Source organism: Anabrus simplex, chromosome 1 (genome assembly GCF_040414725.1).
Source record: "Anabrus simplex isolate iqAnaSimp1 chromosome 1, ASM4041472v1, whole genome shotgun sequence".
Taxonomy (NCBI): Eukaryota; Metazoa; Arthropoda; class Insecta; order Orthoptera; family Tettigoniidae; genus Anabrus; species Anabrus simplex.
This window is the reverse complement of record NC_090265.1, coordinates 1046706879-1047860311: the sequence shown is the minus strand read 5'-3', so window position 1 is coordinate 1047860311 and position 1153433 is coordinate 1046706879. Positions and strand designations below refer to the sequence as shown.

Sequence of the window (1153433 nt, the reverse complement as noted above, 5' to 3'; positions counted from 1 at the left end):
GGAGGAAAAGTAACAATAGACGGAATCAGTGAAAGCTGATCACGATTTACGGTATACTCCACCGATTACGGGGTGTGTTGCAAGCTTGACTGCGCCTGCGTATTGCTTGCTTCCTTCAGGCTACAGGCCAGAGCTCATTTCATATGAGCACGAGCCAAGTTCTCCGGGAGAATGGAGCTAGGTAATCGACAGATCTCGTCCTGATTTTCAGAAAACACAAATTCATACCTTACTCAAAAAAAGAAAAGGCGCCAGAATAATTGTACTGAATATTGTTAATTCCTTACGGTTAGAAGCTACGTACTGGAGCCCGGTAGCACATATTGACCAGTCGCCATTGTACTATTATTCCTCACAGTTAAGGAACGTCAATTAGATTACTCTATCTCCCCGTAATTTCATTTCACGACGTTATTTTGGCAAACAACAAAAATAGCCTTTCAGATTAATCATTAATCTCTGTGGATCCATGGTAGAGTGTCGGCCTTCGGATCCCAAGATAGCGGGTTCAAATCCGGCAGAGGTAGTCGGATTTTTGAAGGGCGGAAAAAAGTCCATTCGATACTCCATGTCGTACGATGTCGGCATGTAAAAGATATCTGGTGACACATTTGGTGTTTACCCGACAAAATTCATTAAATCTCAGCCATAGACGCCCAAGAGAGACCCGGTTTACTCTGTCTGCCATCTACTGGGCCTAGAGTAAAACGGAACGTCGAAATTGACGAGCAGACAGCCAGATGGCGTCAAATCGAAATGTCTGCACACGGTAGCTGAGGCCATACGATTATTATTATTATTATTATTATTATTATTATTATTATTATTATTATTATTATTATTATTATTATTATTATTATTATTATTATTACAACAGTAACCTGTATTAGTCAATGTAACATATTCCTTCATTCCTCTAAATTAAGATAAATCGGCAATCAAAGTCAGTATCAGAACGTCTGCTGGACTTCTCTATCTGTCCACAGTTTCATTTCAGGACATTATTTTGAGAAGTATCAATGAAAGTAACCTTTAGGATTAATCATTTTAACAGTATTAGTCAATGTAACATACTCCTTCATACCTGTAAATTACGATAAATCGGCAGTCAAAGTCAATTTATCTTTTCCATAGAGAAATGTGCATTTCTACCGTTAAAACCTACGACCCCTCCCCCAGCGCCACGTGTCGATCTATGAAACTACTCTGATTATACAGTGCGTGGATCCGATTTTCAAAGCCGGTAAGGAGCTAGCTAGAGCGACGCATCAAGTCGGCCGTGGTATATGGAGCGTGCTATAACAGCATTACTGTGGGGAGAGTGCTTCTCGCTAAGGTGAGGAATTGCGAAAAAGTTGCGGCAAAAAATATCCTTGCATCGTGTCATCAAGATATGTACGGTACTAATGGTATGAACGTTGGAATAAAATATGGGTCCAAGTAGATGCACTACTAAAATAGTCGCAAGTCGACAGTGAATAAAGCGTAAATATTAGTTGATAGTGGGCCACGGATTACACGTTGAGGAGAAACGAACTGGTTCGAGTTGTATACTTACTGTCTCCGTTATAAGACAGACGAGTGTCAGTAAGAGCCCGTACGAGATTACTATTGAGGTAATTATGTTAACAAACTATTGTTAAAGGTATTATACTTCCCATTTTCATTTTATGTGAGTCAGGGATGTAATGAAATGCAGTCAAACGATGTCAGGTGATGCAGGAAATATTAGATTAGGAAATGAAGTCTTAAAGGACGTACCGTAAGTCAATATTATTAATTGGGTAGTAATTAATTAATGATGGTAGAAGTAAGGAGGACATAAAATGTATACTAGCACAAGCAAGGAAATATTAAGGAAAGAAATTTGTTCACTTCGAACAATGATGTACTAATTAAAAATATGTTTTTTAATCTTTCGTCTGAAGCGCGGCATTGTATGGAAGTGAAACATGGATAATAACTAGCTAAGATAGAAAGGGAATAGAAGCTCTTGAAATATGGCGGTATTGAAAAATGCTGAAGGTGAGATGAATAGATCGATTCACGAATGCAGAGATACTGAATCTAATTGATAAGAGGAGATCGATATGGATAAATTTGACGATAAAAATAGTTAGAACGTTAGAACACATTCCAAGACTTGTTCGATTGGTTTTTGAGGGAAGTGTGGATTGTAAGAACGGTAGGAGTAGATTAAGGTATGAATATGACAAGCAAAGTAGAACAGATATATGTTGAAGTAGTTACGTAGAAATGAAATGTTCAGCTAAGGTTAGAGTGGCATGGAGACCCCCCCCCCATTTGCTTGTCCCCATATCATCACTGGTCATGTCCAGGCCCTATCCTAACCTGCCCAGACTAATGGTCTTGTCCAGGTCCTACCCTAACCAGTCCAGACGGCAGATCAATGGTGTTTCCACAGGAAACTATTGGCCTAAGGCCGCTTCGCGGCTTTATCCTGCGGTCTTACGCCCCGAGACCCACTTGGCTTCTCCTCATATAATTGGTCTTGTCCAGGCCCTACCCTAACCTATCCAGACCAATGGTATTTTCCAGGCCTTACCCTAATCAGTCCAGACCAATGGTGTTGTCCAGGTCTAACATTAACCAGTCCAGACCAATGCTGTTTTGCAGGTTTTGCGGCTCTAACATGATACTTTGTTCCTAAGTGATCAAACTGGCAGCCTTGTACACCGTACGAATACGTACTCCGCGAGAAGGCACCGAGAAGTAAACAAAGGACAGTCGTTCCGCGTGGTAAAAGTTTAACTAAGGTTAAGTTATAAGTAGGTTCCTACCTTCCAATACTTATCAATTTCTATATAATAGTTTTATTAATTACATGATATAAACCAGCTTAATTATAACTATTATATAGAAATTGGTAAGTACTGGAAGGTGGGAACCTACTTATAACTTAACCTTAGTTGTGTTGAGCCAATACGGGATAAAATATGAGATTTATAAGCTGGTGAAAGTTTGGTAGTGAGGGAGCAACTATTGATAAAGACGGTCTAGAGGGTTATTTTTACTTCAAAGACTGAAAGAGTCAGTTAGTAGTAATCAGATGTTCTGTGCATGGCATGTTTCTTCCGTTCACATTTATCATTCGGTAACATATTATAGAGAAATTCGACAGGAGCACATGATGTGTTTAAGTGACAGAAGGCAATAAGATAATAAAGGCAAGGCCAATAGGGAGTCATGCAGGCCAATATTTCAAGAACTTGCTATGATGACTCTCCCATCACTATACGTATTTCGGAGCATCTTTATCCGGCTCCATGTCTAAATGGTTAGCGCACTGGCCTTTTGTCACAGGGGTTCCGGGTTTGATTCTCGGCAGAGTCTGAAATTTTAACCACCATTGGTTAATTTCTCCGGCACGGGACTGGCTGTATGTGTCTTCTTCAGCATTTCATTCCCGTCACGACGCGTAGGTCACCTACGGACGTATAATAAAATCAAAAGACCTGCGCCTGTCGAGCCGAACATATCATCAGACACTCACGGCACTAAAAGCCATTTCATCGAATCCTTAATATTAAATAAAATCTCGATGATCTGACATCTCGGAGAAGGAATAGTTCAGATTTACCACAGGTTATACTGAATGTTATAGATATAATGGGATTATATTATTCAATAAGCTACCGACCCAATAGAAAGATAAGTAACTTCAAAACATATCTAAAAATGGCTGATATTAAACCTTATTTATTCACTGTCTGAATTTGAAGAAAACTTGAATATGAAAGTCAGCACCTCCTTAATAAGTAGGTAACACCGTATAACTGGTAGTTATGATCAGCCCAATGTGTCATGATAAGCTTTCCTTTTACTTTTCATTGTATTAATATTAAATTAATTAGATTGAAAAAGACACAAGAAAATTGTAGATATAATGGGATTGTATTATTCAATAAGCTACCTACCCAATAGAAAGATAAGTAACTTTAAGTAACTTCAAAACATATCTCAAAAATGGCTGATATTAAACCTTATTGATTTACTATCTGAATTTGAAGACAACGTGAATATGAAAGTCAGCACCTTCGTAATAGGTAGGTAACACCGTATCACTCGTAATTATGATCAGCCCAATGTGTCATGATAATTCATTTTACTTTTCATTGTATTAATATTGAATTAATTAATATTAATGAATTAATTAATTAATATGCTTTGTATTTAGATGTTTTCATATTTTTAAACTGCAATTTATGTATTGTATTTGACGTTGTCTATTGCACCTATATGTTGTCTAATGGCAATAAACTATATTCTTCATTTACTTCTCCTTATTATTATTATTATTATTATTATTATTATTATTATTATTATTATTATTATTACGGGGATACCGTGGTGGACAGAGGTGAAAGAAGGTGCGGGCATCAATGGGCGGATAGGGAAAAGATCAAATTTTAATTAAAAACTTTAAAATTAGTAAGTTTATTTCTTTCGTCTCCTTGCTTTTCTTTTCTTTTCAAATTTTAAATTTGCTAAGCAATAACAAATATTCAGGTACAAAAGTCTCGCTCGTGAGCTCGAGAAACAATTTTAGAAACTCCTAGAACAACATTAAATAACAACACCAAAACAACCTATAAACAACTCAATTTCACCAACTAATGACTGCAAAATTTCTCTTGAAATTTAATTGTCCATCCTCTCAACAGAGGGAACACCTAGGATGACAGTAGAGGCCTCTGTCGAAAAATGTCCGAACTTCTTCTACCACATAGTTTGAAGTGCAAGTTACAGCTGGCCTTCTAAAAGGCGCTTGATTTAAGTGAACAGAGCAGGTGTGCCACCTGCACAATTATTATTTTGATTCGGCCTTCTAAGGACCATATCATTTCAACTGTTTCTTGCTGCATTGAGCTTTAACATTCTCCCAGTACTTTCGCATTAGTTCTCGTTGCTTCCTTTCTTCAGTCCACTTCTTGCCTGTTGGAAGCTTAGGTTTTTCTTGGAAACATCTGTGTCTTGTTAGTTCCTGTTTAAGGGGGCACGTTCCCAGATATTGTTGTCTGTAATTCTCACTTATTGTAAATCTTTGTCCACCTCAGTGAACCACGCTCCCTTGGTCTTCTTTTCGAGAAAGTAGGTGAAAATTTTATTTGTCGATCGCATTGGGTTCATTCTTGTTATATGACAGTATAAGGTAATTCTCCGTTTTCCTCATGGTATCAGTTATTTTTTTTCTACATGAGTATAGAGTTCGTGGTTGTGCCGTCTCCTACATTCCTCGTTTTCTTTAACTGGACCCTAGATTTTTCTTAGAATTTTCCTTTCCTTCACTTCCAGTTTCGCTATTAGTCCCTTCCGATGTACTGCAAGGCACTCTGCAGCGTACAAGGCCTCTGAGCGAATGACTGTGTGATAATGTCTTAACTTGGCATTTGTAGATATGGATTTCTTGTTGTAAATGGCCTTTGTTAGATTATATGCTATTTCCATTTTGCTGATTCGTGACTCGAAAGCTGTCTTCTCAGAGAGATTGAGGTCTATCCACTCTCCCAAACATTTGAACGCTTTTGTTTGGTTGATTTTCCGCTACATGTTATAATTCTCATGTTTTGGTCCGTATTGAAATGTACAATGAAGTCAAATAAATATTAAAATTTTATTTATTCCACCTATTCAATACATAAATAGAGATTTTAATTAAGAAATTAAATCTTGAATAAAATTATAGGAACATGTTTCGCCCTTTAATTAAGGGCATTTTCAGCCTTAATCTCAATCTGGGGCCGATGACCTCGATGTTAGGCTCCGTTAAACAACAAGCATCATCAATCTCAATCTGAAAGGTAATTAATCAGGTACCTGATTGTATTGAAATTACACATGAATGTTAGGATGATGTTGGAAATGTACTTCAAATGGTGAGCAAATGGTTAACAATAGTTATGATATTCTTAAAATGAAGCCTTAATAAAGTCTTAAAAACAAATAGTCCTAAATGTATACTATTTCTTGAATGTCCTTGTTTAAAAATTGGTAACAAATTGTATACTGGTAATTTTATAAGAACGTAAATTGTTACGTTAAACCTTGTAAAGTGGCGCCCTGTGGAGTACAGGGCGTTAGAATAACGATGAAATAAAAAAAGGCCGTTGATAATTCCAAATGGAGTATTAAAACATATTAAAGCTAGTAAAGAGACGTTACCGTTGCTCACTTCAAGTGAAGTTTATAATAAAAATGTTACGTAGGAACAAGTAAAGCGTGGCCTTGTGATGGTTGAGGGTGATAGATAAAATTATCGGGTTTTGAACAGTTCAAGCGTCAGGATAATGATGAAGAATGTAGTTAATAACTCCGAGTGGAGTTTAAACACAGTTTTTAAAATAGTAAAGAGACGTTTCTGTTGCTTAGAACAAGTGGGGTTTATAATAATATAAAAATGGTTAGACTGTTGTAACTCTCGTGCAAAGAGATAAAACTGTAAAAAGCACGAGTGAAGAAGAGTGCTTGATGGTAAGCAGCTGTGCAGTGGTGATGGGCTCTCAAGAGCACATGGGCATGTGAACACCCAGTTTTAATACAGCCCTACGCATCCATGGATAATTTAAAACTTTCCTTTCTTTCGACCTGATTTCGACAATCGGTCGAAAGCATTCGACTTATATCGAAGCTCCGTTACACCGACAGTTGTTCGTTTTGACTGACAGTGCAGCGAGCACACTTGATAATGCGCTATTGTGCTGAAGACTATACGCATGCGCAAAGCAGATGACGTCATGATTTATGCACTGATATTCCCATTAGCGAGGAGCACGGTAAGGTACGTGCCTTGCCGTCTAGAGCCACCCTCAAACCAGTGGCAGTATTACAGTTGACCACAAGAGTCCGCCACCTCCCCTATTACGGTTAGCCACAGCCTCCCAGGAGCTACTCACATTACCGGCAGATTTCGCTAGTAATTCTGAATAAGCATTTTCTAGCTCGTTGTGAACAGGTGTTCGTAATCGCGGGAAGAAGTTTGCTTTGCCTTGTGATGGGAAAAATATCGTTTGAAGTGAAATTTATTTGAGTGTTGTGTTTTGCTTCTCTGGTTGTATGGTTTGTAACCATGGTATTCTTTGTGCAAGAGGAAATGAATTCAGTTCAGGTAATTTTAAGCAGCCAAATATTAACCTCAGGATAATTTAGAAATTAAAAGGCTTGGACCGGACAGACCAGATTTGATTATCGAAAAATTTACAAAAACTAACAAACGCGAGTATAGGCGTAAGTTTAAGAGAGAAGTGTACGAAACACGCAAGTGGCTCTGTGGATGTAGATTTAGGAATGCTCTTTTTTGTTTGCCCTGTTTATTGTTTAACAAAGAAAGAATTGTATGGAATTAAGCTAGGTGCACAGACCTTGCTCATTTGAACGCAAAAATAAATAAACATGAAAATTCTCATGCACACAAAAACGCGAGTATTGAATTCCCTATGGTAGTGGTGTCTGTCTGTGCCGGCCCCGTGGTGAACCCGGAGGCCCCGGGTTCGATTCCCGGCCAGGTCAGGGATTGTTACCTGGACCTGAGGGCTGGTTCGAGGTCCACTCAGCCTACGTGATTGTAATCGAGGAGCTATCTGACGGTGAGATAGCGGCCCCGGTCTAGAAAGCCAAGATTAACGGCCGAGAGGATTCGTCGTGCTGACCACACGACACCTCGTAATCTGCAGGCCTTCGGGCTGAGCAGCGGTCGCTTGGTAGGCCAAGGCCCTTCACGGGCTGTAGTGCCATGGGGTTTGGTTTGGTTCTTAGTGGTGTCTGTAATTTTCAAGACGAGAATAATTAATATGTGATACAGTGGAACCCCGATTAGCCGAGATAATGTGTAGACTATTGGGGTCAATTCGGATTTTTTTTTTGCTAGTTGTTTTACGTCGCACCGACACAGATAGGTCTTACGGCGACGATGGGACAGGAAAGGGCTAGGAGTGGGAAGGAAGCGGCCGTGGCCTTAATTAAGGTACAGCCCCAGCATTTGCCTGGTGTGAAAATGGGAAACCACGGAAAACCATTTTCAGGGCTGCCGACAGTGGGGTTCGAACCTACTATCTCCCGAATACTGGATACTGCCCGCACTTAAGCGACTGCAGCTATCGAGCTCGGTACAATTATTTTTAAAAATTGACCGGTAAATGGGGCACACGTTATTTCTATTCCACTTGTCATACCCAGGTGAACTTCGTGCTATTTAAAACCAAGAATAGTGCTCGCATCCTTCAATGTTCGCAGTGCAGTAAAGTTATTATGAATTTCACTTTTGTTCTACACTAACACAGCCAGCCCCTTGGTGTAGGAGTAGCGCGCCTGCCTCCTACCCGGATGCCCTGGGTTCGATTCCCGGCCAGGTAAGGGATTTTACTTGGAGTTTAGGGCTGGTTCGAGGTTTTCTCAGCCTACGTGATTGCAATTGAGGAGCTATCTGACGGTGAGATGGTGGCCCCGGTCTAGAAAGCCAAGAATAACAGCTGAGAGTATTCGTGGTGCTGACCACACGACACCTCATAATCTGCAGGCCACCGGGCTGACCAGCGGTCGCTTGGTAGGCCATGGGGTTGGGTTTTGTTCTACACTAACACCCAGGTGAATTTCGTGCTATTTAAAACCAAGAATAGTACTCGCATCCTTCAATATTCGCAGTGTAGTAAAGTTATTATGAATTTTACTTTTGTTGTACACTAACAGATTAGTCTAGTACAAAATTTATCCTCGGTTACAGGGGTTCTACCATATTATTTGTGAAAAAGGAATCGTACAGGGTGGCGCACGAATAGATGACACATTTGAAAAGCAAATATAAAATGCATCCTATGTACTATGTTGTTAAAATTTCGCGCACACCTTACCTGTTTCATGGAAGTATCTGTACAGGTGACACGGCTGATTTGTCTCTAAATGCCTGCATTCCAGTGAGTTTTCTGCCATGGCCGACCATGGCCGACTCTCCGTTCAGCACCGCGCCAATACAGTTATCTTTTATTGCGAATCAAACAGTGTTACGGCGACACAAAGGAAATTTCGAGCTGTGTTTCAGACTAGGTGGGCACCAGCAAGGATCACCATCCTTCGCTTATACAGAAACTTTGAAGAGTAAGGCAGTGTGAAGGAAGAAAAGCGACCACGTTCACCAGCAGTTCAGTCTCCTGAAAACATCGCTGCGCTGAGGGTCGCCATGAAGCGTAGCCCTCACAAGTCAACATGGGGAGCTTCAAGATAAAGTGGAATATCGCGCCATTCAGTTCAAAGAATGGTACACGGTAACCTTTAATTGTACCCGTGCAAAATGACTGTTCTATAGAAGCTAACAGATCTTCACAGGCAGAAGAGTTTGCAGTACGTCTAATGGACTAAAAGATAAATTACTGTTTAACACTTGGTTATCTGATGAAGCCTATTTTCATCTCAACGGGGCAGTTAATAAACAAAATGTGCGGTTTTGGGCTACAGAAAAACCAGACATTATTCACGAAAATGACACGTAGGGAGAAAAAGTGAGTCTGTGGGTAGCTCTGTGAGTCATGGGTTAATTGGACCATTTTTCTTCAGTTAGACAGTTAATGCACAGCGATAGAAGGACATGCTGGGGAATGAATTCATGCCTCAAATTCTCGCTATCCCTATTCATACGCAGTGGTTTATGCAAGATGATGCAACACCTCACACAGCTAACGATGTTCTTGAGTTTTTAAGGGGAGTATTTGGTGATCGTGTAATGTCTCTTCGTTACCCACAGTACAACAGGAATGGCGGATTCCTCTGGCCTCGTTAAAGCCCAGATTTAAATCCTTGTGATTTCTTTTTATGAGGGCATTTGAAAGAAAAACTCTTCGCTTTAAGACCTCAAAGCCGCATGGAAATTCGTGCTCGGATTGTGCAGCTCTGCAGTGAAATTCATGAAGACCTGTACCGAAAAGTCGTCAGAAACATGCGTACTCGTCTCGAAGAGGTTATCCGCCGCAGTGGAGGCCACATTGAACATGTGATATAGTGAAATGTATTTCCAGGGTCCAAGCTGCCTGTGTCTAAAATTTCGTTAGTGTTCTGTGAAAAGTAAAGTTGTTATTCTAAAATTAAATGTGTCAACTATTCGTGCGCCACCCCGTACAATGAACGTTTAGTGAAGTGATTTATGAACCTAGTTTACTTTTTTGCTGATTTGAGACATGAACAAAAATGTTGTTGTGAACCCCCTAAAATTTTTGTCACGAGCCGCCACTGCAGCTGTGTTAAATATTAGCTGGATGGAGCGATTGTAGTCTCTTGTATATAGTCGAAAGGAAAATAAGGTTTTTAAGTCTGTAACAATAGGAGAAATACGTGTTAAAGAATGAATTTGAATGAAAGGAGAGTTCAAAGAGAAATCGAAGTGTGTAAAAACGCTTACCTCTTTATTAATTTTGAAACTGGTTAACGTAAAGATGAGTTGGAGAGAAAACGTTGTGTGTAATTTCATTAATTTTTAATTGTAATGGTGTTAAATAGTTGCTATGGTAGCGTTGAAATGACTTATATTTAAGTTACTGGTGTTACAGAAGATGCGAGATTAATGGAGGAGAGGGTTGAAGCGGTGTGTCAAGTTTATAAGTTATTGGTCGTGGGGGGTAGCGAGAAAAGAGTTCAATTCTTAGAACAATATAAAGAGAAACGATATCATTAGTATCAAGTGGATTTCAAATAATAGTTAGAGCCAGCCTATAGTTAATCCTTTGTGAGGAGATAAATTAGCCTTCTTCTCGAACTGCGGAGCGGGAGCGAGGGAAAGTGTGACAGTAAACATCTATAATTATAAAATTATGTAAGAACTCAGTTAATATCACTAAAAGGTGTTCTGTAAAGGGTTGAGGGTATAAGAAATCAAATTGTACTTACCATCAAACACACTTCCTCACTCTCACTTGCTTTGAAAGGATTAAACTTACCTTTTCACGAAAAAAACTTACCATCAAACACACTTCCTCACTCTTACATGCTTTGTAAAGACTAAACTTACCTTTTCACAAAAAAAATTTGCTTCGCCAAACTATTAATACTACAATTTGATTTCTTATACCCTCAACCCTGCACCTACTTCCGCCTACCACGCGCATTCTTCGAAACACAGTTTCCTGCGCACGTGTCGCGTAGTTAGTTGAGTAGTTGAGACATGGAGGAAAAAAATTGTCGAAGCCGTGCTGTCGTACCCTGTTTTATACGATGTGAATCATGTGGACTATGTGAATAATAAATTAAAACTAGATATTTGGAGCGAAATTGCCAAGGACGTGAATGTTAACGATGGTAAGTAGGCTACTATCAAAACAATTTATTCACAAATACTTTTTAGAAAATACTTTCGGAAAAGGACAAATATGTAGAAAACGAATAATCGTAATACAATAAGTCATCTACGTCAATACGAAAATTAAAAAGAAATTAAACAACCTGAAGAATATGCCAGCACACCAGGCAATAATTCGGCTTCCCCAGGTATATTTTTGAAGTTGCATAGAAAACTGAAAAAGAGACCAATGCCAGTTACCTGGAATTCCTTGTCATCGTAGTAAGTCAGTAGTTCTCTCTTGAAACTTTATCCGCTTGCCACGGCACACTTCCTACCTTGTTGAAATAATTGGTAAACTTCTGCCTCACTATAAAAGCACTTGATGCACTCCTTCTCTTGTGTACCAATGGAAGCAACTGGTTCTCAGGCATTTTGACAATGTCCTCATCTACATTATTTTCAGGCAAAGTGTTGTATCTCAGAAAATTATGCAACACACAAGCCGCCTTTATGACTTTATCAACACTGTCAACTTTGATCTCGAATGGTTTTCGGAAAACACGGAACCTGGACGCCAGTATGCCAGAAGAACATTCAACAGTTTGCCTTGCTCGTGACAGCCTGTAATTGAAAATCTTATTTTCATAGTTTCCGGTTACACTTTGTTTGGGATACGGCTTCATTAATTTTTAAGACAATGGAAAGGCCTCATTTACCAACAAAAACGTACGGCAACGGTTCTACAAAATTATTCACAAATGCTGGAAGCGGGATTTTCAATTTTTTTTCATTCGGATCTTAGATCGTTGTTGGTAGCCATTGCTCCTTCCTTCCTAGAACTGACGCGAGACTGCGTGGCAATGTGCGCTCACATACACTTCGCAGTTTCTTCAGAGCTACGCTGTCCTGACCTGAACTGCCCTGCTCTGCGGCCATCTGCTTCTCAATGTGCGCCCGGCCTAATTGTTCACATTCGTTCTGTCACCTCTTTTGTGAAGAGGGTGAAGCAGAGCTGATGTCCAATCATTAGGGAATTCCTCCTTTTCCCAAATCTCACTGATTATTTCTGTTAGCTTTTCGATAGCTACGTCGGCATCATGATTTCATAATTTGGCGATTATCGAATACCCGCCTGGTGCCTTGTAGTTTTTAAGCGACTGAATGATCTGCATTACTTCTTCTTTTGTCGGTGGTGTAGAGTCCGGGTTTATATTTGGATTGTCTTCAAATGTTAATGGGGATTCTTGGCTTGCACAGTTAAGGAGAGTCTCAAAATAATTTGCCAGGATATTCCAGTTGTCATTTTCACTATAGACAGTTTTTCCCTCGGGGTCTTTGAAATGTAAGCTAGGTGGAGTGTATTTGAGGATATTCTGCTTGAAGATTCTCCGGGAAGCTCGAGTGTTGTTCTTCTTGAACTCTTGTTGAATCTTTTCCAACCAATTTTTATCGTAGTTACGTTTAACCACGCGAATGGTTTTTACGGTGTGTTTCCTCACTAACAGGAAACTCTTCCAGTTATCTGAATTCTTCTGAGAGTTCCATCTCTGCCATTAGAGTTGTTTCTGCCTTATTGCCGCATCGCATTCACTGGTCCACCAGGGATGTTTCCTTCTTTTTTAGAGGGACCACTTCTTTAGCTATTCTTACCATGCCATCTCTTTGTTGTTTCCAGTTCTGTGGATCCAAGGATTCAAGCTTCTCAGTAAAATCGTGATTCGAGTGTAGCTTTTCTGTGTCAAACTTGTTCATCTCTGTTCGGCAGAACCTCCTGCTATTTCTTGGAATGGACTTAACTTTGATTTTGGAAAGGTAATTATCAGAATCAAGATTTGTGCTTCTAAGGACTCTTACGTTCGAGATCTCTCGGTTTGCCTTGCGTGAAATAGCGACATGATCGATTTGGAATTCGCCAAGGTTAGGATTTGGGGAAGTCCACGTTTTCTGCTTCCTTGGCTGGTATTTGAAAGCAATAGATTTCATAACAAGGTTGACCGCCTTACACAGCTCCGAAAGTCTCTCCCCGTTGTAGTTGGTTCTGTGATGATCTAGGTAATTTCTAACAATGTTTCGGAATTTTCTTTCCCCACCAAGTTGGGCATTGAAATTTCAGGAATTTTAGATAGTATAATCCTCCAGTTCTTCCCCAAATTCATCCATTCCTACTCAGTTGTTTTGTTTGCCAGTTTAACTGGCGCATGCACATTAACAATAGTATACATTTTGTTCACACATCGGAAAGTGAGGATTGATACTCGGTTTTTAGGAGAGCTGAAATCTATAACCGAGTCCAGAATCCGTCTACTGACAATGAACCCCTTGCCAAAGTGAGGGATGTTCCATGCAGCACATTTACAAACTTTTCTTTAAATATTCTGTATCCCTGAGACTCAAAAGAATGTCCATCAGTAAATCTTGCTTTTTGTACTGCCATGATACGAATTTGATATTGGGAGAGTGTGTCAGTGACATCCTCGAGTTTACCAGTCTTCAAAAGGGAGTTCACATTAACGGTAGCAAAGAAGATCCGATGTTTGTGCTTGATCTTTAGTGGAGTATTCGATAGCTCCAAGCATGTTGGTGTAGGCTACCCAGAATCCGAAGGCCTGCATGGATCGCTGAATTTTTCTCCATGCTTCCTTGAGACAATTGAAAAACTGCAGTTGGGGACGGTGATATTTCGCACCGGCCAAAGTACTACCACGGTTGTGCGCCTTGGAGTCCCCAGCACTGATCGGCTAGCCGACTCAGCTTCCCGCTGGAATTGGTTACCCAACCTTCCACTGGGTTGCTCGGCTTAACAGGGATCCCTCGTGTAGGTTATGTGCTGGATTGGGAGTGAAAGACGTTAAGTTGTATTCTCTTGCTGAATCCAATATGTTCAGGTTGCAGGTGACATGCAACGACGCATTTCACTCCCATTTGCTCGGAGCCATTATTATTATTATTATTATTATTATTATTATTATTATTATTATTATTATTATTATTATTAGCAAATGTACCCGTGCTTCGCTACGGTACTCTACATTGTATACGGATATCGAAGTGAATTAGTGCACATGAAGTGAATAAGATTTATAAATTGGGTTTGTCTTGGCTTTATCCGAGAATCAGTATTGTGAAATCCACAGACGTTGTTTCCAATGAAAGTGTGATTTGCGAAATTGCGATGATAACGGCAAGTCCACTTGTTTACTGCAATTCACAACGAAGAAGGTAATTTTCATTTAACGGCAGACCCCAGTGCCTAGTGCGCGGCCAAAATCGATTTAGGGAGGTTTCATTACAATGGCAGACCCCAATTCCTACTTTGAGATAGATTACGGTTGAGGAACTTTTATTATATTTGCAAGGACCTTCCTTACTGCCAGTCAAAAGTGAGTTGCGTTCTTATCTTTATAATGGCAGACGCATTTTCTAATGCCAGTCAGCTTCCTGCCAGTCACACCGAGTTGGTGAGATTCCATTATAATAGCAGGCCACTATGCCTATCGTCAGTCACATTTTAGATGGGTCAGTTTGCTTATAATGGAAGACACCCTTGCTTACTGACAAACAGGATCGGGTAAAATATTGAAAAAAAAATTGCACGCTCCCTAGAGTTCTGCTAGTCGAATCGAGAAGGGAATTATGCATTAAAATAGTGCACAAGAGATGGAGGACGACCCCATTCTTACTGCCTGTCAAAGTCGATGTGGGGAGGACTGAAAACAATAGCAGAAGCCCTCCTCCTGACAGTCACTATCGATTCGCAATGTATTTAATACCAATGGCAGACAAACCCTTTCTAGATTGCTACAAATCGACGTCGATGAAAGAATATAGTCGTCATACGGAAGTATAGGGATGTTAACCATCATTTACAGAATAACTGCTGTTAAACGGTACATCAAATCGAAAAACGGATTGTACGATAAGACGCACTTTCTGGCCACATCTTGGGGTCATCAGCTACTCCCGTACAAGTTTCAAATTTCTGAGATTTCTCGTAGTGCCTCATTAATTCACGTCCTTTTTCATTTTTAAATATTTATATATACATCGCACCAGCCGGACTTGCTTTTATATATATAGTTGACGGATAAGCATGAGCACGTTGAAAAGTGCAGACTTCCACTTCGAGATTCATATCTCCTAAACGGTGCATGATATTAAGAAACGGTTTGCACAGTCAGACGCCTCATTTATCGCTCTAAATGTTTGTTTCTGAACCAGTTCCTCTTATCTCCCATATTAAGGGGGTAAATTGAGTTCAAAATTTGAATAGGTTGAAATTTGGGTATATTTTTAATATTTTACATTACTTTTTGCCTACTTACATATAAGCTAGAATCATGAAATTTGGTCCACATATGACCCCTAATTGTGCCAATGTGCGCATTCAACATGATGATCCTATCATTCTTATAAGTGTGTCAAATAATGAAATATACTTGTAAAAATCACCAAATTTACGAACAATCCAGAAATGCGGCCAAAATTAAAGTATAAGGGAGAGAGATACGACAAAATGACACAGGACCAAAGTTGTAGATCACTCCGAATTGAAGCGACATTGTGCCATCCGTTTTGTGATACGACTTACCGTTTAGCCAAAAAAATAGCTCAAAAGGAATGTCTGCACAGTCTTAAAATTGCCTCCATATTTCGATATCTTTGGGGGTAAAAAGTGAAAAATTTGAACATCTTGGAATTTTCCCGTCGGTTAGGAACCAAAAGCTATAATTTCACCAAATTTCAATATTCTACCTCGTCTGGCAGGTTGTGCTGCCATCTTGATTTGGGGGGACGGGGGATAAAAATTAGGAAATTCCCGAACTTTTTTAAGCCCACGAATCCTATAGGTTGTCGTTTTGGATATATTATACGACTGCGTTCTTATGCTGAGCCCAAAATTTGAGCCCCCCAGCGTGCCCCCTTCAGGGAATTTTGAGTATTTCCAATTTTTCTAGGGATCCTGCGGTCATCAGGTTCTCCCGTGGCAAGTTTCAAATTTCTGAGATTTCTGGAAGTGCCTCATTAATTCACGTCTTTTTTCATTTTTAAATATTTATATATACATCGCTCCAGCCCGACTTGCTTTTATATATATATATAGATTATTATTATTATTATTATTATTATTATTATTATTATTATTATTATTATTATTATTATTATTTAATTCTCTGGGGCCATCAAGGACCACGTTAAGTCTTGTTGGATTTGACACTGAACTTGGCCTTCTTTAGAGCCCAAATTTCCCTCATTCTTTGTGAGTGGGTCTGCTTACGCTCCTCTGTCCAAGGGGCACCGTGTCTTCTCTTCGGTTGCTCGTCTCGGTTTTAGCCCGTTCGTCAATATTTTCTTGCGGAAGAGATCTCTGTTAAGGGTGTCTTCAGCTGAGATATGTAGCATTTGCAGGTCTTCTTTGGTATTTCTAAACCAGGGAATTGAGGTTTTGGGGTTTGAATCAAAAAAGTGAAATATTTCTTTAGTTAACTTTCTTCCGTCCATTCTTTTCAGATGACCGTAAAATCGTGCCCGTCTTTTTCCGATTGTGTCGGTAATTTTCTCTATTTTGCTGTAGACTTCCTTGTTGGATCTCTTTTGATGGATTCCATTTCTATACTTTGATCTCAAGATTCCTCTCACAATTTTGCGTTCTTTTTTCTCCAGTTCTTCAAGGAGTCCTTTGTTGGCATTTAGAGACAGGGTTTCGGCTGCATATAGAACTACTGGCTTCAGAACTGTTTCATAGTGACGTATCTTGGTGTTTTGGGAAAGGCATTTTTTGTTGTAGATTGTGCGGGATGTTTGGTAGGCTATTTCCAGTTTGCATACTCGCTCCTGAAGTGCTTCTTTGTCCAGTCCATTTTTCAAGATGATCTCACCCAGGTATTTGAATTTGTCTACTCGGGTGATGTCCCCGTATTTTGTATGGAGTTTTGGTGGAGCCTCTTTGATGTTAGTCATTCTCTTTTCTCAAACGATATCTGCAAACCAGTTTGTTCGGCAATTTCCTTTAGAATTTCAACTTGAGCTCTAGCGGTTTCTATGTCGTTTGAGAGAACAGCAATATCATCGGCAAATGCTAAGCAGTCTGTTGTGATCCCCTTGGATTTGGTTCCTATTCTCAATGGACTGTAGTTGGTTTCCTGTAATCTCACCCGCCAGGTTCTGATGATCTTTTCAAGAACACAGTTGAAGAGTATCGGGGATAACCCATCACCTTGTCGGACTCCTGTTTTGATGTCAAAGGAATGCGAGAGACATCCGTGGAACTTCACCTTGAATTTTGTATCGGTCAGGGTGGCTCTAATTAATGCCAGCAGTTTCAAATCAACTCCAAATTCATTTAAGATGTTTAGCAGGACTTCCCGGTCAATGGAGTCGTACGCTTTCTTAAAGTCCACAAAGACAGACACATACTGCTTGGACCTTAGTGTACAATATCTGATGATCGTTTTGAGATTTTCGATCTGTTCAGCTGTTGAGCGACCTTTTCTGAACCCTCCTTGGTATTCACCTATTTGATGTTCGACTTGTGCTTCCAAACGCTCCAGGATGGCAAGTGATAGGATTTTGTAAGTCACGGGTAGCAAAGATATTCCACTGTAGTTGTTGATGTTCTTCATACTGCCTTTTTTGTGTAATGGATTGATCAAAGCTATTTTCCAATCTTCGGGTATGGTCTCCTTGTTCCAAATTTCTTCTATTTGCTTTTGCAAGATATCAAGTGATTCCTCTGCGGCATATTTCCATAGTTCTGCTACTACTGAGTCTTTCCCCGGCGCTTTGTTATTTTTGAGACGGGCAATGTGGCGCTTGATTTCATCTCTGTCGGGTGGTCTGGAATCTGGGTACCTGAGTAAGGGTTCCTTGGTCTCAATGGGGCTTTGCGGTGTAGAGTAATTAAGTAAATTCTTGAAGTAGTCTGCCAGAATGCTGCAATTTTCTTCATTTGACGTCGCCAGTGAGCCGTTCTTTCGCTCAATGCATAGAGATGGTGGTTTATAGCCAGTGAGTTAGCGTTTGAAGGCTCTGTAGTACCGGTACTCTCTGCTTTCATTCTTCCTTTTCAATGAGAGATTTTTCGTATTTACGTTTCTCAGTTCTGAACACTCTAGCTGCTTGAGCACGTTGGGTTTTGTAGGTTTCCCAATCATTTTCTGATTTCGTAGTGTAGTACTGTTTCCACGCATTGAGTCTTTCTTGGAGGACTGATTCGCAGGTACCATTCCACCAGGCATGCTTTTTGCTTCTCTTGATTTCTGCAACGTCTTTGGCAGCCTCAACAAGGAGACTTTTGGCGTTGTTAAAGTCACAGTCATTTGGTCTAGCCTTCTCCTGGAACTCCTCGACCCTTTGCCGAAGTTTATCATTGTCGAAGCATGTGATCTGTTTGGTTGTCTTCCTTGTGTTTGCGGGAATTGGTTTGAATTTGATAAGAGAGATATAATGATCTGAGGCCACATTGATGCCTTTCTTTACCTTGACATTCATAATCTCAGGGCTGTTTCTCCTGGAGATTGCAACATGACCAATTTGGAACTCTCCGAGAGCTTGGACGGGAGAACGCCAAGTCATTTGCTTTCTGGGTAGATGGCGAAAGTGGGTCGACATGACCTGCAGGTTGTGATTTTCGCAAATGGACACCAGTCTTTTGCCGTTGGGATTGGTTCTTTTGTGAGCAGGGTAATTTCCTATAACTTTCTTGTACTTCTGTTCACGACCTAGTTGGGCATTGAAGTCACCCAAAAGAAGCTTGACATGGTGTTTGGGGATTTCGTTTAATTTTTCATCCAGTAGGTCCCAGAAATTATCAACTTCGTCTGGATCAGACTTGTTCTTATCGTTTGTAGGAGCATGTGCGTTAACTAGGGCGTAGGTTTTGTTCGCGCATTTAATTGTGAGTATAGACAATCTGTCATTCACAGGTTCGAAATTTGCAACCGGTTTAAGGATCTTGGTTCTAACAGCAAACGCGGTTCCAAGCATCACAGCTCCATTGAGGATTCTTCTTTGCGCTTTGCTCTTGAAAAATCGGTAGCCTTCGGATTCAAAAATCTCTTCATCTGGGTACCTTGTTACCTGTAGGGCCATTATGGATATTTGATTTTCGTGAAGAGCTTTGGTGAGGGTTTTCAGCTTGCCACTTTGTGTAAGTGAATTTATGTTGAAAGTTGCTAGAAAGGTTTTAGATTTTGGCCTGAGTTTTTGACTCTTCGGAGTACACCGAGACGCTTCGACTCGTCTCTTGCACGATGTCGAGTCTCCCCCAGAATCCGAACGAGACTCGTGCGCCGTTGCGTTTACGACGAGGGATTTATCCGAAGATTTACCCCCTGGGGTATGTTTCTTGAAATGTTGTGCCATCATGCTTTTTGACTTGACTTTGCTTTGGACGGGTACCCATCCTTTTACAACTAGGGTTGTTAGCCCTAGAGGTTGCCTCAAGATGTTTTCTGGCTTCTGGTCATTTACTAGTCTTCGCCGTAACCCTGGCAAGGGACCAGTTTTTTTTCACGGTGGTATTTTATTTCCCTACTACCCTCTGACTCTGCTGGCGGCAGAGACAGCGAGCTTCCCCAATTCCAATGGGACGCGCCCGATTGAGGTAACCGGTAAATCCCCACACAGGATTATTATTATTATTATTATTATTATTATTATTATTATTATTATTATTCTTAAAGTACTGTACATATACCTTGTAGGAATAAACATCGAATATCGGTAACAGCCGACGAAAGGAGAGTATAGTATTATTTATTTATTTATTTATTTTTAGGAAAGACATTTTTAATGAACCAGCAATGTTGAATTTAAGCGAGATCCAAGTTATAAATATGTTTATTCCTAGGAGTTTTAGCAGCGGTGTGTTCATATGGTTCGGTGTATTGCAAGTGCGTAATTTTTAAAATACAGGTTTGTTGTTGCATGTGAATCATCCGCTTTTTTAAACTGTAATATAGCCACATTTGTGTATTTTATTTTAGTTCGGGGTTGATTTGAGGGCGATTTCCCATATTGAATGATTGTGAGCGTAATTGTGTTATAGTTGGTAACAGTAATACGTCTTCTGGAGCAGAATAAGTTATTCGTCTTCGAACATTGACTTTTGTCAAATTTCCAAAAAGTTATATTAGGAATAAAAAAGCAAATCCATGTTGGTATGGTCTGCCAGTTTAACGCTGGGATATTATAATTTTTTTGTGAAATCGTGGAGTACAACAAGGAATATTGTTTGCTAAATCTCTTAAATAACGGTATAGTTTGTTATAAGGATAAGGACACTTCAGATTGTAATTTGCAGTTAAGTAATTATACTTTTTTCCTGTTTTACCTCAACGTAATTTTGGAGTGCGTGCTATTCCTGAATGCTAAATGCTTTTATTAATTTCTGCGAGAAGAAGACACCGTACTTTCTGTTGGCAAGTGCAGTATGATGTTGAAGACTACTAACGAAAATATTTAATTCTCGGGAAATCTTGAGTGGCTTGAAACACATCTGTTCACTGTGAAGATTCTTGATAGCTTCTTTTGCGACTCTCCAAGCCATTTATATTTTGCTAGTGGTATAGATAACAGTAGCCTACACAGGTTTTTGGTGACTTTGGGGATGGATGGGATTGAAGCAGCCGTGGTCTCAAGAAAGTTATAACATCGACGTTGGACTCTTCTAAAAATGGGAAACCACATGGAAAACCATCTTCAGAATTGCCAACAATGGGGTTTGAACCTTCCATCTCCCAAATTCAAGCTCAAAGCTTCACAACCTGTATCGTGTAGCCAACCCGCTCGGTTCCCTTGGCAGATCTTGAGTTTCACCCATTAAGATGGTTAAAAGTTATCACCAAACAGTTGTTAAGAGACACTGACCTAAGATCAATGCTAAAACTCATGCTAATGAGGAAACTATAAAAATATTAGGCATCTCATTTCAAGATATGTATTTTTTTTCATCTAAAAAAAATTGTTTTACGTTGCACTGACAGATTTTATGATGGCGATGGGATAGGGGAGGGCTGCTACTGGGAAGGTAAGAGACAGCCCGAGCATTTGCTTGGTGTAAAAATGGCTGTTATTGTCTTTACGTCCCACTAACTACATGTAAAAATGGGAAACTACAGAAAACCATCTTTAAGGCTGCCGTAGTGCTGTCCGAACCCACTATCTCCTGAGTACATGCTCATAGCTATTTGACTCAAACCGCATTGCCCCAGCAAACTTGCTCTCTGAAAAAGAAAGAAAGGAAGGCATTTCTTCTTTTATAAAAATCTGTCCAGAACGTGGTATAGGCTGCATGTCCAGGGAAAGAAAGTAGGTCTATATATTACAGACCTAGTTTTGGAGATTTTTAGGTAGGCTCATATGGTTTTTTTAGTTTTTTTTGCAAAATCTTATGTGAATGCTGCTTCAGTTTAGTTTTTAGAGTTCATTCATTTGTTGTTGCAGATACCTTTAAATTCTCTTCTTTGCTTTGACGTAGGGCAGTTGATTGAGTTAAATTGTACCAACCTTGTGGTCACTTTCCTTTGAAATAAGTCCTAAATATCCACTTTGGGAATGATTTTAGATTATGCTAAATTGCTAAACGCTGCAAGTCTTAATCTGATGGCAATTTTGTAAAAGAGTGTTTAGTGGCAGTTGCAGTTGTTTTATGTCCAGAAAAAAGCAGCTTATTTAAACAAATCAGTTTGTCCTGCTGCACAGTTGGTAGGCATATACTGTAAAGAGCGTGGCATACAATATTGTATCAAACATTAAGGACATTATAGATGTATTCAAACCATTCTCAATAGCTCTGGGTGAAAGCTGTGATGTCACAAGGGAAGATATCCTCCAGTAGGGGAAATAAAATGGGCATTTAATATATTCCAGATGAAATGGGAAAATGTTTGTCGAGACTGATGGAGCATCAATGGTTGGACCAAATTAGGGACTGTAAGATACAGAAAATAAAGGAAGAGAAATTAAAATCAATAATATGTGTTTTTTCACTGTATTTTACACCAGGAGAATTTTTGTGCCAAAACGTTGAAGTTTGCCCATGTCATGAATACAGTGGGGTCTTGTATCAACTACCTATCCAGTCAAAAGGTCTATCACCAACAATTTAAAGCATTTGTTAACAAACTAGAAAGTGAAGAAGAAGATCTTGTCTAATATTCAAAAGTATGTTAGTTGAGCAAGGGAAAGATACAGTGGATTAGGCAAGGGGGTCTGCCATTAAAACACCATAACTGGATTTTGACTGGCAGTAGGGAAGGTCCCTGCCATTATAATGAAAACTCCCCAAGAGGAATGCGACTGGAGGTAGATAAGGCACCTGCCATTGTAATTAAAACTCCCCAAATTGATTGCAGATGGCAGTAGGCAAGGGGGCTTGCCATTATAATCAAAACTTCCAATCTCAATTGTTTTTGATACTGTTTAAGATAACTTTATTCTCATCAGTCTTATTCTATTATAAATGCAGCTTTATAATCATGTTATCACAAAACCAACAAACATAACCACCATTGTACTATTTTACGATGCATTTTTTGTTAGCACTGAATTTTTACATATTAATGTTATATTTAACATACCTTAAAGTAAATGTTTATCAATGCAAAGTGTGTGGACATTATATAATCTAATTCTGTCAGTTCAATCCAACATGTCATCTTTACAGTCATTGCACAGAAATAGAATGTGTTCCAAACATATGTACTTTTTTCACTGGCAGCATGAGAAGCGAATCTTTCTGCCTTTACAGTATGCCACCGTCTTCCTTTATTCCCACTGTTTTCATGTTCATTCTAGATTCAATACAAAAACTAATATAAAATGCTATTTATGTACGTAGCTTGAAAATGGACAGAATGACATTTAAAAACTTCATGGTTTCATGGGTTGGGTCTGGCACATCCACAGAGCACTAAAATATTCCACAGATCACGAGCAAAGGCAAACACTTCGTCATATATCTGCCGTGTATCTAAACATGTTTAGATGGGAAGGTAGCAGAAACTGCAATGAACCAACTACTTCTGAAAAAATCTAGGAAACAGACGCACATGGGTCTAACAGGTCCAGCCCGTGTAACAGTGTTGCCAAGTCAAGAGAGGGGGAGTTTCCACATTGCACCATCGAAAATAAATAATTCCACTTCTTTTTAACAGATTATATAAATACATTTTCAATAACTGATCAGATGGGCCGGATGATAGAGTTCAGTGGGCTGGATTTGGGTCAAGGTGCTGGCTGTTGCATGCGGCTCTAATAAATGAAACTCATTGTGAAGAGATCTACTTGTAAAAGTTTAAAAATATAGTTGTGAATTAATGAGGTACTTCTGGGCATCCTACAAACATGAAACTTGGTACCAGACTAGTTGACACCCTCAGGATCCCTATTAAAGTCTAAAATTCCCAAAATTCCACAAGGGGACCAGGCTGCAGGGTTTCAAATTTGAGGCTCAGTGTGTAAGTGCGCAAGTGTAAGCATTTTTTCACCCAGTCAGATCTTTCCAAAGCAATGGCCTATAGTTTTCATGGGATTATAAGGTTTCTGAAAGCCTAAACTAATTTTTAACATCAAACCCTAAGAAGGTGTTGAGGGACATTTTCGAGATGTTAAGGAGGATAAATAGAAGTATGTGTTTATAAGGATGTGTATTTATCTTGTTTTTAGATGAACCATGTACATATAAATTTGAATAGCAACCCCTAAGGAGGGTGGAGTATTTTCTCAAGGTTGATGTTAAAATTTCATTTTGACTTTCAGGGAACTTTAAAAGCCCATGAAAACTACTGGTCATCACTTTGGAAAAATATATCCGACTGGGTGAAAAGAATGATTACACTTGCGTTCAGGTTGCCTGGAAGCAACCCTTACTGAGAAACTTTACTGCCTGGCTGGGATCACTCCCCCCACCGAAACTCGGAGGGAAGTGGCGGTAAGATATGAGAGGACAAAGGCAGAGAACAACAGGAGTCACCTGCTATTTGGACTTTGACTACCTCCTCAAAGATTAAAAATAAGAAAGAGCTTCCTCAACGTCTCTGCCACTTTAAACAAATAACAAGCAACAGTGCCCCAAGACCTGTGGTGAAGTAGAATACAACACCTTTTGGAGTGGATGGTACCTCATGAATCTCCAACTCCTTGACATCTGCTCAGCTGGGCTACTTGGAGGTCACTTAATCGTTTGAGGAGTGGTGCTGGAAGATCTAGGGACAATCTCAAGAAGTAGGGGTATTTAGGAAAGCAGACAGAACTTTATGATTGCAGGGAAAAACAAACTACCCCACACATGTATAACTGTCAACTATGCCCTGCCAATTGTACACTTCAAGACCTCGTTCAAGCGACCAAAGAGGAAATTGTGACTCCTGTTGTTCTCTATACATACTAAATATCCACCACGGACCCAAATGAAATTTGTAACTTGTTATACTGAACTACTTAACATTGACAACTAAACAGCGGTCACTTAACAGCAACGGCTCAACAGTGCTGACCAGCACTACACTACTACTTACAAAGATGACAGTTAACACTGCTTCATCTCTACTCACACCAGCTGTTCTACACACCAATGCCATTCTCAACAGTCCACCACAACATTCTCTCAGTGCTCTAATACTGACTCTGGTGGAACACCCACCACTGGACCAGCTGGGAGGTGTCCAGCCTGAATTACTCATACCTTCTAGGGGACCATAGGACTGGCAGTTGCCTGAGCGCATAACAGTATGTGAGCATGCATTCGGGAGATAGTGGGTTCGAACCCCGCTGCAGCAGCCCTGAAGATGGTTTTCCATGGTTTCCCAATTTCTTGTACTTTTCTGCAGAGATTTTTCTCTGTGTTGGATACAGGGCTCGTGGCACTCCTGTGGATCCTGAAGCAGATTGCCGTTTCCTTATTGGAAGAAGCTGGTACTCGGATGTTTGTCAAAGTTGGAAGTGAGTAGAGCCATTAGATAAATGTGTCGGAGCACATGTCTGTGACACATGGATCGCCAGCGACCTTTCCTGGATGAAGGGAAGAGTGTGTTGAAAAGGCTTCATAGTTCTTGAAAAAGTTGTGATCGAGATGGCTGTGTTCTTCTTGCCAGGCGAGCCCTTGCAATGAAATAACTTGGGACATAATAACAGGTGTGTGTTGTTACGGAATGTTAAAAATTATTTTACTTTCTTTCTTAAACCGTGTACCCTCCAAGGTTGGTTTTTCTCTTGGACTCAGCGAGGGATCCAACCTCTACCGCCTCAACGGTAATGTCCTGGAGCGTGAGGCTTTTGGCCGCAGGGATAAAACTGGGGAGAAGGACCAGTACTTCTTCCAGGCAGCCTCACCTGCTATGCTGAACAGGGGTCTTGTTGTAGAAGGGAAGATTGGAAGGGATAGACAAGGAATGGGGAAGGGAATGGCTGTGGCCTTAAGTTAGGTACCGTCCCGACATTTGCCTGGAGGAGAAGTGGGAAACCACGGAAAACCACTTCGAGGATGGCAGAGGAGGGAATCAACCCCCTCTACTCAGTTGACCTCTGGACCTCGGTGGGTGGCAGCTGATCACACTAACCACTGCAGCACAGAAGCGGACTAAAAATTATTATACTTTATAGAATTCTGTAAGTTATAATCACAGAATAAAATGTTTGTGATCAATAGAACTTTGAGTTGTAATCTTCTAAATCATAATATATCATACATGCCGATCTCTTTTATTGGGTTGGACGGCAAGAGTGCCTTGTCCATAAATTTGTCATACGACTCGGAAAGCAGGTCTAGCGTGTGACTCAGAAGCAAGGCAACGCAAACACAGGTAGAGAGACACATTGAGGGTTGAGGAGAAGCAGTAGGGGGTAAGGGAAAAGTTGTGCAAGTCACTAACACACATACAGCAGCTGGCGAGTGAAAACACTGCTGCCCTTGCGATTGACAGCGGAACTGATCGCTCAGCCTTAATGATTCATCCTTCATTTTCAAGTATGCAGTGTATTTATTAATGTCAAGGTTTCCTGATTTATATATATTTGACATGTATCACATTGATGTCATATCCACTTTCAACACATGTCTTTCTGGTGGATGGTCTGCAGTAGTGGCTGGGAGCTTTTGGAATTCATGCTAACCAAACCCCATAGCGCAGCAGCCCCGAAGGGCAATGGCCTGCCAAGCGACCGCTTCTCAGCCCGTAGGCCTGCAGATTATGAGGTGTAATGTGGTCAACACAACGTATCCTTTCAGCCGTTATTCTTGGCTTTCTATACCGGGGCCGCCATCTCACCGTCAGAGGGCTCCTCAGTTATAATCATAAAGGCTGAATGGACCTTGAACCAGCACTCAGATGCAGGTAAAAATCCCTGACCTGGCAGGGAATCAAACCCAGGGCCTCTAGGTAAGAGGCTGGTATGCTACCCTTACACTGCGGTGCTGGTGATTAGTGCCAACTATTCCAAGAGCAGAGATGTTAAGCTGTTTGTCTGGATCATCAAAATCTCATCAGTGCCATCGCTGTCATTGCTTTCTCCTTTGTCAGTGATCCATCGAAGGAAAGAAATTTAATGCCCGCTGTGTTAGGAACATTAGCCTACAGACCCTTACCTGCTGCCCATCTCCTGTTGACAAATGACAGTCTTGAAAATGCTTCTTCTTTTCTGAGATTACTAATTTTCTCAGTTTGATTACATCATGGCTGGTAATCATAGTAAATGCTCTTTGACAAAGGCTTTCTTAGCGTCCCATCATGGGAGATTCCAGAAATATTTATAAACTTCTTCATGATCTCTAGTTGTAATTTGTCCACATACAAAAGACCTCTTTGATTTAGTGTTAGCTGAAGTACGCATACATCTTTCAAGCATGCTCCCCCATCCCCATCAACATCATGACTAATTTGACCGCTCTTATCCACCTAGTGTAAGCTGCACCTTTAAGTCGATTCTTTTTAGTGGCTTTCCTCTTCAGTACTTGTATCCTCTGGTTTTCATTCACAGCTTCTTCCCTATAAGCGTGGGCTTCCTGAGAAATTGGTGAACACGTGCTGGTTGATGGCATTGATTCACCGTAGGTTTCATTATTGCATGGAAAGTAGTGCGTAACACCCTGGTCAGATTTGGTAGATATGTTTTCATTTTCTGCAATAAAATATAATAAGAGGTTTATTATAATATTTTAACTGGAAAATGATACTTACTGCTTAACGTTTTGTAGAAACCATAGACTATTATCATTGCAAGTTATCAAATAATAAGAAATTAAATAGGGGTCCAGTATATAAAACATGGCAACTAACATGAGGTACGTCTGTGGAAAATATGCGTTCAAGGCGAGGCTATGGCACATGGGTGACCAATTTGATCCACCTTTGGAACACGTGTAGGGCATGACCAGGAGTAGCCTATAACAGGTACAAGTAGTAAGGCGCAATTCTTAGCCGTTTCCGAGAAATTACTTAATGAAAAATTGCAGTGCACTTTGCAAGCTATGTTTACTATGAAGACGAGCTCATGGCGCAGCGGCAAATGCTCTGCTTCGTAAGTGCGGGATCACTGGATCAAATCCTGCTGATGGGTGATTTTTTAAAATATTTCACTTCTCTCACAAATTAAGATGTCTTCAATATGTTCATGATCAATATCATCCAATTTCTTTGAAATCATTTAAGAAAAGGCTAGGAAAACAACAGATAGGGAATCTGCCACCTGGACGACTGCCCTAAATGCAGATCAGTAGTGATTGATTGATCCTAGTTCGTGCAGTAATTCGTCGCGTGAACAGCATGACAGTGAATTAAAAGTAATAATAATAATAATAATAATGTTATTTGCTTTACGTCCCACTAACTACGCTTTTACGGTTTTCGGAGACGCCGAGGTTCCGAAATTTAGTCCCGCAGGAGTTCTTTTACGTGCCAGTAAATCTACCGACACGAGGCTGACGTATTTGAGCACCTTCAAATACCACCGGACTGAGCCAGGATCGAACCTGTCATGTTGGGATCAGAAGGCCAGCGCCTCAACTGTCTGAGCCACTTAGCCTGGCTGAATAAAAAGTAGGGTAGAATAAGTTCTATGAAATTAAAATCCACAGCCTGTTTCCAGTCATTCGACCGGCTCAGTGATGGAATGAATGAAGCCCCCATCTAGCGGCAAGGATAGGAAATGTGTTGGCTGCCGAAATCTGTCACACTCCTCTGGGGCAATGATAAATGACTGATAGATGAAATGTTAATGGAGAGTATTGCTGGAATGAAATATGACAGGGAAAACCGAAGTACTCGGAGAAAAACCTGTCCCACCTCCACTTTGTCTAGCACAAATCTCACATGGAGTGACTGGGATTTGAACCACGGTATCCAGCGGTGAGAGGCCGGTGTACTACCGCCTGATCTACAGAGGCTACAAAAAACTGGAAATAAAAGTATTAATTTTTCAAACAGCTCCTGTACGATTTTTTCGGAACCCTTTTCCCGCTAAAAAATAATTTATTGGAATTGATTTGAAAATTAAGATTATTGAAGACACCTTAATTTGTGAGAGAAGTGGAATATTTGAAAAAATCGTCCATCGGCAGGATTCAATCCACCAATCCCGTGCTTACGAAGCGGAACTCATACCCCTACGCCACGAGCTCGTTGTCTTCATAGCAAACATAGCTTGCACATGAGCGGACTGCAATTTTTCATTAATTAATTTCTCGGAAATGGCTGAGAATTGCACCTTAATACTTGCACATGTTGTACTCCTGATCCTGCCCTGCAAGTATACCACAGGTGGATCGAATCGGTCACCCATGTGCCATAGCCTCCCCTTGTTAATTTTGATAAATATATTATAGGTTGACTATCAAACCCATTTTCTTCAGATTGTTATTTGTCTTATATTTCAATGTATTAAGAATCAGGATTGCATAAACCTGTAGTCAAATATATTTTCTTTAAAACAGGAAGCCAGTATAACAAGTATATTTTGTTAGTTAACATGTTTTACAATCGAATATTTTAAATATTAGTTGACAGCTAATCTTCGTTGGAAAGGTCAGATTCTTCCTGAATGACAGACGTGGATAGACCCGACGAACTCTGATAATTTACAGATGCACCTTCTCCCACAGGACCTTCAATTACTGGTAGTAATAACTCGTAGCATACTAGGGGAGAATTATCACTTTGGCTGTCAGGATCAGTACCTTCAGTATTCAAAAATTTCTACAGAATTTGTGAGGGAGATAATATTCATTCCATTGACGCAGCAAGAGACTGCATTTACCTGTCATTACAGGCATGAAACATTGTATTTGTCAACACAACACTACCGATTTTATTAATCATCTTAATTACTGTAGAGAAAACTTACCTTTCTATTAACAGGGCTGTAATAACTTCCCGCACTCACATACACTTTGTCAAGTCTCTACAACGAACTACACAGCACGCCATGTGATATTGTTTACCATTTCTTTCTGATGTGTCCTTAGAATACCAGTCATGTGCAATTTCTTGCACATAGCAGGTGTTAACTTACAGCTTCCATGCATTGGCACATAGCAGGTATGGTTTCAATAGAAAATACACACACCTGGCGAGTTGGTCGTGCGGTTAGGAGCGCACGGCTGTGAGCTCACATCCGAGTGATAGTGGGTTCGAACCCCACTGTCGGCAGCCCTGAAAATGGTTTTCTGTGGTTTCCCATTTTCACGCCAGGCAAATGCTGGGGCTGTACCTTAAGGCCACGGCCGCTTCCTTCCCATTCCTAGGCCTTACCTATCCCCTCGTCGCCATACGACCTATCTGTGTCGGTGCAATGTAAAGCAACTAGCCAAAAAAAATACACAGAATTGAAAAATGATTGCATAAAACAGATATTACAAGTCGATCCACCATGGTGCCATCTAGAACACTGTGTATTTACTTGAAAACAGCTATTTTTGCACATAGGAGGTATTGCATTTATACCGATGTTATATACTTTCTGTTGATTGGGAATCGTGGCTCGATATTTTCATTGTTTGGTCCACTTTGTTCTGTTTCATATAGTTTCCTGTGTGGCCTATTTTTCTTCTTCCTGAGATTCTGGGTCTTTAAATGACCTATTTTCTTTTTCATCACAAGTAATGACAGAGGATATAATAACTTCTTGCTCAGCTGTGGCTGTTGATAATTCTGAGAAGAGCTTAACCCCCAGAGTTTTGATTTCTTTGTTACAAGAAACCTGAAGGTCATGCACCAAAGGCAGTTGCGAAGTCAAAGAAATGCAATGTTTGACTACTTTAATTTGTTTTAAATATCTCCATAGTTAGTTCATCAACATTGTTATTTATTATTGGTTAGTGTACTGAAATGAATGCTTAATTCTTACATAGCATTTACTTTTCTGGGATGTGCTATATGCTGATTCTATTCTCAGGAATACTTGTTTGAATTTCCTGCAGGTTAACACTAATCCACATTTGTCCTGATGAGCAAGCTTTGAGTGCTTTCTCCACTCATACACATCACACTTCTTATGTTAGGATGTGATAGCCGAGTGACATTGTACTTGCTTCTCACCAAGACAGCTGCTGAACTACGAGCTTACTTTTAACTTCAAAGAAATATCAAAAGATAATCATGAAGGTACCCACAAATATTACCTAGGTCTCCTGGACATCTGTATATAATGTTTAATGGAAAATCTAAAAAGGGTTGACAGTCCCATTACTGCAGTAGTTGATTAGCCTTGGGATGGTTACAGTATTACAGCTGTAAACTAGAGACAGGACAAACAGTTACGTTCCGGTATCATGTTTCAGTGTATCCGTTACTCTGTAGTATTAGGTTGGAATATTTGGGTACGTTTATGTTGCAGCTTTGCTGCTGGCACATCGCCAGGCCTTGCTGCTCGATGTTAGGCGATGGTGAAACAAGCCAATGGATCTCCATCAGTGCCTTTACCCTGGAGCCCAGTTTCTCGCTATACTGCTGGCTGCTGTCCTCGCCACGCTTTCAGAGCCTGGCACATTGCCAGCTATCCTGTAACTTGGACTGATTGGTTCTTTCAAGGTCAACCGTTCTCCCACACTTCCTCTCCCCTCAATCCACTCAGATGTTCTGTGATTACTTGCTATCTGAACCTGATCCAGTGTTGTGCTGTTTCATTTCTAGTATGGTTGACAATTTTAAACAAATGCTGATACCAGCTGTCTTAGAACAAAATGCGATTTGGAACTAACGGCATGCGGATCATAACAGGTTCAAACTGGATAAACTATGGAATGACAAGCTGATTAGCAGTCAGTAGACCTCGTCATCTGATTTATGAGGGGTAGTGGCCTGTTTTATCATGTTTTAATGTGAAGTTTCTATTTGTTTTTAATTCATATTTTATTGTTAACTATGCTTTCATTCTATTGACCGTGTTTTTATCTGTGAATTTTTAATATGTTTTAGCTTTTAATTTGAATAGCATATATGATTTTAAAGGGTTCATATTTCATTCTCTTACTTTTTTTCGCGTACCACAAATTTGCTGCTGATGAATAGGAACTATCACTCTCAGAAGATGAGAACCTTTTCATAAGATGAATTTTCCACTACAACTGAGAGCTGCCAGCAGCGTGAGTGCGGGAATGCTGCAGGGTAAACACTCCCTGGCAAACAGTCTGGCTATAGTCAGCAACAAGATGCAACGGTGAGCAACCATGTGCCAGCAGCGGAGCTGCAGTATAAACATACCCTTCGGATATAAAAGTAACACAATACAAGTGCAGGTCAGCTTTCGGGAGGAACAGCCGTTATACCTGCTGCCTTTTGAAGCCCTAGCCGCACCTTAGTAAGTGTGTAAATAGTAGTACTATATCTCCATCTCACTTTCTTCAATCTCAAACTGTTCCTTTCACCTTTTTGTCACTCAAATTCTTGAACTGTTCCAACAAATTTTTGCAGCGACGTATTTACGAGGGGGGATCAAATATAAATGGGATTTTATTTTTTATTTAAATTCATTTATTGAAAAATACAAGGTAATTACAATATATTTTTCCATATAGTTTCCTGCTTTTTGATGCCCTCATCGTAAAAAGAACAGGGTCGTCTCACCAACCAGTTGCGCTCATAGTCTTCCACACTCTCATTATCTTCAAATCGTTGCCCTCCTAGAGCTTCTGTAAGCGGGCCGAACAAATGGAAATCGCAGGGCGATAAGTCCAGGCTGTAAGGATGATGATCAAGTGTTGTCCAGTGCATTTCCTGTAGCTCGGAGACAGAGCTGCAGTATGGGGCTACGCATTGTCATGGAGGAGGATGACATGTGAATCGGTTGGTCTCGTCTTTTACGGAGATATGAAACCCTCACCTTGTTCGACACCTCGCAGTAGTATGCAGCATTAATTGTGTGTCGCTCATGCAAAAATTCAATCAACAAAATGCCTCGCCGATCGAAAAAACGGTTGCAAGAACCTTGTCAGCTGACGGTAGAGTCCTGGCTTTCACTGATGCTGCCTCCCTTTTTCTCTGCCACTCCTTACTGGCTTGTTTGGATTTGGGAATGTTGTGGTGGACCCATGTTTCGTCACAGGTGATGATACGACTCAAAAATGCATCATATTCTTCTGCAAACCTTGCTGTAAGACACTGACAGGCCTCCAAACTTCTCATCTTCAGATTTTCGGTCAAAAGGTGAGGGACCCATCTGGAACACACTTTACGGAGATGTAGGTCGTTTGTGATGATTGCTTGACAGCTCCCATAACTGATTTTGACTTGTTCTGCAATTTCTGATACTGTCGCCCATCAATCGTCTTCAGTGTTTTTAACCGCAGGAATGTTCTCATCTGTAATGCTGGTGCGAGGACGGCGATCGTGTTGCTGATTTTCCACACGTTCTCGTCCTTGAACTTTTTATGCCAGGAAAACACACACGTCCTTGACAAAGTTTGATCACTGAACTGTGCAGTGTATCTCTAGCAAATTTCCGTCACTGTAACTCCTTCACGAACAAGAAATTTTATAATTATGTGTTGCGCATTGGAGGGGTGCACCTGGTGCTCCGATATCGTGAGCGTTACTGACGAAACGGCGGAAAATATGTAACAGCACGCTCTCCCCACTCCTAACGGTCCCACCTAAGCCTAGCAGAAGCGCGGGGCCAGTCCTACCAACTGTTGATGTTCAGCAACAAAAATCCCGTTTTTTATTTGATCGACCTTCATACGTTCCCAGAACTAGTACTTCACCCAGAACTAGTACTTCAAAACCTTCATTTGCAGTGATAGCTGGACAGCTCTGTATTCCCAGATGTCCAAAGATCTGTAGTTAAATAGATACTGGAACCTGACATGCGAGATGAAATAATTCTCCTATCACGAAGACTGTATGTAGGGTTTAACCCAGTGTATTTTATTTATTTTTATTGCTTTTTATATCTTATGGTAGCGATGGGAGAGGACAGGATTAGGTAGGCAGCGATCATGGCCTTAATTACCACCATGGTGTGAAAATAGGAAACCATCTTCAGGGCTGCCGAACTAACAGCAATGAGACCCAAGTTGCATAGCCAACTCGCTCTGTAAATCCAGTACAAAAGGCTACGAAATCTTTGTCCTTCGCCATTGGAAAAGACTAGTAAAAATAAAATAAAAATATAGGCACGCTGAGTAGCTCAGGTGGTAGAGCACTGGCCTCCTGAACTCAAGCTGGCAGGTTCAATTCCGGCTCAATCCGATGGTATTTAAAAGTGCTCAAATATACCAGCCTCTCAGTAGATGAATACATCTCGGCATCATAAACTCGGCATCATAAAAGTAGTTAGCGGGGTGTAACAACCGTTATTTCAATTCCACACAGGTTGCAGTCTATGATGAAGTTTCAGCAGGTACAGGTATACAAGATGCCTCTTGCTGTGGCTTTTCAGGACATTATATTATTTGAAAAACAGGAACACCATCAGAACTACATGCACTGATAGAATTTGTAAGTTTTTAAAACTTATCTTGTGTAACTATAATATAGTGGTTCATGGTGTGGGTTACTGTAGTTACGTCCTAGTTCATGAACCATGGGCAACGGCTGAGTGGCCTAGTAAGTGATACTGAGAGTCGTGATACCAGTTACTATGGAATGGGAGTAGGCATCTCGGACATATTCTGAATCATGGCCCTCCTTGTGCTAGGCCATACAATTCACCGGTGGTCCATAGCCCGTTAGAGGAGAGGTACTCACTTGGACTATGTGTAAGTAGGGTAGCATCCTGTTTCATGAATTACCGAGCTCAGAACATTTTAAGCAAGCCTCAGACCTATGGGAGTAACGGAGTCCCACTCCCATTTGACAGGCGAGGGACTCTTTGGAAACAACTTGGCGAACGAAATGGGATTCGATGGGGAGCTATCAATATTAATGAAGCTTATGGAATCAAGAACATAGAATTGGCTGAGTCAGCAAAGAGGATGCATCTGTATGTGCTTAGGAGTAAGTGATATTTGGATAAGGGGAGATAACAAAGAAGAGATAGGAGATTATAAAGTGTACTTGACGGGTGTTAGAAAGGGAAGGGCAGAATATGGGGTAGGGCTTTTTATCAGGAATATCATAGCACGCAACATAGTTTCTTTTAGGCACGTAAATGATGTGGGTAGATTTGGCAGTTGGAGGAATTAGGACGAGAATTGTCTCAGTGTATTCACCATGTGAGGGTGCAGATGAGGATGAAATTGACAAGTTTTATAAAGTATTGAGTGACATCGTGGTCAGGGTCAACAGCAAGGATAGCATAGTGCTAATGGGTGATTTCAATGCGAGAGTTGGAATTAGAACTGAAGGATACGAAAGGGTGATTGGTAAATGTGGGGAAGATATGGAAGCTAATGGGAATGGGAAGCGTTTGTTGGACTTCTGTGCTAGTATGGGTTTAGCAGTTACGAATACATTCTTCAAGCATAAGGCTATTCGCGCTACACATGGGAGGCTAGGGGTACCAGATTCATAATAGACTATACCTTAACTGACTTCGAATTCAGGAAATCTGTTCAGGATGTACGAGTTTTCCGGGGATTTTTCGATGATACAGACCACTATCTGATCTGTGGTGAACTAAGTATCTCTAGGCCTAGGGTAGAGAAATTGCAATCTGTCTGCAAACAAATAAGGGTAGAAAATTTCCAGGGTGAGGAAATTAGACAAACGTACATGGATATGATGGATATGAATTACCGAGCTCAGAACATTTTAAGCAAGCCTCAGACCTATGGGAGTAACGGAGTCCCACTCCCATTTGACAGGCGAGGGACTCTTTGGAAACAACTTGGCGAACAAAATGGGATTCGATGGGGAGCTATCAATATTAATGAAGCTTATGGAATCAAGAACATAGAATTGGCTGAGTCAGCAAAGAGGATGCATCTGTATGTGCTTAGGAGTAAGTGATATTTGGATAAGGGGAGATAACAAAGAAGAGATAGGAGATTATAAAGTGTACTTGACGGGTGTTAGAAAGGGAAGGGCAGAATATGGGGTAGGGCTTTTTATCAGGAATATCATAGCACGCAACATAGTTTCTTTTAGGCACGTAAATGATGTGGGTAGATTTGGCAGTTGGAGGAATTAGGACGAGAATTGTCTCAGTGTATTCACCATGTGAGGGTGCAGATGAGGATGAAATTGACAAGTTTTATAAAGTATTGAGTGACATCGTGGTCAGGGTCAACAGCAAGGATAGCATAGTGCTAATGGGTGATTTCAATGCGAGAGTTGGAATTAGAACTGAAGGATACGAAAGGGTGATTGGTAAATGTGGGGAAGATATGGAAGCTAATGGGAATGGGAAGCGTTTGTTGGACTTCTGTGCTAGTATGGGTTTAGCAGTTACGAATACATTCTTCAAGCATAAGGCTATTCGCGCTACACATGGGAGGCTAGGGGTACCAGATTCATAATAGACTATACCTTAACTGACTTCAAATTCAGAAAATCTGTTCAGGATGTACGAGTTTTCCGGGGATTTTTCGATGATACAGACCACTATCTGATTTGTGGTGAACTAAGTATCTCTAGGCCTAGGGTAGAGAAATTGCAATCTGTCTGCAAACAAATAAGGGTAGAAAATTTCCAGGGTGAGGAAATTAGACAAACGTACATGGATATGATTAGTGAGAAGTTTCGAATAGTAGACAGTAAGCAGGTTCAGGATATAGAAAGAGAATAGGTGGCATACAGGGGTGCTGTAGTAGAAACAGCAAGGGAATGCCTAGGAAAAACTGTGTGTAAAGATGGAGAAAGGCAAACAAACATCTTGGTGGAATAATGAAGTGTGAGCAGCTTGTAAACGTAAAAAGAAGGCTTATCAGAAAAGGTTCCAAACAAGGGCCGAGGCAGACAGGGATTTGTACCTAGATGAATGAAACAGAGCGAAACAAATAGTTGTTGAATCCAAAAAGAAGTCGTGGGAAGATTTTGGTAATAACCTGGAAAGGCTAGGTCAAGCAACAGGGGAAACCTTTCTGGACAGTAATAAAGAATCTTAGGAAGGGAGGGGAAAATGAAATGAATAGTGTTTTGAGTAATTCAGGTGAACTCATAATATATCCCAGGGAATCACTGGAGAGGTGGAGGGAATATTTTGAACATCTTCTCAACGTAAAAGGAAATCTTCCTGGTGGTGTTGCAAACAGCCAACCTCATGGGGAGGAGGAAAATGATGTTGGTGAAATTATGCTTGAGGAAGTGGAAAGGAAGGTAAATAAACTCCACTGTCACAAAGCAGCAGGAATAGATAAAATTAGACCTGAAATTGTGAAGTATAATGGGAAGGCATGGATGAAATGGCTTCATCGAGTAGTAAGATTAGCATGGAGTGTTTGTAAGGTACCTTCAGATTGGACAAAAGCAGTAATTGCACCTATTTTTAAGCAAGGGAACAGGAAAGATTGCAACAGTTATTGAGGTATCTCATTGATCAGTATACCATGCAAGGTGTTCACTGGCATCTTGAAAAGGAGGGTGTGATCAGTGGTTGAGAGGAAGTTGGATGAAAACCAGCATGGTTTCAGACCGCAGAGGGCCTGTCAGGATCAGATTTTCGGTATGCTTCAGGTAATTGAAAGATGCTACAAGGGGTATAGACAGTTTATTTATGTTTCATAGATTTAGAGAACGCTTATGACAGAGTACCGAGGGAAAAGATGTTCACCATACTGAGGGACTATGTGATTAAGGGTAGATTATTAAAATCAGTCAAAGGCATTTATGTTGATAATTGGGTTGCAGTGAGAATTGATAGTAAAATGAGTTCTTAGTTCAAAGTACTTACAGGGGTTAGACAAGGCTGTAATATTTCACCTTTGTTGTTCATAGTTTATATGAATCATCTGCTGAAATATATTACTGGTAAGTGGCAGGGAGAGATTCAGTTAGGTGAAAATTTTGTAGGCAATTTGGCCTATGCTGATAACTTGGTCTTAACGGCAGATTGTGCCGAAAGCCCGCAGTCTAATCTCTTAGAACTTGAAAATAGGTGCAAGGAGTATGGTATGGAAATTAGCCTTTCTAAGACTAAGTGGTGTCAGTAGGTAGAAAATCCGAAAGAATTGAATTCCACATTAGGGATAGAAAGCTGTAACAGGTATAGAATTTCAAGTATTTAGTATGTGTGTTCTCCTTCTCCCGAATTGGTGGTATAGGCTCTGTGTATATAGCAATGTGCTGTTGCGGGTGAAAATTACGAGAACTACTCATTCTCTATCCCAAGTTTTGTTTTTGTCAAAGTATATTATACGTATGTTTTTTCAGCTAATTTCTTATATTCCCCATTTTACAATTAATACATCATTTTATAGTATTCCATTACAACCTAACAAAATGGGTTTGGAAAGGCAGTAGACAAACATAATTACACAAATAGGCCTCCATTACGCAATATCAATAGCTCACAGAAATACCGTATTTTAATGCCCTTGCTGGAGAGATGTAGTGTTTACAGTACACTATGTCTTCTGGTTTGGGCTAGAATAAATTTGTTACTTTTATTGACCAGTCTCAGTCTCGTCCTTGGCTTTGACAATATGAAAGTGACCGAGGTATGTGTGATGCTAGTAATTCCTTATGCAGCCAGTCCCTGTTATGAATGGTATGAAAATATCACTCATAGGGTCAGTTGATGCGTGCATTTCAGTAGGCTTGGCAGACTGATTTATGTGAGCAACTTCTGGCTCGGTGAGGAAAGCAATGGAAAACTACCTCACTCCTTATTTCCCTAGTTCGCCTCTTCTATGACAACTGTTGTCATAGCTGTGGAGGATCAAACCATCCTTCGGGCTAAATACCCATCATACATATGCATCCGTAAATTCATGTCCTCGTCCCGAGGTGGTGCATTTCTTTTCAAGCACACCCCTGATGGAAATGAGTTGCATGCACCGTTTTAACCACCTACCAACCCTCATGCCAATCTTAAGTTTCTGACAGTGTCAGGATTCAAGCCCGGGCCTCTGAGGAAGGCAATTAGTAGCACCAACCGTTATAATACAAAGGTGGACTTGATCATAATATCATACTTGCCAACTTTCCCGCTTTAGGCAGGAGACTCCCAATTTTCGACAGTTTTTCCCGCCTCCCGGTTATTCTATTATTTCTCCTGATTTTAGCTTACTTTTAGTGAACTTCAAACATTTGTTTTCAAATCCCACCATTTCATCATTGTACGCCAGTGGCTGGAAGTCCTTCGCTCATTGGCTGCTTTGAAATGAAATATCGAAGTTTATTAATACAAGAAATGCGCGCGAACATGCGATGTTTATTGAAACCTGTACTCTATATCGCGACGCGTATATCGATTGTAAATTTCTCGTTCTCTTGTGCTATCTTCGTGTTCGTTCACATCATTCTAGTCGATTCTAGAGACTGTAGTCGCTAGATTTGGAGTCTATTTTAGTAATTTAGTGACAGAATTTCAAAGGTAGTGACTAGAGACTTTTCTAGAGATTTTAGGGGCCATTTGGAGATTGTTCTGGAAAATTGTACTCCTGTATTGTGCAAGACATGAAGAATAAGCAGTTTTGACCAATTGTATCTCCTGATTTTTCCTGATTTTCATATAAAAATCTCCTGATATTTGGTTCTGTAAAGTTGGCAGGTATATAATACAAATACAGACACACAATATAAATAATCACTTATTGGCAACTTAGAGTGATTCTGAACTTTTCTTCTCATGCATAATTTTTGATAGCATACATGCGTTTTCAATATCAGGAATTGGAAGTCCAACATCAAGCCTGAGCCTTTTTATCAGAGAAAGTTACTCTACTCTCTTCCCCCTGTTGTAGTTCTGATTCCTTCCTTTTGAGATGTGAAGTCGAGACCATTACACTGTCGATCAGTACGCAAGGTGACATGTTCTGAGCAAAATGCATAAACAACTGCTGAAATGGGGACATAAGATGCAAAAGCCGCCAAGTCCACATTGACAAAATTTTCAGAAATTGAGAAAAACGTGCCTCTGCTTTACAATTTGTTCTTATTGTGTTTGGACAAGAGCTATGTAAGGGGTTTGGGAATAATATGAGCAAAGAAAAGTAAACATATACCTATTTTTATTATTTTTTTTTTTTTTGCTGTAAATTTTATTTTGTATTTGGAGGGTTTTGGTTGTAACATGTTAGAAATCATCAATTCAAAATTCTGTCATGTAGATGAATGAGACGCTAAGTCTCTGCAGTCAAATATTTTTCATTAACAATGAAATATTTCAATAAATAAAAGCTTTTTTACAAGTGTAAATTCAAGAATAATGTTTTAATTGAATTAGTTATGGTTCACCAAATAGAACTTGACAATCAAAAAACATTCACATTGTTTTAAACTCTCAGATCACGCACACATTCACTCCCGTTCCTTTCACAGGCAGGCTTATCTTCCACTAATTCAGGTAGATTTTCATTGGGAAGCATCGATGAGTTCCTTGTAGATTCGAGGCTCTCTATTTCTTGCTATTCCATTCTATTGCTTTTTCAGTAGATTGTCTATGTCTATGAACTTTTCTGTTTTCACTTGGACACCATTTGGAATAATATTGTTTCCTAATCTCTTTCCCTTCTTTAGAATACTTGTAGGGATATATAGATCAGTATGGTAATGTGCTTCACCCTGAGCTGTAACTCCACTGCTTTTTTTTTCTCATTCTCTTGATCTGACGTGGAATTATTTTAACAGAACAATCTTCCATGTTATTAATATATTTCTTTGTAATTTAAACAAATGTATGTGATCTTACGACCTGATAAACCTCTGTGGCAACCAATATCCAGTAATCAGATCAAAAATTAGATGTTGGCTTTTCAGGCGTTTGCTCTATTAACCAGCATTTCGTCTTAGGTCTGACACTAGACTCGTCAGAGTGGGATGTGTCAGACCCTACCCACTGATGCTGGGGTGTATGCAGGTGAACTTATCAGAAGCCTCTTATGTGGCACAGTCTGATAACTGCATCCCACTCTGACGAGTCTAGTGTCAGACCTAAGACAAAATGCTGGTTAATAGAGCAAACGCTTGAAAAGCTAACATCTAATTTTTGATCTGATTTTTGATATGCTCTATTGGTGGAAAAATATCTAATTCCCTCCATGGATTTTAGAATTACCATTACCAATATCCAGTAATCGGGAGATAGTGGGTTTGAACCCCACTGTCGGCAGCCCTGAAGATGGTTTTCCATGGTTTCCTATTTTCACACCAGGCGAATGCTGGGGCTGTACCTTAATTAAGGCCACGGTCGCTTCCTTCCCATTCCTAGGCCTTTCATATCCAATTGTCGCCATAAGACCTATCTGTGTCGGTGCGACATAAAGCAAATAGCAAAAAAAAAAAAAAAGAAGAAAAAAACCCTCTGTGAAATGAAACCTATAAACGATGTCACGTGAGATGGATAAGCAGTTTCATTGGCTCCTGTGGACTTAGCGGTTATTGCTTAAAACTGCGAATTTCTACATGCATTTATAACATAAAATGGCAGGTTTTGCTTATGAATAATAAAATATAAATAAAGAATTCTCCCTTGCCCGCATAATGATGTATGTAGCTTCAAAATGTCAGAAATTGGACTTGGCAGGTTTTGCATATTATGTCCTCAAATATACTTACATTTCATGGAAACAATTGTTCGCCTTCATGAAATTATAACGATTGTTACCAAGGCCTTTGTGGGTAGGGTTGAGGCTCTGGTCATGGGGGATTCCATCGTTAGACACGTGGGGAAAGTGTGTGGAGGAAAGGGAACCAGGGTAGAATGTTATCCAGGAATTAGGTTGAGGCACATGTTGAGGAAAGTAGAAGAGAGGGAGGAGGGGAAGGAGAAAGTGGTAGTGTTTCACGTTGGTACCAACAACGTAAGGCAAGCTGATATAAGTACCAACATAGTTGGAGATGTGTGGGATCTGGTAAATGCAGCACGGGTGAAGTTTAAGAAAGCGGAGATTGTTATTAGTGGAATACTGTGTAGGAGGGATACTGACTGGAGGGTGATTGGGGATTTAAATGAGACTATGGAGTGGGTATGTGGGAAACTGGGAGTGAAATTTCTAGATCCTAATGGGTGGGTAGGAGATAGGGATCTGCGCTCGGATGGCCTTCATTTAAACCGCAGTGGTACGTATAAGTTAGGAAATTTGTTTGGAAGGGTAATAGGGAGGTACATTCAGGGAAACGGGATGGCCTAGGGAGCGGTGATAAGGGAAAAGGGAACTGGAAATCAAGTAGGGATGACATAAAATTGTTAGTGTTGAACTGTAGAAGTATTGTAAAGAAAGGAATAGAATTAAGTAATTTAATAGATATATATTTACCAGATATTGTAATAGGAGTTGAATCATGGCTGAGAAATGATATAATGGATGCAGAAATTTTCTCACGGCACTGGAGTGTGTATCGTAGAGATAGGATAGGAAAGGTGGGAGGGAGAGTTTTCATTCTGGTGAAAGAAGAATTTGTAAGCTACGAAAAAGTTAAAGATGAGACACATGAAATTCTAGGTGTAAGGCTCATTTCTAAAGATAATAGGCAACTTGATATATTTGGAGTGTACAGATCGGGAAAGGGTAGCACTGATGCGGATTCGGAATTATTTGATAGGATAGTCAGCTATGTGGGAAACGACATGGAAAGAAATGTGATTGTAGCGGGAGATCTGAATTTGCCAGATGTGAATTGGGAAGGAAATGCGAACGACAGGAAGCATGACCAACAAATGGCAAATAAGTTAATATGGGAAGGACAGCTGATTCAGAAAGTGATGGAACCAACCAGAGGGAAAAATATCCTGGATGTGGTGCTGATAAAACCAGATGAGCTCTATAGGGAAACTGAAGTAATAGATGGTATTAGTGATCATGAAGCTGTTTTTGTGGTAGTTAAATATAAATGTGATAGAAAGGAAGGTCTTAAAAGTAGGACTGTTAGGCAGTACCATATGGCTGACAAAGCAGGTATGAGGCAGTTTCTAAAAAGTAACTATGATCGGTGGAAAACGGTAAATAAAAATGTAAACAGACTCTGGGATGGGTTTAAAGAAATTGTTGAGGAATGCGAAAACAGGTTTGTACCTTTAAGGGTGGTAAGGAATGGTAAAGACCCACCTTATTATAATAGAGAAATAAAGAGACTAAGAAGGAGGTGCAGACTGGAAAGAAATAGAGTTAGAAATGGCTGTGGAAGTAAGGAGAAATTGAAGGAACTTACTAGAAAATTGAATCTAGCAAAGAAGGCAGCTAAGGATAACATGATGGCAAGCATAATTGGCAGTCATACAAATTTTAGTGAAAAATGGAAGGGTATGTATAGGTATTTAAAGGCAGAAACAGGTTCCAAGAAGGACATTCCAGGAATAATTAATGAACAAGGGGAGAGTATGTGTGAGGATCTTCAAAAGGCAGAAGTATTCAGTCAGCAGTATGTAAAGGTTGTTGGTTACAAGGATAATGTCGAGATAGAGGAAGAGACTAAGGCCAAAGAAGTAATAAAATTTACATATGATAACAATGACATTTACAATAAGATACAAAAGTTGAAAACTAGAAAAGCGGCTGGAATTGATCAGATTTCTGGGGATATACTAAAGACAGTGGGTTGGGATATAGTACCATATCTGAAGTACTTATTTGATTATTGTTTGGTCGAAGGAGCTATACCAGATGAATGGAGAGTTGCTATAGTAGCCCCTGTGTATAAAGGAAAGGGTGATAGACATAAAGCTGAAAATTACAGGCCAGTAAGTTTGACATGCATTGTATGTAAGCTTTGGGAAGGCATTCTTTCCGATTATATTAGACATGTTTGTGAAATTAATAACTGGTTCGATAGAAGGCAATTCGGTTTTAGGAAAGGTTATTCCACTGAAGCTCAACTTGTAGGATTCCAGCAAGATATAGCAGATATCTTGGATTCTGGAGGTCAAATGGACTGTATCGCGATTGACATGTCTAAAGCATTTGATAGGGTGGATCATGGGAGACTACTGGCAAAAATGAGTGCAGTTGGACTAGACAAAAGAGTGACTGAATGGGTTGCTATATTTCTAGAAAATAGATCTCAGAGAGTTAGAGTAGGTGAAGCTTTGTCTGACCCTGTAACAGTTGAGAGGGGAGTTCCTCAGGGCAGTGTTATCGGACCTTTATGTTTTCTTATATATATAAACTAGCAAGATACCCGTGCTTCGCTACGGTATTATACTGAAATTAATAATTGAATGCTTATTGTTTTAGATATATAATCCGCCGAAATTCGCGATCTGACTCGTTTTCTGCAAGAATCAACCAAAATTCCCGATCTGACTTGTTTTCTATTAGATTACGGCATGTTTCCTCCCATTTTTCAATCTTCTTTTCCAGCAATCGATTTCGTACTTCCCGGGCTAGGCTCAGTATTCCTCCCGGTCAGTTGGGTCCGTAAATCTTTGCCATCTTTTCCTAAAATCATTTTTAATATGGATAAAATCCTTCAGGACATCCGGCGTGGTGTCATACTGGGTGCCTAGGCGGCACTGAACCCGCGGCCGGACTGCATTCTTAGTCATTACCCGTCCAGGAGCCGTTTCCAGCGCGGTCCGCACATTTGACGACGGTCCGGAACATCATTATTATTATTATTATTATTATTATTATTATTATTATTATTATTATTATTATGTGTTGCTGGAATGGATGATGACAGGGAAAACCGGAGTATCCTTAGAAAAACCTGTCCCGCCTCCGTTTTTGTCCAGCACGAATGTCACATGGAGTGACCAGGATTTGAACCACGGAATCCAGCTGAGAGAGGGCGGCGCGCTGCCGCCTAAGCAACGGAGGATCCTTATAAGTACATTAAGAACAGTAAAATCAATTGGTCTCACCTCCTTCTACACCCCACCGCCGTTAAGTTTATTTACAGCCACCCCCCTCTCCCCCCCAAAAAATTAAAAGAAGGCTTGTTTCTTTATGTTTAAAGGAGATTCCAAACACCAATGTTCACGTTTATTACCTTCAGTTTTGAGATATCCCCATAAAAATAATTTACTTTCTTCACTTCATTTCACACTACTCCCCCCCCCCCCAAGTGAATTTTCCCACAAAAAAATACTTGTTTCTTTAATAGTAAAGGATCTTCTAAATAAAAATTATCACGACTCTAACTTCTTCAGTTTTTGATTTATGTGTCCTCATGAAAGGAATTCGACTCCTTTACACTCCCGCCCTCCAAGATGGTTTCCCCCCAAAACGCGTTTTTCTTTGTTTTTAAAGGAGATCCAAATACGAATTTTCACGTCTGTAACAACTTTAGTTTTTATTAGATGTATGTATTCTCACACAATTAAGTCAATTAATTTTTCAATTCTTTCACACACACACACACACACACACACACACACACACACACACACACACACACACACACACACACACACACACACACACACACACACACACACACACACACACACACACACACACACACACACACACACACACACACACACACACCCCCCCCCCTTCATTGGATTTTCCGAGAATACGTGTTTCTTTATTTTTAAAGCAGATTGCAAATATCAAATTTCACGTCTGTAACATCTTCTTTTTTGAGTTATCAGTAGCCTAATTAATAGAATTCAACACCATTTTCAGTCACTTTTACCCCCCCTGCACCCAAGTGGTATTTCCGAAAACTAAAAATACACGTTTCTTTATGTTTAATAGAGATAAAAATACCATTTTTCACTTCTGTAACATGTTCATTTTTTGAGATAAACTGTAAAAATTCTCATTTTAAAATTTAACCCCTTTTGAGTTCCCCTTGAGTGGAGTTTCCAAAAACAAATCACCTATGTTTCTTTACATTTACAGGAGATTCCAAACACCCACTTTTTACGTCTGTAACATTTTACATTTCCAAGATATTCTGTAGATATAGTCTTTCAAAAATTCACCCCAATTTGTCACTCCTGTTTAACCGCCATTAATTGGATTCCAAAAACTAAAAAATACCTGTTTCTTTATTTTTAAAGGAGATCCCACATACAAATTTTCAGTTATGTAATATCTTTCGTTTCTGAGATATATGTATCTTCATTAAAGGTATTCAACCCATTTTTCACCCTTTGACACCCCTCCTATTGGGATTTACAGGAAACAAAAAATACGTGTTCCTTTATTTTTAGAGGAGATTCTAACTACCAATTTTTACATCTGTAAATTTCAAAGTTTTAAGATGTACACACACTCATTTTAAAAAATTTACCCTCCCCCCGTTTTACCCCACAATATTTGGATTTTCCATTAACGAAAAAATACGTGTGTTTATTTATTTTTAAAGGAGATTCTAAATACCAATTTTCACATCTATAACCTTAAAATTTTTTGAGATAGGCACACTCATTTTAAAGTATTACCCCCTTTTCACCCCCCTTAATTGGATTTTCCAGAAACAAAAAAATACATGTTTCTTTATTTTTAACGGAGATCCCAAACACCAATTTTCAGGTCTGTAATATCTTCAGTTTCTTATATATAAGTAGCCTCATTAAAGGCATTCAACCACTTTTTAGCCCCTTTTCACTCCTATTGCGATTTTCCGAATACAAAAAAAAATACGTGTTTCTTTATTTTTTAATGAAGATTCTAAATACCAATTTTTATATCTGCAAACTTTAAAACTTTTGAGATATAGATTCACTCATTTTAAAAATTCACCCCCTTTTCACCCTCCCATTAATTGGATTTTCCAAAAACAAAAAAATACGTATTTCTTTTTTAAAAGAGATCAAAATTACCAATTTTCAGGTCTGTAATATCTTCAGTTTCTGAGATATAAGTACCGGTATCCTGATTGAAGGCATTCAACCCATTTTTCCCTATTTTCACCCTTTTCACCCCTCCTATTAGGATTTTCTGAAAACAAAAAAAATACGTGTTTCCTTATTTTAAAAGAAGATTCTAAATACCAATTTTTACATCTATAAACTGTAACAGTTTTGAGATATAGATACACTCATTTTAAAAAATCACCCCCTTTTCACCCCCCCCCATTAATTGGATTTTCCAAAAACAAAAAAATACGTGTTTCTTTATCTTTAAAGGAGATCCCAAACACCAATTTTCAGGTCTGTAATATCTTCAGTTTCTGAAATATATGTAGCCTCATCAAAGGCATTCAACCCATTTTTCACCCCTTTTCACCCCTCCTATTGCGATTTTCCGAAAACAAAAAAATACGTGTTTCTTTATGTTTAATGAAGATTCTAAATACCAATTTTTACACCTGCAAACTTTAAAAGTTTGGAGATATAGATTCACTCATTTTAAAAATTCACCCCCTTTTCACCCTCCCAGTAATTGGATTTTCCAAATACAAAAAAATACGTGTTTCTTTATTTTTAAAAGAGATCAAAAGTACCAATTTTCAGGTCTGTAATATCTTCAGTTTCTGAGATATAAGTACTGGTATACTGATTAAGGGCATTCAACCCATTTTCCCCATTTTCACCCCTTTTCACCCCTCCTATTGGGATTTTCTGAAAACAAAAAAATACGTGTTTCCTTAATTTTAAAGAAGATTCTAAATACCAATTTTTACATCTGTAAACTTTTAAAGTTTTGAGATATAGATACAATAATTTTAAAATTTCACCCCCCTTTTCACCCCCTTAGCGACGGAATATCCAAAAATCCTCTCTTAGCGAGCACCTACATCTTAATATGAACATATCCCCAAAATTTCATTTCGTTACATCCAGTAGTTTTGGCTCTGCGATGATGAATCAGTCAGTCAGTCAGGACAAGCTATTTTATATATATATATATATAGATGATATGAGTAAAGGAGTGGAATCGGAGGTAAGGCTTTTTGCGGATGATGTTATTCTCTATAGAGTGATAAATAAGTTACAAGATTGTGAGCAACTGCAACGTGACCTCGAAAATGTTGTGAGATGGACAGCAGGCAATGGTATGTTGATAAACGGGGCTAAAAGTCAGGTTGTGAGTTTCACAAATAGGAAAAGTCCTCTCAGTTTTAATTACTGCGTTGATGGGGTGAAAGTTCCTTTTGGGGATCATTGTAAGTATCTAGGTGTTAATATAAGGAAAGATCTTCACTGGGGTAATCACATAAATGGGATTGTAAATAAAGGGTACAGATCTCTGCACATGGTTATGAGGGTGTTTAGGGGTTGTAGTAAGGATGTAAAGGAGAGTGCATATAAGTCTCTGGTAAGACCCCAACTAGAGTATGGTTCCAGTGTATGGGACCCTCATCAGGATTACCTGATTCAAGAACTGGAAAAAATCCAAAGAAAAGCAGCTCCATTTGTTCTGGGTGATTTCCGACAAAAGAGTAGCGTTACAAAAATGTTGCAATGCTTGGGTTGGGAAGAATTGAGAGAAAGAAGAAGAGCTGCTCGACTAAGTGGTATGTTCCGAGCTGTCAGCGGAGAGATGGCGTGGAATGACATTAGTAGACGAATAGGTTTGAATGGCGTCTATAAAAGTAGGAAAGATCACAATATGAAGATAAAGTTGGAATTCAAGAGGACAAACTGGGGCAAATATTCATTTATAGGAAGGGGAGTTAGGGATTGGAATAACTTACCAAGGGAGATGTTCAATAAATTTCTAATTTCTTTGAAATCATTTAGGAAAAGGCTAGGGTGCAACAGATAGGGAATCTGCCACCTGGGCGACTGCCCTAAATGCAGATCAGTATGATTGATGATTGATGATTGATAGAAAACATTGTTTTTTTTTTAAATTAATTTAAATTAAAAATTAATCGCCTCCCTAGCAGCATTAACCTACGCTAACAGGATTTCGTTTTAGAAATAGACCAAGGATATTTTTCTGAAGACAGCATTGTTGAATGTGTATATGAACACTAATCTCATTATCACCACGTTACTAATACATAAATTACTTTGTTGCCTGTATAGTGAAATGGTAGGATATCTAGTGAACCAATGTTTCTTTCTGGTCACATTTGCAGTTATTGCTCTGTTGCTATTTCCTGTGAACTGTTGTAAATTTATTACATGACTACTTTCTGCAAGTTTGGAACAATGTGGTCAGTGTTGTTGCATAAAACACTGAAATACCACTGTTATTATTTAGTTGACCATGGCAGCACGCAGTGAGACAGCAGCAGATATATGCATGGTGAAACGCATTAACTTACAATGTTTGCCACTCACAGTGGCTGCTGGTTTTCCTGGACAGTGTCATTCATTTGCGAGTAGTCGTCTGTTTCAAGAGTGGTAACTCGCTGTGCCAACGTGGTGTGGTTGAGTGCCAGGGCGTCTAGTTTTTGCTGGATGGACTGTAAATGCTGAAGAATAGATAGGTCTGGGTGGCCCTGCGCCTTATGAAGCGGATGCTGTTGAGAGGTGTCCGCCTGGCGGTCAGTCGGATTTTCACTTGATGAGGATTGCGAAGTGCTTTTCTCGCGTCTGGAAGAAGAGCGCGGTTTTGTATCGGGATGTGCCTCTGCTACTGACTTCTGGTGTTGCGGCATGCCCTCCGAAACAAGACAGTCCCCCCGGGAGACGTGGTCTGAGTAGGTGACGAGGATGTTGAGAGAGAGAGTTGTTCACTGATCCCCGTCCAGCACATGACTGCCTCATAATGCAGCGCATGGAGAGGAGCCTATAGTGAGAGAGATTGAATCAAGGTGCAGTAAAGCTAATGCAGTGAGTTCGCGGTTGCAATCGACAGTATTTTGTAAAAGGAAATTATCTTTACATCAGTCTGTTTTCAGACCAACTTTGCTTTACAGGAGTGAACTCTGGGTGGACTCAGGATAACTCATTCATGAACTAGAAGTAACAGACATGAAAGTAGCAAGAATGATTGCTGGTACAAACAGGTGAGAACAATGGCAAGATGTGCTCAGAATGTGGAAATACAGGCTAAGTTAGCAATGAACTTGATGGATGAAGCTGTATCCATAAACTGGCTTTAGTGGTGGGGTAATGTGAGGCTAATGAAGGAGGATAGGTTACCTAGGAGAATAATGGATTCTGTTATGGAGGGTCAGTGGAGTAGAGGGAAACAAAGACAACAATGGTTAGACTCAGTTTGTAATGATTTAAAGATAAGCGATATAGAACTAAACAAAACCACAGAATTAGTTACAAATAAAGGATTGTGGTGGTGATTAGTAAATTCACAGAGGCTTGCAGACTGAACAGTGAAAGGCATAACAGTCTATAATGAAGTTGTATGTATGTATGTATGTATGTATGTATGTATGTATACGTATGTATGATGGACATTAGATATTAAATACATTAAAATATATTCATCTGCATCTTCATTTGTCCTTAGTTCTGTCCTTTTCACCGGGCTGAGTGGCTCAGACGGTTGAGACACTGGCCTTCTGACCCCAACGTGGCAGGTTCGATCCTGGCTCAGTCCAGTGGTATTTGAAGGTGCTCAAATACGTCAGCCTCGTGTCGGTAGATTTACTGGCACTGCGGGACCAAATTCCGGCACCTCGGCGTCTCCGAAAACCGTAAAAGAGTAGTTAGTGGGGCGTAAAGCAAATAGCATTATTATTATTAGACTTCTTTTCATGCTCCCAAGATAACTTTTCTGTCTTAAATATATTTGTGAGATACTTCCCACAATACCGCTCGTTTAAAAACAGATGAAATTAATTCCTCTGTTCCAAAAGATATGGCAAACTGAGGACAACATGCTTCCAGCTGAGCAGCAAAAATCAAACTGATCTGACATGAAACTATCGGTTCTGCTCTTTGTCTAGTCATGCCCATGTTCAACCGTTAGTTTGATTATACTCGCTCAGTTGCTTAGGGCTGCTTCAAAATGCTTTCTATGTGGCCATTAATGGTAAGGTAATACCATTAATAGTATTGAATAGGTAGACCCTTCTTTACCCTTTGATAGTGATCAGTTGTCAATATGGATCATAATAAAATTCATAATCTATGATACTGTATAGTACCACATTTTTTTGCCATATACTAAATTATTATCTTATGTATCTTAATGTACTCTCATGTTTCATTTTGTTATAGAACACGGTAAAACTTTGATGCATCGTTTTTCAAGACGGAGGGGGAAAATGACGATGGATGTGGGAAAACTATAAATGCGGGTGACATATGAAATAGGGGAAAAGCAATAAAATATGGGTACTGTATTTGGGCATTTTTCATCATGTTAATAATAATATACCCAATACTATGGGGTAATACAGTCAACGGTCTCGAAGGCGGAATAGGAGTTCCATTTCCCAGTGGCAGAGAGAACAGAAGAACTGAATGAAGCAAATCTTTCTGCGCCTGTACTCGAAGCGAGCAGCAGGGAGTCAGCGTCTGTTCACCTAGTTGGTGCGGCTGCACACAAAGCTCTGGAACTAACCACTCCAGTTCTAACCACCCAGCAAGAGCTGGACCCAGAAGTGTCAACAAGCATAGACATGAATTGTGAGAGGAATAACTTCGATACCCCAGGTAGTAACCAATCCACCGGTGCTTAAGGTACCATCGTAGCCGGACTATTGGATTCTGGGGAGTCCGGCCAACCCCGAGAACAGAGGGAGTCTGAGACCTCTGGCAAACTTCCCACCAAGCCAGAAACGTACGTAGGGACATTGAATATCAACACACTAATCAGAGCAGGGAAATTACTAGAGTTGAAAAAGATGTTAGACGAACGGAAGATTAAGATGCTAGGAATCCAAGAGACGCGCATGACAGATCACAATACAATAGATTTTGGCAACTACAGGTTATTCAAGAGCAAAACAGAAAGGAAAGTAGGTAAAGGAACACTGCTCCTGGGAATGGCCTTCGCTGTCAACAAGAACATACTCGACTCAGAAACGGAAGTCAAACCAGTAAACAACAGACTGATGACGATGAGGCTCAAATGTGCTAACAAGTACTGTACAATAGTTAACATACATGCACCAGTAACGAAAATGACAAGAGAGACAAAGAAGGAGTCGAACGGTACTGGGACCAACTTGAGAAAACAATGAGAAAAATCCCTAAAGGAGATGTTAAAATTCTACTGGGCGACGTCAATGCGCAGTTAGGCAGAAAAAGAAGATTCAGAGGAACAATAGGACATTATTCCGGACATAAGTTCACTAACAAGAATGGTCAGAGACTGATGGAGTTGTGTTATAAGCATAATATGAAGATAATGTCGACGCACTTCAAGAAGGATATCAGGAAAACTAAGACCTGGCATTCACCAGTAACGTCCTTGGGAGAATACCAGATTGATCATATAGCATTAACACACACAAAAAATACGCAGAGAAATTATGAACGTTCAAGTGACAAAGTGGGCAAACATCGGCTCCGATCACTACCTCACGAGAATCAAAATCAAACTGACACCGAAGAGAATAAAGAAGAAGACTCCCCGGATACCAAAGTTCGATATGACAAAACTACAATCATCAGGAATGAAAGAGGAGTGGGAAGAGAAGACAGCAACAACCTGGGGAGAATTCAAAGAGAAGATAAATAAGAAAGCTAAAGAGAAAATTCCTCTAACCAAAACAAAGAGACACCCATGGTGGAATGACATATGTGAAGGAGCAGTTGAGAATAGAAAAGCAGCCACAAAACTTTTGCTTCAGAAAAGAGAATGGAGAACTGGCACTGAACAACAAAGAAAACTGCGGAACACTAGCAAAACACTTCGAAGAACTCCTGAATTGTCCCGAACAAACAAGAGAGATTCCAAAGGATACAACAGATCAACAGAAATGAGAAGGCAGAAGCACCAGATGAATTAGAGATCAAGGCACACATCATGAAAATAAAGAACGGTAGAGCTGCAGGAGAAGATGGAATCGTAGCCGAACTACTAAAGGAATTCGGACCAAAAACAATCAGTCAAATCACGAAGATAATACAAGATATTTGGGAAACTGAAACACTGCCTGAAGACTGGAAGAGTGCAGTCATACACCCTCTTCATAAGAAAGGAGATAGAACGAATGTAGATAACTACAGAGGAGTATCGCTATTGTCATCTGCTTACAAGATTCTATCACAGTGCCTGCTAGATAGAGTACAGTCGCAATTGGAACAAACAATAGTAAAATACCAAGCAGGCTTCAGACCTGGAAGATCTTGTGCTGAACAGAGTACTCAATCTGAAAACAGTTCTGAGATATCATGCAATGAGAAGCAAAGAGATTGTTTATACTTTCGCAGACTTCAAGAATGCTTACGATTCTGTGGACAGACAATCGCTGATACAAGAACTAGAGGGCAGAGGCCTTGACAAGAAGACAACAAATCTCATCTAACGGACACTAAATCCAAAAACAAAATCATGGGGGAACTATCACATTCATTTAGAATTAGAACGGGATTAAGACAAGGTGATGGTCTATCACCTATTCTTTTCAACATAATACTGGACAAAGTGATCAGAAAATGAGAAAAGGAACTGAAAGCACAAGGACTTCACAAACCTGTCAGGTTAGGAAGAAAGAACAAGGGAATAGATATCGGTTATCTAGCATATGCGGATGATTTAGCAGTACTTGCAGATACCATGGAAACAGCAACAGAACAAATTGAAATTCTGAAAGAGATGGCTGGGAAAGTGGGACTACAGATTTCCTTCGAGAAAACACAATATCCGTCAAACCTGAAAGACGCACCAGAGGAAATTACTACAAAATACGGAAATATCAAGAGGGTTCACACATTCAGGTACTTCGGAGAGATGATACAGGCCAGACAGAGAAGAAAAAGGATGACCAGAGCATTCTGGAAGACTGGGAACATCTACAATAAATCATGTCTATCACGTAACACCAAAGTGAGACATTTTAATAAGGTCATAAAACCTGAAACTCTGTACACATTTGAAATATTGGTCTTGAACTGAAAAGGTGAACTAGAAAACATCAATAAACTAGAGAGAAGAATTGTCAGAAAAATTCTAGGATCCAAAAAAGACACAAGAAGGATACCAGTTGCGAAGTAGACAGGAGACTGAGCAGATATCCAACATAGTACACGACATGATGAAACGTCAACTGAAATTCTATGGTCACATCAAGAGAATGACGGACAGCCGACTGACTAAACAGATCTTGGAATACACCGAAAGTATAAAGAACATGAAGTGGATCATATAATGATATAGATGTTGATTCCCAAAGGGAATCTGAAATATTTGTTCTGAATCAGTAAATTTATAATACCAATATAAATGGTCCATTATTGGACATTATAATTTTTCCAGCTAACTCATTCTTGGTTGCCAGCGTTTCACCCCCGTGTGCTAGGCTGGGCTCATCAGTTGGTACCTAGCACACCTACCAAGACGCTGGCTAGTGCATACCGTGGAGGCCACTGCGTAGGCTAATTGTAGCCACCGGCAGTGCCAATGCACTATGAGAGACTTCATCTCACTACCAACAATTGATGCCTGCTTGGCTATCAGATGATATAGATGTTGGTTCCCAAAGGAAATCTGAAATATTTGTTCCGAATGAGTTAATTTATAATATAAATGGTCCGTTATTGGACATTATAATTTTTCCAGCTAACTCATTCTTGGTTGCCAGCGGTTCACCTCCGTGTGCTAGGCTGGGCTCGTCAGTTGGTACCTAGCACACCTACCAAGACGCTGGCTAGTGCATACCGTGGAGGCCACTGCATAAGCTTAATTATAGCCACCGGCAGTGCCAATGCACTATGAGAGACTTTGTCTCATTATAGTCCTGACGTTCAAAGATACCCACGCGGTATCCTTTGATCTCAAAATTTGGCCCACCCTGGTAATAATGAGGGTTGTCATTCTGCCCGCCCTAGTGATAATGAGGGTTGTCAGTCGGTTTCTTTCCTCTGGACACAAGAGGCGCGTGTCGTTTAAAAGGCAAGTGAGCTCTGTCGAAAGCAAGGTTGTCATATTTTGCATTGATTATTTAAACATGTTAACATTTAATTTATTCTAAAGTCAAAATATAAATATAAAAATTTGATCATGAACCACAGCACACACCGATATCGCAGAATAATTTGTTTCGTGGTTAACACGTGCGGTGGTCGCAGATGTTGAAAGAAAGAAAGGAAGAAAGAAAGAAAGAAAGAAAAAACAGGAAGAAGGAATTGGCAAATAAACTCGACAAAGACTACACTTAAATTGATACCAAAGTAGGCCTATTAAAATATTATACGTAATTTCATGCTGCTAATATCAGTGTCTCGCTTTCAGTAAAGAAAGGAAAAGTACAACAATTATTTACAATTTGTTTTATGTCGCACCATCACAGATAGGTGTTATGGCGACGATGGGCTAGGAAAGGCCTAGGAGTGGGAAGGAAGTGCCCGTAGCCTTAATTAAGGTACTTCCCCAGCATTTTCCTGGTGTGAAAATGGGAAACCACGGAGAACCATCTTCAGAGCTGCTGACAGTGTGGCTTGAACCCATTATCTCCCCGATGCAAGCTCACAGCGGCGCGCCCCTAACCACACCAGCCAACTCGCCCAGCAAAGGAAAAGTAAAATCACGAACTAGGGACTGGGATGATGATGATAATAATTGTCCGCCTCTGTAGTGTAGTGGTTAGTGTGATTAGCTGCCACCCACGGAGGCCCGCATTCGATTCCCAGCTCTGCCACGAAATTTGAAAAGTGGAACGGGGTCCACTCAACCTCGGGAGGTCAACTGAGTAGAGGTGGGTTCGATTCCCACCTCAGCCATCCTGGAAGTGGTTTTCCGTGTTTTCCCCCTTCTCCTCCAGGCAAATGCCGGGATGGTACCTAACTTAGGGCCACGGCCGCTTCCTTCCCTCTTCCCTGCCTATCCCTTCCAATCTTCCAATCCCCCACCAAGGCCCCTGTTCAGCATAGCAGGTGAGGCCGCCTGGGCGAGGTACTGGTCATTCTCCCCGGTTGTATAATTTCCAGGTGTGATTTCCATGGTCTCCACATCACTGCATGAAGTGAAATGAAAAGCAACACCCTTCACAAATATTAACGAAGCAAAGAAATAATCCAAAACTTTCAAACAGCGAACAAAGCAAGTGTGAATTGTCTGAGCTGAAAAAAGAGACTGACGTCTGTTTAACAAGAGGTGCATTGGCAACAGAGTTGTGAGGATTTCTGAAGGGGAATGCGAACTTCTGTTTTAAAGCCCACTGCCATCATAAATCACCCCCTGCTAGGCAAGTGAGTGACCAAGGAGATCAAACGTTTGCCGAACTCTTTGAATGCCGCTGGGTACGCTTTGCCCGTCTCAGCTATACCAACAATTGATGCCTGCTTGGCCATCAGATGATATAGATGTTAATTCCCAAAGGGAATCTGAAATATTTGTTCCGAATGAGTAAATTTATAATACCAATATAAATGGTCCATTATTGGACATTATAAGTTTAGAGAAGACATGAAGGATGCTGGCATCACAGACTCGGACATTCACGATGGACGGATGTTCAGACAAAAAGTACATAAGTGGGAAGTGGGTTGGGAGATCAAGAAATTGAAGACTGGAACAACTTGTTCTGAAGAAAGGAAGGCGCTTTACGTGGTCCATTAGTGGCCTATACAAATAAATGAATGAATAATGGCGTGTGGCCTCCAAAGCCAGGTGCAGATCTTTCGAGTTGTCACATGATAGGCAATTTACGCGCTTATGAAAATGCGGCTCTACCTAAGATCAATCCTAATGCGTAAGTCGGCGCGCACACACACACAGTCGGAATTAACCAATGAAAGTTAAAATCCCCGACCCGATTGTGGCTCAATCATTCTCACATCAATCGTCATAGTATTGGCCTCAATTCTCTCCAAAAAAACTATTAATGACCGAGAAAAAGCTTCCCCCTTTGAGTGTGGATTTGACCCTAAAAGCTCAGCCCGGCTTCCCTTCTCCTTACGATTCTTCTTAATTGCTGTAATTTTCCTTATTTTTGACGTAGAAATTGAACTGAAGGCCAACACTTGCTAACCATTTAGCCATGGAGCCGGACATGCTCATACTATACATAACGCTATCAAAATATTGCAATCATGAAATACCGTTACGCAATGAAGATAATAACCGCTACTTTTACGCTGTTTTGTTTCACTTTTCCTTAGATCTCGTAGTAATTTGAATACCTTCAAGGTCAGTTCTCTTATTGCACATTAATGACATACATGGATATTATGGCAATAACCCGTATTTTGGTAAAGATTCCGTCGACCCTTCGCGAACTATAGGTTAGAGATCCCACATGGTGCGGCTCGGACAATGTTACAGAAGCTAGAAATTCTACATGGCGCCTCGGATGGTGTTACAGCGGGCTAAGGGATGCTGCCAACTTAGGATTATTGGTCTGGCTTGGTTAGGTCCGGCTTGTAACAAGACAACTGGGCATGGTAACAAAGTGGTCAACAGGACTTTAGCATCCCACACACATCACAAGATACGACACGGTTAATAACCCTGTGACTAATTAAAACTTATCCGGTGCACGCCATGACTATTTTAAACTGCACGGTTTTCTCGTTTTTAACGAAGCTGGCAACCCTAGCGAGCCAATAGCAACACAGAAAATGGTGGCAAATTTGAATTTTACAGTGCCTCCATTTTAATTCTTGTAAATATGAATACTTCTAGGGGCTGGTTAGTGGTTCAAGGAGAAGCGTTGGCGCCAGAAGGCTTGTAGTGAGGTTGCGCATGAATAAAACCTGTGCACAGCACTCCAGTCTACGAGATCCTTGCTCAAGACTAGTAACTCGTAATCGCTGGTACATTCTTGCGTAATAAGTTGCTGCTATTATATGCTAGAGTATTCAGCTATCTCTTTAAATTCAAAAAAACTTTTGCGTATAGTTTTTTTTACGTACGATCGATCCATGCAGGAGATTTGTAGCCGAGGACAAATATTTTTTTGACGATCGATGCGATAAAACGATATTTTGAGGAATGATAGATGCGAGGAAATTTAACATTAGTTTATATGGAACATTTTTGGGACCGAATGAATTGGAAGTTCTGGGAACGATGCATCGAGGTTCTACTGTATATGTTTCTTTCTCAGATGGTATTATTCTATTTTGAAGTAAAAATTAAACATTCTTGCAGCAATCATCAAATGTCATCATCAGATCTGCTGCTGTTTGGCTCCGCTCTTCAAAGAATGTAGCTGTTGCTCCGTCATATTTGGAATGCAGATTTATAGTTTCTAGGAGTAGCTTTCAACAAAGGTTTTCAGGTAATTGTAAGGTTTTATTTTTTGTTGCATTTTTTGTGTTTGTGTTTCATATTTATACAGTGAAACCCCTCTAAGTTGAACTCCTACAGTTCGTTAAAAATGTGTCCAATCTACGGGCTGGGTGTACAGAATTTCAAAAGTACATTAACACACAGGAAAGTTAAAATACTGAGCTAGTGTGTACTGTATACTGTACACAAACAAACAAACCCCATGGCGCAAGAGCCCCAAAGGCCCATGGCCTACCAGGCAACCGCTCCTCAGCCCGAAGGCCTGCAGATTATGAGGTGTCATGTGGTCAGCACGATGTTATTCTTGGCTTTCTAGACCAAGACTGTATCTTCTTTCATTTACAACCTGTGGGTGGGAGACGCAGATGAAGAATACACCCACGGTATCCCCTACCTGTCATAAGGGGTGACCAAGGGATGATCAAATTAGAACCAGGTTACTACTTGTAATTAGTACCACCACGCAGGGAACACCATGGGTCACTTTTACTTGGGTGTAGTACCACTATGTTTGGTACACAATAGGTTTGTGATTAGTAGTGACAGTGTGTGCTCAGGATGCATTTTACAGTACCTGTGATTTGTACCACTATATGAGCGACACCATGATTCTGCCTTGCCTATGATTAGTACCCACTACGTGAGGAACACCACGAGATAGTGCGAGTCCCTGTGGTTAGTCCACTTATGTGAAGAACACCATAGGTTTGCGTTGCCTGTAAATAGCGACACAATGTGTGAAACACCATAGATCTGTGTTACATGTGCGCATTACATTACCTGTGAGTAGTACCATAATGTGTGGAATACTGCAAGCCTACACTGCTTTTGATTAGTACTGCAACCTGACAAATACCATGGTTCTACTTTTCTAGCGATAAGTACCATTATGAGGGCCAATGACCTGGATTTTGGATTCGTTTAGACTACAAGCATCATCGATTCAGTATTATGCTTTAGAAGCAGTCCCTTGGTCAGTAATACTATTGTGTAATGCTAGTTTCTAGGAATGTGGGGCATTGCGGGTCGGATCCACTTATTGTTTTAACTACATATCCATTCATTCTTCGTCCTCATGTTTTGAATTCTGGTCAGTGGAGGATTATGGATTTTTAATTGTCCTTACATTTCGTCTCATTTCGTGCCATTAGGTGTCGATGACCTAGATGTTAGGCCCCTTTAAACAACAAGCATCATCATTATATTCTTTCATTTTGGCCGACTATGGACCACGTTAATTCGAATTCAGTTTCATCTGTTTCTGGGCTTTGATCCTCATCCAGTACTCCTTCATCCTTTCACTCTGCAATCTCCTCCTCTTTTCTGTCCATTGGTGCTTGGGTACAGGATCTAACGTTTTCCTGGAACCTTTTCCTGGCCTTGATCTTCGACTTTTAAACATCCCTGTTGCGGATTTCCGTTCCTTGTGTTCCCAAATCTTCCAGGTCCCTCTTAACCTCCTAGTACCAGTGCACTGTAGTATTCCTGATCTCAGAAAATCTTATTATCTGATTGGTCAGCTTCATTCTGTAGATATGTCTGAAGAACATGGCTCTCCTCTTCGGGATGGTATCTGAGAACTTTTCCGTATTGAGATATAATTCTTGGTTTCCTTTCTTTCTGTATGATCCATCCTCTGTTCTTTGGGGTCCCAGTATCTTCCTCAGAATCTTTCTCTTCACTAGTTCCAACTTCTTGACCAATCCTTTTTTCATCAGGTTCAAACTTTCAGCTGCATATAAGGCCTCCGGGCAGATCACTGTCTGGTAGTGTCTGCATTGATTGAAATATTCTTCTTGTTGTAAGTGTTCACAGTTAGTTTATATGCCAAGTTCATCTTGTTGATTCTCAAAAACAGTGCCTCTGTTTCTGACTCCCCCAGATATTTGAATCTCTCCACTTTCTGAATCTTTTCTTTCTCAGCTGTCATCCATCCAGGTGCTGTTTTGATGTTGGTCATGTATTGTGTCTTCTCAAAGGAGATCTGTAGGCCGGCCTTACTTGCTTCTTCCTGGAGTTGGGCAATTTGGTTCTGTACCTTCTCTGTTGACTCTGATAGAACCACCATGTCATCATTTAAGGCTAAACAGTCAACTCCAATTCCTTTGTTCTTGCATCCCATTCGTATACCACCTATTCCTTTCATTTCATGGCACCATTCTCCAATCACTTTGTCAGGAAGACAGCTGAATAGAAGAGGAGATAGTCCATCTCTCTGTCTGACCTCTGTTTGAATCCCAGGACTGTACTGTATATACATAATAAAAACAGTGATTCTTTGAATTTTTATACAGTGCAGTACACTGACTTTCATGCCTACTGAAACTGTAAAAAAAAATTTGCTTGCAGAATTGTCCTAAGTTTTATTTTGCATTTTGTTCTCTACAGTATTCACCCTTTACTGCAGTGTCTCTGTGGGAACAGCAACTGCTTCTGCTTCTTCTTCTTCTTCTTCTCCTTCCAAAGACATTTTTTCTTCTGAAGAAATCACTTTTTGTAATACTCCATCAGTTGTTCCAGGAACATCATCGTGGACTTAAACAACACATTATCAAAATCACCAAGAACACCAACATCTGACAATTCACTGCGAAGGACTTCAGGGAAAAATCTCAATTGCTCTTTTTGATGGTTCTTCCTCTTCACTTGATTGGGACTCAAATTCTGTATGATGGAATCATTTCACAATTATTTCTTTAGACACTCCCACCTAAGCAGCATGGATCCAGCGAATTGCGTTGAGGACCATCACACTCCGTGCAAATTCAATTGCAATCGTACACTTGCATGCTTTGTTTATGAGGGCCTGTATTAACTGTTTCCTGTCCAGTAATTTTAGAGCTTGAATTATCACTTTGTCTAGTGGTTGCACTTCACTAGTTAAGTTGGAAAGTATAAATTTTACTTGGACATTTGGATAGATTGAGGCTCACATGGCTTGTACTTGTAGCATTATTTTAAAAAATAAACAGTATTTTAGTCGTAGCCTTCTTCATCCTTAGACTGATTCCTCTTAACCATTCACTGAAAATATCACCTGTTATCCAGTCTTTTCTGTTGTGATGCCAAAATACAGAAAGACTGTATGTCTTAATGTTATTGTTTTTAAATGCTCTCGGACATGCAGCATTTCCAATTACAATGTTTAAAATTGCTTGCACTAAACCATTACAAAACAGCAAAACAAAAATAAAGTTAACCTGTGCAGACTGTCACTTAAGGGCTGTCCAGTGTCCAGAGTCGAGGGGTGTCCAATGTACAGAAGATTTTTAACTTGTTAAAGTATAAGGAATTAATTCAATATATGTCCAGTCAGAAGGGGTGTCTAAAGTCAGGGGTTTCACTGTATATGGATATTTCATATACTTGTAATAACTTGAGTTCTCTTAAAATAACCAACACTAAACCAAAACTAAACAATGAAATACTTGTAATGTGTTTTCTGTGTTTCTTGCTTGTTATGGCATGCAGAGCTGCTACTTTCTTTCTTGGGTGGACCAAATATCATTTCACAGAAGGACTAAAGTTGCTAAAGTTCCATTTAGCTTCAAAATAAATAAATTTATGAAAGTGAGTTATTCTTCACCTTGTCAAAACCATGGACGTTCAGTCCTTAAGATTCAACTTTGTTCTGTGATATTTGTAATATTTTATTACCATTATGTGCACTCAAGATCATTTGTATCTAGTGGCCATTTCTAGAACCCTCAGAACTGCCCAGTACCGGCTTGCACGGCTTGCACTCTCTCTCTCTCTCTCTCTCTCTCTCTCTCTCTCATTGGTCCAAGAGCAAAGCCATATAGAAGTCAACACATCCACACAGCTGAAGGGTGAAGATAAATATAACTCATTGAGGGTCAAATTCTTATTTCTTTGTAATACGTAACAGGAGGACATAATAGGCCATTTTAGAGGACAGTTTTATATCATCACCACCAATAAAAATTATGCTTACAAGAATTTTTTACATACAAAGTCATAATACCGCAAAGCACATTTCATTTTTCAAATTAAGTTTAATTTAAGGAAAAAAGTTCCTTACACAATGAAGATTTTTGAGAAAATCCTCCATCGAAGACTGCATGACATTGTCAATATTAGTACCAACCAGTGCGGCTTCGTCAAGGGTGTTGAAACAATCGATGTAATCTTCACTGTTAGATTTCTCATTGAAAAGCACCGAGAGAAACATCAGCCGCTGCATTTTGCCTTCCCTGATCTTGAAAAGGCATTCGACTGTGTTCCACATCGTGTGATGTGGTATGCACTTCATGACCATGGTTTACCAGAAATGCTTATCAATTGGATCAAGATGCTATACACGAACACCACAAGTCATGTACATTGCACTGTCGGCATCTTGGAGAGCTTCCCAGTGAAAGTTGGTGTACACCAAGTCTCCGCACTGTCCCCATTGCTTTTTGTCCTTGTCATGTACACAGTCGCATGGGACCTGCAGAGGAGTGTCCGTTGTACTCTCTTAAATGCAGATGATGTCGCACTTGCTGATATCACAAGAAGTGGATAGCAGCGTCAAGTTGAAGATTGGAACAGCAGTCTCTCACAATACGGTCTTAGACTGAACAAAAAGAAGACTGAATACCTGGAAACCATCCCAAGCAACAGCTTGATTCAAGATGGAGAGGCCTTAACGAAGACCTTAAGCTTCAGTTATCCAGGATCTCTCCTACAGACTGATAGTGGGATAGGTGATGAAGTGCGAAGTAGGATAAAGGCAGCATGGATGAGATGGAGGAAAGTCACAGCCATACTCTGTGACAGAAGGGTGCCACTACATCTGAAATCCAAAATATACCACTTGATAGTACGTCCTGTTGCTTTATACGGTGTTGAATGTCGACCAGCTGACAAAGCTACAGAGCGCCAATTACACACCATGGAAATGCATATGCTCCGTTGATCGATAGGCATCACACTCCTGCCATTATGTCAAAAACGACACTGTCCACCAGCAAATGAACATTGCACCCATCACTGCAAAGGCGCGGGGAAAAAAATGTCTTCAATGGTACGGTCACATCCTGCGTGCTGCACCTGGAACAGTTGCCAATTTCACCCACACCTTTGAAATTAATGGGCAACAACCAAATGAACATCCAAAGCAGCACTGGCATGACACAGTAAATACTGATATGAAAACTCTGAACTTTAGTACCCATGATGCCCAAGACCATCCAAAATGGCGAGCCAAGATTAGAACAGCAGACCCTGTACCAGCAGGAAAATGCTAGGAAAAAGAAGTTAAATTTGCTTTCTTCTTCCTGTAATATGTTGTGGAGAAGTCACTTTTTAGCCATCAACGTGACAAGACCTCTGCGTGTTTCCTTTTTCCTTGATGTAGAAGGCAGAGGGTACAGTCCATTGTCTACATAGCATAGTCTGTGGAATATCATAGGAATTTGATGCTTCTGAAGGATTCAGTCGACTGGATCTTACAGTATATACTGCATCCCACCTTCTTCCTATATCCTGCTGCGGTGCTGAGTTGTTCTGGCTCTCATTTTGGACATTTGTAATATCAAGCAGCAACTTAAATTACTTCTTTCAAAACATATTTGTAAAGTTTTAGAATTTTGCAGTGCATTTCAGTCTGGTCAGAAAATATGTTTGGAAGAGGAGCAAAAATATTAGAATTTTGCAGTGCATTTCAGTCTGCTCAGAAAATATGTGTGGAAGAGGAGCAAAAATAGAGGAATACTTAAAACATTTTATACTATTTTACAAAATAAATTTTAAACCATGTAAAATCTCTACATAGATTTCTTCAAGGCATACGATTCAATCCATAGAGAAGGGCTCTGGAACATCATGATGGAGTTTGGCTTTCCCATAAAATTAATTAACATGTGCAAACTGTGTTTGGATGGTAGCCTAATGTTAGCTGTGTTTTGCTCAAGGGCAGAAAATCAGGCTCCTTCCACAATAGAACTGTTCTGAGACAAGGGGATGCACTATCTCATCTTCTGTTCAACATTGCATTGGAGAAGATTATCAGGAAATTAGCTCTTGTACCTGCTGGCATCATATTGGGGAGACAACATAAAGTCCTTGCATATGCGGATGATATTGTTCTTATTGGCCACAATGAATTCGAAATTAGGCAGTTTTTTATGGAACTAGAGGAAATGGCAGCAAAAATTGGCTTACAGGTAAATGATAAAAGGACACATTATATGGTTGTACAGAGACCGAATCATGATGAGGTTGACAGATTGCCTTTGAAAATTGGGAAATATATATTTAAAAGAGTAGAGGAGTTTAAATTCCTTGGTGTATTAATCGATGAGCAAAACTGAAGGCAACAGGAACACCAAGCTAGAATTAAGAATGCAAATAAGACATTTTACTCTATGAGCCCTATCTTAGGCTCGAAGTTTTTAATAACAAGACATGCAAAAACAATTATCTACAACCCTCAACCATACTTCTGTATGGTTCTGAGACATGGAGTAATAACCAAGAAAGAGCAGCAGCAGTTGCAAGTCTTTGAGAATAAAATTTATAGAAAAATATTTGTCCCATGGTTTGATCCTATCTCTCATAGCTGGCAGAAAAGATATAATTATGAGTTTTACACCCTTTCTCAACAACACACTATAATGGGTGTGATAGAATCCAACAGACTGTGCTGGGCTGCACATGTACTGAGGATGCAGGAAGGATAACTGAGCACCAGTTGATCTATACAAGGGATCTCATGGGAAAAGACCTTCGGGAAAACCCCAAAGCACCTGGAAGAAGGGGATGAGCAAGGAATGCCGGACCCTCCAAATTGATAACTGGGAAGAGCAGGCTCAAGATCAAAAAGGATGGAAGAGGATTGTGAGATCGGCATGGGAACTTCACGTCCCTCAGAAGCCTACGGAGTGAGTGAGTGAGTGTAAAATAGAAGCATATTTATAGGTCAGTGTAAATTCAAATGAATCTTGTAAAACTGCCGTGCCACTGGCCATATTACAAGATGAGACACTTCTGAGTACTTCATAAGCTAGTTCATAGTTAACAGCCACGGATTATAGACTATGGAGGTAAGACCCTAAGACTACTGCAGGTGAATTCTCAAAGCAGGCAAAATAAAATGATTGAACTTTGGAACCTTACTGAATCATACCATGTGGATATTGTCTTTTCTGCAGAGTCATGGCTGAATGGGAATGGAAATAGTAGTGAAGTAAAATCAGGATGAGTTCATTATACACAAAAAGTACAGACAGTCTAGAAGTGGTTGAGTATTCATCTGTGTGTGAAAGAACATAGGTAGTTGTTTAAACTGGGTTGACCGGGCGAGTTGGCCGTGCGCGTAGAGGCGCGCGGCTGTGAGCTTGCATCCGGGAGATAGTAGGTTCGAATCCCACTATCGGCAGCCCTGAAAATGGTTTTCCGTGGTTTCCCCATTTTCACACCAGGCAAATGCTGGGGCTGTACCTTAATTAAGGCCACGGCCGCTTCCTTCCAACTCCTAAGCCTTTCCTATCCCATCGTCGCCATAAGACCTATCTGTGTCGGTGCGACGTAAAGCCCCTAGCAAAAAAAAAAAAAAAAAAAACTGGGTTGATGATCATGTAATGCTGTGTGTGCAAATCGTGGATCAAGGGAATGCAAACCCCATTCAGATAATAGGAATAGGAATAGTAACAACTTCTTTGTACTTGGTAGGCTGTACGATGTTACATGTACATGTAGAAAAACAGGCAACAATAAGCAGAAATGTTTTATAATTGCATGCGACTTAAATCTTAGCGTAAAAGTTTTAAAAATACTTAAGGTATGTGTGAATGTGTATAAGACGGAGCTGCAATGTTAAGTAGTTTTAAGTTTACTTCATCATCATACTAATTGCCACTGGGATATTTCCTAATATTGTGATGCTTGAGTTAATAATAATACCAACTAATTAGTGACATAATAAATTATGTTCCCCACGCTCTGAAGAGAAAATGGCCGTGTCAGACTTATCTTTCAACGTGGGCTGTGATATATTCCCTTATGAAAACACCCAAAACAGGCAGAGACTGCTAACTCACAACTCAACCCATGTAAAATAAATGCAGCCCTCAGCCATTTCAATCGTCAAGTCGTGAGGTCAGGTGATATGAAGCTTGACTGTTCAGTTGGTAGAGGAGAGAGTATTATTTCAACCTTCTATTTGTTGCAGAGTTACTCTGTGTTAATGCACTTTTCATACAGTCATTTGTGTCAATGTCTTCCCCCCACCGCTTTCCCCTCGCGCACAGACTATGAAGGATGGCATAAGACTGTAGAGTAAAAGGACCGAAAATTTACGACAGTCACCGGCTACTGAAGCATTTCAATGTCTGTATGCAACTCTGATGTTTTAGCAGTTTGGAAACAATTACTTGAGATATCTGTATCTAGAGACTGATCATGATTAGTTTTTAAATGGGTCAAAGGTTTGGTGCTGTGTGCTATTGCTATAGTGCCGCAAATACATTACAGGTCCTGAAGTTCTTCACAGGCAAAAACGTGCTAAGCAGAGCAGTCCTTTCTTTTCCTTCCTTTACACAAACTACCATGTGATATAAAAATGTTGCTTATTACAATTTTTTTTCCTCCGTTATAATGCCGTTGAATTTTAAATAACTGTTGAGGTTATTTCCGAAATGGGGTATTATCATTATTTATCTTTAACAGCCAGAGTGAAAATAATCTGGCATAAAATACATACGATCATTACAGATGCAAGGGTGTTTGAAAAACCGTTCCTATGGAATTATTATCAGTGCTGATAAAACATTTAAATGCCATATGTATTGGCTCGGGACTACATTGTGCATATTTCTTCACAGTGAAATGACAGTTAATTGTTTTCCTTGATTAGTAAAAACCAGTATAGCTAGAATATTTAATCACAGAAACATCGTGAACAGTTCTCGAGAAAATGTCAGTCGAATAGGATTAAATTAAATCGATGTGCTAATATTATTGTCTGCAGCGATATGCTCTTGGTTAACTATTTGGAAAATTTCAATATCTTATGCACTATAGTTTCTAGTTTTAAAAATATTGTATTTCACTATACAAATGTACACATTTCATGCTGGTCACTTTTAACACTTGTGATACCTTACGCAGATACCATGAAGACCCTTCATACACTCTGAACAGGTAGTTTGTGACCTTTTTACTTGCCCTCCATCTTTTTTGCTGCACACAGTGCATCTTTCCAGCAACCTGCCATTTATTTTCACCGAAAGTTCTCCTTCCCTTGGAAAATTTAGCTTGAGTAAGACATTATTTATGGGGGTTTTCTCCTGGATCCATTCCTTTCCTATAGATTCTGTTCTGGGGGAAGTGAACTTAAGCCATGTCATAACTTTACTCAAAGTATTTTCTGTATAAATCAAGTACGAATTCAGCACCATTTACGCAAAGATACAAAATACCACCTTCTCCAATATTTTAGAGTTCAGCGCTCATCAAAGTATGTGTACAGCATCATGTCAGATGCGTCCACTTCCCCCCCCATTGAATTGTTGTATTCAAGGACAATTGCTGGCTTTCATACTTCAACTTGCTGTCCTCGACCCCACTTGACTCTTTTAGTGTGTGCTGTGCAAAATGTAGACGAAAAAAGCACTGAATTTTTCTGTGAATTTTTCTCCTGGTACCCACCAACAAGAACCTCATTACTCCGAAAATACTTCTCTTCCCTTACACCAAATTTCCCTTTCAGTTCCTGTGGAATATATTTTCTGTTGCATCTGAGAGTACCTGTTAGGTAAGTACCATTTTCAAATAGGTACCGGGCCAAAGGAATGCTAGTAAAAAAATTGTCAGTGAAAACATGGTAGCCTTTCTTTAAATAGTTTCACATAGTAATGTATGAACTACTACATGTCCCAGGCCAAACTTTTAAATTTTTTCTTCGTCTACTTCACTCTTTGCCCCTCTGTAACAATAAAACCCCAGACAGTAATTGATAACAGTCACAAATCATCCAAAACTTAATGCCCCACCTATGATGCTTCTTATTAGAGATGTATTGCATCAGAAATGAATGGCATATTGTGCCCACTAACAATTCATTTACACTTACCTGCTGATGAGGTGTGTAGTGAAACCAGAACAGCCTATTGGCACGATCAACAATTGGCTGAAATCTTGCCCGCGGATCATATTTAGAGTACCTGTTCGTTTCCTTGACAATTAGATTCAAAATATGCACTGTAAGAAATAGGTTAAAATACTGCACAGGCTCTGCATCTGCCGGAGGGGCATGTTTTGGACCTGGTGTTTCGAGATACAGCGGGGAGGGCTCAGACCGGGTGTCTCTTCCAATTGAAACTTCACTGAACACTGCATTATGCATATATCCATCGTTGTCATTACCACCTACATCACAGCTTACACTGTCTTCATTTCCGTCACTTTCCGAATCGGTAAGACTGTCACTTTCACTAAAGATAATACCACGAGGTTTATGGTACTGTGGAATGTCATCGCTTCACTCATTTCGTGTCTCTGAATTGACATCGCCAACATCATTATTACATGACCCTGCTATAGCTACATCTTCATCAGACTCTATATAGTCATCATCAGCACAGACTGTGTTAGTATGTTCGGCTAAATCGTCATCGTTCTGGAACACATCATGCGTGGCTGAGGCCGTTTTCTTACTCACAAACTTGCACGATGTACAAAATATGGATCGCTTTGAAAGAATCACGTCTACATAAATAAAGCGATTAGCATGATAGTTGTGGTAGATTTAGAAACTACAGGCTTTACAGATTCTAGATCATCTGCTTTATGCTGCTATCTGTCAGAAAACTGAGAAATACAAGCAAACGCAAAGCAGCTTGTGTAAGTTCTCGGCAATTTTCGCTCGCTCACCGAGGATGCGCTCTCTGTTATTCTAAGAGTACATAGGTACCAATTAAACAATTCCTTGGTAGAGGAAGCACAGGAGGAGTAAATCATTAAGATAAGTTTTAACATTTCAACAGTTCTTAGGAAGGTGTATGCAGAATTTTAACGTAAATGTTTTTAAAATAAAAAATCACATTTTTAAAATTACAAGTGTGATTTGATAGAATCTGATGATGTTTCAAGAATGAAACAAGTTATTCTTTTTATAATTAAATGATCTCATTCAAGCTTAATCTGTCGTTCATTTTTTTTTCAGGTATTTTCTAATTTATTTAAGCTGCATTGGTTTGACAGACTGAAAAACCTCACAATTACAGATAATGGATGCATTTCATTTTCAACAAAAATTGACCTAGTAATATTTAAAATCTAAAAATCGGATGGATTGCAGTATACAATAAAACTAGTAAACAAAGATTAGCAGCAGTAGACAACTGTTGGGCTGACGACATAATACACTTCTGGTGAAGGATGGCAATTATTTCTGTAGCATACATGTAAAGGGGATGCCATTGCACAGGTATTTTGTGTGTGTGATTTTTTAATTTAGTGGCGATTATGAGAAATGAAGGATGGAGTCGTCATGTTCAAATTCAAGTTTTTAATCTGTGAAAAGTTTAATTGTGATAAGTCCTTTTTAATGCATACAAAATACACTAAATACTTAATAACCCAGTGTCATTAGAAAGTCTGCAGTAGCTGGTTCTGTTGATGATTAATGCTTTTGCAATGGGTAGAAATTGTAAAGTTATAAAGCATGTTTTATTGTACAAATTGTATGTATAGCCCTTAATCTCATTTCCTTATATGGGGATGAGGTTGGGGTGAGATGAATTTATACACGTTTTCATTGCCAGATGCACTTCTTGATGCTAATCTCAGATGAGGAGCAAATGAAAATGAAATGAATAATGGTGAATGAAATTAGGTAAGGTGGCCTATGAATAGGAACTGTCTCTGTATTTGCCTGGAAGAAAAAATTGGAAACCACAGTAAACCAGTTTCAGGACAGCTTGACAGTGGGGTTCAAATCCATGTGTCTCCTGAATACAGAGCTTGACTCCATAGCATTATCGCGATAACATACGTGGCCACTCGACTCGTTTACCAATAATATTACTGTTCTATTTTTCCAATTTTAAGTTTGCGGTACACTGGATACTATCTGTGTTTCGTTACATCCATAGGTTAAACAGCTGATGCTAGTTATTGATATTTCCACACACCTAGTAATATTTAAAATCTAAAAATTGCAGTATACAATAAAACTAGTAAACAAAGATTAGCAGCAGCAGACAACTGTTGGGCTGACCACATAATACACTTCTAGTGAAGGATGGCAATTATTTCTGTAGCATACATGTTCAGGAATGGTTCTCAAAGCAAGGTCAGATCAAACTTATTGACAGGCCTTCTAGTGTGGCAGACATGAATCCCACTAAGAATGTGTGGGCTGAAACAAAGAGAGTAATGGTGGAGACCTGGACTGATCCCAATATGAACAACGCTCTCTGGGATGCTGTCAGTGCATCCTGTGACAAGGTGGGAGGTGACAGACACTACGTATGCTTCTCCCCTAATCGATTCCATGGCCACTTTCTAATGTTTCGAACACAGCATTTTGGGGGGAAAAATATTTATCATTGGACTACAATATTATTTTCTGCTTCAGAACAAACACATCATGATCAGGGCCACAGAAAAGCCCACTCACTGTCAATAATAGCATGATAAAGCAAAGTTAGTTACATGACTCGCCACATAAGTCGGTGTAGGAATAAAAATTAACATATTTTACCCTACCGAGACTCTGAACACTTGATACCAGTGGCAAGTGGCAGAAATCATGGTTTAGCATGCACAGCTACCGCCTTGGCTGACAGAACCTGCACGTTTGGAGGCACCTGACAAAACTATAACACAACCACCAGGCAAAATATAGTGCATACATTACGACTAATGTGGCCGCTGGGTGGAATTCTTTGTTCCAGAGGGTGCACACTTTCTGCATCAGCTAGAGTATCATATACATGTATATGGGAATGTTTAAGGCATTAGGAAGTGCCAGAAAACATACCTCAAGTAAGACAACTATTATCAAGAAACCACGATCTGTGTGCAAATCCTAGATATGCAGTTAGGTTGGTTGGAAATAAAGAGTGGAATCCAACAAGGAAGTTGTCTGTCCACTTCACTGAATTCATCCAGTCCAGTGGATTTGTTTCTCTGTGTCTATACCCTTTGCAATGTCATTAGAATACCCTGTTATTGTGGTGGGAATTTGCATGGTGATAGCAGTTTCTGTTCGTAGGCATGGCAGTAGACAGTGAGTCCTTGGAAGACGTCTGGTCTGAAGAAAGAAGGTATCCATTGAAGTTAACCTCCATCATAAATTTAATTGAAAGATGTTGCTAATTTAGGTGGTCTTAGAAAGTAGGAAAGTTTCTCAAGACTGACGCACCAAGAATGCCACTAAAGGCAGAAGTGGATTTCCTATAGCTGTTTAATTGGTCTGTTATTGAATCACCCATCCCTCAAGAAATAACTAGGAAACGTGCAGCAATGTAATTGCTTGGTAGTGTTCTCAGAGAATAGCTGATCAGTGAGAGACATAACTGACACAGTGGGCAGCACCATCAATTACCTATCTACATTATTATTGCTTCATCTTTTCTTTAATAATGATAATGCAATGTAGCGGGGGTAGTAAATACATGGCACTGGTAGGATTAAATTTTATGATTAAGATTTTTTAATTACTACTCATTGCTTACACAGTACACAGGCACACAAGGACCTCAAGTTACACTATAGAGTACACACAATTACACCAGTTTGTAAGCTCTCTCTCTTTCTCTCTACTCAGTTTTACTGGTTCATTTTAATGCTTACAAACTGAAATAATCACGTTATGTACTCTTCCATTGCTGTGACTTATAGTCTAAGTCGGTTCCACAGTTATTCCCGCAATTCACTATTGCATCCACTTAGTTCACAGCTCACACAACACAGTCTCACTGTCCATGCACTCACAGCAGACTTGGTTCAGTCCCTTGTCGACTTCTGTTATGCTGTGTCAGAGACACACACATGTTCACTCACAGCTGCTGGACACGAGAGACTCAGTTTGGCTCAAACAGAACAGAACGAACACTCATGTCACAGACAGAGCTGTCGTCGTTGTATTGACTCCTCAACTCAGACTGAACCTCAACTTGAACTGAACTATCACTGTCCACTGACTGATCTAGTGCTCCACAGCAGCTCTCCTCAACAGCACTAACTCTCTGATTGAACTGAACTTCAGTCTCAACTGGCCCACCTTAAATAGGGAAGCCAGTGGTTCCAGAACATTCCAGAAGCTGGATACACCCAAAACACACTTTGCACCATCATTCATCTCGAGGTTTCCAGCAGTGGCTAGAGGTATCCAGGGAGATGTTGGATGATAATAATAATAATAATAATAATAATAATAATAATAATAATAATAATAATAACCTCTTTATCAGTCTCCATGTTACAACTTATTTCATTCTCTTTGTTATAAAATATTCTCTCTCCACAGAGGTAGCCATAAGAACTTAGTACATTCTCCTAAATATAGTTATGTATTTTCTTCTTTATAATAAGTGTACAGACACATTGACTTATAGAACATCAACCTGTGAGTGCTAACTTTTCCCAGTCCTCTACCGTAAAACTTTCTCCACTCTTGTTAAATCCATTACTCCTTATTACCAAGTGCTGTTTGAACAGTCCTGCTCTGTAACAAATTATGTTAATGGTAATAACAGGGTTTGTAGATTTTGGAACAATGAATGAGGACACAAGGATTTTCATGTTATTTTTTTCACAAACAGTACAGTGAATATTGATTAAAAAGAAATAGTTTGTAAAGAACTCAAAAAAATTTAAAATGGTTCTGAAGTTAGACCTACAAATTTAAACAATTCTGAAAACAGTTAGTGAAATTAAAAGCTGTAAAAATATTTAAAAAGTCATAACAACAACTTAAGAAATAATTCCTACCAAACTTAAAAAATATAAGTATGATTTAGACTTGAGGTCAGTGATCTTATTCCGACGAGATTAGATGATTTCTCAAAATGAGGATAGACCCTCTGAGAGCTTTTAACCCCCGGTCCACAAGGTCATCAGTGTTGATCCCGAAAGCTGTCATGATTTCAACCATTTTTGGGGGGATTGCCCCACTGGCACCAGTCATTTACATGTATCTCATTTCCATACTTAGTCTCATTTCTTTTATTTTGTTATTAAAATTATTTACTCATGTTTCTAGGTATGGCAGCTGGCAGCAGAACTAATTTTGAATCTGTAGAGAAATGGGATGAACACTTTTTGAAGCACAAGGAGGATCTTAAAAGGCAACGTAAGTAAATTTGAAGAAATCTGGAAACCATAGAGATGAAATGTAACATCTCGCACATACATTACCTACACAGGTGCAAACGCACTGAACCTCTAAATTCCATGTTAAAGAATCAAGTTTAAGTTAATGTAAATTAAGTAAACGTACTCCTGCCAGATGATATTGATTATTATTTAGTGTATGATACTACAGTTGACAATTGACTGTACAAGTTCTTAACACTCCAGTGGTCACACGGATCACAATAGTGATCCAGCTGTTCAGTTTTTTCGCTCCTGTTTTTGGTATGATTGTTGACCTTGAGCATCTGTATACCTTCCTCGTGCCACATCCCCTCTCTGAAAATGCAGTAATCTGCTAACCTTGACTGATGGTTATTGCATTATAGAACAATTTATTCTTGTGGATCACGACTGTGATCAGTGAGACCACTAGCGTGACTTATTTTGACTTTGTTTGTTTTCTTATTACGGTGTCTTATATCAGTTCATGTGCATATATCTACTCCGTTTTATGAGTTTATATTAATTATTGGTGTATAAGTACAAAATGGATGACTAAGGCTGGCGTGCACCAACCAAGAGTAAGTTCTACTTCCGTAGTAAAGTACTCTTGAAGTCAGCATTCGGCGACTTCCATACGAGAGTAAATTACTTCCGAGGTATTTTAGTCCTTTCAGATACTCCTGGACTAAATTACTACAAGAGTAAAATGTTGAAGAGCACCATCTTGTAGTATATTACTAAAGAAGTACGAATATAGGTTAGAATTTACTCTCACGTCGTGCATGGAGTAAGCTAAGTTTAGACTTGTTGACTAATGACAATACTTACTTACTTACTTGTTACTTACTTACTTACTTACTTACTTACTTACTTACTTACTCACTCACTCACTCACTCACTCACTCACTCACTCACTCACTCCCTCCCTCCTTGATGCTACGGTCTTTGCAGTACCTTGGTCTCCGCAACAATCTTCTTCCAAAGCTCTCTGTCGATTGCCTTGGTCCTCCATCTCCAGACTCCCATGGTATTTTTTTTTTTTGCTAGGGGCTTTACGTCGCACCGACACAGATAGGTCTTATGGCGACGATAACCCATGGTATTTAGATCAGCCTCCACCTCTTCTATCCATCGCTTTCTTGGTCTACCTCTACATCGTCTTCCACCTGGATACCCCTCCAGCACTTTCTTAGGTTCTCTTGTAGTCTCCATTCGATGGACATGTCCTAGCCAATGCACTCTAGCAGTCTTCATCAAAGATACTATATCCTGCTCTTGGTACACTTCTCTAAGCTCCTGATTAGATCTAATACACCATCCCAGTTCAGTTTTAACTGGCCCAAAAATCTTCCTCAATACCTTTCTTTCCCATGTCATTAATCTATATTCTTCTGTTTTATTTAATACCCAGGTCTCAGCTCCATATGTAACCACTGGTCTAATGACAGTCTTATAAATGGTCAACTTAGCTTTCCTGGATATTTGTTTATTTCTTAATGTTGGAATTAAGGCAGCATAGCATCGATTTCCTGCAGCCAGTCTAGAGTTTATTTCCTTTTTTGTTTCATTTTGTGAAGTAATCAGAGAGCTTAGATATCTAAATTCCTGTACCCCTTCAAAACACTTTTCTCCACACCTAAGTGCATCTGGAGGTTGACTAGATCTGGAACTCACTAGGAACTTGGTTTTGTTGTTATTCACTGCCAGTCCAATTTGCTGTGCTCCCCTCTCCAATTCTTCATAGGTTTCGAGAAGTGTATTCTTTGTAGGAGAAATTATGGCCACATCATCTGCATATGCCAATATTTGAATTAGTCTATGATATATGTTCCTTTCACGATTTGCAGTGATGGTGATATAGATGTTGATTCCCAAAGGGAATCTGAAACATTTTGTTCCGAATGAGTAAATTTATAATACCAATACACGGGGGCGAAACGCTGGCAGCCAGGAATGAGTTAGTTGGAAAATTTATAATGTCCAATAACGGACCATTTATATTGGTATTATAAATTTACTCATTCGGAACAAAATGTTTCAGATTCCCTTTGGGAATCAACATCTATATCATCTGATGGCCAAGCAGGTATCAATTTTTAATAAGGAGACAAAGTCTCTCATAGTGCATTGGCACTGCCGGTGGCTACAATTAGCCTACGCAGTGGCCTCCACGGTATGCACTAGCCAGCGTCTTGGTAGGTGTGCTAGGTACCAACTGATGAGCCCAGCCTAGCACACGGGGGTGAAACACTGGCAGCCAGGAATGAGTTAGTTGGAAAATTTATAATGTCCAATAACGGACCATTTATATTGGTATTGCAGTGATGGTACGCACAGCTGTTTCTAAAGCTATATTGAAGAGGACAGCAGACATTGGATCTTCCTGTCTCAAACCCACTTTTACATCGAAGGTTCGCGATACTTTCCCTTGTACGCATACCTTGGATTTACTTCCACTCAAAGCTGTACCAACCTAATCAGCTTCCCAGGATAACCAAGGGCTTTCATTTCGTTGAGTAGTTTTCCTCTTAGCACTGAATCGTACACTTGTTTAAAATCAACGTATAGTTGATACAGTGGTATGTTATATTCATAGCACCTCTCCAGGATGATCCTCATTGTAAAGATATGATCTATTGTTGAACGGTTTGCACAAAATCCACACTGATATTCTCCAAGATCCTGCTCTGCTTTGTGTGTTAGACGCTTAGCTATTATTATGGTAAAGATCTTGTAGCCTATGCAACGCAGAGATATCCCTCTGTAATTTTCACATTTCAATTTATTTCCCTTAAGAATTGGGTACACCAGAGCTGTTTCCCATTCTTCTGGTAATTTCTATGTTCGCCAGATTTCCAGTATCAACTTATACAATGATTGTATCAATACCGTTCCACCATATTTTAACAACTCGGCTGTTATTCCATCTTCTCCTGGTGACTTATTATTCTTCATCGATAAGAGGACACCTTTTACTTCTTCCAAAGTGGGTGGTTCACTATTGCATTCCTCAGAGTCATCTTCATTAGATTCACTATTTGGCAATTCTAATTCATATTCTTCATTTTGTATTTTAACTGGATTCAAAACCTCCTCAAAATATTCCGCCCATCTATCTAATATTTCCTGGGTATTTCCAAGTAGTTTCCCATCCTTATTTTGTATGCAGCTTACTCTTGGTTGAAATCCACTTTTTCTGTGCTTTATGTTTGTATAAACTTTCTACTTCTCTTATGCTCATAATCTTGTTGCATCTCTTTTATCAGATCTTTTTCTATTTCTCTTCTCTGTTTTCTACAAAGATTCTTGGCTTCCCTTCTGCATTCCACATATGTTTGGTGAGTAGCTCTTGTTGCCCGTTGCATATGTACCATCCTTGCTTTATTTCTTTTCTCCAAGGCTAGCTTTACTTCATCATACCAATCCTTCTTTGGCTGTTTCTTTCTTTCTCCTAGTACCTCCTGGGCTGCATTCGTGATGGCTTTTTTAATCACCCGCCATCCACTGTTACTGCATTTTTATGGTTTTTCAAACCTTCTTCAACCTGTCTTTCATACTCCTTCCTCCTTGCATCATCATTAAGTTGTTCTTGGTTAAATCCTTTCCTCCTTTCTGCTTTACCTCTGACTCTTACCGCAAGCTTTTGTTTCAATTTAGCTTTCACCAAATAGTGGTCTGAATCTATATCCGCACCTATATAAGTACGCACATCCTGTACATCTGTCGCATGTCTTTTATCAATTAGTATGTGGTCGATTTGATTCTTGGTGTTCCCATCTGGTGCCTCCCAAGTTGCTTTATAAATTCTCTTGTGCTTAAATGTAGTGCTACTGATTACCATATCCTTTGCTGTAGCGAAGTCAATAAGCCATAACCTATTGTTGTTACTTTCCAAATGTAAACTCTGTGCTCCTATTGTGGGTCTAAATTCTTCCTCTTGTCCCACTTTTGCATTGAAGTCCCCAATTACTATTTTAATGTCATGTCTAGGTGCCTCATCGTACTGTTTCTCTAGTTCTTCATAAAACTTATCCTTTAGTTCATCCTCCTTTTCTTCCGTAGGTGCATGTGCGCTTATAAGTGTATAGTATAATTGAAGAAGCGGCCCCTGATTCTCATGATACAGATTCTTTCATTTACTGCCTTGTAAGACATTAAGGTATGCTTCAGTTGTTTAGATATCATAAAGCCTGTTCCACAGATGTTATCGCTATTCCCACTGTTGATTAAAGTATAATCCTGTAAATCGAACATCTCAATTTCCCGCCATCTAATTTCTGTAGAGCAGCGATTTCAACATTATACTTTCTTAGTTCCTCTTCTAGTTTTCTGCTTTTCCCTGGCTGGAGTAGGCTTCTCACATTCCAAATCGCTAATACCAATCCATAACCATTACCTCGCCTAGGTCGTTTATCAATTTTATCCGTCTGGTTTGTTCTTACTCTTTGCGGCTTCTCAACAGTTTTTTTTTTTTAACGGGATAGAGTTGTCAACCCTATGCCCAACCCCCAACCTGGAGGACCAGGGTATCTCTTTTAGTCTGGATCATCACCTTCGACCTGTCCGGCAAGGGAGGCCCTACCAGTAGCTAAGCTACCGCCAGCATAGCTCTCAGGATCTTTTGACCACACAAGCCCCACCACCACGACAAGGTAAAGATACTATCGATGGGGGACTAATGACAATATCGTGCTATATATGAGAGGAAAGACGTTTCAAACGTGTTTATGGATTACTTAGATTATATTGACAATCTCGACGCAGTAAACAATGGGAAATGTAATAGTGCATAGGCCTACAGTGCGTGAAAGGCGAGAGCCGTGTAATGTGAACACGGCGAGTTTCAGGAACGTTTTTGGTCTTAGGAAGGAAACCTTTACTTTCCTTCTAAATCTACTTGGAGATCACTTACAGCTGAATTCATGTCTTAATTTTGTTGTATCTCTCAAGTTAAGTTGCTGTTTGCCCTACGAGTGTTTCGTACCGGAACATTTCAGTACAGTTGCCGGTGATCTAATTAACGTTTACCGCACAACTGCTAGCCGTATCTTTCATCACGTGGTTAAACATTGCGTACAAGATACACAAGGCCGGGAAATACAGCACACTAGACTTGTCCTCGAGATACTTCCGGCAAGTGCCTCTAGAGTTCTCTTTACTGTTCTGTCTCGCCCGCTCCTTACAACACATTTGAATATGAAAAACTATAAAAATTCATTAAAACTAGTAATTTCAGAAGGCAGCAAACAGATATGAGATCAAAGATAGACCAAGAGCAATTGAAAATGAAAATGAAAACCTACAACCTGTTTTCCAGTCATTGACCGGGTCATGGATGGAATGAATGAAGCAGATATAGGCTATTAGTACGATGGGATTGCCACTCCCAAAGTGATTTATTAATGACTGGTAGATGGTATGAAATGAGAATGGAGAGTGTTGCTGGAATGAAAGATGACAGGGAAAACTGGAGTACCCGGAGAAAAACCTGTCCAGCCTCTGCTTTGTCCAGCACAAATCTCACATGGAGTGACCGGGGTTTGAACCACGGTATCCAGCGGTGAGAGGCCGACGCGCTGCCGTCTGAGCCACGGAGGCATACCAAGAGCAATTATTTGACTTATTTTCTACAACGTATTTCTTACAATATGCTTAAACGAAATAAGCAATTCACGAAAGAAGCAGAGAAATTTGATAGCGAGTTTGTCACTTCTTACCGATTCCTTTAATTGTGCCTCAGAGCGGATCGATATTGCGGTCATAAATAACTTTGGGTTTAATCTCCCTTTATCCAATTATCAGCGTTCCAATCTTTTCCTCCGCACATCTGATATTTTGACATTCGTATTCAAGCCGTTGTTTGTTGAGCGATGTTATGCCCGTTACGCAAATATTTAGCGTCGTTTCACCGTATTTCTCTTTTTTCTTCCCGTAAAATTAAATTTGTGTTTGCCTCTTTGATGTAGTGGTTAGTGTGATTAGCTGTCACCCCCAGAGGTCCGGGTTCGATTCCCGGCCCTGCCACGAAATTTGAAAAGTGGTACGAGGGATGGAACGCGGTCCACTCAGCCTCGGGAGGTCAATTGAGTAGAGGTGGGTTCGATTTCCACCTCAGCCATCCTCGAAGTAGTTTCCCGTGGTTTTCCACTTATCCTCCAGGCAAATGCCAGGATAGTACCTAACTTAAGGCCACGGGCACTTCCTTCCCTCTTCCCTGCCTGTCCTTTCCAATCTTCCCATCCCTCCACAAGACTCCTGTTCAGCATAGCAGGTGAGGGTGCCTGGACGAGGTACTGGTCATCCTCCCCAGCTGTATCCCCCGACCCAAAATCTGGTGCTCCTGGACACTACCCTTGAGCGGTAGATGTGGGATCCGTCGTTGAGTCCGAGGGAAAAACCGACCCTGGAGGGTAAACGGATGAAGAAAGAAGAAGAAAATTAAATTTGTTCTAACAGGAATAAAGCTCCTAAAAGACCAATTTTAGCATGCTTTTCAATTTGGTTTGCTTTTTGGTCAAGTTCAGATACCATAAAACTTTTTTTCTGATTTCATTACCCGTATCCTACTTCTCAATATACAGATTATTTTCTGTAATCTGGTATTTAATTTTCTCATCTGTATATTTTTTAGATTTAACAGAGATACTCTTAGACTTTCCTTGATACTGTATATAAACGAGACTTGTACTCCTTTTTCGTTTGTGGCTGACGTATAAAGATATGGTATGTTCATCGTTATGTGAATCGGAACTTCTACTGAATTTTGATGGCAATACATCATTTTTGGGAGCTGGACGCTTCCTGCGTTTGACATTTTCCTGTTTGTGAACAGGATACACAATGAAAACAGAAGGAAGTTTGATTGATGTGCTTACACTGAAATCTGTTTTATGAGAAGAATTGCCAGGTACCAAAAGAGATCCTACTATATCACCTTGCCTAGAAATAGTTTGCTTCCATTTCTCCCTTAAACCGCACTCGGAAGGGAAACTATGGAACGTCAATTTTCATGCTTTTTTAGTGTCATCCGAAATACAGAGAGGTACACAACAGTGCACCTTCTCAACCTCACAGACACTCACCAAGAGAAACAATATTCACAAAAAATTGCACAATATAAACACAGCATCACAATTACTCCGCATATCACAATGTTAAAGTCCGCCAAGAACAGAACGGAAACCTGACATCTAGCGGCCAAACCGTGAACACGGTCGGGCTGCTTTTTCAGCGACAAATTAGTAGCTATGTCCCGGCCTTGTATATCTCATAGGCAACAGGTTAAAGCACTAGTTGAGGCTAAGACGGAGGTACGCCTGCAAATGATGATGATCGTTCGGAAAATAAAAGGATATTCTTCACGTTGGCAGGTTTCCACACATCGTGGGTTCAATTGACCGTGACTGCGCACATATTCCCATTTATTGCCCTCTCGGTGAACTTTTCAGAAATCGGAAGAGTTAAATTTTTTTTTTTTCCAATTTGCTTAACGTCGCACTGGCACAGATAGGTCTTATGGCAACGGTAGGGCAGGAAAGACCTAGGGATTGGGAAGCAGCCATGGCCTTAAGGTAGGGCCTACAGACCCAGCGTGTGCCTGGTGTGAAAATGGAAAAATTTCGCATGTAGACCAACTGTATGAAGAAACCGCCATCAGTTTTAATTTTTCCCGCGTGTCCATGACTTTCTGCTTTGCTTCCGTCTTTGCTTTTAAGGCCTTCTACAGAATCTGTTTTCCGTCACTCGAAACATTGAATTCTTTCGTCACGACTTTCCATGAATTTCTTTTCTTATCCAGCATCTTTATGTTGTGTTTCTTACACCTTATATCCTTTGCATAGATCGTCATTATCTCTATTAACAAGCATTTATCTTTTCGCTTACGTGTTTTTCCCCCCATTTCCTATCGCACATAACCTTATCTATTTAGATTTCTTTAAAGAAGATACACGAACACAGCACTACTCCGCGAGTAACGAACGCTACTTCTGTAGTAGTAACTAACAGAGTAAATTGTACTTCAACTCTCCGACGTTACTTCCGGAGTAAATAACTACCGTAGTAATTTACTTCTGTAGTATGGACTTCTTTAGTAAACGCTACTTCCGTAGTAATTTACTCCAAGATGGTGCACGCCACCCTATGAGTATATAAATCGATGGCTGAATGAACCAGACAATGAGGTACCTCAAAAACATTATGGAGGGAGTAAATGAGACAAATCAAAACATCTGGTAATTTTGCTGGTTTTTTTATAAATGCATGCATAATTATATTTTACAGAAAAAGTTCTTTTCACAATGCATAATCATATTCATTGAATAAATGGTACAGAATAGCCATATATCACAAGGAAAACTCGATCACATTTGTGATCCGCGCGACCACTGACGTGACTTTTCTTCGCGTGACCACTGGAGTGTTAACAAGCACCCAAAAAAAAGACTCTATATACAGTAGAAGTCCGTTATAGCGAGAATTTACAACGGCGAAAAATTTACTCGCTATAGCGGATTGTCGTTATATCAGATTTTTGTAAAAGTCGGGAGAACACCCATACACATTAAAATCAGTATGAAATGGCAGTCAGTTTGTCCAAAACTTGGCTTACTTATTTGTATTTTTCGAAATCTGATACTTCGTGAAAGTGTGTGTTTAATTTCATTCTGAAAAATATATATTACCACATTTCTCCGAATCCAAGACGGCCCCCATTTCTTTCTTCAAAAAATTTTAATCAGGCTTAAAAAGTGCTTTGTAAAATCATATGAATGATTTCTTATACAGTACACATTTTAGACTGTTTGTAGATGCCGTGCATTGGCTGTAATTATGCCGTATTTTTTTTGCAGCCGTACAATTATGCTTTATTTCAACGGGTTTAATAACCATTAACTTAAAATTGACATCATAATATCAAAGGGAACTCGTTGAAAGTTTGCCGGCAATACACATTCCACGCGCGTCTACAATATGACGATCCATCAGGAAAATATTCTTGCTTACTGTAAAACTGTTACTTTCACTCAGGCGCTACATGCACGTCTTGCTGGATTCGGTCAACTTCAGCGGCTAGCAATGTATGGGTCTTAATCGCGGACTTTGAAAGTCAACGAACGAGTTTATTGCGCCGCGGCATGGCAATTCTGCCCTTGCATTTTTATGCACATCCTTCACATCTTCATCTTCGACTTCTGTAAAGCGTCCTTGTTGCAGGCCACTGAATGCATTTTTTGTGCAGTATGCATTTTTAAACTCTCTTCACGGTAACGCCGAATAGTGAATTTAGTTAGGCTTATGCTGTATTTTCTTGTGGCTGCATAATTATTATACATTTCCGAGTGTTTTTAATAGCCATTAACTTAAAATTGGCATAATCACATCGACGAGAACCCGTTGAAATTTTGCCAGCAATACCTGTTCCACGTATCTTTACAATATGACGATTCATCACGAAAATATTCCTGCTGTCTATAAAACGTAATTTTACTAAGCGTCAGGTACAGTAGACGCGTTATAGCTCTGCTACTGAGTAGCTATGGCCTTTGTAAGAATTCGCAGTCTTGCATGTTTTGATGCCATTCTGCAGATTTGAGAAAAAATGTTTTTGTAGAGGATAACGGAATGTCATTCTCTTTTCACTATTTCGTTACACAAAGGCACTGTACAACTGGTCGCCGCGGCTAGCGATGCATGATAAAGAGGCGGTCGTTTATTGTCAACGAGTTTTGTGGGCGCGCATGGGGGGTGGGGTGTAGTTGCCAGTGGTGTTCATTACTATCAGGCCGCGAATGCAAAGCAACCCTTGCTTGATTTTTCACATGAGATTCTGAGAAAAAAAGTTGTCTTGGATTCGGAGGTATGCGGTATCACTCTCGAGGCTTCTTTGGCAAGCATTTCAGTTTACTTCTTCAAACGACGTCACCTAACCTAACCGTATATGTATCATAAAAATCTATTAGAAACGCATGTAGAGAAATTTGTAACCGTACGTATGTACGATCCCAGAGTTTTTAGGTTAGGAAATTTTCGTATATAGTTTGTAAGGTTAAAATCATGTAATTTTGTTTATTTATAATGTATAAACGTAATATTATAAGAAGAATGTATAGTTAGGTAATATTGCATATGTTCATCATTATATTTTGTATAAATTTCCGTTTGGGTAAGAGTCTGTAAATATGGCCTAGCCGTAAGGATTGTGCAACCGGGAAAACTGCGACTATATCGGGAAGGACGGTTGAAGTCAGTTGGAAGTGTTGCAACAAGTGGCTTGAAAACACGGGGTACGGCAGGTTGTATCGGTTGAAGAATTGGAGTGAATCAATGTGGACATACATGAGTGGACGGTCTATGTCACATCATATACTCGATAGCCAATGCTAGGGCTTTGTTTTGAGCGAGGTTTGTGTTGACAGAGTGACGCGGGAAGAAGTGCCGGTGTGAGCGTTGCTACCACTAAACTTTTCAGGACGCGATAACCACGTGTAGCAAGGATATATAAGTGGGTACGCGTGTGCGGCGAGGCATTCTGACTCTGATTCTGATTCTCATTGTGTTTCTGACTCTGATGCTGATACTGTGTGTTTCTCATTTGTACTGGTCTGCGGGAGCGACGTATTTGCGCAGTTTGCTATACGATCTGCTATTGTACGTGAGTATCTGTTACGGAGCGATCATGGTATAATCTCAACAACTTACCGGCTTTGCAGTGGACTTTCTGTAAAAGAAAGTGTTTGTTTGGAACTTGTCACCCGAGTATGCAGCTTCAGTTGGTGGAGAATTTTGCTATTTGCTTGCCTCCGGACATGTGACGCTTTCTGTCCAGCCAGCAATTATAAAGAATTCAAGACGACGAAGAAGTGTAAATAAGGTTAGGGATGCTCGTCTTGAGAAGGTTGCATCCATATGTAGAGAAATAGTCGTCGTACTTTTCTCTACCAGATTAGAATTCACTGTAACAGTGGAGTGTGAAGGGGCTCTTACCTGGAGGTATGTTAAAAGTATAATGATGTTCTATGTTTATTGAAGATTTTAATGATGTGTAATTTGCCTTTGTAAGGCGGCAAATGAGTAAATCTCGTGAAGAGATGATTTTGTTGGATGGTATTGTGTATATTAGCTCTATGTAAACAGCAAGCACTAAGTGGGTTGCATAAGTGTTTATTTTGTTGGTGTTTGTCACATATTAGTTCTTATTCGATGTTCTATGTTTATTGAAGATTTTAATGATGTGTAATTTGCCTTTGTAAGATGGCAAACGAGTAAATCTCGTGAAGAGATGATTTTGTTGGGTGGTATTGTGTATATTAGCTCTATGTAAACAGCAAGCACTAAGTGGGTTGCATAAGTGTTTATTTTTTGGTGTTTGTCACATATTAGTTCTTATTCTGGGAGTAAAGTCATAGAATCAAACTTTAAGTGAGTCTTTTGTCAGTGGAGTAAGGCTGAACCTGGCATGTTACCCAAATTTAATTTCAGGGGTTATATAGCAAACAGGTAAGGTTACAAAGCAAGTCTGGAGCCTCGTCAGCCTGATGACCGTCGCCTTGAGAGAGAGAGTGGCTCGTTGCTCTACACAATTAAATATTCCTGCAATTGTTTTGCAGGTGGCGCCCATTATCCTTGTTATTTTCACTTAGTTGAGTCAACGTTTATCTGTTCAGTATTTCAATAGCTTGCAGAAGTTACAAATTGTAACCTCCTGGCTAAAAATTGACATGGGAATAGCTTTCCCAAATTTAACTAGATGCGAAAAAATATAAACTATCCTCTGAAATCAGTGATGTACCCTGCCATATCTTGAGGTGTATCACATTCTTACTTAATTTTAGTATACGATATACCATTAAAATTAAGAGATCGTTTACTACAGCCTTTATTTTTAACGAGTTAACAACTGCTATCGACGTTATTACGAAAACTTGTTATCCTCTTTCATTTCGAATTTTCTTTAGAGAACAGCAGGCGACGGGTATTACTAATCGACTCCAATATCGCCTTCGAATGTTGACGAGAGAGCTCGCAAATGCACATAGAGCGAAAATTATACCGTACCGAAGATGATCGATCGCATTTTCTGGCAAACGTTTCAGTTTTATTCATATAGCATCACCTATCCTAACTTATCTGTACTGTATGTACGATGAAAACATACTTCAAGCGCCAGCGCTATAAATTGACGTGATAATAGCTTTTCCGTAATTTAATGGACGCGAGAAAATATTAACTAACCTCGTAATCAACGACGCACTCTGCATATCTTGAGGTGTAGGCCTATCTCATTCTTACGTAATTGCGGTATTTAGCATTAAAATTAAGTGATCGTTTAATTTTCGCTTATCTTTTACTAATACCAATATAAATGGTCCGTTATTGGACATTATAAATTTTCCTGCTAACTCACTCTTGGTTGCCAGCGTTTCGCCCTCGTGTGCTAGGGTGGGCTCATCAGTTGGTACCTAGCACACCTACTGCACCAACCCGCGTCCAGGTGGGATACACGAGTTTCCAGACTAGCTCTTAATAATAATTTCATCCGCCAAATATTCCTGGGTTGTGAGTTCCGCATGTGAAAGAACACCTATGGCTTACGGTAAATCCCAACCTACGTAGATGAACGTCTTCAACACGCTATTAGTCGGTTACCGTATATGTATGATACCGGAATTCATCGTAAAAATCAGATTATCATGGATTTCCAAGAATTCAGTACATGTCATCATCATCATAATTGCAGTCAAATTAGTCATCATAAGCTTATATCTAGTACTTATTCTAAGTAGACATTGAAAGAATTTAATGTTTTCACTACTCAGCTTTTATTATTGGTCTAAGTATGAGTTGAAATAAACGTAGATTATCTTGAAAAATCATTTATACATTATGGCTGGTTTCCTACGCAATCAGCATCGAAATAATGTAATGATGTTGCCTTGAAGAAAATAGGTTTAGGAAAACCTCGAATAAATAAATGAAATTAGGCCTCATTCATCTGTATCTTAGTCCTGGCCTGTCAAAGAATTGTATCATAACTAAGTAGTATCCAAGGGAATTAAATGAAAAGAAAAATAAATAAATTATATAATCAAGTAAAATTATTCAACATAATTGTAAAAGTTGGATAATTGTAATAATTGTAATAATTATAATGATTGTAATGATTGGATGCATCCAAAAGATTTAAGTAAAATAAGCTATATCCCTACTATATACAATGTTCAAATTGCAATTGAAAATGTGAAAAATGCAAAGAAAAATGGTCAATAATTAATCAATCAATTAATTAATTAATTAATTAAGATCTGGAATCTCTCAATATTAAGCTAAGTTGCTTCTCAAAATTATCAAAATTCAATTGTCTGAACCTAAATTCACATGCAATTACAGAAATGCATATCACTCGGTTGAAACACTTCACATCAATGTCCACGCACAGTAGAAAAATCGTGTGAGAAGATTAATGTCTGACCGTAAGGGATTTTCTCTGTTTGAGGTTCCAAATTATCTAACGTTTCATATTTCATGCTAGTTGGCCTCCATATAAGCAAATCTAAGTCCACTTTAAGTCGTAAGCAATCTCAAATCAATTCCATCGTAAGGCTTATATGGCTAAATCATTCAATTATTATTTTAATTCATGGTTAAAATTCAGTTAAAGTGCGTATATAACTTAACATAACATTACCAAGTGTATTTCACTTAATATTCCAACGAATAATACCATGGGTGGAAAAATTGACACATAGGAAGACTCTATCTTCATCTAAAATCCACATATGAAAGACTAAGTTACCAGTGATGTCTTATACTGCTCCCATAAAATCATAAGTTGAATTGCCGTAAGTGAGAATACATGAAAACAATCGTTGATATGTCAGTGAAGGCCTAAATATTGACGTAAGTGGCCTCTCGGCTTTTCTGATGATCCTACTTACTCAATTAATTCTATAGTGATGGCATTAAGATCGTTTCCTAATCTGTATTATAGATATATTAGGGAATAAAATAGCAATCGGAAACAGTACGTTTCAATACCTATACTTAGCATGTGCAACCTACACATACTACCATCTCTCGAAGAAATACTATGACCAACTTCCTAAATAACAGTAACTATCACCATCAAAATATACTATCAACTCATATGTTAATTACATTCACCATTTAACATTCCAATTATCGCGTAGCATTTATATTCAAAGCACTCGTTTCATCAAAAAGCGCAACATATGTGCCATAACCTACACACATATAAATCATTATCATTACTGTCATAGTATCAAAGAACAGCACATCGTAACCTTAAAATTGTGCCACTATATTTTATTGTAACACTCCCTAAATACGATCTTTACGCTTGTTATTTGTTAAAGCCATCATGCATATAAATATTAGCTTCCTCTTAATACTCTTAACACTTCACTGACAACGAATTAAGGAAAAATATCAATCACTTCTCCACTACCATATTGACAAACTTACGAACGGCATTCACTGGTATTTCACACCTAGATCTGGGATTGACGGTAACTTTGGATGAATACCTATTTCCTTGTAAGCACACTCGTATATTAACTACGCACACACAATGTCATAATGCACATTATATATTAACCAAAAGAATAAGGTTTTCTACTTACGACACGACTCAAATGGGGACTTATCTTTGCTTATTGGATTTTGACTTCCATCTCGCTGTTGATCGTCATGGGATGGTAGGCCTCGCTCCATGGTTCGGCTTAAGTAATAGGGTCCATCTCGTCATCACAGCTGACTACTGTCCTCCTGGATCATCCATCTCGTCAAGCGTCACCATAGCCAGAGTAGTCTTTGCCTCAGCTTCTTAGAACATCATGGTGGTCTTCATTGCGTCAAGGACAGAATAACACAAGGCATTAGTTGATTTATACATGCTGTAAACTGCTTAATAGTGCTAATGCGATCAATATTTGTTTTCTGGTCCGTCTAATTTGCCTATAAGACTCTAAATATCGTCTTGTTTCAAACTGCCTTGCTCGCCGAAACGGTGTGAATTTTACGTGCTTTTAGAATTGCACTCTGTTTTCCCTTTAATTCAACTCTCTTAACGTTGTGCAGTATCGGGCAAATACAATGTTCCGAGCCCAACCGTGACGTAGTACAGCTCCAACTTGACGTTTCTTATCAGCTGGTCTTTAATCTCACGTATATGTCAATCACAGCTGATGTTTTGCGGGTTATCGTAGATTTGATCTTATCTCCAACAGTTGATTAAAGACTCCGATTAGTAATGGGTTTCTTTACGCGATTCCGTCTTTCTTCGATGCAGTGCTCAATTGAGATTTGTTCTAATGGAAGACTTTTTTTTCAATAATCGATTTAAATAATCCGCTCTCGTCATTCTTTCGCACCGCCTTCTAAAAGTGGTTCTTTCTGCGATTGCCGGTTGAATTTATTGTCTCTTCAGTTCGTACCGCTGTTAATTGCTTTTATTCTGATCCGTTAATAGCCGGAGCGCCATTTTTGTTCCTAATGCAGCAACTATAGAACAGTGAAATGGCACATTTACTCCTCCCACGTTGATTTAAATATATGGCTTGCTATATATTTATCTTATATACTTCTAATATCATAATGGGACTTTTCACTGTTCTTAGTCAGAAATTTGAGTGCATTACTGTAAGTTTTTACAGATCAATTAGTTCATTCTTGTCATAGGCCATTCCAGTTCTCGTTCCTTGTTTAACTGCAATGTTTGATAGACTCTAATTCCTTTGTTCCTTGAAGTATAACTTAATATTTGCCGCATTGTGGATTCCTTTACTTCTACCATTCAGATCGTGAACTTCGTACGCGTTGTTCCCAAATGACCGATGTATAACAAATGGTCCATCGAATAAATGTACGAACTTTGCAAATACTTTAGTGGATACATTTGAGATTGCTGGCTTCTTTATCAATATAAGGTCTGATTTCCCACACGTCTACTCGTGTTTTAATAACTATGAATTTTGAAATTTTTCATTGCGTTTTCAACATTTTCCTAGTCTTTCTATAGATAAGTTAACATTCTTCTCCTTCCATCTGGTAATCTTGACGTCCATTTTCGTTCGTCTTCTTCCCTTCTGGCCTTTGTCTTCACCTTTGAATATGTTTCATTCTCTTCATACGTATTTGCTTGCCAATTCTCTGAAGTAACCTTTAGTTTTCTTACGGATCGTTTGGTAATTAAGGTGCTAGCCTCAAGTAAATGGATTTCTTCCTCTTCTTCATGCAAATCTGCCTTATGCATATTTATATGATTCTGCATCTGCAAAATTTCTGCTTGAACTATCTTGGTCTCCATTTTTCTTCTTTTTCTTTGTCTCTCCTCCACTCTTGTAATTTGCTTCAGCTGCTTTCGCTGCCAATCTTTTCGTATGTCTGGTTTTCCTGGTCTTTCTCTTCTTATTTCTTCTCTGAATAGCTCTCGTCGTTTCTCCTTTGGTTGTTCAATTATTTTCAGTAGCTTTTCTTCTCGGTTCTCAACATCATCTTCTTTCTTCTCCTCCAGTTTCTCAGCTTCTTCTTGTGATGATCGTCGTTGATTCTCATGTTCTTCTTTCTTCTCCATTCCTCCTTTAATTTCGGCTCTCCATTCATCTATAGTATTGATGATCTCGTTCGCAGTTGATCGTACTTTGAAGATCTCTTCCTTTATCTCCATTACCATTATTTTGTATCTTTCTTCTTGCTCTTGATGACTTTTCTTCATCTCCTCCTTCATTTCCTGCTTCATCTCCTCCATCATCTGCCTCTGCTTCTCTTCCTGTTTACTAATGATTTCTTCCATGAATCTTTGATATCTCTCTTCCTCTTCTTGTTCTTTCTTCTGTTTTCTCTCTTTCTCTTCCTGTTCTTTCTTCTGTTTCTTATTCATTCCTTCCATCATTTCCCTTAATCTTTCCTCTTGCTTTCTCATTTCTTCTTGCCTTTCTCTCTTAATTTCTTCCCGCTCTGCCTTCTGCTTTCTATTCATTTCTTCCATCATTCCCTGTTGCTTTTCCATCATTCCTCTTAAGATTTCGAACATTCCCTGTTGTTCTTCTTTCTGCTTTCTTTCCTTCTCTTCTTGCTTCTCCTCCTGTACCTTCTGGTACTCTTCAAATTGTGCTTTTAATTGGCTTAACGTCGACATCTTTACTTTACGTATTATTTCCGAGTTCTCTATTATTTCAGATAATACTCTAATTCTGCCCTGACTTCTCTATAGTTCAATATTCACAAATATTCTTATCCTTAACTCACTCAACTGTACTGATACAATGTTTAAATATAGGCTTAACTACTCTGACTAGGCTTTGCCTACGAGGATGACCCAATTACTCCATGAAATATGAAACATTTACCCTAATGACTAAGATTCCAAATCTTAATTCTGGCATAAATAATTAAAAAGGTTCAAATAACTCAATTTCTTACCATTTACTTCCTATATCTAAGTTATTTCATAATAAATTGTGACTAACATATTAGCAACATCCCTTAAATTCACTTACAATGTTTATATTTACAATTATAAAGTCTTCATATTCTACCTCAGCTTCCTCTAGACAGAAATTCGATTATTTCCAGCCGTCCTGAGATATCTTCTTCATCTCATCCATCCGTTTCTCTTCCCTCTTATCTCTGATTATTATTATTATTAGGTGTCCACTCGACTTCACAGTCCATTGTCCTCCTTTGCTTTCTTCGATCCCAATATAAAAATTTATCTGGTCAAACGACAACTTCTTTTACCAGATATAACTAAGTTTTGCACGATACCTCCATTTTCACTCCATCATCTGGTCCGTACATTCAAAATCCTCTGTGAATCAACTCCTAAAATATACCTTTCCTTCTTATCAAGGCTCTCTCAGTAAAATTTTTAAAACTGCCACATGTTTGCGTAATTCTACAAGACTCAACAACTCCATTTCTTGACCTTAATACCTTTCTCTTCATTATGAATATGACATAGCATCACATGTACACGGTCTGATGACCAACGTCTCTCTCCCACGGTGTTTTTCTCTTGAATTGCTCCACTGTTGCGGCATCAATTACTACATGTTTTTGGCAACTCTACTCCCACGGTATCTTTCTCTATTTGCCACACATTACTCCCACGGTGTCTTTCTCTTGAATTGCCCTACTGTTGTGGCGCCAATTTTCTACATGCACCAACCCGCGTCCAGGTGGGATACACGAGTTTCCAGACTAGCTCTTAATAATAATTTCATCCGCCAAATATTCCTGGGTTGTGAGTTCCGCATGTGAAAGAACACCTATGGCTTACGGTAAATCCCAACCTACGTAGATGAACGTCTTCAACACGCTATTAGTCGGTTACCGTATATGTATGATACCGGAATTCATCGTAAAAATCAGATTATCATGGATTTCCAAGAATTCAGTACATGTCATCATCATCATAATTGCAGTCAAATTAGTCATCATAAGCTTATATCTAGTACTTATTCTAAGTAGACATTGAAAGAATTTAATGTTTTCACTACTCAGCTTTTATTATTGGTCTAAGTATGAGTTGAAATAAACGTAGATTATCTTGAAAAATCATTTATACATTATGGCTGGTTTCCTACGCAATCAGCATCGAAATAATGTAATGATGTTGCCTTGAAGAAAATAGGTTTAGGAAAACCTCGAATAAATAAATGAAATTAGGCCTCATTCATCTGTATCTTAGTCCTGGCCTGTCAAAGAATTGTATCATAACTAAGTAGTATCCAAGGGAATTAAATGAAAAGAAAAATAAATAAATTATATAATCAAGTAAAATTATTCAACATAATTGTAAAAGTTGGATAATTGTAATAATTGTAATAATTATAATGATTGTAATGATTGGATGCATCCAAAAGATTTAAGTAAAATAAGCTATATCCCTACTATATACAATGTTCAAATTGCAATTGAAAATGTGAAAAATGCAAAGAAAAATGGTCAATAATTAATCAATCAATTAATTAATTAATTAATTAAGATCTGGAATCTCTCAATATTAAGCTAAGTTGCTTCTCAAAATTATCAAAATTCAATTGTCTGAACCTAAATTCACATGCAATTACAGAAATGCATATCACTCGGTTGAAACACTTCACATCAATGTCCACGCACAGTAGAAAAATCGTGTGAGAAGATTAATCTCTGACCGTAAGGGATTTTCTCTATTTGAGGTTCCAAATTATCTAACGTTTCATATTTCATGCTAGTTGGCCTCCATATAAGCAAATCTAAGTCCACTTTAAGTCGTAAGCAATCTCAAATCAATTCCATCGTAAGGCTTATATGGCTAAATCATTCAATTATTATTTTAATTCATGGTTAAAATTCAGTTAAAGTGCGTATATAACTTAACATAACATTACCAAGTGTATTTCACTTAATATTCCAACGAATAATACCATGGGTGGAAAAATTGACACATAGGAAGACTCTATCTTCATCTAAAATCCACATATGAAAGACTAAGTTACCAGTGATGTCTTATACTGCTCCCATAAAATCATAAGTTGAATTGCCGTAAGTGAGAATACATGAAAACAATCGTTGATATGTCAGTGAAGGCCTAAATATTGACGTAAGTGGCCTCTCGGCTTTTCTGATGATCCTACGTACTCAATTAATTCTATAGTGATGGCATTAAGATCGTTTCCTAATCTGTATTATAGATATATTAGGGAATAAAATAGCAATCGGAAACAGTACGTTTCAATACCTATACTTAGCATGTGCAACCTACACATACTACCATCTCTCGAAGAAATACTATGACCAACTTCCTAAATAACAGTAACTATCACCATCAAAATATACTATCAACTCATATGTTAATTACATTCACCATTTAACATTCCAATTATCGCGTAGCATTTATATTCAAAGCACTCGTTTCATCAAAAAGCGCAACATATGTGCCATAACCTACACACATATAAATCATTATCATTACTGTCATAGTATCAAAGAACAGCACATCGTAACCTTAAAATTGTGCCACTATATTTTATTGTAACACTCCCTAAATACGATCTTTACGCTTGTTATTTGTTAAAGCCATCATGCATATAAATATTAGCTTCCTCTTAATACTCTAACACTTCACTGACAACGAATTAAGGAAAAATATCAATCACTTCTCCACTACCATATTGACAAACTTACGAACGGCATTCACTGGTATTTCACACCTAGATCTGGGATTGACGGTAACTTTGGATGAATACCTATTTCCTTGTAAGCACACTCGTATATTAACTACGCACACACAATGTCATAATGCACATTATATATTAACCAAAAGAATAAGGTTTTCTACTTACGACACGACTCAAATGGGGACTTATCTTTGCTTATTGGATTTTGACTTCCATCTCGCTGTTGATCGTCATGGGATGGTAGGCCTCGCTCCATGGTTCGGCTTAAGTAATAGGGTCCATCTCGTCATCACAGCTGACTACTGTCCTCCTGGATCATCCATCTCGTCAAGCGTCACCATAGCCAGAGTAGTCTTTGCCTCAGCTTCTTAGAACATCATGGTGGTCTTCATTGCGTCAAGGACAGAATAACACAAGGCATTAGTTGATTTATACATGCTGTAAACTGCTTAATAGTGCTAATGCGATCAATATTTGTTTTCTGGTCCGTCTAATTTGCCTATAAGACTCTAAATATCGTCTTGTTTCAAACTGCCTTGCTCGCCGAAACGGTGTGAATTTTACGTGCTTTTAGAATTGCACTCTGTTTTCCCTTTAATTCAACTCTCTTAACGTTGTGCAGTATCGGGCAAATACAATGTTCCGAGCCCAACCGTGACGTAGTACAGCTCCAACTTGATGTTTCTTATCAGCTGGTCTTTAATCTCACGTATATGTCAATCACAGCTGATGTTTTGCGGGTTATCGTAGATTTGATCTTATCTCCAACAGTTGATTAAAGACTCCGATTAGTAATGGGTTTCTTTACGCGATTCCGTCTTTCTTCGATGCAGTGCTCAATTGAGATTTGTTCTAATGGAAGACTTTTTTTTCAATAATCGATTTAAATAATCCGCTCTCGTCATTCTTTCGCACCGCCTTCTAAAAGTGGTTCTTTCTGCGATTGCCGGTTGAATTTATTGTCTCTTCAGTTCGTACCGCTGTTAATTGCTTTTATTCTGATCCGTTAATAGCCGGAGCGCCATTTTTGTTCCTAATACAGCAATACTATGACACACTACCAAATGGCACACTACCAATACGCTGGCTAGTGCATACCGTGGAGGCCACTGCGTAGGCTAACTGGAGCCACCGGCAGTGCCAATGCACTAAGAGACTTTGTCTCATCAGCAAAAATTGATGCCTGCTTGGCCATCAGATGATATAGATGTTGATTCCCATAGGGAATCTGAAATATTTGTCCTGAATGAGTAAATTTATAATACCAATATAAATGGTCCGTTATTGGACATTATAAATTTTCCTGCTAACTCACTCTTGGTTGCCAGCGTTTCGCCCTCGTGTGCTAGGGTGGGCTCATCAGTTGGTACCTAGCACACCTACCAGTACGCTGGCTAGTGCATACCGTGGAGGCCACTGCGTAGGCTAACTGGAGCCACCGGCAGTGCCAATGCACTAAGAGACTTTGTCTCATCAGCAAAAATTGATGCCTGCTTGGCCATCAGATGATATAGATGTTGATTCCCATAGGGAATCTGAAATATTTGTCCTGAATGAGTAAATTTATAATACCAATATAAATGGTCCGTTATTGGACATTATAAATTTTCCTGCTAACTCACTCTTGGTTGCCAGCATTTCACCCTCGTGTGCTAGGGTGGGCTCATCAGTTGGTACCTAGCACACCTACCAATACGCTGGCTAGTGCATACCGTGGAGGCCACTGCGTAGGCTAACTGGAGCCACCGGCAGTGCCAATGCACTAAGAGACTTTGTCTCATCAGCAAAAATTGATGCCTGCTTGGCCATCAGATGATATAGATGTTGATTCCCATAGGGAATCTGAAATATTTGTCCTGAATGAGTAAATTTATAATACCAATATAAATGGTCCGTTATTGGACATTATAAATTTTCCTGCTAACTCACTCTTGGTTGCCAGCGTTTCGCCCTCGTGTGCTAGGGTGGGCTCATCAGTTGGTACCTAGCACACCTACCAATACGCTGGCTATTGCATACCGTGGAGGCCACTGCGTAGGCTAACTGGAGCCACCGGCAGTGCCAATGCACTAAGAGACTTTGTCTCATCAGCAAAAATTGATGCCTGCTTGGCCATCAGATGATATAGATGTTGATGCCCATAGCGAATCTAAAATATTTGTCCCGAATGAGTAAAATTATAATACCAATATAAATGGTCCGTTATTGGACATTATAAATTTTCCTGCTAACTCACTCTTGGTTGCCAGCGTTTCGCCCTCGTGTGCTAGGGTGGGCTCATCAGTTGGTACCTAGCACACCTACCAATACGCTGGCTAGTGCATACCGCGGAGGCCACTGCGTAGGCTAACTGGAGCCACCGGCAGTGCCAATGCACTAAGAGACTTTGTCTCATCAGCAAAAATTGATGCCTGCTTGGCCATCAGATGATATAGATGTTGATGCCCATAGGGAATCTGAAATATTTGTCCCGAATGAGTAAATTTATAATACCAATATAAATGGTCCGTTATTGGACATTATAAATTTTCCTGCTAACTCACTCTTGGTTGCCAGCGTTTCGCCCTCGTGTGCTAGGGTGGGCTCATCAGTTGGTACCTAGCACACCTACCAATACGCTGGCTAGTGCATACCGTGGAGGCCACTGCGTAGGCTAACTGGAGCCACCGGCAGTGCCAATGCACTAAGAGACTTTGTCTCATCAGCAAAAATTGATGCCTGCTTGGCCATCAGATGATATAGATGTTGATGCCCATAGGGAATCTGAAATATTTCTCCTGAATGAGTAAATTTATAATACCAATATAAATGGTCCGTTATTGGACATTATAAATTTTCCTGCTAACTCACTCTTGGTTGCCAGCGTTTCGCCCTCGTGTGCTAGGGTGGGCTCATCAGTTGGTACCTAGCACACCTACCAATACGCTGGCTAGTGCATACCGTGGAGGCCAATGCGTAGGCTAACTGGACCCACCGGCAGTGCCAATGCACTAAGAGACTTTGTCTCATCAGCAAAAATTGATGCCTGCTTGGCCATCAGATGATATAGATGTTGATTCCCATAGGGAATCTGAAATATTTTTCCTGAATGAGTAAATTTATAATACCAATATAAATGGTCCGTTATTGGACATTATAAATTTTCCTGCTAACTCACTCTTGGTTGCCAGCGTTTCGCCCTCGTGTGCTAGGGTGGGCTCATCAGTTGGTACCTAGCACACCTACCAATACGCTGGCTAGTGCATACCGTGGAGGCCACTGCGTAGGCTAACTGGAGCCACCGGCAGTGCCAATGCACTAAGAGACTTTGTCTCATCAGCAAAAATTGATGCCTGCTTGGCCATCAGATGATATAGATGTTGATGCCCATAGGGAATCTGAAATATTTCTCCTGAATGAGTAAATTTATAATACCAATATAAATGGTCCGTTATTGGACATTATAAATTTTCCTGCTAACTCACTCTTGGTTGCCAGCGTTTCGCCCTCGTTTGCTAGGGTGGGCTCATCAGTTGGTACCTAGCACACCTACCAATACGCTGGCTAGTGCATACCGTGGAGGCCAATGCGTAGGCTAACTGGACCCACCGGCAGTGCCAATGCACTAAGAGACTTTGTCTCATCAGCAAAAATTGATGCCTGCTTGGCCATCAGATGATATAGATGTTGATTCCCATAGGGAATCTGAAATATTTTTCCTGAATGAGTAAATTTATAATACCAATATAAATGGTCCGTTATTGGACATTATAAATTTTCCTGCTAACTCACTCTTGGTTGCCAGCGTTTTGCCCTCGTGTGCTAGGGTGGGCTCATCAGTTGGTACCTAGCACACCTACCAATACGCTGGCTAGTGCATACCGTGGAGGCCACTACGTAGGCTAACTGGAGCCACCGGCAGTGCCAATGCACTAAGAGACTTTGTCTCATCAGCAAAAATTGATGCCTGCTTGGCCATCAGATGATATAGATGTTGATTCCCATAGGGAATCTGAAATATTTGTCCTGAATGAGTAAATTTATAATACCAATATAAATGGTCCATTATTGGACATTATAAATTTTCCTGCTAACTCACTCTTGGTTGCCAGCGTTTCGCCCTCGTGTGCTAGGGTGGGCTCATCAGTTGGTACCTAGCACACCTACCAATACGCTGGCTAGTGCATACCATGGAGGCCAATGCGTAGGCTAACTGGACCCACCGGCAGTGCCAATGCACTAAGAGACTTTGTCTCATCAGCAAAAATTGATGCCTGCTTGGCCATCAGATGATATAGATGTTGATTCCCATAGGGAATCTGAAATATTTGTCCTGAATGAGTAAATTTATAATACCAATATAAATGGTCCGTTATTGGACATTATAAATTTTCCTGCTAACTCACTCTTGGTTGCCAGCGTTTCGCCCTCGTGTGCTAGGGTGGGCTCATCAGTTGGTACCTAGCACACCTACCAATACGCTGGCTAGTGCATACCGTGGAGGCCACTGCGTAGGCTAACTGGAGCCACCGGCAGTGCCAATGCACTAAGAGACTTTGTCTCATCAGCAAAAATTGATGCCTGCTTGGCCATCAGATGATATAGATGTTGATTCCCATAGGGAATCTGAAATATTTGTCCTGAATGAGTAAATTTATAATACCAATATAAATGGTCCGTTATTGGACATTATAAATTTTCCTGCTAACTCACTCTTGGTTGCCAGCGTTTCGCCCTCGTGTGCTAGGGTGGGCTCATCAGTTGGTACCTAGCACACCTACCAATACGCTGGCTAGTGCATACCGTGGAGGCCACTGCGTAGGCTAACTATCGGACACATTATTTACGCATTTATTATGAAAACAGTTCTCTTTCATTTTTTTGCGAAAGAGCAGTCGACGGGTATTACTAATCGACTCCGACATTGCCTTTGAATGTCGACGAGAGAGCTCGCTGGTGGGCATAGCGAGAAAACAATGCGGTACCGAAGATGATCGATTGCATGCAGTATAATGACTGGGTGCATAAATATTGGCAACGGAAGAAATCGAGTGCGCAAAATCACTCGTAATAACAGATGCGCCATTGATAGAGCTCTCACTGTAACCGAAGGATAATACACAGTTTAATATAGGAATTTTGAAGGGACGGACAAAAGTTAGCATTATAACGGGGTTCTCGTTATATGCCGTACTCGCTATAGCGGACTTCTACTGTACATAAAAAAAATATATATAATATACAAACTTCACATTAAATAGGTGTGATATTGATGCAAGTGTGTAATGGACTAGTATAACTTGGAAACAATTCTCTACACCCATGGGTAAATAGTGAAAACATCAAGCTCGATTAGTAAGTGTTGTTGTTATTGTTACTACTACTACTACTACTACTACTACTACTACTACTTGTGAGGTGTGGCCATAAAGTTGTTTACGTGTATTATTATTATTATTATTATTCCTACACTTCTCCACAGGAAATATGGGTAGTAATGGGGCACGGGATGCACCAAGTGCCTTACATAATTAAAGTATTTACACATTATAATACAAATGTTGATGTACAGGTATATACAAAACTGTAGATCATGGGATCTTCATTCTTGCGAGAGGAACGATCGCACAATGTTGCATGTTGACAGGAGAACAGAATGTTGCATAATTTTGTAGATGTTCGGTGGAAGACCCAGTTCTCGCAGACTCTTGTGAAGTGTATGTGGAATGAGGCTGTTGATTGACAGAATCACAGGAACTATTCGTACCAGTTTCATCTTCCAGATCCTCTTTATCTCTTCTGCAATTTCTTTGTACTTCCTGTCAATGTTGGTGTCATTGGGGATAGCGATGTCAATAATGAAAGTCGTCCCAGTTTTCTTGTTTACCAGTATGATGTCTGGCCTGTTATGGTTGACTATTTTGTCTGTCACTACAGCAGTGTCCCAATAAAGCTTAATCGACTTGTTCTCCAGGAATGGTGTTGGATGGTACTTGTAATAAGGGATACGCTCCTTAATTAATTGGTTTTCCTGAGCAAGTGCCTGGTGTATGATTCCCGAGACAAGATTGTGTCGTCTCGTGTATTCTACGGGGGCAAGTACTGGGCAGCCCGCAGTGATATGGTCGATGGTCTCGAGATGAACGGAGCATCGTCTGCAGTTGTCGGAGAGTACGCTGGTGTCTTTGATGATGTACTTTTTGTAATTGTTTGTAGCTATTACTTGGTCTTGTATAGCAACTGCGAATCCCTCTGTCTCCCCAAATAAGCGCCCACTTTGTAACCACATACACGACGCATTCTTGTCTATGCTCTGTTGGTTTAGATTGCTGTAGTATTTTCCGTGGAGGGTCTTCTCTCGCCATGTCCTTTATTTCTTCTTCTTCTTCTTCTTCTTCTTCTTCTTCTTATTATTATTATTATTATTATTATTATTATTATTATCTACGTAGTTATGTACGACAGGTTGTCATTACGGACTTTATTTGGTATAAATCATAGTCGTATCATTATTATTTGTGTGTTGCATGATCTGCCTTGTGTAACAAAACATGAGAGGTTATGTTATGATATGTCTGCTGTATGTATTTTAATATGACTTTATTTCATGTAAGAACATGTAATTAATAGGGCTTGGATTTTTAGGTTTTAAACTATTTTATTCCTTGCTAGTTAACTGCAGTATTTTAACTTACTTATCCATTTCATTACCATTGGAGTAAATTACTTGAATCTTATAAAACCTAAAAATAACTAAATAAGACGTTAAAAGTTATAAAAAAACTAAATGGGCTATTCAAAACATTATTACGTTATTTTGAAATAGAAGTACCAAATATTAATGAAATTGAATTATTTTTTAAAAATAAACATTATGCACGACTTTTTGAAATTACTTCATGGTTTGGAACTGGAAGTGGTTTGTAAGTATAACTAGTGCGAGCGAAACAATGTGATACGATACTATTCCACTAGGGTACAGCACAAATCAAGAGACAACCTCCTGGCGTTCACTGACCTGTATCTAGCAGGTACAAGCCTGCCTAACTTGGCAGCTTCAGTGCATCTCTCATTGTGTACGGTCGACTACCGCCAGCTACGGCACTGTTCACTGTTTAGCTCTATACACATTATTATGCGACAGACTAAAATTAATTTTCCCTATAAATCAATTTATTATTGAAGGCAGTTTAAGAAGCTTACGTATTTCAGAAATAGCGATGTCTAAAGGAAAGTCATCTCGAAGTTGGTTGATTCGCCAGTGGATTGGTAACGATCCGGACTTTACTACAGATGGCAAAATTATATTTTGTCAACTCTGCCAAAAGCTGGTAAGGAATTATTTAGCATACCTCCAATAAAAAAATTCCCCATTACTGTAATGAAAAGTAAGTTTTTTGCTTTACGTCGCACCGACACAGATATATCTTACGGCGACGATGGGATAGGAAAGGCCTAGGGATTGGAAGGAAGTGGCCGTGGCCTTAATTAAGGTACAGCCCCGGCATTTGCCTGGTGTGAAAATGGGAAACCACGAAAAACCATCTTCAGAGCTGCCGACGGGGTTCGATCCCACTATCCCATGGTTACTGGATACTGGCCGCACTTAAGTGACTGCAGCTATCGAGCTCGGTAATATCCGTTTATGTAAAGCGCTGGTTTCGGCAAACGTACCATGGAATACGCTGACCATAGCTTGCACCGTCCGAGATGCTCTTCGCATTCTTTGGCCAAGAGAAAAACAGGATGGCAAGTTTTTACTTCTTTTGAGTGATAGTGCGGCATAGATGATCAAAGCTGGTGAAGTATTGAAGAGTTTCTACCCTAACATTCTGCATGTAACTTGCATAGCCCATGGCTTACACATATTGGTCAAAGAGGTTAGAAATAATTTTCCATGAGTAAACAGTATTGTTTCTTCTGTGAGAAAGGTGTTTCTTAAAGCTCCTAGCTGCATTCTCACTTTCAGGGAAATGTTGCCTCAAACTCCTCTTCCTCCCAAACCCATCATCACTCGGGGTACAAGGCTCAATGCAGCCCTATACTATGCCAATCACTTTGAAGACATTAAAAATGTTATAAATTCTTTTGATGTCGATGATGCACTCTGCATAGTGAAGGCTAAAACAGCTCTCACGAACAAGAACGCTGTTTCACTTGCCTTCATTAGGGCACACTTTGCTGATCTTCCTGCAGCTATTGAGCGTGTTGAGTCAGCATCGTTGCCATTAAAAGATTCAATAGAAGTTGTGGACTCCATTTCGAAGAAGGAAATACCAGGACCAGTGGGTGAAGCCTATTCACTCAAGCTTACCAAAATTCTACAGTGGAACCCTGGATTTCCAACAATGAGCAGTGTGTCTGCAATACTTCAGGGAGAAGAAACTACTGATGAGGTACCATGGGGACCGAGAGCTATTGTTTCAATGAAGCTTGCTCCAATGACTTCTTGTTGTGTGGAGCGTACATTTTCGTGCTATAAGAATATTTTGAGAGATAACAGAAAAAGTTTTACTCTGCAAAATCTGGAAATTTATTTAGTTGTACAATGTAACAGCAAGTGAAAACTGTGTTCTGTGCTTCTGAAAATGTTTCTTGATGCTTTGGAAGTGACAAAAATTTAACCTACATGAACCATTTATTGTATTTGCGCATAAATATTCTTTGTTATTTTTAATTTCAGTTGGTATGATGTGTTTGAAATGCTTTCATTAAGCCATTCTGTCGCATATTTTGAAATGTGTGGTATAGTTTTGTACTAGAGAGGCGTGAAGGTTACAATAAAGTACAAAAAATTTGAATGAATAGTGTAACTTTAGTAATGATTGGAAAGATCATTAAAAACTATTTCAGGAGGACAAAAACTAAAAAAACTATTTTGAGCTATTAAAAAAAACATGGTTTTTAAGAACCTTAAAATCCGGGCCCTAGTAATTAATAGTGTATAATTTATTATTACGTGTAAATATGATGTATAAATCCAATGTAATGTGCAACACACGGTAATAGTCTAGAACAGGGGTTTCCAAAAGGAGGCGTGCGGGCCACATGTGGCCCGCAAAGCCATTTTTGCGGCCCGCGAGAGCACCCTAAGAAATAATGTGAAGAAAAGTCACAAAATAATTTAATAGCTCGTTCAAAAACGTTTTGATTTTTATACACCTTATACACCCAAGTCAAAATTAATGATTCTTTAATAAAGTGGAACCTTGGATTGCGAGTAACTTGCTCTACGAGTGTTTTGCAAGACGAGCAAATATCTTAAATAAATTGTGACTTGATAAGCGAGTGAGGTTTCGCAATACGAGCGTCACGTGTACGTACGTTTCCACCTCCCCTTTGCCTTTGTTTTCCCCTCCCCCTGCCATTCTCTTTCCTGGGAAAGTGTGTGTAATCATTTCCCGCACTGAACTTCAGTTGGCGTGCCTCGCTTGCATAGTCAACACCGTACGAGTGTACATGTTTTGTTCCTGTCGTCTGTGATATAAGTGTTCTGCAACGATGGGCCCTGTGAACGAAAAGAAAGCTAAAAAGGAATTCGGTCGGAAGAAGGAGATGATTACAGTGGATGAATCTGTTCAATGACAATGCAATGTCACATTTTCGTGAAATCCTCAAAAAGAGGCAAAAGCAACAGTCATTGGAGAGGTTCCTCGTTACAGTTGCACAAAAAGAAAACACTTCCAATGAGCCAACCGATAGCAGTGATTCCGTTAGTGAAATTCGTGCTACACAGTAACTCTTCTCATGTCGTCTCTCGTCTCCCTCACACCAACAATGATTCTATTGTAAGGTAAAGTGCAGTTTAATTGTTTTACTACGTTAAATTTTGTTTTAGAAATGTTATGCGAATAAATGTTTTTGTGTTGTGGACGAATCATCCGAGTTTCAATAGTTTCTTATGGGAAAATTTGCTTTGATATACGAGCGATTTGGATTACGAGCATGTTGCCGGAATGAATTATGCTCGCAATCCAAGGTTCCACTGTACTAGTTACTCTTGTCAAGTATTCACTTGTTCTCAATAGATTATTTTTGATTTTAAAACATTTAAAATCCAAATATCAAGTAATAATGTTATTATTTTTGTGTCCCACTGACTAATTTTGATGGTTTTTGAAGACGCCGATATGCCGGAATTCCCGGAGGAGTTCTATTACATGCCAGTAAATCTACCGACACGAGGCTGACGTATTTGAGCACCTTCAAATGTCACCAGACTGAGCCAGAATTGAACCTGCCAAGTTGGGTCAGAAGGCTAGCACCTCAACCATCCCAGTCACTGAGCCCGGCTCCAAATTTCACTCTTTTATGCAATTTTAAGATAATGTTTTAAACAATTAAAATTATCAAATCCTCCTTTCAATTGAACTATGTATATTATTTCATAATGGTGCTTATGTACTATTTGCAGAATTCTACAAAAATTGGCCTATTCAAGTGCAGCCCGCGAACATGACTAAGGTTTCCAAAATGGCCCTCGAGCCATTACAAATTGGAAACCCCTGGTCTAGAACAACGCACCTTTGTCACCCGAGTTTTATAGAATGTTCTATCGATTTGCAAATAGGTTATTGGAGACTTGAAGATACAAGAATGCATGTTGTGTCATACTTTTCTAGAAGCCTAGCCAGGCAACGTATATAAAGGGCCGTTTTGGAAGTTGAGTTGTTGCTAGTGAAAGTTACTAGGCAAGTGCGTGAACTCGTTGTGATTTTGTTGTGTTGATAGTTGGTTGACATGCGAATGTGGCAGTGTTATTGTTATCCTCCCTCTTCTTCTTCTTATCCTTCTTCTTTTCTTCTTCTTCTTTGATTCAGTCAAGTTCAGGATGGTGGTTTATTAATGTGTGTGTATAATGTGTATATAATTTGTAAATAAGACAGTGTACACAATTGACAGCATCTCGTGTGTGCGCCTTTGTGAATACAATAATATAATAGTCTGCTGAGCAAATGGACTGTGCAGTGTGACATCAGTAGCTGTTAGCTTGCATTTGAAAGATGGTGGATTCAAACCCCGCTGTCAACTGGCTGGAACGTAGTTTTTTCTCATTTTTTGTGCCTTATTTAAGGCTATAATCAGTTTCTTCCTATTACTAGCCCTTTTGTATTTCATCATCGCCAAAAACCTATGTATGTTAGTGCAATATTAAACCACTAGAAAGAGAAGACAACAGTGTGGAACAGTCTTATGTAACATTGCCCTATTCAACCCACTGTCATTATTTAAGAGAAAATTTTTAACCTGTTATTATAAATGCCAATTGAAGGAGTATTTATTTAGCTTATGGTGCATGTTATGCCATGCACATAGTATGGAGGAAAGAACATGAGGAGCACAATTAATAACTTACAAAACAGAATAAATAAAACATAACTGGAAAAACACAATGTAGAAATGGAGACAGAGATGAATAGTACAGAAAAGAAAAAACACACAAAAATAGAAATTAAAAAGAAAAAGAAGCCATAAAATTAAGTTACAATGTCCAGTTGCAGTAACTGAATAGCTGTCATTGATGCTGTCATAAGGTTGTCAATAGTTTCAGAGAAGGCTGTGTGTGAATACCTAAAAGTGATGTGTCCTATTGTTTGAAAATTTTTCCCTGCAATCACAGCTTAGAGTGTGCTGAATGCCCAAAAACAAGGTGCAGAGGCATTTCTACTGGGCCCAGCACACGCTGTTTAGTGGGACCCATGTACGCGGTAGAATATATCGGGTGGGGGTAAAAGATCGATCTTCATTCATTGGGGATAGTCATTCCTGGTTCGCAGTCCAGCCTGATTTTACATACATACATACATACATACATACATACATACATACATACATACATACATACATACATACATACATCTTCATTATAGGCAATATCCCTTCCAGCGTTCAGTCTGCCAGCCTCTGTGAATTTACTAACCACTCACATAATTCTCTTTGTATCTAGTTCTGTGGCCTCGTTTAGTTCTATGTTTTAAAGATAAGAGGTAATCATTAGAAACTGAGTTTAACCATCATCGTCTTGGTCTCCCTCTACTTCTCTTACCCTCCAGAACAGAGTCCATTCTTCTCATAGTTAACCTACCCTCCATTCGCTTCACTTGACCCCACTACTGAAGCCGGTTTACGCTTACAGCTTCATCCATAGAGTTCATTCCTTAGCCTTTATCTCCTCATTCCGAATACCCTCCTGCCATTGTCCCCGGCTGTTCGTACCAACACCCCCTGCGGGTGGGGAAGTCAGATGTACAATACACCCCCGGTATCCCCTGCCTGTCGTAAGAGGCGACTAAAAGGGGCAACCTTGGCGCGGACATGGATTGCGGCTTGGTGTCGTGTTGGACCCCATGTGGATGGGAAGGGCTGAATACATTCACAGGTAATCCCTACCTATCATAGAAGGTGACTAAAAGGGTCATGTGGCCATTGGTTCCCTCTTTATTTTTTTTATTTTTTTGAGGGTTAGTTGTAGACCAATTCGCAATTATTGAGGTGCACGCTACTCAGAGATGGGCCTTTTATGTGGTATTTCTAAAACTCACGTCGGGTGGAAGCGTCTTGTATCCGCGCAGTAGTATCCGCCTGACAACACAGGTCTCCGCAGAGCCGAACGCCAGAAGGACATTTTATTATTCATTGTTTTATATTTTTTCTCTATATTTATTACTCTGTACATGCTATTGCAGGTGATTGGAGGAAGGGAGTTCTAGTCCTCATTGCATCAGTCATCACGTATTGGCATCGTCCAACATCGGACCTCGGACAATACGTGCTACGACCAGGCGGGTATTGCCTTGGCTGCTTGGTTCGTCTACAGAGGCCCCTGATCAGAGTTGGTGGCAATTCGGGGAGGATGATTTCAGGCATGGCTTTGAAACGTCTTCAGCCTGCCAAGGTGGTCCCCCACCGAAGTCTTTAACTTTTGATTCCTTGAGGGGTTCAACCCCCTGGGAACAAGCGCAGCATGAAGGAATACGATCCAGCTTCCCTTGGTTTCTAGTTGCTATCAGAACTGATGGCAGTGACTTCAAGCTGGTAAAGTGTATTTTGTTTAGTAGGCACACAGAAGGTGTCTACGGAGAACTGGAGGATCTGAAAAAAATGCGCAATGGTAGTTTGTTGCTAAAGATACACACTGCCGTACAAGCTGATTGGTTGCTCAAGTGCGACCACTTTGGTGATATTCCCGTCGAAGTGGAGAAGCACAATACCTTGAATCTGGTTCGTAGAGTTATCTTCCACCGCGATCTCATCGTGAACACTGACGACGAGTTGATGGAAGACAGGAAGCAGCGTTGCATGACACGAACGGCGCATTGCGCGCAAAGTCAACGGCGAATACATTGCCACAGGTGCATTCATTGCCTCCTTCAAATTGTCATTGTTACCAGAAAAAGTCAAGGTAACACCTTATCACTGTGATGTGAGGCCATACATCCCGCCTTCCATGCACTGCTATCAATGCCAGAGGTTTCAGGCTTATGGTATCTCGTTGCTCTGTATGTGGTACATTTGGCAAAGGAGCTCACGACACGGAAGAGTATTCAACTCCTTACAGGTGCACTAACTGCCCTGGTCTTCATTCATCCCAAGATTGGAACTGTCCATTGTATCTCATTGAGAAGAAGATCCAGGAGATCAAGACCCTGGATGGTCCTTTCTACCAGGAAGCGCGCTGTAAGTTCATTTCTGTGAATACACCCGCCAAGACTCTAGACTACACGAAGATAGCACAATCTTCCAGGTTCGTCGTTTACATGTTCTAAACCTGTTATGATCGCTGCGCCCAAGGCAGCTGTTGCTCCTGCAAGCAAAGCCGCAAGGAGTAAAAGCTTGAAGGGGGGACAACCCTACCTTTGACCACCAACAAGTCTGTGCCAGCTGGGACTCCTAAGCCGGCGCAGCAGAGCGGAAGGCCAAGTCTCCCCACACAAGGGTCGGTGAAAGCCGTCCCCACACCAGCGGAGGCGGCATCGTTGACCAGGGCTAGGAAAATATCTCCCTGCCCGTCTAAACAAGAAAAGAAGGCAGAGAAGTCCGCACTTCTCCTGCGAAGGGGAAATCATGCCCTCAATCTGGAGAGTATGAATCAGCGCCAGCAGGTATGCCTGCTTCTAAACCTGTGCGCTCTCCTCATAGGACGAAACACCGCTTCCAAAATAGTCAAAGTTCTGGGCATCAGTCCCCTCGTCCCTTGATGATGGGAAGGACGTCGAGCTTTCCTCTACATCCTCGGATGTAGATGTTGATGTTAGTGCTTAGGTTTTAACTATAACATAACACTCTTCCCCTTTTAGTCCACACTATGGCACTGTTACAGTGGAATTGTAACGGTTATGATGGGCATCTTGCTGAGGTGCGCCAGCTAATTAGTGAGTATTTGGAAAGTATAGTCTGCATTCAGGAAACTAATCTCAGAACAGGTCATCGTACAGTCTTGAGAAATTTTCATCTATACTCAACGGAACAACATTATGCCAACCGGGCTTCCGGTGGCATTGGCATTTTTGTAAGTTGTGATACCTATAGCAAAGAGGTTCCACTAAGAACCCCGCCGGAGGCTGTAGCATTTTGTGTTCCGCTGCCTGTCATAGCAACAGTGTGTAATGTTTATTTTCACCTGGCCAGCCTCTTAATATAAATGATGTAACTCATCTTACAGATCAGCTTCCACCTCCATTTCTCCTATTGGGAGATTTCAATGCCCATCACCTTACATGGGGCCCTGAAACGCCTTGCCCCAGGGGGAAGGGAGTTGAAAACATTAATAAGAGAGCTGGATTTATGTATCTTGAATATAGGTCAGTCAACTCCTTTCACTGTACATTACGCACATAGTCTCGCATGGATGTTAGTCTGTGCAGCTGAACGCTGGTTCCCCAGTTTCGGTGGAATACACATGATGATCTCTGTGACAGTGACCATTTTCCCATTGTTCTTACTTTGTTGAAACAGAAATCCGTTGATGCTCCTCCTCCGATGGATTCTTATGTTACAGTATCGGTTTTGACTCTTTTTATAAAGTCATCTTCAGCTGTACACTACCTTTACATTAGTCAAAGTTGGTATTGTGCCTTGCTAAGTAAAAAAGAGGGATGTAACAAGGGTTAAAATTAGGCATATATCAAAGTAAAAGCCGGCTGTGTATACATCTAATATTAAGTGTGTCTGAGGGCCTAAAAATCGTGTTGATCAAGTTAATTTAAAAGATATAGATACATAAACACATTAAAATATTCACAGTACATATTAAAATGCACATTTCATGCTAAAGTCCAGTGTGATGAATAGGAACACATTCTTGAAATGAATTTGACATCTTGTGTTTGTTTGTTTGTTTGTTTGTTTGTTTGTTTGTTTGTTTGTTTGTTTGTTTACTTAATTATCCCACATAAGAGGAAATGTCCGTGCTTGAGTTCGTATGGGGCGCTTCCATAATATTCTGCTCTATATTAGGTTCATCCACTTGTATGATTACAATCTTCAGTTGTCAGTAATAAATGTGTGTATGTTCAAAAGTAGGTATGTTCAGCTGAGATTGAAAATCATCTTAAAAACGTTGAATGCAGTTTGCGTTAGTGTATAAATGTCAGTTGCTAGGTGGTGGCTCTTTCCTTGAATATAGGTCAGTCAACTCATTTCACTGTACATTACGGCACATAGTCTCGCATGTGCTGCCATGCAGCCAGGTCGGACGCAACTCATCCACTTCAGCAACAATATTTATTGGCAATTATAGACAAGAAAAGAGCCACCACCTAGCAACTGACATTTATACACTAACGCAAACTGCATTAAATGTTTTTAAGACTATTTTCAAACTCAGCTGCACATACCTACTTTTGAACATACACGCATTTATTATTGACAACTGAAGATTGTAATCATACAAGTGGATGAACCTAATATAGAGCAGAATATTATGGAAGCACCCCATACGAACTCAAGCACGGACATTTCCTCTTATGTTGGATAATTAAGTAAACAAACAAACGCAAGATGTCAAATTCATTTCAAGAATGTGTTCCTATTCATCACACTGAACTTTAGCATGAAATGTGCATTTTCATGTGTAATTTTAATATCTACTGTGAATATTTTAATGTGTTTATGTATCTATATCTTTTAAAATAAGTTGATCAACACGATTTTTAGGCCCTCAGACACACTTAATATTAGATGTAATACACAGCCGGCTTTTACTTTGAAATATGCCTAATTTTAACCCTTGTTACATCCCTCTTTTTACTTAGCAAGGCACAATACCAACTTTGACTAATGTAAAGGTAGTGTACAGCTGAAGATGACTATAAAAAGAGTTGAAACCGGTACTGTAATATAAGAACTTACAATAAACTTGTATTGATTAGATGGATCCTTTCTCTTCTATGATATATGATAACTATCAATACGGAAAAATGAAACTAATAAATCAAGACAGGCGGAGCGTAGACGGTGATATCAATTACATAACACAAGTTATTCTTGCTGCTGCTGAGGCGTCCATTCCATCGATTTCAGGGACCTCTCGCCGAAAACTCTTTCCTTGGTGGAAAGAAGAAATTTCAGCAGCTAGCAAAGAACACCGTCACGCTCATAAACGCTATCATAGGCAGCCTACTGTGGCCAATTTGGTAATATTTAAAAAAACTCCGTGCTAATGCTCGAGTTCTTATTTGACAGAGTAAGAAAGCTTTGTGGGAGAGATATGTGTCGTCTAGGACGACTCAAGTATGGACTAAACTTTGACGTATTTTGGGTATCCAAGGATCATCTTCAGTACCAGGAATTTCCATTGAAGGCAATATCGTCACTGAACCACTCTCGATTGCTAACCATCCAGCCAGTCATTTCGCGGATGTGTCTGTCTCCGGGAATTACCATCGTGATTTCCTCGTTATGAAGCTGGAGGCAGAACGTCATTGCCTCAGTTTTGCCACTCAAGCATCTGAGGACTATAACGTGCCCTTTATGAAGTGGGAATTCCGCAGCACCAAGGCGCTTTGCAAGGACACATCTCCTGGACCAGACAATGTCCATAACCAGATGTTGAAACACCTTAGTGAGGATAGTCTGTTATATCTCCTTGTGTGTTCAACCGAATCTAGATAGAGGGTGAGTTCCCATCTCAGTGGCGAGAGGGCATACTAATTCCTGTCCTCAAGCCTGACAAAAATCCTAAGTATGCAGGAAGTTACAGACCTGTTTGTCTTACTGTTTGTGTAAGCTGTTTGAGAGGATGGTAAATCGCCGACTTATGTGATGTTTGAAGAAACAAGGACTTTTGTCCGAGTACCAATGTGGTTTCAAAGCCGCTCGCTTGACCATTGACCACTTGGTACACCTGGAGAGTTCTATCCAGGATGCGTTTCTCTGCGAACAGCATTTGGTGGCTGTTTTCTTTGACTTAGAAAAGGCCTATGACACCACATGGCGATATGGTATCCTTTCAGTCCTGCATCAATGGAGATTCTGAGGTAACTTGCTGGTATTTATTGCAAATTTTCTGTCCCTCCATCTGTTCCGTGTCCAAGTATGGAGGGCATATTCACAATACTATGTTCAAGAAAATGGAGTCCCACAGGGATCAGTCCTTAGTGTCACTCTGTTCGCGATTGCCATAAATGGTATTGTCGCTGCTGCTGGTTCAGCAGTAATTCTGTCGCTATATGTGGACGATTTTGCTTTGCATTACAACTCGCACAATATGGCAATTGCAGGGTGACAATTACAGCAAGCTATTAGGAGAGTGGAACAGTAGACTTTAGAACACGGCTTTCAGTTTTCAACCGCAAAGACCTCTGTTGTACACTTTTATCGGAAGCACTCTCTTCACTTGAATTCTGAGTTTTAATTAGGGAATGTCGCTCTTCCCATAGTTGACACCAATTTCTTGGGCTCATTTTTAATAGCAAATTATCGTGAGAGCCACGTGTGGGAGTTAAAAGTGCAATGCACTAAGAAGTAGAATATTTTGAAGTTTCTTAGCAGCACTAACCTGGGGGGCTGACCGCTCGGTGCTCCTACGATTTTATAGGGCACGTATTTTATCCAGGTTAGACTACAGCAGTGCAGCTTATGGATCAGCAAGGCAAAGCGTCCTTACAAAACTGAATAGCATCCACCACAGCCGGGTTAGTTGGCAACAGGAGCTTTTCGTACAAGTCCCATTGCCAGCCTGCTCGCTGTATCTGGTGTGCCTCCTTTACACCTGAGGCGCCAGCAAATGTTTCTGTCCTATGCTGAAAATTTGCGACAGATGCCACTTCACCCAAGCTATCCTTGCGTATTCCACAATGGAAACCATCGGCTGTATGCTGCTTATCCTCGAGCAACACAGCTGGGTGGAATATGCTTGGATAGCAGTCACAGATTGTTTGATGTGCTTTCGGTTCCCTGTCTTACAGCTTATAAATCTCGTATTTTATCCCGTATTGGCTCAACACAACTAAGGTTTAAGTTATAAGTAGGTTCCCACCTTCCAGTACTTATCAATTTCTATATAATAGTTTTATTAATTACATGATATAAACCAGCTTAATCTCTAGGACGTGTTTCGTTCCGATTATGGAACATCTTCAGCTAAAACATTTGACAAAATGGCAAGACAATTAAAACACACGTGATGGTTATGATGATACAATAGCTAAAATATTTGACAAAATGGCACAAAAATTAAAACACATATGATAGTTATGATGATAAAATAAAATGTTCATTCATGTTGGTTAAAATTTCAACAAGTCAGTGTCCAAGTGACGAAGTAAAATCGGCAATAAGGTTCTTCTTTACGTTAGAGATGTGTATATTTGTTAATCTTCAAGATAAAATTAGAGATACCGTATACAAGATTTTCTTAACGTATAGTTATCGGGGGAAATCTTGATAAAACAACCATAGTTGAAGTTGAGTTGCAGTTGGACTATTAAAATGAGTCTGAAACGAGAAGAGAATGAGTAAAAAGGAGGATATTTTAAAAGAGAAAACCTTGTAAAAATGTATGTTCGTGAGAATAAAGGATAATGGAGTTGATTACCTTATAGTCGATCATGTCGTATTTGACGCCCTCCCTTACGCCGTGTCGTTAACTGACTGAGTTCTGTGTATGTATGTGAGGCACTTGCGGTGGGCGGGGAATGTCAGAAGGAGAGGTAGGTGAAGTGAGGAAACCGGGTGAAATGTTGTGTAGGGTGGAGCTAACTGAGGAGTGACGCTGTGATAGGCTAGGGGAAACGGAAGGAAAAGTAGGAGAAATATTGTGTAGGGTGGAGCTAATAGGAAGGAGGTGTGTTGGTTGTTTTTTGGGATCCTTTTTGATGGTTTTTCTAGAAGAGTCTAATTTGGTAGCCTCTTCTAATAATATATTGATATTCTTTCATGATTTCATTAATATTCTGGCTGGGATTTCGTTTCTGATCAATCTCAATATACTGTACAGTAGATATTTTCAAGAATATTCATTAATTCGCCTTTGTTTAACGTTTGTAGATTGGTCAAGTCCCTTTCTATTGATGTAAAACTGTGTTTATATTCGGTCATATGAAGACTCATGGCCGAGTACTTCCTATGTTTTTCAGCATTAATATGTTCTTGATATCTTACTAAGAAATTGCGGCTTGCTTGCCCGATATAAGAATTGGCACAATTTGAGCATTTAAGCCTATATATCCCTGAATTTAAATATTTGTTATTACTTGCAATGCTTTGGTGATTGAAAATTAAACGTTGATTGTTGTTATTGGTGCGAAAAGCAATTTTAAAATTGTGTTTCTTAAAAATATTAGTAATCTGGTAAATAGTCCCATTATTATAAGTAAAAGTGGTGAAGTTTTTCTTTTTATGTTCTTTTACCAGCTGCGTTTGAGGTTTATTCTTCATTGTATTCATTAGTCTATCTATGTAGTGTTTGTGTATCCATTGCTTATCGCTATTTTGTAAATGAGATTAATTTCTTTTTGGAGATCGTTTTTGTACAAGGGAATATTAAAGGCTCTATTTAACATGCTTAAAAAGGAACTCCTTTTATGTGCCTCAGGGTGGTACAAATCTTTTCGTATGGTATTCATAGTTTGAGTCAGTTTTCTAAAGATTGTAAAGCATAACTTTTCTTCTTTCCTTTCGACTGTTAAATCAAGGAAATTTAGTTTTTCATTGTTCTTGGTTTCTAACGTAAATTTTATAAAAGGCATTGATTTTTTTTTGCCTGGTTGGCTAAATTACAGCTTATAAATCTCATATTTTATCCCGTATTGGCTCAACACAACTAAGGTTTTTCCACCTTCCAATACTTATCAATTTCTATATAATAGTTTTATTAATTACATGATATAAACCAGCTTAATCTCTAGGACATGTTTCGTTCCGATTATGGAACATCTTCTTCATCACAATCAGTAATTCAATAGAATTTTGTAAAATTATTAAGAACACTAAATTAAAACAGTCTTTCACCTTGAACTCATTCAACGTTACTAATATGTATTCTATGATACCCGCGAAAGAAACTCTAAATATAATTAAGAACAACTTAAGGACACACAGGAAACTTAGTAACCATGAAATAGAAGAATTTATGTTACTCCTAGAATTTACACTTAATAATTACTTTTCCTTCAATAACACAGTATATCAACAGAGTGGTCTCCCTATGGGAACTCCAGCATCAGGTATCCTTGCTGAAATATACATGGATCACTTAGAAAAACATAAATTTTAAATGACGAAAAAGGTATCATTATCTGGCTAAGGTTTGTCGATGACATCTTTGCAATTGTAGATGAACAAATCAGTAGTAGCACTAATTTATTAGACCAAATCAACAGTTTAGACCCTTTCATAAAATTTACGTTAGAAACCGAGAACAATAAAAAACCAAATTTCCTTGATTTAACAGTCGAAAGGAAAGAAGAAAAGTTGTCCTTTACAATCTTTAGAAAACCGACTCAAACTATAAATACCATACGAAAAGATTCGTACCATCCTGAGGCACATAAAAGGAGTTCCTTTTTAAGCATGTTAAATAGAGCCTTTAACATTCCCTTGTCCAAAAACGATCTCCAAAAAGAAATTAATCTCATTTACAAAATAGCGATAAGCAATGGATACACAAAACACTACATAGATGGATTAATGAATAAAATGAAGAATAAACCTCAAACCCAGCTGGTAAAAGAACGTAAAAAGAAAAAAACTTTGCCAATTTTTACTTATAATAATGGGAATATTTACCAGATTACTAATATTTTTAAGAAACTCAATTTTAAAATTGCCTTTTGCACCAATACAACAATCAACATTTAATTTTCAATCACCAAAGCATTGCAAGTAATAACAAATATCTAAATTCGGGGATATATAGGCTTAAATGCTCAAATTGTGCCAATTCTTATATCGGGCAAACAGGCCGCAGTTTCTTAGTAAGATATCAAGAACATATTAATGCTGAAAAACATAGGAAGTACTCGGCCATGAGTCTTCATATGACCGAATATAAACACAGTTTTACATCAATAGAAAGGGACTTGACCATTCTATGAACGTTAAACAAAGGCAAATTACTGAATATTCTTGAAAATATCTATATTGAGATTGATCAGAAACGAAATCCCAGCCAGAATATTAACGAAATCATGGAAAATATCAATATATTATTAGAAGAGGCTACCAAATTAGACTCGTGTAGAAAAACCATCAAAAAGGATCCCAAAAAACAACCAACACACCTTCCGATTAGCTCCACCCTACACAATATTCCCCCTACTTTTCCTTCCTTTTCCCCTAGCAGTATCAGTAATTTTCATTTTTAAACTTTTTTAAACTTCCGCGGATTTCCTCGTTCTGTCGATATATGGCTGAGTATGTCTGGTCGATAGTAGGTCTAATAATGATACCATATGGCAGTATGGGGCATGGGGGCCAGTCATGTGCTCCTCTTTGGTATATAATACAGTCATTTTTTTTGCAAGCAAGTCAGACGAGTAACCTTACCTCAGAAGTAGCGCGTAGGACCTGCGGAAGTGCTCGTGTTGTATGTGTTAATTTTTTTTTGCCAAAATGTCAAAAGAAATGATGCATTGTTTAAAAGTGCTTATAGGGAAGAGTTTTCATGATTCAGTGAATCCAGGAAGGGACCGATGTTCACATTCTGTACTATATGTAGGTGTGATTTTTTCAGTTATGCATGGCGGGAAGTGCGATATACAAAAGCATATGCAAACGAGAAAACATAAGGAGAGTGTCAAGTGTGTAAAAAGAAACCAGAAACTGAACTTTTGATGTAAAAACCAAGATGTAAATCCTGTGATGAATGCCGAGACATCATATACGTCATTTATCGTAGAACATAACCTGCCTGTAAATTGTGGTGACCACGCAGGACCTTTGTTTCACAAAATGTTTCCTGATTTGGAAATCGCTAAACGATATGGGTGTGCTAGAACGAAAACAGCGGCTATCATAACGGAAATGTGCATGGAAGAAAGGGCGGAAATGGTATCACATTTGCAGGTGAATGCATTTTCTGTTGCTACTGATGGTAACAATAAAGGCGACTCAAAAATATATCCTATTAACATTTTTTAGGCCTGAACTCAATGAAATTCAGAGTTGTCTACTCTCTGTGCCTAAATTAGAAGGGGATGTTACTGAAGTAGACATTGCCAATCTTTTGCTCTCAACTTTTCTGGAATTCCGCATTCCATTAAAAAAACTGCCTAGCTCTTGGTGCTGATAATGCTCCAGTAATGGTAGGATTAAAGAATGGTGTGGCAGGATATTTGAAGCAGGAAAATAGTAACATAATCATCGTAGGCTGCTCTTGTCACCTAATTAATCTTGCTGCAGAGAAGGGTGCAGGGTGCTTGCCCGTAAATGTAGATGAAAGTATAATTGATATATTTTATTATCTGGAAAGGAGTTCAAAGAGGAAAGAAAAGTTCAGAGAATTTCAGACTTTACACAACACAGAGATCAGGAAAATTCTGAAGCATGTGCCTACTGGATGGTTATCACTAAGAAGGTGTTTAGATAGGATTTTGCTGCAGTGGGACCCTTTGGTTACTTTATTCAAGAGCAAAATTTGTGAGTAAGGATTCTCAGATGGGAACTTTGAAGACTTACAAAATTCCTAAGCACAGTCCAAGTGCAGATGTGTCTTGTTTCTCTGAAAAGGTGGAGCATTGTTATACCATTTCACCACACTCCTCAGTTAAAAGGAAAACCTAGTCATCAGTTTCACGAAAAAAATGAAACTACTGATGACGCTAAGAGCCATGCATCATCACGTGAAGAATGACTGTTCATTTTCCTTTCATCAAATTTACATAAATCTTTTTGCCTTTTTCTCTCAAGTTTTATCGATATCTTTGAGAATCCAAACGTAGCTCTTCAGTCAAGTATGCCGCACCTCCACTTACTGAGATCAGTTTTGGAGGAACTATTGAAGAATTTGATGGCAAGGTTTATGAAACCATACGTTATTAAAAGCTCCTCCTCTCTCCTTGATATAGATTGTCAACCTCCAGCAAATCAAAAGGATGATTGTGATCTGATGATAGGGAACTCTGCGTTTGTTTTAGTGAACACTTCAAAGTCTGAGGAAAAGTGCATATTCATTAAGTCTGTTAGAAAGTGTTTCTCTTCATCATGTGACTACATAGTACACAAATTTCTGTTCAAAGATGAAGTTTTAATTAATGCAGAAGTTGAAAATATTTCTGCTATAAGAAAGGCATCATTTTCTAGCCTTATATTTTTCATTAACAAGTTTCCAAACATTCTGACTAGTGAAATGGAACATTTAGATAAAGAAACTGATATTGTGCACTCCTAGTTCTGTAACTTTCAGCTCAAAGAAACAGACCTGGCAAAAGGAAGAATTGATGTTCGATGGGCATTGGTAGGTCAGATGAAATCATCTGATGGTGTACTTAAATATGACAGACTCTCTAAGGTGATGCTTGCTATTTTATCAATTCCACATAGCAATGCAGAATGTGAAAAGATTTATAGCATAGTCACCAACACAAAAACACAGTTCAGCAAGGCAAGTGCTTTGAGCAAAAATTTAGTTCCGTATTTCTGAACAGGGCTAAGTCATCTACGGGTGTGTTGAACGACAATCAGTCGTAATATGATCGGCATGTTGAAGGATGAGAAGTCACATGTTCCTACAGTTCAGGTATGTCCAGTATTTACTATTCACATACAGTATAATGAATAATATATATATATATATGTAGGCCAAATAGAATTGTTAATGAATTGAATTATAATGAATTAGTACATCTTCTGCCATCAGTGATGTATCGTAATTCGTCTTGATTCACTTCTAAATTTTTCCTGATTTTTTACTTTTGAAAGTTGGCATGTCTGCGATTCTCAATTACACAACCAATTTGGGTGACCCTACTTCGTAGTGTTCATACACAAGTTGCCGCCCCATGGTGGTCTTATCAGTTACGAAGTTTCACAACCAGGTTAAGTACTGTTCCCCAAGGGAACCTAAACATAGACACAGTTACGTGCAAAACCGTAAAAATATGCAGGGGTATATTTCCCATCCTTCTAGGAAAGGAACAGAAAAGGTTACAGCAAAAACAGCCCATTGACAAAAGGCAAGGTGGCGAAACACCAGCACTCCTTAGAAGAATATTCTGGAAAGAACAAGAACCTAAGTGGACTTAAGGCCCAATGACACAAGGGCTAATCACACGCTAAAAAGGGTAACTAAAGGGGATGTTTGAAGGCAGGAACAAATTTCCAAAAAGAAGGTTTTAGAAAGTCTTAAAAGTTCTCAATCTCTGTCCAAGATGGCCATAGTGGAGAAGGTGCACAGTTTAAATAGCCGGGGAAGATGTACCCGTGGTATGAACCCTTTGGCAGTTTTTAGCTTCTCTTCAAATCCAGCTTCACTAAATGTCGTCAGAGTGAGTACTTGGTCTCCGCAACTTCATCCTGGTATAAGCCTGCTTGTTCTCTGCAGGGAGGATCTTGAAACTGGCTGGACTAATTATGTTGTTGATCAGTCTCTCCAGTAGTTTGTAGTTTGAGCTTGATAGTGCTATGAGTCTGTAGTTTCCAGGAGCAGTGGGTGGTTTTCCAGGTTTCTTGAAAGCAGTTATTCTTTCTCTCTTTAACTGTGCTATCATTTGTGCATTGGATGAATGATAATAGTCAGTGATTTTACCAGGGTGAACGAGGAACTTGTGAATACTGTAGAAACATAAGGCTTTGCCCATTTTGCAGCTTTAGAAGGCTCTTGTAACTTTATCTGTAGTGAATCATTATGCTAGCTCTTGTATAGAGGAGCATGATTTTCTTAGGTTGCACAGGTTTCTCCTAATTACTTTGGAATGTGCTTTGTCTGATTTACCCGTGAACATCTATATGATTAGGTCTGTTGTTCTGTCTGATTTGACTTCTTGAGGTGCGTATGGTTTGTGTGAATTGCCTCCTAGCTTCTTTAGAAGATTCCAGGCTCTTTTAGTCAGAATTCTTAAAATCTATTTCCTTATCCATTTTTGTATATCTCTCCCTTCTGTCCTTACCCAGTCTGCTAATGATATCATCTACCGCTTCTGCCTGTGGAAAGTGTTGATATAGAAGCTCATTGGTATCGGTGCAACATAGTACATATTGTTTTTTAACACTTCTGAGTATGTGTTTTGTGGCAATTGAGATTACCATCTTGACTAACCTCTGGTAGTTATTAGGGGTGGCAGTAATTCATTGGGACAGGTAGATCATTCGAAGTTTTTAGGATGTGTATTCTCCCAGGATGCTGGTATATAGTGAGTGAGATTGAATCAAGGTGCAGCAAAGTTTATGCAGTGAGCTCGCAGTTGCGATCAACAGTATTCTGTAAGAAGGAAGTTGGCTCCCGGCCGAAACTATCTTTACATTGGTCTGTTTTCAGATCTTCGCTTTACAGGAATGAGTGGACTCAGGATATCTTATTCATAAGTTGGAAGTAACAGACATGAAAGTAGCAAGAATAGTTGTTGGTACAAATAGGTGGGAACAATGGCAGGAGGGTATTCAGAATGAGGCGACAAAGGCTAAGTTAGGAATGAACTCGATGGGTCAAGCTGTACACGTAAACTGGCTTCGGTTGTGGCGTCAAGTGAGGCGAATGGAGGATAGGTTAACTACAAGAATAATGGACTTTGTTATGGAGAGCAAGAGAAGTAGAGGGAGACCAAGACAATGATGGTTAACCTCAGTTTCTAATGATTTAAAGATAAGAGGTATAGAATTAAACAAGGCCACAGAATTAGTTACAAAGAGGATTTTTCATATTTTGATCTGCTGATGCCTTAACTGTTAAGGTGGCAGATACAGAGAGCTCCTCCAGAGAATCAAGCCTTTGAGCAAGCCTTTGTATGGCTCTCAGTTTTAATTATTGTGTTGATGGGGGGTGGGGTGATAATACCTCGTGGGAAACAATGTAAGTTCCTAGGTGTTTCTATGAGGAATGATCTTCATTGGGGGTAATCACATTAGCGAAGTAGTTAAGAAAGGTTACAGATCTCTTCACATGGTTATGAGAGTATTTAGGGGTTGTAGTAAGGATGTAAATGAGAGGGCGTATAAGTCTCTGGTAAGACAGCAGTTAGAGTATTGCTCCAGTGTATGAGACCATCACCAGGACTGCTTGATACGAGAACTGGAAAACGTTCAAAGGAAAGCAGCACGATTTATTCTGGGTGATTTCCGGCAAAGGAGTAGTGTTACTAAAATGTTGCAAACTTTGGGCTGGGAAGACTCTTTTTACAATTGGCTTTACATCGCACCGACACAGATGGGTCTTATGGCGATGGTGGGATAGGAAAGGCTAAGGAGTGGGAAGGAAACGACTGTGGCCTTAATTAAGGTACAGCCCCAGCATTTGCCTGGTGTGAAAATGGGGAAACCTCGGAAAACCATCTTCAGGGCTGCTGACAGTGGGGTTTGAACCCACTATCTCTTGGATGCAAGCTCACGTTGCGCGCCCCTAACCGCACAGCCAACTCGCCTGGTGGGAAGACTTGGGAGTAAGGAGATGAGATGCTCGACTATGTGGTATGTAATACTAATATCAATGGTCCGTTATTGGACATAAATTTTCCAGCTAACTCATTCCTGGTTGCCAGCGTTTCGCCCCAGTGTGCTAAGTTGGGCTCATCAGTTGGTAAATAGCACACCTACCAAGACGCATGGCTAGTGCATACCGTGGAGGCCACTGCGTAGGCTACTTGGAGCCACGGCAGTGCCAATGCACTATGAGATACTTTGCCTCATTACCAAAACTTGATGCCTGCCTGGCCATCAGATGATATGGATGTTGATTCCCATAGGGAACCTGAAATTTTTGTCTCGAATGAGTAAATTTATAATACCAATATAAATGGTCTGTTATTGGACATTATAAATTTTCTAGCTGGATTGATTGATTGATTGATTGATTGATTGATTGATTGATTGATTGATTGATTGATTGATTGATTGATTGATTGATTGATTGAGCCCTCAGCTCCAGGTAAAAATCCCTGACTTGGCCGGGAATCAAAACCGGGGTTTCTGGGTAAGTGGCAGGCACGCTACTTCTACACCGTGGGGCCAGCATAATGGAAAGGAACGATAGAGTGACATATCAAGACATATATATTAAGAAGAACATGAATACACAATGTGATAATCACAATTACAAATCAGCAGTAGAAGAGCGAATAGTAGAAAAGGAGACAAACATGAAACAACAAAAGTATATTGACACTCTCAGCATCTTTATACACTGCCATCTTCAGTTAGACAGGCTTTTCCTAATCAATCCCAGTTCTACATCCATTTCTTCTCACCCCCGACATATTCATTTCTACTTCTGACTTCATCAGGAGAGCAGACTTCGGCAAACTGAGAGGGCATCTAGACATGTTTTCAGTCTTTAATTTGGGAAGTGTGGGATAAGAAAAACCTAGGTAAACATGGGAAAAGGAAGAGAGAGAAAAAGATGAAAATGAATATATGTGATTAAAGACTAGGAACACAGGACAAGCACAAAAGTAGAAAATGGAAAAGAATAAACAATTGAGAAATCAAGTCATATGTATGGAAACACAAGAAGATAAACTCAATGGGCCAATTGCAGAAACGGCAGAAACGATGACTACTTTTAAGTCTTAGACATTGTCTTCCTAAATAACATGTAAGTTAAGCATGATGCTCCATTGCATAACCAATGTTTAGCCGGTGTTTAGTTAGATGTCGTTTAAGTTTCAATATTGGCTGGAAAATGCTAATCTTCGCTTGTCGTAACCAATAAAATTTGTCGGTGCATGCACCAAACATTAGTCAGCTGTCATCTGTCTGACACATTACACAATTATGATTACACGCCATCGTACGAAGAAGTGTAGCTTTGATTATAGTGTTGTGGTGAGTGTAATCTTAAGTAGCATCGGTGAAATGGATATGAAACTATAGTTTCTGTAACTGAATGAATTATACTGGCCAAATGGATGTAGGTTTGCATTCTGGAGCATAGGTTTGAAACCCACCTTCGTCAGCCCTGAAAGTTGTTTTCCAGAGTCCCCATTTTTACACCAGGCAAATACTGGGCCTGTTATTCAGGCCATGGTTCTTCCTTCCTGGTCGTTGCCTTTCTGTATCTCATCGTTGCCGGAAACTTACCTGAATTAGCGCAAGGAGAATCCGAGACACACACACAAAATGTATTTGTGACAGACTCAAGAAACAAGTTATTTATATTATCTCTTGAAAAGAAAAATCGTATTTTAAATTGTACCTTTATATACTTTCAAATTAAGCCTCTGTGGCTCAGGCGGTAGCGCGTCGTCCTCTCACCGCTGGGTTCCGTGGTTCAAATCCCGATCACTCCATGTGAGATTTGTGCTGGACAAAGCAGAGGCGGGACAGGTTTTTCTCCGGGTACTCTGGTTTTCCCTGCCATCTTTCATTTCAGCAACACTCTCCACTAACATTTCATCTGTCAGTCATTAATCATTGCCCCAGAGGAGTGTGACAGGCCTTGGCAGCCGGCACAGTTCCTATCCTCGCTTCATTCATTCCATCCCTGACCTGACTGGAAAACAGGTTGTAGGTTTTCATTCATTTTTCATTCATACATTTCAAATGAATTGCCGCGATTTTGCAGCAGACGACCTACAGGAGGCCGAATATAGCACTAGTGGATGTTCCTCCTAATCAATACAAGTCATGTTGGTACATAGTTATATTAAATATTCATGGTACGAGTTTTGTCCCTACAATCTTGGCCATCTTCAGCCATATAATCATAAAATATGTTAAAATCTGATTACCCTGTACATAAAATCTTTCAACATGTACACTTAAAATTATCCTGTCAATCTGTTCATTGATTGCATTCATACGTATTGAATATTGCTTAAGTTTGTTCTTATGTTATTTTTTGTAGGACAACTTGCACATGCTTATTGATAATATAAATATAATATAATATAAAACAATTGTGGTATTGTACGTCATATTACTGACACTGCCTTGATCGTTGTTGTTGTCCTTATGTGATAGTATTCAAGTTGGTCGAGCAACAGATTGACAGGATAATTTTAAGTGCATATATTGTAAGATTTTATGTATAGGCTAATTCATTTTTAACATATTTTATTGTTCTATGGCTGAAGATGACCCAAGATTGTAGAGCCGAAATTAGTACCATGTATATAATAACATTGTATATATAATAATATAACAGTGTACCAACTTTACTTGTATTGATTAGGAGGAACACCCAGTAGTGCTATATTTGTACATATCATCAATACGGAACATGAAGCTCATAAATTATGACTTTAGAAGGCCGTCGAACTTACCTTTCTTCCTCGTGTCTCAACATGATAATACAAATTTATATTTCATGGTACATTACCTCTGATTGTGATTCGCTCCTTGGTTAAACAGTGTCCTCATCAGTGTTTAAACATCGCCTGTTAAACATTGGGTTTAGACAGTCCCTAAATGATAAGTAATGTCTCTGCAATGTAGCAACCATACTTGGGCAATGTTAATAATAATGTTATTTGCTTTACGTCCCACTAACTACTTTTTTGGTCTTCAGAGACGCCGAGGTGCCGGAATTTAGTCCCGCGGGAGTTCTTTTACGTGCCAATAAATCTACCGACACAAGGCTGACGTATTTGAACACCTTCAAATACCACCGGACTGAGCCAGGATCGAACCTGCCACGTGGGGGTCAGAAGGCCAGCGCCTTAACCGTCTGAGCCACTCAGCCCGGCCTTGGGCAATGTTTGACTGTAAATATTGTCTAAGTATTGTTTCTGCAATCGACCCAAGGATAAGTCAGTATGGGGAAAAGGAACAATAGGAGACAGCATTTAACATTCATATAGAATAGGCTCAAGTTAACTCATTCACTCCCAGCTCTCTCAGTGGGCATTTTGTCATGCTGCTCAGCGATTTTTGGATGAAACTGTGACTCACTAGGTAACTTGTAATATGCCATTTCATTTCAACACAGGGACAAGGTCAGAAGTGTGGGTAGTAAAAGTAAAAGAAAACGTTGAACCCTGTAGATATCAGAAACAGCTGGTGACGGAGCTAAATCATGCAAAGCCTCTTCCTGACCTTGGAGATAAGTTTGACAGATGGCCTGCATGAATGTTAGATAAGTAATTTTCTTCTGTGGGTTTGGTTTCTGGTACAGTCAGAAGCAGTTGAATAAGCAGGGTATTTGTTTTCTGGAAAAACAGGGAAAATGTGGAAAACACAGGGAAATAAAAGTGCAGAAAATATACAGGGAAATGACTTGTCACATCAGAATTAATCTTTCAATCTAGACTGGACCCAAACAGCAGGATCAAACGAGATTGATTTAATTTCTCCCCATTAATTTTTAATTGTCCTCACAGGAGCCTGTCAACCCCTAGAGGGTGCATCTGCAAGTGGCAGATAGGGACCTACAGAAATGTGGTCTGGTGAAGATACCTCGGAAATGAACCCGCAGATCAACAGGCGGCCCCTACTCCTGGGGGCTTTACAATACTGGGACACCCTCTCATCAGGTGTCATAAATATGTAGGGCCCCAGCTCAGGTTACAAGTGAAGTCCACTACGGTAGCTACGGTGGAGAAGCTGGTATTTGGAAGAGTGCAGCTGGCATCCTAGTACTCGGGATTAGTAAAAGGTATTTGTCCATAACTATGGGCATATATCAGATTTAATGTATGTTCTCCATGTTAGGAGTGACTACAAAAGGCGTCTATTCTCCATGTTAAGAGTGCCCTAAATTCCTGCTGGCAATAACTCTAAAATGCGTGGCGACAGGCCAGTGGATCATGTCTACTTTAGTTTTGTAGAATAATGCTAGGGCATCCCTCAGAAGGATGCCACTACTTATGAAGTTCAAAGTAACGCACGGTAGTACATCCTGTTGCTTTATATGATGTGGAATGTCGACCAGCTGACAAAGCTATGGAGTGCCAATTACACAACATGGAAATGCTTATGCTCCATTGGTCGATGGGCATCACACTCCTGCATCATGTCAAAAACAACTTTGTTTGCCAGAAAATGGGCATTGCACCCATAACTGAGAAGGCACAGGAAAAGCGTCTCCAATGGTATGGTCATGTCCTGCGTGCCACACCTGGAACAGTTGCCAGTTTCATCCACTCCTTTGAATTTAATGGGCAAAACATCCACGTGGATGTCCAAAGCAGCGCACAGTAAACGCTGATATGAAGACTCTTAACTTAAGACTACACGTTGCCCAAGATTGTGCAAAATGGCGAGCCAAGATTAAAACAGCGAACCTTGCAGCAATTGGAAAACACTAGAAGGAAGAAATTTGTTATTGCCTTGTTCTCATTAAACCAAAACTTAAATTATAGTAATATTATAAATTAAAGACAGCAACTATTATCTTCTTAATGTTTTTTTAAAACCCCTAGTGCCGGGCTGAGTGGCTCAGACGGTTGAGGCACTGGCCTCTGACCCCAACTTGACAGTTTCGATCCTGGCTCAGTCCGGTGGTATTTGAAGGTGCTCAAATATATCAGCCTCGTGTCAGTAGATTTACTGGCACGTAAAAGAACTCTGCAGGACTAAATTCTGGCACCTCGGTGTCTCCAAAAACCATTAAAAGAAGTAGTTGGTGGAAGGTAAAGCCATTATTATTATTATTATTATTATTATTATTATTATTATTATTATTATTATTATTAAAATCCCCAGTGTTTTAAGAGCTACCCATGTAATTTACATAATGTAGATGTGCTGATTATTATGGATAGCCTGTAATTATTACAGATTTTGCCTCACTTTAAGGAGAAATTGTTATGGAAAAGCGAAGTTATCACAGAAAAGAATTCTAAAAAGAAAGGAATGTGTCAGTGGTGCTTGTTTCTTTGCATACTAGTTGACCAGCATACGCATTTGAATGACACTTCCATTTGCTACAACAATGTAGTTCATTTTTGTTGGTTGTAATGTTTCATGCAGTGGCTGTGTATGATGGGATTACTGATAACTAGGGATGAGAATTTGCCTATGTTATTCCTGTGTAGAGAAACGTACGCTTTTAAGACATAAATCCGTTTTAGCCTCTTTTTAGCTATAATCCATTTGTTTAAGTTTGCCTATAAATGCCTATGTAAGTGGTTCATGGCTATTTGGTGTACAATTACCTACATAATGCCTTTTGACAGTCTTTTAAAGAAGACATTTTTTCCAATGCATTATATTCTAGCTAGTGTGGTCGAAATAATTGGTGGATGGACAGGTAACTCCACATGTGGCTGAAATTGAGTTCTCAAGTATACCTTATGTGGGAATGCAAGTCTATACTAACTCCAGTCTCAAATATAATTAAAGATGTGACATGTTTTGTTTGTTGATTTGCAAAAATTATGGTTGTGGGTGTGTAAAGAATGTTATATCCAGCAGGTTGTGATTTAAACTATTTTCACCACTTTAAAGGGTATTTTATGCGTGCTTATAGAGCGTAATCTCCCTCTCCATAGGAGTTCCTGTCTGTGATTTCTTAATGATTCATGTCAAGGCAGAAGTCAAACATGTAACAATGTTTTTTGATACGTGTGGACAAAATTAAAACTCTCATACCAGGCAGGTTGGCCGTGTGGTTAGGGGCACGCGCCTGTGAGCTTGCATCCGGGAGATAGTGGGTTTGAATCCCACTGTCAGCAGCCCTGAAGATGGTTTTCCGTGGTTTCTCATTTTGACACCAGGCTGTACCTTAATGAAGGCCACGGCTGCTTCCTTCCAACTCCTAGGCCTTTCCTATCCCATTGTCGCCATAAGACCTATCTGTGTCAGTACGACGTAAAGCCAGGAGAAAAAAAATAACACTCGTGTCACAGCCATTTGTATGGCTGCCCTACAGGATTCAGCCTCCCTTGAGACTACCAACCACTAATTCCTGCTGTCTGGTTGTACACATATGGAAAGTAATATATATCATTAGTATAATAGGAAAAAACAATATAAAGTTTAAAGGTAATATTGAACATACGCATGACTGGGCACAGATGATGAGCCAGGATGCAGATAAGAATAAGGACTTGCTTTATTTACTGAAGTTTATGTTTAATGTTTTCCGTCTCTTCTCTCAGAGTACAAGTGCAACTGTCCAAGAAGTGTATACAGACACAGCTACATGTTTACCTCAAATAATCATACTGCTGTACAATAAGAAAGCGCTTTGAAAAATTAAAAAAAACGCCTTTATGGTATTGGCTTAAACTGAACTAAGTGTATACTATTATTAAAACACATTGTCTCCTAAGTTACAGATAATATTGATTCCATTCAATCTGTGTCCAGTTTCTTCTCAAGTAACTTGAGGTGTTTTATTTTTCTTCTGGAATTGAAAGAGTAAAGATGTGTAATGTTTTTAATAGAACCAAGATGTATCATATTACGCTGACTTAAGTGTATAGTACTTTGCCTCTTTTCCAAGTTACAGGTCTAATTTAAGTACATAGTTTGTTATTGTTTTATTTTTTGATCATCAACAAATTTAAAATGTTTATTTTTATAAATATAATCCTATTGCTATTGTATTTTCATTGTTTTGCAATGTGTTCTGGGAAGAAAACACATAAAAATAAATATTTGCAATAGTAATAAATAATACTAGCATTGATGCTTTCATGGCCCGTACTTATAGACATGATATAGGCATTTGGGCTTATAATAATACTACCATTGATACTTTCATGGCCCGTACTTATAGACATGATATAGGCATTTGGGCTTATGCCGTGTCAAGAAAATAAGGTGAAATTCTTTGTTTCGCAGAGAACTGTGCTCTGCATCATCAGAAGAAAATCTCGACTGTCCACGAGAATGGCTTCATAAACGATGAGTTTTAAATTTAGACATTATAATAGAAGTGGAAATGGTACGTTCATTCATCACCAGATGGCTCCCAGGATGTGGTACAGCGCTAGCGTTCAAAGCGGAAGCGGACAGAACCATCAGAATCAGTATAAGAGGGTCACATAACATATGGCATTGATACAATCCTGGAATGAAACCTCTGCCGATGAGGAACGTACGAATTTGTATGAAATAACAATAGTTCAGGGACAGGGAAGGGAACTACCTAGGTAAACCCTTAATGGCTAGCAACCAGGTATTACTTAATTGATAGCCAGTGTCCCTGTTGAAATTGTTAGGATTTCTGCATATTTCCTCAGCTTCCCGTATAATCCTGGGCCTGTAGTGTTTAGTGTGGGTAAGAGTTAGAGCATCTTGGATCATGACCCGACGATAGAGCGTGCTCAGCTATTGCTGATTTGTCTGGTTGGTTGAGATGAATATTACGTTCATGTTCCTTGATACAGGTACCAGTGGACCGGCATGTTTGGCCAATGTATACCTTCCCGCAAGTACAGGGGATTTCGTATACCCCAGGATGTAAAAGTGGGGATAATTTGTCTTTGGTTTTACCCAGACTGTGAGCAATTTTAGTGGCGGTGCCAAATATGGTTTTTATATTGTGTTTGCGGAGGACCTTGGCAATTCGATCTGTGGCGTTGTGAATGTAAGGCAAGTAGGCAGTTCCCTTCACTTCTTCCTTCTGGGAGCTTTGCTTGGTCATTTTTCTGGGATGCAGGGCTCTATGAATCTGCAAATCGCTGTAACCATTACCCTTAAAGGTGACTTTAAGCGTGTGCATCTCCACCTGGATATTTGATAGCTCACAAATTCGTCTCGCCCGCTTGGCGAGTGTCGTGAAAATGCCTTGTTTTGTGCTGGATGGTGGTGAGAATCTGCATGAAGATAGTGATTAGTGTGGTTAGGCTTACGATAGACTGTATGTCCTAAGGAGCCGTCCGGTTTCTTTCTTACTAAAACATCCAAGAAAGGAAGGCATCCGTCCGACTCCATCTCCATAGTGAATTTAATTGAAGGATGTTGCTGATTTAGCTGGTTTAGAAATAGATGAAGCTTCTCAGGACCTTCTGTCCAGACCACAAATGCATCATCAACATACCTCCACCATATTATAGGCTTGACGGGCGCCGAAGCAGTAGCCTCCTCCTTGAAATGCTCCATAAAGAAATTAGCCACTACGGGCGAAAGTGGACTTCCCATAGCCACTCTGTCCATCTGGTCGTAAAAATCCCCACCCCATAAGAAATAGCTGGAAGTCATGCAGTGGTAAAATAGCTTAGTAATGTCCTCAGGGAACAGCTATTCAATGAGAGACATGACGGAGTCTATCGGCACTTTAGTGAACAAGGACTCCACATCGAACTCGCAAAAAGTGCATTCGGTTGAAGGGTTTTGGTTGACAGCTTGTTGATGAAATACCGAGAGTCCCTGATGTATAATTCAGTACGTCCTATGTGAGGCTGAAGTAATTTGCTTAAGTATTTAGCTAGAGCATACGTAGGAGAACCTATCGCACTAACAATAGGTCTGAGGGGAACATCTTTTTTATGGATCTTAGGCAGTCCATATAATCTAGGTGGCACTGCATCCTCCGGGGAACAGATGTTTAGCCTCCTCTTTTGGAATTGAAGACTGCCTTAAGAGCTTCACGGTGGCGTTAGAGACACGAGTGGTGGGTCATGTGAGCTCAGTCTGTAAACAGGCTCTGACAATATAGCCGAGATCTTATTTTTATACTCGTCAGTGTCCATAAGCACTGTCGCATTACCCTTATCAGCTGAGAGAATGGTCAGTTCAGAATCATCTCTTAAATTCCTTCAGAGCTCTCCTCTCGCCTCTTGTGTTTTGTTTTGTTTTTTTGCTAGGGGCTTTACGTCGCACCGAACGCCTCTTGTTAAATTGGGCGCGCGTGCAACAACGGACCTTATGAGTCTCAAACATTTGTGTCTTAACCACTCAGCATCATCCGTAGGTAGTTTGTGGATGGCTGCCTCAACGGAAGTAATTAACTCCTCAGTGGGAATTTTAGAGGGAGTGACATCGAAATTAAGACCCTTAGCTAGAACTGCCGTTTGGTTCTCGTCCAAGGATTTCTTGGAAATATTGACGACAGTTTTACTAGCATCCGGGTTCGTGTGAGAGACTGCCTGTTTCTGAGCTAGTCGGAGCTCCTTCCAACTCTTAGGCCTTTCCTATCCCATCGTCGCCATAAGACCTATCTGTGTCGGTGCGACGTAAAGCCCCTAGCAAAAAAAAAAAAAGTATCCTCCCCATAGAGGTTTTTAATGTTGTCACTGATGATTTCACGGCCCGTACTTATACACATGATATAGGTTTTTGGGCTTATGCCGTGTCAAGAAAATAAGGTGAAATTCTGTACTTTTTGCAGAGAACTGTGCTCTGCGTCATCAGAAGTAAATCTGGACTGTCCACGAGAAAGGCTTCTTAGACAATGAGCTTTAAATTTAGACGTCATAATAGAAGTAGAGATGGTACGTTCATTCATCACCAGATGGCTCCCAGGGTGTGGTATAGCGCTAGCGTTCAAAGCGGAAGCTGACAGAACCATCAGAATCAGTCTAAGAGGGTCACATAACATGTGCACATAACATATGACATTGACACAAGCCTGGAATGAAACCTCTGGCGATGAGGAACGTACGAATTTGTAAAACACCGATATGAAATAACAATAGTGAAGGGACAGGGAAGGGAACTACCTACGTAAATCCTTAATGGCTGGCAACCAGGTATTACTTAATTGATAGCCAGTGTCCCTGTTGAAATTGTTAGGATTTCTACATATTTCCACAGCTTTCCGTATAATCCTGGGCCTGTAGTGTCTAATGTGGGCAAGAGGTCTAGCATCTTGGAACACGACATCATGACCCATCGATAGAGCGTACTCAGCTATTGCTGATTTGTCTGGCTGGTTGAGATGAATATTACGTTCATGTTTCTTGATACGGGTACCAGCGGACCGGCTTGTTTGGCTGATGTATACCTTACCGCAAGTACAAGGAATTTTGTGTATCCCAGGATGTAAAAGTGAGGACAAATTGTCCGTGGTTTTACCCAGACTGTGAGCAATTTTAGTGGCGGTGCCAAACACGGTTTTTATATTGTGTTTGTGGAGGATCTTGGCAATTCAACTTGTGATGTTGTGAATGTAAGGAAAGTAGGCAGTTCCCTTCACTTCTTCCTTCTGTGAGCTTTGCTTGGTCGTTTCTCTGGGATGCAGGGCTATGAATCTGCAAATCGCTGTAAACATTACCCTTAAAGGTGACTCTGAGCGTGTCCATCTCCACCTGGATATTTGATAGCTCACAAATTCGTCTCGCCCTCTTGGAGAGTGTTGTGAGAATGCCTTGTTTTTGTACTGGGTGGTGGTGAGAATCTGCATGAAAATAACGATTGTGTTGGTAGACTTACGATAGACGGTATGTCCTAATGAGCCGTCCGGTTTCTTTCTTACTAGAACATCCAAGAAAGGAAGGCATCCATCCTACTCCATCTCCATAGTGAATTTAATTGAAGTTGCTGATTTAGGTGATTTAGAAATAGATGTTCTCAAGACCTTCTGCCCAGACCACAAATGCATCATCAACATACCTCCACCATATCATAGGTTTGACAGGCGCCAAAGCAATCTTCAGTCATTTCATTCTATACATTCCTGAGTATTAATACTAGCTTACTTTTTCCAATTATCTAAAGAAATTTACTTGCTAACAGTCAGCGTAGCAAACTGGAAATTCATGACTTTATGACCATCTGAAGATTTTTAATTAATAATAATTACTTCACATTCGACAATGTTGTTTACAAACAAGATGGTTTGGCGATGGGGTCACCAGTGTTGGGAATTTTAGCTGAGGTTTACCTTGATTATCTAGAGCATTCCATAATTGATATAGATGTTAAATTCACTATTATTCAGTTCGGGGCCAGGTATGTTGATGACACGTTTGTAATCCTTGATGAACGTTCTATTGATGCACATTCTACCCTAGAAAACCTTAATAGCATAGATCAGCACATCAAATTCACCCTGGATTCGGAAACTAATAGATCAATCAACTTTCTGGATTTAACTATTAAAAGACATCCCTCCTCTTTTATAGTATTTACAGAAAACAAACTCAAATGGCTACTACCATTTGATATGACTTATGTCACCCTCTAACGCACAAGAGCGCCACATATTATAGTCTGGTAAATCACGCCTTCCAGATCCCCATGTCCAAAACTGATTTGAATAGAGAATTTAAAATGGCTTCAAAGAAGCCTTTATTGAAAGAATAATTAACAAATTTAGGTATCGTCCTAAAACCACCTTACCATGAACTCTTCATTATTAATACTCAGTTCCACCTGCCTAATCACTACAAGACAACTTGGATGCATCCTCGCTCAAAACACTGGCACATCCTTGATTATATCATCACCAGGCAATGTGATAAAAAAGATGTCCTTGTTACAAGGACCGCAAGAAACATAGATGACTGCTGGACAGATCATCAGCTCCTTTTTTGCTGGTTGAGAATCTCAATCTGTCACAAACCAATAAGACTCATCCACAACCTGCCCAGAAATAAATTTAATACTTCTAAACTTCTATTTGAATCCATTGCTACAGATTATAGAAATGCAATCTCAAGCAAACTGGCTTAGTCATCCAGTCAGCAGTGATAGTACAAATCAGGAATGGGCCACGTTTCAGAAGGTCATCACCAGGGAACGGATTTATATGTACTAATAATTATTGAAATATGTACATATATATTTAGTTATTTTTATTGAAATATGGAATTATATATTGACTTAATATTACACATATAACATTAATTTCCATTTAATATCAAAGTTCAAACAAGCTAAACGAAGTAGATCTACATGCAACATAATGTTGCATTTTTCATTTTAATATATTTGAAGAACACAATTTTTTATTCTCTGTTACCAAAACAATGGATTACAAAATGTTCTTTTAAGTGCTGGAAAGTGAATCTTCTCCTGTTATCTCTAAGGACAGATTTATATTGACTGAAACTGCGTTCAACATCAGAAGAGGTAATGGGTGCATAATTCAACTTCACAATATCTGCTGGGGTTAAATCCAGTGTTAATTTTACACTTAAATCTCCACACAGAATTGCAGCAACCTTTGTCATTTCTTCATATCCAGTGTTCTTTGAAAGTACAGTGGCCATCTTCATGTTTGCTACATCTGCAACTTTACCTGTACCACGATTTAGTTGTTCCACAGTTTTATTCACAATTTCACAACTTTCAGAAAGTGAGAGATCCGAGTTTTGGAGCCTTTTCAGTGTTTTGTGATGCATGAAAAATTATGCTGAATGTAACACAAGTCATTTCTCACACTTGTATCGCAGACAACTGTTTTCGCGGCTTCAATTGAGGCTGCATCTTCAGAGTCCATGGCATGCAGAACGTTCTCAATACAGTCTATATATTCAACATAATATTCAACCGCTTGCAGCCACGTACCCCACCTAGTTAGAATCGGCTTAGGCGGCAATGGAATCTCTGGGTACATTTCTTTCAAAAGATGAACTCTTCTGTGGGCTTTGAGAAAAACTTTTTTCACTGAGGAAATCAATAAATCTACTTTGGGGTAACTGCCTCTTACTACTTCTGCCACACGATGAAAGGCATGTGCTACACATGTTAAATGAGTCATCTTATGATATACTACACATAATGCTTCTCCGGCTTTTATCATATAAGGTGCGGCATCGCTAATAAAAAGTAACACTGTATTATACTTAACGCCCTGTGGCCAGAGGATACCCATAGCCTCATTGAACAGTTTGGCTATAGTTTTGTTATCGCACTTTTCTAGAACATCACAGTGTAAGAGAATCCGTTTACAATAATATTCGCATAACAAACCAATGATTACGTTGCCAATTAGCCTGCCTTCTTTGTCTGTTGTCTCGTCAATGGAAACCCAAATTGGACCGTCTTTAATCTCTTGCCTTATCTTCTGAACAGTTTCATCGTATATGGCTGAACAGTACGTTTTTCTGAACGTTGACTCATCCGGTTGGATCATTTAGTATATTTCTCGAGGAATTCCCTGAAGTACTGATTATTCAGTTTGAAGAGAGGTATGTCAGCAGAAATGAGAGCACGGCAGAGATCAGTGTTGAACTCGGACGTTACACTGGAAGTTGGTGGTTGTGTCAGAAACAACTGTCTCTGCTTGGAATCCCGTTGTTTGTTAGCCTGGTGTTTACTGGTTGAAACATGCTGTTGCACAAGAAATCTTTGCGTAGATGTCACTGTACAATGACACAAATTACAGAATAATATCTTACTGTCAGTTGACAAACCATCTTCTTTAAATTCTGATACATAACTTTTCAATTTTAAACTGGTTGACTGAGCTACTTTAGGCATATTGTAACAACGTTAATGTCTTCAATGAATATCAATATACACCTGCACACACTGAACGTACAAGAATACTATGATCCGTCTCACTGCTAATTCAAACTGTGAATGACTGGTAGTGAACTAGATGGAGTTATGAAGCAATCAAAGGGAATGCCCGAATTACAAGCTAATCCGGAAATCACTAGCACATTGTCGATGAATGAGATTCCCCTAGTTACGAAATTATGGCACAGACACAGTCGATGTTATGTAATGCAGCTTATCAGTGCTGTAAGTGTGATTCAGATAACACTGACCGGCTGATCTCCACCACTTCCGGGCTTAACCTCTCTCTTTCTTCGCAACGCTTATCAACTTATTTTATCAGCCCAGACGTGGACAGGCGTGATAATGACCTGCACACCAGTTAAAATATTAATTTTTCGAATGTAGATTTTTAATTTATTTCTCCATTATGGAGAGGACTGCTAATTTAATATAATTTAATACTTTTTAGCCGATATATGGACTATATTGATTTTAATGACGAAGAATATGGAACATGTGCTAAACTCCAAAATATGGAAAAATATGGAAAATGAATACTCCATTTTTCAACTCCACACGTCATGATTCATAAAGATAATGCAAAATATAATTAATTTTAGCTTTCTAAAGAGACATGTATTTACATATAAATCCGTTCCCTGGTCATCACTGAGTCAGCTGAGGAAACAATTGGTTTTGCGAGGGAAAAAAGACAGGACTGGTTTGATCAAAATAATGAAATTAAATGTCTGATAAATGTCAAACGGGAAGCCCACCTATCCTATCTTCAAGATCCGTCTTCCTATGTGAAGAAATCACATTTCTTGGAACTTAAAGGAAAATGTCAGGCAAAAATTAGGGAAATTAAAAATAACTGGTGGCAACAAAAAGCTGAAGATCTGCAAAGACTATCTGATGCCTGTGACCTGCAAAACTTGTATGCTGGCATAAAGGAGATATATGGTCCAATTCAATCATCGGGGTCATTGAAGAATGCTGACAACTCCGTCATTTTAACTGATAATGGAGAAATTATAGAGCGTTGGAAGGAACATTTCTCTTCACTTCTAAATCGTATCTCCAATGTTGCTGAGGACTTTCTTCGTAATGTCCCTCAGCAGCCCTAGCAACCATGGATGGCAGTTCCACCTACATACAGAGACTTCACCAAAGCACTTAATCAACTGAAACCAAGAAAGGCTCCTGGTCCTGATAACATTCCTCTGGAACTGATACAAAATGGAGGTATACCCTTGAAGACTGGACTTTTCACACTCATCCTCTTGATTTGGGAATCTCGAGAAGTACCTGACGACTTGAAGAATGCTACCATCATCACTATCTTCAAGAAAGGCGGTCGTAGTGTATGTGGGAACTACCGTGGTATATTGCTTTTGTCAATTGCAGGTAAAAATTCTCGCAATAATTCTATTAAACCAGCTCCGAGTTATCTCGGAGAGGATTTTGCCTGAGTCTCAATGTGGTTTCCGAACCTCCAGAGCCACAACAGATATGATCTTTTGTGCTAGACAAGTACAGGAAAAATGCAGAGAACAGCAGCAGCAGCAGCAGCCTCTGTATTTAGTTTTCTATGATCTGGAAAAAGCCTTTGATTCAGTACCAAGATCTGCTATGTGGATGTCCTGAACGTTATCTGGAATTGGTTCCAGCTCTTCATAGTGGCATGTCTGGACAGGATCTTCATGGTAACTCAGTATCAGATTCATTCCCAATCACTCATGGATTGAAACAAGGCTGTTGCACAACCTGCCCTAGGATTAACACTTCCTGAGTTCAGCATTTCCATCTTAGACACAGCACTGGAACAGGTTTATCACTTTTCATATCTTGGAATCATCTTGTCTAAACTGTGTACCTGTGAACAAGATGTTGATAAAAGAATTGGGGCTGCTCATGCAGCATTCAGACAGTTAATGCACAGAGTCTTATTGAATAACGACCTAAAACTGCATACCAAACTCATGGTGTGCAAAGCTATTGTCATTTCCACGCTGCTGTATGGCTGTGAAACTTGGACACTCTATCGCTGTGATATCAAAAAACTTGAGTTCTTCCACCAACAGAAAATGGGATTCATCTTGAATATTAAGTGGGAGGACTATGTGACCAACACGACAGTTCTCGACACAAAGTGCAGCTATATAGCATTGAGGCAACAATCATCACTCATCAGCTGAGATGGTTAGGCCATGTTCTCCACATGGGTGATACCAGGCTTCCCCGCCAAATTCTTTATAGTGAACTTCAGACTTCATGGAGCCCCTCTTAAGCGTTTTTAAGGATCAGCTGAAACACATCATGAAGAAAACTGGTATAGATATATAGACATGGGAAGAATGTGCTTAGGACCGCTCACTGTGGCAGAACACTACATCCACCGCTGTCAGCTTGCTTGAAAGAGAACGCCGCAGACTTCAAGAGGCCAAGCGACAAGCAAGAAAACTCTGTCAATTACAACCCCGGCCTCCTCCATCCATTCAGTGTGATTTGTGTGGACATATGTTTTATGCCAGGATTGGTCTGTTTAGTCATCATAAACACATCCATAAACTGAGTTGAACTGGTCAATGTATGCAGGAAGAAGTTATATATGCTCGGATCGAGTTACAGCCGACGATATAAAGTCACAAATATTTTCAAAAAACACAATGTTAAGATTTCGTTTCGTACTAACAATAGAAATTTGGATATTTTTCACAACCCCTTCTCTGTTAATAAGGGCAACTCTTTTTTCAAAATCAGGAGTCTATAGGTTGTGTGTAATGACTGTTCTTGCTCAAGTGTAGGTCAAACAGGTTGTTGCTTCAAAATCAGGTATGCAGAACATGTTAATGCAATAAAATATAACAGATTTTCTGCAGTAGGCCAACATATGAAGGATTCTAAACATACCTTCTGAATTTGATCAAGATATTGAGATATTGGAAGTATTAAACAGAGGTCCCTTGCTTGATACCACGGAAAATTGTTTGTTCTCATATTTGGCTGAAGATGACTCTCAACAGCGTTAAAACTAGTTTCAAGGAAATGTTATAACTTATTTAGTTTAATATTAGTATTGAAAAGGTGGGTTTTTAATTTTACTTATCTATTATTCTCGGTTCAATACAGACTTTAAAATTAAATTCTTAAATTTAAAAGTTCAACTGAAACAATAAAGACTGAGGCAGGGATAGAAATCGGAAAGTTGGTACACTGTGCTACTTTTTATATACAGTAAAAGTCCGCTATAGTGAGTACGGTATATAACGAGAACCAGTTATGACAATTTTTGTCTGTCCCTTCAAAATTCCTATATTAAACAGTGTATTATCCTTCAGTTACAGTGAGAGCCGTATCACTGATACATCTGTTATTACGACCGATTTTTCAGTTACCGATATGCGCCCCAGCGATTATATGCATGCGATCTATCACCTATATCGTTTCCTCACTATGTCCACTAGCGAGTTCTCTCGTTGACATTCAAAGGCAATGTCGGAAAAATGGTGGAAATTTATATTTCATTTTGTGATTTATGTGTGTGTTGTGAACATTTTCATTCTTTATGATATGACTAACCGACCAGCTCTCACAGCTCATGGAAACAGACAGTTGAACTTCCGCCACAACTTGGTGCAACAGCTGATCGGGAACTTCACGTATCGCAAACGTACTGGCAGGAAAGGAAGTTTACCTGTCGGCTGTCCGTCCCCTAAGTTATTTCATTCTCTTTTGAAGATACCTGGTCATGCCAAAGTGTGTGCTTTGTGTTTACAAATGTAAAATAGGGTAGGTTCTGGGAGAGGCAAACAAATGTAAGCAGTGCGATCTACCACTGTGCAGAACAGGGTGCTTTTTGGAATACCATCTGGAGCGAAATGTGGATATTCAATATTAGAGTAAAGACATTTATATGCACTGATCATTTAGGAACGAAATGCAAAAGATATTACATTTATATCTTTATTTGTTTGACTTCTAGTTATTTTCTTTCAAAGGGTGGTATTTATACTGCTGTACGTATTGGGATTTAAAGGACTCTGTCAGAAAACACGGTAATTATGACTGGGCATCCGCCTTTAAATGGGATATGGCAAAGGCTTAAACACAAATGTCAGAAAATATTAGTGGCAGTTGTGACAAAACTGTTGGATAAGAGTCCTTTAAAGTATAGATTAGCGAAAGGTCTTACGAGTTTGAACCCACATATAATAAATCAGCAACCAAGTCTTGGTCAGACCTGAATAGGATATGTCTTGGAAATGTCGCATGAAGCTAACAGAATAACTGAAAATATGGCCGATAGGGCTAAAACACAGTACATTTCTCTGTATTGTGAATTAAAGGAAGCTTTGGAAACTAAATTCAAAGAATATTTCTCAATATCTGATGGTAATATGGGTTTAGACCTTTTTCTTTGCTGACATTTTAACAGAAAACAAACAGTATAGTGAACTTTGGCAAGTAATAAAGCTTTGTCTTATACTGTCTCATGGAAATGCTGCAGTAGAGAGTGGCTTTTCTATAAATAAATCAGTGTTGGTAGAAAACATGCATGTGGAGTCAATTATTGCACAAAGTCAATTGTATGATTCCATTTTGTACTGGAGGTGTCAGGTGCATACCAATTAATCATAGAATGTTGTTATCAGTGAGATGTGCTCATAAGAAATACCACGATTACTTGGAGAAGACACGCCTGAAGGTCAAAGAAGAGGATGCCGGGTTGAGTGGCTCAGACGGTTGAGGCGCTGGCCTTCTGACCCCAACTTGGCAGGTTCGATCCTGGCTCAGTCCGGTGGTATTTGAAGGTGCGCAAATACGTCAGCCTCGTGTCGGTAGATTAAGTGACATGTAAAAGAACTCCTGCCGGACTAAATTCTGGCACCTCGGCGTCTCCGAAAACCGTAAAAGTAGTTAGTGGGACGTAAAGCAAATATCATTAATTAAAGAAGAGGACAGAAAAAGCTGAGAAACGAAAAATAAGTGAAATAAGAAAATTGGAAGGCCAAAAAAAAAAATTTAAAGAATGCAGTCACAAAAATGTGAAGCCAGAATTGGAGATTAAATATGCCTGTTTGAAACCAGAAAAAATTGTATGTATAATTTTGTGGTGTTGCATTTTTTTTTTTTCATTATTACCAACATTATGTGGTCATTTTATTAGTAGTACTTTTGTTATTCATGTATAAATAAAATGTATCAACATTTATTATGATCTGGCAGGTCATTATTAAATTGTATGTACTTAACTGTTCAAAATATTGTATTTCCTATTTGAGTAATAAGTATTGTGTACAGGTGTGTGTTGGACAGCTAATGGGATTGGAGGAGGCTGTGAAAAATTGTGCAAATGCCAAATTTTTGTCAGGGAAATTAGTTTGACTTTCTGGCTGGGAACCCTGGTCAGCGTTTGCAGCAACAAGTTTGCACTTCTATAAAATTATGTCCCACTTGGAATGTATGATTTTTAAATTTTAAAGCAGTCCCACATCTCTCTGGTCTGAAGAACGGAATTCCTATGTTTGATTTCAGAGAAAACGTTTACCCACACACAAGAAAATATGTTAACATATGTTTCAAAACCATTTATTTCTGTCAATGTCTCTGCAGTGATTTCAGATATTTTACTTTCAAAAGGGCTGTTCTCAATCCTGTAATGTGTGATGCAATTGGTTTTACACTGCCTATACTGGCTGACCATCATGTTTGAGATGTTGAATGCAGAGAACAACCAATGACATCTTGGAGTATCTCCCATCTTTTTTTCAGGACTGTACTTGAACATGATATAACACTTTGGACTACACCCAAAGAATATTAGTGTTTCACGACAGCTTTTGAGCTGCTTTGACTCCACAAAGATTCAAACTGTGACAGACACAAGGAGAAAACAGGGCCAAAGTATTTTCTCTTAGAATGCAACATTGTCACCTTTGTGTTAGCCTGACATACTTGATCTCTTGTCGTACCTTTTTCCCCTACAATCTTGCAGTGGAATATTTCTTTTCAAGAGTTGATGAAATCATATCAGCTATGGTCTCTCCCATTTTCCGATCGCAATCTGGAAACACAGCTGTGAGCTTGCATCCGGGAGACCGTGGGTTCGAGCCCCACTATCGGCAACCCTGAAGATGGTTTTCCGTGGTTTCCCATTTTCACACCAGGCAAATGCTGGGGCTGTACCTTAATTAAGGCCATGGCCGCTCCCTTCCCACTCCTAGCCCTTCCTTGTCCCATCGTCGCCATAAGCCCTATCTGTGTCGGTGTGACGTAAAGCAGCTAGCAAAAAAAAAAACAGATCTTGTAAGTCAGGTTCTTGTTCCCGTTCTCTTCATAAATGGTCAGGTATCTAAAGATAAATACAGTTTGCGCCACATATGAGGAGTTGGGTGTTGCTTCAAAGATTAATGAGTATTACCTCCCATCTTCCTCCACTTATCAACTTGTGTTCTGTCATTGGACGATGAAGAATCTGCAGCTGTTGCACAAGCAAACGCTTTACTGAGAAGTCTGGTTTTAGAGACCGAAGTGTATGCAGCATTTAAATTTTATCTGGAGGCCATCACAAGACTGGAGGAAGAGTTTATCGAAAGAGGCTCAGTGGAGTGTGATGGAAGAAATTCATAGTGAACTTGAGGGACTTACGAAAGATTAATTCAAAAGTTTAGCAAAATTTCTGGACATTGGATAACTGGAGACATGCGCTGATTTTGAATTCAGAATCAAAACCATGTTTTCACCATTGGTTTCTATTGATGTTAAGAGGAATTTAATTTTATTACCTTTTTTTGATTTAGTTAAACTTTCTCCTTGTGGCAATCCAGAATGTCTAGAAAGTAGTTGAGTTAATAAATATACAGTATATATATATCACTTAGAAGGTTGATGGCCTATAGACAACAGAGATAAACGTGGCAAGAGTTCCCATTTCTGTTAACTGAGTGCATTTGAATTGTGACACTGTTGCAAGAAAGATGGCAACAAGTGGATGTTGCCTGTCATGTCGGTGTGAGTCGGAGTAATGTCCCCGAGTTTGGAAAAAGTGCAGGAATACACAAATGGTTGCTGATCGACAACAGACGCAAAATAATTCACAGAGAGGATCGGTATTTGTTGCTTTCAATACGTCATAAGCCACACCAAGGGAGTTAGCCGCGCGGTTTGGGTCGCATAACCGTGAGTTTGCATTTGGGAGATGGTGGTTTTGAGCCCCACTGAAGATGGTTTTCCAAGATTCGCCATTTTCACACCAGGCAATGCTGGGCCTCTACCTTAATTGACGGCATGGTTGCTTCCTTCCCAATCCCAGCCTTCTCCTATCTCATTGTCACCCCCTATCTGTGCCAGTGTGATGTAAAACAGATTGCTAACTGCCACCTCATTCCGCCAGAATCTTCAGAGGGCCACTGGAATGAATGTGTCAGATCACATAGTGCAAAATCAGTTGCACAACGGAGGACTGATAGCGAGAAAGCCTATGTTAGAAGCTTCTGTTAAACCACACCATAGAGCAGCTCGTGTGAGGTGACAACAACTTACAGCCCATGGCATGAGGAATAGTAGAAACGTATGCTCCTTTCTGATAAGGTCATCATAAGCTTGCACCCATGCTGTAGGAAAATTAGAGTCTGAAGATGAACTGGTGATAGTTAAAGAAGTCCTTCATACTGGAGCACATTCAGCAGCAAGGGAGTTTCGTCATATTTGGTCGACGTATGCCTCTAATTCCTATCCGGGTAACATAACAGGTCTGGTATACAGAAATAACATCCTCTAAACTGTATATACAGGATTTGCTCCCACTGTGGGCGAGGGCTTTACATAATGCTTGTGCTTATCGAGCCAAAGTGGTTAATCGGTTCCTTGAGATGCATAGCATACAGCAAATGGTGTGGCTGGCATATTCTGCAGATATGAACTCTGTTGAATGTGCATGATGCGCACTGAAGAGAGTAATTGCCATTGTCCTAATTCTCCTGTTAACATTCGGCAACTGACTGAAGCTGCTATCCAAGAGTGGGATAATCTGCCCCAAAATAAGTTGGATTCTTCGGTACTGAGTGTGCCTCTACGTATTCAAGCATGCCTCAGAATTACACATGTTAATGATCTGCCACACAATGAATAATAATTTTGTGTTAAAAACTCCCACATTACAAACTTGATGCTTTTATTTGCATTTCTGCTGTTTTTGCGTAGCTGGTTGCATGTTGTTTTCCTTTGTACTATATATATTCTTCATAATGTATAATGTACATACATATGCATAGCAGAATAAAAAGTGCACTAAACTACAGGAGGGGGATCAAATATAAACAGGATTTTATTTGTTATTTAAATTCATTTATTGAAAAACACAAGCCAGTTACAATTTATTTTTCCACATAGTTTCCTACTTTAAAAATGCATTTGTCCCAGTGTATGGGCAGCTTTTTGATGCCCTCATTGTAAAAAGAACAGGGTTGTGTCACCAGCCAGTTGACATGAAGTCTTCCACACTCTTGTCATCTTCAAATTGTTGCCTTCCTAGAGCTTCTTTAAGCGGTCCGAACAAATGCAAATTGCAAGGCGATAAGTCCAGGCTGTAAGGAGGATGATCAAGTATAGTCCAGTGCATTTCCTGTAGCTTGGAGGCAGTTAGAGCTGCAGTATGGGGCTCGCATTTTCGAATCGGTTGGTCTCGTCTTTTGCAACGATATGCAACCCTCACCTTCTTCAACAGCTCACAGTAGTAAGCAGCGTTGATTGTGCATCGCACATGCAAAAATCAATCAGCAAAATGCCTCGCCAATCAAAAAAAACTGTTGCAAGAACCTTGCCAGCTGACAGTCGAGCCTTGGCTTTCATTGGTGCTGCTTCCCCTTTCCTCCGCTACTCCTTACACAGTAAAATGAAAATGTTAAAGGTCTACCTTTTCAATACCATGAATGTTTATTGATGTGAATATATATCACATAACGTTTAGAGAAGGTTGGTACTAGTTTCGACGCTCATTGCGCGTCATCATCAGCCAACAAATCAATTGAGCAAAATACAACTTATCGAATAGCAATATATAACACATGATAGCACCTACAAGACAAATGTTAAACTATGACTAGTAGCGGCCTCCATTATTCTCTCTTCATTAGCCCAGTTCCTCTCCTTTCAAAATCTATGCCATCACGCTACTCAAGGTGAGTTCGCCTTCTTTCCCTTATATTTCTTTTGGCTATGACCATTTATATCACGCCTAATTTGGCTTTCATTTTTTTCGTCAGGTCTCCATGTTTCCATACTGAATTGGGAATTGTGACGTTAATTCAAATTATGATCTTCACAAGACCACATTGTTGGCTTCGAAACCACCTGCATTAAACCTGTTAATTACCACAACTTAAGAGAACAAGATTATTCTTCCCACTGATAACATATGTTGCCTTATGATTTATGCACCTCAAGCTGGACTATTCTCTTGTTTATCAAGACTCAACAACTGGGATACCTTCTCAAAAATGTTATGTTTTACGGTCAGACACACCACATCATTTCAACTGGTTATAATCTAACAGTGACTTTATATGTGCTGTCATATGTTTTAGATGGTTATACGCACCATACCCTCATCATTTTAATGTTACATTTAAAATTTGCCTTAGTAGGTGCATTTAAATGTTGTATATAGATACACCTCATGTTCTACAAACCTCAAGCTGGACTACTTTCTCGTGTATCATACCCTAACTATTGTTACCTTCTCTGTTTTGCTTTCAGGCCCGGTTTCTTCAACGAATGTTAAGTGTTAACACTGCTGTTAAGGAGACTTAACACACAATTTAACAAAATGGTCGTCTCATCAAGAATTGTTAACTCTAACAATTGTTAAATCTTGTGTTAAATTAACCTAGCAGCACCCCTGTGTTAAACCTCTTAACAGTTGCTAAAATTTCAAAATGGAGACATGTAGAAGACGTAAGTTTGAAGCTTTACTGCTGTATGAGGACTATTTATAAACTGAAGAAGGCAAAGGACGACCCATACTAAGAAACAACGACCTTTTAGAGTTGTCAGAAGAAAGATTTCTAATTACCGAAGCCATAATGAACAAGGTACCTACTAGATGATATAGGTTAGAGTTTCCAGATTGCAACTTACCAATCTCTCCAGTGCAGCAGTTGCTTATAGATTTTACAAGGATGGGTCAGACCCTGCGTCCAATCGATTTCAACTAGCTTAATGTACCTGCTGGGGGATACTCAACAGTAACTCGTGTAGAAGGGTTTGGGTCAATACCGTACAGTTTTGTTTTCGAAATAAATGAGGATAAATGTCATGAGGCAGGATCCGCTTCGGACCACGTGGAGGGGATAGAACACTAAAATGCGAACACATTTAACTTGAACTTGTTAGGTCCGCAACCTAATAATTTCCGAAAAAATTACGAATTCCCGATTGTAAAGCGCCGCGTATATACTTGAAAAGTTGCACACTAGTCAAGTGTAACAGTGGCCGAATGGTCATCATACTTGTCTACGAACCACGACGATGAGAGTTCGAGTCCCGCGTTAGATTACTTTTTTTTTTAAAATACAAATATAATTAATAATTTCAGGGAATGTGAAGGTAAAAATGCGAATAAAAGTAATGATCAAATTGCAGTGGAACTTTATTTCCTACCTCAAATTAATATAGTCCGCCTCTGTGGTGTAGTGGGGTTAGCGTGATTAGCTGCCACCCCCCAGAGGTCCGGGTTCGATTCCTGGCTCTGCCACGAAATTTGAAAAGTGGTATGAGGGCTGGAACGGGGTCCACTCAGCCTCGGGAGGTCAACTGATTAGAGGAGGGTTCGATTCCCACCTCAGCCATCCTCAAAGTGGTTTTCCGTGGGTTCCCACTTCTCCTCCAGGAAAATGCCGGGATGGTACCTAACTTAAGGCCACGGCCGCTTCCTTCCCTGTCCCATCCAATCTTCTTTCCATCCCTCCACAAGGCCCCTGTTCAGCATAGCAGGTGAGGCCGCCTGGGGGGGGGGGGGGGGTGTACTGATCATTCTCCCCAATTTCATCCCCCGACCCAAAGTCTGAAGCTCCAGGACACTGCACTTGAGGCAGTAGAGGTGGGATCCCTCGCTGAGTCCGAGAGAAAAACCGACCCTGGAGGATAAACAGATAAAGAAGAGATCCAGCAGTAACTGTGAGAACGTTTAGACCTATATTAATTTCAGGTAGAAAACAAAGTGTACTGGTACTGCAATTTGCGTAATATTTTTGTTCCAATTTTTAAATAACGTTCCCTGAAATGAGACTCGAACTCACGTCTACGGCACTCGCAGACAAGTACGATGACCACTATGCCACAACTCCTAAATATATACGCCTTGCATTGGAATCGGGGTTTCATTAATTTTTCAGAAGTTATTAGGTTGCGGACCTGACATATATAGGCTAAGTAAAATTTGATGTAGATGTTGATTCCCATAGGGAATCAGAAATAATTGTTCCGAATGAGTAAATTTTTAATACCAATATAAATGGTCCGTTATTGGACATTTGTTCGCCTTTAGTGTTATATCACCTCCACTTCGTCCGAAGCGGAGGTTTGTAATGATATCTGACCTCGAGACACTTTCCATGTAGGCCTAATTGTAGGGGCAAAAGATCTTCATAGGTCGACGTCCCGAACAAATAGTATTTTTTTTCAAAAGAAAAAAGGCCTAATTGTAGGCGACTATGTTCACGAGGGCAAGAAAAGAGTGTGTAGAATTCTACAAAGAATTTTTGCTGCCATTGCAGCATTAACAAGGCACAACATTATTTTCCCCGCAATAAAAGAATGCCCGAAAATCATTCAAAACATATCAATTATCACATTTTCCCGGTGATGTAGGAACCTTAGATTGCACTCCTACAAGAATAGGCTATATAGAATGTTGTGATATAACAGTCCGTTATTTCATTTTTTAAGCACACTCGCATAATTTTAAATTAAAACTATAACAACATTTGTCTCGCATTCATCATAATAACGCTGTTGTTGCCTCTTACTTGACATGTTTACTTCTTAGCGGTCTCCGCTAAACATAACCTATAATAATGTCAACCATGTGTCTGTGTGACAAAATACTATTTCAACACGCCACTAGGAGCGCTATATGTAAAGAAACAAAAGATGCTCACTGCCAAATGCGTTCAGAAATCTTACCGAAGTGTGTTATTTTGTCTTTAACAATTGTTTCGTAACAAATGTTGGAAATATGTTCGTGAAACAGGGGACTTTTAAACGAAGTGTTAAATTAATAACAATTGTTAGTTAACATTTGTTAAGCAAAATTTAACATAGAGTTGAAGAAACCGGGCCTCATTGTTTTAACTTTTGACAATTTAGCTTTCAACATTAATCCTTGTATTTGCTGTCATGTGTTTTATATTTCAACTAGTCATGGTTTAACATTTGTCTTGTAGGTGCTATCATGTGTTGTATATTGCTCTTCAATAAGTTGCATTTTGCTCAATTGATTTGTTGGCTGATGATGACGCGCAGTGAGCGTCGAAACTAGTACCAACCTTCTCTAAACGTTATGTGATATATATTCACATCAATAAACATTCATGGTATTGAAAAGGTGGACCTTTAACATTTTCATTTTACTGTAATCCCAGTTCAATACGGAACAAAATGAAACACTCCTTACACACACGCGTCCTTGACAATGTTTGATTACGGAACTGTGCAGTCAATCTCTGGCAAATTTCCACCGCTGTAACTCTTTCACAAGCAAGAAATTTTATAATTATGCGTTTCGCAGTGAAGGCGTGCGCCTGTTGCTCTGACATCGTTAGCAGCGTTACTGACGAAGCGGCAGGAAATATCTAACAGCCTGCTCTACCCACTCCTAACGGTCCCGCTTAAGCAAAGCAGAAGCGCGGGGCGAGTCCTACCAACTGTTGATGTTCAGGAACAAAAATCCCGTTTATATTTGATTGCCCTTTCTAGAATATACAAAACTGTGTTTGGACACTGTACAATATTAGTTATGTATTACTATTTTTTATCTTTTTCCAGTGCCTGTTTGGAAAAGCTTGTGTTGCCTTTCCAAAGTTATTTTTATATGTTGCATAGTTATATTCTTTTTCAGTTCAACAAACATATAACAAGACTCGACAGCTAATACATCCTGAAGAAATTGCTGTAAGGCCTGATCTAAATGCCAAAGTTTCCTTGTGGAAGGGTGATATCACTAAGTTGCAGATTGATGCCATAGTCAATGCTGCAAACTCCTCACTTATGGGTGGAGGTGGAGGTAAAGAAATTTTAGTATACTGTTCCTTATTTGTTCTTATACTTTGCTTATTTGTCCCTATGTTATGTTATTTTTCTGTAACCTGTTCTTACAGATTCAAATAGCTCTTTCTGATCAACAACACAAGTATTCATATCCCAAAATGTTTATGATAGCCCTGTAGATTTTTCTGTGATCTCAAAAATGTGAACATTCCTTTCTTTAAGCTCTTGTTGTCCATATGATTGGGGAAGAAAATATTGTTTTTGTTTTCTTTCTTTTTAGCACAGTATATCTCTACAATATAGTTAATCATATTGATATAAACAATTTTAGTATCAACTATGACAGTTTCTTTCTTTTTAGCACAGTATATCTGTACAATATAGTTAATCATATTCATATAAACAATTTTAGTATCAACTATGACAGGAAAATTTAAAATATTACAATTTAACCAAAAATTATACTTTCCTTCCCATATTATGCTTCACACACACACCATGTGACAATAATCAAGAACACTCCAGCCAGCACATGCTCTTGTCAACCATTCTAGATGATTTAATTGATTAGAAATGAAAGAAACAATGAATAAATGTGACCATGTGGCACCTGATGCAGGTAATGCTCTCCACCAGCCTGTAGACCAACACTGTAGCGTGAAATGATATTCCATTATAACCTCTGCAATTTGACATGCAATAATTTCCAAAATTTCACTGCACGTGGTATTCTTTAATTTTTCTACTATTTAAGACTAACTCTACTTCTCAGTGGCATATCCTGGAATCTCCAGTGAGGCATGCAACTAGTAACCATGCAGTAGCACAATGTAATTAAGTAAATTTCAATTCTACTCACCCTAATTACATGTAGGTGAACTTGAAGCTGCGATTCTTCTTGCAGAATTCCTTGGTGACGTCACTGTAGAAGTCCTCACGTGTTTTCATCTCAACAAGAAGATCCTTTTCTATAGACATCATTCGTAATGGAGAGAGACGACTTTGACTTTGAAGATTGCGGATGAAAGATTTTATTTGCTTTAGGGCAGTAAAAGACCGTTCTACATATGATGATTAGGGAGCGGATTTTTATGTGCTAAAAATGTGAAAAATATTTATTTTTTATGTGCTGAAAAACTTTAAAATATGTGATAAAAAATTGAAATTATTTTCCTTTAAATATCACATAACTACTCGCTCTCAAGAAGTAAATAAGTATAATGTTTTGTATTAGAATATGGTGCTACCAAACGTGCTCCTTAAGGCAAAATGATGTCTGTGTATGGAAACGTGCTGTATGGTATATTAATTTTTGATATTCCAGAGTAGATATTATGAATGGTTATTTTTTAAAGGTAATGATTTGCTTAAATATGGCAAAAGCAACCTATCATCTTTGAAGAAATAGTACCAGTTCGTACTCACCCATCACACGCTGGAATACTATTGCTAGAAGTAGTCTCAGAATTGCAGTGAACAACAAAGGTCATCTCCAAATTGTCCATCACAAATGCATGCCGATTATCTCTAAAGAACGCCTTATACTGCGAAAACGATCGCTCCACATCACAGGAAGTCAGACGAGCATAGTTAAAGAGAGGAATGTCACCAACAATAACGCCATCAATTTCGCCAACATGAGCACCCTCTAATATATTAGAAATTTGGCACATTGTTTGAAATCCTCTGTTTTTCCTGAACAAATTTTGATATTTGACCTTTAACAGTCCCTGTACCTGCGAAGCTGGGAGTGAATCTAATTTATTTTCAACAGCGCGCACTTCCTTCACTGTTTCGGACAACAGGTTAGTGGATTTTTCAAGTATGTCTATAGTTTTACACAAGAAGCTTAGATTGGCAGATATAAACGCCAAATCATTTTTCAAAGAGCTGTCTTTTAGTATCTCTTGAAGAATCTCAATTGACGACGCATCGTTTTTATCTAGCACGTTCACAATGGATGCAAAACTTTCGAAATTGTCTGCGTAGTATACCACAGCGCTAAGCCAGGTACCCCACCGCGTAAAAATAGGCACAGGAGGAGGCGCAAGATCCGGATTTTTCTCTTTAAAGAGATCGATTCTTGAGGGTGCTTTTACGAAGACTTTTTTGCCATTAGACACTAATTTATCCACTTGAGGATACTGAGCCCGCACAGTTTCACATAACCTGTGTAGAGCATGAACAACGCAAGTTACGTGTATCATTTTCGGAAAGCTCACAGAAAGGCCTTCGGCTGCCTTTTTCATGTAAGCTGCACTGTCAGTAAGGAAAAGCAATACATGGTCGTATTTTATACCTTTTGGCCAAAGTAAGTGCATGGCTTCATTGAATAACCTAGCTACAGTGACGTGGTTTGCAGCAAGCATTTCTTTACACGCTAGCAAATAAGAATGTTCGCAAACAGTTTTGTCATTCTTCAACACACCAACTACAACATTTCCTACTTTTCTGCCACTTGAATCAGTGGTTTCGTCAATGCTCACCCACAGTTTTTCGCTATCACATACTGCCCGAATTCTCTGTAAAGTTTCTTCGTAACATTTTGGGAGATAGTTTTTCCTTAATGTGGATTCGTCTGGAGGCTCAAAATTAATGTACCGTACTTTGTTAGGAAATTTCTCAGTCCCGGATTATTTATTTTACCAAGAGGAATGTCGGCGCAAACAAATGCTCTGCACGCATCTAAATAATACTGGGACATATATAGATGGGCCTGCATTTGAAGTAGCTGGTTCAGCTATTAGTAATTGTCGCGAACGCACACGCGAAGCAGCCGCAGTATGCTTATTTCCAGACAAATGCTGGATTACTTGAGAACGTTGATCTGCACGTACTGTTTTACCACACGGTTGGCAAAATAATACTTTTCCATCGGTAGTGAAAATGCTTTTAAATTCCACTACATATTGTTGAAGACGCGACCTTGTACTCGACTTCTCTTTTGGCATTATTTTGCAGTTTACGACACACGCATTTACGGTGAATCACTGTTTCAATAAAAAGAATGGCAGCGGACACTGAAGGAAATATTTGCTATAAATCCATACAAAATCACACGACCACGGGAATGATATATGGACCCTAAGAGCTAACCTTACTCTTAGGAGTGATGAAATTCCAGTACCTAATGGTGGGGCAATATTCTTCCGAGTCTCCCATGTCGTAACGGAATTACGTCACCTTATCTCTCCGTGATTGCCTTTCGCTGATATTCTATAAACAAAACCCGAGAGGGCTGACTCATAAAGAGTTGGAATGACATTATGCAAGGAAACATCTTGTGCAGCAAATCAAATCGCTGTCTAAATGTAACGACGTAGCCAGTGACCAGCAAGTTTTAGAACTTATGGAGGGAAGTCCATAAATAGCCGAAACATTCAGATATATTATGTTAAATACACTGTTAAAAACAATAGCGTAATCGTAAAATGAAAATATGAGCATTGTTTTATAACACAGAAGCATTTTAAATTTTATTGATCAACAAATATTGGCTATTTATGTGCTTATTATAGATTTTCTTAAAATATGTATTTACATAAAAAAAATTGTGAAAATATGTGTTTTTATATGAAATAAGATTCAGTTTTTACACTTGGAGATGCACAATAAGAATAATGAACTTCGTAACTTGCGTTAAAACTTACGCAAAAAAATATGTAATTACATAAAAATCCGCTCCCTAATGATGATGTAGCGGGAATAGTTGTAATCAATGTGCACAACTTATAAAGCTCGGGAAGACCGCTGTGGAGACCACTGGTCAATAGCAATTTCTGGATTTGAGCCATAGTCATCTTTGAAGTGTTCAGAAGTGAACATTGCCCTCAATTCAGATTTAAGTCATACTATATCTAAATATTTTCCATAAACTTCAATCAATTTACTGAATTGCTCTTCAGGAAAATCACCAGGGGAAAAAAATGAAAATTTCTTACAATCAAGCTTTTCAATTAAAGACAGATCTAATGAACAGAAGCAATATTTTAACTGTGCTAGAATAATATCATGCATTTTCAGGTAAACCTTCCTATACTCATCTTTAACCAAAAATGGAGTTTCTTCCTTTCTTCACTTCCTTGGTGAATCAAATTTCTCTTCTATTCTGTCCCAGACATTAGCAAATCCATTGTTTCACATTTTAGATACTTTAGTTTCTAAAGAATTCACTTCTCTGGTACAGAATGCTATTTCTTTCTTAGATTGAAAGATGTTATATGTAACATCAATGAAAATATTTCATTAAAAACATTCAGAAGAAAATTGAACTGAAATTCCATTAACTTCACGAGAAACTTGCTTGCCTCATTAATTTTATTGTTATCTCAGTTCTCAGGTTCCTCCAGTATACTTTTGTAAAGCTCTTGGATAGGAGCACGATATTCCGCGATGGTCTGTACTAAACGGCTAGAATAGTTCTACCTTGTTGGAGATAGCTTAGGAAGCCTTTTCTTGAGGATACTATCCAGCAGGTTAGTTCTCTTAGAAGAACTGCTAAAAAATGTTGCAAAGCCACTCATTGTTGCAAAGAATATACAACATTTTTGTGCGTAGCACGGCTTGAGAGAGGACTAAATTAAGCTTGTGAGCGTAGCAGTGAGTGAATACAGCCTCAGGAACTACTTCTCTTAATTTAGCTTGCACACCATTCAGCTGACCTGCAAGCACCGCCGCTCCATCGGAAGTCTGCGCAACTATTTTTTTGCGGCAGCCAACGTTATCCAGACAGTCATTCGCAAGTTTCACCAATGCATTTGCTGTCCCATCAGAACTCACATTATAGAAACTAACAAATATTTCAAGATCACCATTATGAACGTATCTGAGGACAATAGATAACTGTGAAAAGTTCAAAACATCAGAAGTCTCATCAATCATAATTCCTATGAAATTTACCTTTCCCAACCTGAACCTTTATTTCAGCAGTCATTACAGTGCAGATACTTTGAATTAAATCGTTCTGAATGAGTGGAGAGAGTTCTGTAAATATACTCGCTGTTGTGAAGCGACTGTCTAATTTTTCATTAAACTCGGCTAACAATTTAATTAGTTCTATATAATTCCCTCTGTTGGATTCACTAGCCTCATTGTGCCCACAGAATGCTAACTATTGCTTTCCTAAAAAACATGTCGCCTAAGTCAACCGTTTGAGAATTTCCCTATTTTTCTTAACGGGTTTGTTGTGCCTTAGAACATTTTCATGCTTCTGCTTATCCAACTGCAAATCTATCCTAATTTTACCAAAAGTACCTAAGGATATCCATGCGTACATATGACAGTCTGTTTTCTTGTGCCTTGCAATAGCAGTGTGCAGATTTAGATTGCATATCCGTGTTTCTTGCCGTTCCAACAGGAATTTTCAGCGACAAACAATAAGCAAGGCCAACAGAATAATTTGTTTAGTGACTCAGTGCTGCAGAGCCAAACAGTTTTACTGTAAGTTTCTGGATTGAACGTGCAAACACAATTCTTGTTTCCTGTTTTCATGTTTGCGATGGAAGAAAGAGGTCTACCGGCTTCAACTATTTGAATCTTTTCTTCAAACAAACGGGCAGTAAATGGCTTTTCAAACAGATTCACAATTATATCCGTTTTAGACTCGTCCATCATTACTACCGCATTATGCACAAAATATAATAAAACCCCGTAAATGACAAAGAGCACAAGAACAGCACACAAAGAATGAACTCACTAATCAGCAAAACACACAATGAATGAACTCACTAGTCTGCCACAACTCAAGCACTGGAGGTAAATCACCCCATTGGTATTCGTTACTTTCGTCACATTGGGTTCTCGGTAGGGGATAATCCGTGGGTCCTGCTCGCTGTAAACTTGGACATGCTGACTTCCTCCAAGTTGCTAACAGATGGCAGAGGGTAGCACGTATATGGGGTGACAAAGTCCGACCAAGTTTCAATTGCAGTAACATTATTCAGAGGGTTTCAGAACTATGTCTGCCACCAAATGCAATTTTAAGATTGAATGCCTTACGTCGTTAACTTCTCCATTTGCGCTCTCTTTCTTTCTAGAGTGGAATAGATGGCGAGACTACACCAGCATCACACGTAGTCAAGCAATGGAACTAGTATAGTTACGTGGAACTTTTGAACTTCTGAGAGATGAAATTGTTAATACTTAACCTAAAATCGTACTTCAGACAGTTCTTTGCGTTATCATAATGCCTTGCATGCAAGGAAAATGCACCCATGCTACTTCTCCTTGTCTTTCAACCACCCCACAAATAAAAATTCTGAGCTCACTACAAACTTCCACTAGCTTTCCTGTCTCCAAAAACATCATACACACTGTATTCACTAATTTATGTGCTGTAGTGTTAAATTAATGATAAGTTAAAAAAGTAATCAATCCCGTAATTGTTGTGGTTGTAATAGAATGCCAAATGCTGGTACCATTTTTTGGGTCATGGGATGGAGATAATTGAATTAGGGCCGATTGTATAAACGTCATTGAATGAAGATCAGTTTTAATCTTAAGTTCAGAAAATGATCTGAGATCAGACCGGTGTCATATTGTATAACACTGATCTAAGATCAACTAATCAAAGTTCAATTTTGATCCCTGTTCATATGTGAGTGCTTGGCAACAGCGCAGAAACAGCTGACTATCGCAAGTCCGTGTTGAGAAGTGGGAATCTGTTTTCCTTCGTATTCTGTGTGCCAAACGAAAGAAAGAAAAATGACTGAAATGAAGCAGAAAAAGGACCATTCTCCTCATTTTTCCAAGGAGGACAAGGATACCGTAGTTGAAATCGTTTCGGGTGAGTTGGCCATGCGGTTATTGGCATGCAGCTGTGAGCTTTCATCCGGGAGATAGTGAGTTCGAGCCCCACTGTTGGCAGCCCAGAAGATGGTTTTCTGTAGTTTCGCATTTTCACACCAGGCAAATGCTGGTGCTGTACCTTAAGTAAGGCCACGGCTGCTTCCTTCCCACTCCTAGGCCTTTCCTATCCCATTGTCGGCATAAGACCTATCTGTGTCCGTGCGATGTAAAGCCAATTCTAAAACAAAACACGAGGTAACTTCATTCTTAGCCCCATACTGAGACAAGTTATTTCACAGCCCCAAATGTTCTTTCTGTTGCTGACCTGGTTGCTTTATGGGCTCGATAATAAGCTCGCTCTGCAGCTGTTTCGGCATGAAGTACTGGAGTCAGCAGGTACGACAATACTGACAGCCATTGTCTCCCAGGAGTATGCCTTCTGGAAAATCTCCTGTTTCGAACTGAGCATGCACTCTTAAATTAATGAAGATATTGCTATCGTGAGCAGATCCTGGCCATCTTGCTACGATATTTAGAGATCTGAGCCTAGCATCACAAATAACTTGAACATTTAACGAAAACCACCCATGATGATTCCTATAAACTTCTGTGTTATCACCCCCAGGAGATATTATACATATGTGGGTACTATCTATAGAATCAATCAATCAATCAATACTGATCTGCATTTAGGGCAGTCGCCCAGGTGGCAGATTCCCTATCTGTTGCTTTCCTAGCCTTTTCCGAAATGATTTCAAAGAAATTGGAAATTTATTGAACATCTCCCTTGGTAAGTTATTCCAATCCCCAACTCCCCTTCCTATAAATGAATATTTGCCCCAGTTTGTCCTCTTGAATTCCAACTTTATCTTCATATTGTGATCTTTCCTACTTTTATAGACGCCATTCAAACCTATTCGTCTACTAATGTCATTCCACGCCATCTCTCCGCTGACAGCTCGGAACATACCACTTAGTCGAGCAGCTCTTCTTCTTTCTCTCAATTCTTCCCAACCCAAACATTGCAACATTTTTGTAACGCTACTCTTTTGTCGGAAATCACCCAGAACAAATGGAGCTGCTTTTCTTTGGATTTTTTCCAGTTCTTGAATCAGGTAATCCTGGTGAGGGTCCCATACACTGGAACCATACTCTAGTTGGGGTCTTACCAGAGACTTATATGCACTCTCCTTTACATCCTTACTACAACCCCTAAACACCCTCATAACCATGTGCAGAGATCGGTACCCTTTATTTACAATCCCATTTATGTGATTACCCCAGTGAAGATCTTTCCTTATATTAACACCTAGATACTTACAATGATCCCCAAAAGGAACTTTCACCCCATCAACGCAGTAATTAAAACTGAGAGGACTTTTCCTATTTGTAAAACTCACAACCTGACTTTTAGCCCCGTTTATCACCAGGGACGTGTTGTACATCGAAAACATCACGCATGATTTTCCTCATTTCAACTTGTTCGGAAGGCATTTTGATAAACTCATGTTTCAGTGCAACAATAAGGTTACACAATTAAAATATCAAGCAAGGTTCAACCTTTTCAATACAAAACGTGTTGCATAAGATGTTCACAACATAATATTTATTAAATAGTTAGAACCAGTTTCGACGCTCATTGCGTCATCATCAGCTACAAAAATCACAAATGGGCAAAGTACATGTCATAAAAATTGCATTAATAACTCTTGCATGGCTGAATACAAATGGTAGACTGCTTTTTCTTGAAAGCTAGAAGAACTTGAGTAAAATATGATGATGGGATGTGACACATAAAAGCATAGTGGTTTGATGGGTAAGTATTGTGCATAAAATTGAACTGATGCTTTGAACATAAAAGTCTGAATATGATGATAAAACGATGTGGTAAAAACAAAGTAGTAAAATTGTCCACTCTTCTGATGTTCAATTCAGGCACATAAGTCCAGGTCCGATGTTATATAGCAATACCAACAAAAAGATTTTGTCGAGGCCGGGACATCTGATGTTGGGCGATTGAATAAGGTTGATCTTCGAATTAGTCTCAGCTCAACAGGGTGGGTCTTAAAGGAAAGTAAAGAAAAACTAAGTTAGTGAAATGGAAGTCTAAATGGAGTCGCGGCCAAGGATGATAGGGTATGAGACTCACCTTGTTTAGCGTGCTGAGTGTGTGGTATAAGAAGAGTTGTGGACAAGTGAGATGGGTGTGACTGAGTAGCGAAGTTTGAGTGAGGGGGGTGGAAAGGGGGAGGGGGGGAGGGGAAGTGGAGAGGAGAGGGGTAGGGAGGCGGAGTTTAAGGCGGGTCAGGAGGGCGGGGTGGCAGTGGTGTGGGATGTAAAAGAGTACTGTGGAGAGCGTGAAAGATCGATTTTCCTCCCGTGGTTTTTATACCTCTAAAGACTTCTGTTAGGAAGTCGAAAAGAATGTTGGATTTTTCAGAGATTTCGTTAAGATTTAAATTAGGGTTAAAAAATTGGTCTAGGTGAACAAAACAGTTCTCCGTAATGTCGAGTAAAGGGCCTTTATTTATGTTTTTGAGAATTTCTAGGTCTTGTTCTATGGTAGTAAAATTATGCTTTAAGTCATGTATATGTTGGCCTATTGCGGAAAATCTATTATATCTGATGGCATTAACGTGTTCTAAGTATCTAACATTGAAGCTGCGCCCGGTCTGTCCGATGTATGAGAAAAAACAGTTTTTGCATTGAAAACGGTAAACGCCTGACATTGCGTAAATGTCAGACCTGTTAACTGATTTGGAATTGTGAACTATATCTATGTTTCTATTGCTGGTTCTGTAAGAAATTTTAATATTATGTTTCTTGAAAATATTCGTTACACTGTGTATGTTTTCGTCAAAGGTGAAGGTGACGAATAGGGCAGGGTTATGTCTTTCTTTGGTTAATGTTGTCTTTAGTCTATGTTTACATTTGTTAATGATGCGTTCTATGAATGAGGTGTTATAACGGTTGAATTTAGCAATGGCACGAATGGTGTTCAATTCCATCTTTAGGTTTTCCTTGGATAATGGTATTTTTAGTGCACGGTCTACCATACTATAGTAAGTGGCGCATTTTTGTGCGTGTGGATGTGTAGAGTCATTTCTGATAGTAGTCGCTGTTTGGGTTGGTTTTCTGTAGATATTGTATTCTAAAGAAGAAGGATGTCGTTTAATTGTAAGGTCTAAAAAATTGATCGAGTTATTGGACTCTGATTCTAATGTGAATTTTATATTAGAATCAATCTTGTTTAAGTTATTTGGCTGAAATTTACATAGATTTCCTAGAAGACACTGCAGTTAATACCAATAACACTTTTTCAAATATACACTTCTGGTCTAGATATGTTGATGATACTCTGGTTATTCTAGATGACAGAACGGTTAATGCAGCTACCACTCTTAATAACTTAAACAAGATTGATTCTAATATAAAATTCACATTAGAATCAGAGTCCAATTACTCGATCAATTTTTTAGACCTTACAATTAAACGACATCCTTCTTCTTTAGAATACAATATCTACAGAAAACCAACCCAAACAGCGACTACTATCAGAAATGACTCTACACATCCACACGCACAAAAATGCGCCACTTACTATAGTATGGTAGACCGCGCACTAAAAATACCGTTATCCAAGGAAAACCTAAAGATGGAATTGAACACCATTCGTGCCATTGCTAAATTCAACCGTTATAACACCTCATTCATAGAACGCATCATTAACAAATGTAAACATAGACTAAAGACAACATTAACCAAAGAAAGACATAACCCTGCCCTATTCGCCACCTTCACCTTTAACGAAAACATACACAGTGTAACGGATATTTTCAAGAAACATAATATTAAAATTTCTTACAGAACCAGCAATAGAAACATAGATATAGTTCACAATTCCAAATCAGTTAACAGGTCTGACATTTACGCAATGTCAGGCGTTTACCGTTTTCAATGCAAAAACTGTTTTTCCTCATACATCGGACAGACCGGGCGCAGCTTCAATGTTAGATACTTAGAACACGTTAATGCCATCAGAAATAATAGATTTTCCACAATAGGCCAACATATACATGACTTAAAGCATAATTTTACTACCATAGAACAAGACCCAGAAATTCTCAAAAACATAAATAAAGGCCCTTTACTCGACGTTACAGAGAACTGTTTTATTTACCTAGACCAATTTTTTAACCCTAACTTAAATCTTAACGAAATCTCAGAAAAATCCAACATTCTTTTCGACTTCCTAATAGAAGTCTTTAGAGGTATAAAAACCACGGGAGGAAAATCGATCTTTCACGCTCTCCACAGTACTCTTTTACATCCCACACCACTGCCACCCCGCCCTCCTGACCCGCCTTAAACTCTGCCTCCCTACCCCTCTCCTCTCCACTTCCCCCCCCCCTTCCACCCCTCTCACTCAAACTTCGCTACTCAGTCACACCCATCTCACTTGTCCACAACTCTTCTTACACCACACACTCAGCACGCTAAACAAGGTGAGTCTCATACCCTATCATCCTTGGCCGCGACTCCATTTAGACTTCCATTTCACTAACTTAGTTTTTCTTTACTTTCTTTTAAGACCCACCCTGTTGAGCTGAGACTAATTCGAAGATCAACCTTATTCAATCGCCCAACATCAGATGTCCCGGCCTCGACAAAATCTTTTTGTTGGTATTGCTATATAACATCGGACCTGGACTTATGTGCCTGAATTGAACATCAGAAGAGTGGACAAATTTACTACTTTGTTTTTACCACATCGTTTTATCATCATATTCAGACTTTTATGTTCAAAGCATCAGTTCAATTTTATGCACAATACTTACCCATCAAACCGCTATGCTTTTATGTGTCACATCACATCATCATATTTTACTCAAGTTCTTCTAGCTTTTAAGAAAAAGCAGTCTACCATTTGTATTCAGCCATGCAAGAGTTATTAATGCAACTTTTATGACATATACTTTGCCCATTTGTGATTTTTTGTAGCTGATGATGACGCAATGAGCGTCGAAACCGGTTCTAACTATTTAATAAATATTATGTTGTGAACATCTTATGCAACACGTTTTGTATTGAAAAGGTTGAACCTTCCTTGATATTTTAATTGTGAATCTCACTTCAATACGGGAAAGTGAAGTTTTTAACTTATAATGACAAAGCTAACCAAGCAAAATTTAAAGCCCATCAATACATGGGCCTAAGAATAAAGATCGCAAAACTGGGCAAGGACATTCGTTTCTTAAAACAATGTCTATTATACAATTTAACTCCGAACTTTCTTAAAAATAACTCGAAAAAAATACAACGAAAATCTCCTCAACACTCGAAAACCCAAGCCAAGGTAAATAAAATCTGGCTTAAGAATGAAATAAGATTTTTATACAAGAAAAAATCTTTTTTAAATAACAAACTATATGAGACGCACCTTGAGACAGCACATTTACTTTCTAAAGCTCAATGGAATATATTCCAAAATAAAATTGCAGACAAACTGTTCTATATACTTGAACAAAAACAAGCAACACATGAGAAGAAACTTAACAACCTTAAAAATAACGCAAGGCTGAATAGTCCAACTACACCATTTCCTAACGAATCGAGTACCCGTAACCTAGAGTCTTTAATAGAACATTTCCATCCCCCAGTAGCTAACTTAACAGAAATAACGCTTTCAGACAAGGAAAACGAGATCCTCGAAAAAGGACCAAAACACAATTGGCCTAATCCAAATAAAGTCAACATCGCTACCACACTAGTCATAGAATCCAAAACAGCCATAAATAAAATACCTTTAGACGCACAAGATGAGGCTAGATTCGATGTCAAACGAACTTTAAACAAAATCAATAACCTAAAAAACAGAACAACTCCCACTAATATTAGTTCACTTAAAAAAACCTTCGCAGAACGAGAACACATTACAAAACTCGCGAAAAAAATTAAAGTTCATAACCTTATCATCACAAAAGCTGATAAGGGCAATACAACGGTCATCATGGATAAAAATGATTATATCAAAAAAACAAAAAGTTTTTTCAATACTGGTTCTTTCTCTTTAGTCAAAAAAGATCCGACACAGCAAATCCAACGTCTCCTAAAAAACTTTAAAAAATACATTATTCCTTTTTACAGAACAAGAAAAAACGAGTTAATTAATATGAATCCCGGCCTGCCTACCGCTAAAGCTCTCCCCAAAATCCATAAGACCGGCGTCCCCATACGCCCCATCATCAACTATAGACCTAGCCCATTATATAAATTGGCCCAATTCATACAAAAATTTCTTAGTAAAAACTATAAATTTCAGTCGAAAAAATCCGTAAAAAACACCATCGAACTAATCGAAAGAATGAATAAATTTGAAATACTACCATTTCACACCCTTCACTCATTCAATATTAATAATATGTATCCCAGTATCAACACCAAAAAACTCCCTCCCGTAATACAAAAAAACCTAAAAACATATAGTGGGCTAAGTAACTAGAGATACAAGACTTTATGCAGGTCCTAAAACTCGTAATACATAACAACTATTTCGCACTTGACAAATGCATTTACCAACAAGATGGACTGGCTATGGGGTCGCCGGCCTCAGGAATTTTGGCTGAAATTTACATAGATTTCCTAGTAGACACTGCAGTTAATACCAATAACACTTTTTCAAATATACACTTCTGGTCTAGATATGTTGATGATACTCTGGTTATTCTAGATGACAGAACGGTTAATGCAGCTACCACTCTTAATAACTTAAACAAGATTGATTCTAATATAAAATTCACATTAGAATCAGAGTCCAATCACTCGATCAATTTTTTAGACCTTACAATTAAACGATATCCTTCTTCTTTAGAACACAATATCTACAGAAAACCAACCCAAACAGCGACTACTATCAGAAATGACTACACATCCACACGCACAAAAATGCGCCACTTACTATAGTATGGTAGACCGTGCACTAAAAATACCGTTATGCAAGGAAAACCTAAAGATGGAATTGAACACCATTCGTGCCATTGCTAAATTCAACCGTTATAACACCTCATTCATAGAACGCATCATTAACAAATGTAAACATAGACTAAAGACAACATTAACCAAAGAAAGACATAACCCTGCCCTATTCGTCACCTTCACCTTTAACGAAAACATACACAGTGTAACGAATATTTTCAAGAAACATAATATTAAAATTTCTTACAGAACCAGCAATAGAAACATAGATATAGTTCACAATTCCAAATCAGTTAACAGGTCTGACATTTACGCAATGTCAGGCGTTTACCGTTTTCAATGCAAAAACTGTTTTTCCTCATACATCGGACAGACCGGGCGCAGCTTCAATGTTAGATACTTAGAACACGTTAATGCCATCAGATATAATAGATTTTCCGCAATAGGCCAACATATACATGACTTAAAGCATAATTTTACTACCATAGAACAAGACCTAGAAATTCTCAAAAACATAAATAAAGGCCCTTTACTCGACGTTACAGAGAACTGTTTTATTCACCTAGACCAATTTTTTAACCCTAACTTAAATCTTAACGAAATCTCAGAAAAATCCAACATTCTTTTCGACTTCCTAATAGAAGTCTTTAGAGGTATAAAAACCACGGGAGGAAAATCGATCTTTCACGCTCTCCACAGTACTCTTTTACATCCCACACCACTGCCACCCCGCCCTCCTGACCCGCCTTAAACTCCGCCTCCCTACCCCTCTCCTCTCCACTTCCCCTCCCCCCTCCCCCTTTCCACCCCTCTCACTCAAACTTCGCTACTCAGTCACACCCATCTCACTTGTCCACAACTCTTCTTACACCACACACTCAGCACGCTAAACAAGGTGAGTCTCATACCCTATCATCCTTGGCCGCGACTCCATTTAGACTTCCATTTCACTAACTTAGTTTTTTTTTACTTTCTTTTAAGACCCACCCTGTTGAGCTGACACTAATTCGAAGATCAACCTTATTCAATCGCCCAACATCAGGTGTCCCGGCCTCGACAAAATCTTTTTGTTGGTATTGCTATATAACATCGGACCTGGACTTATGTGCCTGAATTGAACATCAGAAGAGTGGACAATTTTACTACTTTGTTTTTACCACATCGTTTTATCATCATATTCAGACTTTTATGTTCAAAGCATCAGTTCAATTTTATGCACAATACTTACCCATCAAACCACTATGCTTTTATGTGTCACATCACATCATCATATTTTACTCAAGTTCTTCTAGCTTTTAAGAAAAAGCAGTCTACCATTTGTATTCAGCCATGCAAAAGTTATTAATGCAATTTTTATGACATGTACTTTGCCCATTTGTGATTTTTGTAGCTGATGATGACGCAATGAGCGTCGAAACCGGTTCTATTTAATAAATATTATGTTGTGAACATCTTATGCAACACATTTTGTATTGAAAAGGTTGAACCTTCCTTGATATTTTAATTGTGAATCTCAGTTCAATACGGGAAAATGAAGTTTTTAACTTATAACAATAAGGTTAGTTACACGATGAATGGCTCTGCAGACTGTCGCTGCATCTACACGCAGTAAATCACCAACAACGGACCATTTATATTGGTATTATAAATTTACTCATTCAGGACAAATATTTCAGAGTCCCTATGGGAACCTACATCTATATCATGTACTGTATTGGACCATACACTGATCAGATGAATCGACCCCACCCATTGAGTCATTGTAATCTATACACATGACAGGTTTTTCTACTCTGTCCCCTTTCCTGTTTTTCACAGCTCGCATTTCGGCATCATATATGCTACTTAGCATACACACATCCCTCTTGTCACTCCATTTGATAGCATTGAGTTTATGATAAGCAAACGCAATTTCCCTCTTTTTTAGTTTTTTCCCCATAACATCTTTTGGGAGATTTTTTCTATTCGGTCTTGCAGTGCCTACAGCATCTTCTGAAGGTCATTGAGCAGGTCAAATAACTCCAGACTACTGTAGTAATTATTCACAGCTATTAGATAACCCTTATTCAGGAGACCTTCGGCCAGTGTAAATACAACTTTGGAAGGCTTAGTGTTCTGCGAAATATCTATTCCACAAAGTTTGTTTACCAGATCAGTTTCCTTCCCCGTATACCGTATACCAGGTTCCAAACATACCCAGATTTAGCTTCACATAATTTATAAGATTCCATACCAGAGCGCTACCTTTTCTTCGGTATGTATACCTTCCATCCCAGTCTACCTTTCCAACAGTAACAGGCTCTCATCGATAGATGAGTATATGCTGGAGTATATGCTGTTCTGAATTTTGATAATAGGTCATCTAGAACTGGCTTCACTTGATACAATTTGGGGTAAACCTGTCTGTTATAAGCTTCATTGTCTGCAAAATGCAAAAATTTAAGTAAAAGGAAAAATCATTTCTGAGACATAATTTCATAAAATACAGGAGTAGCTAACAGTTTATTATGAGAAAAGTAATGGACTAATAGGCTTCTGAACAATACTGTGCAATAATAAGATTCCTAAAAAAAGTTCTATTTAATTTTTGTTAGTGGGTACCCAGTCCCTCTCACGACTTCTTCTTTTTACCTTTGCCATCAACAAATTCGAGGTAATTGTTTGCTGAGCATACAGATTTGTTTGCTGTGCAATAAGATCACAAAGTCCATCAACTATAAAAAAGTCATAAATTTCTTTGGGCTGTTTCTTATGTAAAAGTTCACCCTGGATTCCAGCACTGTAATTTGTCAGAAATCTTGGTCGCTTACAACCCTGCACATCCCATTCACCCTGTACAGCAGCAGGATTACCATCATTCGCAGTTTCAGTTTCACTGCTTTCACTGGAACTCGAACTCTGTACCGATTGAACGTGTCTTTGGACCCTACTAGAAAAGCTAGTTCCTGGAATACTTACTAATAATGGAGATTCACCATTACTTTCTGAATTGAAATCACTACAACTTTCATCTTCGCTATTTTCAACAAAATAAAACTCTGACGCATTTCAGAAACGCAAAAGGTACACATTGAAGCTTCTATTTATCGTGAACTTAGTACAGTGCAGGACAAGCCATGCGGGGTGCGACCTACTGATGAATGCACGGGCTGAATGTGATGCGGCGCTTAAGCGATTTTTGCATTGAACAAATACAAACAAAATAGAAAAGGGATTACGTGTCGCAATACCGTTCTTACTACGTAGTTCAAAAAAATCGTAGAGATGGCAGCACCTTCCAAAGCACGTGAGGAAAGTTTCAAGGCTCGCGCCTAATATTGAAGATAAGAAAAAAATCAAAACAGTCGCACGGCTGGAGTAGCAAGCCCTGCTCTATGGGTTAAATGTGGACATATATATAATTTACAATATTACAGACCAATACCAATATTTGAATGTGCCATGAAGGATCGGCTTATTCAAATATTTATCAAATATAACTTGCTAAATAGTGCACAGCACTTGTTCAGAGCTGGCAGAAGTACTATGTCTGCTTTATCACATTTTACGCAGTCAGTCGCAAATGCTCTGGATAGTGATGGAATTGTGATACGACTGTTCCTAAATTTTCAAAGGCATTTGATCCTGTTGATCAAGAAATATTGTTCCATAGATTTAATTAGGTGTTAGAGCAATAATTGTTAATGACTGATTTGGATCACCTGGATAAATTATCCCAGTTTGTTGAAATTTCTCATTAAACAGTAAAAGACATAATAAGATTTATCACTCTCAGGTGAAAAATTTAGACAATGTATTCTGTGGGGCAGTATTTTTGGGTCTGTTCTTTTCTTAATCTGTATGCTGATATAAATATAATTGTTAATAATCCTGACCCTACACCTTCAGACGTTTGTGTCTAGATTAGAATCATAGTTCAGAAAAAGAAACAAATGTTTCATTTTAAAAAGACTCCATTTATGGAATTCAAGGCTTCTAACTACCATAAATGGAACTGCAAAAAAATTACAACCCTGTATTAAATGCAATTGAAAACAAATTGACTACAAAATGTTTAGCTGTCCATGTAGATGAAAACTTAAGATAGGATTGTCACATTAAAAAAATATGTGAAAGTCTCCCCAGTTCCTTTTGGTTTGCTTTAAGGATTCTGTAATAGTTGTAGTGAACAATATGTTAGAAAAGCATGTTTTGGATATTTCCAGTCAGTCATGTCTTATGGTATGCTAGGACTGCTACAAATCAAATCATGACATAATTCTTCAAGTATAGAAATGAGCTATCAGAATTATGTTGGTGCATAATAGGTTAGACCATCATACACCAGTAGTTAAAAGACTGAGCATACTCCCAGTATCAAGCATGCAGTATCATGCAATGTATTCTAGATTTGTAATAAAATATTAATCACTTCAGAAAGATTTGTGACAATCACAGTTACAATACACAAATGAGACAATATATTCGCGTATGAATAACACCATTGCCTTGAGACATGTATACTCAATTGGTATCATCTGAGAGTGATACATCTTATATCTTTTACTGTTATAATGTGAAATTTCAACAGATTCCAACAAATAAGTTTAAAGATATTAGATCCATCAGTTTATTCACTACAGCATTAAAAATTCTCTAGCTGAGAAACTGCTTCTATAGTACTGAAGAATACATGAAGCGCTAGTAATGATGTTATTAACTTGTAAACATTCTTGATTTCTTGTAAATAGCTTCAAAATGTATGTCAATGTATCATGGGTTATATGCTTAATACCACCTTTGTAGATTTTTTATTTTGTCTCTTGTAAATATTGATTATTAATGAATATGGGCTGCTCTAATGTTTAGACATTTGTTAATTTACATAGTGTTCATCATTGTGCATAGACTATTGCTCATCTTAAGATATCACTTGACAATTCCTGTACTGTTATCTTATTTCATAATATGTAATTAGTTGCATGGTCTTTGGAAACTAAATAAATGAATAAATGACTTTTTCATTTAGTTGATGGAGCAATCCATAGGGCTGCAGGGCCCAAGTTGGTGGAAGAATGTGCAACACTGGGAGGTTGTCCTACTGGTATGGCCAAAATTACTGGTGGCTATTCACTTCCAGCAAAACGTAAGTGTGCTGTGGTGTTGATTTAATCTCTATTATTGCATTTATTGTACTCATGATGTTGGAAACGTTTAAATGTTGCTCCTGTCAGAGGGAATGTGAAAAGGTAAAGTCATTATCAGGCTCCTACTCCCCCACCTTGTTTTAAGTCTGATACAGTAAATATGCGCCTGCCTGGTGGCTATGACTGTTAAGGCATGAAGTCTGTATGATCTGACATCGTGGTTAGCTGGTTCGAGTCTCATTTGTCAAAAAAAATTCACCATAAGAATGTTGGCTGGCTGGGTAGGAGAGGTGGTGGATTAAATTCCAAACCTCACTGCAGTGCTTATACGGAGTGAGGGCATATGATGCTGTTGATGGTGATTCAATGTCGGATGGGGACTTAAAGCCTTGAACAGACCCCTTGGTGCTGTTCGACAGGAGTAGGCTATATGCCGGAACCATGTTTCACCCTCTTCCTTGCTAATATCATGTCACTCACTTCATCTCATTAACTCCTCTGATGAGGGTGATGTCAAGAAGGGCATCCAGTTGTAAAAACTGACTACAAGGTTTCATCTCGCTTCATACCCGACCCCAGAGGGAAACGGGACAAGGTTTAACTTACAGTAAAAAAATGCTCATTTTAAGGATAACTAAAATTTAAATGCATAAGTTATTAAACTGAAATTCAAATCTTCATTCATGATCACAGTCATTTGTTTTTACTCTTGGTTATGAGTAGAGCCCAGATTATATGTAATGACATATTCTGTTCTCGTATATGTAGCTATAAGAAAAGCTAAAATGTCGGCGAATCACACGAAAAGGACCATTATTCCAGGAGTTTAATGTTGCATATTTTTACATATTTTGATGCATAATAGCATAAATATTTTGATAAATATTACATATTTTAAATATTTTGAAGGATGTAGCGCATTTGAAAGAAAACAATTATGTTTTTCATTAATTCTACATTGACTTACGATTTTTAATTAAATAATTTAAAAAGCCTGTACATCTGTAACTTCTAAAAATAATTCAATAATTTAAAGTGAGGTATTCTGTCAAAGAATCGCATGCCTTAGCTACGTTGGCAGTGCAAGTCTTGGGTTTCTCCAGCTGTGTCTATCAATCTTCCCTTGCACACACTTTGTCACATTGTTCTCCTCTCAGATTTAGTGACTCTTCTTTTGTGATCTCTTCATCAGTCCTCGGTTTAATGTCACATGTTTAAAAAGCCTTTCCTCTTTCTTTCTTTCTTTCTTTCTTTCTTTCTTTCTTTCTTTCTTCCTTCCTTCCTTCCTTCCTTCCTTCCTTCCTTCCTTCCCTTCTTTCTTTCTTCTTTCTTCAGATATTGCCCATGATTCACTTCCATAAAGGGCTACACCCCATAAAAAAAGTCTTCAAAAACATGTTTCTAATAAGCATATCTGTTTTTCATGACATCAAAAGTCTTCTCTCTTAATAACGACCATTCTTCCTTGAGTAAGTTTACAATTAAATATTTCTTTGCCAGACAATTTGAAATCCGCACCGCTGACTTCATGTGAAGTTGAAAGGTCTTTTTCTATATACAAGAACATCCTAACAGATAGAAGGCAATTGATGACTGCAGAAAGTTTGGAAAAATATTTAGTTATTAATTGCACCTGCAACTGAAAATTATTGAATAACATCTGCACTTTTAACTTTTTTTTTGGGTTTCATTCCTTTTCTGTGTACAAGAATACATCAAATAAAGCTTAGATATTAAGTTACATATTTTTTATTTACTACCTATTTTGTCAATTTTAGCTACAAATTTTGTCAATTTTAACTACATATTTAGGTACATATTTCTCATTTTTATATTACATGTAATCCAGGCTCCAGTTATGAGAGACAGAAAATGCAGTTCAATTCAGTAGGTTTGTTTATTTATAGTGGTGCTACATTTGTCATGGGTGAATTGTATTTACCATTGTACAAAGCCATATACATATACATGATACTCAAAGGTAGCAGGAAAAAGAGGTAGGTACATTTCAAGCTCAGCAACCTAGTATAATGGAGGCTCGGACGTTGTGGATCATACTACTTTTCTCTTGCACATGACATAAGGGACAGTCGAATGAAAACCGAACACCCGCTACAGTGTGACCCTGGAATGGTTTTTATTCATAAGTAATTACCAAAAGCATTAATTCATTTTCCCACTGGGTGATGAGACAGTCAATTCCAGTTTTGTAGAAAGAATTAGGTCACTGATGGATCCAAAACCGTACCCACTCTTGTACTTCCTCATCCATATGAAACCAATGTCCACGAATGTCTTTCTTTCTCCATGGTTCGTCAGTTTTCCCAGATAAGGCCATCAGTCTGCCCTATCACATCTGGAGTAATGGCTCAATGGGCCTGTCCTCAGCACGTATATTCTTGCAGTGATGTGTGCCCTTCTCAGAATCTCCTATGCCACTCGTGCATACTCATGGACATGCAGTGTTCGCTATACACAGCAGACGTGCGACGTGAGTTTCGCATATTCCAGCACCCTTAACCACCAGAAAATGAACCACACTTCTTTGCTCTTCTTTGCTTGCCTCTACATTTCTACAGCTGGACGAACACACTAGACCACTCCGCGCATCAACAAAAACATAACCTAACAACTGCGTGCACCTGTGAGTTGTCATTATGCAGTTCTCCTACCATAGTGATGGCATTATCGATACGTAACAACAGTTTTGCCACCTTTCATGCAAAATATGTGTTATGGCAAGTATTCGGTTTTCATTTGACAGACCCTTTGTAACCGAGAGTTCCACATCTCAACAGAAGAAGAAATTTCATCGTCGTCAACCAGCAGAACCTGTACCAGCCTTGGATATTAAGAGAACTGTCATCAGTCCCTCCAAGTATGTTCTAACTGAGGACGAATGCTCAGTTCTTGCGATTGGAAATAACTTCATCCACACTTCCACTTATTCATGATCACAGTCATTTGTTTTTACTCTTGTTGTTTATGACAGAGAGAGAGAATGTACTTGAATTCACTAGGTTTGTTTGTTTATACTGGTGTAACAATTGTCTCAGATGAATCTTCGTAAACAGGGCCATAGGTGACTGGAATAAGTTACCTGCAGCAGTCTTTGATAGATTCCCTTCTGGTATCAAAAACTTTTTAGAAGATCGTTAGTGCTAGTGTAAAGTGAAAAGTAAAAGTTTAAAATGACAGACACTGAATTTGTAATTTTCTGCTGGATTTAGAATGTTCAACTAGTAGTATTTCTTGTAATAATTTCTTTCCGCGGACTTGCTTGTTGTACTTGTTGTTGTAAAGGTGGTGGTGTAACTTTGTTTTGGCTTTGCTTTATTATCACAGTACTGTAGGTGACCATTGCCACCGGGATATTTCCCAATTGTGATGTATTTATTAATAATAATTTTAAAAATATACATGGAACATGCTCACATCATGGCACACTCTCTTCCATCACTGATCACGTATATGTGCATAGAACATGCCAATAACATCCACTGTACAACATAGAACAATATTTAAGACATATACTCTTCTATCACTGTACAAAATTATCACTGATCACAAATGTACACATGGAACATGCTAACAGTATCCACCTTTCTAACCTAAGACATCATCTGAAACATTCTTCCCTCACTATACCACATAATCATTGAATTTAAACTAGCTGGTTCAATGACCTAGCTAGGGAAGTATCACATTCTGATTTCTCCATCCCTTAGCACACGCTGAATTAACTGTCCATATTTACAAAGTAATATCTTTGTCTTAGCTCAGATACATGCATAATCTGGCCAGTGAAAAATGCAGGATCATAAACCGCCGCTACATAACCTGCTACAACATACCGGAATGATACAATGCCATGGAAAAATGTGCAGGTCACTGATGGCTTTCTTCTCCCAATGTTTAATGAGCTCGTAGTAATGAGTGAGCTATTACATAGTCACTCTAATTTGAGGTTAGATACCCTCATGCCTTGCCACACTTGCCGATAACTTTGCAAACAAGTTCATGGTCTGATTTGACAGTAAATACATACTCACAGAACTAGCCAAGTTGCAGCTTAGCACTCACAGCAGACTCTCACAGACGTGCAGCAATGCCGAAGTCAGTCAGATGTCCCAGCCGAACGTCAAGATTTGAGCCACAATTCTCAAAGACACAGACACGACCAACATTCATTAAGACAAGACGATCACGCACTTCAAATAGGACAAACACTTCTGGTGAAACAGTCATTAAATAAACTTTTCAAATCTCATGGTTTTTCCACCAGTCATCACTCTTACCCTTGCACTATCCATCTGAGCTAATCACTACCTAGCATTCATGTCACATGTGGTACACCATTTTTAAAATTCTGACACTAAACATTGTCGTACTGATGCCCTGAAAACTGTTGGGTGATACATGTCATGTTGGACAAACCAACTTCTTATACAACTTTCTTTTTATTTCTTGCTTAACAAAGATTCCCAACTTTTGGTGCCACAGAATACCACCATTTTGACATAAGTGTTCTCACAGTGAAGTAAATAATGTTTATAATATATGGTGTTCTTATAATGAAATAAATAATGCTGATAGTATAACCTATAACTTGGCGTAAATTATGCCATAAATACAAAAATTTCCTTCATCGCATGGGGTTAGAATTCTGTACTGTTACAGACATTAAAACTGTGTAGCAGAAGCCACTCCTGAATAAAGCCGTGTTGTTGAAAGCATGTCAAACCACCAGCTGATAACTAGCGTATGTTACGAGTTGTATTTCCGAATGTAATACATAGTGGCTGGAAGCATTCTTTTGATAACTGCGGCTATTGAAAGCCAGACCCTTATTTTTAAGTGTATTTCATGCTTGTTCTCTATACATTTATCACATCAGGATTTACCTAAACAGCTGTAAATGAGATACGAGAGACCGCATTGTTTAGGTTAGGTATGCTATCGCCCAGATAGTGCCAAAAGTTCCACGACGGAAATAATAAACATAAATAACAGGAAAGTTTGCCGCATTTATGGATATCTACAGGTGTGGCGGTAATGCGTTTATTATTATAATGTTTAATTTTGTACGTTCGTTGTCTCCCATTTTTTATTAACGCATACCCTGGTATGTGTTGTTTGGCGTCTCCGAAAATCGTTGAAACTAAGTGGGACATAAAAAATCAGTATTATTATTATTTTTTAGGTACGTTGGAAAGTAAAACAATTGTGATTGAATTGTTTTATCACGTTTTAAACCTACTTCTCTAGACCTATATTGGCCCGAATTACGAGATATTAAACAATCACTTTGTTAATGATCTTGCCTGCCTAATTAATAGGCCTAGCAACAACCATGAATATTTCTTAATTAAAGTAAACTTGTTTCCTCATCCCAAGGTGGTGCAGCTCTTTTTTAGACAGGCCCCCAGTGGAAGGGAGTTGCCTGTACCATTTTTACTGCAAATCAACCTTCCTGTCATTCGTAAATCTCTGGCAGTACGGTACCAGGAATCGAACTCAGGCTCCCGAAAACGGCAGCTAATTGTGCTAACCATTACACTGGCGGACATTCTTAACTACAAGACACAGGCATATATACATGACAGATGCATGCTAGCAATGCGTGGGTCAGGTATGAAACTATTCACCTATTTGTGCGACATCATCAGAGCTGCATTAGGCCTATGCTATGGAGGCGAACATTTCTTAACCACGAAACACAGATGTACCAAATGTGACTTCGACACGTGTTTTCATGGTGTGGGTCTTACGAACGAACTATGCACAAATTTGTGTGTTGTCGTCAGAGCTGCATGAGGCTTGTACCCGTTTCAAAGCGGAATAATTGTTCTTCTCTGACGAATTACGTTGGAGGGTCTTGTATGCAAGATTTTTTTTTTTTTTTTTTTCATTTTCTTTGTCTCGAAAAGCCAAGGGGGTCTAATACACTAGTAAATACGGTAATATTTCATCAGTCTTGGTACTAGTTTCAGCCACTTAGTGGCCATCTTAAGCCACATAAAATTAAACAGATTATGTGATAACTAAAACATATGTATACCAGACAAAGACAATGTTGCAGGAATAATTATAACATTAAAATACATATAATAACAAAATGAAAATAGAGTTTTTATACATAATTTTTTTTTTGAACTATGGTGTGGGGTTAGATCCACCTAATGAATAAAAATGTATCTGCTAAATCACTGTATTATTTACACATACAGTAAAACCTCATTAAGCCGTTTCTGCAAGGGACAAGGAAAGAGAACGTGTTAAGCAAGAAAACATACTACTGAATACTCAAATAAAATCTAGGAATATGGGTGATAAGGGTACAGGGATTTGGAAGTCAAGTAGAGATGATATAAAAATGTTAATGTTGAACTGTAGACATATTGTAAAGAAAGGAATAGAATTAAGTAATTTAATATATATATGCTCACCAGATATTGTAATAGAAGTTGAATCATGGCTGAGAAATGATATAATGCATGCAGAAATTTTCTCACAGAACTGGAGTGTGTATCATAGAGACAGGATAAGAATGGTGGGAGGGGTGGGTATTCATTCTGGTGAAAGAAAAATTTGTAAGCTTTGAAAAAGTTAAAAATGACAAACATGAAATTCTAGGTGTAAGGCTCATTTCTAAAGATAATAGGCAACTTGTTATCTTTGGAGTGTACAGACCAGGAAAGGGTAACACTGACGCTGATTCAGAAATTATTTGATTAGATAATCAGCTATGTGGGGAAAAAATATGGAAAGGAATGTGATTGTAGCGGGAGATCTGAATTTACTAAATGTCAATTGGAAAGGTAATGTGAACGACAGGAAGCATGACCAACAAATGGCAAGTCAGTTCATATGGGAAGGATAGCTGATTGAGAAAGTGATGGAACCAACTAGAAGGAAGAATATCCTGGACTTGGTGCTGGTAAAATCTGATGAGCTCTATAGAGAAACCAAAGTATAATAGATGGTATTAGTGATCATGAAGATGTTTTTGTGGTAGTTAAAAATAAATGTGATAGAAAGTAAGGTCTTAAAAGTAGGACTATTAGGCAGTAGCATATGGTTGATAAAGCAGGCATGAGGGAGTTTTTAAACAGTATGATCGGTGGAAAACGGTAAATAAAAATGTAAATGGGATGCTTTTAAAGCAATCGCTGGGGAATGTGAAAACAGGTTTGTACCTTTAAGGGTGGTAAGGAATGGTAAAGACCCACCTTCTTATACAGTAGAACCTTGATAATTCGAAATCGGTTAATTCAAAATTCCACCTAATTCGAAGCAGCTCTCGTTTCCAGAGACATGAGATACCGTTTTGCATGTTATTTAAATTGTTTAGTTCGAAATACGAATAATTCATCATTCGAAGTACAATGTCGACCCCATTACCGAAATTCAGACTTTTAATTCGAAACTGCCTTTACATTTTAAAACAATAGTATGTTACAGAGTAATTTAAATTCAAAATTTATCCGTGTCATGATAGAACGCGTGTTTCGGAACGTGGAGGGGTAGCTTCCGCACTTTCACTCACTTTGGTGTGTCTACAGTGTGCTTCATATTTGCTAAGTTGAATGAAATTGGAATTCTTTTGTGTTCAGCCTTTTAAGGAACGCCGTAATATCACACAGCAGGCAGTGTGCAGAAAAACAGAATCCGCGAACACTGGCGATGCCGACAGTTGGCGAAAATGCATGGCTCATATAATCAATTCGTAGACACCAAACAATATTGTCATTGCCGATGAAACTGCATTGCTTTTTTTTAATGCCGAGCTCAAACGGTCTTATGGTTTTAAAGGAGAAAGTGCAAACTGGGGAATCATACAAGGGTGGGGCTCATTGTACTGTGTTGCAATGCACACGGAAGCGAGAAACTTTATCCCCTCGTCATAGGAAAGTTTGATAAGTCACAATGTTTTAAGGGCGTTGGGCACTTTCTGTAGTAGTACGAGGCATCTAAAAATGCAAACAGTACAGTAATCCAAAAAAAAATGCATTTGCAAGGGGAACCAGCATCATTTATCCTCGTCTTTGAATTGTGTGATTTTTTTTCTTTCATTGTGTGAGGTTATATTTGTCAGTGATTTATCCAAGTGCATTATTCGAACATTGTAAATGCACCTAGTTGGATACATTTTGGAAATAGTTTTTTCCATGGCATTTGAAAGGTTTAAACTGTGAATCGAGGTGATTGCATGCATTAATGGATCTTAGAATACTTAGTGACGCAGCAAGTGTTTACATTTCTGAAGTAGGTCTACGAGAGAAATGCCATGGCAGGAAATCGTACAAGGATAGAGTCATAGGAAAGTTCGATTAGCCACGATGTTTTAAGGGCATTGGGTACTTTTTTGTGTAAGTACAAGGCATCTAAGATGCATACAGTACAGTAATCCAATGAATAAAGCACTTGCACATGGGAGCCAGCATAGATTTCTCCTCGCCTTTGAATTGTGCTCTTTTTTTTTTTTCCTCGCTGCGTGAGGTTATGTTTGTCAGTGAGTTATCCTTCAAAATCACGTAATTCGAAGTCCGATTTTTTTAGTCCCAATGACTTCAAATTAACGAGGTTTTACTGTAATCGAGAAATAAAGAGACTAAGGAGATGCAGATTGGAAAGAAATAGAGTTAGAAATGGCTGTGGAAGTAAGGAGAAATTGAAGGAACTTACTAGGAAATTGAATCTAGCAAAGAAGTCGGCTAAGGATAACATGATAGCAAGCATAATTGACAGTCATACAAATTTTTGTGGGAAATGGATGGGTATGTATAGGTACTTTAACAGTGGCGGCCGGTGGACTGTTAGGTCGGAGGGACGGCCACAGTACTTTTTCACACACCTCTTTCTTGACAACTTTGACAGAAGAAGAGCAAATTGAAATCTTAAGGCTGCCCTTATCAGCTGCTTATGTGCCCCTTTAAAGTAGAGTCTAGCTCGACCATTACATTCAACAACCCACGAAAAATTCCAGGATTATCAGATGAATTGGTTTAATTGTGTCCTCGCAGTGCGAACTCAGATTTTCCGCAAAACTTAACGCAGTCAATCAGTTTACTGAGTATGCAACATTTTTTTATACGTTCTCATTGAACTGTTTAATTATCTCACATCCACACAACCAGCCTGCATGCTTGTACAATTTGGGACTTACTTTTGCAATTATTCTGAACCTGTGTAATATTTAAATCAGGTTTTGGAGGTCCTAGCCTTTTCAGTTCTAATCTACTATCAAAAGAAAGACATCCGCTCTTGAAAATAGCGTCCACAGAACTAATTTTCAGAAGCAGGATTCATTAATTACCCTACATGTAAACATTATTAGAATAAGTATGAAAATTTAAAAAGGGAAAGACATTTAAGATTTAAGTACTGTGAGCACAGCTCACCAGTTTCAACTCTACAGCACAGCAGAATAATAATAATAATAACAATAATAATAAAGAAATTGCGAGGATATCACTATCACCACAAGCGGTTCCAAATCACAATCGCACCGGTAAATTAACACACACTACTTTCACAGCTTAATAGCATACAGAATAAGCACCACGAAGCACGAACATAAAGGAAAATTACAAGCAAAGGGTACAACTATGGACCAGTGTCACCACACCCATTCAAGTCTTCCACGCGAAAACGAACTCTCACTCATGCCAACCCTCACAAAACGCGGGATGGAAGCCACAGGCCTGTGTTACTTCACCTTTGAATTTTTAATCGACATTCCTGGTCTCAAATGTTACATTTCATATCATTCATTTTAGTATTTTTCGTCTTCAAATATAATTAAAAATAGGGCAAACAAGGTCATGAATTATTATTTAATGTCATTATATGCAGTCATGGCTGGCGCATGCTCGTACAGGGGTTTGTGAAGATGCCTTTACTCCTACGGACTCCGCCGAGCTTAGAGCCTCTTCTCGCACCCGTCGTCCCTCCAAAACCGTCCACCGGCGTGCTCCCCCTTATGTCTCTCTCCCCTCACCGACACTATATCCCGCTATATCCTCAGACGGAAGCTCTAGACTCCGTGCCTTACCTTCAATCTGAAAACATTACCAGTAAACTGCGCGCTGAAAGTTACTCACATAATATTGATATTGCCTAACAATCTCAGAGATGCCAACTATTACGATACAATCGTAACAATTACGAATCACCCATCGTAGTTACGCCTTTACAAATCACACACCACAAATTACGATTTTTTGTTGATTTTTAAATCTAAGTGTATGAAGTGTTCAAAAGGATACACAAGGAATGCCATTACAGCTTGAATTTACAGAATATTATTTCCAGATTTCTCCGTAATCATTTATACCCTTTTCCTATCCCTCGATTAAGAATATTTCGAGTTTTCATGCGCCGATCGCAGTGTGTGCTTCCAGTACTGGAATATAGGCACCTGTGAACTGGTATATCTTCCGGAGTTGTTGTCTTTGTTCGTCCCGTCATCAGACTTCCATGAAAGTATGCGAGTTATTTTGTCTTTGTTTTGGCGGCAAAGTGGTGACAAACACCGTTTAATTGTGAATACTGTGTGGGTAATTGTTGAAGAAGTATTTATTGCGAATGTAATTGCCAAATTTACATATATTGCTCTTCTAGGATATGTGGTAATCGTGTCTTACAAAATGCGAAAGGTTTGAAATAATGAAGTGATTTCTTGTGCAGAAAAATACATGTGATTACATTACCGTGACTAGTGACGCTAGTAATAAACCAAAAATAGTTCAAAAATTTGGGGAGGAATACTCGAAAGAACGGCCCTGTTTACTGCGTTCCTCAAAATCTCATTCACACGTGTTTTGTAATATGTGTAGCAGCGATTTTTCAGATGCACATGATGAGGAAGAACAAGGCGGAATTCCGCGCTAATATGAAGTCCGAACTGTTAAGTGCTCTGTTAGTGCAGAGAATGCACATGATATAAAAAGAAAAAACATGTCACCAGTGTACGTTTACCAAACAGGAACTACAAGCTTTCAATGATATGTAAGTTGGTAATATCTCGAAAAAAAAAATCTACGACCGCCGCCGCAGCCCCCCCTCCCACGGTGCCTTAGCAGCTGCATTATGATTGCCTTTCTTGAAAGTTGTCATCTCTGCAATCTTCCTTATCAATGAAAATTTTCATTTTTACGATGAAATGTGATTTTCTTAGCGTTATTCAAGTCCAATTTTTGACTGCAAATACGGAGAGAAAATAAAAAACTATTTTCGTTCTCTAGGGAGGACACCATCCAGAAAACCTTACTCTGCCGGCTGCTACTGTACTTTAAGGCAGAAACAGGTTCAAAGGAGGACATTCCAGGAATCATCAATGAACAATGAATGCGAGATCTTCAAAAGGCAGAAGTATTCAGTCAGCAGTATGTGAAGATAGTTGGTTACAAGGATAATGTCCAGATAGAGGAGGTGACTAATGCAAAACAAGTATTAAAATTTACCTATAATAACAATAACATTTACAATAAGATACAAAAGTTGAAAACTAGAAAAGCGGCTGGAATTGAGGAGATTTTTCGAGATATACTAAAGACAATGGGTTGGGATATAGTACCATATCTGAAGTACTTACAGTAGAGTCTTGTTAATCCGAACTAATTGGGACTGGAGTCTGTTTGGATTACGACATATTTGGATTAACCGGAAAATATTTTCTAATAATAATGTTATTGTTTTTACATTCCGCTAACTACTTTTACGGTTTCCGGAGACACCTAGGTGCCGGGATTTTCTCCCGCAGGAGTTCTTTTACGTGCCAGTAAATCTACTTACATGAGGCTGACGTATTTGAGCACCTTCAAATACCACTGGACTGAACCAGGATCGAACCTGACAAGTTGGGGTTAGAAGGCTAGCGCCTCAACCGTCTAAGGAAAATAGTTTCTACAATACTGTACAGTTCATACTGTAATTTGAAATGTCCATTGTTTAGCAGTTATATTAATAAAATACTGTATAAAATTACAGTAGGGTAGTTAAGAACCCGTAGAGGAGAAAACGACAGTGAAAATGTCATTAGCGAGTGGGTGGAAGATGGCTGTCATCAATTACAAACAGACCAAGAAATTGTAGCTATGGTGGAGAAAGAATCTGGAGTTGATGAGGAACAGAGTGACGACGAAGAAGACCACAATGAACAACTAGTGTCACATTCAGATGCCGCGGCCGCCTTAGAATTCGCCGTATGTTACGTTGAACAACACTCCGCTGTTACGCACACTGATGTGATGTTTATGAGACACTGGTTTAACACTGCATCTTCGAATAGGTTCCAATCACTACGGCAAAAGAAACTAACAGACTTTGTAGAGATAAACGACCAGTGATTGGTGGTTTATGATGTGTAATTATGTTTACATTAAGTTATTCTAGTAAAATATTACTAGTAAAATGCAAGTAAATCTTCATTCTATAATATGTTCTTTCATTTCAGTAAGGAGACTTTTTTAAAATTGAATATTTCAGTTCGGATTAACCAGACTTTCAGATTAACAGGGTTCGGATTAACGGGACTCTAGTGTATTTTATTATTGTTTGCATGAAGGAGCTATACCAAATGAATGGAGAGTTGTTATAGTAGCCTCTGTGTATAGACATAAAGCTGAAAATTGCAAGCAAGTAAGTTTGACATACGTTGCATGTACTCTTTGGGAAGGCATTCTTTCTGATTATATTAGACATGTTTGCAAAATTAATAACTGGTTTGATAGAAGGCAGTTTGGGTTTAGGAAAGCTCAACTTGTAGGATTCCAGCAAGATATCTGCTATATCTTGGATTCAGGAGGTCTAATGGACTGTATAGCGATTGACCTGTCTAAAGCATTTGATAGGATGGATCATAGGAGACTACTGGCAAAAATGAGTGCAAATGGACTAGACAAAAGTGTGACTGAATCGGTTGCTATATTTCTAGAAAATAGATCTCAGAGAATTCGAGTAGGCGAAGCTTTGTCTGGCCCTGTAATAATTAAGAGAGGCATTCCTCAAGGCAGAATTTTTGGACCTTTATGTTTTCTTATATATAAATACATCAAGATGCAATAGTAAATGTCCTGACACTGACAGGAAAGACAGAAGAACTGGTTGACTTCATGAAAGGAAAAGATATAGCCATACTTGGACTGTATGAGACCAAGAAGAGGGGTACGGAAGAGATTCCTCTGAAAGAAATGCAGGCTGTATTACAGTGGAGGACCTGAAGCAAAAAATGGAGTAGCTATCATACTTAGAAATAAAATCCAATAATATGTAGAATATACAATATGCGTCAGCAATAGGATGATGGTGATGAGACTCCAGTTTGAAAATTGCACGAAAGATCTGTTCCAGTTGTATGCCCCACAAACTGGTTGCATAGATGAACATCTAGAGGGCTTTTTAGAGGAAGTGGAAAGACAGATGGAAGATATGAAAGTGCTGTTGATGGGAGATCTAAATGCACAAGTTGGAATGGAAAGACAAAGAAAGGAAGATGTTGTAGGGCCCTTTGGATATGGAAATGTAAATCCAGAAGGCGAGTTGTTGGTGGATTCTTGCATGAGGAACCAAATGATTGTTGGAAACACCTGGTTTAGGAAGAAGAACAGTCAGAAGATTACAAGCCAGGTTGTGTGACGCTGGCACCAGAATCACTTTTGCTTGGTCACAAGCCATGTTGGGATTGTAGGAAACGAACTTGCAGATGAAGCAGCAAAAGCAGCAGTACTTTTATCACCTAGTTCTGTAAAATGTAACAAAAACTTTTCAGTCTGTCAAACACACTGCAATTACAATATAAATTATAACACTATAAACATTCCTGTCCTCCTCTGGGAACCATGTGACCTTGCCGCGGTGGGGAGGCTTGCGTGTCCCAATGATGCAGATAGCCGAGCCGCAGGTGCAACCATATCGGATGGGTATCTGTTGAGAGACCAGACTAACGAATGGTTCATCGAAAGGGGGGTAGCAGCCTTTCGGTTGTTGCAAGGGCGGCAGTCTAGATGATTGACTGATACGGCCTTGTAATAATACTCAGCATGGCTTAGCTGTGTTGATACTGCTACACGGCTGAAAGCAACGGGAAACTACAGCCGTAACCACCTCCCGAGGACATGCAGCTCTCTCTGTATGAAAGATGTACTGATGATGGCTTCCTCCCGGGTAAAATATTCCGGAGGTAAACTAGTCCCCCATTCGGATCTCCGGGTGGGGACTACACGAGAGGGGGCGATCATCAGGAAGATGGATACTGACATTCTGCGAGTCGGAGCGTGGAATGTTAGGAGTTTGAATCGTTGTGGTAGGTTAGAGAATCTGAAAAGGGAGATGGATAGGCTAAAGTTAGATGTAGTTGGTATAAGTGAAGTACGTTGGCAGGAAGAACAGGATTTTTGGTCAGGCGACTGCCGAATTATCAACACGAAATCAAACAGGGGAAATGCAGGAGTTGGTTTAATAATGAATAAGAAAATAGGGCAGCGGATAAGCTACTACGACCAGCATAGTGAAAGAATTATTGTCGCCAAGATAGACACCAAACCAATGCCCACCACAATAGTGCAGGTCTATATGCCTACTAGTTCAGCGGATGATGAAGAAATTGAAAGAATATATGAGGAGATAGAAGATTTAATACAATATGTCAAAGGTGACGAGAATCTAATTGTGATGGGAGACTGGAACGCAGTGGTAGGCCAAGGAAGAGAAGGTAGCACAGTAGGAGAATTTGGATTGGGACAAAGGAACGAAAGAGGAAGTCGGCTGGTTGAATTCTGCACTGACCATAATTTAGTCCTCGCCAATACTTGGTTCAAACACCACAAACGACGGCTGTATACGTGGACGAGACCTGGAGACACTGGAAGGTATCAAATAGACTTCATTATGATTAGGCAGAGATTCAGAAACCAGGTGTTGGATTGCAAAACTTTCCCAGGAGCAGACGTGGACTCTGACCACAACTTGTTGGTCATGAAATGCCATCTGAAGTTGAAGAAATTGAAGAAAGGAAAGAATGCAAAAAGATGGGATCTAGACAAGTTGAAAGAAAAGAGTGTGATGGATCGTTTCAAGGAACATGTTGCACAAGGACTAAATGAAAAGGCTGAAAGAAACACAGTAGAGGAAGAGTGGAGAGTCATGAAAAATGAAGTCAGTAGGGCTGCTGAAGAAATGTTAGGAAGGAAGAAAAGATCAACTAAGAATCAGTGGATAACTCAGGAGATACTAGACCTGATTGATGAACGACGAAAATACAAAAATGCTAGAAATGAAGAGGGCAGAAAAGAATACAGGCGATTAAAGAATCAAGTGGATAGAAAGTGCAAGGTAGCTAAGGAAGAATGGCTGAAGGAGAAGTGCAAGGATGTCGAAGGCTGTATGGTCCTGGGAAAGGTAGATGCTGCATACAGGAAAATCAAGGAAACCTTTGGAGAAAGGAAATCTAGGTGCATGAATATTAAGAGCTCAGATGGAAAGCCACTTCTAGGGAAAGAAGACAAGGCAGAAAGATGGCAGGAGCATATCCAACAGTTGTATCAAGGTAACGATGTAGATAATTTCGTTCTGGAACATGAAGAGGCTGTTGATGCTGATGAAATGGGAGACCCAATTTTGAGGTCAGAGTTTGACAGAGCTGTGAGTGACCTAAATAGGAACAAGGCACCTGGAATTGATGATATTCCCTCTGAATTACTGACTGCCTTAGGAGAAACCAGCATGGTAAGGTTATTTCATTTAGTGTGCAAGATGTATGAGACAGGAGAAGTCCCATCCGATTTTCGGCAGAATGTTGTTATACCTATTCCCAAGAAAGCCGGTGCTGACAGCTGTGAAAACTACCGCACTATTAGTTTAGTATCTCATGCCTGCAAAATTTTAACACGTATTATTTACAGAAGAATGGAAAAACAAGTTGAAGCTGAGTTGGGGGAAGATCAATTTGGCTTCAGAAGAAATGTAGGAACACGTGAAGCAATCCTGACTTTACGTCTGATCTTAGAGGATCGAATCAAGAAGGACAAGCCCACGTACATGGCATTCGTAGATCTAGAAAAGGCATTCGATAATGTTGATTGGACCAGGCTATTTATGATTCTGAAGATGATAGGGATCAGATACCGAGAACGAAGAATTATCTACAACCTGTATAAAAATCAGTCTGCAGTGATAAGAATCGAGGGCTTTGAAAAAGAAGCAGCAATCCAGAAAGGAGTGAGGCAAGGCTGCAGTTTGTCCCCTCTCCTTTTCAATGTTTACATAGAACAGGCAGTAAAGGAAATCAAAGAGAAATTTGGAAAGGGAATCACAGTCCAAGGAGAGGAAATCAAAACCTTGAGATTTGCCGATGATATTGTTATTTTATCTGAGACTGCAGAAGATCTCGAGAAGTTGCTGAATGGTATGGATGAAGTCTTAGGTAAGGAGTACAAGATGAAAATAAATAAGTCCAAAACAAAAGTAATGGAGTGCAGTCGAACGAAGGTAGGTGATATAGGAAATATTAGATTAGGAAACGAAGTCTTAAAGGAAGTAGATGAATATTGTTACTTGGGTAGTAAAATAACCAACGATGGCAGAAGTAAGGAGGACATAAAATGCAGACTAGCACAAGCAAGGAAGAGCTTTCTTAAGAAAAGAAATTTGCTCACTTCAAACATTGATATCGGAATTAGAAAGATGTTTTTGAAGACTTTTGTGTGGAGCGTGGCATTGTATGGAAGTGAAACATGGACGATAACTAGCTCAGAAAGAAAGAGAATAGAAGCTTTTGAAATGTGGTGTTATAGAAGAATGCTGAAGGTGAGATGGATAGATCGAATCACGAATGAAGAGATACTGAATCGAATTGGTGAGAGGAGATCGATTTGGCTAAATTTGACGAGAAGAAGAGATAGAATGATAGGACACATCTTAAGACACCCAGGACTTGTTCAGTTGGTTTTTGAAGGAAGTGTAGGTGGCAAGAACGGTAGGGGTAGACCAAGGTATGAATATGACAAACAGATTAGAGCAGATGTAGGATGCAATAGTTACGTAGAAATGAAAAGGTTAGCACAGGATAGGGTGGCATGGAGAGCTGCATCAAACCAGTCTATGGACTGATGACTCAAACAACAACAACAACAACAAACATTCCTGTAAAAATATACACTATTATACAAAGAATGACATGTTTCATTCTACAAGAACATCCTCAGATTCTATCAAATCACTTAAAACATGCTTATATATGTACAGTTTTGTTTACGTTGCATAAACTTGTCATTGGTATGTTAAGAATGAAGCCATACTTTTCAGTTTTACCGGGTAGCTCAGTCATTGAGCGAGAGTCCCAAGGTGCGGAACGTTCGCTAAACGGCAACGCAAAAGTTTTGAGGACAGGGATAATCTAAGGACTAACGACAATGAAAAAACACTAAAAATGGGTTTTAACATTTATTAAAAAAATTAATAGCACTTTCCAAAAACCATCTATTATTTTAAAATCTTGGAATAAAATAATTAATTCTTCCCTGCTGGAATCCATCCGAAATTCTTCACCAAATTACAGTCTGCAAAGATATGAAACTGAATTTTACTAAATCGCATTAGAAAATTAATTATCTCCTTATTTGAGAAAATCCTATCTTAATATCTCAAAACCTGATTTTTTTAAAAATCATTAATTGAATTGACAATATTTTTGCTATTTACTCATAAATCGATGAAACTTTCACCTCACAGCAAAAATCAAATAATTATTTCTTTTAATTAAATATTCTGATAAGTTATTTATACTTTAAATTACTTAATTAAATTAGTTTGAAATCCTTCATCCAACATATTATATTTTTAACCTTGTATAAATCGACTCAATGTTGTGCACAACTCATAATAAAATGCTTAAATTTTACGATGTATTAGGTTACTCTTTTTACACTTTGTGAGCTTAGTTCATTGACATGATCCTTGCTTAAACATTTTCCTCGAAGCACAAGATCCTAATCTATCTTATTTCACCATAAAATCGCTTAAAGATTTATAACTGAACCAAATAGGCTCACTGCAAAACATTAAAACAAAATCGAAGAAATTTACGCGTATTGCGTACACATATCATGACAAAATATCACCATGAAAAATCATATTTACAAAATATCATCCATTCATCCATCTCACACTCAAGCTTAGGTCCACGGCAATATTATCAAATAAATTTAACGAAACCTAGCCCTTGATTTTTATTTTTTTAATTATTTGAAATTTGAGATAATTTCCCGATGACGGTGTCGTATAAGGACTACCATTACGATCATTTGACTTGTGATGGTATCAGGATTATCACTTTTCAATGAAATAGAATTCACAACAATGTTCCAGGGGAATTTTACAATAGAAATCATCACTAAGAATTCCTTAAATTTGCCTACAGTCTCAGATAAATAAGCATTCGCGTATGCGGTCTATGAGTCACGACTTCAATATTATTATTCTCCTATTCTCTCAAAACATCAACCAATATGTGCTTCCCAAGTAGAAGTTATGTTCAAAGACATACTCTCTTCCTTAATCGACTCATGTAACGGACACACAAATAAAATCCTATCATAAAATCCATTTACAAGTCTCAAAATCCAAAATATCAGCAAATGTAAAAGTGTGAACCTTCAAGTCACGACCATATTCCAGGCCTACATCTACTTCAATAGAGCACATATTAATCACTCGTAAGCACAGTAATATTTATACTCATGACCCTTGCATATTCTTTTAGACCGTAACAACGTCAATATTATTATTATTATTATTATTATTATTATTACTATTACGCGCGCGCAGTCGCATCATCGTAGGCTATAGCTTAATGAAATCATAGATGATTCTATCCTATCTGAATCTATGATAAACCACAAATATCATCAAGGGAAAATCCTAAGTTTACAGAATACGTCGATATTCTGTCCCAAATAATTCCAAAATTATTTGAAAATTATGTAATAAACTAGTAATTAGTAACGCGTGGGTCAAATAATTTTATCACTCTCCTATGTTAATTCTGGGACAGTGAGAACATGTCACAAAGCACGCACTCAAGTAAGACAAAATACAGGTCCCAAATACACTCTCTCACACATCAAATTCTACCAACACCAATGAAAGAAGAATGAAATTTCTAACTACAAAGACCAGTAGAAATTATCGCCAATATCTAAACAAGGACTACGTCTACAATATCATTACAACAGATGAACAGAAAAAAATAGTTTGAAATCTTATCTGTAGTGGACATGGCTTCTGGACTTGGCTGATGATCAGTTAAAATGGATCAGGTTTCATCTCAAGTGATACTCTCCCCTTGGCTGAATGATGCCTCACATTTTAGTTATTCATGGCTGCAGCAGATGAAGACTTGGAGCAGTTATAGATTTCTTCGTAACGTTGAGGTTCCATCCTTCGAAATAATTCAGGACTGCTTGCGATCTTCCGTCTTCAGGTAAAAAGCTGAAACTAATAAATTTGTTTTAGTAATAATTCCAAACACACACTCGATTCTTTATGATGGCACAGTTCTACGTACTTTAATGTTCCTCAGATTATTAATGAAATCTGAACTGCGACGTTTCAATCAAATATTACAATTTAAAATTTCCTCAGAAGCAGAAATATTGCCATCTTTCGTCAAATGGATGCCTATAATTTCCAACGTCGTATAGGTCGTCTCCCAGTAATACAGGCAATTTTATTTTATGAAGCAATTAGACAGGTAAAACAGCTGAAGTCAGCGAAGCGAAGAAAAGTAAGGAATAAAGAGAGCAAATTTCCCCAGATACACGGGTATTTATTTCTTCAAGACGTAGGTGTGTCTGTTAGTTGAATCCCATTGGTTGAAATTTTGCGATCGAGCTAACCTTCCAATCCAATTGATGAAATATCATGACGTATCAATTCTCAAAGTATTGATCGCTTTTGGCCTGGTAAACCTGTAGTCACGTGTCACACAACTGGGGTCTAGAACAAGACACAAAAAACCCAAGACTGCTGCCAGCTCGTCGGGAAAAACCGGTTCTGCCGCTGGCGAGCGGAGACAGTGCAGAGTTGAAATCTCCTTCCTGAATGATAAATTAATGCATTGTTCCACCCCGATAATAAAATATTCTTCCCATACAGCCTAATTACCAATTTTCAAGGGTACAGTGTCGACTTAGTTAAATGTAACAAAAGACTTTTCAGTCTGTCAAACATGCTGCAATTGCAATATAAATTATAACACTATAAACATTCTTGTAAAAATACACACTATTATACAAAGAATGACATGTTTCGTTCTAAATGTACCAGCTAGGAGTATTTGTTCTCAGCTGTGTCGAACCATCTTGGCATCCTGGAAATTTGAGTGGCTAGCTATCCGAACCCCCAGCAAGCTGAGAGCAAATAAGAAGACAACTACTGTATGGCGGTCCTCTTTCTGGCCTTCACAGAGAGGAGCCTTAGTTTTGTGTAGGCTGAGGATAGGTCATGCAAGATGTACACGCTCTTACCTCTTGAAGAGGGATGACACACACAAACCCCCTTCCCCACAGTGTGTTCTTGCAGAGCAGTCTTCACCGTGGCCCACATCCTCACAGTGTGTGTCAACCTCTCTGGCCTAAGATGGAACCTCGGCCTGCAGGAGATACTCAGACTTACACTAGCCAATGACTCGAATAGTTGCTGATCTCATCAATTGTTTTATGTGTGAGAGTGGCTTAATCAATGACATATAAGTTTCAAGTGTTCTTTTTATCTGGTTTTTTGGCTTAATGAAATAATGTTTGTTTTATTATTTAATTCACTTTCCAATTCTCCATAGAATATTTTTTTGACTTAATTTTTTTGTTTTCATTTCATACATTCAGAGAGAATGATTACCTAGTCATACTTCCTCTTAAAATAAAAATCACCACCGCCGCCAAAGGCATCACACTCAATGATCACATACGGTCTTTTACAGGATCAAGTAAACAAATCAGTCCTTGGAAGCTATCATGTATGCAACCTTACCACATCCTAGGCAACTGGCTGTTAATTTTGAATCCTTATGTGGGATTCGAACCTCCTACCTCGAGCACTGTCCACTATCACATATCTCCCTGCCCGCTTCCCATGTGAGCTGCTGCGACACTTGACGTACAACGTCCACTTCCCAGCCTATACAGTACTGAGTTCCCGGTCTCTGTGTCCACCTTATTTTTTTAAAGTATATGTTCTGCGTATCTGTACTCGTTTTACGGGTTCATTCGAGGTACCCGTAATTAATTGTGGCCCTCACAATTCCTGCTGTCTTCTAGCCCATAAACACACATCTCATTATATTACCCCGGTGTAGGGAGAGGGACCGATGTCTTTCAGAATTGTAGTAAATATGAAGGGATGCATAAAACTGGATCGCAAGGGGCTGGTGGACCACCCAGTGTATATATAAGGTCTCTCTTATAAACCCAGACCAAGCACACTGTGTTTGTACTCTGTGCTATAGCAGCTGCCTCAGCCCAACTTACATTGCGCACAGCCACCCTGCTTTAAGCTTGTATACAGTTTTATATGAAATCTTACCTTGTATAAGATGATGGAAGTGTCATCACCATTAGGATTTTCTGCACACCAATAGTGAGAGTTATGACTGTTTACGCGACTATTAAGATGAAACCAAGACTCATCCGAAAAGAACACAGGCTGTGGGTCGAATAAACGATCATTCCAATGATGCAAGATACCACTCACAATATCTCACTCTTGTGGCTGGATCAGCAGGTTTTAAACAATGGGCCCATGTAAACCTGTGCGGTTTGATGTGTAACAGCTTTCTAGCTCTGTTGTGGTGATTTTGTGAGTGATTTATTCTTGGACCATTCAAGATTCACACCAAGGTCATCTAGCTTTTGCTTTGTTAAAACTGTTCGTGTGCACGCGTGTGTTTTATTGAGCACTGAGCCAGTAGTTCCAAATTTATTTACAATTACGTGAATCTGTGCTCGTGAAGGTGACACTTCACCAGGAAATTGCTGAACAAATGCATCATGCACCCATCGAGCCGACTCATACTTAAAATAACTTTTACATACGAAAGAATGGTGTTGCAATGATAACTGTCTCGCCATGTTAACAGCTGGGATTCAGACTGGCTACTGATGCTAGGTCAAACATGTGCACACTTCTTACAATGTCAAGAAGTACGCGCGAGCCTCCCGTACACCTGCTTAGGTCTCCAAGAGTAAAAACGCTGCTGGACAGTCCAGAGACCCCTTCTGTATGTGTGTGTTTTTTTTTTTTTAAGATTTGAAGTATTACCTTTAACTACTACTCATACTCAATTGTGTTCAATACAAAACCAATATTTCAACACTTGCCGCATTTCTAATTGTAAATATAGTTTTTTTTACGTGAACATAATTATTTTATTCTAGTATGCAAACTGCCTTGTAGAATATTTTCTTGGACAGAAAAACAGTGTTCTGCAGAAGTGAAATTTATTACATGCATTTCACTATCTGTTGGTTACTTTAAGAGAAATGTAGATTATGATAGGCAACAAAATACAAACCTAATTCTAGTTTTGTAATATTCTCAGATGTGATTCATACTGTCGGACCTAGAGGACAGAAACCTGATCTGTTGGAATCTTGCTACAAGACCTGCTTACAGTTAATGTTGGAAAACAAATTGCGTTCTGTGGTAAGTACCTTGTGTTCTTGTAAACCGTGTTGAATCCTACGTCTTATTTTATGTTATTTCTCTGGAGTTGACATATATCCTATTAGTACATAAGAACTTCCAAATATATACTAACAGGGAATAATAATATGAGTGAAATAAAAAATTATCTTAAATTTAGGGGAAAACTCAAGATGATATTAGTTTTTAAATGTTGAACAACATACTAGATATTACCCTTCCTACCTTAACTCGCATAATAAATACAACCTGTGATAATAAAATTCTGTGAATAGTCCTGTACTATCAACATAGATGAACAATGCATGACAGTGACCTTACTGTCCTTCGAAATAGTCCCCTCCCATAACTATGCACCGCTGAGATCGGCGATACATGTCCTGGAAACTTTGCAAGAAGGCTTCCTTTGGGATGATGTTTAAAAGCCTCGTCACGTTTCATTGTATGTCAGGAATATCATCAAATATCTTTCCTTTCAAAGTGAGTTTAAGTCGTGGGAATAGGAAGAAGTCTGGAGGATTGAGATCTGACGAGTATAGCACATGTTCAAGTTGCACCACCCCCTTGTTTGCCATGAACTGTTTCACGATATTGGGTGTGTATGGGCGAGCGTTGTCATAGACAAAAAAAAAACCTGAACCTTGTGCGTACTGGGGTCGTACCCTGCGTGTAAGTTTCATGAAATGGGTCAACTTTTCAATGTACCATGCAGCATTCAACGCCGTCCCTCAGGTAGAAATTCCTTGTGGATAATGCCTTGACTATCGAAACAGGTGATGAGCATCGTTTTGATGCGTGACTTTTCGGCTCTGACCTTTTTCCGACGAGGGAATCCTGGAGAACCCCATTCCATGCTTTGCCGTTTCGTTTCAGGGTCGTACCTGAGACACCAGGTTTCATCCTCAGTGACAATACAATTCAAGAAATTTGGTGTCGCATCTGTCGTTTCGACAAAATCCTGTGAAGCCTCTAAACATGCCTGCTTCTGATCATCAGTCAAGGGCAGAAGACGAGAACACATTTTCCTCTTTCCTGACTTCTGGGTAACGATTTGTCTCACTGATTCACGGTTGATCTGCAGTTCATCCACTACCATGTGCACAATTAATCACTGATCGTTCATGATTAATGTCCTCACCTTCTCAACGTTTTCATCACTGACGGCGGTCGCCGGTGTTCCGCTACGGGGGTTGTCAGAAACACTTTCCTGGCCTCCTCAGAAACGGGCGAACCACTCATACACACACTTCAAGGACAGTGCTTGGTCTTTATAAACACATACCAGCATCGCATGCGTTCTTTTTGGTGTCTTGCCAAGCTTAAAACAAAACTGTACATAGATCTTTTGGTCATTCATGTTCCTGTTCGCAGTTCAGAACAAAAGCACTAAACACGCACTGTGTCAAACAGGTCTTACACGGCACACACACAATGCTCAACTGAGCGATGTTGGGAGCAGGTGATCAAAACCTACTGCTACGCAGGTGCAGCATTGTGTGTTGCCAGTGTTACCGGATCGACCGTTCTGACTTTGTTCACCGAACTTTATTGTCACAGGTTGTACATCCCTTATGACTGGCATTTTTCCTTCACAGTGGAAGTAAGCTATTATTCATCTAATATCACCCCCCACCCCCAAATTCTACTTTACCTGCAGATTTACATCCTGCAAGCATATTACCTTTTGTGTCACTAATTCTTGAAAAATTAGTTCACAAGTAGATTATGATGTACGTATATCAAAACAGTTTCATCTATAAATATCAGTCAGGATTTTGCCCTAACCACAGTACTACAACAGTTCAAGTGAAAGTAATTAATGATACTGAATGTGCTATGGATAATGGTCATCTAACACCTTCAATACTATTAGATCTGACTATAGCCTTCGACAGCAGGAATAAAGACGTACTTCTGGTGAAATTAGGATCCCTGCATAATAAAAAATATAATAATAATAATCATTACAACAGAAGATACCTCAAATAAGATCAAATTGAATACAAAAGTCAAGAATACAAACCTCTGCTTTACCCTTACACAAAACAAACCAACAACATGCACATTTTCAACCAAAGAAAGGGCACAAAAATCGGAGCATCTAAAGAAGTAGTACTGGGAGGACCACAAAGCCTGAACAATCCCTTCAGAGAGATCTGAATGGTGGACTGACTAAAGTGATCCTATGCGGTCATAAAACAAGAAGAAGAAGAAGAAGAAGAATCATAACAATAATAATAATAATAATAATAATAATAATAATAATAATAAAACCTAAAAGTACAATTTAGGGTGTCATTGACCTAATGAGAGCACGATGTAATGTGAAGTTAACTGACTAGCCAGCTGGACTCATGCCAAAGACATAGTATTACACCGTCTTGCATTTTATGTTAGACTGGAGAGAAGTGAGAACTTCATTAAGATAAGTGCTGTTCCTCCCTCCTTCCCCTCTTCTACTTAAATTTTTAACATCAGGATATCTCTCAGTGTAATATGGCAATATCATTTTTGAGAGGATTGAACCATTTTATTTTCTCATTAGTTGATTATAAAGTGAAACTTCATTTACTCAACATCAAGACTCTCTTCAATTTTAATGCAGCAGTATAGCTTTCAGAGGATTATATGTATAATATCCTCATTTTTAAAAAAATATGTATATATGCATATTTACATTATATTCTTACATGTATTCAATAGACAATAAAGTAGTGTCATTTTCACACAAACAATTGTTCATCAAGACCAAATACCTATATATGGACTACACTGAATGATCTTAATTGTGTATATATATGTTTCTTTTGACCAATTTATTATCATAGTTTTTAAGATTATGGCCTTAGTTGACTTTTAATGGACATTCAATTTTTAGACGCTATGTTCTATCTTAGATTATTTACGAAGAATAGCTGGAGATGACTGTTCTTATCAGTCAAAACCAGTCCTAATCTTAGTTACAAATATTGTATTGATTAGATGGTTAATAAAAAAAAAACCTTTATTAAATTGAGTTTAAAGTGTTAGATTTTTATTTAAACTGAGATATAATTCTTACATTTCACATTATAGGGGGTTTGTCTTGGCTTCTTTTGCATGAATGTCACATTCTCCCCATGTCCCTTCTGCGTGGAGTTTTAATGCAGGTATACCAAATGACCTTCCTTCAAAATTTAATTACCTCCCCTCCTTTCATAACCACAATACGCAGTATGGCTCATCTCTTAACTATTACTCAGTTGGTCGCTACTTACAGCTGCTCCTTCATAGTCACTGACGCTAGGCTGTTGAACATTCTCCCTGCTTAAATCATTTGCCAAGTGCTTCCAGCTGACTTGTATAATGAGTGAAATGCGAATGAATGAGGGTTTTAAAATATATATATATATATATATATATATATAGAGAGAGAGAGAGAGAGAGAGAGAGAGAGAGAGAGATGTATTTGCTAGTTACAGGTTTGTGCTACAATTTCTCATTTTAATTTTTATTATTGTTTTTTATAATTATTATTATTATTATTTTAATTTATATTTTCATGTTGTACATTCTATTGACGTCCGAAACGGGGGAGGAGCTTACGGTCAGCTGTTTCCAATATGGCGGCGAGATAGTGACGGGAAGTAAGCATCACAGTGATCGGGTGTGCGTCTGTAGGATTTATTAAGTATTCAAAATGTCTTTGGTGTCGTATACGCAACTGTTGAGAGTTGTCGGAGATTTCACGCGTCCATTGGTGGAAGGGGAAGAAATATTCTAATTACTTGATATGTGTAGGTAAAAAGTTTGAAACCGAAGATGAAACTGGTGTTGTAGCGTTGTGTTTACAATCATCCCACATGGATTCAAAACCGCACAAAGTTAATGTTGTCTTGAACAAGGGGGTGAAAATGTGAAGTGCAACTGTATATGTAAAGCGAGTTTGTCAGAGAAATGTTACCGTTGACACACTGATTCACCTTAACAGTTAAGCTACTGTAATTTTCCACTATTAGAGGTTATGGAGTAATTTCTTGTTGATTTGGTCCATGCCAAAGCCTTAGCCAGGTGACGGGGGAGTTACCTGTTTTGTAAACTGTAATCTTGGGGAAGAAAGAAAATAATAATTCTACTAAGTAAATGTTGTAAAGCAAATAAATCCTAGGCTTTATACAGGCTTGTGTTGGAACAGCCCACATAAACTTAATGTTCGTCCATTTTTACCATCAGCACAAAATTTAGAACTTAGAACCGACTATAATAAGTATAAAAATTGTAACTACCTACAGAATATGCAGACCAAAGTTGGAAAATTACAATTTAAGAATACTATAACCTCTACAGTCACAGCTGTTTGGGGTTGAAGAATACTTGGTTTGTCCAATTCTACCAAATAATTAGGTTATGGCTTCTAATTTAAGATGACCGGGCGAGTTGGCCGTGCGGTTAGGATCGTGAAGCTGTGAGCTCGCATCCGGGAGATAGTGGGTTCGAACCCCACTGTCGGCAGCCCTGAAGGTGGTTTTCCGTGGTTTCCCATTTTCACATCAGGCAAATGCTGGGGCTGTACCTTAATTAAGGCCACAGCCGCTTCCTTCCCATTCCTAGACCTTTCCTTTCCCATCGTCGCCATAAGACCTATCTGTGTCGGTGTGACGTAAAACAAATAGCAAGAAAAGTTAATGATGGAAAAATACTACATATTTTCTTTCATTGTTAGAAGTATTTTATAGGCATTTTTAATGCAGCGCTTAATTACTACCAGTTAAAGATATTACTCACATGTAGATAGTTAATTTACTGTCTGCTGTTACACATATGAAGAAGTTTACGAAGAGCGGATTACATTCTATGTGCGGCACAGGAGTATTAGGCTACAAGTTTATTAGTATTTTTGATGTAGCTAAATCTTCGTGAATACAAATTAGAGACAATAACTATCAATGAGTACAATGAACAGTACCGGTACCTACGCTGTGGAAAGAAGTCGTCTTCACGGGAATGCAGACTGCACACTATCATGTATCGCGTAACGCGTTTGCCAATTAACAGCGCGGAAGCCCATCTTTCTCTCTGAACTTTTTGTACAGGAAAGTAGTGAAGAGATTTCGCATCCGTTTTATACGATTTGCAACCGTATACAGAGCAGTACCTCCTCAAATTTGACAATTTTCTTTCTGTTTCCATCACGACGTCAATGCTTCGCCATGTAAATAAATCTCACCAGTCACTATGTTGCAGCTTCAACATTCTACCGCGTGGCTGCGCCATCCAACTTTTCTGACGTCAATAGGCAGTGGGTTAATTAATTTTATTATTACTATTTTTTTTAAATATATATTATTACAATTTCCTTTTTTGCTATATCGAAACAAAGCCTCTTTGGAAATAACCAGACGGAAAGTGATGATACTTCCTACAATTTCAATCAATTAATACTGATCTGCATTTAGAGCAGTCGCCCAAGTGGCAGATTCCCTATCTGTTGTTTTCCTAGCCTATTTTTAAATGATTTCAAAGAAATTGAAAATTTATTGAACATTTATTGAATATTGAATATTATTGAATATTTGCCCCAATTTGTCCTCTTGAATTCCGACTTTATCTTCATATTGTCATCTTTCCTACTTTTAAAGACGCCACTCAGACTTATTCATCTACTAATATCATTCCACGCCATCTATCTGCTGACAGCTCGGAACATACCACATATGATATAGATGTTGATTCGCATAGGGAATTGAAATATTTGTCCTGAATGAGTAAATTTATAATACCAATATAAATGGTCCGTTATTGGACATTATAAATATTCCAGCTAACTCATTCCTCATTCAACCAGGAATGAGTTAGCTGGGAAATTTATTATGTCCAATAATGGACCATTTATATTGGTATTACATACCACATAGTTGAGCAGCTCGTCTTCTTTCTCCCAATTCTTGCCAGCCCAAACTTTGCAACACTTTTGTAATGCTACTCTTTTGTCAGAAATCACCCAGAACAAATCGAGCTGCTTTTCTTTGGATTTTTCCCAGTTCTTGAATCAAGTAATCCTGGTGAGGGTCCAATACACTGGAACCATACTCTGGTTGGGATCTTACCAGAGACTTATATGCCCTCTCCTTTACATCATTACTACAGCCCCTAAACACCCTCATAACCATGTGCAGAGATCTGTACCCATTATTTACAATCCCATTTATGTGATTACCCCAATGAAGATCTTTCCTTATACTGTATTAACACCTAGATACTTACAATGATCCCCAAAAGGAACTTTCACTCCATCAGCGCAGTAATTAAAACTGAGAGGACTTTTGCTATTTGTGAAACTCACAACCTGACTTTAACCCCGTTTATCAACATACCATTGCCTGCTGTTCATCTCACAACATTATCGAGGTCACGTTGCAGTTGCTCACAATCTTGTAACTTATTTATTACTCTGTACAGAATAACATCATCCGCAAAAAGCCTTATCTCTGATTCCACTTCTTTACTCATATCATTTATATATATATATATATAATAATAATAATAATAATTATTATTATTATTATTATTATTATTATTATTATTATTATTATTATTATTAGTGTATGGACCCTGTTGGATCGCGCATTACATTTATGATTCGCCTTTTTAACGACCCTATTGCTTTCATTCTTTCATTGTGTGCCTGTTTCCTTTCTTCTGACCACTTAGTCCCCGATCTTTTAGGAACTTCATTTTCTGACTTTGCGTAGAGGCGCGCGGCTGTGAGCTTGCATCCGGGAGATAGTAGGTTCGAATCCCACTATCGGCAGCCCTGAAAATGGTTTTCCGTGGTTTCCCATTTTCACACCAGGCAAATGCTGGGGCTGTACCTTAATTAAGGCCACGGCCGCTTCCTTCCAACTCCTAGGCCTTTCCTATCCCATCGTCGCCATAAGACCTATCTGTGTCGGCGCGACGTAAAGCCCCTAGCAAAAAAAAAAAAATTTTCTGACTTTACTACCCAACTATTTATCTTGTAACAGTAAATGTTTCTGTACAGTATTTTTGATGGTTCTATCTTGGCCTTTTCCAGATCATTTTTAACATCTTGTATCCATGGTACGTTCTTCAGTTTTTCAGTACATGTTAAAACCTTGTGGGTTAGCCTTGAAGACGACAGTCTGTGAACGTGTCCATAGAATTTCAGTCTTCATTTCCTGACGTCTGCGGCAAGGTTGGACAGTCTTTCCGTAGCTTTGCATGATTTGAGCATATACCCTTCTTCTTTTTTCTCTGGGCCCAGAATTTTCCTCAAGATCTTCCTTTCCTCCTTCAGGATGTTTTCCAGATCACCTTTATTATTAAATACCAAGATTTCACTTGCATACAGCACTTCAGGTTTAATCACCGTATTATAATATTTGATTTTTGTGTGTATGGACATGCATTTCTTGTTGTAGATGTCACGGGTTCTCCAATATGCTCTTTTGAGTTTTTGTAATCAAACTTTCTGTGCTTCCTTTTCCAACCCTGTTGGTTCTAGGATGTCACCGAGATATTTAAAGTATGGAACTCCTTTGATCTGCCCATATTTTGTTTGTAATTCCTGAATGGCGAATTTAGTCCAAATAAACTTGGTCTTCTCGAATGAGATTTGTAGTCCAGTTTTCTCAGCGCATTCCTTGAGGACTTCAATCTGTTTGATCACTGAAATATCACTGTCTGTTAGTATCACTAGGTCGTCTGCGAAAGCTAAACAACTGATCTTTATGTCATCGTTCTTTTGGCCAAGTTGAATGGGCTTTCAGTGCTTCTGAACTTTTAGTTCCTTCTCCCATTCTCGAATGACTTTGTCTAGAACAAGGTTGAAAAGCAGTGGTGAGTTCCCGTATCAGTTCAGGCTTGCAAGGAGAGATGGCAGCACACGCCAGACTACTGTTTGATGAAATTTAGCTTCTCTGGAATACACAGCGAATTGTCAAAATGGCGTCTTCTAGCAGAGACACATTTTCAGGTGCAGCTCTAGGTAAGTTTATTTGTGAAATCATTCTATTTTAATGTAGAAATGCACAATTATCAGTTATTTATTAACAAGGCTTCTGCTAATGAATTACTTTCTTACATCTTCTGACAATGTTATACAAGTAAGGAAAGTATGGTGTCCCCTACCGGGGACGTTGGGTCTCAGTGTTATAAATTGCAGAAAATTTTTCATGTTAACCTCAAAAGCGAACTGGGCTTTGTTTGCAACTCAGAGTTGGTTTTTTTTTCACGTAATGAACTAAATGCAAGCATAATCATTAATACATGTCCCCTGCTTAAATAAATAGTAGAAGATTTTTCATGTTAACCTCAAAAGTGATTTGGGCTTCATTTGTAACTCAGTGTTTTTTTGTCACGTAATGAACTAAATGCAAGTATTATCATTTAACTGGAATTTATATTTATTTCATACATATATTTGTGATGATACATGGTAATTGTTGAATCATCACATGTAAAGTAGAAACTATGAGTGAGGTCATTTCACTTTTTGATAGTAGCAGTTACAGAAGTCCTTTTTTCGCTTTTTGAATCTGAGGTCTTCGCTAATTTTGTTAATTTGGAGATTGGTGGCAACATCTCAGAGTGTGATGGCCCGCTGGATGATGATGATTATAATGAACGGAATGGCCCATCCTTCGAATTAATTGGTGAGTCTGCTGAAGAAAATGTGGAAGAGGATGAGGAAGGAGATGAAGGTGTTGATGAGACAGCAAGACATGTACAGCCAAATTCAGTTCGTAGAACATATTGGAAGAGAACCGAAGAATTCAGCCCTTTACCTCCAGCTCCAGATCACATCGAGATACCTACCAATCCAGTAAATCTTCCTCCAATAGAATATTTTAATAAATATATTCCTCATCAAATTTTTGAAGCATTAGCCATGCACACAAATCAGCGCTACCTCAAGGATACTGGGATGATACTGAATTGTTCTGCCGAGGAGATGAAAAAATTTTTCAGTATCACAGTCATAATGTCATACTTGAAATTCCCTAGGATCAGGATGTACTGGGCAGGGAAAACAAGAATTCCTGCAATTTCAGACACAATGTCCAGAAACCGCTATTTTATTATCAGAAATAACCTTAAGTTGCGAGATGATTCAAGGGTCACAACGGAAGAGAAAGAGAGCAATCGGTTTTGGAAGGTTCAACCGCTTATCCAGTCAGTTCAGAACGGGTGTTTACGAAATCCTCGGCCCAGTCGTGTATGCATTGATGAACAAATGGTACCCTTCTGGGGCTATGTATCTGCTCGGCAGTTTGTGAAAGCGAAGCCTAACCCATGTGGGTTGAAAATCTTCGTTGCAGCTGCGCCAGATGGCCTTCCCCTTGATTTCTTCATTTATCAAGGTAAAGGAGATTCCATTACACATAATCTGGAGTACCAGCAGCTTGATTTAGGTGGTAAAGTGGTCATGCGTCTAACCGAAACCCTGCCCCGTAGAATCACCATCTATGTGGATTGGTACTTCACATCCATTCAGTTGCTTGACATGCTGCATGCTAGGGCAGAGTGTCAAGCGACAGGTACGATCCAGAAGTGTAGAATTCCAAAATCTTGCAATCTCAAGAGTGATGGAGACATGAAGAAAGAAGGTCGAGGATCAACAGATCAAACTGTACGAAATGATGGACAGATAACACTAGTAAAATGGAATGATAACAGACCAGTGACCATGATCTCGAGTAAAGAAGGCCAGATTCCCCTTGATGAATGTCGACATTGGTCGAAAAAGGATGCTATGTATATTCAAGTTAAACGTCCACAAATTGTCAAGGCATACAACATGTATATGGGTGGTGCTGATTTTCTAGATAGGATTATCAGCATTTATAGGATCTGCGCACGAACCAAAAAATGGACGGTAAGGCTCATCTTCCATCTCTTTGACTTCGCTATTGCAGCCTCCTGGATCAAATACAGAAGAGACCAGGCTGCCCTAGGAACATCGAAGAAGGATGTTCTGGATTACCTACAGTTTACGGAGAAAGTAGAAGAAAGTTTGATCAACGTGCCTGCAATTGATTCAGGGTCAGACTATGAACCAGAAGGGCCTCCGCCAAAACATCCCAAGACCAATGTATCCCATCCTTCAGATAGCCTCAGGACAAAAAATGTTTTGCACTTGCCTGAGTTTCCAACCCCCGTAACCAAGAATAGATGCCGATATCCTGGTTGCAATGCCAACAAGTCTTGCATTCGCTGCTCAACATGTAAAGTGTTTCTTTGTCTGCAGGATACAAGGAATTGTTTCAAACTGTACCATGAGTTGTGAATGTAAGTGACTACCCTGGACTGAAGATGGCTATCACGCGATGAAAATGACTAGAATGTGCTGTAAGTGACTTGTGAATTTTAAGTGGCTTTAATGAGTTGTACTTTACTGTTCCGGGCTATTTTGAATTTGTATTTTCTGAAATTTTTTATTACATAAATTTTCTAATTTAGTTTTATGTTTTTTATAATTGTTAATGTAATTATTGTGACAGTGATATTTCTATTATTTCTGAATATGTATATCATGGTTTGCCTACAGAAGTGGATTAAAATATGCTTTTACAAATCTGAAAATGTAACTAACTCATCCTTTGTTAAAACTGTATGTCCCCTGTAGGGCACGTGAAATTCCTCAGAAGTCAGCCATTTGAATTTATTTTATTGTAACCATGATATTTGTGTTTTTGTCTAAGTATATGTGTCATGGTTTGATAACAGAAATGCTTTAAAATGTGTTTTTCAAAATCTAAATATGAGGCTAGATATACAGTGGAACCTCGGATTGCGAGTAACTTGGTTTACGAATGTTTTGCAAGACAAGCAAATATTTTTAATAAATTGTGACTTGATAAGCGAGTGAGGTTTCGCAATACGAGCGTCACGTGTACGTACGTTTCCACCTCCCCTGTGCCTTTGTTTTCCCCCTCCCCCTGCCACTCTCTTTCCTGGGAAAGTGTGTGTAATCATTTCCCGCTCTGGACTTCAGTTGGCGTGCCTCACTCGCATAGTCAACACCGTACGATTGTACATGTTTTGTTTCTGTCATTTGTGATATAACTGTTCTGCAACGATGGGCCCTGTGAAAGAAAAGAAGGCTAAAAAGGAATTCGGTCGGAAGAAGGAGATGATTACAGTGGATGAATCTGTTCATTGACAAAGCAATGTCACATTTTCGTGAAATCCTCAAAAAGAGGCAAAAGCAACAGTCATTGGACAGGTTCCTCGTTAAAGTTGCACGAAAAGAAAACACTTCCAATGAGCCAACCGATAGCAGTGATTCCGTTAGTGAAATTCGTGCTACACAGTAACTCTTCTCATGTCATCTCTCGTCTTCCTCACACCAAAAATGATTCTATTGTAAGGTAAAGTGCAGGTTAATTGTTTTACGTTATATTTTGTTTTAGAAATGTTATGCGAATAAATGTTTTTGTATTGTGGACGAATCACCAGAGTTTCAATAGTTTCTTATGGGAAAGTTTGCTTTGATATACGAGCGATTTGGATTATGAGCCTGTTGCCGGAACGAATTATGCTCTCAATCCAAGGTTCCACTGTACTAGGTTAAGACCCAGTGTCCCCTACAGGGGACATGCGATTTTGCAAGCGTCAGCCATCCCATATTTTTTTAAAATTATTTTTCCTGGTCTCCAAGAAGCTTCTTCTATTGGGTATTACAAGAAAATATAAAAATTAGATTAAAATATTTCTCTGGGTCTGAGGAGGTTAATGGCAAAGGGCTCCGATACTTCACCCATGAATTTCACTTTTGACTTTGTGTCCGTGTTTCCTTGATGAGTCTTAATGTCTTTGGGTCAAGCCCTTGTTCTTCTAAGATGTTAAAAAGAGACTGTCTATGAACGGAATCATACGCTTTCTTGAAGTCGACGAAACTACAAATAATTCTAAGTTCCCATGGAGGGAATTAGATATTTTTCCACCAATAGAACATATCAGAAATCTGATCAAAAAATTAGATGTATGGCTTGACACATCCCACTCTGGCGAGTCTAGTGTCAGACCTAAGACGAAACGCTGGTTAATAGAGCAAACGCCTGAAATGCCATACATCTAATTTTTTAATCAGAAACTACAAATAATCGGAGAACTTTGGGTTGCTCTATATTTCAATATCGTCTTAAAGTGAAAAATTTGTTCAACACAGGACCGCCCTGGTCGAAAACTGGCGTGATATTCTCCGATTTTGTGTTCAAGCTGTTCTTGTACTCTTTGAAGAAGACACGCGGAGAGAATCTTGTAGGTGACTTGAACGAGAGAAATCCCTCTGTAGTTATTTATATCGGTTTTGTCACCTTTCTTGTGTACCGGATGGATAAGTGCACATTTCCATTCTGCAGGTAACTTTTCTGTTTTTCCAGATGACCATGATTATTAGTCTGAGCTCCTCAAGTGTATTTGGGCCTATATTCTTTAAGAGTTCTGCAACTATGCCCTCTTCTCCAGACGCCCTGTTATTTTTGAGTCTGAAGATGTGTCTCTGGATTTCTTCTTTGGTAGGTGGTGGAGATTCAGGGTTTACATGTACAAGAGTTTCTTTGGGCCATCGTAATGTTGGCTCCTGGTAATTGAGTAATTCAGAGAAATATCGAACCAACTCCTTACAATTATCCTGGTTAGACAGCGCGAGCTTTCAGTCTTGTTTTCGGAAGCATAAATTCTTCCTTCGAAAGTCCTGTAGAAGTCTCGCATATTGTGATCTCGGAAATCTTTTTCTATAGATTCCAATTGGTACTTCATGAATCTCCTCTTCGTTTGCCTGATTACTTTTGACACTTCCTTCTTTGTCCGAAGATAATGTTGTTGAGTCTCAAGTGACTTCTTACAGTTTTCTGAAAGGCTCTCTTCCGCTTTTCCAGTGCTTCTTCACATGCAGAGTCCCACCAAGGGTGTTTCGTATTCTTCTTTAATGGAATCGTCTCTTTAGCTCTTGTAATGAACTTGTCATGGAACTGTTGCCAGATGTCCGCTTTTTCCTTTGCCCATTTTTCTTTCATGTTAGTTTCCTTTATCTTTTTTGTGTCGAACTTCTGAAGATGAGATTTCTTGTAGTGGATTCTTTTCAGGGTAAATTTCACTTTGATACGCACTAAATAGTGGTCAGAATCAATATTGGCTCCTCTTCGAACTTGCACATCATGAATTTCTTTCTGTAAAAGATGTGTGATGGCTACATGGTCGGTCTGATATTCTCCAAGAGATTGTAAAGGTGATCTCCAGGTCTTCTGTTTTCGAGGGTGCTTCCTCAGAGAGGTGGACATTACCTTCAGGTTGTTCTGTTGACACAGCTCAATAAGTCTCATGCCATTCTTGTTGGTGAATTTATGAGCTGGGTATTTGCCTACGGTCTTTCGGTATTCCTTTTCTCTACAAATCTGTGCATTGAAATCACCTAGCTATATCTTTGTATCTTCTCTGGGGACTGCTGCCAAGATTTTTTCGAGAAAACATAAAGGTCCAATAATACTGCCTTGAGAAATTCCCTTCTTAATTATTACAGGGTCAGATAAAGCTTCGCCTACTCTAATTCTCTGAGATCTATTTTCTAGAAATATAGCAACCCATTCAGTCACTCTTTTGTCTAGTCCAGTTGCACTCATTTTTGCCAGTAGTCTCCCATGGTCCACCCTATCAAATGCTTTAGACAGGTCAATCGCGATACAGTCCATTTGACCTCCAGAATCCAAGATATCTGCTATATCTTGCTGGCATCCTACAAGTTGAGCTTCAGTGGAAAAACCTTTCCTAAACCCAAACTACCTTCTATCGAACCAGTTATTAATTTTGCAAACATGTCTAATATAATCAGAAAGAATACCTTCCCAAAGCTTACATGCAACACATATCAAACTTAATTTTCAGCTGTATGTCTATCACCTTTTCCTTTATACACAGGGGCTACTATAGCAACTCTTCTCCTCTATCTGGACATTATAGTTGTAACCAACAATCTTTACATACTGCTGACTAAATACTTCTGCCTTTTGAAGATCCTCACATACACACTCCCCTTGTTCATTAATTATTCCTGGAATGTCCTTCTTGAAACCTGTTTCTGTCTTAAAGTACCTATACATATCCTTCCATTTTTCACTAAAATTTGTATGACTGCCAATTAGTCTCTTTATTTCTCTATTATAATAAGGTGGGGTCTTTATTTTTCTTAATGTGAAACAGAAGTTTACATCATAATTTTATATTAAAGTTTTCTTGATTTGACAGTTTTTTGTTATCCTGTGTACATTTTGCATATTTCACTTTTTTTTGTTCAAGGAAACTATAGCGCTCGGCTAGGTATAGATCGATATAGAAGAATTAGCTGGCTCGGAAGTTATACATATATTGTATATTCCTTTTTCTTCAGTAGCAGCAAGAACAGAAGTAACAGTTAAGATCAGTACAGAAATTATATATACATTTTGTATTCTGTCATTTCCTATCAACTTCAATGAACTTAGCAATGAAAAATTTGATATACAGATGACAACTAACCATAAATCAACACATAACCTCCATTATTCATAAACTCTTGTTGACACATCATTAGTTCCAAGATCTTTAGTTTCATCCTAAGTTATCCTTTACATATGACAGCCAGTATGACTGATATTACTTGTGACAGTTGTAAAGACCAGAATATATTCACATTAACAAAACCCGTCCAGAAGATTATCGGCATCCCTTGCAAATTCGACCTCCTTGACTCCTACTCCTGTCCAAAATATAGGCTTGGAAGATGTTGTCTTATCTTTATCAGCGCCCCATTTACAAGAACCCAATGAACGTGGAGACATAAATAATTACATATCAGGGGGAAATGAGGAAATGGCGAAATATATTTCAGCAAGAGTTGACTGGGTTAATGAAAATGTTTCAAAATATAAGAGTTCTTAGCTACGGCTACAGATCTTTTACCTGGTCCAAAGAATCCATTAAGTAAATACTGTATATTGAAGCTCAAAAAGAAGGGGTTAAAAAAAAAGGCTAATATAAAACTAGCAGTAATCCGCAAGAAGCTTCCTAAAGTGACCATCAAAGACGGAGGGAAAAATTTGATTATGAACACGCACAGTTTCAGTGCTTTTATCAATGAAGGAAGGCCGTCAGAAAAATTTTACGCAGAACTAAAACATGCAATATTAAAATAAGGAAAGATCTTGTCAAATAATACTTTAGAAATAAATTTGGTACCTCTAATTCTCATTTGAGAGAAATGTATGACTTAACTAGCAACGGGGATGTCAATAATGTTATAGATATTTCTGCAGACCTATTCTCTTTGGTCATAAAAACGATATTGATAGACACTAGCCATGGGCCGGATAAAGCTGTACTTAACCTGCAAGGACTTGTAACGTGATGATGATGATGTTTTCTTTAAAGGGGCCTAACAGCTAGGTCATTGGCTCCTAATTATAATGTGAGGACACGCATGGTCTTCAAGACCTCAATTACGCTTAAGTGAAATATCACTTTAAAATGAACTGAATATTGGTTTGTTCCTTTTTAATAATGTTTTTGTTTAGTTTTAAGCTTCTTTTGATGCTTTTATCATATTTTACTGAATCATATTGTATTTATTTGCCATTACAACACACAACATGTAATAAAATAACATATTAAAACAACACAAATTTGATGAATCAATATACAAACTAAATTAACAGTTACATAAAGTAAACAATTTCTGCAATTAAAATGGACATAAGAAATGAAGTATATTGAAAAAAACTGCCACATAAAACTAAAATTTTCCAGACCAGATAAGGAAATATCTTTACATAATACAACTTAACAGGTCGTCATATTAATATTAACACAGGAATAACTGAAAACTCCTGGTCCTCTTCTTTGAGGTTTCCATGAGCACAGTCCAGACAAGAGAATACTGTGTGGCCCCTGTAAATGTAATGTGAACAGTCCACACACGTTTTGATCTTTCTGTTCCTTTTTCTTCCACAGTAAGCACACATTCCTTGATACTGCGATTCTCTTTCAGTCGGTCTCAGTTCATTGCTAATACCTAGAAATTCCTGGAGCCTCATTTTGATGCTGAAGGAAATGCATGCCAGTGATGCGCGATACTTCATGTAGTCTCTGCACAGTCCTGTAGAAAACCTCTTCAGAAACTGCCTTCGGTTCATCCTGTCGACTTTACTTTGGAGAATTACGTAACTCTTTATGCCACCATTATTTAGAAGGGAGTAGGAAAGAGTTAATGACCAACGGTTGCTGATTCTTGAAACGGAATAATTACCCTTTAACTCATCGATGACATCTACTCCACCTTTTGTAAGGTTATAAAATGTCAGCATGTCTGGTTTATTGGCATCACCTGATGAGGAGTCAATTGTGTCATCCTCATGCATGGACAAGTACAATAACACAACCTTGTTCTTTTTGGGGACGTATGATAATAAAACCCCTTCATGCTCAAAACCAAACAGACTGGTTTTTTCTGATCTGTTCTTTTTTTCGACATAGGTGGAATTTCCAGTTTACTTTTCCTGACTATACTGACAATGTAAGTCTGTGATTCGTCACCAGGCTCTGAGCAAGTGGAATGAATGTGTACCAGTTGTCTGTGGTAACATTTCTCCTGCTTTTGGTGAAATTGGTTCCACCAGCCTCTCAACAACAACTTGAGCACTGTTATTCACTGAAAACTGTCCATCAGGCTGCTTTCCTGCGTAGACCTTGATGCCATATTTTGCGGGCTTGTTAGCAATATACTGTCGAAACTGACACCATCCCGGAAACCCCTCAAGCATCTCATCTATGGTGACATGTTCTCCAAGTGAATAATTACTTTTGCAGCTGTCAACAAATATTTCTCGTATCAGAGCAAGTTTATCTTCTTTCCTCCTTTCATTCCTGGTATGGATGTCATCAAACCAAATAGCTTTCAGAGGAAATTGGAATCATTTCCGACTCATAGCAGTATGGAATTGTTCTACACCAGTTCCGTCCATTGCTCATAAATCTCTCAAATTAGTGTGGGAAGATTTTAGTACCCCAGCTAAGTACAACAGTCCGATGACCACTTTCATCTCGGCTCTATTAGTATCGACAGCATCTCTCTCCCCTTCATATTTTTCTCTTGACTGTGCAATCCAAATATTGGTATACGTAACAATCTGGTCCTATACACCATCCAGAAAAAAGAACATCCAGGATTCCAAAGGTGAGGTGACATTTCTAGCTCGGTTCATTGGTCCAGGCAGGTGGGTAACAATATTTTGTCATCTGGTGCACCCGCGGCCATTCTTTGCTCTGTAGTGCATGTCCCATACTGTAGTCGTATCTCTTCCGGTATACTGAGGATTCACATTCATTTCTTCATCTTCAGAGTCAGCAGATTCCTTGGTGTCAGTGTAGTGGTCACTATTCTCACCAACATCTGCATCATCTGCCTCTTCCTTCGAATAAAGGTCTTTGTCACTTTCATTTTTCTCATCACGAAACAGATTTCTTTTAACTACACCTAGCTCCCTCTCTAATTGTTCATTACGTAACTCCTCTTTTCAACACTTTCAAACAACCTGAGAATGTTTTCTTGTTGAGTTCATCTTGTTAACACAAATTATAACACACAAGCACTCGCATGTGGTCCAAAAGACTACAACATTCGTTACGCGAGAGTGCGCGCATGGTCTAAAGCTCCACAGTGTAACAGTCTTCACTCCAGACAAAACTCCCAGCGACTGCTGTAACAGCAGATTTGCTTGGTAATACCCCCACCATGGATATGGAGGAGGGAACTGGTATGCCAACCGCACAACCAATGGCAGAGTAAAAGAACCAGCATGTGGTCTTTTCCCCGTCGCATGAGTTACTGTGGGTTAAAACAATACAACATCCAATTGAGTGAGTGTGATAGCACTTATAGCTAGACTATTCAAGGGAGGGAACGAGATGGATATTTCATATTGGAGACCTAATCACCATCTGTTCTGTTGTCCAGAGGGTTATAGCGAAAACATTAGATTGCGTCATAAGGGAATAAGTTTTCTTAAACCATTTATTAACATAAATATCATTGATGGTATTCTCCATACAGCTGTAGCACGCAGGTCCTCCGCATGCATAGTGTTTTTATATGTTAGTAAAGACTGTGATCATTGAGCATTCTCAGTTGCCCGAGTCCCTCAAACTTCTACTAATAAAACTACTTACAGAAAATAAAACACATGAAGGCCTTACTGAGGAAATAAATATCAAATGTGGAGTGATGCTACGAGATGCAAGGAGTTTTATTTAACTGGGGTATTAACCACATACTTATTGACAGCACTGAAGAAAAAGTTGCTGAAGCTTATGGTTCCAAACTAACCCCTAATACAGATCCAATAACTGCATTATGTTTCGCTTATGATATAGCAATTGTTGGAAATGACAAAGAAGCAGCCTCGATCTTGTTCGCAAGCACCATCAATATGCTGCAGGATCAGTAGTGAGTGAGTGAGTGAGTGAGTGATTGATTGATTGATTGATTGATTGATTGATTGATTGATTGATTGATTGATTGAGACAGTTCTAGAAATCAGTACTAAGAAATCTAGATCTATTATCATCCAAAATGGAAAATTAATCTGTAATACAATTCCAACAATCTGTGGCAATATCCTTCAATAAGGCACTGATATTCAGTGAAAACCAAATTTTAGAACATCTAAGAAGTGATTTAGACATGTTTGTTGCCTCCCATTTGTTGCAACCACAACAAAAATTAACTGCTATAAATCAGTTCATAGGCCCCACTTTAATACAACTGTATATCCTTTTCCATGGGCACCCATAGAGAGAAAATTCCCAAGAAATTGTTAATAAAAGCAGAAAATTTAATCAAGAGTGTGGTGAACGAAATTCTTCATTTACCAAGTGACACACCTAACAGTATGTTGTATACAAGCAATAAAGACTTATCTATACTTCATGCAACGTGGGAAACATATCTCCAACAATTAAACATCAACTGCAAACTTGAAGTAGTGAATGATCCTTATGTTAGTGCTGTTAGATGGCGGTAACTGGGAACGGACGTGTTTTTGTACCTCCGACATATTACTTTCTTTTCTTAGTCTTTCTTGTGTATAGAAGTGTGTCATACTGTGCTTTCATATCTACAACCATCCCTGAAGCAAGTGAAGTGTCGTGTGATTCAATACTGCAGTGGTGCTTCGCTGAACGGCATTATATTTTCTCTGCTTTGTCCGTCTCTGATCTCCCTGTGCTTCGCCATGCCCCTGTCTCTTCCAGTGAAAGGATGAAAGGTTGCCATGCTTCCTCACGTGCTGTGTTCGTTATCTTACTACTTCTTTCCGGCGACATTCATTTAAATCCAGGACCACTTAATGTTTATTATCAGAATACCCAGAGCCTGAAAAACAAACTAACTGTGTATTCAGTGAACCTGAATTTAGCGAGTTTGATATCTTATGTTTCACGGAAACTTGGTTACCTGATTTTGTCTCGGACAGTGAACTTCCATTCTCGTCTAACTTTTCAGTGTTCCGTAAAAACAGAGGTGCCGGTAAATGTGGCGGTGGTGTAATGATTGCAGTAAGTAAAACTTAAAGCCCATCACAGGCCCGACCTAGAAACTGAATGTGAGATAACCTGGGTTGAAATTACGATTTCCAGAACTAAAAACTTGTTAGTTGGCCGCTTCCACCGCTCACCCTTCGGTGATATCACAGCGTTAGAAAATTGCTTTAATTCAACGGTTTTGGCTCTGAATAAATCCAACGATATTGTGCTAATCAGTGATTTCAATTCGCACATATCCTGGCAATCTACAACCACCGACCCTGTAGACTCATTTATTTTGTCTAATTTCATAAATGGTCTTCATCTACATCAGTTCTGCTTAAAACCCACCAGAAATCTGGCAACATTGGACCTCCTCTTCTCTACAGTAACTAGTGTTCGTGTATCTGTTGGCAGAAACATTCTTAGCGCTGACCATGACTCAATCGAAGCTACCCTCAGCCTACCTGCTTATGAACATAAAGACTTCCCACCCGCTGCGAGGTAAACATTTCCTCTGTGGAGTAAAGTGGACTGGCTAGTCGTCAACCAGGACTTGTCATCCCTCCCTTGGTGCTGGTTATCAGCTGAGCGTGACGTCAACAGTGCGGTTTCCCTGTTTGAGGATTTAATATTTACTACCATTAAAAAGCATGTACCTTTCTCCAAACCCAGAACACACAAATATCTCCCCTGGCTGAGTGCCGAAACTAAATTGCTACTAAAGAACAAAACCCATGCGTGGTCACTCTGGAAGTCCATCCCCAATTCACACACGTATAATACTTTTAAACACCTCAGGAAAATTTCAAAATCACATCTTAAAAATGACTAAAACCAGCACATCACTTCAATAACTGGAAACCTTAAAAACAACCCTAAAAAATTCTGGACCCTCATTTCATCACATAGAAAGTCACCCCGGATACCACTGAATCTTGAAATACATAGTGATGTCCCAACTGAATTAAGGTCTCAAAAATTCAATGAGTACTTTCACTCCACCTTTACCCCTCCTGCACCTCTCACAGAACTACCACAGATCAATAGTGTTTGCAGTTACTCTCTGTCGCAAATATCAACGACCCCTAACGAAGTTCAAAATATTCTCAGTAGTCTCCCAACAAACCGCTCCACCGGGCCCAATGACATTAGCCCTATAATCCTCAGAAATACACTGACTGACAGAGCAAATGCAACACCAAGAAGGAGTGGTTCGAAAGGGATGAAAGTTGGGGAAAAAACAGAGACGGCACGGACGAATAATTGATGTTTATTTCAAACCGATATGCAGGTTACACAATGCGCACGGCATCGACTCAGTAGGATGTAGGACCACCGCGAGCGGCGATGCACGCAGAAACACGTCGAGGTACAGAGTCAATAAGAGTGCGGATGATGTCCTGAGGGATGGTTCTCCATTCTGTCAACCATTTGCCACAGTTGGTCGTCCGTACGAGGCTGGGGCAGAGTTTGCAAACGGCGTCCAATGAGATCCCACATGTGTTCGATTGGTGAGAGATGCGGAGAGTACGCTGGCCACGGAAGCATCTGTACACCTCGTAGAGCCTGTTGGGAGATGCGAGCAGTGTGTGGGCGGGCATTATCCTGCTGAAACAGAGCATTGGGCAGCCCCTGAAGGCACGGGAGTGCCACCGGCCGCAGCACATGCTGCACGTAGCGGTGGGCATTTAACGTGCCTTGAATACGCACTAGAGGTGACGTGGAATCATACGCAATAGCGCCCCAAACCATGATGCCGCGTTGTCTAGCGGTAGGGCGCTCCACAGTTACTGCCGGATTTGACCTTTCTCCACGCCGACGCCACACTCGTCTGCGGTGACTATCACTAACAGAACAGAAGCGTGACTCATCGGAGAACACGACGTTCCGCCATTCCCTCATCCAAGTCGCTCTAGCCCGGCACCATGCCAGGCGTGCACGTCTATGCTGTGGAGTCAATGGTAGTCTTCTGAGCGGACGCCGGGAGTGCAGGCCTCCTTCAACCAATCGACGGGAAATTGTTCTGGTCGATATTGGAACAGCCAGGGTGTCTTGCACATGCTGAAGAATGGCGGTTGACGTGGCATGTGGGGCTGCCACTGCTTGGCGGCGGATGCGCCGATACTCGCGTGCTGACGTCACTCGGGCTGCGCCTGGACCCCTCGCACTTGCCACATGTCCCTGCGCCAACCATCTTCGCCACAGGCGCTGCACCGTGGACACATCCCTATGGGTATCGGCTGCGATTTGACGAAGCGACCAACCTGCCCTTCTCAGCCCGATCACCATACCCCTCGTAAAGTCGTCTGTCTGCTGGAAATGCCTCCGTTGATGGCAGCCTGGCATTCTTAGCTATACACGTGTCCTGTGGCACACGACAACACGTTCTACAATGACTGTCGGCTGAGAAATCACGGTACGAAGTGGGCCATACGCCAACGCCGTGTCTCATTTATCGTTCGCTACGTGCGCAGCACAGCGGCGCATTTCACATCATGAGCATACCTCAGTGACGTCAGTCTACCCTGCAATTGGCATAAAGTTCTGACCACTCCTTCTTGGTGTTGCATTTGCTCTGTCAGTCAGTGTACTTCTGCATCTCTCTGTGCACCGTTTTCTACAATCTTAAACCTGTATATGGCTACTGGTACATTCCCCGACAGCTGGAAACAAGCTGATATCACACCTATTTTCAAATCTGGCAACAAACATGATATCTCATCATACCGCCCAATATCTATCGTTCCAATACTATCCTCTGTCCTTGAAAGAATAATCCACTGCCGACTCCTCTTTTTCACACAGCCATACCTCTCTGAGAACAACACGGATTCACTCCCGGAAAATCATGCCTCACTGACCTCACTGTTCTCAATCACCACATCAATACAGCAATGGAAAATAAATCTCAGTTAGATGTAATCTATATAGATCTGGCCAAGGCATTCGACTCAGTGGATCATGCATTTCTTCTTCATAAGCTTGCCACCAGATTTAATATCCATGGTCCCGTCTTGTCATTGATAACAATTTTCCTCTCCGGCAGAAAACAAAGAGTGGTACTCCCTGAATCTGCCTCATCATGGTTACCTGTGTTGTCAGGTGTATCTCAGGGCAGTATTCTGGGACCCCTACTCTTTGTTCTCTATGTCGATGACGTAATTCTTTGCACCCAAAATAGTCATTCCCTCCTCTTGTACGCTGACGACCTGAAAATCCTAAGAGAAGTGTCTATGCCTGATGACTGTGATGAATTACAGACTGTTCTCAATTCATGTGGTGACTGGCTTAAGAAATGAAATCTTTCTCCCAATGTTAAGAAGTGCAATACAATCTCCTTTTCATTGCTAAAGCAAAGAATGAACACTGCATATACCATCCAGGAAAATATATTGCAATCGGCTTCTCAGGTAAGAGACCTAGGTGTTATAATAGACTGTAAACTAACTTTCTCTGCTCACATTTACTCTATAAAATCCCGTGCTATGCGTACTATAGGCATTCTTTACAGGTTTACTGAAATTAATTATATTAACGCCTTAAAATTATACTTTGTCTCGTATGTTCTCCCCATTATTGACTTTTGTTCCCCTATTTGGTCCTCATCTGCTATCACAAACATATCTCAACTAAATAGTATTTTTAACTTTTTCACTTTAATTGTTAAGACTCGCAATCCTGTTTTTAAGAACAAAACTAAATCTGACATTATGAACTATCTGGGTATACTTGACCTGAGAAGCCGTTTACAGTTCTCTGGTCTATGTTACCTTCACAAAATAATCAATGACTACACCAAATGTAATACTCTTCCGGCGTACTTCCCTATACACGTTCCTCCCCGCCCTACGCACAACCGGCGCACTCATCATGTGTCCCATCCGCGCCTAAATTTACAACAACGCTCTATCTTCCACCGTCTCCCTACTCTTGGTAACTCACTACCCGATATTGACATATTCACACCTTTCGCATCCTTCAAACAAAAAAAATAGAAGATTCCTCTAAGTCCTCCCCAGGTTTTCACTTTCTTCCGTCCCTCCAACCCTCGACCTTTCTTCTTCCTAATTTCAGTAACCGACACTTGCCAGTTACTGTTGTCATTGTTGTTACATTGTTACTGTTAAAATTGTTAATTTATTGTTGTTACTTAATATTGTTGTTTATACCTTTGTTATCTTTTATACGTATTTAAAATTATTATTATTATTATTATTATTATTATTATTATTATTATTATTATTATTATTATTATTAGTGTAAAATGGCCATCCATAGGCTGTATCTAATAATTAATTAAATAAATAAATAAATAAATAAATAATGCCATCAGTAATCATTGCTTCTCAGAAATGTAGAAATGTACTGACGATAGATGCAAGAGTTTTAAGAAGATCCAAAGAACTGTACAACTAAAAGAATTTCATGCTTTGAGTAACTACTTGCACAAAGGGAGAGGAGTTCCGTTATTCTCTGAAGTATCATCTGTCAACTCATGGGTGGTGAAATGCAATGGGCTGTCATCCTCGGAATGGAGAAACATGCTGAAAATGACGGCAATGGTCGAATTACTTCGCTTTAAGCCTCATAACACCGTGAGATCTTTATTAGTGAACAGTCTAAAAGAAAGAAACCTTCAGGTTCATGAAGAAGTCCACTGTGTAGCAGAAGGTGGAAGTAGCCGTTGTACTGAAATAATTGCCATCAATCGGAGACAATACGAAGCAGAAATCATTGACCGTACGGTAAGATTTGAAGACTCTCTTTCCCAACCAGATGACGTAGATAGAGAAAAACGGGATATATTTGTGGCAACAATACCCTACTTCCAGAGAGCCTACAGCATCAGGAACATAAGTGTAACAAGACTGCTTCTGGATGCTAGAGGAACCATTCCCAGAAATTTTGTTGAATGGTGGCAGTTCTACAGACTGACCGAAATATGCAAAACAAAATTGTTACCACAATTACAAAATTCTCAGTGGCAATAAAGTATGATATTCATATACTTAAGTTCATTGATATTTCCTTTATGAAACCAACGATTCGATTATTTTCAAAGAACTTACCAGCTATTTTGTGTCGTTTGGCAAACACATATTAGTGTCAGAATGAATAAATAAAATACTACTATAATTTTCTTCTAATTTGGTGTTATTTTTACTGTTTCTGTTATAGAACTGTGTAATTTTACTGTACACCCTCATTTAATTAATTAAGTGTAAGGGATGACTTTGAGCCCTAACTTTACCACAAATTAAGACATTGTCTATCTGTCAATCAGATCAAAGACTGCCTGTTGAATATGTACAGTGTTACTACAAACAGTCATCAAAATGTATGTTCGTATCAGGATGAAAGTAACGGCAGTGTTGGTGAAGATGCCACGTGTAGAACAGAAGCTGCAAAATGTGGATGTACTTGCGTATGGCAGTGAACGAATGTGACCAATGAGGTTTGAAACTATTTATTTATTGGCGAGAGTGGTGTAAGTAAAATAGTTTGAAATTCCAAATGTCAAACTGAATGAACTAAGTATGTTTAGTAAGATACTGAGTGACTTTTCCTCTGTAATTGCTGACTTTTAAGGTTATTGCAAAAAAAAATTGAAAAATATTAAGGATGTCACATTGTAAAATAAGTAGTAATTGTTCTTATCACACAGAAGAAAAAAATGAAATATTGGCACATATTTTCCCTGAAAAATTCAGTGAGCCAATGGATTAAAATTAAAATGTTAACTTATTTACAACTCTGTACACAAGCAGGGTGACCTTGAATGATCAAATTTCATGCCAGACACTTTAGTTTATAAAGGTTAGCATGAGTGTGTTGCTGAATGGAACGTGACAAAAATAGTACTCCCATCATTTTGTATTTTGCTATATGTTGTCAGTTGTCCCTTCATTTTAATTTTTACTGGGCGAGTTGGCTGTGCAGCTAGAGGCACACACCTGTGGGCTTGCATCCGGGAGACAGTGGGTTCAAATCCCACTGTCGGCAGCCCTGAAGATGGTTTTCCATGGTTTTCCCCTTTCATACTGGGCAAACGCTGGGGCTGTACCTTAATTAAGGCCATGGCCGCTTACTTCCCACTCCTAGCCCTTTCCTATCCCATCGCCGCCTTAAGACCTATCTGTTTCGGTGCAATGTAAAGCAAATTCCAAAAGATTGTTTTAATTTTTATTCTAAGCTTAATTTCATACATGGTATTTTATGCCTAGAGTGTAATTGTTACATATGAGGCTTTCTTCCTAATTAGCATTCTTTCTGATGGATTGTAAAATCAGTTGACTTTTGCTTGGGTATACTAACTTTGCCATCTTTTTCACTTTTAGTATGACTGTGTCAATACTTATTGTTAAATTTTTCAGGCATTCCCGTGTATCTCTACTGGTATTTATGGTAAGCATGCTTTTAGTCATAATTTTTTGCTACATTTTATGAAATGGGAATGTTGCAGAAGAACAGTAGTATTTTATTTATTATGTATCTTGTCTATGTAGGTTACCCTCAGGAACCAGCTGCTCATGTCGCTCTTAGTACTGTCCGAAAATTTTTAGAGAAAAATCCCAATATGGTAAGTTTATTTTTATTATTATTAGGCCCGGTTTCATCAACACATGTTAGTACTTAACTAGGTGTTGAATCATTTTAACACAAGATTCGCGTTTCATCAACAACTGTTAACATGAACAAATGTTAAACTGCGTATTAAAGTAAAAATCAGCCATTTCCAATGTTAAATGGCTAACATTAGCATTTAGCAACCTGTTCCAAAATGGCTGCTGCGAATCTCGCTTTCGATGCGGAATTGCTCTATTTAGATCTTTTACAAAACAATCCTGATCGAAGAAGAGTTCAGCGACGTAATGACTTTGAAAATTTGACGGATGCGGAATTTCTTCATAGATACAGGTTATCGAAAATAGTCGTTGCTAAGGTTGTTGACGAAATTCGAGTGAGGTTGGAATATCCTACGAAGAGAAACTTACAGTACCTCTTTCTCCAATATTGCAGGTACTGATAATATTACGATTTTTTACTACTGGTTCTTTTCACATAATGGTCGGAGACAATGCTGGAATTTCTAAAGCCACTGTTAATAGAGTTGTTTGTCGAGTATCTGCAGAAATAGCATCCATGAGGAGGAGGTATATAACATTCCCCTCAGTAGAAGAGCGTCAGCAAATTATCCGCAACTTCTATGAAATAAGCCGTTTTCCTGGTGTTTGTTGTAGGTGCAGCAGATTGCACACATATAAGAATCCAATCACCTGGAGGCAGTTGGGCCGAAATATATCGTAATCAGAAGGGATATTTCTCTGTTAATGTTAATGTTCAGGTGATTAGTGAGCCTAACCTCCAAATCAGGAATATACTTGCTAGGTGGTCTGGTTCTGCACACGACAATACAATATTTAATAACTCCCATATCGGAGCACAGTTTGAAGTGGGACAATTAACGAAGTGATTTTGTTAGGTGACAGTGGACACCCGCTTAAAAAGTATCTGTTAACCCCATTGAAACCCTCGCGGACTTTCTCCCACACCTCGTCCTTTTCTTTTATCGTCAAGCCATCTTTGCGCTTGCACTCAATAACTTATATATATTTATTAACTAATTAACAACTCTTTTTCGAAGGAGGGAAAATTAGAATACGATTCCGTTTCATTTTACGCGCCATATTTTACAGCTCAAACAAAAGCGCATCAGAGCACACTGTAAAACAGCATGTTCGTACCACTGCCTCCTTGATTCGTACCAGTTCACAATATTGGTAGAGTTAACAGTTGATTAGTTAATATTTCACAAGAAAAGTTTGATGAAACACAAGAAACCTAACAAGATGTTAAATTTTTAACTCCGTATTAACTAACTACTTGTTAGTATATATTTAACATGTGTTGATGAAGCCGGGCCTTATTTATTATTAAGTTTATTTATTATTATACCTGAATTATAACATTTTATATATTTTTCTTCCCTGCATCTAGCGCTGTCACAGAGGCGGCAGATTCCCTATAAAGTGCGGCCAGTATCCAGTAATCGGGAGATAGTGGGTTCGAACCCCACTGTCGGCAGCCCTGAAGATGGTTTTCCGTGGTTTACCATTTTCACACCATGCAAATGCTGTACCTTAATTAAGTCCACGGCCGCTTCCTTCCCATTCCTAGGCCTTTCCTATCCCATCGTTGCCATAAGACCTATCTGTGTCAGTACGACGTAAAACAAATAGCAAAAAAAAAATTAGTACATTCCTCAGTAACACGTTTTCTCATATATAACGTTGAATTATATAAGTCCCAATCTCAAATGCACTAAATATATATAAAATGTTGCTTTAGCAGGTGTATCCACTCCTGTTTACTATGTTCAAAATTTTTATGTCCCTCATTCATTAATTTGACCATTTTTTGCATATTTGTCAGTCCATTATTGGACCTACAGCCAATCACATGCACACATTTTAGTGACGCTATGTGTGGAGTTAGTGAAATAGAGAATGCTTAATTACCCTTATAGACAGCAGGCATCCTGTATTTTATTTTGTAAACATTAGAGCAATAATAGACTCTTGTTTCATGACGTTACACATTTGGTTTTCTCCACTAGCATTCTGAAACTTGAGTCCAGAAAATGGCTGCTGTCTATTTACCTTCACATTGCTTCTTATTGTTTGGTATTTGAATGATTGGCATTCATTTGCTGACAAATGCTGTTTAAAGCACCGTACCGTTAAATTATATTGTGATAGTGTTCACTACTAATGACATACAGAGTGCTAGACATTATTTTCTAAAATTAAGTTTTATGTAGATAAATTTCCTAGCATTCTAACCAACACACAAGACAATTTTTATGAGGAATTGGATGCTCTATATTCCCAATTTTTCAATTTCCAACTTGAGGATGTGACATGTCTTCAGATAGAAGAGAGGATTGATGTGCAGTGAGCACTGGTGGTGGGGTACTCTAATATGACAAATTGTGTGAAGTGATTCTTTCCATTTTGTCCGTTCAGCATAGTAATGCAGAGTGTAAGAGGATGTTCAGTTCGGTCAGAAAAACAAGAACACAGTTCAGGTCATCTCTCTTCGACAAGACCTTGGATAAACTTGTAACTCTGAAGTCAATTCAGAAAGGAAGTGTTTTGAGCAAGAAAATAAGACGACTTCTGTGAAGAGGGCAAAATCAGCCTTAGTCACCTGCAGTGACGACCAGTAATGTGATCAATCAGTTGCTACTGATTTGCATTTAGGGCAGTCGCCCAGGTGGCAGATTCCCTATCTGTTGTTTTCCTAGCCTTTTCTTAAATGATTGCAAAGAAATTGGAAATTTATTGAACATCTGCCTTGATATGTTTTTCCATTCCTTAACTCTCCTTCCTACACACGAATATTTGACCCAATTTGTACTCTTGAATTCCAACGTTATCTTCATATTGTTATCTTTCCTACTTTTAAAGACACCATTCAGACTTATTCGTCTACTATTGTCATTCCACGCCATCTCTCCACTGACAACTCGGAACATACAGTTAGTCTCTCAAAGTGCGTTGGCACTGCCGGTGGCTCCTAATCACTGGCCTCTACGATGTGCACTAGCCATGCGTCTTGGTGGGTGTGCTATTTACCAACTGAAGAGCCCAACTTAGCACACTGGGGTGAAACACTGGCAACCAGGAATGAGTTAGCTGGAAAATTTATAATGTCCAAAAACCGACCATTTATATTGGTACCTACCGATCAGTCGAGCAGCTCATCTCCTTTCTCCCAAGTCTTCCAAGTCCAAACTTTGCAACATTTTTGTAACGCTACTCTTTTGTCAGAAAATACCCACAACAAATTGAGCTGCTTCTCTTTGGATTTTTTCCAGTTCTTGAATCAAGTAATCCTGGTGAGGGTCCCATAGACTGAAACCATACTCTAGTTGGGGGTCTTACCAGAGATTTATATGCCCTCTCCTTTACATCCTTACTACAGCCCCTAAACACCCTCATAACGATGTGCAAAGATCTGTACCTTTTATTTACAATCCCATTTATGTGATTACCCCAGTGAAGATCTTTCCTTATATTAACACCTAGATACTTACAATGATTCCTATAAGGAACTTTGAGCCCATCAATGCAGTAATTAAAACTGAGAAGAGTTTTCCTATTTATGAAACTCACAACCTGACTTTTAATCCCGTTTATCATCATACCATTGTCCACTGTCCATCTCACAACATTATAGAGGTCATTTTGCAGATGCTCACAATCTTGTAAATTATTTATTACTCTATACAGAGTAACATCATCCGCAGAAAGCCTTATCTCTGATTCCACTTCTTAACTCATATCATTTATATATATATATATAAGAAAACATAAAGGTCCAATAATACTACCTTTAGGAATTCCCCTCTTAAGTATTATTACAGGGTCAGATAAAGCTTTGCCTACTCTAATTCTCAGATATCTATTTTCTAGAAATATAGCCACCTATTCAGTCACTCTTTTGTCTAGTCCATTTGCACTCATTTTTGCCAGTAGTCTCTCATGATCCACCCTGTCAAATGCCTTAAGACAGGTCAATTGCGATACAGTCCATTTGACCTGAATCCAAGATATTTGCTATATCTTGCTGGAATCCTACTAGTTGAGCTTCAGTTGAATAACTTTTTCCCGAACTGGCTTCTATCGAACCAGTTATTAATTTCTCAAATATGTCTTAATATAATCAGAAAGAATGCTTTCCCAAAGCTTACATGCAATGCATGTCAAATTGACTAGCCTGTAATTTTCAGCTTTATGTCTATCACCCTTTCCTTTATACACAGGGGCTACTATAGCAACTCTGCATTCATTTGGTATAGCTCCTTCATGCAAACAATAATCAGATAAGTACTTCAGATGTGGTACTATATCCCCAGAAATCTTATCAATTCCAGCCACTTTTCTAGTTTTCAACTTTTGTATCTTATTGTAAATGATGATGTTATCGTAGGTAAATTGTAATACTTCTTTAATATTAGCCACCTCCTGTACTTGGACATTATCCTTGTAACCAACAATCTTTACATACTGCTGACTGATCGCATACACACCCCTTTTTCATTAATTATTCCTGGATGTCCTTCTTGGAACCTGTTCCTGTCGTAAAGTACCTATACATACCATACATACCCGTCCATTTATCACTAAAATGTATACGACTGCCAATTATACTTGCCATGTTATCCTTAGCTGACTTCTTTGCTAGATTCAATTTCCTTGTAAGTTCCCTCAATTTCTCCGTACTTCCACAGCCTTTTCTAACTCTATTTCTTTCCAATCTGCACCTCCTTCTTAGTCTTTTTAGTTCTCTGTTATAATTAGAGATGAGGATTATATGCACTAAAAACAGTTAAAATAGGCAGGCATATAGGCTCTTAAATTAGCCAAAATAGGCACGTACATAGGCACTAACATGTAAAATAGGCATGAAAAAAATTTTAATAACACACTCAATTACTATAAAAGGAATTTACAACAAGCAGATTTTCAATGTTTTCTGGTAATAGTTGTGTTCTCCTCTCATGCAGAATGTTTTCGTACTGAGAGAAATATCTCTCAACATCACATGATGTGGTTGGGCAAAACTTCAATGAAGCCACTTCATCTGGTTTTAGTTCAATTATTTCATCAACCTCACGTCGTAGCACTCTGCCTAATTTTATCATCGCTTTCCATCCTAGATTCCGTTGCAGGACCCTATCGAATTTTTCGCTGACGCCGGCTACCTTCCCAGAGGTTTTATTAAAACTTTACCCCACCTTCTTCCACAATCCTAAATGACTCCACCAGGGGTATGTCACTCTTCTTCAACTCGTTCACTGCTCCCAGTAGCTTGTTGAAGTTTGAAGATGGTCCAGTTTATGCAGGGGGATATTAGTTCACACCATTGCAGTGCATAGGTCTGAAGAAAATTGTTGTTGGTCGCTGTTCACAGTGGACTGGTAGAAAGGCTGCATTTATACAGCTTTCTGTGCTCGTGTCAGATGCATTGCAGTATTTCCATGTTGATCTCTGTGGTATTTTATTTTCACATTTGATCTGAAAAATAATCAAATTGACTTAAATTACAATGTTCCTATATCTTAAATTTCTAGAATTGGGCTAATTGGCAGTATTGCTTAGTATATATCATGCATTTGTTTCTTAAAAAAAGAAAACGAAAGGACTATTAGAGTTGATGTTTCCAGAAATACAAAACTTTAAAGTAGGAACATGGGAATTTGAAATTTACATGGAAATATGTCCTCAAGGATTTTTCAGTTATACTATACAGTAATTTGACAGTATCTTGTCGTGTTTACTGGGAAAAAAGAAATGACTTTAAACAATATCTGAGTAGTGTAGAAGAGAGATTGTTCCTTTATGCTTGCCAAGGACCACCAAGTATTCTTTCTTATATAGAACAATTTAAATGGAGGCACTGTAAATCTCAGATTTGTGAACATTGTATTTGTTGCTATTCGCTGGATTTGGTCATCTGGGTCAGCTATCATGAAGGCTCTTTTCTGTTGACTGCAATAAATCCTGCATCCTGTGTGTCCACAAGGCTGCCACCCTCGTTGAAAATTAGAAAACCCGCATAATTTGAAATTGTCGTGGCGTGCGCCCATAACCTTACTTTTTGTCACAATTTAGCAAGACTCTAGCGGATACTAGAGACGCTAGAGTCTTGTTGGCCGCTTCACGGCCCTAACTTGGGAGCTTACACACCCCCAGGCTCTCTTTGCTTGCCTCCAGCAGAATGGTTACTAACCGGACCTCACCAATCCAGACCAACAGTCTGTTCACTGGCCTGGTCTTGTAAGTATTGTCTTACCAGCCTTGTAAAACACACTGTAACATCGTCCGAACCATGCCATGTTGCATGTCTAGCTGCGCCACATTAGATCTGCAACCTATGTTTCGCGAGGGCTTGACGAAAGCCTAATAGAGTTCACTAGAGCCCACACATAGCACTGGTGAGAGTTGCTCACGATTTTTAAAAAAATTATATTTCAGTTATAAATCTCCATTTTCACAGCAAATGAATCACAGTTCAAATTACCCCACCGGCGTTCTAACTCCTCATTTAGTAATTAAATTATTATTTACATTTAGTAATATAAATTATTTATGAAAGTTCACGACTAATACAGCATTGCAACAAAACAACTTGCCACAATACATAAAATAGACCTATAAATGCTACAATGAAATGCAGTGGTAGTTCTCAATCACAAAAAAGATAAAAGGAACAAACGAATTTACCTCCTTACAGCGAGCTTGGCAGAAGACTACTCTTCCATCCGTAGTGAAATTTGGATCCCCTGTGATGCACTGCTTCAGTCAGTAGGACTTTGGCGATTTTTCTTTGAGCATTTTCACATAAATCACAACAGGTTTTGTAGATAAAGCGTACACGTACAACAGTTTGCATCAAGAGGGAGGTATGGGGGATATGGGTTGAGCAACATAGTTCGATGTTGATTGGTACTTGCATATGTCTTAGGAGGTTGGAGGTGTTGAAAGCTTTGAGGTCAAAGTGTTCCTTGTTTCTCCTAAAGAAATTTCCCGAGAACTATTTCTGGTGACTTCCGAGAATTCTTATGTTTGTTCGTGGGGTAAACATATATTGAGAAATGAGGAGATAATTCTGTCGAGTACACCAGTTACAATATAATGCACTGGAAGAAAATCGGCTTGGTTAAAGTACTGTACAGTCAAAAAGCATCAAGTAGGCAATAATAATCCAAATAGGCACAAACCCCCAAAATAGGCATTTGGCACAATAAAACCAACAAAATCTAGCAAAAAAGACCCTAAAATGTTTTTATATCTCAAAAGCCTACGTTTTTGAACACAGGAATAAATAGGCAAATTCCTATCTCTACTTATAATATAGTGGGTCTTTACCATTCCTTACCACCTTTAAAGGTACAAACCTGTTTTCACATTCCTCAACAATTGCTTTAAACCCATCCTAGAGTCTGTTTACATTTTTATTTACCATTTTTCACCGATCATAGTTACTTTTTTTAAACTCCCTCATGCCTGTTTTGTCAGCCATATGGTACCGCCTAATAGTCCTACTTTTAAGACCTTCCTTTCTATCACATTTATTTTCAACTACGACAAAAACAGCTTCGTGATCGCTAATACCATCTTTTACTTCAGTTTCTCTATTAGAGCTCATCTGGTTTTACCAGCACCACGTCCAGAATATTCTTCCCTCTAGTTGGTTCCACCACTTTCTGAATCAGCTGTCGTTCCCATATGAACTTATTTGCCATTTGTTGGTCATGTTCCTGTCGTTCATATTACCTTCCCAATTGACAATTGGTAAATTGAGATCTCCCGCTACAATCACATTCCTGTCCATGTCGTTTCCCACATAGCTGATTATCTTATCAAATAATACTGAATCAGCGTCAGTGCTACCCTTTCCCGGTGTGTCCACTCCAAAGACATCAAGTTGCCTATTATCTTTAGAAATGAGCCTTACACCTAGAATTTCATGTTTCTCATCTTTAACTTTTTCGTAGCTTACTAAGTCTTCTTTCACCAGAATGAATACTCTCCCTCCTACCATTCCAATTCTATCTCTACAATACACACTCCAGTTCCATGAGAAAATTTCTGCATGCATTATATCATTTCTCAGCCATGATTCAACTCCTATTACAATATCTGGTAAGTACTGTATATATCTCTTAAATTACTTAATTCTGTTCCTTTCTTTACAATACTTCTACAGTTCAACACTAACATTTTTATGACACCTCTATTTGACTTCCAAATCCCTGTACCCTTATAACCACTCCCCAGACCACCCTGTTTCCTTGAATGTACCTCCCTTTAACCCTTCTGAACAAATTTCCTAACTTACACATACCACTGAAGTTGAAGTGAAGGCTATCTGAGCCCAGATCCCTATATCCTACCCACCCATTAGGATCTAGAAATCTAACTCCCATTTTCCCACATACCCACTTCATAGTCTCATTTAAATCCCCAATCACCTTCCAGTCAGTATCCCTCCTACAGAGTATTCCACTGATAACAATCTCTGCTTCCTTAAATCTCACCTGTGCTGCATTTACCAGATCCCACACATATCCCCAACTACGTTGGTACGTATACCTGCTTGCCTTACGTTATTGGTACTAATGTGAAACACTATCATCTTCTCCTTTCACTCCTCCTTCTCTTCTACTTTCCTCAACATCTGCCTCAACCTAATTCCTGAATAACACTCTACCCTGGTTCCCTTTCCTCCACACACTTTCTCCACTGTGGAATCCCCCATGACCTGAGCCTCAACCCTACCCACCTCGTTTCATCCCCTCCCCTCTTTCCTGTCAGCTGCAGAAGCTACTTCCTCCCACCTTTTCTCCCTTCATGACCCTGTTCCACCTGACTTTTCCTATCCTCTACTCTAAATTTCCCTTCCCTACCATTTCCCTTCCTCCTACATCCACACTTCTGAGCAACAGTTCCCTGTTCCTCATTTCCCCTATGTTGTTCTACCAGCAGTGACTCGTGTAACCGGCACTTCAGTGGCTACACCAAATACAGTTAAAGAGAGGAAAGTAAGTGCAATTACACGGTACCTAAAACACTACACACACACAATAAGACATCTGATGAACTACGCGAAACTCCGCCGATATCAACACTGGTAAATATCAGTAGGGGCAACTTGATGATAATAAACCAGGAAAGTGGAAAGGAAACTGGGAAACCTTACCAAGGGCCATGGAGGTGCAAAGGTTGCGGTTTTCCGAAAAGGCAACAGTGTTCTCTTGTTTTCAAAATATTATTTACAAAATCGGCAATACAGATTAACTTCCGAAACAAATTTGCCAGTACACCAAATCTAGACACACACTACGCACGACATACACATTCTTTGACAAATATAGTTTTAGGTGTTCCTAGACAAGAGCTTTGCTATAAGTTCAAAGAGTTAAGTAAATACATCTCAGTACAAAACAAATTCCACAAATACAATATTGAAGGTAAGAGGAAGCACAGAACACTATTACATTTTAGAGTGATATCAAAACTTGTTTTTCACATCTGATTAACAGAGTGCCAATTAGGGCAAAGTCTGGTGATACACCAACGAAAACTAAATGGAACTTAAAACCGGACAGAAAGCAACAGCGCTTACCCCAAGGCAGCCCATGCGGGTACCGAGGAGACGTTCACGACTTCAAAAACTTCGGCAGGCCAAGACCAAGGCGGCTCAGAGATTTAAGACCTCTTACAAAATGCTGCCTAGCCCCTTTTAAAGGGAACTCTGGCCTTGGAGTAGCCAATCAGAACAAAGGAGCTTGCCCGGATTGACCAATCACAACTCTTTCAGCGGTCGCAATCTTTGAACCATTTTCTCGAACACAAATGATCGCAATCCTTCCATTTCCAGAATAGTGAGAACATATTTCTCGAATGCGTAACTAACAAAAGCCAACACACCCTGTTCAAATTTTGTATCACAACTTTCTGGACTGTTCCAGTAAATATAGAAATGTAATCTACTAGTTACAAATATAATATGTTACAAAAATATTTTCACTGTACAGGTTAGGTAGTTACATGGAATACAAATAAAATATTCTATCACAACACATCAGATCATACAGTAAGTACTACTTAAAAAGGTTTATAAATAAAATCCACTTCCAATATATTCTACACCTGTGTCAACTCGTACTGATTTCTGTCCTGAATTCTGATCCTGAATAAAGCCCTTAGCCTGCAATCTCCTTCCCCTTAAAACATTATACCACCTGTCTTCTACAATTTCCCCCTTTTCTTCCCACCCCTCTTTTACTCTTACTGTATTATGTAAATTGTTTGAGGGAGGCCTACCTTTGTCTTGTCTTCTGAGAGAATACTAATTATTTCCCTCAAACTCTCCAACTCCTTCCTCGTACTCCTTAATTCCTGACCATACCTACAGTTCTTGCACTCCTTAGCCATTCTTTATGGAAAAATAAAAACAAAAGGAAAAATAAAACAACTTATTACATGCAAGAAAATGAAAGGAAAGTAATATTGTCTCGGATAGTACACAAGGATCGCCCAACAATAAGGAAATGAATATACTGCTACACGACAATACTACTAAACATAGTCATACTATATTTTTATCCTACAACACTCTGACAGGATAAAAACCGGCGTTAATTACTGAATACCAAAAGGAATACACAAGAATTACACATTTCTAAAATGCAGTTAATCCTATCCTAATTACAATAATAGAATAAGCACTCGAATTTCTAGTACTATACAACAGTACACTACAATAATTTTAAACTACGTTCAGATGTATCCTAATTACAATATGTTCTCACTAAGCACAAACAGAAATGAAAATAGCAAGTTTAAAATTTGTAAGAACTACTCAAAGATTATCAACAAAGCTAAATGCTTAGACAGATCATTATTAGTGCTACTTTATCTTACTATGCTCTAATAGATACACACAAAAGATACGCATGAATATAGCAGGCAAGATACTATATAATATACTGTATCTGCACTACAGTTCTCAACTGAACTGTGGTTATATGATTTTTACAGCTAGTTGATTGCCAATAATATTCCTACTACGTGGGACAGAGAATAAAAGTGCCCTTAAATGCTGAAAAATAAGTTATGTACAACAGTTTCTCAAAAAAATTCCTTCTGTCAAAATTATGTCAGGGACTTGAATTGCAATATTATTGGGATATGCGAATTTGGGACTAACTATTATAAATTTACTCATTCGGGACAAATATTTCAGGTTCCCTATGGAAATCAACATCTGTATCATCAATGTTGGATGGTTGAAATGATGTTTGCTGAATCAAATTTTATATACCTTATCCTGTGCTGTGGATTTTCATAATAAAATATTTCTTGCCTTATTCCTTAACATACATTATTTTGTCCAATACAATATGCTGAGTAGTATTAGTACCTGTTATGTTAGGAATGTGACAAGGAGTGTTTAGGTCAGTTTTTGGAGAATGTTATCATTTAAACTTATCCTAAAAGCATAGAAGTGCACCCTTTTATTGGCATAGTGTAAATAATTTTCAACCAGTCACTTTTGTTTGTCAAAAAGTAAAATGCTATATCAGTGTGAGGAATAAATTCCATATAAAATTGTGTCGGTACTCTTTAATCATTCATAACGGAATGTATTCTTCAGTTATGTAGTACTGTATGTGAACGAATTATTACCTATTTATTTTAACGTATTTAAAATAATTTTCTTTGCAAAACATTTTACTTGTTTTTGAGTGAGTGCCTGTATATATTATATGAATGATGTATTTCTTTCAGGTTGATCGTGTCATCTTTTGTCTGTTCCTGGCTGAAGATGTAAAAATTTATCAGAATCTGATGCAGGTGTACTTTCCTGTAGAATAAAATTAAAACTATAGTTGTTACATCCTATTTAATATAACACATTGTTTTCCTCTTCTTTCTTTCTTTCTTTCTTTCTTTCTTTCTTTCTTTCTTTCTTTCTTTCTTTCTTTCTTTCTTTCTTTGAGATTAATTAACATATAAATTGTATGGCTGTCACTGTCTTCTGAACATTTTGTGAGAATAATAAATGAGCTCATTATTTACCCTTCTCCCCTCACATGTATTTTTCTAAGTTGAAGGTTCAAGAATGTGTAAGATTAGTTGTTGTGTCTCATGAATTAATGTGTGGTATAATTTGGCATATCTTTGGTATATACTGCTACACGTATTATAAAGGTAAATAATGTGCCTGTCATAGACATTAGTTTACCCATGTGATGTGAAGTGACAAGTTACTTACTCTGATACTGAGTTTGCCTCTAAATGCTTGGTACAGAATTGAAAATATTCAGTTTTTCATTGAGATATTTTTGTGAAGAATGTTTCACAAATGTATGTAAAATGCTTAACGTCAGGAAAATAACATTTCAATATTACTACTAATACAGTACTATAAATCATGTTGTGAAAGGAAGCATTTTGTACAGGTCATCATTTATAACTTTGTAATTTTTGTAAAGAAAGAATAAGCAATTGATTATTTTCTTTCCAAGGTTTTAGTCATTTACTGTATTTGTCCATGTTTACATAGCAAAGTTTTAGTCAAAACATGAGTTGCTGAAATTGAGATATGTGTTGTACGTTGAATTCTTCCATAAAGCCAAAATTACCTGATCTAATACTACATAATCACTATATCCTATGTCCAGCTCCCTGGTTGATTGGTAGGGACTGGAAAAATTAGCATGTTTTTTCTGAAAATTAGAGTTTATTTTTAAAAAGTCAAAATAAGCTCTTGTGGCATTCTTTGCTTTCTTATTTCATACTAGAATTTAATGATTTAAGAACATGACACAATACTGCTCAAGTCTACAAGAAAACTGACTGTTCAAATGAAAGATGCCGATGCCCAAACACAACCCATTGTAGTCTTCCAGACTGTGGTGAGATCGAAACAATAGGACGTATTTGGATTTGGTTGCACGGAGAATTACAAAGGAACGCTCACCAAGAAAGCTGTGAGAACAGTTTTGGCCTCTGCAATGCAGGAATCAGATTGGCAAATTCTTGCCTGTCTTCTACTGAATCTGTAAGAAGAGCAGACGTTGTTGCAATCCATGGTCAATCACATTGAAACATCGTGGTAGATCCAACTGTGTGCTTTAATATAGACATTAAACAAGCTAGTGAGATCAATGCCGAAAAGAACATGCACGAACCATTCATCCCGTATGTATGTATGTTCAGTCCGTCAGCGATGCCGCTGGTGGGATCCTCAAGAGCTCTGCCATCTGCTGTCATAGATGGCCTAGGCATCACTGAAGAGGTGTACTAGGGAAATGAGGAGTGAGGTAGTTTCCCGTTGCTTTCCTCACCAAGCCAGAGTTGCTATTACATATCAGTCTGCCAAGCCCACTGAAATGCATACACCAACCGACCCTATGAGCAACATTTTCACACCATTCATAGCAGGGACTGGCTGCATAAGGATTGGCATTACTAGCATCGCTCATACCTCAGTCACTTTCATATTGTCAAAGCCAAGGATAAGACTGAGACAGATCTATGAAAGTAACAAAATTGCTCTAGCCTATACCAGAAGACATAGTGCACTGTAAACACTAGGTCCTGCCAGTAAAGGCATATTCATCCCGTACCTTAAACAATAACATAATAATAAACAAGATAAACAAATACACAAAACAAGCGTGACTAAAGGTAATACAGATAGAAGGATAACAGGATGTGGAAGATGCTGGACAACCGTACTGGGACCATAACTTGGTAGCGCATTTTTGAGCTAATCTATCAGGTTCCTTAAGATATCGTTTATTAAACATAAAATCCCTTAATAGCCTGTAAAACTTTGATGGTACAACTTACATAGCTTAACTATATTAACAATAAATCTGCTTTACGTGACATTGACACGGGTAGGTCTAAGGTTAAGTTATAAGTAGGTTCCCACCTTCCATTACTTATCAATTTCTATATAATAGTTTTATTAATTACATAACATAAACCAGCTTAATCTCTAGGACATGTTTCGTTCCGATTATGGAACATCTTCAGCTAAAACATTTGACAAAATGGCAAGACAATTAAAACACATTTGATAGTTATGATGATACAATAGCTAAAAGATTTGACAAAATGTCACAAAAATGAAAACCCATATGATAGTTATGATGATAAAATAAAATGTTCATTCATGTTGGTTAAAAATTTCAACAAGTCAGTGTCCAAGTGACGAAGTAAAATCAGCGATAAGGTTCTTCTTTATGTTGGAGACTTGTATATTTGTTAATCTTGAAGATAAAATTAGAGATACCGTATACAAGTCGATAGGTGTATGAACCAAACCGCACAGCCACTTGCTCGGTACTATATTAACAGACATGGACACAGCGCATGACGGCACTCGCACAATGATTTGAAGATATTATTTATGTTTTTAATCCGATATCGTCACCTGACTTATAAATAAGGTGATCATTGAGGTCTACAACTCTAAAACAATAAATATTACATTAAGATACTACCTTTGAAAAAATTGAAGGCAACCAGTCAACTTGGCAGCCGTGCTTGCAGGCAAATGGGGGATGGGAGTTGGTAGTTCTGCCCTCAGAACCCAAGTGATGTTCCATGCACCAAATAAACGTTGTCAGGTTTAAAGGTGACATCAAAGGAAATCAAAATTTTAGAAACAAAGGTTACACAGTAGCAAATTAGGAAACACAAGTAAGCTAACAGACATCAAGGGGATTCTAAAAACATGATCATGCAATTGCTTCCTTATAATGGATATGTACGGTGAAGCGGCAGCATATCCTATTACAAAGCACTAGAAGTATCTGTAGAAACTCTTGTACAAGAACTATGTTGTATTAATTATGGTAGGCTTAACTGCAGTTTAGAATTGTGTAATTCTTGTGTATTCCTTTCGGTATTCAGTAATTAATGGCAGTTTTTATCCTGTTAGTGTGTTGTAGGATAAAAATATAGTACAACTAAGTAGTACTGTAGTGGAGCAGTGTAGTAATTACCTTATTATAATATGATCCTTGCACTATCCTAGACAATGTCTCTTTCCTTTCATTTATTTTAGACAGAATAAGTTTTTATTTTTCCTTTTCTTTTCATTTTTCCATAAAGAATGACTAAGGAGTGCAAGTGTAGGAACTGTGGGTGTGGCCAGTCATTAAGGAGTTGGAGAGTTTGAGGGAGATAATTAGGATTCTCTCAGAAGACAGGAAGGAAGGTAACCCTCCCTCAAACAATGTGCAGAATACAGTAGGTGTAAAAGAGGGATGGGAAGGAAAGGGGAGAAATGTAGAAGACAGGTGATCTAATGTTTTAAGGGGAAGGAGATTGCAGGCGAAAGGCTCTATTCAGGACAGGTGTCTGTGAGAAATCAGTACGAGTCACTGCAGGTAGAACAACAAAGGGAAGGTATGGAACATGGAACTGTTGCTGAGAAGTGTGGAAGAAGGCAGATAGGAAAAGGTAGGAAAGGGAAATGTGGAGTAGAAGATAGAAAAGACAGGTGAAACAGGGTCATGGGAGGGAGAAAAGGGAGGAGGAAGTAGTTACTGCAGCTGTCAGGAAAGATAGGATCGGGCGAGTTGACTGTGCGGTTACGAGTGCGCAGCTGTGAGCTTGCGTCCGGGAGATAGAGGGTTCGAACCCCACTCTTGGCAGCCTTGAAGACTGTTTTCTGTGGTTTCCCATTTTCACACCAGGCAAATGCTGGGGCTGTACCTTAATTAAGGCCATGGCCGCTTCGTTCCCATTTCTAGGTCTTTGCTATCCCATCGTCGCCATAAGTCATATCTGTGTCGGTGCGTAAAACAAATAGCAAAAGAAAGGAAAGATAGGGCTGACCATGAGAGGAGAGGATCAAATGAGGCAGGTAGTGTCGAGGCTCTGGTCGTGGGGGATTCCATTGTTAGACATGTGGGGAAAGTGTGTCGGAGAAAAGAGAACCAGGGTAGAGTGTTATCCTGGAATTAGGTTGAGGCAGATGTTGAGGAATGTAGAAGAGGAGGAGGAGGGAAAGGAGAAGATGGTAGTGTTGCACGTTGGTACCAACAACATGAGGTAAGCAGGTATAAGTACCAACATAGTTAGGGATGTGTGGGATCTGGTAAATGCAGCACGGGTGAAGTTTAAGGAAGTGGAGATTGTTATCAGTGGAATACTCTGTAGGAGGAGTACTGACTGGAAGCTGATTGGGGATTTAAATGAGACTATGGAGTGGGTAGAAGATAGGGATCTGCGCCCAGATTGCCTTCAGTTAAATCACAGTTGTACGTATAAGTCAGGATATTTGTTTAGAAGGGTTATAGGGAGGTACATTCAGGGAAATGGGGTGGTCTGGAGAGCGGTAATAAGGGTACAGGGATCTAGAAGTCAAGTAGGGATGACATAAAAATGTTAGTGTTGAACTGTACAAGAATTGTAAAGAAAAAATAGAATTACTTTAATATATACAGTAGAAGTCTGCTATAGTGAATATGGCATATAACAAGAATGTTATAACATCAGTTTTTTATGTCCCTTCAAAATCCCCATATTAAACTGTGTATTATCCTTTGGTTACAGCGAGAGCCTTATCACTGATGCTTCTGTTATTACGATCGAATTTACCAATATGTATGCACCCAGCCATTATATTGCATGCGATCGATCATATTCGATATCTTTTCTTCGCTATGTCCACTAGCAAGCCAAGACCAACTCCAATACTCAGACCTCAAGGCAGGTTTCATTTAGTGGCAAGATGACAGCGAGTGCGGGCCATGCATGAATTCAGTGTGATCGTAAATGCCATTTTAAAGTAATCGTAACTGAAGTATTTCGTGGCTGCTTTTAATAGTGATAAGTAAGTATAGAAGTCGTCCAGTTTGTTGTTTTTTTTTTTTTTTTCTGGAAGTTTAATATATTAAGTAGAGGTTATCTCCTTTTTGCACATGTTCACGTATAGGTTATGTGTTTGTTTATCTTTGTGTTTGAGTGTTATTGTTTATATTATTAGTGTCGTTTTATAATGTAATGTATATATGTTATATTAACATGGGTTGATCGTGTTGTGTACCTCTCTATAAGTCTAATTATGGCAATTCTTCGAGAATTTCTGCCTTCACATTTCCGAAGAACAGAGTCTTACGAAAGAAATGGATTTGTTGCATTCATCGTGAAAATTTTGCTGTAAATAATAAAACTGTTGTCTGCATCAAGCATTTTCACCCTAAGTTTATTGTGCGTGAGGATGTTTTTCCCGTTGAGAATGGTGAACCGATTTGCATCCCTAGGAAGGATCCTATAAGTTTGCCTTGAGAAAGAAAGGGCCCTGAAGAGCATAAACGGCAATTGCTACCGAGAGATGAAGAAGCGTTTAAACGCCAGTGTAAAGAGGACAAGATAGGTTTTCATGACAGAAGTGAAGAAGAGAAATGTTAGCCCATTCAGTGTGATTGTAAAAGATGATAGTGTTCTATTGTTAAAATTCAAGACCAAGATATTCCATCAATAGTGGTGAGTTTTAAAATGATGAGTGACCTAGAAGTGCAAGTGCATTTTAAAAACATTCCTTTACCTGCAGAAAAAATAAGGTTTATATTAGAAAGTGAAGGACAGGATGGACTGAAGTGTGACAGATGGAGCAAATTTGAAACTCTAGTAAGTTATCTTGGTAATTATGTAATATTTTGGCAACATTGAAAATACTAAATGGATAAATTGTAACTAGTAGTGATGGGCTGTCTGAGACGAGGTCTCGAGATTTCTCGGGATTTCTCGAGACCAGCGCAAGCACTATTTCTCGCGAGAAATTTTGAGATACGGTATCTCGAGAGCGTTTTCGCGCATTGTGAGGCGAGCAGCGTGTCGTAGGCCTACAGGTAGTCGGAGCTGAATGTTGTTTGTGCCGAGTATGCGAATAGCCAACCACGGGCCTTCTCAATTTCGTAAATACGTGTCAACAAGCGACTAGGGCGTTCACTTCTACCGAGGTCTATTTTGACGCAGTATAACATAATTATAAAGGATACGCATTCTGGCATTGTATGCACTGGGAGGTACACGAATGAGTGGTTTAAGTACAGAACCTGACGGCTACTGTAGATGCGAGTACCTGGATACTAGAGGCGTGCGTTATTCGAACTCGAAACGAGGCAAGATGCGCGTTGTTGCATATGCAACCACCAGTACGCATGAGTGGAATGTGTAATCTAAAATGCTTCAGTTTGCTCCAGTTGTTTCGACAGGTAGGTGTACATAGTTATCAGACCCCGCATTCAATAACATATGACCGCTACTTGTGTTTACCAATATTTTTGTGACAAAGGAAATAATTCCTTATAATGTTATAGAGTATTCGCGTCGTAATTAGGTACTTCGATATATGACGGTGCCATGTGAAATTGTCTAGTTGTACGCGGCAACTTGAAGACGATGTCCGAAACGCAACGTAAGTCGTGGATGTCGGTTATTTTTAAGAGATGTCACATAGCACAGTCCACTGTGTTGCTTATTCAAAAGAAGTAAAATACATCGGCGGAAATACTTCTGGGATGATCCGTCACTCACAAACGCATAGGCCTATCAATGAACAGGAATCGTCAGAGAACACCTCCGGCCCGGTCTGAATCACAAGAAGCTACCCTGCCGACAACGATTGTAAGGCATCCAGGTAGGTTTACATCCTAATAACAATTAACAAATTATACAGGTTATTCAGCTAAGTCCACCTGACATGACTCGTGAACAGTTTAATAATAATGTTATTTGTTTTACGTCCCACTAACTACTTTTTAAGGTCTTCGGAGACGCATGTGAACAGTTTAAGATACTGGCATTCTGTATTCACTTTCGTTAATGGTATTAAGGAGCTCGTAGTTGAACATGCAGTGCTTTCCTAGGCTTTTGACAAAATTTATCGTCACACTCGTTTCCATATATGAACTGCTGATGATAAGTATCAAGCTTACACTCTTAGTTACTGTGACGTATAAGTATCAAGCTTACACTCTTAGTTACTGTGACGTCGCACAGCTGGCAGCACACGAGAATCGGTCTCGAGAGCGTTTCCCCATCACCCTTGCTGAAAGAATTGGAGCAAAGTCGGGCATTTTAGATTACACGTTCCACTCGTGTGTAATGGGGGTTGCGTATGTAGCAAAGCATATCTTCCCCGTCTCAGGTTCGAATAATGCACGCCTGTAGTATCCAAGTAGGTGTACATCATATCTACAGTTATTCACAAATTATGCATGGTTATTTAGCTAAAAGGTCCACTCCAAATAAGTCGTGGACAGTTTAAGATACTGACATTCTGTTTTCACCTCCGTATTAAAGGGGCTCATAGTTGAACATGCAGTGCTTTTCCTGGCTTTTGACAAAATGTATTGGCTCACACGTTTTCATATGAGAACGTTATTTCACGCAATAATTGCCAGTAATATACTATCAAGTTTACAGTCTTAGTTACTGGTACGTCGCACAGCTTGCACTACAGGACGATCGGTCTCGAGATCTGCGACGTCAGTTTTGAGCGAGAGAGTTGCCCATCACTAGTAACTAGAATAAAATATAAATAACGAGATTGAGCGTCATCTGCAAAAGATTTGCAGGAATAATTGGCTCTGTAGAACATGAAAGAACTCCCTCTCCCAAGGCAACGGTCATCAGGTTGACGAGGCTCCAAACTTGCTTTATAACCTTACCTGTTACTGTTTACCCTTAAAATTAAATTTGGGTAGCATGGCAGGTTTTTCCTTAATCCACTGATAAAGGTTTTACCACAAATTTCACTACATGAATTTACGCCCAAAACAAAATTAGAACACAACAAAAAACCAACAACTATCATCACGTGATGAGACCAATATAAACATAAATAACATCTACAAGCTATACATAGTTCTGAAGGCCATGCTTCAAATTAGTTATATCCTACGGATAAGAAGACTGTCCCTTCCTAACCATGTATACATTAGCACAATAGCATCATCACCGTGGAATATATTTATCCTGGGTTGTAACTATATGTGAAACAAACCCAATCACCGCGCAATACACTGTTAATAAGCCATACACATCCACAATGTAAAATGTCTACTGTGGGATTAATAAATAACGACTACCATGTCGTATTGTTCAAAGATCAAGCAAATAATAAACACTTGGCCTACGGTTTCATCAAGTCATAATCAGTTCTGTGCACAACAGCATATTACCTCCAGATTTCCTATAGAAAACTGCCCACAATGTGCATTTCCTCAGAGAGGAATAATCCAGAGTCTTACAACAGAACACTATGTAACATCTTCCACCAGCTGCTCACCAGGAATGTGAATTAGCGAATAATGCACTCGTCATGACTCCGTAATGGTACAGTAATGCAACCGTAAAGAACTCTTACAGTAAAACTTTGTAGTGGTTATCTTCATGAGCACAACCGCACTAGTCATGAACAGTAATAATAATAATAAAAACTCATAGCACTCACAATATGCTTCCTCCAGCACTCCATAAAATCAGTAGCGTGCATTGTGGGTATGCAGACTAAGCCGGGCTTACCCGTTGGACTTGAGAAGCAAAAGGTAAACACTAATGTAACTGTAAGTGCAATAATTCATTTTATCTTATCAGTTGGCAATATTATATTTTTTAAATAACTCATTTGCTGCAACGTGGTTTTCTGCGGTATGTACACAAATTCTGCAGTAGCGAAGGTACGCGACACACCTACCGCTTGGCTCACCCAGCGTAGAATTCAAGGTGACGCATGCGTAGTAACCGCGCCAGTAAGCGAACTTGGTAAGCCGAAAACTCAACGCTGCCCGGCTTGATCGCACGGTGTAGCTGTGTAAAGCAGCCAAGGTAGTTAGGGTAAGAGGTAGGGATCACGCGCAGGTCTCCCCACCACGCTTGGCCGCCGATGACGTCACATGAACCCTCAGCGCCTTGTCTTCTGTATGAGGTAGGCTAATACACAGCTGTAAAGTATTCTGTTTTAGCCACAAGTTAGAGATAAGAGAACTTCATTGATATTTTAACATCACCTCACAAAAGGCATTCCACTTCACTATTACAGTAGAGTAATTATAGGACATCAAATACAGTGTGAATCCAGCAGCGTTTCTGAAGTATTTCGATCTGTATAAAAGGTTGTAACAATGCTAAGACTGTGATAGCAGTGGAATGGCTATTCCATATGTTCATGTTCTCAACACCTATGATAACAATAACAAGAGGCTCTAATTGTTACAGACTCGAACATTAAAGCTTGATGCTTGATGACTGCAAGAAATATGTCCGTTGTTACAAGCAATATTGGGAAACTATATACACTGTCAACAACACAAACAGCAAATGTTAGGAAACTGTCCACAAAACAAACAATACAGTAAATGTTCTCTTCCAAGTACAAGGAATTGGCAAATTCCACGTTAACATTTGATAGGCCATATAAATTAATGAGCCTGTATATTAACATTCTTAGCACTGGTTTCATATACAACATAATAAATTGCCTTTCATAAAAAATAACAGGTATGTTATAAACAAATAATAATGCTGATATTAAAAAAAGAATATTAAACACTTATCCATAGCATCAGTGGAATTTCTTTGCTTTTTCTCTTTCTTTATTGGTATTGTATTAACTGAAATCCGGTCTCTTGAATGTCTTATTTTTGTTTAAAGCGTCCATTCGAATAAAAGAACGGCTTCTCACAAAGCAACTTGCAAGCTCATAAATTTGGGGGAATTTCTTCTTCAGGATATCCGTAAGGTTTGTGATGATGTTAGAACCCTCTTTCAGTTCTTTCCCGTGGTAAAATTGAAACTACCGAGCTCGATAGCTGCAGTCGCTTAAGTGCGGCCAATATCCAGTATTCGGGAGATAGTGGTTTCGAATCCCACTGTCGGCAGCCCTGAAGATGGTTTTCCGTGGTTTACCATTTTCACACCAAGCAAATGCTGGGGGCTGTACTTTAATTAAGGTCACGGACGCTTCCTTCCCACTCCTATCCCTTTCCTGTCCCATCGTCGCCATAAGACCTATCTGTGTCGGTGCGACGTAAAGTAACTTGGCAAAAAAAAAAAAAAAAAAAGGAACTCTTTTTGAAATCTAATTTCCACCCCTTGTAGTTTGACCTGTTTTCTCTCTGTAATTTTATTGCTTTCTATATCGAGGTTCTTCTTTATCCTAAGAGCTACAATATAGCCAGTGAAGTTTTCAAGCAGCTCATCACGATCCTTGGTTTAACGACTGTCCTCGAGTTGTTTTACGAGCTCTTCAAGGGCTTTAATGAACCCTAGCTCATCCTCCAGTAAAGAATAGGATGTTGTGGGCTAAACGCTGGCCTTGGCACACGATATCCGAGTTTTGATCGAGTTCATCAGTAGCATGTAACATATTTGGGCGTAATGTTTCATAATCTTCCGGAGAACAGATGGAATTTCTTATCGCCTCGGAAGCATTGAGGCTGAGAAGCAGTGATCTCACCTTTCGCGTCGCAGCTGTCGGAAGAAGATGGTCATAAAGCCTTCCGAACCCTCGAAGCTGAGAAAGATAGCTTTCGATAATGACTTGATTACTTCTGTCACCATTTATTTAGGCCAGTGGCTTTAGAGAATACGTGAAAGTGTATGTTTCGTTCCTTCGCATGCCTGCTATAATTTGTGCAGCCTGCAATGGCATAACAAAGCATACTGAAAAGTGTACACTATTACTGCTTTTTACGTTTTATCACATAAAATAACACACACGGTTTCTTATACACCACAGATATGTTACTATCGTCTAACACCTAGCTTCTGCGTGTACAGCGATTCTTATTCGAACTACCTCTACCTCATTCAGAGCAGATTCAACGCGAGGGTCCTGCGTGACGTCACAACTCTGCTTTGCTACTGCGCACCTCTCTCGTGATACGTACCTTGTGAAGCAGCTTTGTTTGAGTTTATGATACGTTTATTTACTGTGATTTGACTTATTGCTGAAACAGCTCTTGCGAATAACAACTGACATCAGTGAAAAACGTTTTAAAAGTACGACTTTAGAACTGAAAATTAGTTTTTTCTTAAATGTAACAGTGTGAGAAAAACTTGCCTACTAGTAGGTACCAGCGTTGTAGTGGACCATGTGACGTGCTTCTATAGGAGCGTACGTTTTAATGATTTCCATAATAATAACATGCAACGTGGGCAGTGCTTATAATTAGCCTGTGTCGTAAGTGCGTAATTGTGTATCTATGTAGAAGTACTTAGTGAAATGTAATTTCTTCTTAGTTTCATTTATCATAATATTTGCGATGGCTGACTCAATTTGTGTGATTGAAGAACTGTTGGACAAACCGTTTCGTTTTAGGAGCTTATATGAGAAACTAGGAATTTTCCAATCTGGAAAACCTTCAGATATGCCCAACCTTAAAGGGACGCATAAAAACAAAAATCAAGAGTACGCTCGTCATTTCAACCTTCACAGTACAGTAAAACAGAATGGATTTCTGGACGTTCCAAATTTAATAAACTATTTTGCTGGCCATGTTTACTCTTTGCAAAAGAACGAACTATTTGGTCCGACACTGGTTTTGATAATCTGAGTAACTTGCACAATGCCATTCAAAAGCATGAGAAATCGCAGTCACACATTTCTGCATTGAGAACGTTTCGAAAATCTAGAATTGATATTCAGCTTAATGCTCAATTGCGTGCAAGCACTGTACAATATAATGAGACAGTTCGGAAAAACAGAGAGGTGCTCAAGCGATTGACTGATGTTGTGTGTTTTTTAGCCTCACGAATTTACCATTCCGTAGACATTCTGAGGGTGAAGATTCTTTGACAGGGGTGCTTATTTGGGTGCATTGAACTTACTCGCCATTTACGATGCGTCGTTATGTACCCACCAAGAAACGTCCACCGTGTTTCGCGAAACTTCAAACAGGATACAAAATGAATTATTAAAGGCTGTCAGTGATGTAGTTTTGAAAAATGTGAAGTCAGAAATAAAACACGCTATCTTTGTTGCCTTTTTTCTTGACGAAACTTCAGACATGAATTCGTCTCAACTATCAACTAGTCTGAGATACGTTGAATCTGAAAGTGGCAAAGCTCACGAAAGGTTCATTTCTTTCACTGATGTCAGCGCAGATCGAACAGCCAGTGTTGTGCTTGAACATGTTAAAAACATTGTTACTGAGTTTGACTTAAACTACAGGTTAGCTGCTCAAACGTTTGACGGGGCAGCTGTGATGGCCGGCCACACAAATCGACTAAGAACCAAAGTGCAAGAACTCTTTCCGAAGGACATATTTATCCATTGCTTTAGTCGCAAGCTTAATCTGATTTTGTCACAGTCAGTTTCCTGTATCAAGGATTTTTTTTTTTTTTTTTTTTTTTTGCTATTGGCTTTACGTCGCACCGACACAGATAGATCTAATGGCGACGATGGGACAGAAAAGGGCTAGGACTGGGAAGGAAGCGGCCGTGGACTTTATTAAGGTACAGCCCCAGCATTTACCTGGTGTTTTCAGACCTTAACGTGATTAGGACAAGCCCTCTAAACGATCTCATGAACTGAAAGAATTTACAGGTAAGAGGATGCCTAGAAATGCTCCAGCACGGTAGAATTTTTCATCTCGTCTTGTTCACTCAGTGAAAGAACATCGCACTACATTCCTTGAATTTTTTCGGAGTGTTTTAGGTGAAAGCTCAAACTGGGACAGTGAACAGTAGTAGCGGCACAAGGTTTCATGAGATTTCCAACTAGTTTTAAAACTTCATTTTCGTTACTGATTTTTAGCAACATCTTTACCTCCACTGATATCCTTTTCAATGTTCTTCAATCCAAACATTCATACGTCCTATATTGCTCCGATAAATTTCACGAAATCAAAAGAGAATAAACCTCAGGAATAAGTGCGGCGTAACTTGGGCCGAGACTCTGGTCATTCATGGTGTCGAAGACTCTCCACCAACTAAACGATAATGTCGGGAAGAAGATCCAATAATTTCAAGGGAATGTCTTTACCGCTCTATTTTGACAACATTATTGCACAATTAGACGAACGTTTTGGATCATTAAACCAATTACAACTTACATCCTTGTTGGATCCTCTGAAGTATGAAGCGCACAGAGCTACTTTACCTCTTTCTGCTTGTGAAAATCTTGAACTGTCTTATAAATACTTGTTTGATTCTATCCGACTGAAGAATGAACTTACCGTGCTGTATTCGTTTGACGAATTTTATGGTCAATACCCTCATCAGTTAGTGTGTTCTCTGAAAAGCAAACAATTAGATGCAGCTCTGTCTGAAGTGTACAAGTTGGGTGTACTTATAGTAACTGTTCCAAGCACAACAGCGTCAGTTGAAAGATCATTTTAAGCTCTCAGGAGGATTACGAGGTCAACACAGAGTCAAGAGCGACTTTCAGGCTTGGCAGTTCTGTTCATAGAAAAGGAAGGTCTGCACGAACTGATAAGCATAGACACATTTTATGATGTCATCACAACATTCACATACAGAAGAGAGACGACTAGATTTCACCTTAAAGTAGACTCAAAGCAACAAAAAATGTTGTGGAGGGACTTACTGCATAGTTTTGTTAGTAGTAGAGCATACAGTGGACAATAGAAGAACGTCTGCAAAAACGTAGCAAATAAGTTACTAATAATTTTGAGATAAGCCTATGTGTACAATGTAATATGCACGATGGTGTTGCATCAGTGTCAGAGGTATTTCAAGTCGGCTTCGTGGCTGTAAGAGGACAGAAAGTATTCTGATACATAAATAAGAGATCAAGGAGTTTTTTAACAGAAGTGACAGGTAATTCATTAAATAAAAGTGATTTCTACTAATCTATGAATTTTGAAGTAGGGAACTTGAATAAAATAATTTTCAGACAAAAACGCAACAATGGCACGCTTGTCTTCCTTTTTCTTATGGATTATGCACTGTCATTGGGAATAAATAAACTATTTCTATACATCTTAATAAGTTAATTGCAGCTTTAAAAATTATATCGATTTTTTAAATCTACAAATGTGATGTCGCTAATTATTTTGTATTTCCTGAAACGCCAAGGATTTGACATGATACCGTACGTTCTGGTTAGAAGTCCTTCAATTTTCATGAGATTACACTTAACTTTATATGGTTAGAGCTTGGTTACATTCTTTATATAATGATGTACGTTAAATTGTACTTCCTACATCCGTTAATTAGTACGTCCTATTTTGGACAGCATGCCCACTTTTCGAAACCACCGCACGCCACTGCTCTCGCTGCACTTTTTTCTGGGGGGGGGGGAAGGAGCCGAAGCCCGCACCCACCCCCCCACCCCCCGCGTGGCAATCAGCTCAATCTACATTGCCTCTGACATGCTATAATTTTCTAAGAAGAAAGAGATAGGGAAGAGTCGAAAATGTACGGCAAGGTTTGTGTTGATAAAGTGGTATTAAGGGTCAGGGAAAGACAACATAGGCGGAAGTAGAAAGAGCTTACATGTAAAACCTGACATCTTTTGATAGAACATGCAAGGATATGGGCTGGAGAAGTCCAGAGGTTGTGATAGTTAGGAACATGTGTCATGCAATCATAACCAATTTCCTTGCGTTTCTCAGTTATTATGGGGATCAGTCCTTCTTGTCACTGCCGGGTGCGGCTCAGGTCCACTAGTGTCTGGGCTTTGGGCCACAAATTAGTCCCTTGGTCCAGCAGCCAGCGGTCCCTGGTGCCAAGACTCCTTTAAGGAGAAGGGAAATAGAGCCAAGCCTTATTTAAAGTAAGGGGCTGCTTCTTTTTCGCCCGATGACGTCTCGTTCTTGCGGTGTTGGTGGCACACACTTGTCATTGCAATCTGTAATTATATACATTTATACACATCTCAATATCAATAAAGTGTGGGTTGCACTTCCCCTCTCATGTCCTGTAAAACAATGTAACTGAGAACAATGAAATTAATGAAATAATTGCATATTAGAATTGTTAGTATCTTCTGGAGATGGGCCTTCTTTCCACTCCCTTGTCACTGGCGGGGGCGGAGGTTGATTGAGTCATCTCTTATTATATGGCTGCGTTGCCTTCATTATTTGAATTTCTTCTCTCAATCCTTCCTCGCTTGCTTCCCTGTGGTGGTTATAGCTGTAACATAGCAGCCAGAATCGATGTGTGCATATATACAAGTGTGGGGAAGAATTGTGTGGTGAGAAGTAGTGAGTGGGTGTCAGCCTAGGAGGGGGATATTTTTGGACCGCCGGCCTCTTAACCCTGTGGCTGAACAGAATGTGTTTCGGAGTGGGGTATTTTGTGTACAGATCGACGTTGTAGCGTCCTATTCCACTGACCAGCGGGTTGATCTTATTACTCCATGACTTCGTGTACATTTGGAGTGTTTGTTTTCGTATGTGATGTCTTATCGAGCTGACATTCGCAATTTTATGTAGGTGGCATATTGGTGTGTTAATTGGGAGTCTAGCCACTGATCGAATGCATTTATTTTGTATTAGTTTCAGTTTATCCAGGTTCGTCATAGCAGTGTGGCCCAATGCGAGCGCTGCGTACGTGATTATTGGCCTAATTAAGGCCTTGTACATGTTAGTTGCTACTTTCATGTTGATACTGGATTTCTTGTTACACCCATGGTATCCCCTGCCTGTCGTAAGAGGCGACTAAAAGGGGCGACCAAGGGATGATTGGACTAGAACCATGAAACTGCTTGTGATTAGTACCACCACGCGGGGAACACCATGGGTCGCTATTACTTGCGCGTATTACTACGTTAGGTACCAAACAGGTTTGTGATTAGTAGCAATTAGGAGCACCGTGCGGTCAGGCTTTTACGGTACCTGTGATTAGTAGCACTATATGAGCGACACCAGGGTTCTGGCTTGCCTATGATTAGTACCCACTGTATAAGAAACACCACGGGATAGTACGAGTCCCTGTGGTTAGTACACACGTGATGAAAACCATAGGTTTGGGTTGCCTGTAAATGGCGCCGCTATGTGTGAAACCACATAGGTCTGTATTACCTGTGCGAATTTCATTACACGTGAGTAGTACCATAATGTTTAGAATACCGCGAGTCTACGATACTTTTGATTAGTACCGCACTATGTCAAATACCATGGATCTATTTTCAAGGGATATGTACCATTATGAGAGGCCGATAACCTATATTTTTAACCCCTTTAGCTTGCAAGCATCATCGATTCAGTATTGAGCTATAGAAGCAGTCCCTTGGTCAGTATTAATATTGTTCTCCGTCAGTTTCTGAGACTGAGGCATTGCGGGTCGGCTCCACTGATTGTTTTAATTTCATATCCATCCGTTCATTTTTTGGTTCTCACGCTTTGTATTCTGGACAGTGGAGGATTTTGGATTTTTATTTTGTCATTGCATTTCGTCTCATTTCGTACCATCAGGGGCCGATGACCTCGATGTTAGGCCCCTCAAAACAACAAGCATCATCATCGAGCATCATCTTGTTCAGTATGGGATAGAGCTGTATTAGTTGTATGTGTGTTTTCCGCTGGATGGCTTTAATGTGATGTAGCATGGTTAGCTTCCTATCTAGGACTACTCCCAGGTATATGCCTTTGTCGTGCCATGCTATATCTTGTTTAAATAGCTTACGCTGTTTAATGTTGACAGACCTGTGCGTGCGTCTGTTCTTTCTAGTAAACAACACAGCTTGGCATTTGTCAACATTGATCTTAATATGGCATTTCGTTAGCCAGGGCTTGAGAGTTCGCAGTGCTATTTGTGTACGCTAGCAGAGGGTGTTGTACTGTGATGGCAGCGTCGTCAGCGTAGAGGTGCTTGGTAGTGAGTTCCGCTATTGGCATGTCGTTAGTAAATAGGACGAACAGGATTGGGCCTAATAGTGACCCTTGGGCTACGCCTGCCCTGATCGTTCGCGTGCTTGTCAGTGTGTTATGAACGTCTGCTTGGAACTCTTAGCCCTCCAAGTATGACTTAGTCTTATGTACCCTGCTTGGAATTCGCAGCCTATTAGTTTCGCTAATAGGCCTTCGTGCCACATTTTATCAAATGCCTTCTGGATATCAAGGAATACCGTGCCTGTATCCCTCCGCTTGCTTAGTCCGAGGGTCGCTTGTTCGATGAACCGGGTTAGCAGTTGCGGGGCGGAGTGGCCGTTTCTAAAACCAAATTGTTCATTTCGGATGATTCCTTTGTCCTTGATATGTGCATTTAGCCTTTTCAGCAGTATTTTCTCGAATATTTTGCTGAGGGCATCCAGGAGGCTGATGGGTCGGTAGTTATTTGGGTCAGATTTGTCCCTGTCTGCTTTCCCAAACACAAGGATCCTCGCCTTTTTTCATGGCTCTGGATAATATTGCAATTGTAGCATTGCATTATATGTCTTGGTGAGTACCGTAGAGTGAGAGGGCTCTGAGTTAATTTCTTGATTATTATGTTTTGGATCTCGTCGGGACCGGCTGCTTTCTTTGGGTTAAGATGATCTATTATCCACTTGATTTCATGTATGTTAGTCATCTTAACCTCGGGCTTGGGTGCGTTTGCGAGGAATTCCGCTACCTTAGCCTCTGTTCGTCTAGTGAAAGCGGGATTGGACGGTTCCTCGTTGGGTGTAAAAGCCGCTTCCAGTGAGTCTGCTATGACCTCAGCTTTACCTCGGTTCTCGTATACTGGTCCATTTGGTCCCTGTATTGTTGGGATCACGTGTGGTTCTCGCGTGAAATATCTCGCTAAGTTCCACACCGGTCTGGTGTTTGTGTCAAACGTACTCAGTTTGTTGTTCCAGACCCGCAACCTATGTTCCAGTAGTTGCGTTTCGATTTCGGCTTTAAGGTGGTTTTTGATTTCTCAGTCGTTGTCGCGGTGATTTTGGGCCCAGTTGCGCCTGTGGTGGTTGCGCTTACGGATTAGGTCTTTAATGTGGGCCGGTATCTCGATGTTGGTGTTATGTTTACGCTTGTATACCGGGATGCTAGCTGTTGTGGCTGCCTGTATCACTTCTACTAGGGTTTTGACTGCTTTGTCTATTTTGGGCTGTGGTGTTTAATAGCATGCCCTCGCATCCCTGTAGAAGTGTCTAGTTTGTGTTCGAATTTACCCCATTTGGCTGTTTTATAGTGAGCCGGGGCTTGGGGTTGTTCTCATATTCCTCTGCGTTCGCATTTAGTGTAAAAATAACTGGTTGGTGCCTCGACCCAAGGTTGTTCACTACTGTTATGCTATGCCCTTGAGGAATATGTCGCAGTAGGGCTATGTCCAGTATGTCGGAGGTCTGTCCGTTAGGTGCTAGGAACGTGGGCTCGCTGGGGGCTGTTACCACATAGTCCTGGGATAGCATGGGGTTATACAGCCTTGTGCCTGCTGAATTAGGACACAGGCATCCCCAGCTGGCGTGTTTTGAATTTAGGTCTTCTAGTATTGTGTTGCGGTTTAGCCTTAGTACTGATTCTATGTCTTGTGTGCTTAGGCTTCTCGACCTGATGTATGCCGATATGACATTAATGAGTGTTCTTCGCACTGGCATGGCAATTCCGCATGCCTCCAGTTCGACCAGCTCTGGTAAGTCTAGCTCCATATGTTTGATGTCTTTCCTCACCACAACTGCCACCCCGCCGACTCGATTGGCCTTGTCACGCCTGTGTACTTTGTAGCCTCTCATGGTGAATTTCGACCCCGGTGGTTTCTATTAGGAGTGCTACATGTATGGTGTTCGCTGCTAGGAAGGCTTCAAGTTCGTATTTACTGGATCTGGTGCCCTGGCAGTTCCATATTTATACTCGAAGCCCCTGGCTGTTGGTGCCGTTATTATTATTGTTATCGTCGCTGGGTTGTTCAGGCATATTGGGTCAGGAGGTAAGAGATAGCATTCGCCAGGCCGCTTAACCAGGGCAATGACAGGGCCGCAGCCAGCATGCTGACCATCATAACTCCAGAGGTTATGATTGTGGTGAGGTTCAAGTTCAGGAAAACGCTTTTCATTATTTCGTCTATCCTTGAACACCCCTCCTGCCATGTTCTCTGCGGGCTGCTGTACCTGGTTTGGTGTGTCAGGTGTAGGTGATATGATGGGTGAGGCTGGTATGGTGCGGCGGGGGGGGGGGAGTCCTGGGGCAGCTTGCGTGGACTTGTCATGCCTTTTGTTTGTTGGAGGGGGCTGTGCTTTCTTATTTCTATTATTTTTGGAGATCTTACTTTGGACGGTTGTGGGAGTGGCTGGGGTAGGTTCTCCGACCGTGGGGGTTGCAAATTGAGTTTGCCTCCGCCTGAAAGGCCTTTCTTTTGGCCCCTTTTGTCTGAAGGGCTTGCAGGACCTGAAGGGTCCTTTTAGCCTGAGGGGCCAGCTTGGGCTTTAGGGTCGCCATGCTCGTCACCTCTTGGCCCTTTGCCTTGAAATGTGGCTTCGAATTCCCTGCATCTGGGACATTCCTTATAGTTAGCCGCGTGCTTCTCCCCGCAGTTAGCGCACTTAGATTACGTGGGGGCAGTCGCGAGACAAGTGGGAGGCGGCGCATCTGGGATCCAGTCGGCAGGCCGCCCCTAGATGCTCGTGCCTCTGACACACTCCACATTGGGGGCCAGTGGCTGGAGGGGCGGTACGATCGACCGACACCAGCATATTCGAGAGCATCCGCATTCTCCTCAGGTTGTCCGCTCCTGGCGTGCCCGCCACGGCAACCAAGAAGAGGCAGCGCAAACCCGATATCCTCCGACTGGTATGTGTTGATGGGCGTTCTCACTACAAATCGCTTCACTCTGGCGTTGGGCAATATCCTTACAAATTTGATATTCAGCCCGTTCAGCACTCGGATAGCAATTTCGTAGCTCTCATAGCTGGACATGTGTAGCCGGACTGCTTCGTGCGCATTTAATCTCGGCCTGGAGAAATAATTATTTCTCTGTTCATGTGCCAGCTTTTTGAGACGCTCCATTTCGATTAGTTTTGTGTTGTTAGTGGGGGGGGGGCTGACCCCTTACGGGTGGTTGTTTTTGTTGGTTGAGGTAGTTTCTGCTGTGTCTTCCTCGTGTGTGTTGTGTTCTGTGGCTTGGTGGGTGATGGCTGAATGGAGCTGATAAATGTGTCGTTAGAGCTATCGGCTCGGGTACTCGGTTTTATGAGCCCCGTCTTTCTGGGCCTTGCGGCTCAGGGGCTTGGGGTCTTTCCTCGTCTTATTCCTCCCCTTGGCCTCCCTGTAACCGTCGCCCCGGTATCCCGGCTGGGTCCAAGGGTTTGGTCACCCTGGGTGCGCTTAGCTCCTCTCCCTCAAGACTTTGAGTCGGCCTCCCGGGATATACCTGACAGGTCCATCACCAGTTGCGCCTCGTCCGAGTTGCCCGCTCGCTGGGGGGGGGGGGACTTTAGGTGGCGCCATCCACCGAGTCTGTTCCTTTTTGCCCTCTTTCCTTCCTTTGTGTGCCGTCTCTTCGCTCGGGTTGGTGGAACTAGGTCCCGCTTTCCCGGCTTCCGGGAGGCTGACCACTATAGTCCCGGGCGTGTAAGGACGTACCCTAAGGGTGCAACCTTACCCTTTCTCCCCTGTAATATTAAGGTATTGATTTATAGGTACTTTTCTTGCTGTTGGGTCTTTTTCAGTGTCGGTAACCATACAGTTTAGGGACCCTACTTGCCGATACGACGTCTTACTGTTACCGTTAATCTGGCACGTTGGCAACGTTCAGTCACTGTTCTAGCGTGAATTGCGTGTTGTCACCGTATTGCCTTTAAAGTCACTAGCGATACATTTGCGAGAATATTTAAAGCATATTTTCTTTTTCTGTGGGATTGTAAATCTATTTGGCTAATACCAGGTAAGTAGAATTGTGGCATGTTCGGATAATGCATTTAATAACATAGTTTGTGTGAAATGATGAGCACATCATTTTATTAATTACGTTCCTATTTCGTCCCATACTTATACGAACAGAATTCGATTGGGATGTCTAAGAAGGAAGAAAAATCTGCAAAAACTCCTCCGAAAAGGAAACCAAGGTTACGTCCTTTACAAGCATCAGGTCAAGAAATGCTTGTACATTGCTACGAGCAATTGAAACAGGAAGACGACGGAGAAGGTATCAGTCGTAGTGATACGAAGCTAATGGCAAGAGTTGCATTATTAACTGGGGTAAGTGTTCGTTTTTATCTTGTTTCTATGATAAGTTTCTGGCATAATGACAATCAGTTGAAATGGAGCAGTATTTCATTCTGAACCTAACCTAACCTAACCTGATCATGTAGGCCTAGGCCTATACCATGTCTTGTGTCGACTTCGATACGGTTTGTAGACTTAACCTTTGTGTATTCATGTTGACTTACGGTATATGTGTATGTAATATATTTCTGTGTGTGTATTCTTACAGTGTAGTTTCGGTTTAGTCCGAAAGTAATAGGAAATTTCAAGAAGGGAGTTGAATTTTCTACACCAGGTAAACGCCGAAAGCGTGAACATCCAGTGACCGGCATAGACAGTTTTTCTAAGGAAGCGATAGCAAGGTTTATTTATGATAAATTACATAAAGGTAAGGTGACTTCATAAGGAATTTTTTGCAACATTATTTATAGAAATTGGCACGCAGGTGAGATAAGCTCCCAGAAATGTTTTGTGCATGTATTGTCATACAGCTCTTTTGAGTCCCTTGTAACTCTCTTTTTTCTTCCCACAGGAGAAGTCGTAACTGTAAGAAAGGTTTTCGACCACATGAAAGCAAATTATGACACTTATTTGTACAAGGGCTCCGATACATCATTAAGTAGAATTTTGAAGGCCATGGGGTTTGTGTGGAGTAAAGGTGATCCCTATGCGTATGTTAGAGAAAATGAAGACATTTGTTTTAAGAGATCCTGTTTTCTGAGGGAATACATGCGTAATAAGGACAGTGAGAAACCAAAACCTGTTGTTTTCTTGGATGAGACTTGAATTTTTATGAATGGTGAATATATATGTTCTATATTACATTTTATATAAAAAATCTTGGAATAATTTATCTTCATCAGGTGTCTTTGGTTTCAATTGTGCATTTCTCTTTCAGGGTCACCCACATACTCCTGGAATAAACCACACAAATCTGGACATGATGTTCAAGGAGTAATTCGTCGACCTGTGTCTGAGGGAGGAAGACTGGTTATTGTTCATGCTGGAATGAAAGATGGCTTTGTACCTGGTATGTTCTTACTTTATTTTACTTCATTTTATTGTAGTGAGGTTATCTCTCTTTACATAGTTATGAGGGTATTTAGGATTTGTAGTACGGATGTAGGGGGGGCACATAAGTCTCTGATAAGACCCCAACTTAAGTACAGTTCCTGTGTATGAGACCCTCACTGGGATTACTTGGTTTGAGAATTGGAAAAGTTCAGAAGACAGAAGCACGATTTGTTGTGGGTGATTTCTGACAAAAGAGTAGCGTTACAAAAATTTTGTCGGGTTTGGGCTGGGAAGACTTGGGTGAAAGGAGACAAGTTGCTGGACTAAGTGGTATATTCCGAGCTGTCGGTGGATAGGTGGTGTGGAATGACATTGGTAGACGAATACGTTTCAGTGGTATTTTAAAAGTAGGTAAGATCACAGTACAGTGATAAAGTTGATGAAAAGTGGGGCAAATATTTGGTTTTTTAAGAAGGGAGTTAGGGATTGGAGTAATTTACCAAGGGAGATGTTCAATAAATTTCCAAATTCTTTGCAATTATTGAAGAAAATACTAGGGCTATCCCTGAAACTACATCTTCCACCTGGGCGACTGTCCTAAGTGCAGATCAGTGGTGACTGATTGATTGAAATTGACTGGCACTAGATCGGAAGTGGCATTATAACTTACCGCTCATTGAGCTCTGTGCGTGGTTTTTGATTTTGACTTCTCCACTGTTAAGGGATCTCTTGGTTATTAAAAAGACTTGCAGGTATTCACTTTAGGCCAATGATTAACCTTAGAGAGGTACTACTTTTTTTAGAAGAAATAACTTCATACTAAAACTTAAAATTCTTACAGGTGCTGATTTGATATTTGCTACAAACTTGAAGAGAAATCAGGATTACCATGGTGCTATGAACAGCGAGAAATTTCAGATGTGGGTGAAGACGCAATTAATCGTAGGATTAAGAAATATAGGACCCTGTGTTATTGTAATGGATAATGCACCATATCACTGTAAGCTTGTTGAGCATCAACCAACAACGAAATGGAGGAAGGATCAATTAGTGGTAATTATACTTAATTGAATATTTCCTTCTACTGAATGATGTTTAATGATGTTACATAAATTAATTTTTATTTTTCCTTTAATTTACAGCCATGGTTAAGGCAGAATGGAGTTTCTCCACCAGAAAATGCTACAAAAGATGAGCTGCAAAGGTTGTGTAATATGAATCGAAGTCACTTAAAGAGGTACAGAAGCACGTAAACATAAGTTTAGATAATGTTGTTTACACTCGTGTATTTGACTTTCATGTATGCATAACAATATTTCTCTGTTTCTTTAAAACCAGGTACATTGTTGACGAGATGCTGCACAGTGAAGGCCATACTGTCTTACGACTTCCTCCATACCACTCATTTTTCAATGCCATCGAATTTGTATGGTCTGTGGCAAAACAGTATTATAACAAAACAGTGGCTTCAAGACCTGGTCACGGATTGGACAGAGCTACAGCTGTGTGGAAAGAATCTCTTGATCAGGTAGGCCAAGTGGAAATGTTATTTATTGGATATAGGCAAGTGGAGTTTATAATATACTTGTCAGGTTGTGATACTTCAATATATCTTATAGGTGACAGCAGAGATGTGGAGAAATGAAGTGAAACACACTGAGAAGAAGATTGTCGAGTTTTACAATAATGAGGTGAGAGATCTTCATGAAGTGGAGGAACTAGTCATTCATCATGGAAGCAGTGAATCAGAGGAGGAAGATGAAGAAGAAGAAGAAGAAGAAGAAAGAACAGAAGCCGAGGAGTTAGCTGTACCATTGTAAGAGCCATTCCATGAGATTAAGAATGTTATAACTTTGCTGGGAAATAATACATTTCTGATTGCCCCGTCCTTTCTGATATAACGAAGTTACATTTCAAAATTGTGGGAATTGTGTATCTACTAGTTACAGGGCGGTATAGATGTGCAGGTGGGGATCAGTGTCCAATCGGAGTGGAATTATCTAGAACTGCTGTGGCGCAATGTGAGGAGGAGCGGGCGAGGGGGGGAGAGAGAGAGGGAGACAGAACTCTGTCACCAATACACGATGTAAACATTGTACGCCTGTTAAAATACTGACATAACTCAAATTTTATACAATATCTAATGGTTTTCCACAGTTCTCTGAAAGTCACAACTCACATATACTGTATATATATAAAGATAATTACATATAAAAATACCTGTGTCCACAATAAGTAGCCCACATATTAAATATAAGTCAGTTTGCTTTACGTCGCACCAACACAGATAGGTCTTATGGCGACAAAGAGGATAGAAGAGAGAGGAAAGGGCTAGCAGTGGGAAGGAAGCGGCCGTGGTCTTAATTAAGGTACAGCACAAGCATGTGTCTGGTGTGAAAATGGGAAACCACCGAAAACCATTTTAACGGCTGCCGACGGTAGGATTTGAACCCACCATTCCCCGAATGCAAGCTCATAGCTACGCGACCCTAAACGCACGGCCAGCTAACTCGGTCACCTTTGAAAATGTCTTTTTCTATCAGCAGAGGCTTTTTTTAAATCGTCATATTTTGTATAGGCTGCAGGAGATGTACAGTAGCCCACTGGTTTTCTGATTAAACATCATTTATTTAAGCTATTGCATCAGTCTACTTACATACTCACTGTCCACGTACATCGGTAACCTCGTGATTCGATTATTGAAGTATTGTGCAATGATGCGACATAGAAACTAAGAGAATACTGAGTGGTTCTTCCAAATATAAAACAGACAATTTCGAGTGGTCATGAGCATGACTCATAGTCATAGGGTAGGCTAAATAATAATGTTATTGGCTTTATGTCCCACTATCAACTTTTAGGGTTTTTTTGAGACGTCGAGGTGCTGGAATTTAGTCCTGCAGGAGCTCTTTTATGTGTCAGTAAATCTACTGACACGAGGCTGAGCACCTTCAAATACCACCGCACTGAGCTCGGCCCTGCCAAGTTGGGTTCAGAAGGCCAGCGCCTCGACCGTCTGAGCCACTCAGCCAGGCGTGGAGGCTAGATAGCTGAGTTTAAGTAATTGTCGAACGTCAACTAGTTATAAAGATACTGATTGATTAAACTAATACAGTAATTAGAATAACCTAATTGACTACCTACTTACAACCTAGGTACTTTGGAATTGTGTTCTATCTTTTAAACACTGCAAATAAATCCATGTATTGTTTAAAACTCCCTGTAAGAAGAGGACAGTGAAAGCGAATAGGTATTATTTTCAAATGAGCTGAGCTCGAGAGTCCATTATAGCATACGATTTTTTCAGTGTAGCATGACTCTGTATGTATTGCTTCAGAGGAAGTTCGGCTCCTCGCCAATGTCCAGTGTACCGATAATGAACCGTGTGTGTGTTGTGTCTCACTGATCCGTGACTGCGTACGATTCTTTCAGTGTGCCATGATTCACTGTGGCTCGCTGCAGCGAAAGCTCGACTCCCTGCCAGTGTCCAGTGTGTCTATAAGGAGCCGTGTGTGTCGTGTGGCTCACTGAGCTGTGATTGTGCATGATTTGTGTGCCATGAGCTTGCCGTTCCTGTGAATCGATTCACTCGGACACTTGAATGAATCGATACACTGCTTCGAATCATGCACTCAGTAGCCTACACTAGTAGAGGTACATAGTACATTACCATTAAGATAGATAGCATTGCAAAGTAATTCGTCTTTACCATAATAATAATAATAATAATAATAATAATAATAATAATAATAATAATAATAATAATAATAATAATCGTATGGCCTCAGCTACCATGTGCAGACATTTCAAGTTGACGCCATCTGGCTGTCTGCTCGTCAATTTTGACGTTCCGTTATACTCTATGCCCACTAGATGGCAGACCGAGTAAACCGAAACTCTCTTGGGCGTCTGTGGCTGAGATTTAATTAATTTTGTCGGGTAAACACCAAATGTGTCACCAGAGATCTTTTACATGCCGACATCGTACGACATGAAGTGTCGAATGGACTTTTTTCTGCCCTTCAAAAATCCGACTACCTCTGCCGGGTTTGAACCCGCTATCTTGGGATTCGGAGGCCGTCACTCTACCACTGATCCACAGAGGCAGCTGTCTTTACCATGAAATACATCGTCGTCGTACATGACTGAATTACTATCAGTATATCTTAGAGAAACTGTAATGTACATGAAACCGAAATTGAGTTTAATTTCCACGATACATTCTTCCTATATAAAGGAGACCATGTAGCTTATCCACCTTCATTTCAGCCACATCAATATTCAGCAAAAATGGCAAAATCACATTAAAGGACAAATACAATTAAGTAGAAATAGTCTGGAACATAGATTAGTGAGGTTGGACATCCTGCCCGTCATCATTCAGGAGTCGCTGTTGAACATACTGTACTTGTCAAAACTAGTAACTTTCTATTTTACACAATAATAGTGAAATGTTGATGAAGACGACATACACCCAGCCCCCGTGTCAGAGAAATTAACCAACGGTGGTTCAAATTCCCCACCCTGTCGAGAATCAAACCCACACGCTGTGACCAAAGGCCAGCACGCTAACCATTTAGCCATGGGGCCAGACAATAATAGTGAAAAAGCATATTCACTGCAGCTATTGTTGACTGGATATTTCTTCTCTTTAAAGTACAGTGAGTACCACGAATTAATATCCTGTTTTGTTGATTCCTGTAAACTTTGTATGTACGGTTTTGGTTCGCCAGTTCCTAGCGTATCTACTGAATGAATGTAGACCAATGGATTCAGTTTTATGTTTATTGCCTTCAGTCGTCACGACAGTTTTTTCAATGACAACAGTCGCTCAATTACAAATCCTGTCGAACCTAACCTAACCCTGCGACAATCAGTGGTTTTCGATGGATCACTACCTAACTGGTCATTATAATTTGTTTTCGGTGGATCACAACCAAACCTGTCCCTATCAGTGGTTTTCGGAAGAATACAGTGGTTTTGTCACAAGTCAATACAGACTCTTGAATCAATGTGTGAAAATGGGAAAGTGTAGAAAACCCTCTTCAGGAATGCCAATCTCGAAGTCCATAGTCTTTTTAGCGTTGTCACACAGCTGAAATTCACTTTAGAAGTAATTGTAAAAAGTCGTATATAGGCTCTACAGATACATAGTACATTACCAATTCCATCTCGATTGCTATGATACGCACACTGCATAGCGGTTTCGCTCTATAGATAAATCATATTATAGTGAAAAAAATTTGTTAAAAAAAATATCTGTCTGGCATGAAGGTCCAGAAGGAAAATACTTTCATTGGAATTCTTATTTATGTGCTCACCACCTTAGTAGGTTTAAATAAACCTTATAAATACTTTGTAAGACCCATTCTCGAATATGGATCTGCATGTTGGTTTAATAAATTCCCTAGAGAAAGTTCAAAGAAGAGCGATGCGTTTCGTAACTGGGAATAGAAGGAATACCATTAATTGGGAAAGTCTTGAATCTAGAAGAACTAGAGCTCGCCTGTGTGGTCTTTATAAGAGCTACCGGTATACGGGAAGGGCTGCTTGGAGTTATATTAGGAATAGGTTAGAACCTCCCTCATACTTATCGAGAAATTATCATAAGCATAAAATTAGGGCCAGAAACCAGCATACGGATGTGGGCAAATTTTCCTTCGTCAACAGGACCGTAAGGGATTGGAATAAATTACCTGCGGCAGTCTTTGATAGATTCCCTTCTGGTATCAAGTCATTTAAGAAGACCATTTGTGTAAAATGAAAAGTAAAAGTTGTAAATTACGGGCACTGAATTTGTGATTTTCTGCTTGGTTTCGATTGTGAAACTGGGAGGCTTTTTCTTGTGGTATTCTCTTTCCAGGGAAGTGCTTGCTGTACTCATGTTTTTGTAATTGTTGTTGTTCTTGGTTAATTAACAATGTTTTTAACTTTATTTTATCATCACTTATAACGTTAAGCTAGTAGTAAGCTCAATCTGTAGTTTTGTAAGCCACAGTGGCAAGTATTTGAAATAATTAAATTGTGTATGAAACTGTACATGATGCTGGATTTAGAATGACTAGTAGTATTTCTTGTAATATTTTTTTCCATGGAATTCCTTTTTGTACTTGAGTTGTTGTAGTTGTTGGGTAGTATGATTTAACTTTATTATCACTTGTAGTGTTAAACTAGTAGTAAGTTCAATCTATAGTATTGTAATTTGTAGTGTTAAGTATTGGAAATACTTAAGTTGTGTGTGAATATGTATATAATGACACTGGATTTAGAAAGTTAAATTAGTAGTATTTCTTGCTTGTTGTAATGTTGTTGTTGTAGGGTAATTACGGTTTAACTTCACTTTATTATCACTTATAATGTTAAGCTAGTAGTAAGGTCAACCTATAATATTGTAAGCCAAATTGTTAAGCACTGTAAATACTTAAGTTATGTGTGAATTTGTATATGATGTTGCTCGATTTAGAATATTAAACTAGCAGTAATTCTTGTTATATTTTCCTTCCATATATCTGCTTCTTGTACTCTTGTTGTTTGTTTGTTTGTTGTAGTTGGGTAATAATGTTAACTTTATTATCACATTACTGTAAGTGACCGTTGCCACCGGGGTATTTCCCATTTGCAATTTAATAATAATAATAATAATAATAATAATAATAATAATAATAATAATAATAATAATAATAATGCGTGACAGGGGTTTAACGTAATTTGGAAGGAATGTTTTGCGTATGATAAATGAGTACCAGTTAACTATTGGGGGCAAAGGCCGTCATGCGTTGAGCTAACCACTCCACCCCACCCCACCAAGTGCCAACGTCATGGATAGTGGAAGCCTTCGCCTTCCCCCCTTCCAATGGCTTTCATGGTTTGTACGGAGATGACTTTGCTTTTTGCTTTTTAAATATTAGTATTCATGTTTATTATGTTTGTTTATTCATACCCCTGCTTTGTAATTCAGTGACCATGGAATGGCTCTAAATGTTGTAAATTATATTTATATTTACTTGTATTTATTTCCTTTTTCCTTATTGCACACGTTTGTTGTTGTTATTATTATTATTATTATTACTACTACATATCGCTTAACATGTAAATAAACTAATATTTAATGCAGTAAATAATGCTTATCTCTTCGGATTCATTTCTTCGTTGCATATTCGTTTTGCTATGACAACATGACTTCTTTATGATATAAATAAATATAAAATAAAAGTATTTCTTCCCAAACATATTTGTTATACGTGCACCAATCAGAGAACCAACTAGGGAAGTACCTCTTACTAAGGTGCATAATGTTTTTGCATACATGTATAATTGAAGAATTGAAGATCCATATACAGGTAAGTGGGTCGCCCATGTGGTAGGCCTATTACGCGTCATAGGAAACTGAGTGAACTGGCTGTGCAGTTTGATCACATTGCTGTGAGCTTGGTTTCAGGAGATGGTGATGTATTCGAACCCCACAGTTGGCAGGTCTGAAGTTTTTTTTTTTGCCCGTCATTTTCATTTCAGGCTAGTGCTGTGTCTGTACGCTTATTTACATTTTAGATCCTAGCCCTCTTTCCTATCCAATTCTTGCATCACAACCTGTTTTCATGTGATTTAAGCCAATATATATGTAAAAATCTGGTAATGTTGTTTGACTCATAGTGCTCTTGTACATTGGTTTCCGTAATGTTGAAAGCTTGAGATACACCAACTTGTAAGCTGAAAATATGTTTAAAATGCCAAATGCCGAAAACCGTAAAAGTTCTTAGTGGGATGTAAAGCTGTTAGCATTATTATTAAAAGGAAGGACATATGTCTTATGTGGTAAGTCCTTGAACTTGCAGAAATCGCAATGAATTATACAATCTATATTCCCTCCCCCCTTCCTTTAAGAATGCAGTTATAGTAATGCATACATCAGAATAAAGGCAGGAAATGTTTAACATTAATTTAAGCGAGTGAAGGAGAGAATGTATGACTAGCTCAGGTTGGCGGATTCGAGTTCGGCGGTATTTGAAAGTGCTCAAATACTCCAGCCTCTTGTCTAGATCTACTGGTACATAAAGAACTCTTGCGGGACGAAATACTGGCACCTCGGTGTATGTGAAAACGATAGAAGTAGATAGTAGAACTAATATTCAATTCTGCAGTGAGCTTGAAAGCTGACCTAATTTCCGTTCACGTAGCTTGGCACATTAGTATTCCTATATGTTTCCTGATAACCGTGAAGATATAACCAGCCTGCAGGCTGAAAATATGCCCAATCTCTCTCCTTAGGCTACTGGTTACCGGTATTGAAGAGAGAAGGAAATGTTCGCGCAAAAGAAAGGGAAGTCATTGGACTTTCGAAAATCACACTGCAAAGACTTATTAAACAAATTGCATCGTTTAACACGCCCCTCTTTTCAAGAATATGGTTATAGGACGCCTACTGCATATCAAAATAAAGACAGATATATGTAACATTAATTTGAGTGAGAAAGGGTGTTTATTTCCTTAATTTCTCATTGAGCGTGGAAACCGACTTAATTATGAATATCTTGATTTATTTCATCTTAACTTTTATCATTTACTAGGGTAGGGAAACATTTATTATCGGTGTTTACATTGAGGTTAGTTTGTTATGGTTATGTCTGGTGATTTTAATATGTAACCAGGCAGGTTGGCAGCAGTGATCAGCCATTACAAAAAAGAGAAAAGAAGAGTATCGGGCGGCGATATTTACTTTCTGGGGTATTTCGTTACGTGGCGATTACTTTTATACGTTGGGTATGAGGGGGTGGTTTGGATTCGGGGGAGATCTGGTCTCCTGTTTGTGTTTCTCCTTCTCAGTCAGTGGCTCAGGGAAGTCATGTGACTGCTCCTTCCCATGTGCGAGTTCCGGCGCTTCGGGGCTTAGCTCCGTTTCCCGTTCACTCGCACATAACGTCATGTCTTCTGGTTTTCGCTTTCCCAGCGTGGCCTGCTCCTGTTTCGGGGCTCAGCCCGAGAGCTGGCCGGCCTAATGGGCAGCGGCTGCACTAGTATGTGATTCCCAGTGGGCATTGACAGGGTTGTTGCAGGAGTGGTTCTTGTTGTTGTGGTGGGGGTTGTGTTGTTAGTGCTGGTGAGCGCAAAGTGCCGTATGGCGCACCCCGTTACGTAAACTTCCTGCGTCAGGTTTACTTGCAGTGAGTCAGGTGTTAAGTCTGTTCTCTACTCCTCTGACGCATTTCGTTCACTGCTCAGGGAGCACGAGCTACGGTGAGTCACCACCGGTCTCGGCTCGGCCGGGTCATTGATCGTAGCGAGGGCCGTTAGCGATAAGCTATGCGCTTGTGTGGGGTATTTTAAGGAAGTTATCCCTAAAGATGTCCCGGTATGATGGTATGGGGCTGATCAGCCCTACCATCTTGGGAGTGGTTGGTGGGGGGAGTGCAGTGAGAAGTGAGCTGTGCCCTCCGCTGATGGGTTGACGGGCGCTGACTGGTTAGAGTGCCGTAATAACGGCTCCTCATCACTCTCCGTCAGCTCTCGGTGTTCTTGGTGTTCGTCGAGTGTCTGTGAGGTAGGAGGCTCATTGACAAATTGCTCTTTGAAAGATTACTCTTTTGGAAAGAATGAGCCTGGCCCTGTGTGTGTGATTGTGGGGATGAGCTTGTTCGAACTAGTAAGCGCGGACTGGTCCAACACGAATGGGGCCCTGACTTACAGAATTCCCTATCTAAGCCTAGGTACCGAGAAGTGATAACCGGCTGAGACAAGTGTGTGTCCATCTTGAAGATCTCGTAGCAGGGCGAGTAGTGCATAGCACTAGCCGCAGTCGTTGAGAGGAGAGAGAGCGCGGAATGAGAGTGGGAATGGTCCTAGAGGAGTACCTGCCTGTTTGCACGTCAGACGCGTTACCAGGCAAGATAGACAGACAGACATCATGGATTGAAGGAAAATGACTTCCTATTCCACGGACTTACAATGGCATCCTGACTGATATATGTTTTATTCCTTGTTGATTATTATCGTCTATCTTGTGTCATATATGTTTCCTCTAAATGTATAAGTGTCCAATCCTTATCCCCTTTCTCTACGGGGTTTGGGTATGAAGTGAGATGAATCTTCGTAGCGAATTTTTATAACCGGATGACTTTCATGACGTCTACCAAATCAGAGGAGTTAATGAGATGAAATGAATGACATTATATGTGATAGTAAGAAGGAAGAGGATGAAACCCGGCGCCGGCACATAGCCCACTCCTCTCGAATAGCTCAAGAATGTACGTCCCGATCCGACGGAGGAACCACCATCAACAGCGTCATATGCCTTCACACCATATAAGACCAAAAACGGTTCATTATGCCCTGGACATAAAATGGCTCCTTGAATATGGGGAGTCTCTACGAACATCTTGAGACTCTGGCTAGAAACGGGGCTGTAATGCGAATATATGAACTCACCAAGAGAGTTCACTTTGCCTCTCACACCTCAATTCTCCAAATCCTACTTACGCGTGGTGCCCCTGTTAAGCTGAGCAACCCAGTGGAAGGTTGGGTTTACAACCCCAGCGGGAAACTGGGTCAGTGAGCCAACAGGAGTGGAGGACAGTGGAAGGCAACGGGAAACCACCACTGTAATTTCCCAAGAAAACCCCATAGCTTTGCTCAATTCAAAATATTCCGGAGTTTCAAGTTCCCCAGTCGGATCTCCGGGGGGAACTACGTTGAGGGAAGCTTCAAGAAATGTGCGATGCTGCAAGGAACAGTACTGTTTAGGAACTTGGAATGTAAGATCCATGCATCAAGGAAAGCTGGATATAGTAAAACGAGAAATGAAGAGACTGGGCATCGATATACTGGGAATAAGCGAAGTGAGATGGATTGGCATTGGTGAATTTGCTACAGATGAGTACATGGTCTACTATTCTAGACATGAAAACCAAAGGAAAAATGGAGTTGCCCTCATAGTTAGCAACAGGGTGCGTAACACTATAATGGGGTGCAATTTTAAAACTGATAGAATGATGTCTGTACGTTTTCAAGGCCAATCTTTTAACATCACAGTCATACAAATTTACGCACCAACCACAGAAGCTGAAGAGGAAGATATTGACCAGTTCTATGAAGACTTACGAGAATTGCTACAGTTAACACCAAAGAAGGATGTCGTCTTCATTATTGGCGACTGGAATGCCAAAGTAGGAAATCAAACTGTAGATGGAGTAACGGGAAAATTTGGCCTTGGCACAACAAATGAAGCTGGGCAGAGACTCCTAGAATTCTGTCAAGACAACTCACTGGTCATTACCAACACACTGTTTCAATTGCCCAAACGACGCCTATACACCTGGACCTCGCCAGATGGTAAATGTCGGAATCAGATCGACTACATACTCTGTAGTCAAAGGTGGAGGAATGCTGTACAGTCATCCAAAACATGGCCTGGGGCTGATTGTGGATCAGATCACGAGCTGTTAATTTCCAAATTCCGGCTCAAATTAAAAAGGATCGACAGAGCCAAACCATCAAGCAGATATGACCTAAATAGCATACCTCTTGAATATACAGTAGAGGTTAAAAACAGATTTCATGGATTAGATTTAAGAGATAGAGTTCCAGAAGAGCTATGCTCAGAAGTACGTTGTGTTGTTAAGGAGAGAGCGGAAAAGCATATTCCCAAGAAGAAGGCCAAATGGTTATCGGGTGAAGCACTACAAATAGCAGAAAAAGAAGGAATGCAAAAATCAAAGGGGAAAGATCGAAGATGTCTAAATTAAACGCAGAGTTTCATAAACTAGCTAGAAGAGATAAGAATGCCTTTTTGAATGAACAGTGCATGGAAGTTGAGGAAAATAACAGACTGGGTAAGACAAGAGATCTTTCGTAAGAATTGGAGACATCAGAGGGAAATTCCAGACGAAGATTGGAATGATAAAAGATAAAAATGGAAAAGATCTTACTGAAGCAGAGGAGATTAAAGAAATGTGGAGGGAATATGTAGGCGATTTGTATAGGAAAGATGGGAATACTCCTGATGATGAGGTTACTCTGTTGTCAGAGCCAGAATCAGATATCTTAGAAAGTGAGGTCAAGTGGACCCTAGAAAGTATTGCAAACAATAAGGCAAGTGGTTATGATGGAATCCCAGCAGAACTGTTCAAAATCCTAGGAGAGGATGCTGTGAAAATGCTACATTCGATATGTCAGCAAATATGGAAAACCCAGCAGTGGCCAAAAGATTGGATAAACTCAGTGTTCACCCCAATTCCAAAGAAGGGCAGCGCTAAAGAATGTTCAAACTACCGAACAATCGCACTTATATCGCATGCTAGTAAGGTTATGTTCAAAATCCTGCAAAATAGGCTTCGGGAGTATGTAGATCGAGAACTACCTGAAGAACAAGCCGGTTTCCGCAAAGGAAGAGGAACCAGTGATCAAATTGCTAATATTCGCTGGATTATGGAGAAAGCAAGAGAATTCCAGAAAGACCTATACTTATGCTTTATTGACTATGCTCAAGCCTTTGACTGTGTCGACCACAATAAATTGTGGCAAGTACTCAAGACTATGGGAGTACCAGATCATCTTATTTGCCTTATGAGAAGTCTCTACTCTGATCAGGAAGCTACGGTGAGAACCTTATATGGAACAACTGAATGGGTCAAGATTGAGAAAGGTGTACGTCAAGGCTGCATATTGTCACCTTACTTATTCAACTTATATGCAGAGTATGTGATGAGGAATGCCAAATTAGATGAAACAGAAACTGGAGCTAAAATTGGTGGGATACATATAAATAACCTTAGATATGCTGATGACACCACCCTGTTGGCAGAAAGTGAAGAACGACTTAAGTATCTACTAATGATGGTGAAAGAAGAAAGTGCAAAAGCTGGACTAAGGGTGAATGTCAAGAAAACAAAGATCATGGCAACTAAACCTATCACCTCCTGGCATATAAATGGTGAAACAATGGAGGTTGTTCCTAGTTTCATCTACTTGGACTCCAAAATAACTGCTGATGGCGATTGCAGCCATGAAATTAAGAGACGCTTGCTCCTTGGGAGGAAGGCAATGGCCAACCTTGATAATATTTTCAAGAGTAGAGACGTAACTTTAAGAACGAAGATTCGTATAGTGAAGGCCATGGTCTTCCCAGTAGCAATGTACGGAAGCGAAACCTGGCCAGTAAGAAAGGCTAACCGCCGAAGAATAGACGCATTTGAACTATGGTGTTGGAGAAAACTCCTTAGAGTTTCGTGGACTGCGAAGAGATCTAATAAGTCTATATTACAGGAAATCAACCCAGGCTGTTCACTGGAAGGTCAAATACTCAGGCAAAAACTAAAGTACTTCGGTCGTATTATGAGAAAACATGATTCACTGGAAAGGACCTTAATACTGGGGAAGACTGATGGTAACAGGAGAAGAGGGCGACAACGGATGAGGTGGATTGGTTACATCAAGGAAGCCACGGCTCTCAATTTAGAAAGACTTCGGAAAATAGTATACGACAGGAAGAAATGGCGCACTTTGGTCTATGGGGTCACGGAGAGTCGAAAGCGACTAAACGACTAACAATAACAACAACAACAACAACCTATCTTATTTACGTTGCCTAGCGACAGCGACTCTATGCATTCAATCTTGGTGACAGCACATTGGATTGTCATATCCCAATGCACGTTTTCCGATCGTTTTCCGTTCATAACTCACCAATGAAAGCTAAAATGAAAATTCCGGCTTTGAGGTGCATTCGGACCCCTTTCCATCGACCTATGTTCAAAATTTCAGATCTCTGCCTGGTGTAGATTCTTCTGGGCATCGCGCACAGACAGACACACAGTCAAACACTTCCTTTTATAATTATATAGATAACTAGCATATGCCTGCGGCTTTGCCCGCGTTTAGTAATTCAACAGTTAGATGTTTCTAAACTCTTTATTCAAAAGCAAATTAAAGCATTATATTTATTAACTCACATCTTTTTGACGTATATTGCATGAAATACATTATTTTATTTCTATTATATTGTTACTTTCAATGCTTAAGATACCGGGTTGATGGATGGTACAAATAATATTAAAACCATGTAAAAGACCATGTTATATAATACAAAATATATTGTTTCCTTAGAGCTTCGAAACAAACTATATTAATGTCCTTCCATTTGAAGTTTAGGTGTATACTGTATTGTGTTTGCCTTTCGAACTCTTGAACAATCCACGTACAGTTGACAAGGCAAAAGCACCGTTTTCGAAAATGGAGTCCTACAACTTTAAGGTTCTTTCCAACACGCAGTTTGCTGTCAGTACATGGACGCATCCATATATCGCTCTATACGCATGCGCTGACTTCGTATTGGTTCCGGGATTGATACATGATTGGGTTTTGTTGGAATGGATTCTCGTTCATGAACTCGAAGGAATAGGAGTAACGCAATCTAATGAATGCTGAAATATGAAAGATAGAGTACGTCACATATAAAGTGCAATGTTCACTTCTTTCATATAGATTTGTAATATCTTGAGCAACTCCTCGGCTAATGCGGAAATGCTCGAAAAACTCATTTTCATTACACTGAGGAACAGTTTCTTCTGAAAAACACATCGTATTTAAATTATATCTTGTTTCACCTGGTAGCTTTTGTGCCTTTATAAACTATAGGCCTAATGTAACACAATGCATAAATAACTAAAGAAAGATATTTAATTACCGTTACGTAAATAATTTTCATTTCTTTTCCTTTTTACGAAAAATAATACCACTTCTTCTTCTTCCCTGGATGAAGATTGTAAAAATTCGTCGTCACTCTCCATCGTAACCTCAATAACCAAACAACTGATTAATTTGTTAATGGGAGAAGAGCGTGCAATGTGCATAAAAACAGCTGATTAAGGAACTCCAAAGAAATCTGCGTACAGCAGGAGGCAACGATACAGTGTTTCTGCGCATATCACAGAAATGTACGGCTCAGTACATGCTTTAGACCGAGTGCATGCTAGCTGTGGGTGTTGGACTGTGATAATAGTATCGTCAGCGTAGAGGTGTGTGATAGTAAGTTCCGCAGTTGGCATGTAATTTGTATATAGGACGAAGAGGATTGGGCAACTAAGGGACCCTTGGGCTTCGCCCGCTCCAATCCTTCGCGTGCTTGACAGCGTGTTGTGTACGTCTACTTGGAACTCTCGGCCCTCCAGATAGGATTTTATCGGTCTTATATAGCCTGAATGGAATTCGGACTCTCATAGTTTTGCTAGTAGGCCTTCGTGCCAGACTTTGTCGAATGCTTTTTGGATATCAAAGAAAACCGAACCCGTGTCCCTTTCTTAGAGGTTTGTTTATTGAAACCGATGGTGGCTTGTTCTAAGAATCGCGTGAGTGATTGTGGGGCAGAATGCCCGTTCCTGAAGTCAAATTGCTCTTTGCGAATTATTCTTTTTTCTTTCCCTATTAACCTTTCCAGTAGTATTTTCTCGAATACTTTACTAAGGGCGTCCAGAAGGCTGATGGGTCTGTAATTGTTTGTGTCTAACTTGTCTATGACTGGTTTCCCAAATACGGGTATCCTAGCCCTCTTCCACTGTTCAGGGTAGTACTGGAGCCTGAATATTGCATTGAAGATGCTGGTGAGTAGGGAAAGGGCTTTCAGGGTTAATTTCTTAATTATAGAATTCTGGATCTCGTCTGGGCCAGGCGCCTTTTTGGGGTTAAAATGATCTATTATCCACTTTATTTCGTGTATATTTGTCCTCTTAACCTCCGACTTAGGTGCGTTTTCGAGGAACTCTGCTACCTTTGCCTCAGTTTGCCTGGTGAAGGCGGAGTCAGATGGTATTTCGTTCGGGGTGAATGCCGCCTCAAGCGAGTCCGCTATGACTTCCGCTTTGTCACGGTTCTCGTATACCAAACCGTTAGGTCCCTTAATAGTAGGAATAATGTGTGGTTCTCGTGTGAAGTGTCTCGCTAAGTTCCAAACAGGCCTGGTGTTCGTGTCGAATAGACGCAGTTTATCGTTCTATTCGCGCGACCTGCATTCCTGTAGTTGTGTTTGTATTTCTGTGTTAAGTTCGTTTTTCATTTCGCAGTCGTAGTCGTGTCGTGCCCACTTACGTCTGTGGCTGTACGGCCTACATATTCACTCCTTTATGTGGGCTGGAATCTCGAAATGAAGGTATTCCTTGTGTTTGTGTTCTGGTATTCTCGCTGTTGCGGCTGCCTGAATTGCTTCTACTAGAATTTTGACTCCTTCGTCAATTTGGACTGTGCTGTCTAATAGCATGCCCTCGTTTCTCTGTAGAAGTGTGTCTAGTTTGTGTTCGAATTTACCGCACTTGGCGGCCTTGCAGTTAAGCCTTCGCTTGGGGTTGTGTTCGTATTTGTCGGGCTTATCATCCGATGTAAATAGCACAGGTCGGTGCATCGATCTTAGGTCGTTTATTGTGGTGATAGAATGCCTCTGAGGTATGTGATGTATTAGGGCTATGTCAATAATGTCGGAGACCTGTACGGCGGGTGCTAGGACCGTGGGTTCCTCGGGGCTGTTACCGTGTATTCTTGGGTTATCATATTGATATAAAAGTTTTGTACCTTCAGCGTTAGGCATCAGGAACCCCCAGCCATCATGCTTTGAGTTAAAATCTCCTTCGAGTATTGTGTTTCTGTTGAGCCTTAATACAGTTTCGATATCTTGCGTGTTTAGGCTTCTCGGTCTGTCGTATGCCGATATGACATTAATGAGTGTTCCTCGCACTGGCATGGGAATTCCGCATGCCTCCAGTTCGACCAGCTCTGGTAAGTCTAGCTCCATATGTTTGATGTCTTTCCTCACCAGAACTGCCACCCCTCCGACTCGATTAGCCTTTTCGCTTCTGTGTACTTTGTACTCTCTTATGGTAAACTACTTCCCCGGTGGGAGGAAGGTTTCTGTTAGGAGTGCTACATGTATGGTGTTAGTGACTAGGAAGGCTTCAAGTTCGTATTTTCTGGACCTGATGCCCTGGCAGTTCCATATTATTATTCGAAGCCCTTGCGTATTATTATTATTATTATTATTATTATTATTATTATTATTATTATTATTATTATTATTATTATTATTATTATTATTATTATCGCTCGGGTGTTCAGGCGTCTTGAGTTAGGAGGTCAGAGATCGCATTCGCCAAGTCCCCAAGCCATGGCAATGACAGGGCCGAGGCCAGCATATTGGCCATCATAACTCCAGTGGTTATGATTGCGGTTAATTCCAGTTCGGGAAGACGTTTTTCAGAATTTCGTCTATCCTTTCCTTGAACGCCCTTCCTGCCATGTTCCCTTCTAGCTGCGTTGGGGGCGATGCCGCGGATGCCGGTTTGCTAGCGGCAGGTTCCCTACGGGGTTGGAGCTGGCCCGGGGCGGGCCCTGGGCCAGCTCGAGGGCAGCTTGCGTGGATTTAACCTGCCTTTTGTAGGGTGCTGGGTCTTCTTCTTTCTATTATAGTTGGAGGTTTTACCTCGGACGGTGGTGGGGGGTAGTTGGGCTGAGGTCCCTGGGTTGTGTTCTCACTCCGTCCTTGGAGGTTGCAAATTTAGTTTGCCTCCGTCTGAGGGGCCTCCTTTGTTTGATGGCCCTTGTTTTTACCCCTTTTTGCCTGAGGGGCTTGTGGGACCTGGGGGTCCTTTTTGCCTGGTTCCTCTTGCCTTAGGGGCATGTTTGGGCTTTTGAGTCGCCACGCTTGTCACCCTTTGGCCCTTTGCCTTGATAAGCGGCTTCGAATTCCCTGCGGCTGGAACATTCCTTATAGTTAGCCGCGTGATTTCCCCCGCAGTTAGAGTACGCGACGTCGCTGCTGTGGAGGAAGTCGCGAGACAAGTGGGAGGTGGCGCATCTGCGGCATCTGGGATCCAGTCGGCAGGCCGCCCCTTGATGTGCGTGCCTCTGACACGCTCCACATTGGGGCCAGTGACTGGGGGGGGGGGGGGCGGTACGGCTCGACTGTCACCAGCATATTCGAGACCATCCGCGTTCTCCAAAGGTTGTCTGCTCCTGGGGTGTCCGCCACGGCAACCTGGAAGAAGCTGCCTTTGGCTGGCCTATTTCCTGTTCGCATTCGCGACACGGTAAGAGCATGGATATCCTGGACTTGCATCGCAAACCCGATATCCTTCGGCTCGTAAGTCTTGTTGGGCGTTCTCACTACGAATCGTTTTACTGTGGCGTTGGGCAATATCCTTACGAATTTATATTAAGTCCGTTCAGCACTTTCATGGCGATTTCACAGCTTTTGTAGCTGGACATATGTAGCCGGACTGCTTCGTGTGCATTTATTCTCGGCTTGGAGAAGTAATAATTTCTCTGCTCATTTTTCAGCTTTTTAGAAGCTCCATTTCAATTAGCTTTATGTTGTGGGTGTATACCGTAAGGGGTGGGGTGTCGACCTCTTACGGGTGGTTGGTTTTGTTGGTTGTGGTGGTTGAGGTAGTTTCTGGTGTGTCTGCCTCGTGTTTGTGTTTTGTGGCTTTGTTGGTGGTGGCATAAGTGTGTTTATTGATGCTATGTCTGTGGAGCTTTTGGCTCGGGTACTCGATTTTCAAACCCCGCCTTGCTGGGTCTTGCAGCGCAGGTGCTTGGAGTCTTTCCCTTTCCCCATTCCATTTCTCCTCCTCCTCCTAGCCTCCCTGAAACCGCCATCCTGGTTTCTCGGCTGGGTGGCTGGGCCCGAGGTTTCGGTCGCTCCGTGCTCACGCAGCTCCTCTCCCTCTGAACTGTCAGAATCGGCATCCTGGGATGTATTTGACAGGTCAATCACCATTTTAGCCTCATCCGGGTCAGAGTACGATTTGCAGCCTAGCTCGGTGGTGGGTATTGGACTTTATTTGGCGCTATCCGCCGAGTCCGTCCCTTTTTGCCCTCTTTCCTTCCCTTGTGCGCCGCCTCTTCGTTCGAGCTGATGGAACTAGGTCCCGCTTCCCGGCGTCCGGCTGGCTGCCCACTAGGTTGGGTTTGAGGGTGTGATTTGTATTGGGGGGAGGTAGTTTCCTGTTTGTGTTTCTCCATTTCAGTCCTGGCTCAGAGGAATCCTTCCCATGTGCGAGTTCCGGTGCTTCGCCCCGGTTCCCTTTCCCTCCGCTAACGGGTTGACGGCCCTTGAGTGGTCAGGGTGCCGGAATAATGGTAACTCCTCACTCTCCGTCAGTTCTTGAAGTTCTCGTTGTTCGGCGTTTTTCTGTGAGGTACCAGGTTCATTGATAAATTGCTCTTTCGAAAGATTGCTCTTTTGGAAAGAATGAGCCTGATCCTCTGTGTGTGTGTGTGTGTGTGTGTGTGTGGGGGGGGGGGGATGAGCTAAAACGAACTAGTGAGCGTGGGGTGGTCCGACACGAACGGGCCCCTGACTCACGACAATTCCTATCTAACCCTAGGTACCGAGAAGCGGTAACCGGTTGGGACGAGTGTGTGCCCATCTGGATGTTCTCGATCCTGTCGCTGCACGCGCACACGTGTGTATATATAGGCTCGCTCCGTGTAGCGTAACGTCCGCCAAAATCCACTGGAAACAATACTACCACTGTCACATCTTCAAACTTTTCTTGGTGAGTGCAACCTCTTTCGAAATCGGAGCTTTCAGATTGGTTACAAGCTACCGATCCGCAAATAGCGATCTTGCACGTTTATCCACATCGATGAATTACCATCTTCAGCATATCCTTTATCCGATTTCAACCGTCTTTCCCGATATAATCACGGTTTTCCAGGTTGCACAATCTTTACTGCTAGGCCATGTTTACAGACAATTAGCACAATAGCATCATCGTGGAGTCTATTTATCCCGGATTATAACTTTATGTGAAACAAAACCAGTCTCCGCACTATACACTGTTAATGAGTCATACACATCCACAATGTAAAATATCTACTGTGCGATTAATAAATAACGAGTATCATGTCGTATTATTCAAAGAACAAGCAAGTAATAAACACTTGGCCTGCAGAAATTTATGGAAAATATAATGATGCACATATGCAATATTCGCTAAATACACATTCCTCTTACAATAATATGTTATTAAGTATATCTTAATTTAAAAACTCACTTGATATTTACTATTACAAATTATTTAACAAAATTTTCCTAACCTAAAATTGGGAGATAGTCGTATCCAAACATTTCCTATCCTAAAACTGGGGATCATACTCTTGTACAGTTACAATTATTAAGAAACTAGTATTGAACTGAGTACTTATTACGGTAAACTTACTGGAAAAAAGCCCTTATTTTAGATTATGAAAAAGAAAAACTGAAACACAATAAAATTAAGTTTGCAGTAGAACAGTTGGAACTTAGTTTACTGAAGCAAGTAAGATATACTTCTCAGCAAATTTTTACTATTCATATCCTGGGGCTTGTCGCATGCTGTTGCGGCTTTTGTGTTGGTGCTCGCCTGCCGCATTTCATTTGTCACAGATGGCAATGTGCTGCTGGGTTTTGTTTTATACAGACACACACTGAATATGGCGACCAGCAGCAGTACGCGGGTTTTGGTGTACCTCTGAATTTGTTGTACGTACGTGTAAATATGCAGTCTTTTATTCATGTGTGATAAATGTTTGAATTACCTTCTGAGTGATGTGTTTGTGTCTGCTCGTTTGGGGCATGCTGGTCCTCCATCTGACTTGTTTTAAAATTGTATTTGTCGCCTATGGAACTGAACTTTGTTTTGTGCGGCCGATCTGTTGTTTCGTCGTTCGCAACATAAAATTTTGGCCCTTCCGGGCCACGATGAGAATCATTGTGAACTTTGAACATTGTGCTAGTCACCATAAAATTGGATGCCGTTATGCATCACTAGACCAAGCGCCAAAAGTTGGTTGCGAGATAATCGCGTTTAAATTTGGTTCTATGTGTAAATTCGGGCGAACATAATTTTACTAAATATGGTATTACTGGTGTTGTAGGATAATAGATTGTACCTTCTCACCAAATTTCAACATTTTTATAATCGCACTACATAGATTTTCTTCAAGAAATGGCGCTTAGTCTACTGATGCAATTTAAGGTTTTTCTCAAGTGCGAATAATGTATCACGATGCTACACCAATAACCCCTAACTGTTGAGTATCTACTGAGTAAAACTTCAAAAAACATAACGTGGCGGCAGCCATGATTAAAAGCTGAATCTCCTACTGTCTGAAAAGGCCCGCTAAGTGCTTGAACCACCACGAGCCGCGCCACAACTCCGGTACATTATTCAAGTTTTAGATGGAGAAATTCTAGAAGGGAAGCTATTCTCTAAGGTCGTTGCTATAACGACTGACTGATTTTAGGAATTTCAACTTATTTGAGTCAAATACAAATGGTAAGACATGAGCCATTCTAGTCTATACAATTTTTAATGGATTTTCCTTCACGATAGGCCTATTATATTCTGAGAGTACAGTATTGACGTGATATTTTTAAGCCTATGGGTAAGTTTTGTTCTGCTTGAGACAGAAAATGTGATTAAAGATATTTTCTCCCGTAAATACACACAAATCACTGGACAGGTAATAAGATTGTTACTCTCAGTTCATTCAATCTCGAAATCAGGATCTCCATTAAATTCATCTACGTCATCCACGATCTGAGAATCTGCTTGAAGATTCTGGTAAAATTGTTTGGCATCTATAGGTATTAGGTGCATCAGCGAACCAAAGTCTCTTAGTTTGGCTTCAGAGATAATAGGTTTTCCTTTTGGCCACAGAGGTATTAATGCCTGGTGAAATGGAACTCTACTTTCCCGTGGTCGTCCCTGTCTTGACTTATTTAGATTTACTTCCTGAGATTCACCATCAAATTCTAGAGAATGATTCTCAGACGCAACCTTCTTAGCAAGCTGCATTAGTAACATTGTCCTTCTCCTTACTTTTGGAAGTACTTGATACATCGCTGAATTTCGTCACTTGATAAACCACTCAATGTATCACCACGTAAAAATGTCAGCACTATCGAAAATGCGGGCTCCCACGCTGTCATCCGCGCGCAATGTGAGGAATGTGGCGCTTGATCCAATGATGCAGACTGGAAAGTCGCATAGTCTACTGATGCAATTTACGTTTTTACTGATTTCCGCTTTGTCGCTTAGGTTTTCTGTTTACTAACAACTAACGGCCTCTTGTAATGCAGTGGGGAATTTTTTATAAATAGTTCAAGCCTTCCTCTACAAGATGGCGCTAAAATCTCAATTTTCATCAAATGGCGCTTAGTCTACTGATGCATAACGGCATCCAATTGTTACCGTCATGAATTGCTGCCTGCAACCGCCATTTCAACATAGCAACGATATGGCGCGAAAAGCATCGTGAACAGTTATTGTATAAAAAGCACCAGGATGTCGTGCTCAAGACTAATTTCTACGAATGTTTGAATTCGTCATATTGAAATTTCAACGAAGTCTACATTGTCTTGGAGCTGTTTTGATATCGCACGTTAACAATCTGTGAAATAATATGTTGGGCCCTTTGTGAATTTTGCATATTTTAGAGCGTATGTGGTTTGTTATATGTTATTTCATCCTTTTGTACGTGCTAACGCATTTGTTCTTGTGAGCTGTTTACGCCAGCTTGTATCTGATACGCTGATGCTCGATATGTTAAATGCTGCTTGGAATCGGGACTCCAGCGAACATTACATCGCAGACGTCATCCTTTGGATTTTCCAGTCACTTTGGCCGTGTGGTTCCAGTCAAGGAGTGGTTCCAGTGGTAGTGATGAGTGATATAGCGCCGCTATGTACTGCAAGTCTGTTGCATTTGTCTTTATTGTTCCTATCTTGACTAGGGTGGACATCCTGCCTAATATCCTAACCCTACTCCTAGCACTTTCCGTGTATACAATTAACAAATTTGTCTTGATTTCTCTTGAGCATTGTAAGTTTTCGTGCTAATAATATGTTGGGCCGCTTTGTGAATTTTGCATATTTTAGAGCGTATGTGGTTTGTTATATGTTATTTCATCCTTTTGTACATCTACCTACATTTTTGGTTCCATTCAAAGTCTGTCTCTCATTATAACAATGCAAAATGAATGCAGAGCACTGAATATAGAGCTTATTGTTTGCATAGTCGCCATAGTTGTAAGATTTATTTCTATTATTATCTTGTCAATAATTGATCACCCGAACTATTCATCATGGTGGTTGAATCCGAAGCAAAGGCTGTTTGAAAACGTGGTCTACTCAAAAGGTCATTAACTCAAATTGAAAATTTCTTGAAGTAAGATAACATCAACCACTACGAACTGATTTCCAAACAGAATAGGTTGCCAGAAATTTGGAAGGAATTCAGTGCAGTTAGGGAGTATTTAGAATGTGAATTACACTCGACATTTTGGGAAACTCACTTCAGAGAGCATGATGAATTTGAAAACAGGTATGATACAATAGTTAGTAGTATCCAATAATTGCTTTGTTCATTTGAAAAACCCAGGAGTCCTAGTAACACATCAATTGTCACTGATAAATCTGCGCGATCCAACTGTACTTTGAAGCCTCCCATTGAATTCCCTGTTTTTAAAGGAGATTTGACAAATACTTGAGTTTCAGGAACACGTTTCAAAGCTTAGTTATTAACAATACCCACATTGAAAATGTGCAAAGACTACACTACCTATTGTCTTTTCAATGCTAACCTAGGGATTTGTTGGATAACCTAGCCATATGCGCGGAGAACTTCACTGTTTCTTGGAATTCAATTGATGAAGGGTACAGCAATAAACGCTTGATTGTTTCACAGCACGTAAAATATTTGCTCAATCTCCATAATTGTACTAGTGAATCTTCCGTTGAATATCGCAAGTTGATAAACCAAGTAAAATCTAACCTTAGTGCTACTGACAATTTGGAGGGTCAAGTTCCACTTGATGAAATTTTGCTACAGGAATTGATTCTAAATAAGATCAAGTCCAACCATAGAAGTGAATGGGAAAAATTTGCCTCCACTGATATTCCCACACTAAATAATGTTATTGATTTCTTGGAGAGCTAACAGAATGCAAGAAACCTATTATCGAGCAAAAACGAAAGTTAAAATCCAACCCAAAAGCACTTCATGTTATCAACAACAGCACTTCCTTGAAATTAAGGTTTTGCAAACTTGATAACCACAACATTTCTGATTGCAGAAAGTTCAAACAGGAAAACATTGATCATTGTCGCAAGTTTGTGAGGGAAAATAAACTTTGTTATCTTTGTTTTTCCGCTTCTAATGTTTCTAAGCAGTGTAAGCAAAACAAGTGCCTCCAGTGTAATGGGCTCCGCAACTTATTGGTTCACAAGGAACAAACAAGTCCCAAAAATAACAATAATAATATAATTGCTACAAGTTCTGCAATTGTTACACCCACCTCTATAAAGGTTGCTTCATAGCTAGGTTCTAATGTTTTGCTGAGCACAGAGTGTGTGTAGGAGTGAAAGCTCAGGAGAGATTGTACTAGTTAAAGCTTTGTTAGACTCTGCGAGTCAATTATCCTTTGTGACTTCTGACTTTGTCAAGAAGCTTGGTATCCGTACAAGGGCTTGCCGACTAACTATTGTTGGTATAGGCAATGATAATGTGTCTCCTGTAAACTCTACATGTAACCTTGTTTTTTTCTCTAATGTATCAGATAATACATTGAAGTTGAACGCACTCGTGAACACAATCACAAGTCCACTTCCTGCGCAGAAAATTGATTGTTCCAATTGGGTTATTCCTCATGATATTATTTTGAGTGATAGGACATTTAATCAGCCCTCTACTATTGATATCTTGTTTGGGGCTGATGTCTACTATGAAATTTTGTCTTATAATATTTTGCATAAGAAAGGTTATCCTGCCTTATTAGATACCGAATTTGGTTGGGTGCTGTCAGGCACTTTCCCTGAGTCGTACATTAAGAATAATGCCAAGGATCGTCGTGCCAATCTCGTAAAACTTGATTCTATTGACACAAAACTCCAAAGGTTCTGGGAGTTTGAAGAACTTTATCAACCAGTTCTTCCTCCTGAAGAAAGGGCTTGTGAAGAACACTTTATGAATAGTTTTCAAAGAGATGATTCTGGTGGGTTTGTTGTCAAACTTCCTATTCGTGCTGAAGTGCCACCTGTAGCTGAGTCTAAGCATAATGCTGTTAGAAGGCTCAAACAGATGGAAAATAAATTTGCTAAGCTTCCAGACTTGAAAAGGAATTTTGTATATTTCATGCGTGAATACAGTGAAATGGGTCTCATGGATATTGCACTCCAGAGACCTCTAACCCTTTAAGCTTTTACATGCCCCATCATTGTATGTTCAAGGATTCTAGCACTACAACCACGCTGAAAGTTGCTTTTGACGGAAGTTGTGAATCATCAAATGGGATATCATTGAATTTTGTGTTAATGGTCGGTCCTACTATTCAGACTGACATGCTGTTAATTGTTTTAAGGTCCAGAACCTACTTTCTTGCTCTTACAGCTGGCATTGCTAAGATGTACAGATGTGCGCTAATTCATCCTCACCACAGAAATCTTCAGAAAATTGTTTGGCGTGAATCTACTGATGAAGAAATCAAGGACTACCGTCTTACTACTGTCGCATACGGTACAAGTTCCATCCCCTTTCTTGCTACGAGATATCTAGTTTAACTTGCTGATGAACACAAGGAATCTCACTCCACTGCATCAGAGATCATTCGCTCTTGTTTTGCTGTTGACGACCTGCTGACAGGTACTAGTTCAGTTGAAGAAGATAAGGAGAATCAATCAGAAATCTGTTCTGTGCTTGATAGTGCACATTTTCACCTTAGAAAGTGGACATCAAATTTTCTAGAAGCTCTTTCCAATGTTCCTGTAGAGGATAGAGTAATGTTGCCACCTTGTAACCTCACTAAGGATGAAGCTATTAAAACATTAGGTACCGTGTGGCATCCTAAATGTGATGAGTTTCAGTTTCAAATAAATTTGAAGAAAGCACCTAAGGAAGTCGCTAAGAAAAGCATTCTCACTATCATTGCTTCCATATTTGATCCCCTTGGATTGATCCGATGTGCTATGTTTGAGTGAAAACTTATCCTGCAGTCCCTTTGGCAGTTAAAAATTGATTGGGATGATGCGTTAGAACCTTCATCTGAAATTCTTGAAATCTGGAATGCTATCTACAGTGAGCTCACCTTGCTTACCGAACTCAGATTGCAAAGAGGTGTAATGCTCTCTACTAAGAATGTTATTGAAATCCATGGCTTTTCTGACGCTTCAGAAGCTGTCTATGGTGCTTGTGTGTATGTTAGGACAGTATCTGATCATAATGAGGTATCACTGATCCTGTTGACTTCTAAATCGAGGGTTGCTCCATTGAAACAGCAATCTATTGCCCGTTTAGAGCTTTGTGCTGTTCTATCACTTTCTCGCCTAATGAGTAAGGTCACTGAATCGCTTAAATTGCACATTCCTTTCTCCACATACTGCTGAACTGACAGCACGATGGTTCTGTGTTTGGTTACAGAAACCCGCTAATTGTTAGAAAACTTTTGTTGCTAATAAAGTTGCTGAAATTCAATCCCTCACTTCAGTCTCAGAATTGAGACACGTACCTACCCACAGCAATCCAGCTGACCACTTGTCTCGAGGTGTTTTACCCTCACAAATGTTTTCTCTTGATGTATAGTGGCATGGTCCCTCCTGGTTGCATGAATTTTCCCCAGTGTACCCTGATTTTTTGCCAGTAATACACCATCTGCTGAGAATGCAGAATCGAAACCCTCTTTGAGATTCCTGCTAGTTAACGTGCACCCACCTGCGTTAGAGAAGTTTTCGTCCTTTCTCAAACTTAAGCGAGTTTATAGCTATGTTCTAAGATTTATCACCAATGTCCGCTCCACTAAGGATGCTCGTTTCATTAGTCCAGTTACCCCTGAAGAATTCAGGACTAATTAAATTAAAATAATAAGTCTGATGCAAGCTAGTGAATATGGGAAGGAACTGCATGACTTGAGGTCTAAAAATGTAGTTGCTTCTCCGAGCTCATTGCAAACATTGAATTCGTTCCTAGATGATTACAGGTTATTGAAAGTCGGTGGTCGACTCATGAATTCTCAGTGTTGGAATATAATGAAAAACCCCCTACCATTCTTCCACCGAAACACTGTTACTAAATTGATTGTTAAACATGAAAATGAGATGCTATTGCATTCCGGCCCTCAGACTGTATTGTTCTCCTTGCGTGACTGATTTTGGATTCCACGTGGGAAGACAGTAGTTCGTGGTGTGATCCATTCATGTTACAAGTGCTCCAGGAGCAAACCTCCACTCACCACTCACATAATGGGTCAGTTACCCTCTTATAGTGTTGAAACATCGTTATCCTTTGATAAGGTTGGTCTTGATTATAGTGGCCAAGTCATCATAAAAGGTGATAACCCGAGGAGTAAGATAAAGTTTAAAGCGTACATTGCTCTCTTTGTTTGTCTTGTCACTACGGCAATTCATCTTGAAACGGTGAAGAGTCTAACGACTCAGGACTTCCTCGCCGCATTTAGAAGATTCACGGCGTGTAGAGGATTTCCAAATTTCATCTTGTGTGATAATGGCACAAATTTTGTTGGAGCCAACAATGAGTTATTAAGATTTATTAAGTATAGCTCTACTGAAATAGAAGAATATTAATCTAATTTGAATGTGAATTGGAAGTTTATTCCACCGTCCAGTCCTCATTTCGGTGAGCTTTGGGAGGCTGGAATAAAGTCCGCAAAATCACTCTTAAAGCGGATCCTAGGAAAATGCATTCTTAACTTTGAAGAGCTGAGCACTCTTTTGTATCAAATTGAGTTCAAATTGAGTCTGTGTTGAACTCGAGACCTCTCTGTTCAATGACTGACGACCCCAATGATCAATGCTATTTGACACCTGGGCATTTTATAGTAGGGAGATGATTGACCGCTATCCCCTACCCAAACATTTCCAACAGCTCCCGCTCCTGTCTAACAAAATGGAATTAGGTGAAACAGCTGTATCACGATTTTTGGCAGAGGTGGTCAAAGGAATACATATAATCACTTCAACAAAGACCTAAATGGTCTTCCGTAAGGAAGTGGACTCCAACTGTGGGAGATTTGTTGCTTGTAAAGGAGGATAAACTTCCTCCTTTGGTTTGGAAGACTGGTATAAAATTTGGTATTATCGTGTACGATTATGTTATCGAGATCAGAACAGATGTTGCACCTTACATATGTAGGCTACATAAAGCCTTGGGAGGTTTTGGGATTGCCTATTACTGTTTTGGTCCTAATATAAGACTGGGAAATTCACGTTTTTGTGTTAAAATGTTATAAAAGCCGCAGTCGTTTTATGTGCGCACGTTACATTTAAAAACTTTGTATCTCGCACCAAATAGCACAGGTACTGGGCCTTATCAAAAATCACTTTTGAAGGAGAAGGCTAAACGTCTCCAACACAATGATAAAGTTGTGACATTGATGTTGGATGAAGTATTTGTCAGTTCTAAACTGACAATAAAGCAGGGAAGATTATAGGAGTGGCAGAAAATAGTTCTGAGCTGGATCCAGCTACTACCATTCATGATTTATGTCCTCTTCAATACTTTCTGACTGCAAAGATATCATTGGTCTCTTCCCAGTGACAAAACTAAACGCAGAAACACTTTTGAAACTCACAATGGAAGTCCTAAAACTTATGAATTAATTAGGGTTTGAAGTTGTGTGCATGATTTCTGACAATCATAGTACAAACAGAAGAATGCTTGAACTGTTGTGTGGTGGTCCTCTAAAACCTTGTATTCCAAACCCATTTAATTCATTGTGAGTCATTTATCTTATTTTGATAGTGTTCACATACTCAAGTGTATCAGAAAAACTGACTCAATAGGTCTAATCAAACATTCACTATTCCAAATGATGAGACTTTTCCAGTAATTGGTAACATGCTCAGTATTCCTGATGGTACTGCTACATGTCAGTATTCTACAGTTGAAACTAGGTTTTCAGACTTGAATGATGTATTCCAGTCAGAAAAAACATGCTTTTGAAACTTTCACCAGATTTTTCAAGAAAAGCCCTTCAGTGGAACAACAGAATGTTTCCTTGGCAGCAAATATTTTTATGTAAAGAATATTGCAGCTCTAGAAGTATTGAAGAGTGAAGGGGTTGATATTTGTATTGGCACAATTGAACCACTGATTGGGAAAAGGGAATAACTGATGATAGCCATATATTTCAAGAATAAAAACAATTGTATAAATTATTCTGTTATACTTACCAAAAAACACTTCACATATGAAATGTTCTTTTATACATAAGGAAGCATTATGTGTAAGAAACTGTTAATTTTATCTTACCGTAACGCCACTGGAATGGTTTAATTTTTGAAAAGTTATTCCCTTTTTCCAGTCACTGGGTACAAAAATAAATATAAATTTGCATCATTAAAACTTTTATTTCTCCCGTAATGAATGACATCTTGGCATTGTGACACATTGTAGGTTTGAAAGTATTAAAAATTACTCAAAAATTAGTTATTACATAAATTACAAGTTTTATGGAATGTACACCTAACTAACATCAGTCTTTATTGTTCATCATAATCATCTGTGCTATTATTTTCAGTTTTCTCTGATACAATGTTGCTGTAAAATTCCCTGTGCTGTTCAGAACGTATTTTATTATTTTTTTGACATCATTAATCTCTTTTACATTGATCCCCACAGAACCATCATATGCTTTGTGGATCTTTAAGATTTCCTCGAGTGTTATGTTTGCCTCTATTATCAATAGGAGATTTCCTTATAGCAACTAATGTTGACAATCGAAAAACAGCCTTATTCGAAACACTGTGTACGCTAAGAAATGCTACATATTTTTACCCTTTCTGTGTTATTCATTGCAAAATAAGCGAATGAAGAGGCTTTCTTTTTTAAGCTATCATCTTTTGCACATTTATTTCTGATATCAAAGCGTTCTATTAAGCCCATTAAAAATGTTTCTTGTTCACCCTTTGAACTTCGGGAGTATAAACTTATTATAATATCATTTCTCTCTTCAGCATTACATTTAGAATTACATTTATCTTGGCACTCACAGTACGGTCCAATAGCCTTGGCTGGGACTAAATTTCCTCTATTGTTCACATATTGCTAAACCCTCTCTTCTGGCTATCTTCATTTTCTCTTTTTGAAGCTCAGATGTATTTAAAACATGTTTCCTCATCTTAGGCTGAGGCATTTCATCTTCTGAAACGTTCATTTTAGGAGTTACAAGATCTATACCTAACCTAAAACCCAAAGTTCAATATTCAGTTTCACTACCACCACAAATGAACGTAGGTTAGTTTCTTGCTAAATTTCTCACAGTGACGTGCGTTTTAATCACCAGTACCACTGTATTACTTCAAACCTTGATTAAAACAACTACTCTGAACAAAGAACGATCAAACTTATACATTAAATCTCACAAGCTGAAGAAAACTGCACACTGCTATAAACAAAAGTGGCTACCAAGCCGTCCACTAGCGCAGCGATGACTGGAAAAAGGGAACCACTTATTGAGTTATTTCCTTATTCCACTCACCGCCTAACAAACATGTGATTTTACCGGTATGGAAGTACAGATATATTTCCTTTCTCCACTGAGTAGATGCACCTACATTTAAGAAACAAAATGGCTATTTCAGTTTATTTTATCGAAAAAGTAAAGTTATTTCCTTTCCTTGAAAGTTTACATTGACGTTTGCACATGTTACATGCTGCAGGGAAACTGAGTGATGAAACTCACCATGCTTTGACCCATACTTTGACAGCATTAATTCAGTTTTGTAGGTACATTTTTAGTAATTTTAACTGGTCATATGTACTTACAGCAAAGTTACAGACTGATAGTTTGGAAGGAAGCTTTGGAACCTATAGAAGGTTAAGTGGGTGTACTTATAAGGTTTCAGTTGAACAGGTTATTGAGACGGAGAGAAAATTGAAAGTGCTGAGCGTACTAAAAATCAATATAGTAAACTTGGTGAATTCACACTCGATTTTTCAACTGAACTACACTATGTCCAGAAGGAACAAATTCAGAATTTACACAAGATACAGCTAGCATTAGGTGACATAGAGTGTGTAACATTCCCACCCCACTCACAGAGGAATCTCATTTGTATTACCAACTATACAAGTATGAAGGTCATTGAGAAGCTTAAGAAGTATTACAACTGTGTTGAGATGCTACAGTCCGAAGGAGAAATGGTGATACTCTGTAATGTTAATCAAATGCTCCCATATTTTAGGCAGTGAAACAGAGGTAGCTTGAAGTGCTCATCACCGATCATGGTTTCTATGCGTTGTAAAATATTCATGCTCTTTCAGGTCCTCATAAGTAGTTTTTTATGAAGCAGAATTTTCAAAATGAGAAAACCAAAGGAATGCAATAGTTGCTTTAGGATTTGAAGCCTTTGAAAGTAGTGTTCATAATGCGAGTGATGTATGCAAGTGTGGTATTCCTTTGACCAGAATTATGAAGAAGTGTGTGAAAATTCTGGCCAATATTTTTATTAACAATTACACAAAGGTCTTAAATGAAAAGGAATTTTCCCAAGAAATTGCTAAGAAACTTGAAAAGTAGGGTGTCTATAGAAAGACTGATGAAACAACTCTCGGGAAGAAACAGCACATTGGGAACTAGTTGAAACTCAGCCGCAAGTAACTTCAAGGTTAATTAATTTATTAATTAATTTTGAATCATTGAATAATGTTTATTTTCTGGAGTAGAAACTTTCTTCAAAATTGTTGGATATGCACAGTGCTAGTTTTATTCGACTGCAATATTTCGGTGAAGGGTGAATAATGAGCTAATGGGTATGTTGTGGTGTTACTGTTAATAAGTTAGGAGGAAAACTGATTTTTTCTTTGCTTGGTGTTATGTTGTTTAGTCTGTAATTTGTTTTTTGGATGTGTTCACTACTAGTTTTGTTCGACTGCAATTTTTGGTGAAGGTAAAACAATTAGCTAATAGGTACGTTGTGCTAGTGTTGTGGTGAACAACTGAGTGTGTGACGTGACGGTGACAGGGTGGGTCTGGGTCGTATTTTAGGTAAAGTATGTACGCTCAGAATATGATCTCGCCATGCACCAGAATGGGAATGGTAAGACAATGCACCAAGAAAAACACAAGGCAAAAACCAGGATACTAATCCAAGTGACGTAGTATCAATCAACGCACGTGATGGCGTAGCAAAAGGGGTGTAACAACACTCCAAAAAAAAATATAAGTCCGTCCGTGCACAAGTTCACAGGTAGTTTTCAATTTTCAAGGTGAAAGGTTTTCAGCAGAGCGCATAATGGAAGCATTTTCACTGAGTCCATATATTCAGAGGAACCGAGGTAGGTACCAAATTTTGAGGGCAAGGAAAGGCGTACGACAACAAAAAAAGGGGCAAAGAAGAAATAGTTTTTTCATAATAACAATATATTAACAAAAAACACCCAGAAGAAACATTTATACAAAACAAAGAAAACAACAATCATCCAAAGGTCAGTTAGTTCTGACTTCCAAAAAAAAAACCGATGGGACGACCATATTAATTTTCTGATTGTTTTTCAAAGAGAACAGCTAGACTCGAAACCTTCAATAATACAACCTCTTTTACATGAGGAGTGCCCTACACAAGGAAAACAGAAATTTACTTATGGACACAAAAAAAAATAATTGAAAGACATATGGGCCACTGTACAATAATACATGTAGAAGAAAAAAAGCGCGGAAGGGATGCGGAATAGGAAGGTGGGGAAAGGGGAGGGACGTAAAAGAAAACAGTACCAATGGCTGCCAACAGGGATTTGGAAAAATAGGATCAGTCAGTATCGATGAAATTCCAAAATAGCAAACAGAAGCTAGGTGATAGTTCAATTGATTCTATTCATGCGTTTGCTCGGGAAAACAGTTGAATTTCAATGGTTCATATCGCAGCAATCACTTGACGTATCACAAAGTCCAACTTCGGGGTAAGATGGTAATGTAATTCCAAAGTAAGGTACCGCTATCAATAGCTGCAGTTGGCTTATTATCAACATAAACTGTCATTGGTAGCCAGTAACGGCAATTTCAAAATTAAGGAAGTGCAGCATTAGAAGAAAGTTCAAAGAACAACATGGAAATGAAATAAATTAAAGTTTTCGCTCACCCGTCCAGCAGTCGTAGCTTTTCAATGGTATACAAAAGCACATTTTAAAAGAAACATTGCACACAGTCCAGCTGGTAGCAAAATAAAACCAAGTCCTCCCTCCACACAAATCGTCGTGTTCATCCGAACTCGCTGCTCAAGCCCAGAGCAGGCCAATTTATATTCAGGTAGAAGCGTCCAGAAAGGACGAGAGCACACAGTACCCAATGCGCAACGAAGCGGTAGGGGAAAGAAAGAGGGAGGGTAAGCAGCACGAGCAGTTGATGCTGGACGGCCGAAGAGAGCACAGGCAGGTTAGTAGCGGCATATGCAGCGTAGTAAACGTAGAATCCATAAAACAGTAGAAAAATTCGGAGCACGTTATAGTGTTAAGAGAAGGCAAACAGATTATTTTATTGGTATTATGTTACTTAGTCTGTAATGTTCTTAAATATGATTTACATTTAATGAAGTCGTACTTATAACTTGCTGTTTGTTGTAAAGCTTTCAAAGTCCGCTCTATGTGACATACTCTCGTAGATAAAGCGCAATTAAAACCATCAATGTTCTTTTGTTTCAAATATTACGTGTTTGTTAACCATGCATAAACATATTCGTAATACAAATTTCTTACGAATAGTATTAGGTTATTCCTCGCCATGTCAGCTTTGGCCCAGTACGAGAGCCATGTGTTTCTGCAGTATGGTCTGATAAGCTCTCTCGTCGACATTCGAAGGTGATGTCGGGGTCGATTAGTGATACCCGTACCGGGCGAGTTGGTCGTGCGCGTAGAGGCGCGCAGCTGTGAGCTTGCATCCGGGAGATAGTAGGTTCGAATCCCACTATCGGCAGCCCTGAAGATGGTTTTCCGTGGTTTCCCATTTTCACACCAGGCAAATGCTGGGGCTGTACCTTAATTAAGGCCACGGCGGCTTCCTTCCAACTCCTAGGCCTTTCCTATCCCATCGTCGCCATAAGACCTATCTGTGTCGGTGCGACGTAAAGCCCCTAGCAAGAAGAAGTGATACCCGTCGACTGCTGTTCCGTAAAGAAAAATGGAAATGAAATAAGAGAACATGTTTTCTTAATAAGTGCGTAAATAACGTGTTCGATAGCAGTTTTTAACGCGTTAAAAAGGCTGAAGTAAACGATCGCTTAATTTTAATTAAATACTGCTGTTAAGTAAGAATGGGATACACCTCAAGATGTGGCGGAGTGAATGATGGATTTCAAAGGTTAGTTTATACTTTCTCGCGTCTGGTTAAATTTCGAAAAGGCTATTATCATGTTAGTTTGTAACGAGAATGATATTATTTATCCACCGGCACTTGAAATATATTTTCTTGATGCATATAGTACGGTTAAGTTAAGTTAGGTGACGCTGTTTGAATAAGAAAACTGTGTTTGCCACAAAATGCGACCTTCGGTATCGTTTTCTCGCTATGTGCACTTGCGAGCTCTATCGTCGATATTCGAAGGCGATGTCGGAATCGATTAGAAATACCCGTCAACCGCTTTCCGTGAAGAAAATCAGAAATAAAGGAGGAAAACATATTTTCGTACGTGGCCAATAGCAGTTGTTTACTCGTTAGAAATAAAGGCTAGATCAAATACAGTATATACAATACGAGACATTCTGCGAGATATCGAGGGACAGCGATTAGAGCTCTGTCTAGCGGAGTGACTTGAGGGTTACTGATTCTGACATAAGAGCACGTGTATTTGTTTGTGTAGTTTTGGGGGTCATTTATGCATTTGCATTAAGTCGACATAAGTAGAAAGTAGCGTGTGTCATTCCGTTATAGCTCCTGTCAATATGAGTGGAAAGATATGTGCTGCGTTTACCTGCAATAACTATGAAGTGCAGAAGGATTCGCGGTTTTTCTTCCGTTTCCCTCGTGACAAGAAAATATAAGTAAATACTGTGTTTGCATATATATATTCTTTGAGTTACAAAGATATTTCTATAGAAGGCCTACTTCCTAAATTTCTGACCTACGCGACCCATATTTTAACTGGCTTAAAATATAATAAGCTTATTTGATTGTATTAGTGCAGCAGTTAACATCCAATACCGATGAGTTGTTGTAGGTGTGATCTGTGGGTTTTGATTTAATTAAGGAAAATGCATATGCATGTGTGTGGCTGGTTGTGTTCCAAGTTAACCCATTTGGAATGCCGTAAATTCGTTGTCAAGCACCGAGGAAAATATGGGTGATTTAAGAAATGTGATGATGATGATGATGATGCAAATTTGCTTTACCTAATGTAATGGCATTATGACATTATTTACAGGGAAAGTTTGAATGTTTTGAGGCTAAATTTATGGATTTTCTTTGTGTTAGTAGGCTTCAAGTTAAAAGGAAAATTGTCCAGCTCTTAAATGTAAATTCATTGAATGATGTGTGCAAGTGTCCTAATGTGATGTACAATGCTTTTAAATGAGAAAAAGACAAATCTAGCCGTGAAAGTTCAGGCAGGTATGCTAAAGCTAAAAGAATAATGCATAAATGAAAGATCAAGCACTTTCACAGTCGTCCATTTCACATCTTAGCTATTTTCAGTCTTTAAATAATAACCTGTTAAATAATTCTTCATTCATGTATCCAGAATTGCTTTAGCAACTTTGAAATTAATATTTTATCAACACGTTCTTTCTAGACATAGTGTATTTATCCATTTCCGTATATACATTTCCATTGATATTTGAATTTAGCGCGAATTTTCAGGTCGCGCCACTAGGAGCGCCACTTGCGAATTGTCTCCCATTTTAACAAGGCTAAATCCGGAAGTGTCGCATATTGTCTCTACTGTATTTGGCTAGGTAAAGGATGGCTTAATTCTAATACTCTACACTGAAATTAAGTATAATAATTTCGTGTGGCTATTTCTAGCCGGGTGCAGCCCTTATAAGACAGACCCTCCGATGAGGGTGGGCGGCATCTGCCATGTGTAGTTGACTGCGTGTTATTGTGGTGGAGGATAGTGTTATGTGTGGTGTGTGAGTTGCAGGGATGTTGGAGGCAGCACAAACACCCAGCCCCCGAGCCACCGCAATTAACCATTGAAGGTGAAAATCCCCGACCCGGCCGAGAATCGAACCCGGTACTCTCTGAACCGAAGGCCAGTACGCTGACCATTGAGCCAACGAGTCGGACACTGAAATTAAGTAAGAATGCGATACACCTCAAGATATAACAGATCGTATCACTGATTTCAGAGGTTAGATCGTATATTCTCGCGCCTGGTTAAATTTCGGTAAGGCTACTCCCATATAATTACAGCGAGAAGGTTATCACTAGAGACCAGAATTATAGGCACTGAAAACAGTCAAAATAAGCAGGCATATAGGCTATTAAATGAGCCGAAATAGGCATGTAAATAGGCACTAACGTGTAAAATAGGCATGAAAAAACTTTTTTTAATAACACGCTCAATTACTATAAAAGGAATTTACAACAAGCAACGTTTCAATGTTTTCCGGTAACAATCTTGTTTTCATGTCGGGCAGAATGTTTGTACTGAGAGAAATCTCTCAACATCACAGGAAGTGATTGGACAAAACTTAAATTAAGCCACTTCATCTGGTTTTGGTTCAACTGCTTCATCTACATCACCTCGTAGCACCCTCGCTACTTTTACGGTAGTTTTCCATTATGGATACCGCTGCAAGACTCTTATGGAACTTTTTGCTGACAGCGGCAACCTTCCCAGAGATTCGGTCAAAATTTCTTCTGACTTCTTCCACAACCCTAAATGACTCCACCGGGGGAAAGCCAATCGTCTCCAACTCTGCGATTGCTCCCAGCAGCTTTTTGAAGTTTGAAGACGCTCCAGTTTATGCAGGGGGATATTAGCTCCAACCATTGCAGTGCACAGGTGTATAGAAGATTGTTGTTGGTCGCTGTTCACAGTGGACTGGTAGAAAAGCTGCGCTGACATCGCTTTCAGTACTTGTGTCAAATGCATAGCAGTATTTCTATGTTGATCTATATGGTATCTTTTCACATTTTATCTGAAAAAAATAATAAAACTGACTTAAATTACAATGTTATTATATTTCTACAGCTGGGATAATTGGCAATAATGCTTAGTATAAACATAATAATAGCGTATGGCCTCCGGAGAGGTCTGGTGCGGGTCTTTTCCTCTAGACGGCCTATTAGGCGACCTGCATGTCTGTGAAGATGAGGGCCCTGCCTAGGATGATTTCTAACGCTGGAAACGCCACACACACCCAGCCCCAGAGCCATTGGAATTAACCAATTAAGGATTAAATCCCCGACCCGACGGGGAATCGAACCCGGGACCCTGTGAACCGAAGACCAGTACGCTGACCATTCACCCAGCGAGTCGGACAGTATAAACATGCATTTGTTTCATAAAAACAATGAGAAAGATTATTAGAGGTTATGTTTCTAGAAGTACAAAACTTAAAAAGGAACAAGAAAATTCGTAATTTACATGGAAATATGTCCTCAAAAATGTTCAGTTATAATCTGGCGGTTTCCTGTCGAGTTCAGCGGGTGAAAAAATAATAAAAATGACCTGAAACAATACCTGAGTCACGTAGAGGAAAGATCCTTCCTATATGCTTGCCAGAGACTCACCAAGTTGCCTCTAGCAGTATTCTTACTTATATAGAAGAATTAAAACGGAGGCACAATAAATATCAGATTGGTGAACATTTTATATGTTGCTGTTCGCCGGTTTTGGTCAACCGGGTCAGCTGTCATGAAGACCTATTTTCTGTTGCCTGCAATAGATTCTGCATCATGTGTGCCCACAAGTCTGCCAGCCTCGTTGAAAATTAGAAAACGGCGTGATTCGAAATTGTCGTGGCATGCGCCCATACACTTACTTTTTGTCACAATTTAGCAGAACTCTAGATGGGATGCTAGAGCTTACGACCCCAGACTCTCTTTGCTCGCCCTCCCCCCCCCCCCCCCCAGCACAACGGTTACTAACCGGACCTCACCAATCCAGACCAACGGTCTTTTCACTGGCCTGGTCTTGTAGCCTTGTTAAACACGCTGTGACATTGTCCAAACCGTGCCATCTTGTATGTCTAGCCTCTGTGACATCGTCCTAGCTGCAGCACATTCGATCTTCAACTTCTTTTTTTTTGCTTTACGTCCCACCGACACAGATAGGTTTTATGGCGACGATGGGATAGGAAAGGCCTAGGAGTTGGAAGGAAGCGGCCGTGGCTTTAATTAAGGTACAGCCCCAGCATTTGCCTGGTGTGAAAATGGGAAAAATGGAAAACCATCTTCAGGGCAGCCGACAGTGGGATTCGAACCCACTATCTCCCGGATACAAGCTCACAGCCGCGCGCTCCTAACCGCACGGCCAACTCGCCCTATGTTTCGTGAAGGCTTAGTGGAAGCGCGGTAGAGTTCACTAGAGCCTACACGTAGCGCTGGTGAAAGTTACCATTTTAAAAAGTTGCATTTCAGTTGTAGTCCGCTTCTGTAGTGTAGTAAGTAGTTAGCGTGATTAGCCGCCAACCATGGAGGCCGGGGTTCTATTCCCGGCTCTGCCACGAAATTTGAAGAGTGGCACGAGAGCTGGAACGGGGTCCACTCAGCCTTGGGAGGTCAACTGAGTAGAGGTGGGTTCGATTCCCACCTCAACCATCCTCGAAGTGGTTTTTTGTGGTTTGCCACTTCTCCAGGGAAATGCCGGGATGGTACCTAACTTAAAGACGCGACCACTTCCTTCCCTCTTCTTTGCCTGTCCCTTCCCATGTCTTCACAAGGCCCCTGTTCAGCATAGAAGGTGAGGCTGCCTTGGCAAGGTACTAGTCCTCTTCTCCATTTGTATCCCCCGACCCAAAGTCTCACGCTCCAGGACACTGCCCTTGAGGCGGTAGAGATGGGATCCTTCGCTGAGTCCGAGGGAAAAACCTACCCTGGAGAGTAAACAGATTAAGAAAGAAAGAAAGAAAGAAAGAAAGAAAATATTTCAGTATTTCAATATTTCTATTTTCACGGTAATTGAATCAAAGGTCAAAATACCGATTTTAAGTTTTTATCCACTCTGTCAAAAGAGACCACCGGCGTTGTAACACTTTGTTCAGTAATCAAATGATTATTTACATTTTAGCAATATAAATTATTGAAAGTTCAACAAGACAACTTTCCACAATACGTAAATTAATAGGCCTATAAATGCTACAATGAAATGCGATCGTAGTTCAGTCACACACAAAAAAAAAAAAGATAAAAGAACAAACAAACTTACCTCCTTACAGCAAGCTTGGCAGAAGACTACTTTTCCATCCGTAGTGAAATTGGGATTCCCCTTTGGTCCACCGCTTCAGCCAGTAGGACTTCCATGATTTTTCTTTGCAATTACAATTTTTTGTACGTCACGCCGTCACAGATAGGTCTTATGGGGATGATGGGATGGGAAAGGCCTTGGAGTGGGAAGGAAGCGACCGTGGTCTTAATTAAGGTACAGCCCCAACATTTGCCTGGTGTGAAAATGGGCAACCACGGGAAACCATCTTCAGAGCTGCCGACAGTGGGGCTCGAACCCACTATCTCCCGGACGAAAGCTCACAGCTGCGTTCCCCTAAGCGCACAGCCAACTCGCCCGGTGATTTTTCTTCGGGCATTGCCACAGACACACTTCTTCACAATACATCACAACACATTCTGAAGATAAAGCGTACGCATACAACAGTTCACATCGAGAAGGAGGTTTAAGGGATATGGATTGTGCAACGTAGTTAAACGTTGATTGGTTCTCGCATATATCTTAGAAGGTTGGAGGAGTTGAAGGTTTCGAGGTCAAATTGTTCCTTGTTTCTCCTGGTGGAAATTTCCCACGAACTATTTCTGGTGAGTTCCAAGAATTCCCATTTTTGCTCGTGGGGTAAACAGATCTTGAGAAATGAGAAAATAATACTGTCGAGCACATCAGTTATAGTATATTGCACTGGAAGAAAATCGGTTTGTTTAAAATAGACTCAAAAGGCATCAAATAGGCAATTATACTCCAAATAGGCACAAACCTCTGAAATAGGCGTTTATAGGCACAATCAAACCAATGAAATCTAGCTTAAAGGACCCTAAAACGGATTTATATCTCAAAAGCCTACGTTTCTGAACACATGAATAAAATAGGCAAATAGGTAAATTCCCGTCTCTAGTTATCACTGTTCTGCTGGCATTTGATGCAATGTTTTCATGGTACATACGTGGTATACATAGGTTAGTTGGTGCTGTTCGAATGAGAAAGCTGAAGCGTTTGCCACAAAATGTGACCTTAAGTATCTTTTTCTGGCAACGACATGAAAGATATAGACTGCTAAACATAGTCGTTACAGCACTCCGGTCAGAAGCTCTTGAACTACGGCCGCCATGACAGTTTCAGGCAAGAGAAATTGACTCTTCGAAACTGGCCTAGCCGCACGTCACTTTAGCTTAGCCGTATTATCAGTTCATGAGTATTTTTTATTTTTTGTTGAAAACATAAAGTATTATTCAAAATTAGCACGTTCAGAGGTTTTGAAAACACCGTAACAATAAATAATCATAGGACTATTATTTAAATAAGCCCAGCAAATCTTTAAGCCGTTTGGTTGGAAAGAAGATGAACAGTATTAATTTGTAATAATATGCGGTTTTCGTTATCAAGATGCCTGTGTCATGCGCAGCATTTATCTGCACCATTCGCCATCAGATAGGGATTAACGTTACATTTCACAAGTTGGCTCTTTGTATGAACAGTTATTTGCGACTGGATTTCATAGGCTATTCTTATTATGATACATTATTTTTCTTCACAGTTTCCTTTGAACAATGCACCTTTGTTAAAGTAATGGTTGGTGCAAGCAGATTATGTTCAGATCCCTTTATACTTTCAGATTACAGGTTAAAATTGTTATTAGTCTACAGCAAAATAAGCTCTTACTAGAGGAAAGATGCTTAACTCCTCCAATATGTAGGGCCTAATATAAAATAGAGAATTAAGTATTGAATATTAAACTCTTCATTTAAGAATATGTAATCTTTATCCTCAGTCGTAACTGCTAGATCTTTTACAGGATAGAAGTCAGTGATAATGAGATGAATGATTTAATGGAGAACTGGCAACAGTAATGGCAACTGTAGCTTTAATTTTTCAGTCATTCAATCATATAATTATCTTCTAAGATATTTAAAATCACTTTCCAATCTGTCATCTTTCAAAATTAAACTAAAGAAAGTGCTATGGAATCAGTACCTAAGTAGACGACTTTCTTGATAAGACTCTGTGTAATGGTAACGTAAAGGAAATATTTAGAATAACGTTCATTGTAACACATTTATGTATTTATTTTCAACCAATGTATATGTATTACCGGTATGTTAATTTTAGACGCTAAACAAATTGTATTGTACAATTCCTATATATGAGTCTTTGGCTCATTGGAATTAATTAATAAAGTAAATAAAAAAATTTTAAATGTCCGCCTCCGTAGCGTAATGGATGGTATTATTAGCTACCGTCATCGGGGCCCGGGTTTGATTCCAGTTACCGGTACTGCCAGAAATTTAAAACTGGCAGGAGAGCTGGTATGTGGTTTAAATGGAACATGCAGCTCACTTCTTTTGTAGGTGTGCCAGAAAAGAGCTGCACCACCTAGGGATTAGGACACTAGTTCACATATTATGGTGAGACGAATTGGTTCACCTATTACTTATCAGACACTTGTCCAAACGGGGTAGAGGAAACCTCTGATAGAAACCTCAACCTGGTAACTAGGCTTGACAGTAACTTCAATCTAAGCAGGCATTTTAGCCATTGGACCACCAAGGAGGCCACTTCAATTATAATTAGGACAACCAGTAAATTGAGGTTCCAACATGGACAGAAATGAAGTACCATGAAATTTTTTCTTTCATTATTATTCTACCTAGCATCAAAGCTTAATAAAATACAGCACCTACATAATCATTACAAATTCAAATTATTTTTGTTCATGAATGCTAATGATATAACATACCTGAAGGATAATATTGTCTACTAGAAGTTTGACATCCCTTCACATCTAAGGAAATTATCGTCTAGCACAAGGAGGTCACCAGTAAAAAGGAATCTAAATTCTATTACTGATTATGTTTCTTTGAGTTATAAAAAGTAGATACATTTGATTCTGTTACATGTCACCATAGTTAGATTCTTCCCAGTCCCCGTAAGATGGCAAAAAAACAGTTGAACATTTGGAGTCCCAAGTGTTATTTACTGCAAAGGAAACTAAAATTAGCCAAACAAAATTTGAAACGACAGCGTTCAAAAATAATATCATATCTCCATTAGGTTGTGCACTGCTGGAGAACTCCTAATTATAGACTTTTATGGAGACTTCATTGTGAATCTCTTGCTGGAAAAGATGAATAATTGAAACGTGGATTATATTAAGAAATTATCTCTGCCTTTACAGTTTTACTCATCAAAAGCATACAATTATGTTACAAATTATACTCCTCATTCTAACCAAAGTACTATTAGAAAATGGGCATCTAAATTAAATGGAGACCCTGGTTTCACCGAGCAAATAATTGACAAGATTAAAGAGGAGGCTGATAACAAAGATAACTTATCTTTATGTTTTATGTCTAATGTTCGATGAAATGGCAATTAAGCAACATTGCATCCGGGAGATAGTAGGTTCGAATCCACTATCGGCAGCCCTGAAGATGGTTTTCCGTGGTTTCCCATTTTCACACCAGGCAAATGCTGGGGCTGTACCTTAATTAAGGCCACGGCCGCTTCCTTCCAACTCCTAGGCCTTTCTTATCCCATCGTCGCCATAAGACCTATCTGTGTCGGTGCGACGTAAAAGCCCCTAGCAAAAAAAAAATTAAGCAACACATTGAGTTTTTTATGTCTCTAGCTGTGGGCTATTTTGATGTAGGTTATGGGTCATTTGAAGATTATGTTCCAACAGCAACACAAGCACTGGTTTTTTGGTCACTGCCATTAATGTTTCATGGAAGATATCAATTGGTTACTGTTAACAGTTTAACAAGACAGCTTAAGGTAAATTTGGTACTTCAGTATTTGAGAAAACTTCATGATACAGGTGCAAAATGTATTGGCTGTGCCACACAAAGCAGTCTTGGTGCTGCACCATTCAACTTGTGTCTCGGGAACGCAGCGCGTGGAGCCCCTCGGAACATCTCGATTCTCTTCGGTTCCACGAATTATAACTGGGTACGTCACGCAGCACGTGGAGCCGTGCGGCTCTCTTAGATTCACGAATTATCGTCGCCGTAAGACATATCTGTGTCGGAGCGACGTAAAGCAAAAAAAAAAAGAAGATTCACGAACTAGTCTGGACTTGGCTGCTTGTGTCTCGGGAACTTCCATTGGTGTTCTGTGGGAACATCGGCTCGGGAACGTAGCGTGTGGAGCCGCTTGGAACATCTCGGCTCTCTTCGGTTTCAAGCGATCGACAGTGGGTACGTCACGCAGCGCGTGGAGCCACTCGGATTGTTTCGACTATCTGCGGTTCACGAACTAGGCTGCGTACGTCAGTTGCGGTGGATGTGGCACTTGCAGGCTGCTTAGCGCGCTACGTTTTTAATACGTACCGTAGTTTTTAAGTATGAATTTCAACCTAGAGTTTGAACTACTTAATTATATTTTTAACGCGTTTTGTAGTCCCTGAAAAATAATCAGGCGGCAATATTGAAACAACGAACATTACGTGTTTAAAATTGATAGAAATCTTTTTGTTACGATAGTTGAATGTCAGTACCACTGATCTCTATACATGGATGGCTGGTAGCTTGGGTAGCGGTAAGCCGAATAGAAGATGACTGGCGTAGTAAGATGGCAGCGAGCGCACGGTGCAGTAGACCACGAGGAGCGCGCTTGCTTTGTGTATGCTTAGTTCATTGACGCCAGGTACCTGATTGTAGTTCCACGGGTGTTCAGTGTTGTTTTATTGCAATACCCCACACATTTACAAAGGAATTACTATGAAATAAATCAATGAAAAATCACTAGTGTAGATATTTCACTACCGGGCGAGTTGGCCGTGCGGTTAGGAGCGCGCAGCTGTGAGCTGGCATCCAGGAGATAGTGGGTTCGAATCCCACTGTCGGCACCCTTTAGATGGTTTTCCGTGTTTCCCATTTTCACACCAGGCAAACCTTAATTAAGGCCACGGCCGCTTCCTTCCCATTCCTAGGCCTTTCCTGTTCCATCGTCACCATAAGATCTATTTGTGTCGGAGCGACGTAAAGCAAATAGCAAAAAAAAAATTCACTCGCTGAATTGAAACCACATGTTACATCTGTATGTTAGTAAAATATAAAGAAACAAGGGAGCCATGCTTGTACTACTACGATTAACACACATACGAATGCCTAAATGTAAATAATACAAATATATAATATATTTAAACTATCAAAGTATACATGTGTGGCAGATATAAATTGAGTACTATTTGCAAGAGGAACAACATTCTGTCCGCCTGTTCAAAATTACAATATTTCCTAACATAACGTAATTGTATTGATTACGTGGTAAACAAGTGACTGTCAGCATGCCGAAGTGTACTTCTACGGCAAATACACCGCGAAATACTTGAATATCCAGCGAAAAACACACGTTAAACCATCATTATGCCGTTACAGGAGAATTGGGTGTGGTTCTGGGCTTTTAAATACCCTGCGGGCTCAAATGAAAACATTTTCTGAAAGAGAAAAAATAGGGCTATTTTTGTATGAATAAAAAGAAAAACCGAGTTTTTGGCTCAAAATACGAAAAATTTAGTTATACCTTCCCTTAAGAATGCATAATTTCGTGGCATACATATATAAAATTTACAGCAATGCTTCCAGAAACTGTTTTTCACTCGTATTGTATTACCGATCGCTAACTGCATGTATTCAGCACCTAAGTTGATATTTGTCGGCCGTGATTATACACTCATTTTTATTGCTATCCCGGAAATTTACTGACCTCAGAATGACGTGTCGGTGTTCCCAATGTCCTTATGCTTTGAGTGAACCTGTCCCTATATTTTTAATTATTCCAATGCGCCCTTGATTGCGATTTAAATTTGATTATATTATCATTGTTTCTCCCTAAGGAGAGCTCCAGGATGGGTACACCAACATGGTGAACCGCGCGCTCAACTTGGCGTACTTTCTCTTGCAGCGGAGAGCTGCCATCAGCGATCCATGTATAGAGATCAGTGGTCAGTACTGATAGTAATAATAAAACTGAATAATGAATGGAACTAAATAATGATTTTTGCTTCTTTGTATTACGATAGTTATGTTAATACTGATAGTAATAATAAAACTCAATAATAATTCGTTTAGTTCGAATCCTTGGTTGAATGGTCAGCGTCGTGGCCTTCGTTTCAGAAGGTCCCGGATTTGATTTCCATCTGGATCAGAGATTTTAATCCCGTCTAATTACTTCTTCTGGCTCAGAGACTGGGTGTTGGTGTTTATTCCACCATTTTCCTCTTAATATTCAGACAACACACTGCACTTGCAACCACCGCAGAAACATGCAATAGTGATTACTAGACCTCGGATCTTTTGGTGTTAAAAGGTTATTTTAGCTGCCTAAAAGACTCAAGTAGGTTCTAAAATACCTTTAGGCAGCTTCAGCTGTAATAGTCATCAATTAAAATACCATATTATTTTGCTAATTGATAATAACTTGTTAAGGGGAAATAAACAATTTTTCTCACCTCTTTCCTGCAAACGTCACAGGAGCAACTCCTGTAACCACTTTTTAAGTAAAGACGAGTTGGAACCTGACATTTTAGGCATAATTCACCCACTGAAAAAAGGGAATACCGAAATGTTCTCACAGAATGAAATACAGTTCTTTTCTCCAGCAGTTCAATGGGTACTGTCTCCTGCCTCCTGACAAACTATGGGAGTGTTCGCTGCGGGAGGTTCTTAAGGCATTTCGGGGAGTGTGGTTTACAGCTTCCTGATTTTAAAATATTGTTTAAGATACTGAAAACGAGTCAGAAAATATTTTATTTTCTCGGATAATACTGAAATGCATTTTTAACCGATTTATACGAATTATAGATGTAGGTTTTAACGTCAATTCGGACATCTTAGGCACTATAAGACCACAGTTTCTAACCTTATAAATACATGAAACGTGTAAATACAACATTTTAAGTCATTTCTTCAAGAACAAAATAGGTCTTTCCCTAAAATCCGAGGGCTGGTGATTACATCCCTCCGTATTGGGTTGGCATCAAGAAGGGCACCCGGACGTAAATTAGGGTCAAATCCATGTGCGAGCCAGGTCGCACCCCCTGACTCCACATATATGGGAAAAGCAGTAGAAGGAGGAGGAGAGAAAAGAATATTTTTTGTTTTGTGTATTTTATTTTAATTTTCTCATCAAATAATATATTAACACAAATTTCTTAATATTCACAAACAATAAGACAATAATAATAAGTAATCAGTATCTAAGAAATAATTTGACACAAAAATCAAGGACAACTTACATAAAGGCAATACTACTGTACTGTAATCACGGATAAAACTGAAGACAGGGCATTTTTTTCACAGATAATAAATTCAATATTGTCAAGAAAGACTCCACTAACATCATCCAAAGGAAGCTCAAATAAATACTAAAATTTCTCAGTTTTTGTTAAATGAACAGCAGACATTGAAATTGATTCATATGAACCACAAACTACCAACTGCAAGAGCACTCCCTAAAATACACAAAATAAATATACCGGTGCTTATAAGTCCCATCATCAATTTTAGGAACAGCCCCACTTACAGAATTTCAATTTATTCAAAAATTTCTAAACATCATTTTGCAGTTACGAAGTTACCTCATTTTTCCATTTATTACCACGATATCACCAACATGCATTTCAATATACCGATAGCTGAATCTCAATAATAATAGGAAATTGAGTAAAATATTCTTTTATAACTCTCCTTAAATGTGCTGTTGACAACTACTACTTTTCTTTTATGAATACCATTTATTAACAGGACGGTCTTCGCATGGGACCCTTGTTTTCAGCATTTTAGCCAATATTTATCTTCATAAATTGTTTTTCTTACAAGTGGCTTTACGTTGCGCCAACGCAGATAGGTCTAATGGCGACAGTGGGGTAGGAAAAGGCTATGAGTGGGAAGGAAGCGAAAGAGTCTCAGCAGTTGCCTGGTGTGAACATGAGAAACAACGGAAAAACATCTTCAGGGCTGCCGGCAGTGGGGATCGAACCCACTATCTTCCGAATGCAAAATCACAGCTGAGCGCCCCTAACCTCAGGCCAACTCACCCTTGGAAGTATTATTTTAAGAAGTAGTACAATGGGCAATCGCCCCTTCTTAACACTAACCAGAAGGAAAAGAAAGTAGTGGTTTGATTCTTCAAAAAATGAGCAAAAGAATAAAATTGATTAAAGGAGGTGAGGGTAAAAATATACACTGCATATTACAAGCTTTATAACATTATAAGGAAGTAGAAATTATGCAAATGTTACGTGGAATTCCTTTCAGAAGAGAGATGTGATAATAGCGATGTCCAGGAATACATCAACACGCCCGCAGAAGTACATTTACTTTTTATTACATAATAAAGAGCAATCAATGAATATTCAAGATAAACTTAAATATTATAATTAAGCGGTCCGCCTATTCAATACAATATATAATTTATTATATCTAGTACATGTTTCGTCCCCTAAGGGACATCATCAGCTAATAATAAATTAACATTAATATATCAGAAATAAATATTATTAAAATTGGAAAGACAAATTAACATTTTTTGACATTTAAAATAAGATCTTCGAAATTTTGTTAAAATTCCAAGTCATAAGACAGATAAAACAGTTAAATTGTCCATATTTCTCTTGTTGATGTTCTTGGGAAATACCAGTTTTGCTTATAAAACCTTAAAATATCATTTGTTGTAAATAGCACACTCGATGTGTACTCTTGGTAGAAGATTTGTTGAAACTTAATAAGCATTCCTTAGACGGTATAATAAAATTTAAAAGCTTCAGAATTTAAAGTCAGATCGGGGCCGTGATGGTAAAGTTCTGTGTGATAATGGATATATTTTTTTTCCTTGTTGGCCCCGATGCGCGGAGGACTCACTTCTACCGAGGTAAGTGTGCATCTGCTTTAAAACAAGTACTGCGTTGGTGGGGTGAAAGTTCCTTTTGGGGATCATTGTAAGTATCTAGGTGTTAATACACTGACTGACAGAGCAAATGCAACACCAAGAAGGAGTGGTCAGAACTTTATGCCAATTGCAGGGTAGACTGACGTCACTGAGGTATGCTCATGATGTGAAATGCGCCGCTGTGCTGCGCACGTAGCGAACGATAAATGGGACACGGCGTTGGCGAATGGCCCACTTCGTACCGTGATTTCTCAGCCGACAGTCATTGTAGAACGTGTTGTCGTGTGCCACAGGACACGTGTATAGCTAAGAATGCCAGGCCGCCGTCAACGGAGGCATTTCCAGCAGACAGACGACTTTACGAGGGGTATGGTGATCGGGCTGAGAAGGGCAGGTTGGTCGCTTCGTCAAATCGCAGCCGATTACCCATAGGGATGTGTCCACGGTGCAGCGCCTGTGGCGAAGATGGTTGGCGCAGGGACATGTGGCACGTGCGAGGGGTCCAGGCGCAGCCCGAGTGACGTCAGCACGCGAGGATCGGCGCATCCGCCGCCAAGCGGTGGCAGCCCCGCACGCCACGTCAACCGCCATTCTTCAGCATGTGCAAGACACCCTGGCTGTTCCAATATCGACCAGAACAATTTCCCGTCGATTGGTTGAAGGAGGCCTGCACACCCGGCGTCCGCTCAGAAGACTACCATTGATTCCACAGCATAGACGTGCACGCCTGGCATGGTGCCGGGCTAGAGCGACTTGGATGAGGGAATGGCGGAACGTCGTGTTCTCCGATGAGTCACGCTTCTGTTCTGTCAGTGATAGTCACCGCAGACGAGTGTGGCGTCGGCGTGGAGAAAGGTCAAATCCGGCAGTAACTGAGGAGCGCCCTACCGCTAGACAACGCGGCATCATGGTTTGGGGCGCTATTGCGGATGATTCCACGTCACCTCTAGTGCGTATTCAAGGCACGTTAAATACCCACCGCTACGTGCAGCATGTGCTGCGGCCGGTGGCACTCCCGTACCTTCAGGGGCTGCCCAATGCTCTGTTTCAGCAGGATAATGCCCGCTCACACACTGCTCGCATCTCCCAACAGGCTCTACGAGGTGTACAGATGCTTCCGTGGCCAGCGTACTCTCCGGATCTCTCACCAATCGAACACGTGTGGGATCTCATTGGACGCCGTTTCCAAACTCTGCCCCAGCCTCGTACGGACGACCAACTGTGGCAAATGGTTGACAGAGAATGGAGAACCATCCCTCAGGACACCATCCGCACTCTTATTGACTCTGTACCTCGACGTGTTTCTGCGTGCATCGCCGCACGCGGTGGTCCTACATCCTACTGAGTCGATGCCGTGCGCATTGTGTAACCTGCATATCGGTTTGAAATAAACATCAATTATTCGTCCGTGCCGTCTCTGTTTTTTCCCCAACTTTCATCCCTTTCGAACCACTCCTTCTTGGTGTTGCATTTTCTCTGTCAGTCAGTGTATAAGGAAAGATCTTCATTGAGGTAATCATATAAATGGGATTGTAAATAAAGGGTTCAGATCTCTGCATATGGTTATGAGGGTGTTAAGGGGTTTTAGTAAGGATGTAAAGGACAGGGCGTATAAGTGGCAAGACCCCAACTAGAGTATGGTTCCAGTGTATGGGACCCTCACCGGGATTACTTGATTAAAAAACTGAAAAACACCAAGGAAAAGCAGCTCGATATGTTTTGGGTGATTTCCGACAAAAGAGTAGCGTTACAAAAATGTTGCAATGTTTTGGCTGGGAAGACTTGGGAGAAAGAAGACGACCTGCTCGTCTAAGTGGTATGTTCCGAGCTGTTAGGGGAGAGATGGCGTGGAATGACGTTAGTAAACGAATACGTTCGAGTGGTGTCTTTAAAAGTAGGAAAGATCACAATATGAAGATAAAGTTGGAATTCAAGTGGAAAAATCGGGGCAAGTATTCGTTTATAGGAAGAGGAGTTAGGGATTGGAATAACTCACTAAGGGAGATGTTCAATAAATTTCCAATTTCTTTGAAATCATTTAAGAAAAAGTTAGGAAAACAACAGATAGGGAATCTGCTTTCTGGGCGACTACCCTAAACGCAGATCGGTATTGATTAATTGATATAAATTGCTCCAATTATGTAAACTGTAAGCAGTCTCATTTCCTGCTAAGAACCGGGGTTTGGGAGGACGGAGGAAGAGGCAGGGGTTTTGAGGTCCTGAGATAAGACGGGGCGACTGATTCAGGTTGGTAATTTCTGTTGCGGGTCTGGCGTTACATTTGTAAGAGGAAGTTGGATGGATTAAGTTACAATTTACATACTTACATGAAGCTTTATTAGGACAATTTTGGATAGGATGTTCTTGCCTACAAATGCCACATACCTCGGGGAGCCTGGACAGTTGTCGTACCTCTGGCACAGCTCACAACGGATCTACTGTTGCGGTGCTGATTGTAAACACTCCGCACGATATCGGCGACCATAGATGACGCTTCCGTTCCACAGGCGGACGTCCACTGTTGTTACATATCTAGATAGGACCCTGACCAAGGAAGTTGGACCCTGGGCGTTCCTGATCCAGATGATCTTGAAGAGTTGGTGGCCCTCAAGTTGAAGCTGGGCTACCACCGTCCAGTCGTGATCCACCCTATAGGCTACCATGGACAGGATGGGCGTAGGGCGAGAAGAGGCGGGCTGCGGGTCGCGTGGCGGGAGCTTGGTGTACGAAGTTCACAACCCTTGCGTGCTATCCAAATTGCTGTACCCCAACAATAGCTGTTATAAGATGGTTGTAGAACGGCTTCAATGTATTGATGTTAAAATAGCTGTCACATGTTCTCTGGATCTCGTTTTAATAGGAGTAGTTGAAATGGCGTTTGGCTTTTAGTGCCGGGAGTGTCCGAGGACAAGTTCGGCTCGTCAGATTAAGGTCTTTCGATTTGACACCCGTAGGCGACCTGCGTTTCGTGATGAGGATGAAATGATTATGAAAACGACACATACACCCAGACCTCGTGCCAGCGAAATTGACCAGTTATGGTTAACATTCTCGACCCTGCTTGGAATCGAACCCTGGACCCCTGTGACTAAAGGCCAGCACGCTAACCATTTAACCATGGAGCCGAATATAGGAAGAATTGTTTGGAGTGAAGTGAGTAATAGTCTGATAAATGGATCTGGTGTTCGCCTTCGGTGGATCTATGTGCGCTATTTTTACGACATAGAATTGAGCATGTGGAATGTGGGCCTGGTTGACTACATTTGACCGACGTATGGAGGGTGCCAGTGCTAGGTTTCTGGCCGCTTGAGCGTAACTACGTAAATTGTTTGGCATGCACGTATGTGCGGGATGTGGAGTTGTAGGTGGCATTTGGAATGGTGCAATGATGTTGGCCTCGTCCAGATTAAGTAACCGAGGTTGAATACCCGGTACTGGAAAACCCATATGTTATCGAATGATAGAGCCGGGTTAAACGTAAGTAGAGCCCGTAGCTGATGGTATAGATACAGTCTCTCCACAGCACATTTTACGCTGACTATTCTTAGTTGGTGAGGCAACATTACCTACACGGTGAACTTGTTTAATCCCCTCTGCGTCCATGGCCGTAGGGCTATGCGGTGACTTTGGTGGAGATGGGTTGCTCATTCTTGAAGTTGACTGGCTTGATACTGCTGCTTCCACCTGTTGACAAGGGCTGGAACTTGGCGATGTGGTCAGACACGACTGCTTTCACCTACTGTATGATACTTGAACTTAGCTGTTGATCTCTCTGCTTGCTGACTAATGACATCTACTGATATTGACGAAGTAGATAGTGGAGACATCATCATCATACAAAGTTTTCATTCCCCTCCCTGAGGGTGGGTATCGACCTCTTGAATAAGTTTATTACCGTGAAAGAATTTACATTGATCGATATATATGATTTTAGGGATGGCAATCTGAGACGGGGTCTCGAAATTTCTCGAGTCGCAAGCACTATTTCCCACGAGAAATTTCTAGAAATCCTGAGAGCATTGTCTCCGCACTGTGTGGCAAGCAGCGTATCGTAGGCTTACAGGTAGATGGAGCTGAATTTTGTCTGTGCCAAGTATGCGAATAGCCAACCACAGGCCTTCTCCATTCCGTAAATATGTGTCAACAAGAGATTAGTGTTAATTTCTTTCATTTCTACTAAGGTCTATTTTGACGCGGTATTACATAATTATAAAGGCATTATACTGGCATTGTATCCAGAGGCTAAGTAGGCTAAGTATACAACCTCATGGCTATTGTAGGTGTACATCGTTATCGGACCCCACATTCAATATCCATATGACCAGTGCTTGTATTTCCCGGTATTCTGGTGACGTAGGAAATAATTCCTTAGAATGTTATAGAGTATTCGCGTCATAATTAGGTACTTCGGTATATGATGGTGCAATGTTTAATTATTATTATTTACTTGCATGCGACAAATTTAAAACAGTGTCCGAAATGCAACATAAGTCATGGATGTAGATTATTTTGAAGAGATGCCACATAGCACAGCCCGCTGTGTTCTTTATTCAAAAGAAGTAAAGTACGTCAGCAGGTATACTTCTTAGATGATCCGGCACTTAGAAACACATAATATCCCTGAAAGGGAATCGTCACAGAGAACACAAGGAGCTACCCTGTCGACAATCGCGAGGTATCCAGGTAGGTGTACAATCTATCTACAGTTATTTACAAATTATACAGGGTTATTCAGCTAAGGTGTCCACCTCAAATAACTCGTGAACCTTTTAAGGTACTGACATTCTGTTTTTACTTTCGTTAATGATATTAAGGCGCTCATAGTTGAACATAAGAGTACTTTTCTTGACAAAATTTATCGGCACACACGTTTTCATATGAGAACTGCTGATGATATTTATACTATCAAGCTTACGATCGTAGTTACTGGGACATCGTGCAGATCGCAGCACAGGAGAATCGGTCACGAGAACATTGCCCGTCACTATCCTGTCGAAAGAATTGGAGCAAACTCAGGCATTTTAGATTAAACTTTACACTCATGCGTAATGCTGGTTGCATATGCAGCAAGGCACACCTTGCTTCGTCTCAAGTATGAATCTATGCACACCTCTAGTATCCAGGTAGGTGTACATCCTATCTACAGTTATTCACAAATTATATAGGGTTATTCATCTAAGATGTCCACCTCAAATAAGCTGTGAATAATTTAAGATACTGACATTCTGTTTTCAATTTCGTTAAAGGTATTACGGGGATCATAGTGCAGTACTTTTCCAGGCTCTTGAAAAAATTTATCAGCACACATTTTTCCATATGAAAACGTCATTTCAAGCGATAACCGCTTATGATATACTAACAAGCTTACACTCATAGTTACTGGGACGCCGCACAGATCGCAGCACAGGTGTATCGGTCTCGAGATTCTCGCAAGAGTCTTGAGATCTGTGACTTCAGCAAATACAGTAGAGACAATACGCGACACTCTGCGAGATATCGAGGGATATCTATCGGAGTGGCCTGAGGGTTACTGATTCTGTCATAAGAGAACGTGTATTTTTTGTGGAATTTTTGGGGTTATTTATGCGTTTGCATAGTAGAGTGTGTCATTCCTTTGTATTTTTTGTCAATATGAGTGGAAAGATATGTGCTGCGTTTGGCTACAATAACTATGAAGTGCAGAAGGATTCGGTCTTTCTTCCGTTTCCCTCGTGAGAAGAAAATGTAAGTAAATACTGTGTTTGCATATATATTCTTCCAGTTACAAAGATATTTTATAGAAGGCCTACTTCCTAAATTTCTGACCTGCGCGACCGATATTTTAACTGGCCTAAAATATAATAAGCTTATTTTATTGTATTAGTACAGCAGTTAATCTTCAATAACGATGTGTTGTTGTAGGTGTGATCTGTGGGTTTTGATTTAATTCAAGAAAAGGCATATGCATGTGTGTGGCTGGTTGTGTTCCAAGTTACCCCATTTGGAATGCCGTAATGCGTTCTCAAGCACTGAAGGAAATATAGGTGATTTAAGAAATGTGATGATGCAAATTTGCTTTACCCTAATGTAATGGCCCTGCCTTGAGCAACCGAGGAGTGAAGTCGCGTGGTGCAGTGCGTGTCGTCAACATGGTCAGTATTGCGCAGTACCAGGCCGCGATTGGGAAATGGCAGGTGAAGCAGAGGAAGGAGGCCAAGAATGGGCTGGTAAGAAGAAAAGAAGTTAAAATCGGTGAAGCGGTGCTGGTAGCGACAGTGATAGCTGTGTTGCTGGTGATTGAGGGGTGGAATTAAACCCAGGCCCAAATGCCAACGGAAAATTCAACATGGAGGACTTGGCAGCACTTAAGGTGGTAGTGGGAGAAGTATTACAAGAAAATTGTCAATGGGAAAAGGTACAAGAAATAAATTATATGACGGAAGAGCATAGACGGGAGATAGGGAACATGAAGAAATGGTTAGAAACGAAGACTGAAGAATCGAACAGGAGAGTGGGCAAAAATGAAAAGGAAATATAGTTATTAAGAGGGAGAGTGATACATCTAGAAGAGGAGGTATTGATGCTGAAGAGAGAAGCAGAGTGGTATAGGCAGGAGAGAATGAAGAAAGCCATATTTATATATGGTGTGGAAGACGGTGAGAGGGAAGGCAAAATTGAACTAATTCACAAGGTGGTAGAGGTCATACGAGATAGGATGAAGATAAACTTCAGTGAAGTGGACATAGACGATGTGGAGAGAGTGGGAAAAACAAAAGGGAGGAGGCCTATTAGGGTAACATTTTTCTCTACCCTGATGGCAGTAATTGTGATAAGAAACAGTAACAATTTACAAGGCCAGAAAGTAGGGGTGAAAAGAGACTTGGGAAGAGAAGGCAGTGAAATTATGAAGATATTGAACAGATACCTTTGGAGAGCGAGGCAACAGGGTCTTAAGGCCCGAATAAGAGGTCAGAGGCTAGTTGTGACGAATGGAAGATGGGTAAGAGAGTACTCAGTGGCGAAGCTGAAAGAGATGGACGAAAGCGTGAGTGCCGAGGGGGGGAGAGATGGCAGTGCAAGATAGAAGGAAGGAAGGAAGGAAGGAAGGAAGGAAGGAAGGAAGGAAGGAAGGAAGCAAGGAAGGAAGGGAGGAACAATGAGGGGTAGAGCGGAGATCAACCCTGGTGGAACTGAACAGTGTCGTGTAGATACAGAAGATCAGAGCAGTAAAGGGGTGAGTGAGGGTGAACAGCAAAAAACGGCAGGAGCTGAGTGCAGTGTTTTAGTGAACAAGAAAGGACATGAGAAGAGTGATCGACAGGAAGGTAAAACAGTTATCAGCAAAGTAAGAAGTAGGAGTTTGAAAGACTTATGGGGTAAAGTAACTAAGGGGATGGAGGATACGGAGGGCATGGAACGGCAAATGTTGCTAAAAAAAGGAGTGGAGATAGGGGTTGAGGGGACGAGAACTACAAGGAGTAAGAATAGGGGAGGAAATTTAGAAGGGAGGGAGGGAAACTTATAACTATATTGGAAAATAGGATGTGTGAATATTGAGGGACTAATAAGCAAACGAGGGAATAAAAAGGTTCGGGAAGTAGTAGAAAGTTTCGACGTTGTGGCACTCTTGGAGACGTTGCTGGATACAGGGAAAGAGATTACATGGAAGGGGTTTGTGATTAAATATAAATATAGAAGGAAGGAGAGGACTAAAGGACGAGCCCCAGGAGGGATCGTAGTATTAATTAGGGAAGAAATCAGTGAACTAGTGGAAGACATCGTGACAGATATGGAGGAAACCATATGGGTGAGATTTAATATGGGATGGGTAGAGGGAAGGATGAAGAAAATAAATATAGCGTTCGTTTATTGTTACCCTAGTAGTTCAGCATATGCTAATAAGCATCATTTTGAAGAGCTATTGGTGGATAATAGTATGATAATAGAGGTTTGCAGAGGAAGAGGATATGTTGCTATTCGGAGATTGGAGCGCGAGAATAGGGGGACAGAGCCCAGTATATAGTAGGGAAGATGGGAAGTATTTGTTGAAAAGTAGAAGAAGTGAGGATAAAATTGTAAACAACTATGGAGAGAAGCTCCTAGAGATGTGCGCGGCGGCAAATTTGTATATTCTGAATGGATGGAAGGAGGGTCACAGTACGGGGAAATTGACCCATGTTACAGATAAGGGAGGTAGTGTGATAGATATGGTGTTAAGCTCGGAGGAAGTGTTGGAGGATATTGCAAGGATGGAAATAGGAGACTGGATTGAATCTCACCATTTTCCAGTGTGGGTTATGTTAAAAAGAGGGGAGGAGAAGCATATAAGGAAGGGAATTAAGATGATGAACTAGGGAGTGGATATAAGAAGTACAAATGGTCGGAGAAAGTGGAAAGGGACTGGGATAGGGTAGCAAAAGAGGAATTACAAATTCTGAAATATGGATGGGAAGGAGCGTTAGAGGAGAATAATATTGATAAAGCCTTGGAATTGCTGCAACATCCAATAAAGATGATAACACAGAAGGTCAAACCTAGAAGGAGGAAAAAAGGGTGAAGAATGGTTTTAATTGTGAGTGTGAAGGTATGCGGAAGAGGGTGCTGGGGGCGTTAGGAGAGTATAGAAAAAAAGGAGGGAGTGTAGAAAGGGAGATCTTCTGTGTTGAGGAAAGAGTATAAAAAGAAAATTTGTGAGGTAAAGAAGAAGTGGTTAGAGGAACAAACTGAAGCCATAAATAATGTTAGACTAACAACATTGAAAAGTTTGGGAAAGGATTAACAGAATAATAAAGGGTGGAAGAAGTCTAGAGGTAAAGAGCATTGAAGATGTACAGTGGGTAAGCTATTTTGGTGCATTACTCGGAGGTAAGGAGGAAGAATGCTGGAGGAAGACGGGGAAGAAGTAATTTGGAGGAATAGAAGTGGCAAATTACGAACTGGACAAGGAAATTACGAGGGAGGAAACCTTGAGAGTGATAAGAAGAATCAGGGGGAGGTCGGCGGGAGGTTGTAATGGGATCAATAATAAGTTTTGGAAATAAATTAGCAAAATGAGACAATGATAGAGGGCATAGTGAAACTATTTAATAAGATCTTTGATCAGGGGAAGTACCCGAAGGAATGGGAAACAAGAATTGTATGTCCAATATATAAGGGAAAGGGCAGTAAAACAGTTTGAATAATTATAAAGGAATATCTCTGTTAGATTCCTTAAGTAAAATTTACACAGGGGTGTTGGCGAACAGGTTGATTGAATGGGCAGAAAAAATGAAGTATTGTCAGATTTCCAAGGAGGATTTAGAAGAAAGAAAAGAACAGTGGATAATATAATGATAAATCTGGAAAAGTATAGGAGCCTGTCAAGAAGGAATGTGTATGTGGCGGCAATCGATTTTGAAAAGGCGTTCGATAAGGTGGATAGAGAAGCTCTATTAGAGAAACTGGGAAGGTTGGGTTTTCGGGAAAGATGGTGAGGGCAGTAGAGGGGATATATAGGGTAGTCAGGTTCTGTGTAAAATTGGGAGACGATAGGTTGAACAGACCATTAGAGTCCAAGGTGGGTTTAAAGGAGGGGTTCAAATTATCGCCAATGTTGTTTATTTTATTTATTAACGATATCTCGGAGGGGCATGGGGCAAGCAATTGGTCAGTGCCGGTCATTAATAGGGTGGAGGTCCCAGGATTGATTTTTGCTGATGATGTGATTTTGATTACTCTAACCGCAGGAGGGATGCAGAAGGTTTTAAATGCAGTGTTGGATTTTGCGAAGAAATGGGCCTTGAAAATGAATGGAACAAATCTAAAATGCTAGTAGCCTAGGCACACAAAGGAAGAAGGGGTGACGGGAAATGGGTTGTGCAGAGAGAAAGATTGAAACTGGTAAGCAAGTTAGAATATCTAGGAGTCATTATTTATTTACATATTTTACGCCCATATTGGAGCACTGAAATCAATACATTTGAGTTAATTTCTTCTTTTTCTTCTCCCTGAACTTTCTCATCCTCTCCGACCTCGAGGCCCTTTGTGTGTCCGATATAGTATATTGTTTCCGTCCAACTTCCTTTTAGTTTGAGACTTATGCTTTTGTTCTTCAAAATCCTCTTCTCTTTTCTGTCTTTGATTTGTTGCCGAGTTATACCCAATTCTTCCAAATCATCCTGAACTTCTTTGAACCAATTATTATTGATTTTATTCTTCAAAAAGTAATCGAATAGTTCTTTCATTATCCTGGTGTCTGGTAATATTGATACGTGACAGAAAAAGGAAATTCTTCTTTTACGCATTGTAGATATTATTGATTCACATTCACGATAGACAATGCTGTTAGGCAACAATCTCCACTGTCCATCAACTTGGTGTTTTTTTATTATTAATAATGTTCTAAGAATTCTTCTCTCAGTTTTCTGTAATTTGTCTGTTGTAGATTTTACATTTAATTTGAATAAAGTAATACGTTGCATACGTTGCCTCTGGTTTAACTATGGAATTATAGTGTTTCAGCTTAGCGTTTATCGAAAGAGATTTTTTTATAGGTTGGCCAGGTAAGTCTTTGTGCTTGTTTAAATTTAGTTGTTCTGTGTTCTATTGCTTCTTTTTCATTGGTGTTCCATGTTATTATTTCCCCATGATATTTGAATTTCTGAACAATTTTAATCTCTTTATTACTGTTCAGTTGAATAACTGGTAAATCAACTTTAAAAGTTGGCATCATTTCTGTTTTTCAAATTAAATTTGTAATCCCATTTTAGCTATAATTTCTAGTTGTTCAATTTGAAATTTAGCCTCTTCTATTGTATTTGCAAGTAATGCTACATCGTCCGCAAAAACAAGGCACTTGGAATGATCATATTAGGAGGGCGAGGAGCAGAGGGTGGGCCGTCCTAGCCTCAGTCAAAAACTTTCTAGCGAAATAACCGGGTATCAATTATAAAACCCTGAGGTTAGTTCTAAGATCGGTGATTTTCGGTAGGGTATTGTATGGCGCGGAAATATGGGGGTTGGATGACAAAAGAGTTGAATTAAGACGAATTATTAGTAATTTCGGTAAGATAGTGATGGGACTCCCGATGTGCACAGCCAATGTAGGGGTGGAATTAATGTGTGGGGAGGATTTGGGATCTGAGTGTGTGAAAAGAATAGTTAGATATTGGGTGAGTTTGAAAAGACAGGTAGGAGGGAGGGTATTACAGGCCGCGTACGAACAACAACGGAAGAGTATCTATAAGGGATGCTGACTAGATAAAATTAAGGGATACTCGGAGATGATAGGCCTGGGGTACATGTGGGAAGAGGTGGGGATGAAGACAGAAACTAGAGGGATGAAGGTAATGGTAAGGAGGATTAGATATTTGGGTAGGCAGAAATTATTGGCCGAAAGTAGATTAAGAAGTTGAGGAAGTTACGGGGATAAATATTAGATACGTTGGTAGGTTGAGAAGGAGAGGGTTGGTATGGTGGTTGTTGGGGCTACATAAAAATAGGGGGTGGCTAAAAGGCAGAGATAATGCAGTGTGTATACTTTGTGGAGCGGAGAACGATGATTTTCACTTATTAGGTACGTGTGAAGAAACAAGTAAGATTAGAAATACTTTACTGAGTGCCAAACATCGGAAAATTTTAGATAAAGGGGATGAACGGGTTATTATAAGGTGGATTATTAAGGAATGGGAAAACGGAGGAGAACTGAACAGGTATTTATGTGCGGTAAAAATTCTTGTTTGAGAAAAATTGAAGAGGAAGGGGCATAGGAGATAAGTTAGGATGTAAGGGAGAAGTGGTTAAGAGTATGAGGATATTCAGTCGATGGAGTTTGTTGGAAAATTTAGCAGCTAGTGAAGTGTGGATGATGTGGATAAAGTGAAGTAGTTTGAATTCGAGCCTGGAGGCTGTGTGACCAAGTGATAACAAAGGTGGTGAGGTAGTTGAGTGAGTAAATGTTATGCGATATGCGATATTGAGGAGTGTACGCAATTGTTGTCATTTGGTTTTACTTGAATCCAAAGGAATTAGGTCGCGGAACCAAGAATGCGGAGTAAGCAGTAGTGATTACAAGGGCGTGAGCCGAAACTGTTGTAAACTACAGTCAGCAGTTCTTGCAGCATAATCAGTTGTGAAGGTCACGTGGTGTGTACAAGCCCAGGCGGGGGCTAGATTAGTACTTTCTATACTTGTTTAAGATTATTATTATTATGATTATTATTGTTATTGTTATGATTATTATTACCATTATTAGGGTTATTATTTTTATAACTATTAGTATAATAATAATAATAATAATAATAATAATATTAATAATAATAATAATTATTATTATATTATTATTATTATTATTATTATTATTATTATTATTATTATTATTATTATTATTATTATATTATGAGCATATATTTGGGCTGGAGGCCTGTTATGTCCATTAAATAAACTAATGTAATGGCAAGTATTGCTTATCGGGAAATTTTGAATGTTTTAGCGGCTAAATTTATAGATTTTCTTTTTGTTAGTAGGTTCAAGTTAAAAGGAAAATTGTCCAGCTCTTAAATGTAAATTTACTGAATCATGTGTGTAAGGAATGTGCCGATATTTTTTATTGACAGGAGTCCTAATGTGATGTACAATGCTTTTAAATGAAAAAAAGACAAATCTAGCCGTGAAAGTTCAGGCAGGTATGCTAAAGCTAAAAAAGTAATGCATAACTGAAAGATCAAGCCCTTACACAGCAGTTCATTTCACATCTTGATTATATGTCTAATTTCAGTCACCTGTTAAATAATTCTTCATTCATGTATCCAGAATTGCTTTAGCAACTTTGAAGTTAATATTTTAGCAACACTTTCTTTCCAGACGTAATTTATTTATCCATCTCCGTATATAGATATCCATTGATATTTGAATTTAGTGCGAATTTTCAGGTCACGCCACTAGGAGCGCCACTTGCGAATTGTCACCCATTTCAACAAAGCTAAATCCGGAAGTGTCGCGTATTGTCTCTACTGTATTTGAATTCAGTCATGAGAATCTCGAGTGAAAGCATTGCCCATCACTACATGATTTACAAGAAATTTGAAACTTACATAGATTTTGAAAAGTGTGTAGTCCAGATATAAAAGACAAGCATTATGGGACTATCTATATAATCGAATGCCATCTATCTACAATTTCCTTCTTTCCGTGATCTAATACAGCAGTAAAAAACTATAAATTATTACCAAGACCTTGTAGTGAATTGGTTATACAATGAAGCTTAATTATATATGTTGAAATTACACATTTGTACATACGTCGCTTACAATTTATTTCTCACACAGATAATACATTCAAGTAACACGGCCGTTTTTTTTTCATGAAAGAACTTAGGCTAAATATATAGTGCGTTGTGATTCTGTGTCTGCAGATGCACGCATGTTTTACAATTTCTGTCTATTATTTACTTCTTTTTAACAAAGATAATACATTCATAGCATACTTTTTATAACAAGAGCTTAAGCTAGTATATAGCCTAGTACACATATCGTGGTGCCATGTCTATACATGGCTACATATATTACAATTCCTATCTACAAATTCCTTATTTTACTATATGATACAGAGATAACACTTTCAAAACATGACTTTTTTTACAGTCAAAGTGCACAAAAAGATGTTTAAATATGGAGGCTGAACTTTGAGCAATCTATAGGTTATGGGGTTATAGTGCTGATTATACTGAAACTTAGAAATTTACATATGTACACTTTAGACATGAAATGGTAACGGGAGTGAGATGTGTTCAATTACAAAGATTTGTTGATGGTGCAAATTATTGTTTACTGACACGATGCTGGGCATCCGATTGATATATACGTTCAATATAGATATTTGAAAATATTATGTATAAACAATGAGAATGAGAGGATTATTTATTTATATGATGATATGGACGGGGACAACGCCAGCGCGGACTCAAGCATTTAGTGGAATAAGTAAGGGTGAGCTGAAATTTTATGGGTTGTTGATAGGGGCTTGGGGAAAGAGGGAACCAGACTAGGGATTCCGACAGTCTTGGATAGTCACCACTCTAGGGTGTAGACTACTTTGATCCACAGGCAGTGCCAATTCACTATGGGAGACTTGGTCTCTTTTACAAGCACTGATGCCTGCTAGGCCATCAGATGATGATATATAGATTTCAATTCCAATTGGAAACTTGAAATATTTGCCCTAAATGAGTGAATTCATAATTCCAATGTAATTGGTCCACTATTGGAGATTCAGGACAAATATACTCTCCTATGGGAATTGGAAACTATATCAAAGTCAGTAATGGCGACAACAAAATACCAGCCGCCAAAGACGCACCTTATACATGGGTGAATGACACAAAATTAATGTATACTTGCATCATATTATTTATTTCAAGTTATACATTACAGCTCCTTAATACTTCCAGTCATCATCTCCCTCTATCATCTTCACGCTCCCTCATAATCCAGTTGCTAGGTAGCAAAAACTGACCTTGCCTTGCAGAAAGTCAGGTAGTTTTGGTTTTTGGATCTTTTACAACTCGGTCCCCTAATGACAAATACAAGTTTTTGACCGTGGCGTGTTTGTGCGTGTGACATCGTTTCAAAAAACTGTGAAAAATCCCTTATAGAATTAGTTTGTTTAAGTATGGCGGTAGTGGGTGTATGAAACATACGTGGAGTGACGAAAAAAGCAAATTTATGTGAGTAATATTCACAATTCTTCTGGAACATATTGGAGGTCAATAACATTAATAACTCAGGAAACCATTACAACCAAGTCTAATCAGCACTCAAACGATTAGAACTAAATAAACCGGGCGAGTTGGCCGTGCGCGTAGAGGAGCTTGCATCCGGGAGATAGTAGGTTCGAATTCCACTATCGGCAGCCCTGAAGATGGTTTTCCGTGGTTTCCCATTTTCACACCAGGCAAATGCTGGGGCTGTACCTTAATTAAGGCCACGGCCGCTTCCTTCCAACTTATAGGCCTTTCCTATCCCATCGTCGCCATAAGACCTATCTGTGTCGGTGCGACGTAAAGCCCCTAGCAAAAAAGAATTAAATAAATAAGATAAATAGCATCATGGTGTTCGTGTGCTCCCCCTGTGGCAAGAAAACTAAAACAAACAATGAACAGGCTGTACGCTGTGATGGTAAATGCGAACGTTGGTTCCACGTAACATGTGTAAAAATGAACAAAGGAACTCTCCAAAATTTCCGTAAGGAACAACAATTCCAATGGTCGCGTAAACGTGAAGATTGCATTGCACAACCTAACATAAATGAGGTTATGGCGAACTTTTCCAAACAACTTTAGGAGTCCCTCAAAGTACTAACGGAAGAAAACAAAGGATTACGGAAATTAGCAACCTTTCTTTCCGAAAAATATGATGACCTTAAGAATGAACTAGACACTTTGAGGAAAGATAAGAACAGAAGAATGCAGAAATCGCGTCAACGGCAGCCGTGAATGAGCTGGAAGACTTGAAGCAGTATCAACGTAAAAGCCAGTGGCGTATACTGAGGGCTATCAAGGCTATCAGTGAATCCCAAACCTCAATTGAGAATGATGGAAGTCTAAAGCACATTATAATGTAAGCATCTAACACATTGCTCCATTTACAAAACTTGAAAGCAGTAAGGAAAAACGTCGCACGTATTTCTGAGAGCAAGGCTTCGGAGACTGATATTGCAGCCCAGACTCTCACCTCTTTCCCCTCGACACGCCATGCGCGACTTGCTGCTGTATATCGGTTCAGGAGCGGGGACCGGACGGATAGGTGTACTAGGCTTCGGTCCGTCAGATCGCCACTGCTAACTATCAACCATGCATTACTCATCGTATATACTTCTTCACCTCATACTTCTGACTTAATTATATAGATAACAGAGTGCTGGTATTTCACTTCCGTTTACTTCTACATCCTTGTAGGAAGACACTGCAGGGCTGCTGTTATAGGAGTAATGTCGTTTTCTTTTTATTCGTAGATCTTGCTAAAATGAAATGGAATCGAACCCGTGATCATGGATCGGACACCACCACTGATCTGCCGATTAAACTAATTAACCAGTGAACGATGGGCACGACCGCTGTAAAATTCAATATTATCATTTAACAATAACAACAACAATAATACTAATAATAATAATAATAATAATAATAATAATAATAATAATAATAATAATAATAATGGTGAATGGCATCTGTATAGGCTTGGAGGTGACCTAATGAGGATACAATGACTGGCGAAGACGTCATAAATACCCAATCTACAAGCCAGGGGAATGAACAGTATGAGAGGTTGATTCTGAAAATTGAACCGGGGCCATCGGACCAAAGGCAATCATTTTATCCATTAAGCCACAAAACTGGACTAGAAATTGCTAAACCTTAGGCTTCCATCTCCACTGATCAGGGGTTGAGCACTGGCAGTAGCAGAGGCCTAGGCAGTAGCTTGTGAAGCAGCCTTGACAACACAGCAAGCTACTTGCGGTTGCTATTGGCTGCAGCTCGAAGCGCTGAAGACTTGACGTTCACTAAACCAACCATCGAAAAGGGGTAACCTTAGTCAAGTGGTAGCCCACGTCTTGATCCCAGCATACGCCACTGGTAAAAACAACTTACTAGTGTATGGAGTTCCTACTGAAAAGAATGAAAATTTTTTCCAGAAAGTAACTGAAGTTGGCAAGGCGCTGGGATTTGATATAAAGCCCGAAGATATTGACTCTGCACACAGACTTCCATCCACAAAACCGGACCACAACCGATCATCGTGAAGTTTGTTAATCGATAGAAGAAATCCTCAGTAGCAGAAGACAGAAAAGACACTAAAAACGAATGAAATCGGATATAGTTCGGTAAATAACATCTACCTCAACGAGCACTTAACGCCTAGGAATGAGACCCTCGAGAAAAAATGCTGCGAGCTACAGCAAAAGGGAAAAATATTTGAGGGAAAAATATTTGACACATGGATCAGGGTCTGCAAAGTAAGTTCCAGGACGGTCCTTCGAGGTTAGTGGCCAGTAGCGGCGACTAAGTGGGGTGGGGGGTCTCCCCCCAGTTCGTAGAGAAAACATATTTTTACTCCATTTTAGCCGGCTGAAACTAGGAATCATAGGAATTGCTAAAAAAACAAGTTTTCAAACTTGTAATTATTAACAAAATGATTATCGAAAATAGCACAAAGTGTCGTTCGTCGCGGCTAACCGATTTGTATAGCGCCACAGCAAATAGTGGAGAGTTCGCAAATGCTATGAGGAAGGGTAACAGGAGCATATTTTTTCCAAGGTCATGGACACTGAGGTATGATTCACTTGCTTGCCGCTTTCATTCGTCAGTCTGGCAGTCTCTTTAATATTGTCTGTTAGTTTCTTAGAGTGTAGTCAAATACTAAATGATATTTTTATTTTATTTTATAATCACGCCGTACTTCTTCTTGGTGGCAAACCCTGAAGTTCTGCATGAACTTGCTCACTTCAGCTGATCTGGAAACAACGGGGTAATCTTTCCTTGTGTTGTACCAGTACGCACTTCAATTCTAATCTTTCTTCTCTTGATTTCAATTTTTGTCCTTACATAACCAAACATGGACCCTGAAAACAAATTTCCTAAAGTAGAGGAATTTAAATGTGAAACCCTAAACAATTATATAAAAGATAGAGTTTTAAAACACAGATCATGAAAATTGAAAGGCTTACACCTACTGTAAATGCACAAAGCATGAAAAATAGATTATATCTAAATTACCTTAAATCAGATTAAAGAAGTAAACGTTCTTGCAATCTCCAAAAATTGGTTAACCAAAAACTAACCCAGGCTTTTGAAATAAAAACTACCTACATTTCTCATCATGTGGTATGATAGCAATTAAGGGTGGGGGGTGTTTCGCTTTATGTTTCAAACAAATGGAAAAGCAATGTCATAAAGGAAGTAAATAAATCCCATAGCATACTGCAAGTCACGATTAAAAAAGGAAATCTAATATGAAATCATTACCATCCATAAGGCACAGGAAAGTAACTGGCCAAGTTTTATGATTGATCTAGAAAATATTTTAAATAGTAGTTCAGGACTTCAATAATAATTGGGGGTACAAATATAGACTTGCTCTCAACCGCCAGAAAAATAACTTTTTATGACAATTTAATAACAACTTATGGCTGTTTAACATGTATAATAAATACCCAACTAGAGTATCGAAAACAACCTCCAAATTAATTGATCACATACCGGTCACAAACAGTAGTAAAAAGTATACTGTATTCAATATAACAAATAACTTAAATGATCACTACCTACCAGTATGTGAAATTTCTAGTGAAAAATCCATTCCAGAAGTACCAACAATCGAAGATAGTGGCAAGCACTATGTAAATTACAATACATTAAATCAGTATATCCTACAAAATAAATTTAACTGAGGAAATGGACATAAACACCTATTATAATGAATTTATCAAGTATATTCGCAAGGGAATTGAAACCTGCCTAATTTCAATAAAAAGAAAGAACCCCAAAAACATTCTCCTAAAACTTAAGGTTATCCAAGAATTACAAACACTTATTCACATCAAAGACTCACTATTTTCGAAAACTGACGTAAAAAGCCCCTGTGCAGAAGTAACTGAAGAATACAAAAGAATCAGTAATAAAATAACCAAATTAAAAGGAGAGTTACAAAAAAGGAATTAAGAACACGTATTACAGAATGGCTAAAACCAAAAATAAGTATGGTATGTAGTCAATGAAGTGTTAAATAGGAACCCTGGATATGAACATGAAATCAGCTATCTGGTGGTAAATGGTGTCAGCATTATAAACACAGTGGACATGTGCAATAAACTAAATGAACTATATGTTAACATAACTGAAAATATAAGAAAAGGCGTTCCTGAAGATGAGCAAGTTCATGGCACCAAAACAGCTGAAAGTCAAACTAATAGTATTTTCATATCTCCAACTGATGAATGTGAAATGCTCAAAATTATTACTTCTCTAAAAAATAATTTAACAGAAGATAAAATAACCAATGTCATGTTAAAAGCCTGTGTTGAAAGTTTAGTGCCATATATTTTAGAAATTATTAACCGTTCAATTCTCAGTGGAGAAATACCCCAGTTACTCAAATGTGCCAGAATTGTACCTATCTTTAAATCAGGAGATAATATCCATCCAATTACAGGCCAATTAGTATATTATTTGTGATTGGAAAACTCACAGAAATGGTAGTAAAAATTATATTGGTAAATTTTCCGTGTAAAACTAATTACTTTTCCGATAATCAATATGGGTTTCTTCCAAATAGAGAAACTGATAATGCCATATTTGATACAGTAATAGATGTTCAAAAGACCTTAGATGAAAATAAATTAGCAGCAGGGCTACTCATAGATCTTAAGAAAGCATTTACCTGGCTGACCACAAAATACTTCTGAACAAGTTAAAAATAGCAGGAATTAGGCGTTTAGCACACAAATGGTACCAAAATTATTTATCAAACCGAACACAGTACGTGATGATTAATGATATAAAACGTTCTACGCAACAAACAAAAACGGGAGTACCGCAGGGCTCGGTACTAGGTCCTATTCTATTTTTTATTTATATTAATGACATACAAACTTTAACACTAAAGAGAAAATGTACATTATTTGCCAATGATATCTTAATAACTTATAAAGGACTAAGCGAAACATAAATTATAGAAGATATAAATTGTGACTTGAACAAGTTATCGGACTGGGCATTATATCAAAAGATGATCATAAATGTGACTAAAACAAAATACTTAATCTTTCATAAAACAGCCCATACCTATAGAACCAAGTAATAGAGAAAGTCACTCAGCTATGTATCTTGGTAAAGTATTAGTCTCAACACTTTCCTGGAAAAACCAGGTTGATTATGCAATCAGCAAAATTACCCCTTTCATAGGAATAATGCAAGATAAAGATACAGTAATTTCTCCCACCAACAATTCAAGTGTATACATTATGCAATAATCTACTCACATCTAACACACATACGCCTCATTTGGGAAAGTTGCACAAAGTATTATGTTAATAATTTGGAAATCCTACAAAAAGAGCCATCAATATCATGACTTGTATGGATTCCCCTTCCTCAAACCGTCACATGAAGTTTTGTCAGAGTCAAATATTCTGTCGTTCCATATACAAATTGAATTTTCATCATCAGTCTATATGTATAAGCCAGACAGGAAATTAACCCACTCTTCTGTTAACTCCTCCTATTTTGGTGAAATTCATAGATATGAATGTAGAGGATCATTAAGGATATATCCCCCTCACTCCAGTTCAGTAAAGTATGGAGTGAGAGGTATAGAATAATCAATGTTTATGGAATATAATGTATTGCCCCCTGTTATAAAGAACTCCAAATTGGTTAAATGTTTTAAGAAAGAACTGAAGGAATATTACTCTTATACAGATATCTTAATATAACCTCTATATAACTTACTTTAATTAATACATTAATATATTGTCCATATTTAATATCTTACAGCCATACATACTTCTGAAAAACTATGATGCCGGAAACAATCCTAACCAGAATAGTGCCACTCCATTCCTGAGTTCTCTTGAACAATTTCTCAATCAGCATAATAGTCCTAACACACTCTGTTTGTTCCTAGGTGATGTCAATATTGATGTTTTGTCCAGTGACCAATTAAATAGAAAGTATCTCAACCTTCTAACTTGCTATGGTTTTGCTCAGTGCAATAGAACATATCCAACCTGAATAAGTGACTAAGTGACTCTGCTAGCACCTTACTTGACCACATATCAGTGAATAATTCTGAATTATGCTATACAGTATCAAATATTAATAATGACTTAAGTGACCATAATATTTTAGTTTCTGACATGCTATGGCCAAACCAAAACACTCACCTAACATCTCCTCATTCTAAGATTTCTGCAATACCTAGTAGGTGTAAGGAGAATGATTCAACCAATACCTATATGAACACTGGTGTACACAATACATGTCATGCGAACAGTTGCTACATAGATATATTGTATGATTCATTCATTAACCAAATACAACAAAAGGACTATTATACGAGCTGTCTTAATAAACACAATACAACATTAAAGGGCATAAACAAACCTAGGAAAATTTCTTGTGTTACTAATGATCTTCTTACCCTTATAAAGAGACGAGACTGCTTGGATGCAAAACTCAAACATCCTACTCACAAGAATAACATACTTCTGAGACAAGAATACTGTAGGTGTAGAAATACAGTAATTAACTAAAAAGACTCAAACATAACTACTACTCAAACCTTTTCAAATCTCATAACAACAATCCAAAACAGACATGGAAATGAATGAACAAATTCATTCATAATAAAAAAGTAACGAATGTCTCGTGTACTACGCTTGAAACTGAAGGCAAAGTAATAACTGATAAACAGGTTCTGTGTGACTCATTCAACTCCTTTTTTATAAACATTGCCAAAACCTACCTCTAAGTATTCCTGAACATAATACTGTGTCTTTCAGTGAATTTACTAGTCTTGAATCACTTTATCTGTACCCAACGGATGTAGCAGAAGTAAAGTCAATCATATCTAACCTTAAAAGTAAGAATAGCTGTGGAATAGATGACATTACTACCTCACTATTAAAAAAATCAAAGGACCCTATAATAGGATTACTCATAGAGATCATTAATGAGTCCCTGACTACCGGTATATTACCCAATAAACTAAAGATAGCTAAAGTGATCCCTGCGTTTAAGGGAGGGAATAGACTAAATCCAAGTGATAATAGGCCAATCTCAATTTTATCAATTGTTTCCAAAATTATGGAAACAGTTGTGAAGAAAAGACTTTTGGCTTTTTTAAACAAAAATAATTTCTTCTATAAGGGACAATAACTTATCGGTTCAGGGAGAGGTCTAGTACTGAAGTAGCTACTGTTGATCTCATTACAATGTTACAATCCACCGTAGACAACAACAACATAGCAGCAGGCTTATTCATTGATCTTACCAAAGCTTTTGATACTGTTGATCATAGTATTCTTTTAAGAAAATTAGAAAAGGCTGGAATTTGTGGTCTTGCACTGAATTGGTTTCGAAATTACTTAACAGGACGAAAGCATCTTGTTACCATGAATAATTACTTGAGCTCTGCCAAGTATGTAACCCATGGTGTCCCACAAGATTCCATACTAGGTCCTATTTTATTTCTCATTTATATAAATTATATTTCTTCATGTAATCTAAATGGCTACATCACATTATATGCTGATGACACCAATATCGTATATACGGGCAAAAGTAAGGACACAGTTTTAGAAAACATGCAGCAGGACATACTCACTCTCTTACACTGGTACCAGTGTAACAAATTGTCAATGAATCTCCAGAAAACTAAATACATACTTATTTCAAATCAAAAAATCCTTCACTCAAACAGTGATAAATTACTCATAAATGATACGGAAATAGAAAAAGTAAATAAAGTGAAATATCCTGGACTAATTATTGATGAGAACCTGACCTGGAATTACCATGTTGAATACATAACTAAGAAAATCACCCCAGTTGCTGGGTTACTAAAAAGACTTAGATATTTAATCACTAAACACCTGCTCCTACAAATTTATTATTAACTAGTACATAGCCACTTGCAGTACTTATGTGTAATTTGGTCACATTGTATAAAGTCTTCCCTGAATGAACTAATGGTGATACAGAACAGGGCAATAAGGAACATATTTAACTTACCATTATACACCCCAGTAAAAGACCTGTACACTCAGACCAAAATTCCACCTCTCAGCATAATTACAGAGCTTAATTCTGTCTTACTAATGTATAAAATAAAAAGAAACATAATATTTCACAACACTACTTTAATAACCAATTCAGACAACCACAGGTATCAAACTAGACATGCAGATGATTTGGCCTTGTATCACATCCACTCTTCAAAATATAGGAAGAACAGCTGTAAATTCTCAGCAATTCAAGCATATAACAAACTTCTGCTGACGTAAAAATTGCCCCTACTTTAATAACTTTCAAACAAAAGGCAAAGGAAAATCTATGGAACAGATACTTCATAGATGAAATATAAATATAAGTAGGTAATATTTAAAACAAACACTCGCCCTGCTTTGTCAATCCTGTTGCATTTTTACTCACTTGTAGTACTAAGTAGTTTAAGTATCTTGGTATAATTAAGGAACAATAGAATGGTATTTTATTTTTATTTTTTACACTTTCTGTATTGATGTCTCTACTTTTACTGTTTAAGTCACCTGATTATATCATTGTAAGTATCAGAGTTTGTAGATCCACCACTGAATATATTATTCATTGTACAATGCCTCTGTCTGAGCCTTTGGCTCGTTGGAATTCATTATTGAAATAAATATCCAATATCTAACATGTTAAAAAACAACTGTCTTAGTTATCCAAATATGTACTTATCACTTTACTGAAAAAGGTGTAGTATATGAAATGTAATTATTGTATCGCCTTAAGAAAAGTATGTACTGTACTGTCCCTATCATAAGCCAGAGGCTCACGGGACCTTTTATCACCAATAAATTTTAAAAAAATTAATAAAATACATTTTCAGTGCATTTTAGAGTAAAATATACTATTACTTATTTTGTAGGTGGTAAAATGTCCTACAAGTTTTGTCTATAATATTTTTCTGTATTTCTAACAGGCACTGAGATCCAGAGCAGTAAACATGGAAAAAGTGGGCAAGTAAAATTATGTAATTGTTACAGTCCTACTTCTGTTTCTACACTAAGAAACACAGCAATCAAGAAGGGACAAATAATGTACTTGCCCAGGGCACATTTCTTCTTCTTCTTTTTTTATTTTACAAGTAACACTGACACAGATAGGTCTTTTGGCGATGATGGGAAAGGCAGGGGCTAGGAATGGGAAGGAAGTGGCCGTGGCCTTAATTAAGGTACAGCCCCAACATTTGCGTGGTGTGAAAATGGGAAACCATGGAAAACCATCTTCAGGGCTGCCTACAATGGGGTTCGAACCCACTATCTCCCGAATACTGGATATTGGCCGCACTTAAGTGACTGCAGCTATCGAGCTGGATGGGCACATTTCTTCAAGGGTAGAAAAATAGAGAGAGAGAGAGAGAGAGAGAGGGGGGGGCAGAAAACTCTGGTGCACAAAGGCCCTTTCCTCACTTCTTTCAACAATCAGCCATGCCCTCCATATTTTTTTTTTTTTGCTAGGGGTTTTACGTCGCGCCGACACAGATAGGTCTTATGGCAACGATGGAATAGGAAAGGCCTAGGAGTTGGAAGGAAGCGGCCGTGGCCTTAATTAAGGTACAGCCCCTGCATTTGCCTGGTGTGAAAATGGGAAACCACGGAAAACCATTTTCAGGGCTGCCGATAGTGGGATTCGAACCTACTATCTCCCGGATGCAAGCTCACAGCCGCGCGCCTCTACGCGCACGGCCAACTCGCCCGGTTCCCTCCATATTAGTACCCTCACTAAGCATATTTACACTCTTATATATGGCGTTGTGCAAGTATTTTGTATAGCCTGCTTGTACAGTACGCTTGTGAAAATTGTTGTCAGTTTGGAGGTAGCAGTGTGCTTCACATGTGATAAAGGTTTAAGTGAAAGTGATGTTACTGAAGCACTCCTTAAGTCAAGTTTAAAAAAGGAGTAAGTGTGTATACAGCTTGTCAGAAGCAGTATGATGACAAACTTATGTTGGCTTTAATTCGTAAATGCCCATCTTTGCCTTCTACACCACTTAGTTCAAGTTGTCAAGATTTAAATTTTTTTTTAAACCATTGTTTCCTTTGTGGTGAAAAAATACCAGTAACTGAACAATTCATGGTAAACCAGTCGGCATGTAAAAGATCTCTGGTGACACATTTGGTGTTTACCCGACAAAATTAATTAAAACTCAGCCCCTGATGCCCAAGAGAGATTTTGTTTACTCTGCCATCTAGTAGGCCTAGAGTAAACAGAATATCAAATTGACGTGCAGGCAACCAGATGGCGTCTAATAGGGATGTAGGCAGAGAAAGTTCGCGCCAGATAGCGCTCGTGTACTACTGGGTAAGCGCAAGGCGATCGTCTTACGTTTATCCCAGTCAGCTGCGAGTAATGTATAGAATGTGTCCGACTTTTCTGAGCTAAAGCCGATTGTATCTTCTCTAGTTTTACTACAAGACTATATTAATTAATTGTATAGGTATATCCCCTGGTATATTACGGACGATTTCCAGCGTTTAAGCCTTGAACAGCTGCAAAATGAGCTACGGGAAACGCTAAAACTAGCGGGAGGAACGAAGAATTAGTACCGGTACAGCGGTAATTAGATAGGAGTCAGCATGCCTTTTCCTTAAGATAACAATAACTTGAGTATTGTACATTGATAAATATATAAATATACCTCCACAAGACTTAAATCATAAATAGATATTTAAACATCCACTTGCTCCCCTTGCTTATAGACTTCGATTCGTGTATCTTTTAAGGTTGATGGCTTACATGAAACTGCAGATACAGCCTCTGTACACCACCAAAGGCATGTAAATATAATATTCGGTTCCTTTGAATATTTGACCATCAGCCATAAGGTGAAGATCACTATCACAAATTTGCATCTGATGGATTATTTCGCATTTAGAAAATCGGAAATAGATGGAACACCTGTTTCCAACTACAAATCATTGTGTTATGTTGGATACAGACTTTTCAGTGGAAAGTTTGTTTTGTTTATAAAAGGTTGAAATTCTAAAATGCAGTGCTGTGAAATCCGAGTACACAAAACATAAGACCTATGATGTGAAGTTTATTTTAGGATTACCTCGTGATATTATAGGAGGGGAATGTGAACGTTTTGCTGGAGCAGGCCCCAAGGCATGTTGTAAGCATATTGCTGCTGTAAGCTACGCATTAGAGCACTTGCCCAAGACTGGCATTATTCAGTGTTCAGAAACATGCAGCCAAAATGTATAAACTTTTCATCATCCCTCTACCAAACGGTTGAGGCCAGTTAGCCCTATGAAAGTGGAATGTTTGCTCTTGGAACAAGTGCCGGGCTGAGTGGCTCAGACGGTTAAGGCGCTGGCCTTCTAACCCCAACTTGGCAGGTTCGATCCTGGCTCAGTCCGGTGGTATTTGAAGGTGCTCAAATACGACAGCCTCGTGTCGGTAGATTTACTGGCACATAAAAGAACTCCTACGGGACTAAATTCCGGCACCTCGGCGTCTCCGAAGACCGTAAAACTAGTTAGTGGGACGTAAAGCAAATAACATTATTATTATTATTATTATTATTATTATTATTACTTGGAACAAGTTTTGCTATGTATCATCTCAACTGCACCAGTTATAACTCTAGTCGAGGGGCATTTCTGTCTGAAAGCAAGGGGGCTGTTTTCAAGGATATTTTCTCTATCAGGCCAAATGTTCAACTCTTTAAATTGGCAGTACATGAAATTAATCCAAACATTAACTTTCTCCCAACAGTAGTTTTATGGATTCCGAATTTAAGGCCTAGTTCTTTGTCAGATTTGTTGTCCTTAAGCTTCATAACAGTCAAGAAGAAACACAGTCTGGGTTCGGGAGGGAATATCTGTAAATTATATCTGTTTTCTCCCAGAACAGCAAACACCAAATTACGATGTTGGACGTCTACAAACCCTGTATAAAGCAATATGGCATCACGATTACGCATTGCTTGCTCAACAAGCAAATTACCTGTAGAATTTTTTGAGTGCTGGTGTCTTTGAAAATGGGAGTCCCAAATGTAACATGCACTTCTTCGGGTATATTCACGATTTCTTCCCGTACTTCAAGGGAGGTTATTTCTGCATATTCCGATATTGTAGGCTTATTGTGGTAATCGTGGTGGTCGACGGAAAAAGCGATGGAACAGCGCCCGGTTTTAATCTTGCTCTCTCACCTTTAAATTCAAACGCATAAATTCGGTGGTTGTTATCAAAATGCCTTATCAGTTTATCGGTAGAAAATAGGAATTATTCCCCTTCGTAAATCGCACTTGCCCAACAAAATTTTCGTGAAGTCACCGGGTTAAAAATAATGGGAACACCATTTAATACTTTCGGTCAGATTCTTCTCACCGAAATTTTTCCTTCTAACAGCATGTAACCATTTCTTCCTCATTTCTTTATTTTGTGGAAACTGGTGAAAAGAAAATGGGCTTCCCTGATATTTTCAAAGAGGAACACTGCAACAGCTCGACATAGTCACGAAAATAACAATTTAAGCAACTTAAATTCGTGGATATTTAGCGGCATGAGTACACAGTAGACAAATGAAGAGCGCATTGCGCTTACCCAGTAAAACAGCAGTGCGCTCTATCGGTGCTAGTTCTATACATCCCTTCCCTATTAAAATGCCTGCACCCGGTAGATGAGGCCATCATTCACCATCACCGATTCGAGAGCCAGCACCTGACCTGAGCAGACGTCACTCCGAGCCAGCACCCTGCTAACCGCCAGCTCGCCGTCGTCGCCCGTCAAGACCCAGCCAAGCCCACTCGCTCTCGCCTTCGTCGACAGCCCTTGTCCGCACACCAGGACAGCCAATCAACGTCGAGCCTGCCAAGTTCTCAGCGCGGTCCGACTTCTCAGATATACTCTGGGACCAGTCTTTCCATTTCTCCACCGGCACTTCGTACAGCCACTGGTCCTGCCAGCCCACTCCAAGCTTAGGGAAGCCCTGAGCACACAGCAAATTTGTCTAGTGCTCAGTGAATCACCTGTTCGTGTCTTGTCCCGGCGAGATCCGTTAACTATACCTGACACGACTGGTGCCCACTGAGTGCGCCTATACCGGTCCTCTTCGGAGTTTGACCCTTTCGTGCTATTCCCTTCTACTCCCTCCCTAACCTCACCATCATGACTTCCGCTTCCGAACCTACACCTCTCCCCCGCCTACGCCATAAAGTTAAGAAGTTCGAGCAAATGTACTCTCCCATCATCATTCCCCCACCTGCCTCCCTCGATCCCAACGACAAATCCGCTCTTCTAACCTACCGTCACCGTATAAACAAAGTCTTCGCCCCCATCCTACACCAAGTCCAGCTCCTTCAAGAACTCCTGAACGGCTACATCATCGTCTTCGCCATCGACCCTGACAGTTACTTTGATATCACCGTCTACCTGGAGAATGAAAATGTTCATTACTTTGTCTGCAGGGAAATGGCCGAGGTTGTTGATGCGGCGGTCCAGGCTTCTCCTACCGTCAGCAACACAGCCAACCAAACTCTCTTCTCCCGGCTTCCCCCTAAAATTTCCAGATTCACCCAGTCCAATATCACGCTCCCTCCTGACACCCTACCACCTTCACACTCACCCCTACTCACAAACACTCCACCACCTACCGAGCCCGGAAGTGAGGTCCCATTAGCCTCACAACTGGTCAAGGTTACTGATTCCCCACCATCCTCCGAGTCTGGTACCAAACCCGGAAGTGAGATCCCATTAGCCTCACAACCGGCCAAGGTTACCGACTCCCCACCATCTACCGAATCCGGAAGTGAGACCCCATTAATCTCACAACCGGACAAGGCTACACTCAACAAATACACTCAAACTGGGAGCAGGCGTAACAAACCTGTCTCCCGGCTAAAACCCCCACCAACACCCAACACTCACAGGACACCTACACGCCACCGCCCCTCCACACTCATTACACAGTGCTACAATTGCCTGCAACTGGGCCACTCTGCTGCTTCATGCACAGAGGCTACGAAGTGTAACAGATGTGGCGGCGCTCACCGCCACACTGTCTGCACAATACCTAAAACCCAGGCGAGGTGCGCTAACTGTGAAGGCAGTCACGCAGCCTCCTATCCTGGCTGCCCCTACTTAAAGCAGGCAATCAAGGCGCACTACAAACACGCACAACACTTACACACACACACCTCTCCAGCCCCTCAGCCTCTTCTCCGCTCAACCAACACCTCAAGTTTTGACAACAATAACCTGCTCAACCTTCTCCTCATCCAGCTACTCACGTCCCTTAACCAGACCATGCCAAGCCGCCAGTTGATTATCAACTAACCCCCCCCAGTTCAAGCAACACCCAGTTCCCAGATGTTTAACTCCTCACCACGTGTTTCACCATCACCCACTCAGACTGCCCTAACCTTCCTCCCTATAATTAGGTTAATCACCAATTATTTTATGACAGCAACATTGGGCGTGGTCACCTATTGGATGGGTGACCACTCACCCGACACTGCTCCCTCTTTTTCGTTGGCCTCTATTAATTAGAGAACCAACGCCACCCCCCAACCCCGCCCTATCAGGGCACCCTCCCCAGACCATATTCTGGTCAGTTCGACCCCCTTACCACAACTCCACACTTCACACAACCGTTATGCTAACTTACATCCCACTAAGAAATAGCACTCAAGGCCTTTAACTGGTCGACGGGCTAAAAACATCATTGGTCCCTCGGGACCTCTGATGAAGTGGCTTCAGATGAGGCCATCCAATTGAAGACATGGATGGAAGAAGGGCTTAAGTCAGGTTGTGGCGTTATTCGGTAAATTGCATATATACGTTCCTTGGAGGCTCTTCTAGATACTACCTAAATGGCTTATCGGTAGTGTCAATAGATGGCGTGTGATGTGCTATATTGAGTTGCGCCGTTCTTCCAAATATTGCTCGTGCCGGACGTAAAATACGCTCCAATGCTGATTTAGGGCGAGCCAGCAATCATCACTCACCAGACTCGAAACAGCTGACGCAGGAGTAATGTCAGGAGGAGAAACATCTGATATTTCAGCAGATGACAGTGAATACTTACCAAATGAAACCTCAGATGATTCGGATACTAAATCCTTACTATCAGAATGATCTGCCGTTCTCAGCCCACTGTCATTTGCAACACCACAAACTAAAGGACTTCAGTTTTCAATTCCAAAGTATGTCATATTATGTCACTCTCCTGAAGGAACTGTATCAGGAAGCCAGAATTATAATATTACGTTTCATGACAAGTTTCAGTTATTGAAGGATATATGGTCTGTAAGATAATTTGGATAGCTTTCCAGTCCCTCGTGTAGGTATTGAACCCAGAAAATTAAAAGATGTTAAAGATTTAGTAAGAGTTCTATGCACAGATACACGTGCATGGTTTGAAAATATTTTCCGGAAAGCTGAATCTGTGGGAGTAGGAAATTCTCGATATAGTGCCTCTTCTAATGACATGTCGTGACCTGCCAAATGTTCTAACCTGTAAAACTTGTCTACATGCTTCCAACAATGTAAAAAACATTAATTTTCAATGAAAATGTTTCTTGAAAATGGAATAAGGGCGTAACTCCAAAATACAAAATTGACAACAAACCAAAAAATGTATAAATATTTTTGATGTACATATTATGAAATAATCAAGAATGTAGTTAAGTATAATATACCACAATTTTGTATTTCTGAGAAAAGTGTTTGATGTTGTAATTCTTTAAACTCATTTATCTCAAAAGAGTGTTTTTTGAGTTACGCCCTTCTTCCATCCATGTCTTCAATTATTATTATTATTTTTATTATTATGGAAAACTAGAAAAACTCAATGTCGAGACCCAATTTTGTGTATTTACAGTAGTAGAAAAACTGACAAGAAATGAACATGTCTTAAAGGCAGCTGAGGAACGTGGTGATAAATGGGCTCATCGGTTATTGAAATGCCTTTCTCACTAACCTGAATTAGTAGCAGAGGATGTTAAATACCAAGCATCATGTTACAGAAAAATGTACCAGTCACCATCTAATGGGATGAAAAGAGCTCACTGTCCTGCAACTAATGTTGAGGCTATTAAATTAATTTTCTCCTACTTCTAAAAAAATTCTTAGGAATGTCAATTTTCTCTTCAACATTTGATGAATCAAACTGAAGCCTTTTGCCTAGATGTGCAAACATTAAGAGCAAGGCTTCAAAAACAGTTTGGAGCAGATAAAAGAATTGCTGAAACAAGCAACCAATCACCAGTTGTCTGCTTCAGGAGGACTGGTTACATAATACTCACTGACAACTGGTACTAAGACAGGAAGTTGAAACCAGATGAAGAACAACTTTGAATTTTTAGGGCTGTAGCACACATTGTTCTAGAAGACATTAGTTTTCAAGTATATAATACAAGTTGTATATCCACCATTGTATGACCTTTTTCAGGACATAAAGATGGTAATTTGACTTTCTGTACTTCATTTTTATGAGATAGTAATTGGTAAAGGCAAAATGACCATTTGGACAGATGGAATAAATATTTTGCTTTATTAGCAGCCATATTTCAGCAGCAAGACCAGGGTCTTTTCTATCTTTGCTTCTCACTGCCATAGTTGGCTATTGGAATAAGGAATTTTGATCAAAACATCTTATCACCCCTTGGATTTTCATCTAGTTACGATAAAGTTCCTCAATTTGAACTGTTGTTCGCCTAGAAATATCAATTAAGGAGGATACACTTTGTCAGTTTACCTTTAATAATGCTGATTTTAGTGTTAATACCCTCAATGGAGTTGGTACTTTTTATATGGTGGGTGGCATCATATCTGCAACCTCACACACTTCTCTAGTTCCAGACCAGAACATAATACACGTAACAAAGCTTTCTTCCACCCTAGTTGTTGAGAAATTTTGTTCTGTTCCTCTAAGCTCAGACTTACAAACTATCAGATTGAAGATATTGAAGGTATCCACCCCTTATCAAATGAAACAGTGCTATCTCCATCTGATATTGCTTGGTTGCATGGGAAATGGTCCTAATTCCTTCAGTGCATGGATGCAATCAATGGTTTTGAGGCACAGGCAACAGCTGACCAATATTTTAAATGATCAAAAGTAATATGTCTTCCATTCATAAGCTCTCCACTGAACCACAATGATACAGTTTTGACCTCTCTGCTTGTACCTAGTGAAAGATGTAGATCTCTCCAGGTGTGCATTTGTCTAGTCACATTCGACCAGCCATTATATGCAAAAGCTCGTTATAGAATTTCATATGGTCAAGATCCATGCTTGAATAATGTCACATCGGACGAGTTGGCCATGCGGGTAGAGGCGCGCGGCTGTGAGCTTGCATCCAGGAGATAGTGGGTTCAAATCCCACTGTCGGCGCCCTGAAGATAGTTTTCCGTGGTTTCCTATTTTCACACCAGAAAAATGCTGGGGCTGTACCTTAATTAAGGTCACGTCCGCTTCCTTCCAACTCCTGGCCCTTTCCTATCCTATCGTCGCCGTAAGACCTATCTGTGTCAGTGCGATATAAAGCCCTTAGGAAAAAAGAAATTAAAAAATTATGTAATTGTAAGGCTTGGAAGATTTCATCTTCTGATGTTGTTCATAATCATTCTGTTGACAAATTGATGTCTTGCCACACTTGCTTGTAAGCTGCTGGAGCTCACATTTTAACACATCAGGCTTTGACAAACTTAATGCTTGTGTAATTCATTGATGACAAACATGCTACTATGGATGATGTGGTTGGAGATACTGAAAGATGTACTATCCTCATTGCTCAATACTACAATTATTTCCAGGATTTCAGGGCAAAATTTAATGTACCAAATAAATTTGAGAACAATGGATCCCACTTCAAAATTGTGGGTTCAGTATATTTTCTATTACTGCTTTTATCAAACATTTTATCAAAGCAGAGTGTATGCCCAGTTGGCAGCTCCATCTCAACACTGTAAAGAAAATGACGCATTATTTTCATGCTGCCATACACTGAAATTATCCAAAAATTGCTCCTTTGTACATACAGGACATGTTCACACTGGAAGAAAAGATAGATCCAATTGAGTTTAACAAATTTACTTCAGAAGGATACTTTATGATTAGATGCTTTGACAAATTTTGGTTAATGATCTGATAAGACATGTTGTTGTTATAAGTCAATTGTAAGTCCCCATGACCCCACAGACCAAACTGCACCATTCCCTTCTGTCCTGCACTTTTTTGCAAAGACTTTCTAGATTGAGATCCATGACTTCCTTGATGCCATCAGTCCACCTCATCCATTGTCATCCTCTTCTCCTTTTACCATCAGTCTCCCCCAGCATTAAGAGTTTTTTCCAGTGAATCATCATCATTTTCATTTCCTCCTTTTGAGCTCCTGCCAGGTCAGGGCACTGATGGTACTTTTCTACTGTTGCCTTCCACCACTCCTCTTCAATAATTCTATTCCAGTTGTCTTCTTTTTCTTATATTGTTCTTGACAGGGTCTATTCATCTTCCTCTGGGCCTCCCTCTTGACCTCTTTCCCTCTATCTTAGCCTCCAATATTTGTTTTGGTGTCATTCCCTCTTAGAGCCTCCGTGGCTCAGACGGCAGCGCGTCGGCTTCTCACCGCTGGATACCGTGGTTCAAATCCCGGTCACTCCATGTGAGATTTGTGCTGGACAAAGCGGAGGCGGGACAGGTTTTTCTCCGGGTACTCCGGTTTTCCCTTTCATCTTTCATTCCAGCAACACTCTCCATTCTCATTTCGTAGCATCTATCATTCATTAATATATCACTTTGGGAGTGGCGACCCCATCGTAATAATAGCCTATATATGATTCATTCATTACATCCCTGACCCGGTCACTGACTGGAAAACAGGTTGTAGGTTTTCATTTTTTTTCATTCCCTCTTCAATCCTCATAACATCTCCAAACCATCTCAATTTATTCTTCCCCATCATATCACTCAGTTCTTCTACTTCTTTTCTAACCTCAACATTTCTTACTCTGTCTCTTCTTATTTTCCCTACCATGCTCCACATGAACTTCATCTCACTGGCCTGAATTTTACTGTCATATCTTGCTGTCATTGTCCAAGTCTCTGATGTATACATTAATATATGGGAATAGTACATCTTGTACATTATCTCTTTACATATGTCTTTATTGCCTTCTCATAATATGACTGGAGTACTTCAGTTTTTGTTTCAGTATTCATCCTTCCAACCAGCAGCTTTGGTTAATTTCCTGTAATATGGACTTATTAGAATTGTTTGCAGTCCACGGAACTCTAAGGAGAGTTTTCCAATACCACAGTTTGAATGTGTCTGTTCTTCGACATTCAGCCTTTCTTATTGTCCAGGTCTCACTTCCGTATATCTCTACTGGGAAGACCATAGTCTTTGCTATGTGGATCTTTGTTCTTAAAGTTATGCCCCTACACTGTTGAAATTGGTCCTTGCCTTTCTCCCAAGAAGCAACCATCTTTCAGTTTCATAGCTGCAGTCACCAATAACATTGATCTTGGTGCCTAAGTAGGTGAAACTAGAAATTATCTCCCTTGTTTATCCATCTTCTATCTTCCATAGGTTTAGTTGCCACAACTTTTGTTTCTTGACAAGCAACATTAGTCCAGCTTTAGTACTTCCCCCTTTCACCTTCAGAGGAAATGCTTTAGCTCTTCTTCACTTTTTGCCAACAGGGTAGTGTCATCTCCATATCTTTATTTATATTTCTCCAACCATTTTTAATTCCAATTTCTATTTCATCTAGCTTGGCATTCCTCATAATATACTCTGCATATAAGTTGAATAAATAGGGGACAATATGCAGCCTTATACGCCTTTCTCAATTTTGACCCATTTAGTTGTTCCAATCTCCCTGCAGCTTCTTGGTCAGAGTGGAGATTCTTCAGAAGACAAATAAGATGATCTGGTATTTCCATATTGAGTACTTGCCACAGTTAATTGTGGTCAACAGTCAAAGGCATAGTCAATAAAGCATAGAGACCAGTCTTTCTGGAATTCTCTTGCTTTCTCCACAATCCAGCGAATGTTAGCAATTTGATCTCCAGTTCCTCTGCCTTTACGGAAACCAGCTTGATCTTCAGGTAGTTCTCAGTATATACTGCCAAATTTTGCAAGAACTTGAGCATAACTTTACTAGCGTGCGGGATAAATGAGGCTGTTTGGTAGTTCAAACATTCTTTAGCACTACCCTTCTTTGTAATTGGGATTAACACTGAGTTTTTTTCCAATCTTTGGGCCACTAGTTCTCCATATCTGATGACTAGAGCCCGTATTATATGTAATATAAAAATTAGAAATATGTACATAAATATCTAGCTAAAATTGACAAAATATGTAGTCAAATATGTAATAAATAAAAAATATTTAACTTAATACCTAAGCTTTATTTGATGTATTTTACACAGAAAAGGAAACAAAACTGAAAAAAGTTAAAAGTGCAGATGTTATTCAACCTCTAATTTTCATTTGGAGGCGCAATTAATAACTAAATATTTTTCTAAATTTTCTGCAGTCATTGACTGTCTTCTGTCTGTTAGAATGGTCGTATATATACAAAAAGACCTTTCAGCTTCACATGAAGTTGTTGGCATGTATTTCAAATGAGGAATGATACTGGAAGATATGTTCTCATTCTCAGGGAGCAACCACGTATTATTTAATTGATAGCCGGTGTCCCTGTTGAAATTATTAAGTTTTCTATGTATTTCCACAACTTCCCGTATAATCCTGGACCTGTAGTATCTAGTGTGGGTAAGACAAGCTGGAACACGACACCATGACCCGACAATAGAGCGTGCTCAGCTACTGCTGATCTATCTGGCTGGTTGGGACGAATATTTTGTTCATGTTCCTTGATATGAGTACCAATGGACCGGCATGTTTGAGCAATGTATACCTTGCTGCAAGTACAGGAAATTTTGTATACCCCAGGATGGAAAAGTGGGGACAATTTGTCCTTGATTTTACCTAAACTGCGAGCAATTTTAGTGACAATGCCAAAGGAAATAATAATATACTTCATAACTGAGTAGTTTGGCTACTATCTTTTCCAATTCAAAAAAAAAGAACTGCTGCATTAGATAAAGAAATCAAGAGACAATTTCCTAACGTGTGTCCAACATGATGGAACTACAACGGAAGTCTTGTTGAAACAGTTCGTGAACAAAAAGATGAATTAGTTTGGTTGTCGAATAATATCCTTGATAATCCAGAGCAATGGGATATTCAAAGGCATCACGAAGCTCGAGGTTTTTAACAATGTTTCCTCAGACCAATTCTCTTTAAAATTCTTTAAATTAAAACAATGGATGTAAATTTCTGTACTGCCAAAGTAGATGAAACAAAGAGTATCATTCAAGAAGAAATGGATTTGAAAGAGTATGGATCAAAATAATGTCAAGAGAGCTACAAGCTGCCAAAGAAGAGGCAACGTCAAAATGATACCCGTAACATACTGTAAATTCACACGGCCGCTGCATATATTGTGAGATATGAGGCAATATATAGACTCCATGGCTCAGGCGGCAGCACGCCGGCCTCTCACTGTTGGATACCGTGGTTCAAATCCTGGTTACTCCATGTGAGATTTGTGCTGGACAGAGCACAGGCAGGACAGGTTTTTCTTCGGGTACTCCAGTTTTTCCTGTCCTCTTTCATTCCAGAAACACTCTCCATTAACACTTCATCTGTCGGTCATTTATCATTCCCCAGAGGAGTGTGACAGGCTTCAGCAGCCGAGCCAGCACATTCCCTATCCTCACCGCTAGATAGGGCTTCATTAATTCCATTCCTGACCTGGTCGAATGACTGGAAACAGGCTGTGGATTTTCATTTTCATGAGGCAATACATATACCAAACTATAAGTTCGGTTGCAGGCATTTGAAAAATTAATATTTTTATAGTTAGTTGGCCAAAAGAACACAAAGAAAATTTCTATTGAAGCAGCATTCTGTTCTTTGAAAGAAAGTTACGGTCAGCATTCTGACTTTGCCCATCTCAGAAGTGAGCTCAGCATATCTTATTCCTCTGCTGAGTATCTAATAATGGAAGTTCTAAAACTTTTGTTTTATTTAAAAAATAGTGATTTGTCATCTTCTGCCTTTTCTGAACTGTTCAAGTTTAGTGTGTTGATTTCAATTATCCCAGTGTCCAGTAATAGTGCCAAGGACAGCAAAGACTCTCAAATGTGTCTCTGCTGGCAATTGAGAAGATGTTACTAAAACTGAAATCATCAGAGAATAAAGAATAATTCTACAGCCAAAGAAGAATTCATTAAGAAGGAGAGGCAGATGGAATCAACATTTAAATAGCACAACACAATGTGAGTTCAATCAATCTATCAATACTGATCTGCATTTAGGGCAGTCGTCCAGGTGGCAGATTCCCTATCTGTTGCTTTCCTAGCCTTTTCCCAAATGATTTCAAAGAAATTGGAAATTTATTGAACATCTCCCTTGGTAAGTTATTCCAATCCCTAACTTCCCTTCCTATAAATGAATATTTGCCCCAGTTTGTCCTCTTGAATTCCAACTTTATCTTCATATTGTGATCTTTCCTACTTTTATAAACGCCATTCAAACTTATTCGTCTACTAATGTTATTCCACGCCATCTCTCCGCTGACAGCTCGGAACATACCACTTACCACATACCACTTTGTAATGTATTGAATAGGTGGAAATAAACAAAAAAAAAAATATTATCCTATATACAGTTTGTGAAACTTTCAATACGGACGAAAAATGATTTTCATCACTTGTAACATACCACTTAGTCGAGCAGCTCTTCTTCTTTCTCTCAATTCTTCCCAACCCAAACATTGCAACATTTTTGTAACGCTACTCTTTTGTCGGATATCACCCAGAACAAATCGAGCTGCTTTTCTTTGGATTTTTTCCAGTTCTTGAATCAGGTAATCCTGGTGAGGGTCCCATACACTGGAACCATACTCTAGTTGGGGGTCTTACCAGAGACTTATATGCACTCTCCTTTACATCCTTACTACAACCCCTAAACACCCTCACAACCATGTGCAGAGATCTGTACCCTCTATTTACAATCCCATTTATGTGATTACCCCAATGAAGATCTTTCCTTATATTAACACCTAGATACTTACAATGATCCCCAAAAGGAACTTTCACCCCATCAACGCAGTAATTAAAACTGAGAGGACTTTTCCTATTTGTGAAACTCACAACCTGACTTTTAACCCCATTTATCAACATACCATTGCCTGCTGTCCATCTCACAACATTTTCGAGGTCACGTTGCAGTTGCTCACAATCTTGTAACTTATTTATCACTCTATAGAGAATAACATCATCAACAAAAAGCCTTACCTCCGATTCCACTCCTTTACTCATATCATTTATATATATAAGAAAAGTCCGACTCGTTGGCTGAACGGTCAGCGTACTGGCCTTCGGTTCAGAGGGTCCTGGGTTCGATTCCCGGTCGGGTCGGGCATTTTAACCTTAATTGGTTAATTCCAATGGCACGGGGGCTGGGTGTATGTGTTGTCTTCATCATCATTTCATGCTCATCACGATGCGCAGGTCGCCTACGGGAGTCAAATAGAAAGGCCTGCACCTGGCGAGCCAAACCCGTCCTGGGATATCCCGGCACTAAAAGCCATATGACATTTCATATAAGAAAACATAAAGGTCCAATAATACTGCCTTTAGGAATTCTTCTTAACTTACGATATGTGCTTCCCTTACTATAAAAGTCATGCGCTGCCGCAATGTTGCAGTGATATAGGGAAAAAATAAAATGAAAGTACAAGAACAAATTAATGTACGGAATCAGCTGATAGAAGAGTCTGGAATGAGGATAAGCATAGAAAAGAGTATTTTGTTTTTTTGCTATTTGCTTTACTTGCACCGAGACAGATACTGTAGGTCTTACGGCGACGATTGCACAGGAGAGGGCTAGGAGTGGGAAGGAAGCAGCCGTGACCTTAATTAAGGTACAGCCCCACCATTTATTTGCCTTGTGTGAAAATGGGAAACAATAGAAAATTACTTCAGAACTGCCGACAGTGGGGTTAAGAAGAGTAAAACAGCAGTAATAGGAAGGAAGGAAGGAAGGAAGGAAGGAAGGAAGGAAGGAAGGAAGGAAGGAAGGAAGAGGAAAGATAAATGGAAAACCAATTTCAAATAATAATGTAGTGAGATCGAAATTATAGGATATACGCTTGGATTCTGCCATAAGGGAATGATCGCCACCACAAAGTGAAAACCATGGGCTCCCGCAGGATCTTTTCCGGGGGGGGGGGGGGCACATTAACAATTTTCTTGAAAATAAAAACCAATAGAACGTCAGCAACATTAAATTGTTTACAGAAATTTCTGGTTATAACAGATGCTAGATGACTGTCAGCAAGTTCAGTTTATGAAATAATCTGGTATGATATTAAACAATTGAACATCAACCTTTTTAGAATTCCAGTGGGGGGGGGGCAAGCGCCCCCATTGCCCCCTTGCCCCACCTTGTGGGCGCCCATGGTGAAAACAGTTTTGGTCTCTGCAATGCAGGGATCTGGTTGGCAAGTCTATGAAGAAGTTAACTGTCTATATTTTACTGGATCTGTAAGAAGAGCAGACATCGTTGTGATCCATGGTCAATAGTATCAAGCTGTTGTGGTAGATTTAACTATCCGCTTTGATATAAAACTTAAATAAGCCAGTGAGGTCAATGCTAATAAGAACATCATTTATGAACAATGCATTCCAGTAAATAGTGTCTGACTGGAGGGTGATCAGGGATTTAAATGAAACTATAGAGTGAGCACGTGGGGAAATTGGGAGTGAGATTTGTACATCCTAATGGGTGGATAGGAGATAGAGATCTACGCTCAAGTGGTTTACCCTTGAACCGCCAATGGTACATGTAAGTTAGGGTCTTTTTAGAAGAGTTACAGGGAGGTACCTTCAGGGAAATGGGGTTAACTAGGGAGCAATGTTGACAGCAAAGGAACCAGGAAGTCAAGTAATGATGGTATAAAACTGTTAGTATTAAACTGTAGAAATACTGTACAAAAAGGAATAAAACCAAACCCAACGGCGCAACAGCCCTGAAGGGTTATGGCCTACCAAGCTACCGCTGCTCAGCCTGAAGGCCTGCAGATTATGAGTTGTTGTGTGGTCAGCAAGGCGAATCCTCTCGGCCGTTATTTTTGGTTTTCTAGATTGGGGCTGCCATCTCACTGTCAGATAGCTCCTCGGCTGTAATCACGTAGGCTGAGTGGATCTTGAACCAGTCTTCAGATCCAGGTAAAAATCCCTGAACTGGATGGGAATTGAACCCAGAGCCTCCGGGTAAGAGGCAGGCACGCTACCCCTACACCGCCGGGCAAGCTAAAGAAAGGAATAGAATTAAGTCATTTTATAGATTACCAGATATAGTAATAGGAGTTGAATCTTGGGTGAGAAGTAATATTATGAATGAGGAAATGTTCTCACAGAACTGGAGTGTTTATCGTAGAGACGGAACAATAGAGGAGAACCAGATATTGTAGTACGAGTTTAATTTTGGCTGAGAAGTGATATTATGGATGTGGAATTTTTCTTGTGGGACTGGAGTGTTTCTTCATAGAGACAGATTAGGAATGATAGAAGGGGGAGTATTCACACTAGTGAAAGAAGAATTTGTAAGTTACAAAACAGTTAAAGATGAAAAACATGAAATTATAGGTGTAAGACTTATCTCTAAAGATAATAGGCAAATTCATCTTTATAGGGTGTACAGACTTGGCAAGGTTGGTGCTGACAATGATGCAGGATTATTTAATAAGAGGAGCTATGTGGGAAACGACAGAGAAAGGAATGTTATTGTAGCAAGAAATCTCAATTTACTGAATGTTAATTGGGAATGGAATGTGAATGACAAAAATCATGACAAACAAATAGTAAATATGTTAATCTGGGAAGGACAGTTGAATCAGAAAGTGATGGAATCAACCAGAGGGAAAAATATTCTAGACATGGTGATGATAAAACCAGATGAGCTCTATAGAGAAACTGAAGTGATAGGCAGTATAAGTGATCATGAAGCTGTTTTTGCCAGGTAAAAAATGCAACAGAAAGAAAGGATTCAAAAGCAGGACTGTTAGCCAATTCCATATGGTTGATTAGATAGGTAGGGAAAATGTTTAAAAAGCAATTATGATCTGTGGAATTTTAGAAGTGAAGCTTACATGCTGTGTAAAATTATTTAGTTCTTTTCCAGGTTGAACCATGTTGTTGTTTTCTGTACATTCCGTACAGTTTGCCGATGTGTGCCACAGCAAGGTTCCCTTGTGTCGCACCATTCTATCATCACCTTCATGGAATATGTCAATAACACATCAGTCTATGTTTATGTTCCTGACTGTGATGTAATATTCGCTTCTCTTAGACACATATCACTCTTTGACCATCATTAGTTATGATGCATTACCCTCTTTCAATTTCCTTATTTTTTACTATCGGGTAGAGTGTCAACAACAAGGACTGCTGGTGAAAAGATGAATACGTTATACGTATATACGTAATACCCGATAGTAAAAAATAAGGAAATTGAAAGAGGGTAATGCATGTATGTACCGGGTATGTACAGTATATGCGTAATTTTAAATGGTATTATATGTGGATTTTCTATCTGCCCTACGCAACTCCCTGCATTGGGGTAATCATGATTATTACATAATCAGCTGATTTCATTCTACAAAAGGTTTAATGTATTTATTTACATTTTACTTTTGGGTTTGTCATAGTTATTGTGATCTTGTGTTCTGAGATTCTATTCTGCAGACACCTGTCTTTTTGGTCGCTGCAGACATCGTAAGTTCTAATTTACATATTGCTTGTTCCATGTGTGTACGCAAGAGCAGAAAGTGACACCGATCAGTGTAAATTGTGTGTGTACCTGTGACCTTGATTTGAGACCCTGTTTAATTTTCTTCGAGTCTACGACTGGCTGAGCTTGTACGGTATTGATATGTTTTTGCGCTAATGATACGCATCTCATGTTCACCAAAAGAGAGCTGATATGAGTATGGAATGTAGCATGCGTTATATGTGTGGCTCACGATTCTATTTGGGATGAGCCTGGGTTGCTGTGCGGCCATCCGATATTGTGATATGGGTATCTTGTTCAAGCTCACAAGCCTCTGGTTTTGTCATGCAGTGCGAGCATTCTCGTATCTTAGCTTGACCCCTATGCTTATTTGGATTTGCTCATACTGGTCTCTAGGTTGTGTGTGCATTGATCGATGAGATTTGTGTTGGTTTCTGCATCTCGCGAATATTAGTTCTGTGCCTTCCTTATTTTCTTTATTATATTTGTTTTCAGCTTTGTATGTCCGGTTAGTTATTATTTTTAAATTTTTTTCTCTCAGTTAACATGTTTCATTGCTTGAGATATTGATTGATCTCGGTAACTATGGCGACCTATCATCTTCCTAGGTTTTTTTTTTTTTTTTTTTGGGCCAGGGTTTTGCTTCTTGGTGATTTTCTGATAGCTGGGGACGCAAGTCTCTATGGAGCTTATGTTGGAGTGGCCCGCGTCTTTTGATTGGACGTGGCTGTTGAAGTCTAACAGTGCCATATACTCCATTATGCAACTTTCTAAATTATATGTGTTCTTTCGCGCATGTCCTACTTTTCACAGCGAGACTTTTGACTTACTGTTCCGAGAAAAGGTTTGTTTTGTTACTGATGTAACTCTCACTCATCGCAACGCTTCTATGACAACTCTGTTAGTGTTTGTAAAAGGTAAAGCTTTCTGAATTGAAAGGAAATTGACTACGCACATGGTATTCCTTGGACAGAACATGTAAGTTATTTGTTATTTGAATCCCCAGCTTTTGTTCATTAACTAATTTAATTTCAATTTTATGGTAATAAACCCTTTTATTGGATCCCTTTCCTTTTATCGGGGGTTATGCCTCTATTACTTCCTCCCGTAATTTAAGATGTTTGAGTTCAGCTCCGGGCAGTTTTCAGCCTGTTCCTACCTAGTCCACGAGGTAAGTATTCGTCTTGTGCTGAGTATATATTTACTGACTGGTGTGGGTTCGTGGAGAGGTTTTGAATACATTGCAGTATTCTTTGTCAAGGTGACTGAAATACTCCTACTCGATCCGAGGCAATCAGTCTCCCAGGCAGTGTGACTGCTGCAATGTTCAGATAAGAATATTCTAACCCATATTCCATACAAGTCAGGTAAATTTCAGTAGTTAGTCAGTATTATGACCTGCATATGCAGAAAAGTATCAAGAAGAAGAAATCAGTATTAGTTGCCTCCTCTACCTGAACATTATCCTTATTCTCTGAATTTCTGCAGCGTTCTTTGCCACTCCAGACATTTTTTAGGTTATTATCACAAAAATATCGATACTCTTATTTCAATCTATACTTCTATTTCATCAAAACCATTAACTTGCATTTGCTTCCTAGTACACAAAAATACATTATAACATGAAGAGGCAACATCCCCCCTGACCTCTCCAACGAACAGTCATTTCACAACCCCACCCACCTCACTCACCAACTTCCCTCCCTGTTCATTGCCTACAGAGTTTTCTCCTCACCCCCTACTTAGCTATCAGAACTGGACAAGGATATTGGCCACAGTCCAAACACAGCTGCTGAAGGTAACGGATGATTGATTAGCAGCTTAGATGTGTACAGAAACATTTCTGTAAGTTAATAAGGTGTCAGATGAGGACCACTATAATCATTACTTGTTCATAATATTATCAAATCTTAATCATTGACAAATTTAATGTAAACAATGTTGTACACATGTGCTCATAAATTAAAGTGATTTGATACAATCTGAGTATGTTCTTGTAGAGCAAAACATGTCATTCCTTGTTTAATAGTGGGTTTTTTTTTACAGGCATGTTTTAGTGTTATAATTAGAGTTTTCGACAGATTGGAAAGCTTTAAAGTTACACTTACAAAAAGATTCAATAGCTGGAAAAAAAAAAAAAAAAAGGGCAGCAGCTGGAATTGATATCTGGGGATATACGAAAGTCAATGGTTTGGGATATAATACCATATCGAAAGTAGTTTACTTAATTACTATTTACATGAAGGAGCTCTACCAAATGACTAGAGAGTTGCTATGGTAGCCTCCTAGTACACAACAGAAAGTGTGACAAATATAAAGCGGATAAATACAGGCCAGTCAGCTTGACGCGTTGCATGTAAGCTCTGGAAAAGCTTTCTTTTCCTGATTATATTAGACGTCTGCATAATTACAGCTGGTTTGATAGAAGGCAGCTTGAACTTGCATGATTCCAGTAAGATATAGCAAATACGTGGGCTGTTTTTTTTTTTTTTTTTTTTTTCAACATCTGATGGGCTATAAAATAAAGACACATTGACATAACAAAATGATTTTATTACTAAAAGTTTAGTCATTTCATACTTATTTTTCCTACATAATTGCCAAAACCTTTTAGGCATTTGGCGTATCGTGACACCAGCTTTGCGATGCCCTCTGCAAAGAAGTCTGCCGCCAGTAAGGTAAGGTGTGTCTGGACAGTCTCCTGCAGATCTTCATTGGCGGTGAAGTGTTGTCCACCCAACCATGCTTTCAAACTCATCAACACGCTCAACCATGCGTACGGTAGCAACAGACTTTGCGTCCTTGCCCACCATCGTCATGGATGTTTGTTCGCCCTTCTTTAAATTTCCGACATCTTTCCCATACTCCACCACCAATCATACAGTTTCCATCATACCATAATACTACACTCATTCTAGGATGGATTTCGGAAATGCTCCATCCTTCTGCTTGCAGAAAATGTTTTACAGTTCGCAGCTCACACTTGGCGGGAGTATCAATCGTAGCGGCCATGTTCAATTTACCGTAGCTTGGCTACAACTGGTGCATTGGAGCCAACAGTGGCAGAGGTTGTGGAGGGGATGTTGTGTGATCGAATGATGCACAGATCTAGCTCCTGACTAGTAGTATAATTGGATGGTTCGGGCGCTGCCTCCTCCTCCGAGCTCCCAGGGGCCCCTCCGCCTCCCGCGGGAAATTTGAATTTTGGCGCGAGATTTGAATTTGTAAACAAAGCCACGTGCTTTTGGACAGCTGTCATCGACAACAACGCATCGCTAACCTCACTGCTGCCATCTTGACGGGCCTAAACCTCAGTGGTACCAACTTAACCTAACTAGCCCGAGATTTGAATTGGTAAACAAAGCCACGTGTTTTTTGACAGACAACAACGCTTCGCTAACCTCAGTACTGCCATCTTGACGGGCCTAAATCTCAGTAGTACCAACTTAACCTAACTAGCGCGAGATTTGAATTTGAAACAAATCCACGTGCTTTTTGACAGACAACAACGCATCGCTAACCTCAGTGCAGCCATCTTGACGGGCCTAAACCTTAGTGGTACCAACTTAACCTCACTAGCACGAGATTTGAATTTGTAAACAAATCCACGTGCTTTTTGACAGCTGTCATCCGCCATCTTTAAACTACAGAGCACCGTGCTGCCCTCTTTATCGCAGTAGCTGCAAATTCGTCACCTGTCATCCGCAGTGCTGCCATCTTAACGGGCCTAAACCTCAGTGCTACCAACTTAACCTCACTAGCGCAAGATAAACAAATCCACGTGCTTTTTTGACAGCTGTCATCCACCATCTTTAATCTATAGAGCACAGTAGTACCCTCTTTAGCTACTTACCTTTGAAATGTGGTGGCGGATAATTTGAAAAATGCTTTTTGACAGCAGCCATCTTTGAGCACCGTGCTGCCCTCTTTAGCTAGATACCTTTGAATTCCACGTGACAGCAGCCATCTTTAATCAAGAGAGCACCGTGCTGCCCTCTTTGTGGCGGTAGCAAATTCCACGTGCTCTTGTTTGGAAACAAACTCACGTGCTTTCTTCTGACAGCTGTCATCCGCCATCTTGCATCACAAACCTCAGTGCTGCACTCTTTAGCTAGATACCTTAAAAATGTGGTGGCGGCAATTTGAAAAATTTATGTGCTCTTGTTTAGTAAACAAAGCCACGTGCCTTTTGACAGCTGTCATCCACCATCTTTAACAAGGATCATATAAGAGAAATAGATCCGTCACTCCTGTACAATAAAGTTGGCTGAGAAAACATGTCATGGAAGCTACAGTGGCCACTTTCTCTCTGCCAACATAAGGAAATAAATCCCACGATAGTACCTCGTAGTAAACACGATGATGATAGTTGTTACTTTGTTAAAATTTTAATTGTGATAGAGATAATGATTGTATTTCGGTAGGAAAGTTGTATCTATAGCTTCTCTCGTGTCTTTTACTTGAAAAGTAAATTGCAATTACCATATTTGCATGTTGGCAATACTGTTGTGACGTTAGCTTGTATCGTTGTTTCAACGTTCGCATTTTAATGTAAAATTACATCTATTAAGTGATAAATGCAACATTGATAACTGAAAATGTTAATGCAATTCATATAAAAAACCAAAATGCCCATACTTGCCTAATTCACGATCTAACATAACCTCATTCTTTCGTTCGTTCGTTGAACCCTTCCCACGACTTTTATGTATGGGAATGGAAAACACGAGAAGGAAAGGATGAAAGTAAAACACAGCATTATGCACACAGTTTATATTTGAATTTATTTATTCCAAACAGCAGGTAAGAAGCACAATCACACAGACGTGTACTCGCAACAGCTAGGTAGTTCAATGTGAAGTACGTTCATGATCATAATACTATTTCTTCACACTAAGAAGGCGCATAATTATAATTTCACACCATACTCTCAAAAAACTAGATCAAAAATCTCGTTCAATGCGAAAGAATCTCAACAAAATTTCGTCTAACAAGCACTATTACATACCGAACGACCAACGTCCATTCGCGCGCAACGATAACGGTGTAGTGTTTTTAATTTGCTGTACCACGCAACTGAATGTGTAATGCCAACCTCTGCCTTCTAAATTAACCCTCTAAAAGGGAATTTTAGTTTTCATTAGTTGGCGGAGATCGATTGGCCCATCTCAGAACTGCTTCGGACGCTCCCTATGAAGTGTCACCCCCCTGATCTTTAATCAATAGAGCACTGTGCTGCTATCATGCGGGCAATTTCGTCAGCTGTCATCCGCCATCTTTAATCCACAGAGCACCGTGCTGCCCTCTTTATGACATGGAGTAGCGGGCAATTTGAAAAGTTCTGTTAGCTGTCATCCGCCATCTTTAATCAAGAGAGCATCGTGCTGCCATCTTTAGCTAGATACCTTTGAAATGTGGTGGCGGCAATTTGAAAAATTCTATGTGCTCTTGTTTAGTAAACAAAGCCTCGTGCTTTTTTGACAGCTGTCATCCACCATCCTTAATCAATAGAGCACTGTACTGCTATCATGCGGGCAATTTCGTCAGCTGTCATCCGCCATCTTTAATCCACAGAGCACCGTGCTGCCCTCTTTATGACATGTAGTAGCGGGCAATTTGAAAAATTCTGTTAGCTGTCATCCGCCTTTAATCAAGAGAGCACCGTGCTGCCATCTTTAGCTAGATACCTTTGAAATGTGGTGGCGGCAAATTGAAAAATTCCACGTGCTCTTGTTTAGTAAACAAACTCACGCGCTTTTTGTCAGCTGTCATCCGCCAACTTACATCGCAAACCTCAGTGCTACACTCTTTAGGTACATACATTTGAAATACGGTGGCGGATAATTTAAAAAGAAAAATTCTACAGCAGCCATCTCTCGACGCTAATTGCACAAGATGGTGGCTATACATGACTCCTTAAAGGTGCTTATGCAAGATGGCCGCTATACATTGGTTCTTATGAGACGCCCTTGGGATGCTTGCGCAAGATAGCGGTTATACATGGCTCCTTATGAGACGCCCTAGAGATGCTTGCGCAAGATGACGGTTGCTCTTATGAGGCGGCTTAAGGGTCCTTGCACAAGATGGCTAGAGACGCCCTAAGGATGCTTGCGCAAGATGGCGGACGCAAGATGGCGGCTATACACGACTCCTTATGAGACGCCTTAAGGGTGCTTGCGCAAGATGGCTGCTGCTCTTATGAAGAAAGCTAGCTTAGAGGCTAACGTGTCATGCTAGTTCGATTCATTAAATTTGGGGCTTAAATGCAAAATGTTAAATATCTCGAAAACGGTGCATCGTAGAGCAAAACGGACAAAAATTTTCTGCCCGCTTCCTCGGTTCGCAGTACGAGGAACATGATAGCATAAGAAAAACATAGTCTAATGATGAGATCAACGGTTCGGTACCTACTTAGGCCCTTTGGTATTCGCTCTGTTTTAGCTTGTATTGAAGCAAGTCTTCGTAACATGATCAGGTCTAGCTATAGTAGAGAGTATAACGTGCCGTGCAGGTTCGATTCATTAAATTTGAGGCTTAAATGCAAAATGTTAAATATCTCGAAAACGGTGCATCGTAGAGTAAACGGATAAAAAATTTTCACCTGATACCTAGGTTTGCAGTATCAGGAACATGATAGCATAAGAAAAACATAGTCTAATGATGAGATCGACGGTTCGATCCCTACATAGGCCCTTTGGCATTGGCAACTATCTAATTCTACAAGATGGCGGCTATACATAGCTTCTTATGAGACAGCTTAAGAGCGCTTGCACAAGATGGCTGCTGCTCCTATGAGACTCCCTAGGGGAGCTTGCGCAAGGTAGTAGCGACAAGAAGGTGACTATACACAGCTCCTTATGATACGGCCTAGAGGTGCTCGCACAAGATGGTGGCTGCTCTGATGAAGAAAGCTAGCTTTGCATCGTGCAGGTATCTTTACAGCACTAAATCTCATACCTTTGAAATGTGGTGGCGGGTAATTCGAAAAATTCTATGTTCTTTTCTCTTAACAGCAGCTATCTTTAAACAATAGCGGCTATTCATAAGCTGTTAAGACCTCCTCTTATGTCAAGGCATAGCTCTATCGAACAAGTTTAAACCTGCATCGGGATAGCTAGAGTAAGCACGTGCTGCAGTGATGACGTCATTATGCATGTTTAGACTTGGAAATCACTAAAGAAACATAACAAGACTGGAATCGAACACTGCACTCTATGCCGTTAACTTTATCATGTGATCGGAACATTGATTGAAGTGTTTAGAACACTAAATAAGTGATCAAGACTAAAATAGAACACTGTGCACGATACAACATGTGTTTAGAACATGTCAGGGGATACCTTTTTTCTAAGAAGATTAGGTTACCACACATTCCTTGTAGGGCTAATAGGCTAAAGGGCTAAAGGGCTAATGGGCGAAAGGGCTAGGGTGCCTCTCCTCTCTTTATCCGGGCTTGAGACCGGCTCTACAACTAGAGGCGGAGTTAACACCCTAAGGAAGGAAGAATGTTGGGAAATAATCTATACGAATATAGCTACTCGATCGACTATATACTACAGATGGATGACTTAGGTGAGGGTAAGCGCTTACTTAATAATACCTACACGACGTAATTCATGCTCTATTTCAAAAATATCTTCTTTGTACTGTGTGTAACCAGCATCATGATAGGCTCTTAGCAGTTGTAAACGTTTTACGAGTACGTTGGGGTCTTTACAGAATCTTATATCTACATAGGGTAACAGAGGCTTGTTGTGAACTTTGAGTCTATATGCAGACAGTTGATGTGTAGGGACTTGTTTTGATGTAATACGTGCTTCAGCAGTAGCGTTTCTAGGTACAAACTTAACTTGTTTCGATAGCGATGAAGCGTTGAAATTTCCTTCTTCTTTACCTTGCATCTCTTCTTGAGATGTTTGCACTGCGACAGAACGTGTAGTAGGCTTAGGAAATGAAGTAAAATCATCAAGCTGTAATGGCAATGAAACATTAAGATTTTCTTCTTCTCTTCTTCTTCTTCTTCTTCTTCTACTTTCCCTTTACTACTGTTTTGATCAACATCATTATCCTTATTATCATAATCATGATCTTGCCTCTCTTTATCTTGAAGTTTGTGCTTAGTAACAAAACTCGCAGCAGGTCTAGACAACAAGGGAGAATTAAAAATCTCTCGCAGAGGTGTACTTTTTAAACATAAATCAGTGTTCCCTTGAATATGGTTGAGCTCTTTGTATTTTGTTCCCCCCGATGAAGCTACATTACACGCGGCTTCATGACGTTGAGCGTTGTATGCGTTCTTGAACTCTCTTCTATAATGTTTGCATTGAAAAATTGTCCTACATGATATCTCATGACGTCTCCTGTGATAGCTTCGGGAAAATGCTTTTCCACACTCTTCGCAAATATACCTAGAAGTAGGTTTTTCCATTACGGACTTTTATCTTCTGCTAACAGATTCTTCTTTAAATCTACTTGACATTTGTTACTCTCTACTTCGATGATGCGAACAGCTTAGCGATTAACAGTAAACTAACACAAAAGCGTATAACCAAGGTAGCAACAGTAAGGTTTAAGCCCATCAAGATGGCAAGAGTGAGGTTAGCGAAGTTCTGTTGTTGGATTTTAAATTCCGCTCTATAACATGCATAAGGTGGTAGCCTTGAGGTTTACCGCCGTAAAGATGGCAGCAGTGAGGTTAGCGACGCTCTATTGTCCTTCAATGTGAGGTTAGGGTCCGTCAAGAAGACAGCTGTCAATAAAGCACGTGGCTTGGTTTACTAAACAAGAGCACGTGGCTGTGACGTCACGGTCACGTAATCAATCCTTAGCTCTACGTCGTTAAGAGCAGCATTAGGATTAGCTATGTTTAAAAATCTTGGGAACAGAGCAGCAGTATGAATAGCCATGTTTCAAAGCGTGTACACATCACCTATCGATTTTACATGCATCGACCCTCGTACTAAACTTCTTCCGCTAGATTGTGGCTGCTATCTTAGCATAATTTTATACGCATGACCTTAAAGTACAAAGAATAGCCATGTTTCAAAGCGTGTACACATTACCTATCGATTTTGCATGCATCGACTCTTACTTATTGATTATGCATGCATCGAATCTCGTACTAAACTTCTTCCGCTAGATTGTGCTGCTATCTTAGCATAACCTATACCCATAAATTGAAAGTGCAAAGAATAGCCATGTTTCAAAGCGTGTACACATCACCCTTAACTTCTTCCACTAGACTGCACTGCTATCTTAGCATAACCTATACGCGCGAACTTAAAGCACAACAAATAACGATGTTTAACACCGTGTACACATCACCTATTGATTTTGCATGCATCGACTATTTTTTACCGCCAGAGTGTACAACGATCGCATATGTGCATTGCTAACGTATGTGTATAAAGCTAAAGCACAAAGAATAGCTGTATTACAAAGCGCGTACACATCACCTATCGATTTTGCATACATCGACTATCGTACTAAACTTCTCCCGCTAGAGTGTACAACGATCGCAATTGTGTGCTGCTACCTATGTGCGTGAATTTAAAGAATAAAGAATAGCGTGTACACATCACGTATTGATGATGCATGCGTCGACTATCGTACTAGGCTTCTTCCGCTAGAGCATGTAGCAATCGCTTTTGTGTATCCCTAACCCATGTGCACGAACTTAAAGCACAAGGAAGAGCTATGTTCCAAAGCGTGAACACATCACCTGTCAATTTTGCATGCATCGACTATTGTACTAAACTTCTTCCACAACAGCGTGCGATCATCGCTTGTGTGTGCTGCAATCTTAACATAACCTATGTGCACGAAGTTAAAGCACAAAGAATAGCAAAGTTCAAAGCGTGTACACATCACCTATCGATTTTGCATGCATCGACTTTCGTACTAAACTTCTTCCACTAGAGCGTGCGACAACCTTATAAGTATGCTGCTAACTTAGTATAACTTATACACATGAACTTAAAGCATAAAGAATAGCGATGTATAAAAATCTTGTGGACATAGCAGCAGCAGTAAGAATAGCAATGTTTTAAAAGCGTGTACGCATTGCCTATCGATTATACACGCTTCAACTAGAGTACTAAACTTCTCCCGCTAGAGTGTACAGCTATCTTACCATAACCCATGTGCACGAATTTAAAGCACGAAGAATAGTTAAGTTTCAAAGCGTGTACACATCACCTATCGATTTTGCATGCATCAACTATCGTACTAAACACACCCCGCTAGAATGTACAACGTTCACATGTGTTTATGCTCCTACTTTAGCATCACCTAAGCGAACGAACTTAAAGCACAAAGAATAGCGATGTTTGAAAACCTTGCGAACATAGTAGCAGTAAGAATAGCAAGGTTTAAAAGCGTGTACAATCACCTTTTGATAATGCATACATCAAATATCGTACCAAACAACTTCTACGCGAGCGTGCGACCATTGCTTGTACGTGTGCTGCTATCTTAACATAACCTATGTGCACGAACTTAAAGCATAAAAAATAGTTATGTGTAAAAATTTTGTGAACATAACAGAGTGTTTACTACGTAGGTGTAGACATTGAACTTTCCATGCTGAAGCAGCATACTACGTGACCGTGACGTCACAGCCACGTACTCTTGTTTAGTAAACCAAGCCACGTGCTTTATTGACAGCTGTCTTCTTGACGGACCCTAACCTCACATTGAAGGACAATAGAGCGTCGCTAACCTCACTGCTGCCATCTTTACGGCGGTAAACCTCAAGGCTGCCATCTTATGCATGTTATAGAGCGGAATTTAAAATCCAACAACAGAACGTCGCTAACCACACTCTTGCCATCTTGATGGGCTTAAACCTTACTGTTGCTACCTTGGTTATACGCTTTTGTGTTAGTTTACTGTTAATCGCTAAGCTGTTCGCATCATCGAAGTAGAGAGTAACAAATGTCAAGTAGATTTAAAGAAGAATCTGTTAGCAGAAGATAAAAGTCCGTAACGGAAAAACCTACTTCTAGGTATATTTGCGAAGAGCGTGGAAAAGCATTTTCCCGAAGCTATCACAGGAGACGTCATGAGATATCATGTAGGACAATTTTTCAATGCAAACATTGTAGAAGAGAGTTCAAGAACGCATACAACGCTCAACGTCATGAAGCCGCGTGCAATGTAGCTTCATCGGGGGGAACAAAATACAAGGAGCTCAACCATATTCAAGGGAACACTGATTTATGTTTAAAAAGTACACCTCTGCGAGAGATTTTTAATTCTCCCTTGTTGTCTAGACCTGCTGCGAGTTTTGTTACTAAGCACAAACTTCAAGATAAAGAGAGGCAAGATCATGATTATGATAATAAGGATAATGATGTTGATCAAAACAGTAGTAAAGGGAAAGTAGAAGAAGAAGAAGAAGAAGAGAAGAAGAAAATCTTAATGTTTCATTGCCATTACAGCTTGATGATTTTACTTCATTTCCTAAGCCTACTACACGTTCTGTCGCAGTGCAAACATCTCAAGAAGAGATGCAAGGTAAAGAAGAAGGAAATTTCAACGCTTCATCGCTATCGAAACAAGTTAAGTTTGTACCTAGAAACGCTACTGCTGAAGCACGTATTACATCAAAACAAGTCCCTACACATCAACTGTCTGCATATAGACTCAAAGTTCACAACAAGCCTCTGTTACCCTATGTAGATATAAGATACTGCAAAGACCCCAACGTACTCGTAAAACGTTTACAACTGCTAAGAGCCTATCATGATGCTGGTTACACACAGTACAAATAAGATATTTTTGAAATAGAGCATGAATTACGTCGTGTAGGTATTATTAAGTAAGCGCTTACCCTCACCTAAGTCATCCATCTGTAGTATATAGTCGATCGAGTAGCTACATTCGTATAGATTATTTCCCAACATTATTCCTTCCTTAGGGTGGTAACTCCGCCTCTAGTTGTAGAGCCGGTCTCAAGCCCGGATAAAGAGAGGAGAGGCACCCTAGCCCTTTCGCCCATTAGCCCTTTAGCCTATTAGCCCTACAAGGAATGTGTGGTAACCTAATCTTCTTAGAAAAAAGGTATCCCCTGACATGTTCTAAACACATGTTGTATCGTGTACAGTGTTCTATTTTAGTCTTGATCACTTATTTAGTGTTCTAAACACTTCAATCAATGTTCCGATCACATGATAAAGTTAACGGCATAGAGTGCAGTGTTCGATTCTAGTCTTGTTATGTTTCTTTAGTGATTTCCAAGTCTAAACATGCATAATGACGTCATCACTGCAGCACGTGCTTACTCTAGCTATCCCGATGCAGGTTTAAACTTGTTCGATAGAGCTATGCCTTGACATAAGAGGAGGCCTTAACAGCTTATGTATAGCCGCTATTGTTTAAAGATAGCTGCTGTTAAGAGAAAAGAACATGGAATTTTTCAAATTACCCGCCACCACATTTCAAAGGTATGAGGTTTAGTGCTGTAAAGATACCTGCACGATGCAAAGCTAGCTTTCTTCATCAGAGCAGCCACCATCTTGTGCGAGCACCTCTAGGCCGTATCATAAGGAGCTGTGTATAGTCACCTTCTTGTCGCTGCTACCTTGCGCAAGCACCCCTAGGGAGTCTCATAGGAGCAGCAGCCATCTTGTGCAAGCGCTCTTAAGCTGTCTCATAAGAAGCTATATATAGCCGCCATCTTGTAGAATTAGATAGTTGCCAATGCCAAAGGGCCCTAAGTAGGGATCGAACCGTCGATCTCATCATTAGACTATGTTTTTCTTATGCTATCATGTTCCTGATACTGCAAACCTAGGTATCAGGTGGAAAAATTTTATCCGTTTTGCTCTACGATGCACCGTTTTCGAGATATTTAACATTTTGCATTTAAGCCTCAAATTTAATGAATCGAACCTGCACGGCACGTTATACTCTCTACTATAGCTACACCTGATCATGTTACGAAGACTTGCTTCAGTACAAGCTAAAACAGAGCGAATACCAAAGGGCCTAAGTAGGTACCGAACCGTTGATCTCATCATTAGACTATGTTTTTCTTATGCTATCATGTTCCTCGTACTGCGAACCGAAGTATTGGGCAGAAAAATTTTGTCCGTTTTGCTCTACGATGCACCGTTTTCGAGATATTTAACATTTTGCATTTAAGCCCCAAATTTAATGAATCGAACTAGCATGACACGTTAGCCTCTAAGCTAGCCTTCTTCATAAGAGCAGCAGCCATCTTGCGCAAGCACCCTTAAGGTGTCTCATAAGGAGTCGTGTATAGCCGCCATCTTGCGTCCGCCATCTTGCGCAAGCATCCTTAGGGCGTCTCTAGCCATTTTGTGCAAAGACCCTTAAGCCGCCTCATAAGAGCAACCGCCATCTTGCGCAAGCATCTCTAGGGCGTCTCATAAGGAGCCTTGTATAACCGCTATCTTGCGCAAGCATCCCAAGGGCGTCTCATAAGAACCTATGTATAGCGGCCATCTTGCATAAGCACCTTTAAGGAGTCATGTATAGCCACCATCTTGTGCAATTAGCGTCGAGAGATGGCTGCTGTAGAATTTTTCTTTTTAAATTATCCGCCACCATATTTCAAAGGTATGTACCTAAAGAGTGTAGCACTGAGGTTTGCGATGTAAGTTGGCGGATGACAGCTGACAAAAAGCGCGTGAGTTTGTTTACTAAACAAGAGCACGTGGAATTTTTCAATTTGCCGCCACCACATTTCAAAGGTATCTAGCTAAAGATGGCAGCACGGTGCTCTCTTGATTAAAGATGGCGGATGACAGCTAACAGAACTTTTCAAATTGCCCGCTACTACATGTCATAAAGAGGGCAGCACGGTGCTCTGTGGATTAAAGATGGCGGATGACAGCTGACGAAATTGCCCGCATGATAGCAGTACAGTGCTCTATTGATTAAAGATGGTGGATGACAGCTGTCAAAAAGCACGTGGCTTTGTTTACTAAACAAGAGCACATAGAATTTTTCAAATTGCCGCCACCACATTTCAAAGGTATCTAGCTAAAGATGGCAGCACGGTGCTCTCTTGATTAAGGATGGCGGATGACAGCTAACAGAACTTTTCAAATTGCCCGCTACTACATGTCATAAAGAGGGCAGCACGATGCTCTGTGGATTAAAGATGGCGGATGTCAGGTGACGTAATTGCCCGCATGATAGCAGCACAGTGCTCTATTGATTAAAGATGGTGGATGACAGCTGTCAAAAAGCACGTGGCTTTGTTTACTAAACAAGAGCACATAGAATTTTTCAAATTGCCGCCACTACATTTCAAAGGTATCTAGCTAAAGAGTGCAGCACTGAGGTTTGCGATGCAAGTTGGCAGATGACAGCTGTCAGAAAAAAGCACGTGAGTTTGTTTCCAAGCAAGAGCACGTGGAATTTGCCACCGCCACAAAGAGGGCAGCACGGTGCTCTCTTGATTAAAGATGGCTGCTGTCACGTGGAATTCAAAGGTATCTAGCTAAAGAGGGCAGCACGGTGCTCAAAGATGGCTGCTGTCAAAAAGCATTTTTCAAATTATCCGCCACCACATTTCAAAGGTAAGTAGCTAAAGAGGGTACCACTGTGCTCTATATATTAAAGATGGTGGATGACAGCTGTCAAAAAAGCACGTGGATTTGTTTATCTCGCGCTAGTGAGGTTAAGTTGGTAGCACTGAGGTTTAAGCCCGTTAAGATGGCAGCATTGCGGATGACAGGTGACGAATTTGCAGCTACTGCGATAAAGAGGGCAGCACGGTGCTCTGTAGTTTAAAGATGGCGGATGACAGCTGTCAAAAAGCACGTGGATTTGTTTACAAATTCAAATCTCGCGCTAGTGAGGTTAAGTTGGTACCACTAAGGTTTAGGCCCGTCAAGATGGCTGCACTGAGGTTAGCGATGCGTTGTTGTCTGTCAAAAAGCACGTGGATTTGTTTACAAATTCAAATCTCGCGCTAGTTAGGTTAAGTTGGTACTACTGAGGTTTAGGCCTGTCAAGATGGCAGTACTGAGGTTAGCGATGCGTTGTTGTCTGTCAAAAAGCACGTGGCTGTCAAAAAACACGTGGCTTTGTTTACCAATTCAAATCTCGCGCTAGTTAGGTTAAGTTGGTACCACTGAGGTTTAGGCCCGTCAAGATGGCAGCAGTGAGGTTAGCGATGCATTGTTGTCGATGACACCTGTCAAAAAGCACGTGGCTTTGTTTACAAATATAAATCTCGCGCCAAAATTCAAATTTCCCGCGGGAGGCGGAGGGGCCCCTGTGAGCCCGGAGGAGGAGGCGGCGCCCGAACCATCCAATTATACTACTCTGTCTATCTCTTGTTTACTTACATGCATGCGCATCATGAGAAAATGGCAGAAGAGAACTGAATGTAAATCAGTACGTAACATTGGGAATAAGGCATTACAAGCTGGGGTATAAATAATTTTATTCACGCTGAGTGAAATTGTAGTTTAGAGGAGGGACTCAAATTTAATTTTCTAAATCTCTGTTATTAGTGGTCGTAAGAAAAATGAAATGGCGTATGGCTTTTAGTGCCGGGAGTGTCCGCGGAAGAGTTTGGCTCGCCAGATGCAGGTCTATTTATTTGACCCCGTAGGCGACCTGCACATCTTGATGAGGATGAAATTATTATGAAGACGACACATACACCCAGCCCCTGTGTCAGTGAAATAAACCAATTATGATGGAAATTCCCGACCCTGCCGGGAATCAAACTCGGTACCCCTGTGCCCAAAGTCCAGCACGCTAACCATTTAGCCATGGAGCCGGACAGTGGTCCTATTGGTAAATACTATATAACTAAAGTTATATAGAAATAAATTTCCAATCATTTATATCTTATACTTTTTCTGTATTATGTATATGAATGTCAAAATAGCAAAAATGTATATTCAAAAATTTCAATATTTTGTTGCTAAGTCCATATCAATGCCAAGTCATGAGAATATGGGTAAACAGAATTTAATGAAAACTGGTATGTAAAGTTGGGGAATAATGAGCTACAGTCTACGCTATAAATAATTTTATTCACCCTAGATGAAATGGTAGTTTAGGGGAAGGTGCATACAATTTAATTTCTAAATACCTATATTATTAGTCCTACCAAAAAGCACTATATAACAAAAGTTATAAGGAATACAATTTCCGATCATTTATATCTTATTCAGTTTTACAGTACCAACTACATGAGAATTGAATTTAGACTTTTGTTGCTTAGTACATATCAACGCCGAGCATTGCTGGCATGAAAATATAGTTCAATCGTGTTAACTGGAGATGGTTTTTGTCATGATTGTGTTAAGGTGTAAAACCGCATGGTAATCGGCCCATATCGACAACGAAAATTGTGAAGATTATTATAAAACTTAGAAAAAATCATAAAGGAACAATCGCTTGAAGAATAAGACAAAAAGGAGTTGTGAGAGAAAGGACGACTTCCTTTACATTAGGATAGATGCCCTAAATATCACAAATTATAAAACGTTTTCTGCTCCTATGCAGGTCTTCACACAACCACTTTCCATACAGTCCTGTCTGCAGCCAACCTCTTTTTCTTCATAATTTCCTGCTGTTTTGACATTGTCCATCATCTGGTACCTTCTCTGTCTTCTTCTTCTCCTTCCATTTACCAATCCTTTTAGAGCTTTCATCAGCAAACACACTCTTCGTAGCCAGTGTCCAAGCCAGTTCCTCTTCCTTGTATGGATGGTTTGTAGTAACTTCCTCTTTTCTCCAACTCTCTCCAGTACCTGGTTGTTCTGTACCATTTCCACCCGTGATATCCTTTCCAACCTTCTCCATAACCACATTTTAAAAGATTTTTTATAATGTTGCTTTACATCGCTTTGACACAGATAAGTCGTACGGTGAAAATAGGATAGCACGCTAACCATTTAGCCATGGAGCCGGACAGTGGTCCTATTGGTAAATACTATATAACTAAAGTTATATAGAAATAAATTTCCAATCATTTATATCTTATACTTTTTCTGTATTATGTATATGAATGTCTTAATTAAGATACAACCTGGTGTGAAAATTGGAAACCCCAGAAAACCATCTTCAGGGCTGCCAACAGTGGGGTTCGAACCCACTATCTCCGGATGCAACCTCACAGCTGCGCGCTCCTAACCGCATGGCCATCTCGTCCGGTAACCACATCTCAAATGCTTCTAGTCTCTTTTCATTTACCTTCCTTAGCATCCAGGTCTCTGCTCTATTTAGCGCCACACTCCGAACAAAGCATTTCAACAGTCTCTTCCTGAACCTCAAGTCCAAGCGTCCACATAGGAGTCTCTTCTTTCTGTTGAAGGCTTCTTTAGTGATGAAGTTCTTACCTCCCTACTGTTTCTCATATCACAGAGTCAGAAGAAAACTAAATGTGAAGGTCTACAGTATCAAAAGATCATAAAATTGATCAACAATAACATTCATTGACCATTATTTGTTGTGATGTGCATTGTCTCTTCTGCTGTCAGTCATTTCCAATAGATGGAATTACTGTTGTGTCCCGAGTAAAACAATCTGCCTGAATATTGGCGGGAAGTAGCTGGCGAGTTAGAGTCTTCTTTAGCATGCCATTCCTCTGGTCTCTGGTTAATAAATTTTCTGAAACTGCCGGTACGTAACACACTGGTTCATCATAGTATTCCAGCTATTCGATCCCTACTCTGATGTACTGACTGGAATGAGCAGTGTGTACACTTAACAGAATACAGCAGAGGAGTGTTTACGACTGTCTGTGACCTGGTCATTCCAACTACGGTACTTGGCACAGTCAAAACAGCAGTGTAGTACTGTTCATTAAAAATCAGAAAATGTACATTCTTTTCATTTGACCAAGTATTTCATATGATAGTATTGCTTTTAATTGCAACATTCCAGTTGGTTAATATTGTATTCTGACAAGAACACTGATTCAACGCCTGCCTGACTCCGCCCCCTCCATCACTCCTTCCCTCCCCCCTTCCTGACCCACCCCTTTCCCTCCCTTAACGATGTTCTATGCTTCTAGCAAACTCTAGCACTTGCTCCTTGCTATTCTCCACGCATACATCAGGCCGTTTGAGGTAAGTCTCCTTCTTAACTTTATAGTGTTTTGCCCTATTTCCAATATCTCATTTTAACTCTTAACTTTCTTTTCATACTTCAGGTTCCGAATTGGATCAAGAACTTTCTGGCCATATTATCACTTTCTCTTTGCCTGCAGTATGATCCACTTCTTTGAGTACCTCATAAATGATGGCTTCTTTTTATGAGTTGATGTTACAAGCCACCATCAAAACAACTTATGTTACTTTATTATCAATACTCCATGGAAGGACTGCATCCTATGTCAGTTTTTAGATGTCCGTGTTTTATTTTCACTTAGTTTTAGCAGTGCTACGCTTGAGACTTTTTAACCATTCCAAAGTGATCAAGTCTTTAAACATTTGTTAATATCTTCCCTTTCATTTTATACTTTGATCAACAAGCACATAATTTGTTTACATTCTTTTAAGCATTGTATTTTTACTTCATCCTATTAATGTCACTTATTACTAAGGGTCTATTATATGTACTACATACTTGTATATCTTTGTTCATGCAACCTGTTTCAGGTGATGATGGTGTCCATAGACACCAAAACCTGTACTGAATAAAAAAATGTTGTGATTATATTAACAACATATTATGTATTGGAAAAAAGTGGATCAATCAAATTTCCCTTTCTTGTATGTTAAGAATACTGATGTTGTTGTAATGATCTATGTTCAGTTCAGTTGGGAAAAACACAAAGACAGTCTTTCTGAGGATGTAAAAAGGAGGTTGAGAGTGAGTGTCTGCCATTATAATGAAATGATGATGTTTGTTGTTTAAAGGGGCCTAACAGTTAGGTCATTGGCTGCTAATGGTATGAGGTGCAATAAAATAAAATGATAATTAAAACTTCAAAATGTATCCTCTGAATAGAATCTAAAAAGAATGATGATGAAAAATGACCATGAATGCAAAACAATCAGTGGTTCCAATTTACAATTTATTGTTGGCTGCCATATTGAATATAGTCGAAAGAAAACAAGCTTCTCAAATAAACACCAAAACTAAGAAATCACACAAAATACACTTGTACATCTGTACTTTTCCACATCCCAAACATCTAGACAATCTATTGAAAATATGGGAACAGATTTAGTAAGTGTTGTTGAGGGGGACTGACTATGCATAACAGGTCAGGGTCAGTGATAGTGGCGATAGAACGAGTGATTCTAGCAAAAATAAGTAGTGATTCAGTTAATGTATAGTGCAAGAGTGTGGAGTGTTAAGTAATAGTGCAGTATACGAAGTGAGAATACAAGAAACGTTTGAGAAACAATGTTTGCAATACGATAAATTCCACAGCCTTCTTGATACCATGCCCGAAGCAAGCACGAACGCGCAGCACAAAATGTCATCAGGCAATGAATACATTGAGAAACACAACATTTTCCCTATCTGTGAGAAGAGAGTAGAAGACGAGACATCGGTGGAGTGTGACGGAGCGTGCCAGAGATGGCACCACTTGGCTTGCGCAGAGTTGCAACAGGGACGATTTGATGCCCTGAAAGCAACCAGGAAAAATGAATCAAAGTTAATGTGGCTATGCAGCGGCTGCGAACAGGACTTCCTACTATACAAGGCAGGAAAATCAATGCAAAAAGAGATAGAGTCGCTAAAGGTCGATCTGAACAAGAAGCTAGACATGATGGCTGAGACCCTAAGTAAGATGAAAGAAGGCCAAACATCACCAAATGCTAGGTCAGTCAGTCATCAAAAACACCGAACAACAGCACGAATCCAACCACGGCTGGGATAGACGAGAGAAATCACAGAAATCAATTATGGAAAAATGCAACGTCAAAGGGAAGGACCAACAGCAGGAAGAGGGAACAGTGGAAACTGTAACAGAAATAACAAAAACCAAAACAGACGGCAGACGAGAAGAGGGATCCAACGAAACTGACAAGGAATTAACCGCAGTAAATATTGAAACCATGCGGGATGAAGAAACGAACGAAGGATATAGAGTTGTGTCCTACAAAAGGCGCAACAGTTCCCGCATGATAATAGGATTGGGAACCGCTGAAGGCGATTTAATTCAGGCAGGCGAGAGGAGGGCCTGGCTGTATATTGGGTGCCTGTCACAAAATGCGACAGCAGAAAAACTAAAGAAGTTCTTGATTAAGAAAAACATTACACCAGGAAGTATATCGTGTGAAGAGTTGAGAACCATGGGAAGCAATACGGCATATAAAGTAGGCATTTCACTACAGATGCAAGAAAGTGCCGAGAAACCAGAATTCAGGCCTAAAGGCGTCCTCATCAGGCCTTTTTTTTATTCTCTCATGCAAGAATGAATAGATCCTATCAAGGAACAGACCTCAAAGCCTAAGAAAACTCAGAGAATAGACATGATGCTTTGGAACATAGAGGGCCTAAAATCCATCCTGAACTTAGGCCCTCCAGATTTATTTAAGACGGATATTGTGATCCTAAATGAGACTTTCTTGACAAATCATATCAATGTAGAACATTACTACAACAGCCACAACCTGCAAGCCAGGGAGAACGCGGATGTCCAAGTGGAGGTATCTCTTGTCTAATCAAACTGTGGCTATCACTGCATCATGTTACCCAAAGAGCGCCGAACATGCTCGCAATGAAGGCCCGAGGATTGAACATTATTGCTGCCTGTTTCCAACCTCACAATACAGCAAAGGATATAATTGAGAGCCTAGCAGACACATTAATGCTCATCAGTAGAGATGGGAATTATAGGCACGAATAGGTTAGAATGCAAATGTATTTGAACAAGGCGCAAGTGTATGTTACCCGCATGACGGTTCTGTGGTGAGATTTGTATAAATATTATTGATCTGAACTATCAGAACCCCTAAAATTTATGCAACTCACCGACATATCTGTAGAGCGGGTAGATCTCACTTGTGCCTTGTTCAAATACATTTGCATTCTAACCTATTCGTGCCTATAATTCCCATCTCTACTCATCGGTTACAAAGATGCCGCCATACTAGCAGGCGATTTTAACTGTCGCAGGGACAAAGGACATGAAAAGCAAAACAGTCCTAGAATTCCTAAAAACGGAAGGTTTTATTCTAGTGAACAAGCCACACACTCTGACCTATGTATGCCACAATGGCACTAGTACAATAGACTTGTTATTTGTCAACACCTACATCAGAAGCACCGACTTCAAGACTCTCGCAAACTCAAACGTGGCCCCCCTAAGGAAACATATACCTGTATACGCTCATGTCACAATAGATGAGCCTCTACCAAACATCAGAGATCAGAAGAGAGTAGCAATAAAAAATATAAAAAAACACTGAATAGGTACCAACATCCCAGCCAGAATATCACCATCATCGAAAGATCGCATTCTTGATCAAATAAAACAGGGAGAGATAGACTCCGCAACATTAAAACTGGACAGTTATATAAAGGACACCCAAATGCACGGTTCGGGGAGCAAACAAAAGTCACAGCCTTGGTTCGACGTGACCTGTTATGACAAAAGAAAACTGGTATTGGACCTCTTACACACTGCAAGAACCACCAAAACTGAAATAGACTTACAGACCTACAGCACTCAGAGAGCACCTACAAAAACCTACTCAAGGAGAAGAGAGCAACCTGGGTAGAAGAAAAAGGGAAGAGATTATTAGAGAAGGCATCAGTAAACCAGTTTGCAGCTTTGAAACCTAGGTCACCAAAGTTCTCCCAAACTTTCACAATGGAAACATGGAAATCACACTTTCAACACATCTATAACTCAGGCAATCAGCCACAAGGACAATCCACGCAACTCTGACTTCAGACTTCCCACGCATCACAACAGAGGAGGTAACAAATACGGTCATTGAATTGAAAGGCCAAAAAGCTGCCAGACCAGACGAAATCTTTAATGAGCATCTGAAGGAAGCCCTGCCACACCTAGGGAAATTATGGACAGACCTATTCAACAAGTGCCTAGAATAGGCAAAGTACCGAGCAACTGGAGGATTGCAAAGCTAAAACTCTTGTACAAAGGTAAAGGTAGCCCCGACCACCCGGACTCCTACAAAGAAATTGCGTTGGAGAACACACTGTTCAAGGTATTCACCAGAATCCTATCTGCAGGATTAGAAAAGGAAACAATCGGACAAACACCGGATCAGCAATTTGGATTTAGGAGAGGCAGATCGACACTTCATGCAATAAGTAACTTAATGGATGACATAAAGGAAGCACTTAGGCATCACAGAGGGAAACTTCACATCATATTCATCGACTATAAGAAGGTCTTCAACCTACTGGACCACCGGATAATCATCGATAAGCTTAAACGTAGGATCGGCGAAGACAACTATCAAACAATCATAATGGACAACATATTACAACTAAACAAGCTCATCATCAAAGACAACATCCAAACTTCAACCCCGATACCATAGACCAATGGAATTCTGCAGGGTGATCCAGCAAGCCCCATACTGTTCAATCTTGCAACATCAGACGTTATCGAGTGCTTTGGAAATCTAAAGGAACAGGTCACTTTCTATGCGTACGCAGACGACATGGCACTAGGCTCATCAAGCCTGGAGGTACTACAGGAATGTATGTATCACCTAACATTATGGGAAGAGAAAAATAAGCTAGAGATCAATGAGCAAAAGACAGTCCATATGGGGCCGATGACCTTCGATGTTAGGCTCTTTAAAACAACAAGCATAATCATCATCACAGTCCATACGATATTTAGGAAGGGAGGGAAAATAACGGCCAAAGACCAACTGTTCTTCACTCCAAACCAGGAAACAATCAAAATAGCAAAGGAATTTAACTATCTCGGAATGACACTACAGAACACTAGAATGACCTACACTAAGCACATCAGGAAAACAGCAACTGCAGCCATAATGGCCATCAATGACATCCAACTCCTGCGCAGACTCTCTGTACCCACTGCCATAAAGATCTTCAACACCAAGATAATGCCCATAGTGACTTACGGACTAAAATTAATATGGACACATTCATCAAATCAAATCTCAAAGATATCGAGCAGATCAAAGCAACACATCTTAAGGGACTATTATGTGTATCGAAATTCACTCCCTCTAGACTAACCATACGAGCTTGTTGGAGAACCTTTCTTCATAGAACAATTAAGACAGAAAATTCCCCCAACATCCACAAGGGCATATAAGGAACTCTTAGAAGAACTTCAGAACAAGAAAAAAAAAAAAAAAAGATGTGGCTGGAATTCTACTCGACCGAAGCAATGACGTCTACAGACTGGAAAGGTGTGGACTACGATCTGCGTCATCGGGTATGCAAGAAAAAGGGTTTCCACACTATGGACGAAGTATCGTGTGTATGTGAACAGTGCGATAAGCGGTGTGATGGGTATCATGCACTATGGTGTCACCAGAACCTAACTCAACTTTGTAGTATGTAGAACATTTATACACGTTGTGAGCTTTTCTCTTATTATTATTAATTTACAATGCCTTATTTTCTGGGATGATGCTTATATTTCAGAGGGGTCCAAAATCCAGGTCACCGGCCTCTCATAATTGTACTAATCACTGGTAAATCAGAACCATGGTGTTCCTCCCATAGCGGTACTAATCACAGGTAAAGTAGACTCGTTTTGAAATTACCGAAGATGAACAAGCTGACATTTTGGTGAAGTTTTATGATTTGTCCTCCAAAGATTTACAAGATTTGCATCTGCAACATTTGATTGATGTTCTTGCGGTACAACGAAGACGTCCTCGAAAAGAAGAAGATGCTTTGTGTCAGTGCTAATACGCCCGCTCCCCCACCTTGATGGGATGAACACAAGGGTACCAATCACAGGCAATGCCAAACCTGAGTTGTTCCTCACATAATAGAACTGCTACTAGGTAACGTAGATAGGGCATGATTTTTATTTTGCCTCCCACAGTTGTATGAATACACATGGAGCTCTGTGTATTGTGGGAGGACACTATTCAAAAAGTCATAAACAAGTTATCATACTTCATTCGGCCCTTTTTTCTCTACACCTTCATGATAAAAATTGCCTCAATTTTTTAATGTCATGTATACAAAACATGCTGGTTGTTAGCTGCTGTAGGTAGAAGGTTTCTGAATAGGTATTTCAGGTAGTTGGACATTCTGCATCTAATCAAAGCAGATAGTGAGGACATGTGGTTTGTCTTTGGTTTCTACTTCCCTTTTCAAATGGTTAAAGAATGGGTTAAAGAAGTTAAATATCTTGGACTATTAATTGATAGCGCTCTCTCCTGGACACCTCATATATTAAACTTAAAAAATAAAATCTCTGTCTTGGTTGGTATCATTGGCGAGATTAAGTACCTACTAATAATTGGCACTCTTTGTCTACTTTATTTCACAATGTTACAATCTTGACTTTCTTACTTGTGTTTCATTTGGGGCAAAGCAACCCAAAATAACTTGAATACTTTGGAAGTCTTACAAAACAGAGTTATTAGATTTATGTATGGATTCCATCAACTATTCTTGAAATAAAATGTACTCTGAAACCAATATATTACCACTTAAGAAATTAATCTAATTAAATGCATCACTTCTTATTCATACAGTTTTGCATAATAAAATGTTCACCAGCTCTGTATTTCCTAAAGTCACTGACATCCAGTCATATACGACAAGGCAAAAAAAAAATTACATGTTCATCAAAATTATACAAGGTTTGGCACTAAGGGAGTGCAGCACTTACTAATATCTGAATATAACAGCGTTTCTGACAATATAGCAATCATCTCTAAAACTGTGCCACTTCATAATAAGCTTAAGAAGTATTGTACCTGTTAAGCACTATGAATGTGTAACAGTTATTTCTCTTATATTTTTTATTTCCAAAGTCACCTTAAAAGTCAAAAAAGTTGTTTCTCCTGTATTGTTACTTTGATAATAATCCACTTACTTAATATAATCCTCTCCGTTATGTAAATAGTGATTCTCAAAGCATATATAAAACCACTATTATTACTCTTTGCTGGCCCCATGGTGTCAGGGTAGCGTGCCTGCCTCTTACCCGGAGGCCCCGGGTTCGATTCCCGGCCAGGTCAGGGATTTTTACCTGGACCTGAGGGCTGGTTCGAGGTCCACTCAGCCTACGTGATTGGAATTGAGGAGCTATCTGATGGTGAGGTAGCAGCCCTGGTCTAGAAAGCCAAGAATAACGGCCGAGAGGATTCGTCGTGTGGTCACTACATGATACCTCATAATCTGCAGGCCTTTGGGCTGAGCAGCAGTCGCTTGGTAGGCCAAGGCCCTTCAAGGGCTGTAGTGCCATGAGATTTGTTTTTTTATTATTACCCTTTCACTTTTAGACCTTAGGCCTTAATCCGCCATTGTTGTGACTATGTAATGTTCCTCTTGACATAGCTCTTGCTCTTCGGAACCCTATTTATCAATAAAATAAAATAAAAAATAAAAATACCTGTTGTCTGTTTGATCCTACCATCACATGGTAATGAAAAGTGTTGCTATTTTCTCTGGCATCTTCTTCTTTTCGAGGACATCTTCGTTGTACCGCAAGAACATCAATCAAATGTTGCAGATGCAAATCTTGTAAATCTTTGGAGGACAAATCATAAAACTTCACCAAAATGTCAGCTTGTTCATCTTCGGTAATTTCAAAACAGTTCATTCTTTTGCAACTAAAAGAGAACATAAACATTAGTAACAGACACTAAAAACGCAAACAAAAACACTTTGTATATGTTGGGTTGGACACGGATAGGATTAAATTAGGCTATATTCTTTACATTATAAAATGTATACGTATCAAAGTATTTAGGCCTATGTTTTTCATTTAAAAGAATTTGATTTCAAGTTCCAAATTTTTATGGGTAGGTTAGTTTTTTAATAACAGCTAAGTTAGTAGTTTTAAAAATGGGTTGCATTATTATTACACTGATATATCTTACCTGGAGGCATTTCCAGTAGTTTTCTTACGTACAATAACATTTCCTTCCGAGTCAGCCAATTCTTCAATTGTTAACTGTAGCTCTTTTAATTCTATTCCTCTTCCAAAAGTCTTTGTTGCCTTTACGCTTCTTACCAACAGACACTTCACTGTTCTCTAATAAATCTTCCACTAAATAATGGCGTGTGGCCTCCGAAGAGGCCGGGTGCAGGTCTTTCGAGTTGACGCCGTATAGGCGACCTGCGTGTCTATGAGAATGGGGCCCTACCTGTGATGAATTCTAATGCTGAAGACGGCACACACACCCAGCCCCCGAGCCACTGGAATTAACCAATGAAGGTTAAAATCCCCGACCCGGCCGGGAATCGAACCCGGGACCCTCTGGACCAAAGGCCAGCACGCTAACCATTTAGCCATGGAGCCGGACAATCTTCCACTGATATTATTAAGTACAACAAACTTAAATGTTTTATAAAACCCCAGTAAAAAAACAAACGTTTAATTCTTTTCATAACACAATACACACAATGCAGGCTTCTTAAGTAAGAGTAGGTTAGAAACAACAACACAAAACAAGTATAACAACTGATCAAGCGCGAAACCGTCAGGCAGTGTTGCCACCAGTGTATGCTAGAAGGGCCCCAGTCACGGACTGAGAACCTTTTAGCGTATGTTAAAGAATTTCTCTAGCTAATATTAGGCAACCCGCGCATGTGACTCAATCCCTTTTAGTAAAGATAGTTGAAGCTATCCTATAGATGTGATTTTCATGCTTAACTCAGTTTGCCACTTTTTGTGACTGACGCCCTTTTAGCACGTTCCGATTCAAGTAGTCTTCTAATTCCATCATCCCTTGGTCGCCCCCTTTTTGTCGTCTCCTACTACAGGCAGGAGATACCATGGGTGTATTCTTCACCTGCGTCCTCCACCCACAGGGGGTCGGAGAGGAAAAAATGGAAGGGATCCTACACTTCGAAAAATGAAGTACCGAACAAAGAAAGGCGTGAAAATGAAAGACTCCCTAAGGCTTGAATGCTCTAATACCATCGGGATCGGGCAAGACAGATGAAAGTGAGGAGCCTGGCACAAGAAAGTGGAAGCAATGCCAGGACTCAGCTAAGGACCCCATGGTCACCAACCCACACCTCTGGGGCCCCTTTTAGTCATCTCTTACAACAGGCAGGAGATACTGTGGGTGTATTCTTCGTCTGCATTCTCCATCCACAGGGGGGTATTGTAATAAAAACTCCCCAAATTGATTGTGACTGCTTGTATGCAAGAGGGCCTGCTATTACAATGAAAATTCTCTAATCTGGTCTTCTTCACATAAGAAACAACGTATGGCAGCTTCCCTGTTGTGTTCCTGGGGTAAAGCTAAGAGGTATGCAATTTAATAAAATCTTACTCACGTGTGCACTACTTCACCTAGAATTCTGTAGTGAAGCACGGGCACATCGGCTAGTATATATAATTGATATGAGTAAAGATTTTGAATCACAGAAGAGGCTTTTTCAGATGATGTTATACTATATAGGGTAATAAATAAGTTTCAGGATTGTAACTGCAAGAAAACCTCAACAATGTTGAGGTGGACAGCAGACAATAATATAATTGTAAACAGCAGTTAGTTTCACAAAGAAGAAAAGTCCTTTCATTTTTAATTATTATGTTGATGGGGTGAAAGTACCTCACGGGGATCACTGTAAGTACCTATGTGTTAAGATAAAGAAAGATCTTCCTTGGGATAATCACATTAACAAGGTTGTAAATAAAGGTTACATGGGTTATTAAGGATATCACAGAAAGGGCAATTAAGACCCCAATTAAAAGTATAGTTCCAATGTATGGAACCCTCACCAGGATTACTTGATTTGAAAAATGGAAAAGATCGAAAGGAAGGCAGCACAATTGCTTCTGGGTGATTTCGGACAAAAGAGTAGTAGGGCCTACTATGAAAATGTTGCAAACTTTTGGCTGGGAAGAACTGGGAGTACGGAGACAAGCTGCTCAACTAAGCGGTATATTCCATGCTGTCAGTGGAGAGATGCTATGGAATTACATTAGTGGATGAATAACTCAAATTAAGCTTTCAAACGTAGGAAAGATCACAATATGAAGCCAAATTGAGGCAAATATTCATAAGGCCCGTAAAAAGAGGAATTAAAATAATTTACCAAGGGACATGTTCAAAAAATTTCCAACATCTTTGAAATCATTTAAGAAGAGACTGGGTAAACAACCGATAGGGAATCTGATACCTGGGTGCCAATCCCAAATGCAGATGAGTGGTGATCATAGGCGCCCATAGGATAGTTTGTAAGGGGCTAAGATGACCTGGGGGTTTGTAGTATTTTTAATATTTAGGAAGATGAATGGCAACTTGTATTCCACGGTAGAATACCACACACGGTATCCCCTACCACTTCTATGTAACACCGATTTTTTAATAATTTTCTTGAAAGAAAAACACCTGACTATATTAGATTTTTTCCTTTCCCTGAGAGCTAGGGGGGGGGGGGGGGGGAGCATCCCCACCTTGCCCCCGGGCATGGGTGCCCATGGTGGTGATGATAATAATGAAGTTATCACCTCTTTTTCCATATCACTACATACTGTAATAGACATAAGCATTGAAGAATTCCTTTGCTTTGCGATAATTACAATGTCAAGAAATTACACCAATATGACTACTGTTTTATAACAGTAAATTAATTACTTTGTTTTAGGCTTTCACCAGTTTGGGAACAGCTGTCCTCAGTGACAGATTCATGGGATAGGAACTCTTGTATTTGTTACAACATTGTGGTTAGAAAGGCATTTACATACAGTCTGTCTTTGGAGTCAGTAACTGAAGTTAGCCATTTCCATGCATTGAAAGGTTTTGAATAAGATGATTAATTTATTCTTAAAATATAGTAGTACAGCCTGGTCGAAATGTTTTGGCACCAAAATGCTGTGGAGCACGCTCAGCTAGCATGAAAAAAACAAGAGGCAGGGGTGTGTGTGTGTGTGTGTATGAGTGTTTACACCAGAAGGTTTACGATTCGGAGATAGTGAGACAGCAAACTCAGCATTCTGCAGTAAAGTACCAGCTGGACAGCTAGTTATAGACTAAACTTACACCCTTCAGGGGGATTAGAATGAACGAGCCCATTCCGCATGTACCGAAAACTAAGCCTGTTCACAAGTGTCACAACTTCCTGACTGAGCTCTATACTTCCCCTTGAAGCAAATTTCCTCCTCTCAAAATCTTATTGTGTTAGTGGAAAAAAAAATTATGTAGGACATTTGCCTTTGTGCTAATGAACTTTGGATTACAAACACACAAACCTTCAACTCATTCTGATTCTTTGTATGTCTTTTCATTCTCTTTGTTGCAAGTTACGAACCAATTGAAAATCAGATCCATGAAGCAAGAAGTGGTTCCACAGAATTAAATCAGATAATTTCCACTTGTAGAGCTTCATCTAAAATAAGCAGGAGGTACATAACAGTCAAGCTTCAGAACCGGATGGATCAGGGTTAGATTGCCAGAAGTCATACATTTTCATCAGCTCAGCCTGCTGTCAGGGAGTAGGGTACCGAATATATGTTTGATATCAAAGTATTTCCTATTGTCGGTGAAAGCTGGTCAAAATGTGTTTTAGTGATCCTATCCTCGCCTTCAAAACAAGAGGCAATCAGTACAGGTACCCCCCGGGTCCTCCATCCTCCGTAAGACATGTATGGAAGAGCATAATGAAAATGTGCAAAATAAGTATCATTACGTATTGCAGGATCCTTGAAACGGTTTGCAACAATAACTACATCATAAAGCCAATGATTTTTAATTGATCTCTAAGTCGATACCGTTCTTGAGGTCTTTTATTTTTTGTAACTTCATGAATAATTTTGATTTTTCCGTGGATTAAATAACCTGACATTCCCGGCACCTGTAACTTATAGCCCAACTCACTAATGATATTAAATGCATAATCGGCCAGGAAGTTGTGAATAGAATCGGTCTGAAGTTGTATTTTACTTAAATTTCTTGGTCTCAATGCGTAAAAGGATTTTTGTTTTATAGCACCTAAATAAATTCTTTCAGTTCGAATAAAATACGAAGTGCACAGTGTATTGTGTGACGTCACGTGTTATTCCGCCAATAGGAGAAAAATGTTACGAGTTGCGCAGTGGAAATATCTGGCGTACGGAAGGAAAATTCGGCCATCTTGGAATGAAGTTTATAATCAGTTGAGGTGGAAAGTAGGGTTTAATGTGGAAGTTATTCACACTTACTCCGTATCAATGGGTTAGTACTTAAGTAGGAATATTTTTTCGTTAGTGAGGTGCAAATTGGGAGTGGTTTTACCCGCATAGGAGTGGTTTCGGCGAAGGAATAACTTTTAGCAGTGTGGATGTGGCTGGTTTGTCATATAGACCCTTCAGTTTGTGTGGGATATAACTTCTCTATAAATATTGAACCAGATGTTGAATGTGATGCGATTTTGTGTATAAACATCCCTTAGATATGCATGCATGTGATTGACTATTCCCAGCATTACCTGACCTACTAGTTATTTGAGGTCACTCGTAATACTCCCTCGTTGGCACTGAATTGTCTCTACTAGGTTTCTCCTTCGTTTTACCGGTAGTGAGAACGCGATCGTACCTCAGGTTATTGACAGTAACGGAGTCAGATGATGTAGTGGCAACAGGAACCTATCTTCATCTCTTCTTATGTCATAATACAGTATCTCGAAACTTTAGTGTGTCAGTGCTCCAAATTGTCCCATCCCTGAATTTACAAATGTCGAATAAGTGTTCTGTGCTTTGAAGTATCCTAGTCCACCCCTTATATTTTGTTCGTCTTTTAGTTTGTTTCATCGCAAACGAAGTTAATAGTATGTTTGACCGAGTGGGGATACTGGGGCTGACAGTATGATGATTTCATAATAATAATAAATGTATTAATAATAAATTATTTTTTTCCATCTTTGTCACATTTCCTTCCTTAGCCAGCATATTTCATGATTTCATTTAGGCCCTACATTATATGTATGGACTGTTAGGAAGTGTTCCTAGAAGAAAGAACTTTTTTGATCATCAAGTTATGAGTTGTAATGAATTGTGTTAATTTAATGAATAAGTGCATAAAGCATATGCTTCACTATTATACTTCTGAAAGTATAAAACGCTGCTATCAAAGGGACCTGGCCGACAGTATAGTAATGTTTCCAGAAGAAATATATACAGGAGTTCAAGTGATAGTGCTTCATGTTATTCCTGTGAAGAATCAAAGTGTATGTTTGAAAACTTTGTGTTATTATTCTGTGTATAGTGGCAGTATGTGACACATTCTAAAGATTCATATAGCCTGCTGATATATCTGGTACAGTGTAAATATTTTTGCTGTAAAGTGATCTTTAAATGATGTTTTTAATGGTTGATTCGGGAAGGGATTAGATTTTTCCAATATTACTTTTGGTTGATTTGTAAGTTACCTCTGGTTATAAACAAAACTTGTAAAAATTTATTTTAAAATTCCCAAACCTAAGGACATTAACCTTTGTTCTTGATTGTTTTTGTTTGTTTAGTTGACAAGGTAGTGTAAGCTTCATATCCAAATTTTACATTCTTCATTGTGTAGGCCTAGATCAACAATATTTGTTTATAATATTATTTTACGTTTTTGTAAATGATTTATGTTAATCAGGTGTTAGTGATTAGGAATCAAGGTTACTAGTTTGAAATTCATGATTGATGCTTAAAACACTGTATGGGTTTGGGGATATAGACATCACCTGTGTGATTTTCTAAATTAAATTACTATTTTAATTGATAAATTCAAAGAAATCCTCAGTTTGTTGAAAGAATTTCCAGTTTTAGACCATTCTAATCAAACGGTTGATTAACACCAATTAAATATATTTAGGCCTGTCTTCTGTCTTATTCCTAGACATTTTCCCAAACTGTCACTTAAAGGCATGTGTTGAACGAAGTTATACATTTACTTTTGGAGTATGTTAGTAGGCTTTGTAAATAAAATTTATTATACCAAACAGAGAAATGCTTACAAAAAATTACCTGCTAGGATGTTTTTATTTTTATTACTTGCAAATACATTGCAATTGAGAGATGCCTCTGTGTCAATATTTGCTTGCATTAGTATACAGCAAACTTAAATGGAATCATGAATTACAACACAACTGCCTTAGACTACATGAAAAAGAGTTAATAGAAGAATTGTATTAAAACAAAATTTAATGATAATATAACAAGAAACAAAAACATGCATAAAGTAAGAAACTTAGTGTAACTTAATAATTACAATCAAATGCATAGGACTTCATATGAAATTTGCGGAAAATATATTAAAATATTCTTTTACTTGTAGTGTATCATAATTGCAATGCAGTTACTCAGAAATTTACTGTAGCCTAATTACAAAGTGTAACTTCATATTCTGTTAAAAGTAGTGTAACATTATAATTATGTTGAAATCTCCCAGAAATTCCTATACATTTACGTTACAGTTTACAGCAGATTGAACTGTACATTGACCGACTTTAGCTTAACATTGTCAATACAACACCATGACAGAAATTTGCACAAATTAAATAGAATATTGGGGTCTTTGCTTTTGGCATCTCACATTTTTGGAAAAACCCTGTAATGCATTCCAGTGATTGGTTCTCTGATATACAAACAAATTTTTACCATGCCATTTTTTCTATAGCCTACCTTTTACATTACATGAATGGTCAGCCCTGCTTATGTAGCAGGGCTTTTCTAGTCTACTGTTGAACTCTCCAGTGACTGGCTCATTTGTATTTAAGCATTGTATATAGTACATAACAATGAAAATATTATTATTATAATTATTATTATTATTATCATTATCGGAAATGTGCACAAATGTGCAGAGAATAAATGTAGTTTAAATATTATTTCTATTCGTATTTAATGACTATTGTAAAATTCGATAAAGAATTGTTGTTGGAACCATAAACTCATACTTAGGGTGATTTTATTTGATTAACCGAGTGAGTTGGTTTGGGCCACATAGCTGTGAACTCCCATTCGGGAGATGGTGGGTTTGAATCCCACTGTTGACAACGTTGACGATGGTTTCTGTGGTTTTCTATTTTCACACCAGGCCAAGGTCGCTCACTTCTCAGTCTTATTCCTATCCAATCCCATCGTTGCTAAGAGACCTATCTGAACAGATGCAACATAAAAGAAGGAAAAAATCAATTTTTTATTAATGATGAATTAAACACACTGTGTACTTTTAACAATTAGTAGTTATAAGGTCCCTTGAAAGTTATCATCGTTTGCATAGAAGTTCAGGGAATTTTTCCTCTCCTTACAATCGATCAAGTGGTACTGAGGGCAATACAAGCCGCAGAGCGTACAGGAACACTGGGTTGAAGCATGATGGTAACCTCGTTGGTGACAAATTCTATGATGAAAGCCATGCGCTGCAGTCCGTGTGAAGACATGTCGGAGTTCAAAGTTGGACTCTTTCCATACATCTGTGTTCATTGCTGGAGTTTCGTAGAAGTCTGGATCTATTGCTGCAAGCTTTTGCTGTCTTTGCTCGATGTGGCCTTCATATGCTGGGGTGGATTCTAGATTATTGTTCATCATTATCTCCCTTATGAAAAAGTCCGTGTCTACCAGTTTGTACACTAACCGTGTCCGAACTGTTCTGTGTAGTCGTAGTGCTCTTTTCAAGTAGGTGGCTTTTACAGCTTCCAGTCTCCCCAGGTTGGCCATAGTGAGGTGCTTCCATATTTTGCTGATGGCATAGCAGGCTATTGGAGCTATCTTAATGTTAAAGAGAATGAGGGCGGATCTTACTGATAGTTTCTCAATGCTTTTTATTTCAAATATGGATTTGATCGCTGCGGTGCAACGTTCCTCTATGTGTTTAGTAAACGTCTTCCCAGTTACTTGCAAAGTTAAGCCTAGATAGCGGTACGAGTTTACCAGCTCTATTTTGTCATTGCCGCACTCGAAGACATCTTCTGTGGAGATATTTCCTCCTCGCCTAAATTTCATAACTTTTGTTTTGCTGGTATTTATCTCTAGATCATTTCTCAGTGACCATTCGTTTAGCTTATTGAGTCCTTGCTGCAGGGATTTTCTGTTTTTTGATAACAATATCATGTCATCAGCGTACATGACCATTGCAATATCTTCCGAGGCTACCTCACTGATGACATCGTGAGTCAACAGATTAAAAAGCATTGGGCTGAGAGGGTCCCCTTGGAGTACGCCATTAGTCTGGGCTATAAGTCCAGACCGGCCTACTTTATCACTAACCGTAAGCCAGTTAGAACTTAGTATATCTTCCAATAAGTGCAATAGTGGATTCCCTGGTCCTAAGATAAAAGATAGTTTCCTAAGTAGAATGGTTCTGTTAACTCCATCGAACGCTTTAGTGTAGTCCACAAAGATAGCGTAGACGAAGCCTCCAGTTTTTTAGGAAGATATTTAAAGTTAATGTGTTTCTAAATATGGTAGGTTAATTAATTGAAGTTAAAAGTGAAATATATCCCCACTTGCAAATAACAGTTAGCTAAATAAAATTGTATTTGAAGATAGTACACTGCTGCGAAGTTATCATTCATTTAATTCGGTAGGGTATAGTGCGCATTGGTTTCACCCAAATATCACTATAAAATTTGTCACAAATGGAACATAATAATTGCTTTTACACATATCAAGTGAAAAATCCCTGGCAAATTAAGAAATATTTGATTTTTGGAGAATATTATGTATACGTACTTTACCACTTGACAAGTACATTGGTGTTGCGCTCACAGTAACACATGTATGTCTTTTGTCTTACACTTTCAACGATTTCGTGTGTATCTGTGTTCACTGAAGTTCTTTGCTTTCGTTTCATTGCTTCACTTGTCAAACATCATTTCATGAATTGTATCTCGATATGCAATATTTAATAGGCGACAAAATGGTATGGCCAATGTACATAAGAAAAATTCAGTGGACTAGTGATTTATTGGTCCAGGGATCGAGCTACTTTCATTCGAACAGAAATAAAAATATTTATTGGTCCAGGAATCATGCTATTTTTCTGTTGACCTCCATTTTGCTGTTTGAACTGGCCGCTCTAGTCATATGTTCAAGGATAATGAGAATCTACAGACATAGCACTCCCATTCCACGGTGCTAGCCCTGGACCTGAAGAAAGTAACAAAAGACAGCAGCGCAGTACGTCATAAACCAGTCCTGTCTACAAGCCTTAAGTATGTTTTCATATTTCTCAAATAACAACGGTATTTCTTAATTTGCCAGGGATTTTTCACTTGATATGTGTAAAAGCAATTATTATGTTCCATTTGTGACAAATTTTACAGTGATATTTGGGTGATACCAATGCGTATCGTACCCATGGTATCAATGCACAGAGTTCCTTCTCCAGATACCTACTAGAAATAGCTTACAAAGGAGGAAGTTAAGAATGAGAACATTTTCTATAACAAACACAATCATTTGTTTGGCAACATTTCAGCAAGTTTCTATTGTTTATACATAATCTAACCGTAGGTCCATTCTTTCTGGCATGTCTTTATAGTCTTTATAGTCTTTATAGTTTCACATTGTTCAAAAAATTTGTAGAACTGCTCCCTGAGGAAAGATTAGAACACCAAAAAAAATTGATAAGAGACTGATTTTCTGGTACTGTACTAAAGATTAAGATTTAAGTTACAGCAACATAATTTTCTTCGGTGTTCATGTCTATTACATAGTGGTAACAGTTTTGCTGAATTAAACCAGCTTCTTCACTATCTTCTGATTGTAAATGGTTTACCTTGATGGATTTCTTTCAGGCACTTTCTGTGCAGCCATCCTCAGCAGCTGACTTCTGGAACAGTGTCACTTCATGTTCTCTGTATGTTACCAACATTGTGGTGAACGGGCAATTCAGATTACATGCACTATAGACTACTATCACAGCATACAAATAATTTAGTATTTTTATCCCGGGAGTCAGTTGCTCAATGTAGTCAAAGGAATTCAAATCATTCTGATGAGGTAACTCATTTACCATTAGAATAGTGAATTTGGTTTAGTTCTTTAATAATAATAATGATGATGAGAAAGCATAAATTTACTATATTTGCAAGTGACTGCAGTGTGAATTTAAATTATCTTTGCAAAAGTGAATGCTCTACATCAGAGACTTCATCATTTCTTATTCTTAAGTCTCCAGTACTGATGTGTTTTCTGAAAGATTGTCACTTTTAAAAAATGAAATCCAACTTAGGTTTATTTTGTGCAAATTAAAATTATTCTAAATTTCTTAGGTGTGTGTTTGTGTTCCTTTGCAGGTATGTAGGAGGGTGTAATGTCTTCTCCAGGACTTGCCATTTCTAATGGTAAGAAGAAGTAGAGTGTGTGCACGACCAGTTCCACCTCACCAAGACTGAGTCACGCCCAGCATTTGTAAACTGGTTGCCAACTTCACAGAATGTCATCCACCATGAGAACCACTCTACAGACTGTGCCTGAATCTCTTCCTGCAGACCATGTCAGCAATACTCAGGTGAGTTTCTCTCTGGAACTATTATGCTATAGGTATTAAATTAAAGGAAGAAAAAAAATGTAAAGTTTCCTTTCACTCTGCTGAGAATACAAGGCATTTAATGGTTTGGATTCTATAGAAAAGATCCTGATTTGTGTTCTAGGTCTCTACCATGTAGTTACTGAAAAAATTCTAAATTATAAATCATGGAAACATAGTACACAAGAACTTTGTTTATCCGGATTAAGCGGAACAGACACTGATTCGGATTATCGAAAATCCGGATAATCCGAAAAACTAAAGAAACAAATACAGTATATGTTATATAATCTGTTAACATAAGTTGTACAGTAATAATTTTTTCCAATTTTACAAAAAAAATATAAGAACACTTTTCTTACATTTACAACTGTTTTATGCACTAAAATAATGTGGGAGTGTTTTCTGGTTTACATTTGTATAGCGTTTGCGCGCAGCACGATTACGAAGACATTTTACTAACAACAGTTCTGGGGTTGTGGTTTCAGTCAAGGATTCTAAATAGGCCATCAGTTTGTCCAGCTGCATTGTTGCTTCTCCATGAGTCATTGTTTCTTCTGATGGAGCGCCAGTTTCATTTTCGAATTCGCCACCAGTGAATTAATAGTGTGTTGCATTCAGAAGAGCGTGGGTTTGAATTCCACCTCAGTCGTCCTGGGAATGATTTTCCACGGTTTCCCATCTCAATTCCAGGCGAACGCCGAGATGATAGCTTTCATAGACCGTGGCCGAATTACTTCCAATTCCTGTCCTCAACTATCCTTGGCAGAAAAGGCATTCAAGAAGAACGCCGTAAAAGAAATTCTGTACAACCAAAAGTATTTGTTTACTATTTTCGATCAGGATTAACGAGGGTCGGATAAACGAGGTTCTTGTGTACCAGTTACCAGTAGTTGATTATTTTGTATCGCATTTTGCAATAGCATTTGAAAGGTTTAAATTGTGAATGAAGGTGAAGGTGATTGCATGCATTAATTAGTTTTTTAATTCATAAACTCGTCAAGTCGGATAGCTTGTTGTACGATCCCTGTCCACTTTACTTCCCGTAATTACAAAAATGGTTTAATTCAGCCAACAGCGGACACACCCTTTCCACGTAGAAAAAGGATAAGCAAGAGAATCACTCTTCATAGTACAGTACAAAAGTGATGCGGAAGAAACAAGAAGTCAAGTAAAGAAGAGACAGACTCTAGCAAAAAACTTTTCTTCAGGATCATAACACTAAAAAATCTTTGTTTTTTAAGCAGGTGATTTTATTAAGCCTTCGGGACTTAACACATTGTTGTCCGGGCGCACGCTACTCCATTCTTTCCTGTGGACCGGCAACAGAAGCACACCTAGCTTGAGAAGTAGGATGAAATATAAATATATGTAACTTTTAAATGACACAAAATAAATTATTGAAACCTGGTGACAGCACTTGCCAGGGATTCTAGTACTTGATTTTAGTGTGGTATTGCGTGAAGCAGCTGCACATTTGCAAAGGAACTTGACAAGCCGAGCGGATGTACCTTGTGTCCTTGCGTTTCTTGTGTTTAGCGCATACTCTGCAGGGCATCTGAGGTTACCTTTTGCTTCCGCCACATTTATATTTTTCCATTTCTGGAATTTGGGGTAGGTTTTATACCTCCCGGAATTTTGTTCATAATAGAGATTTGATTGTTCCACAAGAAGCTGAAGCAAGTCATCGCCTAGGGAACGATCTACTACCTCCGGGATACTCGCGGAATTACTGGCCGTATAAGTGAGGCCTGTAAAACATATAAATGGTTCTAGGACTCTGTTATCATCCTTATTTGTCATCCATCAACCTCACTGTCACTACTATCACTGGCATCTTCACTCGTATTATTGTCGCCGTCAACAGACTCGTCTGAAATTAATGTCGCACTTTCACTTCCGCGCCTATATTTTGATATTGACGGACACACATTGTCACGATCACTAATACTTATATTTTCGCAATCAATAGGGACATCAGATAAACTATCACGATGCAATTCTCCAGATATTTGATCATCGTTCAAGCTGTCTTTGCTATGGCGCGCCATGCTGACACCTGACAATACACTCGGGCACGCGGTCCTGAGTGTTATGAAACCACACTTCCTATGCCGAAAGCATAGTCAAGGAAAGAATATATCTACCTACATTCCGATCAACAAAGACTTTAGTTTGTAAACAACGCGAACTATTTCGACTAACAAACAGCGAAGAGGATAAAATCACACAAGAATGAATCAGTGTGAGAAAACGTTAATTTACGAAGCCGGTCGCCCACGCACCAATACGAAACTACGTTAATTAACATAGCCCGTCATTAATATGTTAAAATGAAACCAAAGACATTCTAGTCCATAGACAGTATTTTAATTTATTTTAAGTTTAACGTCCTAGTAACAACCTCTCCCCCCTCCAACCCATACGTCCCTTACTAACACCAGTTTTTTAATGTCAACTATGTGGGTATTGTATGCTGTTTTTATCTAAGCTTTTATGTAAGCAGCTAATGATGATCGCAAAGCGATCGAAACATGTCCTGATATATTAATGTTCTTAAAAGTAGCCAAAGGCTAAATAAAAAGAAAGGTATAGATTAGTTGGAAACATTTTTCATATATTGATTAGATTACATTATCGATACGGCAATGAAGTGGATAGTTTGTAATAAGGGCATTTTACGTCGTGTGTTCATGGGTACAGTGAAAACCATATCTACTATTTTTAAAGATGAGAGGAAATTATTAAAAGGTGTGAAAAACACGAGAGAACAAATATGAACACCTTTTCTGCTGGGGCTTATAAAATAACTGCTCTTAAAGATGTGACAAACACCAAATGACATATATGAAAACATGTGCATGGGGGCCAATAAAAATATCAAAGCGTTATTGCAGATCATAGTCTATCTAAACAAAATGTTAGTAGAAGCCTTTTATTTTGGAGGAATGGGTTTTTAAACATTTTTTTTTTTCTGGTCACACACTTTGACAGTGATTTGAAGGTTACACTCAACCATGTGCGACCTGCAGGACTGACATTGGCTGCTATTTTGACCAACTAAAGTGATCACGTCGAAACTCGAAGGTGCGAGTTCAACACTTGCGACCTTCAAGATGCGGACGCCAGTCCACTTTCTGACAAGATATTAATTTTGTCTTCATTAGTAAGGAATTTCATGACTTCTTCCGTATCCCTAGAATAACTAGGCTATCACAAGACAAATATGCACCACTCCAGTCAATTTCACACAATATTTTCCTCATCCAGATACAGGCTTATCCTGTGAATTTCAGGAATGTAAGGCCCTTTTCCGTAATCGCATAACTGTGGCGACGGCTCTTACCCGAGTTAGAAATTGCGTTTCTTTCACAAGGGGTGACAAATAACATTTTCAGGGCTAGGAAAAACATGATCGTACAAAGTGGTAATAACGAAAATTTGTGACGCGATACGCAAGGTATCTATATATATATAAAATAAGTGTTTTGTCTGTACATTGCTTATAATTTCTGTATCGGTCATGTCCACAGTAACAAGGAGATGTACTTTTTACTTTTCCGCAATTTCTGTCTGTATGTGTGTATGTACACGCATCACTAGAAAACGGCTAAAGAGAATTTAATGAAAATCGGTATGCAAAGTCGGGGAATAAGTCGCTACAATCTAGGCCATAAATAATTTTATTCACGCTGATAGAAATGGTAGTTTAGGGGAAGGCCTAAAATTTAATTTTCAAATATTTGTTATTAGTGGTCCTATCTTAATGAAAATAGGTATTCAAAGCCGAGTAATAAGTCGCTACAATCTAGGCTATAAATAATTTTATTCACGCTGAGTGAAATGGTAGTTTAGGGGAAGACCTAAAATTTAATTCTCAAATATTTAAATTATTACTGGTCGTATCAATAAACACTACATAATCAAAGTTATACAGAATTAAATTTCCGACTATTTATGTCTTATATATTTTTACCGTACTGACTGTGATAACACAGATATTCATGAAATTGTAATTTTGTTACTAAGTCCATATCAACGCCGAGCCATGAGAAAATAGGTTAACAGAATTTAATGAAAATCGGTATATAGTCGGGGAATGAGAAACAACAGTCTAAGCTATAAACAAATTTATTCACCCTGGATGAAATTGTAGTTTAGGGGAAGGCGCCTAAAATGTAATTTTTAAATATGTACGTTATTGGTGTTATCGAAAAATATTACACAACAAAAGTTATAGGGAATACAATTTCCGATCATTTATGTTTTAATCAGTTTTACCGTACCGACTATAGTAAGAGTGGTATTTCAGATTCGGAAGAAAACTAAATGTGAAGACCTACAATATCAAAAGCGCATAGCATTGATCAACAATAACATTACATTGACCATTGTTTGATGTGATGTTCTTTGTCTCTTATTCTGCCTCTCAACTCCGATAGATGGGATTACTGCTGCGTACCGAGTATAACAGCCTGACTGAATATTATTAGCGGGAAATAGCTGGGGAGTTAGAGAACTTTCTTCTTTAGCATGGCATTCCTCTGGTTCATACATTTTCTGATACAGCTGGTACGTAACACACAGGTTCATCTTAGTATTCCAGCTATGCGATCCCTAATCTGACGCGCTGTTTTGAATGGGCAGTGTGCATACTTAAGGCAGAGGCTCACGTAGTAGTGGTAGTAGTAGTAGTAGCATAGAATAACCATTTAGACCTATTCCAAATTATAGCACCACAGTTCACTAAATAACTCAAAATTCGACACTGAAAATAGCCTTTTCTTAATTAAAGCTTCTTCCTCTTTACTTTTATTAAATTCTACATTAATTTTATTATTAAATTCTACATTAATTTTATTCCAAATTGACAGTGAATAGTGGGTTTCTCCTCTGGCTTGAAGGAAAAATGTGCCTCCAAGTCAGATAGAGTTTTCCGCCGTCAGTGTAGTGAATTAAGATTTTCCGACTCATCGGGTACTCCTAGGAAGCAGATTAGTATAAGGGCATAGTTTATGCCGCGGTAGTCTCCACTATTCGACCCCCTCCCTGCCGAAAAAAGACGAAGGGTGTTCACGGATCACGGCTATCTGCGGCTTTGATCATTCCAGCTCTGGAACTTTGGACTGTTAGATCACCAGCACAGTCCTGTTCGTTAAAAGTGAGAAAATGGCGGTTTTTCAATTTGATAGAGTATTTTATATGATATCATTGCTTTTAATCGCTACTTCCCTACCGACGTTCTTTAATGACCTATGATGACTTCAGTTAGGAAAATCTCAAGGTCAGTCTCTCTGAGAATCCAATTCCGTTGTGAAGCACGGGTACATTAGCTAGTTTTTATATAGATTTAACACGATGAGAATCAGTACTTCGATTTTACGATGTGCTAAGTAGGAAAACATGTTAATGAGGGACGCACTAACGAGGTTTCACTGTAGTCATGTTGAAGTCTCCCCGTAACAGGGTTCAGTGTTGACAATGAAGTTACATTTGTGGTAGTAAACTAGTGTCCTCATCCTGAGATGTGCACATCTTTGCAGGCACACCTCCAACACAGATGAGTTGCCTGTACACACAACCGTACAGAATTTCGCTGTTAGCTGAAAGAAAAGAATCTGCCACAGAGACTCGCCTTGAAACAAAAACACCACCCACCAGTCACAGTATACCTGTATATTTCTGGCCATGAAACAAGCACACACATTATCTGTTTTTAGACATTCAAATAAGCACAGGAAATACCATATTTGCTCGCATATAACTCCACTTTTTTGACAAAAAAGTAAGTGTGAACATTTTCGGTGCGTGATATATGCGGGGATTTGTGTGCCAAAGATCGTATTCCCGGAAAAGCAAAATTTGCATTAGGCTATTGAAACAAGACAACTGGCATACTTACCCTATTCATTGTCCTCTGCCTTCAGTCTCAGAGCTATTCTCACGTGGATCATTCTGGTAACCATCCCATACTACTGAATCATCAGACGCATTTGAGATGCCATTCATCAAGAAACTCTTCACAATAACGTCTCTCGACACCATAACCCATGCCTGTATACTCCAATCACACAAGAGTTCAACTGACGGCCTCTTTACTTTGGCTGCTGGCATCAGCTCATGCTCCCCTCCTGCCATCCATTCGGCATACAATTTACGTATGTTGTCCTTGAAGGGCTTGTTTACGGAAACATCTAAGAGCTGTAAGCAGTGTGTGAAACCACCAGGAATTACAAGATCAGTTTTCATTTTCTGAAGACTTTTCTTTGTGTCTTCCAAGTATCCGTGGAAATTGTCCCACACTAGCGTTGCTGGGCGTCGTAGCGGTGCCCCTGGCTGTGCTCCCCACACTGTACTGACCTAGTCCCGGACAAGAGTAGTATCCATCCATCCTTTCTCTTACACCTATACATGAATGTCTTTGGGAAACTTAGGCACTGTTTTCCTCTTGAAAATAATGTGCGGTGGCAATTTTCTTCCGTCTGCGGTTATTGCTAGCATGATGGTGGAACGTTGTTTTTCACACCCAGTTGTACGTAACAAGCATGCTAGATTCTTCCTTCTTGTTGATGGTGCTGTTGCATGGCATGTCGAAGTTTATCGGGGTTTGATCTGCAATACCAATTCAAGATAAGAGGTAATGGTTTTTCTTGCGCATTGCTATCACATGGCGATGGAAATCTACAATTTTGTCGCTGACGCTTGGCATTCTCTGACAGAGAGATGTTCGCCTTTGCAGACACAGTCCCTTTCATGTCATGAGTCTACAGATCCAACCCCAGCTCACTTTCAGATCTAAACAGCTGATTCCTCCTTTAATCGTTAGTTCGCGCGCTTTGAAATTTTTATCTTGTGCGAGATACTAAAGCCATCATTTCACAACTCTGTAACGTAATGAAGCAACTAGTCTTCCAGCTCAGGAAACTTACCAGTTTTCGGCCCTTTGAATGCCTTAAGTGTTCGGTTGGTGGTTTCTAGCGCAGCTTTCTGTTTACGCCAGTAGCGAACATTAAACTGTCACGCAGATTTCTTGACCGGCAGCTCAGTTACTATGTTCTTCTCCCACGTTTCTCCTTAACTTAAAGATCTTGTACACAAGAAAACTTAACTGAAAAACAATAAAACGTGAAGACAGAATAGTGGTAGTTGTCGACAATACAACATATGGACGATACCATATACCGTGATCACTTGACTGCCTGGACAGGGAAACACTCCCAGTTCACGTGATCAGCTCTGCTGGACAGGTAGCAATAAGCATACTGACAAAGATGGAAGAGTGAGAGGGATGGCTGAGTGTGACTGACTGGCTAGGAATGCGGCCTTGGGGCGGGGGTTTGCGAGTTAGGTATTTTTGTTACAACAGCTAGCCTCAACCTTCTGCAGGTAGAAAGAAATGCGCTTCTTGTACTGTCACATACAGAATACCGTAACAGCAATTGGTACAGTCCCAACATGTAATGTAGGCACGTCCACGGAATACCCAAACTTTATTTCGTCTATGTACTGTATGTCTTTATGACAACGTCAGAAATTAATGAGAGTTATGTGTGGGGATTTTTCCCCCGCAATTTCATATGTTAAAAATGGGGTGCGAGATATACACGGTGGCAAGTTATATGCAAGAAAATATAGTAATTCCTAGAAGTTGCAGGGGCAGCTATCTTTCTGATAAACCGAATAATAACGTAACTTATTGCTAAGTGGAAATTATGTGACCTTTTCCAACAGTGGGATGTAATAGCTTGTTGATAGGGTATAAATTGCAGTGATTCAAATCTACCCAGTGCTTGCTACTATATTTTAAATTGCTAATTAGAACAGTTTGTAAGCAGTCCCATTTCAGAATACACTAGCAATATTAACGGGGGACAGTTAATATAATTCCCCTATTTTGTTTAATTTCTCTGTGTACGTAGCAGTAGTATTTGGTCCGTTAACCCTAGAACAGAGACTTTGGTTTATCCCTAGAACTGCAGATAGGTCACTTATGGCCCACCTTCCTTTTATGTGACTTTTGATTAATGAATGAAATTATTGATAATAAAACAGAAATGAAGCAAATCGGTCCATTAGGATGGACGGACTGGACAAAGCTGGTTTTAGTAAACTTTTATTAACCCTTCAGCGTCACAGCCATTTAAAGAGCTTCCTAATCCGCGGCCAGAGGATATTTCAGCTGTTCGCGAATTAAATATTTTGATTCACTTAAAACACTACTAGTATATGAGTAGCCCAATATTCATGAAATTTGGAATTCCTTATGACAAACCTACCGTATAATCTCGAATGCCATCCGCCACCGAATAAGACTTGCACCCTAAATTTGAGACAGCAAAATATGGGGAAAAAATATAAAAAATCAAATAACTTGCATACCTATTTTATTTTCTTCAAATACACTACAAATACAAATTCAAACAGCTTACAATTAAGAAAATCATTCAGTCGTCATCTGAAGTTTCACATAGGAACTTTCGTCACTGGCATCTTTCCACAAATAGTCGTCCTCACTACTGTCCACTGAATTTGAAACTCAACATTTCTTAATGGCTGGGAATGCATGCCCATGCGGTCTTGATCCAGCTGCATATTAGTCCCACTTCAGGCCTCTTTATTCGTCCGGTTGGTGTTAACGCGTGATCACCATCGGACATCCATTCGGTGTACAACTGTTTCATTGCATTTTTGAAAGGCCGGTTCACACACACATCCAACGGAAGTGAGTCCTCCGGGAATTATCGCAAGATCGGTTTTTCCTTTCCTCATGATATATTTTACGGCATCAGTCGTATGTCCTCGGTAACTGTCCAACACAAGCATGTTTAGTTTTTGTACCAAAGCTCTCGGGCAATGTTGCCACACACACTTCACCCAGTCCTCGACTAACGCACTGTCCATCAAGCCGGACTCACATGTCTAACAATACCACCGGATGGCAAGTTTCCTTTCGTAAGCGTTTTTCCTTTTCAGAACCACATGGAGGGAGTTTAGTTCCATGCGCTAATACGCACAACATTACTGTGCATCATTGCTTTTCGTTACTACCTGTTCTGATGGTTACACTTTTAGAACCCTTCGTATCCACTGCATTTTCCAACGGCATTTCAAAATAGACAGGTGTCTGGTCAGCATTCCCAATTTGTGGCAGCAAATAAGAATTTTGTTTCCTCACATGAATAACGTGACGCTGAAAGGCTGTTAATTTTTCTTCATACCTCCCAGGGAGACGTGAAATAGACGTACGTCTCCGAATGCAAAATTCCTTTCTTTGATAAAAGTTTGGGATCCATCCGCAGCTTACAGTAAAACCCTGTGTTTTGAGTTCTTTTTAGATCTCTAGTGCTTTCAATTGACACATTTCACTATAAACACCATATCCTAACTTACGTTTTTCTATCACAAATTTGTGGAGTCGTTCTTCAATTTCCGGAAGCACTGAACTCTGCCCGCGGAACGCTCTGCGATCGCCATTACTTTGTGGAAGTTTTTCCTAGTTTCTTCCACCAATCATGAATACACTATTCATCAATATCGTGCTTTCTGCCAACGGAACGATTTCCGTGTATTTCAGTTTCGCTTACAACTTCAAGTTTCCCACACACAGTAAATGACTACAGACGCAGTTTTGAATCCTTCACTTACTATCGAGACAGCACTTTCACGGGACAGATACGGAACTTGAATGTGAGCGAGGTAGACTTCTGTAGCCAACAGTCTCGACTCTTGCGAAGTACGATATCCCGCGAGATCAGCTATTCGCTGTGAAACAAATGACGATCGAGCATCCGCAGCAGTGGATTTCATATTTACCCATATTCTTTGATTTACCGTATTTCATTATCTTACATTTCGCGTTTACATGCCACTGGGGGGCACTCATCATTTATCACTGCATCTGTCACAGCTACAGTACTTTCTGTTTCATTATCAGTACTGCTAATACTATCGCTAATACTTCGACTGAAGTTTCATCTGAATTATACAATATTTCAAGCATGTTATGGTCAGTCAAACCACAGCTAGAGCTGGTCGCGGGCAGTCCGCCAGGCAGACTGATGCAGCTGCAGTGAGATGCAAAGCAACAGGACGAACCTAATTACCGTAAGGGGAATAACATTTATGAAAAACAAACCAACTCGATAAATAATTCAGATAAATGGTATATGCAATGCACAACTTGTTCTTGTATGATAGAAAGCAACACTAGCTGATACCTATAGGTGGGCCGGCACAAAGTTGCATTTAACGGTTGTAGTTCATTACTATACTACTTCACTGCTACAAAATATAATTGAAGATTTTAGACATATTAGTTCGTATTTTAGTATAGAGAATATAACGTTTTGTTTACTTACAAAAACATGAGCATTTAAAAAAAGTCGTATTCAAGTGAATCACAAAATAAAGATGAACTATTTTCATTTTGTTGTTGTTGGCAATTTGGCTAGTATAGTGGTGTCATCTGTGACTACCTTGACTTCCGTAGTAAAGTGTGGCCGTTTGTCGTCACTAGTGCATGGTCAGGTGTGATTCGTGCGTTGATGAAAGTGGTGTTTTCTTTGTGAGATAATTGTGAAGTTTTTGTTAAACTAGTGCAGTGCGATGTAGGAAACGACACCATAGTGATGAATCGCGAAGTGATGATCTTTTGCGTCAAGGGGTGACCCTTAATAGTCAGGCATGTGAAGAGAACTCGCAAATTTTACGAGAGGGAAAGGGAATTCGTACGTTTGTATGACCATCCCTCGGTTCCTGCAGATCAAGTTGTGGAATTAGGGCTTTCAAAGCATACTGTTATTCAGAAAGGTGTTCATCTCCAGCAAATGAAGGAAAAAGGGACTGGGAACCTAGCAGTAGTGGGAACGGGGCTGATAGTGAAGACTTGTTTCTTATTACTCCGGGAAAGAAACAAATTAAGCCATCTCCTGTAACAGGAATTGATTTTTTTTCCAAGTTGATGCAATACGGAGACACATGTATGATCATTACAGCAGAAAGGAATACCCTATTGTGGCATAACTACTCCCTCTTTGGCAGGAAAATCTCTTCTCTGGGGGTAAAACTTCTTTAAAATTGGTATTGCGGGCCATAGGTCTCAGATATCAAAAACTGAACGGAAGAAAAGTGATGCTTGAAATGTCTGGCATCGTGTTGGCTAGGAGTATTTTTCTGAATAGATTTTTTTTGGTAAGGCTCTCCATGAGGTAACATTGTTGTATGAGACGTGGGTCAGTACTGGGGAGTGCATTGTTAAATCTTGGACTGATGACGGTCCTAAAAGCTCCGGTAATCAACTAACTGGGAGGGGCGCCAGATTAGTAATAGCGCATGTAGGTTCATCCAGTGGTTGTGTGGAAGTTGGTCTTAAAATATTCTGATCGAAAAACCCCGGTCATTATCACAAAGATATGGACCACTTTCGCTTTCTAGATTGGTTTAAGAAGCGCCTGCAACAGCTCAAAAGCCCTTCTGTCATTATTATGGACAATGCATTTTACCACTCCGTAATAATGGACACCTACTTCGAGCGCCCATAAAGAACTGTTAGTGGAATAGCAAGAAATATCCCAGCGCATATTAGGCTTATATGCATTGGTGAAACAAAGCAAATCTGTTTCATAGACTTACGTAGTCGATGAGGTAGCGAAGGAACAAAGACACGAGGTTATTAGGTTGCCTCCGTACTGCTAATACTTCATCCCTATTGGGTTGGTATGGAGTGAAGTGATACATTACGCACGCACAAATAAACAGTCCTTCACAGTTACTGAAGTAGAAAGACTGTTCCATGAAGGTGTTGCTCAAGTGGAAATGGCTTCGTGGAGGAAGAAAGTTAGCCAATTCACAACATTAATTAACTGGGCAATGGCAGTAGATGGCATCATCAGCGACGGTCATGAGTTGATATGCCTGGACGACAACAACAAAGGTGAGGTTGTGATGGCAATGATCTGGAGGGTATTAAGGCTCTACCAATGTGAATAAGGTAAGAAGAATAACGTATCTGAATTTTCATAAATGTAATAGATTTTATTCAAAATCTTTTGTGTCAGAACCGGTATTGTATCATTTATTGGTGTATTTGATGTGAGATTCTTGTCAGACGATTTCTTCTGTCTTTTCTAACATCGTGATAATAAGAACTTTGTAGTAGATATATCTCTTATCATTTTGTGTGATTATATATTTTATTGGAAATTTAATCAGTGTGTTGAAAAGGCAGTTGTTGTCGGCCGATTTCATTTGTATTGTTTATCACCGCGATGACATTTAAAAAATTTCTGCTCTGTTTCTACGATCTCACGTTTTGTGCAATCGGCTGTTATGGCGGCAACATCGCTTCGTGCGCCATCACATTGTGACCAACATATTGCGCAGCTGTGATGTGCAACCTTACGCCAGCCCACCTATACATAGAGCGCTGGTGGGGGTGTTACAAAAATATTGCAAGCTAAGAAAAAGACAAATACTATAAATAAACTGCACTCTGAATGCACAAATTGAACAAAGATCGTCATGCGAGAAGAAAAATTTCTCGGGTCATGATTCATTTACACTAGAAGTCCACTATAACAAGTATGGCATATAACGAGAACCCCGTTATAACGACATTCTTTACCGGGCGAGTTGGACGTGCAGTTAGGTGTGTGCGGCTGTGAGCTTGCATTCGGGAGATAGTGGGTTCGAACCCCACTGTCGGCAGCCCTGAAGATGGTTTTCCGTGATTTCCCATTTTCACACCAGGCATGTGCTGGGGCTGTACCTTAATTAAACCTTTCGCCTCACATTTAAATACCATAGGAGTTCACTAAGAAATCAAATTTAAATACCGCTCTATGGCCGTCGTCATCACACTATTATTTAGGAAATCATACAAAACCAACCAGTAAATATTCCTTTCTGAAAATTTGCATGCGTGATAATGAAGTAATAAACTTACCAATGCCGCTATTTTAGTATGTCTGCTGGGTGTGGTACACCTCAAAGCATTCTAAGTGAAGAGCTACGCCACACTTTTTGCACTGCCAGCAACTTTCACTTCTTTTACCTGGGCTGTAGCACACAACACACCTTCTTGTGACTTTAGATTTCTTCTCTGTATGGGTAATACGCATGGGAAAGTGGCCCCATGATTTAGCTTGTAATCTGGTGGGGGTGGTGCTCGCTGAAGGTCGACTCGAACCGAGTACTCCGGCAACTAAACAGTCTCTAGTAGCTGCTGTGCAATGCTAGTTCTGAAGTCTGTGTAGCTAGTCTTTCTGTTAGCAGCGATCTTGTGATACACAGTGAAGGAATTGAAAATACACTTATCTAGGAGGTTAAAGAATATTTTGCTATACCCTTTCACTGTGCGTCGCATGATGGGGAATAGAGCTGTAACCTGATCCTGCAGGTCTACGCCACCCATCCCCTTTTGGTATTCAAGGCCACACTTCAAACATCCTTGTTATCTTTCCACTTCACACACAACATACTGTTGGCAACCCACGTCTCATACTCTCCACGTTTTAGTTTCGTCTTACTGATATCGCGAGGCATGTCTTTTTGGTTCTGTCTAACAGTTCCAATTACATTCATCTGCTTTCATGTAGCCTTTTGAATAAATGTGGGGAAGAATACCAGTTACCTAGAAACAATGTATGCCCTCGGCCTAACAAGGGTTCACACCTGTTGAGCACAACGCTTGTACTTGCTGGTAGACTTGGATCCGTTACATCATCACCTACATAAATTTTGAGACACAGTAGCCAAAACTTGATTCAAAAATTTTGTAAATTTTTATTCCAAACCTAGAACGTTTAGACCTATTACACTGGACGTATGAAAGGCGGCCTCTGAATTTCATTAGACTTGTCTTGTGAAGGTAAATATAATTCTGAAAATTTGGTGCAGAAATGTTGTATTATAAGCCTAATCTTTCTTAGTTTGTCACTACTATCGACTTGTTCATCGTCAACAAAATGTAAAAATCGTGAAATTATAATAAATCTTCCCCTGCTCATGGTTTCACGAAAAATAGGAGTGTTTATACACCTGTGTTTCAGTATAACTGTATTCTTGACTTTCGCACTTGTGACAGTATAATTAACGCAAAATATGCCCTAATTTTGTCGGGTGTAGTCTCAAACCATTTGTCATTGTCTTTCAACATTTTTCTGTCAGGATTGCTCAACTGTTTTGCTGCATATGAATTTGTCTCAACAGATATTTTGTCAAACAAAGGGTTTATGTATTCACAAAAACTGAGAGTTCAGATAGTGGCTGCATATCAAACGTTTCCAATAAGTTTTCACTAACCCCACTGTATTCACTAAACTTATGTACAAGAGGTTTATTGTCACTTTTTGTCCAGTTCAAGTCAGTCAAGTTGGTCTGTGCCGAGGTACGAGCTCGTTTCGAAAGACTCGGCACACCGTTGTTATTTGCATCACTTTGCGTGTCATCAGGAACTATTATACGCATCGCTAGTATTCGAATTAAGGACTTCAGGGTCTATTTCATTGTCACAAACATCACTGCCTTCAATATCACTCTAAAACACTATTAGCTTCCGTATTCCTTCTTCATCAACACCAGCACATCTGCTTGACGCCATGATGGCAACTGACAAGAGCGAAATAGTATAAAAAAAGATTCTCTTATCTCTTGTTCCAGAAGTGTGTGTGTGAGAACCTGGTGAAAGGGAAAAAACCGAAGCCACATGTGTAAACTTCAGCTCAGAATGCATACAAGTGGCATCTGTGGGTTAGTGACTGAACTACATGGATTGATGTACAGCTGTGCATCGCCGTGAGCGGAGCTTGTCATTTTATTCCTATGCCACGAATAACTGACGAGCTAGGGTGGTCAAATGATGCGATTGGGTTAAGGCCACGGCTGCCTCCTTCCCAATCCTATCCCTTCGTCACCATAAGACCTATCTGTGTCGATGCAACATAAAGCCAATTGCAAATAATGCCAGTTTTTGTCTGTCCCTTCAAAATTCCTTTATTAAACTGTGTATTTTCCTTCAGTTACAGCGAGACCCCTATCACTGACGTGTCTGTTACGAGCGATTAAGCGCGCACAATCTTTTCCCATTGCCAACATTTATGCACCCAGCAATTATATTGCATGCAGTTTATCATTTTCGGTATAGTTTCCTCGCTAAAATGGGATACAGGTCAAGATATGGCAGAGTGCAGCATTGATTTGAGAGGTTAGTTTTATACTTTCTCGCGTCTGGTTAGATTTCGGAAAGGCTATTCATCATCATCTTCATTTTCCCATTTCCAGCTGACACCAGGTGGGAGGAAATATGATTCCTGTTCTGTCGTTCCACCCTTCTTCTTCCGACACGATGTTCCAATCCATGTTTTGTTTTCTAATGCTACTCTTTACCAAGTCCATCCACCGCATTCTTAGTCTTCCTTGTCCTCTCTTCCCTGTCATCCATCCTTCCAGTGCTAGTCTTCGTAGTCTTACTTCATCCGTTTGACATGTCCAAACCATTTCAGTCTGTTTCGCTCCAGTTTGTTCTTTAATTTCTGCCTCCCAGTTCTTTCCGTATATCTTCGTTTCTTTCTCTCTCTCTCCTCGTGTTTTTTTTTTGGTCAGGAATTTCATTTCAGCTGCTTGTACTCTGTTCTCATCCATCTGAGTCATTGTCAGAAAGGCTATTATCATGTAAATTAATAGAGAGAATCTTATCATTTCTCTACTGGCACATGAAATATGTTTTCATGATGCATATAGTACGGTTAAGTTAGGTGACTCTGTTTGAATAAGGAAACTGAAGCATTTGCCACAAAATGCGAGCTTTGGTATCTTTTTCTTGCTATGTGCACTTGCGAGCTCTCTCGTCGACATTCAAAAGGGATGTCTGAGTCTATTAGTAATGTCCGTCAACTGTTGTTCCATAAAGAAAATCAGAAATGAAGTAGGAGAACATGTTTTTGTAATAAATGCGTAAATAACTTGGCCAGTAGCAGTTAACTTGTTAGAAGTAAAGGTTAGATAAACGATCACTTATTTTTAAGTCAACACTGAAATTAAGTAAGAAAGCAATACACCTTAAGATATGACAGAGCGCATCACTAATTTCTGAGGTTAGATTATATTTTCTCACGTCTGGTTAAATTTTGGTAAGACTATTCCCATCTAAATTTACAGTGAGAAGGTTATCACTTTTCCTCTGGCGCTTGATGTATGTTTTAAGTTAGGTGACTCTGTTTGAATAACAAAACAGTGTTTGCCACAAAATGCGAACTTCGGTTACGTTTTCTTGCTATGTGCAGTTGCGAGCTCTCGCGTAGACATTCAAAGGCGAGGTCGGAGTCAATTAGTACTGTAACACCCGTCAACTGCTGTTCCATAAAGAAAATTAGAAATGAAAGAAGAGAAGTGGTTTTCTTAACAAATACATAAATAACATGGTCGATAGCAGTTTGTTAACTCGTTAGAAATAAAGGCTAAGTAAACAATTGCTTAATTTTGATACTATATGTGGAAATCAATAATGCGATACACCTCAAGATATGGCAGAGCGCATCAATGATTTCAGAGGTTAGTTTATATTTTCTTGCATCTGGTTAAATTTCGGAGAGGCTATGGCAATGTAAATTTATAGCGAGAATGTTATCATTTCTCTTCTGGTGCTTGGAATATGTTTTCATGATATTTATTGAAGGTTACGTTACGTGACTGTTTTAATAAGAAAACAAACATTTGCCACAGAATGCGATCGGTCATCTTCGGTACCGTATAATTATCTCGTTATGTACTCTTGCAAGCTCTTTCCTTGACATTCAAAGGTGACGTCGGAGTCGATTATTAAAGCCCGTCGTCTGGCACGAGGTTGCACTTGACAGTGTTGGCACCAGTCCAAAAAATAATTGAAGAACATCGCCCGTCAGTCAGAACGACCAATCCATTACTTCTTATGTCAGATACAGTTACGCATTTTATACATATTAGTTCATATTTAATTTTGTATAGTTCGTATAATGTTTTATTTACAAAAACCTTAACATTTAAAATGGTTAAGCGAGCTGCAAAATAAAGATGAACTATTTTCATTTGGTTGTTAGGGCTTTCAAAACTCACTGTTATTTAGAAAGATGTTTGCTTCCAGGAACTGAAGGAACAAGGGCTGGGGAACCTGGCAGTAGCAGGAACAGGGTGATATTGGGGAGTTATTTCTTAGTACTCTGGGAAAGAAACGAATTAAGCCATCGCCTGTAACAGGAATTGATTTTTTTTTCTGTTGTAATACGGACCTGTGTACGATTATTACAGCAGGAAGGAATACCCTAGTCTCCCTTAAGCAGGAAAATCTTCTCTCTTCCTTAAAATTGATACTGCGAGCCATAAGTTTCAGATATAAAAAACTGAACGGAAGAAAAGTGCTGCTTGATAAGTCGCACATCATAATGACTAGGAGTATTTTTCTGAATAAACTTGCCAGTGAGGATCTCCATGACGTTGTATGGTTGGATGGGACGTGGGTGAATGCTTGGGAGTGCATAGTTAAATCTTGGACTGATGGCAGTCCGAAAAGCTTCGGTAAGTAACCGATTGGGAGGGGCGCCAGATTAGTAACTTACGCAGGTTCATCCAGTGGTTTTGTGGAAGGTGGTTTCTAAAGTTCTGGCCGGAGAAACCTTGTAATTATCACGAAGATATGGATCATGTTCGCTTTTTAGATTGGTTTAAGAAGTTCCTGCAATAGCTCAAAGGTCTTTCTGTCATTGTTATGGACAATGCACCTTACCACTCTGTAATAATGGACAAGACCCCTATTTCAAGTACCTGTAAAGAACTAAACTGTTTGTGGAATGGCTGCAGGCAAGAAATATACCAGTGCATATGGGTATGACTTAATTAGCCTTATATGGACTGGGGAAACAAAACAACTTAGTTTCACCGACATATTTTGTCGATGAGTTAGCGAAGGAACGAGGTTGTTAGGTTGTCGCTGTATTCCTCTGAGTTGGTGTGAAGTGAAACATTACGTGCGCACAAATAACAGCTCCTTCACATTTACTGAAGTAGAAAGACTGTTCCGGGAGGGAATTGCTCTTGTGGATGCGGCTTCGTGAGTTAAGCAACAAGAATGTTTTGAAATCCTGTCCTGAAGAATATCGGACCAATAATTCGTTGCCCACTGATAGCGCACCATACACCCTGCTTCACATCCTGCACAGGTTTCGGCTGTAAAATGTGCGGGTTCTTTTTATCTCAGATCATATTCTGTGAATTAACATATCCACTCGGATGAAACCATGCTTCATCACTTATGAAAAGAAAGCTCGGATTCACAATGCCATCTTGGACACTATTCATTAGCCAAGTGTAAAATATTATTCTTGCGTTGATATCTGTATGCCACGAACCTACTACACTGGCGCAGCAGAGGGAGAGGTGATACAGGTGGTGGATAGGGGGGTCCTGACCGGCTTGCCAGCGGACTTGAGGGAAATAAAATACCTCTCGCGGACCAAACACACAACCCCAGTGGGTGGGGGACGCAGACGATGAATACACCCTCGGTATTCCCTGCCTGTCGTAAGAGGCGACTAAAAGGGGCGACCAAGGTATGATTGGATTAGAACCATGAAACTACTTGTGATTAGTACCACCACGCGGGGAACACCATGGGTCGCCATTACTTGCGTGTAGTACCACTATGTTAGGTACGAAATAGGTTTTTGATTAGTAGCAATCAGGAGCACCGTGCGGTCAGGCTTTTACGGTACCTGTGATTAGTAGCACTATATGAGCGACACCAGGGTTCTGGCTTGCATATGATTAGTACCCACTATATAAGGAACACCACGGGATAATACGAGTCCCTGTGGTTATTACACTTATGTGATGAAAACCATAGGTTTGCATTGCCTGTAAATGGCGCCGCCATGTGTGAAACACCATAGGTCTGTATTACATGTGCAAATTTAATTACCTGTGAGTAGTTCCATAATGTGTGGAATACCGTGAGTCTACGATACTTTTGATTAGTACCGCACCATGTCAAATACCATGGTTCTACTTTTCAAGCGATAAGTACCATTATGAGAGTCCGATGACCTGTATTTTGTACCCCTTTAGCTTGCAAGCATCATCGATTCAGTATTGAACTATAGAAGCAGTCCCTTGGTCAGTATTACTGTTGTTTTCCGTTAGTTTCTGAGACTGAGGCATTGCGGGTCGTCTGCACCGATTGTTTTAACTTCATATCCATCTGTTCATTCTTCGTCCTCACGCTTTGAATTTTGGATTTTTATTTTGTCATTGCATTTCGTCTCATTTCGTACCATCAGGGGCCGATGACCTAGATGCTAGGCCCCTTAAAACAACAAGCATCATCACGATATCTGTACGCTGTGCGGTAAGATGCAAGAATGACAATAAATGCAATAATTTTGTTGCATTACGTGCTGACTAATTTAAATACCTGTTTTCCGGGATACTCTCCGAAGCGACATACGTGGATTGTCTTGCAATCTTGCCTGTACATCTTCTAACCTCTATTGTGTGATACCTGTTCCCCTTTGCTGACTTTTCTTATTAGTCACAGAACCAATACAGTGCCACTTGTGAACGAGTTTTGCATGTAGCGTTTTGTTGGTACTGTAGAACCAGAAAAGTGTCTGCGGAATTTTTGCAGGTAAGTTTCACCTGGTTTCTTCCTCTTGTGCAAATGATACTCGGTCAAAAATATTCTCTGCCCTGTAGTGTACTTAACCATCACTATAAAATCCTCACAACAAACCTTTAAAGTCCAATAGCTACTAGCGAGCTCCTGCCTCAGCTGTCAAGACTTCCTGTTACACAGAGTTTGACGCAAACCATATGATGCTCGCTGGAGGATTCCTGTGGCCTGTAAGCGGAAGTGCAAAGTCTTAAACTGTACACCCTGTACATTGGAGAACGTAAGTCGACTGTGGAAGTTGGCCCTCAAAGGATTATTCCGCAGACTCTCTAATAACATTTTTCTAAAAAATTATTCCAACTTGCTTGGTGGGGTTTCGTACACATACTGCAGGATTTTTCTGTATTTGTTGTCGAATCCATCACATGCCTGAAGGATTGAATGTGCTTCCCATACTGTTTCTTGATTGTGTTGTAGCAGTAACAATTAATGATAATTTTCCGGTTGCGTGATTGCAGTTTACTTTTTTTCAATTTCTCTTGGAAAGATTTGCTCCTTTCGCAGTGAAGAAATAGAGTAACTCATTTTCTGTCCAGTCTTAATTCCCATTCTTGGAATATGAGGAATAATGTGGATGTGAACACTGGAATCTTGTGCACAACGAAGGTAAAAACATTACTGAGAGCAATTGTGCCAAAAAAGGGCGTTGTAGCAATAAAATGATGGTGTAAGGAAGGAGTGGTGTACCATACAAGGTGCGTTCCATAAATAATGCAACCAAATTCATAAAAAATAATTTATTGAATATGTTCGTACAAATAATAAAAAATCTTGAAAATAGCTCTTGCGTCGATACACTTCTGGAGGAGGTGTTTCCATGCTTGGAAGGCCTTTTCCGGAATGTCCTTTAGAGTTACAAGTAACTATTCTCATTTTGGTTCCGTATTGAAGATGACGTATGTCTCGAATATTATTACAATAATATTTGAGACATATGTCCTTTAGAGCCGATGTAACATGCGCCTGGATTCTTTCAATCGTGTCCCAATGTTTTCCTTTCATGACTCCTTTTAACCGAGGAAAGAAAAAAAAGTCAGCGGGAGCCAGGTCAGGACTGTAGGGAGGCTGGGGAACCAATGGGGTGTTGGTCCTGGCCAGGAAGTCGTTGACAATGAAGGCGCTGTGACTCGGCGCGTTGTCGTGATGAACTTTCCACGTATCCTTGATGTCGCTTCGGCAGCGCGAGACCCTCCCTTTCGGTCACAATGCGGTAAACGGTTGTTTTTGCCATGTTTAGAGTTTGTGCTATCAATTGAAGGCTCAGCCGTCTGTCAAGAGTTCAAACAATCTTGCACACGCATCACATTTTCGTCGACTCGTGAGGTTGATAGCCGTCCACTGCGAGGTTCGACGTTGATCTCCTCTCAGCCCTCCATCAACGACTTGTGCTATCGGAAAACTTGTGATTTGGACAAGCAATCGGTCCCAAAGGCCTGCTGAAGTAATGGAAACGTTTCGGTGGCAGACTTCCCAAGTTTAACGCAAAATTAGATAGTGTACCGTTGCTCTACAGAACAATCCATTGTGCCGTGTTACATGAACTCAAAAGGGGCTTGACGGAAACGCACATCCTGACTCTCCGGCAGCTCGCTGAATGAGACAAAGAGCGTTTGAAGGTAACACCCTAGTCCAGCAGGTTAGAACACGCTGCGACGTTGTATTCATTGACTGTTCTTCAGTTTGTTTCAAACCTTGAGCAGAAATCCAGGTCTTAACCCTCGAACCGGTAGTTGAATAGCTCTAACCGGTGTGCACCACACATTTGCAGTACCTGATGTATGTCACTATGACAGATATATTACCAACAGAATATTCACATATAACACACCAAAACATTCAGCATGAACTGGAGTATTTGATAAGTGGTTTGTATTTACCCTGAATGTAATATTTTTAAAATTTTCTGCCCCTTTTAAATGCTTCCTGAAAATCTCAAAAATATATTTTACTTACACATCAAATATAAATGACTAATCAGTTTCCTGAAACTTTATAAAATATATATTTTGTAGAGAAAATAATTCGGATGATAAGCATGCAAATTTTAAGTGAATAGTGTTAATACTTAAGGAATCATTCAATAAAAAGTATGGTAGTTGATAGAGTTCTAACTGGTGGATGTTCATAACCTACTTCAGGTGGCACAACAGTTATCCATTCTGCTGCAGTGGGCCTTGAATTTACAGATGCATTTAATTCTATTGCAATATCTCCATAATTTAAATTTGAATATGTAGCCATCGTGTGTGCATAGCACACAGTAAACAACGAAGGCAAGTCACAACAAAATCAACATGTGTTTCAAAGCTGTACAAATTGTGACCTTCATTGTTTTAAAGATATCACACGTAAATGGATGTATTTAACAATGAAACATTCCACATTCCAAGGAGAAGGCATGCCTGATGAATGTTGCCATCTAACGGAAATATTCACAACTTCTTCTATCGTCAGCGGCGGTTGAGAGAGGCGCACAACTGCCAATCTGTCGTTAGCTACCGTTTCGAGGGCTAATGATGCTGATTTGTATTGTGTCTGCCACTTGGATAAGCTAATGAAATAAACTTTGTTCATATAATATGCCTTTGAAAGAGACTGTGAATCTTCTCACCAACATAAATATATAATATCTGTAGCATTTTCTCTTTCTGTCGGCTGAGGATCAAGCTCTGTGCTGTCATCGATCCATATTTCCAATAAAACTAGGACCTGGAAGGTAATGTCAGTTGGTAACGCTCTGGTAGGCAGAGTACTACCGCAAAGGGAACTACAACTGATGACTTTTTATGTGTGTAGTTTATTGTGGAGCAAGCTAATTCTCATGCTGGGGATCATTACCTAGTTTTGAAACGTAGAACTTGACATTATATATCAAGGAAAAGGAAGCAACCTAATGAAGCAGTATGATTAACAATAAAATTGAGTTTTTTAATTTTTTTTTTTTTCTGTGATATTTTTTGAAGCCCTGTCTCCTAACTCAATTCATTTCTCATGTGTAGCAGTTATGTCTGGGCTCTTTCTGAATATTCTATGCTGGTATATAGATTTGCTGGTCATGATTTTGCTAGTATGTAGGCAAACAAAAACCCAGCTGTTTTTAAGGAAGTTTCTTGCTTATTGTGCACAGACAAGAATTTGTCCTCAAACTACTGTGAAGAATGTGATATGGAGTCCTCGTTGGACAGTAGTCCAGCGTGCACATCTACATTCATCTCTGGGTCAAAACATTCAAGGAAGAAAGAGCCTCGCAAGTACCCAGTCCATTCCAAAAGCCATACTGAGTATGCCCAACTTGGCGTCCGCATTTGAGATACATTCGAGTGTGGATGATATGTAGAAATACCTTTAGCACATGGGACCTTAGGCTGATCGTACGATAATCGTCACAATGTGATGCACTAGCCTTTTTAGGTATAGTGTCAAAAGTAGTAGTCAAGTGGAATTCTACCAGATTTATATATTGCGTTGAATAATGTAGTTAGCAGCTCTAGTCCTCGGCCATGGCCTTCAGCAATGAGTTTGAGAGTTTCTGCATGAATCTTGTCTGGACCTACAGCTTTTCCATTCTTCTGGAGTTAGTTTGCATACAGTATTTCCTCTTGGGTTATATTTGGACTTGTTTTGCTGCCTTCGCCAATAAAAGGTTTTTTTCTGGTCGTACATCGCTAAATAGGTTTTCAACATATTCTTTCCAACAGTTCAACTTGTCTTCGACTCCTACCTAAATATTGTCATTGGCATCCCTCAGTATAGCATTACATGGCCTGTGATATTTCCCTACAAGTTCCTTGATCTTGTGGAGATTAAACAAGTCGTGTTTCTCTTGGAGAAGTTCTATTTCTGTGCATCTCTCATGAGCCATAGTTCTTTTGCTTCCCTACACTTCCTCCTCACTGTCCTGTTTAGTTCTTGGTATTGGACTTTACTTACATTTTTCACTTTCCGTCTTTGGTCCATAAGCTGTAGACTATCTTGTCATCCATGGCTATTTTCTTGAACTGTTCAAATATCCTATGTCATTCTCTTGAGTATCAGTGAGTATGTTCTTTAGTGTAGTCCATTGTGATTCAATATCCTCCGTTTTCAAGTTGTTTATTGTACTCGTGTGTTATTCAAGCTTCAAGGTTGTTTGATCTCGAAATACGGGGTTGTAAAGGCTCTTTGTATCGATGTGCTTAGGTCTGTCAGAGCGTATGCTCCTGACGAAATGATGAAGTGTTAAGTCCATGACGACAGGATTATGGTCTCTGTTAACATCTGCCCCAGGGTAGGTTTTGACAGCTTTCACATTTATTTTCAGATGACTTGTGATGAGAATGAAGTCAGATTCCTGACAATATAACCTTCACAATCTGCAGGAGACGTTCATGTAAACAAGCGCCGGGGATGTAGCTTTTTGCTAATTTTTAACATGTTATTATGGAACAGCGAAACATATTACATGCCTGATTTTTGTACCGTATGAAGGTGTCAACCATCCAAAATGAAGATGTTAATCAACAAGTGAATATCTGAAGTAATTTAATTATACTAGTCTTATGAAAAAAAATAGTACGGAAATTTTTTTACATTGAGGTTATACCAATAAGCTTGCTCAAACAATAAAAAATAATCATTTAATGCGACTACTTAGGCCACAAATACACAAATGCAGTGGAATAAAATATTTACTTATTTAGGAATAGTTTGTTTTCATATGGTAGTCCTGAAAACATTGGACTATACACAGCCCTACATTGCACTCCTTGCACCACCATCTACTCTCTCTTCTGATGCGCTTACCACTTTCCTTCTTGCCCCTGTCTGAGCATACCTTGCAATAACGAGTGGCATTCACTTTATTGTTCGTTGAAGGAACCTTTTCTGGAAAATGGCGAGCAAAAGTCCTGTCAACACTGGGGGAGGGAGTAGGTTCCAGCCTTGAGATGTCTCCTCCTCCTTTAGTTGCTAACCGCGAACTGATCTCTCTCATGTAATCCGCAAGAGATATCTTTGATTTTGAGATCTCTTTATATAGAATGAAACCATTCACAACAGACATAAGGAACAAATTGAAGAAGAGCTTTTTCCACCATTTCATGGTCTTCTGTGCAAATGGATAATACCTGTTCAGTTGATCTGCTCTATCAGCACCAGTTTTATTTATATTGTAATCGATGACTACGCCAGGCTTTAGTTTCTGTACGACACCACCCTTCGATCTACCAGAAACAAGTGTAGTGGAAGCCTTATGTTTTGTTGAAAGGCATAAAACCCCGCTTGCCCTTCCACTTCACAGCAAGAAGATGGCCTTTCCTCAAAAATATCATCTTGTCCTTCTTCAATTTCTTTGTCTTGAACGTTGGTGGTAAACCCTTCCTGTTTTTCATGACAGTTCCAACAGCCAGGGTTTTCTTTTGCCACAGCATATTCAGTAGGGAGGGGCTAGTATAGTACCTATCCATATAAATACAGTGGCTTTTACTGAAAAACTGTGAGCATAATCTACAAAAGCCTGAATTCTGTTGTCAACGTTCCCTGTAGATCCTGTATATATTTCACAATTCAGTACGTAGCCTGTTGCCGCATCGCAAAATACATAAATTTTCATACCGCACTCATTGGGCTTATTCTTCATATAAACCCTACTCGACCACGGAAGGGACATATAACCTCATCTATTAGGTTCTCATTCGGCTGAAAACTGGCAATGCATTTGTGCACAAAAAAATAAAAGAAAGGCCTGAGTTTATGTAGTGGGTCATGATTAGGTTCCCCCTTCTTGATGAAAGTGGCATTTACCGGGCGAGTTGGCCGTGCGTGTAGAGGCGCGCGGCTGTGAGCTTGCATCCGGGAGATAGGAGGTTCGAATCCCACTATCGGCAGCCCTGCAAATGTTTTTCCGTGGTTTCCCATTTTCACACCAGGCAAATGCTGGGGCTGTACCTTAATTAAGGCCACGGCTGCTTCCTTCCAACTTCTAGGCCTTTCCTATCCCATCGTCGCCATAAGACCTATCTGTGTTGGTGCGACGTAAAGCCCCTAGCAAAAAAAAAAAAAAAAAGTGGCATTGTCATTTAGGTGCAATATAAATCAAATTCCGGAAAATCTATCACGACTCAACAGTCGACTGGCAAATCCTGTCTGATAAAAGGGATCAGTAGACCAATAATCACTAAGTTTGGGTAGCTTCACCATACACATATGCAAAATTGTTGCAAAAAACCAATAAATTTTGTGAAGTTTTACTGCAGACCACCGATGCCACATAGAATTTTCCTTCAGTTCGCCCTAACGTTTCATTGCTGCAATTGTCGTACCTGCATATCTGTTGGTTTCTGTTTTTATATTTTTGATCACATTGTCACTAAAAAAATTACTGAAACAATCCATTTCGTCACTCCCCGCGCAAAACTGAGTAGAACCAGATGCCGACTGGAAGACAGGTAGCTGTGGTTGGTCATCTGTTTCTGACCATTCATTATCAGGTTCGGATGATCTAGCAGATGTTCCCGGCACAGTTGAATCAGCTTGCGTCTCTTCATCTAAATGAAAAAAATAAACCCAAATTTCTGTAGGCGAAGTATTTCTATTGTTCGTATTCGGAGTAAAATAATACAGCTAAACACTTGCGTTCCAAAGTGATGTAATGAATCAAAATCTTACCTGAATTATCGCTTGATACGTTTTCCAGTTCGTAAGCAGGGTCGTCATCACTTTCATCCATCTCTGAACCCGCTTCTCCCGATAAAATATCCAAAATATCACTATCATCGAGCCGGCGTGGAGACATGTTTACACAGTAACACAGCTGACAGCGTGACAGATTTGGCGCGCGCAGCACACGGCACACAGAGTGCTTCGCTAGAAGTCACGGCAAGGAGAAAATACCCTGTTTATCGTTTCAGTTCGAAATTCCCGATAACTGCTGCATTCTAGTGGTCACTAGATGAACTATTGCCTCCAACCAAGGGACGGGAACCGTATGTGATATACGGGTGCCGTCCAGAAGCAGGAAAGCAGTGCGCCCATATCCCGATCGGGTATAGTGTTGAAAGTGTTAAGAAACATGACGCCCTCCAAAGGGAATGAAATCGATGAGAGGAGCACCCGCCACTCCATATTGATGTTGAGGATCATTACCACCAGAGTAGTACAGAACTCCATGCTTAGTTTGTTGTGTTCCTGGCCCCGGCCATCAAACTTCACTACAGCCCAAAATCTTGATTTCCAAGCGTTGCATTTCTGATTCAACGTTTACAAGTTTCTCAGCCATATATAGACTTCGCACATTCCATGTGGTCATTCTTATTCTTTTGTTATAAATTTGAAACTTATCACTACTTGACCTGGGCGGGGGGGGATTCTTAGCACCCTCTCCCCACTTAAGGGGTTCCCCAGACTGAGGACCGTTTCTTTAGTATCTGTAACCCTAATCATATTGAAGATTTGGAAAGATAGCTCGGTAGGACTTCAGTTTCCTTTGTGTGCCGCAGTGTGAGAACCGTGGAGGCTGTTACAGGTGCGCTTCTCACATCCAATGTAGTACCACTAATGAAGTCCTTCATGTGCTACTACATGTTACTGTTGGAGCTACTGCCCTCCAACAGGAGATGTCCATTTAGTCCTGGACAGTCAGGTTGCCTCTTCCGCCATCTATACTGTACCGAAGGCTATCTTCTCCACCATAGCTGCCGTTGAGGTCTTCACCGTAACCCTGGCAAGGGACCCTTACTAAATGCTGCACACCGGGTCAGTGTGCTCTGGGGCGCCACTCCCTGGGTAGGGCTGCCTCCAAGAGCATCCCTACCTGCTATCAAAGAGCAACTTTTTAACGTCGTGCAGCGCATCTCTTGAACCTAACCTTAATTCCTTACATTGGTACGTATATTTCAGTTGTTTCTTTTTTTTCATTGACACTGCACTGTCTTAAATTGCTTGAACTTTGAATGGAATTTTATGTAACCAGTCTTAACTTCAATTCTATGAGTTGCGCATACAGTTTTTTTAAGACCTTTGTGTCTATGCATTGTTTATTTTCTTCGATGTATTTGTATTGATTTGCTTTAAGGCTGATGATGACCTACAGTTAGGTTGAAACTAGTCCCTGAACCTAAATGTAATGTAGAACATTATACAGTTTGTATTGAAAAGGTGCACCTTAATAATAAAATATTCAAATAATATTAGTATTCAGGACTGGTTTCGACCCCTATTCAGGTCATCTTCAGCTGATTATAGAACCTAATATTAACATTATGTACAATTACCACAAGTACAGGGAATTTCATATACCCTAGGATGTAAAAGTGGGGACAATTTGTCCTTGGTAAGGTATACATTGGGCAAACATGCCGGTCCATTAGTACTCATATCAAGGATTAACGATTTACGTAGGTAGTTCCCTTCCCTGTCCCTAAACTATTATTTCATTTTGGTGTTTTCCAAATTCGTACGTTCCTCATCGCCAGATGTTTCATTCCGGACTTGCGTCAATGTCATACCTTCATATGTGCTTACGCCTGTTATGTTATGTGACTCTCTCAGGCTGATTTTGATAGTTCAGTCAGCTTCCGCTTCGAACGCTAGTGCTGTACCACGTCCGAGAAGCCATCTGATGACTAATGAACGTGCCATTTCCACTTCTGTTGGGTATCGTCTAAATTATTTTCTTGACACGGCATAAACCCAAAAGCCTATATTATGTCTATTAATTTATGTTCGCATTTTATGAGAAGAATGATGAAGTATGTCTTAAATTAGGTTACCATAGGCTAGTTAGCGTATCCCTTAACTCGGCAAGATACAGCAGATTGTCTGTGTTGCTGGGGCATGCCAAAATGAAACTCATACAGTCCTACATGGTCAGATAAGAGGGCAGTACAAATGCTGTATGTTTGTGTTTCGACACTACATTAAGTTTGTTGTGGAGAGTTGTGAGGTACAGACTTGTTCCATTGCTATCACAAGGCGTCAAAGAGGACAATCTTCGAAAGAAGAACTGATGATTTTTTTACCATAAGAAAGGGAAATCAAGAAATTTGTAAACTTGTAAAGAGTTATGCAACTGTATTATGTGCTATAAATAGATATAAAAAAGTATGCAGCATTGAAAATAAAGACAAAGTGAGTGGGAGTGAAATGTTCAACCTCAGGGATAGTAAGAAAAGTGAAGAAATATCCTGCGATTAGTGCTCTGAAGCTGGCTGTGATGGCTGAGGAACATACCAGCAGTAGAGCACATTCAGAAACTATTAGACTTATCCCAAGGAAAAGTAACAGGCATGGACGAATAGCTGGAAAAAACATTTGTTGACAAGATTGATAGGAAGGAAAGGTTGAGCTTCGTTAAGGAGTATATGGAAAACCGTTATTTTTTTCACATGAAAGCTAATGCAATCTCTTCAGATCAGATGGAAAGGTTAATGTCTGGAGGAAACCAAATGAGGAGTAGAAACCTAGCAATCTACGTCCCCATGTCAAACATGGTGGAGGTATTGTAACTGTCTGGGAATGCATGTCAGTTAGTGGACCAGGAAAATTGACTTTTATTGATGGGACCATGGATCAACATATACTAATACACTGAAAGAACTCTTACGACCTAGTGCTCAAAAGCTTGGAATACTTGATTGTCAAGATAACGACCTGAAGCACCTCATAACGTATGGATGTGGCTGCTGTATAATTGCCGAAAAGTACTCAAGACCCCCTCCAGTCACCAGACTTAAATGTGATATAAAATCTATGGCATTACTTGGAAGTAGCGATAAGAAAAACCAGATTTCTAACAAAACTTTCCTGTGATTACTTGTAATATAACATGTGTATATATCTGTACATATTTTTCTACTTATACTCCATTGAATTTTCTTTTTACTATTATGTTATGTAAAATGGTATTACCGTTAATAAAGTATTAAAGATGATCTGAAAAAGGCTTTATGTGAAGAATGGAAGAAAATAGATCCATCTTACCGAGCTCGATAGCTGCAGTTGCTTAAGTGTGGCCAGTATCCAGATAGTGGGTTTGAACCCCACTGTTGGCAGCCCTGAAGATGGTTTTCCGTGGTTTCCCATTTTCACCCCAGGAAATGCTGGGGCTGTACCTTAAGGCCACGGCTGTTTCCTTCCCACCTCTAGCCCTTTCCTGTCCCATCATCACCATAAGATCTATCTGTGTCGGTGTGACATAAAGCAAGTTGTATTTTTTAGATTCATCTTATTGTGAAAAGTTGATACAGTCTATGCCTAGAACCGTTTTAAGAGCTGTGAAAAGTGCTAAGTATCCTACAAAGTATTGACTGTAAAAAAGCATTGTATTAGAGATCGCTCAGGAACAACTTGAAGGTGTAGGAGTTTTACTTTGACCTGTTTCAATGCAAGTATAAGAAATAGGAGTTGATTTCCTTTGTACCTTAGTAGAGAAATGTGTATTTGTTAAACCAGAACCAAGACTAAAATAATGGTTATTTTTGTTGTTGAATCCAAATAAACAAGCTTTCCTCTAGGATGTGAGTTTTATTTTTACATAATGAAATTATCTTTAATTGTATGTGTAAGAGGCGCGCGTCTTGCTTGTTAATCAGCTGTTCAATAGAAAGCCAATTCGCAGTAAATATCCATCACATGACTTATTAATCATTGTTCCTTTTAATTCTCACCACGTTTAACCACTTGCATCCTCAACTATCACTAATTTTACCATGTTTTACGGTTGTTTGTCTTGTGCTATCTACAGCAGTTTGTAATTAGTTATTAGAGTATATCCTAACAATAATTTTACATAAGATGTGTAAATGTAAATTATTGTATTCTAGGATTGCTAAGAATTAAGCAGAATAACTCGCTAAAAAATGTAAATATCGGTAATGTTCCTTTGTTCTTGAAAACATAAAAAAAAATCTAAATTTTAAAATGCATAAATCTGCAATAAACCTCCCCCCCCCCACTAAAGTATTTTAAAATGCACATTATTGCAACAAAAAAAGCCATAAAATGCCCACCCTACGAAATTAGCAAAACATGCAACAAAAGTGCTGAACAAATATGATTAGAACACCTATTCTGTAACAGATTTATATGAAACAAAAACAAAAAGAAAACGAAAGATGCAAAGCAATCAGAATCCTAGTCCTACTTATGATTAACACCGAGGGACCGAGGAAGTTGGCCGTGTGGTTAGGGGCTCGCACTGTGAGCTTGTATTGGGGAGATAGTGGGTTCGAACCCCACTGTCGGCAGCCTTGAAGATGTTCACATCAGGTAAATGCTGGGGCTGCACCGTACGGCCACTTCCTTCCCACTTCTAGCACTTTCCAGTCCCCATCGTCGCAATAAGTTCCATCTGTGTTGGTGCGACGTAAAGCAATTTAAAAAAATAACACCAAGGTATCTGCCCAAGGATGAACGTTCTCATCCGAGGGACGAATTACCATGAACATCGTATGCGTTCACTTCATATGAACACTGCGAAGAGGTTAGGAATTGAATCCGGGATTTTGGCACTCAGTCTTGTGGTTAGAAATAATTGTATCCACCTCGCCTATCCTGCTGGTCAACATTTTGATGATGAAAATGGTTTCCACCAACGGTACTCTAACCGGCTAATCAAGGTGTCAGACCATATAGACTTGACCCTTGATGCCACCAGACGAGCCTTCTGGGAGTGAGAAGTTTTGATGAGATTTTAATTCTCCCGTTATGGGGTGATGCGCCGAGTGTGTCGTGTGTACCTTTGTAAATTCGAAGGAGGCAAGCGAGGCTGAGGACACGTGAGCGGTAGCTGAATGCGGTCGGACGAGCAAGACGGCCACAAGACAGACTGGAGCTGCGTTGCCAGTCTGCTTTGGAGTGTGCTTGGGAGAGGTTGTGGGATGTGATGTAGTGTAGTGTATGAACAGTGCTTTAAAGTCTTGCGTAGAGGAAATGTGGTGATGCACGAAGAGTCCAGCTTTTGTGGCAGTGAAGTGACGGCGACAGTAGCCCTTAAGGCTACGTCCCGTAGTTTCTCGCGGCATAAGGACATGCCGCTAGCCGCCACCCTTAAGAATCAGATGCTGCGCCTGTTGCGACGCAGCAAGAGTACGCGACGTCCAGAACCAGCTGTTGTCATTCCCAACAAGCGATACTCCGTCCCTGCCATGGAGCCCAGGCGAGTAGGACCCAGACGTCCCCGCATGCAGGTAGCTTTCCACATGTTCAGTACTTCAGAAACCAGGTTTACAGTACATTCACATTGTACATTTCTGGGAGTCATCAGCTGGCTATTTTCTACTTTGTATTTCGTTATCATAGTTCGACGTAAACCATTCGTGAATTGATGAGGAAAGAAAAATTCCGACTGTTTTTACAATTAGTTTCAAACCACTAATGCACCATTTAAGCTTGTTCGTTATCATAGTTGGGCGTAGTTGGTTCTTCACTCTTCTGAAACCATTCGTTAATCGTAGTTCCACTGGTCGAATTGGCCGTGCGTTAGGGGTATGCAGCTGTGAGCTTGCATCCGGGAGATAGTGGGTTCGAACCCCACTGTCGGCAGCCCTGAAGCTGGTTTTCCGTGGTTTCCCATTTTTACACCAGGCAAATGCTGGGGCTGTACGTTAAGGCCACGGCCGCTTCCTTCCCAGACCTAGCCTTTCCCTATCCCATCGTCGCCATAAGACTTATCTGTGTAGGTGCGACATAAAGCAACTACCAAAAAAAGAAAAAAAAACGTAGTTCCATTTCCCAGACACCACATTCTTGAAGTGTCTTTTCTGCTTTAAATCTCGATGTAATATAATTATAGTATAACGCGGACTTCTGATTGGGTTATTTCGAGTGCCTATATGTATGATATATGAACATAATTTTCTGTTTGGTGTATATGCAACCTCTAATCTATTGGTGAAACCAGTATGTATTTTTGTTGTTTCCTTGCTGAGAAATGTAATTTTTATAGGTTTTTTTAGAGGGGATAATGCATCTGCTCCCAACAACCGTATTAGTATAAAGAAATCGTGGTTTTAATGGAATGACCGTGAATGTTGTTCTAAGGGTAAACAGTTTTGATGGAGCAGATTACCCTCTATCCACTGCATTAATACGTACGAGAGTCCTTGCTCACAGTGTGCTTGTTCCGGTTGTCAGGCGCAGTTAGTCAATTACTGACGTCATTTTTCTCACACGAAGGTATTTCGCTGCATTACGTCACTTCTCATCGCGCGGATTTAATAAACGATAAAATCGCTTGTCTCATATTTTGATTCCTTGGGTATAGGTAGCAGCGGTTAAATGTGCTTCGCCATGTTCCAAATTTTCCTCGTAGTTCCCATGTCTTTCGTGAGTTTGAAGAAATGGTTGGTTGAGTAATGCATATCGTCGTTGCGCCTCGAAATACCATTATGTAACGATGTTAGGAGGAGAAATACTGACCCGCAGCACATGCATCACTTAGAAAGAAAATTCGTTCATTTAGTTCAAGCAATACTGACCTTAGAAGACAGAACCTTTCTGAGGTGAAATATTATCACATAGCGATTTTTCTAGGCGATACGACGATTTACTACCATAAAGTTCGTAACATCGTAACACTTGACGTATCCTCTTGAGGTGATATCAACTGCCAAAGTATTTGCTACAAAAGGCGGAAAATGGAAAGACTGCGTTCTACCCCAGTGTGAGGAACGCGTTGTACGTTAGGGATATGCGTAAATGTGCTTTATTATTATTATTATTATTATTATTATTATTATTATTATTAGAAAGGGGCACCCGAATGGGCATTGGGATTTTCAATATTCACTTATCGACATGACCCTCTTGTTGCAAGTCGTGATGTGATACCTGTCACACTGTTTGCCACATAAAACGCATATACAGTTGTAATCTGGATTATGAAAAGTCGTCACAGTGCATATCTTGTATTGAAAACCGTGAATGGAGAGACGTGTTATGTGTCTTTGATCCAGTTTCTCAGCAACATTGCATCTGAGGTATACAAGTCGGGGTCGATTTCCTTTTTCTTTTCTTCCCTTCTGCGTAGAAGTTCGTTCTAAACTCCATTGGATGTCAGATGGAGTCTCATTCTGAGATCATGAATGTAAAATTTTTTTTGGTCAATTCATATACTACAGGTGAGGGAGCCGTTTTTCCAACTCGTAAATTACATTTAAGAAAGCGTGCTTTTACTTTATCATTTCGAGATCTGAGTTTGAGATGATCCCAAATTAACTCCAATCCGTAAGTCAAGACAGGTGATATTACTGTGTGAAATAACATTATTGCCGTAGATAAAGGTAGTGCTGCGAGATCTTTTATCTTGTAGATGGCCCTTATCGCTGCCGCAGTTCTTTCTTGTGTGTGGTAACTAAGCGACATTGCTGTGGTTTGAAGATATTCCTAAGTACTTAAATTTGTTGACTGTTATTAGATCGTTGTTACATAGGGTAAGAGTGTCTTTTGTTGAAGGTCTCCCTCCTTTTCTGAAGATCATTTGGACCGTCTTCTGAAGATTGATCGTGAGCTGATTTTCGTTAACCCACTTTTCTAACTCTAATAAGGTGGCTTGAAAGCTGTATGTTTGACAACCCTAGTACCATGTCATCTGCGTAGAGGATAACTGTCGTGTCAGGTGAAGATTTTACTATATTCGTAATGTCGGCAGTAATAATAATTTCGTGTGGCTATTTCTAGCAGAGTGCAGCCCTTGTAAGGCAGACCCTCCGATGAGGGTGGGCGGCATCTGCCATGTGTAGGTAACTGCGTGTTATTGTGGTGGAGGATAGTGTTGTGTGTGAGTTGCAGGGATGTTGGGGACAGCACAAACACCCAGCCCCCGGGCCATTGAAATTAACCAATGAAGGTTAAAATCCCCGACCCGGCCGGGAATCGAACCCGGGACCCTCTGAACCGAAGGCCAGTACGCTGACCATTCAGCGAACGAGTCGGACATGTCGGCAGTGGTGATGTTGAACAGTAAAGGGCTCATCGGGTCATTCTGCAGTACTCCATTCGTTTGTCTGATCGGATCCGAAGTGTCGGCTCCATCTTCCATCTCTATGTAGTTCACCATCAAGATGTTATTTAGCACCTTAATAAGGGAATGAGCTTCGCTGATCACGTTTTTGATCTTCGTTAGGAGAATTTCTCGATTTATTGAGTCATAAGCCTTCGTGAAATCCTCGAAAACTGCATAGTACTTTCCTGTGGGTAATCTTAATGCTTCTTCTACATCCTGTAACAGATTTTTTACAGCGTGAAGTGTGCTTCTTCCGGGCATAAATCCAAATTGGCATTCCGGGATTATTACAGAATCTTGTAATTTCTTTGTAAGGATCTTCATAAATATTCTGACGATGTTGTTTTCCAGTGCAATGACTAAGAATTGGGATCATTTGTCTGTCCTTTACCCTCGTATAGGATTTTCACTGATCTCCATTCCTCAGGTATAGTTCCAGATCTTAGGCAGGCATTGAATAAGTTCGTCCAGAAAGGCAGTCACTTTTCTTGAGAGACGTGTTATGATGTCTTTGATCTTGATTTTCTTTGGTCCGGTTCTCACCAACATGGCATCTGAGGTATAAAAGTCGAGGTCGATTTCTTTTTTCTTTTCTTCCCTTCTGGGTAGAAGTCCATTGTAAGCTCCAGTGGATGGCACATGGAGTTGCATTCTGAGGCCCTGAATGTAAAATGTTTCTTTGGCCAATTCATATGTGCTTTGAGATAGCGGGTTCGAACCCCGCTGTTGGCAGCCCTGCTTTTTCAAAATCCCATTTGTATTGTTCAGTCAGTTCTCGTTATAGTGTATTGTTCCGAGACAACAGACGTCGGTTTATGGTGGAAAACTTGTAAAAGTTTCCATACTTTATTGCAGTAGTGAGCCCTCTTAATCCACCACTACCTCAACATGATTAAGGCTCCATTCACAATGCAAATATAACTGTAAACTTAATGACGTAACGTAATCGTAAAATTAACGCAAAATTTGTGGCATTCACAATGGAGGAATGTAACATGAACGTGAAGAGTACACAGCACCCAATCAAAACACTGCCATGTTATTTAGCATAGAAGTCTGGTTTTAGGCTATCTCGCAGTTTTATATTTTAATACCTCTATGGAATCAAACCACGTGGTAGCGGAATTCATATTACTGCAAACATCTCTTGCTTTGCTCCTGGGAGCTGTGTACCTGAAAAGGCGAACTGAACAACCGTGCAGAAAATGGTTACATCCCTTGAATCAAAGGAGGTTATCTCGGGGCGGTTTCGGTAATCTACTGTAAGATATGACCCTCATCACTTCGTTTTGTACACGCGGATGAAACATGAACTGTTTGACACTATCTTACGATTGATTCCCCTTTTCTAATAATAATAGGAAGTGTAAGGTCTCCTTTATCGGCACTTTGCACCTAGCTATCACACTCCGATGAGATGTTTGGATGGTATTGTTTTCATAAACAAGTAGTCTGTCATGTTCAGAAATATACAGGGACACTGTTTTATTTGTGACAGGGATTGTCGCTCGACCGATCGCCAGCGCTGCAAGCTTGTCTCTCGCCATTTAGGGCCTACGTCAGATTTTATTGCTACAGCATATTTATTTCCACGTACTCGCTTTCGGTACAGCGTCTTTGCAATATTCTTTTTCCTTTTATCATACATACATACACATATTACTTTGAAAAATAATTGCAAGTGTTTCGTCGTAAGAAGTTATTATATCGCGCACAAAATACAATGTTTACGTCTGCTCTGATTGGCTGGTTCTTAAACTTAACGTAAAATTAACCGCATGAGCTTGGAGTTTGCAATCCCTTAATTTTACGGACTCGCAGTTAAGTTTACGTCGGCGCATTGCGAATGGTTCATCAGATAACATGGCCGCAAACCTCTTAAGTTAAAGGTAATTTTAAGTTTACGTTACGTTTGCATTGCGAATGGGGCTTAACATGTAGCACATTTCCATGGGGAATTCAAATCGCTTTCCGTATCGAATACCTCATGGAAACGTGGACTCAGCTCATACTGAGTCTCAGAGTCGATCCTAATAGAAAGTGGGATCGAATCGTACTCAACACGGATAGAATATCGTGGAAACGCGGAACGTATTGACATCGATTTGAAAATGCTGCGAATGCTGGATTGTAGTTTATCATGTGCTTTCTGTGATTTTGTTAGTGTTCAGTTGATTTCAGCTTACTACTCCTTATATATTTTACCATACATATGTAGTATTAGTAGAAATCTTTGGACGCCGGAGGAGGGTATAACGTTATTGGAAATAATGCGAGAAAAGGAAATACACAAACTCTTCGACGGAAACTGATTTGCAACAATTCTATAATTCAGCACATGAAGCTAGTCTGTATAATGTGATTGCAACTTTTTACTCAACAGACATTGGTTTGCTCACGCAAAACTGACTCATCTAACTGTTCTCCGCTTCTTGTAAACATTGAGACGATGTTGAACTTTACGTGTGCTATGCTGCTGTTCAGAAGATTGTGCCTTGCTTCTTTTAAGTGACTTACCTTCTACTTCTGAATTTTACAGTGCCTATCCCCGTTGTTTTACATTGCCTTTTCAACTGTTTTTTTGTGGGGACTTGATCTTTTATTTTCTTTCTTACCTATGCATTGTTTTTTGAGTTTTATTCGGCTGATGATGACCCGGATTGGGGTCGAAATCGGTACAGATTCCGCTTATAATTAAATAGGAATGTAACACTACATTTCGTATTTATTTGTATTGAATAGGTTGAACTACCTTATTTATTTCAATTTAATTGTGGAACTGTGAAAGCAAATTATTTACTGTTAGGGAAGTTTCAAAGTGATAACTTAGAAAGAAGTACTGATAGCTTAGTGGTTGTAACTATGTTACTACACTTTGTCCTAGAAAGTGAGACGAAAATTAGAATTAAGGGTGTTCTAGGCTTGTGGTGGTATGGAAAAGTGAAGTTCGGTTGTAGCCAGTTAGAAATGTCTGATTCCATCTAGACAGGTATTAGGCCCAATATGGAAGTAATAAACAATTTAGACTCACTTTTATCATGTGAAGTTTTTGGTGGGCATTTTGAGATATCTGGGGTAATATACATTTCTGGGTATGCAGTAAGAACAATATCCAAAAGGATAAGCTGTGACAAATCTTTAGGTCTCGAGATTGCATTTTCTTACGCCGGTTATAACCTGTCGTGTAAGGCAGCGTTTTGGGAAGTATTCTCATAGTGGATTGGTCAAGTCGCTCGCCCTGTAATAGAAGGTACGCAGGGCCCCTCGTCCTTCTAATTTCCATTAAAAATTTTTTTTTTTCGTTCCCTGCTGTTGTTCTCAACTCTTTTATGTACTTCCATGTACGTGTATATACACACACTGTGGACTTAATGCTTTTTAGCATTCTATCTGCAGGCTTCTGTGAATTGATTATCTCCACAATCCTCTATTTGAAACTAGCTCTGTGACCTTGTTTAGTTCCACGTGCTTCCATTTATTGATAATGCATTTTATTCTAATGTTTAATGTTATGAAGATACTGTAAATGTAAAGAAACTAATTGGGGTAAATATCCATTCATAGGAAGAAGAATTCGGTAATGGAATATTTTCCAAATTCTTTGAAATCATTTACGAGAAGACTAGGTAAACAGCTGATAGGGAATCTGCTAGCTGGGTGGCAGTCCTATATGCTTTACTACTATAATGATAATTGGAATTAATCATAACATCACTTTCTATAAGTAGCACACGCATAAAGCAATTTCCTAGTAGACATAATATTGTGATTAAACATTTCAATTAAATCCATTATTAACAAAAGAATGTACGAAAAGAGGCAGATTAATACAACACTAATAATTTTTAAAAAATTATTTGGCATAATGAAGACCTGAACCTGCATACCTCATATTATGAAGCGAGCGCTTTAGCCATTACGCTACAAGAACGCTTGGGGGCATTTGAAATACATATACCCGGTATCTGATTACTGAAGAATTAAAATTAGAAAATTAAAGCCCATTTGAGATTATTTTCAAATAGGTTTTGATTCTATGTCCTTGTAGAGTTTCTTTGCGAAAGCTTGACGTATAAAATGTGTCCGCGAATCTGTCGATGCGAGTAGCTGGTGTGACCGTTGCAACTCAAGGGAAGCATTAATGTTCAAAATCGTGCAATACAACATCGATCACTGTTACGGTATCATGCTTTTATCAATAAACGGAGCTAATTTAAGCTGTATGTCACCAGAAATACTGCTAATAATGTTCAGCTCTCGAAACTTACCCGGCAGGTAAAGTCTTATATGTTACAAATCTCATGTTATGGTCCATATTGAAATGTACTTAAAGAATAATACTAGATTATAAATTCCTCCTATTCAATACATGAGAATTTTTTATTTAAATTTAAGAAATAGATCTTAACATATTAGATACAGGGATATGTTTTGCCCATAATGAGGGCATCATCAACCTAAAAATCTCATACCTGAAAGAAATGAAAAATCAGGATCCTGATTGTTCATATTTGTAGTTTTTAACACAGGTCTAAAATATAAATAAGAGGATACTGTTATAGGTACAAATGTCTAAAAAATACTAGCAAGTTGAAGCCGGTAGTTACAAGTACTCTTACGACAAAGTCTTATAATCAATCCTTATTATAGATTTTTTTATGAATGTCCTGTTTTTAAATGTGGTATCAAGTAGAGAGTTAAAAGTTTAAAATAAGTATGTAAATTACTGCATAATTACTAGGTAATTTCACACACACATTTTTTTTTTTTTTCTTTCTTTCTTCATTCCCTCCTCCTTTAATTTTATTCCTTAACATTTCACTCTCCTCTTGTTTCAGACATAACACCACAAGTTCTACTCAACCTCGTACATTTTCCTTTCAATTGTTAATGTAAGAAGCTACAACCACGCCTACCTGCTAATATAAATATAGCTAAGTTTCTGACGCGTACTTGTCCTCGCTCCTAAGTGCCTTAAGAAGTTTGCCGTCTTATCTTTTATCGTAAGATAAACAACTTTGGATTTTATTTTAACCACCACTAAGAGTGACTTTTATCCTAAACATTAAGCTATGATAAACTCCTTACGCCATCTCCAGAATAAGGCACCATATTTACCAGGTTTCGTTTCAGCGCAATAATTTACGTCTTTATTTTGAACTTTTAACTCGCTACTTGATACCACATTTAAAAAAACAGGACATTTGTAAAAAATCTATAAGGATTAATTATAAGACTTTGTCGTAAGAATACTTGTAACTACTGTCTTCCACTTGCTAGTCTTTTTTAGACATTTATACCTACAACAGTATCCTCTTATTTATATTTTTGACCTTCATTTAAAACTACGAATATGAACAATCATGATCCTGATTTTTCATTTCTATCGGGTATGAGATTTTCAGGCTGATAATGTCCTCATTATGGGCGAAACATGTCCCTGAATCTAATATGTTAAGATCTATTTCTTAAATTGAAATTAAAAAAAAAAAAACTTTTATGTAGTGAATAGGTGGAATTTATAATCTAACATTATTCTTTGACTTTAGGTAAAAGTCTTGCCAGGCCCTCGAAGAGATGATAAATTACGCGCCGGGTAACTACGGTTTATGCTGCCGATAGCGCTACCTGGAAGGGGTCGAACGGAAATATCCTTTTACGCGGAGGGCAGGTGGGGGCTACTTTACCAGTAGGTGGTAGAACCGGCCCAAGGTGTTCCATTTTCATCTAGGGCCAGCTGGGGTAAGTATGGGACAGAAATGAAAACTTTCAAATTCTAGGGCACTAAATCTCAACGTGGAAATTAGGCACGAAGTCAAGTTATTGTCAATTGGTACCCACAGTTCATTCCCAGGAAGAAATTTTATTAAAATCTTTAAAATGTTTAGCAATTCCACAAATACTGTGTCCCACAATTACCCCTTCGTTTGGAGCAATGTTGGGACAGGGGACAAAAGAGGGACAGTGTTCATTCAATGAGAAAGCTTGTTTGAAAGGTACTGAGGTAAAAGTGGGACCGAGCTTATTCATATTATGTTACTGATTTTTTAAACAACTCTTTTGGCATAATATTGCACTACTTTTGTTTATTAAACAGATTTTTTTTCTGTTGAAAATTACCTGATGAGGCAACAATAATCACTTTTATTTTCTACCTAATTCAGAAATAGCCACTGCCCATACATATTGCTTAATTAAAGTATAATCCAACATTGATAATCATACTTCTCAAATAAAAATCTTCACTCACTGCACATCATTGATGTGAAATGCCATAGGGCACTTAATAAAATATAAGTTGGACAAAAATAATAGACTAATATTATAGTCTAAAATATGTTAAAAGTAATCCAATGACCTATTTTTATCTATTACATCTATGGCCTCTGTAAATTCATAACAGATACGGTTCCCGATACACACAAATTTGTTATAGCAGTTTCTTAATATTCACATGAATAATTGTCACATCATCTTTATCTGGCCGAAGTATTCAAACACAATGCATGCATACCTGCATTCATTGATTTTCTGCTTTCTTGCTACTTCAAATTTCACCAAAATAACACCTGATTTTACCCTATGAATGTCCCCATGTTGCCCCCCAAAAATGTCCCCCAATTGCCCCAAATGTGAAAGGAAGAATCTCTCGCTTAATATTGATCCTACAAATACATGGCTTTAGAGGCAATTTCTGCAATGCTCTCTTTAAATTTGGATTAAAATAAATTAGTTGTACAATATCTACAATGGTTTTTTCCTTCTAAAATTACAAATATTTCTAATCAGAAAGCAACTTTTTTAATGCCGAAAATAAGTGTTAGTTTTTCATTATTTTTGCTGCTCATAACATGGTCATTTTTGGTAATTGTAATTGTCTATGAACTCAAAATAATCTATTGCCGCTAATCAAGTTTACATATAATTTACTCGTAAGGAGCTATGATGATGTCCCGCTTTTACCCCAGCATTTTGCTGTCCCATATTTGCCCCAGTTCACCCTATATAATATTTGATCAAGAGATTTTGCAAAATTATAGCAAATTCAGAACACGATAAACTTGAATCTGTATTTGCATGTTACCACTGTGACATATTATCTGATGATACATTGTACTAGGATTGGTGTTTGGAGTAAAGTTGCAAATTTAAAGCTTGACAGTGGTCAAATGAAACTTAACACTTTTAGTAAGTTCATGTTCAGTGGCGACTCCTGACTTCTGGTTTAGAGGATATAACCGAAAAAAAATTGCAAACATAAACGCAAAGAGGCAGTCATTCCAAACACGTTTTTCAGGAGAAAACAACAAACAAGGCCAACAGAAAGGTTTATTTAAATCCAGTGGTCTGTTTCATACATATTTCTGTTGAAATGACGAATACACAACTTACGACTTAAGTTATGTAATTACATTCAGAGATGGACGCGGTTGTCGTTCATTTATAATACTGCTTTCCTTCGTAAAATAAAGTATACTAAGTGGTTCTCTTAATGATCGTTCAATTGCCTAAGGGTTAGAATTCAAATCGGATTGCGCGGTAGAAACGTGTTTCCCTGGCGCTCCTACATCAGTGCCTACTGAACTACTATCTGATCGGTGTGATGTCATTTGAAAATCGCATCATTCCCGCATTTTCTTTGTTTGATATTTACACTACAATATTATAAAGAGGAAGAATTCGTATATTTGTTTCTAACTGATAGCCTCAAAAACTACTGAACAGATTTTAAAAATTAGTTCACCTAGGGCCGTATTTTATTTTCAAAACAATTCGTGGTGGGGGTGGGGGCGGGCACGGGGGAGATATAAAAATAATAGACTAATATACGCAAAATATCGAATTTGTTGTACAAGGACGAGACAAAGCTCAATTTAATTCCCTTGACGCAAAGAACAAAACTCGGTAAGCCCTACGGGCCCGAAAAACCATGTTTTAAGGCCTAAAACCAACATTTGCGGAGATATTGGCACCACACTCCCCTGCTCTAGGAATTGTATAAAGTAATGGAACTGTCGTAACCATGGGAACGTCAGCTCCTAGGATCCTACAGCAGCGAATTTGTCTACAATATATCACAAAAGCCTAACATGTTACAGACATGAAAATCGGTATTTGGAATCCCCTTCAAAAATAAAAGAACACAAATGTTCTTTTTCAGAAAATCCACTTAAGGCGGGGGGGGTGTAAAGTGAGGAAAGAGTTGAATTATTTATGAGGATACATATTATATCTCAGAAAATGAAGATGTTACAGACGTTAAAATTGGTACTTGGAATATCCTTTAAAAATGAACACGCCCTTTTTTGGAAAATCCACTAAAGGGGATGAAAAGAATAAAAAAGCGGGTGAATTTTTAAAATGAGTATCTTCTTCCACCGCTTTACCCACACCTGTGCGGTTGCGGGTGCGAACTGTGTCGCACATGTGGATTTAACCCTGTTTTACGGCGGGATGCCCTTCTTGACGACAACCGTATGTGTACGGATGCAATTACTGTTGCGTGTTCCTGTTGTGGTTGGTAATGTGGTGTGTTGAGTGAATATGAAGAGGAGAATGTTGGTACAAACACAACCTGTCCCCGAGCCAGAAGAATTAATCACACGCGATTAAAAACCCCGACCTTGTCCGGAATCGAAGCCGGAACGCTGTGAACCGAAGACTTCAACGCTGACCACTCACCAAGGAGCGGGACAGATTTTATATTTGGTATATCTACATTATATCTCATAAACGTAACACGTTACTGACGTAATAGTTAGTATTTGTAGTCTCCTTTAAAAATAAACACGTACTTTTTGTTTTCGGAAAATAAACTTAAGCTGGAGATCGAAAATATGTGGAGGAGTTAAATTCTCTTTATGACGATACTTATATCTCAAAAACTAACATGTTACGGACGTGAAATTTGGTATTTGGAATCTCCTTTAGAAATAAAGAAAACGGTTTTCTTTCGACATAAAAGATGACTGTTTCTCACACACAGAGTTCCATGTCCCGCGTTCCAGATTTAGCTCTGCCACTAGCCTGGTCATCTTAGCCCCAGAAGGCAATGCCACAAACGTAGTTAACAAAGAGGTTCTGGGGTAAATGAAATGCGATTATCCGGTGAGTTTTTATACTTACGGGATTTACAGATAATGTCTCAGTGCAGTACCGAGGAACAAGTAATTTTTATCAAATTACGAAATCCTCGCGAGCGAAGCCGTGGGTAACAACTAGTTGTAATTATAAATATGTTGTCATCGCTCCTCATTGAGAAACAAAAGATGAAATCAGATGGTGCTGTATGTTTCAAGAAGAGATTGGCTGAGAGGCAGTTCAAAGAGGTGAAGCATGCTACAACACAATATGTACACCGGAATAACTAAACAAGTATTGAAACAACATGGGCATTGCTTTTAAGTCCGCTACACACGTTCAATTCGGCTTGTCAGTTAGAATTGACAAATCTAACTGACGCAGCAATCACATACACACGTTCAGTTTGGTGTGTCAATTCGATGTGATTAACTCCAAAATTTGGTCGTGCTTGTGTTTCGGAAATTGCAACTTAATGTTTTCGGACGATGAGTTCTTACTGATGTATGGTGCAGTGGCTTGTGTAATTGTGAAAAGAAGGCGTCGATTCAAGCGGAATGTGTGGGTTAAATACTGGCCTGATCATTTGCGGATGAACGAAGAAACCTATCTAGATCTGCTGTCCGGTGTTTCTTCATTGATAAAGGACATTGATAACGAAGATTTGGACATCATTGGTACCTCTTGATCCGTCAGGAATAACAATATTGATCGAAATACCATAGTTTAGGTACGTACCCGTTGTTTGCACTCATTCCACTAACCAAACTTGTCTGTTTTACACAGTTCTTTACGAAATGCAGTTTTCAAACTGTTTATCTTCTTTGTCATTAGTGTTTTGTTGGCAAGAGGATCGATCTCTCTAACTTTTTATACGAGCTTGTTATAAGCTGCCTCACGTTTCACTTTAGAGGTAAATAAATGTAAATAAAAAAACTACTTTAGCAAAGCCTGGTGTCACTTGAGAAACGGCTATCAATGTACTGACTACGCACACGGCAGTGTTGCCAACTGTACATCCTAAAATACCGCTAAATTCGTTGATGAAAGTCTCTAAAAATAGCCAAATTTTTGTCAAAGTCGCTAAGAAAAGTCGCTAACATAAAATTACCAGTAAACATGAATAAAATGGACATACCTATGCAGAAAAAATATTCCATCTTCATTGTCTTCCATTTCCTCCTCAGCAAACGATGTAGCCTGTGAAGTGGAAGGTTGCTGAGTTGCTGATGGAGCAGGTAATAGTTCAGCCGTTGTTGAATAAGCATTTTTAGTTCCCATCTTCCTGACGACCTTGTCTGGAATTTCGTTGGAATGGCAGGTTTTTCCCAGGCACATAAGCGCATTCCTGATGTGCAATATGGATGCTGCTGTTTCGACTTTCATTCTGTTTCTCAATTTAGATTTCACAATACCAAGTTTACTAAAGAGCCTTTCTACTTCGGCATTTGAATGCGGGAGAGCCAAAATTTTCATAGCAAAAGTAGTTAGTTCCCTGAAGGGATTTTGTCTTGCCGAATCACTATACTGTAACACCTCGACCCAGAAATCTGTGGTATTTGAAACTTGACTCCATTTTATTGCGTTTAAATTACGCCACTGATTCTCAATGTGATCTATATCTGAGATACTACAACCCATATCTTTCGCTAACTCAAATATTGGGTTTTTGACAACATTCAGAGAGTTTTTAATAGAAACGAGAGCCATTTTTCTTAGGTTTTGAAAACTGTTCGGTAGCCTGTTTTTTAGTTCTGTAATTAGCTTTTTCGTGAAGTTAATACCGCGGCCCCTAACCACTTCTACCTTTTCTACTGATAGAGTTTCCGCCAGTTTTTCGAACTCGTCACCCAGATAGGGTTTGGGGTCCACGTAGCTATCAATCACATTTGATGGAGAAAACAGATCAAGTCGAGCAGTTGGGTTTAGGATTTTCCTTCCTAAAAACTGTATACGATTCGTGAGATCATCAAGTAAATGAGTGGGGTCTGCATTTTCAGATTCAAATACTTTAATTACTTTTTGGACCTCATGCAGAATACTTTTTAGGTAAGTCATGAACAATCTGTTTGATAAATCAGAGTACATTTGGAATAACATCTGTGAAGTATAACTCTTTTCTTGTGTCCTTACTATATCGAAGTGTAATTTGAGCTCATCCCACTGTTCAACAATTCGCCGAACAGCAGGTTCAATGGATAACCATCTTGTTTCACAAACTTTTAGAAATTTGAGAGGCACTTTACTATTTATTGCATTGTAAATTTGCTTTTAAATGCCCTGTCTCTTGCTGGAATGAGCAAACCAAAGGTAACTTTCACGGACAATGAAGTCAGCATTACGCGGCAAAGTGTCTTCCGTAGCATGAGAAACAGCTAGCTGTATGGAATGACACACGCACCTAATCATTTTGAAATGAGGAATATTAAACTCTTTCTTCATAAGTTCATATACCCCATTGTTCAGCCCAGTGTTCACGGAAGCGTTGTCTACACCTATACCTAACAAATTAGCAGGCTTCAGTTGCTGTACGAATATTCCTATTGCATTAACAATAGCTGGTGCTGTGCCATTTAGTAAGTCTAGCAAACCTAAAAATACTATCCTTTTCATACTGGCGCTGAAGTAATGAATTATGACACCCAACAACTTGGTAACGGATATATCTGTCACCTCGTCTATTATTAAACTGTAACCCTGATCGCCAATATCAGAAACTATGTCCTCAACAAAATATGGTGCTAGTACATGTTTTATTAATTCAGTACATTTTGTTCTGTGTAAACGGAGATCTACTGATTTAGAACTATCGCCAAAATTTTTAACACACTGTTCTGACAAGTGATCTACAGTCAACAATGAGCACTGCTCTGCAATAAACAATGCCAAACCAAATACTTTAATACACCAATACCGGACAGCTCTATCTCAACAGCATTGAGTCGAGTGCGAACAGCGATGGTAGTGACATCTAGCGTGTTGGTGTGAACTGCATACTCGTCTATACTACAGCTGAGAGGAATGCACTACACTCATTGGAAATATTTTTGTTAAAATAATAAATTGAATAATCATAATAATTAAGAATGACATTTTAAAATATGAAATGCCTCTTTCATAAACCTCCAAACGAGCATTATGTTACCCGTGCCTTTCGCTATGTCTTGAAAATTAAAAGCAGCATTTGTTTGAGGATCCAACCATCCTCTGGGGGAAATATTTAACAACTACCTACTCTCTCCAGTTTTTTTCTAGCCTGGCGAAGGACGTTGTATGGACTTAGCCTAGTTTTGTGGCCGGATGCCTTTCCTACCACCAATCGTATGTGGAGGGATATATATTCACTACCTCGTGTTTCTGTGGTTGTTTCTCGTGTGATGTGTTGTATATATTAGAAGATGCGTATGAATAAGAACACAAACCTGTAGCCCCCGATCTACAGGAATTAACAGACGCGAATAAAATCTCTGACTCAGTCGGGAATCGTACCAGGGTCCTCTGAACCGAAGGCCAGTACGCTGACCTTTCCGTGGTGGTGATTATTTTTTAAGAGGAAGTACAACTGGCCAGCCATCCTCTATTGACACTAATCAGAAGGGAAATGGAAGAGATCCAACACTCCGAAGAATGAAGGTATCATAAAAACGGGGGGCACGAAGCGCTAACCATTCAGCCAAAGCGCCAGAGCGGGCAGATAACTTAACAACATCCATGATTTATTACAATTTTGGGAAAGAGAAGCTGTAATTAAGGAACAGGAGTTCTGATCCCTTATTTTGACTTTCTTCTTCTTATTCTTCTTCTTCTTCCTCTTCATCTTTGATACGACCGATCTTCCCGAATGCTACAGGAGAACTCAGCTCACGCTGCTCTCTCGTTTTTGCTGTACTTTGAATTTTCTGTTTTTCCCCTGAAGACAGAAATACATAATATGTATAATACATTGGGGTTACGGTGAGTGAACTAGGATGTTCTTGACAAGGAAGAAGTGTTCAGAATTTCCTAAAGTCTCTTTCACAATTTTATGCATGAAGCATTACCATACACACGTATTAAATTAGTTGGAATGGTGCTCAAGCCTATGCCTGTAATACACTGAAATAATTGTCTTGCCCGCTTCTGTGGTGTAGTGGTTCATGTCATTAGCTAATACCCCCGGAGGCCCGGGTTCGATTCCAGGCTCTGCCACGAAAATGAAAAGTGGTACGAGGGCTGGAACGGGGTCCTCTCAGCCTCGGGAGGTCAACTGAATAGAGGTGGGTTCGATTCCCACCTCAGCCATCCTGGAAGTGGCCATCCTTCTCCAGGTAAATGCCGGGATGGTACCTAACTTAAGGCCACGGCCGCTTCCTTCCCTTTTCCTTGTCTATCCCTTCCAATCTCCCTATGCCCCCGCAAGGCCCCTGTTCAGCAAAGCAGGTGAGGCCGCCTGGGCGAGGTACTGGTCATCCTCCCCAGTTATATCCCCCGACCCAGATTCTGAAGCTCCAGGACACTGCCCTTGAGGCGGTAGAGGTGGGATCCATGGCTGAGTCCGAGGAAAAAACCGACCCTGGAGGGTAAACAGATAAAGAAGAAGAAGAATTTTCTTACGCCGGGCTGAGTGGCTCAGACGGTTGATGCGATGGCCTTCTGATCCAAATTTGGCAGGTTCGATCCTGGCTCAGTCCGGTGGTATTTGAAAGTGCTCAAATACGTCAGCCTCGTGTAGGTAGATTTACTGGCATGTAAAATAATTCCTGGGGGACTATATTCCGGCACCTCGGCGTCTCCGAAAACCGTAAAAGTACTTAGTGGGACGTAAAGAAAATTATTTATTATTATTATTATTATTATTATTATTATTATTATTATTATTATTATTATTGTTACAGTGTTTTTGTGGTAGTTATGCGTGAAAGAAGGTGCGGGGTGGTGAATAGGTCTCAGGCTACGAAATTAAAGTGAATTTAAAATTTAACAAGGTTATATTTTCTTTTCAAAATCAAGAAATAACAAACATGGCAGGTACAGAGTAGCAAGGCAACAAAAGTACAATTACAGTATTTACAGGATTTGGGCTTCGAGCCCCGCGATCACAATCCTTGAGCAATTAGCTCAGTTTTACCCCAAACACAAGTGTCAACAGAGGGGCAGAGAACCCCATTCATGCCTAGGAGCACTTGCTCCAAAATACACAGTAAGGCCTCCTTGAGGCGCGCAGAAAACAAAATTTTCAGAAAAAGAGCAACTTGCTCTCAAAATTCAGGCCTGTCAAAGGCCCCACCTAATTCCACTTTCAAGCTGTCCTTTCAGGACATATACACAGGGGTAAAATACCCAACCTACTGAGGTCTGTTAAATGACAAGAAGGTTAATTACATGACCTCTAAAATAACAATTTGAGAGGAGGCGATCTGCACTCCTAATACACTTGTTTTTAAAACATAATCTGGCTCTAGGCCACTAACGCAAGAGCTAATCCCATACTACAAAGGTGACTTTAGAAAAGAACAATTTGCTTTACGTTAACGAAGAATAGGTTGAGAAAAATAAGTTCACCTCAAAACAATATGATTGGGAGCTCGAGAGGGTTAAGCACTCTCTATCCCGATATGCAGTTTAAAAGATGGAATAGATACAAGTTTCTTTACATTTTAAGGAAGGTTACATAATGGAAAAACTTCGGACCCGCCCCGAGAGTTAAACTGCTGAGCAAGCAAGAAAAGAAGTAATTAATCGGCCATTACCTGGTTGTTGACTGCCGCCGAAGAAAGAGGCGCTTCCCGCCCCCTGCTATGTACTTTACACACGAAAAGATGGAACAGAAGTGGCCCGGAGACCCTAAAATCAGCAGTTTATATACTCTCGCGGAAAGTTCGAGGCGTTAGGGGAATGAGAACACCCTCCCACAAACTCTTTATTGGGTAGGATACAGCAACATATTCAAGTTGGGGGAAGATACATCCGATTGGTCAGAAATTAATGAAAGAAATTCGGGATTGGCTAAATTTAAAACAAGGGGAAAGAAAGGGTTAATATTGCCAACTTAAACAATGACAGAAGGAAATTTAACAAAGAACAAACTTTTGAAATTAAATTTTCTCCAAAAGAACAGTTCTTTTTCTTCGCACTAGGGTGCACTATTGTAGTTCTTCAGTAGTGTCCTCTAGAAGAGAAAGTTCACACTTCTTACTACCGGTAAAACAAAAATACATCAAAAGTGGCACAGTTCAAAAACTCCAAACTTTCCAAGTAGTGACATCTTCCGAGAAACTTGAAAATTAATACCGTCGATAAAGTTCAGACTTCCTCCAGCAGAGGAGTTTCAATTGGCGCACATTTTAAATTAGCGGCGTGGAGGTGTACCGCCCGGTACAATTATTATTATTATTATTATTATTATTATTATTATTATTATTTTCTTACAGTAAAAAAATGACTGGATTCGAAACTCATGTCCTTCAATTTTCAATTTCAAGACTACCGCGATAACCATTACGCTACAGGCCCACAAGTTTTCGTTTGTGAAATTTATGATACTGTTTAACAATGTGGACCCTCAAGTTTGAGTATACTAGAGTTCCATATATGTTAATATTATTGTTTTACGTCGCATTAACATTTCAGTAGAGTATTTGATTGATTTTCTTAATATAAGGGTCATAGAATGTAACCTCAACACAGATGCGAGGTCATAACTTTTTTAATACTTGCTGTCCTTATCAGTTCCCACGCCCATTAGCTTGTGGGTAATTTGTTCAGCGCATAACACTTTTCTTGGAATATAACTGCAATGTTAGATTATTTAGTGACAAACACTGATACATTATAAACAACACGGGAGTGCGCCAAGAATCATACAGATAGCAATATGTTATTGAAGAGTTGGTCACACCAAGCCATGTAGGTAGCAGCACTATCGACTTTCTCACTGAAAACAGCAAGCTGTCCGGTATTATCATATTAAAGTATTTGGCCAAACTTCCTTCAGTCCTAGCAGTACTTATGTTTACTTTTGTAAACGGTATTTTTCTGCAGAGGTGAGGTAAACGGCCCTGATCGCATTTTATATTTCTGAGTTTCAGAATGTTTCTTTAAATCATTATATTTAGCATACAGTTCTGTTTTACAGTATATGCAGTAGGCTTTGGACTTACCAGAATCTACCGGTATAACCATTTAAACTGATGTTCCCAGTCTTTACGGTAGTTTTGCTGATACTTTGGCTTTCCCATGCTGTTCAGCAAAAAATAAAAACACAGTTCACAAACAAGAAAATACGAAAATGAATGAAATCGCACGTGTAAATTTGCGTAAATACACCTAACAAACCATGAATGACTTCAAGAAAAAACACAAATCACAACAGAACTTATTATTACACTGATAGCTGCGAAGAGACCGATTCATTTTCTTAGCGCGCGCCTGAATCACCTCCGTCCGCTGTGTAATTTTACGCGTAACTAAGAGGCAAAAAAATAAAAAATAAAAATCGAATGACTGACTAATCTACTGCGTTAATACTGCATTAACGCCTGCGTTAATACTGCATTAACGCTGTCTGTGCAACTCCCAGCGCCTACACATGATGCCATCCAGCAGATAAGAAGAGGAATTGCCGAAGGATGTCATAATGTGATTACAAAATCACATGAAATGATATACAAGGAAGTCCAGATTGAAAAATAACCAGTCATAAACATTCACGTACTGAACTGCAGTTTATTCCGTTAAATTGATAATAATTTTATTAAACTATGAAATTCACCAGTTTTCCCTCTAAAGTGCTTGAATAATCCCCAGAAAAGTCGCTAATCGGAAAAATAAAATTTTGTCGCTAACAAGGTTCCCGAATTCCCTAGATTCAGCGACTTGTCACTGAAGTTGGCAACAATGGCACACGGTAAAAAATACGCGGGACACTTGCCAATCACTGGTGCGCATGCACAGAACAGCAGATTTCAGGAACTGAACTGATGCTCCCGCACACACTATCAATTCGGCTTGCCGTCAGGCCGATGTGTCAAGCAAAAATGAATTTCCATCATGCCATCAGTTCAAATTTCTGGCTTGAGCTCACATCGTTTGAACAAACTTTTGCATACACACGGTCAATTTGGCTTGTTCACATCGAACTGACAAGCCGAATTGAACGTGTGTAGCGGGCTTTAGGTTAGGTATATTTTAAAATTGAAAATTCGAGGTCTGCGTGTCTATACTTTCCCATATTCTGCTATTACCCTGATTTACTGATTCCCCATTTCAAAGATTGGCAGTTCTGCTGTGTTTAAATCCTACTTCCTTGATTTTTCTTTCTGAAATTTATTTTCGTTTGCAGTAGGCCTATAAAAGAGGTGGTATTATACACAAACTTGATTAAACTTACTAGAATTATTTGCTTGTTGCGAAATGTCTTTGAGATAAATCCGGAATATTAGAAACTAAAAGGAATTGCCTCATCCCTCACGCATTCAGGCAGCTTGTGTTTTGAAACCAAAGAAAACGTTTCTTTTTTTTGTCTAATCTGCGGACTTTTTTATTGTATAGTGGTTATGGTATTCGATAGTTCCCCTCGCCCTCCGTCCGCTAATAGAAAATGCGTCTCATTACGTATGCAATCCTTGAAATGCACTTCAAGGAATATTTTCAGGCTGGTCGTGTAACTCATAATTGCTATATATTATTTTAGCATCATCATAGCCCTTCTGGTCCGTCAGAGGTAAATAATTGTAATGGTTAGTAGTTGGTTTAAAATTACCTGCTGCGAAGTTGAACAGCTAGGATTCGTGATAAAACACATTTCTGGAATTTTTCTTCCTGAATTTCGGTTATTGAAGTTTTTTAGGCCAGACCCTTGAGTATGTCGTGGAATACTTCATTATCTTGTAGTTAGCGCTAACTCCTAAAGCAGTATGAAAGAAATGGAATATTCATCTCGCTCTCTATCTCTCTCTGTGTGTACACACCTTCGCCTAATAAAACTCTCGCTGCGGCTGACAACGAGAAGTTGTATTCTGTGGCGAGCACAGCTGCTTTGTTGCCGCGTGGGGTTAATAAGTTTGTACTTACTGATTAGTTTGTTTTGGCCAGCTGGGATGTATGGCGATGTCCAATGAAGGAATGCCTGTCTCTCTCGCCACTTAGTCGAGGTTAAGACGACGACCTACTACTACTACTGCTGCTGCTGCTGCTGCTGCTGCTGCTGCTACTACTACTACTACTACTACTGTTTAAAGCAGTCGGGGTTAGCTGAATATTACGAATCACCTTATCTATTACCTCTCTGATGCTTTTCCATTTATGGACTTGAAAAAAAAAAAAAAATTCTAGCCATGTGTTTAAACGTCGGTCATTTGAAACTGGTGGCAGTGACGTTATGATAAACGTCACGTAATGACGTGGCTGTACAGCTACACAGTGACTAATCGCTCTGCTTTTTGACCTTGATGCGGCTAAACCTTTTCCTGGAGAGCGAAAGTCTTGTGCCCGATACGGCCGCTAGACATCAGCGTTCCGTCTTGTTCTGTATGAATGACTAATCATAATGTTATTTAGTTAACATCCGTACTAGCTGCTAGTCTGAATTCCGCGCTGTAGGGATTTTGTCTTGCAGGAGTTGCACGGAAATAACGTCTAAAGCATTAAAGATATCGTTATTCTGTTTTCATATTCGAAAATGACACCCAGGGGCTTGTAAAATAATGTGCTACTTTTTCCCGTGGGGTGATTAGTAATCGAGATATTGATACGAACTCCATATTTTAAAATGGAACGGTACCAACAGCTTGCCTAACACTACAACCGCGTACAAGTTCAAATATGTATTTTCAAAATCGGACAGTTACTTTTTGAGATATCAATGAAAACCGCATTTGGACTTCTGCATGCCCCATCAGACAGTGTGCCGTCGGCCAAGAACGTATAGGCACGCAAGCTCTTTCGTGGCATTGATCCCAGCCACAGAGCGGATACCAGGTATGTACCGTAAACTATCGTACATATAATGTGATGTACCATAACATACCCTTGTATGACTGGCAAATACACAACAGGGAAGGGAGATTAAGTTTCTTTGGTTAGTTTTGAAATCCATGTGTAACAGGTTGGGCTCAGTTTGGCGTCTTTCACCACGGATGGGAATGGGAAGGATTTGGAAAGGACGTCGGCCGTGGCCTATCTCAAATGTACCAATCCGATATTTGCCTGGTGTTGGACATGGAACACCACGAAAATCACTTTCAGGTTGGGCGAGGCAGGGCTCGAACCCAAATGCACGCTACTACATTATTCATTTGCTTTTCTAGAAGGAGATCTTCAGGTGTTATGTCTATTTCTCAATTCTTAAGTCATATTTTATTCCTTTTAAAAACATCAACCCTCCTTGTCCTGTCATGAGTTCGCCTGCCATACACACTTTGCAGACCCATCACATGTGTGTGATATGCTTACATGCCTGGTATCCATTCTGTGGCTGGAATCACACCCAGGAAACTGCTTGCGCGCTAATATGTCCTTACCCGACTTCACGCTGTCTGATGCGGCATGCAAAACTGCGCATGCTTTTCTTATTGGTATCTCAAAAAGTAAATGTCCTATTTTGAAAATACTTGCATAATTGAACTTGTACGCAGTTGAACTTTTAGGCCAGCTGTATGAATTTGCGCCGTTCCACTTAAAAATATGGAGTGACTGTCAATATCTCGGATATTAATCACCCCATGGGAATACGTAGCACATTATTTTACAAGCCCCTGGATATCATTTACGAATATGAAAACAGAATGCAGATATCTTTAATGGCTTAGACGTTACTTCCGTGTAAAATCTTAAGCGACTAACCATGTATAACGTCGCATTTACACACCCTGTAGTGGCTCCGACCCCAGCCACGATCGAACCCTCTATATTTGCACCAGAAGGCCAACAACTAATAGGTTATACTGTGCGACTAAAGTCCGCTTTATTCTTTAACCATGTTCTGTCCTGTATTACACAGGTATCGAGATAAGTTGACCCTAAGTGATTGAAATACACAAACTGCCTATAATTTCCCAAAGTTCGTAGTAATAACTACCTGAGTGGTTCAAATTACAATTCTTTTTATATTGAGTAGAAGTAGGGCAATAATAGAATTTTGCTCTCTACTCTAGGGTGTAATTAAAACTGTCTAGAAATGTGATGGAAAACAGCAAGAGAACTTAGTTGAAGCATACGAAGCTGGTATGTATCCAGCTATATTCAACCCCATTTCCTCTCCCCCACTTCAACTTGTTTTTAAAAATGAATTTGGCTTTTGGTCCCATCAACCACACAGCTAGCAAACCATTCAAAATTCACAAGTCACACAATAATATATATACAAAATAGCTGATGTGACCCCTGTTTCGCTACGGAATTCTCAGAAAGACTGACTTTGGTTTTGCTAACGGAAGACAACATAGGTCATTACAAAAACGTCAGTAGTAATGTAGCGATTAAAGGCAGTGTAATCATACGAAATACTTGATCAACTGAAAAAACCGCACATTTTCTCACTTTTAACGAACAGTACTACTGTGCCGATGTAACAGTCCAAAGTTCTAGAGTTGGAATGACCAGGCCGCAGATTGCCGTGAACACTCCCCTGTCATTATTCCGTTAAATATGCTCACTGCTCATTGCAATCAGTGCTTCAGAGTAGGGATTGAATACCTGGAATGCTATGCTGAACCAGTGTGTTATGTGCCAGTAGTATCAGAAAATTGATGCACCAGAGGAATGGCATGCTAAAGAAGAAAGTTAACTCCCCAGCAACTTCCCGTCAATATTCAGGCAGGCTGTTACACTCGGTACGATGGGGCGAGTTGGCCGTGGGGTTAGGGGCGCACAGCTGTGAGCTTGCATCCGGGAGATAGCCCTGAAGATGGTATTACGGGGTTTCCCATTTTCACACCAGGCGAATGCTAGGGCTGTACCTTAAGGCCAAGGCCGCTTCCTTCACACTCCTAGCCCTTTCCTATCCCATCGTCGCCAGAAGACCTCTCTGTGTCTGTGCGACGCAAAGAAAATTAAAAGAAATACTCGGTATGCAGCAGTAATCCTATCTATCGGAGATAAGTGGCAACAGAAGACACAAAGCACATCACAACAAGCTATGGTCAATGTAATGTTATTGATCAATTTTATGAGCTTACTATATTGTAGGCCTTCACATTTAGTTTTCTTTCTACTCTGTGATTTATAAAATTATTTATAGCGTAGACTGTAGTTCCTTATTCTCCGACTTTACTACTGATTTACTACTGATTTTCATTAAATCCTGTTTACCCATTTTCTCGTGACTCTGCGCTGATATGGACTTCATAACAAAAATTCAAATTCAGGATAATCTGTGATTATAGTCGGTACGGTAACAATGTATAAGCCATAAATGATCGGAAATTTAATACTATATAACTTTAGTTAACTGGTCACCAGCAGTGGAGTTCGACAGTTTCATAAGTGCTGATATGAATCTGGTAATCTACTGAGGGTAAGTACTTTTGCAGAAAGAGGATGGTTAATCTGGGTAACTCGGCGTAGGAAAATATATTTGATAGCATCTGTCGTCTTATTGAGTGTGGCATTTCGTTGGCTTCGACTAAGAGAGCGTTCGTGGGTGAAGAGTTCATAGCTCCTAAACAGAGCCTTATAGCCCCATACTGAAGGACGTCAAGTTTACGAAGAACGTATTTTGGTGTGCTGCCGAAGAAAATGCTTCCGTAATCCAGGACCGGTCGAAGAAGTGCACGGTAGTGTTAACGTAGTGAACGGGTCTGCTCCCCACCACGTGCTAGTAACAGTTCGAAGAACATTGAGCATACGTCCGAATTTTGTTGTTACGTGGTTCATACAGTATGTCGACTCCAAGTCAGACGCCTGTCTAGACAGACTCAATAATTATGCTGTTGTCGAAAATGAAATGAATATGGACTGAGTCGAATGAATGGCGATGCGATCGACTGTTGTTTCCTGGTAAATGTTGCCACTGAAGATTTAACTTACGAGAGACCTAATCCATTTTGAAATGTCCATATCAAGAGAGCGTTTGCTGCATCGTCAAGCCATAATCGAGTGACTCAGAAGCAGGATGGGTACTCGTAGAGGCAGATTTCGTTCGCATACTGGAGGATCTTAATGTTTGGTTGGAATATGGTGTCTAGGTCGGCCGTATACGGAGTGTATAGTAAGGGACTGAGGATGGCACCTTCTGGTAAGCCTTGCGTCACTAATCGTCATCCGTAGAGTGAGTTATCACGTCGACGTATATATATTACGTCGTTGAAATAAGGTATGAATCCCACGAAGATAAACTACGGGCAGACCCCGTCTGTGCATTGTGTGCACAAGAATTGATATGACGCTATCGTAGGCACTTGATATGTCTAAGAATAAAGCTGTAAGGAATCTTTTTTTTTTTTTTTTTTAAGAAAGGTCATCTCGATATCTGTTGTGAGGAGGCTTAAATTATCTAGTGTGCTTCTTGATTTACGAAATCCATATTGAGAGATAGATAAGATGTTGTTCTAAGCACCACTCTAAATTTTAATAGCCTTTCAAAGGTCTTAACGACGCAAGATGACAAAGCTATCGCTCGATAGGAAGCAGCTTCCTCTGGATCTTTCTCTGGTTTCAAGATCGATACAATGATCTGTGTAGTCCAGTCATTAGGGAAAATTCTTCGCGACCAGAACTCCATAAAAAGGTTGCAATAGAATAATCTCGGTATTTAATGGTAGGTGGGCTATCATGGCGTATTGGATTCGGTCAATTCCTGGAGCAGTATTGGATGTACATTTAAGGGCTGCTGTAAGTTCTCCAAAGGTGAAAGGATGCAGGAGAGTGCGGTGTGGTGTTTGTGAAGAGCTTGTAGAGGGGAACTCTGGGGTATCAAATGATGTGGGTTGGGCTGTGGAAACGGCGATGTCATCGATCCAGCATCGTAGTGGTTTTGAGAAGGTTCGTTTCTTTTTAAAATATGTTTATCATGGACCATACCTTGGTGAGGGGTGCATCTTTATTCATCTTCTCACAATATTTCTTCCAACTATTTACTGTTTGCCGTTTTAAGAAACGTCTCACCTCGGCGTCTTTTTTTCTGTATGCAGTATAGTTCTCCCACGTTGGGAAGCGTTTATAAGTACTAAATGACCGTCGTCGTCTGGCAATCATTTTTTAGCATTCTTAAGTCTACCACGGGGCCGGTACGCGCTTAGAAGGTTCAACTGACCGACGCTGTGCGATGGCTAGCGATGCTGCGATGTTGATGATCCGTATAAAAGCTTCATACTTTTGTAATTAGATTTGGAATGTTATTTACTGTATCTAAACTGCCTTCTACGCTATATCTGTATTTAATCCAATCTGCTCTTAGAACATTCCACTTTGAAGTACTGTAGGTTGATGTAATGCTGGTGTGTGTGGCTGTATAGTGGAAATTTCTATTGCGTAATAGTTGGCGCTTATAGTAAATGGTAGTTTCCCATTGATAATCTAGATATTGATGAGGAGCAAAATGTAAGATCTATTGCAGACTTTCTTTGGAGATCTATTGCAGACTTTCTTTGGCCTGGAACCGGTACTAGAGTTGGCGATCCGTCGTTGAGGAAAATAAATTATTTCAATCAGATCTAAAAGTATGTTCCCATGGACGTCATTTATTCCGCAACCCCAGACAGTATTGTGAGCGTTGTAGACTCGCAAATTAGGTATGGAGCTTCTAGGTGACTTAGTAGTTCCATTATCTTACGCTGATTATTGTCCTTGCCGGGTTGGGGGTGGGGGTCGGCAGTAGATTGAAACTACTGTAAGATGTCTGAAGTGCTTCCACTCGGGCTGCAACTACTTGAGAACTTTTTATGTTTGCATCGTTGATTGGGATCTAATTAAATGATATTGCAGATTGGATACGTATTGCTACGCCTCCTTTTTCATCTTCTCTGTCGTTGCGTAAAATGTGGTATCCTCTGTATATCACTGAAATGGAAGGTGCTATTTATGTGCTGTTTTCACAGAAATGAAGTGTAACCAAAGGCTCGTAATTGTAGCCCATACACAGATTTTAATAATTATTAGTATATGTATTACCGGGCGAGTTGCCCGTTCGGTCAGCGGCGCGCGGCTGTGAGTTTGCATCCGGTAGATAGTGGGTTCGAATCCCGCTGTCGGCGGTCCTGAAGATGGTTTTCAGTGGTTTCCCATTTTCACATCAGGCAAATGCTGGGGCTGTACCTTATGGCCACGGCCGCTTCCTTTCAACTCTTAGGCCTTTCCTACCCCATCGTCCCCATAAGACTTATCTGTGTCGGTGCGACGTAAAGCCACTACCAACAAGAATATGTATTATTTTAGAAACGTTTTTCAAATGAAACAATGGCGATTGACAGTAGAAAAATATAACTAAGAGTAAATTAGAATGCCAATGCCGCGTCCCCAGTTGGCGGATAGGGGGCCTATAGAAATTTGGGTTGAAGACACCTCGGAGTTAAATCCGCGTTCCAACAGGCAGCCCTACTCCTGGTGGCTATAGGCCTACAATACTGGGACACCCTCTCTTTAGGGTTCATAACATATCGAGGTCTCCAACTCAGGGTCATGAGTGAAGTTCACAACGTAACAACGGTGGGGAAGCTGGAATTTGGAAAAGTGTGGCTGTTGGAAGTGGCTTCCTAGTACTCGGGATTAGTAAAAAGGTATTTGTCCATAGCTGTGGGGATATATCGGATTTAGCGTCTGTTCTCCATTTTAGGAGCGGCTACGAAAGCAGTGTCATCTACATGTTACGAACGGCCTAAATTCATGCTCGCAGGAGCTTTAAATAGCCCGACGCCAGGCTGTGGCGAAAAGCCGGTCGGTAACCCCGTCGCAACCCATGAAGCATGTCTACGTCAGTTTTGTCAGATAATGCTAGGGCATCCCCTAGAAGGGACGCGCGTTGCCTCACCTGACCGCCGCTACAAATGGGTAAGGGCTACTGGTTGAAGGGCGGAAGCAGCTAAAGAAGCTAACCCAACACAAATAACACTTACGCATCTCCACGCCCAACATTGGGACTCTCACTGGACGCAGCCGCGAACTGGCAACGATGCTAAAAGAACGGGAAGTGGACATTGCATGTGTGCAAGGAACACGTTGGAGTGGCCAGAAATCTGGTGACATCGGAGATGGCTGTTAACTGATTGCCATGGTACATCCAACAGGAATGATTTTGCCGTCATCGTTTGAGCCAGCCTGCGAGTTCGAGTTGCTGAGGTTCAGCGATATTCAGACCACGTTATGTCCATTACAATTGACACTATCTTCTCGACTTCGTGTCTTCTCTGCATATGCGCCACAATCTGGCTATGTTGACGTAGAAAAAGAACAGTTTTGGTAGGCGTTACAAGACGACATTTCGGCGTGATTCCAAGATGAGATTTTACTTCTCTGTGGTGATCTTAATGGACATGTTGGTCACACCAAGGATGGTTATAGCTGCCATGGTTGTAATGGCAACGGTGTCCGAAATGTGGAACTCAAATTTTGGATTTTGCCGAAGTGAATGACTTGGTTATTACTAACACGTCTTTCGAAAAGTGCATCGACCACCTTATCACCTATATCAGTTGTGACTTTAGCAGCCAAGTTGACTTAATCCTTGTTCGACGTCGTGATCTCCGTTTAGTGTCTGATGTGAAGGTCATACCATCTCTGTAGCCCCTCGACATGAGCTGCTCACGGGGATCTCTAACCATCGTAGAAGTGGAGGGATAAGTGCCCGCGAAAAGGCCAAGTTATGGCAGCTTAAAGGCCAAAAGGAGAGAGACCTGCAGGCAGTGTATATTTTTCTCCCATCGACCTGACAACACGTGAACCACATTTTGCAAATCTGTCGCTCCAACCGCCACAGCAACATTGGGCACAACAAAAACTAGTTCCCAACGTATTGACAAGGACCCGTGATTATGGACGGTCGAAGTGGAAGAAACGGTGCATGAAAAGAAATCGTATAGGAACTGGGTTTTTACAAGACTCCAGAGACCCGGGAAAACTGTCATGGTCAAACGTGAGGCTGAGAAAGCTGTCGTTGAAGCTAGGCGCAGTCACTATAATGACGTGTATATATCACTGAACGCAAAGGAAGAAGAGAACTATCTTCCGCCTGACCAAAATTAGAACAAAGTCAGCACGGGATACGGAGCAATTTGTGCATAAAAGGCAAAGATGGTCTGCGATTACAGGTCAAACAGGACATCCTCAAACGTTGCCTACAACACTTTGAAGAAATTTCCAATATTGAGTTCCCACATCCTTCTATTCCAGAGTTATCCAAGAGCAGGGTCTATCTATCAGAGGAAGTCACCAACGCCATCAGGAGTATGAAGAACAAAAAGCCGGCAGGACCAGATGATCTTCCGGCAAACTTCTGTAAGTTGCAGGAATCAAAAGAACCTGCGATGTACTGGCTGATCAACTTTTTTCAATGCCATACTTGACTCTGTTCCCAGTGATTGGGCTACAAGGTTCACTGTGCTTATCTTTAAGAACAACGTTGGCCCAGTAGAATGTGCAAATTTCCGTCCAAATCGCCTCCTGTCGCACACAATGAAGATTTTTTATAGAATCCTCGATCGGCGACTGTCACACATCGTCAGCATTAGTACCAACCCGTGCGGCTTCGTCAAGGATGCTGGAACAACCGATGCCATCTTCGCTGCCAGAACGCTAGTTGAATAGCACCGAGAGAAATAACAGCCACTGCATATTGCCTTCCTCGATCTTGTAAAGGCTTTCGACCGTGTTCCACATAGTGTGATCTGGTATGCACTTCGTTACCGTGGTGTGCCAGAAACGCTTGTCAGTTGGATCAAGATGCTATACACGAACACTACAAGGCTTACGTTGCTCTGCCGTGCATCTCGGAAAGCTTCCCAGTGAAAGTTGGCGTACAGCAAGGCTCCGCACTGTCCCCATTGATCTTTGTCCTCGTCATGGACACAATCACACGGGATCTGCAGAGGAGTATCCCTTGGACTCTCTTATATGCAGATGTTGCTGGACTTGCTGATACCACCAGAAGTGGATTGCAGCATGAAGTTGAAGATTGGAACAGCTGTTTTTCGCAACATTCTTAGACTGAACAAGAAGACCGAATACCTCGAAACCATCCCAAGCAACGACTCATTTCAAGGTGATGGAGAGACCTTAACGAAGACCGTAAGCTTCAGTTATCCAGGATCTCGCCTACAGGCTGATAGTGGGATAGTTGATGAAGTGCGAAGTAGGATGAAGACAGCCTGGATGAGATAGAGGAAAGTCACAGGCGTACTCTGTGACCGAAGGATACCACTACATCTGAAGTCCTAAATATACCGTTTTATAGTACGTCCTGGTGCTTAATACGGTGTTCAATGTCGACCAGCTGACAAAGCTACAGGGCGCCAATTACCATGGAAATGCGTATGCTCCGTTGGTCGATGGGCATCACACTCCCGGATCATTTCAAAAACGACACCGTCCACCAGCAAATGGGCATTGCACCTATTACTGAGAAGGCATGGGAAAAACGTCTCCAATGGTATGGTCACGTTCTGCATGCTGCGCCTGGAACAGTTTCCAATTTCACCCACACCTTTGAAATTAATAGGCAACGGCTACTTTGACGCCCAAAGTAGCGCTGGGATGACGCAGTATATGGTAATATGTAGACTCCGAACTTAAGACCACACGATGCCCAAGACCATGCAAAATCACGAGTGTAGATTAGAGCAGCGGTCCGTGCACCAGCGGGAAAACACGAGGCAGAAGAAGAAGAAGAATTTCAGTACAGGTAGTTTACGAGCTATTGTAGTTCGAAAATTGAAAATACCTGCCGGTGTCGTCTACTCTGTGTCAACACTAACTTAAGAAAAAAAGTTAATAAACAAAGTCTTTGGATTCTAAAGCAGAGACAATTGTCTTTAAACGGGTGTGTTCAAAATGACTACCACCAGCTTCTATCCAGTCTGCCGTGTAAAGGCTGATGCGTACGTTCTAACATTTCTTCGGAAATCTCAGCGCAGGCAGGAGTAATACGTCGTTTCATATCATCTAGTGTAGTCAGTATGTCCTTATAAGCAGTGACTTTTGGCTTTTCCCAGAGAAAAAATGTAAGAGGGTCAGTTGCGTTGAACAGGTCGGGCAAGATACAGGTCCTCTTTCCCCAATCCAACGATTTGGAAGCAATCGGTGGACTCAAGCTGTGGTACGTCGTGCACTCTGCGCGAGACAGTCATCATAATGATACCACATGTTCCCCTTAGTCTGCAGTGGGACGTCTTCTAACATCGGTGGAAGCCGGTCCGTTGGGAGGTTGAGGTACTTATAAGAAGGGCCTATGAGCTGATGATTCACTATTCCACACTACGCATTTTAACTCCATGTACGCTGACGTTCCACTTGACTAAGCCAACGGAAGTTGTTTACGGACCAATAATGTATTTTTTGGAGGTTTAGTTGGCCATGATCTGTAAATGTTCCTTCATTATTTAACAAGATAACTCTGTATCTTTTCTTAATGCCCATGTACGAAAGTTAACACGATTCTCAAAATCGTTTCCTGCAGATACATAATAAGAATGACACTTCCTGACGGTTCAGATTCCCTGTCGGTTGTTTACCTAGTCTTTTCTTAAATAATTGCACAAAGTATTTGTAAACTTTTTGAACATCTCCCTTGGTAAATTATTCCTATTACTTTAAACGAATATTTGCAATTTGTCCTCTTGAATTCCAACTTTATCTATATACTAGCTGGAGTACCCGTCGTTGACGGGTCAATCACGTAACATGTGCATAATTACATGTTTGATCACCCCAGATTTTGAGACACATTAGCGGCCGTGCCTCTACCTGTCGGTAGCTTATTGTGACGTACTCGCCTCCTTGCTCTCGATGGCCCTTCAGTTGATCTCTTTCTTCCCGTATAAAAGAAAGCCAGGTATTGGGTTAATATTCAAAAAACTACTGACAGATGTACAAAGCTTAAGGTTGCCAGAACGATCTCGATAGAAACTCTTTACAGTCTATAGCATTAGTTTGCTGCTCTTCGACTTAAACTTTTCACATGACTGCCATTAATGTTTCCCTTATTTTCGGCTGTATGGGAAAAATGTATAGGACAGTACATCGCTATGAGCTATTTTTGTGCAAAACTAAACGTAAGAGATTGGCTACATCGTGTTTTATACTTCGGGCTTTTTCTGAAGCACCCCCTCGCTGAAATTTTCTGAACAGTTTATAGCTAAGATCATATTCTAAACCAATGATCTGCACATCCCATTTCCCGTGATGCTGTAACAGACACAAACAAACATTACCAGCCCTGAAGATGGTTTTCCGTGGTTTCCCATTTTCACACCAGGCAAATGCTGGGGCTGTACCTTAAGGCCACGGCCGCTTCCTTCCAACTCCTAGGCCTTTCCTATCCCATCGTCGCCATAAGACCTATCTGTGTCGGTGCGACGTAAAGCCCCTAGCGGAAAAACAAAACAAAAAAAACAAACATTACACTGAATTCGACTTTCATTCAATTCTGTTCTGCCATTTTCTCAAGACTTGGCTTTGATATGGACTAAGCAACAAAAGTCTAAATTAATTAATATCTCTGTGATCACTGCCGGTACGGTAAAACTGTATTAGACATAAATGATCGAAAATTTCATTTTCTTTACCTTTTATTATGTAGCGTTTATCGATAAGACCACTAATAACGTAGATATTTGAGAATTAAGTTTTAGGCCTTCCCCTAAAATACTATTTCAACCAGCGTGAATAAAGTTAGTTATAGCCTAGATTGTAATGACTTATTCGTCGACGTTACTTAGGGCCTACCGGTTTTCATTACATCCTGTTCGGAGATGTTATCAGGGGTGCACACACACACATACACATACGACGGAAAATTAAATATTGCATTTTCCTTCTTACTGTGGATACGGCCGAGGCAGAGATACCATTCTTGTTTATTCTAATGTACAAAGAGAGAAATTGTGACGTATTACCTACTTTTGAAAACACCATTGAACTTGTTCGTCTGTGGAACTATACTTTAGTTGGGGTCTTACCAGAGACTTGTATTCCCTATCCTTTACATCCGTACTATAACCCCTAAATACTCTCATAACCATGTGCAGAATCCGCCTCCGTAGCGTAACGGTTAGCACGTTTGGCTGTCTTCCTTGGTGGCCCGGGTTCGATTTTCGGTACTGCCAGAAATTTAAGAATGGCAGGAGGGCTCGATGCGTTTGAAATGGTTCATGCAGCTCGCCTCCATTGAGGGTGTGTCTGAAAAGAGCTGACCCGCCCCCAGGATGAGAACACGAGTTCACTTTTTACCATGGGCATCTGTACCCTTCATGTCATCGTCATAAGGTCATCAGGCAAACTAATACGTTATGTTATAAATAAAGAAGTTTTAATTACATTGTATGAATTTGTTTCGTTGATTGGCTTTAAGTTGACACAACTTTATTTAGGTCTACACAGAGTGATCATTGTTTTGAAGAGCATGTTACTGGGACTTCATTTTATCCCTAGTTGTCTAGTAAAAATATGGCGATTCTCACTCTGCGTCCTTGCTACTTATTGTGGGTGGGCCATGACTAGGCTCCGCACGGCTTTACTTCTAAATTGACAGTTTGCAAAACACGTGAGCATCGCCCATGTTGATAGCGCTCTTACTGCTGGGAGAACAGCTACGCAATACGACCGCGGCGCACAGCCTGCGTAAAATGTAATGCTACTCAGAAACACTATGAATCACGAGTGAAAACTAATTCACAAAAACTACACTTACTAACAACTTTGACACTAAAACAATAATACATTACTAAGAATAAAAGTGAGTGAGGGAATAACAAATTACTCACAGCTAAGAGCTGGCACAGGAAGGAAATTATGGCCTATGAATTAAAATCTCCACTGACCTCGGTCACTTCTTTCCCGAACTATTCTGAGACATGCTATACGCTGACGAACCAAAACACGGATGTAAATAAAATTACTGCTACATTGAGCTGTTAAATATTAAATATATAAATAAGTATATATTTGTGTACTGACTTAAGCTTCGCTAAACTGCAAACTACGCCGAATACACTGTAGACAATACTGGACACTTCCGTATTCTCCCATACTAAATTGAGAGATATGTTGACAGTGGCGCACCTAGCGATCCGACCTTTAACATCAGGCGGCAAGAAAACTACAAAAGTTGCATGTTTAGACTGATAGAAATAATGGAACTAAATAATTATTTTGCTTTGTTCTACTGCGAAAGTTTATTGTTTATACTAATAGAAACAATGAAACTCAATAATAATAATAATAATAATAATAATAATAATAATAATAATAATAATAATCATTTCGTTTTGTCTCAATCCTTGGCTGAATGGTCAGCATTGAGGCCTTCTGTTCAGAAGGTCACGGATTCGATTCCCGGTGGGAACGGGGATTTCAGTCGTGTCTAATTCTTCTGGCTCGGAGAATCGGTGTTTGTGTTTGTTCCAACACTTTTCTCTTTATATTCAGACAACATGTTACACTTCCAACAGAAACATACAATAGTGATTACTAAACCTTGGATTTTTTGGTGCTAAAATGTTATTTAGCTGCCTAAATTAATTCGGCTCTCATATAATTTCTAAATATTTTTAGGCAGCTTCAGTTTTACGTATTTTAATAAGCATCAATTTAAATACCATGTTTATTTTGCTAAGTTGATAAGTTAGGGGGAATTATAAAAGAAGTTTCACTCACCTCTTTGCTGCAAACGTCACCGAATATAGAATATATATAATAGAATATAATTTTAGCATCCGATGTGAACTGGAGAACTTCGTGTAACTGCTATTTAATTAAAGACGACTTGGAACCTGACACTTTCGGCATAATTCACACACTGAGCAAACGGTAATACCGAAATGTTCTCACAGAATGAAATAGTTTTTTTTGCCAAGATGGCAATGGATACTGTTTCCTGCCTGGTGACAGGCTGTGGGAGGTCCTTAAGGCTTAAGATTTTGTTTAAGATGCTGAAAACGAGTCGGCAATATTTTCTCGGAATATATTAAAAGCATTTTATGCGATTTAGGGATAAAAATAGAAAAAATAGGTATATAGGTTCTAACGTCAATTCAGGCATTTTAGGCACTATATGACCACCGTTTCTAACTATACTGCAGTGAAAAACAGCACAAACCTTACGAAACATGGTTCAGTGCTTGTATGATTATCGGATGCGTATCAGTTGAGAGACCAGACTTACGAATGGTTCATGGAAAGGGGGGTAGCAGCCTTTCGGTAGTTGCAAGGGCGGCAGTCTAGATGATTGACTGATACGGCCTTGTAATAATACTCAACATGGCTTAGCTGTGTTGATACTGCTACACGGCTGAAAGCAACGGGAAACTACAGCCGTAACTAACTCCCGAGGACATGCAGGTCTCTTTGTATAAATGATGTACTGATGATGGCTTCCTCCCGGGTAAAATATTCCGGAGGTAAAGTCCCCCATTCGGATCTCCGGGTGGGGACTACACGAAAGGGGGCGATCATCAGGAAGATGGATACTGACATTCTGCGAGTCGGAGCGTGGAATGTTAGAAGTTTGAATCGTTGTGGTAGGTTAGAAAATCTGAAAAGGGAGATGGATAGGCTAAAGTTAGATGTAGTTGGTATAAGTGAAGTACGTTGGCAGGAAGAAAAAGATTTTTGGTCAGGCGACTACCGAATTATCAACACAAAATCAAACGGGGGAAATGCGGGAGTTGGTTTAATAATGAACAAGAAAATTAGGCAGCGGATAAGCTACTACGACCAGCATAGTGAAAGAATTATTGTCGTCAAGATAGACACCAAACCTATGCCCACCACAATAGTGCAGGTCTATATGCCTACTAGTTCAGCGGATGATGAAGGAATCGAAAGAATATATGAGACAGAAGATTTAATAGAATATGTGAAAGGTGACGAGAATCTGATTGTGATGGGAGACTGGAATGCAGTGGTAGGCCAAGGAAGAGAAGGTAGTGCAGTAGGAGAATTTGGATTGGGACAAAGGAACGAAAGAGGAAGTCGGCTGGTTGAATTCTGCACTGATCATAATTTAGTCCTTGTCAATACTTGGTTCAAACGCCACAAACGACGGCTGTATACGTGGACGAGACCTGGAGACACTGGAAGGTATCAAATAGACTTCATTATGATTAGGCAGAGATTCAGAAACCAGGTGTTGGATTGCAAAACTTTCCGAGGAGCAGACGTGGACTCTGACCACAACCTGGTCATGAAATGCCATCTGATGTTGAAGAAATTGAAGAAAGGAAAGAATGCAAAAAGATGGGATCTAGACAAGTTGAAAGAAAAGAGTGTGAGGGATTGTTTCAAGGAACATGTTGAACAAGGACTAAATGAAAACGCTGAAGGAAACACTATAGAGGAAGAGTGGAGAGTCATGAAAAATGAAGTCAGTAGGGCTGCTGAAGAAATGTTAGGAAGGAAGAAAAGATGAACTAAGAATCAGTGGATAACTCGGGAGATACTAGACCTGATTGATGAACGACGAAAATACAAGAATGCTAGAAATGAAGAGGGCAGAAAAGAATACAGGCGATTAAAGAATCAAGTGGATAGAAAGTGCAAGGTAGCTAAGGAATGGCTGAAGGAGAAGTGCAAGGATGTCGAAGGCTGTATGGTCCGTGGAAAGGTAGATGTTGCATACTGGAAAATCAAGGAAACCTTTGGAGAAAGGAAATCTAGGTGTATGAATATTAAGAGGTCAGATCACTGATCTCTATACCTGGATGGCTGGTAGCTTGGGTAGCAGTAAGCCGAATAGATGACTGGCATGGTAAGATGGCAGCGAGCGCACGGTGCAGTACACCACGAGGAGCGCGCTTGCTTTGTTTATGCTTAGTTCAGTGACGCCAGGCCTCTTGATTGTAGTTCCACGAGTGTTCTGTGCTGTGTTATTGCAAAGTAAATAGTAGTGTATTTTACGAATTTAGGTTCGTTGCCTTGTAGTATACTTGTGGATTATAAAATTCAATTTAAATATGTACGTGTTTATCTGAAATATGAATGAAGAAACATTCTACGGGGCATTAACATACCGCAGTATTCAGCTTATGGATGTACAAACAGAACCGATCAGCAGAAGGAGAAATCATTTCATCGGGGAGTTTTAATAATAATGTTACTTGCTTTACGTCCCACTAACTATTTTTAAGGTCTTCGGAGACGCCGAGGTGCCGGAATTTAGTCCCGCAGGAGTTCTTTTATGTGCCAGTAAATCTACCGACACGGGGCTGTCGTATTTGAGCACCTTCAAATACCACCGGACTGAGCCAGGATCGAACCTGCCCAGTTGGGGTTAGAAGGCCAGCGCCTTAACCATCTGAGCCACTCAGCTCGGCTCGGGGAGTTTTATACTGTACATAAGAATCTTCCTAGGGTAGTGTTTTGAGTTTTAGGTTTATTGTATCTTATTTCGCATATTCCGGGAGCAAAATGGCAATTAATTTTTGTAGGTTTCCTTTCTCGAGACCCGAACATCTACGATCATCGATTAGGAGTATCAGGCAGGAGAATTGGGAGCCTTCTAAAACAGCTGTTCTCTGCTCGGATCACTTAGAGGAAGACTGTTTTGATAGAAATGGACAAACTGTACACCTTAGAAGTGATGTACAGCCAACTGTTTTCAATTTTACTGAACATTAACTGCAAGTAAAGATTTACTTATATATTTTTTTTATTTCTCATAATTAAGCTGACGGTTTCGATTAAATAATTGACGTGACCTTATAACAATCTTAGAAAATGAAGTCTGGAGGAATTCTAGACCTTATTTACATCAGTAATAATTATGGGTTTCAGACACTGGAGTGGTGGGAGAAGGGAAAGTGTGGTGGGTGTTTGGGGCTATCCCATTATACTATTCGTGGTATTTGGGACTCTTTTAACTGGTGTTACATATTTCTGATGATGACTATCAATATCGCTTTGCTAGCTGAATTTAATTAAAGAGGTCTGTAATAGTAAATTAAGCTGCAGGTAATGTGATATATTGACAAGTTATTTCATGGAAACAGGAAACAGAAATTCATTATGAAGCACCGATTACGGTATGTCGAATCTAGGCCTGTATATTGAGCTACGTTTATAGGTACATCATTTTAAGAATGCATAATTTCGTGGCATACATGTATACAATTTACAGCAATGTTTCCAGAATCTGGTTTTCACTCGTATTGTGTTACCGATCGCTAATTGCATGTATTCAGCACCTAAGTTAATATTTGTCGGCCGTTATTATACACTCATGTTTATTGCTATCCCGGAGATTTACTGACCTCGGAATGACGTGTCAATGATCCCAATGTCCTTATGCTTTGAGTGAACATGTCTCTATATTTTTAATTATTCCAATGCGCCATTAATTGCGACTTAAAATTGATTCTATTATCATTGCTTCCCCATAAGGAGAGCTCTAGGTTGGGTACGTCAACATGGCGAACCGCGCGCTCAACTTGGCGTACTTTCTCCTGCAGCGGAGACCTGCCATTAGCGATCCATGTATAGAGATCAGTGGGTCAGATGGAAAGCCACTTCTAGGGAAAGAAGACAAAGCAGAAAGATGGCAGGAACATATCCAACAGTTGTATCAAGGTAAAGATGTAGATAATTTGGTTCTGGAACATGAACAGGCTGTTGATGCTCATGAAATGGGAGACCCAATTTTGAGATCAGAGTTTGACAGAGCTGTGAGTGACCTCAATAGGAACAAGGCACCTGGAGTTGATGACATTTCCTGTGAATTACTAACTGCCTTAGGATAAACCAGCATGGCAAGGTTATTCCATTTAGTGTGCAAGATGTATGAGACAGAAGTAGTCCCATCCGATTTTCGGCAGAATGTTGTTTTACCTATTCCCAAGAAAGCCGGTTCTGACAGGTGTGAAAACTACCGCACCATTAGTTTAGTATCTCATGCCTGCAAAATTTTAACACGTATTATTTACAAAAGAATGGAAAAACAAGTTGAAGCTGAGTTGGGAGAAGATCTATTTGGCTTCAGAAGAAAGGTAGGAAACAGGTGAAGCAATCCTGACGAGGATCGAATCAAGGACAATCCCACGTACATGGCATTCGTATATCTAGAAAAGGCATTCGATAATGTTGATTGGAAGAAGCTATTTATGATTCTGAACATGATAGGGATCAGATACCGAGAACGAAGAATTATCTACAATCTATAAAAAGCAGTCTGCAGTGATAAGAATCGAGGGCTTTGAAAAAGAAGCAGCAATCCAGAAAGGAGTGAGGCAAGACTGCAGTTTGTCCCCTTTCCTATTGTTTACATAGAACAGACAGTAAAGGAAATCAGAGAGAAATTTAGAAAGGGAATCACAGTCCAAGGGGAGGAAATCAAAACCTTGAGATTTGCCGATGATATTGTTATTTCATCTGAGACTGCAGAAGATCTCGAAGTTGCTGAATGGTATGGATGAAGTCTTGGGTAAGGAGTACAAGACGGAAATAAATAAGTCCAAAACAAAAGTAAAGGAGTGCAGTCGTACGACGGCAGGTGATGTTGGAAATATTAGATTAGGAAATGAAGTCTTAAAGGAAGTAGATGAATATTGTTACTTGGGTAGTAAAATAACTAACGATGGCAGAAGTAAGGAGGACATAAAATGCAGACTAGCACAAGCAAGGAAGAGCTTTCTTAAAAAAAGAAATTTGCTCACTTCAAACATTGATATCGGAATTAGAAAGATGTTTTTGAAGACACGTGTGGAGCGTGGCATTGTATGGAAGTGAAACATGGACGATAACTAGCTCAGAAAGAAAGAGAATTGAAGCTTTTGAAATGTGGTGTTACAGAAGAATGTTGAAGGTGAGATGGATAGATCGAATCACGAATGAAGGGATACTGAATCGAATTGGTGAGAGGAGATCGATTTGGCCAAATTTGACGAGAAGAAGAGATAGAATGATAGGACACATCTTAAGACACCCAGGACTTGTTCAGTTGGTTTTTGAAGGAAGTGTAGGTGGTAAGAACGGTAGGGGTAGACCAAGGTATGAATATGACAAGCAGATTAGAGCAGATGTAGGATGCAATAGTTATGTAGAAATGAAAAAGTTAGCACAGGATAGGGTGGCATGGAGAGCTGCATCAAACCAGTCTATGGACTGGTGACTCAAACAACATGATTGTAATTCCAAGAACTTTGTGGCCGGATGAATTAAATATTTACGAAAATCTTCTTAACGCAAATCCAAGACCAAAATTTCACACTATGTCAGCTGATTGGTCTTACTACTACTCAGTTTCAAGGCCGTCCCGCTAGGTGCGTTGACAATGTCCTGCGATATCTCGCAAAGTGTCATGTATTCTCTCTAGCGTATTAGACTACGCTATAGTAAAGAGATAGACTATAAATAACAATATAGGCCTACAAACGACAAATTACTGAAGAAAATGCAAAAGCTCGCGAACCGTTGCAAATACCATACACGCCTAGGGAGATAGTCTAACCATGTGGTGAATGTACACAATACAGTTGGCATCTAGGTTTCGAGATCGCGGTCAGATCGATATGAACGACAGCGTGGGATTGGGTGAATATTTGTGTTTCACTGCACAACCTTTAGATAAGAGTTAAAATCGGCCAAGACGTCAATTTAGAAGCTATAATGCTCGGAGTATAGATACAGCCATGAAAGTACACACGGTACGTGGTCTTGCCATAAATACTGTGGTGACTTTTTTGGGGCTGTCTGTACCTCGCTCATAGAAGGCAGCACATTTTCTAGGCATGACAGAATTCATTGTTACTTGCACTGCGTATGTGGGGAGTTGTTTGTACTAGTTTTGACCATGAACTGGGGCGATTACAAAAATCGTATAGCAGTTATTGTGCTGCATAAGGTACAGGTCGCCGGGTGAGATATTTGAAGTACTCAAACTCACAGTCGTGCACTATCCAGAGTTTCTTTGTGACTGGAAGTGTAAAAGATCGTCCTAGGAAAGGTGTAGTATGCGGAACACGGAATTAGTGAAAACAGTGGTGAATCATGTGCGCAGAAATCCGGTAGGAAGGCGGTGATTGATGGCCCATGAATTAAGAATGCCCGATATGTCTTTCTCATTTATTGGGTAGTGACCTATGATTACGTGGTTACAAACGATGCAAAGGACACCCCACAAATGATTTTAACGCTCGAGGAACTCTTAAAAGAGCAAAGCTTTCACTTACGCGGTACGGAGAAAATGGGCACCGACAACTCCTCTCCACTGCCGAAAAGTTTTTTTTTTTGTAGAGGGGAATTTCAGTGCTCACTGTGTAATGGTATAATTATGCCGTTGCAAGTTTGAGAGAAGCTGCCATTAAGGGTTTTAAGCATCAGTCATCATGCTAAGGTCATAGTCTGGTCTACGAGGCCTCAGCTGATCTCCACTTCTGCGAAAAAGGAGTAAAATCATGAGGTAAAGTATACCAGACGACATTCCTCTACAGACTGGTTAAGAACTCCAACACCACAATCTTCCACGGTCAGAATTGAGCTTCCAGTTGGGTTCGGCCTCGGCATTGATTCGCAACAAACGGCAGTGGCTTGCGACCGTTGTCCGAGATTTCATTTCGGCCTTCAGAAAGTTCGAACCTTAACCCTCTTGTTTACAAATTGTGTTACATAGTTCAGGACATGGCTTACAAGAAGTACACTTGAATATTGCCAGTTTAAAGCGGGCTATTGTGAAGGCAGCAGTGGAATTTCCTCTTGATGCGGTGCGTATAGTAACGGGTGAGTGGCCACTAAGACTTAAGGACTGCGTACATGCTGTTTGGAAAATATGACTGGTGCTCAGTGTACGTATTCGTGTTACTAGTATTAATAGGATATTTAAATATATCTCCGTCATAAGACAGTGATGGCCTGTGAATTAAAAGTATCCAAAATGCCCATGTTTCGTGAGTTGGGTAGTGACCATTCTTGGTAAGATGGCTACACCCACACGAATTATCTCATATAGGATTGTGGAGATTGATATCGCAGGTCCTTCCTGTGAAGCAACAATTAAGATTCACGTCATCGGAAACTTAAATTACGCAGTCTGTCTGATATGTTTTAAAACTGTAATGAGGCTCTTCCCATTTAATTTCACTCATTGTGGCGTTGATTCAGTTCATACTTATGTTGTTGGTACTTGCTTGAATATCTCATCCAGATATCAAAATATATTTTGTACGGAGACGTTCCCTCAATCGTTGCAGTGTGCAGGTATGGCTTCGCGCTTAAGCAATTTTCTAGGTCGATTGTACAATTCAATATTTACTATTTATATAATCGGGGCATGGTTTATAAGTTACTAAAGACGCACTGATTAGGATGGTTATTTTAGTTTCAAATATATATATATACTTAGAGATTTCATGATACGGTATGATGGAACCGTCTTGCGCAAAGTTCCTTAGCAATAAACTTATTTCCAGACAGCGCAGAATACATTTGCATTGGGATCAGTATACGTCGCAGACTTCAGTTGATTGGCATTAGCGACGGAAGTCCTTGTGCAATTCCAGTAGTACATTGTTTCGGTGTCGTGAATAAATGCATTGTAAATGCAGGAATGGTAACTGTAAGCTTTAGTTATGTCCGGTACTATTGAACTGGGGCCGGTGTTATTTCTGATATTCATTATTCATAGTTTTGATATTCTGGTAATATGAAATTATTACTGTGATACTGGTAATCACATTGCCTTGCTAGTATATCATTTCCTAAACACTCTAGTTATATAGAACGTTTATTTTGCAATTCTACTTTTGAGATCGAACTGGTTGCTGCTAATCCTGTTGTTTTGCGTCTTAAAACAAAAACAATCCCACCTGGAACTGGGATACTGACTGGAAGGTGATTGGGGATTTAACTTGAGACTATGGAGTGGTATGTGGGGAAACTGGGAGTGAGATTTCTAGATCCTAATAGGTGGGTAGGGGATAGGGATTTGCGCTCAGATGGCCTTCACTTAAACCGCAGTGGTACATATAAGTTAGGGAATTTGTTTAGAAGGGTTATAGGGAGGTACATTCAGCGAAACGGGGTGACCTAGGGAGCGGTGATATGGGTACAGGGAACTGGAAGTCAAGTAGGGATGACACAAAAATGTTAGTGCTCAACTGTAGAAGTATTGTGAAGAAAGGAATAGAATTAATTTGATTTAATTTAATACCAGATATTGTAATAGGAGATGAATCATGGCTGAGAAATGATATAATGGACGCAGAAATATTCTCACGTAACTTCTTCTTTCTTGCTAGGGGCTTTACGTCGCACCGACACAGATAGGTCTTATGGCGACGATGGGATAGGAAAGGCCTAGGAGTTGGAAGGAAGCGGCCGTGGCCTTAATTAAGGTACAGCCCCAGCATTTGCCTGGTGTGAAAATGGGAAACCACGGAAAACCATTTTCAGGGCTGCCGATAGTGGGATTCGAACCTACTATTCTCACGTAACTTGAGTGTGTATCGTAGAGATAGGATAGGAATGGTAGGAGGGGGAATATTCATTCTGGTGAAAGAAGAATTTGTAAGCCACGAAAAAGTTAAAAGATGAGAAACATGAAATTCTAGGTGTAAGGCTCATCTCTAAGGATAAGACACTTGTCTTTGGTGTGTACAGACCGGGAAAGGGTAGCGCTGACGATGATTCAGAATTATTTGATAAGACAATCAACTCTGTGGGAAACGATATGAAAAGGAACGTGGTAGTAGCGGGTGATCCCAAATTACCAAATGTCAATTGGGAAGGTAATGCGAACGACAGGAAGAATGACCAACAAATGGCAAATCAGTTAATATGGGAAGGGCAGCTTATTCAGAAAGTGATGGAACCAATTAGAGGGAAGATTATTCTGGATGTGCTGGTAAAACCAGATGAGCTCTATAGAGAAACCGAAGTAACAGATGATGTTAGTGATCACGAAGCTGTTTTTTGTAGTGGTTAAAAATAACTTTGAAAAAAGGAAGGTATTAAAATAAGGACGATTAGGCAGTACCATATGGATGATAAGAGGCATGAGGGAGTTTTTGAAAAGTACGTATGATCGGTGGAAAACGGTAAATATAAATGTAAGCAGCCTCTGGGATGGGTTTAAAGCAATTGTTCAGGAATGTGAAAATAGATTTGTATCTTTAAAAGTGGTAAAGAACGGTAAATATCCACTATATTATAACAGAGAAGTAAAGAGACTAAGAAGGAGGTGAATTTGGAAAGAAATAGTTAGAAGTGGCTGTGGAAGTAAGGAGAAATTAAGGAACTTCCTAGGAAATTGAATCTAGCAAAGAAGTCGGCTAAGGATAACATGATGGCAAGCATAATTTTCAGTATTACAAATTTTAGTGAAACATGGAGTAGTATGTAAAGGTACTTTAAGGCAGAAACAGGTTCCAAGAAGGACTTTCCAGGAATCATTAATGAACAAGGAGAGTTTGTATATGAGGATCTTCAAAAGGCAGAAGTATTCAATCAGCAGTGTGTTAAGATCGTTGGTTACAAGGATAATGTCCAGATAGGGGAGGTGACTAATACTAAAGAAGTATTAAAATTTACCTATAATAACAATGACATTTACAGCAAGATACGAAAGTTGAAAACTAGAAAAGCAGCTGGATTTGATATTTTGGGGGATATACTAAAGACAATGTGTTGGGATATAGTACCGTATCTGAAGTACTTACTTGATTATTGTTTGTATGAAGGAGCTATACCAAATGAGAGTTCCTATAGTAGCCCTGTGTATAAAGGAAAGGGTGATAGACATAAAGCTGAAAATTATAGGCCAGTCAGTTTGGCATGCATTGCATGTAAGCTTTGGGAAAGCATTCTTTGTGATTATATTAGACATGTTTGCGAAATTGTTGTTGTTGCTATCTTGCTTTACGTCGCAAAGACCCAGATAGGTCTCATGGCGACGATGGGACGGGAAAGGCCTAGGAATGGGAAGGAAGCGGCCGTGGCCGTAATTAAGGTACAGCCCCAACATTTGCCTGGTATGACAATGGGAAAACCACGGAAAACCATCTTCAGAGCTGCCGAAAGTGGGGTTCGAACCCACTATTTCCCGGATGCGAGCTCATAGCTGCGCGCTCCTAACCGCACGGCCAACTCGCCCGGTTGTTTGCGAAATTAACTGGTTCGATAGAAGGCAGTTCACCCCCGTAGGTGGGGGACGCAGACGAAGAATTCACCTACGGTATCCCCTGCCTGTCGTAACAGGCGACTAAAAGGGGCAAGCAAGGGATGGTCAAATTACAACCATGAAACTACTTGTGATTAGTACCACCACGCGGGGAACACCATGGGTCGCTTTTACTTACGCGTAGTACCACTATGTTGGGTACCAAATAGGTTTGTGATTAGTAGCAAACGTGAGCGCGACGGCTTTTACAGTGCCTGTGATTAGTAGCACTATATGAGCGACACCATGGGATGAGGGAACCCATGGTTCTGGCTTGCTTATGATTAGCACCCCACTATATGAGGAACACCACGGGATAGTACAGAGTCCCTGTGGTTAGTACCCTTATGTGATGAACACCTTAGTTTTGCGTTGCCTGTAAATGGCGCCGCAATGTGCGAAACAGTGTAGGTCTGTAATACATGTGCGAATTTCATTACCTGTGAGTAGTACCATAGTGTGTGGAATACCGCGAGACTACGCTACTCTTGATTAGTATCGCAACATGACAAATACCATGGTTCTACTTTCCTAGCGATAAGTACCATTGTGATGGGCCGCTGACTTGGATTTTGGGCCCCTTTCGACTACAAGTATCATCGATTCACTAGTGTGCTATAGAAGCAGTCCCTTGGCCAGTCATACTATTGTCCTACGCCAGCTTCTGTGCATGTGAGGCACTGTGGGTCGGTTCGACTGATCGTTTTAAATTCATATCCGTCCATCCATTCATTCTTCGTCCTCACGTTTTGAATTGTGGCCAGTGGATGTTTTTGGGCTTTTAATTAGTCATTTCATTTCGTACCATTAGGGACCGATGACCTAGATTTTAAGGCCCCTTTAAACAAGCATCATCAGAAGGCAGTTCGGGTTTAGGAAAGGTTATTCAACTGAAACTCAACTTGTAGGATTCCAGCAAGATATAGCAGATATCCTGGATTCAGGAGGTCAAATGGACACAATCGCGATTGACCTTTCTAAGGCATTTGATAGGGTAGATCATGAGAGACCAAGGCCCTACTCCGCCAGCTGCGCAGTAGCTTGTGACTGGGGAAGTGCTGTCCATGCGCGTATCGCCATGTTGCGGGCACTCCACAGCTCGGCGACGAGATCGTAGTATGGAATTCATGCTTTAACTTCCATTACGCACGAATGTAAACACCTGTCGACAGGTTATTTTTATTCCTGTGATACGGGATTACGCGGTAATAAAATATGTTCTGTAGATACATCCGGAACAAAATGTTTAAAAGGTGTCGCATTATACTCCGTACGGCTCTACTTCTAAATTGACGTTTTAGCAGATTTTGGCTCTGCCTGGTGGTTATGCGCTGAAGCATAGACATCCAACCAATCCCAAGCTGCCATTCGTATCGATTTATATCGGCAGAGCACGATCTCGAAACCTAGTTGCCAATTCTAATATTTACATTCACCACGTGGGTAACCTATCTTGCTCAGCGTGTATGGTATTCGGTACGGTTCGCGATCTTTTGTATTTTCCTTCAATATTTAGTGTGTTTTTCATATTGTTGGAGGGTTCCAGTGACTCTGAGATCAGTAGAGTGTTCCCATTGTAGGCCATAACCTCCTTTCTGTGCCAGCCATTAGCCGTTAGTGGTGTTATTTCCTCATATTCTCGTTTAGTGCCAGATATTGTTAGAAAGTGTAGTTCTTGTGAATTTGTTTTCAATCCATATTCATTCGGTTTTCTGAGTACTGTATTACAATTTAAAAGGGCTGTTTACCGCGGTCATATTGCATCAGCTGTTCTCGCAGGCGTAGCGCGCTGGCAACAGAGGGAAGGCGATGCTCATTTGTTTTGCGAAACTTCAATTCAGAAGTAAGGCCGTGCGGAGTATAGAAAGCAGAAGATCCGTACGGAAAATCCCGTCAGTTCACAAACCAAAACTACTGTACTGTACTGTACTAATTTTAAATCAAATGCCTCACAGAATTTATACAGAGCAATAATCCCAAGGTCTGAAGGGTACAAGTGGACCGTGAAGTGTGAAAGTCTATTCTTTCACATTATTTTCCGGTAAGCGTCTAATACTGTTGCATTCCAAGCATCAGGGAGCAGCCATTCCCAGGTCCTAATTCATTAATAATAAATGGCACAGCTTACACCGACTAACGTGAATACACGCAATAAATATACAAGAATCAAGACGGTAATAACACGAAAATGATACTTTTACGCATGCACACTACATCATTTGCATTGTTATTGAACAAATCTCCATAAATCATTTGGATAGCTAGCCTATAAGTAACAGACGTAATAAAACAGCATTTAGAAAACTGGATAAGAAGACTTCAAAATACACTACTAATGATAGTACAGTACATACGTACACTTTCCAAAAACAGGAAAGCATTGTATACCAGTACAATAAATGAATAATCCTAAAAAAGAATATGTAGCTCACATTAGGCCTACTATAATGATCATGTTTTCAACTGATTTGTTCGCTTATTCGGAATAGACACGTGTAATTAAATCCTAGACTTTGCACTTACGCTTTCATGAAAATACCAAGACATGTTCAAATCACAGCAGTTTACAACAACAGTATGATTTACAGATCATGAGAAGGAAAAAAAAAAAAAAAAACCTGTGACTTAGCAGACTGGAGAAAATCTATAATCCATCAATTCTTTCAATATTTACAGTTGTATCAAAAGCAAGAATCTGTAATATTGGCAAAAAGAAAACCTGTGAAATAGAATGTTTTCTATGAAAATTACATAGCAGATCTTTTCTTTCTGATGAGTAATCAGAGCAGGTATTATTCAGTACCATGAACAGATTGTTGAAAACGTACATGACTCCAGATATCTGTAAAAAAAAAAAAAGAAAAAAAATAGTATGCCCAGTGTTCACCACAACTACCTTTACTTAGGTACTTTACTAATTACCATCTGAATGAAATTTTTCGTCTGCCTCTGTGGTGGAGTAGTTAGTGTGAATAGTTGCCATCCCCGGAGGTCCGGGTTCGATTCCCGGCTCTGCCACAAAATTTGAAGAGTGGTACGAGGGCTGAAACGGGGTCCACTCAGCCTCGGGAGGTCAACTGAGTAGAGGTGGGTTTGATTCCCACCTCAGCCATCCTGGAAGAGGTTTTCTGTGGTTTCCCACTTCTCCTCCAGGCAAATGCCGGGATGGTACCTAATTTAAGGCCACGGCCACTTCAACAGAAGTTATGCTTATTCAATGGAAACCTGTAAGCAATATGTCTAAAAATATTAGCCATATATTTGAAGCCAAAGAAATATATTTCTATCTCATTTTTTCTCAAGCGTTCCTGGTACAATGACAGAATATTCTCCCATTGTTTTATCCCAAGATATTCTTCTGCTTCAGAAATAGAACCTCATGTGTTATATTTCAGAACAGGGTGGTGGAGCCAGCAATCATTCAAATTTCACTACATTATTTTACATTTTGAAATATTTTTCCTGAAAAAAGTCTCATTACACTAGTGCTACTCTACCTCATAATAATGTACCAACAATTAAAAGAATACGTAGCTTAGTTTGAGTTTCTCCGAGTTAAATATAGTTTTAGTAGTTGGTTAAGTTTAAGAGAGGAAAATATATCATTTAGGATGCAAAATTCCCTCTCATACTACGCTCATCTTAAATACCAATATTAGGTCTAGTGATTATATAAACTCCAACTGAAAGGAGATTTTCTGAGCACAAATTAAAATGGAAAATATGTTCTAACTTTTCAGTTATAGGAGCATTATGATTCACATAAGGGAGAACATAAAGGAGCTTGAATATTAAGCATATATAACAGTTAAAGAGGTAGTTTGATTAGTGTTTTCTAGTGCAAAGTAAGTCAGCCTATTCAATCTCCTGTGGAACAGCATATTTAACAATTCTTTTATTATAAAGGAGATATGAAAACATGGATAATATCAAATCATGTTTCTGATAATTGTTAATAATTTTAAGCCATATTTAGACTTAAAATAGATGGGTTTACCAAGCTTTATCAAACATATTTTCCGGATTCTAGGCCCGTGTTTATCGAAATTTTAATACGGGTACTAGAACAAAATGTGCCCTTTTTCAGAAAAGCTGTTTAGGTCTTAAGAATTGTCCCTAATGAAATGAAAAAGCCCAAGAAGAAGCCTAAACATTGAGAATCCGTCCTGAATCCACCACTCTGTAGCACATTCTCGATTATGGTAATTTTATACCATTTCATTTTCTACTCGCCTGTGAAAAGAAATACCGGATCCTTTCTGATTCCGATTTGTACAATTGAAAGCTACACAAGAGGTCACCATCGTGAATATAGGTGGGCCGGCGTAAGGTTGCACATGACAGCTGTGCATAATGTTGGTTGCACTGCAATGGCACACGAAGCGATGTTGCCGCCGTAACAACAGCTGATTGCAGGACATGTGAGTTTTTTAAAACACGGGAGAAATGCTTATGTCATCGCGATGATACACAATACAAATGAAATCGGCCGGCAAAAATCGAACTTTCAACACACCGATTAAGTTTTCAATAAAATATTTCATCACACAAAATGATATGAGATAATTCTACTACGAAGTTCTTATGATATTAGAAAATAGGTACAGAAGAAATCGGCCGACAAGAATCTTACTATAAATACACCAGTAAATGTTACAATAACATATACCGGTGCTAACACACAAGGTTCAAGTAAAATGTATTAAATTTGCGAAATTTCAGAAACATTTTCATACCTGATTCACACTGGTAGAGGGTCGATACTGGAAGGTATCACTACCGTTGCCTTCGTTGTCATTGTCGTCGTCTTCGTCTAGACAGATCATCAACTCCTGACAGTCCCTGATGATGCCATGTAATGTCATTGCCGAGTTAATGAATGTTGCGACATGCCTAACATTTTCTAATGCCTGACCATTAAGGGCCACTCCGCGGCGCAAAGAATTTTCACTTCGCGGTTCATGACTATGTTGTCACTGCACTCGTTAAAATAAAATTTCACAATTATCTCACAAAGAAAACAAAACTTTCATAAACGTGCGAATCACACCTGACCACGTGCTAGCAGCGACAGGCAAAACGGAAACACTTTAATACGGTAGTCAAGCTAGTTATAGATAGCACCACTATACTATAAATATTGCCAACAACAATCAAATGAAAATTGTTCGTATTAATTTTGTGGCTCGTTTAAACCTTATAATATTTTTAAATGATCATATTTTTGAAAGCAAATAAAAGATTATAAGCACTATACGGAATTAAACACGAATTAATATGAATAAAATGCGTAACTGCATCTGACGTAAAAAGTAGTACATTGGTCATTCTGATTGACGGGTGACGTTCTTCATTTCGTTTTTGTAGTGGTGCCAACATGAATTACAACTGTCAAGTGCAACCTTTTGCCGGCCCACCTATAGTTCACCACTCCGCACTTACGGCTTAACTTAGGCCTACTCTTCTTTCAATGTAAGCTCGCACTTATCACTAAAAATAGTTGCCAATACTATAATTATCACTTTATCACACAACACAACCACAGATCCGCTAACCGATAGGAATCATTATGAAAAACACACTAGAAACCGTAAAAATGACCACGTGTTAAACATATATCCGAAAGTGCCCGCAACATGGCGATGCGCGAAGATATTCAATTTTCCGCATAGCACAAGCGCGCCCTGTGAGTCTAGATAAGCAATGTTAAAGTCTTTGTGAGAGACTACTGGCTAAAATGAGTGCAACTGGACTAGACAAAAGAGTGACTGAATGGGTGACTATATTTCTAGAAAATAGAACTCAGAGAATTAGTAGGCGAATCTTTATCTGACCTTGTAATAATTAAGAGGGGAATTCCTCAAGGCAGTTATGCTTTATGCTTTCTTATTTACTGTATATAAATGATATGAGTAAATAAGTTGAATCAGAGATAAGGCTTTTTGCAGATGATGTTCTTCTGTACAGAGTAATGTTACAAGATTTTGAGCAACTGCGAAATGACCTCGATAATGGTGTGAGATGGACAGTAGGCAATGGTATGATGTTAAACGGGGTTAAGTCAGGTTGTGAGTTTCGCAAATAGGAAAAGTCCTCTCAGTTTTAATTACTGCGTTGATGGGGGTGAAAGTTCCTTTTGGGGATCGTTGTAAGTACCTAGGGAGAGATCTTCAATGGGGCAATCACATAAATATGATTGTAAATAAAGGGTACAGGTCTCTGCACATGGTTATGAAGGTATTTAGAGGTTCTAGTAAGGATGTAAAGAAGGCATATAAGTCTCTAAGACCCCAACTGGATTATGGTTCCAGTGTATGGGACCCTCTCCAGGATTACTTGATTCTAGAACTGGGAAAAATCCAAAGAAAAGCAGCTCGGTTTGTTTTGGTTGATTTCCGACAAGAGTATCGTTACAAAAATGTTGCAAAGTTTGGGCTTAGGAGACTTGGGAGAAAGGAGACGAGCTGCTCGACTAAGTGGTATGTTCCGAGTAGTCAGTGGAGAGATGGCGTGGAATGACATCGGTAGACGAATAAATTTGAGCGGTTAGAAAGTAGGAAAGATAACAATATGAAGGTAAAGCTGGAATTCAAGACGACAAATTGGGGCAAATATTAGTTTATAGGAAGGGGAGTTAGGGATTGGGATAATTTACCAAAGGAGATATTCAATTAATTTCTAATTTCTTTACAATCATTTAAGAAAAGGCTAGGAAAACAGATAGGGAATCTACCACCTGGGCGACTGCCCTAAATGCATATCAGGAGTGATTGATTTGATTGATTGACTGATGATTGAATCAATGAATTACTACTTTGAAATTGGTACTGACAAGGGAAGGGCGCGTACCGGGAAATTGCCGATCTTACGTAAATTTTGCACACATGTTAAATTAGCCAAGAATAATGCATTGGCCAAAATATTTCTTTCGGAAATTAACTCGTACGACCTACAGGAAGGGTTGAAGTTCGTATGTTTGAATTAGTGCGCTCTGCTGTACAGTACTGCACCGCGTTCTGGGTTCACTGTTTCTTTACAATCTACTTTACGTCGCACCGACACAAATATATACCGTCTTATGGCGACGATCGATGATTGATCTAAGTTTACATAGACAGCATGTCGTTTCGCACTTTTGCCCCAAATGACATATCACGTGATCCTGAAGCAAACGATTCCGATGACGAATAGTTGGTAAAAGGGACAGTCAAGCAGGGAACGTTAAAGACCAACTTATAGATATTGACTATAAAAGGAAGGCTGTTCAATATTGGAAAGGGATGAGGCTTCTCGTCCACTGGAAGCGGAGACCTGCGAACTGCGAGTTCGGACGAATCTGTGCGAAGTCTGTTCGTCCGAAATCGTGCGTAAGCTATCGTATCGTGGCTGCGTATTCGGCCTGATTATTTAGTAGGTGTATGTGTGAGATGATGGCGTCTCCTGAAGATTTGTGTGAGCTCTATACATTAGATACACTTCTGCCAGCGAGAAGAAGAGCTCAAAAAAGGAGACGGAAGTGGGTAAATGATGTTATCCAAAAGACAATCGTATGGTGAATTTTCACATAAATATGGACTAATCTGGAAAAGAACGAAAGGCCATACTTTGGTTATTTTCGCATGACATGTGAAACATTTCGATGCATATTACAAATAGTACAATATTAGTTAAATAAATACAGTAACTTTCGAGAAACTGTTTCACCTGAAAAACGTCTAGCTGTAACTTTGAGGTTAATTTTGAAATAGAAAGCTGGAAAATTTCTCCCCCTTATATTTACCTTTTCCAATTGTAACATTAATTTCCTAATTCCCAATCGGGCAAAGGAAATTGTCTCTTTTCCGAGAGTATGGTTTGTAACAGTCCGCCTCTGTGGTGTAGTGGTTAGCGTGATTAGCTGCCAGCCCCGGAGGCCCGTGTTCGATTCCCGGCTCTGTCACGAATAAAAACTTGGTATGAGGGCTGGAACGGGGTCCGCTCAGCCTCGAGGGCTCAACTGAGTACAGGTGGGTTCGATTCCCACTTCAGCTATCCTCGAAGTGGTTTTCCGTAGTTTCCTACTTCTCCAGGCAAATGCCGGGATGGTACCTAACTTAAGGCCACGGCCGCCTCCTTCGCTCTTTCTTTGTCCCCTCCCTCAAGGCCCCTGTTCAGCATAGCAGATGAGGCAGCCTGGGCGAGGTACTGGACCTCCTCCCCAGTTGTATCCCCCGACCCATTGTCTCGCGCTCCAAAACACTGCCCTTGAGGCGGTAGAGGTGGGATCCCTCACTGAGTCCTTGGGAAAAGCCGTCCCTGGATGTTAAACAAATTAAGAAAGGAAGAAAGATGTTTGGTAACAGCGAGAGGTAATAGAAATAGCAGAAATGATTCTCATCAGTGCGATAAAGCTTGGTTCGAGCGGCCATAGCACACGGGAGTATGTGTGGAGTTTCGCTGTCAAGTCACAGAACTATAACATTTATTTAAAATGAGAAACTGCAACCTTATTTTCTATAATTCAAACACTGGAGGCAATGATTTATTATATACGGCATTTTTAGAATATATTTTACAAAAAATAATCAGACGTAGGTATGAAGTGATCGGACGGGAAGGTATAAATATTGCTAGAGTATTTTAATAAATTCGTGTTCTAATCTGGAGGTAGTGCAGCTCTTTTCAGACTCGCTCCCAGTGGAGGTGAGCTGCATGTATAATTTCAACCACATACCAGCCCACCTGCCATTCTTAAATTTCTAGCAGTACCGGGAATCGAACCCAGGCCACCAAGGACGACAGCTAATAGTGATAACCGTTATGGTACAGATGCCTACAAGTTATTAAATGAAAATTACACTTTGAACTTGTAAAGGATCTTCAAATACAAGAATCAAGTAAAGTGGTATAAAATTAATAACTACATAGCATTTACCTGGCTCACCCATTTCTCTCGTCACCTCATTCAATAACAACTTTTGCACATCCCACATATGGTAAGGAGGCTACCGCTGGTCCCACAAATACTTCCCATCTTGTACCGGGCGTTCATGATAAAACACGGCTCTTCGGCCGAAAAATCCAAACCAATCTGGGCAGTTCGCAGATATTCGTGCGTTCACTGACGAACAGCGCCAGTTCCAATGGACGCAGTCCTGCTTGAATTCAGCGATTTGGATCGTTCGTCCGTTTTCGTGCGTGTTCTTACGTATTCGTCATCGCAGCTTTTCGCAGGTTTCCGCTTCCGATGGACGAGAGCCCAAAGCGGGGTCCGATCTCGTTTACATCGGTGAAACAAACGTTGTTTCGTGTCAAAAGCAAACCAAATTTATATTTGTGGGAAATTATGTAAAGAACAGTGGGATGCGGCGCGACAAATTTAGGGCAATAGCACGTGGGCCTACTATCAGAAAAAAAAAAAAAAAATGCCCATCAGAATAATGAAATTATTCACGCTGTGACCATCCATCAGTGGGTTATGCAAGTTGGTCATGAAGCAAGGTAAGTTCTATTCTACGTACCTTGTTCATGTAGAATGCGCGGGGTTTAAAGCATACCGTACATGGCTTCGTATACAAAATAATATCCGCCTCCGCACTTCCTTCATCCGCATCCGCAAAATGGTTATCCGCGGATAATTTAAATATTTAATTACAGTCTATTACACCAAGGTATTGAAACGGATAATCTGTTAACATAATACAATAGGCCTGACACCTGGCACCAGAAATATAGTCGCAGGTGTATGAGGGATTTTCTCTTGCCCCTACTGCCGACGTAATGACCTTTGTTCCTTGCTTCCACTAATTGCGAGCAGGAGTCAGTTAGGCTTAGGTCAGATTTACGGCTTTATGGTCTCAAGACTCTTCATATATCACTATTCTCCTATACCAGTGTCAAGGGTCGCCTAACCACAAGCAAAAACAAGAGTATACTTGAGTGAAAATCAATAAACATAATTATTTAGAAATTATCACCAAAATTATCCGCACTGCCATTCAGTGTGTATCCGCCAAGACACTTAACTTCGCAGATATCCGCGGACAAATCCGCGTAGGCTGGGTGGATCTCGAAACAGTCCTCATATCCAGGTGAAAATCCCTGACCTGACCGCGAATCGTACCTGGGGCCTGCGGGTAAGAGCCAGACACGTACCCCTAATGCATGCGGCCAGTTCTTCATAAACTGTCAATATGTATATAAAACAGGAGTTTTGTCTATACATAGCTCGTAAAGTTAAAAATAATTTTACTTCTGTATCGTTGTGTCCACAGTAGGAAGGAAATGCAGTTTTTAATTTTCCGTCATCTCTGTCTTGTCCATATGTATGTAGAGTTGGGACTATAAAGAACTTCATTCACGCTGAGTGAAGGGGTAATGCAGGGGAAAGTTTAAAATGCAATTCTCAAACACCTATGTTAATATTGGTTCTATCGATAAATACTACATAAGAAAAGTTATAGAATATAAAATTTCCGATCATTTATATCTTACGGTATTCAGTTTTACCGTACCGGCCATAATAATAGATCTATTTATGAATTTCGATTTTAGTTAACTTAGTCCATATCAACGCTGATAATCGCTAACATGTCCGCATCTGTAGCGTAACGCTTAGTGTTATTAGTTGCCGTCCTCGGGGGGCCCGGGTTCGATTCCCGGTACTGCCAGAAATTTAACAATGACTGGAGGGCTGGTATGTGGTTGAAATGGTACATGCAGCTCATCTCCGTTGGGAATGTGCCTGAAAAGAGCTGCACCACCTCGGGAGAACGACACGAGTTCACCTATCGCTAACATGTAAATTTTGTTCAATTGTGTTAAAAGGCAGTGGTGTTGGTTTTTGTCGTTATTGTCTTTTAAGGCGAAAAACCGCGCGGTCATCAGCCCATATCGACAGGGAAGATTGAAGATGGCTATGAAAATGAGGAAATAAAACCCAAAGAAATATTGCTTGAGGAATAAGACAAGAGGAAGTCATGTAAGGAGGGAGGACGACCCACTTGACTTTGGATGTCTAATATATAATATTCAGAAGAAAACTAAGTATGAAAGCCTACGATATCGGAAGCCCACAAAAGTGATCAACAAAGGCATTACCGGATCACTGATTGTTTTGGTGTGCGTTGTCTCTTCTGCTGCCATGCATCTCCGATAGATGGGAGTAACGCTGCATCCCGAGTAGAACAGCCTGCCTGAATATTGGCGAAAAGTAGTTGGAGTTGGGTAACTTTCCTTTTCAGTATGCCATTCCTCTGGTTTATACATGTTCTGATAACTACTGACAGGTGGCACACTGTATCACGGTATTCCAGGTGGCACACTGTATCACGGTATTCCAGCTATTCGATACCCGTTCTGAAGCTCTGATACGAATGAGGAATGTGCACACATAACCGAAAACGGCAGAATAGTGTTCATCGCCGTCTGTGGTCGAGTCATGCCAGCTCTGGAACTTGTCACCGCTAGAACGCCACTGTAATGCTATTCCTGAAAAGTGAAAAACTGTGTGCTTTTTCGTTTGATCAAGTATTTCTTATGGTAGCATTGTTTTTAACTGCGACTTTCCGGTGTTGTATTCACCGGGCGAGTTGGCCGTGCGCGTAGAAGCGCGCGGCTGTGAGCTTGCATCCGGGAGATAGTAGGTTCGAATCCCACTATCGGCAGCCCTGAAAATGGTTTTCCGTGGTTTCCCATTTTCACACCAGGCAAATGCTGGGGCTGTACCTTAATTAAGGCTACGGCCGCTTCCTTCCAACTCCTAGGCCTTTCCTATCCCATCGTCGCCATAAGACCTATCTGTGTCGGCGCGACGTAAAGCCCCTAGCAAAAAAAAAAATGTATTCTGAAAGAATGTCATTATAATAAATTTTGTCGAGTTCAGTTTACAGCACCACTGGAAAATGGATGGGACATTTCAGTTTAGAATAAGGTCGAGTAGGATCTTAGGTATAAGTTGTCCAAATTATTTCACCAGGGGGGGGGGGGGTGCTTCAGAAGGGGCCTAAAGTATGAAACTAAAGGTCGGTAGCGTAGCCAGGATCGTCCGATTGGGGGCGGGATGTTATAGTTACAAAATGATGGTAGATCACAATGAAGATGCATGCATGACTTGTCATCACAAGGCCACTGATATAAGTGAATTACATATCTACTGGTTCTACAGTTTAGTCTCTGAATATGTTTATTTAGTTTATTGCCAGTTTGTTTTTCTTTTAGTAAAAATTTCATGGGCGGTGTTCTTCTCCTCCCCCCCCCCCCCCGCCGGCTACGCCCCTGTTCGAGGTATCTCTCTTATGGCGGGTTTCACACAGAAATAGCTCATGGCGAATTTGTGTTAGACACCTTTTTCCAATACAGTGAAAAATGAGGGAAATATCAGTGGCAGTCATTTGAAAGTTAAGGCTCCGTGCGTTAACGGGAGCTGCACACGCCTATCTTCGCAATGTTAAATTTAAGAACTTTGGCGCACCTTTTCTGCGAATCTACCATCTCTAGAAGTGCCATATTTTTACACATTTTAAAGTGGCTATCTATACACACTTTCACACAGTGGTTTTTTAGTTTCTTTATTATTTACTGATTTTGTTATAACTCAAAACTTTTTATAAGTGTGCATATCATTTCTTTGTAAACCCAGATATGAAAAAAAAATCCCGTTTTAAAGCGTGCAGAATCATGCTGTTTATGAGTGATAAAAGTTTCGTGTTTCTGTCTTCAGTAGTTTCAGAGAAAAGGTACAGTGAATTTGAAAAATGTTAACTTTAAGGGAATCGGGAGTTTAAAGAGAAGCATTACTTTGTAGTGAATTCCTGTTCCGTATAATCAAAGTCATTCCTAACCTAAAACACTGTTTGCATAGATCATTCTGTTCCAACACACCTGATAAAGAGTTTTATATTAAAAACTTCATTCAAATTCATGTTGTCATTTGTCAAACTTTTCTAATTGAGTTTTGTATGTCTTATCGGATCACCTAGGTTTTTATTATTTTTTATTGTGTTGATCTTCACTGCGCCACACCCTTTATTTTCACGTGAAAGAAGTTGGACTTTCAGCTCTAGGAATTACTTTAAGCTTAGTTTTTCCAACGTTTTAATGATTTTTTTCAAGCACTTTACCAGTATTTCTTCCCATAGTGATGCGATAAAGAACGCGATATCTCGGAACACAGCACCAAATCAATTTCTAAACAAACAAAGAACTGCTATATTCTTCCCTCCCAAATCAAGCAGGTTAGTCACTACACTCCATACTCTTATAGCCCTGTGCGTATAAACAGGCTGGCTAACCCATAAAATTTCCCCAAAATAGTCCGGCTCCATGGCTAAATGGTTAGCGTACTGGCCTTTGGTCGCAGGGGTCCCGGGTTCGATTCCAGGCAGGGTCGGGAATTTTAGCCATCCTTTGTTAATTTCGCTGGCACGAGGGCTGGGTGTACTGTATGTGTCGTCTTCATCATTTCACCCTAATCATGACGCACAGGTCACCTACGGGAATCAAACCCAAAGACCTGCACCTGGCGAGCCGAACATGTCCTCGGACACTCCCGGCGCTAAAAGCCATACGCCTTTTCATCTTTTTCATTTCATTTCCCCCAAATACATTGAGATTCTTGCAGAAGCGACAAATTTAAAATTAAAATTACATACCTTTTTATCTTGCCTTGTTTACAGTGCACTATGTCTTCTGGTATGTGCTAGAGTAATTTTGTTACTTTCATTGATCTGTCTCTTTCTTATACTTGGCTTTGACAATATGAAAGTGACTGAGGTATGAGCGATGCTTGTATTGTCATTCCTTCTGCAGCTAGTTTCTGCTATGAATGGTGTGAAAATGTTGCTCATAGGGTCGGTTGGTGCATGCATTTCAGTGTGCTTGGCAGACTGATATGTAATAGCAACTTCTGGCTCGATGAGGAAAGCAACGGGAAACTACCTCACTCCTCATTTCCCTAGTACCTCTTCAGTGATGCCCAGGCCATCTATGACAGCTGATGGCGGAGCTGGTGAGGATCCAACCAGCCTTAGAGCTGAAGACTGTACATACCTTTTTATCCGCCTCACGTATGCTTCATCATGGCTACTAGCCTGTTGCAACACTGATTTCAACAAATATTTTGCTGCCTTTCACAGACAGACATTGAAGTGATTTATATCTCTAATTGAGACTGTTTTTATAAAAAACGAAAATGATTTTTTTTCGTATTTTCCTGGTCCGGTCCCCCTTAATGGGAAAAATGCACCGCTGCGCTGTGAGTGACATACATAGTAAGTCATCTCGTCACCGCGCAAATATCTACTGTACTCTTGCTGTGTGTTGCGATGGCCGACTAAATAACAACAGTGTTCAGTCCATTTTATATGACAACAATCGACCAAATTCTTCTAAATTAATCGAGGTCGATATTTGCAGTCTATCAAGTGAGTCCAGTATTCGGGAGGTGGTGGGTTCAAACCCTACTGTTGTCAGCCCTGAAGATGGTTTTCTGTTTGTCATTTCTACACCAGGGAAATGCTGACGCCACGGCCGCTTCCTTCTCACTCACTAGTCCTTTCCTATCCTATCGTCGCCGTAAGACCTACCTGTGTCCGTGCGACTTTAAAGCAACTTGTAAATGTCTTCCACATTTTCAAAAAGTGATCATGCATTTAAAAAAACCGTTCGCCGGACACAGCAACAGAGTAATTACTACTAAAGTGATAAAAGAATCATCGGTTCACTACGCACCCTACCATTTCACGATAGAGGCAACGCTACGATTTATGTGTTGATAGTGGCGAAAATGAGATTAATGTTCATGTATATATTCAACAGTGCTGTCTTCAGGAAAATATTAATACGATATCTTGTTATCGTTAATACGATATCTTGTTATCGTATGTTAATGTTGCTACGGAGGCGATGGATTTTTCTCGTGAATGAATGTCCTCCGCCAGAGAAGTTCAAGCATATTTCAGCTGTTATTTATGCGTTTAGCTTAGAACGTGTCACCTCGCGAACTGATTGACCCTACACTTCGCATCTCAAGTTCAGGGAAAGAGAAAGATAAGAAAGGGAAGAGATTAGAAGAACTTTCTCCGAAGAAAAGTCGGAGGCTTGATGTTGGACCAATTGTAGTTCCTGATTTTGAAACCCCATTTACTCCTTCAACCATCAAAAATGTTACACGAGAAAACAATCAGAGTGACTTAAATGTCCAGTGAAATTTACATTGTGTTTCTGTATCCATATAATATGATCCAAGTCCACTTCCGCAGTGAAACGGTTAGTACTGAGTAACTACCGTCCTCGGGGGCTCGGGTTCGCAATTGCCAGAAATTTAAGATTGGTGTGAGGACTGTAAATGGTTAAAATGGAACATGCAACTTATTTCCATCAGCGGTATGCCTGAAGAGACTTGCATCACCTTGACACTAGGGCACAAATTTACGTATAATTACGCATTTGTAAAATACGGTATTTCTCTGAGCTGTTGATATTGATTTCTTTAAATACGTAGGTGCTTTGAAAAGTTCTCGGAATGTACTAGAATTAAGTATCTTACCTCGGTGGAACTGCTTTTATTTTTCAGCATAATCTCCCTGTAGACTAATGCATTTGGTCCAGCGATGTTCCATTGCCTTGATCCCATCTCGATAATGAGATTCCTCCAGGCCTGCAAAATACCTCTCCATTTCGGCTGTCAGTTCTTCCCTTGTAGAAAATCTCCGTCTACCGAGGAAAATTTTCAGCTTGGGGAATAGATGAGTCTGATGGTACCAAATAAGGTGGATGTGGCAACAATTCGTACCCCAGTTCATGAAGTTTTGCCATGGCAATAACACTTGTGTGCGGCGGAGCGTTGTCCTGATGAAAGATGACCTTTTTCCTTGCCAGACCAGGCCTTGTTTCGCGTATCTTTTCCTGTAGTTGGTCTACGAGGTTTGCATAGTATTGCCCCGTAATTGTTTGGCCAGTAGGAAGATAATCTATCAGCAGAATGCCTTTTGCATCCCAGAAAACTGAGGCCATGACCTTTCCGGCCGAACGCACTGCCTTTGCTTTCTTTGGTAGTGGTGAATCAGCATGTTTCCATTGCTTTGACTGCTGTTTTGTCTCTGGGGTATAGTAGTGGACACAAGTTTCATCTGTAGTCACAAACCGGCGCAAAAAATCTTGTTGGTTGCACTGAAAACGGGCCAGACTTTGTTCGGACATTTCCAATCTGGTGCGTTTATTGTCCAGTGTCAAGAGTCGCGGCACCCATCTTGCGGATAATTTTTTCATACCCAAATTCTTCTGTTAAAATATAATATACCCGTTCAGACGACATCCCTACAGCTTCAGCAATCTCCCGCACTTTCAGTCGACGATCCTCCATGACCATTTTATGCACTTTTGCGATTAATTCTGGGGTCGTAACACTTTTTGGCCGTCCACTACGCGGATCATCCTCCAAGCTCTCCCGACCAAATTTCAACTCGCTGGTCCACTTGGCAACAGTTGAAAATGAAGGAACAGAGTCCCCCAGTCTGTTCTGAAAGTCGGCATGAATTTCTTTTGCTTTCATACCTTTCTTCACAAAGTATTTAATCACTGCTCGAATCTCAGTTTTTACCTTTGTCACAAATCACTACGCGTGAACAACAACAAATAGTCGTCACTACCACACTCCTGTAGCCAGAGCACTGACGCGCCACGTGTTCACTCACAAAGGATGTGTGATTATTGCGCGCGGGAACCTCGTTTCTCTAGCCCTGACATCTAGCGGTGATTCCGAGAACTTTTCAAACCGTCCTCGTATTTACGGTACTCGGCTTTCTTTTATACCCGAAGAGTTAATATACATTTAATTTTTGTTTCCTCACAACTGGAAGACATAGGCCAACTTCTCGAACTTACAGAACTTCTTTTAACTTGGGTTTAGGGCAAGGACCTGGTCTAGAGAGCCAAGAATAACGACCGAGAGGATTCGTCGTGCTGACAAAACACCTTATAATCTGCAGGCCTTCGGTCTGAGCAGTGGCACTGCCTTCGTAATGTCCAGGCCGTACTGTACCTCTGATGACGTCACGCTTTGGGGGGAACTTGAAGGCGATACGCATACGCTCCGCTTGAATAACACACTCGTTTAAATTACTTAAAGAACTGTTAACACCTTATAAAACCAAAACCTATCGTCAAATATTTGTTAATTCTGACATACAATGCATATTCTTCTCCGTGACGTTCTATTTCTCGCGTATATACGTTCGTTTGCGTGAGTACAGCCTAACATTTTGAGACATATTCTTGCGATTTTATCCATTTTCTGGTCAACTGGAACATTCACATCATACACACTGACAGAAAACATGCAGCCAATTACCATACTATTTATTACAAATATAAATTATTTCTGTACCTTACTGTTTCCACTTCATGAACACTGCAGCTTTCCTGGACCTCTTACAGGAAGTTACACCAGTAAGGAGTAGGTCTGCTCTCTTTGAAGCACTTTGTTGAATACACAAGTCGGTGTGAATTTTGGAAAAATTATTTAAAAACATATTCACCCAAATATATATACACTGTCTGGCCAGGTCTTCCAATTTCTTCCCGCAGTCACAAATGACTAGGGAATCTGCCAACTGCATTGACTCCAAAGCCTAGGATATTGTGACACACTTAGGATTGTCTGAATTTAGAAATACCATCTTATATGTATCTGACACTAACACACAAAATACTTTGTACACCTCAATTCTAAGTTCTATTGACATGTCTGATGGATACTTTAAGCCCCCTCGATTTAGGAAATTCAGATATCTTACTTCTGGAGATAATTCATATATAAGATCTGAATCTGTCAGAAGATAACATTTACATAAATCACACTGCTGTTTGATACTCTTTTTTTTTTTTTTTGGTTGCTATTTGCTTCTCGTCGCGCCGACACAGATAGGTCTTACGGCGACGATAGGACAGGAAAGGTCTAGGAATGGGAAGGAAGTGGCCGTGGCCTTAATTAAGGTACAGCCCCAGCATTTGCCTGGCGTGAAAATGGGGAACCACGGAAAACCATCCTCAGGGCTGCCGACAGTGGGGTTCGAACCCACTGTTTCCCGAATACTGGATACTGGCCGCACTTAAGCGACTGCAGCTATAGAGCTCGGTGATACTCATAAATGAGACTTGCATTTTCAAATACACCGAATTCAGATAAGCCATAGGTCTGATTACATAAAAATACAGGACCTACCTAATGGGACCCATGTTTATGACATAATAAAAAAATTCACCTCACCATCTGGACGTGACACTCTTATTTCTCTCAGGATGTGATTTTCAGGAAAGTGCTTGATACACACAACTGTGTTTTGATTAACTATTAAATTCTCCCTGGGAATAGCCTTCTTCCATAACTAAACTAGTTCTTCATCAAAAGGAAACACAAATACCGGAGTGTACTCTCCTTGTTTATAATTGGCTTTGCAGCCACACAGCATGGTGATTTCCCTCACTGATCATCTTAATTCAAGTATATACAATTCGTGGTTAATAATAAAACACAGAATGCAGAAACTCAATTAATTTTACACTATAAATATAACTTTATACAAATAAACTACAAAATTAAAACACTGAAGAACGATCTTCTTAACATATAGCTTCACATAAATACACGCTCACACTAAGTTTTCTTCACTAATTAACGACTTTCCACTTAATAATGCAGTCGATGACGACTCATTCTCACATATATCTGAGTGAACATGCGGTCATCGTTAAAAGTTTCAATAAAACTGCGAAAAACTGTGTTTAACTCTACTAACTCATGTGCTAAACTTCCCCCCTAACGATCAGCTGATTGCTTTCCCGCGCTAGTTACAATACGGCCTGGACATCACGAAGGCAGTGGCAGTGGTCGCTTGGTAGGTCATGGCCCGCTGGGGCCGTTGCGCCATGGGTTTTGTTTTATGTAGGCTAAGGAACACTCATTTAAACACAGTCTACTGCAACTCTGAAAGACAGTCTGTATATTTTTGAAATATATCTTGATAAATGTCCAAATTTTCAACCTCGATATGAACTACTTAGGTCATTATCCCTGCTTTCGTGTGGTCCCTGGGACATTTCCCATTATTTCCATGAACCACTAAAACCGGAAGAGGTGATCTCTCTAACTATGGTCCTTACTACGTAGAGAACAGTCAGATAAACTTTCCTATATGAAGGAACAGCTGGCATTAAAATAGCATTTTCCGTCTGAAGTGGACATACCCCTTCATTTCTAATATACTGGCTCTACCATTTCCAATCAATTACCATGCACGGAAATGATCCTTAGTAACATTAATACTTACTGTAAGTCTTTTTGTTGCTAAATATCTTAGAGTTGATATAGAGTTAATTGATGGAGGGTTTTAGATGCAGTTTTTACCGCGAATTATTCCATTTCAGGTACTAGAGTTTCAGCTTTATTTTCAGCCTATAAAAACGGAAACAACTTGCTAAGTTTTGTTAAATAAAGATTATATATTACTCATACAAACTAAGGTGCATATACATTTCAAGAACATGAAATAAGAAATATATTTAAAAACCGCTCGATAAACCTTTAGTGTGAACGTTAGACGTCAACACAAGTTAGACATATTACAATCGGGTAACGGAAATAAGTTAAGGAGTCGAACCGGACAATTTATTAATCACAGTGTGTTTAGGGAGGGAAGTTTGGAGTAATTCATGGTAAAAACTACAGCTAAAACACATGAGTAAATGAATCATCTTTGCTACAACGATTACATGTTAGGAATGAGGTTCTGATGATGATGATGATGATGATGATGATGATGATGATGATGATTGTTACGTTAAGGGGAAGACCTCACTTGACACTCTTGTGCTTTCTTTCAGAGAATAAAGATTTCGGCATCCCATTGAAAGGTTATGTTGTTTGAAACAGGGACTTGTTAATCCCATTGACAAATTTGTGCACGGTTAAAAAGAAAGACTGCCTCCAATTGTTCCCTGCTTCATTAATTGTTGGTCTGTAGGTAAATAAAAATTCTGTTCTTGAAGCACACGCGCCTCTGCGGAAGTGTGTTGCGTTTATGGCGTCCCTGACGTACTGCTGCAGTGTGCGCACCGAATTTTAATTTGGTGTCCATAACATAGTCTGTACCATTCATTGTATGACGAATGAGTAGGTTGATTTGCGGAAGTCGATGCTCATGTACGGTGTTCAAATGTCATGTTAAAGCTGTGAATTTTAAGTGACCAGAAGGTTTCTTGTAACCAGAGCTTCGGAGGAATGTTTTTCACGTCCTAGTATGCAGATACCTAAAGTACGTTCTGCGAATTAGGCCGATGATTTCGATGTTTGGCCCCTTAAAACATTATTATTATTATTATTATTATTATTATTAGTAGTAGTAGTAGTAGTAGTAGTAGTAGTAGTAGTAGTAGTACAGTTTTGAAATTTCTTGCTTGTTAAATTTAATATATGCATATAAAGTGACTTTCGAGATCAGTCTTTTTCTTTATTGAATGTCCGAGGGAATTCAGTGTACAGTACTTTCGGAAGAATAGATTACATTTCTTCCTTCAGATATCGGTCTTTACTTTCTTACGTGTCCATTTCTTGTTCATGCATTGCCGATGTCACGGTAACCACAGTGGTCGTCAGAAGTAGATTTCATACAGTTTATTTCAGAAGTAAAACAGATACTGTCCAGACTATCAGTTATCGTAACAACTGTATGCAGTGTCAACGTTCGACAAGTTTTTGCAGATACATTATTCGGTTCTGCATTCGAATGCTAAGTTTCGGATATAGCCATTGTCGAAAGATGTCTTCGTATGTTAATTTAACTGGTCCTACGAAAACCCTGTCCAAAAGTGGGGTTAGTGGGGAGGTCCGGATCACTTTCTCCGAGAAGTGGAGGTTGTTCCTAGCCCAAAACGAAATGTTGAGATTTCTAAAATTTCCGTAAACTACGCATTCATCTGCGACAAGGACGTTATTGCGATTATCATACATTTCAAAAGAAATTTGCTAAATGCAGATAACTTAGGCCGAGAGTCTATATCAATATCGCCCATTTCTGTAAGTGGTCAAATCAGTTTGAGGCTTGAATCTTTCCATACGACTTTTTTTAACGTTATATTTATGGATTTAACTGGCAACTGCTACCCCCAGATATCTGCACTTTAATGTATGCCAAACTAATTAATGTTGCCACTTTACCGCTTAACAGTTGTTGTCCTTCAGAATATTGAAGTTCATTTTACACAGGATATAACATTACGTCTAGGGCCACTCTGTAGAATATCCTGCTCTGTAGAAAATTAAATATATTCGCCCGTATGTATGCGAGCGAGGTATCAGAACATTTGATATGCTATTTATTTATTTACAGTCAATGTAGAAAATTAAATATATTCGCCCGCATGTTTGCGAGCGAGGTATCGGAACATTTGATATGCTGTTTATTTATTTATTTATTTATTTACAGACAAAGACTCCGTTAAGATTTGTAGAAATCGTACTTTCCTACTGTGCTAATTTTGTTTCCCTGGTTGCCTTTTTGTGTCTTTATCCCGAAAAGTTTGGTATTGGCGTACATCGAAAAATCAGTTTTTCAATGACAGTTGCCGCTTTGTATATTTTTAGAACGAGAGAAAAGAACTTAACCTGCCCGCAGGTACACTTTCTCTTCTAACACGAGCAGGTGCAATGATGCCAAGTATACCTGCAGATACAAACGACATTTCTCGTCAATTACTGTCCCGAGTTGTGGTGGGACCTGTGCAGTGTATACTTAACAATTTGGTTCGTGTATTTGTGTACTGGTAATGGACTGTGACAGACTGAATTAATAATGATAAAATGCAAAGAATTATAAAACATAATTCCTTAGCACGATGAGCATATATGGAACTAAGTACCAGTATTTGATCATTATTATTTACAGAAATTGAACAGATGTGATTATTAGCCATAATAGTGATAGTAAACAGTAATGATACATAATGATAATTAGCAATGAATCAAGAGCAATCAAAATACAGACTAAATTAAACTAAAGAAAATGAAACAATAATGATTATCGGGTTTTAAGGCACCAGTACATATCGTTGTTACTAATCTGTTCTATTCAATTTATAGTCATGCTCGATTTCTCCTGGTGCTGTCCATTATTTTTTTTAAATATTTCATGTGAAATGTTATTTAGTAAAGTTCATTACAGTTCATTACCATTCTATTAAATTGCTCACACTTTCTATAACAGTTGAATTTTTATATAATGACGCGGAAGCAATAAAGTGGAAGGGTCGATGCAAGCGTCAGTTAACTTTTTTATCATTTAAATATTTTTATTTAGGGACATTCTTAAGTCGTTTATTGTCGACTCGTTCGATTCCCGGTCGAATCGGGGGTTTTAATAGGCCTATAGTCTGATTAATTCTCCCAGCTCGGGGACTGGGTGTTTGTATTTATCCCAACCCTTTCCTCTTCATATTCAGACAACATTTCACACTTATCAAACCATCGCATCCACATAGGGTTAGCGTCAGGAATGGCACCCGGCCGTAAAACGGGGCCAGATCCACATGTGCGACACAGTTCGCACCCCCGACTCCACAGGTGGGAAAAAGCGGTAGATGACTACGATTTTTAAGTACTTTATTATGGGGCCGAGTAGCTCAGACGGCAGTGCTGGTCCTTTGAGCTCAAGATGGCGGGTTCGATACCTGCTCAGTCCGGTGCTATTTGAAGATGCTCATATACGTTAGCTTTATGTCGGTAGATTAACGAGCACGTAAAAGAAATTCTGCGGGACAGAATTCCAGCAACTTCGCTTTTCCGAAAAGCACAAGAGTAATTAGTTGGATGTAAACCCCAGGATACTATTTTTTTTGGGGGGGGGGGGGGGTTCCAATCTGTTCAAGATGCTCAGCTCTCACTGGTTCATGGGCTCTTCGCCTGGTAACTCCTGCTCTGTAACCTTGAACAATAAAATTTGACTAATGACTAAAAACTATGTTTTCGGTGGAGGTCCAAGTTTTTTACCCCCATGCGAACAGTTTTTTACTCACATGTCAACACTGCTTCTTTGTTGGCTCTCTTGCCTTCTGCCCACAATGAAGAAGATTATGCTGTACTGGTTTAACTGTACAATAGTTAGTAAATCTCTCAGAAGATCCTTACTTAATTTTTTTTATTTAAAAGTCACATATGTGTTTTTAAGAGTAACGATTTTTGCCTGCTTCTTGGGTGAAATGCCAGTTTTCGCATTCACAGAAATTTTTCCTACCGAGAACACAAATAACATACGCAATTGTTACACATAAAAGTATTCACCTCAACTGGGGGGGAGGGGACAATTGTTGTTTAAAAATAGTACGGCAACAGTAGTCCACTAATAGTACAACAATTCTTCTTTCTCCTGTTCTTCATGTGCCATGTCCTCGCAGATCCTTTGTGAGCGGTAGCATGATATGTTGTTTGTTCATGGCTGTCCGGCTCCATGGTTAATGTGCTGGCCTTTGGTCACAGGGTCCCCGGTTCGATTCACGGCAGGGTCGGGTATTTTAACCATGATTAGTTGATTCCGCTGGCACGGTGGCTGGGTGTATGTGTTGTCTTCATAATCATGTGGCATCCTCATTACGACGCGCTGGTCGCCTACGGGCGTCAAATCGAAAGACCTGCATCTGGTAAGCCGAACTTGTCCTCGGACACTCCCGGTACTAAAAGCCATACGCCATTTTCTTTTCTCATGTTCATGGCTATTCTGGATAGAGTAAGCTTCGTCACCCCAAACCACTGGTTCCAGTTGCCAAGACACGATGACCTCCTTCGCACCGGACCAAGTTTTCCATAGTTTTTCCTCGAAGTATTACTTGTAGAAGGTGTTATTTACTGTTCTGCATCATATGACCAAAGTGTTCTAGCTTCTTTCCCTTGATGGTAGTAGGTTCATTGATCATATGGTGTAAAACTTCTATATTGGTTAGTTCAGCTGTCCAAGGTATCTTCAGCAACCTTCGGTCCACATTTCAAATGCTTGCAGTCTCCTGCACATGGTCTGTGTACATGTCTCAACGTCGTATAGTAGTGTTACGTGCTCGAGCGACAGCCTTGTCACAGCCCCTTCGGTATTACCTGAAAGAGAATGACTAAGCAAGCTCGGGGAACCTCCCAGCCCGCCCGAGGATATGCCGCTGCCCTTCTTTTATTGTTCCCTTCATATAGTTTCTCCACGCGATTTCTGGAATATACGACCGGAAAGTTCCATCTCCAGCCGAACTCGTGAGTGTTCTAGTGGCCCATCATTGAGTTATGTGAATGTGTCGGAGAGTCCATTGATGAGTGGGCTGCAGAAGACGTACGGAACGGAGGACACTTTACCACCCGAGAGTACTGTGTGTTCGGGTATTTCTGTGGACTGAGGATCGCCGCCAGTCAAGAAGGGAAGCCGCTATTGTGAGTGTGAGGGTGAATAGACTTGTGTTAATATTCGCTGTTATGACTTTCGCCCTGCTGTTGAATACTGTTGAGCTATTGCTGTTTAGTTCACTGCATGTGACTGTTTGAATTACTGGACTATCTCTGGAGTCGAACCAAGGAATAGTCACCGTGTGTTGTGTAGCCCGCAGACCTGTGTTAGGGCGGCCGCAGAATGAGACGCAGTTCCGGGAGGTGACGCAGGGTGACTCACGGTGAGTTTCTGCGAACCACAGAACTGACTGGACCCGCGAATGTTACGGCGCAGGGTGACGTGACGCAATTGCTGCGCGTGGTGACCCTGCGGACCGCAGTCTCTCTTCCGCAGTTTCCTGCAAGACTCGCGGTAATTTTGTTTGTTCATATTGTTGATAAACCATTTTTCTGACTCAAGGAATTTTTTGAAATATCATATTAAATGTAGTTTTTGTCTAAACCACCATAAACTATATACTGTGTTTTGAGGAAGAATTAATATACAATATAAAGCAACAGAATACCAATTTATTGCAGTTAAATGTTTTATCTATTGGTGAATGCAAAAATAATTGTTTTGAAATTAGAAATTCCAAAAATAAACTCATGTGACTAATACAAATTATTTGTAATGGCTAAACTGAGATATACTAATTGAAAACAACTTAATTCCACACGCAGAAAAGTGCGTTTTAGTGAGAAAAATAAGAAACAAATAATGTGACGAGGTCATAACGAGGGGGGTATGAGAGAAGGAAGTAATTAGGAGTAATTTTTTTTTTCATTTTACAAGTTCCCTTACGTCGCACCGACACAGATAGGCCATAAATTGCATACTGAAACTGCGATCCAACTTGCGACGATTGTCGCCGTGACTCACTGTGCCGTGAAGAATTCGACGTGAGTCACCCTGCGTCACCTCACGGACCTGCGTCTCATTTTGCGGCCGGCCTTAAAGTTCAGCGGTCTACACGCAGCTGGTGTGTGAGGTGGCTGGACTTGTTTAAAAGAATGTAAGGATTAGTCGTCCCCAGGTATAGCAACGGGCCGGACCGCCTGCTGTGCCATAAAGAAAAGAAACTTGTAAATATACAGCAGTTAGGAAGTGTGGCCATTCATGGTTGATGAGCTCTCTCTCTCGCTCTCTCTCTCTCTCTCTCTCTCTCTCTCTCTCTCTCTCTCTCTCTCTCTCTCGCTCTCTGTGTAGTTTTATGGGGTCATCCTGAAATAAATTAGAGTAATAACACAGATGCTGTTTTATTCGTAACAGTAGGATGCTAAAAACGTAGCACCTCAGAAGTATCGATGGCGTAATGGATAGGTCACGGATTGTCAGAAGTTTTCTAAGTTTCTGAAAAATAATTTTTGGCCTGCTCAATTCTGCATCGGATCTCGTGAGTAAGGTCATAGTCATCGTTAATCTGGCATGTCAGGTTGTTATACTGTTGCTATTCCCTCGATCTGGCAGTTTCCTGCTTTGAAACTACCCCGAATACCATCTTCTTTCCTACTTACAACCATCCACTTGGTCGTCTTTACATACAGCCTCAGGCCCATGGCGTTGCTGGCTTCATCGACATTGAGTTCCTGGAGATTGGTTGCAAGTACACTGCCGGCCAAAAGTTTCCGGACAAAACATATGTATCCGCACGAATATGTTTATTGATTGTTAATGATAATATATTACTGTAACCAAATGTCGAAGGTTTTCTGGCAACGGCGACGAGTTTATCTTCGACGTTCAGCATCGGAAAAAATGCCTCCTACTGTACAACACCTACAGTGAAACATGGAGGGGGCTCTGTGATCACATTCAGTGGTGTTGGTAGACTGCACCAAATTCAAGAAACACTGGACAAAAACGATAACCATTCCATCTTCTCGTTATGCTCTTCCGTCTGCACAGCAACGTGGGTTTTTCCTCCAACAAGACAATGACCCCAGACACACGTCTCACTATTGCTTGAATTATCTGCAAAACGAACAAAACTCTGAGGTATTGTTTTTAATGGAATGACCCTCCGGCAATCCCTGGACTGAAATCCAATTGGGCTGCTGTGGGAGGAGTTGGATCGCAAGTTCGAAACGTTTCCTCCTTCATTGGAAAAGCTGTGGGACGTCTTGTAGAATGCCTGGCAAAGTATACCTGCATCAGTGTTATAGAAAAACTTGTTCTGAGAATGGCGAAAATAGTTGGTGTACTTGCAGCAAAGCGGGGTTTCTTTGATGAGAAGAGTGTTTGATGTGTTCTGGTGATCTGTGGGAGTAAATGTGTAGACGTACCTATTATCTATTTCTTTGTCAGAATATAAAAACGTAGTTTCATTGTAAAATATTAGTTTTAGAATACACATTAGTCAATTCCTTGCATAGGTTTGTTGTTTTCTTTTAAATTCAGTCCATGCTTTAACAGTTCAATGCTTGTCCGGAAACTTTTGGCCGGCAGTGAAGGACAGTTTCATCGGCATACCTGATGTTATTTATGACGACTCCGTTAACCACAACTGAGCGAGTCTTCCGTACAGAGCATCTCGAAAAATCTTCTCTGGATAGATATTGAAAAGCTTTGGTGAATGAATACAGGCTTGGCAAATGCCTTTCATAATTGACACTTCTTCCGAGACACGGCCGTCAAACTCGTACGCCAACACTCTGGTTCAAGAATATTACTTAAAATACGGATGTCCGGCCCATCAAGCCCTCGTTCTCGAAGAATGTTCATGGGTTCACTTTGTTTCGTTAGTAATTTTTCGGCATAATTCAACATTTTTTTTGTTTTATTTTGTACTGCGTTTCCAAATTCCTTCGTTGAATAAATAGCTTTCTTTTGTCTTTTCTACTAATTCGTTCAGAGAGGATTATTACCTAGTTGTACATCCTCTTAATTAAAAAATCACCACGACAACCTGTATCGAAAGCTTTTTCTTAGCCGATGAAACGAGCAAAAACGTCGACATTGGCATGCCGGCACCGTTGGACTAACACCTGCGGACTGAATAATCCCTCTGTAGTACCAAAGCCATTTCTGAAGCCGAACTGTGAAGTTCCAATATTCTTTCTCCTCATATTTATGTTTTCTCGAATGCAAGACCTTTAGGAATATTTTCAGAACATGGCTCATCAAATTAATTATTCTGTATTCATTGCAGAATATTTACACTGGTTTTCATAGGCAGTGTTACGAAATTTGATTTGAGCCAGTCGCGAGGAATGGTTCCACTTCAGTGAATACTTTTGCCTTCAACGCTCAATTTGCAATTTTTGAATCTCAATCTGACTTCAACTCTCCTTTAAATGGCATTTCTTCAGCCTGAGATTCATAGAAGCAAGTTGATATCAGCATCAGGATATGATTTCACACATTTGATAACATTTCTGAACCGCTTATTAGCTGTGATGTAATCAGTCTTGTTCCTGATACTGCCATCAAGATTGATCTATTAGTAGATTTAGGAGAGCACAAAGTAGTTTGCCACCACTACTACCTTTTCCAATATAGCTAAGTCCATACAATAACCTCACATTGGTTTCATACAGTTCATTATTAGAGCATTTGACAGAAGTTAGAAATGACCTATTAACATCAGTTTGTGCACATAATTTTCAATTGACAGCCTAATCCATTCCTAACATTTACATCTTCGTAAAGCACTTTATCTCCACCAGATTTAACATCGAACATTACAGGCTCTTAGCCCAAATTACATGTTCTCAAAGCCTATAAACATAATATTTTTTGTATAAACTATGAGGAACAACAACAACAACAAACGAACCAAAACCAGAATGGGTGTCTAGGGAACAAGGCTTGGGACAGTCTACTAGGTCCTTAGCCCAAATTAAATAGAAACTCTGGAACCATGGCAATCGGCACTGTTTGGCAGATTATAAAATTTGGTACATCTGTTAATTAGGTTATGTAACCAGATATCTTAAAATAGGGCAATCTTGTTATGCAAGCTACAGCTATATAATATTATCTCCACCACATAACCTGCATGCTACAGTCCCCTTCAACGCTGATATTAAAATATTAAAATCTGTAACCATATTTACACTACTGCCTTCATGGATAGGTAATGTATCTCCTACACAATGAGAGAGCAATTCTTATTTTTGATGCACTGCGAGGAGTGTCAACAGTCTTCTCACCACCACAACTATCACTTTGCACTATTTCACTACCAACCACAAATAGTGCAGTTCTATAATACCCATTTCTCTTGAAGATACCTTTGGGTTTGGTCATAGTAAAATGAGAGCTGTAACACACAATAATTTCACTATAACCGTACTAAACTACCAAATATCAAAATATTTTGCTTTGCTTATGTTTTACTTGGATATAAGCAAAGAATAATCACAATCAGTGCGACCAATCCGTAGTAAACACATCCAAAGAGAAGCAAGCAAAACAACAGTCTTCTAGATCATATAGTTTGTGAGATATGCATATAATTATGTAAGGACGCAGACATCTTATGTCAAGTAAAATTAAAAATGAAAAACACACACGCATTCATTACTAGAATGATAAATTAAAATGTTCAGGAAAGTCGAAATATTTATATAGGCCTAGACCAAAAAATGAAATTCGATTTTTTTTAAGTGTGGGGTCTGATCTCACCTTAACGAGGACGGGGAGTTTCGAGATTATTTTTTGCAATCATGAGCAATTTGATTCGAGATAGCTGCCGGTCGATGTGGCCCGTGACTGATGTCAGACTTCGTATTGGCCGTGTGCAAAAATAGTTCATCACACCACAGGTGAAACATGAGATCTCAGCGCATTTGATCGCGGCTGGAATGTCGGTGACAGACGCATGAAGTATTCATCTTAGAAATCACGCAGGCAATGGACGTTCCACAGTCCACCGTGTTAAGTCTACCGTGGGTACGTGGATTCGGGGAAACCACCATCACCAGAGTCACTGCCGTGATCTACAACGTGTTGACGGGGGTCGCCGTCGGCTAGCTCGGATAGACGGTAGCGGATAGACGGGCCACAGCGCAGATCACTCGCTCATTCTTTGCTAGACAACAACGAAGTGTAAGCAGACATACCATCCATGACTATCTTCTCGTAGTTGGGTACAGAAGCCAACGTTCCACTTGGGGTACCTCTGTTCGCCATACGTCAGCAAGAACGAAGACTGACATGGACAAAGGAACACTGACGTTGGACTCTATAAGAGGCATTGAAACCTGTCTTCTGGACAGATAAGTCGAGGTATCACTTGATACAAACAGAAGGCAGGATACCAATGCATCGCCAATTGCATTAAGCAAAATCCGCAGGCTACAGTTCAGGCCGGTGCTAAATGGTATCATCGTATGGGATTTTGCTCACGTGGAATGAAATGGGAGTCCTGGTATGTCTGCCAGCGATCCTCACCGCCGAACGATACCAAAATGTTGCTGTCAGATCATGTCCACTCGTTTGTTCATCTCCAGGACCTTTTAGGATATCTGTCCCAACAGTAGGCAATGTACCGTACCACCGTTTACCCGAATTGCAGCCGATTATTTGAATATACATACCGGTGGGAGTGGCTGCGCGTGGTAACCACAGGTGAAACATGAGATCTCAGGCATTTGATCGCGGCCGAATTGTGGGTGCCAGACGCATGGAGTATTCATCTTAGAAATCACGCAGGCAATGGACGTTCCACAGGCCATCGTGTTAAGTCTACGGTGGGTATGTGGATTCGGGGAAAACCACCGTCGCCAGAGTCACTGACGTGATCTAGAAAGTGTGGGGGGTGCCGTCGGCTAGCTCGGATAGACGCTGAACTGATCTGCGTCATACGAAGTTAAGCTTCATCTTGAGTTGAACGTGTTCACAACGTTAATATTAGATATCACGTTGTAGGGAGTAGTATTTAGCGGGTCAGGAATTGATATTTAAAAACAAAATGTAAGTTGTGTTGCCCGTCTATCCGCAAAACTCCGCATTCGGGAGATGCATGGGTTCCAATTCCACCGTCGGCTGTCCTGAAAATGATTTTCTGTGGTTCCCCCATTTCACTTCCAGGCAAATGCCGGAACAGTTCCTCTTCATAGGCCACAGCCGATTCCTTCCACCTTATCCAATTTCATTCACCATAGTTCATTTCACCTTCATTAGCTCAACTAAGGATGGCGTCAGTAAGAGCATCCGGCCAAAAAACCTGCAATTTAAAATTCGTCTCACCTCATCTCTGGCACCGTATCAAGAAACGGGACTAAAGGGTAGACAGAATATTTCGATGTACACTCCACGGCCCGAGGATTTTGTCTGATCCTCAAGGTCATTCGATCTCGGTCCTATTGATCATATCTGGGATGCTGTTGAGAAGGATGTGCGCGCCTTGCACTCTGCTCCTATGTTATGGAAAGCTATGCAGCGGCCACGATCAGTACAATTCCCCAACGTTTCCGGTGTCTTGAGTCCATGCCATGCCACTACGACGCCGTCATCAGAGAGAAAGATGTTACACTCTACAAGCCATGCATCTCTAATTAATTTCCTCATCAGTTTTTAACTGTCTGGTAAAGAATGTGTGTTTGCTGTGATGCGCGTCATACTGTTTGGATTTTCACTCTGCTCAGTGACACCAACAGGAGACGTGAGTATGTCTAGTGACCTCCGCATTTTATCGATATCTGGCAGCAATTATATGCCGCAACGGAAGATTCTTCAATCGTTTCAAGCACGGTCAACATACGCCAGTCATCCTCCGTTATAGTACTGAAATGTCCCTTAAACTTCCAATCAACCAAATGGAATTTCTGTGGAAAACTAAAAGTATTCAGCAGATCCCACTGAGAGCCAGTTAAGGACGATTTGTAAGTGCCATAAACGCTAATAAGTCGTAGCCAGCCACGTTCAGTAACGCCATTATTTCCACAGACATTTAACACTGGCGAAAAGGAGTATTAAGGTGTGCACGTTTCCACGTCCGGAGCTGAATTAAATGCATCCAGACTTACAATCGGTAAACATGTGGTAGTGATATCTTCAGTAATTTCAGAGATAATTGGTCAGAAAATGACAGAATTTAGCATTGTCGGTATAGGGAGTCTGATCTCACCTTAAACCAATCGCTGCTAAACCGTACTCCTCTCATGTCATCAGTCCGATGGTCTTTAAACTATCTCCTTCCATATTTTATCGTAATCGACCCTATTGTCGCTCCTACTCTCTTGATTTATCTTGTGAACCCTAAACCGATTTTCCCATTACATGTTATGTTAACTGTTATATTTATGTATATGTTGTCTTCATCATTTTCATCATCACGACGCGCAGGTCGCCTACGGGAGTCAACTAGAAAGACCTGCACCTGGCGAGCCGAACCCGTCCTGGGATATCCCGGCACTAAAAGCCATACGACATTTCATTTCATCTAGCGGTGATCTGCGATAGTCGGATTTTTAGTTGATTGGAATCCCTAATATGTTCAGCTTGTCGAACGTGTTCAGAACGTTAATATTAGATATCGGGTTGTAGGGAGTAGTATTTAGCGGGTCAGGAATTTACATGTTAAAAAGAAAAAAGTGTTGTAAAATCTAGTTTCAACATTTTCCTGATATGTCTGTTTGCCTGTAGATTGATAGATGCTTGCTAGAAAAGTCATAATTGATGTGATCTTTAATTATGCTGTAAAAAATACGGAAATGCATTGTTCAGTGTATGTGGCAATTTATTGTTGCAAGTGTTGACAGCTGCATATTACGAATATGATCCTTAAGGTACACACATTCCGTGAGATAACAGAATTTGCTGTATTAATGAGGATTTTCTCCCCACCCCCACCATTTTTTGCCTTTGGAGTTGCTTCTATGTGGTGAAAATGCTATTTATTTCGCAACGAAAACCGAGACCTATCGCTTCACCAATTTGAGGACCATTATATTTCTATTGATATTTTTATAGAAGTGCCATACAAAATAAGTTAATTAATTTATAAATGTGTACTTGTGTGGTTAATTTGTTCCTGCAAGTTGTGAAGCAAGTTTTCTGCAACCTAAAAGTTACTTGTCTTACACGTTTGGTTACTTAGGTTAAGTACTTTAATCAGCCCGTTATCTTATCTGTAGTTCTGATACAAAGCAACTGGTTTATCGCGCTGTGCTTGTTCGTTCATATTGTGTGGTGGTGACTATGCCTGTTGTTGGACGGTCTACGTCTGCTAATGAATGTGTTGGGATTAAAATGCGTAAAATGAGGCCCTGAAGAGTGTTTTGCTTATTTACGTGTGGCTTCCGTTCTCATGCGAGTGTGTGCTGTGTAACGTGTGTGTCCTTTTGTGTTGTTCAGTTCTTAACATGATCTGGTCTCGCTATACGCCTGAATTTGGGTTGGGCACTTTGAGACAACACTACTGAAAACTTATCCAATTGTGTTGTATCGCAGACGTAGCAGCCGATGGACTTGGAGCTGAGCAAGTGACTGGTGTGTACGAAACTGTGCATTGCAGTTCCTACAGAAATTTTCTACTGTGCTGCAGAGAAACTACTACCTCTGATACGATAACTTCAGCGTGATGGAAGTACACGAGTTAGACAAGTTGGTGACATTACGCCTCAAGCCGACGTCTCTACGTCCTGTCTCTCACCAGGAAGAGAAGTCCACTTCAGTGGGTCAGACTGTTCCTCGTAACTCCAACATCACTGAGTTAGGGAAGGGGTTTAATCCACCGCCGCCTCCTTCCAAGACAGACTTCAGCATGCTGGGTCGATCAAGGACGCTGCGTGATCATTTGTCACGACCTCCTAGGCTCGGTCGCGCCCCAGAGGTGCCAGAACTCAATGAGGCACCCAGTGACGACGTTCTGGTGGAAGAGCCATTCAGCCGTGTGCCAGCCGTACGTAGCAGCACTGGATCAGGGGCGGTGCGACCTCGCATCCGTGGTGTCCGTCCTCGTGCCGGCTCTGATGCTCCAAGGACAAGGTCCCCATCTCCTGCATCATCACCCACACCTATTCGAGTGCCGTTGTCCAATCATGTCCAGAAGATGGTTACCATGGCCGCCTGGCCTTATGAGGTAGGTCTTAAAATAATCGTTCAGGCTGTCACCATTATTCACAGGCGTTATTTTATGAGCGTTTTCCTTCTTACCGGCATATTTACACCATGTGTAAAGTTTGGGATTTTAGGAAGTACAATCTCGTGACATAGCATTGCACATCTATAAAAATTTGCTGTTAATCGTGCACCATGTAATCTGGCACTATAACATTTTCATTATAAGCGGTAAGGTGACAATAGTAATCTACTTAAGATCATCCAGAACTGATTGTTTTAGTGGTCCTCCGCATTTTCTGTCCATAAGTACAGCTCAGGTCTGTTGACTCCGTCAAAAAGTAAACTTCACTGTCGGCAGCCCTGAAGATGGTTTTCCGTGGTTTCCCATTTTCACACCAGGCAAATGCCGGGGCTGTACCTTAATTAAGGCCACGGCCGCTTCCTTCCACTTCCTAGGCCTTTCCTCTCCCATCGTCGCCATAAGACATATCTGTGTCGGAGCGACGTAAAACAACTAGCAAAAAAAAAAAAAAAAAAAAAAAAGTAAACTTACAGTGTAAATATGGTGGTAACATGTTTAGAATATACTCTGCAATCTTCAAGGGGGAGAAAACAAATGAAAGCATTTGTCATTTGGATAGCTAACTTCTTGCATTTTCAAATTCTACTTAGGCGCTTTGCTGCCAGTTTGAAAAATTGATTTCCAACCAAAACTATTAAACTGTCAAACTTTTATTCTATCATAACTTTTGTCAAAACATGATTAACTTTGGTATGCTAATATTTATATTTATTAATATTTAAATCAATGCTGCTAGGAATCATTTCAAATATCTACGGATGTTGATGAGCGAAGTTCCTGTTCATAAGCTATTTTGTGGTTATCGTAGCATAGGCTGCGTTGTAACTCAAAACGCGATGCACATGCTACGGAAGTATTGGACATTGATAGCAGAACTTGTCATGTTAGCAAAGAAACATATAATTTGCTGCGAGTTGTATGTATCGTCGCTCAAAAGAGGAGTGAGTGCATGGTATTGTATGTTCCTAGCATTTAACATTTGATCAAACTTCATTTTAATTATGTTCTAAACATACCTCACCTCCAATATAGATATCAGCTTTTTGGATACAGCAAACATAGCTATAGATTCAGTTGTTAGTGAGAAGAGTGTGGCTGCGAAGAATTTACACACTACCATGCGCTCTTTTCTTTTTTTAAGCAATGGCACATTTATAAAATTTGAAGTGAGTAGAAAGGAAGAAACAAATTCGTGTCCTCGGATTCCTGGAGGAGATGTAGGTTTTTTCAGTTACACTCCCAATGAAGGTGAACTACGTGTGCCCATTAAATCACATACCAGCCATCCCATCAATCTAAAATCGCTGGCAGTACTGGGAAACGAACCCGGGCCTCCTAGGATTGCGCTAACTGTTAGACTACGGAGGTGCACAAGTTAAACTGGAGGTCAGTAGTAAGATGCTATCAAGGGCCACTTCAGATTATTCGTAATCACCTTTACAGCCCACTTGAACAACAAATGTTCGTTGTCTTTTAACACTGTTGTATGGTCATGTGCGGCAACCCATAAAATGGAAAGTAATAAATATATGTCTAAAAATCATATAAGGGCGCTTATGGATACCTGCTATATAGTCTTATGTGGTTGGTTCGGTGTTGAAGTAGTTAATTTCTATCTGGAAGATCGTTCGTAATTACTGGAACCTCGAAATGAATGCACATTTACAGACTTAAGTATGCATTGATTGTTGTTGAAATAAACGAACATCTCTTCGTTGCGCCTGCGACAACCGCCGTGTGGTAATATTTTTAGAGATATATTGACCCGCAGCACATATATTATGACGAGCAAGAATTCCTTGACAGTATTCGCACAATATTGAACCTTAGATCATAGAATCTTACCGGCCAAAGTTCTAAGTGAAAACATTTCACATAGTGGTTCCTGCAGGCGCAACGACGATCTACACAAGTTCTTTTCAGGCAGGTATTTGACAAATTAAGATCCGACTTCATCTCCCTTTTTTTTTTTTTTTTTAACTGCAAGAAATGTAACAAAAATGATATCCTGCAGTTGGTGAATGTCTGCTGTGAGATAGTGTTGTATTTAGGATTATTATTTATATACTGTATAATTATATTAAGATATATACAAGTCAGGTACGTAAGAAAATATAAGCTAAATCATTGGATCGGAATATCCGTTACGTCTGCGGCGTACCTTAAGCTGTATACGTCCCTTGGGTGATGCTAAACGAGTGACAACACTAGGATGAGGACGAACTGTCCGAAAAACCTTCGGTCGAACAGTAAGGAGGAATAGAAGTAGAAATACTTGGAATGTGTTTCTTCATTGGCAGCTGTATTTTGGATCGTTCATTGTAAGTATGTCATCAGGAAATTGAACATGCGTGTCTTCCAACAGTTGAGCTGTTATTTGTAAAGTACTGAGATTCACATTCTTAATTCATTTTCCAAACTCTCCTGTACTGCTACCAGCTTCTCCCTAGTCTTGCAAATATTAGTATGGAGGTCAACAAGGATGAGTTGACCTGTTTGTGTCCATTCTCTTGGGATTGGAAGGAAATTGAAAGGTGACGTAGTAAATCAACTTCATTATGAAAGCAGCTATGTACTCTACTTACACGTTGACTACTTTCAAAACATTTTAATGAAAATTGTTATTTACGTAGCTAGCGACGAAAACAAACTGATAATAAATCTGACTTAAGAGAATTTGAGGGTATCTCATTTCAATACATATTTCTAACGAAAAACAATCATCTAAATTGACTGAAGTGAAATCCAAAAACACTGTTGTGTCACAGCAAGTAAATAATTTGTTTGTTCTGAAAAATGCATGCAAATCTAATTTACCAGTTACTTGTGGACCTTCGTAATTCATGAATTATACAGCGTGATTCAGCCGTCCCTTCCAGTGTAGATGTATGCAGCCCACAAACATCTGCCTTGGTGGTATGCTTAGACAACACAACCGGATACCTTGGTATGTACCGCCTCACCATGATAGGACCCCGTAATGTTATACTCATATTAAACACTGGAAGACATGCGTGTGCCTTCTTGATCATATGAACCTGACACGCCGGCGAAACACTAAATTGATATTGTGACCGCAGTAAACCTAATACGTGCTAATGAGCTGCTCAGTGTGCCGTACGGAACCGTAGTGTAGTTGGTAAAGGCGTGGCGGAGTGGGCTTGGATGTCTGGTGGGAGGTTCGAGTCCGAGGCGAAGATTACACATTTTTGAAATATGTGTTTAATACATACCGCACGCAATGTAAGTTAAATACCCGCTTTTATACAAATTGTGTGTGAATAAGTGTGTTCGTGGCCCTAAAAAGGGCCGAATAGTTGGCAGGTCGGTCACATACAGACCGGGAATAATAGGAACACAACTGCCCCGACAATGTTGTAACGCAGTAAATGTTCAATGTGATGACTGTTTGGTTTATGGACATTTGGGGCCCGGTGCGCTCTGAAGCATTCCAGGTGTACTTGCTCGGCAGGCGTCCGTGATCAATTGCCGGACCTGGTCGGGCTTTTCCGGCGCTTGAGTGTAAATGACGTTCTTCAAATGTCCCCATAAGTAGTAGTTTAACGGCGTTAAATCCGTTCATCCGGCGGGCCAAGACATAGAAACTCCTCGTCCTATCCATTTCCCTGGCTGTTCCTCGTTCAGATTGTTACGAACGGGCAAAGTCCAATGTGGGGGAGCTCCATCCCTTTGCAACCGCATCGTCAAACAATTGTGCAAGGGCACGTCCTCCAGCAGCAGTGAGAGTTCCTGACGCAGAAAGTGCAGGTAGCGTGAGCCCATCCACTGGCCCTCAGAGAAATAAGGTTCAATCAGGCGATCCCCAAGATTCCACACCAAAAATTCACTTCCATCGTACTTGATGGGCCACCTGTCGCACTCAGTGAGGATTGTTCGGACTCCAATTGTGCATGTTGTGACGATTGATGCTCCCATTATTGTGGAAGCTCGATTCGTCCGAGAACAAGATATGACATGCGAATGGTGCATCATTGTCCAGCCTGTCTAACAGCCACCGACAGAACTCCATTCGAGCTTCGAAATCCCTCCCATGGAGTTCTTGGTGTAGCTCAAGATGGTATGGGTGAAATTTATGTTTATGCGGTATTCGCCAGATGGCTAGTTGTTCACTTGTCGCGCAGTCGCCCATGTAATGATGTGTGGATTATTACGAGCTGCCTCCAGAACGGCCTCTTCTGTTTCACCCGATGTAACGGGCCTGTTGCGGCCTGATGGCTGGTTGGAAATCACGCCTGTTGTCCTCAGACGTCTTTCAACACGGCGGAATGTCGTAGCAGCCGGGTGTCACCTGTTGGCATACTGTTCCTGGTATTATAGACGTGCCTCGCACGCGTTTTGTCTTGCTTCGCCATAAACGAGGAGCATGTCGTCCGTATATCTCTGTGAAAAACATGCCGAATGATGACAGATTACAGTACATTGAGGCCCTAACCAGCGGAGTATGCACAGGGCACAAGATGAATAACAGCGTCGTTCTACTGTTTTAATGTGACAAACGTGGACCTGTGTTGACGTATTCAGACATCATACCGATGCAAAAATATTTGAACGATTCAAGATTCAAACCGCCGCTGGCACATTCCGTCAATTGCTAGGCGAACGCCTAACCACATTCCCTACGCTACATTGCTGGAAAGATGCTGGTAGTACGACGAGAGGGGCCGATGACCTTCGATGTTCGGCCCCTTAAAACAAGCATCATCATCAGTACTACGAGAGCAGAGTACATACACCATCCAGTTCGGTGTTTAAGACATTAACAGCACCGTTAACTAGTTTGATGCATTGATTCCCCTCTTCGTTATACCTGGTCACGAGGCACGACACATTCACATAGTTACATGGAAAAAGGACGTTGCTACATGATTTCAATGCGTCATGTTTTGCGAATGAATGATATAACATTTCGCTAGGGTTCAGAATCGTATGCAAAATGTGCTCACCGAACATTAGTACCATACAGTACGCATGAAGGGGAATAGCACCCCTATAACCATGTGCACGTTAGTTGGGCTGCAGCAGACGATATAGGAAGGGGCCGCTGAATCACACTGTGTGAATGCTACATTGGCCTAATGTAGAATAACGTTAGAGTTTTACTTGTGCATTTTTCTACGAACTATTTCTTTACCTTCGTACTGGTTTTAGTGCAGATGGTTTGTACAAAACATGATTGCTTGTATCATAGCTTCCACCAGTTGGAGGTAATTAATTCAGGAGGGAAAGGAAGGCCGTTCACAATTTTTTTAAACTTGCAAAGAAATCCCAGCAACCTTGTTAACTACATTTATATTCGGACTTAGTCCTCTGATTTTCTCGCCCAGTCCATACAAAAGTATGTGCTGAGCAAGTTACATGCACCATAACATGAAACAAAGCTTTTAGTGCTGTGAGTTATTTTTTGTGTCGAGTACAGCATGATAACCTCAGAGTTCTCGCCTTTTGGTTTCAAAATTCCGGAGAATTAATTGAGAATTGAACATCTCTTTAAAAATTAACATAGATATCATGGGAGTTTTATAATCAGGAAGAGAGCACTGGGTACTAACGGCAAGTACATAACGCCTGTCTATGCTAGTTTAAGTTAACCTTTTACATCCCATGCCCGAGTTGACTCGCATGCCCCTCCCGCTGTCCCAAACACGAGGAAGGTTACATTTTAGAAACTTTAGGGAATGGTGATGCGCCCGACTTTTATGAGTATAGTCAAGGTAAGTTTCAGTGACACAAGCTCTAGAAATTTATCATGCCATTGCCTAGTTCTTGTGAAAGAGCCAAAATAAAAATATTGAAAAGTATTACTAATGTGTTCGTTCCAAGGCTGTTCAGTTGCTGTGTAAATCCAAGGTATTTTTTTTAGCCTATTTCAACTATTGTCGAAACATTCAGAAAAGTGTAATTTGGGACATGCATAAGGCTGGAACGTGGTAGTGAAAAGGATAATCTAATGCGGGCTTGTCGTAAGAAAATACATACCGTAGAGTTTTTTTATAACCAGCCAACTTCGTAGGTGTAGTGTAGTCTGTTAATGGTCGTTCTCCTGTTTGCATAATAGATCTTGGCTGAGGTAGGTGGAGTCAAGGTGTTTAAATGAGTCTACTCCATATCGTTGGCTTCCGGCACATACAGTTGCAGGACCAAACATTCTACCTGGTGCCACTTCAAATCTACGCCAATTCAAGGGACTTTAAAACAAAACAAAAACACATTCAACCTGGCCCAGATGAGAACTACTCACATCTTTCGCAGTGTTGCCAACACCTGATAACGGAAAGTAGCTAAAACTGCTCGCCGAATGGCCAGAAATGGCGTAAAGAAGTAAATCATAAGACAGTGACGTTATTCTCTCTTTTTTCAATGGTAAGGGTGGAGGGGGGGGGAGGAGAAAAATAACTAAACGTACATCATCGCTATCCCTCTTAAACTGCCTTCCAGAAGCACTTGTGGTATTCGTTGATTTTTCTTCCGACGGGACCTCATGGGAAAACTGTATTTTTCCGTGTGGCTTAGGCCAAATTTTGTGCCCTTGTGTTTAAAAAAATGATTATTACCTGACTGAACGCATGCTCGACTTCTGTATTTCTTTGAGGCAAAGTTACGGCCGAGAAAGCAAACGAGATCAATTGTAAATATATATGTTCTACTGGAGCATCTTTATACTGATTAAATCGTAGCCAGAATTCAGTCATGGAGGACCAATTTACCCACTTCTGAAAACTTCTTCCACTGATTTTCATCTGTGTCAATATTCCTTTCAAATCTCAAAGCGGAGTCTGTGACAAGCTCTTAAACTAATATACAGTAGATGTTGATTCCCATAGGGAACCTCATAATACCAATATAAATGAAATGGCGTAAGGCTTTTAGTGCCGGCAGTGTCCGAGGACAAGTTCGGCTAGCCTGGTGCTGACACCCGTTGGCGACCTGCGCGTCGTGATGAGGATGAAATGAATGATGATGACGACACATACACCCAGTCCCCGTGCCAGCGAAATTAACCAATGATGGTTTAAATTCCCGACCCTGCCGGGAATCGAACCCGGGACCCTTGTGGCCAAAGGCCAGCATGCTAACCATTTAGCCAAGGAGCCGGACAATACCAATATAAATGGTCCGTTATTGGACATTATAAATTTTCCAGCTAACTCATTCCTGGTTGCCGGCCCAACTTAGCACACTGAGGCGAAACGCTGGAATGATTTAGCTGGAAAATTTATGATGTCCAACAACGGACCATTAATGGTTTTATAAGGGTAAGCTCTTAAACTGTTTTCAAAACTTCATTCACATTGGTGGTGCGGGTTTTTTTTTTTTTTTTGGCAGAAATTCGAAGTTGTTAGCAGATTTTCAATTTCTTTAACCGATTGTACAACAAAACTCTATTCTCCCTAGTGTCATGTGACTTATTGGAATTTTTTATTTCATTCTCGACGAACAAAGCAGCCTGTGCTATGTAAACAAGGGAGACGAACATGTGACAAAAGTCGAATCGGAATATTTGGTGGTTAATATAATTCTCATAAAATTCGAAAACTATCGAAATATTAAGACATGTTACTATACTGAAAAAAATAGTCCGCCTCTGTGGTGTAATGGTTAGTGTGATTAGCTGCCACCCCCGGAGGCCCGGGTTCGATTCCCGGCTTTGCCACGAAATTTGAAAAGTGGTACGAGGGCTGGAACGGGGTCCATTCAGCCTCGGGAGGTCAACTGAATACTATAGGTAGCCTATAGGTAAACTGGGTGAATGATTTAAGCTCGGAGTTCTGTCTTCAGTCACCAGAACATCACAGTGCGTTAATGTTTGTTATAAATCTCCTTTGTTTACTGTGCTCGTAGGGTACTTCATTGAGTTACGTCTTAAAGGTAGAAAAATCGGCGACGCTGCCTATCGAGTCACTTTTTATGTTGTGACTGGAATTCTGTAAGGCCTCCATATTTTCTTTTGTGTGTCGTGCTATAATCCACGAACGATGTTGCAGAGTGAGCTTGGCACTATGCCACTTCTGACTTGCTTGCTCTTGTGGGCGAAACCACCGTGATACCTTCTACGGTTATTACTTACGGTGCCATTCATCACCTATTATGGCCGAGAGCGCGTCTCACTAAATAAACTGGCATTCACTTAGTTTTTCACTATAATGGTTACGGAACCGATTAGCTCAATTCATTGCGGCACGGCCAGTATAGTTGCTAGCTCTGTATTTGGGAGACAGGTAGGTTCAAATTCCCCGTCGGTCAACCTCGAAATGGTTTTCCATTTCAACTTAAGCGAATGTCGGGATCGTACCTTTCTCAAGGCCACAGCTGCTTCCCATTTGTAGTCCGTAATAAGTACATCTACACCCTCAGGCACACCCTCACTCAACGAGCGGTAGTTCTAAAGGCTCGCTCCCACCTAGCGGAATCGAATCGAACCGAACAACCGAAATTTCCACTCGACCGCTCACATCTAGCGGAACAGAATCGAACGGGATTCTACGGGAAACTTCACAGGTTTGCAATGGACGGTCTGGTAGAAGGTGTGAGGAGGTAGAAAATTACGAGAGATCGGAGAGGTTTCTGGGTGCATGAAATTAACAAGGCACCCAAAAGGAGAGTATTCAAACTTATTTGAATATTGAATGCGCGATAAAGCTAAGGTTCGACGGTAGGCCTACTTCAGAGTTACTTTATTGCAATTTCAACAACTATTTCATATAGTAGAATTTAACAGAAAAGTTCAATTTTACAGGAGGAAATGCTACATCAGATGCAATGGGAGGCCGTGATCATTTTAAAAACTATTTTAATGCAGTAGATGGCGTCGCGTGGGAGGATGAAATCATTAATGGAGGTAGCCTCAACATTCTTTTTTTTTTTTTTTTTTTTTCTTTTTTTTTTTTTTACAATTTGCTTTACGTCACACCGACACAGATAGGTCTTATGGCGACGATGGGATAGGAAAGGGCTAGGACCGTGGCCTTAATTAAGGTACAGACCCAGCATTTGCCTGGTGTGAAAATGGGGAAACCACGGAAAACCATCTTCAGGGCTGCCGACAGTGGGTTTCGAACTCACTATCTCCCGAATGAAAACACATCTACGCAACCCTAACCGCACAGCACACATACGACAGTTTGAAACCTAGGGAATGCCACTTACGAAATCGTTTACTGAAAATATAATAAACACTTAAAGATACATCCTATGTGATACGTGATGTCAATTATCGTACTGATTATGTGGACTCCAACATAACATGATTTTGTGATGAAGTCAACAAAAAATTATGAAATAAATTGTATATAGACTACAGTAACCTACCACAAAATTGAATATTATAATAAGTTTGGTTTTCCATAGGCTTGCTTATATCCTCCCAGGCATTATTTTTTATGTTGTTGCGGTAATGCTCGTGGGTCTTATAGTAGAGGAAATTATATTTTTGAACTAAACTAATAAGTTTTTCCGTGTCTAGTATTAATAATTTAAATAAACGATCACAAAATAGGACATTCCCGACCGTATCCAAGAAACAGCTGACTCTCCAGCTGAAGCTGATACACATTTGCCGGCTTGCCGCCAAATGATCGTCCTAAAGATCTCGACTCGACCCGACCGTTTACGAAGTTGCACGAATCTTGATAATTCTGTTCGATTCCGCTCCGCTAGTCGAAAAATATTCTTGGCAGAGATTCCTGTTCTGTTCGGTTCGATTCCATTCCATTCCACTAGGTGGGAGCGGGCCTTAACTCCCCGCCATGGGGTGTACCGGGAAAAGCGGCTACAGAACTGGCGAGCTGTACTTGTCCTCGGACACTCCCGGCGCTAAAAGATACACGCGAAAGATGAAAATCATATGGGGGTTTCTAGTTTTTTTTTCTCCATACAACACCCATGCTGGAATACGTTTTCCAAATGTCTGCTTCGTGGCATAGCGTTGAAGGTAAGCGGATGATGATGACGACGACGGTGAAAGTAGGTTGTGAATTTCAAAATTTAACTTCAACGTGGTTGACCGTGTGAAAGATACGAATGATTGAATTACTTCGTATGTTATATCTAACCTTATTCCGTTTCTCTACGGGTTCTGGTATGAAGTGAAATTAATCTTCGGAACGAATTTTTCATACACATTAAAACATTACCATACATCATACATCTTCATTATAGACTGTAATGTCTTTCAGCGTTCAGTTTGCATACCTCTGTGAATGTACAAAACGCCGCCACAATCCTTCATTTGTAAATAGTCCTGTGGCCTTGTTTAGTTCCATACCTCCTGTATTTAAATCGTTAGAAACTGAGTCTAGCGATAGTCATCTTGGTCTCCCTCTACTTCTCCTACTCTCCGTAACAGTCCGTTATTATTCTTCTAGGTAACCTATCCTTCTCCATTCACTTCACATGACCCCACCATGGAAGCCGGTCTAAGCATACGGCTTCTTCCATCACGTTCAGTCCTAACTTCGCCTTTATCTCCTCATTCCGTCCTACCATTGTTCCCACGTGTTTGTACCAGCAATCATTCTCTATACTTTAACGTCTGGTACTTCTAACTTACGAGTAAGATATCTTGTGTACACTCAGCGTTCACTCCCGTGAAGCAGAGTTCGTCAGAAAACAGCCGATGTAAAGATAGCTACGCCCGAGAGCTGACTTCCTTCTTACAGAATACTGTTGATCGCACCTGCGAGCTCACTGCATTAGCTTTACCGCACCTTGTTTCAGTCTCTCTATGCAACCATCCTGAGAGAACATACATCCTAAATACTTGAAATTATCTACCTGTTTCAGCGTTATCCCCCATCTGATTATCAGTTCTCGTGGAATTCTTACCTACCGACTCAGTTTATTCTCATTGCACGGGGAACAACAAACGTGAAAGATTACAGCCTTGTCTAAACCCTGTAAGTACCCTGAACCATGAACTCATTCTACCACCAATTCTCACTGCAGCCCAATTGTCAACATAAATGCCCTTGATTGATTTTTGTAATCTACCCATAATCCCTGAGTCCTCCATTACGGCGAACATCCTTTCCCTCGGTACTTTGACATACGCTTTTTCTAGATCTACGAAGCATAAACATAACTATCTATTCCTCTCGTAACATTTTTCAGTTACCTGGTGCATACTGAAACTCTCGATTCTGACAGCCCCTCTGTGGTTTGAAACCACACTGGTTTTCATCCAACTTCTCAACCACTGATCGTACCCTCCCTTCCAAGATGGCAGTGAACACTTTGATACTGATCAATGAGCTACATCGATAGTTGTTGCATTCCTTCCTGTTCCCTTGCTTATAGGTGCATTTACTGCTTGTGTTCAATCAGAAGGTATCTTACTAACACTCCGTGGTACTTTTATCACTCTAGGAAGTTCCGGCCTTCCCACTATATTCCACCTTTTCAGGTCTCATTTCACCGATTCCTGCTGCTTTATGACAATATTGGCAAAAAAGTTACTCGCTTTTCTAATGGCTGCATTTTTACATTCCTATTTTAAATAAAAATTTACGGGCTGACGTTATGCAGCACTTTCTCCCTTGTCCCAAAGCTCATGAAATGTATGCGTGCTCTGCACAGCTTCAATATCTTTAGCTTAAAAATACTACCCAGTTTAGCAAAACAGTTTCACATCTACTTTGTTTTACTTCTCAAACATTTCGAAAGAAGTAAATGAGGGTGCGACTACCTCGAGCAGCAGTGCATTGCTGAAATCTTTGGAGACGTGGAGTCAAAACATCCTTGGTCACTTTCTGCGGAAATGCTGGCGACCCTTGGCAGGCTTGTGATTTGAACTGTAAACAGGACATCCCTTAAAGTTATTGTGCCCCCTCCCCCGCAAAAATCTAGACGTTTTAAAAATTATTGTATTATTATTATTATTATTATTATTATTATTATTATTATTATTAAGAAACTAACATATTTTAAGAATTAGCCTTTGGATGGTATAAGTCGTAATAATAATAATAATAATAATAATAATAATAATAAATAGTAAAATTACAGACTTGCATACAGTAGTGTTTCTGCCCTCTTCTGATCAATCCTTAATGTTGAAGTTGAGGACTCTCCCGGTTGCTACAAGTACTGTCATTTATCAGGAGCAGAAAAAATTTTGAGAACAGCATTATTCTTTATAAATCGCTCATGAAAGTGTACACAGCATTCTTAAAAATTCACTCCTATCAGAATAGACTTCATTGTTGAGACACTCGAGCAAGATTTTTCTCTTGTCCACACCTATTTTTATTATTAACAAAACACGTTCCTGAGGGGTAGACCTACCAGGCAACACCACCACCATTTCCACAGCTTTGAATATTTGCACCTCTCTAACCTACCAACACCTGCACCAATCTGTCTGCCACACAAAACAATATTTCTCTTTCCAGTCTCTGTCTTTTTTAATATGTTACTATTTCTTCTGCACATTCCCACTAGTAAAACAGTCTTTGCTTCGTCCTCTGAACTAGGAAGGATATTAGCTTTCACTAATTTATTAGGAATAATGGAAATGTAGTTTGAATTTCAGATCAACTAGGTATAATAGCTAGTTTACTCTTTAAGGTATTCCAAGCTGATGTTACAGAAAGTATCAACCGTTTCAAAAAAAAAATTCTCGTTTGATGAGGGTGCACCGATTTAAATAAGTGATTTAAATCAGTTTATTTTTAAATTAAGAATCCGTGATTTAAATCTATTGATATGAGTATCTATTATTAAAATCAGTTGGCTTAACTTACTCTCATCTTATTACCCGTTGTCCATTGTCCAAATTAATATAAAAATGAACGATTTAAGTTATTCATATAGGCTACGTTTGAAATGTATTTAGAAGGAATTTTCACTTTTCAATTTTTGTTTCCTGATGAAAGCTTAGTTCTTGTACTTTAAGGAAATGTATGGTATTTACATGTTTTGTGCATAAATATGCTCAGAATATTCATTTAAATGGATCACTGAGCTCGATAGCTGCATTCGCTTAAGTGCTTCCAGTATCCAGTAATCGGGAGATAGTGGCCCCACCGTCGGCAGCCCTGAAGATGGTTTTCCGTGGTTTCCCATTTTCACACCAGGCAAATGCCGGGGCTGTACCTTAAGGCCACGGCTGCTTCCTTTCCATTCCTAGGCCTTTCCTATCCCATCGTCGCCGTAAGACATATCTGTGTCGGTGCGACGTAAAGCAAATAGAAAAAAAAAAGGATCAGTGCGCCCTTATCTGCGTCTGATCTGGGCGTGGCACCACTGCACAAAGAACTTCATGGTTCCTTTCGCTTTATTCAAATCAAGTTTGGCGCATGTTGGAGAATAGCTCCCTGCAGATGTCTGCATGTGCGCATTTTTTGTATGTAGCAGTAATGATAGTGGCAATGGCAGTTTTAGTGGTTCACACAAGTAGCCTACATGTTTTGAGTGAAAATATTGTGACGTTTGCTGTTTACTTGTGTGCCTTTGGGTGTAAATTCGGTATCATGCACTCTAAATATGAAAATGCGAAAAAGAAAAGAGGTGTTAAAATTCCCTTTGGGAAAGTATGATCAGAAATACTGTATATATAATTTGCCTTTCAAGAAATGAAACTTAAAATTGATAACGATTAATTTATTTGCGTTGTTTTCGAGAAACATTTGTATAGAATCTGGAGTCGACAAGTGTAGTCATGGCCATCCATCAATACTTCACATAACAGCCTGCACGGTTGCTAGGTAATATTGTCACACATTTTGTATTGCTAATTTCATGACGAAAATTTTCATATGACCCCCAGCCGTAAGACATATTTACGTCAAAACATAGTTTTCGTGGTAACCGGTATAAAGAGGTAGCAAAACTCTTATGCTACGAGCAGTTGCTTCCGCTCCATTAATCATTCAAAATTCAGAAAACTCGTCAGTATGTTTTGACCAGGCTATACTCCTCCATTGTCTGCTGCAGTAGCTGGACTCTTTCTTGCAGAAATGTATCCGAGTGGGAGAGATGCGCGTTTCAAGGATTTATTTGGGCTTACAGTTTGTATGAGCTTAGGTGGATGGTCAAATGTGCATAGTGAGACCATTTTGTGTTTTTTTTTTTTCAGTCGCCAGTGAAAACGGGCACGTGCATCTGTCAACACAGTTTGTACATCTAGGCATCCCCACACACATGAATATTTAATTGAACCTAAAAGTTGTGAGAGTGAAATAAGTGTAATGTGAGAAGTTTCGTTGGACAATGCAAACGATATGGCAAAAATGAGGGGTGCTTTCAAAGAAAGGGAAGATAATGAAGTAATTACATATGCCTGCTCTGATCATATTTTGAATCTTTTCTCCCATGATCGTACCAAGGACACTTCAAACATAAGGGAACACGTAGTAGAATTTGTGAAATTCTTCTGCAATAATAATTTTGCCATTGTGAAATTTAGGAGTGAAGGACAATCATTAGTCTTGCCTCAAGAAGTTCGATGGAATACGTTGTCTGACTGCTTTCAATCTTACGTTAATAACTGGCCACTACTGGTGAAGATTTTTGAAGAAAATAGACAAGATTTAAGATTCCATTAAGAGAAATGTTAGTGACGTTTACATAAAGCGAAGTGCTGAAGAAGTTTTAAATGTGTTAAAACCAATAGCGCTCGCTCTTGGTATAACTCAGAGAAGTGACTGTACCATTGGACAGGCAGTGAAAGTGTGAAAAAACTAAAGTTTTACTTGGGATAAATTACAAGTGCTAAGGAAATCTGGAACTAATAACACTGAAACTAAGAAGTTTGAAAACCGTTTTAATCAAAACCTTCATGTATAAAAAGCGTCATGGCTGAATTCGTAGATGTCCAAGGATCTGTAGTTAAACAGATATTAAGACCAGATTTCATAAAATATGTTGATGAACGAGTGTCGTATACACTTCAGATGCCGCCGGAATGGGTCATGAGGAAATAGCCCTACCAGGCAAGACGTAAGCAGAGTTTATCCAGTACTTTTTTGTTATTTGTTTTTTCTACGTTGCACTGACACAGACTGATCTTAAGGTAACGATGGAATAGGATAGGATAGGACTAGGACGGAAGCAATCGTGGCCTTAACTGAGGAACAGTCCCAGTATTTGTCTGATGTGGAAATGGGAAACCACCGAAAACCATCTTGAGGACTGCCGGCAGTGGAGTTCGAATCCACCATATCCCGAATACAAGCTAACAGCTACGTAACACAATCCGTGTAGCCAACTCGCTCTGTGAATCTAGTATATAAAAGGCTCCAAAATCGTCTTTCCTCATATACAGAAGGTTGTGGATATCTGGTACACAGCAGTGTAAGTGGCTTATCCAGCGTCTTATTACCACCAGTAAGCCTAATACAAAGCACTTCGAATAACTAAAGAATATCTGTAACCGACCAGCAAGTAACAGGATAGGAATATCAGTACTGCCACTAAACTGTTAAAAAAGTATCGCTCACGCCTGCGGAAGAGTGCACGCTTGAAGCGAGCTGCTATGCTTCCTAATACCCGTTAGCCAATCGGAAACTCTCTACCCTTCCCTTGGTTTTGCTGAGACAGTTACTTTCTGGAACACCTTACTGTTATAGATCAGGATACAGTATCATGTTACGATATGTAACTCCCATCTCTAATTCAAACACGGGGATTTTAGGAACAAGAAAGGAAACCCACATGATCGGAGGACCGGAGACGTGATCAATCATTAAAGATGAACTACTGGACAAAAAGGGAGTCCGAAAAATGTTGATTCCCCGTGGTCCTGGGTGACCCATTTGAAAAGAAGAAGAAGAAGAATTAAATTCAAGATCAAGACGATTTTAACCTGTGTTTGATGAATTATTGTTCTTTCCTTCCTTTCAACTTCTTTTGAAATGAGATGAAACCTTCATTACCGACGTGTATCGTTCTTTTGTCTTTTGTATATTTCTTGAAGTACTTGAATTTGATCAGTCACAAACATAGGTACCGGTACAGCTCAAAACAGGGGTCACTGAATAGTTTTCCCATGTAATGTGAGGCTTTTCTTCCGAAAGAAAGTATGACCGCAGTCCTACAGGAAGTTGCAAGATGCGTTTCATAGCAGGTCCTAATGACAAAAAAAGAAAAATCCATAAGTCTAGCATTCTCCAGTCAGAAAAATAACACAATGATTTCACTCCCTCTACACAGTGTAAATGTTAACCCTAGAATTGCCCACTGCGGTGGTATGACACCCCAAGGTGATCATTTTCTGATACGAACTTAAGTGACTCATGTGCAATGTTTTCCCACCCGCGTATTCTCTCAACAATGTCTGAACTTCGCAACACTCGGTGTGGGTTTGTGTCTAAAAGAGTAAGTCATAAGAGAGAAAAACTAGTTTAAAATATGTTGTAATACCCCAATTCAAAATATTGTTAAAACACTTAATTTGGAGTAATCCGTTATTATTCATCTTAGGTACTTAATAAACAATAAAGTATAAGTCTAGTGTTTTTTACTGTGTGAGACTGTTGGGGTTGGATTGCCCCCTCCCCTCGGTTAGCGTTAGCGTATTTTAATTGTGTATTGGTTAAGCTTTACAATATGGCCATTTCTGCAGCGGATGAGCGGTTTAGTGACTTTGTTAGTAAACTTCTGAATGAATAACTGTCTACTTACAATGACTATGATAGTGACATTAATGCATATGGTCCTATAGAGGTCATATCCGATTTTACATCTGAGGAGGGCGTTTGTGAATATTTCATTGACCTAGTTATTGATCCTGGACTTGTAATCAAAGGTTAGAATGACCACAAGTAGTCATCAAAATCCCCACCACTATCTAGAACGCCTGCTCGTAATATAGTCTTGGGACTTCCTAGTGCAAAAGGCGAAGCAAAACTGTGAAATTCGAGACTGAAGCGTGGGAGGTTTTGATATCGAAGGTAATTATCGATATGGTTGTGCATTTAACTAATCTGGTAATTCCTCGTCAAAAATCAAAATATACGCTTGATACAAAGGGTGCAACTGACTACTTTAGAAATTAGCGTTTGTGTACATTTTAGGCAAAAAAAAAAAAAAAGACAATCACCTGAACACAAACGAAATGTGGTCTCAGTTAGGAGCAACATTCTATCGTGCAGTTATGGAGTGAAGTAAGATTTAGATTTCTGGTAAATTGTCTTCGCTTAAATGTTAAATATCTCGGGGACAGTAGGAACAAATTTGCACCTATCAGGGTTTTGTGGGAAAAGTTTATTTCACACTGTACTGAATCATACACGTAGAACCCTGCGCGGATATACAAAGTAATATCTGCACCCACTCCGCGTTCGCACTTCCTTCATCCGCACCCGCATCCGTGAATGGTTATCCGCGTATATTGTAAATATTTAACAACCCATGGTATTCAAACGGATAAATCCGTTAACATAATATATTAGACCTGACACCAGAACCCGTACAGTCACAGGTTTGAGAGCTTTTTTCTTGCGACAACAATTGACGTATTGACCTTTGTCCCGTCCATTAATAGCGACAGGAGCCAGTTAGGCTTTGGTCAGATTTACGGCTTTATGTTCTCAAGGCTCTTTATATATCACTATTTTCCCATACTACTGTCAAGAGTCGCCTAACCACAAGCAAAAATAAGAGCGTACCTGAGTGAAAATCAATAAACGTCATTATTTGAAAATTACCAGCAAAATTATCCGCACTTCCATACAGTTGTATTCGCCAAGACACGAACTTCGCTGATATCCGTGGATAAATCCGCATCCGTGCAGGGCTCTACATATACCCGACACGAATAGTGTACTATTGACCACAGGGGTAACTGTCCCTGTCAAGTTCACATTCCGAGCAAACCCGACAAATATGGTGTAAAAGTAGTAGGCCTATGTATTTATGATTCCAGAACACTTTTTATGTGGTCACAGCAGTAGTAGGGCTATGCATGTTCTAGATCACTGCCGGCAGTTCTCTTTGTGCTGAGTCAGCACCTCGAGGTCGTGGACCCCTGGCAAGGTTCTTGACACCCAGTACCACGTGCTCTTGTTTACATACGAGACCACTTTCTTTAGTTTACCAACATAAGCACGTGTGAAGCGCGGATTTTGAATAAGACAGCAGGCGTAACTTCACAGGTGCCATCTTGGAGGGGTGTGACCTCACTCCACTTTATCTTGTTTACCAACAAGCATGTGCGAGGCGCGGATTTTGAATAAGAGAGGAAGCCTAACCTCAGAGTAGACATCTTGGAGGAGCTGGGAACCGACGTTCTTGCTTTGTTTTTTCGGGGGGGTGGGGTGGAGAGGTGGTTGGTTCTCTCCTCCCAGCCCCTCTACCAAAAATAGGGGATGGGTTAGTGAGAGATTTGCCCTCTCTCCCTAGAGGTCCACTGCCTTGGCGACGAGTTCTCTGCCAAAAATATTGTCCGGCTTGTCAGCCAGGTATGGCCTGTCTTCCTCGCGGAAGACTGACAGAGAGCTCGCCTCTGCCAGCTACTTTTTGTACGGTCGTTGAGCGGGCGCGGGAGCGCCGTGGAGTGAGAGATCCGCGAGGAGTAGAGAGGGTGGTGCGCGTGCATCTGCACCTGCGGATATTAGCGCAGCTATACGGGTGAGGTGTGAAGTCATCTCGAAATTTGCTATTGTCATGTTGATTGGCAATCAAGGGAGATGTGCGCGCACAGCATATGAAGTTATCCACACGGTTACTAGCGCAGTCTTTTGGGAGACATGCGAAGTCATCTCGAAATTTGCGATGCTCGCAAAATGCTCGACCAGTTCACGCAAACTGCGCTGTCGTGCGTGCGCAAACCGTGTCTGTGGATAACAGGGCAGATATGTGAGAGAGTTAGGAAGTAGCTATTTATTGCTGTGCACGCACTGAATGAGGTGCGTAGTAGCCGCCATCTTGACAGATCTCTCATTTTCTTCTGCCTGCATGTAACCTGCTTTGTATCTCGCCTTAGAGCCAGTAAGGTGTGGTTTTACCATATTGCGTTGGTGTAGGAAAGGACATCCACCCGTAAAACAGACAAATCTGCATATTCTCTCAGATGTGCGAATAATAATAATAATAATAATAATAATAATAATAATAATAATAATAATAATAATAATAATAATAATGTGGGCTTTCGTCAATGTGACGGCAACTTCCCTCCCACCCCTCTACACAGACGCCATTTTGGTGTGTCCTATCCTTACAGTACGCAACAAAACTTTTTCCAGGTTGATCACACCTCATCACAACGCTGTGATCGAAACGAACTGACAGCCCTTGTCTATATATATAAAATAAGTTTTGTCTGTACATTGCCCAGAATTGGAAAAGAATGGTATTTCTGTATCGGTCATGTCCATAGTAACAAGGAAATGCACTTTTTACTTTTCCATAATGCCTGTCTGTCTGTCTGTCTTTCTGTCTGTATGTATGTATATATGTATGTATGTACACGCATCACGGGAAAACGGCTGAAGAGAATTTAATGAAAATCGGCATGTAAAGTCGGGGGATGAGCCATTACAATCTAAGCTATAAATCATTTTATTCACGCTGAGTGAAATGGTAGTTTAGTGGAAGGCCTTAAGTTTAACTCTCAAATAACTATATTATTAGTGGTCCTATCGATAAATATTGCATAACTAAAGTTACACAGAATTAAATTTCCGATCATTCATGCCATACATTGTACCGTACCGGTTATGATAACATAGATATTCATGAATTTGTATTTTTGTTGCTAAGTCCATATCAACGCCGAGTGACGAGGAAATGGGTTAACCGAATTTAATGCAAAGTCGGTATATAGAGTCGGGGAACAAGAAACTACAGTCTAAGTTGTAAACAATTTTATTCACCCTGGATGAAATTGTAGTTTAGGGGAAGGCGCCTAAAATTTAATTTTAAAATACCTATTTTATTGGTCCCATCGAAAAGTACTACATAACAAAAGTTATGGAGAATATAATTTCCGATTATTTATGTTTTATTCACTTTTACCGTACCGACTGTGATAAGAGTGGCATTTCAGAGTCGGAAGAAAACTAAATGTGAAGCCCTATAATATCGAAAGCGTTTAACATTGATCAACAATAACATTTCATTGACAATTATTTGTTGTGATGTTCTTTTTCTCTTATGCTGCCGCTCAACTCCGATAGATGATATTACTGCTGCGTACCAAATATAACAGCCTGACTGAATATTAGCGGGAAATAGCTGCGGAGTTAGAAAACTTCCTTCTTTAGCATGACATTGCTCTGGTTCATACATTTTATGATACTGCTGGTACGTAACACACTGGTTCATCATAGTATTCCAGCTATTTGATCCCTACACTGACGCGCTGTTTTGAATGAGCAGTGTGCACACTTAAGGCAGGCTCAGTTTGTAGTAGTAGTAGTAGTCGTCAGGAATTAGAATTTAGGCCTATTCAAAACTATACCACCACAATTCACTAAATAACACAAAATTCAACCCTGAAAGAGCCGTTTCATAAGAAGAGCTTCTTCATCTTTCACTTTTATTAAATTCTGCATTAATTTTATTCCGAATTAGCAGAGAAGAGGGTTTCTTCTCTGGCTTGGAGGGAAAATTTGCCTCCAAGTCAGATTTTTCCGCCGCCAGTGTAATGTATAGAGATTTTCCGACTCATTGGGTACTCCTAGGAAACAGATTAGTAAAAGGGCATAGTTACCCTGGGACTCTCCACTATTCTAGCCCCTCCCCCGCCGAAAAAAAAGACGAGTGTTCACGGATCACGGCTGTCTGCGGCCTGGTCATTCCAGCTCTGGAACTTTGGACTGTTAGATCGGCAGCGTAGTACTGTTCGTTAAAAGTGAGAAAATGTGTGGTTTTTAATTTGATAGAGTATTTCATATGAAGGCATTGCTTTTACTCCTGCCATTCTTACTGACGTCTATGTAATGACCTACGTTCATCTCAGTTGGGAAAACCACTCATCTCAGTTGGGAAAACCACTAAGACAGTCTTTGTGAGGATGTAAACAGGCAGGTGGAGAGTGAGTGTCTGCCATTATAATGAAATTCCCCCAACGTGATTGTGACTGATGGTAGGCAAGCGGGCCTACCATTACAATGAAAATTCCCTAACTTAGTCTTCATATGACAAGATGTCTCGTGATTTCCCCGTTGCGTTTCTAGGGTAACGTTAAGAGCTATGCAATAACAGTCTTCCTCACAACGTGTACACTACCTAACCTAGAATTCTGTATACAATATAGAATCCCGTAGCGAAGCACGGGCACAACAGTTAGTTAAATCATAATTTTATTAATTAACAATACAGTTGAAGAGCTATCCGATGTCGATCCCGGCTGAGAGGATCTGACATGCTGACCACACGTCACTACGTAATCTGCAAGCCTTCAGGCTGAAAATTTAATAATTAACATTACATGATATCCATACTTCTATGACACCTATCACCCCGTTTAGCATCAGAATTAGGTGACATGTATAATGAGTAATCATTTAAACAAAAGGAAAAAATTACCAATTTTTTTCATGACTGATATACTTAGGTTATTATGTCATCAAACCAGTGAGCATGGTGAAGAGCTGTCCTGTCCTTTTCACCTCCTGATAAGATGTGTGTCATTGAATTGAACAATTTTTTATTTACCTTTTTAATTTTTTTTACCTTTTATGTCAGATGAAAGAACAGGAGGGAGTGGAGGATAAATGAGGGCGCAGTAAGGAGGAGGTGATGGATTTTGTGTAGCATGACTTTTTTTTTTTGCTTCAGCATTTTACCTTTTTTCATTTTTTTTTTCACTCATTCCTGACAGGGTTTTGCCATAGAATATTAAAAAAACATAATTTGAAAGGTAAATGAAGAGGAATAGAAGTGTGATGTTAATCTTTTATAGTAAAAATAAAACAATATGGTTTTTTCTTTTTGTATTAATCGTCATCATTAGAGATTTTTTAAATATTGCAAACAAATATCATTGCCATTAGTGATTTTGTATAAATATAGAAATGTTATATTTTTTGAATTTATTTTTACACTATTTTTTGGAAAATAAACAGTTACATATTCAATATGTGAATGAAATTTTTAAAAATAAATGAAGACCGTTAGTGATTTTTTTGTATAATGCAAACATATATACACTAGTGGACATAATTCTGAACACTTTTTGTTATAGGTTGGATTCAACCATATATCACAGGATAAATAATTACTGAGAGTATATAGCTGATTTTCTTCAGTTGTTTGACACCGTACAACACTGTTAATTATTTATGCCAACTTAGTAATGTGCATGGTTGGTTTTATTGCAATTTTACTCTCACTGTTACGTACCAATGTTGATGGAAAAAGAGTGGAAAAAACTTCATTTCTTGAGGTCAGGTTTCCTTCCTGTTCCCATTATTGTCATACTGTAGCTGATGTCATTGTTAGTAACATTCACGGAGTATTGAGTTACTAGTGTGCTTCTTGCTGTGATCTGAAGAAGTCTTTCATTTTGATGTGTCAGTGAACATGTCTTCAACTTGTTAGCTGTCCTTTCAGTGAAGAATGACTCCTACGCCAAGAAACGGATTGATCGGTCACCATCTAAACGTAGTAGAGCTGTGAGCTGTGACTTTACGTGAGGAAGGGTAAAAGTTTGAAGAGATTGTAGCAAGATTGGGTAGTGGGGTTACTGCGTAAGTCAGGTGTAAGGAAGGCGTGGGAACGTTATACGATAACCAACAGTACTAAAACTGCTCCCAGAACTGGACCAAAACCTGTGCTTCTTCCTCAAGATGAAAGAAGAATTTGCCGCCTTGCGTTACACGACCGTTGGCGTACTTCAGAACAGATTAAGGAAGTACTGGAATCATCTGGAGTCACCATTACTGACAGAACCGTCTTATCTTAATGCAAAACAAAGGGAGAAATGCGTGAAGTGGGCTCTGGAACACAGAACATGGACTGACGGACTGGACCGGAGCAAGGTAATTTGGAGTGATGAGACACGTGTTTCAAAATTTTGAAGTGATGGTATCAAATACGTGCGTTGCGACCTGGCGAATGTTTGTTACCAGGATGCTCAACCGCTACTATGAAACATCCAGTCAGTGTGTGATGGTGTGGGGATGCATGACAAGCCATGGTGTTGGTCAACTACATGTGATAGATGGTACACTAAATGCCCTAAGATTCCAGATTGAGATCTTGGAACAAAATCTGCTACCTTCAACGATTTGTTTCCTTATCAGAGGGAGTGCTTCTTTCACCAAGATGGTGCACCATGCCACACTGCAAAACTGAGCATGAAATGGTTGAAAGATCACCGCATTAATGTTTGCCATGGCCAGGTAACAGCCCCGACCTAAACCCAACCGAAAACTTGTGGGCCAGACTGAAAGTACTCGTTTCGCGCCAAAATCCAAGGAATAAAATGAAACAGGTTGAAACCATCATCCAGGCTTGTCCAAGCTTATAACTACAGACGATCTTCAAAGGTTGGTTGGCTCCATGCCTCGCAGAATCGAAGCAGGAATGTAAGGCAAGGGATTCCCCATAAAATATTGATTAACTGTTACGTTGCAGAGACTGTTTTATACTGTGGAATTAATTAATGAATTAATTAATGCCGTCCTCACATAACGCCCGTGATGTTGATTTCAAATTTCAACCTTAAATACAATAATTACATGCCACAATATTACTTATGCATTACATTAATTTGCTTATAACCCCATCACCCGCCAAGTAAATAGGTCAGTAACATACAAATGCATTGCATTCTGAAAAGTGTCCAGAATTATGTCCACTAGTGTAATTGATATATAAATTATAAAAATCAGTTTCACTTTTTATTAATACAGATAAATATGAAAAAAATCTAGAGAATATATTATTTCACTTGATGCTAAATCTTCAATATAGAGATAAAAATAGAATTTAAAAATGAATGATAATCTTCTTCATTGTTTGTATTTATAACCATTTTCAATTTTTTAAAGATAATCTTACCCCCTTTACGCTTAATCATTATATTTTCATTAAAGTTTCTTTAATAAAAAGATATTATAACATCGTAAACTATATTAACTTATTGTATTTATTTACCAAAAAAACATGGCATATCAAACAGCTATATGTTTTTGTAACCCCATGGTACACTCGTAAGAGAATCACTTTCCACTGACGTTTATTATCATACGCAATTAATGAACATTTTTTTCTGTTCTATAGAAAACACATGTCTGCATGAAAGTATTCTCATCTGTCTATAAAAGGCAGCGTTTTTAGCTGCCAGTACATTACGATAGTGTTGAACATGTAATTGTCTAACTACACTTGAACGCACGCCTTTTGCCTTTTTCACAGATTGCGAATTTTCTGTCTCGTATGCATACATTTTTGGTGCTAAACCAATAAACTGTCATACTACATTAATCTTTCATAAGACCTTTTACTTTCTTATTAAGTGGCTTACTGCCAAATTGATTACATGGTGAAAAAGTAGTGTCGAGGTATTCAGAAATGTTACGCATTACAGTGTAGAAGTTTGTTTTCCGAATATGATAAATAAAACTATCTGTATCCATATACAAAAGTGAAAGATCTGTAAACTGCTGGTTTGCAAAACTGTAGTGAAAATCATACATTTTTAGTTTTGAGAAATGTAGTACAACCATTCCCAAATAAATTGGCTTTAGATATACTGTTTTTTTCATTTCAACAGTAATAAGGTTACGATCAATGACATAAGATTTAAAATTCTTCTTGGAGATGTACTTGCGTGCACCATACCGTCCATCCCGTTGATTAATTAAATGAATGTCGCTTTGTTTGCTTACATTTTCCATAATTTTCCATAGATGGAGTTATTCATGAATTTGAAAAACATACTTTCAAATGTTGAAGTAGCACATTGACGATGCGCTGTATTTAAATCCATGGTTCAAGCCATGCTTCCTGCTTAAACGCGATAATACGGTGAATGCACTAATATTTTAATCGTATTCTAGACATTGAACAGGGCATTGAATGTGAATATTATACCGCTATTTTGGGAATAGGGTAGCTAACTGTTTAACATGCTTTGATGTATTATCAGGGGGGATCATTTTTTCAACACAAAAAGGATGGTCGGAATGAGAATGATGCAGATTAGCAAGGTAAATAAGAAAAACTTCTAAAAACGAAACCGCGATTAGGATCTTGCAGCAAGGTAAAACATCAAGATGTTCAGTTTCATTTCCTGTTAGCCATACAAAATCTTCATACGGTAAAACCTGTGACATCGCATACCCGTACAGATTATTAACATCAAAATACATAACACCTGTATACTTTAACATTGCATCCCACTAAAGACCAGAAGATGTGTAGTAATAGCAAACGAGTCTAATCCATAAATAGTTTAACACCTTTTACGGAACTTTTCAAACAAATCACAGAGTAAGTGTGTGTTTACTTTTAAATACAAGTTAGCATATTCAGCTAAATATTTTATATTAAATGTTAACCACACATTACGTGCATGGAAGTAGTTTTCATGTAAAATGGATATTGCATGCTTATCATATGATGATATGATCATGTTTTCATTACAAACATACAAAAAATGAATATGATGCAGTCTAAGTGAAGAAGCTGTATAAAGCGGTCCTACCCTACGATTTTTATACCGTGCACAGAAAATGAAAAATCGGGATTTTTTCTCAAATTTAGACATTTTTATATCCATTGAAGAAGTGACGTCAAAATTTAATGTATGTTGCAACCCAATGAACATAGCTTGAGGATTGGGGCAAAAGTCCTGGCAACTATTTTTTTCTTGTAGATATGTGAACGGATCACGAACGTATATGTGTCGTGTGGAAGTTCTGCTGGCATAGTGTGTATGCAGAACAGATGGCTCTGTGATAGCTGGTAGTAGTGCAGCGATGGCTGTGAAATCAGTCAGTTGGTGAGTGTCGTGCGAGATGGAAGTAACCCGTGTTGAGCAGCGCACTTACATAAAAATAGCCGTTCTCCGAGGGAGAAGTGCGATGGAATGTCACAGTGAATTAGTGGAAGCCCTTGGGAATAAAGCCCTACCACACCGTACTGTAGCACGGTGGGTAGGAAGGTTTCAGCAAGGACGTGTGTCAACCAGTGATGAGCAGCGTTCGGGACGACCTATTAGTGTGCAGACCGACGTGGCACGTGCCGTCATCGAGCAGCTACTGGATGAAGACAGACGATGGACGCTACTGGAGTTAGAGAGGGCAGGTGACATCGAGAAACGCACCGTCCACAGGATATTGCGTAATGAGCTGCAACTGCGCAAAATCGCATCGCGGTTGGTGTCGCATGCACTGAGGGAAGTTCAAAGGTGGGTGCGCTATGCAATATGCTCCGACCACCTTGCACGCTGGCAACAGGACGGTGATCAGTTCTTATCACGTATAATCGCCATCGATGAATTTTGGGCCAGGGCATACGATGCTAAAAAGAAAAATATGTTCCACCTATTCAATACAATAATTTTGTTGCACGAATTAATGTAGCAACATACGGTATTTAATATGTTATGGGACCGGTTTCGACATATGTCCATGTCATCATCAGCCGACACAAAAATTGCAAGAAGTCAACACACTTTTCTTGAATTAAAAATAGAAGTTCATGTAGAGGTTCTTGAGCACTCACTTTCATTGAATTAAAAATAGTTCATGTAGAGGTTCTTGAGCACTCTTGCTGTAGATCTTGAGGGTACACTGCAAGAGTGCTCAAGAACCTCTACATGAACTTCTATTTTTAATTCAAGAAAAGTGTCATAAGTGTTACAATTGTGTTGACTTCTTGCCATTTTTGTGTTGGCTGAGGATGACATGGACATATGTCGAAACCGGTCCCATAACATATTAAATATGTTGCTACGTTAATTCGTGCAACAAAATTATTGTATTGAATAGCTGGAACATCTTTTTCTTTTTAGCATTGTAATCATTAGTTCAATACGGATCAGTGATGAAGTTTTTAACTTTAAACCAGGGCATACGAACCAGAACTGAAACATCAGTCCGCGGAGTGGCGTCATGCTGGATCACCAAGGATGCAGAAGGCCTGTCAGAATCATTCCCCAGTCAAATTGGTGATCGTCGCGTATGACGTTAGGGGTGTCTTTGTTTGCCACTTTGTTCCACATGGCAGAACATTGACCGCACAGTAGTACTACAGGGACTTCCTGGTGCGACAGGTACGACGTGGCGTTCGGGAGAAACTTCCGGATCTTGTGGACAGTGCAATAATCCTGCACGTCAATGCAAAACCACAAAGGCAGAGTGTGTAGGGCAGCTACTGCGATGTTGGGGATGGGAAGAATTGGAGCACCCACCGTAATCTCCCGACATTTCGCCCTGTGACTTTGATCTCATTCGAAAGATTAAGAAACCACTACGTGGTAGGCGGTTTGCAAAACAAGAGGAGACATTGCTAATGCTGTGCGCCAACAGGTGACGAGATTCACACATGGTGCGGCAAATGCAGAGGCAGATGGTATTCACCGCCTCCCACATCGTTGGCAGGGTGTGGTGTCAGTAGCAGGGGACTGCTTTGAGGGTCTTTAACCCCAGATTTGTCACTTCAACTTCGTGTACTGTGTCATTCTGTTGCACCGGAAAGGCCATATTGCCCTGTATACTACCGTAATAAATTTGTGCGTTACGACATTTCAATGCTATTCATTGTCCACGCATGTAGTTAACACCTCGTCCTTTAGTCTGTAATTGTCATTTTCCAACCGGACTGGTATCTTCAAGAAAAAAATAGTTGCCATGACTTTTGCCCCAACCCTCGTATAAGGAATAAATTTAGGAACACAACATAAAATGTTGCATGATTGATGTGCAGGTCCACGATATTTTCCAGTAAAGTGACAGTGATCTCTAACCTTAACCTTGTTTACAGATGTTGAATTCATCCTTTTCATCATGCATAATCATATCAAATGTCATTTGAATAGGAACCGGATGTCATAAAAGTAAATGAGTACGGTGTGCTAACTCTTGTAATTCATTTAACAGCCAAGCAGTACAGTTTTCTTCGCAATACATCTTAAAATATGATAAATATGAATCGTATGAACAAACAGCTTTGTATGCAACATAAAACGGAGTATGCTTCTGTATATAATCACTATATGGTTCAGACAAGTCTGGTTGACAACGATGAAAAGGTGTAAAACATTAGAAATCTGCATAAACAGTAAACAGAACAGGTTCCTGACGATAATTCTCATATTTCATTTCTGCTTTTTCACTATTTGGAAAAAAAAAAAAAGTTTACGGCTGGGTGTATTGTACAATCTACTATGTGAATAGCTAACGTGCTTTCTGATGAAAAGTATTGGAAGCATCTGTTACACATGAACTTCTTTCCTGTGTCTGATGAAAGTTGTGAGCTTAACAAGCGTGAAAAGTTTGTTATACCTCAGTAGTGACTTGTGTTTTCATTAGAAACGTACAAAAGATTAACATGAAGCCGTTTAGGTGAAGAAGCTCTATAATGCGGTCCTACAGTTCTCTCCCCCTTTATACCGTACACAGGCTATGAAAAATCAGGATTGTTTTTCGCAAATGTAGAAATGTTTGTAATATCCATTGGAAAAGTAACATCGTCAATATTTAATGTATGTTGCAACTCAGTGAACATATCTTTATACTGTGAAGTTCTAGTTGCATTGTGTGTTATTGGTTTTAATGCCATTGCAACACACCATAAAAAGCAATAGTCATCATTCTGAATATTGATAACCGCTGTTTATAATATGCAATGGCTTTCGGAAGTGGGATATGTTGTCTTCCTGAATTTAATGGATGAAACTTAGACATTAAGTTGAAGATCAGAAATACTTTGTAGTGCTTTACTGCTTTCACCCTCATCAAACTTTTAATATTTAGGAAGCAATTCATCTACAATGTGTTCACGAAACCACTCTGAAATATTATCAGAGTATTATCAGAGTCATTTTCGATGTTATATATAAAAAGTTTCACGAATTTAATAATTATCTTTAAGAAGAATAAATGAACTTGCTAATGCTGCATTTAGCTTAAGTGCAGAATGTGCAGATAACAAAGATGATATTTTATCATTAAACACATTATATCTTGATATTAAAACCGAATTTGGATCTAAAATATTCGATGAATTTTTTATAATACCACTTGTTATACGTGATGAATTTGTGTATTAAGTTTCCGAATTAGAAGCCATGTCATTTACAAATATGTAAAAAATGTTATTTCAAAAAATTGAAAATATGTAATATTGTAGTTAATTCATATTCAATTCATGCCATGTTTCTATAATGTAGTTTATGATATATTAAAGAATTATTTATTGTTAAAACTAACAACACATGCGTTGTTTTCTAAACCATTATATGTCAGTGCAATAGGGATGTATAGAACTAGCACCGATAGAGCGCACTGCTGTTGTACTGGGTAAGCGCAATGCGCTCTTCATTTGTCTCCTGTGTACTCATGCCGCTAAATATCCACGAATTTAAGTTGCTTAAGTTGTTATTTTCGTGACTATGCCGAGCTATTGCAGAGTTCATCTTAGAATAAATCAGTGAAGCCCACTTTTCTTTTCACCAGTTTCCACAAAATAAAGAAATGAGGAAGAAATGGTTACATACTATTAGAAGGAAAAATTTCGGTGAGAAGAATCTGACCGAAAATAATAAAGTGTGTTCCCATTATTTTAAAACCGGTGACTTCACGAAAACTTTGTTGGGTAAGTGCGATTTACGAAGGGAAATAATTCCTATTTCCTACCTATAAACTGATTAGGCATGTTGATAACCAGCGAATTTATGCGTTTGTATTTAAAGGTGAGAGAGCAAGATTAAAAACGGGCGCTGTTTCATCGCTTTGTCCATGCACCACAACACAACAAAAACAAGGAAGAGGCCATACACCAGAAAATTGCCGGATTACCACGATAAGCCTAAACTATTGGAATATGCAGAAATGACCTCCTTTGAAGTACGGGAAGAAATCGTAAATATACCCGAAGAAGTGAATGTTACATTTGTGACCCCCATTTTCAAAGACATCAGCAATCAAAAAATACTACAGGTAATTTGGTTGTTGAGTAAACAATGCGTAATCGTGGTGTCATATTGCTTTATACAGGGTTTGTAGACGTCCAACATTGAAATATGGTGTTTGCTGTTCTGGGAGAAAACAGACTGTGTTTCTTCTTGACAATTATGGAGCTAAGGACCAACAAATCTGACGAAGAACTAAGCCTAAACTTCGGAATCAATAAAACTACTGTTGGGAGAATATTTAATGTTTAGATTACTTTCATGTACTGCCAGTTTAAAGAGTTGAACATTTGGCCTGATAGAGAAAATGTCCTTGAAAACAGCCCCCTTGCTTTTAGACAGAAATATCCCTCGACTAAAACAGCCCCTTTGCTTTAGACAGAAATACCCCTCGACTAAAATTATAACTGGTACAACTGAGATTATACACAGCAAAACTTGTTCCAAGGGAAAACATTCCACTTTCATAGGGCTAACTGGCGTCGACCGTTTGGCAGGGGGATGCTGAAAAGTTTATACATTTTGGCTGCATGTTTCTGAACACAGAATAATACCAGTCTTGGGGAAGTGCTCTAATGCGTAGCTTACAGCAGCAATATTCTTACAACATGCCATAGGGCCCGCTCCAGAGAAACGTTCACATTCCCCTCCTGTAATGTCACCAGATACTCCTAAAATAAGCTTCACATTATAGGTCTTATGTTTTGTGTATTCGGATTTCATAGCACTGCATTTTATAATTTCAACCGATTGAAATTAACCTTTTATAAACAAAACAAACTTTTCACTGAAAAGTCGTCCGACTCGTTGGCTGAACGGTCAGCGTACTGGCCTTCGGTTCAGAGGGTCCCGGGTTCGATTCCCGGCCGGGTCGGGGATTTTAACCTTAATTGGTTAATTCCAATGGCACGGGGGCTGGGTGTATGTGCTGTCTTCATCATCATTTCATCCTCATCACGACGCGCAGGTCACCTACGGGTGTCAAATACAAAGACCTGCACCTGGCGAGCCGAACCCGTCCTGGGATTTCCCGGCACTAAAAGCCATACGACATTTCATTTTTACTGAAAAGTCTGTATCTAGCATAACACAATGATTTGTAGTTGGAAACAGGTGCTCCATCTATTTCCGATTTTCTGAATACGAAATAATCCATCAGATGCAAATTTGTGATAGTGATCTTCACCTTATGGCTGATGGTTAAATATTCAAAGGAACCGGCACTGGGAAACTCAAGAATATTCACATGACTTTGGTGGTGGACAAAGGCTGTATCTTCAGTTTCATGTAAGCCATCAACCTTAAAAAAATGCATAATTCGAAGTCTATAAGCCACGGGAGCCAAGTGCGTGTTTAAATATCCATTTATGATTTAAGTCTTGTGGAGGTACATTTACATATTTATTAATGTACAATACTCAAGTAATTGTAATCTTCAGAGAAAAGGCACGCTGAATCCTATTTATTATTTTAATAATAAAGCGTGTTAGAATTTTCTAACTACCGCTGCACTAATTCTTCCTTCCTCCCGCTAGTTTTAGCGTCTCTGGTCCGTAGCTCATTTTGCATCTGTTTAAGGCTTAAACGCTGAAAATCGTCCGTAATATTCTAGGGGATATACCTATACAATTAATTAATATAGTCTTGGAGTAAAATTAGAGAACATGCAATCGGCTTTAGCTCAGAAAACTCGGTCACATTCTACACATTACTCGCAGCTGACTGGGGGAAACATAAGACGATCGCCTTGCGCTTACCCAGTAGTACACGAGCGCTATCTGGCGCGAACTTTCTCTGCCTACATCCCTATTGTATGTTGATGCATATTATCGAGATCAGAATCGGATAGTGTATTAATCTATTTGGTAAAAATATCTTAAACTCCTCACATTGTACATAAAATTCGCTCGCAGATCGTAAGTCTACATAGTCAAGAAGCAGAAAACTTGGGTCAGTCCTCACATCCAGTGACGTGACAAACTGTTACTTGCAGACGCACGCATATTTTTTTCACGACACCATCTAACGCACAAACATGCTCTTCCTGGTTGACGACCTGTGACCGTAATATTTAATATTGAAATGAGGATTGAAAAAACACTGTTAAGGAAGGGACCCAAGAGTACGATTCTTGGCAATGGCAATATACAAAATGACTGAGGAATGTGCGATACAATAATCTGTTGTGCGATCAATGACTGACAATATGAAATTCTTCTCTCTTAATCAATGACTGAGTTATTCCATTTCCTGGCCCTTTCCTACCCCTTCGTCATAGGTATGTGTCGGTGTGACGGAAAGCCACTAGCAAATATATATATATATATATATATATATTACCGTATTTCAGTTTCATCTCACTGAAAAGAGAAACGGATATATTTCCTGACGATACATACAACAGATGCTGCCCCTGCTCTCTGAAAATAGTAATAACATTATTATTATTATTATTATTATTATTATTATTATTATTATTATATCATCGAGTGTACTGGCCGTGCGGTTAGAGGGGCGCGTGCGGCTGTGTGCTTGCGCCCGAGAGATAGTGGGTTCGAATCGCACTGTCGGCTGCCCTGAAGACGATTTTCCGTGATTTCCCATTTTTACACCAGGCAAAGTTTGAGAGCGCACACTGCGAATAATTTCTCATAATTGTATATCCCTTGTCAACAGGAGAGCGAACAAAGAGGAAGCGGGAGATTAAAATTTCATGCTGCTCAGCATACCTCAGCAGTTACCTTCTTCAGCGACCTGCAGTATGGACTAACACATTTTTATTACAACCTAAAGGGATCTAATATCAGTTACTATTTAATTCGTTTGTACAATCTAACAGATATGCAATGGAGTCTTGTCATTTGCCATACACCTTGCTAAAATAGATACAGGCTCTGTGTGTGTGTGTGTGTGTGTGTGTGTGTGTGTGTAACGCACGATCCAAGGTAAAACCGTTTTCTCATGCGGTAAAAATTAAAAAAATTATACAACGAATCTATTCTCTATACATTGTCTTCAAACTTAGGGTGTACGTGAACCCCGAGGACATCTTTGGAGTATGCACAGCGTGTCTATACTGTTATAAAAACTATATCAGATAAGATTGGGTCTACCTCTGTGGTGATGTAGTTAGCATGAATATCTGCTACCACCAGAGGCCCGGGTTCGAATCCCGGCTCTGGCAAAATAAATTGAAAAGTAGTACATGGGTTGGAACGGAGGGCGCACAGCCTTTGGGCAGTCGACTGAGTAGATGTGGGTTCGATTCCCACCTCAGCTATCCGCGAGGTGGTTTCTATCCCTTCTAATCTTCCTATCTCTTTACATAGGAGGGGTTCGCGGAGTTCGATTCTTAGTAGTGACAATATAAAATGACTAGTATGTGCAATAGCCCCTCCAAAATGGCGTCGGGAGGGGCATCTGAGCGTTCAACTGGTTCCAAGGGCGACTATGTAGTTAGGTACCTCCAAAATGGCTACGGAGGGGGGCATCTAACCGTAAAAATTGCGTCCACACGGCGGTGAATAGTTACTTCCTAACTCTCTCACATAACAGCGCTGTTATCCCCAAACACGTTTTGCGCACGCGCAGACAGCGCCAGGCGAGCATTTTGCGAGTATCGCAAACTTCGAGATGACTTCGCATGTCTCCCGTAAGACAGCGCTAGTATCCGTGTGGATAACTTCACATGCTGCGCGCGCATACCTCCCTTGGTCGATATTTTGCATTTCAACATGACAATCGCAAATTTCGAGATTACTTCACAGCTCACCCGCATGACTGCGCAAATATAGAATGGTTGCGCGCTCACTCCTCAACGTGACAATCGCAATTTTCGTATGACTTCGTCTCATCCGCATAGCTGCGCTAATATCCGCAGACGCAGATGTGCGCGCACCACCCTCTCTACTGCTCTCATATCTCCCACTCCACGGCGCTCCCCCACCCGATCAACGAGCTTACAAAAAGCGGCTAGCGCAGGCGAGCTCTTTGTCGGTCTTCTGCGAGGAAGGCAGGCCATGTCTGGCTAACAATCCGGGCGATATATTTGGTAGAGGAGTCATCGCCAAGGTGGTGGACTTCTAGGGAGGGAGGGAGATAGAGAGAGAGAGAGAGAGAGAGAGAGAGAGAGAGAGAGCAAATCTCTCACTCACCCATCCCCTATTTTTGGTAGAGGGCTGGGAGGAGAGGATCACCTCTCCATCTTTCCCCCTCCGAAGAAAAAAAAAAGGACGAACCTCGGTTCCCACCCCTCCAAGATGACTATGAGGTTAGGCTTGCTCTCTTATTCAAAATCCGCGCCTCATACATGCTTATGTTGGTAAACTAAAGCACGTGGTCTTGTTTGTAAACAATGTCACGCGGTACTAGTTGTCAATGACCTCGAGGTGCTGACTCAACACAAAAAATGCTGACGCCAGTGATCTAGAACATACATAGCCCTGCTACTCACAGCCATCCCATACATTTGAAAAGATCGTGGACCTAATCCTGAGCAGCTTCCTTCATTCTACATCGAAGCCCTATCTCAGGCAATAAAAGGAACGAAGCGAATAATTACCGCCGATAACTGGTTTTCCTTCTATATCTCTTGCAGAAACCTTGCTCAGGGACAATGTACCTACAAGTGTTGGCCTGAAATTTCTCCACCGCTCTAACCTAGCCGAAGGAAGAAACTTGTCATCACAGTTTGCTTTCGAGAAAGAAAAAACTTCACTCTCCTTTTGTCCAAAGAAGAGGAAACGTGCTCTTGCTTTCAACAATGCTTAGGGACATTAATTGACGGAGAATCTGGAAAGGCCAAAAATGTTGCTTTTCTACAACTCTACACACGGTGGGATTCGATACATATGACCAGATGCAACATAATTATACAACATGCCACAAGACACGATGGTGGCCTCTGCGTTATTTTTATGGAATCTTGGACACTGCATGAATCAATTCATACACAAGTCTACAGTCAGCGACATGAAATAGATGAGTAGGCGCTAGGGAAAAACTTTGGTTTTGAACTCGCCGCACACCATATGAGAAGAAGGCTGTCTCAGCCACTCTCTTGGGACCTCGCTGGTAATATAAAGCAAGTTCTCGCTATTCTCGCTATTGAGGGAAGGTCTAGAGGAAGCAAGCTATGTGCCAGTTCTTTCCACGTGGAAGAGATCGTAAAACAAAAGTCTGCTGCTTTGTTTTTGATAAATATGTTCGCCCAGATCACAGGAAAACATCTGTACTGGTTGTGCTAGGAAAAAGTGAAATCCTAAGGCTTCTGAAATTAGGTATTTATGGAAGCGGGCAATATTAATCTTCTATAGGTATTAATAACAATTTGATATTTTGTCATTTCCTAATAAATTGTTGATAAGAAATTTCGTTGCATCGAATAACTATAAAATTTATTTCCATTTCCGATTTTGGAGGAGTGTTGTAGCATGAGGTATAGAGATACGCGAGTATCCAAAACCACAACAGAATTAAATTAATACAGGAAAGAGGGGGTTGTTGTGACACCCCATGTGAGCAGTAATATCTTCAAAATAAGGTGAGCAGTCTTCAGTTTAAAAAAATATCTTAAATCTTCCATACGATACTTGCAGTGAAAATGAATATCAGCAGTGGTTTGCAAACGATTGTGCACGTTATAAACGCCACGGCTAATATGGGTTAGATCTTTTTCAAACTTTGATTGAAGCCTTTGCCACACATTTTTCCCCACGTATGTTACCACCAGAGTTCGTGTTGGTATTGTCGGCACAAAGTCCTAACATCTTATTCTGCATACGTTTCGATGATCTTTTCTACTCATTACGAGTTGCTTGAGATCTTCACCACTTGAAAAAATGTACTATCTAACAGCCATACTAGAGAAATCTAAGGCTTGAACTTGAGTACCCATACCCGTTATGGAAATCAACCAGCAACCCAAAGGCTTAAGTCAAAAAAAGTTTCCTTCATTCAACAGAAAGCCCGATGGACAACATTCAGCATTTCTAGTGAATTCATGGCATTCCAGGCACAGCTACTTCGCAGGGTGGTACCTTCTGAAAGCTCCCCTTCAGGTCACTAGAAAAGTTGGTCAGCATGAACAGCACTCCACAGGCTGCACACTGGAGATGGTAGATCAAGGACCAACATATGAACGTGCGGATTCGCCTGCGATTCCCCACTATCGAATGATTACGGTGAAGAACAGACCTTGAAGCATCTCATTGACTGCAAGTTGTGCCCAGCTATATGTTCTCAGAAACTGATTGATGCCACCAAGAAAGAATGCGAATTGGCTAGATACTGGTCACGCTGCATTCAATTTTATTTTTGCAGAGCAGACCCAGGATTAATTTTATTTTAATATATTTTAGGTTGTATTTTGTTTCTTAAACTAAATAAATAAAATTATGGTTAGGGTGTCCGACTCGTTGGCTGAACGGTCAGCGTGGTGACTTTCGGTTCAGAGGGTCCCGGGTTCGATTCCCGGCCGGGTCGGTATATTTTAACCTTAATTGGTTAATTCCTACGGCATGGGGGCTGGGCGTATGTGTTATCTTCACCATTTCATCCTCATCACGACGCGCAAGTCGCCTACGGGTGTCAAATAGAAAGACCTGCAACTGGCGAGCCGAACCCGTCCTGGGATATCCCGGCACTAAAAGCCATACGTCATTCCATTTCATGGTTGGGGTCGCGCAACTGTGAGCTTGCATCCGGGAGATAGTGGGTTCGAACTCCACTGTCGGCATTCCTGAAGATGGTTTTCCGTAGTTTCCCATTTTCATACTAGGCAAATGCTGGGGTGCACCTTAATTAAGGCCACGGCCACTTCCTTCCCAGTTCTAGCCCTTACCTGTCCCATCGTCGCCCTAAGACCTATCTGTGTCGGTGCGACGTAAAGCCAATAGCTAAACTTCTTATATCGCGCCAGCAGTTCAAAATAACTTCACTCCGAATAGACACTGACGACCCCCACCCGCACATCTTTACAGCCTTTAACTCATAGATAGTTGCTCGATAGGATGTAATATTCGAGGGTTTTACATATTTCAGTGTGCTCTTTCGGATGGTGTATAAATCGGTTTCAAGTTTTTTTAATGGTCCGTTGTTACTTCACAGGAATCACCGCGGACGGAGCCGATGCTTTGTCAGATATTTGGACCTTATTTGTGTAACCAAAACAGAAAGAAGCCGAATTACAGTTCCGCAATGAAATATATATATATATATATATATATATATATATATATATATATATATATATATATATATATATTGAAACAGGAACGCCCGTACTTCAATTTTTCGGAGAGCATGAATAACGTCAAGGCGTGTACGGCTCGTGTTTAGAGAGTATGAGAGAAGGGTAGTGAAATAAATTTGATTAAAGTGGAACTTGCAGTTTATTCAAGAGATAAGCAAGGGAATTATATCACCTTTTACAGATGTATTGTGAGATTGCCCTTGAAGGTGTGGAGGAGACGTTGTTCTGCGGCGTCGGCGTCGTCCCGCGTCGTTGGTGTTGTCTCAGCACTGGACGTTGACGGCGACTCGAACCTGAGGCAGATCGTGCAGCGTGAAATAGTTGTTAAGGAGCGGAGAAATGAAGAACTTCCGCACATAATGTCAAGGGAATCTGGCGCGACTCTTTTCTACCGCACTGTGAATTAAGGCGAAGCACTTTTGAATAGTTTCCACAGTAAATGGTGTTGGACGCACTTTTGAAACAAAGATGAAATCAGTCACAGTTCCATGAGAATAATGCAGTAGGAACCATCGTACTTGAAATAATAAATAATGAAAGCAATCTGGAATCTTCCGAGATGCAATAATTAAGCACTTCACTCAATCTCAAAAAAATAAATTAAATTCTATGGATACAGTCTCTGCACTGTATGCAATGAGTACAGCACGCACACTCTCGTGAAATAAATTACAGCTTCTACGAAAATATAAAGAAACTGTTTATGACAGTCCAAGTTCTGTTATGTCGTAATTTCTCAGAGGCAAGGTTATCACTGAGGCGTAATTTTAGACAGTTTTATGAGGGGAATTGACATAGTCTTTGAATGAAATGAAGGTTGGCACAGTTTATGCTAGGAAATATTAACACTGTTTTCACGCGGAGTGATAGACAGTCTTTAAGGGAAAAAAAGGTAGGCACTGTTCTTTACAAAAGAACGTGATACTGTTCGTAAAATAATTGTTCAGTCGCTAGGGCACAATTTTACGAGATAGCTTAACACGGTAGAGGAAACAATTACAGCACAGTTTCAAACGTACCGTCTCTTTAAATTCACAATCCACAAACGAAATAAATTTGCACAGCTCTTCAGACTGATAGAAACGAAAATAAGCTTTCGTTCACGGGCAAAGTCAAAGTCCACGGAGAAGGCTTTCAACACTAACACTTTCGAACCCATGTACTCATCCGGACAGAGTAACGAACCGTATAGCGAGGCGACGATGTGCTTACTCGCGCACACACACACACACACACACTGAGTGACACGCACTCACCGCATACTGCACACTGCTTTACTTCAGGCTGACGACTCCCTTTTATTGCATTTATTGTTCAGGCCTACAAGGTGACGTTCTCGAAATTATGATATTACATTCCGTTCATGATGAAATGCCATAGAACAAGAAATAACCTTCGGTGTGACGTCACTTGGCCTTGGCTGGCGTTCTGGAGCAGTGCTAGTTTGCATGCTGTCTCCCACAATGCCTGCGCGCTCGGCGCTCGTTTTGAATGCATACAGTCGGGTGTTAGCGAGTTCCTCTCAAGAAATACATGAACGTGAATGCTCGCAGGGCATTCCCGTTTCAATATAGATATACCTTGAAGTTTGGCGTATGCGCAGCAACCATGCTTACCCTGCATGCGCGCGATGACCATAGCAAGAGGTATTTTGCCGCCCTTTCTCACTGTTGATCCATTCACCATTGTATTTTTACTGCACTGTCCGGCTTCACAGCTAAATGGTTAGCGTGCTGGCCATTGGTCACAGGGGTCCCGGGTTCGATTCCCGGCGGGGATGGGAATTTTAACCATAACTGGTTAACTTGGCTGGCACGACGCGCATTACTGTCCCCAATTCTTGAAATTTCATTTTATGGAATATATTCTACCGACTTCGATCACCTTGAATTAAAGGGAGGAACTACTTTGAATTATTAGTTGAGTTCATGAACTAGGTATATTCGGTCATATTTTCGGAGGCGTCTTTTGATAATAGCAAAATCTCGATCACAGCCTAGGTAGCTATGACCTCTTATTTGGAAGGATTCTTCGATGTTCTTGAATATGTGTGCATTTGATAAATTTAACAAACATTTGCAGATAGTATGATTGTTCATACTGAGCTGGGATATAATTCAAACAGTGAAAAACAAAGGGTCCTTTTTTCTTGGCATTCATGTTATATATGGCTGATTTGTTTTTATATTGTGTATACAAAAATACGTTAATAGTAGTTGCTTCAGGTAAATAGTTCCTAAACAGGGATTTTAGGCATTTATGTTTTGCTTATAACCACAGGCAATGGTGAGAATGTTTGTTTTTTCCAGCCTTTTTCATCTGTCCTATCGTTTTGCAAGGCACTTGAACACTCCTTACTTCCTCTCTTGTGAACAAATAGCTCAGCACTTGTGAACAAATAGTTCAGCACTTGTGACACGCTTTAGATCGTTGTTTAGGTATGAGGATTTTACCTTAAATGTTGGCTCTTCGCAGACCCAGCAGCAGTCTACTTGTGGGTGTCCAAATTTCAGATTGAATTTATTTTTAATATATTTGAAACAGAAAGTACGGCTAACTTTATCTGGAATTTTCTCTTTGAAGAGCTCGTACATTCTCTTCACATTCAAGTTAGAGGTAAGATGTTCGTATGCCATTGGGACTCTCCTGAACTGGAAATGACTAGGTATGTTAGTGAAACTTTTAATGTCGGGGGGGGTTGTAGTGCGAAACTGGTATGTTTCCCTCGTTTGTCCACAGGACTTTACCTTGAAGTTTGATTACTCTGTCTTCTGATGACGTGCTTCTTACTGCTAGGATAGACAGAAATGCAGTTAAACATACCTCTGTTCTTTTTGTACCTACCATTAAGTGATACTTGAATGAATTATTTTTGCTTCGCTTCCGCGGATCATTTCGTGGTCTTCTCTCATCTTCAGAGTGTATTAGACTTTGTAAAAGTATGTCCTGTTCGTCCTTTGAAGAATAATTGTTATACAAAATAATTGAAGAAATCCAGCCAATTCTCTTCAGATATATCGAAGCATTTCTTCTTGCGCCTCGAATTAGGTTTTTATAAATATTTGCATATGACTACTACAATAGAAAAGTACTACTACTACTTGCTTATAGTAATTGAAAATAGAATACAGTATTATTGATAATTAGTACTTACCTACAATCATTCCCAATGCTTTTAGCTTAATTACTCTCGCAGCATGATTACCGTATTCTTTACTGATCTAGTCTTCTTAATTGTATTTCGTTTATATCGACTAGGATTTGCTGTTCTATCCAATGAAAACCTCATCTTTATCTTCATAACTACCGTACTCTTCTTGAACAAAATCTAATTTTTTACAAGTTGTTTTACGTCGAACTGACACAGATAGGTCTTCTGACGACGACGGGACAGGAAAGGACTACGAGTGGGAAGGAACGGGCTGTGGCCTTAATTAAGGTACAGCCCCAGCATTTGCCTGGTGTGAAAGTGGGAAAGCACGGAAAACCATCTTCAGGGTTGCCGACAATGGGGTTCGAACCTACTATCTCCCGAATACTGTATACTGGCTGCACTTAAAAACAAAATCTATTAATTGTTAACTCCGACAGCACATTATGTGAACAATTCATCCATTAACAATATTGCATTATTATGAATGTCTCACTCACTTTGTTTTAGCAGTTTAACCAACTCTGAATATAATCGTAATACTTTTTGTTAAACGGATAGAAGTCCAACACATCTGCCCTTGTAACACAAACACTCTTATTTAGAGACGAGTTTAACCTTTTGTAGAGCCTCCGTGGCTCAGACGGCAGCGCGTCGGTCTCTCACCGCTGGATACCGTGGTTCAAATCCCGGTCGCTCCATGTGAGATTTGTGCTGGACAAAGCGGAGGCGGGACAGATTTTTCTCCGGGTACTCCGGTTTTCCCTGTCATCTTTCATTCCAGCAACACTCTCCATTCTCATTTCACAGCATCTATCAGTCATTCATAAATCAAGTGTCACCTCCGTGTAACAAATAGCGATTCAGTTAGCATGAAACCGGCATGGTTTACGTGTCTCTGACGTGGCCCCATTCTCCATCTCTAAAATCAAGACATTCAATCAACCGATTCCTTCTTGATGTTGCATTTTACAGTTTGAATTTTGTATGTCGAGTGACCTTGGATATCACCTTCGTGAAAACGTTTAATCAGCAACTTCGTTAGTGTTGGACCATTCTTATCACTAGATTACAGGTTATCAATATATTATCTTATAGGACAGTGTTGCTATCTGCCCATCTCCAAATGAAGTGTAGATAAACTACAATTACGTATACCAGCTTGTGTCGAATTTGAGTTTGCGTAGAAGTGGTGTAAACTTTGATTGGTGGATGATCCTACGTTAAAATTGACAAAGGATGAACGTACCCGTAGTCAGTAAATCCTAATATGTTCCCTTGTTCCGACAATTTTCCAGTTAACACTTAAATTTCAGACTTTCAGTTTGTCACTTCACTTTTCACAACTTGATTGGAATGTCGCGGCTCATTTTAGTTTGATAATGTCTCTTTTCCCCCATTCCAGCCAACAGTTTCCGGGTCGTTTAAGGTTTTTTCCCCATTCCTTCTACAATTTTCGCCTGTACATTTTCGCTAGACGGAAGATTGTTCTAATACAATGCTGGTGTAATCACTTCTTTCACTTATCAACGGAGCTGAGGAACTCAGTTAAGCGCTGGCTTTCGGAGCCAATTTTAGGGTTCGATCCCGACTCATTCCGATGGTAATTGCAGTTGCTTAGGAACTCCAATCTCCTGCCGATAGATCTGACGCGTAACATGTCTTCCAGAATAAAATAAATTCCTGCCTCTCGGCGTCCCGGAAAATATTAAACGTAATTAAAGGGACGTAAAATTAACAACATATTTTAATCTGTTTTATCACACTAATGAGGTTTCAGGTGAATCCAACGGTTCCCTCCTAGTGGCACGCTTAATATTTCCTTCAGTGAGTGAATGTACTTCTGACATCGCTGTCTCGTCATGAACATTTTAATTCCCTTAACAAGTATTTTATTTTCTTGTTTTAGATATACTGTTGAGTGAAAAGTTTCCGTACCAGTACCTGCATGTTCTTTCTCGTTGATGCCGGGCTGAGTGGCTCAGACGGTTGAGGCCTTCTTACCCTAACTTGGCAAGTTCGATCCTAGCTCAGTCTGGTGATATTTGAAGGTGCTCATACATCAGCATCGTATCTGTAGATTTACTGGCACGTAAAAGTACTGCGGGACTAAATTCCGGCATCTCGGCGTCTCCGAAAATCTTAAAAGTAGTTAGTGGGACGTAAAGCCAAAAACATAATTATTTTCTAGTTAATAATAAAAATTGAATGATATCAATGTATCATACTAGTAAAGTCAAAGAAAATATTTGAAAGAATTATGGAAATGAAAATATTCGTCACTTTAACGTACAACGTAAACGAAATATACAGCGAATAATGTCCATACACTTCATATTTGTCACTTCATCTTTCACAACTTTGGTATGTCGTGCCTCCTTTTAGTTCGATAATGTGTGTGTCTCTTTCCCATTCCAGCAAACTTGTCGAGGTTATATCAACAATGCAGCCTTCAATTTGAACTTGTTCTTGACTTGTGGTTTGTCTTTTCTCACGGGTGGCCCAGATTGACTGCGCAGTAGATGTTAGTTTTCTCTCGTCCTGCGCGTGACGTCATCAAAGGAGCACCGTGACTGTGTAGCATACAACCGCGCGTGAATCTTATTTCGTTGTTTATCGTTGTCTGCCTTATAAAGAAAGGATTTCCAAGTAATATCTATTCTTAGTTTCTTTCCGTACATTGCTATTGGTTTATATAGTGGCCTACTGTATTTTCGTGCAGTTTCTTTTCCTCAGTTGCGTGAAGAGTGTAATAGTAGCTGGAATGAAACTTCTGTGTTCATAGTATAATTGTAGTGTATATATTTGCGTGTGAAATTTCTGTGTGTTCATAGTATCATTGCAGTCTATATATTTGCGTGTGAAATAGTAGTGTACGGTATATATTTGCGTGTCAGTTTGCGAAATTTTGAGTGTAAATAAAATTTCTTAAATTTGTTAGGCTAAAGCACATGATACCTGTTCGAAATGCCTGGAAGTGCAGTGACTGGCTGTCTGTCATACAGCAGAAAGACGAAAGGAACAGATATCGTTTATCATTCATTTCCCAAAGCTTCAGACCTGCAAAAAGTTTGGATACAAAACTGTAAAAGGAAGGATTTCTTCAATGTAGCTACTTCTACTGTGTGCTCGCGGCATTTTACTGACGCCAGTTATGTTCGCGATTTAAGAGCAGCATTACTGCATTCACCTCCCAGGAAGATTTTGAAAAAAGATGCAGTACCTGCAGAGAACCTTCCCGGTAGCATTTACAGTAGTAGCCCAGTAAGTGCACAATTATTCCTGAGAAATTCGTCAGTTCCACAGTCTTGGGAGCAAAAAATGGAGAACAGATCGGAGATGCAGTTAGCCAGAGAAACTAAGAAGAGAGCTATAGAGACTCTTGAGAATGTATCTCCGAAGAAAAGAAAAATCGATCAGTCCACGGTTACGGAAGATACCTCAGAGGAAGAAGAGTTCCTTTTAAAGAAAGTGAAGGCACTGGAAGAGCAAAATAGGAAATTAGTTCTGATGTGCACTAAATTGCAAATAAAAAATAAATACCTGAATGAAGAACTGAAGAAAGCAAAACAAGAGCTAAGAGAAAAGTCGAATCAGAAAGATAGGAAGGTTGAGAGTGAAATTAATCGCATTTGGGGAAACTGCTTTCCAGGACTCAGATTAAAATTTTATTGAGTAATAAGAAGCAGGCTAAGTGGACCAGGGAAGATATATGCAAGGCAGTAGCATTGCGTGCTGTTTCTCGCAAATGTTACATTTATTTACGTAATAAAGGATTTCCTTTGCCCGGGATATCTACTCTGAAAAGATGGGTAAATCGCTCATTCCACTGTCGAAAAGGAATGCTTAACGATGTTCTCCTACTAATGAAAGCCCAAGCAGAAAGATTTTCTACGTTGGGGCGCGTGTGTGTGATCTGCTTTGATGAAATGAACGTCGACAATAGAGTCTGCTATGACGAAGAGGAAGATCGCATTGTTGGTCCACACAGCAATGTACAGGTAGTAATGGTTCGCGGACTGTTTTCTGCGTGGAAACAACCCATATTTTTTGACTATGACCTGCAAATGACTGCAGCTTTGCTTCACAAGGTTATATGCTCCGTAGATGCAGGGGATAGTGTTGTTGCCATGGTGTCCGACCTAGGAGCAAAAAATCGAGGTTTGTGGAAAGAACTGAATGTTACTCATACTAACACATGTTTTCCGAATCCCCGAAGTCCACAGAAAAGAGTATGGGTCTTCGCTGATGTTCCACACCTGTACAAGCTAATGAGAAATCATTTCATAGATGACGGGCTGACTCTTCCAGGAAACATCCTTGTTACAAAACAAACCATTGAAAAGTTGCTTGCGTTAGACCACGGTGAGATGAAGATCTGTCCGAAACTCTCATTGCAACACATAAATGTAAAAGGAAGGGAGCGCCAGCGAGTGTACTTGGCCATCCAGCTTTTTTCTAATCATACGGTGCAAGCTATTCGCTTCCTTATGCCTGGTGAAGAACATATTGCTTCCTTCTTCCAGCTTCTAAATGACTCATTTGATATCCTCAATGCAAGATCACCTAATGATAAGAAAAAGCTCGCAACTGGGTACGGTAATGATCATCAGGTCCAAGAAGGAATTCTAAGGCAGCTGTACACATGCTGTGAACGAATGAGAGTTGGTAAATCGAGTCAATTGCTCCCATTTCAGAAAGGTTTTATGACGACCATCCGTTCATTATTTGGCCTTTTTAGTGACCTCCAGTATCTCAACATAAAGTACATTTTGACTGCTCGATTAAACCAAGACTGTCGAAAATTTATTTTCTCAGATAAGAGGACTCGGACATTTCTATGAACATCCGCTACCAACCGAGGTGAAATTTAGATTGAGACTGTTACTTCTGGGTGCGAACTCAGAAAATATTCCGTTATCCAATAAAGCTGCAGTGATTTCAGAAACTGATAATGTGATACTGACATATAAACTTGTAGATTTACTGCCGGATATGTCTGAAGCATTACGCATGATTGAAGGTGAGACAGAAATTCGGGACATTGCGATAGAAAATCGTGCCGTTAATGATTCACTGCAATCTACAGCGACACCTGATTGTTCAACAGAGGGATTTCGGTACCTCGCCGGCTACATCGCCTATCGTGGAAGGAAATATGATAGGTCAATGGGAAGTCCCACTGGGGAAATGCTTTCCATATCTTCTGGTACAGCCCCTGTGGGATGGATAGAAGTGTTATCTCGGGGAGGTTTACCCGTTCCATCGGAAGAATGGCTAAACCAAGTAAAGGAATTCGAGTTAATTTTCACGGACACTCACGGACGTGCTGAACTGTCACGCGTACCTAATATTATACGCAAAGTGTGTCGAATAATTACCAGTAAATTCCCCGCTGTACCACCAGAAATAGTAAAAATGTATGTTAGGACGAGAACATTTATACGCATACGACAAATGAACATTCGGGCAAGGACTGAAAAATCCATAGCAGCTCATCGGCAGTGGATTTTATCTTCAAAAGCAACCACTTCATGACATCTGATCTCACAGGTAGGACTGTGTTCTAATTAAGTGTTTTTCCTGTTCTTTTTATTCTTTAATTTTAAAAAGTAGGAATATCTATGCAAGGTTTCGAATATGAACTTACTTCTGCTGCTGTTATAATATGTGTTAAGTTTTAAACTCGATACCTGCGGAAGTGAGTCATATATCGTGTGTTAACATGCGGTAGTTCCAATTCGAAGTTCTGCTGTCAACATTTAATATTACAAACATTTCGTATCTCTAAATATTTATGTTGACAGATTTGAGAGCACGTAGCCTTCCTCAAACTAAATTGAGGAACTTGGATTTGTTAATAAATTTCGAGCATTGGTCAGTGTGCCGTCACGTTACATTTACGTCTTATTCGTAACAGAAATAATGAAACTTACTATGCTGTACTTTCTTTCAATCTTATAACAGCAGTAAACTTTATGTCTGGTCTGCGTTTAGTTCTTAGAAACTGTAATTTTTGCTGGTATTACGCGATTCCTACTGAACTGCGCGCTATGGGCTTGGCTGCTTTGCTCCTTCTGTGATGTCATTTCGTTAACCAATAGCAGCTCGTCTCGCGTTGGGCCCAACCTTTAGTAGTGTTTAAGAACCTTGGTCTTTTCTTAACTCTTGCTCTTAATGTTCTTTGTGGTTAATGTCAGGTAACTGGGAGGGGGTGTGAAGTGTTTGCTTTGAATATTATAAAGTAGCAGTCTTATTCTGTTGCTGTTTTGGCCATTTTATGGCTGGAAGATGAGTGATTACTGGAGGTTTAAATTGTTAGGCTCTGTGTGGATTTTGTTTTAAAGTATGGAGATAATGTCGCTTGTTCATACTTCTTTATACAAAGACTTAAGCTTCCTATGTCAGCAGAACTCACACAACCTCATACACAAACACCACCTCCACGATGCTTCACTGTTGGACTTCGGTGAACTCCAGTCCCTTTTGTTGGTTGATCTCGCCATCACAGGGCCGTTTTCGAGAAACCTTACCATGATATCCAGCCTTGTGTAGTGACTAGGGGTTGAATATTGATCCCCCCCCCTCCCCCCAAAAAATCGCTGAACTTGATTAATAAGCTCACCGGACAACAAATTAGTCACCCCTGGGGAAATTATTACAAGCATCACTTAATACCGTGTAACTACTTGACAAGTGCCTGGATTCGATTAGGAAATGAGTCCAGAAGGTCCATAAATTTTACAAACTGCCTTGTGCCGCGAATGTCTCCTTTTGTTATCTAAATACATATGGCGCTCTTCAAAATGTTCTGAAATTTGTTGCTTAGGACACCACTTATCTCCATGTAATTCACAGACTGCCTAGTCAGCTCTTTGTCTTTTAGTGCGAACCTGCGACGAGAATTTGTGGGTTACAATGACGAAACTTAATCCATATATCTTCATTATAATAGAAAATACATTAAATTACTTGAAATAAGATGCACTTCTTGGCTGTTGCTTATATATATATATATATTTTCGAATAGAAACACGCGGAACAGAATGCAGGCATATTCACGCTGCAATAAATAAAGCCAAATTATAAATAATTACTTACGACGAATTGCGACGAACTTGGCACGCATGCGAGATTACTCAGATTCAGACAGTTCCAGACAGCTATCGTCGTCGGCTAGTACATTTGTGCCATGGCGGCCGTAGTGCTGCTTGCGTCCACCCGGAGCCCAAATGAAGCTTCTATAGCCACTCTTGCTATTATATTGTAGCTCGCTGAGCTACATCGTTGGTTCCTCTCATCCACAAGACAGCATATACACAGACGGACATAAATGTTCACACAGAGGCTCATTAACCCATTAATCAGTTAAAAAAAAAGGCACTGTAGCAAACTGCGTACGTTGTTCGGTCCATCATGAATTGAAACGATACATTATGCATACAAACGCTGTATTACGTAAGTAAAATCCTGATCATACATGAAGAGATGAGGAAAATAAGGCCGGGCATTCATGGTATACCTGGACAGAAGTCTACACACGCCGATGAAAGCTATCCACAAAACGGAGTAGTATGCATTAGTTCTGACTTGAACATTGAGGAGTGAACAGAGTTACGAGCCTTGTTTACATTAGAAGTGGATACTGGTGATTCACAGCGGAATGGGGAAAATTAGGAAGGAAACTACAATTGAAGAAAGAAGAATAATAGTAACTCTGCATGAAGAAGCCAAATCATAAGCAGACATTGCACAAATTAAACGAAGCAGATACATAATGTGCAGTATCATTAAGTACAAAACTTCAAAAACATTGATAAATAAAGAGAGAAGTGGACGTTCCCGTAAGCTTACTCTGAGAGAAGAGAAGACTGCAATTAGGGTAGTGCAAAATACTCCAAAAATAGCCTCTTCCAAAATTGCTGCAGAACTTCTGGAGTACCATGGTAAACAGGTACATCCTAAGACCATTCGTAGAGCTCTTCATAGAGCTGGATATCATGCCCGAAGTTCCACGAGGAAGCTATTTATCAGTCCAGTAAACAAATATAAGAGATCGGTATTTGCTCAAGAGTACATAATGAAGGATGACGACTTCTGGAAAATAATTTTTTCAGATGAAAGCAAATTTAACTTTTTTCGCCGTGATGGAAGAATGTTGACGTGGAGGAAAATCAATACAGAGTTTGAAACAGCCATCTCCAGGCTACAGTTAAACACTGTGGTGAAGGTGTTATGGTGTGGGGTTTCAAGGCGGCTTCAGATGTTGGAGACCTAGTGTTTATAGATGGAACAATGGACCAGTATGTTTAATTGCATATTTTGTAAAACATTTTGCGACATAGTGCCCAAAGACTGGGTCTATAGGCTGATTACTGCTTTCAGCAGGACAAAGACATGGAGCTTACTGCTAATAATGTTCGTTAATGGATTGTTTATAATACACTACAAACTCTGAAAACCCCTCCCTAGTCCCCCGACCTTAACCCCATTGAACATTTGTGGGATGAACTCGAGCGACGAGTCAGAAAATACCACATATCCAACAAAAACCAGCTGAAAGAATTGCTTCTACAAGAATGGTATACTATTGGTGAAGAAATCACAGAGAATTAGTAGCTTCAATGCCCAACAGATTAACAAGTATTATTCGCAACAAGGGAATACACACACGTTACTAAACCATGCACAAATGGCGACAAACGTGTAGTTTAAATTGTGGTGGGAACATTTAAATCCACCCATAAAAATACTAGAAGACTATTTTTATTTTTAGCAAGGCCGTTCTTTTAAGTTTGTGTATACTGTAACTAAATATCGTGTTATAAACGAAATATATTTCTGTTAAATACCTATTTAAAAAAACAATAATTACTGTTGCAAATATGTGCATATGTGTCCACACAGCAAGAAAATGCATTGTTACATTAGCACGATGTGCTGGAGCATTGTCGTGATGCTAGAGCCAAGTGCTGAGCCGTGACCTTGGACGGAGCTGCTTGAGAGCCTTACTGTACCACTTCGCAGTAACTGTCCTTTGTGTTTCTAGCACAACCCGAGTCAGGATGCCCCGTTTAGTGAAGAATACTGCAATCATCCTTTTCTTCACTCACCTTGACTTACGCACAGTCACAGGAGTACCCTCATCTTCAAACAGTCACACCTTGTTCTGGGATTTCGTTGGGACATCGTAATAATAAAGCCAAGTTTCGTCACCTATAACGATGGTATTGACGTTACGCAAAGTCCCATTTTCAAACTGTTTTAGCATTTTTCGGCACCATTTCACTCGGTGTGCCCTTTGTTCCTCTGAAAGTGAATGGGGCACCCAAAGGGAACAAACCTTTCTAACATGGAGATGGTCGTATAGAATTGAATGAATAGCTGGTGCAGGGATGCGGAGGGTCTCTTCTACCTGCCGATATGTCAACCGCCTCTCTTGCTACAACATTTTCCTCACAGCTTCAATGTTGTCCATAGTCACTGATTCAGACGGTCGCCAAGGAGTAGTATCGTCTTCAACCCCAAAATATCCCCTCTGGAACTCTTTGTACCAGCGGAAAATTGTCCGATGTGGGCAGTTTTCTCCAGCACAGGTGTCGTTTCCTCCAGGCACTGGCCAACAGTTAATCCATGAGCAAAATTGTAGCGGATAATTGCGCGATATTCACCTTTAGACCACACTGACATCTTAACTTGCTTTCAGTCCCACTGCTTGGTAACAACTGGTTTGAAGGTCGCGCCTGGCTGTCTTCTAGACCGGTTTTCACCCCTCTTTTTATCCTTGCCATAACAGGGGTGTCCAGCCAACCGTTTCTGCGTATTGCAAAACTTTCCTGGTGCCCTTTGTACTAGCAATTACCCGCGAGTTCGCTCGCGTAGATTTCGTAATTTGATATAAGTAATCGTTCCTCGGCATTGTACTAAGACATTATCTGAAATTTCCTAAAGTATAAAATCTCACCCAAAAATTGAGTTTCATTTACCCCAGAAATTCTTTGTAAAACATGTTTGTGGTATTACCTTTTGGGGCTAATCACCCATGCGACATAGAACTGTACATGTGAGAAACAGTCTTTTCTCAAATCGAAAAAAATAAATACTTCTTTCTTTATTTTTAAAGGAGATTCCAAATATCTATTCCCACATCTGTAACGTCTTCAATTTTTGAGATATACATAAGTATCGCCATAAAAAGAATTCAACCCCTTGATCAGAGCTTCCCCCCCCCACCCCCATCTAGGTGTATTTTCCGAAAACAAAAATACATGTTTCTTTATTTTTAAAGGAGATTCCAAATACCAATTTTCACGTCTTTAACATCTTCAATTTTTAAGGTACAGTATAAGTATTCTCATAAAAAACAATTCAACTATTTTTTAATTTTCACTCCCCGTTAAGTGCCTTCTCCGAAAACAGAAAGGTACATGTTCCTGTATTTTTAAAGGACTTTCCAAATACCAAGTTTCTTATCTCTAACATGTTAAGTTTTTGACATATGATGTAGATATACCGGCACTCATTTTAAAAATTCACCCGCTTTTCCAATACTTTTCAGCGCCTTAATTGGATTTTCCGAAAACAAAAGAATACGTGTTTCATTATTAACTCTTTCCTTCATAGTGGTATTGCCTCGATACCACACATTCCAAGTGTGTTCCCACATGTTGCACAGCGGTATTTTCACTCTACCACGGTTCAGAGTCTAGCATGTGCTGCCATCTGTTGGCCAAAGTATGCACTTCGAACGACAGCGCTATGGGTCAGAATAAAGAAATATCTAAAAGACATACACAGTAGTTGCTACTTCAGTGCTCTGAGCGTGTGTATGTCTCCTTCAAGATAGTTTTCCTCCTGCAGATGTCTCCAAGACGTAAGTTACTTACAATATTTCATCGTTATATGTTGTAGAATCATAATATTGTATAAATTCTAGACAATTTAATTTATGTACAGTTTTGTACATGGAAACATGGGTGGTATTGCCTCAATACCACTATGGAATACCACTATGACGTAACAAGTTCCTGTTATTTGTTTACAGATGTCTCGACATGATGCATGGGCACTGGATGAAGTTCATGAGGATCTCCTAGTTTCAGTATGGACTGATATTCCGAGTGAAAGCTCCGATGACGATCTGGCATTGTCTGAGGATGAGTCACGGCGCCCTGATGCGAGTGAAGTAAAGATGTCATTCCCATGCCCCCTGCTCCTTGATGCAGATATTCCAGCTACCAGTGATGTGTCTTTTGATGTACATGATGAATCTTTAGAGTGGCAAGATTATGATAATGATAATCCAGTTCCTGGGCTATCAAATGGGCAAAATGCTGATCACCTGTACCTACAGTTGTTACATACCCTTCCTGTGCCTCATCGTAGTGATACAATAGGCGTGAACAACCAAGCTGCATCAGATTCTGAGGATGATATACCTTTAGTTTACAGGAGTGGTGGGGGGAGGCATTTTGTAGATGTTGCGATTGTCAATTCATTCGTCATATTTTTTCCGTGGTTTCCCATTTTCACACCAGGCAAATGCTGGGGCTGTATCTTAATTAAGGCCACGGCCGCTTCCTTCCCACTCCTAGCCCCTTCCTGTCCCATCGTCGCCATAAGACCTATCTGTGTCGGTGCGACGTAAAGCAACTAGCATTCGTCATATTTAGAGAAGTCAAGGGAAACCAATGAATCTAAAACAGTTTCGGCTATCTCTGGTCGACGATATGCTCCCCATAAAAACTCCAGAAGGAAAAGTGTAAGACAAAATGCAGAATCAGCAAGTTGAAGCCCCAAGTCTCTCAGGAACTTAGATTCACTGGGAGTGTACATATGCCTGTGACAGGTACTTGTAAACGATGTGCCAACTGCAGCACGAAAGCCAATCAGCAACGATCCCTATGGTAATGCCGGCCATGTGGCGTTGTTCTGTGCCTCAGACACAAGAAAATTTGTTTTGAAGACTACCACACAAAGTGATGATAGCTCTGTGGAAGTGAAATGTAATGACATTTTTGGAAGACTGTCAGTGATGGTGAACTGTAACGTCATAGTGGTATTGTGACAATACGACCATGTTTTTTACATACACTTAATGCTTATATTTTGTATTTTTGATTTGTTTATGAATTTTAGACATTTCGTAAAATAAATCATTCTATCGATGAAAAAAATTAAAATTGCACAGTGCTAAAATTTTTGTGCATCAAAGGGTTAAAGGAGATTCCAAATACCAGTTTTCATGTCTGTATACCTGTAACACCTTCAGTTTTTGAGATAAATATATACTTATAAAAATAATTAAACTACTACTTCACTTCTTTCCACCCCTCTCCCGCTTTAAGTGGACTTTTCGAAAAAAAACAAAACATACGTGTTTCTTTATTTTGAAAAGAAATTCAAAATACCGACTTTCACGTCTGTAACAACTTCAGTTTTTAAGATAAAGTATCCTCATAAACATATTTCAACTCCTTATTTACTTATTTTCATCCCCACGCCCCTTAACGTCGATTTTTCGAAAAAAAATGCTTGTTTATTTTTAAAGGAGATTCCAAATACTAATTTTCACGCCTGTAACATCTTCAGTTTTTGAGATATAAGTATCCTCATAAAAAAAATCAATTCCTTTTTCACCCCAGCCCGTTAAGTTGATTTCAACCCCCCCCCCCCGCGCTCCGAAAAAAAAATGCGTGTTTATTTTTAAAGGAGATTCCAAATGCAAATTTTCACGTGTGTAACCTTAAGTTTTTGAGATATAAGTTTCTCCATAAAAAAATCAATTTTCACTTCCTTTCACCCTCTCCCCCTAAGTGAATTTTCCGAAATCCAAAAATACTTGTTTCTTTATTTTTAAAGGAGCTTCCAAATGCCAGTTATCACGACTGTAACATCTTCAGTTTTCGATATATGTGATATCTGTATCCTCGCAAAAGGAATTAATCATCGTTTTAATCCCCCCTTACCAAGTGACCCCCCCCCCCCCGCCCCAAAGCGTGTTTCTTTATTTTTAAACGAGATTCCAGATATGTTTTCACGTTTGTAACATTTTTAGATTTTATTGATATATATATATATACATATATATATATCACTATCAGCCATATTCAATCGTTTTTACGATGTGGCCTCTTTAAGTCCGAAGCAGGGTAGGTTTTCATGAGGTCTCTCCATCTGGGACGGTCTTGAGCGATGTTCTGCCAATTGATCCCAGTAATCTTCCGGATGTCTTTATCCCATCTGTCCGGTGGGCTTCCCCTTGGTCTGATATATATATACTGACGTAGCAAATGTCATGGGATAGTCACCTAATAGCGTGTGGGGCCTCCTCTGGCCCAGCGAACTGCAGTGAGACGCCGTGGAAGTGAGTCGACAAGTCCCTGGTAGTCCTCTGGACGCAAGTGACACCAAATTGTTTGCAGAGCGGCCGCCAATGCTGGTCTGTTCGTGAGTGCAGGATCCATGGCACGGAGCCTGCGTTCCAGGACATCCCGAATATGCTCGATAGGGTGCATGGCTCCTGGGTAGCCATGGCAGTGGTTGGACCTCCGCAGCATGTTCCTGGAACCATTCCCGGGCGACGTGGGAGCGATGTGGCGGCGCGTTATCATCTTGAAACACCGCAGAACCGTCTGGGTGCTGGAAGGCCAAAAATGGGTGGAGATGGTCTCCGAGCAGCTCAACATACAGCGTACCATTCAAAGTCTCGTCCACAGCAACTAGGGGGCCCATTCCATACGATAAAGATGCACTCTAGACCATAAGAGACACCAGCGCCCTGGACCACACCTTCGAGGCAGGCGGGATCCATCGCTTCATGTGGTCTGCGCCATACACGGTGCCTCCCACCGGCATGGTGCAGTTGAAATAGTGATTCGTCCGACCATATCACGTTACGCCGTTGTTGCAGTGTACATCCCTGGTGACTGGCGACAAATGCGCGTTGTTGTGCCCGATCTTGGGTTACAGTGACACCCGTGTGCGGCGCCGGCTCCCATACCCCATACAACCCATGTTCCTACGGATTGTCCACTGGAAGACATGCCTTAGCATGGCCTGTGTTGAATTGAGCCGTGATTTGTTGCACGGTTGCCCGTCTGTCACTATTGACAATCCGTTTTAGATGCCACGGTCATCGAGGGTGGCTGGACGGCCGGTCGTTCGTTCGTCTGTTGTGGACGGTGACACCCGCATTCAACCATTCACGATACACCCTGGACACGCTTGATCATGTGAAGCCGAATTCCCGCAGCACTTCCGAAATCGCATTTCTCATCCGTCGGGCACCGACCACCATACCCCGTTGGAACGGCGTCAACTCACGACGACGTTCATGTTACACCTGTCACATGCACAGCCGCTGGGACAGGGGGCGTGTGGTGCGCAGACAACACACCTGCGCGTCAGTGCTCAGCTATTCCATGACATTTGCTCAGTCAGTGTGTATATATTCTCTACTGATAATTCCACTAATTTTTCAGTTCCTTCACCCCCCTCCCCCTCTGTTAAGGTTTTTTTTTAAACCAAAGAATGCGTGTTTCCTTATTTTTAAAGGGGAATACTAATACCAATTTTCACGTCTGCAAAATGTTAAATTTTTAGATATACTGAAGATATGCTAATTGTAAAAATTCTCCCACATTTTAAGTTCCCCTTGAATGGACTTTCCGAATAAAATATTTGTTTCTTTACTTTTACAGGAAATTCCCAATACCAGTTTTCAAATATGTAATATGTAGAGCCCGGATTATTTAAAAATGCATATGCAAATACATATTTTGAACGTTAGTGCATATTTTGAACGATACTTCAAATACAGATATATTTTTCTGATGTGTGATCGATTATCTAAGATTTCTGAATGAAATGAAAATGTCATAAACTCTATATGTTGCACATCCCTTGGCAGCACGAGAAGCCTTCCCTGATCAAGGAAAATGCTTTCATTGCCGCAATACAAGCAGGCATCCGGATAGTGATCCTGTTAACAGCTAGTTCCTTCTTTCTGACACGCCTTCCTCCTTACAGTAGTCTTCCAAGGTTTGCTTGAACAAGTGCGTTCATCTGTTAACTGGTTCTTCGTCTATTGGAGATTTTTTTACCAAATTAAAATGTAAAAATGCCTGCAGATAAGAGCTCTAGGCCTTTCTAAATTAAACTGTGAATATCTGGCAATAGTGACTGTACAAGGGACGGTAATATAGTGTATTGTCAAGTATGCGACAAGAGTAAAATATTTCAAACTGAACGGCATTCAAAAACAACTTCACATTTCAGATCAAAGGAACAGAGTAAGAATACGCAATTCTTCTTTTAACCGACGTGGAAACACAGCGTGAAGGCGTGAAGTTAGTAAATTTTCCGCTGATATTAGCAGAACTTTTGTATGAAGGTTGAATAATCCACATATACGCTTCTGCTAATGAAAGGACACCAATGAATCTACCCTTAGGAAGATCTATTTACTTTGAGTGCACGTTTCTGTCGTGGATTCGATACGATCTGACATAGGAGAGTACTGTGTCTGGATATCGGTAGATGAAACAACCGATTCGTGTGGTCGATACATTGCGAACTTCATAGCGGGTCCAGAAGATCCTGCTAAACCTCATTTACTTTCGTGCAAAGTGCTAGAAAAATCCAACCACGCTATAGTTGCAAGATTTGTAAGCGATTCCTGCGACTTGTGTGGCCTAGTGAATCGGAGAGTGAATGTTAAAAAGTGCGCCTTTTAGTCACAGGTGCAACTTCACATATGATGAAAGCGGGCCAGTCTTCTTCGGGTACTTTTTTCCAAATCACATGAATGTGACATGTTTGGCCCACGGATGCCATCGTATTGCAGTAAAGATACGCACCCTCTTTCCATCTGTCAACAAAGTAATGTCAAGTGGTAAAATTCTGTTCCTAAAAGCAACGGCTTGTGTACAATTCAACAAAACTCATCTGCCTCAGGTTTCTCTTCCGCCGGAATTTGTTCTCACAAGATGGGGAACTTGGTTATCCGCAATATCGTTCTACCAGGAGATGTTGCCAAATCGATTACACATTGCAAGTATCATCTTTATGCTGATGATCTGCAGATCTACTACCACTCAAGAACTGATAAAATTCAGAGTGCTGTAGAAAACGTTAATGCTGATTTAAGTCTCATAAGTAATTTTGCTTTGAGTAACAATCTCAAAATTAATCCTCTTAAAACGCAAGCAATAATCATTGGTACTTCGAAAAACTTACACGTTTTAAAACAATACGAAATTCCTCCTGTAGCACTAAACAATACCATTATTCCATTTTGTGGAACAGTTATGAATCTTGGTGTGGGTATAAGCGAAACATTGAACTGGTCGCAACATGTGACGAAAGTGTGCCAAAAGGTATATCAAAGCCTGCATCCTCTGAAGCGGTTTAAAAATATATTTCCTTGGTCCTTGAAAATAAAGCTCATTCAATCACTCTTGTTTCCAATTCTCGAATACTGTGATACAGTTTTTATTGATATCAATAACGAGCAAAGCATGAGACTGCAACGTGCCCAAAATGCATGCATCAGGTATGCATTCGGCATACAACCATACGCCCATGTATCCCCATTCTATACGCAATTATCTTGGTTACGACTGAATGGCAGACATAGACTCCAAAGTGCTTTCTGAAAACACTCCGTACCTATCCACCAGATTTCGCTACCTTAGTTCCCTACACCTGGTCAGGCTGTACGCTGGAAATTCCTGTGCATCGAACCGCAACCTACAACAGATCTTTCACGATCACCGCCACGAGCTGGTGGAATGAACTCCCCAATGACATCAGAGAAGCTAAATCTAAGACAAAATTTAAAATCCTTTGCCAGCGTCATCTTTTAAGCACTTCCAGTCTTTCTTGAGTGTGAATGGGATGTATGAATGAGAGTGAATATGGTTGTTTATTGCTATGTGTTCCGTTATATAATTTAGTTATACTTTACTCACCTTAGTTTAGTTAGTGATACTTTAGTTGCTTTAGTTATACTTTAGGTTGTAAAAATTTCATATGTTTAAATTTTATGTAAAAATTACATTGTATATACATGGAGTGGTTAAGTGTAAGAAAGGACCGGGAGCCCTAACTTCGCCACAATAAAGACGCTTTAATAATAATAATAATAATAATAATAATAATAATAATAATAATAATAATAATAACTTTAATCAAGTGAAGTAGTTAAAACTATTGATGATAATCATACTGCGTGTGTTCGTGAAGCAAAGTGCGCATTTGTATTGCAACTGTATATAATTATATCAGTTTCGTCCGTGTGCATTATTCGTCACTTTCGAAGGCGATCAAGGGCCTAGAAACTTACGGTGCACCCCTACACCCCTACACGAATCCCTTCAGTTAATTCAAAACACCCATTCGTTCTTTAAGGCGCGTACACACTTGCGAGCCGCTCACACTACCATGCTCGCAAGTGTGTACGGGGTACTGAGCGTAAAGCGAGCATGTTGTGAGCCGCTCACAGCGAGCCGACTGGAGTCGGTTTTCTAGGCGAGTACAAAGGGATGCTCGCGCTCAGTGTGGACGGCCAAGGAACGTGCTCGCAAGTGCGTACGACAAAGTGAGCATCCCGCGAGCATGGCGGCCGGGTCGGATGAAGATGTGCTTACGCTAATAGACACTTATCGGACACATTCTGTTTTATGGGACCCGAAAAATGGCGATCACTTGTCAAAGAATGTGAAAGAGGATGCATGGCGGGATATTGGTACAACAATTGGACGACCCGCGGATGAATGTAAGAAGAAAATTATTTCTTTGTTGGGATGACACCGGAGGGAAAGGAGCAAAGAGAAAAGCAGTCGCACTGCTGGAAAAGGTAAGTTCTCTTGTTTAAATAAAATGAAGCTTCAACTTCCTTTTTGTACTTGATGTATTCATTTATTATCTTTTCAAAGCTACAATTGTTGTAAACAAGTAATGATATAATAACCAATAAATATCAAAAGTGAACACATGTTGCAATTCAGTAGGTAGTACTTATTCAATCATACATATTTTGCACGATTTTCTTAAAGGAGCTGCGGAAATTTACAAAAGCCGATGTTTTGCGTATGAAGCTTTGGTTCCTCAATTAAAGATATAGGCTAAACCAAGACAGACGCAAAACACAGAGAGTATTTTTCCTTTTGTTTATCTTTTTCAAGCGTACGTATTTTGCCATGGCAGAGCTCCATCTTTCATGCATTAGTCAGCTACTTCATCTCTAATTTTGTTTACGTAAGCAGCAGATCTCCTAGGAACATTTAGTAGCTGTCTCATGGAAGTCATCTCTTCATTGCGTCTCCATGTTCCGTTAATAATCTCTCCGTTCGCTTCATGGTCTAGTGAACCTGAATTCTCAGGTAATTATGCAAAACTACTACAGAATAACAATGATTTCGGCTTTAGGGGGCTCCAAAAGCATTCTTTTTCTTAAAACTCGAAACACTGAGCCTGATATACCAAAGCTATTTTCCACTACTCGTCGAGCTCTGCTCAATCGATAGTTGAAGATTCTCTTTTAAGTTCCAGTGGCATGATCTCCCGGGTATGGCTTCATAACATTTTCGCTGAGTGCAAATGCACTGTCACCTACGAAAAAGTATGGCAACTTCATTTGACGACACGGAAGTTCTTCTGGTAATGGCAGATATCTTTGCATGGAATTCGAAGTGCTCGCGAGCCGCTCGGACATTTAGTGTTTTCCATGAGCGGCTCATGACCCGCTCGGCTCGCAAGTGTGTACGCGCCTTTAAATAGTGTCCGTGGTGAAACTGGAGAAAAAGTTGAAAGGAAACTCAGTGCGATGCTGGACTCAAACCCAGGACTGAAGATTTAATACATAAGTGGAATCAGGCAGTCTCCGCCAGAAGAATGTTCCGAGCAGTCAGTGCCAGTGTGCAGGTATTGCTCAGTTATGAACGTCGATGTAGAACAATCATTTTTAACGTATAAATTAATTCTGTCCGACAACAGAAAGTCGTTGATCTATGAAAACATTGAAAAAACTGTAGAAAACTTACTGCCATGCATAATTTTGCAAGGAATGAAACATGTTTATTAATTTAACAATGAATTGAAGTTAAATAATGTGTTTGGTAAGTGTTTTGTTTTATTTTTCGTGCATATTTTCAACATTTTAGAGCAAATGTGCATGCATATTTTTGGAGTTTTTAGTGCATATGAATCCGGGCCGTAGTAATATGTTACGTGTCTGAGATAATTTGCAGATGTAGCCTTTTTAAAAATTCACCCTGTTTGTCACTCCTGTTCACCCCCTATTCATCGGATTATCCAACACAAAAATACCTGTTTCTTTATTTTCAAAGGTGATTCCAAATACCAATTTTCATGTCTGTAACATCTTCAGTTTTTGAGATGTGTCCTCATAAAAGGTGTTCGACCCCTTTTCACCCCCCTTAATGGAATTTTCCGAAAAAAATACACGTTTCTTTATTTTTGAAGGAAATTCCAAATGCCCATTTTTACGTCTGTAAACTTTTATGTTTTTGAGATATAGTTATCCTCATTTTAAAATATCAACCCCCCCCCCCCTTTTCTCCCCCTTAACGGTGGAATGTCCAAAAATCCTCCTTTATTGAGCACCTACACCCTAGTATAAATGTATCCCCAAAATTTCATTTCTTTATGTCCAGTAGTTCTTGCTCGGCGATGATGAGTCAGTCAGACATGTTATTTTATATATATAGATTGTATCCATACAGTTCGTCAGAAAGTGAGGCTAGCTGAGAAAATGGCCCAGCTTTCAGGTGTGTGTTTTTGATCAAATTTTTGTATCTAAACGGCTCATCGGTATTAGCTGACGCAGAAAACTATTGCATGTAGGGGTCTTATTGCTCCTCTGTAATACCATTCTACAGTCAACCAGCCGCGCACAAGAGGTTGTACGGTGCTACCACTGGGAATTTTTGGACCACCCTGTTGTGGCATGGGGATGGCACTGACTGAGATCCATCTTTTTATACCATTGAAGCAGCATCTTGGTGGAAGAGGATTGGAACCAGCTGTGAAATTCACCGAGCTGTCATGCCCCGACGTCACGCCCGTGACTCTTACCTCGATTAGGTGCTATATGTTGTAACCAAGGTTGAAGTTTACAAAACACAACTTTTATTGCTTCACTTTATGATATTTACACAAATAACTGAAATTTATTTTGAAGCAAAAAGGAATATTGAATCTTGAGAAAAGTCTGTCTTTATACAATATGTACAGGTTTACAGTCTTTATATACACTCCTATCTTGAAAATATAGTCTTTGTGAATTGACACGTTGATAGTCGAGAACTATCTGGCACACTAACATGAATGTCTTTGAGAGTCCTTGTTTGTTGAAGTGCCTGAATTCCTAAAAAGCAAGTTCAATTGATTGAAGAAATTCCACCTAGCGAAACTAAGGGAGCTTGCGTAAATTAGGGAATGAAAATGGCTTGTAAAAGTATTACGGAACATAGGCAGTGGAAACAGGTAAGGGAGCGGTGACCAGAGGTGAAACCTCGTACTGCCAGAAATACAGTCCACCTGGTCGAAGCACATTTTCAAGAGGAGTAGCCTCCGTGCTCGACGTAGGGTGTATTCTGGAGCTGGACACCGGGGCAAGTGGGCAAGTGAGCTTTTTTTTTTTTTTTTTTTTTTTTTTTTTTCTTCGGGGGGGCCCCCGAAGCCCGCTCCCCCCGCGTGACCAACGACTCAATCTACATGGCCTCCGACATGCTATTATTTCTAAGAAGAAAGAGATAGCAGGGAAGAGTGGGAAGTGATACAAGGAGTATCTGCCGGTTTCCGAGTCAGACTCGCTACCACGGCAAAGTTTGTATTGGTTGGATAGTGTTAAGGTATGGTATTGAAGGGTCAGGGAAAAACCACATAGGCAGAAAGAAGAAAGAGCCTACATGTAAAACCTGACATCTTGTGATAGCACATGCAAGGATGTGGGCTGGAAAAAGACCAGAGGTTGTGTTAGTTAGGAACAGGTAACATGCACAAAAACATAAACCAATTCCTCGCCATTCCATCACCTGGGGATCAGTCCGTCTGGGCACTGCTGGGACTAGCGCGGTCCTTGCCGGCTGCGGAGCCATGCGTCGAGTACCACTAGGGCCTGTCGCACGGCTCCACCTCCTTGGGGTACCTCGTACCCAGTCTCCGATCCCGGAGAATGAGGCCAAGCCCGCCGAGGCGGGGGCCTCCTGGAATGGGGTGGGTCATGGCGCCGGGCCTCCCTCCTCTCTGCCCGCGCCATGGCCCTGTAGACTGGGCAACTGCGGTGGGAGGCCGGGTGGCCCCCCGCGCAATTGGCGCACACCGGCGCCTCCTTAAGTGTTGCGCAGGCCGTGTAGTGGTGATCACCACCACAGCGGTTGCACTTCACTTGGAGTCCACAGCTAACCTGACGGTGGCCCCACCTCAGACAGCGGAAACACTGCAAGAGCTGCTGAGGGGGACGTTTTACTCTCACCTGACTGCCGCTACCCGCTGAGGTCCTCTCCTGATTGGCTCCTCGGTTGACTGCTGTCCTGGGAGCAGTCCTGGGTTGCGGCTTGGCGGTCCTCTCCTGGTGAGCCAGCGACGCCTTCTGCTTCCTGGTGCGGCGGCGTCGTCTTCTTCTTCTTCCCGGGGGTTGCTTCTCGGCGGGGGAAGAGGCCTCGTCCTGGTGGCCCTCCTCCCGGCCTGGTGACCCCAGGGTAGCTGATGGTTCCGCTGCGTCGCCGTCTTCTTCCTTCTCCTGGCTGGCGGCGGCGGCGTCGGTCGCTGCTAACGCTTGACTGCGTTCCCTGTCCTGTGGGGCGCACATCGAGGTCTGCAGCTCGACAGACGTGCTGTCAGGCTGGGCCTGGACAGCAACCTCAGAACGCCAGGGGGCGTCCTCCTCCACAGAAGTCGCACAGTCGCGACGCCAGGGGGCGTCAAGCCCCACCTCCGTGGTGGCGTCGCTGGTCGCCGGCTGGGTGGCCAGGACTAGGTCGGTATTAACCGCCCTATTCCTTAGCCTCCTCGGCGTCTCCCTGGTCTCCGTCGCGGCCCTGACTGCGCCGGTGTTCATCCCTGGCACTCCGTCCCTCCCTGGTAGACGGATGACCTGGAACAAAGAAGAAAGCTCCCTCTCTGCGTCGCGTATCCGCTCCTGGTCGTGATGCCTGATGATGAGGCCTCCTGGTAGGAAGCTCTCGACGGCCATGGTTGTCGAGATGATCCTGCCTCCTCGGCGAGGGCGCCGCATTCTGTCCAGGACGAGGCCCCGTTCAGAAGTTACAGGGCGCCCCGGCCTGTAGTACACGAGCAGCGCTTCGTGCGCCGGGTCGGTGTAGCCTTCGGAGAAGAAGAAGCCGTTAGGGGGGTCACACCCGTCCCTGTAAGGCTCCGTCTCCACCTCGATCTCCGGGTCCTCCTGTGGCAGCTCCGGCTCGGGTGCCGGGGTCTCCGGCACAGGTTCCAGCGTCTGCGGCTCCGTGTTGTTCTCCGGTGACGGTGTCATGCCGGTGAAGAGATCTCGGATCAAGTGCCCGATCGCCACCGCCCGTTCCTGGGTCGTCATCGTATCCGCCTGGTTGTCCATCCTGGTCCTCCTGTAACGAACTCTGAAAGAGAAAGAGCGAGCACTGAGAAGTGCTCAGCTCAGACAATGCTCTTTCGAAGATGTACTAACAAGTACAGCTGCCTGACTAGTACTGGGAAAGTACAGAGCGCCTGGCGAGGAGAGAGCGAGCGAGCGAGAAGAACACGTCCTTCCGCTACGGCTGCCAGCTGCTCCTTGGCAAGTGAGCAGGCAGGGAGCTCCTATTTATAGTACACTCGATGGTCAGGCACGCGCACTGAGGGCTGCGCGTCGAAGCTAGCAGAATGATACACAGGCGCGCGTGCAGCTGGCTGGTGGAGCGAGAAAGGGAGCGCCGGACATACAACACCCTCCCCTCCTAAATACGCCGGTACGGCGTGAAACGGCGGCGGCGCTGGCGGCGACTGCGATGCTGGGGCGGAGCTGCTGGTGTCTCTGTTGTATTGTCCGGAGCTGGAACTGGGCGGAGTGGCGCTGTCTCGTCCTGAAAGGAACCCATTGTTATTAAATGATCTAAAGCTCGTTCAGCAATAGATTTATCAGGTTTAGCAATAGCATCAATAGCTGGACAGGGGCGGTAGCGCAGACGTATCTGATCTTGATGGCGGCAGATACGTTTCTCCGTAGTCTGTATCTCGTATAGACGATGACCCAAAGATCTGCAGATGACTCCAGGTATCCAGAGTGGGTTGGATTTGAATGTCCTGGTGTAGACCTTGTCGTTGAGGGAGAACTTCGTTGGTGATGTCTTATGCTGGGCCGGAATAGGCTGTAACAGAGAAAGTAAAGTTCTGTGAGGTCGTCCATGGAGCTTCTGTGCAGGAGTGATATTATCAGCGCCGGGTAGAGTTCTGTAGTTGTTTAAGAGTTGGAGCAAGGCTTGGTCTTTAGTTAAGCCTGAAGAGACAGCTTTCTTCATACTTCTTTTAAATGTCTGTACGAAGCGTTCAGCTTCACCATTAGATTGAGGGTGAAAAGGTGGTGCTAGGATATGACGAATGCCATTATGTGTACAAAAGTTCTGAAAAGCAGTAGCTGTAAATTGAGGTCCGTTGTCCGAAATGAGTACTTGCGGTAAACCTTCTGTAGTAAAGATTTTCTGGAGAGCACGAATGGTAGCTTCGGTTGTAGTAGTCGAATGCATATCCACGACATATGGAAAGTTTGACAGTGAATCGATGACTATTAACCACATGGAATTGAGGAAAGGACCTGCGAAATCGATGTGAACTCGTTCCCATGGAGTGGTAGCAGGAGGCCAAGAAGCAAGATCAGAAGACGGGGCGTTCTGATTCGTTTGACATTGCTCACAATGACGTATTAGCTTTTCGATGGCGGCATCAATACCGGGCCAGTAGCAGTGTTGACGGGCGAGTTGCTTTGTTCTGGAGATACCCCAATGGCTTTGGTGTAATAATCCGAGAACTTGTGTCTGTAGGCTAAGTGGGATAACCACTCGGAAGATGGTGCCTGCTTCTAGTAATACAACTCCGGCACGAGTCGTGAGACGATGCTGCATACGATGATAAGGTGCCAGGTGGGCAGGAAGTGTGCTCTGAAGAGGCCAACCGTTGCGGATGTAAGTACGTACAGTAGCAAGTGTACTGTCCTTATCCGTAGCTTTAGCTATGCAGGTAGCATCAATAGGAAAACTGGATACAGTATCTTCAAGTTCTATGTCCAACTGAAGACATTCAGATTCTTGAGAATCGAAGGCAGTATCAGGACCAACGGGTAAGCGGGAGAGGGCATCAGCATTACAATGCTGGGATGTGGCTCGATATACAATCTGATAGGAATAATCAGAAAGGAACATGGACCATCTTTGAAGCTTTCTGAGGGAATTCTCTGGGATCTTATTACCAGGATGGAATAAGTGTACGAGAGGCTTATGATCGGTAATGATCAGGAAATGGTTGCCATAGAGATATTCATTGAAACGGCGAATACCAAAGATGATGGCTAAAGCTTCTTTCTCTATCTGTGAGTATCGACGTTGATGGTCATTAAGTGTTTTCGAAGCGAAGGCGATGGGGCGTTCTTGGCCATGACGATCCTTCTGGGAGAGAACGGCACCGACACCGTAGTCTGAAGCGTCAGTAGCTAGCGTGATGATCTTGTCGGGCTGAAAATGAGTGAGTTGTATAGCTTGAATTAAGGCGTTGTTGATTGTTTTCCATGCCTGTTGGCATTGCGGAGTCCACTGAAACTTAACACCTTTTTTACGTAGAGCGTTTAATGGAGCTGCCACTGTAGCGAAGCGTGGAATGAACTTATTATAATAGTTCGCTTTGCCTATGAAGGACTGAAGCTGCTTGAGGTTCTGAGGTGCTGGCATGTTTACTATCGCTGAGACATTCTGTGTACTAGGACGAATTCCATTCTTATCAAGTATATGTCCGAGGTAGTGAACTTGAGGCTGAAAGAAGGTACATTTAGCGAGATTCGCTCGTAGGCCATTGTCTTTCAATTTCTGGAGAAGGAGGCGTAGATTGGTTAGATGTTCCTGATGATCTTTTCCAGTAACAATAATATCATCCAGGTAGTTAGCACAACCGGGAATGGAGGCGGTGAGTTGAGCCAAATAGCGCTGAAAAATAGCCGCTGAGGATGAAACACCGAATGGGAGCCGCTGGAGCTGGAGCAGTCCGAGAGGAGTGTTGAGGGTGAGAAATTTCTTAGATTCTTCGTCTAAAAGTAGCTGGAGATATGCTTCTTTAAGATCAACTCGAGAGAAGAATTGTCCACCAGAGAGACGACGGAATAAGTCTTCTGGACGTGGAATAGGAAAGATATCTGTGTCGAGTTGTGCGTTGACTGTAGATCGAAAATCGCCACAAAGTCGAACATTACCATCAGGTTTCTTGATTACCACGAGTGGAGTAGCCCATTGACTAGAAGTAACTGGTACAACAATTCCAGTTTGTATCCATCTTTCTAATTCTTTCGTGACCTGGTCTTGAAGTGCTATGGGTACTGGACGTGCTTTGAGGAAGCGAGGCTTAGCTCCGGATTTCAGCTGTATGTGAGCTGTATAGTCTTTTGCTGTTCCGAGCTGAGAGTCGAAGACTTCAGGAAACTGCTCTAGGAGAGCGGTGACGTCAGAAGTAGGATGCAATGTAGATACGACGTTAATGTTGTCATGTATCTGGAAACCAAATAAGTTAAATAGATCCATGCCCATAATGTTTGATGCAGTGTAGTTGTTAACTACGAGAAGAGGAATGGCCTTCTGAATTCCTTTATAACTAGCCTGAAGCTTGATTTGACCTTTGATGTCAGTTTTCTTCTTGTTAAATGTCACGAGCTGGATGTCAGCTGGAGAGCATGAAGGTGAACCTAAGTCGTGGTAGGTAGTCAGGTTAATAATAGAGACCGGAGATCCAGTGTCTAATTGAAAATCGACAGATCGATCAGAGAATGAGAGAGGAATGATGATTTTGTGAGAATCCTTTGTGGGAAGAATAAGATTGATCTGATCAACTTCCATGTCTTGGCGGGGCTGTATATGCTTCCGGCGTGCTGCAGTAGTCTTAGCAGGGCGGAGCGAACTTTGACAGACAGTCTTAATGTGTCCAAGTTTATTACATCGTTCACAAGTAGCTTTGAAAAAACGACAGTCACGACGTTCATGATGCTTGAAACAACCTCGGCAGGAAGGCAGGAGTTTCGAGGTGCTTTTAGAATTGGGCTTCCGTGTAGCATTACGAGAGGGAACCTGGCGAGAATGCTTGGTGGAGAGCGCCTTATCCGTACGGTTCACTGTAGCAGAGGACTTGCGGGCCTGAGGCGAGACTTGTGCAACTTCGTGTGGAGAAGCTATGGCTGCGGCAGTCTTGGTAGTAAGCTCATAAACCGTAGCAATACGCTGGACGTCTTCTAAAGAAGGGTTACTCTGCTTGACAGCGTCAAAACGTATTTTGTCTTCAGGAGTATGTAAGATTATCATGTCCCGAATGAGAGAATCAGTGTAGGATGAACCACAACCGTCCTTGGAGCAGATGAACTGGCAGGGTTTAGCTAGACCACGCAATTCAGTTATCCATTCAGTATGTGTCTGATGGGGTTGCTTTCTGCTCTGAAAAAATTTATAGCGAGCAGCCACTATGTGAGGAGCTTTGGCATAGTGTTCCGTGAGACGGGCCAAGAGCTGCGTGAAAGGTACCTCAGATAAGTGTTCTTCCGGACTTAATTTACGTAGTAATTCACACGTAGCATTGCCAACCGAACTAAGAAATAGTGCGCGGCGGCGTTGATCATCTGTGACAGAATGGCAGATGAAATGCTGTTGTAAACGGGCTAAATAAACTGACCATTCTTCCTTAGCTGGATCGAAAGCAGAGAACGGAGGAATAGCTGATGGCTGTGTAGAGACAGAAATAGCTTGAATAGCCTGAATTAATGCTGCCTGTTGTTGTTGCATAAACTGTTGTTGTTGCTGCTGTAAGGCTTGGAAGACCGTAGCGAGTTGTTCCGCAGTAGCCATTGCGAGATGCGTGCAAGAATGAGTAAGGTAAGCTGTGTGTCAGAACTGGGTGGAGTGTCGTTGTTGTTTAGCACGTCGCCGTAGAGTTGACAACTGGGCCTGTTGAATTGTAGTGGCGTGTGTACCTCGTTGCTAAGAGTTGGCGATTGGGGCTGATGACGTGTAGTTTGTTGCCTTATACCTCGTCTCCATAGAGTTGGCAACTGGGGTCGAAGAATTGTAGGTTGTTGCGTTTTTTTACCTCGTCGCCATAGAGTTGTGTTGTAACCAAGGTTGAAGTTTACAAAACACAACTTTTATTGCTTCACTTTATGATATTTACACAAATAACTGAAATTTATTTTGAAGCAAAAAGGAATATTGAATCTTGAGAAAAGTCTGTCTTTATACAATATGTACAGGTTTACAGTCTTTATATACACTCCTATCTTGAAAATATAGTCTTTGTGAATTGACACGTTGATAGTCGAGAACTATCTGGCACACTAACATGAATGTCTTTGAGAGTCCTTGTTTGTTGAAGTGCCTGAATTCCTAAAAAGCAAGTTCAATTGATTGAAGAAATTCCACCTAGCGAAACTAAGGGAGCTTGCGTAAATTAGGGAATGAAAATGGCTTGTAAAAGTATTACGGAACATAGGCAGTGGAAACAGGTAAGGGAGCGGTGACCAGAGGTGAAACCTCGTACTGCCAGAAATTCAGTCCACCTGGTCGAAGCACATTTTCAAGAGGAGTAGCCTCCGTGCTCGACGTAGGGTGTATTCTGGAGCTGGACACCGGGGCAAGTGGGCAAGTGAGCAGGCAGGGAGCTCCTATTTATAGTACACTCGATGGTCAGGCACGCGCACTGAGGGCTGCGCGTCGAAGCTAGCAGAATGATACACAGGCGCGCGTGCAGCTGGCTGGTGGAGCGAGAAAGGGAGCGCCGGACATACAACACTATAGTATACTGTATACGAAATACTTGGAGAAGCACTGAGACTATGAGCAGGTTTTTTTATTTTATTTTTATTTTTAGTGGCTTTACGTCGCACCGACGCAGATAGGTCTTATGGCGATGATGGGATAGGAAAGGCCTAGGAGTTGGAAGGAAGCGGCCGTGGCCTTAAGGTACAGCCCCAGCATTTGCCTGGTGTAAAAATGGGAAACCACGTACAACCCTCTTCAGGGCTGCCGACAGTGGGATTCGAACCCACTATCTCCCGGATGCGATGAGCAGGTATAATGTGTACCATGCTCGTACTATGTTTACGCAAGAATTATTATTATTATTATTATTATTATTATTATTATTATCATCATCATCTTTACAATTGGCTGTACGTCGCACGACACGATAGGTATTATAGCGACGATGGGGTAGGAAAGGCCTAGGAGCGGGAAGGAAGCGGTCGTGGCCATATTTAAGGTACAGCACCAGCATTTGCCTGGTGTGAAAATGGGAAACCTCGGAATACAATCTTCAGGTCTGCCGACAGTAGGGTTGGAACCCACTATGTCCCGAATGCAAGCTCACAGCTGCGCTGCCCTAACCACACGACGAACTCGCCCTGTTATTTATTAAATTGCAATTGTATTTACTTCTAGTTTACAATATAAAATCAGCGAAACTTGTAACGTGCTCGAGGAGGATGAAGATCGCGTGCTCTGTAGGTGAATACAAACCTTCTTTCCCTTCCACTGACAAGGTCGTTTCCTCTCAACGTGTTAGGTGTAAATGAATCATGGAAACTTGAGGTGCAAAGAAACCGGAGTGTCTTTTACTTCTTATTTACCACCTTTGATCGAAGTAAATTCCTAGAATATAAACCCTTTGTTCGATGTTAAACCGCGAGGAAATAAAAATGTCAAGTCTGCTTGATGGAATTGAAATCTTGACATTTTGATAATTAGTAGAAAACTCTTACGCTGTTGTATTTTTTCTCTCCATGTTTGACTGTCAGTTTATTTGAAAAATTACAAGTCTTTTACGTAATATACTGATTAAAGAAGCAAGGTAAGTCCGATGGATTTCGTACTACATATTATTTGATTTTGTTGCTGGATAATTGAGCATGTCTTCGATTGGTAATTATAATTGGTTGGATTATCTCAACTTGAAGACCTTTGTTCCTCGAGACACATTTGGCATATTTAGTTATGATAGGTAGGTTTCTCTCAAATTGATCTTTACTGGTTAAACATAGGAAATAGTTCTCCCGTAACATTTGAACCTCGTACGTTTAGCCGCCATAGTTCTCCTGTTTCTGTAATTATCCTTCCATCTGTATTTTGTTCAGTTCCTGTATTATGATGTAGTCTGAAAGGTGGTACTTGCATAGTTTCCCGTAGATTAACGAGCGCTATGGGCTAATATATAATAATAATAATAATAATAATAATAATAATAATAATAATAATAATAATAATAGCTTTACGTCCCACTAACTACTTCGGTTTTCGGAGACGCCGAGGTACCAGAATTTTGTCCCGCAGGAGTTCTTTTACGTGCCAGTAAACCTACCGACACGAGGCTGACGTATTTGAACACTTTCAAATACCACCGGATTGAGCCAGGATCGGACCTGCCAAGTTGAGGTCAGAAGGCCAGCGCCTCAACCGCCTGAGCCACTCAGCCCGGCACTGAAATGTTAAATTCGAGAGCGAAACTCATAACATTTCCCTTTAAGTGGAGCCAGTAAAGCAATATTCTTTTCTCGCCTGAAACGATTAATTCCAGCACTCATTTTTTAATTATTTTTTTTCCTATTTGTTATTAAAGGATTTCCTGTCTCACTTGTATCTTTTCTAAGATTCACAAACACGATTCTTACAATGTCATTGTCCTCTGGCAAAATGTATTCGCCGGGCTGAGTGGCTCAGACGGTTAAGGCGCTGGCCTTCTAACCCCAACTTGGCAGGTTCGATCCTGGCTCAGTCCGGTGGTATTTGAAGGTGCTCAAATACGACAGCCTCGTGTCGGTAGATTTATTGGCAACGTAAAAGAACTCCTGCGGGACTAAATTCCGGCACCTCGGCGTCTCCGAAGACCGCAAGGTAGTTAGAGTTCAAAGGTAGGGATCTCGCGCAGGTCTCCCCACCACGCTTGGCCGTCGATGACGTCAGCGTGCACCCTCAGCGCCTTGTCTACTGTATGAGGTAGGCTAATACACAGCTGTAAGCTATTCTGTTTTAGCCACAAGTTAGAGATAAGAGAACTTCATTGATATGTGAACATCACCTAACAAAAGGCATTCCACTTCACTATTACGAGAGTAATAATAATAGACTGGTACACGATATCCGAGTTTTGATAAGAGTTCATCAGTAGCATGTAACATATTTGGGCGTAGTGTTTCATGATCTTCCGGAGAACAGATGGAATTTCTTATCGCCTCGGAAGCATTGAGGCTAAGAAGCAATGATCTCACCTTTCGCGTCACAGCTGTCGGAAGAGGATGGTCATAAAGCCTTCCGAGCCCTCGAAGCTGAGAAAGATAGCTTTCGATAGTGACTTGATTACTTTTGTCAACATGTATTTCGGTCAGTGGCTTTAGGGAATACATGAAAGTGTATGTTTCGTTCCTTCGCGTGCCTGCTATGATTTGTGCAGTCTGCAATGGCAGACAAAGCATACTGAAAAGTGTACACTATTACTGCTTTTTTCGTTTTATCACATAAAATAAACAGACACGTTTTCTTATACACCACAGATATGTTACCATCGTGTATTATTAGCACCTAGCTTCTGCGTGTACAGCGATTCTTATTCGAACTACCTCTTCCTCCTTCAGAGCAGATTCAACGCGAGGGTCCTGCGTGACGTCACAGCTCTGCTTTGCTACTGCGCACCTCTCTCGTGATCCCTACCTTGTATTCTACAAAGTAGTTAGTGGGACGTAAAGCAAATTACATTATTAAAAAAATGTATTCGTACGTAATCGCGCGATTTAGTACTTGCCGGTTTCTCTACTTGTAATTGTTGATAGGTTTTGAAGGTCATGTCGACGATATGTTCAAGTCTGCGTGGTTTGGAATTTAATTATTAGGGTCCAACGCGTAATCCTTTTCTTGTACTTCAAAAGAACATGCCTGAGATCTCTCTGATCAGGAATTTCTGGTGTTCTAGTCATGTACTTGAGTTACGAGAAAATTTGTATTCTGATTTCAGAAGGGAATCGTGGATTCTGTTCAATATATATCTATATCAATGATGAACCCAGGGTGACTGTATGTAGGATATTGAAAGTTCTTGAAAATGAGCCCGTACTTACACGCTTGCATACGACCAGAGCGCTCGTTGCCATACGGATAGCTGCGTGGCGTGGACGATTGAGGAGATCGGTTTTTTTTTTTTTTTTTTTTTTTTTTTCCGGAATCAAATATAAACACAGTGGTTTGACTTTGAAGGACGCTTTGCGGAAATCTATGTACAGACTCATCAGCGAATTCTTTCCTGGTCAGATCCAGGTGTGTGTTACGACCTTTCAGCTATCAGGGTTAGGTGTGTTTAACACCCGATGTTATTTTCGTTTTTACCGTGTCCCGATTATTCATCTCGTTGCACACTGGGTCTATCTTGATCTGTTATTACATTCAGCCTTTGATATGATTTTATGTGTACCGGCTGGTATGGTATTGGAGTTTTAGTGGTTCTGTCAGTGAACCAAATTAAGTCAGATGAAGCATGAAGGTCAAGAGGCGTGTGCTTAAGTGTTGATTTCTAGTGAGGCCTTGTGCCGAGCAAGCGTCCTGGTCCAGCCGAGCCACTCCGAGTCTGCCCGACTTCTGGGTATGTATTGATTGGCAAGCGGATGGATCTCGCCCGCCAAGCCAGGCAGCAAGCAACGACAGTTGCAGCAGCAGCCTTAAACGGCTCTACGCCGGTACTTCGCCGACGTAGTTTTTAATGTGTTGAGGGTTGATGTGATATGAAGTGATCGTGTTTTAGTGGTGCCGTGTGCGTGCGGACTGCAGCAAGCACGGTGTCGCAGCAGGGCCGGGCCCGGGGCCCGCAGCGGGCCACTCGCTCCTCGGGCAGGGTCGCCGGGGCCCACCCGCCCAGGATGGTCGTCAGAGGCCGCCTGGTAAAGTAGTTGATGCATTGTGTGTTCACGACCCAGTCAGACACGTCTTTTATCCGGAGTATTTTGTTGTGGCATTGTTTTCTTGTGGTAACATGTGTCGAGGCCTTGATTCGTTGAGAGAGAATTTACGTGTGTGTGTGTGTGTGTGTGTGTGTGTGTGTGTGTGTGTGTGTGTGTGTGTGTGTGCACGCGATGGAAGTATTTTCTGGTTATTAGTGTTACTTTCGTTGTCTTGGATTCTATATTTCTTCTCGTGGCAACTTGTAGGATTCTTTGTACATCAGATGCTATCTCATTCATTTTTAAGACTGTGGATGATGTTTGTTCTCAATAAGGCTTGTATGCTGAAGCGTAGTCTTTTATCGAATGGAGTTTCTGTTTGATGGTGAGAGAGGAAAAGTACGAGCTTAGCGGCGTGACTCTGGAACCAGGAAATACTTCAATTAATGATGTGCGCGGCTGGGGAATCCGTACTCGTCAATATTGTGCCTATAAATCCTAAATTTCGTTCAACTCGTCGCTCGATACGCTCTTGTTGCTAAGGTAAGCTGTTATAAATAATTCCGTGAGCGGATGGTACGGAAATGCTTACCGGCGTGGCTGTTCGCGGCCACAGCCGTATCGTGAGTGAGTGGGATTCGCTTGGTCGACCTACTGTGCTGGTTTGCTGACGTTGGCTGCGATGACGTCATCGGGTGGAGATCACAATAATATTGGATTCAAAAGACGTTTGTTACGTACGAGCTTCCCACGGTTGCCAGCTCGCATTGTGCTAACATTTCATATTTAGGATTTTACTTTTTTTACTTCAGCTTTTTGAAGTCCACACGGGTCACTGGCACTATCTCGGTGAGGAATTTTAATTGTTCAAATAGACCCATGGTGAAGTTCTCAGCAAAAATGTACTGTCTTATTGCCTGCCACCCTCCCGCAGCTCCCTACGATTTCCGTAAATTAGGGAGAAGAATTAAGCTGGTGGTTTGAAATGTTTTATGTACGCCTTCCTAAGCTAACATTTTCGAGTATTTGTTTTTCGATTGTATGGGCACTGTTGTTCTGCAACTTTGTTTTGTCGTTCAGTCATATGTGAACGAGGTGTTCTGCCATATCCAGTGCGCTAATTAGAACAGCCGAAATTTAATTTGTTCTTCAGACGTAATCTTATTTACGTTATGTATCCCGTTATGACTCGCTCGACTAACTGAAGTTCCCTGATATGCGTTATTTATTCCTTGGGATAGCCTTCGTTACACTACCGGACTTTTTCTTATTACGGAAGAGAGTGAGTAAGTACACTGTAGTAATACTGGAATATTTTCATTTCAAAACAATATTTAAATTGATCAGCGTGCAAATAAAAAGTCACTATGTTCATTATTAGCCGGCCCCTCTATGTAGGGGTAGCGTGCCTGCCTCTTACCCAGAGGCCTCGGGTTCGATTCCCGGCCTGGTCAGGGATTTTTCTTCGATCTGAGAGCTCGTTCGAGGTCCACTCAGCCTACGTGATTACAATAAATTGAGGAGCTATCTAACGGTGAGATGGCGGCCCTGGTCTAGAAAGTCAGGAATAACGGCCGAGAGAATTCGTGCTGACCACACGACACCTCATAATCCGCAGGCCTTCGGGCTGAGCAGCGTTCGCTTGGTAGGCCAAGGCACCGCGGGGCTGTTGCGCCATGGGGAATGTTTATTAGCAAGAATGTGTATTGAACAAAATTTCCTAGCATTGCTGAGTTCAATTTTTTCTGAATGGGATTCTTGGAAGAACGAAGCCTATTTTGGTACTTTCGTTGCCCTTACTGAAATCTAACGTAGCGATTCACTGGATTGGTAATATTCTGTCCTATTTACAATCCGTACCTTATTGTTACTTCGTATTTGACGTATCCTTATTACATTAGTCGCAATAGATATGCCTTTATTATACAAGGATTATGGAAGTTATGTAATTATTGTAGGTCATTAAGCAGGCACATCCGATGTACTGTTCTTGGAATCTGTATATAGTTAACGTTCACTATCTAGAAGTGGTTAATTATGATTCTTGATCATGATTCGTTGTGTTCCCTGATTAGACTTCATAAGAATTTATCCATTTTAGAACATTTCACACTATCTGGGATAAGAACGTGCTCTCTGCTCATAAAATGGCCAGGTGTCGTGTTCTTTTCTTGGATGAGGCATGCATTCGGCAGTATGAGAGATAAATTCTGAAATATATATTTGTAGTTTCATATCGCACTGTTAGATTCTGAGCCCGCCTGGTGGCCATGATCGTCTATGGTCTGCCACCGTGGTTAGCCGGTTTGAGTCCCACTGGTCGAAAAAAAAATTCCATCCGAATGTTGGCTAGCGAGCTAGGAGAGTTGTTGTACTCAACTTATAATCGCCAGATTGCGTACTAAAAGCCTGGATTCAATTCCAAACATCTCCGCAGTGTTCATATAGGAGTGAGGGTATATGGCGCTGTAGGGTGATTCGTCCGTCGGATGGTCATGTGAAGCCTTGAGCAAACTCCTTGGTGCTATTCGACAGAAGTAGGCTATATGACGGTACTGGGTTTCACCCTCTCCCTTCCTGCTATCACAAACCGCGCCATTCATTTCATCTCATTAACTCTTTAGGTGAGTTTGACGTCAGGAAGGGCATCCGGTCATAAAACTCGCTACGAATATTAATCTTGGGATGATGGAATATGATCGGTAGTTTCTGAAGGGGTGATTGGGGCGATTCTTTATGAAGAGTGTTCGCGGTTTTCAGCTCTAGTGATTGTCGAGTTTGTGTTCACTTTCCAAGAACTTAGTGTTGGTTTTAGGGCCTTAAAACGTGGTTTGCGGTGTCCCAGAGTAGGTACCGAGATTTGCTCCCCGCGTCGTAAATCTTATAAGAGCTTTGTCTCATCGTTGTACGACAAAGCCGTTTTTTCACATACATTGGCCTATGCTGTTGTGGCAAAGGGCCTAAATCTAGAGCAGAAGCCGAATTTTAAGAAATCCTTTTTTAGTGCACATCCAGGGCAAAAGATGAACCTATATTCCTACCTAGCATACGGTATGTACGAGTTCTTCGTACGGGAATTGGTAATCGATTTCACGATTCCTTCTGGAATTTATGTGAAGTTAAATGCCTGTATTCGTGTTAAACTGATATTCCTTTACGAAAGCATGTGGCAGTAACGTGAAGTACGGTAAAGCTGAACAGAGTGGAAACAGAAGGGGGCAGATCAGTGTTTATTGAACGGTACAGGTCCTGTCCGAAGTTGTGCGTATTTTACCGTACTTCTCGGTTACATATTGTTGTTCATCTGATACCGGGAGTGGTACTTTGGCTGAAGACGATAACCTATCGTATTATCTGTTCTATCGTAACGGGTGAAATGGCTCTTTAGTTAAACCCTTTAACCTAACTTGAAATGATATGGCAGCCTGTAAAACAGTCCATTAATATCTCCCCTGTTATCCTCCTATCGAAAAAGTGCACATGAGAAAAACATTTTTAGAAATTGATTTCCGTTAAGGCTGGCAGTTTTCCATTAAGGTTGGTCATGCATGTTTTGTGGAAGGCTAAAATTACTGTTTCCGCTTCCTATAAACCCCCAAACCAATTTGGGACTTAGAAATAATATTGGTCCTAATACCTATCCAAGGACAGATATAAAGACTGGTAGAAATATGAGTAGTCTCCGAGTTATAGAAATTCAACAAATGGACGAACAGACAAATCGACAAAGAAGCTAAGAAAAGTCCGCTCTAAAATATTCGTATTGAAATGATGCGCATGAGAATTAAAAAAAATATCTATTTAGGCAGATATATTTCCGTTAAGTTTGGTTCTGTATATTTTGTGGGAGTGCAAAAACGCTTTTCGGATTAGTATAAACCTCAGTCAGTTCAGGGATTTAGAAACAACATTGGCCCTAAAACCTACCCAATGACAGGTGGGTTCTAAGTAGGAAAAGTGGAAAAAACAACCGGGATGGCTTACACAGGTGCACAATGACTTGGCAGAAATAGGTATCAAGGAGGAGGATATAAAAGAAAGGACATAATTTAGGAAGAAGGTTGCGGGAATGAGGGATGCGTCTGAAGAGCAAACATGCGAAGCCACGGAATATCTCGGTGGAAGAACGAGCAAGAAGTCAAAGACTCAAGAATCTTTGTCGAGAATGTAAAGAGAAGGGTATCAGTCTGCGTGATGGAAGGAAGATTGTGTAAATGGGGCCCACAGGTGGCCATATCGATAAACAATAATAATAATAATAATAATAATAATATCCAGTAGCTTTCAAGTTATAAGAATTCAGGCGACTAGACAGACACCTAAACTAAAACATATGCAATGGTCATACCGGATAACTGAATGAATTTCGCCAAAATAGTCATTGTACAGATACACGGTCGTTGCGATTTTATTTATATAGATAAGGAATCTGCTCCGCGTACGACACCTTTTGGGCTCTGTCCCCTGGACAGCCTGTAAAACTGTCTGTTAATGATATCTCCCTTGTTAATCATCCTATCGAAAAAGTGCTCATGAGAAAGTTTTAGAAATGGATTTCCCTCAAGGTTGGTTGATTCTCATCCAGGTTGGTCTGGTGTATTCTGTGGGAGAGTAAAAGCAGTTTCGGTTTCCTATAAACTCCCCAGTCCACTCCGGGAATTTGAAATGCTATGGACCTTAAAACCTACCTTTGGACAGGGGGATGTTAAATGTCACGGTTCGTCAAAATATTTCCTGTAGTTTCGTAATTATAAGAAATATGCTTTACACGCACCCGCTTTTAGGGTAAGTCCGCTGGAAAACGCTCCGTTGATGACATCTCCCTTTTTAATCTTCGTATTGAAATGATGCACATGAGAAACACGTTTTTAGACATTGGTTTTCATTAAGGCAGGTAGATTTCTGTTTGGTTGTGTATATTTTGTGGGAGTCCAAAATCACGGTTTTGGTTTCGTATAAACCCCCAGTCATTGAAGGGATTTATAAACAATATTGACCCTTAAACCTATCCAAGGACAGGTGGATTCTAAATAGAAAGTTTGGTAGAAATATATCCAGTAGTTTTCAAGTTACAAGAACTCAGCTCGGACACCAAAGCTGAAAAATATGCAGTTTTTTATTATTACACCTGAAACTGATAACTGAACGAAAATTTCGCCAGAATATTCAATGTACAGATGCGGTTAAGATTTTGATGTAGATTTCAGCTTTCTAGGTCTTTTGGATTTGGAGATTTTATAATCAGTAGAGATACTCGGCTTTCATATACAGGGTGAAGCGAAATTCGCGCACTCGGGCGTCGCAGCGTGACTCCTCACATGCCAGCAATAAAAAAATGTCTCTCACAAAACTTCGTCTTGCGAGTATATCCGGCAGAAAAAGAACGCTGAAGAGTGACAATCTGGCACCACTGTACTAACATGTAGGGTAAACACCTCTGTCAGCACGTATTAAAAATGCTGTACAGTTGGTGCAGTGGGTAGAGTTTAGGGTTAGCATGCAGGAGGTCGAGGGTTCGATCTTGGGTTGATGCTCATTTTTTATTTGCTTATTTCCATCGGTCATTGCATATTGTAATACAGTAAGACGCCGTTTCTTAGGTCATATGTATCTTACATTTACAAAATTTAGTAACGCTGATCACGTAACTCATCTAGTAGATGAAGTGGTGCGAATAAATTCACGCCCGCGACGTGGAAAGGGCGTCTTTCAAAGCTGACCAAAGAAAACGAATGTTCGTCCATCTCTAGGATTCTAGTATGTAAGTGCAAATGGTTTCTAGAGGACCCGCTGCAATCGCTGTTGACGATTAAGATGCCAGATACCATAACACCTGGACTACATTTCGTTCGTTAATTATCTGTTTACTCTCCAGGGTCGGTTTTCCCTCGGACTCGGCGAGGGATCCGAACTCTACCGCCTCAAGGGCAGTGTCCTGGACTCTGGGTCGGGGGATACAACTGGGGAGTACCTTGCCCAGGTGGCCTCCCCTGCTATGCTGAACAGGGGCCTTGTGGGGGGATGGGAAGTTAGGAAGGGATAGACAAGGAAGAGGGAAGGAAGCGGCCGTGGTCATCCCGGCATTTGCCTGGAGGAGAAGTGGGAAACCACGGAAAACCACTTCTAGGATGGCTGAGGAGGGAATCGAACCCCCCTCTACTCAGTTGACCTCCCGAGGCTGAGTGGACGTCGTTCCAGCCCTCGTACCACTTTTCAAATTTCGTGGCAGAGCCGGGAATCGAACCCGGGCCTTCGGGGGTGGCAGCTAATCACACTAACCACTACACCACAGAGGCGGACTGGACTACATTTACGAAATCAAAAACATACGCCTCAACCCAGGATCGACCCGTCAACTTCCTGCACGCTAACCCATAACTCGATCCACTGCACCAACTGTACACCACGACTGATGTGCTGACAAATTGCCAGATTGCCACTCTTCAACGTCCTTTTCCTCCCGGATATACTCGCAGAACGAACTTTTGTGAGAGACATTTTTTTATTGCTGACATGTGAGGAGTCGCGCTGCGACGCCCGAGTGCGCGAATTTCGCTGCATCCTGTTTATACTGTGTAAGATATATCAATGGTTTTAACGAACAGACCCGAGCAATTCTGCATATATCCAGTGAACTCTGCTGAAGGAATACGGCATTTAGGAATTTTCTTTCCCTCTAGGACAACTGGACGACTTAGTGTGCTCTGATCTAAGATATTCGGATCCTGTTATAGGTTGATTCAGTTGATCATGTTGCCAAGTGGTTAAATTAGACCTGCTGATGTGCGTATAGATTTGCTGCTGCAGGCTATTGTATATGAATCTCCTGTGGCAAGGAAACTTATGAGTTGCTGCTAACCTGAAATGTTAAGAACACACACAATTCAGAAATCGACCAAATCACTGAATGAAAATGTGAAAAGAGACAGAATTACACAGTAGGTGCTATTCCATTTTGTATAAAAGAAATTGAACGTGGTCCAAACATACGAGCTACAAAAATCAATGAAAAATCCGTTAAAAAGTTACGGGAAATAATATGAACTTGTCTTAAGCCGAAATCGAGGAGGGAAGATACGTTTCCTGTCTTAAAATTTTATGACAGTTTCTGTTCAGTAAATGATCAGATTCAGCAGGAGACATCCGTGGTGATTTTTTTATACTGACCACTGACGCTCTGGAACTTCATGTTCAACATTAATTCAGACCCACTCTGCTTTTTGTACAGCTCAGTGTGCCAACACCGACGGGGTTTATTTTCCTTTTGTAAATAGCCAATTATCATAGGTCGGGCTGAGTGGCTCAGACGGTTAAGGCGCTGGCCTTCTAACCCCAACTTGGCAGGTTCGATCCTGGCTCAGACCGGTGGTATTTGAAGGTGCTCAAATACGACAGCCCCGTGTCGGTAGATTTACTGGCACGTAAAAGAACTCCTGCGGGACTAAATTCCGGCACCTCGCCTCTCCGAAGACCTTAAAAAGTAGTTAGTGGGACGTAAAGCAAATAACATTATTATTATTATTATTATTATTATTATTATTATTATTATTATTATTATTCATTATCATAGCTGCGCCACTTGCTACTAACATAGCAAGCAGAGTTTCGGATCAGAAGACATCTTTTGCATAGAAACCTACAAACTGATCATGCTCGCGAGAAATGGCACGAGCAGAGTCCTTGAGTTTTCCTCGTGTGTAGAGTTTAATGCATGAAGGTATGGAAGTTCTAGACGACAGGCTTTCACATCCTTTACTCTTGTTAGCGTACCGGTAGGCATTATTCTCGTGTTGCGTCATACAGTAGGTGCGAAAGTTCGGTTCTGTGCCAGTCTGCCCACATACACTGCATGCTGTCAGAGCATGGTTTTGTACAGCATTGTACACACTGCTTTCACCTAGCGTGAATCATAACGAAGAGCCCTTGTTAACTGCCAGCATTAAGACTCATTGCACGCATTTGTTGTTAACGATAGGAGCGATATTATTGTAAGTGTGAGCATGGATGTGCAAGTGCTTCCTGATAGATACTTGAACTTTGACACACGTTATTTTGCTCTTTATAACAATAATCGACCGTAGGTTATCGTAAAATTCCTGCACACCGCAGTTCACACTAGAGATTTGCAATTTAAGATGAGCTTCTGTTTCTAAATTGAAACGGGGTTATTGTAACGAATACTTGTTTTTTAAAGCAATACCGCCACCGCTAATTTGTTAAATTATCCATTAATTCATCACACTGAGACAGTAGTGACACCAAATCACAATTGCAGTTTCAAAATATAGAACATTGGAAAAGGATTTGGTGATATATTAAATAAAACTTTCTTCCATTCCCACCTGAAGTTTTTGATGATACGTGCAAAGCGAAAATGGACTGTGCGGTAGTGTGATATGATCTACAGATGCGTGGTCGGCGTAGGGTAAATTACGGAAATATCGTGTCAGATAATGGCAATTTTAAGGAAGTGTCCGCGTGTCAATGCCACGACGGTGGTTGTGTAAGGATAATAACCCTCTTAAGCAGTAGGAGGACGTGCTGTCGGAGCAGAAATTACCCTCAAAATTCCACATGTAAGATGAGTTAGTGTAAATTACACAAACATTATATTTACCTTGGAGTATATAAAGCATTTGGCCCACTAAAACGTTTATCCCTAGATAACTAGAAAACAGGCCTTGGCGCGTGGTTGAGCGAAGTAACATGATCAGCTTATTCGACGTCTAACGGCTGCGCTTTAATCAATCGCCACCAGTCATTACCATTTGCTCTCATCTGATTAACAGTCTTAGTTTTCGTTAATAATACGAGCCTTCGCACACGGCAACAGTAACCCTTGCGTTTTACAATAGCAGTTTCATCGTGAAATTTTAAATGCTATTTTACCGGTCGCAATATGGTTTTGCAAAAACAATAGCGACGGCGTGCGAATAAAAAAACGTGGAGAGAAACATGGAGGAAATAAACAGCTGAGTAATTCGCGGACTTACGAGGCATCTTTGTAGAAAGCAAATATTCTCATTCTCTATTATAATATTGTATAGGAAAACCTTTAACAAAGTTCATTCTAATTTTAATAAAATAATTAGTACAAATCGGTCTTATCCTATAATGTAACTTAAAATTGAGAGTACTACTTTCAGGTCTATGGTTCATCGCGGCATGGAAGTAGTATTGTTGATCAGAGATGCATCCAAATCGATCCCACTGTGGGACATGCAGTACAAAGGACTAACTCCTTCAGATACCTAGGAGAATGGATAACCCCAACATGAAGATCAGGCCATGAACAGCAGATGCATCAAAGTGGAAAGCGTCTACCACCTATGTAAGAGTACAGTATGTACAAATCCAAATCCCTCAACCTCTAACTCAGGCATTGCAGTATAGTAGTGAGACCGTCGGTACTATACGCCTCAGAATGCCTAAACATGATAAGGGCAACTCAGAAAACTGGAACTGCAGGAAAGGAAGAACCTGAGAAAAATTATGGGCCCTATTAAAGAAGGCAAGTACAGAATCAGGCACGACAATGAACTGTACCAACAATTGGATGCATTACATATGAGGAAGAGATTGAACTTCTATGGTCATGTCATGAGAAAAGACTTTCAACAATTGAACATTGCTCCCAGTGAGATCTATGACAGGAATAGGTACAGAACGTTGATTAGAACATCAACTCTCCAGTCACTAACAGATAAAACAGTACGTCCGGGAGAAAGTGTGAAATAGACTCAGGAGTGGAAAGACGTCCACAGTACAAGAATGGAGTAGAACTGGTCTAAGAAGAAAGTTGATAAACATAAGAACCACGTGGTCCATAGCAGGCCCAAACGGAACTAAAAAAAGCTACTTGTTTTACTGCAACGATCTCAACATTGAGGTACCGTAGTGGATGTTAGCTATTTCCACTGAACTACTAGAAACACATCTTTATTTCATCATCTGCAGATCCTTTCCCCTTTTCAGTAGTAATCGTGTCAACGCCACTAGAAGAAGCCTTATCTGTAGAATTTTGACATGTTTTATCTTGTGCTTCATTTTTTTTAAATGATAAATTTTAAACACTAGAAAATTTAGGTTCGTTACCCGTTGCATATAAAACAGTAAACTTTCAGCTAGTATTTCAAATATTACTTGTGCAGTAAAACTCCTTTTGAAACACATTCGCTATAATGCACCGCAATCCCCAAGCTCCTCGCAACTTCTTGGGGAGCGTTGTACACATAAGGTCGCTGAGGTAAAACGGCACATGCCGACGTGCAGCCTGTTGCCTATTGATGTCAGTCCGTCGGCCACTACTAGGACTAGTCCATTTTTATTATTTTATTAGCTTTCTGAAAATGATCAAGGCTGCCGCAGGGACCGATCTTAACAAAGACACAAAATATGGTTGTACAATTGCAGATAAAAGATAGGAAAATAGTAGACGAAACACAATAACGCAAGTTATGTAGCAAACAAGTGATTTCGTAAAATCGCGATAGATCCCTTAACTATGCTCATCCCTGGCGAACTTTGGAGACGTACGAAGGCAGAAATAAAACTGCTGGTACAGCGCATTAAAGAGAGTGCTCTCACTTCACTTATTTCAGTCGAACATAGTATTGATCTCTGCAGTGTAAGATGCTACAAAAAGAAGTTACGTTTGCGAGCAATTTTATCACAAACTCTCTGACATTCGTATGCGACACGCCAGGTAATTTCCTTTTCAGTGTAATGTGTACACACGATGAAGCATGTTAAATTCAGCTCTAGACACAGATAAATTAAAAATGCAGCGTACCGAGTAAATGGGTACGTGCTTTCGGTCACAAAGCTGTCACCTTGCATTCGGAAGATAGTGGGGGCAGCCCTGAAAAGCGTATTCCGGTGTTTGCCATTTTCACACCAAGCAAATGCGTGGCTTGTACCTTGATTAAGGCCACAGTTGCTTCCTTCCGGCTCCTAGACTCCTTCTATCCCATCTTCATAAGACATATCTCTGTCGGTGTGACGTAAAGCGAAAATTTCAGAAATATTAATGCACCACACGAACTTCGGCTCCAGAACCACGTCTACTCCCACTGCTTAGATTAGATGATTGTATACACATGATTATTGAGGATTCATCCACGCCACTTGTCCTCACCAGAAGCTAGTCGTTAAATTTTATACTGTTCCTCATGTTTATGGCCCATGACAGCCGTCTCAATGGTGTAAGTTCCGTCTCTTTGCCGATAATCACAAATGTATTAGCCTTAATAATGTACGGTAATTGTCATGAACGTGAACATCACACACTTTACTTTGTAGTGATATTTCCGTCCTTCCGCGAATAGCATTTTTTTACTTCAGAAACCTGTCTGTTTTTTAGGGTACCGTATTTGACTACGCACTAAGAAACTGACAGATATTAAAGAGACTACCAGACTGACGAGCGCGCATGGCAAAAAAATACACTGCTACCCTTCTTTACAGCACATGCAAAACCTCCAGTATACACTGACTTAGCAAACGTCATGGGATCGTCACCTAATAGCGTGTGGGGCCTCCTCTGGCCCTGCGAACTGCAGTGAGACGCCGTGGAAGTGAGTTGACAAGTCCCTGGTAGTCCTCTGGAAGCAGCTGACACCAAATCGTTTGCAGAGCGGCCGCCAATGCTGGTCTGTTCGTGGGTGCAGGATCCATGGCACGGAGCCTGCGTTCCAGGACATCCCGGATATGCTCGATAGGGTTCATATCGGGGCTCCTGGGTGGCCATGGCAGTCGTTGGACCTCCGCTGCATGTTCCTGGAACCATTCCCGGGCGACGTGGGAGCGATGTGGCGGCGCGTTATCTTGAAACGCCGCAGAACCGTCTGGGTGCTGGAAGGCCAAAAATGGGTGGAGATGGTCTCCGAGCAGCTCAACATACCGCGTACCATTCAAAGTCTCTTCCAGAACAACTGGGGGGCCCATTCCATACGATAAAGATGCATTCTAGACCATAAGAGACACCAGCGCCCTGGACCACACCTTCGAGGCAGGCGGGATCCATCGCTTCATGTGGTCTGCGCCATACACGGTGCCTCCCACCGGCATGGTGCAGTTGAAATCGTGATTCGTTCGACCATATCACGTTACGCCGTTGTTGCAGTGTCCATCCCTGATCACTGGCGACAAATGCGCATCGTTGTGCCCGATGACGTTGGGTTAACAGTGGCACCCGTATGCGGTGCCGGCTCCTATACCCCATAGAGCCCGTGTTACAACGGATTGTCCACTGGGAGACGTGTCTAGCATGGCTTGTGTTGAATTGAGCCGTGATTTGTTACTCGGTTGCCCGTCTGTCACTATTGACAATCCGTCTCAGATGTCGCGGGTCACTGCCATCGAGGGTGGCTGGACGGCCGGTCGTTCGTCTGTAGTGGACGGTGACACCCGCATTCAACCATTCACGATACACCCTGGACACGGTTGGACGTGTGAAGCCGAATTCCCGCAGCACTTTCGAAATCGCAGTTCCCATCCGTCGGGCACCGACCACCATACCCCGTTGGAACGGCGTGAGCTCACGGCGACGTTCCATGTTACACCTGTCACATGCACAGCCACTGCTCACAAGGTCTCCTGTACAACTGTCGCTGGCACAGGGGGCGTGTGGTGCGCAGACAACACACATGCGCATCATTGCTCCGCTATTCCAGGATATTTGCTCAGTCAGTGTAGTTCGGGACAAAACATGACCTCGCCTCACACCACTACTCTCCAAGGGCAGCCCGGAGTCTATTAGCGGCGTATAGGATTTACTACGTCTGGCGTAGTCAGTTGCCAAATCGTCTACCCCATTAGCACTAAACGAGCCAGAGCAGGAATAAAACATATTTATGGAATTTGTCATTTCGATGCAAACTGAATTATAATTATATTATTATTACTAGCTGATGTACACACGCTTCGCTATGTGGATTCTCAGAAAGACTGTCTTCATGGTTTTCTAACCAAAGTCAACATAGGTCATTACAAAAACGTCAGTAGGAATGTTGCGATTAAAAGCAATGTTATCATATAAAATACTCGATCAAATGAAAAACCGCACATTTGCTCACTTTTAACGAACAGTACTACGGCGCCGATCTAACAGTCCAAATCTTCAGAGCTGGAATGACCAGGCCGCATATAGCCGTGAACACTCCTCTGCCATAAAAAAAAAAAAGTAAGTGTGCACACTGCTCATTCCAATCAGTGCCACAGAGTAGGGATTGAATAGTTCGAAGGCTATGAAGAATCAGTGTGTTATATACCAGTGGTATCAGAAAATGTTTGAATCAGAGGAATGGCATGCTAAAGAATATAACAAGTTATCTAACACCCCAGCTACTTCCCGCCAATATTCAGGCAGGCAGTTATATTCGGTACGACGGGGCGAGTTGGCCGTGCGGTTAGGGGCGCGCAGCTGTAAGCTTTCATCAGCGAGATAGTGGGTTCGAACTCCACTGCCTTAAAATGGATTTCGGTGGTGTCCCATTTTCACACCAGGCAAATGGAAGGACTGTACCTTAGTTACGCCCATAGCCGCTTCCTTCTCACTCCTAACCCTTTCCTATCCCATAGTCGCCCTAAGACCTATCTGTGTCGGTGCGACGTAAAGCAAATTATTGAAAAATACTCGGTACGCAACAGTAATCACATCTATCGGAGATGATTGGCAACGGAAAACACAAAGCACATAACAACAAACAATGGTCAATGTAATGCTAGTGATAATCAATTTTATGAGGTTTCTATATTGTAGGCCTTCACATTTAGTTGTCTTTCGACTATTTGATATCAAGGCGTCTTATAAAATTATGGCGTAGACTATAGTTCCTTATTCCCTGACTTTACATACCGATTTTTATAAAAATTCTGTTCACCCATTTTCTCGTGACTCGGTGCTGATATGGACTTCATCAACAAGAATCGAAATTTATGACTATCTGTTATCATATCCGGTACAGTGAAAATGTGTAAGGCACAAATGATCGGAAATTTAATATCTTATAACTTTGGTTATGTAGTATTTATCGACAGGACCACTAATAACATAAATATTTAAGAATTACATTTTAACCTTTCCCCTAAACTACCATTTCACTCAGCGTGAATAAAATAATGTATAGTGTAGATTATAGCGACTTATTTCACGATTTTGCATACCGATTTTTCAATAAGATAGGGCTACTAACAACATAAATAATTCGAAGTTTTAGGCATTCCCCTAAACTACCATTTCTCTCAACGTATATGAAATTATTTATAGCCTAGATTGTAGCGACTTACTCCTCGACTTCGCATACCGATTTTCATTCAGTTCTCTTTAGTCGTTTTCTAGTGATGCGTGCGTGTACGTACTACATAGGTACAGAGACAGAAATGACGGAAAATTAAAAAGTGCATTTCCTTGTTACCGTGGACACAGCCGATACAGAAATGCCATTCTGTTTCAATTCTGAGCAGTGTACATACAATATATATATAGATCACTATTATTGTAGCTCGGGAATTTAGACATGACAAAATTAAGATAAATCGGAAATTATAGACGATATCGGAACGTCAGTTGGACTACTCAATCTCTCCGCAGTTTCGTTTCACGACATTATAATGGCAAATATCGACGAAAGTAACCTATAGGATTGTCCGGCCCATCGGTGTAGGGGGCAACACGTCCGCCTGTCGCCGGCGGCCCCCGCTTCGATTTCCGGCTGGTTCAGGGTTTTTTAATTGTAATGATTAATATCCCTGGCCTGGGGACTGGGTCTTTGTGACGTCTTTAATCTTCTTTTCCTCACACAAAACATTCCACACTACCACTATTCCAATTACACGCAGGTTCATACAATATGGTGCCAGTAGGGGCAAAAGATCCTCATGGGTCGACGCCTCGAACAAATAGCATTAAAAAACCTTATAGAATTAATCATTTCAATAGTATTAACCTATGGCCACATTCTCCATATCCGGGCGAGTTGGTCGTGCGGTTAGGAGCGCACAGCTGTGAACTCGCACCCGGGAGATAGTGGGTTCGAACCCCACTCTCGGCAGCCCTGAAGATGGTTTTCCGTGGTTTCTGGTTTTCACCCCAGGCAAATGGTGGGGCTGTACGTTAAGGCGATGGCCGCTTCCTTCCCATTCCTAGGGCTTTCTTGTCCCATCGTCGGCATACGATCTATCTGTGTCGGTGCGACGTAAAACAAATAGCAAAGAAAAATAAATAAAAACATTCTCCATACCTCTAAATTACAAGAAATCGGCAATCGAAGTAAATATCTTTTCCATAGAGGAGTATGTATTTCTACAGCAAAAACTTAGGTCGCTGGCACCACCTGTCGAGCTATGAAACTACTCCGATTACAGTGCGTGGACTCGATTTTCAAGGTCGGTAAGGAGCTAGCTAGAGCGACCCATGAAGTCGGCCATGGCTCGCTCCAGTCTATTAATACATGTTTTCCTCGGCACCCTCTGGTGCAGCGGATCCAGGACCTGCTGGCCGGGTGTTCAGATGCCGGCACCATTATCACGTTTGTGTGGCTCCCAAGCCACATGGGTGTAGAGGGAAACGAGTTAGCTTATAAGACTACCAAGGAGGTTGTTACTTTGCCCCCTTTGCCTTACAGGGTTCTAGCAAGTGATGTTCGCTCTCAGCTGAGACATTTTTTTATGTCCCATTGGGAGATGGAGTGGCAGGCCACTCCACTTCCAAATAAGCTGAGAGCGATAAGCGGTAAAACGACGGTATGTAGGACATCCCTTCGGGCTTCTCGGAGAGAAGCAGTGGTATTATATCGTCTTCGGATCGTCCACCGTATAGTAACGCACTCCTATTTACTGCAAGGAGAATCCCCTCCGGTGTGTACCGATGTGTAGCCTACTTGCGGCGATCATCTTACCATGTTACACATCCTTACGGAGTGCGTGGACGTGGTCAATCTGCGCTGCAGTCTAAAACTCTTGAGTACCATCTCCTTCATGCTGCGAGATGACGAGCAGTCAGCAGACCTAGTCATCCGTTTTATGTGGAATTATGGTTTGTTTCATCGCATATAAACGTACTGTTTCGTATTTGTCTTTGTGTTATTGTTAACTACTTTTTTTAAAAAAATTTGACTCCGTTTTAGTTTGTGTTTGTATATTTTACATACATACATACATACATTATCATTATAGACTGTTATGCCTTTCAGCGTTGTCTGCAAGCGTCTGAGAATTTACTAAACGTCGCCACAATCCTCGATTTGCAACTAGCGTTGTGGCCCCATTTAGTTCTATACATCTTATCTTTAAATCGTTAGAAACAGAGTCTAACCATCGTCGTTTTGGTCTCCCTCTACTTCTCTTACACTCCATAACTTAGTCCATTATTCTCCTAGGTAACCTATCCTCCTCCATTCGCCTCACATGACCCCACCGCCGAAGCCGGTTTATGCGTACAGCTTCGAGTTCATTCCTAAATTAGCCTTTATCTCCTCATTCCGAGTACCCTCCTGCCATTGTTCCCACCTGTTTGTACCAGCAATCATTCTTGCTACTTTGTCTGTTACTTCTAACTTATTAATAAGATATGCTGAGTCCACCCAGCTTTCGCTCCCGTAAAGCAAAGTTGGTCTGAAAACAGACCGATGTAAAGATAGTTTCGTCTGGGAGCTGACTTCCTTCTTACAGAATACTGCTGATCGCAACTGCGAACTCACTGCATTAGCTTTACTACACCTTGATTCAATCTCACTATATTACCATCCTGGGAGAACACACAACCTAAATACTTGAAATTATAGACCTGTTCTAGCTTTGTATCACCAATCTGACATTATTTCTGTTGAATTTCTTACCTACTGACATCAATTTAGTCTTCCGAGAGGCTAATTTTCATACCATACTCATTGCACCTATTTTCAAGTTCCAAGATATTACACTGCAGGCTTTCGGCACAATCTGCCATTAAGACCAAGTCGTCAGCATAGGCTAGACTGCTTACTACATTTCCACCTAACTGAATCTCTCCCTGCCATTTTATACCTTTCAGCAGATAATCCATGTAAACTACGAACAGCAAAGGTGAAAGATTACAGCCTTGTCTAACCCCTGTAAGTACCCTGAACCAGGAACTCATTCTACCATCAAATCTCACTGAAGCCCAATTGTCAACATAAATGCCTTTGATTGATTTTAATAATCTACCTTTAATTCAATAGTCTGCCAGTATAGTGAACATCTTTTCCCTCGGTACCCTGTCATATGCTTTCTCTAGATCTACGAAACATAAACACAACTGCCTATTCCTCTCATAGCATTTTTCAATTACCTGGCGCATACTGAAAATCTGATCCTGACAGCCTCTCTGTGGTGTGAAACCACACTGGTTTTCATCCAACTTCCTCTCAACAACTGCTCGCACCCTCCCTTCTTCTGTTAGTCATCATGATACACTGTTATGGCAGACTAACCTTATCTCTGTTCTATGCAGACATCATATTAGCCACTGAAAATAAACCCATGAATGGAATATGCAACAAGGACTGTAATTAGCCAAGAAATGGAATTTATATCAGCTCCATAAAAAAAGCGAGAGAGTTAAGTATATGCTCGGTTACTTTCATATCTACCATGACACTACATGAAAACAGCTTGTTTGACAAAATTCCTCCTTCGTTACACTCTGGACACCCAGATGAGAGTTGACGCAGCATCGCTAAAGTGGAGACAAGTCCCTGCTGTTAACTCTGACATAAAGATACCTGATCATATGAAGGCAGAAATTTATAAAACAATTGTGCGCCCAGTAGAATTGAATGCTAATCAGTGACAAGATAATGGGGACGGGCTTTTCACACGCTGGAGATGAAAATTCTGTGATGGTCACTTGGATTGGCTCGTTACGACCATGCAAAAAGTGACATTGTGCACCAAAGGCTTGGTGTAGTCCGAATTGTGGAGAAAGCAAGGCAGACTGACTCCAGTGATGTGGTTATCATGAGAAAAGTCTAAGATTCTGTGGCCAAAAGAGCACTCGTTGTCGACCTCGTGATAGACCGCTAAAGAGGTAGAGGGATAACATCAAGGGTGACATGCGCAATGTGGATCTCAACCGTGAAGGCATCCATAACAGAGCCTTGTGGAAGAGACTTAGCAGCAGACCCTTTGTAATGGGATGAATGTTAGGAAAGCAGAAGAATACCGTCTGTTAGAGACATGTATCATCCAGAGAAAACAAGTTCGTATGGATGTAAAATGACATAAAATTCATATCTGCACTTAGTTTCACACTAGCCCAACATTAGGCAATCACCTGTGATATGAAAACTGGGTTTAGAAGATGAGTATTTGTATCATTGGAGTTGTATTTTACTTTTAAAGAATGGCAGTATTTTGACTAATTTAATGTATTAAGTCATGTTAAACCACAACCTGCCTCCCTTGAGCAGTTTCACAGCTGTGAAAGACAGGTATAAAAGACAGTGTCATACTGAATTCTCATGAGGAAGAGATAAGAGCATATATTTTCTGTTTTGCTGTTGACAAACATACGAAAGGTGTTTCTACAACAAACATGGACAACAGTGCATTAGGCCAATTCCAGGCGTCGCGTGTGTACATTTGTACATTTCTTTTTAACATACATATGAAACTTACCACCTAAACAAATTGGGATTTATGCCTAATAATGCCTAGATGATACTTAATAACCCCCACAAATTTCATTATTATAAATCTGATGTATGAGATTTTATAAACTTTTAAACGTAGCGATCGATGTTTACATGGGGCGGACTTTAAACTTCGCATACCTTTACGTTTTTTCTAAATTCTCCGAATTGTGGTAACTTTTATTGGTAATGTTAATATGTTTACAAGAAGGACAAATGTACATTTTGTGAAAAAAAACCCCACATATGTAAGTTGCGTAATGTCTGCGTAATATATTTAAAAGCGATCGTCGCGTGTTTACTTGACAGCGTCGCGGGATTACACACGCGAATCTGCGCTATGGCGACATGGCATGAGGGGCTAATAAATCTTTAACTCTGCATCAAATACGATCACTGAATGATAAAACGTACATTTAATATCGCAACAAGTAATAATAGAGAAGGGGCGACATGGCGCAGCGGTCAAACTGCTTGCAAACATCAAGACGGACTGGGTTCGAGTCCCGATTAATGCATCTGTGATTTTGGACGTGAAAGTCACGCCCGGTGGTTCGGATTTCACGTAAAATATGAGGTTCCGTCGCTTATGATAGTGTGATTATCGGTTACGTAAAACTACAAGCTTCCTTCCTCCCAATAATAATAATAATAATAATAATAATAATAATAATAATAATAATACCGGTAATAATAATAATAATAATAATAATAATAATAATAATAATAATAATAATAATAATAATATATAACTACATATACTGGTACGGACATGTGGCCTAAGTAAAGTGTTTTTATGAATTTGCACGCATTTATTTAACACTAATAACAGTGAATGTAAAATGAACTAAAATATTTAAAAATATCTGGACATTCAACGCTTACCAGTACATAGCCTACGGTTTGAATGAAAGTTTGATCAGGAAAAAAATATAAAATGAAAAAACCATTTATGTTCATTCTGCTTCTGGTATAGACTCATCAAAATACCATTTCCCACGAGTAAAACGAGGCACCGGCAATTTTCTTTCGATTTCACTTTCATTTTAAAAGCACTCGTCTTTCGTCGGTGATTCACAAAACCGTTTAGCTTCGTCGTGGCACTTGCGAAAATTGGTTACAAAATAAACATCACTTTCAGTTATGGTAAAACATAATACTTGGAATGTTTCTTTCCGCTGTATTTACCAAGGACGAAGTATCCCACTTCAAAAGTCGTATCACGGGGTGTATTTTTGTCATCTGCTTTGATCTTGTAGTCTGGATGTAGAGCGTGTGTGGTAGTGTTCCTGAATATTATTATTTTCTTGTCTGAAGTATGTATTTTTTTTATTGACTCCACATAGTGAAAATCATGTGTTCCTGGTACTGCACAGACATCAGCGAAGCGGCTTTTCAGAATGGGTTTACTCCTTTCAACATCTTCAGAAGGAACAAATATAACATTTGTGTGCGCTGAATTTCTTTTCGCTATTCCACGACATCGTGCACGTTTATAAGGTCCCTTTTTGCACGTAGAGCAACAGTCGAATTACGTTTCAGTGTTCCGCCAACACCGTCAACAGCACTTTTCCCGTGACCAGGCGCAAAAAAAAAAAAAAAAAAAAAAAAAAAAAAAAAAAAAAAAAAATATATATATCCATGTTACATTCCTTCCAAAAGTTTTCTTAAAAAACGTTAGGTTTGCGAACATGAACCTTTGCCTGAACTGGCTCGCCGCCCCGTCCGAGAAGATGAACACATTCGTGATTTTTGGTCGTTTTTCCTTGGTGTCTGTTAATACTCTGCCTAAAAATTAGTGCGTGGCATATTTGTCTTGCTCCACATGGTCAGACATAATCGCATATGAAGCGTGATTTCCTCCCGCAAATCACGCAACAGGAGTAAATATCATAATTTGTCGGCAATGCCAATAACCCTGAATTTCATCTTGTGGATGAATAGTGAAATTCTCCGCGAAATCCACTTGCAAAACCATTGAATTTTCATAAACAAGGGGCACGATGTTACTAGTGTATCAAAACACTCTTGAACTGTGCCAGATTCTTGATTTCGGGATACGTGATTTTAATCATCACTTTGCCACTGGTACACTCAGTTTCGTCTCCAGGATTCCTGTACACATGGCTCCATGCGACGGGGAACTCCCCGGCCGCGCGCTCGCGAGAACGTCTTAAACACGCGACGTATTTTACTATCAGCTTCGTATGAATCCATTTGAAATTTTAAACGAATGATATAGCAATTTGAAAGGGTGTACAGTATTGGCTTTGCATACCAAATTTTATTTAAATTGAGCCACGCACTTTTCGTCTACAGAAACTTTTATACCATTTTCGTCGCGTGTTTACACGGCTAGCAGCAATAAATTCGTCGCCTTATTATACCTTATATAAACTGTTAATAACCTTTATTAGTACTTTACTATGAAGAGAAAGAGCATTAGAATTAACATTTACCATAATTATTTTGATACCTTTTCGTCATAATAAACAGTAATTCCTAAAATATTGAGAAATATCAAATGGATTTAGACTGCAGATAAAGGTTCAATTAACCACACAATTAAAAATTGAAAGACATCAATAAATGAATACATATCATAAAATTAATAAAATTTAATGCTTTATCTATCATAAACACCAATTGTTGAGTTTAAAAACTTTACTTCTTTCCTTCTTGGGTTGACAATTCTCTGGAATTAGCCATTAAAGAAAAGTAATTAAGTTTTGGAAGCATTATATACATAAGAAACCATGATCATTGGAAGTTCACTAACTAAAAATTTAGAAAAAAATCCTTCAAAAAATATTTGGGCACAGAATGCACAGCAGTGTGGATTAAAACAAAAGGATATTTAATCATGCCTCCTCATAATAATTGGATAATTGAAATTGAAGATCTTCAAGAAATCAACATAACAGATTAAATTACATGCGACAAGCCTAGCTTTAAAATGTTCGTGGATAAACGTCATTTTCTGAAAAACCAGTGCATGAACCAACACTTCATGGACGGAAGAATGGAAGAAGTATCATAGCAAGAGGGTGAAAAGATTCTAGGAAGAGCTGAAAGCAAATTCATCTAGCAAACAAGTTCAGTTATGCTCCTTTTCCAGGCACAATGCTCTGTAGAAGAATAAAAGCAACTGTATTTCAGTAAACTATTTTTCTTAACAAGAACAGTATATTTTTCTATGTAAATTACAGTTGATAAAAAAGAAGTTTTATTAGGGCAATCTTATGTCTTATACTTGATAGCTGGCAACTGCACGAGCTTATTTTACTTCTGCCACTATAATCATTGCTGTTCCTATAGGAATTAAAATTTTTAGCTGACTTGCCACACTACGTGGAACTCAATTAACTTATAGTCCAGCCTTACTTTGAGTATTGGGGTTTGTCTTCCTCTTCACTATCACTACTGTGGGGAAACTGTTTTTTCTTTACAATAGATACTGGTTTGTCATATGGTTGCATTTGGTGGTTGCTTTGGATTATGTGTTTGATTTTATGTATTTCATTTTTATTTATAAAGCATACCATATGTCCATTGATTGTATAACTTGAAATTTTGAATATAAGTTTAAACGATTATGGATAATATTTCTGTGGATAATGTTCCATTAGTTTCATTCAAATTTTCTGGTGATTGTTGCAGGGGGGTGAGACTGCGTCATCGACAGGACGTGTGTCATCCTCGCGAAGCCGTACGTCAGATGAACCTCACATTGGCAAGTACAAGCTGCTCAAGACCATTGGAAAGGGCAACTTTGCCAAGGTGAAACTAGCCAAACATGTTCCTACGGGAAAAGAGGCAAGTTTAAAATTATCTGTTCTGTATTTGGGTGTAAAAGTTTAATGTTCCTCATTGAAGTAAATTTGTACAATCTATACTGATATTTTTCTATATATACATTTTTACATCCTCCACAGGGATGTTTATTACTAACTAGCTGATGTACCCGTGTTTTGCTACGGGGTTCCCAGAAAGACTGACCTTTTGGTTTTCCTAACTGAAGTAAACAAAGACCATTGCAGAAAAGTCACTAGGAAAGTAGCGATTAAAAGCAATGTTATCATATAAAATACTCGATCAAATGAAAAACCACACATTTTCTCACTTTTAACGAACAGTACTATGGTGTTGATCTAACAGTTCAAAGTTCTACAGCTGGAATGACCAGGCCGCAGACAGCCGTGAACATTCCTCAGCCATAATTCCCTTAAATATGTACACTGCTCATTCCAATCGGTGCCTCAAAGTAGGGATTGAATAGCTCGAATGCTATTATGAGCCTGTGTGTTATGTACCAGTAGTTTCAGAAAATTTATGAACCGTGGAATGGCATGCTAAAGAATAAAGTTATCTAACTCCCCAGCAACTTTCCTCCAATATTCAGGTAGGCTGTTACACTCGGTACAACTGGCCGAGTTGGCCGTGTGGTTAGCGACGCGCAGCTGTGTGCTTGCATCTGGCGAATTCGAACCCCACTGTCGGCATCCCTGAAGATGGTATTCCGTGGTTTCCCATTTTCACACCAGGAAAATGCTGGGACTGTTATCTTAATTAAGGCCAAGGCCACTTTGTTTACACTCCTAGCCCTTTCCTATCCCATCGTCGCCATAATACCTATCTGTCTCGGTGCAACGTAAGGTAAATTAAAATAAAACACTCGGTACACAGCAGTATCAATCAATCAATACTGATCTGCATTTAGGGCAGTCGCCCAGGTGGCAGATTCCCTATCTGTTGTTTTCCTAGCCTTTTCCTAAATGATTTCAAAGAAATTGGAAATTTATTGAACAACTCCCTTGGTAAGTTATTCCAATCCGACTCCCCTTCCTATAAATGAATATTTGCCCCAGTTTGTCCTCTTGAATTTCAACTTTTTCTTCATATTGTGATCTTTCCTACTTTTATAAACGCTGCGCAAACTTATTCGTCTACTAATATCATTCCACGCCATCTCTCCGCTGACAGCTCGGAACATACCACTTATTGCAAGTGACTGATCTCATGTTTTAATCCGTATTGAAATCTGTTGATATACAATAATAAAGTTTTATTATGAATCCACCTGTTCAATCCATTATAATACATTATAATACATAATACATTGAACAGGTGGATTCATAATAAAACTTTATTATTGTACATACCACTTAGTCAAGCAGCTCTCCTTTCTCTCAATTCTACCCAGCCCAATCTTTGCAACATTTTTGTAACGCTACTCTTTTGTCGGAAATCGCCCAGAACAAATTGAGCTGCTTTTCTTTGAATTTTTTCCAGTTCTTGAATAAGGTAATCCTGGTTAGGGTCCCATACACTGAAACCATACTCTAGTTGGGGTCTTACCAGAGACTTACATGCCCTCTCCTTTACATCCTTACTACAGCCGCTAAACACCCTCATAACCATGTGGAGAGATCTGTACCCTTTATTTACAATTCCATTTGTGTGCTTACCCCAATGAAGATCTTTCCTTATATTAACACCTAGATACTTACAATGATCCCCGAAAGGAACTTTCACCCCATCAACGCAGTAATTAAAACTGAGAGGGCTTTCCTATTTATGAAACTCACAACCTGACTTTTAGCCCCGTTCTCAACATACCATTGCCTGCTGTCCATCTGACAACATTTTCAAGGTCACGTTGCAGTTGCTCACAATCTTGTAACTTATTTATTACTCTATAGAGAATATCATCATCCGCAAAAAGCCTTACCTCTGATTCCACTCCTTTACTCATATAATTTATATATATAAGAAAACATAAAGAACCGGGCGAGTTGGCCGTGCGCGTAGAGGCGCGCGGCTGTGAGCTTGCATCCGGGAGATAGTAGGTTCGAATCCCACTATCGGCGGCCCTGAAGATGGTTTTCCGTGGTTTCCCATTTTCACACCAGGCAAATGCTGGGGCTGTACCTTAAGGCCACGGCCGCTTCCTTCCAACTCCTAGGCCTTTCCTATCCCATCGTCGCCATAAGATCTATCTGTGTCGGTGCGACGTAAAGCCCCTAAAAAAAACAACAACAAAAGAAAAACAACATAAAGGTCCGATAATACTGCCTTGAGGAATTCCCCTCTTAATTATTACAGGGTCAGATAAAGCTTATGTATCGTAGATGAGTGGCAACAGAAGACACAAAGCCCACCACAACAAACAGTGGTCAGTGTAATGTTATTGTTGATCAATTTTATGAGCTATATTGTAGGCCTTCACATTTAGTTCTTTCGACTCTGTGATATTAGGGTGTCCTATAAAATTATTTATAGCGTAGACTGTAGTTCCTTATTCTCAGACTTCACATACAGATTTTCATTAAATTCTGTTTACCCATTTTCTCTTGACTCGGCACTACCCATTTTCTCTTGACTCGGCACTGATATGGACTTAGTAACAAAAATCCATATTCTTGAATATATCTGTGATCATAACTGGTGCGGTAATAATGTAAGTTATGTAGTATTTATCGATTCGACAACTAATAACAAATATTTGAGAATTACATTTTAGGCCTTCCCCTAAACTACCATTTCACCCAGCATGAATAAAATTTGTTATGGCACTACTTATTTCCTGAATTCACATACCGATTTTTGTTAAGATAGCACCCCTAACAACAAATATTTGAGAATTAAATTTTAGGCTTCCCCCTAAACTACCTTTTTTCTCAGTGTGAATATAACTATTAATGGCCTAATTGTAGCGACTTATTTCCCGACTTCGCCTACCGATTTTTCAGTAAGATACAACCACTAATAATATAAATATTTGAGTATTAAATTTTAGGCCTTCCCCTAAACTACCATTTCACTCAGCATGAATACAATTATTTATGGCCTAGATTATAGCGACTTGTTCTCCAACTTTGCATACCTATTTTCATTAAGATACGACCACTAATAACAAAAATATTCGAGAATTAAACTTTAGGCATTCCCTAAACTACCATTTCACTCAGTGTGAATACAGTTATTTATAGCCTAGAATGCAACGACTTATTCCCTGACCTTGCATACCGATTTTCATTAAATTCTCTTCAGTCGTTTTCTCGTGATGCGTGTACAGACAGACAGACAGACAGACAGACAGACCATTTCCTTGTTACTGTGGACACGACTGATTCAGAAATATAATCCTTTTTAAATTCTGAGCAATTTACAGACAAAACTGTTGTTTTATTTATATATAGATTAATTCAAACCATGAATCAATCACTACTGATCTGCATTTAGGGCAGTCACCCAGGTGACAGATTCCCTATCTGTTGTTTTCCTAGCCTCTTAAAAAATGATTTCAAAGTAATTGGAAATTAATTGAACATCTCCCTTGATAAGTTATTCCAATCCCTAATTCCCCTTCCTACAAATGAATATTTGCCCCAATTTGTTCTCTTGAATTCAGACTTTATCTTCACTCAAATTTATTCGTTAGTAATGAATTAGTTGGTAACCACCTTCTATTTAATAATGAATATAAACATGTGAAATTATCTTTGTATGGTAGATTTGATTTGTTGGTTCCCCATGTTGTAATAATATTTTGTACAGTTTAGCCTAAGCAAGCAACGGGTGTGGACGTGCTGGGTTGAGTGTGCCACTAGAGCAGGAGTGGAGTGTTAGTGGGGAGTGCAAGAGGGAAGCGGAGAGTGGCGAGGAAGATGATTGGTGTGGATCAATATCGGGTAGTTATCGGAAGAAGGCACGGGAGAAGGAAGCAACCAAAAGAGAAGGAAGTAAAGTGAAAATGGGAAAGAAGGGGGATATGATGTTGGTGTCAGCGGTGATTATGCTATTGCTAGTTATAGGGGGCATGGAAGTAAACCCCGGCCAGACTTCCAGTGGCAACATGAGTTGGGAAGAGGTGGAAGTCATAAGGAAGGTGGTAAAAGAGGTTGTCGAAGAAGTTTGCCCATTTGAGCTGATCAAACATATGGTGCAGGAGCAAGTGAAGGAGTTAGAAAATATGAAGCAATGGTTCCAGAAAAGAATGGATGAAACATTAACCAAAGTAGGAAATGAGAGAATTGTGTCATTCAGAGAGGAAAGAGGAAATATGGAAGAGGAAGTATGGAAGCTGAAGATAGAAGTAGAAGGCAGTAGTCAGGATCGAAGAAAGAAATGCCTATTTATATATGGCGTGCCAGAGGAAAAGAGAGAGGACAAAGTGAGTACAATTTAAAAAGTGTTTGAGCTGATCCAGACCAAAATGAAAATTAATTTCAGCGAAGTTGATGTAGATGATGTGGAAAGGATAGGTAAAGTGCATGGTCGCAGGCCTATAAAAGTGAAGTTGTTATCCACAGTGATGGTTGAAATAGTGATAAATGCGCGTAATCTACAGAATGGAAAAAAATTGGATTAAGAGAGACATGGGAAGAGAAAGTAATAAGAATTTAAAAATCTTTAAGAAGCGTTTAGTTAGGGCCAGACACAAAGGATTAAAAGCGCAAATTAGGGGTCAGCAATTAGTGGTAACCAATGGCAGGTGGATAAGATACTGGACAGTGACAAAATTACGGGTAATTTAGGAGAGGCTGAAACAGGAAGAAGTGGTGGGGGCGAGAGTGGAAGAAAGGCAGGCATTGGAAAACAGTGCCGGAGAAGACGGGCATGGTAAAAAAGTAAACTCTTGTCCTCATCCCGAGGTGGTGCAGCACTTTTCAGGCACAACCTCAATGGAGGTGCTGCGCTGCATGTACCGTTTCAACCACATACCAGCCCTCCTGCCATTCTTAAATTTCTGGCAGTAAAGGGAATCTAACCCAGGCCTCCGAGGATGGCAGTTAATAGTGCTAACCCTTACGCTACGGAGGCACACACGAACATGGTGAAAAAGAAAGACCGGGAACCAGGGAGGATATAGAAGCTGTTTTGGAAGCGTCAAGCTCGGAGGAAAGGCAGAGAGGTGGACACAGTGATGGAGTGGATGTGCATAGTGAAAAGGAAAGGACAGTGGATATCAAGGAGAGAATAGAAACGTCTAGGGTAACGGACAGGGACGTGGCCAGGGAAATAAGAAAAGAGATTAGATGGGATGACTGTATAAGAGAATTGCAGAGGAATTACAAAGTTATGGAAAGTCTTAAGGAGGAACTTAATAAAAGGGATGCTTTGAACAAACGGAGAAGCATGAATCCAAAGGATTTATGGTGAAAGAAAGCTAAAACTGATGAGGGCATAGTAACGAGAAGTAAAAAGTAAAGTAAAGTTACTAAGTTAGGGGATAGTGTGTGTGTGTTTAATTGTATTTGATGAATAATGAATAGTGAAGGTAAGAGATTTTGAATAAGTGATACGAGATTGATGAATGGAGTGGTGGTGGCTTAGTGTGATAATGCTAAGAGTGAATTATTACTCTAAGACTGATTATTAAGAGGTTTGTTTGGTGGTATGTTAAGAATGAGGTTAATGAATGATGGTTAATGTGGAGTCTGATTTGAAGGTTAAAGGAGATGGAATATTTGAATGATAGAGAGTGATTTGAAGGTATATAAAGAATTATGGTAAGTTTGAGTGAGGGTTCTAAAAGTGATCAGGATTAAGTGGAAGAGAAATGTGATAGTTAAGTATATTTGAGTTAGAAGTGAGTGTAAGAGTGATTATTATAAGTGATTGTAAATTTGAAATGAATAGTGAATTTAATGTGGAGGTTGAATGAGAACTGAGTGGTGGTTGTTAAGTGTGATTATGCTCAGAGTGATTATAGTAAAGTAATTTGAATTACAGGCGAATGTAAGAGTGATTATGATTAAGAGGTGGATTTGGTGGTATGTTGAGAATGAGGGTAATTAATGATGGTTAATGTGGAGTCTGGCTTGAAGTGTAAAGGAGATTGAATTTTTGAATGACAAGAGATTAATTTGGAGGTACAGTGGAACCTCGATTCTCCGTTTTTCGAGGGACCCTGGGAAAAAAAACGTACAGCACGGGAAAACGGAAAATCTGGGAACGAACCATGAACAATTTGGCTAAACATCACAAAAATTAAATATGTATACGTATAATCTGACAAACGCCCCTAAACCATACCAAACCAAACTACAGCTCCAATGGGCCTTCTGCCTACCAGGCGACCGCCCTCACTCCGAAGGCCTGCAGATACGAGGGATGCATGGTCAGTATGACGAATCCTCTCGACAGTTATTCCTGGCTCTCTAGACCGGAATCGCCATATCACCATTAAATAGCTCCTCAATTCAAGGTAATCGTAGAATGACTGAACTTGTAACCAGCCCTCATATCCGCGTAAAAATGTTTGACCTGGCCAGTAATCAAATTTGGGCCCTTCGGGTGAGAGGCAAGCAAGTTAGACCGCAGGGCTGGCTTCAAACGTTAATTACCGATACGCAACTTTAAAATCTCGAAACTTTACATTCAGTTTTACCAGGGAATCTTCGTCATATTCCTCTGCAAACTTCGTCATATTCCTTTGAAAACTTCTTTCAGCTCAGCAACTTTGAGCAGCCAAACCAAATACAGTGGCCAAACTCTTCGAAAAATCTAATACCCGTAACGCAAAGCCAAACAACAATCAACCACAAGTAGTTTTTCATTTTTTAATCTAATGAGATGAAGCAGATTAGGTACAAAAGCGTCCATCATGATGGCAAAATCCTTTTTTTAAAATTTTTTTTATTTTTTATTTTTTATTATAAATCTTCCATTGTAATTTAGTCACCGGAATGCTGTTCCTAGTCAGTTTATGGAAATCTTGTACCACGTAGATTAGGCCTAGGATACATCGACTTTTAGAGGTTATGTTGAACGCGAGAATATGGTTTCGAAGGTAACAATCCTCAAGTTCTCGAATGCATTATATTTTGTTCTGCCCGTCACTAATCACAATCAAATTGGAATGAGAAAAAATATCATTAACATTCCCGAAATTACGATTATTCGCGACCTTGAACTCAGCTGGAAAGCGCACTGGCTGTACAAGTCGGTACGAGTGCGAGATACAAAGTTTTTAAATGTAACTTGCGCAATAAAACAATTGCAGCTTTTTTAACATTTTAACACAAAAACATTAAATTCCCAGTCTTATATTAGGACCAGAACAGCAAATGGCAATCCCAAATCCTCCCATGGCTTTATGTACGTATGTAAGGTGCAACATCTGTTCTGGTCTCAATAACATAATCGTACGATATACGATAATATTGAAATTCTAAATTCATGTTACTTAAGTAGGAACAGTTTCCATTCCTGCCTGAAAGCCCAGTGACTATACAGTGCCCTGAGGGAAATGCCGAAAACCTGCTTGGCGACACACTCGAAAAAAGTAAATAAAAAAAAATAAACATCTAACCCTGGACATAATGTAGACGTTTTGCAAGTATGAACATTTGACGAAATTCGTTCCGTCTTCATATAGAGCTGTCGAAATGCACTCTGTCTCCTGCCAGTTGTCGAAGGCACTCTCTGCTTTATGATTTCCTAGGATTCTCTAAACAATACTACCCAAATGCGATGCTAAGATGATCCCTTAATCAAGTTCAGCGCCGATCGCTTTTCCAGTTCAGTACCGGTACTGCTTCAAATTACCACCATGACGGGACATCAACACCAATATTCGTGCTGTAGCCGTCCTTTCGTAAGATACAGATTCTTGGAAACCGTGTGATCGAGGATTTAGCGTTGATGGGACTGAAATTTCTGGACGGTTGATCCGGGAAATAGTTTCTTTGAGGAACGGATAATGCAGGATTCTTACAACGTGATTTAATTAGGATGCTCGCGGGACCACGTAATTTGAACGAACAATACGGGAAAACATTGTTTCCGGGAACATATAATCGAGGTTCTACTGTATGTAAAGGATGACGGTAATTTTCAGTGATGGTTCTAAAAGTGATGATGATTAGGAGATGGATTTGATAAGTTAATGTGAGGGTGGCCTGAAGGTTAAATGAGATTGGAGTGGTGGTGGCTATGAGTGATTGTGTTTGTTAATTGTATATGAAAGGAAAGTATGATTGGTAATTTTGAGTGAAGGTTGCTAAGAGTGATTATGATTAAGAGATGGGTATGATAATTTAATGTGAGTGTGGCCTGAAATTGAAAGGTGATTAGAGTGGTGGTGGTGGTATAATTTAATGTGGAGTCTGGCTTGAAATTTAAATGAGATTAAGTATGGTTAAACATATTTGAAAGATTAATTTGGGGGTAAAATTAGATAATGAGTGGTAAAAGGGAAGTAAGTAGTACAAGTATAAAGTTGCAACGTGAGCAGAATGAGGCACACAAACTTGGCAGGTGATGTAATATTAAGTCTGGATCAGCAAGCCTTAGTAGGTCAAGAGGGAGGATGGTATGAGGAGTGGAATGTGCAAAGGTTCGCGAGTCCAGTCAGGAGACATAGGAAGGTCTTTAGCTTTCATATGCCGTTTTGCCGACAATTGCCGTTTTATTGTATTTCACTTTATATTATGTAATTTTATTTTGTTCATTCAGTTGCCGCATTACCATGACTATCGGATCTCCGGAAGGGAGTTGACCGTGGGTCATTTGATTATTATTATTATTATTATTATTATTATTATTATTATTATTATTATTATTATTATTTTGTTTTATTTGTATGTTGTATGCCGTATAATCTCGAATACCACCGGCCACCGAATATGGTCCCCACCCTAAATTTGAGACGGCAGAATACGAAAAAGAAAAAAAATTAAAAAACTTGCATACCTATTTAATTTTCTTCAAATATACCACAAATATAAATTCAAACAGCTTACAATTAATAAAATCACAAAAATCGTAAATAAAATCGGATCAGTCTAATACTTGGATCATTCACAGTTCACCATCGTCATCTGGTTTCACCATAGGAACTTCCATCGCTGGCATCTTTCCACAAATAGTCGTCCTCACTACCGTCCACTGAATTTGAAATTCCACATTTCTTAGAACTTTTGGACACTAGATCATTGGGAATGCGCACCTATGCGGTCATGGTCCAGCTGCATATTAGTCCCACTTCAGGCCTCTTCACTCGTCCGGTTGGTGTTAACGCGTGATCACCAGCAGACATCCATTTAGTGTACAACTGTTTCATTGCAGTTTTGACAGGCCGGTTCTCGCACACATCCAACGGCTGTAGAATAGAAGTTAGTCCTCCGGGAATTATCGCAAGATCGTTTTTTTTCTTTCCTCATCATATCTTTACGGCGTTAGTTGTATGTCTTCGGTAACTGTCCAACACAAGCATGTTTGGTTTCTGTAACCAAGCTCCCAGTCCTCAACTAATGCACTGTCCATCCAGCGGGACTCATGTGTTCTAACAATAACACCGGACGGCAGTTTTCTTTCTGAAGTGTTTCCCTTTTCAGAACCACATATGGAGGGAGTTTAGTTCCATCCGCTAATACGCACAACATTACCGTGCATCGTTGCTTTTCATTACCACCTGTTCTGATGGTTACACTTATGGAACCCTTCGTATCCACTGTATTTTCCAACAGCATTTCAGAATAGACAGGTGTCTGGTCAGCATTCCCAATTTGCGACGGCAAATACCTAAGAATTTTGTTTCCTCAAGAGAATAATGGATGCTGAAAGGCCGTTAATTTTTCTTCATATGCCCCAGGGAGATGTTGTGAAATAGACGTATGTCTCCGAATGCACAATCCCTTTCTCTGATAAGTTTCGGATCCATCCACTGCTTGCAGTAAATCCCTGTTTTTTGAGTTTGTTTTAGATCTCTTTGTGCTTTCAATTGACTTTTTAACTAGAAACACCATATCCTAACTCACGTTTTTCTATCACAAATTTCTGGAGTCATTATTCAATTTCTGGAAACACTGCACTCCGCTCGCGGAACGCTCTGCAATCGCCATTACTTTTGAAATGTTTTTCCTTCCTCTGCCAGACTAACAGGTCTAACAAATGACAACTACGGAAGGATGTGGAAACGTGGAAGGAACCCTACTAGGCCATGAGATAGTATCTCATTGTGGGGAAAGGGAAACATGCAGCAACCACCCTTAAGCTCAAGTGTATTAAAAACCTAAAGTACATCAAATAGAAAATAGGCCAGCAAATAATCTAAAAAAATAAAACTTAACACTGAGCAGAAATACATACTAACGGACTGTTGAATACCACAGCTCTTCAGATAGTGATTTATACAAACTTTAACACAGGGATTGTCTCAGGATTACTGGAGGCAATCTGAAAGAAGGTTAAATTTACATAGTTTACAATTTAGAACAAATTAAGAGTTGCCTCCGAAGAGACAAATGCTGCAATGGCTGTCCATCGAGGCACAGTCATTCAGAAAACTCAAAATTGGTAAATGTGGAAATCTAGAGGAAAACTCCATTACGCGAAAACAAATGACATTACCACCTAAGGTTACATTAAATAAGGGAAGGCCGAAACACAAGAATGAATTTTAATGAAGTGAAAAAACAACATTGCGCTTACCATGAGAGACCAGGGACCCCCAGACGGGGTAGACCCCGAGCGCGTGTGCTCGCTAGGTCTCTTGGTCAGATGGAAAAGATGCAGAACACACGCATCACACATACGAGGAGCCCATGACCAGAAATCGTGCGATCACAAGTAGAACAATAAAAACATGGAACTTCCCCAGATCTCCGTATTCACCAATTAAAAATGTTAATATACTGGCCAATACACATAGTTCTTATTGTGACCAATACAAATTGTAAATTTTAGATGATAAAGATTTTTTTTTTTTTTTTTTTTTTTTTTGCAAGTTCTCGAACATTTCAATTGAGACACAAAAGTTTTCCTCAGCGGAAACGGCACGTGCGGTATAGGCCTGCTCAAAAGTAAGAACCCTTTTAATTTTTTCTAACGCATTTCAAAATGACAGTACAATTTAGTTCAGTAATTCTTCTTTAGAGTTCATGTTCTGCATAGGCGTAAATTTTAAATCTTAATAATAGTAGTAATAATTTTGTCCAATCATAATTAACGTTCTTCTCCAGTCCAAATCCAAAATGATAATTTTAAATATCATACTCGGCCAAATTTTCAAGTCAAAACAAAATAAACAGATTTTACAATCTCAAAATGACTGACTTTTGTCCTTAATGTGTTTTTTTCTTGAGGACTGTTCAAAAACAGGTCACATACACTTCAGATGGCATTTCATGACCAACAAGTTGTGGTTAGTCTTCATCTGCTCCTGGGAAAGCCTAGAGAACACCTGGTTTCTGAATCTCTTGCTTAATCATAATGAAGTCTGTTTGATACCTTCTAGTGTTCCCAGGTTTCGTCATTTGTGGTTGAACTAAGTATTAGCAAGGACTAATCCTCGCCGATAGATGGGGGCTTCATTCCATTCCTGACCCGGTCGAATGACTGGAAACAGGCTGTGGATTTTTTTCATTTTCATTAGCAAGGACAAAATTATGATCGGTGCAGAAGTTAACCAGCCGACTTCCTCTTTTAGTCCTTTGTCCCAATCCGAATTCTCCTACTGTATTACCTTCTCTTTCTTGCCCTACCACTGCATTCCACTCTCCCGTCACAAGTAGATTTGCATCACCTTTTACATATTGCATTAAATTTTCTATCTCTTCTATATTCTTTCAATTTCTTCATTGACCGCTGAACTAGTAGTCGTATAGACCTGAATTATTGTGATGGGCACTGCATACCTCCCACGTATTCCGTTTTTTTCATAAAATGTACGGATTTTGAGTATGTTTTATGGTTGTACGCATGAACAATGTTGTTATATGGATTTTGAATATCCACGCTTGTTTTCGCTTCCTGCGTTCAAATTGGATTTGTTTGACTTTCGATAGTAGCTGAAATTAATAGTCACATTATCGATTATCACTGTGCTGTTGTGACCTGTTCCACCTCAACTGCTACTTCAACTGTTACTTCATTCACTCATCACTGAGATGTTCCCAAACAAGTAGCAAGCTGTGATTTTGAAAATAAATCAGTGAAAAGTAGCAGGCTATTTATTTATTTATCGTGTCAGAAGTACAAAGTAAGAGAGACAAAAATTAAACAAAGAAATTTTAAACATTGGTTGACCAAAAATTGGCCACGACAAGCGCATTTGGAGTTGCCCTCGTTAGATCTTTAATGGTACAAGTGGCTGGAGAAGATGGACACAGTAGAAGATGTTCGTTAGTCTGCTTAGTACCACACTTGCAGTAAACTGTCTCCACAGGAAGGCCCCATTTCTGTAGGTTGGTCTTGCATCTCGTGGTACTGGAGCGTAATCAATTGAGAGCCTTCCATGTTGTCCACTTTTCAGAATGTCCAGGAGGAAGTTCTTCCTTTGGAACCATCCATTCTCTCAAATGTTGACATTTTTCCCGCCACATTGAGATTCTTGCTTGTTGTGGAGTTCCTTTAAGAGCTTCAGTGGTTGTCAAGAAGCTCTTTCTTGATTTCAACCTAGGATGTGCTGGTTGACAGGCATACAAAGGATGGGCTTCCATAGTCATAGCCTTGCTTTTCTCATGCCTAGCAGCAATCTCACGTCGGATTTCAGGTGGTGCTATACCAGCGAGACAGGCTGTGAATTTATATGTAACTTTGGTAACTGCATTGTGCTTTGTAGAAGTTGAAAGGCTTTGTTTGTGCGGGGGTGACATTGGCGGTTGTTCTGAAACTCATGGAATTGTGTGACGAATTTGTAAGCGATTTAGTATTTTTAGTGGTGTTCATAATGAGTTCAACTAAGAAACTATATTATCAATATTTTAGGGAGGCATACTCAGCTTAATTTCCTTGTTTTATACAATCGGGGAAAGGTGAAACATACGCATTCTGTTCCATGTGCTTGTGTGATATAAACAGTTCTCATGGAGGTAGAACAGAATTAGTAAATCACGTTAAATCTGCTAAACATTTCTCCAATACAAAACTTAAGGATGGCACTCAGAAAATTAATTTTTTCTTTTACCTCATCTGGAGCCGACCTTTATATAATAAGAGCGGAATGCTTGTTCACTTCATTTTTAATCCCGTTGGCTGCTGCTGATCATGCTGGTGCTCTGCTTAGGAAAATGTTTCCAGGTTCAAAAATTGCAAAAAAAAATATGGTAGTGGTTGTACAAAAACCACACACACAGTTTGAAAGAAATGGCTACGGATTCAAGAAGTGAACTCGGTTACATGCAACGTGAACCATTTTCTTTAGCTACAGATGGGAGGAATAATAGTAATACCAAGCTTTACCCTATTGTCATCACCTGTTTTGTGACAAAGGAGAAAAAGATAGTTAGCTCTGTATTGTCTGCCCCAGGCTTGGTGGGTGATTCAACGGGATGTAATATTGGTTATTCGGTAAGTTCACTGAGCGTTACAAAATGCCAAATAAAAATTGTGTAGCATTCTGTTCCGACAATTCTTCAGTATGATTGGAAAGAAGAATAGAGTTGCTGCTGTTTTAAGGGAAGCACAGTCATCTGTCTTTGTACTGGGTTGCTCATGCCATTTGATTAACTTGGCTGCTGAGAAAGGTGCAAGCAGTTTGCCTGTTAAAGTTGAACTATTAGTTGACATCTATTATTTAGAAAAGAGTTGTAAGAAAGAATGCCTTAAGAAATTCCAAGAGCTTCACAACAAGGAAACGAAGAAGATACTGAAACATGTTTGCACAAGGTGGCTATCGTTCGAAAGGTGTCTCCAGAGGCTGTTAGACCAATGGGATCCACTACTGGGTTTCTTTAAAGATGAGGTGCCTGTTAATGCTCAGTGTGCATCAACTACTAGCGTAACATAATTTACGATCTCAAAAGGCGAGCCTGGTAATTCCAAATACCATGAAAAGAGGAAAGCTACTTTGTCGTCAGAATTGGTCTCTTCCAAGAGATTTGCATGTGTCTCAAAATCTGACACTCCTGTGCTAAAGAATAAGAACATGATTCAAAATCGTGAAGAACATTTTTGTATGGTTCTGTCATCAGGCTTAAATAAGGAATTCTGTGCCTTCTTGTATGCTGTCATTCCTTTATTTGAGAATGTCAATTCTACACTTCAGAGTGCTTCCCCTCACATTCATAAACCAAAAGTGATCAAAAGTTCCTTTTTATTGAAAGTTCCATACCATTCTATTGAGTAAATGAGAGGCAATGATGAGCTAGTCATTGGCGTTGAGACAGTGAACTTGGTGAAGAAATTTAATGTTACAGATAAATCAGCATTCTTTTCATCTGCCAGGCGTTACTTCTGCACAGCATGTGATTACAAATTATTAACAAGGTCCCTCTCAGTGATGAAGTACTGAAACATGCAAAGGTTGCAGATGTTTCGAAAATTGAAGATGCCCAGTTTTCTTCTGTGCAATTCTTTATAGAAGGATTTCCATCATTGCTGCTGAGGAAGGTTAGTGATTCAGTTGAGGATGCAGTGAATGTGCTTCAGAATCAATTTGTAGCTCTTCAGATTGATGACTGTACTACTGTTGAATGAGAATCTGCAGATGACACCAAATGGGCTCGCTTGATGAACATCCATGGAGCTGATGGTGTTCCTAAGTATGATAGGATAACCAGGCTATTGCTGTCTGTTCTGACTCTACCGCACAGCAATGCTGAGTGTGAATGTGTGTTCAGCTTGGTGAAAAAGAATCAGAATCAGTTTAGGTCCTCAGTGTCAAATGAAATTCTGGATTCTATTTGTTTTGAAAACTAGAAGTACTGGTCCATGTTACTCGAGTAGTTTTTCTCCAGAATTACTGAAGAAAGCAAAGAAAGCAACTCTTCTCCATTTGTCCTCTTCAGCCTGTGATGGATAATAGCCTGCATACTGTGAACTTGACAGAATTTTGTAAATAAAAGTAGATGTTTACTTTCATTTTGACAGTGACTCGCAAGTTTAAAGTGCAGAAAAACACAGTTTTGTGTACTGTGTGAACTGTTCCCAGTGTTAAGTGAAAACAGATGAGCACTCATCGAGATGTAATTTTGTTTAAAGATATGAACTTCATTAATGTTTCCGTATTGAACTGAGATCAACGATAGGATATCTCTTAGGTTTAACCTTTTCAATACTAATTATACTAATTACACTAATACTAATTACTAATCAGATGATATTATACATGTCAAAACCGGTCCCCAAATTTAATAAAAGGTATTTGTAACATAAACACGTACCTAATTAGTATTGAAAAGGTTGAACCTAATAGATATCTTATCGTTGATGTAATTTTGTGTAAGTATTTAATTTCATAGGTGATCATAACATGTATTTGACTTGTATTAGTATTGTTTGTAATCCCCCCCCCCCCCTGCCGTCCTTTTTCACTATGTCTCAAGGCTTTGCGACGCATGCGCGTTGTTAAAATTTTTCTGCTTAAGGATCTTCTGAATTACTCTTTTTGAATGTTGGCGAGTATGGCATTAGCTTGGTGTCTGTCTTGACGACGACAACAATCCTTTCACTATGTTGGTCGTAGGAGCTTACCCGGTGCCCTATTTTCTTAGTTATTATTAAACCAACTCCTGCATTCCCCCTGTTTGATTTTGTGTTGATAATTCTGTAGTCGCCCAACCAAAATATCTGCTCTTTGTGCCAACATAATTCACTTACGTAAACCACATCTTGTTTAGTCTACCCATTTATCTTTTCATATTTTTTAACCTGCCACGACGATTCAAAGTTCCAACATTCAATGCTCCGACTCGCAGAATGCCAGTATCAATCTTCACAATGATAGTCCCGTCTTGTGTAGATGCCCATCTGATATAGTTGCACTTACGGCTTAGCTAACTGCTTCATTGGGACACCGTAGCCTCCCCACCACGGCAACATCACACGGTTCACAAGGGAGGGTGATTGTTTTTATAAGATGCAAAACCATGTGATTGTTAGCGCTCATTGAACAGGAGTATAACAAAGGTGTCCTTTGAAATGAGAATAAAAAATGAGGGTGGTGGGGAAGTGAATCATCAAATAAGTTAATTTCTTGTGGCCATTGCTTGCCTTGCGTAGGTCTTGTAAGGCAGATCCTCTTATGAGGGTGGATGATATGTTGTGCATGGGAAACTATAGGTTAGTGTGGTGTGTGTTACTGGAATGTTGGACAGCACAGACAGCCAGGTCATGAGCCAAAGGAATCAACTGCCAAGGATTAAAATCCTTGAAGATTATAACAAAGTTGTCCTTTGAAATTATAATAAAAAATGAGGGGGGTGGGGGGAAGGGAATCATTAAATAAGTTAATTTCTTGTGGCCATTGCTTGCCTTGCGCAGGTCTTGTAAGGCAGATCCTCCTATGAGGGTGGATGATATGTTGTGCATGGGAGACTGTAGGTTAGTGTGGTGTGTGTTACTGGAATGTTGGACAGCACAGAGAACCAGGTCATGAGTCGAGGGAATCAACTGCCGAGGATTAAAATCCTTGAAGATTGTTTCTCCATGGTTTCCCATTTTCACACCAGGCGAATGCTGGGGCTGTACCTTTAAGAAGGCCATGGCCGCTTCCTTTACACACCTAACCCTTTCCTATCCCATCGTCACCATACGACTTAACCGTGTTGGTGTGACGTAAAGCAACTTGTAAAAAAATATTAAAAAATTAAAAAAATCCTTGAACCCGAGCTGAAATGAAATCCTGGGTTTGCGGGATCAAATGCCAAGACACTGGCCATTCTGCCATGGAGCCAACCCTAAAAGAGGTGTTAAAAGCCTAGGCCTCAAATGTCCTTAAGTCATCGAGCCAGAAGAAAATGTTTAATGATGTAGAATGTCCCAGGCCCCTAAAACTAATCAAGAGGAACATTGCACTAACTGACCTTTGTTGTTGGATGACTTGTGCAGTCTCTCTTTCCTGGCACTCACCTCCACTTTAAATGTTACTGATGTTATTACAAAAGCTAACCCTTCTATAATGGGGATGGGAATGCTACTGTTGGATTCAAAAGTATGGATATTAGAGTTTAAATGTTGAAAAAATGAGTTGGTTTGATTTTTCATCGTGGAACTCGTGGTAGGTAATGCCAACATGTGACTTGAATGATACCTGCAACACATCATAATGGCAATTTGGGTCCCTTCACTGTATGGTTCGCGATGCAGAATGCAACCCAAAAGTTAGGAAGTAACTTATCAGTCGCTACTTGCAGTAGTAATAGGAGATAACCTTCAAATGGGGTGAAGTTGGCCGATTTTACATTTCATATTTAAATATTTCTAGAATGAAAAATGATAGGAACCTCATTTATCTTTTAAAATTTATGTCTATGCCACTACTAACAATATTCATGGGCTTTGCAAATGTCACATGTTACAGATGAAGAGGAAACTGTCGTACGTGTCCTGGTAAAGTTAACCCCACTATTGGGTTAAGTTGACTGGCTATTTGTTTTGCGTTAAACTTAGTTTTATAGTAATGTGGAAGAACATGATATGAACTTAAAACAAAGTTTTGATATGCTTAAACAACCAATAAATTTTACAAATTAAGAATTTTCACACAAGTTCTCACAAACAGTCTCTTCTTCCTTCACACTAACAGCAGTCTGACCACCTTGATTTTTACCATCGTGACCGTGAATTCAGTTCATGAGAGTTCCTTTAAGGATATTGTATGCTTTGTTTCCTTTATTGATACTTATTTTTCCTTCTAATACTTCTTTTAAACACCTTTCTAAAACTTCATTATTATACTTTTTCTACTGTAGATTTTCGTTCATTAACATGTGGCATTTTCACACTCTGGACAGCTATGAGGTGTACACATGGAGAAAGGTATGGAATACCTGGCAAACACATAATTTCATTTTAATGATTCAGTCACTCGTATAACTTATGTCCATCTGCACTTCAACATCTTTGTGGAGAACGAAATCAACTCAATTTCTGGCTTCATTAGGATTCTCACTCCATTGCCGTATATAACTATAAGATTTTTGTTCCTGAACCTTTCCATTTCATCTCGACCAACCCTAAAATACTGAGTGTGCATGTGTCCATGAGGCCTACAATTTCTTTGCATGTACCAGTATCCCCTGTGGGTGGGGGACGCAGACGTAGAATACATCCATGGTATCCCCTGCCTGTCATGAGAGGCGGCTAAAAGGGACGACCAAGGGATGATAGAATTAGAACCATGAAACTACTTGTAATTAGTACCATCATGCGGGGAACATCACGGGTCGCCTTTACTTGCGATTAGTACCACTATGTTAAGTACACAATAAGTTCAAGATTAGCAGCAGCAGAGAGTGGTTCACTGTGAGTTTACAGTACCTGTGATTAGTACCGCTATATGAGTGACACCATGGGTCTGCATTGCCTGTGATTAGTACTCACTATGTGAGGAACACCACGGGAATACCAGCGTCCGTGATTGGTACACCTATGTGATGAACATCATTGCTTTGCATTGCCTTTGAGTGGTGCCAATACGTGAGAAACACCATAGGTGTGCGAAACCTGTGCGACGTACGATACTTGTGAGTAGTACCATAATATGTGGAACACTGTCAGTCTACACTCCCTTTGATTAGGTCCGCAGCATGGCAAATATCATGGTTCTACTTTACTAGCGATAAGTAGTATTATGAGGGTTCGTTGTCTAAAGGGATCCAAAATCCAGGTCATCAGGCATCATAGTTTCAAGAATGTGCTTTAGAAGCAGTCCCTTGGTTAGTAATACTATTGTTTTCAGATAGTTTCTGGGAAGGTGGGGCATTGCGGGTCAGATCCACAGATAGTCTTAAATTCATATTCATCCATTCATTCATCATCACGTTTTGAATTCTGGTCAGTGGATGATTTTGGACTTTTAAATTGTCATTGCATTTCGTCTCATTTCGTTCCATTAGGGGCCGTTGCCCTCGATGTAGGGCCCCTTTAAACAACAAGCATCATCATAATCATCAACAGCATTTACCAGTATAGGTGAAGATATTGAGGTTTCCAGTTCTGAGCTGTTTCTTCCTGAATAATGTCGGTCTCTTCCTGCATCTCCGATGAGCCTCGGGTTGTTGGCCGTCTTAAATTCGTGAGTTGCATGAAGAGTTGTTGTCTTGTCTGGTAATTTTAACACTTTACATCCGAGACTTGTTTTGGTTTTGAAAGCTACGATCTATAAACTCTCTTCGAGTAGTTTGCTAGGCTCTAACACTGTAGAGGATTTTCTGTTTGGGTGATCTCCCTTTGCCTTTGGCAGTCCCCTACCACACCTGCAAGGCAGAAGCGGTGTGGTGAATTTGTGTGGCATTTTCTACACAAAGAACTTACCAGGCCTCCTAAGGGAGAACCCTTCCGCCCTCAGCCGTTGGTTCTCCCTTAGTTTGTTGGGTTTGGTACTGGCCGCCCAACCCTCAGCCAGACAGTCACAGGTATTACTTTCTACTGTCACATACAGTAGCAGGGTGTTCCTGACCTGACCATTTCTTCTGGTTGCTTCAGTTTGTTTACACTACTGGTGTTTGGTCTACAACCCTCGCATTGAAGTCCTTCATCAGCACAGTACCTTTATTTTCATACACATTCCTTAATATGTTTATAACTGACTGAGTTGGCCATGCAGTTGGGGTCGCAGAGCTGTGAAATTGCATCTGGGAGATGGTGGATTTGAATCCTACGGTACCGGGCGAGTTGGCCGTGTGGTTAGGGTCGCGCAGCTGTGAGCTTGCATCTGGGAGATACTGGGTTCGAACCCCACTGCCGGCAGCCCTGAAGATGGTTTTCGTGGTTTCCCATTTTCACACCAAGCAAATGCTAGAGCTGTACCTTAATTGAGGCCACGGCCGCTTCCTTCCCACTTCTAGGCATTTCCTGTCCCATCATCATCATAAGACCTATCTGTGTCAGAGCAACCTAAAGCAAATAGCAAAATGAATCCAATAATCAGCAGCCCTGAAGGTGGTTAACCGTGGTTTCCTATCTTCATACTGAAGTAGAAATTAGTCAGATTTAAGTTGTATGTGTATGTGCAAAATTTGATTCTGGGGCTATATGCATAAATCGTGCTCAAACACCACTAATTTACTACTTCAGTGTTTTTAGTATATTTGAACTTTTAAAATTCTAAAAGTTAATTGCATAACGAAGTTCTGTATCGTATTTGTTGATATGATGCCAGAGAATAAGAAATGAGTTTATAGTTATGTTCTTTTCTTTGTTCACAGGTGGCCATCAAAATAATAGACAAAACTCAGTTAAATCCTGGCAGTCTACAAAAGGTAAGATATTTTTGCATATTCCTTTTTATGGCCTGCATAATTTTGTCATATTTTTTAGTGTGGAATGTGATGATTATTTGAAATTAGTAATGAGTTGTCATATAGTTATTCATTGTATTTTTCAGCTTTTTAGAGAAGTTAGAATAATGAAGATGCTAGATCATCCAAACATAGGTAAGCTGAATTTAATTTCATTGTTAAAGATTTCTTTAAATGTCTTTCCAATGTTTACAAATTTGCTGAACTTTCCTTTGCAGTTTAATTTTTAAATTATTTATTCTGAGTAAATGAATTATTGTTCCCTCCCCACTCCCATGAATGTTCTGTATAATATCATTTTTATTACAGTGAAATTGTTTCAAGTGATCGAAACAGAAAAGACATTGTACTTAGTAATGGAGTATGCTAGTGGTGGAGAGGTGTTTGATTACCTCGTTTTACACGGCCGCATGAAGGAAAAGGAAGCTCGCGCCAAGTTTCGGCAGGTAGGTCTCTTATTTCTTCATTCTTTGCCTAGAACTGGGTGTTATGTTGCCACTTTCCATATCTCAGTATAAAATAGATTGGGGCTTTTATCTTTTCATGTCATTTGTTTGAAGAGTAGAGGCTACTAGGAAACCTTTTGATGTTTAAACAAACTCAAATGGAGTGACCTAATCAGGGTAAGAAAACTGTGAATGACAGATTAGTCTGCATGTATGAAAGTTCATGTACCCAAAATGAATACCAGTAAAGGATGGGGGAAGGGCATGGAGTTTTAGAATTTGGTTTCTCCATGCTTGGGACTGTAAGCGCATGCCAGGAATGTGTCGCTGAACTCTCACCTCGAGCTTTGCAGAACTTCCACAAGACTTTTTTTTTTTTTGGAGGGGGAGTTAATTTTTTCTGCCTATTGCATCTAACATGAGGCATCCCCATCCCGTGGAATGGATTTGTTTCTACATAATCTCAAACTTTCTTGCTATTATGATTGACAAGAGAAGGCTATACTGTTGGCCCTATCTTCAAGAAGTATAGCAATTTGCTTTTTATCATGTACAGTAGAACTTCGCTTAACCGAAACCCGGCTTAACCAAAATGCTCTGGCAAAATTGTATTCTAATATTTTGTTTTTACCCTCTCATCCTTAGCCATCAATATTAGTAATTCTCTTGCTATATGTGCTGAGAACTGCTAGGCAAACCCCATTTTTTATATTAGGACTTATGCCAGAATGCACATGTAGCATTAACAAAGAAGTTTCTTACCCTCTAGTTCATTCCATGATACATTTCTTTTTGAACAAGTAGGAATTATCATTGTGTTATTCGTCATGAAGATCATGTAGACTGTGGTTAACGTTGCTTCATTTGCAGGAGTTTCATCTTGTGTACTGTTAAGACTGTACTGCAGCTTAATTGATTTCAAATTGTTATTAAAATTCAGTACCACACTCTTTAAGTACAGTACTGAAATAAAATTACTGTATACAGTATTCAGTTCAGTGGTAACAAAATAAATTGTTTCATTATTTCAGATTGTTTTGCGCTTTGTTGAACAAAGCAATAAATCTACACCAGCTGATGTATTGTTGCTTAAACGGTGGCGCGACATAGCTGCACGACAGCCCTGCACCAAGTAAATTCAGAAAAAAATCACTGAATTTTATACAATGAGTGACATTAAACATTTTAATGTTAATATACAGTTTGCACTTTACTTAACACAGTCTATACATTTTTATTTCGACATCTAACTTCCGAAAATATTTACCATGCGTCATCCGAAAAAATGCGTCAACCAAAGTGGCTCCGCCCCCTTTATTTTGGATTAACGGGGTTCTACTGTGTTTGAAAACTTACATCTTTATCTATCCTACATGATATTTACATTGAATGGATTGATTCATTTAATCATTTTCTCAAATGTGTAAAAGATGAATGTCCTTGTGACTGGTTTTACTTATGCCCCAATAAAGCTAGGAGCTGAAGAACACAACTCAGCAGGTAGCAAGATCGTACCCTGCGAGACTACTGCAAATGTGTTCTTTTGGAATTCTATCGCACCGCTTGTGTAAATTTACTGTCAAAGTGATCATTCCCACTAGATCCAGCATATTTTAGTTGATTAGAATATCAATTTTGAATGTCGGTCTTGTCCAATTGAAAGGTTCGCTTGTTAGCCGTTTATTGGTGGTTGGTCAGTCTGTTGGTAGACAGTCTTGCCACATGATCATAGAAAGTTCTTCCCCACACAGTTGGAGAGCCCCTTTATCCAAGAGTAAAGCTCTGAATTGCGATGTCTCCGATAATTCCCACCTTCCAGTACCGGACGTAGAATCTTTTTGAGAATTCTTCTCTCTCATACTTCCAGTTTTTCATTCAGGCCTTTTCTATTTAGTGGAAGACACTCTCAGGACGTCCGGGCTGATGACTGTAGGGTTTCTGCTTCATATTGCACATCAGGCATCAGCTTTTGTAGGTGTTTTGAGCCTGTCAACAGACCAGTTCCGCCTTGTTAACTTTTGCGGAGAGGGATACTTTCTCTGATTAAATTGGGTTTAGTCCATTCACCAAGGTGCTTAAATTTTGTCCACTTGCCTGATTTTACCCTACAGTCGGTTACCTTGGTTTGACTTCTGTTTTGATCTCTAAGGTTTCAGAGATTTCGTCTCTGAATTTATTCTTGGAATGTGTTTCATTCAGTATTTGTAGAATGAGTCTTCAGGTTTTTTTTTTTTCAAGTCCTATCAAAAATTTTACTAAGGGCCTTTTGGTGAAGTCTTAATTCCTGAAATCAACAATGGTAACTACCACCTTGAGGTTTCTGATTTTGGAGTATGCTAGTACTGTTTTTGGGTCAAAGAATTGCTCGGCACAGGATCAACTCTTCCTGAATCCTCACTGGTAGTCCCCCAGTTTCCCTGACCTTGTTAGTAAGGCTTTAGATGGTACCTTGTATGTGACGGGATGGTGAGGGATCCCTCTGTAGTTGTTCACATCTTTAAGTTCTCCTTTCATGTGAAGGGGAAAGATCAAATCTGAGGTTCTGTCAGATGGCAGCCCCTCTGTTTCTGAGATGTTTTTAATGATCTCCATGAGCATGTTCACTGTCTTGCTAGCGGCACACTTCTAGAGTTTGGCCAAACTGGTGACCTCTGCAGTTGCCCTGTTCGTGAGCAGCTGGTGATTTGACTGACTTCTTCCACTGATGGAGGTAGTGTCTGGATATGGTGTCATTTTTTCTGCAGTAAGTTTCCATAGGGTGGATCATAACTGAGCTGGTTCATGAAGTACTTAGCTAGGTGGTGGCTGTTGTCCTTGTTGTAAACCAGCTTGCCTTTTTTGCCTTTTAGGTCTCTTAAATGTGGGCTTGGTTGAGTATACAGTATTTACTGACAAGGAAGGGTGCCAACTGCTTTTGTGCATATTTTGAATCTGTATAGTGTGTTGAATAGACAATATCGAAATACGCATACCATGCAAATTACAACTGCTATGGGCAAGAAACATAGGAGTTACGAGCTGCCAAATGAGGGGTTCAGGTGTGAAACATGGTAAGTGACAATTTTGGCAATATTGAGTTATTGAATGTAAAACATGGTGCCTGACCTGGTTTGAAAGGAGCGGTTAGTTTTTTGGTATCTCAATAGATGGTAGCAGTATACAGACTTATTTTTCCTGCTAACTCCAAACCAGTACTTGTAAGACATGGTATGTGAGACAAAATGGCTGCTAGAAGGAAGTTGGTGTTTGATAGGGAAAAGGAAGTGTGCAATGCTGCAATAGCTTCTAGTGAGTGATTAAGACTGTGATGTTTCTTATAAGTACCAGCCTATCAAACAGAGGAAAATAGAATTGAACACTACACTGTTAATATCCAAAAAGAGGTAATATGATTTTATAACCTCACTTCTCCCGCTTGCAAGTATGTCGGTATCTACTGCAGTTACCATGTTGTACGTGCATTGGGGTATCTACTGTATATAGCATGTTATTCTTGCACAGTGTGACCATATTACATTTTGAAAAAGGCGGATAGATTGCATAAAATTATTGCAAGTTTGAAATTAAGGTTTTTATTGCAAAAACACCTATTTTAATTATAAATTTGTTGTGTATACATGTTTAATTTATTTTTCTGTGTTGATCCTGTCACTGATGACATGGACGGTAACGGAGAAAGATGTGGGAGAAAAAAGAAACTGCTTTGAATCAGCAACAAAAAGTTTAGAAGATCGCAATATAGGTCCACCTTATCTGCAGAAACTAGTAAAGAAGCAAAAGACAAAAAGTTGTCACCCAGGTCCTCCCGGCTGTAACTACAAGAAAGCATGCCTTCAGATACTCAGTGAAGACGCTAGCAGGGACATTTTTCAGAACTTTTTGCATATGGGAAATTATGATTTTCAGATGTACTCTTCCAGTTCTATTCAAGAGACCCTATCTCATAGATGCAAGCAAATAGTAGTTCTGATATGTGTATACCACAAGCATGTAAAACATGGTATCTACCATTTTCAGTGTTTTGTACTGGTTGATATTAGTGTTTTTCAAAGAGTAAAAAAATACTTCGTGTATGATATGCAAAGTTCAATTAAACAGTAAGACAAGTATTAATTTTTGTAAATGTTTGCCTTCCCGGTAACTCCAAAGCACTAAAGCACTAAAATGTCAGTTACCATGTTTTACACCCGAACCCCTCAAATATAGACAATAAGTACACGTAAAGACGAGAATTCCTTGTGCTGATTAATCCAGACACTGCTGAATATTGTAAACGGACGAGCGATGCATTTAGTTACGTTTAAATACCAGAAATAAAACACTGGGTTCAGAGACAAGAATACACGTGTGTGAAGGAAGGGTGCCATCCATTACAATAACAATCATTATCATGTATGAATGGGTGGTTGCTGCAACCGAACCCACAGCACCATAAGTCATCTTTGCTCCCTTAACGGCAAGAGTTCTCCCAGAACATATCTCTTTACAAAACTCTTGACTGATCTAAATTAATAATATGCTTTGGTGTAAAATAATACTCTTCAATGAAACACCGTACTTCCATAACAAACTCGTCAGCTTTCTCTTCTATATCAGCGGCATCACCAACAAATCTTCTGCCAAGTTTATGCGTGATAGTGCGAGAAACATTTAATTCCAGCAACACTCTCCAGTATCATTTCATTTCATTAATCATTGCCCCAGAGGAATGCGACAGGCCTCGGCAGCCGGCACAATTCCCATCCTTGCCGCTAGAAGGGGCCTTAATTCGTTCCATTCCTGACCCAGTTGAATGACTGGAAACAGGCTGTGGATTTTCATTTCATTGCGAGGAACAAATAATTTTTTTCTTTTAAACCGTTTTCGTCACGATTTGGAAGCTTTGAATGTCAAGATGGTGTTTGGATTACTTTATGCTTTCAAAGACATCGCCCAGATTCGTAGCATTCAGTCCTTGTATAATTCAGTGTTGTTTTCACATGGCAATGAACTGATCACGTACCTTGCTACTTATTCTTTCTTGAGGCACCTTCCTTTTTCTGCCGTGTCATTTCAGTGACTTTTTGAAGTATGAGAGAGAGAGAGAGAGAGAGAGAGAGAGAGAGAGAGAGAGAGAGAGAGAGAGAGAGTGTGTGTGTGTTTGTTTACAGTAGCGAATTTAACTCTTACTGAACATCTCTCGGGCTACTCCAGGGCGACGCCATTGTAGAGGATCATTTCCCATTTCCTCTAGGCTGCTTCATCCAGATTGTGTAAGCGTCAGCCAAGTAACCTACAGGAAATTTTGTTTTATTCGCCTTTGTTGGTGGTGGTGGACAATACGAGAAACCGCTGTTCTCTTGTCACTGCCAATGCTGGGCTGCTTTGTGAAATTGTTTCATTTTCTAGGTGTATCGCTGGATCATCCCTAAAATCACATTCAATATCATCTTCATCGGTGATGTCTTCGTACTCCTCAACAAGAATGTCTTCTTTCAAGTAGTTCTTTTGTACTTGTTTGAAAACTATGCAGTCTACCCTAGTTCACTATTAAGTTGAAGTTAACCTTTCAATACTGTTAAAATAAGAAATGTAAGTTTTACACTCCTACTTAATTATAATTGGGACCGGTTTCGACCAGTATTCTTGGTCATCATCAGCCGATCACGAATAAGTATAAAAGACAATGCGCAGGTAAATAAAATGTGAAGTTTAAATAATTCTGTCGGTTGCTGGTTGTGAAGCACTAAAACACTTAGGGAGCACTGTGTGTTGAAATTTCAGCTAATCACAAATAAGTATGAAGATTAAATATAAGATTGAAGATAAGATTAAATATAAGATTAAATAATTCTGTCAGATGCGGTTTATTTCAGTATTATGAAGAAGTTTAGAATCGAGCAGTTCATGAGGCACTGTGTGTCGATAGTTCTGAAAATATTGAAGAAGTCATAGATCAAATACGTAAATGTAGTACGGAGGAAGTTCTTGAAGAGTTAAATAATCTGATTTCATAAGAAATATGGTTAAAGTCAGTTGGCTTACTTATTCTCATCTTATTACCAGTTATCCATTTTTCAAATGAGTTGTAAAAGCCGAAAACTTCATAAGAGTTTTGGGGAGATTTTAAAGATAAATTCTCACTTCATGTAGCTCAATGGAAGTCATGTGCTTTAGAAATCCAAGGATTAGTTGCTAGAATGAAGTTATATGTTCAGAAATACAACAGCACCAAAGATAATGAAGAAAAAATTGTTGATACTGCAGCATATGGCAATAAAGATCAAAATTCAGAGACAGATCCAAAATTTTGACCTTCAGCATCAAAACAAAAAATATTATTAGTTACATATCAGCTATCCACTTAGAGTACCGTCTCTAAAAATTAAGCAGTGTCAGATTAGTCACCTTGTCCAAACTAGTGAAAAACAAAATTCTGGTATGCTGCAAACAGTTCCTTCCCCTCTATTAATAATTCAAAATTCAGAAGACTCTGAAGTATGTTGTGACCTGGATATAGTCCTCCATCATCTTCTGCAGTAGCTGGACCACTTCTTGAAGAAATTTATCAAGGAGAGGGATCAGTGTTTCAAGGCGTTTTTGGTGTTGCACTATGTATGAGCTTAGATGGATGGTCAAATGTGCATAATGAGTGCATTGTATGTGCTACAGTGACCAGTGAAAATATATCTATTCAAGACAGTTGATACACGTGGGCATTCCCAGACACAAGACTACTTAAGTGAACTTCGAAAAATTCAGTAAAAATTTGTGGGAGCGAATTAAAGGGTGGTGTGAAAAGCTTTGTTACAGACAGTCTTCTCTCCCAGAATCTTACCAGTGACACCTCAGATGTAAAGAAACATGGAGTAGAAATTGTGAAATACTTTTGGAATAATCATTTTGCCAGTGCAAATTTAGGAATGAAGGGAGGAATCTTGCCTTAAGAAGTTTGATGGAATATGTTGTCTGACTGCCTTCAGTCTTGCATTAAAAACTGGCAACTACTTGTGTAGATTTGTGGAGAAAATAGATAAGATTCAAGATTCCATTAAGAGAACTGTTAGTGAGTTTCAAATGAAACATAATTCTGAAGACGTTTTAAATGAATTACAACTAAGAGCACTGACTCTTAATATTTCGACTGTACCATTGGACAAGCAGTTAGTGTGGAAAAAACTACAGTATAATATGGAGGAATTACAAGTGTTACGGAAATCTGCAACAAATGATACTAAAAACAATAATATTTGAAGAACGTTACAATCAAGCATTGGCTGCACCACATTTTCTGGCTTTCGTTGTTTACCCCTAATTAAACAACTCAGATTATGTTTAAAAATATCCATCCAGGCATGAATGTGCGTTTCAATTTTCTCAGGAAAAATATGCAGGTACATCATTTCTGTCAGTATTTGTGAAAAACCAAGCAAAATCTCAACCCTTCATTCCAACGATGTTCACCAATGAAGTGGTGCAAAGTGTGTGTGCTTTGCAGTGGTGGAAATCGCAAGAAAATGTCAGTGGCAAGTTGGTAATAGATGAAGTTATGCAACTCTTAATACCTAGAACATCATCCACTGGTGTAGAACGTGTATTTTCAATGTTTGGTGTTGTTCATTCAAAGTTATGGAACAGGCTTGGTGTGGAGAAAGCGACCAAGCTTGTGTGTTTATATAAACACTTAAATAAGGAAGCTATAAATGTGGCTGAAGATGAAGAACTAGCCTAGAAACAGGCTTAGTGTAAACAAATTTCTAGATTATTTTAAAAAAGTCATGAGACAGAAAAACTGGTTTAAAATATGTTTTAATCTGTCATATCTCAATTCAAAATATTCTTAAGACAGAATTTATATTGATTCTTCATTGTTCATCTTAGGTTCTTATTATACTAGGACACTAGTAGCGCTGAAGTTGTCGCCAACGCAGAAGTTCACTAGACACTGATGTCGCTACCAGAAATAATTATAATGTGCGATTCCTTTGTCCTCCTGTCAGCGGATGTTGACAGTTCCTTATCAGATTCATCACTACCATTTTGTCCAATTTTTTTTTTTTTTTTCAGTATCGTCCTCCATATATTCTCCATCTTCCAAAATTTCTACTTCGGGATCACTATTTATCAGAAAATGTTCTACTTATTCATCAACAAGTGATTGAATGTGTATTTTGAGATACCATGATGGTTACACGTTAATAGAAAAGACGAAATAATCGGATTGTTGGTTTTCCCATTTCATATCATACTCTTAACAAAATGGTACATAATGCCCTATGTCTCTCTTCTGAACAATTGCGTTCAGTAGTGTTGATGCCAAATAATTCTTCCTTATATCGAACACCATTAAAAATTCAAATATATACACACAATCGAGCATAGTTAGTTGTTTCTGAAGATTCGTCCAGAGCCAGAGAGTATACAGAAACATAATTTATTTCCTACTTGAATTAAGTACGAACATGCATTGATAACAATTCTATCTTGCGCACATTTGTAGTAGCAGACAGTGGTATACTTTTCATGGCTGTAATCTCTTTTGCATCACTTGAAAATTACTTAGTTACCGAGCTCGATAGCTGCATTTAAACCTAGGAATTTCATTTTTGTCCGTATTTAACTGAGAAAGGATGATAGGAAAAACTTAAAACGGTCCACCTTTTCACATTTTTGTATTGAAAAGGTGGACCGTTTTAAGTTTTTCCTATCATCCTCGATAGCTGCATTCGCTTAAGTGTGGCAAGTATCCCGTATTCGGGAGAGAGTAGGTTCGAGAGTAGGTCGGCAGCACTGAAAATGGTTTTCCGTGGTTTCCCATTTTCACACCAGGCGAATGCTGGGACTGTACCTTAATTAAGGCCACGGCTGCTTCATTCCAATTCCTATGCCTTTCCTATCCCATCGTCGCCATAAGACCTATCTGTCTCGGTGCGACGTAAAGCAACTAGCAAAAATTACTTGTTGACTAGGCACTCCTTCACGTTTTCAGAGATGACAAATTATTCTTTCTTTTTCAGTATACTCTTAAAGAAGCCTTCTCTTCTTCAGTGGTAATTCTTCTCGTGCCTTGTTGGCTGGCCCCTAATGGAACCTTCAACTGTTTATTAATCTTCCAGTTTCTTGCATCACTGTCAAGTGAAAATTGTTGGTCGTAACTGGAATGTTTACTGTTAAGATGTCACTTTACATTCCCACTCTTAACCAAAACAACTGTGTGATTCCGCATTAAACATGTCTGGTTTGAGGTACGGGTAGGTAAAAGTTATCCTTACCCGGACAAGGGACCAGCTTTCTTCGGAATGCAGAACTGTAGGGCCACAATAGCCATCAGCTATGCAACGGAACAGTTGTTCACGTTATGGTATTGTTTGTTAATGGCCTGGCCAATCTGACCAGCATGCATAGTTGTCTGCGGCAAGCTATTCCCATGATTTAAAGTTAAAAACTTCATAATGGGTCCGTATTGAACTGAGCATAACAATAATAAAGGTAAATTTAAGAGGTTCACCTATTCAATACAAAACAATTTTGTTGCTCTGCTTAAGCCACAACATGTTTATTTTGGTACCGTTTTCAACACTGGGCGACTGTCATCATCAGCCGATCTTATAAAGACGATCAGAGAACAAATTATAGAAGAAAATATGCACACATAGAATACAGGTCCTCGGCAAAACTACCCTTGAGAATAAGTGGTTCATAGATAAAATACAAAGGATGATAGAGCTTAAAAATGAATCAGTTGCTGACAAGTTAAAACCTTGAGCCTTATGTAATCTAGAAATGAAGATGAGACCACATTTAATGTTAAGTCTTAATCATATAAGTTTCTGCTACTAACAAGTTAACCTTGTGAGTTTTATTTATGACGATAAGATCACATTAGGTGTTGAGTCGTGATTGTATATGTTATTTTTGTTTAAAACTTGAGTGAACACTAAGAACTTGGCAAATAGTCTTCCTGTGAAAAAATGAAGTTGTTCTCATGCAAACTGTGCAGCTGTAAGTAATTGCGCTTTGTCTGATTTTTCTAAGCTAGTGTTGTTTCATACTACGAAAGGTGGAGAACATTACAAGTGGAGGTCACTAGTTGTTTCTGTGACCGATGTTTCTCAGTCCGATGCGGATCCTGAGGCATGGAGAAAGGAAATGGCCTAATTATAAAAGCTAACGACATATAGACTACTAAGGAGGGAAAGAAGAAAAACGACATGTGATATGACACTCACCCTGTGTAGCCTGCTGCAGGGCGCCTGAAGCATGGATGGGAACATAGAGCTGGTACGTGTGAGAGTCAAGGGCAGAGCAGGGGTAGGGGCTAGGCAGGAGAAGGGAGATGGTTGTGAGGAAGGGGAGTGAAGGGCAGTTGTATGAGGGGAATCCAGAGGGTGGTGTGGTAGCGGCTTGTAACGTGATAAGGTGTTACGCGTAAAATGAAAGTTGGATTTGTAAATGTGGTATTTTTGAGAAGTGTTATGAGAAAATCAAAAAGAATTTTGGGGTTCTCAGAAATGTCATTCAGATTTAAATTAGAGTTGAAATATTGATCCAGATTAATATAACAGTTTTCGGTGGCGCCGAGCAAAGGGCCTTTACTTAGTGTCTCCAGAATTTCAATATCTTGATCTATACTAATTGAAACTATGTTTTAAGTCTTGAATATGCTGACCCACCGCAGAAAATCTATATTTTATTGCGTTGACGTGTTCCACATACCTAATTTTGAAATCGCCTCCGGTCTGCCCAATGTAAGAACAATTACAGTTATTGCAACTCCACTTCAATAAATAAAACTAATGCTTTTTTTTTAGATCATGGGCTATAGGTTAAGTTGCAATAACTGTAATTGTTCTTACATTGGGCAGATCGGACCTAATTTCAAAATTAGGTATGCAGAACACATCAACGCAATAAAATATAATAGATTTTCTGCGGTGGGTCAGCATATTCAAGACTTTAAAAGCTTGATTAGTATAGATCAAGATATCTAAATTCTGGGGACATTAAGTAAATACATCTTTGCTCTACACCACCAAAAACTGTTATATTCATCTGAATCAATATTTCAACTCTAATTTAAATTTGAATGACATTTCTGAGAAAACATATAAAATAAAATACAAAATTTATTTCACCTACTCAGTACTATACAGTAATTGCAATGTTAATAAATACATTACAATATATTAACAAGGTACTAGTTTCAACCCTATATGGGTCATCATCAGTCTAACTAAGATACTTATGGATATGCCAAGTCCTAAGACAGAATTACATTGTGGAAATGAGATTTAAAAGAATGAACTGTGTATGTGATGCGTTGATGTACATAAAAAATGGTGGATTGATGAACTGTTATAGATGAAATATAGGGCCAAAACTAGTACCCTGTTAATATATTGTAATGTATTCATAAACATTGCAATTACTGTATAGTATTGAGTAGGTGGAATAAATTTTGTATTTTATTTTATATGTAATCTTAATTCAATATGGAACCAATAATGAAGTTGAATGATTTCTGAGAAACCCAAAATTATTTTTGACTTTCTCATTACACTTCTCAAAAATACCACATTTACAAATAAAAGTTTGATCTTTCATTTTACACGTAATACCTTATCACGTTACGTACCCCTACCATACCGTCCTTTGGATTCCCCTCACACAACTGCCCCCCACTCTCCTTCCTCAGAACCATCTCCCTTCTTCCGCCTAGCCCTACCTATGCTCTGCCCTTGTCTCACACACGTCCCAGCTCTCAGTTCGCATCCATGCTTCAGGCGCCCTGCAGCAGGCTACTCAGGGTGAGTGTCGTATTACATGCCGTTTTCCTTCTTTCCCTCCTTAGTAGTCTATATGTCTTTAGCTTTTCTAATTAAGCCATTTCCTTTCTCTATGCTTCAGGATCCGCATAGGACTGAGAAATATCAGTCACAGAAAGAACTAGTGACCTTCACTTGTAATGTTCTCCACCTTTCGTAGTATGGAACAACACTAGCTTAGAAAAATCAGATAAAGCGCAATTACTTACAGCTGCACAGTTTGCATGAGATCAACTTCATTTTTTTCTCAGGAAGACTATACACTCAAGAATCAACATCTAATGTGATCTTATATTAAATAAAACTCACAAGGTTAACTTGTTAGTAGCAGAAGACTTACATGATTAAGGCATAACATTAAATGTGGTCTCATTTTCATTTCTAGATTACATAAGACTCCCAAGGTTTTAACTTGTCAGCAACTGAAGATTCATTTTTTTAAGCTCTATCATCCTTTGTATTTTATCTATGAACCACTTATTCTTAAGGGTAATTTTGCTAAGGACCTGTATTCTATGTGTGCATGTTTCCGTGTGTAATTTGTTCTTTATACGATCGGCTGATGATGACACTCGCCTAGTGTTGAAACCGGTACCAAAATAAACAGGTTGTGACTTAAGCAGAGCTACAAAAGTGTTTGGTATTGAAAAGGTGGACCTCTTAAATTTACCTTTATTACTGCTATTCCCGTGAGTTTGTTGCAGTTGGGTGGTGGGGAGTGGTTTGAACTCCACTGCTGGCCATCTTGAAGATAGTGTTCCCATTTTCTCCTTCAGAGTACAGATAAGGAGCAGGAATCATCATCATCATTAGAATAGGCCAAGTTACGCTTAATGTCATATTGTTGAACAAGTTAAATGTTCAATGCGTATAAGTTCAAAACGTGAAGTTGCTCCCTGCAATATCACAAACAAAACTCTGTCACTGCAATAGTGCTAGTCGTTCCTGTGGAAGGAGGATATACATGTTGGTATCGTTCTCGTTGACAGTAGATGCTCAATTCTATAGATGCAACAAGAGGCTGCAGCTGTTGTAAACACTTGTGTACGTATCCTAGCAGGCTCATCACTAGCTACCACCAGCTGCTACATTGCAGTTTTTGTAATTCCCAAAATAACTGTTCCCTGGAAAATGGTGCAAGCTGAAGCTTGTGGCATTGTAATACTCTCCCAAAGGTCTATTACTTGTATTACTTTGGTGCATCATTTACGTTCCACCCTGTATGTGTAATTACATTGTAAGACAGTGTCTACTGTGCATCCTTTTTTCTTCAAAAGAACTGACCATCGTCATTCTTCTGTTTGTCATTGGGTTGTACTGAATCTGTGACCTACCCTGATGTGGCCCGTGCATCAATGTTTCGACTCGTAGGTTTCATTTCTACTTCTACTCTAGCAGCGCCCGCGTCCTCCTCCAGGAATCTCAAGTGATCTGCACCAAGGAGCAAGTCATCTTCATTGCCATTTGAAACTGTAAAGAGATACTGCCCAATTTTAGCATCTTGCATGAAAACATTTCTTTGCTTTCTGGAAGATGTCTAAAAGAAAGACCAAAGAAAACTCAGACCAGAATCATACCAGTTCTGTACTAATTCACATAAAATCACACACTTAACTTCGTAAAAAGATGAACAGGTACTGTGCTTCAAGGCAGTTTCCATTGAAATGTGATGCTTTTGCATTGTGAGTTCTGTACATGTGAGTTTCCTTGTCCTCTAGTTTTACTCGTATTGACAATTGGATTGCCCGTGATCCATAAATTTAACCTAATTTGGATAACATGGTAAGCAGTACTGTTCTACCGGGTGATCGTACAATATTTTCAGTGTATGTACTTCAAATTTCCCTTGTTGCATTTTCAAATATTAAACCAAATGTCTTAAATACACCAAAATGTATTTTCATACATTAAACATGAAATTCCTGTAGTTCAATATTTTAATTTGCTAGGGTGCACACACATGGCAAATATTGCATTACTTTTGTGATTAATTTCCTTATAGCATGTTGTTATGCATATAGATCACATCTAAAATATCACGTTGTTATAAAGATACCGGGCGAGTTGGTTGTGCAGTTAGAGATGCACAGCTGTGAGTTTGTATCCGGGAGATAGTGGGTTCAATCCCCACTGTCGGCAGCCCTGAAGATGGTTTTCCGTGGTTTCCCATTTTCACACCAGGCTAATGTTGGGGCTGTATTATAATTAAGGCCACAGCTGCTTCCTTCCCATTCCTAGGCCCTTCCTATCCCATCATCACAATAAGACCTATCTGTGTCAGTGCGACGTAAAACAAATAGCAACAACAACAAAATGTTGCAAAGAAATTATTTTTGCTTGAGTGATGGATGACTTGAAAGAGTTGATTTTATCTATTGCTTCTAATCATCATCATCATCATCATCATCATCATCATAGCCCCTCCAGGATGCCGGGTAGGGTAGTGTTGATGAGTCTTCGCCATCGTCTGTCCAGAAATAACTTCTCTCTCACTTCTGACTCTCAGTTCTCTTCAAATCCTCTTTCAGCTCGTATAGCCATGTCTTCCTAGATCTCACTGGCCTTCTTTCTAGGCATACATGTGGTGTTCTTGTGCCAGGCATTCACTTTACATATCCATACCATATTAGTCTCGAAGATATCTTCTCTTCTATATGTTACCTCTACTACAGTGGTAACACAAAACAAGGCACAAACACAGTTAAGAGGGGAAGGTAAGAGCAAACTACACAATATCAGAAATCACTACACACTCGGATAAACAGTAGCTGGCATTACGCGGATTTCCAACAAAACATGTATCTAAATATCAGTAGGGCCAACTAGTGGACAACAAACCGGGAAGATGAAAAAGGCTGGGAACCTACCAAAGGCATTGACATGGCTTAGATTGCAGATTCCGAAATGAATCGCCGTGATCCTTGGATTTGAAAAATATTATTTACAAAATAATTTTACAAATACATTCCCAATACAATTCCAAGTTACGAGCTATAAGTTCAGTGATATACATAGCTTAGAGGTTCTTTGATAATACTTTTGTAGCAGTGTAAATTCAAATTTCAAATCAACTATACATCTAGTTACCAATGCAGTTGTACAATGCAATTTACAGAGAAGTGAAACAGGTTCTCCAAAATCTAGCGTACCTCAAGTGATACAGAACTACCAGAGGCAAACCCCAAGGGAAATAATATTAAACTACAACCTACATATCTTAGTGAAACAAGAAATGGGAATGCCTTGGAAACGAACAGATAAGCCCAGCTGAAAAACTAAGGCGTCATAAGTAACTAATTTGGCGAATCTAGGAGAGGTTAGGGCAAACTCCTGTATGAAAAGCAAATTGGAACATTACGGAAATTTTAGCAGGAACGGAATTCAAGAGTGCTTACCCGAGGAGAGTGCCATCCCAGAAACCGGGCGACGTCAAACAGAGAGGCTGCTCACAGACAGACAGACAGATAGACCAAGACCGACAGAATTCAGAATCCGAATTAATTCTAACACTGCCTCGCTCTCTATATATAGGAAATTCTGGCCTTGGAGCCGCCAATCAGCGTACAAGAGTTCCCTATCGCTACCTAGACTCACCAATCACAACCTTACTTTCGGTTGCAAACTTTGACTAACATTCTAGAATACGCCTGATCGCGAATGTTGTATTTCCAGAACAGTCAGAAATATTTTCTAGAATACATTACCCACAAAACAACACACCCTGTTCCATAATTCATGTAACTTTCTGGATCCTTCCAGGAAATATAGAACAGAATTCTACTATTTACAAATGCACATGTCACCAATCTTACACAGTACAGGTTAGGTCATTACGTTATATCATGCTTTACAAATAACAGTACAGGTTAGGTCATAATAAGTGAAACATCATATTGTACTTCACAAATAGTCTAAAAAAAAACAAAAAAAAAACAAAAAAAAAACACTACTTTCCACTTGCACTACATAGTTCACTTGTGACACTATAGACTCCAGTTCCATTCTGCACCCCTACAGTATGCGAACCTGTAGTTTCCTTCCATGAATACTATATGTTACTGTGTTAGACCAACCCCATGATATTCTTCTCGCATGCCCACGGCAAATCTGGGTACGATGAGCATCGAGGAATAAATAGCCGGAAAAACACAATACATACACAGGCAGAAAGATAACCAAAAATGAATTTAAAAAATAAAAAAATCAGTAGAAGCTCAAATAGACCCGTGGTAATGCGGCATTACATACATATTTACTTATGATGTTAACGCGAACCAGGTTGAAAATGACTAGAGACAAAGTCATGAATTGAACTCGAGCTTATTAAATTAAAAGGGTAAAGTTTGAAGTGCTACCCCTCCTATTCCCACAATAATAATGTCAATTTAAAAAATCAGTACGGTTTATGAAACAATAAGTAAATTAGAATAATAAATGGCCACACAAAAAATCAGAAAGAGATTATTAAAAAATGGGAAACAGGTCCAGATGGAAACAATACATGACCTCAATACACAATTCACTATCCTCATAGCATCGTGCCTCCTCATAACCTGAATCAGCTGACAGATTTAATCACACATAGAATACAATTAAATAGGAAATAATAAAAGAAATTGTTACCTGGGTACAAAATACAGTGAATGTACTGTATGATGTGTAGCTCAGCCCAAAGTAATAAATTACTTATCTCCACATCATCATGACGAGTCTCTAACGGTCGCGATATGCTGCCATTCAGTGGGATGTCGCTCAACAGTGGTTTCCAACGAACACAAAAAGAAGAAAGATCAAATATGGCCAAACCAAAGATGAAGGGAAGAGAAGGTGCGCGCAGGCATGACTCTTGGGATCAGAGACAAACAAAGCGTAACTAAGGGAATATATACACACATACCAAAAAATAATTGCCAGGGTCCCAAAAGCAAAAATAGGAATAAACGACACAAGTAGGCAATATGATGTGGTCCTGCATACCTCACATTCTAACACTCGCACAATAGGTTAAAGGGGTCCAAGAAACAGGGAACGCATGGTTTAAAGGACCCAAATGTAGAAGTAGGGTTCCCAAATAACGTTTCGTGCAGATATTCAAGGCCAAACGCACACAAGATCGGAGGCCCAAATCACATCATCATTACGTCTCTCATATACAATTCAAATGCCAAAACAGCACAAATCATCCATGTACAGAACGTTCCAATTCACAACATATTGAGGACATCAGAGAGCAATTTGGTACATGAATAATAATAGTACTGAGACTTCCACACATGAATCGTAGAATAAAATCAACGTAAAACATATCAAAGATACAACAGAGCTAATTTACGCAATACAGATACAAATCAATGAACCAAATTGTGACACAAGGGAAAACATGGCTGATATGAATGTTATATGGGCAACAACAGAAAGAGCAAAATGGGCCACCAAATAAAATAAAATTCCCACAGAGGCGATATAAATTGACATAATCTACACGGCTAACAAAAAAAAGTTAAAATTTTTTAAAAAATAAATACAGGTTGAAAAATAAAATTAAAAGGTAGTTACATTATCTGAATCAGGCCATACATATATGTGCGAAGGCACGTTGGAAACCTCTGAGACAGAGCGCAAATTCTTAAAGAGTTTAAAATAACGCTTGTAAAAACAAGCATTTATGAACATCGTGTCACCCATCATAACCCTTCACCAAGAATGAAGACTTTTGAAGATGAGTCATGGAAAAATCTAGATAGATAAGATCAGGAACAAACCTTGTAAAGTCACAGGATGACAAGGGCGACATTTGTGATCTCCTTGGATTAAGTTTAGGTGTACAATAAATTTCAAAGAGTTGGCCATGATACCGAAATCAATGAGTTCACAAATAGTTCGGCCATAAACCAAACCAGATAAAGACGGAAGTGATTAGGATATGGCACAATTCTGGTGTTATCATCATTACATGGTTCTTGCATGTTTTTTGGAGGGTAATTCGTAGAATTTAAATTTTACATGCCTGTTATTTACTAACTTTTCTCTCTTTCAGTACTCGTACCCTAATTTTTGTCTCTCTTATGTATTTCACAGATTGTTTCTGCAGTGCAGTATTGTCATCAGAAAAAGATCATTCACAGAGACTTGAAGGTAGTGATTTTTTCATTAATAAATTTTTAATCTTTATAACACAAAGATAAAATGAGAGATGATTTGTTTAATTCCTGGGATACGAGGAAATGTTGATTACTCAGAGCATGTTTTCCTTTTTAAATTGTAGGCTGAAAATTTGCTGCTGGATAGTGAAATGAATATTAAAATAGCAGACTTTGGTTTTAGTAACGAATTTACCCCCGGCAATAAATTGGATACCTTCTGCGGTAGTCCACCATATGCTGCACCAGAATTGTTCCAAGGTAAGTTGATACTGTATAACTTCCATTGTATTTGGTTGTGTTCAGTACAGTATGGTTGTGAAAATGAAATATTCATTGATATTCTGTATATTATAAAAAGTGTAGTTTCACTTGGGCATGGCACTGTATGTATGAATTTGATTTCCAGGCAAAAAGTATGATGGACCAGAAGTCGATGTATGGTCTCTAGGTGTTATCTTGTATACTTTGGTCAGTGGATCGTTGCCATTTGATGGCTCCACTCTCAGGGAACTCCGAGAACGAGTACTTCGGGGAAAATATCGGATACCATTCTACATGTCAACGGACTGTGAGAACCTTCTCAAAAAGTTTTTGGTATTAAATCCTGCCAAGAGAGCATCGTTAGAAGTAAGTAGAATGTATTGTAAAAATTGCTATTAAAAGTGAACTTTCTCTGAAACATGGGAACAGATTATTTTATTTTTGTTGTAGAATATAATGAAAGACAAATGGATGAACATGGGATATGAAGAAGACGAACTGAAGCCTTACATGGAGCCAGAACCTGACTACAAAGATCTCAAAAGGATAGGTACGAAATGTTAACCTACTTAAGCAGTTTAAATCTTATTCATGCAGCTTTACCCTTTGACATAAATATTTCCTGTTCTTCCTTTTTGTAAGGTAACTACAGTACTAAAGCAGAAAATATCACATATTCGCTTGTTATGTAATGTAGTGCTTGTAAAGCATATGTAAGTAGTTTTGGCTTTGTTAGTATTTTAAAATGTCTTAGGATCAGGAGAGTCTTTCTGTGGTTTTCTCCTGTGAAGTCTCTAACATTTCAAATATTGTAATCTGAATGCAGGGTGGTAAATAAACACTCAATTGTCGGTCTGAGTTGCTCAGATGGTTGAGGTGTTGGTCTCCTGAGCCCAACTTGGCAGGTTCAATACTGGCTCAGTCCGGTGGTATCACAAGGGGCTGAAATATGTCAGCCTTATTTCGGTAGACTTACTGGCATATAAAAACTCCTGCAGGACAAAATTCTGGCACCTCAGCATCCCTGAAAAGCATCAAAAGTAGTTAATGGGACGTACAAACAATAACTTTATTAAATACACAAGTAGTAGCATTTCGTCGATGCCGGGACAAAACTTCCTATGTGATAATATTTTTGGAAATATACTGACCCGCAGCACAAACATTATATCCACTTCTTTGTGACAAAACAGTTATTGATTTAATCATTTTCAACAATATATCCCTTCAAGAAGGAAAAAACTTGTTACATATTGTGTTTCTTCTATTTTAAGTTACAGTACAGTACAGTACATTGTGATTCGGTATGGAACTTCTGCTTAAGGAAAACTTATACACATCATATAGTTATGCTTTCCATCCGGTATTTTCTTCAACTCAAGTCTCCAACTGTTATATTTAATGAACAAGAACTTCATTTTCACGCTTTGTTCTGCACGCGTTTTTACAACGCTCCGCCTACTGAGATACATTTAAGTCATGACGGTCGCCAGTTCAATTTTTTTCAAAGTTGACAGCATGGTAGCAACTCTATGTATTATATTTTAGCTTTTTGAGGTAACCTATCCATTCACTTCACATAACCCCACCACACAAGCTGGTTTTTAAACAAGTAGTCTTGCATATAGAGTTCATTTCCAACTTAACAATTATCTCCATTCCAACTACCCTCCCGCCATTGTTACCCAATGGTTCCTACCAGCAATAATTCTTGTCACATTTTTATTTGGAAGGATTTATTGTTGAGGATGAAGTTAAAACCTGTTTTGCTTATTGCATTTTAATATACCAGTTTTGAAAGCTGTGTTTGCCATTGTTCTGATGTAAAGACAAGAAAAATCAAAACTTGCCTAGCAGTGAGTCGAGATAGGTTCTTCTGATCTACAAGTTCTAAAAAGTTTTATTTGAAGATCACGTTTATAGGAAATGCTACTGACAGACCAATTATTCTGTCCTTCCTGAAACTACACTGTTAGGCTATGATTTTCTCTTCCATCCTTCTTCATATCCTATCTAAAATTATTTCTGGGATCATAGCTGCAAGCTGGATGGGTGTAATTCTTCACCTTTCTTACTATCTCCATTGTTGAAAATTGTTATAATAATTCCTCTTCTCGTATACTTTGGTACTGTACCTCGAATTTGGCTAGCTCTTGGGAGAACTCGAAGATTGTCTCAGGTAGTGAAGGGAACCGTAATGGGTGTTGCTATGGAGAAATATGTTTTGGAATGATTACACAACTTGTTTTGTGGTTTATTGAAATGAATGAAGTCCTCTATGATGAAAATGAACAGTTCAGTCATAATATTGTGGGCAGTTGCTTTTCTTTCCCTCTCGTTCATTGGGATGGGCACCTCTGAGTTGAAGGCTGTCCTCGTATGCTGTGAACCCTTACTGAATGAGTTGTGCTCCTGTAGCCCTTTACCATAAACATCAGTTAGTATCACTCCCTATGATACTCCATACCGGTAATGATTCAAGATGCAGATTGTTCTGCTGGTGGACTGGCTTGGAACCCAGGACACAATACCATGGAACCAAGAATTCAGTTTATGGTGCATCTCTGTGGATGCCATCATGGAACAAATGGACACCACCTGCGGTATGGCGCAACGTTCATTTTATCCTGTAGCTATCTCAAACAAGGGTCTATGTCGAAGCAGTGACGCTGTTGCATTTGATCTAAACAACACCTCTCTCGTAGCTCACTAAATAAATTAAATCTTGCTGGATGAAAACACTTGTGTATTTTACACTATTGACCACTTAAAACTAATACATAAAGCAAAAAACACGCGTGCCTAGTCGAGCTTCTCCTCTCTCCTGACACTCTCCTCAAGTACTGCCACTGTTCCACATGTCGTCAGGTGAACTAAACAGAGCTAAGTAACCAAACATGCCGCCCACCTAATTTGGACTAAAAATTACAAATGAATGAACAAATTGACACAAAAAGGGGTATGTACATTGCAAGTCACCAAGGAAAAGGAGAAAAAAAAAAGGAAAGCAATCGCACTGTAAATTCTGCACAGTTCAGTCATCTGATGCTGTGGTATAACAAAGATACATGGACATGAGAGTTAATAGCAGAAAAAACACACAACTACACGTCCATAGATAATGGGTGTCTCATAGGTCAGTAGGTAGGAAACAAGCATATCTTGGTAGCTGGTCGTTGGTAGATTCCCTTGGCAGTGCACACAGACACCACTCGAACATGACTGCCAGCTCCAGGATGAACCTCCTCTGTGATGCCAGTTTGCCACCTAAGGGGTGGAATATTGTCTTCCTTGATAAGGACACGTGTTTCCGTCTGGATGTTGGTCTTGGGGTTGTGCCATTTGGTTCATTGCTGTAATTGAGAGAGGTAGTCACATGACCATCGCTTCCATATTTGCTGTTGACCCTGTTGACACCGCTGAACTAGCTGCCATCAGGATACATATGAAATTGAAGTAGTAAGACAGCCTGGTTCAGGGAAGGATAAGAGTGATTATCCAATCAAAAAGTGTCCAGGAGTGAGGAAGGAAAATTCATCAGGATGGTTGGGTAAGGGGGTTATTGGTTGGGAATTTAAGCACGCTTCAATCCGAGTCAAAAGGGTCCACGTTTCTTCAAAGGTGAGAAGTGTGTCTCCTGCGACCCTCTTGAGGTGATTTTTCACTGACTTGATTCCTGCTTCCCAAAGACCTCCAAATTGGGGAGCATGAGGTGGAATGAAGTGCCAGTCAATACCTTCGTTGGAAGCAAACTTCTTAACAGCAGACTGATGACTGCAGGACCTCATCAGGTGCTGCAGTTCCTTCAGCTTTCTCATTACTCCAGCTAATCAGGTTCTGTTATCACTAAAGATCTTGCTGCATCGTCCACGCCGTGAGATGAACCTCTGTAGAGCTGCAATGAATGCCTCAATAGATAGACTGCTAATAAGCTCGAGATGAACTGTTTTAGTGGCCATACACACGAAGAGGGCAATGCAACAGTTTGTTCGTGTCCTAGGGGTGCCATGCTTGATATATAAGGGACCCCCATAGTCAACTCCACAGTTGGAAAATGGTCGAAAATGGTCTACTGGATTTAACCCTTGCTGGGGGTAGCTGACCCATGAGTTGATTTGCCATGGTTGCCCTTAATTTGAAACAAGTGAGACAGTTGTGAATGACCTGTCTGATAGATTTTCCATTAGTGAACCAGAATCTCTGACATAGAGATGCTAACACCAACTGACTTCCCATGTGTAAAAGCCTATGATCATCATGCAGGATGATGAGTTTGGTGATATGGTGTTTGCGATGCAATATAAGGAGATGTTTCTGGTCATAGGGGGCTGAAGAGTTTTCAAGTCTACCGCCCACCCTAATCAAATTGTCGCCGTCAAGAAAAAGATGAAGTGCCACATGTTTGCTTTCGGATGGGATCATCTTCCCCTCTTGCAGGCTGTGTAGTTCTTGAGCAAAGGTGGAACGTTGCGTCATGCCAACGACAACCTTCAGGGAATCACGTAACTCAGCCGTGGTCAATGGCCCATGACGCCTCTCAGTAATGTTACTTTTCAGATTTTAAAGAAATCTAAGCAGATAGACTGTCACTCGTTCCAGTCTAGACCAAGTGGAAGAGCTCTAAGGTAGTTGTCCAGCTCATGGTTAATTGTCACGAGGCCCATAACTGGCAGTCGATCTTCTGGTATGTTAAAGATTGTTTCCTCTAAGACTGTCCAATTTGATGGATGATTCTGAAGCCAACGAGGTCCCGCCCACCATAAGCAGCTTTGTCTCAAGTTCCTGTGGTTCAAGTCCTCTTGAAATACAGTCTGCGGGTTTGTCTTGTGAGGGAATGTGTTTCCAGTCCTCTACTCTTGATAAGTCCTGTATTTCTGACACCCTATTAGCCACAAAAGTCTTCCAAGAATTGGGTGAACCTGCTATCCAAGCTAGAACTATCGTAGAGTCCGTCCAGCAATATCGAGCATCGATCCTCATATTGATAGATACAGACGCCTTATTCATCAATCGGCTCAATAGTACAGCACCACATAGTTCCAACTTTGGAGGTGCCACTCTCGACTTAGCAGTCAATAGGGAGACAGTAACATTACCATTAATGTTAATGCACTGCAGAAAAATACAGGCACCATACGCTTTCTCCGATGCGTCCGAGAAACCATGTAGCTCCAGGCGAACCATTGCTCCATTACATGTGACTCTCCTTCGTATGACGATCTTGTTCAGTGCAGATAGGTGTTTATGGGTTTTCATCCGTGACATTTCAATTTGTTTGGGGAGGGATTCATCCCAGTCTACCTGTTGCCAAAGTGTTTGGATGAAGAGCTTGCATCGTACAATAACTGGACCAAGTAGTCCCTGAGGATCAAATATGGCTGCTACAGTAGCCAGAATGGTGCGTTTAGTCCACTGTGGAGGGGCATCCTTAGTTGATGTAACTCTGAACTTGAATACGTCTTCGACAGGGTGCCAGAGGATGCCAAGTGTCTTCACTACATCTCCAAAATTTAAATTACAAGGGACCTGATTTTCTTGCAATTCTAAAGGAATGGATGCCAATATGTCAGGGTGATGAGCATGCCATTTCCTCATTCCTGCTGTGGTTAGAAGGGAAGTCAGTTCCACCTGTAACTGCTGGGCATCTTGGATAGAGTTGGTTCCAGTCAGCAGGTCATCAACATAGAAATCACATTTCACAGGCTCGTGAAAATCTTCGTTGCTCTTCCCTTGCCAACTGAATCAGACATCTTTTTGCTAAGAATGGAGCTGCTGCTGTTCCATAGATCACCACTGTAAGCCTGTAGATCTTCAGTGGTTGATGGGGTGAACTGCGGCAAACAATTCTCTGTAAATCGCGGTCTTCAAGATGGACGCTGATCTGGCGATACATTTTCTCGATATCTGCAGTTACGACTTACTGGTGGGTACGAAACCGAAGGGCAACGGAGAACAGATCTTGTTGCACTGTGTGTCCGACCATCATAATATCATTAAGAGATACTGATGTTGTAGTTTCAGACAACGCATCAAAGACTACCCTAACCTTCGTCGTTATGCTACTTTTCTTTACAACAGCATGATGCGGCAAGTAGTAGGATCCTTGACTTTGAATAGGGGCTTCAACTTCCTTCATGTGTTCCAGTTGGTGATATTCCTGCATGTAGTTAGTATATTCCTCCTTCAGTGCAACATGTCTATCCAGTCTTCTGTCTGAGTAATGGAAAAGTTTCTTAGCAGTGTCCAGTGAGTCTGCTAGGTTGCTCCGATTGGAACGAAGGGGCAGTTTTAACTACAAAACATCCCATTTCTTCTCGAGTGGTGTGCCTCTGAAAGTGTTCTTCACATTACCTTTCTTCCTTTGTGAGTGGATTGGTCCTCTCTTCTTCCTGTGCCCAGAAGCATTCAATCTGTGCATGCAGCATATCACCCTTTAACCCTTTAGAAATAAAGTCTTAGTTGTAGCACTTCGATGCTGTACAGAGTGGTTTGGTATGCAGCCAGCAAGTACCCATCCAAGAGTAGTGTTTTGAAGAGTGGGATAGCCTTTCCTTGTGCGCTGTCCAGCTAGTAAGATATCATAGAATACACTTGCTCCTAGGAGAAGATCAATATCGTGTCGTCGTTTAAACCGTGAATCTGCTAATACTATGTCCGGAGGCAAGTTCCAATCATCACAGTCAATTCTAGTAGTAGGAAGTTGACCAGTTATTTGTCCTAGCACAGAGCAAACAATGGATTTCCCATAGTCACTAACTCTGTAAAAGATGGAAAGTTGGCAAATGTATGAAGATTCCACTGTTTTCATATTGTTAATGCCACTGATTGGCATGGAATGGCAACTTAGTTTGAGTCCTAGCCGGTTCGCAAGGTCATGCGACGTGAAGTTCATTTGAGAACCACTCTCCAGCAAGGCTCGACATTCATGAAATCTACCACTACTGTCGCTAATGTGAACCACAGCAGTTGATAGGAGAACTTCGTGTTGTTGAAATGCTCCTTTCAATGAGCAATGTGACTGCTGCTGTGGGGGATAGCTTGTTGAATTTGATGACCTCTGGTTGTTTTGCTGATAATGTAGCAGTGTGTGATGCCTTTGGTTACACATTCTACAACTGCCTGAAGTGCAACTGCTTGCAATGTGATCACCCTTCAAACAATTGAGACAGAGCCTGCGGTTTCTAATTAACTTGAAATGCTCATTAACAGACATATCCTTAAATTTAGAGCACCGACAGAGAAAATGTGAAGCACCAGAAAGTTCACATGATGAGGGAATGGAGGTGTATGAACTGGTGGAAAGCTTTGAAGATCCGCTGACCTTGCCTATTTCTTGCTTCTATTCTCTGGTCTTATGGGAGGAGACGATTTCTAGAGTCTGGCAGTTACTTTCAAGGAAGAGGATTAAGTCGTGTAAACTTGGGCATTTGTACCCCGAGGTCGAGTTCTTTCACTGTTTACGGAGACTTAGGCTTATCTGTTGGAGTAGCAGGTGTGACAGGATGACCTCATGCAAGGGGGTCTTAATTTTCAAGGCTCCTATCGCATTGAGATTGCTACACAGCTGATTTATGAGCACTCGTAGGTCTTTGGGCGATTCACCATTAACAACTGGAAGTGATGTCCGACTCGTTGGCTGAACGGTCAGCGTACTGGCCTTCGGTTCAGAGGGTCCCGGGTTCGATTCCCGGCTGGGTCGGGAATTTTAACCTTCATTGGTTAATTCCACTGGCCCGGGGGCTGGGTGTTTGTGCTGTCCCCAACATCCCTGCAACTCACACACTACACACAACACTATTTCCACCACAATAACACGCAGTTCCCTACACATGGCAGATGCCGCCCATCCTCATCGGAGGGTCTGCCTTACAAGGGCTGCACGCGGCTAGAAATAGCCACACGAAATTATTATACTGGAAGTGATAGAAGCTCCTTGGTGTGAAGATCTAAGATGAGCCTTGGGTTATGATAACGAGTACATATTAAGTCCCATGCTACTTTGAAGTTTTCTTGCGTTACTGGAAGGTTTTCAATTACCTGTAATTTATGGGCTTCATCTGATACACTTGACAGCAAGTAATAATAGCGTTGTATGTCAGTCAGAGAATCGTTACTGATGATTAGCGACTTAAAGGTGTCATTTATTTATATCGTGTCAGAAGCATACATAAGTTTAAAATTAAAGATAAGGAAAAACATAAAACATAATATAAATACTCCAATGGCGAAGAGCCACATTAAACTATGTGAGCCCAAAACCTTGCAACATCAAGTGCATTTGGCTTCGCTTTAACCAGGTCTTCTGTTGTGCAGCTGAATGGGCATGAACCGCATTGCAGCAAATGGGCTGTGGTCTGCTCTTCTCCACATACACACAAGGTACTGTCCACTTCGAAACCCCATTTCTTCTGGTTTACCCTGCACCGCGTAACACCAGAGCGCAGTCTGTTCAGTGCTCTCCAATTCACCCAATCTGTGACATGGCCAGGAGGGAGTTCCTCTTTTGGGGTCATCCATTGACTGATCCTCGTATGTTGACTCCTGACGCACCATTCTTGAATTCTTGCTTGCTGTGCTGTTCCTGCAAGTGTTTCGGTTACTGTCAAGAAGCTTTCCCTAGATTTAAGCCGCTGGCGTGGTGGCTCATATCCAAACAAAGGGTGGGCTTCCGATGTCGACACCTTTCTCTTTTCTTTCTTGGCTGCCACATCACGGCGAATATCGGGAGGTTTCGCTGAGTGCTACATCAACTGCTTTGGTATGGTGTCATGAAAGTGCATGAATTCTGCGATACAACCCTTAAATTTAGGTAAAGAAATAGTAGGTAATTTGAGTAAGTTACCATTGGTTGTGGTTGAACTGTCTGCAGGAGAGGAAGGCTAGGCAGTGTTAGTTAACAAGAGTTTGAATTTTTGACTGAATGTCTAAACAAATTTCTTCAAATGCTTCCCTTACAGAATTGTGAATAATGTCGTCGTCATTTATTTCGAGTTGACTCTGAACGTCGTCGTATTCCTCGATACTTCTTTGTAAATGTTCCTGCCTCGTATGATATAATTTAAGTTTTCTCCTTGAAAATTACTGATAAAGTTTCCTAAGCGAATAACTCGAGATTTCACAACAGCCCTTTTTTCCATCAATGTGTGCTTTAGAGTTCCTTCCATGATGGGAATGACAAGCAAGGAATAACAAGGAATGACAAGTGAACCAGACTGCACTCGCCCCTCGAGGACGCAATGATACTGCTCCTGGTGGCTGACCTGTGAGTTGAAATCTCTGTTGGCTTCACTGCTCCTTGTTCTGGCGGTGTACTGTCACTGTTTGCTCCACTGGCTGAAAATGTGGTGGCAGCCCTGTTGTATGATGGCTCGGTTTGGTTTACTCGACGACATGGCGCTTATTACATGTGATAAAATTCATTTTTGGGTGCGTATTGAAAATATTTGCATTAAATAACACTTGTGGGTTTTATTATTCATCCACCTATTCAATTCAATACAATACAATCTTAAAAATTAGGACATTGTCCTTATCAAAATGAACATGAAATTAATATATTAGATGGTACATGTTTTGCCTATCAATAGTAGGCATCATCAGCCTTTTTCACCTTAGGAGTAGATCAGGTACCTGATTGGAAATAACTTATGAATGCTGTTAAAAACTATGCCGTTTAAAATGTATTAGAAATTGTTAAACAACTATTACAATATAAAATGTAATATGCTGTTACTTGACAATATTTGTGATAATATTGGAGTCTAAAAACATGAAATTATTTGAAGATGATGACATATTAAAAGCTATTACAATAAAGATAAAAATCAGAAAACGCATTCCATTTAGTTGTCAGATTGCGTGTTGTTAAAAACTTACGGAAAGTTGTGCAATGGTAATGGTCGTTGGTTCTTGAAGTTAATAAATATTGATTTTCATTTATTTGCTTATAAATTTTGAAGAATTTTCATATGGTCTGGTTCCTTTTGAGATTATATTAGTTTGAAAAGTTGGTGCCGTAGGTTATATTGAAGTCTGTGTAGACGTCATTAGACAATCTTCTCTGATGTGGTAAGATTTTGTGATAGGTGTGGCTTTTTGCTGTTGGGTGTGTTGTGGTGAGCGTATTAGTTGGAAGGGAACGTTGTTGTCATTCGGGGTTAGTCCAATGTATGATGAATTCCCTTTGACCGCTGAGATGTTAGCTTCTGTTGAGAGTTTTAGATTTAATCTATTCCTAAGGTGAAAAAAAAGGCTGATGATGCCTACTATTGATAGGCGAAACATGTACCATCTAATATATTAATTTCATGTTAACAATTTTGATAAGGACAATGTCGTAATTTTTAAGATTGTATTGTATTGAATAGGTGGATGAATAATAAAACATACAAGTGTTATTTAATGCAAACATGGCGCTTCCTGCAAAAATCCACAAGTTTTCTTCTTGCACCCTAAACACTGACATAAGCTGCTTTAATGCATATGACTTCACATTGAAAATAATACTGACACTATAAATTCCTAAATTGTTCGCATTGCGTACGACGGCAATGTAATTATTTCCTTGACGTTCTACGCTTGGACGGACCTCGTGGTTCAAGCGTGCTGTTAAAATTTTAAAATTTAAATTTAAAATTTTAACGCCCGGCGTCCCCTAGAAAGACTCCAAAAACAGTTTAATATCCTGTTTAGACTACTCACTGCCAGAAATAGGGAGAATATTATCAACACTACTTACATCTAGACCATCTTTGCTATCTGAAGCAACAGGTCATTGCTCGCATGGTGCAATATGTGTGTCATTCACTGCATCACTTCCACATAAATGCATTACACTAGCACTAGAATTATCATTTACACAATTTATCCTCACTCTCCTCACAATCACTTGAAACATATGACAAATTATCAGCGTATAATATCACCAGGAGTCAATCCACTGTTTACCGGCGCTGCCATTTTGTTTACTAGCATTGATGGATACTCTGGAGATATTCGAAGGCAGAAACAAATGCCATTGACACACTAAAATGGGTATAACCAGTACTAAAAGAAGCATAGATTTTCTACCATTTAGGTGCATCAACGATAATCTCCAAGTAGTTCCTCATTAACCGTTAGATGGCATCAGAAGACAGAGCTGCACCAACACGTATTCATGCGTGATCGGCTGCAGAGCACCGTGCTGGGAAACACGTGTTGATACATGAGCGGACAGCATTGTGTTAATGTTCTACCAATAAATATCGGAGATCATATGAATTTTAGAATCGAGGAGAATGAGGTTAAACCTTGTATTTAACATCCATTAGTTTTAGTATAGCGTGTTACCAATATTCTAGCAAGGGTACACGTTCTCTCTTACTTAAGTTGAGTATATACAGATATCTCGTTTCCATATATGGAATATTTAGGCGGTCCCATTAAATTTCTTATGGCAACAGATCAAAAGACAAAACGTCCAGCAACAGAGTGAGCGGCTGTGCAGTTTCGGTCATGTAGCTGTCAGCTTGCATTCAGGAGATAGCGGATTCAGACAACACTGTCGGCAGCCCTGAAAGGGAATTTAACGTTGTTTCCCAAGGGATTTTACGTTGTTTCCCATTTTTGCACGCGACAAATGCTGGTATGGGCCTTAATCAAAGCTAGGGTCGCTTTCTTCCCACTCCTAGTGTTTTCCTGCCCCATAGTCGTCGTAAGAACTATCTGTGAAAAAAATAAATAATAAATAAAAATCTATCCTGTTTCATGTCTCAAAGCAATAAGTAATTCTACAGTATCTTTTTAGAGAATGTTAAATACAAAACAAAAGAATATTGTACAGCATAGTGACTCACCTGTTTCTAACTTCTATGAACTCTGCCCAGCTGCAAGTTACAAAGTTATGTCACAATCTCCACTCCTTGAAGTGCCTTCATGGCTTGTACGGGGTTAGGAGACATTGAGGTTCTGGAAATGTTCTGTAGGAGTTCTTTCATGTGACAATCTACTGAGGAGGTACTAATGTATATTGTAACACCCTCAGAAACCACTTGACTGAGCTAGAATCAAACGTGCCAACAGCCAGCACCGTACCATCCGTGTATTCAGCTCTGCAGTAATGTGTTTCTTGCTGTGCTTATGGAACGTTCAAGTTTGAAGAATATACTTTAACTTTCTGTTCTCCTTGTACATAAAGATGTCTTCTCTCTGTTATTGGGTTCATTTATCCTTGACCCTGCAATTCATGATAACTTGCTTTTTAGATGTAAAAAGTTGTCTTCATTGCTTACTGCCGTTTATGCTGGTTGTACACTTTAGCTAGTTCTAATGCATGCATTTAAGAAACTTAATCTTTCATTTTTCCAATGAATGAGATTTAATAAGCTCATTTTGTTCTTGTCGTGCATGGTAGTTGGATGTTCTGAAGTCTCATGCTTGTGATTCCGTCACTATATTTTTTTCCAGAAGCCCTAGTCAGCATGGGCTACAACAGGAACGAGATAGAAGAGAGCCTCGGCAATGCCAAGTACGACGATGTATTTGCAACTTACCTGTTGCTGGGTCGCAAATCCTCAGATGTAAGTAACAGTAACTCTATCATCACTAGTAGAGTATATTTGGTGAAGTTAGTATTTTTGTTTACGAGTAATATTGATATTTATTATTTAGTAATGACTTTTGAAACTAGATATGGATTAATAGAGCATGCACGATCTCAGTTCTACTGACCATAGAACTTTGCATATTTTTTAACTTGGAGTGAAGGAAATAAATTTACCCATTGCAGCACATATTCAAATATTTTCTTTGCTTTCCCATACAACAGTTTCTGATGCATCGTGTCTGCGATAAATGTTGATCAAGAAGGCTGGATGTCACGAACACCTTAAAAGATTCACCAATGCTACTACAGTATTGTTTTATTATTAATTCATAGTGATTTTTTCTTTGCAGTACTTACAATTTTCGTTCAAATATTCTTGTCAGACACATGACATGCATTAACATGCACCTCTGTTCTTATTGATCAGTCACACTGATTTATCTAGTTGATTATGGATATAATACAAAATTATATTCCTTAATATGTATGTGTAATTATTATGCTTAAAATAAAATATTTTGCAGTTATGCTCAACTAAGCTGACCATATTTGACTGAGAGAAAAGTGACAGACTAGAATGGCAAACACAAAAGAGATTTTATAATATTCTGTATTCTTTACATAAAGGTAATGGGTTTCTGTTTATTATTCAGAACCTATACAATATATGTGATGCTCTCCAAGAAACCATACCTTAAGTCGTGTGACAAAACTTTACACCCCCCCCCCCCCCCAAAAAAGAAAGAAACATGTGAAGGGCAAGAAATACTGATTTTTTTTTTAGATTTCAGCTCCATCTATAGCCTGATCGTTGAAGTACATGATGAAAGGAGTGACAGTAACATGACCCTGTGGAAAACCTTCAAAATAACCTCGGAAACAAGCTGTGCAGTCTAATAGATCCATACTTTTTTTTTTAAAGTCCTAGTGGAAATTTAACATTGGCAACTTAAGGTATGGTTTCTTAAAATGAAGTTCCTGCATTGTCTTCTTGTATCAAAATATGAAATAACTAGCTTGTTCATCAAGATAATGTACAGTTACAACTATAGACATTTACTTGGTTGCATATTTTATAACTGATCATTTTAACTGCCCGCACAGTAGACCAGTCCTTGCGCTTGATTTGTTTCTTCATGCAGACAACTGCATCGCACGAAATAAAAATAACATCATGTGGAGAGTTATGTCAGGTTTACATGAAGAAATAACTATTTATTTTATTCCAGTGGGTCATACGGCTTTTTTGTTTTTGTGACTGGACTTTTGGTTTCATGATAAGGAAGTACCGCGTGATAAGATATTGTCCCGGATGTTCAGGATGTCACCGCTGAGTCAAAACTTAACAAAGCTGCCATTAACGGAAAAGAAACTGGCGAGCTGTTAATAAATATGTATGGCTGACAACATGGTTAAAAAGAGTTCCTTAGATTGCATCTTTCAGTCATTTTACTGTGACCGAGCTCGATAGCTGTAGTCGCTTAAGTGCGGTCAGTATCCAGTAATCGGGAGATAGGGGGTTCGAGCCCCACTGTCGGCAGCCCTGAAGATGGTTTTCCGTGGTTTCCCATTTTCACACCAGGCAAATGCCAGGACTGTACCTTAATTAAGGCCATGGCCGCTTCCTTCCAATTCCTAGGCCTTTCCTATTCCATCATCGCTGTAAGACATATCTGCGATAGAAAAAAAAAACCTGCGGTCAGTACATGTGGAAAAGAAGAAAAAAATAGGTGGACTGTCCAACTGTAATTGTGAAGATTTGCGAGGCAGATTATCTTCCTCAGAACCTATCTATGAAGTTGGAAGTAAAAGGCACAACTGCAGAAAGGATGAAATATCTGTTTGACAACATTCAAGAGTTCTGCACAGCCGTTAATAAGGCCGCTGGACTGGTCCAAGCAGAGAGACTGTGTTAGCAAAAGCAAAAGGGAAAGCCGTACATAATTAGGAACATTCCAGAAAAATGAGCAGCAATTCAGTTTTGTAATTACAGGATACAAGATAAGATTAGTAATGTAAATCGTTTATTGGATACAGACTGTGTAGCTTCAGAACAATCTTTTAAAATATCCTACATCATTATAATCATCTTCTTCTACTCCTTCGTAACATAACTTCTATTATTATAATTATTGTATCCCTTATCTTATTTGTACATCTTAAGACAAAACTTTTACGTATACGAGTGCTACAAGACTAAAACTTCATTTTTCATATTTTCAAATTTTGAACAGGTTTACATATTTAATTTCCAGTGAATAAAACTCCTAAATATTTATGACAATTATTTTAATACACAAAGCTGATATTTCTTTATGCAGCAAAACAGTCAGATTTTTAAAAATCCTTAATTCGAAGTGTGTTCAAAAACAGACCGAACTTTGTAAACTGCAACATTGAGCGAGTTGTGACTGTGGCGGCGCCTAGCGGCAACTTCTGACAACAGACCGCTGCTTTCCGCATTCCATTGCCTGCATTATCAGTTCAGTTAGAACCTCTGAAGTGATTGCGTGTGTCACATGTTCGTCGAATTCTATAATGAAACAGCTTGAGGAACAACGCGTGTGCGTGAAGTTCTGCTTCAAAGTTGGGGAAACGTTTGTGGAAACATTTGAAATGTTGAAGCTAGCATACAGGGAGGAATGTATGAGTCGTACACAATGCTACGAGTGGTTTAAACGTTTCAAAGACGGTAGAACGTCTGTCACTGAAGACCCTAGGCCTGGGCGACCTTCCACATCAACATACGACCGCCATGTCGAGAGAGTACGTGAAGTGATTAGTTGAAATCGTCGTTTGACTGTACCAGAATGTTTTAATGCATTTGAGAGATGCTGTGCGCAGGAAGAGGCCTGAACTGTGGGAAAACAAATCCTGGATGTTGCACCATGACAATGCGCCAGCACATGCCTCTCTCTCGGTCCGCAGTTATCTGGCAAAACACCAAATTCCTGTTGTGCCCCATCCGCCCTATTCTCCCGACTTGGCTCCAGCAGACTTTTTCTTATTCCCCAAATTGAAAACCACCTTGAAAGGACATAGTTTCCAAGACATTGAAGAGATCAAGGAGAATGCGACGAGGCAACTTCGCGCCATCAAAGAAAGTGCATTCCAGGAAGCATTCCAAAAGTGGAAGAAACGTTGGCAACACGCTGTTGATAGTGCAGGGGACTATTTTGAAGGGGACAGTCTGTGAAATGATGTAAGCTACATAATAAAGTTTTTCTAGCCACAGTTCGGTCTTTTTTTGAACACACTTCGTATATTATTGGGGTACTATTCCCCCATTTTCAAGTCGATTTTCTCACAATTCAATAAATTCTGTCTTACAACTTCAAAGTTACATAATGTGATCAACTTCAAAGTTACATAAAGTGATCAGTTTTTAAGCTAGACTTCTGGTTTTCACAAAAACGATCAGAAGTTCATCTGTATATATAAAATAAGTTTTGTCTGTACATTGCTCAGAATTTGAAAAGACTGGTATTTCTGTATCGGTCATGTCCATAGTAACAAGAAAATGTACTTTTTACTTTTCCGTAATTTCTGTATGTATGTATGTACACGCACCACGAGAAAACGGCTGAAGAGAATTTAATGAAAATCGGTATGTAAAGTCGGGGGATGAGCCACTACAATCTAGGCTATAAATCATTTTATTCACTCTGAGTGAAATGGTACTTTAGGGGAGAGCCTTAAATTTAATTATCGAATATTTATATTATTAGCAGTCCTATCGATAAATACTATATAACTAAAGTTATATAGAATTCAATTTCTAGTCATTTACGTCTTATACATTTTACCGTACTGGCTCTGATAACATAGATATTAATGAATTTGTATTTTCGTTGCTAAGTCCATATAAACGCCGAGCCACGAGAAAATGGGTTAACAGAATTTAATGTAAACCGCTATATAGAGTCAGGGATAAGAAACTACAGTCGAGGCTGTAAATAATTTTATTTTCCCCGAGATGAAATGGTAGTTTAGGGGAAGGCGTCTAATATTTTATTTTAAATACCGGTACCTAACAAAAGTTATAGACAATACAATTTCCGATCATTTATGTTTCATTCAGTTTTACTGTACCGACTATGATAAGAGTGGTATTTCAGAAGGCCTACAATATCCAAAGCGCTTAACACTGATCAACAATTACTTTACATTGACCATTGTTGTGATGTTCTTCATTTCTTATTGTGCCGCTCAACTCTGATAGATGGGATTGCTACTGTGTACCGAGTATAACAGCCTGACTGAACATTGGCGGGAAATAGCTGGGGAGTTGGGAAACTTTCTTCTTTAGCATGCCATTCCTCTGGATCATACATTTTCTGATACTGCAGGTATGTAACACACTGGTTCATCATAGCATTCACCAGTATTCAGTAATCGGGAGATAGTGGGTTCGAGCCCCACTGTCGGCAGCCCTGAAAATGGTTTTCCATGGTTTCCCATTTTCACATCAGGCAAATGCCGGGACTGTACCTTAAGGCCACGGCCGCTTCCTTCCACTTCTTAGGCCTTTCCTAACCCATCGTCTCCATAAGACATATCTGTGTTGGTGCGACGTAAACCAAAAAAAGAAGAATAAAACCCATCATAGCATTCGAGCTATTCAATCCCTACTCTGAGGCATGGATTGGACTGAGTCGTGTGCATATTTAACAGAATAATGACAGAGGAGTGTTCATGGCAGTCTGTGACCTGGTTGTTCCAGCTCTGGTACTTTGGACTGTTAGATCGGCACCGTAGTACTGTGCGTTGAAAGTGAGAAAGTGTGCGGTTTTTCATTTGATCGAGTATTTTATATGATAACATTGCTTTCAATCGCTACATTTCTACTGACGTTTTTGTAATGACCTATGTTGAATTCAGTTAGGAAAACCACCAAGTCAGTCTTTTTAAGAATCCCGTAGTGATGCACGGGTACATCAGCTAGTATGAAATAAATAAAAAATGTGCTTTTCCAACTTGAAAGTATGGTTTCCTGGAGAGCGTCACATTAGTGGGATGTAGGAGTTGATCGTTTCACTGTGCACTTATCAGGAATATTTCGGGGAATTTTGATCCTCAGTACCTTATACTAAAACTTGTCATAGTCCATTATATAATTTTTGTCTTATAGCTAACATACAGTGTCTCAACAATCTAGATTTTTCCTTTGACCTTATACTTTACACGATAGTAAGCACCCTCTCAGCTCAACAGATGTACTTCCTGGTACAAATAATAAATTGTACATTACTACAAAGTCTTGAAAGTCGACACATTTTTCAGTCAATTGTAAAAGAAAGAAAAAGATAAACTAAGGCCCCTGTTATTTTAAAATTTAACAAGCTGTTCAGAATCGACAAAGTACAAGCAGTGTTTTCTAACAGGATGTTTTCATCAGGAGGCACTAATTTTAAGAATTTCCTAAGATGTGCTGTGTTTTAACATGTTTTAGCCCCATTCCAGTGAACACCATGCATTCTTTAACTTCAAACCACATGAGTTTATTTTAATTAATCAAACGAGTGCTTATGAATTAACCGAGGATCATGCACTCGTCCTCAAATTTAGAGACATTAATTTTAAGAAATTTTTAAGAAGGGTCATTTATTTGAAAGTGCATTGGTTTTAACGTGACATTCCATTTTTTCAGGAGACTTAAGGATCCTCATGAAGATTCAAATGTTTTAAATGTATGCCATTTAGTTTATGAGAGAATGATTATTCTTTACCATTAATTGTTTGTCAGCTTATGGTGGCTTAAAACAAATTGAAACATGTACTGTCCAATTGTAACTCATCATGAGTAATAAAAGTACAGATTAGGGTGACCTTCAATTTATGTAACCAGCCAACTTTATTAGCCTCCTGGGGATTATATTTCAGTTCCGAGACCTGCTTACTGCCAAAATGATTACACTATCCTAGGTGTAAATCTTTTTGAGTTTTGGAACCAACTCTTATTTCAATTTTTTTTGCGTTTATGATGAGGTATGGGAGGACTGGTTGGGAGTGGGTTGCATAGGCTCAAGCCACATTTGCACATATTTGTAAGCATGTTGGGATAGAGGAAATAACTACAAATCTTCAACCGTTTTTCTGTGTTTCCACTAATCGCTATTTCCACTGGTAGTGGAGCGATTGTAAGGTGCTGGACTTCTTAACCATTCTGTTATATATGGAAGATGTTAGCTTACACTCCTCAATTAGCCAACAAGTGTTAAGGTTCCGAATGACTTCTGTCATGAAGGCAGTGAATTTGCTTTTTCCTGTGGTTTCACTGCGAGAATATGTACACTTATGTTGTGCAGTTGTGTGGTTCTGTGGGATCGTTGGTTGTTGTGATGCACCGATGTGTTTTGCGTTTCTGATAGCGTTTTCATTTTCTGTATTTTAACTGGAAATTCTTCCCATAATGCTTGTGTGAAATTTAGATCTTTATTTTCACCATCGTGTTCATTTTTATTGTTTACCATTGATTGTACATCCTTCAAGATCTCCAAAGAGATATAGTGCACGCCACTAGGTCACATTTCTGTAAATCTGTGTCTCATTTCTACTGACCATAAGTACTCCAGTATTGAATTCGCCAATATTTTTTTATGCTTTCATCTGTGCTTTAATCATTTGTCTTGTGATATTGATGCTTTTATACTGGGTTATGTCTGTAATATTACTTGATCCTCTTATTGTAATCCTTTTACCACAGATTAGTTTTAGTGTTATTGTTTTGGTTCATTCATCACACACATCTTAATTTCATTGCACTAAAATTAAAGTCAAAGTGACCCTTGTGGTGTTATAATTGACTTATTATTTAGCATCTGAAAAGGAAAGCTGAACCCTCAGCTTTAATAGAAATTGTTGAACACTCGTAGTGTAGAATGTAACTTATGTCTCAAGAACTTTACCATGAGAAGTATACTTATTCACATTACTAGTCGCAATGAAGTTCTGAATGATGTACAAAATTCACCCAAAATAACACAAACCATCACAGAATGCAACATAACAGCTAAAAATCTAAACAAATTACCTCAATCACTGAAGGAATGGGAGCTATGTGGATGGCTTTTCAAAAGTATCAATTGCTTCATGGTTCAATCTCGCATTCAGCCTCACCAGAACAACATCAGTCAACTTCGTCAAAAGTCGTCTTTTATGAATCCCAGCAATACTGATTCTGTAGCTCCAAGTCCAAACAATCCGTGTCAAAGTAGTTCAGATCTTGGACGTCAGACTTCAACAATGAATGCAAGGGCTTGTCTTTCTGGATTCACCTGTAAATCAAGAATTTGATTTGACAGTTAATAACTGCTGCATATTTCTCAGGGAAGCTGTGAATAGTTGTAAAGGCCCTGGCATCTGTTGGTAAAATACAATAAAATGAGGCAGACCAGGAAAAATAATCTTTATGAAGTAACTTACAAAAAAGATTTTAAAATCCTAGATAGGCAAATAATTGAGCCTGTGCATAGCTGTCTGTAGTGAAGGCCGTGGCATGAGAGACTTGGCAACACCATAGCGACATGTGGCTATTGGCTGCTCTCACCGTTCACTTCAATGAATTAACTTTGAGGTCGTGCTGATTTTCTTCTGGATTACAGCTTTTAACTTCAAAATGATATAGTTAAGTGTGTGGAAATGCTTAGGTCTTGTGTAGTGCCTGGTGTTAAGACCAGTTATGTTTCTTGAATTAAAATAGAAGCCTACGTAAGGTCTCTTAAATTTCCTAAAAATGTAGCGCGTCGGGAAGAATGGATTCACGCTATTCCATGAGCCCTCTGGGAACCAAATGACAAGCTGATTGTTTAAATGAAACATTTTTGTGATTCAGATGGCAAGGAATGCGAATATGTACTTGAAGCTCCTGTTTTAAGCGATAGTGTAGTACCAAAAATATTCTCAGGCGTTGTCCTCTTATCTTAGCAGCAAGGTGATTGTAAAAAGGAAATCACCTGAAGACAGAATAATAGAAATGGAAAAGTGGCAGAAAAATGCAGAAGAGTATGAGAAAAGAACAGAGGATGAAAATAGATTTGCTTCCTTTGAAAACTTTTCATTGATTGTTCGTTCAAGAGTTATTTCTAATTCACTGGAGTGGTTTGTGTATAGAAAAGAAAGTGTTTATATATTGTATAAATTAGATATTCCATCTGGGCATTTCCGTATTGTATCAATTTTCTTAATTTTATCAACGATAACAATCGGGCAGTTTTCTCGAAAAGTTAGTCTCTGATAGAGAATTTTTTCAATCTTTTTGTACAATTGGTTTTATGTCATACCACCGGGCGAGTTGGCCGTGCGCGTAGAGGCGCGCGGCTGTGAGCTTGCATCCGGGAGATAGTAGGTTCGAATCCCACTATCGGCAGCCCTGAAGATGGTTTTCCGTGGTTTCCCATTTTCACACCAGGCAAATGCTGGGGCTGTACCTTAATTAAGGCCACGGCCGCTTCCTTCCAACTCCTAGGCCTTTCCTATCCCATCGTCGCCATAAGACCTATCTGTGTCGGTGCGACGTAAAGCCCCTAGCAAAAAAAAAAAAAAAAATTATGTCATACCATATAATGTAAAACATAAGCTAAAGGTTTCCACCTGTTCAATACTGTTTGTTGTAACCTTAAAAATGTTACATATATTTGTTCAAACTCGTTTCGGTGTTACCAGAGCCCATAATCAGTCAAAATCAAAGTAAAGGCAAGAAATAAATAAATAAATAAATAAATAAATATGAAGCAAGCATGACATTCAAGACAAGTACAGATTTTAAAAACACTCATCACTATCACATGTCCTGTGCAAGCTCTCAGCTTTCCTCCAAATGGAAGACTGCACCTCACAGAAGACCACGTGAAACACTAAAATATCAGCACTAGAGGAATTTCTAGAACTCAGCTCAGCTGAAACAAGTGTGAACACAATGATGTTGATGGGAAAGTGTTGATGTTATTTGTTTCCAATATGGATCATTAAAGAAGCACTTAAAATACCAGCACATTGAGATTTTCAAGGAGCACCGAGGAGGAAAATAAAATTGCTTCCTTTGAAAACTTTCCATTGATTTTTCATTCAAGAGTTATTTTTAATTCACTGGAGTGGTTTGTACATGGATCTTCAAACAGAACTTGATTATAAAGGCCTGAATGGTTCTAGCTAACTTTTTTTTCTTTGCTAGGGGCTTTACGTCGCACCGACACAGATAGGTCTTATGGCGACGATGGGATAGGAAAGGCCTAGGAGTTGGAAGGAAGCGGCCGTGGCCTTAATTAAGGTACAGCCCCAGCATTTGCCTGGTGTGAAAATGGGAAACCACGGAAAACCATTTTCAGGGCTGCCGATAGTGGGATTCGAACCTACTATCTCCCGGATGCAAGCTCACAGCCGCGCGCCTCTACACGCATGGCCAACTCGCCCAGTCTAGCTAACTTTCCTGTGTGATTCTGAGCATGGCCATGCACAACACCTGACTTATACTGGCAATATGAGTTCACATACATTTCACCCAAAAGATGATTTACATATCGCTGTCTTACAGTGAAAGTATGGAAAGTGATCATGTATTACTAATTGTGGAATTAAAACAAGTAAAAATCCCTAAAATTGTATTGAAGAAACCAAAGATCAGGATTTGGTAATTGGAGGGGGAGGATGAAAGAATGGCATTCCAAGATTGTATAAAAAGGAAGTTTTGTAACATGGAAATACGAAGTGGAGAAGAAGAGTGGGACAATTTAAGACAGACATTTGTGGAAGCAGCAATTGAGGTATGCAGATAAACAAAAGCAAAGATTGCGGGAAAGGAGACACGGTGGTTGACAGACAAAATAAAAAAAAGAAATAAAAGAAAGGATCGAGGTGAAGAAAGAAATGGATAAGGAAAAGGAAAAAAATTATCAGAGTGATGAGAATGAGATAGAAAGGTTAAATGTGGAATACAAAAGATTGAAACTACAAGTAAAGAGGAGTATCAAGGAAGAAAGGGAGAAATGTTGGGGAGAGTTTACCAACAAAATTGAGCAAGATAGTTGAGGAAATCAGAAACTTTTATACAGAGTAATAAAATCAAAAAGAATAAATCATGAAAAAATCAAGGCATTGGAGAGGGAAGATAGATCCATAGTACATAACAAAAAGGGTCTTCAGAAGGTGATTGGCTATTTTGAAAAAACTTTACAATGAGGATGACTGCTAGGAGAAAGGAGATAAAAACAATGGAAATAGTAGATGGAGAAGAGGAAGAGAACCCGATAACATGGTTGGAACTTGAAAGGGCAGTGGAAGCAATGACCAAAGGTAAAGCCAGTGGAAAAGACAAATTCAATGCTGATATGATTAAGGCAGCAGGAAGCATTGGACTACAGTAGCTATACAAAGCCTTCAATGCCATATGGAAGAATGAAAGGATACCTGAAGATTGGCAACAAGGAAGCATTGTACCACTGTTCAAAAAAGGAAATAGGAAGAAATGTGAAAATTATAGAGGTATAATCCTATTACCACGTGGGTTAAAAATAATGGAGAAAGTCGTAGACAAAAGACTGAGAGATATAATAGAAACACAGTTAGAGGAAGAACAATATGGCTTTAGACCCAATAGATCAACAATAGACTTGATATTTACAGTGCGAACGATAATGGAAAAACATCGGGAAAGGAACAAGGAAATCATTTTCGTATTTTTGATTTGGAAAAAGCTTATGATACAGTTAAGAGAAAACATGTATGGGAATGCCTACTGAAAAGGAATGTACCAAAATCATTAACATGATCAAAATGTTGTATCATGAGAGTAAAAAAGCAATGTAAAAGTGGAGAGTAGTGACTTTGAAACATTTTATACAAAAAATATGTCTCAAACAAGGAAGTGCACTGTGACCATTATTCTTTATTATATTGATGGATGGAATCATAAAACGTGTAAAACAGAGTATCAGTAGGATGAAGTGAATTCTTTGGTATTTGCAAATGATGTGGTGATTTAGGGAAAGGGAGAAAAAGAAGTACAAAGAAGACTGGACATTTAGAATGAAAATCTGAAGGAGTTTGGAATGGTAATTAGTAAAAAGAAAACTGTAGTCATGCACTGAGAAAAAGAGAAAAAGAAAAGCCAAGCGAATATAGATAGAGAACAGTTAGAGAATGTAGAACAGTTTACATATCTGGGTAGCATTATTAATAAGAGTAATGAAATCAACGCTGAAATTAATAACAGACTGTGTAAAAGTACAACATTTTATCATCAAGTCAGAGAGCTTTTATGGTATGACAAAGTACCCAAGAGAACGAAATTAACATTATATAAACATTATTTCATACCAGTTGTAACATATGGACTAGAAACGCTGGTAACTAATAAGAGACAAGATGGTAAGATCCAAGCAGTAGAAATGAAATGTTTTTAAACATCGGTTAAAAAGAAAAGAAGAGATAGAATTCAAAATATTAAAATCAGAGAAGAGCTGAATATAGAATCGTTAGTGCAGAACATACAGGAAGCAAGACTGAGATGATTCAGACACGCAAAAAGAATGGGAAAGGAACAGGTAACAAGAAGGGAATTGGAATGAGAAGTTTCGGGAAAGAGACCAGTTGGAAGACCGAGAAGGTGGATAGAGCAAATTTGGAAGGACATCAGAGAAACTGGATTGGATGTGGCGGAAGTAATGGAGCAGGAAAAGTGGAAGTACAGAAAGGAGTCGAGGAGGCTTGTAAACTACACCCGGGCGACTGCAGTGGGACCTTGATGATGATGATGATGATGATGATGTCGTCGTCTTACAGAATGACCACGAGCTATACTCTTAGGGAAACTGTCATTATCTTGATCAGGTGACACATGTAATGCATTTGCTATGCGTTTGAAATGTCTAGAATGAAAAAGGAACATAATGTTTTCACTGCGAATAGCAGCATAACAAGAAGATATGTAGTATATTAGAAATGAAAACTGAAAAAGAAGGCAAGAATATAACTTCTTGGATACACACACAGGTGTTGAAACTGATGGCTTAAAAACACTGCTTGCTTGGAGTCTGGAAATTCTTCATCCGAGTGAAATTCAATGAAAGTCTCGATCTGACAGCTGGCCTTTGATATGGTTAACCATTTTCTTTCACTGCACCTGAGGTTCCAGCTTATTATTTGCATGGCATACACAATAATTGTTCAGAATGTCCCTGAGTTGTGACCATTTCTGTAACTTTCCCTTTAATAAGGGATCATCCTTACAAACATTTTTGCCTTTTGCAAACACTGGTAGCTCCAACAACACTGACACTTTTATTGCTACCTCAACTTTTGGTACTTCATTGATTGGCAGTGTGTAAAATACAAATTCATTTTCACTGCATTCTGATGGATTAGTTTTCCTAAACAGTCAGCAAGGAGGGTTTTACAATCTTTTATGCCTACAGGATCTACAATTTTGTCTTGCTCAACAAGTTTTTGAACTTCCTCCTGCTCTCTTTTCTGATTTTCCTTATGCCTGTCTTCTGGAGTTCCTTGTGGATGGTCTGAGTTTGGTTAAATAATAGGGAAGGTTTTGGGAAAATCCTAGGGGGAGCACCAGACTGTAATGTAGGCCTATCTTTTTTTCCTTGTTTTCCTTTCACCATTGTGAACAGTGTAAGTCTCAAATATTTCCACATCTTCAGGAGCAAAGTGTTTCACACAGACTATACTAGATGAAGTAGGGTTTCAGTTGTCTCTGGGCATACATTTCAACCATGAAGCTTTCATTGCATCATCCTATGAAAATCTGAACACTGAAATGTATCCTTGAGTAGAATCATAGTTGCTGGAGCACGAAGGAACACAACAATGCCTTGGCATCTGAAATTATTTTTCTGATTATGCCACATGGTGCCACGATTATTTCAGCTAAGTTACTTTCTTAAAACTACAGCTGCAGTCCTAAATTGAACCTGGGTGCTACGCCAGCCCCACACAAACATAAGTTAACGTACGAATTAAATATATATATATATATATATATATGAATAATCTGGGCATGAAAGGATGAGACGTAAGTGTCCCGTACATCTGTGAAAAGGTTTGCCTACCTAGCAGGGGTACAGTCATAAAATCCCCTGCAGCATATGCAACTCTTCTTACAGAACGGAAGAGCTTGCTAGAATTGCGTACTTAATAGCAGTGTTAACTTTACAACACCTATAATATATGCAACACTCTTTACCACAGTATAGGGTTGAAGATTGTAGGACCGGACGAGTTGGCCGTGCGCGTAGAGGCGCGCGGCTGTGAGCTTGCATCCGGGAGATAGTAGGTTCGAATCCCACTATCGGCAGCCCTGAAAATGGTTTTCCGTGGTTTCCCATTTTCACACCAGGCAAATGCTGGGGCTGTACCTTAATTAAGGCCACGGCCGCTTCCTTCCAACTCCTAGGCCTTTCCTATCCCATCGTCGCCATAAGACCTATCTGTGTCGGCGCGACGTAAAGCCCCTACAAAAAAGAAGAAGAAGAAGAACATTGTAGGAACTAGACTGCGGTTACGGAACATCTCGCTTCTACTAGTGCTTTAAGATGCTAGTAGCTTGAGACGCTTTCACGTTAGTCTCTATAGTTGACTGGACGCCAGTTTAAGTCTAGCTTTAGTTGTGGTTGTCATACTTGTGCAACGTAAAATAAAATAACACAATCATGCTGCTCTTTTAAACTACTCAATTTTAAAAATACAAACACAGATGGGTATAAAAACTATTTGTATTCTCGCTCTTATACATACTGCAACGTGAGAAAGCTTACCTTTGCTGTAAATTGTTGTTCCAGGATACCAAATAGCATAGAGGTTAATTTTTAAAACTATAACACACAAAATATCTTCAGTATACTGTGAATTTAAAACAATGCCATCAAGTTAATTCACGCACAACACAAACTACAATGATACACCACATTAGACTTATTTACAAATTGCGTACACAGAAGTCACAAGCTTCACTCCAAGCGACTTTGCCGGTTCTCCAATGTCACGGCCTTAATGTAGTCTGGCCATGGCTTGTGCCATTTCAATACCATTGTAATCAAAATGTGGTGAGGAATACTCTCTCTCTTCCCAATGCTTAGTAGATTGTGGACTGAGTTGTTTGGATTTTCTGAGTATTATAGCAGTCTCTTTGGTTCTACCAGTGTACACTTGCTTCATAAATATGATGAGGTGTGCAGGATGAATACTTTCATAACTGAGCAAGTTGTCATAACTAGAGATGACATTTTTATTGGATGTTGGGGGATTCAAATAGATACTGCACTTCAGAAAGTCAGTCAGTCTCTCTCTCACAGAACTAAGTGAAAGGAAAATAGCAGAGGTATATGGGTACAAGTTAATCCTGGGTATGGAAAATCTGTTGGCACTTGCTTTTTACAGTGATTTGGTGCTTCTATGCAGGAACAAAGCAACAGCTGAACATCTTACTGATGGAGTAAAAATTTATTTAGTCAAGATTGGACTCCAAATACAGTAAATACTATGAAAAGTAAAGGCATGTTCGTATGTAAAGGTCAGCTCTGCAGACCTGCCAACATTGATGGATTTTTCATAATTTTTACGGAATTTTTGCTAATACTAGCTGTTACCCGCGGCTTCGCTCACGTGGATTTCAAGGAAACGTGCAGGAAAATGAAACCAATTTTTACATCTGTAACACCTTCAGTTTTTGAGATATGAGTATCCTCATAAAAATAATTCAATCTTTTTTATAAAAAGTTTTCAACCCCTATTTCACTTCTTTTCACCCCCTGAAGTGGATTTTGTGAGTAAAAGGATTTGTGTTTATTTTTAAAAGAGATTCCGAATACAAATTTTTACATGTGTGAACTGAGGAGCATCGTTTCAAATCGTATTAAGTGCACAGATTATAATTTTACAGGAAGTTCCTAAGCAAATAAGACATGTCAAAATTCTCAACGGCAAAATCTAGGTATTGAGGTTATGTTCCCAAATCAGTCGTGATTCAAATCATTTCCCAATACATGAAGGTGTCATTCCAATTACACAATTTCACTTAATACGTTTTGAACCAATTCGCTGAACAAAATACGTTTTGATACAACCTCTTATTCACATAATACGATTTGAAACTTTCGTTTGATTCCAAAGATTGTTATTGACTTTATTGTTAGTTACAGCGCATCATGTGCAGTAAATTATTATTAACACATTGTTAATGCTATATGGATGTTTACAGTCTTGAAAGTAATTCTCCTTCCTCATGCAAACAGTCACAGCCATCATTATGAATCGGTCTACCAGTATCTGACGTTGAACCGATGTTGGTAGTGCTGAAACATAAAATAGTAAACTGTCGAACTCCTTCCAGTTGTCTCCAAATCTGGTTTTCAGCAGGTTCTCGACGTCCAGTTTTTAACATCAGGTAATGCTCTCAGTTTATCCATTACAGGAGGTTCATGTACCTGGCCCCGCCTTATGCCTCGTTTCAGAAGGGTTATGAATCGCTTTGAGGGGTCATCAAACCTGTACGTCAGTTCCATCTTCACGTAACGTGGTACTGACCACTTTTCTCGCTTTTCTTCAGAATCACCGTTTGCGCTTCTTTAATCCCGTCCAGTTTGTTAAAATGCTTGGCGAGGATCTTGTAGTCCCTTATAACCCATTCTTTTCCTAGATGATTTACAGTCCCCACAGACTGATAGATCTCTGGGTATTCCTCGAGAGTAACGATGTCAGAGCACTTATGAAGAAACTTTTCTACAACACGAGAAACCTTGTCTGCATGTAAAAAGGAATCTTCTATGACAGGAAAGACGACAACAATCATGGAAATATTAGCGGGTGCTTTGGTTTGTAGCCATAAACTAGAGCATGGATAATATGCATGTTCTTGTTTTGGCCTCCACATCTGTCTGCGAACAACCTGATATAGGTGATCGATTTATCGAAATGTACCTCATCTAAAAACGAGGTAACAGGTGATGACACTTTGTTTGGCCCTCTTTCAGCCTGTCTCATTCCGTACATAAAGTTTCAGATTCTGAATATTGACATCGCTAACACACAGTGCGTAACATGATATTTGGAGCGAATAGAACGCTTCGCCAGTTGATGATTTAGGAAGCGGTTGTACCTGTTGCAAATCAAAGCAGAAGAACATTGTGTTAGCAGGTTGTTCCCTCATAAGTTTGTGAAAAACCTGTGAGCAAATTTTATCTGCTCCCATATCAGCTAGTAAACGGTTCTTTTTGTCACTATCTTTTTCATATTTAATCTGAAAGAGCATTCGAGCGCAGTAACTACAAACATGCGTGAATGGTGTCCCAAGCCAAGTGTTGAACTGTATACGGAAAATATTCTGGAAGAATCTCTTTCACTTTCAGGTCCGTGGAAACACTCTCCTACGGGTAAGTAGCCCTCCATGGTGATCGAAAGTGAACGGGCATGCAAGCAATACCACAATGTCAAGTTCGATATAAAATTAGCGGGAACAGCCAACAAAAGAGTGGGATAAATACAGGCTGGGAAACATTATCGTTAACATAATATGTTTTGAACCGTTCGCCGTGGTGCACATAATGCGATTTGTTCCGAATCATGTTTTTCAGCACTAAAATCCTATGGGAAAGAATACGAAATGACCCGATTTAACTCAACAGTGTTAAAGAGCATATCCTAATTGGCGGTAAACCGCATCAAAACATATTCTGACCTCGACTGCATTTAATACGTTTTGAAACGATGCTCCTAAACTGTTAAGGTTTTGAGATTTTAAAAAAATTCACCTCGTTAGTGACAGAATATCCAAAAATCCTCCCTTGAAGAACATCTACACTGTAATATAAATGTATCTCCAAACTGTAATTTCTTTATATCCAGTAGTTTAGGCTCGACGATGATGAAGCACTCAGTCAGTCAGTCAGTCAGTCAGGACATGTTATTTTATATATATTGTTGTTGTTACCTATGGTTTTATTGGGTAGTAACTCCAATACAAAATTGATATCTCTAAACAACAGTAATATAGAAATAATATCAGTCTTGTTTCATCTTGTTCTTGGCTGTCCAGTATACGTAGGTCGGGTAAATTTCCTTGTTTTGGTTGGATTGGGTTGAGTCCTGTGCACTGATATAGGTGTTTTGATTTCATTACTGATTCAGTAATTTCGCAGATGGTACACTTCTCCGTTGGGTGTATTTTGATTCTAGCTAGATCTGCAGCTAAGCAGTAGTGTCCTGTTTCCAATCTGAAGGTTGCCACTGCTTGTTTCCTTGGCTTGCTCTTATTGTTGTCCCATAGGTTTTTTTTTCTCTTCATTGTAGTAAGTTGGGTAGTTTCTTTCTTCCATTTTTCAAGGTTTTTGTATGTGATTATCTTCTTGATTGAGTTAGCTGCCAGATGTTTGGTTCTCTTTTGTGCCTTTTTTGCTATTTTGTCTGCCAGTTTGTTGCCTTCTAAAAGTTTTAAATTTTGTTAGTAGATGTTCAAAGTCATTTATTCTTAATGAATGGGGTTTTGTATTTGAGGATACTGCTTGTACGGCATCTAGTGAATCTGTGAGTAGGACTGCTTTTTCCAGTGAATTGACTATAAATTAGATTTTGTATAGCAAGATAGAGAACTTCTATTTTTCCATCAAATTTATTATATCTGCCTACTGGAGCATACTGTGAGAATACCGATATTTGTCAGAAAACTCCAGCGCCTACTCCTCTGTCATCTATTTGTGAACCGTCCGTGAAGACTCTTAACCACTGATCTTCAGTATATTTTTTCATTTAGCATACTAAGTGCTGAGCTTCTCAGCATTACTAGGATACCTCTCTTTTAGATAATCTGGGAGAGATAGGTTGGTTTGTATTGAGGTGTAGTCCAATAGACTTATTGGTTCAGGGGTGGTTTCAATTTCAGATGGTATACTTAGTGCTTTTAAAATATTTCTACTAGCAACTTCTTTTTAACTTGTTTGGTAGTTGAAAAGTGTGATACTAGATGTCGCTCCTTCCTATTTTAGACTGTTCATAACATGATTCTGTCTCTTCTCATCTTGTTTTTATCCATCTCTGATTTAGGAATCTTTCAAATCAATTCAGCATGTTCTTTCTCACTCCATAGTTTTTTAACTTTCTGATGAGTTTTGATCTCCAAATGATATCGTAGGCTTCTTTAAGTCTACGAAGACTGGTAATGTACTCTTCTGCTCATGGAAGCCTTGTTTCATGTCTTGGACAAGTTTTGTTACTGAATTTGAGGTTGACATGCTTGTTCTGAATCCTGCTTATTCTTCAAAGTATTTTTCTTTCTCCAAATACAAATTTAGGCACGTTGATACCATTCCTTCACATAGGGTTATGGGTCGGTATGATTCCATTTTGTTTTCATCTTTCCCAGATTTTAGAATTGGGATGATAGTACCTTTAGTCCAGTCTGTTGGTAGAGGTAAATCATTGAGCCAAAAGACATTGCAAATTTTTAGGAGTGTTTTGCTTGCTTTGGGACCAAATTTTTTTTACAAATTCTGGGAAGATTTTGTCGTCTACAGGCGCTGTTTTTTGTATTGTATGTTAAAAATTGCTTTATCCATTTCTTCCTTGGAGGACTAAAGTATACACCTCTTCTAGATGTGTGCTCCCGAATGTGTTTTCAATGTGTGTCTTTTTTTAAGTGATAACATTGCCGTGTATTTTGATAGTGTGGCTGTATTTCTCTGGCTACTTACTGTTTAATGAGCTCAGTAGTTTGTGTGCTTTGGGTCCATCGTTTCTGAAGTCTATTGTGTTAATAAGTTTTTCCCATGTTGTTTTCTTGGCTTCACTAATTTTTCTTTTCAATATTGCGTTTTCTCGTTTCCATTCAATGGCATTGTGTAATTTTTGTTTTCTTCAGCATTTTCAGCAATTTTCTCTTGCTTTGTCCCTCTTTTTTGTTCAGTTCAGCATTCCAAAAGGGTTTATATCTGTATAGTTTTCCCCTTTGTATAGTTTCTTTTGCACTTTCCCTTAGAATTGCACTAAATTTGGGTTCAACTTGGTATGGAGAGTCTTTATCGGTTATGTCTTGAATTCTTCTTTCCATCGTTTCTTGACATTTGTTCCAGTTGGCTTTCTTCAAGTTCCACAGAATATTTTCTTTAGGTTTCCTTCCCTTCATTATCCTGATAACTGGCATTTGGTGTCTGCTTTCTGCGTTGCATTTTAAGTCTCTTTTGCATTGATCTGCAATGTTGGCTGATGTGAAAACTAAATCTGGGTTATAGTGCATGAAGGTTTTTGGCTGATTCTCTTCGTATAGTAGGATGAAGCAGTTGCTATTCAAATAGTTTTCAACTATTCTTCCTGCTGCATTTTTGTAATTGTATCCCCAATATTGGGATGCTCCATCAAAATTTCCTACAATGATAGAGTTTTATGTGGTTGGAGGACATCAAGATAGAGATTATTGTTGTTTGGAAGACTGTACAATCTATAAATTTGTATATTTAGTGTTTACCTACACTGTTATCTCTGTTATTTTGCTGGTGTCTAACTGCATCATCTCTTTGACTATTCGAAAATTTACTGAGAGGTCACTTTTGATAGTTACAAGGATTCGACATGCAATTCTTCTGTCTTTGTATAGGCCGTATGTTTTGTATCCTTTTGTTTGAAAATATGATATTTTCTTCAGAGATATTAGCTTCATTCACTATTAATATATCTTTGTTCATATCTATTAGTGTCTCATTGAATTCAGTCACCTTTGGGTTTGAGAAGCCTCCCGCATACCATTGGAGGATTTTTAGTGTATTGTTTTCATCCTTTTTCATTTGATAGGTTGATTTTGCCTTGAAAAAGGCAGTTGGTTTTCGTCGTTGAGTTGCCGTTGCTGTGCTGTTCCTCATTTTGCACCATCTGGGTGACATGTGTATATATTACGATATTATGGTTCAAGGCAAATTTATTATGGAAAATCAATGTTTTTTAACTTTCCAGATGAAAAATGACAAATGCTGAACCCTAAATGAAATACCAGGTTATTTTGTGACATGATGCACAAAGTGCATTACGCGCATTCCCATCATACCCCACTCTGGTCATCGCAACTTCGCGTTATGGCACCACATTCATTCACTTGGAGATCACACGTGGTTCTTTATCAAACTTTCTTATTCAGATTATTTTGTGATTAAGGAGTGTGTTAGTGCTGCAGAAATGAAGCAGGACTATGATTGCAGCAACACGACAGGGAATATTTACTGGGCTTCAAGAGTATTGCAAAAATATACAGAAAAATGGCTATGTCTCTTAACTTTGAAAATTAGTTATTGACAACGTGTTCCGTAGCATGTATTGCGATATTTCTGTGACCCATGTGGCTGGAGATGATTGTAGAAGATACATTGAATCGGTGAGACACAAATCACATAGTAAAAATAAGGCTGTCATATGATATAAATTTGCCAGGCTGAGTGACTTCAACTTGGCAGGTTCGATCCTGGCTCAGTCCAGTGGTATTTGAAGGTGCTCAAATATGTCTGCCTCATCGGTAGATCTACTGCACTTAAAAGAACTCTCGTGGGACTAAATTCCAGCACCTTGGCGTCTTCAAAAACCATAATAGTAGTTAATGACACGTGAAGCAAATAACATTATTATTGACATAAATTCGATGGTGATCAGTCAGTTGTTGTACTTGATAGGGTCAAATACGTCCACCTATTCAATACAAAGGCAAATGATAAATATCACTATATTTTTTTTCATAATATGTAGTTATCATCATTACAACATTAACATTATAGTACTAGTTTCGACCAACTTAGGCCATCATCCATTACACATATTTGAAAATTGGCGGTCACCTTATGATTATTATTATATTATTATTATTATTATTATTATTATTATTATTATTATTATTATTATTATTATTATTATTATTATTATTGCGCTTTTACAGGCCACATTGAACCACTGTAGTAGATTTCTGTCCGGTCTTCTATGTGTTTTATGGTGTTTTTTTGGTTTGTTTTTTTCCAATTCTGTTCTTCCAGTATTTCTTCATTCTATCTGATCTTCGATTTCTTTTTTCTGAAAATACCCTCGTAACTGTTCCTCTTCTATTTATTTACCTTGTTTTATTTATTCTTTAAATCCTCCAGTGTTACATCTAATTCTTTCATGTCTTTTTTTATTCCTTTTATCCAGACAGGTTGTTTTTGTTTCCAAAGCTTCTCCAAAATTCTGTGTATTAACCTCTCTTGAAGTGTTCACAACAGATGACCAAAGAATGATATTCTCTTCTTTTTTATGAATTATTATTATTATTATTATTATTATTATTATTATTATTATTATTATTATTATTATTATCATCATCATCAGTTACAAGTAGTTCTTGAAAATTAATTAGATAAATGAAATTTCTTGGAAGGAAATAACTATAATTTGAATTGTTAAAAGGGATTAAAAGTTAAAGTAAATTTTGGAACCCCCCCAAAAATAGGATTGCTTGATATGGTAAGTTGAGAAAAGAATGTATTACCATATTGTACAAAAATCAAGTCTCAATTCATTTCCAAAAATTATATACTGAAATAATCGCCAAATAAAATGACAAATCGTAACGAGATGAGTAAGTAATAAATCAACCATGATTCAGGTTAGAACGATGAAGTTCATAAGGTTGAAGATCACACGTCTATGGCAGTCGGGTAATGTCATAATTAATAACAAACAAAACTTCTTTTTTGTTTTCTAAAAGTAAACAAAAAGGGAGAACAATCCATCATCAAATAAATGACGTTATGAGGCAACAAACATGACAATAAAAAGGCACATTACGTTGGAGAATAATTTTGAGGTCTCGTTTACATCAATGTAAATTTTGAATTACGTACGTCAGAAAGTAATTCAAAGGTTAATATTAGGCCTAACGTCACATACAGCAATACTTCAAATTCAACCCATAATTGAAACCATTATGGAGGTTCAGATATTAAAGGAGGAAAATTTATCCTGACTGCAATTAAACAGGTTATGGCATGTCTTAAAACCAGATCAGTTTGGCATGTCAATGCCTAATACAATATCTCATTTTGATACAGATTGTGCAGTTTTAGGTTCTCTCTAACAATTTATATCATATTACAAGCGCAGTCCTATTTGATGTTCCGGAATAAGTAAGTCTATAGACGATGCGCGAAAAGTTTAATTTTTTGAGTTTACCGGTCACTCTCAAGTGCCAATTTGATCTCTGACATGTTCTGCTGCCATATGTTATGAATTATGTAGAACTGATTGATCACAGATTATAGCTTCGGGAAGTAACTTACAGAGCTTTTTTGTAGACGTCTGTGGAGTTCATCTGTGATGTAAACAAACATGGCGGAACCTCAATCTAGTTGCTCTTGCAGCGATGTTATTTCGGATCAAAGAATCTTTCAGTTATTAACCACAGTGGAAAGTGATGATGGAGATGATGATTTTAATGAACTGTTAAGCGATTTTGAAAGTGAGCGTGATACAAAGAGTGCCAAAAATATTGTATGTGAGAAAGAAACAGAGCCTCCTTCTAAACGAAAGAAAAAAATAACGATGAGTTCAAAAGCTATTTTATCACTATTTTCGTTGTGGACGCTGATTACTTTTCTCCACCAGACTTTCAAGTAACTGTGACAAGACTCTGAAAGCCAAATAGTGTTTGAAGACAACCAGAAAAATTTGATTTGTTAAAAACTTTTGTTTGCATCCGGGAGATAGTAGGTTCGAATCCCACTATCGGCAGCCCTGAAGATGGTTTTCCGTGGTTTCCCATTTTCACACCAGGCAAATGCTGGCTGGGGCTGTACCTTAATTAAGGCCACGGCCGCTTCCTTCCAACTCCTAGGCCTTTCCTATCCCATCGTTGACATAAGACCTATCTGTGTCGGTGCGACGTAAAGCCCCTAGCAAAAAAAAAAAAAAAAAACTTATGTGCTATAGTGGAGTTGGTGCAGATAGTTGAACAAATTTGTATCACAAACAACCAGTACAAAATATTGAACTTTCACCACATTCCAGATTTAGAAAGTATTTTAAAATATCAACTTATGTACATTTAAGAAGTTACATGTATTAGTTACCTACAGATTTTAGGAAATAATATTATATTGGGCTCTACTTTGTGTAGTGTACGCATAGGCACAAAAGTGTAATTTTGTTTTCTCTCAAAATAATATTGAACATATGTGTAGGATTTTCCATTTGCATTTAGATTTTTAAAGAACAAACATTTACAAACATTTTAAGGTAATTACCCCACTGATAAGTTAATAATTGAGGTTTCTACAAAAAAATTTACATTTGAATGGAAAAACTCAGCACTAAAGTACCAAACAGTCAATTGGTAACTCAGCACTTAAAAGGTTAAGTGTCACACCAACAGATAGCGTTGAAATGCATACTAGTCGCATCTACTCGTAAATTAAGAAAATGTATCATAAAGAAATAAGGTGTAAAAACACAGATTGATACAAATTTCTAAATTACCCCAAATATCATAAAGTTCCTTAGTAATGTCACAGGCACAATAAAACATTGTAATACACAAAAACATTGTAAAGGGAAGAGAACACATTAAAATAGGTCTGTAGTAAAAAACTTAAAGATGACACCAGTGTTCATCCGTTGCGTAGTATATTGTGGCAAAAATATGTTTGATAACAAGATACTATGTTGGAAAGCACAGTCTTAATCTTGATTATCCTTGTGGTGAAAGATATACTTGACAAACTCTTGAAACTTAGCTGAGGGTGTCATCTATAGGTTGTTACTCTAAGAAGTAATGGCCCAGATGATGTTAAGTCTGTCGATAGGGATTGTATGTATCCTGAATAAATGTCCCCCTCTATACTTATACCCAGCTTTCTTTTCCTCTACTTTAGCATTACAGAAATTTACATCTAGTGCTTTCATTTGAATAATTTCAAAGGGAAAATAGATTATGCAAAATACATTGCTGGAAACTAATAGAATGAAATTGCACTGGAATTCTGAGAAAACGTTATCAAAACCTTGAACTTCTTGATAGGTTTGACTATCCTATTACTCTGGACTATCAAAGATATTCTTGAACAACTGAACCCTGTCTTCCGTTAAATATCCATTGAGCTAGTCAAGTGGAATTTTGGGTACCTCCCTTCCCCCCACCCCGTTCATTCTACCTATATCTGTAGCTGAGAATTTCTTCTAGGCACTGGCCATATTTGAGTTACTTGTGGATTCACAAAGAGACTTGTATTTAAAATAATGTATCATTTGTTTAGCTTTATTCCTACTTGTTCTTTAATTTTATTATCAGTTTGGTCACAAGTATGTTTATAGCACCGAAAAGGTGCATCAAGCTGAGGCACCATGTTTTTAACTTAGGTTAGCCATGGATTAGGTTTACGGGATTGAAGCAAGTTGGTCATGTGGTTGGGGGCGTGCTGCTGTGAGCTTGCATTTGGTGGATAGTGGATTTGAATCTAACTCTCATCAGCCATGAAGGTGGCTTTGCGTGGTTTCCTATTTTCACATCAGGCAAATGCTGGGCTCTACCTTAAGGCCATGGTCATTTCCTTCCAACTTCTAGCCCTTTCCTATCCCATCGTCTCATTATTTTTGCATACTGCATAGCCTCTATCTTCCAAATTTAAAAAGCCATCCCATGGAAGATTATAGGCATTGTATCTTGATAGATTCAAAATTGATGTCCTTTTTATTCCTGCATGTTGCACATCTAGGTGTACATTCTGGAAAAAAGCGAGTGAGAAATAAGTTACGAGGTTCTAAGTAGACAGGGGTGGTACTAAAATTGCAATAATTAAAGGGTTATTGGTCACTTCAAGATCAATAAAGTAATGTGAAATGTAGTGTTATACACTTGGTTGATTAGTCGGGTGAGAGGGAAACATAGTCATGTCATGCGAGGAAAACAGTCTTCTAATTTCCTAGTACCGTAAGTAAGTTAGTGTTTTAATTCCCGTAGTGTAATCACATGTTAATTTGCTGGTAGCAAGTTGTGAAGAGAAGTTTCATATTTAATGATATAAGTTATTTTAGGTGGCTGATATTCTACTCCAATAAGTATTTTCTGTCCACTTGCAGTTACTTCAGTCAGTCATCGGTAACTCATTGGTCAGCGAGTTGTTCTTGAGGTCATCTCCACAATAAGGAAAAAATTTGGGGTAATTATGGAGATGGAGGGAGATTGTAGACATCAGACTGAACCATGCTATTTGGAATTGAAGGAGACGGCCAGCTTCTACTGATTCTTGTCAAATTATATTATTTTCCCTCAATATAGCCTGAATTTCATTCCAAGTGTGCGAGTAAGCTTACGATGTTCAAATGGCAACACTGCAGTGTGTGAGGATACAGCGAAATTCTTGTTTTGGGCTAGAGTGAAGTGCTGTTGTTAGAGCTATAGTCATTGTCAGAGGAAAGTCCCATAATTAACTTACAGACATGCTTGAACTAAAACAGAAAGCTTGCCTGGATTTCCTGATGGACTTCTTGCTGGTTAACACATAACAGTTGGAGACGAGCACGCACAAACCTAATAAAATTAACAATGTTGAGAAGGCACATCACTAGGGTCAAATTGCTCCGATAATCCATCTACTCACCATGTGAATTCGTTCACCAACTGTAATAATGTGCAGCTTCTTTCCATCATTTAGGTGGACTGGAAGTCTAGTGCTTCATTTAGAACATGCATCTGTGTGGATGTTTGGGAATCCATATTGAGCAGCTTTGTACCTTTCAGAGCTCACTTGGCCTGCCAGATGTGGTTCTTTCATTGCACCTGTGGAATTCAGTAACAATCGTTGTATTCCTCATAGACACCTCCTCAGTCGGTGTCTTCTTCGTATGGCCCAATCTATAGTAATCGCCACGTAAGGCAATACCCCAGAAAGTAAATATCGCCGCCCGATGCTCTTCTTTTCTCTTTTTTGTAATGGCTGATCACTGCTGCCAACCCGCCTGGTTACATATTAAAATCACCAGACATAACCATAACAAACTAACCTCAATGTAAACACCGATAATGAATGTTTCCCTACCCTATTAAATGATAAAAGTTAAGATGAAATAAATAAAGATATTCATAATGAAGTCGATTTCCACGCTCAATGAGGAATTAAGGAAATAAACACACTTTCTCACTCAAATTAATGTTACATATATCTGTCTTTATTTTGATATACAGTAGGCGTACTATAACCATATTCTTGAAAAGAGGGGCGTGTTAAACGATGCAATTTATTTAATAAGTCTTTGCAGTGTGATTTTCGAAAGTTCCAGACATCCAATGACTTACCTTTCTTTTGCGCGAACATTCCCTTCTCTCTTCAATACCGGTAACCAGTAAGGGGAGAGATTATTGGGCATATTTTCAGCCTGCAAGCTGGTTATATCTTCAAGCTTATCAGGAAACATATAGGAATACTAAGGTGCCAAGCTCCGTAAACGGAAATTAGGTCGGCTTTCAAGTTCACTGCGGCTTTGAAAATAATAATGTTATAAGTTCTACTGCCAAAATTTCGTCTCGCAAGACTTCCTCGTATTTCATGTACCGGTAGATCTGGACATGAGACTGGCGTATTTGAGCACTTTCATCATTTCACACAAACTATGTTATTAAATGCATTATCCGAACATGCCACAATTCTACTTACCTGGTATTAGTCAAATATATTTACAATCCCATACAAAAAGAAAATATGCTCGCAAATGTATCACTAGTGACTTTAACGGCAATGCGGTGGCAACACGCAATTCACGCTAGAACAGTGATTGAACGTTGCCAACGTGCCAGATTAACGGTAAATGTAAGACGTCGTACCGGCAAGTAGGGTCCCTAAACTGTATGGTTACCGACACTGAAAAAGACCTGCAAAATACCCAACAGCAGGAAAAGTAACTATAAATCAATATCTTAATATTACAGGGGGGAGAGGGTAAGGTTGCACCCTTAGGGTACGTCCTTACACGGAGAGGACTATATATGAATTTTAAACATATTACTGCTCCCCACTAATGAATGTTCAGCTTGCTTTTCAAAGTTCTAATGCCATGCCGTAGGTATATCCTTCAGTCGTATGTCCTAATGTCTTAACGTTTATGCGAATGTAGCTGCATTTTATTAAATTTTCCTATGACTTCATCGTACATTTGAAGCACATTACGATGGGACTTAAATATGAAGAGTGTGTAATGACACACTAAATATCCGTACATTTATTTCCTTATTCATAGGTCCTCTTGCAGTGTGTAGTTACTTATTCTATGTGAACAGGTAACTTTTTTAGATAATTATAGGAGACAAGTAATTCTGGCTTTCTACAAATGAGCAGTGTTATCCAACTCATCAGTGGATTAGGAGAGGATTCTGGTTGACTGCCCAGCACAACCAATATTCAGCTCATTTAAGCTGTACACGCTGTGCACCAAATAATGTTGATGTGTACAACGTTCTCGAGATCCTTCCAGTGGGCCATCCAGGCTTGGGTATTGAGCTGGTCAGAGAAATCCTGCAATTCATCTTGGAATACACATCACCGTTATTAACTCCAGTATATTAATAATAACCTGATATCTGAAAGCACAGGTATAATGTGGTATTCTAATGTAAAACCAGTGTGTTTATAGGGAACACATGGAGGGAGACATCACAGAACCTGAAGGAGAAATTGTCTGTGAGGAATTAAAGATTTCCATTTAAAATGCTTGGAGATATTATGGCTTGGCATAGGGCTATCATTGCTGTATTCCAGCTATCCTAAGATCGAGGTTAGGAAAAAAATTGTTCAAAACAAACACTACCCTACCCTACCCTACCCTACCCTAAGCAAGAATTAAAATGTAGAAGTTACAGGCCACTAGCAAGTCCTGATTCAGTAAAGACTGTAATCTCCAAACTTGAGGTCTCCAAACATCAAGAGTGCTGTCTACTAATGCACTCAACTACCTGCAACTGCCTACAGCTTTCACCTTTCGTACTGCAAATTGACATGCAGTTAGATGCTGATATGAATGTTATGACACTGAAACCTGGTTGGAACTCTTGAAATCCTATGTCTATATCTGTTAAGTTTATTTTTAAAAATACTTTATAGTTATCCAAAATGGATTTAAAAATCAGGGGAATGTGACTTGCTTACGCAAAGTTCCTGAAATGGACAAGCTCACAAAAATGAAAAATTTTGGTCATCATCATCATCATCATCATCATTTCCGATTATCCGGCTGTAGCCGGGTAGGAGCAAATACGGTTCATCTCCAATTTCTTCTGTCTTTTCACCACTTCTCCTCCAACACTGTGTCCCAGTCCAGGTTTCTTTCTCTAATGCTGCATTGGTTGTTGTCCTCCCATCTCAATCGTGGTCGTCCCCGGCTTCTCCTTCCTTGCATTTGCATTTCCATCACCTTTCTTGGCATTCTTTCATCACTCATTCGCTTTATGCGCCCAAACCATCTTAATTGGCTCTTCTCTATTCTATCATTTATTTTTTCCACTCCAGTTTCTTCCTGGATTTTCTCTCTTCTACTCTTCTGTATCATACTCCTCGAACATTTTGGCTGCCTGGATTAGACTCTCATCTTTCTTTGCCATTGTCAAAGTTTCTGCTCTGTAAGTTGTTATGGGTACATAATACATCTTGTACATAGTTTCCTTTGCTTCTATTGGCACATCTTTGTCCCATAACATGTTTCTTACACTATGATAGAAACAGCTTCCAGCTTGAATCCTCTTGCTAATTCCAGTGTCCAGTCGAGCATTCTCCATTAATTCACTCCCCAGGTATTTGAACATATTCACTACTTCTAGGGGCTTGTTTGCAAGTCTAATCTGACTTTTCCCTTCTTTCTCCCCTCTTCTTCTTCTTCTTCTTCTTCTTCTTCGTTTAGGCCTACGTTGGACCACGTGGTTCTTAACTCTGGTGAGCTCTTTTCTTCCTCTTAGCCCAGTATTCCTTCATTCTAGCCCTATGGATGTCTTTTCTTTCTTGAGTCCATTTCACTCCTACTTCTGGACGCAGTGATTTAGTTGTTAATGCCTGGAGAGAGTCAGATGTGTTGACTAACTTTCTGAACTTATCACGGTTGTAAATGTCAATGTTTAGGAATTGTAGGCCTTTCCGCACTAAATTCGTCCATTTGGCATTTGTTGCTTTACCTCTAGTTACAGTGTTGAAGCTCCTTGAAGTGAGTCTCTGGCTGTCCATCCTGACTACGTGACCATAGAACATTACTCTTCTCTTCCTCATAGCTGTTGTAATGCTCACTATTTTACTATACAGTTCCTTGTTGTGCCTGATTCTGTAGCCATCTCCTTCTTTAATGGGACCCATAATCCTTCTGAGGATCTTTTGCTCTTTCAGTTCCAGTTTTCTGAGTTGTCCTTTCTGGGACACTGAGGTGTTCAGTACAGATGGTCTTACTACGGTGTTGTAGTGTCTAAGTTGAACATTCAAGGAGAGGGATTTAGACTTGTATATCGTCGCTGCCGGGACAAAACCTCCTATGTGAAATCTTTTAGCTTAGAACTATGGCCGGTAAGGTTCTGTCATCTAAGGTACAATATTGTGTGAATATGGTCAAGGCATTCTCGCTCTTCATAATGTATGTGCTGCAGGTCAGTATATCTCCAAAAATAATTTACACTTAGGAGGTTTTGTCCCGGCAATGACGATATGTTCTTACAAAGATGATAAGCTCTTTCTAATTTAGTGCATCCACTCTTCATTGCAAGGTTGTCATTAACATTTGGGGTTATCCATTCTCCAAGATATTTGAATGAGTTGGCCTTGTGTATTATTTTGTCCCCCAAAGAAATGAAGTAGGGTGCTTCTCTGATGTTGGTCAGAAATTCTGTTTTACTGACAGCGATCTTTAGCCCTACTTTAGCAGCTATGCATTCTAGGGAGGATAGCTGGTATGTAGCTTCTTCCATACTTGAAGCTAAGAGTGTGAGGTCATCTGCGAAGGCTAGGCTTGTAACTGTTAACTTGTCTTTTTTTGTAGCCGATTTTTAATCCCGAGTTGTGAGCTAGTGTGTTCCTCCATTCCCTAATGACCTTCTCCAGCAGACAGTTAAACAGGATAGGGGACAAACCATCTCCTTGTCTAACACCTGTTTTGATCTCGAGGCTTTTTGATAATATCCCTCTGAATTTGACTTTGGACATGGTGTTCGTTAGAGTAGCCTTCACAAGATTCAAAGTCGTCTTATCCAGTCCCATTTCAGTCAATGTCTCAAAGAGGGACTGTCTGTCTACCGAGTCGTAAGGCTTCGTAAGGAAGTCAACGAAAATTGCTACATAGGGTGAGGTGCTGAGGTTTTTGTAGGTAAAGATAGTTTCGAGGTTCAGAATCTGCTCTGTGCATGATCTTGACTTCCTAAATCCAGCTTGGTACTCTCCTATGCAGGAATCTGCTGTTTTAAGCAATACTTTGGAGAAGATTTTGTAAGTCACTGATAGGAGAGAGACCCCTCTATAGTTGTTAGTCTAACTTCTCCCCTTTCTTTGCAGCGGGTGGATGATAGCTGAAGTCCAATCCCTTGGTAGTGTTTCTGTTGTCCAGATGTCAGTTATGATTCTGTGAATACTGTCAATTGACTCTTCATCTGCATGTTTCCATAATTCTGCAATGATGCCATCTTCGCCTGCTGCTTTGAGATTTTAGAGTTTTGTATAAGTTACTGGTGGTGTTCCTTTGAAAGTCTTTCTCTGCCTGATCTATGATGTCGTCGTTATATTGCCTCTTAGCATTTCTAATGGTCTTGGCCGTGTTCTTTCTGACTGTTAGGAAGACTGTATGATTTTCCGTGTTTTTTTTGCAGTTCCATTTCACCCATGCCTGTCTTCTCTCCTCTATTGCCTTATCACATATTGGTGTCCACCATGGGTGTTTACTCCTTCTGGTTGCAAGGATGGTTTCTGTTGCTGCATCTATCAGTGCCTTCTGTAGGTTAGGCCAATCCGTTTTATTCTGATTATTGCTTAGGACCTTAGTAAAGTTGTTGTTCTCTTTCAACTGGGCTGGATTAAATTTTGGAATTCTGGACCTGGTGTAATTGTTACCTCTGCACTTCGTGATTGGAATGAAATTTGCTTTGACCAAAGATAGGCAATGGTCTGAATCAATTTTGGCACCTCTCAATACCTTGACGTTCATTATTTCCTTGCTATTCCTTCTACTGATGGCAACGTGATCTAACTGGTACTCTCCTAGCAAGGGTTTGGGACATCTCCAGGTCTTAGCTTTTTGGGGGAGGTGTCTGAATGCTGTAGATTTAAGAACAAGATTGTGATTTTTACATAGATTGATCAGCCTCTCACCATTACAATTGGTTCTCTTGTGGGCCAGGTATTCTCCGACTATGTTCTCCTTACCAGTCTGGGCGTTGAAGTCCCCCATCAAGATGATCACGTGATTTTCTGGAATCTTATCGATTGTCTCTTGCAGTTCTTCCCAAAAGTATTCAGCACTTTCAATATCACTCTTATTAGTATCATTGGTAGGTGCATGGAAGTTTGCTTTGTTGAGACTTCTGAAGGCTATAGTGGACGTTCTCCCATTTGGTGACGAGAGGGAGATTATATATAGAGTTGATCATTTTGTTGTTGACTATGAAGCCAGTACCCAGGTGAGGCATATTCATCACTCTCTGACCTGGCTGTCCCTTGTAGATCCTGAAGCCTTGTGACTCAAAAGGTTCTTCGTCCATAAATCTTGTCTCCTGTAAAGCCGTTATAAGGATGTTGTGTTTTGTTAGGATGTCCAATGTATGTTTCAGTTTTCCTGTTTGTAGGAGGGAATTAATGTTTATTGTTGCCAGATAGTTGATGTGTTTCTTTCTCTTACATGAAGGTGCAGGCTCCCCAGAATCCGGTGGCCTGCTTGCTCCACTGTGAGTGGGGGTGGATTTGTTACCACCTTGGGTAGATTTCCAATTAGTTGTTTGCTCCATGTTTCCAGATTACGAAAAAGTTTAGTGGGGTTACCCGAAGGTAACGTGGTGTTTAACTATCAAGGTTGTAAGCCTTGAAGCCCCCAGCACTGATCGGTTCACTGACCCAGCTTCCTGCTGGGATTGGTTACCCAACGTTCTACTGGGTTGCTCAGCTTAAAGGCTTGGTTTCTCAGAACCGACGCATGCGAGGCCCGCCTCGCACAAATCCAGACTACACGAGCTTATGCAAGTGGTTTCTCAAGCTGCGTGGTGCGCAGTCTGCGCAACTTCGCAGTGAGACCTCGCAGCGTCACCGCGCACTGATTCGTCCGGCCAGATTTATGCGAGGCGACATTGTTTCTCTTCTTGTTTTCACTGTTTTAAGCAACACGATGAGCTTTAAGGATGAAAATGGACGAGGAACTTATTGAAGATGTTTGAATGCACCCAGTGTTGTATAACTTACAACACTAGAGCTACAAACACGAAGTTGTGAAAGACAACTTATGGAAAATGATATCGCTAAAGTTGGATAGAACAGCTAATAAATGTTGCTAGTTGAAATTTCATGTATTTCAGTAGTTTTTCCATTCTTCATCTTTCTTACTGCCATTTCAATTTCATTCATTGTAATTTCTTTATCTATTTCATCAACTAATTACCTTTCCTTGTGGTCTGTTGAATGACTGTCATTAGTTCTCATGTTCACCAACTTCTGAAAATACTCTCTCCATCTGTTTCTTATTTTGTCTAGCTTTGTTAATATGCCGCCTTCATCCTTCACAAATCTGGTGTTTCCCCGATTGCTCTTTTTGTTTCTTGTTTCTTGTGTCTTAACCTGGATCCACCCAGCGTGCCATATATGGCATGGCAAACTACACCGTCTTCTTGGACTCTTATTATTGAAACTGCGCGCACTGTTTTGTTTACTACAGTATTACATAAAATCAGTTTCATGGTCCGTATCGCACTTCAATAGATTCACAATTAAGTATTTATTTATTTTCCACCTAGTCGATACAGTGATTGCTTAAGGCAATTTTAAAGGTCAAAAGTGGTACATGTTTCGTATATTATCAACATCTTCAGCCACATAACACTGTTTAGATGAAAAATATATAAAATTGACAAAGTAATTTATATGGACCCAGTTGTGCTGTATTTTTCTCTAAGGTCCTTATATGTATGAGGATTAGCTAAGGTATGTCTTGGTGATGATAGGTGTCCTTTCATTTGAAGTAGAAATTTGGTGGTACTTATCTGGCATGCTGGGCGGAAGTGCTGTCTTTCTGTCCGGAACAACTCAGCGTACGATTGTTATAGTTCCAATGTTCCTTTCCGTTCATTTAACTTTTCTTTATCAACCTAGCTACGCACGATAGTGTAGGCTGTAAATCATATGATTTAATTTAACAATTTTTAATCACACAGAGCAAGTATTTCACATAAAATTGACACTACTTGCTGTTTTCTTGTTGAAATGTATCTTTTATGCAGTTATTCATCCTGTCTTTTTATGTGCTTCACATTTATGGGTTCATACATTTTTCTAAGAGAATTTCATTGCGAGAAGTATTCGATTTGTTGGAAAATTATGAACTTTCCGACTAGAAAAGGTATTTATGGAGCCTCCAGACGCTGCAGTTTTGTCGGATGACAGCGGGGATAAAACTGGAGGTGGCTTCACTGACAATTTACCTGGTACCTAGCTTCTGCGAACTAATGCATAATGCATGGCAGCTGAAACACATGTTTCGAGAAGACATTTTTCACCTTGAATTTCGACGAGCAATTGTCCAGACTTATCTTACATGCTACAAAGCTGCTCCCTTGTTCAGCAGATCTCATTGTTTTGGACATAATGCAGTACAGGAACTTCGGTACGATGGAATGCATCACTGGCTTTCTATAATTCCAGGAGCAAAGAGAAAATTGCCTTGCTAGGCCTAGAACGTAGTGTACAAAGTGCAATGTAGGTTTATATGTAGACTGTTTTACTTATTATCACTCGCACAAAGGTAATAAGTGGTCTGTACTTGCCTTTCAGAACATCACCGTTAGTGCAGTACTCGCATAAACAGGTGACTTATCTCTGTACATACTGCTGCTATAATTCCTCATACAGACTGATTGTCTCAAGATGTAATAAGTGACTTGGGTAGCTTGTGATATTTTAGCATTATTATTTAAAATATAAATTCATTTCCTCATACAATTAACAACTCAGGTCATTTACACCCCCGATAAAATCATCCCTAGCACCAAGAATCTAGGTATTTTTAATCGTTCTGGAACAATATTATTTTTGTAATATATGCAAATATTGAAGAAAAACTTTTATACTGATGATTTACAAGAGAAAGTGTTGGATAAAGGCATATCTGTAAGCCAAATGAGGAATAACATCCAAATTCCCATATGTGAAACAAAAGACAGCACTACCGCCCAGCGTGCCATATGGCACGGGCCTTTTCTCGGAAGTTACATGTCGAATAAATAAAATTAAAGCTTTTCTGAGATCTTCATATACACATTATCAAACGCTAAAAGTTGCAAGATGATTCGCAAAAAATATAATCTTGGGCGGATCCAGGTTAAGATACCATGCAATATCTTGCTGCCCCACATATCATCTCTCAATTTCTGTGTGAATAAGGCCCAGCTTTTACTCTTTTCTTCCTCCACTACTTTCTTGGCCAAATTATTTGCCTCCACATATTTTCTTCTACTTTCTTCAGTCTGTTTTCCATTCTTTCCATACCATTTTCTTTTCCTTCGCTTTAATCTTTACCCTATCATTCCACCAGTGTGTGTCTTTTTCTTTCACATTTCCTGGTGTTCTACCACATACCTTTCCTGCACATCCAACCAGTGCTTCCTTAAATCTTTTCCATTCGTCTTCAAATTTCCCCGTCTCCATCCTGGGTACCAAGGGTATTATTTCCCTTTGACATTCTTCTTGTATGCTTCTGTCCCTCAACTTCCATACTTTAATTCTTTTCTCTCTTCTTAATGGGTTTTTATTCAATCTTTCCCACTTTGTTTTCCTATCACAGTTCTGTGATCTCCAGCAAATCTGTAACATCTAACAAGTTCTTCCGGTGTTCTTTCTCGGTGATTATATAATCAATTATGGTCTTTGTTCGTCTGTCTCCCCAACCATACCTTGTAATCTTCTGATTGTTCTTCTTCCTAAACCAGGTGTTTCCAACAATCATTTGGTTCCCCATACAAAAATCCACCAACAACTCGCCTTCTGGATTTACATTTCCACATCCAAAGGGCCCTACAACATCTTCCTTTCCTTGTCTTTGCATTCCAACTTGTGCATTTACGAGGTGTGTTCAAAAAAAGACCGAACTGTAGCTAGAAAAACTTTATTATGTAGCTTACATCATTTCACAGACTGTCCCCTTCAAAATAGTCCCCTGCACTATCAACAGTGTGTTGCCAACGTTTCTTCCACTTTTGGAATGCTTCCTGGAATGCACTTTCTTTGATGGCGCGAAGTTGCCTCGTCGCATTCTCCTTGATCTCTTCAATGTCTTGGAAACTATGTCCTTTCAAGGTGGTTTTCAATTTGGGGAATAAGAAAAAGTCTGCTGGAGCCAAGTCGGGAGAATAGGGCGGATGGGGCACAACAGGAATTTGGTGTTTTGCCAGAAACTTCGGACCGAGAGAGAGGCATGTGCTGGCGCATTGTCATGGTGCAACATCCAGGATTTGTTTTCCCACAGTTCAGGCTTCTTCCTGCGCACAGCATCTCTCAAATGCGTTAAAACATTCTCGTGATGGACAATGCCTTTCCAATCAAAAACACACAATCAGCATCACCTTGATGTTTGAACGACTCATTCGTGCTTTTTTCGGTCGAGGAGAACCTTTCCCCACCCACTGTGATGATTGCCTTTTGGTTTCGACATCGTAACCGTACACCCACGTCTCATCTCCAGTGTTTCCACAAATGTTTTTCCAACTTTGAAGCAGAACTTCACGCACACGCGTTGTTCCTCAAGCTGTTTCATTATAGAATTCGACGAACATGTGAGACACGCAATCACTTCAGAGGCTCTAACTCAACTGATAATGCAGGCAATGGAATGCGGAAAGCAGCGGTCTGTTGTCAGAAGTTGCCGCTAGGCGCCGCCACAGTCACAACTCTCTCAGTGTTGCGGTTTGCGCGCAATTTACAAAGTTTGGTCTTTTTTTGAACACACCTCGTAGATCTTCCATCAATAGCACTTCCTTATCTTCTGTCTCTCCACTTCCTCTAAAAAGTCCTCTAGATGTTCATCTATGCAACCCATTTGTGGAGCATACAACTGGAATATATCCTTCATACCATTTTCAAACTGGAATCTCATCACCATCATCCTATCATGGATGCATTTTGTATATTCCACATATTCTTGGATTTCTTTTCTAAGTATGATGGCCACTCCATTTTTTGCCTCATGTCCTCTGCTGTAATTCAGCCTGTATTCTTCTTTCAGAGGTATCTTTCCCGTACACCTCTTCTTAGTCTCACACAGTCCAAGTATGGCTATATCTTTTTCTTTCATGAAGTCGACCAGTTATTCTGTCTTTCCCGCCATTGTCAGGACATTTACTGTCGCAATCTTGATGTAGTTTGGTTGCCCACTCTCCCAGTTCCCCCAGCACCCAAAGAGCTGCGCGTCGCTTTTAGCTGGGGGCGCCCTAATCTTTTCTGAAGCACCATATCATCTTTATCCGTATAGGCTATTGTTACCATGGCCTCACCACACCCAAAGACATTTTATACCTACTGCCAGGTTCAAAATTAGGCCGCCCCTAACATGGTGATAGACACCTTTCGTAGCCGCTCCTCTGGAGTACAGACTGTACGGGTATGCCCCTTCCGCCATCTCCACCGTATCAAAGTTCATCTTCTCCGCCGTAGGTGCTGTTGAGGACTTCACTCCTAACCCAGTGCAAGGGCCCTCCATATTTATGACCCTTGGAGGGAGGGTGTCCCAGTATTTTAAAGCCCCCAGGAATTGGGTTACCTGTTGGTCCGCGGTTATATTGGGTTTTTCAACCAGCCCTACATACTTTAGGGGCTCCCTATCCTCCACCTGGGGACACACTTTGTAGGGGTCAGGTTCCTCTCGTTACACTTGGAAGTTAACCTCACCCACAAAGGCTGAGGTTATTTGCAGAGGAAAATGTCATCAGTTTTGGAGAGTTTTCTTCTTTCGTGTTATACTATTATGTGTGTGTACTCTTGCATAGATGATCACTCTTCGACACTGTCTTTTCTTTTTTATTGTCTTTACTATCCCTTTATGATAGAGGAATTTTCATTACTTTGTAATGTGTTTCAGCCTGAAAGTGACGGATCACGGTCGGGCAGCTCGTTGTCGTTACGCAACATACCTCCTGCTGTTACTCCTGGCAATGCTCAATCACCATCCCATAGTCATCGTGGTGTACATCGTTCCATCTCAGCTACAAACGCGAAGCCTAGTCGGCGGGCTTCTTCTGGGGGTGAAACTTTGCGTGAGTCCCAAGCGCAAGGCACAGCTATTGGGGGTGGGCTGTCCTTCGGTATCTATGTGTTTTGCTGTCCCCCGCAGCCCTTGCCTGCTCTCTGTATGCATGTTACCCTTGTAAAATATATTTAATTTGACTTAAATGTTCATTTTGGGAACAACAGTTGTCACATGCTTTTTATTAAGATTTTTTTGCCAATTGGAAATACATGCATATTATTTAAGAGAGGCACTGATTATTTTATATCTTGGATATGTACTGTATGTTTATTTACTAAAAGATAATATGGTCTACAAGTTCAAGATTACAATCTATTCAAGATGGAATGATTCCATCACCTCTCTACATGATTCTATGTTATACTGCAATTGAAATAAACCTAAACATATTCTCTCTGTCTTTAATATTTTCTATCATTATGTACTGTTCAAATAATGTTTTGTTTTGAATCGACCTGTTCAAATAATGTTTTGTTTTGAATCGACATAAATGATACGTTTAGTGTTATATATCATCTAGCAGGACAACATTCATAAACCCTACCTACCTACCTTACTTTATGATAGTATGTGCATAATTTTTGAACTAAATTATAATGTTGACACTTTTGGGTAAAGCTACTTCAAAGTAGTTTCCTCCCTCCAGTTTGACTACTCAGCTTGTAGTTTCAATGATTGACGTTCACAAGTTGTTTGTATTCTTGTGTTTCAAGAGTTTATTTTCAATAGTATCGTGCTGCACAATATTTTCTTCCATTGGAGTTTTTTTAATTAGTTAATTCCTGCATGTCTAGGTAACTGTAGAAGTTTGTTGTAATTACTTTTTTATAGACTGGTCTTATTTTTTGAAATAGTTTTTCAGAATAATAATTATTAATTTTAAAGAGATGAGTAATTGAGCAAGCAAGATGTAAAATTGTGAAATGATGCATCCCATTTTGTACAGCTCTTTGAAGCGTTACTTGTTTACAAAATCAGCAAAACTTCTTATCGGTACTTTTGTGCTTTCTAGTGATCGGGAGCATAATTATGAAAATACTCTGCTTACCGGAAGCTGTTCCTTATCAGTTGTATTAAATAATTGTAGCCAGCCCTGTGGTGTAGAGGTAGCATGCCTGCCTCTTACCCGGAGGCCCCGGGTTTGATTCCCAGCCAGGTCAGGGATTTTTTTACCTAGATCTTAGGGCTGGTTCGGGGTCCACTTAGCCTACATATTTAGAATTGAGGGGCTATCTGATGGTGAGATAGCGGCCTCGGTCTAGAGAGCCAAGAATAACGGCCGAGAGAATTCTTCGTGTTGACCACATGACGCCTCATAATCTGCAGGCCTTCGGGCTGAACAATGGTTGCTTGGTAGGGCAAAGCCCTTCAGGGCTATAGTGCCATGGGGGTTAGGTTATTAAATAATTGTATGGTTGATTTTACACTCATTATTGGAGTCTGTGGTTTATCTAGTATTACTCATTGTGATAATATGGTAAAATACTGCTTTTTAAACTTATGGTTTGCACATCTTTAGAGTCTGTGCATTTATATGTAAACCTGAAGGTGTGATTTTTGTAAAATTTATTTTACGCCCACATTGGAGCACTGAAATCAATTTATATACAGTCAAGGCTTATGAATATTGGTTACAAATTTGGTTGATGTTTCTTCTTTAGTTCCCAGAAATGTTTCATTCTCTCTGACCTGGCTGCCCGTTCTTAGTTATGTTGTACTGTTCACGTGTATAAGTCTTCAGTTTAAGTCTTACGTTATTTCTCAGGATCCTCTTCTCTTCTCTGTTTTCAATTTGTTGAATTGTCAAGCCTAATTCATTTAAATCTTCTTAGACTTCTTTGAACCAGTGATTTTTAGTTTTACTATTCCAAAAGTAGTTGAATAAATGTTGGAGTATCCTACCTTCTGGTAGTCGTGATATGTGACAGAAAAAGCAACTCTTCTTTTCCGCATTGTATCTATTATAGACTCAGTCTCCTGGTATACAACTTCATTAGGCAGTAATTGCCATTGTCCATCTACTTGGTGTTTTTTTTGTTTAGAATTGTTGTAATGATTCGTCCGTCTATTTTCTGTAATTTATCTGTAGTTGATTTTGTATTCAAATTGAATAATGTTTCACTAGCATAGGGTGCTTCAGGTTTAATAACGGAGTTGTAGTGTTTAAATTTTGCATTTATCGAGAGAGATTTCTTCTTGTAGATTGGCCAAGTAATGTGTTGTGCTTGTTTTAATTTGGTAATTCTATTTTCAACTGATATTTTCTCTTTCCCTAAGTTGCAAGTTATAATCTCTCCAAGATATTTAAATTTATTAAGAACCTTAATTTGTTTGTTATTAGTCAGTGTGATAGGTGATGTTTCCACTTTGAAGGATGGCATCATTTCCATCTATTCAAAGGAAATTTGTAATCCAATTTTTGCTGCTATTTGTTCTAATTCTTCAATTTGGAGTTCAGCCTCTTCCACACTACTTGCAAGTATCTCAAGGTCATCTGCAAATGCTAGACAATTGAGTTTGATATTTTTGCCAATCTTAATGTTTGTATGACATTTCTTAGACCATTCTCGCATGACTTTCTCCAGTGCACAGTTAAACAGTATTGGTGAGAGACCATCCTCCTGTCGAAGTCCAGTCTGGATTTCAAATTATTCAGACAACTCTCCTCGGAATTTAACTTTTGCTCTAGTGTTCTTGAGGCTAACACCAACGAGATTAATGAGTTTCTGGTGTAACCCAAATTCTTTAAGGATTTCAAGTAATGACTCATGATGAATACTGTCATATGCTTTCTTGAAGTCAACAAAAGTGATAACTAGCTTTTTGTTTCTCATTCTTTGATGGTTCATAATCCATGTAAGACTAATGGTTTGGTCAGGGACAGCTTCTTCCAGGTCGAAATCCCCCCTGATACTCTCCAAGTTCTTGGTCGAGCTGTTCTTGAATTCTCATGAGGATAATTCTAGACGGGATATTATATATGATATCAAGTAGAGAGATTCCTCAGTAATTATTTGGATCCAGTCTATCCCCCTTTTTGTGTATTGGATGAATTATAGCTCTATTCCATTCTGCAGGCAGTTTTTCAGAGTTCTATACGTCTATGATGTGTTTGTAGGTTTTGAAGTGTTTAGTTCTTTGCATTCTTCCACAGCTCTGCAACCACTTGATTTTCTCCTGCAGCTTTATAATTCTTGGGACAATTAATCGCTTGAAGTACTAATGGAAGTCTGGTGGAATAAATAACCTTGTCTAAGCGTGTTTTAATTATTTTTTGGATGAGGTGAAAATTCTAGGTATTCTTTTGGGTCTTCAGTATTTAGTAATTCTTTAAAGTGATCAGGTAGAATTTCGGCATTCTCCTGATTATTGTGTGCTAGTTGACCTTGTTTATTTCTCATCGTGATTGTTTAAATGTCCTGTAATAGTCTCGTGTCTTATGTTGTTTGAATGATTCATCTATGTTAGCTAGGTTTTCTTTTTGATAGTCTCTTTTGATTCTTCTAAGTTCTTTGGCCATTTGTCAACTAGCAGTAGTTAGTTCATCTTGAGATTGTGCCATTTTCTTTTGTTGGTCATTTAGCCGTGCTTTGTGTCTTTTCTGTATTGCCATATCATATTCCTCATTCCACCAGGCGTGTTTCTTTCGCCTTTTCATAGGAGCAATTTCTTCGGCAATATTTTTTAGTTTATCAATAATCGTTTCCAGTTTGTCGCTTAGAGGTGTTTTGGATCTCTCCGTATACACTGCATTATTTATTAAGTAGCTGGAGTCATATTTCCTCCTAGTGAATTTACATGGTTTGTGATGTTTTCTTGGGGTTAACTTGATTTTAATCTTTGAAATACGAGGTGTGTTCAAAAAAAGACCGAACTGTGGCTAGAAAAACTTTATTATGTAGCTTACATCATTTCACAGACTGTCCCCTTCAAAATAGTCCCCTGCACTATCAACAGCGTGTTGCCAACGTTTCTTCCACTTTTGGAATGCTTCCTGGAATGCACTTTCTTTGATGGTGCGAAGTTGCCTCGTCGCATTCTCCTTGATCTCTTCAATGTCTTGGAAACTATGTCCTTTCAAGGTGGTTTTCAATTTGGGGAATAAGAAAAAGTCTGCTGGAGCCAAGTCGGGAGAATAGGGCGGATGGAGCACGACAGGAATTTGGTGTTTTGCCAGATAACTGCGGACCGAGAGAGAGGCATGTGCTGGCGCATTGTCATGGTGCAACATCTAGGATTTGTTTTCCCACAGTTCAGGCCTCTTCCTGCGCACAGCATCTCTCAAATGCGTTAAAACATTCTGGTACAGTTCTTTGTTCACTGTCTGGCCTCGGGGTACAAACTCGTGATGCACAATGCCTTTCCAATCAAAAAACACAATCAGCATCACCTTGATGTTTGAACGACTCATTCGTCTTCAGTGACAGACGTTCTACCGTCTTTGAAACGTTTAAACCACTCGTAGCATTGTGTACGACTCATGCATTCCTCCCCGTATGCTAGCTTCAACATTTCAAATGTTTCCACAAACTTTTTCCCAACTTTGAAGCAGAACTTCACGCACACGCGTTGTTCCTCAAGCTGTTTCATTATAGAATTCGACGAAATGCAGGCAATGGAATGCGGAAAGCAGCGGTCTGTTGTCAGAAGTTGCCGCTAGGCGCCGCCACAGTCACAACTCGCTCAATATTGCGGTTTGCGCGCAATTTACAAAGTTTGGTCTTTTTTTGAACACACTTCGTATAATGATCCGAATGATGTCCACCCCACGAAAGACTTTGACATTATAAATTTCTCTATGGTATTTTTTATCCATTGCTATGTGGTCTATCTGAAACTCACCCAGTTTAACATTAGGACATTTCCAGGTCATTAATTTGTGTGGTTTTCTCTTAAATCTTGTGGTTTCAAGAATAAGCCCACGGTCTGTGCAAAGCTCAATTAATATTTGACCCTTTCTATTTGTTAATTTGTGTGCTGGCCATTGACCTACCACTGTGCGATATTTTCTCTTTTGTCCAATTTTCGCGTTGATGTCTCCAAGCATAATTTTAACATGGTTGTCAGGGATATTTGAAATCATTTGGTCAAGCTCCTCCCAAAACATTTCATTTTCCTCTTTATTTGTCCTTTTTTTCATTTGTTGGGTCATGGACATTAATCAGTGTATATATTTTGTTCTCTCCTCTAATCGTTAAGGTTGCAGTTCTTGATGAGTTCGATGAATAGTCCTCCGCTGAATCTAATATGCTAGTATGAACCAGGAATTCCATTCCAAATTGGGGAACATTTTTCATTACTCTTTCCTGGAGGTCCTTTGTAAAGAGGATATCCCCCAGATTCGAATGGGTCCTGATCTGTGTTCCAAAGTTCTTGTAAGGCTGTGTTCCCAACTTTCATTATTGAATTGATGTTTAATGTTGCAAAGAAAGAGAATTTTCCTGGTTTACTGAATTTAAGTCTGTGTCTGTATCCGTGGTTTGTCTGTTGGGCTTTCAGGCGCTCTGACTCGCCATGATCTTCTTTGTGACACCCCACCGTATCAGAATGGTGTCTTTGGTTGGGTCTAGAATGTTGGATGTCCAAGCCAGTGGATTCTTTCATTAGAAGACTCTCCATGATAAGTTGATTGTCTGATCATTGATCAATGTTCTGACCGTGGTTAGGAGTCAAATCCCAGATGTGATGTGGGAAAGTGATTCATCCTAGTTGTTCAGGACTGGGAGTAGGCATTTCCTCCATACCCCTCAAACGTTATGGTTTTCCCGCCAATACTTGGGTTAGTGATTGCAGTGGTTTCCCACTGGGCGGTGGGGTCGCCACATCCCTACACCAGAAGGTGTGATTTATAGTAATGTAATTATAGTGGGAGAATTCAGAAACAGAATTTAAAGATACTTAATTGAATTAGTGTGTAAATTAAATCCAGATCATTGATGAGTAGTGACGTGGTATTGGACATACTTTAAATTGGTACATGAGGGGGTAGACTGTTGTGTTTGATAAATAATACAGTAGAACCTCGATAATTCGAAATCGGTTAATTCAAAATCTCGCCTAATTTGAAGAAGCTCTCGTTCCCGGAAACATGAGATATAGTTTTGCATGTTATTTCAATTGTTTAATTCGAAATACGGATAATTCGTAATTCGAAGTACAGTGTCGGCCGCATTACCGAAATTCAGACTTTAAATTCGAAACTGCCTGTACAATTAAAAACAATAGTATGTTACAGAGTAATTTCAACTCTAAATTTATCCGTACCGCGTCATAATAGAACGCGCGCTCCGGAACATGGAGGGGTAGCTTTCCGCACTTACTCACTTCGGTGGGTCTATTGTGCGCTTCATGATTGCCAAGTTGAATGAAATCGGAATTCTTTTGTATTCAACCTTTTAAGGAACGCCGTAATATCACACAACAGGCAGTGTGCGGGAAAACAGAATCCGCGAACACTGGCGATGCCGACAGTTGACGAAAAAACGTGGCTCATATAATAAATTCGTAGGCACCGAACAATATTGTCATTGCCGGTGAAATTGCTTTGCTTTATTTTCATGCGAGCCCAAACGGTCTTATGGTTTTAAAGGAGAAATTGCCAGCCGGGAAATCGTACAAGGGTGAGGGATGGGGGTCATAGTAGTGCGTTGCAATGCACATGGAAGCGAAATACTTTATCCCCTCATCATAGGAAAGTTTGATAAGCTACAATGTTTTAAGGGCGTTGCACACTTTCCATGCCAGTACAAAGCATCTAAAAATGCAAACAGTACAGAAATCCAAAAAAATAATGCATTTGCACAGGGGAACCAGCATAATTTATCCTCGTCTTTGAATTGTACAATTGCGTGAGGTTATGTTTGTCAGTGATTTATCCAAGTGCATTATTTGAACATTGTAAATGCACCTTGTTGGATACTACATTTCGAAAATAGTTTTTTCTGTGGCATTTGAAAGGTTTAAACTGTGAATCGAGGTGATTGCATGTGTTAACGGGTCTTAGAATACTTTGTGACGCGGCAAGTGTTTACATTTCTGAAGTACAAGAGAAGTGCCATGGCAGGATATCGTACAAGGATAGAGTCATAGGAAAGTTCGATTTTAAGGGCATCGGGTACTTTCTGTGTAAATACAAGGCATCTAAAATGCATACAGTATAGTAATCAAATTAATAAAGCACTTACACATGGGAGCCAGCATAGATTTCTCCTCGTCTTTGAATCGTGCTTTTTTTCTTTCTCTCGTTGCGTGAGGTTATGTTTACCAGTGAGATATCGGAGTGCATTATTTGAATACTGTAAATGCAACTTCTTGGATACATTTTGGAAATAGTTCCTTTTTCATGGCATTTGAAAGGTATAAACTGTGAAGCAAGGTTAAGTGCATGCAGTAACGGGCCTTAGAATATTTTGTAATGCGGCAAGGGTTGGTACTTCTGAATTGCGAATTGGCGGTTAATTCGAAATCACGTAATTCGAAGTCCGATTTTTGAGTCCCAGCGACTTCGAATTAACAAGGTTTTACTGTATAACCATAAGAACTGTTCCCTATTTCTAAGGAAAGCTTCTTGCAGACTTATATCTCTTTGATAGTTGGGTGAGTAGTGACTTTATGATTGGCAGTTACATACTGTTCCAAAAGGAAGAATAGTACTACTTTAGGATATTGCTGGATATAAAAACTGAGAACTATGAACTGTCCATGGGGGGAAAAAAAAGTACCAAGTCTAAAAACAGAAATTGTTGGGAAACAAAAGGAAACAAATTTGCATATTATTTACTGATGATTTTACATTTATGAAAGCTGTTGAGGCTGTCATTTGATTTATTGTCATGTGAAATTATGGTACTCTGTTAATAGGAAAAGCATAACTTAAAGGGAAATTTCCATGTAAGCATAAGATATGTGCCACGTAGTTCTTTATCGAGATATACACTGTTGAGCCATTACATTTTGATCTCCTACCCAGTACAATATAGGACAACCCTTAGCATGCAGAACCACGGCTACTCGTTGAGGCATAGATTCAGCAAGGTGATGGAAAGTATCTGAGGTATCTGATACCACAAGCGCAACAGCAGGTCCTCCAGTTGACTACAGCGCTGGGCTGTTGTGATGTTGCCCGAATCTGCTTCTCCAAGTCAAACCACACATGTTCAATAGGATTCATATCAGGTGTGTTTGGAGGACGCGCCATTAAAGCGAATTCACTATCATGTTCCTGGAACCATTACTTCATAATCCTCGCAGTGTTTATGTATATGCCATCTCCTGTTTTCAACACTAACTACGACTTTGTACGAATTTAGCACTAGATTTGAAACAATGTTTATATCGCGCGACCTTAAACGCCTTAACGAGGATACGTTCTCCCATATAGGCAGCTCTAAAACACCTTACGGCGTCTGCGGGGATGTCTTGTTGGAAATGGGAACACTTGATATGAGTAGATGGACTTTGTTCCCAATAATCTCGAGATGCTGGGTAGCTGTTATGGTTTGGTGTGTCCCATGACAACATCTTCCAGATCATCACACCTCTACCATCCTGTCTCTGCCTGACCCTGCAACCATGTGTTGTAGCCTCTCCTTGATATTGATGTACATATGTTCGGCTGTTGAAATAGCGAGCCAGAAATCAGGATTCGTTAGACCATGCAACATTTTTCTGATCATCCACTGTCCAGTGGGGAATGATTTTGTGCTCACCTCATGCACTGTCTTCTGTGGAGTACATTCACCATTGGGGTACAACTTGGTTGTGTGACTCTATAGTTCCGTTTGCGGAAGTGTTTAAAGAATTGTTTCCTAGCAAAAATTGGCCTGATCATCACCGTTGTGGCCCCGCAGTTGTTCTGAACAATACGCGACAGCCTCTGCTGGCTCCTGGCATCAGTAAACCAATGTTGATGCATTGTTGTTTGCCCATCATTACACCCTTTCGATATACGCTCACAACAGTAGCACGAGAGCAGTCCTTAAGCTGCGTTGTTTCAAAGATGCTGGCCATCAAAACACTGTGCCACCACAATCTGCTCTCTTATCAAACATGGGGAGATCTGACACCTGAGACACTGCTAACAGCAAGCCTGTAGACTTGCCATATATGTACTCCATGGTACCAACATGTTGCATCCCTGCTTCAAGTATCCTAAATTTTACCCAGTCAAAGTGGTCAAAATACAACGGCTCATCATTGAAAGATCCAAAAATTCACTTCGTACAAGAATATAAATTCAGTAAATCAACATGGAACAAACGTGAATATTACATACGATGAATAAAAATTAATGAATAAGAACTATTTTTAAAAAATTTGATGCTAAGTCTACAGTCTTTACGTAACATAACTTAAAATATCAAATAGTCTTGTCTGATCTGCATTTAGGGCTGCCGTTCTTGTGGAAGATTCCCAATCAGTTGTTGTCCTAGTCTTTTTTTTTTATTTTGCAAGAAGTTGGAAATTTCTTTCAAATCCTAATTCCTCTTCCTACAAACAAGTATGTGACCCAATATGTCATCTCGAACTCCAACTTTATCTCCATTACTATCCTCTTTCGTACTTTCTTTTAAAGCCTGTTATTCACCAACTAATTTGGTTTGAGACCATCTCTCCACTGACAGCTAGATTATACTGCTAGTTGAGCAGACTCCCAAGCCTTCCCTTCCCAAGTTTGCAACAATTTCCTTACACTACTCTCTTGTCGGAACCCAGGACAAATTGTGCTGCTTTCCATTATTAGTTCAGAAATGATTAAAATGATAGAGCATTTTTACAATAAAATACCTGGACAATCCCAGGTCCCCTCACGTTTAACACTCAAAATCATTTTACAAAACAAGTGAGACTAATGATCTATGTACATTAATCATCTTATGTCTGTGTATTTAGACTTGAACATTGGTGATGAATAACTAATACAACTCAGTAGAAATCAGTCAGAAACATTCCTCAGTGTAATAAAGTGTACTGACCATTAGGGTGGGCCGAAAAAACTCAATCTTTTTTCCAAGTCGTAATACCGCGGAAAAGTTGCAAATTGGGAAGAATAAAACAGGGTAAAGAAAGAAACAAAATAGGTTCATTTCTTCCGGTCGCACATGTTCTCTAAAGTTTGGCAAACTTAGGAAAAATGTATATTTTTACGATAATTTTCTACCTTGCTTAACTTGTCAGTATTTAAATGTAATAGCTCTATTAGACTGTTACTCGAACCATTAATGATTTAGAAAAAAGAATGGTTCAAATCAGTTATGGTAGCGTCCTATTCACGGATGGGTTATGGTTTAGCCTGCAGAGTGACATTTGCAGTCTGTTCATCTGGCATGCCCCTGGAACACGTTACAACCCTGCCAGTATTGTGGAAAGGGACGAATATGGCAGAACCAATGTTCTCGTCTGGAGCGGCTGCAAGTTAGGAACACGTATCACACTGCATGTGTTTCTTATGTGTACTGCAACGAGTGCTTCCTACAGGGATGACAACCTGCAACTGTATGTGCAGTTTTTTTGTGGTGGTGCATATGGACCCTGGTTTAATATGATGGAAGATAATTCTCGTCCACACAGGGCTGGGGTGATGGATGACTAGTACCTACAACATGAGGACAACACATGTCTGGAGTGGCCATGTGACTCCCCACACTTAAGTCCGATTGAGCATGTGTTGTACACTGTAGGCCGAAGGTTTGCAACTCCAACACCGCCACCATGGACCATCCTGGACCTCTAAAGGGCACTTGTCCAGCAATGGGATGCGTTACCGCAAGCCATGCTGGATGGTCCGCTCCAGCGTATGGGATGCGGTTGTGTATCCTGTATTGCCGTGCAAAGTCATCACACTCCATATTGTTGTTCTATATGCCACCAGCGGAGGAGCAGTACACACGACCAATGCTACCCATGTCTGGATTTGCTGTATATCTGGTATCAGTAACACTGTGTTCATTAGTCAGTACTGTCAGAGCACGTTTTAGTGTGCATATTATCACCATGCCCCACGTTTACCCGTGAATCTCAAAGATCCGTTAACTTATGGACATGAGTGCAGGTAGGTAGGTGTGCATGTGTTCTCTCACTAGCTGTTTGGAGTAAAACTTTTAATTAGATATTCTCTGTGCATCCTCTAGATTTATATGAGGTTTATCTTTATTATCTATTCTAGAAAATAAACTTACTAGCATGTGAATATTTGTATTACTGCAATCTAATTTTCTAATTTTCAGTTTTTTTTCTTCCATTGTTTTAGGGACACCAGCCGGTACGCAGAATGCTGCCAACCACAATCATGCACCAAGTAGTAATTTCAAACGCCAAAATACTGTAGATTCAGCCACAATAAAGGAGAATACTGCCCGTATAAACTCTGGTAGTGCTGTGACGCGGCCAACACCTACGAAGAACACAGTAAACATCCCTGTTTTAGACAGTAAGTATGTTTCATTTTCTGTAAATGATTTAACGGTTAGACATATTCTCTAGGGCGTCCAAACGTATAGAAATACACTCCTCTAGGATACTTTATTCATAGGTGGAATTGTTACCTTATGATTTCTCCTCCTTGTTGAAAATATTAAATACAAGGCTTGACTTTGTTCCCTTCTTTCTGTGCCAACAAACATTTTAGCTTCTTTCCTGACTGTTACAACTTCAACTTGTATGCACTTCCTGGCAGAATGTGATCGACTGAAAACAGTACAAGCATGTCTGAAAACAAAGAGCATCTTGTTATAGAGATTACTAGGCTTGTTAACCTTTACCACTCGTCTGTCGGGTGATGCCCGACATTACGACATTCCCGTTCCGGTCGCATGTTGGGCGAGACCCGACATGATATTGTTTCGCCCACCGTTTCTTAGCCAACAAAATAAACGATGCTATACTGTACTGCTATCTCTTGGTTCAGCGTGGAACTTTGTAGAATCCAGATATTATTTGATAGTCAGTCAATAATCTACTATTTAGAGGGCAATGTAGCCATCAGCTGTCCACTCACGCACATGGAAGGTCGAGCGATAGTAAACAAACATGGTCACCATGTGCTCTTCTAGTCATGTAGTTTACTGTTCATTGTTGTATATGTCGGGTAACACACAAAACCACAGTGTTTTCACACCTCTTCACCTTCCTTGTATCCTAAAAGTGAACTGGCGATGTGCGGCTGGTGTACCGTAACCCAACATGCGCCCGATGCTGACGGCTGGCGCAATTATAAATCAACTGATCCCGATTTCAAGAAATCGTCGTTTAGCCTACAAACTACCGTGAGGAATGAAACCAGTGACTGAATAGAGTTTTTCAATTGCTTTTAACCGATAATTTGTTCAGTGTTATAATGAATGAAACCAATCGGTATGCGATAACGATGATAATAATAATAATAATAATAATAATAATAATAATAATAATAATAATAATAAAAATGCTAGACAATTTGTCTTAAATTGCACATATTGCTTTTATTTGCTCCAATATAGCTTGCTTAAAACATGTATAGCCTAAATATATCATTTAAAAGCAAATGCTACCTCCAAAATCGTGAAAGATGAATACAGGTCATGTCTGTCTGTTAGGTCATCAGCCCAGAGGCTGGTTGGATCCTCATATAGCACCACCAACAGTTAGGCAGTTATAAGGAAACCCCAAAAACCAATGGCAGTACCAAAATGAGGCGTACTAGGCAAGATGAGGAGTGAGGTAGTTTGCCATTGCTTTCCTCACTGGGTCAGAAAGTACTATTGCAGCACGACTGACGCTATGAGCAGCAATAAGATAAAAATTCACATTTAAAATACGAGTAGTAGGGACAACATAGAGAACATTAATTCGATGGGTAAGAGTTAATACATTGAGGTTTATGTTCTATTTGGCTGTAAAAGGTTGCTCTTCTGTGCTTTAAGAACAAGTTTAAATTATTTATTTATTTATTTATTTATTTATTTATTTATTTATTTATTTATTTATTTATTTATTTATTTATTTATTTATTTATTTATTTATGCCTTTTTTTCCAGTGGCGAAGTTAGGGCTCGAGGCCCTCTCTTCCACTTCAGATATTTTTTAGATATTTTATTCTTCCACCATCAAGTACAGAAAATGTACACTAGGTATTGTCAGTATTAATAAAAATAATCTATATACAATATCTTAGTAACTATGCCTGAGTCATTAGAAAAATTATTTTAGCTACCTATATTATGTCAGTTTTTGAAATACCACATTCTAGATACTCTTCTACACTATAAAATGCCTTTTTCCTTAAGAATTGTGACAGTACCCTGTTAAATGCACTATTGTCTAATGTTCGAATAGGTAGTGGAAGCTTATTGTACATCTTAAGCTGTTGATAACAGTGGCTGTTTGTGCTTTTACTAAGCCTGGAGTAAGGAGTATCCAGATCATTCTTGTATCTTGTGTCGTGCATGTGAACTGTAGATCTTTCTTTAAATTTGGAAAGATTCTCTTTCACATGCATAATATTTGTAAGAATATATAAACAGGGAACTGTCATAATTTTTAGGCTCACAAAGGAAGTTTTACAGGAGTCTCTAAATTCTAATCCAGCAATTAGACGGACTGCCTTTTTCTGCCATATAAATACATTATTTGATGTGGGACAATTTCCCCATAACCTGATCCCATACAGTATATGAGGGTGAAAGAAAGCATGATAGGATGCAAGTAGCATATCCCGACTGATGCAGGTTTTCAGTTTCCGCAACAGATACCACACCCTGGCTAATCTCTTACAGAGTTCTGATGTATTACAAGATATTAGAATCATTCCGTATTGACGGTTTTCACTTTACAATGGCGAAAAATGAAAGTATCCTCCTATTCAATACATCATATATTCCGTCATTAGACGGAGTAAACAAGTTCAGACATGTTTCGGCTCGTTTGAGCCATCTTCAGTGAAAAAATTAGGGGGGTTGGAATAATTTACATAATATGAGTTGAAAAAATGCTAAAAAACATAATGAAAGCGCAAATGAAAAAACAAACAAAAGAGAGCCTAGACGGAAACAAAATAGCACAAATATACAATATTTACATCAATATGCAGAGCAAAAAACAACTTATTGCGACAAAATTCAGTGAAACAGGTGTTAATTTGAAATAATAATTGATACTAAAAACTGCGTTAACCTAAGAAACAAGGGAATGAGAAAACAAATGATGCAGATGGAAATGAATAATAGTAGCACATGGTGAGGTTGTGGACCTCATAGTTTACAAATTATTAGTTTATAAACGACAAAACAGTTTGAAATCGCTGTCAAAATCCTAGTGGAAACCCATCACATAAAATTGGTCAGGAGGAGAGCGGGAGCAAACATTTTGAGAGAAACCAAGCCTGAATTAACTTGCAGGCGAAAAGCCTGTGATAAGGAGAAAAAAACACCTTAAATTTAAGGCTTCAGAAATAGCAGCATTCTTAATATCTTCTCAATCTAGCGGTCCCTTTCTTCATTATTGTTTCATAATGTTGGCTGGTGTTTTGCCTTATTATAGAGGGGTCGGAAGGGCCGCATATAAAAATATGAGAAGCTGTGTTAGGTAGAAGACAGATGCATAGTAAATTGTAGTAATCTAGTGGAAACCGTCAATGAAGTTCTAATCTGTAATGGAAAAAATGAGGTTGTATGAGAAACATGGGTTGATAAGTAAAAAGTGTGGAATGGTTGTGAAGAAAGCTTAAACTTATGGTGTGCAGTAGGTGGTTGTCCTCTCTAGTGGCCTGGCTTTCTCAAAGTAACGGTCTCGTTCGCGTGATCGAGTCTAGTGTTGGTTCGGCTGTGTCTGCTAGGATGGAAGGAGCGGAGGGGGAAGGGGAGGTACAGGGCTGGTTTGAGGAAGGGAGGGGTGTTGAGTTGGAGAGATGGAGGTGGGTTTGTTTGGCAAATATAAAGAATGAATGTTTCAAGAGGATGTTAGTTTACTCGCTGACTTCTAAAGCTTGAATGGTGTGGCCTTCTTAAAGTGACGGTCTCGGTCGCGTGATCGAGTCTATTGTTGGTTGGCTGTGTTTGCTAGGTTGGAAGGAGCGGAGGGGGAGGGTTGGTGTGAGGGAGGGGGGGGGGGGGAGTGGTGGTGAGTCGGGGAGATGGAGGTGGGGTTTGTTTGTGTTATGGAAATTCTGACAAATGTATGGAATGAATGTTTCAAGTAGAATGTTCTTTTTCTCGCTGACTTCATTTAAATTGTGAGTGGGGTTCATAAACTGATCTAAATCGATGTGGATGCTCTCGAGAATGTTGAGCAAGGCGCCTTTTTGCTCATAATGCAAGATCTTCAGGTCTTTGTCTATTGGAGTGTATTCGTGGCTGGATGTTTTTTGGTGTTCGCTCATAGCTGAAAAACGATTATATTTGAGAGCGTTGCGATGTTCGGCGTATCTTATGACAAAATTGCGGCCTGTTTGACCTATGTAGTTGGAATTACAGGATTGGCACTTTAATTTGTAAACTCCGGAGTTCAAATATTTGTTGTTGATGTTGCTATTGTTATTGTTGACAGTGTGTGGATTGAAAATGAGTTTGGAGTTGGTGTGGGAGGTTCTGTAAGCTATTTTGATGCTGTGTTTCTTGAAAATATTAGAAATTTGGTAAATGTTACTATTATTGAAAGTGAATGTGGAAAATTTTTCTTTTGGAGCAGAATCTTTTACTAGGGTAGTCTTGGGTCTGCTTTTGTATCTATTGATGATTCTGCTGATGAAGGTTCTATTGTAACCATTGTGTTCTGCAATGTTGTAGATGGTATTAATTTCTTTTTTGAAATTCTTGCGAGATAAAGGGATAGTTAATGCTCTGAGGACCATGCTATTGTAAGCTGCTTTTTTATGTATGTCTGGGTGCACAGAGGTCTGATGGATGGTATTGATGGTGTGGGTGGGTTTCCTGTATATATTGAAGGATAAAGTGTTGTTGCTGTTGCGCATAATGGTTAAGTCCAGGTAATTAAGGGCTTTATTGTTTTCTGACTCTATGGTGAATTTTATATGTGGGTCACAGAAGTGCCAACTATTACGGAGTGTCCGTAATTGTTACGGATTTCACCTCACGATTACGGAATTACGGTAAAAGGAGAAATTATTACGGAAAAGCTGACATTACCACTGAAAAAGAGAAAAGAAGGAAAATGTTTAATCCTTTCGAGCCTTTCTCCTAAATCGTCGTCGTTTCAATGCTTGTGAGTTGGCAACGGTACTTATTCGATCGTGACTTCCTTTTGCTACCCATAAACGTTGTAAAATTCATTGTGAATGAAGGAGCTCAGGCACTGCTCTTCTCCACTATAAATCCTTCAGTAATGTTGTATTTGATGTGTTAAGTATACCTGAAAGTTGACAGAAAGATTGAGAAAGAAGTGAGGCCTACATTAAGCACATCTGCACTGGAATCGCTTATGGTTCAGTAGACGAAAATGTTATCACAGTGGGAAGGATGCTTCGAGAAAAACAACACTGAAAAGCAACTGCTGCGAGAGAAACAAGCTACAAGGAATGAGCAGCATTTAAAGTAAGATTTTATGTAATAATCCTTGCGGTGTAGCCTATGGAGTCCTACCTGTTTTATCAAAGAACTTGCAGGTTGTGTGCAAATTTTATTGAGTAATATGATATGCTTTCGAATAGATTGGTAGAGGGAAAGGCAAAACGAGTGTCATTATCAAGAAGGAAGGAGCATGCTTTGGACTTGACTCGAAATTTTTCTCGGGGAAGGGGGGCGATTACTGATAATCCACTTCAAAGGTTGGCACCTCTGGGGTCAATAGAGTTGAGAACAACAAACCTAACCTCACTTTGTTAAAGAAACAAAACACACTTGACAAGAAATGGAATGCTCTTTCAAAAACAAAAACAATACTTCGCAAACATAACAACTCAAATAACACAAGGTCTAATGATTTTCACCAACTTGTAGTAAACTTAAGTAAAATCATTCTTGATGCCGATGATCTTGATGTGCTGAGCAAGGGACCTAAACATAATTGGGGTAATCCTTCTAACCGTGATAATTTAATTTCCACCATAGCTGAATCTGAATTGGCCATTAATAAATTACCAATTAATATACAAGAAGAGGTCCGATATGAAGTCAAACACAAGCTATCTTCCATCCTCAATCAACAACAAACCATTAAACCCAACACAGTGCACGTAGCTAAAGTAAACAAACTTAAGAAAAAAGTGAAACAAAACGACTTAATTATAACAAAAGCCGACAAAGGAAATGCTACCGTAATCATGGACAAAAGTGACTATGTTAATAAAGCACACACGTTTTTTGCAGACAACAACTTCATAACCTCTAAAAAAGATCCAACTAATAAATTACGAAGAGACCTAAAAACCATCATCAAGAACATTTCATTTTTGTTTAATGACCTTGAAAAATCCAAAATGATTATCATGAATCCGAAACTTCCCACAGCCAAAGCGCTACCCAAGATCCATAAAACAGACATCCCCATAAGACCCATTATCAATTTCAGAAACAGTCCGACCTATGAAGTATCTCGTTTCATTCACAAATTCCTCAAGTCACACTATCGTTTTCAAGCCAACACATCAGTAAAGAACTCCTTAGAATTCTGCAATAAGATCAAACACTTTAATTTATCCAAACACCACACTTCATTCTTTTGATATTACTAACATGTACGCTAATGTTCCCGTTAACAGCACCGTACAATTGATCAAAAACAATCTCTCCAAATTCAGCAATTTAAGTATAGGCGAAATAGATGAATTTATTCGAATTCTGGAATTTACTTTGAACAACAATTTCTTCACTTTCAATAATGTCATTTACCAACAGATAGGTCTTCCCATGGGGTCACCAGCTTCAGCAATCCTTGCAGACATCTACATTGATCATTTAGAACATTCTCACATCATTGGCAAGATCAATGGCATTCAACACTGGACACGCTTTGTAGATGACACCTTTGTTATTTTAGACTCCCACGTTACCAACAGCAACACAGTACTTGGATTTCTCAACTCTATTGACCCACATATAAAATTCACCATAGAGTCAGAAAACAATAAAGCCCTTAATTACCTGGACTTAACCATTATGCGCAACAGCAACAACACTTTATCCTTCAATATATACAGGAAACCCACCCACACCATCAATACCATCCATCAGACCTCTGTGCACCCAGACATACATAAAAAAGCAGCTTACAATAGCATGGTCCTCAGAGCATTAACTATCCCTTTATCTCGCAAGAATTTCAAAAAAGAAATTAATACCATCTACAACATTGCAGAACACAATGGTTACAATAGAACCTTCATCAGCAGAATCATCAATAGATACAAAAGCAGACCCAAGACTACCCTAGTAAAAGATTCTGCTCCAAAAGAAAAATTTTCCACATTCACTTTCAATAATAGTAACATTTACCATATTTCTAATATTTTCAAGAAACACAGCATCAAAATAGCTTACAGAACCTCCCACACCAACTCCAAACTCATTTTCAATCCACACACTGTCAACAATAACAATAGCAACATCAACAACAAATATTTGAACTCCGGAGTTTACAAATTAAAGTGCCAATCCTGTAATTCCAGCTACATAGGTCAAACAGGCCGCAATTTTGTCATAAGATACGCCGAACATCGCAACGCTCTCAAATATAATCGTTTTTCAGCTATGAGCGAACACCAAAAAACATCCAGCCACGAATACACTTCAATAGACAAAGACCTGAAGATCTTGCATTATGAGCAAAAAGGCACCTTGCTCAACATTCTCGAGAGCATCCACATCGATTTAGATCAGTTTATGAACCCCACTCACAATTTAAATGAAGTCAGCGAGAAAAAGAACATTCTACTTGAAACATTCATTCCATACATTTGTCAGAATTTCCATAACACAAACAAACCCCACCTCCATCTCCCCGACTCACCACCACTCCCCCCCCCCCCCTCCCTCCTCACACCAACCCTCCCCCTCCGCTCCTTCCAACCTAGCAAACACAGCCAACCAACAATAGACTCGATCACGCGACCGAGACCGTCACTTTAAGAAGGCCACACCATTCGAGTTTTAGAAGTCAGCGAGTAAACTAACATCCTCTTGAAACATTCATTCCTTATATTTGCCAAAAAAACCCACCTCCATCTCTCCAACTCAACACCCCTCCCTTCCTCAAACCAGCCCTGTACCTCCCCTTCCCCCTCCGCTCCTTCCATCCTAGCAGACACAGCCGAACCAATAATAGACTCGATCACGCGAACGAGACCGTTACTTTGAGAAAGCCAGGCCACTAGAGAGGACAACCACCTACTGCACACCGTAAGTTTAAGCTTTCTTCACAACCATTCCACACTTTTTACTTATCAACCCATGTTTCTCATACAACCTCATTTTTTCCATTACAGATTAGAACTTCATTGACGGTTTCCACTAGATTACTACAATTTACTATGCATCTGTCTTCTACCTAACACAGCTTCTCATATTTTTATATGCGGCCCTTCCGACCCCTCTATAATAAGGCAAAACACCAGCCAACATTATGAAACAATAATGAAGAAAGGGACCGCTAGATTGAGAAGATATTAAGAATGCTGCTATTTCTGAAGCCTTAAATTTAAGGTGTTTTTTTCTCCTTATCACAGGCTTTTCGCCTGCAGGTTAATTCAGGCTTGGTTTTTCTCAAAATGTTTGCTCCCGCTCTCCTCCTGACCAATTTTATGTGATGGGTTTCCACTAGGATTTTGACAGCGATTTCAAACTGTTTTGTCGTTTATAAACTAATAATTTTTAAACTATGAGGTCCACAACCTCACCATGTGCTACTATTATTCATTTCCATCTGCATCATTTGTTTTCTCATTCCCTTGTTTCTTAGGTTAACGCAGTTTTTAGTATCAATTATTATTTCAAATTAACACCTGTTTCACTGAATTTTGTCGCAATAAGTTGTTTTTTGCTCTGCATATTGATGTAAATATTGTATATTTGTGCTATTTTGTTTCCGTCTAGGCTCTCTTTTGTTTGTTTTTTCATTTGCGCTTTCATTATGTTTTTTAGCCTTTTTTCAACTCATATTATGTAAATTATTCCAACCCCCCTAATTTTTTCACTGAAGATGGCTCAAACGAGCCGAAACATGTCTGAACTTGTTTACTCCGTCTAATGACGGAATATATGATGTATTGAATAGGAGGATACTTTCATTTTTCGCCATTGTAAAGTGAGTTCTGATGTATGTATTTCCCATGTAAGTCTTGTGTCTACATGTAGGCCTAATAATTTAACAGATTTACGGCAGCCATTATTTACAGTGTGATCCAAGGTAAATATGATATTTTCTGTTTTAGTGACGTTAATAGTTAATTTATTGTGATGAAACCAGTTTTCAGCAATTTTAACAGATGTGTTGACTTGGTTTTGTAGTGTTGTGATATCAACATTACTGTTTACGAAAGTTGTATCATCAGCATATAGAACTGATGTGCAGGGAACATTACATGCTTGGTCATTGATATAGACCAAAAACAGGAAAGGTCCCAAAACAGGCACTTGTGGGACACCTGTTTTAACCGTTTCCATACCAGATTTTTTATCACTTATTACCACCATCTGTCTCCTTTGATGGAGGTAGGATGCCATTAATTTCAGTTCATGACCCCTTACTCCATAATAACCAAGCTTGTGAATTAGGATTTCATGCGAGACACAATCAAAAGCTTTTGTCAGGTCAATTAATGTAGCACCTGTGACTGTTTTATTCTCAAAATTATTTAATATGTCTTTGATGACACATTCAACTGCTTTTATCGTTGAATGACCCTTTCTAAATCCAAACTGTTTGTTGTAAAGCAAATTATTTTTGAAAAAGTACTCGTCGAGTTGTATAAATATATAGGATTCAATAATTTTGCTCAAAATGGGTACTATTGTTATAGGGCGGTAATTTGATGGGCACATTCTATCCCCCTTTTTAAAGATAGGTATCACTTTAGACATCTTTAAACACTCAGGAAAAACACATTGTCTAAGCATTAAATTTATTAAAAATGTCAATGGCATTAATATCATGTCAATAACTGCTTTGATTGTATTGTTAGAGAGACCATAAATGTCTTGGGTACTAGATGAATTCAAATTTGTGACAATACTTCTGACTGTTTGCAGATTTACTTCCACCCACCTATAATCATTATTCAATACATTTGAGGGAAGATCAAAGTTATGCAACCAGTCTGAGAAATTATGTTTACTTGTATCCCCATCTGATGAAATGCTATTATCCTGATCACATGTGCTTTCATGTGCATTGATAAATACCTATTACACTGATCAGGTTCTAGAGGAATCACATCTTTGTTATTTAAAGTATGACTAGCACTTCTTATGATAGACCATGCAGCTTTGCATTTATTGTTCGCACTTTGGATATACCTGTCATTTGCTGCAAGTTTAGCCTCATGTATTTTTTTAAAATATAATTTCTTGTAGTTTTTGAATATTTCTTTATCCTTTAAATTATTATTCAATTTATACTTATTATAATAAGCTAACATAATCCTACGCATTTTACCCAAATTAGGCGTAAACCAGTTTTTAACTCTATTTCTTGGTTTAGAGCTGTTGGCCTTTATAGTTACAACTTTTTCAGGGAAGGCTGAATTAAAATATATCATTATCGTGTTAATGAAATAAGAAAATGCAAGGTTGACATCATTCATGGCATAAAGGCTAGTCCAGTCTGTTCTTATTAATTTGTCTTGGAATTCATTAACCCCTTTAATTGATATGACACGTGTGATGCATTTTAATTCTTTTGATGACTCGATAACTCTTCTCTTACAGTTAACTTTAAATTCAACCCAAACACCACCATGGTCTGACAATACGTCTTGTCCTAGAAATGAACATTTGTAAAATGATTTCTGTACATTGGTTACAACATTATCTAGGCATGCATTATTTCTTGTGGGTTCACCATGTGTACAGTATAAGTCATGCGATCTTAACATATTAAGGAAGTTTTGAGTATTTGGTGATACCTCTAAGATATTTACATTAAAGTCACCGGCTATAGCAATCTTTTGATCATATTTACAAGTTAAATAAGAAATCAACTTCTCTAACTATGATATAAATAATTTTACGTTGGTGTTAGGGGCACGATACACAGATACTACAACAAAATCATATTCACACAATCTAATAGCTACTGATTCACATAGGTTATTAATGCAAAAGGAGGAAACATCTATTACTTCAAATTTAAGTGATTTCTTAAAATATATTGCAGCTCCACCATGTGTTGGTGGGAAGTCTCTAGTAAAAATACTTCCTAATTCAAAATCATGAGGTATATATAGATTGGTCTCGTCTCTAGTCAGCCAGTGCTCATTTACACACAAAACATCAGTAGGCATTTTATTGAGTATTACATCTAATTCATCCAGTTTATTTCTAATTGACTGTAAGTTAATGTGAAAAATAACTATGTTGCTCATGATTGTTTCTACTGGTTCATTGATTTTAGTGATCTGATGAGAACCTAACCTAGTCTGTCTACCTTGCACATTAATACTATTCTCCAATACAGTTTTAAAAGTACCTAACCTGTCTAGACTACCATAAGCATTAATATCATTCCTTGACTCTAACACAACAGACCGATCTACATCGGTCACTTTCTCTAGTTCTTTAGAGGAATAGGAAAAGTTTTACACTCGACATCTTTGATTGCATTAGCAAACTCTAATATACTATTTACAACATACCTTTTTCCCAACCTATTTAGGTGCAGACCATGCCAGGTATGAAATCTTCTTCCTAAATTACTAATATCTACATATTTTACATTCTTGAAGTGCCTACATATTTTCAAAAGTTCTTCATTGACCTTGTTTACCTCCTTGTTAACACAAGACCATGCCGGAAGATCGTGTCTATGAGGAACCAAAAATACCACAACATTGGTGTGATGCAACTCTTGGAGTCTTGATCTGAGGGAAGATATCATTCCCCTTGCGTTATTTCTTCCCACGTCGTTAGTCCCTGCTAGATAAACAGCAACCCCCGTAGCTCCTAAATGTTTACAGTATTTTTTACTTTCTGAGGTTATGTCATTAAAATTTGCACCAGGCTTAATCACAGCAGAAACATCATGCTTGCTGTTTCTAATTAATTCTGAAGCAATATTCCTCCCCTGACTATCGGCAAAAAGTCTTATCTTCACAGATTATCGCGAGGTTTGGCAACTTGGTTTTACAATATTCTTGTTACTTTCACTTCGAACATCCAACAAATTTACTTCAGAGCTGTTATCTACAGATTCATGAGTGCCAGTTGCAAGGGGTTCAAACCTATTCTTTAAAACAGGAAAGTGACAATTGTCCTTTATCTGCTTTTTGAAGCCCGCGTATTTTACCGGCACCGATTCCCATTGTCTACAGTTTTTAGGCCTAACTGTTTCAGTTCACACAGGTTCATAATTCGAATCCAACTCGACCTCTAATCCACAGTTCAAATATTTACACTCCATCACATTAATCTTATCCGTAAGTGCGTCATTTTCAGCTTTAAGATCCTCAATGTCATTTCGCAAAATATTGATAATTTCCAACGCATTTTCATTCTCTCTATCTTTAGATTTCGAGCCGCCATCACCGATAACAATATTCACAACGCACTGATCACTTAACCACATACTAATCAAAATCATAAATAAAATACTGCGATATTTAAAATAGTTAAAACCAAACAAAAAATTAATAGAATTGAGAACAAATTTTAATACATTACTAAGTTAATAATAAAACTAATTAATAGTAAAAACTCTTAATGACTAGTCCTCAGGCGCTCACACATTCATACTTCAGCCATTCAGTTGGCTGTCCTCAGCAGGTAGTCTCAGCAGGTGACCTTAAATCTTTGTGAAGAGCTAGTTTCTCTGACCTGAGCTGGCAGGGAATTCCATAACCTGGCGCCGGTCACTACAAACGATCTATTAATTTTATTTGTGTGGTGCACTGGAATAGAAAGTGAGGATCTGGAACATGTATTTAAGTTGTGAAATGATGATAAAAAGGTGAATTTAGAAGAAATATACAGTGGCTGACTTTCAGCTAGTACTCTAAACACCATCGTTAAAATGTGTAGCTGCCGACGTTTATCAGGCTTCAGCCATGAGAGAGCCTTATAGTATGGGGTAATATGAACATCGTACCCGATATTGTAAATAAGTTGCAGGCAGGAATTCAGTGCTCGTTGAAGTTTAAGTGTTTCTTCTCTTGTCATATCAACTAGAACGTCACATTAATCAAGAATAGGGAGAACCAGTGTCTATATTAGTTTGTCCTTAAGCTCAAATGGAAATACATCTGCCGTTTAAAAGGGTGAAGCGCTCCAAAAATCTTCTTACAGATGATTTTCGTGTGATCAGACCAATCAAGTATTTCATTATATCATTGGCTACTAATTGCCCGAGATGCTGCTTGTTATGAGGGGCGTTCAATACTTAATGCAACCAGTTTTATTGTTTCTTGGCCAATTTCGGTTTATAAAAATTGGAATTTTGTTTGGGGCATCTTTGGACATACCCGCTTCGGCTCTTAAAGTTTAATTAATTTCAGATGGGTGGTTGAGCTATAACTGGCCTTCAAAATGGCGTCTGTAATGGAGATGAGTACGAAACAGAAAGTAGCTATTGAGTTTCTTTTGCTGGAAAACCAGAGTATCGCATACATTCATAGGTGCTTGCAGAATATCTACGGAGACCTGGCAGTGGACAAAAGCTCCGTGAATCAGGTGAGGCTTGTTTGATCATCACAACATGGCCGAGCATACCCATCTGATCTCCTGTGTGCCGGCTGGCTGCACACAGGTATGACGCCTGAAAAGTTTGAACGTGCAGACACCCTTATTGGTGGTGATCGTCGGATCAGTCAGACAGACAACCTGTACTTAACATATCTTCAACACGCACTACATGTACATAACACGACCTAATACGTTGAAATTCTAAATCTGTGAAGTCATATAATCCATCATTAGAACACACGCACATAAATTTGAGCTTATCTAACCGGAGCGCGCGAGGAGTACGTATGTCAGCAATTACGTAAGATCTAACTGAGCGCACATGGCTACGAAACATCGTCCCTAAGTTGCACCACCAATCACAATTGATCGACAACACCACCTAACAACAGTAAAGGAAATCGACAACTCGTCTAAGCAAAAACTAATTCGATAACGTGAATAGCTTTCGATTGGCTGAATTTCAAAGATCGTGGTAGTAGTATTACTAACAGCGGCACTCAGGCGCACACCGCATGGTAGTAGTATTACTAACAGCGGCACTCAGGCGCACGCCGCGTGGTAGTAGTATTACTACTGGCGGGCGCATAGTGTTAAGTATGCCGCAGCCGTCCTTTATAATTCCACCTTTACAATACTGCAATTGTCTTTATTGAAAAGACATTAGATTATACTCGTGATACATGTTTTGTCGTCTTCTGGGACATCTTCAGTCACAAATACAAAACATTCAAAATAAGGTGAGGACACGTTGAAATAAGTAAATGAAAAGTCTTCGTATCCTGTAAAGCCGTGTGATGGCATCTTGTCATTCTTCAGTGTTAAAATGGTGCAGCATGAATATGATACGAAGCATGATGTCCCGATAAAATCACAGATTATATTGTTGTTAATAGCTTTCTTGATTAGGAGGTGGAATTATACTGATGATGGAAGTTGAACTTCATTATGTGTTGACAAAAGGGGCCTAAAAAAGAAAAAGAAAAATTTGAATGTACTAAAGAATAAATTCAATTGAAATGTGAACTAAGTGCCCATCCGGTCACTCACCTCCTTGCCCGTCCTACGTCGACCACTCCACTTCAAGTGCTGAAGCTAACTGAGTGATGTCCTTGAAGGTCGTTGAGGACTGACTGTGAGGGAAGGTTGAGGGGAGTTTAATGTATTACTCATGTGCCTTCGTGAAAAGAATTTATCGATTAACTCCTTGAAAAGTATATTGATTTCCTCCGATATCTCATTAAGATTATAAATCGGGTTGCATGTTTGATCAGTGTTTATGAAAATGTTTTCTAAAATATTCAATAGATTTCTTTTCTTACGTAAATGGAGAATTTGAAGGTCTTATTGTATGCCTGTGAATGTATGATTGGTATGGACCATATGAGAACCGAATGCTGAGAATCTGCTGTACTCCGACGCATTCACATGTTCATTATACCTTACGTTAAAATTGCGGCTTGTCTGTCCAATATAACTCGCGGAACACTGCTGGCAGTTTAACTCTTTCGCTGCGCTATTTTTAAACAGAACACTTACAGAAAAATGTAATTTTTTTCGTATTTTCCAAATGAACTGAAATTTAATTTTTGTTAAAGGTTAGTGACATTCAACACCATTGCACCATTTTTAACCCAACTTTGGCAAACTAGCAGTGACATTTGACCTTGAAACACACATTACTGTGATACATCTCTGAACATGGAACTGGACACACTGCAGGCTGCCCTGGGTAATTCTTACAAAAATATACTGTCTGTTTTCTCTTGCACAGTCCCTTTCCTTTCTCTGAACATTTTGCTGGCAATATGGAACAAGCAACACAATTGGGTTTGTGACTCTTGTCCTCCTGCTCCCCAAGAAAGTGCGTCTCCGTCAGGCGCGCTTGAGGTATGTAATCAGAAGGTCTTCCTCATTTCGCCGGCGGACTGCGCTGATACTCTCGTAGAAGTCGGATTTTGGCAGAATTTCTGAAGTCAGGAGCACTAATTGCCCTTTGTTTTTGTTTTTTTAAGCTTATTGTACAATATTCTTCCTCTCATTAGTGAAGTTTCAATGCCATCACTAATATGCCACTAGTCCGAAACAAAATGAAGATCTTCCTCATTGGCACTTTCTTCCGAACAATCACTATGCACATCATTGCTTGTTTCATTGTCCAAATTTACTGAACAGACTTAATCAGAATCGGCCACTATAAGATAGAAGATTTCGTCACTGTTATTGCTAATGTTTTTCCACTCGCACATAGCTGCTGAGTGAAGCCTGCTATCGGCAAGACAGCTGACTGGAATGTTGGCAGGCGGGCGGGTGAAAGATCAAGTAAACATAGGTCCAGTATTTGCGGCAACGTTTTCAAACAATGCTTAGTACATAGTCAATACAGGACTATAGATGTATGTGTTATTAAATGCGCCTTTATTAAAGAAGTGCGTGGAAAATATAGCAGGAAAGTACCAAGTCGACAAAGGTCGATTTCCGCAGCGAATGCTGTAGGGAAGTAAGTCGACAGAAGTCGACTTCCGCAGCGAGAGAGTTAATTTGTAAACACCTTATTTCTGAAAATTGCTTTTGCCGTTATCGATAGTGTGCTTATTAAAGAAAAGATGAGCGTTGTTATTAGTTGTTTTAAAGTAAACTTTCCTATTAAGTTTCTTGAAAACATTTGTGATTTCGTATATTTTATGGTATCCTAAGTTAATGTGGAAAATTATATCTTCCCAATTTTGCTAATAATTTTATCCACAAATTGCCTGTTGAACCCGTTGCTTTTTGCTATAAAATAAATACTATCCAACTCAATTTTACGATCTACTTCTGACATGGGTATATTATAAGCTCTGTAAATCATACTGTAAAAGAAGGCCCTCTTATGTGCGGCCGGGTGTACGGAATTTTGTTTAATTACGTTCGCCGTTTGAGTGGGTTTCCTGAATATTTTAAACCTAAGTTTATTAGAGTCATTAATAATTGTAATGTCGAGAAAATTTAACTTCTTAAACGATCTTCTTTCATCCTTAATGAAAGGGAGTCCCAAAAACATGAACCCCGGTATTCAGACGGCTAGGGCACTACCGAAGGTGCATAAAGAGAATATACCTATAAGACCCATCATTAATTTCAGAAATAGCCCTATATATGACGTCTAGATTTATACACAATTTTTTGGAAAAACATTATAAATTTGAGGGTAACAGGTCTATTAAGACTCCAAAGGATTTTGCAATGTTATTAAAGATTTAAACATGCAATTGAGCCATATGATGTGTTCATTTGAACGTCAAAAATGTGTTCTTGAATATTCGAGTGTCACAAACGATAAATCTTGTAAAGAATAATCTACTTAAATACAGTAATTTGAGTAGGCAAGATAGCTGATTTTATTGATATATTGGGGTTCGTCACTGCTAATAATTACTTTATCTTCAATGACCAAATATGTAAACAGGAAGGTCTTCCTATGGGGGCCCGAGCTTCGGGAATTATTGTGGAAATTTATATGGATTTTCTTGAAAATAGTATAATCAACAACATTAAAGGAATAAGCTGGTTGAGATACGTAGATGATACGTTTATAATAATTTGTCATAGCATTACCAATGGAGAGGGTGTATTAGAACAATTAAACAATATGGATTCACAGATTTAAATTCACTTTCGAAAGTGAAAATAATAAAGCATTAAAGTTTCTTGACATTACAAATTAATGATTCTAATAAACTTAGGTTTAAAATATTCAGGAATCCCACTCAAATGACAATCGTAATTAGACAAAATTCCGTACACCCGGCAGCACATAAGAGGGCCTCCTTTTACAGTATGATTTACAGAGCTTATAACATACCCATGTCAGAAGAATCAAGAATCTTTATTTGCCATTGAAAATATGCAATGAAGTAGGCTTCTTCAACTGATAATAATTTAGTTCTTAGTATTACTTAGACTAAATGAACATACGCCTTTTATTAAAACTTAATACTAACATTATGCATTTCTAAGAATTCAGGGGTATTATAAAATGGATTTTCTATTAACCAATCATACATTTTTCTTTTAAAATTACATAAAGGAGTGGACCGTGCAGAATGTGGTAATTTATTAAATAATCTTAAACAACTGATTTTATGTGAGTGAGCAGTTTTTGACAGCCTGTGAATTAGGATGTCAGTCTGCCTTGCCCCGAGGTGCATGTTGTCTCTAATACTGAATTCATTTGTGTTGTTTTTAACATATGCCAAAGACATATAAATATACAAATTTATAACTGTCGGTATTTTAAGCTTAATGAAGAGAGGTCGACAATGGTTCATTGTACCAGCCCTACACATTGTTCGGACAACCTTTTTCCGTATTAGAAGAATATTATATACATAAGAAGAATGCCCCCATAATAACAGTCCATAAGTAATGTGTGACTGGAAGAGACCAAAATATGCCATCCTTAGGTAGTCACTGCTAACTAAATCCCTCTATTTCCATATGAAATAGGCCACTCGTGATTTTTTTTACAAACATGATCAATGTGTGTTTCCCAGTTCAATTTGGCATCAATATGAAATCCCAAAAGTTTGACTGACTTTCAATATCTTTGGATAATCCTAATGTGATAAATTGAGTTTTATCCTGATTGCACAACAGCCTATTGGATGAAAACCAACACATTCCACTTGCAAGAGCTTCCTGTGACATTTAATTCAAACCTGAGATGCTCTGGTGTTTTGTAATTAATGTTGTATCGTCCGCATACGATATGAGAGCACGACATTTGACATTTTGCGGTAAATCATTGACTGCCAGAATGAATAAAAATGGACCAAGGACAGAGCCCTGTGGCACACCAGTTGTATTAATCATGAAATTTTACTTGCAAAGCTTGAGATGTATGGCGTCGAGTATCCCTCACTGAACATAATTAAGTCATACTTTAATAACAGATATCAGTTTGTCTCAAATAAAAATTGGTATTCCACTGTGAAGAAAGTTACAATTAGAGTTTGATAATTTTAAGCTAACTTAAATTACTTCATCAGATGTGATTTAAACCAGTGGAAAGTGTTTTGGCAGGGGGGTTGATTGTGAAGAAAGTCACTCGCAGTTGTACCTGTTGCCTTAATTTGATCTCTGATTTCTTTTACAGAGTTTAAGAAATAATTATTCAGTTCTTCCGGATCAAGAAATGTATCTTGAGTTGAGTAGGGATGTTTTCTTGTGCTATAACATCCCATGCCGCCTTGCATTTGTTGGGTGCATTCTCAATATATTTTTCACAACCTAAAGTTTTGGCATGTATAAGATTTCTTTTATATAACTTTTTACAGTTAAGATAAGCTTTATACACGCCATTCTGCTCGGTTCCTACTTGACAAGAATTTTTATAAATTGTATACAGTGAAAGCATACTTTCTCTATACTGAGTCAATTCATCAGTATACCAGTTCAATTTCTTGCTTTTAAGCTTACCATTATGACTGATTTTTACCAGTAGATCGTAAAAATGAGCTGGATAGTATTTATTTTGTAGCAAAAAGCAACGGGTTCAACAGGCAATTTGTGGATAAAATTATTAGCAAAATTGAGAAGAAATAATTCTCCACATTAACCAAGGATACCAAAAACAAAGAAGATAGTTACGCCCTTTTCACCTGTAGTCAGTTTCTTTTAAAACAACCAATAACACTTATCTTTTCTTTAATCAGTGCACTATCAATAGCGGCAGTAGCAAATTTCAGAAATCAGGTGTTTACAAATTAAAGTGCCAGCAGTGTTCCGCCAGTTATATTGGACAGACACGCCACAATTTTCACATAAGGTATATGCGTCAAAGTACGGCAGATTCTCAGCATTCGGTTCTCATATGGTCGATACCAATCATACATTCACGGGCATACAACAGGACCTTCAAATTCTCCATTTATGTAAGAAAGGAAATCTATTGAATATTTTAGAAAACATTTTCATAAAAATTGATCAAACATGCAGCCCAATTTATAATCTTGATGAGATATCGGAGGAAATCAATACACTTTTCGAGGAGTTAATCAATAAATTCTTTTCACGAAGGCGCGTGAGTAATACTTTACCTTAAGCCTCTCTCCTTACATCAAACTCCCCTCACTGTCAGTCCTCAACGACCTTCGAGGACGTCTTTCAGTTAACTGTAGCACTTGAGGTGGAGTGATCGACATAGGACGGGCAAGGAAGTGAGTGACCGGACGGGCACTTAGTTCACATTTCAATTGAATTTATTCTTTAGTTCATTCAAATTTTTCTTTTTCTTTTTTAGGCCTCTATTGTCAACACATAATAAAGTTCAACTTGCATCATCAGTATAACTCCACCACCTAATCAAGAAAGCTATTTTAATGTGGCATTACTACTACACTCTTTTATGTACAATATGCACGTTATTTTATTTGCACAGCCACTTATGTTGTTTTAAAGTTGGGACAATTCGTTGTTTTTAACAACAATTTAATCTGTGATTTCAACTGGGCTTCATACTTCATGTCATGTTCAACCGCACCATTTTAACATTGAAGATTGACAAGACTCCATCATGCCGCGTCACAGGATACAAAGACTTCTTATTTACTTATTTCAACGTGTCCTCACCTTATTTAATGTTTTGTATTTGTGACTGAAGATGTCCCATAAGAGGACAAAACATGTATCAAGAGTATAATCTAATGTAGTCTTTTCAGTAAAGTTAATTACAGTATTGTAAAGGTGGAATTATAAATTCAATTTTTTATAAGTGGATACAGTTTCTTGAAAAACTCATGATCGAGGATTTAGCATTGATGGGACTAAAATTTCTAGACGGTTGATCCGGAAAATCGTTTCTTTGAGGAACGGATAATGCAGGATTTTTAAAACGTGATTTAATTAGAATGCTCGTGCGTATTTTAAGTTTAAAATGCATGGATTTTATTACTGGACCAGCATTCCTGGTACATAGTTGGCTTCGTTCAACACTGAAGAAAATGAGTTCTACTGTGCTACTACGGAGTCTAAGTTAATTCAGTGTAGAAATAATTCAATCACAGCTCATAATATATTGCGATGCAGACCTCCACAAGCTGATTGTCGGGTCTCGATCGTGGGACTTGACTGTGTCCTGTTGAGAATCCGCTTTTTTTTTAATAGCAGAATCGTGGCAATTGCAGCTGTTTTATTTCATTTACCAGTAATATCTTCTTTAATCCTTGGTGGATTTTAATAAAACTTGGTGGGATTGTAGATACTAGAGATGAATACGGTGACGTCATATTTTTATTGTAATTCCAAAAAAAATTATTCATGATAGAATGTTTTCAATATTTGATGGCTGATGGAATCATAGCCTTGGCGATTCGAGGCAGGTTACTAAGTCATCCACTCCACGTCACACACAGCATGCTTGCAGCTGCTAGCCGTTCCTTTGGCGCGCGGTGCGTATTTGAAGTTTAAAATGCATAGACTTCATTACTGGACCAGTGTTCCTGGTACAATATAATACATCTCCCTTTGTACTTTCCTTATAAAATAGAACTTCTTTAATACAGTATTTGCTAAATGTGTATTGAAAAAATTTTGAATTTAAAAAAAACTACGGAAGACATTATAGTAGGAGAAGGTATAAAAAGTTTGACACTGATTATTCTGTACACATACCTGAAAACTTCAAGTTTTTTAACTCATCTTCCGATTTTCCGACCTATTTTTATTTCTTCCTATTTTAGAGCACTATAACCTCCAGTATGGTCTATACTCTTCACCTAGGATAAATTATTGTGTGCTTGTGTATTTTATGCGACTTCATTTTCAAGCTTTCTTATTTGATGCTCCCACTGACTACAGCATTGTGTGAGTTTTACAGCTGGGAATTCGGGACAGCAATCTTCCTACAAACGTAGAGGCTAGTGACTCCGTTTATCAGGACGAAAGATTGAATTTCCTATTATGTGGTTCGCGCGCTGTTAACATCGTTTCTGAGCAGAGTTTCATTAGAGCTGTAGGCCACTAGGCCACGTGTGGGGGTTTTTTTCTTCTTCTTCCTCTCTCTGCGTATTTGAGTGCATTTGTATTCATTCTTAGTTCATAATTTTAATGAGTTAAAGTATTTCAGAGAGTTGTGTCAGCGACAGTTTGTGGTATTTTATCTTAACATTGTGGCCACAAAACATAACAAATATCATCTGCATGTGTTCAGAGGTACCTATGAAATTGAATTTTGAATTTTCATGTTACAAAGAAAGGAAACTTATGCATTTTGTTCTGTGTTTGTCGGTTGCTCTACCTGTCGGGAGGTTGTGGGTTCGGATCCCTCTGGTGTCCGGTTGGCCAGTTTTGTTCTGTACTTAACATCTCTTCAACACGTACTAAATGTATGTAACACGACCTAATAGGTTGAAAGTGTTTAGATTACAGTGCGGTCGTGAAAACTCAATATTCATTTACTACTTACTTGTTACGGGAAACGCGGACGTAAAGGAAAGTCTATGTTACAAAAGTGGCAAGGCATAACTGTGGAGACTTTGTTTTCCTGGCAGCTGTTTTGTTGATGGGTCATATGAAGAAAACAGGATGAAAGACTATTGCCCAACAAATAAATTGATCAAACCCCAATGTTCGGTAAAGTGACCCCAATATAATGGTCCGTTATTGGACCATTCCCTATGGGAATCAAGATCTATATCAAAGTGACCCCTCTCGACAATTTTTCCCTCATTCTAAGACTGCTTCACTTTTCTGACATTAATCTACAACCCCCAAGTGACAGACTTTGCAAAATTAGGCCTATTAATAAAATATTTCAGGGAGAATTTCCGATCTATATTCTATCCCTTCCAAAATATCTGTATTGATGAGCCTAGTTGCGACACAGGTTTGGTATAAAGGCGTTTATACCTTGCGATTGTGAAACTGGGTATATCCTTGATTTTATTGTTTTATTCTGGAAAGGAAACAGAAATTGAACACAATTAAAAACTCGGGAGTGTCTGGGCCAGTACCATACCATAAAGACATTTTGATAGGTGTGATTGATGTAAAGTCAAGTCAGTGTGTTATAAAGGATACAAAATCACATATAGGGAGTAATTAGATTTTTGTCAATTTTAATATCAGTTTCATTATTTTGAGAAAAATATTTTCTGTGCCACTGAATTAAATTAAATTGAAGGTATCAGTTATGTACCGTAAGTGTAAATTATGTAATTTTATTAATAGAGAAAAAGTTAGAATCAAAATAACTTCAAGTTAAGAATGCAAAAATTTCAAGAATAACTCGCTCCTGGTGGCTGCTAAGTGTCACCAAAATACTCACTGATCAAAAGGTTAACGAATGCTTGTCATTCTGTTGATGTATCAGTTTTGAAACACATGAAACAATGTACAGAAATGGAGGAAAAACTGTTTCAGGGAACGATTGATGGAGGCTTTCATTAGCTTTGTGTATGCTCATGGAGCCAGTAGCAGTGAACTTGATCAGTTATGTAGTTCCATCAGTTTAGATAATATGGGTCACCATTCTCCAGTGAAACTATTGGGAAGAACAGTTACTGCATTTCGGGGAACGTAAAGCAACATCAGAATGCTTGAAGACAAAAATTTATACAGGTACACACGAACCTCATTTATCCAGTCCTCATTGCTCCGGATCTCCAGTTTATCTGGATTGAAAATATCAAAAATTTATTTACAGGGCCGAGTCTTCTTGAATATCTTTCCCGCCAAGGATAGTTAAGGACAGGAATTGGAAGTCATTCGGCCACAGTCTATCAATGGTACCATACCTGCATTCGCGTGAAATCGAGAACGGGAAACCGCAGGAAACCATTCCCAGTAGGCCGAGGTGGGATTCAAACCCACGCTTTTCTGAATGCAACGCACTACGAACGTGCCTCAGCACGCAGAGCTACGCCGCCCGGTAAACTTTGTTTAGTCACTTAATCAATCCCTTTTTTAATGATGGTCCTGCTGACATGGAGTCTATGACACTCGTGCAGTACTGCAGACGTTATCTCAGGTTCACATTGTTGCTCAGTAATGGCTCGCTGTGCAATTGCTTAAGACTAGTGATGCAAATTCCAGTGCCTCTGCTGACACTGGTGTGCACAGTGCCAGTGCCAAGCGCGTCACCGTGCCAAAACACCGGTGCCGCGGCACTGTCAGTGCCACGATGACTACTTATTCACTGGACTCGTATAAAAATGTTTATGCTTCATGTTTTGACAAAAAAGGAACTACACATAGATATACCGTAATTTATATTAATATTTACATGCAAAATACTACAAAATAACCCTCAATTAAGTTTTCCATTCACATTCATGAACATTATTTTTTTCACTTTATTCACTGACAATCTGTTTTGTGTGTTAGTCAAAATTTTACCTGTAAAATACTACAAAATAACCCTCAAATACATTTTCCATTCACATTCAAGAAAAGTATTTTTTTCCACTTCATTTGTTGACAAACTGATAGTGAAAATTTCATCAGCTTTCGAAAACACACCTTCGGCAGGCGTGGATGTTGCTACAACACACAACTTCCGATAGCTAAATAGTAAAGGTCAGGATACTGAAGCTTTCTTCCCAACCACCATTTTAACAGATCTGCCAGCCTATCTGTTAAGGGGTCTTCCGGGTACGACAAAGCATACGCCATTTTAAACATTTTATTGTTAATTTGAACAATATACAAGATTTACAAATATCTTGCACTGCTATGTACTGGTTTGTATCATGTGGAGTGAAATGGCTCCACAAAGGTCTAGATTTTCGCCTATCTGCCATTGACACGGAATTCAAGTCAATTGATAATATAACGAAAGAGAATAAAGCATAGCGTGCACGGTCCGGCAGCACTTGGTGGGACGGGGTGACCAATAGGTACCTACTTTGGAAGCAATCTGTCCTGGCATTGCCACTGATACCGGCACTGGCCTGTACGTGCCGTGCCACAAGGCAGTCACGTGGCCACGCACGATAGTGCTTCGTTCAGCGACAGTGCCAGCCGCTAGTGTCCGCCATACTTTTGGATGTACTCGCGGAAAAGCAGACTTGATTGATGTGTGTTCTCGTTCTTACTAAATAAGTTCAATATTCACGTTACAGACCTTTTTGTTCTTGTAAACATTTCACAGATTTATTCTTATGGCAGTGCCACTGGCACTGGTTAATTATAAATCGTGGCACTGTGCGTACCATGCCGTCTCTGGCACCGGTGTCAAAGCACGGTGCCAGTGCCTTCCTTACATCACTGCTTAAGACGATGAAAGAGGGAATTAGTCACCATATCCATTAGTCTGGGTGAGACCACATCAGTAGCTGAAGGTTAACACCTCGTTGTACAGTTACAGTATTTTGCTGTGCTGTATTGTACTGTTTGAGTGAGCGTGAAATGTCTTCAAAACGAAAGAAAGTGGTTATTTCCATGGACAAAAAGTTAAACATTAACCCGGGAGAGGCCGCGCGATGTTCGATTACACGAAAGGGCGCGCGCGGAACTTGTCTCCGCATCGGTATAGGCTCGCAATAAAGAAAGTTGCATTTGAGCTATGCCTTATTTATTCGGCTATAAGTAAAATAACATATTTTTGTACAATAGTGTAATATTTAGCTACATCTGCGCATACATTAAAGTACAGTATGTTGATTGTTTGTGCATGATTTAGACAAAGAAAATTTCACCATATTTGCTGTTATAAACATCTCATATTTTATCACTAGAGACTGCACTACATAACCTGGGTCGTCATTAGAATATACCAAGTCAGTTTCTTAAATCAGACAACTTTTCGATCTTAGTTCTGTCAGTCATTTTCAAAATTTATTGCTTGTAATAACATTTTCTACCTTTCTGGGAACCTCGTATTTTGAATCAGCTTCATTCCAGTTCCTCTGCATTCCGTAAATCTGAAAATCATGCAGTATATAAAAGTATAATATAGGCCTATTGGAATTCAATATAAAATCAATAAAAGGTGATTCACTTACCGCGTGGTTTAGTAGTCTTCTTCTAAGTACATTGCGACCGCAAAAAGAACCGTAAGTCTAAGAAGAAATGCATTCAGTGCTCACGGTGTGTATGCCCGGAACATTCGTTGATATCCATCATGATAGTGAAAGATAAAGCACAACTAGTAAATCAAACCATACACTGAATCAAACACAGTCACACTCGGACGGAAACACAACAATGTACGTGTCAGCAAGAGTCGCGCGCGGAGAATACTTCCGCAACGATGACAATACCTAACAGTAACAATCGCCACAGCAACAGAGTTAGAGATAGAAATAAACTAACCTTGACAATTGGTTTCCAAAATCCCCGAGAACAATAAGACAAGCGCACATGCGACTTGGTCAAAGTCACATTCTCGTACAAACAAAATAAGAAAAGTGCGGAGGTTTTCTCCGCGGCGCGCCCTCTCCCGGGTTAAACGGGCTGGACAAAAGAGAGCTATTGAAAAATAGTGCTGTAGACTATGGTGTAGGGACTTGCAACAGTGTCTGATTGGAAGAAAAAGCGAAAAGAAATTGAAGAATTCTGTTTTCAAATTATGACAAAAGGTACCTTAGAGAATCGTGCCACAGTAAAGAAAGCTAGAAATGAATCTCTAGATGACGCGTTATTCATGTTGTTTAGTGAAGAAAGAGAGCATGGTGTTCTAAATTCAGGGCCGATTTTACAAGAAAAGGTGCTTAGTTTAAACAGTAAGCTAGCAAATGGAGATCGTAACTTCATAGCTAGTCAGGGTCGATTGGGAAGGTGGAAATCTCGTCATAGCATATGCCAGCTTTCAGTGACTGGTGAAAGTTTTTCAGTGGATAAAGTTGCTGCTGACAGTTTCATAAAGGAATTTCAGGACATTATTTGCTCCGAAAACTTCAGATATATAACGCCAATGAATCTGGGCTGTTTTATCGTATGCTACCAAATAAGATACTAGCGTCTAAATTAGATGAATCGGCAAGGGGTTATAAAAGAAGTAAAGATCCCATTACAATTATGGCATGCGTCAATGCACTTGGAGGGCATAAATTTCCTCTCCTGTTCGTAGGGAAATAAAAAAAATCCCCGTGCTCTTAAAAATGTAAATCTATCTGCCTTGCCAGTTTCTTACACATCTCAAAAGAATGCATGGATGGACAGTGGAGCTTTCAAAAACTGGTTCCAAGAAGACTTCGTGCCAAACATAAAAAGGTTTGTAACGAAACAAGGTTTGCCAGTGAAGGCCATTTTGTTTATTGACAGTGCGCCGTCACATCTGGGAGTGGAAGGTCAGTGGTGATATCCGAGTGAAATTTCTGCCACCTAATGTAACAGCTCTGTTTCAACCAGTGGATCAGGGTGTGTTGGAAAACATCAAGCAGTTATACAGGAGGCAGCTGCTCAGCAAACCGATTGAAGAAGAGGGGAATATTGTATAATTTCGGAATTGAAATCAATAAATATGAAAGACATTTATATGATCGCATCTGCATGAGATCAAGTTACTGAAATGACAATTAAAAGGTCTTGGAAACATCTATGGCCTTCTATCTGCGCATCTACCACCAAGGTTTGTGAAGTTTGTTCCGATATTTTGGAAGTATATAGAACCAAACATATATCTATAAGCAGCAATTCATAGAAGGTACCAATCCAACGACGTAATAACTATTTTAAAGATATATTGACAAGCTGTCCGATAAGAAACAGGCTGGGACCAATGACAGGTCAGTGGAAGGAATAAGAACAACAATAATAAAGTTTAATCAAGACTATATATTCTTTCTACTTAAAAGATAACCAAAACAAAACTCTACATAACATGGTACATTAATAGAACAATTATTTTGAATAACGTATTTACAAGAAATCCCTAGACCATTTACAAAATGTTATATTAATTGAGGCAGTTCAAAAGGACGTAGCAAACTGCAAGCCGCAGAGGAACGGGATAAATAAACACAGTTTCCAAATAAACAAGAAGAGAAGGAGGGCAGTGGGGAGGGACAAGGACGGTATCGCAACAGCGGAAGTCGTCTAAGCACTTTGAGATGCAGAGTATAAAGTCAGTTCATAGTAAGGTTGTTAGAGTCCAGCCCTCGTGTTCAATCATTCAAAACTTTCGAGTCTAATGATTAATTGGATGCCATTGTTTTGTTAAAAAGAAATGCTCATGTTAACTGAAACCAGCCATGGAGGCGAAGGTAAGTTCAGCGCCCTGATTGCCAAAATCCACTAGGCAAATAATAATAATAATAATAATAATAATAATAATAATAATAATAATAATAATAATAATAATAATAATAATAAATAAAGCACTCTGTTGCTCACCCAATGCAGTAGAAAATAAACAGAGTTTCCCAGCAGAATACTGGGAACCTGTTGGACGACCCTCCAACCTCACTCAGTATCAGCGCTGGACTGAAGACTGAGGGATTGGGGGACGAATTTTTACCATCACAGAATGTTCGTGAAGGAAGCGCATATGGATTCGAGAAGCATCAGATAGTGACACAGCGAGTGACAACCCAGTGGTAGATCAGCATGCAGTGACCTATCCAGCAGGTTGGGCGCTAAGCGAGGCTGCAGCGAAGGTACAAGGCCGATTACATGAGTGTTGATAGCGGCGGGTAGAGCAAGACGAGTAGAGTTCGTGATAACGGCAGCTGTAATTAGGTGAGTGGCCGTTACATGTTGTGGAGTCTTCTGAGTGCCTTGAGACATTTGCACGCTTTCCTGGATGCTCTGACGTAGATGAGAATGAGTTAAATGACTGGTTGAGAAGTGGCTGTAATTCTGGCTACAACATACTGACGGTGAAGAAATTATTGCCTCTTGTTCCTTGGCAAGTAATGACGAGTGTGATGGTGAATTCGAAAATGAAACGGACTCTCCATCAGAAGAATCAATGACTCGTGGATAGGCAACAGTGCAGGTGGAAAAACTGATGGCCTATTTAGAATCCCAGACTGAAACCACACCGGCAGAACTGATGTTTGTAAAACGTCTTTGTGGTCATTCTGCGTGCAAACACTGTACAAATGTAACTCAGAAAAACTTCATGCATTATTTTTGTACAATTGAAAAAAGATATTACTGTACAACTTATGTTATTCTATATATATAAAATAAGAGTTTTGTCTGTACATTGCTCAGAAATTAAAAAGGATGGTATTTCTGTATCGGTCGTGTCCATAGAAACAAGGAAATGCCCTTTTTAATTTTCCGTAATATCTGTTTGTATGTATGTGTGTATATACACGCATCACGAGAAAACGGCTGAAGAGAATTTAATAAAAATCACTATGTAAAGTCCGGGAAAAGGCCACTACAATATAGGTTTTAAATAATCGTATTCACGCTGAGAGAAATGGTAGTTTAGGGGAAGGCCTAAAATTAATTTCTCTAATATTTGTTATTAGAGGTCCTATATTAATGAAAATTGGTATGAAAAGTCAGGGGTCGCTACAATCTACGCTATAAATAATTTTATTAACGCTGAGTGAAATAGAAGTTTAGAGGAAGACCTAAAATTTAAGTCCCAAATATTTGTGTTATTCGTGGTCCTGTCGTCAAATACTACATAACTAAAGTTATATAGCATTAAATTTCCGATCATTTATGTCTTATACACTTTTACTGTACCAGAGATATTCATGAATTTGGATTTTTGTTGCTAATTCTATACCAGCGCAGAGTCGCATGAAAATGGGTAAACAGAATTTAATGAAGATCTGTATATAATACAAGACAGAACAACTTTCAGAAGATTGATACAAAATTTCAATGGTTTCCAGGAGAAGGAAAAGAGGAAAGGTAATAACATCTGGACACAAGAGAGAAAAGAAACAGCAAGTGAAAGGATGAAGAACTATTGGAAGTCAAGAAAAGGAGGATTACTTTCCGTGACCCTTACATGGCCAGTATCGAAGAAAGAAGAAGAAAATAGGTATGTAAAGTCGGGGAATAAGGAACTACAGTCTACGATATAAATAATTTTGTAAGACGTCCTAATATCACAGAGTCGAAAGATAACTAAATGTGAAGGCCTAAAATACAGAAAGCTCATAACATTGATCAACAAAACGTTATATTGACCATTGTTTGTTGTGATGTGCTTTGTGTCTCTGTTGCCACTCATCTCTGATACATATGATTACTGCTGTATACAGAGTATTTTTTTCTTAATTTGCTTTACGTCGCACCGACACAGATAGGTCTTATGGCGATGATGGGATAGGAAAACGCTACGAGTGGGAAGGAAGTGGCCCTGGTATTAATTACGGTACAGCCCCAGCATTTCCCTACTGTGAAAATGGGACACCACGGAAAACCATCTTCAGGGCTGTCAACAGTGGGGTTCGAACCCACTACCTCCCGGATGCAAGCTCACAGCAGCGCACCCCTTATCGCACGGCCAACTCGACCAGTCGATGGAGTATAACAGCCTGTCTGAATATTGGCGGGAATTAGCTGGGGAGTTAGTTAAGTTTCCTTAGCATGCTATTCCTTGGTTCATAAATTTTCTGATACTACTTGTACGTAACAAACCGGTTCATCGTAGCATGCAAACTATTCAATCCCTACCCTGAGGAACTGATTGGAATGAGCAGTGTGCATACAGTAGAAGTCAGATAGTGCGGCACGTTCGGTACCGGCCCAGTGCCGGATTACCAAAAATGTGGGACTATCGGGCTGTACCTCTTACTAGGATATAGGTTAAGGCGTACAGCGAAAACAGCTGTAACACAGCATTTTGCAGTTAAATCGTTTTCTTTTTTATGTCGTAAATGGTGGACGAGCCAATTTTAAATTCATTCAACAAAATATTTCTATTCTCGCCTTCCTCCAGGCGTTTGATGATTTCCAGTTTCTGGTTGATGGTCAGAGTTACGTGTTTACGTTTCTCTCCTGATTTGGAACTTAAAGAAGGTTTTAGGTTTCGAGTACATTGTCACTGTTTAAATACCAAGGAAACTTCCACAGGGCACTTTGATATGTATGTTCACTACACTACTGCACTATTGTAATACCGATCCTAGATCGCAAGAAAAAATACTGCAGCTAAATGTGCTCGCAATCAAAACAATGTACTGAACCTGTGTTTTGTGACTGCCAACAATGTAGATTGTGTGTAACAATGGCAGACGTGTAGTGGACAATTCCGGCTGGTTTCGAACCGCGCTGTGCGCTTCAACCATCACAAACTTAAAAAAGAAAAACAAATCCTGGAATGGTGCCAGACCATCGGGCGTTCCGGACTAATGGAATTCTACTGTATTTAACGGAATAATGGCAGAGGTGTGTTCACGGCTGTTTGCGACCTGGTCATTTCAGCACTGTAACTTTGGGCTGTGAGATCGGCACCGTAGTACTGTTCGTTAAAAGTGAGAAAATGTGCGGTTTTCATTTCATTGAGTATTTTAGGCCTATATGATAACATTGCTTTTAATCGCTACATTCCTACTGATGTTTTTGTAATGGCCTAAGAACTTCAGTAAGGAAAACCACAAAGACATTCCCTCGGAGAATCCCATAGCGAAGCACGGGTACATCAGCTAGTTGATTATATAACATGTACTGTATTTGTTTTTTAATTTTTTTTAGATTATCCAGATTTTCGATAATCACAGACATGTAGAATTGCCACATCAATACAACAAACTGGGGAACAAAATCAGCTAACTGCATCGTCTTATCCGCAAAAGTCCTTAGAACTTTGAACAACGCTGATGATTTGAAACTGACCAGAGAATTGCTCAAAAGAGGAGGAGGAGGGGGGGGGGGGGTCCTCAGGATGAATAACCCTCAACAACTGGATCTCAGCGCTGTGTCACAATAATTCTAATTGCTTACCACTGAAAATAACCACATGTGGAAACAGTACTAACCCTCCCATATTATTGGTAAAATCAAAAAGCCAGGACCTAATTTTTAAAATTTCACTTCAACTCTTTTACTAATGCTTCATGAAATGAGGGACCCATTTTTTTTTTTAAATTGAATAAATATACTCTGCAATAACAAGTAATATTAATGAATTAAGATGAGATAATAGGATGGTACAATTAGGGTGAGAAATTTACAGTAGAAGAACATTAGAATGAGGAACCTCAGTTTACTTTACAAAAATAGTTTATTAGTTAATATTTCTTGAAAGGAAAATGGTTAAAACTGTTAAAGGGATTAGAACTCTTTAATTCTGGAACCCCATAATTATGACTGCTTGATAAGTAGAGCAAGATCAGGAGAAATAAAATCTCTAGTCTTAAAAAATTAAGTACTGAGAGGACAAATAATAGATGAACCAGAATCAATTCAATCACGATTCAGGATACAACCACGAAGTGACAGGGTTCACGATTCCACCTTATAGCCATAGGGTAATGATCATTTCAAACCAGTTACATCTGTTTTTTACACTCCTCAATACACAAGGCATTATTCAACGTACGGTTAACTAGCATTAAGACAGCTAATAATTTTGAGGTTTTGTTTACATCAATGTAAATACAGTAGGAATGAGTCAGAAGATATACTATTAGGTCTAACCTCAGGTACAGTAAACTTCATAAGAATTTCAAGAAACTTTAATAAAAAATTGGAATTATAACATACCTTCAAAATTTTACTAAGAAGTAATGTTCATAGAGGAAAAATTTGGTCCTAACTGTTATTAAAGATTCCCAATGGGTTAGTCATAAAATTGAGGTATAGTTACCATGCCGATATAACAGACACAAGAAATGGATATACATAAAATTTCGATTTAAAATTTACCAATAATATTTTATCATTGAATTTAAGGTTCCGGAATCAATATTTACTTCAGATAAGGTTACAGGATGAAAATTCAAACTACTACAAGGGCATCAGAAAACAATTGCCCAAGATTAAATAAAGGTGAAATGAAACATTTCAATGCCTTGCACCAGTATTAAAGTTCTAGGTGTGGCCCTTAGCCATGATGCAAAAATCCATCTGAACTAGACTCAATCTTCTTCAAGACTACAAAAGTCACTCATCTTTTTTTGTATCTAATTATTTGCCACATTGTCGCAGTTATGTATAGTGGCCACTTGATGCGCCACCAACTGGTGTGAACGTTTAGTTAATAGTCACGCCTACAGATATAGCATTCAAATGCACACCAGCTGCATTTCCTCATAACTTAAGGAAATGAAAAATTAGTGTAAAAACACCAATGACAAATTTCCAGATATTTCCAAATGTTAAGTTCCGTAGTAACGTCACAGCTGGCAGTGTTTGCCAACGCTGTGGAAGAATTTGTGGCTCGAGGATTGGCTCCACAGTTACGTAAGAACTCAGACTTGCCAGTAACAGCTGAGGAACACGATTATACTCGTCAGCGAGTGATAACATATTATCATCATCATGTTCTTGCTCAAAGGAAGTAACTAAAGTCAATGCATAGCGAGTGGAAGGTAAAAGTGGGATTTCTCCCCTAGTTCATTGGTTTCTCCTCTAGACGGCTCTCCTAGCAGTAAGTGAGCTTAAGCTTACAAGTCAGCATATGAATAAGTCAGTTATTGCATGCAAAATATTATGCTTTTGTTTACCGTTCCAGAAGTCAGTTGTCAAATAGTCTAGATAGCTTCTTGGTAGACTTTTAGGTCTTAAAAGATTTCAATTCCTTTCTCGTCTGTCTTGTTACAAAATGAAATTGTCCCTTCATATAATTTAACACAAGTTTAGAGATAATGTCCACAACATGGTTATTGCAGCATCTTATTCTTTCGAATTAATAGTGATACTTTGCAAACTGTCCAAACACTCGTAAAATATATCGCACCATAAACTGTGTTCACAGGAGAGTTTTGTTCCACTACACTTTCAACTTGCAGGAACACATTATAAACTGCTCTTGAAGGATGAGTGAGTAAAGTGTTGTCAATGCTATAGCCCTTAATAAATGTGAGGGCTGAGGCAGGTATTTCTTCTGTAAGCTTTCCGTGAAGCAGGCTGACACCACTTTTATGACATTTTGTGACTTGGATATGTTGCGTACTATATTTCCTTCCTCCTAGATAATAAATCAAACCCTCCTTAAGCAAGATTGGCTATTACTGTTAAATAGGCCTAAGTTGTTCTCCCAGTCCATGTTTCAGTGAAGTCTAGTGCTTGCTTTATTATAATTTTTGCTTTTTCTACTACAGCCTTATTTGTCTCTTCTGTCTTTTTAGCCAGTGTTCTCATTTTATTGACTAATAATGTCAATCTCAGTTCAAATTTGGGCTCACAATTACTACCTGATGACTGGGCATGTTTTGTTGAAATATAAATAGACTGTAACATGTGTAAATTCAGAAGCTCTGTTGTTGAAGGGTGGTCATCACAAGTTAATGAGTGTAGTATACCAAAGTGTCATTCTAGTGCATCTTGATTAAATTTGGCTGTGAGTACATATCGGAATCCATTATTCCACAAATACTCTGATATCTGGTGCTCTCAATTGTTACTGTTTAGGGATTCAAAAGTTCTTTCTGAAGCAAAAGTATTAATCTTCCCACTGAGGTTATCTCTCCATTTTATTAAGATTTGATGCCCATCAACTTCTACCGAGTTTTTATTAAACTGAACCTCTTCTCTTAGTTTTACTTTGTCAAATGTGAGAATTACCGTGCGATTGTTTTCACTCATCTCATCGCAGAAATAGTTATCAGTAGCACTAATGGCATGGGTGTTCACCCCATAAGAGCACTTAAGACCTTCAACTAATTTTTGCAGATGATCCTGCAAAGAAAGGGGAAGCATGTCTTGCCTTAACTCTTACAGTGCCAAGGTGCCGATGCATCGGCACTTACATTCTGTACGAAAAATGCCAGGATGCCGATTCGATCGGCACCCTCGTATAGGTGGTGTAGTTATGCAGTAAGGCGCTATATTGCGCCACAAATCAAGTAGAAAGAAGGTAGAATGTTTTTAATTCCTTCTTATGTCATTAGATGACACTGACATAGCTTCATTTTTGCTAGTTTACTCGTCGATTTTGAGTGTATGATCTGTGAGCGCTTGACGGCTACTACGATCCAATATGGCAGCCTCCTTGTTTGTTTATGTCCGCGTGTTGTGATTTGTTTTCAATAATTTTACGTTCTAATTGACGCATTTGAGTTATTTATCGTAATATATTAACTTTATTTTTATTTCTACTGTATTTATAGTTACTTAGCAATTTATTTAGGTCGTAGTAAAGTTGTAAATAGTACATTTATCACAACAAGGCATGTCGTTACCTAGGCCTAATTCGGGATAAGAAATTGAGGAACTTTTGGGGTGCTTTGAAGATGTAAGCGACTCTAATTTTAGCGAAAGTGATGATTATGATGTTTTTGGGGTCTTCAGATAGCGCACCAGGGATGATGAAGCCGTGCCATTGGCTAATGGGCTTACAACATTTCGTGCAACGTCAAAGAGTTATAGTAACAGTGCTAATGAAAATGTCAGTGACAGTGAATTAGATGATTATTGGACTGAATGCATATTCCCTGAAAGTAATGTTGTCCATCCCCACCATTTTTATCAAATCCCAGGGCCAAAAATGTAGGACTACCTCATCCTGATGCTCCACCCATAGAATATTTCAATCTGTTCTTTACACTTTCATTCCTGACACTATTAGTTGATTTTGTATGTTATTCTGATCTTCTGAACTGTTCTGTAGTAACAAATACTGCTATTAGACACAGTTCTCTCAAATTATTACTATTAATCTCCCAAAATTCATAAAATATCCAATCGTTGACAGGTTACACTGTTGGTGTCTTTCTCTCCACATGTTCAATGTTTTTGGAAATTAGTTTATAAATTGGAAAATAGACCTATATTAACAATATAAATTGGTATATATCATCCCCGATAAGAGTTAAGATGAAATATCTTCACTTTGTCACTTTGGATTTAGTGTAAAATGTGCTAATTAATTTCAAATTATGTTTTTCCTTTCTTTAAATAAAAAATAATATTATTTTTGTGCATAATATTCCACAAAATTTTGTTTTTTGAAATGCAATTCAAATGTTTATATTCCTTGGAGTATATCAAGCTCACATACCCAATTTTACCTCCATATCTTTTAAAATGAGACGTAAATAACAAATTGTATACAGTAATGGAAAATCCATTGAAACATGCTTGGCATTCTATGCATATGATGCCCTATTATGGGTCGGCATCCAAAGGGTTAAACAAGGTCTATAGCCCATAGGTGATTTAATTTTAAATAAAAGACTATCTAAAAGGAATTCATTGTCACAGCTCATCCCTTTCTTATTTCTTAGCTGGCCCTTTTTTTTTTTTAGCATGGTGTCAATAATCACCTTTTGCTTTCTGCTTAACCCGCCAGTGGTCGATAGGATGAAAGTAATGCGAGCAGTCGCGTGTTGAGCGAAATGCTCACGGTATGATGACGTGTTTTCATAATAAATACCAACCGATTTAAAGCGTAAATGTATTAACACATTAAATGAGCATGAGAATAAATCTTTAATGCTTATAATGAACACTAAAAATTATAAATAAAATTGCAAATAGTAATAAATCTCAAGTGTTTAACACTGTATCTGGAAAAAGACAATTCCCCACTTTCTAAAATAGTGTGTGCATCTTTCGCAATGCCCTTTACACAATGAGGATGAGTCACTATGTTTTCAGCTCAAGTACGTCTGCGTGGATTTCTTCTAGGTGGGGGTCTGCTTCACTTTGTCACCTTATCTTTCCTTATATAAACATTGTCACTAAACATGAAATTCTTATTTACCTCCAAGATATGTTGTTCGCCAGCTACAGATTGCTCTCCACGTACAGTTCCATCAGCCCGTTCTTCTGGCTCGGACTGTCTTGTATCCGTATTATGTTCTCTGTGTTCACTTTCACAGTCCGAGTCACTGTTTTCGCTCTCGAGTTGATCACTAGGATTTCATCAAACTATGCTAAAATGTCACGACTTGAAGCCATCGTCATGCACTAATTACACAATACATTAATACAATAAGTTGCAAAGAACTGCTTCATCTTTGAAACAACATCCAACAAAAACAAAACTATAATACACACAGAAATTGGCACCAATGTGACTGGTGACACATGAAGCAAAATGCTCACCGTTGACGGTTACTGATAATTCCTTCCTCCCTGTCCCTTCTCAAGGTCACAGGTGTGAGTTTCATTGCATTCGTCCTTCTCTCAAAACTGCAGTACGAAGGTACAACAGGGCTCAGGTTCGAAACTACATGCCGTATAAAAGAGTAGATGATTTCAAGTTAATGTCGGCTCACTTAAATAATTTGACTGTAATTTGGAATCTCTTAGTTGTTTTTCTAGCAACAAAATCGTAGCATTAGCTATTTTCATTTTATTACGGATAGTCATTAGGTTACGTCCCTGTCTCTTTAGTCTGTTTGCAAGTCTACTTATTGGCTTTTTAGCTGTGTCTGAATTTTTTTCTTTTTCTTTTAGCACACTCAGAAAAAGCATCAAAATTTAATTCGCGGTGAGGCTTGTATGATTTGTTAACTTTCCTCCATTTTCGGAGGCTGTCTCTACGGGGTAATTTTCGTTTAATTGTTTCGTGTTATATTGTAGCAAATTGGGGAATATATATGAGGGACAGCGCCAGTTTTCAGTTTCAATCTATCTCTAGGAATTGCTACCTGTTCGCCTTGTATTAGAAAAGAATCTGATTTAACTATCAGTTATCAGAAAATGTGTGAATCTTACACATAATACTTACCAGAAATGTTTTTGTCTCTTCTGGGAATCGCCTTCTTCCAACTTGAAAATTCTGCCTCATTTCTAGATGGTCTGAATAAGTATTTACCTTTTGTCATTATATAGCCAGACTTACAGCCTGGAACAAAGCAAGTAGGCATTTTTTCCTGCCTGGTATGTTTACACTAAGTAAAGAAATGCTATCACCAAATCACACGCTCCTCACTTAACCATAATGCACGAAGTTTTTACCTTCACAGAAGAATGCTATCGAACATAAACCTACTACTACTACTACTACTACTACTACTACTACTACTACTACTCATCATAGGCATTTATTCGTCAGCGAATATGTAGTATATAAATACAATATCATTTGGACACATTGTGTCGTCTCAGATGGCTGAACAGACCGATTCTGGATGCACAGATTTTATTGCACTGACAGCACACACTAGGAGTTGCAGCAGATGGTTGTGAAAGAATGCCACCCCTCGTATTCGCTCTTTCTTTCCTGCGGTTCCTCCTCTCAGCTTCTAATCTTCTCCTATCTTTTTCTAGATGTTCAACTTCATTGTATACAATGCTACGCCATTTGGGCCTATCCTCGGCTGTAGTTTCCCAGTTGATCGTATCAATATGACATCTTTTAAGATTATACTTTAGAACATCCTTATACCGTTTAAGCTGCCCTCCATGGTTACGCTGGCCATTCTTTAGTTGGGAGTACAAGATATTCTTTGGGAGGCGTGTATCTGGCATGCGGACGATATGACCAGCCCAGCATAGCTGATGCCTGACTATCATTGCCTCTATGCTTGTAGCGTTGGCTTCCTTGAGGATGCTAATGTTCGTTCGACGATCTTGCCATTTAACTTTCAGTATTCTCCGTAAGCATCGTTGATGATATTTTTCCAGGCATTTTAGGTTTCTCCTGTAGGTTGTCCAACCCTCAGATAGTAACGGTGCTGCCCCTAGCGGCTGATTCATCACAGTCCCTATACTAGCCAACAGGAAACAAGTTAGAGCTCACTCTTCCTCTTCCACTCGTTATGGTCATGGAATGTAGTTCCTGCATCTAAGGATTCATATCAAGCATGTTCAAAATGCATTTGTATAGTTCATACCCAAAGAAGAAATAAGCCAATGTTGTGTAACTATGGTTTTGGAATGTAGTTTTTACGTATAAAATAGCGTAATCAAGTATAATATTTCGTAGCGTAGTTTGCAGTAAATGAAATCTTACAGTGATCTTATTTTCTAATATTGAGTGACAGCTGCAATATAACCTCTATTTTGCATTACTTTGATTTAGCGTAAACGTGCTTTTACCAGAAGAAATTTCATGTACCAAAAATAATTCCATAACAGGAATGTAATTTTATATATGATACAACATAAATTCACATTAGGGCAGAACCCGCATTTAGTGTAAGGAAATGTAAAAATTCTCAAGTATTTATTTCTCTTCGTTATAAAAAAGACATCATAAGCTTGGTAAGAATGATAGAAAAAAGAGGAATTAATGCGCAGGTGCTTAGCACTTAAATGGGAAGTCAGGCTCACGTACACGTGTGGTAGCTGTAGTACAGTAGAAGAGAAACCAGTTGGATGATAATATTGTTATGCCCTTCGGAAATTCGTTCATTAATCTGTTAAGTACCCTTTAGTTATAGTGAGAATCATTTCAACGATCCATCAGTTATTATGAGCACATTTGGACGTTAGTTTTTCTGTTATTAATATTCATACACTAGAGTCAGGGTGTTCACATTGAATGCAATCGATCATCTTCCATATCAGTTCCTCTCTACATGCATGAGCGAGCTCTCCCCAACATTCAAGGGTGCTGTTGATGTCAATGAATAATACGCCACTATTCCAACGGGTGTGTGTAAATGTTGGGAGAGCGTGTATTCGCAATAATTGCACAAATAACACGGCCGATAACAGTTGTTAACTCTTTAGAAATAAAGGCTTAAGAAAAAAGTACTAGGTACTCAAATAAAATAACGTGATACTTCTCCTTCTCAAGATACACCAGTATGCATCACTTATTTCAGAGGTTAGTTTTATACTCCCGCATCTGGTTATAATTCAGAAAGGCTTTTCCCATGTAAATTTGTACTGATAATGTTATACTCTAGGCTTTAAATATGTGCACTGTAAACCTAGGTTAGGTGACTCCGTTTGAAGAAAGAAGAGTGCAAAGTTTGCCTCAGAAGCCTCTGGAGTGATGCTGTTACAGCTTTTAAGAATGAAATTGAACGTGCACGTTCACAGAAGATCAGAATTGAAAAATACCATACTAATAAGTAAGCCACTGTATGGAAAACATCCGTGGAAAGTTTTAAACAAACTTATTGCTGTTTCATACAGTGTGTTGTATTTTTTAAGATTTTTAACAGAACAGTTCTGCATTCAATGACAAACACTATTTTCAAAAAGAAGAGTTATCTATTGGCACACCATCATCAAGAAAACAATTTCTTAACCTACTATGAGATGTAGACGGAAACAAAGGTGATCAGTTTTAAGAGGTGTGGAACTAAGAGGCTACAGAGCTGGTTACAAATAGGGGATTATGTAAGCACTTAAGCTTGCAGACTGAATGCTAAAAGGCATAACAACACCAGGCAAATTGGGCGTGCAGTTAGGAGCGCCCAGCTGTGAGCTCTCATCCAGGAGATAGTGGGTTCGAACCCCACTGTCGGCAGTCCTGAAAGTGGTTTTCCGTGGTTTCCCATTTTCACACTACACAAATGCTGGGGCTGTACATTAATTAATGCCACGCCCGCTTCCTTCCCATTCCTAGGCCTTTCTTGTCCTATCGTCACCATAAGACCTATCTGTGTCGGTGCGACATAAAACAAATAGCAAAAAAATAGCCATAACAGTTTAAATGAAGATGTATGAGATGATGATCCATCATCTAGGAACCTCATTTCCCTGTGTATGTGCTGAGAATCATCCATAGCCTTCAGTAATTGTTCAGTTGGGGTCTGTATAGTGCATATACGTACATAAATATTCATTACAGACTGTTACGCCTTTCAGCATTCAGTCCAAGCTTCTGTGAATTTACTAAAAGTCATCACAAACCTCTATTTGTAACCAATTCTCTGTCCTCATTCACTTCTATACCTGTTATATTTTAAAATATTAGATAATGAAGTCTACCCATTGTAGTCTTGGTCTCCCTCTACTTCTCTTACCTTCCATAACAGAATCCATTATTCTCCTAGGTAACCTATCCTCCTCCATTCGCCTGACATGACACCACAACGAAAGACAATTTATATGCTTACAGCTTATTTCTAACATCCTTTATCTTCTCGTTCTGAGTACACTTCTGCAATTGTTCCTGCCTGTTTTTACCAGCAATCATTCTTGCTACTTTCATGTCTTTAAGAGATAAGAATTTCATATTGTTCCGTATTGAAGTGAGTTCACTGATAAGTTAAAAGAAAGTATAAAATAGTTCAACCTTTCAATACTATTAAAATACGAAATGTAAGTTTACATTCCTTTTTAATTAAAATTGGTACCGGTTTCGACCAGTGTTTTTGGTCATCATCAGCCGATCACAAATAAGTGTAAAATAATAAACAGATAAATAAATTGCGAAGTATAAAGAATTTTGTAGGTTGCTGTTAGTGAAGCACTATAATCTGTAGGGAATACTGTGCGTTGAAATATAGTCAATCACAAATAAGATTCACAGGTAAAAATAAGAAGTTTAGATGATACTGTCAGATGCAGTTTATGAAGCACTATAACACAATGTTATGTCATATGTTTTAATAACTTCATTGATCTAACTTACAAAACTTTTGGAAGCTGGTGCCGATCTACTCTTTAAGAGCTTGCTCCGTAATACATTTATATATTTGATCTGCAACTTCATAATTTTTTGTATCTATCGACAAGCAATGCTAATTCCTAAAATTATGCAGTGCCTCACAGACTGCAGCTGAACTCTTCAAGAATTTACTCCGTGCTACATTTAGATACATATTTGATTCTGCACCTCTTCACACACTGTGCTGTCTAACAAATCTAACTTTATCGTGTACTTTCGAAGAGCTATAACACAATAGTATTTGCACGATCAGGGGTAGTAAGAACAAGGATATTAAGTAAATGTAATACACTTACCAAGCTAATCCAAACCGAAGGTCATGACAACACATGGAAGTTACTTGAGCCCACCAAGGTCAGGTGGATTAAAGTATAAGTAAATTACTACTCGGTAAAATAAGTTACTACTGACTAAAATAAACAACGATTTTAAAGGAAATTATGAATTTAATAGGAAAGATCTTCACCAACATAATCCTTTTGGATTAATACATTTAAAAAAATATCATTGACAAGAACTTAAAATGTGCGAGATTTCATTAAAAGGAAAGAAAATCCTTTTTCAGACTTTGGGATCCCAGAACTTAACTAAGGAAATTCACAATTACAGTAAGTTAATGAATCAGAAAATAAAACCCGACTGTAGCACAAGAGTAGAAAAAGGTTTCTTAAAGACTATCTCTGGTTACTTGAAGAGATAACCATGCACAGTATTTCACCAGAACAAGTTCCTTAAAGGATAATATCCAGAAATTAAATAAATTCAGAAATTAAGAACCAGCAAAAACGAAACTTTCCAAGAAATAAACTTTAAAACTTCAACTCAAAGCTCTCGGTTGACCAAACAGTACATCCCATCCGCATAATGAATCAACATCATATCCCTGACAACCACATTCAACTCTCACAATAGAGAGAACGCCCGTCAGCTGCCAGCTCATAACAGAGAACCAGCATCACAGAAATGTTTACAAGTTGCAGTCTTGGCAACGAGATCACATGACCCCAGAAAGAAAATGGCTGCGCATAAACAACCGAGTTAGTCAAGAAACTGTTTTCAACTCACTAACTAACATTTGCCCTGGATGAACCTTTGACACACTTAAAAAATCATAAATACATTAAGAATGAATAATATCAGTTTTTACAATTATATCCAATCTGAATTTTAACATGTCAAGCACAACATTACGTGTTTGGAATTAATTAATACGCATAAACGTTACCAAAATCTTACATGAAAGAAACCCCAATGAGTTAAATTATGACGTTATTACGAAGTGATAACCTGTAACACCATGTCGAAACATATTCAAATGTAAATCGTTTGATTCGAGAAAGATCAAATATCATGCATAATATAATTTAGAATAATGTTTCCGCTTCGAACGATCAAAGAACAGTTCCACTTTCAGTTAGCGTGCATTTCTTCAAGTTAATCCAATACCCAGATCAAAATTTAGGCCTACTTACAATCTCACTGAGCATAAATTAAGAGGAAAAAGGAAACCGAAGTATTTTGGCTAACGCCGGTTGGTGAGTAATTCATCCAGTGTCGAAAAGCACGGCTCCTACTTCTTCTTCACTCAATTTTCAATTAAGTTTCCAATAGCAGCGATGAGGACGAATCTTTTTACACTCACAACCTTCGACAATCACAATAATCAAAACAAAAAACGTTCGGCGTATAGTCATATGCACGGAGATCACCAGAACAAGTGAGTACTTTGAATGCCACTAGATGGCAGTCCAATGCAGATGTCAAGTTTTACACAAGACTAAGGTTCGCGTGAATCACGCAAACTACTAGGAGCTTGCGGGTAAATGCTACGTCTTAAGTGACGTTCCTATACAATCAACGGAGTGTGACGTTTGATAGTTGACCTTGATTTAATGTGTCAATCGCCAGGTACTCGGATACCTTGAAACTCTTCAAATACTGTCAGAATGTAAGAGAATTTTAGAACTACAGTGCCAATCTACTCTTCAGAAATTGCTCAGTAGTGCATGAGCGTATTAGTCCCTAAAATTATACAGTGCCTCATAAACTGCCCTGTACTACATTTGGATATGTATTTGATTCTGGGCACATTCCCATACTGTGCTCTCTAATGCTTATGTCTTACTAATGTTCTTGATCCATGACTTCTTCATGATTGACACGCATTGCTGATCCTTAAAATTATACAGTGCCTTATAAACTGCAACTGATATATACGTATTTGTTTTTAGACTTTTTTCATAACATTGTGTTATAGTGCTTCATAAATTGCATCAGACAGTTGCATCTAAACTTCATATATTTACCTGTGCATCTTATTTGTGATTGACTATATTTCAATGCACAGTACTCTCTAAAAATTTTAGTGCTTCACTAACAGCAACCTACAAAATTCTCTATTCTTTGCAGTTTATTTATCTGTACATTGTTTTACACTTATTTGTGATCGGCTGATGATGACCAAAAATACTGGTTGAAACCGGTACCAATTTTAATTAAATAGGAATGTAAACTTATTTCTTATTTTAATAGTATTGAAAGGTTGAACCATTTTATAATTTCTTTTAACTTATTACTGTACTTTCATGTCTGTTGCTTCTAACTTAGGAATAAAATATTCCTATTCCACCTGGTTTTCACTCCCATAAAGCAAAGTTGGTCCGAAAACAGACTGATGTAAAGATACTGTGGTCTGGGAGCAGACTTCCTTCTTCCAGAATACTATTGATCACAACTCCCGAGCTCATTGCATTAGCTTTGCTACACCTTGATTCAATCTCACATGCTGTAATACCATCCTGGAAAAACGTACATAGTAAATAAATACTCTATAGTATCTACCTGTTCCATGTTTGTATCCTCAGTCTGACATAGTTCTCTTGGATTTCTTACTTACCGCCATCAGTTTAGTCTTGGAAAAGCTAATTTTCATTGCACCTGTTTATTAGACTGCAGGCTTTCGGTACAATCAACAATGAAAACCTAGTTGTCAGCATAGGCCAAACTGCTTACTATATTTTCACGTAACTGGATCCCTCCCTTCCTCTTGATACCTTTCAGTAGATGATCCATGTAAACTATGAACAACAACGGTGAAAGCGTACAAGCTTTTCTAACCCCTCTAAGTACAGTACCTTGAACCAAGAACTAATTCTACCATCAATTCTCACTGCAGCAGAATTGCCTTTGATTGATTTCAACAATCTCCCATTAATTCCATAATCCCCCAGTACACCAAACATCTTTTGCCTCCGGAGGCCTTGTCTAGATCTAGGAAACCTAAACGTAGTATTTAGGCTTTATTTTGTTTATGTATTTATTTATTTACTAGCAAATGTACTCGTGGTTTGCTACGGTATTGTACATTGTAAATGGATTTTGAAGTAGATTACTGTACACGCATTGAATAAGATTTTTAAAAATTGCATTTCTCTTATCGCTGTCCAAGGAACAGCATGGCGAGCTCCCCGTATGTTGTATCCAATGTAAAGTACAAGTTACGGAACTGTGACGATAATGGCAGTTCCGCTTTTCCACTGTGTTCACAATAGAGTTTGGGAGTTTCTACTATAACGGTAGGCTCATTTGCCTACTGCTCTTCACAATCAAGTTGGAAGTTTTCCTTATAATGGCAGGCACCTTCCATGCTGCCAGTCAAAATTGAGTTGTGCTGTTTTCATTATAATGACAGGCTCTTTTTCCTAATGCCGGTCACACTTGAATTGGTGAGTTTTGGTTATAATAGCAGGCCACTTTGCCTAATGCCAGTCACATTCAGGTTGGGTAAATTTGTTATTAATGGCAGGCACTCTTGCCTACTGTGAGAGACAAGTAGAATACAGGAGTTTTGTACAATATTGTATTCTCCCTTGCCTTCTGCCAGTCAATGTAATAGACAAGAAAATTGTTCCACCGATCAATACATTTATTGTGAATGAATTATTGCACTAGTACCGGTTTCGACCTATCTTGGCCATCATCAGCTAGCACACAAATTTACAGACATAGGACAAAATTACAAAGATGTTACGTAAGAGCATCCGGATGTCTAATGAAAAATGGAAGTAAAATATATTGCAGTATGTTGCGTTAAAATATCTCTGATTAAAAGTGGTGATGGTTAGAATAAACTAAAACCTATTGATAGAGCATGGACATGAGTACATAAACACATTAAAATATATATGCCACATCATGAGACATTAAAAAATATAGCACATTAAACACATTAAAACATGGTATATTTTAAAAACGTCTATTAAAATTTGAGTTCATGTTGCGTTGCATTCATTCTTCAATCCTCTTGTAGTTCTTGTGTTGATTAAGTTGAATATCGAGAATGTTCTATGGCTGATATACTTTGTATTGGTATGTTATAAGAACTCTTGTCATTAAAATTTGAAAATTGAGTACTGTGCAATTCAACTGTTGATGTAGTCAGGTAAGATTTATATATACAGCAAGATAGGGTTTAATTTTAGAGCAGTTGGTGGTGACACTTCTCTCGTCTATGCACTTTATATGGTTGTTATTGTTGTTGCTGTGGAGGTTGTGTACCGATATGTTTGGAGATTTGTTGTGTTCTGCTGCGAGTACGTCTGGGGCTTATGTGAGCTGTGTGGAGGGATCGGTACACAACCTCCACAGCAACAACAATAACAACCATATAAAGTGCATAGACGAGAGAAGTGTCAGCACCAACTGCTCTAAAATTAAACCCTATCTTGCTGTATATATAAATCTTACCTGACTACATCAACAGTTGAATTGCACAGTACTCAATTTTCAAATTTTCATGACAAGAGTTCTTATAACATACCAATACAAAGTATATCGGCCATAGAACATTCTCGATATTCAAGTTAATCAACACAAGAACTACAAGAGGATTGAAGAATGAATGCAATGCAACATGAACTCAAATTTTAATAGACGTTTTTAAAATATACCATGTTTTAATGTGTTTAATGTGCTATATTTTTAATGTCTTATGATGTGGCATATATATTTTAATGTGTTTATGTACTCATGTCCATGCTCAATCAATAGGTTTTAGTTTATTCTAACCATCACTACTTTTAATCAGAGATATTTTAACGCAACATACTGCAATATATTTTACTTCCATTTTTCATTAGACATCCGGATGCTCTTACGTAACATCTTTGTAATTTTGTCCTATGTCTGTAAATTTGTGTGCTAGCTGATGATGGCCAAGATAGGTCGAAACCGGTACTAGTGCAATAATTCATTCACAATAAATGTATTGATCGGTGGAACAATTTTTTTGTCTATTACATTGAATCCAATCAATACGGAATATGAAACTTATAAATAATAATTCTGCCAGTCAAATCGAGAACGGAATGATTAATTACAATGGTAGGCCATCCTTACCAATGCCACTTGCACAGAAGTTGCAGAAGGCCCCCATTCCTACTGCAAGTAAACATCAATGCCCAGTGCTTTCATTACAATTGCAACGCCTCTCCTACTGATAGTCGCTATCAGTTTGTACAATATTAATTACAATGGTAGAAAACGTTTTTCTAGATCGCTACAAATAGACCTCAGTGTATATATGACTTACCATTTAGCCTCCAAATACCTCAAAATTAAGGTTGGCACAGTCACATAATTTGTCCCAATATTTTGATATTTTTCGGGGGTAAAAAGTTAAACATTTGCATATGTTCAAATTTTTCCATTGGTTACAGGCTAAAAGCTATAATTTTGTCAAATTTCAATTTTCTAGCTCGTCCAGTAGATTATGCCGCCAATTTGATTTGAGGGTTAAAGATTAGGACTTGAGGAAATTTTAACCCCTTAGAAACTATAGGTTGAGGAAATTTCAAGCCCATGAAAACTATAGGTCATCGCTTTGGAAAGGTATACCCGACTGGGTGGAAGAAATGCTTACACTTGCGTTCTTATGCTGAAATTTTGGTTGAGAGCAATGCAGGAACATACACACGTGTCGATTTTGGACATTTTCTTTTTCACCCTTTCTCACTGTCCTATGCCAAAGAGGGCTGAACTTGGACTTTTTTAAAGTCCAGTGTGTTGCTATTTATGTCAGTGACCCCAAAAACAATGGACTAGACACTATTCTCGATTATTTTTACATATCACCCCCACCTCTTAGCGTGCTAGGGGTGTCTTACCCGTACGTGGTTTGTCTCCTGATAATAAGTCATAAGTCTACCAAGTTAGGTTGAAATCGCTCCAATACTTTAGGTGAGATGTAATACATAAACACCTATGCACATACAACCATGACATATATACTGCTTATATATAGATTTATGTTATTAACTGAGCAAGTTGGCTTTGAGGTTAGGGGCACGCAGCTGTGAGGTTGCATTCGGGACATAGTGGGTTTTGAACCCCATTGTAGATGTTTTCCATGTTTTCCCATTTTCACACCAGGCAAGTGCTGAGGATGCACCTTACTTAAGGCCACAGCCGCTTTCTTCCCACTCCTAGCCCTTTCCTGTCCCATCATCGCCATAAGACTTACCTGTGTTGGTGCAACAAAAAGCCAATTGTAAATAAAAATTCTAAAAATTTAAAGATAAATTTCATTTTCAGAGAACAATCTGAGCCATAGTTAATTATGGTGCAATACAAGTCCTGCCTGGAATGCAAGGGCAGTTTAACACAAGAGTAAACTTCAGCACAAACAGTAAAAAGTTTAACTACAGTATAGTGTGTAGGGTAGATATCTCCTATTATCGCTGTAATTGTGTAAATAATGTGTGATGGTGTAATTTATGTTAATACAGGCACAGTTTTCTGGAAAATGTATGCTATGTACTGAAACCTTGATGGAAGTTAAACCTCCATTTAACGTATTTAAAAAAAGTTTAGGTTCCTGTAAAAATACTAAATAGGGGGTTTGGCTGCATGTTACAGCTTAGATTCAAGTGTTTTGAAGTAAAATTTGTTTTCATTTAGTAAATACTGTTTTTATTGGTGCTAAATCACATTTGTGTTTCTAATAAACTAGGAAAGAACATTATATTTTGGACAAAATAAAATAACTTGCCCCCATTTAGTGTTAAATTTCATCGTTGATATATTCTAAACTTAGTAATGATATTTGAAACTATAATAATCAATATACTGTGCGTATTGAGATTGGAAATGTAGTAACATCAACAGCTGTCAAAACTCTGTCGGCAGTTACAGTTATATAATGTATTCTGGCGGTTCTTGTATTGAATAAAATGTTATATCTGAGAAAATACCAGTGATGGTATCTGTTATTTTATAGTTTATTTTTCAAGTATTTTTATAAAAAAAAATTATCCTCAATTATTTTTTGACAGACTTAAGAAGAGTTATGAATTTCTTGTTGTTGGTCCGTATTGAACTGAGAATAACATACGAATTATAACACAGTAGAGATTTCCACCTATTCATTACTAAGATGTATTTACAATATTTACATTACATGGGGCTAGTTTCAACCTTCCTCGGGGTCATCATCAGCCATATTAAAACATACACAATGTATGGCGAAATCCTAAAAAAATGAGTTTTAACAGTGAGAATCTTGTGGATATATAATTTACAAAATGAAGTGTGGTTGAAATGTTGCAAATGAAAATGAGAGATATTACGTGTGATGCAGGTGAGTAATAATTAATACAAGTAAATAATACATACTAAAAAGTCTTGAATAAAAGTACAAATAAGGTGCTCTGTGTTGTAAAAATGTATACACTCATGGAATTCAGTAGGTCCTGGTAATAATGAACACAATGTAAAATGACACATAAAAATATACAAGTATGTACAAAGTCTGGGTAGTAAAATGTGATGCTCTCTAGATGCAGAGTCGACTTTACACTGTATCAGCTTAAGCAGAGAATTTGGCAGTTGGTGTATTAAGTAAACAAGCTGTGTTGATGGGCTTGCATTGTTGATTGTTGGAGTTGTGCAGGATGTGAAGTTATTTTGAATTCTTGTTAAGAAGAAAGTAGACTCTGCGCGTGGAGATATTAATTCGTGGAATTCTCACTTCATAGTGGAAACCAAATTGGACCTTGCAGAACAGCTGAATCAATATTACATAGCATATCGTCCCACATTATAATCCGTAATGAGGGATAGTTGTCACGAATGAACTGCACAGTAGCCATGATGTGATCCAGATACAGTTGAGCACAACCATGTTTGCTATTCTCTATCCTCCGTATGTATGTCGGGCACAATCCCACGTGCCATTGGAGCAGCTTAATGAAATTAAGTAAGAATACGATATATCTCAAGATATGACAAAGAGCATCACTAATTTCAGAGGTTAGTTTATATCTTTTTGCGTGTGGTTAAATTTTGGAGAGGCTATTCCCATGTAAATTTATAGCGAGAATGTTGTCATTTCTCTACTGGCGTTCGAATATTTTTTCGTAATGTATATAGTACGGTTAAGTTAGGTGACACTGTGTGAATAAGAAAACTGAAACATTTGCCACAAAATGCGATCGGTCATCTTCGGTATCTTAGTTTTCTCGCCGTGTACACTTGCAAGCTATCTCCTCGACATTCAAGTGCAATGTCGGAGTTGATTAATAATGCCCATCAATTGCTGTTCTCTAAAGGAAAATTAAAAATGAAAGAGGGTGACACGTTTTCGTAATAAATGCGTAAATAATGCGGTTAATAGCAGTTGTAAGCTCATTAGAAATAAAGGCTATAGTAAACGATCGCTTAATTTTTAATGTTATGTACCGAAATTAAGTAAGAATGTGATACACGTCAAAATATGGCAGAGTACATCACTGATTCAGAGGATAGTTTATATTTTCTCGCAGCTAGTTAAATTACAGGAAGGCTGTTCCCATTTAATCTTGTAGCAAGGTGGTGTCATTTCTCTGCGTGTGCTTGAAATACATTTTCGTGATACAGTTTACAATGCACCTGTCATTTCCCTAACACAGCTGTTCAATTTTATGTCTCGGCCCTTCCGACCTCTTACAATAAGGCAAACCAACCAGCCAAGATTATGAAACGATAATCAAGAAAGGGACCGCTCGATTAAGAAAATATTGAGAATGCTGCTGTTCTAAAGCTTTAAATGTTTTTCGGTGTTTTCCCTTGTCACAGGCTTTTTGCCTGGACGTTATATCAGACTTGGTCTCTCAAACTTTTTGCTCCCACTCCCCTCCTAGCCAATTTGATGTGATGGGTTTCTACAAAGATAGATTTTCGACAGTGATTTCAACCTGTTTTCTTATTGTTACAAAACCAATATTTTGTAAACCATGAGGTCCGCAACCTCACTATGTGCACTTATTGTTCATTTCCATCTGTATAATTTTTCATTTCTTTTCTTTTTAGATTAACACCTGTTTCACTGAATTTTGTCGCACTGAGTTGTTTTTTGCTCCACATAATGATGTAAATATTGTATATTGTGCTAATTTTGTTTCCATCTAGGCTCTTTTGTTTCTTTCATTTGTTCCTTCATTATGTTTTATGGTGTTTTTTAACTTGTATTATGTCAATTATTCCCCCCCCCCCCTGTTTTTTCACTGAAGATGGCTCAAACAAGCTGAAACATTTTTGAATTTGTTTATTCCGTCTAGTGATGGAACATATGATGTATTGAATTAGGAGGATACACTCAGTTTTTCACCTTTGTAAAGTGGAAACTGTCGATATGGAGCGATTCTAATATCTTGTAATAGTTAGGTCTGGTCATGCTGTTCAAAGAAGAAAATTGGAACATTTGCAAGAGAGGCCTCTGGAATGATACTGTAATTTTTTTAGAATGAAATTAAACGTACACTTTTCACATAGTATCAGATTTTGAAAAATAATGAACGAGCCCAAGTTTTGAACAAACTGATTTCTGTTTCATACCGATTTTAATGTGTGTGGGTTTCTTCCCAACTTTTAAGAAAAATTTGATATAACGACAATTTGTTACAGCAAGTAAATTTTTCATGTTCATGAATTCTCGCTATAACAGACTACTGCTCGAGGGTGAGGTTACAAGGTGTATTTGTCCTGCTAACTTTCATTACCACTGGTTTGCTCTTGCTCACATTTTACCTATATTCTTTAAATTTGGTGTTCCAAAGATCTTGTCTCCTCTGAACATCTCTCAGTTTCTCCCCAAATGGCAAGATCATCAGCATTAAAATCTTCCTTATCTATTCCTTTTAGTGAAAAGAGCAATGGGGAAAGAGAAGTCCATTCTTGGACACCTCTTCTTGTTTTAAACCACTGAGATCTTCCATCTTCTACTTGCACACTACTTTCACAACCATCATGCAACATCTAAACTTTTTAAATTGGTGCATCTGGAATGTTATGTTTTTCTAAACATTCCCATATTTTTCCTCTCTCCACCCTGTCATATGCTTTTTCCATATCCAAAAACAATTATCAAGACCTTCCTTTTTTCCCCAAAACTTTTCCATTAACTGTCGGAGTGAAAAAATTAGGTCTGTGGTTCCTCTTATTCTTCTAAATCCGTGTTGCTCCTCTCCAAATTGGTCTTCCATTATTTCTCATTCTCTGTTCTATAATCTTCTCCATTATCTTAAGGCAGTGTGACAAAAGGGTGATGGCTCTGGAAATGGTGCACTTGTTTGTACCTTCTTTAAACAGTGGTATTATAAATCCTTTTTTTTTTTTTTTTTTCAAGTATCTGACAACTTGTTCTCTTTCCATATAACTTCTAGTGTTCGATATTACCACTGTATTCCAGGGATTCCATGTGCCTTAATCACGTCAGCTGTTAGTTCATATGCTGCCGCTGACTATCCACCTTTTATTTTCTTCAAGGCATTTCCTGTCTCTTTCAAAGTAAATGGAGATTGTTCCTTCTGTAATTCATTTGTGACCTTGGAAACCTGTTCTGTTTCACACTTCCTATTTGATAATTTTTCAAAATAACTCTTTTATCTCCTCTCCGATTCCTACCCTGTCTCTAATGATCCCGTCCTCTGTTTCAATAGCTTCAATTTCTTCCCTATGTGATACTTGGCTTTTCATCAACCTGTATAACATTTTCTGATTTCCCTTACTATCTTCCTCAATTCTTTGCGTGAACAGTACCCAGCTCTTCTCCTCTTCTTCTTTCACTACTCTTTTTACCTGGAGTTTCTTATTACTGTATGCTTGTTCCAGTCTTCGTATTTTTTCGTCCTGAGCCTATATATGTTTTTCAACATCTTTGCTTCTCCTTGCTATGTTTATTTCTTTAATTGTATAGTTTACTCTTGTCATTCCACCAACTTGTTTCTTTCTCCTTGACTTTACCTTTCATTTTACTTCATACCTTTATAGCTCAATTAAATATTGTTGTTCTAAATGCATTTCACTCTAACAACACCATCTGTCTCATTTCTTGGCAATTTGTTTGCTATGAGATTTTGAAAATCCTTCTTGATTTCTTCATTTTTCAGTTTCCATTCTTTAATCTTTGGCGATCTTTACTGCAGGTGTAGCTTTAACTACACAATTTCATACCTGCCAACCCTTCCGATTTACCGGGAAACTTTCCGGTTTTTAACTCGTCTTCCAATTTTTTGATTTATTTTTACTTCTTCCTATTTTTTACCATACAGCCAATACTCTTCCGTAGGATAAAGGATAAATTCTTATGTGCTTGTGTAATTTACGAAAGCTCATTTTCAAGCGTATTTGTTTGATGCTTTAATTGTGAGTGTTTTGTCCGTCACCTTCGTGTATCGTGTTTCCCGCTCACCACAGCAGCGTGTGCGCTTTATACAGCTGGAGATTCAGGGCGGCAATCGTCCTGCAAGCAAGAGAGGCTAGCGTGCGCTATCGGGACGAAAGAATGAGTTTGTTATTGTGCTGTTCGCAGGCTGTTAACATCGTTTCTGTGTGTAGTTTCATCGGATTTGTAGGCCACGTGTTTTTTCTTGCATTTCTGTGCTTTCCCCCTCTGTCAAAGTCGTATGTTAATAATGTATGGGACATACTGAATTGTTTTGTATGTGGTAGTTTCACGTATTTAAGTGCACGATTATAATGAGTTGAATGTTTTTAAGGGGGTTGTGTCAGTGACAGTTTCTGGTATTTTCTTTTGTCGTTATGGCCAAAAAAAATAACAAATGTAATCTCCAAGTGTTCAGAGATACCTATAAATTTCCATTCATTTTACCACCTGATAAAGTAAACTACCGTATTTGCTTGCGTAATTAACGCCCTTGCATAATTTACGCATCCCAATATTTTTGGGACCAAGGCCCTGTTTCATAAAACTAACTAATAATATTATCTAATAATAGTAGAACTCATAAAGATAATTATTAGTTAACCAAATTCTGTTTCATAAAGATTTACACATAATATTATCACTCATAATATTAGTTCATTAGGCAGCTGATACAAATGGAAGTTAGAATAGGTCTGTTGCATATGTTATTGGTTTTTGTTTGTTCCTAGCAGTAGGCTAGTGCTTGATCACAGCCGGCTATTAATCCATATGTTCGACAGCCTAACTCGATATTTTTGTTGTTGTGACTTTGATATATATGAGCATGGATAAAAGAAGTGAAACTAATGCGAGAGAAGAAAGTGTTTTTGCAGAAAGTGATTGATTTAAGCATCAACTATTTTACCTTTTTTATTGTACGTGCTGTTTAAAAGTGTCTCTGTTGTGATGAACTAGCAAAATCTTGGTTTATTACCCCCTGTGGGTGGGTGGGGGGGGGGGGGGGTAGAATAACACTCACGGTATCCCCTGCCTGTCGTAAGAGGCAACAAATGGGTTCCAGGGGCTCTCAACTTGGGAGCGTGGGTTGGTGACCTCGGGGCCCTCAGCTGAGTCCTAGTATTATTTCCACTTGTGCTAGGTTCCTCACTTTCACCTATTTGATCTGACCTCCCTTGTTCAACTCTTGTTTTTTTTCCGACCCTGACGGTATTAGGTTGCGAGCCCTACAGGATCATTCATTTTCACGCCCTCCTGACCCTTGTCTTTCTTTGGCTGATGCCTTCATTTTTCGAAGGGTCAGATCCCTTCCATTTTTCTATCTGATCAGTGTTATATAGAGGATCACCACCATCTTGATTTACTGGTGGTATAAGCCAAAATTTTAAAGGGTAGCTGGAGTCTCCGAACAGATCTGCACAGGAAAAAAGCAACGATACTGTGTATAAGTACCAACCCGTGGAGTGTAATTTGAAGGTGCTGTTTTGAGGTAATGCTTCATTCCATTCTATCAAGCAAATACTCAAAAGTTCAGTAATCTAATCTAAATCCCTTATTGTATTCCTATGTTTGTGTTTTTGGCCAAACATTTATTGAACGGTGAATACCTACACTCGTTCCTCATCACTATTTGAATGAGTAAACCATTTCACTGATATTTAACGATTTTATGCCAAAATATTAAAATATCACTCACTTTGGATTCACTAATAATATGGGTTATGAGTCAAAATACACTCATGGAAACAATCCCAATAATATGAGTAACTTTTATTAGTCATGTTATGAAACAATTTACTGATATTATTAGGAATATCTACTAATTATTTTGACTCAAACTAATAACTAATATTATTAGCTAATAACTCTATGAAATATAATACTAATATTATTAGTTAATATTATTGGTTTCTTACTAATAATATTATTGAAAGATGTTTTATGAAACAGGGCCCAAATGTTCATGTATTTGACTCGCCCACAACTTCGAACATCACGCTGCTCCAGATGTGTTTTGATATTGCCCCCTTCTTACCTGTCTACTCAGCCGGAGAATGAGAGTCTCAGTCGCAGACTGTTCGTTTTCTGGCTATGCAAAATTTTTAAGGGCAGGATTAGCTTAAGGACTAGCGACAATAAAAGAAAATAAACACTAAAATAAGGTTTTAACATTTATTAAAACTAGCACTTGTATTATATTTTTGGTTTGGTTTCTTCTCAGCCGGTTTCTTTGAAAATTCAGAATCTCTTCCCCAAAAATCAACGGATATAAATATATGTAATTATATAAATAAATATTAGCCTACAATGACTGAAATAAATGAATAATAGATTAAATTTGATGAGAAGGCCTTCTCTGATTAAATCAGATTATTTTAAACATTAAATAAATATTTCTTCGACTCAATCGACAATAATAGGATTAATTCTTTCTCTCATTAATGAAAAATATCAAAATAAAATTATCCTGTCGAAATTCCTTTCACAATATTTCTCATTAATGAAAAATATCAAAATAAAATTCTCCTGTCGAAATTCCTTTCACAATTTTTTTTCCAATCTTAAATTCATTAATCAGAATATTTTTTACAATTATCTTAAGATTCTTCCTAAAATTTACATTAATTGGATGCAGCGTCTTTCATTAATATCACCTACGTTGAAAATTCTTAGCAATGTAAGGGTTACAATAATTAACTTCGTGAGTTCCATCCACGGGCATGACCCTTGCTTATTCACTTTTTTCTGATACATCGAGCCCTATTCTATCTTATTTTGAATTAAAATTTACCAAAGATTCACATCTCCGTAAGATATAATCGACACAAAATCATGAAAAATCGATCAGAACACGCGCAGTGGGTAAGAGATCAAGTCAAATGTCGTCAAGGAAAATATCACAATTCACAAAAATTGGTAAATCAGACACACCACACTCACACTAGGGTACATGGGAATATTATATAATATTTACAATGAATACTAGTCTTTGATTATTATTTTAAAATTTTAATCTAAATCATGGAAGATTTCAGGTGACGGTATCGGCTAAAGAAATACCATTGCGACGAATTGGAATGTAATGACGTCAGGATTATCACTTCAATAATGAAACTAAATTCAACAACGATGTTCAAGAAATGTTAGAGATATAAATCACTCGAAAATATCATACAGAACGCACTTATCGCCGGTTAAAATAAATATTCGCGTCTATGGTCCATGAGTTGCAACATTATTATTATCCTCCTAATATCATGACTATCAATTAACACGTGCTCCAGTTGAAGAAATTATGTTCAGCAACATATTCTCTCTCATTAGACTCAACTAATGGATCCGTAAATCAAACGTCTAGTAATTGATCCATTCCTAAGTCCACAAATATTACAAGTATAACAACTGTAACAGATACAGTAAACTCAACAATGCAATAAACGCAGAAAACGTAGTAAATGATCCGTCAGGATTCGGCCGTATTCCAGGCTCATATCTGCTTAATTAGAGCACACATTGTCATATAAGAGCAAACAATATTTACACTCATGACCTTATCTTTTAACACGAGGTGAAGTTAAATTATTATTATTAACCGTGCGTGGTCACATCCGTGTATGCTAAAGCTTGATAAAATTATCTGATGACTCTAACACGTTTGAAATCCGTCCAAATATCGCAATATCGTTGAGGAAAATTTGACGTAAAGAAACATACTAATATTCTGTCCCACATGACTTAATTTATTATTTAATTTCAAATTAATTCATAATTATCGGAGAGGTCTATTATTTTTTATATACTCCTGTACTACTGAATTGGGACAGTAAGAATACATTTCGAAGACATCCACACTGCACTGACTATCTAATAGAGTCCAATACACACTCACACCCAATATCAAACTACCTCGCATCAAGGAAAGAAGAAATGAAATATCTAACTACTGCAACACTAACAGAAATCTATGCAAATGAATAAGGAAGGGTAATGTCTACATTTTATGTACACAGATTTACAGATTTAATTTTAATTAATATGATACTTAAGTGAATGTTGAAGCTGGATTTTGACCGATGACCTTAGACATGGGACAGGTCACCCACCATCGAACTCCGTGCCCTCCATGTCCGAAGTCGCCTCACATTTTAGAACATCATAGCAGCTGCGAGGACGAACATGGAATAACAATGGACTTCGTTCGGCTGGTATACTGGCATCTTGAAATTATCTCGAGCTCCACAGAGTCTTCCTCTTCTGTTTTCCCGGAATAGAATAAGCTGAAACTAACAAACAAGTCTTAGAACGTGTCCAGAACACACACGCGATGAGAAATGTTATGAATTAATACGTATCTTCTCCAATGGTCTTCTAAATTCGTAGATCAAATTTTTATAATAATCTGAACTGCCAAATAATCGAATCCAGGGAGGTCTGTTAATTGAATGTCGGCAGATTTTCCAAGTAGCAGCAAGTCATAAGAAGCAGTCAGAATTAGACGCAGGCTAAGACGAGGATGAACAGTATAATGAGCAGTTCCTTTGGGAAACACCACATTATAATCGTCTTGAGACGAGGGTGTGTTGCCGTAATCGTCTCTGATTGGTCCATAGCTTGCACTCGAGCGGGTGTTATAATTTTATTAGTGGTACAGTTAGATGTAGGACGGCCTTGACATTATCGATCGACTGGGTTTGGAAATCTCCCCTGCCGGTCACGTGGCATACAGCTGGCTATCAGGCGTATAAAAAATTTTCAGCTCTCCTCTCTCACCTTGGAAATTCCAGTTCCGAGCTGTTCGCCTCACGGTGATGCTGAACGGGGAAAATTTACACCCTGGCTGATGAACTAATATTTTAACACACTGAGATATTCAAATATTCCTTCTTTTACCAATTTTGAAGGGTACAATATAAAGATGTCGACTCCTCAAGTAGCAGGCTTCCTATTGGGAAAGTGGGCATTCCAAATACAGGGCAACGTGCTGTTATTAGCTGGCAGAAAATCTCACACTGCACTAATTTAACGAGCGTTTCGGGTACGGGACATTCTGTGATCTCAAAATTGTCAGTCCACAGTATTCGAGTAATACTGCATCATATGAACTTGTGGTGATCAGTTACGCCGAAGCATATGGGAATACGGCAGCGGACAGCAAGTATTCAGTATACAAGTGAAACGTGCGCTACTGCGGTAACAGAACTGCACTTCAAGCGGCTAACAAGTCTCGCAAAGCATTTCGCAGACCAAAAAGCGACGAATTGCTGAACTTTTGATAGGAAAGAGAGGGGATCAGCTATTACCGAACATGAGAGTCCATTGAAGAAATGAGGGATAAAAGGTCGTGAAATGTTATCAGAATCAGATTGTTCTCAATAGGAAAGTGTCGCATCAGCTTCAAGCCATGTAAGTCCTGCACCTATATCCAACAATCATGACATGACAGAAACTACAATATCCGTAACTTCAACTCAGGAAGGGTTGCATTCTGAAAAACAAAATGCAGGTGATATATTTTCCGTTCTTTGGAGAAGGAGAAGGGACAAGCTTTCAGAGTTACCAGTATTCGTACAGAAGCTGCTAGGAAAGGAAGGGAAGGAAAAACATACGGTTCAGGTGACTTTTAGGTTACGAATCAGGAAGAAAACGTCACTTGAACTTTGCTTTAATTTGTCTAATAATTGTAATTTGTACACTTAAATCCCAATTTTCTCCCATAATATTCAGCCAGTTGTAACAAAAATGGTATGTGTATCACAGCCATATTAAGAAACCTGCATATAGAATTTTTTCAAGTAGTAGAGATTTTTAAGTCCGAAAATTTAGAACTTAAAAATTATACAAACTTTATTATGATATATCTCCTTATATAAATTATGTACAGAAAAATTGATAGTTTGTGCTTTTAAAAGAAGTATTATCTACCTAATTACAAATTTACATTAACATGTTAATTAAATTTTGTGAAAAAATGGAATTAAAAATATCAAAAAAATCAATTTTTTGCTGGGAGAAAAAAACTGTTAATTGTATATGAATTAAATTTTCATGATATCTCTACTTTAATGTAGGTGACATTTCCGGAGTGTCACCGTAAGTAAACTATGAACAGTATTTTTAGATAATGATAATGAAGGGACGTGGAAGACATAAACTAATCCTTTGTTCTCCTACCTTAAAGCTGTCTTCTTTCGTATTGCTATTTATCAATTTTTACCTTTTTAAGCAATTTTAATATTGTGCAATTTCTTTTTATTGATAGAAATTAATACTTCTCTCTAGATATGTTTAATTCTATCTCCAGATGTTGGAAGTGGCGCTAGTCCAGGGAAGCCTCGAGGAGTAACGAAATCTAACACCATGACTAACAGGGTTTTAACGACTGGTGGTGGCTCAGTTGGTCGCAGAACAACAATCAGCTATGAGGCCAAAGCAGCCTCAAATGAGAAGACAAATGCTGCTGGAGATGCACCCAGGTATGTCATGAAACTGTCTTGCTTGATTGTGTAAGCTTTGTTGCTTGTTCTGTTGTCTGCAGCCTTAATGCTTTTGATCCCCTGCTGCAAATTAATTCATTGATAGCTACATTATTTAAAGTAAAAGTTGGGTACGACAAATCGAGATCATCCTACTCTGGTAGTGAACATAAGGCATTTCACATTATGCAGCAGCAGCGTATCATTCATTTGGCACTCCATGTTGTACGATCTCTTTCAATACATTTGTTCCTGACTTAACAATACACATTAAAACTCGGCAGAAGGTTTCACAATAGAGTTCTCTCTCTATGGGAAACCAAAACAGAAGATGAAAATTGACATACTGGCAGCCTAAGTTACGTCAATGCCTGTACACTGTAGCTGAGGCCATGTTAGTGCGACATTAAACAAGTAGGGGAAAAAACGCCTTTTAATTGCTCCATTCAGTGGGTGAAACAGACAGGAGAAAAGAGTGAGGTACACCCTTCAAAGGGTTAGAGGGAAATCACAATATGCCATTGTAACTCATGGGTATTATTTTATGAAAATGTTCTGTCAAGATGGTAATGAAAAGTATATTTAATATGTGTGGGTGTGTGTGTGTGTGTGTGTGTGTGTGTGTGTGTGTGTGTGTGTGTGTGTGTGTGTGTGGGGGGTTTTCTTTCTTGAGAGTTTTTTTCCCTCTCGCAAAATGTACAGTATGAGGATATGTGATCAGGTTCCGTTAATATTTTACTTCAGTTCTGAATTTAACGACTGTAGGCATAGAATAGTGGATACTTGCTTTACCCATTTCCTAACAATCTGTCTCAGATCTCTCTACTGCTGCCCTTCTCCCTTGAGCAAATCTGCCCCATTCCTTGTTATATCAGTCAGTTTCACATTGTTGATAAATGTTCGCTGCCAGGTGTTCTGGGTCTGGCCACTCGTTCATCTGTCTCCTAGTGGGACCCACTGCATGATAACTTGGGGCATATAAAGGACATAGCTAGCTAATTAGATTCTACATTGGGCAACAATAACGTGAGGGCTAGGCAAGTCACTATATTGCAGCACTTTCTCATTTGCATATGTGGTTGATGTACCATTTTTCAGGACTAGTAGGAACCAGTGGTATTTATTTATTTAGCACATGATGAATACAATATTTTATACAATATGTACAGCAGCCATCTCAAGTTCATAACTAAAGTTCCATATCAGAAGTTGAGAGGTGGAAAAGAGCTTTGCTTAAAACACAATGTAAGTCCTCTATAGAGCCTCTAGAAGCATCCAAATGACATTCAAATGCAATGCGATCTACTGTCTGCTCCTCTTCTCCGCAGTCACACTGCGGTGATGTATTCCATCTCCATTTGAAGAGAGTGGCTCCACATCTACCTTGGCCGGTCCTAATTCAATTTAGCGTCCTCCACTGCCATCTGGGAAGGAAAATCCATCTGGGCACTTGCAGGGGTAACTAGGATTGCTGTTGCCATTGTTCTTTCCAAGCATCCGATACATTAAAAGGACAATAATAATTATGAAATTAATGTCCTATGGTCCACCTTTTTCAAACTGTATTATGCAATATTATTGAATTACATTACTAAACTAGGGACTAGTTTCGGCCTTGACTGGCCATCTTCAGCCTTAATGTAACACATCTCGTAACTAAGCAAATGTAAAAACACACAATTGACATGAAAGCTAATGTACAAACACACACTTAATTTTAAAATCTGGGATGAACTAAGTGTAAAATCTGAAAAATAAATTAGGCTCTAAATTCTTAGCATATGGAGTATACTCATCATCTAGACTCTTTCTTGTATTGATATTCATAGAATTGTTAGTTCCATTAGTGCTACCCCCTGTGGGTGGGGGACACAGACGAAGAATACACCCATGGTATCCCCTGCCTGTTGTAAGAGGTGACTAAAAGGGGTGACCAAGGGATGATTATATTAGAACCATGTAATTAGTACCACCACGCGGGGAACACCGTGGGTTGCTTTTCCTTGCGCGTAGTACCACTATGTTAGGTACCACACAGGTTTGTGATTAGTAGGAAACGAGAGTGCAACGGCTTTTACTGTATCTGTGATTAGTAGCACTATATGAGTGACACCATGGGATGACGGAACCCATGGTTTTGGCTTGCCTATGTTTAGTACCCACTATATGAGGAACACTACGGGATAGTACGAGTCCCTTTGGTTAGAACACTTAGGTGATGAACACCATAGGTTTGCGTTGCCTGTCAATGGCGCTGCAATGTGCAAAACATGGTAGGTCTGTAATACATGTGAGAATTTCATTACCTGTGAGTAGTACCATAATGTGTGGAATACCGCAAGTGTACGCTACTCTTGATTAGTACCGCAACATGACAAATACCATGGTTCTACTTTCCTAGCGATAAGTACCATTATGACGGGACCGATGACTTGGATTTTGGACTCCTTTCGACTACAAGCATCATCGATTCAGTATCGTGCTATAGAAGCAGTCCCTTGTTCAGTAATACTATTGTTTTACGCCAGCTTCTGTGCATGTTAGGTAGGCACTGTGGGTCAGTTCCACTGATCGTTTTAACTTCATATCCATCCGTCCATCGTCCTCAAGTTTTGAATTGTGGTCAGTGGAAGATTATGTGGTTCTAATTTGTAATTTCATTTCTTCTCATTTTGTACCATTAGGGGCCGGTGACCTAGATGTTAGGCCTCTTTAAACAACAAGCATCAATCCGTCGCTCAACCATTAGTGCTAATCATTACAATTTCAGTTGCAAAACGGGAACTGGTAAATGTTGATTCTGTAGTCAGATCATCAATCACCAAATCTACACGAGTGGTGTTAGCAGTATGCAAGCCACTGGATGTCGCTGTAAATAACCACCAGCTGGCGCCGAACTGCTACATGGTGTTTCCAATACAGTATCAATTAAAGAAAGAGTCTGGATGATGAGCATACTCCAGATGCTAAGAATTTAGAGCCTAATTTATTTTTCAGATTTTACACTTAGTTCATCCCAGATTTTAATGTTAATTGTGAGTTTGTACATTAGTTTTCATGTCAGTTGTGTGTTTTTACATTTGTTTAGTTACTAGATGTGTTACATTAAGGCTGAAGATGGCCAGTCAAGGCCGAAACTAGTCCCTAGTTTAGTAATGTAATTCAATAATATTGCATAATACAGTATTGAAAAAGGTGGACCATAGGACATTAATTTAATAATTATTATTGTGATCACAATTCAATACAGATCAAAACCATGAAGTTTATATCCTATGAACATTAAAAGGTGGTGTCCTGTAGATTCATTGCTGTACACCAAGAAGAGTGTCCGGATTTCAGTCGTTTAGCTGGAGAAGCTGCTATGTTGGAATGAATGGGGAGGTGAGGATTGTTTTCTATTTTCTTCCATAAGCTAAGCAGTGACTGTAATCTTCTTAGGGATGGAGGTGGTATTTGACTTAGGGTGGAAAGCCAATGTGTGTTAGTTGGTTGGATTCACCCTGTGAGGTGGTATTTGACTTATGGCCGGTTTCTGGAATGACAGTTATCTGTAGATGCGTAGTTATCAGTGACTTAACATGGTGATCCGTTTAAAATGAGTTTCCGAAACAACAGTTATCGGCTTTTTCACGGTTATCTCCGCAACGACTGGTAAATGCAGCTAGTGCTGTGGTTACCTCTATGTTAGAACTGATTCCAACAAATAGCGCTATGAGGCGCCACTCCATACCGTTTCGTACAAGGTCTTGTATTAGTTTCATAAACATTCGATAGTGATAATGAACTGGTTATAATATATTTACAGTAATTCATTGTAGTTTTAACGTGCTTGGGTTGCTGGACTCGACAATATTTCTTTAGTACGTTTACTTCCATGTTATCACTTGGCTTTAGTCGCTGATTCCACTTGTATGGTGTCATCTGGCCCAGCTGTTTAGAGGTTACAATCTCCTCGAAGCATGACGCCTCTACTGTAGATATATCTTCCAATACGGGAAATGAATCGTCAAATAAAATAGAACTGGAGTCAAACGGATTTTCATCATGCTCTAATTGATCCTTCAGTGTAGATGTAATGTTAAGATCTCTTTCGTCAGGCTTTGAATCATGAGTCCCACCAACAGTTAGTGAACACCCAATCTGAAATTATGGAGTATTTACCATTAATATTTACATTTGTACTAAATAATAAATATCATAGGTACCGGTATGCATTTATTATAAACCTGCTGAATAATAAATATCTATTTTTCATTGCTTTTTTTAATGCTATTATATTCTTTAACCGGTGATGTGAGGTCTCAGACTCCTAATAAACATAAAACATCTGGACTTCTTTAATTAAAAATCTTGAAGGGAGCTGTAGTTTATGTTAACTTCTTGTCTGTTTCAACACACTTCACACCCTGAGTCAGGGTTAGCTCGCTATGTTCGATTGAAATTCTCAAGTTGACTTCACGTCAGCAGTTACGTATTTTTGTCAATGCATGTTGCGTGGTCAGTGTAAAAAAAAAAAAAAAAAAAAAAAAAAAAAAAAAATCTGCAGCTGTTGCAGCGAGAACAGATGGATATCACACCATCAGTGCAGAACTTCAGTGCCAGAATGATAGATTCCAAAGTGTGCGGCACGTTTTCATTTATGTGATTATTTTTATTTACGTTTGTTGTGTTCTGGATCAGTGAAAAGTGATCTGTTTGGTTATTGCGGTGCATTTTTATAATTTTACTGACGACAACGATCAAGGTGAAATTTAAGACGATGTCTGCATACTGTGAATAAGAAAGAAGGGGAAATAATATATATCTAATTTTTGCATCGTTAGATCGTGCATATTTTCATATTATGAGAGATTATGACATTGAAATATCAATACGGACCAAAAATGATATTTATTACATGTAATAAGTAACTAGATATCACCAAAATAACCCTAAAACATACGCGTAGAGACATCTATTGGATGACGAGAGATACTAAACCTGACGATAACTGTACTGTTTATTACCAGGGTTTATAAATCTGGATTTAAGTTTCCGGAAACTCATTGAAGTTAAAAGCACAGTTAAAGTTACAAGCGCTTTTAGGTAACTCTCAGGTAACTGTGGTGTACCAGAAACCGGCCATTAGGGTGGAAAGCCAATGTGTGTTAGTTGGTTGGATTCAACCTGTAATGATATGCATTACTTAGTTCAACCGAGTGTCTACTAGTCCAATGTGAGCACTGTTAAGCCAGGTTGGGCAGCAATATTCAATGATGGAATAAGTAAGTGCAAGAGCAGTGGATCTCAGGATTTGAGTATTAGTACCCCAGGATGTACGCACCAGCTTTCGAAGGATGTTATTCCTGGTCTTGATCTTGGCTGACACATTACAGAGGTGATTCTTGTAGGTCTAGGACCTGTCGTATACAACCTGTTGGTCAAGGAAAACTGAGGACAGACGCACCTAGAGGGCCTTCTCAGGGCCCTCAAGTTTGTAACATTGGCTCTTCAATGAAAATATGCCAGCTTAACACTGAGAGCATACGCGGAGCAAAGTGTGAACACCTAGCAAAAATTCTCAAAGAACGCCAGACTCATATCATCCTGCTTCAGGAACCAGCAGTGATTGAAAATTTTAATCTTGGTAATGTTACAGATTGACATCTTTCACATTTTGCTTACATAGATTGCGATCAGGAGGTCAATAGTAGGGCATAGGTGCAACTTGTTATTAAGAGATGCATGTTTCCAACCATATGAACTGCAGTTTTTGGATGGTTTTCCCCTTCGTCTGTTTCTGAAGTATTTCCTTGCTGTTGTCTCATTGTCCATTCTCATTAAGTGTCTATTCCACTGAGCCTATGCTTCTTTACAACACTGGTGATAGGATCCTTCCTCTTCACCTCATTCCAGAGGGTTTTCCTACGAGGGTTTTTTTTTTAAAATTCATTGTTCTGATGACTCTAATTGCTGTTGTTTGAATTCTGTTGAGTTCTCTTTTGGAGTACGTTTTCAAACCACAGATGAGAGTTCGTAGAAAATAGGTGTGGTACATAGTTATAATGGCTTTCTGGAGTAATTTGTTGTCCCTAAGCAGGTTCTTGTAAATGTTATATTTCTGAGGTATTTGAAGTGGGTAGATAATTTGGTTCCAAATGCGAGATGTTTGAATTTGTTCCGGTTTTGTTAAGAGTCTTTATTTCACTTGCTTTCAGTTTATATTCCAAGTACTTTCATATCAATACATCATCAGCAAATACCAAGGTGTTTGGTTTATTGACCATTTCCATGATAAGTTTTATGATCCAGTCCATGATCATTATGATGATGATGATGATGATGATGAACGTGATGGTAGCTCACTTACTTGCTAGATCCTCTCTCTGTCTCAGACCATTCATATATTCCATTGCCTTGTCAGACCCAGCTTCAACAGGCATCTTTACTTCATTAATCAAGAATTTTGTGAGTTGAAGACCTTCCGTGGCATTGCCAGATCATCTTCGGAGGAACTCTGTTGTAGGCCTTTTCAGTGGCCAAGAATGGCATCGCAAGGTTCTTTCCACATTCCAGTATCTCTTTCAGCATTCTCACTGCAAATATGAGATTCATAGACCTTTTATATTTCCCAAAGCCATGTTATTTTTCTTCGAATAAGAGTTCAGTTATCTTCCTTAGTCTCTTTTCTGTTCAGAATATGTGATGTCCTTCGAAGTTTCAAATTTTCTTTTATTTCCCTTCTGAAACAGCAGATTGATTACTCCTTTTATCCAATCTTCTGGAATCTCATCTTGCCAAATGAGTGAGGGGATCCTCTCTTCTCAGGTAAGCGAGAGCACTCTGTACATCCAATTTAGGCATGATGTTCTGGCTCCTATTAATATATCTGAGTTTGGGTGAATTTCTGGACTCATTTGTGTAATGGGTTTACCATCTCCCAACTTTCTGAGAAGGGACGAAGCTTCACAACTGGATTTTATGAAGTCAAGAGATTACATTTTTGAAATTCACTGTTGTCTTCTTGCAGAATCAAAGATATGTGAAAGTTGATCTTCAATTTCATGGTCACCATTGTCAATGTATTATTGACAAAGATTATCTATTTCCTTACTCCATCCAGGGATATACTCTCTGTGGAAGCCTGTAGGGATGTTCTTTTGCTTTAAATATCACAGCGCCCACAAATCTCTCATATCCTGTACTTTGTGGTATCCTTCGTAAACATTTGTTGCGGTACCGTGTAAAGGCAGGCCAGTTTGCTTCATTGAAATTTCAGCGTGGTTGTGAGGTAATTGAAACTAGAATCTGGATGCCAAGCTTGTAAAGGACTGGTTGGTGTTGACTGTGAGGAATGGCTGCGAGTGCTTACTCGATGACTGGTAAGGATTTACCATCTTGATTTCTTGAAACAAATCATAGGTCAGGGCAGTTCTTTAATCTCCACACTACAGATCTAAAAGTACCTCAATCCTTAGCATCGAAAATATGGAACAGGTCATTACTTTCTACCCAATTCATTAGCGCCTCTCCGTTGATGGTTATTGAAGTCTCCTACATAGACAGCTGGGTGGGGATGCACATCTAAAACTTGGTAAGCCATTCGACATTGGGTGATTTAGAGATATTTGAGACTACATTGCCACCTATTCCAAGTAACAACACTGTGAATATTCTCGCTTATACTAGAAGAGACAAGGTAAGCATAATCTGTGATGGAGTGCACGTAGGTGGCATTACCATACACTTGACAATAGGTAATTCCCATAACATCATATCCCGGAATCTTTCCTCTAGTTCTCAATTGCTGATCATCTGCAGCGTGAGTTTCTTGGATAACTTCTAAGTCAACTTCTTAAGAAAGTAGCATTTTAGACATCCCATAACTTTCAGAGAAGGGACCAAGCTTCACAACTAGATTTTGTGAAGTCAAGAGATTAAATTTTTGAAATCCGCTGTTGTCTTCTTACAGAATGCAAAATATTGACAAATACGGACAGTAGGTCGCAGTCTTTGGGTAGTAGGTTGATCCTGAAAAGGACGTTTGGATGATGAAGCTTTGTTCATTAATGTTGTATCTTGACCAGATGAGAAACATGTCTGGTCGCCCGTTTGCTGTTGCTCGCTTAGCACCACCTGGGGATCACGTGTAGGGTACTTAAGAGCCTATGGACATGAGCAACAGTGGTCATGACTTCCTAACATAACATGGATAAAGTATCCACAAAACGCATAAAGTAGAATCTGAAAATTCTTAAAGATAGTGTCCCAGATATATTGGATTATATATTGGAGTATTCCAGACCTTTTACCATAACTACTGTATTTACTGTTGCATTAGTCCCTCTTACGTATTAGACACCCCCCTTCCATGGCTTCTCGAGACGAAAATGGAAAAATGAAATCTCACATACAAGACCCCCCCCCCCAATGTCATTCGTCAGAGAACAATTATTTCACTTCGAAGTGGGTACAAGCCTTACTGCCAATCTGATGAAATCACATAAATTTGTGAATATTTTTGTCTGTATGATCCACGCGACCCACGCAATGAAAACACGTCGGAGGCATTCGGTACATCTGTGTTTCATAATTAAGAAATGCCCGCCTCTGTAGAGGCCTATGGCAGTTGTGATGATGTCACACAAATATGTGAATAGTTTCTTGTCCGACCTGCGCATTGCAATCACGCATCTGTCATGTATATGTGTCTGTGTTTTGTAGTTAAGAATGTCTGTCAGCGTAATGATTAGCACAATTACCTGCCGTTCTCGTTAGCCTGATTTCTATTGCTGATACCGTATTGCCAGGGTCAAGAAGGTTGATATGCGGTAAAAATTGTACATGCAACTCCCTTCAACTGGGGAGCTATCTAAAAAAAAAAAAAAAAGAGCTGCAACACATCGGGATGAGGAAATGAGTTTACTTATGTTAAGAAATATTGATTATTGTTGCTATTAATATAGCAGGTGAGATCATTAACAAAGTATCATTTAATATCTCGTAACTTGGGCCAGTATAGGTTATTTTAGAGAGAAGTAAGTAGTAATAATAATAATAATAATAGTAATTTTACGTCCCTACTTAACAATTTTTGGAGACGCCAAGCAAAACATACTATCCATTAATTAAAAAATAGAACGATCGTACGAAATTAAACAGTATGATAATAAAACACATTACCGTCACGTATAGATATCCATAAATGTGGCAAACTTTCCTGTTATTTATTTTTAATTTTCCCATTGTGGAACTTCTTGCACTATGCGGGTACTTGATAGTTTGCATAACAAACAATAGTCTCTCTTACCTCATTTACAGCTGTTTAGGTAAATCCTGCTGTGATAAATGTGGAGAACAAACATTAAATATTCTTAAAAAATAGCTGTTTGGCTTTCAACAGGTGCAGTTATGCAAGGAAAGCTTCCAGTCAGTATGTATTACATACGCTAGTTATCAGCTGGTGATTTGGGTCGCTTTCTACAGCACAGCATTATTCGGAGAGAGTGGCTTCTGCTACACATACATCAACTGGGATTATCAGAGATCATCTCCAGAAACCATTTTGGAATGGATTCTCACTGTTTGGACTCTGTAGTCAGGAACAAAACTGTTTTTAAAAGTTTCAAATAGATGGGACCTCGAATGCTTTCGATGCATAGCTGATGAAATGGCAGTGAAACTGACGTGATTTGGAATGATGACATGCCGGTAGCAGGGAAGTTGGCGGCACAAGACGTTAATTCATATGAAAGCAGTGATGATTACTCGTGTTTACTGTGTGGTAGGCCTACTGCTCAACTGACAGAGACAAATGACTGGCCATTAAATTCTTTTGTATCATTATTTGTCGACGAGCTTGAATATGAAGTGAGATGAATCTTCATAGCGAGTTTTTACGACCACGTTCCCTCCCTGACTTCAACCTAAACAGAGGTATTAATGAGATGAAACGAATGACATAATATGACCAACTACTTTATATGTAGGCCTAAAAGTCATGTTAACCTTTTGTCGCTTTACATTTAGAAATACTGATTTCCAATGGAAATAGCCAGTATAACTTGAATACATTCGCAAGTTTCTTAAAGAACAGTGTAGAATGTTTACATGCATAATTTATACACTGACTTAGCAAATGTCATGGGATAGTCACCTAATAGCGTGTATGGCCTCCTCCGGCCCTGCGAACTGCAGTGAGATGTCGTGGAAGTGAGTCAACAAGTCCCTGGTAGTCCTCTGGACGCAGCTGACACTAAATAGTTTGCAGAGCGGCCGCCAATGCTGGTCTGTTCGTGGCTGCAGGATCCATGTCACGGAGCCTGCGTTCCAGGACATCCCAGATATTCTCGATAGGGTTCATATTGGGGCTCCTGGGTGGCCATGGCAGTCGTTGGACCTCCGCTGCATGTTCCTGGAACCATTCCCGGGCGACGTGGGAGCGATGTGGAGGTGCGTTATCTTGAAACACCGGAGAACCGTCTGGGCGCTGGAAGGCTAAAAATGGGTGGAGATGGTCTCCGAGCAGCTCAACATACTGCATACCATTCAAAGTCTCTTCCAGAACAACTAGGGGGCCCATTCCATACCAGAAAAATGCACCTCAGACCATAACAGACACACCAGCGCCCTGGACCACACCTTCGAGGCAGGTGGGATCCATCGTTTCATGTGGTCTGTACCATACACGGTGCCTCCCATCGGCATGGTGCACTTGAAATCGTGATTCGTTACGCCATTGTTCCAGTTTCCATCCCTGGTGACTGGTGACAAATGCGCGTCGTTGTGCCCGATGACATTGGGTTAACAGTGGCACCCGTGTGCGGCACAGTCTCCCATACCCCATAGAGCCCATGTTCCTACGGATTGTCCACTGGGAGACGTGTCTAGCACAGCCTGTGTTGGATTGAGCCATGATTTGTTGCACAGTTGCCCGTCTGTTATTATTGACAATCCGTGTCGGATGTCGCCGGTCACGGTCATCGAGGGTAACTGGACGGCCGGTTGTTTGTCTGTTGTGGACCGTGACACCCGCATTCAACCATTCACGATACACCCTGGACACAGTTGATCGTGTGAAGCCGAATTTCCGCACCACTTCCGGAATCGCACTTCCCATCCGCCGGGCACCGACCATCATACCCCGTTCGAACGGTGTCAGCTCACGACAACGTTCCATGTTACATCTGTGACATGCACAGCCACTGCTCACAAGGTCTCCTATACAACTGCTGCTGCACAGGGGGCGTGTGGTGCGCAGACAACACACCTGTGCATCAGTGCTCCGCTATTCCATGCCATTTGCTTAGTCAGTGTAGTTCCTTATAGCCTAGAAGCCATGTGTTCACTGCACAAAGTTTGAGGTAATCGCATATTGGAAACCCCTCCCCCCACTAGAGTGGTGTCTAATACGGGAGTAAATTTGGTTTTGCAGTTGCTGATATCATATCAGGCAAGGCGCCTGGGGATGGATGTTATTCACCTGGAATTTATCGTTCATTGTGGGCATAGAGTTGAAGTATGGTTCTCAAACTTCTTCACTAACATCCTATAGAAGGGCAGTTGCCAGAGTTATTCAGACAATTATCATATCCATCTTGAAGAAAGGCAAATATATCAATAAACCAGAGAGCTGTTGCCATATTGCCCTGCTTAGTATGACCTTGTAAATTACTTGCAAGTTGCTTTACGTCGCTCCGACACAGTTAGGTCTTATGGCGATGATGGGAGAGGAAAGGGCTAGAAGTGGGAAGGAAGCGGCCATGGCCTTATTTAAGGTACAGACCCAGCATTTGCCTGGTGTGAAAATGGGAAACCACAGAAAACCATCTTCGTGGCTGCAGACAGTGGGACTCGAACCCATGATCTCCTGAATACTGGATACTGGCCGCACTTAAGCGACTGCAGCTATCGAGCTCGGTTGTAAATTACTAGAAAGGTTCCTTCGCAGTAGATTCGGCCCAAAGGTGCTCAAGAAAATCGCAGTGGAATAGGCAGGATTCCTCCCCAAACAGGACCACTACAGACCAAGTGATGTCTCGTACATCTTTCAGAAGCCAGCTATCAGAGAAAGTTTAAGACATTGGTGTCTTTCTTTCATCGACCTGACACCTATGACACAGTATGGAAGGATAGCCTACGCTTCAAGTTTGCGAAAGTGATACCATGTAAGATGACTGTCAACTCAAAGAGGAATACTGTGAGCACCAAAAGATCACAAAATAATGAATTTCCTCAGGGTACTGTTGTTGCTTCAGTCTTATTTAGCTTATATATCTCAGATATGCCCATCACACTTTCAAGAAAATTTCGTCATGCTAATGATTGGGCACTTGCTACTAGAGATTCAACATTCAAGAAATCCGAGATGACCCTAACAGATGACCTTGAAGAGTTGGTACAGTACTTTTAAGTTGTGCAGACTTGCAACCAAAGGGCTGGTTGCAGAAACAATTAGTTTTAAACCTTAGACAACGTCTAAGTTATGTGCAATGTTCAGCCAGTGTTTTACTAGACATCATTTAAGCTTCAGTATTGATTGTGGTAATTGTGGGATTCTTTTGCTCTAGATTGGTTTGACGTACAATAATTTGGTATATAAATGTCAAGTACAGTTTGCACAAGTTATTTTCCTATTTTTTTTTTAAAAAAAAAATACATTTTTCTTTTTCATTTTAAACAGGAGGTTATCTCTTGAGTGTTATACATATTTTTGTTGCAGTATCAAATGACTTCAAAATTCTTATAATATCCCTAGTACTGCTGCAGGATTTTACCTCAAGTGCTGCGGGTTAAGTTACTGCATTACAGACATTAAAAAATAAAAAATCCTGGCCTAGAAGTGGCTGAAATAATTGGTTGATGTGAATGAAAATATTATTTATGCAATTTGTGCACTATAAGCTTATGATGGATATCCATAACATTAATTTTAAGCCATTAGTTCCCTTTTGAAAAAATAAAAGATTTAGCTCAACATTTTTCAGAAATACCAGCATGGTGGAATAAAGTCTTAACACCCTCCTCTTTTTGGTGTTGTGATCCAAGTCCTTGTAACATTTCACACATACACCAACATCACATCCAAAGCAGCCATAGTTCTACCTTTTCATTTTTTTATTTCCAGGAGAATTGCATACAACACACCTGCGTTGATTATTGGGAAGTTTCTCTATAGTGTGAGAGGTGTTGCCGGAAGCTGGCATGTTTTGAACTTCTTCAGCACCACAGAGAGATTCCACGATGTTCACAATAAAGTCATACCTTTATATTAGTTTATCTTTATCTGTACTTTGTGTATATAGAATATAGGCGTTGAGGATGGCCATGTCAACAATATGAAAAAAGTTTGTACCAATTCCTATGGCTAGCTCGTTCAGCTGATACATGATCAATTTTCTAATCAGACACATCAGTGCCCCTCATCCCCTTCGTATACTCTATCACTACAACTGGCATAACAATTTCCCTCCCCTTCGAAGATCTCCGTTTCACCTTGTGGTTGATAGCTGGGCATGCAGTAGAGAGAACTGATAACATTTTTTTCTCTCTCCATGCAGTGAACAGCAAAGGGCCACTTCTTTTGTGTACAGTTTGTTCAGGCTCTAATTTTCAAGAGTTTATTACTGGAGGAAGATTTTTCTATTACTGTGAACTGTACCGGTAAAAAGAGTGTTCTTTTCCCAAAGAGCTAATGCCAGGTCAACAGAAGTATACCAGTTGTCTACAACAGTATGGTACCCCTTCCCAAATATATTTCCAATACTGTTCAGTATACTGAAAACTACATCATACCCCAATCCTTTACCACTTGGTGCAGAACCTCCAGACTTTACATGTGAATAAACACTGAACTGCACTGTGTGTTAGGAAACTGGTTCACACACCTTGAAAAGTTTAATTCCCCACTGGTGGTGATGCTTGTGTGGCAGATACTGAATCATATGAGTTCTGTTTTTAGTACCAACTAATGTCCCATCAATACTGAGTGTTTTCCCTGGAACATACTGATTTTTAAAACAAGAATTGAAGTGGTCAATGTCTGGCCTAACCTTGAAGAGGGGATCATAGTCCGGGTCACCTGGTTTCTTGCTGCATGTGTTGTCCACAATATGGAAAAATCTGTTTATTCGTAAGAACGTATCCCTTGCCATCACTTTTCTAAAGAAGGGTGTGTCTTGACTAGGGTTGACCAATAACTTGACAGGTTCTTATTCTTCACAAGACCCATATTTATGACCAAGCCAATAAAACGTTTTAAATCTGCCATCCCAGTACCACCATCTGGCCATAGACAAAATCGACTGTGCTTCTGTAGAACACCTAACTTATGGATGTATTGTCTGGCATAACGATTAGTCTCTTGCACTAATAATCTCCAGAACCCAAGGTTTTTAAAAAGCAGAAAGAAGTACACGATTGGGGCTGCATTACGGGGAGGCATATATCTGGGTCCTGGGTGGTGAACGGTAAATGAGACACTTTTTCTGGGGAATTCACATTCTGTAGTTTCCACATCACACCAATTCACACTCACATCTTCAAAACTTACATTACCAGTCGCCTGAAAACCTGTTGTAGAACCTGGAAACTCATCAACATACACGTCACTAGATTTTGGGACACCCTGTGAAAATCTACCCGATGCACTCACAATTTCATTCTCAATTACGTCATCTGATGAACTCTCCACATTATCCTCCACACAATAATCATCACTATCCGTATCATCATAAATAAGTCTTTCAATTTCATTATCGTCAACATAGACACCTGCCTTCCAAACAAATTATATTTTTGACTCTCAAATAGTTTCAAAAGAAAGATAAACCTTCTAACTAGCAGGTAAACATACTACTCCTGCGATCTCTTGAGATTCTTACGAACTACGACGATTTTCCCGACTGTCTGTCAGACAGACGATTGCAGTTGAGAAACAGTCACACCGTCTGTCAGACGGTCTGCAGTTCTTGGGTTAAACTATGTAGTATCTTAGGTTATTGAGAGAACACTATCACTGATATTATGATCAATTAAATGTGCATTATTTTTCCCGTTATCGTTATTTGTGCACTTGAATGATTACCGTATTTTCTTGAATAATTATGTCCTTGCATAATTTATGGTCCAAAGTGGAGAGAAAGAAATGTTCCCGTATAAGACGCACCCACTATTTAGAACATCCATCATGCAGCTCCGGATGCGTTTCGAAATAAAGATGTCAACTACTCGAGTAGCAGCCTTCCTATTGCGAAACCTGGCTTTTCAAATACTGGGGAATTTGTAGTTATCAGCTGGTAGGAAATACCACTGCACTAGTTCAGTGAGTGAATCAGCGCTGAAGTGGCAAGTGACTCTCTTTCAGTCTGGTACAAACATATTTTACGGGTGTTTCGGGTGAGATACATGTGCTTTCTTTGATCTCAAAACTGTTTATTAATCTACATTGAGCAAGTATTCGAGTAATAAACTCGTATAAACTCACACTGATCAGTCCCGCCGAAACATGCGGGAATAGGACAGCGGGCCGCAAGTATTCAGTGTCCGAATGCAAGTGCTTTACTGGTGGAAACAGAAAATTGCACTTAAAGCGGCCTACAAGTCTCTCAAAGCATTTTGTGGACCAAAAAGTGGCAAGTTTCCGCAAGTAGAGAAGGATCTACTTAAGGGGAGTCGGAAAGCCCTATGTTGCTAACATTCATTTGACAGAAAAGGTGCCTCGTTATCTCAGGAAGTACTAAGTTTAGAGCTTTGATATTTTTACTACTTATATTTACACCCTTTTCACAAGTACTGAACCAGGATGGAATGGTTGGAGCAAACGATTGTAAAGTTATGAATTTGTTTAATAAGTTCCAATTTTTTTTTTTTACAAAAAATGTCATTAAAAATGTATGTAAATCAGAAACTATACATGTGAAGTGCTTTTATCTGGTTCAGTAGCTATATTATGGCACAAGGTGACTCTCTGCAAACAATGAATTGCCTATTCAGTTTAGTTTCTGAGATAATGGGTCAAACATGTGGGGGGAAAAAAGTCATTTTTGAGAATATAATTTCAAAGTAAAACAGAGTTCACTCAAACATTTATTCAACACAGTGCCTAAAATGCAACTGTATGTAATCGAAACAATTGAAATGTTTGTTATGGCAGTGCCGGAAACCTCTGCGCATAACATTCAGGAATAGAACAGTGAAAACCACAGCCTTGTACATTAAAGGGTTCCAGATATTTATATTTAAAAAAAAAAAAAAAAAAATAGTCCAAGTTGCCCAATTTGACACGCATTGATATTTTAAAAGGTTTCTTTAAAATGCTTCCATGTGAGGTATTAAAATAAATTATACACCATTTTAATCAGCAGAGTCCAAATAATTGAATGAAGCAACATTTGAAAAACTTCATTTTAAAATTTTTTTTTATTTCTGACTCCCCTTAAATATGTGATTCCGTTATGCAACGATGGATATGTGTTTCTCCCGAAATGCTGTAATTTAAACGACGAGAAATAGCTGTTGCTCATGGAATCAGTGTCTCAGATTTTAAGGTTAGCCGAGACTGGATGATTAATTTTATGAAGAGAAATGGGCTTCCTTTTCGTCGAAGAACAACATTATGCCAAAGAATGCCGAATGATTTCAACCTCCCCCCCTAAAATTGATTTTCACTGCTTTGTGATTGAGAAGTGTAAAGTTCCATCTTTTTACCACTACTAGCATGCGGCACTGCAACATTAATCATCACTATCACTATCAGAATTTTCTGATTCACTGTCACTTTTCTCGGATCCGGCACTGTTATTATCACGACACACACAGTCTGAACCTTGACTCACTTACGTTACCACTTCTGTCCAGAATATCCAAAATATCACTGCTTGCTAATAACCGCCATGCTACTCATGTTTTCATCCTCAATGGAGATGTCAGTGCGTCTCTTAGCAAATGTCTGAAATATGTGCTCAAACTACTCGTGCTTAGCTCCATGGCTGCGAGCTGTCAAGCTACGTTACGTCCCACGAACAATCGTGTTGCTAGGAGCCGTGAGTATACCCCAAAGAGTTAAATAAATGCAGCATTACCATTTTGATTTAGCTCTAGTCTTCTCATTTTTTTATTTTATGAATGCTTCTGCTATATGGACTTTCCAGCATGGCTCAGGTTTAAAGTTCACTTTGTGTATTGGCAAATTCTGCTTTAGAACTTCTTGGCTACCTACCAGAACACTGATCAATCACGCTGAAGTGCTACCAGTATTTAATCGGTTGTAGCATTCCTTGGTTTGCATAACCACCCTGGCTTCTCACAAATCTTTATGCTCTCTTGTTGCTTCATGTTTTGCCATCTTTTGATTTTGATCTTGGTTTAAAATATGCTACAACCACGAAGTACATCACTGTATAAACTGGCTGCCAATGGATGGCACATCTGGCGAACCTGTGAAGTTTAGGTATACTGTATGTTGTCACCACTCTACATAGACTGTGTGAACGTTATCTTTGTTGTGAAGTATGTTCCTGAAAATGGTCTATTTGCACCCTGAAATATTAGTACTTATGGAAAGAAGAGTGGTTTCATGTTTAAAATCCACTTCCTCATGTTTTCAAATAGTTAGATAGTTTTAATCCCATTTGTTTTTGATTTAGCATGTAAACCAACGTGTGTGAAGTCATTAGTGCCTGGCTTCATAGGGTTTGAAAACTTCCATTTTCAAGCAGATATTACCAGTCAGTACACATTTCTGCTATTGTGGCCTTTTCACTTTGCAACTGAAATAAAAATAAAATGAGCCCTTACCTAGGAATATTGACCAGAAAAATATTCACTTTTGAATGTTATGGATGGATTGTAAAAACTTAACACGTTAGACCTACATACTGTGTTGTTGTTGAGGGCAACTGAAATAGCTTGTTATTATATAGAGGTAGGCTTACGTTGTTGTTGTTGTTGTTGTTGTTAGTCCATAGACAGGTTTGATGCAGCTTTCCATACCACTCTGGCCAGTGCTACCTTATTCATTTGTACGTAACTACTACATCATACATTTACTCTAATCTGTCTTATTTATACCTTGGCCTCTCCCTGTCATTTTTATACTGCCTACACTTCCCTAAAAAGCTAACTGAAGAAGACCTGGGTATCTTTCCTTTCAGTCTGTCTCTTCTTCTGGTCAAATTTTGCCAGATCTTTCTCCCACAAACTCAGTTTAGTATTTCTTTCATTTGTGATTCAATCTAACCATCTTACCTGCAGCATTCTTTTGTAACACCACATTTCAAAAGCTTCTAGTCTCTTTCTTTCTGAGCTACTTATTGTCTGTTTCATTTCCATACAGTGCCATGCTCCAAGTGAAGGTCTCCAAAAACATCTTATTTCTATATCTATGATTGAAGTGAGCAATTTTGTTTCTTAATAAAGGCCTTCCTTGCTTGTCTTAGTCTGCATTTTATGTCCTCCTGCCTTGATAAGTTATTTTACTACCCAAGTAACAATATTCATCTACTCCCTTTGTATTCGATTTATTTATTTTCATCTTGTACTCCTTCACCAAGATTCCATACCATTCAGCAATTTGTCCAGATCTTCTGCAGACTGGGATAGAATATCAGCAAATCTCTCCTTGGATTGTGATATCTTCTCCAAATTCCTCTTTGATATCCTTCATTGCCTGTTTTGTGTAAACACTGAAAAGGAGAGGGTACAAACTGCAGCCTTGCCTCACTCATTTATGTATTGCTGCTGCTTTTTCTTGGCCTTCGATTCTTATTACTGCAGACTGATTTTTGTGCAGACTATAGATAATTCTTTTTTCACAATATCTGATCCCAATCACCTTCAGAATCTCAAAATACCTTTGTCCAATCAACATTAATGAAAGCTTTATCTAGATCTTAATTCAATCCTCTTGAGATCAAACATAAAGTCAGGATTGCTTCATGTGTTTCTACATTTCTTGTGAAGCCTAATTGATCTTTTCCCTACTCACTTTCAACTTTTCTTTCATTCCATTCTTCTGTAAATAAGTGTCAACATTTTGTGTGTGTGAGTTACTAAACTAATTGTTGGTAGTTTTCACACTTGTCAGCACCTGCTTTCTTGGGCATAGGTATAATGACATTGTCTAAAATCAGGTGGCACTTCTCCTGTCTCGTGCATTTTACACACAATATGGAATAACCTCAACATTCTGGTTTCTGTAAGGCATTCAGTAATTCTGATAGTATGTCATCAATTCCAGGTGCCTTGTTCCTATTTAGGTCTTACAAAGTTCTGTTGAATTCTGACCTCAAAATTGGGTGTCCCGTAACATCACCATCGACAGTTTCTTCTTGTTCCCAATCATTATCGTCTATTTCTTTGCCTTGATAGAATTGTCTAATATGTTCTTGCTGTGTATCTGCCTTGTCTTCTTTCCCTAGAAGTGAATTTCCATCTGAGCACTTCATATCCATACACTTAGTTTTCCTTTTTCCAGTGGTTTCCTTGATTTCCCTGCATGCAGCCCCTACCTTACTTACAAGCAAACAACCTTCAACATCATTACACTACTCTTTCAGCTACTCGTCCTTAGCTGACCTGCACTTTCTATGTCCTTTTTTAATCACCTGTGTTACTTTCTGCCCTCATAATTTTTTGCATTCTTGTATTTTTGCTGTTCATCAGTCAGGTCTAATATCTCCTGCATTATCCACTGATCCTTACTTGATCTTACCTTTTGTCCTAACCTTCCTTCAGCAGCCCTACTGATCTCATTCTTCGTGACTGTCTACTCTTCATCTATTGTGTTTAGTCCGTGTGCAACATGTTCCTCGAAATAATCCCTCGTACACTTCTTTCAACTTATCTAGATCCCTTCATCTTGCATTCCTTCCTTACTTTAATTTCTTTAACTTCTCATATATAGTTGTGACTGAATGGGTGGTGCGGAGTAATAACATTCAGGGCATGGCTAGTGTGCCTGCATACTGTAATCGTGAAAATTGTTACTTATATTTCTGGTAGGAGTGCAATAGCATTTTCTGGTTCATTGAGGAAAGCAGTGGCAAACTACACCATTCCTTGTCATACCTTGTACGCCTCATTTTGACATCGCCATTGGTTTTTGAGTATTCAGTTAACCTCCGGGCTGAAGATTTAACAGGTGGATATTAAACTTGTGGTGCACAGTCCATTACGGCCTTGGCATGTCAAGGCTACCGTTGCTCAGTCATATTGGCTGCAGGTACTAGAGTGCCACATGGTCAGCGTCACATCATCATCATTTAAAGTTAAAAATTTCATTGTTCTGTATTGAAGAATATTACAGTTAAAATTGAAATAATTGATAAAGAGATTCAACCTATTCAATACAAAAGAATAAGAAATGTAGTGAATTACATTCTTATTTAATAATAAGTAGAAGTGGTACCGTTTTGACCCTAGTCCAGGTCATCATCAGCCGATTAAAACATGACAAACAATGCATAGGAAAAGGAGATAAAAGATCAAGTACACTCCGGATCAGTAGAAGAGGCGATATAAAAATGAACGGGGGTAGACGCTGTAAAATTCAGAAGTAAAATGTAAGTCACTTAAAAGAAAACAGTGCGTAATTTTCTGAGCGGCAGTATGGCACACGCAGTGTTAGGCAAAGTCTTATAATGTTTATGAATAGCGGAGAACAGTTAAATGAGCTAGTTTTTAAACACTGTCAGGCACAAAGTCGTATCATAATCGAACACATACGAAGATCCATAATCGTGCAGGAGTAGATGACGAGTAGATCTATTGAAGTAACTTGCCAGCTCCCGGTGATCAGCGTGATATATTTAACATCAGGCACTCTGGTTTCAAAGGCCAAAGTAAAATGGAGAATAGCTTGAGGATGCAGTAATTTTCTTCGGTTGCGGGAAAGTATATAGATAAATATAATATAATTCGATATAATTAATTGTGCTCCTATAGAATTCTAAGAATAGTTGACGTGAAAAAAAAAATTGTGAAGAGAAAAATAATAGTAAAAACCGCAATACCGGAAACAAATGAAAACGTATATGCACAGTGCGCAATTTTTTAAAATGTAAAAAATTCAGGTCATGATTGAAGTAGTCGAAATCGGCGCAAGGCAGGAGTTGAGTATGAATGAGAACCGAAATGAAGGTGGAATTTTTTTTTTTTTTTTAAAGAAAAGATAGAATAAATTAATAGAGGAAGAGGAATAGTGGAATTAGAGAAGAATAAAAGAAACTGAAGTTAAATGGTGTTGAGGAAGGATAAGATAGGGAGATGAAGGAGGGGTACTTTAGGGTGAGTTATTGGAGGTAGAAAATGTGGGTAGGAACTTTGTAAGGCATGGAAAATAGAATTGGGGATTTGAAATTCAGAATTTTTGAGAAGAAGAATTAGGAAGTCGAAAAGGATGTTGGGTTTTTCAGAAATGTCGTTTAAATTGAAATTAGGGTTGAAGTATTGATCAAGGTGAATAAAGCAATTTTCAGTAGTGTTTAAGAGGGGGGCCTTTGTTTATGATTTTAAGTATTTTCGTGTCTTTTTCAATATTGGTGAAACTATGCTTGGAGTCTTGTATGTGTTGTCCTATGGTGGAGAATCTATTGTATTTAATGGCATTGATATGTTCGGAGTATCTGATATTGAAGTTGCGGCCAGTTTGTCTGATGTAGGAGGAGTTGCAGTTGTTACATTTGAATCTGTACACTCCAGATTTAGAAAAAGCATTAGATTTATTTTGTGATTTATTGTGTAAAATATCCAAATTTCTGTTATTTCTAAAAGAAATTTTCATGTTGTGTTTTTTAAAAGTGTTAGTTATTTTATAAGCATCTTGAGTGAAAGTGAAATTGGAAAATGCAGTTGGTTTTGTTATGTCTTTTGATAAAGTGGTTTCAGGATGGTGTTCGAATTTGTTGATGATGCGGTTTATGAAGGAGTTGTTAAAGCCATTGAATTTAGCGATGTTACGGATGGTGTTCAATTCATTATTTAAATCTTTTTTAAAGGCACGAAAAATTAAACTGTTATAAGTAGCACGTTTATGTGCTTGAGGGTGCAAAGAGTCTTGTCGTATTGTGGTTACTGTTTGGGTTGGTTTTCTGAATATTTTGTAAGATAAAGAAGGAGGATGTCTAGTGATAGTTAAGTCTAGAAAGTTAAGAGTTTGGTTGTGTTCTGATTCGAGGGTGAATTTAATGTTAGTCTAAGTTGTTGAGATGAATAAGTGTAGAGGCTGCGTTGGTTGATTCTGCATTTGAAATTACCAAAGTGCCGTCGACATATCTGGCCCAAAAGAGAATGTTGGAAAAATTATTATTATTATTATTATTATTATTATTATTATTATTATTATTATTATTATTATTATTATTATTATTATTTATTTTTTTTTATTCTAAGAAGTCAAGGTAAATTTCAGCAAGAATGCCTGAAGCTGGTGAGCCCATAGCCAAGCCATCTTGTTGATAAATGGTGTTATCAAAGGTAAAATAATTATTGAGAACCAGTTTTAAAATAGACATGAAGTCTTGAATTTCAAGTTTACTTAGGATACTGAATTTGTTTAGGTTGTTGTTTATTATGGGGAATAATTTGGAAATTGGAATACTAGGGTACATGTTTACAATGTCAAAAGAATAGAGAGAAAAATTTGGTTGGATGTTAAAATTCTTTAATTTGTTGATTAGATCAGAAGTGTTTCTGATAGATTTGTTGTATAAAAATCGATAGTTTTTTAGTAAAAATGTTTGGATGAATTTAGAAGTATTGTATAGGGGACTGGGTCTGTAATTGATTATTGGATGGATGGGATGTTAGTTTTGTGAATTTTTGAGAGGGCTTTGGCAGTGGGTAGGCTTGGGTTCATGTTTATTAATTTAGTTTTTTCTTGATCTGTGAGGAGAAAGGAAGTGTTTTTTAAAGTTTGTTTGAGTAGGCGTTGGATTTTTGTGGTTGAGTCTTCTTTTACTGTACAAAAAGAAGAGTCACTGAAAAAAAATTTGGTTTTATCTAAGTAGTCAGTTTTTTCCATTATGACAGTATATATAAATTGACAAAGTAATGCTTTAAAGGAAGTGTCCTTAAAATTATGACAACATTAAAACAAACAAATAACTCAAGAGAAAATGTATAAATGATTTCTACAATTGAAAGCAGTTGTCAAGGAAACACTTGTACAATATTCCTTAGAGAATATGTCCTAATGAATATTCTTTTCTTAATAATTCATCAAAAAAGGGCAATTCATAAATTAAAAATTATACAATTTATAAGTGTCGAAATGAAGAAATCCAGATTTCACAGTGTGGCTCTTATTATTAATGTAGATGAAAATATAACTAATTCCTAGTTGTCAATTCTTATTAAACCTGCTTTCCTTTGGAACAGTAACTCCTGTCATTCTTTCGCAGTTTTGTGTCTGGTATAATATTGATGATGCGTTCTTCCTTGCTCTTGCACCTGAGGAGGTGGAGGAGTGGGGGATATAGGTGTTACATGTAACTAATCTCATGATTAGACCCGTATTGTAGTATTATGGATAGGGAGCAGACTTTTATGTGCTAAAAATGTGAAAAATATTTATTTTTTATGTGCTGAAAAACTTAAAAATATGTGATAAAAATTGAAATTTTCCTTTATATATCACATAACTACTCGCGCCCCAGAAGTAAATAAGTAGAATGTTTTGTATTAGAATATGGTGCTACCAAACGTGCCTCTTAAGGCATAAATGGTGTCTGTGTATGGAAACGTGCTGTATGGTATATTAATTTTTGATATGCCAGAGTAGATATTATGAATTACTTTTTTAAAGGTAATGTTTTGTTTAAATATGGCAAAAGCAACCTATCATCTTTGAAAAAATAGTACCAGTTCGTACTCGCCCATCACACGCTGGAATATTAGTTGCTAGAAGTAGTCTCAGAATTGCAGTGAACAACAAAGGTCATCTCCAAATTGTCCATCACAAATGCATGCCGATTATCTCTAAAGAACGCCTTATACTGCGAAAACGATCGCTCCGCATCACAGGAAGTCATGTCATAGAAAGAAAGAGATCCACCTTATCAATACTAAATTTAATAATGTTTTTTAAAACAGGACCGGTTTCGACTTATCACAAGTCATCCTCAGCTGTCATTTACATACACATTAGAATACATGTTTTAACAGTTGTATCTTACAAATGAACATGTCATGTTTGATAGACATTAGGTAGTATGTCTAGAAGTGAAATTCTGCTTCTTACATCTAAGTTTAGAGGATCAAGAATATAAAAAAGATATCTATCTTTAACACATTAAAAGAATTATAACACATGATAAAATTTGTTGTTTACACCTGACCTTGAATATAGCATTAACGTTCAAGTTTTACTAGTAATAGTTCTTTAAAAGGACTTCCATATTGCGTTGTTTTTAGTCGACTAAATATGCTTAAATGTAGCCACATGTGCTTATACAGTATACTTCTTATTAGGCTTAGACTTTGTCAAAATGAGTAATGTGAATTCGAAGTTGAAATTACAATAACAAAGTGAAATGCGTTTGAAATAATAGTAAGCTGGGTAATTGTAACCTCTGTTGAATAACTCCTGCAATTATATGCTATTTAAAATACATTTCATGCAAAGAAGATATTAGCACACTTCAAATATAAAAGTTGAAAGGTATAAGACAATCATATACGTTTTGTGAAATTCATATGAAGTATTGTTCTTTCTTCATGCGTATGTGTCAATTTCAAATGGGGTAGTATACTTTATATAAACTTTGACAAATTAAGTAATGTGAATCTGAATTTGAGATTGCGTTGAGAAATGAAATGCCAGGTAATTAAAACCTGTATTGAATGACCTCTTCAAATATATGCCGTGTAAAATACATTAAATGCAACATAAGACAATGGTACATTTCAATATGCAAGTTAAAAGGTAAGAGGCAGTCCTGCAAATTTGTAAATCTTCATATGAAGTACTGTTCTTCACGTGTACATGCCAAGTTCAAATGGGGCACTATTGGCCACTATTTGCTAAAATCCAATCACTATAAACTTATATTGTCTGGTTAAATATACAGATTGAAGATGAATGTGCTGCTGGGGTTATGAAAGCTGTTGTTGTAGGTGGTTCTATTTCGGTCTATGATACTTGCTAACTATCTGTAAAAAGTAAATGAAATCGATTAGAAGCGTATTAGAATGTTAAAGTGTTAAACTCTGTGTGTGTGTGTGCGTGCGTGCGTGCGTGCGTGCGTGCGTGTGTGGGGGGGGGGGGATTACTTACTGTCGTGAGATGATTGGGAAGTGTATCGCTTGGCAGCTTGGCGTGTACTATATCGTGAACTTGTGGTATTAGTGTCTGTTGCCGTGAGGGGAATGGAGGGGTGGGGAAGGGGAGTTGCTAACTGTGTAGAAGTGGAGTTAGTCGTGTCTTTCTCCTGCGCTGTGGATTGCGCGTGGTGTTGTTTATTGACTGTTCTCAGATAATGATTTTTTATAAAAGGGATGATTTATTAAATAAAATATTGGTTTTATCTGTTATTTCATTAATATTATAATTAGGGTTGGCATATTGGTCTACTGTTATATATAGTTCTTCAGTAATATTGAGTAAGGGTCCTTTGGGGTTTGTGCGTAATATTATCATATCATTATCTATATTAGTAAAGTTATGTTTGTAATCAACCCTGTGTTGTCCTATTGCCGAAAAATGGTTGTGTTTTATGGCATTGACGTGTTCGTTGTATCTGATAGTAAAGTTTCTGCCTGTACGTCCTATGTAGCTTGTTAGGCAGTTGTTGCAGCGGATACGGTAAACTCCAGAACGAAGGTATTTGTTGTTATTGTTGATAGTTTTTGTGTTTTGTATGATGATGTTGCTGTTATGTGTAGTCCTGTAGGCTATTTCAAGGTTGTTTTTTGAAAATGTTGGTTAACGAGTATATGTGCGTGTTATTAAATGTAAAGGTTGCGTAGTTTTTCTTAGGTTTGTCCATTTTTGATAATTTAGTTTTGGGTTTTGATTTGAATTTATGAATGATTGAATGATTGAACTTGGCATGTACACGTGAAGAACAGTACTTCATATGAAGATTTACAAATTTGCAGGACTGCCTCTTACCTTTTAACTTGCATATTGAAATGTACCATTGTCTTATGTTGCATTTAATGTATTTTACACGGCATATATTTGAAGAGGTCATTCAATACAGGTTTTAATTACCTGGCATTTCATTTCTCAACGCAATCTCAAATTCAGATTCACATTACTTAATTTGTCAAAGTTTATATAAAGTATACTACCCCATTTGAAATTGACACATACGCATGAAGAAAGAACAATACTTCATATGAATTTCACAAAACGTATATGATTGTCTTATACCTTTCAACTTTTATATTTGAAGTGTGCTAATGTCTTCTTTGCATGAAATGTATTTTAAATAGCATATAATTGCAGGAGTTATTCAACAGAGGTTACAATTACCCAGCTTACTATTATTTCAAACGCATTTCACTTTGTTATTGTAATTTCAACTTCGAATTCACATTACTCATTTTGACAAAGTCTAAGCCTAATAAGAAGTATACTGTATAAGCACATGCGGCTACATTTAAGCATATTTAGTCGACTAAAAACAACGCAATATGAAAGTCCTTTTAAAGAACTATTACTAGTAAAACTTGAACGTTAATGCTATATTCAAGGTCAGGTGTAAACAACAAATTTTATCATGTGTTATAATTCTTTTAATGTGTTATAGATATCTTTTTAATATTCTTGATCCTCTAAACTTAGATGTAAGAAGCAGAATTTCACTTCTAGACATACTACCTAATGTCTATCAAACATGACATGTTTATTTGTAAGATACAACTGTTAAAACATGTATTCTAATGTGTATGTAAATGACAGCTGAGGATGACTTGTGATAAGTCGAAACTGGTCCTGTTTTAAAAAACATTATTAAATTTAGTATTGATAAGGTGGATCTCTTTCTTTCTATGACATACTATAGATATCAATACGGAACATCATGAAATTTATTAATCAAGATCACAGGAAGTCAGATGAGCATAGTTAAAGAGAGGAATGTCACCAACAATAACGCCATCAATTTTGCCAACATGAGCACCCTCTAATACATTAGAAATTTGGCACATTGTTTGAAATCCTCTGTTTTTCCTGAACAAATTTTGACGTTTGACCTTTAACAGTCCCTGTACCTGCGAAGCCGGGAGTGGATCTAATTTATTTTCAACAGCGCGCACTTCCTTCACTGTTTCGGACAACAGGTTAGTGGATTTTTCAAGTATGTCTATAGTTTTACACAAGGAGCTTAGATTGGCAGATATAAACGCCAAATCTTTTTTCAAAGAGCTGTCTTTTAGTATCTCTTGAAGAATCTCAATTGACGACGCATCGTTTTTATCTAGCACGTTCACAACGGATGCAAAACTTTTAAAATTGTCTGCGTAGTATACCACAGCGCTAAGCCAGGTCCCCACCGCGTAACAATAGGTAGAGGAGGAAGCGCAAGATCCGGGCTTTTCTCTTTAATGAGGTCGATTTTTGAGGGTGCTTTTGCGAAGACTTTTTTTGCCATTAGACACTAATTTATCCACTTGAGGATACTGAGCCCGCACAGTTTCACATAACCTGTGTAGAGCATGAACAACGCAAGTTACGTGTATCATTTTTGGAAAGCTCACAGAAAGGCCTTCGGCTGCCTTTTTCATGTAAGCTGCACTGTCAGTACGGAAAAGCAATACATGGTCGTATTTTATACCTTTTGGCCAAAGTAAGTGCATGGCTTCATTGAATAACCTAGCTACAGTGACATGGTTTGCAGCAAGCATTTCTTTACACGCTAGCAAATAAGAATGTTCGCAAGCAGTTTTGTCATTCTTTAACACACCAACTACAACATTTCCTACTTTTCTGCCACTTGAATCAGTCGTTTCGCCAATGCTCACCCTCAGTTTTTTGCTATCACATACTGCCCGAATTCTCTGTAAAGTTTCTTCGTAACATTTTGGGAGATACTTTTTCCTTAATGTGGATTCGCCTGGAGGCTCAAAATTAATGTACTTTGTTAGGAAATTTCTCAGTCCCGGATTATTTATTTTACCAAGTGGAATGTCGGCGCAAACAAATGCTCTGCACACATCTAAATAATACTGGGAATATTTAGATGGGCCTGCATTTGAAGTAGCTGGTTCAGCTATTAGTAATTGTCGCGAACGCACACGCGAAGCAGCCGCAGTATGCTTATTTCCAGACAAATGCTGGGTTACTTGAGAACGTTGATCTGCATGTACTGTTTTACCACACGGTTGTCAAAATAATACTTTTCCATCGGTAGTGAAAATGCTTTTAAATTCTACTACATATTGAAGACGCGACCTTGTATTCGACTTTTCTTTTGGCATTATTTTGCAGGTTACGAGACACGCATTTATGGTGAATCACTGTTTCAATAAAAAGAATAGCAGCGGACACTGAAGGAAATATTTCTTATAAATCCATACAAAATCACACGACCACGGGAATGATATATGGACCCGAACAGCTAACCTTACTCTTAGGAGTGATGAAATTCCACTACCTAATGGTGGGGCAATATTCTTCCGAGTCTCCCATGTCGTAACGGAATTATGTCACCTTATCTCTCCGTGATTGCCTTTCGCTGATATTCTATAAACAAAACCCGAGAGGGCTGACTCCTAAAGAGTTGGAATGACATCATGCAAGGAAACATCTTGTGCAGCAAATCAAATCGCTGTCTAAATGTAACGACGTAGCCAGTGACCAGCAAGTTTTAGAACTTATGGAGGGAAGTCCATAAATAGCCGAAACATTCAGGTACTTGATTTTAAATACACTGTTAAAAACAATAGCGTAATCGTAAAATGAAAATATGAGCATTATTTTATAACACAGAAGCATTTTAAATGTTATTGATAAACAAATATTGTCGATTTATGTGCTTATTATAGATTTTCTTAAAATATGTATTTACATTTAAGAAATGTGAAAATGTGTTTTTATGTGAAATAAGATTCAGTTTTACACTCTGGGATGCACAATAGGAATAATAAACTTCGTAACTTGCGTTAAAACTTGCGCAAAAATATGTAATTACATAAAAATCCGCTCCCTAATTATGGATATAGGTGTATCAAGAACCTCCTTGCTGTCACCTATAGCTTCAACTGAGGAATAAGTGTTATGTGGCTGAAGATGTTGATAATATACAAAACATGTACCACTTTTAACCATTAAATTGCATTAAGCAATCATTGTATCGACTAGGTGGAAAATAAATAAATACTTACTTGTGAATCTATTGAAGTGTGATACGGACCATGAAGTTGATTTTATGTAACACTTGAAGTCTGTGATGGCTTTCAGCTGCAGGAATATCCTCGTTAACAAGGAATTCAAAGACAGCATTTTGCTGAAATTTCACTGTTAGCTATTTTGTAACAGCTTGCGTTCACACAATTGAGGCTAATTACCTTACGATATGGTACCTAAATGCATTGTGCTTTGTCTGTAGATTCACTGACACACTTGGTTATAGGTGCACTATTAATACATTCTGTTTTTTCTCTTCTATTAAAAATATACCTGTTCATTAATTTCAGTATGATCTTCTTGATTGTGTCTGAAAAATCTTATATGTAAGCTGGAAAATGATTTTCATGATTTATTTGTAACTCATACAGTGCACTCCCGATAATTTGCAGTAATTAATGCATGCACTTCCGTGAATTATCGAAAACCGCAAATTGTCCGCAGTCATTTTTAAGCCTGGTAAAAACAAAACCATAGGTTAAAATAATGAAATGTATTTTATGAACAAGCAGAAAATAATTATAACACTTCACATTGTATTGTAAGACACACTAAAGGAAAATTACAAAATGCCATGTGGGCTATGCCAACATTTGTATCTAACGAAAAAATTGGTCATTTTTTATTTCTTAGATGATTGTTCATTTTTTCTAATTTTGGATCATACATTTCTCAAGAAAACAATATCTGAAAATGAAAATTCATCTCTGTGTTCTATGTAAGAGATAAGTGTGTCTGTAGAGACACTAGCTTGGCTGTGGGAAACTTTCGGAGTTTCCGTTGCATCACTCCCGCTCTCGATATCGTCTGATTCTCCATCTTCCTCACCAACCGTCAAATTCCGTACAATATCCCCCTCACTTTCATGTCTCAAACCATAATCATCCTTATTGACGTCTAACCACTCAATAATGTCACTTTCTTCTGCATCTTGGCATTTATCCAGGTTTTTCAGTAATGATACCGTCGTGGTGAGACTACGTTGCCCGTTTGAAATATCGTCACTGAAGCCGGCAAATGCTTGCTCTTCACCTGGAACATATTTCCATGATCGTGCAAGCGTAGTAGCAGTAATTTTGTCCCATGACTTATTGACTGCATGAAGAGCATCCAACAAACTGAAGGCCTTCCAAAATGTTGGAATATCGATGCATTCCTCAACCAGTTGCTGTGACAGAGATGACCTGTAGTTCTTCTTTAAAGCAGCAATAATGCCTTGATCAATAGGTTGGAGAATAGAAGTTACATTAGGGGAAAGGTATTTCACGTAAATATCACCTTCTTTAAGTTCACTTTTGTGTGGATGAGAAGGTGCATTGTCAATCAAGAACAGTGCTTTGATTGGCAGTAACTGCTTAATTAGGTAGGCCGTCGCTTGTTTCACAAAATATCCTTAAATATCTGTGTGTCCATCCGCGCTGCCTTTTGATGGTAGTTCTACAAAGGTACATTCTCTCGTTTAAAACAACGGGGTTTTCTGGATTTCCCTTTTAATTTATGATCACCCCCTTGCATTAGCACACGCCATATTAGTTATTCCTTCCTCAGATATTTTGCAGCCTGTGGCTTGCTGCTCTTGTTGCATCACTAACGTTTGGGATGGTAAACATTTCCAATACAACCCTGCTTCGTCTGCATTGTAAAGTTGTCTAAGGTCAAGCTGTTCTTTTACAATGAATGATTGAAATTCCTGTGCGAACTTTCTAGCAGCACCCGTGTCTGCACTGAGACGCTCTCTTTGAATAGCAATTTCTTGAATTCCGTAGCATTTCTTAAACCACGTAAGCCAGCCAGAAGTTGCTTTAAAATCGCCTTCTATGCCAAGAGCATCGTGAAAATGTTTTGCTTGCTCAGCACACATTGGGCCGGACACAGGAATACCTTCTGCTCGTTTTTGCTTAAACTACTGTATCATGGCTTCGTCCAGATTTGTCCGATGTTCTCATTGATTTCCGGGACGATTAACGATCACAATTAGCAGAAAATTTTATGAGGCTTTCCTTTTGCTTCTTCATGCCTCTCACTGTTGTTTAACCTGCACCAAACTTGCAGGCTAACTTTGATGATTCCTCACCTTTCTCCAGTCTTCCTACAATTTTCAGTTTTTCACAGACGGTTAACTTTTTATATTTCATTTTTTGACCACTCATATTGAATACTCTTACTACTGACTTATTCGAAACTTCGAAAAGACTTCCGCACTCCGTTCACACTTCTCAAGTACAGTAGCCTACAATACACTTCACTTGGCTTACAGTTCAGCGACCTTGGGCTGTGCGGAAAGGGAGGGTAAATTCAGAGCACATTCCTCTTCCATTGTCTCTGCTTCCAAGATTACGGTAATCTGTGCTATGTCATGCGCAGCAACATGCTCGAATGTTTCCAAGTTTGCAGCATTCTGGCAGCAGTGTGCATATAAGCATGATGCTACATCGTAGAGAAACAAAGTCCCGTCTCCTCAAACATTAATTATTTCGTCTCCATGCATCGCATTAAAATTCTTTTAAACTAGGCAGAGATTATTTTACTCGGTGTGAAAATTAGTGGGTGTAAGAATTAATACTTTAAAAAAAATAACTTTCCGAGCCCTGCAAATTAACCGCAAAGCGAATTATTCGCACGTGAATTATCGGGAGTGCACTGTAAATGAGAAAGTCCTTTGGAGTTATAGCTTACTTTCTTGCTATTTTTTTTTTTTTTTTTTTTTTTGCTTTACGTTGCCCAAACACAGATATGTCTTATGTAGACGATAGGATAGGAACCCTAGGAAGTGGAAGGAAGCGGCCGTGTCCTTAATTAAGGTACAGCCCCGGCATTTGCCTGGTGTGAAAATGGAAAACCACGGAAAACCATCTTCAAGGCTGCCGACAGTGGGTGATTACAGGATACTGTAAGTAAAATTCTTTCAAGAATAAAATTTACTGTGTCCACTTGTTCAATACAATTATAATACAGGTGGACACAGTAAATTTTATTCTTGAAAGAATTTTACTTATTACCTTCAATACGGAACAAATATGAGATTAGTTAACATAAAGAAATAAATTAACTGGATTAAAGCCACTATTTATTTATTTATTTATTTATTTATTTATTTATTTATTTATTTATTTATTTATTTATTTATTTATTTATTTATTTATTTATTTATAATAATAATAATAATAATAATAATAATAAAGCCAAGCTTGCAGCCAAATTGCATTGGCCTTCATCAGGGCATGTGAAGTTTTGCCTCCGACAGTGAGCAAAGAAATTATCTGAAGGAACATGGAAGTCATGCCCGTACTAACCACGGCCTACCCCACTAATTGGACTCAAGGATCGTGGCGCTGTGCTGTGGTGGTTGAGAGGGAAGTTACTGATGCACCGCCCTCTGTCGACAGTTTGAGTGCGTCCCGCTGTGCCATGGTGATGTTATGCATGTATTTCTGCAGTACAGGTCTCCATGTATTTGATAACTTGAAGCCGTCTTCCCTGTTGATGTTATTGGGCACAGCTCTATCTCTATGGCTTCCCTCACAAGACGAGCATAGAAGTCTTTTACAGGCGCGATGGCCTTCGCCTGGTCAAAGAGGATTTCATGGTCTGTAGTGTAGAAATGTTCTGCTATGGCAGACTGGCTTATAGCGTTCTCCGTGGAGGATGAAAGAGCGACATTCTTTACCGATCTGATGTGCTCTTTCACCCTGGTGCTAACAAGCCTTTTTGTCATGCCAACATATGAACAACCACAACCACATGGAATTTCAAGACGTGGCTTCTCTTTGACTGGTCGAAACAGGGATTTGAGCTTCCGGTCTGTGGTGAAAACAGGAATTATATTGTACTTCTTAAGAATGCGGCCTGTTCTGTCAGTTATACCTGCCACGTAAGGAGGGAATACTTTTTTCTTTTTGCTGTAGTCCTGGTTGGTGCTATTCAAGTTAGGCTCCTTCATCTTCACAGCTCGTGTTATGTCTCCAGATGTATAGCCGTTTTTCTTCATGGATGTTGTCAGTTCTCTCATTGCACTAGAGCGGTTATCATCATCTGCAACATATTCACCCTAGTATATAACATTCGAAGGAGAGCTGCTTTTTGGGAGGGGTGGTGATGTGAATACTTATGAAGGTATCTTTCAGAATATGTAGGTTTCTTGTACATTGCATGGCCTAGTGTACCATCGTTTTTCTTGTTTACTAACACATCAAGAAAAGGTAATTTGCCTTCATTTTCTACTTCCATTGTGAACTTGATCTTACTGTTAATGGAATTTAGGTGCTCTAAAAATTCATTTAAAGTTTCCCTTCCATGTGGCCAGACCGAAAATGTGTCATCCACGTAACGATAGAAGCACTTAGGTTTCAATGGCACTGTTGTTAATGCAGTAGACTCAAAGTGTTCCATAAAAATATTAGCAGCCACTGGTGACAAAGGTGAACCCATTGCTGCTCCTTCTGTCTTTTCGTAATAATCCCCTTTGTAGTAGAAGTAAGTGGATTTTAAACAAACTGCTGCCAGATTGGTCAAGTCCTCAGATAGGTATTCTCCGATGTGAGCAAGTGTTTCTTCTACAGGTATATTAGTGAAAAGTGACGTAACATCAAAGCTTACCAGGATGTCACCTTCGTCCACCCGTAGTTCATGTAACTTCTGCAAGAAATGTTTCGAATCTTTAATGTGATGTTCTGTCTTCCCTGTTTCTGGCTGTAGCAGTGATGAAATATAGCGGGCTAACTCGTGGGTCGCAGAACCAATGGCACTCACGATTGGTCTTAGTGGCACGCCATCCTTCTGTACTTTTGGGAGGCCATAAATGACTGGAGGTACCGGGTCTGAATTTAGTAAGGACTTCTGCAAGTGTTCTGGAAGTGTTAAGCTCTTCACTAGTCGAGTGACTTTTGTATTAATTTTCTTAGTGGGATTCCTAACTTTCTTATACGTTTCTTCTTCCAGTAGGTTGTTCATTTTTGTTTCGTAATCAGTTGTATTCATGATGACTGAAACATTACCTTTGTCAGCTGGAATTACAATTATACTTTTGTCTTTGCGAAACACATTAGCTTCTTTAAGTTCACGTTTGGTCAGGTTTTGACGTTGTGGCATTGCTTTTCTAAGCACGCAAGATACATCTTGACGAATTTCTTCCGCCTTATTTAACAGTAAATCTCTGATGGCACACACTACCCCACAGACAATCTTCTCTACTGGGATTCTTCTCGGCGCCACAGCGAAGTTAAAACCTATCTTTAGCACTGATATTGAGTTCTGATTCAGTACCTTATCAGACAGATTTACTATGACCTTGTTATAATCTCATTCCGGTGGTTTGCGTTGGACCATTTTCTGAAATTTCCTTTCTTGATTGTCTCTACTATACTCTTTTACACGTTCGGCCTGCTCATACGTTATCCTGTCTATCAAGGCCCAATGTTCAGTTTGAAAGTTAATGCTAATCTCCATGAATAAACTGAGTGTAATTTTATTGTACTTATCCAAATCCCTCCTAGTTTGTTGAATTTGATTTCGCCGCAAACGTCTGCTGGCTTCCGCCAGAATCTTCTTGGCTCCAGTTGTTTTCATATGATGTTTAATCTTGATCCATGAGGGCATCATGTCACTGTCACGGCATCTCTTCAAGAAGGCTAGTCTGGTGATTGACAACAGCGCCATTGAAACCTAAGTGCTTCTATCGTTACGTGGATGACACATTTTCGGTCTGGCCACATGGAAGGGAAACTTTAAATGAATTTTTAGAGCACCTAAATTCCATTAACAGTAAGATCAAGTTCACAATGGAAGTAGGAAATGAAGGCAAATTACCTTTTCTTGATGTGTTAGTAAACAAGAAGAACGATGGTACACTAGGCCATGCAGTGTACAAGAAACCTACATATTCTGAAAGATACCTTCATAAGTATTCACATCACCACCCCTCCCAAAAAGCAGCTCTCCTTCGAACGTTATATACTAGGGTGAATATGTTGCAGACGATGATAACCGCTCGAGTGCAATGAGAGAACTGACAACATCCATCAAGAAAAACAGCTATACATCTGGAGACATAACACGAGCTGTGAAGATGAAGGAGCCTAACTTGAATAGCACCAACCAGGACTACAGCAAAAAGAAAAAAGTATTCCTTCCTTATGATGCAGGTATAACTGACAGAATAGGGGGCATTCTTAAGAAGTACAATATAATTCCAGTTTTCACCGCAGACCGGAAGCTCAAATCCCTGTTTCGACCAGTCAAAGAAAAGTCACGTCTTGAAACACCGGGCGTATATGAAATTCCATGTGGTTGTGCTTGTTCATATGTTGGCATGACAAAAAGGCTTGTGAGCACCAGAGTGAAAGAGCACATCAGATCGGTAAAAAATGTCGCTCTTTCATCCTCCACGGAGAACGCTATAAGCCAGTCCGCCATAGCAGAACATTTCTACACTACAGACCATGAAATCCTCTTTGACCAGGCGAAGGTCATCGCGCCTGTAAAAGACTTCTATGCTTGTCATGTGAGGGAAGCCATAGAGATAGAGCTGCGCCCAAATAACATCAACAGGGAAGACGGCTTCAAGTTATCAAATACATGGAGACCTGTACTGCAGAAATACATGCATAACACCACCATGGCACAGCGGGACGCACTCAGACTGTCGACAGAGGGCGGTGCATCAGTAACTTCCCTCTCAACCACCACAGCACAGCGCCACGATCCTTGAGTCCAATTAGTGGGGTAGGCCGTGGATAGTACGGGCATGACTTCCATGTTCCTTCAGATAATTTCTTTGCTCACTGTCGGAGGCAAAACTTCACATGCCCTGATGAAGGCCAATGCAATTTGTCTGAAAGCTTGGCTTTATTATTAATAAATATACATATATATATATATATATAGTGGCTTTAATCCAGTTAATTTATTTCTTTATGTTAATACAATGAGCCACGAAAACTTTCGTTCATTAATGAGATTAGTTACTTGTACTGGATACTGGCCACACTTAAGCGACTGCAGCTATCGAGCTCGGTTTACTTTCTTGCACCACTTAGTATTTATAGCTAGAGATATTCATCAGTCAGGAGATCATTGTGTTAAAGCTCTGGCATATTGTTTAGCATCAGTGTTTTCAGAAAACCTTAGGTTGAACTCCCATTCTTAACATCTGTGTCCCACAGGTTGCACGCATTGACAGCGGGCTATGACGTTTGGTTTCAGCTATCGAGCCAGCCAGCTCCCTGGTTGATCCTGCCAGTAGTCATATGCTTGTCTCAAAGATTAAGCCATGCATGCCTCGGTGCAAGCCAATTTAAGGTGAAACCACGAATGGCTCATTAAATTAGTTATGATTGCTTAGATCGTACCACTTTACTTGGATAACTGTGGTAATTCTAGAAGTAATACATGCAAACAGAGTCCCAACCAGCAGTGGATGGGACACTTTTATTAGATCAAAATCAATCGGTCGGCTCGTCTGGTCCCTTTGCCTTGGTGACTCTGAATAATTTTGGGCTGATCGCACGGTCCTCGTACTGGTGACGCATCTTTCAAATGTCTGCCTAATCAACTATCGATGATAGGTTCTGCGCCTACCATGTTTTGTGTTGGGTAACGGGGAATCAAGGTTTGATTCTGGAGAGGGAGTGTGAGAAACTGCTACCACATCCAAGGAAGGCATACAACCAATGGCGGCCATTTTGCCTCGGGATTCCTAGCACTAAGTAGTTGCGCACGGCCACCATCTTGCACATTAGGCCCTGGGGTGGAAGCCCCTTTTCTATCTACTACGCATAGTAGCCGTAGCCTCAGTTCACGAAATTAGGCTGATAAAACTAATAGGTCATAAGTTACAAGTTGTGAGCCCCTTAGGCAGTTCTCTAGTTTGGTCTATATGAATAGAGTATAGCAGTAGTCTTTAATAGCAGCCCTCCCACCCTTCACTATCGTTCAACGTTGTTGTGTGCTGTATTCTCTTTTTCTACTCCAGGCAAATACCGTGGTAGTGCCTCTTGGTCAGGCCTAGTCACTTTGTTTTTTTGTTTTTTGACTATAATTTATTCTACAGTAACTCTGATTAGCAGTTGAGTTTGTCACACACTCAGTAAATATTTAAAGTTGATAGATATAATGCTCTGGCACTTTGGTGAATATACTAATGCAGTAATGGATTTTTTCTCTGTTTCTGTTTGTTTTTAATGAATTTCATGTTTTGTTTTGCTTTTTACTTAGTCTCATTCTGTATTTGTTAATTACTTCACAGCTTATGCCATTTATAGAAGGAGTGGGGAAAGGGGAACTACAGATGTTTACAAGTGGTATTGTTCAGAACGTAATTTATGCACATGGTGATATTCTTATAACAAAAGCAGTGATGTTTGTAGAGATTTATTGAAGAAGCAAATCTCAATTCACCTCACCAGTTCTTTTAATCAAAAATGTTTAAGAACGGTCTATGCTAGCTGACACTATATTGATTTTCATTTGATATTGATGAAAATATTTTTCAGGCTTTGGTGGATTATTATAATTAACACAAAAATAATTTTTAACTTCTAATTGAGTTAATTGGTGCAGAATGGTGGCTCGGAAGATAGTACAAGGAATAGTAGACCCTACGTTAAGTTAGGAAAGAAAGCCAGTCATTCTAATCAAAGTATTTATTTATAAAACATTTCACTTTGGAAAATAAAATATAGTTATGTAATATGGAGTAATATTTCTGTATTAAACTTACTTTGGGGAAATACTTCTGAATTCTGTTAATGATCCTTGTCATCCATCACTAATGTGGCAGTTAAGTTGCATGTTTGTGATAGCATAACATTAGTCTTAGTTTTGCTTGAAACTTTGTCAGTTTTTATTTTGAAATGGGATTAAACCTAACCGTCTGCCATTTACGTTACTAACAGAGTACATGTTTTCTTGCATGGCTCACAGAATAGGTATTGCATATATTTCTTGTAGATGAATTAATGCAGCTGCTACTACAAATGGAAGTACTTCAAGTTTTGTTTTTTTTTTTTTTTTTTAATCCCTCAAAACTCTGCTTGGAGCATAGGTCAAAGGTAGGTTGAAATTTGGTATATCGATGCTTTCCTTTAAAGAAGTATCAAGGCTTATTACTCGCAGGTTAACTGCTGGATGTTTAGTTACTAGACTTTTCTGTAAGATCACAGAATTTTCACATGAAGAATGTTTGAAGTTTTCAGAAGCTCAGGAAACCCTTTGTTGGATTCTAGATTTTCAAATAAATCTTCAAACATTTTGGCATCTTAAATGAATCTTAATGTATGAACATAATATTAAGAGCTTTCCTTCATGTACGTACAGTACTTTTCCTAATTTTAAATATTGCCTTTTAGTTTTGCTTCAAAGATCTATATATTTGTACTAAAAGAGATCAGAATTTTTGTATGTACAATAAAAAGTTGAACTAAATGAAAAGAGAACATCTCTATCATTGCTATTTAAGATATTTAAAAAAAAATGAAAAATCACTTTCTTTAGGTTTTTATTAGACACTATTATAATCATTTTCAGGCAGATTCTCCGAGGGCGGACAGCATCTGCTGTGTATAGGAAACTGTGTATTATTGTAGTGTGTGATTTATAGTGATGTTGGGAACGGTACAAACCCCCTGTCTCTGAGCCAAGGTCACAGTGGGCAACTGTAACTCTTATCCAAGTATACATATTCTTCAGCAGTTTACATTTTCACACTTGCAATGCTTTGCGAATATGTTTTATATGACTTAGTAGCCCTGTCTTGGCATGAAACATGCATCCACACAAATCACATGGAATGGCTGGGAGGAGGGGGAACTGTGCTTGGCGGTGCTTCCGTGCTTGTCTTTAGCGTCTTCATATCTGTCATTCCTCTTTAAATATTGTAACTGATGTAGAAACAGTGTGGCACCTAAGTGTACGATTCTCAGCAAGTGTATCCTGGGTTTGAGTATTGATTTCCAGGAGTCTTCATAATTTGCTTTAGCTGATCCTTGAAACACCTCAAAGGGGCTCTATGAAATCTTGTGCCGGAGCAGAATTGTACTGAAGTTAGAAAGTTTCTCTCCTTGGTGGCCTACAGCCACACACATGTTGTTAGCACGGTGGTTGGACAGATTCTCCTCGATCTACCAAAGTATTATTCCCTGTATTTCCTGTTCGAAGCTTCTCAAAGTTTTCCCCTCTACTTGTACCATAAAATTCACTCAATTTGTTTCTTACTGCGTGAACAATCTACGCAATATTTGCTTCTAGAAACACTTACAGAACTTTCTTTTGCGTTTTCTGTTTTACTCTGACGCCGTGTAGCTGACTATTGCATAACATTGCACCCACTGACTTAAGCTGCACCAGCTTGCTTCAAGTAGAACTTGTATGAAGTCTTATGCTTTTGAATACTTACAACTCTCTCCCACTTAATAAAATTATCACTCAATATTTGAAACACTATAACTTCTTGCCACTGTTACATGATCATAAAAACTAGCCATGCGTCTTGGTAGGTGTGCTAGGTACCAACTGATGAGCCCAGCCTAGTACACGAGGGCGAAACGCTGGCAACCAGGAATGAGTTAGCTGGAAAATTTATAATGTCCAATAACGGACCATTTATATTGGTATGATAAATTTACTCATTCGGAACAAATATTACAGATTCCCAATGGGAATAAACATCTGTATCATCTAGATCAATACTCGATATCCTTAGTCTCGGATGTCATGGATTTGAGACTCGCTCGAGTCCGTTCGCTCCGCACTGAGACATGAAAGGTGGCGCGTCGTGACACACGGTCGTGACGGTCTACACTCGTTCAAGTATTTGTGTAACAGTATTGATTGAAAGAACTTTCTGTGTGCCATTCCGTAACTTAAGTAGAGCACTGTTCACTCTCACCTTGTTAAGCAATGCATGATGCCTTTCTAACACACTGAAGGCTGCAGCATGGTCACCTTACAGCTTAGAAATCACAGATTCACCAAGCACACGACAACGCGCAGATTCTCAATCGGACTGGCTAATCGCAGAAGAAACTCTGTGTGGTGAGAAATCCCAAGCTTCTCTCCTAATATTAACTGCATAGTAAAATTTCTCAATATCCCAGGGCTTCCCCTTTTAAACTCATATCAAACTTTCACATTTCTTTTACGCATTCGACGCAAGGTGATAAATAGCAAATTTGTGGTAATTGATAAATGACTGCTAGGAGTGAAATATACACTTTTCAAATGTCAGTTTTGGGTAAAATATGGCATTTTAATTCAAAATCATACAATAAACAAGTAAACATTTCTTCCTGTGAAATAAGCAGTTATAAGCACTATCAAAGTTAAAAATGCTTGTCAACGTCTGTCTTATGAAGCATAACCTTCCTGCTTGCGTTTAGAAATGTGGGAAAGAGTATGCATTTTGCTTAGAAATCCAGGCTCTACTTATAACTATATGAAGAGAACTGTAACCTTCATTTACAATCTTGTTAAAGTGGTTACCTCAATGCAGATCTTTCCTTATATTACAGTAGATGCTTTCAGTGGTCCCCGTGAGGTAGCCTACTTTCACTCCAACATGGTAATTAAAACTGAGAGGACTTTTCCTCTTGGTGAAACTCGCATCCTGCCTTTTTACTCTGTTTACCATTATACCGTTGTTTGCTCTCCATCTTTAAGTCTCTTTACAGTTGCATAATTGCTTGAAAGATTAGACGAAGGTGAGTCCATGCAAAGAAATTGTAAATGAAGTTGGTGTGGACATTATAACGATTAGACTGGAAGAAGTATAGAAAAGAATACACACTGTTAAAATGATCAATCTTAACTATTATGCTGTAAAATTTATTATTGACCTTTTCAAAAAGCAATGCAATTAAAAGAAATCAATATTTTCAAATCTGGCATTTTATGTGCTATGCATATTTTGGTAGGAAATATGAATTTCCTATAGTAAATAATGGCCATTATTGCACATATAACAACACTTATTGTTGACATTACATAGCAGAGATACTCAATAACGTACATGTAAATAAAACCTTGCTCAACACTTACGAACAAACCCACCCTAAAACAATTTTACACATCGCACATTAGGGCAGTAGATAGTAAAACTAAACTATTACATGAAAATTGCAACTGAAACTTTAATCTGGGAATATTTGTAAATAAATTGGATGAATTTAAGTAACACGCAACGGCAACTTTTCTGGATTAAAGTATTAATAAGAGCTTTTTGAATTACTAATTTATATCTTTCAAAAATGTGCCATGCTAATTAGCTCAGGCTGTAGCAGTGTTGCTAACTCAGCAGATTTTCTGCCAATTTGGCAAATTTTTAAATGGTCCAGCAAATTAATTTTCCGTGTAACAGACGGCTGACTTTTTGACCGATTTTTGTAAGTTCTGTTCATGGTTTTCAGCGCTAGCAGTTTCACCTTTCGTCATGAGGAGGAAAATAATATAGAACTTGCTGTATAACTTACTATATTGAAGGAGCTTTACTCTCCACTTTGGCACAAATGAAATGTGATGATGATGCTTGTTGTTTAAAGGGGCCTAACATCTAAGGTCATCGGCCAGGTCGTTTTTACTGGAAATACATGTATTTTAAAATTCGCGTATATCTACCGGTGTATGGCAAAAACCAGAAAGAAATTTTCTACATGTCTACTACATAGAATAAACAACTGATTCAGAGTGATAAAAAGATTCAAAAACATTTTGTTGTTGATATTATGGTTGTCTATAACGTTTATTTTTAGGATGAGAAAAACATTTTCACACTTTCTCTCTCAGTATCTACTTTTTAAAAAATCATTTAGGATACAAAAGAATTTATGTAATGATGTAGAATGTATTTCTAAATATAATTCTATAAACTAATTACTTTGAATGAGAGAAATAAAAACATAAAAATTCAAACATATTTCCCTAGTAAAAACAAGACAATTTTATTCACTGATAAAATGTGCGTGTATATCGATGTATGGCAAATACTGACAAGAAAGTTTCTACTGCGGACTACATAGTATAAAAAATAATCCTGAGTTATAAAAATAAAATATAATAGTATTTATTTTAACGGAAAACCCCTTCTCATTTTTGGTTGCAATATCTATTTGAAAAAAGAACATATTAGAATACAACATAATTTGCGTAATTAAAAATTATATGGTGCTAAAGCTCTGATGGTCCTTGGTGTACTAAGCGACTGCTGCTCAGTCTGAAGACCTGCAGTTTACATTGCGATGCATGGTCATTGAGACGAATTCTCTCGGTCATTATACTTGGTTTTCTAGACAGAGGTCGCCATCTCACCCTCGGATATCTCCTCCCATTTAAGGTCATTTAGTTGCGTGGACCTCGAACCAACCCTCAGTCCTAGGTAAAAACCCTTGATCTGGCCGTAAATCGAACCCACCTCCGGGTGAGAGGCAGGCACGCTACACTTGGCCTGCGGGGACCAGCATTTATGTAATGATAGAGAATTTGTTTCTGAACAGAATTCTATAAAATAATTACTCTGAACGAGAAAAAGAAAAATAATAAAATTGCAAATTAAAATTTAGTATAGTATGTAAAAAGAAGGAAAATTACAAAATAAATTTACTCTCCGAAAATTGTTGAGATGAAGACTAATCACCAGATATATGTCGTTCAAAATTTGAGACCACTGTTGAAGTACTTAGGGGTATAGTCATGTGTACACTAATACTAATCATGTATCAGTGACACTAATAGGAACAATAAAGGCAATAAAAATACAGGATGTCTCCAAAAATCACCGACAAGGCTTGTGTGGGATGGCGTACTGATCGGTTTTTAAGGAGCCCCTGTCCGTAAATGCATGTCTTGGGCGCTGGAGAGCGTCGAACCCTAACAACGGTTGTGACAGTCTGTTTCAATTTAGTTTCCTAGTACCCTTAAACCACCTGTGTACTGCGGATGGACGTCTTCAGCCTAATAACATCCTGCGCATGCGCTACATTCCTCTGCAGAGTCCTTGATGCACATCCTACTGCGTTACTTATGTACTGTAGTCTGCCAGTGCAGTAACGTTAACAGCAGTGCAACATGTACCAGTACACAGCTGCGGAAATAAGTGACATGGTGCTTGCGTACAGAAAATCTGATTGCAGTGGTAGAGCTGCTGCAAGACCGTATACGGAATGTTTTCCAAACAGACGTACCCCACATCATTCCATGGTCGTGGCCTTCGAGAGACGACTTAGAGAAGCTGGACACTTCCACGTAGATAGTATGAAGAGTTTGGTGTTGTGTGACACTCCTGTAACGTCAGTGGAGGACCTTATAGCTCGAGTCCACGGAGCAATTGAAATTCTTCAAATACAACCGCACGTATTGGGTCTTGGGTGTAAGGCTAAGCACCGCAGATGTAGGTTCTGCAATGACGTAGGAGGTACACAAATCAAACCCCGTTTGTAATGAACCTGATGTGTTATTCATGTTTGGTTTATTGACGGCATGGAATGCACACCCATCTCACACTTTGAAGCGCTACAACGTCAAGCCGTGCATTTTCGGATATGGGTTCCTTCTTGAAAATGGATCAGTTTGCCTTCCCGAACAACATACTAAGCATTGTCGGTGTTTTTTTGGAACACCCCCTATTCAAGCCTAATGCAACTTTATAAAAAAAACTATTTTTTGTTGAAATAGAACTTTAAATATATTTTGTTTATTTAGGGCACTTATTGAAGAGGTGAACATTTAGTATGCAGGCCTTCATCGGACTTGATGCACACAGTTCACGACCTCTTCCCTGTTGCGGAGAGCTATATACAAAGCACTAATTTACCTGAAAATTTTTTTACGCCACACACAGGAACATCAGTGATAATTTTTTATCTATTCTCAAATCATTCAGCACTTAGAAATTCAATTATACTGGATTAGAACTGGAGTCTAGTCATTTTCTTTCCATTGCAGTTTTCTAAATACAATACATAAGCATTTAAGACCATTCTCGAGATGATATTGAATGCAACTTTTTTTTTTCTCTCCAGAATTTCCAAGTTCTACGTTCATCTAAATAAAAATACACCATCATGTCATTTGTATCAATTCCCCCCATATAACGATAATAGTATAAGTTCACATCAGGTTTCCTCTTGAGTTGAATACTGTTTCTAGCAGTTGCAGGCACTTCTGTTCCTATTGCAGCTCTGCATGTACTTATAATTACCACCTGATTTTTTGAGATTTTTCTGTTTGGATCCCACTAGTAAAATTGGCCCTGGTCTGAAATATTTATTACAAAGCAATTTAAATGGCTTTTTCACAGCATCTGATAGTCCCTTCCTGTTTCTTCATATAGTGCCGGTAATAAATGTTCCAACTGAATATAAATATTCTACGTAAACATGAGAACCTTTCATAAAATCATTCCCTAGAGACAGAAGTTTCGCCACTAGAGTGTAGGCCAGTCCATTAGTTTGATTTCATTTTTGTCTTCAATGGATCTTCCTCCTCGGTATGTATTGAAACCAAAACAATACTTGCTGTGTCACACAACATCCAAAATGTTATCTCCCACTTGTGATGGTGCTTATTTGGCATACATTCGAGTAGGTGTGTATGGCATTTAGTTCCAACTAAACTTTTGTCTATGGATAGTTGCTGGTGACGAGTATAATGATGTGTAAATAGCCTGTTAGCATGATCTAGAGGAGGCTGGAATTGAGCACAGGGATCATAGTTCTGATAGCCAGGAGGAAAAAGCTTAATGTTGTCAACCAAATTTTTAAAATTTAAAAGAAGCCGAAACCTATTCTTTAAGAACATCTTACCAAACCAAGGGGTAACGAAATGGTCTACACTACTCCAGTACAAAATAATACACAACCTTAGTGTCAATGTGACATAAGACCGACAAGGTCGTTCTACTTGAAGGTAAGATAAGGGTGTATTCTGCCCGACGGCAGGTCCGAATCTCCGCAGAGGTGTGCCCGAGCCGGAGTTTACATGCGGTAGGGTGGCCAGCTCCTTTCCGCTCCTCCATTCCCTTACCCCCACCAACAGCGTGTGACAACCCATCCAAATCTTGACCATGCCCAATGTTGCTTAACTTCGGAGATCTCATGGGATCCGGTGTTTCAACACAGCTACGGCCGTTGGCGTTCCACTTGAGACAACAGCTTTTTAACGTGATACTTTTGGTTTTGGTTTTCATCCATTCATTCTCTTTTTCCCCTTTACAGATGATGCACACTTATTAATCCCGTTATTGACAGTCTCAATACGCTGCTCAACACAGTGTCTCACTTTTTAAAAAGAATCAGCAAGTTGTATGTCAATCAAACTATTTTTCAGACGAGAGGATTTTTTTACCTCAACATGTTTTTTCTTTGTTAATCATGATCATTGTATTCTAATTCCACTTCATCAGTATTATTAATTTGTTTGTATAATGTAATAATTGAACTCCTACTGATGATGGCCTTTAGATTAGGCTGAAACATGTATAGATACCATCCCATCTAATATAGATGGTTATTTAGTATTGAAAAGGTATGTATGTTGGGTATTCAGCCCGAAGGCTGGTTTGATCCTCTATAGCTCCACCAACAGCTGTCATAAATAGCCTAGGCGTCACTGAAGAGGCGTACTAGGGAAATGAGGAGTGAGGTAGTTTCCCGTTGCTTTCCTCACCGAGCCAGCAGTTGCTATTACATATCAGTCTGCCAAGCCCACTGAAATGCATGCACCAACCGACCCTATGATCGATATTTTCACACCATTCATAACAGGGACTGGCTGCAGAAGGAATGGTATTACTAGCATCACTCATACCTGTCACTTTCATATCGTCACAACCAAGGATGAGACTGAGACAGGTCAATGAAAGTAACAAATTTGATATAGCCCATACCAGAAGACATAGTGCACTATAAACACTACATCTCGCCAGCAAAGGCATTATTGAAAAGGAGAATCATATAAATACTTTTTATTTGTCAAGTAAGAGAAGTTTTGTTATGCTGGTGTGATGGGTATCCTCACTGAATTCAGCAGCAGCAAATAAATTATCATTAAGGCGGGTACTCACTAGAGGGCTGCAACTTGCAACGCAACGATTGCTGCAACCTTGTATAATGTGTACGTTCTTCAAACCTCACTGCGAACACCAGTAGTTCTACAGCGTTCGTTACGACACATGCAACAATTATTAAATGTTGAACATTAATTTATTGAAACCACCTATTTAATACTGGTTAAGTCTATGACTATAACAATGTCATTACATTAACTTTGAGTATGGTACATGTTTCGCCTGGCATAGCAGGCATCATCAGCCATTAATTCTATCTCCAAGTCAGAGCTCTGAGTGGGTGCTATTTTAGGATTAATCATAGTCAATATTATTTATATAACATTGCAAAGGAGTGATTAAGCTGCCCATGTTTTAAAGTTCTAAAGGGACATTCTACTCATGTTCACATTTAATGGAATATATTGACTGTTAACTTTCATAATGTTGGTAATGAGAACGGCTTGCTGCAAGTGGAATTAAATCATCTGTAGATTTTTACAACTTATTGGAGATTAACATATGCTAGAACTATTCTTAAACATTATTTTTTACAACAATTTACATAATATATATGAAAATAATCACTTGTAACATGCAACAATGTAGTCCAGTATACTCGTTATAAGTGCTGTGTATATTCTGCTGCATTACCTAATCAAGGACTATAAACATCCCCGTCGTTGGTGGCAAGGTGACTTTTGCAAAGGTAAAGCTAATTCCAATTTGCTTCTGGATTTGAAATCGCAAGAAATAAGTGGATATTTTAAGAATTTCACTCGTATATCACCGACCGATTTCGAGTATGTATTAAATTTGGTTGAACCGAAAATAAAAACAAGGGACTCGAAATTTAGAGAAGCTACATCTGTTCAAAATAAATTGGCACTTACTTTGAGATTTTTAGCCACCAATGGCAGCTTCACCAGCTTGCAGTATCTCTTTGGAATATCCAAGCAAGTCATAAGTATTTTTTGTATTTGCTTTATGTTGCACCGACACAGATAGGTCTTATGGCGGTGATGGGATAGGAAAGGGCTAAATGGCTCAGACGGTTAAGGCGCTGGCCTTCTGACCCCAACGTGGCAGGTTCGATTCTGGCTCAGTCTGGTGGTATTTGAAGGTGCTCAGATACGTCAGCCGCGTGTCGGTAGTAAATTTCGGTACCTCCGAAGAACGAAAAAGTAGTTAGTGGGACGTAAAGCAAATAACATTATTATTAAAATGGGAAACCACGGGAAAATATCTTCAGTGCTGCCGACAGTGGGGTTCGAACTTGCTATCCTTCGGATGCAAGTACACAGCTGCACACCCTAACCTCACGGCCAACTCGCCCGGTAGTCGTAAGTAAATTTGTACCACAAGTGTGTCGAGCAAACATCAGCGAATTAAAAGATCATATAGAAGTAGGGTTCATTTAATTTTATTAAATATATCTTTTTTGTATGAGACGTCATTGATATTGAAATCATTTGATACTTCACTGAAAGGGCCCATAATAATGTGGAATTGCGATATAATTATATTAAATGTAGACAGGATTCCTCAGTCCACTCCATGACCTCTGCGCGTCGTGACTGCGGAATGTGCCAGGAACACGTCAACGAACACACTGCGCTCTGCTTTGTGTTCGCCGGAATACCGACAACCAGATGGATCACAGCGCGCCTCACTGCGAACGGTTGCAGCAACGAAGCTCAAGGCGTACTCATTAGAAAAATATGTTTGCAGCAAGTGTTGCGTTGCATGTTGCAGCCTGCTAGTGAGTACCCGCCTTTACAGTGAAACAACTGCCCTGCAACTGACGAGAGAACTTCTGTAACTTTAACATTATGTTTATGTTACATCTTCACGATGCAACTTTTTTTCCTGAACACTTTTTCAGCCACGTGATAATTTCACATCACAAGGTGGATAGAGAGACTGACTATCTGGGTAATGAGTTATTTCTTCTCTTCGGATTTAATTTTCCTTCCCACCTCACGGATGATATTTCCTGCTATGTACTCAACAACATTTCCAGAGTACATGGTGAATGACTCGCAATTTATAGCACAGCAGTCGTGGTCAGTAGAGATGCTGCCATAAGAAGGAACCATAATACATAGTTGAGAGAAACATCACTTCCTCTCGATGGGTCAGTCTGTCCCGGTAAACGCTTCCTGTATGCTGATCTGAATTGCTCTGCATTGGGTTTGTTTCCTCCCCTATTAGGTATGGATGAGTAGAGCAATTCTGAATTGTCAGTATTTCCTTGAGCAAGTAAACTCTTATCATTAACTGAGCACCCGACCCTGTGGAGAAACTGGACAAGGGTTGGACACCACACTCACTCACTCTCTCTCTCTCTCTCTCTCTCTCTCTCTCTCTCTCTTTCTCTCTTGTGTTCTTCAATGTTCTGAACTGAGAGTACTTTGCTGTTTGGGATACCACTCATCTCTCTTCATGTTGTTCACCCATTACCTATTCAGCTACTTGTCATTTAGTGAGAAACTGTGACGAGAATTTGTGCTTTACAGTGGCAAAAATTAAGATGATCTTTCAATATACGTAGCCTTCTTTAGAAAAGAATTGAACTTACCTGAAATAGGATACACCGTTCGTTTTGTTTGAATAAAACAAGCAAAAGAGAATGCAGGCATATTCACTCTTCAATAAGACAAACTACAAAATAATTTCTATCAACGATGAACTTGACGCACATGCGAGATTACTCAAATAGCTCCAGACAGCTGTTTTTGTTAGCTGGTACTTTTGTATCATGGGTGCTGTAGTGTTGCTTGCCTCCACCCAGAGCGCTCATCGTTAATCAAGCTGATATAGCCACTCTATGTATTATATTCTAGCTCATTGTTAGTCATGGTTTGGTGGAAGGCACTTTATAACAGCATGAGGGAGTTCTCTGTGAATTGAAGAGAGCGTTAAAGCTTCAGCTAGTGTATATTGTACTTGCAGACAATGATAAAGAATCTCAATACCCCATTTAGTAGCTGTATCTGATGGTTTTGAAACCAAGTCAGGAGTCAGTGGCTTAAGATGGATGAATCAGTGTCCCCTTACATATGCCTGTCTTGAAGTATTGACCTTATGGTCTAAATTCGTATAGTGGGTTTCAGAAAGTGGTTTGCAGTAAAAGATGCCAGTTCTTCTTTGCCTGGAGCACACTCTTGTGAGAGCAGACACATTTCTTTATAGATGTATAGTTTAATTAACACATTGCAGACCGGGTTATCATCACACTGCTCAATACCTGTGCCCGGCCATTTTCTGTGTAACATATTGCTACAGCGCATGCACAAAAACAAATGAGCCGAGCTTCACTAACCTTGTACTGATTACAGTGAAATTTGCAGGAGACCTTTGGTAAGACTCCTAATGAAGTTTCCTGGTGTGGTATCTGCTCAAATCTATTTCTACTCACTGTATATGGTTGTTTAAATGGGGGGATCAGTTGACCAGTAGTCTTTCCAATACGACTTTTTTTACCTGTCCCATCAATATAAACAAAGCAAAAAATCATTGTGTCGTATTGTTACATCAGGCCACTTCAAGCTCTTAGGGGATATTTTGTGTGATGATGAAGTTCGCTCATGATACAATTTTGCATGCTCGGCAACAAATTCAAAGAAATCATCACAAAAGGTAAGCCACACTACTCAATATTTTGAGGTTCAAGTCTTACCGTTTTGCCAAGAAGTCCTGGGAAATCCTCTATTATAAATAGTTATATTATAAATCCTCTAAAGTCGGTGTATTAATTTTTTTTAGAGCTTTCAACATCGAACTCGCGGTCGTCAACATCACTGGGGCAATCCGGTTACTTATCCAGATATAATTAATTAAAAATCTCGTCTTCATCTTAGCTCGTGTTCAGTCCGGGAAGCGCCATCTCACCCACCACACAGCTCCTTGAACGATGTAAACATGAGGTCGGAAAACTCGGCAAATAAATCATAAAACACAAGAAGAACGTAACGCAAAGCTATCATGGAATAACACAAAAGCTTCAACACCGAGATTCTAGTAACCTTGACCGCCAGCTAGTTTCAGAAGTTTAGACAGATGTCACCGAGCATACAAGTCTCGTGAAGATGAGTTAACTCGTCTCCCGTCCGCAATGTGTTAAGTTGCTGAATGGTTCTAGAGAAGTTATGCATGTCACGCTCAGATATTTTGAACAGTTATTAGCTATTCAATTAAAACATGTTATTGTAATTTTAAAATGCCCTGAAACCTGTATTAAGCGACCAGTGATGGTTCGACGGAAACAGGGTCCTTTAGAGAGGTGTGTTGTGTGAGAGCAGTAGGCATTTAATAAGAATTTTGAGTAGTATTGCTTATATTGTAATAGAAACATGATCTGATAGTCTACTTCCATTTTTGCATATTGGTTTCACTTGCTCTTATACAGTTAGTACACTTCTTGTCTAGCTACATTTTTTGTCGCACCATACACTAACATGAACAACAAACTATTATGGCATGAAGCTTCCTCCCAGTGTTTTAATCCAGCACTGAGTTACAATCTGTTGTTGGAATTTCCTGATTGGCCTGGCTGTTTAAACTGGACTGTTTAACATTAGCCCCTCAGGTTTCCTTCCTAACTAAACACAGGTTATCTTTGAATTCAGAAAGGTTGATCTCCTGATCTTCTTGGTCACTGTATTCATCCAAAGGCAGAGCATCCAGGTAATTTCTTACATAACATGAGAATGGCACTGTACAGTTAATCCTACAAAGAATGTAGCGAGGGACTTAAAAGTCATCAAGTCACTTTCTTCTTCTTCTTCTTCTTCTTCTCTTCTTCTTCTCTTCTTCTTCTTCTCTTCTTCTTCTTCTTCTTCTTCTTCTTCTTCTTCTCCTTCCGTCACTCTTATCCAGAGAACTCCTCAGTTGGGCTGTAGATCTTTGACCTCATCCACTTCTTGCATCTCCCTGCTAAAAACGAGAGATGCGCATTGTTTCTGGGGTACTCCTTAGATCTTTGGTAAAACAGGTCACTTCCTTCTGGACATTATTTTATCCCAAACTAGGACAATTTTGACAGGTCAGTTGAAACCATTTAAATACCCAGCCATACAATGCTGGACAGCAGGTTACCTCGGAACCCTATCATTAATGCCACAGTTACTATATTGTTTTAGAAGGCAGATAGGCAGACATCATTTTAGATACACACTGTATACAATAGATTTATGGTGTCCATGATTGTTACATCAAGTCACTTTGGTCTGACACTATGGTTAGCCAGTTCAAGTTCCATTGTGGAACAAGAAAAAAAAATTACCATCAAAGTATTGACCATTGACCAGCAGGGTAGGAGAGGCAGTGACATACAATTTTTGATCACTAGATTGCGTGCCAAAATCTGGATTCATTTACAAACTTCTCTACAGTATTTATATGAATATGTGGATGGCGATTCGTGCATCGTCTGGGGACATTAAGCCACGAGCAGACCTCTTGTGATGAGCCTCCATTTTCATGTGGGTTGTGGTTTTAGTTGGCATGCAGTAAGTTACCACAAGGGGAAACCTGAATATTTCTAGATATTCTGGAATGCTCCCGACAGTTGTCGAAGCCTGAAGTATCCAGTCCATCTTTTTAAGTTGATTACAATGTGTCAAACATTAGGTCTGTTCTGAATTGATACCACTTTTCTTGTGAATAAAATACTATTTTATTGTAAAATTTTTATGTAGGATCACCCAGTTACTGCACACATTATACTTAAAAATGAATGGCAACAGTTTACTAATTAATATTTATTTGCGAAGTTTCTAGTCCTAACATTAGGTTTTCAGATGGTTGGTATTTACCTGGAAAGGGCAGTCACTTCGTTACACGCACCAGTTTCTTCACACAGCAGCTATAAGCACACTGGTTCAAACAAGTCTCTTGGCTATAAAGCAGTATGACAACTGTACAATTGGCTCAACTCCAGAGAAGGACAATGACTCGTGCAGTCAATTCACCATGACCACTCCGCATACTGAACTACTCAGCACATATTGCTTGGCAACACTAGTCAAGGACAACCACTAAACAAAGGCACTACTATATACATGATGGTAACCACCTCAACACTTCATCATGATGATGCTCTCTCAACACTCGCAGCTCTGCTCCAACATCACAGTCCTCTTTGCAGAGAGCCTGCTTATATATTCCTTCATAGGTTACGATTTTCATTTCCGTGTTGACATTGCGCCTTTCCTGTGTCCAGGACGCGTCGTGAAGAAATCCAGACTAGTATACTCTCAGGGTTAGTTAACTGGCATTATTTTTAACATGAATTCCGGGAAAGATGCGCAATACTTCTTGACGACCGAATCATTTGCCCCAATTAACGATGGGATGTCTCCATCTTACGAATCATTAGTTTCAGCAAGAAAATAATTCCTGTTATACCTTAAATCTGAAAATATGAAATGCTTAAACTAGGTGATTAATATGAATACCAATCTATATATTTAAAAAAGTTATGAAAACTAACGTCAGTCAGTCCAGCCATTCTGTCCGGTCGATTTCCTTCATTTTTTAAAAAAACTGAAAGGTATTCATGCACAGATTTGTCATCCAGTACTATAAATCACTTAACTTATGCCTTCCTCAAATTATTTGATTTTTTTCACTTTTTTGTCTCTTTGAAGCAATCATCCTTGGTTCTAATTGAGGTACAGAGTTTGTTTTGGCATAAGAACACTCAGTGGATAAAGCTCTTTCATTTTAGCTCTTAACTATTTAAATTGGTTGATTCTGAGAAAAGTTATGAGTGCACATTCAATTTGATGTCTCATTTCTTCAACATTTTTTCTCATTGAAGCAATCATATCTTTCGTTCTAATTGAGGTACACAGTTCTTTATGGTCTAAAAACGCTCAATGGATCAAGTACCTTTTTTTTTTTTTTTTTTTTTTTTTTTTTTTTGAGGTAATAACTACTTAAATTGGTAGATTCTGAGAAAAGTTATGAGTATATTTGTCTCCATGACGAAGATCTTTGAGGGACTTTTTTACCCGATGAGTGCTACGCCCGCCTATAGACGGGCTGACGCGGCCGGTCCACCAGTGCTACGCCCGTCTATAGACTGTGCGCGAGAATTTTAATTTTTTTTAGTTTACCAGTTCACTTTCGAGTGCAAATTTTATCTCTGACATGTTCTGCCATCTGTTGGGCATTATGTAGAACTAACTGATCAGAGATTATAGCTTCGGGAAGTAACTTACAGAGCTTTTTGTAGACGTCTGTGGAGTTCATCTGTGATGAAAATAAACATGGCGGAACAGCAATTTACTTGCTCTTGCAGCGATGTTATTTCGTATCACAGAATCTTTCCGTTATTAACCACAGCGGAAAGTGATGATAGAGATAATCATTTAAAGGAATTGTTAAGCGATTTTGAAAGTGAGAGTGCTGAAAATATTGTATGTGAGAGAGAAACAGAGCCCCCTTCTAAACGACAAAAGAAAAACACAGTGAGTACAAAAGCTATTTTATCGCTAATTTCATAGGGGATGGATTACTTTTCTCCACCAGACTTCCAGGTAACTGTGACGGGCTCTGAGAGCCAAGTAATGTTTGATGACAACCCGAAAATCATTAATTTTTTAGAAACTCTTGTGCCAGTGGAGTTGGTGCAGATAGTTGAACAATTCGGCATTACAAACAACCAGTAGAAAACATTTAACTATCACCCCATTTCAGGTTTGGAAAGCATTTTAAAATATCAGCCTATATACTTCTAAGAAGTTACATGTATTAGTTGCCAACAGATTTTAGGAAATATTATTATTTTGGGCTCTTTACTTTGTCTAAAGATAATGCACGGATGGGCACATAAGTGTAATTTTGTTATTCTCTCAAAATAATATTGAACATAAGTGTAGGATTTTCCATTTGCATTTAGATTTATAAACAACCAACATTTATAAACATTCTAAGCTAATCACCCCACTGATAAGTTAAAAAATGAGGCTTGTACATATTTTTATTTGCATATGAATGAAAAAACTCAGCACTGAGGTACCAATCACTCAACTGGTAACTCAGGGTTAACAGTTGCTCCAAGGAACGTTAAATTCAATTGCTTTGTGTGATGTATTTTCAAGTGTTTTGTTGACATAATATTACATTCTGTTACCACAGTAGATCATGTGCTCGGGAGATAGTAGGTTCGAACCCCACTGTCGGCAGCCCTGAAAATGGTTTTCCGTGGTTTCCCATTTTCACACCAGGCAAATGCTGGGGCTGTACCTTAATTAAGGCCACGGCCGCTTCCTTCCCACTCCTAGCCCTTTCCTGTCCCATCGTCGCCATAAGACCTATCTGTGTCGGTGCGACGTAAAGCAAAAAAAAAAAAAAAAAAAAAAGATCATGTGCTTTATTTCATTAACTCGAAACTTTGCAAATACATCCGTGAGGATAGTAATGAACAGCACCATACTTTGTATATTGCGATTGAAGCCAGCGGGAAACTGCTATATCTCAATCATAATTATTTATTCAAACTCTAAAAATTGTGAAAAGAAAAATGTAATTGAGGAAAATCATCCTTCGACATTAAATTCATTAATTCTGCTTTGTTGTAGTAACTAGGATTGTAGATCCAAAAAAAATTATAATAATTATGTAGAATAAAAGTTATTTAAATTTGAAATCATAAAATAAAATTTGAAATGAAGTCGCATAACATCTTCACATCATAAATAACATTATTAAAATGTTCATAAATCAAAATCGAAGTCCCTTTAAATTACAAATCATCTTCTAAAGTATCATATTTCAGCATCATATTTCGCTCTTCTTCTAATTACTGTACTTAAGATGAGCATTAGAGTTTGTTTGTTGTTGGAATGTTAATTCATTTCAATGCACCAGGAAAAAGATAAGTATCAAATTAGCAATAATATATGCTAATATTTACATCACTTGTCAACACAAATGTATCATTAATCTTCCAATCAATTTGACCATAAAAATGTAACTAAGGAGATATATTCTCACATGAACATCTGAATTCCAACATCTTACCTTGTGTCATTTACTAAAATAGGTAAAGGATATTATGCATGAAGAGTCTATGAATTATCTAACCTGGAATTATTTATTTAAAAAAAACATGCCTATGCATATGATTCGGTGTGTCATGCTTATCTTCTAAGATGATTCAACATTACGGTAGAGATCTAGGTTAAAATTAATCAAATCATTACTCACCATCTCCTAAAATGATTGTGGTGATCTACTGATGCCATAACTTATTATTAACTCCACCATATATTTTCATCATTGTAGGATATGGATTACTTGTCAACGAAAGATCATCATGGTACCATACATAGTAATGATCCTGGGTTGCATCATATATCCTTCTCTTTTTTTCATAATCAATCATTTTCTTCTTTACCGACATAGCAACACATATTCGAATTCTCTATCCTTCGTTTATATTCATTTAATTCTTCAATATCAATTTCTTCTCATATATCATACAATATTTCTTCTTATTCTTCCCAATAATTCTCATATGTATTTCAACTTGACACTTGAAATCATTTAATTCCTAATTGTTGTTGTTTGAGTCATAGACTGGTTTGATGCAGCTCTCCATACCACTCTATCCTGTGCTAACCTTTTCATTTCTACGTAACTATTGCATCCTACATCTGCTCTAATCTGCTTGTCATATTCATACCTTGGTCTACCCCTACCGTTCTTACCACCTACACTTCCTTCAAAAACCAACTGAACAAGTTCTGGGTGTCTTAAGATGTGTCCTATCATTCTATCTCTTCTTTTCGTCAAATTTAGCCAAATCGATCTCCTCTCACCAATTCGATTCAGTATCTCTTCATTCGTGATTCGATCTATCCATCTCGCCTTCAGCATTCTTCTGTAACACCACATTTCAAAAGCTTCAATTCTCTTTCTTTCTGAGCTAGTTATCGTCCATGTTTCACTTCCATACAATGCCACGCTCCACACGAAAGTCTTCAAAAACATCTTTCTAATTCCGATATCAATGTTTGAAGTGAGCAAATTTCTTTTCTTAAGAAAGCTCTTCCTTGCTTGTGCTAGTCCGCATTTTATGTCCTCCTTACTTCTGCCATCGTTAGTTATTTTACTACCCAAGTAACAATATTCATCTACTTCCTTTAAGACTTCATTTCCTAATCTAATATTTCCTACATCACCTGCCTTTGTTAGACTGCACTCCATTACTTTTGTTTTGGACTTGTTTATTTTCATCTTGTACTCCTTACCCAAGACTTCAACCATACCATTCAGCATCTTCTCGAGATCTTCTGCAGTCTCAGATAAAATAACAATATCATCGGCAAATCTCAAGGTTTTGATTTCCTCTCCTTGGACTGTGATTCCCTTTCCAAATTTCTCTTTGATTTCCTTTACTGCCTGTTTGATGTAAACATTGAAAAGGAGAGGGGACAAACTGCAGCCTTGCCTCACTCCTTTCTGGATTGCTGCTTCTTTTTCAAAGCCCGCGATTCATATCACTGCAGACTGATTTTTATACAGATTGTAGATAATTCTTCGTTCTTGGTATCTGATCCCTATCATCTTCAGAATCATAAATAGCTTGGTCCAATTAACATTATCGAATGCCTTTTCTAGATCTACGAATGCCATGTACGTGGGCTTGTCCTTCTTGATTCGATCCTCTAAGATCAGACGTAAAGTCAGTATTGCTTCACGTGTGCCTACATTTCTTCTGAAGCCAAACTGATCTTCTCCCAACTCAGCTTCAACTTGTTTTTCCATTCTTCTGTTAAAATTTTGCAGGCATGAGATACTAAACTAATGGTGCGGTAGTTTTCACACCTGTCAGCACCGGCTTTCTTGGGAATAGGTATAACAACGTTCTTCCGAAAATCGGATGGGACTTCTCCTGTCTCATACATCTTGCACACTAAATGAAATAACCTTGCCATGCTGGTTTCTCCTAAGGCAGTCGGTAATTCAGAGGGAATGTCATCAATTCCAGGTGCCTTGTTCCTATTGAGGTCACTCACAGCTCTGTCAAACTCTGACCTCAAAATTGGGTCTCCCATTTCATCAGCATCAACAGACTCTTCATGTTCCAGAACCAAATTATTTACATCTAGATACAACTGTTGGATATGCTCCTGCCATCTTTCTGCTTTATCTTCTTTCCCTAGAAGTGGCTTTCCATCTGAGCTCTTAATATTCATACACCTAGATTTCCTTTCTCCAAAGGTTTCCTTGATTTTCCTGTATGCAGCATCTACCTTACCCAGGACCATACAGCCTTCGACATCCTTGCACTTCTCCTTCAGCCATTCTTCCTTAGCTACCTTGCACTTTCTATCCACTTGATTCTTTAATTGCCTGTATTCTTTTCTGCCCTCTTCATTTCTAGCATTTTTGTATTTTCGTCGTTCATCAATCAGGTTGCGCAAATGCGATACAAATATACATATGTGAAGTTAGTTGTGTTATAATATTGAATCCTTCTAACATTATAGTTTCAATGATAACGGTTCATGGTGTGGTTTACTGTAGTCACTTGCTAGTTCGTGAACCATGGGGAACGGCTGACAGGCCTAGTAAGCGGTCCTGAGAGTCGGGATACCAGTTGCTATGGAATGGGAGTGGGCATCTCGGACATAATCTGAGTCATAGTCCTCCTTGTGCTCAGGCGGCTAGGACTATACAATCCACCGGTGGTCTTTAACTCGTTAGAGGAGAGATCCTCACTTGGACTATATGCAAGTAGGGTAGCATCCTGCTTCATGAATTTACCGAGCTCAGAACATTTGAAGGAAGCTTCAGACCTATGGGAGTTATGGAGTCCCACTCCCAGTTGACAGGCAAGGGACTCCTTGGAAACAACGTGACGAACAAAATGGAATTTGATGGAGAGCTATCAATATTAATGGGGCTTCTGGAAGAAAGAAAGTAGAACTGGCTGAGTCAGCTAAGAGGATGCATCTGGCTATGCTAGGAGTAAGTGAAATACGGGTAAAGGGAGATAACAAGGAAGAGATAGGATATTATAAAGTGTACTTGACGGGTGTAAGAAAGGGAAGCGCACAGCATGGGCTAGGGCTCTTTGTCAGGAATACCATTGTACACAACAGTTCCTGTTAGGCACGTAAATGAGCGAATGATGTGGGTAGATTTGGCAATTGGAGGAATTAAGACGAGAATTGTCACAGTGTATTCACCGTGTGAAGGTGCAGATGAAAATGAAGTTGACAAGTTTTATGAAGCATTGAGTGACATTGTAGTCAGGGTCAACAGCAATGATAGAATAGTGCTAATGGGCTATTTCAATGCAAGAGTTGTGAATAGAACTGAAGGATATGAAAGGGTGATTGGTAAATGTGGGGAAGATATGGAAGCTAATGGAAATGGGAAGCGTTTGCTGGACTTCTGTGCTAGTATGGGTTTAGCTGTTACGAATATATTCTTCAAGCACAAGACTATTCACCGCAACACATGGGAGGCTAAGGGTACCAGATCTATAATAAACTATATCTTAACCATCTCTGAATTCAGGAAATCTGTTAGGAATGTACGAGTTTTCCGGAATTTTTCAATGATACAGACCGCTGTCTGATCTGTAGTGAATGAAGTACCTCTGGGCCTAGGGTAGAGAAAGTGAAATCTGTCTGCAGATGAATAAGCGTAGAAAATCTCCAGAATGAGAAAATTAGAAGTACATGGATATGATTAGTGAGAAGTTTCGAATAGACAGTAAGCAGGTTCAGGATATAGAAAGAGAATGGGTGGCATACAGGGATGCTGTAGTAGAAACAGCAACGGAATGCCTAGGAACAACTATTCATAAAGATGGGAAGAGGCGAATGTCTTGGTGGAATGATGAAGTGAGAGCAGCCTGTAAACGTAAAAAGAAGGCTTATCAGAAATGGCTCCAAACAAGGGCCGAGGCAGACAGGGTTTTGTACGTAGATGAAAGAAAGAGAGCGAAACAAATAGTTGTTGAATCCAAAAAGAAGTCTTGGGAAGATTTTGGTAATAACCTGGAAAGGCTAGGTCAGGCAGCAGGGAAACCTTTCTGGGCAGTGGTAAAGAATCTTAGGAAGGGAGGGAAAAAGGAAATGAACAGTGTTTTGAGTAATTCAGGTGAATTCATAACAGATCTCAGGGAATCACTGGAGGGGTGGAAGGAATATTTTGAACATCTTCTCAATGTAAAAGGAAATCTTCCTGGTGGTGTTGCGAACAGCCAAGCTCATGGGGAGGAGGAAAATGATATTGGTGAAATTACACTTGAGGAAGTGGAAAGGATGGTAAATAAACTCATTGTCATAAAGCATCAGGAATAGATGAAATTAGACCTGAAATGGTGAAGTATAGTGCGAAGGCAGGGATGAAATAGCTTTATAGAGTAGTAAGATTAGCATGGTGTATTGGTAAGGTACATTCGGATATGACAAAAGCAGTAATTGCACGTATCTGTACGCAAGGGAACAGGAGCGATTGCAACAACTATCGAGGTATCTCATTGATTAGTATACCAAGCAAAGTATTCACTGGCATGTTGGAAAGGAGGGTGCGATCAGTAGTTCAGATGAAGTTGGATGAAAATCAGTGTGGTTTCAGACCACAGAGGGGCTGTCAGGATCAGATTTTCAGTGTGCGTCAGGTAATTGAAAAATGCTACAAGAGGAATAGGCAGTTGTGTTTGTTTCGTAGATCTAGAGAAAGCATATGACAGGATACCGAGGGAAGAGATGTTTGCCATACTGGAGCCATACTGGAGGACTATGGAATCAAAGGTAGATTATTAAAATCAATCAAAGGCATTTATGTTGACATTTGGGCTTCAGTGAGAATGTATTGTAAAATGAGTTCTTGGTTCAGGGTACTTATAGGTGTTAGACAAGTCTGTAATCTTTCACCTTTGCTGTTAGTAGTTTACATGGATCATCTGCTGAAAGGTATAAAATGGCAGGGAGGGATTCAGTTAGGTGGAAATGTAGTAAGCAGTCTGGCCTATGCTGACGACTTGGTCCTAATGGCAGATTGTGTCAAAAGCCTGCGGTCAAATATCTTGGGACTTGAAAATAGGTGCAATGAGTAAGGTATGAAAATTAGCCTTTTGAAGACTAAATTGATGTCAGTAGATTAGAAATTCAACATAATTGAATGTGAGATCGGTGATACAAAGCTAGAACAGTTTGAAAATTTCAAGTTTTTAGGTTGCGTTCTCCCAGGATGGTAATATAGTGAGATTGAATCATGGTGTAGTAAAACTAATGCAGTGAGGTCGCAGTTGTGATCAACAATATTCTGTAAGAAGGAAGTAAGCTCCCAGATGAAACTATCTTTACATCGGTCTGTTTTCAGATCAACTTTGCTTTACAGGAGCAAAAGCTGGGTGGACTCAGGATATCTTATTCATAAGTTAGAAGTGTTTGAGTCGTAAGTCCATAGACTGGTTTGATGCAGCCCTTTATGCCACCCTATCCTGTGCTAACCTTTTCATTTCTGCGTAACTACTGCATCCTACATCTGCTCTAATATGCTTGTCATATTCAAACCTTGGTCTACTCCTACCGTTCTTACCACCTACACTTCCTTCAAAAACCAGCTGCGCAAGTCCTGGGTGTCTTCAGATGTGTCCTATCATTCGATCTCTCCTTCTTGTCAGATTTAGCCAAATCGATCTCCTCTCACCAATTTGATTCAGTATCTCTTCATTCGTGATTCGACCTATCCATCTCACCTTCAGCATTCTGATTTAACACCACATTTCAAAAGTTTCTATTCTCTTTCTTTGTGAGCTAGTTATCGTCCATGTTTCACTTCCATATGCCGGGCTGAGTGGCTCAGGTGGTTAAGGCGCTGGCCTACTAACCCCGACTTGGCAGGTTTGATCCTGGCTCAGTCCAGTGGTATTTGAAGGTGCTCAAATACGACAGCCCCGTGTCAGTAGATTTACTGGCGCATAAAAGAACTCCCACAGTACTAAATTCTGGCACCTCGGCATCTCCGAAGACCTTAAAAAATAGTTAGTGGGACGTAAAGCAAATAACATTAATCATTATTATTACTTCCATACAATGCCATGCACCACACAAAAGTCTTCAAAAACATCTTTCTAATTCCTATATCAATGTTTGAAGTGAGCAAATTTCTTTTCTTAAGAAAGCTCTTCCTTGCTTGTGCTAGTCTGCATTTTACGTCCTCCTTACTTCTGCCATCGTTGGTTATTTTACTACCCAAGTAACAATATTCATCTACTTCCTTTAAGACTTCATTTCCTAATCTAACATTTCAAACATCACCTGCCTTTGTACGACTGCACTCCGTTACTTTTTTTTTTTTTTTTTTGGACTTATTTATTTCCATCTTGTACTCCTTACCCAAGACTTCATCCATACCATTCAGCAACTTGGAGATCTTCTGCCGTCTCAGATAAAATAACAATATCATCGGCAAGTCTCAAGGTTTTGATTTCTTCCCCTTGGACTGTGATTTCCTTTCCAAATTTCTCTTTGATTTCCTTTACTGGCTGTTCTATGTAAACATTGAATAGGAGAGGGGGACAAACTGCAGCCTTGCCTCACTCCTTTCTGGATTGCTGCTTCTTTTTCAAAGCCCTCGATTCTTATCACTGCAGAATGTTTTTTTTTTTTACAGATTGAAGATAATTTTTCGTTCTTGGTATCTGATCCCTATCATCTTCAGAATCATAAATAGCTTGGTCCAATCAACATTATCAAATGCCTTTTCTAGATTTACGAATGCCATGTACGTGGGCTTGTCCTTGATTCGATCCTCTAAGATCAGACGTAAAGTCAGGATTGCTTCATGTGTTCCTACATTTCTTCTGAAGCCAAATTGATCTTCTCCCCCACTCAGCTTCAACTTGTTTTTCCATTCTTCTGTAAATAATACGTGTTAAAATTTTGCAGGCATGAGATACTAAACTAATGGTGCGGTAGTTTTCACACCTGTCAGCACCGGCTTTCTTGGGAATGGGTATAACAACATTCTTCCAAAAATCTGATGGGACTTCTCCTGTCTCATACATCTTGCACACTAAATGAAATAACCTTGCCATGCTGGTTTCTCCTAAGGCAATCAGTAATTCAGAGGAAATGTCATCAATTCCAGGTGCCTTGTTCCTATTTAGGTCTCTCACAGCTCTGTCAAACTCTGACCTCAAAATTGGGTCTCCCATTTCATCAGCATCAACAGGCTGTTCTTGTTCCAGAACCAAATTATCTACATCTTTACCTTGATACAACCGTTGGATATGCTCCTGCCATCTTTCTGCTTTGTCTTCTTTCCCTAGAAGTGGCTTTCCATCTGAGCTCTTAATATTCATACAACTAGATTTCCTTTCTCCAAAGGTTTCCTTTATTTTCCTGTATGCATAATCTACCTTTCCCAGGACCGTACAACCTTCGACATCCTTGCACTTCTCCTTCAGCCATTCTTCCTTAGCTACCTTGCACTTTCTGTTCACTTGATTCTTTAATTGCCTGTATTCTTTTCTGCCCTCTTCATTTCTAGCATTTTTGTATTTTCGTCGTTCATCAATCATGTCTAGTATCTCTTGAGTTATCCACTGATTCTTCGTTGATCTTTTCTTCCTTCCTAACATCTCTTCAGCAGTCCTACTGACTTCATTTTTCATGACTATCCACTCTTCCCCTATTGTGTTTCCTTCAGCCTTTTCATTTGGCCCTTGTGCCACATGTTGCTTAAAACAATCCCAACAAGTTAGAAGTAACAGACATGAAAGTAGCAAGAATGATTGCTGGTACAAACAGGTGGGAACAATGACAGGAGGGTACTCAGAATGAAGAGATAAAGGCTGGATGGATGAAGCTGTACGCATAACCGGCTTTGGTGGTGGGGTCATGCGAGACGAATGGAGGAGGATAGGTTACCTAGGAAAATAATGGACTCTGTTATGGATGAGTTAAGAGAAGTGGAGGGAGACCAAGACAACTATGGTTAGACTCGGTTTCTAACAATTTAAAGATAGGAGGTATGGAACTAAATGAGGCCACAGCACTAGTTGCAAATAGAGGATTTTGGTGACGTTTAGTAAATTCACAGAGGTTTGCAAACTAAATGCTGAAAGGCATAAGTCTATAATGATTATGTATGTATGTATTGCACCATTTGGTTTATTAATGTTCCCGCGGTGACTTCCTCTATCGCGCCGCGTTGGAGCATTAATTAAATATACACCTGTTTAAACATTGCTCCGGCTACAAAATTCACAACATAGGGTCAAGAATCATACCTAGACTCTGTATTATATCATTTATGGATAATTTACATGAAAACTGGGATATCATGTATGAACACGAGCAATAACAATAAGGTGCATATTCGTTTCTCAGGGTAAATTACTTCCATTGTATTCCCATATACTCTAGACAAGTCGTAGGTTCCGTTGAAGAGTAGCTATATGCTCAATCAGTCATTCAGTTTCCATACATTTAGGTAATTGCCTGATCAACGCTTAGTATTCGGCATAAACAAATTCAATTGATCCATATATTATCTTATTACTACGTACTATGAGTTACTTTAAGAATAGAAACGCAATAGTAATACTATATCTAGTTTATTAGCATGCTAATATATTATAAAGTGGAATATCAATGCATCTGTCGGCAATAAAGAAAAAGTCGTACGAAATCACAAAAACATTCTTAAATTCCTGACTTCTGAGATAAACATAGTTGAAAATCTTTAAATTTCCATTATATTTGTTTACATTTACGTTAACCTTTAATAATATATCATATTATCAGTATTTAAGTTGATTCATGGGGAAAGGTAGGGACCAAAACTTTATTCATCAAGGGGGAGTGGAATATCTTCCTGTTATTACTGTTTGGGACTGTCTTTGAGGCATCATTTGGGTTTGCATCTTTCCTTTTGGTCTATTTGTCTGAATTTATTTGGATACTTGTTTGGATTCTCACTTCTGACTCATCACGTCACGAGATAAGTATTACGTTGTTTAAATCTGGGTTCAAAAACACCAATACAATTATTAACATTCCAATCATAGCTAAAATTGAATAAATTAAAACTGTACACCATCATATGTACGTAATAAACCAAATATCCTTACTGCAGAGTGCCATAGATATAATAGTAAATCAGTCTAACCTGCGAAAATCGATCCACAAATTCCTAATCATATGCCAATGTATTTACTTATATTCTCAAATATCTCTTCGCTGTGCCAAGATTTTGTCAAAGAAAACCGTTCTTCATATTAGCATTGACGCGCTGAACTTCAAAAAAATATATATATATGCGAGACTCCATTTTATTCTTGTATATTTATATTATGTAACGTATAATAAACAAGTAACCTATCAATACCTTCAGCTTGAAAGTCACTACGAAACATATTATGTTTGGCTCAAGTCATACACAACTTAACATGGCCTGAATCCTTCACTTGCAGTGCTAATCCTAATATAAATATTATATGTAACACAAGAATTCGCAATTCAATCGGCTATCCCTTACTCATGCGACGAACAGAAAACGTATCTCCTCATACTAACATCATCTTGCCATACTATTATTCCATTTCCTTTATATACCTCCATATTTAAAAAAAAAACATATTCATTTAACTCCATTTAAATAACCTGTGTTACGGTAGAAATACTTAATAGCCTGAATATTCTTTCACACACTGCAACTCCGTAATATTTCAACATTTCCTTACGATACAATTATCGTACTGGCCATGTCTGCAACTCATATTGACCTTAAATATTAGGTTACGTCTCGTATCTCGCATGCATTTTCTATGACCACAACTGGTTTAACGTTTCACAGTCTGCTCGTATAGATTAGCACTACACATGCATATGTGCTCAATCTGATCTTGTTTCCATTAACCTAAAATTATCTCATAAGCACCATAGTTATACTGCAGAAAATGGCACATATCATCGGTTAATAATTGGCATTTATACTCTAGTATCCGTTCATTGGCACTAAATCTCTTACTTTTAGCACTCCTGCACTCATACGAAATATTTTTCATCAACTAGTTTCAAATTCAATACGATGTAACTCATAATACTTATCTCGTAACGGGATTTTTGCTGCTGGATTTCTCCTGGTCTAGGACATCTTGGAACAGGTAGCCCTTGCAGTCCAAAGATTACGTCATCTGCAGCTCCGGCTGGGAATCTTGGCTTGAGCTATTTTCATCTTGAGCGATCAATCCATCTGTTTAGGCTGACTCCATCTTGTCACCAGTTCTCATGAAATGACAAAACAACAAATACATGGTAGAATGCATATTTCACTGGTGATCAGTAGGTTATTCAATACGTATTAATTGCCTTGTGATTCTCGTATTGGTCGTAAATATCTTTCTTAATTTGATAATTTCTTTAACTCGGCCTACTTTTTGTTAATTCTTTAGCCTAAACAGATATTGTTTCCCACTTGGAAACAATAAATTATGCCTTCCTTAGCATAAATTGGCCGCTATAATATTAATTTCGGCAATGTTCGACTCGGCTGTAGTCTCTTTTTGCTTCTGAATTTGGCTGTTGCAATAATAAATATTCTTCTTCAAATCTTCGTTTTTCCTGCCGATATTTTGCAGATAAAGTCTTCAACGATGTCTGTATATTATTACTTTAATATTTAATGTTGCGCTAATCTTTTTCTTCTCCTTCAGTAGGTTGTGCTGGTCCTCTTCAACTCGTAACATTTATCAAGGTAGTCAAGAATCGGTTCCATTCAAAAATTTTTATGGTCCATCATTATTTAATCTTGAAACTCTTTTCTTTGCGACCGGTCGATATAGATTTACTATATCTCTATTCTGAGCATTTGCACATTGCCTGAAGCTATTGTACGCTATATTTGTCCACTGTTTCCATGACATTTACGGCCGCTAATGTAACGTAATGGTACAGTATGTATGTATGATAATTCTTTCATTGTGAATTTAATCTTAATAATGTTTGCAGATTACCAATATGTGTACCCTTGTCTCAGTTTTATATGTTGAAATTATCGTTTTAGAAGTTGATTTAGCTATATCCGCGTAGTATCGAATTCTCTTCCTTGTAAGTGAGTAAAGACTTAGTCTTCGCCGTTATGAAATTTCAATGTAAGATCTCCTTTATAATTCTCTTCTTATTTTGCCGGTTTTAATTACTGCTTCTGCAATTATGCGACCTCTAATAAGTGTAGATCTCGTAAATCTAGTTCTTTTAATGATTCTCTTCCAACTCTTGCGATTTTATACGTGTTTTCAGTCTCTTCAGATAAACACGTCCGTTCATTAAGCTTGCTCATTCAATTACCCTTTTGCAATAGTACAGTGTCTTAACAATTCTGAGTCTTTTTTTGTCACTGCCAAGTTGATCTTTACTATTCCAATCTCGGTAGGTATCGTATCTCCTTGATATGAATGACTGAGTTTATGCGTCATTTTTAACTTCGATATCGGCAATTGTGACCATTTTAGCTCCATTGAATTATCATCTTAGGACAGTGAAATGGCACAACGTATAACTAATATAATAAGAGTTTGAGAGATGTTCCACCATTCAACACAGTGTAAAATATTTGAAATATAATAAGTGAAGACTGGTTTCGACTGCCTTGGAGTCATCATCAGTTCTTTTAGATAATTAAATCAATGGGAATCTGATAACAACCATTATGGGGATTGCCTACATATATCTCCATAGGTTGACAAAAAATCATGACAAAATTGTACACACAATGGCAATTGCCCAAATACTTATCTATAGGTTGTCCTAAAACATAATGACAAATTATGTACACAATGACCTGAAACACTTGGCACTTTAAGAAAGATTTTGGAAAGTATACTGTCGTGTGTTTGTAGAACACCGAACAGACTTGTCAGTTTTGTTGCAATAAACTTGAAACTGTGAACTGGTAGAAATAAAACCTAATGACAAATTATATACACATTGACCAGAAACTCTTGGCATTTTAAGAAAGTTCTTCAATCTACGTTAAAAATACTGCCATGTGTTTGTAGAACACAGAACAGACTTGTCGGTCTTGTTTCAATCTACTTGAAAATATATGAACTAGTTGAAAATACACTCATTGACATGAAATGCTGGCTACTTTAAAAACTTTCTTGTGTGCATTTCATGTCGATGTATATATTTCAACTACAGTAATTCATATATTTTCGAGTAGGTTGAAACAAGACTAACAGGTCTGTTCCGTGTTCCACAAACACACGGCAGTGTTTTTAAACCAGAACCAAAACTTTCTTAAAGTGCCAAGTATTTCATGTCAGTGTGTGCGTTTCATGTCGGTGTGTAGATTTCAACTAGTTGCTATATTTTCTAGTAGATTAAAACAAGACCAACGTCTGTTCTGTGTTCCACATACACATAGCAGTGTTTTTTAACTAGAACCAGGAACTTTCTTAGAATGCCAGGCATTTCTGGTTAGTGCGTGTATAATTTGTCATTCGGTTTTACTTCAATCGGTTCACGTGTTTTCAAGTTTATTGTAACAAGACTGACAACTCTGTTCTGTGTTCTACAAACACATGACAGTATACTTTCCAAAATCTATCTTAACACATTGCTGACCGGATGCTTGAGCTTGTCACATACCCTGTGGACCGGACATTTTTCTACTAAGCATATTAGGGTGCACTTGATTATAAAAATGTAAATAAATATTAAACCAGTCAATATTTTATCTTTAAAGTTGGTATGGGTACTCTCCAATGCCCCTAGTAGTAGTGGATCTGCCTTCACAAAACCATCTTCAGCGTCAATTCCTAACACATCATTAATGTTTAAATCGTTGTCGTCGTCAGAATCACTTGAATAAATATGTACACTAGGTAACTTACGGCCTGTAGAGGCTTGAATATCACTTCCATATCACTCTCACATTCAGTTTCCACTAATTCATTAGACTATTTCCATTTGAACGATCATAGGCGTATAATTCTTCTAAAATATCGTCGTCAGCTAACATCGTATTCCGTGAGTGCTCCATCTTATTGACTGAACCGGCAGAAAGAAAGTCGACGTTTCGAAACTAAATCAAAGAATAAAAGAGGCCGTGAATAAAAGAAAAGTGGCAGATATACATCTACGATTTATTCTACTTGATGTGCACGTCCGAAATAGTTCAAGATATGGTCAAGAGATGTCACAGGAAGACCGAAAGCAATGTCGTGAATAAAACCGAGATTTCTCGGGGCCCGTCACCTACCGCTGGCGAGCGTATTACGAGATTTCTCGGGGCCCGTCACCCATGTGATAAAGTGCCAAGTGTCATGAAGAATTAAAATGTTTGAGATGTGGCCTGAATATGAACATTTTAGTTTTGCGAAGTCCACGGGGGACACCAGACAATAAGCGCAATACAAGGAGAGGCCATCACATGCCCTCGGGCTGGCCAGGCGCTTCCCAGCCTCACTCGCTCGTTCCTTCCAGGGAATATCGAAAGGGGCTTTCAGAGGACTGGCAGTCATATGAACGTATAGCAGTATATTAAGATTTTACATAATTCAGGACAATTCATACTACATCTGGTTTAATGGCTTACGTTTACCTGCTTTCATTGGAACTGTGAAAAACAGATTAACAGCATATATTTACATTAGGTTGCAACCTAAATATAGTATTGTAATATTACTTTAAAAATAAAGTTGCCATTATGGTATGAAATGGTGCAATGTAGATATTGGTTCAGTATGTGGTGCGTAATATAGAAACTAAATATTCTTATGTTAAAAATTAATTTTGACTTTTCTTATTAAGTAATTAAATCTGTAAACTAGATTAATACAGATTTTTGCACTATTTGGCTTTAATATGCAACAATTTTTTGGGATATATGTGAAGACTGACTTGGATGAATATAGGAGTGTATAATATAAGAATCAAAGTGTAAGCTCAAAAAAATTAAATATTATTTTAAGATAAATAACATATTTGTGTATGGAATGCTATCCTAAAAGTATTTAATTCGTTGACTAAACTTATAGCAATTAACTCTTAGTCTACTTTCTACCTTAAATGGGGAGTTTACAAGTAGCTAGATCTGAATTCCTCCACACTTTGCTGGCATGTGGCCCCTTCTTGTGTGTTCAGCACTCTGGGAGCAGGAGACGGGCTGCCTACTCGTTCAGCTAAGGGCCATATCAAGTCAGCATCCATCTCGACTGCCGGCAGAGCCGACCATGGCACCCTAGAAACCCCTCTAGATCCTCTAAGGCAAAGGTAGTATCAGCAGTTACTCTCTGTGTACTTTCCCTCCAATGTAGCAGTGTAGCCAAGTAGTCTTGACATACAATGAACTTAGGAGATACTCTCCACCTGATACACTTTCAGAGATAGCCATGCTACAGTTGTGCTACTCTCCATGTAGTATTTGGCATGTAGCATGTTCTGTTCAAAGCCAGTGCATGTGACATCCTTGTGTTGCACTGCCATGTTGGGGAGTTGAATGTTGTATGTGCATGAGCATGTCACTTTCGGATGCCTTCAATGTGTGTGGAATGTTTTGTTTATCAGTAACTCTGTATTCTTACTCATTATGATTTTTCAGGCTATTTAACATGAACAGAGTAATCGTGCACCTTACTGATGGTGGAAACCTTAATAATTCCTATATGACCGACTTGTGATATTCTACCTGTTATAAAATTTTACTCTAGAGAATGTTTGAACAAATCTGTGTATATGTATCGATTGTAAAATGCAAATGAGTAATGTTCATTATATAAACACCCTCCAAATCTACTTGTGGCCAGTTTAGCATGCGTTAGTCACCTGGTATTACCGGAACTACTGCTTATGCTTGATGCTTGTTTGAAGGGGCCCGAGATCTGGGCCATTGGCCCTTACCAAAGCTAATCCACGCTGTTGAGAATACGACAAATTTGATACTGGAAATAACACACTTTCCCTTTTCAAATTGTATGTGTGAAATTCATTTATTCCTGAACTAGAAATCCAAACAATTAATTCACATCATCTTCCTTCGAAGTACTCTGAGTAAAAAGAATATATCACAGCATTTAATTTATTACAATATTTTTCAGTTAAGAGATAAGAATTTCATTTTGTTCTGAATTGAAGCGAGTTCAATATTAAGTTAAAAGAAGGTATATAATGGTTCCACCTTTCAATACTATTAATATAAGAAATGTAAGTTTACATTCCCATTTAATTAAAATTGGTATCTGTTTCAACCAGTATTCATGGTCATCATCAGCCAGTTATTTTATAATAATGCATAGACAAATAAAATGCAAACAAATGAGTGTCAAATCAAGTCATATACAGAGTCATTGGAAAAGAATACTGTATATTTTAAAAAAAGATATTGAGTGAATATGGTGTTAAACTGAAGAGGAAAGAAAGGAGTGTCTTCTAATCTGCTGCTAGTAGTCGTTCTATTTGCCTGAACTTGACTTATCATTTTTCTATGCATTGTTTTAACCCAATGAGTGCTACGCCCGCCTATAGATGGGCTGACGTGGCCGGTCCAGCACTGCTATGCCTGTCTATAGACGGTGCGCAAGAATTTTAATGTTTATGAGTTTCCCGGTTCACTTTCGAGCACCAGTTTGATCTCTGACACGTTCTGCCATCTGTTGGGCATTATGTAGTACTAATTCATCAGTCGGGAAGTAACTTACAGAGCTTTTTGTAGACATCTGTGGAGTTCATCTGTGATGTAAACTAATATGGCATAACAACAATCTACTTGCTATTGCAGCGATGTTATTTTGAATCAGAGAATCTTTCAGTTATTAACCACAGCGGAAAGTGATGATGGAGATGATGATTTTAATGAATTGTTAAGCCATTTTGAAAGTGAGAGTGATAGAGTGCCGAAAATATTGCATGTGAGAAACAGAGCCTTCTTCTAAAGCTATTTTTATCACTATTTCCATGGCGGGACGGATTACTTCTCTTCACAAGACGTTCAAGTAACTGTGACAGGCTCTGAGGGCCTAGTTGTTTTGATGACAAACCGAAATAGTTGATTTTTAAAAACTTTTGTGCCATTGGATTTGGTGCAGATAGTTGAACAAATCGGTATCACAAACAACCAGTAGAAAACATTTAACTATCACCACATTCCAGGTTTAGAAAGTATTTTAAAATATCAACATATACTTCTAAGAAGTTACATATATTACTTGCCTACATATCTTAGGAAATATTATTATTTTGGGCTCTTTACTTTGTACAAAGTTAATGCATGCCTGGGCACATAAGTGTAATTTTGTTTTCTCTCAAAGTAATATTGAACATAAGTGTAGGATTTTCCATTTGCAATTAGCTTTATAAAGAACCGATATTTATAAACATTTTAAGCTAATTCCCCCACTGATAAGTTAAAAATTTAGGCTTCTACAATTTTTTTTGCAAACGAATGAGAAAACTCAGCACTGAGGTACCAAACAGTCAACTCGTAACTAAGCACTTTTAGCTATTTTGCTTTATGTAGCATCGACACAGATAGGTCTTCTGTGGACGATGGGACGGGAAAGGCCTAGGAATGGGAAGGAAGCGGCTGTGGCCTTAATTAAGGTACAGCCCCAGCATTTGCCTTGTGTGAAAATGGGAAACCACGGAAAACCATCTCCAGGGCTGCCGACATTGGGATTCGAACCCACTATCTCGCGGATGCGAGCTCACAGCTGCGCACTCCTAACCGCACGGCCAACTCGCCCGGTTAACTCAGCGCTTCAAAGGTTCAACTTATAATTGGCTGATGATGACCATGAATATGGGTCGAAAGGGGTACCAATTTTAATTAAATAGGAATGTAAACTAAGATTTAGCCCGCCTGGTGGCCATGATCGTTAAGGCGCTGAAGTCTAAACGGTCTAACACCGAGGTTAGCCGGTTCGAGTCCCGTTGGTCGAAAAAATTTTCACCATCAGAATGTTGGCCGGCAGGGTAAGGGAGGTGGTGGTATACAATTTCTAATCACTAGATTGCGTGCCAAAAGCCTGGATTAAATTCCAAACCTCTCCGCAGTGCTCATATGGAGTGAGGGCATATGACGCTGTTGATGGTGATTCGTCCGTCGGATGGGGACGTTAAGCCTTGAGCAGACCCCTTGGTGCTATTCGACAGGAGTAGGCTATGTGCCGGCACCGGGTTTCACCCTCTCCCTACTATCATATATCACGTCATTCATTTCATCTCTCATTAACTCCTCTGATGAGGTTGACGTCAGGAAGGGCATCCGGTCATAAAAAAACGCCACGACAAATTCATCTCACCTCATACCCGACCCCGTAGGGAAACGGGACAAGGGCTGGACAAACAGGAATGTAAACTAAGATTTCTTATATTAATAGTATTGAAAGGTGGAACCATTATATACCTTCTTTTAACTTAATATATTTTTAAGTGTCGAAATTCTACATCACTAATGGACACAAATGGTGAGAAACTCGGGATTAGACTTTTCAGTGTATTGATTGAAGGGCCCTAACCACTATCACAACATTCGTTTACCTATATGATTTTTTTTAAAAATCTGAAAAACAGCGATTGACAGCTTGGCAATATAGTTTCTGGTTTCAAGAGTAGTTTAATAGAAAAGCTGCAGTCGTTTTTTCTGGCTTGTACTTGTTCATAATTAAAGTGTAGATCAAACTTTGCTTTGACCTTTAGGGGCTTATTATTTGTACTCCAGGGAGTAGATGATAAAATGCAAAATCCATAGGTTACTCCTTCGAGTAATGTTCATAACTTCTTTTGTTGTCGTCATCGTAGTTTTGTTTGATGATTTGATGATTATATCTCAAGGTTTTTAAAATGTACTTTTCTTGACCTTGAAGGCTTTTATGTTGTTGTCTTTTCCTGGTAGTGTCAGCCCTAAGAGGCCGTTCTGAATGGTTTTAATTCTGCATTATATATATGAATTAAATGCAGATTTGTTTGGAAAAATCAATTTTCAGTATTTTTCTGTTCCGCTGAAACTTCCTAAAAAGCAGATGGTGAGTTTTCCACTTTTCTTTCTTTCTTTCTTTCTTTCTTTCTTTCCTTCCTTCCTTCCCATGTTTTACTGTCTGTTCTTCACCTCAGATGTACTTGATGTCTTCCAACGTGAAACCCTACTGTTTCAAAACATTCTGACCTGGCGAGTTGGCCAAGCAGTTAGGGGCGCGCAGCTGTGAGCTTGCCTCTGGGAGTTATTGAGTTCAAACCCCACTGTCGGCAGCCCTGAGGATGGTTTTCCGTGGTTTCTCATTTTCACACCGGGCAAACTGGGGCTATACCTTAATTAAGGCCACGGCTCTTCCTTCCCACTCCTAGCCCTTTCCTATTCCATCATTGCTCTAATACCTATCTGTGTCGGTGTGACGTAAAGCCAATTGTTGTTTCAAAACAGACCTGGTTTTCCCAACATCAGTTCTTAAATGGTTAATAGAACCTTCATACAATCCAGTTCCAGCTGCTCTATAGTTCACACGTATCAGTATTTTGGAATTGGTTCCATATCCATGGGCAAGGAAGACTTTGACGAGTTTTCTGTGAAAAACTCTAAATATTAATTATAAACATTCAGAATCACAAACATTTCTTCTCCTTCAGTGAACTACAGTAGAATATAGTTGCATTCCATTAGTAAAGGTAAAACTTGATTTAAATTGTCTAGATGTGTGCAGAGAAAATTTTATAACATACAGTACCATGTGGAGTTATCACAAGAATAGATGGTCCTAAAACCATTCAGAGTTTGCTAGCAGAGAGGTTATGTTCAGTATTCACATGTCTATACATTCACTATCATTCAAGTGTAAGTATAGGAAAGGAACAAATGTCAAAGTCATATATACATAGTCGTTGGAAAAGAATACCGTATATTTAAAAGAACATATTGGGTGATTATGGTTGTAAACTAAAGAGGATCGAAAGAAGTGTATTTTAATCTGCTGCTAGTAATTGTTCTATTCGCCTGACCTTGACATATAACCTAGTATTCATGTTAGGGTCACCCTTAGCAATAGGCAGTTTTCTGAAAGTTAAAATTTTGCTGCTCCTGCCCCATAAACCTGTCCCAATCTACAAAAAACTCTCCATGCAAAACTCCAACACAATTGGATAACTTAAAGGGGACCCTCGAATGCCTCGAATTTGGAAAACAGTAGAAGCAAGAACAAATTCCATTCAAAACTGTAAATAACAATTGTAATCCCAAAAATAAAGTCTCCTATTTTTTTTTTATAAATACTGAACTCTGTTCATGTGGCTGTTGGTCACAATATTGTGAAGAGTGTTTCCCACGCTTGCATATACACATGCGCACGCCACTCTGAAGCTTGGCAGCCGTTGAGAATGAGAGCTCCCGTTGGATGTTACCGCGATTTGTGCGCAGTTATTAGGTTTTTGAACGCGAAAGGTGCTGAACTGATTGAAATCCATCGCCAATTGAGGGAAGTGTATGGTGTGTCGTGCATGGATGTCAAAAATGTTCGTAAGTGGTGTAGAGTGTTTGCAGCCGGTCGTGAACTGAAATTTACGACGAACGAACAAAGGAGCGGGAGACTGTCAGTTTCCGTCGAGACAGTCGCGAAGGTTGAGCAAATCGTGCATGAAGATCAGCGGATCACCCTGGACGATCTCTGCACTTTGGTCCTGAGGTTTCCCGAAGCGCCGCTCACTACTTCCTGAACAGCATGGCAGGGAGCTGGTATGATACGGGCGTACAAAAACTGTCACATCATTTACAAAAATGCATCGACCGAAATGGTGATTATGTAGAAAAATAGCTGAATGTTCAAGCTGTAAAATGATGTAAACCAATGTAGAAATAAACAGGTTTATGAACGAGAGCGGATCAGAAAATAAGTTGCACTTCCCAGTTATGGCCATTTATTACACCACCTATACAACAGCAACAAGACTATAACGACATACACTGTAACGTCACTTTTCCACATAGTTTCCAAGAGACTCCAAACATTTCTGCGAACGCACAACCAACTTGTCGATGCCGGATGCTTAGAAGAAATTTTCTCCAGCATTCTGCAACCACTCGAAGACAGCGGCCTTCACCTCCTCATCGGTCTGGAAACGTCTACCACTGAGCTCCGTTTTGAGCTTACCAAACAGATGAGTCATATGGCGCTAGGTCGGGACTGTAGGGTGGATGTTGCCAGACCTCCCACTTGAAACGCTGCAGCAGTTCTCTCGTTTGGCGGGCCTTGTGAGGTGTTGCCTTATCATGCAACAAAATCACACCGGCACTCAATTTCCCCCGGCGCTTCTCTTTAATCACTTTACGCAACCGGTGCAGCGTTTGACAATACGACGCCGCGTTGATCGTCGTTCCTTTCGGCATTAATTCCACGTGCAGCAAACCCTCCATGTCAAAGAACACTGTAGCCATAACCTTACTGGCTGAAGGTTGAACCTTGGCCTTCTTTCGTTGTGGTGATGAGGGGTGCACCCATTCCATTGATCTTCGCTTCGTTTCGAAAGTGAAGTGGTGGACCCACGTTTCGTCGCCTGTGACGATTTGCCTCAGAAACCCGTTGCCATCTGCGGCTTAGCGTTGCAAAAATGCCACGGAGGATTGGAAACATTGTCCCTTGTGCTCATCGGTGAGAATATATGGGACCCATCTTTGACACAGCTTACGATATCCAAGATCCTCGTGAACATTGGCGAACACACTGCCATACGACAGAGAAGTATTTCCAGAAGGGTACACAGTCTATCGTAGAGACCGAGGAGATAAAAAGGGAGGGGGGTGTTTATTCTGGTGAAGGAAACTTACTGTTCACATGAATGGTTTACCGATGAAAGGGATGAAATATTAGGGATAAAATTAGTTTGTGATAATATGAAGGAGGTGGGAATTATAGGAACATACAGGCCTGGAAGAGAGGAAAGAGACATGTAAATCTTCGAGAAAATAATAATTATACTCGTAAAAACAATAATAATGATATGCTAATAATTGGGGGAGATCTAAATTTGCCTGAAGTTGAATGGAATGGAGCTGCAAGTGAAGCCCATGAACAGAAACTGGCAAATAAGTTAATTTGGGAGGGAGGATTTATGCAAGTAGTACATGAACCGACTCGTCTCAATAACTTACTAGATGTATTCTTGGTTAAACCATGGGAAATAGTTGATAAAACTGAGGTAATTGAAGGAATAGGAGACCATAAGGCTGTAATAGTGGATGTAGGACTCGTACCAAAAAGGCTTAATAAGAGGGTTACACAAGACAAGAAATTGTACAGAAAAACTAAAGTTGATGAATTTGGGACTTACCTTAAATCACAATTCAGTTGTTGGATAAGTGAAGGGAGTAACGTGGATACACTTTGGGCTAAATTTAAAGGAATTATATGGGAAGGAGAGAAGAGATTTGTACCTGTTAAGAAGGGTAAAATGACCTCAGACGCTGTTTATTATACAAGGGAAATAAGAAAATTAAAAAGAAAATGCAGAATAGTAAACAGGAAAATCAAAGAGGGTAGGGAGAGTAGAGAAACTAGAAAACAGCTAATGAGGGAACTGAATAGAGTGAAAAAGGAAGCAAAAGAGAATTATATGAATGGCATACTTCAAGAGGGTAATGACCACAAAGGGAAATGGGAAAAGCTGTATTCATATATCAGGAATCAAAAAGGGAAAGGAATCCAAATTCCTACAATGGTGGGAGAAGGGGGTGAACACTATTTAACAGATACTGAGAAAGCAAACCTATTTAGTAGGGAATTTAGAGATTCAGTAGATGATTGTCAAGAGTTGGAAACCGAAACAGAAGATAGAGAGGGAGAGAGACAGAGGGGAAACGAGAAGCTTCTCATTCACAAACGAAGACATTTTCAGAAAAATACAACTGCTTCAGCAAGGAAAAGCAGCAGGAAGTGATCAAATTACTGGGGAGGTATTAAAGACAATGGGGTAGTACATAGTGCCTTATTTAAAATTTCTCGTTGACTATGTCATAAATAATAGTGTAATACCAAAGGAATGGAAGGAATCTATAATAATACCAATTTATAAAGGAAAGGGTGATAAAAAGGAAACCAGAGAAATACAGACCAATCAGCCTGACCAGTATAGTTTGTAAAATACTGGAGAGTTTAATATCGAAGTACATCAGAGGGATATGTGATGATAAAAATTGGTTCATGAGGAGCCAGTATGGATTTAGAAAGAAATTTTCTTGTGAGGTACAACTGGTGGGATTTCAGCAGGACATATCAGATTAGTTGGATTCAGGAGGTCAGTTAGATTGCATAGCCATAGATCTTTCCAAAGGAGTTGAACATGGAATATTATTAAAGAAATTGGAGGGAATAGGATTGGACATAAGGGTTACACGTTGGATAAAAACATTTCTAAATTCAAGGGTTCAGAAAGTCAAAGTAGGAAATAATGTATCTCAGGAAGAGAAAGTTTGGAAGGGAATTGCACAGGGTAGTATAATCGGTCCGTTACTTTTCGTAATATACGCAAATGATTTAGGGAACAATATAACATCAAAATTAAGATTGTATGCAGATGACATAATCGTTTATAGGGAAATAAACAACATTGAGGATTGTTCAGAATTACAAAGGGACCTTGAATGTATCCAACAATGGGTTGAAGAAAATAATATGAAGGTTAATGGAGGCAAAGCAACTGTTACAACTTTTACAAACAGGAGCTTTAAAACTGAATTTGAATATACTTTGGATGAGGTAGTTATCCCAAAAGATGGCAAGTGCAAATACTTAGGTGTGAGATTTGAAAGTAATTTGCACTGGAAGGGTCATATTGATGACATTGTTGGGAAAGCATACAGATCGTTACATGTCATAATGAGGCTACTTAAAGGATGCAACAAAGAATTAAAAGGAAAAAGTTACTTGAGTATTGTTCGTCCATTATTGGAATATGCAAACAGTGTTTGGGATCCTCACCAAGAATACCTAATAAAAGAAATAGATAGTGTGCAGAGGAAAGCAGCAAGATTTGTAACAGGGGATTTCAGGAGAAAGAGTAGTGTATCAGAAATGTTAAAGGAACTTGGGTGGGAAACTTAAAGTAAGAGAAGGGAGAAAACTAGACTTAGGATTATATAGAGCCTATGCAGGAGAAGAAGCATGGGGAGATATCCGTGAGAGGCTTCAGTTGGAAAATAATTATATCGGCAGGACTGACCACAAATATAAAATTAGAAGGAATTTTAGCAGAAGCGATTTTCATTCATTGGGAAGGGTGTGAAGGAGTGGAACAGTTTACCAGGGGTAGTGTTTGATCCTTTTCCAAAATCTGTACAGATATTCAAGAAGAGAATAAACAGCAACAGAGAAAATAAATGAAGTGTTAGAGGGCATTCGACCAGTGCAAGTTATTGTAAATAAAATATGTGTGTGAATAAATTAATTCCATCCCCTGGTCTAAGGAGTTTGGACAGCCAAAGTAGGGGACTGCCTGTAGGGGTAAAGTACAGTGGGGACTTCGAGGGCCCTGGGACCGCTACGGTAGCTGTGAAGGCCCTTCAGGAACTCTGAAAAGTGGTGGCAAAAGGGGCTCTGGTTAAGACGCAGCAGGTCATTATGCTACTTAGGATCCAGAAAGGGTAAAAAAAAAAATAATAGTAAATAAATAAATGCAATGTAAATATTAATCTTATACCAGTTGTATAGTACCATTTGAAGTAATTCAACATACTGTATATCAGTTGACTATATTTGTAAGTAGTACAGGAGATATTATAAGTAGAATTTTGTAAACAATATAAATTTATTAAGGATGAGCTGTGTGTTTAATAGAAAACATTGTTAGTGTAAATTGTATAATATTGTATTATAGGAAAATTTTCTTCTCTTGTTAATTTAATATTTAGTGCTTGACAATAATGTATTTTAGTGTACCATTTGCCCCCCGAGGTAGACACCTCATTTGCAAATAAAGAGATTTTGATTTGGATGTTCAGCCGCATCGCGATTTCTCTCCGTATAATGCGCCGATTCTGTCTAATGATCGCATTCGCACTGTTAACCTTTGCACAGGTCCTGGACGTTGCGGGCCTGCCTTTGCGATGGTTGTCTGTGATATACGTGCGTCCGGCTTCGAATTGCTGACACCACTTTACGATACCTTGCCGGGAAATGGCCCGCTCCCCATACACAGCACTAATTTCACGATGAATGTATGTGCAATTCTTCTTTTTGGCTCATAGGAATCGGATTGTCGCACGCACCTCATATTTGGAGTGAACGTCCAGTTGACGTGCCATTGCATTTGGCCGCTATTCACACAATACTAGACGAGACACCACAGCGACCTGCGTAACAGACGTTTGGGCATTGTCTGTCCCTTTCTCCGCTGTGCCCATGTTTGCTCATTGTAAACATTCAGAATTACAAACATTTTCTTCTCCTTTAGTGATCTTCTTCTTCTTCCTCTTCTTCCCCTTTGTGCTGTTAGACGTCGGGACATTTCAGCCATTTACTAAAGTTTCTTCTGTCGTGCGCCATTCTCTGAACCTCACCCAGGTTCTTCCCTCGCCTTCTGATCAGTACTCCTCCCATTCAATCCGTGGCCTCCCTCTTGTTCTTCTTCCTTTTCGTCTGGCTCGCCACACCTGCTTCGCTTTCCTTTCATCTTCCATTCTTTCTAGGTGACCAATCCAGTGCAATCTTCTCCTCTCAATGACATCCATTATTGGCTCCTGCTGAAGCTCATCTCTTACTGTGGTGTTTCTAATATGGTCTCTTCGAGTTTTCCCAGCAACTTTCCGTAAATATCTAATCTCAGCGGCAACCAGACAGCTCTCCAGTTTTTATGCACTGTCCAACTCTCTGTACCACACAGGAGGGTTGGCAGGTACACAGCATGATATACCCACATTTTTATGTTTCTAATCATTTCTTTCTTCCCTATGATTGTGTTGTTTATACCATACTAATCTTGATTAGCTTTTCTAATTCTGTTGTTTATTTCTGCCTCTAATTTTCCGTCCTCTCTGAAAATGGTGCCCAGATACTCAATTTGTTCTACTTGCTCAATATCCTCATTGTTCCACTTGATTTGAAGCTGTACTTTTTCTCCTTTGGTGAACTGCATGACCTTGGTTTTGCTTGCATTCACTTTCATCCCATGGTCCTAGAAGGCGTAAGCCCATTCAGTAAGAGCTTTGTGGAGATCCTCCTCTTTCCCAGCCAAAATCGGAATGTCGTCTGCATAGATCAGGGATTAGACATATATTGGTCTCGTGTTCCAGTTGCCAACCTTAATTCTTTTAGTTCTTCTTTTACACTGCTTAATGACTTGGTTCATGAAGATCACAAAGAGAAGAGGACTCGAGCTGTCACCCTGCTTTACTGCCTTCACCATTTCGAATTCCCTAGAGCATTCACCAGCTATTCTCACCACTCCTTGGACTCTATTGTACATGCTCCTCATGCGGCATAAGAGAGTCTTGGTTACCTTTTCCTCTTCAAGTGCTACCCAAAGCTGTTCCCTGAGGACAGAGTCAAATGCGGCCTTTAGGTCGACAAATGCAGCTAGAACATCCTTCCCTCGACTAAGTCGTTTCTCTATAACAGTTCTTAGTGTGTATATATGGTCATGTGTTTGTCGACTTGGCCTGAAAGCACACTGTTCTTCCAACTTTTCCTCTACTTCTTGTCTCAGCCTCCTCTCCAATATGCGAGAGTATATCTTTCCGGCCACACTGGAAAGACAAATTGCTCGATAGTTTGCACAGTCCAGAGTGCTGCCCTTCTTATGGATAGGGACAATAATGTTCGTCTCCCAATCCTTTGGAATCTTCTGAATGCTCCATGCTGTTGGCGTATCCTTGTCATCCATTTCACCACAGCCTCTCCTCCATACTTCATCAATTCTGGTGAAATTTCATCCCAAACAGCTGCCTTACCCACCTTCATTTCAGTGATAGCCTCTCTTACTTCACTCTGCATAATTGTCTCCCCTTCTTCTAGTTCTTCTTCTGCCCCGTTACCGGTGTTGTCTTGTAAATTCTGGTCTGCGCAGAACACATCCTCATAGTACGTGTTCCATGTATCAAAATGTCCCATGGCCTCATTTGGATCTTCTGGTTCCTGTCTTTAATGTTCCTGATTCTCTTTCCAGTTTTGCCTTGGAGGGATCTTAGTATCTTCCAAAACTTTGTCTGATTATTTCTGATTCCATTTCCTCACCAAATTCCTGCCAGTTCCTTTCTTTTGCCGCTTAGCTTCATTACGTGCTTCAACATAGTTCCTCCAGTCCTCTACCCTTCTTGTTCTCATGTACTCCTTCCAGGCTACCTTTTTCCTCCTTACAACTTCCTGGACTTCCTCAGTCCACCACTTTGTTCGTTTCCTTCATGCGTTTACTATAGTTTTCCCACAGACCTCTTCTGCTACTTTGATAATATTAGTCTTAAATTCACTCCATCTCTCTTCTAAGTTCCAACCTCTCTCAGGTTCTTCTCTTTCTGTTTGCTAAAGTATTTCCCCCAACTTCTGAACATAATTCTGCCTTACCTCTTCCTCTCTAAATGCAGAAATTCTTATTTTCTCAAATCGAAGATAAGAGGGTGTGGGTGTAGCCTTGAATCTTGTTTTCATAACCAGAAGCCGATGTTCTGTACTCAATTCTGCACTGCGGAAGACCCTTACATCTAGTGCTGCGTAAGTCATGTTCTTAGTGTAACAAAAGTAGTCAATGCAACTCTTTGCTCCTCGGCCTACTGCCTCAAAAGTTACTTAATGGATACTTTTATGGGGGAAGAAGGTGTTTCCAATCCTTAGCTCGTTATCAATACAGAATTCCAGCATTCTTTCACCATTGGTATTGATGGTTCGTTCTGCTCCATGTTGGCCCTTACATCCATGTCCTCGACGTAACCTATTTCCGATCCTAGCATTCCGGTCCCCCATCACAATAACATGTCTACTTCTTTCCCTGGCTTTGTCTGTAGCTTTTTGCATTTGAACATAACATTGCTCCTTGTCTACTTCTTGCATATCTTCAGTGGGGGCATAGATCTGCACTAGCGTAATACTTTCTTCTAGTTCCACATCCACTGTGATAAGTCTGGAGTTAATAGGTTCCCATCCTGTCGCTTTGTTTTCCACTGCTTCGGACATAATGATGGCCACACCTTCTTTTGCCCGTTCATTCCTGCTGACTCCTGAGTATCTCATTACATATCCCTTATCCAGATTTATTTGGCCATTACCTTTTCTCTTGGTTTCACTGACTCCAAGTATGGCAAGCTTGTACTTTTCCATTTCTTCGACTATTTCTACCTCCTTCCCTGACAGAGAGGTCACATTCCAAATACCAATTCTCATATACCATTTCGTGCCAGGTTGTTCCCTTGTTATCCGTCCGGCTACTCTCATGTTTCTCTGAATAGTTAATTTTGCTCCACGTGGGTTATTAGCCTACGGAAGCTAGCATGATGAGGGGGCTGCTCTGTTAGCTGTCATGCCAGTCCGTTTTCTGTCAGGGTATCTTCCCTTAGCCTTTGGGGTCCAGTCCCTATCTGCAAGGTGGCAATTTGTGGTTCGCAGTTCCTCTGCCTACTCCGCCGTTGAGGTGTTTTCAAGGTTCCTTCTTCCACCTTCGTAGCCATTGACTGCCAACTTCTGATGAATTTATGTGCCATTTCCTGCACAAAGGCTTCATCTGGCCTCCAAAAGGGGAACTTCTCCGCCCGTAGCCGTTGGCCCCCCTCCTGGTTGTCAGATTTGGTAATGGCCACCTGACCCTCGACCAGACAGTCGCAGGTTGTACCGTCTACTGTCACATGCGGTAGCAGGATATTCCTGACCGGCTTAGTGATCTACAATAGAATATAGTTTCACGTACATAATGCTTCCGTATTACAACCTTTTTTTTTTTTTTTTTGTTAATACAGAAATTGATGTGATCAGATTCAGTCAATCCCTACAATTGTTTCAGTATGTTCTGAATAAAATTTACGAAAAGTTAACTTGAAAAATTCTTAACACAATTTGAAAAAAATTAGGAAATTTAAGGGTTTCTTAATGAAGCACACAATTTCAACACAAGATAAACACTTTTATTTTTTCAACAGTAATTTCTATGGACACTGAACATTGCGCATTATATTTGAGTAAGAGCGGATTTTGTGGCAGTTGGATACTTTTTATGATTTTTTGTAAGGATTTGTAAAACATTTTGTCAGTTTCATCTTGTGTGAGAATGTTGTTATAGTCTTGAGTAAGTTTTACACATTTGACGTCATTCACAAAAACTATTCTCAATTTTCACAAGCCCTCTTTGGTAATCAGGGTCATCCTTGCATGTTGATGGGTCTTTATCAAGGAAATCTATACTGAGAGAAAATCTGGTAAAGAATTTTTTTAAATTAAAAGTTACAAAAGAAGAAAACTCATTGTTTGTAAAGGAAGAAAAATCATTTTCATTCAGAATGTATCTCTTCAGTTTATTTACTTCTTCCTCTACTTCACATTTGCCTTAACTTCTGTTGGAACAGTATTGGCAAATACGGATAGAGCCACAGTTTTAGGAACTAAATACCATAGATATTTAGAAAACTTTTTTGCAGCAGCCTTGCTGATTTCTGGATCAGTATCTTGATAACATATCAGTTCGCACATAAAGAGGAAATCATGCTATAGTACTTAAGTTGCTTGTGGTGAAAGAAACCAGGCTCGAAGTACACTCCAAGAAAAATACATATTCTTAAAGAATACTTCTCTCTGTGAGAAAACTTAAATTTATCTTCAAAGAGGTACATATTGAATGCATAAATTGCTTTTGACAACCACCTAGCATGACTGACAGCTTCAGGTATACGAAATGTTACACTATTTTTTGGAATGCCACTAAGAAAGATCATTGTTATCTCCAACAATTCTCTGTAAGCATCTCGCTGTTGTTTCTGCGTAGAAATGTGGTATTCAACAAATTCAAGAGTGGTGGAGCAAACATTGCCACGCACTTCATTGATGCCATTTGTGTAAACCTTCTTGTTGAGTTTCGTCCAGGTTTCTCTAAATCTTTTGAAAAATGCCATGTCTGGACCAGAAGTTGGACCCATCAATAAGTCAAAGCAGCCCTTCACAACTAACTCAAATATGATGGCGGCAGGGAAAGCACGAGAGATTGCGGCTGAACAAATTTTTCTAGATTTGTACAGGTACCGTTTACCCATCCCACGTTGCTTGCTGTCATCACAACCACGTGCCTGAATTTTGTCTGGTAGTCTCCACTGCCTGGTAAGCAGCCATTGCCTGCTCTTCTCCTGAAGATGTTGGGATTTCAGGGTCTCCCAGCAATTGCCACTTGCCCTGAAAACTTGCTATTATTGCCAGTCTATCAACCTTTTCAACGCCTGTGAGTGCTGGAAGCAGTTTTTCATCCCAGTGCAACACTAGTTCTTTAAAGTTGTTTGTTAAATTTGTGCTCTATTTCCATTTATTTTTCTTCTCAATTTTTTTTTCTTTGGCATTGAAAAGAAGTACGATTTATTACAAAGTTTTCAGTATCGCTACCGAAAGCTTCTGAACAGCTATTAATATATGAATCGCATTTGTCAGTGATTTTGTGCGTACCAAAAACTTCAGAGAGACTGGGAGTGAAAAACTGCAATGTACCTCTTTGTTGGAACTGCTGTTCCAGTTATTGCTGTAGCTGAAATTTGCTGATCACTGACAGTGAAATTTTCACTGTCTTCACCACCACTGCATTTGCTGCTTGATGTGGAATCTCCAATTTCTGGGGTCGCAAATTGATGATTATCAACATTTTGTTCCATTTCTTTGCAAGTTCTTTTCCTTCTGGCAGTTTCCATTTCGGTATGCTTCAGTGCTCTTTTCTCTTCATGTTTTAAATCTACACCAACCATGATGCCCAAGTGTGTTCTTTTTGGCACTGAAACTTTAAGAACTTCTTATCCTCTTCAATTTTCACCTCTCCCAAAGCATCTGATTGAGCTATGATGTAGAGATCATCCAACGGTTCCACAAAAATGTCTTTTTTCCTTGTCTGAAGTTCTAGTCAAATTTTCTGTAAACATTTCTCATAGAGTTTGAGTAACTTGTCAGCAGACCGGTTAGTTCTTTTAGTGGGAATTCATGCTTTTTTGCCAAAAAACGGAAAATTCTTGAATCACTAATGGGACACTTCACCCCCTCGTGTTAAGATTTACAACTCTTACATTGCAGAGGAAAACTCTTAAAACTTCCCAGTTACAATATCAAGGATAAGTCTGAAGAATTGTCTGATGTAAGGTAAAATTTTACGATAAAATAGTATTTATCTATAATAAGGACTTCGGGTTCGTGAGGGTCATCTTGTAATTGTCCAAATGAGCTTAAATTTTGCATATAGATTGTTTTCTTATTAATTTGAACAAGATAGCGGGGTGGGAACTACTCTTTTTGATGGTTGAAAAATAAGGGCCACCCAAAAATATAAATAATATATATCGTGTTTGCATACGTGCGGTTTAGCACGAGCAGGCCAGAACAATATTCTACCTCCATCTCTGGAGTTCATGACGAGAGACCCCATTTGTTCAAAGATTTCAGTAGCTGAAGATGTGCAAATTGTCTTTCTCCCTTTTCTGTTTCTCCTTCTTACCACAATGGCCTGCTATCCGTTTTTTGCTTTGCGATGCACTGACACAGATAGGTCTTACGGTAACAGGATAGGAAAGGGCTAGAAGTGGGAAGGAAGCGGCCGTGACCTTATTTAAGGTACAGCCCTAGCATTTGCCTCGTGTGAAAATGGGAAACCACGGAAAATGATCTTCAAGGCTGCCGACAGTGGGATTTGAACCCTCTATCTCCCGAATATTGGATACTGGCTGCACTTAAGTGACTGCGGCTATTGAGCTTGATCATCTTATTTTCTCTCTCTCATTTCATTTAATTGCTTTATTACTGTCTGGACAGTTTCATTCCACCATGGGTTCTCTCTCTCCCTCTCCCTCCCTCCCTCCCTCCCTCCCTGCCTCCCTCCTGCCTTACTTTTAGTTTAGCTAGTCATAGCGATTTTTTTAAATGATGAATTAATTTTTTGGTGTCGTCGTGTTTTGAAGATCCCTTAGTATAGTTATTCCAATGACCATATTATTAACTTCAATATTTACAGTGAATACTGCTCTTTCATTGTAATACTAGTTTCAGTACCAGCCATTGACGGGACAGTTGTTTAGCGTGTGCATGATCACATTTTTTGTACACCCCTCTCCAGGTTCTGAGGCACATAAGTGGGCATGCTTCTCCATCAGCAGCTTGTCATGACATACTTGCTTCCTCCCTCTCTGGAACCCTTTGCAGTTTCATTTTTTTTTTTTTTTTTTTTTTTTTTTTTTGCATTACTGCTGATCTTTTGATCTCTTTCTTCCGGTATAAAGGAAAGCCAAGTATCGGCTTAATATTAAACAAATACTGACAGGTGTACAAAGCCTTCCTAATGTTGCTGAAACAATCTCTACAGCAACTTTTTACAGTTTTTAGTGCTAGTTACTGGTTCTTGGGCTTTCACATAACTGCCACCGATATTTCCTTTATATTTCACTGTATCGGAAAAAAGGATATAGAACAAAAATTTTCCTTGAGCTTACCAATCGTAAGAGAGAGATTCTTGAGGCCCCTTCTTAACCCATTCAAGTGACAATAAAAGGCCGCATTGTTGGCTGTGGAATCAGATTTAATTTGTCTGCCAGTAGTTTGAGCATATTTGTTTCACAAAAACATGCATAAAATACTAACTACTGAAGATAATTCATTCAAATTTTGCATTCATGCCATTGAAAGTTATGACTTACCCATACTTCATTCTGTGAATGATTGCTGGCTGTGATACAAATGGTTTGTTCGGAATAATTTTAAAAGGTGGACCCATGTACTCTAGAAACATTGCAATTTTGCACGGTGGGCGACTCTACATTTTGTGATCACAATTCAATACAGATCAAAACCATGAAGTTTATATCCTATGATTTATTTCCTATGAGAGTATGCTGTCAAGGTAAGGAAATGTTGACTAGTTGAAGGCTCACTCCGTCCATGGAGGCATTGATCTGTGTATGTCCTTCTCCAGGGCCTGGTTCATAGAGAATCCGTATCTTATTGGTATTAGGTTTGAGACCAATTTTTCTGTATGCATTTGAAAAGGCTTTCAAGATTAACACTTGTCCTTTTTCAGAATGAGTTACAACTGCATTATCATCAGCATATTGTAACTTGACTAATATTATAGAAAGTGTACACGTCTTTTCCCTTAGACTGCTCAAATTAAAAAGTTTCCCATCCAGTCTATAGTTCATCTGTATTCCTGGAGGAAGAACATACCTGACTAGCTGCAGAACTGCGGCTATATATAATGAGAACAAAGTGGGGGCAATCACACAGCCTTGCTTAACGCAGGTATTGATATGAAGAGTTGGTACTGATAACAGCTGCCATTATATCAGTGTAGAGTAGTTTCAAGATAGAAATAAATTTCTGTGAAAAACCATACAATCTTAAAATCCTCCACAAAGCATCATGGTTTACAGAATCAAATACCGAAATGAGGTCAATGAAGGCAATATAAAGAATTCTAGTTTGTTCTCTGCGTTTTTCCTGAAGCTGACAACTGTGAACATCATATCCATGGTTCCTCCTGAAGGCCTGAAGCCACACTGACTCTGGTAATATTTCCTCCACCAAGGATAATATACGATTTGCCAAAATGTTAGCGATAAGCCTTCCTAAGGAAGACAATAATGATATTCCCCAATAGTTATTACAATCTGTTCGATCACCTTTCTTAAATATTGGAACTGTAAGATTATCTCCGAAATCTTGGATGCATTTTTTTCAGGGTTCTGAATTCCAGCAGTCAGTTCATTAGTTCATGTACTTGTCTTATGAGTTCCTCACCACCTTCTATGAGATCTTCTGCAGGTATACCATCCATACCGGTGGCCTTGTGTCGCTTCGTAATTAACAGCACGCTTAACTTCATCCAGTGTGTTAGGAGCCAAGTTCTTTGATGGGTGCCTCTTCTATTGAATCATACACCTGTTCATCAACAACTGATTCTTGATTTAGGAGTTTTAAAAGTGTACTTCTATCACAGCTATTTTATACCAATATTGACCTATGGTATGCAAAACATGCACCCTTACAAAAGGAGATTCATCAAGACTGCAAGCATCAGATTAAATTTCTTAGATCCACCATCCAGAAGACCAAGATGGACAAGTTGAGAAAAGAGGTGGTGAGGAAAGAAGCCGGAATAAATACATCCCTATTAGACAGAATCGGCACATCCAGACTATGGTGGTATGGGCATTTGATGAGGATGGAGCCTACAAGAACAGCCAGAATAAATTTGGGAAGACAGGTGGAGGGCAAAAGACCTGCAGGAAGACCTAAAACCCAATGGATGGACATGATCAAGGTTGATTTAGTTGCCAGAGGATGGGCAGTGGATGATGTTCTCCATGACAAGTTGTATATGGGCAGGAAGAAGTGGAAGAGGCTCATTGACAGTACCCGGGAAACTAGAACTGTACAATGAGGAGGAGGATGATGATGGTGACTTCTGCCACTGGACCAGAGTGGATTTCTACCAAAGGTGATGAGATCATAAACTGCTTTCGTGGCTTGGGAGAATTGCCGCAAATCTTTGTCTGCTAGATATTGTAGCTCTTTTGCTTTGGTTGTCCACAGTGTGTTTTTGAGCACACAGGTTCTTTGAACAGTTGCTTTGCTGAAACAAAAGGGTTCTTTCTTTGCGAGGCAGTTCATGTCTTTTTGCCACACTTGCAAGGCTTTTCTGTTCTCTGAGATCAATGCTTCAATCTCTTCATAATTTTCATCAAACCAATCCTGATATTTCTTGATCTTATATCCCATCGTTTCTTTGCGAGCGTACCGAATAGTGGTCTTCAGGCTCTCCAAGTCTTGTGTTACATCCTGATGATACTTATCTGACAGTGTCTGACGAAGCAGTTTTCTATATTGTGAGGTATATTCTGAAATTCCAAATTTCACAGTGTCAAAAGCGTGTTTGCAGCTCTTCTGTTATTTTCTCCTCTGAGCGGATAGTGACAAATTCATAACTGATCTGATAAGTCGGTGATCTATCCAACAGTCATCTGCTTCTGTCATTGCTTTGGTAATAAAAACATTGCGTAGGTCTTTTTTGCGGACGATTACATAATCAATTATGTATGCCAGTGCTTCGATCTAGGATGCTGCCCTGAAGTTTTAACCCACGAGTGGTCGCTAGGACGAAAGTAATGCAAGTGGTCGCGTGTTGAGCAAAATGCTCACGATATGGTATGACGTGTTTTCATAATAAATACCAACCGATTTCATCTGTAAATGTGTTAACACATTAAATAAACATGAGAATAAATCTCGGGTGGTTATAAAAACACTAAAAATTACAAATAAAATTGCAAGTAGTAATAAATCTCAAGAGGTTATAACTGTATTTGGAAAAGGCAATTCCCAACTTTCTAAAATAGTGTGTGCCTCTTTCGCAATGCCCTTTACAGAAAGAGGATGAGTCACTATATTTTCAGCACAAGTATGCGAGTGTGGATTTCGTCTACTCCACTTTTTCACCTTATCTTTCCCTATATAAACATTGTCACTAAACGTAAAATTCTCATTTACCTCCAACATATGTTGTTCGCAAGCTACAGATTGCTCTCCAGGTGTACGCTTACTTCAGCACATTCTTCTGGCTCGGACTGTTCAGTATCCGTATTACGTTCACTATGTTCACTTTCATAGTCCGAGTCACTGTTTTCTCCCTTGAGTTGATCACTAGGAATTTTATCAACCAAGCTAAAATGTCACGACTTGAAGCAATCGTCACGCACTAATTACACAACACATTAATACAATGAGTTGCAAAGAACTGTTTCAACTATGAAACAACATACAATACCAAATCTATAACACACACAGAAATTAGCACGAAATTGACTGGTCGTACGTGAAGCAAAATGCTCACCATTGACGGTCGCTGATAATTCCTTCCTCACTGTCCCTTCTCAAAGTCACAGATGTGCGTTTCATTGCATTCGTCCTTCTCTCAAAACTGCAGTACGAAGGTACAACAGGGTTCATGTTCTAAACTACATGCTGTATCAGAGAGTAGACGATTTTCAATGACCATGAGCATTTCACTCGTATAGTGACCACTGGCGAGTTAAAGCAATTCTTTTGGTGAAAAATGGTGGTCGTCATTGCTAAATCATGGTCAGCCCATTTTGAGAATAGTCTAATGGTATTAGGAGTTTTCACTGCCAATTCAATCCTTGACAATGATACCATTCCATACGTTGTTGTCCTTGCCCACTCTGGCATTAAAATTGTCAAATAAGATTATTTTGTCTTACTGATTAATGTTTAAATTAATAAATTTCATTGTTTGTCCATATTGAACCAAGATTACGACTTTTATTATAATTTGGATCCACCTTATTCAATACATAAAAACTGTTGTTTAGATGAAATTACAACACATATTTCAATCAGAACTAGTTTCGACACCTATTTCCCCCCTTCGGTCCCGACCAGCCTTGGACACTTGATTACTAACGCAACACTGCTCGCTAGGCTTCATTGTGCTTCGCATGGACAGCGATCTTTTGAGGTGAGTCGCGTAAAAATGTTTACGTTATAAGGCGTAATTTTATATATTGCCTCTTCATTTAAGTGATAGTTTATTGCATTCCTATTATTTCAGGTACGCATTGAACTGGGAACGTTGTACTTGTTAACATCTTAAAGGACCGAGTGCACGTTTCCACCTCACTAGGATTGCTCCATTAAAGCGACTCTGAAGAATTTATTGAAGTATTTTAATACGATTCTACGTCACGTTTTAAGAAGTGTGATAAATTAAGCTAATGTTTCTTCAAGACTATTTTATTTTTACGTTGTTGTTCTTTTAAATCCAAGTTATTTTATTAGTGAGCAAACCGGTTTCCATATGTTTTCATTAATTTAAGGTTTAAGACTCGCAAGTCTCGGACTTGTAGAAAATATGGACTTTGAGACAGAATAATCGTAACACAGTTTTAGGTTGTTAATGTGGTTTTAAATTGTGTTCAATTTGATGTAGATAAACTTATGTGATTGCCAATTTTTCCAAGAACCTATATCAGCTGATCATGACGCAGAGGGGCATCGAAACTAGTTCTGATTGAAATATGTGTTGTAATTTCATCTGAACAATAGTTTTTATGTATTGAATAAGGTGGATCCAAATTATAATAATGTGATTAATGTTTGACAGGATGCCACCCAGATCTGAATAAAATGATTCTATGATGTCATCATCAGAATAGAGTGTGGGTGCATTTGCGTTGATCACTGTGTCATGTTGATTGTCATTTAACCGAAGTCTTAGTGTTATAAGGCATTCGTTATATCTAGTGGGAAGCTCTGACAGTTCCTTGAGAAGATTATTCTTGATAGCAAAGCCTATTCCGTGTAATTGCTGCTCAGTGGTAGCTTTTCCCTTCTAGAAGAAGCTCTAACCTGCTCCTTGTTCATTCAAATGACCTTCATGAGCAAGATGGGTTTTGTGGAGTACTGCTTTGTTGATGTTATATCTTCTTAATTCTCTACCCACTATGGCTGTTCTCCTTTTGGGTCTCTCGGTTGCGGGGTCATCATTGTTCTTTCATTCCACATTGCAAAATATAATTTATTTGTTCAACCACATAAAGGTGTTACCATCAGATGCGACTATCTGATCGGTAATATTAGCCTAAATAGGACTGCTCAGATGTCTATTCTGCAACCAAATTGCTCTACAGCCATTTTAACAGAATTTCCTTGTTCTGATTTATAAAATTTGCTTTATTTAGATAACTCAACATGTGGCCCTCCCATATCAGACTTTCTCCAATGCACTTCTTTCCAAGCACCACAAGTGTTATTCAACCAATGGACCAGGGCATTGTTCAGAATGTTAAAGTGCATTATCATAAACTGTTAATGCTATCTCTTCTTGCCAGATGAATTCTACGGCACCCACCTCTGAACTTATTTAAAATTGTTGTGGTGCTAGATAGAGTATTTTGGATAAGCCAAGGTGTAAACAAGTAGTTACCAGAAACCGACAAAGTGTTTCGGAAAGGCAGGGTTTTCAACAAGAAAAGTTATTGATAGTGAAAAAAATGAGGATGAACAGAAAAAACTACAAACTATATTAATGCAGCTGCATTCAGTTTCAATGCTGAGGACTACATAAGCATAGACACTGGTGTGCAAGCCTTAACAGACACAATGGATGTAGATGGCTTAGTTCAGAATTTTATGGACAGTCAGAAAGAACAGGAGGAGGAGGAAGAATAATATGGCACTGAGTTGGAAGAAGAGTATATGTTAAAGACATGTCAAGATGCTGTCAAAACTTTTAATGGACTACATGAATTTGCTCTACAGCGAAATGATTCTGATATGCTTGGTGTGGTTTCTCAGGCTATAGTGTTTGTGGAAAGTCGAGCAGCTAACCAGCATTGTGTGCATAAAACTCTCCTTCACTGTTTGTAAAAATTAATGAATCTTGTATACAGTGATTTTTCTTTTCATTGCAATGTTTACTTGTACTGTATTAATTTGTAGCAGAAATATGTAAATACAATACTAAAAAAGGTTAGTACACAATTTTATCTTTTCTCAGTATATCCGTTATATGCATGTTCATGGTTTAGTTATTTCATCATAGGCCTTTCTCTGTTAATCGGAAACCTGTCTTTAAAGGAAAAAATTTGCTAGTCCCGTTTTATTCCGCTGAAGACGGGTTTTACTGTATTTAGTTAAAGTGACATCAAGGCACGGAGCTAGGACGTTTCGTCACTGTTGTTAATGTCGTGCTGTATGTTGATTAGAGTATCAGATTAGTCACAAGCAGGCTTTGGATATTTATGAACTGTTTCTTAATTTTGTGCGGCTATTTGTAGCAGAGTGCAGCCCTGGTAGGGCAGACCCTCCGAAGAGGGTGGACGGCATCTGCCATGTGTAGGTAACTCTGTGTTATTGTGATGGAGGATAGTGTTATGTGTGGTGTGTAAGTTGCAGAGATGTTGCGGACAACACAAACACCCATTCCCCGGGCTACTGGAATTAACCAATGAAGGTTAAAATCCTCGACCCGGCCGGGAATCGAACTCGGGACCCTCTGAACTGAAGGCCAGTATGCTGACCATTCAGCCAATGAGTCGGACATTATGAACCTTACATATTGCATATGCAGTAGCATATTTGAAGTAGTTTAAACTCAGTAGCGAAAGTTAGGAACTGGTGCATGATTTGTATAATGTTTAGGAAGTTGAGCAGTTCTGGTTATTGCCAAGTAGACTGTTTGTCAGGTGGGTATCATATTTGAATTATCAATGCCAGCTCTACATGCAGTCTACTTGCAACCGAATTAGGAAAGAACTGATTCCTGGATTTTTACTTAAAACAGTGCTATCTTTTGCCCTCTTTGTAAGGAGTTAAACGCAATTTCTTTTCATGCACAATTAATTCTTGTCAGTCCTCCTTTGGTTGTGTTGGAACAGGTTATGGTTCTTAGTACATTAAAATACCGTGTTATTCCTACTTAAATTATAATGCCTAAGGGGAAGAGAACTGTTTATGATTTATTGAAAGTGAATATACATGAGTGAAGATTTTAGCACTGACGGAAGTATTTTGTTTTGGAAATAGTAGCACAGTCGTAACTGCAACTAAAACTATCAAGTTCGTCATCTTCAACAACAAAACACAATAAACTGAAACTGGAAAACTTTAAACCAAAACACAAGCCTCTTGTGACAACAGCATTTGTTAAACCTGGACCAACACAAAGTAAATTCAATGAAAATTTCTATAAAACATTTGCCTTGGCTAACATACCACTGGCCAAATTAAACAATAAGGCGTTAATTCAGTTTCTGGAGGAGTATATGAAACAACCCGTCTCAGATGAATCAACATTAGGAAGAATTACATTCTTGGAATGTATGAAGTAATGTTACATAAACTAAGAGAAAAGGTTGATGGAAAGTATTAGGGTCTTGCTAGACAAATAACTGGTATAGATTGAAGATCGGTGATCAGCTTCATGTTTGGAATTTTAGGAGAAGAAGAAAAAGAGCAGACTGATACTGAACAACTCATAATAGTTGGTTCCAATTTCATCTGCATATTGTCAGCTATCAAGTAATTGCACAAAAAAAGGACTGTATCTTCATGATGATGATGTTCTTTTTTAAATCATCAGTCCATAGACTAGTCTGATGCAGCCATCCTATCCTGTGATAACATTTTCACTTTTGTGTAACTACTACATCCCACACATATGGTACTCTAATCTGTTTGTCTGGGTGTCATAGATGTGTTCTATCATTGTATCTCTTCTTTTTGTCAAATTGTGTCAAATTGATCTCTTACAAATTTAATTCAGTATCTTTTTATTTGTATTTCATTCTGCCCTTCTTGCCTTCAGCATCCTTGTATAACCCCACTTCTCGAAAGCTTCTGTTTTCTTTCTTTCTGAGCTAGTCATTGCCCATGTTAACTTCTGTACAATGCCACTGGGTGGTTACTAATACAGCGATACCAGGAACACTTTAAGGCTATAAAATACAACAGATATTCAGCTTTTGCAGAATGTGTTTACAATAACAACCATATTTTCAAGGCTTTTAAGAAAGACAAGAAGGTAACATAAAAATATTGAAATATTTATGGCAGAGATAAAAAGAACCTGATGAGGTTCTGAATGAAGCTGCTATTAGTAATATATTGCCTTCAGTCTTGGATGACAGTGTCACATCCTACTAGCACACCTGCCCAACGGCTTTAACATGTGCAGCCAACCCTCCTAATGGTATATTACGGCATAACACGGCAACTTTTCAGGTCTAGCTTTAGGTTTTTACAATCTGCCATTCATCTGTATTTAGTTTACAGTTTAATTGATCTTCGCTGTATTTTATCTCTTCAATGCACCCTGTATGAATTAGCTTGTTTTAAATAGTTTTAATCACTGATGAAGGACCTTAGTGTTTGAAAACCGGTTCTGAACTAAAAGTTTGTGTGTTGATATGAGTCTAATTTTAATAATACTATTAAAAAGCAGCCTGATGGCACCAAATTAAAATGCTTGCACGCGGTAGCTGAGGCCATAAGATTATTATTATTATTATTATTATTATTATTATTATTATTATTATTATTATTATTATTATTATTATTCCGAGGTATCTGTGGAACAGCAGAGGTGAAAAAAGGTGCTGGGATGAATAGGTCTCAACTTACGAAATTAAAGTTAATTTAAAATTTAACAAAGATTATATTTTCTTTTCAAGATCAAGAAATAACAAGTATGACAGGTACTCAGTAGCATATCAACAAATTAAGAAAGTACAATTGCAATTTGGTAATGGATTTGGGCTTCGAGCCCCCAGGCACGCAATCCTTGAGCAATGAGCCCACTTTACCTATGTACCAAGATCAACAAAGGGGCAGAAAACCCCAATCATGCCAAGGAGCACTAGCTCCCAAATACCCAGTTAAGCCTGCTTGACGCACACAGAAACAAAGTTTAAGAAAGAGCAACCTGCTCACAAAGTTCAAGCCTATTCAAAGGCCACACCAAACTCAACCTTCAAGCTGCCCTCCAGGCACACAAGAACAGGGGTAAAAATACCCAACCTCTGAGGCCTATTCAGTAAAGAAACAGGACAATTACATGGCCCCAAAATACCAACTTGAGTGGAGGCGTAACTTGCACTCCTAATAAACTTTTTTAAAACCTATTTGGCACTAGGCCGCTTATGCAAGGGCTAATCTCATACTACGGAGGTGACACGATAGGAAAACTTTATTACATTACAAAGAGAAGGGAAACTGTTATGAAAACGTAGTCACCTCAGACAATATGAGTGGGAGCTCGAGAGGGTTAGGCACTCTCTATCCCAATTTTTAGTTAAAGAGACAGAATTTATACCAAGTGTCTTTTACATTTCAAAGGAAAGTTACATGATAAAAGTTTCGAACTTGCCCCGAGGGTTAAACTGCTGAGCTAGCGAGCAAAGAAGTTATTAAAAGGCCATTACCTGATGGATGAACTGCTGCCCGAAGAAAGAGGCGCCTCCCACCCCCTGCTACATAATCACGCAAGGATAGATGTTACTGAAGTGGCCCGGAGACCAGAAAATCAGCAGTTTAAATACCCTCATGGAACATTCGAGGCCTTTCAAGAATAAGAACCCCCACCCCCCTCAATATTGGGTAGCATAAAGCAACATCTCCATATCGGAGAAGACATACGTTATTGGTCAAAAATTAATTAGAGAAATTCAGGATTGGCTAAATTCAAAACAAGCGGAAAGAGAAGGGTTATACTGCCAACCAAAAAATAACTGAAGGAAATTTAACAAAGAACAAACTTATGACTACAAAATTTCTTCAAAAAAAGTTCCTTCACTCCGCACTAGGGTGCACAATTGTAGTTCCTAAGTAGTGCCATATAGAAGAGAATGTTCACACTTCTTACTACAGAGCAAACAAATATAAATCGAAAAAGACACAGTTCAGAACTCTTCAAAATTTACAATAGCGACATCTTCTGAGAAACTTTAGAATTAACATGGTTGTTAAAGTTCAGGCTTCCTCCAGTAGAGGAGTTTCAACTGGCGCAATGTTTGAATTAGCGGCGTGGAGGTGTACCGCCCGGTACAATTATTATTATTATTATTATTATTATTATTATTATTTATTATTTATTGGAACTTCTGAAAGGTTGCTACACCCCTTTCCATGAACCATTCATTAGTCTGTTCTCTTTGTCACACAAACCTTCCCGCTGCAGCAAGGTCACATGTTTCACAGGAGAGGTTCCTTCACGTTAGTACTAGAATTCGTGGTTTCCCATTTTCACACTCGGCAAATGCTGGAGCTGTACACCTTAAGGCCATGGCTGCTTCTTTCCCACTCCTAGCCCTTTCCTATCCTATTGTTGACATAAGACCTATCTGTGTGACGTAAAGCCATTTGTAAAAATAAAAAAAAATATAACCTAATTGTGGATTAATTTGAATGATCTCTATTGAACCTGTTAAAGAGTCTCTGGTCTCTGCAAAATAAACATTTCTGGTGTTCTCTAAAGCAAAGAAAAAGTGACTGTGCATAGATTTTAAGTTGGAGCATGCAAAGGCATTTTACTTAAAAAAATAGACACAACTCTGTGTTTGAGCACCTGTTGCATTATTCTGTAATTAAATATAGTCAAAACTTCTATGTTTCATTCGGAAACTGGGGAATTGTATTGTGGTATGGTAAGTTTTTATTATTTTGGCGATCTTTAATGTGTAACATTTATTTACAAGTTATGATTTGCTAATTGATATCAGATTAATGTTTGTTTGCATATTAATGTTTGTTTGCAATGGATATTTCAAATTTTTAGTGCATATTTTGACATTTTTAACTGCAGGATTATCCTAAGCCTTGTTATGAGGTAGATTCGGTACCATGCAAAAAAAAAACCTCATAATCAGTGAATGATTTCTGTACTTACAAATATAATCAGCTCATATACAGTACAGTGAGTGGAATTATTTCAAATAATACTATACAACTGCTATAAGATTTAAATTTATGTTGTTTTTTTTTTTTAAACCCATTCTGGTACCTAACAAGCTTAACGACATGCTATGTCTTAACCAGAGCCCCCTTTGTCGCCGCTTTTCAGAGTTCCTGAAGGGCCCCCACATCTACCGTAACAGTCTCCTACTTCAGCCTTCCAATCTCCATAGGCCAGGGGATGGAATTTATTCACAAAAATTCTTAATTTACAGTAACGTGCACAAGTCGAATGCCCTCTTAACTTTTCTGTGTTGCTGTTTATTCTTTTCTTGAATATCTGTACAGATTTTGAAGAATGATCAAACACTTTGCCGGTAAACTGTTCCACTCCTTCACGCCCTTCCCGATGAATGAAAATTTACCCCCAATCGCTTCTGCCAAAATCCCTTTTAACTTTATACTTGTGGTCAGCGCTGGTGATGTAATTATTTTCCAACTGAAGCCTCTCACAGATTTCCCCCCATGCTTTCCCTCCCATATAGGCTCTTTATAATCCTCTAAGTCTAGTTTTCTCCCTTCTCTTACTTAAAATTTCCCACCCAAGTTACTCTAATGTTTCTGATACACTACTTATTCTCCTGAAGTCCCCTGTTACAAATCTTGCTGGTTTCCTCTGCACACCAACTATTTCTTTTATTAGGTATTCCTGGTGAGTATCCCCAACACTGTTTGCATGTTCCAATACTTAAGTGACTTTTCTCTTTTAATTCTTTGTTGCATTCTTTATGTAGCCTCATTATGACGTGTAATGATCTGTATGCTTTCCGAACAATGTCATCCACATGACTCTTCCAGTGCAAATTACTTTTAAATCTTACACCTAAGTATTTGCACTAGCCATCATTTGGTACAATTACCTCATCCAAAGTATATTTAAATTCAGTTTTTAAGCTCCTGTTTGTAAATGTTGTAAGAATTTGCCTCCTTTAACCTCCATATTATTCTCTTCAACCCATTGTTGGATACTGTTAAGGTCCCTTTGTAATTCTGCACAATCCTCAAAGTTATTTGTTTCCCTATAAACAAGTATGTCATCTGCATACGATCTTATTTTTGATGTTACATTGTTCCCTAAATCATTTGCTTATATTAAGAAAAGTAATGGACAGATTATACTACCATGTGGAATTTTCTTCCAAACTTTCTCTTCCTGTGATACATTATTTCCTACTTTGACTTTCTGAACTCTCGAATTTAGAAATGTTCTTATCCAACGTATAACCTTTATGTCCAAACCTATTCCCTCCAGTTTCTTTAATAATATTCCATGTTCCACTCTGTCAAATGTTTTGGAAAGGTATATGGCTATGCAATCCAACTGGCCTCCTGAATCCAGCTGATCTGATAAGTCCTTCTGAAATCCCACCAGTTGTGCCTCACAAGAAGATTTCTTTCTAAATCCATACTGGCTCCTCATGAGCCAATTTTTATCTTCACATACCCGTCTAATGTACTTTGCTACTAAACTCTCCAGTATTTTTCAAACTACACTGGTCAGGCTGACTGGTCTGTAGTTCTCAGGTTTCCTTTTTTCACCCTTTCCTTTATAAATTGGTATTGTAGATTTGTTCCGTTCCTTTGGTATTACACTATTATTTATGACATAGTGAAAGAGAAATTTTAAATAAGCCACTGTGTACCACCCCATTGTCTTTAATACCTCCTCAGTAATTTGATCACTCCCTGCTGCTTTTCCTTTCTGAAGCAGTTGGATTTCTCTGAAAATACTGTATCCTCATTTGTTAATGAGAAGCTTCTTGTTTCCCTCTGTCTCCCTCTCTAATCTTCTGTTTTGGTTTCCAAATCCTGACAATCTTCTACTGAATCTATGAATTCTGTACTAAAAAGATTTCCTTTCTCATTATCTGTTAAAAGGTGTTCACCCCCTTCTCCCACAATTGTGGAAATTTTGATTCCTAATATATGAATACAGCTTTTTCCATTGCCCTTTGTGATCATTACCCTCATGAAGTATGCCATTCATTTTGCTTCCTTTTTCACTCTATTAAGTTCCCTCATTAACTGTTTTCTAGTTTCTCTATTCTCCCTACCCTCTTAAATTTCCTCTTTACTATTCTACATTTTCTTTTTAATTTTCGTATTGCCCTTGTATAATAAACCAGGTCTAAGGTCATTTTACCCTTAACAGGTACAAATTTCTTCTCTCCTCCTCAAATGATTCCTTTACAGTTTGCCCAAAGTGTATCCACATAATCCCTTCACTTATCCAACAACTGAATTGTAATTTAAGGTCAATTTTTCTGTACAATTTCCTGTCTTGTGTGACCCTCTTATTAAGCCTTTTTGGTACCAGTCCTACATCCGTTATTACAGCCTTATGGTCACCTATTCCCTCAATTACCTCAGTTTTATCAAGAATTTCCCATGGTTTAACAAAAAATACATCTAGTAAGTTATTGAGACGGGTTGGTGCTTGTACTACTTGTGTAAATCCTCTCTCCCAAATTAAATTATTTGCCAGTTTCTGTTCATGAGCTTCACTTCCAGCTCCATTCCATTCGACTTCAGGCAATTTTAGATCCCCCCCAATTATTACCCTATCATTGTTATTGTTTTTATGAGTATGATCTAGTTTCTCAAATATTTCCATGTCTCTTACATTTGGAGGGTCCTGGGTTCGATTCCCAGCCGGGTCGGGGATTTTAATTGCCTCTGATTGATTTTTCTGGCCTGGGGAGTGTGTGTTGGTGTTTGTTCCAACACTTTGCTCTTCATATTCACACAACACACTACGCTACCAACCACCACAGGAACACGCAATAGTGAATTACATCCCTCCCTATAGTGTTGGCGTCAGAAGGGCATCCGACCGTAAAACAGGGCCAAATCCACATGTGTGACACAATTCGCACCTGCGACCCCACAGGTGTGGGAAAAGCAGTAGAGAAAGATGATGATTTCCATGACTCTTTCCTCTCTTCCAGGCCTATATGTTCCTTTAATTCCCACCTCCTTCATATTATCACAAACTAATTTTATCTCCAATATTGTGTCCCTTTCATCGTTAAACCATTCATGTGAGTAATAAGTTTCCTTCAGCAGAATACACACACCCCCTCCCATTTTATCTCCTCGGTCGCTGCGATAGACTGTAAGTTATACCCTTCTGGAAATACTTCTCTATTACCCACATGTTCTCTCAACCATGATTCCACTCCTATCACCACATCAATCTCATAAGATTCCATTAATATCCCAAATTTTAATTACTTACTTCACTGTGCCAGTTTACCAAGAGCAATCTGACCCCCTTCCTCCCTAAAACTTGACTTTTGTGATTGGGTAACTCAAAATTCCTTACTTTCCTGAATTTCACTTTCTAGTTGACTAGTTCTACTAGTTTTCCTGGTCAGTATTATGACCCAAGGGAGTTGCTTTTTTTTTTTACAGTACATATCTTATGATTAATAAAATCGAGAACAATATTTGCAATCTTTCATTTACCTGCATTGTTTACATAAAGGCCATGTTTTGTTAACAGTGTCTCTCGAAGCTGCTGCATTCAATTACCTGAGTATTACAAAAGTGTTTACAAAATTTTACAAATATTAACTTTGTCCACTTCAATGTTCACACATGAGTCTCTACTCAGATCATGCCTGTGGGGCATGTTCATTACATGTCTGGAGCTTGAAGTGGAGTTCATGAACAGATACTGGCAAATAATTTAATTGGGGGGGGGGGGGGGGGATTTACACTAGTAATACAAGCACAAACTCTTCTCAATAACTTACAAGATGTACTTTTGGTTAAACCATAAGAAATTGTTGATAAAACTGAGGTAATTGAAGGAATTGGTAACCATAAGGCTGTATTAGCTGGTACTATTACTAAACTACTTACTGAACAAAACTTAAAAATACTTCATTCTTCGATCCTGCAGGTGGTGGAGATCCAATTCTCTATCAATACCTTTTCTAATATTTTGGGCACCGAGAAGTGTGAGTCAGCTTACCTGACGTACGTTTAAGTTGAGAACTGACATTCTTGGCGTCGTCGTGAGCTACGTCGTTCATCCCACCAATAATCACTACTGCATCACGACTTCCAAGATTTCTTGCTGCCTGCTCCGTTTTTTCCAGTACCTTTTTGATTGGGGCCCCAGGATAGATGATGGCTGATGCTGCAATATCTTCAGTGTTCATTTCCTTCGCAATTCCTCTCACCTGGCTATCACCAAATATAAGAATGTTCAACCCTTCGCCGGTGCACTGTGTGAGATTTTAGGCCTAACTTTACCGCATCTCGTAACGGAGTTAGTGCTATCAGTTTGACTGTTTCCCTTACATATAAGTCCTTGTGTGTCATTTACTCCCCTCAGAGCTGAAAATCTAATCTAGTTTTCTTTGTCTAACTGTGCACTTTTCCTCCTAGAATCCGAAACAACTTGACACCATGCACTTGAATTCACGGAGTCACCTGTGTTCTGAGTGTTTACTTTCGATTCCAGTAAACGTACCTTATCCTTTAAGATCTCATTCTCCGCTTTTAATACTTGTAAATCCTGTTGCAATAAAGATAGAATTACAAGTACATTATCATTACCTCCTGTCCGGCTCCATGGCTAAGTGGTTAGCGTGCTGACCTTTGGTCACAGGGGTCCGGGGTTCGATTCCTGGCAGGGTTGGGGATTTTACCCATCGTTGGTTCATTTATCTGGCACGGGGGCTGGGTGGATGTGTAGTCTTCATAATTTCATCCTCATCACGACACGCAGGTCGCTTATGGGTGTCGAATCAAAAGACCTGCACCTGCCGAGCCGAACATGTCCTCGGATACTCCCAGCACTAAAAGCCATACGCCATTTCATTTCATCATTATCTCCATCCTCGAAGGAATGAGATGCCATTGTTTGGTTGTAAATGTTTGCTATGAGTTTTTTGATGGATTCTTCATTCAGAAATTTCATAAATGTTTTGCCCGGAACTCTTGAACTCTGTGTGATCTTACCTCTACCGATGTGCTGGTTACTGCCATTATAGGTTGCATGCATTCTAAAACCTTAATACCACCCCTGTCAAGAGCATGGGCATGATGAGTACGTTCTTTCTGTCACTTGCATTGATATACAGTATATACATGTTGTAAATCACAGTGCCAAGCAAGGCTGTTTTTTGCAATTCTGTGTTGGAGTTGCATGAAACCTGTGTACATTAACTTTATATCCTGGCATTTGGTTGACGTAAACCAGATTTCACTACTCATTTGAAATTTTGTACTTCTAATCACTTTCAAATTCTACTTTGCATGAAAGAAATTACAATGGAAACTTAGCATTTTGGTATTTCCTCTAAGTTTTTTTTGGTAACAAGTGACTAATCATCCATTTAAATATGTTACCAAAAGTCTGGTGAATAAAATGTTTTTAACCTATCCTCCAGTAATGGAACTAACATTATTGTACCTCATACGGTAGAGCGCTGGCCTTCTGATCCCAACTTGGTGGGTTTGATGTTGGCTCACTCCATTTGTTTTTGAAGGTCCACAGATACATTGGCTTTGTTTAGATAGATTTACTACCATGTAAAGGAACTTGCACGGGACAAAATTTTGGCACCTCAGCATCTCCGAGAACTTGAAAAGTAGTAAATTGAAAAATTATTAGAAACTGTATTATATGACAAACAGTCCATGTGATGGCAATTGCACAATCCCCAAAGAACTAAAAAATTTTCATCAACAGAAACTTTGTTCTGTCTTCAATGTGAAATAGGAGAATCATGTTTCCAGTCTTGCAGTTCATGAGAAAACATGCACGAACAGTATACTGGGTGGTCAGAAACAATATGAACCATTTATATGAGCATTATATTGTTGATTATATTGATAAATAATTTAATACCTTGCACCGTTGTCATTTTATCAGCTGCTGAAGTTAGCCAATCAGATAGCTTTGTGGACGAATTCAAATGGGCTTTGTAAAGCGGTGTTATTAAATTTGTAAGTGGCTTAGATCGGATTGAAAACCATACTAAGAAATTAGCATCAAATACAAACACACCCTTGGTTTCTGCCGGTGTTTCCATAGCGTACTTGGTATGGCGTGATCCTGTTTGATTGGAGGTCCGTGTTCATATCACTCCTCTGATGAAATTCTTTTTCTTTGATGAGCTCTCTAAACCTGCCTTAAACCACATCCAGATTTATCAGCACTACATCATAAAGCCCATTTGAATTTGCATGCAGAGCCTGATTGGCTAATTTTAGCAGCTGATAATATGACAGTAATGAAAGATATCAAATTATACATACTCACATCTTCATTATAGACTGTTAATGCCTTTCAGCATTCAGTCTGCAAGCTTCTGTGAATGTCGTAACTGCTGCCACAATCCTCTGTTTGTCACTAGTTCTGTGACCTCGTTTAGTTCTGTTTCTCTTATCTTTAATTCGTTAGAAACAAAGTCTAACCATCGTTGTCTTGTTCTCCCTTTACTTCTCTTATCCTCCATAACAGAGTCCGTTAATCTCCTGGGTAACCTATACTACATTCACCCCACCACCGAAGCCAGTTTATCTGTAAAACTTCATCCATCAATTTCATTCCCAACTTATCCTTTATCTCTTCCTCCTGAGTACTCTCCTACCATTGTTCCCACTGGTTTGTATCAGGAATCATTCTCGCTACTTTCATGTCTGTCTTCTAACTTATGAATAAGATGTACAGAGTCCACCCAGCTTTCCCTCCCATAAATCAGTATTCATGTACCTCAGAGCAGTTGGCTTGCTAAGTCTAACACTGCAGAGGGTTTTCTGTCAGAGTAATCTCTTATCCTTTGGCATTCCCTTGCCACTTCTACAAGGCAGCAGCATTTTGATGAATTTGTGTGTCATTTCCTACTCAAAGGCTTCAGGAGGCCTCCTAAAGAATAACTCCTCTGGGCTTAGCCATTTGTTCTCCTTTAGATTTTCAGGGTTGATACTGGCTGTTGGACCCTTCACCGAGACAGTCACAGGTAGCACTGTCTGTGTCACATATGGTAGCATAATTGCTCATGAGCTGACTGGAACATTGCTTGATGAGGAACATGGATTCATGAAGGATGAAAGTTCTGTGGGTTGCATTTTTGCCGCAAAAGTGCTTACGGAAAAGTACTGGAAACATGGAACGAATCTTTTGTTTATATTTTTGGAAATTTAAAAGTCCTGCGACAGTGGGCCTGTGAACAAGGGCTGGGAATGTCAGGAAGACATCAAGGTGCCAAAGTACCTGATTGACAAAGTAAAAGTACTATACCAGAATTGTTACAGCTGAGTTTAGATAGGCAACGGACAATCAAATTGGTTTGAGACAAAGAGAGTTGTCCACTTACTCATAATAGTAATAGAGAAGATCATAAAGTCCATCTAGAAAATGGACAATCAATCAAATGCCCTGGTATTTGCTGATAATCTGTTATGAGGAGAAACTGAATGTGAAGTACAGAAAAAAACTGTCCGAATGAACACTATGTTCAGTAACTTTAAGCTGAAAATGATCAAATAATGTTGGTAATACCTCCTGCTTTGTCTCTTGTCACATGACCTGTGTTACAATTATTTGATGTTAAATCATTTGGCTTGCACTCATGATACTCTGTTCCACTATCACCTGACGACAGAGGAAGTGCTTTGTAGTAGCTTTTATTCAAATTGACTGATATTGATTCAAGTCATTTTGGTACAAGAGTATGCAGTAACATTTACAGATCTACATTTTGACATGAAATGTCTGTAATTTCCTGCATCAGAATATTGAATTTTTAAAAACTCTCTAGTTCGATATCTTTGAAGGTTAAGAAGATAGAGGTTTATTTTACTTTTCCAATGCCTTTTGCAAGAAACTCGCCACTTTAAGCAAATCTTTTTTTATTCCTTTCTGCAAGAGCTTTCTATGGACATAAATATGAGTAACACATTCCTGACAGGACCTAAGTTCACTCGTGTTTATGAATTGTGTATTAAACTTAATGTGCCAGTAATGCCTTGGTTCTTTTTTTTTTTTAATAACAGACAGCAAAACAGCCATACATCAAAAGGTACTCCTTCAGCCCTGTCAGCATCCTCGCATACCAGCCACATAATAATACAGATGTTGATTCCCAAAGGGAATTTAAAATATTTGTCCCGAATGAGTAAATTTATAATACCAATATAATGGTCCGTTATTGGACATTACAAATTTTCCAGCTAACTCATTCTTGGTTGCCTGCGTTTCGCCCTCGTGTGCTAAGTTAGGCTCATCAGTTGGGACTTAGCACACCACCCAAGACGCAAGGCTAGTGCATACCGTGGAGGCCACTGCATAGGCTACTTGAAGCCACCAGCAGTGCCAATGCACTATGATGAGAGCTATGTCTCATTTCCAAAATTTGATGCCTGTCTGGCCATCAGATAATACAGATGTTGATTCCCAAAGGGAATTTAAAATATTTGTCCCGAATGAGTAAATTTATAATACCAATATAATGGTCCGTTATTGGACATTACAAATTTTCCAGCTAACTCATTCTTGGTTGCCTGCGTTTTGCCCTCGTGTGCTAAGTTAGGCTCATCAGTTGAGACATAGCTCTCATAGTGCATTGGCACTGCTGGTGGCTTCAAGTAGCGTATGCAGTGGCCTCCACGGTATGCACTAGCCTTGCGTCTTGGGTGGTGTGCTAAGTCCCAACTGATGAGCCTAACTTAGCACACGAGGGCGAAACGCAGGCAACCAAGACTGAGTTAGCTGGAAAATTTGTAATGTCCAATAACGGACCATTATATTGGTATTATAAATTTACTCATTCGGGACAAATATTTTAAATTCCCTTTGGGAATCAACATCTGTATTATCTGATGGCCAGGCGGGCATCAAATTTTGGAAATGAGACATAGCTCTCATAGTGCATTGGCACTGCTGGTGGCTTCAAGTAGCATATGCAGTGGCCTCCACGGTATGCACTAGCCTTGCGTCTTGGGTGGTGTGCTAAGTCCCAACTGATGAGCCTAACTTAGCACACGAGGGCGAAACGCAGGCAACCAAGAATGAGTTAGCTGGAAAATTTGTAATGTCCAATAACAGACCATTATATTGGTATTACCAGCCACATGTTATTTTCCGTGACCCCCTCCCTCCTCCCTTCTCATTCATTTACTACAGACTTCAGGAGTACCACCGGCATCAAACTCAGACATTACAGACCTACAGCCTAGCAAGTATGCTTGCCTTTGCAATACATACCCCTGGCCAGTAGGCAGTAATTATAGATCTTTGAACGTCAAAAACTTATTATTAAAAATGATTTACATATTCCACTAGAGGACCTGTGCTGCTCTGCAGCATTTGTTAGAAATAGATCAGGTACCGTGTTTTTATTTAAAATTGCGTCCTTCTGCCTGGGTACTATTTTGAACGTTTACTTTTAGGATTTGTATTACCTCTTATCTTTGGAATATTTTTTTGTAGATTTCTTTGTTGTGATGTTGATTGATAATTTACTTTTCTTAATTGTTTTACGTCACACAGGCACAGATTGGTTTATAGTGACGATGGGATAGGAAAGAGGTAGGAGTGGGAAGGAAGTGACCATGGCCTTAATTAAGGTAGAACTTCAGCATTAGCCTGGTGTGAAAATTGGAAACCATGGAAAAAACACCGTATCTTGTTTTGTGTGGAACTTTGTCCTTGTGGCAGCCCAGGTTGTCTGGGAAGTAATTTATCCTTTCACATAAGATAAAGTGATAACTGTGTGTATTTAAACATAGCTCTATAAATAATTGATGTATACGATTCCATCTGTCATCGGGACTGTCACCAGTCAGCCTAGATAACCCCAAAACTGTGAATTCAGTACTGATATGTCAATTTGGGACATTTTCCCTCTTACTTCTTGTGACCTGTATGCCGATAGAGACTGAACTTGGACTTGAACGGCATCCAAAGTGTCACAGTTCAAAGTATTGATTTAACACTAATGTTGGTAGTTTTCAATGACTTACATGTCTGTCCTTCCCAACCCCGAACCATAGGGGTGTCTGATCCCCTCAGTATTTCGCTCCAGATAATAAGTCATGTGTATCAAGTTCGGTTGACATGTAGGAACATAAACAGATGTATACATGATCTTGATCATTTTGGACATTTTGTACCCGCTGTGGGTGGGGGATGCAGGCGAAGAAAATACACCCACTGTATCACCTGCCTGTCGTAAGAGGCAACTAAAAGGGGCCACCAAGGGATAATTGAACTAGAACCATGAAACTACTTGTGATTGGTACCATGACACAGGGAACACCATGGGTTGCCTTTGCTTGCGAGTAGTACCGCTATGTTAGGTACACAATAGGTTTGTGATTAGTAGCAGCAGAGACCGAAGTCGATAGCTGCAGTCGCTTAAGTGCGGCCAGTATCCAGTATTCGGGAGATAGTAGGTTCGAACCCCACTGTCGGCAGCCCTGAAAATTTTTTTTTCCCATTTTCACACCAGGCAAATGCTGGGGCTGTACCTTAATTAAGGCCACGGCCGCTTCCCACTCCTAGCCCTTCCCTGTACCATCGTCGCCATAAGACCTATCTGTGTCGGTGCGACGTAAAGCAACTAGCAAGTAGCAGCAGAGAGCCTTTCTCTGTCTGTTTCCAGTACCTGTGATGAGTACCACTATATGCAGAACATCACGGGCTTATGTTGCCTGTGATTTATACAATTATGTGAGGAAACACCACAGGTCTGGGCATTGCCTGTGATTTGTGCCCACTATGTGAGGAACATCACGGGATGCATCTTTGTGAGGTGCACCATGGGTTCGCGTTGCCTACAAATGGTGCCATTATGTGAGAAACACCATAGGTCTGCATTAACAGTGCGACGTACAATACTTGTGAGTAGTACCATATGTTGGGAACACCGTGAGTTTACACTACATTTGATTAGTATCACAACTTGAGAAATACCATGGTTCTACTTTACTAGCGATAGTACCATTACGATGGACCATTGATGTGGATTTATAACCCCTTTAGGCAACAAGCATCATCGATTCAGGATTGTGCTTTGGAAGCAGTCCCTTGGCCAGTATTACATTTTCTGGGAACCTGAGGTATTGCAGGTTGGTTCCACTGATAGTTTTAAATTCATATTCATCCATTCGTTCACCATAATCTCGTTCTGAATTCTGGTCAGTGGATGAATTTTGGACTTTTAAATTGTCATTGCATTTCGTCTCATTTTGTACCATTAGGACCGATGACCTAGATGTTAGAAACCTTTAAACAACAGTCATCATCATCATCATCATCATCATGATGGACATTTTCTTTTGCACCCCTTCACCCCTTCACACCTATGCAAGTGGTGGCTGAACTTGAGACGTAAATGTCATCCGGAGTGTCACTATTCAATCCAGCGATCCTGAAAACTATGGATTCAACAATAATACCAGGTGTATGCATAAGTCTTCTCCGGTTTCACTAAGAGATGGTCCCAGCGAACAGTATGCAGTATATGAATTTGACACATACGTAAGTTTGTTCGTCTGACATTAACCTACCAGCACACACAAGTTGAGTCTGCCAAACACTAGCTTCTGTGTTGTATCTTTCAGTGATCATTTCTATGTTTGTGCCTGAAAAAGGAAAATTTGTGGCATGCATTGCTTTTCTTATTGAATCAAAAGAAAAAGGCTGTGGTAAGTCATCGTTTGCTGGTAGAAACATGGTGAACACGCTCCATCAATTAGAACATGTAGGAAATTGTTCTGACAATTGAAATGTGGTGATATGTGTGTGAAAGACAGTGCGCTTTCTGGTAGACCACAAACGTACGAAGATGAGCAATTGCAGGCATTACTGGATGATGACTCAACTCAAACTCATCAGCAATTGGCACAAGCATTAAATGTGTCACAAGAAACAATCAGCAGACATTCACGAGCAATGGGGAAGATCAGTAAGCTCGGCAAATCGGTTTCACACGATTTGAATGAACTGCAAGTGGAAAATCGCAAAGTCACTTCTTAAATGCTGCTTCAACGCTACGAAAGAAAATCATTTCTGTACTGAATTGTGACAGGTGACAAAAAATGGATTTGGAAATCCAAAGCGGAGAAAACTGTGGCTCTCATCTGCTGAAGCCATTCCTTAAACACCAAGGCCAAATCGCTTCAGCAAGAAGACCATGCTTTGTGTCTGGTGGGACCCGAGCGGTATTGTGTATTATTACTCTTGAAGCCCGATGAAACCGTTAATGCACAACGCTACCGCCAACAAATGATTAATTTAAATCAGGCATTGATCGACAATCAGAATGGTCCAGAAGAATGGCAAAGTGATTTTGTTACTTTATAGTCTGCCGTCTCACACAGCAAAACCAGTGAAACACCGCTTGAAATCCCTTGGATGGGACATCCTTCTGCACCTGCCGTATTCCCCCCAACCTGGCACCATCTATCACCTCTTCGCATCAATGGGACACGCACTCGCAGAGCAGCCCTTCAGCAATCTCGAGAAAGTTGGAAAATTGCTCAATGATTGGTTTGCCGCAAAAGGCAAGCAGTTTTTCTTGCATGGTATTCATAACTTATCTCAAAGATGGGCGATGTGTGTAGAAGCCGTTGGCCAATATTTTGAATCAACAAAAAATGAATTTCCCTTGAAAATTGTGTGTGTTATTTACCACAAAAACCAGCAAAACCTTATGCTTACACCTGGTATGGGTCCTTGTCAATTATATGTACATGCTGGTCCCTCCCCATTCCACCCCCAGAGGTGCAAGCTGTGTCTTACTCCCATGGTATTTCTCTTCAGATGGTAAAACGCTAGAACAGCTGAGAATCCCACATTCCTAGTACAGTGGTAAGGCGTCATTTGGCACTTCATAAGAAATGCTTTGAAACGTTCAAAATGGAACACAATGCAAGGTGTATTTTCTTCTACTGTGTTTCCACAAATTTATTTTACACACAAAGACCTGGCATTAATGTATGGACCTCTTACATTACTCGTGGACACATGAATAATCACAAACAACTGCACCTTGTTTGTTTCTATTTCTGTAAGGTGTTTTCAAAAAAAATTAACCAATTGAAATCCTTTTCTTAGTTGTCCACGTTGAAACAATTATAAATTTTCAGAACTACTTTAAGAAAATTAAAAACACCCTAAACACTTTTTGCACACACAACTTCTCCTTTTCTGCGCACACTTTCCGCACACTGCTTTGAGACACCTGCTGCAGGCATCGGTAGATTTATTGCCTTTACACAAACCAACTTGTAATAATAATAATAACTTAAATGTTTCCACCTTTTCAATACAATATATTCACAAATTTACAAAATTATACGGTACTAGTTTCGACCCATCTAGGGGTCATCATCAGCCGTATTGGAGCAAAGATCATTTGTGGCGAAATCCTTGTAAATTTTGTAAATTTGTGAATATATTGTATTGAAAAGGTGGAAACATTTAAGTTATTATTATTATTACTTATATATTGTTCAATACGGACCAAAAACATGAAATTCATAACCAACAAACCAACTTGGGCACTTCTGCTTTTATGATGGACACGGTCCTACAGCATCCCCTTGTTGTTGTTGTTGTTGTTGTTGTTGCCCCTGCTCATCACGCCTTGTTATTTCACTTGCCGGCTGGAGGATGAACTTCTTCCGCTTTATCTTCCTACCCGTTTCTTGCTTGCAAACGTCCGAGGCATTGACAGCTGTTAGGTCTAGGATATTGTAAAAGACATGCATTGGCCACCTCCTGCATGCAGGCTTAGTGGTATATTCACGGGACATTTGGTCGACCACATCTCCTCGGTCCAGTCCATGTTCTTGGGTTCTTTTTGAGTGTTTGGTTCTGTGTGTTGTATCATTAGACGAAACACAAATTCATCAAAGAGGAGGCGAAAGGCACTAATGACAGAGTCGTCAATTCTGCGCAAGCATATGTGGTAGGACCTTTCCTCTCTTTCAGGATGTTCATTGCAGTCCACCTTCCAGATAAAGAGTTAAAATCCAAGTCCTCTCTACTTGGCTCCGTCTCGGGTGTCAGTCTTCGCTGATGAAACACCTAACACAGACAGACATATGGAGCGAGTTTGGAGACAGATTAGCACTTTCAATTTCTCCTTTGCATAATTCATCCTCTGTCTCATTACGGTCATCGTCCTCACTAATCTTGCTTGTCCCAAGCATGAAATCGCTGTCTGAATCGGATAGTTCACTTTCAGACTCGTCTGAATTTTCTAACATACAAGACACCTAGTCAATAGAAGGAAGATTGTAACATGAAATGTCTGTAAGAATACGACATTCTAAATTATGAGATGAATACAATAATCCCGCTAACTAGAACTCTCATTTGACAATAAGACTGTTCTGCTGTTAAGTCATGTGTGTACCAAATTTGGTTGAAATTACAGATTTGCCTATAGTTGCACTAATTTCTAATCTTTATGTAAAGATATTGCTCCTTTACTGCATGCTATATGCTAAATACAGAATACTAATAATCCAGGCCGGGTACACACTGTTGTGTGACATTGCAAACTGCTGCATTGTAATAAGGAATTTTACAGATGTCAAAATTACCCAGGGTATGTCATATCAAAAATCTATGAAAATGTAGATATTTTTCTGGGTGTGATATATCACGATAAACAAGACAAGAAACTATGAAAAGTCAAGATATTTGAAGAGAAATGACACAAGAATGCTCACATTATTAAAGAAAAATTGAAGATGAGTGTCATTTTGACCCCAGCACTGTTCTGCTGTTAAGTCATGTGTGTACCAAATTTGGTTGAAATTACAGATTTGCCTATAGTTGCACTAATTTCTAATCTTTATGTAAAGATATTGCTCCTTTACTGCATGCTATATGCTAAATACAGAATGTATTGCGGGTTAAGTTAAGCCTCCACCTGCAATTATTGGAGTGGTCATTTAAATGACTTGATTTTGGGGTTATTCAAACTTGACTGAACTTGGAGACCTATCAGTGCTTGATGATTCATTGGCAGGTAATTCTGGAGAGAATGAAACAATGAAGCAAATCGGTCCAGTAGAAAGGGCGGACAAATGGACTTGACTAAGCTGTTTTTTAGTAAACTCTTATATCATCACTGCTGTGCCAAAACCGCAAATGTGACAATGCTCTTCCCATCTATTATTTCCCTTCAAACTGTTTATGCCTCCCAGCCATATATTGATATGCAGTCCATCAGAACAATTTTTGTTAATGAACAATTAAATACATCATACTATCAGAGTGAGAAAATTTGTCACGCAAATGTAAATTGCTAGAGTACGGTACCAGTGTTCCCTTATTCTACATCATAGTAAGTTGGCCCAAACCAGTCAGCGGATCCCAGGCGTGCTCAATTCGAACTCCATTAAAATCTATATATATAAAATAACTTGTCCTGACTGACTGACTGATTCATCATCGGCGAGCCAAAACTACTGGACATAAAAAAATGAAATTTTGGGCATAGATTCATATTAAGATGTAGGTGCTCGCTAAGAGAGGATTTTTGGATATTCCTTTGCTAAGGGGGTGAAAAGGGGGGTTAAATTTTAAAATGAGTGTATCTATATCTCAAAACTTTGAAAGTTTACAGATGTAAAAATTGGTATTTAGAATCTCCTTTAAAAATAAGGAAACGCGTATTTTTTTGTTTTCAGCAAATCCCAATAGGAGGGGTGAAAAACGGTGAAAAAGGGGTTGAATGCCTTTAATCAGAATACCAGTACTTATACCGCAGAAACTCAAGATATTACAGACCTATAAATTGGTACTTTTGATCTCTTTTAAAAATAAAGAAACGCGTCTTTTTTTGTTTTTGAAAAATCCAATTAATGGGACGGTGAAAAGGGGGGTGAATTTTTAAAAACAGTGCATCTATATCTCAAAACTTCTAAAGTTTACAGATGTAAAAATAGGTATTTAGAATCTTCATTAAAAATAAAGAAACACTTTTTTTTTCGGAAAATCCCAATAGGAGGGGTGAAAAGTGGTGAAAAATGCGTTGATGCCTTTAATGAGGATACTTATATCTCAGAAACTGACAATATTACTGACCTGAAAACTGGTGTTTCGAATCTCCTTTAAAAATAAAGAAGCACGAATTTTTGTGTTTTTGGAAAATCCAATTAATGGGCGGGGGGGGGGGGGTGAAAAGAGGGTGAATTTTTAAAATGATTATATCTATATCTCAAAACTTTTAAAGTTTATGGATGTAAAAATTGATAGAATCTCCTTTAAAAATAAAGAAACACGTATGTTTTTGTTTTCTGTAAATCGCAATAGGACGGGTTTTCGGAAATACCACTTGGGTGGAAGGGGGGTGTGTGTGTGTGTAAAAGTGACTGAAAATGGTGTCGATTTCTTTTAATTAGGCTACTGATATCTCAAAAATGAAAATGTCACAGGCGTGAAATTTGGTATTTGGCTCTCTATAAACAAAGAAAAACGCGTTTTGAAGGGGAAACCATCTTGGGCGGCGGGAGTGAAAAAGAGTTGAATTCCTTTCATGAGGACACACAAATCAAAAACTGAAGAAGTTAAGAGTCGTGATAATTGGTATTTAGAAGATCATTTACTATTAAAGAAACAAGTATTTTTTGCCGGAAAATTCACCCGGGGGGGGGGGAGGTGAAAGGAAGTGAAAAAAGGTGAATTATTTGTATGGGGATACTTTTATCTCAAGACTGAAGATAATAGACGTGAAAATTGGTGCTTGGAATCTCCTTTAAACAGAAACACGCCTTCTTTTAATTTTTCTTTGGGGGGGGGGGGTTAAATAAACTTAACGGCGGTGGTGTGTAAAAGGAGGTGAGACCAATTGATTTTACTGTTCATAATGTACTTATAAGGAGCCTCCGTTGCTCACACGGCAGTGCGCCGGCCTCTCACAGCTGAGTTCCGTGGTTCAAATCCCGATCACTCCATGTGATATTCGTTCTGGACAAATCGGAGGCGGGACAGGTTTTTCTCTGGATACTCCAGTTTTCCCTGTCATCATTCATTCCAGCAACACTGTCCAATATTTAATTTCATTTGTCATTCATCGCTTATTGCCCGAGAGGAGTGCTTCGGTAGCCGGCACAATTCCTATTGTCGCTGTTAGATGGGGCTTTATTCATTCCATTCCTGACCCTGTCGAATGACTGGAAACAGGCTGTAGATTTTCGATGTACTTATTCTGATCATTTTTAATCTTTCCTGGGTTCGATTTCAACAGCCATCTTTTCCTTCGGAGTACATTCTTAGATTACAGTAGACTCTCCTGGCATATAAATAAAAATTTAAACACATTTGAAATAAACGATAGGAATGAGATTGACCGTCAAATTATTCACCTCTATAATAAGGTCAATAATGCACCGAAGTATGTCATTCGTATCGCCAGAAATCCCGCACACTTGCCTATGCGCGACAATGGTGCTGGTCACCATTTCAACAATGACAATGGTAGCAGATGTAATTTACCGCCAAGTAGCGGTCTTGCATCTTGCTGTGGGATCCAGAACATCTAATAATAATAATAATAATAATAATAATAATGTTCTGGGCCGTCGTCAAATTGTGTGGACCGCGCTGGAAACGGGTCCTGGCCTGGTAATGACTACGAATACAGTCAAGCCGCGGGTTCAGTACCGCCAAGGCACCCAAGATGACACCACGCCGGATCTCCTTCAGGATTTGATCCATACTAAAAATGCTTATAGGAAAAGATGGTAAAGATTTAGGGGCCGAAGTGACCGCGTGGAATACCTGGACCTACCTCGGGAAGTACGAAATCGATTGCTGGAAAGAAAGATTGAAAAATGTGGGGAACTTTGCCATAATCTCTCAGAAAACGAGTCAGATCGCGAATTTTGGCGGATTCTCTCAGAAAACGAGTCAGATCGCGAATTTCGGAGGATTATATATAAAACGTTAAGTATTTAATTATAAATTTCAGTATAAAACCGTAGCGAAGCACGGGTATCTTGCTAGTATATCATAAAATTACACCCTGGATTTGGTGATAGGGAACATATACAGTATGTTATGGACAAGACAAGGTAAACCATAGCTATAAATGATGGTGGCAGAAGCACAATGTCAGATTCAAGGATAATATAATTCATAAATTAATGAAATAAACTGTCAGTTATTCATAAAGATAAAAGAAATGAAATAGACTGTCAATCAAAAAAATGAGTGACAAATATACAAATTTAAAAGAAAGTTGTTTTGATTTCCTAGAGTTCACCTTGAGAATCTTTACGAAGAGGCTTAGCAACCATGCGCCGACACACGCACTAAACATTTACACTGAACACTTTAAAGAACTTGGCTCGCATGTTTGCTGCATACACCTGGCTTGTTTTGTTAATTTCATTCAACAATAGATGAGTACTTTCCTTGCCTGCACACTCGACTTTGCAGTAGGGTCCCTAACCTTAGACGTCACCCAATGTAATGCGCTTTGGGAGAAATACTTATCTAACTGTACACATAAAATATCTGAGTGGTAAAACACATGCTACTATTATACAACTCACAACACAAAAAAAACAAACAAAAAAAACCACATGAAACTGGATCAAAATCACACACAAATAAATCATATGAAAAGAAACAAATATTTATTCAAATCAAGGAACATAGCTCAACTTATTTTGCTTTCCCATATAATAAGCATGGCACATTCAGGCTAATCCAGCACACACAATTTAGATAGAAAAGGTATCACACTGAATAAATAACACTTCAGACAATTCACTCCCTAATCAACGTTGGTCTCAGGGAAAGAGAGCATGACACAAATTCAAATAAACATTGATATTATAACAACAGGATGACTCAGAAATGGAAACAACGTGCTGTTTAAAGATCTCGTCTGCAGCAATACAGAAATGACGAGGACAAAGTACAAAACAAAATTGACCTCTTCCAAAAACCCTCCTCAGTAGAGGCATATAAATTACCCTCACCTATCACGCTGGAATATCTCATATTCAGACTCCCTAAAACAGCAAAATCCTCACGGGATCCTAGCCTTACCCACTCGCTGAAACAAATCTACCCTAGGCAAGTTACATAATAAACATCGATAAAAAGTCCGCACTTGTTAAGTAAAATTCAAATAAATGACCAACTCTGCTCTGATTCAAAATTTGAAGACTGAAATAACACCAAATTTTATGTAAATTCATTCCTAGAAGTCCAGAAATTTAGTGAACTAACTTGCACTACCCACTCGAGCAATTAATAATTTAAAGAAATCTGAACTTCCACACTCGGAACTTGAAACATGAGATTCCCATAGCGAAACGGTTAACCAACAATAACTTCTCAACGCCACAGAATTTATCGTGTTCACACTTGGAAAACACAAGATGATGCTAAGAAGTGTATGGATCACTGCTCTAGCAGTATTCACACTCACACCTCATACACATCACTAGGAAAATGTTGCTGCATGTTCTCATGGCCTTTAAATCCCATTATCTAACTAACCCTGTACCTTTTACCGAGTCAAATCTTATTCCCTTTTTTTTTTTTTTAAGTTATACATTTACCCCGAGATGTGCATTGCATCTCAACACCAAAAGAAATGCAAAACTAAAACACTAAAGAAAGTCAGAAATATTAATTATAAAATTCATGCTAACCACTTTGCTGCAAAAATAAAATAAATTGCAAACTGTGACTTAATGCATTAGTCAATTTTTACTTTACTATATTTACAAATTATTGTAAGTGTTATCTAAAAATTTCAGGACATAGTCCTGTGAAACAAAATTTTAAGCCTATTGAGTTTGTGACAAAACCTACCCCTCAGCAACATTAGACAGTAATATCACAGTCATAATTTAATCTAAAATCTGGTACTAATCTATTTAGAAGATCCATCACATCCGCTTCCAGCCAGGCATCTCCCACTCTTTAGTGACCTCCCATGGTCACGGTGATGTCCTCAATGATGAAGTTGAAATCTCCATAGGTCTCCATCCTCGGCGAAGAAACACGTTCCTCGGGTTGTCTCCTTCTTGGTTGCTATGTGGACTCCTATTATGACACACCGTTCGTTCATTTATTAGAAACTGGGACAGGGAATTTTCACTAGTTGCGTATAATACAATATTAAATAGGAGGAGGGATCCACCTTTCAATACTCTGTTGTTAAATTGAACCAAATAGAAGTTGCAACCTGTTCATTTGGGACTGGTTTCAACACATTTGAAGTGTCATCATCAGTCAATTAGCAAAGCAATGCAAAAATTAGATCATAAAGATCTAAAAACAAATAACACAATGATCACAGTCAAAAGAGTAAAAAGAACACCACTATTTCTTGCCGAAACAAATCCAGTTGAAGTTCATATGCAGGTCTAGTACAATCCTGTTATGCCACATTCACATACGAAGACGTAAGATGATGATGTATTTGAGATCGATAACGAGTTAAAGGACTTGTTCTAATATGCAAACTTGAAGGATAACTCGTTACGAAATTGAACTTGTGATACGCAGTTATGTATAGTTGTTGCTAGGCAGGTCTTGTAGGCATTTGTTTCTCCGGCCAAAGAGTAAAAGGTGACGTAATTGAAGTCTTCGGAAAACAGTGTAGGACTTAATTTTGACATTTCAAAGTGGATATATATAAATTTTAAAAGTAATTTAAATTGTTAAAAAGAATAAAACAAAAATATATAAAAATTAGGAAGAAATTTTAAAAGAAATTACAGTGTGAGGCTCAACTCGAAACAGCTTGCCATGGTGATTGATAATTCATTCAAAAATTTCTTAAGAATAATTACAATTACAAGTTTTATCGAATAAGTCTGTTAAAAAAAAAAACCATAGAACTTGTTCAGAAATGAAGATTCATTTTGTGATGTAAAAATATTAGGCCTTTTAATATACATTTTAACTAGGTAAAAATAGCTTTTCTTTATTCTTTTTTATAGTACTAGAGGAACATTTGCAGAAACATAACAGGAGGTTTGTTCCGCTCTGATTCAAAAAGTCCGGTCCTGCAACAATCGAGCAAACGTCTTCTGCCTTGACGGCATATACATGGCTAAAATCTCTAATATGTATACGAGGGTATTAACTTCAAAGGATGTCAAATTGGACGTTAAGATGGTAGATTTCTAGTGGCAGCAACAATGCAAGCAGTGACAAGGTACATTTTATCAATGGCTGACTAATAGATCCATCCAGGGTGATGATACACGTTGTAAGAGTGTAGAGGATAGGAGGAATGAGTGGACAATTCAAGAGTGTTTCTAAATATGTTCCATGTCTTACGTGTTGGGTACAACCAGCATTATTATACAAAAAACAGCAAAGTGTACATATAGTGACTAGTGTTGAGGTTAAACAGGAAAATGCTTAATGTTAATGTGATGAGATGTTGTATCTTGAGACTTGGATAAGGTAGATTTTGATGTAAATACGCTGACGAAGGGAGTTAAGGCTCCCGAAACAAGTACGTATAAATTATAATAATTATTCAAATACTAATAATATATTGACAGTGTGGACCAATCAATCACCAGTTGTACTATTATTACTCAAATTCCTCCCATACTCGGCCAAGCATGTCCTTCATCACTGATGTTATGGCAGTACGGATCTGGTTCTTCAACTCTTCTAGGTTCTATGGGAGTGGTGGTCCATAAGCGTTGTCTTTAACAAAACCCCACAGGAAGAAGTCGCAGGGTGTCAAATCCGGTAACCATGGAGCCCAGCTGATACATGCTAAGTCGCCAGCTCCTTGATGACCAATCCAACGGTTCGGTAGAGTTTCATTCAGATATTCACGCACTTGGCGACTCCAGTGAGGGGGTGCCCCATCTTGTTGAAAAATGAAGTCTCCTCGGAAACAACCAGTTTTGTAACATAACGAGGTACTGCTGACCGTTAACCATGTTTCCATCAGAGAACAATGGGCCATAAACAGATGATCGGGATATCGCACAAAACACATTGATCTTGGGTGAATCTCGTACATGTTCAATGACTGCATATGGGTTCTGTAGGGCCCCAAATTCGAACATTGTGCTTATTCACCTGACCACTAACCTGGAAAGTCGCTTCATCACTGAACACGATGTATGTGAAAATTATATCATTGTCAATAGCATCAAGAATATCATTACAAAATACCACACGTTTGCGTTTGTCATCAGGATGCAGAGCTTGTAACAGCTGTAACTTGTACGGCTTCATAACCAACCGACGTCTCAAAACACGCCAGATTGTTGTTGTAGGCAGTTGTAACTCCCAACTGGCACGAGGAGTTGATTTTGAAGGACTACGTTGGAAAGCAGTTCAGTTTGTGTAACATTTTCTTCAGGAACATGAGGGTGGCCAGGACTCTTTCCTTTACATACACATCCTGTATCTACAAACTATTGATACTATCTGCGAATGTTCCACCCATTCGGAGGATCGATTTGGTACCTCAACCTGAAACTTCTTTGCACTGTAATCACGAAATTGCACTTTGCAAACTCGAGAACACAAAATAATTTCTGCTGCGGAGTAGCCATTTTAAACATACGACGGTTCCCAAGCAAAACAGAAGACAACTGACATCTAGCGGCTATTAATATAAACTAGACTATGTATTTGCTTCTCCAATAGCCGAGCCGAGGCGCAGCGATCGATAGTTTCGACAAAATAATACTTTGTAATACGTATATTCATATTGAAACACCCGGTCCTGTATAACACATTCTTTGTAAATTACATTTTGGCATTATTGCAACTTTAACCTTCCTTAATACTAAGGTCAAAAACACACATGGATTAGGCCTACCATGTGAGATTCAAATGTGTATTTTTCCATATTTTATTTAAAAAAATGAAATGTTGTCAATTTAAGCATGATTAATTTTGTCTGTATTATGTTGTGAAATACTTTCACTGTCACCATGAGACCTAAGTCACCCTGAACAAATCATAAATCACATGTTTGTAAGGAACATTCAGATACAAAAACTGAAACCACATGCAAGTCCTGATCAGGAGTACTTATTTTATTTTATTTTAATTTATTTCATACCACCAACAGAGATATTTCTCCAAATACAGGTGGCTTAGTCACTATACATCAATTATTAAATATAACAAATATCATAAAGAACTTAATGTCTAAAAATAAAAATATACAATGTTATTAATAAGTAACAAATGGAATTTACAGCGCATTAATACTCTTTCAAGTTTGAAGTGCACTTATGACCTAAAATACTTAATGTCTAAAAATGAATAAAATAAAAGTAGAAATACAGAAACATAAAATAAATTAAGAATTAGTATCTACAAAAGAAATAACTCTAATCTTAAACTGGCGCCGGTTAAAGCAACTGACATATAAAAGAAAATCGTGGAAAGTAAGGCATGAAATGTATGTTTGGTAAGAGATGAGTTGTGGCAATCTGTATGAACAACACATTAAATCTTAAGTACAAATAGACGCTAGTAATCACAATTTGTTTGCAGTTTCCTCTACATTTTGCTTATCTATATTTAACCCATTAGTGCTCCTGATTACGATAAATATTTTTAAAAATATTTTTCATCGTTTCTGGTTTATAATGAACCTAGTAAGAAGTAAGAACTGAAATTTCAAAAAAATATATTCATCGAGTAGTCATTTTTGACTGGCAACTTAAGTTGCTGGGGAGCACATACATTGTCAAAATCAGAAGGAAACTATAACTTATTACACTCATATTTACAGTTCACATGTTATTTCAAATTTGTGCCGAAGAGCACATACATAGTCAAAAGGCACAAGGAAACAATAACATTTTACAATCATAATCCACATCTTATTTCAACATAGTCAAAGCCAGAAGGAAACAATAACTTTTTACAGTCATAATCCACGTCTTATTTCCAATTTGTGGAAATGTCATTGTCAGTTCACTGCTTGTGGAATACCTTGAAGCATTTGTTTGGATGCAGAGGTGCATCACACTTCCTACACAAATACGCCGTGTGATTTCCGCATACTCTACATCGCCTGTACTTGGATGTTCCCTTCTCAATGATGTGATCCATTCGGTCTCGCCTCACATCATCTAACACCGGTGAGAACTCTAATGTTGGTCGGATGCCTGGAGATTGCTGTGGCGTCCCAAAAGACTTCAGAAGACATACAATACATTGACGACGAAATTCCAACAATGCCATATCGTGCCCAAATCTGCGGAACAGAAGCCATGCTTGCACACAGGAAACGTCAACGGCCCAAGCAAAGAATGGCCATCTTTGTCCTAATATTGCAGCGGTATGTCGGTACGAACTGGTCATTGATATCTACACCATCCATGTGTTTATTATACTGGGCGATGAGACGTGGAATATCCACCAATATTCTTTTCTTCTCTGTACGTGAATATCTGTAGCACTTTTTCTTTGGTTCAGTGCTGTCACAGTTGGTTAGTACTGGTACAACATTGTTGTCATTCCACCTTACCACCAAAAGGTCCTTAATAGACGATACTGCCGTTGCAAATCTGGGCTCTTTTTTCCACATTTTCTTATCTGGCAAGTGCATGCTTGGAAGGCATCTGTTTTCTCGGAGAGTCCCAGTGCCTCCTAATCTCCTCCTTGTTAGCTCCTGCATGAGAGGTACGGAGGTGAACAAGTTATCAAAGTATACCTTAGTACCAGGCACAGGATGTGCATAGTCCAACAAACCTAGAACCACATTACCACCCTGCCTAAGTTTGTTGTTGGAAGCTGAGTAGACGCACCACAGTAAGGTTCCACGTGAAATATATAACCAGAAGGATCGGCAGCCACCCACAGTTTGTACCCGAATCTTATCGGCTTGCCGCGAATAAATTGCTTTCACCCATGCTTTCCATAGTATGGTATAATACTTTCATCAATACTGATAGTACTGCCGGGGCATAAAATCTTGAATGAATTATTCAAGAAACTGAAAATTGGACGAAACTTGAACATGCGATTTTCTCCTGTATTTTCGTCATTGTTGGCCAGATGGAGGTGTCGTAAAATTTCCTCGAAGCGCTTACGCCGTATAGCTTCGGTAACTAGAGGTATGTGCACGTCTGGTTCATTTCTCCAGTAAAGTCCTATTCACAGGTTATCACACACTTCCCTGTGAATAGCATTACAGCAATAAGGGTGAGTATTTCATTTGTGGATCTTTTTGAGTTCGCTTATTTTTAATAAAATTCCAGAATGATTTAGTGTCTTTCGTGATGTTGTTTTGAATTTCAGAGATATAACAGTATTGTATGCTTGGTTGATTTAAACATATTTCCTGAATTGTTTATATACATGTTTACTGTGATCAGAAAATTTTTGATGTCATGCAATTCTATCAACTTAATATTTTGGATTTTTTCCAAAGTAAACCAAACTGGGTATTTCGTTCTCGGGGGGGGGGAAGCTTTTTTGGGGACCGCGACTTACAGAGTTTACTTTCACATAAAAATGTTTTACTGCTTCATCTACATCTTCAATTTTTCCCAACTCAGACCAGTATGTTTTTTGAAACGTTATATATACCAAGAAAATTTGCTATCTGAAAATCATACGCTATAGTACGAATTTGCTCCATTCGATCACATTCAGCTCTTGGTTCTAGAAGAATTGTTAGTGCAGGATGGTGTGCATCTTTTGGGACTAACGGATATTGCTCTCTGCTTACAGTTACCCACTTACATTAGTTAAAATGAGATCAAGAGTTCTATCATTATCGTAAAAAACATTATTGGGAGATTTCAATTCATGCAGAGACATAAAATTAGCTATGGACTTGTATGCGATTCCACCATTTTATCATAATCTAAACTAACGATTAATGGAAGTTTGAAATTGCCTACAAGTATGATATCCAGGCTTTGAAGTTTTACCCATTCTATCTCTACAATATACATTATACCTATTATCTAAAGAGTTCACCATCGCCGACGTCACTACTTAACCATGTCTCGGAAATTAACAGTATATCATGTTCTGAATCAGTACTATTTACGTAAAATTCATTTAATTTGGTATTGAGTCCTCTCACTTTCTGATAATAAATAGAAATTATATTAGAATCCCTCATGAGTTTGAAGGATAAGTCATTTTAGTTCAACTTACTGACGTCCTCAAGTGTTTAGATTATATTCCATTACTTGGAAAGCCAAGCTGGGATCAGTTCAGATTCCTCTTCACTTTACTTCTCTGAATAAAGTTTTCTTTTTCTGTTCTCCGCACAAACTTCACAATGATTCCCGCTGAAGACTGATGGGGTTGTTTCTTTAATCTGTGGCAGGTGTCTTATCATTTCATTGTTCACTTCAACGTCCAATACTCGACCTAATACCTTCACTAATTCCAGTGTGTCTTCTGTTCTTGTTTCAGGAATTCCATGAATTTCGATGGAATTCCTCCTACCATACTGGTCTAAATCATCAAGCTGCAATGTTACATCGTTTAGCTACGTTTTAAGTTGAAGGTTCTCCTCTTTCAGTTTGTCAATATGTCGAAGCACAGCGCTATTTCTTTTGATTGTAGGTTAATTAGCTCCGCGGTGGTGCCAAGTTTGTCATGAGTTAATTCTAAACTCTTGCCCATTTCCTGTTTGGTTTCCATGTCTTTCATTTTCACGTTCTCTAGTTCAGTCTTTACACTTTTCATCTCTGTTTTAACTTTTGCTACTTCATTCAACTCGGTAGTTGGTAGGTATCACTAACATATAGCGCCTGCGCTTTATCACCACTGGCTACTACCGGACATGTCTTACACTTCCATAACTGTCCCTCCGATTCTATTATGTCCCATGGTAACCACATTGAAGGGACTTAAGAGAATGCAACATGTGGAGAAAAGTATGGTGGAAATAATATCACGTAGATATAAAACATATTCATTATATCCTCCAAATCCTCCAGATTATCAGGATTATATTCTCAAGCTAAAAATATACAATTTCTGTGTCAAGCTATTAAATAAGACATTGTTGTCAGAGAAAAACATATTTTTATTGTTTATACAAAAAAGAAATAATTAACAGGCAGTGTTGGGACAGAGAGACATTGTAAAAAAAACACCGTACCTCCTTTACCAATCAGGGTACAAATATACCCCACATCAGTTTTAGGTGCATAATTTTAAAAATTGAAGAAAAGAGCATTGCCAGGGTATGTATTTTTAACACAGACTTATGAGCTGACAGGATCGTGCCATAGCAAGAACGCTAAATCCGTGGTGTGTTTCTGTTTGATGCTGATTTCTTGGCATGGTTCCCACGCCAGTCTTAAGACTCGCCCATTTGAATTCACCCTCTAAGCAATCTGATTGGCTGATTTCAAATGGCGCAAGATATCAATTTAAAAAAAATATATATTTATCAGTATGACAAACCCTCTAATACTCATATACCCAGTTCACGTTTATTCTGACCACTCTGTATATGTTTTTCGAGTGAAAAATAGATTCTTGACATTTATGTTGTTTTGTTGGGGCACATCAAGGATTTGATTAATATAATAAATTGAAAGTTGCTCCTGGTTTACTACGAGCACAATGTCGCCCAATGCAGAATTGAAAATCGGCACATTAGCAGTTTGTTTGCAGTAAACGTACAATCCTTCAAGTTTACATCGCGATAAATTATGACACGGAGAATCAACTCTCTTTCCTAAGTAGCGGAGAGGAAGAAATTCATACCCTTGGTGTTAAAATTACGACATGGGGTAAAGGACTTACATTTGGACATTATAAATTTTCCAGCCAACTCATTCCTGTTTGCCAGCGTTTCGCCCCAGTGTGCTAGCTCATCAGTTGGTAAATAGCACACCCACCAAGACGCATGACTAGTGCATACCGTGGAGGCCACTGCGTAGGCGATTTGGAGCCACCGGCACTGCCAGTGCACTATGAGAGACTTTGTCTCATTACCAAAAATTGATGTTTGCCTGGCCATCAGATGATGTAGATGTTGATTCCCATACGGAACATGAAATATTTTTCCCGAATGAGTAAATTTATAATACCAATATAAATGGTCCATTATTGGACGTTAAAAATTTTCCAGCTAACTCATTCCTGGTTGCCAGCGTTTCGCCCCAGTGTGCTAGCTCATCAGTTGGTAAATAGCACACCCACCTAGACGCATGGCTAGTGCATACCGTGGTGGACACTCTTTAATCCTTTATGATGTCAAGTCGGTTCAGCTGTTTTTTCAAACTCACGGTAGCAAAAATCGGTCTAGTGTTTTAAATATTAAATGTTGTTGTTATTCATATTACAGTAATTATAATTACTCATGTAATAATAATAGCAGATTTTACAATGGTGAAATTGTATACTTTTAACTCTCCTCTCTCTCTTTATCCTCCTCTATTTTCATTTGCCTTGTGCTCCTCTACATCACAGTTTGGTAATGTGAAGGTAGAAGGCTTAGTATAAATAACATTTTTAATGCCATAAATGATTATGATAATGAGTAAATCATCCTTAGTGTTCACAGTGGATCATTTTACCATTTACCAGGCGAGTTGGCCATGCGGTTAGGGGCGCGCGGCTGTGAGCTTGCATCCGGGAGATAGTGGATTCGAATTCCACTGTCGACAGCCCTGAAGATGGTTTTCCGTGGTTTCCCATTTTTCATGCCAGGCAAATGCTGGGGCTATACCTAATTAAGGCCATGGCTGCTTCCTTCCAACTCCTAGGTCGTTCCTATCCCATTGTCGCCATAAGACCTATTCTGTGTCGGAGCGACATAAAGCCACTAGCAGTTTACCATTTGGAAATCATACAGTTTACATTTGTTTGGGAACCTTCATAATTCAAATTTTTTTTGTAGCACTACTTTTAGGGCAGTGAATTGTACTGTCTTTACAACCTACAGTAAGACTGTAATAAAATTCAATGCATTGGTATAAATACTTAACTTATTCTGTAAAACTCAAAATAGTGATCGGATTCAGACATTGGTAGATTGATTACATTCTTATATGCAGGAAGAAAAAAAAAAAAAAATGTAATGGAATTCACCCCAATTTGTGAGGTCAAAATGATCAACAATTAAATGTAAATGATAGGTAAAAATATCAACAAAATATAAATTGAGAATCAAATTTCATTGAAGTCCAATACTAAACAATTCAGATTTACATCACAATCTAACTGCAGTGAATGGAGTTTTTTTTTTTTCCCCTCTTCAATTCCCAATTTTTTTCAATTCCCGATATCTTATTGGATTTACCTCATTTTCCGGTACATTTTAACTTTCATTGAATACATTGTTTTATGTATATTAATGTTTGTTTCATGTGGTATTGAGCAGCAGTGGCGTTGGACGTGGCCCACCTGTTTCGCCAGCTGTAAGTAACCGTCAACCGTTCCCACGCAATGTGCCGAGCCGCTCTACGTTCCACAGTGGCCAGAACCGGCGCAATCACCCAACGTATGGCCCCGCCACTCCACTGCAGACTCAGGATACGTCCGCTATTACTCATTCGGGTCGTACGTCGTCCTTTTTCTCCAAACTCTCCTCTAGATTCTCCAAACGGTAAGTACCACTCAAAAATATTTGTCTTGTTTGAGTTGGAAGAATTGTTTTGTATGACAATCACTTCATTTTCACAAAACCTTTTATATAACAAGTTTCTATTTTGAAAATATTGTATTCAGCTTTGCAAATTCTTTTTTACTAATAGAATTTTAATTCATGTAAGAGTTACAATTAATGCATGTGATACTGAAAAGGCTGTTAATGGTAATAATTTCCCCCCATTTTACTGTAAGGAAAGAATTTGGTAGTTGTTCCAGGCACAACATAAAGGTACAAAGTTTGAAATTACTTCAAATTGATGAGGACTAAATTTGGATATTATTTATCTTACCATTCTGAAATACAGTAATTGGCTTACACATTAAAAACTCCTTCTTTTTACCATCTTGTGTCTATAGCTCTCAATCTAGTGTCAGTGTGGTCCATTTGTTTTCATCTTTGAGGTCAAATTGTAGGTATGGAATGCATTCCAGGGCTGGGGTAAATATTCTCTCAAAGGTTAACATTATTATTGGAAGTAGTATGGTGCTCTAATTACGGATGAAATTGAAATGAGCAATTCTCCTGTGAAACTGTGGGTGTAGAGCCGTTGGGGTAGGCTTGTAGGGTTGTTTATTTCACAATGCTTAGAAGTGGAACTTTCTTCAAATTATCTATTTAAGACATTGAAGAAGCTGAAAAATTTGTTAGTAAGCTTTACACGTTTTCTGAAATAACATCCGTTAAACCTCAAATATTTCTCATACTTGGAAAGATGAAAACATCTGTGAGAAACCCTGTCTATTAGAGGGCTAGTTAAGATGTCAACTCAGGCTGGTTGTAGGTCAGTTTGCTTGCTAGTTGGACCACTTTGATATACTGTATTGACTCAGAAGCCACTCTTGTTATCCAGATTTCACCTTCAAATAGTGTGAAAAAGGTATGTATTTCTCCTTTTGTGTGTGTGTGTTTTGTTTATTATTATTTCATATGCTTCTTCCAGCAGTTAGTTTAGCCGTTATACTGGTAAGAAAGTCTGCTTTTTGCGGAAATGAATGATCATAGCAAAAAGCATCATCTAGTCTAGAAATTGAGTGTAGTTGCAACACAGGTTTCAAATATGTTGTTGTCCAATATAATAAAACCATAACCAGCAACAAAGCTCCAAGAAAATATGAATTGTACAATGCACAAAATAAGATGCCTGGCCTTTGCAGTTGACTTAGCAATCATAGTTGTTGGTGTCAAAGTTCTACACAAGACGATGGTGAAGACTTTGAGAACTTGAACTTGTACCCTGGAGAATGCCTTTTAACAACCATCCATGGAACAATTGGGGGAGTTGATCTTTTCTGGTATCTCTGTGAATGGATTCACCCCATTGATAGAGACAGCACCTTCCTCCTAGAAAGATGTACAATACTCAACTCAGTTTACCAACTGTCACGAAACTGATACAACAAGAAGTGCATTTCGAAGAATGCCAAGATCAATCACTAGAGAACTGCAGTTCCTGTACACAGCAGAGACTCTGCTAATGAGCAGGAAAAGCACCATGGACAACCTGGAATAAGCTGAAGAGCGTATCTTCAGGAAAATTCATGGACCCAGAATACTCCCCGACAGAACCTATGGACTGAACTATACAGACAGTTGGAAATTGCCATATTCTAATTCCACTGGAATTTCTGACCTTGATGTCCTACACCACTTGAAATGCTGTGATACGATTATTTCTTGGTCCTTGCCGAAGGTAGTAAAGTGTTCAGAGATGCTTTAAACATAATAATCCAATTTGCTTTTGAGTATCTCTATAACAAGAGTATCATCAATTAGCTAAAATAAAAACTAAGTATAGAAATAGATTTGCTATATATCGCTCTGATTTAAGCTCACCACTACACTGCCAGTCATTAAGCAAGTGTCAGCAGGTTCATCCATTCCAACTAACATGTACTTATTTTTTTAGTTAATTAGGTAAAGATGATGATTTAAAAAAATGTTAAAGCTTATATGTAAAATCTTCCTGATAGCCTCCATGAATATGCTTTTTCTGCTATTTATCCATTTGTAAAATTAAAGATATTTCCAAGGTCGATTTACCAACTTCCCACATATTATCCCTAATGGACTGATTTTCTGAAACAGTGTGCAAGATACATGTGAATAAATACTTGAATGACTCTCGTTCGAAGGTGAAAGTCCAAAGGGTGTGTCTTTTTTCCTTTGACACTTTTAAATTTACATTACAGCAGTACAAGTAGATAACACCATATATACTGTAAAAAAATGACAATGGCAGTCTGATAATTCGCTAAAGACAGGCACTGGAAGTATTAACCAAGATTGACCTACAGTAGTCATAGTGAGGTAGTGGCAGAAATATTACAAGAGACGGTGGTACCGGGGTAACAAAATCCTGCATAGTTAGAAAACAGACCATTTCTTGAAAGTGTATATTCTGATACCACATGTAATCACTATTTCCTTAACTGACTGTTTGCCAGTTACTGTTTTGGAGAAGGTGGAGAAGTATACAGAGCTGTTGTTACTGCACTCATTCTGAATTGCACCAACAGTGCATTTAGAATAAGTATAGAGGACTGATATCTATGAAGCAAATACAGTAATACGACGGACTGAAACACATCCCCTCGACACAGTTATCAGGCCCTCACCTCTGTTATACACTCACATCCAGTAATGAAAGGTTCAAACTAGACAAAATGTCTTTTTTTACAAGAATCAACCCAATTCTGCAACATGAGATAACAAATGGACTTGACTTTATCAGGCGCAACTTCACAGAAGCAAGTATATGCAAGGATAATGGCAGAGAAGAAGAAGAAGAAGAAGAAGAAGAAGAAGAACTTTACAAGGCCCTGCGAGTTCCAAACTTCAATATAGTGGAATGTCTTTCAACATATTTTGAAGATGTCGCTCATCAGTCAAGAAGATTCTTGGACCACCTTAATCTGCCATTTTCGAAAGTAATTTTATCATTTTCAAGTTTTATGAAATTAATTAAAATCTCTTTAAATTATGTAAAATCATGGGGCATTTTACTAACATTATTTTGTCAATCTAGCACTGCCCCTTCCTGGGGTTTGGATTAATAAATATATATATATATTACCAGTGTATATTCAGAACTCCTTCATGTGCCAAACTTTTCTGGTACTTTGTAATGGTTCTGAAATGCTGCATGTTAAGCATGCCACTGATGTTCTGAGCCATACGAATGTATTGATGCAAGTTAAGTGTCCAAATAATTACTTTTTTGAATTGAAATGTATTTATTGATTACAGTTTGCCTCTGGGGCTATGAGCCCATTTATATTGTAACTACATTGAAAACAATATACAAAACAATTATTGCAGAAAGAGAACAAAAGAGAAGATTAAACTAAAGTTTGAAATCTAGGAACAAACTTGAACATTATAACATAATTTAAAAAATAACATACAGTGGTTAACCTGAAATATTCTGAACATTGAAAGAAGTAACAGAAACATTGAAATTGGTTGAAGTGGTTGCAATAAGGAACTAAGGTGATGTTTAACAAGAAGTTAATATGATCATCGTAAATGCTGCCTAATGAACGGAATAATTTTACAACAACAACAAAAAACTGATAGCCACCCCTATTAGGGAATCAAAAGATCGGCCTCCTAATCAGTTCATAATAATAATATTTATCTTATATGATGTTTGGATTAAGCATATTTGAGTCATAACTCAAGATTACAATTGCCACCATCAGGCAGATTGTCTCCTTCAGATTTTATTTGAAAAAGGAAATTCAATACATGGTTCTTCATGTTAGGGTGTACAAGTGGAGTCTAACAATCACCAAAGAGTTTTTGTGCACAGAGTCCATAGCAGATAATAGTGTCTGGGATTTTGTTTATTCTTAAAAAGTTCAAGATATGCTCCACAAGCAGGAAATACAGATATAGATCTAGAGGAATACCTTGAATATCTGGAAGGCCATATACAGGACAAACAAGTTGTGATCATAGGAGACATGAATGCCCAAGGTCAGGAAAGAAAAGGTGATGAGATTATGGGACCATTTGGATATGGAAAGAGAAACAAGGCTGGAGATATTTTGGTAGACTTTTGTAGAAGAAATGACTGATCATTGGTAACACATGCTTTCAAAAGAAAAACAGAAGATAACAAGATATAGTTGGGATAACAAAATGAAAACTTTGATAGATTACATTTTGGTCGAGAAAGGTAACAGGAAAATGCTGGTAGATGTAACAGCCCTCCCAAGTGAATCTTTTGAAGGAGATCGCAGAATTGTGATACCTAAGTTAATGATGGGAAAGATACAAAAATGACTGAGATTAGGCAGAGAAAGCTAAAGGTGTGGAGGAAATAAATGAAGAGTTCCAGACACACATTAAAACAAGTATACCTAAGGGAGACATCGGAAGGGTCAAAGAAGAATGGGCGTCATGGTGGAGTCTGCAGAAAAGACCTGTGGAAGAGTATCAGGAAGGAAGAAAGAGCAAGAAACGCTTTGGTGGAATGACAGGGTAAAAGGTATAGTTAAACGGAAGAAACAAGCTTGGAAAAGATGGCTGAGAAACAAAACAACAGAACGCAAAACAGAACACAGGTACTGCAAGGAGGAGTGATTCAAGGTGGTTAAAGAAGAGAAAAAGATATCCTAGCAAAAATTTACTGAATCTCTGCAAGAAGATACAACCGGAAACAAAAAGATCTTATAACAGTAGGTAAAAAAGAGAAGAAAAACCCAGATGAAAGTGCTAACTTCATTAAAAATGTACAGGAGGAAGTGATGACACAGAAGCAGGATACAGTATCATGTCTAGAAGCAAGATATATTGCAGAGGTGGGGAAAATACTTTGAACAGCTTTACAACATGCAAAATACCTCAGTACAAGGGGAAATCGAAGAACCAGATTTAGTGCAGATGGAAGATAAGGAAAACGAGGTGTCCATGGCAGAGATTGAGTGGGCCACTAAAAGAATGAGATGAGGCAAGGCAGCTGGAATTGACAAGGTCACCTTAGAAATGATAATAGCAGCAGGAGCAGTTGGTCTACAGTGGTTGTATAGACTCTTCAGAGTGATATGGAAGAAAAGACTGTTTCAAAAGAGTGGACAAAAGGGGTCATTATACAAATTTTCAAGAAAGGAGATAGGAAACAATGTGAAAATTACAGAGGAGTGACATGAATACCTCATACAGCTAAGATCCTTGAAAGAATCTTGGATAAACGAATAAAAGACAGAGTAGAACACCATTATGGATTCAGAACAGGCAGGTCCACATTTGACCCAATATTACATTTAATGTCAAAAATTTCATTATTGGTCTGTATTGAAATGAGATTTACAGTCAGTGATAAGGGTAGGGTTTTCCACCTGTTCAATACTATAAAAAATGTAAAATAATTAAAAGGTCACATTTTTATTGTCATTTTTGGTACCGGTTTTGGCAATTTTATTTGCCATCATCAGCCTAGGAGGAAGTATCAAGGACATTTAACTAGTTACATTAGAATATTTATAATATAAATGTATGTACAAACACAGAACCTTCTAAAATAAATGGTTATTTGCTATTGCGTTACATCATAAAACATTTGGATAGTTGAAAAACAAAGACAAAAAACCTTGTAAGGTTCTAGAAGAGATAAAATGTTTTATATACAGTCTTGTACATGTATATCTCCTGGCGTTGTTAAATGTTTGTAACTACGCATAAAATGAATTATAGCACCAAGTTTCAGATAAAATTTCCTTTTTAATTATATCTTAACTAGCTGATGTCCCCGTGCTTCGCTATGGGATTGAATTCTCAGAGAGACTGACCGTGTGGTTTTCCTAACTGAAGTCAACATAGCTCATTACGAAAACTTCGGTAGGAAAGTAGCGATTAAAAGCAATGATATAATATACCTAAAATACTCAATCAAATGAAAAACCGCACATTTTCTCACTTTTAAGGAACAGGACTAAGCTGCCGATCTAACAGTCCAAAGTTCCAGAGCTGGAATGATCAAAGCCGCTGATAGCCGTGATCCGTGAAGACTCCCACGGCATAAACTATGCCTTTCTACTAATCTGTTTCCTAGAAGTGCCTGATGAGTCGGAAAATATTAATTCACTACATTGGCGGCGGAAAAATCTATCCGACTTGGAGGCTAATTTTTCCTCCAAGCCAGAGGAGAAACCCACTCTTCACTGCTAATTTGGAATCAAATGAATGTAGAATTTAATAAAAGTAAAGAGGAAGAAGCTTTAATTAAGAAGCGGATCTTTCCAGGGTCAAATTTTGAGTTATTTAGTTAATTGTGGTGCTATAATTTGGAATAGGCCTAAATTGTTATTCTATACCAGGCCATACTACTACTACTACTACTACTACTACTACTACTACTACTACTACTACTACTACTACTACTAAGTGAGCCTCTGCCTTAAGTATGGACACTGCTCATTCAAAACAGCGCATCAGATTAGGGATCGCGTAGCTGGAATACTATGATGAACCTGTGTGTTACGTACCAGCTGTATCAGGAAATGTATGAACCAGAGGAATGGCATGCTAAAGGCTGTTATAGTCGGTACGCAGCAGTAATCCCATCTGTTGGAGTTGAGAGGCAGCTTAAGAGACAATGGACATCACATCAAACAATGGTCAATGTAATGCTATTGTTGATCAATGCCATGCGCTTTTGATATTGTAGGTCTTCACATTTAGTTTTCTTCCGACTTTGAAATACCACTCTTACCATAGTTGGCACGGTAAAACTGATTAAAACATAAATGATCGGAAATTGTATTCCCTATAACTTTTCTTATGTAATACTTTTCGATAGCACCAATAACATGGGTATTTAAAAATTACATTTTAGGCGCCTTCCCCTAAACTACAATTTCATCCAGGGTGAATAAATTTGTTTATAGTTTAGACTGTTGTTTCTCATTCCCCGACTCTCTTTAACGATTTTCATTAAATTCTGTTAACCCATTTTCTCGTAGCTCGGCATTGATATGGACTTGGCAACAAAATTACAATTTCATGAAAATCTGTGTTATCACAGTCGGTACGGTAAAAATGTACAAGACATAAATGGTCGGAAATTTAATTAGATATAACTTTGGTTATGTAGTATTTATCGATACGACCACTAATAATTTAAATATTTGAGAATTAAATTTCAAACCTTCCCCTAAACTACCATTTCACTGAGTGTGAATAGAATGATTCATAGCCTAGATTATAATGGCTCATTCCCCGACTATGCATGCCAATTTTCATTGAGATAGGGCCACTCATAACGTAAATATTTAAGAATTACATTTTGGCCTTCCCCTAAACTACCATTTCACTCAGCGTGAATAAAATTATTTATAGTCTGGATTGTAGCGACTTATTTCTCGGCTTTGAATACCAATTTTCATTAAGATAGGACCACTAATAACATAAATATTTGAAAATTAAATTTTATGCCTTCCCCTAAACTACCATTTCTACCAGCGTAAATAAAATTATTTATGGCCTAGGTTATAGTGACTTATTCCCCGACTTTGCATATCGATTTTCATTAAATTCTCTTTAGCCGTTTTCTAGTGATGAGTGTACATACATACAGACAAAGAGACAGACAGGCAGAAATTACGGAAAAGTAAAAAGTGCATTTCCTGTTACTGTGGCCATGACCGATACAGAAATACCATTCTTTTCAAATTATGAGCAATGTACAGACAAAACTCGTATTTTATATATATATAGATATCTGTTAATAATATACAATATTGGCCTTGAAGTGATATATAAAACCTTTTTAAACATTCTGTTATGAGAGATCTTTACAAGAATACACTACCAGCTAATTTTGTTCTAGGGTATTGTTATACAGTGTAAGCAGGTAGAAGACCATTTTATTGACCAATTTGTGTATTTTAAAAAAAAAAAAAAACCCAGTTCCTCATGGATTATGGTCAAGGAGCCACCTATATTGCTTGGATTGTTTAGTTGTTTGATTAAAAGATTTAATGGCATATAACTTGCATGGATTCACTGAAACAGCTTGACTTGGTAGTGTATCAATAGTTTTAGTCCTATATTTTAGTATTATATTCAATATTGTGAGGTAAACTTGAGGCGGTAAGTTGACAGACAAGATTTTGCGAAAATACATTATTTTCAGGTGGATAATCGTGAATCTGGAAAGATCTCAAATCAAACGGACCTAAAAGAAAAAATTTGAACTTCGTGTTAGTGTGACGAAAACAGGGACCAAGAAAAGTCCTAGGCAAATAGAAGATGGAAACTCACGTCAAGCACCACATTCGCGGGCGAGGAGTTAAAGAGGAACTGCCTAGCAGAATGTCGGGCAACAAGCCGCGAGCATCAGCGGGGAATCAGGGCTTGCCAGGTAGGGGAAGGGGAGGTCGCGGTAACAGGAGAACACAAGTTGGGGGGGGGGGGTGGATTCCAGTAGGGGTAGTAAGCCAGCGTGTTGTATACTGTTTTATATATTGATTGATGTTTTGGAATTTTAAGATTGTTCATAACTGAAATTAGTATATCAAATAAGATAGTAGGCTTTTCGGATAGATCATTAAGATTAAAATTTGGGTTGTAGTATTGGTCCAATAGAACGAAACATTGCTCCGTTAGGTCTAATAGAAGACCTTTATTCATTATTTCGACGATGTCTATATCATTGTTGATGCCATAGAGGTTGTGTTTGTAGTTCTGTATATGCTGTCCTATTGCTGAGAATCTTTTGTATTTGATAGCATTAACGTGTTCGTTATATCTGATTTTGAAGGATCTCCCTGTTTGCCCAATGTATACGCTGGAACAGTCGTTGCAGTGAAATCTGTGAACGCCTGATGTATCGAAAGGGTTGGAAGTGTTGACAAGGAAAATATGGAAAATATATGGAAAAAATATATTTAAAATATCAAGATTTCTGCTATTGATCTTGAAGGAGATTTTAGTATTTTTCTTTTTAAATATGTTTGTTACTCGGTAAATGTCAGGGTTAAATGTAAAGGCAAATGATGGAAAGGTATTGGGAATATGGAAAAGACATGGTGGTAACATTTCTAGATATTAAAAAGGCATATGATAGTGTCCCAAGGAATTTGGTATGGAAAACATTGACAGAGGCACAGATTGGGAATGAAACAATGCAGATGGTAATAGCATTGTATCAAAATTTTGAAAGCTGTGTTAAAACCAAAGTGGGTGAAACTGAATGGTTCATAATTGAGACAAACTTCAGACGGGGAAGTGTATTGTCTCCCTTACTCTTCATTATCATCATGGATAGAATTCTACATAATATCAAGGAAAACTTGATGGGCGAGCAAGTAAAGTCTGCTCTTTGCTGATGACATTGTAGTTTGGGGAGATAATGAAGAGGAAATACAGATGCAAGTTGTGGAATGAGGAGATAAGAAATTTTGGAATGAAGATTAGTACTGCGAAACGCAAGACTTTGATCATGACGAGAGGCAACAGAAAATCCAGGGGAGTGATAAAAATAGGAAATGAACCTCTTGAAGTAGTGAAAATTTTTTAATATTTGGGCAGCACGATGTCACAAGATGGAAATTTGGATGGAGAAATTGATTTAAGAATACAGCAGTCTGCAAGTTTCTACCAGTGTGTGAGAGACATTGTTTGGAACAAAGATGTCACAATGAAGTGCAAGGTTTTGTACTCTTCCTATTATAAACCTATACTGACTTATGCTTCAGCAGCCTAGATGTTGACTAAGTGGAACTCAAGTAAAATACAAGCAGCTGAAATGAGGTTCTTGGAGAGCATGCACGGAAAGACAAGACAAGATAGAATACGAAATGAGGAAATACAGAGAAGCGTGGGACTGTATGAACTTCAAGAAGAGATTGATACAGCAAAGTTAAAATGGTTTGGACACACGAGAATGCCAGGAGAGAGAATACCAAAGAGAACATTCATGGTTACAGAGGTTGTAAAGAGGCCTAGGGGACGGCCTAGATTGAGATGGAGCTCTGTTGTGGACTGTATTACAAATAGAGGAGTCGATAGCAATAAAGTACTGGAAGAGGAATGGTGGAAAGATCGAGTGAGGTGGAGGGCTTTGGTACACTACCCTACCCAGAGAGAATCTGGAAAAGGGAATGGATAAAGAAAGATGATGATTTAGTTTCTGATCCAGAATGAGAAGTGGTGAATAAACCAACTGGTTCAAATTTCTTGTGAGCCAATTATTGCAGAAGGATTAAATTGACTTTAGTCTTGATATGTTACCCCAAGGTACCGTATTGTTTCATCCAATGAAATGCACTCGGTTGTATTCCCATACAGAGTTGTGAGAGCAGAGGTGATCAGCTGACCTTTACGCATCAATATGGCCTTGCTTTTCGTAGTATTTATTTGAAGTCCGATCTTGGCTAAAGAAATTATTATGAGAATCTGTAAGATATTCAGCTGCAGCTTTGTTTTTACACAGTAGCACCAAATCATTGGCAAAAGCATCCGCTGTCAGATTTTCCATACCCGGTGTTAAGTTGTACCCATTTTCCTCGGCTAATTCTCTTTCACTTAGTTCTCTCAGAACATGATCATGACGAGAGGCTAAATTGGATAGTATAGGAGAGAGGAGAGCGCCTTCAACTACGCCTTTCTTGATAGAGATTTGACTTGTTCTAGTTGTTCCTTTAATTTGTATGTTGGTTGAATTTTCCTTAAGGAGATTAATTACTGTTCTAAGTTCTGGTGAAACAGCAATGGTGGAGATTAATTACTGTTCTAAGTTCTGGTGAAACAGCAATGGTGCTTAGAGTTCATTCTATATGCTCATAGGATACATTATCAAACACTTAAGTTTTGAGTCTTTAATGCACCCATCTACAATAGATGAATTAATAAAAGTTCCCGGACAAGATAAAAAAACCATTTTGATTAGGACTGAATAGAACATATTTTCAGAGTATTTTTTCTATCTCATGTTCAACAATTCTCCATAATATGGAGTGTATTGTTATAGGTTGCCAGTTATAGACATTGTCTGGATCTCCACCTTTATGAATTAACATTGTTCTACCATGCCTAAAGCACGATGGGACATACACTCAACGAACCATGTAGGTTGCATTGAAAGAAATGGTTTTGTATGCACCACCTAGTTGAATGTTGGGAGTCGGGAACCCATTTCTACCAGGACTGTAAGGAGGCAACTACACCGCATAGGCATCACTAGCTGACTCCAACTCGTGTCCCTTTGCTGACACCTCGACACTGAGCTCAGCAACGTGCATGGGGCCGCGAACATCAGCAGTGGACCATGAAACAGTGGCGGCGTGTGGTATGGTCCGATGAATCCTGGTTTCAGTTGTATCGAGCTGATGGGCACGCGAGAATGTGGTGTATGCCCCATGAAGCTATGGATCCTGCGAGTCAATAAGGTTGTGTCCAGGTGCGAGGTGGCTCAGTTCTGGTCTGGGAGGCCTTAAGAGTACCCTGAAGGAGATGCCATTGTTTCAACAGGACAATGTGCCATGTCACCGCTCTGTAGTGGCACACAGATGGTTGGAGGATCCCTCCAGTGAAGTTACAGCCATTGATTGGCGCTCCAGACCCCTGATCTTAATCCAATCAAGCATTTATGGGTTGCTGTCGATGCTGGTGTGTGCTACATGTACCCCGCATCAACTACACAAGATCAATTGTGGGTGGCATTGCGAGATGCTTGGGTCCAGATCCCTCCAGAACGATTCCAACACCTTGTAGTGTCGATGTCTCGCCGTATTGCTGTCATTTTGAGGGCTCGCAGAGGATCAACTCATTGTTAAAATCACATTCAGTGTCTTCCCATGACTTTTGGCCACTCAGTGTATAGCCTAGCCTCGGAAATCGGTGATGCATACTGTCGTATCTTGAAGTATCACATTCGTATTTAATTTTAGAACTTGGTATTATAATTAAGCTATTATTTACTTCATCCTTAATTTCGAACGAGTTTACCACTGCAAACGGCCATGTTATTAACACACCTGTTGTGCAAACATGTTCTTGCCTTGCCTCTTGTTGCCTCTCATTATGAACTTGTAACATTGAACGTATGTTTTTTTTTTTTTTTATTATATAAAAGTGGGTCGTGAGTCGATGGGTGTTACTTCAATAGAATTGAACCAAATTTATGGTTTGGACAGGTGCCCATGGGCATCTTTGTAGTGGAACCAGGTGAAATTTGTGGACAGAAAGACAAAGGAGGGTTAGCTGGAGCAAGAAACTGATTGGCTGCTTTCAAGGACAGCTCTGGCTGCCTAGGCAACTGTTCACTTTCATGTGTAGTCGGGCTGTCACTGCTAAAATGTCAGGATCACTTAGCTAAACTGTGATCGACTTCGACAGTGCCTTTGGATGTCAACAAGAGCGCTTCCTAATGTGCGTAACAGGAAAGCACAGTAGATGATTGATGATATTCAATATAAACACAGAAGTTTATAACCAATAAAATGTGTGCTAAGTCACTTGTACAAATGTGTGATTAATGAATTAATTGGTGGAAGGATTCTTGCCTGTATTCAAAGGTTTATGACACAGGTTAATATAGGAGTTTTTGAGGGGCATTAAAGAAAACTGTTCTTACAGTGGGGTTCTTTTTATTTTTATATGCTATATTTGCTGCAGGGCCTTCTACTCTAATTCAACAAATTCTCCTCACTATCTTTGATGACTTACATTCATACTCATGTTAGGTTTTTTTTTTTTTCATTGTAAAGAAGTGTACTTTAGTTTCATATTTATTTGCATGGCTGAATCTTGCATAACGGAAACCACCTTTATTGCTTAAAATGAAGTGATTTGTTGTTATTTATTGTAACTTGATGTCATGGTTATGTCCACTGTTGTCCAGTGGTTAAAATGCTTGTTCTTTGTGTAATTGTGCTTGTTTTATTATTTTTCGTATATAAAACTATAATAACATTTGTGTCATAGTTTACCATTAGACATTGGACATGGCCAGGTGTTTTAAATACATGCTAAATGAACTCATTTCTACTCTCTTTCAAACATGAATTGGGTATGGAAGTTTGACGTGCTTAAATGTACAGCTATAGCATGTTTACCCTCCTCTGCTATTCAGAAGTTGGAGGTTGAAATGAGTTCATTCTGTCGTTGCTTGGGCTATTGTTTGTCACTGCTGTGTTTGGTTGGGATGCACAATGATAGCATTTTATTGGAAATTTGTGCCAAATGGAATTGCATCACATTTTTTTACTTTGTTGATTTCATCTCTTCAGACTTGTATCTACAGAGACCGTAGTGAAAGCTGTTTTGTGTTCAGTAGAAAAGTGTGATGTTGAGGTTGATATCGTCATTGTGCATCCTAAAGCATTAAGAAAGACATTGATGCATTGCTTTTCATTTGTGTCCACTGCAGGCTTATGTTACTAAGCTTGCATTTGACTTAAGGAGTGTTACATCCTTCTATGCCGTACCTTCCTCTTTGATGCAGCGCACACTGAACAGTCTTTCACTACATGGTCACTGTTGGAGAAAGAAAGGGAAACAGCAGAATAAAGCTCGTTCTATGTGCTGCAGGTTGTGCTTACCTGTTCTTGGTCTTAAAGGTGCAAGTTTTCATTGTAGGCTGTATAAACATAAGAATATTGTTATACGGTGAAGATACTCAATATATCGTGAATGCAACTTTTTTTTTTTTTACCTATGTTGCAGGCAAACCTTCACTGTGTTCACTTTTCATGCTTCTATATATGCTCTTCATAACAGTCCTACTTCAAAAATTGAAACTAGTATTTCTTTAACCTTAGGCCTAGTCTGCCATCAGTTTTTCTATATTCCACATTCACCATCATACATGATTACCTCAGGATAACCCATATCTATCTATCTATCTATCGGTATATCTCCTTTGCTGGCGAGATGTAGTGTTTACAGTGCACTATGTCTTCTGGTATGGGCTAGAGTAAATTTGTTACTTTCATTGGCCTGTCTTAGTCGCATCCTTGGCTTTGACAATATGAAAGTGACTGTGATGCTAGTAATACCATTCCTTATGCAGCCAGTCCCTGTTATGAATGGTGTGAAAATATCACCCATTGGGTCGGTTGGTGCATGCATTTCAGTGGGCTTGGCAGACTGAAATGTAGTAGCAAATTCTGGCTCAGTGAGGAAAGCAACAGGAAACTACCTCACTCCTTGTTTCCGTAGTATGCCTCTTCAGTGACGTCTAGGCATTTATGACAGCTGTGGAGGATCAAACCAGCCTTGGGGCTGAATACCCCAACATACATATAGTACGCGAAACTTTTCTTGAGCCCTGAGCTCCATAGTGCAGAATGGGAACTAGGGCTCAAGAAAAGGTTCACGAACTATACATATATACATTATCTCAAGATGATTAATTTGTATAGTTAGACTCTATCTGGTGGCAGCGATTGGGGGTATAAAGGAAAAACATTACATATTCCATACTAGATGCCTGAAACTAGGAATTATTTTTTTTTAATGCGATTTGTACAAGCCCTGTTGTCTTATCAGCTAGTTCGTTGCTTTATTTTAATTAATAACAAACCTGGGTACTTTTCTTGTCTGTAAATTTTTTGCCCCCTCCCCTCCAATTCCCACTTGCCACTGCTGACTCCATCTAAGCATAGTTGTACAAGCCTGCTTCAAATTTTTATATCAGCTACTTATTTGGTGAAATGTTTACAGGAGTTTTTTTTAAATCTTGACTGCACTTGTAACCAAGGCAGTTCTGCTTTAATCAGTTCGTTTCTAGAAACAAAGTAGTCTCTTACCGAGTAATTGTTAGAACAAAATACATTATGAGAGATAATGTTGAAACATGTCATAATCCAAAACATTATTATTATTATTATTATTATTATTATTATTATTATTATTATTATTATTATTATTATTGTTGTTGTTGTTGTTGTTGTTTAAGTGAATGAACACAATAATATGGTAGTGTGGACAAAAAGAGTAATAAGGGCAGTCAGCCATGAAAACGCAAAATGACAGGCTGCCTCCACTTCAAAAACTGATTTCTTCATAGATGGGGCTTTCCCATCATCAAAACAGCTTCTAGATCTTTTTCTTCATCAGCCTTCAGAGACTAATTTTCTGTTTCAAACCTCAGTCAGCTGAGCATGCATCCACACATGCTGAGGAACCATTCTTCGAAATTCTTATTTGTATAAAAACAATAGTGCTTGTGAAGATTTGGAGTTCCTTGTGTGTTGATAGCTGTCTTTGTGTTGCTTCATAGCCTATAGTTGTGGGAAGACTTGGGTGTGAGGAGATGAGCTGCTCAGTTAAGCAGTATTTTTCAAGCTGTTACAAGAGAGGGAGCACAGAATGACAAATACATCAAGCACAGTGCTCATTTACTTATTTGATTATTATTGTTCTAATTAATGTGGGATATTAATTTAAATATAGTTATTACTTTAATGTCCACTTCTCAGAGTGAAATTTTAACAGAGGCATCAACAACCTAAGGTCATTGGACACCTTCATACACAGTTAGTATGGATTAGCTGATGGGTAATTCCTCTTAAAACAACAATCTCCACCACCACCACCACCACCACCACCACATTTTCCTTTAACAATCCCAATATGGTTTTGCTCACGTTAAGGTGTTCTGGAGTTTCAAGTCTGCAATGTAGTTTTTCAATGAAATGGGATTGAGTGAATCTTCTGTATCACTCAACGAATTGTCGTTGGATGTCAATTAGAAAAATGTCAACAAGGAATGTCCATGGCCTTTTGCAACCAGTAAACTCGCATTTGTTGAAAGAGAAACAAACTTATACTAATTGGATCTTCTTGGACTCAGTGAGGCACACTGGAGGGGGAAATCATAAGAGTTCTAAAGGTAAGAAACACCTGGCTCTGGGTGAAAAAATATCAAAATTAAGATTTTTAGCATTCCTTAGTATTTATGATTTAGAGAGCACAAATGTGTTGAAAGAATCAAAAAGTTGTGTAAAATGAGCATTTTATGAGACTTCAATTATGATGCTACACGTAGAAAGGGCGCTCACTTTTACCAAGTCTTATATTTATACCTGTAACTTCTATACTTTTACACATAGATTTCTGAATGCAGTTCCATTCTCGTCTGTAATGTGCAATCTCCACTATGGAACAATTTTGTCTTGATTTTGGGCATTTATATTTCTAATAGCTTAAAATAGTAACAGCATATTATGTAAAGCAATGCCTTTGCAGCTTCATTTGATTGCTGAATGTTATAGTCTCCAATATGTCGACACTTTCTTTTGTCAAAAGCACTGGTTGCACTGTGCATGCTTTCTATTCCATATCCACTCCTAATGAACTCAGTTGTTTGCTTTGTAATGGAATGATTTCCTTTTACGATGGAAATATTTTCAAAATATCCCTTCCAAGTGATACCCTGGGCTCTATTATGTTTTACCCGAAACGGTATTCATTTCCCTTTTCCTTCCTTTTCTAAGATTCTTTATTACAGTCCAGAAAGAATTCCTTGCCACATGACTACGCCTTTCCAGTTTATTGCCAATCATTAGCGATTTGTTGTGCTCTATTTCCTTCACCTTCATACAATTCCCTATCTACAACAGTTCATTTTTGTATCCATTTTTATATGCCTTCTTTTAAATTTAATTTTACAAGCTGGCCTGACTTCATCCTTCCACCAAGATGTTGTCTTTTTGTCTCATCTTTCTGCACTGCCAGACATTCCTTGCAGTTCCTGTTATAGCACTCTTGTTTGTCGCTCATCGTTTTCTATTTCCTGAACTTTTTTTTTTTTTTTTTTTCATTAATAATATTCTTGAACTTTTGTCTTAATTTCCATGTGTTGGACATTGTCTGCCCTCATCTCTCTGCAGACTGACTACACTTTTGCTAACCAAAGCTAAGTGATACCTAGTTGTAAGATAGCGGTACCTGTACATTCATAATGGATTTTTGTAAACTCTGTTTGGTTGTAAAGTCTATTAAGGAGTTGATTCTCCTACCACCCTGTTATGTGCTAGTGAATTGCCTAATGTTTGAATAATCGCATTCTAGCACAGTAGTCCAATTAAAAGCTTCCCATTGCTATTAGTTTTGGTATTGTCCCCCACATTCACCCATCACCTTTTCTTATCCTTCAGATCTGTTTCCGCCTTCATTGAAATCATCCTTGTCATTGATGTGTTTCATGTAACTTACCTATCTAATGCACAATCCTCATCTTTCCCTGCACATGATGAATACATTGAGATGTTCTAATCCTTATTGCTGCAACATATTTTCATCTATTTATTTACATCCCTATGTACATTCTTAGCTCATTTACATGACTTCAAGAAGCTGTGTTGAATGCTATGATTTTTCTAATGAACAATCACACCCCACTTTCTGCTCTTCAGTTTTTCATACCTGTTCAGAAGACTTATCTCTTCTTTGTTCTTTCTTTTTACCCAAGCTTCATGAACTTCTAGCAAGTGCAGATATATCCTCCTTCCTGTCTTAACCAATTCTACTTTTGTAACTTCCATTAATATCAATGCCACTGCAATGAATTGCATTTTGTTCTCCTAGCTTTCTGCAAGGATCCCTTGCCCTTTGAAATAGATAAATAGATCACTCCCATAGGTCCGAGGCTTGCTGAAACCATTGAATGTATACCAAAATATCTGTAAAGCAGGGTGATTTGCTTGCTCTAGGGGACCATTTGGTGGATTGAGTAGTTTCTACCATCTGAGCACAATGGTGGGTCACTACCAAGAATGTTGTACAGTATGTTTTAGATGCCTATTCCATAGCAACTGAGATCCTGACGCTCTGGACCTCTTACTAGGCAACTCTGCCATTGCCCGTGGTTCACAAATTTGGTCACCACTCCAGGAATCCATGTCTTGAGCCACTAAAAATCACGACTCTTTAAGGATTTAACCCTCAAGCCTGTCATTGTAATACCCCAGCTGTGGGAGATCTCTGAATAGAGATATCTAAGAGCAGGAGCGATGCATCGTGTCATTTGATGGAGGAGACTGATCTAAGCACAAGTAGCAGGATGCCTGGAGGTTTCTTATGCATCTTGAGTTGCGATCCAAGAGCTAGATAGGGACATGCAAATGTAACTGCTAACCAGATTGCCCCCAGCTTGTGAAAAATTTTAAACCTGACCACCATATATGTAGGTCAGACTTCAAAATTGTACAGTCAGAAGAATTAGAGTCTAGTCAAGTTACCCAGCCTTTCTGCATGGCGGAACTGAAGGCAGCCATTGACAGGTTGTAAGAGACACATGGGTAGATATCACATTAGAGTAGATTGAACACTTTGGTGTTCAAGAAAGAGAGTGGGTCCTGAAACTCGTTAACCTACTGTGTAAAACTTACCAGGCAAGTTGGCCGTGCGGTTAGAGATGCACGGATGTGAGCTTGCATCCGGGAGATAGTGGGTTCGAATCCTACTGTCGGCAGCCCTGAAGATGGTTTTCCGTGGTTTCCCATTTGCACACCAGGCAAATGCTTGGGCTGTACCTTAAGGTCATGGCCGCTCCCAACTCCTAGGCCTTTCCTATTCCATCGTCGCCATAAGACCTATCTGTGTCGGTGCGCCCATCGTCGCCATAAGACCTATCTGTGTCGGTGCAACATAAAGCCACTAGAAAAAAAAAAATGCAAAACTTGTAATTTTCCAAAAATCTGGAAGAAATAACTGGTCACACCTATTTCAAAACTAGAAAAATGTCAGCTGAACCCAAAAACTACAGGCCATTATCCTTGTTGTGTCACTTAAAATCTTTGAGCGAATGCTGCTCAACCTTTTAATTCATGTTGTAGAGCCAGTTCTAATACAACTAGCAGGCTTCAGACAAGGGGAAAACTGTATATTTCAGGTTCTTAACCTTACACAATTAATTGAGGATGGCTTAAAAACCTGGAAAATCACAGGAGTAGCTTTCATAGATCTGATTGCTGCCTATGACACTGTCAGCCACCGTGCATTGTCACGGTAGATGGATGGGATCATGAAGGATTATCACCAAACTTATTCAAAGTCTTCTTCAAAACAGCAGATTTTATGTGGATTTCCAGGGACAGTGTAGTCATTGGAAAAGTTGAAGGAATGACTTGCCACAAGGAAATGTTCTGTCATCAATGTTATTTAACATCTACACCAATGACCATCCACTTTCGATGAACACAGGAAATTTCCTTTATGCAGGCAATCTGGCATTAGCAAGTCGAGGGAAATCTTCGAAGATGTTGAGCCCACTTTACAGATGCGTTGAGAAATTTCATCTTCAGCACAATCAAGCATGTCGCGAACTTAACATCTTATAGCAAGGATTACATTTAGTAAACACGCCTAATCCAAAATATCTGGGAGTCACTCCGACTTATAAGCAGCATTGCCAGAATACAAGGCTGAAGGTGGAAGATTGGAATAACATCCTTCGTAAAATTACTGGTAGCACAAGGGGTCTCGGCCAATAACCCCAAGAATGACAGATCTTGCATTATCTTACTTTATTGCAGAATATACCTGCTCAGTTAGGTGCAAACCTACCCACGCAAACAAAGTTGACAAAGCGCTCGATGAAACATGTAGGCTTGTTACAGTTTGCCTGAGGCCTACACCTCTTGAAAAACCTACCAGCTTGCAGGGATAGTGCCACCAGGTATAAGTAGTGAGGTAGCTGCCAGTGCAGAGAAAACTAAACACGTCCAGCAGCAACCCCACCTGCTGTATGGTTATGTACCAGCTACCCCTAGATTGTGATCCAGGATGAGCTTCCTGAAAACCACTGCAGTCTAGCAAACTACATCGACTACAGCAAGAAAACAAATATGGTTTTCTTGACTTGTTAATAACTCTACCCTGGCCTCATCCATCAGACTGCCTCCCACATAGACAAAAACAAACTTGAATTGTGTGCAGATCACTCAGTTGTCATTGTTCTGGAGTTGGAAGATCGAAAAGCAATCTCCCGAAATGGCACTTCCTTGTCAACAACGTTAACTGCAACTGTGGAGAACCGTAGATCGTGGAATATCTACTGGATTGCGTGCTGTGCTCTGCACCTTGTACAGTAGATCTTCTCCTTGGAACATCAAACGCTGTTGAAGTTGTACGCCACTAGTCTACCGTGGTTTGACTGAATTTAAGATTACCATTTTTGTATCTATATATTTTGTTTGTTTCCAACTTGAATAAAAAATTGAAATACCCCTAGCTGCACCCACAGTATGCTTGATTTCTAGCTTACTGCCAATGCTGAGTGCAGCATCATATGAATTTTGCTAGAATTTCCAAACAAGCAGGTGAAAAATTATTAAAAACATTCCGTAACAATAACACATTACATAATATAAAAATGTGGTAATCTCATTATCGTCTATACTGGGACTTAATGTTATAGTCCTCCCATTCATTCACATTTCTTGCCATATTGTCACATATTAAATCGTCAGCATCACTATCTTCACTGGAAATTATAGTGAGCTCTTCCTTTGTCATTGTCACACCCTGGATTATTATCACTGCCATTATTAATGGGTAAATTATCTATATCTGTGTCACCAATACTTCCACCAAGACCTGTAATTTACAAACTAATTTTAAACATGTATTCAGAGTTAAAATTTTTAAAAAAATTACAGTGAAGATATACGACCTCTCTTGGCGATAAGTTAGGTGTGACTGAAGCCAAGAACTGCCTCTTCCTGCTATGTTTTGACAAAGTAAATAACTATTATAAAATCTGTGTAGCAGGCATTTCAAATTCCAAGGCGTATCATTGCGCAGTACATGCTGTGACTGTAAAAAACCAGTGAGTGCACAATTATGCCATACGTGCTTGGGGCGTTAAATAGTGATCTCAAAAAGGAAACAAAGTGAAGGAGTTGAACTCTATTACATAGTTTAACTAAGCAGTAAATATCAATCTGGCATGTTATTCTGTCTGAGTGTGGGAGGTAACCTCTTGCTGTGTTGCTGTGGCCATTAAATCTTAATGAAGTTCAATCATTGTAATTGGCAAATGTCTCTTTTAGAGAACGGATGAGTGAAACTACCTGCACTTAAAAGTAAGACCACCTCAATCAGGTTATGGTAACCTTAAGTCTTTTTAAGGCCTGTTTTCACATGTAGGACTGTGCTTCGGCTGTGCTTCAACCGTGCTACGGCGCTGTCGCCTGCTCTGTCTTTTCACATGTAGGACTGTGCTGCGACTGTGCTGTGGTCATGTGGTCCTTGTTCATTGCATTTGTGCTCACAGGTTGGAGACATGGATCCGAACGAAGAAGACGTAGTTATTGCCTGCGCAGCGTAATTGTTTGACAACAAAAGAAGAAGAAAAATAAGAATTATAAAGGCATTCATGTTGTTGAACTAAAATTATCACTTGTTCGTCCATCTTTAAGGAAGACAACTGCGCCACACCTACTACTGCAAACTATCACACAATGTATCTCAACCAACGAGCACAGTACTCGCACAGCGCATTGCGCACTCTATGTTATTCTGTGCTCGTTGGTCACTGGATCACGTACGACCGAGTGCTTCCGATTGCCACCGAAATAAGACGGAAGTCCGGCTTGGCAACACTAGGGCGACCGTTTCTAATTTTCACATGTGGTACTGTGCTGAGACCAGGCGACGACTGTGTGGGCCGTAATCGCTCTGCTTGGCGATCCATGACAGCACGGTACCAACACGGTAGGGACACAGTCCTACATGTGAAAATACTCAACTGCTGTTCAATGCAAATGGAATGGTTTATACTGTTTGGCGATTGCGGACGACACAGCACGGTCGAAGCACAGTCGCAGCACAGTCCTACATGTGAAAACAGGCCTTTAGTCGTCCATTTTAGAAGTTTGGCATAGCACCAACAACCTACCTACAAAAAACTACAAGGGTAAAAGGATTTTTAAAAATTACTAAATCAAAATCCCTGTGGGCATTTTGTGGGGGCAGAAATCCTGGTCAGAGAATGTGGAAAGTGGAAGTTAGATCTGTGCTTCTGACAGTAGTAAAGGAAAGATAGTGTCATGGAAGTTTTTCTTGAGGGAAGTTGGAATTTCTTGTCATTGTTGTTGCCAAATTTGTGTCTGTGTATCTGTGGAATCTCTTCACATCCACACCACTTAAATGGCTGCCAGTATTAACTAACATCCATCCATCCTCCTCATCTTCGAAGGCTAACTGCTCTGAAGAAGGAATGGTTAAAGTGTACGACAAATATACTTGTCGATTCAGCAGGGCTGCAACCCTCAGAAGCATGGAAGATTAAAATCTCGACATCCATCATGGCAACTAGGAAAGAGACTGGTTGAATCGCAGTAAAACATGAATAATGCCTGGAGGGAAGAGTGGACTGCTTCAAACCCTGACCAGCTAGGATTGATATCTGACCATTGTAGGAAACTTGCTGGGTTCAACTTGCCAAGAAGTATCTCGGCTTCATTGAACAGGGTGCGGACCGGTCTTGGAAGATGCAACTTCTGGCTCCACAAGTGGGGAAAATGTCCAGCCCTCATTGCGATTGCAGTCACGTAGCTCACAGTCCACCCTGTAATGATGTGCCCACTTCGGAGCTTCCAGGGAGGATACCACGAACTTCATGTGGCAAGTGAAGAGGCAGAGTCATTAAATTATAAGTTAATTTCCATCGATTGATCCTTTGTCCAATTGTTGTTCTTATCTACTTTAGGTGTATATAGTTTTAAGTGTATATTATATATATAGTTTCTCTGTACCCTCTATATGCCATAAATAAATAAATAAATAAATAAATAAATAAATATGTATGAACTTCTAAATTTGTAAAGCTGTGTTTGGCATTAAATTTGCTACACCCGGATTAAGTGGTTCTTGTGGTTTGAATTAGATTTAAGATTTATTTTTTACTTAAAGCTGATTTGGAGGAACAAATATTATATCTTTAAAATTCAGACAAGGAGAAAGATTTTACTGCAATTTTGGTTCATTGGCATTTCATTATTGTTTTATGATTTGGTGAACATTTGAAAATTATCTGTTAGGAACTTCGTCAAATTAAGGTTCTTTATTAGCACCACTAAACACTGTAGAGAAATGGTCTCCTTCTGTCTGTCATTTTTATCCATACTAACTACACTCGCCAGCAAAAAAGCAAAACACTGTTTCAGACAAAATTTTATGTTGATCCATTTGAAACCTTGTATAAAAAATATTAGGACATATCAACAGTATAACTGTATATCATGGGTTAGTTAAGTTGCCCTTTTGAGAAATGTCTGCACAATAATTGATAAACATTATTGATCGTGCCAATCACAACACCAATATTGCCAATCCCTCCTTTGAAAAAGAACAACCACAAACAGCTGTCTTAAGTTTCATTGCTGTGAATTCTTGTGCCATGTATTTTTGTGGACATTACAGCTTGTCTAGAACAGTCTCGCTTCTAAGTCGGGGTCATAATGGCTCCTTCACCTGAAAATTCAGCAAGGGCCATGGCATTACAGATGATCTGCGCACTATATGCTATGCAGCAGATTTTATAGGCGCCTCTTGTTCTGTACACGTCAGAACTGTTAAAAGGTACAAAGAGGACATGGAAGCGCCAGGAAGCACGGTTCTGGTCATATGAGAAGCACTACTGAACATAATGGGGAATGTGCTAGTCACAAGGTTCAGAGCGCTCTAGCAGACTTCCCTGAGTTACCATGCAGGCTAGCGTTGTGAGTTGCTAATGTATTATCGAGGGATATTTTCATTTATAATGGATTTAATGCTGTGAGTTTTGTACCCTAAAGTGAATCAAATGTACTACCACAAAAGAGCATGCTATTACAAATGATATCATATGTACTAAATAACAAGGTTTGATTTTTTAAACAGTGTGCTTTACGTCTCACCAACACATGCAGGACGCATGGTGACTAAGGGATTGGGAAGGAATTGACAATGGTCTTAATTAAGGTAATGGGGTTAAGACCCAAAAACAAAAATACTTATTCGTCCTAAACCGTTTAACGTACAAAAACAAAATTTAAATGGTGCTATATATATTTTTAAATCCTAGATATATTGAAACATTCCACCCCTAAAGCATTAAATGAGGTTAGCTCCAGAAATTAAATTATTTACCCCGTCCAAAACCGTTTAACGTACAAAGTTATAATTTTACAAGAAGGTTTTGTCCTAGGTGTCAAATTTGATGTGATTCAGAATATTTAATAATCTTCTTCTTTGTCGTTTAGGCCTATTGAGGACCACGGGGCTCGTACCTACTCTTTGGTAAAGTTTTTGCTTTCTTCCAATACTCCTTCATTTGCTGACTGAGCCAGCTTTCTCTCTTCTGTCCACTTAGTTCCTGTAATCTTCTTACTTGTAAGGGACGTTGGGAAAACACTGTGTCGGATGGCTTGACAGTACAGCATTCGGTCATGAGTTTGTCCCAGTGGGATACCTAGTTGTTTCATATCAGACTTAACTGACATGATCCATTTGTTCTTAGAAGCCTTGCCTCTTCCTGTTACTGTGAATATCCTGTTGGTGACTCTTTCGGAATCCAGATGGGCCAAGTGTCCATAAAAGGTCAGGCGCCTTTTCCTTATACACGTGACAATGTCCTCCTGGTATTCATACAGTTCATCATTATGGCGGATTCTGTAAATGCTTCCTTCTTCTCTGATTGGTTCTAATATCCTCCTCAGGACCTTCCTCTCTTTTAACTCCAGCTTTTTGAGTGGGCCCTTCCTGGTCATTACAAGGCATACAGAACAGATGGTTTGGCGACCGAGTTGTAGTGTCCGAGTTTGAGGTTCTTGGAGAGGCACTTAGATGAATAGATATTACGACACGAGTAATAAGCCCCTTCAGACTTGGTACATCTGGCATCTATGGCTAGGTTCTCACTCTGATTCGCAGAGATCCATTCTCCCAAGTACTTAACTGCAGGCACTTTTCGTATAGTAGCGTCTGTAAGAGGAATTGTAGAAGGGGCCTCCTTGATATTGGTCATAAATTCAGTCTTCTGGATGCTGATCTTCAGACCAATCTTAACCGCTACACTATAAAGACTCTGTAAGTTGTATAGCCTCCTCTATATTATTTGCCAGTAGAATGAGGTCATCGGCAAAGGCTAGGCACGGGACAATGAGGTTGTCTCTCTTGTACTCAAGCTTCAGTCCAGCTCCCAGTGGTAGCATCGTTCTCCATTCCCTAATGATCTTTTCCAGGACACAGTTGAAGAGAATGCAGGAGAGACTATCACCTTTCTAACTCCTGTTCTGATTGGAAAGCTTTCGGATAGCTCACCTCTGAATCTGACCTTGGACGTCATGTTTCTCAGAGTGGCTTGAACTAATCGTAGGGTCTTCCCATCCAGACCAAGTTTCCATAGTATGGAGGAAAGGGGGTGTCTGTCCACACAGTCATAAGCTTTCTGAAAATCTACTAGGACCACCACCCAGGGATGTCCACCTCGGCTTTTGTAATTGAGAACTGTCTTAAGATTTTGTATCTGTTCTGGACAAGATCTAGTCTTACAGAAACCAGCTTGGTATTCACCTAACTGTGAGTCTAGCTGTGTGGTGACTATTGAGCAGGGCTACAGAGAGGATCTTGTAGGTAATTTGTAACAAGGTAATACCTCTATAATTGTTGAGGTCTGTCTTACTTCCCTTCTTGTGGAGGGGATGAATCATGGCAGACGTCCATCCTTGATTTATAAATTTCATTTTTGTTCCATATTGATAGCCACCAAATATCATAAAAAGAAAGAAAGGTTCCACCTAATCAATACTTATTTATTATCACATGTATGATGGAATATCATATGTATAACAGAACCGGTTTCGACCTTGTACATGTGATATTCCATAATACATGTGATAATAAATAAGTATTGATTAGGTGGAACCTTTCTTTCTTTTTATGATATTAGACGTCCATCCTTCGGGTAGAGACTGTTGTCCATATGTCCTTTATGATTTGATGGATACTCTGCAAAGACTGGTCATCTGCATGTTTCCACATCTTGGCAACTATGCCATCTTCACCTGAAGCAGTGTTCTTGAGTCCACCGATGATGTCCATTATTTCTTCTCTCGTAGGTGGTTGAGAATCGGGGTTCCTGTGTGAATGCTCATGGAAAATAAGCTTTTCTTCAGGTTCCTCCGTGTTTAGTACCTTCTGGAAATAATCTGCTGCAAGAGTTTTGTTGCAGTCTTTATTGTTCAGTTGAAGTTTTCTATCTGGCCCGTGGAGGTTGAGGGTAGGAGCTGTGTACTGGGTCGTTTGTTTCTTAAGTCCTTTGTACAGGTCTCTTGAGTTGTTTAATAATAATATTATTCAAAAAAGACCATTAAACTGTTCATACAAAGCTCACTTAGAAACCTTCAGTTTTTCTCTCATCGTGGTTCTTCGTCTTCTGTCCACTTGGCTCCTGTCTTCGACTTGTGGTTTCTCTCTGACTCTACTTCCCACTTGCTGATTTTTGTTCTATAGCACATTCAGTCTGCGATGTTGGCCACTTTGATTCCTGAATTTTTTCAGATCTTGGCGGATTTCCGATGTCCACCTATTTGTTTTGATGTTTCCTGTTGCCTCTAATAAGATTCTTATCAGTCTGTTTTCTGAAAGGCACTTGATGTGTCCATAAAATTACAGGCGTCTTTTTCTGATGTCAGCTGCAAGGTTTGAGAGCTCCTCGGTTTTTGTCCGAGATTGCAGCTGGTATCCTTCAACAGTTTTGCGCCAAGAATTTTTCTGATGATTTTACGTTCCTCTTTCAGGATGTCTTCTAGTACTGTTTTTCTGTGGAGATCCAGTGTTTCACTCCAGTATTTCAGGTTTGATCCCAGTGTTGTAATGTTGAATTTAGGTGAAGATTGAGAGGCACTTTTTGTTGTAAATGTTTTGCATTCGGCCGAGGGCTGTCTTCATTTTCTGGATGCGGAACTCGAGGGCCTACTGTTCTTTTCCTGTTGGTACTACAATTTCTCTGAGATATCGGATCTCGGTTACTTTTTATATTGTGCTAGATTTCGTGTTCAAATCCTGGAGGTTGCAGTGGTTGCACATGGCCTTGGTTTTTTAGAAGGAGATTTGTAGGCCAAATTTTTCTGAGCATTTCTTGAGGTTTTCGATTTGGCTGATTGCCTGATGTTCGTTTGTTACGGGGATCGCGAGATCATCTGCAAAAACAAGACAGGAGATCTTTTCATGTTTTCTTGTCATACTTAATGGTTGTCGATTTCCTTGAGCTTTTAGAGCTTGTTCCCATTCTCTCATAATTTTGTCGAGGGCTATGTTAAATAGTGGGGAAAGTCCTTGTCGGACTCTGGTTTTTATCTGAAATTTTTCAGATGTATTTCCCATGAATTTTACTTGTGAGGTTGTGTTGGTGAGAGTTAGTCTGATGATTTTTTGAGTGTTGTTGTCTGGTCCATATTCACTCGGTGTTCAGAAGAGGGATTGCCAGTCAGTGAAGTCGTATGCTTTCTCGATGTCCACGAAGGTGCAGATTGTGGGTTGTTTTCTGGTATGTCGTAGTTTCAAGATAGTTTTCAGATTAAGTACCTGTTTTGCACAGGATCTGTAGGGCCTGAAGCCTGCTTGGTATTCGCCTATGAGTGGTTCTAGTTATTCCTGTGTTCTTTGGAGGAGGACTGCGGAGAGGATTTTGTATGCAACTTGCACCAGGGAAATTTCCCTGTAATTCATATCAGTTCGGTCACCTTTTTTGTCAAGTGAAACGAGGAAGGAGTTTGTTCAATTTCCTGTTAGTTTTTCTGTTTTACAAATTTCTTACATGATTTGTGAGAGTTCTTGGAGTGAATTCTTTCCTAGATGTTTAAGAAGCTCTGCCACGATCCAGTCATATCCAGATGTCTTGTTGTTGTTTAGTCGTTCTATGTGTCGGTGTATTTCCTCTTGTGTAGGTGCGGATGAGTCTGGATTCGGGTTCGTTTGGGATTTATCTGGAAACCTTTCTGTTTATTCTGGGCAGTTGAGTAGTGATTCAAAGTATCTTGTGAGTTCCTTGGTGTTTTTGTCATCTGTGAGAACCAATTTTCCGTTTCGTTTTCTAAAGCAGAGGTTCTTAGGCATGTACAAATTTAATCTGTTGCGGAAGACACTGTAAAAATCTCTGGTGTTGTAGTTGCGGAATTCCTGTTCGGCCGACTTCAGTTGGTTTTCCAGGTATTTCCTCTTGGTTTGTCTGATGAGTTTAGAGGTCTGTCTGCGCAGAAATTTTCCTCATTTTGAGGTGTACGGTTGTTGATGAACTCTGGTATGCAAAAATTTTTTCGATATGGCTTGGTCACATTCAGTGTTCCAAAAAGTGTCTGTTGTGGGATGTGTTCTGATGCACTCTTCAGGATCTTGTCGTGGAATTCGTTCTATGTTTTTGCTGGGATTTTTTCCCACGTTTCCCTGAGATTTGATGTTTTTATTTGTGTTGTCCAATTTTTTGTTTGCCTTGTATTTTTGGTAGAAGCGTTTTGGGATAAATTGCACTTTGATTCTTGTTAGATGTTGGTCCGAGTCAATGTTGGCTGCTCTGCATACTTGGACATTGTGTACTTTTTTGTGCTGGGAAGGAGATGGCAACATGATCAATCTGGTGTTTGCTGCAGCAGGTTTTGTGTGATTCCCATGTGTAGAGCTTATTGGGGTTTTTCTGTAGGGATGTTGACATAATTTTCAGGTCATGTTGTTGACAGAGCTGAATGAGGCGCTTGCCGTTTTTGTTAGTTTTTTAGTTTTTTCATGTGCTGAGAATCTTAGTGCGGTTTTTCTGTACCAATTTTACCGTTGAAATTGACAAGAATGATTGTGTCTTTTTTCAGGGATTTTGATGAGTGTTGCTTCAAGTTTGTTCCAGAACTTTTCTGTTTGTTTCTGATCTTTGCATTCGTTGGCGAGTGCGTGGACATTTATGAAGGTGTGGTGGCGATTTGCACGGCAAAGTTGCAACGTCATTACTCTCTTGTTTATGGGTGTAATCTCTTCTACAGAGTTCACAATCTCTTTGTGTACGAAAAAGGCCATGCCTAACCTTAGCGTGGCTTTTCCTACTGTTCGTGTAGTTTTGCTCTTGAAAATGCGGTAGTTACCTATTCTGATGTCTCCGACTCGGTGAGTCTGTTCTTTGGATATTTCGCTGATATAATTCTGATGTTAATCTGAGAATTTTGCCTACTTTTAATAGTGTGTTGATGTTTAGTGTGCCAATGTAGAAGTGTGTTTTGGTGGGAAGTTTGCCAGAGAGCTCAGAGTGTCTTTCGTGTAAGCCTGGCTCCTCCACAATCCGAGTGGCCGGTTTCCACCTTCGTTTTCACTTGGTGGGTGGGTGGATGGGTTACCACCAGGAGTAATATTGTTCTTACTTGCACGATTCATGGAGTGCTTGTTCTCAAGCGATTGGGTTGATCCCGAGGGATTCGAGTACAATAAAGTGTACCATAAAGAAGGTGACTTCCCATTGCCCGACCGACGGCCGACTGACTTCCCTCCCAGGGCAAGCCTCCTTATATAGAGTCGAGGCTCGCGTGTACTTTGGAAAGCACTTCCCGGGTGGGAGCGTCCGCCGGATTATCGGCCGATGCAATGGGGCACCACGAGAGGCGCATGCCCCTCTGTGCTACTTTATTAATAACATCAAGATACAATGCTAACAAGAAAGGATTACAATGCAAGACAGCCCCACGGTTCGACTGCAAGGTATATCGGGCCACGGCACTAACAGTATACACAATCACATGGTCAAACAGGTCAATAGCCGGCTCCTGGAGCAGATGGTGCACTCCCATGACAGCTGTGGCCGTCTCAGCTACGTTGATGCGGTGTTGGAGCTCAAATGCCTGGTCCCAAGCCTGGTTGAGGTGTGGGCAGACCGCTGCAATGCTGTTTGGCACGTCCGTGAAGATAGGGATGGGTGAAGTGCCTGGAGCCTTCTTCTAAGGCAGCTGCTCCGACTCTTGAGTACAGGCGCTGACCAGTTGCAGCACCAAATAGGTGAAAAGACGCTACTGGATTTATTATTATCCTATGCCGTTGGCCATCTAGTGGCTCTTCCGCCTTTAGGGACAGTTTCCCACTCCAGGGACAAGAGAGTGCCCTGAACCTTTACCCTCTCATCCACCCTCCGAAGAGGCCGTTGGCACTTGGTGGAGGAGGACCGCTTATACCAGTGGTCACTCGGTTTGTGGGCGCAGTTTAACGTCGTTATTATGTTATTGGTTTATGGTTATTGGAGATGCCAGGGGGCCAGAATTTTGTCCTGCAGGTTTGCTGGGAAATCTAGCGACACAGGACAGACGTATTTGAGCACCTTTAAATACCACTGGACAGATTGAACCTGTCAACTTGGGCTCAGAAAACCAGGGCCGTAATCATTTGAGCCATTCGCCATGGCTTCACGATGTTTCTCCCCTAAGGAGTTTAGATGGGTGTCGACTATCACAATATTCATTTTACCGATAGCATTTCATATACAAACTTAAAAGTTCACGTGAAGGTTGGTCTTTGTCCTAGATGTTAAATAAGAAATATTTTTAAAACATTCTACCCCTAAAACAAAACATTCATCCATTACTGTTCAACGTACAAAGTCAAAATTTCACAGGTTAGTTGTATCTACGCTCTACATGTTAAATGGATTTAAAACACCCAATTTGTATGGTGTTTAAATGAGTGATAGATCCGAAAATAAATTTAATCGTTCCTCCAAAATAATTTGATGTACGAACTGAGGGTGTATTTTATAGGCTAACCAACTGTCGACTCTTCAAAATTTAAAACTTGATAACTTTCATTTTAAAACCGTAGCAAAACATGGGTTTCTTGCTCTTGCTTTATAACAGAAAACTTAAATGTTTGAACCAATACATCTACATCTCTCTAATTTGGTAAAATATGTGTTTTTTGTAAATAAACATGAAACCTATATTTGGTAAAAATAGGATCAAAACTGAAGAACTTTCAAAATTCACTCATAATTCCCCTTAATATGTTCTGCAGGAAAGAGTTCAGATTTAATTACAGGAAGAGTGAAATCTGGAATGCGCACAAAATTAATTATTGGATTATAATAAATTTAGCGTTGTATTTAACAAGGATAGTCTGCCTCTGTGGTGTAGTGGTTAGTGTGATTAGCTGCCACCCCGGAGGCCTGGATTCAATTCCTGGCTCTGCCACAAAATTTCAAAAGTGGTATGGGGACTGACCTTCTCAGCCTCGGGAAGTCAACTGAGTAGATGGGGTTTGATTGCCATCTCATCCATCCTCATCAGGAGTTCAACTGAGTAAAGGGGGTTCGATTCCCACCTCAGCAATCCTCAAACTGGTTTTCCGTGTTTTCCCGCTACTTCTCCAGGCAAATGCCGGGATGGTAACTAAATTAAAGGTGCGGTCGCTTCCTTCCAATCTTCCCATCCTCTACAAGATCCCTGTTTCGCATAGCAGGTGAGGTCATCTTGTCCTCCTCTTCAGTTTAATCCCTGACCAAATGTCTCACGCTCCAGAACACTGCCCTTGAGGTGGTAGAGGTGGGATCTCTCGCCAAGTTAAAGGGGGAGAACCAACCCTGAACAGAAAATGGATTTTATTAATATAATAAACAAGGATATGGAACTTATGAGACATTATTAATGTCTGGTTTAATAATGACTTACACCACTCTCTAGGTGTCAGTTATACCTCTAGTATTATTTTACAGTACTTGCGCGTAGTACCACTTTGTCAGGTACACAATAGGTTTATGATTGGTAGCAATAGAGTGCGTTGGCGGCTTTTACAGTAGCCTACCTGTGATTCGTACCCATATATGAGCAACACCATGGGATTAGCGACACCATGGTTCTGCCTTGCTTATGCTTAGTACCCACTCTTTGAAGAACACCACGGGATAGTGCGGGTCCCTGTGTTTAGTCCACTTACGTGAGGAACACCATAGGTTTGTGTTGCCTGTAAGTAGCGCCGTAGTGTGCGAAACACCATAGGTCTGTGTTACATGTGCGAATTTCATTACCTGGGCATAGTACCCTACTGTGTGGAATACCGCTACTTTTGATTAGTACCGCATCATGACACATAGCATGGTTCTATTTTTCTAGCGATAAGTACCATTATGAGGGGCCGATGACCTGGACTTTGGACCTGTTTCGACTACAAGCATCATCGAGTCAGTATTGTGCTTTAGAAGCTGTCCCTTGGTCAGTAATACTATAGTTTAACGCTAAGTTTTTAGGAATGTGTGGCATTGCGGGTTGGATCCACTGATTGTTTTAACTTCATATCCATCCATCCATTCATTCTTCATCCTCACGTTTTCGAATTCTGGTCACTGGAGGATTATGGATTTTTAAATTGTCATACCATTTCGTCTTATTTCGTACCATTAGGAGCCGATGACCTAGATGTTCAGCCCTTTTAAACAACAAGCATCATCATCATCATCATCATCATCATCATCATCATACCACTTATTTTCAACAAAATCAGACAAGTCATTCAGAAGTTATAGCAAAGTTTGTGGCAGCATGTAAAATTGTGATATGTTTCTAAAATGTATTACCACTGTAGGGTAAAACTTGGCCAGCTTTTAATACGAGCTTGAAATGTTAACTCTGCAAATAAATCCATCTATTATTTAAACTTCCTTGTAAAAGGATGATGTTGAATGCAAGTAGGTATTATTTTCAAATGAGCTGAGAACAGGAGTCCCTTATAGCGTACGATTCTTTCAGTGTGCTATGGCTCTGTATGTCTCGCTGCAGCGGAAGTTCGGCTCCCTGCCAATGTCCAGTGTACCAGTAATGGAGAGAGGCACTTGAATGAATCAAAACACTGCTTCGAATCATACACTGAATAGCGAACAATACTGTGGAGCAGTGAAGCTCAGTGCTGTTTACAGATGAATCCAGATTCTGTTCTAGGCTACGGGGTGGAAGGCAGAGAGTATGGAGAAGGTCTGGGAAATGTTATTCACCCTGTACTTTCCGTGCAAGGATGTCTTCAATGGAAGCTTGGTGATGGTCTGGGCTAGAAGTACCACTGATGCATGGACAGAGCTTGTGTTTTTCGAGATTGGAAGTCTGGCAGCCCACTGATACATAGATTTTAGTGGAGCATATGCTTCCTTTTGCACCTGTTATCGGCAAGAATTATATCATGATGCATGACAGTGCTTGCCAGCACGTTGCTGTTCGTGTACATGAGTATCCGGATGAAGTCGGATTGAGCACATGGTGTGTCCTGTTCATAGTCCTGACCTAAACCTGATAGAGCATGTCTGGGAAATGCTTGGCGGATGTGCTAGGAATTGTTCGCCTGACACACTGGTTCAACTTTGGGCTGCGTTCCTGCGTTCCAGGCAGAATGGGAGCTCATACCACAAGAGAACATTCGAGTTTGCATCCTTAACTTGCCTGATCAACTCACAGCTGTAACTGCAGTTAGAGGTGGTAATACCCACTACGGAGGCAATGGAAATGCGTTGAAAACATGTGAACAAATTAACTGCATACAAAACTGTGCAGAACTCCAGGTTTTGACATTTCCAAATTTGTCTTGTGGACTGTTGTGATTGTCACAATCTGTAATGTTTGTTAGTAATTGAGCTGAAACTTTTCAAATGGGCTATTTGATTTGAAATTCAGTACATTGCTGTATTGTGTTATGTCATAATATTGTTTTTACCAGATTACAAATGGACTAACATTAAATTTTGCCTGAAATACGTAGTTTTGCATCTTTTGCTGGTGAGTGTAGTTTGTGACATGTAAGCACCTTCATGAGATGTGCATTACTTGTGAGCAACAGAGTGACAGAGCGAGGTGTTGTATGTAGGTGAATCCAAAATTAATTCAGTAGGATGCATCACCAATGCCAAATAATAGCATTAATAATGTTATAATTATGCGAGTTTTATGTGTAAAAGTGTCCTTTGAAATTTATCTCTTGTGATATAAGTTGGAACAAATTTATATTCATAGATATTTATCTGACCTTCGACTGTGAAAATATGAAAGAGGTAAAGGTATGAGCAGTGATGAACGCTATTCCCCATGCAGATTGTCCATATCATGAATGGTATGCACCTATGGCATGTAGAGCATAAATGTTACAGTGGGTGTAGTAGACTGATATACCAGTGTGTGCGTGTATGTGTGTTTTTTTTTTTCTTTTTCTTCTGCCACTTTTCCCTCATCTTGGTGGGCTTGCAGGTGCAAAGTGTCATACATGTGGATTTGACCGTGATTTACAGCCAGGTGCCCTCCTTGGTGGCAATCTTGTATGGAGAGGTGTATTCACTATTGTGTGTTTCTGTAGTGGTTTGTAATGTGGTGTGTTTATGCGGAGAAGCCTATTGAGACAAACTTCAGACGTCCAGTCCCCGAGTCAGCAGAATTAATCAGAAGTGCTTAAAATCCCTGATCCAGCTGGGAATCGAACTTGGGACCCTCTAAACTGAAGATGTCAATGCTGACCATTCAGCTAGGTTGTCAGATGGATAAATATGTATAACTAGCAGTTTCCCACTCCGGCCCCGCAGTGTAGGGGGCAACGCGTTTGCCTGTCACCCGCCGATCCCAGGTTCGATTCCCAGCCTGGTCAGGGATTTTTAATTGTAAATTATTAATATCCCTGGCCTGGGGACTGGGTGTTTGTGTTGTTCTTAATGTTCGTTTCCTCTCATTCAACACTCTACACTTCCAAAATTACACGCAGGTTCATATCATATGGTGCAAGTAGTGGCAAAAGATCTCTAGAGGTCGACGCCACAAACAAATTTCTTTTTAATTAAAAAAAAAGTATCCTATGCTCTCCACCCGTAATGTATCATGTTGTTCATTAATATCCCTATGGATATACTTGAAAAGTTTTGAGATAATGGACATCAAGTGTTGTGGTAATAGAACTTAATATTACAGTGGAACCTTGGTATCTCGAATCACCTCAGGAGCAAAATTTTTATTTAGGGTTGTTGAAAATTCAAGATATAAAGAAATACCATTTTTGAGTATGTATAGCATATAAGTGAATCATATCTATGCGCTTATACTGAATACATTATTTTTAACATTATTGAAAAATATTCAAACTAACTCTATTTTACGGCATCACTGTAATTATAGGCCTAACCCTTATTATAGTAACTTTTTTTTTTTTTAGAAGACAGGATGTACATACAGTCGTCGGCAGCCACAACTCGTATCCGAGTATGTTTTTCACTTGCAATTTATGTACAGCCCGTTTTGTGTAAATGACGTTGATGACTCATCAGACCAATTCTTGCATAGAACATGTGATCACATTTCGTACACCGAAGAGAAGGGGGTGGACGTGGTTGAGTTTGTGTGAGTTTTCTTCTAAGACAAGCCTCTGTTTGCAGTCGTCGGCACTCAATTTCAAATTGCAATACAGCAGTGGATATGATTGCTCACCAGCAAGGGCAATCTTCAGCAAGTCTCTGCCAATTACTGGAGTCAATGTTTGTGCTCTTCAAGGTTTGTTTTTTGAGCTGATCCTTGAAGCATTTCAGAGGTGCACCACGTGCCCTCCTGCCAGAACTGAGTTTACTGTATAGTATCTGTCGTGGTAGCCTATTGTCATCCATGTGTTGGACATGACCAATCCATCTAAGCTGGTGACCTATGATGGAAGCTTCTATACTGTTCATCTGTGCCCTTTCAAATTCTACAACATTGGGGACATAATCCTCCCATTTGATATTCATAATGATCCTAAACTTCTGCTGGTGAAAACGTTCTAATTTCTTGATGTCGCAGCGGTATAGAGTCCATGTTTCACATCCATACAATAAAGTGGAAACGACAGCTTGGTACACCATCAGTTTAGTGAATATATTTAGGTCTTTGTTAGAAAAGACTTGGCAAGATAGACGTCCAAAAGCACAGTGAGGAGCAGCTTGTATTCTATTTTCTACATATACATCTCCGAGGTACGAGACGAGGAAATACTCGCAAGGTAGGGAAAGAAGTCTACTTGTTCCAGAGATGTATCTGAATGGTAACGTTGAAGTCTGGCAAACTAGTTCCTAGGGTAGGTTGTGTTAAAACCTTAGTTTTCTGAATGTTGATAGACAGGATAAAATGCTCATAAGCAGTCTTAAAGCAATCGACTGACAATTGCAAGTCCTCTGGAGAATGAGCTGGAGTAGCATTGTCATCTACATATTGCAGTTCAGTAACCCGGGTGAGATGGGCAAGTCTTTTAGAGCGAATCCTGACTTATTAAAAATCCCTCCATCAAGTCTGTAGCTAATTTCTACATGTGCATAGTTGCCAGATGTCTCATAAAGCATAGCTGTCAGGTACAAGCAAACAGTGTAGGTGCAAGCACACAACCTTGCTTTAGTCCATTAGTAATAGGAAATTCTTCTGACACTTTGTTTTGATAGAGAACCTGATCAACCATATCATCATGAAGAGCCCGGACAAGTCCAACAACATGTTCGGGGCTGCTAAGCTGCATCTCTATGCACAGTATCAAAGGCCTTTTCAAGGTCATAAAACACCAAAAACAAGGGTTTCTGTCATGCTCTGCACTTTTCCTGTAAAAAAAATCAAGAAATTCGTATAACCGAATTTTTAGTAATACAAAAATAAATACACGTGAAGAATAGGACTAACGGTCGGAAAATTTAAGTTACTTCGAGAAAATTTGAGTAATGGAGGTTTGAGATATCGAGGTTTGACTGTATATAACAAACACTTAAAAATACATCTCCTACAGAAAATAAATTACATTTGTTTTTCTGCAGTTTGGTGACTTTTTTAACTTATTGTAAATTATTGATATTGTTTTATTAATTTTTTACAGCTTTTCTAACTACAAAATCATTAATCCATTGCCATAGAATAAACTGTATTCTGTGTCGTACTATTAGGAGCACAAATATATAAATTCCTCTGAGTTCCAATCCTGGAAAGCTGCATAAATTGAGAAACAGAGTTTCTAAATTAATCCCTGTTTCTTTCAGCGATTGACCTTGAGCCTTGTTTAGTTATCGCAAAAGTTTCATTACACTGACGTTGTACAATCTCATAAACCAGCAACAGTTTCTACTACTAAGCATGACTTTCCCTTATGATGAAGTTGAGGTGAAAGATGGAGAACAGACTTTCTAATTGATGCAGTCTGTGATTAAAATGGAGTATTTACAAGTGGAAAGAAATTAAGTCAAGAAAATATATATTAAAGACATAGTTTTAGAACTAAGAAATTAAGAAGAGTGTAAAAATGGGTTACATGGTATCGAAGCAAGTAATCCACACCTGAAAGCAATTATTCCATACTCATTCATGGAATTGAGGTTAATTTTCCACAGAATGAATTGCTAAATTATATCATGAAGCAAAATCCAGCTGTAAATTAAGTTATCACAGCAGGCCTTGAAGACTTAAGGTCGATTCACACATTTCCGGGACGTGACGGCACTTTCCGTGACGTGACGGCGTTTTCCGTGAAAATAAAATATCGTCGCCATATAAACGAAGGGATACGTTTCAACACTTCCGTTGATGTTATTCGCCGTAACCTTCAGTGCTTCTCCGTGATTCGTGCCGGCAATACGTATTCGCTCGCCAACGATATTTTCTTGTTTTCACGGACGTGATTTCTCTCTTCCCGCCTTCCTGCTTCTCTGCTTTCTTCGAGTACTGAGGTTATCTGTGTACGTTTGAACTGTTCTTTACCTCCCAAAATGAAGGACGAATTGCTGATTGAATTAGTGAAGGCACGCACTTTTCTATATAATTTAGCTGATTAGAAATACATGGATAGTGGTTTGAAGAAGCGTGTATGGGACGAAATTGGCTATAAAATGGAAGCTGAATGTAGATAACTAACATTTTTTGCTTTTAAGATTAAGGAAATCAGTCTGTCTGTACATAGGCACCGACTTTGGCACGGCAAGGCACTTTCTGCCCCCCAACCTACAAAGTCAGGGGTATTAAAAATTAATCAACAATTTCATTTATTTAATTTTTCAAGTAATTAAAAGCAAATGTAGTGTATCCGTGAAATTTTATTTCATTGTCCTTTTTTTCCTAGGGGCTTTACGTCGCACCGACACAGATAGGTCTTATGGCGACGATGGGATAGGAAAGGTCTAGGAGTTGGAAGGAAGCGGCCGTGGCCTTAATTAAGGTACAGCCCCAGCATTTGCCTGGTGTGAAAATGGGAAACCACGGAAACCACTCTCCTTCCTTACCCCTGAGTTTCCATATAGGATGAACCCACTGTTTCTTCCTCTCTTTGTCCTCTTCATACAGGATTATAGCTATCATCATCATCATCACTAAAAACAAAAACTCATCATGGAACACTTGATTGCCGACTTCTAACTGCACGGAACTGAAGTGTGAGAACAGACGTGAAATATTCATGTCGGAAAGGACGGATACGGACACGGAGAGCGCCGTCACGTCCCGGAGATGTGTGAATCGACCTTATATAGAACAATTTTTTGAAGATGTCGAGATGGCACCACAAAGTATGCAGTGGTTGAACTTGGCCCCACCATTTTTTAGGCACTTCCTCTTTCAGAACTGGAGGGGAAAGTTTTTAATAGGAGCATCTTGAGCTGGCGTTGCCATAGGTACGGCTGATCATTCCTTGATCAGTTTCTAAGACCGGGAGGTTTTCTTAAATATATTGAAAAATTGTTGATTTTAGGACCTTAAAATATTGTTTTTGGTGTCCCTCTGGGAACTACTGGGTATTGGTTCTCGCAGTGAGGGGCATAAAATGAGCTGTGTCCAGCCCTTCTATGAAAACAATATTTTGCCTATTTTATGGACTATTTTTGTTTTGTTCCTGCTTACAACATGGAGTTAAAATTTGAATTTCACACTATAACTAAGTGCGTCATCGACCTTGGTGTAAATTTTCGTACTGATCGGTGTATGCTTGATGTAGATTTGTATAACTAACAAACCCATTTTCACACCAGGCAAATCCTGCGTCTGTGCCTTAATTAAGGCCATGGCTGCTTCCTTCCCAATCCTTGTCCTTTTCCATCCTTACATCACCTAAAACCTTCAGTGTGGTTAACGTAAAACCAGTTTAACATTAATAAGAGACTTCAAACCAAATTTCTCCTTCGACTCTATACAAGAAGCTACAGTCGCTCCTTCCAGCTAATATTTAACACAGCTGCTTGCCATTGAACTTTCTTCTTCACTCATGCTTTAAGAAGACTACAGATTTATCTCTTCACACGAGATTTACAACAATCTAACCACTTTATATGTTATTTAAACCCCACTTGAAGTATCAAGCATTTCCCTTGCCCCTACAGCATAATTTGAGTGAGTGGCAGAAATGTCTCATTACTAGCTTTAAATCTATTTAAACTCCACTTGGAGCAATCAGCAACATTCATAATTATTCTGACGTTTGAACTGTTTAGGATCCAAACTTTTCTCTTAACGCCCTTAACCAACACCGCTTTACACGATTCAACGTAACAATTTGCATTCTTTTAGAACTGCCCCTACAGCATAATTGAAGAAACGTCTCATTACTAGTTCTAAAATGTTTTTAAACTCTACTTGGAGTAATCAGCAACATTCTTCATCATTATTATGACGTTTAAACTGCTTAGGATCCAAACTTTTCTCTAACGCCCTCAACCAACACAGGGCGCCGTTTTACAAAAATTCAGCGTAGCAATTTGCGTTCTTATAGAACTACCATTATGCAACTTGTTACCACATTTTTAGACAAGGACATTCAAGAAAGTGTATAAATTAAGACTATTTGTTTGTTAGACTTCATTAAGACTTTATTTTTAAGAATATCTTAACTACTGTCAACCATCTCGCTCACCTTTTGAAGCATATTTCCTACATCATCCTCGCATTCATTTGTAATTTTCTTTTTTAAATCAACCACAATTAAGAACGATCAGGATCCTGATTTTTTTATCTTTCGGATTGAGATTAAGGCTGAAGATGCCCTTAATAAAGGGCGAAACATGTCCTTATAATTTTATTCACAGATTTTAATTCTTAATTAAAAATCACTTTTATGTATTGAATATTTGGAATATATAAACATTAATATTTATTTGACTTTATTGTACAATTCAATACGGACTAAAATATGAGAATTATAACATGTAGTGCTCTGATTTATCGTGGAAAAATATAGATGTTTGTGAATGTGTTAGATGACCTTGCAGAAAGTTATTTTACGTAGTATGTATTCATTCCTTAAAGAAGTTGAATACTCGTGTCTCCTAGTACAGTTCTAAAATAGCCCAATTCTTTGATGCAGCCCCAAAAATATATTGTCCATACAATGTACCTTACTTCAACAAGAGAGTTAGGTTTAACGAGGATGTAATTTAGAAAAAAAATTTCATTACCAACAGTAGCATTTGTGTCGAATGTTGTTAAGCCCTTTTAAGAAATGTCTTTAAAATGTTTTGATGTTTTCTCAGGTGATGGAATACACTGATAAGCATCTCTTTAAAGATGGTTAAGAAATAAATAAATTAGTACGCTACTACTGAGGGTTCAGGCATTGACATTTTGGAGTAATATCCAAAACTGAGACTTAAAACAGTTTTCTGAAGAGCTTCATTTTTTTGTGTGGTATAACTTTTCGAAGTAGGGATATATTTTACAGCAAATATAATGGTGAAAGGTGTATATGTTGCATTAGGTAACATCTAATTGTTTTTTCAACTGTATCTTGTAAATAAAAGTTGGTGTATGAAAAGTGACCACAGAAATCTAGTCATATGAAAAGAATTGCCCTCACTATGAGACCTAAATTATGTCTACATTTTTTTGGGAATTGTGTATGAGTCTGAGCATTGCTTTAAAAGTCAACAATGATTGGGTATCACAGTATCAGAGAAATCTTAAAATATGTAAGTTCTATGCCTCTTGTGCCAGAATTAGTTTTCAATACAAGAGACACATGTTTTCCTTTCTTTTGACTGAATTGTCATGATGATTTCATTGGAAAACATATGCTCAAATCTTCTAATGAGTGCCATAATGGTCCTTATCTTCTTATCCTTGCTGCATGTCTCAGAAACCCGGTTTTCACTTATTCTTATTTTGTTCTGGTTTCAAACTCTTCACATTCAGACATTGATTTACCGCGTAGTAACTGGAAATCTGTGCTTAAAAATCTGAACTTACAAATTCATAAATTCCTTTGCAAATAATATCTCACTCTACTGTTGTACAATGTTGATATTTTCTGATGTAACAAAATCCAGATGCTGTGGAAATGTTTAGTTCATTTAGAGAAATATGCTTGGTGAAGACTGAAAGGTGTTAGCTGAGTGTTAGCCATCTGTTGAAATAGACATACAATGTTAATTGGAGGAAGATTTACTTTTTCTGCCATCTTAGAAATCATGCCATTATTTCATCGGAAATGTATTGTATTCATCTGCTGTTTCTCAAGTTCACTGCAGTAGGTGGTGGTTTTAGATGTGTGTGAGGTTCCATGTGAAAGATTGGATTGTTTGCTTAATGTGGTATTCTGCTTATTATATTTGTGAATGTTCAAAAGTTACAGTTGCAATTTCAAATAAAATTTGGTAATTAAAGTGGCTTATTTATTTGGTTAGTTTGGTCCCCTTTATGGTATTCATATTCCAAGAAGCCAGTTACAGGAAGGCAGGTCTTGATTAAGTAATGTGACCACTTCATTGACCAAATAGAGGTTTACAGCAAAATATATTACCAGTTCATTAAAGTCTTCTTAAGTTATTCCTAACACAAGTTTAGTCATCTTTTACTTGGTGTTTGATTTAAATTCATACAAGCAGTGGAAATTTTAGAGTTTGTTAAGAAGGAAGCCATACTTTCCAGTGTCAGCTCAGTTAAATATAACTTAAAAGCTCTTCAGTCTGTTGTACACACAAGTTCAGCATAAATGTACCTGTAAAAAAACAACCCACTATTGATCAAAGAATAAACATACACACTATTAAACAAAAAATGACATGTTTCACATACAATGCTAGAGCAGAGGCAAGGCAGGACTTCATTAAGATAAGTTCCAGATTTCAATTTCATAGGTGTTTGGATAGAAATAAACATAAATATTTCCAAATATTGATTGTGACTTGATAACAATATCATAATACAGTCAATACTGATCTGCATTTAGGGCAGTCGCCTAGGTGGCAGATTCCCTATCTGTTGTTTTCCTTAGCCTTTTCTTTAATGATTTCAAAGAAATTGGAAATGTATTGAACATCTCCCTGGGTAAGTTATTCCAATCCCTAACTCCCATTCCTGTAAATGAATATTTGCCTCAATTTGTCCTCTTGAATTCCAACTTTATCTTCATATTGTTATCTTTCCTACTTTTAAAGACGCCACTCAAAATTATTCGTCTACTAATGTCATTTCACGCCATCTCTCTGCTGACAGCTCGGAACATACCACTTACAGAGACTTAAAGTAATTAAAAATCTTCCACCTTTTTGATACTTTTTATTTGCTTTTTAGCAAATTAATTAAATATAAACAGTACATGTTTCGTTCTCACTTGAGAACATCTTCAGCTGTTGTTAAAGTGTCAAGAAGTCAATCATTAAAAAAAAAAAAATCATTTTAACTGAAAGACAAACAGATATTTTTAGTGTAACAGAGTTGAAACTTTTAACAACTATTCCATTGAATAGATATAATTTTTTAAGTAGGTTAACTATGTATTCATCCTGTCTCATTTCATCAACCCATTAACCCCCACATAGTTTTAGCATCATTTTAACTTAATTTATATTTATATAGTTTTTAAGAGGAATAATGTACCTGAAAATAATGTACTCAGAAACTTAGCGATTCACCTAAGCTTAACAACAGCTCAAGATGTTCTCAAGTGAGAACGAAACAGGTACTGTTTATAATTAACACCCAGAACAAATCGCTGCTCTTCTTTGGATTTTTTTTTTTTCCAGTTCTTGAATCAGGTAATCCTGGTGAGGGTCCCATACACTGGAACCATACTAAAGTTGGGGTCTTACCAGAGACTTATATGCCCTCTCCTTTACATCCTTACTACAACCCCTAAACACCCTCATAACCATGTGCAGAGATCCGTACCATTTATTTACAATCCCATTTATGTGATTACCCTAATGAAGATCTTTCCTTATATTAACACCTAGATACTTACGATGATCCCTAAAAGGAACTTTCACCCCATCAACACAGTAATTAAAACTGAGAGGATTTTTCCTATTTGTGAAACACACAACCTAACTTTTAACCCCGTTTATCAACATACCGTTGCCTGCTGTCCATCTCACAACATTATCTAGGTCACGTTGAAGTTGCTCACAATCTTGTAACTTATTTATTACTCTATACAGAATATCATCATCTGCAAAAAGCCTTACCTCTGATTCCACTTCTTTACTCATTTATATATATGTAAGAAAACATGAAGGTCCAATTATACTGCCCTGAGGAATTTCCCTCTTAATTATTATAGGGTCAGATAAAGCTTCACCTACTCGAATTCTCTGAGATCTATTTTCTAGAAATATAGCAACCCATTCAGTCACTCTTTTGTCTAGTCCAGTTGCACTCATTTTTGCCAGTTGTCTCCCATGATCCACCCTATCAAATGCTTTAGACAGGTCAATCACAATACAGTACATTTGACCTCCTGAATCCAAGATATCTGCTATATCTTGCTGGAATCCTACAAGTTGAGCTTCAGTGGAATAACCTTTCCTAAAACCGAACTGCCTTCTATCGAACCAGTTATTAATTTCACAAACCTTTATAATCAGAAAGAATGCCTTCCCAAAGCTTACATGCAACGCATGTCAAACTTACTGGCCTGTAATTTTCAGCCTTATGTCCATCACCCTTTCCTTTATACATGGGGGCTACTATAGCAACTCGCCATTCATCTGGTATAGCTCCTTCAAGCAAATAATAATCAGATAAGTACTTCAGATATGGTACTATATCCCAACCCCTTGTCTTTAGTATATCCCCAGAAATCTTATCAATTCCAGCCACTTTTCTAGTTTTCAACTTTTGTATCTTATTGTAAATGTCATTGTTATCATATGTAAATTTTAATACTTCTTTAGCATTAGTCTCCTCCTCTTTCTGGACATTATCCTTGTAACCAACAATCTTTACATACTGCTGACTGAATACTTCTTCCCCTTGAAGATCGTCTCATACACACTCCCCTTGTTCATTAATTATTCCTGGAATGTCCTTCTTGGAACCTGTTTATGCCTTAAAATACCTATACATACCCTTCCATTTATCACTAAAATTTGTATGACTGTCAATTATGCTTGCCATCATGTTATTCTTAGCTGCCTTCTTTGCTAGATTCAATTTCCTAGTAAGTTCCTTCAATTTCTCCTTAACTTCCACAGACATTTCTGACTGTATTTCTTTCCAATCTGCACCTCCTTCTTAGTCTCTTTATTTCTTTATTATAATAAGGTGGGTCTTTACCATGTCTTAGCACCTTTAAAGGTACAAACCTGTTTTCACATTCCTCAATAATTGCTTTCAACCCATCCCAGAGTCTGTTTACATTTTTATTTACTGTTTTCCACTGATCATAGTTACTTTTTAAAAACTGCCTTGTGCCTGCTCTATCAGCCATATGATACTGCCTAATAGTCCTACTTTTAAGACCTTCCTTTCTAACACATTTACTTTTAACTACGACAAAAACAGCTTCATGATCACTAATGCCATCTATTACTTCGGTTTCTCTATAGAGCTCATCTGGTTTTACCAGCACCATGACCAGGATATTTTTCCCTCTAGTTGGTTCCATCACTTTCTGAATCAGCTGCCCTTCCCATATTAGCTTATTTGCCATTTGTTGGTCATGCTTCCTGTCGTTCGCATTTCCTTCCCAACTGACATTTGGTAAATTCAGATCTCCCGCTACAATCACATTCCTTTCCATGTCGTTTCCCACATAGCTGATTATCTTATCAAATAATTCTGAATCCATGTCAGCGCTACCCTTTACCGGTCTGTCCACTCCAAAGACATCAAGTTGCCTATTTTCTTTAGAAATGTGCCTTACACCTAGAATTTCATATTTCTCATCTTTAACTTTTTCGTAGCTTACAAATTCTTCTTTCACCAGAATGAATACTCCCCCTCCCACCATTCCTATCCTATCTCTGATACTCTCCAGTTCCGTGAGAAAATTTCTGCATCCATTATATCATTTCTCAGCCATGATTCAACTCCTGTTACAATATCTGGTAAATATATATCTATTAAATTACTCAATTCTATTCCTTTCTTTACAGTACTTCTACAGTTCAACACTAACATTTTTATGTCATCCCTACTTGACCACCAGATCTCTGTACCCTTATCACCACTCCCTAGACAACCCTGTTTCCCTGAATGTACCTGCCTATTACCCTTCAATCTGAGCGCAGGTCGCTATCGCATACCCACCCATTAGGATCTAGAAATTTCACTCCCAGTTTCCCACATACCCACTCCATAGTCTCATTTAAATCCCCAATCACCCTCCATTCAGTATCCCTCCTACACAGAATTCCACTGATAACAATTTCCGCTTTCTTGAATTTCATCCGTGCTGCATTTACCAGATCCCACACATCCCCAACTATATTGGTACTTATATCAGCTTGCCTTACGTTGTTGGTACCAACGTGAAACACTACCACCTTCTCCTTTCCCTCCTCCCTCTCTTCTACTTTCCTCAACTCTGCCTCAATCTAGTTCCTGGATAACACTCTACCCTGGTTCCCTTTCCTCCACACACTTTCCCCACGTGTCTAACGATGGAATCCCCCATGACCAGAGCCTCAGCCCTACCCACCTCATTTGATCCCCTCCCCTCCTGGTCAGCCCTATCTTCCCTGATAGCTGCAGAAGCTACTTCCTCCTCCCCATGACCCTGTTTCACCTGTCTTTTCCTATCCTCTACTCTACATTTCCCTTTCCTACCTTTTTCCTTCGTCCTACTTCCACATATCTCGGCAACAGTTCCCTGTTCCTCATCCCTCTGTTGCTGTTCCTGGAGTGGCTCGTACTGATTTCGCACAGACACCTGTCCTGAATTCTGATCCTGAATAGAACCCTTAGCCTGCAATCTCCTTCCCCTTAGAACATTAGACCACCTATCTTCTACAACTCCCCCCTTTCCTTCCTCTCCCTCTTGTATACCTACTTTAACCTGTACATTGTTTGAGGGAACCCTATCTTCCTTCCTGTCTTCCGTAAGAGTCCTAATTATCTCCCTCAAACTCTTCATCTCCTCCCTCATACCTCTCAATGCCTCGCCACACCCACAGTCCGTACATTTGCACTCCTTAGCTATTCTTTACGGAAAAAATCAAAATAACAGGAAAATAAAAATAACTTATGTGCAAAAAAAAAAAATGAATGGAATGATATATTGTCTGGGATAGTACTCAAAGGTCCCACGACGATAAGGTTATTAATATACAACTACACTACAATCCTACTTAGTCGAACTCTATTTTTATCCTACAGCACCTGTTAATTACTGAATACTGAAAGGGATACCGAAGAATTACACAAATCTAAACTGCAATGAAGCCTATCCTAGTTACAACAACAGAGTTTTAGTAAAAGAGTTTCTACAGATACCTCTACTATACCAGTACTACACAAATATTTTACAATAATAAAATTAGCACACTAAATTCTAATAAGATATTACTCGTATACTACTGTACAGTACACTACAATAAGTTTAAACTACGTACAGACGTATCCTAATTACAATACTGGTACCGTATGTCACTACTAAGCACAAACAGATATGAAAATTGCAAGAACTACTGTACTCAAAGATTATGAACAAAGCTAAATGCTTAGACAGGTTATTAGTACTATGCTTTATTAGATTCACACAAAAGATATACACGAATATAGCAGGGAAGATACGCTACAGTCTAAATATACTGTATCTATATACACTTACAATTCTTAGCTGAAATGTGGTTATATGAATTTTTACCGCTGGTGGATTATTATTATTATTTTCCCTACTACGCGGGACAGAGAATAAAAGTGTACTTAGATGCTGAAAAATATGAGGTTGTCTACAATAATTTCTGTCAAAACTACACGGGGGGTTGAACTGCAATATTATTGAGATATAGGAATTTGATTATTAACTTTTACTTGATTAATAAACGAAGGTGGAAAGTACGAAGTATGCAGGGAACTAAGACTACAAATTGTTGGAATAGTAATCAGCGGATTTTGTATTTATTTACACAACTACTGTGTGCATGTAGCAACATCAACAACAATTCTAATAGAATCTTTAACAATCCAAAAACTGTTAAGTACCGTAAATTATCCAGTGAAATCACTGTGTATTCTCTTTTAACTTCTTTTTAAATGGAAGTTTACAGGCGAATCATGTTATTTAATTTAATAAATTGTTACTTTCGTGATAGTTTGAACGGATATCTATACGAAATATCGGAAATGTTGCGGCGGGAGTTACAATGAGTTACAACTCCTTATGATAATCTGCCTTTGTAAGTATACCAAGGAACCTACAGATATTTAAAAATATTGTTTTAAAAGTTAATGATGATGTTGTTTTGAGAACAAAACATGTCATTCTTTGTTTAATAGTGTGTATCTTGATTCCTTGTTCAATAGTACGTGTGTGTGTGGACTTTTTTGCAGGTATATTACAGTGTAATATTTATATTGAACTTGTGTGTTCAACAAATTGAAAGGCTTTTAATGTACATTTCATTCTAGAGTACACATACTCCTTTAACAAGAGGCTGTGGTTGCTGCGAATACTTAGTATAAAGGAACGAAATTTAGCAGTCTCAGTTAAAGTGTCTTTTAGGCCATTATATTCAAGATACTAAAAGGCTGTCATTTCTGAAAATAAACATTAATTCTCCCTCCAGTTTATCAAAGCAAGGTATATTTTACATAATGCATCCAAGTCGGCTGGCTGTAGTGTTCAAATTTACTCCTATCAGCATGCTCAAAATATGCAAATTTTCTGAAATCTGTAAACTGTTTTTCCAACCCTTGTCTCATTTCTCTACGGGGTCAGGTGCGAGGTCAGATGAATCTGTCGTGCCGGGTTTTTATGACCGTATGCCATTCCTGACGTCAACCTCATCAGAGGAGTTACAAAGATGAAATGAATGACATATTTGTAGTAGGAACGGAGAGGATGAAACCTGGTACTGGCACGTAGCCTACTCCTGTCGAATAGCACCAAGAGGTCTGCTCAAGGCTTATCACCATCCAACAGAGGAATTGCAGTCAGCAGTGTCATATGCCCTCACTCCATATGAGCACTGTGGAGTGGTTTGGAATTTAATCCAGGCATGCATTCTGGTGATTAGAAATTGTATACCACCACCTCCCCTACCCTGCCAGCCAACGTTCTGATGGTGAAATTTTTTTCGACTAATGGGACTCGAACCGTTTAGACTTCAACGCCTTAACAATCATGTCCACCAGGCGGGCTGCTTCTGAAAACTGTAAACTTCAATTCAGAATTCACAACTACAGTGTCCGGTACTTCATTAGATAGTCTTTCCAATTCATTACAAACGTTTATACTAAACTTGCTCTGGATTTCATCATCTGTTAATTTCTGACTTAGAACTCTTCAGTTTTATAGCTATTCATTTACATTATCTTCAAGTCTTAAATTCTTTAAGGCTTCAAAACAATTCTCAATTTTTATCTGCCATTTTACCCTGCAGAATGTTAAACAACACATTAGTGAACATAAATATATTGTAAGAAACAATATGAACTTCCCATCATTGTAAGACTTTATTAACTCTTCAGCATGGTGGATTGAATTAGGATCCCAACCATAATTTTCCATAACGTCACATGAGGTTGACATAATTTATGTTCAAAATGCAGGGGAATGAAAATTACACTCCTAGAATGGTAGCTCCACCTAGTTTTGCTGGGACTTTGTACCTTGAACCTATATTGTATTAGCAATTCACTACTTCTGCTAGAGTTTCTATAGAAGCTGTTAAACCTAGTAAGATTTGTGACAAACAGCTTAACTTTTGTTATATTCTTACAACAGGAATGAGCACTAACTTCATTTTATGTGCATAACAGTGAATGAACATTCCATGTGGAAAATGTTTCTTAATAATTACATTAACATCACAGTGCACGATTAGATGTTAAAGGCAATGCACTGGGCTAGCCTAAGCTCTGTACAAACCCCTCCAAGCTGTAACATGAAGAGCGCATGTGCAATCGGCTGGTGAAGTGAATAGCCTTAGTGCTTAAATGTGAAGGAGTGTACAAGTTTTTAATTATTAGGATACCAAAGAGGAATAATTTACTAGTGGGCCTGTTGTGCAGCAGATCTGGCTGCAGAATTCACAGCTTTTACTCCAGGGCAATTAAATAAAATGTTGTTCAAGTTTGAATCATAGTAGACTAGGGGACCCGTGCGAGAAATCTTGCATGTTCATAAAGTATGTGGTGGAGTAGCCTCCTGGTGAACTAAGGAATACACAAATCAGTAGAATATTAGACAATCTTACTTACCACTTAATGTAATCTTTGGTTGTTTAAGATTTATGGTATCCACTTGAACGGAAGCAAATGCAAGTGCATTATTACTGTATACTGATGAATATTCCGGAAGTAATTTTTGGTTTTACTGCCATTCTTTTCTTAACTGATAATTACAGCATATTATAATAACATAAAGCAGGCATCCCAGTGGCCAAAATCTGAAGTGGACAGCAATAATGGCGCATATTTTCCTACAGCAACAGCATTTGCAAATTGCACACTTCGTACAATTTTTTTAAACTCGTATTTTAAATAAATTATCAATATTTATGAAATGAGAGTGCAATTAGTCACTGCTAATGTCTTTTCTCTTTCTTTTGAATGATCATTTTTCTCAATCGGTTACTTGTGAGCACCACAAGAAGGATCTGTACTACTGAAATAATATATGTTATGAATACAAATAAAAGCTATCATGATTATTTTTATTTTTTATTTTTACTGGATAGGCTCAGCCTTACAGCCTAATAGGATGCTACACACCTCATTATGAGAATGCTTGGAGTTATGAATCTTCTTTTTGCTTCAAAACAGTTTTAAGTATTTTAAAATTCTTAGAAAATGTATAAAGTAGATATCGTGTGACAAGATTGTTACGTTTCGGTGATGGATGCAATAAACAAGCTTTCAGTGTAGATAAATCTGATATTGTCAAAAATGAGCAAGAGTGGGCAGAGCTTTTTAGTTTCCTATGGAAATATGTTGCTACCTCCCTGAAAAAAGAATTTTACCTATTTCCTTTTTTTTTTAATTTTTGGTGTTGGTTTCAAGTTTAAGCACGAGAACAATCTGTTTGCTGAAAGAGCTTTATTGTGTGTTGTTGGGATCGAGGCCTCTGTTGCAATTCTGTTTGGATTGTTTCATTGTACCTTTAGTTTTTTCTTATGTTAACATGTAAAGAAAAGAACACTTAAATTAGTCTTTGTATATCTTTTATTGAACTAGTTGCAGAGCTTTCTACTTCCCAAGTGTGTGTACAATGGCTACAGGTATTCATTACAGCAGGAATAGTATGTTGTTCGAAGTCTAACAGTTCCTACATATCTGCAAAATCCATATATCTTTTTGTAGGAAAATGTTTAGGGAAATATTTAAATAAATATATATATGTGTGTGTGTGTTTACCCATGTTATCAGATTACATCCTAAAATTTAATGTGTTAAGAAAGTTCATGCCAGTTCTGTGTTTTAGAGAAATTAACAGCTGAGATTTATAGTTTTGTTATACTTACATGTTTTGAATCTTCAGAAAATTTTCCGTGCAAAATTTCCTTAAAAGTACAATATTTCTTCAATACTCATTTTGTTTTCATTTAATTGAACTTGGCTCGAGTGTACTTTGAGTAAATAGCAAATTATGTTAATATGCTACCTTTTATTCATCAAGTTCATTAGCTTAACAGATTGTGGTAAATCCTCTACTAAGTGGACAGTACTTTTTTAACATAATGTGTCGAATAAAGAATGAATGATGAATGTTACGGATAGATGTGTAAATCAGTAGCCAGTTGTTGTTATTATTATATTGCAGTATTAAAGTGCAACAGCTAATATTAATCATGAATACTGATAGCCATTGTACCCCTGGGTAGTTGAGACCTAGCGCAGCTTCTTACATTAGCTGGCACTGATAGGTTTTATTGTGTGCTTATTCTTAGGACCTAAATTTGGGAGGGCGCTCGCTTGCTGGGGTCTGGAAGCTGTTCCATGGCAACGCCAGCCTATCTGATCTACCTCCTACAAAGCATATTACATACAGTGCAGTGAGGTATCCAAAGTTGTTTGCAAAACAGGGTGGACACTTGAGCATTAGTATGTATCTTTTTCATTCCATGTTAAATGAGACATTACAGTTCATACGAACTAAACACCAGTGGACCATTTCAGTCTTTTACTTTCCTGGTGACCGTTTTAATCTTCATGCAGGCGGTGTTCAGTGAAGTGGCATTTAACCAACTAATTTCTTACTGGAAGTGAAGAATGCTCAGAAATCCTCAACATCGATACTGTTAAAATTCTTGTGATTTTATGTGAATAGCTTTTGATAGTGTGCCAATTCGTGCCATATCAACCTTATTTTCTGTTTATATTCTCATCTAGTTAATTCAGGTAATTTTTATAGAAAAAGTTCAATTTTGACTTTGTAATCTTTCTTGTATCATTGGAAGTAATACAGAGACTTCAAATTTTATCATTACTATTTAAAAATCAAAAGTCCTTCATTTATATTCTTGCTTTTTGAAATGACAGGATATTTCAGTTGATGCCTTGTGCCATATTCTTGGCAGTAGAAGAGGAGAGATTTTTCAACACATCTATTTTAACAATAACTGCTGGCTATAGATAAATGTTGTTCATTATTTAAAGGCTAGTGTTTTTAAGGATTTGTTGTAATATTTTGTTAGTACTTTGCATAATCATTTATATATTTCTTTATCCATACTGTTACTCATCTTGTATGATTCGGGGATACAGTTGGTTTTTATACTAGAAATTGTTTAAAATCATCTTTAGGAAGGAGTAGAGAGAATGATTGCTTCCCTTTATTAATTTATTAAACTGATGTTCCTTCTTCTTTTCTATGTATAAACGGGTAAGCTCATCTTTAATGCAGTGTTCTCCCCAAAATAAAGGATTGTCAGCAATATTAACTGGTAGAATAGCAAATCTATATTCAGTTCAAAGTTTATTTTTGTTTAACGTAGTGTAAGTTTTTCCAAAAAAAAGTACTTCGAAGGGTGCAAATGATATATGCATTTAATTCATTGGGTTCACGTGAACATTATTTAAAAAATTGTGAGGTTTCACATGTAATATATTATTCAGAGTTTGCTTTCACTCCTTACAACATTTTAAACAACATTGAAGTATTACTAATAGTAACAGTGATATTGATACAGTGACTTACTAGTAGTTAACACTGTTATTTGAATGCTTCCATCCACTGTTCTCATAGACTCTTTTGTTTGTATGATTTTTCCACAAAATATACATTCCACTCTGCATTTAGTTCATTGAACTTGATTGCAGATGGTTTCCTTAAAGTCAAATAGCATTTAAACATACTTTCATTTCATTCCAAATGTGTGAAAAAATAGTGTTACACGAATGACCACTGTCTATTCTGGAATTTGCTATTGGCCCTGTGGATAAAGTGCCAATTGCATGGTTTCATTAAATTAGCAGGATTCGGAGGCTTTCATCCGAGGGAGATATTTGAACTTGATTTAGGTTCAATTATTTTATCCATGGAAAGTGCCTGGCAAAATTTTCCTTGTGGAGGACACTGCAAAATCTCTCCTTCTCCTTAAAGACATCATTTCCAAGTCAATACCATATGTCATCTCTGAAAGTTGTTCTTGAACCAGACATTTATAACTGTAATCTTTCAGTGATCTCAGTTGGAGGGAAAAGTAGTGTATTGAGTGTGGCATACTGATGCACAGACAATACAATTACCATCAGTAAGAAGTTGACCTCTTGGAGTTCTTCACATTAATTACACCACTTAACATTATTTCCTCTCTTTTTGACTGACGTGTGAAAGCACTCTTTTAACAAGGAAGTAATTATTAGCAGCATTTTGTTTTATTTCTCTTCAGTATACAGTGACTATGTAGTGAAAAGAATACATTTAACAAATGAATCACCATTAGAAAATCGGTAATAAAATGCAATGCATATTATATATTATGTAGAGTGTATATTGATATTTTGTAGTGCCTTGTCATAATAGGTATTTTATACATATGTCTAGAGTACATTCTAAATCATGTTATTGAGACTGATAGAACAAATTTCTTTATAGGATAAATTTTACTGCCTACAAATTGTTTTCATTTCTACAGGGACAAATCATTGAACTAAAATTCACATTGTGTAACTGGCATATTTATTCTGCTGAATGTAGTGCCAGTTTGTTCAGTATGATTTTAGTGTTTCACAATAAATGTGCTCCAGGTATTAATACACACAATCTCATAAATCATTGAATTCGTGTCACCTGTTCTCCTTACTCAAAAGGTTTTCCATGCAATCCTTTTGCTTGTTGAAAAGTGAACAGGGTTTTGCATGGTCAAAAGAGACTTTGGCGTACTGGTATTTCAAACATTATTTAAAAAAAAAAATTTGTTTCCTTTGTTAGAGTTTTGAATAAAAATGTTCATACCCGGGGGTCATACCTGAGAAATTGTTCCTGATTTGAAGGACATCTTTTGCTTAAATGAATTGATCTTTGAGTCCTAAAATTTGAAGAAATGATAATATGTACTTAATATTCTGTCACCTATTGGTGGCGACAATGGTACTAATAGTTTGCTATCTACATGCTAAATGGAACATTGTTACATATTGTGCTGTGAATATTTGCTCTTTCAGTTAATATAACGAAAGAGATTTGCATTAAGAATTATGCCTTCATCTCCAAATAATCAAGAGGATGGTTCCATAGTTAAAAATATGTGCTTTTCAAACTAGATCACAGGTGTATTTAATAAGTAGCACAGTGAAATGTCTATGATTGATAATATTAACAGAAGGCACTTCGCGGAATGATGGGGTTTCTTAAGGGACTGTTGATTTTTTTAAGTGCCTGACATCAGTTGGATTACTTCTTTGAAATACGTAGATGGCTTTCTTTGAAGTTCGTAGATGGCTTCTGCTTTTTTTTAAATGTAACTCACTTAATACACAAAGAAACTTTTGCCTCTGACAAAGAATGGTAAAAATCAGATTCTTTAATATTATTCCCTTAATCATAAAATTCCTCAACATGCTGAGTGCATGATTTGAGGGCATATTATTTCTAATTCTGCTGTTCTTAGGTGATCGACGTAATTTAAGCAGAATATTTTAACCAAACATTGTGGTATATTGACGAAATTATGTTTGAAGTTCTGCCTGCAGTAAAGCACATATTACTAGATAGCAGAGCCATCCTTATTTTTCTCCATGGTTAGGAACCCAGATGAAAACTAAGAACAGTGGGTTACTTTCTTACTTGTAACAAGCAGAAACAGAACATTGTTTGAAACTCTGCTTTTAATAATTGAAGAGTTCCATTTGCCAGCTACTTATAATGTATGTTTGATCTGTTTGCTTATGTAAATGTGTGTTGGTAGGTCATACAGGTGTTATATCCGTTCTTTCGGCTAAGACATTTATGCCCAACACCCATCAATCAGAGTTTTAAATTACTTTTGGACGTTGAATAAATTAATATCACAATACCAAAGAGGTGGAAGAAATTCCCATAGTACTCGTAAACCATCTCGTAATTTTTTTTAAGGGTACAGACATCACCAATGACAAAAGATAGGAAATGTCAAACAGTGTGGTATAACAAATAAGTGCTAGTAGTGTTATACTCATCTCATAGTACTGTAGACACCCCCTAATTATAGAAGATCTTGAGCATCTGGGTTGTGAGGAAAGGGACCAACCTAAGAGTTCAATTAGGGTATATAGGGGAGAAATTTATCTTCTATACAGTTATATACTAACTGAACCCAAGATACAAACAAACCTGCAGGACTGTTAAAGTTAGCTTGGATGAGAAAGTTTACAAACAGATGGCTTAAACTAATAGATTCATGTTTAATCTAATGCAGAAGAGGTATTTATATATATTTATTTACACTGGTGGAAAAAAATATCCTAACACCATGAAATAAGGAATGTAGAATATGGAAATTAGGCAATATATTTGTTCAGGTAACATATTTAATTGATTGAAGGTGCAAGACTACAGGTTAATATTCACGCGAGAAAAGGAATCGCAAATGTGCCATGCTGGTCCATTAATAACTGGTGTAATCACCTGAATGTTGAATGCATGCAAGGAAACGTGTGCATTGTGTCGTACAGGTGTCGGATGTCGGCTTGTGGGATGGAGTTCTATGCCTGTTGCACTTCGTCGGTCAATGCAGAGACGGTTAATGCCAATTGTGGATGATGCTGGAGTTGTCCAATGATGTCCTATACATGCTCCACTGGGCACAGATCGGGGGATCGAGCAGGCCATGGCAACCTATTGACACTTTGTAGAGCACGTTGGGTTACAACAGCGACATGGGGGTGTTAGAAAATACCCCGGTGAATGCTGTTCATGAATGGCAGCACAACAGGTCGAATCACCAGACAGACATACACATCTGCAGTCAGGGTGCGTGGGATAACCACGAGAGTGCTCCTGCTGTCATAGGAAATTGCTCCACAGACCTGAACTCCTGGTGTGGGTCCAGTGTGTCGACGCCGCAGACAGGTGGAATGCAGGCACTCACCTGGCCTCCTCCTAACCAACACATGGTCATCACTTGCACCAAGGCAGAACCATCTTTCATTGGAAAACACAATGGACCTCCACTCCATCCTCCAACGAGCTCTCGCTTGACATCACTGAAGTCACAGACCGCACTGGTTTGGGTTAAGTGGAATGCACGCCGCTGGGCGTCTGGCTCGGAGCTGCTCTTCGGTCAACTGATTTCAAACGGTTTTTTGTGTCACAGTGATGCCAACTGCTGCTCGAATTGCTGCTGCTTGCACAGTCTGCTGCGCCACAGTCACATGCCAAATACAGCTGTCCTCTCTCTCGGTGGTGTCAAGGAGACGTCCGGAGCCTGGTCTTCTTGCAAACGTACCTTCTTGTGACCACTGCCACTGGCACGCATGTACAGTGCAGACATTCCTGCTATATCATTCTGCAATAACGCAGAAGGAAAATCCACCTTCAGGTAGCCCTGTTATGTGGCCTCATTCAACCACAACGAGCTGTTGATATTGGCCTCTTCGTCATCGTAAAGACATTCTTGACCCACTCACAGTCCCTCCTTCCAATCTCACATGTAACTGACGCTCTCGCACAGTACAGCCCGTATTTAAACAAACCTGATGTGCAACATCATGGGGCCACTACTAGTGCCACGTTAATGTGATTTGTGGGAAATTTGAATCATCTTCTTCTTTCAGATGTATAAACACACCTACCAATGTTCATTAATCTAGCACAAATCCTTGGTGTTCGGACATTTTGTTTCTGCCAGTGTATTTATTTATTTAGGTAGCAGTCGGTTAATAGTTGTTTTTGTTACATATGTCAATTAAGAATAACTCTAGAGCACAAGATTATAAAGAATGGTAACTTATTTTACTCTGCTCTCTGCTTGCTTGTTCTCCTGATGGACAGATCAGGAAATATTTTGATCAAGATACATGTTCCTGTTGCAGATCAATGACCTGCATGGCAAACTCCTTAATAAAGTGGTTTTTATTATTATTATTTTATCATTATCATCATGTTGTTTCCTTTGCCAGTGGTGTCCTTCAAAGACTTATCAAGTCCACTGAAACTCGTCAAAAAGGGACCTGATTTAATTGAGAATTCTAATGCTAATATTGGTATTATTATAGTTTACACTATTGGAAATATAGGTCTTCAGGAAGGAGATAAGAATGTAGGAGATTAATAGAATATTTCAAACGAATCCCATTGTAAGTAACCTGTGTACAACCCGCATGGTGGCAACGATTGTTAAGGCATTAGGTCTGTTTGGTCTGACTCTGTGGTTTGCCGGTTCATGTCCAGTTGGTTGAAAAATATTCATCAGAATATTGGGCAGCAGGGTAGGGGAGGTGGTACATGGTTTTTAATTACTAGATTGTGTGCCAAAAGTCTGGATTCAATTCCAGACCTCTCCACAGTGTTCATGTGGAGTGAGACCTTATGACATTGGTGATTTGTCTGTCTGATAGAGATGTTAAGCCTTGAGCAGTCCGATCCTTAGTAGACTTTGTTCCAATATCATGTTTCACCCTCTCCATACATAATCACCATCATCACCCTATACCCAGACACGCAGGTTGCCCGTAGGCATCAGATAGAAAGGCCTGCATCTGGTGAGCCAAACATTCCCAGCACTAAAAGCCATACAGTAAATAAATATTCTTTAAATGACTTGTTGAGGCGTAACTCTAAAATATCTTTTATTAACGGAATGGCTTGCCCAAGTGATTTTGACTCGGTGATACTGGTAGTTCAGCTGTAAGTTTATATTCAGAAGATGGTGGGCTAGATCTCTATTGTCAGCAGCTGTAAAGGTTTTCCATGGTTTCCTATTTTTGCACCAGGCAAATGCTTAGGGCTGTACTTCATTTCATGCTACAACCATCCCAGTCCTGCCAATTTCCTATCTCATCATTGCTGAAAGCCAGTAGAAGTTGGTATGAGAAAAGTGTACTTTTATCCTTTGCATACCACATTAATACTTATCTGATCACCTTATTTTTTTGTCTGTTTTGTTGATACAACTGGATTTGTGTAGCGTTGTTGCTGAGGTATTTCTGAACTAGATCTTCTAACTGTTAAACCTGTATTCATAGAAGCACTAACTTTTCTACACATCAGTAAAAATGCCCAGTTATATGTACACACTAAGACTTGCTACATATTATCATAAAATATTGCATAATGAATGACAAAGGAATGAATCTGTACTTAATGTTGGCTTAGTTGAGGCAAGATAGTACTGTACTGTATCAGTAAGGGCTGGGCATTCTCTACTTTGTGTTCTGTGTCATTCATTGACTGCTGTCATCTGTGTCGCCCAGAACTAGAGTTCTGCATTTCAGGTCTTCAATGAATGTCTCCTTTAGGTCTATGCTAAGGGAGAGATGAAACAGTCAGATATTGCGAACCCTTGATATCAAGGCTTTTCTAAACATTTTCTCTGATGTGCTTAATGAAGTGTAAAATGAAAACTTTACATTTAAATGTACAGTTCAATAACTGTATATACTCTTCCATCCTTTTCTTTTTTTTCCACCATCTAGTAAACTGGAGATACACTGCCAGAGGTGTACATCCCTTGGCACTTTTCCTTACATACTGCCACTTCCATGTAAGCATTAGGTTGCTACCAGAAGTATGATGTTCATTCAAATCATCTTATTTTCCTTTACTTGCATAAACTGAATATCACCAACTGAACTAACAAGGGGAGTCAACTGGTGTGGTGGACACAAATTTTGTTGAGTTTTTGCAAGGTTAATCTATATGGGTGTTCAAAATCAGCAACTGTTTGCCCATTCCCTTGAATGGGCTTCAGTTTTTGAAATTTTAACTTGTAATACAAAAAATTGCTGTTAATAAGTGCAAAAATGTTCATGCCCATGTTCATCATCAGTTTAGTGCTGTCCCACTGGAGCAGGGTCCACTTTTAGAATCTTTGATCTCACATTGCTCGGTTCTGGTCAACAGTTGAATGAATGCTGCAGTTTCTCTTGTCCTTGTTGATAAGTCCGTGTCCATATTAATGGAATCTTAAAAGAGACTCCTGATGTATGTTGAGTATTCAGTACAAAGGCTGGTTTGATCCTCAACAGCTCCATCATTTGCCATAGATGGCTTAGGCATTACCGAAGAGGCATACTAGGAAAATTAGTTTCCCATTGCTTTTCTCATTCTGCCAGCCGTTGCTATAGAATATCATTGTGCCAAGCCCACTGAAATGTATGCACCAACCAACCCTGTTAGCAGCATTTTTACACCGTTCATAGCGGTCCACTTTTAGAATCTTTGATCTCACATTGCTCGGTTCTGGTCAACAGTTGAATGAATGCTGCAGTTTCTCTTGTCCTTGTTGATAAGTCCGTGTCCATATTAATGGAATCTTAAAAGAGACTCCTGATGTATGTTGAGTATTCAGTACAAAGGCTGGTTTGATCCTCAACAGCTCCATCATTTGCCATAGATGGCTTAGGCATTACCGAAGAGGCATACTAGGAAAATTAGTTTCCCATTGCTTTTCTCATTCTGCCAGCCGTTGCTATAGAATATCATTGTGCCAAGCCCACTGAAATGTATGCACCAACCAACCCTGTTAGCAGCATTTTTACACCGTTCATAGCAGGGACTGGCCGCGTACGGAATAGCATTACTAGCATCACTCGTACCTCAGGCACTTTCTGTTGTCAAAGCTGAGGATGAGACTGAGACATACGGACAGTTCAGTGAAAGTAACAAATTTGTTCTAGCCCATACCAGCAGACATAGTGTATGATTAGCACAAGGTCTCGCTATCAGAGGCAACAATATTTGATGGTACATTAAAAACTATGCTGTTGAAGTACTAATAACCTACTTATGGTTTAAATTTATATTAAGACAAAGATTAATAAGTTCATTGAAGAAACTAATTACAAAATTGATACTATTGTTTCTACATAATTTTAAAATAGGTAAGGTCATTATGTAATTGACAGCAAGGTGGTGCGCCGGGCTGAGTGGCTCAGGCAGTTGAGGCGCTGGCCTTCTGACCCCAACTTGGTAGGTTCGATCCTGGCTCAGTGCTCAAATACGTCAGCCTTGTGTCGGTAGATTTACTGGCACTTAAAAACTCCTGCGGGACTAAATTCCGGCACCTCGGCGTCTCCGAAAACCGTAAAAGAGTAGTTAGTGGGACGTAAAGCAAATAACATTATTATTAGCTAGGTGGTGCATTAGGTGTTCATTTGCTATGCCCAAGGATAATCAAGATGATGGATTTATATAGGACATTCAAAAAACGTCCTTCGGACAAATTCCTTACTTCAGTATCTAAACATCACAGAATTTATCATCATCATCATCATCATCATCATCATCATCATCATCATCATCATAGTAATGCCCTGACAAAAGTGCCTTGAGGTACCTGGAATTCAACCACTTAGTCTTTGAAGTCTTACATTGGTGCATTTTCATCTATAGATATAGGTTTGCAGAAATTCCCAGAGGAAGAAATCAGAAAAGGAACACCCTGAAAGTGCAAAATGGAAACATCAAAATGCTGGATATGATTCAAATAACGAGTTCAATACAGTCCTGGTAGTTAATAATTTTACTGTAGAATGGTAGACCTAGAATATGACAGCAAAACAATAGTTCTGAAGTATTCCAAGTTTAATCTGTTGTCTTTGCCAATGTACTGAATGGTGCGGTATATCATAGACTGAATTGCAGTGCCTCTGTACAATTGAATGACTGTTCTTCTGCATTGGGCCAGAAGCTGTGTACCTTATCTCATTTCCTAAGTGTTCAGGTTTGTTCTTGTCCAAGATAGTTGAGTTTTGGAGGGCTGGAAAAATCTCAACACACTATGATATTCTTCACATGCTAAGGATCTCTAGTAGTGCACACAGCATTCATTACATTACCTGATGAAATTTAACTCAGCCATAAGAACCATGAAGAAGAGTTAGGGCAGCATTGACCAGAGTAAGGCTGCGTAGTTGGCACTACTTCGTAAGATTTGCAACCAGGTAGCTGAGGCCACAAATTTTTAAAATTTACATTTCATTTTGGCCACTTAGGACCACGGCTTACACTTGTCAGCCTCTACGGATTTCAAGTACCTTGGTAGATAATGCAGTTCTTTGCTCTTCAGATCACTTTGTGCCAGTTCTTCTTTTCACTCCTTCCTTAAGATCATTTATCCTGTGTACTTAGATGCTGAACTTATGGTGCATCTTGCTTGAACAAGTGCCTTTGAGGCACCAGTAGATAATCTTCCCTTCAGTTCAGTTGGTCATGGAGTGGTACATTTCCAAGTTGTGAGAAAGAGAATTGTGTGTATTCTGGTGACCATGTACAGAAATAACCGTGAGATGGGAGGTTGAAGGTATGTACTGAGACCCAGTTCAGGACATCATGGGAGAGGACCGTGGTTGCTCCTTGAATCTCTGTCCTAACAGTCAGGAATCATCTACTAAAGTCATCATCACTGCTCCTGTGAGTCAAGACTACTGCTGGACTCTACTCATTGCAGAAGATGCCTACTACTGTGTTGACAATGAGATGGAGTGTGTTTGTGCTTTTCAGTGTTAAAAGCCACTTCTGACGGGGCATAAGCAGTGTACATGGCCAGGTCTTACGTACACCTAGATAGAGACGCATCAGTCCCACCGCAGGAAAGCTGAAGTGGGGAGTCATGTCTTATGAATCAGGTTTGCCAGGTGCCAGACAAGCTTGTTACCACAGGCCATAGCATTATATGATTGGTTATGTTTCGTGCAGTGAAAGAGTAGAATCAGCTCTGCCAAGGCAACCTACCATAAAATATAAATCACGTTTAAGATTATGTAACAGTTATTATTTATGCAACAATTAAGCCTATGTACAGTATATGAAATTCACATCTTTTTCACTTCTAATTAAGCAACACACAGTCAACAAACATATCTAAATAAACATTTCTTCACCTTTTCACCTTCAGAACTGTTCTTTCTTATGGAAAAACTACCTATTGATGCACTAGATGAAGTAAATATTTTATTATTCCTGTACTCATTTCCTTGAGTATGATGCAATGCAGTGCTGTGACCATGTACTGAATTTTATATATATATATATATATATATATATTTACAGTACTTGCATACTGCATTATATTTATTATTACTGCTTTCCAGGCACTGGCACAGATCTTCTTCCGATCATGATGCCCAAAATACACATAATCGTCCGTTTTTCTTTTCACCAGAAGCATCTACTTTATGATTTTCTCTTGGTTTCTAAGTTCAAACCATACCAGTAGAAAGCATTAAATGGTCAACAGCCTTCAGCTGAATCTATAGATTAAAAAGCAGCCAACCATTGCACGCTATTTTAATCTCTAGCGCTCCAAGTAGAAGTCTGCACACCACCCAGTTTGTTCACTCACTCATGTGACCCTCATACAGTTGACCATCTCGGTCGAACTTGAGCGGGTTGGCTAGCAGCATGTATTCAGAGGTAAGGCCTCAATGCGATTAGTCAGTGTCGATGAGGTTACGACAAATGAATATTAAAGGAGCGAGGAAAGGGAGTGGCTGCCTGTAAAATGTTGGACACATGGAAATATTGTAACAAAATATGCATTCTGCTTCACATGTAGAAGTAATTTAATTACAAACTGAACTTGCTATAAACACTAAGAGATCAACTTATCACATCAGTAGATATGGAACATTAACTTGCACTGTCGTTCACATTATCATAAACATTCACCATTATTGTTTTGTTTGTTTTAGTACAGAATGAATCGAGCATCATTTATTCTATCTGGGTTAAGCAAGCTCTTTTTATTTTTTTTCTCCCTCTCGCTAATTGGATACCAGCTGAACTGAAATTTCTTTCGCTTGTTACATTGGAGGTTGGAATAGACGTATTTTCTATTTTAGCAGAGCAAATATTAGTCTGTGTGTTTGTTTTTTTCTTGATGGCAGTTTGCAAGGGGATTATCATCAGAAAGATGGCAATTGAATAAATAAGTATAAACTTCCTTACCGTTAATCAAATATAGTTTCCCAGCCTTACCAACATGCCATTCCAAAAGAAAAGGTGAAAAAAAAAATTGTTATCTAGGTCGGCAAATCCACTGGCATTGCACACTCAGAATACTTCTTTTCTCTCTTCCGCACTCAAAAGTTTAAGTTGTTATGGATGCACAGGCACCATTCTCTATAGAAAAATTTCTGGCAACATTTTAGCTCGTACTTCGGCGGCTTACACTTCATTGTTCCATGCAGTTGTTGTAGGGGGAGAATATCGGCAGTGTTTATTTGATAAGTAAAATTAAAAATCCGCCTTTTCAATACTAATATTAAATCAAATGAGTTATAACATTTATTTGGAACTAGTTTCGACGCTGGTGAGCGTCATCTTCAGCCAAATATGTGAACAGGCAATCGTAAATATACATATCGTCATTAAATCAATGCACGTATAAACACTCTTAATATGGGACTTACGATGCCCCTAAAAGTATCTGGAGAATAAAACTTCAAATAATCACAATTTCAACATCTTGAAGTCACGATCAGCAGGATACTTAACACAGTATAATCCTTCTCGCGCAAGTTAGAACTTAGAAAGTATTGAGTTTGACTTAGAACAATAGAAACAATTTACAACATTTAAAACAGATGACTGTTCTGTTTGTTTTTCAAGAATAATTTTAATGTTTATAAAGAAACTGTATACATGTTTACTTTCTGCTTCTGATCAATTGTGACAAGACCTTTTATTTAAATTGAGAATCTTCCTAGAACTCAGAACTTTCAAGATTCTATCTTGAGTAAACTAAGTATCGTTCTAATTGTGACTGTCATATTTACATTTATTTATTTATTTCACATTGAACAGGAGGCTTTTGCCCAATGATCACAATACCCTTAAAAGAAAATGAACCATTCCTCCTACTGCCTCCTACCATATATAAAACTAATGAAGCAGAGAAGAAACAAAATTTTAGCTCTTACTCGGAGACCTTGGCAATACGCACACTATATAAGAAAATTAATTGCCTTTCGGTGATATAGGACAGTAAGATAAATAAAAACACATCGGCACTCTGTAGGGGTACACGCCCTCCCCCCCATCCTTTTGTGTCTGCAACAATTGCCTATTCACTTCCTCTTAACACGCACATATGTCATATTTACAGGGAAACTCTATATGTGGTTCGACCTTTGTATAACATTTCATTTATGACAGGACTTTTCATTTATTTGAGAATCTTACAGTTCTGAGTCAAACTCAATACTTTCAAAGTACTAACTTGAGTGAAAAGGATTATACTGTGTTGAGTGCCGTGCTAATCGTGACTTCAAGATTTTTGAAATTGTGATTATTTACATTTTCATTTCTCCCGATACTTTTTTTTTTTGCTAGGGGCTTTACGTCGCGCCGGCACAGATAGGTCTTATGGCGACGATGGGATAGGAAAGGCCTAGGAGTTGAAAGGAAGCGGCCGTGGCCTTAATTAAGGTACAGCCCCAGCATTTGCCTGGTGTGAAAATGGGAAACCACGGAAAACCATTTTCAGGGCTGCCGATAGTGGGATTCGAACCTACTATCTCCCGGATGCAAGCTCACAGCCGCGCGCCTCTACGCGCACGGCCAACTCGCCCGGTCCCGATACTTTTAGGGGCATCATAAGTCCCATATTAAGAGTGTTTATATGCGCATTGATTTAATGATATGTATATTTATATTTGGCTGAAGATGACTCCCACCAGCATTGAAGCTAGTTCCAAGTAAATGTTATAACTTATTCGGTTTAATATTAGTATTGAAAAGGTGGATTTTTAATTTTACTTATCTATTATTCTTGGTTCAATACAGACTTTAAAATGAAATTCTTAAATTTAAATGTTTATTCATCCATAGTTTGCACCAACATTAAGAAGTTCTTGACACAGATCTGTGGAAACTGTTCACAAGCATAAAGGGACAGAGATCTGTTGCATACATTTTGACGCATTTCTGTGTAGCCCAATATTTGTTTGATGTGTCATATTTGATGGATGCTCTGTATTTATATGTGTGTGTTTTCATCCATGAGGTAGTAGATGCAAACGTTGATAACGAAGCACGGCATTTACATGATACACATCCTCTGTGTTGACCATTCACAGCTGTTGCTAGCAAGAAGTATTCCTACACTTCACTCTTCATCCCTTCTTTCTTCTGTAATCCATATTCCTTACTCTCAAGTTTTGCTTTTACTCTTGTCTTTGGACTCTCGTTCTGTGTTTGCAACGAATGTAATAGTGACTGCGAATGTAAATCAGTCGGCTGGAATGTGGTGACAGATCACACACACACACACTAGCTGACTAGGACTTAACTACATGACTACCTTAGCTTGACTGACTGCAGATGAGGAATGCGGACCTTTAGCTCTAAATATCCAAGGTCAAAATCACCAGATGTCGAATTGGAACAGTTATCACTCCCATAATCCATGATGCAGCAACTAATTTGAAATGTTGAAGGAGAGAAGAAATTTCCAAATAAAGAGTCATTGGAATTCCAGGTAGTCTGAGAACCCTGAAAATAGTTTAATGTCTAATGTAATCAACACTACCCTGGCGGCAGCAGCAGGATATGTACGAGTCATGTAACCTAATCTGATTGCATTCGTGCATGATCACAGTTCTTCTAGCACGATAAGGCACTTTCTCTTGCTGTACTAGTTATGTAGTAAGCTCCAAAAATCAGCTGCTATGAATCTACTTCATGAAGCTACCTCAAAAATCTCCTGATATCTCTCTAATTTTATAATTGTGTGAATGGACGGAATGCCAGATAATTGTCTCAAAATGTGTGCAACAAATATTGCTTATTGGCTGTGCTCCTTGAAGCAGCAAAGAATGCCAAACCTTGCCTGTACATTCAGGATCTCTGCAATTCTATGCACGAGAGAATCCAGGTGTATCCAACAGCACTAAATGGCTGTATACAGTTCTGATGACTGAGGCCACAAAGTTCTACAAGGCAAATGCGAAGATACATTACATTAATATTGAAATGAATTATATAGTTCCATTACCACTATCTCCTTGCCATTTTTCAGCTCTTTTTTGTTATTCATTTTTGGCATTACTTTTTCCAGTACACAAGAATGTGATAGCCAGTAACTGATATTATTGCTGGCTTCTCACTAAGGGAGCCATGGTTTGCATACCAGTTAATGTATGCAAGTATTCTGAAACTAAAAGACTTATCCTTGTGGTTTTAATTTTACATTCTCTTGACCATGATCAGAAAATAGGCATATTACCAAACATTTCGTAGGAGAAAATTGACATGCAGTGTTTGCATGTCCTTAAATTGGATCAGGGTGAACCTGCTGTAGGCTGCTACTTAAATGTTCGTACTGGGTGCGCTGAGCTTTGAAAATTTTATTGAAGTATGTTACATGACATACATGGTTATCGTTATTGTTCATTGCACATTGAAAAAGCAAAACATAAACATGTTTGTGGAGACAGTGTGGTTTAAACAATAAACTCTATAATGATAGTGATAACATAAATGCAGAACACCAAAACAAACTGTTCATAGCGATTTCACTTGTTCTGGGAGCAATGGCGTTAATAGTCCGTTACACTATCTTAGTAATGTCCTTCGGAGGTGCTCGCTGATATATCCATGATTTGTTGACTGATTATGTATCCAAAAACTTCATGTGGTGAGGTGGCACATAGATGGAAAGAACTTGGAGGTCGTTCACTTTCTTGTTTATGAGTTTTATTACTGTGGCATACTTTGGAGGCAGTGCCTTCTGAGAGATAAAAAGCCAACTGATGGTATGACTTGGACCTGCCCTTCTACAATTGCACTCTAATGGAATGTGCACGGTGGTGGTTCTTGTTGATTGGTGCTTTTGTTTCTAGTAAGTTGCTTGGGATGTAATGGTCAACAGCTCTGAGTAATGCATGAGTGTGATCAATAACCTACGTAATGTCTGCACTGTTGTTAGTACCTGCAATTAATCAAAGCGAGCCTTGAAAGGAGCAATCTTAACTTATATGCCAAGTATTATTCACTGGGCATTCAAGCTTAGATATCTGCTGTTCTATATGTAAGTGTGACAAATAGTGGTTCTCGAAGAATACTTCCATGTCTTATATTTTATTTTCTAGTGTATATGGCTGAAATGCTGATCACACTGTACATGTGAATGTCCAAATATCATAAAGTAGCATTCAATGTCCTTCAATCTCCCTTCATGATTTTGCGAAGCCATGTTGGATCCATGTTTGTAATTATCAAGGCAACTTGCCATTTCAATAGAACTAGACATCACTACTCTCTCTTTCCATACGCACATGAATTTTCCTATCATGCTTGGAGGAATTATAGGTCCAAAGCTTATTTTTATCATACTGCACACTGGTTGTTACCTTCGGTATAGAAAATCAAAACAAATTATGGTCACAGATAGCTTCTGGTTATCTGTAAAAGATCATTACCTCATTTTACCTAAATTTTTCTCTCCTATAAATTTTATTTGTTCAGCATCCGCTACCTCACGTAGACTGTTAATTTTATATCTCTTATAAGCATATAATACCCCACTATAGTTGCTCTTGTATATGTGTTTATAACATGACTGCGACAGAAACCGATAATGGCATATTCCCCCTTCTCTTGCAGCACTGTGCCAGCCCCGCAGTTTAGGGGTAGTGTACCTGCTTCTTACGTGGAGGCCCAGGTTAGATTCCCAGCCAGGTCAGGGATTTTTACCTAGGTCTGAGGGCTGGTTCAAGGTCCACTCAGCCTGCGTGATTACAGTTGAGAAGCTATCTGACGGCGAGATTGTAGCCAGTCTAGAAAGCCAAGAATAACAGCCTAGAGGATTCGTCGTCCTGACCACACGACACCTCGTAATCTGCAGATCTTCAGGCTGAGTAGCACTTGGTTGGTAGTCCATGGCCCTTTGTGGCTATTGCACCATGGAGCTTGGGCTTGGCTTGGCTTGCAGTACTGTAGTATTAATTTCAACCAGTCACAGGTGCCACGTTGTTATGGATTTTTAAAGTAAAGGTTGCTTTCGATTCAGTACGAGCGAGTTCATCAACTCGTGCCGGACTGGCCTGGATGGAGTTATGGGATATGGCAAAGAAAAGGAAAGGTTTACTCATGGCAGGCTGCCCTTCTATTACAGAACACTCTATATGATAATGTCTGTTACATGGAATGAAGTGAATTCAGAACACAATTTTTGTTGGCCGTGGCCTCTATATACTATGGTAGTTATAGAAATAGTTGATCGGTATGGGTAGGATCCATTGTTAGTTGGTGGTGTTGTTTCGTGTAAGTTGCTTTTGGACATAATTGTCAACTTCTCTGTGCCCTGTGTATTCCGTGGTTTTGATTGATAACCTGTGTGATGTCTGCACTGCAGTTAATTGAAGCTAGCTTTGAAAGGAGCAATCGTAACTTACATGGCAGGTATCATTTACTTGGCGTTGAAGTTATAATACCATGAACCCCCTTTGGGTGGAGGATGCAGATTAAGAATACACCCGCGGTATTCCCTGCCTGTCGTAAGAGGCGACTAAAAGGGGTGACCAAGGGATGATTGAATTAGAACCATGAAACTACTTGTGATTAGTACCATTATGTGAGAAACACCATAGGTCTGGGCGTTGCCGATGATTAGTACCACCAAATCAGCGACACAGTTGGTCTGCATTGCCTGTGATTTGTACCCACTATTTGAGAAACACCACAGGGTAGTACGAGGCCCTGTGATTAGTACACCTATGTGAGGTGCACCATGGATTTGCTTTGCCTACGAATGGCTCAGTTATGTGAGAAACACCATAGGTCTACGTTACCTGTGCGACGTACAATACTTGCAAGTAAAACCATAATGTTTCGAACACCGCGAGTTTGCACTACTTCTGATTAGTGCCGCAACTTGAGAAATACCATGGTTCTACTTTACTAGCAATAAGTACTATTATGAGGGGCCATTGACCTGAATTCTGAATCTCTTTAGACAACAAGCATCATCAATTCAGGATTGTGCTTTGGAAGCAGTCCCTTGGTCAGTAATATAGTTTCTGTGAAGGCGAGCCATTGCAGGTCGGATCCACTGATAGTTTTAAATTCATATTCAGCTATTCATTCTTCATCATTAAGTTTTGAAGTCTGGTCAGTGGATGAATTTTGGACTTTTAAATTGTCATTGCATTTTGTCTCATTTCGCACCAGTAGGGGCTGATGACCTACTGCAAGCATCATCATCAAAATACCATGAAAAATGTGCTCCCAAGGCTTCTCAGCTGTTCAGTTTGGCAGAATCCATTTCTTTTTGTCCGGTATCTGTCTAGTCTTGTTAATCCCAGGACCTTGGTAGTGGTCTAGGTTTGATTACTTGCTCTGCCAGGGTCTTTCAAAGTATTGATATAGCTTTGGTTGTCAAGTTCCATAAGGACAATTGAGAGTCTATCTGGTATTTTGTAGATTGAGGAAAGGAAACTAACTTTAATTGCAGTTACACGTATTACAAACAGACCATGTTTTTCTTCAGACCTGCCCTTTACATACTAAAATGAATCGTCAGCAGTAAGAAAAACCTTTATCAGCTCATTATATCACCTTTTGCCAATCAAGTTCTTACAAAATGTAGGATAATCTTATCAGTTGAATAAATTCAACACACTATTTCACTTCATTATTGTCAGCTTCAGAATTTTACTTTATTTTATTCTAGATATTCATATAGAAAGATTTTCTCTCAGATTATCTGTGTTTTCAAGTGACAGCATAACATAGTGGATTGAGTTGCATCTGTTGTGCCACGATTTTTCTAAACTCCAGCTTGGTTCGTTGTAAGTTTGACTATCTCACGAATCCTTTTGCTGAGAATACGTTCTAAGACCTTCATCGCATGACTCAAAAGTCTGAGTGAGCAATAATTAGAACAATTGGCAGGACTTCCCTTCTTCTTGAAGATTGGTACGGTAATGCTCCATCGCCAATCTGATGGTATTTTACCTTCTATGATGATCTGGTTGAAAAGCTGTTAGCCATACTCCCGCATCCCACCGCTGAGAGCCCCAGAACTCTGCCGGAAGATCATCGGGGCCGGTGGCTTTCCCTGGTTTCATCTTCTTCTGAACAGCTTGGACTTCGGTGACGTCAATTTCTTTCACTGGACCTTCAGTAGAAGAGGTGGGTGGGGAAATTTTTTCGTTGAAAGTTTATCAAAATAGCTCCGCCAGCGTTCTCGCACTTCCTTCCAGTCGACCACCAGTTCACTTGTTTTGTCAATTAATGCCGTAAAAATATTTGATGTCTTCCGCTTTGTGGTGCCTCGATTCGAGTAGCCTGTAAATATAAATGTGCCGCTCGCCTAAGTTTTGCATATCGGTTTGCTTTTGTAACGGAATTGGCCTTCTTCGCTTCACTATGGTCTGCTGTGCAGGCATTTTGACGAGATGGTGTTTTATCTGAAAGAAACTCATGGTACAGCTGTTTCTTCTTCCGCACTGTATCTTTAACATCGTCATTCCAAAGCCATGTGTCTTTATCAATCCTTCGTCGTCCTGGTTTAGTTGTTCCAAGAATAGAACGTGCGGCTTCATGAAAGGCGTCTTTAGTTTAGTCCAGCTCTCTTTACCTGTGGTGATTGGTGGCACTGTAATTTTTGTGTCGGCCTCCTCCTCCTTAAAGCGTCACCATTTTATTCTTTCAGGTCTATTTCTGGGTAAGTATTCGGCTCCTGGTGATTTTATGCGTAGCTTACAGATGACTGGTCGATCTTGCATCGCGACTGTTTCGTAAGGAACAACTTTTGTATCTAGAATATCTTTGAAATTCCATTGTCTCAAAAGGATGTAGTCAATCTGAGTTGCATTAGAGCCACTGTAGTACGTGATTAGGTGAGTATCATCCTTTTTGAACCAAGTGTTCGTGGTGATCAGATTGTGAGTTTCTGCATAATCAAGAGTTTGTTGGCTGTCATTCTTCTCTCCATATCCATGTCCGCCATGGGCGGTGTGGTCTTCTTTTCTCTGTCTGACATGTCCGTACAGATCACCGGCAATCATAAGGTCGTCTTCTGGTGGCACTTCACCAGTCTTCTCGTCAAGCAGTTCTCAGAAGGAATCTTTGGTTTCTGCGTCTAAGCCGGTTTGTGGAGTGTAGGCACTGAAAAATGGATCTTCCTTCTATCCACAGCATATATGATTTTCATCAAACGATCATTGTAACATTTCACCTTAGACAGAACCATCAAATTTTGCTGATATAACAATGCCAACACCATTAGTTGTTGTTTGGGTTCCGTTGTATACGGGGGCTTTTCTCCACTCCATCTTGTTTCCTGCACCGCACAGATGTCTATATGTCTTCTTTCAAGTGCTGTGATCAATTCGCTGCTTCAACCAGACGTAGTCCCGACATTCAGTGATGCTATACAGAATGTGGGAGCTCACTTGTTTAGCAGTCGCCACCAATGCGATGGTAACCCTTGCATCCTTTTCGCACTTACTGGGCCCTGCCGATGCGTGCCACATTCAGTGGGGGACGCCCTAGCCGTGGTTCCAATTCCATGAGACAACATTTCCATAAGGATGTGACGGTATGATTTTACGGCCGGCCTGTCATGAAGCCTGTCGCCAAGCATTTTAGAGCTGCTGCCAGCAGGTAGTTAGGCCGCTCCCTGACCTTGAGAACAGACTCCTTTTGTAGCTGTTCCTCTGGAGAACCAATGCTTTGTTCCTCTCTGCATTAATTCCCAGAAAGATAGAGTGCCTCATCTGCCAACTGCACCGTACCGATGGTCTCCATCTCTGCCGATGTTGCCATTAAGGTCTTAGACACACTTCCATGGCTGAAGAAGGTTATTTCTAGAGTTGCACGAACACCATGAAAACACAACCAAGATTTTGTGTCCTGGAGACAGCTCTTCCGCTCTCTCCACCATTGGGAATCTGAAACTCCCTTTCCGCCTTTGAGACCATTGACCAGGTTTCACCTGGTAACCCTAGGCAGGGGCACTTACAGTGTAGTACCATCCAGAGCCAGATGGACCCAGGTTTTTTAACAAAGTGTTACTCGTCCCACTCCTTGCATAAAATGAATTTCATTTAAAGCCCATATTGTCCCACTCCTTCCTCATCACTAGCGAGATGTGGCCCCAGACTTTGGAGTGGCAATGATGGAGTTTATGGTTTAATTGAAACATTGAGTAAATTAACATAACCTAATCATTAATCATTCCTCTTATATTTGTAAGACTTAAATAGCGTGAAAGATTGTTATAAACTTCTGGGACTGTGATGTTGTTAACCGTACTTTACATTCTGCTTCCATCTCACAGGGACATTTCCAGAGCAAAACTTATTTAAATAAATAAGACACTTCAAGGCATGACTTGAGTTGGTACTAATTATAAACTGCTTATTAGAAAGAAACACAGAAAACATTAATTGTATAAGGATATTAATTTAAATTTCTATTTTTTAAATTTATTTTATGTATATCTATTATGAGGATTTTATTTATAGGTATGTTTTCAAAGTTCATGTGTTCCTTGATGATGGTGTTAGGTATATAGATCATATTCATATTAAGTACATCTGGTCTAGTTTGATTTGTGCATGAGCTATGGTGTAAATTGTACCTGTTGGAAACAGAGAAGTGCCTACTCGTATACTGAACTGCCTGTTTCCTTGAACTAAAAATAGATTTAAAATATTTGCATACAGTATTTTTTGCTTTCTTTCAAATCGATGTTCTAATTTTGTGTATGTGCATGGGTGGGTGTGTGCGTGGGTGATGTATATATTTATTTCTGTATTTACTTGTAAAAAGATAAACTTATGTGGGTGATATATATATTTCTGTATTTACTTCTGAAAAGAGAAACTTATGTTTTCATAAAAATATGAAGATACTGTCTTGTATATATTCTCCCCCAGTGTGAAAGTGAGGAGTATTATAATTTGTTATTTCACTGTGAATAAAATTCTTCTTCTGTAAACCTAGAGTATTTTTGGCCCAAGTTTTACTCTCTGGATTTAATCATTCTAACAGTGTGTGAGAAACTGTTATGCAAATAAATTGTTGGGATGATTTATTTTTATTTTATTTTTTATTTGTATTTCATAAATATTTTCAGTGGCCGTTCAGTATTCAAGATTTCTGAATATCGAAGAATAAGTGATTTTTAAAAATAAAGAATGAATTGTTATAACAAGAAATTTTGAATTTGAAAACTTGATAGGTTCAATTTACATTCAATTTGTAAGTAATTGGATCATTTCAATTCATCATTGTAATTTCCACATCCTCGTGTCTTGGACAAGTAATATGTGAAATATACTGTATTATGAATACTTACAGAACATGACATGTTAGAAGTATGAGTTCTTGATTGTGTAGACTTCTCTGTACCAGGCGAGTTGGCCATGCGCGTAGAGGCGCGCGGCTGTGAGCTTGCATCCGGGAGATCGTAGGTTCGAATCCCACTAATGGCAGCCCTGAAAATGGTTTTCCGTGGTTTCCCATTTTCACACCAGGCAAATGCTGGGGCTGTACCTTAATTAAGGCCACGGCCGCTTCCTTCTAACTCCTAGGCCTTTCCTATCCCATCGTCGCCATAAGACCTATCTGTGTTGGTGCGACGTAAAGCCCCCTAGCAAAAAAAGACTTCTCTGTAGACCGAGCAAGTGGGTCACTTGGTTAGGGTCGCGCAGCTGTGAGCTTGCATTTGGGAGACAGTGGTTCGACCACCACTTTCAGCAGCCCTGAAGATGGTTTTCTGTGGTTTCCCATTTTCACACTAGGCAATGCTTATTAAGGCTATGGCTGCTTTCTTCCCACTCCTAGCCCTTTCCCATACCATCATCACCATTAAGACCTATCTGTGTTGGTGCAACATAAAATGAATAATTTTTTAAAATTCAAAAAATAACTTGTCTGCAGTTATTTTTTAAAAATTCAAAAAATAACTTGTCTGCAGTTTTTTAAATGGAAAAATGTTATCCTGGTATGTGTGAACACTCTAGTGGTCACGCGAAGAAAAGTCACGTCAGTGGTCGTGCCCATCACAACTGTGATCCGTACTTTCTTTGTGATATAAGGCTATTCTATACTATTTATTCAGTGATGTGATTATGTGTTGTGAAAAGAACTTAATTTTCTGTACAATATAATATAATTATGCATGCATTTATAAAAAATGCCTGAAAAATTACCGGACATTGTGATTTGTCTCACTTACTTCCTCCCTATTGTTTTTGGGGTACCTCACTCTGCTTCATTCAGCCATCGATTTATATTCTCATATTCATCCATTTTGTACTTATATACCAATAATTAATATAAACACATAAAACGGAGTAGATATATGCACATGAACTGAGATTAGACACCATAATAAGAGAAAAAAAAAAACAGTCAAAAAAGTCACGCTAGTGGTCGCACAGATCACAGTTGTGATCCACAAGAAAATATTGTTCTATAATGCAACAATCATCAGTCAAGGTTAGCAGACTACTGCTTTATCAGAGAGGGGATGGAACACGAGGAATGTACACAGATGCTCAAGGTCAACAGTCATACCAAGAAAACAGGAGCGAGAAAACTAAACGGCTGCATCACTATTGTGCAGTACTGCCATCTATCAACTGTTTTCGGAGCTGTTTTGGATTTATAGTTTTACGTCCCTCACTTGATAACATGTGATATGATAATACAAGAAAAAGGCGATCATTATTAGCCAGCAAACATTAAATATTGTTTTGGGTTATCATTGTTATTGTTAATGTAGCAGTTTGGTGATGATGATGATGATGATGATGATGATGATGATGATCTGACAGTATACTTTTATAATTGCAGTTCATACTGCTGATTATTTAAAACTGAAAACTGTTTCAGGGCAGGCCAGTTTTTTTTTGTTTGTTTAATACCAGGATCTGAAGGCTGATTTGAAGTCACTCGTCCTACGTGATTGCAGTCAAAGGGCTACCTGATAGTTAGGTAGAGGCCTCAGTATAGAAAACCAAGAATAAAAGCAGAGTGAATTTGTTGTGCTAACCATGAATTACCTCTTAATCTGCTGGTCGTTGGGATAAGCAAAGGACACTTGGTAGGCCAAGGCCCTTCAGGGCTGTCATGCCAAACGTTGTTTGTCATTTTGTCATAGAATGATGATCATGATGATGATAATAATAATAATAATAATAATAATAATAATATAAATAAATAATAGCCAGTGTGAACTTGAACTACATAAATCAACCAGTGAGTGCAAAGAGTATAATATTGTGATGTATTCTTCACCAATTGTTTTTCATACATATTAATAATGTATTAGGACAGAATCTTAAATAATCACCAATATGAACTTCAATTGTATAAAGACTAAAAACCGGTCAGAGCATAAATTATAGTCCATATCGCAACAATTTTTTACCAGTTGTTACTAATGATGATGATGATAGATTCTGATAGAATACCCTTAAAAATTGTCAGTATTAACTTAGATTACATAAAAACAAAACAGTGAGTGCATGGGGTATAATGATATATTACAACAACAGTTGTACCATCGTTAGTAATAATAATATATTCTGACAGAATACTGTTAAATATTCACGAATTTGGACTTAAATGACATATTTATGACACACTAAAAAATGTCTCCAGGTGATTACACTTGTATTGAAAATTAATACGCTAGAAAATAATACACTGTCTACACCCATGACCCACCAGAATGTGGAAAAGGCTGAAGAATAAGAAGAAGCTGGTATCATTCATTGCCTAGGAGTGCTTTTCTATCCCATGTGGACCATGTATGTATTGTACCAGTAAAATAGCCCGACTTCATGAATTAATTTTAAAGTTAGCACGAAGTAGTTCTCAGGGCAATACTGGGTGGTTTCTAGCTAGGGCTTGGTACAGGAGGCAGGGTCCTCCCTACAAGAAAGATTTTAAATGGATTGAATAATAGTTTTTTTTAAATTCAGAAAATGCATTTCAAAGTGCACATCACCTTACTGTTGATAGTCGCTGTCTTCAACATCGCCTTTTGATGGCCCGTGCTCCCGCTTCACCAGGCTGAACTGGAATGGAACACGTTCTGCAAGTTTCCAAGATTACGTTGAGATAAGGCCGGAACACACAGGTCGGTTTGAGATGGGTTTGAGTCTCGAACTTTCAACGTTCTGGACGATCTCCGATGATGTTGCGGGGTAATCACTCGTCGCATAACTTACACGAGTGTCCAAAATTACACAGTCCCCCGACACTTCGGTTTAACGGCACTGTTTCATTTAATATGCTTGTGATATGCAGTCTAATTCACTCTTAATCTTGTCGATAAGTTCACTAAAGATGAAGATGCGGGTAGCATCAAGATTGGAAGAAAATAAAGCACAGTTCATGAATAGAAATAATGAAACTGAAAATTGTTCACGTATTTGTCACAGTTCGTGGTGATTTTCCACAAATAAAGTAGCACTTGACGTTGAAATGTATGATGCTCTAGAGTTTATCAAAGACACTGCTGTCAGTCATGAAATAATACTAAACACTTTGACGAAGAACTAAGGTTGAAATGAAAAGCACAGTTCGTTGTTAGGCGCACTTGACATAAAAAAAAAATAGGTGACTGTTCGAGAGTTTATCAAAGACACTGCTGTCAGCCACACACAAATAATTTACACACTGTCCAGAAGAAATATTACACAATTTTGTTTGAATTGGATAAGGAGCACAGTTTGAGTTCAGAGTGAAACCTTGGTGTCGTAGCACATGATTATGGTAATCACTTGCAGTAACGTTCATGTGAAAGTTTGAACACTTTCATAAACACCATAAATGAGATTATGCTGACTGAGATTTAACAAAATGTCACAGTTAATGGTATAACGTAGTAGTGTCACACAGAATTAAAAAGAAATATCACTGTTCCTAGTATATCGCAGTAATGTCACATTTAATATTGATTCAGAGACTAATTTTCACACAGGTAACGTGGTAATAAACTCAGTTCCACAAGAATGAAAGTAAGTTATATCGAGAAGTTTCTATATGCGCACAGAATACAAGTTCGGCTTGACTGTTGTCACCTAACTCCGATACATGACTTGTCATAATCAGAGTTCCAACACACGCAAAATGTGCAAGTTCAACACGCCTGTCAGAGTTTAAGTCCTACATGAAGACTTTAAATATTCGAAGATAGCCTCTGTCAGCACTTCGACGAACACTGCAGTGTGGAGAGTCACACTGCACACTCAGCTATGACTGTGTGATCTGGGTAAAGTGAGCTCTCCTTATATTCAGTTCAGGGCTCCTACATCGTCATATAATGTGATCTCTTTGAGGCTGATTATCTCGTGAATCCCTTGACGGATTTATTTAAGATTCACAATTTAAGACGTTTATGTTATCCTCTTCAAAATGACGTACCGCTCAAGTAGCTGCAATTATTATTACAGAAGTTTTAAATTTTTCCACATCAAATGTTCGCGAAGGCGTGATGTTCATATCCAGAACATAACAGGCCATGCAGGCTACACGTGCTGTCAGGCGGGTAGTCTATACTTCCCTGCAGCTACGTCATACACACGGCAGTTGCTGGCTCGCCTGCTCGCTCCTCCGAACGTAAACAAACCTAGTTCTCTCTGATACCAATATAATGGTATTATAAATTTACTCATTCGGGACAAATATTTTAGGTTCCCTATGGGAATCAATATCTACACTAGTTCTCTCTGAACGTCTTGCGTGATGAAGTACAATTACTCCTCAAAAAATACGGCATGTACAGGTCGTAATCGGTACATATCCCTCCCTCTCAGGGAAAAAGAAAATACTATGAGGATTTTCTTTTGATTTCATCTTACTCAAAGTATTTTTTGAGATTTGAGGCATTGCAGATGCCTTCAAGGTTGCCATCTAGTCTGGTGATCTTATAGGCACCGTTGTCCAAGGATTCAACAATCCTGTAAGGGCCAAAATACAAAGGACAAAATTTTGCATAGCCCCTTAATTCTGGACGAGACAACGCAGGTTTCCGAATTAACACCTTGTCTCCCACTTGCAAGGGTTGTCTAAATTTACGGTTCCTATTCCTTCGTTGTCTGATGTTGGCAGCATGCCTCAATTTCCCTAAGGCTTTAGCGATTTTCGCATGTTGATCGATCGCTGTGTTTGGTGAAGCAGGGAGAATAGCATCCCATGGACAAACAGGTGTATGCCCACGATGCACTGACATTGGAATATCTCCAGTAGATTCGTGGATAGTGGAGTTGACTATCATCTGCATAACCGGAAGCACATCAATCCATTTCCAGTGTTCTTCCCCGCAGTACATCCAACAGAATCTGGCGATCTCCCTCATCAATCGCTCAGCAGGGTTGGCTTCTGGATGACGAATAGAATTCATTATATGATAATTTCTAACTCTTCTATAGCCGCCTGGAATTCTGCGGATGTGAACTGGCTTCCATGATCTGTCAGCAGGAATGGTGTCCCCATCTCAGGAAAGACAGTCCTGCGGAGTCTCCTTAAAATATTCCCGGTGTTTCCCTTCGGGATAGGCAACAACATGGTGAACTTGGAAAAGACGTCCACGATGACTAAGACATGCTTGTTACCTCTGGTCGCGTTCGGAAGTGGACCGTACAGGTCGAGCGCCATCACTTCCTGTGGCTTCTCTGGGATGGTAGGCCTTGGATATTCCCTCGTAAGATAATTATTCGGTTTAATCCGTTGGCATAAGTCGCAAGTTTTTATAGTTCTTCTAATATCATTCCGGAGGTACTCCCAGATGAACTTTTCCTTTATTACACTGGCCACTCTGTCCACTCCAGCATGTCCTATGATGAACTGGCAATGCCAGATGATGGTTTCTCGAAATTTAGCCGGGGCATAAATCCATTTAGTGGTCCTGGTTGCGTCAACATGCTTATAGAGTAGGTTGTTGTCCCATGAGAAAGATTGGGCTGTCTGCCTAATCCGGGCATAGTCTGGATCGTGTTGTGGGATCGATCCTTCACAGAAACGAATAATTTCTCTTAGCCTGTGGTCTCTCTGCTGGGCTTGAGATAGATACCGAAGTCTTCTCAAAAACTCGTCATCACTATCAGTGACTGAAATCAGACAGGCTATGGCTGCATCTGCGGGATTTCGACTGGGGGCGTCGACTAGTACATTTTTCTTTCCAGGCCGATGGACAGTGGAAACATTAAATTGCTGAATGAATAGCGCCCACCTAGTGACCCGTTCATTTGTGAGGTCGGAAGATAGAATGAAAGTTAATGCCTTGTGGTCCGTATAGATAGTGATCGGGAACCCAAAGACAACTTTCTTCCAATATAGGAGCAAATATACAATAGCTAGGGCTTCTAGTGCTGTGACGGTGTACACTTTTTCATGCATCCTTAGCTTCCGACTTAAGAACAAAATTAACAGCTACAGCTTGACATCGCGCTCACTAGGGTCGACCCGGTAGAGAACCGCTCCGATCCCTATCGCTGGCTCGCCTGCTCGCTCCTCCGAACGTAAACAAACCAAGTTTGCTCTGAACGTCTTGCGTGATGATGAAGTACAATTACTCGTCAAAAAATACGGCATGTACAGGTCGTAACTGGTACAGTATGTATGTTCAGTCCGTCAGCAATTCCACTGGTGGAACCTTAACAGCTCTGCCATCAGCTGTCATAGATGGCCTAGGTATCACTAAAGAAGCGTACTAGGGAAATGAGGAGTGAGGTAGTTTCCCATTGCTTTCTTTGCCGAGCTAGAGTTGCTATTACATATCAGTCTGCCAAACCCACTGAATTGCATTCACCAACCGACCCTATGAGCAACATTTTCACACCATTCATAGCAGAGACTGGCTGGATAAGGATTGGCATTACTAGCATCGCTCATACCTCAGTCACTTTCATATTGTCAAAGCCAAGGATAAGACAGAGACAGATCTATGAAAGTAACAAAATTGCTCTAGCCAATACCAGAAGACATAGTGCACTGTAAACAGTAGGTCCTTCCAGCAAAGACATGTGGAGCATGCATGAATGATACTTGGGCATCATTTATATGGCTTATTCACGTAACTTCATTTGTGGGACGACATTCGTGACGATTGCCGTGATTTAATTTATACCGGGCGAGTTGGCCGTGCGCGTAGAGGCGCGCGGCTGTGAGCTTGCATCCGGGAGATAGTAGGTTCATATCCCACTATCGGCAGCCCTGAAGATGGTTTTCCGTGGTTTCCCATTTTTACATCAGGCAAATGCTGGGGCTGTACCTTAATTAAGGCCACGGCCGCTTCCAACTCCTAGGCCTTTCCCATCCCATCGTCGCCATAAGACCTGTCTGTGTCGGTGCGACGTAAAGCCACTAGCAAAAAAAAAAAAAAAAATTAATTTATTGGGCGCTGTAGGACCACCAGCAATGGTAGTCAACACTGTTTTTATCTCTGTTAGAATTTTATTTTTGATGATTTTTACCATGTTACAATATTTTTTCTTCTTTTTTCACAATTTTAGCCAATTATTTACTTTCGATATTTGTTTACCATTTTCCTGATCTCAACAAATGAAGACATGAAATTAGGTGCCTGTGGTCTATTGTGCCAGCACTTTCTGACTTCACTCGTCATATTTAAACCATTCCGTTACATTTGTTTTCGTTAATGATACTTCATTCCACAACAGTAAAAGTCTTGCATGGAAAATGAATATAGTCACACATCATATTTTTCATGTTATCTGTCCATGCTTTACCATTCATGTGGCCTTGCAATGAATGTCAGTTTAGCTTGGAGTCATAAATCTTCATGTGAACTGTCCCTAGTGTTGGGGGTCAATGGAGTCGATGCTCTCGATTCCAGGCTTCAGTTGCACACATCCGTAGTTCACAGTTCTTGCATTAACCCTTCTGCTAAATGGAAAGCTTTTGCAGGAAAATGGTAGCAGCTGACTTGATAGAGGAAGAAATAGGGCCTTTATTTTCAGCTGAATTTACTGACAGTGAACTTGAACGTGATTAAATTTTCAAGTCAAGTGACAGTCGTAATGGCAGTAATACATGTGATGGTGGGGGAATAGGATACGAGTTGCCTCATCCTAGACCTAATCTGTGTGTACAACTGCTTGGAGATCGTGGACAACCAGTGATATAGGCTTGCCTAAGTTTCCTGTGAATTCGGTAAGTGGGTTTGTGGGTCATGGTAATAGACCGGTAAGAAAATTTTCACACCAGACAAATGCCAAGGCTGTACCTTAATTAAGGCCATGATCGCTTTGTTCCCACTTCTAGGCCTTTCCTATCCCACCACCGCCATAAGACCTGTCTCTGTGTGTGTGACATAAAGCAAATTGTGTATTTACAAAAAAATTCTCTCTGAATTCCTGAAAGCTGCTGCCTTCCCCCTCCCCCTGCAAGAGAAAGTGTTGTTTTGAAATTGTTGATTACTATCTGAATGTTGAATATGAGGGATTCTATAGTATTTAATTCGAAACAGTCTTGCATTTATGGCTTAGCGTGCCTGCCTCTCACCCAGATTTTCTGGCCTGTCCAGGGATTTTAATTCTGGGCCGAGGGCTGGAACAGGGCTCAGTTAAACTCATGAGACCAACTTAGGAGCTGTGTGATAAAAGAGGCAGGGAACCTATTCACAAAATCCAAACAAAATGACTGAGGACATCGTCATACTGACTACAGTACATGACATTCCAGGTCACTTGACTAGATAGCAGTTGTCTTGGCAAGCCCCCATAATATGCTGTATGGGCCACAGGCTGTTTTTTTATTATTTAATTTATAATGCTGTGGGGATATCATGTCATAGTAGTACATAAGCCTGTCTTCAACAGTCGAAATTACCATCTATAATAGCTGCCTCTGTGGATCAGCGGTAGAGTGTCGGCCTCCGGATCCCAAGATAGCGGGTTCAAACCCGGCAGAGGTAGTCAGATTTTTGAAGGGCGGAAAAAAGTCCATTTGACACTCCATGTCGTGCGATGTCGACGTAAAAGATCTCTGGTGACACATTTGGTGTTTACCCGACAAAATTAAATCTCAGCCATAGACGCCCAAGAGAGTTTTGGTTTACTCGATCTGCCATCTAGTGGGGGCCTAGAGTAAAACGGAAGGTCGAAATTGACGAGCAGACAGCCAGATGGCGTCAAATTGAAATGTCTGCACATGGTAGCTGAGGCCATACGAATATTATTATGATGATTCTTCTTCTTGTTTCGTTTCGGCCAACTAAGGACCACGTCATTTCAACTGTTTCCCTTGAGCTTTAATGTTGGTCCAGTACTCCTTCATTCGTATACGGTGTTGCTCCTTTCGTTCTTCCGTCCATGCCTTTCCAGTTTTCATCTTCGGCTTTGGTAGGAAACTCTGATGTTCTTGGAGTTTTTTCTTAAGTGGGACATGCTCTTGGATATCCTCAAATGAGATCCCAATCTCCTGCAGATCTTTCTGTACCTCACTGAACCATGCCCCCTTTGCCTTTTTCTCTTGGAGGAAAGTGAAAATGCGGTTGGTTAACCGTGTTGAATTCATTCGGGCCATGTGTCCATAAAAAGTAATCCTCCTTTTTCGCATCACATCAGTTATTTTCTCCACATGCGAGTACAACTCCTGGTTGTGCCGTCTCCTAAACTCGCCGTTGTCTTTGACTGGACCTAAGATTTTTCTCAAAATCTTTCTTTCCTTGGCCTCCAATTTCTCCATCATGCCTTTTTTGTTCATGGCGAGACATTCCGCAGCATATAAAACCTCTGGCCGGATAACAGTGCAATAGTGTTTGATTTTTGCATTCAGAGATATAGATCTTTTGTTATAGACATTTTTAGTCAGATGGTAAGCCATTTCCATTTTATTCATGCGTGAAGAAAAGGCTTCTTTTTCGGACAAGTTAGGTTCTGTCCATTCACCAAGATCCTTAAATTTTTCAACTCGCTTGACTTTTCCGTGAGTCCCTTCTAGTTCACTTGGCGCCTGTTTGATGTTTGTAATGAATTTCATTTTCTCAAAGGAGATTTGGAGGCCCGCCTTTGCAGCTTGTGTTTGAAGCTGGTTGATCTGCTTCGTGGCCACATCCAAGGAATCAGCGAAAACCACGAGATCATCTGCAAATGCTAGACAGTCAATTGAAAGGTTCTTGTTTTTGTGGCCTAGTCTGACTCCGCTTTAGACTCCTTCATAACTCATTTCTCTGCGCCATTCACGGATCACTTTCTCAAGAACACAGTTGAACAACAGAGGTGAGAGACCATCTCCTTGCCTAACTCCTGTCCATATTTCAAAGGCCTCTGAAATCTCTCCTCTAAACTTCACTTTTGAGATGGTGTTGGTGAGAGTCTGTTGGATGATCACTCTTGTTTTACCATCCAAGCCAAATTCCTTTAAGATCTGAAGTAGGGTAGTTCTATCAATTGAATCATAGGCCTTCTTAAAGTCGATGAACGTTACTACAAAAGGCTTGCTCCTTAGTTTAAGATATGAAAGGACAGATTTCAGATTCATAATCTGCTCCACACATGACCATCCTTTCCTGAAACCTCCTTGGTAATCATCCAGCTCTGCATCTAGCTGTTCTTCTGCCCTGATTTGAAGAGCTTTCGAGAGAATTTTGTAGGTTATAAGTAGGAGGGAGATGCCGCGATAGTTGTTAACATCCGACTTGTCGCCTTTCTTATGAAGTGGGTGGATTAGGGCAGATGTCCAGTCACTTGGAAGTCTTTCAGTGTTCCAGATTTCATGTATGATGTCCGTTAATTTTTCCACTGCATTGTCACTAGCAAACTTCCATAATTCAGCTATTATCGAATCTTCACCCGGCGCTTTATTATTCTTCAAGAATTGGATAATCTGTCTCGCTTCCTCTTTCGTAGGTGGAGCTGAATCTCGGTGAACTGTTGTTTTATCTTCAAATGTGAATCTGGACATTGGGGCCTCGCAGTTAAGAAGGGATTCGAAGTATTTTGCAAGGATCCGGCAGTTTTCCTTGTCGTTATGGGCTAGGTTTCCATTGGAATCTCTGAACTGTAGGCTCAGTGGGTCGTATTTCCTCAGGTTGCTTTTAAATGTTTTATAAAAGTCGCGTGTATTGTTCTTGAAATCCTGCTCAATTTGAGCCAGCTGATGTTTATCAAAAGCCCATTTAACGCTGCGGATGGTTTTTGCTGCACACTTTCTCTCATTTAAGAAGTTTGTCCAGTTGACTTGGTTCTTTAGCGAGTTCCATTTCTGCCAGGCGAACTGTCTTTGCCTTATCGCTGCATCACATTCACTGTTCCACCAAGCATGCTTCCTGGGCTTAGTAAGCTGAACCGTCTCTTTAGATGTTTTGACCAGGGCCTCGCGCAGTTGTTCCCAGTTCTCTGCATCCACCGATTGTAGTTTCTGAGTGAATTCATGGTTAGATCCTAGTTTTTCTCTATCAAATCTTTCAATCCTTTTGGCTCGAACTCTCCTTGTGTTTCTCGGGAGCAGTTTGATTTTTATCTTGGATAGATAGTGATCTGAGTCCAGTTTTGCTTGTCTTAGAACTTTAACATTCTGAAGTTCTCTTTGAGCCTTCCGCGCGATCGCGACATGATCAATCTGGAATTCACCAAGGTGGTGATTTGGGGATTATCAGGTCTTCTGTTTCTTGGGCAGGTGTTTAAAAGCAGTAGACTTCATTACGAGGTTAAATGCCTTACACAGCTCTATTAGCCTTTCTCCATTACGATTTGTTCTCTGGTGAGCAGGATAGTTGCCAACGATGTTTCGGAACTTTCTCTCTTTGCCTACTTGGGCATTGAAATCTCCAAGCATGATTATGGTATGTTTGTCTGGAATCTTGGATAAAATCGCAAGTTCTTCCCAGAATCTATCAGTTCCCTCTGTGTCTCTCTTGTTCGCTTGGTTGATCGGCGTATGAACGTTCACAATAGTATACATTTTGTTTGTGCTTCGAAAGGACAGAGTTGAGACTCTGCTATTCACAGAGGTGAAATTTGTTATTGAGTCCGGAATCATTTTGTTGACTACAAATGCTGTGCCAAGGTGGAGGACAGTTTTTATGACACGTTTACCAGGTTTACCCTTGAAGATCCTGTAACCTTCAGATTCAAAGGCCTGCTCATCTGTAAATCTCGTTTCCTGAATTGCTGCAATCAATATTTGCTGTTGCGATAGGATATCTGTGAGCTGTTTCAGTTTTCCTACCTTCTGGAGAGAATTGGCATTAAAGGTAGCAAAGAAATTCTTGGCTCTGTTTGATCTTTCGTGAAGTCTCCGATACCTCCAAGCATGTTGGTGCAGGCTCCCCAGAATCCGAAGGCCCGCTAACGTCGTACAAGACGACGGTGGATTGGTTACCACCTGGGGTAGTAGCTTTAGCTGAAATTTCCTCCATGCTTTTTTCACATTTGAAAAACTGTAGAATGGGGTCGGTGATATTTTGCACCGACCAAGGTACTACCAAGGTTGTGAGCCTTGGAGCCCCCAGCACTGATCGGTTCACCGACCCAGTTTCCCGCTGGGATTGGTTACCCAACCTTCCACTGGGTTGCTCGGCTTAACAGGGGCACCTCTTGTAGGTTACGTGCTGGAGTTGGAGTGAAAGAGGCTAGTTGGATTCTCTTGCTGAATCCAATAGTTTATTGTTGCAGATGGTCGCAACGACGCATTTCACTCCCATTTGCCAGGGACGTGAAGTCCCTTCCTAGGTTGACTCCTAGGACCCTATTATGATGATGATTATTATTATTATTATTATTATTATTATTATTATTATTATTATTATTATCTATAATGTAATTGGAAATGCTAAATGGACTATTAAATATATCTTATGAATAAAAGTTACACTTTCCAGGTTTTATACGGCATTCGAATCGAATCAAGACAGTTACTATAGCATTTCCTTACAAACCATATTGAGTGCAGTTGTAGCTCGGAATTGTACTTTTACGTCCATGGATCTGCATACTCTGAGAAAGCGCAACATACTGTACATCTCTCCAAAACAAATCACCTTCAACTGCGTCATATGCCCTTACTCCATCTTAGCACTGTGAAGAGGTTTGAAATGTAATCCAAACCCTATTAATGTTATTTGCTTTACGCCCCACTTACTACCTCTTTACAGTTTGGGGGAAATCCAAATTTTTTGTCACACATTGTAGTAATTAGAAATTCTAAAACACAACCTCCCCCACCCTGCCAGCCAATATTCTGATAGTATAAATATTTTCAATGTAGTGGACTCGAAATGGCTAACCATGGTGTTGGTCCATACAGTCTCGAGACGTTAATAACCATGGCCACCAGGTAGATTGCTCTACCTCGTGCTTACTGATAGAGTTAAACCCAGAATGGAAACCCAAAAAAAAGTAATTCATTTAAATGAAATGTAGTATGCCTCTTCAGTGACGCCTAGGTTATTTATGACAGTGTTGGCGGAGTTGCAGAGGATCAAACCTGCCTTTGGGCTGAATACCCAAAATACAGTATTTTTTCACTGAAGCATTCAAGTATGACAGTCGCCACTGCATTGTTCTTGTAACCCATAACTTGTGCCAGTTTAAGTCTCTCAAATATGTCTGTGGGAGACAACAAAAGCCAGGATGTGTGCAGTGCAACATCATGCCGAAAGATATAGCTGTGTACCTACATCATCATGGTGGTGAATATGTGACAAAGACTTTACTGACATATTTTTCTTTGTCATTAGAGATTCCTTGTATGTATTTTGCTTGCAAAGAAGACATTTAACTTGTACCAATTTCAGCTGTTGAAACCTTCTTGTTTTCTCAACATCGCTCTGAATGACAGAATTAGGGATATTTTATATATATATATCACAGTGAAACCTGCCTGCCCTTAGCAGAAACTTTATGAACCAGGAAACTGTCTATAACGGAATATTTACCGGTACTATGAATTATGGTTTAATATTAATGTAATTTTACCTGTATTTATTGGAACCTGTCTGACGTAGAAACCGAAGGAAATATTACTATTGAAACGAAAAAAAAAATTAAATTGCCTTCATAACCCTAGTCAGTACGTGTGTGTTCCAAATGGATGCAAGATGGCAGAGATAGTGACTGCTACAACAGACTCTCGATCAGTGCAATTATGGTGATGCCAGTGCAGAAGATTACATGGCCCATTGTTCTCCCCAGAAATTTTCGTCAGCCAGGTGGCAGGAATGAGTAGCTGGGTGGAGAATACTACGAAAAAGATGAACAAGATAATATTTCAGTTATTTCCGTTAGGGTATTGATGATGATGATAATAATATGGTCTCGGCTACGGTGTGCAAACATCTTCATTTGACGCTATCTGGCAAGATGCACCTTGCTACATATGCAACCACCACTATGCAAGAGTGAAACGTGTAATCTAAAATGCCTGAGTTTGCTCCAGTTCTTTTGACAGGTAGGTGTACATCGTTATCAGACCCCACATTCTATATCTCGTGACCACTGCTTGTGTTTACTGATATTTTGGTGACGAAGGAAATACTTCCTTACAATGTTATAGAGTATTGACGTCATAATTAGGTACTTCGCTATATGATGGTGCAATGTATTGTAATTGTGTCACATTGTACGCGACAACTGTTAGACGATGTCCGAAATGCAACGTAAGTTGTGGGTGTCTGTTATTTTGAAGAGATGCCACATAGCACAGACCACTGTGTTGTTTGTTCAAAAGAAGTAAAATACGTCGGCAGAAATACTTCGAGGCTGATCCGGCACTTAAAAGCGCATATTATCGCTAAAGGGGAATCACCACAGAACACCTCCGGCCCGGTCTGCATCACAAGAAGCTATTCCTGTCGACAACCATTGCGAGCTATCCGTGTAGATGTACATCCTATCTACAGTTATTAACCTATTATAAAGGTTATTCAGCTAAGATCTCCACCTGAAATTACTCGTGAACTGTTTAAGATACTGACATTCTGTTTTCACTCATAGTTCGACATGCAGTGCTTTCTTAAGCTGTTGAGAATATGTATTGGCACACACGTTTCCATATGAAAACTGGCGATGATATACTATCAAGCTTACACTCATAGTTAATGGGACGTCGCACTGCTCTCAGCACAGAAGCAGTTTCTGTAGAACACTTTCCCGCCTTGTCAGTACTTTACATATTTTATTATATTTAATTACCATACATGTTTCGAGAGCTAACTACTCTCGTCTTCAGCAGTGCCAAAACATCAAAACTAAATCTTTGGACTTGATACATTTGTACAGATTTAGTTATCAACAGAATTATTATATATAAATCTTGAAATTTTTAAAATATTTCTGTGTTTTTCAACTTTTACTTACTATGTCATTTATTACAAACTTTAAAATAGAAAATTTCAAATCATAAAATGAATAAAACCTATTAAATTAGTCACTATATGCTAGAATTTAAAATCTGCTCTGCTCTTGGAACTTGCGTCCTTATTTTCCTCTATAAAAAATAAATGTTTCTTTGTGTCTAAATTTACGTTTACTTTGTCATTTAGTAAAACACTTTAAAATAAAATAGAATAATTTTCAATTCATAAAATTAATAGCACCTCTTAAGTCACTATATGTTGAATTTAAATTATTTTCTGCTCTCTTCTTGAAATTTCTCCTTTCCTTAATTATTCAGTTTCAGCTGGTTACCAAATTTATCCACAAATTAAAATAACATTCCACTACTCTGAATCAAACAAACATGTCCTTGCTCCTTTGCTTGCTGTCAATGACCTTACGAGGCAGGCTGCTACTTGTCGACATTGAATTTAAATTATTTTCTGCTCTCTTCTTGAAATTTCTTCTTTCCTTAATACTTGTCAACAGTAGCAGTTCGTCTCGTAAGGTCATTGACAGCAAGCAAAGAGCAAGAACATGTTTGTTTGATTCAAACTAGTGAAATGTTATTTTAATTTGTGAATAAATTTGGTAACCAGTTGAAACTGAAGAATTTGATGGTTAAAATTGCTAGTATGGTCATTAACAGCAAGCAAAGGAGCAAGGACATATTTGTTTGGTCCAGACTAGTGGAATGTTATTTTAATTTGTGGATAAATTTGGTAACGGCTGAAACTGAAGAATTAAGGAAAGGATAAATTTCAAGAAGAGAACAGAACATAATTTAAATTCAACATACAGAGACGTAAGAGGTGTTACCTATTTTATGAATTGAAAATTATTCTATTTTAAAGTGTTTCACTAAATGACAAAGTAAATGTAAATTTAGACACAAACATTTCGTTTATTTTTTAGAGGTAAATTAGGATGTAAGTTCCAAGAGCAGAGCAGATTTTAAATTTTAGCATATAATGTCTAATAGGTTTCATTCATTTTATGATTTGAAATTTTCTATTTTAAAGTTTGTAATAAATGACATAGTAAGTCAAAGTTGAAACACAGAAATATTTTAACAATTTCAAGATTTATATATAATTATTCTGTTGATAACTATATCTGTACAAATGTATCAAGTCCAAAGATTTAGTTTTGATGTTTTGGCACCGCTAAAGAAGAGAGTAGTTAGCTCTCAAAATATGTACGGTAATTAAGTATAATAAAATATGTAAAGTATTGACAAGGCGGGAAAGTGTTCTATAGAAATTGAATATAAGTCAATACAGACAGGATTAACCAACATGGTTAAAATAATCAGTTTTGCACAGAAGCAGTCTCGAAAGTGTTGCCCAGTACCCTTGTCGAAAGAATTGGAGCAAACTTGGGCATTTAGATTACAGGTTCCACTTGTGTGTAATGGTGGTTGCATATGAAGCAAAGCACATCTTTCCCTGTCTCAAGTTTGAATAATGCACGCATCTAGTATCCAGGTAGGTGTACATCCTATGTACAGGTATTCACAAATTATACAGGGTTATTTAGCTGAGATATCCACCTAAAATAAGTCTGAAACAGTTTAAGATACTGACATTCTGTTTTCAGTTTCGTTACTGGTATTAAGGAGCTCATAGTTCAACACACAGTGCTTTCCTAGGCTTTTGACAATATGTATCGGCACACATGTTTCCATATGAGAACTGCTGATGATTTACTATCCAGCGTACACTCATAGTTACAGAGACATAGCACAGATTGCAGCACAAAAGAACCGGTCTCGAGATTCTCACGAGAGTCTGAGATCTGTGAGGTTAGTCTCGAGCGAGAACGTTGCCCATCGCTAGCTGGGGGAGTCCTACTGGAAAGAAAATGGAGGAGTGAAAACTTTTTGAAACACTTTGTCACATACAGTCTCATCCAGCCAAGCAAGCCTCTGGAATTTTTTATTTTCGTGTTACTAGGTGTTACTGCTTTTTGAATTGTCTGACAGTGTTTACTGCCTGCTCATGCAAAGTGAATTTCATGTTAGCAGCTTTCAGTATACGTTGAAGAACAGTGGGATATCCTGTAGCCAAATAGTTTCTTTTGGAAAAAGAGAGAAAATGTGTGGTGGGGATGCAGTATGTTCCTAATATTCATGGAGTTCATACTCTGCTCAAAGTCTCTTCCAATTTTCCATTGAAGCATAGGTCATATAGCTTTTTTCAGTGGAGTGACAATTTTTCTCTGGAATTTGTAAGCTATTGTGTTGGGATATGAACTAATACAAAAGTGCTGCTATATTACCATTATATCAGATTCATGTCTACATGAATCTGCATTTTCAGGTTGATGTTTATGCCTTTTTAATGACCTTGAAGCATTACAAATATGTTAAGATTTTGTTTGTCCAGAAGTTTAATAATCATGCTTTCTCAGAAGTTTCTGCCAGTTGTCCTGTTCAGTGCTGTGCTCCTCCAATTCTTGATTTTCAGGATCCTGATGTCCTGACACACATTTCTCGCACCTCAAGCTTTGGTCTACCAACATCTCAAGATTCTTTTGGCAACTTATTAAATATCTCCTTCATTATCCTATTATCATTGGCATTTAGCACGTGTCCAGCCTCGATAGCCCGTCGATTTTAATGACTTTCAACAGTATCTGGTTTATTAAATATCCTATTAAGCTCATATTTATGTATTTTTCATACTTAGTTTTCTTCTTTTGACCCAAAAATGCATCTGAGAATCCATCCGACAATCGCCATGAATAGCATCATATGAACACTGCAGAGAGGTTTGGAATTGAATGTAGGCTTTTGGCACACAATATAGTGGTTAGAAATTGTATTCCACCAGTGGGATTCGAATCGGCTAATCACGATGTCAGACCTTATAAACTTAACACCTTAGCAATCATGCCCACCAGGCAGGACTGTAGAAAAAATTTAAGGCATCACACAAACTTTCTTCCAGCATAACTTGCCATGCCACAGATGATGAAAAACTAACAGTGTAGTCGGAGAGAAACATCTTTTTGGTCAAACAGAATAAGCTTCATTCCATAAGAAATTTGTATCACTAGTGGTGTACTTCAGTGTTCACTAAAATCCATAGGGTATCCAAAACTACCTCCCCCCCATGCTATGTTGGCAGTATTGTTTTGTTGTGGACTTTTCCATCAGTGTCTGTTTAATTATTCTGCTACCAAACAGTTTAAGGTACTTTAAGACAGGAATGGGTTCCAGTAAGGATATTCCAGAGATTAATGAACAAGGGGAGTACCGTATATACACATGAGGACTTACACAAGGCAGAAGTATTCAGTCAGCAGTCTTAGAGGAGGTGACTAATACTGGTGGAGTACCAAAATTTACCTTGTATTAATAAAAAAGAAAGTTTACCAAATCATACAAAAGTTGAAAGCTAGGAAAATGGCTGGGATTGATAAGATTTCTGGGGATATACTAAAGGTAATGGATTATATTACTGTATCTGAAATATTTATTTAATTACTGTTTGCATGGAGAAGATATACCAAAGGGATAGAGAATTGCTATTGTAGCTAAGTGTACAAAGGAAAGGGTGATAAATGTAAAACAAACAATTACAGTCCAGTAAGCTTACAGAATCGGTGTAGTGCATCATCAAGAGTTTCCTGTCCGTTCCAAAAGTGTTTGAACCCGTCAAAAACACACAACACATTTTCTTTTTACAGCTTCTGTTCCATTGTCTTTCATCAACATCGCATGTGTCTGCGTCACAATTTTTCCCAATTTATAACAAACCTTGATGTTTGTGTGTTGCTCTATTGCATTATGACACAAGTCTTCACACACACTACGTTAGACTAGCCACAGACTTACCTGCTTCAGCTCCATGTGTTCAACGCTAACATGGCTCTTCTTCAGATATCCTTCTATTCACATCCGCACGCAGTGTTACCGCATGATGCCATTGTGATATCAGTCCAGTCACAACACTCATAGACATACCTTGTGTGTAAATGAAATGAGTAAATAACTGGAATTACAGCTAAGGCTTTTTGCAGACAGATATACTGTATAGCGAGTAAATATGTTACAGGATTATGAGCCTGCAAAAATGACCTCGACGGTGTTGTGAGATGGACAGCAGACAATGGTATGATGGTAAACGGGATTAAGAGTCAGTTTGTAGTTACCCAACAGGAATGGTTCTCTTAGTTTTAATTACTGTGTTAGTGGGGTGAAAGTACCTCACAGGGATCACTGTAAGCAGATACTTAGGTGTTAATATAAGGAAATATCTTCATTGGGTTAATTACATTAACAAGGTTGTAAATAAATGTTACAGTTATCTTCATATGGTTATGGGACTATTTAGAGGTTGTAAGGTTGTAAAGGAGAGGGTATATAATTCTCTGGTAAGACCCCAATTAGACTATGGTTCCAGTGTATATGACCCACACCAGGGTTACTTGATACAAGAACTGGAAAAGATTCAAAGGAATGCAACACGATTTTTACTAGGTGATTTCCAACAAAAGAGTAGTGTTACAAAAATGTTGCAAAGTTTGAGGTGGGAAGACTTGGGAGTAAGGAGACTTGCTCCTTGACAGAGCAATATATTCCATGCTATCAGTGGAGAGTTGAAAGATGGAATTCAAGAGGACAAATTAGGGCAAATATTCATTTATGGGTAGAGGAATTAGGGATTAGAATAATATATCAAGGGAACTGTTTGATAAATTTCAGAGTTGCAGAGCGAGTTGGCCATGCAGTTTAGGTCGCATAGCAGTGGGCTTGCATTCAGGAGGTGGTGGGTTTGAATCCCATAATCGGCAGCCCTGAAGATGATGATTTTCCATGGTTTCCTTCTTTCACTCCAGACACATACTGGGACCGTACCTTAATAAGGCCATGGCTCCTACCTCTCAAATCCTAGTCCTTTCCCATCCTTTCATTGCTGAAAACCTTTGATGTGTTTGTGCAATGTTAAACTGCTGGCAAAAGAAATCATAGTTCTTTGAATGAGGAATGCGAGTTAAAGAATAGATAGGGAATCTGCATCTTGGGTGACAGCCCTAAATGCAGATCAGTTTTCATAGATAGGGAATCTGCATCTTGGGTGACAGCCCTAAATGCAGATCAGTTATCATTTGCGGAACGCTTACTATGATTTAAATGGCGTGTCTGCACAGTGAGGTATTAGTGCGTTTTGGAAATTGTTAGCCCTGCTATTTGCTTTACGTCGCACGGACACAGACATGTCTTACGGTGGCCATACCTGCCAACCCTTCCGATTTACCCGGAAACTTTCGTTTTTTTAACCCGTCTTCCGATTTTCCGATTTATTTTTAATTCCTCCTATGTTTGACCAATATAACCTCCAGTACAGTCAATACTCTTCCCCTAGGATAAAGGATAAATTCTTGTGTAATTTACCAGTGGCGGCTCGTGGCTGTAAAGTATGGTGAAGAGCTATTTCGAGCGTCAGATTTAGGAACTTCTTTCTTTCTTTCTTTCTTTCTTTCTTTCTTTCTTTCTTTCTTTCTTTCTTTCTTTCTTAATCTGCTTACCCTCCAGGGTTGGTTTTTCCCTCGGACTCGGCGAGGGATTCCACCTCTACCGCCTCAAGGACAGTGTCCTGGAGCTTCAGACTCTGGTTCGGGGGATTCAACTGGGGAGGGTGACCAGTACCTCGTCCAGGCGGCTTTACCTGTTGTGCTGAACAGGGGCCTTGGAGGGGGATGGGAAGATAGACAAGGAAGAGGGAAGGAAGCGGCCGTGGCCTTAAGTTACGTACCATCCCGGCATTTGCCTGGAGGAGAAGTGGAAAACCACTTCCAGGATGGCTGAGGTGGGAATCGAGCCCACCTGTACTCAGTTGATCTCCCGAGGCTGAGTGGACCCCGTTCCAGCTCTCCTACCACTTTTCAAATTTCGTGGCAGAGCCGGGCAGCTAATCACACTAACCACTACACCACAGAGGAGGACAAGATTTAGGAACTACGTGTTGTTTTCGGTTGTTTTGTACTCGTACCTGTGACTGGCGGAGGGTCCAGCACATGACTACGGTTTATTGAATTTAATGTTTCGTCATGACCACGAAAAGCTAGTTCTTGCTTACTTAAATAGAGCACTGCTTCAATTACCAACTGAAGGAAAAGCCTATTTAAATGTACATTTTCACTGAACTGTACAATTACAATATACAGTCTAGCATTGTCCTTCAGGACGTCAGAGATCGTATTTTGGTTTGTTTCCAATGTCTTGAAATCTAGCTGCCGTATTTTATGTTCTGCAGAGTCTGAGTGCTTATTTAAAGAACGTGTTATGTTCACAAGGGCTGAAAATCCTTCTTTATTCCAAACCTTATTTTTATCGATAAAAGGCAAGCAGGCCCAACAAAACAACTTCTGTAGAGCTGGAGAGTAGCACAACCATGAAAATTCCTTAAATCACGATCGTTTGAAACTAAGATTGTAAGATTTACCAGAATGTTTCACTTCTTTTGTAGCACAAATTTGCAGTGATTCAGTAGGGCGATCAAAACGTAGAACTTCATTCTGATCTTCGTTTCTCCAAAGTGAAAATGGTGTTTAGAATAAAACTAGCTGATGTACCCGTGCTTCGCTACGGGATTCTCAGAAAGACTGACTTTGTGGTTTTCCTAACTGAAGTCAACATAGGTCATTACAAAAACGTCAGTAGGAATGTAGCGATTAAAAGCAATGTTATCACATAAAATATTCGATCAAATGAAAAACTACACATTTTCTCACTTTTAACGAACAGTACTACGGTGCCGATCTAACAGTCCAAAGTTCCAGAGCTGGAATGACCAGGTCGCAGGCAGCCGTAAACACTCCTCTGCCAATATTCCGTTAAATATGCACACTTCTCATTCCAATCAGTGCCTCAGAGTAGGGATTGAATAGCTCGAATGCTATGATGAACCAGTGTGTTACGTGCCAGTAGTATCGGGAAATTTATGAAACAGAGGAATGGCATGCTAAAGAAGTAAGTTACCTAATTCTACAGCTACTTCTCGCCAATATTTAGGCAGACTGTTACACTCGTACGACTGGGCGAGTTGGCCGTGTAGTTAGGGGCACGCAGCTGTGAGCTTGCATGCGGGAGATAGTGGATTTGAACCCCAGTCTCGGCAGCCCTGAAGATGTTATTCCGTGGATTTCCATTTTCACACCTGGCAAATACTGCCAAGATTGCTTCCTTCACATTCATAGCCCTTTCAGCAGCAGTAACCCTATCTTTCGGAGATGAGTGGCAACAGAAAACAAAGCACATCACAACAAACAATGCTCAATGTAATGTTAATGTTGATCAATTTTATGAGCTTTCTATATTGTAGGCCTTCACATTTAGTTTTCTTTCGACTCTGTGATATTTAGGGCGTCTTATAATATTTATAGCGTAGACTGCAATCCCTTATTCTCCGACTTTACATACCGATTTTCATTAAATCCTGTTTACCCATTTTCTCGTGATTCGGCACTAATAAGGACTTAGTAACAAAAATCCAAATTTATGAATATCTCTGATCATAGCCGCTATGGTAACTATGTATAATACATAAATGATCGGAAATATAATACTACATAACTAAAATATTATGTAGTCTTCATCGATACGACAACTAATAACATAATTATTTGGGAATTAAATTTTAGGCCTACCCCTAAACTACCATTTCATTTAGCGTGAATAACATTATTTATGACATAGCCCAGCAACTTATTCCTCGACTTCGCATACCGATTTTCATTAAGATAGGACCACTAATAACACAAATATTTGAGAATTCCTTTGTAGGCCTTCCCCTAAACTATAATTTTTCTCAGCGTGAATACAATTAATTATGGCCTAGATTGTAGTGACTTACTCTTCGACTTCCCCTACCGATTTTCGTTAAGATACAACTATTAATAACAAATATTTGAGAATTAAATTTTAAGCCTTTCCCTAAGCTACCATTTCATTCAGTGTGAATAACATTATTTATGGCATAGATTATAGCGACTTATTACCTGACTTTGTATACTGATTTCCGTTAAATTCTCTTCAGGCGTTTCCTCGTGATGCATGTATATACGGAAAAGTACTGTGGGCACGACTGATCCAGAAATACCATCCTTTTTAAATTCTGAGCAATGTACAGACAAAACTCTTATTTTTTTATATATATTGTGGTGCTATAATTTGGAATATGCCTAAATTGTTATTCTGGACCAGGCCATACTACTACTACTACTACTACTACTACTACTACTACTACTACTACTACTACTACTACTACTACTAAGTCAGCCTCTGCCTTAAGTATGCACACTGCTCATTCAAAACAGCGCGTCAGAGTAGGGATCGAATAACTGGAAAACTATGAAGAACCAGTGTGTTACGTACCAACTGTATCAGAAAATGTATGGACCAGAGGAATGACATGCTAAAGAAGAAAGTCTTCTAACTCCCCGGCTATTTCCCCCCCAATATTCAGTCAGGCTGTTATACTCGGTACGCAGCAGTAATCCCATCTAACGGAGTTGAGAGGCAGCATAAGAAACAAATAACATCACAACAAACAATGGTCAATGTAATGTTATTGTTGATCAATGTTATGCGCTTTCGATATTGTAGGCCTTCACATTTAGTTTTCTTCCGAATTTGAAATACCACTCATTACAGTCGGTGCGGTAAAACTGAATAAAACATAAATGATCGGAAATTGTATTCTCTGTAACTTTTGTTATGTAGTATTTTTCGATAGGACCAAAAACATAGGTATTTAAATTTTAGGCGCCTTCCCCTAAACTACAATTTCTTGTTTTATTTTGCTAGTGGCTTTACGTCACACCGACTCAGAGAGGTCTTATGGCGGTGATGGAATAGGAAAGGACTAGGAGTTAGAAGGAAGCGGCCGTGGCCTTAATTAAGGTACAGCCCCAGCATTTGCCTGGTGTGAAAATGGGAAACCACGTAAAACCATCTTCAGGGCTGCCGATAGTGTGATTCGAAACCACTATCTCCCGGATGCAAGCTCACAGTCGTGCGCCTCTAACCGCGCAGCCAACTCGCCCGGTAAACTACAATTTCATCCAGGGTGAATAAAATTGTTTATAGCTTAGACTGTAGTTTCCTATTCCCCGACTCTATATACCGATTTTCATTAAATTCCGTTACCCCATTTCCTCGTGGGTCGGCGTCGATGTGGACTTAGCAACCAAAATACAAATTCATTAATATCTGTGTTATCATAGCCGGTAGGGTAAAATGTATAAGACATAAATGGTCGGAAATTTCATTCTGTATAACTTTGGTTATGTAGTATTTATCGATAGGACCACTAATAACACAAATATTTGAGAATTAAATTTTAGGCCTTCCCCTAAACTACCATTTAATTCCATGTGAATAAAATGATGTACAGCCTAGATTGTAGTGGCTAATTCTCCGACTTGTATACCAGTTTTCAAAGAGATAGGACCACTAGTGACGTAAATATTTAAGAATTACATTTCAGGCCTTCCCCTACACTACCATTTTACTCTGCGTAAATAAAATTATTTATAACCAAGATTGTAGCGACTTATTCTCCAACTTTGCATACCAATTTTTATTAAGATAGGACCAGTAATAACATAAATATTTGAAAATTAAATTTTAGGTCTTCCCCCAAACTACCATTTCTATCAGCGTGAATAAAATTATTTATGGCTTAGATTGTAGCGACTTACTCCCCGACTTTGCGCACCGATTTTCATTAAATTCTCTTTAGCCGTTTTCTAGTGATGCGTGTACATACAGACAGACAGAAATTACGGAAAAGAAAAAAGTGCATTTCCTTGTTACTGTGAACATGACCGATACAGAAATACCATTCTTTTCAAATTCTGAGCAATGTACAGACAAAACTCTTATTTTATATATATAGATGCACACTGTCATAAATAGGATACATATTTAAATAAAACATCACAACACTACGAATGAACCACGATGCGTAAGTACTCGTACTTCACACAGGATGACGCTCTTCCGACAACTTCACTAGCACATTCCGCTATGTGGAAAGTACGCGGGTGACGTCACGGCTGTCATGGCAACCGCCAAGGCCAAGCGCTAGGAGGGAGCACTTGGGAGGTAGAGGCTGCTGCGGAATCTCTGGTCTTCACTCAGTCTCACGCGCCGTACTATGGCCGACAGCGGGCGCTTTCGTGAGTTCCCCTGGTTCTCATCAGCTGATGAGGTGCTCCAAATAGCTTAATATGATAATAGTGGAAACTCTCTTCACTTAGCACGCAGAGCAGCGGCGACGGCACGTAGTGCTGCCATCTAGCGGCTCGCAGGGAATACTAACATAATGCGCTATTCAAACACCATTTCGACTTCCAACCCAACGAAATACAGATTTTAAGACATTTGCGTCGTTCTTGTAACATAATATAGGGAAGGAAAAAGGTTGATGTTGATGTGAATGAACCAGTGATAGGAATAAAACAAATGTATTGTCAAATTAAAACATTAGATCATCATCGCCACAAGACCTATCTGTGTCGGTGCGACATAAAGCAACTAGCATCAATTAATTAAAACATTAGATCATCATGTTATGACCAGGGCCTACAGTCTTCAAGAGCAAATCACACGTGCAATATCTTTTTAAACTTCGTATTTTTACAGGCAATATTTTTCTCTGTTGAGTCATTGGTTCAATTCACATATGCCTTTATAATACTTGTCAGTCAGTAATTTTGCACAGCTGTTACATATGCCTACACTACATTCATTCAATGACAAAAACCTGTCAGTTAATTTTCTTCTAATCCCATCTGTACTTTCTAACAAAACTTACAAAAACTATCCTTAAATGTTCTTGATATTTTAGCACCTAACTTTCCCCCATAAATATTCAGAAACATCATTTTAGAATTGTCATTATTTTTTTATTTCTATGTGCAAGTTTCCCATGCTATAATCATTATCATAAGATGACAATACATCCCTACACTCAACATGGGGAAATTTGCTACATGCCCAGCCCATGACATAATGGTCTGCATTTTCCTGTATTATGGTATATCATGGTCATAATCTGTTACCTGATCACTTAACTCACACTGTTGAGTGAGATTAGCAAAAAAATTGCACATCATCACATGATTATGAGTCAGTAGAAAGTCTGCAACATCAGATTCACAATTGTCATCAGAAGCACAGAGCAATAGATTTATCATAACACTCCTTATGACACTGCAAAATTTTGTTGCATCTGGGGTTACATTGTTACCTCCTCTTGCTCTGATGATGGAAAAATTGCTTTCAATGCAGTCCTGCGAGAGCCTCCTTGTTAGTAAATAATGAAAACCATAATCACTATATAATTCTGACCACAATAGTTTCAGTGCAGAAATATTGTCTATCCAACCCTGAATACAGAGAGGGTTGCCTTTGCGGTTATTCAAAACTTTGAGTTGTTTTAGACAATCACAAATTTCGTCCAGTTTTTTCATATGCCCTGAGTCATTGCCTAAGTGTCTCCTGTACTCTTTGGGGCTACTGAGACTTGAATTAAAGATATCATACAAAGTATCACACATTTCTATAAAATCTGCAGTGTTTGCAGCACTTGATTGCAAAGAATTGAATAACACATGAACTAGCATTCCAGAAGCTACAGAATGGCTGAGGACCCTGGTGGCTAAACATACCCTCATATTTGAAAAGGGGGGGAGTGTGATACATTTCTTTGTTAACTTTGGGACTAACCTTGGAATCATTTTTGAGTCCTTGTTGTAAAATTCTCTTATGTGAGACCAACTACATATTTTACCACTAGAAACAGTCATACTTTTTCAGATTGTTTCTCACTGACTTGATTAAGTGAGGTGGATCATGAAAAAAATATTCTCATCATTTACCTCAATGAATGGCTGCTCTGCAGTAACACCTAACAGTTTCCTAACATTCATATTATTACTCCCTTGATCACACACAACTGCTTTAGGCACTAACCCTACAGCCTGAAGTTGACTGACAATAAATAGTACCAGCTCTTTGACGTAGTGTCCTGCCATAGCATTGTTTGTTAGGAAGTACCCAATTATTTGTAATTGAGGTGCAAACCTTTAATCATGAATACCATAGCCCCGTTACATTGTTGGCGCATGGGAGCTGTGATTGGCTGTACAGGAGTATCAACACGAAAATCTTCATAGCCCTCCAGCTGATCCTTCTGAGAATCATGACAGTGATGTCTTGATGGAAATTTCATCAAATACCAGTGAAATAACCTTCTCCTCCCTTCTCATGTTCTTAGCTTTTATTCCCAGCAAGCTTAGAACCGTTTTATTTACTCCAGGTTCCACTTGAGCATTTTGTAACCAGCTTCTTAATGACCTGGTACTTGGCAAAGAAAAATGATTTTGCATGAACTTGTATGACTTTGGTGAACAATAGTGCAAAGCTAAGGCAAAACTTCTGTCAGTACTCAAATATCTTCGACCCTGAGCTTTACGGTTCCTTTGATTTAGTTGAAGATTTATAAAGTCCTGAGCAACACTGTTATCCACAACACTTTTCTCTCAGTTACACTTTGACTGATTTTTCTGCAGCACAGACAATTTTCTTCTCAAACTTTTATTCACTGATCTGTACTTGGATAGCAACTTCTGAGAATTCCTATATTTCAACATTAAGTTCGAACAGCATTTACTCAGTCTCTGTTCTGCGGGCACTTTTTCATCTTCCTGGACTGCACTTTTTGTTGGTACCGGTAACTCGTCTGAAATTTCTGGGTTAGATTCATGCTCTCGTTTCCTTTTCTTTGGGCTACTCCTCAAGTTTGTCTGTTTGACATTGTGGCATATCAGTGATGGCACTGCACCTGACCAAATTCTGTAACAAACATAAAGATTTAATAATCAGGCATTCACTAGTGATAAAAGTTATAATGATGGAAAAATGCAATATTTGTACTTCAAGCAAGTTCATAAGCAAAACCAGAAGAAAATATATTATATACCTACCCTTGGCTTAAGAGATTTTTGTTTCTGAAATCCTTTTCTGAGAAGTGGTCCAAGCACACTACATATCTTTTATTTAAATGTTCTGGTCCTTTGGTCTTCTGAATTTCATCTAAATCTGGTCTTCACAACCTACTGAGTACACATAAAAATCGATTAAAAGCATAGGTTTAACCATAACAATATTTTAAAGAAAGTGTGTTCTCATAAATAGAAGAAAAATACTGGCACGTAAACATTAACTCAAACTTTGTTGTTAGGAAATCTGTAAAATGACTTGCGTTCACTTTGTCTTCTGTAATTAAAACACCCATACATAGCACAAATAAATCCTCTTCCTGCCATTTCCAAAATCGTGATACTAACAAGCACAAAACTATCTGAAGTACAAATAAGACACTTCTGGCATACACAGCTGACAGCAGTACCATGAGTAGTTAGCCTCTCGAACCGCTAGGTGGCACGCAGAAGCGGTGTCGCCAGTTTCTCGCAGGAGTTTCTACTATTATCATATTAAGCAATTTGGGTGCTCCAAACGCCGTACAATAAAACATTTTCTTTCCATAAAACCAACAAATATCTTAAGAAAAATAAATTTAAGTAATTCATTATGGTAAAAATAAGTGGTGAAGTGGCACTTCACCTACTTCACCTGAAAAGCCGCCCCTGTAATTTACCCAACTTCATTTTCAAGCGCTTTTATTTGATGCTTCATTTCGCGAGTGTATCGTCCGTCGCCTTCGTGTATCGTGTTTCCTGCTCGCTACAGCAGCATGTGTGTTTTACGCCTGGGGATTTGGGAGGGCAATCGTTCTATAAGCAAGAGAAGCTAGCGAGCGGTTTATCGGGACGAAAGAATGAGTTTCGTATTGTGTGGTTCTCGCACTCTTAACATCATTTCTGTGCGTAATTTCGTTGGAATAGTATGCCACGTGTTTTTGCTAGCGGTTCTGTGCTCTTCCCCATGGCAAAGTCGTATGTTAATAATGTATTAGACATACCGATCTGTTTTGTATGTGGTAGTTTCGCGTATTTAAGTGCATTTTTGTTTATTCTTACTTCATATTTTTAATGAGTTGAATGTATTTCAGGGAGTTGTGTCGGTGACAGTTTCTGGTATTTTCTCTTCACTTCATGGCCAAAAAACATAACAAACGTTATCTCCAAGTGTTCAGAGATACTTATAAAATTAAATTTCCGGTAATTTTACAGTCTAATAAAGGAAACTATTATGCGAATCACCTCGTGAGATAAATTTTACTTTGAGTTATCGAAATTTCGTGATATACAGAATACCGTTTTTGAGCATGTGAATTATATGTATCTACGGGCTTATACTGAATGCATTATTTTTAACGGTACTTAAAAATATACAAAGAAACTCTATTTTACGGCATCACTTTAATTATAACACGTATTATAGTAACTTTTTACAAGACAGGACACAGTACATACTGTAGTGAAACACATTTGGGAAAAAAAATCCGTTGGTCTGTTCTGTTTGTTGCGGTTAAACAAGGTTAAACCTTCCTCCCTTCACGTTGAAACTTCTTGTCAATACACAGAGCCGAGTTTCGTAAACGGAGCTTGTCATCCGCGACTTCTGGGCTTTCTTTCGTACGTGACCGCACGGGTGGCCCAGATTGGTTGCGCAGTAGATGTTAGTTTTACCTCGTCCTGCTCGTGACGTCATCACAGGAGCACCGTGACTGTGTAGCATACAACTGCACGTGTATCTTATATCGTGGTTTATAGCTGTCTGTCTTATAAAGAAAGGATTTCCATGTAATATCTATACGCAATTTCTTTCCGTATATTGCTGTTCGTTTATATAGTGGCCTACTGTATTTTGCGTCGTGTGTGTGTGTGTGTTCTAGTTCGTTTCTCGAGATCTCTGTTAAGTTGCTGTGTTTCGTGCTGTGAGGTGCACTTTTTTTTGCCTGAACAGTGTAATAGTAGCTGGAGTGAAATTTCTGTGTTCATAGTATCATTGCGATAGAAAACCGTGCCGCAATCTACACAGCGACACCTGATTGTTCACCAGAGGGATTTCGGTACCTCGCCGGCTACATCGCCTTGCGTGGAAGAAAATATGACAGGTCAATGGGGAAATGCTTTCCATTTCTTCTGGTACAGCCCCTGTGGGATGAATAGAGGTTATCTCGGGGAGATCTACTCGTTCCATCAGAAGAATGATAAACCAAATAAAGGAGTTAATTTTCACGGGCACTCACGGAGGTGCTGAGCTGTGACGCATACTTTATATTATACGCAAAGTGTGCCAAATAATTAGCAGTAAATTCCCCGCTGTACCACCAGAAATAGTAAAAATGTATGTTAGAATGAGAACATTTATACGCATACGACAAATGAACATTCGGGCAAGAACTGAAAAGTCCATAGCAGCTCATCGGCGAAAGGCACGACAGTGGATTTCATCTTCAAAAGCAACCACTTCATGACATCTGATCGCACAGGTAGGACTGTGTTCTAATTAAGTGTTTCTCCTGTTCTTTCTTATTCTTTAATTTTAAAAAGTAGGAATATCTATGCATGGTTTCGAATATGAACTTACTGCTGCTGTTATAATACGTGTTAAGCTTTAAACTCGATACCTGCGGAAGTGAGTCAGTATATCGTATGTTAACATAGGTAGTTCCATTACGGAAGTTCTGCTGTCAAGATTTAATATTACAAATATATCATATCTCTAAATAATTATGTTAACAGATTTGAGAGCGCGTAACCTTCCTCAAACTAAATAGAGGAACTTGGAAATGTTAATAAATTTCAAGCGTTGGTCAGTGCGCTATCACGTTACATTTACGCCTTATTCGTAATAGAAATAATGAAAACTTACTATGCTGTACTCTCTTTCAATCTTATAACATCAGTAATCTTTATGTCTAGTCTGCAATTAGTTCTGAGAGACTGTAATGTTTGCTGGTATTATGAGATTCCTACCGATTTGCGCGCTCTCGGCTCGGCTGCTTTGCTCCTATTGTGACGTCATTTCGTTAACCGATAGCAGCTCGTCTCGCGTTGGGCCCAACCTTTAGTAGTGTTTAAGAACCTTGCGTGACCGGTAATTGACACCCGAGAAACGGCGAGACTTTGCCGATTTGCCGATCACTAGAAGTTCGAGTTTTTCGGTTGGCGTCATATTAGTTTCCAGCTTCACTGGAACCCTTTCTTTAATTATTAACTGTTCCTCACAAACCGCGAATGCCGTATTGCACAGTTAATGTTACACAAAATTCGAGTTACAGAGTATTTTTTGCTTCAAGGGAGGAAATGTTTGCTTCGAGAAATCGTATAACCGAATTTCGAGAATAGAGTAATATATACACGTCAAGAATAGGACAAACAGCCGGAAAATCTAAGTTAGTTTGGGATACTGAAAATTCGAGTAATGGAGGTTAGAGATATCGAGGTTCGACTGTATTATTATTCGTATGTGTGTGTCATAAATGAGAGTGATTAGGTATACATTTTCTTGTAACCATTTTAAATGTTTTTAGTTAAAGATTTTAAATTTAATGGTCAATTCACTTTGTAACTGTAGATATGTATGCTTTTTATCCTGTCCTTTTTTTTCACTTAGACCGTGGCACAATATATGTGATGAAATCCAAGAATTAAAAAAATCTTCCTATTTTTTTATTTCTAAAAGTTGGCAGCTATGCGTGGCCATAATTAAGGTACATCCCCGGCATTTGCCTGGTGTGAAAATGGGAAACCATGGAAAACCATCTTCAGGGCTGCCAACAGTGGGATTCGAACCCACTATCTCCCGGATGCGAGCTCACTACTGCGCGCCCCTAACCGCACTGCCAACTCGCCCGGTCTCCTATAGCCCTGATGGGCCTTGGCCTACCAAGCAACCGCTCCTCAACCCGAAGGCTTGCAGATTATGAGGTTGTTTATGGTCGGCACAACAAATCCTCTCAGATGCTATTCTGGCCTTCTGGAAAGGGGCCACTAACTTGTCGTGAGATAGCTCCTGAATTGTTTTCACATAGGCTGAAGGAACCTTGAGCCAACCTTCAGGACCAGGTTAAAATCTTCGACATTGCCAAGAATCAAACCCAGCCTCCAGTAACAGGAAGGCTTACTCCCCTGGTCAGTATGGCCAGCACATGTTCCATTCAGATCTATCTCACCCTGAGGCAAAGAGTACCTTGATCATCCTATGTGCGCAAAATTACAACCTTGGAGCTGTGTGTAGAGTTGAATAAATTGGCTTTGTTACATTAGAAATAATCTCGCCAACAGTGAATGTATTGAACCCTTTGGGGTCCACAATGAAGGATACCTACCTTCCTTAACCTATCTGTCTCTTGGGTCGTATCGGGTTCTTCGTCACTTGCTGAGGTAAAGGTAAGGTTCAGTAATTCTAATCTATCTACTCAAATGAAAGGTCTGTTTAAAAATATTCCTATTTATTCAAGTAATCTCTGAAGAGTTAATCATTTATCATCGGTATCATTGGGATCCAATCGTGTCCACTGGACACCACAATCATTTTACACAGAAGGTCAGAACACTGGTGTGAGCCTTTGACGTAACTGCCTGATGGGCATCCTTATTAGAAACCATTGTTTCAATTATTAATTAAAGAAAAGAAAGTCTGGAAATCCTTAGATTCAGCTTCCACGTGAGACTATGTGTACCATCATGTGATTCTTTATGGTCCAGTCTTCGTAACATGAACTCCGGACTCTGGGTATAATTAAGGCAGTCCAATCGGTGTGTGCCACACAGTGGTTATACGGCATGGACCTTTAATTGAATCGATGTGACCTGCAACTATGTCATGGACCGACATCTAAACTTCTAAGTTACTTTAAAGTCATTGTGGATGATGACCGCAAGGAAAATGATGCTACGGTGGCATATGGCCCTACTCTAAGTCACTGAGGTTCATGACCCCATGACCATCCAAGTTTTAAGCTGAAGGCTAAACACAATTAAGTTACATCGGTTGATGACCGAAGTTTCCACTTTTACTAACCCCAGCACATTTACTGCTCCATCAATCAGTCAAATAATGCAACAACAACAATGCTCACAATACTTTGTGGCAGTAAAATCCATTAACTTCGGATATGTCCCCTTAATCGTTACGTTAACATTTACATATTCCCCTGAAAAATGAACTAAGATTTCCAGAATGCATCTTCAAGTCATTCGCTTGATTTAAAGTTATTTCAAAATATGTTTCCACTGAATTTAACAATTAAATAAATTTAAATGATTTAATGAAATCTTAATGAACAACAAATTCTATCTCCGCGGACGAATGGTTTATTTCACAAGTCCCTACTTAACGTCTTGATGTAATTCATTTTTAATCATGTTGGATGGATATTGTCGGTAGCTGGAAAAAATTTACATCACATATTTCCAGTATTCATCTTGTTTCGTGACATCACACTTTAATGTAATCTAATACTAACCATTATTACTACTTGGATAACCCTGATAATTAAGTGCAAAGCCATAAGTAACTCGCCGTACAATGTAAACCGATTATGATGTCATATCTTGTCATAAAAGTTCCGTGAAGCTTTGTGCGCCCCTCACAAACAAAACAATCATCATTACAATCGCTCTGTTTTGAACAACCCTGAAATTGGCTAACCTCGCTCATTATACTCTAAGTTCGTGGTCTCAAATGTACATTACAATCTCAGTTAAACAAATTTAGAGTATCTAATAACACACACGTTATTCCCGGATGATAATTTCAACTAGATTCCGTAATTATAATTTCCGTTGCCAAGAAATGCGATCTCAATTCTAACACACTGCCCAAATCCGAACTCCTATCAGCTGACGGCATTGAGACACGACCCCGCTCCACTGTGATATGAACAATCTGCTTTGTCTTGCTTCACTGGCCTCTCAGAATGGAACCTTTAACTTTGCCGAGATAATTAAACAAATACGATATTTCTGACCAACAAAATGCACATAGATTATACTTCAAAATGCCATACAATAATTGTACACGTCGCAAATTAATACCGGCATGGTTTTTTCGAGTTCTACTTTCCATCCCAAACATTACACAAAATCTTCCTCGAGCTTATACATATCCCGGCACATTTACAGGCTTCCAATCACCTGATTCAAAATCCTATCTCAACTCATACGACAACTCTGAACTCTACCTCACTCGACGGCTCTCACTAACAAAGACGCATAACACGCACAAATACATTAATAATGAACACTTCGCATAATGATCTCGTATTTTCTAAAACTGGATTTCACAAAATGACGGTCAAAATTCTACTTTATATTGTCAGTCAGAAACAGTTTAAATGGACATAGAATAACGTTTCCCTTCGTGACAAATTCACCACTCTAAATTTCTCAACCCGACAGCGCTCTTTCACTCGATTGAAAATGGGTAACCATGGAATTCTTACATTAATTCCATCAAATTTCAGACAGAAAATTTTTACGTCAGATAAAATATCCGAATTTGACATCACAAAAGTATAGGAATAAATTCACGGAAATGACGATCTACTCTGGACGTGATATCACTTCGAAGCCCTCACTAATAACTTTTACATGTCACACGGCACTTGCAATATTTAAAATTTATCCAAGCAGAAAATAAAACAAATGACCTTTCGTCATATTTTGACATTCGCCAGAAAACATAGGGGTGACCAACTGCGTCATAAAAACCCATTTCAAATGCACATAAGTTTGACATCACAAAACAAGATATAGTAAGTGGTAAGATGGTAAGGCACATACCTCAGATTGACGTTGGATTCCATCCTTCGGCTCACCCGTGACCTTCCGCCGCTTATCTAGCCATTTTACATTTCTGGCTGTACATCATAATCTTTATTTATTTTTCCTGGAAATAAAACATTAAAAAAAAGAAATGCCCTTCACTTATTGATTTTGTTGATCGCACTTGACTGATAGTATTTATTTCCCGCACACGAATTACTTCCCTTACCACACACAACTATATATAAAAACTTCTTCCTCTATCTTGGCCGTCCTTTTTATACAATTACTTCTGCTCAAAGAAAAACTATCTCCACATGGAATCAAGTCCCCAGCCACATCGGCTAAAATCTGTTGGTTGGACTTAGTCTACCTTTGTCGATCGATTTACAGAGTAGTTCAACCCTCTGTCTTCAGCCTCACGATACAAAATGCAGGGGGTTTCAACATGGCGTCCCTTCTATATTTATAGACAGTACCCCCCTCTCTCCAGGCATTTTCCCTTTGCCGCCAAGAAAATTTGCATAACTTTTGTGACTTAAATGAACCGTATTTAAAAGAGTTTTGGGTGTAACCACATACAGTACTTGGTACATACACCGGGCGAGTTGGCCGTGCGTGTAGAGGCGCGCGGCTGTGAGCTTGCATCCGGGAGATAGTAGGTTCGAATCCCACTATCGGCAGCCCTGAAGATGGTTTCCCGTGGTTTCCCATTTTCACACCAGGCAAATGCTGGGGCTGTGCCTTAATTAAGGCCACGGCCGCTTCCTTCCAACTCCTAGGCCTTTCCCATCCCATCGTCGCCATAAGACCTATCTGTGTCGGTGCGACGAAAAGTCCGTAGCAATAGTACGTGCTACATGGCTATCGGTAGTGTTCCTGGACATTTAAAATTTATGCACATTAATTTAACTGGTTAGATGACCTCATTTGATAGGCACTACTTTTCTGTAGACTTCGCGTGGGGACGCTAGATACACGCGCCCTTCTGAAATAATCCCCAGAAATGGCTTAGCAGTCTCAAATCCGTCTTACTAAAGACCAATTGTCTTAAAAAGAAATACAGGACCATCATTATATTGCATTCACCACTAATTCTTTCATTTAATTATATTTATTCGACATAAACTTCCTTCTGTATCCTTCCACTGCCGACACCTGCGGATGATGTCACGTATCCCAGCGTGGGACGGAAAGTAGCTACCTCGTTGCCACGTGTCACTCCCGTGATATCAAGAAATTTTCAGAAATGTAACTTTTCATACTTAAAATTCTTATGGCACAAAGGTCATGGGTTCAGTACTGCAGAGTTTTCACCAGATTGGTCCCATGAATACTCCACAGGAACTCACAACATGTTTGTTTCTTTTGAATATAAAGAATGAACTTCATTTTTAAGTTCAGGTTAAACACAAATTCCTGGAGATTTGGGTAGGTACTTCCAGTAAGTTACAGCTGTTGTGCAACCTCTTTTCTTAATGAAATGTGAAGTATTAAAAATCGTTGCTTACTCAATGTAGAGATTGGTAAGTGCCATAAATAAGAACAGTGTGTAGAAAAAAGACAGAATAAATGACGAGTGAAGGAATTTTTTTCACCTATTTGAAACTTTTTTGGGGGGGGGGGAATATTCTGAACAATGACTTGACTTTCAATGTTCATGGATTTAAAATTTGCCCTATACATCTGAATTCAATTTAACAGGCGGGGTAAATGGCTCAGACGGAAGAGTACTGGCTTTCTGAGCCTAATTTTTTTGTTTTAATCCTTGCTAAGTCTGGTGGTTTTTTGAAGATACTGAATTATGTTAGCTTCATGTCATTAAATTTACTAGCATGTGACAGAACTCGCAGAATGTTTTGGCACCTCAGCATCTTCTTAAGACTGTAAAAGTAGTGGGGACAGAAAACCAATATCATTTAACACAAACCCCAAGGAAGTTCATAAAAGTTATGTTACGCTGACATCGTAGCCCTGTTTATTAAACACTGTAACCTGGAATAAGTGCTTTAAACTGACTTGACCCACTTCGGAATTACTTCCTTAAGTGGCAGCTTCAACCCAGTGCTAACAAACTTGAGGTATTTTGTTTGCACCTGAATAACAACTCGGTTGATATTCAGCTCCGGATAACATTTGAAGGGAAGATCCTAAAACACAATTTCTGAAAGCACTTTGTAATAACTTTGGATCAAGCTACACATCCAAAACACTAGAACTTAGGCCTTAGAACTGGCCTTCTCTGTGGCTGAATACTTTGCTCACTTCAGCTCAAATGTTCTCCATATTAAGTTAGTTAACATCTTACTGTATTAACACCACGAGGCTGATTGCCAGTTCTATTAGATCCACTGAACTGTACTGGCTTCATGCCTTCGTAAGTCTTCAACAGTATTCTTCCACCTTGCCTTCGCAGAAAAGTTTCACTGATCCTTATTGGTATTCTTCAAAGAAATGGGCTTAAATCCAAGCATGCACCAACAATCTTCTATACTTTGGGACTTAACAAGGAACCATTTTGATCCCAGTGGTTAATGAATACATCTCAGAAACAAGTCTAAGTGGATGTCATTTCTGAATTCAGCAAGATCATCTGCCCCAGGTTTTAACTACTCAAAGAAAGGCTGAACATCTCTGAACAGAATCCGGACTAACCACAGAGTTTGTGGTGGAACTTTAAGTGGGTCGATTTTCTCTATCCCCAATGCATCTGTGGTATTCCTGAACAAGCCATCCAGCACATTGTAATTGAGTGGTATTAGAGGGGGTTGGTCACTCTGATGGGATAAACTTGTTAATCTGAGATTCTAAACAATATACATTAGTGTTTGCTTTTTGTTTTTTTTTTCCCCGTCCTCTCTGAACCTCATTATATGCTTTACCAAAGGATAATTGAGTGGGTGAAAACCATAACGGTATAAGTGACATTTTTAAAAAAATGAGTTAAGTGCAGGATGTAACTCCGGGAGGATGTATCCTTTCACCAGTGAAGAGATACAAGTGATAGCGGTAATATTCTGCGCTCTAGTGATGTGTGGTATAACTACAAATAGCATGCTTTATATGAGTGTTGAAGATGTTTAAATGCCTTTTTCTCTGAATGACCAAAATGCTACTTATACCGTTATGGTTTTCACCCATTCAATTAATAACATTGGTGGCTGATGGTATCTAAAGCTGGGTGTTGCACTAAAATTTTCAATGTTGCATTTTTAAATGAGAAGCTTACAGACATTACAAGAAACCGTAGTATCCTTAAGTAATGAACTGCATTCCTATTGAAATTGAAATATATCCAGCAATTAAAACACAGGAAATAAGAGGCTAATTATATAACTATAGTTATTCTTACCTCACTTGAATTGAAAAAAAAATTGCCCTCCTGTTTTTCATTGATGCAAACTTGCTAGTCACCCGTTGATTAAAGTCTGCGATTTCCATCACCAGATCTCTTTCTGTAGAAAGCATTGCCAAGCCCAACAATCTTTCCTGGGTCATAGAGTTCCTTAAGAAAGTTTTTATTCTATTCAGAGTAGAAAGACATCTTTCTGTTTCGACAGACTTCATAGGGATTGTAAGAATTAACCTCAGCAGTTTCAAGCACTCAGTGGAAGTCCTCTCTAGGTTGTTGGTTATTACAAACTCTGCTAGACTAACAGCACCCGACAATGATCTGAATTCTTGTTCTAAATAGATGGAAGGTAGTTCATGGCATAGTTTCAATTTGTTTAAATCGTATACACTGAAAACACTGTCTGTAAGATACCTTCAGGGAACTTCGAACAGTACAAGCGGAACTTCTCAGGAAGAAAGAATGATGAAGCTACAAGATGACCGAAGAAGCTAAAACGATCTTTAGCCTGGGGGGAAGTTATCACGTCGCACACTTCCTTTGCTTCTCTTTTCCATTCAGTCTTGTACAATTTCTCTTTCTTCAATGAGCAATTGGTAGGTTCGTTACCACTCGTGAGGTCTATTTTTTCTCGGATCTTGGAGATATTTACTTCAAATGCTGAAACGGCCTTATGTGCAGAACCCGCATCAGTGTCTCCATGTTGTAGCTGACCAAAGAGAACTGCGACTAGTGGCATAACTTTACAGAAGAATTCCAGCCAATAATTGAAACCATAACTGGAAAGAACTTTTTTATGATCAAGAGCCTGACAAATTGTTTACGCATCGTGATTGAAAATTCCACCTAGTACGACAAGCCAGTGGCAAACGTTTCATCACCGCCTCATCAGGTATCGCAGTCCATACGCATCATGATTGAAAATTTCACCTAGTAGGACAAGCCAGTGGCAAAAGTTTCCTCACCACCTCATCCGGTATTGCGGTCCACTGTGGGCTCTTGAAGAAGAATGACCAGATTCCGTGCAAACTTGAAAAAAATATTTGCACATTGTGGTTTATTGATCTGCCTTGCTCATTACAAGATTAACTTGATGGGCATAGCAATGCACATATTCTGCATTGGGATAGGATTTGTTTACAATAGCTTGTACCCCACCAGAGGAACCAATCATAACGGATGCCCCGTCATATGTCCGTGCAATTCATTTTTGGGGAGTTTCATATACTTTGTGCTTCTTTAATTCCCCCAAATAAACACTCAGCTAACGTCTGTGCATCATGTTTTGCAGGAGACCGGAAATTCCAGAACCTTTCTGTTGGTTTTCCTTGGTTTGCCATTTTCACACCAGGCAAATGCTGGGGCTGTGCCTCAAGGCCACGGCCACTTTCTTCCCATTCCTAAGCCTTCCCTACTCCATCGTCGCCATAAGACCTATATGTGTCAGTGTGACGTAAAGCAAAAATAAAAACTAGCCATCTGGAATATATTTAAAATGTCACTGGTTTCATAGTTTAATTCTGATTCCCTTATTTGTTTTGATACTTCTTCTTGGCATACCTCCAACATAATATGCAAAAGTTTATTTTGAATTGTTTTGGATGTTTCTTTGAAAACAGTTGCCTTTTCCGAATGATATTATAGCACGCATCCAATTCAGCACTAAAATTAATTAGTCCTCTGACAATACCTGGGTTTGATTATGATTGTTTCATCATGCCCCTTATTGCCAGTTCAAAAGAACCTCAGAAACGAATGCAGTTTATGAAAATATTTAACACATACCTGTTATGCCTAACTTCTTTGTTATACACCGCAATTTTCCTTCTGTACGCACTGTCGAGTTGTGCAGCTTCTTTGACATTTCCAAAAAGTCAGTCTTAAACAGTTTTGAATGTGAACAGCTGAAGTTTCATGTTTATTTTGGTACTGAAGTGGTTTATGTCCATAACTCCTACTTTGGTCCACGCGGCTTCCCCACCAAACAGCAAGCGCAGGAAGCTGAATAACGCATATGTATCTTCTCAACCAAATAACCAATCACTATTTGTATAAATATCCCTTTTAAACACCCTCTTAAACTGTCAGTTTCCAGTGTTAATATTTTGCACAATATTTAAGTCCCGTAACGGTCTTCTGAGTGTCTTTATGGTAAGTTTCTCCTCATCAGAAAGCTGGGAAACTCTCTAACTTTACAGTATTCATTTTTGCTCAACACTCCACTGCGCATAAGATTACACCTCAAAAAGTTAAGATTTCAAACTAAACATTCAGTTACAATAAAATACTAATCCACGCACAGGTGATAGATTTGAGCACTAATGCCATGAAATGATACCAACAAATAGTTAAACTATCACAAACACCGGCAGCTTTGTGATGAACTTATACTTGCAATCCAGAATCCATCAGCTATAACAACGCGCAGAAAAAACTATCTAGAGCCAAAACACACCAAGACCTACACGTAATAAATGTAAACATAACATCTACAGTAACACCAACAACTCCATGTCGGAATATTCCAGCTGTTTACCCACATGTGACAATGTTGGCACTAAGCTCATTTTACCAAAATGATGTTATTCTGATCAGAAAACGTTTCCTCCGAAAGAATATCCTCAAAACAAATTTGGGGATGAAAAAAATTATGATTGCTGATGAAATACCAGTGTTGGTAATATTGTGGGTGGTGCGGTACGGCGCACCCTAAGTGGCGTGGAAAACAAATTAACTGTTGAGAGAAGAGATCTCTGCAGAATGGTGCAATCTAACAGGGACATTTGGAATTGTTTTTCGATAGGGGACTTGCTGGTCTCTTGCAACTCCGTAGGACCGATACTGGCGGGCATGCTACCTGATGCTATACACTGTATACAGGCTTAAGATCGTCCCTGCTGAAACTAAATAGTGGCACACTGTGCGCTGGGGAGTTGCCATAGGAAAGTCAACCCCCTGAGTTTGATTTGAGGACAGCAGAGTTTATTGGTATGTTACGAAGCATTAGTACTTCGAACGAACAAAGATTGTTGGTGTTAACACATTTTAGAGTATAATGTTAGGTTTATTTAACTGCAAAATAGGAAGAATGGACGACAAATGAAGTGTAAATTATTGGGAGTTGTGCAATACTGCGACAATACCATGCACCGCCCTTGATTAATAATCAGATCTGAGGCAGTATGGAGAGAAATATTTATGATATTAAGTTCATTTGTGTTTTACATGGAAGTGAAAGTGCAGTGTTTTATAAAAGTCAGTATAAGAATATACATGAAGTAGTGAGGCACTTCCAGCAACCTAGAAGCTTTAATAATAATCACCTTCACTGCAGCCAATGGCCATTATAATGATAAAACAACAAAGTACTATAAATACTATTAAAAACATAATATTAATTGATACTATTCACTGTACAGTTTATTTATCGAAATAGTTTGCTTTGCACACTAGGTAATGATATCTGTCATGTTGTTCCCACACCACTCACATTAACCAATAAACTTTAAAACTTTAGTACCTGATACTCCCTGAATCCTTACAAAAATATTGAATATTTTAAAAAAGCTCAGAGGGATTCTAAATTGCTGCCCAAAGGCAAGCATACGTTATCTTCATTACCAGCTGTAGAACCACGGCCATAGAGGCCTGCTACCAACAGTTGTGACGTCACGCGTATAGTGTTCACTCTCCGTCATCGCGTTTAATTCCTATATTGCTTATACGATACTTTTTATCATAATTTTGACAAAGAAAATGCAATAATAAGCGTATAAACACAAAACACCGAAGAAACACTATCAAAAGTATACATACGAATACACAAATATATGCACTCAAGGTTGACGATGAATAGACGAATGGTTTTCTCTCAAAACAATGCAATTCTTTTATGCTTGTCTGAGCACATGAATAAATTAAGAAACGTATTTTCCAAAATATGACAGATCTTGGTCACAACACTCATTAACTCAGCAGCACACACCCACACTTGTCACAGGTTTTTCAACTTTCATTATCAAAACATTGAAAACATTGAAAGAAACATCCCTAGAATTTTCACTGTCTGAAAATATCTTTGAATCAGATATCAAGGTATGATTTAATGTGTAGCTTTCCACAATTTATAAAGTATAGTATGATGGTCACTAGGCAAACTGTTGCTGTTTCTAAAATGCCATTATATTACACTTATTTGAGCATATAGTGTTATTAATTAATTATTTATGAATGACAGGAAAATATTTGCTATGATATGATAGATCTTGGATACAACGCTCATTAACTCTGCAGCTCACACCCACACTTGTCACAGAAATTACCAGATATTTCAACTTTCATTATCAAAACATTGAAAGAAACATCCCTACAACTACCACTGAATGAGATATCAAGGTCTGAGTTAATGTGTAGTTTTTCACAATTTGAAAAGTAGTATGATGGTCACTCAGCAAACTGTTGCTGTCTCTAAAATGCCCTTACATTACACATATTTGAGCACATAATGCTATTAATTATTTATGAATGACAGTTAGGAAAAGTATTGGCCATGATATGATAGATCTTCGACACAACACTCATTAACTCTGCAGCTCACACCCACACTTGTCACAGAAATTACCAGGTTTTTCAACTTCCATTATCAAATCATTGAAAGAAAGATCCCTACGATTTCCGCTGTTTAAACATACATCTTTGAATCAGATATCAAGGCCGGAATTAACATGTAGCCCTCCATGACAAATCATTTAATGCTCAATAGGCGAACTGTTGTCTCTAAAATGAATCAATTTTAGTAGAAAATTCAAGTACATTTAGGGTTGTTAACTTACCCAACAAGTCCTCATAATTTGATATCTTGTCTCCTTCTTCTGGCGATTTTCATTTGGCAGGTGTTGGTTGAGACATATATGACGGCTGCCCAGGAAATATAGTTGGCACAGCTAGGAAATATATCAATATCAATCAATACTGATCTGCATTTAGGGCAGTCGCCCAGGTGGCAGATTCCCTATCTGTTGCTTTCCTAGCCTTTTCCTAAATGATTTCAAAGAAATAGGAAATTTATTGAACGACTCCCTTGGTAAGTTATTCCAATCCCTAACTCCCCTTCCTATAAACGAATATTTGCCCCAGTTTGTCCTCTTGCAAATGTTGAGATAGCCACCTCCTTATTTGAACGGTAATTGGATTTAGGCCTACATCCAGGCACTCTACACATTCGTCCCATTTTACAAAGAGGGGCATACACTACACTAACACATTATAGTAATAATCATAATTAAATGATAAACTTTAGAGTACTTTAGAAAATTCATAATAGCTCAGTGGGTACACTTAACCTATCACATAACCTAGCAATACTTCCTAACATCAGGCTGCTCAAATTAGAATTCTATAGTATTTAACACATACTACTGCTGAAAATACATCCTTTACTGATGCATTTTCATACAGTTATGACTTTTAAACACGAACGAATACTTCTAACAACGTTGAAATAACAACGGGCTACGAAACCACCATGTAAACAAGACTCATGCCTATATATCGCTGCACTAAAAAACTGACGTCATCAGTATGGAACTGTCATGTGTAGCAGGCCGGAACTTCGAGTTGGCCGTGGTAGAACCCATGCTTTGCTATGGGTCAGAAATGGTTAAATGTTAATCTTGTAATTTTGGAGGGCAATTGAACTTCGGGCTTCATCACTTGCCTGCACACAATTTAATGTTTCTACCATAGTGCTCCGCAATTTAGAATATGTTGCCAAGTTATTTGTGATGGCTGATCCCAAAGGTAGCTTTTCATGATAGTGAGCGTACATCTTATGTGGAAACACAATTTCAAAATTCGTTATAGGTGTACCATTCATAGTGAATTTCATTATTTATTGTGTGGACATTCCATGAATACCCTGCTGTATAGTTTGAGACAGAAAGATAATATAAACAAAGAACTCTGAATAAATTAACCGAAAGACAATTCTATTTATATAAAAGATAGCTATAATACCAGTCGTTTGCTGGAACACACAATATTTGGTTCGAATTGGTTTGAAAAATATTGTGTTTAAATGGTTATGCAACCCCTACCTAATAAAATAATGCCATGGGTGCTTAGTGTGTCCTGAGGAACATTACGGGGGAGAGATGAATGAGCTTTTCTAAATCCTGTATTTATGCTCCTTCTAAGGGTCAATGAACTTAAGTCTACATCACATGCCTGCACATAATTTCATGTTCCTATCAAACACAATAACATTCCTCAATTTACCTCATGTCGCTGGGCCTACAGTACAGACATCACACACCGATTACGTCAGTACACAGTACGCCATCTGTATTGGAGTCGTTGAGCTATTATCCTAGCCTCTTCTGCTAGGCGGGATTGTCTCCTCTATTGTACTCTTGGCACATGTAGTGTGCAGTAAAGTCGCAGGTATCAGACCGATTTTTGCTTTAACTTTTGACTGTGGGGTGCAGTGGTGTAGTGGATACGACGTTGATCTACTAATCCCAAGTTATCGGGTCAGTGGCTTTTAAGGGTGTTTAAAGGTGGCAACCCCATGTCGTTGGCTTCTGGCAGGTTCATGAACTACTGCGGGACATTTTGTTAAGAATGGACAGACGTTAAACAGCTTGGATTATTAATTTTTGACTACGGTTCGTTATCTCAAATTCATCCATTTGCTGTCCTCCATCATCCCTGAAAGGTTGTAACATCAACACAGATATACCCTGTATAAATCTGATGCCTTTCAGTGTTCATTCTGCCAGCCTTATTGAATTAACTAAGTACGTCCATAAATTACAGCTAGCTCCGTGGTTTTGTTTGGTTCCACACCTCTTTTCAGTAAATCATCAAAAACGGAGTCTAACAATCTACCACCACCTTGATTTTCTTCTATTTCTCTTATCCTCCATAGCCCGAGTCCATTATTCTCCTAGGCAATGTGTCGTCCTTTAACCTCACATGAGCTGTCTATTGAAGTTGGCTTTTGTGTACATCGTCATCCATCAAATTTATTCCCAAACTAGCCACTCCTAATTATGTATACCCTCCTGCCATTGTTCCCAGTCATCTGTACAAGCTACCATTCTCTCTGCTTTCACTCCCATTTTGCTAAGTCCATCTCAAAACAGGTTGATGTCTTAGGTAGTGCACAGTTTCCCGAGTCCAAGTCTCTTGGTTCAGGATGGCGTAGACCTCTGGCCACTTTGTGAAGTAGTCCATGGCCAGGAGTAGGTAACGGTTCCCGGCGTCAGATTCGGGGAATGGTCCCGCAACATCAATGCCGATCCCTTCGAAAGGTGCTCCAACGTTGTACTACATCATCTTGTCCTTTCTCCTGGTACATGGGGCCCGGCTCGCCGCGCAGGTGTCACACAGATGGTACATCCTCTCAACATCGTTCCTCAGGTGCACCCAGTAGTAACGCTTTTGGGCACGATCTAGGGACTAATTCACTCCCAAGTTGCCGGCAGTAGTGCCCGCATGAAACTGTCAGCATTTCTTTCCTCATGCTTCTGTTAATTATCAGCTGGGCAATGTGCTTCTTTCATCGGTCGATTCCCACACACGGGTAAGTACTCCGTCACTAACCATGAGAGACGACCACTGGACCCAGTACGCCTTATTGGTTGGACTGCGTTCGGCGATGTCTTTTCATTCTGGTCTCTAAGCTGCCTCTGTGGGTCCGTGGTAGAGTGTCGGCCTCCGGATCCCAAGATAGCGGGTTCAAACCCGGCAGAGGTAGTCGGATTTTTGAAGGGCGGAAAAAAGTCCATTCGACACTCCATGTCGTACGATGTCGGCATGTAAAAGATCTCTGGTGATACATTTGGTATTTACCCGACAAAATTAATTAAATCTCAGCCATAGACGCCCAAGAGAGATCCGGTTTACTCTAGGTCCGCTAGATGGCAGACAGAGTAAACCGGAACGTCGAAATTGACGAGCAGACAGCCAGATGGCGTCAAATCAAAATGTCTGCAAACGGTAGCTGAGGCCATACGATTATTATTATTATTATTATTATTATTCTTCTGGTCTCTGTCCTGACTCTACTTCCCATAAGATCAGCCCGATGTCATCCTTCCGCTACTACCTCCTGAAGGCGTCCCGATCCCATCCTTCAGTGCTGGTGGCCCTCACAGCCCAGGTGTCCACCACGCGACCTGTCTCTCCACTTTCTGGCAGTGTGCACAATTCTCAAGGCCCGGTCTTCTGGATAGAACGTCGGCGTTTCAGTGCTTCCTTCCTCTTCTGTGCTCGGTGGTGAAGTCATACTCCTGAAGGCGATATAACCAGCGAGCTGTCTGTCCTTCTACGTTTCTGAAGCTTAGGAGCCAGATCAGTGCGCAGATGGAAAGGCTGCCCATGCAGATACTTGTGGAAGTGCTCCAAGGTCTTCACTATGGCCAGCAATTCCCGACGCGTCACGCAGTAATTTATCTCAGCTTTTGACAACATCTTGCTGAAATAGCTGATCACCTTCTCCATCACTGGCGTCGGTGTCTACGATGAACTTCTCCCCAGGCTTGGGGTATCCTAGGATGGGTGCCGTACACAGGGACTCCTTCAGCGTCCAAAAGGCATCCTCCGCCTCATTTGACCATTGGAAAGGCCTCCTCTCTTCGGTGAGCCGGATAAGGGGCTTTGAGATGTCTGCATAGCCAGCTATAAATCTGCGGTAGTACGTGCAAAGGCCAAGGAATCTCCTCAGTTCTCGCTTGTCCTTCAGAGCCAGCCAGTCCCTGACAGCTCTTAACTTCTCTGGATCAGTGGCTACTCCCTCCGATGACATGATGTGGCCCAGGAATTCACCTCCTTCTGGAACAGGTGGCATTTTCCGGGATTTAACTTTAGGTGAGCCCCACGTAGCCTCTTGAACACGTTCTGCAGGTTCTCAACATGCTCTCTGAACGTGCGTTCCACAGTAATTATATCGCCCAGATACATGAGGCAGGCGTTGCGAGTTAGCCCCCTCAATACAGACTCCATCATTCGCTCGAAGGGCATCACGGTGAACTGGTAGAGCCCTTGGCCAGTTGAGAACGCAGTCTTCTCTTTGTCTTCCAGGTGGAGCGCCACTTGCCAGTACCCAGACTTCAGATCTAAAGTCAAAAACCACTAGCGCCAGATAATGTGTCCAGGGTGTTGTCTATCCGAGGTAACGGGAAACGGTCCTTCGTGACGTCGTTCAACTCGCAGTAATCGACGCAGAACCGGGGCTCACCGCTCTTTTTCTTTGCCTGGACCACTGGTGATGACCCTGGGCTGTTCAACTCCTAGATGACTCCCCGCTACTTCATGTCACCCAGCATCTGGTCGATTTCTGCCCTTTTGCCAGGGGTACTGTACGAGGTGGCTGTCAGATTGGAGTGGCATCGTCAGTGTTAATGCGATGGTACACTATCCGTCTTTCCGTAGTCGCCTCTGGTAGCAGTGAAGATGTACCTAAACTCATGGATTTGTTCCTTAAGCTCCCTGAACTGTCTCGCCTCCAAATGTTTCCGGGCGTCGGATATAATCATCCGGAGGTTATCCGATCCTTCGCCTGCTTCCAGGGCCTGTGCGTCTTCGTCGTCCACTGGCACGACACACGTAACTGGTTCACAAGTCCCAAGCTTGGTCCCGCTGGGTATCCTCTGCTCCTGTGACTTCGAATTCAATATGCGTACCGGCATGCAGCTTTGTGCCGGAACAAGCGTCCTTGCCAGGTAGAGTCATTGATCGACGGTCCTGATTCCATGAGCACGCTGTCCCGTTCTGTGGGTGGCGTGCGTCGTTCTCCTGTAACAGGGCGGGTCTCCGGCGCGTCCTTGCTTCTCGCGGCTCGTATTTTTGGTCATGGTGCCGCTTTTCCCTTCACTGCCTCCACCCTCAGGACTAACATCAGGGCCTCTCTGAGGTTATGCTCCCCGCTGAGCATCAGCTTTTGACGGATCTCAGCGTCGCAGAGCTCATCGATGAATGTATAGGCTACTTCCTGCTGAATGTGGTCCTGAGGTAGCCCACCTAGAGCCTTGTGAGCTAGCTGCTCCACATCTTCCGCGAATTACTGCAGTGTCTCATTAACGCGCCGGGTCCTCTTCCTCAGCTGGACTCGGTAGGCGGCTGCCAGCTGGTGGTCACCGTATCGGCTGTCGATCGCTCTAACAATCTCCTCATAAATGGCACCCGGCTGGTGGCTGTGTAGCACTTCCGCTGCTGTCCCTTGCGGTCCAGCGATTAGGTGCATGGCCCTTCTTTCTGATGTCCAACCGTTGTGCCTGCACATGGTCTCGAATTGGGTCCGGAAGGTTCTCCATGATGTGGTCCCGTCGAAGCACGGTGGTTTTACCTTCCCAGCGCTGGAGCCGCTGTCGTGGCTGGTGGTCCTAGCACGAGTCTCCATGGCCGTCACTCTCGTACAAAGGGCGCTTACTTCCTCTTTCAGGTCTGGAACCCCTGGCTCCACAACCTGCGGTATTTCTTTGATCTGTTTTTCAACGAGTTCCTGTACGTCCTGCTTAATGTCACTCTTTAATTTTCTTTCTAGAGTGCGCACTTCCTGTTCTAATTTACTTTGTCAACCCTTAAGTTCATTCAATTCCAGTTTCAGTTCGCTCTTGATTTCGTCCTGTTTGGATGAGAGTTCGGTAAACTCAATAAGGAGAGTCTGAAACTGTTCGCTATCCATTTTACTATTCGCTAGAGTTTGCTAGTTACGAAATTACTGCTACCAGTCGATCCGATTCTGACACCAGTTGTGACGAGTTGGTGGGGTAGCAAGATAAATTAACACTAGACTGGTAGCTTCTGTACTAAAATGTATTAACTAATGCTAATAAATCACTTACACCTCAGTACACAGTCAGGATTCCCGACTACAGCTTTTTTAGCTTTCTTTCTTCACGCAATATTTGTTTACCCTCGACGCTACGACACTTTCTGCTGTTCTCTTTTTTTCTCTCTGTTTTTCCGATCACAGAGTCTAAGAGTAAATGGGCGGACCAGATGGTGACGTCACCAGACACACTCAAATTCCAACATGGCGGACACGGTAACCATTACAATATGTAAAATTGTTTGCGTGATTTCAAAGAGGATTATTCAATGCAACACTTCCATTCACCCAAGAGAAATCTGATAGATGTCTCTATCGCTTATCAATTGCGGTATTGGTTTATATCTTAACACTACATAACTTACATACTGTACCAAAATCTATAAATTATAAGTTATGACTTGCTTGAAGCTTGATATTATTGACAAAATTGAAATATTATCTTTTAAAGTATTTGTTCAATAATACTTTTTATCATAGAAATCATCACAATATTCATTAGAAAAGGTAGTTAATTCAGCTTAGCTTTAACGTTTCATTTTAAAATTATATGAATCACATTTCACAAGTCTGCGTGGATTGGAATTGTTAAACTAGATTAATTTTTCTTAACAAAAATGTGTCTCACTTATTCAGGGACTAGGTTCCTGATATTAAGAATGATTGCTTTGATCTGTCTTCATAAATTAGACGCATACAGAATAAGATCAGTTTCATTCCTGTGTAGCATTCATTGGCTACATATCATTTAATATCTTCTAAATTAGAATATAATCATCAACATATTCAGTATCTACTTTGGGAATGAGTGATATTGTCCTAAATAGTTACGGTAGCTTCATAATTAAATTGCGTATAGGTTTGTAGGGAATACCATGGATGAAAATTCTAAGTCCTTATTAGTCATAAGATATTAAGACATTAAATACTATATATTTCACTAATAACTTGTTATATTAGCTACAGTGAATTTATTATTGAAATTGCCATGTGATTGAAGATCATGGGTTATTGGATTTATTTTTGATGACCAATACCTATCAATAGCTCATAAGTACCGTATCATGTTGCCATTTGCCATGCGGAATGGATTATTTATTACATAAACATCATCACCACCAAAACTACCATTGATCCGCGTCTGCTCTACTAAACTACTCTCCATTTATTAATGTTTATAAATCCCTCCTCATATTTCTTCACATTTAACATAATTCATCAATTCTTTCCTTCATATAACAATATTCTATCATTTCACACTTCCTTCCTCGTATTTCTTTTTATATATTTTTACCACACCTCATGTCAGTATTTCTTACTTAATTCACAGTAACGCATAATTCAATTCACTTCTCACAAAACCACAGTATCATTTCACAGATCAACAACTATCATTTCTACCAATATGTATCTTATTTATACATATGCATCCATATTTATCCTCTTCTGTTTTATTACTGGCGATAAATGATCAATCTTTACAAACTTGATATCCTACAACTCAATATTATTATCTAATACATTCTATTCTCATCACGTATTCCTATTAATGGCAAGGTTTATTATTACATATAATTTACAAAGTTTATTCCACCTACTCAATACTGTACAATAATTGCAATGTCTATGAATACATTACAGTATGTTATGAAGGGACTAGTTTGAACCCTATGTGGCTCATCATCAGCCTAACTAAGATACACTTATGGATTTGCCGAAGTCCTAAGACAAAATTGCATTGTGGAAATAAAAATTTAAAAGAATGAACTGTGTATGTGATGCGATAATGTACATATAAAATGGAGTGATGAAATGTTATAGATAAAATAATGTTGTACTGATCAATGACAAATACAATTTTCAGGTTTTACATCAATGGCAATTAGACTGTAAGAATAGTATCACACAATTTTTTACAATGATGATTAAAATATGCCCTTGTTAGTGAATACTCTAAAATTGCACTTTAAAAGTGTACAATGCCGGTTGAATGCAAAGTCCAGATACTTCTGTTGAGTTCTAAATTTCAAGTGCATCTTCAAGTAGAGAACTGAGAGTTGAACATTGGTGCAGAGGGTGTCAGTCTTGCTTGAAGTCCAATATTTCTGATACAGAAATTAAATGCAGATAAAACCATACGACATTCTTATAATATAATGGATTCTTGCTGTGGTGTGAGGAGAATTCCCAATCCAAGTTGGAACCAATAGAACCTGATGATGAAAAAGTTAGAATTAACGCGAGATATTTTAAAGGAAGGGTATGGCGAAAAACGAAGAAAGAAAACGAGTACTCACCTTGTGCGCAATGTGAACGACCTGACTTGTAGAGTGCAACTAGAGGAATGAGAATGGCATGGAATAGGAGAGGAAGCAAGTTGGTGAAGGCAGGAGCAATCCCGTGGAGCGGGTGGCGTGCGAAGGGAAGGGAGGGGCAGGGAAATGGAAAGTGGCTTAAGGCGGGGCCGACGGGTGGGGGAACGATGGTGATTGTATCGGCGGAGGACCCTTAATTAACTTAAAGAAAGCTTTTTGATCCGCTAAATTGTTTTTTCTGAAATAGGTAATGAGTAAATCAAATAAAATATTAGACTTTTCCATTATTTTGTTAAGGTTATAGTTAGCATTAAACTACTGGTCCAGATGTACATAAAAATTCTCAGTTATATTAAGCAGACGGCCCTTGTTAGCTATTTCAAAATGTCCATGTGTAGTTCAATATTCATGAATTTATGATTATAATCGACCATATGTTGGCCGATAGCTGAAAATTTATTATATATGACTGTGTTGATGTGTTCCAAATATCTTGTTTCAAAACTCCTTCCAGTTTGCCGTACATAAGAAATATTAGTGCAGGAGTTACAATCGAGCCTGTAAACACCTGATTTTTTGTACCTGTTGACCTTGTTGATGTGTGACGTGTTATGTAGAATGTGTGTACTGTTATTATTGGTTTTGAATGCTATTTTTACGCCTTCTTTCTTGAAAATATTAGTGATCTTATGAATTTTGTTGTTAGAAGTGGAAGTAGTAAAGGATTCGTATTTAGGTAGTTCTTTCTTAAGTGTTGTTTTGGGACGAAATTTATGTTTATTGATATTACTTTCTATAAAGTGGCTACCGAAGCCGTTGAATTTTGCAATACCGCGAATAGTATTCAGTTCAATGGGAAGATCTTTCTTGGTGATGGGTATGTTGAATGCTCGGTGAACTAGTATGAATTAACTAATTTCTTCATCAGAAGTAGGTGTTAATTACTATAAAATGGTTTAAGAGACCAGTACTTACTTTGTCATCTGATGATGAATTTATCATGTTATTGATTCATTTAATAAATGAGTTAATGTTAATTCTTTCGATTATTATATGTTGACGTGTTATGTAGAATGTGTGTACTGTTATTATTGGTTTTGAATGCTATTATATGTTGCTCTTTTGTAAGGTGTGGGATGAGTTGAATCTTGACGAATAGTAACTGTGGATTGGGTGGGTTTTCTATAAATTGTATAGGTTAAGGAATCTGGATGTCTTATTATGGTTAGAGAGGGCCGTGTGCCCTGACTTCGCCACATGAAAGAAGCCATAATAAATAAATAAATAAATAAATAAATCTAGAAAGTTGATCTTTTGATCTTTTTCTGATTCCAGAGTAAATTTGATATGGGAGTCGATGCTATGTAGCCCTTGAAGGATGCTGGGAGCGTCTGTTGATTTTTCATTTATAATTGCTAGAACATCAACAACATCAACACTCCTCCGCCGTTATTCCATTATATGCACACTGCTCATTCCAAACAGTGCTTCAGAGTAGTGATTGAATAGCTCGAATGCTATGATGAACCAGTGTTTTACGTACCAGTAGCGGTAGTATCAGAAAATGTATGAACCAGAGAAATGGCATGCTAAAGAAGAAAGTTATCAGACTCCCCAGCTACTTCCCGCCAATATTCAGGCAGGCTGTTACTCTGTATGACCGGGAGAATTGGCCGTGTGGTTAGTGATGCGCAGCTGTGAGCTTGCATCCGGGAGATAGTGGATTCAAACACTACTGTTGGCAGCGCTGAAGATGGTATTCCATATTTTCCCCTTTTTCACACCAGGCAAATGCTGGGACTGTACCTTAATTAAGGCCAAGGCCGCTTCCTTAACGCTCCTAGCCCTTTCCTCTCCCATTGTCACCATCGTTCGGTGCAACGTAAAGGACGTTTTCAAAAAAATGGTAGGCAGCAGTAATCCTATCTATTGGAGATGAGTCGCAACAGAAGAGACAAAACACATCACAACAAAAATGGTCAATGTAATGTTATTGTTGTTCAATTTTATAACCTTTCTATATTGTAGGCTTTCACATTTAGTTTTCTTTCGACCCTGTGATATTAAGCCGTCTTATAAAATTATTTATAGCGTAGACTGTAGTTCCTTATTCTCCGACTTTTACATACCGATTTTCGTTAAATTCTGTTTACCTGTTTTCTCATGACTCAGCGATGATATGGACTTAGTAACACAAATCCAAATTCATGAATATCTCTGTGATAATAGCCGGTACTGTAACAATGTATAAGACATAAATGATTGGAAATTTAATACTATATAACTGTAGTTATGTAGTTTTTATCGATAGACCACTAATAACAAATATTTGAGAATTAAATTTAAGGTTTTCCGCTAAACTACCATTTTTCTCATCGTCAATACAATTATTTATAGCCTAGGTTATAGCGACTTATTCCCCGACTTTGCATACCGATTTTTAATAAGATACGACCACTAATAACATAAATATTTGAGAATTAAATTTTAGGCCTTCCCCTAAACTACCATTTCACTCAGTGTGAATAAAATTATTTATGGCCTAGATTGTAGCGACTTATTCCCCGACGTCGCGTACTAATTTTCATTAAATTCTCTTCAGCCGTTTTCTCGTGATTCATGCACATACATACAGACAGAAATTACAGAAAATTAAAAAGTGCATTTCCTTGTTACTGTGGACACTACTGATACAGAAATACCATCCTTTTTAAATTCTGAGCAATGTACAGATAAAACTCTTATTTTATATATATATAGATTGCATTGTTACAGTATGTGTTAAAAACATGTTCTATCACCGTGTGTACACACTGACTGAATGGGATATTAATGAGGTTTCTGTAGACTACCCAGCCCACTTTTCTGGATTCTGTACAGCAACCGCAATGAAGTAAGGGCCCAATATTCCATGACCAGACACTGTGCACTGAATAGGAACCTGCACACTGTTTAGTGGTTTGTGTATAATGACATCAATCGATCAATCAATCATTCAATACTGATCTGCATTAGGGCAGTCGCCCAGGTGGCAGATTCCCTGTCTGTTGTTTTCCCAGCCTTTTCCTAAATGATTTCAAAGAAATCGATAATTTATTGAACATCTCCCTTGGTAAGTTATTCCAATCCCTAACTCCCCTTCCTATAAATGAATATTTGCCCTAGTTTGTCCTCTTGAATTCCGACTTTATCTTCATCTTTCCTACTTTTATAAATGCCACTCAAACTTATTCGTCTACTAATGTCATTCCACGCCATCTCTGCGCTGACAGCTCGGAACATACCACTTAATGTAGGATGCTAAATGGTTTATTTTGTCACCTATTCAATGCATATAAATTTTATATTTAGGAATTTATTTTAATTCCGCTTGTTTGTTTTTGATTTTGAAGTAAAGGAACTTGGTGCCTTCTATACTTTATTCCATTTGATATGTCTTAATGATGCGATATTACAACATGATGACGGACATGACTGTTGCATGCGTAACCATTTTCAACAATACAAAATCATCTGACCAATCGGTAATAGGCTTGGAAAGTGCCAACTTCAATTAATGAAATACATTTGCAAAAATTAAAAGTCTCTTCATAACATCTTGCCCCCCTTGGAAAGGAGTTCTTTCAACTAACTATTGTAATCTTATACCTATTGTAAAAATACTTGTTCTTAACATATGCATTAATACAAAACTCTATACATACATATTTTTATCATTAAAAGAAAATAATATTGAAATTATATCGTTGATGAAAAATAACACAAAGTTAAAGATATCACAGGAAATCTTGAATTCCTTGTCATCCCCTTATGGGAAGAGGGCATATTTTCTTGATGCTTCGGGTGAAAGTTCCACGAGCCATCCAAACAGTGACAACCCTCACCTCACCATCTCGTCCGGGGTGAACTTGAACTATCCTACCTCTGGGCCACTCTAGAGGAGGGATGTTGTCCTCAATAACACCAAAGAATCAACATCAATACGTCGATTGGTATCATGCCACTTGACGCGTTTTTGCAATTCCTGCAAGTATTCTCGCTGCCATCTCTGCCACAACCGCTGCCAAATTTTCTGCAAGTGCTGCCAACGTGACAAGCGGTTATTGGGTTCTCTCAACAAATCCCTTTGCACGGGTTGCACGATCGAGTCACTTAGAAGAAAATGTGCTGGTGTTAAGACTTCTAAATCATTTGGATAATTTGGCAAGGGAGTAAGGGGATGTGAATTTAATACAGCCTTTATATTGCAAAGAATAGTGTAAGTTTCTTTGAAAGTTAGCACGCGTCCCTGTGTTTCAGTCAGCAGATGTCTTTTCATCATCTTTACAGCTGCTTCCCACAATCCCCCAAAGTGGGGTGACCGGGGAGGAATGAAACTCCACTGTATCTGCTGCTGAACGAGTGAGGAGGTAATGTTCATTGACCCCTTTTCCAAAAAGGACTGCATATCTTGTAGTTCGTTGGCTGCTCCAATGAAATTCTTCCCATTATCAGAGAAAAGCTGCTTGCACAAACCTCTTTTCGCCGTAAAGCGTTGCAGTGCAGCTAAGAAAGCTTCGGTCGTTAGCTCCGACACCAACTCCAAATGCACTGCCTTGGTACTGAAGCATGTAAATACAGCTACGTAACTCTTGTAAGTATGAATGCGGACCCTTCTGTAGCTTTCTCTTACAGATATTGGACCTACATAGTCCACTCCTGTGGTAACAAAGGGTCGAACAACTAACGTAACCCTTTCTTTTGGTAAATCTGCCGTGCGTACCTCTGGAACTGTAGGATGGTAACAAAAACACCTCTTGACAATCCTTTTTGCTTCTCTTCTGGTGCTGATAGGCCAATATCATTGTCGAGTTGCATGTAGCAGTTGCTCTGGGGGACAATGCTTCAGATGACTATGTTCATTTTCCATGATCATTCTGGTGATGTGATGATTTGCTGGTAGAAGCACAGGATGTGTCTGTTCTGATGTTAGCTCTGAAAAACGAAGCCTTCCTCCAACCCTAATCAGTCCGTCACTATCCAGAAACGGACTGAGTGACTTTAGAGAACTCTTCTTTGGGAGGTCTTGATTATTAATTAAGCAATGTAGTACTTGAGGGAATGCTTCAAATTCTGTCCATTTGACTACCTGTTTCTCTGCTTTACAAGTTTCTTGTATTTCTAGTGAACCCTTTTTCCTTTCTGGCGGTTTGATTTTGTAATTATAAATGTATCTTTGACAATATGCTACTATACAGCATAATTTCGGAAATGACGAGAATTTATTAAGTAGAACGCTGGTTGATGTTGCTGTCAACGTAACTGCTGTGACGTTCAGCTCTGGTAGTTCTGTTTCAAATTCTTCTGACTGCTCTGGTTGTTGATGTTGTGTGCGAAGCCAAGAAGGTCCACTCCACCACAGCTTTTTATCTTTGAGTTCTGCTGAAGTAATTCCTCTTGAGAGAAGATCAGCTGGATTTTCAGTCGAAGGAACATGCTTCCAGGTGGTTGCATCAGTGGCTTCTTGAATCTTTGCAATCCTGTTTGCCACAAATGTCTTCAGCAGCCTTGGCTCAGTGTTGATCCATCCCAAAACAATTGTACTGTCACTCCATAATCTGATCTGACCAATTTTTTCTTTCAAAGCACTCACTGTTGTTTTGACAAGTTGTGCAAGAAGAAGGGCTGGCTCCAATTCGAATCTTGGCAACGAAATGGTTTTTAAAGGAGCTACTTTCGTCTTCGCACAAAGTAAATTGGAAATGTAGAGACCACTTTGCGTTTGACAAACTGCATAAATGCATGCTCCAAAGGCCTTCTCTGAAGCATCACTAAATCCAAACAAATCAAAAGAGCCAGAGCTATTCCCAGGATTTATGTTTCTCATAATTCTGATGTTGTTCAGTCTTTCTAATGACGCATAATACTCGTTCCAAATCTGAAGGTGCTCCCCGAGACAATGGCTGATCCCATTCAAATCCATCTACCCATAAGTGTTGCATCAACATCTTCCCTTTGATCAGTACTGGACCCACGAGTCCTAGTGGATCAAAAATCTGTGCGATTTTGGAGGCGACTTCTGTTTTGGATCTTGGTGACTGCTTTGCCAGCTAAACTCGAAACTTAAGGCAACCTTGTGCTGAGTCCCAGAGGAGTCCAAGAGTCTTACTAGCTTCACCTTTGTCTAAAACCAGTGAAGTCCCTTCGTCGCTTTTGCTCTTCAAATCCTGCAAGATCTCTTTGCTGTTGGACCTCCATTTCCTCAAATGCATTCCACCACTCTTGAGTATATTTTGTATTTCCCGCCGTAGCCCGATCACTTCTTCTAGAATGTCTCCTCCACTTAAGCAGTCATCCATATAAAAATCATCGCGAATAGCCTTTGCTGCTGCTGGAAATTCATTTTCATGAAGAGTAGCCAATTCATTTAGGCATCTCATGGCATGGTAAGGTGCCGATGCTCTTCCGTATGTTACTGTATTCAACTGATAAATCCTCGCAGGGGCTGAAGATTCCTCTTTCCACAAAATCTGCTGTAATGCTCGATCTTCAGGATGGATGAGGATTTGCCGAAACATCTTTTCCACTTCTGCCGTCATGACGTACTTATGGCTGCGAAATCTAAGTACAATGTGAAAAAGATCTCTCTGTAAATTAGGTCCTGTCATGAGCTTGTCATTGAGTGATGTCCCGAGTGATGTTTCTGCCGAGGCATCAAATACCACTCTGACCTTTGTGGTGTCACTATCTGGACGTACCACTGGTTGATGGGGTATGAAGTATGAATTTGGTGCATCTTGATTTTGGTTTCTTTCAATGAAGCTCATATGTCCTAGTTTTTCATATTCATTCATTAAATCTGCATAAGGTGTCTTGAGTTCAGGGTGTCTGCTTAATCTCTTGACTTATGATTCTAGTCTGTTTAGTGCGTGTTTTCTTGATTCTCCGAGGATGACATCTGGCTTGATAGGGAGCCTTACGATGAATCTACCTGTTGTATCTCTCAAAACGGTGTCCATGAACTGTCTTTCACATATTCTTTCTTCTGATGTGTAATGTTGAATCTCCGGAATTGCTTCTTGTTTCCAAAATTTCTCCACCTGATCTAATAATTGTTGATTGCTAATTTTCATGTATGTTGTTGTTGATCCTTGTTTGTTCTCAAAAACTTCACCACCTATAATCCAGCCTAATCGAGTGTTTTGCAGAGCTGGTTGTCCTTCAGCTTCATTCTTGGGTGGACCTATGACTATTCTCCAATAAAGTCCTGCACCAATTAACATGTCTATGTCTCCAGGCTTGTTGAATGTGGGATCTGCCAAGTGAATGTCCTTTGGAATAATAATCTTGTCCTTCTTGATCTCCAACTATGGCAATCGTCCCGTTATAGTTAGCAAAACTAGAAATTCTGCTTCCACCTCAAATCCGTCATTCCTTGAAGCGAGGTGTACTCTCGTGATCCTTTTTGTTTCCACTTTGGAAGAATCTACTCCAATGATCTGTGTGTTTGTCTTGACATTCGGTAAACCAAGTTTCTTATACAGAACTTCCTTTATTAGATTCAACTGAGATCGCGGATACAATAAGGCTCGGCATGTCATTCTTCTTCCGTGAACATCTTTTACATCAATTAAAGCTGTTGACAAAAGTATTTGTGATGTTATTCCTTTCGCCAAGCTCACATTGAGTGAAGCAGGTGAATGCTGAGATTCGACACACAGGTTTATGGGGACTTGATTTTCTTTAACATTTTGTTTCTGTTTGTCATCTTCCTCAGCATGTAAAAGTGTGTTGTGAAGAAGTCCACATTTCTTGCATTTTGATCCTCTGCAATTTCTTGCAATATGTCCTGGTTTCAAACAGTTCCTTTTTATCGAAGCAGTTTTCTTCTGTCTTCAACTGATCGTTTAATTAATTCTTCATATATAAAAATGGGGTTACTTCCACCACACAGATTACAGCCTGCCTGAGACGTCGTCATAACAACTTTCTTGCTAGGTTGTCTGTCTTTCGGATTTGCCTTCGTGTTCAATGCCTTGGTTTTGTTATGATTTAAAAGCATATACGATTGGGAACACTCAGTTAAAAATTTCAAGAAATCATCCAATGTTGGCATCTTCTCTGGAGTGTTGCCTTTCACCCTTTCCTGCCAATGTCTTTACTCAATGAAATCCGGCTGCTTCTTTGCTAGATGAATAACCAATGTGTCCCAATATTGAACCGGTTGCTTCATTGCTTTTAATGAAGCGATGTGAGTTTGAATATGAAATTGAAGTTGCTTGATTGATTCAGAATTGTTCCCTTTAAAAACTGTATGAAACTTGAAAAGTTCATCTAGATGTGTCTCGATTATCATCATTTGATTATCATATGTATCTACAAGCAAGTTCCACGCACTTGTGTAGTTTTCTTCTGAAATGGTAAAACCTTGAATGACTTTGCGTGCCTCGCCCTGCAGAAGACTGATATTTTTTTATATTTGTTAGTTGTTAGTTGAGTATCATTATGAATGGTTGACTCAAAACTGTTCTTAAAAAACAACCATTTTGTGAATTTGCCGTTGAATTCCGGTAAATTAATTTCTGGTAATTTATGTATTCTTCTGTTATGATGTTGTGGAACTTCCTGTTGATGAATGGCGTTGTTTACTGCCGTGTTCATTTGAGCTAGTAAATTATTTTGAACATCCTCTGCTTCATCTATTATCGTTTGCAGTTGTGTAACTGCGCTGAAGTAAATAGATTCAAAAAGCTCTCGCTCTCCCTCACATTCCTCTTGAAACTGTAGTGCAGCTGTTTCATCAGTGATCTCTGTTTCCTCAATTTTAATTTGTACTTCTTCAAAAGAATTCCATAGCTCTTCACATTTTTTAATTCTAACCTTCGCCTCTGATTTTGACGTGTCAGCTGTAATAGACTTTATTATTCTTGTTAACGTGCCTTTTACTCAACTACGCGATTGTTTCAATTTAGTTAGTTGCGACATATTGAAATTAATTGAAATTATGCTGTGTAAGTTCGAAGGGATTGCGTGAAGGTTATGTATAAATTCAAAGGAATCGTGTTGCTGAATTGAGGTTATATGACAAAGGAATATGGATCTTTTATATTTATGACAACAGGAGGATCCGTGGACTTCAATTATTATTTTATTATTATTATTATTATTATGTTGATCACTGTATGTTTATGTTACGAACATGCACTAAGGGAAAGAGGCTAGAATCTAAGTCGAAGAGTAGCGTATGTATAGCAAGGATGGTGTATATGTCAGAGAGACTCACGGTCGCACGGAGATTCTTACACTGAGCGGCGAGAAGAATGTAAATCTTGAAATCTTGTCTTTACTTCTTTGTATGTACGCAACATCGAATCGTACTTGCCTGATTACTGATTTATGCTGCACTCCGTTGAAGTTGTTGGCCTCAGCGGTCTGATTTTCGTTATGAACGAGAATGCAATATCCGTGAATGATTCCACGAATTCGAGATGTGTTGTATTTTTACTCCGGTGCTTAACCTCAATTGCGACGCATTGTTTTCATTTCTGCATTTCACTTTGCATGATCTTGCTCGTACTGAATATCTCAGGTTATTGAGAGCCGTGCTGTTGGGCGCCAATGTTTGTTTGTGATTTTGAAGTAAAGGAACTTGGTGCCTTCTATACTTTATTCCATTTGATATGTCTTAATGATGCGATATTACAACTTGATGACTGATATGACTGTTGCATGCGTAACCATTTTCAACAATACAAAATCATCTGACCAATCGGTAATAGGCTTGGAAAGTGCCAACTTCAATTAATGAAATACATTTGCAAAAATTAAAAGTCTCTTCATAACACCGCTTGAGACATGTTTCACCCTTCATTGAGGGCATCATCAGTCAAATTACCTCCTCAAGGCAAAAATCAGGTACCTGATTAGTATTTAACATGCATAAATTATTACACATTACAATGGGAAAATTAAGTACGAGAAACTCTTGTACAACGGTGATGGTTAAACAATATAAGTTTAAAGTTTAAATATAAGTTTAAAATTTAAGAATATTGACAGAATTAAATGTTGTAAAGATATGTAAATAATGTAAATGCACTGTGTGGCATTTCTAAATCCCCACTTCAGCTACAAAATTATTGCATATTCTTGTTGACCTTCAGAGACAAAGGAACAAAATTGAAGTCTCAGATAAATTGGATTGTCAGGAGGAAGAATATTGGACCCAGTATTCTTCAATATCTATACAAATGATTCACCACTTCCTGTTCCTCGCAATAAAAGCAGCCCTAATTATATTAAAAACCTTCCTTTAAAAAATGATACAACTTTCATAGTGGGTGGGATGAAAGAAAGTTGAATCATCTGGGGTGTAACTGGAAAAATTCAAGAAATCATACATTTTGATATGTGCCAAACCACCTAAATTATTTTGCTAGGGGCAATGTTGGTCTTCTCCCTTACCTTATGAAGCAGTGCTACATCATCAGCCAGGAAGCGTAAGGCCTAACTGGTGCTCCAAGCTGCAAATATTTATAACTGCTGGCTTAGCTCTTTGTTATTTTACAGGAAAGTAATCTTCTGCAAAATGATATAAATTACCTAATAAATAGGTTTGGCTTTCTGACATTCCACTTTCTAGTAATGGTTGTAAAGTTATATCCATAGAGCATTAAGATACCATATATTTCAGGAAATCAAGTAAAGGTAAATATAATCCATACATGTATTGTGACATTTATGGCTGTTATTCCCTTTAAATTTGAATTGTTTCTTTTGTTATGTAGGCATCTTAACCCATATCTGCCCAAATTATTTTTCTGTGGAATATTGCGATATATTTCGTAAGTAGGTACAGTTGTTTGTAACCTAAATGAAAGGCTTATGATGATTTTAGGTTTCATTAACATATATTTTCGCGGAGATTTACCGTGTCGACATATGTCGACAGTGAGCATGAACGGGTAGGGTAAGAGACATGCTCAAAAAAGGAACTTTTCTTCGCATTTTAAGCTTATATGAATGTAATAATTAATCAGTTAGTGAATATTAGTCACATACTGTAAGTGTTGAATAAGCAGAAAATATTTTAAAAACATGATTCAAAACATAAATGAGGAACAGTTTCGTCTCAATTTAGAATGCATACTATTTCAAAACAAAAGGACAATATTTGTATGTTTATAGTACTTGTTATACACACAATACCAAATTTTGAGCAAGTATGATCACTCTGAAAATAGCAAAAAAGGAACACTACGAGTAGAATTTCATAACAGTTTAGTCTGCGTTTTGAGGTTACACTCTGTTTCTCTTCATCCAGTCTGGTTTAGCGTGAGTGAAATGACTCGAAGCAAAGGACGTGGCGGCCAACATCACATTCTTGCACTGTTTCCTGGCAGTTTTACCACAGTGAGTGCACCGTACTTCCTTCCCTCTTGTTTGGAGGTAGTTGGATACCCCATCGGAACGCACTTACGGCAACACGCGTGAAGATACTTTTGTACTCGGTCTTCATGCTTTAGGACGCGTAGCGGCACGTGATAGGATATATGTCCTAACGATGTACCGTGTGAAGCCGAGAAGGTCTAAATTTTCCTCTATGCCCTTTGGGGTCAAACGGTAAAGTTGCCATGCATTGTCCATGGAGACGTTCAGAAGGAACGCAATTAGAGGTCGGTACCATTTCTTGTTTTTGATGCTGATGCGGTAACAAGATACATTTTGATCCAATCGATCGACGCTCCCCATGTGCATATTATGCAGAATTATACATGCTGGCTGAATTACTGTTATATATTTCATTTTAACATTACCATTGTACCATTTTCACTTATTTTTGAACACACTAGTTCAGCATCAGCCCGGAGTTGATTACCAGAGAGTCTGTTTATATCTCCACAAGACTCATCATCATCACTATTCCCATCACTATGGAAAGCATTTTCAGGTTCTATGTATATATTAGCATCTAGGATTGTGATTCCTCTAGGATGATTACGATCTACTCGACGGTCACTCTGAGAAGAATAAATTAAAATTGTGTATCAGTACTGAGGCAGTCGCATTCGCGCCCACTGTCAACATATGTCGACGTGGATATTTTTTGCTCTGCTAGACAAAAGCAACTATAAATCAGCCATAAATGAATTCAAAATCTGTTAAAGGCATGTTTCGTTATTACGTTTAACACAAAAGTCCGATCTTACTTTCAACTATAACAATATTATAAGAAAATATTACTCACCGTGACGAAGCTTCATCCTCTTGAGTGTATACGGAATGATATTTCATACGCAGCCACGCGATAAGGCGCGAAAACAAGTGATTCTTGTTTTCGTGCTGTGCAGTAAGTATCAAACTATGAACTGTAAACAATGCACCTCAAAAATATTATTCAGGTTTACCGATATAAGATCGACAATATTCAGATATCAACGTCGACAAATGTCGACAGTGGGCACATATGGGTTAAATGAAGCTGAAAAATAAATATTCACTTACAGTTTATTATTATGATTGCTTATCTCACCTTCATATGGTGTGTGTAGTATCATTCTTATTTCATTTCATAACATTTCAAATAATTGTGACTTGTCAGCAGTTCTTGGTACCCCTCCAAACCATAGTAATGTTCCTTAGTACATTCACATATTGCATTGTTCTCTCAACTACTTTACAGTAAGAAATATTTTTGGACATTATCTTGAAATACAGAATGATCCAGGTAAAATATGGGACTTAAGCAAAGCTTATTGTTCAACAGACCACTTGGTTAAGCTGGACTTATATTGTGGAAATCAGAAATCAACTACCAAATTTCTGCTGATTGGCCTCAACAGGTAGCCTGATATTTTTAAGGATAAATATTGGTCGATCAGATCATCCTGAAATCGTAGGTGCTTGACGTTAGTAAACTAACGATCCTAACCATGGCAAGGTTTTGTACCTTGGCAGCCAATGCTGAAAAATGATTGTGCACTTCAGAACAGATGCTACCTAAATTAGCCATTTGATTAATTTTATTAATTTTAATGTTGCTTGACAAGATATATGAATGAATGAATGAATGATCTTCAAAATTATTCATGTTCCACTGCATTAAAAAAAGCAGTATGACTTTGATGTATTATGTTTGCTTTGCTATGAATATATGTTAAATTACTGTGGGGCCGTCTCAGCTGATGTGTTCAAAATTAAATGTGCATATATTTAGTAACTTTTTCTTTCTCATGTGTATATATTCCATTCTCTTTGATATTGACTTCATAATCCTGTGAATATTCTCTGTTGTTATGATTCATTCATCCCATATATCTGGTGAGAAAATCCTCCTTTAAGTACCCCATTTATTGTTAGTTTCTCTTACTCTTTAATAGTTTTTTAATATGTTTTGAGAGAAGAGTTTTGTTGAATGATTCTAGCAAGTGTTTTCAGCATGCCAAACAACAGCCCTTGCTCATGTATTATGTTAGTGTGGTTTAATGATATGCTCAGTTTGCTTTTATTGCCTTTTCACTTGCTGTATTTTCTGGTTGGTATTCAATAGAACAGTGAGAGAGAGTGCCCGCACACACCTTTTTCTTTTTTTTTTTAACTTGACCGTGATTACTACATCTGTTTTCTTTTTGATTTTCAGACCCATGGACGCGGTCCCTAAACACGTAGTTAGGTATGTTATATCTTTTTTACAATTCTTATTAAGGTTAAGTTTATTTCTGTAGTAGTTATGATCTGGTATTAAAGTTTGTTAAATTTTATATTTCTGTGTTAATCTGTTACTGTAACAGGTTATTTAGTAAATTGGTATACATGTTCACAAGTGCTGTTGCGTATTTAAATTCATATTTATTTTAAGAGAATTAAAGTATAAGGTAAAGGAGGGTAAGAGTACGCAGACAGATAAGAGTGCGCAGTGGTTTAATTCAGCTATTGGTAATGATGCTGATAAGGATTTGGTGGTGCAGCATGGTAAGAAGTTGCTTACTGAGTGTTTTTACCAATGAGTTAGAAGCTCCATGAATTTGGCTGTGAATGAGAGGTAAGATCCTGTTTTGGATACTTTCATTGTAAATTTGATCACTCATATAATAAGAGTGTAACATTTTCGAGTGTAAATGGAGTGAATTATAATTTTCATATGATAAGAATTGTGTTTTCATGTAGTCCATGCTACTGTGTCAAAATCCATTATAACGCTAATTCTTCTGCCATCTAGCGAGTTTTATTGCTACACTGAACTGAACAGCCAAGAGTACATGCCACATTTGAAGCTGTGTACTTTTGGACGCCTTCTGAAAAGTGATCAGTCCATCATTAGTTTTTTTATTGTAGTTTATGTAATCGGGTTTCTCTTGGCGAAATGTTAATTATGATTGTTATTATGATCAGTAATATTATCTTTCAGAATCATCGTGGATAAATACAAACGGACGACGGATAGAAGCAATTTTACTTAGGAGATGTTTGAAAAAACAAAAGTCCTTTTAAGAAAAGAGAGGCTCACATGGCCAAGAAAATGGGAGTCAATGAAGCTACTCTTCAGAAAAGGCTAAAAGCAGCGAGTATTATCTTTAGGTGCCAAATTAGTTGACATACTCTAAAGAGTCCGATGGGGAAAAAATACATAGTCATTTTTATTGTCCTTGCAGGGTACGGTTCCACAATCATTAGGCTGATTTAAGAAAGTATTTGATGAATCCATGGAAAGTGAGCTGGCGAGACAAACATATTCAAGACTTGGATTCAAGATTTCATTAAATAACTAGAAAATGGCTGATGAAGGTGGCATATGATTTCACGGACTTCTACATCCTTTCAACGAAGAAAGAAAGCAAGCAGGCAAGGATTGGGTAGTAAGCTTCTGTAAGAACCAGGGCTTTTCTCTTTGCACCCACAAACAGTGTAGTTAGGCAAAGCTATGGAGTTTAACAAAGTTCAGGCAAGTAGATTTATTGTCAATTTGAAGGACTGTCTTGAAAGATTCCAGTTTCAACCACACCGAATATTTCACGTAGACGAGACAGGAGTTTCCACCATTCCAGACCAAGTCACCTAAGGTTTATGTGAAAACTGATAAGAGAAGAGTTCACAAAATTAAGTCTGGGGAGAAAGGTCAGATCATTTAAGCTGTTTTCTGCATAAATCCAACTGGCAATTACATACCAGTGGGTCTTATCTTCCCTAGAAAATGCATGAAATTAGAACTTTCAGAGTGTACACCCATAGGCACGCTACCTATGATTTCAGAATCTCATTATATGAACACAGAGCTTTTCTTGCAGTGGATAAGACACTTCGTTAAGACTTCTGCCGATGGCCCTGTTTTCCTCATTCTGCACAATCATGTGTCCCATTGTTCTCTCCCAGCTGTTATTTTCTTTAGAGAGAATCACAAAATTCTTCTGTCTCCGCCACCTCATGCAAGTCACATGATACAGCCACCGGATAGGGTAATCTTCACTCCCTTCAAGATGATCTACGCTGAAGAAGTGGAGAAATGGTTCTGTTCTTATTCAGGGAGAGCTGACACTCAAATACAGATATCCGGACTGTTTCAAGTGGCATACAATAGAGAAGCAAATCCTGAAAAGGCTGCACACTCATTTTCTGCTATGAATATTAATTTTTACCCATTCAACCCTAATATTTTTTCTGAGGAAGAGTTTCTTTGCGCAGAGGTCACTCGTGTTACAATACCTGAAGAGTTCAAAGAAGCCTCGGTAGAGAGAGAAGCTATGTGATTGACCTCAGATGTGGAAAGAGCTGAAAGATGACTGAAGAAACAGGAAACGATAAATGTAATGGATGTGTTAGAATTAGTGTGCTTCACCCACTGCCAAAGTACAAGAACAAAACTCACACCAAAAGGCCTGAAATTCTGTCAGGTTCTCCATATAAAAATGCACTTGTGAAGAAACAAGTAAAAAAGGAGGAAGAGCTTTGTAGGGAAGAAGAGAAAGGACTAGATCTAAATCTGAGAAGAATGAGAGAGGAAAAACCCTTGCGAAGAGCTCAACTAGTCCAAAGCCTCTACTTCAAAGGTGGCCAAAAATGAGGAATGCGTCTGTCCTGGTTTTTGTGAAGTGCAGGATGATGACTGCGTGCATTGCAATGAGTGTTCTGAGTGGTGGCACGAACTATGTTCCTCTTTCAAGGGCAAAGTTCTTTTGTTTGTTACTATTGTTAGTTGTTTCCGGATATCTTAGCTGTTTTCAGATACTTGTTTTTTCACTGGGTGTAGTTAAAAGCTGTTTTAATTTTATTATCATATATGGACAGTATCATTTTTATTTACGGGGACCATTATAAATAAAATATTTGACATGTGTACTCTTGGCCTCTGTAAAGCCCACTCTTACCCACATAGGACAGCCAAGAGTATGCATTTCACAAAAACTATTAAAAATAAATAAATGTAATTGTATGTAAATGTTAATATGTTCCAACTATTTATTAACATTGTTTGATTGTTTTACTTTCATGTGGTGCAGTTTCATGAATAAAAGTTAGCTTAGTAAGAAAGTTATTAACCAAAGTAAACTAAGTGTGTACTCTTATCCTCTTTTACCTTAGCTGTCCTTACTGGTTCAGGTTATAGAGTTTGTCTTACTTGGTTATATTGATTTAATTATATTATTATTGATACTGCTTAACCACATTGTGTGTCCAGACTTATTTTCCACATTATAATAAAAATAATTGTTCTTATACCTGTTCATCCTTCATATCAACTAAGAGACACTATTCTTTCATAGCAGTCCGCATCAACTCAACTTTTATAATGTGTCTGCCAGTTTCCAAATACATGACGTAGGCCAATCTTTGTGATACATTTCACGATACAGTTCTTTAGCAGTACTTATGAGTCCTCAAATGGATGGCCATGTGGTTCCGACATGTGTGAAGATGATAGAAGAAATTCACAGGGGACTAGGTCATGCTGTAGTTCACAGGGTATGTTGAATTTATCCCATGATTCCTTTCCTTGATTTGCCTCTTGGGGATCTGCATTACATGATGGTTTTTCCACGACCCCTTTGAAGTTGCGGACATTGAATGTTTCTTTGCAATGTCCCTAATCAGTTTCACAAACATTGATGTGTAGAACTCCGCTGTAACTGTAGTGTGCTGAGAAACTGCATGCTAGTAAACCATTCCCTTGTAATCAAAGAAAGGGAACAGTCTCCATCCATCACCATACCAGCAGATGAAATAGCTTTCCCCTAATTAATGTCGGAGAGTCAGCCAATTTCTTTATTTTGCTGGTATGTTTTCCTTCTGGGTCGTAGTGGTGCACTCGTAACTAATCACTGATGATAACCTCAGTTTGTTCAGAAGTCAATAGACATGAAACTCAGGGTGGGCACAAACAAGGGCCCTTTGCAGATAGAGATGCATAATTGTGAAAATGCTGCCATATGGCATTCCTGGGATTTAGCGGAGTTTTTAATTTTTTTCTTTTAAATTAATCAGCCAGGCTAAATTGACAGTCACAGCAGCTGTCTTGATGTTGACTTCAGTGATAGCAGGTGGAGAAACACCAGCTTAATAACAATGAAGAGCCTTCCTTCTAGAAAGCCCTTGGGTCACATAAAGATTGTAGCACAGGGCAATGAATGGTTACCATAAGTTGCAGCTAATACATGTGTTTTAAACAAAAATATGTTTTACTGCAATGACCTCAATTTTTTAGTATGTGAATTATAAATAGTGCCATCAACAAAGATCATTGCTGTCAACTAAGGATATGATGGTGCTGCCACCTGTAGGTATTGTATGTGAATCCCTATTCATTACAGAAATGGAAGCTGTGGGGTGAAAAGCCAATCTCACTCTTTCTTGATCAACCTTTGTATTACTGAAGATCCTGTAAGAGCTGTGTAATCGTTTTCCAAAATATTTAATATTTACAGTTTCAGTAAATTCAGTCTTGTTTTAGTGGACATCACCAATCAATTGTTTCATACAATTTACAAGCTATAGATCTCTGAAGTTTTTAATATACTTCAGTGTATCTTATCACCTGCAGAGAAGTGATGTGCTTAGTGTTATTCCTGTTAATGTCTAGGACAATTATTTTGTTAAACTACAATTTACAGATTGGGTGTAAATAGTAATTAGGTTTAAGTGTAGTTTTTAAGGTAGTAGTAGATATATTTAAATATAACAAGAAGAGCATGCATGTATCAGTATAATATGAATACAATAAATGTTTACTATCTCATCAGTTCCAGATGATCCAGAACTAAGGAATAGGAATATCATATCAGAGTTAGTGTTATTCATACCTAAACTTGGTTACCACATAACTAGCTCCCAGTCTGAGGGTATGGTCAATCTTACCATGTACTGTTCTCTTCATCTGGTTTCACCATGCACTTTCTGAGAGGCGCAACGGGAAAATTCCATCTTCAGCCGAACCCTGAATATTCTAGTAACCCATCGTCGAGATGTAAATAAAAGGCCGCGGTGAATGAGGAGTAGTCGTAGTAGTGACGGAAGGTCGAGTGTGTGGTGGGTGTTCCACCAGTTATTGTTGGAGTTCCGTAGTCAGGCCAGTGTCCCATTGGCTTTAGAGTATCTGAGAGCAGAGTACGGTGTGTGTATTGCCTAGGAATACTGACTGGAGTACTTTAAGTTTGCTTACATGGAGTGAGTGATTTGACCTTGATGGCAGAAGTGTTGGTTGTCGTCTGTGCCCTGCCGGAGTCAGAATATTGTCGCGTACTGAGCAGTGTACTAGCTGTGTACTGCCTTGGAGTATTGTATGTGTACTACCGAGGATAGCGGATTGCCAAGGAGTCAGTGTGTGGAGCAGCTGTCGTGAGTGTAATTAGAAAAGTGTTAATGGTTGTAGTCGTGAGGAGTATTGTCCTGCTGTTTGACACTGTTGGGCTGTTAGTGTTTAGTTGTCAGTGTTAAGTAGTTCACTTTGTTTGGCTGTGTGAATTACTGGACTTTCTCTGAAGTAAAACCAAGGAATAGTAGTTGTTGATAAACTTAACCATAATAGGTATTTTATTTGATCTTGTATTGACTTGTCTAAATGTATTAAAGAAACTATTTAAAATAGTTTATGTTGTCCACCTTATCAATACACTTGTAATCATTGAAAATTTATTCTATCGTACATATTTCGGAAACAATATGCATTCCCTTCATCATTGAAGTCAAATCAAGGGAATGCATATTGTCCTGAAATATGTCTGATAGAATAAATAATTTTCAGTGATTAAAAGTGTATTGACAAGTCGGACCCAACATATACTATTTTAAATAGTTCCTTTAGTAGATAAAGGAACAGTTGTCATGTGTGTGGTGGTTAGCAGCCTTGTGTTCAAACCTCTGTGTGCGAAGTGGGTGAGCTTGCAGGAGTGAAAGTACAAGTAAGGCAAGCCTTTAAATAGGCAGCAGTTAGTGAGTTTGGTCATTCATGAGCGAATGGAATTTTTTTCTGTGTGTGTGCGCGCGCGCGTGTGTGTGTGTGTGTGTCTCTCTCTCTCTCTCTCTCTCTCTCTCTCTCTCTCTCTCTCTCTCATCCTGAAATAGAATAGAGCAATAAAACAGACGTGTTTTATTCATAACAATACATATGCGAGTACTTTATTATCTCGTGGTACTAAGGAGTTAGCTTGAAACTAGTAAGAATTTCTTTGTAGGAACAGCATTATTGGTTCAACTATGAGATCAAGCTATGCTTTTCTTATATGAAGGGCTGAAAAATAGTGGCATAAGTCGATGTTGGACAGTTTATAAAACAAAACATCTTTGCATTTGTACGCATAAAAAAAAACTCATGTTTTCCTAAAAGAAACATTCCAGCAGTGTATTTATTATTTAGACAACATTAATGTATCTGCAGTACCATCACTCATTTGTTTCACTTTCACTTAAGGGTGTAACTGGACTTGCACACTATAATCCTAAACAGATTAACAAATTATGAAATTTTCATATTCTCTATTATATAAAGCCATGTATGAAATGTATAGGATTGGGAAAATTAATACTTTATTGGACATAATGAACATAGAAAATGGTATGAATTACATTTTTAGGTAATGCTGAAAATTTTCTAATTACGTTAAATGTAAAAAAATTGATTAAAACTAAACATATTAAAAATAATGATTGAATGAAATCAACGCTTAACAGGTTCTTAGTCTTTCACTTGTTCCTCTTCTTCATCTGTCTGAGGCCCACGTCTTGAAGAGCTCTAGGTCTTTTTACATTCCTGAAAAAGTTGTAATGTACTGGAGGGATGTATTTTAGTAGATATAATATGCCTCTTTTCTTAACACCATTGATCTCCCGTAACCCATCATACATCTGTGCCTGATTGTAGATAATAAATTTCATATTATTCCGTATTGATGAGGAATATAATGTAAAACAAAAGCTAAAGGTTTCCACCTATTCAGTACTATTTATTGTAACCTTAAAAAGTTACATAAATTTGATGAAAATAGTTTCGATCTTGCTAGAGACCATCATCAGTCAAAATCAATAAAAGTTAAGGTAAGAGATGAATTTATCATGGCATTATACTTCATGTCCACCTCTGTGGTGTAGTGGTTAGCGTGATTAGCTGCCACCCCCGGAGGCCCGGGTTCGATTCCCGGCTCTGCCACGAAATTTGAAAAGTGGTACGAGGGCTGGAACGGGGTCCACTCAGCTTCGGGAGGTCAACTGAGTAGAGGTGGGTTCGATTCCCACCTCAGCCATCCTGGAAGTGGTTTTCCGTGGTTTCCCACTTCTCCTCCAGGCGAATGCCGGGATGGTACGTAACTTAAGGCCACGGCCGCTTCCTTCCCTCTTCCTTGCCTATCCCTTCCAATCTTCCCATCCCTCCACAAGGCCCCTGTTCAGCATAGCAGGTGAGGCCGCCTGGGCGAGGTACTGGTCATACTCCCCAGTTGTATCCCCCGACCAAGAGTCTGAAGCTCCAGGACACTGCCCTTGAGGCGGTAGAGGTGGGATCCCTCGCTAAGTCCGAGGGAAAAACTGGACCTGGAGGGTAAACAGATGATGATGATGATTATACTTCATAAATTTTATCTATAATTCATGTCTTACCTTAATATTAATTTTAACTGATGATGGTCTCTAGCAAGACCAAAACTAGTTTCATCAAATATATGTAACATTTTTAATGTTTCAATAAATAGTATTGAATTGGTAGAAACCTTTAGCTTTTGTTTTACATCATCTGTGCCTGCCCGGTATTTTTTAACAACCTCGACTGCACTTCTTCTTTGGGTATAATGCCTATTTCACTGAATGGAAAGGATACATATTTACAATATCGAATGAATGAAGAGAATGGGTTGAATGGTAAGCTTTTTAATTTTTTGATCAATTCTTTAGTGTTTTTAACAGATTTTTTAGACAGAAATCGATAGTTCCTCCTTAAAAACCCCTGAATGAATTGTAATGCTTTATATAACTGGCTCGATTTATAGTTAATGATCGGGCAAATGGGGACGCCGATTTTGTGTATCTTGGGGAAGGCTTTGGTGGTGGGTAAACGTGAGTTCATATTAATTAGTTTAGTTTTTCCTTGATCTGTCAATAAATATGAAGTATTCTTGAAGACATGTAGAATAAGCAGTCTTGACCAATTGTATTTTCTGATTTTTCCTGATTTTTATACGAAAATCTCCTGATGTTTGGTTTTGTGAAGTTGGCAGGTATGGGAATGGTTGAAGTTAGAAGAAATTGAAGGAACTTATTATGAAATAGAATTTAACAAAAAGTCAGCTAAAGATAACATGATTGCAATTGTAATTGGCATGCATGAATTTTAGAGAAATATGGAAGAGTAAATTTGTTATTAGTTAGATAACACTTCTTGTAAAAGCACTACATATCAATTTTTCTGTACATAATTTATATAAGGAGATATATCCTACTAAAATTTGTGTAATTTTTATGTTCTAAAATTTTGAAAAAATTCTGCAATGAAAAATTCCATATGCAGGTTTCTTAATATAGCTGTGATACATACACCACACAAATTTTGTTACATTTGGCTGAATATTATGGGAGAAAATTGGATTTAACTGTAAAAATTACAATTGGTGGGAAAATTAAAGCAAAATTCAAGTGACATTTTCTTCCTGATTCATTACCTAAAAGTCACCAGAACCGTATGTTTTTCCTTCCCTTCCTTCCTTTCTTAGCAGCTCCTGTATGAATACTGGTAACTCTGGAAGCTTCTTTCTTTCTTTCTTTCTTTCTTTCTTTCTTTCTTTCTTTCTTCTTCTTCTGCTTCTCCTCCTCCTCCTCCTCCTCCAAAGAATGGAAAATGATTCACCTGCATTTTGTTTTTCACAATGCAACCTTTCCTGAGTCGAAGTTATGGGGATTGTTGGATATATGTGCAGCATTTACATGGCTTGAAGTTGATGTGACACTTTCCTGATGAGAACAATCTGATTCTGATAACATTTATGACCTTTTGTCGCTGATTTCTTCAATGGGGACTCCGGTTCAGTAATAGCCGATCCCCATCTTTTTCCTATCAAAAGTTCAGCAATTTGTCGTTTAGCTAAGGCTGATTTATGTTTACACATATTGTTTATTCCCTTGAATACAAGCTATCAATTATTAAAGCACACTGTCTTTCAGTAATAACAGTATGTTGATACGCAACTACAAGACGTTACTTGTGCACGTACTTCTCAAAAGTAAACAGACTGGCTACCACGACAGAACCCACAAAATTAAACGTACAAGAATAACAACACTTATAGTAGTCGGCACTATTGTAGTACCATCAGGAATACCAATACAAGCATAAAATGGTGCTCAATGACAGTCAAGTACTGAAATATTAGTCCGTAACAGGCTTGATAAGTTCATTCAGAAATATGGTAGATCTTGCAGCTTGAGTATGTATAAATATATTGGGATAAGAGGGGGCTGGGGTTGGCCCAAAACGGGCATATTTGATTCAATGGAAACATGACAGTGACATCATTACCTAACAAAGCAGTTCAGCAGATGCCACACAGACTGGCAGACAAAGCATTATTAAGGTGATAAATTGTTTGAATTCAACAAAATGACTTTGTGACAAGAAAGAAGAAACTCAATCCTTTCAATTTCAGTCATTAAAAAAATTGCCAAAATGACCAAAATATCTATTTTTATCTCTGGAATGTCGCCTTAAACAGTTTCTAGAAATGACATTCTGGGGGGATCACTAATGAACAAGGGGGTATATATGTGAGGACTTACAGAAGGCGAAGTATTCGGTCAACAGTATCCGATAGTTGAACTTAAAAATAATCCAGATAGAGGGGATGACAAATACTGACAAAGTACTGAAATTTACTTATGATAATAAAAACATTTACAAGAGTATGCAAAAGTTGAAAGGTAGAATAGCAGGTGGGATTGATAAGATTTCTGTGGATATACTAAAGGCACTTGGTTTGGATATAGTGCCATATCTGAATTATTTACAGTAAAACCTTTTTAAGACAATTCTGCAGGGGACAAGGAAAGAGAAGTTTCAAACTAGACAACGTACTATTGAATACAAAAATAAAAACTATCAAAAGGAATATGTTAACACTTGAGATGTCTTTTTCCGACATGCGTGCATTTTCATAGTGTATTTACGGGTACTGTGAAAGATATAGCTATCTACCATTTCTAAAGATGAGATGAGGGTAGTAAAAGGTGTGAAAAAGACTAAAACAAATATGAAAACCTTTTCCACTGGGGCTTATTAGGTAACAGCAGTAAATTGAAAGGTGTTTGAAACACCAACCAAAAAATATGTGGCCCATAAAAGTATTTGCATATTGTTCTAAAACAAATGTTAGCTGAAGCCTTATAAAGACTTTTGTATGGAGTGTAGCCCAATATGGAAAGCATGAAGCATGGGCAATAAAAGGTGCTTTTGACATATTACATTGAACTGAGGACTGGCGAAGGGATCACTAAATGTGAGAGAACAACAATGTGACAAAGTTTGTACAAGGGGAGATTGATAGACACAGCTCGAGACACCCAACACTTGCACTGTCAACACAGCTAAGTGATGCAATTCTTTGAAAGAATACCTCTCTTTAAATTATTAGCTGCTTCAATACGGAATTCTCAGAAAGACTGACTTTGTGGTTTTCCTAACTTAAGTCAACATAGGTCATTACAAAAACGTCAGTAGGAAAGTAGCAATTAAAAGCAATGCTATCATATAAAATACTGGATTAAATGAAAAACCGCACATTTTATCACTTTTAACGAACAGTACTACGGTCCCAGTCTAACAGTCCGAAGTTCCAGAGCTGGAATGACCAGACCACAGACTGACGTGAACACTCCTCTGCCATTATTCCATTAGATATGCGCGCTGCTCATTCCAATCAGTACCTCAGAGTAGGGATTGAATAGCTCGAATGATATGATGAATCAGTGTGTTACGTACCAGTAGTATCAGAAAATTTACGAACCAGAGGAATAGCATGCTAAAGAAGAAATCTAACTCCCCAGCTACTTCCTGTCAATATTCAGGCAGGCTGTTACACTCTGTACGACCAAGCGAGTTGGCTGTGTTGTTAGGGGTGCGCAGCTGTGAGCTTGCATCTGGGAGATAGTGGATTCGAACCCCACTGTCGGCAGTGCTGAAGATGGTATTCCGTGGTTTCCCACTTTCACACCAGGCAAATGTTGGGACTGTTACCTTAATTAAAGCTATGGCTGCTTCTTCACACTCCTAGCCTTTTTTTATCACATTGTCGCCATAAGACTTATCTGTGTCGGTGCAACGTAAAGCAAATAAAAAAAATACTTGGTACGCAGCAGTAATCCTTCCTACCAGAGATGAGTGGCAACAGAAGACACAAAGCACATCACAACAAACAATGGTCAATGTACGAGGGCGGTTTGAAAAGTTCTCGGAATCACCGCTAGATGTCAGTGCTAGAGCAACGAGGTTCCCGCGCAATAATCACACATCCTTTGTGAGTGAACACGTGGCGCGTCAGTGCTCTAGCTGCAGGATTGTGGTAGAGACGACTCTTTGTTGTTCCCGCGTAGTGATTTGTGACAATGGAAAAAAACTGAGATTCGAGCAGTGATTAAATACTTTGTAAAGAAAGGTATGAAAGCAAAGGAAATTCATGCCGACTTTCAGAACACACTGGGGGACTCTGCTCCTTCATTTTCAACTGTTGCCAAGTGGATCAGCGAGTTTAAATTTGGTCGGGAGAGCTTGGATGATGATTCGCGTAGTGGACGGCCAAAAAGTGTTATGACCCCAGAATTTATCGCAAAAGTGCATAAAATGGTCGTGGAGGATCGTCGACTGATAGTGCGGGAGATTGCTGAAGCTGTAGGGGTGTCTTCTGAACGGGTATATTATATATAAACTGAAGAATTGGGTATGAAAAAATTATCCGCAAGATGGGTGCCGCGGACAATAAACGCACCAGATTGGAAATGTCCAAACGAAGTCTGGCCCGTTTTCAGTGCAACCAACAAGATTTTTTGCGCCGGTTTGTGACTACAGATGAAACTTGTGTCCACTACTATACCCCAGAGACAAAACAGCAGTCAAAGCAGTGGAAACATGCTGATTCACCACCACCAAAGAAAGCAAAGGCAGGGCGTTCAGCCGGAAAGGTCATGGTCTCAGTTTTCTGGGATGCAAAAGGCATTCTGCTGATAGATTATCTTCCTACTGGCCAAACAATTACAGGGCAATACTATGCAAACCTCCTAGACCAACTACAGGAAAAGATATGTGAAACAAGGCCTGGTTTGGCAAGGAAAAAGGTCATCTTTCATCGGGACAACGCTCCGCCGCACACAAGTGTTATTGCCATGGCAAAACTTCATGAACTGGGGTACGAATTGTTGTCACATCCACCTTATTCACCTGATTTGGCACCATCAGACTATCAACTATTCCCCAAGCTGAAAATTTTCCTCGGTGGACGGAGATTTTCTACAAGGGAAGAACTGACAGCCGAATTGGAGAGGTATTTTGCAGGCCTGGAGGAATATCATTTTCGAGACGGGATCAAGGCATTGGAACATCGCTGGACCAAATGCGTTAGTCTACAGGGAGACTAGGTTGAAAAATAAAAGCAGTTCCACCGAGGTAAGATACTTAATTCTAGTACATTCCGAGAACTTTTCAAACCACCTATGTAATGTTATTGTTGATCAATGTTAGGAGATATCTATGTTGTAGGCCTTCACATTTAGTTTTCGTTTGACTCTGTGATTTGTAAAATTAATTATAGCGTAGACTGTATTTCCTTATTCTCTGACTTAACATACCAATTTTCATTAAATTCTGTTTACCCATTTTCTCGTGACTCGCGCTGATATGGACTCGGCAACAAAAACCAAATTCACTAATATATTTGTGATCATAGCCGGTACAGTAACAATGTATAAGACATAAATGATCGGAAATTTAATACTGTATAACTTTAGTTAGGTAGTATTTATCGATTTGACCACTAATAAATATTTGAGAATTAAATTTTAGGCCTTCCCCTAAGCTACCATTTCACTTAGCATGAATACAATTATTTATGGCCTAGATTATAGCGACTTATTCCCCGACTCTGCATACCGATTTTCATTAAGATAGGACCACTAATAGCATAAATATTTGAGAATTACATTTTAGGCTTTTCCCTAAACTACAATTTTTCTCAGGGTGAATACAATTATTTATGGCCTGGATTGTAGCGGCTTCTTCCCCGACTTTGTGTACTGATTTTCATTAAATTTTCTTCAGCCGTTTTCTCGTGATGCGCGTACATACAGACAGACAGAAATTACGGAAAATTAAAAAGTGCATTTCCTTGTTTCTGTGGCCATGACTGATTTATAAATGTCATCCTTTTTAAATTCGGATCAATGTACAGACAAAACTATTATTTTATATAGAGAGAGAGATTTTTAGATGTTGGAGACTCGGGCTTTTCGAACTATATTCAAGTGTTTAATTAAGAAACTAAAGTCAGTGTAAAATTAGGGAAAAAGTAGTGTTTTCTTTCAAATGTGCTACATCCTTCAAAATATTTAAAATATGTAATATTTATAAAAATATTTATTATACATTGAAATATGTAAAAATATGTAATTTTAAACTCCTGAAATAATGGTCCTTTTAGTGTGATTGACCGACATTTTAGCTTTTCTTGTAGCTACATATTTGGGAACAGAATATGTAATTACATCATCCAGGCTCTAATGATGATGATGATGATGATGATGATCTCACCAAAGGAAATGTATCTTTCGAGAATTGTTTAACCTGCTTAGGCTACAATGTTCAACTGTTGAAAAGTGCGATTTTTGTTGTTGAGCAATTCCTGAACTATTTAGTGAATCATATTTTTGACACCAAGAAGTGGAATCCTTCTTGTAGTGCTTCTTATGAAAGAAGATGACTTCTTTAATTTCAAATAAGCTGCTGACAGATACATTAACATATCCAACTTTCATATTTTGAAAGTACAGTACATCAGGCTAGCAGCTAAATGTGCTGCAAGTTCGATTGACACTAATGGAAGAGTTCAAAGAAATATACATTTTGAAACAAGGAGTGAAGCCTTCTGATCTTGGGCAAGCAGAATTGGAAGCACTTCAGGGAGCAAAGAGTCTGACAGAAGAGAAGAGGAAGGACTTGTATAAAATGATGCCTTACATTTTAAAAAATGAAAATAGAACGTTTTAGGAGGACTTACTGAAGAAATTGCTCTTAAAATTATCTCATTACATGAACTAGCAAAAATTAAAGGAAAGACAAAAGGACTTAACTGAAATAATTCCTGGTAATGATGATAAAAAGTAACATTTTCCTAGTAAAATGAAGAACTTTATGCTGTAGTGCTTGAATCGTTTTAAATGTTAGCACATTTTAACACATACAGTATCAAATTTTTCCACAACCTTTTACACAGAAACTATATCAAATAGAATAAAGTAGTGTATATATATAGTATAAAAGCTTTGAATGCATATTTTGCATGTATCATGCTTTGCCTCTCCAAACTGTTTTATTCTCATGCTGTACACATTTTGTTTAACTCAAAACTATGACCTGTTATTTATTTACATGCCTCAAATCATCGTGCACATCATCAGACAATTCCTTGTTAAGTAAGGAAAGAATCCACTTTTCATTTTGTTTGGTCATTACTAAATATAAGCTACAAGGTTAATATTACAACTGAACAGAAAGAAAATTAAAATCAATTTTAATGGTTGCGGAGGGTCACAGTAACACAGGAGCCTGTTTTTTCAACAATTGTAAGCAGCAGCTGAATAATAACCACGCCTTTAGGAGGCGGGAAGGAAGTTGGGTAGGTACAATAAAGGAGGACTACCAGGTGTGTTTGGTGCGGGAAGAGGAATGGAAAACAACTTATGCAGGGTAATCATGACCCCGCGCAACCATTCACGGGTTAAGTTCTGTTATGACAATCAAGGTATGTAAGAATCCATGACCCTAACCGGTAACGTGACATCCACGTGATGAGGTACAAACAAATGGAAGTGCTTAATACCTGAAAATAAACACAGGCAAGGACAACCAAACTGCAAATAATGATTCATATCCAGCAAAAATGAAATTTACCATCTATATGTATAAAATAAGAGTTTTGTTTGTACATTCCTCAGAATTTGAAAAGAATGATATTTCTGTATCAGTCGTGTCCACAGTAACAAGGGAATGCACTTTTTACTTTTCCGTAATTTCTGCCTGCCTCTCTCTCTCTGTATGTATGTATGTATGTATGTATGTATGTACGTATGTATGTACATGCATCACGAGAAAACGGCTGAAGAGGATTTCATGAAAATCAATTTGTGAAGTTGGGGGATGAGCCACTACAATCTAGGCCAGGGATGGCGAACCTTTTCCAACTAGTGTGCCATTTTAAGTCTGGTTTATTATTCTCATCTGTTGACTGTGCCACTTGTTTTCCACTAAGGGATGTCTACAACCTACGACCCGACCCCCCCCCCGGCGACTTCCTTTATAAATTCCCGATTATGTTTCATAATATGTTATTTATTTATTCATTCACTGATTTATTTATTTATTTATTTATTTATTTATTATACATATATGTTGTGAATACATTTGATTGCATGTTCCGTGGGGCTGTACTTCAATTATGGCCCACGGCGGTTTCCTTCCCACTCGTAAGCCTGTCCCATCGTCGCCACAAGACGTATCTGTGTCGGTGTGACGTAAAACAAATTGTAAAAAAAATATTATTAGATATAAAAATCAAAAGTACTAATACTGCGAATGGACTTCACTTTCTCCATTCCAGGTTGTAGTTTGTACGCTCACAATTAAACTAATTTCTCCCTGATCACATTTCCATGAGGATATCTAAAGAAACGGCTATCCTTGTTTGTAAGGCCACATTCATGATTTCATCAAAACATACTGCATACATGTGAGAGTTAACCAAATTAGCTTTCAACTGCTCCGAAACTTCTTCACTCATTTTTATTATTCTATCCTTGACAGCAGTTCAGCTGGCTGGCATTCCTTTATTTCTGTTAAGTATTAGTTGTTTGTTAGGGAAGTTTTCAAATAATGTGTTGGACGTCAAAAAGAAACTTTCTTTCAACAACTCACCATCAGAAATCGGTTTCCCATGCATGCTGTACTATGCAGTGAGACAGATAGAAACAGCCGCACTGATAATATTCCTTGGCCGGAAAGATGATACAAAAGAACTGGTTTGTTTTGTGTAATGTTCGATATTTTGTGAAACGAACTCTCTTCTTTCTTCATTTGAAATGCAACAAACATTTGAATGACCAGTCTCGAAATTGCGCTTTACATTAAATGAGGGGATACAATTATTGTTTTCGAACACAGGCAACACATCTCTTTAACTGGCCGAATTCTCTTGGCCAGAGTTCTTGAAACATACGGTCACCACCTTTGTTAAGTTTCTGTTCTTTTCGGCACCGAAAACGTGTTTGCGATGTCCGTATACAAAACCACCAGAAAACGGCACTATCTCACTTGACTTTCGGACCTATCAGTGTAGCCGTGTTGCCATATTGCACGTCCGAATGGAACTAGGATTTAGATTTTCGATATTTATTTCTTACACGTGAAACACTATAAGATATGCATTGTCTGTAGTACAAGACGTATATATAAAATAATATTATGTTCATGTGGCGTGCCACTGAAATCGTGTTCGCGTGTCACCTAGTGACACGCGTGGCATAGGTTCGCCATCCCTGATCTAGGCTATAAATCATTTTATTTGTGATGAGTGAAATGGTAGTTTAGGGGAAGGCCTAAAATTTAATTCTCAAATATTTATATTATTAGTGGTACTATTGATAAATACTACATAACTTAAGTTATATAGAATTAAATTTCCGATCATTTGTGTGTTATGCATGTTTACTGTACCGGCTATGATAACATAGATATTCATGAATTTGTATTTACGTTGCCAAGTCCATATCAACACCGAGCCACGAGAAAATGGATAAACAGAATTGAATGTAAATCGGTATATAGAGTTGGGGAATAAAAAACTACAGTTTAAGCTATAAAAGTTTTATTCACCCTGGATGAAATTGTAATTTAGGGGAAGGTGCAAAAAATTTAATTTTTAAATACCTATGTTATTTTACTTCGAAAAGTACTACATTACAAAAGTTACAGAGAATACAATTTCCTATCATTTACGTTGTATTCAGTTTTTACCTACCGACTGTGATAAGAGTGGTATTTCAGAGTCAGAAGAAAACTAAACATGAAGGCCTACAATATCGAAAGTGCATAACATTGATCAAAATAACATTACATTGACCATTGTTTGTTGTGATGATCTTTGTCTTTTATGCTGCCACTCAACTCCGATATATGTTGATTTCGGTTGGGAAAACCACTAAGGCAGTCTTTCTGAGAATGTGGAGAGTATCTGCCATTATAATGAAAACTCAACCTGATTGTGCCTGTAGGTAGGCAAGCGAGCTTACCATTACAATGAAAATTCCCTCACCCAGTCTTCATCTGAGAAAATATGTTTTCTGACTTCCCCGTCGTGTTTCTAGGGTAATGTTAAGAGCTGTGCAATTCAATACAATCTTGCTCACAACGTGTACACTACCTAACCTATAATTCTGTATACAATGTAGAATACCTTAGCGAAGCCTGGGTACATCAGCTAGTTCATTATAAATCCAGATTTAAACAAAAGATTTAGAGAAAATAATTGTAGGAATGGAAGTAGTTTCATAATAATATGTCTGGATAATAAAATTTCTAGAAAACTAAAGAAATAATCCAACTTGGGCAAAGAAAAGTATCACAGTTAAACACATTTGGATTCAATAAAATTTAAAATGACAACTCCATTTTGCACAAATCATTATGCCAACATTCAGTGAACCGAAGAAGAAGAAGAAGAAGAAGAAGAAGAAGAAGAAGAAGAAGGTGAAAGAAAGAAAATTAAATCGCTTCACAATTAATTTGATAAACATTTCAGTTTGATATGTTAGCAAAGATTTCTGAACATTGCAGTACACTGTGTTATTGATGTTCAGTTAAAACCTGCTTAGCTGTTTTCGAAAATACAATCGGTTTGGTCTTGCCAGTATTCATAAACGGTTCAAATGCTGTATTGATCGTACAATGTTATTAATAATAATTTGTAAATCGGCTAGTTTACTGGCTAACTATCACCAGCAAAAGAGATTTTATTAATGACATTGTCATTTAATGTCTAGGTTAACCCATTGGGATATTGATTTTCTAGCTCTTTACATGCCCACGATTAGTATTTACCGTCATGGAAAAGAGTATAGACACCAGAGGTAATACGTTAGTAAAATATTTATCCTTCACCCCATACAGAAACAAGTTACACCAAAATTTAGCTTTTTTATTCTACGTTTAATTATGTGGAGTAGAAATTTTTATCTTGCCTAGTTAAAATTTTAACGCAGGGTGAACAAAAAAAAAAAGTGCTGATATTTTTTCCATTTCCAACGGAGCGCTCACTTTGAAAATTCATAACTTCAAAAATTTGATCTGATCATTACCAAATTTTAACATATCTTAAAGCAACTTATTGTTGATCAGAGTACCAAGTTTTTATTTCATCTGATATTTTTGTGAAAAGGGTTGTAAATTTTATGAAACGTTTTCTCATTATGGGTGATCATGGCCGTAAAAAAAACTTGGCTTGTTATGAAGCTCATGAGAATGTCAGATTAAAATTAAAATTTTTTGGCTAAAATTATTATTATTATTATTATTATTATTATTATTATTATTATTTGCCAGCATGTAATTGTTGATTTTATATTGATTTATATTTAATTGAGTGGTTTGGAGAGAAGAAAGCAGCGTTGCCCAGTTGGTCTATTTGCCATGCCAACCGAACTCTCACTGCTCTGTACCAGCTTTGAGTCATATAGACCTACTGCGCAATAAATGTGTTGTGTTGTGGGGTGAGAAAGTGAAATACTGGATGACAAAAAGTGGTGTTTTCCTCGATCGCCCAGAACTTTAAAAACAAAACGTTCTACAAATTGAACGCATCCCACTGATTACTATCGATATATTGAAGAGATACACTTCAAAGAAGCCCTATTACCTAGCCCCGAGTGAAGATAAATTTAAATGACCTGGCCAGTATTCGAGCCCAGAATCCTTGTATCCGAAAACCAACACACTCACCAATCAGCTATGGAGTTTGACAAAGAGTAAATGATAATTTGGCACACACTGTTGGGGGTTAAACTTTTCCTGCCCAGGAAAAGCCAACGATGAAGGATGGACATGCAACCTTACATTCCCTTCAGAACCGAGCAGTGAAGATTCTCACGGTATCTTACATTTTGCCTGCGATTCTCATTGTTAACATAGAAATGAGACATTTTGAAGAAACAATTACTTCTTTTCTACTTCTAAGCGAAGTAAGTTTCCAAATAATTCTGTGAAGTGCACTGACATATTAATCACTGATGAATCGAGGAGGTCCTTCTCATAAGCGAGAACTTACAGCGAAATATACTACATAATTCTATCATTCATATATCGAGTGCTAGTCAATAAAGGTTTTAAACAACTGACGAAACAACAAACATCCACTTATTGTATAGCAGGGAGCGCCCAATTGATGTTCAACCCAGCAATGTCGCTAGGGTTTCCAGGGCCAGGTGCATTGTTCTCGCCGGCCAGTAGGCTGCTTCCTTCTCTCACAACCACCCAATTAAATATAAATCAGTATATAATCAGCAATTGCATGTAGGCAAAAAGCAGTTTTAATTTTTAGTGTGACATTCTCATGACCTTCATGAAAAGGCAAATTTTTTAGGCTATGATCACCCAAGTAATGAGAACATGTTTTTTTTTACAAAATTTACAACAACCTTTTTCACAAACATCAGATGAAATAAAAACTGTGTGGACAGGTTAAAAATAAGTTTACTTTAAGACACACTGAAGTTTCATAATGATCAAATCAATACTTTTAAAGTTATGAATTTTCAATATGAGCGCTCCGTTGGAAATGGAAAAAATACAGGCATTTTTTGTTCAACCTGCGTTAAAATTTTAACTGGGTACGATAAAAATGTCTACTCTAGATAATTAAACATAGAATAAAAGAAGCTAAATTTTGGTGTAGCTTGTTTCTATATGTGACAAAGGATAAACATTTTATTAACGAATTAATTCGGGTGTCTAAACTTTTTTCCATGACATTAATTTTCAACATAAATCACAGTTCATGAGAACTTTAATTTATTAGTTATTATAGTTTTCTCATGCAGATGTTAATTTATGAAATGAAAAGGTCATAAATGTTACCTTTGGATATTGTGGCATTTCAGTAGTTTACATTTTTCGTCTTGTTAGCACCACTAGCACCCAGCATTACAACATTAGTCATCACTATCACTATTCAGAATTTTCTGATTCGCTGTAACTTTTTTTGTGTCCACCACTGTTACATTTTCCACTGACACTAAATAATTCTTCACAATCTGAAGTTTCTGACTCGCTTTCATTATCACTTCTGTTCAGAATATCCTATCAATCAATCAATACTGATCTGCATTTAGGGCAGTTGCCCAGGTGGCAGATTCCATATCTGTTGTTTTCCTAGCCTTTTCCTAAATGATTTCAAAAAAATTGGAAATTTATTGAAAATCTCCCTTGGTAAGTTATTCCAATCCGTAACTCCCCTTCCTATAAATGAATATTTGCCCCAGTTTGTCCTCTTGAATTCCAACTTTACCGTCATATTGTGATCTTTCATACTTTTATAAACACCACTCAAACTTATTCGTCTACTAATGTCATTCCATGCCACCTCTCAGCTGACAGCTCGGAACATACCACTTAGTCGAGCAGCTCTCCTTCTTTCTCTCAATTCTTCCCAGCCCAAACTTTGCAACATTTTTGTAACGCTGCTCTTTGTCGGAAATCACCCAGAACAAATCAAGCTACTTTTCTTTGGATTTTTTCCAGTTCTTGAATCAGGTAATCCTGGTGAGGGTCCCATACACTGGAACCATACTCTAGTTGGGGTCTTACCAGAGACTTGTATGCCCTCTCCTTTACATCCTTACAACCCCTAAACACCCTCATAACCATGTGCAGAGATCGGTACCCTTTATTTACAATCCCATTTATGTGATTACCCCAATGTAGATCTTTCCTTATATTATCACCTAGATACTTACATTGATCCCCAAAAGGAACGTTCACCCCATCAACGCAGTAATTAAAACTGAGAGGACTTTCCCTATTTGTGAAACTCACAACCTGACTTTGCCTGCTGTCCATCTCGCAACATTTTCGAAGTCACATTGCAGTTGCTCACAATCTTGTAACTTATTTATTACTCTATAGAGAATAACATCATCCTCAAAAAGTCTTGCCTCTGATTCCACTCCTTTACTCATATTATTTATATATATAAGAAAACATAAAGGGCTGATAATACTGCGTTGAGGAATTCCCCCCTTAATTATTACAGGGTCAGATAAAGCTTCACCTACTCCTAATTCTCTGAGATCTATTTTCTGGAAATATAGCAACCCATTCAGTCACTCTTTTGTCTAGTCCAATTGCACAGATTTTTGCCAGTAGTATCCCATGATCCACCCTATCAAATGCTTTAGACAGGTCAATCACAATACAGTACATTTGACCTCCTGAATCCAAGATATCTGCTATATCTTGCTGGAATCCTACAAGTTGAGCTTCAGTGGAATAACCTTTCCTAAAACCGAACTGCCTTCTATCGAACCAGTTATTAATTTCACAAACCTTTATAATCAGAAAGAATGCCTTCCCAAAGCTTACATGCAACGCATGTCAAACTTACCGGCCTGTAATTTTCAGCTTTATGTCTATCACCCTTTCCTTTATACACAGGGGCTACTATAGCAACTCTCCATTCATCTGGTATAACTCCTCCGACCAAACAATAATCAAATAAGTACTTCAGATATGGTATATCCCCAGAAATCTTATTAATTCCAGCCACTTTTCTAGTTTTCAACTTTTGTATCTTATTGTAGATGTCATTGTTATTATATGTAAATTTTAAAACTTCTTTAGCCTTAGTCTCCTCCTCTATCTGGACATTATCCTTGTAACCAACAATCCTTACATACTGCTGACTGAATACTTATGCCTTTTGAAGATCCTCACATACACACTCCCCTTGTTCATTAATTATTCCTGGAATGTCCTTCTTGGAACCTGTTTATGCCTTAAAATACCTATACATACCCTTCCATTTTTCACTAAAATGTGTATGACTGCCAATTATGCTTGCCATCATGTTATCCTTAGCTGCCTTCTTTGCTAGATTCAATTTCTAGTAAGTTCCTTCAATTTCTCCTTACTTCCACAGCCATTTCTAACTGTATTTCTTTCCAGTCGGCACCTCCTTCTTAATCTCTTTATTTCTCTATTATAATAAGGTGGATCTTTACCATTCCTTACCTCCCTTAACTCATTGGGCCCGAGCCACGGAACCGTTCCATGCTTCGTCTCGGTGGACCAAATGCCGGACCACGGAACTGTTCCGTTGTCTCATTTTACTACGTAATTCAACTTTTCCTCAAGAGATGGCAGAGTGGGTTGCATTTGTAATTTGTGTAGGGATTCTTTCTTTGCAATGTTATATGCTCTTTGCTAATATATATCGATAGTGTGCTTGGTAATATTAGTTTGAAGTGGGCTATCTCTCGACTTTGAGATTTGCTTGTAAACAAGATGGCTGCCAGTATGGAACTGATATTTACCGATATATAATCCCTTTTAGAAAGTAATGATGATTAGGAATGTAATTTTTTCAGTGAAATTAGTAGTAATATTAGTATTAGTGTTAGCAATGCTCCTGAAGAACAAATAGATGTGGAAATCGAAGAGGAAATGTAAAAAGAAGGCCGTGTTACAGCTCAGCAGGTGGACTGAGTACGTACCCGTGATGCTAATAAAATAAAATGTTTTACTGTATTCCTTGTTCCGCAGTTTGTGGTATGAAAGCCTTTTGTTTTCATGTATATTTAAATCTTTAATGGTCTTGTAAGTAAGAAATTTCTCACGACATGAATCGACACTATATTTTCTCCAAAATAATCCCAGCGCCAATGCAGTTTCAATCCAACAAATATGCAGGGCTCAATGGGTTAAAGGTACAAACCTGTTTTCGCATTCCTCAACAATTTCTTTAAACCCATCCCAGAGTCTGTTTACATTTTTAATTACCGTTTTCTACCGATCATAGTTACTTTTTAGAAACTGCCTCATGCCTGCTTTATCAGCCATATGGTACTGCATAATAATCCTACTTATAAGACCTTCCTTTCTATCACATTTATTTTTAACTACGACCAAAACAGCTTCATGATCACTAATACCATCTATTGCTTCAGTTTCTCTATAGAGCTCATCTGGTTTTATCAGCACCACATCCAGGATATTTTTCCTTCTGGTTGGTTCCATCACTTTCTGAATCAGCTGGCCTTCCCCTATTAACTTATTTGCCATTTGTTGGTCATGCTTCCTGTCGTTTGCATTTCCTTCCCAATTGACATCTGATAAATTCAGATCTCCCGCTACAATCACATTTCTTTCCTTGTCATTTCCTACATGGCTGAATATCTTATCAAATAATTCTGAATCCGTGTCAGTGCTACCCTTTCCCGGTCTGTACACTCCAAATATATCTAGTTGCCTATTATCTTTAGAAATGAGCCTTATACCTAGAATTTCATGTGTGTCATCTTTAACTTTTTGCAGCTTACGAATTCTTCTTTCACCAGAATGAATACTCCCCCTCCCACCATTCCTATCCTATCTCTACGATACATACTCCAGTTCCGTGAGAAAATTTCAGCATCCATTATATCCTTTCTCAGCCATGATTCAACTCCTATTATAATATCTGGTAAATATATATTTATTAAATTAATTATATTCCTTTCTTTACAATACTTCTACAGTTCAACACTAACAATTTTATGTCATCCCTACTTGATTTCCAGTTCCCTGTTCCCTTATCACCGCTCCCTAGGCCACCCTGTTTCCCTGATTGTACCTCCCTATTACCCTTCCAAACAAATTTTGTAACTTATACGTACCACTGCGATTTAAGTGAAGGCCATCTGAGCGCAGATCCCTATCTCCTACCCACCCATTAGGATCTAGAAATTTCACTCCCAGTTTCCCACATACCCACTCCATAGTCTCATTTAAATCCCCAATCACCCTCCAGTCAGTATCCCTCCTACACAGTATTCCACTAATAGCAATCTCCGCTTTCTTAAACTTCACCCGTGCTGCATTTGCCAGATCCCACACATCTCCAACTATGTTGGTACTTATATCAGCTTGCCTTACGTTGTTGGTACCAACGTGAAACACTACCACCTTCTCCTTCCCCTCCTCTCTCTTCTACTTTACTCAACATCTGCCTCAACCTAATTCCTGGATAACATTCTATCCTGGTTCCCTTTCCTCCACACACTTTCCCCACATGTCTAACCATGGAATCCCCCATGACCAGAGCCTCAACCCTGCCCACCTCATTTGATCCCCTCCCCTCCTGGTCAGCCCTATCTTTCCTGATAGCTGCAGAAGCTACTTCCTCCTCCCTTTTCTCCTTCCCATGACCCTGTTCCACCTGTCTTTTCCTATCCTCTACTCTACTATTCCCTTTCCTACCTTTTCCCTTCCTCCTACTTCCACACATCTCAGCAACAGTTCCCTGTCCCTCATCTTCCCTCTGTTGTTCTATCTGGAGCGACTCGTACCGATTCCGCACAGACTCCTGTCCTGAATTCTGATCCTGAATAGAGCCCTTAGCCTGCAATCTCCTTCCCCTCCCTCTTGTACACCTACTGTAACCTGTACATTGTTTGAGGGAGTCCTATCTTCCTTCCTGTCTTCTGTGAGAATCCTAATTATCTCCCTCAAACTCTCCAACTCCTGCCTTCTTTGCACCATGCTACTCATCTTCGATATAGATAGACATGACGGAGAATAACTTTTCAAGATTTATAATGCAAACTGTTTGAGATAATCTAACGCAATTACCATTGCAAAAAGGAGCAACTCTTCCTCTTTCCAATGGTAGTCGGTGCTATCCCTTGGCGAACATCTGAAATACGTACTCAAAGTTGCTACTGCTCTGCTCCATGGCTGCGAGCCGTCAAGCTACGTTACATCCCGTGGGCAATCACACGGCCGGTAGCCATTAGTATATGCCAATGAGTGAACATCCTCAACAGCTTCTGTGAACACAGCCTCAGAGTAGATATTAAAAAAGAGAGGGGGACAGGACATTGCCCTTACATATAGCTATGTCCTCAGTTGTCTCTCCCTCTATTTGGACCTCTGCTGTTTGGTTCCAGTAGAGCTGAGTGATGATACATAGACACCATTATCAACACCAGTAGTTTTTAAAATCTCAGTAAATTTAGTCAATTGAGCATTTGTACATGTTGACATTCATATCCATATTCTTTATTAGACTGTTCTGAATGTTTAGAGGAACATTCTGTGAGAGACTTGATGCATATGTCTTCAAAAGTATATCTACTTAAATACAGTACCATCTGATATCATAATGAGTTACATTATTATGATGAATGTATCAAGGTGTCTGGTACATGAATTGCATATGTTACATTTTATATTTTTCTCCCTTTCAGTAGCACAGTGAATGATGATCAAGTGAAGCCACGTTCATTACGCTTCACCTGGAGTATGAAGACAACATCATCACGTGATCCAAATGAAATAATGGCAGAAATTCGTAAGGTTAGTGTTTCCAGAATGTTAAAATGATTCCTTAGAGTTGATTAATCCTATTAATGGAAAGATAAAGGATATATTTGCAGAATTTCTCCTAACTGAAAGTATATCCATATCCTTGAATTTTGAAAGGAGAAAAAATGGTAGTATCTTGTTTCTTAGTTTTTCCAAGTACAGCCTCATATTTTGTCAGTCTGTCAGAACTTTTCTCATAGAGGCTGAGGGAAGAATTCCTTAAAATCAGTCCTGAGACATACTACTGCTCTGTCCAGTTATTTTTTAAAAAAAAATGTTAAAACCATGCTTGTTTCTTATTCCTGTTACAAACATTATACCCACGAAAATTAAGATCTGGAATATCTACTGGCTTGCATATTTGTACACTAGTGTTTTTAGTTAAAAGACAAGATTCAGCACTAATCTTCCAAGTGAAACGGAAATTCTGTTCCGTTGTCCAGCAGAGCAGTAACCCTGAATTGACTGTGAATGTTGGAGATGCTAGGGTATACAACAGAATTGTATAAAACACTAAGAATTCTTGTGCATCAGATTAGTTACACCTAGTTCTTCAGATTCACTTTTGCTATCACTATCTCCTTCAACTGGAATAAGATCATCTCCGTTGTCATTAAGCATCACATCCAATTTCCATACTCCCAATGCCACTTTTCTCCTTCACAAGGATGCACTTCAACCTTTAAAATAACAAATAAAAGGCTACAGGTTTAAAAGTAGTTGTTCATTTATTTTTTAACTAAGTTGACAGAACTTGATTACACTGTCTGAAATTCAAGGTGTTTGCTTGAATGGTGGCTGTTTAACATGTCTCTTTAAAAAAACATATAAAGAGGTTTCCATTTGGCTTCCCTGGATATTCATTATCAAGTAAAATACTGTATGCATATAATTAAATCTATATGTATAAAATAACATGTCTTGACTGGCTGGCTGACTGACTGACTGACTGACTGACTGATTCATAACTACTGGGCATAACAGGTGTATGAAAAAGTTTTTGCCGATTTTTGTGGTAAAGAAAACACGTAATTTTCAAGGGAAATTCATGTTTTGTTTATTCAAAATGTTTCCATCGGCTTCTACATGTCGTGCATCTTTCAGGTAAGTTATGAATGTCCTGAGTTCAAGATGTCTGCTTGACAGGAGGCTGTTTAACATGTCTCTTCAAATTTGGGGGTGCGAAAATTATGCAAGTGCAAAAATAACGTGGGTAAATATGGTAACTACTAAATCCCTACATGAATATCACTCTTTTTTTAATATTCCCTCCTAAAAATATCTTGAATCCACTAGTTCTAATGGAAAAATTGCTATATTGGCACTGCTGCCTTGGTTCACAAAGTAATTGACAGCAACATACATACATACATTATCATTATAGACTGTTATGCTTTTCTGCAAGCCTCTGTGAGTTTACTAAACGTCGCCACAATCCTCGATTTGCAACTAGTGTTGTGGCCTCGTTTAGTTCTATACCTCTTATCTTTAAATCGTTAGAAACTGAGTCTAACCATCGTCCTCTTGGTCTACCTCTACTTCTCTTACCCTCCATAACTGAGTTCATTATTCTCCTAGGTAACCTATCCTCCTCCATTCGCCTCACATGACCCCACCACCGAAGCCGGTTTATGCGTACAGCTTCATCCATAGAGTTCATTCCTAAATAAGCCTTTATCTCCTCATTCCGAGTACCCTTCTGCCATTGTTCCCACCTGTTTGTACCATCAATCATTCTTGCTACTTTCATGTCTGTTACTTCTAACTTATGAATAAGATATCCTGAGTCCACCCAGCTTTCGCTCCCATAAAGCAAAGTTGGTCTGAAAACAGACCGATGTAAAGATAGTTTCGTCTGGGAGCTGACTTCCTTCTTATAGAATACCGTTGATCACAACTGCGAGCTCACTGCATTAGCTTTACAACACCTTGATTCCATCTCACTTACTATATTACCATCCTTGCAGAACACACAACCTAAATACTTGAAATTATCGACCTGTTCTAGCTTAAACGTAAAACACTTTCAAGATTAAAATTATTGTGTCCACCTTTTCAATACAAATATATATATTTTTTAGTGATTAAATTCTACATGAATTAAAAACACCAGTTAGGGACATGTTTCGCCCTCATTATGGGCATCTTCAGCCTAAAACTAAATCTTAAGGTCAAGAATTAAAACTATAAACATCAGAACTTAATAGTAAACTTATTACTAAATACAATGGTCTTATGCTTTTTACATAGTTTACAATATGTACAGTATGTACAATATGTACATTAACTTTGCCAGAATTTACGAACAATGAATTAATTTATTTTATAATGACTAGACATCCAAATTGTAGATTGGATTGATCACAGCGTGAATTGGGGTTTCTCAAATTATATTGACTAGAGAATACCACAGCGTGAGTTGGGGTTTCTTCAATTGTTATGGCCGCCTGAGTCGTAAGTATTGTTACAAAACCCGATCCTTGGTTAAAGTCGTTCATGTTAGGGTATGAATCAGTTTGAATATTCCTTTAGAAAGAAGCATGGTTATGTATTAAGGTTGAAGCACGTATGTTGGAAACTATTGCTAATCGAAAAAGTTTTTTTGGAATATTTTGTCATTCTTGTTGATTAACGTCGCATTGGTGCATTGTTCAACCTTGGGGGGAATACGAGTTGTCTGTAACTGGATAAGAGAAAAAACAGGTAATTAGAATGATGAAAGTGCAATCCAATATTATAATTGCATACTGGGAACTTGATTCTGATTTACGGCCTGGATTAACCTCGGGGTTGTCTCATATAATGGATTTTTGTTATCAATGACATCGTTAAGATTATTATTTTTATTATAAGTTTGTTGCAAATAAATGTACAAGTTCTCATGTCATTGATAACAAAAATCCGTTATATGAGACAACCCCGAGGTTAATCCAGGCCGTAAATCAGAATAAAGTTCCCAGTATGTTTACATCACAGAACGCATGCGCTCCAATAGCCACGCCTAATGCCAGGCCCGCCCAATCCAATTCGAGTAACACCTCTCAAGCAACAACACGGTCGCGCGATTTGAAACTCACTCCCCCTTCCCCTCCACGCTCCACCCCAGCGTTACAGCATCCATACTACACTAGGAGTAGCAAGCTTAGTCGTTCAGACACAACCGGAACGATTTTTCCCAGCTAACATCGATGAGACAAGTAAGTTCATGTGATAACACTCACTCTGCAATTATAATATTGGATTCCACTTTCATCATTCTAATTATCCGTTTTTTCTCTTATCCAGTTACAGACAACTCGTACAACAAGAATGACAAAATATTCCAAAAAAAATTGTTTCGATTAGCAATAGTTTCCAACATACGTGCTTCAACCTTAATACATAACCATGCTTCTTTCTAAAGGAATATTCAAACTGATTCATACCCTAACATGAACGACTTTAACCAAGGATCGGGTTTTGTAACAATACTTACGACTCAGGCGACCATAACAATTGAAGAAACCCCAACTCACGCTGTGGTATTCTCTAGTCAATATAATTTGAGAAACCCCAATTCACGCAGTGATCAATCCAATCTACAATTTGGATGTCTAGTCATTATAAAATAAATTAATTCATTGTTCGTAAATTCTGGCAAAGTTAATGTACATATTGTACATACTGTACATATTGTAAACTATGTAAAAAGCATAAGACCATTGTATTTAGTAATAAGTTTACTATTAAGTTCCGATGTTTATAGTTTTAATTCTTGACCTTAAGATTTAGTTTTAGGCTGAAGATGCCCATAACGAGGGCGAAACATGTCCCTAACTGGTGTTTTTAATTCATGTAGAATTTAATCACTAAAAAATATATATTTGTTAATCTTGAAAATGTTTTACTTATTGTATCTTCAATACGGACCAAAATGAGATTAGTTACTTGTAACTGTTCTAGCTTTGTATCACCAATCTGACATTCTATTCTGTTGAATTTCTTACCTCCTGACATCAATTTAGTCTTAGAGAGGCTAATTTTCATACCATACTCATTGCACCTATTTTCAAGTTGCAAGATATTAGACTGCAGGCTTTCGGCACAATCTGCCATTAAGACCAAGTCGTCAGCATAGGCCAGACTACTTACTGCATTTCCACCTAACTGAATCCCTCCCTGCCATTTTATACCTCTTAGCAGATGATCCATGTAAACTACGAACAGTAAAGGTGAAAGATTACAGCATTGTCTAACCCCTGCAAGTACCCTGAACCAAGAACTCATTCTACCATCAATTCTCACTAAAGCCCAATTGTCAACATAAATGCCTTTGATTTATTTTAATAATCTACCTTTAATTCCATAGTCCCCCAGTATAGCGAACATCTTTTCCCTCGGTACCCTGTCATATGTTTTCTCTAGATCTACGAAACATAAACACAACTGCCTATTCCTCTCGTAGCATTTTCCAATTAGCTGGCGTAAACTGAAAACCTGATCTTGACAGCCTCTCTGTGGTCCGAAACCACACTGGTTTTCATCCAACTTCCTCTCAACGACTGATCACACCCTCCCTCCCAAGATGCCAGTGAATGCTTTGCCTCGTATACTAATCAATGAGATACCTTGATAGTTGTTGCAATCCTTCCTGTTCCCTTGCTTATAGATAGGTGGACTTACTGCTTTTGTCCAATCTGAAGGTACCTTACCAACACTCCATGCTAATCTTACTACTCTATGAAGCCATTTCATCCCTGCCTTCCCACTATACTTCACCATTTCAAGTCTAATTTCATCTATTCCTGCTGCTTTATGACAATGGAGTTTATTTACCATCCTTTCCACTTCCTCAAGGGTAATTTCACCAACATCATTTTCCTTCTTCCCCTGATCTTGGCTGTTCGCAACACCGCTAGGAAGATTCCCTTTTGCGTTGAGAAGATGTTCAAAATATTCTCTCCACCTCTCCAGTGATTCCCTGCGATCTATTATGAGTTCACCTGAATTACTCAAAACACTGTTCATTTCCTTTTTCCCTCCCTTCCTAAGATTCTTTATTACTGTCCAGAAAGGTTTCCCCGCTGCTTGACCTAGCCTTTCTAGGTTTTTACCAAAATCTTCCCACGACTTCTTTTTGGATTCACCAACTATTTGTTTTGCTCTGTTTCTTTCATCTACGTACAAATCCCTGTCGGCCTCAGTCCTTGTTTGAAGCCATTTTTGATAAGCCTTCTTTTTACGTTTACAAGCTGCTCTCACATCTTCATTCCACCAAGATGTTCGCCTTTTCCCATCTTTCCACACAGTTGTTCCTAGGCATTCCCTTGCTGTTTCTACAACAGCATCAATGTATGCCATCCAATCACGTTCTATATCCTTAACCTGCTTACTGTCTACTGTTCGAAACTTCTCACTAGTCATATCCATGTCCTGTCTAATTTCCTCATCCTGGAGATTTTTTACCCTTATTCGTTTGGAGACCGATTTCACTTTCTCTACCCTAGGCCTAGAGATACTTAGTTCACTACAGATCAGATAGTGGTCTGTATCATCGAAAAATCCCCGGGAAACTCGTACATTCCTAACAGATTTCCTGAATTCAAAGTCAGTTAAGATATAGTCTGTTATGGATCTGGTACCTCTAGCTTTCCATGTGTAGCAGAGAGTAGCCTTATGCTTGAAGAATGTATTCGTAACTGCTAAACCCATACTAGCACAGAAGTCCACCAAACGCTTCCCATTCCCATTAGTTTCCATATCTTCCCCACATTTACCAATCACCCTTTCATATCCTTCAGTTCTATTTCCAACTCTCGCATTGAAATCGCCCATTAGCATTATTCTCTTAGCTGTTGACCCCAACCACGATGTCACTCAATGCTTCATAAAACTTGTCAACTTCATCCTCATCTGCACCCTCACATGGTGAATACACTGAGACAATTCTCGTCCTAATTCCTCCAACTGACAACATCTACCCACATCATTCGCTCATTTACATACCTAACAGAAACTATGTTGTGTGCAAAGTATTCCTGATAAACAGCCCTACCCCATACTCTGGCCCTTCCCTTCCTAACACCCGTCAAATACACTTTATAATCTCCTATCCCTTCCTCATTATCTCCCCTTACCCGTATTTCACTTACTCCTAGCACAGCCAGATGCATCCTCTTAGCTGACTCAGCCATTTCTACTTTCTTTCTTCCATAAGCCCCATATATTGATAGCTCCCCATCGAATTCCATTTTGTTCGCCAAGGTGTTTCCAAGGACTCCCTCACCTGTCAAATGGGAGTGGGACTCCATTACTCCCATAGATCCGAGGCTTGCTTAAAATGTTCTGAACTCGGTTAATTCATGAAGCAGGATGCTACCCTACTTACACATAGTCCAAGTGAGGATCTCTCCCCTAACGGGTTATGGACCGCCGGTGGATTGTATAGTCCTAGCCGCCTGAGCACAAGGAGGGCCATGACTCAGAATATGTCCGAGATGCCCACTCCCATTCCATAGGAACTGGTATCCCGACTCTCAGGACCACTTATTAGGCCACTCAGCCATTGCCCATGGTTCACAAATTAGGACGTGACTACAGTAACCCACACCATGAACCATGAAAGCAAATATGGCACAAAAATGTCTCTTTCCAGCTTATATTTTTTTGAAAGATAAGAATTTCATTATGGTCTGTATTGAACTGAGATCACAATTGAAATTAATAAAATTATGTAATGGTTCCACCTTTTCAATACATGTAAACTTAGTAATGTTAGATTACATTACTAAGTTTACCGATTATACTCGATCAGTCTTTGCAGATTTCATTAGATACTTGTGGACAATATCTCTCGATACGATGACTTCAGACTCGGGTTACATTACTAAATTTACATGTATTGAAAAGGTGGAACAATTTATTACATAATTTTATTAATTTTAATTGTAATATTTTTCCTCACATTATTTATGTTTCTAGTTTCATCCAGTTTCTGTCATGAGAAAACTTTTCTTCATTGGAGAGAGTGGAATGAAACTTTCTATTTTAAAAACATTAACCTACCAAGCTGCTGTAAAGAAAGTTCAGCTTCTTGATAAGCTATATTTTCAATTCAAGGCGGTGCTGAAGTGGACAGAAGATCACATTATCCTGAACAACTTTCAGTGCACACCACAGAGGGATTCAGTTTCATTGCTGATATGCATTATACACAATCAGTCTTTGCAGATTTCATTAGATACTCGTGGACAGTATCTCAATACGATGACTTCAGACTCAGGAGGTTTAAAAAACTGCCAGAACAGATTTGACATTAAAATGCAGTGCTGTTTCAGAAAACTGCCTGAAGCAAACTTTCATGAAGTGCTCAGACTGTGATCAGCAACTCTTCCTGGCATTCTGTACTCTGTGGACACATTCATCCTCTTAATCCTTTACCAAGAGCCACCAACAACCCATTTATTGAACTTGGTATGTAATGACAAACATGGCCGTGAAGTGCAGTGAAAAGACTAGTTTTGAATGTGTGTTATATACACATCATATGCGCTTACATGAGTCATAACCCTCCTGCAAACACAACTTGCACAATCTCCCTTGTAGGAATGAAAATAATCTCACAAAGGATCAGAGTGAGACGTCTTCCTCTCGTGAGTAATCTGAAAGCATTTAAAAGGACTGTAATATAGAGGTTTCTGTGGGATAGCTGGAGGACAGCAGTGATATTATTTCATCTTTTTACTGAGATAGCCACACTTTCTGTTGGGAGAAGGACCTCAGGGATTGTGAGAGATTATTGCTGTTTCCTATTAAAGTTCTCTCGGTCATATCTTGTCATTTTCCAACCTCGTCAATAATTTGAGCCATAGAAATTTCCTGGCCCTTTACTGTTTACTCAGTACCCAGGTTTTTCGAACTCTTCCTCTTTCAACTTATATTATGAGAAGCTTGTTGTTTCACTTTTACATGAACAGTCCTCACCAGACTCCCCTCTGTAGAGCTGCACGATATGTGATGCACGTTTCTACAGAGTACCCAGATTTATCCAACTTTTGCTGTGATCTAAACTATAATACCTCACGTACAAGAGTGGTAACAATTGTCAGAACAGGATGTTGAGACCAAGATTGCCACTATTAGGTTGAGAAATATCTGAAGTAATAGGACATTGTAATGTTCAGTGTGTTTCTTAATTTATTCAAGTTATTTTTTCTTTTTCTTTTCTTAACTGTATCTGAATTTATCTGCTTTGAATTATTTTGTCACCTTCAACTTTTGGAAGTTGGAATCTCACATCTTCCCTATTAGATTAGAGAATTGCAGATGATGAGGATCCTTTTTGGAATAATATCTGAAGTCTTAAATATCATCATTATTTTACAGTTCCAGGTTCCTGAGTACTGTTGGCGAGCCTCTTTCATTCTGTCTTATTAAGATCAGTTCTATTGTTAATGGCGTCCTCCAGTGTCTTTCCCCGATCTGCAATATCCATCTTTACAATGTCCATCCAGTGGGTTCTTGGTCTTCCCACCATCCGTTTTTCTGCCACATGTCTCTCCAAGTTAACACATTCTGTCCTTGTTGGCTCCATCCCCATATGCCCAAACCACCTCAATTTGGAAATGCTGACCCAGTCTAACAATGATGCCTCAATCCCTGCTTCCTTTGTAACCACACCATTCCTTAACTTGTCCAGTTTGGTTTTTTGAATTGTGGACCTAAGGAACTTCATCTCAGATGTCTGCAACCTTGATGAGTCTTTCTTATTGAGGGTGCAGGTTTCGATACCATAGGTTAAGATTGGTATGAAGTACTGATTGAACATCACCAGTTTTGATTTTGTTGGTACTTTTGTACCCCAGAGGAGTACTTGCTGGTAAAAGTGAGAGCTCTTCTGCACTCTGTTTGCCACCTCTTTTGTGGCTAGTGTATTTCGAGATATATCCAATTCTTAAATTTAAATCTTGACTTATAACTTACTTGCAAGATTAATGTGAAGTAATATTACTAGAAATGGAAAGGAATAAACAGGTGTTTTTCTTATTATTTATGGTTCTAATTGACTTTGTACTCTTAGGTTGACAATCATATCTGAAGTACTCTTATGGCACTTTCCAATGCTGAAGACAATTAAAATTTTTCAGCTCCTTTTTATTGAACATAACCTTTAATGGCCTCTTAAGCCATTTCAGAAACATTAGTATTGGGAGTGAAGTGTAAAATATACTGTACTATTTGTATTTGTGTAATATTCAAATTGTAGCCTTTTTGAGAGCAATTTTTATTTTTTGCAGGTTCTGGATGCTAACAACTGTGACTATGAGCAGCGTGAACGTTTCTTGCTCCTCTGTGTGCATGGTGATCCAAACACAGACTCGTTGGTGCAGTGGGAGATAGAAGTGTGTAAATTGCCACGCCTGTCTCTCAATGGAGTCCGTTTCAAGCGCATCTCTGGCACATCTATTGGGTTCAAGAATATTGCCTCGAAGATAGCAAATGAATTGAAACTGTGACTACCCGTTCTGGAGGGGGCTTGCAGCGAGGAAGAGGGGAGCGTGCCCCCTCCGACTAGTATGCCTTCAAGAGGCTGACGATGGAAGATTGGCCCGCGGCGGCCATGGCGATTCCGGCGGTGATTTGACCCCAGCAGCGGGAATGTGTACTTCAACCAGTCGTCTTCACTTATTGGGTGCTTTTTGGACTGGATGTTTCCTTAAACAAAGTTGCATCTTTTGTGAGATTGGCAGTGTAACTGTATACAGCCATCACATTTAGTTTCAAATGGAGACTGAATTTTCCCGTTAAGCAGGCTTCGGATGAGGATGTCTCCAGAGCAGCCCTTCACACATACTTTGCTAGCCCAACTTTATCTCCAGGGAAAGCTTACCTCCATGGAGCTGTTGTTTTTGGATCAGGTTTTACAATGCCTGTGGCTGCTGGCTCCTGTAGTTTCCTGTTATATATTCCCGTGCTGGATTGTTCTGTTTGGCAGTAGATATGTTTAGCTGCTGCTAAAGGATATGCTTTGCTTGTTAACAAACCGTTTTGTTGCATGGGGCATACAGAGTGGACCTCAAGTAATGCCAGTGGGTATTGTCTGTTCAAATGTTGATGATTATTAGGTTTTCATTGACTCACATTGGCTGTGATTCAGAAACAGCGTAGCATAATATTGCACCTACTAAGGCAACATGTGACTGTAACAAGCATAAAATTATATACATAAGAGTATTTTGCCTTGTAGGTAAAAATAACCAATATACTTTTTATCTAATACACATTGTAAACTTGTATAAATTAAAACCTGACCTTGTAAATATGATCAAGAATTAAAATATAAAGACCTATGAAATTCCTCATAATATATATATTAAGTGTGGTTTCTGTGACAAGCATGTGAGGAACTGGGCATTTCACATGTTGGCAGCACTGATGAAAGATTCTTTCACCTCTAAATATCCAGCAGATTGACATTTTAAAACATGATCCAAATTCCATTGACAAATCTATTTTTAATTTCTGTTTCACTAAGGTAAAATATATTTCTCAGCCAATTCTAACTTAAAACGAACACGGTGGTTTTGTGTTATAGGGAAAACAGTGCAGCACATGTGACTAATGCATGTAAGTTATGGTCTCTCCAGTGCTATGTTTCATCCTGCCATGAATTACATCTTTATTAGTTCATGTGTTGTGTTTTTCAGTCTTAAGTCACCTTTTTTACTACCGTATGCAAGAAATAAGGATTGATTAAAAAAAGAAATCATCCATAAATTTCTCCTCATCCTTCAAATACAGTTTTTTCTATAATTCAGGATTTTATTAATATAAGAACCTCATATTATAATTAATAACTGTGATCACACTATAAACATAAAATAAACTCAAAATTATACACACAAATGTCTCAAATTACTGTTGCAGACTTTGCACCATGCAGTGAACATGGTGTAGAAAAATGCTTTTTATTACTTTTATTTAATTTTTTAAGTATTTAAAGCTAGTGAGCTGAGAGTGCAGTTTTACTGAAACATTTTTCAGTAAGAAGTAAAAAATTCGTACACCCAAAAGATACATACATTTCTGCAACTACACAGACATGCTCAGATTAAACCTGCATTTATTATCTGTAATAATAGTAGTAGTAATAATGTATTAGTGCCTTCAGTTTGTTAAGTTGTTATACTGCCTTCTTGACAGTTCCTTTCTCAATTTAAATTGATCTACAGTGTATACTTCTGGGGAGAAATTGCATATTCTTGGTGGATAGATAAGTATTTTTATCTGCAGGTGTAATTTATATATTGAAGTTTTATTCTCCATTTCTTATTTTCTGCTGTTGTTGCTTGTTGGGTGAATAAACTGAAGTTGTGCCTTAATGAAACAGTAAAATGCCAGTCCATAATATTGAACATTTCTGGCTCTCAGACAGGGATCGTGGGTAACAAATTGCATACCATACATAATATCAGCACAAGCCATCAAATAACTATTGTTTCTGAAATGATCAGACATTTACCAGTAATGGGTAAATCATTTCCATATTTTTAAATTTACTTTCATCTCTGTTTAGGCATTTATGATTGGAAGAATCCTGTGGTTGTTAATATTAGTAGTATTTTGTTACTTAATTTTACTCTCCATTTCAAAGCTCTTTGAATATTTAGAGTATGAAGGAGCAAAACTAAGAATTTACTAATATATTAATAGTAACCAGGTAGTACAAAATTTCAGAACGTAACACTAAAGGGTTGGTGAAAGGTGACATTTTACTGCTGTAATATCACTATAGTCACATAGGAGATACAAGAACAACATAAGAAAAATATCCGTAAGGGGAGAAATAGGAAGATTATTAAATATTTGTCTACCAGATATGCTTCCCTTCTAAAATATTTCTGGAATGACAGTTTATATACAATATATAATTTTTCTTTCTGAAATTGCACTAAAAATAAGAGGGCTAAATATCAGTAATTTTGTGCATTTGTAACTTGTTCTAAAATATTTTTAAGAGTCTAGCTCACACTGTTAACTTCGGGTTTCTCTCTTTCATTCTATGATATTCAGAATAACATTAAATTTTTATTATTTTATTTATAGACTTGTACCTGTATTCGTTGTGCTCCAATTTCTCGCGTGTTTTGCTGACCTTGTACATTAAACAATTTAATTTTTTGGCAAATTGATCATATGATAAATAAGGTGAAAATAGCAAGTGTGATGCTTCCATGAACGTCATGCTATTTTGTTGTCATTTTTATAGTCATTAATTTCTTCTTCTTTTTTTCTGACATACGCAGGTTTAGAATTCAGGAAGCATTCTGAAGTAAAATTTTAATACGATAGGGAAGATGAGATGTTTCTCGGGAGTAGTATAAGACCTAGTCTAAAAGTATATTTGTTCTTATAGTTGAATATCCCTTACTCTAGTGAGCTACTGTGCAGTATTGGAGACTTGTTGTCTTAAAATGTTGTATTCTAAGCTTATTATGCCTTTACACATTATTTTACAATCCGATTTCTTTCTTAACTTGCATACTCCACTTGAATGGTGGATGCAGAATTTTGTATCAACAATTATTTTCCTTCATCTCTTCTTAAGAATATGTGGATATGATTTACATGAATTTGGTTTGAGTTAGCGCATAAATTTCCCAAATCATATGTCTTCACCTCATTAACTATTTTTGTAGTTGAAAGGCTTTGATATTTTACATTCTGAATGTAGAATGCACCAGTAGTTTTTCCTCAGATTATGTATTGCGTTTGCCAGAACTATAAAATCAGTACATAAAATATGGACTTTTGTATTGCTGGAATGACTTTTTCATAAGAAAACTATTTGATGTGAATGCTGAAATGGTAGTCTTTACTTGCTGCGTGGGTACTAATCATCTCTGTATATACATTTTTTACCCCAAATCAGCAGTAGAGAATAGAGGAAATGGAGATTACATGCTTGCTTTAATCAGAAACATTTGTCTTTTCTAAATTGATCACTTCCAAACTGTTAAATCTAGCTACTGACTAAAAATATCAAGAAACTGATCTTGGATATTTTGAGAACTCAAACAGGAAAATGAGAAACCTTCTTTCTTTTGAGTTGTAAGTTGTCAGCACTATAAATTCTTAAAATAATTCATCCCCATGTGTTCCTTTGTTGAAAACCATATCTAAAAAATTCAATCCATTAAGCCCTTCAAAAAGTCAAAGATCATAAATTTCTTAACACTGGCCTTCACTGACCATAGATGTGATCTGACAATATTTACAGTTGCTAAATCTTTCTTTTTTGATTTATGATATTATTCATTCTGAACTGGTCCAGACTAATACTAGATGGTTATGGTTTCATTGTAATATACTACATAGAGAAAATTAGGTTGGAACAATATAAAAGACTAAAAACAATCGTCAACCACTGAGAATATTGTTCTTTCCATGTATCATATTTCATTAAAATGGTATAATGATACATTCTTTCAGCATTCTAGCAAAGTGAAACACAACCTTTTCTGTATCTAATGTGCTTGGATACAGCAAAGTTCTGATTAATATGAAGGGATCATCAGTCGCTTCAAGGACACTACTTATTACTGGAATTGTTGGCATTGAGAAGACTTGTTGCATGTCAATACTTCATGAAAGAATATTTTATCCTTGATAGAAATTCTAAAGAATATTTGCCCAGTAAATTCTCTATTTATTCCCTCCTGATGTGTAGATTTGATCCAGTTTAACTACATTTAAAGAGATTTTAGTATATAATGTACATGATTTTCTATTTGAAAAATTCTGTAGCAGCTATTACCACACTAATTTAATTAAAATTAGCTGTATTTTGTTGTCTTCTGTTTTATTCTGATTTATGTAGAAATTCAAAGGCTACAAAAAGATGAACAGTACTTGCTGATGATCTAGTTAAAACTTGGATAATACAATTAGGTTATTCCTCCACCGTGTTGGCCCTTGTAATTGAATGAATAAGATGGGGGTTTTCCGCAGCATCTTTCGTGCATGACTGTTTACAAATTCTAAAGAAAGAATAGATTCACTCTTTCAGTGGTCATTCTGCACACATAACTTTTCTCTGAATTTCAAGAAATATTGTCAGTACAGATGAATCTTTAATTGCTGTCATGGATGGGAGGAGGTGTAATATTTCTTTCATACTGTAATTGTAAACAGAGAAACCTTAACAGGAGAAACCATTTCTTTGAATATTTAGTATTTTCATGTGGATGCTTTGTGACCTCTTTTTTTTAATTTGCCCTTTATAACAGTTACCTAACCAGGACATGATATTAGCTGTTTACTTTGAAGTATGTTTTGATAAAATGACTTAGTCTTAACCCATTAGTGCCTATTTTTTATTCCACAGTATTTTTGGGAATAATACAAATGTGTACTTTTCAGTAAATTACCTTGCCATATGGCATTGCTACGCATTTGAATGAAGTAATGTCACTCTTTTAAATGAAGAGTCTATCTGTGTTTATTTACAGGAATATAATATTAAGAAAACATCACTGTCATGTTTTGCTTTGCAGTCCAGAAAGCCAGAGGACAATTTTTTTATAATGGAGAATAATTTCTCATTTATCAGGTTAGCAATCCTTATTTGATAACTTAGCAAGATCGTTATACAATCTGCCATTGCTAAGTAGTGTTTTGGAAAGGAGTGCCAGACTGACAAGCCCAAATGCATTACCCATGCCCCCCCTCTCACACTCACAGCCTGTTAACCCTGTCTGTTGCTGTTAGTGTAATTGTAGAAAATTCTGGCCACCTTATAAACAATCGTAGGCAGAAATATAGCCTTAAACAAAAATACATTTGGTATCCTAATTTCAGTTCCCATTTAGATGGGTTCATGTGAGCTCATGGGCATCAGTTTCGAATGTGGAGTATGTTATATAAGATTGTCCATCCTATCACATCTCACAAAATTTGACATTTGACTGCCTTGTGACAATGCTGATGAGTGAACAGTCTTCCAGCTTACCTTTAGTAATACCTGATGCTTCTGCACTTACACATTAACCACTTCTCTTCTGAATTTTCATTGGGACATTTTCTGATTATTTGTTTAGTTCTACAAAAATCCAACTGTTGTGAATGGCTACGTTGGACATCTCTGAAATGTAACTTACTGACCCCTATCTTCATCTCCCAAATCCTAGTCTGTATCTAGTCTAGGTTCTGGAGGCTCAATGAAAATAATCATCAACAGTATGCTGAGTATATATAACACCGGTATACAAAACCTTCAGCAGACCCCTTGGTGCTGTTCGACAGGAGTAGGCTATGTGCTAGCACCGGATTTCACCCTCTCCCTACTAACATACATCACATCATTCAATTCATCTCATTAATTCCTCTGATAAGGTTGACGTCAGGAAGGGCATCCGGTCATAAAAACCCGCCACAACAGATTCATCTCACCTCATACCCGACCCCGTAGGGAAACGGGACAAGGGTTGGACAAACATACAAAGCAAAGGTTGAGCAAGTTAAAATCCTCTCCCAATGAAAAATGTAATTGATTTATATCACTGAGTATAAGCATCTAGCGTGTCCATATGGCAACCCTAAAATAAAACTCTGCTTAGCTCAACTAATTTATGTTATACATATTTTTTTTTTTTTTTTTTTTTCCATGAATCATTTTTGAAGTATCTTCAGTAAAAATATAAAGATTAAACCAATAATTACCTACGTGGAGATAGTGGTGTACTTGTGCAAAACCTTCATTTTTGTGTAATTATTGGCAACAGTTGATATTTAACTGCATAGTTATAACAGTGAAAAAGAAAGAAAAAATGGGAGTAATATTATGTAGCACACATGCTAATACAGTTAAAAAAGACTTTACCAGCAAAATTTGACTCCTCTAGACCTACAGTAGAAGTCCGCTATAGCGAGTACGGCATATAGCGAGAACTCCGTTATAACAACAGCTTTTTTCTGTCCCTTAAAAATCTCTACCCCTTTCCACCCTGAGATATTTTCTTTGAAATTTGGATTTTTTTCCTTACTTCAATGTATGTAATTTTAAGCCTAGATTTCAGAAAAAATAGTAAAAAAACATATTTTCTTCGCCATTCTCGTGGAAAACCACCCGCACGATCATACTAGTTGAGGTTTATTTGAGCACATTTCTTTGCTGAATGACACATATTGAGAATATGAAATTCTGTAAGTGGATGATTTTATTTACAGTGAATCAAATATATGAAGTAAAATTCTTTGAAAAGTAGTCTTCGGTTCAATGCCGGTTGGGGACTCGGTGATTGACGTGTAGGTAAAAGATTAGAGAATTATTATCAGTAGAATCATTATCTCCTATGTTTTCTTCTTCATCAATATCGCCACCGTGATGAGAATCATCAGAATCATTACCTACGTGTGACGATATAGGTTCAGGTACCCACTCATCGTGAGGAAAGCAACGGGAAACTACCTCACTCCTCATTTCCCTAGTACGCCCCTTCAGTGGTGCCTAGGCCATCTATGACAGCTGATGGCAGAGCTGTTGAGGATCCCACCAGCGGAATCGCTGACAGACTGAACAACACACCCACTCATCACCACCACCACCACCTTCACTGAGTAAGTCCTCCGCAACATCGTGCTAGTTACAGATTGACAGTTTATTATAACCGCTAGGTTCAAAAAGTAGCATTGTTAAGGATATGTATACCTTCTATGATGATTCTGGGATGTTTTAAAAAGATTCACAACTAAATCAATATGTAAAAGATAATAAAAAGGGACAATTTAACTTGCGGCCGCATGATATGTTTTGTTTACGAAAGTTTAAACACGTGCTACCTCCTTGTGCCCAACTATTGAAATAAAACAACTGCAGTACCCGCACGATCGTGTGGCTCAGGGTGGAAAGGGCTATATTAAACTGTTTATTATCCTTCGGTTACAGCAGGAACCCTATCACTAATGCATCCGTTATTACAAGCGAATAAGCGTGCATAATTTTTTCCATTATATGCACTCCAGCTATTATATTGAATGTGATCGATCATCTTCGGCATAAATATTTCGCTGTGTGTACTAGCGAGCGCTCTGGTAGACATTTGAACTCGAAGGTGATATATGAGTCGACGAGTGTGTTCTATAAGCACAGTTCGAAATGAAAGAGAGCATGTTTTCATAATAAATGCGTAAATAACGTGGGTGATAGCAGAAATGAAGGTTGAAGTAAACGATTGCTTAATTTTAAAACTATGTACTGAAATTAAGCAAGAATATGATACATCTCAAGATACGGTGCAGAGTGGACGACTGATTTTGGAGGTTAGTTTATTCAGTAAAACCTCGTTTAGGCGTTCTGCAGGGGACATGGAAAGATAATGTGTTGAGCGAGTTTAAACTCAGCCATGTGCAAGAGAAATGACTTTTATTTATTTATTTATTTATTTATTTATTTATTTATTTATTTATTTATTTATTTATTTATTTATTTATTTACGAAGCACAAGATACAGCTACATTGAGCAAATTTCACTTGCACTGTCAACAGACTAATTAACAAGTGTAAACTTTCATGATAAAATATAACAAACATAACAAGAGATAACAAGATCAGGTATACAGCCTTTTAATGTAAGGGACCCTCACCATGTTTACTTGATTCGAGAACTGGAAAAAGTCCAAAGAAAAGCTGCTTGATTTGTTCTGGGTGATTTCCGACAAAAGAGTAGCGTTACAAAAATTTTGCAAAGTTTGGGGTGGGAAGACTTGGGAGAAAGGAGACGAGCTGCTTGACTAAGTGGTAAGTTCCAAGCTGTCAGTGGAGAGATGGCGTGGAATGACATCAGTAGACGAATAAGTTTGAGTAGTGTTTTTAAAAGTAGGAAAGATCACAATGAAGATAAAGTTGGAATTCAAGAGGGCAAATTGGGACAAATATTTGTTTATAGGAAGGGGAGCTAGGGATTGGAATAACTTACCAAGGAAGATGTTCAATAAATTTCCAATTTCTTTGCAATCATTTAAGAAAAGGCTAGGAAAACAACAGATAGGGAATCTGCCACCTGGGCGACTGCCCTAAATGCAGATCAGTAGTGATTGATTGATTGATTGATTGATTGATTGATTGATTGATTGATTGATTGATGAACATGGTTTAGGCTGAATGAATGAACTTACGGACTGTCCAAATAGAAAACCATGAGAATGTCCGTGTTCATAGCCAAGTCGTCTTGGGTCAAAATGGCAGTATAACCTCTTCACAATCAACTTATCGTTAGGAGATTGTTTACACCCCTCCTGAATATACTTTTACTTGATGCTATGTCAAGATCTTGTCTCCTATTAATATTGTTAAAGAGAGTTGGGAGGGGGATTAGGAAAGATCGTTTATTGAGTGGTGAGTGTGGGGAATGTGGAGAAGGTCTTTGGTTCTAGTGGAGCAGGAAGGAACACGGAGAGATAAGAGTGAGACAAGATGTTCCGAGCGGTAACTCAGATCAGCTATCTGTCGCCTGATGTGCAGTGGTGACACATTTATTGCCCTTAATACCTGCTGCGTAGACAGATTTCTCAGTTTAGGGTTTCCGTTCCTAACAATTGCAGCAAAGAAGGATACTGCTCTGTCTAACTAGTTAATATTGGAGGGGGGAGGCTGCTGTTCAAATCGGAGAGCAGTGGTTCAAGAGAGGTTGAATGATCGCGAGGAAGAAGTAACAAAGAATAATGGGATCAGAAATTTCTGAAGCTGTAGGGAATGCCTAGCAATTTCGTAGCCTTGGTTCTATATGTTTCTATGTGGTTCTTAAATTGTTATTTTGTTTAATATTAAGAATTTCATTTTTTGTCCGTATTGACTCGAGATTTACAATGCTTATAAAGTTAAAGTTTGTATCGAATATTACACCTAAGTCACGCTGTTGTGTAACTAGAGTGATGGACTTGTCGACTAGGTAATATGATTTATATCACAAATATTATTATAATATTTATAGATCCAGAGCCTCCGTGGCTCAGATGGCAGCGCATCGGCCTCTCACCGCTGGATACCGTGGTTCAAATCCCTGTCACTCCATGTGAGATTTGTGCTGGACAAAACGGAGGCGGGACAGGTTTTTCTCCGGGTACTCCGGTTTTCCCTGTCATCTTTCATTCCAGCAACACTCTCTATTATCATTTCATAGCATTTATCAGTCATTATTAAATCGCCTTGGGAGTGGCGACCCCATTGTAATAACAGCCTATATATGTTTCATTCATTACATCCCTGACCCGGCCAAGACTGGAAAACAGGTTGTAGGTTTTCATTTTCATTTATAGATCCACCTGTTCAATACAATACAAATACTTGTAGGTAATATGATGTCGGTAGAGGAGACTTACATTGTGTTATGGTCATGTGGCTGCATTTTTTTGGATTGGGGATAAGTTTCCTAGTACGGCACCAGTTTCAGAGGGCGTTGAGTGAGGACAGTAGCAGAGCTGCATCTGCTGGATTTCTGATCTTCCTAAATACCTTGCAGTCGTCAGCAAAAGTAGGGTATTTGCTGTTTCGTTGAGTTTGGATGGCAGATCATCCATAAACAAGGAAAACAGCAAGGGTCCAAGAGCACTACCTTGTGGGACACCGGAGGTGACTGGTAACCATGAGGATCAAGTACCTGATATTAGCACACTCTGCCAACGATTATGTAGGAAGCCAGCAAGAAGGGTCAGAAGACTGCCATGTATATTATATCGTTCAGAGAGTTTGTGGAGGAGCAGAGTCTGGTCTGCAGAATCAAAAGCTTTCGAAATGTCTGCGTAGCTGATATCCAGCTGTGATTTAGCTGCAATGGCATGTAATGCAAAACTATGCAGAGTGGCCAGGTTTGTTAGACAAGAGCCACCTGGTAAAAAACCATGCTGATTGGTTGAGATATAGGGCAAGGTGAATGTGAGGAGACGCTGGTGTATCATTTTTTCAAAGATAAAGTTTAATGTGGAGAGAATAGAAATTGGTCAGTAAGCTGAAACTATAAATTTGTTGCCTGATTTCAGAAGTGGAACATATATTTGCCTGTTTCTAGGTAATATGAAAATAGCCTGTGACAAAACATCTGTTGGGAGCATTTTTAGAAAAAGAGGACCTATAGTGTCGGGACTAGTAGCTTTGTTGGTTCGAAGAGTTTAAAGAAGGTTATGAACTTCACTTGATGTAGTAGTTATGCTTGATAGGGTTCTGTTTGAAACTGTACCTACGGGAGGGGAGAAGTTGAAGAAAAAAAAATACCTATTGAACAGTTAATTGCGATTGGCGACGTCTGCTGTTGCATCATTGTGTTTCACGCTGACAAGAATCCGCTCTGTCCTTCTCCGTGTGTTGATGAAACGCCAGTAGCGCTTGGGATTGCTGCGGACGTTTTCAGTGACAGTGTCTACGTGTGTTTTGTAGTCTCTTCTGACCATAAACCTCACGTGGCGGCGGATTTTAACGAAGATACTGTGAGTGTGTGGGCGCCAAACTCTCTTCTTATTAAATAGTATCAGTCTGGTTTCTTGTGATATCCAGTGTTGATATTTGCTGGTAGTAGCCCGTTGTGCAGCTGAATCCCTCTGTGGTGTGAACTGAAAGTTGTTCAGGATAATGTGATATTCTGTCCACTTCAGCACCGCCTTGAATTGAAAATATAGCATATCAAGAAGCTGAACTTTCTTTACAGCAGTTTGGTAGGTTAATATTTTTAAAATAGAAAGTATCATTCCACTCTCTCCAACGAAGAAAAAGTGTTATTGATGGTCTCGGATTGAAACAGTTTAATATGTACCCAACACCCTGGACCTCATGCTCTCCTCATTAGAACTTAAAACATTAACCCCAGCCAGAAACCTTTTCCTCTGCAACCACCAGTCCCTCGATGCTACATTCCTCCTACCCCATCCCTCCTCAAAGCCTCACAGCAGGACATCCCCTGCCCTACCTACATCTGGCGCCATGCTGAATGGCCTGTAATGTGTGGTGCCCTGGAATAACTTCCCTGGAGCCTTCTCGAAATAGCTGATATTGAATCGGCTCTTGACCTGCTGTACAACTGGCTGCAAGCTGCAATTAAAGACTTGCTGAGTGGTAGTTCACTGTCACTAGCCCACGAGAGCCATGTTTCAGTAAGTTTGATCACGTCAACTTCTCTTAAATCTGGAGGGGATAGTTCACAATCGGAGAGCTTATTATTTAGGCTTTGCACATTCTGACAATAGATGTTTAGATCTGTTTTCATTTCACAAGTGGTGGGACCTGGGTTTGAATGGATATCTCCCGCCAATAGTAAGAGGTAAAGCAAGCCCTAATTGCTGAGCGACCAGGTCTAGGCTCGTTCAGCTCAGAGAGAGTAGGGAGGCACCTATATGTCTGGAAAATGGCGTCCAGTCAGAGAGAACGCCAGAATGAATAGTTTCTCTCTGCCAGGAGCCATGCAAAAGGAGAACTCCCTTTTTCACTTGCACACACTGATTCCTTAACTCGAATATAACCGTACAGAGAACTGTGAAGCGCAACAAATCTGATTATTACCACACAAACAACACAAAGTGCAGCAGCACTAAGCTTGCACGTGTCTGCTCTAGCTGCCATTATTTTCCCTTGAATACGACAACACTTTGACTCGAATTGAAACTCGAAAGTGCGAGTTTCAACATACACACCACTGTCGAAAGAGGCAGATGCCTGTCCACTTCCTGGATTTGTCTTCATTAATAAATGATTTCACGACTTTTTCAGTATCTAAGGTTCCTACCTTCCAATACTTGTCAATTTCCTATAGCTAGTTTATTGTTTACACTATCTTAGTCTAAAGCAAAAAAGCATAAACCAGTCAAAAGAATCCTCCATTAACATCGAACCCAGTTCAACCTTTCACCCTCCAATTAAGAATCTAACTGATGTTGTTTTCGAGGACAAAGAGTTACAGATCATCAACAAAGGACCCAAACATAATTGGTCTAGTCCATATAACCAAAAGCAATACACAACCACCATTGCCGAAGTGGAACAAGTCATAGCTCAGCTCGCAATAGATCAACGACCTGAAACTAAACTCGAAGTCAAAAAGAAACTTCAAGAATTATTTAAAGATCAGAAAGATAACACGTCCCATTTACCTTCTAAAGATATTAAAGGCTTAAAACAAAAAATAAAAGATAATGACTTTATAATCACAAAGGCAGATATGAATAAACCAGAGACGTATCTCTTGTCTCATAAATATTACGACACGTCTCAAATGTATATGAATAAAAAAGCGATTTCTCAGCCGTGACCTTTGCTCCTTGAGACACAGCTCGTTAGAGAGTTCTCTCGGAGACACATCTCCAAATGTACATGAATAAACTGGAGCTTAGTCTCTCTGAATGGAGACTGATCTCAGAATTTCTTGAGACTGCCCAGAAGGTGACTCAGGGAGATAGAATCAGGCTGAAAACATGATAGCGGAGTTTATGGTGATTTTACAACGGAGAACAAAAATTTATAAAGCATGAAGAGATTCTCTCGAACATGATTATTAAGATCTCTACCGTTTCCGGAAAGAAAATGTGGAATGGTTAGCATAACGTTTTCTGGAGCCAATACACGAGACATTCATATAACAATAATGATAAAGATGATGACGATGATAGCCTTTAGCGATAGGATTTACAAGCATCATAAAGTCTAAAATGTTCAAAATCAAACCAGAAATATGCAAAACCGTGCAACATACAAATCTGAAAATTTTCTTAGTAATTATTAAATGAATTTAATTATTCTTAATCTATTCCACATTTGTGATTTTTTTCTGTACGTCGACATTTTTCTATTCACAAAATACGACTTGACATTTTATAAATAAAATTAATTCACAATCACGGAAAAGGCCGAAACAAAACATAGCTATGTTTAAGATATCATTTACAATTATTCAAGGCTTTCTTTATTCACTTTGTCCTGCTCCTTAGCTGAATGGTCAGCGTAGTACTCTTCGGTTCAGGGGGCCCCCGGGTTCGATTCGCGGTCGGGTCAAAGATTTTAACCTTAAATCCTCAACATTCCTGCAACTCACACACAACACTATCCTCCACTACAATAACACAGCAGATGACACCCATCCTCGTCGGAGGGTCTGCCTTACAAGGGCTGTACCAGGATAGAAATATTACATATTATTATTATTAATATTATTATTATGCACATTTTGATATCTGGAAGGATATTTCTTCAAGTCTGAAAATTATCGCTGTATATCACATGTTGGCCAAATGGTATTGAACGAATGTGTGAGTATCTTTGGTCCTGGTGTAAGCTATCCCATTTATGTTTACTCCGAGTGCCGTAAAATTCCCTGCCCATGCCTTTTTCGATTACTCTGTTTCTAAGTTTATTTAAAAGTTTCAACCGGCGGCTCATGCCCTTGAGAAAAATGTGCTGTAACTGGTTTCACAACATTTAACAGATTCGCATAATGACATTATTCTGCCAATGATTTGCTGCCTCTACGAGTGCTGCTCTTTCCGAACCATCGCACCAAAATCTCACTTGCACCGAATACTACAAGGGAAGCATTTGTTTTGGATCAGACAGATTTCGATGCAACTTCGATGAATTGTAAATCCATCTGTCTTAAATTTATTGCTGATATTCACTTTGTCATAAAATCAACGACATTGTTATAATTAATTTCTAAAGAACAGCTGGGTGGTTTGCAGCTGTATTGACCTTGCGTATGAACTGTAAAAATGCACTGATAGTTCTATTTTAAAGTTACATTAAACAGTGCACTTTAGAGTGAAAATTAGATTTTGACAACATGAACAGAATGTCTTGCTCATCAAACCCATTTTACTAACATGCACATTATATGAATATTGCAAAATATCAGGCTTTTAATACTTCTCTGTCGTTTACAGTTGAAGCTAAAATATGTAATATGAAATCCTCGTCATTTGTATATAAACTTGCATGCTATTAATAGCCTTAAACTTTCGGATTCTTGTCGAGTGTCATTCATTTTGTCACACTGCGGGTAACCTATATAACAACGTCAAATCGTGCAGTGATGTTCTGATGTCTTAATTGACCATCCTACCAAATTTCATTGAAATCGCTGCCATCTACACGCCACGTTCCATTTAAAACTGGAGCAAGAATTTACAGTCAATAAATACCGGTACGAAAATATTATTTCAAGGCAGAGCAGTTATCACCATTGAGTTCCAGATATCTTAGCTCATAATGTTACTAAGTTTCATTGCAATTGATGCGGTCCATATCAAACAAATCCCTTGTTGGTTATATTTGTCTATGAATATGGATAGCCTTTTGTATTATTTCTATGTTTTTAAAGTTTGAAATTTAGACAGTTTATGCAACAGTATATAGGTATTGGTTGTATATTATATACCGGGTGATTTGGCCGTGCGGTTAGGGGCACGCGGCTGTGAGCTTATATCCGGGAGGTAGTGGGTTCAAGCCCCACGGTCGGCAACCCTGAATATCGTTTTCCGTGGTTTCCCATTTTTACACCAGGCAAATGTGCTGGGACTGTAACTTAACTAAGGCCATGGTCGCTTCCATCCCACTCCTAAACCTATCCCATCGTCACCATAAGACCTATCTGTGTCGGTGCGACGTAAAACAAATTGTAGAAAAAGTACATTATATGCAGAAACACCCCTAGCTATGCACAGGTATGATCAATAAACTCTTCATATTCGTGAAGTTTGAAGTACGAAGCGTGTTTAAAAAGTGTTTGAGTGACATTTAATGACTGCAGAAAATTATGCATTTGAATGTGGATCCTAAATGTGATGATAAATACAATGTAATTTCTTACACAATATCTTGAATGAAACTTACAAAAAATAAACCTTAAATCAGTCGTTCCCAAGCTGGGGTGCAAGTATAACAAGTGTACGAGCCACTACGTTTGTGTAAGCCTAGAAAGAATTGAAATAATTGATTACTGAATATTGACTAATACGAAAGGTATAGTTTGCTGAATAGGCTCCCAAGTGAAACACAACTGAAGAAGAAAAGGGCTGTCAAGAACTATTCTAAATGAAAAAAATATCGGTGGGTGTTCAATTTCGGTTGTACTTGTTTGTTCTGCTCTTTTCTCCCTTTCATGTAAAAGATTTTCCATTTGCAGTTGCAAAACCTGTTTTTGCACCGACATGAGTTCTTCTGTTTTTTTTTTTTTTTTTTCGAGAACACACGGTCGCTTTTCAATCTTTTTCACTTGTAAATATAACACTTTCATCTGTTCCAGCAAAACCACTCTTTGTAGCTCTCCGATTGTAAAGTCACTCGTCAGCTGAGAGATACCAGAGCTAGTATGCGAGACTCATCTCAAGCGGAAGGAGACAAGTCTCGTTAGCGAGAAACAACCTATATTCATACACATGACGAGTTCTGTCTCGCAAGTGACATCCGTCTCAATCCTCCTTCGAGACTTGTCTCCGAGTTAAATCTCATTTTTATTCATATCACCCAATGTGTCAGTTATCATGCACAGGAAAGAGTACATAGAAAAAACCGAAGCATTTTTCTCTGATAACACTTTTTGCAAAAATTAAAAAAGACCCTACTAACTCTGTCCAAAGAAAACTAAAACAAATACTTAAAAACATTCATTTCATCCTTAATGAGAATGAAATATCAAGCTTAATTAACAAGAATCCAAGACTACCGGAGAATGAAATATCAGGCTTAATTAACATTAATCCAAGACTACCGACAGCAAGAGCTTTACCTAAGATACACAAACCTGACATACCCATAAGACCAATTATTAACTTTAAAAACAGCTCTACCTATAAAACCTCTAAATTTATCAATAATTTCCTTTAAAAAATGTACTGTACTTTCCAAAGTGGAACCACAATCAGTAATTCAATAGAATTTTGTAAAATTATTGAGAACACTAAATCAAACCATCTTCCACCTTGAACTCATTCGACATTACTAATATGTATTCCTCCCACTATCGGCAGCCCTGAAGATGGTTTTGCGTGGTTTCCCATTTTCACACCAGGCAAATACTGGGGCTGTACCTTAATTAAGGCCATGGCCACTTCCAACTCCTAGGCCTTTCCTATTCCATCGTCGCCATAAGACCTATCTGTGTTGGTCCGACGTAAAGCCCGTAGCAAAAAAAAAAATATGTATTCTACCATCCCTACAAAAGAAACTCTAGATATAATTAAGAACAACTTAAGGACATAAGAAACTTAGTAACCATGAAATAGAAGAATTTATGCTACTCCTAGAATTCACCCTTAACAATAAATATTTTTCCTTCAATAATATGGTATATCAACAGAGAGGTCTCCCAATGGGATCTCCAGCGTCAGGTATCCTTGCTGAAATATACATGGATCATTTAGAAAAACATTTTTAAATGAAGAAAAAATTATCTGGCTACGGTTTTTTGATGACATTTTTGCAATTACAGATGAACAAATCAATGGTAGCACTAATTTAATAGACCAAATTAACAGCTTAGACCCTTCACGTTCATTATTATTATTGGTGCGAAAAGAAGTTTTGAAATTAACATTAAAAACGGAGAACAATAAAAAACTAAATTTCCTGGATTTAACAGTCAAAAGAAAAGAGAAGTTATCATTTTCAGTCTTTAGAAAATCAACCCAAACTATAAATACCATATGAAAAGATTCGTACCATCCTGAGGCACATAAAAGGAGTTCTTTTTTTAAGCGTGTTAAATAGACCCTTCAACATTCCCCTGTCCCAAAACGATTTCCAGAAAGAAATTAATATCGTTTACAAAACAGCGATAAGCAATGGATACACAAAACACTATATAGATAGATAAATAAATAAATAAAATGAAGAATAAAACTTTGCCACTTTCACTTATAATAATGGGAACATTTACCAGATTACTAATATTTTCAATAAACTTAATTTCAAAATTTCTTTTCGCACCAATAATAATAATGAACGTTTTATTTTCAAACTCCAAAGCATTGCAAGTAATAAACAGATATTCAAATTCAGGGATATATAAACTTAAATGTTCAAATTGTGCCAATTCATACATTGGGCAAACGGGACGTAATTTCCTAGTAAGATACCAAGAACATTAATGCTGAGAAACATAGGAAATATTCGGCCACGAGTCTTCACATGACTGAATATAAACATAATTATACGACAATAGAAAAGGACTTGACCATTCTGCGAACATTAAACAAAGGTAAATTAATGAATATTTTGGAAAATATCTGTATTGAGATTGATCAGAAACAAAACCCCAGCCAGAATATTAACGAAATGTCCATGGCTAAAATTGTAAATATGGAAATTGTCAAATGAGAACCTACAATAAGTGTCCTCAATTTTAAAATATACTTTTCTCTGTTTAATACTTTGGTCAGAGCAAATCAGGATCTAGAACTAATTTGTATTGAATAGGTGGACAATAATAAACACTTGTACCATTATTGACTTAATGTATATTTCAATACGGACTAACCATGAGATTTGTAACATGTTAAGTCAGATATAACGACAATCCGCTATTAAAATTTTGGCCATTATGAATTCTCGCTATAACGGACTCTTACTGTATTTTAAAACAACCTATTTGACGTGTCCGTACCGCAACCATAGGCGCTAATGGGTTATAATAAGTTTCAGACTCTGTTACGAAATAGAATCAATCTCAGCTGATGGCATTCAGCATAAATCTTAAGAGGTCACTCGATATACGGAGTGACAAGTCACTTTTGACTCTCATTGCCCACCATCTTCTTTAGGGGTATCTAATAAAAAGCTGCCCCTCCTATGCTTTATTAGTTGAATAGAACATGAGTGTGTGTTTGAATGCTTGTATATATGTATGTATGTATGTATGTATGTATGTATGTATGTATGTATGTATAGAAGTTTATGCTGTGGGGGATATGTGTGCGTGCATGTGCATTCATGCCTGTTAGTTGGGTGAATGAAGACAATTCAATAACTAGCACTAAATATGGTGCTGGGTTGGACGACCAAGTATGCAAACTGTGTATTAGGGTGTGAATGCGAGTTCAGTGTTTGGATATATCGAATTAATTACCATTGCAGAACTGAAATGGTTTAAAAGAACACTAAATTGAGTGCTTGGGTTCTAAACATGTCTTCAAGTGTGATTCTCATTGTGAAGTCTGTTACAATATGAAGAAACGTATCTCAACAACACGAATGCTACAAAACTTCTAAATATAAACAGAATGGCTTGAAATGTTGAAGATTCAAGTAGGTTTTGTTTTATTTGTGTTGCACACTTACTACAGGTGTAAGTGTAAAAATAAACAAAAACTGTAATTTATTACTGTGTTGGTCCCTACAGTATTTAGCACATAAAATGCCTTTCCATAAAGCAAAATACAAATCAACCTTGTAGATATCCAGTTGTTTATTATACCTTCAGTGTCTTCTTTGCTTTAAAGCTCTGTATTTTAATATTCTGGTGATAAATCACAGTGGTGGAAGTTTTGAAGCATAAGGGAGTATGACTGTAGTGTTAAAAATTTATAATAAAATGAACATAACTGATACCATTGCCTATCGTTTTACATTGTCCTCTAGCATTGTGGTACTTACATGCTGTGCACAATTCCTGCTAATTAGCAATATTTTTTTTGATCAATTCAAGCAAATTAACATTTTTATTACATATTTTTAGAAGAAAAATGACCAAAATCAAACTTAATCTGTAAAACAGTAATATGCAATGGAAACACAAATATAGACAAAAAAATATTTCTACAAAAATAGGCTATTTTATGTTAAATTATTTAAATTTATTCCTCTTTTAATTCTGTAATGTGCTTAGATACTCTGAAAATACCAGAGAAATTTGTATTTGTTTCTTAAACTCCAATAATGGGATGTTCTATTTTATTGTTCCCTTTTGTTCTATTTTCATAAAGTTGAACTTTTTCATGGAATTATTAGTTCTTGTAAATTTTGACAGTAAATTAAGGGTAGGTATGAAATTTTCTTGAATGCAGGGATTGTTTTCTTGAATCTTTATTCTAAACAATGAAACACCTAACTTGATTTGTTTTCCCATTGAATACCTGTTAACTGTTTGAAAGAATATTGTGTTAAAAAGATATTTGTAAACTTTCCTCTAGATAGGCATTAGTGGTGAAAAATCTGTTTTCAGGGACCTTCTGCAAGTGTGTTCTGTAACCATAGCCACCAGTTTCTTTCTGAAGTTTTGAGTGTGAATTATTTCTGTTGCATTGTATCTGTCAGTCATTAATTAGGGTATTGTTTATAGTACCAGCCCGTAGATATTTAGGCAAATGCGTACTTAGTTCCCCTGAGGGATAGTGGAAAATAACATATATTCTTGATTTGCATCAACATGAGGGATATTTAAAGCATTTTATAGTACCAAAAATGACCTGTAATGGGGGTTGTTACCTTTTTTGACATTACTTCCTAAAAATGCTAAAAATTGAAAATTTGCTGTGCTCTGAAGAATTATAATTTGTTTTTAATGTTCTTTGTTAGACTGAAATGTTATTTTCCATTTGTCTGTAATGTGGGTGCTGTTTTGCAACTACAAAAATAATAATTATTATTATTATTATTCTGAACAGATAGACAAAAGAAAGTGTGTGCTATGCATCATTGCAAAGGGAGGGTAAGAGACACTATAACTATTGCATTGGCATTCATTTTTGCACCCTACTCTGTCCTTATGCCTTTGTCCTAGGTCAGCGGAGAAGTAGCATGCATCGCCTGTGATAAAAGTGGGTTACAAAATCTATCGATAACTTAAATCGACCTAGGACTGGTGCAAGACTGCATATTTTAGTAAATGAGAAGTCACTGAATTAAAGGTTTGAACAAAATTGAATGAGTAAAATGCATGAATAAATACAGTAACAAATAAACGATAAACAAATTTACAAATTTTACAGAGAAAAACAAATCTAAACGTCACAGGAGTGAGTCGTCATTAGGGTCACGAACCCCTGTCGTAACAAAATCCTAAGTGGCGAGTAACAAAGGTGAATACGTGTATTGCGAACTTAAATCAGATGAGCTATCTAAGAGTGGCATAAGCCATGAGTTTCTAGGCAGCGCATTGATACACAATAAAGAGACCCGCGTCTCACCCAAATATTTTCAAGTAAAATCTGAACTGGTCGGTAACATATACAAGAAAACACACATTCTTGGAACTGACGCACCAACCCCCAAAATGCACAGATACTACTATCTTGGGTCCGCCCAGATAACATTGGACAGGGTAGAACCTGCGACCGACATACAGCGTGTGCAAGTATGAGTATGAAGGATGAGTTCACCACCTAATCAATACTTTATTTTACATAGTGTCAATATTATTTACATAAAAAGACAGTACCGGTTTCAACCCGTATATAGGTCATCTTCAGCTGCTAGAAAACCTACTTAATAGCGACTGTACAGAATAAATACTACTAAAATTAAAATAGGATGCCACTAAATAAACATGATACCACTATTCTAAAATTACTTAATGTTAAGATATATACATATGGTACAGTTTTGGGGTTAAGGGACTATTTTCAAAAATTACATTTACTGAGGTTGGAATTGGATATCATTTTTAGAGTTTAACAAGAATCATTGACATTCAGGTGTCAAGTTATCTGTGTTAAATGCCACTATTATGTACAACGGTTTATGAGATGTTTAAAGTGCATTGTTGTGCCGAAAATATGTGGGGCGTCATGTTCCTTAGAATAAGAGATTCAGCAACCAGTTCACGGACACATAGCTTATACTCTGTCTATATCACTGCTGAAAAATATGTTAGTGAGTGCCACTATTCTAAAAAATACTTAACATTAAGATGTATACATATGGTACAGTTTTGGGGTTGAAGGGTTTTACACTGGCTCCAAGATTACTACATATTACAAAAGTTCTATTTGCTGAGGTTGAAATTGGATACAATTCTTAGAATTTATGAAGAATCATTGACATACTGGTGTCAGGCTCAGATATCTAATGTTGAATGCCAGTACTATGTCCAACGGTTATTCAAAGTTCATTGTTGGGCCGCAAGTATGCGGGGACGTGTTCATTAGAATAAGAGGTTTAGTAACCTGTTTACAGATACATAGCTCTTTCTCAGTTTATATCAATGATAAAACACAAGCTAGTTTATAGTAGACTTCCTTATTGAGGTTTATGTTGCTGTGCTGTGACACACTTAGACAACTTCGTATACACGTATGCAAAATAAGACGACAAAACTCAAAAGAAAAAAATATACACACGATCACTTATAATTCACTGAAAAACACCACCTGTTAAAGAAAAACATGAAAATACTCTTGATGTCACGTCATGATGTCTCGTCTGCACACACGAGGCGTCACCTGTGTCTGCCCTAAAAGTGGGCGAGTCTTGAGACGTCAATGGCGAAGGTTACAGCTTGGCCAAGAAATGCAGTGAATGAGCAAAGGAAGTTAACAATCTTTCACTTGCAGACGGACCGACTGTGTTTGGCTTCTTGTGACGGGAAATTCCGTCCGCCCCATTGATTCTTTGGGTCACCGACCTTCGAGTTGCCTGCTCTGACACAATACATTTGCCCAAATAGCTCGCACAAATACGTATCAATTGGACACAGGCAGGGAAACAAAAATGAGAATTTACATTTTTCACAATTCAACATCGCGTCAATAATATCGCCATCCAAGTGCAAAATAACAAGCCGTGTGTCACACAAATTCATACATCGACACAGATGGCTTCTCACATCTAAAGAAGCGCAGGTTCATATCTTGGCTTATTCACAGCCCCACAATACAGTCGTCTCGCAACTAAATCGTATCTCAGCGATCATATTCAAATCCATAGACGCACTCCGGCCTCATACTCTGTTCCATCTTAATTCTCACCTCATCTCTTCATGACTATGGTCCAATCCATTCCTCAATTAATTTAAAAGAACCTTGCTCACAACGATGGAATAAATTTAATATAATTGCACGTGTGGCTCCAAGCTGAAAATAGCATGCTGTGTGCACAACCTAGCCTTAACTACAGATAACCTGTCCCAAATTCCTGCACAAACACTAGAGGTGGCTTTACTTCGTAATTAATTAAGACATTGACATCATAACTTGCACCAAACAAAAGGTGCTCTCGAAACAAAATAAATCAAACAATTAATCATTATCCTACAATTACCACAAACCTTCTAATTCAGATCTAAATATAAAACAGATGTCAGCCCCAAGTTGAAATTACATTACATTAAATTACATTAAAACTAATGAATTTATGTACAAGATTAATTAAAATGAAAAGAACAGTGCATCATGTGTCTCCATTATATGTCATGCTGAAAATATATCGGTTAACTCATCCTATTGTCATCCATCATCGCCTTCAACTCCCAACTGGAACACGTGGTTGTCTTAAGCCATCATGTTGGCTTGGATGTTTGTCCTGGAACACCTGTAGTCGAATCCTTGGACAGCCATCTGCGGAGTTATCTATTTCTTTCTTGAGCTGATGTTTCTGGACCTGGTTGCTGCAGACAGAACACTCTTCCTATTAATTGCCTTGTAATGCTTACGCGCAGCACTGTGACTTAGGCGAGACCAATAGACTAATCTCACTACTTTTAAATAAGTTTGTTAAAAGCATTGCCTATTATGGTTGAAAAACCAGTCGCAGATAAGTTCATAAGGCATACGATTAGCGTGACCTGCACTCAAAATAACCACAAACTCAATTTTCTTTGCATAAATAAAATACACAGTCTGGGCTCAAAGGAGCTATTGACATCTGAATATACTGTTTGTAACACATTAAATTCGTATTAGCTAATGACTTTCTGTAGCTCTCGGAATTTTACATAGATCTATTAGTTAGACAAAGGTTGAAAGCAAACGTTATGCGCGGCGCACTGTCAATCATGGACCGACAAACGGCTCTCAAGAAATATTATGAATGAATGAGCATGAGCTCGCAGGGCGGCTCTGCTTTATAGGGGATGGCTTTGTCCGTTAGGGTCGATGAATCCCAGGCCTATCTCCAGTCGGTCTTTGTAAGGTGGCAGTTGCTCTTCAACCGTCGTTTGAATTCGAACACATAAATGTCACATCTGCCTGGATCTTGCCGCTATGGCAACCTTTTTATAAATTAAGCAGACACCTACTATGGTTTGATGTCTCTTACAAATGCCGCTTACGTAGAAATATCTGTAACAAGTGACGATCTGTCCCACCCGGAATGCCCGTGTTTGTCTGCGGAAAGTTGGCACACTCGGCTCCACGTGACCAATTCAAAGTTTTCTGTCGCAGTCATATAACTGCTATCTCTCTTTCGCTGGCTCGTTTCAAATAAATTTGAACTAAACCGTTTGTTTGAAGCCGGGGTTTATACGAATTCTCCCACGGTCTTGTACTGGCTCTGGGTGGATAACACCTCCTAAAACACAGAGTTTGGCCTCCAGTTGGCTCTGTATTTAAAATGTGCAGGCTCAATAAATGATGGATAATGACCATGCCATAACAAATCTAATGAAGAATTATTATCTCATTAATAAATATGTTGCAGAATTATTATGGCATTTATAAATATGATTGATTGCTGGACCGTGAACGGGTGATATGGTTCATTACTTGACTTGTATTCCCATTGAATACCGGTTAACTGTTTCAAAGAATATTGTGTTAAAAATATATTTGTAAACTTTTTGTTTCCTCTAGAGAGGCATTAGTCGTGAAAAATCTCTTTTCAGGGACTACTCTGCAAGTTTATTCTGTAACCATAGCCACCAGTTTCCTTCTCAAGTTTTGAGTGTGAAGTATTTCTGTTGCATGGTATCTGTCAGTCGTCATTAATTAAGGTATTCTTCTTCTTCTTCTTCTTCTTCTTCTTGTCGTTTGGGCCTACTGAGGACCGCGGGGCTCGTTTCGACTCCTGTATGGAAATTCTGTTTTTTCTTCGCCCAGAAAACTTTCATCTTCTGGCTCTATACTCGTTTCCTTTCCTCGGTCCACTTCGGTCGGGTGGTGCCTGTACTCTGTCTGCTGGTGAGAGACTCTGGAAACACACCTTGAAAGGTCAACTGCCAGAATAATACACTATCCTGTATGGTTTGTTCTGGAATCCCCAGCTGTTCTAATTTGGACTTCATTGTGGTGATCCATTTATTTTTGGACGCTTTCCCTCTGCCTGTAGTGGTAAAGATCTTGCTGGTAAGTCTGTAAGTACTCATACGAGTCAAATGTCTATTGAAAGTAACTATGTAACTATGTCTTCTTGATGGTCATAGATCTCATTGTTGTCTTATCCTGTAAGTACCATTCCCTTCTCTTCTTCTTTCGGTGCCTATCCGTTTCAGATGTTGGCGATCATGATGGCTATTTTCGTCTTGTTTGTGGCAGCGCGGAACAGTTCAACTGATGACATATTGCACCAGCCTCTAAGATTGTCAAGCCAAGATATTCTTCTTCTTTCAGGACCTCTTTTGCTGTTGATTTTCCCCTGGAGTATTTTTTGGAGTAGGTTGTATCTATCTGTGTTGCGCATTATATGTCCCAGATACTGCAGCTTTCGGCATTTCACTATCTTGATAAACTGAGGTGTTGTGTTCATCCTTCTCATTACTTCCACGTTTGTAATTCTCTGGGTCCAAGATATTCTCAGGATCTGCCTATAAAGCCATGTTTCAAAGGCCTCCAGCTTCTTCTCTGTGTTTTTATTTAAGGTCCATGTCTCTACACCATATAAAAGAACAGAAAATACATAACAGTGCAGAAGTCTGATTTTAGTCCCTAAAGTTAGATTGTGGCTTTTAAACACATTACTCATTTTCTGGAACACACTTCTTACTTTTCCAATGCGTACCTTAACTTCTTGTGAGCAATCCCAGTCTTCATTTATTATGGTTCCAAGGTATGTATATTGTTTTACCCTTTCTATACTCTTTTGATTTATAACAAAGTTTATTCCGGAAATATTTTCCTTACTTATAACCATGAGTTTTGTCTTTGCGGTGTTTATTTCAAACCCGCATTGGCTGCTGACTCTTACAATTCTATCCATTAGTGATTGTAGCGCTTGGATAGTATCAGCAAATACAATTGTATCATCAGCATACCGGATGTTGTTTAATCTCACTCCATTTATCAAAATTCCTTCTTCTATATCTTCCAAGGCTTCTCTAAATATGTATTCTGAATACAAATTAAATAGTATAGGTGACAAGATACATCCTTGCCTCACTCCTCTCAGGATTTTGACTGCTTCGGTGTGTTCTCCTTCAACACGCAACACCGCTGTTTGATTCCAGTACAGCGTCTTGATGATTCGCAGATCTTTCCTCCATTCCAATATTTCTCAAAATATCCATCAATTTTTCATGTTTTACACAGTCAAAGGCTTTCTGGTAGTCTATTAAACAAGTAAATACATTCTTATTTACATCTCTACATCTCTGAAAGAGGACCTGCACACTGAACAAAGCTTCTCTCGTACCTACTGCTTTCATAAACCCAAATTGATTAGGGGCTATCTGATCTTCACACAGTCTGTATATTCTTCTGTGTATCACTCTCAAGAACACTTTCAAGAGATGACTCATCACGCTTATTGTGCGGTAATCTCCACATTGGTTTGCGTTTTGCTTTTTCGGCAAGGTGATGAACTCTGATTTGAGCCATTCTGATGGAATATTCCCGGATACATAAATTCTCTTATTGGTTCTAAAATCTTTCTTAGTATTTTTCGTTCCTGAGCTCTAGCTTCCTCAGTGGACCTTTTGTGTTCATAAGACACTCAGAGGCGTACAGTACGGACGGTCTTACTACTGAATTCTAATGTTGGAGTTTAAGGTTCTTAGAGAGGCACTTGGATGTATAGATGCTCCTACAGGTATGGTAGATCCTTTTCAACTGGGTGCATCTGGTGTCTATTGCTAATGTCTCATTCTCGGTTGCTGAAATCCACTCCCCTAGGTACTTCACTGCAGGAACCTTACGAATGGTGGTGTTTTCCAATGGCATAGTAGATGGGACTCCCTTTATGTTAGTCATGAACTCAGTTTCCTTTATATTGACCCTCAAGCTGGTTTTAGCTGTTATGGTATAGAGGCTCTGTAGCTGGTGAGTAGCTTCTTCTATGTTGTTGGCTAATAAGGTAAGGTCGTCGGCAAAGGCCAGGCAAGGTGCACTGAGATTGTCTTTCTTGTAGCCAATTTTCAGTCCACTTCCTGGAGGTAATGTGGCAGTCCATTCCCTGATAATCTTCTCTAGAACGCAATTGAAGAGAATGCAAGAAATTCCATCACCTTGTCTAACTCCCGTTTGGATAGAGAAACTCTCTGAGAGCTCACCTCTGCACTTTACTTTGGAGGTGGTGTTCTTCAGCGTAGCCTGGATTAGTCTGGTGGACTTCTCATCCAGGCCTAATTCCCATAAGGTGTAGATGATGGTCTACGTATCTATTGAATCATATGCCTTCTGGAAGTCCACTGGTATGACTACCCATTGGTGTCCGCCACGATTCTTGTACCTCAGGATTGTCTTGAGGTTCTGTATCTGCTTTGTGTAAGATCTATTTGCATGAAAACCGGCCTGATATTCACCTAATTGGGAATCCAGTTGACTGACCACTCTGGTTTGCAGGGCTTTAGAAAAGATCTTGTACATAACCGATATTAGAGAGATGCCTCTGTAGTTGTCGAGGTCTATCTTACTACCTTTCTTGTGTAGAGGATGGATCACCACTGAGGTCCATTCCTCAGGTAAGGTCTCCATTGCCCAAATATCCTCTATGATCTGATGGATGCTTTGTATGGATTGTTCATCAGCATGTTTCCACATCTCCGCTACTATACCGTCTTCACCTGAGGCCTTGTTCTTTAGGCTCTTGATAATCTCCCTTATTTCTTCAATGGTTGGCGGCATGGAGTCTCGGTCTCTGGAAAGAGGCTCAGAGAATGCGAGTCTCTCTTTAGGTTCCTCTGCATTGAGGAGCTGTTTGAAATACCCTGCAAGAGTATTGGTACAATCCTTGTTGAACTGAAGCTTCCCATCAGGTCCACGAAGATGAAGGGTGGGAGCTGTGTACTTCGTTGTCTGTTTTCTGAGTTCCCTGTAGAAATCTGTTGAGTTGTGCCTCTTAAAGTCCTCTTCCGCCTTGTTAGAGCCTTGTTATGGTTCCTCTTAGCCTGTCGTACTATACTGGCAGTTATTTTCCTTTGAGTAAGGAAGGCCTGGTAGTTAGTCTCATTTTTCCCATTGGTTCCACGTGACCCAGGCTCTGCATCTATCTTCTATAGCATGGTCACATGTAGTGGTCCACCATGGATGTTTTCCTTTGTTGGATGAGGCAGGCATGGTCTCCTGAGCAGCGTCCAGTAGAGCTTTTTGTAGGTTGGGCCACCCTTGCTTCTGTCTGTTTTCTTTCAGAGTGACTTTGAAATCTTCATCACTCAGTCGGAGGATGTTGAACTTTGATATTTTAGCCTTTCTATCGACATTAGGTGGCCTCCTCAGTGGTTGTAGGATGGGTATTGTTTATAGTACCAGTCCTTAGATTTGTAGGCAAATTCCTATTTAGTTCCCCTGAGGGATAGTGGAAAATAACATATATTCTTGATCTGCATCAACATAAGGGATATTTAAAGCATTTTATAGTACCAAAAATGACCTATAATGGGGGTTGTTACCTTTTTTGACATTACTTACTAAATATGCCTAAAATGGAAAATTTGCTGTGCTCTGAAGAGTTGTAATTTGTTTTTAATATTCTTTGTTAGACTGAAATATTATTTTCCATTTGTCTGTAATGTGGGTGCTGTTTTTCAACTACAAAAATAATAATAATAATTATTATTATTCTGAACAGATAGACAAAAGAAATAGTATGCTATGCATCATGCAAAGGAAGAGTAAGAAGCTCTATAACTCTTGCATTGGCGTTCATTTTATATGCTGCTCCACTCTGAAATAATACGTCTGGCAACATTTTTATAATTTCTCTTCGCTGGTTTCCCTAAAATATCGTTAACAGATCTTATGGAAGACACTGCTAGCACACTACAGAGGCACTTGAGGAATAATCCAAGTAACAAAAGATGAAAATATGAGTATATATAATTGTTAGATTGTTTTGATGGTGCTAGGCTCTGGTGGTATTTAAAGGAGCTGAAATACACCTGCCTCACATTAGTGGATTTATCGCCGCATAAAAGAATTTTTGCAGAACAAATTCCAGCATTTTGTCTTTTCTAAAAACTATAATAAAATTGGTTAGTGGAACTTAAAACCTATGATATGTTTTGCCGGTGTGAGCTGCTGTTCCAAGTTAGAAAGCATATTAGTGCTATAGACAAGCATTGCAGCACAAATTACATACAGCATAAGTGACACTGCTCCACATAGTTAGGATACGCTGGAAATGAGTTTTATTGTGTCTGTCTGTAGTGTTCATAAGTGCTCATTTACACGAATACCAATTTTTAGGACAAGGATGCAACACTGAGATATAAACAAATTTCACAGATTTTGTTCAGCTCATTTCTTGAAGCCACAAATTTACTGCATTGCAAATTTGTTGTGGTGAAAAATATACTATCGCTGTTACTTTCATGCTGATCTGTTCGTTATGAAAAGTTTTCCTATGTTGCTAGTTTGTTAAGGCCTGAAAAGAGAAATTGACTTTAGTGGAAACATACCCTGCTAATTTTTTCATAGAACAATTTTTCCGAGTTTATAATTTGGTCATGTCATAAGAATGTAATTTCCTGTCAGGCTTAATTGTACTAGGATGGAAAATTGGACAAATAGACACACGCACAAGCTACACAGTTCTAGCAGTGTGAGGCAAGTTGCATAGGACAAGGTGTGCCCTACCAGGCTTCGAATGGAAGACCCACACATAATAATGCTTCAGAGTAACCTGGTAAACAACCACAGATCAGACTATAGTGAAGAGTGGCCCAAATTGCCAACACAAGCTTCAAACGCTCCCCTCCTACTTTCTGTGCTAGCCTCGGCAACTCGAGCACTTGGAGGGGGGTTACATTCGAATATGAAAGCCGTATTTCTGGATTAGTCTTTCTACAGGATACTGCTTAGCACTGCTAGAAATGACAAGAATCAGGTAATGTGGTTACAAAGACTAGTTTATTCTGAATTGCGACATAAAAGAAACAACCCTATGCAATAAATTTTCCACATATGGAGGGAAAAGAAAAGAAATAAGCACTTCAAATTGACTAGTCTGAGGGTGTTCAGTGACCTCACTCGGCATAAGCTTCATTTAGCACCAAGGTATGATTGAGGTCTGCCAACTAATATCGTCTATCTTTCCCTCATTAATTTCATTCTTCTGTCGATCACACCGTGTAATACGAGATGATGCCCCCTTACACAATACATTCTATTCTTAGCACGTAATTAACCGGTTCCTACGTTACATAATTGATATATTAGAAAAATATTTACATAACACACAAAGAAACACAACACTGAGCTCGACTCCCCAATCTGACACGAAGACGGACAACGTTGGACATCGATTCTGTTTGAGCTCAAAGAAATACTCAATAAACACAATCATATGTACACATCATGTATAAATGGGGCCATTCCTGAAAGAAAAACATGGCTATCAATTTCTTCTGCCCCACGCCAGCTTAATGTAAGCTCGCACAAGCCGGCCCACTCGGACCTGGGCTCGAACTGGATGCCTTCCGACTGAGACGTACATATTTGAAAAACCCTAAACTATCCGTGGCCTCATACTACCGGATATTGAGGGGGATCTGTAACGATTTATTAACTACCCCCTAAATCATCGTGATCTTACCACTTACACAAGCGTTCTTAGTCCGAGTCATTGAAAAACAAGACACAGTGTGAAATCCAGAGTCCAGAGCCTTTAAATTCAATAAAAATGGTAGACCGCTCTGCTACTAGGGGAGAGAAAAACGAAAGGAAAGGTCATTATGCGCAACTGGGTCAACTCATTCAGTAGCTGCACGGGGTTCCTGACCCTTCACAATTATAACGGCCAGTTTCCCTTTCATGGATACACATATTTCTTGCCCACTTCATTAGTTTATTCCATTTATTTCATCTTACCGCAGAATTCCCAAGATATATTTATTTATTCTCTACACTTTCATTCTTTACGTTGAGCGCCGAGTGTGGGGCAACGTAACATTCGAAGTATCTTATCGTAGCCTATTTTGGGCGTTCGGCCCTCTTATTACATCTCATATCGCGTATTCTAATTACTTGGGGCATAGGGCACTCGTGATTCCTCTCTCAACCCTTCATATTTCTCTTTGCTCATCGCAAAAAAATATTCGGACTATTTCTTCAAGCCTCCGCATCTCACTGGTTACGGACAAAAATACAATCCAGAAAAATTCTGGTCAGATAATAAATAATCAAGGGAAATGTGCATATTGTCCACATAATTTACCTAAATAACCCAGTTCTGTGCCTCTCTGTTAGAACTTATTCTTTCTGGGTGCTCATGCCTTAAGTATACGTATCAGCTAAGCATGCATTGTCTAACTGGCCCGTGAGCTCCCCAGCATATGCGATAGCCATATTGGACATGAAATAACTTTTGGACGTGGTATTCCTGGCTCATGAACACTACTGTTTCCACCGCCTTAGGGGGAACTCGAAATACTCTTCTATCCTTGTTTGTCATACTTGCTAGGATATTATTCATATTAATAATTACTCACGAAAAACTAACCACATAGAAAAATGGTTTGTCCGGTGAGTTAGCTCCGTTGAATTTACGTTCTCATGACAAAAACAATAAAAATTCCATATTAGGACATGCATTATTTATAACATTTATGTATTACAAAAGAAAAATCATATCCTATGACCCCGGTTATTCTTTATCGTGCCTAGAAATACAAATTACATCAACTCATCTGTATGGTGGCTGTTTTTCCTTCCACAGGAAACCCATGGTAGAGTTTACTGCTCCATCAACTCGGCGCTGGAGACGAGTGTGTTTTCCTTCGATCCTGGTCTGCAATAGTCCATCATCCTGTTAGCTCGTTTACTGCTATAATCCAAAAGGAGTGTCAACTCCAGAACTCGTCACACGTTCCTCTGTCTACAGCGACACACACAGAATTTACACAAGGTTTTTCCTTATGCTGGCAGGTCTTTCGAATCACAAGCACTGCGTATTCACAGAATGAGTCGGGTGGCTCATAGGACTTGAGAACACGGACTCTGAATAGAGGACTAGATATCACCAATTTATTGATACCGCATACTCATTTAGGCCGACACTGTTCATAGCCGACTCCCACTACTCATTAACAAATTATTCTTGCAGCCTACTTAATTGACACGTGGCACTGAGATACTTGCCTAGGCTCGCTTGGCTATTATTCGACTTCCTACATACAGTTCACAAGATTTTTAGAATTCACGGCCGCGACAGACACAAATTTCTCTTCGCAAGCGGTAAATAGACTGCGGATGGTAGACTGTAAAAACTGTAACACATTGTCCTCTCTCAACTTTCCTCTATGAACTACCCTCAGCGAGGGCCGGACATATTATCTCCGCGCCAGAAGACTGGAGGTGGAGACCTTTCACGTTTCATTAAGGAAATCGGCTCCATTCTTCACGGGAATTCAAGACAATTAAAAGGTGCGTAATTTAACTCTCGACTTCCTCTTTCATTTGAGCCAGGTGTGATGGAATCCCATCGGCAGTTCTTACGTAATTAGGCTCCCGCCATTAATTATATAACTCGCGTCCACTTGGGGAAGGAGCTATATTTGAGCGCAATTCTCTTCATGATGAGAATGCCAAAAGCATAGAAGGAAATGATGATAGGAAAGAGGACTAGAAGTCGGCCTAGAACTATGTGGAAGGATACAGCGAAAGAGTGCATTAAGGATTGTGGAATCAACATTGACTTAGGAATAGCGGAAGAACAGAGTGAAGTGGAGGGCATTAGTACATTACCCTTCCTTATACTAGCCAAAGAGAATGTGGAACAGGGATAGGGGTATGAGGAAGATTATGACAGATTGACTGTGGTGATAATATTATGAATAAAACTACAATGTGTATGCCAATAAATTATATCCTTTAATTTTAGTGCCTAATTTTGTGTGTGTGTAGCTTATTTTAGGCACCTAAAGATTGTGGGTTCCCTCCCGAGCCTAAAATTCTGAGGTCTGGATAGCATAGAATTCAAAGCACAACCAAATGTACAATCATGCTCAGGCAATATGAGTAGAATGTAGTACGAGTATCTAATTGGAAATCAGCTAGTTGTGTAAAACATTGAAATCATTTTGGTTGCCACTTAATTTATTTCCACAATTTGCTGCTAAAAGACGGCATATATTAACACCTTGGCTGCCATAGTGGTACATTGTATTGCTGTGTGAGTTCTCGTGAGGCCACAGGGGTACCAAGTACCGCTGACAGGTGTTGTATGACTTTCCGTGCTGGGCCGGTGGACCACTGAGCTGTTGACTTCACTAAGGTAGCATACCGTTCTGGCCTTGCAGCAAATCCTGGCATGCTGTTAAATGAAATTCTCGTGGAGAACACCCTGTAATAACAGTAGCTTCTATTATTTTTTAACCCTGTCACACATAATCTAGTGCCATTGCACAACTTAGATTGTTTGAGGTTATGTACAAACGTTGCAGGTGCTCCTACTTTCAAACGAATTTTGTGAGATGGGAATCCTGGAGGATTGAGTATTTAGGAATTCTATTGGATAATTGACAGCTTCGTCCATTTGTAATACCGTGTCGACCGATTTATACTCATTTCTTCTGCATCAAAATATGTAAGCAATGCTTAATTTATTTCATTATCCGTCTCATTAAAGTAAATCTGAAAAAGTCCAGGATCTTGATGAGCATTTGGCAATAGACTGCCTATGGACCTTGCACTTTGAAAGTTGTCATAAAGCCGGGTTGGATGACTTGCTTAGCACCAAAAAATGTCATTTGAAAACAGCTGCTATATTTTCTAATTCGATCAAAATATGTCCATGATCTGGATGGGCATCCATTAGTAACTGTACAATGGTTCAGGTGGAGATTAGAATGGTGGCAGCTGAACCTTGCCAGAATCGCAACACATGCCTGGTGTTTAATATTTCCACTTGAGAGCATTGCAGAATTGGCATTTATGGATCATTGTACCAGTGGTTATCAAGCTGTTATCTTCGTAATTAATTTCAGGATCGTAAGACATCCCGAAAAGAAACTTAATTTTACAAGGACGCAATCGTCTTTCTAGAACCATGCTTGCGGACCTCAAACAAATGTTTGACATGCCTCACTCGATTGCCTACACCAAATACTTTAATACACCAATAACGGACAGCTCTATCTCAACAGCATTGAGTCGAGTGCGAACAGCGATGGTGGTGACATCTAGCGTGTTGGTGTGAACTGCATACTCGTCTATGCTACAGTTGAGAGGAATGCAATACACTCATTGGAAATATTTTTGTTAAAATAATAAATTGAATAATCATAATAATTAAAAATGACATTTTAAAATATGAAATGCCTCTTTCATAAACCTCCAAACGAGCATTATGTTAGCCGTGCCTTTCGCTATGTCTTGAAAATTAAAAGCAGCATTTGTTTGAGAATCCAACCATCCTCTGGGGGAAATATTTAACAACTACCTACTCTCTCCAGTTTTTTCTAGCCTGGCGAATGACATTGTATGGACTTAGCCTAGTTTTGCGGCCGGATGCTTTTCCTACCACCAGTCGTATGTGGAGGGATATATATTCACTACCTCGTGTGATGTGTTGTATATATTTGAAGATGCGTATGAATACGAACACAAACCAGTAGCCCCCCGATCTACAGGAATTAACAGACGCGAATAAAATCTCCGACTCAGTCGGGAATCGTACCAGGGTCCTCTGAACCGAAAGCCAGTACGCTGACCTTTCTGTGGTGGTGATTATTTTTTAAGAGGAAGTACAACTGGCCAGTCATCCTCTATTAACACTAATCAGAAGGGAAATGGAAGAGATCCAACACTCCTAAGAATGAAGGTATCATAAAAACAGGGGGCACGAAGCGCTAACCATTCAGCCAAATCGCCAGAGCGGGCAGATAACTTAACAACATCCATGATTTATTACAATTTTGGGAAAGAAAAGCTGTAATTAAGGAACAGGAGTTTTGATCCATTATTTTGACCTTCTTCTTCTTCTTCTTCTTCGATACGGCCGATCTTCCCGAATGCTACAGGAGAACTCAGCTCACGCTGCTCTCTCGTTTTTGCTGGTACTTTGAATTTTCTGTTTTACCTCTGAAGACAGAAATACATAATATGTATAATACATTGGGGTTACGGTGAGTGAACTAGGATGTTCTTGACAAGGAAGAAGTGTTCAGAATTTCCTAAAGTCTCTTTCACAAATTTATGCATGAAGCATTACCATACACACGTATTAAATTAGTTGGACTGGTGCTCAAGCCTATGCCTATAATACACTGAAATAATTGTCTTGCCCGATTCTGTGGTGTAGTGGTTCATGTCATTAGCTAATACCCCCGGAGGCCAGGGTTCGATTCCAGGCTCTGCCACGAAAATGAAAAGTGGTACGAGGGTTGGAACGGGGACCTCTCAGCCTCGGGAGGTCAACTGAATAGAGGTGGGTTCGATTCCCACCTCAGCCATCCTGGAAGTGGCCATCCTTCTCCAGGCAAATGCCGGGATGGTACCTAACTTAAGGCCACGGCCGCTTCCTTCCCTCTTCCTTGTCTATCCCTTCCAATCTCCCTATGCCCCCGCAAAGCCCCTGTTCAGCATAGCAGGTGAGGCCGCCTGGGCGAGGTACTGGTCATCCTCCCCAGTTATATCCCCCGACCCAGATTCTGAAGCTCCAGGACACTGCCCTTGAGGCGGTAGAGGTGGGATCGATGGCTGAGTCCGAGGGAAAAACCGACCCTGGAGGGTAAACAGATAAAGAAGAATTTTCTTACGCCCGGCTGAGTGGCTCAGACGGTTGATGAGATGGCCTTCTGATCCAATTTTGGCAGGTTCGATCCTGGCTCAGTCCGGTGGTATTTGAAGGTGCTCAAATACCTCAGCCTCGTGTAGGCAGATTTACTGGCATGTAAAAGAATTCCTGGGGGACTATATTCCGGCACCTCGGCGTCTCCGAAAACCGTAAAAGTACTTAGTGGGACGTAAAGAAAATTATTATTATTATTTTCTTACAGTAAAAAAATGACTGGATTCGAAACTCATGGCCTTCAATTTTCAATTTCAAGACTACCGCGATAACCATTACGCTACAGGCCCACAAGTTTTCGTTTGTGAAATTTATGGTACTGTTTAACAATGTGGACCCTCAAGTTTGAGTATACTAGAGTTCCATATATGTTAATATTATTGTTTTTACGTCTCACTAACATTTCAGTAGAGTATTTGATTGTTTTTCTTAATATAAGGGTCATAGAATGTAACCTCAACATAGATGCGAGGTCATAACTTTTTTAATACTTGCTGTCCTTATCAGTTCCCATGCCCATTAGCTTGTGGGTAATTTGTTCAGCGCATAACACTTTTCTTGGAATATAACTGCAATGTAAGATTATTTAGTGACAAACACTGATACATTATAAACATGGCAGTGCGCCAAGAATCATACAGATGACAATATGTTATTGAAGAGTTGGTCACACCAAGCCATGTAGGTAGCAGCACTATCGACTTTCTCACTGAAAACAGCAAGCTGTCCCGTATTATCATATTAAAGTATTTGCCTACACGTAACATCACACGATATCTATTGTTGTTAAGGTACTCTTTGTCTTTGGGCAACCTGCAGCTGTTGCCAAAGAGAATAAGTGGCTGTTGCAGGAAGATTGTCTCTCCTTCGTCAATATCACCGCCGTCTCGATCCTCTTATACTGCCTGCTCTATGCCACTAGCTTAACACAGGAAGGCGCGACTACCAATAGTTCTCCAAATCGCCGTAAGAGTGCAGCAGTAGACGCACAATCTTCGCTGTCAGTGTGGGTGTAGCACTGTATTATTGGTGCATGAATGTGTGTGAAAACCTGAGTTATTTTGTACAATGAGTAAACGTGTCTGGTCACTTTCGTTCGTACAAGATATATTTTTAATAGAACTGTGAAATGAATTAATTATGTTATGTTTATAGATATTTCAAAAGTGATTTTAAGGTGTTGGTACTTGTTTCTTTCCGTTCGTGCAAGGTATATTTTTGGTAGAACTGAAACTTCAGATTCTTTCCCCGAAATATTCAACTGTTGTATACCATGTTGCCAATCTCGGCAAGGTTGTTCGCAGCCAGAAAATATACGACTCCATGAAATGCCGTCTGGAAGAGAATTGAGAGAAAAGCGGCTGTCGGCTTTATCTAGGCAAGGATCTAATGAAGGAAGTAATTGGATATCCTCAGATTACTCTCGCATCTGTGCCTTTACACCTTATTTCAGAATTTGATGGAGCCTCCGCGGCTCAGGCGGTAGACGCCGGCCTCTCACCGCTGGGTTCTGTGGTTCAAATCCCGGTCACTCCATGTGAGATTTGTGCTGGACAAAGCGGAGGCGGGACAGGTTTTTCTCCGGATACTCCGATTTTCCCTGTCATATTTAATTCCAGAAACACTCTCGAATATCATTTCATTTGTCATTCATTAATCATTGCCCCGGAGGGGTGCGACAGGCTTCGCCAGCCGGCACAATTCCTACCTTCCCTGGTAGATGGGGCTTCGTTCATTCCATTCCTGGCCCAGTCGAATGACTGGAAAAAGGCTGCGGATATTTTTTCCAGAAGGTGATTAAAGCCGTGGAGGATAGTGGATTCCTTGTGATAACAATTGTGACGGACAATCACAAAACGCCTTCATGTTTAGATATTTTGGACAACCTCAGATATCCAGACGATAATATTCCAATCAAACTAGAAACAGGAAATCAAATCCTAACTTGCGGGTACTAGGTTCGTGTTGTTGAAGCGAGGATGGAGCGCGACATTTGTGTCAGCAACATCTCACTGCCTAGAGCTTCGACACAGCTAAATGGAACTGATTATGCATTAGGACAGAGTAGGAGTTCGATACCCAAAACCTTGTTTTGTCGCTCTGGTAAGGCATCTGTAGGAGTTCGTTTAAGCTGCTGTGCCCTATTGTCGAAGTTCTTAAAACGTACGATCGTAATACGAGGACTTGCGACGTCTTCCCTTTCAGAATACCGGGTGAGTTGGCCGTACTGTTAAGAGCGCGCAGCTGTGAGCTTGCATCCGGGAGATAGTAGGTTCGAACCCAACTGTCGGCAGCCCTGAAGATGGTTTTCCGTGGTTTCCCATTTTCACACCAGGCAAATGCTGGGGCAGTACCTTAATTAAGGCCACGGCCACTTCCTTCCCATTCCTAGGCCTTTCCTATCCCACAGTCGCCATAAGACCTATCCGTGTCGGTGCGACGTAAAACAAATAGGAAAAAAAAACTTTCAGAATGTGTTTTGTTACAGCGTGAGGTCAAAGAACATCAGCAAACTGTTAGTGATATTATCCTAACCAAGTTCGTAAGACCTCTATTATTTGATATTGCGTTGGCAAGAACACAAAAAGTACGGTAACAGGAAAATCTTTAAATTGTGCATGAAGAGGCCAACTGCGACTTCATCCAGGTAATATTGCCGATATTTAATATTACTGATGTAATTTACGAGCTTTAGTGAACATATGACCAAACTGCATAGTGTTTTGTAGGCTGTCGTCATTAGAATAAGTTTAGAACATTGTGCGTCTATGTCTGCCCTCTAGCGGAGAAATTTTGTCGCAGCGTAGTCGCAAAAAGCCTCGCATTGAGCAGGCAGTATAGGAGGATCGAGACGGCGGTGGTCAATATGAGTGACATATCTTCGAACCATAGACTGCTTTGCTAATGACGCATGCGCGCGCCGAGCTGGTACTGCTCAAGGATAATCGCCTAGGCTGTTTTACGAGTTGTACAGATGACGCGTTTGAATTTTCCTGTGATATGCGCGATTATTTTGCTGGTGTGTAGCTGCCGCTGCTCTATGAAACTCGGGATTATATTTCTGGTATCTCGGTGCCGCTGCTCTATGAACCTTCGGGTTATGCTCCTGGTACATGACTGCCGCTGCTCTATGGACCTCGGGATTTTTCTTTTGGTATTTACTTATAGCAATGGTATGTGCGGAAAGATTATTCTGTAAAAATATGGCTGCTGCTTTTTAAATTGTATTTTTCTCGTAGCATTTGAGTATCGAGCACGACGTTTTTCAGAAACTTTTGTAACAACGAATGAAGCACTTGTTTCTTTGCACAGACATTCATATACAGTACTTCAAAATGTCCATTAGAGAAATTACTAGTAAATCGCAATATTTTTACGGTATTAGGTCCATCACTAAATGTCCAATATAAATTTTGATCACGATAAACTTCAAAGCGGAACGGAATTATTTTGCCTGCTGCCGTCAATTCACATATTCCACCATATGTCGAATCTTCTGACACGAAAAGTCGGCACTCTTCCGAGGAGGAATGGTTATTACCAAGATGATTTTCGTACAAGATGGAGACAAATTATGAAACAATAGCTTCACGAACTTCTTTATGCCGTAACTGAGTAGAATATAAAATGTAAGAAAGATCTAAATAGACACGCACCGTCACCTACAGAGGATGGTTGCCTATAGAGCGTTCCAACCTTAAATTGCAGTACAGCGTAGATGGAGCGCGCTGTTGCGAAATCGACTCATGGAGATCACGCTCGAGTGTGACTCAAACAGGGCGTCACAGTTCCACATTTTTCCTTTGTCATTTTGTAATTTTAAGTTCCTTCATTCATACATTAATATTTTTAGGCACTGGCGTTGCTCTCAGACATTGGACGTACACCTTCTATCATTACTGCAAGGCCTGATGTTCCCGCTTTGGATGAACTGGGTTCGGGAAATGAACTTGAGGATGATCCGGACGATGAAGAAGGTCGTATTAAAAACTTTTCATCACCGACATCGTCCTGTAATTCGTCTGCTTTCCACAAACCGCATTTTTCTTTTTCTTTACTTCGTTCACGTAATTTGCCCAATTGTCTTATGTTTTTATGGCATAAAAATGTTAGTTCAGCATTTGAAACAAAGCCATGTTCATTACCCGCGTAGACGGGTCCTCACGGTCCTCGGCTTTTCGGTGGCCTAAGTCCCGAACTCGCCCCTTCAATGGCGCCTGGCGTGCACTTTTCACTGCCCTATCCTTCCATTCTTTTGTCACTGTCTGCCCAATATTTACCCACGATTAATCTGTGTAAATTATAGCTTTATTTTGTGCCCTCAAACGTTTTATCTCCCGGAGATATCTGTGCCTCCGATTAATCATTTCATCGGTTTCAATGAAAGCTGCTTTATTACCCCTATATCATGCAAGAAGCGATACAACGTAGTTTTGGAAAATCGTGGCAAAGAATCTTCTCCATTTACCCGACTCAAAATCACGTTCAATGTCGGTGGTATGTTAGCAAATAAGAGAGAGTGAACGACCCGACGCACTCCACTTCGCATAATTTCATCATATTTAGTTTTCCTTGCATTTTTCTGCCGTCCTTCTCTTTTTTGCGGGAGTTCGCTAAGGACCATGTGTGTGTTCCTTCCTTATAACATAGATTGTTCTTTCGGAACAACTTGTAGCTTTAGCTGTTTCACTGATTGCGCTGCTTAAAAATAATCCAGGATACTCGTTATAATATTGCGTTCTTTTCCCCTTACCTACGGAACGTTTCTTTTTAATTTGACGATCCATTGTACATCCTTCTGCACTTTTTCTTCGAACTAAGAACACCCTGCACGAGCACGAACTGACAACTACACAGACTACACAAACACAACAAACACAATCCACTTGTCCTCAAGAACTATACATTTATCACTGATCATGTCCGGATCCATGGCTAAATGGTTAGCGTGCTGGCCTTTGCTCCAGAGGGCCTCGGGTTCGATTCCCGGCCGGGTCGGGGATTTTAACCTTCGTTGGTTAATTCCAGTGGCTCGGGGGCTGGGTGTGTGTGCCGTCTTCAGAATTAGAATTCATCACAGGTAGGGCCCCAGCGAAGGTCGCCTATGCGGCGTCAACTCGAAAGACCTGAACTCGGCCTCTTCGGAGGCCACACACTATAAAATATCATTGATATATATATCACCGATCTTTATTTAATGAATCTTATAATACTGATTAAATGAACACCACTGCACACGGCTGTCAGTATATTTAAAAGACCAGCCAGTCGAGTCACTCGTGAAACGTAAACAAACGAGACGTTCTCCCTGTCATAAATTAAGAGATAACGAGATAAGGACTCGAGGTATGATTTAAAAATAACTTCCATATTCGAAGACCGTTTGCTTTGCTTTAACCACGCCATGATCCTTCTGCACTTTTTCTTCGAAATTAGATCCCCACGCACGAGCACGAACTCACGAACCACACAAACGAAATACACTTTCCCTCAAGAATTGTACAAATGTCACTGATATGTATTTAATCACTATTATACATACTACTGACGAAATGGGTACTGCACTGAATGCGACTGTCTGGAAATGTTATTTGTATTTTGTATTTATTAATGAACAAAACAGGCGTTCAGCACCGAATACATGTTCACAATAATAATAAATAAATAACTAATAATAAACGCAGTCCAACCCAAGCCACCACTCTCCACCACATACAAAATAAAATGAAATGAACACCTCATCAGCCTGTTCTATGTTTACAATCTGCTGCTGGTGTTGCAACTTGCTGCTTGTTATCACTCACACGTACCCACTCATCACGCGACCTTCTTGCTTCAGCATTTTCATCACCTCTATTGTTCCCTGACCAACTCCAAAATAAGCTACACCAGCAACATTACACTATTGCATACCAAACCAGCCATGACACTAACATTGCATTCAATCTTTCAGATTCCACCTCCTATAGTACAAGTCTAAATAATAACAACAATATTCCGTCATTGCATTCCAATCCATCATACCACAGCTTTTACCAATCAGCGTTAACATTGCTTCATATCATTTCACTCCGCCATAACACTCCATAATAAAATTACCTCTCCATCTCCCAAAAATTTCGACCATGCATAACAAATACCAATCACGCCTATACCAACACCTCTCCAACATCATACTCCTTCCTCCTCTCCATACAAACAAACCACAATTTACAAAATTGTAATAAAATCACCTCTCTCCAGCTCCAAAAATTTCAATACTCATACCAGACACCAATACAATAATACCCCCTCCCAACTTCCACGAATTCGGCCGTAAATAAACCATCTCAATACCATACCATACATCACCTAATCATACATACTAAGCCTCCAATGCTTCCGACACCATATCTCAGCAATACAACACATACCAACACCTCTCCAACATCATATTTCTTCCTCCTCTCCATACAAACAAACCAAAATTTACAAAATAACAATAAACTCACCTCTAACCAGCTCCAGAAATTAAATACTTATACCAGACACCAATACAATAATACCACCTCCCAACTCCCACGAAGTCAACCATAAATAAACCATCTCAGTACCAAACCATACATCACCTAAATACTAAACCTTCAATACTTCCCACACCACATTTCAGCAATACAGCACCAACTCCACATTATATACCACCTCTACTTATATCACCACTTCTCTCACACTACATTCCAACGATATAACACTTTTCCAACACCACATTTACCACCACTCCTCCAACTCCAAATATCACAATAAATATATCACTTCACCATTACCACATCTCAGCCTTCACAAATTATTTACCATCATAACCTAATGAAATTACAATGAATAACCAATACCAGTCACGCATATACCAACACCTTTCCAACATATTTCTTCATCCTATACCACTTCTCCATTACCATATTTATACCACCACTCCTCCAACTCCACATATCAACAATAAATATACCACTTCACCATTACCACATTTCAGCCTTCACAAATAATTACCATCATAACCTAATAAAATTACAATGAATAACAATTACTAACATATCATAAAACAAACAGACCATGCAATCCTGTCCTCTTACCCAGCTCCGCCTAACTAAGTATTCAGTCCCTATATTCCCTAATCCATTAGAATTTTAACATACTATCCCCTTCCCTTATACAGATAACTATTCCACCCCCCTATTCCCCTGCCCACCCTCTAACTCACTCTCCTTCATTTTACTCTCGCAGGCCTTTTTTGTCGCACAAAAATACCTGTTCAATTCACCCCCTTTTTCCCATTGTTTAATAATCCATCTCAGTATTGCGTTCTCATCCCCTCTCCCCAGTATTTCCCGATGCTCGGCACTCAATAATCCATGTCTTAACCCCCTCGTTACCTCACAGTCTCTTAGCAAGTGAAACTCATCATTCACATCTCCACAAAGTACACACCTTGTCTTATCCCTGCCCTGTAACCAGCCTTTATTCCTTGGCAGACCTAAAAGCCACCACATCATCCCATATCGTTTTGACCTATCGACGTATCTAATATTCAACCCTGCTATCTCCTCTATTTTCGTCAAAACAGTCAGCGAATTTCTTAGTCTGCTTTCCCCCAATAATTTCTGCCTATGGATATCTCTAATTCTCCTTTCCAGTATATTCATCCCTCTCACTTCTGTCTTAGACCAAACCTCCCCCCACAGGTGTCCTAATCCTATCCTCTCCAAATATCCCTTTATTTTTTCTAACCATCCACCCTTATACATGCTCTTAAATTGCTGTACATATGCTGCCTGTAAAACTCTCCCACCTTCCTGTCTTTTTAAATTCATCCAATATCTAACTATTCTTTTCACACCCTCTGATTCCAAATCCTCCCCACACATTAATTCCGCCCCTACATTTGCTGTACACCTCGGTAAGCCCATCACTAACTTGGCAAAACTACTAACAATCCTTCTTAGTTCCTCTCTTTTCTCATCCAGCCCCCAAACTTCTGCTCCGTATAATACCCTCCCCACGATTACCGACCTGAACACGAGTCTCAGTGTTTTGTAACTGATCCCCGGGTACTTGAGTAGCAAATTTCTGACTGAGGCTAAGGCTGCCAATCCTCTATATTTCACTCTTTTGATCTGGTCACTCCAAGTTCCTTTATCATTAAAAATAACTCCTAGATATTGTCTGGAAATGTTAAAAGCGCATGTTTGGGATATCACTACCGGTACTTCAGCCAGCCAGCCAACCAGACAGCCGAGTCACGCGCGAAACCAAAATCCAAGGAGATATTCTTCCTGTCACAAATTAAGAACTAAGCAAGATAAGAACTTCGGGATTATTTTAAAAATAACTTCCATATCTGAAGACCATTTGCCTCGCTTTGACCCCCCACGCAAATTCAATAGGAAAGACGCTGGCCAGAGACTGACTTTTTCGTGCCTGCACATAAAATTCCCTGAACATGACTGAAAATAAACGCATATACTGCATTTTGTTATCATTTAAATTTAAAAATAAACTTACCTACATCGAGCTGAAATGCTTCTTTACCAGCAGTGAAAAAATTAGGAAAATAATGAATATAAAATAAGAGTTATGACATGATAAGTTCTATGCAATGAAGATTTTGCATTTGGCGAAACTTTCCATTATATTACCATTTTCACCCTAAATTATTTTTTTTACATTTTTTTTTTGTTAACGGCATCAAATGCGCCTTGAAATTCTGTACATAACACGATATTCATCCATTTTAACCGATAACATTCTGATTTCCTACGGATATTTGGCAAACCCGCTGCATTAGAGTAGGACAGCGCTACCCGCAAAACATGGGAGAAGGAAAGAGACGGAATTATCCCATTACTGCTGTACTGCAATTAAAGGTTGGAACGCTCTATAGTTGTATTTCCTCTTAAAACAATAATCATCACCACCACCGTCACCTACAATATAAACAATGGTATGTGGCAACACTTCACCATTAATGTTTAGATAAGTTACTGCCATTATGCTGTGTGCAAGAAAAAGACGTTATCGCACTGCAGTCTGTTATTTAGCTGTATCCTTGAAATATCACACACCAGTACGTTGAACCTTCTGGTATCAAATGTTGGTACTCTTCTGAGGAGGAATAGTTATTAGCAAGGATTGCCAAGGTTTAAACCCTTATTGCTCAAGAGTTCCATCACACTTACTTCACTACGGGTCGACAATTTTATGCAAGTTGACTCCGGTCTCTCCTTCGTCAATATGAGTGACATATCTTCGAACCATAGGCTGTTTTGCTAATGACGCATGCGCGCGCCGAGCTGGTACTGCTTTCGCCTAAGCTGTTTTACGAGTTGTACGGATGAAACAATTCTTTTAAACTGTAAGCGGCTGCATAACTCACTAATAAAATATAAAATTGTAATAATTTTCTTTGATAAAACAATATTCCTGTACTAAAAAAGCCACCAACAGACAGATTCGAACCTGCATTCTTGCAGTCTGTAGTCTGTTGACTTAACCGTCGCGCTATCAGCACAGCATAAAACAGCTTCTCATGAATTCACTCACAAACATTCGTATATATAGGTCTATATACTCTTAATTGTACTTTATTTTCTTTAAGAACTTGGTACATAACCGTCTTAAAATATACGGTAGCGGAGTGAATTGGCGCGTACATTTACATGTTGGAAAGTGCCGCGGCCATTTCTAACTGGCAAAAGCCAAAGATTCATGCGAGCAAGGGAAGTATTTCATCTGGAAAATCTTGAAAATAAATATATTTCCGTTGACTTTTCAAGAAATGCAAGCTTTTTGCTGTACTATTGAGACGATTTGGAAGACTGTATGAATATAATGTACAATATTGTTCAAAAGCGGAGATATTTAACACAAATGTAAAACTACATATCACCCCTTTTCGCCCCTTTAAAATCGGAATTTTAAAAATATCTTTTAAAATTGTATTTATGATATATGAAAATAAATATCTGAATGAATTATAAGTGCAATATTTTTCACAAAAACGGAGAAATTCAACAAAAAATAAAATCACATTTCACCCCTTTAAAATAGGAATTTTTAAAAATCCTTTCTTAGTGCGCATCTAAGCTACTGTACTATATATAATTTCCATTTATTTTGGAAAGACCTCCTGTATTTACAGGCTGCCGCTAAGAACAAGGTAAAACATATCAATTTTCTGTACATATCTAATTAAGGAAAATTCAAACCTAGCTGTAGAGGTGGTGCCTCATGATCTTGATGGAGGCTCGGAGGACGAGGGTCGCGATTTCGGGGATGAGCTTCATTGGGAGTTGGAAACGCTTCCATGTGGCGACGAAGTGACGAGGTATGTTACCGCTAGCTCCGACCATTATCCCTATTATTTCAATTTTGCCGGGCTGAGTGGCTCAGACGGTTAAGGCGCTGGCCTTCTAACCCCAACTTGGCAGGTTCGATCCTGGCTCAGTCCGGTGGTATTTGAAGGTGCTCAAATACGACAGCCCCGTGTCGGTAGATTTACTGGCACATAAAAGAACTCCTGCGGGACTAAGTTCCGTCACCTCGGCGTCTCCGAAGAACTTAAAAAGTAGTTAGTGGGACGTAAAGCAACTAACATTATTATTATTATTATTATTATTATTATTATTATTATTATTTCAATTTCTTGAAGGTGGTATTTTGATTTGTAGTAAGGGATAGTGGGTTTGTATTTGTTAATCTTTTCTAGATTGACCTCCTCTGGCTGACCGTTATGGTGCTTGAACCTAACAGTCGGATCTAATATGAATCCTTGGGAGCTGTTGTCAGTAAAGGCTATGATGTCAATTCTCTGCGAACTACCATTTATGGCCAGTCCGTGTACCTCGTCATGTACATTGAATCCCTTCTTTCTCAGTTCTTCGGCAATGAAGGATCTGATCTGGTGGTGCCGCGTGTTTCTTAGGAGCTCCCCGCGTGTGCAGAATCCCAGGACATGACCAAGAGTTTCTTTCTCTCCGTGGCAATGCCGACAGAGGTTGTCCAGGGATCTGCCTGGCACCGAGCGCACCGTAGAAACATTAGCAGTCATCTTTATAGCCTCTCTTTTCACTCATTACAAGACAGTCCGGTATGATCCCGCACCCAAGAGTTTGCATTTTTTGTCAACTTCTGCAATACCTTTGGGCTGAATAGAGATTTCATATATAACATCGCGATTACCATACTCAAGAAGTACATCATGATCTTCTAGAACCATGCTTGCGGACCTCAAACAAATGTTTGACATACCTCACGCAATTGCCTACACGTAACATCACACGATATCCATATATTGTTGTTAAGGTACTCTTTGTCTTTGGGCAACCTGCAGCTGTTGCAGGAAGATTGTACAATAATACATGTCCTCAAAGTTTCATGCAATTATCTCCAGTAGGTTTTGCTGTGCGTTGATTATCAGTCAGTCAGTCAGGACATCTTGCTTTATATATACAAGATGATATGTGCAAAGCAGTGGAATCAGGGATAAGGCTTTTTGCAGATGATGTTATTCTGTACAGAGTAATAAATAAGTTACAAGCTTGTGAGCAACTGCAAAACGACCTCGATAATGCCGTGAGATAACAGTAGGCATTGGTATGATGATAAACGGGGTTAAAAGACAGGTTGTGAGTTTCATAAATAGGAAATGTACTCTCGGTTTTAATTATTGCGTTGATGGGGTCAAAGTTCCTTTTGGGGATCATTGTAAGTACCTAGGTGTTAATATAAGGAAAGATCTTCATTGGTGTAATCACATAAATATGATTGTAAATAAAGGGTACAGATCTCTGCACATGGTTAGGAGGGTGTTTAGGGGTCTTAGTAAGGATGTAAAGGAGAGAGCATATGTCTCTGGTAAGACCCCTACTACAGTATGGATACAGCGTATGTGACCCTCACCAGGATCACTTGATTCAAGAACTGGAAAAAAATCCAAAGAAAAATAACTCGATTTTCTCCGGGTGATCTCCGACAAAAGGGTAGCGTTACAAAAATGTTGCAAAGTTTGGGCTGGGAAGACTTGTGAGAAAGGAGACGAGCTGCTCGACTAAGTGGTATGTTCCGAGCTGTCAGTGGAGAGAGGGCGTGAAATGAACATTAGTAGACGAATAAATTTGAGTGGTATCTTTAACAGCAGGGAAGATCACAAAATGAAGATAAAGCTGGAATGCATGAGGACAAATTGGGGCAAATATTCATTTATAGGAAGGAGAGGTACTGATTGGAATAACGTACCAAGGGAGATGTTCAATAAATTTCTTTGCAATCATTTAGGAAGAGGCTAGGGAAACAACAAATAAGGAATCTGCTACCTGGGCGACTGCCCTAATTACAGATCAGTAGTGATTGATTGATTCATAAGTTAACCCTTACTATCCTCTTCAGTCCCGAACCTGTTTTTGCATTCAATGGGTTATATTTTGCTCAAATAACTTTAAAAAATCACCAAAGAAAATTAATATGCTTCACGAAGTTGTTTTATGACGTGTAGCATATATGCTACAACAGGACTCAAAGTTGACTTTCCTACCAATATTATATTTTCTTTAAATTGTTTTGTATTATTGTAAGTAAACAAAGTCACATGTAGAGCATATGCTACATACGGACTGAGGAGGCTATATAGCTGCGAAGTGAAATGGAAGGACAAAGTTCTAGAACATAATTACACACCGAAATACTTGGGTGTTACTTTGGATCGTTCTCTAACTTACAGGGAACACTGTTTAAATATCAAGGCAATGGTCTCCTCTCAGAACTCCCTGCTCCGTAAAGTGACAGGTTCAAAGTGGGGTGTCCATTCTCATACGGTAAGGGAAACGGTCTTAGCATTTTGTTACTCAGCAGGGGAGTGTGCGAGTCCCGTTTGGTAGGCTATACATCTACACCAGCCAAAAAATTCGATGTCGCCCTGAATGAAACGTGCAGACATATTATAGGATGTCTGAAACCAACACCCGCAGACAAACTGTACTCCCTTGCAGGGATAGCCCCTTCTGAGGTCAGGCGCGAAGTAGCTGCAAATGTGGAGAGGTAAATGGCTTCTACCAGCTTAGCCCACTCCCTACACGGATACAAACTACCACCAACTCAATTGAAGTTGAGGAAGAGTTTTATGCACTACTCATCCCCCACTAGTGCAGATGCAAAGAAGACCAGACTTTACTCTGGAATCAGAAGATCCCTTTTCATCCAGAGTGCTTAAAATTGGAGGAAAATCTTCCCCCTGTTCATGAAGAAACCTGGACTACATGGAAGGCACTGACCAGACTAAGAGCAGGTGTTGGAAGATCCAACGACAATGTGAAGAAATGGGGCCTCGTGAAAGGGGATCAGATCCTATGTGAATGCGGCGTGGTACAATGACAAGGCACCTTATTAATTGCCGTCTGTGCACCTTTAAATGCACACAACTTGATCCAGCACAGGCCAGTATCGGTGCTGTTAACGTGGCCAAATTCTGAGGCCGGTATTTTATAACTGTATAATTTTATGTAAATATTGTAATTTAATTAATTTTATTTAATTTTGTAATATTCATCTGTAACGTATATATTGCTACTGGCACGAATAAATAAAATTATCCACTTTCCATTTTTCTTTTTTCTCTATAATATCACCAAGACATCACACTTTCCTTTTCCCATTGTCATTAAAGGAACTATTATATAACATATACTTACACTTTCAATACATCTACATTCAAACAGTTCATCAACCATAATAAACGATTAATACAGTTTACAATTGCAGTTTGTAAACAAATATACATTAAAAATTAAAACCACTCCATCAACGAGCTAGAATAACATACCTGACATCAGCGCTCCCTGCTTGAAGCAAGTTGATAAGGGGCAGCCATGTTAACGGTTGTCAAAACAAAGCGAATTGGCGCGAGAGCATATGTTGAGGTGACAGGGAGATCGTGCATGCCAATTTAATTCCCGAAGTTTTAAGAAGTGAAAACATAGATTCTCGCTTTCAAGAATGCCAGCCTTAAGCTCAGCGTATGGTAGTACTAATCGAAGTAATAAGACCAAGGATATATTGTACTTTAAGTAAGTATTACTGAATTATAGCCGAGATTCCTTTTTGTAATTTCTGTTTGTAATTAAATCCATTTTATTGTTTACTTAGCGAAAGTACGGATAGCCACGGTATTTATTTGTCGAATTTTGTTTCAGATTTCGTTTAAAGAACAAGGAATTAACCGAACAATGCGTTGTGAGGGCGAAAAGAGATAAATGGTACGGTATCCCACTCAATTCAGTTGCTTATGCTCTGTACATTTCCAGCCCCATTTAATTTTCATTCACATTTACAATGAAAGGAAATGGAGCGCCCACCACCAAGAAAACGTAACCACAAAAAATCACTTCGTTCAAACGTACACCAAGTATTATAAATACAGCATTTTACTGCTATTTTTGAAATGTATACAACCTTTATTGTAGATGCCTGTTGCCTTGGTTTTTAAAACTATGCCACACTTCATAATGGACAACTTTCAAGCTTACCTTTCAGCTAGTAATCCCAGTATGATATGGTAATGGGAGAAACATGATATTCCCCCTATATTATAATAAATAATTACACTAAACGATTATTGTGGTAAAGTATTCATGGGCGCCTCTGTGGTGTACTGGTTAGCTGAGCAGCTGCCACCCCTGGAAGCACGGGTTCGATTCCCGGCTCCGCCACGAAATTTGAAAAGGGGTACTGGGGCTGGAACGGGATTCTATCAGCCTGGGGAGGTCAACTGAGTAGAAGTGGGTTTTACTCCCACCTCAGCCATCCTCGAAGTGATTTTCCGTAGTTTCCCACTTCTCCTCCATGCAAATGCCGGGATGGTACCTAACTTAAGGCCACGGCCGCTTCCTTCCCCCCCCACAAGGCCCCTGTTCAGCATAGCAGGTGCAGCCCTCCCTCACAGTTGTATCCCCCGACCCAATGTCTCACGCTCCAGAACACTGTCCTTGACGTGGTAGAGGTGGGATCCGTCGCTGAGTCCGTGGGAAAAACCAACCTGGGAGGGTAAACAGATTAAGAAAGGAACACAGTACTCATGAGGATGCAATAATTTTAAAAATATGAACAGAATGAGGTTGTAACCTATTGTAGGTCGCTATGATTTTAAGGTTTCCTGTCATAAATATTTATGTCCATCGTTTTTATTCTAATTTACGCTTAACCACAACAGCCAAGCAGGGTAACGCTCTTGTTCCTATTTCGAGGCCTCGTATGTCACTGTGCGATGATTTCGAACTACCCTACAATCAACTGATTGTGATGTTGGCCTCGTGCCGCAATATGATGAAGTGGCGGTATTCGCTTTCATGCTTCAAGCTTTCGGCAACGGTCTTTAATTCTCTCCCAGCGATTCTAAAATGCGCATTTTCTACACTTTTCGTCATTTAAAGGCCATGCCCCCTTGCTTGTGTGACCACAGGAAACATTGCGGACGTTCGTTCTATTAGGTTCACCCAGGCAGAGCTTCCGCCTCTCTATGTTATTCTAGCTCGTTGCACTCCATGCACCTAGCTACAGTTACATTTTATGCACCGTAATTATAAGAGACAAATATGTTCATTCCGAAACCAACAACCCTTCAATCCCACTCTAGTTTATAAGTTTGTAAGAATTGTGGACATATTCCATCTTCGTAAACGTAAAGACGCAACGCCGTTAGCTGAAATTTTGAATCTTGCGAAGGGAACAGCGTTATTCCAGGAATGGAATAGGTTAGTTGTATACCATCTCTGCAACAATAAACAGTCCTAAATGAATAAACCATAGCAATCTATATTTAAAGCCGGAAGGTACGCTTGGCAACACTGTATCTATCTATCAAGCGGAAGCCGAGAGAAAAGGGGACGTGTCCCATTTTGAATGACTTCAGCCATATTCACTACATTTAGACCAACACGGTGATTGTGATAAATACACACTCTTCGTAAAATGGTACTAAGGAACACACACATCAGTAAATGCATTCACTGAAGTTAGAAATACACATTTTACATTAATAAAAACAAAACACTTTAAGAACATTACTCACAATCTCGATTATTGTGGAGCGTTGTCAGCTTCCTCCGCTTAGTGTTTTTATCCTCACTGCTGACAAAACTTGTCTTTTTCATCTGCTTTCAGCACTTATTTAACACGACATTGGAAAATGAAAACAATAAACAATCTATCGCACCATTATTGTCACGAGTGTCACGACAACAATGACGGCGTTCAGACCAGAAATGTTAATTGTCATCTCTTCCCACAGGAGCTCAGAATAGAGAAAACAGAAATTATTTATAATTTTCACAACCCAGATTGTCTTCGTATACACTGTTCTGCAGACACACCCAGTACAATGTGATGGCACCCCTAACCCACCTCTCTGAAGTTCTTCAAAATAGGGATCACCTGTTTCATTATTCTGCAGGAGACCTAAGCAAGTGTCACAACTTATCCTTCTGGATATTATCCTTATTGTATACCCAGAAACGTACAGCATTTTACCTCTGCCCTCCAAAAGAAATTCACCTGATAAAAGTGAGTCCAACTTGTTTGTTACTGCCATATTGAGCCCAATAACATCTGTCTTGATAGAATCAGACATTTCTAATTGGCTACAGTCAAACCTCACTTTTCCATACCATCACCACCACCACCGCAACCCTAGAACACCCTTAGTCCTTACCTTGGCCACAGGGACATTCCTTGTAATGTGTCCTGATGGTGAACGTGTTAAGAACTACTGAACCTTTTCTTCTTTACTAGTTTTTACTGGACAAGAAGAAAACTACATATTATTGTATAAAAGACGCATTTGCCAGTCTTAACACACCAATACGATGACAATGTTTAAAGTCCGGGGTATGGTGTGATTTGGTGATTTGCTTACAATCAAACTTATATAACTAGAATATTTTATATCTCTAATCAATTTTCCCTTCCCAATGGAATCTTATGTATTTTCTGTAATTCACAGTTGTATTACATGAATTTTTCAATATCTGGAAGGATATTTTAAGCTCAGATTTAAAATACTTGTTCTGAATCTGGAAGTTATGCAGAACATTGCAATTATGCATACTAGATTATCCCCACACAAAACTGGTAGGTCGCCTCCGGATACAAGAATAACACACTGACTTCATTTTGACTAGCCATGTGTGATAGCATCTTAACGGTACTGGATTACTCAAGACCAAGTCAAAACAGTAATGTCAGCACCATGAAAAAGAAATGTGTGCTGAAAAGTTTAAGTACAGGTGAAAAACAGAGGTTGGTTGAAGAAGTGCAAAAAAGTGGGAGAACGAAGAAATAATACTAAAATTGCAAATGTAGAAGAAATAGTGACATTGAAAATAATAGGGAGTAAATTTAACAGTACAGGTAATTTTTAAAAAATGAAACCAAAGTAGTATTCACGTTTTTCTGTATCTCAAATTTTCCGTAAATCAAAGTATGTTCATCCTCCAGAAGTCTTTTGAGATATCAACTGTACATGTTTAATACTCACCACTAGTTTAGTATTTTACTGTGTGAAAGTTTAATATTATTTACTGGTGACGTGAACGCTACTGATCCACGAAATATCACTGTAATATTTGTCACAATGTGAAAGGTTATCATTGATTTACTCAAATAAAGTCTCAAATCCCAGGTAGATTAAGAAATACCGTCGTTACTAGCAAGAAATATGAATACGAACTTACGAGCTGTAAACAGGAGTCCATCATGTTGCATATCGCTGCTCGCGCCGTCTTTTGTTTGTTTCTTGAGGTCCAGGGCTGGCACCGATGAATGGAAGTGCCATGTCTAGCGCGGACAGTTCAAAAAGCAAAATGGAGGTGAACAACATTAAGAATGTTATCGCTTTTTTTGACGACGAAAATCACCATGTAATAAGGAAATTACAAGACCTAAATCTCGTGCCGAAGCAACCGGAAAATAGCATGATCCCTGGACCAACAGATACATTACTTTATTAAAGGAACAGCACTATTACACAATTGACAGTTGAAGTGACACGACACCAAAGCATTACCGTAAGCAAAGACATGACACACGAAAGCGTTGTGTTACACATAAACAAAACACGGAAGCCCTGCGACGCAGAAAAAATTGTATATAGCGGAAAGGCAGTAAAGTATGTATTCTGTAAAATTAAATATTTCCATAATTTCTTAATCTACCTGGGATTTTAGACTTTATTTGAGTAAATCAATGATTACCTTTCATATGTGACAAATATTACAGTGATATTTCGTGGATCAGTAGCGTTCACGTCACCTTATTTACTTACTAAGGGAAAAAATTGACGCTTAAATTGGAGAATATTGCTTTGTTTCCACAAAAAAAAAAATGTGAGACAGTAGTGAGCTCAAGAAAAACAAGCCTAATTTACGATATTAGTTGGTCTAATGAAGGATTACATTTAATAATTACAGTGATTATTATAAACGTGTCCGACTCCATGGCTAAATGGTTAGTGTGCTGGCCTTTGGTCACAGGGCCCTGGTTCGATTCCCGGCAGGGTCAGGAATTTTAACCATCATTGGTTAATTTCGATGGCACGGGGGCTGGGTGTGTGTGTCGTCTTGATCATCATTTCATCCTCATCAAAATGCACAGGTCGCCTACGGTCGTCAAATCAAAAGACCTGCAGCTCGCGAGCCGAACCTGTCCTCGGACACTCGCGGCACTAAAACCGGTACGCCATTTCATTTCATTATAAAAGTGAAAATGTAGAGAGAAAACTACCCACATTTGCCACGAGATCCTATACGAATTTGCAACAGTACATGTTTTATATTGCCCAGGGCGCTCCTGTGGATCATTGGTATAGAGTCTGTCTCCTGGTCCCAAGAACACTGTTTCAAACCTGACAGTGTTAGTCAGATTAGTGGAGGGTGGTGAGAGGTTTCTTTGGCACGCATTGTTTTATGATTTTGACATGTAAAAGATATCTGGGCGGCACATTTCAATATTTAACAGATTGGCCAATAGAGATGTGGTTTCTGTACTGTGTGGTAGAGTAAAATAGAACATCGAAATTGACGGCAGGTAGCCTGAATGACATCAACTTGAAATGCTTGCATACAGTAGTTATGTGTATATTACGTAGTACAGTCATTAAGTTCTGAGGCTGACCACATGAAGGCGCTGTGGTGCACTATAGCGAATAGGTAGCGCCGTGGTATGGTACCATGTCAGTTAGTGTCTCGTCCACAGTTCGCGCTGGTTCCCAGTGGTGAGTGGACGTGACTATCGGTGCTAGCGTATTAATCGGTATAGTTTGCGAGTAGGTTCGGTTTTGGTAAGGCTGATTCTCCACGAGCAGGTAAAACGCCGCTGTTCGCCCGCTACAAACCCGCTTGCGGAACAGAACTATGGGGTATTTGTAGAGCTGTCTACACGGGCGGTTTGCACGCCGCGGGTGGACGCGTCCATGAGCGGGCAGGCGGGTCTAACGCCAGCAGAGGCGTCAATCCCGCTAGCGGTAGAACAGCGAATCATACTCCACGAGGCGGCAGTGAGCAGTTCGCCCGCCTCTGTCGCACGATAGGAACTGCCTGAAGTGTAGTATATTCTTTACTAGCTGATGTACCCGTGCTTCGCTACGGAATTCTACATTGTATACAGAATTCTAGGTTGGGTAGTGTACATGTTGTGAGCAAGATTGGATTAAGTTCCATTGCTCCTAACGTTACCCTAGAAACGCGACGGGGAAGTCACCGAACGTCTTTTCTAATATGAAGACTGTATTAGGGAATATCCATTGTAACGATAGGCCCGCTTACCTACCATCAGTCAAAATCAAGTTGGGGAGCATTATAATGGCAGACACTCAATCTCCATCTGCCTTTTTAACATCCTCAGAAAGACTGTATTAGTCATTTTCCCAACTGAAATGAACATAGATCATTACAATGATGTCAGTAGGAATGACACGATTAAAAGCAATCTTTTAATATGAAATACTCGATCAAATGAAAAACCACGCATTTTCTCACTTTTAATGAACAGTACTACGCTTGCGATCTAACAATCCAAATTTTCATAGCTGGAGTGACCAAGCCGCAGACAATCGTGATCCGTGAACACTCTTCGTCTTTTTTCGTGGGGGGGGGGGGGGCAGGGTCGAATAGTGGAGAGTCCCAGGGCAAAAACTACTACTCTGTTTCCTAGCAATACACAATGAATCGGAAAATCTCAATTCACTACACTGGCGGGGGAAGAAACTATCTGACTAGGAGGCAAATTCTTCCTCAAAGCCAGAGGAGAAAGCCCCTCTTCACGTCTAATTTGGAATAAAATCAATATAGATTTAATAAAAGTGAAGCGGAAGAAACTTTTCTTAAGAAACGGCTCTCTTTAGGGTTGAATTTTGATTTATTTAGTGAATTGTGGTGCTATAATTTGGAGTAGACTTAAATTATAATTCTAGACCAGGTCACACTACTACTACTACTACTACTACTACTACTACTACTACCACCACCACTAAGTGAGCCTCTGCCTTAAGTGTGCGCACTGCTCATTCAAAACAGCGCGTCAGAGTAGGGATCGAATAACTGGAATACTATGATGAGCCAATGTGTTACGTACTAGCAGTATCAGGAAATGTATGAACCAGAGGAATGGAATGCTAAAGATGAACGTTTTCTAACTCCCCAGCTATTTCCCGTCAATATTCAGTCAGGCTGTTATACTCTGTACGCAGCAGTAATCCCATATATTGGAGTTAAGCGGCAGCATAAGAGACAAAGAACATCACGACAAACAATGGTCAATATAATGTTATTGTAGATGAATGTTATGCGCTTTCGATATAGTAGGCCTTCACATTATTTTAGTTTTCTTCCGACTCTGAAATACCACTCTTATCATAGTCGGTGTGGTGAAACTGAATAAAACATAAAGGTAAGGTTGTGTACTGCTCGAAGGCAGGTCCGAACCTCCGCAGAGGTGTGCCTGAGCCGGAGTTTACGTGCGGTGGAGTGGCCAGTTCTTTTCCGCTCCTCCATTCCCTTACCCCCACCAACAGCGTGTGACAACCCATCCCAAGCTTGACCACGCCCAATGTTGCTTAACTTCGGAGATCTCACGGGATCCGGTGTGGCAACCCATCCCAATCTTGACCACGCCCAATGTTCCTTAACTTCGGAGATCTCACGGGATCCGGTGTTTCAACACGGCTATGGTCTTTGGCAATAAAACATAAATGATCGTAAATTGCATTATCTCTAACTTTTGTTATGCAGTACTTTTCGATAGGACCAATAACTTATTGTAGGTAGGCCTATTTAAAAATACATTTTTGGTGCCTTTTCCTAAACTACAGTTTCATCCGGGGTGAATAAAATTGTTTATAGCTTAGACTGTAGTTTCTTATTCCCCGACTCTATGTACCGATTTTCATCATATTATGTTAACCCATTTTCTCCTGGTTCGGCGTTGATATGGACTTAAGCTACAAAAATATAAATTCATGAATGTCTCTGTTGTCATAGCCGGTACGGTAAACATGTAAGAGACATAAATGATCGGAAATTTAATTCTATATAACTTGATTTATATAATATTTATTGATAAGACCACTAAAAATATAAATATTTGAGAATTAAATTTCAGGACTTCCCCTAAACTACCACTTCACTAGTTTAGTAATACACAACTTAATAAGTTCAAAAAGCTCATCGAATGAAGCAAATGACATTCTATAATATTGGAAAAACATTTCCGGATAGTTCCTGTGTTCGCACAACTTTAAATGAAATTGTCCAGTGGTGAGCCGATTCGATAACGCAGGGTGAGTCCACCAACGTCTTTTCTTACCAGTTTTACTTTTTAATATTGTTAATAACTGTAGATTAACAGCTCCTACAACACAACCTATTTGTACGACATCCATCATTACAGTAAGGCGGGTTTATCGCTGGTGGAGAATGGCTACGCGTGTCGCCGGCGTTTTTGGCGCTGTTTACAGGCGTCAGTTCAACCGCTCGTGTAGAATAGGCAAAAAGTTTGAGCGTTCAGGCGGGCGAACAGCGGCGTTTTACCTGCTCGTGGAGAATCAGCCTAAGGTGTTCAAGTTTCTTCGCTTCCTTGGGAGTGGTGTGGGAGTCTTGTGAGTAATTATATGTATTCATTTCCCAACTCCCTCCGAACCTCATGGCGGAGTCGAGTGGGGGACAGAGTATGGAGGAGGAGTCAATTGAGGTAGATAGTCGTGAGTTCTCTTTGGATAACACCCTCGTGTTAAATGACCCACCCCCACCTGATAGTAACCGTGCTCCCTCTCCTAAAGTTGATGTGTATTCTCTGAAACCTGACACACAGACATATGATGAGATACATACGGGACCCTACTTAGTATTTGTGGAGGCCATTGCTGACGGTAAGAACTTGGGCAGCATCCATCCCATGGCTTTGGGAAAAAAAAATTATGATCGTAAATTTAAGGTGTTACTCAACTGGCTCGGTGAGGTCGCCATAGGATCCAAATTGAGTTTAATTCACGAACAAAAGCTAACGATTTTCTCACCAACCCTATCTTAAAGGAAAAAAAAACCTTAAAGCGTTTATTCCTTCCGCGTCACTCTATAAGATAGGCGTTATTCGAGGGGTTGATAAAGATTTATCGGTCGAGGAACTTTGTAAGGTTGCTGAATCAACCGCCCCCTTAGTCGAAGCACAGAGAATGAACCGACGCTCCTTTCAGGATGGCCGCGTCAGTTACATTCCAACTGGTACCATTAGACTCACGTTTCGCAGCCAGACTCTCCCTGATTTCATTTCCATCTACCGGGTTCGTACCCAGGTCGAACCATTTGTTTTCCAGCCGACGATTTGCCGGCGATGCCAACGATACGGCCACACCAGAAAAAAACTGTAGGGCTCAACACCCTCGATGCGCTAATTGCGCACATGAACATGAAACTATAGAATGTAAGAATTCTACCCGACGTTGTCTCAATTGTTCAGGAGAACATTCCGTAGGTTCCCTTCAATGCCCAGAACATCAACGGCAACAGGAACTGAAAAAAAATGCAGGCGTTGGACGTCCCTCAGTTATCCTCAGAGTCCTTTTTTACCCCGACAGCCAATAGATTCAACCCCCTTTTGAACTTACACAACTTTCCTCCGCTTCCGAGCACTTCGCCGTTTCCTCAACCCCAGCCGACGAGAAAGCGAAAAATTACGGCGGTCGTTTCATCGCCTCCACCTAGTCCGGATCGTTCGCCAGGTTACGATGTCAAGGGATATCGTGCTCTTCTCAAACAGCCTCCCTCTGTCAAAACTGCTATACATTCTCTACCTTCCATATCGGGGACAAACCTCCCGACCACTTCCAGGCATGTAGATTCTACTGTATACTCCAAGCAAGACAGTTTCCGGGCCTCGAACCGGATATCGGCTACCATTACAGCTATTTCAAACAAACTTTCTGCTTATGCCCGGGCGGCTGAAAACGATGCTAAATGGTCTAAAATGCTCCTCACCATGCAAGAGGAAGTTCAGTCACTACTCCACTCATTAGTATCATTTATATCGTTAAATGATCATTCTTCAGTGGAATGCACGTAGCGTAATTCACAAGAGACATGAATTATTCTTACTCATTGATTCTTACAAACCTCATCTCATTTTCATCAGTGAAACTTGGTTGGCTCCGGCCAAACATTTTCATATACCCCATTATACTGTTATTCGTCATGACAATTATGGTTTTGACGGGGCGTGTATTTTGGTCCATAACAGCCTACCATACTCGTCGGTATCATTAACGTATAAAATACCTGGTACACAGGCGGTCGCTATTGTGATCGACCACATCCAATTTCCATCTATTGCCCCGCGAGAATTCAAGGCACGTATGCTGATTGGGAGACTTTTTTCTTACAACTGCCGCACCCCTTTCTTCTGGGGGGCGATTTAAACGGGCACCATCGGAGTTGGGGATGTGACGTTAGGTGCCCTAAGGGCAATAAAATAGCTAAATTAGCGGCATCACATCAGTTACGGATTTTGAATGATGGGTCACCTACTCGCGTTACGCCCCCTTCTACGCATAAAAGTGCTGTGGATTTAACTATCTGTTCGAGTAATCTGGCGCACCGTGTGGAATGGGAGATCGTCAAGGACACCCATTCCAGCGACCATTTCCCTATCTTTATTGGGTTGGCTGACAGTCTCCCCGCCGCTCAACCCCCGGTTAAAGTAAGCAGACGAATGCGCCACTTCAATTCTTCTCAGTTTCAACATTTTTTAGTCCACAAGTTTGCAGCCTTAGGAGGTCAACCGGTGTCCTACAGTTCCTTCACAGCTATTATCACTGAATATCTAGATCTCTACCATCCACTCCAACTATATTTCCCACCTAAATCTATCGTTTATGCATGCTGGTGGGACGCGGAATGCACCGCCTTAATATCACGCCGGAAAGCAGCTTTGCGCTCCTTTCGACGTTTGGGTACGTTCCAATCTTATTTACATTATAAAGTCATAGTAGCACAATCGAAAAAGGTTTTTAATGATAAACGCCGCCGAGCTTGGAAAACTTTCATTGCCTCGTTAAATAGGCAGACACCGTCCAAACATATATGGAGAGCAATAGCTGGTCTATCGAACCGCCTCCTTAATCCACCGTCTACTATACATTTCAATATGAATGCTTTGATAACCTTTTTTCATCACCTCACGCCGGATTCGGTAGACTCTCAGTATGGTTTCGTTATCCCTCCTAGTTCCAATACCTTTTCGTCGCTCATGAGCCCAATTGACATAGAAGAATTAAATCTGGTTATCAATACTTCCAACAATTCGACACCTGGACGGGATGCGATCTCGTATTCCGTACTAAAGCAACTCCCCCTTCTAGCTAGGCAACATTTACTTCACATTTTCAATCATTGCCTTGAGACGGCTCGAACTCCTTCCACATGGAATGACTTTTATCTCGTACCCCTGTTGAAACCAGGTAAAAATCCTCTCCTTACTGATAGTTATAGGGGTATCTACCTGGGCCAATGCCTTAGGAAACTTTTCCAAAAAATTCTTCTGGAACGCCTCAAATGGTCTCTCGATTTTTATAACCTGCTACCAAAATAGGTCGTTCTGCCTCTGATGCCATTAATCTTTTGGTCACAGATATCAGTTTAGCACGGTGTCGGAAGGAACCTTTGTTGGCAATTTTCTTTGACTTACGGGGAGCATATGATCATGTTGACTTAAAAATTCTACTCCAAAAATTGCTAAATTACAATTTTCCGCCGCTCTTTATTAATCTCCTATTGAATATGCTAAGACACAGATCACTTCAACTCAAACATTTCCCACAAATCTCAGCACGTCTGACCTCTACGGGGCTCCCTCAGGGGGATATTCTAAGTCCTATTCTCTTCTCAATCTATTCGATGTCCCTCGAGAACATTATTACACGCAGAGCACGTATGATCCAATTTGCTGACGATCTCGTGATATATCTCAGTCTTCCACAACTTGAAGAGGTTTATACGTCATTACATCTGACGTTATTGGATTTTGGAAAGTGGCTCCATGATCATAACTTAGAGGTATCTTTCGCCAAATGTCGTGCGATGATTTTCTCTTGGGCTCGGCGTACAGATCACCCGCCTATTCGCTTCCAAGGGTTTTCGATCCCGATAGTCCAGTCTACGAAATATCTTGGTATTTACCTTGACCGGAAATTACTATGGCATTCCCACCTCAAATACCTGGTGGATAAGTCCTTTCCTAAAAAATCACTCTTTCTTGCCCTACGACATAGATCTTGGGGATCCGATCCTAGTACGATGCTTCTGTTATATCGTAACATTATTCGATCGTCTTTGGATTATGGCTCGGGGTTTATCGACACGGCGGCCAAGAACAAACTTAATCACTTGGATTCACTGCAAGTACAGTTTGTTAAACTTTGTCTTGGGGCTCTCCCATCTTCCCCCAACAATGCCACCCTGGTTGAAGCTGCGGAATTCCCCTTAAATCTGCGGCGAAAATTGCTAGCAACCAAGTTTCTTCTACGGACTTTATCTCTAAACTCTCACCCTCTCATCCCTAAATTATCTTTGCTCGTTCGTTATTATCAAGATATGGGTGCTCAGTTACACAGATTCCCCGCGCTGGCTTGGGCTTATTGGAAATTTAGCTATCTTCGCAACTCTATTCTGCGTAACCCGTCCACAGCTAACTACATTTTCCCCTTTCAGGCAAACTACTATGTCCCTGACATGATACTCCCCACGTCAGGGGAGGTCCCATCTTTTGGCCCGGCCCGGACACAAAGTGCTCAGAAATATGTCCATCACATTTTGGCACAGGATGTTCACACATTAGCACCAGTCTTCTATACTGATGGGTCCAAAATTTGCACCCCCCCCCAGGTGTGGGGGCGGCCTTTTTCTCTCCAGATCTTGTTCTAGGTAAACAATTCTCCCTCCCGTCGGAGACTTCTATCTTTATGGCTGAAGCTTTCGCCATCCGTCAAGCCCTCTTATACGTTAAGTACTCCCGCCTCGAAACTGCCACTATTGCTTCTGATTGCTTGAGTGTGCTTCAGGCTTTACACAATCCCAATTACCGTTCTCATTGGTACATTCAGAATCTTCGAAAAATTTGTTTCGATCTCCATCAACGAGGTAAAAAGATTAAATTTATCTGGGTTCCGGGTCATTCCCATATCACTGGTAATGAACAGGCTGATCGCTTAGCTCAGGCTGCTGCGCATGGTCAGGGTGTGGCGTTTTATTTGATGTTGCCCTACATGGAATTTTGGAGCGGTTGTTGCGAGACTCTACGACAGATTTGGCAGACTGAGTGGAGTAACCCCGCGTGTCGAAAAGGACGGAACTTATTCACGATTCTCCCGATTGTCCCACGTTCTCCGTGGTTTACAAAACATCCTTATACTCGACGTCATATTACGAATCTTGTCCGTTTGCGGCTTAACCACATGTGCACGCCGGATCAATTATTTCGGATGAAGTTGGTCGCGTCTAACCTCTGTCAGTGTCGTACGTCGATTGCTACCATTAATCATCTACTTTTTCAATGTCCGTTACTCGAAATTAGCAGGCGTAAATGGTTACAACCTTTTTTCGTACACAATTCGCGTTACCCACTCAATTGACGTGTTGGATACTCGATCCCACGCCTACTACGGTAATTGCCCTCTCGAATTTCCTTTATGACACTAATTGTTTACTGTAGGTTCGGTGTTGTTGTTTTCTTTTTCCCCTTATGTGTCGACCTGGTCTTGTTTGTGATGGTAGAAGTCGCCAAGTATCGGTCACTCTGGCGTGAAGTCTAGTACCTTGTGTCCTTGTGTTTTTTCTGTGTGGTAGATATGTAATTGAATTCCTTATCCCCCTTTTTTTGCATTCCATATTCTGTTTCAGTCTCCTCCATCTTTTGTGTTTGTTTAGAGAATGCGTGGCTGGGTATACCGCTCCCAAGCGAAGCCCATTAAATTATACGATCAAGACAAGACAAGACAAGTCTCTCGTCCCTGCAAGAGACAGTTGAGTCCATGCATTGGAAGCAGACGTACGGTCGTTATTGTGACGGTGATTGGAATGCGTCTGTCGGACCTTGACATGTCACACTTTGAGCAACGGGCAAACATGAAGTTCTGCCAGAAATTAGGCAAAACCGCTGCTGAAACCTTTGAAATGATGCAGCAGGTTTACGGCGAGGACGCATTGAGTAGCAGTGTTGTGTTTAGGTGGCATCGATATTTTGTGCAAGAACGGGACCGTTTGGAAGATGATGTGCGTACTGGTCGGCTACAAACAGTTCGAACGGAACGCAAGATCAAGAAGTTGCAACATTGGTGCGTGCTAACAGCTCCCAATCGGTAGACGATCTCGCAGCAGCAATAGGGGTCAGCCATGGTACTTGTCACAAAATACTGACGGATATTAACGATTTTATATCTTTAGCATAGATCAGTTCTAAAACACGTTTTCTCAAAAAAAGGAGAGGAGAGTATCCCTCAATCATATGACAGAGCACTATGTTAACGTGTCAGGCCAAGCAGAGTAACTGGAAACGTGCACGAGGCAGTGCGCAGTTAGTTGCGCAGAACACAAATCAAGGCCCTTCCCCAGAGGTATTCCGTAGTAGGAGCATAGGAATGAAAAGGGGACACCAAACAAATAATAAGCCCAAGGGATCATGTTTTAAGAATCATGACATATATTGTAACAACATCAAAAGAAAGCTTATAAATACGATACATAGCAATTAAAACTCATAAATCTTTGGTATAGGTCAAGTACTGGAATAGTGGACATGTTAGAAGATTAAGTTAAGAAAATAAGGCGTATGTACAAGTGCTTTGTGAGAATTATAAACAGATGACAAGATGCAAATGGTTACAATGGTATCAATATCGTAGCAAGGACGTACCCTGAATATACTTCAAAAAAATTACTAGTGGAGTGATACATTCAGTAAACATTGGGATAGTAATGCGAAGAAACCACCACATCGATATTTCACAATATTGAATCCCCCGAAAACGAATTTCATTTAACTAGAAGAACAAGTTAACATTAATTTTAAAACCATTAAATAGAAGAACAGTTATGAAAATTCGCAGACCATTACTAATCTTTTAGTGCATTATTAATTTCTCATAGAAGAAGAAGAATAGGAAGCAACAAGGGCATACACCGGTAGAAGGAGAGGTAGGGAAAATATATAAAGAAAAAACAAAACACAGGGAATGGCATTAAGGGAACAGGCAGGGATTAGGCTGCAAAACCCCGTTGAAGGTTAAGTTCATTTCAACACACGATGTAAGGTTCGAGCTCGCTTATTGGTCCGCCAAGGAAAACTCCCCAATCACAGTTGTCAATGTTCACAGAAATGAAGGAAGTGCTCCATAGTGTAAGTAAAGTCCAAAAGGGACCGAAATTTTAAAAGCTTGATATTTGTAACAAAGTCTGTGAGGAGCTAGAAAGAATATCAACATGAATATGTAAAATAAAACATGAGTCTGCTCACCCAGCGAGACGTAGAATGTTCCCACACATGTTAAATACGTCAGCACGGACCAGCCGCGGACGATATAAAACTCCCACTGCTTACAATAGCATAATGCACACACCTGATCGCCGATCAAGGCGAAACGGCAAGTTTATATAGGCCGGAGAGCCAGGCGTGGAATGAACGGGAACAATGATGACGTCAGGGGGTGGCGGCGAGAGGAAAGCAATCACACACAGTTGTGAGGCAGACAAGGCAACAGATGGATGGTAAACGTAGCAGTCCAATGTCACTAGCGATGAATATGCACGAGGTAAGAAAACATATATATATATCGGGAGCACGTTACACGGATGACCTCAACATGCCTCATGTTACCCTGCACGTTGTGTCATGAATCCTATCGCAAGACCAACGTGATGATCGCATGAAGATTTGTGGTGACCTCATCAATAGTGCTGACGATGACCCGACGTTTCTTAACCGGATAACTAGAGACGAAACGTGGTGTTTCCTTTCAGCGGTGCTTCCAGCAGCTATACCAACGTTGGCAAACGTGCAGAACGACGAACGTCGACTATATTGAGGGTGGAAGTGGTTCTGTGTAGGTGTATGCCATGTAATGCGGCATCGTGTGCATCATTTAGAGTCGTGTGGGTGCCTACCCTCCAGGCGTCAAGTCTCAGAACTTAATGAATGTACTACGTATAGTATTACCAAGGAAAGGGTGGAGGTGATGGAGGTGGTGTTGATTATTGTTTTGAGAGGAAGTGCAACTAGGCAACCATCCTCTATATAACTAGTTGGAGGAAATAAATGAAAGAGATCCGACACTTCGAAAAATTAAGGTATCGGCCAAAGAAAGACAAGGGCCACGAAGGGAATGAAAATGAAAGGCTCCGTAGGCCTTGAATGCTGTAATACCGTCGGGGTTGGAAAAGAACAAGAGTTGACAAGGGAGGTCGGACAGGATAGATGGAAAGTGAGGAACCTGGCACAAGTAAGTGGAATCAATACCAGAACTCAGCTCAGGGCCCCAAAGAGATATAAACCATAGTGTGATTAAAAGCAAAAAAACTGCAACAAAATTCAAATAGAAGGGCATCTTAAAACAAGTAAGTGGTCTCGCACACTTACCTATTATCCGCGAAACTGTTAGTGATCATCTTAGCCCCAAAAAGCAATGCCACAATCGTGGTTCACGAAGAGGTTTTGGGGTATATGAAATGCAATTTTGTGTGAGTTTTTATACTTTAGGGATTTTCAGATAATATCTTAGTGCAGTAGGTACCGAGGAGTAATTAATCTTTATCAACTTACCAAATCCTCGCGGGCGAAGCCGTGGGTAACAGCTAGTACTTTAATAAAACGGAGGAGATAATGGCAGCAATCAAAGCTCTTAGGCTCAGTATGAAAATGGCAAATGAAAACTTAGAACGTAGGATCGCCGAGACTGATCTTGAACAAACTAATGAGCCTAGCTCTAATCTTGAACGCCGAATTAATTAGTCTAGTTCTAATCTTGAACGCAGACTTATTGAGACTAGCGCTAGACTAGAACAACTTAATGAGTCCAGTTCTAATCTTAAACGTCAACTTAAGTAGTCCGTAGTTCAGATGAATGCAGAAGCTGACAAAAAATTAGAGGAAGCGAATACTAACTTATTCTCCGGACCACATTTTGAGCAGACTAAAGCGGAAGTGACGTCATTGGCTCGTCACACTCGCCGTGGTTGCCAAATGAGCCGGCGCGCGATTCAAAGTTGTACTCCACCACTATAATACAGCACAGCTCACGGATTGAACCTCGAATGAATTTAAAATAATACATTAACGTATGCGTGTTAGAATCCCATACAGTTTTTTAAGGGTTTACATCTTCAAACAATTAATTTACTGAATTACATTTTTAATGTGAAAACCTACAGTCTGTTTTCCAGTCAATGACCGGGTCAGGGATGGAATAAATGAAGCTCCATCTTGCGGCGAGGACAGGACTTGAGCCGGCTGCCGAAGCCTGTTTCACTCCTCTGGGGCAATGATTAATGACTGACAGATGAAATTAAATGATACCGGAGAGTGGTGCTGGAATTAGAGATGACAGGAAAAACCGGAGTACCCAGAGAAAAACCTGTCCCGCCTCCGTTTTGTCCAGCAAAAATCTCACATGGATTGACCGGGATTTGAGCCACGGAATCCAGCGTTGAGAGGCCGACGCGCTGCCACCTGAGCCACGGAGGCTTTCACAATTTTAATGTACTAACTACAATTTCAGAGTACAATTTCAATAAATTAGTTATTACAAATATATTTTTATAAAAATATTCTTCTTCTTCTTAATCTGTTTACCCTCCAAGGTTGGCTTTTCCCTCGGATTCAGCGAGGGATCTTACCTCTACCGCCTCAAGGGCAGTGTTCTGGAGTTTCAGGCTTTGGGTCGGGGGATACAACTGGGGAGAATGACCAGTACCTCGTCCAGGCGGCCTCTCCTGCTATGCTGAACAGGGGCCTTGTGGAGAGATGGGAAGATTGGATGGGACTGACAAGGAAGAGGGAAGGAAGCGGCCGTGGCCTTAAGTGAGGTACCATCCTGGCATTTGCCTGGAGGAGAAGTGGGAAACCACGGAAAACCACTTCGAGGATGGCTGAGGTGGGAATCGAATCCACCTCTACTCAGTTGACCTCCCGAGGCTGAGTGGACCCCGTTCCAGCCCTCGTACCATTTTTCAAATTTCGTGGCAGAGCCGGGAATCGAACCCGGACCTCCGGTGGCAGCTAATCACGCTAACCACTACACCACAGAGGCGGACTATAAAAATATTATTATTATTATCAATATACAGTATAAATATTATATATACTGTATATATTATTTATTATTCACTATTATTATCTAAATATATGGCCTGATTTCTGATTGAAATGAGTTGCTACTCACGAGCGATTTATGAAAAAGGGAGAGAAGTGAGGATTATATATGGGCCTACTCATACTGGAATTAACTTGGAACTTACAGATGAAATTGGGGATTCCGGGCGAAAACCTGTCCCACCTCCGCTTTGTCCAGTACAATTTCAATGAATTAGTTATTACAAATATATTTTTATAAAAAATTATTACATATTATTATTATTATTATTATTATTATTATTATTATCATCACGCAGGAGGTTTCAGCGTCAGCTTACCTTGTGCCGCAGTAATTAATCTGTGTCACTATCGAGTGGCTGCAAACCCAAGTCAGAATCAGAACCGGGGTCAGCACACGAGATAAACTAATCCTGCCGTCAATACTATTCGCTCGGAAATGCTTATAAACAGACAGAATCATATTTCTCTCGCCGGAAGTAAAAATCTTGCGTTTCTTCTTCAACTGATAACAGTCTGGTGAATTTTTGTTCGGATCCATTGCACAATAATATCCAATAACGAGTAAGAATAAACCTACAAACGTACAAGAGACTACAAGAATTATGAATTAGCACACAATACGCACATACACTGTTTTTGTAAAAGCGAAGCACACTGATAAAATTCTCTCAATGATTTTTTAAACAGACTGTGATTGAAACTGCGCTAACGTGTTCAGGACATCCACTGAGTGAGTAAGTATGGCAGCTCCGCATTGACTGCACCATTACCAAAACTCGCTCTGAGTAGCGCACCCCGCTTGCCCCCTCATCTATCGTGTGACAACACCGAGGGCGCTGCCCCTGTCGCCCGCGCCATCCCCTGGTCTATACACTCACTTCCGCTTTAGTCTGCTCAAAAGGTGGTCCGGAGAATAGAACAAAGGCTCACTCAGGCTAGCATTCGCATCGAACAAAAATTTAGAGTTCAACACTAGGATAGAAGTAAAAATTGTCGAAATGAATGACTAACCGAAAAATAACATGGAGGTCATGAAGGAAGTCATGAAAACTTAAGTTGTAGCCCTTCTCAAAGGCGATATCCAAGCTATTCTTCCAAGAGTCACACTCACAGTTATCCTTAGCCCAGGTTAAGATAGCCCCTATTCAGGAGAATCTCAGAGACTCACTCAAAACTGACATTCAAAGAGTAGGTAACTAGGTCAGTCTTGTAAAGTGTAGAGAGGGAGTGTTTGATAAAATGTTTACATCCCAATTAGATACTACCCATACTCAGATCAAGCGTATCGATATATGTCGAGATTTATTCGAGCTAAAAGAGGACATTCGGCAAGAAGTTGGAATAAGGCACTGTTAAACAACAGGCGGAAGATGTTAAAATAGAACTACAAGGACAGATAGAAACTCTTAGTAGTAAAGTCTCTCATTTAGAACTAAGAGGTGATCCCTTATTTTCATCAAGTTTACTAGGGACTCCGAAAAACACGAATATCACTACTGTCATCCGAATGGCGGATGAAAAGCCTGCTAAATTCTCAAGGAAGGAGATATACACAGCTAGGGAATTTCTATTCAACACTGAGGAATATTTTCAAGAGCGATCGTTCCTGATCGGCAGCTCCGTGTTGTCTCTAAACTACTAGAGGGACGCGCATTATCGTGGTATTCCGCTTTTAAATTTTGTTTTAATACCTATTCAGAGTTTAAAGAGGGTCTACTTAAGCGCTTCTGGAATTCGGAGACGCACCATCTAATTAAATTGCTGTTGTACGATAAGAAGTATAATACTTCGATAAATACGTCCCGTTATTCGGACTAACTTATTGGGCAACATAAGAAAATGCAATTCTTTGATCCACCATTGCCTGAACAAGAGATTCGTAGGTTGGACACCGGCCATGCTCAGTCTTTACCCAGAGGGGGTAAAACCAAAGAGGTAACTACCAATCCCGTCGCCATTGTGACACAAGGACGCCCAGATCCGGAAATACCGGAGGAACAGGATGCACAACGAACAACACCTCTCCGATATCGAGGGTATAAAGGACGACCATATCGAGGGAAAGTGCCGTTCCAAAGTAGATCTACATGGAAGAAGCCAACAGAGGCCCAGCAAAAAGAGGACAGAGGTTCCTATCGGAAAGAATTGAATAGACAATGGCGAGATACTCAAGATTAAATGAAAGAACGGCGGAAGGGAGATGATCAAGTAGGAGCCGCATCATTGGAGTATCAAGTGTCTTCTCGTAAAAGACACGAAGCACCTGCCCCGAACTCCGACGCAACGGGTACCAAAAACCCCTCACCTTTTCTCTTAGAAAGATTGTCTGAAGACAGAAGGAAGAGAGAGCCGCTCAGCGTGACCAAGGTATATTACTGGCACGTAGTGGACTCCGAACTGCTCCGCGAGAACACAACACCATCTAGGCAAAGAGTCCAGCGTATCTTACCAATAATTGCCATTAGGATTAGTAACATCGGAATTATGCCATTAGTAGATTCAGGAACGCAAGCCTCCCTCATTTCAACTAAACTATTAGAAGCCATAAAGGAAAGAGATGATGTACTTGTGATACCTGTCGCCCAATTTAGGATGAAAGGACTGTGCCAGATAAATGCATTAAATGTACGTTGCAGACTTTTATGGAATTCATCGTGGGAAATGTTTAATTCAAGCACATTTTTAGTGCTTTTTCAGGTGAAATGTAATATTATTCTTGGTTCTGATTCCCTTATTAAACACTACCTGATGTACCCGTGCTTCGCCACGGGATTCTCAGAAAGACTGACTTGGTGGTTTTCCTAACTGAATTCAACATAGGTCATTACCAAAAAGGTCAGTAGGAATGTAGCGATTGAAAGCAATGTTATCATATAAAATACTCGATCAAATGAATAACCGCACCCTTCTCACTTTCAACGAACAGTACTACGGTGTCGATCTAAGAGTCCAAAGTTCCAGAGCTGGAATAACCAGGTCGCAGACTGCTGTGAACACTCCTCTGTCATTATTCCGTTAAATATGCACACTACTCATTCCAATCAGTGGCTCAGAGTAGGAATTGAATAGCTCGAATACTATGATGAACCAGTGTGTTACGTACAAGATACACTGACTGACAGTGACAATGCAACACCAAGGAGGAGTGGTTCGAAAGGGATGAAAGTTGGAGAAAAAACAGAGACGGCACGGATGAATAATTGATGTTTATTTCAAACCGATATGCAGGTTACACAATGCGCACGGCATCGACTCAGTAGGATGTAGGACCACCGCGAGCGGCGATGCACGCAGAAACACGTCGAGGTACAGAGTCAATAAGAGTGCGGATGGTGTCCTGAGGGATGGTTCTCCATTCTGTGTCAACCATTTGCCACAGTTGGTCGTCCGTACGAGGCTGGGGCAGAGTTTGCAAACGGCGCCCAATGAGATCCCACACGTGTTCGATTGGTGAGAGATCCGGAGAGTACGCTGGCCACGGAAGCATCTGTACACCTCGTAGAGCCTGTTAGGAGATGCGAGCAGTGTGTGGGCGGGCATTATCCTGCTGAAACAGAGCATTGGGCAGCCCCTGAAGGTACGGGAGTGCCACCGACCGCAGCACATGCTGCACGTAGCGGTGGGCATTTAACGTGCCTTGAATACGCACTAGAGGTGACGTGGAATCATACGCAATAGCGCCCCAAACCATGATGCCGCGTTGTCTAGCGGTAGGGCGCTCCACAGTTACTGCCGGATTTGACCTTTCTCCACGCCGACGCCACACTCGTCTGCGGTGACTATCACTGACAGAACAGAAGCGTGACTCATCGGAGAAAACGACGTTCCGCCATTCCCTCATCCAAGTCGCTCTAGCCCGGCACCATGCCAGGCGTGCACGTCTATGCTGTGGAGTCAATGGTAGTCTTCTGAGCGGGCGCCGGGAGTGCAGGCCTCCTTCAACCAATCGACGGGAAATTGTTCTGGTCGATATTGGAACAGCCAGGGTGTCTTGCACATGCTGAAGAATGGCGGTTGACGTGGCGTGCGGGGCTGCCACCGCTTGGCGGCGGATGCGCCGATCCTCGCGTGCTGACGTCACTCGGGCTGCGCCTGGACCCCTCGCACGTGCCACATGTCCCTGCGCCAACCATCTTCGCCACAGGCGCTGCACCGTGGACACATCCCTATGGGTATCGGCTGCGATTTGACGAAGCGACCAACCTGCCCTTCTCAGCCCGATCACCATACCCCTCGTAAAGTCGTCTGTCTGCTGGAAATGCCTCCGTTGACGGCGGCCTGGCATTCTTAGCTATACACGTGTCCTGTGGCACACGACAACACGTTCTACAATGACTGTCGGCTGAGAAATCACGGTACGAAGTGGGCCATTCGCCAGCGCCGTGTCCCATTTATCGTTCGCTACGTGCGCAGCACAGCGGCGCATTTTACATCATGAGCATACCTCAGTGACGTCAGTCTACCCTGCAATTGGCATAAAGTTCTGACCACTCCTTCTTGGTGTTGCATTTGCTCTCTCAGTCAGTGTATATCAGGAAATGTATGAACCAGAGGAATGGCATGCTAAAGAAAAAAGTTATCTTACACCCCAGCTACTTCCCAACAATATACAGGCAGGCTGTTACAGTCGGTACGACCAGGCGAGTTGGCCGTGTGGTTACGGACGTGCAGCTGTGGGCTTGCATCCGGGAGATAGTGGATTCGAACCCCACTGCCGGCAACCCTGAAGATCGTATTCGGGAGATAGTGGGTTCGAGCCCCACTCTCGGCAGCCCTGACGATGTTTTTCCGTGGTTTCCCATTTTCACACCAGGCAAATGCCGGGACTGTACCTTAATTGAAGCCACGGCCGCTTCCTTCCATTTCCTAGACCTTCCCTATCCCATCGTCGCCATAAGCCATATCTGTGTCGGTGCGACGTCAAGCAAATTTAAAAAACCTCGGCACGCTGCAGTAATCCTATCTATCGGGGATGAGAGGAAACAGAAGACAAAAAGCACATCGCAACAAACAATGGTCAATGTAATGTTATTGTTGATAAAGTTTATGAGCTTTCTATATTGCAGGCCTTCACATTAGTTTTCTTTCGACTCTGTGATATTAGGGTGTCTTACAAAGTAATTTATATCGTAGACTGTAGTTCCTTATTCTCAGACTTTACATACCGATTTTCACTAAATTCTGTTTACCCATTTTCTCGTGACTCGGCGCTGATATGGACTTAGTAACAAAAATCCAAATTCATGAATATCTCCGATTATATGCGGTACGGTAACAATGTATAAGACATAAGTGATCGGAAATTTAATAACTTCTTACATAACTACTACTAACTTACGACATAACTAAAGTTATGTTAGTTATGTAGTATTTATCGATACGACCACTAATAACCTAAATAACTTATTTGAGAATTACATTTCAGACCTTCCCCTAAACTACCATTTCACTCAGCGTGAATAAAATAATTTGCAGTCTAGATTGCAGTGGTTCATCACCCGACATTACATACCGATTTTCTTTAAATTATCTTCAGCCGTTTTATCATGATGCGTGTACATACATACATACATACATACATACATACATACATACATACATACATACAGACAGACAGACAGAAATTACGGAAAAGTAAAAAAATGCATTTCGTTGTTGTTGACATGACCGATACAAAAATACCATTCTTTTCAAATTCTAAGTAATGTACAGACAAAACTCTTATTTTATATATATAGATTTATCGATACGACCACTAATAACATAAACAACTTATTTGAGAAGTACATTTCAGACCTTCCCCTAAACTACCATTTCACTCAGTGTGAATAAAATAATTTATAGCCGCGCTTGTAGCGGTTCATCACCCGACATAACATGCCAATTTTCATTAAATTCTCTTCGGCCGTTTTCTATTGATGCGTGTACAGACAGACAGACAGACAGACAGACAGACAGACAGACAGACAGACAGACAGACAGACAGACAGAAATTATGGAAAAGTAAAAAATGCATTTCCTTGTTACTGTGGACATGATAGATACAGAAATACCATTCATTTCAAATTCTGAGCTATGTACAGGCAAAACACTTATTTTATATATAGATTACATTTCAGGCCTTCCTCTAAACTACCATTTCACTCAGTGTGAATAACATTATTGATAGCCTAGATTATAGCGACCTATTCCCCGACTTTGCATACCAATTTTCGTGAAGATACGATCACTAATAAAATAAATATTTGAAAATTAAATTTTAGGCCTTCCCCTAAACTACCATTTTTCTCAGCGTGTATAACCTATATTGTAGCGACTCATTTCCCGTCTTTGTCTAGCGATTTTTATTAGGACACGACCACTAATAACATAAATATTTGAGAATTATATTTCAGGCCTTCCCCTAAACTACCATTTCACTCAGCGTGATTAAAATAATTTATAGCCTAGATTGTAGCGGTTCATCACCCGACTTTACGTTCCGATTTTCATTAAATTCTCTTCAGCCGTTTTCTCGTGATGCGTGTACATACATACATACATACATACATACATACATACATACATACAGACAGACAGACAGACAGACAGACAGACACACAGACAGACAGACAGACAGACAGACAGACATTACGGAAAAGTAAAAAATGCATTTTCTTGTTACTGAGGACATGACCGATACAGAAATACCATTGTTTTCAAATTCTGAGCAATATACAGACAAAACTCTTATTTTATATATATAGATGGATGAGCGATTGATTACGCTGCAAACGTCTTTACATTTTACAATGTTCACCCAGTAGAATTACAACTGCTTGCAGGAAATGATGGTCGAATACAAGGGATAGATACCTTGCAGGAATACTTCGATGGTTAGTTCCGTCCAAGCAGTGGCCAGAACAGGTCGACAGGTTATACTGCACTCCGAGTGAAGTAAAAGTGTCAAGTGTTAGCGTATCGTACCATTTAGTGACTTAGTGTACACTTAAAATTCGTAACTAGTGAAGTGTACCTTTCAGCGGTATCAAACTCGACCATCTACAGCCGAAATTCATGTATGGGCATCAGATACTTTGAAGGTCAACATGGATCAGTTGGAAGCTCTACAACTGGACGCCACAACAAACTCAGTATATATATAAAGGTAATCTCACGAAATATATTAGATAGATTGTGAAATAACTGTGCTGGACAAAGTAGTGTTTCCTTGTTTAATGGTGAACGAATTCCAGTGGAAATAACTGAAGCCAGCATAGAGGCTACGAGAGTCAAACTTTTTAACATTCCTCCAGAAATTCCTAACGAAAAACTTTTGCACCCATTTCTCCAAGTATGGTATTGTTAAAAGGATAACGGATTAATATTGGTCCAAACACTACAAACTCCCTGTTACTAATGGAATAAGGCAAATTCAAATTGAATTAAAACAACAAAGTCCATTCTTTATTACTCTAGAAGGGTTTCGAAGTCAAGTTATCTACGACGTACAAGAAAAGACGTGTGCGATATGTAATGTCCCCGATCACCTCCGTAGTGCATGTCCACGGCACACATACCCTACTAGCTGATGTACCCGTGCTTCGCTACGGAATTCTACATTGTATACAGAATTCTAGGTTAGGTAGTGTACACGTTGTGAGCAAGATTGTATGAAATTGCATAGCTCTTAACGTTACCTTAGAAACGCGATGGGGAAGTCACCAAAAATATTTTCTCATATGAAGACTGAGTTGGGGAATTTTCACTGTAATGGTAGACCCACTTGCATACCATCAGTCACAATGAGGTTGGGGATCTTTCATTATAATGGTAGACACTCACTCTTCACCTGCCTTTTTACATCCTCAGAAAGGCTGTCTTACTGGTTTTCCAAACTGAAATGAACATACATTACAATAACGTCAGTAGGAATGGCGTGATTAAAAGCAATGCTTTCATATGAAATACTCGATCAAATGAACAATCAGACTTTTTCTCACTTTGAACGAACAGGACTAAGCTGCCGATCTAACAGTCCAAAGTTTCAGAGCTGGAATGACCAAGCCGCAGACAGCCGTGAGCCGTAAACACTCTTCGTCCTTTTTCGGCGCGGAGGGGGCTCCCAGGGCAAAAACTATGCCCTTTTACTAATCTGTTTCCAAGGAGTACCCGATGAGTCGGAAAGTATCAATTCACTACAGTGGCAGCGGAAAAATCTATCTGACTTGGAGGCAAATTTTTCCTCCAATCCAGAGGAGAAACCCCCTCTTCACTGCTAATTTGGAATAAAATGAATGTAGAATTTAATTAAAAAATTAAGAGGAAGAAGCTTTCCTTAAGAAATAACACTTTTCAGGGTTGAATTTTGAGTTATTTAGTGAATTGTGGTGCTATAATTTGGAATAGGCCTAAATTGTTATTCTAGACCAGGCCATACTACTACTCTACTAAGTGAACCTCTGCCTTAAGTATGCCCACTGCTTATTCAAACAGCGCGTCAGAGTAGGGATCTAATAGCTGGAATACTATGATGTACCAGTGTGTTACGTACCAGCTGTATCAGAAAATGTATGAACCAGAGGAATGGCATGCTAAAGAAAAAAGGTTTTCTAACTCCCCGGCTATTTCCCGCCAATATTCAGTCAGGCTGTTATACTCTGTACGCAGCAGTAGTCCCATCTATCGGAGTTGAGAGACAACATAAGAGACAAAGAATATCACAACAAACAATGGTCAATGTAATGTTATTGTTGATCAATGTTATGCGCTTTCGATATTGTAGGGTTTCACATTTAGTAATCTTCCAACTCTGAAATACCACTTTTGTCATAGCCGGTACGGTAAAACTGAATAAAACATAAATGACCGGAAATTGTATTCTCTATAACTTTTATGTAGTACTTTTCGATAGGACGAATACATAGGTATTTAAAAATTACATTTTAGGCACCTTCCCCTAAAACTACAATTTCATCCAGGGTGAATAAACTTGTTTATAGCTTAGACTGTAGTTTCCTATTCTCCGACTCTATATACCGATTTTCATTAAATTCTGTTAACCCATTTCCTCGTGGCTCGACGTTGATATGGACTTAGCAACAAAAATACAAATTCACGAATATCTGTGTTATCATAGCCGGTACGGTAAAAATGTATAAGACACAAATGGTCGGAGATTTAATTCTATATAATTTTGGTTATGTAGTACTTATCGATACGACCACTAATAATATAATTATTTGAGAATTAAATTCTAGGCCTTCCCCTAAACTACCATTTCACTCAGCGTAAATTAAATGATTTATAGCCTAGATTGCAGTAGCTCCTTCTTCGACATTGCATACCAATTTTCAGTGTAAATATTTAAGAATTAAGTTTTATGCCTTCCCCTAAACTACCATTTCACTCATCGTGAATAAAATTATTTTTATTCTAGATTATAGCGACTTATTCCCCGACTTAGCATACCAATTTTTATTAAGATAGTACCATTAATGACGTAAATATTTGAAAATTAAATTTTAGTCCTTCCCCTAAACTACCATTTCAATCAGCGTGAATTAATTTATAGCCTAGATTGTAGCGACTTAATCCCCGACTTTGTATACCGATTTTCATTAAATTATCCTTAACCGTTTTCTAGTGATGCGTGTACATACATACATACATACATACATACAGACAGACAGACAGACAGACAGACAGACAGACAGACAGACAGACAGACAGACAGACAGACAGACAGACAGACAGACAGACAGACAGACAGAAATGACTAAAAGTAAAAACTACATTTCCTTGTTACTGTGGACATGACCGATACAGAAATACCATTCTTTTCAAATTCTGAGCAATGCACAGACAAAACGCTTATTTTACGCATATAGATGATGCGCCTGGAAAAACTTCGTACGGCTAGTCAACCACTAGTCCCGTCGGCAGTTCCATCCAATAATAGCCACAACGAACAGCAGAGACCACTAGATAATGCGGATTTCCCTCCGTTATCGAATACGCCATTACAAGATAACTACAACAAAGCGAAAGTTGTATTCAACATCCCCGACACTAGAGAGTCACAACACAGCACAGAGCCGGGTAGCCAGGCCCAGGCACTCGAACGTAACCAAACCTCGGAGGTACTGCGTCCGCTCATGCAGGCAAACATGTTCCGGGAACAGGAATCACAACATGAACCACAAGAAAATAATCAACTTCAGAATGAACAGATGCCTTTACAAAACAACAATAGTTCTGATGAGAGCCAACAGGACATTATTTACATGGATACGGAAATTCGTACTAGACAAGGTATTGAGAACACACAGATGACAGGAACGCAAGTGAAACGTCAATTCAATCTCGTGAAGACTCCTTGCAGAACATCTCCGATACGACACGTAGCCAGTTACCCCTTGATATCCCACAATACTCTCCAACAGGGGAGACTGGTGAACTCAAGGCGCCTCTGAATCGATGGTGAGAGGATGTAGACAACAACATCGAAGAAAAGGAGTCAGAAAACACAGGGAGGGAGATCAGTAACTCGTCTTCTATCGAAACTCCACTTCCAATGAAGAACCCCTACAAACTAAAACAGTACGGTCCTCAAAAGAGGTCACACATAAGGCAACGCAGCCATACACAAGCCCCAATGTCCCAAGATTAAAAGAAGACACTCCTCAGGCTGTTCAGGTGATCGATGCTGCACATGGGACATAGACTAACCACTTTTATTATTACGGCAATGTTATTAACGTATACGATTATGATACTGAATATAAACTCTATAGGCCTACAAACTGTAAATAAGCAACTTCTACTAAAACAACTCATTCGAGACCAGGACACTGATATCGCTCTACTACAGGAAGTTTCATCAATTGATCTGCAGCCCATTCCTGACTACGAAACTCTTGTGAATGTAAATGATAATAAACGAGGTACCGCTATATTCATTAAGGACAGTATCCCATACACTGGCCCTATCTTTCTGTTCAACTCGCGAGGGATCAGCATACGTGTTAGAGATCTACTGATCGTTAATGTCTATGCACCTTCAGGTTCGCAGGCCAGATCTGAAAGACGACATTTTTTTTAGATATCCTTCCTCTTATTCAACAGTTCCAAGGCAACATGATACTTGGGGGCGATTTTAATGCAGTCATGTCAGCGAAAGACCAAACTGGTTCTTATCGAAGTTGTCCATCTTTGGCTGCTTTGATACAAGGGCTAAAACTGAAAGATACTTGGGAACTGAAAAGGTCGCTATCTGCCGGATACACTTATTTCTACAACACAGGAGTCTCCCGATTACTGTAGACAGAATTTTCTTAGCAAAAATTTGCATGGAGAAGTACGCCAAGAAGATGTATGTTCTTTAGGAATTTCCTAATCATTGTGCATACATATGCAAGTTAGGCAACCAGCTCTAGGCCCAACCCGTGGACGGGGATCCTGGAAACTAAATCAAAATATATTACTGGATATGGAGTTACAAGAACAATTTTCCACAGAATGGCAACGATGGAGACGACAAATAAAGCGATATAAAGACACGTTGGACTGGTGGCTGTTATATGCGAAACCCCGAGTTATAAAATCCATGGAGGCGTACAGCTCCCAGTGCAATCGCATGTATAGGCATACAACTGAATTTCACCATCAATGCTTACGCCAGCTATATACAGAAGACCCTGCGAACCCAATGATTTATCACACAATAAAACAATTAAGGGCCCATTTGCTGATATTGCACGGGAGGTACCAAGGACTAAAATACGCGCCCGAGACAATCAATGTAAAAGTGAGAAAACGCCTTCAGTTTATCATCTAATCCCAGCATGTCGTAGGGGACGCCACTGAGCCGTCAAAGAGTAATGCACAATTTACGGTTCAATTTGTAGCAATGTACAACTGTAAAACTGGGACACCTATTTCCTAAGAATTAGAGATCGATGTGGGGCTTTCTGGCTTACGTGAATGTTTACTCAAGCATCAGGTAAGGAAGTGTTGGTTAATTGGATTATAGGACCTCTACCGTATATACTTTGGTTGTTACATAGGATGCCAGGAATACATTCTCTCCGTCTCTTGGTGGTAGACATACTGTATAACGTGTAAAAACGGTCCCAAATTCTACACACCAACATTCCTAAAATGCACTATCATGCAAGTTAACACTATATGTGCCGAAGTGAGAAGAAAAGTCATATTATGCAAGATTAAACCTCCAGATATTCGCTATTAAATCGAAAATCTTCAAAATATGCATTGTGCATGAATTTTCTCCTAAAACGCTAAAATATGCAAACAATCACGGAAAAGAACGGTCTCAATTCGATCTTTTCTATATTTGTTCCTCCTACGTTTATATTATGTGTTAATGCTAAATCATTTGCTTGTAATTTGTTTAGGAAATTTTGCTTTGATTTATCTATATCTCATCTTACTACCACACCTTACTAGCCAAACCTCAGTTTTGCGGAAAGAGTTAACCGTAACGTACATGCTATACTCTTTGCATACCAGCATAACCAGCAATCTAAATGGGATTCCTGCATTCATTGGATTTCTTATGCTTTTAATTCTTCTGTTCACGAATCACATGGGCAAACATTCATGTCCTTAACGCTTGGCTTTACTGCTTTTTCATCCCATTTCTTATGTGTTTGACATTGATTCTCTTCTTCCTGACAATCCAGATCCGGAGGATATTAGCAAAATGTGGGACAGAGCGAGAGCCAAACTTGTTTCCTATGCTAACGTGCAAAACGAATATGATAAAGGTCGCAGACCTACCAGTTTATCTGTTGGTGACACTGTTTTTCTTCAAGTCTTACCCTAGTAGTAAGGCTATAAATACATTTTCTGCAAAATTAGCTGCTTGTTATCACGGTCCTTGTACGGTGTTAAAATTGTTTAACTCCTGTATCCTTGTTAGTTAATGATCCTGTTGCCAAGCGCATTAGACGAGTACACTTGAGTCAAATTAACCCCACTTAATCACCAGAATTGTGTTAACTTATATAATAATCAGTCCAGCCCCGCAGTGTAGAGGGCAAGGCGTCCGCCTGTAACCCAGCGGCCCTGGGTTCGATTCCCGGCTGGGTCAGGGGTTTTTAATTGCAATGATTAATATCCTTGGCCTGGGGACTGGGTGTTTGTGACGTCCTTAATCTTCCTCTCTTCACACACAACATTCCACACTACCACTATTCCAATTACACGCCGGTTCATACAATATGGTGCCAGTAGGAGCAAAAGATCCACACAGGTCGACGCCCCGAACAAATAGCATTAAATATATATAATAGTAATTTAAATTAAGTTTCTTTCTAAAGCTTACAATTACTAATTCAGTTCAAAATGATGTAACTTGTCCATACACTAGGTATAATGTCATTTATTGATATCAGTGGTAATCGTATATGAATCATGTGTTACTAAACATCAAGAGATATCGAACTTTGTGCGTGAAAATAATTAATGGTATTCTCTTCTGGACATTATCGGGTGCTGTTTCGTTTTGATAATATCGGTAATCTTTAGGCATGAGACGTGCCACCATGTAGTTAATGCGTATGTTTGTGTATTCCGGTCTACAAAATTATTTTTGGTCCTCTTGGAGGTGTTGTGTGCTTCTTCATGTTTCTTTTGCAGATATTTTCGCACCATTATCCATCCATGCAACTACTATTCGGAGACAAGAATGTATAAATCATATGATTGTTTACTGCACTCTGTACTGGTGGGATTAAACTTCTACGTTATGCACTGTCAACCTGTGTGGTGAGTGATGCGACGATGGCCACGTTGACATCGCCTCCTGGTCACACTAAATCTATTTGTCACCTGGTAAATTGTGAAGATCTGGTTTTCATCAACCAAGTAAGACCACTCCATGTTAATTCAACTTGATAAATTTTGGACTTGTACATACTGCGATCAATATGTGAAGATTGTTTGGACATAGTATAACCTAGTATCAAACGTTCTTTTCTCTACCCCTTTGTTCTGGCTTCAGGAGGGGAGAATATTTAATTCATTCCATTCACTGAACCAACATAAGTAACTCCCAAAAACAAACACGGCACAAATGAGTATAAGAACAAGAAACTACTTACCTTGCCCACAGTGAGTGGAAGCACACATTAAATTAATTAGAGGTAAAAAGCCAGGACTTAAAATGAAATTTGATACTTGAAGAATTACTATTGATGCTCAGTATACCAAATGATAAAGACAAGAACTTCTTAAGGTGGAAACATAATATTTAATGATTAATAATAAAAATCAAATTGGGAGATGTTTCAAAATTTCATAATGTTTAACAAGGTTTTTTTAGAAATTGATGATAACAGAAAAAAATCTCATATAAGTCTCAAATACTGGGCAGGACCATAGTTCCTTTGATAGTTATAACTAAGTTAATTCGATCCAATGGCAAATGTAAATTAATGAAATTAATAAAAGTTGAAATTTGTTTCAACCTAATTAACCTTCACATTAAATGGTTATAATTACAATCATAGTAACAATTCACATTTAATGTGCATTTCAAATGCGACCTCAACGGAAGTTTAACTTAATCTACTTAAGCCTTCAAATTAAATGATTAAATATAAAACCATAGTAAAGCATTCCCCAATATAATCACATGTCAAAAGAAATACGAGTTTTCCACCAAAACTACAGAACAAAATCACACAAGAGAACGATGCTGACCTAGCCAAGCTACTACTAACAAAAGGCAAGGTGTGAATCAAAGTGTACTAAAAAAGAAAATATACACTAATAATAACGATGAGAGAAAAACAAAACTCTAATCACGAGAAAATACAAAACACAGGCAAAACCACAATAAATAATAATGTAAATAGAGTACAAAATACATAGTGTGCCCTTCCAAAGGCAACAAATGCGGTGATCTTCTTCCTTCCTCTGTGCGCCGGCTGCTCCTGTAAATAATGACATTTAAATGATACTCACCGCTGCATGTAGACTCTTCTTCCTCAGTCGCGGTGCGTCCGAAATATCCCACAGGTGATAGGCCACACGTCGATCGGGGAGTGAGGAAATGAAAAGATGGGGAAAACTAAACTATAATAACGGTACCCAAAGACTGAATTAAAATTTAAATAACAAACTGATTTATTGAACAAAGTGCAAAAATTGAGAATAAACTGGCGAAGAATATAAACAAAGTGAAATGAAATGAAATTTAAAAAAATTAAAGATCTACCTTACGATAACTCAAATATCTGCCTAAATAAATTAACTGAAGGTCGACAAAATTTAAACTGTTCCAGATTACGTTGACACTGTCTCCAAGACGATGACGTGAATAAATTCAAAACTCTGGTCAGAAAATACCACCTCATTTGAAATGCTGAATTGTATTACATAGAAAAGTGTCTATCAAAATAAATTAGTGTAGTTAATTAATTAATTTGTTAAGTCATCAGATCAACACTGACTCAGAGGTGTTTATCAAATATTTAACACAAGTGACTCAGTTGGGAAGCTCCCAACTCTAAATAAACATCGACTGCACTAACCATGTGTAACAAATAAAAGAAAGAATTAGAGAAACAACCATGAACATTGTACTTCATCTACCACATAACCATTGCCACATTTTAAAACTACTCGTGGTTGACAAGAAATTATTGAAACATGAACCTGAGTGTTACAATCACTCATTTAATTATTTAAACTTCACCTGCATGACTGTGATAGCCTGGACTTCTTTAAAATATAAAATAATTAGGCCAAGTGCCTCACGTTTACATTTCAAATGGTTGCCGCTGACTGCATTTCATTACGAACTCATTATTTGTGGTACCACCACTAGATGGAGGCATATCCCATCTCATTTACCTCATTCATTGCGGCAGTTATGATAGAACTGGTTTATTAAAGATCGCTTCATTTCCTAATTAAAATGTAGTGGATTTTAAAGGCTTGGTAATTACTGAATGTCTGGTATGAGCATACCTCTACTGTGGTTTTGACTATGACCTAATCGATGATCTCTTATCCTAACACATGAAATCTTATTTACATAATTAAACTTGTTAATGGAGAAACACTGCTCCAACACAAAAAATACTGAAATCAAAAATAGCCAAACTACACCTATCTATTTACATCAATCAAATACAAATAATTCACGTATGATCAGATCCAAAAATAACACGGTGATAAAAGATACAAAAAGAAAGAATAATAACAAAAATCTGGATCCCAACATCGCTGCCTGCTGAAAAATAATAGAGATAAATAAATAAATAAAATGCGCACATCTCGGAGTTTAAAGGAAATTTTACCCCGCTACATGTAGCAAAATACTGTGAATTTGACGGCAATCTCTAACCTCAGACGAAAATGTCTGGCCATGACACAATTCAGCCTGTATGGACAATAATTACTGCTATTGCATGTCATCCATGACTCTACATGACTGTCAAAATGCACATTGATACGTCGCTCCACTCCCATATTACCGCGTGCAATAACTCGCATATTGCCGAGCATCTACTTTCCCTGGAACTATTTGAAACAAATACAGGCTTCTGCCTATAATCATAATCCATGTCGTTACATATTTAACACTCTTGGTTAAATTATTCATCTCTCAATTCTATTTACTCATCATTATTCTCGACGTAGTAACTCATAATACGGCCTCGCTCATAACCGGCGGGCGAAATATCTGTCGTGCACATCTCTATTTCTTACGACAGTGTTCATGACATGGTCCAAATATCACATTTCCATTATCAACGCAGATCATCAGGGATATTATTCACTTAGCTCGATCTCTAGATCATTCTCTGCTTCACATATTGCAGAATATCAGAGCTGACTTATCAATGGCTTCCTGTCACTAACTGTTTACTAAAAATGACGAGATTGCCTCTCAAAAACACAGCTATTGAAAAAAAATGAGTAACCGCAATTACACACAGAAATAAATACTCGCATGTCCACCAAATCGTCGCAAAAATACACGGTATAAGAACTACCGGAAACGGTCATGTGAATGATGATTACACAACATAAACAAACTGAATGCGCAAGTAGCAAAAATAAGCATTAAAAATCAACAAGGCGGCATCTACAAACCCATAACTTCAACAGAAATATCGCTCATAATTAACGTTATAATAACATTATTATTATTATTATTCATCTGCATTACACTCATTTAAATCTAATAAGATAGCATTCTAATCTGTCAAAGTGACTTACTACAAAATGATCCATAATAATTATGCAAACACATTTACGTAAAGAGAGTGCAAATACCCTAGCTCACACTTATTATTATTATTATTATTATTATTATTATTATTATTATTATTATTATATGAATTATTTACAATCCTATCTAACAGTCTAAGCTACATTTGATCATCGATTAGTTTATAGTCCTACATATTTTATTTATGCATTCTTTTTGCTCATACCTTGGTGATGGAGGCAGGTTGGATCACCCTCCGGGCTCTGTCATGATGAATTGCAATTCCATCTTGAAGCTGATGTGGTATTCCGAATTTTCACACACGCATACTTGATACATTTTTATAAAGGCGTTACACACGCTCACATTTACATAAACACCCGCATTTTCTAGCACTTCAATGAAGATTATACAACAGCACTGCATAAACATCTGACGTGAAGTCGAAAGTTTTCTCTCCGCTACCTGCCTGACGTCTCCTGCTGGTCACACACACCCCTCTCAGTTTGTTTGTTTAAGGCTTACCGGTTGTTCACCTCTTCGGAACATAACAGTTTACTCAAGGTCTAAACATCGCGGCCTTCTATTAATGAAAAGTCATTCTCCTCCCTGTCTGCTTCGACTAATTTCTCCCCCGTAATATCTCGCTTGCCATAACAGTTCATTGAAAGTGATGAAAACAAGCTAAAAGTACTGTTTCCAATGATGTGTGGAGAAATTTTTATACTAATCGTCCTCCGAAATAACAGAATAAAATGGCCTTTCAACAAATCCAAACTACACGTGGATTAGAAAAACTTTATGCAGTTACGTGTTGTGACATGTTCCATTGTCCCTCTCGGTTGGTTATGTAAGTTCATCTAAGGCAAGTGTAGAAAAGTGTAGCTATTGCCTGATTATCTCTGCATAAATTCAAATAAGATAAAAGTTTGTTAGTGTGTTCATTTCTCCTGAAATATTACTCTCCCAAGTAAAATACATGGCTCCCCCGGATGCCAACAAGAGTCTCTGATCGCTTTCCTACCAGACTCAGAATTCACAAAGAAACGTTCACACAAGACTGAACTCAACATCAACACGTCTGGATTAAGCACCAACTAACTAACTGACTTTGAAAACTGCCACACACTAACTGAATTAACTGACACACTGAAGAATCACCACGCTGCACGTTGGTTTTTGTAATCAGTTCTCCCCCCACTTCGGAAATAGTTCTGTGGAAGGGATGTGGCGTAGTAATCTAGCAGTTGCAGTGGCGTGCGGTGATTTCGAAAAGTGGGTATGCTGTCCAAACTAGGGCGTACTAATTACCGTACGTAGGAAGTACAATGTCCGCCTCTGTGGTGTAGTGGTTAGTGTGATTAGCTGCCACCCGCGGAGGCCCGGGTTCGATTGCCGGCTCTGCCACGAAATTTGAAAAGTGGTACGAGGGCTGAAACAAGGTCCACTCAGCCTCGGGAGGTCAAATGAGTAGAGGTGGGTTCAATTCCACCTCAGCCATCCTGGAAGTGGTTTTCCGTGGTTTCTCACTTCTCCTCCAGGAAAATGCCGGGATGGTACGTAACATAAGGCCACGGCCACTTTCTTCCTTCTTCCTTGTCTATCCCTTCCAATCTTCCCATCTCCCCGCGAGGCCCCCGTTCAGTATAGCAGGTGAGGCCACATAGGTGAGATACTGGTCATTCTCCCCAGTTGTATCCCTGGCTGAAGCTCCAGGACACTGACCTTGAGGCAGTAGAGGTGGGATCCCTCGCTGAGTCCGAGGGAAAAACCGACCTTGGAGAATAACTAGATTAAGAAGAAGAAGAAGGAAGTAGAAATTAACGTACATTATTATGTAAAAGAATGTTACCACGCTGTAACCATATAGACTTAAGTGTAATCTCATGAAAATTGAAGGACTTCTAACCAGAGCGTGTGGTATCATGTCAAATCCTTGGCTTCTCAGGAAACACAAAATAACTGTAGATTGAAAAAATCGATTTAATTTTAAAGCTGTAATTAACTTATTGAGATGTGTAGAAATAGTTTATTTATTCCCAATGACAGTGCATAATCCATTTAAAAAGGACAACATGCGTGTCAGTGTTGCGTTTTTGTCTGAAAATATTTATTTTATTCATTTTCCTACATCAAAGTGCATAGATTAGTAGAAATCACGTATATTTCATGAATTACCCGTCACTATTCTGTTAAAGAAATTCCTTGATCTCTTATGTATGTATATACCAGAAAACTCTCTGTCCTGTTGCACTGTTTACCCTTCAGCCTGGAAGCCGACTTGAAATATCTCTGACACTTGTACGTATATGCCTATCTCAAAATTGATAGTAACTTATTTGCTACGTTTTTGTCAGAGGTTCTTCTATTGTCCACTGTATGCTCCACTACTAACAGAACTATACATTAAGTCTCTCCACAAAATTTTTGGTTGCTTTGAGTCTACATGAAGGTGATATCTAGATCGTCTCACTTGTTTTGTGAATGTTGTGATGGCATTATCATAAAATGTGTCTATACTTTCCAGTTGGTGGAAAACTTCCTTTTCTATGGATAGAACTGCCAAGAGTGAAAGTTGCTCTTGACTCTGTGTTGACCTCTGATAAGTCTTAATCCTCCTGAGAGCTGAAAATGATCTTTCAACTGACGCTGTTGTGCTTGGAACTGTTACTATAACTACACCCAACTTGTACACTTCAGGCAGGGCTGTATCTAAATGCTTGCTTTTCAGGGAACACACTAACTGATGAGGGTGATGACCATAAAATTCGTCAAACGAATACAGCACGGTAAGTTCATTCTTCAATCGGATAAAATCAAACGAGCCTTTTTTTAGGACAGTTTAAGATTTTCAAAATTAGAATGAGGAAAAGTAGCTTTGTACGCTTCATAGTTCTGAGGATCCAACAAGGAAGTAAACTGTAATTGGTTTAATAACCCAAATCGTTCGTCTAATTGTACAATAATGTTATCAGAAATAGAGTGGTAATGGCATTCCCTTGAAATGATTGGATCTTCTTCCCGATATTGTCGTTTAGTTGGTAGAGAGTCTTCGACACCATGATAGACCAGAGTCTTGGCCAAAATTACGTAGCATTTATTCCGGAGGTTTAGTATCTCTCTTTCGATTTCCTGAACTTTATGAGAGCAATATAGGACGTCTAAATGCTTGGATTGAAGGATGTTGAAAAGGGTATCAGTGAAGGTAAAAATGTTGTTAAAATCAGTAACAAAAAGGAAGTTTCAATGCTAGTTAGAAATTTCATGAAACCTTGTGCCGCTATTGCTGTCCCACTGTCCTAGTTTGAACTTTCGTCTAATACACTCCGAAAGAATTTAAGGAATGAAGTGCGATGTTTTTTCATTGAGTAAACAAGACGAGATGAAAAATTCCGCAGTGTTGGGGCATTTCTAGGCATTCTCTTTGCTGTAAATTCTTTCAGTTTATGAGATCGTTTAGAGGACTTGTGAAAAAATCATCCTAGTCCCGTTAAGGTCTAAAACATATTCTACAATCCTTGATAGAGGAAATTGATTATGACAAAATCAGATTAAGCTTGTGACTAAAGCAATGGATAAATATGGCCTTCGGAAAGAGTTCTTGTACTTTAGTTATTAGTCCACTTGTGTGGCCGGCCATCACAGCTGCTCCGTCGAACGTTTGTGCAACCAACCTGTAGTTTAAGTCAAACTCAGTAATAATGTTTTTCACGTGTTCAGGCAAACCACTGGCTGTTCAAACTGCGCTAACATCAGTGAAGGAAAGGAACCTTTCGTGAACTTTACCACTTTCAGAATTAACGTATCTCAGAGTGGTTGATAATTGAGACAAACTCATAATGTCTGAAGTCTCGTCTAGAAGAAGGGCAACAAAAATAGCGTGTTATATTTCTGACTTCACTTTTTTCCAAAAGTACATCACTGACAGCCCTTATTAAGTCATTTTGTATCCTGTTTGAAGTTCCGCGAAACAGGGTCGATGTTTCTACGTGCGTACTTAACATCACATCGTAAGTGGCGAGTAAGTTCAATGCACCAAAATAAGTACTCCTGTTCAAAGAATACCCTCAGAATATCCTCGGAATAGTAATTCGTGAGTAACTAAAAACACACAACACAATCAATCGCTTGAGCAGCTCTCTGATTTTCCGAACGGTATCATTACATTGTACAGTGCTTGCACGCAGTTGAGCATCGATCTGAATATCAGTTCTAGATTTTCCAAACATTCTCAGCCGTAACACTGCAGAAATGTGTGACTGCGATTTCTCATGGTTTTGAATGGCATTGTGCAAGTTACTCAGATTATCAAAACCAGTGCCAGACCAAGCAGTTCGGTCTCATGCAAAGAGTAAACATGGCCAGCAAAACGGTTCATTAAATTTGGAACTTCCAGCAATCCATTGTGTTTTACTGTACCGTACTGTGAAGTTTGGAAATGACGAACGAACTCTTGATTTTTGTTTTTATGCGTCTCTTTAAGGTTGGGCATATCTGGAGAAGGTTTTCCGAATTGAACAATTTCTAGTTTCTCACATGAGCTCCTAAAACGAAACGGTTTGTCCAACAGTTGTCAATCACACAAATTAAGTCAGCCATCGCAAATACGGTATTATGATAGTTGAAACTAAGAAGAAATTATATTTCTCTAAATACTTCTACATAAACACACAATTACGCACTCACGACACAGGCTAATTATAAGTACTGTCCACGTTGCATATTATTATTATTATTATTATTATTATTATTATTATTATTATTATTATTATTATTATTATTATAAAAATAGTTAGGACGTACGCTCCTACAAACACGTCACATGGTCCGCAACAACGCTGGTACCTACTAGTAGGCAATTTTTCTCACATTGTTACACTTAAGAAGAAACTAATTTTCAATTCTAAAATGAAGTGGATACTTCTAATTTTACTGTCAGTTGTCACTCACAAGAGCTGTTTCAGCAATAAGCCGAATCACAATAAATAAACGCATCTTCGAATACCACCAGACTGAGCCAGGGTCTAACCCGCTAACCTGAGTTCAGAAAGAAAGCGTTCTACCGCCGAAGTTACACAGCCCGGCGAGAAAAGATATAGAATACATCGTGCTTCACACCGATACACCGTGCGATCAAACCGGGCAGCGTTGAGTTGTCGGCTTACCTAGCTCGCTTACTGGCGCGGTTACTACGCATGCGTCAACTTGAACTCAACCCTGGGCGAGTCAAGCGATAGGTGTCGGTGTACCCTCGCTACTGCAGAAATTCGCAGTGCAGAAATTACACCCACATACTGCAGAAAACCATACGGCATCTAATGTTATAGTTTTAAAAAATATTGCCAACTGACAAGATAAAATTAATTGTTGCACTTACAGTTGAATTAGTGCTTACTTTGCTTCTCAAGTCGAGCGGGTAAGCCCGGCTTAGCCTGCATACCCACAATGCACGCTACTGAGCAGTTGGGAGCGCTTTATCATACATCCGTAGGTTAAAGCTTTAAGGAATATGTACAAAATCTTCCAACTTACTTGTTATATTGCGCCGTGGGAAATGATCACAGGGTAATCCACACGACGGCGTTATTTTCTTTCTGCGAATCCTCTCTTCCCGCCATAGCGAAATACTGACTGTAGATTCCCGCTATGACAAAACATTCAAATTTGCGATTTTGTGATTGGCTGAGACTTTCGCGCTCTTAGCAGCATGGATATCGCTTTCTCCCCCGCCAGTGCATGATTGCGATTTTCCGACTCATCGGCTATTCCTAGGAAACAGATGAGTAAAAGGGCATAGTTTTCGCCCTGGGACTCTCCAGTTCGATGCCTCCAACACCAAAAAAAAAAAAAAAAAAAAAAAAAAAGCTTCCATTTTCTGCCAAGGGTTGGCGGGTATTATCGTTGTCTCTCTTGCCCTTCTAAGTAGGTCAGGCTCAACGCGTGATTTTCCCGTGAGAATCGAGTAGAAAGTTGCCACTCCTTGCCGGTACCATAAACTTTATTGGATGTAGCACTTAGGCCAGTCTATAAGCTGTTCGTGCTATGAGAAAAGTTTTGCGGATCTCCTTGCCGTCTGACAGGCGCCAGAATGTCGCTTTGTGACTGCTAGCTTTCACAGCCTACTGTTGTATTCCAATATGCGAATTATTCAACTTTTAATTCGTACATTAATTACGCAAATTCGCTTATGGGTGCAATAGATAGACAAAAATGAAGTAAAATAAAATACGCAAATCCCGGAATAAGAAAAGGAAGAAACCTACAACACATGGGAATAAGAAACACATTCCAATGAAATAATGAACTTACACAGCAATCTTTACTATCATAGGCCCATATATATGCGATTCGAAATCAACTCACTTACCCCATTAATAATAATAATAATAATAATAATAATAATAATAATAATAATAATAATAATAATACCTCCATATAACATAAGAGCCGTTTATAATGTCGAATTTTTCCAAAATCATTTTGACAAGAAGCTACAAATCAACCCATATTAAACAAATTTTCGGTCCGTGAAGGATATTCCAATAAAATAAAGTGCAGAAAATCATCCCCTTAAAGTCCTTTTAGTTAGTTACAAATCAAAAATAGTTTCTTCTTTCTCCCATGGCGTCATTAATATCCTACGCCGACGCCAAAACGGAATTTTTCAAGTTGAATTAATCTTGGGGTAAAACGTTGTTGAATTTATCCACCGGGTAGCAGAACAGATCAGTTTATGTAAGGAATTGGAATTACATCAGCCAAGACGAAAATTAAGACGTTAATAAAATTTATGATACCATCCCTACCACCTCGGCACACTGCCAATTTTAAACTTAAAAAACGCCACATAACGATCTCAGAATCACACGATATTTTTAAAAAGGTAGAGGAAACAAATGAATATATTTGTCTACATTATTCTATCCTGGAATATGAAACTCCATTTCGCCGATCACAGGACGTGCAGATACACATATTGTACGCGCACTTTTTAGTGACAGACGGACACTCTAGTGATGAATCGGTCGACGTCGGTTATTTTCGAGATTCGTATCGGCAACCTTTGAAACACAAACTGAGAATCGCTTATGATCGCTGCCCGACATCTGGCGTACACTTTACGTACCGGTACTCGCACTGTTGTTCTTTACACAGCAAAGCCAAACTATAGAATTCATGCTAGGAACAAGTTTTGCATCGAGAAATGTTATATAATATTATATATATTGTGTGTGTAAGACACAGTTGTTGGCGTAAGATAATAAAGGTTTAGAAAATTCATATCCACCGATCATATTATCGATTCAATTCAGATTTCATTTCCGTTCAGTTGGCAGTATTACCGGAACCGGCAGTGCTCCCTCCTTACTCCTCAACCCAGTACAAAAATCTATCACGAAAAAGTGCGCGAACAATACGCACATCCATCTTGAATGGCAGACACAAGCTGTGTTCGTCTGGCGAAGCTCGCTCGAGGAAGAAGAAGCGTTCCGCGCATGCGCACCAGTATTGATTTTTCCGGGAGGCCAATCCCAGCTCTCATCAAGTACACAACAATTATATATCACACATTTCAAATAATTAGAAACGGTAAAATTACATTAATTAAACAGACATACCAAACAATGGATAGTTAAACGCCACGAACCTACTACGCTGGCGAAGCAGGGGGAGAGGTGATACTCCTACGTGGCGCGTCCCAGGTGGCGGATAGGGGGTCCTAACCGGCTTGCCGGCGGACACGAGGGAAATAAAATACCTCTCGCGAACCAACCACACAACCCCCTGTGGGTGGGGGACGAAGACGAAGAATACATCCACAGTATCTCCTGCCTGACGTAAGAGGCGACTGAAAGGGGCGACCAACGGATGATTATATTAGAACCATGAAACTCCTTGTGATTGCTGACCAAGGGACTGCGTCTATAGCATAATACTGAATCGATAATGCTTTTAGTCCAAAGGGGTCCAAAATCCAAGTCATCGGCCCCTCGTAATGGTACTTATCGCTAGGAAAGTAAAACCACTGTATTTGTCATGTTGCGGTACTAATCAAAAGTAGCGGAGACTCTCGGTATTCCATACATTATCATACTACTCACAGGTAATGAAATTCGCACATGTAATACAGACCTATGTTGTTTCGCACATTGCGGCGCCATTTACAGGCAACGCAAACCTATGGTGTTCATCACACAAGTGTACTAATCACAGGTAATTGCGCTATCCCGTGGTGTTCCTCATATAGTGGGTACTAATCATTAGCAACCCAGAACCATAGTGTTGCTCATATAGTGGTACTAATCATAGGTACTGTAAAACCCGACAACGCACTCTTTTGCTACTAATCACAAACCTATTTGGTACCTACCATAGTGGTACTACGAGCAAATAAAAGCGACCCATGATGTTCCCCGCGTGGTGGTACTAATTACAAGTAGTTTCATGGTTCTGATACAATCATCCCTTGGTCGCCTCTTACGACAGGCAGGGGTACCGTGGGTGTATTCTTCGTCTGCGTCCCCCACCGACAGGGGGTAGCTTTAATTCTTGTTTGATCTATAATACAAAAATCGTAACATGTCTGTTCTCAGTCCCAAGTAAGAAGCCATCTTTATTTGTTATTATTACTACAAAGAAAAACAAAGATAACATGAAACAAAAGATAAATGAAAGAGCATGGACGAGCCGTCTCTGTTACCATTCTTAACATCAGCACATCTTACTTCCAATTCTCAACACCCTTGTGCACCGGGGCTACTATTGCAACTATCCGTTCATTTGGTATAGCTCCTTCATGCAAACAGTAATTAAATATTTCAGATATGGCACTATATCACAGCCCACAGCCTTTAACATATCCCCAGAAATATTACCAATCCCAGCTGCCTTTCTAACTTTGAGCTTTTGTATATTTTTATAAATGTCTTAAGTATCGTAGGTAAATTTCAGTATTTCACTAGTATTAGTCTCCTCATCTATCAGGACATTACCGGTAACCTATATCCAACTACCTTTTTGGCTTGGCTTACGAATGAACACCCAACACAACCCCCATGGCGCAACAACCCCGGAGGGTCATGGCCTACCAAGCGACTGCTGTTCAGCCCGAACACCAAAGCAGATTACCAGGTGTCACGTGGTCACCACCATGATCACATCGGGCATTATTCTTGGCTTTCTAGACCGGACATATGAAACTGCATCTACATCTACTGAGCTTCATTTCAATGCTACCGGGCGAATTGGCCGTGCGCGTAGAGGCGCGCGGCTGTGAGCTTGCATCCGGGAGATAGTAGGTTCGAATCCCACTATCGGCAGCCCTGAAGATGGTTTTCCGTGGTTTCCCATTTTCACACCAGGCAAATGCTGGGGCTGTACCTTAATTAAGGCCACGGCCGCTTCCTTCCAACTCCTAGGCCTTTCCTATCCCATCGTCGCCATAAAACCTATCTGTGTCGGTGCGACGTGAAGCCCCTAGCAAAAAAAAAATTCAATGCTAATCATTGATACAGTTTCAGATCGAAATGTATAAAATACGAAAAAATAGAATATCTGCTTTGAAATATGAATCTTACAACAAACCGATGCTGAAGATGGTAAAAACCATCTTCGTGTAAAATTGACTCATTTTGGAGAGGTGGTGGGAATGTTAAGCCACACCTCGTAATCTGTTTGTCTTGTTTTCATATTCTTCAGATACTGAATCGAATTGGCGAGAGGAGATCGATTTGGCTAAATTTGACGAGAAGAAGAGATAGAATGATAGGACACATCTTTAGACACCTAGGACTTGTTCAGCTGGTTTTTGAAGGAAGTGTTGGTGGTAAGAATGGCAGGGGTAGACCAAGCAGATTAGAGCAGATGAAGGATGCAATAGTTACGTAGAAATGCAAAGGTTAGCACAGGATAGGGTGGCATAGATAGCTGTATCAAACCAGTCTAAGGACTGATGACTCAAACAACAACAATACCGAATTTTATGCGATGTCTTATGCCAATCTCTCGTGGCTGCTTGGAATCAAGTATACCATGCCCGATGTGTTATTTATCCCCATTTAGAACAGATGGCAGCTCATGCTATGAGTATCACCAAAGCATTTCTTTCTATCTTATCTGCATGTTGTGTGATCTCTGACAGTCGGACGGGGAGAAAAAGAAAAAAAAGATGGAGACGGTGTTTTGTGATGTGACTTTCATCTCTTACAGAAGGGATTATGGAGGTTTTAAAACGTTATTCTGTACGACACTCTGAGTTTGGAGTCAGAACTATGACTACCGGTACCTCTTCTCGAGGTAATATTTGTTCCTATCATTCTCGGTTTGCTATAATTATATTAGCCTGTTTATAAGGAGGTATCTCGTTTTGTGCGTTATTTCTTTTATATCTTGTTGCAGACTCATTTTCCGTTATCGCCCGTCCTTTACATGTCTGCTGACTAAGACAATGGACCAGATTTCCCGTCCGATTGCGGCAAGGTCGTCCCATTTAAATCCTGCTCTAGACGTTGTACGCAAGTGGAACTTGAAATTCTCTGGCGAGGAAGAAGGCATTTCAGTCACTAAGTTCTTGGAAGAAATAGAAGCCATCGCGGCGTGTACCTCGATGTCTTTAGATCTGTTTGTTCCTGTTATTCCTTGTATGTTATAAGGGTGTGCCAGCAAGTGGTTTCGGTTAAGTAAATATAAGTTTCTGTGTTGGCCTGATTTTGCCAAGGAACTCAAAGTAAGATTCGGTTTACTTTACATGGATTTCATTCTCAAACAGGAAATACTCAGGACTCGAGTTTGAGAAGTCCAATGATGAATATGCCACTGGCATATTAACCTTGTTCAATCGCCTCGATATCAGTGTACGGGAGTCCGAAATTTTTTGACACATTCTACCGGAATCTAGCTCCTCGGTACAGATTATTTATGAAAAGATCTGAAGTGAGCTGTGTCCATGACATCAGTCTCTGCCATGAATTTGAGTCGACGTTGCAGTTAAACAATTTGTACCAGCCTCCACCTCCTGCTAGTGACTGTTTTGTTCCCGATACTCCTTGCCGCGTTGCTCCTAAAGCTGTCCCTTTTGCTAGATCGCCCACCCGTGACCGATATCCTAGAAGATCTGTTGACTATTTAGAATCGCCCCGTTCCTCTGATCGCGAAGCCGGTGCTCTTCTAAGTCAAGACGTGTCTCGTCTTAAGGTGGCGAATTCATTCAAGTGTTGGAATTGCGAAAAAGAGGGACACGTTTCTAGAAACTCGATGTCTAAATCTTCCGTAAATTTTTGTCAGTGTGGTCTGATAGATATGTATCGTAACATCTGTCCGAGGTGCAACGGTAATCAGGGAAACTAATTTCGCACCAACGTGATGGCCCGTCGTTGGTGCCAGGTCGTACCTCAAATAGCAAAACTTGCGGACTCCCTTCGTCTTCACCCTGGGTGAATGTTTCTTGTGGTTCGCGTGTCATGTACGCTCATTTGGACACCGGGTCTTGTAATTCCTTCGTCGATCAGTCTTTTGTCGAGGGGATGGTGGATGGCTTTTAGTGCCGGGAGTGTCCGAGGACAAGTTCGGCTCACCAGGTGCAGGTCTTTTCACTGGACGCCGGTGCCAGCGAAATTAACCAATGATGGTTCAAATTCCCGACCCTGCCGGGAATCGAGCCCGGGACCCCTGGGACCAAAGGCCAGCACGCTAACCATTTAGCCATGGAGCCGGACGGAATGGTGTTGAAAGACCTCCGTATATAGTTGTCCCGAAGCTTGTGTCATCGTGTACTTCCGGTGACACGTGTCAGAGCTCATTTAAAGATTCACAATTTCTCTTGGGATTAGAACTGTAATGTCGTCCCTGGTTTGACCGTTCCACTAGTTTTAGGCTCTGATTTCATGCTAGCCACCGGGTTGTTTATCGACAAGTCATTAGACTAAGGAAACATTGTTTCACGGTCAGCCCTGAGAAAGTATCCTTGTGTTCCAGGCGGATCAAAATTTTAGGGCATATCATCTCCAGTACCGGTATCTCAGTAAATCCAGAGAGAGTGAAGTGTATTCGTGAGTTTCCCAGACCTAAGAATCTCCATGGTGTCCGCAGTTTCTTGGCATGGTTGGGTTTTACAGCAGATTTATCCCCAATATTTCCGACATTTCAACTCCGACGAACTCGTCAAAGAGGAAGAACACTCCTTTTTGTTGGGGTGACACTCAAGTCCTGATTTGAACAATGATTTCGTTTTTTAATGCGATACCAGCGACATTGCTGTCTCAGTTGTGTAGAGGAATCTGTTTTGTGATATTTCTCTCACCACACAGTAGGCACAGTGCTTAAGATTATATTCCAAATTATTTCTTTCTCGAAATAGGAAAAATAATAATCCCGAGGTAGAAGGTAACAACCTTTTAACATCATAATCTCTATTTTTATCTTACACCCCCCACGGAGATTAAATCTGTAGGCTATATCTAAAATAAGAGTTTTGTCTGTACATTGCTCAGAATTCAAAAAGGATGGTATTTCTGTATCAGTCGTGTCCACAGTAACACGGAAATATACTTTTTAATTGTTCGTAATTTCTGTCTGTCTGTATATATGAAGGGTTGCGGCACTATATATCGAACACTTAAGGTTATCTCTACGAATTATTGATCAGTATTTTTTTCCAGTGAAGAAAGGACCACTGAAATAGTTATAAAACCTTAACGGAACATCCCCTGGTTGCAACTGGCTTGTTCAGACTTTTAAAATGTACAATTTGTAGGCTTCAGGCGCCTTTAAATGCAACAGTTGTATTCCTTCATATATCGAATGGTCTGCGTTATATATCGATCAGTGAGGTCTTATTTATCGAACACGTTTTTTATATATCGAAAGGTAAGGTTTTAAATACCGAACAGAAATATTTATTTTAAATCACTTTATTTTATACATTATATGATTGTAATTACATGAGCAAAATAGAATGATTCTTAAATATAAATCACAAAAGTAGAGGAAGCAATATTAATACACATTAAAATATCCCGAGAAAAACACACACACACACACACACACACACACACACACACACACACACACACACACAAAAAAACCAGTTTCTTATCTCTACCCTTCCACAGAGAACAGAACATATCTTTATACTTCCTTGTTTCTTTTCTTTCTCCTCAATTCTTCCCGGTACTCCTTTGAAGATATCGCGTATGTTTTCTTTAATCTAAACTGATGAGGTTTTCCTGGTACTTGAGGAACTTTGAGAAAATCTCTGAAAGAATCTTCGCTACTACTTGAGGTGGGTGAGCAAGCGAGTTCCGAAGCAATTTCATGCTCATTCAATATTTTCGGCTTGAGAACTTTTACTCCACTTTTCAAAATGACGGCACCAGGAAGATCTTTCTTGGGAGAAGGTACATACACCTCTAAACGTTCATCATTCCACGTGAAATCATCTCTTCCCTGATCACCATCATCTTCTGATGAACTGTCTGTCATCGTTTCATTCTGATTAGTAGATATTGTTTCACATGTTGCATTGTACCGAGTTGTAACACTTCTCCAATAAGCATACAAATCTGGTTCACCATCATTCTGCTTTTCTCCATCACGTCTTAGTTTGTCATTGAAGTTATCGAGAATGCGAGAAGGCAAGAATTTCTCCAGGTCATCAAGCACAAACTTTAACTTCTGATTGGAAGTGGAAAGGGATGATGGGCTGCCTTCGTCACTCTCTTGCTGTTGCCTTCCAACCGGGGATTTCAAAATATCTGAAACACATTTTGTGTAGTCCACAGCGTTGGGATCTAGAGGATAGAGACCACACTTACGAAAGGCGCTTTTCACAATATCTGGCCTAGCAGCATCATCCCAAACTTTCTTTAACATGGGTGCAAAATTTACCTTGGTTACTGATGCACCGAGAGTTCGTATTTTCTCGTCTTGAAGAGCATTTTCCCATGCTCTCTTTAGAGGTGCATATACCCCCACATCTGCTGGTTGCAGAAGATGGGTGGCGTTAGGGAAAAGGCAGTACAATATTATTCCATTGTCGTGACAATATTCACTGACTTGAAGGGATAAAGTGACTCCTGTGTCCATCAAGAAATAAAATAACAGGAAGTGTTATTTTCTCTACCTCTAGCCATGACCTAAAGTGTTGAAGGTAGTTCAGAAACGTTGGGGCCTTCATCCAGCCACTTTCAGTTTTCTCGTAGATCCAAGTTTCAGGTACACTATCTTTGATAAGTTGCTGAAGTCGTATGTTGCTGTAGACGATCATTGTTGGGGCACAACGCCCGTCGGCACAGAAATTTCCGAGCATTGTTATGCCTTCTTTCTCTTTAGAGGTTGCCGTAATTTGAAGCTGTTCCCCTCTGACTCCAAGGTACTTTCCTGAAACCTTATGGAACAGAAAATTTGTCTCGTCTGCATTGAAGATCCTGCTTGGGTCTTCCATAATTGAACTTACATCCTCAGATTCCAGGTAGCACGACAGTCCAGCAAACCAACCACGTATTCTCTCTTCAGAGACAGCAGCTCTGCCCTTGCTAATGGTTTCAGCCTTCTTCTGAGACAGGGAAGGATGCCGTCCCATAAAACATTTGAACCAGGTCTTCCATACTTAAACGGTGTGCTCCTTCCTGATGACTGCACAATTTGCTGAACAGTGTCAAGTAAATTCTTTTTCTTCAACGGAAATCCTCTCTTAGCCATGTTGATTACCCATTCACTAATGCCCTCTTCTTCTCGTGGACTCAAGAACGGCTTCCGCCCAAGGGCAGTCTGAATCTTCTGACGTCCAGAAAGTTTGTCGTTTAACGTTGTTAAAGGGACCTGGTATGTTTTAGATGCCTGCATTTGCGACATCATACCGGACTTAACCTGTTGAACAGTTTCAGTCAAGGCAGATAATGAATACTGACACCTTTTCATTTTTCAACTGGTTTAACTTTGGCTTTTGGGATAGTTCCCCCATTGGGCGTCTTAATTTTGACCATAGTCAAACTCTGAGCACTAGTTAAGGAAATAAATATTATTTTCTGCTTTCTAGTTTTAAATAGCTAAAATGTAATAAAATTGTTTTTTTTTAAAGAGTGAGGGATAACTGCCCCCACACACCCCCTCTTGTCGACGCCACTTTATTTGCCGACGACGACGACGAGAAACCTTGGATAGTGACAGGATTGTTAAATAAAGTGATTAGAACAACGTACGGCATCAGACAGACACAAGACTTCGTAAAGGAAATCTAACTATACCCGATGAAGTTCAAAATTCAGGCCCTCTCAAATTACAGATAGACGCCTCAGCAGTCACGACCACAGATATCCGGACTTCGGCGCCAAATAAAACAGTACTACAAATTAAAATCATAAACAGCCCATTCATTTTCAGTGGTGTTCGATATTAAGGGTTGTTTTTGTATTACATGAACCTCATTTATCGAACGTCCTTTCGGGAGTCAAATATCGAACAGTATTTTATTTTAGAAATAAATATGAAGATATGTGAAAACTCACAATACAAGAAAATAATAAATATGTATGTATGTTAACACAACCTATTATTTAAAGGATACCTTCTGAAGACACTATGTTACCGACAAAAACAGATAATCACAGGGACACTGCACCTTAGTAACAATACAACAATCTCATCAAAATCCCGCCAAGTCCAAAGTTCTAAGACTTTCCCGCGCTCGCCAACACGGTAACGACTTCGACCTATCGATTGATATAAAGCTACGTCAAATCAAATCAAATCAAATCAAATCAAATCAAATCAAATCAAATCAAATCAAATCAAAATCTCTTTATTTGCAAATGAGGTGCCTACCTCAGTGGCAAATGGTACACTAAAATACATTATTGTCAAGCACTAAATATTAAATTAACAAGAGAACAAAATTTTCCTATAATACAATATTATACAATTTATGCTAACAATTTTTTCTATTAAACACACAGCTCATCCTTAGTAAATTTATATTGTTTACAAAATTCTACTAATAATATCTCCTGTACTACTTACAAATATAGTCAACTGATATACTTTATGTGGAATTACTTCAAATGATACTGTACAACTGGTATAAGATTAAAATTTACATTGCATTTATTTACTTTTTTCCTTTACCCATTCTGAAACCTAAGTACCATAACGACCTGCTGCGTCTTATCCAGAGCCCCTTTTGCCACCACTTTTCAGAGTTCCTGAAGGGCCTTCACAGCTACCGTAGCGGTCCCAGGGCCCTCGAAGTCCCCACTGTACTTCACCCCTACTTTGGCTGTCCAAACTCCTTAGACTAGGGGATGGAATTAATTTATTCACACACATTTTTTATTTACATTAACCTGCACTGGTCGAAGGCCCTCTAATATTTCATTTATTTTCTCTGTTGCTGTTTATTCTCTTCTTGAATATCTGTACAGATTTTGGAAAAGGATCAAACACTACCCCTGGTAAACTGTTCCACTCCTTTACACCCTTCCCAATGAATGAAAATTTACCCCAATCGCTTCTACTAAAATTTCTTCTAATTTTACATTTGTGGTCAGTCCTACCGATATAATTATTTTCCAACTGAAGCCTCTCACAGATATCTCCCCATGCTGCTTCTCCTGTATAGGCTCTATATAACCCTATAAGTCAAGTTTTCTCCCTTCTCTTACTTAAAGTTTCCCACCCTAGTTCCTTTAACATTTCTGATACACTACTCTTTCTCCTGAAATCCCCTGTTACAAACCTTGCTGCTTTCCTCTGCACACTGTCTATTTCTTTTATTAGGTATTCTTGGTGAGGATCCCAAACACTGTTTGCATATTCCAATAATGGACGAACCACACTTAGGTAACTTTTCTCTTTTAATTCTTTGTTGCATCCTTTAAGTAGCCTCATTATGACATGTAATGATCTGTATGCTTTCCCAACAATGTCATCCACATGACCCTTCCAGTGCAAATTACTTTCAAATTTTACACCTAAGTATTTGCACTTGCCATCTTTTGGGATAACTACCCCATCCAAAGTATATTCAAATTCAGTTTTATAACTCCTGTTTGTAAATGTTGTAACAGTTGATTTGCCTCCATTAACCTTCATATTATTCTCTTCAACCCATTGTTGGATACTCTCAAGGTCCCTTTGTAATTCTGAACAATCCTCAATGGTATTCATTTCCCTATAAACAATTATGTCATCTGCATACAACCCTATTTTTGATGTTATATTATTCCCTAAATCATTTACGTATATTAAGAAAAGTAACGGACCGATTATACTACCCTGTGCAATTCCCTTCCAAACTTTCTCTTCCTGCGATACGTTATTTCCTACTTTGACTTTCTGAACCCTTGAATTTAGAAATGCTTTCACCCAACGTGTAACCCTTACGTCCAGTCCTATTCCCTCCAATTTCTTTAATAATATTCCATGTTCCACTCTATCAAAGGCTTTGGAAATATCTATGGCTATGCAATCTAACTGGCCTCCTGAACCCAATTGATCTGATATGTCCTGCTGAAATCCCACCAGTTGTGCCTCACAAGAAAATTTCTTTCTAAATCCATACTGGCTCCTCATGAACCAATTTTTATGAAACTATACTGGTCAGGCTGATTGGTCTATAGTTTTCTGGTTTCCTTTTATCACCCTTTCCTTTATAAATTGGTATTATTATAGATTCCTTCCATTCCTTTGGTATTACACTATTATTTATGACATAGTCAAAGAGAAATTTTAAATAAGGCACTATGTACCACCCCATTGTCTTTAATACCTTCCCAGTAATTTGATAACTTCCTGCTGCTTTTCCTTGCTGAAGCAGTTGGATTTCTCTGAAAATATCTTCATTTGTGAATGAGAAGCTTCTTGTTTCCCTCTGTGTCTCTCCTTCTGTATCTTCCGTTTCGGTTTCCAACTCCTGACAATCATCTACTGAATATCTGAATTCCTTACTAAAGAGGTTTGCTTTCTCAGTATCTGTTAAATAGTGTTCACCCCCTTCTCCCACCATTGTAGGAATTTGGATTCCTTTTCCTTTTTGATTCCTGATATATGAATACAGCCTTTTCCATTTCCCTTTGTGGTCATTACGCTCTTGAAGAATGCCATTCATATAATTCTCTTTTGATTCCTTTTTCACTCTATTCAGTTCCCTCATTAGCTGTTTTCTAGTTTCTCTACTCTCCCTACCTTCTTTGATCTTCCTGTTTACTATTCTACATTTTCTTTTTAATTTTCTTATTTCCCTTGTATAATAAACAGGGTCTGAGGTCATTTTACCCTTCTTAACAGGTACAAATCTCTTCTCTCCTTCCCAAATGATTCCTTTGAATTTAGCCCAAAGTGTATCCACATTACTCCCTTCACTTATCCAACAACTGAATTGTGATTTAAGGTAAGTCCCAAATTCATCAACTTTAGTTTTTCTGTACAATTTCTTGTCTTGTGTGACCCTCTTATTAAGCCTTTTTGGTACCAGTCCTACATCCATTATTACAGCCTTATGGTCACCTATTCCTTCAATTACCTCAGTTTTATCAACAATTTCCCATGGTTTAATCAAGAATACATCTAGTAAGTTATTGAGATGAGTTGGTTCTTGAACTACTTGTGTAAATCCTCCCTCCCAGATTAACTTATTTGCCAGTTTCTGTTCATGGGCTTCACTTGTAGCTCCATTCCATTCAACTTCAGGCAAGTTTAGATCCCCCCCAATTATTACCACATCATTATTATTGTTTTTATGAGTATAATCTATTATTTTCTCAAATATTTCCACGTCCCTTTCCTCTCTTCCTGGCCTGTATGTTCCTATAATTCCCACCTCCATCATATTATCACAAATGAATTTTATCCCTAATATTTCATCCCTTTCATCGGTAAACCATTCATGTGAACAATAAGTTTTCTTCACCAGAATAAACACTCCCCCTCCCTTTTTATCTCCTCGGTCTCTATGATAGACTGTGTACCCTTCTGGAAATACTTCTCTGTTACCAACCCCTTCTCTCAACCACGATTCCACTCCTATCACCACATCAGTCTCATAAGATTCCATCAATGTACCGAATTTTAATTGTTTATTTACTATACTCTGACAGTTTACCAAGAGCAATCTCAGACCCCCTTCCTCCCTAAAACTTGACTGTTGCAATTGGTTAACTTGAAATTCCCTGCCTTCCCGAGTTTCATTTTCTAGTTGGCTGAGCCAGCTTGAAGTACGGCTGGCTCTTTCTACTAGTTTTCCTGGTCAGTATTATAACTCAAGGGAGTTGCCTTTTTTACAGTACTTATCTTAAGATTAATAAAATCTAGAACAATATTTGCTATCTTTCGTTTGGAAGTTTGGAAGGGTGAATTTAGAAATCTCACATGTTATGTAAACTTTTCTATATCCTTATTTTGAAATGGGATGTGCGAACTGTTCGATATTTAAAAATGGTGTTCGATATATAGTGCCATTACCCTATGTACGTACATGCATCACAAGAAAACGGCTGAAGAGAATTGAATGAAAATCGGTATGCAAAGTCGGGGAATAAGTCGCTACAATCTAGGCTATAAATAATTTTAATCACGCTGAGTGAAATGGTAGTTTAGGGGAAGGCATAAAATTTATTTCTCAAATATTTATTAGTGGTCGTATCTTAACGAAAGTCGGTAGGCGAACTCGTTACAATTTAGGCCATATTTAACTGTATTTAGGCTGAGAAAAATGGTATTTTAGGGGAAGGCCTAAAATTTAAATATCAAAAATACATGTTATTAGTTGTCGTATCAATATAAATACTACATAACTAAAGTTATATCTGTGGCTTGGTTCTAAGCGCCAATGTCAAAAAACCTGTTTTTGAGCCATGAGCATTTAAAGTTTTGCTTATATTTTTCCAATTTTTTTTTTTACAACAACTAACTTTAAATAACTTTATAGCGGTACTTTCTTCGTGTAAGTCACCTTATTAAACGCTAATTTTTTCTATCGTATTCTTTAAAAATTGCCAGGTCTCTAATCTTTATTGGTAATCTAACATTATTAGCAAGGGCTTATTTAATTAAACGCTAACTGTTCGTTTAGTACTTAACAGAGACATTGGCCCTTTTAACATGTTGCAAGCCAGGATAAAACGCGTTTGTATAAGTTAATATCTCAATTTCGATAAAAAATGACTGGTCCTTTTAGAACCAAGCCACAGATATAGTATTAAATTTCCGATTCTCTTATACATTGTCAACGTACCGGCTATTATCACAGAGACATTTATGAATTTGGATATTTTTTACAAAGTCCATATTCGTGCCGAGTCACAAGAAAATGGGTAACCAGAATTTAATGAGAATTGGTATGTCAAGTCAGAGAATAAGGAACTACAGTCTACGCTATAAATTATTTTATAAGACGCCCTAATATCACAAAGTCGAAAGGAAACTAAATGTAAAGCCCTACAATGTAGAAAGCTCATAAAATCGATCAACAATAACATTGCATTGACCATTGTTTGTTGTGATGTGCTTTGTGTCTTCTGTTGCCACTCATCTCCGATAGATAGGATTACTGCTGCGTACCGAATATTTTTAAAAAAATTTACCTTGCATTGCACCGACACAAATAGGTCTTATGGCGACGATGGGATAGGAAAGGGCTAGGGGTTTGAAGAAAGCGGCCTTGGCCTTAAGGTACAGCCAAAGCATTTGCCTGGTGTGAAAATGGGAAACCACGGAATACCATCTTCAGGGCTACCGACAGTGGGGTTCGAATACACTATTTCCTGGATGCAAGCTCTCAGCTGCGCACCTCTAATTACACGGCCAACTCGCCTGGTCGTACCGAGTGTAACAGTCTGCCTCAATATTGGCGGGAAGTAGCTGGGAGTTAGATAACTTTCTTCTTTTGTATGCCATTCCTCTGGTTCATAAATTTTCTGATACTACTGGTACGTAACACACTCATGAGTTCGATCTGAAAGCACAGATCAGAAATCTGGATTGCTGCAAAAGGGGTACGGCACATCCAGTCCAAACGCACAGCGTAAACATAGTCGCTGCAAAACACGTATTCATATCGTGCAGAAAGACGAACATGAATCGCACAGAATCAGCGACAAAACACAATGTAGAGCACGAACTCGAGCCAAGACATCGAAGATAAAGAAAAAATAAAGGCCTCCAACCAAACATAGCAAGCAAATCCACCACGCACATGAACAATCGGGCCGATGCCACCTTTCGCTCTTAGCCGAAATGAGCACACATAAGCAGACATGTAAAGGAAGGGAGGTAACGGAAAATAAGTCTGCAACAAGATATAAAGAAAATAATGCACAGAACGAGAGATGACTTTATAAACAGGCTAATATAACTATGGCAAACCGAGAATGATAGGAACAAACATTACCTTGGGAAGAAGCAGTCATTTTTCTGACTCCAAACTCTGAGAGTCGTACAGGATAACGTTTATAATACCTTCTGTAAGAGACAAAAGCCACATCACAAAACACCGTCTCCATGTTACTTTATCACCGTCCGACTGTCAAAGATCACACAACATACAGATAAGATAGAAAGAAATGCTTTGGCGATCCTCATATCAAGTGCTGCCACCTGTCTTTATAGGGATAAATTACATATTGGCCAGGGTATAACTGATGCCAAGAGCCACGACAGACTGGCGTAAGACATTGCATAAAGTGCTGTATCTGAAGGATATGAAAACAAGACAAGCAGGATAGGAGGTGTGGCTCAACATTTCCACCACCTCCCCGAAATGAGTCTCCCTTGTTGACCAAGCAAGGGGGGGCTCATTTTATACTAGGGATAAGACTTACAGCAAAACACACGTGCATGACTACAGGTAAACTTGTACTATAGGATAATCTAAACATTTACATAAATATAAATTTGGAGGAATATGTTGGTACAAGTGTTCATTCACTAAGGCCAACACAACACCTCAAAGAGTGTGATGGTGTGCGCAGTGGAAGTGCTGGCAGGGTGAACAGTAATCCAGACAGGAGCAATTATCCTGAGTTTCCTTTTTATCGTCTCCAATATTTGATATACGTATGGGTGTAAATAGAAATAGTGAGGAAAACAATGTTATGTCTTCTGTAAATGTGTTTTTCAATAATGATTTCTTTATTTGTGCAAGCAAACTAACAAATGCCAGTCAGGTAATTGCAGTGGCACACAGACCATTTACAAAGTGTTCACTAGGCTGTTTCAGACACAGGTTCCTCTGGATGTGTTTGAGATGAAGACATTTTTGGGGCTTGTCTTCATTACTGGTATTGATAATAAACTTACACATAAAATGTATTGGACTGAAGATCCTCTTTTCAGCAGTCCCAGTTTTCTTCTTTCTAAAACCATGCCATGCAATAGATTCGAAGCAATGATGTCATTTTTACATTTCAGCAACAGCAGCAATAACACACTATAAAATTAGACCAATCCTGGATATGTTGCGTAACATTTTCAGAAGTATAAACACCTAGAATGCAACTTGCCATTGATGAAGGGATGTTTGTGTGGTATGGTAGGTTGTGTTTCATTGTACAACCCAGGTGAAATAACCAGGCACGGTATTATGATCTGCATGGTCTGCAAATCTCTTAGTGGATATATTTGCAAATTATTGGTTTATGATGGAGCAGGTCTGACCTTAGAGAACACAGTGATTGAGTTGTTAACTCTGATCTTGGAAAAGTGTACCATGGCTACATGTACAATTTTTATTACTGTAATAGTGTGAAACATTCGCAGAAGATATTTGACTTGGAAACTGTCACATGCGGTATAGTAAACTAGGGGATTACCTAAAGACTTGAAGGATGAACTGAAAGATTTAAAAGCATGGGGAAATTAATTTTAAAAGGGAAGGGCTGGTTGTTATTCAGTATTGGAAGGATAAGAGAGAAATGAATATTGTGTCAACTGGACATTCTACTACAATGGTTGAAGTAAAGAAGAGGTTCAACAATACCAAATTCAAACCTGAGGGTATTGTTGATTATAATAAATACATGCACGGTGTTGACAATGCTGACTAATACCAAATACTTTATTACACCAATACCGGACAGCTCTATCTCAACAGCATTGAGCGGAGTGCGAACAGCGACGGTGGTGACATCTAGCGTGCAGGTGTGACAAGCCCAGGAACTGCATACTTATCTATGCTACAGTTGAGAGGAATGCATCTACACACATTGGAAATATTTTTGTTAAAATAACTGAACAATCATAATAATTAAGAATTAAATTTTAAAATATGAAATGCCTCCTTCATAAACTCCAAACGAGCACTTTGTTAGCCGTGCGTTTCGCTATGTCTTAAAAATTAAAATCAGAATTTGAGTATCCGCCTAGCCTCTGGGAGGAATATTCACCTACTACTCTCTTCTCTTCTTTCTAGACTTTTCCCAGTTACCTTGGGAAGCACTTTGTGTAGACTTAGCCTAATTTTCTGGCCGGATGCCTTTCCTAACACCAACCCTATGTGGAAGGATATATGTATTTACTATTGTGTGTTTCTGTGGTTGTTTTTCGTGTGTTATGTTGTATATATTTGAAGAGGCGTATGAATACGAATACAAACCCGTAGGCCCTGATCTACACGAATTAACAGAAGAGATTTAAATCTCCGACTCAGCCGGAAATCGTACCAGGGCCCTCTGAACCGAAGGCCAGTGTGCTGACCATTCCGTGGTGGTGATTATTATTTTAAGAGGAAGCATAACTGGCCAAACATCCTCTCAGAAGGGCAATGGAAGAGGACCAAAACTCCGAAGAATGAAGGTATCATCAAAAGAAAGAGAAGGGCCACGAAGCGCTAACCATTCAACCAAAGCGCCAGAGGCGGCAGATACCTTAACAATATCCATGGTTTATGAAGATTTCGGGAAAGAGAAGGTGTAATTAAGGAACAGGAGGTTTGGTCCATTGTTTCTTCTCCTTCCCCTTTTCATTTTCCTTCTTCTTCTTCCTCTTCTTCGGTACCCGGCCAATCTTCCCGAACTCTACAGAAGAACTCACCACAAGCTGCTGTCTCACCTTTGCCGGACTTTGAATGTTCTGTTTCACCTCTGAAGACAGAAATACTAATCTGTATATATAATACATATTGGGGTTACGTGAGTGACCTACGATGTGCCTGACATTTAAGAAGTGTTCATAATTTCCCAAAGTCTCTTTCACATATTTATGTATGAAGAATTACCCTACATGCGTATTAAATTAGTTGACTGGTGCTCAAGCCTATGAAAATAATACACTGAAATAATTTTCTTACGCTGGGGTGAGTGGCTCATACGGTTGAGGCGCTGGCCTTCTGATCCAAATTTGGCAGGTTCGATCCTGGCTCAGTCTGCTGGTATTTGTAGGTGCTCAAATACGCGAGCCTCGTGCAGACAGATTAACTGCCACGTAAAAAGATTCTTGTGGGATGGAATTCCGGTACGTTGGCGTATCCCAAAAAGTAGTTAGTGGGGCGTAAAGAAAATTATTATTATTATTATTACTATCTTACAGTAAAAAGAGCCGACTGGATTCGAAACTCATGGCCTTCAATTTTCAATTTCAAGACTACCACGATAACCACTACGCTACAGGCCCACAAGTTTTCAACTGTGAAATTTATGGTAGCCTACTATTTAACAATGTGGACCCTCAAGTTTGAGTGTACTAGAGTTCCATATTTGTAAATGTTATTGGTTTTACGTCCCACCAATATTTCAGTAGAGTATCTGATTGATTTCCTAATGTAAGGTGCATAGAATGTAACGTCAATATAGATGCGAGGTCATTACTTTTTCTAATACTTGCGGTCCTGATCAGTTCCCATACCATTATCTTGTTCGTTAATTTGTTCAGCGCATAACGCTTTTCTTGGAATATAAGCTTAACTGCAATGTAAGATTATTTAGTGACAAATACTGATACATACATTATAAACAACACGCCAGAGCGCCAAGAATCATACAGATGGCAATATGTTACTGAAGAGTTTGTCACACCAAGCCATGTAGGTAGCAGCACTATCGACGTTCTCGCTGAAAACTGCAAGCTGTCCGGTATTATCATATTAAAGTATTTGCTAATACCTAGCCTTGTATCCATTTCTCTGCAAAGCAGTCAACTATCCTAAGGAACTATCTTCTCTTCTGTTACTTTTTCCAGATGGTTCAGCCAGGGGTATGTGATACACAATATCATATACTCAAAGTTTACTGGTACCCTTCCTGATTGTATGTTTAAAATTTCATTCATTTTTGTACTTAGGTTGTAGAGAAATGTGAATTCATATGCACTAATGTAGAACTCATCTGTCAAGTAGGTGGCTTTCTAAAAAAAGGCTGGGCACCAGCAGTTGCAAGCTGCTCAGGCAGCTGGTAGTGAAAGTTTAATATTCTAGTAACTCATCACTAATAAAACACTAGCACAAATAATTTAAAATGATTACACTATCTTTCTACTATGGCAATATACAGACAGAATACACAATGCTGTCTAAGAAGATATAACAGACCACATCAAAACACAGAAATAAGAGAGGATATTAGTTCCTATCTTACAATTTTCCTGCAAGTCAAATGGGGCAAATATTATTTCTGTGGCTTATGCCTGTGTTTGCACAGGTTTAAGTACTAACTGTAAAGCTCTGTTTACACTAAGCGCAATTTCCTCACAAAATAATTTCACGAGGGAATTGAGTCTAGTGTAGATGCTCCCCCACCCCTGAGTAATTGCAGAGCGAGGGCCCTCACTGCGAGCCGGAGCTCAGTTAGTTTTTGTCCGCGCATCAAACGGTTTCCCTCATCGAATTTCGCTCAATGTAAACGTGATCCCCATAGTTGCGCGAGGGATGAATCAAGAACAGTCCTTGCAGCTCATCGAGCTCTACAAAAATCGAGATTTTATGTGGAATCCGAAAAACAAAACTATTTCAATTGCAAAAAAAGAGAAGATGTGTGGAAAGAAATTAGTTCTACTATTTCTACACTGAAAGGTATGATGAAAGCGCTACTGGGATCATATCGAAGCGAAAGATCGAAAGAAAATAAGAGCAGAGTCACTGGATCAGGTAAGCAATTACTATTGGTTTATATTGCAAAATTGTGTCATTTCATTACTTTTTTGAGCCTACCAGTACCTATTTTGAAGCATTCTTGGGTCATTGTGAGGAACGTACACCGACTGACACGAAAAATGCAACATTTCAATTTCTTACAAAAATTGAAATTTATTTTAACTTTATGACACTTTTATGACACTAATCTACTATATGATGATGAAATATTGTAGTACGGTCCCATGTAGGTGTCTAACAATGAAAAAAAGAATGACTCAACAATGGAAAAAAAGACGATTATAAAATTAACTCATAAAGGTAATGCACAGCTGCAGCAGCTGGAGGGACAAAACAATTTTCCATGTTGGCTGCAAAACCAGAACTGAAGCTTTCAGGCTTGTTTAAGGCGGCTCACCCCACTCGCGCTATTTTTCACTCTGAATTGCGCTCTGTTTTTGGTAGTGCGAAATTTCACTCGAAGCGAATAAGTTTCGCCCGAGTGACTTTTGAGAGGGAGTTTCGCTAGTGTAAACGCAGTTTAACACCCCCATGTCCTTGTCAACCATCTCACACTTGCAATTGCTCTTATGTCGCACCGGTGCCAGTATTCAACGCATGCTGCATGACCTATCTGTTGCCCGGCTTGATGAAAGAACAATTAGGAAGTGTGGTATCTCTGATGAGGACATGTGTATGTGTGTTACAGTCTGTGCTTA

The 1153433-nt window shown here is 39.2% G+C and overlaps 3 protein-coding genes across 19 annotated transcripts; all 3 read left to right on the top strand.

Annotated features, from left to right (window-relative positions):
• The first annotated feature begins 20140 nt into the window (after nucleotides 1-20140).
• Nucleotides 20141-227901, top strand: LOC136857940 (macro domain-containing protein PG1779). 7 transcript variants are annotated; one of them, XM_067137055.2, is made up of 9 exons: nucleotides 20292-20436; nucleotides 57825-57954; nucleotides 73183-73272; nucleotides 147429-147593; nucleotides 166347-166463; nucleotides 189062-189165; nucleotides 215097-215127; nucleotides 215229-215302; nucleotides 227088-227901. In XM_067137055.2, exons 1-9 carry the CDS (start codon nucleotides 20431-20433, stop codon nucleotides 227172-227174), a joined length of 804 nt encoding a protein of 267 aa, XP_066993156.2. In that variant the 5' UTR covers nucleotides 20292-20430; the 3' UTR covers nucleotides 227175-227901. The 7 variants fall into 7 exon arrangements, with proteins under 7 accessions (XP_066993157.2, XP_066993160.2, XP_066993156.2 ...); XM_067137057.2 differs by having other exon boundaries at nucleotides 20389-20532; XM_067137058.2 differs by lacking the exon at nucleotides 20292-20436 and adding an exon at nucleotides 20441-20578.
• A 22530-nt stretch (nucleotides 227902-250431) lies between these two features.
• LOC137496975 (uncharacterized) lies at nucleotides 250432-314426 on the top strand. Its single transcript, XM_068225208.1, has 6 exons — nucleotides 250432-250486; nucleotides 250576-250670; nucleotides 250772-250961; nucleotides 251053-251173; nucleotides 292600-292730; nucleotides 314319-314426. The coding sequence occupies exons 2-6, from the start codon at nucleotides 250648-250650 to the stop codon at nucleotides 314424-314426; spliced, it is 573 nt and encodes a 190-aa protein (XP_068081309.1). The 5' UTR covers nucleotides 250432-250486; nucleotides 250576-250647.
• A 55016-nt stretch (nucleotides 314427-369442) lies between these two features.
• Nucleotides 369443-1047173, top strand: LOC136857939 (serine/threonine-protein kinase MARK2). 11 transcript variants are annotated; one of them, XM_068225359.1, is made up of 20 exons: nucleotides 369443-369543; nucleotides 375596-375810; nucleotides 485685-486315; nucleotides 581293-581448; nucleotides 601734-601787; nucleotides 601913-601961; nucleotides 602136-602272; nucleotides 620155-620211; nucleotides 620342-620477; nucleotides 620626-620846; nucleotides 620931-621030; nucleotides 632931-633040; nucleotides 670345-670552; nucleotides 681761-681940; nucleotides 740910-741081; nucleotides 810581-810709; nucleotides 868401-868625; nucleotides 1006777-1006809; nucleotides 1032354-1032462; nucleotides 1041747-1047173. In XM_068225359.1, exons 3-20 carry the CDS (start codon nucleotides 485815-485817, stop codon nucleotides 1041963-1041965), a joined length of 2796 nt encoding a protein of 931 aa, XP_068081460.1. In that variant the 5' UTR covers nucleotides 369443-369543; nucleotides 375596-375810; nucleotides 485685-485814; the 3' UTR covers nucleotides 1041966-1047173. The 11 variants fall into 11 exon arrangements, with proteins under 11 accessions (XP_068081460.1, XP_068081459.1, XP_066993155.1 ...); XM_068225358.1 differs by having other exon boundaries at nucleotides 632928-633040; nucleotides 1032357-1032462; XM_067137054.2 differs by having other exon boundaries at nucleotides 632928-633040.
• The last annotated feature ends 106260 nt before the right edge of the window (nucleotides 1047174-1153433 follow it).

Coding starts and splice junctions, on each gene's coding strand:
- LOC136857939 (XM_067137054.2), top strand. CDS start 485,815: ATGGAAGTACACGAGTTAGACAAGTTGGTGACATTACGCCTCAAGCCG. Junction 621,031..632,927: donor CAAAGATCTCAAAAGGATAG/GTACGAAATGTT, acceptor ATTTTTTTCCAG/AAGCCCTAGTCAGCATGGGC. Junction 633,041..670,344: donor TGGGTCGCAAATCCTCAGAT/GTAAGTAACAGT, acceptor AATGTGTTTCAG/CCTGAAAGTGACGGATCACG.
- LOC136857940 (XM_067137055.2), top strand. Junction 57,955..73,182: donor CTTTCAACAAAGGTTTTCAG/GTAATTGTAAGG, acceptor TCATGTTTCTAG/GTATGGCAGCTGGCAGCAGA. Junction 215,303..227,087: donor TAGAGAAAAATCCCAATATG/GTAAGTTTATTT, acceptor TATTTCTTTCAG/GTTGATCGTGTCATCTTTTG.
- LOC137496975 (XM_068225208.1), top strand. CDS start 250,648: ATGAATCGAAGTCACTTAAAGAG. Junction 251,174..292,599: donor AGTCATTCATCATGGAAGCA/GTGAATCAGAGG, acceptor TTCATGATACAG/GTGCAAAATGTATTGGCTGT. Junction 292,731..314,318: donor GTTCCACGAATTATAACTGG/GTACGTCACGCA, acceptor AATTTTTTCCAG/AAAGTAACTGAAGTTGGCAA.